The sequence below is a fragment of the Notamacropus eugenii genome, chromosome 1 (genome assembly GCF_028372415.1).
Source record: "Notamacropus eugenii isolate mMacEug1 chromosome 1, mMacEug1.pri_v2, whole genome shotgun sequence".
Lineage (NCBI taxonomy): Eukaryota > Metazoa > Chordata > Mammalia > Diprotodontia > Macropodidae > Notamacropus > Notamacropus eugenii.
The window spans coordinates 35283555-36436987 of NC_092872.1; the positions used below are offsets into that span (position 1 = coordinate 35283555).

General features: G+C 37.0%; 1 protein-coding gene across 8 annotated transcripts; it reads left to right on the forward strand.

Moving 5' to 3' along the window:
• Positions 1-5793: 5793 nt before the first annotated feature.
• On the forward strand, positions 5794-940452 carry PTPRD (protein tyrosine phosphatase receptor type D). 8 transcript variants are annotated; one of them, XM_072596637.1, is made up of 36 exons: positions 5794-5913; positions 71195-71217; positions 179850-179889; positions 479941-480108; positions 588926-589071; positions 598117-598258; positions 727302-727490; positions 731073-731183; positions 734647-734916; positions 736363-736944; positions 744764-744897; positions 747062-747206; positions 750353-750658; positions 751577-751770; positions 753904-753930; positions 756354-756471; positions 768416-769003; positions 769439-769539; positions 770764-771023; positions 778243-778333; positions 787386-787595; positions 794239-794399; positions 805542-805654; positions 814146-814184; positions 814688-814785; positions 848394-848517; positions 866953-867128; positions 885651-885770; positions 886262-886416; positions 923422-923707; positions 924153-924331; positions 924963-925089; positions 927558-927683; positions 931668-931822; positions 935171-935306; positions 940211-940452. In XM_072596637.1, exons 4-36 carry the CDS (start codon positions 480045-480047, stop codon positions 940277-940279), a joined length of 5742 nt encoding a protein of 1913 aa, XP_072452738.1. In that variant the 5' UTR covers positions 5794-5913; positions 71195-71217; positions 179850-179889; positions 479941-480044; the 3' UTR covers positions 940280-940452. The 8 variants fall into 8 exon arrangements, with proteins under 8 accessions (XP_072452738.1, XP_072452734.1, XP_072452748.1 ...); XM_072596633.1 differs by lacking the exons at positions 5794-5913; positions 71195-71217; positions 179850-179889 and adding an exon at positions 337775-338079; XM_072596647.1 differs by lacking the exons at positions 5794-5913; positions 71195-71217; positions 179850-179889 and adding an exon at positions 337775-338079 and having other exon boundaries at positions 769442-769539.
• Positions 940453-1153433: the final 212981 nt, after the last annotated feature.

Consider the following 1153433-nt stretch of genomic DNA (forward strand, 5'->3'; position numbering starts at 1 on the left):
TCCTTTTCCCTTCCCTTCACCTTTTCCAAACCGTGGTGCCTTGGTCATCCATCCCAGTCCTTTTCCTGCTTTCCTTTTTGTGTTTTTCTTCCCTAGCAGAATCTCTCCAAAGGTGAAGGATTTCTTGCTAGTCTATACCTGAGTCCACAACAGTTAGCACAGTACCTGGAGCTGATATAAGTTCTTTATGGGCAGTTAAGTGGCTTAGTACGTAGGCAAAGAGTCAGGAAAAATGCAATCGGTAAAGGGATGGAGAAAGGAGAAGTCTGAATAATTGTTGCATTTTAATTAAATATGCAGAAAAGGAAATCCAGGAATCATAATAGAGAATTATTTGGCTGGAGGTCCCAGGAGACAGAATCAGAAATGATGTTGCCACCTAAAAATACTTGATTTTTGTCATTTGTTCTTGAAGAGGGCCAAAATCATATCACTATGTTAGAGTTTAGTAACAGTGTGTCTGACTGTGGCCTATCAAACCAACATAAACTCGAAATGCCATGACAAGTTGGGCACAAACAATTCATATTCACGTTTGGGGTGGATTCTCTAAATCTGTGCCTCTCGCATTTCTTTTGATCTACTTGTTCATTGAGCACAGCATCTTCTCTGATGAAAGGATGCCATACCTGGACAGAAAGAGACAACAAATGAGGTTTTGAGAAACAGGAAGTCATGATACAGGAATGACGGTGAACTTCATTTCCCCAGACATCTAGGGGAATTCTGTCTCCCCAAAGTACTACAGCTAGTAATTTTATTTAACCGTGAAAATTTCTCTTCTCAAAAGGCAGAGAAATGAAGGAAGGCAAACTGTATTCTGAATCTTATTCTACCATAAAAGAGAAATATATTCACTTCACTCTTTAGTAGAAATGATGAGAAACTTGTAAGGGAATGAATTTTGTATCTTAGAATTTATGATACAAAAGAGGTAAGTTGGGCATAGACGGAAATGCACCCTAGATCTGGGAAAAGTAGATCTTGAAAGGTTCATTTAAAAATGCATAATTCCAAAGAAGGGTGAAAATGCAGAGATGAGATCATCCCAGAAGGATTTTAAGAGCATAGCTTTAGAGCTAGGAGGAACTTTAGAGGCAACCTAGTCCTACCATGTTCATTCATATAAGAAGAAACTGAAGACTGAGTCATACAGAAGCAGCACCGTGGTTTGAATTCGTGTCTTCATGACATGTCATGACATATCATGCTCCAATCCAAAGCTCTGTCTACTATACTAATTTTTCTTTACATGGGGAGCTGTCAATATTGAAATTTTGAAGATACCAAAAAAAAAAAAAAAGATCCCCACAAAAATGAGAACACACAGGAGTGAAAAGAGACTTATGTGGATTACAGAGAGCTCATTTAGATTTTCTTTAGGTATATAGAAACAGCAAAATCAAAGACAGGTAACAGAGAAGAGATACAAATGTGGATGGATAAAAGTCCAATTAGAATCATAATTTGAATGGGAAGTCTCAAAATGGGTTGAGACTGACAAAAAACAAAGCAAAACTCAAGTTGACAAAAGGATGTCTATTTTTACCTCGATAAGGGAAAGAGGGAATTTCAAAGAAGAAATGAGACCACTGCTTGGGATAGGATGATGATGATAATGGATAAAGCTAAGCTGCTCAACAGTTATTCAACTTAAAGTAGAAAAAAGTAAAAAAGATCTATCTTTGCTCTAGAAAGGACATAATTAAGGGGACTAAAAAATTTTTTAACAAAGATAAATGATCTGGTAGTGGTTAGGTAACACCTAGAAAAACTTGACAAATTTAAGATACCTATTTCAGATCAACTCTATTCTAAAATACTAAAGAAACTTGTAGGTAAGATTAATAAGTCATTGACCAGGATTATTAAAAGATGATGGTAAATGCAACAGGTACCAGGAGATTGAGGACAACTACTGTCCCAATTTTTCATAAAGAGTAGATAATGGTATCAGCAGTTCTATAGCTCAGGGAGATTGATTTTGATTCTGGCTAAGTTGTAGTATATACTATTAAAAAAGATTGATATTAAACATCTAGAAAAAATCACAAAGGCCATCATAGTCTAGTCAAGAACAGGTCATGCTTCATTAATCTCATTTTATTTTCTAATAGGGCTAAGACTTAGAATTTGATTTTTTTTGGTAGAGAGTTGAGGGATGGGGGTGGAAGAGGGGAAGACACACTAGTTTACAAGAAATAGTCTTTAAATAGGTGACTTTTTTTATGGTAAGTCAGTGGCTACAATAGATAAATGAGAGATCACATTAACATATAGTACCAGGTCATCTAAAGATAAGGGTATTAGGATGAAATTCAAAGTGAATTTGGCTGCCTCTTTGTTTCACAGAAAAATTAAGAACCATAGCTACTAATTTGAGATTCAGCACTCCCATACTTGGACATATTCTTTCACACCTGTAGTTTTTCTAGCTTCAAGTGTGCTACCATAACAGTTGTAAGAGCTAACAGGACCTGAGATACAGGTCCCAGAAGCAAATCAGTAGTCCAAAGGTATGGCACTCATTTTTCCTTATACAGTGTAGAGAAATGGGTTTTGTTTCCTTATACACGATTGGAATCTGATCAGATTAATCTGATTCTGAGACCTAGATCATGTGGAAGTCAGAGGGTCAGAGGTCAAATTTAAATTTATAGAATTGGGGGACCTGGATCTATGGACAGACATTTTTATTTGCCCGCAGGTCAGAAAAGAAAAGGGGAATTTTTTTTTGAATGGGTGCTTTTATACATGATTTCATAGGTTTTGATAACAATAAATAGGTGCAAAAAGAGACAGAATCAGTCACAGGAATCCAAGGACACTGATGAACAGGAAATTAGTGAGTTGCTTATTGGTTTGTTTTCTTTAACAAAACCAGAGTAAAAGAACTTACATGTAAATAGTTAGGTTCTCAATGTCATCATCATGTTTTGTTTTTCAGTCACATCCAACTCTGTGGCCCTATTTGGGGTTTTCTTGGTAAAGATACCAAAGCAGTTTGTTATTTCCTTCTCCAGCTCATTTTACAGATGAGGAAACTGAGGCAGAGATAAGTGATTTATCCAGTAAGTGTCTGAGGCCAAATCTGAACTCAGGAAGATGAGTCTTCCTGACTTCAAGCCTGAAACCCTTTCTACTCCACCGAGATGCTCCCCCTAAAACAAATGGTTTTCTGTAAATCAGCAAAGAGCACATATGACTACAAGGAATACATAAGAAATTTGTTGATAAAATACTTAGCAATATATTTACTTTTAAAAATTTCCATTTAAAAAAAAAAGAGATTACAGACTTGATTTCCTCTTACTTTCCGTTGTTTTAGCTTGATAGAAAAGCACACAAATTATTAGATTGTTTCTAAAGAGTTAAAAGATAGAGATTTATTCTTGCCTGCTTACGAGTGAGAAAAGAAGGAAAAGAACCCTTACTTATGGAAGCAAAGTTACATGTGTAAAGCAAAATAATTAATTTATTAAAGTTAGCATAATGCCATTTTAAAAACAAATATCACTATTTGATTCTTTTGTGCTGATTTTCTTGGGCAGCTAGGTAGTGCAGTGGATAGAGCAGGAGTCAGGAGGACCTGAGTTCAAATCTCACCTCAGACACTTGGTGTATGAACTTGGTGCAAGTCACTTAACCCCAATTGCCTCATCCTGGGTCATCTCCAGTCATCCTGATGATTATCTGGTCACTGGATCCAGATGGCTCTGGAGGAGAAGTGAGGCTGGTGACTTGCACAGCCCTCCCTCACTCAAAACAAAGTCAAGTGCAAGTCATGTCATCATTTCTCTGATGGCATGGTCTTCGGCAATGAAGGACGAACATATGCTGATTTTCTTAGGTAAAGGAAAAATGCCCACTTCATCAGGTTTTTGTTTTAGATAACTAAAAGTTCCTGAAATTTTCATATGAAATAGGGAAAAGACACATTCTTTTTATTGCTGCTTTGAAGAAAAAGGATGATTGTTGTAGGTAAGGTAAAGGTAAAGTGCACTAGAATTGGAAAGATTTTAAAAGATCTAATTACCTGCGAATACAGAAATAACAGAGAAACCAAGAAGACTTGCCTTCTTCACTTATGACCCCAGAGCCTAGCTTTGTGATCTTTACTATTGGCCTGACTTCAATCTAACACTGAGAATTTGAAGCCACAAAGAACATGTAACATTGAGCTATTTTATTGTTTAATATGTCACATTGTGAGATGATCACATCTGTGAGAAAGATCAGCAGACAAATACAGAAGGATAAAACGTGTTCACCTGTGCAGGTAAAGGGGATCTTTATCTGGGCTTTAGCAAAGAATGTGACTGAATTTTTAATCATATGTTGTGGACAAGGAAACAAGATGTGGGTTAAACAACAGTTTAACTTGAGTAGAGTCAGAGCCAGTTGAATGACCAGACCCAAAGCTAGTCATTGAAAGCTTGGTGTAAACTTGAAAGTAGATTTCTAACAGTGTACCCAGGGGAGGAGGAGTAGGTGTTTGATATTATACCAGTATACATATATACATATTACATATAGACACATGCATATATGCATATATGTGTGCATATATACACATGTATACATATATACACATATATAAATATGTGTGTTTATTTATAAACAAGGACTTCGGTATAGACCTTGATAACATTTTTATCAAATTTGAGATGACTTAATGTTTTGAGCTATCATATTGTATGGCAGAATTAGGATCTGAATAGATCTTGCCAGGCTAGGCCATTGGGAACCATGTTATACAATGAAATGTAACAGGGATGAATGTAAAATTTTGTAGATCCAAAAACAATCTTCACAGGTAGAAAATGGATGAGATAACTGGGAAGCAATTTGTTTTCAAAATTCTGGAAGTTTTAGTGTTTATGAATCAATAGTGTAATATGGTACCCTAAAAGCTTATTCAAACTTGGGCTGTATTTAGAAAGGCATGATGCACAAGGTTAGAGAAACAGTAGTACTACTATATTCTCCTCTCATGGAACCATATCTGGATCATTGAATTCAGTTCAAGGTGCTGTATTTAAAAAAAAGAGACAGGCAAACAGATAGGATAGATAGATAATCTAGAAAGTGTCCAGAAAAGTTACCCAAGATGATAAAGAACCTGGAACTCATGACATATGAGGGTCAATGGAAGGAACTGGGAATATTAAACCTATGAAAGAGCAGACTAAGAAATGTTATGCTGGGGGTTATTTTGTTTGTTTTAAGATTTTGAAAGGCTCTTAGGTAGAAATGGGGTGCTGTTTGCTCCTAAAGCACAAAACTAAAAGTAACATGTGAAAGATGCAAGGATAAGGGTCCAAGCTTGATATAAGGATGCAAGGTATGCAAAAGTGGAATGAACTATCTCCAAAGGTCATTGACCATCCTACCATCTCCCTAGAAGGACTTCAAGCAACAGCGAGTTGGCTACTTATAGAGGGGATTTCTTGCTTAGCATGATTTGGAAATGTAACCTCCAGAGTCACTCCCAACTCTGAGATTCTCTCCTATCAAGCATTGAGTTGAAAAAGAAATATCCTATTCCCCCAATTAACCTCATAATTTGTCAGTAATTCTAAAAAGAAACACGGCCCAACAGATACCAACCACAGAGCAAGTGGTATGCTGTAAGTTTCTCTCAACAACAGTACCCACAGCAAAAGAGGCTATGAGCGCTCTCATTCCCATTTAGCTTAAAGGCATCACAGCCAACTACAGTTTTGACCAAATGAGCCTTCACGGGCTTCACAGGCTAGCTCATTATAATGCCCAGCCTTCTAGCTTTGCTCCCTTCTCCGGATTTCAGAGCAGCTGTTTTCAGATGGCTTTGTAAGCCTGAGGTTGAAAAACAGAGTCCTGACCAGTTTTCTTCCCCACACTTTCTCTGTTTTGGAAAGAAGCCATCAATAAGTAGGTATTCATTATATTTAGCATATTCTTTTCTGTCAGACCATCTTTCCAGAGCTTTTACTCTTCTAAATAGCCACTTAACCACAACAGTGAAAGTAGGGATTTGCTTGTTGTGTTCCGTAGGAAATTAGGCTCTGGCCCTAAGCCAGGCAGTCTCAGCCAGCACTAATATAATTCACAACTGGAAGAAGGCAATCAATTAATCAATACTATAATTTAGAACTGACCACGGCAGTAACACTCACAGCTATTAGACTCAACTGACTGACACCATTTAGGATTAATGAGGTAGCAAGAGCAGGCAAACTAAAGATTAATTCAAAGACTTGTTTTGATCTTCTGTTTGACTAAAATCAAGAAGCCCCACTCTATTTTCTTGCATCCCTCCAAATTGGAGATGCCATAGTGAAACACTTATGTAAATGCCAAACTGCAATGTACAATTCAGGGAACTTTACTCTTTTTCAATAACTATGATGCAGTACTGAATAGAGGCTGCTAGGGAAAGTGTAAAAACAATGTTGGATTTGGGGTCAGAGAACCTGGATTCAAATTCCAACTCTTCTGTTTTACTGCCCCTATAGCGCTGGACAATTATTTCATCTCCTGGGCTTCCGTTTCCTCACGTGTAAAATGAAGGAATTTGATTATATGACCTCTGTGGCCCCTTTAGAATCAAGGTTATGATCCTATAAACAGGCAAGCACTGATTATTTATTAAGCACCTACCGTGTGTCAGGTGCTACGCTAACTTCTGGGAATTCAAAGAAAGGGAAAGGATAGTTGCTGTCCTCAAGGACCTCACAGTCTAATGGGGGAGACAACATACAGATGACTCAGTGCAAATGTGTTATATGTAGGATAAATTGCAGATAATCAACAGAAGGAAGGCTTTAGAATTACGAGGGAGTGGGAAAGGCTTCCTGTGGAAGGTGCAATTTTAGCTGTGATGTAAAGAAATTCAAGGAAGCCAAGAAGGCGAAGGAGAGCATTCTATTTAAGTAGGGGAAATAGGTATATCAATTTAGTTACTTTTGTTTAGTTTTTTTTTTTCAGAAAGCTATACAATCATTTGGATAAAAATTATGTTTTGATGTGATTTGAGCACCTATGACCAAAGAGTGTTGTCAACCAGTTGGCTAATATATGAAGATAGAGCAACCAGGAAAAATTGTGAAATTTCAACATATTTTTCAGAGAATTTCACACAGTCACTTGGCCTCCAGAATAAAAATAACCTTGGATTTTTGGGGTGCTTGAAAAGCAATAGGACAAATCAAACCAATATTTTTTTCTTTTGACAGGTTCATGGAAACCTATGTACCCTTCTTGATGAGGGGAGCTGCCCTCTCAAGCTCCTGCCTGGCCTTTTGTAAAAATGAATCATTAAACTTATGGGTAAACTATTTCCAATGGGCTTGGGCTTGTTTGGGATGTTTATTGTTTCTTTTTGAAATTTGGTGTACCTAGTCTGTAAACTCTTGAGGAAGAGGTGTTTTCATTCTCTGGAGGAGGCAAGAAGTCATCCAAAATTTTTGGGTAGCGGCATGACATGGTACAATCTGGACACTTGTACAATTCATCCAGCAGCTGTGTGTAGGAGGGTTTGGAGGGGGTAGAGGATATTTGTGTGATTAGAGGGTGGGAGGTGAGGCAGGTTAGAAGGCTTTTGAAGTGGTTCAGGTGGTGATGAGGACCTGAATTAGTTAGGAAGACAGCAGAGGAAATGAGGATAACAGCAGGAGAGAATAAAAGTGAGAGAAATTACATACATTGAAATGAAAGGATATGTGGCAAATCAGAAAGAGTATTGGACTTGGCATTAAGTCTTATCTCTCTGTACTAGGTCTCCAATTTTCATTTGATGTGTAAAATGGGGAATGCTATATACTCTTAGTTCTGACATTTGGTTTTTTTAGTAAAAGTGACTGAATTGAGATCTCAAAAGTCTGGAAATACTAAAACACAATATTTCCAAGTGAGATGCATAGAATCTGAAGTGGGAAAACCTAGATTTGTATCCTTTCTCTACCATTTAGTAACTGTGTGTGTTTGTCCTTTGTTGCCAAAGAAAACCATGCCATCAGACAAATAATGACATAACTTGCACTTGACTTTGTTTTTTTGAGTGAGGGAGGGCTGAGCAGGTCACCAGCCTCACTTCTCCTCCAGAGTCATCTGAATCCAGTGACCAGATACTCATCAGGATGACTGGAGATGACCCAGGATGAGGCAATTGGGGTTAAGTGACTTGCCCAAGGTCACACAGCTAGTGAGTGTCAAGTGTCTGAGGTGAGATTTGAACTCAGGTCCTCCTGACTCCTGCACTGGTGCTCTATCCACTGTACCACCTAGCTACCCTAGTAACTGTGTAATCCCAGGCAAACCACTATTCATCTATGGGTATGAACTTCTTAAGCTATAAGATGAGATGACTGGACTCCATGACCTCCGATATCTCTACCAACTCTTCATCTTTGATCACATGAGATAAACATGGCAAGATGGTCTCCTTTCCTAATTAGACCACCAAAAACAATGGAATCCTTCTTTGAAACTGATCTGGTCAGAGGAGGATAATATCCAGATTGTAGTCTTTCCTTGATTCCATGAAGAAGATACTCTGTACAATAAACACTATGTCCTTGACAAGCAAGGTTTTCCCTACGAAATAAGGAAGTCAATTCTGCAGAAATTCTTTTGAACAAAGTACAGTTGTTGAGTTTTTCTTTGTTGGTTGTTGGAAATTTTAGTATAACATTTAAATAATTGCTTACATTTCTGTCATGCATTACAATTCATAGCTTCTTCAAAGGAATTTTGTGATGAGTGTTGGCATAATGATTGTTATTGTCTCGGAATTAGACAAGGGGAAAGCTAAGGCCAATGAGTTGAAGTAACTTACCCATGGTTTATTGTTATCTTTGTATCCTCAATGCTAAGCACAGTGCTTAGAAAACAATAGGTACTGAATAAGTGTTTTTTGGTTGTTGGAATGATGGATGGTTATAGAGCCAATAAGTTTCTGAGCTAGAACTCAAGCCCATATTTTTAAACACCAAATCTAATACTACTTGCCAATGAGTATATGGTGGAGTCATCCCTAGATCAAATCTCTTGATATTATTGAATGAAAGTGTATTAAAAACACCAGTTTATTTTTTTCTAGAAATATTAAGAAATAATATTCCTCTAAAGGAGACAGATGTTGGAGATGTGTGGAAGCAGAATTCATAAGACTTAGCAATTGTTTGGATGTGGAGAGATAAGGGAGGAGAAGGTGTTGAGAATGACTCTTAGGTTGTAAATCTGAGAGACTGTGAAGATGGTGTTGCCTTCAATAAAACTGAGGCGTCTGAAGAAGAGATTGTTATGGGAGAAAATGTGAGTTCACTTTTGAACGTGGTGGATTTAAAATGTTTACAGCTCATCTAGGTGGAGATATCCATCAGATAGTTGGTAATATGGAACTAGTTCAGGGGCGATATTAATAATTCATATGTATATATTCGAGAGTCTTCTGCAAAGAGATGATAATAGAACCCAGGGAAATAACATGATTACCAAGGAGCATTGTAGTGAGACAAGAGAAAAGCACCCAGGATACTCACTTTTGACAAGCAAGTAAAGAATGAGGATCAGCTAAGGAGACTTGAGTAGGAATGGTCAGACTAATTGGAATAATAGCTAGCATTTATGTAGCACCTTAAGGTTTGCAAAACACTTTGTGCGATATATCACTTGATCTTCAAAATAACTCTATGAAATAGGTGCTATTATTATCCCCGTTTTACATATGAGAAAAGTGAGGCTGAGAAATGGTGAGTGACTTGCCCAGGGAAACACAGCTAGTGTCTAAAGCAGGATTTTAATGCAAATCTGCTTGATTCCAAGTTTATCATTCTATCCACAGTACCACCTTAATGTCAGAAAAAGCAAAGGATGGAAAATAGACAGAAAGAGGAGGTGGCTGATAGTGTCAAAGCTACTGTCAAGGAGCAGAAGAATGAAGAAAAATTCATTGGATTTATCAGTTAAGAGCTTGTATATAACGTGAAAGAAAGTTTCAGTGAACTTTTAGGATGGTAGACTTTAAAGGAACTGAAAAGTTAGGAAAAAACGGAATCCATGAATATAAAAGAAACTTTCTAACAGTTTTTCTACAAAAGGGAAGAGATATGGGATTATAACTTGAAAGGCAGGGAGAAGTGGAAGGAAGAGTCCTGGGCAATAGCTCAGGAATCAGGGGGATAGGATCAAATTGAAAATGAGAGAGGGAATAATCAAATGACAAGCTTTGTTAGGAAATGAGAGAATATTGGATTAACAGCACAAATAGAAGACTTTCCCTTGGAAGCAGAAAGTTCAACTCTTCCTTATAAAAAGGGACAAAGGAGAAAATGAGTGAGTGAATTATAGGGCTATGAAAATGTGGATTGAATGAGGAGAGGAATATTATGCCAGACAATGTCTATTTTCTCAAGAAAATAGGAGGCAACATCCTCTGCAGAGGGAGAAGGAGAAGGCTATTTTAGGAGGCTGGTAGTCATGTAGTAATGAGAACCCAGTTGAAATTAGGTAACATAAATTTGTAGAGAACCTAGCTGCCATAGTTATGTGGTTTTAAGCAGCAGCATTCTGCAGCATCTCAATATCATCTAAGAAGGTGATGACCCAGGGTTGGAGTGTATAGAATAATGTATATTAGAACTTGTCTAACAAAGGGTCAGCATAGTAAAGGGAGAAAGATGAGACCATAGTAGAGGTAAGAAACTAGGAGCATAGAGAATGCTAAAAGAATTAGAGGTTGCAATGAAGATACAGGATATGTTTAGAATGAAAGGAGTAGTGATACAAATGGAAGAATAGGTGATGGCTATTGAAAAAAAAAGAATTTTAAAGTTCTGAGTAACAGAGATATAGAATAGATATGGGTTATAACCATCCATGTCTATCGCTGATGGATAACAAAGATGAGATAGCGCTTCATGAGAGTAGAGAAGATTAATGACCTAGGGTATGCAAAAAGATCTCAACATTGATATTGAAGTTCCCACGCATGATGCCAGGGGTTGGGGTTGACAGGAAAACTATGAGACAAGTACTGAGTTCCTTAAGAAAAGCTTGGAATTGATTTACAAGCCAGTAGTGAGTATAAAAGGGATCAAATTGTGGGATAAAGCCTGAGTGAGTGAACCTCAAAGGAGACATTACTGAGTGATAGTGGCAGAGGACTGATCTTGAAGAGGGAATGAATCGCTCAGAGCATTTCTACTTTAGTCCTTTGGGAAGAGGGGAACAAGGGAGATGCAATATCTCTGGGTAGAACTAAACTCTCATTCCCAAGAAGAATGTACAAAGTTAACACAGTAGTACCTTCAGCGTAGCAGGTCTCTTTGCTATACTAACTGGGTCAGGAATTATGCTAATTGATAAGTTTGCATTTTCAAATGCAAAAACTGAAATAATTCCTACTTTCAGGACTTTACATTTTTTCAAAGAAATCAGTGTGTGTGTGTGTGTGTGTGTGTGTGTGTGTGTATGTATGTATGTGTGTGTGTGTGTATGTAATAAATATGGGAACAATAAATACAAAGTAATTAAATACAAGGTAATGCAGAAGGGTGTTTACAGCTGGGGATTAGAACAGACTTCCTGTAAGGAGGTGCCTCATCTTGATGGAAGAGGGTTATTTAGTGAGACAGAGATGAGAAGAGAGTGCATTCCAGGCAGGGGGTCCAATCAAGGCAAAGGCATCTCAGAGACAGGAGACGCAATGTAGTTTCTTCAGGACAGATAGACAGCTAATTTGGATGAATTATAGAGAATTAAAACACTAAGTGTTTAATGGAACTGGAATGGGGATTGGGGCCAGGTTGTGAAAGACTTTAAAAATCCAAAGCAGGCTTTTGTATTTAATACTAGGGATGATAGGAATAGTCCCCTGAAGTTAGCAAGAAGAAGAGTGACACGTTTAAATCTTCATTTAAAGAAAATCACTTGGTAGCTTTATGGAAGATGAACTGGAGTAGACAGGAATTGGAGGTGTGGAGATCAACTACGAGGCAACTGTAATAGTCTAGGTGACAAGTGATAGATCATAAAATAAGGTAGAGGCTACATGGGTAGAGAAAATGGGTCAAATGGAAGACATTTCATGGCATGAAGTGGCAAGAGTTGACAACTGGTAAAATTTCTGAAGATGAGGAGTTGTTTGTGCTCCTCCTATCAACTACTGACTTGAATCAAATAGAATCTAGATATGTGGCTAGAAGAATTACGATTATCTGTGCAATATGCAAGTAGCTTTTCTAATAATATTGTCATTCCATAGCTAATATATGTTTTCTACTTTAAAATTAGAAGTAACATGATATGCAAGTATACATGCATTTATCTCAGACATCTTTTAAACGTATCTATAATTTTGCTACAGATGTCAATGTACAGCTGTGTCTTTATCACTGAGACGTGAGGAGGAGAATAATGTAGCACTGTGTTATTCTTGCCCTAGCGTACTCTTGTCTGAAAGTTTAAGATTGTGTTCCCATGGGATTTTATTTTATTTTTTAATTTCCATTTCATGAATTTTGTTGCATCTCTAGCATCACATTTCAATTAAAACTAAATTTAAAAATTAAGTTTCTCCTGCTGAGCTGCCTGGCTTGGTGCCCAAAAGCGAGCCATACACTCTCATCTCTCCATTTTGTGAACACTTCAGCAAATTAAATCTAAATAGGAGGAAAAGTACCACACAAATGAAAAGGAAGGGTTAGCCCATAAATTACCTTTTATGACCACTAATTCTTTTTCCTCTGAGAGAAGGCAGGAAATCAGCCGCATGCCTGTTCTACTATGCCAGGTCTAAGGACTTGAAAACATGTTGAGGGCTTTCATTAACCACTTCTAGAAACATAAATATGTGGAATTATGAAGGTTGTAAATATGATCATTTTAGATATGAAAGAAAGATTGATTCCTATGGAGATGTGAGTGCTATTCTGAGACTTTTTAGACTACCCTCTTCCTTCCCCAATTACCCCTCTCTGCAAAGAAGTAAATAAGTTTAGCTTCCAATTTGAGAGCAGCCTGTTGCAATTGTAAGGTGATAAAGTCTTATGTGAATGAAAATTACCTGGAAAATAATCGAGTAGAGTTTTCTGAAGGAAGAATGAAGAGTATATACATATACACATATATATAAGGGGGAGGGGGAAGGGCCTTTATTATTGATGAAAAAGGTTGCTTTTTGTTTTAAATGCCTAAAAACATAGGAATGTAATAGCATTTCAAAATGGTATGATTTCTTCAAAAGTTGTAAGAGTTTGTTCCTAAACTTCTTTTCTAAAAGTTCTGACAGAGAAGACTTTGGTCCCCTTGGGTGTTACAAGTGAAGGGGACCTCATCAGCTGGGGGCACGATGGATAGAGCATTGGACTTTGAGTCAATAAGACCATGGTTCAAATCTTGCCTCTCAGGTACTAGCTGTGGGCCCTGATCAAGTCTTTTTCACTGATTTCTGCCTCAGTTTCCTCAACTGTAAAATGGGGATAATAATACCACATACCTCCCAGAATTGTTCTGAGGATCAAATGAGATAATGTTTGTAAAACTTTTTGCAAAAATAAAAGTGCTTGGAGGAGAAAATGGCAAACCATTCCAGTATCTTTGCCAAGAAAACACAAAATAGTGTTATGAAGAGTCAAACATGACTGACCAAGTGCTAAATGCTATTAATATCATATCATATATCTTTTTCAAAGAAACAAATGATGGACCTCAAGCTCATTTTCCTCTCTCCTCAGGTATAAGTTGAGGGCCATTTTTTTCATCCTACCATTGTGAGTGGAGTTTGATAGTCTGTTGACAGAAAGAGCAATGGTCCAGGTATATATTGGGACTGACTAGTTCTAAATTCATCAGTTTCAAGGCTGAAGTTCATCTTCAACCTGGAGACTCAAAGCTGAGGGAGGGATAAAATTCAGGATTATTATACCAAGAGCAAGGCTTGTAGAGCTGTTTCTGAAGCTCATATCATTCCCTTTCTCTTACTGAGAACCTTGGGATTTAAAGGACCACCCCTGGGAAAAGTTCTTATGAGTCAAACATTGTGACTTTTGGGACATTAATTACAGATCTGTTCCTAACCCAAATCTAAGAAGTTACAGTACCGTTCTGTGACCTTTGAATGCAGCTTAGACGTGTTGGTTCCAAATGGTAAATATGAACAAACAGGTTTATTGAAGAATGAGTGATAGTCTCTGTAGACAAAAGTTGCTGAGAGTTCCAGAAACAACCACTCCATTGTCAGTTTTACATTCTCTAAATACAATAAAATCTTCATGAAAAATTACATCTCTAAGTTTATACAAAGGATGTAGAAAAGGAGATATCAATCTGAACACAAAAGAAGAAAGCAATCCTATGGATCAATCAGAAGATACTTTTAAAGCAAACATTTGACAAAACATGTCTTCTTTGAAGTTAAATGATAATCACTTGGCTTGTATTGAGAACAAGTGATATTTTAGCCCTATATTCATTGAATTCAGCTCTTTCAAACTATTTAAGGAGAGCTAAATGGTGCAAGGTTCAAAAGACGGTGCAGAATAGGGATATAGTATTATGTAGCTCTCATCTATTAGACCTAGTTTCCATAAAAGCACTTCACCCTTGGAATCCAATCAGTCTACATTCTTTATTTCCTTCACACATTGTTTCATTTTGTCTGATTATTCTGCTTTTTACTCAAGTATTCAGGAGAGGAGGAAGAATGCTTGATATCTCTATTTACAAATAGAAATATCCATATCTATTAAAATCAAGGTAGCTACCATAAAAATTCATAGACACTACATACTCAGGATTAAAAAGAAATCAGCATAGGCTTTTGTTAATTCTTTTTCTTTTTTCCTCAAATTTCTTGTGAAAGGCCCAGCAATTTAAATAAGGAAGCCCAGGAGCGTATCTGACAAATTTTAGACTGCTTTTTGTATTGAGATAAAGGAGAAAAAAAATGAGCATAGAAAGAGATAGTTCCGTGGTAAGGGTTAGATTACCGGTTCAAATGGTTGCTCTCTACTCAATTTTCTGGCTGTTTTATTATTATCATCATTGTTGTTGTGACACAGAAGTAATGTTCTTAGAAATTACTTCCAAGCCAACTAGTTTTCCTCTCAGGCTTCTTTTCCCACTGGCTACTTCCCCAAAGCTTTATCACCCAACTCTTGGTTTGAGGATTTATTCAGTTCAAACCTATCTGTGTGGATGTCGTGCCTCTGTAATAGACTAGACAGGAAGATAGAGGGGCTTCTTATTGGACTAAGAAAATGGAGAAAAGAGAAGTGCACAGAGGAACTATTCATGCTTTTTTCCCTTAATTTTATAATATAAAATATTACATAATAAATTCTTTCAGGATAATATAAAAAGTGACAAAATGAATTTTGGTGTCAGCATAATCTAGTGGAATGAAACCCAGTTTTAGTGTCAGAAGTCCAATGTTCAAATACTGGTTCCTGCTACTTGTCTGTGTAGGTTAAGTAATTTAAATACCTGGACTTCATTTCCTCAATTATAAAATTAAGAAATGGAACTAATGACCTGATAGTTGTCTTCCAACTCCAGATTTATCTTGCTTAATTTGCAGTCTGGTCATTTTGTCCAGGTAACATAAAACTAAGGTTGTATCGGATGCCTCATTGTGGCTAAAGGTTACCCTGAAGTTTTGGAGACAGTGCCAGCAAACTACAAATTCCCGGAAGTCTTACCAAGTTGGATGGGTTCGATGATTTATCTGTCTTTCATTTGAAAACAACACTAAGTTTGCAGAGAGGCTTGTCAACAGAAAGTTGATTAAGGTAATGGAATGCTTTGGTCTCAGAAGCAAATGAAAGTGGTTTGTTTAGGCACAAAGTGGTAATCTCCTCCTTCAATGAAAGAAAGGAGTACCTTCAATAAGTGTGCAAATTAATTCAATGAAAATAATTAAATTTAGTAACATATCATTAACCAGACAGCTTTTGACATTTAAAAGGCTTGATATGCAATATGTCCTTTTCCAGCAATTTTATACCACGTGATATTTAGGTCACAAAATTTTGACATATCCTTTAATTCTTGGTCATGGTACCATGATTTTATTTCATTGCATATCAGGTGTACTTTTGATGAACAATCAATTTTTCCAAGTCTAACTTTGATTATAACCCATAAGTTTGCAATGGGGTTTGTCAGTCCCATTCTAGCCCATTAAATAATAAATCTGATAAATTCGTTAATTTTTCATGATGTGTGGAATGCTACAAGGCTATGTTATAATATTCTATCACCATCTGGGAATTTCTGTGATTCTGGAACAACTTTGCTTCTCAATAAATCTATGTATTTATCAGAGTTCATCATTCCCCCAATAGGCTCATGGAAGTAAGAAGAAAATCCCTAAACCACCCCCTCTATTTTTGCGATATCTCTAATGATAGCAGAAGTATGCTTTTTAAGATCTGCAACTTTTTGACATCTCCTTGGAGTAATATCAATTCTTTAAAAACACAGAATTTAAAAAAAATCAATAAAGACATGTCTATGGTAAGAAATATTACACTCAGTTTATGGAGAACTAACGAAAAGTGGGGCAGTATAATTCAGTTTTACCTAGTCATGGTCAGAACTTCAGTTTAGAATTAGTAGAAGGACTCCTTTATCACCACTGCTTCACAAAATTAAAACAAATGAAAATTATCTATTGTCTAAAATCATTTACATAGCACTTTATCTGAATGAAATCACAGGTTCTTGAAATTTTGCTGTTTCATAGCAGAAATGGCATTAGATTGGAAATTAAGAGGTTCTCCTTACTACCTTAATAATAAGTTAAGAGACCTTTGCCCAGTCAAGTGTGAGCCTCAATTTCCTTACGAAGTTGTCTATGTTAATATCAAATGCCTGTTATCCAACCAAATAAGTAATGTTTTTTTTTTTTCTGGGGTTTGGGGGGGGGGGGGGTTGTGTGTGTATGTGTATGTCTTTCTTACTACTGTTTCCTGGACACAGAGAAGTAATTAGCCTCTTGGATGCTGGAGTAAGAGCCTAGCCAAAGAAGAAAAGGAAAGAGAGTATAATTAGGGGTGCTCAAATCTTAACAAAAGTAAGATCAACTTTTACTTTATTGAGAGGAAGCACATTAAAAAATACCTAAGGCATTTATTAAGCATTTAGTATAAGCAGCAAGGTGCAAAGTAATAGAAATACAAATAAAAACAATCAGTATAATATCCTTCCTGCCCTCAAGGAGTGTACATTCCAATGGGAGAAGACAACACATAAAGGATAGCTAGAAAGGAATATGGAGGCCTTATTCTTGGTAAGATAAAGTCAAAGTTCACCTATTAGAGTCAGGGGATCCAGGGATAGAATCCCAAGTTATGGCTGGGGACAAATAAAAATGATGGACAGCACATAGACAAAGTTGTCAGGGTGGAGAAAAAGCATAGATTTAGAAATCAAATTAGCTAGTTTCTAATTGTTCCTCTATCACATAGTGCCTAGGTATGAGGTACAATGAAAAGAAAACATTTGGGAGTCCAAAGACCTGTATTCAATCCCTACCTCCAATACTTGCCATCTTTAGACATGAATTTCACCTAAAGGTTGGTCCCACTTGCCCCCTATCACCTCTAGGTTTAAATAGGAAATTATCTGCTTGATATTCAAATTCCTCTGTAACCACCACCACCACCTCCCTCTCTGATTTTCCTGTACCATCCTCACATACTCTGCAATTCAGTGATACTAGTTTCCTTGTTGTTTCTCAAGTAAAACACTCAGTTTCTGAATTTTTTGCATTTTTCCCTGCCTGTGCTTCATGGTTTAAATTCTCTCCTTCTTAGAATTCACCTCCAGCTCCTGGCTTCCCTGACTTCTCTTACATCACATTGAAAACCCTACTTTCTACAAGAAGCCCTTCCCAATCCCCCTTAATTCTAATACCTTCCTTTTGTTGATTATTTCCAAGTTATCCTGTATATAACTTGTTTGTACTTGTTTGTCTGTATGTTGTCTCCCCTATTAGACTTCATGCCCTTGGAGAGCAGGGACTGTCTTTTCTCATTCTTTGTACCCTGAGAATTTAGCACAATGCCTGATATATACTTAGTAAACACTAATTGACTGACTGACTGCTGATGTTAAGGGAAAAGCATTATCTTGTAATTTTAAAAAAATGATAAATGGGAAGAATATGATACATAAGGCTATATGGTGAAGTGGAATACATTAGATTTGTAGTCAGAGGATGGAGCTTCCTATCTTGACTTTCATCTATGATTCTGGGTAAATTACTAAAGCTTTCTGAATCTCAGTTTCTTCTCTGTAAAATGAAGGCTTTGAGCTAGATCCAAAGATGTGTCATGGACCACTTTGAATCTGGTGACAACTATGGATCACTTCTCAAAATAATTTTTGTTGCCTACATTTATAATTGAAGGGAATGCTAAATGCTAAATGAATATAAAGTTGCAATTTTCTTTTTCATCTAAGTTTATGGACCCTTGAAATTTATGCATGGCAACTGAGAAATAATATATTCAGTCAATGGGGTATAGAAATCTATCTTGCCCTACAGGAAAATAGAAGAGAAAAGGATAAGAGAAAGGGGGTAGGAATAGAAGAGAGGGCAAATTGGGGGAAGGAGTAATCAAAATGCACACCATCTTGGGGTGTTGAGAGGGAAGAGATAGGGAGAAAATTTGGATTTCAAAATCTTGTGGAAGTGAATGTTGAAAACTAAAAATAAATTAATTTAAAAAAATGAAATCTATGCATGGGCCCATTGAACCCAGGTCTGGCCCCAAGGCTTGACCTAACCCTTCACGTTTCACCTTTTAGCACTAAATCCAAGAATTTTAAATCAAGCAAACAACAGAGATCAGGATTTCAGTATGGGGGAAATATTCCTTACCACAATCTAAGACAAAAGTAATTCAATAACTACGAACTATTTTTTTTTTTTGCTTTTGTGACCTTTTTGTTTGTTTTAATAAAGTCAATAGTAAAGGTTTAAAACTGAATAATGTTTCTCTAGATTTTTTTCTACTGGTGAAATAAAAAGTTTCACCAAGAACAGGACAAGTTTCCCATTTTTTATTACTCCTATTTTTTTTTTTTTTTTTTTTACTATGGAAGGAAACAAGCTTTGCTCTCATTTCTAGTCTGTTTTCCATTAGAGCACTTGGCTTTCTGAAATCTGTCCTGTAAGGCATAATTGTGAGAAAGGCAACACTGTAACACGATCAAAATCAAATAACAGGAAGAGGGTGCATGGGAAAAATCAAAATCTATAATTTTTGAGTTGCTCATAGACTTGGAACGTCTGTCCAAAGACACAGCATAGAATTACAACGATATATAAATTTTTATGTGGCGAGAATAACTGAATTTTCCTCCCATCATTCCAGGAAGAAAATAGTATAATCACTTCATATTTTTTACATGCCCTAATGAAATGGTTTAGACAGGTCACTGGATCCTAGGTTTCAAGCTGGAAGAGTCCTCGGAAGTCAATAAGTAAAGCTCCCTCATTTTACTTACAATGAAAATAAGGCTCACAAAGTGGACATAACTTACTAAGGATAACGTAGGTAGTAAGTTCCAGAGTCAAAATTTGAACTCAAGTCCCCAGAACCCAAAACTAGCCTATTGTATCAGCTAGTTTGCTGTCTTCCTTTCTTTCTTTAGAAGCAGAAGAAGGGTTAAGTGATTTGCCCAGAGCTATATAGCTAAAAAGTGTCTGTGTCCACATTTGAACTCAGGTCCTCCTGACTCCGGACCAGTGCTCTATCCACTGTACCACCCAGCTGCCCCATTATCTAACTTTTAACATACTTTTCTGTGAATTATTTTATCTGACTCACACAGCATATCACTAGTGTAAGGACAGAAGAATTGTCATTACTAAATTACAGATGAGACAAACAAAGGTCACGGTGTGAAATTATTCAATGAAAAACATCGTAGGGCCGTTGCGCTATAATAGAGCTTAATGGCTAATTAAACTTTCTATTTTAATCTAATTAAACTTTCCCAATTTATAGTGAAGAGACTGAAATGACTTACCAAAGGTCATGTAGCCAGTTTAGTATCAGAAGTAGGTTTTTAACCAGGTTTTCTAATGTCAGTATCTTTGAATTATGATGGTAACTGGCAGAGTTGGGATTTGAACTCAAGGTGTTACCGACTCCAAATCCAGTAATTTCTAATCTATTGAGATAATTCAAGGGGTTAGGACAGGAACTATGTCTTGTACTTCTCTTTTAATCTTCACAGTGTCTTGTATAGTACTAAACAATCAACTAATAAACATACATTTATTAAGCACTTACTGTATGCCAAGTATTATGCTCAATACAGGATATAAAACAAAGATAAAAAGTTTGTTCCTGCCCCCAAGAAGCTTACATTGGAGAGAGAGAGAAAGAGAGAGAGAGAGAGAGAGAGAGAGAGAGAGAGAGAGAGAGAGAGAGAGGAAAAGAGAAAGAGAGGAAAAGAGAGAGAGAGAGAGGGAGAGAGGGAGACAGAGAGAGAGAGGAAAAGAGAGAGGGGGGGGCGCTATAAATAATGAAATACAGAATAGATGAAAGGTAACATTACATTAGAGGAGAAGGCACTAGCACCCTCTTGGGATACCTAGGAAGGTCTGTCTGAAGGTAAGATTTATCTTGGGTCTTGAAAGAAGCCAAGAAACCTAGGAAGGTAGAGTTGAAATGACAGAACATTCCAGATATGGTAGACAGACAAAGCCAAGGTAAAGACAGGAGTTAAAAGATTGTTTTTTGAATACTAGCAACAAGCCCAGTATGGTAGGAGTGTGGTATATATGGAAGGGAGTAAAGTAGAAAGGCATGCAGTAGAGAGATTAGGGATTAGCATCCTTAAAATCTGTTGGTAATGGCTTAGCAAGGTTTTGTGCAAAAGTAACTGTTAGTTTAGAGGCTGAATTATCACAGTTGCCTCCTTGGGCATCCTTGCAAATAAGTTTCAATGACCTTGTATAAATAAGTGCTTTTAACTGAACATATTAGAAGTTTTTTGTTTCACAAAAAAACTTAAATCACTAAGCATGAGTCCCACTTTAATAAAGTGCAAATAGTTAATAATTTGATTACAGAGTCTTTAAAATATTTTAGCAGGAAACAAAAAAGAAGGGGGAAAATGCCTTCACAAAACTTGCCTTCACAAAACAGTTATCTAGAACGAACACAAGTGAATTCTCTTTTTCAGGACTGCACCACTCAATGCTTCAGGAGTCTCTTTTGTCCAGCTGACTGGGGATTTCACAGTGTTCAGTGAGAGTGTGTAAATGACCAAAATCCTCCATGCTCTGTTTATGAATTTTGAGTGCCTTCTTCAAGATTCTTTTTATTCCCCTGCGCTAAAAAATTCACTTTGGCAGCTGAGTAGAAGACTGCTTGGTGTAGAGAGAGACTTGAGGTAGGGAAATCTGTTAGAAGGCTATTCCAACAGTCCAGGTCAGAGATTATGAGATCCTGAACTAGAGGGATATATGGACGTTGTCATGAAGATTTAAAAAGAAATCCGGCATCTAACTATATATGTGAGGTGAATACAAGTGAGGAGTTAAGGATGACAGCAAGGTTTGGAACTTGGGTAACTGGGTGGATGGTGGTACCCTGGAAGGCATTAAGGAAGTTTGGAAGAAGGCAGAGTTTGAGACAGGGGGAGATGATGCAGATAACAGATGTTATAATAATAATATCATTTACATAATAATATTTATTATATATGATATATAATATACAATATGTAATGAATATTATTTGAATTGTATACTTAACAAGTACATTATTTCTATCAATATCTGATTTTATTCTGTGCTATTTTAAATTATTTACTCAATATTTATTGTTTCTACATTAACAACACTTTTTGGCTCAGTTCCCTTCTCTCAACTCACGTAGCCATCATTTTAAGACAGACCTTCATCATTACTTCCCCCTTGGGCTACTGTAATAGTTTTCTAATTGATATCATTGCCTCAAACCTCTTCCCCCTGTGATCTATTCCCCATTTAGCTTGCAAAGTGATTTTCCTAAAATACGAGTCCGATCATGTCACCACTGTGCCTTGAACCTCCCCTCCCAGTTAACAAATTTCAGTGACTCCCTGTTAGCTTAAATATCAAATATAAAGTCCCCTTGGATATTTAAAGGTCTTTATTACCTCATCCTTCCCTAACTCTTCTGACTTCTTAGACCTTACTCCCGTTCACAAACTCTGTAATCCAACTTCACCAACACTTTATCTACAATCTCCCACCTGTCAGGCTCTGTGCCTGGAATGCGTCATCTCACCATGCTCTTCATTTCCCTGAAGTCCTTCAAGTCTCAGTCCAAATTCCATCTTCTGCAGAAGGCCTTTGATGATTACACCAGCTTCCCCTTTAAAACTTTTCTCTCTGTCTCTGTCTCTATCTGTCTCTCTGTCTCTTTCTCATATATATATATATACACACATATATATGTATACATAACTATATGTGGATATGTACGTATACATACACACACATTTATTTATGTGTTGTCTTCACTATTAAATTATGAGTTCTTTGAGAGCAAGGACAATTCATTTTTGCTATTTTTAATATCTATACAACTTAGCATAGCGTCTGCCTTGTAGGTACTAAGTACTGAATAAATGCTTATTCACCCATAGACTCCTAAGATTAGCATTGACCAAGAGATTACAGATGAAGGATGACTCAAAATTACTGACTGGTTTGAAAATTTGATCTCAGTTAAATATAGTTTGTCAATCACTTCATTTCAACCATCCTTCTGAATGGGCCAAAGTAGCTCCAAGTTAAGGGTACTGCTCCAATAGCTTAAGTGTGTCCTTTCCTACCACCTCCTTCTCCAGTTAGAAAATTTTAGATTCACTGAAATCTCCCTCTGTGCTACCTACCTTTCATTCTAAGGATAAGTGAGTTTAAAAAGTGCCACAAGAGAAAAATTACAGGCAACATATCTAGCCTCAAAATCACATCAATCTGTGTTGAAGTACTGCTTCTGATCCATGCTGACCATACAACCCTGGGCAAGTCATTTAACCTCTCAGTCATCCCAGACAAGCTTTTAAAACCATAAGCTACAAAATATATGTGCTGGGACAGGAAGACAGACTAGAGGGAGAGAAAAACTAAGAGAGGAAGGAAGAAAGGGAGGGCTAAAGTAAGGAAAGAAGGAAAAAATTAATACAAAACGCAGTTTATTTGAACACAACCTAAATAGTCTTTCCCAAAATCAGCACTTTAAATGGACTTTGAATGCCTGCCTATTAAAAAGACAAAAGACAGGGAGTAATCAAGATGTAACCATGTCTCTAACTAATTGAAAGCATTATTTCATAGATGGGGAACTTGAGGCCTAAAGGCTTAAGTGACTTCCCCAAAGTCATACAGGTAGTACTGTAGTTCCTGAATGTGAACCTAGGGCCTCTGATAACAAATTCCGGACTTTTTCCCCAGTTCCCTATTTTAGAAAGTAGAGCATGATATAGTTTTTTCTTAAGATAATCAGGAAATTCAATAATATTCCATTTCCTATTTATAAAACCATGCCATATACACTAAGTACTATTTCTCATGTGAGGCGGTTAGCTATAAATGTGTATTAAAGATAAAGCATCCTTGATTTTAGCCCTCGTGATCTGGACAAGCCTATGAATGGAAGTAGAGCATTTGCTTCTCCATGTGTGCTTCTGAAGGCCCATTGTTATGACTGATGAATTGTTTTTATACAATTTTTGTCCAGTAGCTTATTTTTCTTTCTGAAACAAACAAACAAAAATCTGAGTACAGTTTAAGGATTTACAAATCTTTAAAACTTTCCTGAAATACTCATTTTGTTACATTCAGTGAGAAATAGGAGGGGGAAACAGAAACATTTTGAAGATGCTTTGCATCTGGTCTTCCTAAATAGTTCTTTCTGCTTCTCCTCCCACTTTCACAACTGTTCTGTCCCATCTACCTGAAATGAATTTTTGTTTATTCCATATTGGATACCATGAAAACAAGACATTTCATTTTTATCTCATACAGTGGCTGAGAAAAAAATTATTTTTTGTCTCAAAGACCAGAAGATAGGTTTCTTGGTGGGAAAAGAAAGTCCAAATGACTCTGAAGGTTTGTCCTTTTAACATTTTAAAAGAGAACAAATTGGGACAATCTGGTCATTAGAACAAGATGTTCACATATACTACCCAGGCATCAAGAAGTTCTCCCAGAAATGATACAGGATAACCCAAAAGTTGGTTACTGGACAACTGACAGAGAGGAGGGTATAAAACTATATGCCAACGTCCAGCCCCCAAAAGATCTATTTGGTTCCTAATTCAGAAGGAAATGTCTGCATCTCTCATCAGTTCTGGTTCAGAAAGATTGTAATCAAGCATTTTACTTGGTTCACATCCTTTCTGCCCTCATCAGTGGAAAGCTGAGTCTATGTGATATCTAGAAAATGGTTGTTAGCCTTGGAAATAAGCCCCAACCTATTGGCCCCAGGCCTAGTAAAATAGACCAGACATATGAAGTCACTCATTACCTTTAGTATTTTCTAGCGTTTACTGTGTTAGAATAAGTAATTCAAAGGAGAAAATTCTCATCAAACTAGTTATTGGGCTTGATGCTTGAAAGGATCTGTAATCTTATACCTGGGAGTATCCTTTCCATGGGTGTAAATTATCCACATTTTCTTTGCTTCTTGTTCATGTTCCAATCTACCTTGAGGGAGTATTAAAATCACTGGAGGTCTTCCTTTGAACTTTTAAAATATTTAACGTTTGTCTGTGTAGCACTTAAGCTAGCCGTCTACTATTCCCAGTCCATAATCAATACACGTCCTTTGCTCATCATACATACCCTCAAAGTTTTTCATGGCTCTTGTCTTGTGTTCACAAATCAGCATTGGTAATGTACTCTTTCTTATTTGTGTCTCACACTGTTTTCTTGCATTACATTTTGGTCACCTACAATTTCAATTCTTCTGAGATTGTGAAAAGTGAATGTGTTGGCATAATGGAGTCCAAAAATGAAAGCTTTTTTTCCTTTTAATTATACCATTTTTTGATCTAATTCCTTCAAATTTATGTGTGCATGCATGTTTGTGTTCATGCAGGATATAGCTATGACAGTGACATTCTAATTTCTCTCCCACAACGATACTATCTTCTGTCTCAGCAAGAACCTGTCAAAATACTTTAGTTAGTTTTCAGTACGAGAGCTTGCCATGTTTTTATTCATACATTTGGAAGATACCTATTGTTTATCACAGATGGAATGGGACTGGAGCTATGATTCATGATATAAGTAATTCCGGATGAAGAAGCTCCTCTACTGATAAAATTTGCTTCCTTCTCTACTATGAGGGGACCACCACAAGACCAAGTGACTTACCAGAGTCCAGCATCCAGTGCCTCTCAAAAGCAGGAATTGTTCCTGGCTCTTCATGTCTCCCAATGTCACTCTTTATCTATTATATGCCATACCACCCCTATCTTTTCAGAGATCCTATAATAAATATATTCTGGCAGTGAGATGTGGATATAATAGGTACAAAACAGAACAAATACAAGATAGGACCCACGCTCTCAGCAAATTTATCAAAAGATGCCTTATCTTATGTGTTCGCCATGGAATTAGATGACCCTAAATGTTTCAGCCACTTATTTGCAACAGATTCTTAAAACACTAAAGACTAAAAGAGCTTTTCATTGAGTGCTGAATCCATGACTCCATTAACAAGCACTTATTAAAGCACCTAATATGTGCCAGGTCCTATGCTGGGTACCAGGGATACAAAAACAAACAAATGAATAAAAAAATCCTCATCGTTAAGGAGTTTCCATTCTATTGAGGAGAACAAGATATAGTAATATGTACTTTGAACTCATTGAGACAATTAATAACTTCAGTGAAATTGAAGAAAATAAAAATAAAATACTTCTATGTAATAATAATGAAATAATGAAGTACTTTCATCGGGGAAGAACTACAGTGGCAGTTGTGGGAACCCATAAAAACTCTAAATAAGAAAGGATACTTCAAATGTTTTTGCCTCAGTTTCCTTATCTGTAAATAGGGATAACAGTACTCTCAGGGTAGTTGTAAGGATAAAACGAAATATTTATCCAGTGTTTTGCAAACTTTATAACATGATGTGCATACTACTACTGCTACTGTGGCAGCTACTTCTGCTACTTTGGAAGAGCTAAGTTAGAATCAAGTGGCAAAGTGATTTAAATGCCAAACAAATGAGTCTGTCTTTTTCCAGAGGCAATAGGGAAAACCTGAAGCTCATTGTAAAAAGAAATGATGTGATCCAACTTGTAAGGAGACAGATTTAAGAAGGAAAAACTTGAGGCAGGGAGTTCGATGGGAAGGCTATTGCATTAACCAAGGCAAGAGATGGTGTGTGCCTAAATTAAGCTAGGTAGCCCTAGCTCAGCCAGTTTGTTCATGGTATGACCTTGGGCAAATCATTTCACTTTCATCTTCCTAATCTATAAAATGAAGGGGTTAGAAAAGATCATTTCCACCTCTAAGATTCTCTGGAAAGAATTAGCATCTACATAGCAAAGCAGTCATCAGCTTTTTTATTCATGTTGTGTTCCACTTTACATATGGTCAGTAATGTAAATCATTCACACACACACGCACACACACACAAATAGTATATTTCCTTCTTGCAATGGTTTATTGCCTGGGTTATAGCCCTTAGACTATATAACTTCTCACTCATCCCACCATTTTGTAAATTTTAGGCTCCATTTGGTCTATAAGTGATTGATGGAAAAAGTTACAATAATGGGTTAATCAGAGAAAAACAACGAAAACATGGTTAGAAGTGACAGCTTGTCTCATTCCTCCACAACACAATAGGCTCCATCACCTAGCATGCCCTGACATAATCGGAGGGAATGCTTCATTTGCCTCTTTAGATCACATTGTGATGAAAGCTGTCACAATATGCCTTTTTAGGCACCAAAAGATATATGATTTATCAAAGTGCCATCTTGTTGATGAACTGAAAAACAAATCTAGACTCATCATCAGCCAAAGTATTTTTGTATAAAAGTATATTTTTCTAACACCCTATAAAATTAAGTAATTGGACTGGTTTTCTCAAAGAAGAGAAAAAATAAACCCGTAGATTCAGCCAACTGAATTATTTCTGGTTTTTTGATAATATTCATATTGAAATACCATCTTATACTTTTTTCTTTAACTGTCTACATCTTGTTTTCTCAATATGATGGCAAAGAACTCAAGGGCATTAAAATTTTTAACAAGATAGAACATTGCACTGACCATAATAAAATTAAAATATTTGAGGGTTAAATTTTGTAGCCTTTGCAGTTTATTTAAAAAACAACTTAAGTTTGAAATGGCAAAGTCACAGCTAGGGGGCAGCCCATCAGAACTGAGGATGAGGGGGATTAGTAGACTTAAGGTCCCATGTGCATCAAAAGAATGTGATATGGCAGTCTGAGAACTAACATATCCTTATGCTTCTTTAAGAGATTTATACTGTCCAAGAGCAGGGAAATGACAGGATTTTGTTGGAATAGGCTCACACAGGTACATACATATACACATATGTTAGAATTTAGCAAAATTAGGTTGATTTCAAGTAATTCTTGTCTTTGATCTACAACTGAAAACTTCATTTTAAGAAGATATTGGGAAAACAGCTTATAGGCTTCTACTTAGGGGAAGAAATCAGAGTTAGAAGCAACGGATAGACGTTGAACAAAGACAAAACGATGCTTGGTTTGAGGGAAAACCTAACACTTGGAGCTATCTAAATGTAAAATGGTCAGCCTCAGAAGGAATTGACTCATTCATCAGTGGAAATCTTCAAGAAAAGTCTTGGTGACTGTAAGGGAAAGCAAAGTAGGATCTTTTGCTGTTTTTGTTTTACTAAAAGTGCCTCTGAATAACATGATTAAAGAGGATCTTTCCCAGCCATTGTGGGGCCTGAGAAGATTTGTAGGAAGGTCCACACCTTTTGTTATGGAGGCACTGGTTCTCAAGGCATGTGATACCCTCTGACTCTAAAAGGTGTATGAAGACTTTGAGGTGTGGATTTTATTTTGGAACTTCCTGACTAGAAGTGTTTGTTTGGCCAGATGAGGAATCTGGGAAGTCTCTAAGGAGCCCCCCCCCATCAGCTTTGAAAGCCCAGATGTCTGTGTTTCCCTCTCTGGTAACTATGGTCAGACAGTTGGAACTGTCTGTTGAATTGTGATGTATGTATTGATTATGGTCAGGCAGAGGAAACTATGGCTGTTGATCATTGATTTCTCTGTATTTTCTCTGAAGTTCAAAGTGCTAACTTTTTCCCTTGAACTAAATGAATGATATATGTGCTTGATTAAAGTGATTGTTAATCCCCCAAAAGTTGCCTTTCCTTTAATGATTGGAGATCTAAGAACCTGTGATAGCAGCCCTCCTGTGTTTGTTGGGGAGCTCACTGACACAATAACTATTTTCAGAAATTTTTAGAGGACTTTTTGTTCTCATGTAGGTTAAATAGATAGTACATAAAGTCTATTTAACTGACATTCTTAGGTCTTGTGAAGGGAAATATATTTTATTTCTCTGATACCTCACATGGTACTTACAATGCTAAAAACATAGTAGATGGTCAATAAAATAAGTAAATACTCAGCTAGTTAGCAAATAAAAGTTCTTTTCATGAGGTAAAAGTTTCATATTTTTTAATAAAAATTTAATCATGTAACCTTACTCAACTCAGTGGGCACGCAGTGCAAACCAGCCTTTACAGTGTGCCATGATCAATCTGAAAGAGCAGGAGTCGAACCATCAGACAAAGCAAAGCTAAAAACTCACAAAGAAATTATATGATGCTTAGAGGATGTGAAATAAATTTAAACACATATGCACTAAGTGGCATGGCATGTAAAACAGTAAAGAAAATGTTAACTAGATTAGTAGAATAGTAATAGAAAAATAGTAGGATACTTTGAATATCTCTTAGAGCTGGTTAAATCCAACAATGATAAACAAAATGGAAAATATAAACCTGAAAAAAGTATGGGAGAATTTATAATTAAAAGGCTTGTTTATTGTCTGATTATTAAAATAATAAAAATTATACATATATCTCTGTATCACATGGTACCTTTACAAAAATAGAACATTTGTTGGGACACAGAGAAAAAATAAATGAATGTAAAAAATAGCAGACATGTCATTTACAAACCATCACACACCAAAAAAAAATTATTTTAAAAAGTGAACAAATGCAAAACGTATAGACCTAAATGGAGACTTTAACTCAGTATTTTGAATTATGAATGGGTCAGAGAAAAAAGAATCATAGAATCCATTAATAGCAATGTGATAGAAAATTTTAATACTAAACTAACATATCAAGATTTCCAGAATATAGCTGAAGCAGTCATTCAAGGAACAAATTTTTTCATGAGAACATGAATTACCAAAATAATTAGTGAACTTAGTACGAAATGAAAAAAGTAGAAGAGAAACAAATGAACCTAAAAAGTGTGAAAGAGAATATTTTGAAAATTAAATGAGAGATAGATAAGCGGGGAAGCAGCATAAATCACTCTACAGCTTATAATACTAAAAGCTAGTTCTAGAAGAAAAGACTGACCAAAACCATAAACTGTGAGCTGGCGTAATGGATTCAGAGTTGGCCTCAAAGTCAGCAAGAACAAGCTTTAAGTGCTTCTTCTGACACTTTGTCTGTGACCCTGATCAACTCACTTTACTTCTCAGTGTTCTAGGCTCTTCTCTAAGACTATAAGACTATTTCAGAGAAAGTGCAAACCTACATTGGAAGAGGGAGTTTTCTTTCTCCAGATTTCCTAGTTTCTATGTCTGTTCCTCTCAAATACTACTCTACACAATTAAAAACTTCAGAACTGAGAAGTCAAAAAAAAGGATAATTTTAAAAATATAAAATGCCAAGTCAATATTCCAAAAAAAGATGTTCAATAATGTATTTTCTAAAGAGGAAATTAAACTTGATATAAAGTAATTATTAAAGAGGAAAACCTGGCCAAGACAGATTTGCAGGTGAATTTTATTACTTTTACAAAATATTTAATACTTACACTATATAAATTGTTCCCAAAAATTGAAATAGAAAACACTCTACTATATTTTATGGGACAAATCCATGATACTTAAACTAGTAAAGGACAAAGCAAAGACCAAGAAATGGAAATCAATATCACCAAGGAATATTAATTAAACATTTTAAAATAAAATACTGACAAAAATAATTTGTTTAAAAATTATTCACTCTGAGTTGAATTCATATAATGAATGCACGTATGGTTGACCTTTGGAAAATAAATAGCATGATCATATTAAAATAAAGATATTCTAAGTCATACAGTTATGCCAATAATTTTGAAAAGAAAAAAAAAACTTTCAGTATAACTCTTTTTTGTGCTAAAAAATACAAAGAATAAAAAAGTATTTGGTAAATATGATACAAGAATCTTCTTAAAACAAAATCTAATATATGCAATGGAAAACACCACACACTTTCATAATAAATACAGAAATAAATCATGGATTTTCCCTTTCCCCTCAGTTATCTGATAGTCCTAGAAATTGTAACAAAGGCAGTAAGAGCAGAAATAGAAATTAAAGTCAGAAAATAGTCCAAGAAGAGCAAGAACTATCCTTATTTACCAATGGTATTTTGATTTAATTAGAAAAACCTTGGTAACCTGCAAAGAAATTAATTGAGCTAGTATCTTAAGTAAAGTTGGAGGCTACAAAATAAGCTGACAAAAACTGAATAGTCTACATAACAATAAAATTCAGGAAGAAATAATAGAAAAGGAAGTCCACTTCAGAATAACTCAAAAATCCATAAAATATCTAGAAGGCAACATATACCAAAGTACATATAATACCCATATGTTGGTGTTTGTCCTTCATTCTGGAAGAGGATCATGACATCAGGGAAGTGATGCTATGACTGACATGCAAGTGAATTGGAATTAAGTGAGGGAGGGTTGTACAAGGTCACTAACCTCACTTTCTCTTCTGGAGCCATCTGAGTACAGTGGTAAGACATAGAAAACTGGAGATGACCTTGGAAGCCGTGGGAAACCTTGGCCTTTTTAAGCTAAGGATTTTAACAGGTTACAGTTCTCCCTTACTTAAATTAACTTTCATGGCATGGCATCATCTGCTTAATGTTATGGTCTTTCTCCAGAATGAAGGACAAAGAACTTCTGTGAGTAGTAGCAGGAGCTACCCACTAGGGAACCCAATCCAGTTGGGCAACACAGCTACTTCTTTTCTTTTCCTTTCTTTTCTTTTCTCTTTTCTTTCTTTTTCTTTTTTCTTCTTGTCCTTCCTTCCTTCCCTCTTGAGAAATTGTCATTTGTTTAATTTGCTTGCCTCAGTCACAGGATATGATATCTCTCATAGTAGAGCAGTTAATAATGAGGTTCCTTATCATTACAAATATTCAGTTCCTAATACTGGCATCAAGTCCTACCTGGGTAACCGCTGCATTTTATTTGTATTGCCACATCTGTCCTCCTCTTAATAACTAGTATAGAAATAAAATAGTTTCATATTAATGCTGAAATAACTGTAGAATATAGTGGCAATAGCTCCTTTTCCTGGATTTCTTGAAGGACATTTTTGAATGCCTGGAATTTTTTGTTTTTCGCGTTACTTTGACTGGGTTGTATTTTTTTTAAATAATGAGTTCTCACACTTTCTTTTAGTTCTCATATGTTCCCTACGTCTTCAGTACACTTTGGGGCCTCATGTACCATCTATTCTTTAGAAGAAGATGTAAAAATGTCAAGCATATGGGTGTCAGCACTTGGTGTTCAATGACAGAATCACCAAATGACAGGCTACAGGAGCATGTTCTTCCCCAACAACCAAACTGTATTTTCTCTCTCACTGTTGAAGTTAGCTTCCTATTTATGTATGGCTAGAGGTGTAGGTGCAGCACTTAACTGCAAATATAAGTTACAGAAACATATTGTATTTTGTTTGTCATAAACGAAGCAGGAAGACTGGTTAATTACTGTGAAGACTCCGCTTCCATCAAAGCTGCCTTCTCATTTTTGAGTTATATCAAAACCTCTCTGAAGTAATTCTTATTAATCCTGTTAAAATTAAAGGAATCCCTAAAGTATAGCAGCCCATTTTAAAAATCTCTGACAAATGTTATCTGCCAAGTAGCAACAACAAAATATCTATTTCACATAACTCGCAGACATACTTTTTCTTAAACAATTATGTGCATTTTGTGAGCAACCGTACCCCCAAAACAACATGAAAGTTAAAACTATTCCAAGAAAAGCTTAATCGATCCAACTAATGCCTTAATGGCCAAGATAATTTCCTTTTTTTTTTTTAAAACTACTTCAAGTTTTGACATGGTTTTCATCATGGAATAAGCGTAGTGAGAATATAACAATACACCATAAAGTAAACATAAAAGTATAGTAATAGGATAGCAATTTGTTCCAAGATCATTTCTACCTCAACCATTGAGCATAAGGGGAAAATAATGATGATAACAACTGTGGTGATAGTGATAGGTGTAGGGACTAGACTATTTTATAAGAACTGTAGAGAGAACTCACAGGTAAGAAAATCCCCTCTACCAATGCAAGTCCATCAACAAGTATTTATTTTTGTTGTTCCAATTCAGTTGTTCAGTTGCGTCTGATTCTTCATGACCCCACTTACGGTTCTCTTAGCCAAGATACTGGAGTGGTTTGCCATTTCCTTCTCTAGCTCATTTTACAAAAGAGGAAACTAAGGTGAACAGGGTTAAGTGACTTACCCAAGGGATCACACAGTAAGTGTCTGAGGCTGGATTTGAACTCAGGTCTTGCTGAGTTCAGGATCAGATCTCTACCTACTGTGCCACTTAGTATTTATTAAGCACCTACAATGTGCTAGGCATTTGGGTATACAAGTATAAAAAAGAAACAATATCTTGGTGCAAAGAACCTATTCTAATGTTGGAGATAAGAAACACATATAAAAATATATTCCACATGAATATAAAGTGAATAAATCCAAACGTTTACACAATAGTTAAGTACAAGGTAGTTTAAAGGAGATGACAAAATATTTGGGGGTGTTGCTAAAAGTTTCATGCAGAAGATGATGCTTGAGCTGTGTCTTTAACGAAGAAAGGGGCCCTAGGAGATGGGAATAAAGACTCAGTACATTCCAAGCATGTAGGAACAGTTGTTGTAAAGGCATGGAGAGAATCAGAAGCTAGGTTGAATATTAAAAAAGAAGGAAGGCCAGAGTTTGTATTTCGGGAGAAGAGGGAGGAAAATATCAGTGAAGCTGGAAAGGTGAGTTGTGGAGGACTTTTAAAACTAAATAGAGGAGTTTTCTCTTTATCCTGGAAGCAATAAGAAGACACTGGAGATTACGTAGTGGTCATGTGGTTAGCTGGCGGAATGGATAGAGAGCACTGTACATGGAGTCTGGAAAACATGAGTTCAAACCGTTGCTGCAGGCACTGTGTGACTTTGGGAAAATGACTTAGATATTGTTAGCCTCAGTTTACTCATCCATAAAATGTGGAAAATAATAGCACCTACATTTTAGTTGTAAGGATAAAATGAGACATTTGTAAAATGCTTTGCAAACCTGGAAGCAATATATAATAGATCTGTGTTTAAAGAAAATTACTCTAGCAGCAGTGGGTTGGATGGAATGTACTAGAGAGAGACTTGGGACAAGGAGAATGTTAAAAAAAAAATAATCTAGGGGAGTGGTAATGAGGGCCTGACCTCAAGGGATTGTTTTGTGTGTAGAGAGAGAAAAAAAATAGAACTCTAGTTATTGAGAAGGTGCAACTTATGATGTTTGATTGCTGCCTAAAACACTGAGATGTTAAGTGAGTTGCCCAGGATCACTCAGCAAGCATCTGCCAGAGGTGGGATTTGAATCTAGGTCTTCTTGATAGGCAGCTGGTAGTGCAGTGGACAGAGCTCCAGATCTGGAGTCAGGAGAATCTGAGTTCAGTTGTGGCATCAGACACTTAGCAGTTGTGTGACCATGGGGAACCCACTTAACTTCCATTTGCCTCAGTTTCCTCAGCTGTAAAACTCTGGGTAATAATTGCAGCACCTGTCAGAGTTGTTCTGAGGGTTAAGTGAGATATTTGTAAAGTGCTTTGCACAGTATCTAGTACATGGTAGGAGCTATACAAATGCTTGCTTCCTTCCTTCCTTCCTTCCTTCCTTCCTTCCTTCCTTCCTTCCTTCCTTCCTTCCTTCCTCCCTCCCTCCCTTGCTTCTTTCCTCTCTTCTTTCCAAAGCAGGTCTCTTTCCATCATGATACATTACATCATCATCACCATCAACATTTATATACAATTTTAAGTGCTTGCAAAGCTGTTGAATATATTATCTCATTTAATCTTCCAAATAATCCTGTAATGTGAGTACTATGTCCTCATCACACAGATGGGGAAAGTGAGTCTCAGAGAAGTTATGCTTCTGCCCCAAGGTCACACAAGTAGTCAATAGTCAGGAGGTGAACCCATAGACTCTAACAGCAAATTCAGTGCTCTTTCCACTGTACCATGATATCTCTAGATTTTTGTCCCTGGCTCTATAGGCTTCCATGCTTTCCTAACTAAATGTCTTTGTTGACATCCTTGCCTGCACTTATGCTATCATCTTTACCCAATGACATTTTCTCCATCCATCAAGGCCCAGATCAAACTGACACAAAGCTGGATTCATCCTGTTGGTTTTAATCTCCATCTCTTCTGATCCCTTGGCACTTTGTACTTCACTTAATAAGTGGGTGCAACCTTTTGACAGTCCAAGTTTTACACAACAAATACTTTTATTAAAGGGATTTGTTCTAGGAAGTTCGGATTCAGTCAAAAGGTGGCACTTAAGGACCTAGAGGGCCACATGCAGACTCCAGGCTGCCCTAAGTAATGCAGTTAACGTTCCAATTATACTAGGTGCATATCTCGTGAACCCCTGCTAAATAATAAACTTCTTGGAAGCAGAGATCATGCCATATTTATCTTTATGTACACATAGAACATGGTGTAGTACCCTGCACACAGCTGGAACTTTTAAAATTTGTTTTCTGAATGAATGAATAAAGGAAAGTAGGAAAAAAACAAATGAACAAACATTCTATTATAGAACAATCAGAAATGACTTATCACTACTTGACCCAAGTATATGGTATATGATGACACTAAGAGGAAACAGAATTAGTGAACATTAGCTCTGGACACAAATAGTCAGAGTTTTCACGTATTTATACATGGTACAAACTAAGACCATAAATTTGTTCTTAGCCATGTATCATACTCAGAAGTGCCAACTTTGAACATAAAGGGCAATGATTTATATGATTCCATAGAAATAAGAATAAGAAATCAAAGGTTTTCTGTTACAAAAGAAATAGATACACGCCATCCATTCCATATTGCAGAGAATATGTAAGAGGCAACCGATGTCATGATGACAGACCCTAGCAAAGCAATTATATGGTAGGTGAATTGAATCATTAGTTATGATTCCAAATGCGATGGGTTGAGGATGGCATTTCAGAGAAAAATAATCATTTATGAGGCTGTCTTATGAAGTTAATGGAGGCAGCATGGAGTGATGGAAAGGAAGCTACTGCAAGAAGTTCAGCATTTGAAATAACTCAGACGTTTGTGACTCTGGTCAAGACAGCTTTTCTAAGCCTCAATTTCCTCATCTACAAATTTATAATACTTATATTGTCTATCATAGACTGTCAATGTAAGTAAAACAAAATGCTTCAGAGATGTGAACTATAATTAATAAAGTTTGGCCTTACTTGGGGGTACCAACATAATGAACATTATCAACTAACAATATGGTATTTATGAAGCTATTGCTGGAGACTAAACAGTACTGATATCTAGAACAAGCTTTATTAAAGAAAGACTACTTAGGTTTGGAAAGATGTTTTCTTTTAAAATACTTGCATTGTCAAAGCTGATTATTTATTGACTGCTGATGTTAGAACATGTAAAGGTTGACTGAAACTAGCTCCTTATTCAAACAGACAATAATTATGATAATAACCAATATTCATAGAGCATTCTACATTTTTCAAAGTATCTTATAAGTTATTTCATTTGACCCTCTCAGCAGCAGGGAATACTGTTAGATTGGGATTGAGAATAAAATTGTGATTTTACTGGTTTAGAAGATTTCCAGTAAAGGAAAGTGTTTTATCAGTGCGGGTCAGCATATTCTCAGCAACTTAAAGTCTTAGAAAATTGCCTGTAGCTCTAAGAAATTAAGTGACTTGCTCAGGGTTACCCAGTAGATGTTATACGTTAGAAGAACTTGAACCTTGGTCTTTCTATGAGAACAATTCCCTTGACGCTATGGCATGCTTCCTTCCTTATTATTCTTATTTCTAGACTCTATGATTATCCCTATTTTACAGATGAGAAAACTGAGACTGAAAGAGGTTAAATCACCTGCTCAGGGTCACACAGTTAGTAAGTTGGTGAAGCAGGTCTTCCTTACTCCAAGTGAAACTCTCTGTGCTGGTGTAAGACAGATAGCACAGGTTCACTCTTGACCTGGTAAGACAAGAAGATAGCTTCAGAGGGGTTAATAATCTTACAATTCCTACAGCATTCCCTAATCACCTTTCTTGAAGAGGCCAGTAAGAAGAGGGTTGTGGGGAGCAACAACCATGACATCTAGATGAGGTCAATCGAGACAGATACAGCTTGTGCATTCCCCTAATTCCCCTCAAACTTCAGTGGGGGACAGTTGAGGCAAACACAGATTCCTTCCAAGCCTTGATGGGGGTTTACATATATATATATGTATATATATGTATATATATATTTACCTATATATTTATATATATTTACCACTATATAATATTGCACAAATATGTTTTGAACTATAATCATGAGAATTCATACCTAATACATTTGGACAAGAGATTGTTATGGCTATGGATCCTGGGAAATGAAATTCTAAAAAAAGAATGACCAAAATCCACTTTCCACACACCAAAATCCACCTTACTTATAGCTGGGACCACCTATATGCCAACAAAAACAGCCATTTGCTTGTCATAGCTGCTAGGCTTCATCAAAGCAAACACTTACTGTTAAAATACACACACATACATACACACACACACACACACACACACACACACACACTAATGTAAATAAGCCAGACAGCTGACATAGAGACAGAACCATGGTTAACAGACTTGCTTTACTATCACAAGTTTTTGCCAATGCTCTGTAACATAGCTGGATATAATATAAAAGATTATATGGCACAAAAATGCTACAATACATTACTTTAAATGTTAGGCTAGGAATTAGACCTGTGATTTCATTGATATAGGGAATTCCCAGTTGAGACAGGTCCCTCTGCCAATGAAGATAGTCATCTTATTCTAGACTTAAAGAGTTGCCTAGAGCAGTGAAGGATTAAGGGACTTACCAGGGGTCTCACAGCCAGTATGTGTCAGAAGTGGGAAACAAACCCAAGCCTTCCTAGTTCCAAGGCTACATCTCTTTCTACTGTACCATATTGTTTTTCTACCCTAAGTTTTAGAATAAGTCTTTTTGCTTGTTCAGAAAAAGGCAAGCTAAATTGTGAAAGTATCTGAACTAAGCTGTACAGTTATACTGGGGTGGGAGTGGGAAATGTTGGGAATGCAAAGAAAAAGACCAACTTTTTAACCAGGTCTTTAATTAAACTAGAATGAATGGTCATTTCTCAAATTCAAATCAGAATTGCTAAGTATTAATAATAATGATTAATAGCAGAAATTTGGAGCGTTCTTAATAGTTTCCCAATCTCTTGACAAATACTTTCAATAGATATCTAGTAAGAGCCTATGGAAAACTATGTTAGGCTCACAGGCCCCATGCACGTTGTGCATTATTTAATTATACACATAACATTAACTTCCTTCAAGTTATCTCTCCCCAATTTGATGTTGACAAGAGGCCTAGTTGAATTTCAGCATCACCCTGAAGTGATAGATTTCACAAGCAGTGCTGTCACAACCCTAACATGATAGGAATAATTTTAAGATATGATGAAATGATTTTCTTATGTTTCCTAATGACAATATTGCTTACATGGTGTGCCAAATTACCATTAAGGGATATATTCAATCACTTCTATAAATCTTAAAATGATTTTCAGATAGCATTTAATGTCTTCCAGTTGACATAACAAATGAACCATTTCAGATGTCATTGAAAGCTCTTTAGTACATGTCAGCAAACTATTTTGGAACTGTTTCAAAATGTGACAAATGGCTGTAAATCATTTTAAGACATCCTTACCCCACTACAGCCATTACAAAGTATGATGTGCTGCTTTGTAAATCATTGTAGATTGCATATCAACTCATGTTTTTGTCACTGAGAAGTAACTGAAATGCAAATCTGGCATTATAAGAAATTCTCTCTCCTACTGCTACACATTATTTAATGGTTTTTAATGTTGATGCATTATAGGAATCTGGGATGACAGCAGCAGGGATACTTTTGACATTCCATTGAGGCTGAATTTAAGGCTGAACTTGGAGTAAAGAAGACAGGAGTTCAAGTCTAGCCTTTTATCTAGAATACAACCTATCAGCCTTAAGTACCCCTGGAGCTATCATCACAAATCCATGCTTCAAATACTTACTATCTCTGTGACCGTGGGCAAGTAACTTGATCCCTCTTAGCCTCAGTTTCCTTATTTATAAAATAACAGTAATAATAATAGCCACTAATTCACAAGGCTTTTGTTAGAATCAAAACCTGTAAAATTTCTAAAGTATTTTACAAACCTTAAAGTTCTACACAAATGTTAACTATCTGGGACCCCATGTTATCACTTTATTTGCTTATTACTTTTTTGGGGATTAGGTCTCCCTTTAAGTACAGCACTCACTCACAGGCCCAATTCCAACAATCATCATCTGGGAAGCTTTAACCTGCTGCACTTTTCTGAGCTTGTTTGTCGCTCCTTAGATTGCCTGGTAGAACTCTGCTTGATTAGGCTCATTATATTGGTGTCTGACCTTAGGAAGTCACTCATTTGGCTTTAACCCTACGCAGCTAAGAATTCTCATACTCAAGTGAGCCACTAGCCTCAGCCTTCCTAGAATTGGCTACTTTAGTCATGGGTCATCATAGCCAGTCAATACATCTCTTTGGAATGGATGGATTGATCTTAGAATGAGAAACATCAGCGGTACCTCTTCATAAATGGAATAGCAAAAAGCTTCAAAAGTCCATTGCTATAACTGTCGATGTTAATGTAACATTCAAGCCTTCAAGTTAACTCTAACCAATTTGTTCTTGACAAGAGACTTGGTTGAACTTCCAGTATCTCCAAAAGTGACAGATTTCACAAACAGTGCAGTTATAGTCCAGATGTGATGAAACAATTTCCTTATATTGTTGGTTTCCACATGTATCAAGGCATTCAATTGAATGAGAAATAGTTTTCTGGAATTGTTTGCAATCACATCAGTTGTTACACTTAGGCTGAGTTAAATATTTTTTAAAAGGAAAACATACATGAATATCACTACCCAAACCCAAATTGTGATCCATGAAGCCTTCACAGTGTCATGATTCCAGGGACCTAATGGGAAAAGTACTCTTCCGAGGATGGCTCACTAGTCATTAAAAATTAACTGCCTTTGGTCAGTTAAGTTTTCACTCAAACAAAATGCTTCTCAGTGATGGGTATACTAAACTCTGTTACTGATGACAGACCAGCATTCTGAGACCCATGTTGTAATGATCTCTTGTGATTATTAATTATACCATTATGAAACATTCGCTCTTATTAAAAAAATACTGTGATTAATGTCCAAATTTCCATAAATGATTTGCATCAATGATTTTCATTTAAAGGACTCAATGCACAATTCTGACTCAGAAAATGTAATAGAGGGTGGTCATTAGTTCAGCAAGTATTCAGAATAACATAGTTGACATGAATGAATTATGTATGGGGGCAAGGGGAGTGGCTGGAGCCAATATATTGTAGAGGAAGAGAAGCTAGACAGAGTCAATTTCTAAATTTCAGATTTGTTTCAACCACATGCAAGTCATTTTAACCTTCTTGTACCTCAGTTTCCTCACTTATAAAATAGGGATAATAATATCTAATTTGTTGACTTACCATAGTGAACACGTATAATCATAATGTACAAATCAATAGATATCACTTATAAAGATACTATAAATATAAGATATCAATATAATATAAATATATTTCCCTTAACAAAAACAAGTGCTTGTTAAATGAATAAAAATATATGAAAATGTGGATTGTTTCAACCACTCTAATAGGGTTTGGAGCAGTTTTGTAGCTGTGTGAAACTCCAAGAATCTGCAAACCCTAGTTTCTTTCTCTAAGTGCTATGAATGGCACAGGGTAGCTGAATAAAGCACACTACGCTTAGAAGCCTACCTGTCCTAAGGGACCACTTGCCTAACTGGACACATTTTTTTTTTCCTGAGGACTGATTTCATTGCCGAGAGGAGTAAATACATTTAAACCTGCAGTTGGCAACTCCTTGCTTAACACAGCTGCAGGAAGATTACAAAGTTCATTGGGTTGTGAAATAAGGAAGGCAAGAAAACCAAGATTCATTATAGGAATGGAGCCCATAGAGGGTACAAAGTTACCCACAGTCTTCTTAACAGCTTCTCTACTGACTCACTCTAACCGCTTCTATCAAATGCCTTCCTATCGCTGAGACCATAATGGGGGTCCATTGCTCCACAAGACCTGCAGGGAGTAGCTGTTAATGCCAGGCTGGCCTTAGGTGGTCTTAGACCCCTACACTGCTGCTTTCCAGGGCCCCCTCCAAGCTCTTTGGATCTTCCAATGCTGCATTCAAAGAGCACTTGTCAAAAAGCCTGCACTTATTTCAGGGACACCACAGGTGGTCTTCACTATCAGAATCAGAAAAAGCTACAGCTCTGAATCATTGTTTCAGAAGCCCCCAGCTTTAATTTCCTAGTGGGGTTCCCACTGTGATGAACACTATTAGAATGGTTCCTTCTGTGAAGTGAAAAAACTATAGGTTTTTTTTTTTTTTTTGACATCACTGAGAGGAACTGTTCAAGTAAACCAAGGGCAGAAGAAGGCTGAAAAAGACTAGCTATTTATGCAAAACACTTCAAAAATTAACCGAGTCCTTTGATGTCAAGAGGTCCCCTGACTTTAAGCAATAGTGTATTCTCCGTGTATTCCTGAAACTCCAACTACACTCTGGGCAAGTGTTTCCCTAAAGACTCTGCTTTCCCCTGGGCACACACAGGCAAGACTAGACCCTTGAGGTTCCAGCTGTTACAGGGAAACACAACATAACCAAGAGATTGAACCGAAGGAGAAAGGGGACTGGGGTGGCGGCTTCCAACGCGCTGAGAATGGGCCATACAGTCAAGGTCCAAGGCCAGACACCAGAGCACTTAGTCCCATAATTCTAGCCAAACTCAGGGGGGCAATTTCACCATTCACTGATGCTAATCAACCTGCAACTCTTCTTTAAATAGCTTGTCTGTGCTCACCTTTGCCCTACCCTTCCACTACCATAACTCGTGGTAGTTATCCAGAGCCCTCCCTCCCAAGCCCCGGCTAATGAGTTATTCCAGTCTCTGAGTATAGAGGCAGCTAGGCAGAGCAGTGGGCCCAAAGTCAGGAAAACCTGAGTTCAAATCCACCCTCAGATAATTTACCAGCTGTGTGACCTTAGGAAAATCACATAACCTCTGTCTGCCTCAGCTTTTTGGAATATAAAACAGGCAAAATAATAGCACCTCTCTGCAGGGTAGGGACCAAGTGTGATAATATTTGGAAAGTGCTTAGCACATAGTGGGTGCTTAATAAATGCTTCTTTCTTTCCTATCTATAGACAGCCTGAGTTAATATGTGTATGTTTCCTATCCTTCTATTAAATAATAGAGAAGGGAGGGGTGTCTTCTTACACTTTTAGATCATTGTGTGTCTTACTTGGTCCAATTCAATCTGGTAAACACATTTAAAACATCTGCCATATGCATGGTACTGAACTAAACTTGGTAAGACCATAGTCATTATAGCTACAAGGAACCTTAGAAATCATCTTTATGCAGTCCGTTATTTTACAGATAAATGAGTTTAGGCCCAGGGACATTAACAGTATCTCAGAAAGGATGTCAGTAAGTAGCCCAGACAGGAGCTCAACTCTTCCAAACTCCTACATCAAAATCTACAGGAAACATGATTAAGTTATGTAACTTCAAATATATCGAAATGGCTTAGGAAAAGAGTAAAATGTATCAAATATGAGTATACCTTAAGAATCTGGCTTTAATTTAGAAAGCCAGTGGGTTCACTCCCTTCAATGACACATTATCTTCTACTTTGTATAGATTATTTCTAATCTGGAAAAGCATCTTTTATAAGTGAATAACCTCAATAGTATAATTGTTTTTTAATATTTCTTCCTTTGCTGTATAAAATCAGAAGGAGAAAATGTTTTCAAACCATCCGATACCTCATCATACTCTATTTAGGAATAGTGATACTAAAGATACTATGAGTCAGAAAGAGAATTCAGTGATTCTGAGTATCGGGGTTTTTAAAAGATGTATTGTGGGTTAAGAAAGTTTAGTAGTATGCCATCACCGCTTGAATGAAAATAGTGGCACTCATGCTTGTTAGCAATAGAGACAGGAAGAGAAAATTTCATAGTACGTTGTATGTGTGTATAAATATACACATTCAAATGAATAACACAATGGAGGTGAGAAGAATTAAGCAAAAATAAAATAGCAAGAATATATTCATTATCAAGGAAACACAGACACAATCCCACTTCCAAAGATAACTAAGTCAAGAGACAAGTCACTTTTCATCCTCAGTTTCCCCATTTGCAAAATGAGAATGACAATGATTGTAAACAATAGCTATATTACCTGCTGTAGGTCATGGTAAGATAATAATGTGGCAAGAAAGAGCAAATAAAGCACTTTATTAATATTACATACCACTTTTCTACACTGAATACTGGCCCTAGTCACAGCTTGTTTACTATCCAAGTACTAGAATGGCTAAGCCAAGAGAAATTCATTACCAGTTGGTGGGACACTAGATAATGATTACATGGCAATCCCCAAGAAATAAGAGTACATAACAAGCCTCAGTCTTGGCTGGACCTTTTTTTGCATCTGTAGTGGTAGTGAAAGGGTGGCAGAAAAGAAAAACAGGGCAAAAGATGCTAAGAATTACAACGTGTAGAACAATGACATCCAACTTAAAGAGCAATGAAGTGTTTCAGCATTCATGTTTGGCACCTCTGATGTAGACCATCCATAAAAATCAATTCTTGTTTTTCTAGAGTGATATTCTTATCCAGTAACCACTAGCCCCGGAGGCACTGAATCATTTTTTGTGTGGTCAGTATTGGCATTCTCACTAAAAATGGAACCAAAAGGTATGAGAGAGTTAGAGGTAAATAGAAAGATCACTCACAAGTTCGACTTGAAGAGGGAAAGTAGCTTAGGGAGTTGGTTTTATTGTGCGTGCAAAGATAATAAGAAGGGTTATTTCATGGGATACTTGGCTTTTTAATGCTCATGATGACATAAGCAAAAATATTATTATATGGATAATACACCTCATGCACCAATAAAGCAAATGTCATAGAGAAATTGGCCAAATTAAATCAGCTTTAATATTTAGTGACATCAGGGGAAAGCTAGACATAGACCAGAGTCTGTCTCAAGAAAATCAAAGAGGACAAAGGTTTGTACGTGCCACAGAAGGCTCATCCTTATTAAGGAAGATACATAATGATGAAAGTCATCGGAGATCATGAGATATTATCAGTCTTAAATATGCCTTGCATGCTTTAGGATCCAAGTTTCTTGGTAATGTGTTGTTATTTTCTGGACCTGTCATATCATCAATATATGAAAGCTCCTTTCACCAGTGCAGGTCTTCTAAAATGTTGAGTTTTAGAGAGTTGTTTGGGAGTTAAATGACTTAGCTATGGTCCCATAGCTTGTACTTTCCAGAGCCAGAACTTAAAGCCATGTGCTCCTGATGCTAAAGCTAGTTTTCTAACTGTTATACCATGCATATTATCAGCAACTCAGTACTTTTTAAAAAGAAAACTGGGTTGTAAAACAGCCTACCTAGTAAAATAATAATTTTATATGAATTCAATATACTTTGTTAAATAACTTTATAAGTAAGAAATAGAATTATCATAGAACAGGAAAGAATTTTTCTTATTAACATCCTGGAAATAGTATTTCTGACCTCAAGGTACATAAATTCTGTTTCCAACATCACCACAGGCCAGTTGATTCTCTCTTCTCTAGCCCAAGTCCAAAATGGCTCAGAATCCTTTTGACTCACATCCTTTACACACACACACACTCTCCAAAATAAAAACAAAAACAGAAAACATCGTAAAATTCAGATCATGAAAAGAATCACAGGATAGCAAGGTGTTTGGATAATGTAAAATCTTCCTGTCATATGATCTTTTTCTCATACTTAACCTTAACTGCCATATACTCATTTCTGTGAGATTGGAAATGGATCATAAAAATTTCCTAATGGTAAGAGTCCAGATTTGTTTTCAGGACTAAATGTGAAATAAATTTATCTACTAGAGCCAAAGAAAACTCTTAAAGTATTAAAGAATGGACAACTCAATCTATGGTAGAGTGTTCCCAGGTCGTATTTGTCTGATCAGCCATAGTTGGACATACTATATTGTGTTCATCCTCACTGTCTAAGAAGACCAGGCCACCAGAGAAATAATGACATGACTTGCACTTGACTTTGTTTTGAATGAGGGAGGGCTGTGCAGCTCACCAGCCTCACTTCTCCTCCAGAGCCATCTGAATCCAGTGACTAGATATTCATCAGGATGACTGGAGATGACCCAGGATGCACTGGGGGACCTTGGACCCTTTAGGCCAAGGTCTTTGAAGGTATCACTTAGGGTGAGGTAATGCCCACTCATTGAATAGGGCTGTTTAAGAAGTGGCCACGGCATGACCCCTTTAACGAGGCCAAGAAAAAGAAAGACATCAAGCTTGGAGGGAAACAGCAACAGTTACTACTGATAATCACTCTAAAGCTAGGAGGGCCCAGAAGAGCCCTTAGGCAGGGGCCCATTGGCTTCCCAGCTTCAGAGTGCTGTAGCTATAAGGTTTTAGGAAAGGGGAGAAGAAGGGGAGAAGAAAGGAAAGGAAGGGAAGGGAAGGGAAGGGAAGGAAAGGAAGCTGGCCAGGAAAACCCAAGTCAACTATGTATATTTTGGCCATAAATTTACCTTCCTTTGGAGAGGATAAGGAAGGGGAGGCGGAGGCAGACAGGAGAGGAGGAGCTGTTTAAACAGGTAGTGTTTAAATCAGTACAAGTTAATGTAGAACCACAGAGGAGTTTTTAAGAAGGAGTATAAAAATTCTGTTGGAGATAAATCCTACCACTCTTTAGATTAAGAATTGCCTCTCTTGAAGATGGTGGAGTAGAAAGACACACATATCCTAGCTCTTCCCGCACAGCCCATAAAATACGTGTAAAGAAATACTCTCAACAAATCCTAGAGCAGCAGAAGCCACAGAACAACAGAGTGGAGGAGATTTCCAGCCCAGGGTGACCTGAAAGGCCAATGGGAAACGTCTGTCACACTGGATGCAGAGCAGAGCCCAGCCCAGCCTTGGCAACATAGTGTGACTCTGCAGGAAGATGCAAGCAGGCCTGAGGGGTGGAATCCCCAGTGGCAGTAGCAGTGTTCGCAGATCCCTCAACCCACAGAGGCCAAAGGTCAGTGACAGGGTTTTTTCAGCTGGCCTAGAAGGGAGAAGGGGATTTCCATAGCTCCGACCTCAGGCAGCAAAGACAGAGGTCATATCACACAGGCAGCAGCAGTTGCCACAGTAGCCCCTAACAGCGGCTCTCATCCATTGTTGGATTGTAAAACCCCTGGGGCACTGAGCAGCTGACTCTTACCTCAGCACTGTGTAGAGGCCCTGCCCCCATCTCATACTCCTGAGGAATCTGAGCAGCTTATCTTTATCTCACACTGAATGGCAGCCCTGCCCCTGCAGCTTATCTGAATCTCAGCCTCCAGTGCTGGCTTGGCAGAACTGGAGACAGGTGGTTGTGAAGAGGAAACTCTGCTAAGATTCTGGGCACAAAAATCTCTATCTGCTCCCAGACCAGTGTACATGCTTTATTATGCCACCTTGGAGGAACTGAGATCTTACAGATCCCCAGAGTATACCCTGCTCTTGACAAAGGACTCAAAAGTCAAGTAACTGCTTGGGAAAATGCCCAAAAAAGGGGGAAAAAAATAAGACTATAGAAAGTTACTTTCTTGGTGAACAGATATCTTCTCCCATCCTTTCTGATGAAGAAAAACAATGCTTACCATCAGGGAAAGACATAAAAGTCAAGGGTTCTGCATCCCAAACATCCAAACTAAATATTCAATTGTCTCAGGCCATGGAAGAACTCAAAAACGATTTTGAAAATCAAGTAAGAGAGGTAGGGGAAAAGCTGGGAAGAGAAATGAGAGAGATGCAAGAAAAGCATGAAAAGTGGGTCAACACTTTGCTAAAGGAGACCCAAAAAAATGCTGAAGAAAATAACACCTTTAAAAATAGGCTAACTCAATTGGCAAAAGAGGTTCAAAAACTCAATGAGGAGAAGAATGCTTTTAAAAGCAGAATTAGCCAAATGGAAAAGGAGGTTCAAAAGTTCACTGAAGAAAATAGTTCTTTCAAAATTAGAATGGAACAGATGGAGGCTAATGACTTTATGAGAAACCAAGAAATCACAAAACAAAACCAAAAGAATCAAAAAATGGAAGATAATGTGAAATATCTCATTGGGAAAACAACTGACCTGGAAAATACATCCAGGAGAGACAATTTAAAAATTATGGGACTACCTGAAAGCCATGATCAAAAAAAGAGTCTAGACATCATCTTTCATGTAATTATCAAGGAAAACTGCCCTGAGATTCTAGAACCAGAGGGCAAAATAAGTATTCAAGGAATCCACCTATCACCTCCTGAAAGAGATCCAAAAAAGGAAACTCCTAGGAACATTGTAGCCAAATTCCAGAGTTCCCAGGTCAAGGAGAAAATATTGCAAGCAGCTAGAAAGAAACAATTCAAGTATTGTGGAAATACAATCAGGATAATACAAGGTCTAGCAGGTTCTGCATTAAGGGATCAAAGGGCTTGGAATATGATATTCCAGAAGTCAGAGGAAGTAGGACTAAAACCAAGAATCACCTACCCAGCAAAACTGAGTATAATACTTCAGGGGAAAAAATGGCATTTCAATGAAATAGAGGACTTTCAAGCATTCTTCATGAAAAGACCAGAGCTGAAAAGAAAATTTGACTTTCAAACACAAGAATCAAGAGAAGCATAAAAAGGTAAACAGCAAAGAAAAGTCATAAGGGACTTACTAAAGTTGAACTGTTTACATTCTTATATGGAAAGACAATATTTGTAACTCTTGAAACTTTTTTCAGTATCTGGGTAGTTTGTGGGATTACACACACACACACACACACACACACAGTACAGGGTGAGTCGAATAGGATGTAATCATATCTTAAAAAATGAAATTAAGGGGTGAGAGAGAAATATATTGGGAGGAATGGAATGGGGCAAATTATCTCTCATAAAAGAGGCAAGAAAAAGACTTTTCGGTGGAGGGAAAAGTGGGGAGGTGAGAGAAAAAATATGAAGCTTACTCTCATCACATTTGACTAAAGGAGGAATAAAATGCACACTCATTTTGGTATGTAAACCAATACAGGAAAGTAGGGGAGAAGGGGATATGCAGGGTAGGGGGGAGGATGAAAAGGAGCACATTGGGAGGAGGGAGCAATTAGAAGTCAGCACTCTTGGGGAGGGAGAGGGTCAAAAGAGAGAATAGAAGCAATGGGGGGCAAGATAGGATGGAGAGAAATAGAGTTAGTCTTACATAATATGACTATTATGGAAGTCATTTGCAAAACTACACAGATATTGCCCATATTGAATTGTTTGCCTTCCCAATCAGGATGGGTGGGGAGGGAGGAAGAGAAGTTGGAACTCAAAGTTTTAAGAACAACTGTTGAGTATTGTTGTTTCTACTAGGAATTAAGAAATACAGGTAATGGGGTATAGAAATATAGAAAATACAGGACAAAAGAGAAGATGGGGATAAGGGAAGGGAGGGATATTAGAGGGGAGGGCAGATTGGTGATAGGGCTAATTAGAATGCTCAGGGTTTTGGGGTGGAGGCAGGGGAGAGATGGGGAGAAAATTTGGAACTCGAAAGTTTGTGGAAATGAATGTTGAAAACAAATAAATTTTAAAAAAAAGAGTTGCCTCTCTTTTACAGTATGTACTTAAAATCCATTTTTTACTTGATATATATAATGGTAGATATACAAATCATTTCTCTGTCACAATCTTTAGAGCATATGGATATGACTTAAGAATACCTTTGGAACTTGCTTCTCCCAAAATAGCACTTTCTTATGATTAATTAAACAGACTCTAAAGTGTTTCCAGGTATTTGCTTCATGGTTCAAAATGCACTGATAGATACTCATGTATTTTAAAAAATCAGCACAGTTCTATGGAATCTTAAGATCTTAGATGTTGGTAGAAACTTACATGTCATTCTGTCCTGTAGAGTGAACTCAAATAGAAAATGTGAACATTAAATCATTCATAAGAATCATTCGTTAGAAAACTACATAGTGGCATTATCTTTGTTTTATTGTATTTTTGTTTATTTTGTTAAGTATTTCCCAATTACATTTTAAGTTACTTTGAACTGCACTTGGGAGTATTAACCCTGCAAACTGTGTGTTTAACAGCTCTGATCTAGTTCACCTTCATCATTTTATACAGAGGTAAAACCGAGGTCCAGAGAAATAAATTGGAATGACCAGTGTCATACCGCTAGTTAATAGAAGAGCTAGGATTAAATTGCAGTTCTCATATCTCCCAAGCCAGTGATGTTAGGCTTTTTAGGGTGAGCAACCCTTAGATGATTACTGGCTAGCTTTCTGAAAAAAGTCCAAATAAAACATCAGCCAAGATTTCCTTAGCCAACAAAGTCTGCTACTGAACCATAAATCTTTCCATCCAACTCATATGTAGTTGAAGTAACTTTTGTTGTCTCTTCTTTTCCCTTTAACTTGGAAGTTCATTTCAGTCCTTGTTATTATCATTACCACAAGACAGAACTAGAAAAGGAGTGTGGCAAAAGGAAACTGGTGTTGGGCATGGACTCAAAAAGACACGGTTCCCATCATGTCCCTGTACCTGGCTGTGTGATCCTAGACAAGTCACCACTTATGTTGGAGTTTCAACCAAACCCTAAAATTTATCCGGCTAATTATTGAATAGCTTGGATCTACATTGTTTGGGGACATTTTCATTCTAAAGAAATTATTGATCTTTAATATATTGACATATCATTGTAACTGGAAGTTACAGGCTAATTTACAAAGCACTTCTGAATTTCTTTTGATTTTCTTCTGTATATATTTTAATGTTTTGTTTAGGTACTTCAAAAAAATGTTTTGCATTTCCGCCACAATTCATTAATTTACATTAGCTTCTCCCCATAGCAGCCTTCTGTTATATCAAATTTAAGTATTGTCAAGCAAAACCAATCACCACACAGGCAAATCTGAAATCTCTAACACTCTGCACCTCTGCTCAATCACCTCTTTGTCATGACAGGGAAGATATGCTTCAGCCATCACAAGTTTTTAAAAGATATAATTAGTTATTGCTTTGATCACAACCTAAAGTCTCCAAAGTTTGTTTTTGTGTTTTCTTTACATGATTGTGGTCAGATTGTAAATTGTCCAGTTCTGCTCACTTAATTCCACATCAGTTCACACAAGTTTTCTCAGAGGACACATTTACGCTGGGTTCTGAACCATTTTGTTTGTGCTGAACCTTTTCAGTAGCCTGGTAAAGCCTTTAAATAGTCTCCTTTAGTCTCCTTTGAATAGTAATATTTTTAAAATAATTGAAGAAAATGCTCATTTTCTATCAGAGGTTAGTAAAAATAAAGAATTTATTTTTTCCTTTCCAAGTTCACAGACCACTGCCCCATCCCTTGAAATCTATAGACAGATCCATTGGCATTTTATGGATCCCCCCAGCCCCCAGTTAAAAGACTTTGCTTTAAGTCAGTTTGTGGTGGAAGATAGCACTCATGATTAAGGAGGAAGCACATTAAACCTAAATGAAGTGCATATTTGCAAAGAAATGGGAGCAAGGAGGAATCATGTCAACTTCAACAGTTATTTACTTTTATTTACTTGAGTTTGTATTAGGGGTTTGTGGGACAGGTACATAGAACTCAGAATTTTTCTTTTGCTCTGCCTGTATTAGCATTAAAGCCCATTTTACATGAGTTGTATAATGTAACTGGGCATTTTAGCTTTTTTTTTTTAAAGATGGCACTTCTGATATCGCTGCTGCATTGTGGAAGAACTCAGCTAATTGAAACACTTTGGAACCAAGCAATAAAGAAAGAAAAAAAATGCACCTTCCTCTCACTTCTCTACCAGTCAGGGTTTATTTCAGTCGAGACACCCAGAGAGAAAATAAATAAATCTTCCATGCAGTGACAAACTCAGAGTGCTGGCTGTCATATGCAGATCCCATGTTGATAAAATTTTTGTTCCATAGCCAAAATTCTGCCCAGCAATTGCACTCTCTTATTATATGTGTTTATTTTAAACATCCTGGGAATGTGAAGATTTTTTTTCCCCCAAAACAGGGTTGTCTGCTGAAAGCAATGTGGGAGCTAAATCGGGAGCTGTTTGCTGAAGCTTTCAGTTATGACCAACCCAGGCAACAATCGCTGGCAATGCTTTTTAAAGAATATGCTAAATCTTCCTCCCTTTTTCTAAAGAAAGTTGGCACATCTTATGGCAAGTGATTTTTACAAGTAATCAAATCTGCATTGCTTTTTCTTGTTATTAATTATATTTAATGCCTCTCCTTCCAGCCCCCTCTTCTAGAGAACCCTCATGTTGTGTTCTAACTTTGTTTCTATTTGGCTAACTGGACATAATGGTTTCCCCACTTTGAGAAGGGAAATGCTATAGGATCATCAAGGGCCAAATCAAAAGATGATGATTTGTAAGCCTTTCAATTTCAACCTAATGAAAATCCCAATTGGATTGGATTAACTTTACTCTTGTAAGTAACTATAGGAAAATTTGACATCCGGGTCTTAGTGACATCTTCTAATGAACCAATTATAGTGGCTGCTTTAATGACTTTGACTTAAAGAGCTACCCTGTTGGAAAGAACGAAAACAAAAAACCTTTGTTTAATCTGCATGGAAAATGAAGATAAAGCTAAAATATTTGCATACTGTCATCAGTACTCTCTCCTTGCCCTACTCAATTGAATACTCTCAAACACTAGATGAAGTAGCAGAAACTAAAAACTGGCTTTCTTCCTCCTGCGTCAAAGCACTACATAATTATTATTTGTAATATGTTTAAAATTTGTAAATATGATAATAGAAATATTCTGTTGTTGAGGTTGTATATATATATGTATACACATATATACATATATATGTTTTATGCAGAAAGTCCAAACTTAATTTTTTTATTCATAAAAGCTATTTTGATTCATAGCTACAAGGATTTCCTAAAACCACTTAAATTTGTACCAGAGTAAAACCTGATCATCTAAAAGCTATATGACTTTGTATATGAATATGGACTATGCAATACAGTTTAGTATAGTAGATAGGTTGGTTTGGAATTAAGGAAATCTTAGCTTCTGGTCTTTACTTTCATTAAAATGTGAATGTGGTCAACTTATGTAAGTATTCCATCCCATCGCACTTCTGCATGATTATATTCTAAGCAGATCACTGACCTCCATTGGTGGATTTGCCATTCTAGTTTTCTACTACAATGATTACAGCAGTCTGAGTATTCATAATATCCAGCTAAAACCAATATTCAGTCTGAAAAAGCATCAACATAAAAGACCAAAGCATCTTCTTTTACCCTATGAATGTGAGTTTACATTTCAATACTGCTACTTGCTGCATGGGTGACCCAGGATAAATCACTTCCTTTCTGTCTTTTAGGCTCCCCATTTGTAAAATGAGGGCTTGAATAAGATAATTTTCAAGATTCCTTCCAGTCCAATATCCTACAGTATGGTCTCATTTTGGCAATTCTCTTACTAGGAAATACATTTAAAACTTTCAATCAGCTTAATATCAGAAAATTCAAGCCAGAATTAATGTTCTCAATGCCTTTGGTGTCACTACAGTTTTTTTGATTCAAATCCAATTTGTTCTAGCTTTCACCTAACTTTTGGGACAGGAGAAGGTTAAGTCAATTTTCTTTGATGACATAGCAGAGAAGCAATATCTGTGAACTTTTATCACTCCCTCAGTTATTCTCCCTTACCACTGGGATTTCTTGGAGCAGTCTTTCTGTTCAATATTGTGGGTCAAACAGGGCAAGCATCTGCTCATCATGAAGCATTTGCATTTGTTTGTTTTAGGCTCTGTCTACACAGAAGATTGTTTTGGCTGGTTTCACAAGCCTGTTCTGTAAGACCAGATCATGATAATATATTACGAGAGGCATATCAGTGGTATAGAGAAGTGTCGTACAAAAAGTATTCAGAGGAGTCATTGAATTGACTGTGCAGATAGAGGCACCAGAATATTATGCTATAAAGAGCTAGGTTGGCTTGTTGCTACATATATGAAGCAGAGTCAATGTGGTATAGTTGATTTTTTTTTTTTCCTGACGAATTCATTTTGGATTAATCATTAGGTGAAAACTAGTGACTATGTGGTATCCTAAAGTGAGAAACTCGCACAGAGCCGAAGCATTCTCATAGAGCAAAGAGACAGCCTTAGCTTCAAATCAGTTTTATGTAAAATTTCAAAAATTGCTTTGTGATTAACGTTTATTCTTTTCAAAGTAAAGTTTGAATGTGAGCTTTGTGCTATGAATTTCAAGTGACAGAATTTATAATTTTATAGCCACTGTTGCACTTTGAAAATTACATTAGTAAGGCATACATTGTGTTCATTAGCTAGGTGGAATACCAAATAGAGAACTGGATTTGGGAGTTCAGAAGACCTGATTTCCAATTGGACCTTAGAAACTAGCTGTATGACAGTGAGGAAATCATTGAACTTCTCTGTCTCAATTTCCTCACCTATAAAAAGGAGAGAAAGAGGAGAAAATAATAGAAAATAATAGCATCTGCCTCCCAGGATTGTTGGCAGTACTCAATGAGAGAAAAATATGCAAAACACTCAGCAAATCTACATAAATGCTGACCATTACTACTACACTCATGGCTATTATCATTATTATTGTAAAGAATAATGAGTTTGTAATCAGGAGATTGAGTTTAAATTTTAGCTCTGATACTGACTACGTGATCATAGACCAATTAAACGTTTCTGCATCTCATTTTCTTTACCTGTTAAATGGAGAAAATAATTCTTTCTGGCTTATGTCACTAGGGCCTTTGGGGAAAGATAGTGAACCTTAAAGTGCTATAAAAATATGAGTTGTTATTTTTATACTAGTAACAATAAGTAATTATTAGTATTTTAAAACTTACTGATCATTGTATGAAAGTATACTCACAAAGGCAAGGGATCAGTAGATAAAGGTGAACATAGACCTGCAAGTTTTAAAGATTTATCAGTGACCCAGGACCTGGAAAGACATGCTCAAGTGGCCAGAATTAGATGCCAGAGATTACTAAGTCTTCATAAAGCAAGAGACAACAAATCCTATACTATAAATACAAACCTCAAAATAGCCTTGAGAATTCAACAAATAAACTGTAATGGAAACCGAAAATTATTAGAACTAAAACTTGCCCGTAATTGCCCTGAAATAGCATTGACCCACAGAAATTTAAGAAGAAAAAAAATATATATATGGCCATAGTAAACTCTCACAAGCCTTCAAGCCCCACAGAATGAAATGTTTTTAAAAGACAGAGACCTCGCAGAAGATCTCAATTCCATATAAGATCGATGGATCTCATCTTGCTGTCCTGCCTGCTACTGGATTGGTACCAAAGATGCTCTAAGGCTGCAGAAGATCGTGCCCCTCAGTTCTGTCACTCAGTCACAAAAATCAGCTGTTGTATTCGTTTGCTCAGGAGTTCACCAACCACTGCACGTAAAAGAATAACAAGATGACATTTTGTCCTAAGATTATTTCTATCTAAGCTACAATGTACATAAAAAAGAATGGAAAAATCATCAGAATACTTAGTCTTTCCTGCCCTGATAGATTCCAAAGCCAGAATGAATTTCAATGCTGCACATATTATATAAGAATTGACACTAAGGAGGGAAAGCTTTCTCTTTTCCTCATATTAATGCGTATGAAGACTGATTACTGACCAGCCAAGAAACACAGTAATTATGCACATGCAGAATTCCCAGGCCTAGGGTGCAAAATAATGACTCATTTTGAAGGAATTCCATCGTGTGATTTATGTCCTACTGAGTAAGGGGAGTTAGCGATGTGATTCTGTTTTTCACTCCTACTGTAACACAATCCAGTGGTTTGTAGAGGATCCTTGTCTGAAGAAGTTTCCTAAGACTCTGAGAGCTACAAGTTCTTTAGTGATTTTTCTCTATTCAAGAAGCTACCTACCCTTCCTTTTCTTCCCTTTTCTTTGTTCTGGCCCCCTTATAAACAATTAATCTTCATTTATTAAATGGATTTGAAATCGACTTTTTTTCCTCCATTTAACCATAGTACAGATTGGTATTTATAAAGGACTTCATGGTATAAAAATGTACTTGGGGAAAATGATTATTAGTGGGGGTGAGAGGAAGGGGGAAGTAGGAGACTTGTTGAAATGCCCTTAAAATTAAAGTGATTTTTAAAACATGAGAAAGGAACAGACAAGCTTTAACAGACAATTCCCTATAGCAAATGCCATTTTCAAAATCGTATGGTTGACTGAAAGGTGCTGCTTTATTTACTGTTTCTTAATTGGAAAAATAAAGTGACAACTAGGTGCCTCAGTGGATAGAGCACTAGACCTGGAGTCAGAAGAGAAGCTGATGACTTGGAGCAGATGCCTCAGTTATATCCAGTTCACTAACAAGTCAAAACACCACCCTCATTGTGTCCTGGGTGCTCTTTGAGAATAAAGCACTTGCAACAACAAGGGTTTTGCATGAGAGGACTTTTTTGTAGGAAAGACGTGATTTCAAATTCTACCTCAGACACTTGCTAGGTATGTGACCCTGGGCAAATCACTTAACCCTGTTTGCCTCATTTCCTCATTTGTTAAATAAGCTGGAAAAAGAAATGGCAAAGCACTCCAGTGACCACGGACAAGTTACTGAGGTTATTCTGTTTGCCTTAATCTACTGGAGGAGGAAATGGAAAACTACTACAGTATCTTTGCCAAGAAAACCATATGGACAATATGAGCGTGTTGTGTGGTCCACGGGGTCCCAAGAATTGGATGTGCCTGAGCACTTGAACAACAGCAACTTTCTGACTCCAGGTCCAGCCACCAGCATTTTAGAGGCAACCAGATAGTCATCTCCACAACAACTGGATCTATATCTTGCCACTAAGACCCAGAGAACTGCAGAGAAGAAAGTGAATCTGGTGACTTCGCCCGGCCCTCCCTCACTTAATCCCAATTCACTATCGTGCTGTGGTATCACTTCCCTAATATCATGGTCCTCTTTGAGAAATAAGGATAAACAGCAAGTCTGGGGAATAGAAATGGAGTTCCCCTACTGGACACCCAACTAGAACTGGCCAGTTGGGCCACACATCTTCCTCCCTCCTCCCTTCCTTCCTTCCTCCCTCCCTTCCTCCTTTCTCTTCCTTTCTCTTCCCTCTGTCCACATAAGATTTCATATCCTTACATACTGGTGCTCTGCCCAAAGGGAATGTAAATTTTGATCTCTGAAAATGTTTTTTCTTAAGAACCAGTCTTAACCAAAATCCTTCAGGATCTCATTAATTGGCCAGCAGTAGGTCCCAGGTCAACCCCTGCTTGATCATTGTTTGGGCCTTAATTGGCTCAGAGTGAATGTAAATAGCAGTTGTTTCTGTAATTTTTCCAGAAACCTTGAGGGCTTCCCCTCCCAGATTAATTTTTTTTTTGACTAGGTAAAGAGGCCATTCCCTGCCCTATTTCTTATTTAGCCTTAATCACCGAATGGTGGTTGCCTTAATCATAATGAGACCTGTTAAAGACTTAGATTAAAAAGCTCAAGGTCCTCCACTATATCCTGGGCCATCTCCAGTCATCCTGATCTATGTCTTGCCATTGAACCTAGATAGCTCCCGAGGAAAAAGTGAGGCTGATAACTTTGTGCAGCCCTTCCTCATTTAAATCCAATTCACTTGTATGTCATGGCATCGCCCCCTTGATGTCATGGTCCTCTTCAAAAATGAAGGACAAACAACAACATTGGGCCTGGAGACAAAAAACAGTCCTCTTTCTGAGTTAAGATTGAGTCTTAGATACTTACTAGCTGTGTGACCCTGAGTGTTTGCCTTAGTTTCCTCATTTGTGAAATAAACTGGAGAAAGAAATGGCAAACCTAGTGTCTTTGTCAAGAAAACTTCAAAAGCAGTCACAAAGTTGGGCAGAACTAATCAAGGGCAAACATCAAAAAATAAAGTTGAAGAAAATACTCTTTATTTGGAGAGTGGAGAAAAGAGAAGTTGGAATCTACAAACTTTTATTTCTATAATTCTCACTTCATATTTTGTCAGGGACAAAGAAATGCAATGAAGCATTAAAATCAAACATTTCAATAATTAAACTAGAAAAGAGACTTACTCCCTTGACATTGTTTATTTTTCCTAATAGAATAAAGATTCTTTGTTTCAAAAGAAGGAAAAGTTCTCAATTCATTGGGAAATTCTTATCTGATTTATACTCAGCCTCTAAGTGCTGAGTCACATGTGTTCACATTAGATGATGTCCTTCAAGCTTTGAAAAACATGAAATCTTATATAAATATAAGTTTTTTTCTTTTAATTATTGTTAGTATATGATACATGACTATAGTTCAAATGAGATGTGACTGAATAAAAACTATAATTAGAACCAGTCACACACATCAGAATTACTTATCAACATTCATATAGTAATAGCACAAATTTCCGTATCTATTTGATGAGTTTGCAAAAAGTTTCCTTCAGAGCAATACTCTGAAGTTGGTAACACCAATTTTAAACCCATTTGCAGATGAGAAAATTGAAAATCAGTATAGTTAAATGACTTGCCTGCAGCAGAATAGTAGTTAGGAAAACTGACACTTGAGATAGAATTATTTTAGTGGGAGTGATGACTCTAGTTCACATTCCTTTAGCCACTTCCAACCCCAGATCTGAGAGAATACAGAAATAATGACAGTAAAAGCATATAGAAGTGGGAAAGGTAGATTACAGGAGATAGATGTAACCATAATGGGATCTCAAAAGTTGTAAGTGTTGATGAGATAATAAAGAACCACAAAGTATGAGAACTGTGGGCCAGAGGGTCAATAGTGCACTCTACATCCCAGAATCATAGTAGACAGTTCCAATCACCATGCCATAACCATATTACTTCTTGTCCAAGATCACACAACTAGGAAGTATCAAAATTTGGACAAAGAGCTTAGATTTTTGCATCTTAGTTCACTGATCTTTCCAATTTTCCAATACTACCGTGAGATATAATGGAATTTTAGAACTATAATTACTTCCCCAAATATGAAAAAAACAGATCTTCACCTTTTCAACATCAAAAGATCAAGTATTGAAGTTTTTTGTTTGTTTACTTTACGGTAATTTGAGATAATTTAGTTTCTGCAAAGTGAAGGCTTAGTGATAATCTCTCAGATCACTTCCAGTTCCACAATTCATGAACAGCAATGTTATGATATTTAATTCCTAAGAGAAATCATCCAAAGTCTTGTGGAATGCATTCTCAATTACCTATAGACCAGACTGGACACTCTCTGGAATCCCTTTAAGCTCCGAGATTCTACTAAAAGATCGTAGATGAAGATCTGGAAGGGACCAGAAAACCATAGCTAAACTTTTCCAAATTTCCTTTGAAGCAAGTGTCATAAGGATCATAAGACATAGGCAGGTTTTGAAGTGGGAGTGGGGAACAGAAGGCATATGTCCATGTGTCTCATTCATAGTCATGTACCTTTAAACATAAGCAGTTGTACAAGTTTAATGTATGTTGCACTTGAAGATGTGCATTTTCCTTGCTTCATCTCATAGAACTGAGGTAAATGCAAAAGGTATCGTTGCTTCCATTTTATAAATAAGAACACAGACTAACAATGGTTTGGGAAATAACCCAGGGTCACACTCAAAGGAACTGTTCTTTTGTTTTAAGCATGTATTTCCATCTATACATACACAGATGGAAATACACATTTACACATATGTACACATATTTACACATGTATTCTTCCAGCTTTTTTGTGTGTGTCAGCTACTCTAGCTCACTATCTGTAATGTCAATCCTATTAATGAGAGTTAAAGATCTTCCCCACCCATTAATGGGGCTGTGCATTAAGGGAAATTTGATTAGGGGAGATTTGTTTTGTAGGAAGGCCCACTCCTTTTGTTAATTTCTAATGAGTCAATGGTTCTCAAGGGTTGTGATGCCTTCTGGCTCTGAAAAGTGTATATATACTCTGAGATGAGGCTTCGTTTTGGGGCTTACTCGTTGCAAGTGTTTGGCCAGAGGTCACTCTAGGTAGTTGCTAAGGAGGCCCCCTACCCTGCCCCACTTTGAAAACCCAGAGGATGGTGCTTCTGTGTCTGGTAACTAATTATGTATGTAATTATCAGACAGTTGGATCTGTCTGTTGATCTGTGATTTTGCTTATAGTCAGACAGTTGGAAGACCTGTCTGTGGATCTTTATTTCTCTGTTTGTATTTTCTCTGAAGTTCAGGGTACTAACTTTTTCCCCTGAATGAAATATGTGCTTGATTAAAGTAGATTGTTGACCCTTCAAAAGTTGTTTTCCTTTTAGAAAATCATATGTAAGAACCTGTACAGCAGGCCCTCCTATGTATGCCAGGGTCCTTGTTGTTATACTATCCTAATCCCAATAGTAAAGATTGAGCTACAGCAGTTAAGTATATTTATTTATTTTCTCTATAACTATGGCTGAAGAAGTTTTTGATCATTGCTATGGTTATTATTCCAGTATCATATATGCGTTTGAAGACTCATTAGCAATTACTGTAGCATACTGCCTGTTAAAAAGACCAAAGACCAATGATTTTGTCATAGTTCCAACAGAAAAGAGCGAGAAATTGGTGAAGAAAAAGGAACCCTATTTATTAAGTGGTAGGGATTGAATATTTGTCATAGTTAAATAAAACCCTCTTAATACTATTTGTTAGAGTAATATTCCAGCTAAAAAGCAGTTGATTTGTACATGTGTTAAAACATTAAATAAACATGCTCTACAAATTCCCCAAGTAGATTTTGTCTTTTACACTTGTTAAATATTCATTTGGTATGACCTCCTTAAAGTCAATAGGAATAACAAAAAGTGTTACTGTCAAACTTAGGAAGTTTAAAATATTTATCATTTTAAAATTATACTCAGTTTCATGTCCACTATGAAAAATTATGTTATCCTTATGGTATGAGCCTTACACACTTTCTTCTGCTGTACAGTGACCCCGTATATTAGTTTACCCTCTATTGGGCAATTTTCCATTATCCGTCCTGTATACAATTTCTGAACTACTTTCTATCTAATTTATACCTGAGTTTTGCAAATCATTTTGTAATTGGTGGTTGATCACATTGTCCACTTTCAAAGTATAAATTGCAACATGGTTGTTTCCTGAAAATGTTTTTAGAATTGCATTATCTCAAATAAAGTTAAATTGAAAGCTGAGAATACACAGTAGATCTGTGATTTTGTTATTTACCTCAGTTTGATGAGATAAAGCAAGGAAAGAAAGTACACATCTTCAAGTGCAACATAAATGAAACTTCTACGGCTCCTTATGTTTAAAGGTTCGTTACTATGAATGAGACAAATAGACACATGCCTTCTTCTTCCCACCCTCACTTCAACCCCTGCCTGTGTCTTATGATTCTTATGACGATTGCTTCAAAGGAAATTTGGAAAGGTTTAGTTACAGTTTTCTTTGGGAGACTCAACTTCCTGAGTTCAAATCTGGCTTCACTCAGCTGTGTAACCCTGGGCAAGTCACTTAACTTTGTTTGTCTTAGTTTCCTCATCTGTAAAATGAGCTGGAGAAGAAAATGACAAGGGACTTCAGTATCTGTGTCAAAAAAAGCCCAATGGGGCCACATTTCAGTCAGACATGACTGAAATTACTGAACAACAGTTTCATCTTAGTATTGTTTTCATGTAGGTGATTATGATCATTTTGTATATTATTTCTGGCGCTATTTTAGATGCAAAATGACATGCTTATTTTGATTTTCCTCAAGAAAAGCTCTTCTCCAGAGCAGACTGATTACCCTGGGTTATAATGACTGTGCCAACAAGCACAAATTCTAACAGGTCTTGCTAAAATGGAAAGATTTCAGATACAGGCTCAGAAATGAACTCTGTGTCTGTTGTCCAATAACTAGTCTAACTAAATTCAGAAATTCATTGCCAGGTTACCCCTAGGGTGATGAATATTTTGGTCATAATAATGCTGAAACACCATCTACTAAGCCATAGAACCGTGGGAGTCAGTCAGTAAATGGAGCACTCATACCAATGGAATCATAGATCTGAAAAGATTGAAATGTGTTTTTTTGTTTGTTTTGTTTTGTTTTTGTTTTTTTTGCTATTGCATGCAGAGGGATGATGTAAATGATGCTGAAGAAAAAACAGCAGCAACTGAGCTCAGGACATGTCTATGAAGGAGCAGAAAGAGAGCAGGATAAAGAAAAGAAAAGAGGTCAGGGCTTGACTTAAACTTTTCTGCATAGTATAATCAAAAAAGCACTTGGCTGGAAGTCATGAAAAATGGCATCAAAAGTAAGCATGATACAATGCAGGGGGATGGGGTGGGAATGGACTTCAAATGAGACAGACCTGAGTTTCAGTTGTAGCTTTGCTCATTACCATTTGTTTGATTGTAGATAAGTCACTTTCACTAGCGGATTTCAATTTCTTCATTTATAAAGTGAGGTAACTGGATCACACAACTTCTCAGGGTCCATCCAACTTTGAGAATCTTTAAATCTATGCCTCAAATGACCTCGATCTCCTATAATTCAGTGATCTAGTGGTTAATACAAGATAGGGCTAAGGCTTTTTAAAGTAGTAAATCAGATAGAATTTATCTAAAATAGTTTCTTTCCTCCCATAATTCTCCCCTATTCCTCTTTCCCCCATACATAAACAAGCTCCATTTTCATCCTCTATATGTGTTCTGGTTCTTCTTTCTCAGACCAGTTGAATCAATTTCATGAGTCCTTATTCTGTCCCACCTCATCAATTCTATTTGCCTTGAGCTCTCACTCTTCATTAGAATGAGCTTTTTGAGCGTTGCTTTCTAGTGGACATCTGATATTGCTGTTCCTACCCCCTTTATCCATATCTTATTCTTTGGGACCCATATTTTGTGAACCCCAAGGAATAGGCATGGTATAATGGGGTGAGGGAAAAAATAGTACTGGTCTTAGTATCAGAAGACTTGAGTTCAAATCCTAGCTCCTATACTAAGGAGCTGTATTACCCTAGCAAAATATTTAATCTCTCAGTTAATGATGCACTCCCTATTTCACAGAATTGCTATGAAGAATGTACTTTATAAACCCTAAAGCAATAAATAAATGTGAAATATTGTTGCTAATTTTATTGATGTAAACTCATCTGTACTGATTTGATAATGAGAGAACCATACAGGTTATGCATACCTATATGTTCATGTAGGTATGTATACACATATAGATATAGATGTATACACAAACATGTATATATATCTATACAGATATATATACACCTATATGTGTGTATGAATCCTCTTTGTTCTCCCAGATAATGTGACAGTGACTTTATGGGAAATTTTATATCTTTGTTATCTAATCCAAAGCAAACTCTCTAATAGTGAGATTTATATCCCAGGGGAGAGAGCATGATGGATATTCTCTTTGGAAAGGCAGGAAAAGAAGTGATCAGGGAAATCTTTATTCTGTGTCTAACTATCATCAATGTAGAGGAACTGGGTAAACTAGAAATGATGGGAACATTGGTGCCCAGGAGAGGTGAATTGTATGTTTTGGTGTGGAGGGGGTAGGCTAAGTAACTGCTTTATCTTAGGATTTATAAGATAATGAAGAAAGCTGGGCATGGTCTGACATGCACCCTAGATTTTGGGAAATTAAGTTTAAAATGGTTTGCAAAAAGAAGAGATAGTATCCCAGGGTCTAAATAACTCTAAGAGAATTAAACCAAGAATGCCCTCAAGGATGAAACTCTGAAAACACAAAGAGAAAAAAAGCTAATTTTCTAAAAAACTGATGTGAGGAACAGGGGACCACTGCTAAATTTAGGTTTAAAAGCTTTGTAGGGAATATGGAAACAAGCAAGGGTAGATGACAGTATAGAAATAAAAGCAGTGCAGTGAGAATGGCCTCAAGGTCACTAAAGCTCACGAGGAACTGAGGCTGGTGGGAAAAAAGTAAGGACAGCAACAATGAGGGGAATTTGTCTGTTTGAGTGATGGGAGGACACAGGAGAATCTAAGAAAGGATGAGCCTTTTGGTCAGGGTAGCTGGAATGGCGATAATAATGGAAAATAATGACTGAAGTCATTTCACTTCTCAGAATAATTGTTTTTGCCAGAAAAGAAAAAAAAGTTAATTGCTAAGAGTTGAAACCCAAGACAATTCAAGAAACTATAAGAAAACATCTAGCTGCCCTTAATGAGTTAAAATGACAGGGAGTCCATTAGAAAGAGATATTTTGTCAGGAGGAATTGTGTAATGTCCATAAATTTGTCCATGCAGTGAGTTGAATCTTCTACTGAGGTTTACCGTCCCCTGCTGGAATACAAACTGGAAAGTGATCCATCAGAGAATTCATAAAGTGTCTACTATGTGTCATGTAATATGCTAGAGCTTGCGATACACAGACAGGAACAAAACAGTCCCTACCTTCAAGAAGATTACATCTTAATGGGGGAGTAGGATGTGAGGAGAGGAGGGGAAGTACGACAGAAGATACCTCTGTAAAAATACAGTAGCAGTTGGCAGAGAAGGAGAGAAGGTGTCAATCAAATGGTGGTGCTTTATCTCTGCCTTTAAGGAAACCAAGAATTCCAAAAGGAAGGAATAATTTATAGGCAGAGTTGACAGATAGTACAAAGATATGGATATAGGAGATGTAGTAAAAATGCCCCTATGTTTGGCCTCTAGAGTATGTGTGGAAGGGAATAATGAATAATAATTCTGGAAAATAGAATGACGCCATATTACAAAGAGTTTTCAAAATTCAACATTGATTGCATCAGTTCCACAGGTACCGTATGCTGAAATAATGCTACAGCAACAAAGGGTGGCCATTGCTAGTCAAGGGTGCCTCTGGTAATCTGGCCCAATGTCTCTGACCCTGTTATTTCAAAGTTTAGACAACAACATGAGAATTGCTGAGATTTGTGATTTCATTGCATTTTTTTCTGTAACAATTTTTTTTCTGCTGTAAACATGAAATTTTATAAATTGGCAAACAGGGAAGAAATGTTGAATGATAACTGCCTGTTTTCAACTCTATTTGAGTTCAGAAAGAAGTCAGGCTTGAAATGACAAGCACAGCATCTGAACCCACTAAGAATCCAATTTATCAGGTTTGGTATGCAGTAGACAACTGAGTTTTGGGAAACTCTGCATTTTTGTTTGTTTTAAAGACAGTTTTGTAGAACTTCCTTGATTATATCAGTCATTAAATTGTCCCAAGGGCTCTTTCTTCATCTTTACTCTTTTCCACTTTTGTTTTGTGTATGACCAATGATATAACAGATTATATGTGAGAAGACTGAGTATATGAAATATACTGGGTATCTATGCACGTTGACAGATTTGTGAATTTGACATCTCCATTTTACAGATTAGGAAGCTGAGACTCAGACTAATTAACTTGCCCATAGCTATAACTGAGCAATGCTGATTCAACATACATTTATTAAAGACATAGAGTTATGTGGAACAAGAACAGTGCTTGACCTTTTTCAGAGCACCAAGCTGGTTTCAAAAAATGGAAATTTCTAATCATGGTACTGTTTTATGAAACCTACATCCTACATTGTGGACACCATATGGCTATCAGTTTAGAACAGGAAAACAGCCCAGAGAGGCCATATATCCCAGCCACCTTATTTTACAGATATGAAAATGAGACCCAGAGATGTTAAATAATGTGCCTAAGGACACCCAAATACAGTTACAAAAACTCATGCGTTGGAAGGGACTTCAAAGGCTGTTTGACCTAACCTCTCTTTCAAAAGATGAGACTTCTCTACAACATTCATCATCATTGATCTTATAGTTACTGCTTGGCTAATACTAGGGAAGTTATCGCATGACTGGGCATCTGTTTCCTAAAACAAGAAAAAAAAAGACGTTGATGGAAAATGGAAATAAACAGTCTTCAGATCAAAGAAGAGCAAGAGGTTAGCTTGGAGGTGACCACACGGTACAGTAGAGAGAGGATGTTTGACTTGGAGTCCTAAGACGAGTTCAAATACTAGCTCAGTCAATTTCTTCCTATATAATCTTAGGCAAGCCAACTAATCTTTCTGAGGCTCAGTCTACTTATATGTAAAATAAGAGGAGTAGACTATATACCTTCTAAGGCCCCCCTGTCCCTAAACCTATGATATAATGAAGATTCTTGGAATGTCTGTCCAAAATGGTATGGAAGAGGAGATGCAGTGTAGCGTAATCAAACAAGACCTGGTCTAGGATTTGATACCACGTATCATATTTCTTCCATTCTTTTGCTGTGTGATCTGGAACAAAACATATAACCTCTAATAAGCAGAAGAGCCAGTACATCTGACTACAAATATGACACCACTACTATTTGCCTCTTAATTCTGAAGTCTTAGTTTTTAGAGGATGGATGTGTAATATGATAGTGCGTACTGGATCAAAGTGAATTTAATGATGATGATCAAGGATTACTACTTCTGCTTTTTCCAGATCCACTTAAATATGTATTACTACCATTTAGCTCTCTAGAAAAAAAGAAGAAAAAATTTCTTTCCTATATAATAAATATGGTGACATGAATTTATTTATACCACCATTCTTTATCTTTCATAGATAAATTTGGTATCGCTAGTCTCCTTAGTGAAGTTAAAATCTTATCCAGGATCAGTCTCAGAATTGAGTCAATAAAGGTAGCATAGTATAGTAGAAACAGCATTAGACAGAGCTTTACAAGATTCCTACTTGTAAAGTATTTGAAATATTGTTAATATATGATGAGAAAGTATTTGCTTCATCCTTTACTTAGGGATCATTATCATTCTTTGCACAGTTTGGCTCATCCTTCTTTTCTTCCTGCTATTTGGGCAGAGCAACATTCTTGCTTGAATTAATTCATAATCGTTCTTAGCATGAGTTCTATTTCAGCTGTTGCTTTTCAAAATGAAAAGCTCTGCTACTTTTTCCAAGTCATGCTTTAGTTGAACTTTTTAATATTTCTTCTTTCTGCCAGGAAGGTATTTCAGTCACCCTACTCATGATGAAGTAATTGATGTGTTCTAAATTTTAAAAAAGGTAATTTATATTTGTATGTCTCTTCCTAGTGTTCAAATTGATTTCCATATACTAGATCACAAAATCTCTACAATGTTAGTCCCAAGGTAGGCAGGGTAGATATGAATACTGTCATTTTACAGTTTAGGAAATTGGGAGTCATACTGATTAATTTGCCAAAGGCCATAATAAAGCAATTCTGATTCACCAAGCATTTATTACAGACCTACTATCTACAAAATGGTGGGTTAGATTCTAAGAAATATGGAGACTAAAACCTAAGCCCAGCCTTACAGAAGTTTACATTCTCTTTGAGAGGCACAACATTTAGATTGATAAGACCAAATTTATTCATCTGTGTGTTTATCTATCTATAAGACAGCCTATCTGTAACAACCATGAGTTGTTAGTTCTGCTCAGTACTTGATTTTTAGCCCATCTTTATTGATTTTGGGAGGTTAGCAATGTTCTCATCAGTGGTGGCACTGGCTTTGCTTTGAGTTTCTTTCATGCTACTTGTGTGCTTCTGGCTGATTTTTTTTTTTCATGCAGATCTGGGATTGAAGAAGTTGCTCAAGTCTCTTGATTGTTCTTTGGTCTTGTGTAAAGTTTAAGTTTATATTGGTGTAAAGTTTAAGTTTATATTGGTGTAGATAAATGGGAGATAGGCAATCTGCCTCTATTCGGGAAGTATGAAAGTTAAAATTCTGGATAATTTTAGAATGAGGATTTGTTACTATAAGCAAGGTCTTCTAACTATGACTAATACTGTTTCTACTTTCCTGTGCTGCATTTATTGATTCAATTCTGAGATTGATCCTGGAAAATATTTTGACTTTACTAAAAATAAAGCATCTAACAATCTTTTCTCGATCTTCACCTTCCATGATCTCTTATGTAATAATGATAATATCTTTGTCATTGCCTGCCTTCCTCAATGCAGAACCCATCATCCTTCATGTGAGGGGAGGTGAGAGGGAAAGGGAGAAACACACCAAGGGGATGTCAGCTGAATCAATGTACAGTAGCTCTGAAGACCTAGGAGGAATCTTAAAATGTGGGTTCTTGGACTCTGGCAACAACACTGACCTCAGCCAGTATTCCTTCTCTTATTGTTATCTTATTTAGACCTCCCAACAACTCAATGTGGTAGGTGCTGTTGTTAAAATTTAAATTTTATTGATTAAACGAAATTCAGAAAGGTTAACTGATTTTCCTAGAGTTATACAACTCATAATTTTCTAAGACATTCAAACACAAGTCTCCTGAAGTCAAGTTCGTTATTTTATCTACTACAGTTATTGATTATTCCCTCTTCCACCTTATTTCCATGGTTCTAAAATTTTTGATTCTCCTCTTAGCTGTCTAAACACTCATTTTCTTAACTCCTATATTGTCACCTCTTCTTCCTTCCATGTTCTAAATATGGGTCTTCTCCAAAGTTCTGACCCCAGTCCCAGTTTGTTTTTTATAGTATCCTTTTCCATATTCTCAGTGATCGTTCATGTATTTGATTCCTAAATCCAAATTACTAGCTTAAACTCCTGAGTTCCTGTTCTCCATTTCCATCTATTATTTGACTACTTAAACTCAATGTATCCAAAGCAGAATTTATTATTTCCCACCAAACAAACCAGTCCAAATATCCCTATTTATTTTACTGATACAATTATTCTCTTGGCCATTAACCTCAAGCAAATATTTGACCCTTCCGTAACCCTAGATCTTTGTTATTAGACATATTTAAATATTCAGTCAAAGACTGGATATGAGCTCTATGATGACAAGGATCATGTATTATCTAAGTTTCATCAAACATGAACTCCAGAAAGCTACACTCATATTCAAGGTTCAATTTGAGTCAGCTTAAAAATAAAATGACAACTTATAAACTCCCACCAATGTTTCTTTTGTACCAGACTACATGTCATATTAAGTCAAGCAAAATGTATTTAATTAAAATTGAATAATAACAAGGTAAATAATTAGGAAAATTTCCTCTTCCACAAAGTGGAGCATTCTTTCTCATAGATTTCAACTCTACTTTTGTCTGAGGAAACATGCCAAAAGAACATGCACAGCAAGGAGATGCACCCAGTAGAGGGAAAACATATATCCTGGGCAAATCATGTTTCTTGGATTACATTTCAACTGGAACATACCTCTGCCTCGGAACATACCAATTTATTTCTCTGAAGAGATGCTATTCTGGAACTATTTGCTAGAATGCTTTCTCCACTGAGCTATGAGTTACTTTCTCCATTGAACCATGAGTTGGTGCTTTTTGCTTGGCTGTCTTCTATTTTTCCATCTGTAGCCTCTTTTTTACTGAGATACTCCATAGTCCAGAATTATTTCAACTATTTTTCAAGGGGGGACATCCAGTCACAAAAGTCAGTAGGTCAACTCTATCTTTTGCAATCCTTTACTTTTACTTCAATGACCACTCCCCCTTGTTATGTGAGTCAAGCTGAAATAATTCCCACCATGCTCCTGCCAACCAGAATTGGGTCATTCAGATTGCTCTAGATCTTCATATTAGCAAGACCTGAAGGTGGGGTTGACACCTGAATCCTGCTGTTCTCCAGTTGTACCCACATTTCTGTCCTGTCTATATTTCTGTGTCTCCCAACATTGATTACAATGCATCTACAAGATGTTAATCATTTCTTAAAATTAAATTTAATTAATTTGAATGAGATTGACTTCAGGAAGAATGGGAATAAAAATATCTTGCATTTGTGTGTATACATATTACCTATTTATACATATGCATACACACAAACACACACACACACACACCCACACACACACACACACACACACACACACACACACACACACAGCTTTTATTGAAAGGCATCATACGTAGTGGTGAGAATAGTTCCAGACAGAATCAAGAAGACCTAGGTTTAAATCCTACTTTAACAACTGAATACCTATAAAGCAATTCATTTAACCTCTCTGTACCTCAGTTTCTTTATCTGTAAAGTGGAGATAATAATAGCACCTACCTCACAGGGTTATTGCCAAAGATAAAATGAGATAATATATGCAAAGATCCTTGCAAAACTTAAAGTGCTATATGTGAGCTATAATTATTGCTTTGACTGCCTTGGGCTTTCTGTTTTAAATTAGAACATTTGAAGTTTCCTATCTTTGTAGAGGAATAATGTGCATAAAGAGTATCACACTTGAACCCCCATCCCCTTCAGATGTGAGGAGTTTGATCCAGTTTGGTTCCAGATGCATAACTTTCATTAATAATGATGAGAGTATTGGGTTTGCATGAAAAAAGACACCTTCTAAATATTAGTTACAAGCTAGAATGAACACTTCACCCTTCATTGACCATATGGAATTGAAATGATGAAAATGAAAAATTGTATATTGAGCTCATTGGTTTCTAGGCACCTTATTTGTACAAGTAACAGCTGTCAGTGGTTTTCAATAACCTTCCCATCAGCAGGAAGCCCCTCTAACATGAACAAAGCAAGATTTCATCTTTGGGTACTTAAGGCTTTGCATCAATAAAAAGAAATGGGCATAGGCAAAAGATTCCATCCCCCTGATTGCAGGTGTGTGTGTACATATATGTGTATGTATGTGTATCTGTGTGGAGAGAGAAAGACAAATAGAGAGAGAAAAGAGAAAAGAGAAAAATATAATTCCCTTTAATGCTAATAGAGTTATCTTTATACATTGTTGACATGGGGACAGAAAAGAGCCTCTCTCCCTCTAGGTAAATAGGTAGCCAGAGTATGAATAGAAGGCTACTGGAGGCTAATTCAATGTGCACCAACTGTGAAATTGGACTGTTTTATCCAACTCTCACTTTAACTTCTGTCAGAAATGGTCAGTTAAGTGGGGATAACTGGATTATATCTGGGTTAATTCTCCCAATCCAATCCAATGGGGACTTTTAAAAATCAATCAAGAAGCATTTATGTAGTACCTATTGCATTTCAAGGACTATGTTAGTCCATGGGAAGCCACATTTATATACGCAATCCCTTTCCTAATAGGAAATATCCTAAAGTTCAAAAATGCTTTATTTCCAACAAGCATTTATTAAACTCTAATATCAGCAGAACACTGTGCTAGGTGCTAGGGATACAAAAACTAAATGAAAATATTCTCTACTGTTAAGGAGCTTGTATTCTACTGGAAATGCAACATGTAAGCAAATAAACATATCCATGAAAACTTGAAGACATAGAGGGCAATAATGACCAAGAGGATCAAGACAGGAGAGAAGTGATCAAATGAATTGGACCTTGAATGAAGTTAGGAATTCCAGGAAGGCCGACGTTAGGAACACATACATTTTGTTCATGGAGAGTATAGCCTGTAGAGTGAGATGGAGATGGAGGAGATGGAATACATAGTTGAGAAAACAACAAGTAGGCAAGTTTAGTTGAAATAGAGTAAATGAAAATATTAAATGTTTGAGATCAGATTTGAAAAGGTTCTTAATGCAAAGCTGACAAGTTAATATTTTACCATACACGCACCCAAATTTCTGGAGCAGTGGAGTGATATGGCAAGACTTCCATGTTGGAGTAGATTTTGTTGTTGTTGCTTTGTTTTACTTTTGGCAACTGTGTGAAGGCAGGCTAGGAGCCAGGAAAAACTAGAAACCACGAGTTTCTAGCGGGTAGGAGATGTAGGTCAGATGGAGATGATGTGGGGAGACGAATAAGCTACATTCATATTAGATGTGTTCAATTTGAAAAGCCTATGGAAGCAGTCATACTGGATGTCCCATGGCCAAGTCAATTCTTCTCATATTTTAGTAAATCAGATCATTTTTACATAGGTAGGTAGCTAATTCATGCATATAATTTAGTTCTTCACTAAGTCTTACTCTGAAAATTTATTGTGGCATGGAGGTAATCTTGGTTTTTGAGAGGCTGTGATCATAGAATATTAGATCTCTTAAATCTAATATCCTACAAAGTAATCCTTTGTATACAAGGCTTTTTGTTTGTTTCTTTCTTTTCAGTGGGGGGAAGGAAGAAGAAAAGAATTTTTGTTAGTTGAAAAAATTAAATTCAGTTTTTAAAGAAAGTCATACCAACCTATACAGACTGCTAAACAGGTATATACAAATGCTTTCTGAGTGATCAGAAGCCCTCTGTTGTCTAAGGATCTGCTAAGCTGAGTCTTAAGAATCTAATCCCTCACAAAGTTAACCATCGAGGTGGGTGAGGGAAGGTGGGTAAGACAACCACTCAAAAATTAGCTTTAAAGGTGGGGAAGTTGGCTAAGATGGGAGCTGGTGGAAAGAATTATCAAACTGATCTTAACCAAAGATTCTTAAAAAATTGAAGTGAATAATAATTGAAACTGAATTTTTATTTTCTTTTAGGTGTAGATTGGACCATTCTTTCTGTAAGTAGTTCTACCAAATTCTTTTCTAAATTTACATTTTTTTTAACATGAAAATGCTATGTTTGTTTTTTCTCATGTCAAATTGGGTTTTCATTGGGCAGTGATGCTCTTGGGCTTTTTAACAGTTGAAAAAGTTTATGTAGTCATATTTTGAAATATTAGATATTAAAATCTCATTGTTTTGAGTAAATTGACATAGTTACAACAATACAAACATAGAATTTACTCTGAATAATTTAGAGTACAATGTTTGCTTATTTGTTTCCTTCGGTAAAATTTCTAATTAATCATCATATGAAGAGAAAGTCTTTTTAAATCAAGATAATCTGATGAAAACCAGTGATTTATTTTAATTTTTTTTCCAAAGGAGCAATAATAAATTATATTGCATATAAAATATTATAAGAATTTGTATTTTATTTTTGTATATGAATTATTGTGTGATGGGTTGCTTTAGTGCTGGTGCTTGGACCCCAGTTTTAAAAACCGCATCTCTCCCTAGCCTCCTTAGCATCAAAACACTCTCCCTGACAGTTTTCTCCCCAGCCCAAGGAATCTCTAGCAATAACTCATGAGTGGGCCCCATCGCAAGAACAAGCTGACTTCTGAAGAAATTCTCTTGTAAAAACAGGACTGTCTTGTAACAACATAATTATTATGTATTGATTTCCAAAGTTATCATATTCAATCCAGAGGTCAAGCTGTACACACCCACTCTCAAAGCTGTTTTCCTATAGATATAACAGACCAAAAATACACCCCTGAAAAACTCCTTCCCCTCGTTTCCGGTAGTGAATGATACCAGTTACCAAGGTTGTAAGTTATCACCTAATTAGCTTATCTCCCAGATAATCTACTACTTTTCCTTTAGCATCACTTAGGGAATGCAGGTTCTCTGAGGAGCTCTGCATACGATTATGACATTACAATAAACCTTATAAACCTTCACTTGACTTAAAAAATACTTGATTCCTTGAATTCATTCCAGATGACCCTCTCCTGTACTCTGGAGGGGAGTCCCTAAGCCCCTTAAACCACATCATTTCTTTGGCACACAGTCCCATCATCTTCATCTTTAAGAAATCCCTAATCTTCTAAGGGCACAGAATCTCCAGTGGTACAAGTGACCACATGGCTTTGGAGCTAAAGGACCACCTCTGCCAAGTCTAATGTCGCATTAGATGCTTGCTCCCCGTGCCATCTTGAGCAAATCACTTAAACTTTATTGGCCCATTTCCTCACCTCTAAAATGAGATTTCTATATGATATCATTCCTTCTAGCTCTAAAGCTACAAATCTATGATCTTCTTAACCAAAATGATTTTTGTTCACAAAAATCTTCAGTAGAGTAGCCCAATGTGCTAGAATCTAGAACCTTCCTCAGGTTCTTTTCATATTTCTTGGCTACAAATGCTATCCATGTATAATCTCTCATTTTTGCCACATCATCAACCAAATCTTTTTTTGTTTATACTTGATATAAATGCCTTTTTTCTATCACTTCTCATGAGCATACCATGGTCATGCAGTAACATTCAGCAAGCTTACTTTATTATATCAGGAGAGTACTCTTTGGGTCAACTGCAATGGAATCTTTTCTTAAATCAAGTTGTTGCATGATTTGCAGATATGTAAGATCAGTGGTAGGTTATTGGTCTCTTTTTGTTTTTAAATGGTCTTTTGAGACTGGAGAACACTTTAGGATCACAGAAAGCACATTTGTTCAATTATTTCTCATGACTGATCCCTCCTATCCCCATTTGGGGTTTTCTTGGCAAGCACATCACAATTTCACAAATGTGATCCACCCTAATCTCTTCTTCCTTACTCAGTTTAGACCTAAATTCCTTTCTATGTCCTAGTTCCTGTCCACAAAATAAGTACTGATAAAGTATTTCAATGGGCTGTCTATTCATTTGTATCCTCATAATCTGAGCAATAAGTTTTTTTATGCATTTTTTCCAATGTGCATGGCTAGGCAGATCTCTTTTGATTCATTATGAATCTCACTGAGGGGCTATCAAGTCAAAGAATGTGATGTTTAAATCCTAACTCCCTTTGACTAAGATGTATAACCTTAAGTGAGTTATTTAAGTTTTGTGCTTCTCAGTTGTTGTTTTTTTTATTTCTAGAATGAGGAAGTTGAACTAGATGATATTGAAGGTTGCTTGCTGCTCTAAATCAATGAGCCTATCCTGCTATAATCCCTTTCAGTCCCAGATTTATCACCATATATCAGCCCAATGTTAACTGCAAACAGGAACATTTCTCAACTCGCTCTATTGATAAGAATTTCTTCTTCTATCTGAGTTTTGCACAGGATATCCTCCATGACACAGGAGAATACCTCTGTTAACATGTGTCTGCTTTACTTGATGCTGATAGCTGATGAATCATTGAATTATTATTTCCTCCTTGAAAATTTAATGTATAATGTTAACATACGTTGGAGAGTAAGTATATCTTTTTTGAGGAAAGACTTTAAGGCTGCATTTTGCTCTAGTTAACTGTTATTATTATTAATTGGTTTTTATTGTAATAACCATAAAGGAAAAAAAACAGCATATTTAATTCCCTACACCATTAAGTCAGTAGGGTAACTGTATAGTAGTGGTGTGCTATACACAAAATTGTCTATGAAAGTCAAACCACTGTCCTATATTCATAGATCAAAAATTCTCAAGCTCAAAGGAACTTCAGATGTCATTTATTGCAACCTTCTCATTTGAAAAATACAAGGATTGAGCCTCAGTAAAGTGAAAGGACTTGCCCAAGTCCTTTCCATGTGTACATATATCATTATCATAAGGATTATATTAAGAAGGAGGATGACATAGGATATTACTATCTTCTTTGTTGACTTTGTTGTTTGTGTACATTTTTTAAGCACAGGGATTGGGTTTTTTTTTTATTCTTTTGGCATCTTTTCTTTTGGGGGATAGTTTGAAAAATAACCCCCAAGTGCCTCTGAATCTGTGTTCCTTTCAGCCTCAGTTTCTTTCTGTGTCTGGCAGTATTCAATGTTCTCTTCCAAACTTAACCTCTCGGAGTATGTATCATACATTTAAAATATTCATCAACACAATCTCATTGTCAGTTAAATTTATTATTTTAAGTACAATAGAATTCTATTTTAAGAGAAAAATAATACTAAGAACTAAAATGAAATCATTTAATAAAAGTATTATAGTGCAAAAGAGACTGAGAATAAAAATTGAAATCTCTTCATATGGAAGAGTTCATTTCAGGATGTAGAAGCTGGTGTGTCCTCAGAGAATATTTCATTTTTGGAATTCACAGTTTGAAAAAAATTAGACTAGCTCTCCCTTCCTTCAAAGTAAGACTGTTAAAAATTCACTTAAGAGTAACATCACCTCCAACTTATTCTCAGGAATATTAAGTCCTTTCATTTCTAACTTGGACCCCACATACTTCACTGATAAGAAGAGATCATTGGACTGCATGACCTATAGAGTTCCTTTCAGTTCTAAAACTGTGTATCTATGATCTGATTTTTTTAAAATTGCCGTTAGTTATTTCACAGTTTAAGAGAATAAAGAGATAATAGGAATGGTGCAAGTGTTTTTGTAAACTGAAAAGAATCATATTATAACTGTTGTTTTATTGAATTTTTTTAGTCCAAACATGTTATTTCATTACTTTAAGGAACTCTCTAATGTGGAAATTCCAAACTGCATTGTAGATAAGGAATTGACATGAAGTCTTGAATAGTTGCTTGGGGGCATTAAGAGGATATATGATCTGTCCATGGTCCTATAGTCAATATGTGGCAGAGGCAGAACTTGCCAAGTCTTCCTAGTCCCAAAGCTGGCCTATGTCTGTTAGGCTACACTGCGATTAGAGGGCAAGTATTTTTCTTTTATGTTGTTTGTGGATTTTGAGGACCAGCCTAATTAAAATCAGGGAAGTTCAAGGCCAGCTACTTGATGTGCACTCTCTGTCTCTGTTATCCTCTCTGTCTCCATCTCTCTCTGTCTTTCTCCTATAAAAGCTCTTGAAAACATTTCCTTTAGCAAGGAAAAATCACTTCTCTGAATCAGTAAAATCATAGATCTTCTGAAGCATTCTAATACGAATTCTGAATTAGAGATGTCCAAATTACTGACATTTTACTGTGTGCCAAATATGTATATATCTATATTTATGCTACTGCCAGGATGCATGCAATTTAAAATAATTATTTTACTGAGTTTGTATACTGCAACTTTTTGACCTGAAATTTAATTCTCTAGTCATTCTTTTGGGATAGAACAAAAAAATTAAGAGATTAAGATTGAACAATTTCTGTCAGGTTAGTTGATTACCAAGAATAAGCTTGAAACTATAAAGTCAAAGTGTTCTATCACAATCTGATCTAGAACACATTTGTATATAGGTAAAATGTCTAATAAAAGCTTCACTAGACATTGAACAATGAACAGTTAAATGAATGGAGAAGAAATTGCCATGTGAAACTGGCAAAAGAAAAGGAGATAAGAACATAGTGTGTGGGATGACCTGGAGGGTTCAATATGGAAGAAAGACAACTTGGGTCCAATTCAGTGACCATTTATTTAGCACTTGGCGTATGCAGAACACTATGCTATACACCAGAGAAGATACAAGATTGAAATAAACATAGTTCCTGACTTCATAAAATTAAAATTCTCATAGAAATAGAAAACATTCAAGTATAAAAAATATAATTTTGTATAGTATGTATATTATAGAGGGATAAAAAAGAATATTATTTTATTATCCCAGATGTTTGTCACTTTTTCAAAGCGTAGCCAATGTTTAACTGTGATGCAACTCAAGGGGTTAAAAGCCCCTTCTCCTTTCCATGATGAACTAATGAATATATTTTGATTAGAAGTTACTAGTAAGAAAAGAAAATGACAGTTTAAATCTACCAGTTCTGTTGGGATTCACGATAGCAACATGACCGTATTCTGCTCATTCAATATGTTTGGTTTTTTTCTAACCATTTTTCCACAGTACTGTCTGAGGTTGGTTGATTGACCCTCAACAAGTCCCTTGACATCTCTAAATTAGACTCCTATGTAAAACAGAGAGAATATTTACTCCACCTATGTCACAGGGTTTTTGAGATGGACACATTCTCTAAACCTTGATATGCAATGGAAATAAAATTCATTGTTACTATTATTAATATTAGGAATATCAGAGTGTTTCTGAATGACAGTATTAAAGAAAAAAATGTTTCATCTTACATCCTATGGGGACCTCATTTGAACTATATTAACTTTAAAATTAATATAGTCAAAATGTTTGGACTATGATCTGTCCATTCTCTTTCCATTGATTAGGCTATAGGTATAGCTGTCAATTTTTGATGCTCAGAACCGTGTGTGCTTTACACCTATAAAATTTATGTTCTTACAATGTCCTTTTTAAATGTCTTCCAACCAGTCCATTCATTACAGAAAATGTTGCTAAAAATAAGAAGTGAACCTGGAAAAAGAAACTCCCCCTTACTTCTAAAATTCTTTCTTTTCTCCTTCCTCAGTTAACCTTGTTAAGAAATTATTTAACCAATTGATGCCTAAAACTAGTACCTTTAAAATCCCCAAAGAAAACAAGATTGTTTTTGTTATGTTCAGTATTTAATAATCATAGTGATTTCTACTCAGTATGACAAGTTTAGGAAGTGCAAGCATCCAATTATTCCAACAGCAATAATGTTTGATTGGCCTACATGTACGTCAATCCAGAACTCCACACTTCCAGCTGGAGATTTGTGGTTTTTTGATACTTCATCAAGGCAAGGAGATGATGAGTTTTCAAAAATTATCCATACCAGTGAAACCAGGGTCTGTCAGATCTACCAAGATGAGGAGACTCTGAACACAGAACTAGTAAATGACTATGCATCTGGGGACCAAGTCTGATAATTATGGAAGCTCAGCACCATAAAACTGGCACTAGGATAGGAATATTTTGGTGAACAGAGTCTTATGAGACTATCAACTAAAATATGAAAAGTTTCTGACTGGTATTGGTATAGGTAACATCAACTTAGATGAAGACTCGTTGAAGCATTGAAAGAAGGGAAAAATTGAACGTGACAAATGGGTGAAATACAGGTTGCAACATAGTTGGGAGGGAAGGAGGCAGACACAACCCTCTCCCCAACACCTACCCTCAATCTTGCTACTAAATAAGCAGGAAGGGAGCATAAAAGCTCCATTTCTTCTTTTATTCCACTCTTTGCAATCCAAATAACTGCTAAATAAATTCAATGGGGGTACAAAAGTATATTTTCTTCCTTTATTTTCTCTTTCTTCACTGGAACAAATGATTCCCCATAATTTTCTCTGTGATTTTATTAAGGATAAAATTTGATGTGATTTTAATCCTACGCATCCATTCACTTTCTTAAAAGCTTTTCATTTTGCCATTTGATGAATATTGGAAAAGAGTGGATTATCTGGATAAAGAGAATTAGTTGAGGTTTACGTCAGTCAAGAGCTCAAAGCAACCAGGGGCTTTGAAGGAAGTGCCTTACAATATAAATAGCCCTAATCTCCTTCAAGCTTTGACTTTCAAGAAAGAATTTTCTGAAGGCCAGCGTCTTTAATCAGCTAGATTTGCAACAGGATTGAAAGTAATGCTAGTCATAAAGGACACAGGTTGTGTAGCAGAACAAAACTAGCAGTCAGTAATCTGATTCATGAGGAATTGAGGAATCTTGGAAGCAGGGGGTGGGAGGAGGTGTTGAAATTAAGTAGTCTCCCAGATCCTCTAACAGTTCCTGCCTCCTAAACTGCTATTGAAGTCTTCTCTGCCTGAAGCTAAAATGTGAAGTTTGGACGAGAGTGAGTTATTAGCTGAGGTGAGCAGCCAGCAAGGTTTAGAAAGTCTAGGCAGCTCTTTAGCAAGCCCACTCTCTCCATATTTTTGTTATGCCAGAAGAGATCAGTGCCAGCAATAAAACAGGTGGAATTATTCTAGCGTAGCTTTGTCAGCCCAGAGAAGGATGGGATATGTATTTCACCTGAGATGATAGGACAGCAGGTAAAGAAGATAAGGTTACAGACAAAGCTGGTGTACAAATAGCTTCAGCATCTCATTATGGAAGCTAAATGCCTCAGCAGCAACAGCCCAGTTCTCTAATGCTACACCTGTCTTTTATACTAGCAGAGTAACAGGCGATATCTCTGAAGTGCCTAACTGTGGTTTGAAGATTTTTTAAAAAATGATGTCATGAAACTCAAAAAGTGGGGGTAGTGAAGGGAGAGGAAGGAGTAAATGCTTTTGACTATCTCAGACTTGTTGGGGGGATGATACTTTACTTTCAATTTGTTTCTTCTAAATAGTTTTCTCCAACCACAAAAGAAACTCAAAGACAGATTTTTATGCCCCCACATCAGGTTTGTGTTTAAAAACCACTAAGTGTCATACACAGAATATGAGAAGAGAGCACATAACTTTGTGGGAAAATATTCCTAAATCTAGATCATTTGTTCACTGACATAAAATGCAGCATGATAGACCCTTCCATTGGTCCTTCCAAACCACATGTGGAAAGTTTATCTCTTTCAAATAAAAATCTTTTGGACATTAAAATATGATTTTTATTGATATTTCCTATTTTAATCACCATAGTATGGATTTTATTATTTTATCAAGCTCTCTAAAGTATCCTCTTGGTGATTTGATTGTTATAGCATTAACAGTGTAAATTAATTTTTGTAGTACTATCATATTTATTATATCAACATGGTATAGGCATGAGTATTAAATTTTCCTCTAAATTAGATTATTCTTTAAACTGGAATGCTTTGTAAGTAAATTTATACAAGTCTTTTGTGTTCTTAGGGCAGAATGATCCATCCCCACATATTTTATATACGTTGTAGTTATTCAGAATAGTATTTCCCTTTCTATTGTTGCTTCTTATGTTTTGTTATTATTAAGGTATAAAAATGTTGTTGATATTTAGAATTTGTTTTGTAGCCTGCAAATTTGTAAAAACTATTGTCTCAATTAGTATCTTTTCTGATTCCCTGAGGTTTTCCAAGTAAACAACCAAATCTTCATCAGACTGTTCCTTTTAATTCCCCTTTAACTGTCTTTAGTCTTTTATTCCTTTCTCTTATCTTTTTTGATGTTGTTAGCATTTCTAGGTTGATGACAACTAATAGGAGAGAGTGAGCATACTTGTTTCAATGCTGTATTTACTGAAAAGATTCGAGAATATTTACACCTCATACGAAGATTACCTTTATTTTATGAAATTATGAAATTTTTCAAATGATTAAATTTTTAAAAGGTCCCTTTATGCCTATAATTTGGAGGGCTTTTAGCACATAGGAGTATTGTATTTTTGTGGTTTGGGATGTTTCAGTTTTTAATATTATTAATTTATATTTATGGTTTTCCTAATGTTGAGCCATCTTTGTATCCCTGGTATAAATCTCACTTGATCATAATGAACTCTTTCTTGGATAAACTGTTAAAATCACTTGATAGAATTTTGTTTTGCTATTTCTTGATGTCTTGTGGAACCATTAGCTTCTATTTGGTTAACTCTAATTTTTATGGAGTTATTTTTTGAGGTAAATTTTGTACCTCTTGTTCCATACTCTTCATTCTCTTTCCAAATGTTTCTTAACTCATTTCTTTTCACATTTTATCTACTCCTCTCATTTGGTTTTTAAAAACAATTTTTAGCTCTTAAAGAAAAAAATAACTTCTAGAAATTCTGGTTGGACTTGTCCCAAAGCTGTTTATTTCTTAATATATACAAAGCTTAGTTTGTATATGTTTTTAGTCATTTTTTTCTTCTTGGTTTGGTCTTAACCTTTCCTGTAGCCTTAATATCTCTTTATGGTAAGATTTAGTTTGCTGTTGCTCATTCCAACCTACTTCTTGACTTGGGACTGTGATAGTTTACCACTTCAGCTTTCCCCAGAGGGATGGATAGGAGGAGGTGAGGTGGAAGACCACCTATGTAAAATCATGCTGGCAGAAAATGGAATGTAATCAATGGAGAACAGCTAACAAGCCAATTAGAATAGGGTAGAGAATAGTTAAAGAGAAAAACAAAATAGATCTGCAAAGATAGCCAGGAAGTAAATGGAAAAGGGCTTCAGTATCAAGTTGAGGATTTTACTCTTTGTTGCAGTAGTGATGGGAAACCATTAAACATTTTTGACTGGTGTGATAATACAGATTTGTGTTTTCAGAATAATTCAAACAAGAGTTGGAAAAGAAGCAGCCTAAAGACAAGGAAATCCATTAGGAGGTTATTTCAATTCTTTTGGGTAGGGTGCTTCCCTGTGCCTGGAACATTCTCCTCCATGAGCCCCCCTGGCATTCAGTTCAAGTGCTACCCCTAAGACAAGGACTTTTTTCTCTCATACCCCCAACTTTTAGTGTTTTTCTCACCACCACAAAATTACTTTCTATTGATTTTAAATACATATTTTTTATTTACTTAGCTCTTTCTCCCAGGGAAATGTCTGCTTCCAGAGGGATTGTGTTGATCTTATAATTCTGTGCCTAGCACATGGTACATGATTAATAAATGCTTATCAAATTGAATTGAATTTAGCATTCTCTCCTATCAGTGATGTGGATACTATAGTTGTCCAGAGGAGAGGTTTACTTATCTAGGAATTTATTTATTAGTATCTATATTGACAAACCTTTCATGATTTAACAAAGTTGGAAAAGCGTGGCGCTACCAAATGGCAAGACAAAGCAATCAGACCAGAGTTTTGGGGACAGGAGGAGGGAGAAACAAGTTAGACAGGAAATGTCATATAAAAACCAAGTAAAAGAAAGTAAATTCAATCCAATTTTTTTTTCAAGTGTCAGAGTAAGAAGAGAAGAGTGACATAAGTAGCACATGCTTTCAAAGAACAAGTCAAGCCAGACAAGCTGAAGTGGGCAGCCCCAAGTTGAGCACAGTTTAGCCATCCATCCTCAAGGTGACAAAGACAACAGACAGCCATACTTAGGGGAACGCCATAAAGGATGTGTTGCCATCTAGTAGCAGAAGGAAAATTCCCTCTGCATCAGGAAGAAATGCAAGGAAATTTGTGGTGGACAGAATTCTCCAACCGAAAGGGCAAGAATAAGGAAATCTATCTAAAAATGATGGGTAGCAGGATTCCCCCTGCTCCCCCGGGAACACACCCAACATAAATACTTATGCATAGACACTGTAGAATTCTAGATGTCCCCACAACTGTGCTGAGCTGGGCAGAACAAACTTGGTTTCTTATGCTAAGAATTAGCAGGAACAGGAACAATACATAGTAGGAAATCAGGAATTAAAACCTTTAAACCTGAAAATTGTATCAATGCTTCAACAGAGAGCCATGTCAATTTCACTTACATTGAATAGATTTGAAAAGCTAAAGTGATAATCCCCTGAACATTCTCTCTCTCTCTCTCTCTCTCTCTCTCTCTCTCTCTCTCTCTCTCTCTCTCTCTCTCTCTTTCTTTCTCTTCTTCAGTCACTATATTTAATCCACTCTCCTAGATCATTAGACAAGAGTTTTGTTTGGTGTCATGGGAAATTCTGATTTTGGTTGATGATGTGCTCAGTCACCTATAATCTTGTAAGAGCCACAAATGACTATAATTGCAATTTATAGCCACCTGGGGGGTGGGGGGAGGGCTCAATATGCTGAGTCTGAAGCCTAAGGTAATTGAATTTTTACTTCAGTTCAACAGAAAATTCAAAGAAAGGTATGCCATTTGAGCATTATTTCCAATTGCAGTTTCTCCATTTTTATCGACTTCAATCATTAAAGAATCAGTGAAGGGAAAATAAGGATGCTGAATGCTGGCTTTCAGAATCTGCATAGGAAAGAGAGAAGATAGCAATGTTCTGCTAGTGGAAGCTGTGAAAGGGAGGTCACATGAGGGATTGGAAGGGGTAAGGAGACTAGAGTTAGGTTCTCTACACTCTACATCTAGTGACTTGAGCTCCATCACTCCCTTTCTGTGAGTTTCCATTTCCTCAGCCGTAAAAATGAATGAAATGGTCTCTAACATCCCTTCCAGCTCTATAGTTCTGTAACACCAACATGTAATTCAGCATGATTATAGTACCTGTGAAAACTTACCTCATAAAGTTAGTATTTAGGAGCAGTGCAATTACATTGTAATAGAAATCAAAGCCAATACTGTGGTAACTTTTATTTTCTTTTTTAAAAAACCGATCATTTTTATTTTTTCATCACCTTCACTTTCCAATATGTCTCTCTCCCCACCTCATCTATTCAGCCAACCCTTATAACAGAAAAGTGGAAAAAGTCGTCAACAAAACTAACAAACACATCCACTGCATCCAACAGTACATGCAGTGTTCCACACCCATAAGAAATAATCTCATGTCTCCTCAGAACCAAATTTGGCAGTTCTAATTTCACAGTGTTTGGTTTCTTTTTTCCTTCAATTTTACTGTATTTAGTTATCAAGCTTTTATTATTTTTTTCTCCTTCACAACTCCTTTCCCCCATAGAGAGAGAAAAAGAGCAAATTCCCATATTGGCCATGTCTAAAACTGTGTGACTCATTCTGCTTATTGGTCTCCACCTCTATGTCAGGAGCATTCATCATCATTAGCACTCTAGAATTAAGGCAGTCATTGCACCGATCACATTTCTTAAGCCTTTCAAAATTGTTCATTTTTACCATGTGAGTGTTTTGGTATAATTTTTTTCCTGGTTCTACTATTTAAATCCATAACAGTTCATATGGGTCTTCCAAGGTTTCTCTGAACTGCTCATTTTCTTCATTTCTTACAGCAGACACAAGTATTCTATTACATTCATAATCATAATTTGTTCAGCCATTCCCCAATTGATGGGTATCTCCTTGGTTTTCAGTGTTTTCCCCTTATTTCTGGATCAAAAAAAATCACAGTATTCAATTGTCTCTAGCAACATCTCTGTGGATAATTTGTGAATTGGTGACTTTAAATGATTAGAACCAAATATTGATATTAAATGGGCTTAAGGTCAGCCTGTCGGGATGTCTTTTTTAAAAAAATGTAATTTATTAATTTTTCAGTTCTTGCCATTCATTTCCACAAGAATTTGAACTCAAAATTTTCTCCCCATCTTTCCCCACCTTCACCCCAGGACAACATATACCCCATCCACCCCTTCCTCCAGTCTGTTCTCCCTTCTATTACCCACCCTTCTTCCATCCCCCTTCCTCTTTATTTTCCTATAGGGCAAAACAGATTTCTATACTCCATTGCTTGTATAGCTTAATTTCCATTTGCATGCTAAAACAATTTTTAACATTCATTCTTAAAGCTTTGAGTTCCATGTTCTCTCCCTCCTTCCCCACCACCCTCATTGAAAAACAAACAATTCAATATGTCATACATGTGTAATAATGCAAAGCACTTCCATAATATTTATGTTGTAAAAGACTAACCACATTTTCCTGTGTCCTTCATTTATTCCATTCTGTCCCTTTACTGTCCTTCTACAATAGTGTTTGCTTCTGACTATCCCTTTCCCTAATTTGCTGTCCCTTCTATTATCTTCCCTCTCCCATCCCTTTTCCCTTGCTTTCCTGTAGGGTAAAATAGATTTCCATATTCAATGGAGTGTGTGTTATTCCCTCCTTAAGCCAAATCCCATGAGAGTAAAGCTCAATTATTTCCTTTCATCTCCCCCTCTTCCCCTCCATTGCAGAAGCTCTTTCTTCACTATTGTTTGTGAGATGATTTGCTACATTCTACCTCACCCTTTCTCTTACTCCTAGTATATTCCATTCAACAGTAAATTTTATTTTTTAGGTATTCTCCCTTTATATTCAGCTCACCCTGTGCTCTCTATGTATATGTATGTATGTATATATATGCATATATATACATACACACATACACATGTACATATACATACCTACACATATATAATATACATATACATACATACCCATACACACCACATATATATATGTATACATATATTTATATTTCCTCATACTACCCTAATACTGAAAAATATCTCATGAGTTATAAATAACATCTTTCCATGGGAAATGTAAACAGTTCAACTTTAATGAGTTCCTTAAAGTCTTCTCTTTCCTGTTTATCTTCTCATGTTTCTCTTGATTCTGGTATTTTAAAGTCAAATTTTCTATTCAGCTCTGGTCTTTTCAGCAAGAATACTTAGAAGTCCTCTATTTCACTGAAATTCCATTTTTTCCCCTTAAGTATTATACTCAGTTTTGCTGGATAGGTAATTCTTGGTTTTAATCCTATCTCCTTTGACCTCTAGAATATCATATTCCCAGCCCTTCGATCCCTTAGTGTAGAATCTGAGCTAAATCCTCTGTTATCCTGATTGTATTTCCACAATACTTGAATTGTTTCTTTCTGACTGCTTATAATATTTTCTCCTTGACTTGGGAACTCTGGAACTTGGCTACAATATTCCTAGTTTTCCTTTTGAGATCTATTTCAGGAGGTGATTGGTGAATTGTGTCAATTTCTATTTTACCATCTGCTTCTAGAATATCAGGACAGTTTTTCTTGTTAATTTCATGAAAGATGATGTCTAGGCTCTTTATTTGATCATAATTTTCAAGGATAATTTTAAATTATCTCCCCTGGATCTGTTTTCCAGGTCAGTTGTTTTCCCAATGAGATATTTCACATTGTCTTCTATTTTTTTTATTCTTTTGGTTTTGTTTTATAATTTCTTGGTTTTTCATAAAGTCATTAGCTTCCATCTGCTCCATTCTAACTTTTAAAGAACTATTTTCTTCAGTGAGCTTTTGAACCTCCTTTTCCATTTGGGTAATTCTGCTTTTTAAAGCATTCTTCTCCTCATTGGCTTTTTGGAACTGTTTTGCTATTTGGGTTAGTCTATTTTTAAAGGTGTTATTTTCTTCAGCATTTTTTTGGGTCTCCTTTATCAAGCTGTTGATTCACTTTTCCTGATTTTCTCTCATTGCATTGGTTTCTCTTGCCAATTTTTCCTCCACCTGTCTTACATGATTTACTTTTTTTTCTTTTTTGGGGGGTGGGAGGCAGGGCAAGGAATGGTTTATTTGTCAGATTTATGGAGAATGGAGGAATTTATGATCGAACAAGAGATAGAGAACATTTTCAAATGGAAAATGAATAATTTTGATTACATTGAATTGAAACATTTTTGCACAAACAAACCAAGTGCAACCAAGATTAGGAGAGAAGCAGAAAACTGAGAAAGAATTTTTACAACTACTGTCTGTGATAAAGGCCTTATTTCTAAAATATATAGAGAACAGAGTCAAGCTTACAAGAATACAAATCATTCCACATTTGACAAATGGGCAAAGGATATGAACAGGTAGTTTTCAGAAGAACTTAAAGTTATCTGTACTCATATGACAAAATTCTCTAAATCGCTATTGATTAGAGAGTTGCAAATCAAAATGACTCTGAGGTACCTATCAGATCCAGTAACATGACAAAACAAGAAAATGATAAAGTTGGAAAGGATGTGGGAGAGTTGGAACACTAATTCATTGTTGGTGAAGCTGTGAACTGATCCAACCATTCTGGACAGCAATTTGGAACTGTGCCCAAAGGGCTATTAAAAATGTGCATATGCTGTGACCCAGCAATACCACTTCAAGGGTTGTATCTCAAAGAGATCATAAAATTGGGCAATGGACCCACATGTACAATGATATTTATTTTTTTTCTTTTTATAAAATTTATTTATTTTTAGTTTTCAATATTCATTTCCACAATATTTTGCATTCCAAATTTTCTCCCCATCTCTCCCTCCCCCCTCCCCAAAACACCATGGATTCTGATCGCCCCTTCCCCTAATCTGCCCTCCCTATGATCACTTCCCTTATCCCCATCTTCTTTCTTTTCTTGTAGGGTAAGATAGATTTCTATACCCCCATTAACTGTATTTCTTATTTCCCAGTTGCATGCAAAAACAATTCTCAACATCTGTTCCTTAAACTTTGAGTTCAACTTCTTTCTCTTCCTCCCTCCCTACCCATCCCTACTGAGAAGGCAAGTAATTCAATGTAGGCTCTATATGTGTAGTTTTGCTAAAGATTTCCATAATAGTCATGTTGTGGAAGACTAACTATATTTCCCTTCATCCTATCCTGAACCTCCATTTATTCTATTCTCTCTTTTGACCTTGTCCCTCCCCAAAACTGTTTACTTCTAATTGCTCCCTCCTCCCATTTGCCCTCCATCATTGCCCCCACCCCTCTTATCCCCTTCTCCCCTACTTTCCTGTACTGTAACATAGATTTTCATGCCAAATTGGGTGTGCATTAGTCACTGCTGAAGTCAAATGTGCTGAGAGTAAGTTTCACTTCTTCCCTCTCACCTCCCTCCTTTTCCCCTCCATTGAAAAAACTTTTTCTTGCCTCTTATATGAGAGATAATTTTCCCCATTCCATTTCTCCCTTTCTCCTCCCAATATATTCCTCTCTCACCCCTTAATTTTATTTTTTTAGATATCATCCTTTCCTGTTCAACTCACCCTGTACCCTCTGTCTATATATAAATGTGTACTCCAACTACCCAAATACTGAGAAAAGTTTCAAGAGTTCCAAATGTTCTCTTTCCATATAGGAATGTAAACAATTCAACTTTAGTAAGTCCCTTATGATTTCTCTTTCCTGTTTTCATGCTTCTCTTGATTCTTGTGATTGAAAGTCAGATTTTCTGTTCAGCTCTGGTCTTTTCATCAAGAATGCTTGAAAGTTCTTTTTTTATACCATTTTTTCCCCTGAAGTATTATACTGAGTTTTGCTGGGTGGGTGATTCTTGGTTTTAATCCTAGTTCCTTTGACTTCTGGGATATCATATTCCAAGACCTGTGATCCCTTAATGTGGAGCTGCTAGATCTTGTGTTATCCTGATTGTATTTCCACAGTACTCAAATTGTTTCTTTCTGGCTGTTTGCAATATTTTCTCCTTGACCTGGGAACTCTGGAATCTAGCTACAATATCCTTTGCAGATCTTTTTCAGGAGGTTATCAGTGGATTCTTTCAATATTTATTTTACCCTCTGGTTCTAGAATATAAGGGCAGTTTTCCTTGATAATTTCATGAAAGATGATGTCTAGGCTCTTTTTTAATCATGGTTTTCAAGGATAATTTTTAAATTATCTCACTTGAATCTGTTTTCCAGGTCAGTTGTTTTCCCATTGAGATATTTCACATTGTCTTCTTTTTTTTATTCTTTTGGTTTTGTTTTATAATGTCTTGGTTTCTCAAAAAGTCATTAGCTTCCATCTGCTCAGTTCTTACTTTTAAAGTACTATTTTCTTCAGTGAGCTTTTGAACTTCCTTTTCCATTTGGGTAATTCTGCTTTTTAAAACCTTCTTCACCTCGTTGGCTTTTTGGACCTCTTGTTATTTGGGTTAGTTCATTTTTAAAGGTGTTATTTTCTTCAGCATTTTTTTTGGAGGGGGTCTCCTTTAGCAAGCTGTTGACTCACTTTTCATGATTTTTCTCTCATTGCTTTCATTTCTTTTCCAAATTTTTCCTTCACCTCTCATACTTGATTTTCAAAATCCTTTTTTAAGCTCTTTCATGGCCTGAGAACATTGCATATTTTTTTGGAGGTTTTGGATGTAGAAGCCTTGACTTTCATGTCTTACTCTGATGGTATGCTTTGTTCTTTCTCATCCTAAAGGATGGAAGAAAATACTTTTTTTACCCAGAAAGTAACCTTCTATAGTTGTTTTTTTTTTGGGGGGGGGGGGGCGGGGGGGTTGGCATTTTCCCAGCCAGTTACTTGACTTTTTAGTACTTTGTCAAGTGGATGGTACATTCTAGCAACCTGTAAGTTCTCAGTTCCTCCAAGGTGGCAAAATCAAGGGAGAGGAGTTTACTCCTCTCCTGGACTGCAGTCTGGTCTGGGAGTAACCACAAGCACTTTTTTCTACCCAGGATCTCAAAGTAGGATTCCCTCTCCAGAACCTACACCAGCTCCACCATACCAGTGCTCCTCCTCACCCCAGGAATGCCACTCAGAAGTGAGAGTATGGTCAGCTGTTCAATTCCCCCAGGGTCTTTAGGCTGAGGACTCCAAAAGTGGATGTTGCTGCTGCAGTGGCTACTGCAGCCCTGGGGCCCAGGTCTGAGGTCAGACTATACACCCTTCTCACTCAGGTGAAAGAGTTTTCTCACTGACCTTCGAAGCTGTCTTTGGCATTTGTGGGGTTGAGAAATCTGGGAACCGGAGCTGCTACCCATGATTCTACCTCCCTGAAGCCTTCTCCAGTCCTGCCCATGTCATACTGTGCACCAAGGCTGTACTGCACTCTCCTCTAAGTCCTGTGCTATAGACCTTTCCTGTCAGCCTTCCAGGCTGTCTTGGGCTGGAAATCTCTTTCCCTATGTCATTTTATGGCTTCTGCTTCTCTAGAATTTGTTTAGTAGTTTTTTACAGGTATTTGATGGGCTTTTGGGGGAGAGCTAGAGCAGGTCTGTCTTTCTACTCAACCTTCTTGGCTCCACCCTTTCCTGCCATGGTAACTATTATTCTATAGATAGCCAGGACAAAGTCTTGCTCTTTTAGTCTTCTTTAGAATCAGAAGTAGAATTTTCCTCCCAAGCCCTACCTCCCATTCATTGTACTTTCTTCCCCATTGAGTTCAAATGAGCTAGAGAAGGTACTTTTAGATTTATCTTAACCAATCCTGTTATTTTTTTTTCACAAATGAGGAAACTGAAGACCAGAGAGGTCAGTTGATTTACTCAAAATCAAAGAGCCAATACGTAGCAGAAATGGCCGTCAATCAAACCCTGATCCTCAGATTCCTCCTCCATTGGGTTTCCCAGTCTGCCACACCACTTTTCTTGCAATTCTACTCAAGCATAGCCAAAGATTAAAAAAAAAAAATCAGGGTTGGATTATCATAGAACTCATATTTTCCCTTAATTATTACTCTACATATGATAGATTTGTTCTAGTTTTTGTTTTGTTTTGTTTTGACCAATACAGCAGAACTGGTAGTGATGGGTAGAAATTGTAAAGAGGTAAATATAGGCAAAATATAAAGGGAAACAATAATTAGCAATACCCCCAAAGTGAAATGGGCTGCTTAGGAGGGAGTGGATTTCACAAAATTGCAAGTTGTCAAATAGAGATTTGATGACTGACCCTGTATCAGGTATGTTATTGTAGGGATTCATTTTCAGGTATGGCCACTGAAATTCTATGCATCTCTAAAATTACATAATTCTGTTAATTATAAAATTGTGCCCTGCATCCTGTAGAATATAAGGTTCTGGAAAGCAGGATCTGAGGGAGTGTATTTCATTTTTCTTCTGTATCTTCTATGTTTGGCACAGTAGTTTGTATACAGTGGTGCTAAATAAATGTTCATTGAATAAATGGATGAATACTTGACTTGCCCTTCCCACTCCCACTCCCCACTAGAGCATAAGCTCTTGAAACAAAAGGACTGCATGTTTTACTTATTCTTATAAGTATATAGAGACATCCCTATGTAGCTACTGCAGTACTCTAACATAACAGATACTCACTAAAAATATGCTGAACTGACAAGAATTTTACCATCCTGTGTATTCTTTTGAAGGCTATTTTGTGTAGTTTCAAGTCCTACATGATGCTTTCAAAAGTTATTTTGTCCCTATCACATCTGACTTATTATAATGGCCAGAAGGACAGAGTTTCATGTTTTCTTACACCTCTGTTAGCAAAAACATTTAAAAGAACCCTAAAGAATGTGATATTCTCTGAGTAGGAAAACAAGACCCTTGATTCTAGAGAGCCATAGAATGGCATAGTAGAAAAAATGAAAAGTCATTTTCTATAGCCCTTAAAAATTTACTTATCTCACTTATCTCACATGTCTATGGTGCATATTCCCAAAATACTATTATTTCTATTTTATGGATGGTATATCCGAATCTCAAAGACATGGCTTTCCCCAAACTGAAACTTGAACTTAGATCTTTTGCCTCCTAGGTCACAGTTCTTTACAATCTCATCTTGGTTTTTAATCTCTCTTTTATTCTTTTTTTATTTTAAAATCAGTTTTGTTTTATACTAAGTTCTAAATTCTCTGACCCCTATCCCTCCTCCCCCACATTGAGAATGTAAGAAATACAAACAAATTATAAATACAAAATCATGGAAAACACATTTTCAAATTAGCTATGCTCTTACTCCCCCACACAAAAAAAAAGGCAGAAAGAAAAGTATAATAGTAAAGTAGGTAATGCATTAATTAAACAATGAATCCATAAGCACATCAACTTCGGTAACCTAGTGCACTTATACCAACTCTACATCTTCCCAATGCCCTTGGCTCACCTCCAATTCTGATTTTTCAGGGGTTGCAAAATCCTTTGATTCATAGAATCCTGGAATAGAAAAATGGTAACATTAAAAAGATGTCTTTTGGTTTTTTGTACAAACAAAAGAAATGCAATCAAAATAAAAGGAAAGCAGGAAACTGGGAAAGAATTTCTACAGTATTTCTCTGATAGAACCCTAAATTCTCAAATATACAGGGAACTAAGTCAATTTTATATAAAAAAGAGTAATTCCTCAATTGATAAATGGTCAAAAGAAATTAACAGGCAGTTTTCAGGAGGAGAAATCAAAACTATCTATATTCATATGAAAATAATTCTCTAAATTCCTATTGATTGGGGAAAGGTCAATTAAAACAACTCTGAGATACCACTTCATATCTATGAAGTGAAGAAGAGGAAAATGATAAATGCTACAGGTGATGTGGACAAATTGGAACACTAATGGACTACTGATAGAGTTGTGAACTAGTCCAATCATTCTGGAGAACAATTTGGAATTACACCGAAAGGGCTATAAAACTGTAAATATCCTTTGGCCCAGAAATACTACTACTAGGTCTCTATCCATATATATGCAAAAATATGTACAGCATCTCTTTTTGTGGTGTCAAAGAATTGTAAAATGAAGGGTTATCCACCAACTGGGGAATGGCTATATAAGTTGAGGTATATGATTGTGAAGGAATGCTATCATGCTATAAGAAATGACAAAGGGAGGGGATTCAGAGAATCATGGGAAGATCTATATGACTAATAAATAAAATGAGCGGGACCAGAAGAACATCCCACACAGTAATAGCAATATTGCAGCACTGATCAACTTTGGAAGACCTAGTTACTCTGATTAATACAATGATCCAAGATAATTCCAAAGGACTCATAATGAAAAATTCTGTCTGCTTCAGAGAGAGAACTGATGTATGCTGAGTATAAATTGAAGTATATTTTTTTCACTTTTTTTTCTTGATTTTTTGCAGTTGGCTTATATGGAAATATGTTTCGTGTGATGTCACATGTAAAATGATATCATATCACTTGTCTTCTCAAAGAGTAGAGGATGGAATGGAGGAAAAGAGAATTTGGAACTCAATTTAAAAAAAAAAGAATGCTTATACAAATAAATGAAAAAAATGTTTTTAAAAAACTAAAGATGGGGTTTGTTTAGACAGGGAGTACCTTGAAATCATTGAAAATGCTAAGAAAGAATGATTATCCTCCTTTCTAGATGAATAAACTAAGGTTCATTCAGTCAGACACATCCGATAATTACTCAAGGTTCCAAAGTAGATATGTGTCAGAGCCAGGATTCCAGCCCAGATATTCTGTCTCCATCATTTTTATTACACCACACTGCCTGTTTTTGTGAGTGTGAAGTTTCCATAACTGAAACACAAGGATGGGAAAGCTGGAACTGAGTGTCTGTTGGCAGCAGTAGATTATTGCCTGTCATACTTCTCTCTTTCCTTAGGTAAGAAATCCATATTAATCAAAAGCAACTTACTAATCCCATGAAATTCAGACTGGCATTATTCCATGTTTAACTCAGGAAGTTGTGTACTAGGTAGGAGATGAAATCTCCCCAGGGTAATTTTCTCAGGATGTTAATTTGTCTGTGGGGACCAGATTCTGATGTTCTAATGACTCTCTTTCAGAACAGATAACATTATAAGATTGTTATGATATATGTGATCAGTATAACTATGTCTTTGTTAAATGTTTTGGATTTTTTCTTTCATTTAGGCTCAATCACCTATGTAATAAGCATTCTTGGTAGTGGGGGTGAGAAGAGGATGGCCTCAGTAAGGAGAAGAGGAAAAAAAAATAAAACCATTCCATACACATTCATTGAGAGGGCAAGTAGTTGTCTGAAAAATGGCAATTAGACCCTTGTGCTGTGTCTGACCCAATCATATATCAATTGACAGTGGGCCACCTCCCCATGTACTGCTGACTCAGGTTCTCATTTTTTCAGTTCCTTGGTATAAGAGATAACTGCTGCAACTATATTCTAACTGTGGTTTATCCTTTTTACTTCTTACTCAGATCCTGACCCTCCTCAATGTTTCCTGCTGAGGGTTCTTGATTTGACAAATTAAAAAGCAGACAGATGAGCATGTTAAAAAAAGTAGAAGAAAATTAATTTTCTTAAGTGTCTACTAAAGTGCTCCTCTAATATCGGTATGGAAGTAAGGCTGGGTTTTCTAAAACTAATGCCTCTCTCATGAGATTATATTTTGTTGTTGTTTAGTCTTATCCAATTTAGTCTTATCCAATTCTTTGTGACCCCATCAGCCGTACTGTTCACAGGATTTTCTTGGCAAAGATACTGGCATGGTTTGCCATTTCCTTTTCAATTCATTTTACAGATGAGAAAACTTAGGCAGAAAGGATTGTGACTTGCCCAGGGTCACACAGCTCTAAGTGTCTGAGGCCAGATTTGAAATCATTCTTCCTGATTTCAGGCCCAGAGTATCACCTCATTACCCACAAGATTACAGCACTTTGGAAATAATTTTTAGGTTAAATTTTACTTGTGCAACTTTCATTTTTTCAAGAGTCACAGGCTTTGAACCCAAATGAACCAATGAGATGAATAGATTGATTTCTCTTTGTCTATTGTTAGGCTATATTGAGGCCTGAAAGTAGGAAATGAATGGAGGCAAGTATCAGATATAGCTCCATCAGTCATAAATTGTGTAACCAGCCTGGGGAAATCACAAAATATTATGTGAGTAAATTGAAATTCATTTTTTAAATTTTTTTATTCATTTTGAACTTAAATACAGAGGCAAAAAAATATTTCCATGTACAAAGTAAAACACAAAAAGAGGATTCAATATCCACCCATGAATTTCCATTTCACAGTTTCCTTTTTTTTTTGAAAAAGTATATCGTAAATACTATATAACATTTTCAGAACTATCCTGCTTTTCCGTGCTCCCTTCTGTTTTCTTTTGTTCTCTGCTAACCACTTTTTATTTATTTATTTTTTTGGGAAATTGAAATTCTGAAGGAGAAATGTCCATGAAATCTTAGTGGTTGGAGAGAAAGTTCAGAAATTTGGTTGTGTGAAGTGTTGTAAAGGCCAGGGTAATGTTTAGATTAATATATAAAAATAGGAAAATTAGGAAACTGAGACCATTGCAACACTGGATTTAGCCGTGTGCTCTCTAGAGGAAGAGGAGAAAAGCTCTAGTAAGGAAGCTAGGTGGTGTTGAAATGGAGTTAATTAGACCTGAGTTCACTTCCTGCCTCACACACTTACTGTGTGTCTCTCAGTAAGTTGCTGAAAATAATAAAAATAGCTTTGTGGATTGGTAATAGAATACATATTTTGTAATAGAATGTAATAGAATAATTGTAATAGAATATTTATTTTGGGTTTTGTTTTTCCTCACAGACACTTTCATCCAAACTGCAGCTTTGAGCACACAGGTGGGGTTTTTCTGAGAAAGTCAAGTCATTCATTAAATATATTTACTGAGTTCCTGCTGCACACCAGTCATTGTGCTGAACTCTGAGGATACAAAACAAAACGAAATAAAACAAAACAAGTTCCTGCTTTCAAGGGACAAACAGTCTAGTTGGGGAAATAGTTATGCACATATAAACAATCAATAATCAATCTATCTATGTCTATCAATCCATAATATATACACATATGCATATTTTGTACAAATATACTACATGTGTATATACATATTCATATACCAATAATATACATGACTACATATATGTACATAGACATACCTATTGTGTATATAGTATGTATGTATATAATCTCAGTTAGCTCTTGGCCTAGAGTCAGGATGAGTTGAGTTCAAATCCAGCCTCAGACACTTACTAGCTGTGTGACTTTGGATAAGTCATTTGACCTCTGTTTGGCCAGAAGGCAGCTAGGTGTCCCAGTGGATGGAGCACTAGGTCTAGAGTCAGGAATACTCATTATCCTGAGTTCAAATATGGCTTCAGACATATACTAGCTATGTGACCATGGGCAAGTCACTCAGTCCTTTTTGCTTCAGTTTCCTTGTCTGTACAAATGAGCTGGAGAAGTGTAGTGCCAATGTAATATCCACAGCACCTATGGCAGCCATGAATATCCTGACGCTATTCTGAATTGTGAAATACAACAGACTCTCCACATGGAAGATGGAACCAAAATATTTATTCAGACACCAGAAAGTCAAATCCCAACATCAGAAAGCCAAATCCATCATAGTAACAAAAATCCACACATAAGAACAATACAGAGAACAACTCCAGTCTCGAGCCTTCCCCCAGCTAGGTTTCACACAAACCAACTCCATTAAACAAAATCACATATAACTCTTTCCCTCACACTAGCTAGCTACCTGCATCCTTCCTAGCTCTGACTGCTCTCTGACCAAATTTCCTCTCGGTTGTGCTCTAGTTCTACCTCTTCCTGTTCCACCCTTCCTTCTCTACCCCTTCAGCAAACTGCTCCTACAGCAGGCTTCATGTGACTTAGGCTTCCATGTGCCTTAAGCAGGTCACATGGGCCTATTAATGAATGGGAAAGAGTTTCCCATTTAAATTATCATTCCAAAAAGGAAATAGCAAATTACTTCAATACCTTTGCCAAGAAAACCCAAAATGGGGTCAAAAGAGTTGCATGTGAATGAACAATACAACGGTAATCTATGAGTTAAAAGGACCTCAGCATCCAGTAAACTAACCTAAACAGGGTTGTCCTCTACAGCAAACCAGACAAGTTATGATCCATCCAGTACTAGAGAATCTCTAATGAATGAGAGCTGACTGGTTCTCTTTCACATTTGGCATTCTGCTTATTAAGTTTTTTTCTTATAACCTATTACCAAAATTTGTAACTGAAACTTCTATTCAGTGACCCTAGGACCTCTGGTGCCAAGGTAAATGTATATAATTTCTTTTTGTCATGTTGATGGTAATGATAATACCTAGCATTTATTTAGTATGTTAGAGTTTGTAAAGTGCTTTACAAATATTATCCCATTTGATTCCCACAACATCCCTTGTATTTAGTAGGTGTATTTATCTCTCCCATTTTATAAATGTGAAAACTAAAAGTGATTACTTAAGTGACTTGTCCAGGGACACATAGCTTATAAATTCTGAGGCCAAATTTGAACTCAGGTCTTCCTGCACCAGGGTCCCACACTCTATCTCCTATATTACATCATGTCCACCTTAGTCTTCTCTTCTCTACATAAAACAGACCTAGTTCTTCCAACCAATCCATTCTTAAAAGACAATATTTATGATTCACTTAAGAGATTATTTGCTCTCTGATGGATATTGAAACTGGAGTGATTTATAATAGATACTCAACAATTAATCAACCACTACATAGTCAACTTGTTTGTGCCGTTTTACCTGGGATCAATTCTTCTGTAAATATGGAAGGTCATAATGGAAAGAAATTGAATACCATAGAAATAACTCTTCTGCAACGTAACAATAGCCAGAACCCTGAAATGTTGTAACTCATAGCATTTTAAAATTGTTAGTGTAAGATTTTTACACTGATACTTGGGTGGTCCAAAAATTAACTTCCCAAGGATATGGGAGAGTTTTGGTTAGAGAGCAACATGTTTGAGAAAAAAAATAGATCAGAGGTGTGAGGTGGCAGGAAAGTTAGTGGAATGTAAGCTCAGTGTAGGTGAAAATTATGAAAGAGCTAATACAATTTCATTAAAGTAACCAGAGAATGTTTTGCTCCCAACATTCCACAGTGAAAGCAAATGTTTCTTCTTTCTTTCTTGGCTAATTTTAAATTCTAATCATATTTGCTGCTTGGGAGTGTCATTGGTATAATACCAGGTAGAGATGGTAAAAATACTCCATATCACAAAAGCTAGAGTTCCTCCAGCTGCTTGTATTTGTAGACGGTGATGTGGTTTCAGTGTTTCAACAGCTTCTTCTAGCAGGTGCTATCAAGAAGAAAGATTCTTTTCTTAGCCTTGCTATTTTTCGAATGTCAGTCACAAGATCCTCCTCACCCCAATGTACTTTAAGTTCTGTCCTTACACCTCACTCTGCTGATGCCTCATTAATGAAACACAGATTTTCAGCATCATATGTAATCCCCATTCTTGATTTCATATCAGGTAGTGATGCTAATCCTGTCCATGCAGGTTTACTCTTGCAGAGTTGCCAGCAAAATCCTTTTGCTCCTTCAAGAAAACCATCTATCTGCAATTACTGTTCTTTCAGTCTTCTCTGAAAATGAGAACCTAGTATCTCCTTAATACCCCAAATTTTATCCAACAAGTTAATTCTTTAAATGCCTATTTGAACTTATCTTTTTGAATAATATTTGATTATTTCTACTCTAGAATTTCTTTCTCCTTTAGTATCATGAGGACTTCTCCACCTAGGATGAAAAAAAAAAGTAGATCATACCTTATTTTTAGAGTTGATGTTTACCTGGAAACCTCATTTTCTTTAAAAATACTCTTGTAGGTAACTTATATAACTGTCACACATAAAAAAGAGGAAAAATACATAAAATATTACATCAAAACTCAAAAATCATACAATATTTAGAACTGGAACATACCTTAGAGGTCATGCAGTTCAACCCCTTCCTATATCCCCCATTTTTGTTTTTGGTTGGATCTGTGATTTTATGGTTATGGGGCAGGTAAATGCATGCTACCAATGAGGCTAAGGAAGTTTAGGGAACTTCATAAGCTCATGGATATCATGGTAGTAGAACTCCTTTACCTCATATATGAGGAAACCAAGGTCTCAAGAAGTTAAATGACTGGCCAAAGTCAACTCAGTAAGTTGAAAAGTATGTCTGTAACAGGAAGCACCCCAACATTCACAAGGGGAACTGCTATGACAAGTTCTTACATCTGCACCTCTAAAAAGGAAAGGCAACTTTTTAGGGGTTAACAATCACTTTAATCACACACATGTATCAGTCACTTAGTTCAGGAGAAAAAGTCAGCACACTGAACTTCAGAGAATATACAGAGAAATCTAAATCAATAGTAAACTGTCTGACAGTAAGTAATACATACATCACAGTTCAACAGAAAGCTGCAACTACCTGACCATACGTACATAATTACCAGAGAGAGAAGCACCGGCATCTCGGTTTTCAAAGCCAAGGGGCTGCTTATCAGATTCCCAGAGTCTCATCTGGCACACAAAGCTTCTTTCAAAAACTAAGTCCCAAAGTAAAACCTCACCCTCAGAGTATTTATACATTTTTTGTAGTCAGAGGGCATCACTACCCTTGAGAACCAGGGCCTCATTGGAAAATTAACAAAAGATGTGGACCTGCCTACACATCTTCCCAAATCAAACTCCCCTTAATGGACAGGCCCATTAATGGGTGGGGAAGATCTTCCCATTAAGAATCAAAATTATATTAACAATAAGCAAAAAGGCATTACCAATACAATATCTTAGAACAGTCTTTTTCACTCTAAATCAAGTATTCTTTGCCTATGATCAGAGTTAAAAAGTGTTGAAGATGAATAGGGTTTAAACCTAGGACTTTTTGCTACACCTGGGGCTCAGATATCAAGTTCAATGAATGTCTACTTTCAGGCTTAAGCAAGCTAGAAAAGCATTTACTAGGTGCCTACTGAGTGCCAGACACTTTTCTTGGTGTTGGAATTAGAAATACTCAAACAAAATAGTACCTGTCCTCAGGGAGCTTACAGTCTAGAGAGTAAAATAATATTCACATCACTCAACCAATAAATCAATATACATTTATTAAATGCCAGATTGTTCCAAGTGCTACACATACAAAAAAGGGGAAAAGGACAGTCCCTGACCTGAAGGAGCTTGAGTAAATGCTTGTTAATAAATGTATTTATAAAGTGCTCTCCACATTCCCTTTGGAGAGATGATTGTTTTCCATTTAACAGTGGTTTTTATTTTAACCGGAAAGATGCTGGCAACATCTGGTCATTGTGATTTTTTTATCCTCCCCAAATACACCCTACTTACTGAATAATGTTAATATCTACCTGTTCACTCCAAGGTATCATTACATTTTTTAGGTCATGTCAGCTTGTTCTAGGACAGAAGAGAATTTGTGGGGGTGGTGTGTCCAAAAAGAAAGTGTTACTTGAAGCATAGCCCAGTTCTTTCAATGTTCGGTGCTACCAGTGAAACGTTTGGAAAGCTCTTGTCAAAAATCTGTGTTTCTTAGGACCTCACAGTCTTCCTTATGAGTTCTAATGCCAACATGGAAGAGCTACTGGATTGCAGTCATATTTGGGAGCAGATGGTAATACCTACTGCTGTGTCCAGAACGGCTGGTGGGCATATTTATCTGATATATTTTTTGAGATATGGTAAGAAGCCAACTATCTCTCTTTATTCACCACCCAGGGACACACTCTCAAGCAAAGACATTCCTTTCTTTATGGACTGCTTGCCAGTGAAAAAAAAAATAATGTTAAATTGAAACCATCAGTTGTATTATATTCATAACAAAAGATGGCATTTTTTATGGTCCATTTTAGGCTTTCCTTTTAATTTATTTCTATAAAACAGCCAAGTGATACTTGTACATTTGTACTCAGGATGATCTGAATTCAACTGTGCTTAAGATGCTTATTAGCTGTGTGACTCTGGGCAAATCACTTTAACTATCTGCCTCAACTTCTTCAACTGTAAGATGAGAATGATAATAGCACCTAAACTCTAATTATGAGGATCGAATGAGGTAGTATTTGTAAAGTGCTTTGGAAATCTTAAAGGATGATGTTCATATTACTTATTATTATTATTAAAGCATCTTATATGTAGATAACTTAATTTCATATTAACATTACATATTAATTTAACGTATTTTTCCTGAAACATGCTTAAAATATAGAGTTCTTCAAATCTTCAATGCTTTCTTTCCCCTCAGTGTTGCTGTCTCCAATTCTAATTAATTCAGATTGCAAAAGCAATGAGTTTGATCTCAGCTGTAGATGTCACAGTGACTTATCCTTTCAATGAGGTGATAATTGGTGTCTGGTTAATCCTATTCATAGAAACCATGGGCCATTAAAAAAGTAATCCCCACTTCTATTACACAGCATGAAGCTTCCAGTGGCACTGCTGCTTTTCACTGGGATTGAATATTTTTATCCTTAAAGACATAATTCAAAATTGTAGAAATGAATCTCACAAGTAAATATCAACCTGTAGGATAACAACTCGATGGATATTCTTTTAGGAATTTGTTCATGCTTACATTCAACAATAACAAATTCAACAAATATTTATTAAGTGAAAACCTAGTGATAAATGCTGGGAATGCAATATGAAAAAATGGCAGAGTAAGATCTTGCCTTGAATAAGCTTACAATGTAGAAGGGAGAAACAGTATGAATATGAATAAATATAATACAAACAAAATTTTATAGGGACAAAAGAGATCTAGGCAAAATATTCTAGTAAATAGTATAAGGAAAGATGAAGGAATCAACTTCTATCAGCAATTAGCCTATTCAACTAATATTTAAGGTTTAGACCTCCAGGAGTAACTACAAACCACAGATAGTTTTCATTTAAAGAAATACCTTAGTTCTTAAACACATAGCTGCTTTTGGAGAAAGATAAATTCAGGTCACTTTTGGCTTCCATAAAAAGAGCAACTTTTCTTGGAAATTGAGCATTTTATGAGTATCATAAAGCACACTGATTGCTCATGGGAAATGAAATGAAGATGGCACTGTTAGTCGTTTTTACTAATCACTATTTCTCAGACACCCATTAAAAAGAGACAATTCTCTGATTTTTTAAACAAAATTTTAAAAGTCATTAGAGTTTGTGCTTATGGCTTTCACACACAACACAGGAAGAGACATTATAAGAGGGTTTTTTTGTTTTATTTTGTTTTGGGTAAATAAAGGTAAAATAATGGAGAATAATATAAACTTTTAAGAAGAAAACTAAAAGGAGAAACTTACCTCCAAACATTTCTGAAATTTCTCAGTTTTATTCCAGTCATGAGAAACAATTCAGTATCCAGCCTGGTTTATGTGTTTGTCCCAAGATAGCTCAACTAGAGGAAGTACATGCTGTACAACTCGACTTTTTAGGTTTTTCTCAAGTCCTAATGAGCCAATTCCAATTCTGGCATTAAAATCACCACATACCACAAAGTGGGCTGTGAGAAAGTGAATTTCAAGATCTGCTTGAGTGGTAGAGAAGCTGTCCCACATATTGGCTGGACCACCTAGTTTTAGAAATGATATGTAGCTAAGACTGAGATCAAAATGGCCTGAAATAATTTCTGAAAAAAAGGCTATGAGAGGCTAGATGTGGATTGGTTTGACTTTGGATTTACTGGTCAAATCAGTCAAAATGACAAACATTGCTCTAGATAGAAATGCAAGGACCCAATCCTGTGCACAAGAAGATTCAGTGATTCCTTAGAGCACCTAGGAAAAATATACAAATGCTTCAGCTTGATATTTAAATGTTTTCACAATCTGTCTCTAATATATCCTTCCAAGCTGATTTCATAATACTACTTATGCAGTCCAAAGTCCAGCCCATTGATCATCTTGCTGCATATAACATTTCCATTTCCCATCAACTTTTAACATACTGTTCCACATAAATGGAATGCCCTCCCTTCTGGCCTCCCCTCACCCACTCTACCACTTTTGTTCTACCACTCTCCTACAGTTCCGACCTCGGAGTTAAAAAATCTGAGATTCAAAATCCACCTAAATCACTTTCTAATGGGATGATTTGGGGCAAGACACTTAACTTCTATTCTCAGTTTTACCATATATAAACTGAGGCTAAATGTTAGTACCTACCACATAGAGTTGCTAGGAGAATCCAATGAAATAAAGGCATAGAAAGCATTTGTGAACCTGAAAGTGGTATGTAAATAATAATAATAATTATTATTACTATACGTGACTAAGGTCAACCACCACCTCATACATGATGCCTTCCCTGGCTCCTACATCACTCAGTTGTTAATTGTGCAGCTATCTCTTCCATATCATGACTTTCCCCATCACAGTTTTAGTATATCATGGGTCAGTATCATAAATTAAGTGGGAATTTTGGGAGAGTTTTGCAGAAGCCACAGCCAACATGTGAAGGCCAGTAGATAACATAGAAAAAAGTCTAGAAATATGATATTCAATACATCTTATCTTTTAGTACCATAAAAATTCAGAATTCTTCCCTGGCAAACAAGGAGGGCCAAAACATTTATGTGAGTTTTCCAGATACTAGGCACACTAAACCCTCTGGGCCCCCTAATATGGAAGGGATAACTGTAATTCAAAAACCAATGAAATGACCTTGTACTTACCTTGTATATATTTTGAATGTTTTTTATACATCTGCACTGATGTTGTTTTCCCACAGTAGAATGTTCACTTGAAAAAGGATTGTTTTGGATATTCATTTCCCCTTTGTCTTCTTTACAATGTGACCCACAGCCTTGCCCTCACCTACTTATGCATTTGTTCTGAATTGCCCTCCTGAGTCCTGACTTCCTATTCCATTTTGGCCAAGGGCTTCTGAGTACTTGCTCAAAGGTAATCCATCCTCAGAAAAATCTTACATGTCCAACCTTCCCTTCCTATACAGCAAACCCTCTTCCTTGCCCTTTCTATCCAGAAGCCATATCTATCTACCTGTACTATTTTCCATGGCTACAAGGCAGCTCAGAATGGGGAAAAATACAATCATATGGACCTGGAGAAATAGAGATGCAACTGACAGAAATATGCAAGTGCCAAGCTGCAATTAGCAATGATGCTCTGTCCCAAAGTTTTGAGAGAGGTGAGAGGCATGATTTTCTTCCCCAGGAGACTATTTTCTCCATGCTTTCTCTTAACCACGTCATTCCCCACTTACACCATAACTGCCTTTGAGACTCTGACTTCCATACAGTCCTGCCCACCTTCTCAGACACATTGGCTTGATTTGGCTCCAGGCGCAATTTCATTCAGTTCTAACTTAACGAAAGTAGTCCTGTCTGAAATTGAAAGATTCACCTAATAGGCTTCTTTCCAGTTTTTGAAGTAATCTGTCAACACTCTCTTAGGGACTGTTGGCAATGATTTTGACTCATACAATGTTGTCTACCTGTTTTAAGCAAGAAACAAATTAGTGAAGTAGATATTTGTTGTATTTAACTTTTTAAATGAATTTTATTCACATATTACAAATGTAATTTTGTTTGCCCTTGGGGTTGAGAGTAAAATAAAGGTGTTGAATTTAAAAAAGTAGTCAGTGGATATTTAATTACTTATTATGCAGAAGGGCATGATGTGGTATCCTTTATTCATAATAATAATATTCTGAGTCAGTCAAAACAGAGGAAGAAACAAAATTGGAAGCACTTTCATGAACTTGCTGCAGAATTCAGGAAATAACTGAACACTGTCATGAGTAAAGTATCACTATTTTAATATCTGTGTCTGCTTTAGTTCCCATGAGAATTATATATGGAGGAGATCTTTGGCCTTCAATAGAGACTACTCTTGGCATTTGAAAAAGAAGCATTATCTCTGAGCAGGAGAAGGACATGGTAGTAGGTAAATGTTAGTATGTTTATAAGAATTGTAAGACTGGAGCTTGATTTTCAGATGGAAAATCATTAACCTTCCCCTTAGGAAACACAAGCTTCATCTGAGAGGAACTGTTCTTAGGAGGTATTGGTTTCTGGCTTACTGAATCCCAAGAATGGTTGCACGTACTCAGTCACCATGTGTAATCCTAGCGGAGAGAAGGTAGTAGCAACAAGATAAGAATAAAAGTGTGTGTGTGTCTGTGTGCCTGTGTCTGTGTGTGTGTGTCTGTGTGTGTATGTGTGTGTTTGAGTTTCTTTTTCTAAAAAATGTTTTTTAGTAATCTCATGTTCCCACAAAATTGCTTGTTTACCCATAAAGAGAAATGATTCTTAGAGCAGGTATGAAAATAAGCACTGACTTGTAAGCCTAAAACCTGAAAGAAATCAGGGAATATACCAAGAAACTAATCCTTTCTATTCCCTTTCCCCTAGTTTTCATAGGAACTTGCATTTTGGGTAGCTCTTTTCTACAGGTAACTTGTTTTGGGGGTGATGGGGGTGCCACAGTGTCTCATTATGGACATTTTTAGGAGATCAAGTTACCTTAGGACTGAGACTATAAATGCAAATGAGGCAAGCACCAATGCTGTAGGCCACCTAGATTTTTTTTTTCTGAAAGCCTAATGATTTCTGAAATAATTTGCATTGTTGGCATTGTATTTTTCAAGGAATAAAATTTTAATAAGAACCAGAATCATACTGTGATTGGAAAATTACCAGAAATAGAGAAATCCAGTAGAATCACTAGATACAAAAAGACAATCGTTATCTTCTCAGTATTTCCAGTGGGGGGAAAATTATCAAGTGCTTCTGTGGAATCATGGGAGGATGTGATTGGGAGTTAGTGCTGCTACTAGGCAGGATATGGTCTTGGATAAAATGTGATCATTAATAAAACCTACTTAAGAAAGGCATTAATGCCTTTTAATTATGAGGAGAGGCTCATCACTGTCAACTCCAAAACTGCTGTTTTGGAAGTTGCTGTCCTGCAACAGAAAGCCTAAGATTGGATGAAGATGAATTAGAATTCTTTTGCATACCTGCGAAACAGTAAAGTTAATATTGTATTACTATTCTCAGGACATCATTTCCACTTCAATTCAAAAAACATTTATTTTTTCTTTCTTTTTCAATAGATTTTATTGATATATTTTATTTTTTGTCACCTAGCTTTCTACCTGAATCCCTCCCTATAAATATTTTCCTTTACAATAATTTATTTTTTAAAAAGAAGAGGAGAAATCAACAAAAATGATCAACGAACCAAAACATCACATTATATGAAATATACCACACATTTGAACCCCTTCATCTTACAGAGGAGGTGGAGGGAGAACAAAGTAACTTCTCAATTCTTCTTTTCTGTCAAACTCTCTCAACACGTTTGTTAAGCACAGCTGCCAAACACCAGTGATACAAAGAAGGAAGAGCTTTCTAAACATTTCACTGGTGGCACTGAACATGGAAAGAACTGGGCTATGCTTCAAGTAACACTTTCTTTTTGGACACATCACCCACAAATTTATATTCTACTGGGAGAAGGCAACATATATACAGATGAGGAAGTCCAAAATATTTCTAAAATAATGGGATGAGGAGACTAATTACTAAAAAGATAAGAAAAGTCCTGTCAGTGGTAGAACTTGAGTTGAAGTATTAACTTCTCACATGCCAACATATAAGGAAAACAGTGGTTGTACTGATAAATCATGGTACCCTATCTGAGAAAGAGGTTTTGTTCCCTCCTCTCACTGACTCTTAATAGAAGTTCATCAATAATGATTCATATTTATATAATGTTTTGATGCCAACAAAGTGCTAAGATACTATCTTGGAAAAATAGTTACCCCAAAGTCAAGAAGATTTAGGTTGACATCCCATTTCTAACACATACTGTCTGTGTGGGACCATGGACAAATTATATAACTTCTCTGGGCTGACATGCAGCTCCTAAAGACTATAATTAACAGAATAGGGGGTACATGATCCCTTGAGGCATAGAGGATGGATCTGAGTCTTAAAGAGACAAAAAGACTGACTATTACATAGCGAATAAATGTTACAACTGAGGCCCTAATAGGAATATTCTCCGCTGAGGACCAAATACTACAATTTCTGTTAAGCAGTGTCTTCTTTCCATGTAACAAGTTGCTTATGGCTCAGATCCAAAATATGGGAATCCCCAGTAACCAACCACCCTAACCATTTACATTTTTAGTGGGTGGGTCAGAGGGTGGCAGATATAAAGTGGTACTTGATCATCTTTTACTGAAGATGGTTAGAAGAGAGAGAAACCCTTGAAGTACCTGCAGAACTCTTGGGGATTTCTTTCACTTTCGAAATGTACAACCTGTCCTTTAGGACACCACATTATTTGGGAAAGAAATCTAGACTCCTTTAGACAGCTTTGGCTGCTGAAGTTGTACCAGGAAATCCCATACTGTCATTCCATCATCTCTAAGAGACTTCAGTAAAAGGAAACACTAGAAAATAGCTAGTGCGTCATTATGCAAAGAGATCCCTTTGAGGAATCTGAATATGTCGATACAAGTCCTAATCCTAAGTAACCCAGCTACATGACCTATGTAAAGCAATTTGATCTTCTCTGTTTTCTCAGTTTTCTTCTCAGTAAAATGAGATAACTGGACAAGATGATCTTTAAGTGCTCTTTCTTCTTTGTAAACCCTATTTTTAAAATCTTACTTCTGAGACTTATAACCTGAGTGACTGTGGGCAATTCACTAAACTTCTTCGGGCCTCAGTTTTCTCATCTATAAGATGAGAGTGGATCTAAATGGCCTGTAGGCTTCCTTCTAGCTTTAGTCAGTGATCCTCTGACTTTTTTTTTTTTTTTGAGTGGGATTGGGAGAAGGACATGTAATCACTGGAAATGTTAATGTCGCAGAATTCTCATTCATTCCATCACTCTTGATTCCAAACCTTCTTCCTCTCTGAAATTCCTTCTGCTTCTCTCTGGCAGTTCATAGCTTTCCCTCTTGCAACATGCTTTCTGTTAATATTGTTGCAGTTTCATTAAAATGAATGCTTTATTCCTTATCTTACGTACTTGTTTGTTAGAGAAAGCATAGTACCATGGAAAGCTACCTCAGAGATAGGGAAACGTGGATTCAAGTCTCACCTCGAACACTAGAATGGATGGGATCCTGGTAAGTCATTTAGGACTTCAGGCAACTGCCTCAAGCTATAAATCCAACAGAAGGAGCAGTCTGATACTAAAGAAATAGGACTGGCTCTGTTGTGAGAAGATCTGTGGCATGGATAGCACTTCTGAGTTCCCTTCTAGCTCTAAGTCTGTGATCTGTGACCTTGGTAGTAATTGTCTATATTCAAAGTAAAAGGATTTTCCAGTGGGAGGTGGGGGTGGGAGTGGGGAAACAACTCACAGATGCAAAACAAAGCAACACCAACTCTGTGCCTAAAGAAGCAAAGAAACTCCCCTGAGTTTTCCCCTCCTTCCATTCTGCCCTCGCCCTAATTGCTTAGTAATCACTTTGTCACATCCATGCATCAAATGATGCATTCATCTGACAAGGATTTATTAAGTACTTACTATGAGGAAAGCATGTGGTGGAGTATGTGTGTGTGCATGTGTGTGTGTGTGTGTGTGTGTGTATTGTTTCCATTTATTATGTCATCTCTTTCTGTTTTATACCCTTTTATGTACATATTGCACTATAATTCTACAATAAGGATTCTTTTCCTTAAAAATTATTTATCCATTTATTTTTAGAATTCTTTTTTAAATTATAAGTTCCAAATTATCTCCTTCCCTCTTGCTCCTCCCCCACTCATTGAGAAGGCAAGTGATATGATATCAATTGTATATGTGAAATCGTGCAAAATTATTTGAGTCATGTTGGTAAAAAAAAAAAAAACAATAAAAAAGCAAGACATACAAAGGAGGTGAAAAAGGGATGCTTCAATTTGCACTCAGTTCATCAGGTCTCTTCCTGGGAGTGGATAGCATTTTCTTTTTTATCAGGGTCCTTTGGAATTGTCTTAGATTGTATCAGAGTGGCTAAGTCTTTCACATTTGATCATCATTGCAATATTGTTCTGATTTGTTGTTGCTTAGTTTCAGTTGTGTCTGACTCTTTGTGAACTCATTTGTGGTTTTCTTGGCAGAGATGCTGGAGCAGCTTGCCATTTTCTTTTCTAGCTCATTTTACAGATGAGGAAACTGAGAAACTGGGTTAAGTGACTTGCCCTGAGTCACACAGCTACTAAGTGGCTGAGGCCAGATTTGAACTCAGGCATTCCTGACTACAAGACTGGTATTCTATCCACTGCATCACCTAGCTGCCTAACTATTTTTCAGTAGGGTTCTTTACCTCAGATTGGTGATTTAGCATACACACACACACATACATATACACATATGTACATATGTATGTATATACACTAACCACTGTATTTTGACATAATTGAGCTCCTTTAAAAATCTATGTATTTTATTTTATGCATTTTAATAACATGACTCTGACAAAAGGTCCATAGGGTTCAATGACCATCAAGGGAGGTCCAAGACACAAACAAAAAGTTGAATGATCCATGTTCTACAGGACCAGGTACAGATGTCCAGCTTGGCACCTTGCACACTTCCTAGATTGTAGTACGGGTTCAATCAGTGCTACTGACTGATTAACAACATTCAGGATTAGCTTAATTCCAGCTTCCCCATGTTATCATTCATATTACATGATCATTTTACTGCAAGCTGTTCTCCTCAGTTGGGATTTGTGAAAATCAAATAGCAGTGCTTTCCTTCATACCCACAGATTTCAGAAGCTTGTTGTGAGTCTTGTCTTTCCGTAGATAGTGTAAGGGAAGGTCACACTTCAGTTCACTCTGTGTCATTCTTGAATTGATTCTAATGTAAAATGAAAATTTAAGCCCCAGTTCTGTCAGTCAGCTAATCTTCATCAGCATCACCTTGAAAATGTCTGCTGTTCCTTATATAATAGCAACCAAACATATTTTGTCCATGTTCATATTTACTTTTGGAAAAGTAGCTCAAAGTGGTTCTACTACTTGAAGAAAATAAATAGGGAGAAATGAGGGAAGAGAAGGAAAAAGAAAAACCAGAACATCTGCTGATGGAAAATGAGTTGTTTATTGTCTAAATTAACTTCCACAGGATCTTCTTGGGGTCAAGTTTTGTTTGACAAGTACATTTAGTTTGAGATGCAAAGAGGCATGAGAGAAAGAGTGTTGAATTTGGATAAGAGTATTTTGGTTCAAATCCAGCCTCTGCCAATAATTGTTTGTGTGACCTTTGGCAAGTCAGTTAACCTTCCTTGGCCTCAATTTGCTTATCTGTAAAATGAAGAGCAGCTAGGTAGTTCAATGAATATAGTACTGTACTTGGAGTTAAGAGGACCTGAGTTCAGCTGGCAGAGCCAAGATGGCAGATTAGAGGCAGCAACCCAGAGGAACTCTGCCAACATTTCCCTCCAAACAACTTTAAAACACCTTAGTTCTCAACTCAAATTTTGGAGTGGCAGAGTCAAAAAAAGGTCATGATGAGACTTTTTTTTCCAGCTTAAGAGAACTAAGGAGGTTGGCAGGAGAGGTCTGTGGCACTAGGGTAGAGATTTTTTGGGGGGACACATGGCATAGCACCAGCAGTAGGTCTTGGAGGTGTCTGGGACAACTGCAGTAGCAGCAGCTTTTGAGAACTGTCAGGTCAGATATATTCTGGGTCCCAGTTCCAGGAAAGAGAGGAGCACTTGTGCTCAGTCACAAGGGAGCAGGGACCCTGTTGAAATTCTGACACAGAAAGGAGCACTATCTCTTGTGCCTGCAGGAAAGTAGACAGGAGCCCTGGTCACAGTTCCAGGGTAAAAAGGAGAGCTACCATTTGCATTTGCAGGGATAAATACCTAAGCAGAGACTAGAAGAGCAGTGACCACACTTATGCCCAGATCATTACCACCTTGGAAGAACTTAACCTTGCAGAACTTCAGAACTAGCTCTAAAAACAGCAGCATAAAAAAACCTGAAGCTTGGAGCAGGGCTTCCCCACACCAAGATGAACAGAGACCACCTTTAACATAAAGTTCAAAGTTAAGAAATAAGTAAGAAAAATGAAAGAACAACAAAAAACAAACCTGACCATAAAATCTACCATGGTGGCAAGGAATACCAAAACATAAGCTCAGAAGAAGAAAATAATGTGAAAATTTATACAAACAAAACCTTGAAGAGAAATACTAAGCCCAACAAGAATTCCTGGAAGAATTAAAGTAAGAGATGAGTGGAAGAGGAAAAATTGGGAAAAGAAATGGAAGTTAGACAAGAAAATTATGAAAAAGCAATTAACAGCTTGGTAAAAGAGGCACAAAAATATTAAAGAAAATAATACCTTAGAAAACAGAATTGGCCTAATGTTAAAAATTCACTGAAGAAAAGAGCATGTTAAAAAGAAGTATAAGACAAATGGAAAAGGAGGTACAAAAATTCACTGGAAAAAAAGAACTCTTTAAAAAGCAAAACTGACCAAAAGGAAAAAAAGAATTACAAAAACTCACTGAAGAAAAGAATTCCTTAAAATTCAATTTCATGGACAGCTAGGTTGTGCAATGGATAAAGTGCTAGCCATGGAATCAAGGACATGAGTTAAAATTCAGTATCATTTACTTGGTAGTTGTGTGATGGTGGGTAAGTTGTTTAGCCACGTTTACCTCAGTTTCCTCATTTATAAAATGATTTGGAGAAAGAAATGGCAAGCCACTTCATTATCTTTGCAGAGAACCCCAAATGGGGTCATGAAGAGTCAGATATGACTAATCAATTTAAAATAACAAAAAGAAATTAAAATTGGGCAAGTAGAATCTCAAAAATCCATAAGACATCAAGAAATGAGAAATTAAAGTCAAAAGAATGAAAAAAAAGAAAATGTTGTTTCTCATCAGAAAAAAAATTAACCTGAAAAACAAATTGAGAAGAGATAAGTTAAGATTTGATGAACTTTGTGAATGCCTTGTTCAAAAAAAGAAAGCCTAGATATCATATTTCAAGAAATTATTTAGGAGACTATCCTCATATCTTAGATCCAGAGCATAAAATAGAAATTAAAATAATTCACCAATCACCTCCTGAGAAAGATCCCAAAATAAAAACTCCCAGGAATGTTATAGACAAATTCCAAGGCTCCCAGTTAAAGAATATATTATGAATGATCAGAAAGAAACAATTCAAAAATCATGAAACTACAGTTAGTATCACACAAGATTGAGTGACTTGCACATTATAGGAACAGAGGGTTTGGAATATGGTATTCTGGAAGGCAAAGGATCTGCCATTACAGATAAGAATCATTTCCCCAGCAAAGCTGAGCATAATCTTTTTTTGGGGAGGGTGGAATGGATATTCAGTGAAATACAGGATTTTCAAGCATTTTTGATGAAAAGAGTACAACTAAATAGAAAATTGGACATTCACACACAAGACTCAAGAGAAACATAAAAAGGTAAACATGAAAGAATAATTGTTAGGGACTCAGTAAAGTTAAGTGGCTTACTTTTCAATATGGAAAGATAATACATATAATTCCTAAAAACTTTATCATTTTTAAGACAATTTAAAGGAATCTACATAGACAGAGGGTATGGGCATAAGTTCATTATGTTGGGGTGATCTGTCTCCCCCCAAAATGAAGAGATGATAAAGAGGGATGCAATGGAAAAAGAGAGAAGGGAGAGGCAGAAGGAGGAAAATTTTCTCACATAAAAGAGGAAGGCAAGAAAGAGTGTTTATAGTAGAGGGGAACATGATGGGGAGAAATAATAGATATTACTTGAACCTCACTTTCATAGGAATTCATTCAAAGAGGGGAGAAAAACACACATATAATTGATAATAGAAATATATCTTTTCTATCCTACCAAACAGGAAAGTTAAGATGAGAAAAGTATAAGAAAAAAATGTGAAGGGAGCTTGATAAAAGGGAAGGTAGATAGAAGAAAACAGTGATCCAAAGCAAAACAGACATTTGAGGAGGGATGGGATAGAGGGAGGAACACAGCAACCATAACTGTGAATTTGAATAGGATGAACTCCCATAAAATGGAATGACCCATAAAATGGAAGTGGATGCGGGATGGATTTGAAATTAGAATCCAGCAATTTGTTGTTTCCAAGAGACACACTTGAAACAAAAAGACACATACGGAGTTGGTTGGTTGATTGGCTGTTGTCCTTCATTCTCAAAGAGGACCAAAATGGCATCACCATGATAAACTCAACCTTCAGTGTGTCCAACTGTGTTGATCAGACCAAAACAAGCTCAAGCTCAGAGTGCTCCATTACAGAGTGGGCACAGATAATCTGTATGAACATGTGGGGTGGATACTCCTTATTTGTGTGTTTACTTTGTGCTGTCTCAATTCTGCTTTGCTCATAGAGCACAACAGCCTTTCTGATGTGGGTATGCCATGCAGAGCATTGCCAGTGTCTCTCATTTTGCACAGTCAAATCCAAAGTTCTTGACAGAGAACTTGAGAGAGTTCTTGTATTGCTTCTTCTGACCACCATGTGATTACAAGCCAAGACCAAAGTGGAAGGAGTGTTGATGCATGATTTTCTGTTTGCAGATGATTGTATAGAGTTAGAATCTGATGTGCTTCAGTGGAAGTAAAAAAAGCAGTGATGGCAATGATGATCTCAGACAAAGCAAAAGTAAAAATAGGCATAATTTTAAAAAGATAATCAGGGAAACTACATTTTCTCAAAGTTACCATGGACAATAAATAGCACAAAAATTTTATAGCAAATTTCTCTAATAAAGGTCTCATTTCTCAAATATATATATTATATATATATATTATATATATATATATATATATAAACTACTGAGCCAAATTTATAAAAATAAAAGCCATTCCCCAATTGATAAATGGTCAAAAGATATGAACTGGCAGTTTTCAGGAGAAAAACCCAAAGCTTTCAATTCTCATATGAAAAAATGCTCTATATCACTACTCATTAGAGAAATACTAATTAAAATAACTCTAAGGTACCAACTCATACCTATCAGAAATAGTAAATGCTAGAGGAGATGAAGGAAAATAAACACACTGATGATCTACAGTTGTAAACTGGTATAACCATTCTGGAGAACATGCCTAAAGGTTTAGAAAACTCTTTCACCCAGCAAGACCGCAACTAGGTCTGTACCCCAAAGAAATCTAAAATAAAAGTTCAGATATGTACAAAAATATAGCAGCTCTTTCAAGGTGGCAAAGAATTAGAAAGTGAGTAGATGCTCATCAGTTGGGCAATGGGTGAACAAGTTGTGGCATATGATTATGATGGACTACTTTTGTACCATAAGAAATGAGCAGGAGGGTGATTTCAGAAAAGATGGCAAGACCTACATGAATTGATGCAAAGTGAAGTGAGAAGATCTGGAAGATAATTGTGCATCATTGCACAATTAGGAGGAATGTTATAATGGCTACTCTGATCTATACAATGATCCAAGACAATTCTAAAGGACTCATGATGAAAAAAATACTATCAACCTCCACAGAAAGAAATAACGAACTCTGAGTGCATACTGAAGTATAATTTTCTTACTTTATTTTTATTGCTTTTTTCAATATTGTTAATGTGGAAATATTTTGCATGACTGTACATGTATAATATCAAATTTCTTGCTTTTTCAGTCAATGAGGAAGGGGTGGGAGGGAGGAAGATAATTTGAAAATTAAAATTTAAAAAGAAGAGATTGCTAAAAATAAAAAAAAAAACATGATTTAAAATAGATGACTTAAAATCTTGTCTCAGATACATCTCAGTTGTGTGACTCTGGTCCAGCTACTTAAGCAATGCCTCCCTTGGTTTCTTCATCTGTAAAATGGGGCTAATAATAGCACATCTCTCAGGGCTGTTTTGAAGAAAAAATTATTTGTAAAGTGCTTTGCTGACCTTAAAACACTATACTATGTCGTAGTTATTATCACCATTTTTATCATTGCTATTGACTAGAAGGTCTCTCAGGTCTCTTCCAGTAGTAAATCTATTACTGTATGTCTAAAGACTATTTATAAGCTTTACATTTGGAGACATTTAAAGGATGGACTACACTGAAACTGTCTCACAGCCCCACAATACATGAAATATTAAAAACTGCTTGAGCTTTTCCTTTGTAGCAATGCAGACAAAAAAGGACCATGCCCTTATGATGCTGAATGCTGAAATGAAGCAGTCAAGCAGGCAATTATGGTGGCCGGGGGATGGGATCTGAAGGCCAAATGTCAAAAAAATGGTAGTACTACTCCTGAACAGTGACATTTCCGAAGTGCCCTTAGCTCAACGGAAGTGCAAGTGCTAATGTGACCATTTATTCATCCATTTAGATAGAAAAAGACAAGATCTTGAAAATGTTTAGAAATGGATCATTTCTTCCTGTGAAATAGCAACAAGCTGCTATTTTTAAACCTAAGGGTCATGAATCTCTAGAGAGGAAATTGTCATTGTCACCAGGCTGAGGTTCTGAGTGCAGTCCATATATCTTAGAGCAAAAATTATCACCATTCATTTGATTTTCAGAGAATTCTAAGACTTTAATCTGACAGGCTAGAAAATGATCACTATAAAATATTTACGCACCATTCTCAGAGATGGATATTTACTCTGAGAATCCTGACTAGTTATTATAGAAATCATTTGCATGTTCTTTAAATTGCATTTACTTGCATTTCTTTCCCTTCCAAATTTCACCACTAATATACTAACACTGTACAAAAAAGGATCCTTTTAGACTTACTCTTTTGTAAAGGGTCTGTACTTCTGTTTGACAAGACACCTGCCATGCAATCTAGTTTCTAGAAGGGGCTAGAGTTTTGTGTAGTGTTTTAGAGGAGGTTTCTCAACCAGGAACCTGGTGTGTGTAGAGGGTGTGGTGAGAGTGGCAGGAAGAGGCTGGAGGGTGGTAGGGAGGGTCTGTGGGAAAGACATAATGGGGGAGGGGTCCCTGAATTTTGATGGGAAGAAAACTGCATTTTTATTTTCACTAACCTCTAATTTCCTTTGTCATCTTGTGTATTTTATTTTATGCATTTAGAAACTGTAAATCATAGAAGGGTTCCATATGCCTTACAAAGATGCCAAAGGAGACCTGAACATACACACAGACAAAACACACACACACACACACAAAACAGATACAACAAACACACATACACACAAACACATACACACACAGTTAAGAACCCTTTTATAGAAGGAACTGAGAGATCATCTTATCCAACCACCTTAAAGTCTGTATGTTATAGAGGAAAATGTATTGCACCTGGAGAGCAGTGATGGTAGCAAGCACTAATATTACATTTTAAGGTTTGTAAAATGCTTTAGGTGATTGGTCCTATTATTATGTCCATTTTACAGTTGAGAAAACTTGAGAGAAACAGACTGAGTGATTTGTCCAGGGTCACACAGCTATTAAGTGTCTGAGGCAGGATTTTACTGCAGGTCTTAAGTCATGACATGGCCTCAAAGATAGTGAGGTGGAATTTACAAGAATGATAGACCCTTGGAATCATAAGGTACCGTGGAGAGTATTTAGTCTTATTGGTTCCTGAACAAGAATCATCTCTTCAGTATCAGGGACAACCACCCTATCTCCAGCAGCTTCCCATCTCACAGTGCTCTATCCATGGTGCCATTTAATATCCTGATGAAAAAGCTGCTCACTAGAGATCGGAAGTTCCTCCTCTTGCTTGTCATCTAGGGTAGGCTGTAGGTCATCCAGTACCAGTAAGAGTAGATGTTCTCTAAGGTCCCTTCTGATTCTACAGGTCTCTTATTTATTCAGTGATCCAGAGTGAAGATCTATGTCAACTGAAAGACTGATAGCAAAACCCTTCCTTTTCTTGGAGGACCATAGGTACAGAATGAGGCACATACTCTTAGACATAGCCAATTTCTTCTGTTTAACTTCTGTTATAAAGAAGGCTTCTATTTGAGGCTTAGTAGTGGAAAATGAGGACAATACAAAAGTATGTCTCAATTTTTTAAAAATACCAAATAAAAAATATAAAATAGTAGGTTTGAACTTTGATGGTCTCTAAGTCATATGATGCAAATATGCCCTTTCAAGGACATTTTTATGTCAGTCCTTATTATTAGATATGAATACATATTTTATAGATTTTACAGGACATTTGTGATGTTTTAATGTCCCACATAGTAACATAACCTTGACTATCTTTAACTTGTTTCATTTATTTTGGGCAACCGGTGCTATTTATTTTAGTGTAGCATACATGAATTTTTAAAAATTAAGAGCTGCCTTTACTTCTAAAATAATTTTTTGCATACTAAACATTATTAAGTAATAAGTAGCCCTTACATAGCACTTAAAAGTATGTAAAATGCTTTTCAAATACATTTCATATTATTCTCACACCAACCCTGGGAGGTTGTTCCTATTTTATTCCCATTTTACAGATAAGGAAACTGGGGGAGTGAGTGTTTAAAAGACATAGCAAGGGTTACATATCTAGGGAGTCTTTGGGACTGGAGTTGACCTTGAATATTCATTACTCCAAGTTCAACATTTTAGCCACTATTCCACTTAACATGATACTTTAGAAAGAAGAAAAGCTAAATGTAGTGCTAAAGGTCTTGGATTTTAATTCCATTTCTGCCACTTAGAACCTATATGTCTTGGGCTACCTACTTAACCTCTCTTTCCTCAATTCATTCATCTCTAAAATAAAGAAGTTAGATTAACTGACCTTCCATACTATGATATGGGAGGAGACCATCTCCTTCATTGTTGCTAAATCCTTTCCAGATTATTATATCCAACACTGTGTCTTAAATCACCCTTTGACCCTAAAAAAAAAAAGTTCCATAACCCTCCAAAACTCAGATCACCAGAATAACACATGATGTGCTATAAAGACCAGTGGTGCCGAATTCATAGTGTTCAGGAAACTCTTAAGGTATCTAATGTAACTAGCAATATCTTGCCCATTATATAACTTTGTTCAGTTATATAAAATTAATTAAACTGCATTTGAGATTAAGGTTGCCCTTTTTTCCTGACCACAGAGCACTAGCACCATCACCACTGTATAACTCTGATAATTTAAAGTGGATAAAAATGCAATAATGTGAGGAATACTTGATATGAATTAAAAGACTCAAGTTTAAATCTCAACTCAACTATTTATTATCACTGTGACCTTGAGCAAATTACTTCCCATCTCTGGATTTAATTTCCTCATCTTTAAATGCTGGGTTCAACCAAATGATTCCTAAGATCCTTTCCAGGTCTAAAGTCCTATGATCCTGTGAAATCAACTTCTCATATGTTACTTTTTGGTCACTACCTTTATGATCTCTGACCAATATGAAAAAGTGAATGTGTCTAGAGACACACTTATGTATATTTACACATAAGTGCCACACTGGCCTCAGAAACTAGCTGACTCCAATTTTGCTAAATGCATAAAAACTAATGAATGACTGAACTCAGCTGATTTTTATATCTTTTCTTTGATAGGCAACCAACTACCTACTACATTAGATTAAGCCAATCATAAATTCATCAAAGAGAGAGATGAAAAAGAACTATTGGAGAAGGAGGGTACCTGACCAGCAAACCAGATCTTTTTCTCTGTAGGACATTTTTAGATATGTTGTCTCAGTCTATTTTAACTCTTTCTGGTGAGAATATACCAATAATTTTTTCCTTAAGTCAGTTTTTCACTTGAAATTGATAGATTTGACAATCCATATAATGTGACACCTCAGGGCTTCCCTTTTCATCTCAGAAATTCCTTAGACTTTGTTTCCAGATTTTTTTCTCAGTGTCCGAAAGATAAAATCCATTTGATAATTGTATATGTTTGCATTGATATCATACTGGATACAAATTTAAGGGACTGTTAGTAGTATAGTATACCAACAATATACCTATTAGTAGTGTATCATATACGTTGGTAGAGTGTTGGATTAGAATTAACCTTGGAGTCAGATTAAATCTTACCTCTGAAACATGATGACTGTGTGACCCTGAACCCCAGAGAACTTTCTAAGACTGTAAATTGCAAAAAAAATTGTTGATAATTGTAGAGTTTCATTACTGAGAGTTATCTATACCAAAAAAAAAGAAAGAAAGAAAAAAGAAATTACAGGATAAAAAGCAATGAAAGATACATAGGTAGGCAGCAGGACAAAGTAGAAACAGACAAGTCTTAGAGTCAGGAAAACTTGGGTTCAGATTCCCCCTTGGACAATCCCACTCCGGTTGTGTAGCCATGAGCAAGTTATGTATTATATTAAAGTCCTCAGTTGGCTTTTTAAGATTATAATAGGAGTTGTGCAAGGAGTTTCTATATCCACAGTTTCCTGCATTGATGAGCCTTTGCTTTCAGAATGGAAGGGAAGGGAAGGGAAGAAAAAGGAAGGGCAGATACTAAGTGAATACCTTTAGTCCCATAAAATTAGGTTTTTTTAATTTTAAAACCTCTGAGTTTTAAAATTCAAGGCAACTGGTGATATAATGAAAACAGCACAATATTCAGAGTCTAATTTTATTTCCAAACCTGTCTCTGTTATTTACTAGCAGTGAGATTGTCCTAAGCCAGTCATTTCCCCTGACTGGACCTCAGTTTTGTTTTGTTTTTATCGCAATATGTGCTTTATCTGAGAAGATGGAGACGTTTGATTTAAAACAATTGCAGATAATAGAAAATACCTTGGAGTCTACCTGGCCAGAGAAAGTCAGGGACTATGTGAACATAATTATGAAATACTTTTCATGCAAATAAAAACAGATCTAAACAGTTGAAGAAATATTCATTGCTCATGGATAGGTCAATCCAATATAAGAAAAATGACAATTCTATCTAAATTAACTCATATATGCAGTACCACACCAAACTATCAAAGAATTATTTTACAGAGCTAGAAGAAAATAGTAACAAATTCTTCTGGAGGAACCAAAGGTCAAGAATACCACAGGGAGTCACTAAGAAAGGAGGCCTATCAGTTCCAGATTTCAAATTAGATTTCAAAGTGATTATTCTCAAAATAATGTGGTACTAGCTAAGAAATAAAGTGGTAGATCAGGGCAATGATTGGATGCACACTGCATAATAGTAAATGACTATAGCCATCTAGTGTAATAAATACAAAGACTCAAATTTGGGGGTTAAAAATTCGCCATTTAACAAAAATTGCAGAGAAGAATGGAAAGCAATGTGGCAGAAACTAAGCATAGAAGATCTCATGCCATGTCCAAAGATAAAGCCAAAATAGATGAATCAGTTAGACATAAAAGGTGATAATATAAGTAAATTTAGGGAGCATGGGTCAATATGCCTATCAGATCTATGGAGTCAAGAAGAGTTTATGACCAAATGAGAACAAGGAGTTTACAAGAAGTAAAATAGATAATTTTCACTATGTGAAAATAAAAAGGTTTGGCATAAACAAAACTGATATAGTCAAAATCAGGAGTAAAACAAGAAACTGTGGAAAATTATATAGCAAGTTTCTGTGATAAAGGTCTCATTTCCCAAATATATAGGGGATTGAGCCAAGTCTATAAAAAATAACAGCTATTCCCCAGTTGATATATGATATGATATAAACAGGCAGTTTTCAGAAAAAGAAATCAAAGCTATCAATACTGATATGAAAAAGACTCTAAATCATACCTGATTAGAGAAATACAAATTATTTTTTTCTTTTCCTTAGCATTTTTAAAGTTTTGAGTTTCAAATTCTATCCCTTCTTCTCTCCCTCCCAGCCCCGCCTTTCTGAGAGGGTAAGTAATCAGATATAGATTATACCTGTGCAATTGTGTAAAACCGTGGCATATTGATTGATCATTTCGCACAAGAAGACTCAAATAAAAGAAAAAAATGAAAGAAAATGAAACCTAGTTTCAATCTGTATTCAGTCACTATCAGTTCTTTCTCTAGAAGCAGATAATATGCTTCATCATTAGTCCTTTGAGATATTCTTGAATCATTTCATTGCTAAGAACAGTTAAATAATTAACAATTCTTCATTCAACAATATTGTTTTTACTGCATACAATCCTCTCCTGATTCTGTTCACATTACTATGCATCAGTTCATGTAAGTCTTTCTAGGTTTTTCTGAAATCATCTTATCATTTCTTATAGTACAATAATATTCTATTACAACCATATACCGCAGCTTATTTAGCCATTCCCTAGTTGATAGACATCCCTTCAATTTACAATTCTTAGACACCACAAAAAGAACTGCTACATAAATATTTTTGTACAAATGGTCCTTTTTCCTTTCTTGGGATATCTTTGGAATATAGATCCAATGATGGTAGTGCTAGATGAAAAGATACGCAGTTTGGTTTTCCTTTGGACCTAATTCCAGATAGCTCTCCAGAATGGCTGGACTCATTCACAACTCCACCAAGTGCATTAGGATCCCAACTGAGAAATATAAACTAAAACAACTCTGAGATAACACTTTGCACTTGTTAGATTGGCTAACTTGACAGAAAAGGAAAATAATAAATTCTGGTGGGAATATGGAAATATTGAGACACTAATGTACTGTTGGTGGAGTTTTGAACTACTTCAACCATTTTGGAGAACAACTTGAAACTATTCCCAAAGGGCTATAAAACTGCATATCATTTGACACAGCAATACCCCTGCTAGATCTGTATCCCAAGGAGGTCAGAGAAAAGACGAAGGGATTTATTTGTGCAAAAATATTAATAGCTTTTTGTGTTGGCAAAGAATTGGACATTGAGAGAATACACATAAATTGGGGAATGACTGAACAAGTTGTGGTGTATATGCTTGTAATGGAATTCTCTTGTACTGTAAGAAATGACAAGCAGGATAGTTTAAGAAAAACCTGGACTTATATGAACTCATATAAAACAAAATGATGTAACTAGAATGTTATACATAATAACAGCATTGTAAAGAAGAACGACTGTGAAAGATTTAGCTGCTCCAATCGTGATAATGATCCAAGACAATTCCAAAGGATTCATGAAGAAAAATACTCTCCATCTCCGGAGAGAGAATTGATCAGCTCTGAATGTAAACTGAAGCATTCTTCTTTTTACATCATTTATTTTTATTAATTGATTTTGATTGTGTTTTCTTTTGCTACATGGTTAATATGGACATGTGTTTTGCACAACCTCACATGTATAGTCAAAATCTAAGCACTCACCTTCTCAACGAAGGTGAGAGGGACAGGAGGAAAGGAGAGAATTTGGAACTCAAAAGTTTAAAAAATGATTGTTAATTTTTTTTTACCTATAACTGGAAAATATTTAATGAAATAAGTATAACAATTTTCAGAAATGAAAAACAGTTACAATAGTGCCTTTACTTCCCCCCCTCACAGGGCAGTTGTCAGAATCAAATGAGATCAAAATTATTTATTGTTTTATAAAACTTAAAATGCAGTGGAAAGGGGGGCTACCATTATGTCATTAATTTTCTCTAAAAGCACTACAAACCCAGCTCCATCAGAAAGATCCACTAAATCACCTCCCTGTCTTCAGAAATATCTTTGGATAGTGCCACATTCAAAGTCACCTCATATAGGGAATTGGATGAATGGAAGTATTGAGTTCCTAAATATGCCCTCTTACTTGTTTGAACCTTAGTTACCTTATCCATAAAAGGGGATATTTTGGAAAAGAAAAAAAAAACCATTTTCTGCCACAGAAATATGAGCAGTTGTTTTAATTCTCTGCCTCACAGAGAGCCATTGAAATGGATGGATTCATTGAAGGACAGGGACATGTGGCTTCATCAAATTTAAAGAATGCTAGAAATGGGAGTTATGATTACTTTTGTAGATTCTTAGTTAGATTCATTCTCACCTTCCTTTTCTTCTTTTCTGCTTTCTCTTAACAAAGCAGAATGTCCTGAATGGATGAAAAGTCTTGAGGTGGCCAAGCTCAAACATCAATCCCAGAATGTTAGAGCTAGAAAGGAACTTACCAGTTCTGGAGTCCAATCTCCTTGCTCTATAGATTATGTAAAGTGACGTAACTTGTCACTCATATAACAAGGGCTAAAGTTGAGGTGCTCAGCTTTTAAGTAATGTTCATTCCACTATATTGTTAAATTTTCAAGGAAACAATTTTGTCATAAGTTCAGTTCTGGAAATGGGGGAAAGGAGGGAGACTTATTTCTAGAAAACTGCATATATTTTTATTTTGTTTCCTTAGCAATTTAGTAAAATTTTCTTGTACTCCTTTAAAGAGGGAAAGAAAAATAGAGAGGAACCTATTATATTTTCAATTGGATTTTACTTTGATCTCTCGCAAAAATATTCTTCCTTTAGCTTGAAATTTGTTACATCTTTATGCTTTTAGAATCAAAAGTCACAGAGGTCACTTTGAAATCTTTGAAATGTGTGGATAATAGTGGTTGCTATTGTTCCAAGAAGGCATTTGGGGTTAGAAAGTAGAACAGGGATAAGGAATGCAAAAGATGAGATGGGGAACTTGTAATATAATCAAAACCATATTTCCATGCCTCAAGGGAGGAATGGAGAGAAAAGAGTACAGCTACACAAAGCCCCATGACACAGAGCTGGTTTTCAGAGAATCACCTTGATTTACTCTTTGATAAGTGGGTATCTCTGAATTGCATAAATTGCTTTCCCAACCCCTGTGTAAATCTGGCTAATCAAGTAAAGCTCAGGCAGAACCTAGCTAATTTAAGTCAGGATTTCCTTGTGAATAAGTAAAATGCTGAGAGTCATGCAGCTTAGCTAGCTCCCCAAGCTCCTCTGTATAGAAATACATGACTGGTTCCTCAAGGACTTTGAGCAAGGAAGAGACAACTTGGGAGAATATTTTACAATCAGCTCAGTTGATTTAATTTAAGGTCACATTCTCTGGAAGACAATTGGACCAAGAAAATTTTGCTCCAACAAGGCAGTCTTAAGCCATAGGTGATACTGAATTAGATGTTACACAACAGTTGGATGATTGAATATGGCATTGCTGACATCTTTATCATTACATCCGTGTCTCCCAATGCCACAAGTTTCAGCAGGATTTGTGTGTTCTGCTTCCTGAATGCTATTAAGATTCAACTATGTTTCTCTCATCCGCATTTCTTAAAAATTGTCTATTCATTCAAGGGAAGATTGTTATATCCTAGAGTAACCTAGATTAGGATAGCATTAATCAATACAGAAAGGGTTCTTAAGGGTCTGTGTAGAGATTTCAGAGGTTCTATGAACTTGAATGGGAAAAAATAGATCTTTATTTTAACTAAAATGTACCTTTTTATTATGAATATAAACAATAAAAGATTACTTTGAGAAAGAGCACATAAGTTTTATATGACTGTTAAAGAGTTCCATCTCTCTCTCTCTCTCTCTCGCTCTCTCTCTCTCTCTCTCTCTCTCTCTCTCTCTCTCTCTCTCTCTCTCTCTCACACACACACACACACACACACACACACACACACAACCTGAACTAGAAGAAACAGACTAAGAGTTATGAAAGATCAGATTTCTTCTAATCTAAAGTCAGAAGGGACTTTAGGAGTGATTTTGTCCAGTCCTTCCATTTTACATGTAACATCCTTTCTGGGCTCACTGAGCAAACTCACCTTTAGATACACAGAACACATCTGAAGGTAAATGGTTACTTACCCCCTCAAGATAATACTCATTCTCACTGAGTTTGCTCTTCTCCTCTTGCTTCTATCTGAATGGAAGAACAAGGATATGGATCCTTAATGTAATCCCTCAAACTTAATTGTCTAAGTAGTTTCTGGAACATTCTTGCTAAAATATCTTTCTTTTCATATCATAGGCCTAGAGGTATATCTAATTCCATCTACTCCTGATATAAATTGCCATCCAATTTCATCAAATGGCTTAAAGTATGCCTTTCCTTCCAACTAGGCTGTTCATGCATGGTTTAAGTATTAGATTCATTCAATAGAATTGTCTTGGAATTGCTTACATCTATTTTACATTTTTGATGATGTAACTCCACCAAAGGGACACTTTCACCAATGCAATTATTAGAAAATAAAGGAAATTATACCTTATATGAATTGTGATTTAGGTATTAGATTCCCTTCTTACATGTGAATGAGAATTAAGGAGGTGAAGAAACTTATAATGTAAGCAAGTTTATTAAAGACACAGGATCATAGATATTGATCTCCAAGGGAATTTGGAGATGCTCAAATTCAATTCCCTCTTTTTATAGACAAAGAATCTATGGTCAAGACAGGTGAAATAGCCAGCCCCTAGTTTTTTAAGGAATTTCATCTGAAAGAAATTTTAATTTTATACATAAACTACACCCACCTGTGTGACCTTGGGCAAGTCATTTAACTTCTTTGAATCTCAATATCCTGATCTGTAAAATGAAAAGCATGAGTTAGAGGTCCTTTGAGGTCTCTTCCACCCCACCATGTATAATGATATTATCCTGTGATCTGTGGGTCCTTACAATTTACCATTGCTTCAGACCCCAGAAGAAATAAAACCTTGGATTTCTTTCTGTTCAATTACTGTCCTTAACCTTAAGGACAAGTTAGTCTTCCTAAAGTTGCCACAACTATACCTGGGACAAATTTAATTGAGTTAGAGGTATGGGAAGGGAGGAAAGAAAAGGACAGTCCTATATGAATTTAGTCATTTGAAAGGGCAGATTTGTCAAACAATTGGATGGAAGTGAGTTACAGAAGTTCTAAATATGCAGAGGAAGCATTCTTCCCAGGAAGGAGTGTGTCTCCTCAGATGCTGTAGAGCTTCAATTAAGCCTACATGCTAGTTATAGTTTTGGCATAATGAATTATAGTTGAAGATCTAGCTTAGGAAACTGTATCACACACACACACACACACACACACACACACACACACACACACACACACACACACACACACACACACACACACACACACACACACTGTGGGCTTTTTCCATTAAGCCATTTTCAGTGAGCCATTGTCTCAGTCACAGAAAACAGAAATCTTTGTAACATGGCCTACTACCCTCCCATCAAAACTGAAGCTCTTTTCCCCTTACACTCACATTCCTTTTACAAAAAAAAAAAAAAATAATGAGCCAATAATAGCTCTCATAGTGCCAGTTAGTATATATGGTGTTTGTGTTTGTATTGTTTTAAGGACTACAAAACATTTTATAAATATCACATTTTATCCTTTCAACATCCCTGAAAGAAAGGTGTCATTTTTATCCCCATTTTACACATAAAGAAACTGGGATAAAGAGAGATTGAATTATGCGCAAAGTGTCACAAAATACTATATGTCAAGGGCTAGATTTGAACTCAGTTCTTCCTGAGTCCAGGTCCAGTGCTCTATTTATTTTGTAGTCTGGGGTGGGGTAAAGGGGGCTAGATGAAAGAATAAATGTTTACTTTTCCCAGATCTCTAAGAAAGAAATCTTTATACTAAAAAAAATCTCACTCTTGGATTTTTGTCCTCCTTTAAGGAGTAAGATGTGAGATTTGAGGGAAACTGTTCCACATACCCTTCATGTCCCTGGTAAGCAGCACCATAAATCCTCTGGGATAGTCACATTTAAGCCTCCTAGATGAAGGGGTGGGTAGTTGTGGGCTACATGACAAACTGTTCTAAGGAGACTAATTAACTAGGGAATGTCTTTCACATATTTAGATGAACTACCTAAGGTGTGCTCCAATAGAATCTAAAATAGCTTTTTTCCATAATGAAAGTCCTTGAAGAATATGTATGAAATCCTTTTTTCAGCCCAGGGTTACACTTATATGAATCCATTATAAGGAAGAAAATTTCCTAGTAATGCTGGATTCCAGGTTTTATTTAAAATAATCTACCAAGCCCTCCTTTGGCAGGTTAAAGGAATTGATGAGAAAAATTAAAAGTTATTCAAGATATATACTGAAAATATTACATCCTCAGCTTTGTCTTCAACTCCTTAAGTAGATTGCTGTGTGGCAAAGTAAGGATTTCTAATGGATTTCCACTCACTTAGGGAGAAGGATTCAGCACAAAAGTCAAGATCATTTTTTTTTTGGAACACAGGTTGGTAGTGCGAGCCATTTAAAAATAAAACATAGAATCTTAAGAGCAAGAAAGAACTTAAAAGGTCACCAAAGCTAATTTTTCATTTTATTGATGTGGAAATTGAGACCCAGAGAAAGGCCAAGATCACAAAAGAAGTTTATAGTAAAGTAGGTGTGCTATAATGTCCAGAGTGCTGGATTCAGAGTCAAACAACTTGATTTTATGTTACTTATTATTGATATAATCCAGTCATTTCATAACTTTGAACCTCAATGTATTTATTTATCTGATGAGGTATTTGGAGTCTTGGTGCAGGAAGACAAATAATAAAGCATGCCTCTTTTATGATCTTCTCAGTCGAGAAGTGAGGGACTAGAGATATGGAATGTTACACATACTATATGATTCTTGGTTGATTGATTTTACTTTGTTTATAGTTGTTCTGTAATATAGGTAAAGCTTTGACAGTTGGTGGTGGTGGGAGCCATGTGGAAGAGGACTGTATTTTGGAAATAATTAGAATGTAAAAGCACAATTTCATAAAAAATTTGCCTTTAAAGAATATTGAAATATGACAAAATGAGAGAATTAGTCTAGATTCTCACATTAAGTCCCCTTCCAGTTATAAATCTGTAGTTCCTTTGAAAAAGATGTTTATCTCTCATTGTAGAATCCAAAGGGAAAAGAGATGAGCGGCAAGCCATTTACCAACTAAAAGGAATCAATTCCTTTCGCCTTAATCTAAGCACCCATCCATTTTCCTGAGTAAACAGTTACTAGCTGTTACTTCTCTTTTTCCAGAAATATGGTTCTATATTATGGTTTGGACTAGGAAAGGAAACTGTTTACCCTACATTTGTTAAGATTGAAGAGTGGCAGCAGCAAAGGAGCCTGTAATCATGACCTTTGTTTCAAGAATCAAGGAATTCCCTACCCTGAAAGTAGCATCAATAACCTAAAAGCAATGTAAAACATAAAGCCTATGTTATCAGAATGTTTCAATATAGCAGGTAATTAGTATTTACTATATATAGCAGTATTTACTCTTTATTTGTGCCTAGCACTTTGTGCTAGGTGGCGCATGTTTAACTTGAAATAGATTTTGTCTTCTAAGATCTTATGGACTAAAAGGAAAGCTAAGGCAGAAACATATGTATGGGTAACCTTAAACATCCATGTAAATCTCCACTACCTCCACTACCAACAACAGATGAACCAGCTATTTTACCCCTGTAGGGAAATCCTTGTAAAGAACTTCTACCAATAGAGAGTAAAAAGTTCTCTACAATTTGTAGTCCTACATACTTGAGATGCAGGTTAAATGGCTTACCAAAAATTTGTGTCAGATAAAATTACTAGATAAAATTTATTTTCTCCAAACTTTTCAATGACCTTTAAAACATTATACAAGCATGGACAATTTATTATTATCCCTACCGTTTTATATCAGGCAAAGCAGTGAAATCACCTTGGCAATTTCAGTAGATCAAACTTTGGGATACTAAATATTGACTAGTATTTCATAATATAACCATCTTTTCAGTATAGAAATAATTTAACCACAAAATAGTTGGCTTGATTATTATAATGCTGTGGGGAAAAGTTGGATTTGGAGTTAAGAAGACCTTGGTTTGAAACCTAACTAGGATATTTACCAGTCTATGTAACCACAGCTATAAGTATACTTGTGTCAATGGAACTTTGTTATAGGGGAGGGTGAAAGGAAGTATTTTCTCCCTGAGCCAACACAGAGACCACCATCTTGCCTCCTTGGGATTCTCTACTTGCCTGTACCATGCAATGAGAATTGCCAGGCCCCAATTCCAGTGCCTCATTGCTCTAATGCTCCTTTCCTAGATCTACCTTCTCATTCTCAACCCAGTATTTACATGAGTCTAGGCAGATCTCCCTGAAGGGTGAATTTGTACACAACTAAAGTATTATTCCTTTTTTTCTTTCTTCCATGACACTCTGAATTACCACTGTTTCTACACACACACACACACACACACATACACACACATACACACATCTACACATGAGCATGCAAGGTGCATGTGCATACATGTATAAACACATTATTTTCTCTGAAACTCCTGCTATGCCACCTACAACCTCTCAACCTCCTTCCTACCCACTCCAAGTGAACAAACTTCTGGTTCTGGCTCTCTGTGTCCTTGGACAAGTCATTTTACTTGTCATAAGCTCAGTTTCCTTAGCTAAAATAATAATACTACTAAGAGGGCTAAGGTAGATGAGAGATTCTTAACATCAGTGCACCATAGAACCCCTCTGGCAATCTGTTGATACCTTTGGACCCTTTTGGTACTCTAGTTAACCTCACTGAATCTCACAAATACATAAAATAAAATACCTAAGATTATAACAACAATTAAAATACAGTTATAAAATACATTTAAAAAGATAAGGTTATGTATTAGAAAAATGGTCTCTAAGGTCCTCTGCACCTCAGGCAGATCATTGTGTGGCAATTGTGTTAAGAGAGTCCAAGGGAAAGAAACAACAATGAAACATGGGATATGGTGGCCACATTGAAAAGAAAAAAGGCCAGTTGAGCTATGTACACACTTCACACAGAAATCATTTTGGAGTCTGTAGCCAGACATGTAGTTATGAATTTAGAGACTTACTTCAAATACTACTGAGGATTTGAGAAAATAGATGCACTGAGCAAATTGCATTACTCCTCATGAATTCACTCCACATGATATACAATCAACAGATGTTTCAAAAGTATGGAGAATACATAGTTTCTACCTTATTTCTAATTTCAGACTCATTTGTTGAATTTATTTTTCTAAATATAACTTGAATCAATTTAGAGGGAGAAGAGGTATTATTGACCATGTTATTCACAGAAAATGACACTGGATCAAGATCCTTGCTGATTGTTTTTGCCTAAATTTGCATCTAAATTATATAATTCATTTTTAAAAAGTCTCTGTTTAAAAAAAGTAGTCTCTGAAAGATTAATTACTCTAGGATTAAACAAAGCTTTTATATCAAGTCATAGGAAAGCCTGTTCTCTTCGACATATGTTACTGAAAGTTTTGGAAGTCTCAGTTCATGTACATACCTTATAGGTGACCTGGCAACTTATTTCTTCTGGAAGAATTTCCAAATGCATTCCATATACGTATTTGATACTTCTCCTCTTAGGCATCTTTGGGAGAGGGGAGAAATACTTTTACACTGCTACTTAAACATTTTGCTTCCATCCTGTCAGAAACATGCACCCTGTGTGGCACTGGAATAACCAGTATTTGTTAAGATGCCCTGAGTCAATCCCTGAAAGGCTGGGGCTTCTCAACTCTGATCGTCTTCCTTGATAAGGGTAAACTTTTCAGAACCTCCAGTTGTGAACCATCAGATTTTTCCCTAGCTGAAAATTACTATTTCTTAACTTCCTAAGTGTTAAAGACTCTACTGAGAAACAGCATTGGTGCCACTGAGATTGGCATTCCATTCAGATGAAAACCTGCAAAAGAATGGCTGCCCAGAATTCAGATGGCTTCAGAGACCAAGGTCACATATAGTAACCACAGCAATTATCAACTTGTCTTTCTTTTAAGTGGGGTCTTTTCTCCAGGGATATCTAAGTATCCTCACACAGAGCAGCCCATTTGGACCCCAAACCTTCCCTGTGAGAGGAGTCAAGACCTTTTATATCTGAAAGGCTGCCTGGGATTGGGAAATTAGCCACAAAGTGCCTCTTAAGAACAATCAAAGGAATTCGTCATGGTTCTGGGCAGAAATGAAATTGATGGATGTAAACCACCACGAGATACTTAACACAGCTCTGAGACACTTTCAATCACTTGTGTTGTTTTTGTCATTACCATTTTACATTCACCTAAACATACAACCAACCAGGCCTGCCATAGTGTTTAACACGTTGAGTCCTATTTTTTCTCATTAATAATTACAGACAGACACAGGTCATGTTTATTTTACTCTGAAGCCCTTGGGGATCCAAGAAAATAATTTGGTGAATGATAAGGAACTGCAAAAACATATCTGAGTCTGATAATGGGGTGGGAAAATAGTAATCTAGCTATAACTGTCTTCATGAGCAAAACTGGTCATGAGAAAGTCAGACTGTTTTGAGCTTCTTTTTTGTCTGGGAACCAATGTTTTAGAATAAGAGTCTTAGACCCTAGGCCAATGCTTCACAAGGGACCCCAGCCCCCACTATCATCCCCACCCTCACTCATAGCTCAATAGTGGAAAAGAGGTCTTCTCTAAGTTTTCTATAAATTCCCTAAGTTTAAGGACTTGAAGTATATTGGATTTAAGTGAAGCAGAGCTGTGTAAAGTCACAAGCTTCACTCTCTCCTCCACAGTCATTTGGGTCCAGTGGCAAGATATAGATCAGGATGATTAGAGATGGCTCCACACGTAGTGGGAGAACTTGGCCTTTTTTAGCCAAGGTCCTTCCCAGGTCCCGTTCGGTTAAGGCTAGGTAAGAGATCAAGCAAAAAGATGGTCTCTTTTACCTAGTCAAAAAAAAAAAAAAAAAAAGACAATCTAGAAGGGGCATACCACCACCACCACCACCCCCAACCCCTCAGGATTTTTAACTAAAACAGAAACAACTGCTATTTACACTCATTCTGAGAAATCAAAACCCAAACAATGATCAAATGAGGCTTAGGCTAGGAACTACTACTGGGCTATCAATGAGAGCCAGAGTGATTTGGGTTGAAGGCATGGTCAAGTTTCTCCATTAGAATCCCAATGGGCTTTATCAAAGCCTAGTTTTCCACTGCTGTATTTCAAAAAATAATAAATGAAACTACATGGGACAAATTAAAGAGCAGAAGAATTGTCTTGCTATCATGGGGGGCAGTTGAGATTAGATGACAGAAACTTATAGTTGACTTCGTGAGTACAGCTTTCATTTTTCTTCAGTCTTATTCACACGAATAGCAGAAGAGGTATACTATGGAAGTAATTTAGCAGGGTGAAGGTTAGATAAGGTATAATTATTGAAAGGAAATGGAAGAAAGGAATTCATGATCAGAGTACAATGTAGTTTATGCTAAGAGGATAAGACAGGGAACAGGAGAGAGTAGTGAGTACAAGTGTGATGACCTGCAAAGGCCTGAAGGGGCCAAGTGAATATAGATCATCATAAGAAAAAATAAAAAGTCTCAGAAATCTTTAAGATTTAGGAAGAAATAAAAAGATTTTAAAAAAAGATCAGACTCCAGCTCATGTGGTTTAGCAGTGCAGGGACCCAAACTATTGAGGTACAGGGTGGAATCATCTGGAAAGAATTCACAGACTCAAACAATTTTCCAGTCAAGTGGCAAAATATATACATACGTATGTACACATGCATATATATATATATATATATATATATATATATATATATATATATATATATATATATATATATATATATATATATATATATATATAAATGCTATATAGTGGGCAAAGTTCCTTACTGAATTTGCAACCTAACAGAAGTGATACTAAAACTTATATAGAAAACGTTCAGTGAGTGGTGTACCAAGTGTGCTAATTAAGTGGCGAACGTACAGTTTCTGTACCTTGGACACAGGCAGCATTCACTACTGGCATGGCCTGGGATGGGGATGGGTGAGTTCTAAGGAGTCTGTATGTCTTCATCTGTAACAAGATAGACTCAAGGGTTGCCATCTATAACTTGATCTCTTTATTGTATCAGGCAACTGTGGAAATCAGTACATGATAGTTCTGCTGGTACAAGATAGTCCTGTTCATGCAAGAGTTCTTCAGAGATCAACTTGTTCTTGTAACAGGGAAAGATAGTTTGCCTCACTGGGGCCCACTCATGAATTATTGCCAGAGATAGGGTCTTTGGAATGGGGAGAGATATGGCCCTCAGACTGGGGTCCAAACACAAGCCATCCCATTAAAATTCCCACCCATCCGTCTGGGGTATAAAAGAGAACTAGCAGTCGATGCTGGAGAAGTAGTAAGGGTAGTAGTATCATAAAGAGGGAAATAGATCTCAGTAAAAAAAAAATAAGAGTAATAAAAGAAGAGACTAAAAATGAAATAAGTATTCCAGGGGGCACATTGGAAGGGCTAGACAGAACTGAAGGAGGAAGTTGAAGGAACTGAGTTGAAGTGGATTGGAACAAGCAATCAGTTAGTTGAGCACAAGGTCTGTACATCCACTGCTAAGTGGAGATGGGAGGAAGTTCAGAATCATTAAAATTGGGAGACTATAAGAGGAGGGAGTGTGCTAACATCTGAGAAATGTATATAAGCATCCGTGATTGGAGAGATTGGCTGGCAGAAACAATACAAAGTTGTCCCTCATGGTCCAACCCATGACAGGTAGTGATGGATCCCTTGAGATCCTGGGGAAACCAACTAACATCCCACAGGGACAGGAAATAACTGCTTTCCTTCTGGATCCTGGAAGGGAGGCAGAATGCGGAGGGTATGAAGTGGGACCTACTGGATAAGATCCTGGGAACAAACTAAGAAATTCACCAAATAAGAGGAAACTGACAACTTTAGGAAAATTGTGATCGAGTATGTAAGAGAAAGGGAATTATTGTAAATCCCTCATCCCCCTTATAATTAAATCCTCTTCCCCTTGGACTTCACACAGACACTTGTTTTCCAACTCTTGACTGAATTTATTGTGTGACGTTGTGTATTATAGTAACCTGTATTGGTTGGATCTTACCCCTGTTCTGGACAGTAAACTCTCTGAGAGTAAGGACCAAATATGTCTTCTTATTTCAACTTTGCTCTCCCTCAGCAACTGGCCTATGATTTCTCATGCAATAGGTGTTAAATGTTTGTTAAATGAAGGAATGCATACTCTTATGCTTGTTTATTAAGTTTTCATGTTCAAAAGGAATTTCCTAGTTCTGGTTCTGGGCTGTCATCAATCTTGGCTGTGGGGTTTGTCATGTTTACTTTGAACTTGCTACGACTTTTGTTTGAAGGGGATTATTCAAGGTTGACAACTGGGAGCTGCCCTGCCTCTCTTTAGGAGGAGAGAAGAGCTGTTTATTTGACCAGCCGAGCAAAATGTGCACAAAGACAGACTGAGTGGGTGTCACTGAGTCCCAGAGCTCCCAAAGTAGGATACAGAATAACAGCTGTTGGCTACAGTGAACAGATCTGAGGATTTTAGTTTAATAAATTAGTTCTTTATTTTTATTAGTGAAAGTGGAGCCTGGCTTCATCCTATCTTTCTGTTATCCCTCCCGCCCATATTATAGGACAAGCCAATTTTTTTGACCATTCAGTTTTAAGACACCCCCCTCCTAACTCCTGGAATGCATGGCTAGATATTTATGATGAATGGCCCAGACGTATCAAATTGCTGGAAGTTCAAGAATGAACAATTTTGGTGATCAGATATGGACAGTTTATGAATGCATGTTCTTACTTGCTCTGTCATGCCCAGAGCTGAAAAGTCATTTAAAGTTATATGATTTAATTATTTCAATTTATAGATGCAGACACTGAGTCCTTAGAAGGTTAAGTGACTTGCCCAAGGTCACCACAAATAGAGGCAGAGCTGGGATGTGAACCCTGATCCAGATGATATTTCAAGAATTTAGAAACAGAACCAAAAAGAACATTCTTGCACCTTCCCTATGTTCGTTGCCTAGCTTGCCTTCCAATGGAAAATGACAAGAAAAAAACACTAGAAAACCAGGATAAGAGACACTGAATGCTTTGATTTTGCCTCCCCTTGTGCTCCTGGCTTTTCCTTCTCTCTCTAACACCTTACTACTATTACCCCAGTCTCACTTGCAACTCAAATATTTACTTCTTCACTATATAGAAAATTGTCCTCTTGCCTCAGCATCTGTTCACAATAGGGTAGCATCATCAACAATATACATTTACATACAGTGCTTCAAAGTTTTCAAAGCACATTCTAAATATTATCTCATTTTATCCTTACAACAATCTTGGGCGTAGGCACTATTTTTATACCCATTTTTCTGGTGAGCAAAATGAGACAGGCAGAAGTTAAATGAATTATACAGGGTGACAGAGTGTTTATGGCAGAATTTGAATGCTGAAATGAGAATCTGCCTAATCCTATGCCTTCAAGGAGATGTATGTTTCAAAAAGCTCTGAATTCGAAGCTTTAGTCTGCATTCGACTGATACTTTTTGTAAAACATTGACCATCATACATTGGATACAGTTTATCCTTCTGTCTTCTCTCCCTTAATTTTTGACATTTTCTTTCCTGCTTATTCCTCCCCCCACCCCCGGCATTATCTAGTCCACAAACTTCCTTAGATTAACTCCATCATCTTTCTGTCTACTTACTAGAAGAAAGTGGTTCTAATGCACCCTTCACTGTCCTCAAGGAATTAGTCACTAGGCCAAGGCAAACCATATTCTGGGTCCTAAAATCATCTATGGTTGTGACTGCAGAGGCACTATCAAAAATCCTTGGAGAAATGTGGAGTAAAGGAATAAATACCCCCCACAACTATATATGCTGTGGGCAAATATCCTAGTTTTAAAAAGAAAAGTGTTGATAATTCAAACAATAAACAAGTGAACTTGATTTCAATTCCTAGACACGTTTGAGAACCAATCATTTAAGGGATAGTTTGTGGGCATCCAGAGAGGCAAGCGGCAATTCTAAAGAGTTAGCATGGCATCATCAAAAACATGGCATGCCACATTGCCATCCCTTCCATTTCTGACAGGGTTATTAGACTCATAGATCAGAGGATTGTCAAAAGAAAAGCATGCCTCAGTTTTGGTGATGCATTTTATAAAGTCATCCATGTCATACTTATGCACAGGCCTGAAAAGATATGGGCAGGAACATAGTACAGTTACTTGTATGACTGTATGCTCAAAGATCAATGTCAAACTGCTATTGAGTTCCAGTTGAGTTACCCAAGGAGCTTATTTCCATGTTGTTCAGCTTTTTTACCAATGAGTGGGATAAGAGCGTAAGTAACATGCTTATTAAATCTGAAGATGGCATACATCTGAGATACACTGGATAATTACAGTAAGAATCCCTAAGGACTGGAATGTTGCAGATAAGTAGTTTTCAAAGAGTGGTGTACACTAGATGATCCATTTAAATGAGGAAAGAAACTAGTATAACTACAGAGAAGTACACAGAGGTTGAACTCACATCTGGTTGCTGCCTATCTTTGCTGCTCTCTTTCCCCCTGGTTGTACCTAGTATAGGTTAAACTGATGAAGCAGTTACACATGTGGTGGGGTGGAAGCCAATCCCTTCCTAGCTCTGTGTACCATAATAGTCCTCCTACCTTCCTTCCCTCACCCCCTGTAAAAGTAGCACATACTTCCTCTAACCCCTGACCCTGTCACTGAATACCACCCAAACCCTTGATGGCTCAATCTACATGCCACTGTTGGTGATACTTGTAAAGTTAGTAAGATTAGTAAAGATGCTGCAGGAATAAAATTGGACAAACATTATTCTTATTTTAGAAAGGGGAAAAAGATGGGTTTTTCAAATTCTATGCTAGTGAACTTTACTGGTTCCTAGAAAATTTCTTAAAAGGCTCACATAGGAGCATTGACTAAGGAAAGCAGTGATCAATTCAAGTCACCATGTCATCAAGAACAAATAATGCCAAGGTTACTAAACTGGTTATTCAGAAGAACATCATAGATTCAAAATACCAAGATTTCAGCAACATGCTTAAATATATCATTCCCGCTATTCTAATGTTAAACGTAGAGGTGTTTCTGGATACTAGTACATTTAAGTTTATTCAGAACTTGCTGAATTATTATACCAAGTTACTGGTGATGAAAAGATGCATTTCAAGATGGAGGAAGGAAAGTGAACAAGCATTTATTAGGTGTCAATTACGTAGTAGGCACTGTAGCTAAGTCTTTTACCAATATTATCTAATTTGATCTTTACAATAACTCCAGAGGGTAGATGTATTGTGATGTGCATTTTAGAGTTGAGGAAACAGATATTGACAGAGGCTAAGTGACTCGTCCAGTGTCCCAGTGCTAGTAAGTATCCGAGGCTGGATTTGAACTCCTGAATCCAGGTTCAGTGTTAAGGTCTCTAGTAAAGTGCCATAGGACTCTTCCAAAAGAAAAAAAAAAAAGACTAGAAGATCATTTGTTGGGCAATATTGTTGAGAAGATTATTGATACATTTTGAATTAAATGGTCTCTGAGGTTCCTGACTGAAATTCTGTGACTCCAGTAATAGCTAAGTGGAAATGTTCTCAGAACCAAACTGGTCAGAAGACAAGGCAAGCTAATAATTGTCTTAGCAATCCTCACTATTTCTTTCTTTTTCTCTCTTTCTCTCTTTCTCTCTTTCTCTCTTTCTTCCTTCCTTCCTCCCTTTCTTTCTTTCCTTTTCTTTCTTCCTTCCTTCCTTCCTTCCTTCCTTCCTTCCTTCCTTCCTTCCTTCCTTCCTTCTTTCCTTCCTTCCTTCCTTCCTTCCTTCCTTCCTTCCTTCCTTCCTTCCTTCCTTCCTTCCTTCCTTCCTTCCTTCCTTCCTTTCTTTCTTGCTTTTTTTCTTCACAACATGGAAAGATAAGAAGTAAAAGAAAGAACTGCTTGATACAAACTTGTTTTTCCTTCAAATGTACATGCCATTATTTTGATCACTCTTAGAATTCTAATTCTAATAAAGCACATTTTCATTTTTGCAGTTCCCTATTTATCCCTTTTATCTTTGTTTTCAAAGCAATAAAATATCTATTTTTATAATAAATTCCTCCTGGAAATGTGACACAGCAGACGAAATCTGTTTTAATAAGTACTATGAAAATTTTGCTCTATTTAGTCATTAGTTAAATCTAGGCTTATACAAAGGTGATTCCATGTAAATACCGTGTAGTAGGTTATTGAGTTTCAGCGCTAACAGGGGGTGTGACTAGCATGTATTGTTTCTATTTGTCTTTTCGAAGCATCCTATGCCTATTTTGTTAACAGACTTATGCCCCTAATTCGCTTTTACTTAGGCTAGCATGAAAATTAGCTTTTATGCCCTAAGCTCATCCTAACTAATAGTGAGAAGAAGGGGACTCAGACACATGCTAGGTGGCAGCAGAAAATTAGTTTTGAATTAAGCATTTACCATAGATAATCCACCCTGGGATAATTGAGAATTGATTGTGTGGGAACTGTTGTGGCCAAAAATCTCCACGTTTGTTACAGTCTCATTTTCTGAGCCAAATGATAAATAGAACTTCCCTTTTAGATATTGGCACTATGCTCTCTGTTATGATATCATATCATACAGCTCATCTTTCTATGGTTTCTTACTTTGTAAGTTTTATGAAGTACTTTGCTTATGAGAACTCTTGGAGGAAGACATTACAGATTGTTATTTCCCCCGTTTTAAGGTTGAGGAAACCAGCTCAGAGAAGGAAGCGATTTGTTTACATGGCTTATAAGGGACAGAACTTGGACTCAAACTCAAGTCTTGTCACTTCCCATTTAGTGCTAACATGTTTTAAGGACATGACTACTCTCTATAATAATGCTTTTCACCTTTAGTTTTGCAAAATACTCCTTTTGGAAATTGTTCACTTTGAGTAAAAACTCTAGGCGTCATTTCTGTCCAAATAGAAGAGTCTGTTTCTTGTGGAAATGCAGCATTCAAAGAAAAATGGGCATAAAAACCATGCAGACTCCTATATTTCACATCCAATTTTACATTAAGTTGGGCACTATGGTAGAAGAGGAGCTACATGGCCCAGTGGATAGTTAGGAAGAGATAGGAATTAGAAAGATAAGTTCAAATCTAGCCTCAGATACTTATTAGCTGTGTGACCCTGGGCAGGTCGCCTAACCCTCTTTGTCTCAGTTTCCTCATCTGCAAAATGAACTGGAGAAAGAAATGGCAAACTATTCTGGTATCTTTGCCAAGAAAACCCCAAAAGGAATCATAAAGAGTCAGACAGAACTGAAACAAACAATATGGTCTTAACAAATGGAGGCAGCTGATCTAGATAATCTCTGAAGTCTTTTCAAGAACTAAAATTCAGTGATTCTAGATTGGATTTAGCCACGTTCAAAGTGGGAAGGGAGCACAAGTTAGGCTAACTGAAGATGGCCCAGACAGCATCTTCCCAACAGGGATAAGGAAATAAAAGAGTATTTAAGCAGGGGAAGTACTGGAGGATGAACTGTGCTATTTTACTTATTAAATTAGTCAAAACTTGTAGAGTTATTCTAGAAGAGCCCAAGAGCTGAGACAAGGAAAGGTTTCTGGCAACTGTGCACCCCAACAATGACAAAGTTCAGAGTATTTGCTCTTTCTCTGTTTGCATTTGTACCTGAGTGCTGATTCTTGTAGGACAGGAAGCCAGAAGGATGTTTATATAGTATATATGTATTGTCCCCAGATTCCGGGTTAGGTTCTACATTATGTGGCTATATTAAAGGATTAGCTGGTAAATGTTTAACAGGGAAGTCTCTTAGGGGAGCAGGGGAGAATGTGCTCATGAGATACTTTCAAGTTTAATCCACATTATTAATAATTTCTCCATAACTTTCTTAAGTCTACCAGGGATGGAGAACCAGGATCCTCCAGTCCATATGTAGCCCTCTAGGTCCTTGGGTGTGTCCTTTTGACTGAGTCCAAGTTTTACAGAACAAATCATTTTATTATGTGAATTAGTTTAGTGAAGTTTGGATTCAGTCAAAGAGCCATACTTGAGGACCTAGATACAGGTTCCCCACCCTTGGGCTATCAACAAAACAGTAAATTAAGTCCTGCTTTATAGATTTGCTGATTTCTAAGGTGTAAATACTGACTCTGAAAATTTAACAAATTGGTTCTCTTTCGCCTGGTAAGAGCTGGCTCCAGCACACACCTCTAACCATATGACTGACAAAAGTTGGAACTGAGTAAAACTGAACTGCTGCGATCCTGACAATTCAGCCCACATGCTGCATATCTGATCTCATTAGTTGAACTCATTTTTTTCTTCCCAGGAAAGGAATGTCTGATCACAAAGCTAAGAATGTAATCATGAGCTTAAGTGTCTCCTATAACAACCCTGAAGGAATATACTGACCTACCTCACAAATTTTAAAGACTTAAGCAAAGTAATATTATTGAATGAGCCCCCCTTCTTTTCAAAGATTTCTCTTATACAGAGAATCTTTTTCTCCCTTTCAATTAGTATATTTTAAAAGACCATATTGGTAAACAGGTATTTGTGATACTTCTTCACTGAGTTTTAAATGCAACTGCCTATTTATGTTTTGTATCTATGGCTTTTTTTCTTCACATTTCATATCAGATCATGTGGTTTCAACAATGATATTTTACATTTGTTTAGAACTTAATAATATTCTTCTTACTCTTCTACACTTTATTTATTAAAATACATGTAAAAACAATTTTTACATTCATTTTTTAAAAGTTAGAGATCTAAATTCTCTCCCTCCCTTTCCCCTTCTTTGAGAAGGCAAGCAAATATAACTGCAGTTATGTAAAACACATGAAACATTAGTCATCATGGAAGAAAATATAGACTAAAACAAACAAGAAAAAATTAAAAAGTGCAAAACAAAAACAAAAAGTAAGCTTCAGTCTGAATTCAGACTCCATCAGTTCTTTCTCTGGAGGTAGATAGCATTTTTCATCGTTAAGTCCCTTAAAATTGTCTTGGATCACTGTGTTGATCAGAACAGCTAAGTTATCCACAGTTGATCACTTTACAATATTGTTGTTACTGTGTACACTGTTCTCATGGTTCTGATCCTTCCATTTTGCATCAGTTCATGTTACTTTTTCCAAGTTTTTTTTGGAGAACCTGCTCTTCATTTCTTATGACAAAATTATATTACATAACAGTTATATGTCACAAGTTGTTAAGCCATGCCCGAATTTCCTCCTCAATTTCTAATTGTTTGACCCTCAGTGCAACTTTTATTAGTTAGGCAGGAATTAATATCATTGTCTTTCAAATGAGAAGACTGAGGATCAAAGAAAGTGAGACTTGGTGAAAGTCACATAACTGGTAAAGGAAATAAGCAAGGAGTGGAATGATGGTGTCCTTTTTTTCTAGCCCAGTATTCTTTCAAATATGTAATATTTATTTGTTATATGTTGTACATAAGAAGCTATGCTAGACAATTTACAGTATGAAATAATATTTAATTATATCACAGGGAAGTTGTGAAAACAAATACTAGTAAATGTTAGGGAAATTCTAAAGTAACAGAAAGCAAGATGCAGATATCTTTCTTCATTTTTTGTCACTGAACACACACGTGCACACACACGCGCACACACACACACTGTCAAGAAGCAGTGACATTATCTTCTGTGGGCTTATTGATATGAGGAGATTAAGAATTTTCCACATATGCAGTTTATGTAATTACTAACAAAATAGCCCCAACAAGTCTTAGTGCAGGGGTGGGGAACCTGAAGCCTTGAGGCCATGCGTGGCCATTTGACTGAATCTCTTTGTTCTATGAAGTTTAAATTCACTCACATGGCTGTACTTGAAGACCTTGAGGACCTCCAGGTCATGGATTCCCCATCCCTGTTTTAGTGACTCAAGAGTTTTGGGGACATTTTAAGAAAATATCAAACCTGTAATGGTAACCTGTTATGTGTGAATTCACTTTTCTGCTTGAACAGAGGATATTTACAAAGTTATCACAGACCTCTATAGTTCCTTCAAATATTCTCTCTACTATAAAGAGGTGCAGTGGAAAGGACATAGATTGAGGAGTCCTGGTTCTGATCCTAGTTCTGACTATAGTTTTGCCAGCATTCTCAGCCTCCTAGGACCTCAGTTTCCTGAGGTATAACAAGAAGAGGTACATAAAGTCCTCTCATTCTTTCCAACTTTGAAATTTAATGAGTTTATTCCTTTTAGATACAACAAGGGGTGGGATGCGCATGTGTGTGTGTGTGCGTGCGTCCCTGCATACGTGCGTGTGTGTGTGTGTGAGAGAGATCATAGAGTCAGGAGATTGGAAAATATACTTTTGGCTCCCATTCAGAGGAGATCTGGGCCCATTCCACCCACCCTAAAGATTCCAGTGCTGCTTCACAGTCTGCTGCTCAAGATCAGTAGCCCTCTAGAGCAATCAAAACAAGGCATTGTAATGGACATACCACAGGATAAACAATAATCCTATGCACATTCAAGATTCTTTTCTTAGTAGTTAATTGAGTGGATTCCATTGGATTAGAATCTTCATCAGTGTAGCTCCCAGTTCTATCCTGCTTTCTTATTCTGTGTGATTTTATCCATATCTTCCTATAAATCCTCCAAGAAGATCTACCCAACATGTTAGAAGTCCCCTAGTTCTTTCATTATAATCATAGCTGATATTTATATAATCCTTTCCAGTTTGTAAAGTGTTTTATATTGATAATCCTATTTAAATTCTGTGAAACAGAGATTACAAGTATGAGGTGTGCCCATTTTATAGATTTTTTTAAGTTGAAATTCAAGAGTTAAAAGAGTTGAAGTCATATTCAAAAAGTCACCAAGCTGTTCAGCATCAGAGGCTGAATTTGAATGTGTCTTTCCATGTTCTGTCTCTTAGTTGGTGTTCTTTGAGTGCCAAGGGTACCATTGTAGTAACTGGGTTATCCATTTTTTGTCTCTTATTCTCATTACCCTTTTTTAATTTCACATGTCCTTGATAATGTCATGATTTGAAACAGGCCAAAGACTGCTTACACTTGCCATGTACAAGTCTTCTTTGACTCTTTAGTCACCAGTGATTGTAATTTTTTTCCTAAGTCCATTTTGGAATTATGATCCATGATTCATACACATGAAATAAAATGTTACTCTAGATTTCATAAATTCCTATTGGTCCTAAAATTGTTTCGGTTTTCAAACTGGGAGAAAATAATGCTACATTTTAGCAAGAGAGGGTGATATGAGTCATTCTGGTGACACTGAGGTTGCATTTTACATTTAGGTAGATTTGCATATAGATAAATAAATTCAGCGATGTACAATATACTATACAGTTTTATTCTGATAAGTTTGTTCTGTTGCATAATGACATATTTCCAATACCATATCAGCTGATATAAAAGAGATTTATTTAAGGAAATGGACCCTGCTTTTAATAAGCTACCCTATCTTTTTTTTTCCAAATAGGCTTTTAAGTTTTTCCACATTCACAGAATGCTTTCATAAGAGTTTTCTCTTTTTTTGTTGTTGTTTCTTTATGTTTGTTGAGGACCAAAAATGTGCAGGTATAATGGGCAGGCAAGAGAAAGGATAGCTGAAAGATAAAGAGAACAAGAATAGTCTCACCCCTCCAGGATTGTGGGTTTTTAGGTAGGGAGATAATACACATAGAAACATTGCCAAGTAACAAAAATGAGGAGGCACACAGTTCTTCTGAGACCCAGTATTCCTGTTTAAGGTGTTCGATAGTCTCAGAGCCCTGGTACCTTTTCAGTTTTGTCTAGTCCTTTGGGATCATCCCTGATCAATGACAGGTGTACCCTCAAAATTGAAAGGCAGTATGGGACATTGTAATGACCTCTCAGTGTGGAATCAGTAGAGACATGGTTTCAAGCTTATTAGCTGAACAAGTCATTTAACTTATCTAAGCCTTAAGTTCTTCATTTCTAATAAAGCTCAATAGCTAGTGAGGACAGTGGATAGAGCACTGGACCTAGAGGCAAGAAGAACTAAATTTAAATCCTGCCTCAGACACTAGCTATATTACCTGGGAAAAGTCGCTTAACTCTGTGTGACTCAGATTCCTTTTCTTAAAAGGGTAATAAAAATAGCATCTGCCTCCCAGAGTTGTGAGATGATGTTCTACATAGATTTTTGCATGTATCTTGTAGCTATTATTATTATAAAATGAGAATGAAAAATAGTTGTACTACTTACCTCATAGGATTATTATGTGAAAAGCACTTTGTCAATTATAAAGCACAGGGCAAATATCAGCAATTTTAAAACAGAGGGTTAAAATCAAAGATAAGAAAAACTTTACTGTGGAAGTATTGATGTCATACCAGGATATATAGGATATTCAGGGAAGACTGGAGTTTCTGGGATGAAGCCATGCTGAGACCTTTTCGGGGCTGCTTATCCACCTTTGGTGACTACCTCTCACCCAATTCTCACCTGAGTCTCCAAGAAGCTGTAGCATACACAGCGTCCACACCCTGAAAAACTGTCTTGGTAGTCAAGTTAAACCAGGTTGAGGATAACTGACAGGCCTCAAACCTATCAGTGAATTAGGGAAATGTCTATACCAAGCATGTGAAGATGTCCACCAGTAGAATGAGGAGTGAGAACAATTTGTTCCAATGGTCATGAAGGCAGCAAAAGCCGGTGGTGTGGAGCACTTAGAGCTTTGTACTTAAGTTTTGCCAATGGACTTCAATGACTCTGGAAGAAAGAGTGAAGCTGAAGACTTTGTGCAACTTCTCACTTAAATCCAATTCACAGGCAAGTCAAGACATCATCCAATGATGTCATTGGTCCTCTTCAAAAATGAAAGGCAAACGACATTGCTGTCATGGTTATATAAGATGGTGTATGTAAATTACTTTGTAAATTTCAAAGTTCAATATATGAATGCTGCTGCCTCTTCCTCTTTGTCCTCTATTGCAATGACTACACCCCTTTAATAATTCACCTGCCCTCTATGTGTCATATATGATAGTATACTACATTTTCCCACAGTAAGATTAGGCATAGCCCCAAAGGTAATGAAGCTGCCTCCTCAACATGATTTACCTTGCCTCACTTGACCCAGTTTCCTGGATACCTAAGAACATGAAAGTTCCTAACCACTTGCAGCCATAGTCCTTCCAATGTGGTGGAAGTCTGAAGATAAAATGAGTCACCATACCCCACCCACCCCATTGACCAGCCATTCTACACTTCTATACTTGCTTGCCAGACTTATTTCCATATGCCGATGATGGGACTCCAATTTAGAAAAGCTATGTACATCTATATCCTTATTGGATATCTTTACTGTATTTTGGCAAAGTAAGGCTCTTTTTATTTACTGTTCAATGACTTACAAGTACCTTATTTCATCCCCAAATCAAACCCAAGAAACAGAGTGCTAACATTAGGCCCACCCCAAAAATCATCATCATCATCATCACAGCTTGTAGAAGTAAGGACCATATTTATATTAATTCTATCCTCCCTTAAGGCAGAAGAGAGAGACAAAAAAATGTTACTGTAATATTTCTATCTCTGGTAAGCAGAGGGGAAAAACTGTGAAGCTCTATTTCATATACTTTATATAGACCATGAGTGTTAAGATAACTATTTTTGCCAAACTAGATATAAATTCCTTTGTATTCTTTCTTGCTAAAGGTAGAATCTGGACTTGGACGTGCAATCTGGACTTCTGCCGCTAAAAACTTATGTGAACCAAGCCCCTGACCTGAGTCTGCTTTTCAGTTATTCAGACTCATTAAACACCTACTTTGTACAAGGCATTACTAACCCCAAATTGTGTCTGAAAGATTGAAGCAATGAGTTAATGTAAACTACGTAGTACTTGGTGTCAGAGGACCTGAGTTTAAATCCCAACTTTGCTACATACTACCTATATAACCTTAGGGAAATCATTTGACTTCTCTGGGTCTCTGTTCTCTCATCTGTAAAATAGGATAATCAGACAAGATGATCTGTGAATTTTCTCCTAACTCTAGGTTTATGGTCCCATGTTTTGTAGTGAGCAACCTCACACTTTCAACCATACCTCAACACATGTAGGACTCTAGAGCAAAACCAAATTAATTGAGAAATAAATAAATGAATGAATGAATAAGCAAACAAATAAATGAATGAATGAACTTTTTAAAATAAAAAAATAAATGAATGAATGAATGAATGAATGAATAAATAAACTTTTTATAAAGTGTGAAAAACTATTTTCCTGGATAGGATCCAGAAAATGCAACCAAAAGGAAGACAAGGGACTTGTCACTCAGAAAATATGTTGTAAAAAAAAAACAAAAAACTGCTTGTCAGAGATGGTCCGGGCTCTATGGTACTGTACCGAAAAACCATAGGAAAAGAACTGGAAGATTACTTAAGAGATCAGTTCCTTAATTTTATAGGTAGGAATCCGAGGTGCAAAAGGAATAAACTGAAGGATAACTGAAGTAGTTAATAGCCACCGATAAGGTAGAGACCCTAACCACCTAGGGTAGAACTTATACCTTTCCTTAGAATTGTACAACTGGTTTAGAATAATTACATTTCAATTTGCTGATGAAAGTATTTATAGCTGCTATTTATATAGCATATTCTGAATGCTCTTATGTGATCCTCATAACACCTCTACAAATTAATATCACTGGTATTATTATCCCCAATTTTCAGATGAGGAAACTGAGATGGAAAGTGAAATGACTTCACAATGTTCTCCCATCTAGCCTCAGAGATATACTGCAAACCCACAGGCTCTTCCTGATCCACAGCTAGAATGCTTACCATTGTTCCATTGGCAGGCTCTTGGTCCATCAGTGATAAGAGTGGTCTTGTCCAAAGGGTGCTAACTGAACTAGAGGGCACCTGAAATGCTAACAGGCTTTGAGAACAAGTTTAAACTCACATCATTCCAGACTTCTCTGATGTCCTCCAGCTCTGGCAGGTTCATAAGAATTGCCAATGTTGCATTTCCCAGACATTATGTTCCTAGTATAAGCAATGTCAAAAAATGTGTCCAGAAATAATAGTAAAACACTAGGAAAACCCATCACTGTCAGAAGGTGTATAGATAGTCTATTCAAGTTTTTGGAGGCATAGAGATGCCAGGAGATGTTGTGTTGTGTTATTTCTTTACTTCCTCCAAATCTGTTTTTAATTAAATCTCCAAATGTCAAGGCAATTTATAGCATCCACAACAATGGCAGCCTATATTTCTTTAAAAGTTTTTACGTATTCTTTTTCCCCCCATTGCAAGTTCCCCATCTCTCATTTTGACTTATTGTTTGATTCCTACATTTGTCTGATATCTTCCCAGTCATGGTGATAAGAGATTGTGGTTTTATTTAAGCAATTAGCTATAATCTATATAAACTCTGTCTTTATATAACTTCTAATTATAACAACTAGCTTTGCTACTTATTTGAGGCATGAAAAAGCCTGCGTTCAAGTAATTAGAGATATTTTCAAATGACTTCCTCTTTCCTTTGAAGCTGAAAAAAATATAGATAAAAAGGAAGTTTGGGGAGTTTTTATATGAGAAAAAAATATGAACACCACGTTAAGATAATTATATCTTTGCTCATTTTTAAGCTCCCAGTTTATCCTTCCTTCAGAACACAGCAAACAAAAGTGGATTAATTTACAGACTCACTGCAGAGCCACGGTAGCTAGATACTTTTGGCAAAAACTGATCTAACCATAACATGTTAGCAGTACAGTGGTGGATGGAAGCCCTAATAATTTCTTTTATTCAGGTCAAATACTCTCCACCCTAAAGCTTCTATGTAGCTAAAACATTTTGCAGTTTTCACAGTTTTCTGATGGTCCACTTCTTTTTTTCTTTCTTTTTTATACATAAAATTGTTTCCAGGGCCCAACAGCTGGTGCTCGCTGGCTGAAGGAATGAACAGGAAGACAATGTGTTCACAGGATTACAGAACAGGCTGAGAGGGGGAATTTATGCAGAGTTTTATAAGCTTAGTCAGGCAGAAAATAGATTGGGGTTCACAGAGGAAATAATGTGCCATTCAAAGCTAAGCTTACAGACATAAGCTTCCCTAACACAAGAGCGACCAAGGACTGTTCTAGCTGTGCTTCACACTTTAACAGTTACCTCCAAGTTTGGGTGAAATTACAGGCAGATGTGCCCCCTGAGCCCTTACTTGCCAATGATTTTTATTATTGATCCATCCCAACCAACCAAGTTGTGATGCCCTCTCCCGGCACAACAACCCACCAAGCAGGCAAAAGTACAGGGGCTGTCCAGGAAAGGAAATAGGGTTAAGGCGAAAACAATATGCATATGCATATACATATTCATACATACATATATACCTATACACACCTATATACATACATACATATATACGTATGTATATATAACTTTTTAAAAGACTGCCTTTAAGGAGCTCTAGAATAGCTGAAGAGAATCGTCCAATCAACCAAACCCCTTATAACCTTCTAGACAGAGTTCTGCTCCTAGCCTTTTCCCTAAGCTCTCATATCTTCCTTTAATGAGTTCCCACATGTAACTTGTCATTCATCCAAGTGCCCCCAAATCTCCTAGTTTAAATAGTACATCCTGTGCTGGGAACTTTTATTGTATTATAACAATGTCGGTTCAGTTAGATTGAAATGGCAGCCATACACCTAACAGTACATCTGGGCCATTCTCTTTGCTAACAACAGTCACATCTTCTAGAACTAGAGAGTTGATTCTTAACGGTGATTTTACAAGCAAGATGTCAATACAAAGCATTCTAAGTAGTATTCTGCAAACAACCTATGAGAAAGACCTACTAAGCTCACTAGTACCTTAGAAAATTTATTATATATTTATTTTAGCCCACAACTATGCGCCAGGCACTGTGATTATTCCAAGGAACACAGAAAAATGGAAAGAAGAAAGGAAGGAAGGAAAGGAGGAAGAAAAATTGCATTTCTTTCTTTAAAAGATGGTTCTTTTCCTTTAAACAGCAGGATACTCAATTGTTAACATACATTCAATTGTTTGCATGACAAATCTATTATAAAGTTTGTTAAGTATTGTGTAATCAATAGAAGGATGACTAGCCCTGGCATCAGAAAAACCTAAATTCAAGTCCTTCCATTGAAACATACTGGCTTTGTGTGATAATAGGCAAGTCCCTTAACTATTTGATGGCTCAGTCTTCTAAAGCAACACAGACGCTTATTGGTCTACACCAATGAAGCCATATCAAAGTGCAAGGTAATAAGTGTTTTTGCTTCATCTTTTTAAAGTTCAAACCATGGTTTTAATTTATAAAGTAATAGTACATCATTAATATCTAGATCAGTTTATGAATATATTAAGTAGGAAAAGGTTTGGTTTTTTTGTTTTTACCCTCACTTATTCCTTAATCTTTCTGTCAAACCTTAGCATAGATCTCAAGTTCACTTGGTTCTATTTGGGTTGGCTTTTTATTTTCTAGAACTAATTAGCATTTTTATCTTCTTTGAGATATGTACTAGTGGATGTTTCCCTTTAATCTTCAACACCTCCTCCCTCCCAATCTCCTTTCTGTTTCTTCAAATATATCTCATAAACTCATACAGTTAACAAAATCTATCTTTGAAGACCTTGAGTAGGGTTATCTGTCAATGACTTCAGAGCTTCAAAGAGCTTTATAAGCTGGTGCTTACAAATCCTATGGTGAATATGAATGACAGAGATATTTTGTTCATTGAATATTAAAGAATACTAAAAAGTAGTAATTCAATCAACCAAACTATGGATACGTTATGTGCCAAAACGTACTGGGCACTGAAGAAACAATGATGACTAACAGGAGTCAGTTCAAGGTCTCAAAGAATTGGCATTCTACTTAAAGATAGATACATAAAAAGATGGAAGAGAAAGATAGTATAGACAGATAGATGAATAGATTACATTGGCAGATAATGGATAGATGAGTAGATATAGGCAATATTTAAAACATTTCTTAAGCACTTACTGTGTGAGAGATACTATGTTAAATACTTGTAATGTTAATTAGAGAGTTAAAGATCTTCCCCACCTATTAATGAGCCTGCCCATTACGGGAAGCTTGATTAGTGGAGATTTGTTTTGTAGGAAGGTACACACCTTTTGTTAATTTTTAATGAGGTTTTGTTTTGGGGCTTACTCATTGGAAGTGTTTGTTTGACCAGACTAGACTCTGGGTAACCCCTAAGGAGTCCCCCTTCAACTCCCACTTTGAAAACCCAAATGTTGATGTTTCTCTCTCTGGTAACTATGCATGTATGTAATGGTCAGACAGTTGGATCTGTCTGTTGATCTGTGATGTATCTATTGCATATGGTCAGACAGTTGGAAGCCCTGTCTGTTGGTCTTATTTCTCTATATTTTCTTGGAAGTTCAGAGTGCTGACTTTTTCACCTGAACTAAGTGAATGATATATGTGCTTGATTAAAGAGATTCTTGACCTCTCAAAAGTTGCTTTCCTTTTAGAAAGGCAGATCTAAGATACTGTGCAGCAGGCCCTCCTGTGTATGTCAGGTTCCCTGATGTTACAATAGTGAAGATGTGAATGAAGGAAAGAAGAAGTCCCTGCTATTATGGAGCTTACCTTTTTTTTTTGCTCTGCCTCCCCCCAATATATTCTGTATTTCATTAAATGTCTCATTTACATCTAAATTTTTAACAATTAAAAAAAAAACAAACTTGAGTTCCAAATTCTCTTCCTCCCTCCTTTCTCTTCCCCCTCCTTGAGAAGGCAAATAATTTCCTATAGATTATATATCTTAGGTCATGACAAACTGTATCAGTAAGCATCCCAAAATACACAGGGGGGGGCCTGCTATCACAGGTTCTTAGATCTGCATTCATAAAAGGAAAAACAGCTTTTGAGGGATTAACAATCACTTTAATCAAACACATGTATCATTTTTTTAAACAAGCACATAAACCATTCACCTAGTTCAGGGGAATGAGCACCCTCAACTTCAAAGAAAATACGGAGAAATCAAAGACCAACAGACATGGCTTTCTCTGCCTGAATTCAACAGGCAGGTCCAACTGTCTGGCCATAGTTACCAGAGAAGGACACACCGACATCTGGGTTTTCAAAGCAGGGGGCTCCTTAAGTGGTTTCCCAGAGTCCTCATCTGGCCAAATAAACACTTTCAGTCAGTAAACCCCAAAGTCAAACCTCAGCTCAGAGTATCTATACTTTTTTTAGAGCCAAATGCCATCAGAACCATTGAGAACCAGCGCCTCATTAACGAAAAGCTTGGACCTTCCCACAAATCTTCCCTAATCAAACTCCTTTTAATGTGCAGGCCTATTAATGGGTGGAGAAGATCTTTAATCACATTAAAATAATTAACAATGCAAATGTATATACTGTTTCCAGTTAAAGAGACTCTTGTTTCTGTACTTTACTCCTAGTAAAGACTCTTGACGGATAAAGGCAAGATTCAATCAGAGGCACTTGATTAAAACAAAAACCGCAAAAGATCCTGTTTTGCTTGCCATCACAAAAACATATTCCCACTTTAGTCATGGTGCAAAAGAAAACACAGACAAATTAAAATAAGAAAAACAAAGACAGATTTTAAAAGTATGCTTTGTTTTGAATTCAGACTCCATTAGTTCTTTTTTTTTAAGTGGTCTGATTGATTTATTTTTTTATTTTTTTAATTTATATTTTTAATGTTCTACAATCACTACCATAAAACTTAGATTTTTTGCCCTCCCCACTTACTCCTCACCACCCCTCTCCCTCCCCAAGATGGCATAAAATTCTATGTAGGATCTACATATACTTTCCTATTGAATACGTTTTCACTATAGTCATGCTATGTACACGAACTATAATAAATGGAAGAAATCATATAACAAATCAAAACATAATACACACACACAAACATGATCTGCTACATTCTGCGAATGAATTCCATAGTTCTTTCTCTGAGTGTGGAAGGCATTTTGCCTTAGAAAATCAATGGGAATTTTTTTTTTTAAGTTCTTGCATTGTTATGAAATTCCAAGTCTACCAGAAAAAACTCTTGCACCCTGTGGTTGTTGCTGTGCACAAAGTTCTCCTGGTTCTGCTCCTTTCTCTCAGCATCAGATCAAGTAAGTCCTTCCAGGCCTCTCTGAAGTCTTCTTGATCATCATTTCTTATGGCACAATAGTACTCCATTACATTCATATACCATAATTTATTCAGCCATTCCCCAATAGATGGGCATCCCTTGGATTTCCAGTTTTTGGCAACTACAAGGAGAGCTTCTATAAATATTTTTTACATGTGGGACCCTTTCCCATTTTTATGATCTCTTGAGGATACAGTCCTAGTAGAAATATTGCTGGGTCAAAGGGTATGCACATTTTTGTAGCGCTTTGGGCATAGTTCCAAACTGCTCTCCAGAATGGTTGGATGAGCTCACAGCTCCATCAACAATGAATTAATGTTCCAACTCCCCCACATCCTCTCCAACATTTATCATTTTCCTGTTCTGTCATGTTTGCCAATCTTATAGGTGTGATGTGGTACCTCAGAGTTGTTTTGATTTGCATCTCTCTAATCAAAAGTGATTTAGATATTTATAGATGTCTTTAATTTCTTCCTCTGCAAATTGCCAGTTCATATCCTTCGACCATTTATCAATTGGGGAATGACTTGTATAGTTGTACATTTGAGTCAGTTCTCTATATATTCTAGAAATGAGGCCTTTATCCCCGAGATTAGCTATAAAAATTCTTTCCTAATTTACTACATCCCTCCAAATTTTGGTTACGTTGGGTTTGGTTGTGCAAAAGCTTTTCAGTTTAATATAAGTAATCAAAATTATCCATCTTGCATTTCATAATGCTTTCTGTCTCTTCTTTATAAAAATTTCTTCCCTTCTCCATAAATCTGATAAATATGCTCCTCCAGTTTGTACATGGTATCAATCTTTATACCTAGATCGTGGACCCATTTGGACTTTATTCTTGTGTAAGTTTTTTTTTTTTTCTGAAAGTAGATAATATATTTTGTCAATAAATCCTTTGAAATTATCTTGGATCATTTTATTGATCAGAATAGCTAAGATGTCATTAACATTGTGTACAATGATCTCTGGGGTCTTCTCATTTCACTTTGTATTAGTTCATAGATGTCAACTCAGGTTTTTCTGAAACCATCCTGCTCATTATTTCTTATAGTACAATGGTATTCCATCACAATTATGTATCACAATTTATTCAGCCATTCCCCAATTGATGTGTATGTGCTCAATTTCTAGTTCTTTGTCACCACAAAAAGAGCTGCTATAAATATTTTTGTGCATGCAGGAGGCAGCTAGATCACTCAGTGGATAGAGCACTGAGTCTAGAGTCAGGAAAACATTAGTTCAAATCCAGCCTCAGACTCTGAGTAAGTCACTTAACCTCTGTTTGCCTTAATTGACTGGACAAGGAAATGGCAAATCACTCCAGTATCATTGCCAACAAAACTTCATGGACAGTATGGTCCAAAGCATTGGATACAATTGAACAACATAAAGGTCTTTTTTCTTCTTGGGATACAGGCCTAGTCAATTTTCTGGGTCAAAGGTTATGCAGAGTTCTATAGACCTTTGGGCATAGTTCCAAATTGCTCTCCAGGATGGTTGGATCAGTTCGCAATTCTGTCAAAAGTGCTTTTGTGTCTAATTTTTCCACATCCCCTCCAGCATTTGTCATTTTCCTTTTCTGTCATATTAGCCAATCTGATAGGTGTGATGTGGTACGTCAAAGTTGTTATGATTTTCATTTCTCTAATCAATAATGATATAGAGCATTTTTTCATGATTATAAATATATTTTTATTTCTTCCCCTAAAAACTATTGTTCATATCATTTTACCATTTAATAATTAGGTAATGGCTTATGTTCTGATAAATTTGACTCAGTTATCTAATTACTTGAGAAATGAGATCTTTATCAGAGAAACTTGCCATAGAAAATTTTAGTTTCCTGCTTTTCCTTTAATCTTGACAGCATTAGTTTTGTTTGTGCAAAACCTTTTTAATTAGATGTAACCAAAGTTATGCATTTAAATACTATAGTATTCCCTATCGATTATTTAGTCATAAATTTTCCTATTATCCATAGATCTGACAAGTAAAATATTCCACTCTTCCTTAGTTTACCAATGATGTCACTCTTTATATCTGAATCACTTACCTATTTTGACCTTTCAGTATACATTGTTAGATGTTGCTGTATACTTAATATCTACTGAATTGTTTTCCAGCTTTCCTAGTAATTTTTTTTTTTTTGTCAAATTGTGAATTCTTTACCAACAGCTTGGACTTTTGTGCTTAGATTGTTATGGTCATTTATTGTTGTGGATTGTATACCTAATCTATTCCTCTGATCTATCACTTTTTCCTTAGCCAGTTCCAGATTCTTTCGATGATTATCACTTTTTAATAACACAGTTTAAAATCTGATATAGCTAGACAACCTTCTTTCCCATTTTTAAAAAATTTATTCCCTTGATATTCTCAACCTTTTGTTCATCCAAATGAGTTTTATTTTTTTTTCTAGCTCTATAAAAATATTTTTATAGTCTGATTGGTATGGTACTGCATACATGAATTAGTTTAGGTAAATTTGCATATTTTATATTGTTTTGACCTATCCATTAGGAATTATTATTTCTCCAATTGATTTTATTTATGTGAGCAATATTTTTGAATTGTGTTCATCTAGTTTCTGGTTTTATCTTGCTTCATAGAATTGCAAGTATCATATATTATCTGTAGTTATTTTAAGGGAATTTCTCTATCTCTTTCTGCTAGACTTTACAAGTGATATAGAGAAATGCTGATGATTTATGAGGGTTTATGTTATGTTCTGCTTCTTTGCTAAAGTTGTTAATTACTTCAATTTATTTTTTTATTTAATTTGCTAGGATTCTCTAAGTATAACATCATATTGTTTGTAAAGAGTGATATTCTTATTTTCTCATTGTCTTTTCTAATTCCTTCAATTACTTTTTATTCTCTTATTGCAATAGCTAGCATTTCTAGTACAATATTGAATAATAGTGGTGATAACGGGCATCCTTGCATTACTCCTGATTTTATTGGGAAGGCTTCTAGCTTATGTAATGCTCCTTCATTATTTTAGATAGATACTACTTATCCTTTTAAGGAAAGCTCCCTTTATTCCTATGCTTTCTGGTGTTTTTAATAGGAATGAACATTTTAATTTGTCAAAAGCCTTTCCTGCATCTATAGAGATAATCAACTAATTTTTGTTTCTCAATTATTGTTATGGCTAATTATGCTGAGTTTTCCTAATATTGAACCAACCACGCATTCCTGGTATAAACTTCACTTGATCATAATGCATGATCTTTATGATGTATTGATATAATCTCCTTGCTAGTATTTTATTCAAAATGTTTGCATAAATATTTATTAGGGAAATTGCTCTAAGTTTTCTTTCTCTGCTTCTGCTTTTCTTGGTTTAGGTATCAGCATCCTATTTGTGTTGTAAAAGGAAACTGGGAGCTATCTTTCTTGACCTCTTCTTCAAAATAGTTTACATAGCTCTGGAATTAATTATTCTTTAAATGAGAAACTTACATTCTAATGGGAGGAGGGTGATAACACATAGAAGGTGAGCTGAAATGGAAAGGGAGTATGGTATAGAGATGGCATGGGGGTTTTTTTTCCTGGCAACAAAGGCAAAAAACTCAGCTATCAAAGCTAGGCTACTCACAGGCAAAGTCCAAGGCCAGAACAAAGGGAGAAGAAAGGGTGAGAAGATGCATATGCTGTCCAAAGGTGGGCAGATTGATGTCTGGAGAGTAGTGTGGAGGCCTGTTTACAAGTAAGATAAGGGGCAAAATAAATGATCAAAGTCGTATACCCTAGGAGCAGAGACCATGGATGTCACAGATAAGGAAAATGAGTCACAGAACTGGTGTATCATTATTACCAAAGCCACCAAGGGAACAGTTGAAACTAAGATGTAAAATTCTAGACATTTGTAGAAATAGTAAAGCATATATTTGCCTTTAAAGTTTTCATAAGTCCATTGGGCATCTCACTATGGTCTACTGGAAAGGGAATACTACATGGTTTAGTGAAAAGAGTATTGAGATTTGGTGTCATAACAACTGGATTTAAATTCTATTACTGTCACTTTCTACCAAATGACTTTGAGAAAGACATTTTATCCCTTTAGGCCCTCTGCTCTTCATTTCTAAAGTACTCAATGATCTCCAAGGTCATTTCTATCTCTATATTCTATGATCTTATGAAAACAAGCCAAAAAATGGAAAGACCAAATTGAATTCACGTTTAACTTAATGAGCATTTATTAAATATCTGTTGTTTATAAGGCACTGTTTTGGTAGATGTCAAGAAAAAAAGATGAAAAATTGCCACAACCTATATCACCAAGGCTTTTTCATTTAATTATCAGGAGGGAAATATACTTAGACTAATGTAACATAAGGTAAGATAAAACACTTTTTGAAAGTTTGATGATAAAGAGAAAGATTTCATCTAGAGAGAGGAGGAAAGGGGGTGAGGAAGACAGAGAAGACATGTAAGAAAAGGAGCCCAAACTAGGCCTTGGAAGGAATATGAGTAGGGAAAGGAAATTTTATTTCATTGGTCTAAAGAACCCACAAATGAAGAAATTCTCTCTGCCAAAGAAAGGTGGGATGCTCTTTGCAACTTACAGACTTGGAAATAGCCTAGAACACTGAAAGGTGACTTGTCTAGGGTCACACAACCAATATGTGTCATAGGCAGGACTAGAAGTCAGGTCTTTCTTGCTCCAAAGTTAGCTACCTATCTACTGTGCCATACTGCTTCTAAAACCTAGACTATGAAGGAAGAAAAGAATTTTGACTGATTGAGCTGACATTAATAGTTCATTGATCATTGAAACCTTCACATAGACCTAGAAGGAATCTTGGAGGTCCTCTAGTCCAGAGATGTCAAACTGGCCACAGAATTAAAATGCAATTGGAGAATATCTGACAAATAATAATGCAATAAAACATAGTTAACATTGCATTTGAAAATTAAATCAACATGTGGCTTACAGGATCTTCATGGACAGCTTAGAGGCCCTGTTTCTGTTTGAGTATGACACCAGTGATCTAGTCCAACCAGCTCACTTTACAGATGAGAAAATTGAGACCAAGGGAATTTAAGGGACTTGTCTATGATCACAAGAAAAGCAGCAAAGCCAGGATTCAAAACCAAATCCATATGTGAAGTAATCCAAATGGATGCCAGAAAAGCTAGTAGTCTAATTTGGTTGGGATGTGAAGTGCAAGATGGGATATAATGAGAAATATATCTTGGAAATGACTTTAGAGCTAGGCTGTAGAGGGCACCTTCTTGCTTCCTCTGTTAAGTAGAAACTGATTTAAAGTTCCTAGCACACTTAGCTCATAATGATTTGATAGGGCTCTCTGAATTCCTAGTTAAGACTCACTTTCTCAGGAGCATAGTGTTCATTAAATAGTGTCATTATTATTAAGTTAGACAGTCACTCTATTTGGACTTTGCTGGACCCCAGAAGAGACAGAATGCCTAAATGAGTTAGTGTACTCAAAATGAATGAGCAGCAAATGTACCAACTGCTATAATGTTAGGCAGTTGTTGAGAAATAACAGATCACCCCATTTTCCAAGATAGTTTCCTTAACAGCACACAGCCGACAGCATGTTTAAGTATTCATAGCAGGTTAATGCAGGCCATTTTCACCTGGCAACTACATCAATCCTTAGCAACGGGTGTGTATGTGCATGCATCTACCCCACTGATGTCATTTCCATTTTCCACAAAAGCAAAGCCACAATAGAAGATAGAAGATTCATTCATTCATTCAACTAAGATCAAGTCAGAGGACTCTTCAGTGACAACAATAGATACTTTCCAACTTTCCAATGGCATTTTGCCTTCATCTTGTTTCATTCTCTAGCAACTCTAGGCTAGGCTTTATTTTTATTTTCCAACTCAAAACTATGATCAAACAGATTTTTCATATTGTAAAATTTTTATTCTTCTTTCCTGAAATTTAAGGTGCACTTGAGGCTTAGCATTCTAAAATGGGATGGGAAACACATGCATGTATACCTTGGACCTTTGATTTCTATATTCTGGGAAACTCTTCAGTTTTGAAACTTTCCTTACCAACACAGATCACAGCTTAATACTTTGTATTCTAATTTGAGCAAGAGTATAAAACACACTTTTCTATGACTGGCATATAGAGACAGGGTAACAAGTGGATGACATTTTGGGCTTTGAGTTGGGAAGCTCTTAACAGTGCTTAGTGAACTCTGTCTCTCTCTGTCTCTCTGTCTCTGTCTCTGTCTCTGTCTCTGTCTTTGTCTCTATCTCTATCTCTCTGTGTCTCTCCTTCTCTCTCTGTCTGTCTCTGTCTCTATCTCTGTCTCTCTCTCTCTCGTACTTCCTCATTTTTCTTTTCAGTTTATAGCATACCATATTTTAACTGTTTTGGGATAATGGAGCTAAGAGATAAATTGGTCAGGGTATAATTAATATGAAACTATCTCCTCTACTTGCCCCCACTTAAATCCTTCCCAGTGGTTTGGGGGTGATGGGAATTTCTGAAAGCCTATACCAGTGGAGCTCAAGCTATGGCAAGTCCTATTACTTTGAAAAGACTTTGGCAGGAGAGTTTATATTTTCCATCAAAAGATTAGCCTAGTTAATTTCAGAACAACTTGATACTTGATTTGGCCATCTGATGATGAATTGTTTTGGCCACAGAAACTTATTAAACCTATACAAAGGTGTGGAGGAGTTGTAAAAGATGGAATACCTATCCAGATAAAAAAATGGATCCTTGAAACATTGAAGTATATGTGTCATTTCTGGCATGGTTACCCATATTGGATAGATGGAAGCAGAGTCAGACAAACTGAACTCCAAAATCTATGTCTTAAGGCCAAAATGACCTTTAAGTAAGGATATCTCTTATAATGAGCTCATGGAAAAATAAAACCATCTCAAAAGAAATGAAAATATTTATCCACAGCTTATTTCAGAAGTGAATAGAATGGATTAATGAACTATCACAGGTAATTCTTTTAGAATCCTTGGCTACAGGTGCTATGTAAGTAATACCAACTGTTATTATGAATGCATTAAAATAACCTACACTTAATATAGTGGAAGCTCTTAATCACAATCTCTTGAAGAGAAAGGTTTTAATTAAACCTCCCATCACTATAGGAAAATGCCAGAATTCCTTGATAAAGGCAGACTCTTGAGAAAGGTAAGTTATCTAAAGTAACCCAAAGACATCAGTAGTATAGCACAGGTTTTCCAGTGGGTCCATTCTCTAATTCTCTTAAGATTGAGGGATCTTAGAATAGTATCTCACATGTTCAAGAGGCTTGTGGGCCTGACATAAATGCTTTTTAAATAGTTGGCAAAACTTTTTTTTCATTTCTAGCTAAGAAAACTTTTTCCCTCCTATATGAGTACATTACTTGTGTGGTCCTCAGTTTCCTTATCTGTAAAATAAGTACATTGGGCTAAGTTGTCTTTATTATCTTTTCCAGCTCTAAACCTATTGCTACAATCCTTTCTTTTAAAAATATCACTGCACTGAGAAACTAGAGACAAACAGACAGATGGAGAAGGGGAGGAGAAAAAAATCCCTTAGGTATGAAATTTCATATTTTTCAAAGCCTCCCTTTGTTTCTGTTCAAGCAAAAACAACTTTTAAAATGTACTTAATACTAGCAGCAAGCATTAGAGGGTTAAGATTTTGTTTTACTTATTTGTTGAAAAAATAAGAATAACCCTAATAACTAGTATTAATATAGCACTTCAGGTTTTGCAAAACACTTTAAAAGTATTATCTCATTTGATCTCCCAACAATATCGAGGGGTAAGCATTATTGCTTCTATCTTACAGATGAGAAAACTAAGGCAGGGAGGGCTTAAGTGCTTTGCCCAGAATCACACAGCTATTAAATGTCTGAGACTAGATGTGAACTCAGATCTTCCTGACTTTAGGTCCAGTGCTCTACTCACATATACACTTAGCTACCATCTAAATATTTACGAGCCTTTCATATGTAAAACAGAGTTATATATGAAGAGAAAAGGACCATGGGCTTTAGATCTAGAAAGCATAGATACAACTAGCAGAAAGCCATCAGGTCTTTGTCTAGGCACCACCATGGTTAGGAGGCAAACCACACTGTTTGTCCTTAGATCATCACCTCAGGAAGAAAACAAGACAACCACTCCCTCCATACCCACTTGTTCCCCTGCTGTAAGCTGCATCCTCCTAAGATTTTAGCTTTCATAAAACTCCTCCCTTACCTTCTCCCTTCCCCTTTTGCCTGGGGTCCTGCCCCAAAGACTATATCTTGTTTGCTCTCCCTCATAGTTCCCCAGTGAAATTAACTAGGCTGATCTTTAGATGGAAAATATAAACTTCACTGCCAAAGTCTTTTCAACATAGTAGTAGGACTTACCATAGCTTGAGCTCTGCTGGAAGGAACCTTCAAGTGATTTAGTGCAACCGCTTCATTTAACAGAGGAAGAAACTAGGACCAAAGGTGATCAAGTGATGTGCCCAACGTTGCGAAGTTAGTTAATAGAGACCAGTTTCAAACTCAGCTTCTCTGAGACCAAATGCAGCAATTTCCCCCACTCTCATACATTGCTTATCTCTTGCTCTGTTTTTCAGAGGGATTTCTTTCAAGTTAGCAAAACAATAAATGAGCTTCTAAAAGAGCTAGGGAACAGCTTCACATGTACTGGAAGCTTGGGGGGGTGGTGTACAAAGTAAAATAAAAGGGCTTTATCTTTTTTTTACTAGGGAGATTACTAATAACTGAGACCTAAACTGATCCCACAAATACTTATTTACCTGTGTTCCCATTCTTCTTTAAATGAATGAAATGAAGGTTCTTTTGTTTTCATCTTTCCCCTTCTCTTAGTTCAGTGTCTAGTACATAGTGAGGATTTAATAGATACTTATGGAATGATTCAGACAAGCATATCTAAATGCTCTTGAGTTTCTGTTCTAGCCTTAAAAATACAACCAAGAAAAGTTCATTAAAAATGCTATTTTCTAGTTAATTTTTAAGTTTCCAATTGGATAGGTATCTAAAAGAAACAGCAGCTACAAAATGGTAATATTTTTTTATGTTAAAAATAGAGGGGATTAACAGGAGCATTTAATTTTTCCCAATTTGAAAATAACTCTAAGGTTCCAGCATTCAATTTTAATTTTTTTAAATTTTCCTTTCCTTTTCCTCTTTCCTTCCTCTCACTTTCTTTTCTCTGGATTCCTTCTTTCCCAAATGTCTTTCATCAATCCCACTTTCCTTCCTCTATACCACCTTCATTTTTCCTTCCTCCCTTCCCTCTTTCTTCCCTCCTTCCTTTCTATCTATACTTCCTATCTTCTTTTTTCTTTAAAGAGCATGGCTTAGAATGAAGCCATTCAAACTGCACATAAAATTCTTGGTACATGAATGGATCAGTCATTTCATAAATGTTGGCACTTCCGAGTAGAAATTATTAATCACCTATATATAACATATAAAATAGTTTGCTAAAATTCAGGATTCATTTTAAATTTCTGTACCTTTAAAATTTGAAAGATTTTAAAAATTTAGCTAATATTTTTAAAAAGGTTACTCTCTACTGTAGAAAGGATACATGATGGTATTTTCTTAATTCCAGAAGATAGGCTTCCTTTATCAAATGTTATAGGCAAATGTTTGGTTTGAACAGAACTGTTCTCTTCTGTCAGGAAATATCCAAATGATCTCACTGAATTATTTTAGTCAAAAAAAAATTATTGTAGTTTCTAACTTCAAACCCTATGGGAACTGGACATAGCCAGATTTGACAGCTACTTTCATTTTTCCTTTGGTGGCTAAGAAAAGAAAGGGAGAAGATATGGATTTTAGCAGAGTAACTAAAATGAAAATATCTGCATAAAAAGGCCAAAGGCCTGAGATAACATGTTGAAATCAGTTATTCCTGGTTCTCATCGCCTACTCAACACTTTTCTTTTTCATTTCCCTCAATACATTCTACCTGAGAATATATTTTCACATTTAAGCTAATTACTTTAATGAGCCTCAGTTTCCTCATTTGTAAAATGTGAGGGTTAGAATTTTTAATGTTTCTTCCAACTCTAAATCTAAAATCCTATGATCCTTGATAGTCAAATGTCTCAAATTCTTCAATTGTAACAATATGACAGTGATTTAGAAGAGCTTAAAGTCTTACTCCTATAAGGGAGATTTGTTTTAATAGCTGCTAGAGACCTCAGCTTTAATTCCTATGGCTATGACTGTGAAATTTCAGGCACCAATCAATAGATTTTCTTTTTTTTTTTTTTACGTATAGACCTTCCTAACGCCCTTGAAGTTGAACCATTTCAGAATATAATCTTGGTAAAGTATAATATTGCAACATTAAAACTAAAGGAGATGTTTAGAGATCATCTGTTCCAATCCCCATATTTCACAGAAGAGAAATCTGACAAGCAGAAAGGGGGAAATGATTCCATTTACTTCTTAGTGTGAAGGATCTGAGATATTTTTATGGTTATTTGGTAGAAAGAGCCTAGTCTCTATGACTAGTAGTTGAGTGGCAAAGACTAGAGTAGGACCTATGTCTCCTAATTTTAAACCCATCTTTCTTCCATATCCTTATGTTGATGCTCTATTAGGCATTTAATTCTCTCTCCTTTTATCATGTTTAATGCCATGGAGCTATTTATCCATTTACATTATAATAGGAATTTTATAATTCTCCCTAAGAAGTATTATTGACTGTGTCTAGTGTCAGACAGGAAATGTCCAAGGTGACATGAGTAATAAGTAAATCTGGGATTCAAACCTAGATCTTCTAACTCCAAATCTAGAACTCTTTCCACTGGACCTTTCCCAGAATTGGTCAAAGTTATACTCAGTTATACCCCATATGAATTTATCTAAACTTGCTGTTACTGCTGCTGGGTCATTCTTTCTTGGGAAGTTAATCTTAAGTTGAATCATTAAGACCAAGTTTAATAGCACAAGCTACCATAAGTATTTTTACACTGGTTCTTTTATGTCAGTACATGACATAAAAATCAAAAGAAAGCAAAGAAAAAGCCAGCATCTGGCAAATAACCCAGTGTTGTATAGCCTGAGATGCTACTACAGTATTAGACTATTCAGTATTGATTGGTCTTTTTGTCTAGATTTCATTCCAGATACAAAAGAGAGCGCGAGTGATTGCCTAATATTGATGGTGTTATTAAGGAGAGAAACTGGGTTGCCAAATTTTATTTTTAAAACTCCAATACAGGCCTGCATACTGCAATAACAAAGCCTAGACATTGGCATGTTGTTATTCAGTACAATTTATCTTTCATTTTTAAGGGTGTTTAGGTATGTCCCAATCATTGAAACTATAATTAAAGTAACTAATGACAATGTTTCTTGTTTTCCATGTTCTTTGCAATCCTCTCAGCCTCAATAGCTATGGTTATCACATATGAAACTGCACTTCACTGAAGAGACTTGAACATTCTTGAATATTCAGCAGATGAGCAATACAGAATTAGGATTCAAACTTAGTTCCCTCAAATCCAAATGATTATTTAATTGTCTATATCATGCTCTCATGTCAAATTTCATATTTTTTCCTTTTTTTGATCATTTCAATAGTGTTTTATTTTTCCAATCACATGTAATGACTTTTTTAACATTCATTTTTCAAAAATATTGTGTTCTAAATTTTCTTCCTCCTTTCCTCCTTCAACTTTCCCCTCCATAAAAAGATAAGAATTTTAAAGACATTACATATGTGCAAACATGCAAAGCATATTTCCATATTAATCATGTTGTAAAAGAAGAAACAGATCAAAAGGAAAAAAAATACACCAAAGAATGATGAGATGGTAACAGTATGCTTCAATCTGCCTTCAGACTCCTTAAATTCTTTCTCTGGAGGTGGATAGCATTTTTCTATCATGAGTACTTTGAAATTGTCTTGAATCATTGTATTGTTAAGAAGAGCTAAGTTATTCAAAGTTGACAATCACACAACATTTCTGTTGCTGTTATTATGTACATTGTTCTCCTGGTTTATTTCACTTTGTGTCAGTTCATGTAAGTCTTTCCAGGTTTTTCTTGAAATAGTCAGCCTGCTCATCATTTCTTACAGCACAATAGCATTTCATTACATTCATATAAGACAACTTGTTCAACCATTCTCCAATTGATGGGCATCCCCGCAATTTTCATTTCTTGGCCACCAAAAAAAGAGCTGCTATAAATGTGTGACTTACATGTATGACCTCTTTCCTTTTTTTTTTTTTTTTTTTTTGTAATCTCTTTGGTATACAGAACTAGTAATGAGCATGGTTTTTATTTGTCCTTCATTCTCAAAGAGGACCTTGACATCAGGAAGGTCAGAGCCTTGCTAGGGCATGCAAATACATTGAATTTCAGTGAGGGAAGGCTATCCAAAGTCAGCAGTCTCACTTTCCAGGGGCATCAGGGTGTAATGACAAGATATAGATCAGGATGAGTGGAGATAGCTCCAGATGCAGTGGGAGATCCTGTTCTTTTTAAGCTGAAGTCTAAGTTCTCATTTTGACTAAGGCAATGCACATTCAGTGATTAAGATTAAGTAAGAAATGAGTCAATGAATAGCCCTTTTACCTAATCAAAAAAAAAAAATAATCCATCAATCTGGGCTGGAAAGATCCTTGGGTTTAAGGCATGGTCTTTAAGAAAGAAATGTAGACCTTAAACCCTAAGGTATTTTGCTAGGTTTCAGCCATCGAAATTTACGTTCCTTTGGGCAGAGCATTCTAAGGTAAGGGTATATGGGCAGAGGGAGACAAAAGAAAGGAGAAGTAAGGAAGGAAGCAAGGAAGGAAGGAAGGAAGGAAGGAAGGAAGGAAGGAAGGAAGGAAGGAAGGAAGGAAGGAAGGAAGGAAAGAAGGAAATCTGTGTTGCCCAACTGGAACTGCCCAGGCAGATCCCCCGGGGGATAGCTCCTAGTACTCATAGATTGTTTTTTGTCCTTCATTCTTGAAAAGGACCATGACATCAGGAATGTGATGCCATGACTTGCAAGTGAATTGGATTGATGTGAGAGAGGGCTGTACAAAGTCACCAGTCTCACTTTTCCTCTGGAGCCATTTGGATCTAGTGGCAAGATATAGATCAGAATGACTGGACCCACCTCCCCTCAAAATATTTTATGGAGAATTTCTGTCTCTCTTTACAGCTGGATCAGATAACTACTGAACTTCCTTCCATTTCTGTTATTCTGTGTGTGAATATCTCTTCATTGAATAAGGACTTTTCCAACAAATTAAAATGGTACTGTATATTATAAACAGAAAGGAAGTTTTGTTTTTTTTTTATTAGGGATTCATCCAGTTAATCATATGATGGAAAGTTTTAAATCATAGTTTTATTCATTTGAATGGCATATCTTCCTAAGTTATAAAAATAGTGAAAGCCCATTGGATGGGTGTGGTTTCAGTAAAACAGAGAAATAGTTAACAGTGTTGGCATTTAAGTTACTCTCATTGGGCTTCAGAATTCACACCTCCTTTGGTTGAATAAGGGCAATTCACACCTCTCTAGATGCTGCAGCTCCAATCTGCTCAATAGATTCTATTAAACAGCTTAGAATTGGGGTTATCTTTTCATAGCCAGAAGGACCAAGTAGATTTATCATGGATATCCAGACTGAAGTGATAAGATTTGGGGAAACTTCTGTGTATAAGAAACGGACAACAACAACTACTACAGCTTGTTAAATTCAATATAAAAATATTGAAATTAAGTTGCTATAGATTCCAAGGAGCCGTTTTTGTAAGAAGACTAGGAAAGAGTACTGGACTTGAATACCAAGGACTGGGCATTCAGAAAGAAGACTTTCCTTGAACTCTGAAATTAAAAGTAAAATAGGATCCTTGGCTGTTTTTGTTTTAGTTTAACCAAGAAGTATAATGCCTCTATTTGAATGTGACTAAGGAGGATCCTTCCCACCCATTACTGAGCCTGGGAAGATTTGTGGGAAGGTCCACGCCTTTTGTTAATGAGGCACTGGTTCTCAAGGGATGTGATGCCTTCTGGCTTCAAAAAGTATAAAAAGACTCTGAGGTGCAGTTTTATTTGGGGGCTTACTTACTGTAAGTGTTTTGTTTGGCCAGAGGAGCCCCCCCAGCTTTGAGAACCTAGATGTCATGTTTCCCTTTCTAGTAATTATCATCAGGCAGTTGGATTATGCCTGTTGACTTATGGTCAGGCAGAGGAAGCCATGTCTGTTGACTTTTGATTTCTCTGTATTTGCTTTGAAGTTCTGGTACCGGATCTGATACAGATCTGGTACTGACTCCCCTGAACTAGGTGAATGATACATGTGCCTGGTTAAAGGATTGATACATGTGCTTGAATAAAGTGATGGTTAACCCCTCAAAAGTTGTCTTTCCTTTTACGAATGCAGATCTAAGAACCTGTGATAGCAGGTCCCCTGTGTATGTTGGGGTACTTACTATTACAAATTGAAGTTCTGATCTGTACTATTTAGGGGACCCTGGGCAAGTAACTTTACATCTCTAAGCCTCAATTTGATTTCTTCATCTGTGAAAGGAGGCATTGAATTAGGTAATGGTTTAAGGATGTTCCATATTTAATAATGTACCAACTCTCTCAATATCAAATAGTATTGAGTGTGGAGATTCCCCAGTGGTAAAGAATATTATATAAAAGAAGTTAGTTAAACCTTTCCTGCTGGTGTGCTTTCATTATAGCCATTAGAAGATCCTCCATTTCCATAGATGCTTTCTGTCAGAATCTAGGGAATCCCTACTCTCATCCAGTGTTAAGGATAATCAGTCCTTATCCCTATATCTAACTTTTATCTACAGAGGAGAGGGACCACTTCTACTCTCTTCAAGTGACAGAACCAAAGTTTTAATTCAAGTTCTGACTAATTTAGCACCTAGGTTATCCCCTTCTCACAGACTCAAAGTATACTTGTCAAGTTCAAGTTCAAGGCACTTTGTGGCTCGCACCTAATCAGAATCAAAGTTCATGAGCCCCTACTAGTGTGTCTTCTTTTACTAGTCAGAGGACACATTAGTTCAAAACAAAAAGCATTTAATCAAATAGCACATCAAATAAGGTGACAAGAAAAATAATCTCTGTAAGTACAAATTGGGCATACTCTTGTAATTTACCACACCACACCTATCTCCCAAAAAGAAATTTGTAGTTTATCAGCTGCAGTTAGTCCAGAGGAAAAAAAAAAAAAACCTACCTTTCTCCCTAGACAAAATCTAAAATTATTTAAATAATGAAATTAATATATTGTATTTATCTAATACTTTGTAGTTTTCAGATGCTGATTTTTTTTAAATTTCAGTTTCTTATGCATGCAAGCCAGCTTGAATGAACTCTTAAGAGTCAATTGTTAAATTTCCAGTATGACCATTTATACCTCAGAGATTGGCAAGTCTTTCAAATCAGGGTTTTCATTTTTTTGTTGATTGTCTAGATTTAAGAAAGTGGTGGATAATGCAAATTAAACTTAAAACACATTGTAAATGCTTTTGTTAAATAGAGAGCTGGTTATTAAACATTTACTAGCACACCACTGTATGTATGTAAGCATCTCAGCAACTGTGTGTGATAACTGGAGCAAGTTTTGGTACCACTATTTTACAGAAGAGGAAAGTCAGACAAAAGAAAATTTAGGAGAAACTGCTAAGACCATACAGTTTGTGGGTCACAAAACCAGGACTGGATAGAAACTGTCTGCAGATTTTCATTTTAATTGCCCATATTATGACAAATCTCAACATGCATAAGCAGGGACAATTATTGTAATATTCATAAAATGAGAGCTCTTCAAGGGATATAAAAATCCTTCAGATTGATCTTTCCATTTTTTAATATGAAGAAATTTAAGCCAGAGAGAAATAACTTATCTAACATTGCATAGGTACTAAGTGGAAGAGTCATAGAATCACAGAGTCTTTTGGAAGTGACCTGAGCAACCATTTGGTTTAATGTATAGCTCCTACAATATCCCTTCAAGGGGTCATCTAGCCTCTTGTTAGTAAACTTCTAAAGAGGGGGAAATCACTTCCTCCTGAGGAACCCCATTTCATTTTTTGATAACTATGATCTTTAGAAAAAATTTTCTTCTATCCAGACTTATTTTGCTTTGATGATTTGCATCCACTCTTCTGTGTTCTGCCTCTGTGACCAAGCAAAGTCAGGTTAATTCTACCACATGACATTTCTTCAAATACTTGAACACAACTATTATATTCACCACTTCCCCACAAGTATTTTTTTAGTCTAAACAGTCTCTGTTCATAGCATAATAGATCTAATTCATGCTACAAAGGACTTAAGATCCAACCTTATTATCATCAACCTTATCCGACTTTCTCATCTTACAGGTAGCACAGAGAGCCTAAATAACTTGACCAGGGTCATACAGGTAGTAAGTGTGAAAGACAGAATCTTAGGATCATAGGATCATGGATTTGAAACTACAGTGACCTGAGAAGTCACCTAGTTTGACTCCCTTATTTCACAGAAAAGAGACATTCAATGAAGTGATTATGCCAAATTCACACAGATAGGAAGCATCTGAAGTAAGATCTCATTTCATAAATCCTCATATATTGATCTCAGTTCCCTTGATCATCTTGATTCTCATCCTCTGGGGTTATTCTTCAAGCCAGTGACTTCTTTTCTAAAATGAGATGTCTCGAACTAAGCACAGTGATCGTATGTAGTCTTCCTGGTCAGAGAACTGTGGGACTTTCACATCTTAATTCTGGACACTATTATTTTCTTAATCTCCTTTAAGATGCCATTAACGTTATTTATTTTCTGCTCTCAAATCATACTGTTAATTCATATTGAGTTTACAATCGACCAAAATCCCTCAAAAGTTTTTTTTTCCATGAAGAATTGTTGCCTTGTTGTACCTCTCATGTGTAAGAGTTTGTATTCATACTCATTACATTTCATCTTAGTTGCTCCTACCCAGTGCTCTAACCTGTCAAAGTATTTTGAAGTTTGACTTTGTCATCCACAAAGTTATCTGATTCTCTCCTAGCTTTGTGACATCTACAAATTGTACAGGAATACCACCTCTGCTTTTACCCAAATCCATTGATCTTTCCACTGTACCACAGCTGACTATAATAACTCTTTTCATTTGACTTGTAAATAAAAATTCTATTTTCCTGCTATTCCTGTTGCTAATGAGTAATATTTAGGCTCCTTCAGACATTTTTTAAAACTATGCTTCCTAGAGAATTTTGTCCACAACTTACCCAGAATTGGGCTCCATTCTGCAGTTTTTATTCAGGTACAACTAATAGAGTTTTCCCAGAGTGAGGAATGTGTAATCAATCGCATTGTTTGATTTCAATGGCATATTACCGGGTGGTAGAATTGTTATAGCAAAGGCAATTTAGACAATCAGGTACAATTGACTCCAGTCAATTTGCATAGTGCAGTCCCAACAGTAAAAAGTTATGGTGTTCCATGGCAAAGATAGTGCTGTCATAAAATGAGACCACCTGGGCTCACCAACTAAAACCAAGGGAAGGCTTTTTGTTGTCTGCTTTTCTCTTTCCTCCTTTTTATTTTAAAAACTGCTGGATAGGGGTACTTAGGGTTGTTGCCCAACAAAGAAAGGGGAAAACAGATTCTACTAAATATTCTACTAAATCTCTGGCATCTATCAAAAAGGTGTCTAAATCAAAAGTATTTTTTAAGGAAAACTATAAGGTAGATCTACATTCCTAATACTAGTATTGAGGGTGCCTTTGGGTATTGAATAACTCCACGAATTTGATTGTTTTTAAGCAGTAAAAATGTCAGTCTGTGATGAGAGATAGCATGATGTATATTCCAGGCTCAACTTCTTCACTTGTATAATGATGAGAACATCACGAAATATCTAACTACGAGAATTACCCAACATCAAAATGGGTTGACTTGGCACATAGTGGGTTCCCCGTTGATGATGTTTGTCAGGCAAAGGCAGACTGGGCAAGAATGCTATAATGGGAATTTCTTGTTCAGGTAAGAGATGGAAAGAATAATTTCTAAGATATATTCCAACCCTGAGATTTTGCAGGTTTATTATTCTGAGATTCCATGTTTATTTGAAAAAAAGATGTTTCTTTAGCATTTATTATGTACCAGGCACTGAGCTAAGTACTAAGAATACAAATGTAAGAATACCTTCAAGGAGCTTATTTTTTAATATTCTACTAAGAGCAGACAGAACATAAGAAAATGCTGACCAAGGAAGAGAGTTTTGGTCTAGAGAGTCACAGGAAAGATGAGTAGAGTCACAGAGCAATCAGATGTCCTACCTGACCTCTCTCAAGCTAAACCATCAAGCATTCAAACTCTTCTACAGAGAGCACAACTCCAATGGGCTGGCCAAATAGCCCAAATGCCAAACATACATTTACTTAAAAGACTTTTACAGAGAACTTGAACAGTGGGCAGAAGAAGTAGTACAAGTACAGTGTCAAGGTCTCTCTAAATTGTGAGACTTGGGAGATGCAGACACAGGATTGCCCAGCATGCCAATATTGTTGAAGGCTCTTTGCTCTCTGAGCAAAACAGAGTTGCCGTAGCACAAAGAAAATGTGAGTTGCATACAACTAGAGACATATTCACCCGAAATGTTCAGATGACTATTTGTGTTCAACCTGCGGTAGAGCCTTCTGAGTTTGTACTAGACTGATCAGCCACAGCTTTACACACTGAACCTTGACCCCAACATTCTGAGGTCATTGGTCCTCTTTAACTATGAAGAAGCAACAACTTTTCCAGAAACATTGAAAGTATTGATTTTACTACTATTATCAGAACAAGAAATTTTAAAATGGGCCAAGATAGAGGAGATTATGCAGCATCAGGACAAATGGTAGATGCCCAGGGTGGATGGATGGATAGGATATAAAGCATAGTCTTGGGACATCTAGATTTAGTTGATTAGCAATGATTGTACCTAGTCATTTGCCAATCAGTACATCCCAGACCCAGAATGGAGTTCCAAAAGTAAATGGACTAATTCTCCCAGGGAGGAAAATGTGTACTGTGCAGGTGTAGTCTAGAGGATGCGGTATCAGAGCACATGGCAAGATGCCCAGGTTGAATGACTAGATGGTCTAAAACTAAGAAGCAAAATCTGATGATCTCTAAGATCCCTTCTATCTTTAAAAGTCTATAATAATATAATACTCTGCATTTCTTGGGCATGATATTATTTACTTTAAGTGCACTGGCAAATATTTAGTGCTCCATGACCATCAACCACACCCATATCTCCTATCAGGAAGCTGATAAGGATATGTCATTAGTTGGGGCAGGCAGGAGGAGGGACAACATGGCTTACAAGAGAAATCCATCACCACTGCTATAAGAGCAATGCAAAATACATATGCTACTCATAGCAGGTTTAGTAAGATTTGAAAACAAATGTTATAAGCCATAAAATGATGTGATCCCAATGTTAGTGTCCAGATTATTTTTTCATACATTGTGTGGGTGAGATAGAAGTGAAAATACTCTCTATATACAAAGCTTTCATTTTAATGCCATATGCAGTGCCCTGCTTGGTGTAGGTATACAATAAATATTTGCTAAATGAATTGATATGATCATATGACTGAATATACAGTCTCACTGTTTTACCACGACAGCCTTCATCTATAGTCTAATCACTGGGTCTGCTTTTCTAACCCTGGCAAAGTCATTTTTTGTTCTTCAGTCATGTCTTATCCTTCAAGGCCATATTTGGAGGGGGTTTTTTATTTGTTTTGTCTTGTGTTATTGTTGTTTGTTTTTGGCAAAGATGCTGGAGTGGTTTGGCATTTCCTTTTCCTGCTCATTTTAAGATGAAGGACTGAGGCACAAAAGGGTAAATAACTCGCCAAGGGTCATATAGTTAATAAGTGAGTGAGGCCAGATTTGAAGGCAGGACTCTTCCTGAGTCCAGCTCTCTATCTACTGCACCATAGTACATACCATTCAGTGACTATATTTGCCTTCCTGCCATGATGCCTTTCTGCCCCTGAAGACTTTAAAGTAGCAGGCAGCCTCTTTGCAAATCAGCCCTGAATCCCATGTTCTAGATATCAGGACTTTTGACTAGCCTCTATCTTACTGCCTCACCCATAATTATTACTCATTCATCCAAAAAAAAAAAAAAAAAAAGAAATGTAGGAACAGGAAGTAAACCCTGTCAAGTATAAGTAAGATTGATCAGGGAGCCCATAATCAATTACCCAATCAACTTGGAGACACATCCAATCACTGAGAACCAATCATAATAGAAGCCTCTGTCTTCTTGCAAGGTGACTGGGCATGTGCCCATCTCCCTGGAGAGATGCACTTCAGACAAACATCATATGCATTAATCTCAGTAAACTGATAAGACTGATCAGGGAAATCCCCCTTACACAGACAAATAACTATACCGTTCTACCACCAAGTCTTTGCACAAACTGTTCCTCCTGCCTTCTCTCATGACCCTCCAAACTCTCACCTTTCTTAGGTATAACTTCATGCTCTGTTCTGCAAAGGCTCTCCTTTCCATCCTTCAAAGCCCAACTCTTTCATAAAACTTCCCTTCCCACATTCATTATTGTTCTCTATAAAATCTGCTTATCATTCTCTATCTGTTTGTGTTACCTAGGTGTATACAATTACATGTGTTATCATGAAAAGATTACTACTCTTGAGGTCAGAAAACCCAGGTTTAAGCCTCAACTTTGATGCACTCTGAATTAAGCAACTTTACCTCTTTAAACTTCTGTTCCTTCATTTGTAAAATGAAAATCATAGAATCTGCACAAGGTAGTTGTGGGGAGGGAAGGAAGTGAGTAGAAAGTACTTTGTTTGGTACAGTAGAAAGAGCTCTGGTTGTGCAGTCAGAGAACCTGGGCTCAAATTCCAACGTCAGGACCTTGGACACATCACTGTGTCCTCAACTATACAATGAGGTGGTTATACTACATGGCCCACATCTCTAAATCTATTATCCTTAAGGTCCAGTAGCTCTAATTATCTTCTTATTCTTGTCCTAGTCCCAAAGATGTTTGTTCACTTTGTTGCCTATGATAAATAAAAACAACTGGGATGTTAAGGACTTGATCAATATATTCTACATTTATTCTGTAACTGAACCAAAAGCATGCCCATCAAGGTTTGCAATACAGACTTCTTAACATCTATGCTGATGAAGATAATTCACCCTCTTCCTGCAGCAATTGACTCCATTCAGCTTTTATATTCAGACAGCATGAGTCCAAAGCTCTAAATGATACCTAATTTTTCATTTCCCCTACATCAGCATTCATTTATCCACATCCCTTGCAGAGCATCACCTAGGGACAGGGAACTTCTCTCTTCTTTTCCTCTGGGGACCTGATCTACTTCCAGTTCTCACAAAAGTATTCCACTTCAATTACTGTCCAAATTGGTTTATGTTTGAAAGGTTTTCCTTTCATATAATATTGGTTTTATTACTAGGGATGAAAAATAACTATTTCAGGTTAGGCCTACCTTGGGAATTATGTCAGCACCTGGGAGGTAAAGAGCACAATGGAGAACCATTCGGATGGGAAGGTGTTCCAAGCTATTTGTGAGTCTCATTTACCAAAGATCACTTTTAGAATGTGAAGTTGGCAGAGAATGAACATAATTATCAATTTAGTTTGAGGGGGGGTTGTCAGGATGAGGCAGCTGAGGAATCTCTTCTTTCAGCCCTGCACATCTCATGAGCATCCCACAAATACTCATGCAAAACAGGAGGTAGAAATGTCGCTGTCCCTAAAATAAAAACCTGTGATGTGACTACATATTGAAATCATTTTTGAAGGAAAGAAGTCTTCTTGGAAATTACATACCTAAAAGAGCTAAAGTATAAACTTAACAGACTCTGATTTATTATTTCTTTGAAATACGTAAAAATAAAAATGAAGACCCTGAAGTCAGAAGAAGCCAGGAACCTTGCATCTCCCAACTCTACTCAATAAGTTTTTCCACTTGGTGACTTTCTTCTGCTCTTTGAAACTGCGACTGGGGAAAATAGGTAGACAAAGTTATTATTTCCATCAGCATAAATCCAGAATTATGGTGATTGGTTCTCCCAACATGTTATGATCCCAATATGCTCTCTAAGCCCTTCTTGGGGAAACCATAGAGAATCGAGCTAGAATATAGCTTCTATGAAAAATATATAACCTCTGGTCTAAAAGTTTACAGAAAATAAGACCTTGTTCTAGACTTTGGGAAAAAAAATAAAGCACAAAGACTTTTACAGTCTAGTTGGAGAGCTAGGATATCCATGATACTATCTCCTACATAAGATCTTCTGATCATGTGGATCAAGTGCTACCTTCTTCAAGCCCCTTAAAGGGAGAGCATGTCAGTATGTCATTTATCCAGGAAGGGAGTTTTAATTGAATGCATTGATGAATTGCCTACCAGGTATTGCTCTCCAGAAAACCATTAGCCTAGGTCTTATCCTTTTCTCTACCATATAGGGAAGATAGTCCTCTCCTAAGAGACCTTATCCCAACTAACCTTCAAAGGGCACTCCGTCTACAAAAACTTAAAGTTCCTCACCCTACTACTACATTCATGTACTATAACAGTTGTAATTAACCCTTCTGTTACTGATCTAGTCCTAAATTAATCTCAGCAGTAAAATGGAATATTTCTTTAAAAAATAAAATATGACATTTTATGTTGATTTTATACCATAATACATTGTACTTTGTTGTTCCCTATGCATGAATGCCTCAATTAAAACTTAATGATAAGCTAGTTTAATTTCTATATACCCAGTTTTAGAAAAAACTGTATACCAGGGGAAAGTTGCCCTCCTATTTTCCATATAATTATCCTTTTCTTCTATGCCAATTGTTCCACTCCCTATAACTATTATTTGTCACATCACAAGGGATTCTGAGACAGAAATGAGAAGGGAGTTCCCTCCAAACACAGAGGATAGACTATACAAATACAAAAGTGTTTTATAGGGAACAAGGAAGTCACATGGTCGATCTGTATTTCTCTGACTTTTTTTTTCTATTCTGGATCTTCTACATATTGCAGGGAGTTCATTTCCTGTCTCTTACAGCATAGATATTCAGTGGTTAACACTCACCCATATGACACCCCACTCTATCCCTACTCATAGTGAATGGATCCTGGGTTCAGGATGGAGATACAAGAGATAAGTGCTACTTGTACTTCTCATGTTCCCATAGTTCTTCACAGAGAAAATGTTCTGACCTAAAGTGGACAGACCCAGCCTTAAAAACATCTTTTTTTCTAACACTGCGAGCCTGAAGTTTTATGCCTAGTGATTGTGTTACCCCTCAGCACCTTATAAGCCATTAGCAAGCATTCAATAAATACCTATTTGTTGATTGACTGATTAATAGCATGAAGGTAGTTACTATAAGCACAAAGAGAGACTTCATTAATGCACATCTGGAGTAATTGACTACCTAACTCTTATGTGATACTATACCACAGCTCACTCTTTATGAGCTTCACTTTATTAAATATTAATACTGCCTCTCATTGCAATATGGGATGCTTGTTCTTAAGATAGATGGACATATAAAATATTTGAGAGGGAAAAGAAAGATACATTAGATAGGAAGTCAGATGAAATTAGTTGAGCTCTAGCTCGCAGCTTTATTTTTTATGAGGAGTGGTCAGAATATTGATGTCTGGAAAATAGTGAACATAATGTCATTACAGCAAAAATAATTTAGCAAGAGCTTACAAATATTGCCTGATTATCTTATCAATTCAGAGGAATTCTGGGAAACAGTTTTAGAGGATTTAATAAGAGAAAGCCTTGAAAAAAATGATTTGATAAGGGACCTCCAACATCGATTTATGGGAGAGGTTTTACAGAATTAACTTGTTGGAGCTTTTAAAGATTCAGGCTTATGTTTTGTTAAAGAATATAAGGGGAATGAATAGTTATATAGTTAGACATTTGAAGAGCACTCAAAGCAAATACACAAGAAAGATTATTGGTTAAAGTAATCAGCCATGGTAAAGAGGTTAAAACAGTTGAATGGATGTAATATTCACTTCATCACAGGAGATAAAATGATAAGTTACAAACAATCATTTCATAAGATGGAAACTGGTGGTCAGTTGGCTAACTAGTGGTTAGCTTGAAAGCAGTGCCTCAGTGAAAACTTGAGAATATTCAGGGCTAATTTCAAAACTCCCAGGCCTATGTAAAACAGGAAAAAGTTGCCCTCCTACCTCCCATATAATTATCCTTTTCTTCTATGCCAGTCTTTCTCTTTCCCTTGTACCTACTATGTCCCACTCAGGACTATCTTAGCTTTCAACTAAAGTAAGTGTTCATGATTAAATTGAAGATGACCCAAGAGGCATTTGATAAAGGATTCTTGAAGTATTAAAAGACTTTCTAGGTCAAAAGGAATAAAACTACATAACAATAGTATGACAAATGATAGGAAGACATTTGGACATAGGATTTCCTGTCCATCCCTGCTAAACAATAATACATAATATAAGCAGCCAACTATTCTGTCTACTATAAATCTGGGCTCAAAGTTCATAATATACAAAATACAATGTCATTCTACATATCAAAGTCAAATACTAATATTAGATATTAGGACTGTACATATTCCTTAATTGTATAACAGATTTCACCTCCTTTTGCTATCCAGAGAGGTTTAAGTAACTTGCATTGTCCCAAGTCACACAGTTGCTTATTGGTAGAGCCACAATCTATTTGTAGAATCTGTTGGTAGAATTGGTAGAATCCTGGTTTCCTGGCTCCTAGAGTCCATTCCACTATGCCAAATCTATCATGCTGAGTGACATGGCTTCTGAATTAATATATATATATATTTGGTTCAATAAATATTCCATAAGAACTATCTAATATTTTCCTATATTACAACATAGTTATATCATGCTTTCATTTAACTTAAATGGAAAATGGATTTAACCATGTATGCTCAAAGAGAGACTGAAACAGAGACAGAGACATTGCCAGTGTCAGTTGATATCTTCAGCATTCCTAATCAATTGTGTTCTCTTTGACTTCCTTGAATCTTCTTTTGTTTCATGATAAAACAATAAGAAGAAAGAGTTAAGTAGTGGTATGATTACCTTCCAATAAATTCATACTCATATGTGAATGTCTTTCACAATTATTTTCCAAAATCACCATCAGATTTCTTGCCAACTCGATCTTTGTCGTTTTTTTTCTTCCACTTGATCATAAATCTTGGTTACTGCCTTTATCTTGATCGATAGCTTTGTTACATGTTATGAGAAATAAACTTTCCATATAATATTTGCTAAAATCTGCCAGCTCTCTGATAGACTAATTTATTTTAAAAAGACTCCAGGTTCTTTCCAATTCCAACTCTTTAAAAATACTGTACTATATTTTGTGGATAATTTAATAGATTTCTTACACACTGGATGGACTGGAGTGGGGAGAAATGACCAGACAGAAAGTTACTGCAGTAGTGATGGTGATGAGGGCCTGCACTGGGTGGTGGCAGTATCAGAGTACAGAAGTACAGGAGGGCATACTCAAGAGCTGATGAAAAAGGTGAAATCAGCAGGCATTGGCAACAGATTGGATATAGATAGGGGATGACAGACTGTGAGGAGTCAAGGTTGGGAGCCTGAGGGACTGAGAAGGTGATGTGCCCTCAACAGTAATAGGAAAAGGAGAAGATCTAGGGGCAAAGATAATGGGTTCAGTTTTGGACATATTGAGTTTAAGATGCCTATTGTATATCTGCTTCAAGATGTCTGAAAGTCAGTTGGAAATGTGAGACTAGAGGTCAGCAGAGAGATTAAGTCTAGATAGGTTGATTTGAAATTCATCAGCATAATTTTGATATTTAAATTCATGGAAGCTAATGAGATCAGTAAGTAAAATAGTACAGTGTGGTGTGTGTGTGTGTGTGTGTGTGTGTGAGAGAGAGAGAGAGAGAGAGAGAGAGAGAGAGAGAGAGAGAGAGAGAGAGAGAGAGAGAGAGAGAATATATGAGTAGAGGCAGTATGAAAAAGTGGATGAAGTGCCAGACTTGATGTTGGGAAGCCATGGTTTCAAATGTCAGACACAGACAATGGCTGCGTCTCCCTTGTCATTTCATTTATCATCTCTTGCTTTCAATTTTTTATCTGTAAAATGAGGGGATTGCACTTAATATCCTCCAATGTCCCTAGAGCTCTGATTTTCTGACTCTGATAGATCTCATTCTGCCAAAGCAACATGAAAATTAATTACATTTCAATAACCACCAGTGTAAAGCCTCATAGTCTTAACTATGTATAAGTCAAATTTAGCATTCAAGAAAATATCTAGTAGAAAAGGGATATTGTTTATTTTATTTTCCCATCATCTTCTTGTATTTGGGACGTGAGAAATCCTAGATTTTATCACAATAACCAGATACATTGTGACAAAAGTTAAATGAGTTAAACACACACAGTCAATGAAGAATATTCTTTTCTTTGTGTAAAACCAAATGATTTTCCTTTCTACCAAAGTGAATAAGAACTCACAAGAGTAATCCATTTTGTGTTTTCCTTTCCACAAAAACCAATGAATAGGGTAAAATTTTTAGTCTTCCAGTGCTAGATTTTTCTCTTTTTTTTTGTCCTCTTTCTTTTGTGAGTACCTAAGTCAGTGTATACTGTTATCTTTGGGAGGCAGTGTGGTATAGTGGTGAATGCTGGGACTCAAGTCAGGAAGAGTTAAATTCTAAATTTTAGCTCTAATTGTATCTGTGTGACTGTGTATACAAGTCCTTTAACCTCTGAGCTTTTGTTTCCTCATCTGTAAAATGAGGGAGATAATGCATAGAGTATCTAGGACATAGTGAATAACTTCTTGATGAGGGTGGAAGAGGAGAGTGTAAAAGGTGGTTTGAAATTTTACATGACAAAAAGTAAGATCACAGCAATTGATGTCAACTTGATTTCCTGGCAAATAGAAGAAGAAGAAATGGAAGTAGTGTCAGATTTTATATTCTTGGGCTCAACAATTACTGTAGATGGCAACTGCAGCCATGAAATTAAGAGGCACTTGCTCTTTGAAAGGAAAGCTATGGCAAATTTGGACAGCATACTAAAAAACAGAGACACCACTTTGCTAACAAAGATCCAAATAGTCAAAGACATGGTTTTTCCAGTTGCAACTGATTCCTGTGAAAGCTGAACTAAAATGAAAGCTGAAGGGCCACAGAATAGACATTTTTGAATTGTGGTGTTAGGGAAGACTTGAGACTCTCTTGGACAGCAGGGAGATCAAATCAGTCAATATTTAAAGAAATTAATTCAGACTACTCATTGGAAGGACAAATACAGAAGCCAAAGCTTAAATACTTTGAGAAAACAGGAATCATTGGAAGAGATCCTGATGTTGGAAAGGATTGAAGGCAAAAGGAGAAGAGCATGGCAGAGGATGAGATCAACAGATAGTGTCATGGAAGCAACGATCATGAGCTTGGACAGACTTTGGGAGATACTGGAGTACAGAAAGGCCTGGAATGCCACTTTCCATGGAGTCACAAAAGAATCAGACATAACAGAATGACTAAACAACTGAACAACAAAAAAGATACTAGAGCACTTACTACACACCTACTATATAGCACACAGTGCTATAAAATGTAAATTATTATTAATGACGTGAAGGCATAAAAGCACATTAATATCTTCAGACTTTAGATGGGCCTTGTGGAGACTTTGTATCTAGTGTCTGTGTGCTTGAATCTATAAAGCATTTATAGGAGAGGAATATTAAGTCCCTGCTCACTACATTCATATTTGTTCCTTCGAGAATTTAAGGCAAAGGATCTATAGCTAATGTCTATGATGATTCATAGAATGTGGTCCAGGAAAGAGGTTTGGAGATGATTTAGTAGAGGGATTTTAGATCAGATGTAATGATAAAGAGCTTATGTATACATGCACACATAAATATATGTATAAACATATACATATATACGTAAACATATACCTATGATTACATCAAACCAACTCTAGAATTCATATCAGACTTGTTCACTTCTCATCCTTGTTGGCAGTTACTAGATTATATATAAACTGCCAGGACAAGATTAGTTCTTGAAAACCAAATTGCATATAGTGCATATAATGCCTAGCATGGTTTTTAGAGAATAACCATTCAATAAATGCCTAATGATGACAGATTGAAGATGAAAGTGAAGTCCATTTCCACTAGTTAATTGAATGAACTACCATACTTTTGGCTTGTCTACTTATATTACATATTAAAAAAATAAACTTAGAGAGTATGAACAGGAAGGAAGGGAAAAAAAAAAGATTGAAATCAACAATCACTTTGACTACTCTCTCCCCTGAGAAGGCAAGCAATTTGATACATGTTATACATGTATAGTTACGCAAAAGACTGCCACAAAAGTCGTGTTGTGAAAGACTAACTATATTTCCCTCCATCCTGTCCTGTCCCCCATTTATTCTATTTTCTCTTTTGATCTTGTCCCTCCCCAAAAGTATTTACTTCTAATTAACCCCTCCTCTCATTTGCCATACCTTCTGTCATCCCCCCCAAACACCACTTATCCCCTTCTCCTGTACTGTAAGATAGATTTTCACACCAAGTTGAGTGTGCATGTTATTCCCGCCTTAAGCCAAATGTGATAAGCTTAACTTCTTCCCTCTCAGCTCCCCTCTTTTCCCCTCCATTGAGAAAGCTTTTTCTTGCCTCTTTTATGAGAGATAATTTCCCCATTCCATTTCTCTCTTTCTCCTCCCAATATATTCCTCTCTCACCTCTTAATTTTATTTTGTTTAGATATCATTCCTTCCTATTCAGTTCACCCTGTGCCCTCTGTCTATATGTATATAATACCTCCAACTACCCAAATATCGAGAAAAGTCTCAAGAGTTACAAATATGATCTTTCCCTATAAGAATGTAAACACTTCAACTTTACTTAGTTCCTTATGATTTCTCTTTCCTGTTGACCTTTTCATGCTTCTCTTGATTCTTGTGTTTGAAAGTCAAATTTTCTATTCAGCTCTGGTCTTTTCATCAAGAATGCTTGAAAGTCCTCTCTTTCATTGAATGACCATTTTTTCCCCTGAAGTATTATACTCAGTTTTGCTGGGTAGGTGATTCTTGATTTTAATCCTAACTCCTTTCTTCTCTGGAATATCATATTCCAAGTCCTTTGATCCCTTAATGTAGAAGCTGCTAGATCTTGTGTTATCCTGATTGTATTTCCATTGTTTCTTTCTGGCCACTTGCAATATTTTCTCCTTGACCTGGGAACTCTGGATTTGGCTATAATATTCCTAAGAGTTTTCCTTTTGGGATCTCTTTCAGGAGGCCATTGGTGGATTCTTCAAATATTTATTTTACCCTTTGGTTCTAGAATATCAGGGCAGTTTTCCTTGATAATTTCATGAAAGATAATGTCTAGGCTCTTTTTTTGATAATGGCTTTCAGGTAGTCCGATAATTTTTAAATTCCATCTCCTGTATCTATTTTCCAGGTCAGTTTCAACAAACATTTATTAAGGGATTACTGTATGCCAGATACTATATGAGATAGGGTTTATAAAAACAAAAATGAAAAAATCCCAGCCCATGATAAGCTTATACTATAACTAACTGTAATATAGTTTGGAGCCAATTTAAAAAAAAAAAAAGCTTTATTACCCCATAGATTTCCTTAAATTTTGCTTTTTATTGTAGTATAAATAATGTTGGAAACAATTATTTAAAACAGTTGGAATTAAGGGAACTGCAAAAATGTAACTGTTTTCTTTTCTGTAAACATTTTTCTCTGCCACAGTTTGAAGCAGAGCAGTATTTTAAGCAGTATCGTTTTCACACTCTCTTAATCATTATCACATTTTCTTTTTGCTTAGGTGAGAAGTCCGGTGAGCACCATTGGGATCTGAGGAGCAAGTAAGAATTAAAATTATACTGTGCTTTTTTTTCTCTTTTTTAAAGAAAATCCTATTTTAAAAAATAATTTCTTTGTTATTCTGAATTTTATTCATTATAAAAATTGTTACTGATTTGTTATGAAATTTGAGGCATGGAGATAGATTTCATGTGCTGTTGGAGTTTTCAGACTCAGTCAACTTTAAAAATGTTACATGAGGTACATTTATTGCAAAATTATGTGAACTGAAGGCAAAAACATCACATTGAAAATAACAACCATTGGGTCAAGAATATATCTGAATTCCCTAAGAGAGTTTTCCTTAGTAATTGTTGGGCATTAAAGATGACTAAAATAGCCTTCATCTTTCTAAACGTGTTTGTAGATCAAGGTCGTGATTTGTTTTTCTTTATTAAACTCTGCCCTTTGTTGCACTAATCATTATTTTCAGATGAGGAAGAATAGACAAATAAGCCCATAAAAATCCCTACTGTAATTGCAACATCTACAGCTAGCTGTTGCCCACCTGTGTCGGAACCTGTTCTGTTAACTCCCTACCATAGTCACTGATTACAATGTTTCTATACTGGTATAGGAAAGGTTGCTTTCTCACTAAGAGAATTTATGCTGGTATAAGGGGAATGAAAGATGATGGTAGACATAGGAGAATTGACATGAATGAAGGAGGGCAAAGGGAAGAAGGAAGAGAAACTGTCAGTAAAGGAAAGGTGACAAGGGAAAAATAAGCAACGTTAGCTGCTTTTGGAGGTGGGGCTATAAAATGTCACTATAAAAAGAACGGGAGACAAAAAGCATCAAATGCTTTAGCAAGTAGAAAAGTAAGAGACAAATTGGTTGGAGAGAGTGCTTAAAAGAAAGAGGAGAAAGTGGAATGGCAGGCAAGGAGAGAAATGTTATAAACTGGTAGTTGTAGGACTTTAGTCAAGAAAAAGGTTAGTTAAAGCTAAAACTTTAGTAGAGGTAGAAAATTTTTATCACTTTCCCTGGGGAAAAAAATCTAGGATTATATGTCAAGGTAACATTTATGGGATCTTGGCATTTTACTAAATTGAAACTTTGGTTAAATGGAAAAAAAAATGTCTTCGTGATTTTTCCCCTCTGGTTCAGCCCAAACTTCTAGTAGCCATAAACACTTAGTCCAATGCTTGAATTCTTTTAAAAAATGAAAATCACGCTTTGGAGAGGTGGAATAAGTTATTCTAAATGTATTTATGGTTGCAGACAGCATATGTGAACCAATTCAAATTTACCGTCTGAGCTCTTCAAATTACCCTGGCATTCAAAAACACAAAGGCCTGGAATTACCCTGTAGTTATTCTCCAATTGTCATGTGCTGGCAAAGGAAAGGTTAACGGCGTTGTTGATTTCTAAACAGGCAGGGAAAGAATTATAAAAAATCCTTTCCTCAATTTGCCTGTTATTTAAATCCCAAAGTATGTTAGCCATTAAAATAAAAACTATACTGTGGTCTCCCTTTTCATTGACATACATTTTTAAAGGAATTCTTTCTCCAAGGTCATGAGTATTCATATATATATATATATATATATATATATATATATACATATATATATTATTTGTTATGGATTTTATAAGTTAACCAATATTTTCACTTAAGAAAATATTTTCTATTTCTTTATAAACATCATTTTATTTTCAAAAATATGAATGATACCATCATTTAGTGGAAACTATCGTGTCCTTTGTGTATGAAGACACTGCTGACCACTACCAGCAGGGCATGGGTTTTGAGTCATTTTTCTATTAGAGAAGATGTATTTGCATTGATTCAGCCATATGCTCTCCCCCTGGCTTCCTATGTGCATTTTCAAGATAGATGGCTAAAGTTGAAGGTACAGTCTGTGGCCACGAAAAAGAACAAAGTTTACTGGTCTATACACAGACTCATAACCTTGACCTCGTTAGCACCATTCTTTACAAGCTCATCCTTTCTCACCCACAGACAGGACAACCGCAACTTGATGTAGGAATTCGACCCATGATCCTGATGTCTTATTTTCTGAAAGTCAAGAGAAACATTAGCAGACTGTGGAAATTAGACTGATAAAAACAGCAAGAATCAGAACTTACATTTATTTAACACATTATGGTTTGGGGATTTATAGATTTATAGCTGGATTTACAAAGCCTTCTCTACCCAATGCTTTGAATCAAATAGCAGAGGCAGTATGGTATGTCAGATATAGTGTAGTAGAAAGCTTACTACATTGGGAGCCACAGGAAGGGTGTTCCAATTCCAGCTTGACTACTGATTTGCATAGGTCCTTGAGCAAATAATTAAACATCATTAAGCCCCAATTTCCTTAACTGTATGAATGAATAATAATTTTAAAAAGAAAAATTAAGCACTTACTGTATGATAGGGACCTATCTGTTTCAGACTGATTGTGACAGGTAAAAAAAATGGCTCTGAAAGATTCAAAGTAATTATTTTTAAACTGGCAAGAATCAAGTTAATTTCACTGGTTAAAAATTGTTCCAATTAACTTGAGCTGATTCAGAAAGTATAGCGAAATGAAGAGCTCTGCATTTTAGATCAGGAAGTGTCCGTTCACCCAGCAGCTCTGTTATTTACTAATCCTGTGGTAGTGACATAACTTCTCTGGACCTCAGTGTTCTCATGGGTAAAATGACAGATTTGGACTCCTTGATTTCTTAAGATCCTTTCAGGTCCAAATCTAGGATTCTGTTATTTCTATGAAACCAATTTTTACTGCCTCTGGCTGGGTCCTGAATGCTGCTAACCATTTCCCAAGTTGAGTTCTGGAAGAATGTTGCACCGGTTCACCTGGTTTCAACATTTTCTGAATGGTCCTAATTAGTTCTGAACAATTAGAGTCAAATTTGTTCACACTTGTTCAAACATTCTTTTAAAATTAATATTGACTAATTTCTTACAATTGCCAGCCAGTTTTGATTTTTCTAAACTAATTCCCACAACTTCTGACAACTTTGATCTACCACAAGTCATAACTAAAAAGATTGTGTTTGGCCTTATCAAAGGTTACATTAGCTAACAGTTCAAAGTTATTTAGGGAGAAATGCTTGGGAACACTTTAGAAAAATAACATAATGAAATGATGAGGAAAATAGAATAATTCCTTATGTGCAACCTATGAGGATTGTTTATGCTTTTAGAAATTGGCAGCTAGATTCAGTATCCACCTCATTTCCCATATATCTTGAAAAATGAACTACTTTGTTTCCAAGGCAGTAAGCTAAGAAGTAACTTTCCTTTTTTAAACTTAATTTTAAAATGTTTTCCCCAAAACACATTTATTTTTCAAATTGGGGGTCTAAACAAAACTTGTCCTTATTGAATTCTGATATTCTTCATCAATTATATGTGAAGATAGAAAAAGAGACTGAATGAAAATACCAATGAAAAATAAGTAAGAGGCAGGGATTTTGCTTAAAAGAAGTCATGTTAAATATTACTAACTAGCCTTAAATACATCATTGACAAGGATTGTGGCTTAGTCCTGTGGTGTAATCACATTTCCTGGTGTTGTTTCTTTTTGTTATTTGGTCAAGTAGAAATCTTAAGAGATCAGCTTCACTTGTCTCTAAGTATGAGTAGAGGGAACACACCTGAGCCTATTAGATCACTACAAAAAACTCCATCGTGTGTCCCTTAAAATGTCCTTTGAAGTATTTCCTTTCCTAAACTAGAGAATAAGAAGTTATACTACATAGAGAGCTGACTTCAAATTCAGGAAGACAAGCATGACACTAGGCACAGTACTTTGCCATTAATACTCCTGAGAACTGCAGGAACCAGATTAAAAGCAATTGGGACGTGTATAACAAAATAAATAAACATACACTAAAACATAGATAATGTTAATGTGTGATTAGTTTGGTGCCCTAGTTCTGTTTGAATTTTTGACACCTTAGCCATAGGTCACTTGAACATTCAAAGCAGCAGAAAAAGATGCCATTCTGCAATGTGAGAGGAAATGTCTTCATTGGAGAGCTCCCAGTGCTGAAGAAATGGTAGTTGTATTCCCTATACCGAAGTAAAGAGCCAGAGTAGGGAGGAAAGATGGTACCCATACCTGACACTACCTTTAGAGTTGTCCTAGACGTAGTGAATGTTTAACATTCAAGTGCACAGTTTTCTCTGAGCAGATTTTTAAAAAGCAATTTTCCTGGTCTTGCTCTTGCCTGTTTCATTTCCATTCCTTTTAATTAGCCTGCTCTTCCAGGACTCAACCTAAGGTGTTGGTGACAGAAAGCAGCAAAAGCAAAATGGCTTCCACCACAAGCAAAGCTATTGATCTGCTCTCAGAGGGTTATGGTTTATGTTTGCTGGTTCGTTCCCTGAGTGGGACTGGGTGGGATTAAGCTTTGTGTACTAAGGCAGAAGCCCATTGTGTGAGGCATCCTGGTGCCACTATCCCATAAACCACAAGCAGCTGGTAAACGGTCCAAATGGCTAGAGAATACAGGGGATACCCCCAGGGAGGAAGTTGTCTTGTCCACATCCACTAGGATGTGTTACTAACACAACAATCAGGAAGAATCAGCCAGATAATTTTCTAGACAACCATGTTTGTGCTCATGGGGAAAGAGCTAACCATGTGGGTCAATGTGTATGACTAAAGTTACTCTGTTTGCATATCACTGTCTTCTTCTTATCTCTGGCTTTCAATACCATTCTAGGTTTCTGCCATAGTCTTTTCTCCAAGAGGGAGCAAGCTGATGAAATACAAGGGAATACTTGATTATTGTGACTAAAGACAATGAAGATTGCCTATTTATGAATCCAGTCATAACCTGTAATTTGTAATTGATGGCAATACAATTAGTATTAACAATATGGAAGTCTTATGTGCTTAATGCCATTATAACACCAAGAGTTAGAAGGAATTCACATAGGACAGTAGGCATCCCATTCACTCATTCACTGTAAATGCCTTCCTTTTTCCTGCCAAATGAAAAATTTGTCCTTTCTCCCTCCAATTCTCCTTTGCCCATGCTACTATCACAAAGGAATCTTGTCACATATTTTTAAAAATACTTATACAATGTTACTTATTCAGTAAAATCTGATTTAGAAGGTTTGATAGTATCATTTGTTTTATTTGTGTATGTGTGTATGTGTAATATGTACAATACATATGTATATATGTACATACACATTCATCCATACATGTTTGTGCTTGTGTGTATGCATTTCTATGTGGAGAGACAGAGAGTGAGTGAGAAAGAGAGAGAGAGACAGAGAGAGGGGGAGAGAGAGAGAGAGAGAGAGAGAGAGAGAGAGAGAGAGAGAGAGAGAGAGAGAGAGAGAGAGATCAAATTTTTCAGCTCTGGAGAAAGAAGCTTAAATTAATTCTGTAGCCAGAGTTTAATTTCTGTGAATTCTCTTTTGGAAGGGAGGAAAATAAAAACAGATTTAAATTCAAGACAACTTTCATAGTTGTGTTGTACAAAGAAAGAAACTTTCTACTGGAATTGACATTTCCTTATTATTTTATCCTATTTTTCATTTCATTTAATATTATTCTATTTCATTCTGGTTCACCTTCCACAACCATTCATTTTTGCAGTTACTGTCACATGTATATTATTGCCAAGTAAATATTTCTTCTGAATTTAGATTTGGGTGAGGCTGTATCTCTCACTGGCTCATGCCCAGCTTCTGTTAATAAGGCATTTATGTCCCAGAACATCACATTGAGATGCTAAAAAAATTTTAAACATGAAAACACATATTATCTCTCTTGCTCTTGAATTCTTCCCTTGAAATCATACCTTTGGGAAATAAATGGGTTAAAAATTGTCTAACTGATGTCAAAATACATGCATAGAATGGTGGGGTGAAAAGTGAACTGTGGTTTTTGGTATTTTTCTTTGTTTATCTCATGTTTCATGTCTGTAGAAACTATCTGATGGGTTGTCATAATTCAGTAGACAAGAGGCAGCTAGATGGCTCTTGGGCAGCTAGGTGGTGCAATGGATAGAGGACTAGGTCTGAAGATGGGAAGATCTGAGTTCAAATTCAACCTCAGACACTTACTAGCTATATGACCCTGGGAAAGTCACTTCACTTCACCCTGTTTGTCTCAGTTTCCTCATCTATAAAATGAGCTGAAAAAGGAAATAGCAAACCATTCCAATATTTGCCAAGAAAACCCTAAATTGGTCATGAAGAGTTGGACATGACTAAACAACTGCAAATAACAAGTAGACGAGGGATAGCATCTCAGTGCTAGAAGGAATCCCAATGAACATCTAACGTAGCCCCTGCCTTGAGCAGGAAGAATCCTTTATGAATTTCTCAATGAATTAGTACATAGAAAGTGTTCAGCAAACTTTATATAGATGGATATAAAAGTGAACAATTATATGAACAATTTGTTTATCCGGGAATATCTCTCTTAATTATACCTTCCAGAGACATGGTACCTTCCAGACCCCCTGGCTCTGGGGTTAGAGTACTTCAGGTTCTGCTCCCTGAGGACAAACACAACTTGGTTGGACTTTCTTCTGAAAAATATTCTTTCAAAAACTTGAAGATAGTTCTGAATTTTTTCTTATCACTGAATCTTCTTTTCTCCAGGCTAAATATTCCAAGTCCTTCAACCCAGACTAACATGGAATTGATTCCCATCTCCTTCCCACCTGATTAGCCTTCCCTGAACATTACAGTTTATCAATGTATCCCTTTCTAGTCCTGTTGCTTTTCTGGTTTTTCTCTAAAGAAATGTTTATAAAGGATTTTCCATTTAGAGACTAAAGATACTAGAAAAGCCATGGAGTCCAACCCCACTGTATCACAAATGAAGGACCTAAGGCCTAAAGAGATTGTGACCAGATTTTCTTGATTTAAAGTTCAACGCTCCCATTCACTGGAAAATGATGCTTTTGCTTTTTTAGTTTCTTTGTGCTTTGCCTTTGTCAGGCCACTTCAGGAGGATAATATGCATTCCTAAGGCACCACATTTTAGAATATTTTCAAGCTGGAGTGGATCCAGAAGGCCAGTACATTGGGCAAGTAACTCAAGATCATGCAATACTATGATCCATAGAAATAATTGAGAAAATGAAAGATATATTTGAGGCATTATAAAAATTGTTGTATGTTTGAAAGGCAGAAGAGGGATTAGGCTTAATCAATTTGGACCCAAAGGGCATAGCTAGAAACAATGGATAACAGAAAGGGATATTTAGGGTTAATGTAAGGAGAACTGAAAAATTAAAAATTGTCCAAATTAGATTGGACTTTCTTTGGACATGGTTTAGATCCCCATTCAATTACATATTGTATAACCATTAATTTTGGATGCAATAGAGGAGACAATGAATCAGGTGAATTAGCAAGTATATGATCAACTGCAGATTGAATTAGATGATCTCCGTGAAGCCTCAAACACAAAGCCTTCTTAAAAAGAAAAGAAATCCTAAATCCTGATAACTTCAAAAGTCATCTCTCCTCTTATATACAGTGTCATATAAAGGAGTTTCCAAATTAAGGCACATGTTATTGCTGAAAGAAAGAATAAATGTTAGGAACTCCAAATTCTAATTAAGTTTCCCAAATAATTTCTGAATGTGTTGCTACCTTTAGTAAATGGGAATTCTGAAACATTCATAAACACTACCAAATGTGGATAGGTAGAAACTAGTCATATATTCCATCCTTAACTATATTAGAGTTAAAATATCATGAAAATTACATTATTAAATATGCTAATTTTACTCATTAGGAAAGCTAAAATAGGAATTTGTAACCCTTTATAGCAAGAAATCATACAGAAAATAATAAAATTTTTGAATTCCAGTGCTTTTTGTGAATAAATCTGGTCTTTAAAATTGGATTTATAAGGGTAGCATTTATTTATATTTTTATAATTTTATAAACCTGTTTTTTTAACATATAAGTTAAGCTCGTTTTTTAAAAAGAAAGAGATGAGATTCTGAATAAAAATTTTACTTCGGTATTTTTGTTGTCATCCAACTGTCCCCCATATCAAAGTTCTCCCTTATTTGATATAGATTTGTTTGCTATGATGGGCCTTTGATACAATAAAACCTTCGATAAAGAAAACCCTTAAACATTCCCTGACTTTCCTAACAGCTAAAAATCTCATGTCTCACATAAATCACTTCTTCATGGGTTCCATTGTTTTCTTCTTCACTTTAAACTAGGCTGCATCATCTTATGCTAGATATATGTTGAATTGAATTGAATTTCAAGTCATTGACTTAGTTCCTTAACTGAAGGGATGGGAATAACTGAAAGGATGGGGAGGGAAGGTAGAATAATATCAGAAAAAGGCCCTGTACTGTAAGTCAGGAGACCAACATCCATTCTCAACTCCAGCTACTGCATGATTACGTATGACTTGATTCCTTTGAGTTCTCAGTTTTCTTATCAGTAACAAAACCCATGGGAGATCAGAATATGATGTGTTGCTCGGGCAATGTGTCACAAAGGTTTCTGGTCTTTGTGTGTAGCCTTCCATAACCAGCACAGTTGACGTTTATTTGCATGTGACAGGGGACGATGACATAGATCAGTCAAAAATAGTTTATTTTTGACCATGTTGTTTGACTAAAAGTTTAACCATGGCAATATCCCTAAGCTCCTTTTCCTAGGAGTAAGAGAAAGTATTAGAACAGCAATAAATTTTTAATCGTAAGTTTTATGACAGTTGAACTTAGAGATCAAGGGAGAATTAGAGGCTATTATAGTCAAAGTTCAGAGAGAAATGAAACAAAAGACTTCTAAGAAAAATCAAAGAGCAGACATTGGTACTCTTACTTTCTAGTTTAGTCTGACTAAGGGGGAAAACTCCATAACCACTGGCCAAAAGATTTCCTGAAGAAAGCTATAGATCAGTTTGACAGGGCAGAAACTTGCTAATCACATCATTCCCAATAGATGAAGGACACATTAGTAGGAAATACTAATATTTCAGCTGAGAATTATCTATGGATGAGTCAAAGAAGGTGAATAAAGGAGCAGGTTAAAAAAATGTAGCTCTCTTTGCATGAGACAAGCTTTCTAACTACTTCGTGGTTGCGTGACAAAGGTGCAATGTCCTTGAATATAACTGAATCATAGGATTATAAGATTGCTGAAATCTCTACTAGAGCATGGACTTTATTCCCAGAAGGGAGCAACAGAGACCTCAGATGCCAGTAGGGAGAAATAGAGAAGCCAAGTAGAAGTCAAGTATTATATAGAACCTGATGACCGCAGAAAGCAGTTTAAACACATGATGAGGTGATATTGATAGATTTTAAGTGTCAAGGATTCCCTTCATTCTTGTTCCTAGTGTGTGAACTCCCCTCTAGTGATAGTCTTGCCACATGTGATCCTAACATGTATGTGCCCCACAAGTGACTCCTTGGAAGAACTGTTGCCCATGGTTTATGGAGGGAATGTTAGAGTGCTATTTTCTGATGAAAACAAGTTAATTGAATGCCTTTCATGTCATTTAAGTGTGTCTTTTTAGATAAGTAATTAAAATAAAGACTTAGGTAGGGCCTTTTGAACTATGGTTTGGAAAGGCTTCTAACCCACAAAGAACTTACAACCCCATGTAGATTGGGGGTCTTTTACTGAAAGGCAGAACAGTATTCATCTTTAAAATGAAAGGATTCCATTAGGTAATCTCTGAAGTCTTTTCCATTATAATGAGTAATTCATTGACCTTTTTTTAAAAAGTAATTATTTTATCTAAGGATTATTTTGTCTAATGCAAAATCATTTCTTCTGATGTCTGGTACAGAAAATTCTAGAATTCTGTATTTTGCAGATTTTTTCTTTCTTCCTTCTGGATTTTCAACTAAAGAAAATGACAAGGTTTAGTTAAACAAGTTATAAGTTGCATGTGGTTGCCTAGCTGCTTAGCAAAGAGAGATCAGAGATTTATCTTCTGAAAATAGCTGCCTTTGAGTTGGGATTTTGATTAACTAGTCTGAGAAGCCCAAGGTTCTCTCACTTAACAAAGGCTTGACTGGGACCCATAGAGCTGTCCGAAATGTATTAGATAGTAATAAAGTGAACTTTATCAAATAGCACCCCTGGGAGTAATTCCACCATAGGCCACAGGAGAGGGCAGCCTAGATGTGTCTACCAGCCCTTTTATTCTTGCCACAGTTCATTTCTAACTCTCAGGAGGGTATATTTTTATTAAAAAAGATTATCAAGGAAAAAAAATCAGAACCACCTTTTGAAATGATCTGTATCATACAATTTAGTGCTTATTTATATGGAGTTGGGCATTTCTTTTTATTTCACAGTGTGTGTTCATCTTGTCTCCCTAACCAAGTTCTGTGAGTTTAGGAACCATCTTATATACTTTTACTATGTCCCCCGCCCCCATGGGGTCTACAATGTGCTTCATATTTTGCTTGTTTGGGGCCATAACAGCCACTTACTCAGTGAATACATGACCAATGCAGCTTGCAGCTTGTTTATAACATGTTCTCAGGGAGATACCTGGAGGATAGGGAGGTTAAGTGACTGGCCTGTGGTTACAGTTAATACAGATCAGAGTCTGAACTTGAACTCTCATCTTCTTAACTCCTAAGCCAGATTTCAGTCCACTAAAACCACACTGCTTCTCTGTGTATTCTGATTGTGGTCCTCTGGTTGACCGATGGGTTGTCAGAGACTAAGTGAAAGCTAAGATGTTTACTTTTTATTATATTTGCCTCCTGTCTGCTAGAAACAGATGGTGTTTCCATCAAAACTATCCGGACCTTTCCCCCTAAATATCCACCCTTTGATTATCCACTGGATAATTTAAAAATGTCAAAAAACCTGGAGAACAACCATGGCAACAAAAGAAAGAGTGGGGGAAGCATGGTTGGAATGAATTGTTTTAGCAAATGATACTATGGTCTGGGATGAGTTTGACATCTGACAGCACAAATGACATTGAAAATTAGTTTATTTTGGTTTCCCTTTTCCTTACTCAGTAGAATAAGGCTCGCCTTGAAAAGTTCAGGGCTTTTATAGGCATGCACACACACAGAGAGACACACACACGTTTTGAATCTGAACTATTACTTTTACAGAGTAATTCTTATTCAAGGAGAATTCCATTACCTTTCCTTGCACCGCGACCTTCCCCTCCCCGTTATCCCCCCTCCTCCAACAAAAAGATGAGCTGTTACTGAGCTCCAGTGAAAGTTGGATTTTTAGCTCCATCCCCTATTCGCAAGCATTTTTGCCCCCATTATGCAATGTAGTTATTAGTCTTCCAAACATAAATTGCTTTCCTCTCTGGGGCTTTTTCACCTTTCGATAATGGGGAATGTTCCATATGGCTAAGGAATGTCAAGAAGAGACACATTTGGGAGAAATTATATGGGACACAGTAATTCCAAATCTCAATCTTCTTAACCAACAAGGGCCAATTAAAAAAACAGTCACAGTGTGGGGGCTTTTGCCAAGACATTAGAGTCAAAATGTGTTGGGAGTAAATAGTGAGGTAATTTAAAATTACCATGGCCACATGTATTCAGCTTGACTATTTTAAGGGGGAGGAAAGATGTAGGAAATATAAGGTTTACTTTTTTGGGGGGGAGTTTCATAGCAACACACTTATAAAAATTGGTGTCCCTCGGGCATTTCAGGTTTGTTTTTTATGTATGTAGTCACTTTTTCATGTAAATAACTTCACATGAGATAGGAAGGTTAGTATAGCATAAAGGATCCTACACTTCCAGTCAAGAAGATCTGAGTTCCATACTTTTCCCACTTATTAGCTCTGTGACCTTGACTCATTCATGCAAACTCTCCAGCCCTCAGTTTTCTCAGATGTAAAATAAGAATAACATATGGAGTAACTACTTCAGACAATTTCTGTTAGGTTAAAAAGATAATGAATGTAAAGTAGTCTGCAAATAGTAAGGTTCTATATGAACAGCAGTTATTATAATTCTTTCAACTCTAAAATAATGGGGATATTACTATGGTAAGTCATAGAACTGATGATAGTAATGAAAGGTAAGTATGGATCATTTGTCTGCTTTTCTTTCACTCAGATAATGGAACACATACAAAGTCTACCACTTGAACATAAGGTTATTAAAAACATAAGGGTGGGCCACAAAAGTCTTAGTGCAGTTTTAAACTTCAATAAATACCCTGTATAATATTTCAAGGAGAGAAAAAACAAATGAATGTCTACAATGACTTAATCGTTATTTTTCAATCACTCACGTGTATCTATCTCCTAGTGATCCTGTGCACCATGCTGTCCATGTGGTTTTCTTGGCAAAGGTACTAGAGAAGTTTGCTGTTTCCTTCTCCAGTGGATTAAGGTAAATGACTTGCTCAGGGTCATACAGGTATGACCTTCAGGTCTTCCTGACCCTAGGCATAGCGTTTTATCAACTGAGTCATCTAGCTGCTGCTCTACATTTGGTTAACGTAGGATGGTGAAAACTGAAAAGTGCAAGGGAAAAGCGCAAGGGAACAGATGTCTGGTCCCAGAACAGGAGATAAAGGGCTACTTAAGGATGTTTTGGCCACAGAACCAAAAAAATTGTTGAGTCTACCTGTTAAACAGTCCTTGGCAATATCATACTTTTTGAGTGGCCTTTTATTTATCTTCTAATAGTGCTCCCTCCCATTTGACTAATACTAGAAAAGCAGGCCTCAGAAAAAGGCAGAAAGTTAGGAAACCAACAAAGAAAATTAAGTCAGGAGCAACCACTAAACCAAAACATTTAACACCAAAACTGGTAACCAGTTCTTAAAAAGCTGATTTCTACCTTACTGAAGCACTTATGATGGGGCAGTGGGGAGGGGGGAGTTGACCTATATATGGTAATATTTAAGAAGCACTAAAACAAACACACAAAAAAAACTCTCAAAAAACATAAATTTATAACAAAAGTGGTGAACTGTCCCCAAAAGACCAGAATTAAAATGAATGTGTCTGAGTTAGTAGCAAATCTCCCTTGTTTGTCTCAGTTTTCTCCTCTGTAAAATGAACTGGAGAAGGAAATGACAAACCACTTCAGTATCTTTGCCAACAAAACTCCAAATGGGATCATACAGAGTTGGACACAACTGAAAATGACTGAACCAATGTTTCTTTCAACTGTGTTGGGACATATAGTTATTTCCTATAGTTTAACTTGAGAAGAATCTCAGTATAGTGGAAAAAAAAAAAAACTACTGGATATGGAGTCAGAAGATCTCCATTCAAATCCCAGTTCTACCATTTATTATCCATGCAACCACTGAATAGCCCCTTCATCACTTGAGGCTTTAGCTGTCTTATCTGTAAAATGAAGGTCTTTGAACTATAAAGGGTCTCTCACATCCCTTCCAGGTTTGACATTCTATATTCTAAGGTCTTTTCTGGCTTTTATGTTCTAAGCTCTCTCCTAGCCATACCGTTCTGTGATCATTATATTTCCCATGGAGCGTCTTTGTATTTCATGAGTTCATTTGTAATTTGACACAGCTGACAGGCATCGTGTAATGTTTCTGCTTAGCAAAGTCTAATTCAGGGAGTGATGATTGTCTGAATATTCAGCAAGCAGACCTGCATAAGAGCCGCGGAAGGTAGAATTCATTAATTATGCTGAAATGTTTGTTTTTAAAATGTCAGGTATCCAGATGGCATCACTGCAATGGGGGCCATTAGAAATGCTTAGGCACACAGATGATCCTAATAAGGAAAAGGTTCACCCTGGTGGGAGAGGTCCAAGGTGGATCAGCAAATAAAATCAAAATCTGCTAATAGATTGCATCTTTAGACAATGGAGCTGAAATAAGCATCTTGAATCATAGAATCATGTGAATTGACCCATTACTATTTTTGCAATCTATGATTCCCCTTGTGACCCCTATCCAATGCGCTCCTCTCAAAGTCCCATAAGAAAAGTTTTAAAAACGACACCTTAAGAATCAGGTGAATGAAAGAAAGTAAAGGTGTTATTGCAATTGACAGAGGGTTTCCCAATTAATTGACAATGGGAACTCTTGGATTGCCTCAACAAGTAGGATTTCTATTTTAAATTCATATACATCCTGTCTGAGTAAGGAGATCGTTATACACAAAGCAGACTTCAGTATTTAATATGTACATTGCAAATGCATATAGTCTCACCTTCATCTGATATATATCCTTGCATCATGTCATTATTACAGATTTTCTTTTGTTGTTGTTGGTTTTGTTCAATTGTGTTGTACTCTTTGTAACTCCATTTGGGGTTTTCTAGGCAGAAAGATTGAAGTGGTTTGCCATTTCCTTCTCCAGCTCATTTTATAGATGAGAAAACTGAGGCAAACAGTTATCTTTAAAAGCAGGATTTTACCAGAGTGAAATTTTTTTACTATGGAATATTACTTTCATTATTCATTGGATATTATATTCAGAATCAGGGAATCAAAGAATTTCTGAACTGGAAGATACCTCATTAGTCAACTTAAAAAAAAATAAACGATTCCTCACTTACATTATACTGTAGAAACAGTCACCTAGTCTTTCCCTGAAGATCTCAAATGAGGGGAAACCCTCTACCTCCCAAGGCAGTCCATTCAACTTTTAAATAGTTTTAATTATTATGAAGGTTTCTATTTTGTTTTTTCCCCCTGATGTCAAGCCTGAACTTGCTTCCTTCCAAATTCTACACACTGCTCCTGGTTTTGCCTTCTGGGGCCAAAAATGACTACCTTTGAAGGGTTTTTCTACTCTTCTTTCCCAACCTTTCCCTTCTCCATGATAAACATTCACATTTACTTCACACAGTCCTCATATGGCTTGAACTTCACCTTTCACCATTGGTTGCCATTCAACACTCTCCAGAAACATTTCCTTGACTTTGAAACCAGAATCAGATAATGAAAGAATGTCAGAGCTGTGAAGGATTTGAACCATTATGTAGTGCAATCTTCATTTGACAGAGAAGGAAACAACCAAAGAGGGAAAGTAACCAAGGTTACGTAGGTAACAAGTAACAGAGCATCTCTCCTACTTCCCCCAGGACTTTCTCTCAATCATATTCTTATTATCTCCCTTCATTTTTGCATTGCAATCATCTAAAGTTCCTAAAAGATGCAACAGCAGAAACATTGCCATTCTATGATCTTTTGATAATAAACATCAGGCAAGGCATAAAATAGAGAGATTTGTGTTCACTAAACAAATTAGCCACCGTGGTGGAGAAGATCCAGAAAGGAGTCCAAGTAGAAGAGGAATCTTTAGTGAATAGTGAGATCAGCAAGCACTGGAATCCTGAAGAACTTCTTGTAAAAACTTTGCAATCCCTCAATATTGCCTGCTCATTCACTCAAGAAGGACTAACTGTATGAACAATATCTATTGTCCAGATTTCAACATGCATTGGGATAGATGGCTTAGCTTCTCTAACAGTATGTGTGTCTTTGACAAACACTACAGAAGGAAGTCTTTTATGGACCCCAAGTTTCCCCATAAAGCAAGAGCCCATCATTTTATTATTAATATCTTAACAGTATTGCTATAAGCAAATGAGATGTATAGGAATACTGCTTCTAAAAAAGACAAGGAAGCTGGGTGGTAAAGTGGATGGAGTTGAGGACTTGGACTCAGGAAGACCTGAGTTCAAATCCTGTCTTTGACATGTACTAGCAGTGTTGTCCTTGGCAAGTTATTTAACTTCTCTCACCTTCATTTTCCTCATCTATGAAACAGAGATAATAATAGCACCTACCTCCCAGGGTCATTGCAGAGGTCAACTTGATTTAATGTATGTAAATTACTTTACACACCTTAGAAGAGTGGTGTCAAACTCAAATGGAAACAGATCCTAACAAGTTGCATATTGACTTAAAAAAACCCACAAATGAATATTATCTGTTGTAATGTATTTTTTAAAAGTTTTGTTAAGCATTTGTCATTGCATTTCAAACAGGTTAGGGCCATACTAGTTTTATAGACCATGTGCAGATGATTTGATATCTCTGGCTTAAAGCATCATAAATGATTGCTATTCATCCCTCATTCTTGAGGAAGACCTAGGACATCAGGAGGGTGATGTCTTGACTTGTAAGTGAGTTGGATTTGAGTGAGACAGAGTTGTGCAAAGTCATCAGCTTCACTCTATCCTCCAGAGTGATGGGGATCCACTGGCAAGATATAGGTCAAGATGACACGCAATGGCTGGATGCAGTAGGAGATCTCGGCCTTTTTAAGCTAAGGTCTTTCTCATTCTCAGTTTGTTTGAGGCAACATCCATTCAATATTAAAGGCTAACTAAGAACTGAGGCAAAAATGGCCTAGTTTGCTTTCATAAGAGAGTCAATCTGGGAGGAGAAGATCTTCAGGGTTCAGCAATAAGGAAAAGGAGGAGCAGAAGGAGAATCCCATAAGCAGGTCTTCTTGAACTTTTTCCACTCATGATCCCTTTAGTGCTTCTTAAATCCCATATGTGGTCATGACCCACAGTATAAGAAGTGTTGCAGGGTAGGCCAATGGAGAGGTACATGGTAGGTATGAGTAAGATACTACAAAGAATCAATAAAGAACTGTAGAAGAAAAGGAGAGCAGGATGTCATCAAAGTATGATCAACAGAGAAAATGAACTGGCCACAGGGCAAGAATGAGGATCATATGTGCAGCCAGAATGTTCTTTTGACTACTTTCTAGATGTTAGAATAAAAGAGATGAAAAGTATTTTTGAATGGATGGGTGATAAACTCTGGGGAGAACACAAACAAGAGTCACACAGAATAGGCAGGCATGGAAGGGTTGTGATCTGCCTCATCAAGGGACCTCACACATAGATAAATTTCAAATCCATTCATGTATTGAAAGTATACCCACCACTTAGTCCAATGCTTCACCACAGAAGACATTTAGCAAATGTTGGTTGGGTTGACTTTAACTGAATTAGCTAGGACCCAAAGGCCATCCTCTGAAATGTTTGATTTTTTTTTTCTCCCAAGTGCTTAGCATGCAGCTAAAAGATACCTGAATCCATTCTCCAAGGCTTATTTTAAATTGAACAAGAAAGCAATATTTGGAGAGCAGTATTTATTTCAATTTTTCTAATCTTTTTTTCTTTTGCAATATTTTAAGCAGATAAATTTGCAGAGCAATCTTTTGTTAACATTGTTTCTCCCCAGTGTCTAGTATTTAGTTCTATAAATTTTATGTACCTATTAATTGTTTGCTGACTGACTGACTGACTAACTGAATGAGTATTTGGTCATTCATAATCAGTCTCTCCAGTATTCCCATATATTAACATTTTCTATGTATAATTCCTGCTTTACAGAATATATTAAGCATATTTGATGATCAAAATAGTAATACTAATTATTGGAAACTGTCAAAATATTACACAGTTGCATTAGTACATCAGCAGGAAGTGTAATTTTGTTGATCATTTGCTTACAGGTACAAGTTTATCCTTTCCACGTCTGGAAAACGTCAAGAAATGACTTTTCTATATTGCTATATGAAATACAGCCAATTGAGTCTACCATTCATTTGTCTAATAGAATGTAAGAAGCATTTAAAATCAGAGTAATAAAAAAAAGATTACTAAATTGTCACTTTATTGATGGACCTCCTGAAAATCAACATTAGAATATAATACTGTCCATTGTAAGCCAACTTGGAATTTCCAGTAGACAGTGATGTGCTAAAACTTATCCAAGTTGGTTTTTCAGCAGATAGTTAAATTCTCAGTGGGGGCATTTAGATCTTGGAAACAGGTATATTTATAAAACAAGGATTTGATATATTGGGCTGTTGTGTTCTTTTGATGGTCTAGAATTAAGAAATTATTAACAATTCAAATTGAAGTAAAAATGTGTCCTGGGTATATTCCCTACCCCACCCTACCACTAGCTTGTGGTTAAACATTTATCAGAAGAGCCCTGGGTAAGGGACCTGGATCTTAACTGGTGCAGTAGATTAACAGAATCAAATGAATGTCAGTAAATCTCATGATAGCTAACTGCATGACTTTAACACCTCATGAATATCTGCCCTCTGCTCTGCAGCAAACTGAGGAAAAAAGTCAATGTATTCATTTTCTTTTTGTCATAACAATGGAGGTGAATCTGGCTTACATCCTCTGTGCCTATAGGGAATCCATAAATCAGGATAGTTCACACAAAAAAATGTATAAATTAGTTGAGAGACCGTATGGTGTGATTAGATTCAGATTTAGGAAACTTGGTTCAAATCCCAACTAAAATACTTTTTAAATCATATATCTGAAATTACCAAATACGATAACGGTCATCAAGTCTAAACTTTTCAGTTGGACAAATGAAAAAACTGGGCCCTAGAGTAAATGAATGACTCAGCCAGGATCACATAGCTAAAAAGTGTCTGAGGCAAGAATTGAACCAGTGTCCTGACTTCAAGTCTAGTGCTCTATACATTATTACATCCTATTGCCTTGGACAAGTCACTTCCTTTTTCAATGACTCCAATTTCTTCACATGTAAAATAGGAAAGGGAGGGTTACTAGACAGGGGTTCTTAACCAATTTTGTGTCATAGACTCTTTGAGCAGTCTAACAAACCCTATGGATCACTTATAAGAATAGTGTTTGGAAATGCTTAGAATAAAATATATTACTAAGGAGACCAATTATATTAAAATTAACATGCAGTTTTCCCCCTCCCAATTTGAACTCCCTGAAATCTATCAACAGACCCTTTGGGACCAAAGGCTAAGGACCCTGTACTAGATGATCAGAAAGTTCCTTTTACCTACAAAACCCAAAAGCCTACCACTAACTAAACTGACCTCCACTCTGTCCTTTTTCATTGCTGTATATTATGTCTGCTCTTATTATTCGTATCCACCAGGTCTAGTTACTTGAGAAACTGGAAAAGTAAGGCAAACCTGTGGTTGCAATTCCTCTCACCTCCTGTATCACTTCTCACTTCAGTTTATCTGCAACTAGCAAGCATCCCCAACTTTACCAAAATGTGCCCTCCTCTTCCCCAACCCTGCTTAATTCAATTCAGTTAATTTCAACAAAAATGTGCCCTCCTCTTCCCCAACCCTGCTTAATTCAATTCAGTTAATTTCAACAAAAATGTGCCCTCCTCTTCCCCAACCCTGCTTAATTCAATTCAGTTAATTTCAACAAGTACCTACTTGCCATGTTCACTGCAGATTTCCATCAAAACAGTCACTCCCAGAAAAGTCAGAAAAGATGAAAGGAAAGATTTTATTAAGTACTTACTATGTGCCAGAATTTGTACTTAGTAACTTATGAGAAACATAATCTGATCAACTAATTCATATCACCGACTCATTTGTGAATGACTGAAATGCCTTACTTTCTGAAATGAGTCTCTCCTTGATGAGATGTCAGGGATTGAGACAAAATGAAATAGAGGATTTAGGGCAGTATGAGGATGATATTTTGGAGATAGGACTTTCCCAATTAAACTTAAATCATTACCCTCTTAGGCTGTCATCTACTATTTTGGATACTACCTATCCAAATCCTACTGCTCCCTGAAAATTGAGCTCAAGTCCAACCCATAGTATCATAGGAATTAGAATGGAATATCCATAAAGACTATGGGATCCATCCCCATCATTTACATAAAAGGAAACTGAGGTCCAGAGAGAGAATGGGATATGCCAGAGGTCACACAGCAAATGAGTACCCAGGTTATTTAACTTCAAATCCTGGGTTTTCTGCATTTCCTCTAACCAACTCTTTGACATTGTGCCTTTCACATAATTTTGTTATTTGTGTTCAGTGGTTTCAATTATGTTTGATTCTTTGTGATCCCATTTTGGCTTTTTTTGGCAAAGAGTAGTTTGCAATTTCCTTCTCCAGCTCATTTTACAGATGAATAAACTGAAGCAAACAGTGTGAAGTGATTTGCCTAGGGTCTTACAGCTAGTAAGTGTCTGAGGCCACATTAGAACTCAGGTCTTTCTGGCTCCAGGCCCAGCACTCTATCCACCAAGCCACCTACCTGCCCCTTTCTCATAATAGTCTGATAATAAACATTAGTTAAATAAGTGAATGAATTTGGTGGCTTTTGTGCTTCCACAGCAGTCTATATCCCTCGAATTCCTCTGCACTTATCTCTGTGGTACAATGGAAAGAGTCTGGGCTCTGTATTGCAAGGACCTAAATTCAAAATCTACTTCAGGTGTTTATGGTGTATGTGACTATGACTCATTTAGCTTCCTTGTGGTCTCTTCTAGCTCTAAATCTGGGATCCTCTAAGTACAAGTCACTTGGAATTTAATCATGTACTGATTTGCATTGTTCTTTTTTTTTTAACTTTTCTGGAGTGCTTTGCCAGCTAGAGTGTAAGATCTTCCAGAAGAGAAACTGGGTTTTATTCATCTATGCACCTTCCATGGTGATCAGAGTAGTACCATTCCCATAAATCAATAAATATATATTGAAAGAATAAATGAGTGAATGAATTAATGAACTAATGGAGGGCAGGACCAATAACTGAATGAATGCAGAGTGGCCTCAGGAATTCTTCCTTAGATCTAATCAATAAGGAAACTATCCCTAGGAATGGTTGACTAGAGGAGGAAGTGCAGACTGGAGGCAAACAGGGACTGCTCTGGCAGAGCATGACACCTGGATCGCTTATGCGTGTGCACACCTCTGCGGAATGTTTGTGCCCAAAACTAAAGAACATTTTAATCTGAACTAGACATCCCAGCTGAGGCTGTACATTGGGCATTTGGTTTTGAAGCTAAAGAGTTATAGCTACAGCATCTGACTGTCCATGACCTGTGGCATACATAAAGCAAATAGAGCTAACCATTGAATAGTAGTCTAGCTAATGGGAATCTTACATGAAAAACACTTATTCTTTCTTGGCCACATAATTTAATAATAGTGTGACTCTAAGTAAGTCACCCTCTATGTCTGTTTCAATATAACTAAAAATCAGGGTTGCTCTTAGTCCTTTCGTACCTTACTGGGATTTCATCAAGATCTAATAAGGAAATTGAGCCAGCTGAAGGGATTTGAACTCCTCCAAAGAAAGGCTCTTTACGCATTCAAGACACTTTTATTAACATAATGACTTTTAACGTTTCAGATTGCTTTCTAACTGGAGTCTGGGCTAAAGATTTGATTCTTCTTTGTATTAAAAGCAAAAAAAATATGGGGATAATAGTAAGATCTTTGAAGACTTTGCCAAGCTTCAAGGTTCCTGCTTGGACTTGGCTTGTTTTGCATTTTGAGCCCAAGCTCAGGGCTTTTATGACCCATCAGGGCTTTCCCCTGTGACCATCAGGTCACAGAATATTTGCTGTATTTGCTGTATCCTAAAGGCAGCCCTGCTTAGAACAAAGAGGTATGAGGTGGTAGACCTATTTCTTATATTCATGCTATCTATTCCTATTAATATATAAGAGGTAGATCACTGGACAACAAATTTAGAACAGGCGGAAGTGACCTTAAAATGGTTGAGTCTATACAGTAACTCTAACTTCAGAGATGCAGATATTGACAAATATAGAAGTTTAGAGTGGCCTGGGATCACCCAAGTTAGTAAGTCACAGAGGTCAAATTTGAACTTATTATGTTTCTCACTCCATACCCGTTAACTAATCTGCTGAGTGAACTACCATGATTCCTTCTCCATCACTCAGTCAACTAACATTTATTACATACTTACTGTGGACTAAGCATTGTGCTAAGCCCTTGAAATAAAATTAAAGTAGAGAGAGGACCCTGACCTCAAAAAACATATTTTTGAATGGAAGCAGACAGCACATCAAAAGGAAAATGAAAAGGGGGAGGCAAAGAGGGAGACTGCTGGGGTATAGTAAAGGAATTACAGAATGCTTTCCTTAAATTAAGGTTCTGGGAAGTGGCATCCAATCAGAGAAGCCTTAGGCACAAAGAATTTTTCCAGTGTCTCAATTTAGGTTGTGATGGTCTAGAATGAGTATAAATAGAAAATATTTTCTGTTTTGTCCAGAAACTTTGAGAGTCTTCCCCTCCCAGATTGATACTTTTATGATAGCAAATTAGGTCATCTTTTGTTTCAGTCCTTACCCAGTCCTAGTCATGGAACAGGTGTTGCCTCAGATAAACTAAGACCTGGGAAGGACCTTAATTAATTAGTTTTTTTTCTTTTTTAAAATTTATTTATTTATTGTTAGTTTACAACATTCATTTCCACAAGAATTTGAGTTCCACATTTTCTCTCCAACTCTCTACTCTGACTATCCCAAGCTGACATGCATTCTGATTACCCCTTCCCCCAATCTGCCCTCTCTTCTATCATACCCCTCCCTTCCTTATCCCCATCTCCTCTGTTTTCTTGTAGGGTAAAATAAATTTGCATACCCCATTACCTATATATCATATTTCCCAGTTGCATGTAAAAACAATTTTTAACATTTGTTTTTAAAACTTTGAGTTCCAACTTCTCGCCCTTCCTCCCTCCCCACCCATCCCCACTGAGAAGGCAAACAATTTGATATATATTATACATATGTAGTTATGCAAAAGACTTCTATAAAAGTCGTGTTGTGAAAGACTAACTATATTCCCCTCCATCCTATCCTGCCCCCCATTTATTCTATTTTCTCTTTTGAATCCCTGCTCAAAAGTGTTTACTTCTAATTAACCCCTCCTCTCATTTGTCCTCCCTTCTATCATCCTTCCACACCCTGCTTATCCCCTTCTCCCCTACTTTCCTGTAGTGTAAGAAAGATTTTCATAGCAAATTGAGTGTGTATATTATTCCCTCCTTAAGCCAAATGTGATGAGAGTGAGCTTCACTTTTTCTCTCTCACCTCCCCCCTCATCTCCTCCATTGAAAAAGCTTTTCCGTGCCTCTTTTAAGTGAGAGATAATTTGCCCCATTCTATTTCTCCTTTTCTCCTCCCAATAGATTCAACTCTCAATTTTAATTTTATTTTTTTAGATACCATCCCTTCCTATTCAACTCACCCTGTGCCCTTCATCTATATGTATATAATCCCTCCAACTTCTCAAATACTGAGAAAAGTCTCAAGAGTTACAAATATTTTCTTTTCATGTAGGAATGTAAATAGTTCAACTTTAGTAGTCCCTTATGATTTCTCTTTTCTGTTTACTTTTTCATGTTTCTCTTGAATTTTGTGTTTGAAAGTCAGATTTTCTATTCAGCTCTGGTCTTTTTGTTAAGAATGCTTAAAAGTCCTTTACTTCATTTTTTCTCTCAAAGTATTATACTCAGTTTTGATGGGTAGATGTTTCTTGGTTTTAATCCTATCTCCTTTCACCTCTGGAATATCATATTCTGTCCTGTGATCCCTTAATGTAGAAGCCACTAGATCTTGTGTTATTTTGATCGTGTTTCCACAGTACTCAAATTGTTTCTTTCTGGCTACTTGCAATATTTTCTCTTTAACCTGTGAACTCTGGAATCTGGCTGCAACATTCCTAGGGAATATGTTGGGATCTCTCTCAAGTGGTGATCAGTTGATTCTTTCAATATAGAATGTCAGGGTAGTTTCCCTTGATAATTTCTTGAAAGATAATGTCTAGGCTCTTTTTTTGATCTTGACTTTCAGGTAGGCCCATAATTTTTAAATTGTCTCTCCTGGATCTGTTTTCCAGGTCAGTTGTTTTTCCAAAGAGATATTTCACATTGTCTGCTATTTTTTCATTCCTTCAGTTTTGTTTGATTATTTCTTGATTTTTCATATAGTCATTAGCTTCCATTTGCTCCATTCTAATGTTGAAGGAATTATTTTCTTCAGAGAGCTTTTGGATCCTTTCCCATGTGGCCAATTCTGCTTTTTAGGTCATTCTTTTCCTCATTGGCCTTTTCAATCTCTTTTGTCATTTGGGTTAGTCTATTTTTTAAGGTGTTGTTTTCTTCAGAATTTGGGGAAAGGGTCTCCTTTAGCAAGCAGTTGAATTGTTTTTCATATTTTTCTTGCATCACTCTCATTTCTCTTCCCAATTTTTGCTCTGCTTCTCTTACCTGATTTTCAAAATCCTTTTTTGAGCTCTTCCATGGCCTGAGACCAATTCATATTTTTCTTGGAGACTTTAGATGGAGGATATTTGACTTTGCTGTCTTCTGTTTGCATATTTTGGTCTTCCTGGTCACCAAAGTAAGATTCTACAGTCTGATTCTTTTCCAGTTTTTTCTCACTTCCCCAGCCATTTACTTGACTTTTGAGCTCTTTGTCAAGGTAGTTCTCTGCTTCCAGAGAGGGTTGAGGGATATACTATTAGCCACTTGATCTCCCCACAATCTGTGGGCATAGACCTCCAGCAACAGTGGCTGCACCTGCCCCTGCTGCTGCAGTGACTGCTTCGGGTTCCTCTGCCCCTTTCCCCCTCTGCTGCCCTCTGCTGGGGTCGGACAACTCTACTCTCTCACACCAGTCCCACAGATTTTTTCCACTGACTTTTCAATTTGTCCTCAATATTTTGGGATCATGAAGTCTGGAGACCACCATAGATGTGAGAGATTCAGTCCCCCCAAGGCCTGTTCAAGTGCAGTCTGTGCTGACGTGGCCCACATTGGACTGTGTTCTGCTCCAAGTGTTGCATGATAGACATATCTTGGTGACCTTCCAGTCTATCTTGGGCTGGAGATTTGCTTCACTCAGTCATTCTGTGGGTTCTGCAGCTCTAGAATTTGTTTAGAGACATTTTTTACAGGCATTTGGTTGAGCTTAGGGGGAGTGCTCTAGAAAGTCCATGCTGTTAGTCTGCCATTTTGGCTCTGCCTCTAAAAGACCTTAATTTAGAAAGGCCAAGATCACTCCCTGTATCCTGAGACATAAACAGTTGGCTTGACTTTGTCTTGCCATCCCCCTTGCTATGACTCTGGAGGAGAGAGCACCCTACTGATGTCATTGGATCTCTTCAAGAATGAAAAATGAAGAGTAGTATGGCCATCTCCCCTTCTTAATGCACAGAACAAAATTCTAGGCACATTCCCTCAGAAAGTCCATGTCTGTGCAGATTAAGTAAGATTAAAATGAACATCATGGGTCCAAGTGGGGTGAGACTCAGAGAAGACCAATAGAATTGCTTCAGGTTTATGGAAAGAGGATGGCTTCATGCTAATTATATTTGTTCATGTGATTTGTTGAATTATTGCTGCTTTTTTTTTTTAATCTTCCTTTCTCTGCCTTAACATCCCAAGTCACTAAACTTTGTCTATGATTCATCAGGAATTAATTACCGAACCTCAGAGCTTGTCAGGTCCCCTCAAATTTGCCCTACACTAAAAATAGCCCTGGTCAGAGCAAAGAGGTACTATTGAACAACAGTTGGTCCATGTAACACTGGCGATATCTTCAGTTTTACACAACAAAGTAAAATCAACATTTTTCAACAGAAATCAGAAAAATGATCCCACAAATGCCTGTTTATGAATTATTTGTTGCCTGTGAATTATGAAATTGTTGACCCCATGAGGAGAATATATAGCTGTATTATAGGTTTCTGAGGTTTCTCTGTGTGTATAACTTCATCAAGAGGAGGATAATATTTAGCCATCTCTGTATCATCTGTCCTAGCTGGGAAAGAAAGAAGTAATTGAGGACCTCAGCTTGAAAAATCTCATTTTTCTTTTAGGAATTATATGCAGTTAGTTCTTACATACTATTTTCCCCAGATTTCATTTATTTCTTTTCCACAATAAATCTCTCACAGAAGACTGTGTTAACTATAATAGTTGTTCTTTAAAGTTAAGCTCTGGGGGAAGGCATTGAGTGTGTTTACAAAAGCTTTATTAGTAACTAGGGAAATTTCTAATTAGATATTTTAAAATTTAACAAATGAAATGGGGCAGATTTTTTCTAAGAAAAAAGGTATAAGTAATTCATTGTACATAGCATTCAAAATATGAGTTAAAAACAATAATATGCTACTTAAGCTCTTTCACTAAAAATATCCATATAAGCTACACTCTGTAGCTGTACTGCCTCACTGAGGTATAAATGGCAAAGGATAAAAGTCTGGGCAGAATGATCTAGCAAGTATTGAAGGTGGAGCCAAGTGAGAGGTCAAGGACAGAGATGTTATGTAAGCTCAGGCACAGCAAGCACACAAATAGCTTCCCAAGTCAAGAGGTTAGTTGAGGAAGGGTCAACCAGAATGGTACTGGAAATAGAGACAGGTAGGTGGAGTCAAGAATCCAGGAAACCAATTAAAGTAGGGAGGAGCTAGCATGAAGGTAGGGTCCAAAATGAAGGGAGAAGAGAAATGGTTCTAGACATCAGATGTTAGAATAGAGCCTGTTTACTATTTACTATCTGCATTTTCTAGTTGGTAAAGGGAAGTTTTGTATCCCATAGGTCTTGACCATAGTTAGAAGGTAACCAAAGACAAGTGAATTTTGTACCTGATGAAGGAAGGGGAAGAAATGTTAGGATTACTGTTTTCTCTCAGAGTGGAGGATCTTAACCCTTTATATCAATGACTCTTTTGGCAATCTGGTGAAGCCCATGGACCCTTGTAAGAATAATATTTTATATCCAGCAAATAAAATATATGGGATTGGAAAGGAAATCAGTTATATTGAAATATAGTTATCAAAATGTTTTTTTCAAAAGGTCTGGTACCCCAAGTTAAGAACCCTTGTCTTAGAAGAAGTACTATCACAGTTGAATGGGCTATTCCAAAACAACATCACCATCAACACATAAAAGATGAACATTCTTCCGTTCGCTTTGAGGTAGTCAAGTATAGTAGTCAAGTATATCTCTCCTCAAACCCTTCCCAGATTGTGATACCTTATAGCAAAGAATAAAGGAGCAGGTCAGCTAAACTATCAGCTAAGCAATGTTTTATAGCCATAGTCCCCTATCACTACAGAAATAGCAAGACCTTAATAACTAAAATCACTAAGTATCTTGTTGCATTTTTCTTCTTTCCACGTGCATTAAATTCTTCTGTTCAATGTTTTCTTATCACTGTTGACTTCACTTTGCATCAGTCAGTAATAGTCTTTCCATGCCTCTCTGAATTATTCATATTACTTAGTTCTTATGGCAAAGCCATGTTCCATCACATTCATGTGCCACAATTTGCTTAGCTTAGACATTTCTCAATTTACATCCCCCAACATCTGTCCACTTCTTTTCTACTTTCAAAATACTACTGTGAATATTTTGTTATATATGGGAAATTTCTTTTTCTCCTTGACCTTCTTGTCCTATATGCTTAACAATGGTATCTCTGGGTCAGTAGGTATAGACATTTTACTTTCTTAGCAATTTTAGAAATTGGTCTGCAGAATAGTTGAACTAGTTCACAGTTCACCTAACAGCATATAAGAGTGCCTATCTTCCCCTAGCTTCTCCAACATTGACTATTTCTGTTTTGGGTAATATTTGTCAATTTTCCATTGTGTGAGATACAACTTTAGTTGTCTTGATTTGCATTTTGATAATTGTCAGTCATTTGGAGGAATACTTAATATGGCTTTTAATAGTTGGCAATTCTTTCAAAAACTGTATGCCTATTTACTTTGAGTACTTACCTATTGAGAACTGACCCTTACTCATATATTTGTGCTAATTCCCTACATCTTGGATATCTATCAAGCCTTTATAAGAAAACATTTGGCACAATTTTTTCTTATCTCTGTTTTCTTATTCTGTATTGATTTTCTTCATGCCAGAGGTTTTAAATGTCATATAATTGAAATTATCTATTTCTTTTGTGAATGCATCTGTCACTTCTTTTGTTTGGAGTTTCCCCCAGCCACAGTTGATCTTATTTTTTACTAAAATATTTTGTGTCATAATATTTTACATGTTGTTATACATTTTGAATTTGCTGTGCAATACGGAAGACACTAGTACAAAATCTAATTTCTGCCATATTCCTTTCTGGCTTTCCAAGAAGTTCTTATCAAATAGAAAGTTCTCTCTCAAGTAATTTAAATTTTTAGGTTTGTCACTGAGTTCTTAAGCTTGATGCATGCAGGTTATTTCAGTACTAAATGGTTTTAATGAATACTTCTTTTAAAATTAAGGATGGAAATGAAATTCCCCTTAAGTCCTACTATTTTTCCAACTATTCCCTTGAAGTTGTAGACCTATTGTTTCTTCAAATGAATTTTACATTTATTGTTTCTAGTTCTAGAAAGTATCCCTTCCACACTACTTTGAGATATATCCTATAATCTATAAATTACTTTAGGTAATATCATCATTTCTACTATAGCAAAATGACTCAACTATAAGAAATGACTATCACTCCAATTATTTAAACCATTATTTTCATTTATTTAAGGAATGCTTTGTCATTATATTTATATGTCAAGTTTTCTGGATAGATTGATTCTCAGACATTTTGTGTAATTTGTAGTTATTTTGAATAAGATTTTCCTTTCTATTATTTCTGGATAATTTTTTGTTTTGTTATATAGAAATGCTGATTATTTGTGGATTTATTTTTTGTTTTCTTATTTATGGAATCTATTGTGTGCTAGTTTTTTTCTGATTCTTTGTAGTTTTCTAGGTAAATCATCTGAACTAACAGAATTTATCTCCTCTTTGCTGATGTTTATGCCTTTAATTTAATTTTTCAGCCTTATTTCTACTATTTAATATTTCTAGAAACACATCATATAGCAGGAGAAAAAGTAGACAACATTGTTTTACTGCTGTATTTGTTGAGAAAACTAATACTCATGCTTGAAAATAAAACTATTTCTTAGTTTCAGTTCTAGCGCTGTTTTAAAAATGACTCATCTATGCCCCCTTTTAGGGTTTTCACATGAATTAGTGTTGTACTTTATCAAAAAAAGAAACCTTTTCTTTATTTCTTGATGTGATTTTTGTTTTCTAATATAATTAATTATGTTAATTGATTTCTTAATGTTGAACCATCCTTTTATCCATGATATGAATCCAATATTGGTGATGAATAATGTTTTAAATATTACTACAGTCTTTGCTAGCAATTTATTTAAATTTTTGCATCAATATTCATTTGTGATATTGGTTTAGAATCTTCCCTTGTTTTTGCATCATTTAGTTAGACAATTATAATAAGGCACCTTAAAGTGGCCATTAGTTATACAAAGTTTTATCACTCTCTTTTAATCTGATTCCTTCAAAATGGAAATTTGGAACAGAGAAATGAAGATAAGGTGTAAATTGTTTTCCAGACAAGAGAGATAAGTAACCTAAAGATGAATGGGAAGAAGCTGTGGTTGATGTAAGCAGGATGTTGGGGAAACATCATCACCTGTAATGGTTTGTACACAAAATAGAGCATAGAAATTATCATCAAGGACATATATAATTGGAAAAGGAGGTGAGCTGGTAATATTTTACCCCTCAATGGCTAAAAGCATCATTAGATAAATCCTCTGTGGAACTATTTTTGGGAAGATATGGACAAAACAATGCTGAATGAAAACATAGGGGCAGGTTGTCTTTGTACTATTGGAGAAAATATCCATATCAAGATCACTTATTTATTAACATATTAAAGTAAGAGAAGTGAAAACAGTTGAAAAGACAAAAAACTGAAAGAGGAAAAGGGAAAAGACTGTAGAAGCTTCTTAATTTTGTAGTAAGATGCTTGAGTATTTCTTTACCCTACCAATTTTGGTATTTTAAATCTCTTCCCTCATATGCATAATTAGAATGATGCATCCAAATCAATATCCTCCATCTTTAAAACAGAAGTCCCTGGAAAGTATTTTAACCTTTGGCATATGTTAATGTTTAATTAATATTAACTGACCAAAATGAGGATGAAATAAAAAATGATGGGATATGCAATAATTCATGGGTTTCCATGGTTAGAAATGGCACAGCTAGCCTTTTCCATATGCCATCTGATTATCAAGATTATGACTGTCAGTCACTGAGTATCTCACAGGAATATATAATAAAGTAAACCTGCAATTTGACATACTAGGTGCATAGAGTGGAAGTTGGCTGTTTAATCAGGTGTTTAAAATTGTTTTCATTTACATTGCATCATGTTTCCATTATAGTAAAACCTCGCTAATTGGGGTCAGTCTGAATGAGTGAGAGCCTGAATGATAGCTCATTTTAAAGAAATGAAGGTTTATTAGAAACATCAATAAAATGTCACCTAAATAGCAATCTTTTGGGGATTTCATTTGCTTCATAGTGCTTAAAAATTCTTGAAAATGGGTCTTTTAAATTTTGTCCATCCAGTTAAATTTGTTTAGCAAATACATTTTTTCAAGATCATCTGAAGGTAGATTTCAAACCAAATATTGTCCACATGATCACAGCATCTGAATTAATAAGATAAGAATTTGTTTCTTTTTGGGGAAAATAGAGCAGTACGGAAGAAACAGCATTAGACTTAAGAGCCAAAAGAGTTCAGTTCAGGTCTCAATTCTGAGATTTCCTCTCTCTGTGACCAAGTCACTGACCCACTCTGAGTCTGTTTTTTGTAAAAGGGGAGTGATAATATTTGTGACAACATGATTTCCATTTGCCACCTTCATAGGGTTGTTGCAAGGAAAATACTTTGGAAACTACAAACACTATGCAAATTGAGCTATTTGTACTCATGTGGCTCATTTTTCTGTAAACTAATTTAATTTTTACTCATTATACATTCATGCTCCTAAGGTTTGTTTTTTTTTTTTTAGATAAAATTCACAATAAATTCACACTGGAGATTAAATACTTTTAAATCAAATAGTACTTCTAATTTTACTAACATCTCTTATTAGTAGCAGGGTTTCCATGCCTTTCTGGAATTAAGCCTCTTACACTCTGGGGAGTACTTCATCTGTCTAGCAAGCAAAAAAAAAAAAAAATACTTAAATTCTAAGTGAGATTCAATACGAATCCTCACAAAAGGTTATCTCTTTTAAACCACTTGAGCTTTCATGCTCATCATTTTACTGCTTTTTGGAATGAGGGAATATTTTTTAAATTATAAGGAGCTTAGAGATCATCTCATTTTTACATATGAGGAAACTGAGTCCAGAAAAATAAACTGACATAACTAAAGTCACAGAGTTAGTTAGTGGTAGAGCCTAGATTAGAATTTGGGTTTCCTGGCTCTCAGCCCACTGAACTACTGCTGTTTCACATAAGAATCAATTTCTTGGGGTAGCTGATTTCCCTGATTTGAAACAAGTAAGTTCAAAAAAGTAGACAATAGTGCCTTGGCTTCAATAGAAGTATGTTCATTTTCTCACTTTGTCCTCACACTTGAAAGCTATCCTTTATTTCATCTAGAATGCTAAATTAGGAAGAGACTCTAAAAAATGTGTGTGTGTGTGTGTGTGTGTGTGTGTGTGTATGGTACGTGTGATTTGCAAAGCTAGTGTTAACGTCAACAAAAGGATTATTCTCCTACATGATTTTTATGTCAATTAAAGGAAGCAAGCCGTTCTTCCCATTTCTTAAGACCAAGAGGAACCATTAGTTTATTATTTCCAGTCTGCCAGCACAAACATTGGGTCACAACTAATACTGGTATTCAGTAAGTGAAACACTTCATTATCCTGATCCCAAATAATGAATATTTATAAAAAACTATGAGCTAGCCCTTATGGTGAGGACTACTATAAAGTAGGCAGCTTATTCCTCAATGAAAAGCCTGATGATTGATGTACAAGAAGCTGTAAGAGTTATGAGCAAGCATGCTCATCTATGGCTTTGGTTGAGTCTTTTCAAATACCATGGAAATAGCCATACAGTAGAATAAATGCTCACCCTCCAACGTCTCATTGATTTGTGACTGCTAACATAGGTCATGACCCCTCTGCTTAGTAAATGTTCTTCCCAAGTTCCTGTGACTGAAAAATTCATTGCCCTGTAGCCATGAAACATCCAGGGTCATCTCCATGCCATAGTAAGGCATCAGAGAAGAACCTTCACAAAGAATATATCGACAATTTACAACATACTGACAATATAGAAATACTCCGATAATTTTCTTTAGCCCTTCAGTTCTCGGCATTCTAATTTAATTCTCCTGTACTCTGCTCAAAGTACTCTGTAGTATTTGACATTTTCCTTTCGTTGAAATCCTCTCCTTGGTCCTTGTGTCCCAATATTGTCATGGTTGTCTGCCTATTTTGTCCAATCTTCTCTTCTCTTTCTTCTTGACTGATTCTTCTTCCTCTTCCTATCCTTAACTGCAAGCTTTTCTCAAGGCTCAAGTCTCAGTTATACTCCATCTGAATGTTTCTTTGGAGAGCTCATCCATCCTCATGGCTTCAAATGACCACTCTATGCTGACAGATTTCTTCTTGACTTCTTACTTGAGAAATGGTGTATTTTCTACAGCTGATAAGACATTCCTGCCTGGATCATCGCCTCAAACTTAACTTGTCCTAACCTCTAAAATCAGGTTCCCCTCCAAACTTCCTTATTCACATGAATGGCATCATTACTTTCTCTTTTTTCTCCCACATTTGTCCTTTCTTCTTTCAAAAGACTTTATAACTGTCCCTTCCTTTCCATTACAGCTTTGTCCATGATAGTTTGAGTCAACATCGTAACCTACATAGATTATGATGATCACCAACTTGCAAGTAACTTTGTATAATGTTTTAAGATTAGTAAAAGTGCTGTCTATGTGTCTATCTATCTATCTATCCTTATTTATCTTTCAAAGAACCCTGGAACGTTGGTGCTATTATTATACCCATTTTGAGGCAACTATTTAGCAAAGTGGTTAGAACGCAAGATTTGGAATCAGGAAGTTTGAATCCACCCTCCATTACTTACTGCCAAATTTCTTTGCTTGGACAAGTCATTTAGTTTCTCTATGTTTCAGTTTCTTTATCTGTAAAATGAGAATGATATAATTATACTTTCATCATTAATTTGTTTTAAGAATCAAATAAGTTAATGGACCATCAAGTGCTATATAAATTCCAGCTATTATTATTATTTTATTAGTAAGGAAACTGAGGCACAAAGAGGTTGATGACTTGTTCAGAATTGCAAAAGTATAGTAAGTTTCAGAGAGAGGATTTGAACTTGGGTTTTCCTGACTCCAAGTCCAAAATATTATCCACAAGACCACAAAGATTCTCAATTCAAGCCACTTCATTCCACCCCTTCAGTTTGGGCTGCATACCACTGGCAAACTAATCTTGTTTGGAATTATTTGAAAGGAAGCTCCTTCAGGACAGGGACAGTCTCATTCTCATCTTTATATCTCCAGAGTCTAGTACGGCACCTGGTCTATAGCAGATGTTTTAAAAATACTTACTAGTTGATTTCCTCATTGATTGACCCTATCATTTCCCCATTAAAAATCCTATAGTGAGACTCTTGCCTGCTATTATAAGTTCTCATCTTCTCTTCCTAGTAAAAATGAAAATGGCAATAAAATACTACCAATTTTTAAAATTTATTTATTACTTTAAGGTTTGCATAGCTGTTTACATTGTCAGATTTAATCTCCACAATAATCCTGTAGTGTAGGTACCAGAAATCCAGGAGTGTAGTCAACTCTTGACCTAATTGATGAAATAGCAGAAAGGTCACGGGGGAAGTATGTGTGCATGCCTGACACAGAGACAAAGAAAGCCTGTATATATGTGTGAGAGAAAGACTCTGGGTCTGAGACAGAGAAATTGTATGTGTATTTATGATAGTCTACATATGTGATTATGTGGCAGATACTGTTTCAATGTGAAGCATATTCTACAGATGATACCAAAACTCAGAGAAACTTTCATGATAGTGCATGAAAGGATTTTACATATTCTTCAATTATTTCAAAAACAATGTTCTGAAAAGGAACTCAGGTTTCACCAGACCTCCTAAGGGGTTCATGACACAGCAAGTAGAAGAAATCCTTTTATAAGAAGCAATCTCCTTAAAATTTTGTTTTAAAAAAACCTCTCTCCCCAATATGTGATATTAAAGATAAGATACTAAAACCACTAGTAAGTTTGAGCTAAGATTTGAAGAAAGTGGAAGAAAGGAATGAAAGTTCAAAAAAGAGAGGAAGGAAGGAAGGAAAAAATGCAAAGGACGCTGTTTTAAAGTTAAGATAATACATCATTGAATGGGGTAATGTGCCATTGAGTTTCTGTATACATATGTATATAAATGTTACATATTTATATACATATAAAGAATCATAGGTGAGTGTGTGTGTGTATGTGTGTGTGTGAAAAAGAGAGAGAGAGAGAGAGAGAGAGAGAGAGAGAGAATGAGCATATGTGTGTGTAGATTCTGGTTTAAAGCTTTGTGACCCTGTATATGTGTGTGTGTGTGTGTGTGTGTGTGTGTGTATACATGCATTCATACACACATACATATACACACAAATAGAGAGGTAGCATAGTGGCTAGAGTGCCAGGCCTGGAATGGAAGATTCATCTTCATGAGTTTAAATATGACCTCCCTTACTAGCTGTGTGACCCTGGGCAAGTAACTTTATTCTGTTTGCCTCAGTTTCCTCATTTGTAAAATAAGCTGGAGAAGAGAATTATAAACCACTCCAATAGCTTTGCTAAGAAAATCCCAGATTGGATCATGAAGGGTCAGACACAACTGAAAAGATTGAACAACAGCAATAATTGTTTACATACAAATATATAGGTATATGCCATATTCAGTGTCATATTCTTTCAACTTCAAAACGGGCCCTTTATTTTGTTTCCTTTATTTTATTTCCATTCTTTTTTTCCACTTTCCTCAAAACTTAGCCCAAAATGACAAGAGAGTTTCAGCGTCTTGTCTTCAATAGTATATTTTGGAAGGGTGGGTGTCTTTAGACCTTGATTTTAGCAAATTGACTTATAACAGGGATTACAGTCTGGTGAAACCTAAAGACTGCTTTTCAGAAAAAAGTTTGTAAAAATAATTGAAAGAAATACTAAATTTCAATTATAGAAGGAAAATAAACATGCGCTTTTTCTTTCCAAGTCCTCAGACCCCCTAAAATATGTGTGTGCATATGTATAAACGATATTAGACATGTATAACTCATTCTACATATATGTATGAGTATATACATATGTGTGAATATGTATATATGCTTTGTATATACACATATATGTGTGTATTTATGTATATGTGTGTGTGCATCTATATATACAACTATGTGTGTATACACATACACACACACACACATACAATGGCTTAAAACTTTGTATCCCTCTCCAAGTCACTATTTCCCTGTATGACTTAGTCAAGTCCCCTAGGAATCAAGGCGGTGTGGTATAGTGCATAGAGAGCTCAACTTGGTGTCAAGAAGACCTGAATTCATATCCAGACTCTGGCACTTACTGTGTGACCCTTTATGAGTCTCTTAACTTCTCTGTATCTCCATCTCTTCATCTTTAACATGAAGAGGTTGACCTCAGGGGTCTCTAAATTTCCTTCTTCCTCTAAATCGATGATCCTATAATCCTTCTGGGTCATAACTGTGTTGCTCTCTGTACTGGTGGAGGGAGATCCTCATGATGATTCAGTAATAGATCCTTCCAGCATTCATGTATGACCCAAAGCTTCCTAACTCCCTCACAAAAAATAATAATGTCAAGGTTAGAAGCTGTTTTAAGGAGATTCAGATTGAGGCACAGATATTGTGAGATAATATACAGTCTAAATTCAAGAAACATTTAATCCTGATAAGTCTTGTATATTTTTATTCTATACACTTTGTTCACCAGTATATTCCATATACTATTCTCCAAGGACAGGAATAGCCATGGAGCTGGGAGGCACGTATCACTTAACCACACAGACAACAGACAAAGAATCGCACACAGACGCTTCATCAGTTCATTTCATAGTAACTAGATCCCACAGGGAAATAACAAGGCACAAGAAAATGATTTGGCTCCAATGACAGAGAAGAGTTGGAAAGTGCTTGCTTGTGTAAGCAGCCTGGGAGTCCAGACATAGCACATACTCATTCTGAGATAAGCAGGTATATCTAAGTCATGGGTGAAGAAAAATGCTTACAATGTAGCTCTGTGTCAGATATGAAACTTCAGGTTTGTATTTACTATTGACCCACAACAAAAATTATTATGAGTTAGTCATTCTTTACTTTGGCCTCCACAGTAACAAATAACTAGTTTGATAGGAAAAAAAATCCCAGAACTTTCCATGTCTTTGACTTTTTTGAAGTCATCTAGACTTTAGGGAGTTATCTTTCATTTCCTCCACTTCCTTCTTGCAGTCAAATTTAAAAAGAGAGGGAGAAAGGAGGGCAGGAAGTCAGAAAGGAAAGAAGGAGGAAGGAAGGAAGAAAGGAAGAAAGGAAGGAAAAAAGGAAGGATTTGTCAAATGTCTGATATGTGTCAAAGTTTGCTAAGTACTTTCAAAAAAATTACTTTAATTGGTTCTCAGAACAATCCTGGAAGGTAAGTGCTTGTACTGTCCCCATTTTATAGATGAAGAAAATGAGGCAGACAGAGGATGAGTGACTTGCCTAGAGTCACATAACTAGCAATATTTGTAAAGTACTTTGCAACTGTTAAAGTGCTGTATAAATGCTAGCTGTGATCGCTGCTCCTGTTACTGCTGGAGAACACCTCCATTTCCTTCTACTTGTGTTCACATGGCAAAATCTCCAAACCTTCCACTGTCCTGGTCACTCTCCTCTACACTAACTCAGATTACAAATTTCTTCCACGTAATTTGGCTCCAGAATTGAACAAAATTCCCTGGAGGTGGTCTGATCAGACCCGAATGCAATAAGACTCTCATCTCATTAGTGCTGGATACAATGTCTATCTTAATGCAGCTTAAAATCAAATTACCTTTTATGGCTGTCAGATTACACTATTGTCATACATTGTGCTTGAAGTTCATTAATTCATTTTTTTTTTTTTTTAGATAAACTGCTCTGTAACTACTTTCCTCCATCAGATACTTGTAAATAAGAGTTTTTGGAACCTAAGTATTCAAAATCAAATTCAGTATAAAGTCCGAACATTTCCTTTTATTAGATATAGTCCAGTGTTCTAGATTAATCCTACTTCTGGCATTCAGCATGTTCACTATTCTTTGTAGCTTTATGCCATCTGCCAAGTTGATCAGCATGCCAACCATGTCTTCATCTAAGTCATTGATCAAGATGTTAAACAGCATAGGGCCAAGCAAGCCTTTCTAGAGCATTCACTCCTCTACAGATCTCCTTTTTGACTGAATTGAAGCCAATGATGACTACCCTGGGGGGCCAGCTGTTTGACTGGCTCCAACTCAGCTTAACTCTCCTGTCATCTAGCTCACATCTCTCTGTCTTGTCTACAACAATAACAAAACAAAATGAAACAAACTTTGTCAGATGATTTGCTAAAATTCTGGGTATACTACAACAAAAGGATTCTTTTTATCAAGCTCTCCTGGGGAGAGGGAAGGGTAAAAAGAGAAATTATGATAGTCAAGCATGAAATATTCTTGCTGAAAGCATGATATCTCTTTGTGATACTGCTTCTCTTATCCAAGGTGGAGATCCACTCCTTTAATAAACTATTTTAGAATTATTATAAGATTCAAAGTCAAAATCATAAGTTTATAGTTTGTAGATTCCACTCTTGTCCCTTTTTTGAAAACTAGGACCATGTGCCCTTCTCAAGTCCCTGTGTGTCTTTCACATTTTTCAGGATCTTTCAAAGATCGCTGACAGTGGGTGAGCAGTCACGGGAGGTCTTCTCTCTTGATTCTCCTCTCTCCCCAGTATTGTTTCTTAAAAAAGGAACACCAAAACCAACCCTTTTGTAATCTTTAGAATTCCTCTCCAGACTCCTCTCTTTCTGACCTTGGATGTTCCTGAGGTGATAGAACTGTGCCATGTTTTTGCATTTGTCTCCCCTATGCTTGAATTTTCTATATGTATCTTTTTAAAATGTAATCTGGCACATACATCTTTCGACTGCTACCCACTTCTTGCTTTTCTCTATGCCTTCAGAATTTCATTCTGAAGAATTTTTTGTTCCTCCTGGTCTGAGTTTTCCTGTAGAAATGGGGTGTATATGATCCCACCTCTCCTTTCTTAGCATACTTTGAAATCTTCTCTCCCAAAATCTAGAATGCATTCCAGCCTATTTCTCTTTTTCTCTCCTCTACTACAGATGCTAAAGTGGAACAGTCATGGTAACTCCCTGCCCCACAATATTCCTCTCATTTTTATTCTAGATCTTTCCTTATTGGGGAAAAATCAAGTCCAAAATATTAGATCCCCTCATACCTTATGAAGGATAAAATTATCAAAACTTTAAGTCAGAAAAATCATTTATGCTCTGATTTTATGAAAGAGGGCTCCAGGAAATCTCTAAGTAAATTGAGGTCCCTCGTCATTATTACAGCATGCCTCTAAGACCTATAATCTTTCTTTCTCTAGTATACTCTGATGACAATTTAACTTTTTTTGGCATTGATTGACCTTCACCTAGTCACTATCCACTACATTTACCCTCCTAGTTGTTGAATTCTCCAACAGTATATTATATTAGCATACCCTTTCACTTTTATCCATTCTTTTTGTTTTTAATAAGGGTATGAATTTTCCTGAGTCATATTCTGGTTAGAGGCCTATCCTTCCAAGTCTCAATGCTATGTATATCAAATCTGATTCCTTGCATTGAGATTTCCCATTCACTTTGTTTATTTACCTATACTTTGAGCATTTGTATATATGTGTTTGAGACCTTGGATTTTATTACTGGATCCTTTTGTGTTTTTTTTTCCTCCAGTAAATTTCTGTGTCATTAAAATTGTTCTTTCCTCTGCACTACAACTTGATAGATATTTGAAGGCAGTTTTCTCCATTCCTTTTCCTCTCTCTTAGCCCTTTTCCAATTTTGTCTTCAAATGGTAATGATTTCTATTCAATTTATTTATCAATTTACAAATGGATTATTCTTCTGACTCTTCCAGATAACCTCATAGGTCCCTTTCTTTTCTAATGTAAGATCTGAGTGCTAAGATACTGATTTTCTAACCTTCATAATTAGTTCTGAAAGTCAAATGTTGTGAAATAGAATTATTACGGAGAATATGGGAGAGGGGATGGAAAGAAATAGAAACATAAGAAAAGTAATTTAAAATCTTAATTTGGATTTCAGGTAGGGGATACCATTGTTTGAATCAGCTCCAAAAACTACAAAGAAAGGCAAGATACATAATTCCAATGCTATATCTTGAAACATACCAAAATATAAAAGTAGCAGTATACTTTTTACCGTATACAGCTAAGTACTCACTTTGACACAAACTGTATGGTCTTCAACTAGTCATGTAACTTCTCAAATGTCAAACAGAATGAAAAATCTTCATGAAACCTAAGAGGTACTTCTTAAGGAAAGTCCTTGGTAAACTTTGAAGTACTGTTGGATTATGAAATCAGCAGAAGCAATATGGCATAGTCAACAGACAACTGGCCTTGGAGGCAGCACTTCAAGGTTAACTTCTGATGCAGGTTTCCTGTGTGACCTTTGAAAAGTCATTTCCCTTCTCTATGATTCAAATACAAGATAGAGTGGTGGGACCAACCTGCATTGGCAGAGGATGAATGCAGTTCATACTCAGTCTGTATCCCCATTATTTAGCAAGCTTGCTTTACACCTTGAAATTTCATGTGGAAAAATCCCTACGTAAGTGAATTCACTTGTATTCTTACTATAGTCCAAAACAAGGGCATTTTCATGTTTCTCAAAAAACCTGGTCCTGTTTAGACCATCATAACCAATTTGGGAAATTGGAGCAAAAAAGGAAACAGAACAAAAGAAATTATGGGAAAATGCCCCTTTTTGATTAGCTACAAAAACAGTATTTAAGCAAAGAAAATTGATTTTTAACCATGAGTTATTTACATGTTTTAACCAAATGTCTTTGAATGGAAGTTTTCAACATGTAAAATTTTTTGTGAGTCAAGAGGCACTTATAAATTTACATGAGGTAATATTTAAAGTACTCCAATGCAACTTATTCATAATTTTAAAAATCCACACACCAAATTATTCAGTTAAAAAATAAACTTAGCTGACATATTTTGACTTTGTGTAGACATAGCCTGAAATAACTAAGAATTTTCTTCAGACAACAGTGTGAAGTACATAAATACACAATCCATATTCTTTAGGTTGGAAAATTAGAAGTCCAGAAGAGAGATCAGAGACCATCTAGTCCAACTCTTTCATTTTGCAAAAAGAAAAGCAGAGGCCCAAGAAAATGAAATGATAATACTTAGATTCCAACCCACATCAGTGTCTGCCACTATTAACTCCCTTAAAACTAGAAAAGATATGAATCTGTTGAGTTTAGTAGAATATGTACTTGTGCCACAAAAGAATACTTACCAAGGTAAGAAATATCTTCAGTTATTACATACTAAGCAGATTTTTATATTTTAAAAATATATAATATACTGTCCCACTTCTTTCCAAATATTCTAACCAACCTATTTTAAAATTACTGACCTCACAGATGAATTTAATGACTTTTTGAAATGTTTACCAGTTTATATCTCCAGTTGAATCATAAAATCATAACCTCTACTATATAGGTAAACAGTACACCATAATCTCTTTTTGGTCACAAAGTATATCAATAGTCTCAAAAACTGTTCTATGTAGAAAAGACTAAAATGAAATGACTTATGAGCAAATCTCTTTTTTCCCCGTTGGACTTCTAAAATCCAAATAAAATAACTCTTGGACGAATAATGTTAAAATCACAAACTTTAATATATCCTACAAGAGAAAAGGAATTCATGTTAAAAGAATTAAATTTGTTTTTATTTAATCTATGGTACAACAAGGACTATATAAAATGAATGATTTTGAGAGACATATTTGAATCACAGATAAATTCTCTGTGTGATGTGATAAATATAGTACCCCTAAGGGATGGTCTAAAATCAAGGAGAGGGAAAACAGTTAAACTCAAGGCTATAGAAGACTTCTGTGACAAGAGTGAGAGGTTAACTCACCAATTGACTGGATTTATTTCTGGAATTAGGCTAATGTGCTTGAAAGTCAAAGGGAAGATGGATTTTTATCATTGCTTCCCTATATGAGTTTCTGGAGGACTACTCATCTCAAAGAATTTACTGCATGTTCCCATTCTCATTACAATTTAAACTTCCATTTCTATCTGTAAGATGTTTTGTTATTTTGACACAAACTTAAACCTAAATGTTCGGGGTTTTATTTAAAATTCATACTGTTCTGCTAATCCACAATTTACAGAGCACTGTCCATGTCCCCTTCCCTCCAACAAAACTAGATTCGTAATATTTCTATTTTCCTTCCCTCACTTCCCTTCTACAATTTATTTTTATTAATATACAGTAAGTACATGACCCTGCAGAAACTTAGTGTTTTAACTAAAGTATAAAATGGAAAAAAAAGGTCACTTTATAGGGTTAAACCAAAAGTTTCACTTTTAATACCAACCGTTCATTGTGTCTGCTTTAAGACGGATAGCTTATTAAAATAGGCCTTTTCCAAATAGGCTCATTCAAATGCTACCCTGCATTAAATAAAGCTTTTAAGTACTACATTTATAGCATTATACATTATTATAATATTATGTGCAGGTTGCCATCCATTCTTAAGACACTTTACATGTCACCCAAATGTCATGCATCCTCTTCTCCCGTTGCTTCTCTAATCATATCATGCCCATTAATCACATATAGTTAGTTTTTCCACTCATTCTGTCAGTACTGAAAGATGAGTGACGACTGGGCTGGGACTAATGAATAGTTGGAACAACTGAGGGAGAGTAGACAATACAGAAAGTTCCTAGCCATGGAGCATGGCAGTGATGCATGGGGTTGCCTCCAGTTAATGGAAACAACCCCCTTCAAAGACCCGCTAAAGGAAATGGAGATGATTAGCCTGGGTGAAGAAGACTGACTGGAGGAGATCATAATGAATATTTCCAAAGATTTCAAAGACTACCATCTGGAAAAAGGACTTCCAAATAGGCTCATTATTTTACAGGAACTTTACAAGACATGAAAAAGTTTACTCAACCAACATGGACATTTGTTCTGTTCAAAGTAAATATCTGAGGAAGATAGAAAGTTGATATATGACAGTCTTTTGTCTCATGGACTTCATTGTGAGATGACACATAAAAAGATACCTGTAATACATACACTATCTAGTTTGAGGCACTTATTTTGCCCTGTTTGTCTCAGTTTCCTCATCTGTAAAATGACCTGGAAAAGGAAATGGCAAACCATATCTTTGCCAAGAAAACCCCAAATGGGGTCATGAAAGGTCAGACATAACTGAAAAATGAATGAACAATAAGACATATACGTAGATAATGAGTATATTAGAAGTGAAACACAAACTTCTTTGTAACATACAAGAAGAAAGTTTGTCACAACTCAGAATGGAATAAAAGAATTATTGTTAAATAGTAGTGCAATTAAAATGGCACCATTAATATATCACTTCTGTGTATTTTCTATCATGAAATAATCATAATATAAATATAAAACTAGAAGGAGCTTTAAAGGTCACTTAATCCAATTCTTCATTTTGAAAATGAGGAAATTGAAGCTGAAAGAAGTTAAGTGACTTGCATGTTCACTTGTAGAAAGCATCTCTTCCTAACACTGCTTTGAGACCAGTGCCTTGAATTTCCTCATAGACAGTATCATACACTAAAGGGGAAGAGACAGAATAGTGACTTAAGGCAGAGGAATTTTGCTGTCAGCACCAAAAGATTTCTTTCCCAGTTATTGATGGGAATTGTTTAATTGTCTTAGTTAGCATTTCTGGTAGAGTGCTTTTTTGTTTTCCATTATATATTGCTAAACCAAGGACAATCCTGATAAAGTTGTTTGATGTGACATACAACTAGGAGGAAAGTTGATTTTCTCATTAACCAATAACGTCAACCTTGGCCACCTTGAGAGTTTCAAGGTACATCATAATGAGTATGTCAGGAGAGAAACTGAATATTAAGAACCCCAAAGTGTGAACACACTGGAAATGAGATATAATGATTTATGAAATGGGCAATTGTAACAAATAATATAAGATTTCACCATGACCAGTTTTGAAATTACAGAACATGGTATAATTGGATTCATTGCAAGTGAGATTAATTAATGAGCCACTTCATCAGTGTGAAATGTCATCATCCAGGAGTATGCAGGTATACGTACACCCACATGCTTGTCTTACAATCCAACTGGGAGTCAAAAGCATGTTTGCTAGCAAATTATTGGTATGTGAACAGAACCAGTCAGAAGAAGTTGATGATGATAAATAACTCTAAGTATTATAATACTTCTTAAGGGAAGGGAAGAACATTTGTCTATATCTGTAACCTGAAGAGAGAAATGGTATTAAATAAAACTGATAGAATAATGATTCAATCTAGAGAAACAGTGACCATTGGAGACTAGATAGGTGATATAAGAATTATTTGGAATATTAGGATGTAGGTCTGCATCTTCTAGAAATATCTATCCAAAAGTTTAATGGACTGATGTGGGAGGTAGAAATTATGGAACCAAAATTTTATTTGTCCTTTCCCAAGGACTGATTTCTATTCAAGAGAGAGTAAGCAGGATCAGAATGGTGTAGGAGACAGGGCTTGAGATTTGGAGATAGAAGCTCTGGTTGTATAACCTACTACCTGGGAAAATTACCTTGTCTTCCTGGTCTTCAGTCTCCTCATCTGTAAAATAAGAAGGCTGGATTAGAAGGTTTCTAAGAGCCTTTCTAGTTATAAATCTAGGACCTTTGAGATGGATGAATGGGTAAATGAACTAATGGAAAGAAAGAAGGGAGGGAGGGAGGGAGGAAGGAAGGAAGGAAGGAAGGAAGGAAGGAAGGAAGGAAGGAAGGAAGGAAGGAAGGAAGGAAGGAAGAAGGGAGGGAGGGAGGGAAAGAAAGGAGGGAGAGAGAGATGGAGGGAGGGAGAGAGGGATGTCTTAAAAGTTTTTTTAACTCCAGAAAATGAGGAAGATCAGGTTATGATTTTTTAGTAAGCTAAATTAAGTTGAATTAGTCAAAAGGGTACCTGCTTAGGGTGAAAAATGATTTTGTTTGGAAAGTGGGAGAGGGATGAACTTCAGTCTGGAGTTCTGTCTTTGGAATAAAAATAAATGAATAAATAAATAAAAATAATAAATAAATTTTGTACTTATGATGCTTTAGTCAGAAATAAAAGCTAATACATGGGAATCTGAAGCAATCCCTGAAAGTGCAATGATAAAAATATATTATTTTCATCTAATCCATTCAAAGGAATGCATTCAAAAGAAGACATAAAAAATATACACACACACAAGATTGACACAAGCCAATCAGATCACACATGTGATTTAATAAGTGCATCCAAATGAATTTCCTCTCCAAATCTCTCTTGCATTTTACGTGTAAAACGATTCAGTTTTTTTGTAACCACTTATTTATATTGTAAAAATATTTCCTTTTCCTCTGGCTTACTTTAGAATGTATCTATTTTCTTTGTAACTGTTACACTTAACTATTAATTTTAACTTATTTAGTGACCTTTTTTAATGTGTTGAATTGAATTAAATAATTCCAAGAATTCTTATGATTATCAGTAGTTATGAATTAGGCAATTTAAAACTGAGAAGTTTCCAAACACGCCACGGCAGGGCTGGTGAGAACAGAGAAGTTCAATACTTTATTCTTTCATATAATAGGGCACTGTTTTTAAAAATTTTAAGTACATTGAGAAGGATATATATTTGGTGATAACTTTTAGTTTTTTTATACCTTGCAAAACCTCATTATCTGGAAATTACAATGGCAATGAAAAAGTTGCCAAACCACCTTACACCTTTGCCCATAGTATCTTTCAAGAAATTCAATCCAAGAAAACTAATGGCATTCCTGGGAAGAGCAAACTTTCATCTGTCTAAGGCTTAGCTTTACAAAGATTAGCCCAAACACAAAATAGCAGCTAGTTGTGGTATCTTTAAGTTCAAATAAGCCTTAGAAATTTCTTGGGACATTGGGCACTGAGTTCTGTAAGTTAAAGACTTTTCCAAAGTAAAAATAATTGCTATTAGTAACCATGTTGGTGACAGGGTATTAATCAGTTAAGAGGCATCCTGGTGTTTTGGATAGAGTTCTTGACTTGAATTCTTAAAGATGAATAAAAATCCTGCCTCTAACATTTTCCAGTTGTTAACTTTATATTTATTACTCATATGTATATGTACTACATTTCTATGTATATGTATGTGGATGTATGTGTATGTATGTTTGTGTATTTATATGTGTCTCTATATATTATATATATATATCATCAGTCTATATCACAGTATCTGAAACATAGTAGAAACTTAATAAATGCTCATTCATTCATTACAGAGAGGGTGGAATCCGTTCTGTTAGAGGAAGTTGCATCCATAAGCAAAAAAAATGGCCTTGGTATATTGACATGTTAATCAGACTATAAATATATTTACCTGATAAATAACTCAAAGTAGTATTAGATGGGAGCACCTCGATCACTTTAGATTCAGTGAAAAATGAGAGTGTGGAAGGAGGACATTTCCTCAAACTATTTAATATAGTCAAGACATGTAATTCAACATGACCTCTCAAAGAATTTGTAGGAGTTTGCCTATGACTCTTAAGAGTCATCTCTTCATAATCCTGAGGTTGAGGTCAATGTCATCTTTATGCCTGCTATCTTCATATAGATCTAGACAATGGAATTTTGGCCTACAGAAAGCATATGCTATCCGTTTGCAGTCTCTTTTATTTCCTGTTTGGGGCCACCTTTTGGCCTATATGATTTATAAATCTACATCATGGGTCCCTTGAGCCTAAGCTTGAAAAATTGCTTCAGTTCACCATGCACCTTCAGATATGTCTTGCCTTTTTTGTTATTTTTCTGGTGTTCATGTAGAGATTTAAGGCTACATGTGTTTATAATGATGTGTTTCAGACTCTTCTTAATTATGTGCCAGAGCTGTTTTCTCTAATGGAAAAAAATAGTTTTGTTTAGTAAAATATAGTTCTAAGTATTTTCCTCTGAGAATTTCTTCAGATAGTTTTAATGTCCTATAGAATATAGTTAAAATTTCTAGTATACTAATATTACCTTCTGATAGAGTTAGGCACCGTTATATGATTATCTGTTAGATTGATGCTCTAATCCTTTAGGAATGTTGCAGGGAACATGCACGTATTTGGGAGTTATTTCATTAGCAAGAAAAGATTTTAGTAGTAATCTAAAACTAATTTGGAAAAAAACCCAACTTTTGCCAATGTTAGAGTATGTTAGGTTAGTCCCCACTGTGCCTATTTACTAGCAGTCAAATTTATTTTTAACCTTCAATTCAATTCAACAAATATTAAGCACGTGCTATATATAAATACTGTGCTAGGGAGGCAGAAACAAACACAGGACCAAGAGACCCCACTCTTGAAGTATTTATAATCTCATAGGAAAGGATAAGCACAGAAATATCCTTCAAATATATATATATATGAGTATATATATATCACACATATGTGACATATAATATGTGAGTATATATCATACACACACACATATATGTGTGTGTGTGTGTGTTTGCATTAAAAGTCTCAAGCAGATTTCAGACAATACAGAACAGTCTGGAATGGGGAGCTTAAAAATATGTGAATATGAAAAGATGATATGGTCCAAACTGATTTAATCTAGTCAAGCCCACTATTCATAGATGTGGGTTAGTAGATTATATAAATATGGGTTGGTTACTGTCTTTCAACTCAATGTATTGTAGTAAAGGTAAATGATGGGTTGGACCAAGTGATTGGATCAGACATTTAGAGTTGGAAGTGACCATGGCTCATTTAACAGGTGAGAAAATGAAAGCCTATAGAAACCCATGGTCACACAGTTGGTAAGTGGCAGAGACAGGGTTTAAATATAAGTCCTCTATATTTCCTGATCTACTCCACCTCCTTTTCTGAATAATTCTTTCATAACAAGGAACAAAAAAGAGTGGGAAAAGATCTGCAATATTAGCCAACATATCAAAAAAAGTCTGACATTGTATACGTATAGTTTTCTGCACCCATAGCCTTTTGCTACAATAAAGTGAGTACTGTATTTCATTGCATGATCATCACCACCACATAATCATTGCACCCTGTTTTTTTTTTTTAGTCCAAAAATTGGTTTATAATCTTTTGTCACATAATCATCACATGGTACAATTTTGTGCTTCATGCCACTTAAAAAAGTAAACAGGGCAGCAATGTATTCACCAGTGGCATATAGATAATCATTTATCTCTTGGACATTGCAATCCACAAGCCCAGAATTCTCAGCACATGCACAGTGGCAGTAGTCAATTTTAACGTTTATTCATGAGTTTTCCATGCATCCTAATCTTGTACCAAAGACAGTTTAGTAATAATTTTCCCAGAATTTCACACAGTTTTCAAAGCTTCACATAATGGTTGCACCCCCCTTTTTGCAAAGAAATTCTACATAAATTCTGTGATGATTATGCAGTGAAATATGATATTGCAATAAAGTGAATCACATTTTTTTTTATTTCCCAGTACATCCTAAAGTTATGCTTACACTATATTGTAGTCTTGTGTGCAACAGTATTGTGTCTGAAAAACCAATTTAAGAAAAGTATTGTTAAGAAATGCTAACCATCATCTGAGCCTTCAGCAAGTCATATTTTTCCAGTGGAAGGGCCTGCCTCAGTCTTATTAGCTGCTGGCTGATCATGGTAAGAGTTGCTGAAGGTTAAGATGACTGGCGATTTCTTAAAATAAGACAACAATGAAGTTTGCATCATTGACTCTTCTTTTCAGGTGAACACTTAAAGATCACTGTAGGGTTTGACCCGATTTCAATATTTTCATATCTTGGAATAGGGAGGCCTAAGAAGGAGCGAGAAGGGCAATGGCTTGTTGATAGAGCAGTTGGAACTTACACAACATTAACTGATTGAGTTTGCCATCTCATATCGGCATGGTTCATGGTGCCCCAAAATAATTACAATAGTGACATCAAAATTCACTGATCATAGACCACTATAACAGATATATTAATAATAATGGAAAAAGTTTGAAAAATTGTGAAAATTCTTAGAATATGACACAGAGACACTAGGTGAGCACATGTTATTAGAAAAATGACTCCAAGAGACTTGCTTGACCCAGGGTTGCCACCAGCCTTCAATTTGTAAAAAACACAGTCTCTTGTGAAGTACAGTAAAATGAAAAATGTTTGTATAATTCATCACACTCTTTCTCATGTGTAGTCTCTGGGGACAAACTTGGGCTTCACAATTGTGGAGTATTCTGTTTTGATTATTGGAACCTTCTACAGAACACACTCTCTCACTATGTGTGTGCTTCAGCTCCGTCCTGGGCCCTCTTCTTTTCTCCTTTTACGTTACTTCACTTGATGATCTCATCAGCTCCCATGTATTTGACATTCTCTTTGCTGATGATTCTCAGATCTTCCTTTCCTGCCCCTGTCTCTGCTGACCTCCAGTTTCTCATCTACAACTGCCTTTCAGATATTTTGAATTGGATGACCAATAGACAGCTTAAACTCAATACATCCAAAATGGAACTCATCATCTTATTCTCCAAACCCTTCCCTGTTACTATAGAGGGTTACATCAAGTTTCCTGTCCTTCAGCCTCATAACCTAGGTATCTTTCCACGTCTCACTCTCTTTTGCACCCCTATATCCAAGTTATTGCCAAGACCTCTTGCTTTCTCCTTTGCAACTTCTATTTTCTGCTGCTGCCACCACCCTGGAGCAGATCCCCATCGATTCATGTCAGGGAAATTGCAATAGTCTGCTGGTGAGTCTGTCTGCCTGAAGTCTGTCTCCACTCCAAATCAGCTTCCATTCAGCCACCAAAGTGATTTCCCTAAAGCACAGGTCCAGTCATGGCAATCATGTCACTCCCTTATTCATTAAACTCCTGGGGCTTCCTATTGCCTCCAAGAGCAAATTTAAAATGCTCTGTTTGGCATTTAAAGACTTTCATAATCTAGTCCCCATTCCAATCTTATTATACCTCACTCCCCAATAATCTGGGATGCATGACACTGGCCTCCTGGCTGTTCCCTGAACAAGGTAATGCATCTTTCCATGTGGGGAATTATCTCTGGCCATCCCCCATACCTTGGATGCTCTCCCTTTTACCTTTTGGCTAATGACATCCCTGGCTTCCTTTAAGCCTCAACTAAAATTCTCCTTTCTACATGAGGTCTTCCAAAACCCCCCTTAATTGCTATGCCTTCCCTCTTTTAATTATTTCCTATTTATCCTGTATATAGCTTGTTCTGTATTGTTGTTTGTTTGTTTACATGTCTCCCCATTAGATTGTAAGCCTCTTAAGGTGGGCATTGTTTTTTCCTCTTTCTATATCTATAGCACTTAGCACAATGCCTGGAACACTGTAGGTACTTAATAAGTATTGACTGATTATTTTATTGTAATTATTGTTTTCCATCTGTATTATTGAAGTCATGCATTTTTGTATGCTAACATCACTTCTTATCAGCTCATATATCTCCCTAAGCTTTTCTGTATTCCACATATATGCATGTTTCTTACATCACAGTTATATCTCACCACATTATTCATGTACCACAACTTATTTAGCCATTTACCAATCATTTGGTCATAGGCTTCTTTGCAATGATGTATAGTAGATAAAAAGCTACTCATGCAGCCAAGAAGACTGCCATTCAAGTCACACTTGAGCAGAGGGAGAATTGGTGAAGAAGGGGGGGTTGAGAAAGAGATTGAGAGAGAGAGAGAGAGAGAGAGAGAGAGAGAGAGAGAGAGAGAGAGAGAGAGAGAGAGAGACTTTCTGGCACTAATAAAGTTTATTTAACATCTTAACATTCTAGGAACCTCTAAGACTATGATTTGCAGAAAAGGTACTGGTACTGGCCTCCCTTGGTGGAGGCAATTTCTTCAACTGTGAATTTCCTATACCAATGAGATTACAAGTTCAGTTTCTATCCCTTAATCTCGTTTATATTCCAATTATTTGCTACTATAAAAAAAGCACTTCCACAAATATTGATGGGGACTTCCTTTTGGAAGGTGTGTCTTTTCTCCTTAACATTTACCTCCTTGGTGGCAGAGACAACTTAACTTTTAATAAAATTCTCAAGCTTTCAAGATGTCCCTTTTGTCACTACATGACACTTTATTATTTACATGTTGGGAATCCACAGACAACATGAAGTGGAAAACTGAAACAATTTCCAATTGAAATTTTGTAAGAGGTTGATAATGTTGTAAAATTATTTCTATTAAAGTACCATTTTATTCTTGGAAATGTTGGAAGGCTTACTAAAACAACTATTTATAATACCTATAGAACCTTGGGTCAATTTTCCACATGTATGTAGAACATCCCTAGGCAAGTTACCTCAGGTTGAAAGTATTCTGGGGGTTTGCCTCCACTGAAAACCATAGCTAATGAGCCCCACAAAAATTTCTTACTTTTACTAGTCAGCCAGAGGACAGAACTAGTTCATAGCAAAGGCATTTAACAAATATAGCATGCTAAGAAATGTGGTCAATAAAACATTTTCTCCATAAACAGATATACACTCTTCCAAAAATATATACTCCACCATGGGAAAAGTAAACACCTCTCAGAAACACCCATAGAGTGGGACATATGAAGAGAATATGTGTGTACAGGACAAAAAAGGGAAAGGTCATTTTACACAGGTTAGATATTAGACCAGGCTCCACATCTGGCCATGTAGCATTTTGAAATGATGTACAAGCAAGAAATGTGTGAGGCCAGAATATGGACAAAGAGAAGGACATATATAAGGATTGCAAGTAGTAAGGTAACGTAGAGAAAACAAAACATACAGAGAATATATGTAACCAGGCTCAATGTGGGAAGATGGCAACTTATCCCTTCAGTGCCATAGAGCTAAAGACATTTTCTGGTAATGACATCATGTTCTTCCTGCTAAGCCTTCTCTCTTCTTAGCTCCTGGAGCATGTAACCTCTGAGAGACATGTAGACTGAAGGCTGCCATTTACCTGGTGACATGTTAACTCCAGCAACGACTCCATGAGGCAGATGGTTATGGAGTTTCTCTCTGCAGCCAGTTCTTCCTTTCTCCTGGAGTTTTCACCCAAGGTACAAGAAAGAATGAGTGGAGAGCCTTGATGCTTCAACTCTTTTAAGGAGGCAGGCCCTTTACACAGTCAGTGTTAGACTAGGGGAAATCCCTCGGTGCATTTTCCCCCCATAATGAGAGGATGCCAATTCCCATAAACTTGACTGTGGTTAGCGTTGTTCTTCTAGAAAAAAATTTTTTGCCTCCAGGCCCTTTTTTTTAAACACTATGGGCAACCTGCCAAATAATGTATTTAATTTGTCTTTGAACCTCTCCTTCCTACACAATAGGGATCAAATGCTTTTTCTCAAGCTTCTAAACTTCTATCTGATTTGGGGATAGAAAATCCTTGCAAATTTTCTTTGTTTCCTTATGACAGTGATTTTTCAATCTCTATGAATATGTGTGCATGTGTGTGTGCATATGCTCATATATGTATATATATGTATATATTGAGAGAGAGAGAGAGAGCAGAGAGAGAGCAGAAAGGAATTTAATAAAATACTATGCTAAGAAATGGAGCAATGGAGCATTTCCCCCATAAATAGGTATATATTCTTCCAGAAATATATACACCACCACAGGAAAAGTGAATACAACTCAGAAACATCCACAGAGTGGAACACATATATAAGTATATGTTAATACCAATTGGTAACTACATATGGCTAGTTAGGTGGTGTAAGTGGATAGGGTGCTGGCCCTGGAGTTGAGTTCACATCCAGTCTGGGACACTCACCAGCTGTATAGCCCTGAGAAAGTCACTTAACCCTATTTGCCTCAGTTCCTTATGTGAGGCCAAGCAAAGTAGCATCTTTTGCTGTTTTTGTTTTAGTATAATCAAGAAGTATAATGCCTCTATTTGAATGTGATCAAAGAAGATCTTCCCCACCCATTGATGGGCTGGCATACTGAGGGAAGCTTGATTAGGAGAGTTGTTTTGTAGGAGGGTCCCAAGTAACTTGTTTTTTCTGTTGAGGCACTGGGTCGGAGAGTCATGCCCTCTGGCTCTGGAAAGTGTATAAATACTCTGAGACTGAGGTTTTACTTTGGGGACTTAGTTTTTGGAAGAAGTTTTGTGTGCCAAATGAGACTCTGGGAAGCAGCTAAGAAGCCCCCCAGCTTTGAAAACCCAGATGTTGGTGCTTCCCTCTCCAGTAAAGATGTATGTATGTATGTTAATGGTCAGGCAATTTGGAAACACTGTTGATTTTTGATTTCTCTGAAATTTTTATTTTGATTTTCTCTGATACCTGTGCTTGATTAAAGTGATCATTAACTTCTCACAAGTTGCCTTTCCTTTTAGAGAAGAAAATCAAAGAACCTGTAGCAGCAGCCCCCCCCCCATGTATGTTGGGGTGCTTACTGATATACCTTATCTGTAAAATGAGCTGGAGAAGGAAATGGCAAACCAATATCTTTGCCACAAAAACCTCAAATGGGGTCATGACGAGTCCGACACCATTGAACAATAACAACTCTTTTAATATAATTTCAACATTTCAATATTATTTAATATATGAATTTTAATATTATTTTCTTTGTGCTTTCAGAATTTAATTATAAGGAGGGTCCATAGGATTCCCCAATCTGCCAAAGGAGACAATGGCATAAGAAAAAATAAAAAGATGAAGAATTCTGCCCTATGAGACTCCTGGACTTTCAAACCTATTTTTGGGGGATGGGAGGAGAATAGAACTGTCCTACAAGAACTAAGCAAATTTCAAGTTCTTCATTTTTTTCTTAGCCCAAGATTCTTTAGGTGAATAAAAGGGAAAGAGAAAGAACTGGAAATTTCCTAGGCCTATTTAATTTTCCATCTGAATCCTCTGTTTCAAGTTCTTCCCTTTCTTAAGTGTAAGTGGTAGGCAAATAGCTCCCATAGCTTTGCTTCATTTTATATACCTGCTAAGTGCAAAGCATTACTAAGCACTAGGAATGCAAAAATAAATATGATATATATCCTACTTTCAAGGAACTTACAGTACAAGAGAGAAGGAAAGACGACCACCAATAACTGTGATAAGAGATTAGATAGGAAAAGTGTAAAGAACAGCCCTAGCAAAGATTACAAAAAGAGTCATTAATTCTAGCTATAGGGGTCAAGGATGGTCATCTAAAAGAAGTAATAGCTGAGTTTGACCTTGAAAAAATAATCAAAGGATTATAGAACTTGGAGCTCAGATGGAGCTTTAGAGATCATTTTGGTCCTAGATAAAACTGGAATGTTAAATCTTCATGTGATTGCTGCTACGTTTTATTTATCAAGGCATTTAATTATCATAACCCAAATGGTACTTTACTACTTAGAAACAGCATTGAAAAAGAACACTTGTAGGATAGTTATTAGTGTTGATTCTCGAGTCTTGACCATTCATCTTTTAACTAAGTTTGGTTATTCTTTCGTTAGCCACTTTGACAATTTCTTTTAAAAAATGGAGTATAGAACTAAACTGTGTGGAGGGGTGCATATTGATAAGCAGCTTATAATCTTTGGCAGTAATGGTCTCTATCTTGTAATAAATTTATTACAGCCCATGTTTATTCCAGTGCCTCATGACTTTAGTCAGTCAACAAGCTTTCATTAAGTACCTAATAGGCGCCAGGCATTTTGTTAAGTGCTGGGAAAATGAATACAAGTAAAAAGAAAGAGAATCCCTGCCCTCAGTGGGCTTATATTCTAATGAAGAAATAATAATTATAATTAATATTAATTTAACATTTATATAGCACTTTAAGTGCTTTCCAAATATTATCTCAGTTTATCCTTGTAACAATCCTGGTAGGTGGGTACTATTATTATCCCCATTTTTTACAGATGAGGAAAATGAGTCAGATAAAGGCTAAGTCACAAAACTACTAAGTACCTAAGGCTGAATTTGAACTTAGATCTTTCTGACTCCAAGTCCAGTGCTCTATCCTCTGTGTGACCTAGCTAGCTCTACAACTTATAAGTTGTAGAAACCAAAAAGTGTAAGGAGGATACAAAAGTACTCAGTACTAGAGTGTGGTACAGGAAGCCTGGAGTTCTTCCTGGAAAGGAATGATACATTGTTGACCTGAGTGAACTTTTTATATTTGGATTCTTGTAGGAACCTTTTGAATCAGAAAGAAAGGCTTACAGGGGCAAAGGGAACTTCCAGCATGTGAATTCCAGGGTTCTGGTGAGGATCTGGGGCATGGTAGAAATCCAAATTACAGCTGAAGCCCATCTCCTGGATTGGCACTTGAGTTCATCACCTCTCTGTCAGACGGTGGGTGACATGAGTCCAAATGAGTCTTCTTAGAATCATGGTTGATGACTGCAATGATCAGACTTCTCAAGTTTCTCAAAGTTGCTTCTCTCCACAATGGGCACTGCATTGTCTGTAACCCTCTGAATCATAGTTGGGTGATATGGTCCATGTAGATGTGGAGTCAAGACCTCACACACCTACTATGTGACCCTATACAAGTCATAACTTCCGTCAGCCTCAGTCTCCTCATCTGTAAAATGGAGTTGGTAATAATAGCCTATACCACCCAAGGTTGTTGTGAGAATAAAATAATATAATATTTTATAAAGTGCTTTGTAAATCATAAAGCATTATAAAAATACTAGCTATTCTTATTATTGCAACTATCAGTCTTCTCAGTTTTAAAATCTCCGTCATCAGGTTTGGACTAGACCTGTAAGATCATCAGTATGTGGAAAGTCCAGTGTTGAAACCTCTTTCTCTGATGAAAAATGGCAACTTATTCATATTTTATAAATAGGAACACATGCTAAGAGAGGTCAAATGATTTATACATAACAGAGTCAGAATTCAGATGCAATACTTATGACTCCAAATCTAATATTCTTTTCATGCCACCACCCATCCTATTAAACACTAACAACTGTGGAAGACTGGAAAAAGCTTTAATAAACATTTGCACGAATTCTACCTTTATGATGCCTCTTTAGAAAACCATTAGAATCACAAATCCTTCCAAAGCACAGATTTTCCTGGAAGTACAAATATTGTACCATGAGCTTAGAAAAATAGAGCCAAAGAATATGCTGGACATCCAATTGAAGAACTTGATAATTTAAAATTGTAATTCATTTGTAATTTGACTTTCATTAAAAAGACATTTTATACAATGTCCAAACCGGATATGTCACAAAAGAAAACATTGCTATGCAATATGGCAAAATGATTTTTTTTGAATGCCTCTGATTTGGGATTTCTAAAATTGAACCCCACTGGTTTTCAAGTCATATTTACAAAGGAACTTGGGGACTTCATTACAGAGGTTCCAGGTTTTACTTAAGTCCAACCATAATTCATTTGGCTATAAGAAACATTTGTACACCAGTAGGTATTCTGGAGTAGGAGGATGTTCTCTCTCTCAACAGAGAGTAAATTGAGATCAAAGATCACAGCCTTTATATAATACTCCCCTTGTTCAAGAATTTTCAGTAATTCCTTATTTTAAATACAAGCTCCTCATCTTGGCATTAAAATTTCTTCTTGATCTGGACCCATCCCCCCTTCCTAGATTGATGACACTTTATAATTGTTCATACTTTCTTCATTCCAGCCAAACTGATCTTCTTGGAGTGGGCTGAATACCTTTGATGTTCTTTCCCTTACACACAAGCATCTTTGGAAAGCAATGTTCCCTTACCTGTGCCTCTTGAGATCTTTAGTTTCTTTCAGAGCTGAGCTTATACACCACCTTCTAGTTCTTGATGTTTGTGTTCTCCTTTCTCATATGCATACTAATAATTTCATATTTGTAACTCCCAGTAGAATATAAAGTACTTAAGGATTGGGACTGGAGTAATTTATTTGTTTGGTAGTTCTTATGACCTTATGCATAAGTGCTTAACAAATACTTATTGGAGTAGACTATATTGAAGTCTCAATAGACAGTGATGATACATGGTTGAATTTCTGTGGAAATAAGGAAGAAACCCTCTTTAAATAACGACATCTAATTGCAATGGTGCAAACTCTCCACTGGAGACTCTGGATGAATAGGTTCCCATTGACCTGTCATTTGATTGATCCTTCAGGAGACCCAGATGTTCATTTACTGGATGAAAGCATCTTCCATTGCACAGCTATATTCTACCACATTGGCCAAAGGATGGTACTTATAAGTACTTGGTACTTATAGTATAGTCTCATTATTAGTGTTTTCATCCCCACTATTATTGTAAGCTCAAACATGACTGAATAAAAGGAAGTATGTCATAATAGTGAGCGAAGCTAGGAATCAAGAAGACCTGAGTTCTTATCCTTCCTCTAATGTTTAGGAATTGTACCATACTAAATCACTTAATCTGCCCTGAGACCAAAGAAACTCTGTAAGACTTTAATTTATCAGAGTTTAGACCTGGATAAATACAGGAAGATTTCATAATGGCAAAATAACAGGTCATTGATGTACGGATATGATTCTGTCATGTAGCCTTCAATACACAGAATGAAATAAAGGGTTAGAGTGGCCTGGTGAATTTCAGGTCCAGAGAGCGCTTAAATAAGAGAGGAAGAAAAAAAAAAGAAAAAAGAAAAAACCTACACCAGCTGCCAAGTGTTTAAAGACCAGCAACAGGTGCTGACATTATTTTGCTTTTATGAAAATGGGATGGTGACAGATTGTACAGCAGTGGCCTTGCAAGTCAGTGCAATGATATGCCTCCAATAAAAATGGCCGTTTCCTTAATTTGAGTCTTACCACACATACCTGCCAGCTGTACATCTTTGCCATGAGATGAGTGTTTTTAGGCTAAAGTCCATGCATTACATTATGATTAAAGAATCAAAGTAGTAGCAGTAACAGTTCAACACCCCCTTTTTAAACTCAATAATTCAAACAGCATTTATTAAGCACCAGCTGTTTACAGGGTACTATGCTAGATGACTGAGATATCAAAAAAAAATAATCTCTGCTTTCAAGGATATTATACTCATTCCAAATACAAAAGCTGGTCTTTCAGGATAAGTTAACTCTATATGGATAGGTAGACCTATTGAAAACATATTCCTTCTTTAGTTATCGTGCAAGTTCACCTTAGGAATACCTTTCTATGATATGTTGTGTCTGAATACTCCCTTCTCTGACAAAGATTGTGACCCTTAAATTCCTTAGTGATAGGGTCTGAATAAGTGATCATAATGAAAAAAAACATCACCTGAAGATTGCCCTTCCGGTGATGACTTGCTCCACCCTTGTTTAGGCTGGACTTCAGATGAAATGGCTTATCTCTACACCCATGTGTACACATACTTCTAGCACTATTTGAATTAGAGTTGTGATTCTTGTTATCATTAATATGGACTAACCATTTACATTGAATGTTATCTGCAACATCTAGGCTGCAAAGATTTGCTTCATGACAAGAGGAACTAGTTAAAAGATCAAGTTTTGTTTCCTGCATGTAGACACAGACTTAGACTAGTCCATTTTCAAATGAAATCACATACCAGGCATTATTTTGAGTTGAATATTTGAGGGAACTTGGATTACAATTATCCTATCATGAAACAGGAAAAAAAAATTAAAGGATCTTTACAGAGAGATCGATCCAGATTGAACAATACAGGAGGTCCCATAATTGGAATGAATACACTTTAAATCCTTTAATGAGGATGCATAATAGAGCAAATGTGATGCTAGCAGCTATGATAATTCCATTGCCAAAAGCATATGCTAAAGTTGATGCACTTAAAGAATATTGGAATTGAACTGGAAATGTACCTTCTGTGCTGGCCCCTGTATCTTGGTGCCCCCTTGATATTATTAGCCTTTGGGAGAGAGGAAAAGGCAAAACATTTACCTTGGAAAAGTTAGTGTTCATAGTAGTCCCCAGTCACCTGTATACTACAGTTCCCCCATTAGACCACGAGCACTGGAGAGAGCAGGAACTGGCTCTTTTTTTGTATCTTCAGTGAATAGTATAGGGCCTGACACATAGAAGGTACTTAATAAATACATATTGATTGATTGAGAGACAGGGCTTGAATATATGTCTTCACAACTCTTCTGTCTCAATTTCATATCCCAAGGGTTCCATTCATTTCTTAATTCCTATATGCCTTGGCCTCCATGACCCTCTCAATTCAATGTAAAAGAAAATAAATTCTAGGGTTCATTATGATATGCACATAAGAAATAAAACAGTTTCATTTTGATAGGATTGTGTAGTATTTGGTAAATATTTATTCATTAAATATTTCCCGTATACCTTTGGCAATATTTTTATACCTCCTAAGGGTAGATTGTAAATGCCTGCTCTGTCCTTTACCCACTGTCCCACATTGCCTCCCATATGTATATGAATGTGCATGTGCATATGCATGTATCTGTACTTTTATGTATATATATATATTATTATGTATATATACATATATATTATTATGTATATATATTATATATGTATATATATTATTATGTATACATATATATATTAGCAATAGTCATGATCAACAATCATGACTTAAAGGAGAATTTCAAGGATGAAATCATAACTCCTTAGTGATGATGAAGTTTTGTCTCCTGAGCTTTAAAAAATTCCTATATTAGTGTCATTTTTTAAGTCTTTTTCTGGTTCAGTTGTTCAGTCAGGTCCTACTCTAATATGTTTCTGCTTGAAGAAAAATTTGGAATAAAGTATATACCTGCACATGTATGCGTGTGTGTATGTTTGTATGTATTATGTATGCAAGTATGCATATATTTTTGCTGTCACCCCAAAAGAAACATAAATTCATCAGGCTTAGGCTGCAAGGATCTTTATAAGTAGGTCTCTTATCCAAATTTGGAATATAGGAGCAGCGATAAAGAGTTACTCGGTGCTGCAGTGGATAGAATTCCAGACCTGGAGCCATGAAGACCCAAGTTTGAATCATGTCTCAAACACTAGCTATGTGACACTGGGCAAAATGGGCATAAGCACCTCCCTCCCAGGATCAAATGAGAAAACCTGTAAAGGGCTGTGCAAACTGTAAAGTGCTACATAAATGAAATTATTCTTGCTTTTGCTAATGCTGCTATTGTTGTTATGAAAAAGAAGAAAGGATCTTAGAGCTTAATCCCTGGGTCAGTTGAATTGTTCTCCATATTCTCCTGTTCTCCAGAAAAAGGAGCCATATGATAAAATCTAGATAATCAATGAGCCTGGGCAAAGCCCAAGACAGCTCTTTTTAAATCCCAAGGGACCGGCCAGGCAAGGAAGAGCTGAACCAGGAAGCCTTGAAGTATACTAGCTTAAAAGCCAGCAAAAGACCTCAGGAAGCTGTTGGAATGACTATTGCCATGGACCTCTCTTGGCTGCTATAACTAAAGGTTCTATTACATTAACACTTTGACCCTAGTTCTTTTTACTAACTTCACAGGGAATTCCCTAACCTGCCTAACCAATTTCTGTTTTGCCCTTAAGGCTTAATGTATTATGATCCAGAACAGTGACCTTGAGACTGACACAACCCACAACTGACACTACTTTCAAGCTGACCCAGATTCTACAAAGTTGATATTCTATAGCTACCCTAAAGAATACTGAATGGGAAAGAGATAAAAGATACTCTCCAGGCAGCTCTCTGCAGGCATTTACTTCAATACTAAGAGAAGAATGTAGCTAAAAAGTATTTAATACTACAACAAATCGAATGGATATTAGTATGGAATACACTTTATTTGCACACAAATATACTTAACACTGTGTAATAGATATATTTTTCCTAAGGATGTCAGAGGCCAAACTTATGGGAAGCAGAGTCCATGTTCTGTACAATGAATTCTTAAACTATCACGTGGATGCTTGAAATTGAAATTACACCCTGGATCCTATGTTTTGGAGAGTGCCAGATGCCATGAAGTTATATGCAGATGTCTTGCATCAACAAAATTAGAGTAGCAGTTGGATTCCTTCATCAGAATTTTTTTTTCAGAAGAAGGTTGAAGAGCCTAGGAAGCAGGGAAAGCCAAAACTTTCTGTTTGCCTCCAGGGCAGGAATGATGCCATCAGCTGTGGTGTGTGCTCAGTTAATGTCCTCAGTCTAGATATGTGAGAACCATCTTGACAAAGATTGAGAACTCTGTGCTGTCCTTAGTAGACTTCAGAGCGGAAAAGCTACGTTATGAGCCATCAGGAGATTACTTGGATCCATGATATTTCAGGTGCAGGAATGTCCATGGTATAATTGGCTGAATTACAGAACTGGAGCTGGACAAGAAAGATGTGCATTCCAGCTCCGAAGTTTACCTATTTGAAAACAGTGATGCCAATAACTGATAGTAATGGTCATTTAAAAAAATAGCAAACTCAAGTGGTCTCTAGTTAAGAGTATATAGAACTCTTTGTTCAAAGTAGATTCAGTATGTTACTTTCTAAGTGACCTAGAGAAGTGATAAATAAATGATAGGTAGATAGGTAAGAGAGACAGAGAGACATAAACAAAGAATGAGAGAGGAGAGAACCCAGAAGGACAGAGAGAAAAGAGACAGAGAAGAGAGAGGGACAGACAGACTCAGAGACAGGGAGAACTTGAGAGAATGGGTAGGGGAGGGAGAGGGAGTGAATATTTAAGCATTTACTATGTGTCAGGGACAATGTTAAGTATTGAAGCTGACATAAAAGATACAGATAATCCACCATCCCTCCCCTCAAGGAGCTTCCATTATAATGAGAGAGGCCAACACAGATAAACTCACTGGAACGTGAGGTGGGGGTTGGGAAGGGAGCTTAAAAAATATTAGGAGTCGAGAGAGAAGCTGGAAGTGAAGTGAGGATGTCCTGGGGACCTCCTGACATGGTGGTCCTGAGTGCAAAGGGCCAGGGAGTGATAAGAAGGCTGCTGGTGAGGAGACAGCAGAATCAAGAACTTAAGGAGCAAAGCTGGCAGCGGAGCCATAAGCCTCTTAAGCTATCTGGTTTGGAGTTCTCAGTTCTATAAATTGAGAAAATTGGATTAGATGATCTCTAAAGTGTGTTCAATTCTAAATTCTACCTCTCAATGTAAATTCAGCCATGGTAATTAAATGTATACTTTCTACCCATGTTATGTTGAGCTAGTATGTGAATTGTCTGTTAATTCACTTCCAATAAAAACAACAAAAATTGTTGTTCTTTGTACAATCACCATTATGTCCCAGTTTCTTTTGTGCCTAAGTATTTCCTCATTTATTTTCGTTTTTTACTTGTTTGTTAATATAAGGTATCGTCCGTGTGGTCTGGGGTTCTCTGGACCTATGTGTCTCCTTAAGCCTAAGGTAAGAGGCTATGTGAGCCTGCACTAGGGTGATGAGAAGAAGGAAGGAAAAATGGAAGTGAATCTATTACAACTTAAGAATCTATGAGACTTTGTTACTGAATAGATAATATGCATTTGGAAAAAGTTACGGTACCATTAACAAAAATAATGAATTAAGAACATTCATTTAATACTTTTAGGTTTGAAAATATTTAACATGGAACTATCTTATTTAAGCCTCACAAAAACCCTCTGAGGTCAGTATTCTTATTATTCTTATTTTGCAAATGAGGAACGTTACTGAAAGAGGTTCAGTGACTTGCCAGGGACAAATAACCAGTAGGTGATTTTGAACTCAGGGCTTCTGACACTCTATCCATTGTGCCACCTAGAAGGACAGAAGTCCTATTTCTAGGAAAGAAGGGATGAGTCTTGTTATTTTCAAAATCCTCTTTTCTTTCTCTAAATACATGTAGTTTCAAGATTTTTTTTGGTGGGGAAAGAAACGGAAAAGTGTTGACCACAGTTAACATAATAGTGGAACTTGCTCCCTGCTACCTTATTATGAACCCTGTCTTTCAGCCTCAGTCATTTTAACTAACTTCTTAAAAAGACAGTGAAATTCAAGCAAAGAGTCATGTTTCATTATTTTGCAACTAATTTTGCATGCACACCATTACCGCAACTATACTCAGAAATCACAAAATGCTTTTTTACAGTTTTGAGATTTTGCATTTGGGTTTTCTTTGTTTAAATTTTAAAAAGTTATTTCTGTATTTGTTTGGAGGACAAAAGACACTTTAAAATGCATGTAATCAGACATATTAAGCATTTTTCATGTTTTTGACCATTGGTGCAGAATGGTGAATTTTGATTTTCTCCTGAAGTCATCCTATGCTATACAAGGATGAATATTAGGGGGTGGAGGACTGTGATTCATGCCTATTTCCCTGCATAAATGGTTTATTCTTCAAGAGAAACATTTCCAATCAGGAGCTTCATCCCCAGAACTCACCCCCTACTCCTTATTCATGCTGGCAGGTCAACTTCTCATGTTTCTGACATTGTAATTTATTGCTAGAGCAAAGACTGAGTATTTTGATAGGGTTTTCAATGTATTGCAGCCTTCTTCAAAGTTCTACCAACTGTAACTTGTTAAGAAATAGTTTCACAACAGAAATAAAGTTGTAGAGAATGCCAAAGTACTTGAGTATATTTAGATATAGAAAAATGGAGATATGTGTGTATATATGTATGTGTATGTGTATGCATGTGTGTAGAGACATGTATGTGCATATATATGCTTACTTGGATCGAGGTAAAGAGACAGATTTAATGCATGGGATGGCAGCATGAATATGTGTGTCTAGGTAGGTATACCTACCTATATATGTATGCACATAGAAGTATTATGGGTATACATATAGGTAAATGTATAAATATAAAGAAAGAAACAAAAATAAAAGATCAAAGAGAAAAGAAACAAAAGAAAGTTAACTATCTTTACAGATTAGTTCTTTATGGAATCCTTGTCATGTTTCTTTTTCTTTAGCAAAAGGCATAGTTAAATTCTAAGAATTAATTGTTGGTTGAACATATACACACATACATATGCACATGTAACTTATAAACACGTGTCACATGAGTTATGTTCAATAGAGATTTACTATTTGTCCTAACTGTACACATACTTTTAGACTGTACTTGTCTTTGCACCTATGTGGGGTTGTCCCAGTGTGGGAATTTCATCCTCCAATGTAGAGAAGATAGTTCTAATTTTTAAAAGTTCCCTGAGTCACTGAGAGGTTAAATGACTTGCTCATTGTCACATAACCAGTATATGTCAGAATCAGGACTTTCCCTTGGATCTGACTGGCTCTAAGGCAGACTCTCTCTTACTTCTATCATGCTGCTTTAAGAAATAATTATTATAGACTGAAAATTCCAAAATTCCAAAAATAAGATTTATTTTTCTGTCACTGAAAGTCAGCTTCTATTGTAAAGATTAAAAGTACTTAATAGCCTTTCAAAAGCACAATCATTTGAAAGACTCAAGGGAACTTCAAAATCCCAAGCACAACTGGTTATGGGACTTAGGAACGTGTACGTGAATTTCCCTCAGAACTAAGTAGTTTATCCTTCTGATTGTTTGGCTAGTGTATAATCCTATGAGAGACTATTTCCAAAGAGAGCTGTTGGCTTTTTTGTTGATTACCATTTCACAAAATAGTATCAGAGTGATAAACTTAAGGAATTTTGTAGAGGAGTTGACAGATAATGCTGTATCCATTCATTCAAGGCTAATTTGTCTTCATTATCTCACACTAATAAAACAATGCAAAAGCCAACCCCAATAACCAATCATCACTTCTGTTTCCTATGTTAAAATTAAAATTCATTGTTGTTTTATTGAAACTTAGTTCTTTCCCCAGTTCTATTCTCAATGGAACTAAAGAACAGCTGGCCTGCATGACCCTAATAAGGGTATTTCATCAATCCGAATATAGTTTTTTAATCATTCTACAGCATCCTCTTTTCCAGCCTAAAAAAAAAAAAAATGGGCTCCTTTAGATTTATTACATGTTTACTTCAGCCTTTCAATAAATGTGTAACTCATCTCTAGATGTTCCTCAGTTTCTCTACATCCTTCCCAAAATGTACCATTGCATCATACACATTAGACATTATCAAGCAAAGGAGAATACACGATTCAACTGGAGTCTACTCTCTGTCTTTATGTAGTCTAAGATTATGCCAACTTTCTCAATAAGGACCGGTATTGCGGACTCATAGGGAAACTGTGCTATCTAGGTTATAGGGTATTGTCATATGATTTAAAGCTAGGAAGGATATTAAATATCTTCTCATCCAAACCACTAATTGTACAGTAAAGAAACCCAAGTCTTAGAGAACTTAAATGACTTGCCCAGGGTCACGAAGTCAATTAATTAGTAGCAGTGATGGAATCTGAACCCAGTTTGTCTGAATATAAACTTAGGGATGCCTTTGATGATTTTGTCAGTCAGAGATTATATAGATATTTACAGTCCTTTGGATTGGGAGTTAGCATAATTCCCAGTTTTTATTTGTGTAAATTCACAACTGATACTTACTCTTGTTTCAAGGCCCTAAAGATGTAGCATTTTACATGGACCTGAAAGTTTTTTAAACTTATCTTTTGATGCATTCATGTTACATTTTTAATATGCTATATGATTTCATTTATTAATTATTTTTTATTAAATTTAATTTTATTTCCAGGTCCTAATTCTCTCCCTCCAATATCTCTCATTTGTAAATATCTATTAAAATATATATATATATAGCTAAGCAAAATAAATTATCCTATTGGCCACATCTAATAAAACAAAAACATAAGCCTCAATCCATTGTCTGAGGCCCTCACCACTCTATTTGGAGGTGAGCAGCATGTTTCATCATGAGGCTTCTGGAATTGAGACCAACATTGGATTATCAGAGTTCCTGCATCTTTCATCGTTTGTCTTTACAATAATGTTATTTCATAAATCATTCTCTTAGCTCTACTCACTTCACTTTGGATCAGTTCATACAAGTCTTCCTAAATTTCTCTGAAATAATCTCCTTTCTCATTTCTTACAGCACAATAGTATCCCATTGCAATCATATACCATAAGTTGTTCTACCAATGCCCAGTTGATGGGAACTCTATTTCCAATTTTTTATTAACACACACACACAGACACACACACACACACACACACACACACACACCTGCCATAATATATGTGGGGGGAGGCAGGATATGAGTTCTTTTCTTCTTTCTTTCACGTCTTTGGGGTAGAGACCCATTAGTAGTATTGCTGGGTCAAAGGGTATACACAGTTGAAATGCTATTTTGGCATTGTTCTAAATTGATTTCCAGAGTGACCATAAATCCATATTAAACCTCACTCCCTTCCAGGCATTCCACAATGCAGAGACACTCACCCTCTTGGTTACTTACATACTCCATGTCCCTACTCCTTGAATTTTCTCTGACTGTTCCACTTTTGTAGAATTCTCTCCCTCCTTAACTCCAGCTCCTAGCTTCTTTTCCCTTTCAAGTCCTCAGATAAAATTTAATCCAGCTTCTGCAAGAAGCCTTTCCCGAATCCAACTTAATGCTAATGCTAATGAAATAATCTCCAACTTGGCTTCTAGATATCATGTTCACACACAGTTGTCCTCCTGTTATGTCCCAGTTAGACTATGAGCTCTTTCAGAGCTGGGGCCATTTTGTTGAAGAGTAGGAAGGTTTGCTTTTTTTTAGCCCCAGAACTTATCAAGGTATCTGACACAGAGTAAGAGCTCAATAAACACTTGTAGACTTGATTCATGTCTTGACTTTCTGTTTGTTAAATGTGATTCTAATTTATATAATTTGAGGGTCATTCCCACCAAGATTTCTACCTAGTTTAAGGTAGCTTCAAATAATTATTTCATGATTCTAAGGACATCCAGTCAAGGGAATCTTTCTGGTTTCTTCTGAGAAATCTCTTCTATTACCCTCAAATAATTTGCTTGTTGATTTATGACCTGACTTTTTTCCTAGCTGAATGTGGCAGGACATATGGTTCTTTTTAAAACAGATAGGCAGATAGTTCTCAGGCATTGTCCACAGAGTCTCCTTGACTTATCTCAAGTTTAACCAGCTGACCAATGACATCTTCACTGGGCTTCCTATTTCCTGAAATGCTGTCTGCTACTTGAAGTCCTTCCCCATATGGCCTTTTCCTACCTTTCCTATTTTCTTTTTTTTTTTTTTTTGTCAATTTCATTTTATTTTAAGCTTCGAGTTCTCTCCTTTCCTCATGTTCCTTCACCCCCAGGAGAAAGCAAGAAAAACAAAAACCCATTAAAGCATGTATAGACAAGCAGAGTAAATTTCTGCATGACACCCTTTTACACACATCTAGCATGGGCCTACCTGGTGTTCCTCACATAAGACACTCAATTGCCTGGAAAATTTTCCATCTTTACCTCTGCCTCCTTCCTTCAAATCCCATCTTCTGCAAGAAGCTTTTCACCTCCTTCTTACCCACTCCCCTAACACCATACTACAAGTTCCTTCCCTCTAAGATTACTTTCCATATGCACTGTATATAGTTTGTATCAACATAGTACTCCTAAATAGTTGAACTGCAGTATATGAATCTATCAATCAACAAGCATTTATTGAATCAGTGATAAGGACTATTATGGTCCCTGCCCTCAAGGAGCTCATTGGGAAAGACAGATAAAGGCATAATTTTCATTGAAGAAGATAGACTCTTAATGAAACTATCAGACACGTAGACTGTAGGAGGAAATTATCAGTTCCACAATGAGCATATAGAAACCTAGTGTATTTGGGGGACCTATTAAGCACATACACTATTAATAGAAACTCAGCTCACTAAGAAACATATAGGTATTCAAAAATGTCACCTCTATAATGAAAATAGAATCTTTAATAATGATGCTAAACATATAAAATATACAAATATTTGAAATCTGTCCCGGGTCCAACGGAGCCTACCCAGACTTAAAGCAACGTGGTCTTGTCAGCTCCTAGCAGAGGGAAGACTTCTGATGGCTCCTCACTCACCAAAAAGTAACTTTCTATCTCCTTCTGCTCAGAGAGAAAGTGAAACAACCTCCTATCTAATGGCTGGATGGAAAGAAAAAGGGCAAGCAACATCAGAGAGCAAAAATATGAGAAGATCTGCCTGAAGTTTCATCTAGTTCTTCTGGTCAAGTCCTTGCTTCCAGGGATGTGCTTCCAAATGTATTCCTTAGCTATGCCTTCAATGGTGAGGCAATTTGTGGTTTCAGGGTCTTTTAAAAAAGATTTGTTGATGAATATGAGGGACTCTGACTCTATTAATTGTAGAACGCTCCATCCTTCAATGTAGTAAACATACTTTTTAGGGACTGCATCTCTATCAAGTTGTTTTGCCATGGACAACTCAATCTGAATCATATTGGCACTGTCTGGAGCTTGGTGAGAGAGGGGATAGTCTTCCTTTGGGGTCAGTTAGGTGGTGCAGTCTATAGAGAGCCAAGTCTGAAGTTAGGAAGACCTGAGTTCATTTCCAGCCTCAGATTCTAGCTGTGTAGCACTAGACAAGTCACTTAACTCTGTTTGCCTCAGTTACCTCATCTACAAAATGATGTGGAGAAGAAAATGGTAAAACACTCCATTATCTTGACCCCCCACCAAAAATATCCAAAAGGATCACAGAGTCAGACACAACTCAAAAGTAACTAAACAGTAACAAATCTTTCCTTATTCAAATATCTAGAAGGTTTCAGTTGTCAATCATATTCTTGACATGGATCAAAAGGATCTGAGAAAGTCTTATTAAAGAAGTATGTCCAAATGGGATCATTGTCCTACCCTTACCTTTCTCCATTTTACTCAGGTGCCTCCCATATTGTTCTAATTCCAGCACTGCATGACAAATACATATAAATAATACATCCAAGACCCTGCTATTGTGAAATACATAATTTTTGCATTTGTTTTTTTTGTTGGATTTTTTTTGCATTGATATTTAACAGTATTTTCAATTTGCTCTGTGCATTTATTCCAACTTAGCTCATAACCATCTGATCTGTACCATACCATACATGTTCACATTGGTTAAAACCTCTTTATTCAGTTCTGGTTTCAGGAAATTGTAAAGGGGTAGTTAGGAGTCCTAATGGGCTTTTCCACCACAATTCTCCCCTGCCATTCATTAGCCAGTCAGATCCTTGAACACACAGAAAAGGATCTGTAAGCAAAGGAGATCAAAGGAGAAGATCAAATTTTGACTTCTGGTTTTATAACTCTTACCCATTACATAGCACATGGTAGAGATCCAAATTTAAATTGCATCTTTACATCTTTACTGTACTGGAGTTCTAAAATTTAAACCATAGTTGGAGGGCTGAAGGGAACAGTAAAGAGTTTCATCTTGTTAATTCATGTACATTTTGATGGATATAATGTTTTCAGTAGCAAGAGAACTCTTAAATATAGCCTTTTAAAAAAGAAAATAGACATATATGTGGGTGACTTAATATTATAATGAGAACCTTACTTAACTTGTGCATTTACTGACCTCAGTGTGTTTAAATCTATAACCTCAGCATCACATTAGCAAGATGCTTTGCATTTAAAATACAATATATCCTTTAAAAATTTAGTGAGCCTTCGGGGGACCTTTTGAAAGGTGTTATGTAAATATAAGCTATCATTATTTATGACTAATACAGCTGCATTTTTACATGTTTTTCTTGCAAATGTTTTTCATATGGGTTAAGTGCTGAACAAAAGAGCAGAGGTGGTCATGTACTTATGTGGATAAAAGAAAATGATTTCTATTCATATTACAACAATAACAGCAATTATAAGTATAATATTATAGTAATACCTCAATTTCTACTTAAAAAACAACTTGTAATGTTTAACATAATTCCTTTATATAATATATCTGTGAGATTGAGTAGATATTTATTATTATCACCACAGGCACTAAGTAGAGGAAAAAGCAGCAAGATGCAATTCTACAAGTTTTTTTGAAGACCTAGATGCGTTTGGTCCAGCATAATTGTTGTGCCTGGAGCACGAGGCAGTAGAGTAATATGGGGCTGGGTGACCTATCTTGGGATGTGGTTGCCAGGACATGAGTGAATGTTTCTAAGGCACTTTCAAGTTTCTGACGAGCCAAGAGGATCCTAAAACCTCAATCTGTGATGGATATCACAGGGATAGAGTAATCAGGGAAAGAAGGGTGCCCTGGGACAGAGCTCTCTTAATAGCTCTATTCTGAAGACAAAATCCCAACAATTTCACCCCATTTACATTCCTGATTGCATCACTTTTTTTTTCAGATTCCCCAGAACATCCTTAACGATGTTTTTATTCACTTGTGGTTCTTCCTCTTCCTCTTACTGATTCAACAGACATTTTCAGATACCTATTTTATCCTTACTATTTTGCCAGAGAATACAAAATAAGAAGACATGGTGCTTTCTCTTAAGAAGCCTACAATCTAGTTTAGGAAAATACACATATTTACTGCAACTAGACAATAATTCTTAAGACATAAAAAGTGTATAAAAAGAAAATGATACAGACGACATGCCCAAGTACTGGAAATTCAGCAAAAGGAAAATAAGATTAACTGTTAGTTTGTAGGGAGATTTCTTGGAGGAACTGGCTTTGAAACTGTGATTGAGTAGACCCTCAAGGGAAGAATGAGATTCAGTTGACAGATGGGAGGGGCTACAGCAACATAGTTGGTGGGAACTGCATTTTCAAAGGTAAACAGGTGACAGTGAGCCTAATATATAAGAGAAATAATGGTTACCTAGCCCTATTTTCTCTCCCAAATGAGATGATAATTGTAAAGCACTTATCACAGTGCCTGGCATATATAGTAAGCACCATACAAATATTAGCTATTATTATCACCAACTGTCTATTAGACATCTTAAACTGGTTTTTCATTGGCAACTTAAATCTGCCATGTCCAAAATAAAATCTATTATCATTTCCCCCAAACCAACTGTCAATCTTTCTAACTTCCCCAATTCCCAGGGCACCACCGTCATTCCCATCATCTACGTTGGTACAGTCACCCCGAACTCTTTGGTCTTCCTTATTCTCCACTTCTAAAAAGTAATTAGGTCTTCCTGATCCTATTCACCCAAACATCTTTCCATTTCCACGCAATTCTTTCAACTCACACAGTCCTCACCTGGTGCAGGATTTGATCACCTCCTAACCTGACTAGGGCAAGAGTTTTCTAATTGTTCTTGTTGTTTCCAATTCATCGTCCACACAACTGCCAAGATGATGCTATTGAATCCGATCTTACTGTGCCATTCCCCAGTTTCCTTATTCCCTCTGGGATAAAATTCAGATTTCTCTGTCTGGTATTTAAATCCCTTCACCGTCTGGCTCCAGCCTATCTTTCCAGACTGATCTCATGTTACTCTGTACCACCTACTGTACGTTCCCAAGCTGGACTACTTGTTTCCCATACAGGACATTACAATTTCCCTCCTCCTTTTCTTTGCACCTGCTTTCCCTCATGCCTGGAATGTGCTTTCCCCTCACCTCCAACTCTTGGAATCTTCCACTCCCTTTGAGGCTTATCTCAAATTCCAGCTCCTGCATGAAGCCTTTCTGGACTCACTTCCCAGATATCAGTATTCTTTGCATCCACCCTACTTTTAGGAATAGTATTTTGATTATCAAATGCAGGAAAGATGAGGAAAGCCTTGAGTCACAAATGAAAAAACAGTTAGAATAATCCAGTTATGACATGATGGAAGCAATAAGATTTGCAGTGAAAGGATGACTATGACAGAAATTAGAACTGACAGAAATTCACTAAGAGGATCTTTGTGACTTTGCAACGTGCTTCCCCTACTCTGTTCTCCTAGCTTAGGCTATAACTACTAAAGCTGGGTCGTCATTTTTGTTGTTTGTTCCCCACCACATTTAGTAATGACACATTTAGCAAGGCAAACACAGCGCAGTAATCAGTGATCCTCTGTCCTTTCAAAAGCTTGCTATTTATAATATAAATATCTGTACCATCCCTCTCCAACTTACAGATCTGTTGGAGTTACCCTAGCCTTTGCATAAACTATCCTTAACTTTGCTTCTTGGAATCTCTGGCTCCCTTTAAGGTTTAACTCAAATACCAGGTCCTTTGTGAAGACTTTCCAGATACTTTCAGTTGTTATGCCCACACCAACCCATTATTTTTCAATTAGCTTGACAAATCCTCACCTCTCCCCCCACTCTCTCCAAACAGAATCTAAACTCCTTGAGGAGTTTTTGTTTTTGCACCTTCAGAACCTAGCAAAGTGCCTGTCATATATTAGGTGCTTAATAAATGGTTGTTAAGTTGGATTGGATCATTTCTAACTGTCATAATGTCCCATAGCAAAGCTTGAAAAAAAAAGTGGCCATTATTGTTGATCTGGTCTCCATAAAACAAATTAGTAATACTGATATAGATATATAATATGTACACATGTGCATGTATGTATACATGTGCACATACATATGTATGCACACATGTGTTCACATGCATGTATATATGAATGTTTGTGAATACATAGGTGTATATTTATATAATGTGTATGTATGTGTGTGTGTGTGTGTGTGTGTGTGTGTGTGTGTGTATAAAATCAGCTAAGGATGGGGGAAAGATCAAATTAGTTGCTGAGGTATATCATTAATAAATACCTTCATTTTTATCCATGAACCAAAATTACTCCAGCTGACCTGATCAAGGAAGTGTGGTGGTGGCGGTTTTATTTTTCCTGACTGATAATAATTCATTAAGAAAGGTTTGGCTTTTACTTTTAACTCTCATTTATGTACCCAGATCTTGCACAGATGGTTTTCTCTTCCAAATTATCATCATAGGACTGAAAGGGCTCTGAAAGGGATCTTGGGAACTATCTGATCCAATCCTCTCAATTCACAGATGGTAATACTGAGGTTCAGAGAGAATGTAACTTGCTCAAGGTCACATAGGTTTGCTTCCAAATTCAGCACTTTTTCCAGAGCAGAAGCATGTGGTGTAACTGTTATTTAAACAAGGTTTGCAAAGTGCTTAAAATGGATTATTTTATTATTTTTGCCTCACAGCCATCTAATTAGGTGTTTTTTCCACATAAGGAAACTAAGGCTTAGAAAAGTTTGCATAGTGTCTCACAGTTATTAAGTTTCAGGGAGTAGGATTCAAACTGCTTGGACTCCTGGTTCTCTTTCCATATCCTATGTCACTTGACTTCAGGAGAGCCCATAAACTCCCCCAGCCCCTTCTCACCATGACTCTGGGCGCATAGCTCTAAAGACCTAAACTGATTTGAAAGTGTCCCTAAGATATACCATTTTCATGTGTACTTTGCACTTTGTGTGCGTTTTCTTTTGAATGGGAGGTAAAAGCAGGGGTTAAGATTATTATTAGCCTGAGTAAATTCGATTAGAGTCTGCGAATGCTAAGTCTTTGGTATGTATACACGTACTGAGGTTGATGTGCTTGCCTCTAAGTGCTATTTATCCAAACTGTTAAAATTTAAAGATAAAATGTTTAAAGATTGTTATCTTTTTACTCACACTTTGTAGTAAAAGGAAACTGACAGGAATACCCTTCTCCTGACTGTCATTCTAATTTGATTTAGCAGCTTTATGTAATGAAATTTATGATTCATTTGTGAGTGAGCTGGTATATATATATGCCTAAGGACTGTCTCTAACAACTCAGGAAACTCCTTTCTTTGGCTCTGGATGACATTAAATTTTTTTTGTTGCTCTTGCTTACAAAATAGATCAGACTAGAAGAATTTTTAAAAAATCTTTAACCTCTCTTTGTCTCAGTCTCCCCCATTTGTTAAATTAGAGTTGGAATAGATGGGACCTATCCCTTCCAGTTTAGTAAATCCTTTGCTTTTTTGAGTTTCCAGTCTTCCAAACAGTGTTTTAGAATTCATACATTAAAAAAGAAATTTCCAAAGGTTTTCCTACTTAGAAGTTACTCTAAATGTAGTTCTTAAGCTAATTGTTCAAACAGGTAGTAAATTTTAAAATTTTCTCTCTCTTAAGAGATGAGGAAAAAAATGACAGATGCACTTTTAATTAACAACAGGAAAAAAGTAGTAACAAGACTGTGCCTATTTAAACATATCCAAAGGTGTTATCAAAAACAAAACAAAAGCTATGTTTTCAAAGATTTTCATAGCAGTAGTATATGTAATTGCAAAATGGTTGGAAATAGTCTAAATATCCACCAATAGAAAGATGGGAAAATAAGATGATAAATGTATTTAGTGAATATACATAGTGAATATATAATAAATTTATTTAATAAATACAGAAGAAGAAACAAATGAGAATGAATAGACAAACTAAAAGTCTTTATTAGGGCTTGGGGAGAATTACTGGAACATTGTTATGAATCATTCTACAGTGAAAATAACTCATTTCAATGTGATTAGCTATTAAATAAGTTTATTTGGTTATATTGATGTTCAGTGTTGTTTTTGATTTTAAAAAATGTGTGTATACTCGATCCACGTATGTAAGTCATACTTAAAGTTTTCCAAATTTTGAATCATACATTATCCTTTCAAAATTCATAGCATCACAGAATTTCAGGATTAGAAGGGACTTCAGTTGCTATCTAGTGAGCCACCTTGTACCTAAATAGAATTCTCACTGTATCATACCCCAGATGTGGTTATCCATACTCTGCTTGAAAACCTCCCAGGAGAGGGAGTACTTCCCACCTCTATAGGAAGCACATTCCACATTTGGATAGCTGTACTAGGATATTTGTCCTGACATCAATGCTAAATTTGTTCATTTGTACCTACTCACTCTAACTCATGATAATCTTTTACATGTTAAAAGTTACGTAGCAGAACCCCTGAGATATCTTTTATGAAGGCAACTACCCCTATTTTTTTCAATCTGTCATTATTAGAAATAGACTTAAGGCCCCTTGATATCCTGATGCCTCAGTTTCCCAACTTTCTCACTAAACATTGTCCTCTTAAACTGTGTCAGCTAGAATTTAACACAACACAGCAGATATGGTCTCTCTAGGCCATAGTACAGAAGGACTATCATATTACTTCCTTTTTCCAGAAAGTCATGAAACTCTTAATGTATCTCAGGACTGCATTTACTTCTATGGCAACCACAGCAAACCACTATTTCTCACTGAGCTTGTGGTCCATTGAGATCTCCATGTCTTCCTCAAAGTATATCTAAATATATTTATCAAAATAGATATAAATATATCTACCTAAATAGATGGCAAAAGTATTATTGAAATATATTTCCTTCATCTTATACTTTATTTTTAATAGTATTTTTTTGACCTTTTTGTTTTATTTTTTTTATTTTCACTTTTCATTTTTAGCACAGTTCATATCACATAAAACAATTCGAACTTTTGGTCAGGTGATATTTCTTTTTCTTTTTTAATTTATTTATTTAACTTTTAACATTCATTTTCACAAAATTTTGGGTTCCAAATTTTCTCCCCATTTCTCCCCAAAATGCTGAGCATTCTAATTACCCCTATCACTGATCTGCCCTCTCTTCTAACATCCCTCACTTCCCTTGTCCCCATCTTCTCTTTTGTCCTGTAGGGCCAGATAACTCTCTATACCCTATTACCTGTATTTCTTATTTCCTAGTAGTAAGAACAATACTTGACAGTTGTTCCTGAAACTTTGACTTCCAACTTCTCTTCATCCCTCCCTCCCCACCCATTCCTTTTGGGAAGCAAGCAATTCAATACACGCCATATCTCTGTAGTTTTGCAAATGACTTCCATAATAGTCATGTTGTGTATGACTAACTATATTTCCCTCCATCCTAGCCTGCCCCCCATTGCTTCTGTTCTCTCTTTGGATCCTGTCCCTCGCCAAGAGTGTTGACCTCAAATTGCTCCCTCCTCCCACTGCCCTCCCCTCCATCATCCCCCCACCCCTCCTATCCCCTTCTCCCCCACTTTCCTGTGTTGTAAGATAGGTTTTCATACCAAAATGATTGTGCATTTTATTCCTTCCTTTAGTCGAATGTAATGAGAGTAAGCTTCATGTTTTTCTCTCACCTCCCCTCTTTTTCCCCTCCACTGAAAAGTCTTTTGCTTGACTCTTTATGAAAGATAATTTGCCCCATTCCAATTCTCCCTTTCTCCTCCCAATATATTTCTCTCTCAGTGCTTAATTTTATTTTTTTAAGATATGATCTCATCCTATTCAGCTCACTCTGTGCTCTGTGTGTGTGTGTGTGTGTGTGTGTGTGTGTGTGTGTGTGTAATCCCACCCACTACCCAGATACTGAAAAGTTTCAAGAGTTACAAATCTTGTCTTTCCATGTAGGAATGTAAACAGTTCAACTTTTGTAAGTCCTTATGACTTCTCTTTGCTGTTTACCTTTTCATGCTTCTCTTCATTCTTGTGTTTGAAAGTCAATTTTTCTTTTCAGCTCTGGTCTTTTCATCAAGAATTCTTTAAAGTCCTCTATTTCATTGAAAGACAATGTTTTCCCCTGAAGTATTATACTCAGTTTTGCTGGGTAGGTGATTCTTGGTTTTAGTCCTAGTTCCTTTGACTTCTGGAATATCATATTCCATGCCCTTCTGTCCCTTAATGTAGAAGTTGCTAGATCTTGTATTATCCTGATTGTATTTCCACAATATTTGAATTGTTTCTTTCTAGCTGCTTGCAATATTTTCTCCTTGACCTGGGAACTCTGAAATTTGGCCACAATGTTCCTAGGAGTTTCTCTTTTCGGATCTCTTTCAGGCGGTGATCTGTGGATTCCTTGAATACTTATTTTGCCCTCTGGTTCTAGAATCTCAGGGCAGTTTTCCTTGATAATTTCATGAAAGATGATGTCTAGGCTTTTTTTTTGATCATGACTTTCAGGTAGTCCCATAATTTTTAAATTGTCTCTCCTGGATCTATTTTCCAGGTCAGTTGTTTTTCCAATGAGATATTTCACATTATCTTCCATTTTTTCATTCTTTTGGTTTTGTTTTGTGATTTCTTGGTTTCTCATAAAGTCATTAGCCTCCATCTGTTCTATTCTAATTTTTAAAGAACTATTTTCTTCAGTGAGCTTTTGAACCTCCTTTTCTATTTGGCTAATTCTGCTTTTGAAAGCATTCTTTTCCTCATTGGCTTTTTGAACCTCTTTTGCCAGTTGAGTTAGCCTATTTTTCAAGGTGTTATTTTCTTCAGCATTTTTTTGGGTCTCCTTTAGCAAGGTGCTGACCTGCTTTTCATGCTTTTCTTGTATCTCTCTCATTTCTCTTCCCAGTTTTTCCTCCACCTCTGTAACTTGATTTTCAAAATTCTTTTTGAGCTCTTCCATGGCCTGAGCCCACTGAATATTTATTTTGGGTGTTTGGGATACAGAAGCCTTGACTTTTATGTCTTTCCCTGATGGTAAGCATTGTTCTTCCTCATCTGAAAGGATGGGAGGAGATATCTGTTCCCCAAGAAAGTAGCCTTCTATGGTCTTACTTTTTTTCCCTTTTTTGGGCATTTTCCCAACCAGTTACTTGACTTTTGGGTCCTTTGTCAAGAGTAGGGTATACTCTGGGAATCTGTGAGATCTCAGTTCCTCCAAGGTGGCACAATCAAGCGTGTACTGATCTGGATGCAGAGAGAGATTTTTGAGCCCAGAATCTTAGCAGGTACCTCTCCATGGCCACTTGGCCTCCAGTTCCCAAGTCAGCACTGGGGGCTGATTTTTAGATAAGCTGGATGGGCAGAGCCGCCATTCAGTGTGAGACAGAGACCAGCTCTCCCAGGGCCTCCACCCAGGGCTGAGGTAAGATTCAGCTTTTCAATGCCCCCAGGGGTTTTTACGCTCCAACAATGGAGCTTCCCTTATGGGCTGTTGTGCACCCTCTGTGGCTACTGCCTGCTGCGGGAGCTATGGGAAAGCCCTTCTCCCTTCCCAGCCTGCTGATTAAACCCTGTCTCTGACCTTTGGTGCCTGTGGGCCAAGGGATCTGATGCCCTGCTACTGCGACTGGAGATTCCAACCCCGAGGTGTCCTCCTCCAGAGTCTCGTTGCACTGTGCTGCTGCTCGGCAAAGGCTGGGCTGGGCTCCGCGCTCGGCTCTGAGTCCAGCGCAACCAATGTTTCTGTGGGCCTTTCAGGTCACCGTGGGCTGGAAATCTCCTCCACTCTGTTGTTCTCCACTTCTGCTGCTCCAAAATTTGAGAGTCCTTCTCTACAGGTATTTTATGGGCCAGGCTCACACAGCTGGGAAGCATTGGAGGCTAGATTTGAACTCTGGTCTTCTGACTCCAGGCCCAGAGTTCTGTGCACTAATGGATCCATCTAGCTGCCTCAATGAATGTGTTTCAAGAAGTTAAACGATCTTGAGTTCCATACACCAATGGAGATGTGTTTGTCCTTCGTTGCCGAAGAAGACCATGCCATCAGAGAAATGATGACATGACTTGCACGTGACTTTGTTTTGAGTGAGGGAGGGCAATGCAGGTCACCAGCCTCAGTTCTCCTCCAGAGCCATCTGAATCCGGTGACCTGATATTCCTCAGGTGATATTTCTCTTAAAGCATTTACAATATAGACCACAAATGGGTTTTTTTTTTTTAACATTAACCAACTGAGACATAAATAATAACTATGTATGCTAACTTCCCAAGCCCTTGACCTGATCGTCTCCACACTTGCTAAGAATTAAAGGACCCTAACTTATTGTTGTTGGTCTAAAGTCCTAAGCCTAATAGCTAAATTTTAGACTTAATCCTCGATTCTATCAGGTTCCCCTACCAACAATCTATAATTTAATGGATCTGGTATCAAGCTTACAAACCTTTTGATTATAGGAAATTGCCTCTAAGAGTAGGGACATTGCAGGGAACCAATGTCTCCTCAACTTCATGTCAATTCTAGGCAGGAGCAGATTGTCAGTCAGGCTTAAAGTCTGCCAAGTGTCAGTGGGGAAATTGAGTCAGGAGAATCCTATCTCAGCCCAGGTTGAACAGCCACTCTCCCACCCTTCCCATGAGATCAACTTTTGCAGTTCATACCAGCATCTCACAGGCTTACTGGCATCACGGGTTGGAGGGTCAGACCTTCTTTCTTGCTATCCATACCTGCAGTTAGACTCAGAAGAACAGTCACTTAATAGTCCCTTGGCATCTTAAAATAGCAAGTTCCAACAACCAGGTTTCAGATATGACTATAATTTCACATTGGCTAAGGAACATCTTTTGAAGCAAGTCTTAGTGGCTTACATGCCTTCCTATACATGTTCTAGTTCCTCATTAAATAGCAATCAAAATCAAATTTACCATTAAACCTTAACTTTTCCATCAATGCCAAATTTTTCCCAAGGTTATCTGCCTCTAGGAAACTTAGACTAAAATTCTTTTCCCCAAACTAAAGATGTCTCTGATTTAGTCTCAGTAATTAATTGGGTCAATTGTTTTAATACTAATTGCTTTTACATCACTTTGTAACATGTCCAGTTTTTCTCTCCATCTCATTTTTCTCTCCTCCCTCCAACCCCTAATACCTCGTATTCTGATTACCCCTTCCCTCAATGTACCCTCCCTTCTATCACACCCCCACCCTTCCCTTATCCCCCTCTTCTCTCTTTTCTTGTAGGGCAAGATAAATTTCTATACTTCATTACTTGTGTTTCTTATTTCCCAGTTATGTGCAATAATAATTCTCAACATTTGTTTCTAATACTTTGAATTCCAACCTCTCTCCCTCCCTACCCATCCCCACTGAGAAGGCAAGTAATTCAATATGGAATAAATATGTGTCGTTTTGCAAAAGACTTCCATAATAATTATGTTATGTAATACTAACTATATTGCCCGCTATCCTACTATATCCCCTTGTTTTTGTTATTCCCTCATTTGACCTTGTTCCTTCCCAAAAGTGTTTATTTCTAGCTACTCTATTCTACCATTTGCCCTCCCTTCTATCATTCCCCTCACCCTACTTCTTGCTTCCTCCCCTACTTTCCTGTAGTGTAAAATAGATTTTTATATCAAATTTAGTGAGCATGTTATTCCCTCCTTCAACCATATGTGGAGAGAGTAGCTTCACTTTTCCCCTCTCCCCGTCTCTCTTTTCTCTTCCGTTGAACAAGATTTTCCTTAACTCTTTTATGAGTTACAGCCTGCTCCATTCAATTTCTCCCTATTCTCCTCCCAGTATTTTCCTCCCTCACCCCTTAATTTTTATTTTATTTATTTATTTTTGTGTGGATATTATCGCTTCTGATTTAACACAACCTGTACTCTGTGTGTGTGTGTGTGTGTGTGTGTGTGTGTGTGTGTGTGTGTGTGTGTAGGTACAATCCCTTCACCTACTCAAATACTGAGAAAAGTCTCAAGGGTTACAAATATTATCTTTCCATGTAGAAATGTAAACAGTTCAGCTTTAGAAAGTCTTTTATGATTTATCTTTACTGTTTACCTTTTCATGCTTCTCTTGATTCTTGTGTTTGAAAGTCAAATTTTCTCTTCAGTTTTAGTCTTTTCATCATGAATGCTTGAAAGTCCTGTATATCATTGAATGACCATTTATTCCCTTGAAGTATTACACTCAGTTTTGCTGGGTAGTTGATTCTTGGTTTTAATCCCAGTTCCTTTGACTTCTGGAATGTCCTGTTTCAAGCCCTTTGATCCCTTAGTGTTGAAGCTGCCAGATCCTGTGTTATCCTGATTGTATTTCCACAATACTCAAATTGTTTCTTTCTAGCTGCTTGTAGTATCTTCTCCTTGACCTGGGAACTCTGAAATTTATCCACAATATTCCTAGGAGTTTCGCTGTTCAGGTCTCTTTCAGGAAGTGATCGGTGGATTCTTTCAATATTTATTTTGCCATCTGGTTCTAGAATACCAGGACAGTTTTCCTTGACAATTTCATGAAAGATATGTCTAGGCTCCTTTTTGATCATGGCTTTCAGGTAGTCCCATAATTTTTAAATTGTCTCTCCTCGATCTATTTTCCAGGTCAGTTGTTTTTCCAATGAGATGTTTCACATTATCTTCTTTTTTTTTTTTTTCAGACTTTTAGTTTTGTTTTTTAACTACTTGATTTAGCTCATAGTCATTTATTTCTCTGAACTCAATTCTCTCTTTCAAAGGACTATTTTGTTCAGTGAGCTTTTGAACCTTCTCCTCCATTTGGCTAATTCTTCTTTTTAGAGCCTCCTTCTCCTGATTGGCTTTTTGGCCCTCTTTTTCCAGTTGAGTTGGCCTCTTTTTAAAGCTGTTATTTTCTTCAGCATTTTTTTTTTTTGGTTCTTCTTTAGCAAGCTGCTAACTCGCTTTTCAAGCTCTTCTATTGCCTGAGCTCAATTTAAGTTCACTTTGGAGGTACTGGAGGCAGGGGCCTTGACTTCCAAAAGGATGTGAGGAGACACCTGTTCACCAAGAAAGTAACCTTCTGTGGTCTTATTTTTTTCTTTTTTTGGGGCATTTTCCCAGCCAGTTACTTGACTTCTGAATCCTTTGTCAAGAGGATAGTCCTATTGCCCCTTCTCTCCCTGGTATCATGTTCAAAGCTGAGATTCAACTCAGCTGCTTGATTTCCCTGAGGCTTTGGGTGGGGGCAAGGCTGTCACTCAGGGCTGAGATTTAGATCAGCTGCTCCATAGCGCCATACTGATACTGTATACAGTGTTATCCTGGTTCTGCTCATTTCACTTTGATTCAGTTCATGTAAATCTTTCCAGATTTTTCTGAAATTTGTCTGCTCATCATTTCTTATAGCACAATAGTATTCCATTACATTCACATGCCACAACTTGTTCAACCATTCCCCAATTGATGGGCATTCCCTCAATTTCCAATTCCTTGCCACCATAAAAAGAACTGCTATAAATATTTTTTTACATGTATGTCCTTTTCCTTTTTTTGTAATCACTTTGGGATACAGAGTAGTATTACTGGATAAAAGAACATGCACAGTTTGATTGCCCTCTGGGTGTAGTTCTAAGTTGCTCTCCAGAGCCCCATCCTATAATTTAAAAGATGATTGATTGAACCCAGGCAAAAGACTTTACATTTACCCCTACTGAATTCCATCATACCTTTGATAGAGAGAACAGTGGGAGAAAGAGAGAAATTGGCTCCTAGAAACTTGAAGAGAAATCTCTTTCATCTGGGAGGATTTGGAGGGCAGAGATATACTGGCAATGTCGGTGAACACTTTGTGGAGGAGAAGCACTTGATTTAAGTCTTGAATGAAGGAAGTGATGTCAACATGTAGATAGCAGCTTTGGCTATATTGTTTGAATTTATCTCCTGGCATATGTTCGCTCCAGGAAGTGGAATCACCAGTAATAAGTTTTGGAAATGATATGTTAAAAATAAATGTCCATTTTTTATACATTAATATTTTGATTTTTTTTCTCTTTTTCCTTTTAAGATATTCTTTATTATTTGGAATGATTTTCAGGGAAAAGAAAGAACATGGGATACAGAAGGAGCTCTAGGCAACGTAAAAACAAAAGATATGGATGAAAAAATCTATTTTTTTAAGAAACAAAAAAGTCTTAGCAATGTCCATAATGTACCTGGATTAAAAATCATCATTTTTTCTACTACCCTGAAATAATATCTTATATTCTATAGTACATGCTTTTCTCAAATAAGACAGCATGGCAGAAAAGTCAATTAATGTGTTGTCCTCAAGCCAAAGTTTAGAAGTTCACAAGTTTAAGTTAAAATGTACAATTTGTATCTATGGTGTGTGAAAAAAATCACTGAATTTGGAGTAAGAGAACCTGGGTTCAAATCCTTGTTCTGGTGTTTGTTACTATAATGACCTTGGACCACTTATTTAAACCCTCTGATTCTTAGTTTACTTTTTCTGTAAAATGAAGGATCATATGATAGTCAGGAAGACTTATCTTTGTGAGTTCAAATCCAACCTCAGCTACTTACTAGCAAGTCTCTTAACCCTGTTTGCTTCATCTTCTGATCTGTAAAATAAGCTGGAGAAGGAAATGACCAATCAATACAATATCTTTGTTAGAAAAACCCCAAAAGTTGTCCAAAAAAATGGACACAACCAAACAAAGCCTGAATAACAGCCACAATTACTACTATTAACCCTTAACACTTTAAAGACTATGATCAGTAGAAAGGCTAGACAAGTTCTCCAGTCACTCAAGCTCTTCCTTTTCTTTTGGTATGTCCCACACTATCCTAGAAGATGGGTTCTTCATCATTTTAATGGCAGAGACTCCTTTTGGCAAATTGGTGAAACCTATGAAGCCCTTCTCAGAATAAAATTTTTTAAATGCTTGAGGCAACTAGGCAGTGCAGCAGATAAAATGCTGAATTTGGAGTCAGAAAGACATGAGTTCAAATCCTGCCACAATTAGTAGCTGTGTGACCCTGGATAAGTCACTTAACCTCTCCAATTTCTTTATCTATAAAATGAGGCTAGTGATAGTACTTATCATCAAGGTTTTTGTGAAGATCAATTGAGATAAAATTTGTAAAGTCCTCTGTAAACCTTAAAGTGCTATAGAAATAACTACCTACTATTAGTTGCATAAAATAAAATGCATCGGACTACAAAGACAACAAATTATATTGAAAAACAGGCAAAGAACTCCCACCTGGTTCTAGTCTAGGACTTTTTTTTTCCATGTGATAGGGAGGAGAGGGATTATTATTATCATTGGTAGAAGTAATGTTGATAATAATAATAACATTTCTATAACACTTGAAGGCTCACAAAGTACTTTCCATATGTTATCTCACTTAATCTGGCTGAAAGCCAGAGGAAAGTGCACTTGAAATCTCTGAAGGAGCAAGATACAGGAAAGATGGAGAAACACCATTTTCCTGCCAGAGAGGGCTTTCCCCATATCTCCCAACAGACTCTTTGGCTATGGAATTTAAGGTATGCTTTTTACAATCAAAATATAAATCAATGTCAGTTTTATGGATGAATTTGTAGAGTACCAAAAGTCAGTTTTGATCTTGTGCTATACCTTCCCATTCGTGAATAATTGCAACTGACAAAAAAAAATAGTTTGATAGATTGACCAAAACAATGATGGGTCCAGAGGATGGGTAAATGGAAAATTCTAATTAAATTTTTACACATACATACACAGGCAAATTAAATAATAGTAGTTGTGAAAGCATGAGGGATCAAAATAAATACTCCATGATTCTCAAAAATCACATTTTTTCCCAATAGCAAAATAAAAACCCTTTGCATGTTCTTTCTTTTCCTTTTCTTTTTATTACATCCCATTCTCTTCCAAGATAACTCCTGAAGCAGTTATAAAATGAGGATAGTAATGTCACAACTGCTTTCCTCAATTCTTTGTGGTCTATTTCAAGAACTTTTCATTCTCCAACATCCATTTTATCTACATTGCTTAAAGGAGCCCATAAATTGTCACAGACTGGGAATGTTGAATGTTCTGAGCTATCTGGAAAAAGACATAACATGTAATGATAATATACATTATGTGGCAGCTTCCCAAGAATTTAATTTCCTGCCTTTTGCCAATAAATTATGCACCACATTCACTAGATGGCTTCATGAGAATGTCTTGATGACTACTGTCCAACATTAAATAAGCCTTCTGGAATTTACTTTTTTTTTCTTTCCACTAGATTCATGAGAATCCTCAAGGGCCTGCTTTCTGAGAAAAGATAGTGCATAACTCACCTCTTTTGCTTGCAAGTTCCTACCCCCATCAAACATCTCAAAATAATAGCACAGCAAGTCCTAAACAAGGTAATCTACTCCCAGAACATAATGGTCATGAAATAAATAGTGCCTTCACTTCTAAGTGTGTATCTTTAGCTATAGAAAAAATTAAAAAAAAAAAACAGCAACAAGCCTAAGCATTCACTTGGTCTTGTCTTACAGTGATAATCTTGTATGGAGAGAAAGAACACTAGATTTTAACTGTCAGAAAACTGGTCTCAAATCCTAGCTTCACTACATACTACCTATATGAAATGTATATTTGCTTTTCTGTGCCTTGGTTTCCTCAAATGCAAAATGAAAGGGTAGGACTAGATGAATCCAAAGTACCCTTCCACCTTTAAATCTAAGAGTGTATAATCTACCCATTGTGAATAATAAAGTTAATTAAATACTAAAATCCCTATTTAGTTCACTTATAGAACAAACTTCAACTTATATTTTTATGTCTTTTAAATTTCTATTTCTCATCTATTTCTTATAAAATTATCTTTCTCTTGGCCTCTTTCTTGCACCTTATTTAGCCTACAGAAGCTCCCTTCTAAAATCATCAAGAACTAGAGGAAGGGAAAAAACCATCTTCACAAGAGTACATCAAACAAGCAAATATTTGTTAAGGTTCTTCCACGTACCATGCACTGTGCTATGTCCTGGGAATCCAGAGGTGAAAATGCAACTACCTCTGCCCCCAAGTTCCTATGTATATATAAAGTAATTAGAAGAACATTTGCAAGAAGACACAAGGAGCTAGGTGTGTCAGGAAATGCTTCTTGTGACTTGAGAGGTGAGTTATGAAGGAAATTAGGGGTTCCAAGGTATGAGGAGAGGGTGCATTCCATGTATACATGACAGCCTGGAGAGAGAGAGAGGTCTAGTTTGACCAGAACATAGAGTATATAAAGGGAATAAATGTATCATAAGGCTGGAAGGATAGTTTGGAGCCAGATTTCGGAGAACAGAATAGCAGTAACAAAGGACATTTCTCCAGCCACCTAAATTACAGTGTACCTTTTTTTTGGTTCAGGGTAGGGGGAAGGGTGATTCAAGTCCCCTGTCTTTCATGAATGCTTATAGAAATTTTGGGGAAAGTGTGATTTGCAGCACTAATAAGGCATTTTATCACTAACCTACTTTAGAAAGTAAAAAGAATGAAGATTATTATGAAAGGGGCAAATTAGTCAAAAGAAGGTTGGACTTCTAGCTCTTTGGAATATTTCTGAAAATCAAAAAATCTTTTTAAGTTTCCTATTTTCTATACTATTAAGCACTTGTCATTCTATCCAGTCTTTTACTTGCCCAAGTGAGTCAAACATTCAGCTGGATCAATTAATTGGATAAAATGAATGAGTAATAAATAGGTAATGAATGAATAAGTAAGATGGATGGATAGGCAGATAGACAAATAAACAGAGAAAAGTGCTCATTGAATGGTACAGTGGAAAGAGTATGGTTCTGAAGTCAGAGGACCAGGGTTTAGATCCAATATCTATCACATATTACCTATGTGACCTTCAGCAAGTCACTTCATTTTTCTAGGCCTCAATTTCCTCATCTGTAAAATGAGGAGGTTGGGTTCAGTGGCCTCTAAGACCCTGCCCTGTTCTACATCTCTGATCTCAGTATGACATTTAGGTTTCAATCTAGTTCAAATGTTGGGAAATACATTTGCAAAAATAAGAAAATGACTTACTCATCATGGTCTATTTTGTAAAAATTTACCCTTCTGTGATCTACTACTATTTTTAAATCTATAAAGTGTGTTATAAGCCCCTGTGGGTTGAAACTTCTGATGAAACTCCGCATAACATCACCAGAGTTTGCTTTGGGAAAGAATTCAATTCCTCAAGCATATTATGTGTCTGGCCTTCTCCTAGTCACTAGTGATACAAAGACAAACATGAAACTGTTGATAAGAGCCCTGCCTTCCTGAGTTTAAGGAGTTTATTTTCTACTGAAAATATAAGGTAGAACTGGATTCTAGTTCTTTTTTCCTCCTAATTTTAACTTCTTCCTACTTCTGAATAGATGGAAAAGGCTTCAAAACCTCTTCCTGTCTCCTGACCTACCTTGTCTCCTCTCAATCAATAAATGCACTGGTCAATGATTTACTCTCTTTCTCTTTCCCCAATGCAGCCCCAGCACACGTTATAAATGGAAATGAGGGAAAAGGAAGAAGAACATGGCAGGGAAAAGGAAGAAGAACATGGCAGGGAATGAGGAAGGACAGTTTAAAAAAAAAAAAAGAAGAGGGTAATTACATTTAATTTTTTTTCTGATGTACAGTCACATGGCTGTCTTGTCCTGCTATATAATCAAAGGTTAGGTCTCGCCTAACTCTGTTCTTGTGAAAAATTTTACTTCTTGAAAAAGACACAAAGACACATACATTACAGTGTGTCATACAACTAGAGAGAGTTTGTCACATTAATTCCCAGGTTCTGTGCCTTCCCATTTTTATGGGCCTTCACAATATTTGACAGTTTCTAGAAAAAAGATTCCGAAACATATTTGCATTATGAATATCTGCTTACAGATGGCTGAAGATCTCCCATGGATAGAGGCCTTCTTGCTCAGTAACACCCTGGAAATTTCTGATGTCAATAAATCAAATACAGAAATAGAATTGGCCTGTGAAGTAACACATCAGGTGGTAGATATGAGTCAGTTATTCTTGCAGATATATATATATATATATATGTATATATACATATACATATAATATGTGTATACATATTTTGTGTGTTATAATTAATGTGTGAGGAAAAGTGTTCTCTGGCATTAAATATAAATTAAATGTATTATAGAGCAGGTTCATATTCTTTTACTACTAGGGGCAAATTAGGAGCACAGATGTCATAGGTCATTATATGCCAAAGTTTATTGCACTGAAATTATCTACAACAACATCAAAGTGATAGAAGAATTAAGCATTTACTTGCTACTTCAAAATATTTTGTTAAAAACATCCCATAGATGTTGATCTAACCATGGCCTTGAAATGGGACGAGAAAGCATTTAAATAGTGAAATTTTATGTTGTTTCAATGTTTCTAAAAGCAAAGAACAATCAGAAGGTAATGCAACACCCTAATTAAAAAGTGAAGGAAAAGAGAAAATAAACTGAACTTTTCCATTTATCTTTGCCCATTCTTTTTTCCTTTGTGGTTTTTTAAAATAAATATATATTTATTTTTAACATTCTTGATCTTATTCCTTTCAAAAATATGGGTAATGCCTTAAAACAATGAGAAAACATTAGTTTGGATAAAACTTGATACTCTAATGAGAAAACCACCACAGAAACAGTGACACTTTTTGTAATAAAAACTAAGAGGCTGGCTACTCCTTGTATAAAATAGGAACACTGTTCTATTTAGCAGATGAGGATAGATCATCTCAACGCTCATGACTGCTGGAGCTTATTGTTGCAGGATGTTTGAACCAAAACCACACAAATTTGGACACTGCTGTTCTCCTTGGGATAATGACTACAAATCATAAAACTCTGTGATCTTTGAAGAGTTAGAATTACAGATAACACAAAGTACATTGGAAAGGTACAAGATGGGTAAAAACAAAATAACTACCAAATAACCTGAAAGGGCATCAGTGCTCAAGGCTATCAGATTTTGATGGAAGGGAATCAGGGAAACAGAGAAGAAAGTGATGTTGTTGACCTTGTACAGCTCTCCCTCACTCAGATCAAAGTCAACTGCAAGTCATGTCATCATCTTGATGTCATAGTCCTCTTTGAACATCAAGGACAAACACAACGTATGAGTGAAGAACATCTCCTCTCCTCTCCTCTTCTCTCTTCCCTTTTTTCCTTGGGGTTTACTGGCTACATTTCTTGTTTAAAGATCAAACCTTAAACTCAATTCACTCTGGAGCTCATAGACTGGACAACAAGTTCCCACCCACCCAGCACAGAGTGAATGTAATTACTTACTAGTAATTGTTTCTCTTTTACCCAGGAACCCTGAGGGTCTTCAACTACCATTTTGAATTTTTTTTTTTTATTAAAGGGATCATCCTTTGAGTAACTACTTAAAGAAGCCTATTCATTGAATGGGTATATCTCATTTAAAGTGAGAATGTAATGAGACCTTAGCCTGAAAGGGCTAGGGTCTCACGTTGCAACCTGAGCCATCTGCATTCATCCTGATGAATATCAGGTCACTGGACCCAGATGGCTCAGGAGAAGAAAGTGAGGTTAGTGACCTTGCATAGCCCACACGCACTCAAATCAAAGCCAACTGCAAGTCATGTCATCATCTTGATGTCATGGTCCTCTTTGAGAACAAAGGACAAACACAATAACAAGAAGTATTAATATTCTATTGTGGTTTATGTTAAAAAATAATACTAGTTGCAGATTACTAACTAGAGCTTCTACTTCCATATTGAACTGGGTCAGGTTTGGCAAAGAAATGATGGCTAGTCTTCTTTCCAATGCCACTAAGAGGGCCCTTGTGAGAATGCTACCACCTCATAAAGTAGCAGGGAATGAATGTTATTAAACAGCTTTGCTGAATAATTTGCCTTTCCATAATTGTCAGTGAAATGCATTCTTTGTTTTATCTTTCATTCTTATTTTTCCCACCCAATGTTCTCTTTCTTCTCCTTTCCTTATACAATAATCTCCTAGCTCAAGAGGAATTTGATTCTTATTGATTATAAAAGTAGATTACACCAGCCTCTTATTTTGCCTCTCTTTCCTTTCTTCCCATTCTAATCAAACTGTAATTCTCTCTCTTCTTGCATATAATACTCCATTTCCCATCTTCTATTTCCCATCTCTGTGCCTTTGCGTGGACCATACTCCCATGCCAAGAATACATACTCTCTGCACTTCTCCTTTTTGGAACTCCTGGTTACTTTCAAGACTTAGCTCAAGTGCCACCTTTTACAGAAGTCTGTCCGAATCTCATCAGCTAAAGCCTTTTGTCTCTAATAACTTTGTATTCATGTTATATTTATTCAGCACACGCCTAAGTATTTGTCATTTCCTAATTGCAGACAGACAGTGAGTTCCTTGAGAGCAGGGATTATTAAATGTTTTTCATCTTTGTTTTCCTAGTACATAACACAGTGATGGACAAATAATAGGTATTCAATTAATGAATGTTGATTGATTTATTGATTGAGTAATGAGTAATAAAGCTTAAAAGGTAGGTTGGGACCAGGTTGCAAAGAATTTTAATGGAAGGCAGATGAGTTTATATGTGATTCTGGAGATAGGGAGTCAATGGAATTTATTGAGTAGCAGGGTGACATACACTTTGAAAAAATCACTTTGGCAGCCGTGTAGAGGATTGGAGTGCAATGGAGTAAGACTTGATGCAGGGAGACCAATTAGAAGACTATTACAATAGTTTAAGTACAGACATGATGCATTCCTGAATTAGGGTCTTGGCAATGTACATAGAAAAAATACAATACATATGATAGATATTGTGAAGGCAGAAATTACAAGATTTGACGACTGATTATTTATGTGGGATGGGTGAGAACGAGAAATGATTGTTGAAACCAAGGCTGAAAATCTGAATTCCTAAAAGGATGGTGGGTGCCCTTGACAGAAATAGTGAAGGAGTGGATTTAGGGTGTGTTTGGGGGAACAAATTCTGTTTTGGACATTTTGTGTTTGACATGCCTAGGGGACATCCAAATTGAAATGTCCAATAGGTAGTTGGTGATTTATGACTCCATGAGGATCTCTCTCTCTCTCTCTCTCTCTCTCTCTGATTGACTTTTTTTATGTCATTGTCATTTTCCAGTGACTCCTCTATACCCAATAAAACTCTCCCTTGTAATGAATAAACATAACCCTAGAAAAATAAGCATATTGCTTATGGCTGAAAGTATGATGATTTTATTATTTCTTTATTATTATGACTATCATAAAGTGGTTATTAAAAAATTCTGTATAATTCTGCACCTTTTGTCAAGCACATCTTTGTCAGAAGGAAGGCACTCTGCTTCATCAAGTCCTCCAAAGTCATGATTGGTCACTGCACTGCTGAGGTCTTCATGGATCATGATTATGCTTTCTTCACTCTGCGTCAAATTATATGCTTCTTTCTGGAGAGTTGCCTAGATACTGTAGTCCATGATCATTATTTTCTTTTTTGACCTTATTGTATGTATCATACTCAAGGCCACAGAGGGTATGTGTTTTAGTATGGGTTTGGCAACTAGACCATAAGCTTCATGAGGGTAGAGGCCTCATCTTTTTTTGCTTGTTTCTACCACAGAATATAGCGCACGCACACACACACAATGTTTATTAATTATTGAGCAAGAAATTCTTACTGTTATTCTCCTTAGTAAAATCTCATCACTACTACCACCCCGAAAAGTGTTATAGGTTGGCACCTTGTCAATGCTAGTGCTTTCTCTGTATCTTGTATGCCCACTTACGGAATAATTTTTCACAGCAGATACTACATTAAAAGAAGGATACTCTAGTACTGTATTTAATAGTATCTTTTTACCAAGCAACGGTGCCTTTATTAAGACAGATACAATACATAGCAATAAAACTGAAATACCTCATCTGTTCCAAATTTAGAAAATTAGTTTTTTTTATAAACTGTACTGGTAGTAAAAAGTCCATTCTTTCCACTATAGAAGTGGTATTAATATAGCTTCAGGGATTTTTTTTAATTAAAACATTTGGAAGATTCAAATACAGACTGTACTTACCACATTTTACAATGCTTCTTTCAAAAGAGGCATTACATCTACTTATAGAGAACTTACATTTACTTAAAATTAATTCACTACTTTGTTTTAAAGGACTCCATTGTACACTAGAGGTATCTTCCTCTCCATCTGGCTGTTAGACCCATATGTTCTGGAGTGATTAAGGCAAATGACCAGATTTTAGAAACTCACTTTCTTTGTGCATTTTTCCCAAACACATTTGCATCTTTCAAGCCATGTTTATAAAGAAGGACATTTCTGCAGCATTAAGACCCATAAGGATTCGGGAAAATAAGGGGGGAAAGTATGCAAAGTTGATTCTGTTGAGCTAGGCTTTCATCATAATCTGGATGACATTTGAGAAATCAGATAAGTGATAAAAATATATGGGACACTTATCATTAATAGACTCTCAAAGTTGGAAAGAAACTCAGAAACCGTGTAGTCCAAACAGCATCTTTAATCCTCTCTAACACATTGCCAACATTTGGTCATGAGGTTTGCCTTTGAAGATCTTAGACAGCCCATTCTGCTGATGGACAGCTGTAATTTTTAGAAACATTTTCCTTATACTAAGGTCAACTCTGCCCTGCAATTTCTACTCATTGTTCATAGTTCAGCCATCTTATGCCAAATAGAATACCTCTCTTTTTCCACATAATATCCTTTGAAATACTTGAAAACAGCTTCCATATTTACCTCCTTTCCCCAGTCTTCTCTTTTCTCAGATAATAATCTCTGTCCTTTCAGAAAAAGCATAGTCTGCCATCCTCTCTCTGTCTCCCCCTTCTCTGAATGCAGCCCAGCTTTTGAATGCCATTCCCAAAATATGATACCCTGAACTAAACACAATAATGCAGATGTTCCCTGATTAAGGCAGGGTGTACGGGCAATACTTTCACCTCCCTCATTCTGGACACTGTGCCACTGTTAATGAAGTCTGAAATCACATTAGTTATTTTGGGCTGTCATATCATGCCAAGTTGTAGTAAGCCTGTAGTCCACCAAAACTCCCAAATCTTTTTCATACAAACTGACTTGCTAAGCAACATAGGTGGGATAATTGATAGAATGCAAGACTTGGTGTCAGAAAAACCTGAGTTCCAATCTAGATTTACATACTAGCTGTGTGACCATGGACAGCTCATTTAACTTGTGCCCAACTCAGTTGCCTCAACTGTGATATTTGTATCATAATAACACCTACTTCACAGAGTTGTTTTTAAAATTAAATTGCATATTATGCACACACATATGCACTTGCGTATGTGCTTTGCAAATCTTTGAGCTTTATATAAATGCCAGTTAGGTGACACCATGGATAGGGTGCAGGGCTTGAAGTCAGGAAGGCTCATCTTCTTAGTTCAAATTTGGCCTCAGTCACTTTCTAGCTCTGTGACCCTAGGCAAGTTATTTAACGCTGTTTGACTCACCTTTTTCATCTGTAAAGTGAGCTGGAGGAGGAAATGGAGAAGGAAAAATCTCTTCGCAACATACTAGAGTATCATATGGAGTTACAAAGAGTCAGATGCAACTGAAAACCACAAAGCTTAATTTAAAAATTGTTCTTCGGTATCTTGCTGATCATTTTTCTCTCTGAGACCTGTGTGTGTGTGTGTGTGTGTGTGTGTGTGTGTGTGTGTGTGTGTGTGTGTGTGTGTGTGTGTGTGTGTAAAACATTGCATATATTGACTGCAGACCAAATATTAACTAACTTTGTGATAGTCAAAAAGATGTGGATAATGTCAACACGTAAGCAAAGAACAGATTAAAAAAACAAGATAATTGCAACATAGTTTGTAAATGTTAATGTTTCTACTTCAAAGTTTCTTCCCTAAGACTCAGACTTCTAGTGACCAGGTACTGAAATTCACCAGAAACATTTAACACCTGCCTGGGAGCTGAAGCTTGAGATAGCACCCAGTTAACAAGCAGAGACATAAACACTTGTTAGCGAGCTGAAGTAGAGACATGAACACCTGGAAAAATAATAACTATACCAGTTAAAACCAGGTTACTTTCACTTAGCTAATTGTTCTTCCTTAGATGTTGATTTTTAGCTTGGCCCCTCTGGGTAATATAAGTATTATCAAGGTCATCAGCATTTAAACAATGACAGAGAGAGAGACAGAGACAGAGAGACAGAGAGACAGAGACAGAGAGACAGAGAGAGAGAGAGACAGAGACAGAGAGACAGAGAGACAGAGAGAGAGAGATCTGGATATATACATGTGTATTTATAGGTAGATCCCCATTGGGACATATGTATGGACATTTCAAATAAAATATATGCATTTCAACATTATTGTTTGCCATATAAAATGATTTTGATGGGGAAGAATTGCTTTTTACAGATGTAAATTTTCTATCTTCCATGTATATTTTTAGAAACTGGCAATAACCATTATATTTGCTAGAGCTCACTAACTACATTATGACAAAGCTAGAAAATGTACTCATTTATGGCTTTAGCTTTATTTCTTTTCTTTTTATTTGTTTGGAGGTGGTTTTCTTGTTTTAGTTGTAGCGATTTTGATAGAGAGCCAAAATTTTTATTTCCAAAGAGTCTATATTGTCCTTTAGCGGCTGGCTAGTCCCGAGCAACCAATCAGAACTTCTGCTCAGTCACAACTGGCATTGATTAATAGACACCGTGGAGATCTACTTACGGATTATGTCCATTAGAAAAAAAAAAAGAAGACTGCATTGGTAAATGACAGGCACTGTTGCAGATTATTTTCGGAGTCTTATAGATTTCAATGTATCAATTGCATGTGTTTGCTGTATGTGTTTTGAGCACTTTTATCTCACATTAGAAACATGGTAAAGCCAGATGATAATTAGTATTGTTATTCATTTTGAACATGCTATTTCAAACTGTTTAGTGGCAATTGTATGCATGTACACATTTTTAATATAGTTAATTAGAAAAAATGACAATTGTATATAATATAAAGTATATTTAAAATTCGTATTTACTTGACCTCCACTCAAGTCTTCCTCTGATTTGTCACTGCAGAATGGAAGTAATTGTGGATTGTCAAAGGCTATATCAGATGAAAAAGAGCTCTAGGGGGTCCTACCAGGTTATAAGGCTTTGAGGATAGGTTGGGTATGTATTGTGGACCTCACTTTGAAGGTCTAACTTGCTTAAGCACGGAAGGGGTCATGGCCAAGTTATTTGTCTTTAGGTGAGGGACTTTCTGGCCACAAAATTAAACAAAACTTGTCTAATAAAGCATGGAGGAATTTCTGTTTCAGATAGGACTGTCCATATTGATAATTCCTTGATTCTTTCATCTCCCTTCCCACTATATCCAAACTAATTTGCCAGATAACATTTATTCTACAGCTCCCTCATTTGTCTCCTTCTCCACTCACATGGCCACTACCCTTGTTCCAGCCCTTATTACCTCTCACCTGTGAGGCAGTGGCCTCTTAATTGACCACCTTACCTCATTCCGTTCTATCTTTCCAGATTCATTCTTCACAGACCTATCAAAATAACATTTCTAGTGCACAAGGCTGACCATGGTACTCCCCTTGTTCAAAAACCTTCAGTGGCTCCCTATTGCCCTGAGAATAAAAGACTGCTTAGAGTGACATTTAAGGCCCTCTACAATCTTCCTCCAAATAACAATGTAGTTTGATGTATGAGTGTCTGTGACATATGCAGTACAACGAATGGGCAAACTCATCATGAGCATTTGGAGGCAAGATAACCAAGTGTCCCATGAAATTATGATTTTTGTTGCTTAAGTTATCTTTCACCTTTCCACAGAGAAACTTTGGATCATCCTTTTCTTTAGCTACAACTCATTTCTAACTTCTGGTTGCCTTTGTAATGAAAATATGACTTTACATGTGGTTTGGCTTCTTCAATAAGTGTGTCAACTTCGTCATTTGGCATGGGTTTTGTGTGTGTGCACGTGCACATGCGTGTGTATGTGTTTAAAGAATTGAGACAAGGAAAGCTAAATTTTGTGCTGTGAATGAAAGTTAGCCCCCTTAAAAATGCATTCCCATTAGATCCCAGCTTTTAGAAATCTGTGCATTGGTCTATTCAGCTTAAAAACCATTGTTCCTAAAGTGAATAGCCTGAATATTTTTTTCCAGAGGCAAGAGTCCTTTGACTCTACTGTCTAAAGAACAGTGGAAGATGTTAATAACAGTTCCAGAAAAGAACACTAATTTCTGTCAAATAATCCGGTGTTGCAAGACTTTGGGCCTTCCTTTTCTAAACCTTTTCCATTTCTCTATCTGGGCCACAGTAAACTCCAGCTTCTGACTATTTTAGGCATCTGCTCCAGAACATTTTGTGAAGCTGAGTATGACAGCAGGTGGGCACTGACACATTACCCAGGTGGCCACTTAATGCAGTCTAATTTAAAAATGTATGAAATAACAACCTTTTTCAGAACATGGGTTTGCCCAGCTCCTGAGTTAGGTGAACAAGATTAGCAGGTAACCCTGAGTTAATATCCCTTTGTAAAGCTTTTCCTCTAAGTCAAATTTATTGACATTATCCTTTTTGTTAGTCTTAAAATTTAGCTAATTCTTGGTATTCATAAAAAAAATCATCCACTCAATTCAGCAAACATTTATTAAACATCTATTGGTGTAAGACACTTAATGACTACTATTACTCAGTTGAAAAAATTAGTTCATCAATCAAATGATCATTTAGCATTAGACCCTGAAAGCTGGATTACATTATTTTGTTTCTGTTTCTGAGCTTGAAAATACCAAACCTGTACACAGGAAATGAGCAATGTAGCATGTTCGTATTTATACTAACATGCTTTCAGTCCATTCCAACTCAATAAATATGTATCACCCATCAATTACATGTGAGGTACTGTACTAAGTGCTAAGGATATAAAAGTGAAACATGATACAAACCATGCCTTCAAGTAGCATATGATGTGATTAGGAACGGGAGAGGTTATTACAAATAAGTAGCAAAAGCAGTATTTCCATTGATATATTTGTAAAATGTTGTACTTAGTTAATTTATAAGCTATATTATTCCTTAAAACATTTTTCATTGGAAAAAATTGTCATGTAAACCAAGATACTTTTCTAGCTTTCATGATTTCAGGTATTCCTTAATTCCTGGAACAAATAGGTATTTAGTATTTTCTATATATAAAGCCCTATATTAGGTGCTGATTCAAACTGTTAGTGCATTGATTTCTGTTCATTTTGCTTTTAACATTTTAAATTTTTTTTATTTTTAAGTTTTTTAACATTTTAAATATTTTCTCTAATTTATATATACAGGCTCAGTTGGTCCTGGGACCAGCTGGGAACTGTCTGAAGATTTGAATTCATGTCTTCCTGATTTTAGGCCCTACGTTCTATCTACTGAGTCACCTACATATTTGTGTAAAAGTGTACACACACACACACACACACACACACACACACACACACACACACACAGATTAATAGGACCTGGGTTCCTTTTACCAATATAGATTTCCACTTAGAGTCTTTGAGTGTTACCTGGTGCATTGAAATATTATTCTCATAACTATAATGCTTCACAGGCCAAAACTGAATAATAAGCTTACTTGAACAAAGCAAGAGAACCCTTTTTCAGGAGGCAAAACGTAATACCCTCCTGCAAGGGGATGATTCAGAAATATTAAATGCCAGCTCTTTCTGAAAATCTTTGCTGAAAAAAGTTTGCTATCTGACTGGAGAGTAAGATACAAATCCAGAAAACTGTAATATGCTGCACTGCATAATAAGTGAATTCCTGGAGAGGTAAAAAGTACTAAGTGAGAAGGACTAGGAGAGAGGTGAGGTGTAATGTCAAAGGAATTTGAAGATTTTCCCTGTCCTTTAATAAACCCAAGTGACCTGCTCTGAGTTTTGGCCAGCACATAGCCTGAGTCACATGGCATGGTGGGAGGAACTTCCTGAGCCAGTAGAAAAGGAGGAGAGAGGGCGGTGGAGCAGAGAGAGGCAGAAGGCAGAGCAGAGCAGCTAGCCTGGGGGAGAGAGGGGCATTTTGCCTAAAGGAGCTTGTTTGTGGGGAGACCTGAAAGAGAGAAGGCTTGGGGATGGCAGTCCTTCCTCTACAAACTTTGTTGTCACCGTGGTGGAATTGGCTTTCTGGTATCTGAATAAATATCTTGGTTTCATCTTGGAGGAAGAGAGTTTATATTTTGCAGATTTCCTGTGGAAATACACCTGCACAACCACAGTGGCTGTTGTGGGTATTGCATTGGTGCCACAGGAGGGGATTTCATTAGAAACAGGGAGGATCAAGACAGACTTCATTTGTAAAGGGGCATTTGAGCTGAGTCTTAAAGAAGCAGAAAGATTTCAGAAAACTTGAGAAATAAAGACCTGAAAGTATAGGAAACAGTCAGTAAAGGTATAGAAGCAGAATAGAGAAAAGCAAGTAGCTTAGTTTGATTGCAATATAGTAAATATGAGGGCAAGAGTATGACATAAGGGAAGAAAGGGAAATCAGTGGTAAATTCCTGAAGGCCTAGAACGCCAGAGAAAACCTCACTTGATAATAGAAAGGAACTTTCCTTAGCAAAGGAGTGGCAAAGTATGAAAAATATCAGCTTTGGTAATGGTGCGATCGATATAGAGGGTCTGGAGTCAAAAGGTTTGAGAATTTCCCTCTTCCCCCATTCCCTACACACACACACACACACACACACACACACACACACACACACACACACACACACACACACACACACGCGCGCGCTAATGTACTTGATGCCCTCTGAACTTTCTCTACTATGCCCCAGAAATCTTTTCATCCTGCAATCTCATTTCATCCTAGGAATTCCTTCCCCTGCGCCTCCAACTCTCTTTTCAGTTTCTATTTTTTTATGTCTTCCTTTACTAGAATGTAAGTTCCCTGAGGATAGGGATTGTAATTCGTTGTGCCTCTATTTGCAATCCTGGAGCTTAGTATAGTGCCTAGGATGTATTAACCATTTAATCAGTGCTTGTTGACTGACTAATTGGCTTCACAGATCCCATTTTTATTGTCTAAATAACAGTCACATGTTTAGAAGTGGAACAGTGAAAAATAGATTGTTACCTGGATCTTCTAACTCTTTGTTGTAAAGGGTAGGAAATAACAAAAAAAATGCCTTAATGAGAGACATATTCATGCAAAACATATTCCTCAATTTAGGGCAGGAGCTTACCAATATAGAGCAATTAAATGAAAGGCATTCATTATACCACTTATTCATTTAGATTAAGTAAAAATATGAGCTAGGCCAGATGTATGCAGACTCAGAATAGATCCTCTCATGTGTAAATAATGTACTTTCTTGGATTCTTGAGGCTTGAAAAAAAAACAGATTGATGTAGCAAAATAGCTTATTTTTTCCTTTGATGTATTCATGAGGGATACCTTCATAAGAGGGATATGATGCCTTTGGCATTATGTTTCAGCAGGGTGAATTTGAAGCATAACAGTGGTACTGTTATAAGGATGCAAATTGTATCATGGACATCTTTGAAGATTACCTGGTATTTCCTTGCTTTCTCTTTGTTAGCTCTTTGGCAATTTTTTCCCAGTATGAGTATGACGCTCAAAATAATAATCGGACCTCACACTTCTATAATCTCTTAAAGTTGACAGAGTATTTTCTTCGCAATACCCATGTGAGGTCCATGGTGCAAGTATTCTTATCTCCATTTTGCAGATGAGCTTCAGAGAAGAGAAGGGACTTACCCCGGGTGTCATAACCAAGATCAGACCTAAGTCTCCTTACTACTATACACACTGTATACATAGCCCTAATCTTATGTCCCCCAAACAAGGGTACTTATTCCCCGGGTTCAAGGTACTTTTTGGATCTCCAGTGCAAATGAACTGAAGCAAAGAGGTTGACACAGCAACAAAACTAAGCCCAGGAGACAAGGTGGAAAGTGGGGAGGAGGGAGATCTGCAGGGTAGGAAATAGCCCAAGGGAAGAAGAAATCTGATGAATTTATTAAGGTAAGAGGCCATACCACGTGGCCAAAAGTCCCACAGTGGGATCCTAGAGTACTCAGTGTAGTCTGATTCCCCCATTGCTTTAGGATTATAGAATCATAGATTTAGAGGTAAAACTTTTGTGAGGTCAGCAATCACTTTAATCAAGCACATGTATCATTCTCTTAGTTCAGGGGGAAAGTCAGCACCCTGAACTTCAGAGAAAATACAGAGAAATCAAAATCAATAGAGGGGGCTTCCAACTGTCTGACAGATCAACAGACAGAAAACTGTCTGACCACAGAGAGAGAAGCACCACCATCTGGGGGGCTCCTTACTGGCTGCCCAGAGTCTTACCTGGCACATAAACCTTCCAAAAACTAAGCCCCAAAGTAAGATCTCATCTCAGAATACTTATACATTTTTTCAGAGCCAGAGGGCATCACAACCCTTGAGAACCGGTGCCTCATTAGAAAATTAACAAAAGGTGTGAGCCTCCCCTAATCAAGTTTCCCATAATGGGCAGGCCTATTAATGAGTGGGGAAGATCTTTAATCTCATTAAGAAGCAAAATTGTATTAACAATAAGAAAAAATGCATGATCAATACAAACATGATCTCCAAAGTCCTTTAGAGGTCTCTCATTTTATGTTTCCATGATACTGAAGATGTAAAGAAAATCTATGAGAATGGCTTCAATGAGATGTATCTATGGAGGAATCAAGCTGTAGTCTCATTGGGAGACTTGCCAAGCTCAGCATGGCTCTTGGGAAGAAAGCCTTCTGGACATAAAATATAGGATTTTCACTTCACACGGGACAGCATGGGGACCTTTGCGCTATACCTGTTTAGATGTGCTGCATATTAACCATTTCAGGTACTTGTAAAGTGTATCACATACAAACCAAAGCCATGTTAAAATAAGGGGGAGAAATCACTGAAAAAAAATGAATTTTTGCCATATCAAGCAATTCAAGAGCAAAATTTATGTGTGTAAAAAAAAAATCTCAAGTTCAATTGTCTTCATAAAAGCCACCATAAATGCATCAAAAAAGATATTGCCACAAGAAGTCAATTCAAACTCCTCCACAATAACAAGTATTGATTAAGCACCTACTATGTGCAAAATACTGTAGGAAGTCCTGGGTAGATATAAAGTTTATTTGTGACACATAGTGCCTGTCCCTGAAGTATTTATAGTCTACCAGGAAGGTAAGGAACTGACAAGGAGAATAATAATATAAAATAATTCATGAAAATATTCAGAGAAGTTGGGAAACAAAGTGCTAAGTGAGGTCCAAGGGGGAAGAGAACCTATGTAGAGAATCTCGTATGGGTGGCATATAGAGTCAGATATGTTGATTAGAATATTGTTTTCAGACCAGAAAGATACAGCCCGATACAGTAGATAAAGGACCAGGCTTTGAGTCGAGAAGACCTGTTCCAATCAACCTGTGCAACCTGATCCTGTGATCCCATGTAATTCACATGTCTGTTCCTGTGCAGCTTTCTAAGGCTATAAGTTTCTGAGAAGTTTCCATCTGAATTGATAAAAGGAGTTTACAAACCAGGAGTTCCCAGCCCAGATGAAATCAAGCGTCAGTTCCAAAACAAATTATAGCATAACAAGTTTATAAAAACAAATATTACAAGAAAAGTTTAGATTTTCTAAGCCTAAAAATTTGAAACATATGATTAATAATCCTTTGTGCCTTACCTTCATGTATCCTGCAGGATGCGCAAATTTGGGATATTCACCCCAAATATTCACACAGACTATCCATGCCCAACGTGTGGTAGAGCATTCCGAGCTCGTATTGGTCTGATCGGCCACAGTCGGACACACTGAAATTTCACTTTGCAATGGTGATGTCATTTTGGTCCTCTTTGAAGACGAAGGACGACAACCAACCAACCCTCATGTATAAATAGGTATTGCCCAAAAGAGCAACACTCTTACAGAGATGACCTGAAAAAAACAGAAGATATTCTATTTCATATTTCCAGTGCTAGCATTCTAATCTCTTAGTTTCTAAATGTTTTAAAGTTCTCCTTTCAATTTGCCATTATTTTCTGAGAGTTTAGCCAAATTTAAAGTTTGTAGCTTTAGCCAATTTATAGTACACACATTTAAAACAAGATCAAAAATATTCTGTAGAGTAGAAAAATATTACGTGGTTTAATTTTATACAAACTACTATCATCTCATTGAATGACTTGCCCTCATGTCCCATGGGATGGGGAAAAACCTTTTTGCCCAGAATATTACTTTCTGGCTGAAGACCAAAGATGTGGTAATCACCTCTTAAAGAACATCTTTCTCTAGGGAAAATGAAGAGGAACTGATAAAAACCGGTAAAAGCAGGTATTTGGTTTGGGGTTCATAAAAGCTTCGGAACTTTCAATAATAGACATACCTGTTATAATGCAAACCTTGTTACCATTGACTCCATGCGATTATCCAAATTATGTTGTAAAATGTTATCTATTTAGATATTCTTTGAAATATTAAGAATTTTAGAGCTGCAAGAGTTCTTAGAATAATCTAGCCCATAAAAAACCTAAGGCCCAGAGACAATATAAGACATTAGATTTATCTGTACCCGAGAGAGATATCAAGGCAGAGTGGTTAAAGGACGGCACCTGACCTTAGAAATGATCTAGAATGAATCCTTTGTTTTTGACCAAACTGACTTATCCAAGGTAACAAGGTAGAGATTGATTTGAGCCTATAATGGTCCCCAAGATGCAGTGGCTCCTTCATCTTCTTCTACCTTAGGGAGTTTGTTTGAAGCATAAATTCCAGTTTCAATTGCTCTGAGCTCCCATTTAGGAAAAATATAAACGTTTAAATAGAGTGGAGGCTTTCTGCCTAACTTTAAGTTTATATTTATCTGTAGTTAAGTCCTGGCTTCCTTGTGGTTGAAGCAAATTCAGTGTATAATTTAGGTGTTAAAACATCAGATTGTATTATACTTGTTGTGGATACATAGAAACTGAGAGAAGTTGGGGAAAGAACAGATCTTTCATGGGGACATCTCTCAGATAATGAACTCTGATAAATATCTTTGTTGCTATTCACTTGTTTTCAATTTTGTCCTACTCTTTGTGACCCCATTTGGGGCTTTCTTGGCAAAGATACTGGAGTGGTTTGCCATTTCCTTCTCTAGCTCATTTTACAGATGAGGAAACTGAGACAAACAAGGTTAGGTGACTTGCCCAGAGTCACACAGCTAGCAAGCATCTGAGACCAGATTAAATTCAGGAGGCTGAGTCTTTCTGACTTCAGGCCTGACACTCTACTCAATGAGCCGCCTAGCTGCCTCTGTACAGTATCTACCTCTCTTCAACAGTTCTTACAGGGGTGTGCTGAAATGTTACACTGGCTCCAGACTCCTGAATGAATGTGATTGTAATTCACTTGATCTTTTAATGATAACCTCTGGGACAAGGGCAAAATCCTCAGTCTAGCCAAACATTGTTCTTGCATAACATTACAGAACTTTGAAGGACTTTGTCTATAGCCTATGAGATGAACTGACCATCTTATCACCTAATTTCAGTGATATGGGCTTGAGTATGCCAATAAATACATTCATATAATTTACTCTCGTAGAAATTCTCTGAGCTAAGATTTGAACTCAGGTCTTCTAACTCTAAATCTCTTTCTTTATTCCACTGCCTTTCACTGTCTGTTCATAAAACCAAGTCACATTTTACTGAAATTTGTTGTTCAGTTGTGTCCAAATCTTCGTGATCCCGGTTGAGGTTTTCTTGGTAAAGATATTAGAGTAGTTTACCATTTCCTTCTCTAGCTCATTTTACAGATGAGGAATTGAGGTAAACAGGATTAAGTGACTTGCCCAGGGTCACACAACAGGTAAGTGTCTGACGTCAGATTTGAACTTATGAAGAGTTTTCCTAACTCCACATCTGGCATTCTCTCCATTGTGCCACCTACCTCTCCCTTTACTGAAATTCAGGACTTTGAAAATATTTAGTTATAGATCTACATTTTTGTTTTGAATGAATAATTGATGTGTGTGCATAGAATTATTATGGAGAACTTCATTTATGACTAGCTATTTAGAATAAAATAAACTTGCCATAAATAAGGAATATTGTTTTCCACAAATTAGCACCTTTTCTCTCACCTCCAAATACCTAGTCTATGAAACGGTGATTAATGCTCTGCTGAATTGCTTGAAAAATAAACACTGACATAGCTAGTGAGAACTTAAAGCAAGGAATACCAGAAGTTATTAACAGTGGACTCTACTATTTCTTAGAAATAATGGGTCTTATCTCTCTACAACATTCAATCTTTTGAAGCACCACCATCATAGTGGTGTTTTTGAAGTATCACCACCACCATAATTCTAGTTATTTCATTAGCTTTGTCTTTTTAAAAAAATGTCTTTTGGATTTGGGAGTATATGCTGATCAACCAATATTAATCTAATGCTGGGTAATAAAAAGAAAAAGAGGGAGAGGAAAAACTAAATATCCATTAGTGATAAGATGGAGGAAGAGTCATCTTTAAATTTATTTCTACTGTTAGAAAGTAATTTTATATCAAATATTAAAACCTTTAATATTCCAATGGATCCACAATCTCATGGATATAGGTATTCCTCATGGTGATACCAGTTGCATCACATCCACAACTGCCCATCCTTAAATGACTCTCAATGAGATCTTTCCCAAAATCTCCTACTATATAGCCACTCAAAACGCTGGAAGCCTTCCTTAAGCTATCTTGTCATTGCATGTTAATTTGGTTACTTTTCACAATCATTATATGAAAAATCCAAATTTTCTCTAGTCATGTATTTCTCTGATGCCATCGTTTACACCATTTCGCCTCAATATTATTTGCAACCTCTGAAACAAAATTATTGCATGCACTTTTTTTCGGTTTTAGTCTTCTTGGGGGAAAGAACCATAAAGACATTTCCCACAGGTTTCATAGTTTTAGTACTATTTCTAAGCATTTTTTATCATTGAATCTCAAGCCAGGTACATCTTACAGGTAAACAAGAGCAAGGATGTCTCGGGAAGAAATCAAACAAAATAGCAGAAGGAAGAGGAGTTTTTAAACAAGACCCAAGCAGTTTAACAAATATAATGGCTAAATATGTGCATGGAATGTGTTCTGCCCAGAGAGTGGATGATTCCAGCTGCAGCAGTTGGTCTAAATAAAACAGCTGAAACAGTTTATTAGCCAGTCCCCATGCCTAGAACTAATGATACTTGGGTCTTTGTTGTCAGTAATGACACAAAGAACAACGTAAAAGACTAATATGATGTCTCATTTCTATAAATAAAAAAGAAGTAGCTTGGTTCCACCCCATTCAAGGAGAGCCCAAGTTGAGAGGAGCCCTGATTGTGTCAAGTGTCACACACCTGAGAGCCATCAGAACTGTGACCTACAAGGCTTGTGCTGATATAGTGGAATGTAGAGGTGAGAGAAATGGAATTGGAAGTAGAAGGCCTCATTTAAATATGGATGGTAAAAAACCCTTAAGTTCTTTAACTTGCTAAGTGTAAGTTTTTTGATAATGGGAGGAAAGCCCACAGAAAACCTACTACTTGTGTCTCCTGTTGCCCGCTCTCCAATGTTTTGGTCCCTCTTTGATGCTGATGGCAACATTTTCAGGATAGAAAGTAGAAAGGACCAGGCATAAGGAAGAGTTTGAATGGTAACATAAGGAAGCCTTCTTGGTAGTGTCTTCAGAGCAGAGTGAAAAGATGCTTTTTCCCACCCACTGCCTTATATGACCTCAGGTCACATTAAGAGAAGCATCATGCATAGGAGTAGGTAGTTTAAAATCTGTCCTGTTTAGACCACGTGTCCGCCAGTGGAATGTAAGTTCTTTGAAGGCAGGGAATCTTTCACTTTTGTCTTTGTAGCCTCAGCACTTGGCAAAATACCTGCGTGTAATCTGATTGCCCATCTTACCAAGTCCTAGAATATTATATTCAATTCAAGAAGTCACATTTTGGAACAAATGCAATACTTTTTAGTACTAAGAATTTCATTTGTAATGGAACTGAAGAATATTCAGAGGAGGGTGATGAGGATGATGCTGAGACTTGGAATCATGCCATAAAATTTTCAGTTGAAGGAAGTGGAAAAATTTAGCCAGCAGAAAAGAACACTTAACTGTCTTCACGTATTTGAAAAACTATAACGTGAAAGAGGAATTTTGACATATCCACCTTGCCCTTAAAGGGCAAAACTGGAGCAATGATGAGTTACAGAGATACAGATTTAATTTTTATGTTAGGAAAAACTTGTAACTATCAGAATAGTCCTGAAGTTCATAGGAAGCAATAGTTTCCTCCACACTGAAAGTCTTCTGCAAAGGTTAGATGTTGGTATGGTTTAGTAGAAATTCTTGGCAAGGTAGTGTATGGACTAAATGGTCTCTAAGATTACATCCAACTCCAACATTCTATCATTCCCTTGATATATTAGTCCTATAGGCAGTAAAGTAAGATGATCAAGATGATATTTAAATGGATTTAGATAGATAGATTGATAGATATTATATATTTATGTATATTGTCTATATGTAGGTACACCAGCAGTCATTTGGAGGATGACAGAAAGTCAAGATGAGGAATTTTATCCGAACTATGAGAATGACTATGAAGGCCCAAAAAAAGGTGAAATAAAGGATAATTGTCAGAAATTCTAGTTTAAGGGAGGGCTTAAGTAAAACACAGAATAATTACCAAAGATTTGGCATGTTTTTCTTTTATTTCAATGCACTGTTTATGACCTTTTTATTAGGGGTACACAAGAGAAGACAATAGTGGAAAGAGCCTAAGCATCAGTATTAGAAGACCTGTGCCTTGGCACATCCTCTCTGTTATATTGTTTGGCCTTGAAAGCCTTTCACCACCTCACCCTATCCTAACTTTCCAGTCACCCTTTTATTCATCTCCGAAGTACCCTGCCATCCAGATACATCACCCTTCTCGGTCTCCTCACATCCAACATTCCAATGGTGTACCTTTGCTCTGACCATCCCTTCATACACACGATGCTTTCCTTTTCACACTTACCTCCCGTCTTTCCTCATTTCATTCAAGATTCAGCTCAAATTTCTCCTTCTGAAGGAATACTTTCTCAGCCCTCCTCTCATCCCACTGCCAGTATCTTCCCTCTGAGATTAACTTCCATTTACACTGTATATCTTTTCTACATGCATTCTTTTTGCATGTTTTTTCTTCCATTGGAATGTGGACTAAAGGGCAAGTATTGTGTTTTTGCCTTTCTTTTTTTTTTTTTTTCAGTACAGTTCTTCCAGGCACAAAGTAAGGGCTTAATAAATGCTTATTGCCTGACTAACTAGCCTGTGGTTGTGTGTCCTTGAACAAATCTTACGTCTCTGTGCTTTAATGTCCTCATCCACAAAATAGAGATACTTGATTACTGCCCCACTGTCCTCCCAAAATAGTTCTCAGGATCAGATGGTCTGGAAGGTCCTTAGCAAAGTTAAAGAGCCTTTACAAATAGTTGGAGGTGGTGCTCTTTCTTCTGACACCACAGTCAAAAGAGCAATTTGCCTTAAAGACCTTGGGTTCTCTCTCTCCTGAGCATCTTCCCTACCAGTTTGGGTGGACTGTTTGAGCTTGGGCTCCGACCCTCTGGAGGTAGCCAGATGGTGCTGAAAAATTGAGACTGCTCATTCTGTGACATGATGCACAGCTCTCAAACTGGCTCCACACTGTGGGGTATTTGCATAGCTATTAAACTCAAATGGCTACTGCAAACAAGCCCCAAGTTCCTCAGCCACTGCTTCTTCTCCTCCTGTTGATTTGTCCCTTCTGCCCAATCTTTACAGCTGCTCCTGTGCTCCCTAAGCATCCCTCCTGCTGCTGACCTATTCCCTTCCCTTTGCTGCCCTCTCCTATAATCCTGACAAGAGCAACTTCATTCCCGTGCTATTATTTAGAACTTATGTGAACTGTGAACTTTTGCAAACTCTTGTATTAGTGTGAACATTTAAAAAATAAAATCATAACAACATTATCAAGAATAAATCATGAAACAGGGAGGGAAAAACAACTTGGATTTCAAACATAAATATCTGGCTTTGAATTCTAGCTTTGTCACTGAGTGACCTTCAGTTATCTTGATGAAATTGCTTTGCCTCTTTGTGCCTCAGTTTCCTTACCTATAAAATGTAGTGGTTGCACCAAATGATTTTTAAGATCCTTTCTACCTCTGAATCTTTCAGTCCAATGAAAATTCCAGTTTGAGCTTTCAGAGTTCATATCAAAAGTTAAATCCAGTAAGGCAGCTGGGCAAGCATGGCTGAAATCTGCCGGAGAACAAAACTCTGTTTGCATCTGCAGCCATTTCAACAGGCTGATGAGTCATTCTATTCTGCTTGTTGTTTTTTTATCATTTGATATGTATTCAATGCTATGTTGATTAATTATAACTATGTCTATTTTTTATCCATATTCTTTCCTGTGCTGAGAAAGAGATAGTATCTTTCACTTCAACTTGTTAAGTAGCCTTATGTCCCACCCTACATGGTTGTATTGATATCAACAAAAATGAAATTTGTTGAACATTCCTACCGGGTGCTAAACAAAGTCAAACCAGAATGCCTAAGAAGAGATCTGAGGGTCTCAAGAATAAAGAAGGCCACTAATTCCAAAGAAAGTATATAGTTAGCAAAAGTCACTCAAAACATCTCAGTCTCATAAAATATACATTTGTTGTTGTTGGAGGTAGAGAAGATAAGAATATGTATATCTATATATGGATGATATATATGCTATATTCAGATACACAAAAATATAGGTCATATACATACATATTTAACATATTATACATGTATATTTTATATATATATATATTTGGAAATGTAGAAAAAGCTAATTCTTTGTCAAATATGTCTCTATGAAGATATATTCAATAAATCACTGAATGTTTTTAAGCAGAAGAGTGATGTATCTCTTTTTTAGGGAGAAGTAGAATAATTGCCTTGATATAATGAGATTATACCAAATAAATTTGTAGTTGACCTAGCTCACAGGGAAGAAGATGGTGGATTTAATTTAAAGTTGGGACTGGGCAAGGTATGATTGGCAATAGGATTGTTGTTGTTTGTCCTTCATTTTCAAAGGCCAGTGGCCTCATGGGGTGATACCTTGACTTGTATTTGAATTGGATTTAAGTGAGGCAGAGCTGCTCAAAGTCATTGGCCTCACTGTCTCTTCCAGAATCATTGAAGTCCAGTGGCAAGACAAAAAGATGCAATGACTGACAATGATCCTGGGTTGAAGTGGATGATCAAGTTCTAAGTGTTGCCTCAGCACCTGCTTTAGCTACCTTCATGGCCTTTGTAACAAATTGTTAAATTGTGCTCATCTACCCATTCTACTAGGAAAAATCTTCTCATGCTTGAGGTAGAGATATCCCTAACTCACCAACCAGTTAATATTATTTACCCTCAACCTGATTTAGCCCATGAATTGAGAGGGTTTTACCAGAGTATGGCCACTATGCATGCTACAGGTCCTTGGAGGTCCAAGTGAGAGTTGAATGAGAAGTAGACACCAAAGGTGGATGAGCAGTCCTGGAAAGGACTTGGCAAGCCCTCTAGTTTGAGGACAAGATTTAAAGGTAGAAAAAGACTGTCATCCAGGCATTGAAATTACTGAGGAAAAAAGAAGAATGCCCTAGAGGGCAGTTATTGAACCTCTTAAGAGATCATGACAATAGTCCAGGTGAGAAGCGATACGAGCCTGAATATATCTGTATAAGTGGAGAGGAGGCAGATATGGGTGATATTATAGAAGTAGGAATGATAGAAATGGGTAACTAACCAGAAGTGGAGTCTGAGGATGTGATCTTAGGCTAGAGGTACCTGATTCAGAACTTTGACTGATCTCTAATCTCAGAATCCAAGAATTGGAAGGGACATCATCAGCCTTACATTTTACCTGCCCTATTAGACAGTGATGTCCTTGGGAGCTGAAACTCTCCTTATCTTTCTTTACTTATCTCTTAACACAGTACCTTGTTGGCACTTGACAAATGATGGTTAACTGACTGACAAGCTTCTTGTTCAACCCACACAGCAGAAGGGGGAATAAATCCTTCATGTCTTGAGACAGATCGTTTTGACCCATTCCAATTAAAAACACTAGAGAGCATAGGAATAAACTGAGCTTACTTACCTTAAAATGATAAGCAGTATATATCTAAAACAATCAGCAAGTATAATCTGTAATGAGGATAAGCTAGAAGCCTTCCCAATACAATCAGTGGTGAAGCAAGGATGCCCTATTATCACCTCTCTTATTTAATGTTATACTAGAAATGTTAGCTATAGCAAAGAGAAGAAAAGGAAATTTAAAAAATTAGAATAGGCAATAAGGAAACAAATTTATCACTCTTTGCAGATGAAATGATGCCATGGTTAGAAAATCCTAGAAAATAAACTAAAAAAAATACTTGATAGTATTAACAACTTTAGCAAAGCTGCAGGATACAAAGTCAATATAAACCATAAATCATCATAAATCACCAGCATTTCTATACATTACTAAAAAAGTCCAGCAGCAAGAAATAGAAAGACAAATTTCATTTAAAATATAAAATACTTGGGAGTCTACCTGCCAAGACAAACTCAGGAACTATATGAATACAACTATAAAACACTTTTCACACAGTCAGATCTAAATAATTGAAAATATATTAATTGTACCAGCTGAGCCAATGTAATAAAAATGACAATACTACCTAAATTAATCTATTTATTTGGTGCTATTGCAATCAAATTATCAAAACTTATTTTATAGAGCTAGAAAAAATTATATCAAAATTCATCTGAAAGAACAAAAGCTCAAGGATATCAAAGGAATTATGAAAAAAATGCTAGTGGTATTTATCTAAACAATCTAGTACTGGCTAAGAAATGTAGTAGTGGATCAGTGGAATAGATTAGGTACAAATTACATTATAGTCAATGACCATAATAATCTAGTATGTGATAAACACAAAGATCTAAGCTTTTAGAACAAAAACTCATTGTTAAACAAGAACTGCTAGGAAAACTGGAAAAGAGTATGGCAGAAACTATTTATGGGATAAAACAACATCTCACACTGTATGGCCACTGTAAGGTCAAAATGGGTAGATGATTTGCACTAAAGGGATGACACCACAAGCAAATCAATAGAACATGGAATAGTTCATCTGTCAGATTTATGGATAAAGGAAGAATTTAGGACCAAAGAAGATATAGAGAGCATTGCAAAATGTAAAATATATATTTTTAATACAAAATTAAAAAGTTTTTGTATAAGCAAAAACAATGCAACCAGAAATATAAGGAAAGCAGAAAACCTGGGGTGGTGGGGCACAATTTGCAACAAGTACCTCTGATGAAAACCTCATTTCTCAAATATGTAGAGAATTGAATTGGATTTATAAAAAATACAAGTCATTCCCCAATTGATAAATTGTCAAAGGATACAAACAGGAAATTTTCAGACGAGGAAATCAAAGCTCTCTGTAGACACATGAAAAAAATGTCCTAAATTACTGTTGATCGGAGAAATACAAATGAAAACAACACACCACCTCACACCTATCAGAGTACCTAATATGGGAAAAAAAGGAAAATGCTGGATTTTGGAGGAGATATGGGGAAACTAGGGCACTAATGTACTGTTGTTGGAGTTCTTAACTGATCCAGCCATTCTGGAGAGCAATTTGGAACTATGTCCAAAGGGCTATAAAATTGTGCATACCCTTTGGATTAGCAGTACCACTGCTAGATCCGCATCCCAAAGAACCTATTTGTACAAAAATATTTATAGCAGCTCTTTTTGTGGTGGCTAAGAATTGGAAATCAAAAGGATGTCCATTAATTGGCGAATGGTTAAACAAGCTGTGATATATTATTGTAATGGAATATTATTGTGCTATAAGAAATGACAAGAAGGATGATTTCAGAAAAACCTGGAAAGACTTAAGTGAACTGCATAATGAAGAATATTGTATGTAGTAACAGCAATATTTTTCAATGAAGAACTTAGCTATTCTCAGCAATACAATTATCCAAAATAATCCCAAAAGCCTAATGATGAAGCATACTATCTACCTCAGAGAAAGATCTGATATTGATTGAATACAGACTGAAGCATACTATATTTCACTTTCTTTCTTTCCTTTTATTTGAGTCTTCTTATATAAAATAACTAATACAGAAATGTTTTCCATTATTGCACGTGTATAACCTATATCTGATTGCTTACCGACTCAGGGTGTGGGGAAAGTGGGGGAGAAAGGGAGTCAGGGATAGAATTTGGAACTCAAAACTTTAAATAAAACTGTTTATTTTCTGACAATTCTAATTATTAGGAAGATTTTTGAGACATCAAGCTTAAATTTGACTCTTCATAATGTCCATCCATTTACATTTGGTGTGATTCATTGGTGCCAAACAAAACATGTCTACTACCTCTTTTATAATATTGTATATTATAAATCTCTGTGACAATGCCTTATCTCCCTCTTAGACTATATGCTCATTAAGGGCAACAACCAAAAGTTAATACCCCCCTTCCTAACTGCTCCCAAAACAATGTTTTGGGAATCCTGGGCACATGATAAATATTTGCTAAATTGAACTGTGTAGAGAATGTGGTAGTCAAAAGAATAGTTAGAAATTCAAGATGTTTAATTGCCTTTGTTTCTGAAAAACAGACCTATCCATTTTTGTGTGAATATTTTAATAGTAGAATAATTGTTGTCATTTGAAAAGGATCTGTATCTTAGACAAAAACCAAATGATAGAGTTTTCTTCATGGCCTTCTAATTATGCTTTTCTCAAGATTAATGTTCTTCATTCTAAGTATTTTTCTCAAAATGACATGCTAAAAACCAATATCTAGTATTTCCATGTAAGTCTACTTCCTTCATCATGTCTAAGAAATCAGTAATTGATGAACCAGAAGAGTTCATTACACAGTTTAGTAATGTTGTTTGGCTAGGAATCTCCATTCTCGAGAATCTTACTAAAACATTTGCAGAAAGAAATAAAAACGCACTCAAGAAAGAAGTCTTTTTAAGCATGTCTGGAGTAATTTGGATTTGTTTCCTTGTAGACCCATGTTTCCAAATCCGTTGTTTTGTTCCTTTTCTAAATGCTTTGACAAATACTTCTTGCTCTAAAATGCCTATATTCCATCATGATGAACTCCCACTTCACTCTCCAGGCCCCACACAGAATGTCAGGCATTTGCCCACAAAGAACATCTAAAACATGCATGCCGTGGCATCTGGGAGAGATTTAGCAAAGCCCACAGTGACACATCGCCAATAGGAGTGCAAGGAGAAGCAGTCACTTTGGACTGTTCCAAGCAGTTACTCCAGTCTAAACACAGCCTGTTTCCTTCAAAACTACTCTCAACAACCTTCCAATGGCAGACTGTTTCTTGCCATTAAATAGCCACCAGTTTCAGGCTGAGGAGTAGAGCACAGAACAAGGGACAAGCTGCTTACTAAGAGGAACAGGGGACAAGCTGCTTACTAGGAACATTTTAGACAATTGATGCTTGATGAATGTCATACTGTCATGCTGTTGTCCCTAGAAGTTGCTCTCAGTCCACATTGGAGGGAGTGAGAAGCATGTATTGGTCTTTACATTGAGGAAAAAATCAATGAGGAAACCTAATCCCATCCCCTGAATTGCACAACTACTTCAACTGAGGTTACAGAGCACATTTTTTTTTTTTTTTTGCAGCCACAAGAAAGTAGAGTTTGTTAAGTTTGACCATTTTTTTTCCAGAGAGCATGTGAACTTTTGTTCTAAAACTTTGTGTCTTAGGACTAGAACAGGGTTCCAGAGAACTGGTTTGGAATGCTAATAATAACTCTTCCCATACAGCATTCCCCTCTTCCAAGTGTATATAGTGTATAGATTCCATTCACCCTTCATCAAACAACCCAAGGGTCATGTTTCCTCCGCCACTAGTGTGCCATTATCTCTTCACTAGAATGAAGCAGCAATTTAACCAACAGCAAAACTTGACCTAGGAATTTAAGAAGAGGAACAACTGAAAAAGAGAAATTAGAGAAAGATCATTTGTTTGGTTTCTCTTCTATGATACAGTCTTAATACAATTATTAATAGAAACTGTAATTTCAGTGGGACAACTAGATGACTCAATGGATAGACCCCTGGGCCTAGAGTCAGGAGCTGAGTTCAAATCCAGCCTCACACAGTTACTAACTGAGTGACCCTGGGCAAGTCACTTGACCTGTTTACCTTAATCCACTGGAGAACAAAATGGCAAACCATTCCAGTATCCTTGCCAAGAAAACCCCATGGTTGGAGGTCTATGAGGCCACAAAGAGTTAGAAAAGAATGAACAGCAAAAACATAATTTCAATAGTATAGAATATTCCTCCTGTCTATATATAACAGTACATGTTTTACAACTTATAGTTTTAAGTAGTTCCCTTGGTCACTGAGAGGTGAAATGATTTACTCAAGATCACATAGCCAGACCACATTAGAGTAAGATTTGAACTCAGCTCTTTCTATAGCCTACATCTGCTTTTTATCCAATAAGCTATGTCGACTCTTCATTTATGTAGTGTTTACCATGTACCAGACTAAGCGCTTTACAATTATGTTGTTTGAATCTCACAACAGGCTGCAAAATAAGCGCTATTACTCTTCTCATTTTATAGGTGAAGCAACTGAGGCAAACAGAGGTTTAAGTGACTTACCTAGGGCAAGACAGCTAGGAAATATCTGAGGTGGATATTAACTCAAATCTTTCACTCCAGATCTGGCATTCTATCCATTGTACCACCTACCTACCAGTTAAGTTGATTAACCCAAGAACGGGAATCAGTAGCTAAGATTTTCCAAAGTAGTGAAAAGTCACTTGGACTTGGTTTTGAAATACTTTGCTGTTGTCTCAAAACAAACCTGCCTTCCTTTTTGTCTTTTGCTTTTTGGGGGAGCTGACCACATGTGAAATGGATTGTTCTCACATAGTAAATAAATACATCTTAACAAAGACTAAAACCTAGCTCTTCATTTCCTGTATTTGATATGACCTTTCATGGTTTACTTGCATGTCTATTACTTATGATTTTCTGTAAATGACTTTATCGTGCCAAAGTTGGCAATAATTGTACAATATATGTTAATCAGTGGTGGAAAGTTCAGCTAGTCTCAGAGGTTTAAAACAAGATGCATCAGAATCTTATCTCTGTCCAAATAATACAGATTGAGTTTTCAATCACCACAAAGAATCTGGTGCAAAAGAAGATAAGTCATGCACAGCTTGGTGATTTTATTTAGGGTCTGCAGAACACTTTGTCTTCACAAACTGAGATCTAGTACTTTTCATTAACGGTTTCATTATTTATTATTCATGATGTTATTTCATTGAATTCCCGTGTGAAACAGAACAGCATTATTCCATCTAACTTCAATATATTAGACCCAAGAAGGGGAGGAAGAGTTTCTGTTGAAGGAACTATGGATGTTTTGACCGAGAGGACAGAAGATGACTTAAAGGAGACAAGACAGATGTCTTCAAATATTATTCTGTAGAAGAGAGATAGACTTGTCTGCTTGGCTTCATAGGGTAGAGCTAAGAGGTGCAGAGAAGCAGCTTTCAACTTACCATATGGAGAAAATATCCCTACTATTTGGAGCCATGCCAAAGTGTAATAAGCTGACTCTGGAGGTAGTAAGTTCTACTTTATAGGAGGTCTTCAAGTTCAGGCTAGATCAATGTACATCATGGATATTTCACAGGAGTGTCCTATTAAGATTTGGGTTGGACTGGATGACCTTTGTGACACTTTAAACTCAGATTTTGTGACCTTTTAGCCCTTGCCTGACAAATAGCTGCCCTGTTAGACCATCTGATAAAGCAGCCCTACACATAACAGCTATCTCAGTATGCTTTTTCTATTTCTTCATTATAAGTATAATGAACAATGAATCTCATTGTTATTAAGTTTTGTTTCAAGGAATTCCAGGACTACTCTGATGAGTGAGACATTCCAATAGAGTGAAATGCGTCTGGTCTTTTGGAATCAAAAGACCTGTATTCAAGTTCCAACTGGCTACTTGGTAGCAACTTAAGGCCACTTAAGGCTACTGGACCTTACTTTCTTCCATCTATAAGATGCTCTTTATTTTTCACTACCTACTTCAAAACGCTGTTGTGAGGAAGTGCTTTGTAAGACTTTTAATTACTTTAGAGTATGATCTATTATTAATACTGTCTTGTTATTTATGAGGGAGTATGTATCCATTCATCTAAACGCAGAAAATCTCCTATGGGACCAAGGACTATCCTAGGTATTAAAAAAGATGCAGAAGAAGTAAGCCTTTAAAAGACTTACCATATTTTGCTGGCCCTTCAACACCCAGCTCAAATCATCTCTTCTCCATGAAACTTTCCTTTACAATGCCAGATAGAAATGAGCTTTACCTTTTGTAGCTCCTAGCTCTAATTATCTTTGTTGACTTTTTTATAATATTATTTATTTTTTGATTGTATATATCTTCTCTGTAACTATATTGCAAGTACCTTGAAGGCAGCCACCTTGGAGTAACCCCTCAAGCCTAGCCTAATGTACCTACTAGGGTTCTGTGTGGGTCTGCTAAGCACAGCAGCCCCAACACCCAGCAAAGGGCACCTTCCTAGAATGGATTGGTCTGGCTCACAGAATGTCCCCAGAAGAGCAAGAGTGGAGCCATACACCTATCTGGAGCTAGATAGACCCTTCCTGACCTGCCAAAGGTGTGTTTGCATCTCTGCTTCTCTCACTGCTAATCTTAAACAGCCTACAGCAACCGAATGGTAGCTAGCCACACATCCATCATCATTAGTAATTGTAATCCCTTCCTTTTAATACCTCAGTGAATCCTGCCTTCATACTTTAGAAATGGAAACACTCATGAGATTCTCCACCCACTCCCTTAGAAGTCAATGGTTCACTTATTGGCACTAATCCTCTCTGCTGTGTGGAGGAATCTCTTTTGTGATGGACTTCCTTAACTCGCTTCAGCTCCTTCATGGCAAACATTTCCCCCTTCCAGTAGATATGACTTATTGATTCTCTGGCCCTCGTTTTCTTCTTTCTAAAATTTGACACAATCATCTGCCTTGTCTATTCAAGCAGTTTTCAAACAAAAGCAATTAGCACAAATTCTCATGGGTATGATCTCAGTTACTGCTATGCTGGTATAAGGGCTTCCCTCTGGTTCACAGTTTGGTCTTCATTTCTCATCAATTGCTGCTACTGTTGTTTAGAAAACTGAATGTGATTACACATACACACATATCCTTGAGACCAGGATTTGGTTCTTTTATGTCTTTATATTCCCAAGTTCCCATTACTATTATTATTATTAATGATAAAAACATCTAACATATATTTGTATGTGTGTGTGTTACTTTGAGGTTTCCAAAGCACTTTACAAATATTATCTTATTTGATCCTCACAACAACTCTGGGAAGTAGGTGCTATTATTATCCCTTTACAAATGAGAAAACCGAGGCAAAAATACATTAAATAACTTGCCCAGAGTTACACAGCTAGGAAGTGTCTGAGGTGCCAATTGAACTCAAAGACTTTCTGATTCCAGATTTGGGGATCAAACTGTGCCACCCAGCTACCTAGTAGACACTTAATAAATGCTTGCTAGGAGAATAAATTAATGCATTCAATCAGTTTAAACACTGAGGTGAATTTCGAACTGAACTAAAGTGAACTTCTGCTTCTTAAATCCAGAAACCATCACAAGTTCCTTATCTTTCTTTGTTTTTTTTTTTTTTTTTATTAATCATGGCTGACTTCCTAATGTTTCCAACTGGGGAAATGTGAATCTTTAATAAAAATTGTCCTCCATAATCTCCTTAAAGAAACTAAAGGAGACATCATTGGTAGTTGAGGGCTACCTTTAATACAAAGCAAACATTCCCTCTCATGAAATCCCTGGGAATTACAAATGCACAATGAGGAAGATTGAGTTTTAAAGAGTTCGTGAGAGAGAGCTTTGGGTAGGACCATTCTACACATGCCCACTCCTCTTTGGTAATCTATTGCTAAAATAAACTGTTTTAGTACCCTCTGCCTCAGCATTTGTTCCATAGCGATGACTTGCTCCAAAGCTTTTCGTGAAAGTTAGTTATTAAATTATGATTCATTATAATGAAATTTCATTCATCACTGAGCCAATGTTAAATTTCCAGCATCCCATGTGCTATTTTTAAGCCCAGATAAAATTCCTGTCACCTATATTTGTTTCAGCAAATGAATAAACCAAAAGACACACTGTGTTGGGGTTTGGCTTCTTTTCTCCCACATTTTAAACTTCATGTTATTAGTAGATATTGTGCTGAGAGACAATGGGAATCGTGTTCCATGCCATATTCTGCAGGCAATAGGAAATTGAGAAAGTAGTTTAATAAACAGATGCTTACTTTGCCTTTTTTAAGGAAATCATATTTATCTTAGCAGCATTCTCTATCTAATAGAATCTGCATCTTTAAAAGGAAATGGTTTCCCTCTGTTTATTTCACTTAAGTGAAATCAACACAGCTCATAAAAATATCCCCCTGCCTCACCCCACAGCCCTGCTCTTTTATGTGAACTTGACCTGAAAATAGACGGGGAATGAAATTCCACAACTGTGCCGAGGATTTGGGTGACGAGCAACAGAAGTTTAAAATAACTCCCTTGATTTCATCGAATCTATGCAAGAGTAAACTACAGGGGGCAGCAAATATTAAGCAGATTTCCCCTTTATGCTGATGCCTTGAATTAATCAGAGCTGCTGAGCAGCTGTTTGCTCAGTGCTGCACAACTCTCTCAAAACTTTGCCACTCAAGTGAATAGTTTCCGCTTTGTTTCATTTCCTAATGGATGAGTTAAATCCAGAGGACTCCCTTCCATTCCCCCCTGCCCAGTGAGATAAAGTCCAGACCAATCTTTAACATTTCAGCACCACTCTTGCATTTTAAATCCCTCATTCCAGGGAAGTATGGTGTTGTGAGATGGCTTATACATCTGGTATGTGCTCGAACACTTAGGTTGGGGGGTGGGGGGAGAATAATGTTCAATTGTACACAGAGAGGACAACTGTGTTGTCAAGGAACAACACAGAGCTAGAACAATGCAACAGCTGGCACCTAAACCTCTTTGTGTAGTTTTTTGTTTATTTGTTTTTTTCCTCTACTATCTAAGCAAGATTTAAAAAGCAAGGAGGAGAGATTTTTCAGTTCTTCATTAAAGGGCTTTAATCTCATTTGGGTGCCTATAAGTAGATGAAAATTGCTCCTTAACTTTGTTTTCTTCTGACCTGTTTGAATCCCCCCCCCCACTTCTTCATAAATGGGGAAAAGGAAGGAAGAAATAATTTGAATTGTGCTTTTTTCTTCACCTCAGACTTTGCTTATTAGAATAACAGCTGTTCTCTTCAATTTGAGAAGCTACTTGGAGAATCTCAGCATAGTATAGTGGACAATATTCTGGATCTGGAAACTGGAGGGCTGGAGAAAGAAGTAGTGTGCGCAGTACCGGATATGGGGTCAGAAGATCTGGGTTTGAATGCCAAATCTACTATTTATTCTCTTTATGAACCTGAGCAAATCATTTATCCTGTTGTCCTCTGGTACCTTATCTGTAAAAAGAGGGGTTTGAATTAGATCACCCCCAGAGCCCTTCCAGTACTAAATGTATGGCCCTAATCTGCATACCAGCATGCACTACCTTTGTGACATTTGGCTAAGTATAGTAAATTGGATGCTGGACTTGAGTCAGCTTGACTTGGATTGATATCCATTCTCAGATGCTCATGCTTTATAGCTGTTAGCCTGGGCAATTCTTTAGCCTTACTAAACCCCAGAACTTTCATCTGTAAAATGAAGGTGATATTTCTCAGGCTATCCACCCCAGGGTGTCTTTGCAAAGGATGCACTTTGTAAACCTTAAAACACTATAGAAATGAGAATTATTATTAGACTAAGTTATTTAGTTAATAATATAAGTATGGTTACCTACATTGTGTATTGAAGGAATATAAGAAATTGAGGCAGAGAGAGCCTATGTATAATTTTTCTATTTTCCTTTCTATTCTCCATCCACAGAATTAGAAACCTGAGTACCCTCTATTCCCTGACTGTGGGTGCCTTTTGCCAGAATATGAGCTGCTTCCCATCCACCTGGAACAATTTTTTTTCAGGCTGTGAAAAAATAGGGCCTTAGGAACAGCTGGTCTTGAGCCTAGCATTACCCAAGACTTCTCTGGGCCCTCAAAGCTCAGAGAGACCAGCTTCAGAAGCAAGTAAAAGCATAGGATCTTCCTAATTCCTGGGGATAAGAAAAAGGGGACAAGGAGAGGAAAAAAATAAGAGAATGAGAGATGAGGAGAGCTACAGAAGACAAGTAGAGGAGAAAGAAGAAAAGATAACAAAATGTCAAGCCCTCAGAAAAATTGGAATGAAATTACAGTCACCACCCCAATAATTAGCATACTTCCTCACCTCATTTCACCCCAGTTCTAGCTTTCCAGAAAAAAAATACAGCTTTAGTATCCATGATCATAATTCCCTATTCCCAGGTGGTAGCAAACCCCATGGGAAAGCATGAATTTGGATGGTCAGTCTAACTCTAACTGTATTTATTTTTTCATGCAATGTCTAGGACTCTTCAAAGAATAAATAATGAAAAATGTTGTCAGCCCTTTGTTCCTGGAAAAGTACATCCACTAGCACGTTACTGAGCCCAATCTTCTTTCCCTCTGGTATTTGTTCAGAATTCCAACTTCAAGAGAAGGAAGGTAGGAGCAGAATTTATTCCCTCCTTAGAGGGCTTTCATACTAAAAACAAATTGCTATCTGCAGAAACCATCAATGACTAATTTTGCATTAGTGGTACAATCTTGTATGTAGATAGAATGATGTGTGTGTGTGTGTGTGTGTGTGTGCACGCACGCGCGTGTGTGTAAAGAGAGGCAGCGCTGACCTCCTTAAGTGGGGACCACCCAAGTTTAAGTCCTAAAACTGACACATACTGGCTATATGACCATGCATGGACAAGTCTTTTAACCTCTAAAGACTCCCTGAAAACATTCTCGAACCATGTTACATAAGTCAAACATTTATCAATCTACATTGGTAGAGGAAATTGAGAGAAGGGAAAAGAGGAACCTGGACAGTGAAACTGTGAGGGTATCATCTAAGAATGGTTATCACTCTCTATTCCAGGGAAACTTAAGTTGAAATGAAGAGACTAGTCATCTTGGGGAAGTAGAATAAAAGCATAAGTGGCCTTCCTGGGAAAAGAAGAAATATTCATGCTAGTTATCATTCCAGGTCCCATGATGCTATACTGACCCATTGATTCAGCACTGATCCAGGTCAAGAATGCCAGTTACTAAATTCCCTTGTAATATCTTGTGATTATCCAAGTATACATGAAGACAGACACTGTTAACAAGAAAACTAACATGGGACCCACGAAAGGCCAATGACTTCAGAGACTCATATACAAAGAAATAAATTTATAAGATACGAACATGTAAGACCTCCTACCTCCTGGTATATTAAACTTGTTGAAACAACAATTCTCTGACCCACTCAGTACATTGTTCTGACCCATTTCATTTGAAATGCTGAGGCTACTGTTTTGTGATAGCTATTGGGACTGAAAGAGGTTAATCTGAGGGTTGACTTTTCAATTTTCTATTTGGAATTTTCCCCACGGGAGGTTTATTTTGTTCATGCATTGAGTTCAAATATGAGCATTGCTTTTTAGCCAGTCTTTAAGAAGGATGACATAATGTCTAAATGTTAGTGGTTTTTGGTGTAGCTCATGGGCTCTGGCTACATTGTCCAAACCCCATTAGCAATGGCCAGTTGGGTTCCTCAGAACTCAGTTAGCCACATCTTCCCTCGGTGTTCTGGGAACAGCACTGAGGAAATAGGAAAGGTGTATTCTATTACTATGGCTAATAAGCTCCCACCTAGAATGTTCCCCCCATATCACTTCCTAGCTATTATATCCCCAATGTCATTTAAACAATTAATATCAATTAGCTTTTAAAAAGAGATATTTACTAAGAAGGTATAGGGATAATGCAAGTAAAACATTGCTTGAATTTACAGAAACAGACTATCCTCTAAATCCTTAATTTCTAGGAAAGGTAGACTCCAAATTGAAGCTGTTCTAACAAAATACAGTCCCTTCTCCATCACGTTCATGGATTAGTCACTTCTTTGCTTTTAGGACATGGTATCTCATTATTACTGGATTGATTCATTGATGATCTGGGATAAGGTGGTCCTCAAAGCTGGACTCTCATTGAACTTAACTGTTTCTATAGACAGACTCTATAACTATTAGACCTCTGAAAGTCTAATTTTTCCAAAATTTTTCCAATTTTTTGAGGGTTACAAGACTATAGCCTTGTCTCTTCTATGATCCTCATTTACCTAAGATCAGGAAAAATTAAGCACACAGAGCCCAAAGAATCAGAGACAGCAGAGCACTGAGTGGGAGGAATGGTCCAAGGAAGCTCTCTCCCCCAGCTGCCGATAATAATACTTATCTCCTTCACCACAAGGAAGGTAGACGTTGTCTTCTTGAGGCACTAGCAGGCACCCTCCCCTCTGGCCGAGCAGCCAATTAAAAAAAACTTTTCATCACTAAGTCCTCTAATAATAACTTACCAAGTCTCCATACGGAAAGGCAGCAGGCAGACCTAGCACGTATTCTTCAGAAACAACCCCAAGGAAAGGAGGAGGGTCCCTTGGGCCATCCTCCCATTGCACATGTATTAAGAATCATTTCCAATTCCTTTAAATACTTAGGCAAAGTGATCCATTTTTTTTTAAGGATATAGAGTGATTTTTCAAAGTGTACCATAAAGAAGGAAAAAGAATCATGGAAGAAATTCTTTCAGAAAGTGGTACTCAAGAAAACCACATTAGGAACCTTGAAGGCAATAGAGATTGGTTTCATGTAACAAGCATTCATTCTCATCATTCCTGTGCATTTCCACCATGCTTAAATATCCACATTAAGCCTTACTGGTCAGGTTTCAGGGATTTCATGCGAGACATGGAATTCATTTAGATCATCAAATAGAAAATACTCTGATTGTACTTTCCATCACATGGTGATTCCCAGTAGGGGCCGTCTCTGATATACCATTTTCTGCTAGTGATACCGGATGTCTGACATGGGGCACAGTAGCCAGGAGCAGCTGTGAAAAACCTCAGAGTGAGGCACTCAATTAATCTTCTGAAGAATGGATTCTTAGATTGTAGTTTGGTACAGCTAAAGGAAACCCTGCAACAAAGGCACCCATTGTAACTCCTGGCTTTACAGCTGGCTAAGGTATTGTCTGCTTTAAAAAAAAAAAAAGATCTTTTTTTAAACAGTATTATTTTAGTTTACCACTTTCTTAGAGTGTGTCTGCAGTGGGGATCAATTTAACCCATACCCATGTTTTATCTAGATTACATTTAACACCCAGACAACAGGTGCAAGACTGGACCTTGGACATAGTGTCAAGTAGATCATTGATAGCACAGCAGGCACCTTTACCTGGTGACCATACAGCAAACATAATCTTTTTTGTGACTTTGAAAAAAAAGTTACAAATACTGTACTTAGTGACATAAGCATGTCTGCCAGGAAAAAATTTGTATTAATTTAATATTAATCTAAATGCAAGCATTTTTTGCATATGGAGAGAAATAGGCAAATTGTTATATCACCCTCCCCTCCCTTCCTCAATGCCCTCTGCTGGATGAGAATTTGAGTTAAAAGTAATCTTGAACAAGAAAAGGGTTACAGAATATGAAAATAAAGTTTGGGGTTACTATTCTACTCAGTAAAATAATATTGATGATAATAATATAATAGCTGGCACTTAACATGGTGCAAAGCCTTTACAAATATGAGCTCTTTCAGAACAATAGATCTATTTTTTCCTTCCTTGATCACTATACACCAGGACTGAAAGGGATTCCTACCTATGATCAAAAGGGTTCTCCCTTTTGAATGGAAAAAAAAAGTCCAATCAAACTACTATTTTCCTCAAAGAACAGAGAAGGCAATGATTTTTAGCTCCCTAAGACATATTTTTGTTGTTGTTATAGATTCAATTACTATCATCCGTCTGTTTTCCAGAAATAGCTTATTGTTTTCTTTTGTTTATCCTCTTGATTTCCTATGTGCTTTCCAAAAATGAAAAATCTGGAAAGGATATTAGGCTGAAGAAATATATATTTCTTAATTTCAGTCGAATGAAAAAAGGAGGCTTTTTTATGTTTCCACAGTGGCATACTGATATATTATGTTAATTCTATCTAGACTGTGTTAAAAAATAAACTATAGAAGATAAGATAAGCTATATAAGGCTTCTGTCAAATTGTTCCAGAATCAATTCAATTCAACCAGCTTTTATTATCTGCTTATTAAGTACAAGATATTGCCTCAGGTCCTAGGGATAAAGAGACAAACACAAACATAATATTCTTTACCCTCCAGAATCTCTCTCTACTGAACATAAATATTACCTTAGCCTTTCCTCTATTCCTATCCCTATCATGCCCCTTTTAAATGGGCTTGGGTGATGATTGATAGGTTTTGTTCCTATGGAGTCTGAGTTATCTACTGGGTGATGTACATTTTATTTGCAACCTAAAAGCAATATGGCCTCAACATTTTTGTGAGCCTTTTAAGTTTGGAGTGGTATAGCTTGGAAGCATCTTGGGATCATAAGATCATATATACTAAGACTGAGAAGGAATTTCAGAAGTCCATACCCTTCCTTTTACATAGAAACCTAAGGCCTCCTGAGGCATTTTGTAAAGGATTCAAAATGAGCTACAGAGGTTTCAGGTATTATTATTTGTGTTGGGATCATTTTACTTGTGAAACTGGGAGCAGAATGGTCATTGAAAATGGTTACTTTGTTCTATGTATTTGGTACTTCTAAATAAGCAATCATGAAAAGAAGGGTACCCAACATCAAAAAACATGAAAGGTGCAATGTGTATGTGCGTGTGTGTGTGTGTGTGTTCTGCAAGTATAGATTTCATAACCACTTCCTTTGAAGTAGAAATGGCATCTCTTTGTAACTGGAATAACTCCTGGAGAAACAAAGCTCCAAGAGCTTCAGATGGGCAATAAAAAATGCTGTAATCTGCTCCTGTACAAATGTGATTTATAAAGCAAGGTATTTTTTATGACACTTCAATGTTTGCAACGTACCAGGCCAGTGAGTATAAAGTTCAAATTTAAAAGGAAAGATCAATGACACAACTTCCCTTTACAGGTGTAATTTAGTTTAAAATAACCTTTGCTAACACTGTGACTGAATCATTTTAGGACTTCTGCAAGCTGGGTTTGTATAAAGGGACTGTGTACTTCCTCCATCTTTGTATTGGTCAGCCAAGTCTTTCAATCAGCCAGCCTTAAAGAACTCAGCAAGTGGTGACTGTTCTGCTGGGATTTGACAGTGCTTTTAAAAGAGCCCTTAGGGGGGAATGGCTACTTCCTTTAGTGAGCAAGTGGAAAGAGTGTTGGACTTGGAGTCAAAAGATAACAGAAGCAGAGAATTTTAGAGGTAAAAGGGACCTCGGAAGTCACCCAAACTAAAAATAACCCACTACAACACAGCCAACAAGTGGTCATCCAGCCTTCGCTTGAACATTTCCAGTGAGTAGGCTTCCACTACAATGGGCAGCAATTCAATCCTTTTCTGGATAACTTCAATTTTTAGCAAAGTTTTCCTTACATCAAACTTAATTTTGCCTCTTTACCACTTCTACCTTTTGCTTCTAGTTTTCTTCTGTTGGCCTTAGAAGAAATAGCTTAACCTCTCTGCCACTTAGGGACAGGAAATGGGTCCATAATTTTCAATAATATGGGGAACACCTGGTTGATGAAACTCCCTCTACTCCCTCTAACTTCTAGTCTTAGAACCTTGATAGTCCAGGGCTTTTTAAACTTTTTCCACTCATCACCCCTCTTCCTGTCTGGGCATTATTTCTTGGAGTTGTGTGGCCTGAGGGCATGCACAGTGCAAAGTGTGCATGTTTTGTGTTCAGAACCAAAGCTGCAGTGAAGTTTTGCGATGCAACACAGGCAAGCACTAGCTGCCAGAAATACCTCAGATTCATTACACATTTGATTTTTAATTATTTTTGATCGAAACCTTCTAGTGTTGCCAAAATTTTTGTGACCCCACATGGGATCATGAGCTACAGTTGAAGAAGCATTGACCTAGACCATGGAGAAATTGCCTTCACCAGGGTCATGCCTGTAATACTTGTCAGGGGTGGAGTTTGACTCTAGATCTTCTTGGTTAATAAGGTCAGATCTTTAGACATCACTCCACACTCTTTCTCTTAGATGAGGATTCAACCTTCTCCATTTGTCCTTCCTGTGTGACTTGGAGCAAGCCACATTCCTTGTTGGAACATCACTGTCTTTATCTGTAAAATGAGAGGGTTATCCTAGTTCAGGCACTCTTAGCTGTGTGTCCACAGACCTCTTGAATACGCATGGATAAATCTGTCTGTTTATGTAGTTACAGACATTGTTCAGAGAAAGAGTCGATAGGCTTCATCAAACTGCCAGAAAGGTCCATAACATACACAGAAAAGTTAATCCCTGGACTAGACTAGATGGTACCTAAGGATCCATTGAATTGTAAAAGGTCTGTGGTCCTAAGGATGGATCTACACCAATAGATATATCTCATGAAGAAACACATGTTAAAGGAACACAGAACCACAGTGCTGATGCATTATATAAAAATGTATAATTAGAGTTGTTAAAGGTTCTAGCCATAAGCACATTTGCAAACAACAAACTGCTATTTCACAGGGGCGGGTTTGTTTACTTGGCAAAATGCAGATAATGCAGCTGCTCACTACAACAGTCAAACAGGGGTCTGCTGATTGCAGAGGCAATTGAGCTCTGGGACTCTGTGTTCGTTGTGTGAGTATGACATCAGTTTAAATTTTGAATCATCGTCATATATTTGAAAGAATTTAGCTTGGTTATTTAACTCTAGTGAGCCATTTTTCCTCCGTTTCCTGAATCAGAGCTTTAAGGGTGAAAAAAGGTCATAAAACAGCAATTTTCCAAAAGCATGATGACTTTGTTATAACATGAATTTTATAACTATTTTTTAAATCTGGGATTTCATTGTTGAGGAATGTTCACTGTTGAGGAAACTGCCTCTAACAAAGCAGATAGACAACTATCTGCTCCTAGTCTTAGAGTTGTCTGGGTGCTGAGAAGTTGTGATTTGCTATGATGCCAATGTGATACCCATAGCACTATGAATATACATACCACTATAAATATACATGCATAATTCCAGGATAAATTCTCAAAATATAAGAAACTCTCTTCCTCAAAGGCAAAACCAAAATATTTATTTGGGACATCATTAGAATACTAGGAGATAAGATTTAATAGGGTACTTATCACTAATCCAGAGAGCTCTGACATCTTCAACCTTCTTTCTGTCAGTCCACCCCACAAAAACAAGTTCCCCTAGATAAATTCTTCCCTCTGCTCGCTAACAACTTGCCTCTCTCTCTCTCTCTCTCTCTCTCTCTCTCTCTCTCTCTCTCTCTCTCTCTCTCTCTCTCTCTCTCTCTCTCTCTCTCTCTCTCTCTCTCTCTGTCTCTCTCTCCTCTGCCTGCTTGCCTGCTCTCACTCTCTGCTTGTGCTCTCTTTCTCTTGCCTCCTTGGGCAGGCTCCTCTCAGTCTGAGCTCTGTGTGACCCAGGCTACATGTGATCACAGACTCCACGTGTTAGGCTTATTACTGAGTGGGAAAGATCTTCCTATTCTATAAACATTACACTTGCTCAGAGATGGATAGAATAGTCAATAGTAATAGGTAATACTAACTTAGGGCTTTATAATTGAAAAGCTCTTTCTTTACAATCTATCACTTAATTCTCACAATCCTCACAATGACCCTATGAGGTAGATATTCTTATCTGCATTTTGCAAATGAGGAAACTGAGGTGAAGTGACTTTGTCTGACTGATCCACCTATGAAGTGTGTGAGGCAGGGATCAAACTCAAGTCTTCCTGATTCCAAGTCCAACGCAATCCATTGTACCACTTAAAAATAAATAGTAATGACAAAAACTGACATGTCACCCTGCAAGGTTTACATTATCTCATTGAAGCTTCACAACAACTCCTTGAGGAAATGGAATGTTTATTAGACAGTTAAAGATCTTCCCCATCCACTGATGGACCTGCCCATTAAGGGAAGCTTGCTTAGGGGAGACCCATATCTTTTGTTAATTTCTATTGAGGTGCTGGGTCAGAGGGTTCTGCAGTCCTACTGTGAAAAGTGTATAAATAGCCTGAGGTGAGATTTTGCTTTGGGGCTTACTCATTGGAAGTGTTTGTTTGGCCAGAGGAGACTCTGGGCTGTGCCAGCTTTGAAAACCCAGATGTTAGGGATTCTCTCTCTGGTAACTATGTATGTAATGGTCAGACAGTTGGATCTATCTCTTGATCTGTGATGTATGTATTGCTTATGGTCAGACAGTTAGAAGCCCTGTCTGTTGGTTGATCTGTGTTTCTCTGTATTTTCTCTGAAGTGCAGAGTGCTGATTTTTTCCTAAACTAAGTGAATGATATATGTGCTTGATTAAAGTGATTGTTGATCCCCCTTTTTTTTTAAGAACTTTTTTTTAAGAACCTGTACAGCATGCCCTCCTGTGTATGTCAGGGTCCTTGCTGTTATAGGAAGGAAGCAATGTTATCATTATACAGATGAGGAAACTGAGACAGGTAGAGGTTAAGTGACGTGTCCACGGTCATATGACTACTAAATATCTGTAGCAAGATTTTAAGCTCCTGGTCCAGTGATCTAGCCACTGCAACACTTAACCCATCAACATGAAATAGTTTCCATGAATTACCTTGACCAAAAACATTTTTTATGTAGTGATCAAGGTTTTAGCAATCAACTTCTCCAAACTTGGCTAGACTGGTCTTGAATCCAAAAATAATCTATCACCTAACCTATACCTGAAGCCTTTGTTGCTTGTTAGATAAAGAAACAGAAAAGAAATATATAGTGAAAAGAAAGAGCTGGTCTCTGAAACAGAAAGACCTGGGTCCAAGTTCTGCTTTGGATATATATTGACTGTGTGAGCCTAGACATTCTCTTTAACCCCTTAGTACTCTAGACAGCTTTCCAAGGCTATGATTTTCAGAGAAAGGGCCAACCTTAAATGATGTTTCTCACCAGGAATTCCACCCCCAACCCCCACCTAATGAAATCAAAGGCCAAAACTCATTCCCTTGTTGTTGTTCATTTGTTTTCAATTGTGTCCAACTCTTTGTGACCCCATTCAGGGTTTTGATGACAAAGATACTAAAGTAATTTGTCATTTACTTCTCCAGCTCATTTTATAGATGGAGAAACTGAGACATAGAGTGTTAGGTGACTTGCCCAGGGTCACACCGCTAGTAAGTGTCTGAGACCATATTTGAACTCAGGACAATGAGTCTTCCTGATTCCAGGCCTGCACCTCTATCCACTGGCTTGCAAACATATATGTTAAGAGTTAAGGATTACTTCTGTACAATAATGAGGCTACATTAGTTCTGTAAACTCTGGGCTAAGACATTTATGGTGGTCCCTCCATCACATTTAGTTTATATGGCAAATTAATGTCTGAATGATGTAGTTTCCCCTTTTCCTTTCATTTGGTTTGTCTTCATAAGTTGTCCTTCATTCTCTGAAATTCCAAGCCCTCAAAATATCTTATTATTTTTATCAATCTGCTCATAATTCTTGACTTCTGCCATATGCATTTTAGTCTTTTCCCCTGTGCTCTTAATTCTTGCTTTGTGAACCTAAAGTGCTTGAAAATTGATTGAGTCCTGTGATAACGTAATTCAAGCATATCCACATCTTGATTGTTCTTATGACCTGCCCTGCTTGCTCATTCAGTTTGTCTCCTGGCTTCTTATCTGAACTTTTTTTTATAGGCATTCAATTCTTTCAGAATCCACTCCATTGGACAACTGTCTTACACCATAGTTAGTCATTTGCCTTTTCCATCACTTTAATGATACACTACAACTGCTACCACTGAGTGACTCCCAATTCCTGAAGGTCAAGTATAAGTAAAAACATTAAGAAAACCTCTCTTGGGATATCACATTTTCCTCCTCCTTTAAAATGCAGTTTATTGCCTATTCTATTCATGAAAATTTCTGTTGTGGAAACCTACTCAGTTTCTAACCCATTAGCACTTCTCTTCCTTAGCTCTTTCTGTGAGAAAGTCAGGTGAATATTGTTTGCATAAATGTCATTCAAACAGTTGAATATCGCTTTATTCTAGATTTTCAGCTCCTTAATGAAAAAAAAGTCTGCTCTTTTATATTTTGCCCCATTCTATAAGCACTTGATAATCAGTGAAAGACAGAAGACCAATCCTCCAGACATTAGCTCTTTTAGGGAAATAGACTGAAAAGCAATCCAGTAACTGTTCAATTCAACAAACACTTAAGCATTTATAATCATCTCCGCTTTCTGGCTTCCTTGGTTTCTTCAAGACCCAGATAAAATTCCACACTCCACAGGAAGCCCTTCCTGACACCCTTAATGCTAATGCCTTCCCTCTAGATTGCCTTCTATCTTCACTGTACATAGCTTGTATGTGCACAGTTGTTCCCATGTTATCTCCCCATTAGACTGTGAGCTCCTTTAGAGTTCCCTTTCTTTGTATCCCCAGCACTTAATATAGGCCTAGCCAATAGTGAGCACTCAATAAAGGCTTATTGGCTTAAATTGGCTTTCATGATTCTGGGCTAGGTAGTAGACATCCAAAGGTGGAAACACACACACACACACACACACACACACACACACACACACACACACACACACTCCCTGCTTTTAAGTAGCTTACATCACAATAAGGGAGATAAGACCTTTGCATTTGATAGCTATCACACATAATAATATAAGGACAGTCTGGTATAGATTTAGAGACCTGAATTTAGTGTCCAGCTTTTTTATTTTTTATCTTCTTAACTCTTCCCATGATCCACAATTTCCTCATCTGAGCAACGGGAGTATTATTGTTAATATACTTCCCACAGGCTTTGTATGAGGAAAACACTTAGAGAATTGCAAACTGTAAAGCACTGAGTAAATCTGAGTTGTATTATAAGGGTGAAGGCGTAGTCTGTAAAAGGCATTCTGTTCTTTGTACATGGTCACCCTAGTTACTGAAGGCTTTGAGGTGCTGAGCAGGCGAGTGGTGTGGCCACAAGAGTGCATTTTTATTCAGTCATTTTAGTAGCATGTGACTCTTCCAGACTCCAGTTGAGGTCTTCTTGGCAAAACTACTGGAGTGGTCTGTCATTTCCTTCTCTGGCTCCTTTTATAGATGTAGAAACTGAGGCAAGTAGAGTTAAGTGACTTGACTAGGGTCATATAGTTAATAAGTTATCTGAGGCCAGATTTGAACTCAGTAAGTTGAGTCTTCCTGACTCTAGGCTCAGCATTCTATCTACTATATCATCTAACTGCCCTAAATAGTATACTAATATAATGCATTAATTAAGATTGTTTTTATAGCTGTGTGAAGAAGGACTGAAGAAGAGAGAGGCCAGAGACAGGGAGGCCACTTAAGAAGCTGCTAGTCAACTCCAGTCAAGAGATGATACAAGAAGTGTAAGTTAAGAGAAAAGGAGTCGTGAAAAATGTTATTAAATGAGAATTCAGTAACTGTTTGGATTCCAGGGTTAAAGAAGGAAGAATCAAAAGTAATTCCAAAATTTTGATCATGAGTGACTGGAAGGTTTGTGGGGCTAACAACAGAATTAGGGAAGCTTGAACGAAGGGCAACTTTAAGGGAGATAATGAGATTCATTTTTGGATATATTAAGTGATAAGATACTGGGGAATATTCTTGTGGAAATGATTTGTTGTCAATTAATAGTGTGGGACTGGTACTCCTGGAAGAAATCAAGGCTGTTTGCATGTAGACTTGAGTATCATCTGTATAGAAGGTACTATTGAAGCCACTGGAGTAGATGAAATCACTAAAGGGAGAGAACATAGAGAGAAGAGAGCAGATGGTCAAAGACAGAGGATTATGGGATCCTCCCACTTAGAGACTGGAAGAAGTCTAATGAAAGAGCAAAGGGGGCCAATTAATGTCTGATCTATGTCTTTTCCCTCTCTTGGGACATAGTATTTTATTTTGTAGTTCTTTAATCTACCATGCAATAACTTATATTACATGGTATTGTATTACAAATAATACTTATTTGCATTTGGATCTTATCCCCCTGGGATGTAAGTTTAGTGAGAACATGCACCATGTCTTTTCTGAAAACCATCCCTCCCCCTGTCACCTAACGCAGTGTTCTATAATGCAATAGACGTTTATTGGACATTTATTGACTTAGTCAATTGAAAAGAATGGACAGCCATGGGAAGGAAGGAATACTAGGAGAAGGTCAATATCTTGGAAGCCTAGAACGGAAAAAGAAAGGAAGGGGTGTTCAGTAAACTAAAATGTAACAGAGTGGTCAACATTCAAGTTTCCCTAGATACAAATAAAAAGTCTCATAAAAGAAAATCCTAAAACTGCTTTGGAAGAACTGTTCAAGAGAAAGAAGAAACCTTTACACCTTGTGTTTTTCCTTATTCTTTCCAGCAGTGGCTAATCAGCATTTGTGAGTTCATCTGGAACTGAGCCAAAAATAACTGTCATATGACCATATGGATGTGGATGTGTCTACAAATGGGCACCAATTGAACATATGCTAGGAAGAACTCATTATCTGCATACTTTGTCCAAGTGGTAATATTATCCACGTCCATTGTCCTGATGTTTTAAGCAGGAAGACATTAGTAAGTGAAGAGCAAAGGACACTAACTTTCTAGTTGGTCTAGATATATTTAAAAAAGGATTCATTGATCCTTAAAGGAGCAACGATTTCAAGAGATAACATCTAGTTAAGTCCCTTAATTAATCCATTTCTCTTGACTCCTATTTTTTAAAGAAGTACTTCAACATATTTAATTTAAACTTCTTATGCTTTTATCATGATATCTTCTTGTTTAGGTCACAGAGTTTTAAATCAGATAGTAAACATTCTCATTTAAATCAGATAGTAAGAAAATTACTCCAACCTAAGAGGCAGAGCAGCTGAAGTGTAAGAACAGGAAGGTTGCAGCTGATGCTGACAATCCTAATGAACATTCTCCAACTCTGGGGCTGCTTGGAGGTATTATGTTAAAAAAAAAAAAAAAGGATTAAGGCAGGTCTCTGAGTTGACGTTCCTACAACGAGAAATTATATAGTGACTGATAATGTTGGGAAACAAAAGTAAAATTGAGGATGGTAGACATGAAGGCCAAGTGGTATGAATTCTTCCTGCCTGGTTGACCTCTCCTGTATATCTTTGCATGGCCCTGTGCTGAATGTATCCATGACTGAAGTCATGAATTGTGCTTTGCTGCGAGGTAGACATAACGTATACAAAGAGAATGAGCTTTGCTAATTCTGTGCCACAAGATGGGGGATACTACCATTATTCACCAAACTTTGTGATTGTGCCTATGTGAAAGGCACAGAGGTCAGGTAAGGGAGGGGAAAAATGTTCAAAAAAGTTGCAGGCTAATTTTAATCAGTTTTCAGCTTTATCTTTTCTTCTGGATCAGTAAGTCAATTTCTGTTGGGAATTCTTAACCTGGGTTCTATGAAGTTTAAAAAATATTTTTATCATTGTATTTGTAATATAATTGGTTTCCTTTGTAATACTTTGCATTTTTATTCACATAATAGCTTTAATTCTAAGAAGAGTTCCATTGGCTTCACCAGACTACCAGAGGAGTTCGTGACACATAAAAACTTAAGAACTCTTGTGTTGGAGTTTTCTCAGAAGTTTGCTCTTCTAACATCATTATTTTATACTCTGCTAGCAGGTAACATGGTGTAGTGAAAGTTCCTCGACCCAGGAGTCAGGGCTAGTCCTTAATCAATCAGCTGAGAGATTCTAGAGAAGTTGCTTAACATTTCTGAACCTCATTTTCATCATCTATAAAATTAGGAGTTTGGATTAACTGATAATTAAAATCCCTTCCAGTTCTAAAATTCTGATTCAACAAGTATAAGCCCCAGTGCCTTAAATCATGCAAAATTAATACCCAAAGGAACTTCCTTCATGTCATGAATGTTGAATCTGTGATTTTTACTTTAGGAGATAGAAATTTGGAATCCTAAAGATTAGGGAATCAGGAGATGCTACGGTCTGGTATTCAGGACTGAAGTCTGGATTATGAGATACTGGATACAATCTCAAACATGACAGCATTCCCTTAGCTACTTCCTAAGGTAGTAGGAGATGAGCAATACCCAGGAAATATCCACATATAAATGTGCCCTCAGCTCTGTGTCACATGTGGTGTCTGCGACCCAGGGCTCTTTTCATGCTAAAGATCATAGCTCAGGTCCCAGTCTTTTCATTGCTATGAATTGCATCTGAGGTCTAGGTAAAAAAGGCACTAAGCCTTTGCCTAAGGTCTCAGTCTTCATAGTTTCATTTGTAGTTTCTAAAACTCTAGCCCTGAGCACACTAGGCTGTTGTCTCAGGCTGTGACTCAGGGGACCACACATAAACATGTATGTACACATGTATGTATATATACACATACAGAATATAAAGAGAATAGATACAAATAAATATACAGTAGATAAATAAAAGATAGGAGAGGGAGACATCAGCAAAGTCTTCACATAGAAGGTGGTGCGAGAGTTCCATCTTGAAGGAAAAGTGGAATTCTATGAGACAGAAGAAAAAGGAAAGTCATTCCAAGCATGGATAGGAGTCAATACAAAGACATGGAGATGGGTGACGAAATATCATGTATGAAGAGCAGGACGCCCAATAAATGTAGGGGTTCAAGGGAGCTAATGTACAAAGAGGATGGGAAGATATGTAGGGATTAGGTTGTGAAAGGATCTGACAGCTAAGCAGAGGAGTCTCTATGTTGTTCTAAGGGCCAAGTTTTTGAGCAGAAGAATGATGTGGTCAGATCTGCACTTAAGGAAAATCGCTTTTGCAGCTGCATGGAGAAGTGGTTAGACTACAGAGAGTTTGGATGGAGGGAAAACAATTAGGAGATTGTGAAATAATCTGGATTAAAGGTGTAAACCTGGATGAAGGTCCTGACTGTATCATTTTGGAGGAGTATGATACAAAAGATATTGTGGAGGTATAAACAGCAAGACTTGGCAATGGATTGGATATATGGGGTGAGGATTCACAGCTAGTGGCAAGGTTACAAACCTGAGAGATGGAAAAATGGGGATATCTTTAGCAGAAATAAGGACATTTGGAAGAGAGGAGGATTTAAAAAGAAAGACCAGTTCTGCTTTGCATTGCTTTGGAAATGTCTTCAGAAAAGACAGTTCAAAATGTCCAGGAAGCTCCTGGTGATGTGAGCCTGAAGCTTCAACCTAGTTTGTGATTTCATTGTGTGTGATGAAATGATGAGGAAATTCCTTTTACCTGTGCTCTAAGTGGCAACTAGGTGGCTTGGTGAACAACACAGAAAAACTAAGTTCAAATCCAGCCTCAGACACTAGCTGTGTGGCCCTGGGCAACTCAGTTAACCCTGTTTGCCTCAATTTCCTCACCTATAAAATGAATTGGAGAAGGAAATGGCTAACCGCTGCAGCGTCTTTGCCAAGAAAACCCCAAATGGGGTCGCAGAGTCAGATATGACTCAAAAATGACAACAACTGAAATGCTAAAATTGTCTCTCGACTTGCTGCTTTAGAAAATGACCTAGGGCCTGAGAGGTTATATACCTTGCCCAGAGTTCCACTTGCCCATTTTCCTCTGTGTGTGTGTATGTGTGTGTGTGTGTATGTGTGTGTGAGAGAGAGAGAGAGAGAGAGAGAGAGAGAGAGAGAGAGAGAGAGGAGAAAGGACTCAACACCAGATATTTCTCACTCCAAAGCAAGTTCTCTATCCATTATGCTACCCTGCCTTTTTCTTTAAAAAAAAAAATCATAATTATATATATGTATATAATATGTATATATAGTGTGTGTACATACATATGTATGTGTGTATATTTTTTTATATACACATATATCTATAACTACATGTATATATACACACAAATCTATATGTGAACATAGATATCTTAGTTGTATTTCATCTTCCAGAGTTGAAAAAGGTTTGCTTTTAAAATTCTTCCAACAATGAGTCAAAGATCTGTAAACAATTTTACTCTGTCAAGACGGGGCTCATCTTTCCTGTTTTAAATGCGGGGATACTACATACCTCCATTCTACTTTAAGACATATGGAAATCCATAGAGTGTGTTAGAATTTTTTAGAGCATGGCAGTTAAGAGCCTTGAATATAGGCTCTTTTCTGCCTCTCCTGTGCCTTTGTGAGAATGAAAATTAGTAGTAGTAAAGTCAAACATTAAAATCATACTGAGAGGTTATTACGTTTAATTAAAATCTGTTTATAGCTTTCTTTAGTTGCCTTGTACAAAAACTCTTGTCATAACAGAGTAGAGAGTGAGGAGTAGACAGAGTTAAATCTGCAAACGAATGCCCTGAAGTCAGGAAAAGTGAAATCCAATGGTCCGGCTGGGCCAAAGGCCAATTATATTGTGTTCTCAGTTCCTTTTCTATCCCTCCACCACCCTCTCCCTTACTCTTATTCAGGTGAAATCAGGTTAAAATAGCACTGGAAACAGGAAAGGAATTAAACATGGCAACCTGAGTGTTGTGTAGAGAACGCAGGAGTTCCAAATTGTTTTGCCCAAAGAGGATAGGAGAGTTTATGCTGACTATGTATGAGAGCCTCAGATTATCCCTATCTTGTAACAGCTAGAGAATACAGTCACTTCCTTACCACCTTCCTGAGTAGCTGCTCAGCCAGGAGCCCTCTGCCAGATTCCAAAGAAGGTTGGAGTGACCACTTTGATTTACTGCAGTTTAGGGATAGCATTCATGGTGATAGGTACATAGAGGCCTAATCCAGAATCACAGTACAAGTGAGGATTCTTCTATTAACATGCCACTGGCAGAAGTATTTCTAATGAGTTTGCATAAAAACTAACTCTGTTAGAGACTACGCTTTTCATTCCATGCATGGAGGGGAGCAGTTGATAGTTTATTCCATAAGCAGATGTTTACCATATCTACTCAGGACACAGGTTCACAGACTTCTCCTGTTACCTGAACCCTCCCAACCTTATCACTAATTTACACTCAGGAGTAATGCTGCCCTGATGGAGAGTTCCTCATATACATAGCAGGCTAGCCCCAGAAGTTATCTCCCTCTTTGTCATTCTGAAAACTGTACTCAAATCAACACTAGCAATGTTCTGGAAAAGGTGTGTCATTGAATGATCACTGAAAAAGTCAGAGGAGAAAATATAGGCATGAGAAGTTTGATGGTGAAGAAACTGGAAGGGGGTTTGCATGGTAAAAGAAACTTCATTTTGTTTTATTCTCTTTCCAGGGTAAAGTCTACTTAAATATATTTATAGGGACAGGGGAAAGAGCCTGTGGAGGAAAGATTGAAAATAGAGGTGACATTAAATTAAAAATTTTAAAGTTTTTGTACAAATAAAACAAATATAGCCGATATCCGAAGGAAAGCAAAAAAATTAAGGTAAAAATGTATAGTTTCTCAGATGAGAGTCTCATCTCTCAAATATATAAAGAACTTTGTCAAATCTAAAAGATTATGAACAATTCCCCAATTGAAAAAGACAGTTTTTAGATAAAGAAACCAAAACAATTTATAGCTGTATGAAAAAGTTCTAAATCAGTATTGATTAGAGAAATGTTAATTTAAACAACCTTGAGATATCATTTTACACCCATCAGGTTGGCTAAAATGATTGAAGGGGAAATAATGATAAATATTAGAGGGGATGTAGAAAAAGTGGGACACTGATCCATCATCAGTGGAATTGTGAACTTATCCAACCATTTTGGAAAACAATCTGGAATTATACCTATACCCTTTGACCCAGCAATGCCACTACTAGGTCTATTTCCAAAGATGATTACGGAAAATGGAAAATAATCTATATGTTCTAAAATATTTATAGCAGCTCTCTTTGTGGTGGTGAAGAATTAGAAATTGTGGGGACTCCTGTCAGCTATAGAACTACTGGAGTTTATCTTTATCTTTCATGGAATGCCTAAAGAAAATAACTTAACAGAGATTTGGGAGTTACAGTAAACTGCTTTTGGGGAACACAGGGTACCCATGCTTATTTTCTCTTAAGTGAATGTAATGGTGGTTTTTAAGTGGGCATTTCGGGTTGTTGTTTTTCAATCTAATCTGCTCTACAGAGACAACATGTTCTAGGGTAAAGAGGGTTGTCTTTAGAGTCAGAAAGACCTGGAAGTTAGACAATACTTATAAAACGCATAGCACAGCGCCTGCAAATAGTAGGCACTTACTAAATTCCTAAACCTTTCCCTTCAAATTCTGCCTTTGACACCTGCTAATTGTATGACTATAGCTGGGCAAGGTAAACCTTCTCAGTGCCCCCGATCAAGTGTTTGTTTTTGTTTTTTAAGATTATAAGTTTCAAATATTTGTAGAAAGCACTAGTGTAAAAATTTCCACATTTTGGTTCTTTAACAATCGTAAGTCCAAACCAAAAAAAGAAAATGATCCTGGGGTGGGAAGGAAGCGATCAAATGATCAAGAGGCATTAGAATATTTAAATTAAATTAACTTAATGAGCTAATGTCCTGTTGTTCTGAAATTCTTTGAGGTAGGAAAGATCAAATGACTATATAAAAGCTGCATGATTACCTAGACTGTTCCTACAAATCTGACAACACAGAAATGAGGTGTCTTACTGGTCAAGTGGATTAAGTGAGGTTCTAATGAACCACTAATTATCTATGTAGGTTAACCCAGGTTAATCATGTTTGATTTATTGGAATAGGGCCCAGATTATCTTTCTTCTTCCACTTTGTATAATTTAAATCATTTAAAGTGAAGGGTGGAGCTAATGCTAAAAAAGGGGAATATATTTTAAAAATACAAGCTACTTCTTTTTAAATCTCACGATCTGTACTTTGCAGGTGATATTTGCACACATACTCGGTTTTAAGATTCAAGATTAGGAAACTAGCAATTGTTTCCATTGCTGACCAGGGTTGCTGGGTAAAAAAAAAAATTCCTCCGATCAATAAAAGAGCACAGAATGTGCTGGTTATTATTATTTTTTGCAAGTGAATTTCCAAGATTTAAATGGCTAGAGTGTATTAACTTAGAATTATAAACCAATGAATTCTTTGTGACTGGGCTTCTGCCAGGAGCAAATAATGAAACCTTTAACCAGAAACTGACAAAGCTCCAAATTCTTCTGAGGATATTGCAGCAAAATGATTATCCTGTAATATTACAGTGTATGAGCATTACAAAGGAGATTTATAGGCACAGGGAATGTTCAGGACTTATAATATTTTCACTAAGAAAACAATCTTCCTGTTCTATTTGCAGAGTTTAAAAAGAAAGGTAAACTGATGTCTAAGCAGATGACAGCCCTTTCATGAGCACATTTAGTTTGAAGAGCCTATTCCAAAGTGTACACCTTGGGTGCAGTATTAATAAAAACCATTTAGATATATTTTCATTTCATTTCTTGTGGTATATTTGAAAACCTTCCAAAAATACATCTGGACTTCTGTCTCCTCACATTTTCTTTTTAACTTGGTAAGGAAGGACCCATAGGAGAGAAGATGGAGTGGAAATATGTAAGTACATATGTCAATATAAGGGATAATGACTCGTGGTTGTACCCACTAGGGGCATGTATTCTATCAATAGAGGAAAGAATATTCAGGGTATTGTTTAAGTATTAAAGAAAGAAAATCTTAAAGAGTATAGATTTCAGATATTTCTGTTTGCCATATATTATATCCCAGTATATGATAGTGGGTGGAGTGTTGGACTTGGGAGTCAAGATGGCCTAGATTTAAATCCTGCCTCCTACACTTAGTAGCTGTGTGACACATGGTAAGTCACTTAGCCTCTATTTCCCTCAGACAGCTCTTTACTGAATCATGGGAAGTCCCTTTACTGACAAAATCACAAATTCCTCCCATGTTTATATAAGATCCTTTCCCTTTATCATTATACTGCTAAATCTTTCAAATGACATTTAAGAATTAAAATACTTATTAGAAAACTTTAAGTATAACTATGGAGTTATTGGTTTGGAAAGGATGTGTGTTATTCTCTTATAGGATCTATTCTAAAGTAGAATATACTGACTGATAGGATAGCTGGTTGGATCAGTCTAAAAAATAATGTGTTACTTGGATATGTGGCCTTTGGCTTATAAACTCCAGCTATGACCAGGAATCACTATGCATGTCAATAGTATAAAAGTTGCCTCTAGAGTCTGAATATCTGAATTCAAAAATCCTGACTTGTTTATCATCGTGTGACTTTTGGCAAGTCTTCTCCAGAGTCAAGTTTCTTTATCTGTAAAATGAAAAAATGATGACTAAAGTCCTTTTCCAGCTCTAAAACTTATCAACTTTTGCATAACCCGGGTAAATGAATAAATTGCTGCAGTAAATTTGAAATTGCCTCCTTGATCACCCCTCCGTGACTCCATATATAGAGTGTCCCAAAAGTCTTAGTGCAACTTTCAGCTATAAGAGGATACAGCTGCACTAAAATTTTTGGGACACTCAGGAAATTTTTATAAATGGGCACTGGGTTATTTAACAGTATGGGAAAGAACTTAACCCATCTGTTCAACAGATACTTTTCCCCCCCATGTGGCACACAAGTGATAGTAAATGTCATGGGCAAGAGCAGAACCCAAGAAAGTATCCATGGGGCTAGTTTAATGAACTCTTAAGTGCTTTTGCTAGGAACATCAGAGCAGCCATCTAACTAGTTCTTTAAAGACCTGGAATATTAGTAAGGTGGCTTAAACTCTAATTCTCATGCCATCAGGATTTTTAAATCAATAGAATGCAATCTCCTTGAGGGTAGTGACTTTATATGTTTAATCTTTGTAACCACAGAACCTATTACAAGCATCCGACACCTTTGTAGGTATGTAATAAATCATTGTGGAATTAAATTGAATCAAATTAATTTGGGAGAGGGAGCCTTTAAAAAAATGTTGAGTAGGGACACCACAAGTCTGGCTAGATGGTAGCAGGTGGGCAGCTGCCATTAAGAAATAACATTAAGAAAATAGCATCTTAAACTTAAATGAGTGTGCCATTATGGAAGAATTCTTCCTTAACCAAAGCAAAAAGATGATGAAGCCATCTGTCTTCACCGCCGTCACTGCCAAGAGTCTGAACAGCAGTTATCTGTTACCTCTAAAAAGAACTTGCATTGCTCTCTTGTGGTGGGGTACAATGAACTGGAGTGGATGTTACCCTCAATAAGTCACTTTACATCTCTTGGTGTTTTCATCTTTAAAAGAAAGGGTTAGACTAGATGACCCAATGAGAAAATAATTGTAAAACACATTTCCTGGCACATAGAGCTATAGGTGTTATTTATTGTTGATGTGTAGCTGTGACTTTTACTGATGTCAGAGGGTCCCTATAGTATTCTATATTACATTAGTCTGAGCTGACTTGATGCATAGGTGATACAGGTAGGTACCCAAGTGGCATGATTTAAGGGGCACTGAGACTCCTCATAAGCCCACTATGCGGTTGTAAGACCCAGTATGTGTCTTGAAATACCCACTATTAAAAACATTGCTTTGGACATGGCCATGTATATGAGGACATCATTTTTTGCAAGCCTCAGTTAAAATTGTTACATGCTAAAAAGGAGACTATTAGCCAATAAGAGAGCTCTTTCTCTTCTGAACCAATTTCTTGGATACAATTAGTCACCTAGGACATTTTTGAAGGCAATGAGATCGAGAAAAGATCAGATAGGACACATGAATTTTGGTAACAACCAGGGTTCAACAAAGTCTTAAATAATGGACTTTCTAGAGCAGACATGAGTCTTGAGTGGGAATGTCAAATGAAAAATGAAAAGCTGATGACCAACTGTTTCTACTTGACCATTTTGCTGTTCTCTTAGGTGATATCTTTGAGTCATCTAGACTTTGGAGGGCAAGACTGGTGTAGTGAATACAGTACTTCACTTGGAGTCAAGAAGACCTAGTTTCAAATATTGATACACACTAGCTGTATGACCCTGGTAAATCATTTAACCTCTCTGATACTCAGTTTTCTTTTCTCTAAAATAGTAATAGCTCCTGCCATATGGATAGAGCACCAATGAACCTGGAGTCAGGAAGATCTAAGTTCAAATCCAGCCTCTGACATTTACTAGCTATGTGATCCTGAGCAAGTCACTTAACCTCTGTCTCATTCAATTCCTTTGGTTGTCATGAGGATAAAATGAGGTTATATTTGTAAAGCATTCTGCAAACCTTACAGCACTACATAAATGATATTACTTATTTTTATTATTGCTATATAGGGCAGATCACATATGAGGCATGATTAGGATATTATTCTCTCTGTAACTAGAAGAAACTTTTATGAGCTTTCTTCCAAACACCAAGGTAAAATTAAATCATTTGTCCCTTTTTGACCCAAATAGTAAAAGAGATGATATATAAAATTTGCAAATGTATGAAGTTATTTCTTGGGAAGCATCACTGACTGCTTTAAAGGCTAATAGGTAAGCAGATCATGAGGTTTCAGACACATCTCTAGAAAACACAGGGGTCTCTGAGGTAGATAATATACAACATGAAGAACATTTTCACTTTTACTCCAAGGACAATATGTACAGAGCACTTTTCATTAGAGTCCTAGAACACATTTCCAAGGCAAAAGCCCTGGACTGAGAATCAGATGACCTGGGTGAAAGTCCTCCTTCTGATAATTACTAAAAGTGGGAACATGAGGGAGTCACTTAAAATCTCAAAGACACAGTTTCCTCATCTGCAAAATGGGAATGATAATACACTCATTCCTTTGCAGGAGAGTCAGTGTGACTATAGCAGATAGTGGACCAATCTTGGAGTGAGAAGAATCTGGCTTCAAGTTCTGCTTCTTGGCATTGATTGGGTGGCCAAATATATTTTTTAAAGACTAGAAGTCAGGGATGAGTTGGTGATTAGCACTGGTAGAGGGCATTTCCACACCAAAAGTTCTCTACATTCATGACATCACAAGTCAAGACAAAAAGAAAAAAGCAACCTTACTTTACATGATTATTGTGAGAAAAGTGATGTAGAAACTGGAAAGCGGCAAAAAAACCCTAAAAACTTAGACTTGTCTTATTCTCTAGCCAGAGAGATGAAGGAGCCTTAGGGTACACTGCTACAGTACCATTTTGCCTAGTGACCCACTTGAACAGATTGTAAGTATTCTAAAACTTACAGTGGTTTCCATAAAATAATTCTTACTTCAAGTAAACATTTTCCTTTAGTGAGTAACTATATTTTCCACTGACAGCACTCATATTTGTGGACTTTTTAAATGCAATGATGACTTATTTTTCTAATTGAATGCCAAGGATTGTTTGGATACTTATTGAAATGTACTTGTATAACTCCTCCAAAGCAACTTGGCTGGTTTCTTGGTGTTATCCTGGCAAATGGTGTCTTCTGTGCTGAAAAATGTGTTCCTTCTGAAAATTTGGAATTGTGGCTGGATGGCTTTCATTAAAATTACAGTTTGAGAAAAGAAAGAAATATAAAAGGAGGGAGGCAGATAAATGATGAAAACCAGGCCTGAAGGAAATTTTGCATCAACAAGGTTTACATAAAGTTATATCATACCCTTGAATTTAAGCAATTAATCTTCACATTCACATGTGTCATAAAAAAATTTGGTTCTAATCTAGTCTAACTGGAAGGTTAGGGTAATAAAAACAACAATAGATAGTGGGGCAGAGGGTCTAGATTGGAATCCTGGCTCTAATGCGACACATCTTTGTGTGTTTTAATCTCTCCACACCTCAGGTTCTTTACCTGTTGGACTGGGGTTTGAACTGGATCACCTCATTTCAGTTCAAAGTCCTATCATCACTAGAGTGGTAAAAAAAAATACTAGCTTTATAGATAAACTTAGAGCTTTGGGTTTCTTTAAAATATTTCACTGTATCCTGGATTCCATTACTGTGTCTCTTCCTTCTACCAATGCAAATTGCAACCCCTTCTGCTTTCTATTATTAAATTCTGATCCAAATCCTTCTATAAATTCTCTGTAGAGAACCTACCCAACATGTCAGAAATCTAGGTCCCCAAATATTTCATAGATGTTGGTGACAAAAACAGGTTATCCATCCTCCTTTGTTTTTGCTACCCCACCTCCTTTTTCAGACATACATATCTTTAAAGATATCTTTTACATTCCTTCTTCCTCTTGATAACATACTGCAACCTTCTTACTCTCACCATATATCTTCCTCTTGTTCTTTCAAGTCACCTGGTAATTTGGTTCTTCCAAGATCATGGTATTATGGGATAATCATCTACCATCCCCAAGAGAATGTTGATTTTTGAAAAGATGGATCTTTCCATCATGGGGTAGCTTGGGATCATTGAAAGCTCTGGACCATTTTCTATTTGTCTGAAATATATTTTAAGATTTAAATTTTTCTTCAAGTGTCTAATGGAAATAGCATGATGTTTTCAAGTATAAAACTATCATGCACAGAAAGAAAAAAATGCACAGCTAGAATACTCTCTAAAGTTTTGATAATGAAGGAGAGATCCTATCATCCACTTGTTCAGTGAAAAGGAATAAAGTCTTGGCATCTTCTAACACAGAGGAGCATAAACTGTTCACCATACAGACTCCAAGTTTGATCCTTCCAGATCTTTACTTTTTCACTGTCAAAGACCTTACCCTTCACCACTATAGAACTCTCAAGAGTTGAAATTATTTTGACTAAATTAGATACCACCACAGGGGCTACTACTTATTTTAAGCTTTTGGTTTCTTCCTTGAGCTACCACTCAAGGAGCTACCACTGTTTTTTAAACAGTTCATCCCACAGATTTAGTGAAAGAAAGAACAGTTGGCCCTTTGGTATCGATCGGTTGGCTTTCACAGGTTGGCATCTTGTAGTGAATGTGCTTCTTATGTAACAGGACCTGAGGATAACAGTCTCAGCCTGAGTGACGGGCTTATCACCACTCACTGTTGCCTTGCTATTCCTGACAATGCATTGATCTGGACCTGCCAAGTCAAAATTGGAAATGATTCATCTGCAATTTTGAATTTTGGTAAGAAGGTATTTTTTGTTTGTTTGCTTTTGTTTTTGCCACTGTGGTAAAGCAATATAAACTTTTTTTAGTGAACTATGTGCTTCACTTTGGAGTCCTTCCCATGGTTATTATTTTTTTAATTCTTGGAATGGCTTAGCAACAGATTCTACTTATGACAATCTTGGCCATTTTGTCTGGGATCAAGCCAAAAGATTGCTAACTAGGATGCTTCTGAGGGTGGTTAGAAGTTAATCTCAAAACCAGACATGGCCCAGGGACCTATATATAAACTCTTCTGGTCATAAGTAACCTAAAACTAGTTAATATCTGCAGTTATTGAGAATTCAGATTTCTGGCTTCTTATTTTTAAAGGCCCATATGGACACATTACTTGTTTATTGAGCATTCTGTTCTGGTTATCTGGTTTTGTAAAGGTTTTGTTCAAGGTGCTAATTTAATCCACTGAACCTTGTGTGACTTAGTCCTTGGATTTCTTTGGTGGTGTGTACTTAGCATCTCTTTTTGCTGTGGTGTTAACAGTTTCAGGGTTTTGTTTGGTTTTTGTTTTTATTTTGGGGCTTTTAAAAAATATGCTTTGGTCTTTAGCTTTTGAGGCAAAGGATATACTTCAACTAAGTGATTTTTCAGGGTGGCCTGCTCAGATGGGGAGAGAGGAAGGCATCCCAGTTGTTGGTGGATTTGGCTTGGGCTACACAGTTTGTTTATTTGGGTTGTCTGTCTTTTGGTTCTTGTAAATGAGCCCAGGCTCTTAAAAAAAGTGATGGGAACATTTTTATAAATGGAAATTAAAGCAAGTGACTAAGGTACAGTGCCAACACTTTAATTTTGAACACAGCAACATATGCATTTATGTGGTAGCTCCAGGGGTGGAAGACAAAAAGGGCATGAAGGAAAGGGGCAGCTGCTGGTGGGATTGAGCAGGGGGCCTGTTTTATTATGCTGAGCAGGCAAATTATTGAAATGTTCAGCTCTTTCATCCCTTTTGGATTCCAGAGGATGGGACAAGTTGCTTTATGTTACATTCCCAACATCTAAAAGTTAGCTACATAATAAAAACAATTTATGTGTTCATTTCAAATGTACAATATTTTGAAAGTAATTGAGAAGCAATTATCACGGCTATGTGTGGATGGAGGAGGAGTTTCTGGGACTGTAAAATTGACCAAGTGATAGACTGATTTTCATCTTTCTCTACTTTCATTTGGGCTCCCTGCCTAGCAGCATGGTACAGGAGATCCTCATAAAACCACACATTTTGTGTGGCTGCACACGTGTTCGTGTAGGGACAGTACTTACAAGGCCCTCTCTAACCCAGAGAAGAAGAAGGCCAAGCTTTTGGGGAAGTGTTCCTTTGCAAGAACATTTCCCAGAAACTATAATCAGACCACTGCAGGGCTCCTAAGTATGATGGCATTGCCTAGGTGGAATTGGTGAACCAAAGAATTTGGAAAGTTTGCGAGCTTGGGGAAGGTTGGAGGAGTTGACCAGGAGCTTCTCTTCCATTAATTTTGTCAAGATATTTCCACCCCTCCCCACCCACCCTTTCTTTTTTGCATTTGGAGACCATTTCCAGGCAAGGATATTTCATTCTAGACACAAAATCAAAATCTTCTTCATTTCAGTCTTTGCAAGAATTCAACCTAATTATAAAGCAGCATAAGCCATGTGTGTTCCTCTCTTAGAAAGGAAAAAAACTGTTTTAAAAGGGTAACTTGTCTTCTCCAAGAGGAGTGTGTGTGGGGTGGGTGGGGGGGGTAGTACTCAACTTTCCTGGTTTTTAGTCAAATCCTAGAAAAGGTAATCTTTGCAAAGGTAGCTATTATCCTGTCTTTAAAAACAAACAGAAAGAAACAGAACCTAGTTTGGGGAGTTTCTTTTATTTCCAAAGCTTTTTAAAATACAATTGCTTAAGGAAAAAAAAGCAACCCAAATAGCTGAGGGTTCAGTTCTTTCTCTGAGCAGCAGCTAGAACCATCAGATTACCAGTCAGAGTGCCAAGGTGCCCTGATGGGTCTCAGCAGGCTCCCAGGTTTGCTCCGAAATTTACAGTAAATTTCAGGTAATTAGAGCTGCCGTTCTGTGGCGAAGCCTGCGATCTCTGCTGGTTGTAGCGCCCTAGGTGGTGGCTAGAAGGGTGGTGGGTAGAATTTTGGGGCACCATTACCAGCAGCAAATAGTAGCTTTCTCCAGCCCAGGTATGACTGTTAAAGTCAGCACACTGTGCAGAGCTTCCTTCTAAAGCACTTGAATCTTGGTAACTCAGGCAAGAGTGCCACCTGTGCATTTCTTGCTATTTCAGAAAACAACAACAACAAAAATTAAACCCTGGGAAGAAAAACTAGTTACAAGAATCCATATCACCATTGTGGATTTCCCGAAGTACAATAAAATCTAACTCCCCTCTTTCTGTCGAGGGCCTCACATGTGTGAGCCATTCTGCATACCAAGAGCTGTAACTGGGTGGAAAAAGTGGGCTTACCATTGAATTGGAGGTTAGGGAGGAAACATACGTGTAAAAGTTAAATACAATAACGAGACTTTATACGTGGTAAATAATAACTCAGAAAAACCATAGGGGAGACATGATTAACTTGCCATTGGGAGGCAATAACTGATGTAGAGATTTGGAGGAAGAAGAGCTCACATCAGACTGCAGTGGTTTGGGAGGCTGGATTTAAGGTGACTCCAATAATGGGTAAGATTAGGGTAGATAGGCGGGAGTGAAGGAGTCTTTCTTAATAAGTGGATTTTAGAGATCTAGATTGAATCTCTTCAAGTCCAGTCCTCCTTATTTTGTAGAGGAGGAAAAGGAGACAATGAGGGCAAAGCATTTATTCCCATAGTCACCACAACCATGACTGTGGACCAGCTCATCTTCTTTGTAGGTGTTCCTTCCATCTGCTCATTACAGACAAGAAATGGAAAGAGGTAAATGACTATTAACAACAAAGGGATAGTTTAGAAATGGGAGGGCTCATGACAATCAGCAAATTTAATGGTGGAATCTACTTTATTTCATACTTAATTTCATTCAAGACAGGGTTCCAGTATTGAATTGCTATACCTATGGGTGTTATGATGTATATTGACATACACCAGCTTATGAGCTAATGTGGTCCACTTATGAGAATCAAACTCAGATGACATATTTGGAGTCTCAGTGTGATTCTTTTTCTTCAACATAATTTCTTAATAATAGCTTTAGCTTCAATATGCATCATTCTCAGAAAAAATATATTACTGCTGTGTTGTTTCTTCCTTTTTTAACCTAATATTATGTGTCAGAAACTGTGCTAAGCACTTTACAAATATTATATCTTTTGATCCTCACAACAACTCTGGGAGATAAGTAGCATCATGATCATCATTCTGTAGATGAGGAAACTGAGGCAGACAGGGGTTTAGTGACTTGCTTAGGGTTACACAGCTAGAAAGTATCTGAGGTCAGATTTGAACTCGTATCTTACTGACCTAAAACCTGGAACTCTCCAATTTTCCATCTGGCTGCTTCAAACTGAAAGATTGGCATAAGGGGAGTTATAAGATCATCGATCTAGGTTTCAGTGTGACTATAGTGATGAGAAAAGGAGAGAAGCAAAGTCAAATAGTTCACTTTTATAAGATAGCTCTTCACCTTAAGGAGAACAAGTCTTTCTGCTCAACTTGAAAGTAATACACTTAAAATCAGAAGCTTAATACCACCTTTTAATGAGAAGAGTGAGCCTTTTTTTTCTTGGTCATTCTAACACATACAAATTTGTCATATAAAACACAGTGCTGTTCTAAAAAAGACATCTGTTTTGGTTGTATATTAATGTTTTGATGGCTAGCAGATCTCAGAAAAGGTTGTTACTCTCTCCGGAAAATCAGTTCTTTAAGGAATCATGAGTCACATATTTCTCACTCACAACTAATGAGACTTTTTAAGTTAGTCAGGTTCAGGAAACTGTGAAGTAGAGACAGCCACACTTGGCTTCATTTTGACTACAAGTTTTGTTGAATAGTAGTGAGTGGAACACATAATCATACAAAGAGAATATAAGATCTAAGCAATCTGCCCCCTCATTCTCTTTCCCAGGTATCAGACAGGTCGTTGAATCCCAGGAAACCAGCTCAGTTCAGCAGCCCATTAGTTCTCAGTAGCACATAGATGTTAGGGGGCTAGGAGGCTTTTTTTGTTATTGTTTTTTAGTGAAGTATATAAAGAAAATGGGAGGCTATCGTCTTAAACAAGGAAACATCATTCGGATCTTTTTTGGTAGAAATTCTGAAGTTGTTTGCCACTTCCTTCTCCAGCTCATTTTACATGTGAGGAAATAGAACCAAACAGGGTTAAGGGACTGGCCCAAGATCACACAGCCGAACTGCTAAGTGTTTGAGGTCAAATTTGAACTGAGATCTTCCTGACTCTAACCCTGGTATTCTATCCATTGCACCACCTAACTGCTCCAAAGAAACCTTAGACTTATTTAAATACTAAGACCATGGATAAAGGAGGATTGAAAACATTCCTTTAGAGTTAGGATATACACTCTTAATTCCAACAGTTTCTGCAGCCTTTTCACATTTGTATAAGTCCTCTCCTATGAGAGGAGGAGCTGATTATTGAATATACCACTTTTGTTTATTTTTAAAACGTTAGAAACCAAAGAGATTTTATAGCAAGACAAAGAAAATAATTTGGTTCCTTTGAAATGGAATTAATCATTCAATTCCTTTTTTTGCCTTTAGAGATGTCTATATGGATCCTTGAAATGTAGATTGATCTTATGGTACTGATCTCTTTTTAATTTGAGCTGCAGGGAATGAAAATGGTTGGGAGTATTTGTCGTACTCAGATATACAATGTTTGAATAGAATGATTTTTTAATCTAATAATTTTTTCTGACTCCCTACATAGATTCTTAGAGTGACAGTTCAGTTGGGATATGAAGGACCATTGAAATAAATTACAAATAAACAAAAATACATACTAAGGAAGTGTCAAAAAAAGAAAAACTCAAATCATAAGGAAATTCATGTAAAAAGAATAATGGACTTGAAGTTTAGAGACTTGAACCTGAATCCTGCCTCTAGCAATTGCTAGATGTATAAATAAAGGCAAGTCACTTAACCTCTCAGAATTTATTTACTCATCTGAGATGTGGAAATAATATTTGTACTATCTTACTAGATTGCCTTGAGTCATACTGCTTTAAAAAATATGTAAATCAATTAAGCAGTCAGTTTTCTTTATCCTGTGGCTCACAGAATAATGATTTCAAAGAAAATACTGGATTCCTAAAGCAAGACTAAAAAAGGAACTTTTATAAAGGAAGAAATGAGGCACAAAAGCAACTTTGGAGACTGAATGCAAGGTATAAGTGGTAGAGTCAAAGTTTCTCCATAAGCAGGCTCTCGTAGCTATGGGAGGTGGTATTTGATGGAGAGAAAATAATTTCTACTTTATTTCCTGACCTCTCTACTTAGATAAAGTGAGTCTAGTGATTTTGTAGATATAGATAAGGGCTAACAGGAAATAAGAGGAATCAAAGAGCAGTTAGCCAATCAGACGAGTCAGCAAATTTGAACTTTGGTCATTATTATTTAATGTGCTGCTAGCCCCTAACCAGATTCTATCAGTCGAGAAGATCTGGATCTGGGGATTATAGTACTCATTCTGGTAGTTACCGTACTTTAGCCCTCTCCTGACTTCCATCTCTGCCTCAATCTGGACAACCAGGCCAAATTAATATTCAGGGCTTCTGGATTATTGTTGCTTTATCCAGTAAGAATAAATTCTTAAGCTTTGTCCTCCTACAAAGCCTTCTATCTTTCCTGAACTTGCCAAATTCCCCCAAGTCCCAGTCATGTGACTTGGGTATAATGGGATGACCTCAACAGAGGAAAAATCAGAACATGATTTGACACTATATATAAAATGTTCTACTAGAAGTATGGAATCAATAAAAGTAATAAGATACATATATAATACAATAAAAACTCATGATGAAGTATCTACTAAAGTAACCATAGCCTACAGCCTCTCCAAGACGTAAGCCACCAGATGCTATGCAGTTTACTCAAAACCTATGGATTGTAGGAAATGTACGGTTCAGTTTACTTAGCCTCCTTGGCATGCTCCATTTAATGTAAACAATACATTTCCCGCTTGATGATTGATCGACATATTTAAGAGGTCTAGTCATTAGGTAAAGAGTCAAGAATTTCTGTAGAGTGAGACTTCTCATAACGGAGGTTGTGGACTTAGATTGAAATAGTCTTGGGAAAAGACAAAAACTTCTACAGTCAGTCTTATTTATTGTTATTGGCCAAGACCTACAACTATTTCTAGTCATGGCTAGTTATCTCATGGAGAAGCACAGTGAACAGAACCACTGGCTGACTCTGGCAAGAAAATCGCATGTCACCCTGGTGTCCTTCCAAACGTGAGACTTTTGTTTTGTGACCTCTCCATCTTATTGACATCCTGTCAATGTTCATTTCCAGTGGTCAAGCTTTGTCACACCCTCCTGCTCTTTTGGCTATGGACAGGGCTAACTTTAAGCACAGAGCTTTTGGTCACAACAGGTCTATAGATACTTATCCTATAGCTTCAACTAAAATACAATGGAATTTACGTATATGCACCTGATGGTTATAGGATGACCTGTTAAGAGATAGCACCCTAAGCTTGAATCTTAAAGAAAACTGGGAATTCTTTAAAAAGTAGAGTTCTTTCCACATCTGAGGGACAACCTTTGCAAAGGCTATAGAGGCAGGTGGTAAAATGCTGCATTAAAGAGAACAGCAAAGTGTGTGTGTGTGTGTGTGTGTGTGTGTGTGTGTGTGTGTGTATGAACATTTGTGAGTGTTCGGTACTCCTTTATCACATATGGAAGTTCTATTTCTCTCCCACCTCTGCCACTTTCCCTTTTCTATTTGGGCTTTCACAGAAGGCATGGGGAGGATCACTGTACCATCTCACCAGCTAGAAGAATATCTCATAAATCATTGCTGATTTTTGCTGGTGCTGAAAAGTCTCTGTTAAAAAAATTATCTCTGTTTCTCTGTGGAAAACCCCACAGTTCTTTGTGGTTCTGTGCCCCAGCCACATTATTGCTAGGAATGGTGTTGGTGTAGGCAGAGTAAGGAGATATTTCAGATGCTATCCCATACAAAAAACAGTAACAGCACTTTTGTCACTGACCATTTATAATCCCCTGCCTATGTTAGAAACATACTTTCTGCTACATGGAAATCTGCTTGTGGTCTTTTGCCTCTGAATTTCTGGAAATCATTTTCTGAAACTCTATTTGAGAGACCCTTTAAAAATAATTTCATGGCTCTGTATCAATGCTTCTTTGCTAAGAATGTGAAATCTAAACTTGGATCGTGGACACTGACATTTTATTAGCTTGGAAAAAGTGCTGTGCCTCAGATTTTACTTTTATTCACTCTAACCACTGAATCTTAAAGCACATTCATTCATTAAAGAAATTTTGTATCCTCTACTACCGCTGATTGCCCATCATTATCATTCTGAAGCATGCTCCAGTCCTGATAGATAAGAGTTAGACTCATGTAAAACGAAATTTTAACAAATGCTCTTCTGTTTTTCATCCTTTCCCCTCTGTTAAAACATATTATACGTTTGTTTTGCTATTTAAAAAAATGAAAACTTGTGAAGCAAAGGTCACCTTAATTTTCAGTTTATACTTTGAATATAAAAAAAATGTTTTACTGCCTCTCACTTCTCTAAATTTTGAATTCTCTAAATTCCATCAAGGAATTTTACTAACAACCTTTCTCTTAACTGGTTGTATTTCATCTCCATTCCATCCCAATGTTTTTCCATCAAGTTTAATGGAAAGTGCTTCATCAGTCAAGTCTCCATAGATTTCCCTATAGTGAGTGATTAATTACTTGTTTTGAGGTAGCTTCTTACTTTAGAAATATTTTAAATATCTCCCCTCCCTTTTTTTGGGGGGGGAAACAAAACTCTTCAGAATGAGATTAAAATTCTGAATACAAAATTACAACTATATTAGCATTCCTTTTCCTTCCATGGTGTTTTGTATTTACATACTAAAGATTTCTCCATTGAAAGGTTTATAAGAAATTTTAAAGTTTAAATGGTAAAGATAGGTTGTACAATTGATTTCCTTAGACAGAAAAGTAGCATGCCATGTAATGACAACATCCATACTGAATGGAGTAATATTGTTTATTAATAATATGTATATGCATATATTTGTTTATATAATCATACAGCCTTCATTTTAAAAGTTGTAGAAAACCCTTAAAATTGTAAATCCTGAATATTTAAATGAAGGTGCATTTTTCCCTAATATGTCTACAATCTAGTGCTTAATGTAAGCATTAATGGGGCTTCTTGACAAATCACCTGTTAAATTTTAGGTGACAGCTTGTCATATATTAATTATAAATAATTGTAATATACGGCTATCATAATGCATGCGACAAAAAAATGGGAAAGGTAATTCCAATATATCCTTTGTGTTTTCCCCCTCACTTCTTGCTCATTGCCAGAAAATTTTTAAAAGACTTTCTGTTTTGCATGGATTGGGAGGGTTCCAATGGTTAATGTAATGTCCCACTTTGCTAAAGAGTTTAATGGGAATGACCATTTGTCTCAGTTCTACTTTATAATCTCCAGCAGCATGGCCAAAGGACAACAGCCCCACACCGAAATGTCCTCTAACACAACAAAATGCAGGCTGGGGTGAAATGCAGCAAAGGGTTGGCATCAAGTCAGAACTCATTTGGAATTCCAGTTTTTCTAGACCTTTTCCCAGCTATTCCATTGCAGAGAGCTCATCCTAAAAGCTGAAGAACTAATTTTACAGAGAAGTAGAGGGTTGGTTTATTTTTTTCCATTAAAACAATAGTGTTTGTAATATGGAAACAAGGAACCCTGAATAAAAATAGTGAAGTTCTTTTATGTTGAGAAAAGAGAGGATGTTTACGTGGCCTGACACAAAAACTCAAATGTAGGAAGACTTAATAATAACTTCCTAGAGCAGCCTCAGCCCACAATGATCTGTTCCTTAATCAGAATTGTATCCGTATTTATGGTGATTTGAATTGTTTTCTTACTCTTCAGTTTTTTGCATTTTTGTTATGGACTGCACTGAACTGGTCTGATCTTGGAAATTAGGTCTGGCAGGGTCTGTATAGTACTTGGATAAGAGGCCACCTAGGAACATAGGGTGCTGGAGACAGGAAAACCTGGGTTCATGTATTGTCTTTGGAATTTAATAGCCGCATGACCCTGGTTAAGTTGCTCAACCTCTCTGAGACTCAATAAACTTCCTAAAAATATGGATTCTAGGATGGTAGCTATTTAGGTCTGCATCCCCCAGATTAGAATACTCCCTTCTTGAGAAAAGGGTTGCTTCAATTGTGCATTCACATTCCTGGTATCTACCATAATACCTGACATACAGTAGGTACTTACTAATTGCTTATTCATTGATTGATAAGCCTTCCCATGAAGATTCATCAAAATAGACATCTTGTTTCTCCATCTGGGTTTTAAGTTTCCGGAGGACAGAGATGATGTCTTTACTCTTTTAGGAACAACTCTCGATGCTCCCATAGCATGTGGCATGAAATGTGCTTCATATGGATTTGATGGATGGATGGATAAAGGAATGAATGAACATGTTCTCAGCTACAATATTCTAATCTGAAAAATAGGACCAAGCAAAATATTTTTAAAATATTTTGTGGGAACTTTTTATTGGAAGAGTGAGATAAAGAATTTTTATTTGAAGGAGTTGGAAGCAACACTGAACGAGGGGCCAGGAGATCAGAATTCTTAAAAACATGATTCTCCTACTAATGGGTTATGAGACCCTGGGCTACTCAGTTTCATAGATTCAGAATTAGAAGGAACCTTAGAGGCTATCTGCTCAAATTCCCCTCATGTGCTAAATAAAGAAGCTGAGGACCAGAGAGTTAAAGGACTTATTAAAGGTAACTCAGTAATAACTAAGTCTTTTCTTCACTAATTGGATTTAAATTAAAAAAAAAAAGTTACTGTAGTCTTTCCCACCATTCCATGATGAATAATTAGAACACAATTCTGAATTATAATTTACTTCTTACTTCACTGAGACTTCCTTGGTGTGGGCATTCCCTCCTTCTGTTGACACAGATCCTAATCTCTCCACATTTTAGGAAATAATCTTCCTGAACCACTGTATTTCTCTACCTTCAAATCATTACCTGGTGGCCAAACAATCCTCTACTCAGCATTTCCATTTCTTTCCAAATGATGGATCCATTTCCTTATTCCTCTGAATTTTCCACCTCCTAGCTGACCATTTGTGATGTCATGCAGTTCATCTATTTGTGTAACTAACCCAGTATCTTAATATTTTTAAACCACTTATAATAAAATAGTGATGAAGATGATATCTTGTTTTGTATGCAAGTTTATATTTTTCAAATTACTTTCATATACATTACCTTATTTGATCCATACAGATGAAATTCAGTCACAGATACATTAAGTGACTGTGTGACTTTGGCCAAGTGATTTTATTTTCCTCATCATTATGAATCTTGATTTTCTCAAGGCCACGTGACTACTATCAAGATGAGAGTTTTCAACTTAAACTGAAATGCCAACTTAGGAATAGCAGGCTTCCTAAAAGATGCATTCAGTGCAGGCATCCCTTTTGAGTGTGGGAGGGAACAATAATGTGTTCTACTGAATTATACTGGAGAGAAGGGTATAACTCAACCTTCCTCCCGGAGAAGTTTGATGGGAGATGTAGATAATCTGTTAATAGGGTTTAGGGAAGGTCACCCAATACTTTTATGGAATCATGTGTTTGAACATTATAGATTTAAAGCTGGAAGGGATCAGAGAGTTCAAAGAGGTAATCAACTTTACCTCATTTTATAGGCGGTGGTTAGAGCACTGAGTCTGGAGTCAGGAAGACGAATACAAATCCAGTCTCAGACACTTACTTACCATGTGACCCTGGGCAAATCTCTTAACTTCTGTTTACTTCAGTTTTCTTGGCTGTAAAGTGAAGATAACAATACCATCCTTGCGGGATTTTTTGAGGATCAATTGAGTTAATATTTATAAAAAGCACTCAGCACAGGGCCTGGCACATAGTAAGGGCTATGTAAGTGTTTATTCCCTTCTCCTTCCCTACAGAAGAGGAAGCCAAGGCTTGGAGAGGTTTAATTGAATTAAATGAGGTTCCCAAAGATAGTCATGGAACTAGTATGGAAACCCAAGTCCTCTGACCTCAAACTCTGTACTCTTACTATTGTTTTACTTGAAGCAACTCTTATGATGTAATAACTCCAGATGATGTTGTAGCAAGTTGGTAAATGTACCCCACCTCCCACTTAACCCCCCCATGACTAAGTTAAAGCATTTATTGTCTGCTCCTTTGTATTCCATTTTCACTATTAGGCTATGTTAGAAGGTCCAGAATAAAAGGAGTAAGTTCCACAGTACTTACTCTGCTCTAGTCAGGTCTTATCTGGAGTAATGCTTTCATTTCTGGAAACATTTCAGAGAAGACTTAGATGAAGTAGATCAGGGAAAGATAAATCAGAATAAGAAAAGAACTGGAGAAAATTGCCATGTGAAGATCAGTTGTAGGAATTGGAATGTTTAACATGGGACTTTAAGATAGTATAACTGTCCTCGAATATTTGAAGGATTGTCATCTCAAAAAGAGATTAGATTTATTCTATCTGACCCAGAGAACTGAACCAGGATCAATTCAGGGAGTTGCAAAGAGGTGAATTTAGAGTCAACATCCTAACAACTAGCAGGTTGACCCCAAAGAGGAATGGCAAGTAGTTAGTTCCCTCTCACTGGAAGTCTAAGCTGAGTCTCGAGTCAACTTGTTGGGAGTGTCTTAAAAGTGATTCCCAGTCAGGGATGTTTTGGAATACATGTATTAAGAGACCCTACTAAGTCTTTGATTTTGTGATTTTTGACCAATGAGAGTTATCTCCCTCCCATCTCCCACTTTAGGGAGCTGTTGGTTTTAAAATGTAGTAGCAATTAAGGACTGAAGACACAGAGGGAAATCAATGAATTCTGATCATTCCTCTACACTTGATTCTGGGTAGGGAAAACTGACCTTGCCACATTTTGTGACTATCAAAAAATATTCTCAGGGAGAAAGCAATTATTCTAACCTGAGTGGTGACTGATTTGCAAGTCAATATTAGAGTTTGAGGGAATCCATATGCACCCTTGGGGAGGAAGTGGATGGATCTTGGGTAACATAAAGCTTAGTTTTATGCTCTGCCTCACACAACACTGATGCACAAAGAGAAAGCCGAAAAGTGAAAAATCTTTCATGTAAGCTTGCTCTAGTAGTTTTATAGTTTAAAAAAATGGATTTGCTATGATTCCTACTGTGATACTGAGAAGAAGAATACAAGGAGATGCCAAGCCAGGCTGCTTCTCCCTTACACTGAACGGGAAAGTTAAACTTTAGTTTAAGAAGCACATCATTCATAAATGCAGTGTTTCTCAGATGCATGTATAAGGGGCATGGGATGACTACCAATCCTTCAGTGCCTTTAAGGATATCAGTGGCAAGAATTTGCAAACAAATAGGTATCCCGGGAAAGGAGTTAAGGTGGTGGATCATAAGGTAGAAACTGTCGTCTATTGGTTTGTTTTCCCTTTTCAGAGACAGACTAAAAACTGCAAGAGTAAAAGTTAACTATGTTTAGGTAAGGTAGGCAGCAAAATGGTCTCTTTACTTCTACCTTTTTAGCCAAGCTTATTACAAAATTCTGATAAGTGAATTGAGCAGTTTGGCTTCCTAGTGCTAATTTTTTCGATATGCTGAAGACTCAGGGAAGAATGAAGAAAAAAAAGGTTTTTTCTACTTAGAACAAAAGTGACCTCTTAGTTAGTAATACAGATACATGGTACAATTATTGGAACCATTTAGCTTTTGGAGAAAATACAAGGCTCCTTCCCCATAAAGCTGTTCTAAGGGCTGAAACCTTTTGCAGCTCTTTAACTGGGTGCATTTCAAAAAGAAAAGGCTTTGTAGCACTCTTCATAGCAGCTGAAGAGCATTGCATTTCCAATATGGTTAAACCAAGTAGCGTGAAACAAACAAACAAAAAGGCTATAACTGAGATCCTGATGGCACACTTTCCCTTCTCCTTCTCTTCTTCCCAAGTGATTTAAAGCAAGGGTCTTTAGCTACATGGAAAATGCCCTCCAGGTGAAGTGGCACAAAACCAATGCTCTCACCATGCTTTGACAATATTGTGATGTTTTTTCCTTGAGCACGTTGGTGTGCCCATACAGTGTCTTGTGTTGGAAACAACCGGCATGTGTCTCTGAGTGAATGAGTGAATGCTTTACAGAAGGTCCTCTCTGGCCTAGTAGATGGATCCCAGGGAGTGACGTCACCCGCCCCCTCCTCTGTGTGTGTATGGTGTGGAGTGCCTCCTTTTTCATCTCTCCAGCCTCTCCTTTTTGCTCAGTCAGCCCGTGGTCCAGGTTCAGGGAGACGCTTCTGGGCTTCGTGGAGCTCAGTCGTTCCGACTCTGGCCAACCTCTTGCCCGCACACGCATACGCATGCAGTTACACACGCTGTCACAACAGCTTTGCCACACATGGACTACCAGGACCCCATAGGAAATGTGCCACGTTAAGAGGATTTTAGAATCACACAAACTAGCAAACAAAGAAGCATCTCCGATCACTTTCTTCTTCTTCTTTTCTTTTTTTTGGCTTTCCCCCCCGCTTCCTCTCAATTTTCTCCAAGCAGAAATGATCGCGATGTCCCACCCTACCATTGGGCTTTGATTCGGTCCTTCCTCTTTTTTCTCCTTGGCATTCCTCTCCCCCTTTCTCCACCTACCCCGTCCTGCCCTCCCCATCCATGAAATTGTCTCCCCCCTTTGGTCTGCACCGCACTTTTGGGGGGAAGAGGAAGAGACAGGGAGGGAAGCTCTGGGGGGACCCACGGAGTTGCTATTTCTAGCCAGACTCTACTAAAGAAGAACAAGAAAGAAGGAAAGCAGAGGAGGAGGCGGAGGGAGGAGAGGCGAAGCGGAGCAGGACCCCACAGCCAGGAGGAGCGAAGCACCCCGGAGCGGGAGGAGAAGCAGCAGCAGCCTCGGCGGCGGCAGCAGCAGCAGCAGCAGGCAAAGAAGAGCGAGCAGGAGGAGGAGGAGGAGAAACCGCGGCGGCAGGAGCGGGCTCCAGAGGAGAGGGAGGACGGCCCGGGAAGAGGAGGAGGAGGAAGAGGAGGAGGAGGAGGAAAAGGGGGCAGGGGTGGAGGGAGGGCGGGGGGACGCGCTCCTCTGGATGCCGGATTTCGGCTTTTTGGACTCACTCTCTGACTCTCTCCCACTTCCCGGCTCCGGACTGGAAGAGCCGCACGAGGGCCAGGCAGCAGCTCGCGCAGGGGCTCCCGCTGTGGCGCCTGCTGCGGCCGGACTGGATTAAATTGGCCGCCCGGAGACCGCCGCGGGAGCGGAGGCGAGGTGGCGGGGGGCAGCGGCAGCGGCGGCGGCCGAGGAGGAGAAGGAGGGAGGCTTTGGTGGCGGCACAGCTGCCGCCGCTGCTGCTGCTGCTGCTGCTGCTGTGGCGGTGACTGGGGAGCAAACATGACCAGGTAATCCCTTCCCTCTGCCCTCCTCCCCTCCCCGGGGGCGACCCTTCCTTCTTTCGGGCCACTTCTGGGTTTCACCCGCCGCCCCGCTTCGGGCGCCCGTCCACTGCCCTGGCAGCCTGTGCTCGCACCTCCAGAGCGGTGCCAGATGCATGTGTTTGGTGAAGGGCGCCTGGCGCTCCGGCACTGGAGGGAGCGCACAGTTGGCTCTGCTCGGCCAGATGCTCCCCTGCACGCTGCTGCTGCTGCTGTTAGGTGTAAATAGCTTTGGGAGAATATGAGTGAAATGTGTACGCGCGTGTGTGTGCTTGTGTGTGTAAATGCATGAGAGAGAGAGAGAGAGAGAGAGAGAGAGAGAGAGAGAGAGAGAGAGAGAGAGAGAGAGAGAGAGAGAGAGAGAGAGAGAGAGAGAGAGAGAGAGTGTATGTGCGTGCATGTGTGTATGTGTGTGACTGTACGTGTGCGGGTATGGGTGCTCGCCCCTCACCCTATGTATGCTTCAGGGTGGGGAGTCGGAGTATTTGGGACTGTAGAGGGGGGTACAAATCACTCTCCTCTTCCCCACCCCCCTGAGATTCTGCAACCCTGTTTTAAAAAGTCAATGGTGATTATGTTTGAAGGAGGGCTGGTTATTGTGAGGGGGCGAATCTTTCTTTTCTCTGAACTAGTGGGGAGAAGGAGAAATAGCAGGAATCAAAGTCAAAGCGGCTGCCATGGAGGAGGGGAGGGGGTGCTTGTGGAGACCTTAACCACACTGGAATCAAAAGATCGTAGTCCTCTTACAGGAACTGATTGTGCACACACACACACACACACACACACACACACAGAGTCATTATAAAGGATATACATCAGAGGTGCAGAATGAATGTATGGATGTCTAGGAGTCTGAGTTATTGTAAAGAAAGTGGAAAAAAAAAAACTCACCAAATCAGCAAAATTCCAAGCCTTCCTTGGGGGTTATTGTAGCATTTATATACGTATAGAAAACTTGCTTTGTCTCCCTTTAGGTAGCCTTTATTCTTTTATGGGCACTAATGGCGAAGGCATTTTCCTTATCCTAATTTTTTTATTTCCTTGAAAAGGAGGTGTGAGCCTGCTTTTCATCTGTCAAGTTTTCTGTGATTCCAAATATTATAAATTATCTCTAAAGCCAGAGACTATCATCATTTGTATTTTTTTTCCTCCTCACACCTCCTAGTACAGGAATTTCTAAATGTTTGGCCGTTTCTTTTGAACATTGTGATTTTTCTGCCCTCCTAGTTTCTCTTGGGCATGGCAGATTCCATTGTTGCTTAGCTGGGTACATAAGGTATTTCCCTTGCCTTAGCTTTCCTGTTAAAAGTTTTGTTTTGTTTTGTTTTCTAATATGCCCGGTAGTCTCATTGGCTTAACACAGAACTGACCAAGGTTAAATTTATTTTGAGGGATTCTTTCAATTCCGGTACCAGCTAGAGATAGGACTTTTGCCATACATTTGCTTTGTGAAGTCAAACAGTTAAATCCCTTTAAGTTTATTCTTTATCTATCACCCCTGTTGTGTCTTAGTGGTTTTATGGAAAGTTGTGACAGTACACAGATACTTCTGACCTTGTTGTTCTGTCTCCAGTTCTTTGTGTACACACCCATCACATAACTTTAGTGAAACCAGGTGACGCTAGGACTTTAAAACATCCAGTCTTTAGACTGAATACTAGTTTGAAGAGAAAGATTGGCTCCTATGGTAGATAATGCAATGCTTAGCATTATTTTCTATATTTTTTTTTTTGCAAATATGATATGATGTAAGTTGGAGATAAACACTATTTTACTAACAGAAATAGAGCAAAGATCTCAGTGTTGAGTGTCAGGGTTTTGTTTTTTTTTTTCACAGAACATATTCTGAAATCTTCCCTCCCTCTCCCCCCTCCAATAATTATACCCTGTACTTTGCTTCTCAATGGAGTTAGCAATCCTATGACATTTCTTGAATTCAGCCTCCTAAGATCAGCTATTACTGTATTTTCTAGGTGTGAAATTGACAAGCTGGTCAGTTTCATAAAGCTGTCAAATTGTGTCCAGTAAAAAAAAAAAATTGCTAAAAGCTATAAATGTGCTGGCATGGAATTTTTCTTTTGTGAAGGAGAGAAAGCAAGGGGGTGGCAGATTGAGGGGTGTTATTAATCGGAGACTTTTTAGAGGAGTTTGCATTCTAATTTTAGTTTTATCATTGTGCTCATGTGGAGAAAGAAATTTATGTTTCTTTCACCCAAGAAGTGGCATTCTGTTTGTGTCTATGGACATGAAATGCTTGAAAGCATCAACTAAGTCAAAGAGAGCTGTTCTTAAGAAGCTCTAAGACATTCATGGTGGTATGTGTTTCCCATTCCAAGATGTCAGGAATGGCATTTTAAGAGGAAAAGAGTACATAGTTTTTCATGCTTCAGATTGGGATTTATCATTTAAAATGTGTTTTTGCATTTTGCAATTAGTGTATTACATTTTAATGATATGAAAAGACGTTCATGAATTAAAATCATTGTGACTGTTACATAATCCAAATACGAGTTATGCCTGTACTACAACTAAATGTGAAATAGTGAAATGCTTGACACTTTATTGAACATGAAAAACAAATTGTGAGGGGGAAAACTGCATATAGTGTTAAATTTAGCCAGTGATTGAAATTTGACTTTCAAGGTTGCTCTCCATTTAAAGTCAGGAATATGTCAGGGACCAGAACTGAGAATAGGGATCCCCCTTCATCTGCTGTTATGTTTGCTGAACCACTAGGGGCCTGTATAACTGTTCTTATACAGTAGACTCTATTGCATGGCATATGCAAACTCTCATTCAAACATTTAAAAAATTCAGCTAGGCAATCTGAAAAAGTTATTTACCTTTCTGTTACTGTTATAATTCTTTAGCTTTATGAAAGTGATTGTCATTTTTTTCACTGACCACATATTAGAAATTTTTAATGTGTGTGTGTGTATGTGCAAATTCATATATGAGTTCATTTTCTCAGGATATAACATCTTTAAGCGACTAGGAAGGATTGTAGCACATACTTTCTTGATTAGGCTGGTAATAATGCCTTTTGCATAATGCAAGTATAAGGTTAAAGATAAATGAGAACAGAATTACTTTTAAAGAAGATACAGACATAGATGGATGGTGTATTTAAACTAGCTTTGTAAGTACTGGGTAAGTTTGCAAGTACCTGGAATTTAAGGCTACGACTGAAGTTTAGTCAGCACTTATGGGACCTAGAGGGAAGATGTACCATGCATTTTTGAGTGTCAGTTTCACAAATTTAAAATCAACCAACCATGGTGATCTTGATAGACATTAGGCAATTAGGTCAAGTATACTTGCACTGTTCCTTTGTTGATTTTCAGTTTTTCAAACTGACAAGGCGGGCCATTTGTAAAAGAGTACAGTTTAGGAATTTACATATTGGATTTCCTTCAGAAAGAACCTGATTTATCAAGCCATTGAACTATTCTATTTTAGAAGGGATTTTAAGGATAAATCAGAAATCACTAAGGTCACATAGATGGAAAATGTAGTTTCAGGACACATCGTTTCCATTTGGATATATGACTCTAAAGACATCTGACTTTTGTCACAGCTCATAGTATAATTGTGGGTGGTCAGTGAGTTGAAATGTTCTTTCTTGTTTTGGAGGATATGTCATACATGCACCATTTTCTTTAACATGGAAAATTTAAAGAAATATACTAATAAAATATTGGTGTTTTGAAAACTCTAAGTCACCTTCATTCACTGGCACCTGTTTAAGTTTCAGGGGTTTTGAAGAAGTAAAGAAATGATGAATTTTTATTGTTTCCATGCAATAGTCTATTTAATCCCCCCAAATTATGTTTTCAGGAGTTGTGTTAGAAAAACACTCTGATGCAAAGAAATATGGAGTACTAAGTTGAAAGAAAATAAATTGTATTCTAAGAGTCCTTTGTTTAAGGTTTCTCATTGGACCAGCTTTTTAGGAAGAGAGAGCTTTTATTTTCCTTTGCTAAGCATATGTCAAATTTCTCATCTGCTTATGAAGGTGTGTACCTTGTATATTGAATTTGAACAGTGTTTGATTTCTTTGAAAAAGGACTTTTGATGATGCACCTTATTAGGTGCCCAATCCAGAAACCTGGAGCAAAATTGGTGTTTAAAATATTTCTTTATATATGGTCAGTGATTGGTCAGATATAAAGGATTCTCTAGGATCTGCTTGATTGAAGGATCTTCTTCAGCATTTCTACTAAGAAAATCTAATGATGTAGAAAAAATACTGCTTAGAAATGCTTTGCTAGAAAATTCCACACACACACATACAAACACACGCACACACGCACACATGCCAAAAGAGTCACTTCTTGTTTAAGCTTCTGTTTATTCCCTTAACCAGGGTACATCTAATATAGAAGAAGTTCATTTGGGAACTTGGTTTCCTTACACATAATCTTATCTGCTTCTAAATATGATTGGTTTGAAAACACAATGCCTGCTTTGTGTTTGGTTTTGACAATTCAAATATGCAAATTTTACTCTTACAGATTTGAACACAATGTTAATTTATAAATAGAGTGGGTCAAATAATCTGAGTAGTAAGAAGTTTTCTTTTTTAAATGAAAATTTGCTTTATTTGTCTACAGTTGAGGTCTTTAATTTTCTTTTTTGCTCATATATTGTTATCACAAATAGAATCACACAAGTTAAGCATTTTCCTTGGGTTAAGGGGAACAAAAACCAATTCCAGACATTTGTGATAATAAATAGCAAATGCATTAAGGCTTCAGCAGTTCTTGCATCACCCCCAAAGAGTAGTGCTAGACTGACTAGCTCGAATACTTATGACAAAAGATATTTCATAACATCAGATGACTAGGATTGCTTGTTTCTTATTGGATATGCACCTATTTGCCATATAGCTTGCATATATAATATTGCAAATATTCTTTGGTCTTGCCATTTTATTTAGACAGTATACTTTTAGTTTCCTTTGCTTTTGTAAGGTAGATAGTATGTCCTAAATGGCCACCACAGTCCAGGGTATAGTATTTCCTGTCAATAAAATGGAAATACTACCTATGTTGCTTGATATCTGTGCTTTCCTGCTACCACCCCTCTCTCTGAAATGCTTGGAATTTTTTCTCTTTTAAGAAGTTAATGTATACATATATATGTATATGTACATATATACTTATATATATATATAATATTTACATATATTTGGGAGTGATGGAGTGATTAGCATGCTGGAATTTAGAACCAGAAGCATGCTAATTAATAGAACCTATTGGTTGCTACTCAAACTATAACTTTTGTACCTTATGGCCTATAACAAACACAGGAGGAAATCTGGAAATTTTTCTTTAATTCACAACAGTTTTGAAAAAATTATTTTCCTCTATTCTCATTTTTCAAAGACCACTTATTGACACCCTCAAAAGGATGACAGCTCGAAAAACCATATCAGGTAACTCCAGCCCTGGTCTGTTAGGTCAAGTAGGTAGACAGATCTAAATGAGAATACAGTGGGGCTTGTCCCACAACTGGAGCAAGCCTTGTTTTCCTTTGCAACCGTCTGCTCTTTTGCTTTGGATTTCAGTCACCCCATTTGGCAGCATCCCGTTTTGTGGGCTTCAGTCTGAAGCTAGGCTTTCTCTGTTAGTTGTTTGAATTCATTGACTGGAAATACACCTTACATTTTGCTTTTTCTTTGACATTCTGATTACAGTGTCAGAAGTTTGGTGACCTTTGTAATACAGTTGTTTATGTGTTTGAACACAGTAACTTGCCTGTTTCATAAAGTTGATTGAATTTAGAAATTCCTTATTGTCTTTTTTAAACTGCCCTTGAGCCATATTCTTTAATGCAGAATTAGTTTAGGAAATTGAGATTTGAACATTACATCTAGAAAATAACACTTGTATTTTATTTTCTTGGAAAGGCTTTCTTAAAATATGTGAAGTGACAGATGTATTCATTGACCTACAAGTCTGAGGTCCCCAGGATTCTAGATAACCTTTTAAGGTTTTGAGAAATGGCCATGTATTAATAGAATGGCATAACACTAATTTAATAAATATTCTTACTGAGGTGCCTTCCTCTCTGAGGTTGGTATTGCATATCATAGTTTACGTAAAGATTTGCAAATGCATGGAATCATATTATTTCCTGTGTCCTCTTGTTCCGTATCCAACTTTTACTTTAAGTGGATTCCCACCAACCTTCTACCCCTAAGTCCTACCATCTCCAGGAAACTTTCCTCTCTTAACTCCAGTCTTTGGCTGATCCTTCAGTGTACGTAGATCAGGTCTCTTGAATCAACTCTTGAAAATTAATTATGATTTGTACACGTTTACATTCATTCTATGTTTATCTTTTTTCCCTTTCAAATTAAATTTTAAAATGCTTGCTAAGAGTGGGAACTATGCTTTTTCTTAAATATGTACTTGCCTGGTCCTAGGATCAATTTTGATTGAGCTACTAGAAAATGAAAGCCTATTTAATGTGGACTTTTTACTTCCGTGTACTCTGCCTTTTGCGTTTTAAACAGAGTTTTTATTATCACCTATCTAGAAATATTTGTTTAAATGTAGAAATTACTGTAGTATGGATAGTTTGCTCAGTTTTTTTCCCCTGTTGTACCATGTGATCATCATATAGCATTACTTTTCTTGAAAGCATGTATTTAAAACACAGATTGGAACCAATTCACATGGAATGTGAAAATAGATTATTTTCTGGGAAAAAAAAAAACAGCCTCTTTAAAAAGTTGATTATATTTGATTCTGAGTTGCAGTTTGATGAAAAGTTTTTAGAAAAGAAGTCAAGTAAAACCTCAAACTAAAAGTAGGGCTTTTTTGGTGGGGTGGGGGGTGTGGAATCACAGTGTATCTTAGAAAGCTGCTTAGCACGTTGCCCAATGCAGCTGTCCTTCCCTGAAAGATTAGGTTTCAAAAGCAATGATGGATGTTGGATGCCTGCAGCCAGTTGTGAGGTTTGCTCTGAGGTCAACAGTACTGATGGAGGATAGGAATTTACTGCCTTCTGTCTCTATGTAAGATCAACCAGTATAATTTCAAAGGAAAAAAAATGAGACTGGACACGTAAAGTGCTGAGATAATGTTCCAGGATAGGTCAAAAATATTTGTTTTAGATGTTTAAAATAGATTATCCTCTCCTTATCCCCTCCCTCGACCAAAAATGAGTACATATTATTTTTTAAATAGATATGCATATGACATACCTTATAAGCATACTCTAGCATCTTGAAATATTAAGTTATTCAAATTTTAAAGATTTTGTGTGAGTAATGGTATCTATAAATTCATATTGCTGAGGCAAGACAATAAGTATTTATTAACTGCCTCATATATGCTAAGCATTGTGCTAAGGACTGGAGATAAGGAAAATAGCCAAAAGCAGGAGATTGCCCTCAAGGAGATTATATTTTAACCCAGAGGGCAACAGTTATGAGAGTTGTGAGGAGGATAAATTAAAGAGGGGAAAGACATGAAACAAGGGAGACCATTTAGGAAGATATTGAAGTAGTTCAAGGGAAAGGTGCTAAGGTCCTGAGCCAGTCAAGTAGCTTAATAAGGGGAGAGAAGGGCATTTAAGTGAGAGATGTTAGAGTTAGACAAGGCAAGATTTCAGAAGAGATTGGATACATGGAGTGAGGAAGAACGAGAAGCTGAAGATAACACCAATACTGCAATAGGTATTTCATTTTTAGGGAATCTTTCTAAATGTTTGACTGAATGGAAAAAAATTACTAATAGACATTGGGGTGGCTCTAGAACATTAAATCTGTTTGCTATCGAAATTAACCCTTTAATTACTTTTTGACTTAGGCTAGACATGATTAACTTATAGCCCCGGGGGATCATAGAAGAACCTCCCATAAATTGTAACTCACATATATAAATGACTTTTTCAAATGTCACCTTTGACCCTATCTCTGCAAACATCTGGCAACATGTGAACGTATTGAATGTAATAGCAGTCTTCAATTTCGGTAATTCTCTGATAACCTTAAGGAAGAGAAATAGGTAAAGGTCAAAATTCCTTAAATTTTCTTGGAATTTGCAAGTGTGATGCTTAAAAATATATCTTCCCATGGAGAACAATTCACTAAACTATACCTGTTGATAGCTAATTCTGGTACTGTGTTTCTGACCCAGGGTTAGAGTTGGAAGTGGCCTGCCAAGAGGATCTGGACCTGCCTCCTGTCTTTGGGTCAGGCAGAAGACTAACTAAACCACCCAGAATAAATAATTTCCTAGTTTCTTCTTAAATATCTCAAGGGATGAAGACTCCAAAGTCTAGTTCTGTACTCCAGATATACTAGCTTGCTATGCAGCAAATTTTATTGACAGTTTCAGGTCACAGTCAAACATCTTTATAGATGAAACAGAAGCCAGAGCCCAGAAGGGCACAGTTCCTCCCTAGAAAAACTCAAATACTTTACAGTGGTCATCATTCGGGGACTTTAGAGCAGATTATAGAATAATGGTAAATGGAAAAGCAGGGACATAAGTCAACAAATCAAATCAACAAGCATTTATCTAGGTGGTACAGTGGATTGAGCTCTGCACCTAAAGTCCAGAAAAACCTGAGTTTAACGATGACCTCAGACACTTAGTTGCTATATGACCCTGAGCTAGTTACTTAATCTTCCTCGGTTTACTCGACTATAAAAAGAGGATCATAATAGCATTTACTTCATACTTGTGAGGATCAATATTTGTAAAGTTTTTACCTCAGTGTCTAATACATAGTAAGAGCTTGATAAATACCCATTCTCATTTCTTTCCCCGCCACATGCTATGTGCTAGGCATTGTGTTAAGTATTGAAGAATAGGAAAAAAAATAGCTCCTACTCTTTCTTAAGTATCTCACATTCTGATGGTGGAAGAGAACAGGGAAACAACCATGTGCAAATAAGGTGGGGAATTATCACACAGGGAAGGCACTAACATTAAGGGGGATTGGAAAAGGTTCTTTTTTAGAACGTAGGACTTTAGCTGGGACTTTAAGAAAGCCAGGATGACCAAGAGATGGAGAGGGGCCTGAGATAATTACAGGCATGAGAAACAGTCAGTAAAAATGCACAGTTAGGAGATGGTGTGTCCTGTGCAAGCAACAATAAGGGGGCCAGAGACACTTAATCAGACTATGTGGAGGGGTAAGAGTGAGGTGTAAGAAGACAAAAAAAAAAAAAAACATGGGAAGGGGAAGGGTTATAAAGGACCTTAAGAGTCAAACAGAGGATTTTTATATTTGATATCAATGGGAGTCAGTGGTGTTTTATAAATTGTGGAGGGGTGGTGGTGACATAGTCAGACCTCTACTTGGGAAGATCAGTTTGTTTTCTGAGTGGAGAGTAAATTCGAGTGAGGAGAGATTTGAGTGAGGGATGGCAAACAAGAGTTAGAAATAGGGTGGTGCCTCCATCCTAACCAAAGGCTCACATGCCCTTCAGAAACAGGTGCAAAGGTCAGAGGTCATTAAATGGGATAGTTAAATGTAGATTTTTATCAAGTTTCCAGTATTCAAATATTTGCTTGAAACAGTAGAATAGAAAATCAGATTACTGTAATTAGAAAACTGGCCCAGATGAATTCTTAAGTTTCCTTCCATCTCTAAAATTCCGCCATTATATCTTTCTTTTCCAAGAACTTGAGTGTTCTGTCACCACAGTAGTAGAAGTTGTTAAATGCAAATGCCTTTATATAGAAAAGTGTCCAAAATCTCAGGCATAGTGTTTCACAGCTGCCCAACTGGTAAGGAATCAGAAGCATTTTAATAAAGAGGAATATATATCCAGCAGGGATATGTGAAAAGCAGTGGTCCATCAAAACAATGGCATTATGCCAAGTGACTGATACATATTCTATTTGTTGGCAGCTTGCCTACATAATTTTAGCTGGAAAACTTGCATCAATTAAAGAAAGGTATTTCAAATCCTACAGGTTTTCTATTTGCCAATTAATTTCATTATCAATAATGGATAATTTGATTAACTTTTCTATTTTAACCTATTTTGTAGGAGTATAGGTTTTTCTCAAGCTTTCATATGCATCAGTGGTCTATTTCTGATTAATCACAGTTTTACAAATAGCAAAGTACATGTTGCTAGGTTTGTTTGATGACTTGGAAAATTATTTTGTACTTCACATAAGGAACCCTGAAGATTTTCATCAGAGATATCAGCACAATATTATGTTAATTCAGAAATTTTTTATGGTATTTCTGCGTTAAATTTAGGTCTTTTTATATTGTGTTTCTAAGATATCTCTTCATATGCATATACATTCTATGTGCTTCCCTATGATGATAAAACTTTCTTATATCATTGTATTGGTCATAGACTATAAACTCCTACCCTAGAGAGGCATAGTAACATAGTGGAAAGAGCACTGGTTTGGGAATCAAAAGGCTTGAGTTTAATTCAGGGTCTACCTTGAATGTAAGTCTCAATCTCTCTAGTCCTCAGTTTCCTCACCTATAAAATGATGACTTTGATCTCTAAGGTCTCTTCCCCAAAAATGTACCAATTGTGTGACAGTGGCAAAATTCTTAGCCTGTTTGAGCCTCAGTTTCATCTCTGAAATACTGGGATACTAATAAATGTACTACCTGTCTCACAAGGCTATTTTGAGGAAAGTACTTATGTCAGTCTTTAAAATTTATGGAAATGGTAGGTTCATTCTCATTGTCTTTATTTTTTTTCAGTGTGTAGCACAATAACCCTTCCAAAAATACTATTTGGTAGAGGTTTTAATGAGCTAATCAGTTAATAATCATTTAAAGAAATAGTATTACCCAGATACAGTTGCCACATGTGAAACTATTGACCATTCTCATTTGAATTCATTATTCATGATGATATGGACAAAGACTTTTTTTTCTGAAGCAAAATAGAACTTTAAGGTGTTTATATCTAAGACTGAGAGTTTGAAATTTTTGAGTTAGATTCCATTTCTCATTAGCTTAGAGTATCAAATTATTTTAAAAGGGGAAATTAAATCGGATTTCTCCTTTTGCGAATGCTATATTGGTTTAAGAATGTTTCAAATAGCTGCTTTTGGTGAGATCAGTGTTTATGGAACATTTAGAGGGTGTTTTATTAATACCCATGATGAGTATATTTTCTTTGTAAAATCTCTAAGTCAATGGGATGGCTGTATGGGCCATGAACGGGTTTATTGATTTATAGAATTTTAGAGTGGGGAGGGACCTTAGAAGTCCTTTAATCCAGGGCTACTTAACCTTTTTTGTTTCATGACTCCCTTTGATATTCTGGTGAAGCCCATGAATGTCACTTCTCAGGTGACTTTTTTTATTGTATTTTTTAAAAAAATGATATAGGATTACAAAGGAAACATTCTATTGAAATGTAGTTCTCTCTCTCTCTCTCTCTCTCTCTCTCTCTCTCTCTCTATATATATATATATATATATATATATATGTAAATGTTTAAAAATCTTTGCCTCACCCTAAGTGAATACCTGCAAAGACCTTGACCTAAAGGGTCCAAGGTCTACCAGTGCATCCTGGGTCATCTCCAGTCATTCCGATGAATATGGTCACTGGATCCAGATGGTCCTGGAGGAGAAGTGAGGCTGGTGACCTGCACAGCCCTCCCTCACTCAAAAAACAAAGTCAAATGCAAGTCATGTCATCATTTCTCTGATGGCATGGTCTTCTTCAGCAAAGAAGGATGAACATAACAACAATTTTTTAAAAGCATAGATTTGTGGACCCCCAGTTAAGAACCCTGCTCCAGGCCAAAACTCCAATCTCACCCCACTTTGGCTGAGGAAACTAAGGCCTAGAAAGATGAAATGAGTTGCCTAAGACCACACAACTACTTGGTAGCTGGTCTGATAATTCAAGTCTACATGGCTCTGAAGCAAGGGTTAATTTCAACTTAATTTGAGTATATTTTATGCATTTTCTCATGTGCTCAGTACAAGTCCAATCTGCCCCAACATCTGACGATAGTAGGCATTCCTAGGTGTGCTTGGTACTAACACAGGGTCATCAGTGAACCAAAAGATTTGCATAAAAATAACTCATTTCTTTTGGTTTTAAGAGGACTTCTCTGGCTGTCAAATAATAACAGGTTCCTTAGGAGTTGTGAATTCTCTTATTCATTTCTATTCAGATGAGCACCTTTTACTGAGATTGATGATAGCTAACAAAATAATCGTCACCCTTGTCGTGTCACCCTTGCAACAGTAATAAGCATATCAAAGCGGTGTAGGCATTGTCCAGTGGGGAATCTACCTCAAGGGCCAAAAATTATTCTAAAGATACCATATGTCTTAGGCTTAGATCTATTGTTCAAGTGGAACCATGGATGTTTTCTCTAGCCTTGGGTAAACACAAGAGGATCTGTAGTATTCAGTACTTGGTTTGTTTTGAATGGGTCGCATGAAGACAACAGCTTGTTCCATGTCAGCTGATAAGGGAATGGTTGTGCCATGCCAGTTAATATGTGTAAAGGCACAACTCAGCAAGCATTTACAGCTAACTCATGGGTAGAGTAGCAACCTGATATTTCCTGCCATGAGATGTTAAAAACTGAAGTTTCAGGGCCAACTGACGTTGATGTTCATCAGGGCAATGTGGCATATTGGATAGAGTGCTGGGTTTTACAATCAGGGTGACAGGTTCCTAGTTCACCTTAGATCCATTAGCTCTGTGGCACTGGGCAAATCACTTGACCTTATTTTTCTTATCTGCAAAAATAAAGTTGATCAGAGTTGTCTTTTGGTAAATGGTTGATGATTGATTGATCAGATATAAAATCCATGCTTTGGCTTTTAGAACCTTTTGTCATCTGGCCTTTTCTACCTTTCCAGCATTGCCATATTTTATTCCCCTTCACATACCCCTCTAAACTCTCGATATTTTCACTGACTGTCCCTTATGCCTAGTCTTGTCTCCATCCTCACCAGCACCTCCTGATTTCCCTATTTTCCTTTAGTTCTCAGTTAAAATCCTACCTTCTCCAAGACCTGGCTATAAACACTCTTGGCCCTTTGGTCCTCCTTACTGTTAATACCTTCCCTCGGTCCTTATCTCAATTTTATTCCAGGTGTATATGTGTGTATAGATATATAAGTATGTGTATACACACATATGTATGTGTATATCACATAGTTTTTCCATATTGTTTTCCCTGATTCCATGTGAGCTCCCCCACAAGCTTTTTAAATGTACTCAGCACTTAGCTAAGTGCATGGCAAGTAGTAAACCCTTTATAAATTCTTCTTGACTGACTGACTAATGATTTGCCAGGGTATAGTGAAACTAAGAAATAAACTAACAACCAAGAAATAAACTAATAACCAAGAAACTGTTGCCTCTTGAATGCAGGGCATACAAACAAGCCAAAAGAGCAAAGTTTCTTAGCTTGAGGTCCATTAGCTTTAAGATGGTCTGTGAACTTGAATAGAGGTGGAAAAACACATCAATTTCAATATATTTGGTTTCAATTGTAGTCTTGTGCATTTTATTTTATGCATTTAAGAGTATTCTTCTGATAAGTGGGCCAGTAGGTTTCACCAGATGGTCAAAGGGGTCCATGATACATTAAATATTAAAATGACAGTGTTATATGGGGTTGCTAACTTTATGTGTGAATGCTGTATGCATTGGAAAGCCTCAGTTTTTATATTTTGCCCTGACCTGGATATTGACTTTGTAAAACATGAATTTCCAACAAATACCATTAGTTTCCTATTTCATCATGCCCATATTTCTATTTCGTTTTAAATTCTTGTAGTATATAAATCCCTTGAGAGCTGGGACTATTTTATTTGTGCATTTTATCCCCATTTCCTAGGACAGTCCTTGGCACAAGCTTTTAATAAATGCTTACTGATCAATTTGATTAAATTTTAATATTCTGTAACCATGGTCACAGACCAAGACCAAGATCTCTAAAACCTTTGGGAAACTGTGCTCATGATAATTTCCCATCAAGAAGGAAAATTGCTCAGGCCATAGCATTACTTGAATATTCCAGTAAATAAGGAATCACAGTAGAGGAAAATGACACTATTTAATTTCTTGTCCAGTGTTGGTAGTTAAACCCACAGTTACTTGATCTCATGCCATTTTCTGTGATCTATCATATAAGATGGCTTTAGGTTAGGATTTGGCTATTATTAAATCGTATGCTGCATTATCTGTAACAACTAAGCTTGATACAGAGGATAAATTATGCTGTACAGATGGCTAATTTTAGGGGGAACCTTTTTTAGAATGTGCAGCATTTTGTGAAATTTTGAGTGATAAGTGTTATCAAAGAATTTTTATGATTTAGCATCTGTTTTAAGAAATAGATCCAAATATTTCTTGAATCATCAATCCTTTAGTGATTGATAGTAATATTTAAAAAATTATATACTACTAAAATAAAAGTGATAAAAATGTTATTGCTTTGTTAAAGAATTGAATAAACGTCCATTTTTTTCTAATTAAATTTCTATGAAATAATCCATTTATTTTGAGAATGAGAGACACCTAACAATTCAATAGGACTGTGCATTTGTCAAAAATTGTGTTCTGTCCTTTACAGTCAGCTCTTGAGAAAAATAAAAGTGTATGGTCACAAATGCACATGAAAATACTATCAATAGCAATTTAATTGAAAAGGCATTTAGACAAGTCTCTTCATTTTTAAAATTTTGAATATTTAACAGACTTAAAAGATAGCACATCAAAGTATTCTGCATTGCCAAAGCTAGAATTTGGAACTGAGTACTTTGGTGAACAAGGTTAGAAAAATGTCATTGTACACTAATGCTCCCTCTGGCCAAAAGGTTTACATGGTACTTACTTAGCTCAGCGAAACTGCAAAATAACTGTACTTTAAAAGTCCGCATATGTGTGTGTGTATATATATATATATATATATATATGTATATATATATGTGCACACATGTATACACATATCCTTAAAATATCTTTTCATATATGTACACACATGCATATGTGCACACAAATATACACACAAACATATATACTTCAAAATAATATATATATACATACAAGTGCTTGTGTATATTTGTATATGTAGGTGTATATATACATACATGTGTGTATATACATGTGTATGTGTGTATATACATAAACATCTGTGTATGTGTGTATATATTGTATGTATATGTATACATGTGTATATATGTGTATATATACATACATATGCATATACACTCACATATATAAGGTACACACACTATACACACACACACACACACACATATATATATATTTCAAGGCATCCATCAATGTGAATAATCCATCCAGTAAAGATCACAACTATTTCATTCCTCATGAAACTGTCTTCATAAGTTGCTGTGATGGAAAACAGTTCCTTTGCACATGGCCAAATGTCCTCCCTGCAGAGCCCCTGCAAACCTAGGCTAGTCTCTGTGTAACAGAAACATCTGTGTAACCAGGAATACGCTAGAAGTGTTCTCAGCTTATTTGGGTCTTTCTCTGGCATGGTCTGTGGGGCTCGTGGGCCACCTCTATGATACAAGAAGACCTTAGAGTAGAATTTCAGTGGAGGAAATTTATGAGTAAATATCTAGCTAAATCTTAGTATTTTAGGGCTACAGTGAGCTTCAGGGGGAAAAAAATCTAGCCCAAATGCTTCATTTTGCTTGTGAGGAACCTGATGTGCCAATAATTTAGGCAACCTGTCAGAGGTAACCCAGGTACTTTCCAGTAAAGCTAGAATTAAAATGGTGGCTTCTTTAATCCCCATCTGTTGCTATTTCTACCAAATCACATTACTTAGTTAACAATTGGATTTCTGAGTGAGTTTGATATTAGACCACTAGACCTTGTTGTTACTTTGGCAGTGCTGAGATTTTCTAAGATGACAATATGAAAGTCCTTGTGAATGGTTCTAGCCCCTTCCTAGGTCTCCTCATCTAACTTTTAGTTTCTAAACTTGTCAGCTAGCAAGGGAAAAAAGTAGTTTAGCAAAGGTGTGGAAAGGTACTGTGCCTTCTTAAGGAAAGGAAATGTTCAAGAGGAAAAAATTAAGAGGTCATTCTTGCCTGTCCTCTTTGTCATTAAAACCTAAGGAAGAGGGGAGAGCTCTTTTTTTGGAATATCTGTGTATGTAATATATACATGTTTATATTTACGTGCATATATATTTCATATGCAAGCATATGTACATGTGTAAACTGCGCTATGCAGAAATGACTATATATGTTATGTATGTGTGTGTATATATACATATATATGTATATTTTTATTTTGATAGGAAAAAATGCAGTGAATTAATAAGATTATTTTAGGGAAAGAAGAATGATTAAACCAGTGATCTTTTTGATCTGAGGCAGTCACATTGTACAGTGGCGCACAGTATCAGTAATAGAGCAGACTTGAATTCACATGTGGCCTCAGACACTTGCTAGCTGTGTGACTCAGGGTAAGTCACTTACCTTCAGTATGCTTCAATTTCCTCATCTGTAAATTGAGGGTAGTAATAGTACCTATACCTTCTCACATTATTGCTAAAATAAAATGAAATAATATTTCAAGGCACTTTGTAAACGTTAAAATATTATATAAACGCTGGTGGTGATGATTGATGATGACTGATGGTGATGGAGAGCGTCTCCATCCCTGCAAATCTCAGTTCATTCCTTCCTTCTCATCCATTAGCCTTCCATAGAAAGGTTTTCCCATTATGCTAGAGACTTACCTCCTAAAATGTCTAACATATTTTGGGATTGTCCAGTTCGTTGACTGATATATCATCCCATGCTCACTTCCTTTTTCAAGCATATATGTATTTGATGATTCTTATTGCATAGTATTTGCATGATAATGTTATAAATTAGTAACGGCAAATGAACTCATGGGGAAAATGTGGAACCTTTTCCATAACATTTTTATTTTTGGTGGATGCCTTTTTTTGTCTTCCGTGTCTCCAATGTTTTGTTTTTCTCACTTGCTGTAATTCTCTTGGAAATCAAATAAATCCAGAGTTAATGATTCTCACTGAGAGAAGAGATAGTAGGAAGAAACTCTGTGCTTCTGAAGCCTATAACACTCTGTAAGGAAGTCTTGATACGGGTTTCTTGCCTTTCCGCCCTGGCACAGACTTTGCAAGAAAGAACTAGAGTGACTGACCAGAAGTCGTATCAAGAGAAGGTTTTTAAAAAGATATTAAAGGCTAACATTAGTTGCCCTTGTTTTTCTTGCAAGAACAGGTTCAAGTAGATTATTTATGGAAGGAATGAGGGGGGAAATTCCAAGCATCCATAATGGAAAGACCAAATAAAAATCAAGTTAGAGACCTAGATTTTCTCTAAGTTCCATCATTAAGTAGCTGTTGGACCTTGGAAAGTCTTCATCTTGCCTCTTTTAATTTCATTTCATGGCATCTCCTTCATATTTATTAAATATCTACTCTATGTAAGGTCTGGTGTTAGGTGGTGAGAATTAAAGGGTTAAAACAATGGCATAGACCCTGCTCTCAAGAAGCTGATTGTCTTTTAGGAGAAAGGGATATGTAACGTGCAAAAACTAAATGTGGTCGTAAGGGCAAAGGAGAAAGACAGGAAAAATGCCTTTGCACGTTAGGCCTCAATTTCTTTATGTCGAAAAAGAGAGGATTTAACTAGATCGGTTTTTCTGACATTTTGGTGTTGAGTATAAAGATTCAGTAATTATTGAGGTCCACCCCTCATGAACTTTTCATATGGGTTATATTTATTGATACTAAATACATTAGAAATTGTGTTCAACCATTTCAGTCATGTCTGACTCTTCATGGCCCCACCAGGTATAATCTGTATTACAAAAGATAACATAGATGTTTTAGACATTACAGACCCTTTCATTTTGAGTGGTGTTTTCATGGCAGCAAATAATTATCTTGTCAGGTGGGCACTTGTCTAGTAAGTGTAGACTGGTTGGCTTGTCTTAAAGTAGGAACCTGTTAATTTTGTTCATTTTTTTAACTTTTAATAATAATAATAAGATTAGCTCAAATTAAGATAGCACTGGCAGGCCTACACTATGAGCAGCTAGGTGGTGCAGTGAATTGGGTGCTGTCCCTGGAGTCAGGAGAATCTATGTTCAAATCTTTCCTCAGATAAATCCTAGCTATGAGACCCTGGGCAAGTCCCTTAACCCTGTCTGCCTTAGTTTCCTCACCTGTAAAGTGAGCTGGAGAAGAACATGACAAATTGCTCCAGTATCTTTGCCAGGAAAACTCCACATGGGGTCACTGAGAGCTGGAGATATCTGAAATGACTTAACCACCAAAAACAGGTCTAGACTATGTTCTCATCATGGTTGTGTGAGGTAGGTATAGAAATATTGTTATCCTTATTTTACATATGAGGATATAACAAGTGAGTGCAAAAACCATTTGGTTTTTGGTGCAATGCAAATTTGGTGCAATGCTTTCTCCACTTTCTGCACTTCCATTCGTACATGTGTAAATGTGCATGTGCATGTGTGTGTATGTGATGTTTACCACACTGTGAAGACGTTAACTGTAGAAGTCAGGTTTGTATTTTGCAATAATTTCAGAACAATTTCTCTTTCTATTAAAGTCTTTCTTTTGCACCTTTTTGTGGCATAGAAGACATCCTGAATTACTGAGTTCTAGAAGGGATAGGATCTGTGGCAGTGGCAACAGTGTATACCTCCAGGACATCACAGATTCTTAAAGGAATGAATTCTGTTTAGAGACAAACTATGCAGTGGATTCTGGAAGCACTTGCTTTGAAGACTCTCATTCTTACTTCATTTGCTATTTCTCTTTTTATGCTGATATGGACCATATTTTAACAATAAAGAAATATGCTGATAGGATTCTATTAATTGGAAGTCTCTGTAGGGCTCTGTAATTGGTGCCATGAGTATAATGGCCTGCCCAGTAGTGATTGCGAGAACCTCTAGATGGTTTTGTCTGCAGATGATATCAAGCTGTTTCCAACAAGGTTTATGCTAGTGTCTCTTCAGTGAAATTATTTTTTAAAATAATTGAAATAATTGCCCAGCAATCTATATGGGAAAATTAAGTGGGTAAATATTATGATTGTCCAGACATGCAGTTGGATTAGCTGTTCATTTAGATAGAACATTGACTTGGGTTTAATCCTGCCCAAAACCATGTTAGCTCTGTCATTCTAACAAGTCATTTCTCTGTGGCTTGTTTTCCTCAGCTATAAAATGACAGAGGTCATACTAGAGGCCTTTAAGTTTCCTTCAAGCTCTAAATCTGTGGTGCTGGGAATCTAGCACAAGCATGTAGATGGACAGTGAGTGGGACCCAGAACTTCAGAGAAGCAGAAGTCTGGAATGAATTTGGGAAATTACATGGTGCTTCTGGGCATAAAAAATAAATAAGCATAGATGTTCACTAAGCAATGCTATTATCACTGCACATCTTGGAACATTACAGAGTTGTGGGTGATTCAAAGTGCATTTGAGAGATGCATGGTAGACCTAAGAAAGCTGCACCACATTCCCAAGAAGTGGTGTAAGGGATAATATCATTGTGGGAATATATGATCAGTGACAGAGATGTGTTAGTCATGTAGTGAGAGCAAGGGAAGATATTTGGAGTTTTCATATGTATGGCATGGCTACCCACAAAGTATAAAAAAGGCATAAAGGAAGACCTGTAGCATATTAGATTGTTCTGGAGAACTTGTGGGAGAACATGGATGAGAATTACATGGTATGAAAAGGCTTGGATGAGTTGAGATCTACAAGAATGAAGGTTTCAGTTGCAATTTAGATGGATTTTCATCTAAGAGCATCTGCAGATGCAATTTAGGTCTCACCTCAGTGAGATCATGGATTCATTAAAGTTGAAACTGATCGTTATAAAGGGAAAGTTGTTGAACAAAGTTATCTCTATTGTATCTGTGTGATCTTAACATGGTGGAAAGCACATGAAGTGGAAAACACATTTTTTTTGGAATTGAGTGTTAAAATATATTACAATATGTAGAGGAGAAAATACAATAATGGAATATAATATTGCAACTAACATGTATTTAGTTCCAAAAAGATAAAAATTTCACAAAAGGCAATAAATCACTTTCATGAATTTAGCTATCTAAAATATTTCAACTGAACACACATTTATTAAGCACCTCTTTTAGAAAGCATGATTCCATAATGTTGAGAGAGAGATATATATTTATTTAAAGCATAATCCTGGTACCCTCCCCCATGGAGAATGCAGTATAAAAGGGAGATAAAATAAAACTACAAATTACTTCAGTACAAAATGTTACACTGATAAAGTAGTAGGGTATAGTATAGGTTAGGCTAACTTTGGAATCCGAAAGTCCTGGATTTAAGTTATAGCTCTCATATATACTAGCTTTGTGAGCTTGAGTAGGTACTTAACTTCTTGGTGACCTAGATTAATCTGCATTGGTGGAGGGAGTTTCCATACCTGGGAGTGCCATTTGCTGATGAAATCATAGGTCCTAGCCAAAAGGGGAGAGAAGCACAAAATAATGCTTGGTGAGGTCTGAGTAGAAAGGTTGTTTGAGATCTGAAGAATCAGGAAAGTATTCCTGGAGAAGATTGCATTTGAGTTGAGCAGAAAATGGTCAGAAGTTCAAGAAGTAAAAAAAGGGGAAGAGGAGTGGAGGACATTGCAGGAATAGGGAACCACTTGAACAAAGAGAGGAAGGTAGAAGATCCAGGTAATCTTGCATTTATTATGTGCTGACTGCCATGCACAGTGCTATGTGCTAGAGATGCCAAGATAAAAAAACAGCAGTCATGATCTCAAGGAGCTGAAGCACTTTCCACCACACACACACACACACACACATACACACACACACACACCACATTTCAGTATAGACAAATTAAATTCAGGATAATATGGAGGTGGAAGAGTTCCTCACTGTGAACAAGCATTGATGGCTATTTATTGCAGCTCTTATGTCTGGGAGATCAGGAAAGTCTTGACATAGAAAGTGGCACTGTGCAGCTTTGAGGGAAGCTAGAGAATTAACAAGGAAAAGGTCCTTTTCAGGAATAGTCAGACCTATCCTAAAGGAATACCCCTTTGGCTGCTAAATGGAAGATGGATTGAAAAGGAGAGAAACTGGAAGCAGAGAATCCAATTAGAAGGCAATCGTAATTAAAAGACGTTGACCCCTGTGGAGATGCAGCCTGGCAACTGCTCTTACAGGTACTGCAACAGCTACTGAAGGCCCAGAAAATAAAGTTGGCACTTTCAAATGGTTCAACATTAGAAACAGGTACAGTTGACTTTAGAGAAGAGGTATTCCCATTTGCTTTGCTACTTCACTCTAAGGACCATAGGAGCTTTCCATCTAAATTGCAACTGAAACTTTACATATATAGAATGTGAGCTCTTTGGGAGCAAGGACTAGGTTTTCTATTTGTATCCCCAATAGTTAGCAGAGTACTTTGCATGTAATAAGTGCTTAATAAACACTTCATTCATTGACTTATTATTAATTAGTCTAGACAAGAGAAAACAAGGGTCTGAACTAGAGTGATAGCTACATAAGTGAAATAGAATTGGTAAGAAAGGTGCTGCAGAGCTGACATCAACAAGGCTTGACAGTTGAATCCCAATGTGGTAAGGAAGAATGGAGATGTCTTGGAAGTTACCAGTCTGGTTCACTAGGGTTTTATGGGAAAGATAGTAAGAACTGTTTTGGAAATTTTGAGGGCATCCACTTAGAAATGTTCAATAGGAAGTTGATGCAGGTGATGCAGGACTGAGCTCCAAAGGCTAGGAGATTAGAGCTTAATCCTTGGGACTAGGAGTCATGTACTTGGAGGGGTTAATTAAACCCATGGAAAATGATGAGATACCTGAGAGCAACAGAACTTTGAAGTACTACCACTTGTAGGAGATAGGAAATGGATGATGATCCTTCAAAGGAGATGAGAAATAGGGCAGAGAGGGAGGAGAATAATGAGAGAACGATGTCACAAAATCCCAGGAAGGAGATGATAGTCAGGTGTATAGGTTTGGTCAGCTGTAACAAATGCTGCAGAGAGGTCAAGAAGGATGAGGACTGAGAAAAGAACATTAGATTGGAAAATGAAGAGATCACTGGTAATTTTGGAGATAGCGGTATCGTTGAGTGATGATACCAGAAGCTCTGTTGCAAGGAGTTGAGAAAGGAAGGGAAGGAAAGGAGATGGGACAAGAGGGGAGAGGAGAAGGAAGGAAGGGACGAGAGGGCAAAGGAGAAGGGAATAAACATTTAAATAACGCCCATTATGTGCCAGGTACTGTGCTAAGAGTTTTTTGCAAATATTATCTCATTTGATCTTTGTCACAACCTTGTGGGGTAAGTGCTTTTGTTATTTCTATTTTACAGTTGGGGAAACTGAGGCAAACAGGTTAAAGGACATATCTTGAGTCACACACCTAATAGAGTCTGAGGCCAGATTTAAACTCAGATCTTTCTGATTTCAGATCAAGCGTTCTGTCCATTGTACCACTAGCTACCTCTAGAAGAGAGTGAAGACAGAAATGAAAAGCCAGGAATACAAACAACTTAATTTTTTTTCTGGGAGTTTGATTGTGAAAGGGAGGAAAGATATATAATGGTAGGTTAAAGGATAAGTAGTGTCAAGTGAAAGTTTTTTTGTTTTGTTTTGTTTTAGTTGGAGGAGACTAAGGAACAAAAATCAGTCCAATTTGGCTGGACCAAAAATCGTAGAGGAGTTGGAATTAGGAGAGTAGTAGGAGATAAGACTGCAAAAATAGCATGGCAACAGACAGTGGGAGGCATTGTGTGCTAATCAGAAATACTGGAAGTTTACTTGGTGCAGTAGGGAACCTGGAAACTTTGTAGAGCAGATCAGTAACATAACCTCATGTGTGCAATAGGAAGGGAAAGTTGTTGGTGGTTTTGTGGGATAAGCCTTGAATAGTTATGAAAAAAATTTTCCTTTCACCATCTTTTATGTTGATGTAACATCATAAACCTACACAAAGAAAAACTGCAATCAAAATAGCCCTGAGTGTAGACAAGAGGTGTACATGACATTTAATAAGGGAAGTAATATCGTGTGTGTATGTGTGTGTGTGTGTGTGTGTGTGTGTATGTACTGCATGATTATGGAGAACAGATGGCAAAGTAAGTTGAGATTTTTTCAGAGAGATTTGGAAGAGGGCTATTACTAGACAGTAATACATGTTATAAGTAGTTGTAACAAAAGCACGAGGTTTGCCTGTGTTTCTTTCTTGTACTGTCCTAATACAATTACTCAGAAAGAACGCTTTCAACTTTCTCTGCCCTAATATTTTGATTCAGAAGTAAGAAATATCTTATTTCAGATTTTTATCTAGCATAGAGAGAACATTCATGCCAGTTCTGCAGGCATGGGAAATGTTCTGAGAGCTAGGAATTATGAATATATCAATTCCAGTCAAGTCCTCAAGTACATCAACAATTTCTCCCATCTTTTACTCCTGTAATTTAATTTTTTCTTAGTGTTCATGAGAGACTTTAAATTTTGTGAAAGTCAAAAATTCATCTTTCCTTGATTTGTGACACTGAAATAAATGTTTTGGTGGATAGAACACTAAGCTTGGAAAGAAGATTTTCTGCATTTGAATTTTTTCTCTTCTATTCATTAATTCTTTGATACTGGACAAATCCAATAACCTCACTGAGCCTCAGTGTCTAAATCTGTAAAGTGAACCTAATATAATAATAGCACCTGCCTCAAAGGATTGCTGGGAGGTTCAAGTGAGATAAAACACATAAAGCATTTTGGAAGTCTTAAAGCTTACATAAATAGGCAAAACCTAACAAAAAATGAGCTAAGTGAGAATAATGCTTCCGTCAGAAAAATCCCTTTCTTCTTCATGAGGAGGACCTCCTGACAATTTCGTTTCTCAGGCTTTTTTCGTTTTCTTTTTTTGACTATTCACTATTCCCTCATGCCATACAAGGACTACAGATTCCTTTGGTTATCATATGCACGAGGAGACGAAAGTGGTAAAAGTTAAATAAAGAAAAAAGGTTAAATAAATCCAAATAAAGGCCACTCTAAATAAAGGAGTGCAACTAGGTGGCAAAATGGATAGAACCTTGGGCTTGGAATCAGAAAGATCTGAGTTCAAATCACACCTTAAACACTTAGGAGCTATGTACCTCACCATGGGCAAGCCCCTTAGCCACTGTCTGCCTCAGTTTCCTTATCTGTTATATTGGGATATGAGTAGCACCTTCTACTCAGGGTCATTATGAAGATAAAGTAAAATAGCGTTTAGGTTTAGCACAGTGCCTGTCACTGTGTAGGTGCTTCATAAATCAATGCCTGCTATTTTTGAATGCTGTAGCTATTTGGGAACTTAATTATATACCATTTGTTGATATACAGTGATTCTGTGAGAGTCCTAATTTCAGAAGAACATTGAGGAATCATATACACTTTATGTGAAAAAAATAAATCAGGAATTATTCTTTCAAAGAAAGGAATATAGGGGCTTCTTTGTCCTATTGCAAAATTGGTTAAATGTTGTAGTTCACTTATTGTCCATCACTACTGGAAAAGTTCTAAAATCTTGATTAATATTTTATACTGAAAAAAGCAAATGTTTCAATATCTCATTTCAACTGTATTTCTTTTGCTAATATATTACTTTGTTACCAGTGTAAGTAATAATAGTGGTTCTTTATGTAGCACAAAATGCTCTACATTGTTATGTGATTCGATACATGCAACAACCCTTTGAACTAGATACTGTTATCCCCCGTTTATAGCTGAGGAAACTGAGGATGAGAGGTTAAGTGCTATTTCAGGGTCACAAAGCTAGTAAGGTAAAAGATAGCTGCACTTGGAATCAGTAAGATTTCTGTGTGGCACAGTGAACAGAGTGTGGGCCCTGGAATCAGGAAGACCTGAGTTCAAGTCCACCTTCAGACACTTACTAGCTGTGTGACCTTGGACAAGTCACTAAACTTCTGCTTACCTCAGTTTTCTCAAATGTAAAATGAAGTAATAACAGCTCCCACCAACCAGGATTATTGTGATGATCAGATGAGATAATATATGTAAGATGCTGAGAACAAAAGTAGACACTATATAAATACTTGCAATCAGTCATTATCATCATATCATGTTTAGCTCTACTAACTGGTTTAATCTAGTCTGTCCTATCAGTACCCAACCCCTAGCAAGACAAGGTTAATTGCTGATGCACATGACCTTGAAGCAAATCACTAAAGCTCTCTAGACCTCATTTCATCATCTATAAAATGAAAGAGTTGGACTTGGTAACCTCTGAAGTCTCTGCCAACTCTAATAGCTTATGTTCCATAATCCAATGAGCAATAATTAAGAATTAACAGTGGTAGTAGTAGTGGTGGTGGTAATAGTAGTAGTAGTAGTAGTAGTAGTAGTAGCAGCAGCAGTTGTAATAGTAGTAGTAGTTGGTGTTGCTGCTGTTGCGCCTAAAGCTTTGTCTTCTGTTACTCAGAATCAATCTGAAAAATGGAAAGAGTAAATGACTTGATGACGTCTGTCCTTGAATTTTCTAATCCATTTCTTTCAGATTTTGAAAAGTGGTTTTCATAATCTCATGAAGAATGATTTATTAAATGCCTGTGGTTTTGACTTCCACCACTTATGAGGCATTGATCTAATTTTCTAAGTGGGGTAGCATTAATTTCCCCTTTTTTTGTTAAGCAAGAGAAAGTTGACAAAATTAGCAACAATGGGGGTGTTGTTTGAGGGGGAAAAAGAACTTCCTTTTGTCTGACTGACTATAGGAGTTTAATTTATATTCTTCAACAATAAAAATAAACTATGTACTTCTAGCTGTTATATCCTTTTTGTTAGAGGGGCAGGTGGTCCAGACTTGTGATTTCATTGCAATAGTGAAGCATGGTTGAGGAAACTCCATCTACCAGTGCAGATCTGTAACTGTTCTGGAATGTACAATCTTAGAATATTGCCGAGGCAACCCAGAGATCAAGTGATTTTTCCAGGGTCACAAAACAAGTATAAATCAGAGGCAAAACTTGAACTCAAATCTTCCTTCTCTATTCCTGAGGCAGCTAGTGGTACATTGGACAGAGCACTGAGACTTGTCTTTGTAAGTTCAGTTCTATTCTCAGGTACTTAACTGGTTGTGTTTCCCTGGGCAAGTCACTTAAACTTGTTTACCTCAGTTTCCTCATCTATAAAATGAACTGAAGAAGGAAATGGCAAACCATTCCATCATCCTTGTCAGGAAAACTCCAAATGGGGGCATAGAAAGTCAAACATAACTGAAAGAAAAAAAAGCATACTACCGAACAAGTCAGGAGTTCCTCAGTTCAAGTCTGTATTCACTATGTGACCTAGACAAACCATTCAACCTGCTCTTACCTCAGCTTCCTCAATTGTAAAATTTGTATAATGATAACACCTTTCAGGGTTGTTGTGAAGATCAAATGATATCATATTTGCAAAGTGCTTAGCACAGTGCTTGACCCGTAATAATTTCTATATAAATAAGAATCCCTTTCCTTTCTCTTCCTGACTTAGTGGTCTGTCCTTTATCCATTATACCATAAAACCTCACTTTTATATATCAATTGAATAAAGTTTTTGATAAAAATAGAGCCTTCCTTCTATTCCTCCATGATTAGGTTTGTAAAGCCCATGTCAATCTCTGCATGAAGGTTTGTTTTAACAGTAGCAGAAAGCTTGCAAACTTGCTTTTTTTTTTTCCTGATCGCCAAGCCCAACATTTATGATATAATAATCTTTGCTATGTAATGAAGCAGTCTAGCAAGAAAACATATTTGGTTAAAATATACACCAGAAACATTCTAAACAAGTAGGGGAAAAATAGATCGGAAATCACACTGATTGATCATCATTATATTCTTTAAATATTTGCTGCTATTGTAGAAGTAAAAAAAGAGAAAATGTAGAGTTCTGTAACATACAATTCCTTATTTACATGCATTTTTCTTCACAGCTTGTCCTTGAAATGTCATTTTAAGGCAGTATTGCTTGTTTATTTTTTAATATAAAACATGTAGGGAAGATGAATTTTTTAAAAAGAGATTAAGTTTTCAAGTGTACTCTTATAAAAGCATATGAATTTTAATAGTGGTGTTACATCCTTTAAAATTTTTTGAACTATAACCAGAATTCATTGTTATGCTGAGTGAGAAGATATATCTTGCATTTCTTGAATATCTTACTTATCTTTCTGTAAATCTGGGGATAGTGGAGTATTCTAAAACAACAGCCATGTTACTGGGATGATTAGGCTAATGAGATAATCACATCTGATTTTTCATTTTAGAAAACTCAAAAGGTATGCTGACAGTAAAGTTCATTCTTGGCAGTTAGAGGCCATTTCTTTTCCTTTATAGGCAGCCCAGTTATTGTTAATCTTTTCTTCCACCTCCAGTAATTCTCACCTTGGAGCATTTGTAGGGTCCATGAAAATTAATTGAATAACAACATTTAAGCCCCGGGGTGGGGGAGGGGAAGCAGACCAACTGTATATTTTGAAGTCTAGAAAGGAAAGTGCTTTTTTTTCAAGTGCAAACTGTGTATTTCCTGGGCTGAAAAAAACAACATTGGAAAAGATCATAGAGGATGAAAAGACATTGAGGGGTTATGACCAGTACCATCAAAGTGCCAAAATAGAGAAATACATGCTATATCTAACAGATAATTGACAGTGATCATTTTGGACTCTTCTAGAATTTATTTTTGTCATAAGGAAGAAAGTTTTCTTTAAGTCACGGTTCTTTTCCTTTATTTTTCCCCTCTGGGAAATAAATAAGCTTTGTAGTACCAAATGTAGGAGATTGCTTACATAAAGTGACATATTTTCAGCGTCTCTCTAGTACTTTTGGACCTCTGCTTGTATGCACAGTCATACAGCAGGATGACAAATGTGCCCCCTTACGATTAGAAAGCAAAAGTGTCAACACTGGCTACGAGGAACTAGTGAATAGCAAACCTTCTTCATAAATGATTAGGTTTACAGCTGAAAGGTTTCACATTTACAGTAATCCTCTTTGTTAAATTCTTGTGATCTTCCAGTGTGACCATAAACTTAATCAGAATCACTTTGTTAGCAAAACAAACATATTGGATGCAAACATTCTGGTTAATTTCCTGTTTCATATACCTTGAAGTATATTTGGATTGTGCAGTCGGCTCTTTCTGAAATGTTATGGATGCTTTGGTAATGGCTGCAATTGACTATCCTTTTCCCATATAATTCATTGCCTGTTTTACCCGCCATTTTCACGTTGTCGATTATTATTTGCATGAAAGCCATGATAGCTTCAGCTGCCATTGCCCTCACATTTGACATCTTTCTGTTGTTGTTCTGCTTTTATGACTACAAAAATATGCTGTTCCCTGCAGTCAGGTTTTGGCAGGGTCTGGAAGGATTTTTCTCAAAGCAGTCTTCTGTTCAGGTAAATTAAAGGCGGTCGAGGAGCTTTGGGGATTACTGGATCAATGCACATCGTTTTACATAACATTTTCATTGCTGTATACTCAAATATATTTAGGGGCTGTCTTAGCAGCCCATCAGCTGGGCTTCTTTTTTTTTATTCCCTAACTACTGTTTGCATTCAATGCACATTATAGCTCTCCAAGGATTGCAAACACTTTTCATTATTGCTTTTTATCTGTCATGCTGTTTGAATGATTTTACTGGACACTAGTAAAGTAGGAAATGGATACAAGTAAATTACAACTTGTATCCATTTCCAACTGTCAAAAAAGCACTAAAGGAAAAATGGAATATGGCCTTGGTAAAACATTGTTATTTAGAAAGCAATTTTTGCCAAATTAGTATATGCAAATTGTCTTCCCTTTGTAACTTTCACTGTGGGATTGAAATGTTTACAATTTACAGTTGACTCGTAAAAATAATACAGCAGTAAGGTATTGCTAACTATTTTAGAGTGATAAAATTTATGTTGACTATTGATGAAAAAAAGCATGGCTGGCATTGATTTATATTTGTTAGTATTTAGAAGAATTGTAAGAATCATAAGGAACTAGGGTTTGTACAAAATGATATGTTAGTTGTTTTGCAAGATAGTTTCATGGTTCCTCTCAAGCATTGTTGGCTGGATAGGATCTATTTATACCAGCAATGTTTAACCTGAAGTATTCTCTGAGTTTTGGACTTCATACCTGAAAATTGTCCACAGTTCAGTTTCTGAATGTGTTTGCTTCATGTACTACCTACCAATGAAATTTCGTCCTTATTTGGGGGTAAGGATAAGCCAAATGTACTTTGAAACACAGTCAGCAAAAAAAGCTTTTAAAATCTGAGGTGAGGCAAGTCAATCAGAAATTAGTATTAACTGGATTCTTTGAGAAAAACAAAACTGATTTTACCAATGAGAGAAAATACCAAGTGAACAAAGGTGATGTCTTAAATGAAAGTATAGTTCTATTAACACTGCGCTTACCTGAATAAGAATTTTTCTTCTCTGTATTATCAGAAACAAAATTCTCTTCTTTTTGACATGCATTAGAAAAAAAATCATTATTTCACCTGCAAGTTAAAGGTCTATTACTAAAAGGCAGACTTAAAGACCTCTAGACTCATTTGACTTTTCCCACATCTATTAAGTCTAGTTGTAGTAGAAAGTGTATGGATGGGTTTCTTAGCATGAATTCTTAAATATCAGTAAAGATAGTTTGGTATTCACTTTTGCACCTGTGCTTATTGTAACCTTGATAATAGCTATGATGAGAGAGCCTGAAAGACAGCCTGGCAACAAGTGATAATGGGAGATTCATGAAAGAAAGTCAGTTTCTCATTTATTCCTCCAACTTGTTTCCGTTCTGACCACACTGCTTGAATACTTGGTCCACTTTTCAGAATCTCTTTTCCTCAGAAAAGAACTGAAAGGCCAAATCAATGAATTTTCTATTAGATTTGAAAGAACTTTCTCTGCATATGCTTAGCTTATCTGGACATGCCACTTATTGTAGAATTGCCTTAGAAGACTAGTTAATGCAATTGTGAGTACTGTCTGTTCTAAAAATAAAATCTTTCCCTTGAAATTCGATATCAAACATCGCCTTATAGAATTCAAACATATCTTGGAGGCGAGTATAAACAGATTTGTCAATATGAACTGCATATAGAAAACCAAGAAAATTAGCATCAAAATGTATTTTCCCCTTGAGCAAACTAGTCTAAAAGTTCTAGGAAACTAATTTTTGACATAGCAGCACTTGTTTGTAACAAGTAATCAGTGATCTTTTTATTGATTGGAGGTATAAGTTTCTTTTGTTTATTCAATATTCAGCAAATATACATTAGGTGCTGATTCACGCAGGGGGTGGAGCTAGGCCTGACAGATTCAAATTTTAGGTAAGAAACAAACCTTGCATTCATGGACCTTACAGTATGGAGGGGGGAATGTACTATTCGTATATCACACATACATGATATGTAGGATGGAGAAATAGATAAATAAAGCACTTATTATGTACTAGCTACCGTACTAAACACACAGTAAGTATTTTAGAGATCCAAAACTAAAGTGGTAAATGGCTGGTTATCAGTGAAGGAGAACTAGGGAAGGCTTACATGATTCCAAATTTTTAAAAATGGAATAATTTTCAAAGGTATCTGTTTGGGAATTTAATGAGTTTTAAAATTCATTCATTTTTGTATTGCTAAATTGTTCATATTTATTTGAAGAATTGATCACAGATTTTGAGCTGCAGGAACTTTGGAGCTCCTCTAATCCAGATCCTTCATTTTCTAGATTAAAAAAGATTAAAATTAATTAATTAAAATTAAATTAAATTAAAATTTTAAAAAATGATTTTAAAAAATTACCCAGAGAGGTGAAGGAACTTGCTTGAAGTCATGTAGGGAAGCTAGCTTCAGCCTCAGGGTCATTGATTCCAAATCCTGCATCCTTTCCCATATGTCACCTTGGAGACGTATAGTTTTGTGGGTGCTTTCTCCCTCAATTTAAACCACGTTGTGCATTCTGGGCAAATCTCATCAAACCATGTGTAATTCTGACACAGAATATCTACTCTTTGTATTGACAGTTTTGATGTGTCGAAGATAACAGTGTATCATTCCAACACATTGCCTCACTATAACCAGCCTGCTTCTTCTCTTATTTGCTTTTGTTATCAGTGAAGGGTTTTTTTTTTAACTATTTCTTCCTTTCAAATCATTGTTATATTGGTAGTGTTATAGTCTCTTTATATCCAACATGGATCTTTGATTCTTCTGAGACTCTCTGTTCCAAGATTCCTATTCATTGCTGTGGATTTGTTAAACAAAACAAAACACACACACACACACACACACACAAATTATTGAGCCCTTTGTTATATAGGATTTCCATTGAAATAGTTGCGAGAATTCAAGCTCTGTATAATGAGGTAACTGAAATGTAATGAAAATTTTTATTATATTCAGAATTGTTTAATATGTTGATTTCCCATTTTACTGTATCTTTTGTTTCCTGCTGAATCACAAAACTGAATCTGTGTCTGCACAGGCTTAATGAAGTAGAGAGGTAAGTAATTATGCCATGAAATTCAATCAGCCTAGCCAATCTGGATAATTTTAGCCCAAATCCTTAGTGACAGTTTTTAGCTGAATCATCCAGATAATTTCATCAACTTTCCATTTTGCTCAGCTTCTTAGTGTCTACACTAGCTCCATGAATTCAGTAATTTGGTCATACTACCAAAACCATTCAAGTATTTGGGTAACTGACCATGATATTGTGTCAGGAAGCTGTAGAATAATAAGTGCAAAGAGATTCTGGCTTTTAAACCTTGGTTCTGTCTAAGTTTTGATTATCCATTTAATGTCACTAAGACTCAATTTCCTTATCTATTTTTGTATCTGTTTGAAAGTGGTGCAGAATGCTACTCATGAGCCTAATTTAGATCATCTCTAACATTCTTTCTGGTTCAAAAGGGCCACGAAGTTAGTCTGTTAGCATAGTGTACTTATGTGTCAATTTTTAGTGGAAAACTAAATAGTGTATTTAAACTGCGTTTGTGTCTGGATTCCAAATATCTTGATTCTTATGGTTGTCACAGAGTGACTGATAACACTCTGAAAAGGCAAACAGAAAAAGAGCTGGATTTGGAGTTAGTAGGTTTGGGTTTCTAGATGGACTTAGGACCATCTGTATTTTGTGTGTGAAGGATGAACACACACACACACACACACACACACACACACACGCACGCACGCACACAAACTGGGTTGCAAAGGGATGCCATAGAAAAAGTTTAAGAAGCCCTGCCTAGGCAACTAGGTAGATAGAGCCCTGGACTTGGAGTCCATAAGAGTTGAGTTCTAATATGGTCTCAGACATTAGTGGATGGGTGACCTTCAGCAAGTCACTTAACTTTTGTCTGCCTCAGTTTCCTCAACTGTAAAATGGGAGTAATAATAGCATATTCCTCCCAGGGACCAAATGATATAATATCTGTAAAGTTCTTGGCATATAGTAGGTAAATAAATGTCTATTTCCTTTCTTCCTTTCTTTTCTTATTTTTAATATTATTTGAGTGCCAGTGAAGCACTAAGGCTTTCCTTGCCCCCACCTCCTTAAAAGAGAATACCTTTTCAGTGACTTCTGACACCCAAGTCATTTTTTGCTAATAAGCTGCAGTCTCTTTCCACCTATCCTGCAACTCTCCTTTGCTCTTTGTGTGATTCATAATTTGAATTCCATGGAGATTATAATATTCCATGAATGATAACGATGTAAAATCATAGGAAGAGCATTCATGTTAAATTTTTCATCTAGGGAGACGTGTTTGGGTCATCAAAAGCCAAAATCCCTGATTTCCCAAATTCAATGAAGGCAGCTCTCATTAGCGTGTTCAATTTTTGGCCCTACTAAGTCCATCTGTAATGTCTGTCTGAAAGCTAGCATGGGGCTAGCTCAATGATCTCTTCATCCATTGTTACAATTTAGATGACACGGAGTCCTGATTTGCTTTTTTTTCTGGTGTGAATTTTTTTTTCTTTCCCTGTATGGATACTGTCTAGAGCTTGTACAACATATGACATACAGTAGACTGTTAATTTGTGAACTGATTGTTTTTTTGGTAAACTGAAATTTGGTCTTGGAGACGACATGGCACACAGGCTGGTATAGAGATTCCACTCAATGGATGCTCTGTGCACTTGGATGAGTGGGCCCATTTATCTAGAGGAGAGAGGTCCTTTCTAGATAGCATATAAGGGCTGTCCTGTGTGCCCCTTAAGAAATTCCCTAGATCTGCTCAATCTGGAGGGTGAGAAGGTAGAGGCTTCTGAGGCCCCATGATTAGTTGGGGAACCACCAGAATGACTGGGATAGAAGGGTGGCATTATTTAAGTTGGTTTGTCATAAAAGAACAGCCTAAAATAAAGTACAGCTTGGAGAGTTGTCTCAAGGCAAATCAGCACAAATCAGTTACTACCCACAGGATCCTTAGCTTGAACTATGTTAAGTGGTTGTGAGTCCTTTTTAGGGAAGTCTGTAACTCTCTGGACCTTGATGACAATCAATGTAGTATCATCCTCAAACAGAATTATCAGGAGACTCTTACCTTCCATTGCAAGTCACTCTTGTAACTGAATTTTGCCCTGGAAGACAAATGGTAAAAAAACAAAACAAAACAAACCTCTTTTGTACTTCTTTATATTTCACTTTATAGTAATAATCAGAGAACTTATTAAACAAAGTTATCTCCATTGTTGGAGACTCTTGTGTGGTTTTAATGTGGGAAGTACTGGAGGGAACATAGCCTCTAAGGCAGGATTTTGCAATACAGAAGAATATTTTAAAAAGAAATACTCAACACATTATGCTTATCATACGATCATGTGTTTTCTGTATCTCTTCTAGTCAACTTTATAACTGAAATGACATGATTACTGAGAGAATACACTTTTACAAAGTTTCCCTCTTCTCTTATTTTCATTAGGAGTCCTTTGATACATCTATAGCACATTCTCACAAGATTTTTGTAGTGATGAGAAAGGAGTCACATGAATTAGTATTTATACTTGCTTTGTAGCCTTCTGGGGGTGATAATAGTAACCTAGATTTTTTTCCCCATTTATCTTGGATCTTACTCCTATTCAAATATCTTTGCATCAGTCCCATAAAGCCCTCAAAATAATGGAGCCTCTAGTCCAGATCTCCATTTATATATGATCTAACCCAGCTTTCTTTCTGGGTTTATTCTTTCTGTCTTTACTTTTTTGAGTACTGATTTTCACTTCCTCATGAAATTGAGGCTGAGATATTAGTGTCTCATTGCAATGATGTCATTGATGACCAAAATAGCTTGTTATAGAGGTGTTAACATATTTTTCTTTTGTTATATACACTCCAGTTCCATTATTGAAAATGTTTTTAAATTTGACTTGTGTGGCATGGCAAGCTTTCTGCATACTCACTTTTCTCCCTATAACTTCTTACTGTTGCTTTATGAGGTTTTTGCAAATGAATTTATGTTCTAAAATAATGTTGCCTTTGGTTTTCTATCTCTCTATTTAGCAAGGTGATCAAATATTTTCTGCCTATGGCAGATTCTGGCCTTTTAAAAATTTCCTTGTTGTGGTTATTAATTTCATATCAGCAAAACTTCAGTAGCAAATGGTGATAGTCCATTTCAGTAGCTGTTCTTTATACATTTTTTGTCTTCTGGAGTCCATTGCTTATTTGAATTGGTCAGGTTGGAGTTGCCTCTATCTTCCTGTTGTCTATCCTTTCTTCTAATTTAGGACTGATGTTGACCATTTTGGGACTAACTAATTATAAAATGACTTCAGTATCAGTAGCCAAATGTTTTCTGAGTACTAACGTACAGTTAATTTCATTTTGATGATATTATTTGGTCTTTGCTAAGTCCAACATTTTCTGACTCTTTTTCTGAAGAATGTTTTCTGCTATGTAGGCATGAAGCTTTTGTGACAGTCTACTGTTCTGTTATATTTCTTGACTCACAATTGGGTTGGAATAATTGGCATTTTTCTGTAAGACACTGAAATTTAGAGGGTTTAAAAACTGAACCCAAGCAGATTTAACTACATAGATGCTGTTATAGCGCAACTGATTTTTTTCATAATGTTTAACTACTTTTCCTCTGGAATATGTATTTACACATACATTTCAATTATCTTCTTGGTGGTTGCTTTTGGGTTGATTTGCTTATCTTGTCATGAGTGCTGCAAGGCATGATGACCAAGAACTCCATGAAATAGTTTTTTGTTACCTTTATATACACCATGAAATAAACCCTGTCAATCCCTTACTTTCCTTCACTAAGAAAAATCTATGAGTGATTTTCCCATTTCGCTCTGGCTTCCTTATGATTTTTTGGTTTCATTTATAGTGATATGATCCAGTTCTTTCAGCATATTGTTGGTTCACTGATGACTAGACAAAGATTGTCTATTTAAAACAATAAAAGTTAAATCGACATTATAATAGATTTAGAACTGTAGGATGGTGAGAACCTTCTTCCCCCTTTTCCAACACCATCGCCATCACTACTTAAACCAAAAAGGGCCATACAGGAACATGGATTATTAAAACTTTTTATTTTGTGAACTGCCATAACCAAAATATTCATTACCTGTCACCAGCTTACTAGTAATAAAACCTCTCCATACTGACGTAGAGTGAGCTTCAAATACTAGTGTTTCATATATTGTTTGAACAGTACTTGAAAACTTTCTAAAATGCTAGAATGTGCTGGAACTCATTTCTTCCAAGTAGGACTTAATCTCCTCAGAATAAGATTTCTTTTTATGATATGTCACTCCATTATTCATTTACAATTTCTTAGTATCATCTGTTGGATTGGTATCATTTCAAAAAGAGACCTTTTCCCCCAACTTCTGAATTTTGCATTACACTTAAAAATAAATAAAAAACCCACTTTCCTGGAGAGATGTTGTAGAGCATGTAGATTGCTGGTGGGGGGACAATTTCTAATCTAGATGCAATTTCATTTGTCCTTCCCTACAAATCCAAAGGTTCAATCTGTTTTTAGGTAGGGAAATGTCATCACTAAAGGCACAATGTCAATGAAAATTTCCTTCTGTAAATTTGGATCCTAATGTTGTCTAATTTACACGTAGATGGAGTTTCAAAGGAGTGTACCTATTTCATGGACAAACCCTTACCATGGATCAGTTATATATTTTTCAAAGACTGACTCAGGAACAACTTAAATAATCTGAGAAAACTTCATAGGTCGACCAGACTTGAACTGAGTTTCTTGTGGGTGTTTAATATATTTGAGTGTTTTTTTAAAAATTAACCTTGATGAAATCACCTCTACCATTATTCCTGGAAAAGGTATGTCAGTTTATTTCCCAAATGCTCAGTAACTATTCCAGCAGTTTTCACTATCAGATTGTTCCTACCTGACCACCATCATAATCTAAACTCCTTGAGGGGAGAAAATATGTTTGTTTTATGTATTTGAATCCCTAGTGCTTGGCAAATATTCTTCACTTGATAAGGTTTTCAGTGCATCAAAAGATAAATCCTTGGTTTTTGCAGGGTTTTTCCCCCATTTGAAGAATTAGGGTTAGTTACAGAAAAATGACATTTTTTATATTTTATATTTCCTTGATTCTTATAAGGAATGAGATGTGAAAGACAGAAATGTAGCAGTATATTATATTTAAGGAGAAATTGTTTATTTCTCATTTCTACCTCATGTTCTCAAGGATCAAGTTTTTCTTATTTTCTAATTCCACCAAAAGAGGAAAAATTGGAATGTGAGAACACAGAGAATTCAGTTCAGTTTAACAACAATATATTTCGTTCTCGCCTACATTGCTAGTTATGGAAGATAAAAAAAAAAAGAAAAATACCTCTTGCCTTCAAGGAGATTATATTCTCTAGAAATCTAATTTACATGGAAGATACTGATCTCTCATCTTTTTGAAGGTGTTGTGCCACTTTGTTCCCTATTGAATACAGGGACACAGATGAAATAGATTCTCCTCTTACCATCCCTTAAAATGGAGTGCAAGGGGTTAGAAAAAAATCAAAATCTGACAGTCTGTTTCTGTATCAACGATACCTGAAATGTTTCCACTCCATTTTCCTTAAATACAGTGAACTAGGTGCTGGCCATACTTGAACAGTTAACAAGCTAAAGGATTGGAGATATATTATATTGCAAGAAAGTTCATAATATCTTCCTATCCTTAATAATTCAGAACTAGAAAGTGAAGATACATGCACAGTGCTTGGCACATAGTAGGTGAACACACAGACCTGACTTCCTTGTTATTTTGCCTTGAGGCAGAAGACTTTGGGAATTCTACTATATTTTCACCCCATATTTGAACCTGACCTTTTGGGACTATACTTGGAAAAGATGTCTCCCATGTTGCCCTCTTTAAAGGATTTACAAATGGAAGGAAATCTGTAAAACTGACTAAAACATGAGAGATTTCTAACTTACCTAAGTAGTTTTACATGTGTCAATGTGCTTTAAAGAAGATACTTATCAACAACCACTGTTACTTTGGCACTCTCAGCTTAGGGTATGAATGGATTGTGTGGCTACATCGCAAGAGCTCTGCATGGATATATTCACCTGCTGAGGTATGTAAAGGTCATGCTCTTTTCAAGGGGTTGTAGATCTTGGATAAGTCACAGTGTAATTTTAAGAATAATTTTGAAGATGAAATGAACTATCTGGATGGCCTGGGGAAAATGCATTTTGGCTCAGTGGAAGGAGTCCTACACCAGAAATTATAAATTTGGGGCTCAAGTCCACCCCACCCCTAACTAGTTTTGTGACCTTTTACAGATGACTTGCTCGGAGTAAATGCCTGAGACCAGATTTGAACTCATGAAGATGATTCTTCCTGACTTGGGGCCCAGTACTCTATCTATTGCACTACTTAGGTGTCTTGTGTGATGTTAGACAAGACACTTGATCTCCCTAGGTCCCAATATCCTTATCTCTAATGAGAGAGTGATGTCAGATGATCAACAAAGTTCATTTCTGAAATTCTGTGATTGAGAGATGTGTCAAATGAAGGAAGAAAGGACAGCTTCCCATGGTCATGGTAGGGAGGTTGACAGGCTGATTGTCTAGGAGCCTCAGGTTCTTTTTCAGTAGCAGCTGACATGGCCATTTGGTTGGAACAGGGCTGGGATGGGGAAGGACTACTTGTCTGGGCTCTATTGAGCACACTGCAAGATCCTCCAATGTCAAGGGGAAAGGTGACAACAATGGGTGGGAGTAGTGGAGTAGTGTAGAGCTAAGGGAGAATTATATTTCCTAATGGAAAAATTAGCCTCGCATATAATATTAGACCATAAGCAAATTGAAAACCACTTTTATCCTTGAAATTTCTGCCAATAAATAGTTCTCTTTATATTGAATATTTTCTCCTGATTTTCCAAATCATTGTAATTTAAAGATGACGACAGAGTTGGCTAAGAGAATTTCTCAATAGTTGGCATATACAAGAAAGCTAAATATTCATTTGAATTCAGTATAAGAGACAGCTCTTCTTCAAGGTGGGCAGTAGGGACAAATTAAATACTTTGTGAAATTCAATTATGTTCCCATGGGCTGTTTTAATTCAAAAGACATTTCTTTAACACCTACTCTGTATAAAACATTGAAGAAAGAAATACAGACATGAAATGGTTCCAGGCTTCAAGTAGCTTGCTTTCTATTTCTACCAGAGGACACAACATAATGATATAAGAAAAAAATGAGAAGAAACAAGGAACTGATAAATGGGGTGCTGGAGGGGTCTGTCAGGGGGAAGATCAGAGAAGGCTTCATGGAGAAGGTGGCACCTGAAATAAGACTTGTAACATTCTGAGAGGAAAGTGACAGACATGTTGAAGAAATGGACAAAAGGAAGTTTGGGAAACAGCTAGCCGTTAGGAGAGTAAGAGAAAACACAGCCCAAAATAGATGTGACCTCTCCTCACTCCCTTGTATAGGTGAGACCTCCAAACTTCTGAATCATTGCACGTATGTCCCAATTTTTTATGTATTGATCAGTTGACTGACTTTTTTCTCATCTTCCTCTTTCTTGAAAAACATTGTTTTATGTAATGATTCTCTGTGATAATAAAGGGGAAGGATGAGTGAGGGGAGAAATGTAGACAACATGAAAATAAGATATCAATATAAATTCTTAACATTTATTTTTAAAAAATTATGTTCCAAATTTTGTCTCCCTTCAGTCTCTCCACCAAAAGGCAAGTTATATATAAGGTTTGCATGTGAGATCATGCAAAATACATAAACAGAAATTCTTTCTAAAAGAAAAAAAAGAAAATAAAAAAGAAAAGTAAGCAGGAGCTAGATCTTGTAAGATCTTAAATACTATTAAGGAGTTTGCTTCCCTGCCCCCTCACCTCCCCCCAAGAGTAAGGTTTTTGAGTAGTGCAGTGATAGGAGGATCAACTCAGGCTCTGGGCTTGTATCCAGGTGATGAAGGCAACACACAAAGATGGGGCAACTATTGCCCATCTCAACCCTTTGCATATCCTTAGATCATTCAGCTAACTGAACAGCTTTGCTCCTCATTTTCCTTCTGTGTGTATACAACCTTAATGTTGCTAGGGAAATTTAGCCTTGAATTACTGTTCCCGGGTGCTTACCTCATCTTAGCCCCTCCTGATTTGGTTTTGCCAAGTTTTGGAAAGATTATGCATAATGTAATTGTAATGTGAACAACTTAATTTTGATTTTTTAGCCCTGTAACAAGGATGCTTTCTAATTCATTGTCAAAGATATATTCAAATACAGCAGACACTTAGCAATTATCTACTATGTGGAAATCATTGGGGATATAATTACAAACTAACTTATGCTCTTTGTCCTGAGGAAGTTTTGTAGAGAAGGACATGACATATATACAAATAATGGGAGGAACCATAATGCAGTGGAAAGAGTTTATGGACTTGGAGTCCGCAGGGACAGGAGTTTCATTTCTTGTTCCACCACTTCATAGCTTTGTGACTATAGACAAGTTATTTTATCTCTCTGAGCCTCAGTTTCTTTGTCTGTGAAGTAGGAATAATTATACTTGTGGTATGGACCTACCTCACAAGGCTGCTGCGAAGAATGAACGTATTGATTTGTGTAAAGTATTTTGTAAACCTGAAAGCTCTATGTAAATGTCACCTCTTATTTTTACAGGGTAAAATTTAATAGTCACAAAGAAGAGATTCAGACAGGGCGCTCTGAGAAAATGTGAGCAAGGGCTTTTGTTGCTTTGGAGGTGACAGTGAGGTTGCGAGGAAATTCTGTATACTTTGAAATAGGGTTTTGTATTCTACACCTCACGCAAAGTAGCCTTGGAAGTAATGCTTTTTTTCCCAAATCTTTTAAAGTACATACCTTTTGAGGAAAAGACACTCACTGACACCTTTTACATCTTACAAATATGTTTTGGAACAGACAAATATGATAATACCTCAGAGAGACTTCAAAGACTATTTCTAGAACACAGAACATTATCTTGCCACTGTGGGTTATATCTTTCATACTAAAGAACAGTAACTAAAGGACCAAACTAAGGAATAATAGATTTAGTACTTAAAATACAAAGAATTTGGACAGGGAGTCAGGAAACCTGGGTTTTGTAAATCACCATAGGTCTGGGCCTCAGTCTTCTCTCATTTTTGAAAATGGAAGAGTTGATGGTCTTTACAATCACTGCCTTCTCTAAAATATTAATCTTCCTAGATGAATAACTTCAATGGGACAGTATATACAACTTGAAAGTGCTTAGGTCATATATTCCTTTTTCTTGAAGTTAGTAAAAAGGCTTAGTATATGCAGAGAGATTTGACCTAAATAAAAGAAATCAAAGAATCATGGAATTTTGTAATTGAAGTGGACTTCCGATATCCTATGGTCCAATCCGTACCAGTGTCCAATAGGAGATTAATCTCTGCCATCAACATCCCTGAGAAGTTGTTATATTGTTGTACTTGAAAAATCTCCAATGCGGAAGAAGTCTACTACCTTCTAAAGCAACTTATTCCACTTTTGAACAGCTTTATAATTCTTGGGAAGGTTTTTAATCAATCAATAAACATTTTAAAAGTGCTATGTGCTAAGCCCTGGGGTTTTTCTGGGGAAAATTTGTCTCTTTCTAACCATTGTTCCTGGTTCCTATCTTTGAGATTTGAAACATTCCTTGAAAAATCTATAAAGTTAGCTAACTTACTGACATGAATTAAATCTGAGGCCTTCTGGAGAACTGATGGGAGAATTTGATTTAAAATCCAGTATCCTGGATTTGAATTTTACTTTATTTGCTTTTACTAACATTTAACTTACTTTTAAACAAATTTAACTTCATGAGTCTCAATGTGCTCTTCTGTAAAATAAAGAGGTTAAATTAAATGATCTTTAAGGGCTTTTATTTTTAAAATCTTATAATACCTTTGGATATTCTACAAAGTATTGAAAATAGTGTAAGGCTGGGTCTGATGAACAATTAACAGTTGACTTTAGTGGGAAGATATGAGCAGATGACAGGATGAGGTACAAGTGGTTTGTGATCTACAGATGAAGGAATATCCATGATACAAAAACTAATTACTCAGTAATATATACTTTTGTAGAATAATTGCTGCAAATTGAAGTTGGAAATGCTAAAATTTTGGATAAATAGAATTATAATACCTATATCTCATAACTTCATAGAATGTTGGTATCAAGGTTCAAGATAACAAAGCCAGTTAGTGGCAGAATTGTTACTAGAGCCTAGTTCTTCTGACTTTTTAGGTCTAGTGAGAAGCAGGATGGAATAGTGGAAAATTTACTGGATGAGTGTCAGGAGATGCTGGTCCTAGTCCAGCCATGCATTAGTAAACAAGGACCTTGGATATGGCCAACATGGATATTGGTTTTGCTTTACTATATAAATTTGTTAGGAGGGTTTTACTTAACTTTTCATTGAAGGGCACATGTAAGCAGTTGAGAGGGAAAGAAAATGGATGATTTTTAAATGCAAAAAACTGAATTAAAAAATAAACAGGGACAAAGGAAATGTAACCCCTCTTGGTCTAGGATGATGACAGATAAATTCTGGCTTTAAAGAGATATACCAGATATTAGTGATAGGTTCAAATACAGATATCAAATGCCTATCATATGCAAAGCTAGTTGCTAATGATAAAAAAAAAAACAAACATGAAATAGTTCTTACCCTAAAGGAGTTCCCATTACCCATGGAGAATACAATATGAATGTAGATATGCACAAGAGGTTTTTTTTTTTTAATGAGAAAAAGTACTAAACAAAATCTGAGGTATTGGGAAAGATTTCCATGGAAGAGGTGGCCAGTGAATAATAATAATAATAATGATAAGCATTGTATATAGTTCTTTGATGTTTGCAAATTACTGATTTTATCTAGTTCTATCATCAGAAAAACCTTGGGAAGTAGGTGTAATTCTTATCTCCATTTTATAGGTTAGGAAACTGTGTTGAGCAGTGATTAACTGTTAACTGAAAATATGAACTGAGTCATAATGCAAAATAAAGAGTGAAATGTGAAGATGAGGAAGAAATGCCTTGGAAAAATATACAAAGGGTCAAAATGGAGTTTCAGGGTCCAAATTGGTTGGAATGTATGAAGTAGATAATATTGAAATAAACCTAGAAAAGGAATTTGAATCCAGACTGTGGGGATAAATGCCAAGCAAAGGAATTTGTCTTTTGTCATAGAGTTATGAATGAGGAACTGAAGGTCTGTGAAGAGGGAAGTGGCATTTTAAGATTGAATCTTGGGACAGTTATTTTGATAGCTGTATGGAGGATTAACTGGACTGATAATAGGCAGGTAGAACATTTAGTAAACCAATATAATAGTCAGAGCAAGAGATAATAGATTACCTGAACAAGAATTGTTCACCATATGGCAAAAGAGAAGGGGACAGACACAAAAGATGCTTTGGGTAAATCAATAGGATCTATCTAGTGATTAGATATGGAGGTTGAAAGATTGAAGCCGATAGCTAGGAAGATTATGGTGCTTGAAACAAAAATAGAGATTTACGGAAATAGAAGGGGATTTAGGAAAGAAGAGGGGTATGGTTTCAAGCATGTTGAGTTCAAGGTACTATGGGATATCCAGCTGAAGAAGTCCAACAGATGGTGATGCAGAGCTGGGGTTCAGGAAAGAGATTAAGGCTAGGTGGATAGATTTGAGTTTCTTCCTCATATAGATAACTGAATACATAGGGGTGAGTGTAGGGAGAGAGAAAAGAGAAGAGGGGCCTGGCCAAAGTTTTGGTGAATTGCCTACTGTTAGTGGGCAAGACATGGGTGATGATCCAATGTAGGAGACTCAGAAGGCATAGTTAGACAGGTCAGAAGGGAACCAAGAGGGAATAGTTTCACTAATATGTCCAAGAAGAAGTTGTTGATGGTGCCAAAAGCTGCACTAAAGTCAGCGAGGATCTGTAAGTAAAAGGCATTGGATATGGCTACTGCTGCCAAACAGTAAGAGGAGCAAACAACCACAATGCATTTTAAGGTTTCAAAGTTCTTAATGTATTTTACCTTATTTTATCTCACTGAATTAAGAAAGCAGTAGCAACCATGGAGAGAAGTTTTGCATAGTTGTGCAAAGAATCACAAGATAAGGAGAACATGGCAAAGCATTTCACAAGACCAAGGGAATTCGGGGAGTAGGAATGATAAATGATACTGGGTTTTATGCATATGTACCATTTTCATTGATTTGAATGGTGATTACAGCTTATTTTAGTCTTGATATTTTTTCTTTCTTTTTGTATCTAAATGTGTATATGATTAGCTCTTTCAGAGCTAGTATAATTGTGATTAGTCCATTGGGGGATTTTCTCACCTTTTGTAAAAATTTTTAATTTGACTATTTCGAATGGTTAGGAAATACCAGCCTCCTGGCCATCTTGTCTCTTCTGATTTGCCTTGCTTTTTAATAAGAGAAGAATGGTGACCTTTTCCAACCAAAGTGAAGCTAATTTCAGCTGGAATGTCTATAAAACACTTCCTACTATTGACTTTCTAAGATATGAAATCTGTACTGATTATTGGATCTTTGGAGAAGAAAAAAATATGATTTTGCCTGATACTGCTGCTCTAAATAAGTCATTTGTGGTACACCTCTGATGTTTTTTTAACTTTTTTTCTTATGTTATGGAAGTGCTGTTCTAGTAGCTACTGCCCTTTGCCCTGGAAAAAGAATCACTTCTCTTTATGTTTCAAAGTCTGATCAAGACAATGAGCACTATTTGTGCATGTCCTGACTTAGTTTCCCTTTCACTTTGAAAGTAACAATTTTCTTGTGATTTGTTGGTAAAAGAAAGTGTAAGTGAATATTCAGAATGAGTGCAACCTTAATTTCTAGTGATAGCTGTCATGAAAAAGGATGAGGGGATCTAAAATTGTAAGCTTTCTAGCTGGAAGAGATTGTAGAAGACATGGAGGCCAGTCCTCTCCTTTTGTGAATAAAGAAGCGGAGGCTGGGAAAGGTGAAAAAATATTTTCAAGTAATAAATAGAAGAGCCAGGACTCATGTCCTCTGATTTCAAATCTAGTGCTAAGACCACCACATGCCTTAACAGAATCACTTTTGATTTAGGATCTAGACCCTAAGTTTAGGAAGCAACATATGTTTTTTCAAATTTCAAATCAAGAAAAACTTGTTTTTTCAGGCAGGATGTTGCACAAATCATTGATTCTCAATCCTGTTATTCCCTCCACTAGTATCATTTCAATGCCATTCCCCTTGCTTCTGTAGCAGAATTTGTGCTGAGAGCTTCTTGGTAGGTCCCTTAAGAAGGGTCTACATTTTCACTTGCTTGCTGCAAATGGCCACATCCATAGCAAAGCTTCTTTTTCAAGTATTGTCATCACATAATGAGAATATACAATTGAGGATTTTAAGGGTCCTTCTGCAGTGCTGAAAAGACGAGGCTCCTATTCAGAGACCAGGTGCCCAGGATTTATCAAACCCTATATAGTTCTCCTGGTATCCCAGTTACTTTCTGTGTCATCACAATCTTTTACAGGCTGGAAACACTGCATTTATCTTTTATTCTTCCTTCTCTCTTAACTTCCATTCTCAACTAGCTGCCAAGTCCTAATTATTCAGCCTTCATAGAATTTCTTACTTCTGTCTCTTTTTTCTCCACTCACACTACTCCAGCCATTCAAAGGATCAAACTTCGGTTATCTCTTGACAGAAATAATGCAGAAACCTCCTAACTAGCCTCTCTGCCTCTAGTCTCTTTCCCTTTCCAATTTATCTTTCACACAGTTGCCAAAGATTCTATCTAATGCTCAGATCTTACCATGCCATTCCCCTGCCTACCAGGGCCCCAGAATCTTCCATTGCCCATAAAATAAGGTACCTACTCTTCAGTCTGGCATTCTAGGTCCTCCACAATTGGGTTACAACATGCCTGTCCAATTTCATTCCACTGTGCTCCTACGTGTGCTGTACATTTCAGCTAAATTAGACTACTAACTATTTGCCATCTCATCTTACCTTCTTCTAGTGTCAGGCATTTCTAGTCTTTGCTTAGGACATCCTTCATGCCTGAAATGTATTGATTTGTTTCTTGTGTTGTGAAAAGTTCTTCTTCCCAAAAAGTCAAGATGGGCTATAAATCCTGACAGTGGTCCCCTTCCCCTAATGTTCCTCCCTTCCTCCAATTTCTCACTCATTTTCACCTTTATATATTTCACATTCTGTCTTGTATCATGGTTGGTTGGTTGGTTGTTGTCCATCATTCTTGAGGAAGACCAAATGACATCACTAGGCTACAGTCAAGTGACATTGTGTTCGACTGTGGCTGATCAGATCAATATGACCTTGGAATGTTCTACTACAGGTTGGGCACAAATAGCTCATGTGAACATTTGGGATGTATTCTCTAAATTATACATCTTGCATTTCTTTTGAGCTACTTCAATTCTGCTTTGCAGCACAGAATTCTCTAATGTGGGCACACCATGCCAAGTAGTCCTGTGCTAGTGTTTCCCACGTCACACAATCAATTCCAAAGTTCTTAAGAGAGACCTTGAGAGTGTTCTTCTTCTGACCACCATGTGAATGCTTGCCCTGTGTGAGTTCGCCATGAAATAGTTGTTTTGGCAAGTGTATGTGTACAACCCATTGAAATTGTGCTCTCTGAAGTAGAGTTTGAATGCTTGGCACTTTAGTTTGGACCTTGGCACTTTAGAAAGGGCCTCAGTGTCTGACGTTATCCTGCTAGGTGGTCTTCAGAATCTGCTTAAGACAATTCAAGTGAAAGTGTTTCAATTTCCTGCAAGGCGCTGGTAGATTTTCCAAGTTTCACAGACATACAACAGTGAGGTCAGCACGATGGCTCTGTAGACCTTCAGTTTGGTGGTCAGTCTAATTCTTCTTCTCTCCCACACTTTCCTTCAGTCTCCCAAACACTGAGCTAGCTCTAGAAATGCATGTGTCAACCTCATTATCAACGTGGACATCCCTGGAAAGTACACTACCAGTGTAAGTGAACTAATACATAGCATTCAAGACTTCTCCACTTGTTGTAACTGATGGTTCTATGTGTGGTGTTGACTGGTAGAGCAGCTGTGGTTTCTTGGTGTTAATTGTTAGACCAAAGTTAGCACAAGCAACAGAGAATTGATCTATACTTTTTTGCATCTCAGCTTCAGAGGCTGCATTGATAAGATCTTGTACCATATATAGTATCTGCCACCATTCAATTTGATTGTGAGCTCCTGGAGGGCAAGGATGCCCTCATTTCTAATTATGCATCCTAGCTTATAGCACAGAGTCTTGCACATAAGAGACATTCAATCAAAACAAGTCATAGAATGCTAGAGTATGTTTTAAAACTATTTAATTCCATTGTCAATAATGTGCTGTATCGAGGTAGCGCATATGTATGTTACACACATACATATGTTTGTTACTGGAAATATACTCATAAGAAAAATGGGTAATAAAAAACCTAACATGTTTTAGCTATGTTTTTTACATGTATACAGCATTTCAATAAAATGAGAACTATTTGATTTTACCCTCTAGTTGGTGTTTAAACTTCACAACAAACCCAAACAAAATTTACCCTCATAATTTTATTTTCCCAGAATATCTTGATATATGGAGGAGACTTCTCAACTCATTGTCATGAAAACCTGGGCTCAAATTCTGCCTCTGACCCTCACTGGCCGTGTGACCTTGAGAACATCATTGCATTTAACCTCAGTGTCCTTTACCTATCACAAAGGAGGACTGAGAAAATCACATGAGTTACTATATATATGAAGCAGCTTGCAATCTTTGAAATACCACATGAATATCAGATATTACTCTCTTTGGGACCTGTAGCTTTTACCTGACCTTGTTAAATTTCTCCCTATCTATGCCCCACTTCCTATGGTTGATTCAGAACTGGTTAACTTTTCTGTCTAGTCATCCATAAGCTTGTAGGATCATAGTTTTATGGCTGAGAGACTGTGTTCAGCCTTCTCATTCTACAGATGAGGAAATCAACCTGAGGCTGTGTGAGGTTAAGAGATTTGCCTAAGTTGACTCAAGCTAGTTAGTGTCTGAGACAGGATTCAAACTCGGGTCTTCCAGATTCCTATTCCTTTACTCCATCCACTCTGCTGCTTTTCTTTAAGAAGGAAAGGAAGAAAGAGTAGTCTTTGGATATTATTGTATTGTATTGTATTATTGTACTATAAATTAGTCCTTTTCCCTCAGGCATGTGTGTTTTATAACCATTGCACCAACTCCCAATCATCAGTGGATTATGAAACCAACAGATGCTCGTGGGTTTTATTTCCTTGTTTAATAATTGTATGGCTGTCTAAATTGATCCAGCAGTGCCAAATAGATTATTGAGTATATTATTATCATCATTATTATTATTATTTTGATGATGATGATGATAAGTGCTGATTAAACATGCCTCAGGATATTGTAGCAATCATTATGAAAATGTATAATTTTCAAGAAAGATGCTCCTCTATGCAATTTCAGGCCTATTATTTTAAATGGCTCTCATTCAAGTTCATTTAGCTATGGCTTAATTGGGTTAGCTCTGTATTTGGATTAATACAAGATCCTAACAACCTATGGTGAGTGAATAAATCTGAGGACCAAGGCATAGGAAAGTAAATATACTGTGGGTAAAAGTATATACCCAAGAGATCCTCTGGTTTGAAATATGCTCTTAATAGTGACTTCTTGTAGCATTTCTATCCATGCTTTAAAGGCCAACTCCACTATAACTTCCTCTATGGAGCCTTCTCTGAACTTCCTTATGAGTTAGTTTTCAAGAATTTTGCCCTTGCTTCTGTTTGTTTCGTACCTCTTTGATCATCTTGGGCCATCTCCAGTCATCCTAATGAATATCTGGCCACTGGACCCACATGGCTCTGGAGGAGGAAGTGAGGTTGGTGACCTTGCACAGCCCTCCCTCACTCAAATCAAAGTCAGCTGCAAGTCATGTCATCATCTTGATGTTATGGTCCTCATTGAGAACGGACAACACAACCCCTCTGATGAATGTGTTTATTAGATTTTCTAGTTGTGAAGTTTCTTCATTTATAAAGTGAAAAGATTGAGCTAGATGATCTCTAAGGTCCTTTCTGGTTCCAAAATTATATAAATCTTTTGGTGTAGTCTGGAAGCTGCTTGAGGAGAGGGTTTGTGTTTTAGCTAAACTTTCAGTCTCCTCCAGGTCCCTGCATTGCCTTATTGATTGCAGGGTGAATTGAATGTGACGTGAAATCATGTGAGCTGGGAGACCTTTGAGACTTAGGCTTACTATCGCTGTTAAACATTGTAGTTTTACAACTTGTTCTATTGCCACTGCCTAAAAATAGACATGGAATTTGTAGGAAGGCACACGTTTGCAGGATTATGCCATTTCATTGATTCAATGGGCGTTTCTTTTCTTTTTTTTTTTTCACCTCAGGTAGTCTTTTAGCCTTGTTCCTCAACTACTAGTGTCCTTAACCTCCCACTGAAGAAGGTATAAATCCAACAATTCACTGCTCCCTAGGAGGAATTCAAAATTGCAGTTCATGCCTGCCTCTACGTACTATGAAGTGCCCTTCACTTGTCAGAGCACATGCTTGTATGTCTAGGCACTTTCACGTTTGATTCCAGTTTCTTATCACCTTTTATTTCATAGCCTACCTTTTGCTTTTATAGTGCTTAGGTTATTACAGCACTGGCTAAGACCAGACATTAGTAGGGTGGAGATAAATGTTTCAATGGCAAAAGTGAAGGAGAGTGCCATCCTAAATCATGGGATGTGGGAGTGTGTGTGTGTGTGTGTGTGTGTGTGTGTGTGTGTGTGTGTGTGTGTATGGGGGGTGAGATTCAATGCCTTAACCACACTGTTAAGATGCAGCTGGAATTCAAATGGAAAACATATGAAGGGCTGTAGTTCTTTATGCTTTTATAGCATGAGCAAAGTGAAGCAGGATAAATGCTTACCAAGCAAAACAAGAAAAAAAAAAAGCAAACAATCTCCTTCCACCCTTTCCAAATTTACATGGGTTTTTTAAAAAAAAAAATCTATTTATTTTGTTGGCTGAAACTGTAGCTCTGGGGCTTTCTTTGTTTACAGATTTGGACTTTCTTTCTGATTTGCCCCCTTTCCTGGTAGTATCTGGAAAATGTTAGCTAGATCAGGAGAATTGTACAGCATAGATGTGGAAGGGGGAGGGGAAATGCCTTTCTGAGTCTAAGTATGAAAGGTTTGTTATAACATGATCCATTCTCTTAGTATCTATTGGAGTGCAATGTATGTATGTATGTATCTTTCTATCTATCATGTGTTTCTCTAGTCCTTTATCTATATCTATCTCTCTTTCTTTATCTGTGTAGCTATCTATATCTATGTGTATCTCTATCTCTCTGCCTGTACGGTGTATTTCTATATGTGTATATGTGTGTGTGTGTGTGTGTGTGTGTGTGTGTATGTCCCAATCTATCATTTATCCATCATCATGCAATGCATATGTTTTTTCCCCTCTTCCAAGATAATCACTTCCTCTTTGAAGGAATACTAACCCATTTTGGCTGTCCACTAAAGAAAGCCTATTGGTACTTTCTGACACTTAGCTACATGACAGGAAGCCACTTCCCTACCCTAAATCTCTGTTTACTGTTTTGTACATTAGTACAAAAGTCCTACTATTCAGGGCTGTTGTGAGGAGTGGTGTTTGTAAACTTTAAAGCATTATAAAAAAGGTTTTAATCATTAGTCTTTATTCCATAAGTTTTTGTGGCCCAAAAAATCATCATTTAGTCAGAAGTTTGCGAAATTTTTACATACTTAGCTAAATATGTCCTTGGACAGCAGATCATCTGCCTCTCTGCCCTCAGGTGATGGCTTCTCAGCTTTGCATAAGCGATCCATTTGCGGAGCTTTTGACAAGTCAAGTTCATGTCATGTCATGAGGATGCATCAAAATAAAAATAGGAAGAAAAAAGATGAGAGTAAAAAGCATTTACAAATACTTTTTTTTACTGGATTTGTTGTTTCCTTGATACTCTGAGATTTATATGTTCCTTTAGTGAACTTTGGTTCAAGTTCCACCTCTCTTGCTTACTACCTGCGTATGACATTTTGCAAGTAAATTAACAGCTGTGGTCCTCAGTTTCTTCATCTGTAAAATGAGGGAGTTGTGCATCATGGCCTTCAAAACCCTTCCAGCTATAGAACTAGGATACTAATTTTAGACTCAAACACAAGAACACAAATAGAGAAAACAAACTGAAAACATATCATAAGCTTAAGGATTGGAACTTAAATACAAAGTAAGAAAAGGGGAAAAAGCATGTCATGTGCATAGTAGAACATAGGAGAGGATTCAAAATATGTAACAATAAATTTTCATTTCAAGAAAGCCTGCATGATAAATACTTCACCTTGTGTTGGGAGCTGTCTGTCTTTGCTTCCTTGTAAGTTTTCTCTTATTCTCTGTCGTGTAGCTTTTTATTTTGTTCTTTTTTCCTCTTTCCCCAGAAGGCTGCAATTAAGTGCAGATGTATTTCTCTATAACTATATATATTTACATGTACATATATAAATACATATACAGATGTATACTTTCCCAAACAAATTCTATTCCTTATCTTTGTTTTCACATTTGTGCATTTCTCGTTTCCTATCCCTCCTGCCCCTTCTACTTTACTTCTTCCTACTACCTTGCCCTCCTATTACTTGCCTACCCTCCCTGGGATCCCTCCCTTATCTTCCCACTCCTATAAATCTAAATGCCCTTCTATAACCCCCTATAACCTATTCTCTCTCCTTCCTCTCTAGAGAGCTGTTTCCTCACATTCCCATTTATTTAAACACCATTCTATACCATGCTCTTACTTATTCCCTCACCTTCCTCTTTAAAGATCACATCCTTATCCTCTCCCCATTTCCTGTCTCCTTACCCTTTTATTTCTTTTGAATTTAGAAGGCTTTTATATTCTTCTAAATATATATGTATCATTCCTCTTTGATCCATTCCTAATGAAATTAGTTTACTAGAATTACCAGTCATCCTCCCCCATCTAATCTGTATCGATTCTTCCTCTTGAATCTCATTTATATAAAATAATTACTTTTTTTAGTTGTTCCTAAGTAGCTTTGCTTTTAAAATTTATCATACTCACATTTACCCCAATCTTTCTTATGAGCTACCCAATTATTAATAGGAATCTTAGACATATGTTTTGCATTTTACATAGATAAAAAATAAACTGTCCTTACTGAATCCCTTGTAATCAGTCTTTGGTGTATACCTTATGTTTCTCTTGGCTCTTGTATGTCATATCTTCTATTAAGTCCAGGGTTTGTTTTGTTTTGTTTTTTTAACAAAGTCTTGAAAATCTGACAGTTGATAAAATGTCCATTTTTTTCTTCCAGTCAGGATTATGTTTAGCTTTGCTGAGTATGATATTTTCAGCCCAGAGTCCCAGTTCTTTTGTGCTTCAATATAGTGTTCCAAGACCTGCAGTTCTTTAATGTCTCTGCTGCTAAGTCTTGTGCGATTCTTACTGTGGCACCATCATATTTAAAGTGTTTCATTTTTGTTGCTTTTAATTTTTTATCCTTTGGGGTTTCAGAATTTGACTATAATATTCCTATGAATTTTCCTCATAGAATCTCTTTTAGGTGGTGGTCAGTGGAATTTATCTATTTCTCCTCCCCTCCCCCCATTCTAATGCTTCAGGACAATTTTCTTTATTTCTTGTATTATTTTATCAAGATTATTTTTTGATCATAGCTTTCAGTTAGTCTGATTATTTTTGTTTTCTCTTCTTGATCTATTCTCCAGATATATTATTTTTCTTGTCTTACTTTTCTATTTTTTATTACTCTTATTTTGTTTAATTATTTCTTAATCTCTTATAATTTCACTGGTTTTGCCTTGCCCAACTCTAATTTCCAAGGTGTCATTTTATTCTTTAAGATTCTGGATCTCCTTTTCAAACTGGTTGACTTTCCTTTCATAATCTTGTTTGTCTTGGATCATTCTTTTTTTTTTTTTTTTTTTTTTTAGTTTTGCTTCCATCTCTGTCATCGGATTTTTAGTCTTTTTAAAGATCTTCTATTAATTCTTTTTGGGCAGGTGACCTACTCTTTGGGGGTTTCTTTACTTCAATATCCAGGGGCAGCTAGGTGGTGCAGTGGATAGAGCAACAGTGCAGGAGTCAGGAGGATGTGAGTTCAAATCTCACCTCAGACATTTGACACTCACTAGCTGTGTGACCTTGGGCAAGTCACTTAACCCCAATTGCCTCATCCTGGGTCATCTCCAGTCATCCTGATGAATATCTGGTCACTAGATTCAGATGGCTCTGGGGGAGAAGTGAGGCTGGTGACCTGCATAGCTCTCCCTCACTCAAAACAAAGTCAAGCGCAGGCCATGTCATCATTTCTCTGATGGCATGGTCTTCTTTGGCAAGAAAGGATGAACACACTTCAGTATCCTCCTCTAAAGATGATCACGAGTCACCTTTATTTCCATAATAACCTTCTATGGTTGGATTCTTTCGCCTTTGCCTGTGCATTTCTTGTGATAATAGCTTAATTTTTGTAATCCCCCCTAGCCCTAGGATACGCAGCATGGTGTCTCTTGCTCCAGATCTTCAGTTCTCCCCTCTAGCCTAGAACCAAAGCCAAGCCTTTGTAAGTGCCCACAGCCAGTGGCTTTCTGCCCCACAGCTTCTGCCCTCATTGGGCCTTTACTGACTCCTTTTTGCCCCTGCTACTCTTCCCAGTACAGCTGTGTCTGGCATTCCTTGTTAGCAGAGGTTCCCTCAGTCTTCCTAGGCTCAGACTCCCAACTCCCCTCACTATGGCTGGGTGACTGTGGCCAGGCTGCCTCTCCAACCAACTAATCCAGGGCTTGCCTCTTATTTAAGCATAATGTAGCCTGGAGGTGTTTACTCTGTAGCTGGGCCAAACCTAGTCCTAGAATTTTTGTTCTGATCTCAAATTGTCCCAGGAAGATCCCTGTTGTGCCAGTGTTCTGATTTATTTTTATCTGCACTTTGTTCTGCCTAAGGTACTATTTTATCTCTTTTGTGGGGGCAAATCTTCAGTGTTTGGGATTTTCTGACCTACTCAGCCATCTTCCCAGAATCCTCTCTCTATTATGATCCTTTTTAAAGTCAGTGGCATATATGTAGGAAGCACATGGCAATTTAATTTAATTTTTTTAATTATTTAATTTAATAATTTAATTTTTGCTTGACATAAGGAGTACCGTGGAAATCCCACAGGACTCTGTAGAAGTCTTTTATGAGAGCGTATGTGGTGTGTTTACTTGGTGTTGGTACCTAACCATAAGATTAAATGTAATTCCACTATTTCTTGGTCCCACTTGCTTTCATGAAAAGGAACTAATCTGCTATATAGATGTATCAGGGTCTATTTCAATGGCAGGCCTTCTGATTTTTAAAAATGCCCCACCCCAGGTGAATACCCTTCATGAGGAAAAAAAATATTTCCCTTCTTTTGAAAAATCATATTTAAGAAATTATTCATCTGCATTCAAAAATATGCTGTGGTGTTGTATATTGTTGTAAGGAGAAGGTAGCATGGTATGGTGTCAAAGGTGTTGGGTTTTGAAATAAATCACCTTATTTGGAATTTTACCTTTTTCTTTTTCATTTACCTACTGTATGACAATAATAGTAAAAAATAATAAATAATACCTAGAATTTGTATTACACCTATTATGTGTCTGGTGCTAAGCTAAGCACTTTATAAATATTATCTCATTTGTACCTCTCAACAACCCTAGCAAATCTCTTTATCATCATTTTACAACTGAAGAAAATGAGGTAAACACAGGTTAAGTCACTTACTGAGATAGTAAGTTTCTGAGGCCTGCTGTGGAATTTCTGTGAACTACGGTTTCCTCATTTACAAAATGAGGGAGGTGGAGTGGGCGACCTCAGAAGCTCCTTCTAGCTATTATTTTATTATCTTAATCTGGATGGATAATTGATTTTCAAGTCCGAAAAGACTTGAGTTCAAGACCTGGTTGTATCATTTGTTAGTTAGGTGTTCTTGGATAAGTCATTTCTATTCATGAACTTCAGCTTCCTCTTCTATAAAATGAGGATAATGAAATAGATAAATAAATAACTAGAGAACTAAATAAATAAAATGGAAGGAACACTGGAATTTGAGTCAGAGAGCCTGGACCCAGACTCCTTCTCTGACATCACCTGGGTGAGATGGGGCAAATCACCTCACTTCTCTGGATCTCAGTTTTCTTTTCTAGAAAATAAGTTGTGCTCAGTGGCCTCCCAAGTTTCTTTGTAGATTTCTGTCTATGATTCTATTTGACAATACTATCTGCCATACCTACCTCCTGTGGGATAATTGTTAGGTTCAAATGAGATCATTACATACATAAAAGAGCTTTGTGTACCATAACGTGTTAGGAATATGTGACATTTTCATTGTGATAAGTTATACTTTAACACTCCAAGGATCTGTAAAGTCTAATACTTAGTGGGGTTGTTTCTTGAGTTACTATAGCTTGAGGGTTACTTGTCTGGTCAGCTTCCATGAATAAGGAACCCCAAAATGAATGTGGTATTTCTTATGTTATCTGATGAGGGGAAAAGTGAAGCAGGAATATCATTTCCCTTATAATGGAGACTATGTCTCTTAATGCAGTTTGAAATTGCATTGTCTGTTTTGGGGCAGTAGGGGGTTTCACATATGAATCAAATTGACCAATACATTTTTGAGGGGGTGACTATTGATTCAATGTGAGCTTGTCATCCATGAAACATTCCAAATCTTTCCTAGACACATCCTTGTCTGGCATTATTCTGGATTTATGAAGTGATTTTTTAAACTCGTTTAAGATTTACATTTCTCTCTTAAATTTTATCTTACTAAATTTGGTCTGTGATTTTAGCCTGTTCAGATCTTTTTGGATACTTCCTCTAGCATCCAATCTCATTTTTTAGACAAGATGAAGGAATCCAATCACTTGCTCACTTTTCAATACTCTAGTAGAGGATGATTATTGATATTACTGCTAATAATGATAAACTGACCATTTCTGTCAATTAAAAAATACCTGGATGCAATTCTGGTTTGCTCATTATGACTACTATCAACAAATCCTAATTTTTATCAGCAGCCTTATTAACCTGTGCTTGCAGTAGAGTTCTGTGTGATTAATATCTTAACTAGTACTATTGTATTGTTTAATATAAAGAAAACTCCATATTTATTGAGATAAGCAAGTAATGAGAGGCAGTATGGCATAGGGGATAAAGTGGTGGAATTTGGAGTTGTAAAGGTCTAGGTTCAAATTCTGTCCTTGTCATATTTATGGCATTTATAACTGATCAATTAAACTTTGTGTATCTCAGACAGCTCTCTGGGATTCATATGCCTTATCTTTTTTTTATTGACACATAAAATTTTAACAAAATATTTGAGAAATATAAATTTAAAGGCTTTGGGGGGCTTTTGAAAGAAATTGGACTCCCTGGGGATTCAAGGTGTGAGATATGTAATAATAAAAAAATCAGTCACCATAAAACCTCATATGTTAAACATTTTCTTTCCATTGTTTTGAAAAAATGAGACCATGAGAGAAAATGGAAGGGAACACATAACTGGACTGAGTAACTACCACATCAACCTGAGTTGTGTAAAAGAAATCTTTGCTTTCCCTAGAACCAGTGATAGAGTTATTTGAAAGCAGGCAAAGTGTTGATTATTATGTACCTAGCCTTTGTTTTATGTTTTGTGTTTTCTCCTTAAAGAAACCATACTTCATGAAGGAGAAATTAGCTATAAATGTAAAATGTAGTTATCAAGGGAACTAGTCATTCCAGCTGGGCTCACTTTAATAATTAATCTGGTAAATTTCTAGAAACTGAGCTATCAGGATATGGTATAATACTGTTGATGAAGATGTAGTTTTCAAGATGAACTTTTCTATCTCTGAATAACAAAATCTGTTTCAAAATCTGCTGGGACATGATTTCAGTGGCCATATATATCAATTATACCTATCTGAAGACTAGATTATCTTGTCTCTTTTCTCCATTACAGTACTCATGTCAACTGTTGGTTCAACCCCAAAATATTCTCTTGTCCCTAAAAGAAAAACCCATCTCAACAAATCCAGCTGATCTGATTCCTTACCCAATTTTCTTCCCACATTGATTTCATCTGAAGTTGCCTGTATATGTTCATAGGTATATTTATAGATAGATATATTTATGTAGATGGATATATGGATATATAAAATCAACACACCATGTAGTTTGAGATTGCTTCCCCATTCTACTGTTATGAATTTAGTCTTTATATCCACAAAGTGTGTTTGGCATATGTTGAAAAATCTCAATACTTCTTAGAGAGGCTGCTTCTTGCCTTCAATGAATTGTTTGTCCCCATTACTTCCAGAGCACTTTCTGTCACTTTGCAATTTCGAAGTAATGAGACATTAACATAATATGTCACACTTTAATAGCTTAAAATTATATTGCCTTTTGAAATACACTCTACATATAGACATAGATGAATGTATAAAAATATATACACACATATACAATGAATTAAGAGCATTCTAACAATGGAAATCAACATGGAATTGAAGACAATGTTTTCCCAGGCTTCTAAGACATGTAGTAGATGTATGTATACCTATATCATGACTTTTCTATAGTATCCAGAAGAACTGTGTGCCATTTGTTTAGCCTGTGTTTTTAATATTAACTATATTCTTCCTAAGAGAAAAAACATTATTGTATTGCAAAAGCAACAAAAAAATAAAAACATGCTTCTGTTGGTATGTGTGTATATGTATGCATATAAATAAGAATGTGTATATGTATTTTTCCCCAGGCTAACTAAAACATTGCCAGGAAAAGTCTTCTTTAATTTGAAAGAAGTTCTTTAAGACTCCCTGAATTTTAAAGAAATGTCACTTAACTATATTATCCGGGGAGCTACATTTTTGTTACAAGTTTGTCTCTGGACTGTATCATTTTATGGAAAAGGAAAAGAAGACACAGGAAACAAAGTTATTATACATTGGCTTTTATACAGTCTGATTATGTGACAGATTTAAGAATTATCTGGTAATTCTAATTCTCAAGAACTCAGAAATACTCAACTGGAGAATGATACTACATAGGGTCATAGATTTAGAATTAGAAGGGACTTAGAAATCATTCAGTGAGTCCCTTAATTTACAGAGACCTAGAGAAACTGAGGACAGGGGTGAAATTACTTGCCCATGCTCAAAGAGGGAAGGAGGAGCAGAATTGAGTTTTGAACCAAAGTCCTTTAATGGTCCACCATGCTTTACAACTACAGCTCTGATAGAAAAATTGAAATGAAATGAAAACAGGAATTTTCTTTCCCAGAAGTTTATAATGTCTTTCATTTCATTGTGCTGTCAAATTGGGTGACAAATCTTAAGAATTAATAATTTTTCCAACTGATTAACAACTGGCATTTCTTTAGCTCTTTAAGAGTGACAAAGCACTTTACATCTATCTTCTCTTAGATCCTCACAATAACTCTGAGTTATTTTGCAGATGAGGAAAGTGAGCTTGCCTTTGGTCACACAACCACATGTTGGAGGTGAGATTTGAATCAAGTTTTTTTTTTACTCCAGTCCAGCATTCTAACCACTATTAATGATAATGAATTATCAATTCTTCACTTTCAAATGAAAAGAAATGCCTACAACTAAAATGCCTTCTCTCATTTGTCACAGGTGTGGATTGTGGTTGAGTTCAGGGTATTTCCAATAATTATTCTTTGCCCTTTACAATTAGCCTGATTTGGTTTCAGTAGGAAGTTACAGTGCACCTGCATATTATCTGTTTGTATGCTTATAGAAAATGGCTTGTTCAATTCCGAAAAGAAACTTCAATTGTCAGGATCATGTTTAACAATTTGCTCAGAATTGTTTGTACAAGAATGTGGATTTATATTAAATAGCAGTCTAATGTTTTAGGTTAATATAAAATGTCTTTGGTCTGAGTTGCCTGTGTGGCCCATTCCATTTAAATGAACATTTCTTTGTTCAGTGCATTCAATAATAAGATGTTATTTTAAAGACAAAGCCAATTTAAGTGCCTGAAATTCCCAAACCTCTAAAATTTCCGCTGTCCTCAGTCATACTCTCAGAGTTTAAAACATTGCAGAATTCTTTAAAACACTTTTTTCTTTGAAAACTTTGCCTTGTGTAACATTTTAGGTGCTAGAGTTGAGTTAGTATAATTTAAAAATTAGTCTACTAAATTCTGAAGTCCTCAAAATAGTGTTTTAGTCAGGTTAGATTGGTAAGACTTTATGGTTGGTGAGGATATAAATTTTTATAGTATGCCGTATTATGGTAATGTCTCACTACTTTGAAATAGCAAAAATTTATAGAATTTTAACTTGTATGTACATGTAAATTAAATATATATTTAATATGCACCATATAATATTATGGATTAGCATATTATAATATTATATATAATTAAGATTGTGGCAAGGTCCTAAAAATAATTCTGGTACAGTGGCTCTCAACTTTTTTGGTCTCAGGACACTTAAGGAGATTTCGTTTATATGGATTATATCTATTGATATTTACCATATCAGAGATCAAATTTTAGTGTTATTATGAAAATAATTTTGTCCTCATGAACCCCCCAAAAGGGGACACTCTGAGAATAACTGATCTCATCTAACCACTACATTTATAGATGGAGAAAACTAGTTACTGGAAAAGTGAAATGACGTGCGCTAGGGAGGGTAACATTCACTGTAGGAGATAGAGCTGGGGTTCCAAGCTAGTTTCAGTTCCACAATTAACGTTTGCTGGTCTTTTGTGCCCATAGATTGTGATTCTTTGAAGTAACAGAGTATTGACATCATCTTTATTTGTTTCCCCTACTATTCAGCTAATTGAAAAATGCTCCGTGATCCACTTACACATCTTAGCTGTTCCTACCTCATCATGTATGTCAGGTTTTTCAAAAGAGTATCTGGTGAAGAAGGATTGGAATATTTTTGTGATGGTGCTTATTGTTATCTTCTAAGAGGAGATAATAGATAATGATTATTTGAATTTTCAGACACACAGAGGCCAGGTGCCACGTACACTAAGCAATGACTTCCACATCTAATAAGCACCTTGATCAGTATTTTATTTTCCCCTTTGTTGTTTAGTGTTATCGATCTGTGAAATAACATTAAGCTCATTTTATTCAAACTTCCAAAGTAAGTTATAGTTAAGGCCAACTCTTTTTAATATTGCAAAAAAAATGAGGTAAGTAAGGAAAAGCAGCATGGTGGACTGGAAAGGACCCTTCAGTAGGAGTTTGAAAAAATGTATTTCTTTCTGTCTCTTATTTAACATTAAATGTTTGACCTTTGTAACTCATTTTTCTTATCTGTATGATGAGGAGGCTAGACTTGATGACCAGACCACTAAAATTTCTTTCCAGTTTTTATGGTCTGTACTTCTGTGAAGAAAATAATTATTCTATTTTATTTTTTTTCCACCAATGGAATGGATTATATTAGGAACTTCTTTTGCAACCTCTGGGCCCTAATGAAGATGAATTCATTTGGACCTCGTATTAAATTATTTGGCACTAGGAAAGATTATAGATGGCCATATTATTTTCACAAAAAAGTCAGTGATTTTGCCCAACTTGAAAGGCTTTTATAGAATTGGATCCATTCTTTATTCTGGATTTATTGTAGCTCAGACAATCTCACTAAAATATTTCTTCAGAAAGATGGCAATGACAGTGAAAAGAGAGCTGCTTTTAGGCGTCAGAAGCAGTTTCTTCTGTTAGATTGTGAGCTTCTTGACAGCAGGGACAGTCTTTTGCCTCTTTTTGCATCTCCAGTACTCATCACCATGGTACCTGCCATATCATAGATGTTGAATAAATTTTGATTGACTGTTGGTTATTGACTGTCAAGGCTTAAGTTTAAGGCCTGTCTCTGACTAATGTGTGACCATGAGCAAGTCATAACCTCTTGGTGACCTAGACAGTATTCATTAGTTGCCTGTGTGTACATTGATTAAAAACAAAACAAACTTTCAAAACTCAGAATTTCCTATGATAATGAAATTATGATACCAAACAAACAAAAAAAAACAGACAGAAAATGAACCTCAAATATTAAACTGTAGTCAACACTGGAAATTTACCAACCCACTGCTCAATGTTTAGGAGTTTTGTTGGTGTTTTCTTTTTTAAGCCTAGGAAAAGTAACCTTCTTATTGATTCATTATTTCACATCACTCCTGGTGGGTTGCAGGGCTGGGAATTTGGGGAGCAAAGATGTTTATTGCTGTTGGAAACATGGTAGGTTGACTAAGACACACGGAACAGAAGTCAATGAGATGCAGGAATTCTCTTGTTGCAGTCCAGAGAGTGAGGAGAATAATTCATCTTTGAAAGTGTGCATGCAGACTTGGGGCAATCACATTGCTAGGTATATCACGCCACTACCTCCTTCTCTTTTACTCTCCTCCCCTCTCCCCCCCATCCTCCACATATATACTTTAGGAGGAGGAGCTGTTAGGAAACTCCTTTATCATGAAAAAGAAAGATTTTAGCCTAAACAGATTTTAATATATTAGCATGGAAGATGAATATCATACCCATATTTGTAAAAGATTTGTGCCATTTACCTATCTTTAATAGCATAATTAATATTATGTTAATTTAGTTGAGTTATATGTTCTCTATGAGTTTGCTAACAGAACTTGACATAAAAGCCTTTGTGAAGAAGCTTGATTGGTTTGGTTACCATAGCAACGTGGTTGAATGCAAGAATGATTTCCTTTAGGAGCCTTTCCTAAAAGCTGCTTTGTACCCTGTAACGATATCTGTAGATTGCCATCCCTTGTGAGGAGGTGAACAGAGATCACTTCAAGGGTCAACTTTGTTTCTTGTGTTTATAGATTATCCTCAGCAATCAAAAGACTGCTCAGCTCTTATTCTTTGCAGAAGCAAACCAATTCCTTTTTCAGGATACACTGATAATAGGAAATGCTGAGAGATCTTTGTGTTTTGAAACACATGAAGAGTAAACTGGAACTAGCCCAGCACTTGTATTTCTTTAAACCTATCTCATTCCAAGTTGTTTGCTATAGATTTTTAGTTATTTAAACTCTCTTTAAATCTTTCAAAAATATGTTGGGAACATTTTCCTAATGTTTTGAGAAAAACAAAAGTATTTAACCAGCAAATAGTTACAGTAGGGAACTTGGTTTAAAACTCTTAGCTGAGGTTAGTAGTCTGAAATTACTGCAAACCCTAAGGCTTAGAATAGAGACTTCTTTTGTTAAAGGATGAATGTCTGTACCATTAACAGAAATTTTGTACAAAGGTACATTGAATAAGTCTAGTACCACCATAGGGTATGTTCCAGTGGCTAGAACATTCAAGTTCTTATTTCACTTGTTAATTCAGTAACAGCATCAGTAAGTCAAGTTACATCTATTTTTTTCTAGTCAGCATTGTATGTGTAAATTTTCACGTGTGCCTCTCAGAATAGGTTCTTAGACCTAGTTCTTCTAAGCCATTTGTGATAGATATAAGTAAAGTAGGAATCCATATTGTCAGAGATATCACATAGACTTGAAGTTGGATTAGGAATAAAATTTTTGGGGGAGAAAGAAAAGGATTTCTAGCTAGTTTGTGAATATTTGAAGAAATCTTAAAGACTGGAACCCAAAATGGCTTGTAGTATATAGTATTTTCATCTGTGTCTTGTAACATAATTATAAGAGTTAGTATCGTTCATTTTTAACTGTTATATTGGATTTCCAGTTTTGTTAAGACAAAAATAATTTTAACAAAGTAATTTAAGTCTTTAATGGAGATAATTTTCAACAAAACTTTTCCATCCTTTGATTTCACTGAATGTCGGAAAAAAACAGTTTTGAAATGTGAAAAAATATTTGCAATAGTTGTGCCATATTTTGAAACTGGTCAATCAAGGTTTAATTACCTATTTTGGAGAGGGCTATCTTCAGGAATTTGGTCACCTCTGCTAATATTTCTTCTTTTTTCTTTTCCTTTTCCATGTCCATGTTCTCCTCCTCCTCCTCTTCTCCTTCTCTGTAGCTGACAAAAAAGAGTCTAGGACTTGTGATCTTCCTTGGTGGTGGGCACATGCTCATTGAGGAAATCGTAGCTCCCTGAAGCATTGAACTATTGATGGTTATGTCATAAAGGGCAGGATTGAAAGCTTTGATGAGGACCAGACAAGTTTGTTGCTTCCTCTTGATTGCTTGGTAATTTTCTACTAGAATATTTGATTATTTTGATAGAACTTGTTTTGTAGAACACTCTGTTAGGTATTATGGACACCATCCCTGAGCTCTTCAAAAGGGTTTTAAATGATTATTTTTAAAATGAGTTCATTTGGAAGTTGAATGTCCATTTTTCAGAGATAATGTAGGGGACCTTTCTGTTTCGCTAATGACCTCTGAGGTCTCTGCTCGGTTACATCACCTATGATGTTCCACTCTAATATTCTGATTGTAGAGAATGATTTTTTTTTCTTCCTGAAAGGGTAGAGAAAATGATTTTGTGATTCCTTCCCCACCTCAAAGCCTTACTCCTTGTGAATCTTCCTTGGGGATCCTTGAAGCACTGGATTCATTTGCCAGGTAACTATAGGATCATCATTTATAAAAAAAAATAAAAGATATAATTGGTAGATTCTTAAAATCTTCCATATGATCTTTGACTTAGTTCAGTTTGGCATGAATTCATTAAACTCATACAGTGTGGAAAGCAGTGTGGGTACAGAAACAAAAAAACAAGAATTCCCTGCCCTCAAGTAACTTATATTCTACTTTTAGGAGTTCTTAAAGGTAGTGGAATCAATCACATCGGTCAAATCTGGAAGCACATCACCAGTGTCTACAGATTTGGATACTCATGGTTTATCTATGTAGACGTAATTTAACTTGCTGCCTCTCCCATTTCTGAACTCATCCTTTTTAAATAATTATACATGTAATTTTCAGACTTAAGGCTTAGGAAATGTGTCATAATGACATATTCATGTTTCCAAATGGAATAAAACACATATATGGACCTAATTATAGATGTTTAACTAAGCAAGGGTGTCCCCTTTTATTTGAGTAAGTAAATGAAAGTCTTACATAATTTATTTATGCTTTAGAAATGAGGGTTAAACCTAACAGTGACTCATACCTTCTGTTATATGAGAGACTATTTACCTAGATTCATAAAACCATATGTATTTTTAACTGGAAGTTTGAAATGATCTAATCTAATTGAGCTGTTTAGACGGTTCAATGGATAGAGCTGTGGACCTGGAATCAGGAAGACTGCAGTTCAAATGCTACTTCAGATACTTAGTATTTGTATGGTCTTGGGCAAGTTACTTAATCTCTGCTTCAGTTTCCTTTTCTGTAAAATGGTAGCATCTACTCCAAGGGCTAATGTGGGAATCAAATGCATTAATGTTTGTTTAAAAAAAAACACTTTGCAAACCATAAAAAACTATATATATGCTATGTGTAGTTAGTACTGTTGATGTAATCCTATTATTAATATTTATTATTCATCTAACCCTTTTATGAGCAAGAATTCTCTTTACAACATCTTTCCAAAAGGTCCCTCCAGCCTCTATGTGAAAGTTTCAGTCTGAGTGGAACTCAATGTCTACGTAGGCAGCCTGTTCATTTTTCAGAAATCTCTAATGTCTAGGAAAGGCGGCAGAATGGTGTCAAACTCAAATAGAAACAGAGTCCTGTGGGTTAAATCTTGACTTAGAAAACCACAAATAAACATTATCTATTTTGTATTGCATTTTCATTTATTTTATTAAACCTTCCCCAATTCCATTTTAACCAGCTGTGAGTCTGACACCTCTGCTGGAGTAAATAGAGGCCCCTTTTGAAGATCAGGACAGCCTGAGTTGATAGAGTACCTCTGACTAATACTGGCTGCATGACCTTTGGCAAGTCAGTTGGTAACTCCCTGAGATTTTGAGGTGAAAAACAGTTGCTGATCCGAATTGGTAGAAAAGATTTCCTCAGCTGTTTCCAGTTCCCTGTAGTGATAAAAATCACAAGTCCAGAAATGAAAGAGATATAGTGCAGGGATAGATATTAATAGTGAACTGAAATGTGCTTATCTGCATCTTATTTTGCCCTCATAATTCGGCCATATGCATCCAAAGAAACTATATCTAATCCTTCCTCATGACAAGTGTGTTTCTTCTAAGTTTTCTCTTCTGCAGGCTTAAACCATTCAGTCAATCCTTGTCTTAGATTGTTTTCAGTTTCCCCATCATCCTAATTGCCTTGCCTTGGATTCACTTCAACTTGACAACCGTTCCTAAAAATATGTTGTGCAGAGGTGAATGCTGTAACCTTGATGTGGTCAGAATACATCGGAACCATTCATCACCATTGTTCTTATTACTGAGATTCTACTAAAAACCTAAAATTCTTGTGTTAACATTTCATGCAGTTTCTAATATACTAACATTCCCAACTTTTTTTCTTTTTTATAACATTCAATTAATCCACAAGCTTTTAATAAGCACCTATTATGAGCCAACCCCAATAGCAGGTGCTGAGAATATAAGAACAAAATTACAACAGTTCCTAAACTGATATGGCTTACGGTTGTAGTGAGGAGAGATAAGTACAGGGATCAGTATGTGTGAAATATGGGGAGAAAGACAATACAGTTCATAGATCAGGAAAGCCCTGAAAGGAAAAAGAAGGCGGGACTTAAACTGAACCTTGAATGAAAATAGGAAAGTGAAAAGGTAGTGTTGAGGAATGAATACATTCATGGAATTGTACAATAGACTGGAAAAAATAGAGTGGGACCAAGTGCCCAAATAAGAGGGAACTACTGAATCTATGGGTAGGAGAGTCCCATAGTTAGGTATGAGCTTTAAGAAAATCTCTAGCAATTGTGTGGAAGATGGTTTGGAGTAGGGAAAGACTTAGGTGAGCGGGATTCTCCAGTAGTCCAGGAAAGAGGTTAGGAAGAGCTGATCTTGGCCTTTAGAGCTATTTAAATGTAACCCCTTGAGTGGAAAGAAAGGGATATGTAAGAGAAATGTTGTAGATAAATGATTGCATATGTGGGTTGAGTGAGCATGTCGATTTGAGAATGAGAGTAATAGGGAAATTTGGGAAGGGGCAGGCTTTGTGAGAAAGATAATGGGTTCTCTTTTGGATGTGTTGATATTGAGATGACTGTGAAACATAGAGTTCAAATGTCCAAAAGGTAGTTCGTATTGCAGAATTGGAGATAAACTGAGAGACTAGGGATAGATATCTCACGAAAAGATTTAATACGACTCCTCTATTCTGAACTTGTATAGTTGGTGTTTTTAAATGAAATTCAGAATGGGCCACTATTCTATTGACTGCCTTAAGGCTCTATTTTTAATCTTCTTAAAATTGTATCATCTTCATGGTATAGTGGATAGTGAGCCGGCTTTAGAACCAGGAACTCCTGGCTTCACATCCTACCTCTAACACTTATTGGTTATGTGTTCCTGGGAAAGTCAGTTAAACTCTCACTGCTTTAGGCCACTCTTTGTAAGTTGCAGAAAAAGTACCACCCAGCATTGGTTGATGTAATTTTTTTTATCTAGGAGTTCCCTATAGTGATAAAAGGGCTGTCTAGTCCTCATTGGTTCATCAACTAACTTAGTACCTGATTCTGTTATCTGACATGTTAGCTATGTGTAATCTGCAAATTTTGATAAGCTACTAACTATTCCTCCATCCAAATCACTCATAAAAATATTCAGCAAAATAGCACCGGAATCCTTTGGTATTGCATTAGAGGTTTCAGGTTGGCACTGATCCATTTATTGTTAGGTTTTGGTCCTGGTTGTTCAGCTATTTTGAACAAATTGAACTAATTGCATATCTATCTTTTGTGTATTGTTCTACAGAATTCTTTTGATCTGTCTAGCACCTTTTCAAAAAACAGCATGAAGTTAGACTAGGATGACTTCTTTATCTCTGTTTTTTAAAAATGGTTTCTTCCTTCCAGGGTTAGTTTAGGGGCCAGCTCCTCCAAGCTTTCTTCTGTGGCAGAAAGTAGTCTTTCCTTCATATTTTTCTGAAGCCCCTTGAATCTTTCCTACCTGCATCCCATACTGCTTACCGTGTATATGTTGCATCAGCCTTCCTGACCCTTCCTCCCCCATGGCTGTAGTTCCTTGGGATCAAAAATAATTTTTTCCATCTTTGTGTCCCCAGAATCACCTTTCACTTAGTAGGTGCTTGATTGCCTGTGGAACTGCTATTGAATGAAACTTTGCTAGCCACAATTTTAGCTATTTAAATGTTAACAGAATAAATGTTTAAATTATAACAGAATAACAATGTCTAAATATATAGCCAAGAGTTAAAGTCAAGCTCTGCAGTCCATTCATTTACAATGAAGTAACAGTCTCAAGAGGATGTAGGTAACTGCTTGAGGTAGGCATTGCATTAGAAAATCTCTAAGGTGAATTAAAATCTACAATTTTGAGACTCTGATTTTCTCACTTGTCTGAGTTAGTCACAGAGCTGGAGCTATAATGAAGATCTTTTGCTTCCCAGAAATCATTCCCTAACTTTGCAACGTGGTAATCATCGTTTTACTTTAGAACATAAAGTGGTCTTCTGTGGATTTACTATATGGGTATGTTACATATGGTGAATCACTTTTTGTGGGCAGCATCTCATTTTTTTCTTGCATAGACCTGCTTGGATATCCTAGAGTTCTCTTCTGCAGATTTTTGTCCCCTGGGTACCTTGGTTTTAGAAACATGTTTAGCAAGTTGCTGAAATGCTTTCAAATCTATGGAGGAAAGGTAACATGCAAATAAATGCCTATGGATGGTTTGTTGTGGAAGTGGATTTGAATAACAAAGGAAATCCAGATGGAGAAATAGCAGCCGATGAAGCCTATTATAGCCTGTTTTATTTTCTAGGGGACAAAAGTAATTTTTCTTTATTAGGAAAAAATTGATATTATAGTGAAGCTACTTGATCTTAATTCAGGAAGTGTGGTAGCCAGTTCAGGAAACAAAGTCCATCTTTGTCATATGACTTTAATCTTGAAGTCTTTGGGAACACAAGGTCTTCGGAGGAATCAATTAAGATATTACTGTTCTTTTCCTCAGTGACCTGCTTTTCATGCTCTGTGCTTATCACAGCTTTTACTGAGGTTAATTTGTTAGTATTTTTCACCTTATGTCATTAGTGTTTTTTCATGTAAGTATAAGGCATGATGACAAAAATCCAGGCAATTGAGAGAAACAGTTATTTTGTTTGCTCAGATACGTTGCCAGCTTTTGCAGCATGGAGTAATAGTGCTAGGCGTGTCAGGAAGACCATGGTTTCTAATTCCACCTGTAACACTGGCAGATTGCTTTGCGGGCTCAGGCAACTCTCTAGGTTTTGACTATTAGTAGGAGCCAGGTTGGTTGTCAGGGAAATTCTACACTGATCGCCTGGAAGCATTAGAAAGTACAATCTCTCTCTCATGGTTAAAATAAGAAATTATAGGAAATACTAATTTGTGCACAGGTTTGAGAGTTTAATGTGGACATTACATTCATCTGGGCAAGATCATATGATTCAAGGTCATCTTCAACCATGAGACTTTCCCTTTTTAAAGTTGGAAAAATGTGTGTAGCACATTCCAGGTACAGTTTGTGGAAGCAATCCTGGTATGATTTGGCTTTTTATCTACTATAAAAAATGCCTATCAACACTGATTAATTGGATCATTATACAAATAACCTTTCAGTCATAAACACCCATTGTGTAGCAGTAAGGCATATGTTTGTCAGATCCATTTGGGGAGCACTTGGGGCACAGAGGACCAATAAATTGGCCTGTACTGTCTTACTACACAGCTGTCATAGCAGCTCTGATAGCAGGTGATAGTTCTGCAAGTGTATGTCAAATTTGCGCTTATCTGTTTTGACATCTGTTGATGGAAACACTGCTTTCCATTTGATCCAGACAATGACCTTGATATTCTTGGTGAGGAATAAAAGCCCACAATTGTTGTTTTAAGAAAGAAAGAATTGTAGTTTGTGCCTCATACCAGTCACATCAAATTATCAGGCTACACTTGATGATACAGTGGGTGCTATCCCTGATGGTATTAAATCTTTTGCATTTATTGACTCATTGGACCGTATACTTGTTATTTCATTGAAATCCACCGAGATGATATGCTATCAGCAACCATCTCAGAAAAACTCTGCTTGTCCCCTCAGGAGAAAATCAGAAAGTTCTTGAGAACTAATTTCAGGATGAGAAAATACATCAATGTTGCTCACCTCCTTCAACCCTTTCCATCCTCTAAAGCTTATATATCACTATCGTAGTACATTGGTGGGTCCTTGATCTCACGGATGTGAGTGTTTCTTCTACCATACAGATCAATTCTTCGTATCCTATATCCTGTGTTGTTCTTGGCTATGCCTTTCTGTAACTACTTTGTAGAGATCTATCTTGAAAGATTTCCCCCAGTCCTTTCAGCGTGGTGGGATGTTGGAGGAGGGGTCCCATTATACCAGCTGGACTTTCCATGTGCTATCTCTCATTTTCACAGCTTGACTGGATGACTTCTTTTCCCAGAGTGACCATCAGGGTTAAATGGAAACAGACATTTGCCCATTTTGCATGGTGATAATATTGGCTAATGAACAAAGAAGTTGGATTGATATAGTGGCCATAACTACTCAATAACTGTTGCCTTCTAGTTCAACTTTTATTTTCAAACAGATCTTGATAAACACTGAATAGACATTCATGTGCATGTGTATATGCATTCAGTCTGTTTTAAGCTCTCTACTTTATATAGAAAAAGGTGGAGTGCTATAGTACATAGAGGAATTTTACCAGGAAGGATACTTGGGTTCTGAGTCTGACTTGAGTACTAGGTCACTATCTATGTCTTTGAGCAAATCATCTGCCTTTCTAGGGCTCATGATAGCATTAAATTTTATTTTAAAAAATAATGCCCATTAGAAATCAGATTGAGGCCCCATTGTAATGATGCTGAACTTAATAAAAGCAAGTTTAAGTCTTGTTCAGTATTACTGAACTTGTGGGTAACATTACAATCTGTAGAAAATTGGGAGACACCCAGATTTGCTTTGTACGAGCATACTTAAACTATCAAGCTATACACACTGACCAAGATTCATAATCCTTTTTTAAAAAAAAATCAGACCTTTGAAACTATAAAAACCAAAGTGATTCTGTCCATTAGCTATTTGCAAATATAATTATCTATCTGAAGACATAGTAGTATTTTCTAAATACTGGTATAAGTCTCTTCTAATTTATAGCTGCTTTGTTTGTGTGATTCTGTTGATTATAGGTTATGTTAGTTCTGATGGGGTAGGTGTTGTAATTCACACCATCCAACAAACTGCAACCTGTGAGTGCCGGTTGTGTCTTTTTCCATCTTTTAAAGCACTAGTTCCTACCACTTTTATTGTCATCAATGATTCTCTTAACATAAATATTTTTGTCATTGTAATTGTGAGGGAACAAAGGAAATTCACATTGATACATTTCCATTTCAGTTGCTCCTCTGACAGAAGTGGGCTTTTATTTCATCTCCAATGGGATTTCAGCCCAAATATATAACTGGTAGTATTATAATAAGATGCAATCCAGTGTATGTGCAGGGGAGAGGATAGCGAGAGAAGGTTTCAATCTTTGATTTGAGCAACGTAACTCTGAAAGATCTGTTTTTAACAGTGTTCCAAATATCTCTTTTTTATCAAAACACTTTTAATCAGATGTCATGCATAAGAAAGCCTGAGTAGGAATATCAGCTTGTTAGTTACAGAAGGATGATTATGCCATCTATTCAGCAGCCTAGAGATGTGGAATTAGAATATCTAGTGAGCTTAAACATACAGAGTTAATTTCAGGAAGGTTTTGCCAGAACTTGCTTCTGATTTATAAGTAATCTTGAAACATGCACTTTTCAGCTACGTGACTCAGAAGTAGTTAATTTGAAAAAGGAAAAGGTAGTTTTGTTTGAGGGTGGCGGGTATTACTTAAATCACTAGAAGTGCTCTGATGTGGTAGGTTTGACTCTGTTTGTTACTCAAGAACACAGGCTCTTTTAAAAAGGCCTGCCTACTTAGATTTCATATTTTGAACCCAGTTAACTCATGATGGAGTTTGTAGTGAATTTTTTTAAGTCTGTGAGAATGAAAATCTGACTTTTATTTTGATATTAAAATGGGAAAATTAGCTTTCAAGGTAACAAAACAGATTTTGCAAATCACAACATTGCAATCCAAATTTCTTTTCTCTCAGTCTCTCCTGTTTTAAAGTGTCCTTTAGTTATCGTTGTGGCACCTCCATTAAAATCCTGCTCCCTTGTCTCATCATAATGCAGAGTAAACATTCCTGTGGCTTCTATAAAGCTGGAAAGACTTGCGTTAAGGTCTTGGGAACAGGTTGTATATGCTGTCTGAAGATCAGCCAAACTAAGCACAGAGGAGCTTCTCTTTGGCCTCAGTGACCCTTAAAGCAACTAAAAATATAAAATGGCTCCCAGTCCTGTGCTTCCCCTTCTCCTTTGGAGGTAATGATGTCAGAATGATGGGGAAAGTAAAGATGCTAAAATTCACATGATTTAGATCCTCTACAAATATTAATTTAATTATCTGTAGTTTCAAGAGGAGATCTTACTAGTGGAGTCATTGTGCGATGATATAATGCCAAGGAGGGATAGCAGATTGACAGCCTGAGGGTTGTCTTGGTATCTCCAAGATAAAAAAAAAAAAAAAACTTCCGAGAAGGAGTCTGGCAGATTGGATAGATGATTAGTCTCTCTCTGGAAAATCTATTGAAGATGATAGACAGTGTGGCACAGGATGAGTTGGCCTACAGAAATTGTATTGTTCATTGGGGGAGAGAGTGTCCACATTGATAAGAACATGAAACTATCAAAATACCATTAAACATATTCCAAAATAGACAAGGACTTAATTTCTGGCTGGGATGATTTATTTTGTATTTTTCATACAATAACTCCCATTTATAAGAGAGCTTTAAGCTTTATAAAGTACTTCCTACAATCTTGTGACCTATGTAATGCAAGCTTGGTTATTGCCATGTGTTGAAATGAGATGTGAGAGGCAAAGCGTTTTGTTCAGGGCAGATGTGCTAACTGCAAATCCAGCACACTTTTTACTACAACTGTCTCTCAGCTGTAGTATATATAGTCCATATACTATTCATTCCTCATCACTGGAGGATATGAATTCTCATAATGGGAATGGATTTTTATAGTGATTCATTTATATTCTCTGGTATTTTCTCAATACTTTTCAGAATTAGATTCAAGATGTGATCAATCCATTTTAGCAGCCTGTCAGGGTTGTGTGGGTTTTTACGTTAGTGACAATGGCACAGTACTATTGGTCTTTTTGTGTAGAAATGTCACTTATGATCATCAGCAACATTAGGTCTCCTGCACTAGATGGTCAGCACCACATGTATATATACCAAATACACAACTGTTGAGGCACACAACACAAAGTAGTTCCTATGCTTTTTAAAGAATTATCAATCTGTTCCTCCAACCTGTGACCTTCCATCTTTTATTGTTCCAAGATGTATTTATGCCTTTATTACAGTGATTACTGAATGTATTAATTGATTTACCACTTATAGAAATATTGGAACTTTAGGACATTTCTGGGATTTATGGGGGCAGTGGGCCAGAATTGGTTTTGCCTCAGAAATATAGGCTATATGGTTAACATGTCAGTAGCATGGAACATTCAAGATAAACAGAGCGTTTCACAGTTGAAATCTTGAAAACCCAGGGCTGTGATCTTATCTGTTCAGTGCTTTAAAATCAAGTATCTGCTCACGTGGAGGAGTGGCCATCTATGGCTATTGCCCCTGCTTTCTCTGTCGCATCCACCTCCTAAAAGCATTAGCCAGGTGCACCATTCTTTTCTAAGCCAGTAAATTCTGTGTATTTATAAGATCTGAATGTTCTTAGACCATCTGAATGACTAATTCTGGCTGCTCTTTCTTCTATGTGAAATGAAATAAAAGAAGCAATACATTTGGTACATCTCAGAAAAACAGTGTTCAGTATGTGCTTCTGGATTCAGAAGACATGTAAGCATTATACTTGAAGGATGTGTAGTAATAATGGAAGATTCCATGTGCAACACCCCTCCTTGACCATTCCTCACATTGTATTTACAGGTTTATACCTTACAGGTGATACCTGAGGTTCAAGTGAGGATGCTCTCTTACTCCTCTGGCTCTTGAGCTCTTGAACTCCAACCAGTGTACTTCCCATGAGCGATCATCTAGTAGACATGACTAGATTCTAGCAAAAATATTTTTGATGGCATAGTATTTAGATGGCACAATAAAAAACAAAACATTATCTACAAAACATTTGGTCCATAACTCTATGGACACTCTCCCATTTCAAATCCACACATGAGAAAAGAACAATCAATCTTAGAGTACAAAGGTAGGCAGGCCCTAACACAAGGAACATGTGACCAAGGTAACTCTGGGAACTATAAGGCCTTGAAAGTTTCTCTAGAGAATCACAAAGCTCTCCCAATTACAGTGTCTCTGTTGCGTCAGTTGTCCAGCTGGGCTTCTAGGATCTGCTTCTCTCAGTAACTCAACTCTTCACTGATGGACCAGCTCTTTCTTGAGTTATTATGGACTTTCTTTTCTGCTACTTTTTTCTCAAGATGTCACTAATCCCTTGACTGTGCCTCGAATTCTCTTGAATTGACTCTCTAGCTTCTGCTAGATGGACTATCTTCTTCTTTGCTAAAGGCCATGGCTGATTAGGGAAGAGGGTGGTAAGTGGCAATAGGGTAGAGAGAAAGTTCTTTTTCATTCCATAAGATCTCTGAAGAGATGGGTTTTTCATTCACTGTTGGCCCCTAGACATGGGATGTCTTGAACACAACTATTGAAATGTCTTTTAAAAATCACTCCAGGATGTGTTATTCTCAGTTATAGTGTTGCCCATTCTGACTTGATCAGAGAGGAGTTCATTCTTGGTAAAGAGATTTGGGAGGTTTAAACACTTTGTTATGCATTAGCATCTTGTCATCTCAGACCCTGTCCTGTGACTCCATTACCTTGCAGATAGGAGGAACTAAATCTCACCTTACATAAGCATAAAGGACATTAGGAAGCACTGCCTGGTATGTGATTTAGATTATTTATTGCCATAAATTGACCTTTGATGTGACTTCCTAGTAGACAAATCCTGGAAAATGAGGAATGGGCACCTAGAGGCATGCCAATAAAGGTTTCCTTGCAAAATGAATATTAACACTTTATATGTAGGCTTAGATTTTAAAACTTAGAAGGTAAAAGGCAGTAAAACTCTAAAATTTGATCACTCAAGGGAGCTGGAATGAACAAATCTTTGCAAAAGGGGAGGGGAGAGACAGATAATGTAAAAATTGAGTTCAGTTCAACAGTGAAGCTACATGAATTTGATAAGTCAGGAACCCAAGGCAGATGGGTTCAGGTCGCTGAATTTCAGCAGTCTATAAAAATTCACCAGTGTACTCTATTAGCTATGCTAATGAAGGCATGGGATGATCCTGATAAAAAAGAAAGCAATGCTCAAATGAACAGAAAGACTCTTTAGGACACACAGTCACACAACACACATTCCAGCATATGCCAACAACCTCAGTGTCTCCCGAACAGGAGGAAACGGACCAAATTCAGAAAGGCACCTAGAGAAAAGAGAATCAGACTTGGCAGCTGAGAATCACTCAAGGGTAGCAAGTGTCAGGGAATGCACCTATTTCTCAGTCAAGTCTCATTTTTCCAGGTTGGACTCATTGAAAATCAGTTATTGTGCATCCCCTTCCCCTCTTCTCTTTGCTTATATTTCTTGTTCTCTTTTTTCATCTTCCTCCCTTCTGCTATTGGGGGAGGGGATTTTTTTAATAGAGAAGTTTGTGAGATTTCAGAATTAATTGGTAGGGAGAAGAAAGAGGTAAGACACTGCTTTTATTCTTTTAAAATCTCTTTAATGAAAAAAACATATAAAGAAATCCTTTTTAAATTGATTGATCACACCTCTGTGTTTGAGTGTGTCAGGCCTGGCCAGACTCAGGAATATTAGATGGTAAATTTGATGGGAGATGGGAGACAGTGTAATCTAGCGACTAGAGTGCTAGACTTGGATCCTGGGAGAGAAATTCAGATCCTACTTCTATAACTTTTTGTTTTTTCTTCATTTCAGTCATGACTGACTCTTCGTGACCCTGTTTGGGGTTTTCTTGGCAAAGATAGTAGAGTGATTTACCATTGCCTTCTCCAGCTCATTTTACAGATGAGGAAACTGAGGCAAACAGGGTTCAGTGACTTGCCCAGGGTCACATAGCCAGCAAATGTCTGAGGTTGTATTTGAACTAAAGTCTTTCTGATTCCAGGCCCGGTGCTCTATCCATTGCACCCCCTATGGTATGTGACCCTGGGCAAGTCACTTAACCTCTCTGAGCCTTCATTTTCTCATCTGTAAATTAGAGAACATAATACATCTCATAGGACTATTGGTTATGAGGATTAGATGAAATGACGTTTATCAAGAAGCTAACAAAACTAAAGGTACTACGTAAATGTCAACAATATTTAATTAATCAATTAATTAATTAATTAATCACAGTACCATTATATCTACTTTGTATGTGGACCATTGAAAATAGATGAATAGATGTTATTTAGTTTACACTAATAGCAATTTATATGGTCTAGGAAACCCAAAGAAATGACATCCTCCAGAGATGTCTGCTTTACAGAGCTCAGGCAGCGAAGAGAAGTGAGCTGATTGCGTGTAACTGCAAAAAGAATCCTGATTCTTATGACTAATGATTTATAATAATACATTGCATTTACGTAGCACTTTATAATTGTCAAAGCCCTTTCATATGCTTTATTTCTTTGACCTTCACAGCTTTATGAGGTAGGCAGTGTACACACACACACACACACACACACACACACACACACACACACACACACACACGCACACCTTAGGCTCAAGGGGGTATCCTGATAGCAACTACTCCTTCTGCTACGGTCCATGAGCTCCCTATCAGTATATTTCCCATAAATAATCGTACAATAGGCATAATTCTTAACAAAAGATAGAATTCTATCTATATATTGAAAAGCAAACTCAAATTGGTTTTGAATGGGGAGACAGCATGGTACAGTGGAATGAGCAGTGACTTTGGAGTCAGAAAACCTGAGTTCAAACCTTGTTTCTGATACTTACTATTTGAGTGACATTGGGCAAAATGACTTATTCTGCCTTTGTTTCCTCATCAAGACAGGATTTGGCCAGATGGCCTCTGATATCCTTTATAGCTCTAAAGGTATAATCCTTTGAGTCTCAGCAGTGTAACTATGGACATCTCACTCAGACCTGGTACAGCAATTGCTGGTTTAAGGTAGACCAGGCTTTCAGACATTCTCTAGAATTATGCATACATTTATGATTCATTAAACAATGCTGCCTGACCTCTTCACCCTAATATTAACATTAACCTAGTAAGAACTTAGAAATTTTGGAAGTTCTTTATTAGGGGTTTCATTACTCTTCCTCTTAAAATATTATAGACTATTCCCAAGGAGAAAATGTAAAATGGCTTGTATAATGTCCCCAAAAGGTGCAGATCAAGAAGCAGAGAATCTTAAGAGGCCAGAGGGAAGTCCCTAAGCCATTAAAGCCTTTCATGTCAAAGAGTAATTGAAAATACATTTTTGGGAGCTGTTGATTGCATGTGGATTATATATCTGTATATTTCATTCAGGAGGAAAATCACATATTCAGAGTTTCAAATTTTTAATGGAAATATTCTGTGATTTTCTGTATTTTGTTCCTGTAATGAATATGAATGTCTGATTCCATTTCTAAATCAAGAAATATATGGTAGCATTTTAAAGAAAACACTTAATCATGTAGTTGGGAAAGGGAAGACATTCTCAGCCTATTTTTTGGGGAGTGTGGAAAAACCTGCCCTTCAATGGTGAGGGTCACATACCAGCTAACAAAAAACAGCATGTGTGTGGGGTAGGAGACAGTGAGACTGTGCGGCAACATTGAAATTGTTATTAAAGGAGTACACTTCTGTGGTAGAGTAAATAAGACTGACAGTCATTATAAAGTGCATCTAAACATAAAAGAATAAAGGTTAAATGCTAATTAAAGCTGGCTGATTCTTCATTCCAGTCTTTATCATAGCAGTTTGCTCAGTCTTTGAGCTAATGGTCTATCAGAGTCTGAATCCCACAGCTAGTCACAGGTGTAATCGAAGTTCATTTTCCACAAGTTTAGAATGTTAGGGTGAACATTTGAACAGAGATGTGCTGCTTTTAAAAAAACATCTTTCTCAGCAACTATCATTTATCTTGAGTTACGTAATTTAAAAAAATCTTTGGCCTCCGTGACTTAGCTCTGTTCAGTGAATCCAGAGATAGTTAAAGGGTACATCTTTCTATCTGCCGCAGTCTCAGGACTTGAATGCCCAGTGATTTCATTACTGCGAGTATTCTCAACTAACGTATGAAAATCCCCGCATACTTGGGAAGGAGGTCTTCTGTTCGAGGTTCTTTATTGTAGTTGAAAGAGAGCTTTACATGGAATCAGACTGGAATCCTGCTATATGACTATAGTTATCACAAACTCTCAGGACTTTGATTTTTCTCTGATGTAAAATGGGAATAGTAAGTAATACACCACCTTCCTCACAGTACTGCTGTTTTTGAAATACTTTACAAACCTTAAGGTATAAAAATATCAGTGATATTCTTCCTGAGTTGACCTGACCAGAAAAATCCATCGACCTGAGGACAAACTGGTGATATTGCTTTTCCAGACTAAACCAGAGGTTGGTCATCAGACTACAAACATACTGTTGATTTTTAGGTCCATAAATGGTGTCATGAAGAGTCAGACATGGCTGAAACAAATGAACAAAAATACTCAGACCCTCTCTTGCTTTATAACTAGCATAACCTGTACTCTGCTGGCATAGTTTTCATTATCACTATGCCGTGAATATGTATCAGAAGAGGACCTTAGAGGGCCAACCATAAGAAAGCCAAAAGTTATTCAGGCAGCATCTTCTCATTGGGTTCTGTGGTACTGTCATATAGGTGCACATTTATGTTTCTACAAGATGACTGGTTATGCTGGTGATGCTGCTAATAGTACCATGTTATTTTAGTAACACGCTTTGCATTTTTTTAAAACTCTTTTACATGCAAAATGCTTTGTAAACTTTGAATCATTATGTACATGTATTACGATATACATATGCAAGATAATGTAGCTGATAAAGCCATTCTCAAGACTGAGGAAGATCCTGTTCCGGTGTCCTGATGATACACATGGGCTGTATGATCCTGGGTAAATTATTTAACCTCTCAATTCCCTGGACAACTATCTAAGACAGTTCTTCCATGCCTTAAGTATAGATAGTCTTAATGAATTACTCTGGCTAAAAATATCCATTACCTGGTGGGCAACATCTTGCTAAAGAGTCTTTTTCATATTTAGCTAAGCTTCTTCTCAAATGACAGTTGTCACTGATAGTTGGAATTTTTTCACTGGAACTCCCCTATACTATTGCAGTCACAGATCTGGTCCATTAAAATTACATACAAGTTATTATTTCATCCACACAGTCATGCTATGAGATACACAGGTATAAGTAGAACTCTAGAGCTCCCCATCTCCCTCGTTGTCTCTACAATCCCCAGATGAGAACATAGTCACTTTCTCCTCCATATCAGAGGGGGACACTGTCTTCCTCCCTCTAAGCGTGAGGGATGGTAGATTTCCTTCTTCTTAGAGATCTTTTAGCAAAACTGAGTAACCACTTGTCTAGAATATTGGAGAGGAAATTTTCATCCAGGTACAGACTGGATGAGATGGTGCTTATCTAAGATCTCTCCTGCATTTTATATCTGTGACTTTCAGCATAGCTGAATTCAGATCCACTTTCTGTCTTTCTCCCCCAAGCTTAGTCATTTTATAAATAGGCTAAGATAGGTAAAATGACCTGTTCTAAGGACTCTAAGGAGTTAGGCAAGTGTCAGAACCAGGAATGAATTCCAGGTTCCCATGATCTATTTTAATTGAAAACTATAACTGGTAGGAATCTCTCTGGCATCTCCTCTCTTCCCTTTTTTTTTTTTTTTTTGCAATCCTAATTGTAAGCAAAGCAATTTCTCTATGTTCTTGATTTTTTAATGCAATCTGTTATTATTTTAGTAAACATATTCATCCCCAATGTTTGGAGGGGCATTGCATTGGTTGATTATATATTAAGGTTAACTGGAGAGTACATCTACAGTGCATCTAGACTATCAATATTCCAAGACTTAGAACTTAACAGACTGCACTTAATACTTGAACTAGGATAAACAATTTGCCATTTCTTTGATGAGTCAGAAGGTTCTTTAAGGTACTACAGTTCCTGAGGATCATCATCATTAACACTGAGCACGGTTGTATTGATTCAGGTTCTTGTTAAATGTATTCTCTAATTATTTGGTCGCTGGATAAATCATATGCTGCATTTTCTAGCTTGTGTATTCAGACTAAAAGAGCTAGTTTTTTTTTTCACTTAGGATAAACCAAGAAAGCAGGTAGGATTGTGGGAGGGAGGGTTATGAATGAGGGGAGGAAATTAGTCATTTAGTATTACTATTTAATAAACATGAATGACAGATTTTTTGCCTGCTATTTCTTAGAGAATCCATGTGAACAAAATAAGGACTTCTGAAGAGTTATATACATTTTAGACATGGAAAAGATGTTTTAATTTCAATTTAGGATGATCCGTGCATTGTAGTCTCTAACACTTTGACTGATAATAAATATTTCAGGCAATTCAATACTTCCTTTAAGGTGTAGATAAATGAAGATAATTTTAATCTTGTGGGACTATAATTGTATCTGTAACATCAGCTTCTTTAAGAACATTTTGTATTAATATTCAAAGTTACAAAGTCCACTAGCCCTCCTTAGTCTATTTTAGAAAGCTGCCCATTTCTTTAGAGTTAAAAAGTATTTGGCCCCCTTCCTCTTGAAGATTATAAAAAAAAAAAAAAACAAACATTCACCATTTGAAACTGGCACAAGTCCTGAGAATCAAGAACCAAGCATATTTGCGTTTAATCTTATACCCACCTTCCAGGCATTGCTGATGCTCCCTTTAAAAAAATAAAACAATAAAAGGCTGACTAATTTTTCTTTTCTATTATACCCACAAATAGGAAAAAAGAGTCTTTTCACTATTTTTTTAATCTCATGCCCACATTTACTATCCTCATTCAGCATAGTGTGGTTTTAAGTTTAGTTTTGGGGACAGTTGTGTCTGTGGGAAGTGTTTTGCCCTCAAGCTTTAGGTCCCAAATGCCCCCTACTTTGTCAGTAAGCACCTTAGTTGATAATGTATGAAATGCAATTTTGTTTTTCTTCTTAAAGGAAACAGGTTCATTTAGTAGGCAACATTATGGCTTAACATTTGGGGAGATTTTGAAAAATGAACTCATAATAAGTTCCCAAGTGTATTTCATTTAAAATAGTGTTGAGATGGCATTAAAGACTAGATTAATTGTTTCACATAAGAGGATGGATATTCTCCTCTACTAGATGTGTAAATGTTTGTCATCTGTTATTCACAGAACAGAATTAATTTGCTAGTTCATTTTATTTTTTCCAACCTCAATAGAGTATGTTTCTTTTTGCTGATTAAAAATAAAACAATGAAATTGTAGATAATGGTAAATATGTTTCTCACATATTGGCAGGAGCCAAGAATTCTAATTAAAGTGAGCTAATGCAGCTCTGAAAATAAACAAAGGTTCCATCCTTCAGGCTAAATTATGTTATGATATTCAATAAAAAATAAGATATCCAAGGGAAGGGTGAACTAAATTTTGCCTCAGACTTGTATGAAAATAATATGACCAAAATGCAAGCAGTTAATTTCTGCGTGTAAGAATTTTTAAAAGGAACATAGAATGTTTTCCAAATATATTCATATCTTGTCCAAAATGATGATTTTCTTTTGCTACTCAGCAAACATTTATTAGCTGCCTTCTTTGTGCAAAGTATTCTGCTAGGTGCTGGGGACGCAAAGAAACAGCTAAAAAGTCCCTAACCTCAAAAGTTTACATTTTACTGGGGGGGGATGATATCTAACAAATAAACATATGAATATATATGTACATATATGTGTATGCATGATAATGTGAGGAGAAAGAAATCACTAATGACTATAGGCATCAAGAAAGTCTTCCCTTAGAATAGAGGTTCTTAACCTTTTTTGTATCACAGACACCTTTGGTGGACTGGTGAAATCTACGGACCTTATCTCAGAATATATAAAATTAAATACATAGAATTAAAAAGGAAAATGATTATACATATATATAGATCCATTTTATCAAATGATACAAAATATAGACAATTATGTATAATGTACAACTTATATAGTCATATATGTAATATACAATGTATTAAGATCTTATATAATAGGTAATTATAGAGAAAATCCAGTTTATCAAATTATATATCACATACACAGATACATACACATATATGTATATGCATGTGTCTGTCTGTATGTGTACGTATGTATGTATTTCATGTATCACTTGCTTGAGTATCCTCAGTCTTTAGACAGGATAATAGCTGAGCCTTGAAAAGACTTAAGGAGCCTGAGAGGCAGAGATGAGGAGGGCGAGTGTATTTCAGGGGTAGAGGATATCTTGTGCTAAAGCATGGATGTAGTAGATGAATGCCAAGTTTGGAGTAGAGCAAGTTCCCCAGTTTGGCTAACATGAAGAGTGCATGAAGGGCGGAAGGTGTAATAAGCCCAGAAAGGTAGGCTAAAAGCAGATTGTGAAAGGTTTTACTTTACATGGCAAGCTAAGGAGTTTGTATTCATGTGTTAGTTCATTTACTTCTTGCAAAAATTCCAGTGAGACATTTCAGATGTGTTCACTGACATCTTCTGGATGCCAACTCCGATTTATCACATTTATTTCCCACTTCAGAAGTTGGTTACTTTACTCCCAAACTTGGCATCTGTTTAATACTCTGCAAGAGTATAAGTTTGAATATACTTTGTGCCACATACTTAGTTGGTCTATAAAGAAATTCTTTCAGAGTGTTTTGAGACATCTGAAAAGCAATTTTCTCCATGCTTTTAACTGAACATACTGTTACCTAATGGGCAGCAGCACCATATGAAACAGTCTAAGTCTTATTTTATTCTGTACCCTTCTTTCCTGTTTTGCTTGTAGCCCCTTGTAAGTTAAACACACTGCAGTTCCATCTGCTCTAAACCATTGCTGATTTTCATTTCTTTTTGTAGGGATATTTTTCAAGTGACTTTATGGAACAGATGTTTGCATATAAGCACCCTTCTCCCTTTTCCTGATGCCTTTTCACATAGATGGGGAAAAAAATGCATTGCTGCTGTCCGTGGTGAATTTTGTGGCTCTCCTTTGATTCAGATTGTTGCACAGTAATGCATGATAATGTGGAATTTGCAGTCATCCAAGAAGTTCCCTTGGTTTTTCTTTATTCAATAACTATGTCACAGCTGGTGCTGCCAACATTCAAACTACATTAGTTTTTGCTAATTCTCCTTATGATCTGCAGGCCAAAAAAAAAAAGAGTGGGGAGATCAAATGTAAACATCAAACCCACCCATCTTCTGTCTCAGAGACTGGCATTATTAATTCATAACATCGTAGAAAGAGAACTAGGCTTCAGTTTTGAATCTAATTCTTCCACTTACTAATTGTAGACCATTGGATAATAAGTTGCTTCCCTTCTTTGATCCTCAGTTTGCTCATCTATAAAATAAGGGGGTTTGTTTTAAGTCAACTTTTCTGGCTCTCGGGTTCTGTTATTCTGTGAGGTTGCCTGTGAGGTTCTAAATGATATCTATATATATAAATTCTACAAAGTTTGAAAAGAACTTTAGATTCGTTATCAAATTTGATGCCTTCAGTAGTCTGGCCAAGTTAAGTACGTATTGTTATTAACCTCATTTTAAAAAGGAAGAAATGGAGACTCAGACAAGTTGAGGGACTTGTCTAAAATCTTACAGAGGAAGCATGTGAACTCAGCCTCTTCTGATTGACTGCTGGTCTAAAGCTCTTTCCACTCTACCAGGCTGCCTCCCATGATAATCTTGATCAAAAATTCATAAACTGACACACATTACAGTATATTTGTAGCACAAGAAATTTCAGTATAAAACTCTTCTAACTTCCCTGTGGATCCAAATGAATCATATCATTTCTGTCGTGAATTTGCAAATGTTACAATACTTAGCTATAACATGAAGCAATATTTCTCAGAGAAGAAAACCCACAGCTTTTGGAAGGGATATGGCAAAATTTTATGACCAAAAACTGGGTTTTGAACAGTACCACTTGCTAACAAAATTTCCTCCGTTTCACCAATAGGACCAAATATTTTCCCCTCAGCTTTCCTGTTTATTTCTCCTTGTTCAGTCCTAAAGAAATGAGAGACATACTAATTTATCTTTTTTGCTATTTGGATTTTTTATCATTTAAATCAAAAGAATTTAAATTCAACCATTTCTCCATTCCAAGACTCCATTTCCTAGTCTGTAAAATAAAAGGTCGTGACTAAATCACCATCAAAATTCAGCTCTATGATCACTCCTCAGAGAGATATTTAAATATACAGTGTGAAAAACTCAATTTAGACATTTTCCCCCTTTTATAAAAGATATTCTGGCTCTTGATAAACCTTGACATAGTCTTCATAGTTATGAGATAGCTGTAGTTTTCATTTTTGGAAAGTACACATCACACATTTTTAAATCATTGGTTTATTTATGGTCTTTTTTCCCTTGCTTGGTGTCACAGGTAGACCAGAAAGCTGAGGAGTTAGTTGTTTTGTTTGCCAAAGCTAGCAGAAAAACATACTTGGGGAAACCTTTGGAAAGAAAAGAACCCCGCATTCAATAGGTAAATGGTGAGGGAGGGGGAGATTACAGACTATTCTTTTGACTATGTTAGGAAGATATGTCTCCATTTGCCTTATTTTTCACACTAAAATAACAGGCTCATATTGTTGGTCAGTTTTCCTTAATAAAAAACTCATGTACTTAGTGTGATCAAAATCTAATTTTATATTTTTAACTCTTAGTTTTTGTATTTTCAAGCATCTACACACATGCAAAAAAAAATTAGACATATAGTCAGGTCATCGTGACAGGAATAAACATTTGGGTAATACAACTAACTTTGCCTTTGTCTTCTCTATGTATGTAGGTGGTCTAAGGAATAATTTTTTTTCTCTTTCCTTCCACCCCTACCCCCCATTTTTCAATCCTGAATGAATTAGTCAAAATACTAATTTTGACTATCCTTAGAAGAAGCTATTGGTGTTCAAACCTGGTTTATCACAAATCTTACATAGGCTCTGAAGAATTCAGGTATTTTAAATTTAGGTGTTTTACTCTACTGATATAACTTCCTTCAAAACTTCACAGAAAGAAAAAAGCATTTCTTGAATGGCATGCCCTGCAGTCACTCAGTTTGGTTATGGTTGGCCTCACTGAGGGTCAGTTGCTAGAGAACCAAACCATAGCCAGTTCTGCCTCTTCGTCAAATCCTGGCACTGATTATGAAGCTATTGGCTAGAATGAGTAAATGGATACGGGTTAATAAAAGGTCATGTCATCTATTTCTGGGAAGTTTGTTTGAGAACATTTCCAGTAAAATATAAACACAGTAGAGTAAGAGCTCCTTGAGGACAGGGATTCCTTTTCATTTTTTCTCTTTACTTTTCTTAGTACCTAGAACAATATCTTCCCTTGTAAGTGCTTAATAAATGTTAATTAACTTGTGGTTGGATAGATATTATCAAATACTCTATAAAAAAGTTATCATCCCTGATTTTATGACAGCAGCTTTGGATTTTAATTTATTAGTTCAAAACTTCAAAGAAGGTTGGGAGGAGCTGGGGTTGCAAGGTTAAGAATCAGTAGGATACGACAGCCAGAAAGCCTGAAGAGGTCTCATTCTGAGAAATATTTCAGAAGTGTGCATGGGTCTGCAAATCACAACCCTTCTACAAAACTGGTACACAGACTACATTATCTTAGGAGAACATAGTTCAACCCATTGTAATGATGATGGTGGCAGCGATGTAATAATATCTAGGTTTGTAAGATCCTCACAACAGTCCTATGAGGTAGGTGCTATTTATTATCAGACTCATTTTATAGGAGAGAAAACTGAGACACTGAATTCCCAACTGGTGGAATTGATGTGAGGGATATTTTTCTTGGTTCCTTTCATAGAGAAATTATGACATATATCCCCAGCTAACCTTCAAAAGAAGAAAAAAGCACAGAAAAATTCCCATGGTACTGAGATTTGGGAAAAAAACCCCCAACATATCCAGAATTTTGATATATTGTATAAATGATTTTATAAAGCATTTACTTTGTCTGCCAACATTGCATCTCTATCTTCTGTACCACTTTGCTCTGCTACATGGAGAAGTAGATAAATGCCAAGCTTAGAGCTGGATGTGACCTCTGAGTTTAAATGCTACCTCCGACACTGCCTGTGTGACCCTGGGAAAGTCACTTAGCAATTACTGTTTTTCATATGAGGAAACTGGTCTGTTGGTCAATTTCCTGGTGAATAAAGAACTTTAAATAGGTAGAGTCTTTGTAAATTCTTTGGAAAATCATTTATACGCTATTTCTCAAGATAACTTAAATTTGAAAACAAAAAAATTTCAAGAGTATCGGAATTCTAAGTTTTTTGGATTCTTCTTGGTAAAGGTTAGGAGGTGGAGTTTCAGTTCCTCTGTGAAAAGAACCAGTGAAAATAACCCTTGCAATGTTTCCATTGGTTGGAAATCATTTATAATTGGACTGGTGATTAACCTTACTTTATAAATATCTCTGTCAGCCATTAGAAGTGACATATTAATGTTTCAGTAAGCCCCTGACCTGTCACAGATTCAAAGTGGAGTCCAAAAAGTGACAACATTTATTTTCATTTTCTGTGTACTGTGTGTACCCTGTCTTGTGTTTGGAGGTTAAATCATCTTCTCTATGGGTGACTTACCATTTAATTTTGGTCAGCCAATTTGTGGTTATATTTTCCTCTCTTTAAAATGGAGATGATTCCTATCCACTTGCGAAGATGTAAGAATTTTTGAGGTAGAAGACCTAGGAAAAAGTGATGCATTTTCAATTCATTTCCAATCCACAGGCAGTTTTTTGTTGTTGGTAGTGGGTTGTTTTGTTTTTTTTTTTTTTGGTGCCTAATGCATCTCAAACATTGTGCTAGGCCCTGGACATAGATAAACAAAAAATGAAACGTTCCCTGTCCTCAAGAAGCTTATGACCTCTTTGGAAATGCAGTGGTGTGGGGAACAACATGTGCCAGATGTGAAAGACTTGAAATGCCAGACCGAAGGAGTTTGCTTTTTATTCCTGGAAAGAAGGCTCCATGTAAAAAGCAATTAAATGTGTAGATGTTCCCATAACAGAACCTAAATCATCGAACAGTGTTAATTTTATATTTTCTAAAAAATATCTATTCTAATGGTCAAAGTCACATATAATTTTTTTTCTCTGAGAGACTTGCTCAACACAATTAGGACTCTCACTAACAACAAATACAGACCTTATGTAGGAGGAATTAGAGTTTGGACAAGTGAGGGAGTCCCTCACAAAGCAGACTTAAAAGACATTTTCTGCCTCTAACTTCTCTTCTCCTCCCACAAGCAAAGTAAACCAAAGCAAATGACCAAATAAAAACACCTGTTGAGGGTAAATTTATCTAGGACAGGGAAATGTCAGGCTTTAAAGATAAGTTTTATATTTTGATTGGGCTTCTTTTCCCCACTAATAGATTTTATGTTTGAAAACAATTTCAGCAAATACTGATAATTTGAATGAAAGCTCAGATCCTTTGAATGATAAGAAATATAGCCTGAGTAGGTGTTTGTCCTGGCTCTCACCCAGAACAAAAATCACATTTCCTTTGCTGACTCTGAAGAAAATATTCTTAGGTTAAATTCCAGAATAATATCTTATGTGAACCAAAAGGCATTTGACTAATTTTTTCCATCAATGCTTCTTGGCTACTCATAAAACACTTTTTGGTTGTTAATTTAATTTTCTTAAATTAATTTTGAATGTAGAATAACAGATGTGATCAAGCACAGACTGTTTTCAATAAATCCTGCTATTAAAAAAGTCTGCCTCATTTTAGCATAATGAAACCTACTTACAATAGTCAGTGAGTGAATTGGGTTAGTTTACTTTTCAGAAGTTGTCAAATAGCAATTTTAAAATGTGTATGACATTTGGGTTGGGGGTGGAGAAGAGATTTAAAAACAAAAAGAAAACAGCCTACAAGGACTTCCAGCTGCCATTCTGCAGGGTTGATATTCCTGCAGCTACAATTATCTTTCTGGAGAGAAGAAGGAAGACTCCCAGGTTGGAGTGAATACAGTGTAAGCCTCTCTCTGGCACACTGGAAAACCTCTGGGGTCATTTGAAGTCTGTTACTTTATGTCTTTCCCTACTTACTCGGGTGGTCCTTTCAACCTTCTTCTTCTCCACCAGAATCAGTAGGTAAATAAATATTTGTTAAATGTCCACAGGGTGCACATCAGTGTGGTAAGTGAGTGACCATTTGCCATTCAACCCCAAGGGCCCTACATTCTCTGCCAGGGGTGACATAGGAAATAGCAACTTTTGACTCATCTTATTTGATTGAGGGGAGATTGAGGGGATTGAGAGGAGGGGGAGAAGGATGGACTGATGTTTACAGAAAGCCACAGAATGAAGGAGAGCAGAGGTAGAAGAGTGTGTGGGACATACAAAAGGCATGATAAAATGACCTGGAACCCAAATCACAAAACTGTAGAGTGGCCATGAGTCTCACTTTTCCTGCCCTACATCCATCCAACAGTGCTCCATTGATGGTGCAGCATGTTAAAGGGATAACCAAGTATTTTATCTGATGGATACAGTTCAAGTATTAAGAATGGCAAGTCATTTCCTGTTAATTAAAGGTTATGTAGTATCAATATTTCTTATTTCTCAGGACCCAAATGTAGAGCTTTGACCATTGTTTTCTTCAAATCTTAACTCTAAATAGCGCACATCACATCTGCTTCGAATGATTGAGCATCCCAACAACCTCGCTAATTGCAATAAGTGCATTTGTGCCAATTTCAAGAAATTTTCTGATGTTTAATTAGCATTTCCCAAGTTGCCTGTATTTAATAAAACAAAACTGTAGTTAAAATACAGCATGTTTTAGCACAGTTTTCTCTGAGTACCTAATTTATGAATCATGTCTGACAGTTCCCATAAAAAAAAGTGCTGAAATCTCCTCATCATTTCTTCTGTCCTGACAACATGGGGTTGTGGAAAAAGCTCTGGCCTCATTGCCAAGAGACTTGATTTCTAGGCCTAATTCTGATATTAAGTTATGCTGTAACCTTGGACAAGTCAGTCCATTTCTCTGGTCTTTAGTTCTTTGTAAATGAGGGTGTTGGAATAGTTGATTTCTAAATCCTTTCTGGTTCTAGTAATTTGGGAAATTTTCTATAATTTTTGAAACAACAACAATAACAGTATTAATTTCACTCCCTGACCTTCTTCTTGCCAGCTGCCGGTCCACCAGCTTCTTATTCTGAGTACTTCCTTCCCTGTCCCTCCTGCTCTACCTTTGCTTTTCAGTTTTAGAAACAATCAAATCCCCTACAACCCCTCCTGGAATCGATGGACCTGTCTGCTATCCTGCACCTTTGTTCACCACCCCTGTAACTTTACAAAACAAAATACTCGTCCCAGGTCACCATTCCCCTGTATTTACTGTCTTTCCCTATTAGAATATGAGCTCTTTGAAGGGAGATGCTCTTTGCTTTTATATTTGTATCTCTAACATGTAGAATAATACTTAGCACATGGAGGTATTTAATGAATACATTTTTTCATCTATTTATTCAAAAAGGTGATTATTCCCAATCAAAACAGGATTTGCTATTAAACAGGAGAACTAAAGTGTCTCCTTATTGCAACCTATGGATCCTATACTTCTTTTTCCTTTATGCCTTACTGTACTGTACCATGATCCCCAACCCTGGAAGGCTTTTTTTTTTCCCCTCCTCCTATTAAATGACTGCTTGCCTATTGGAGCCCACCTCTGATACCATCTCTTCTACAAAGACTTACCTCATCTTCCTGGGCCAATAATGACCTACCTCCCTTGGACCTTACATAGCACCTACTATAGAACACTGGACTGTATAGCTTAATCTGTACATTTTGTGTCCTTGCACTATACTGAAAGTTGCTTGTGAATAGAGAAAGACCATATTTCATCTAAATTTTATACCTCCTTATGTACAATGAAGGCTTACAAAATATTTAAAGAGAAAATAAAGTTATCTCTTTGAGGAGGATATGTTAATAAGCTTTTTTAGACTCTTGTCAGTCTGGTGTTTTCAGCCCATCTGCCTTAATTAAAACAGAATCTTTTATGCCTTGTAAAAGGTGTTTGTTTTCCTGGGAGAAGACTTCAGTGCCTTTGATTCTTGGGAGGTTGATACAGATAGTTTGTCCCCTTTGTCTGGGTGTATATCTCACATGGTTTGGAGTACTCTGTTTGTTCTATGACCTGAGCGCTAGTCCTCTGATTTCAACAGCTTCCTGATCTTGAAATCTCTGAATATTCTATAATCTCTAGTACCTCTCCAGAGGAACTCAGTCTCCCTATTGCTTATCATGACCATAACCTCAGGCAACTGCAGTGTTGTGTTAATTTGCATAGTAACTTCTTTATGGAGCCTATGAACAATAATTTTGGGTCTTGGCTCAGTCTGTAGCCTTGTGTAGTAATGAGGGTCCATTTTATTTTGTGAATAATGTGGTTGATAAAGGACCAAGCTGATACAGAGGCAGACGAGAATTGGCAGTCAACGATGGTAAGTCAACCAACACTGGTTCTTTTGACCACTGTGACTTTGAATGCAAATCTTAGGCACTCACAAGGTTGCTCAGGATTCTTTAATGAGGCCTGGGTGGAACCATGACTACAGTAAATAGCTAAGAAGATTTTTTTTGCTTCGGTTTTTGACTTATGTGTTTTCACGTGAGTCAGTGGCTGGTGTTGAATGCAAACCCATTGTGTTAGAACTACTCATAACCTTTGCAAAATAATAAGCTCAAATTAAAAATCTCCACCACCACTCCCTCATTGATCTCCATTTTTGTTATTTGTGCTCCAGTTGTCCACTTGAGGCAGAGAAATATGAGGGAAGAGGTTCTGATCTTGGAGTCAGCTGACCTAGGTACAGATATCTCCCCTGCCATTTATTATATGAATGGCTTTGGGTAAGTCTCTGGATCCCTCTGGGCCTGGGCTTCTCAGCTATATAGTGAGGGAGTTGGGCCAAGTGACTTCTAAGGTATCTTCTAGTAGCCTGGAGATTCTCCTGGTCCTAGTAAACTCTAGAGTTATAATTTTAGGTCATCAATTATTTTCCTATTTCCTGATATTATTAGACTCCCCCGATTCTCTCCTTTTTAAAACATGTCTACCATCTCTGTCTCTCTCTATATATCTCTGTCTCTCTCTGTCTTTCACTTTTTTGATCTGTTCACTAAATCCACATTTTTGGTGGTCTTTAAGAGGTAGTTAGGTGGCACAGTAGATAGAATAATGGGCCTGGACATAGGAAGACCTAAGTTCAAATTTGGCCTTAGATGCTTACTAGCTGTGTGATCTTGGGCAAGTCACTTAACCTCTGTTTGCCTTAATCTCGTGGAGAAGAAAATGGTAAACTATTCTAGCGTCTCTGCCAAGAAAACTCCATGGACAGTAATGACCAAACAGGGAGACCTAGCAGCATCTATTCTCTTGGACAGCTTCGTAAGCGTTCCAGCTGTTTTCAGTCAAGGAATTTTTTTTTATCCTTAGGAGGCAGAGGTGGCAAGGGGCAGCATGTTGGCACAAGATCTTAGCTGGTATAATGTTGTTGATGTAATTTTCAATCTTTTGGAACTGAACAAGAATCTAACCTTGAAATGGTGATTTTAGGGAGTTTTATTGGAGGAACAGGGAGATATAGAGACTGCAGAGATGTTCAGAGTAAACTATATCGATAATTCTAGGAAAGTACTCAAATAGCCTTTGCTATTTAATCCTTTCAAAATATAAAAAAATAATGTTCCAAAGAGAATTTACACTATGCGGGGAGGAGGGAAGCTAACATAGGTAGGCATAGATAGCCTTATTCTGTCTTTCAACTGTACCTTTTCTTTTCTTTTTTGGCAAATGGGTTATAACACTTTAGGCAATTTACTTTTGCTCCTGTAAAGGGGTAGGACATGTTTAAAGAATCCAGTTATTTCTCACAGGAATATTTTGGAATGTAATACAGAATGGTGAGATGTTTGATCCTATTTCATTAAAAGGAGAAAGCAATCCAAAGAAAGAAAAAGCACCCAATTCCAGTTAGGAAGGGCTTTGCTTCCTTTAATACGCTTAAATCATTATAGGAGAGACCAATGATGCAATGGGAAAGCACACTGCATATGGAGTCAAGGGACCTGTGTTCAAATCTTTTTTTTGCTTTTTACTTCCTGTGTGCGACCTAGAACAATTCTCTCAACCATCTGGGACTTTTTCTCCTTTTTATAATGAGAGGGCTGTTGGTGTTTAAAGGTTCTTTCTAGCCTAAAATCCGTAATTCTTTCTGAAGTCCTCTGGGTGGCTTTACTTCGACACTTTTGTCTTGGGTGTGTCATCGTCCTTGAGGATAATTCAGTAACATTACTGAGTGATCAGATCAGAGAATCCAGTACTTTTGGACATAAACATATCTGATTTAGGTTCATTGTGAGAGATGGACAGAGAAGAACACAAATATAATGGAATACGTTTATATTGAAGAAATATAACTTAAGTATAACCAGGAACCTTGTGAGAAATGCTTGGTTGGGACTGAGTCATTACCCAGTTAAAAATAACCTTTCCAGGTCATGTCATTTTGTTTGCCGCAGTGAAATAAGTTTATTTCAGCAGAATGAAGCCATTATTAGCTTGGCAGAGTCCACTTGTCAGAATTTTATGGAGCAGAACACCGTTTGGCTGGGAAATTCAATAAATACCGTAATGTGAGAGGAGTTAAACTCCAAGGGCTGAAGGGGCACAGAGTGGGGGATTTGTCACTAATACAGTGTTTTACAGTTCCAATAAGAAAGTATTAGGATATATTAAGAATCATCATTAAAGGTCAAACAAACACACCTTTTGTGAAAAACCAAGGAAGCAAGGAGTGTAAATAAAGCAGAAACGTAAAGGTATGGTAAAGTATATGGCACTGAAAGATGAAAATAAATATAAAAGTACCCAAATTCTTATGTCTTTTAAAAAATTTGTCCTTTTTTAGGACTATTTTTTCAACATGTTCCCCCTGTAGTCTGGGAATTATTGAATAACTAAATTACTTTTGGACAACCTGAGTTAATGTCTCCAACCATCAGGCCAAGTTGCTCAGCAAAAATGTAGCTATTAAAAATTATATTAAAAGTATAAATAGACAAAACTAGTAGCCACTTCTCTCAAAGTGATAATGTATTCAGCTCGTGTCCTCACTTACTGGTGGAGTCCATGGCTAACTAACAAGTACAACTCTCCTTAAAAAGAAGAAGTCCATGTGATATTCCAACAGTCCCTACAATATTGTAGCCCTACTGAGGGTAGTCTTGGGGACACAGTGCAATGAAAATTACTCTTTAGGTATGGCTGCCCTTTGGAACAATCAGCTATATTAAAGGAGCATCTTTTTTGGTAGGAAATAACAGTCATAATCTTGGGAGAAGATGGAAGGAACTATGTGAGGATAAGGGATACACACACACACACACACATGCATACAGGGTCCTTATTATGAAATATGTGAACTATCTGTGATTTTTCTCAGTAGGGAACTCCCAGAGTCAGAACTTCCTTCATCAAGGCTATGCTAAATCTGAGTAATATTCATAGTTCATTTGCAACTTAGCAGACATATCTTAGAGAGTGACCAAAAGCATTGTTTATTTAGTTTTTATTTATTTTATTGTTTTAGCCAGTGGATAAAGCACTGAACCTGGAGTCAGGGAAATCTGAATTCAGATCCAGCCACAGGCACTTCCTAGCTGTGTGATCCTCGGCAGGTCGCTTAAACTCTGATGGCCTGACAGAATGGATCCACTGGAGAAGGAAATAACAAATCACTCTAGTATCTTTGCCAAGAAAAACACAAATGGGATCATGAAATCACAGAGGACTAAAAAAGACTAAGTAACAACAATAAAAAGTGTCATGGGACTCTACCCAGGATCCAATGCTACCTTTATTAGCAATAGATATATGAATGAGATAATTTATTATCAATATGGTAATGTGTGATAACTGTGATGTAGACAATTAGAACTCTATATGATCTTAAAATGGGAAGTTCATTTTCTGCTGATATGGTGAGAGAAGGCCTCATTAAGAAGCAGGTGAGACTTGAGCTAGGGCTCTGAAAAGTGTGGAGGTTTTGCAAAGATTTTGGATTTGTGATGATGCATTGCAGAATTTTAAAAAATGTATTGTAAAATGATAGGGCTGATTATCTATATGAGGCTTGATCCTGTTTTTCATTTTCTGGGATTATTCAGTATCATTACAGACCACTTACTCTTCTAGTAAATGCAGTATGAACTGGAGATTGAGTATGACTGCCTTCCAGGATAAAATACTAAGCTCTGTTAAAGGTCTCTTTCACTTTTTAAATGATATGTTCCACTAAATTTCAATTCAATAGAAAGACCCAACATTTTAACAAAAGATTAATTTTATTGTAAGACACTGAAAAAAAGATTAATAAGAAAAGTCAAGGATTTCATTTTACATACTGTGGGTATGTTTACTGTGGGTAAATGTTTAATAACTGGGAGGATGTGTGTGTGTGTGTGTGTGTGTGTGTGTGTGTGTGTGTGTTGGGAGTGCTTGTGGTGGAGAATATGCATGACACATTTTTAAGTTTAAGCTGCAGTATTAACATTTTCTCCATTATTTCCTTCAATCTAGAAATGAATAAAACCACAAATCCATCCCTGATTTGTAGGCTTGACTTATTTACACTGAAACATGAACAATCAGTGGGTACAAGCTGGCTCTAGCATACCTCTGGTTTTATATCCCTAAATTTGGGAAGGAAAGTGCCTGCCTTGTCTGCCTATATGGAATCACTGGATTTAGACATAGAAAAGATTTTTAATATCATCTAATTTAGAGGTCTTAAAACTTTTTTATTTCAATTTGGTGAAACCCATGGAATTCGTTTCAGAATAATGTTTTTACATGTAAAGAACAAAATACGTAGTATTTCAGAGGAAACCAGTTATATATTGAAATACAGTTATCAAAATATATATTTTTAAAAAGTTTATAGACCCTAGTTTAAAACCTCTTTTGACCTCATTTTATAGATGAGCAAACTGATCCCTAGATGATGTTAATGCCCAGGGTTGCCTAGGTTTTAAGTAGCTGAGTTGGATCAAACCCAAGCTCTGACTCCATGTGGAAGGTTCTTTCCAATAACCCCCAAGAGTTACAGGATAAGTTCTTTTCATGGCACGATCAGAAATGGATTGTTAATTAAGAGGTCAGAACTACTTGTGATGTTTCAAGGTCTTTTCTTAGGCCAGAGCTACAAATGACTTCCAGCTTGTCAAAAGTGAGCACAAACTAAAAACAGTTTTGGGAAAAGTTGCAAATATTATATGCAACTCCGGTTTGCATCATCCATTCAACAGCTTCACCTCACATCCCCAGTATATTTTGATTAATATTCAGGGTGCTCGGAAATTCATTTAATTAAAATTCTACTTTGGAGTTCTTTTATTGCAAAATATTAGCATAGGGCTCCAAATGCCCTTTGTATGTTTAGAAATTGGTTGCTAAATGCAGTTATTCATGGTCATTTTTTTTGTAACCTCTTGCATCTTTTGAACTGTATACAGTGCTTTCCCCCTGCCTTCTTAATCTGTTGAGTTTATTAGTATACCTTTTCCTTAGCACATAGGCCTCCTGATCTCATCTCCTTTTCATTTAATGCCTTTATCTCACCAGAAGCATTTTCCTGAGAACTAATAAATTTAAATAATAAGTCCTGAAACAAATACACACTCTGAGCCTTGAGAAAGCCAGACTATCCTAGAGGAATTACCTCTAAGATACAGGGAAAGTGTATTTAAATAAACACCCTCCTGACCCTGAAATATAGTGCATATCCTGACAGTTGATAGCCAGATGCTGACAGTACATCATATTTCCCATCTGAACATGTATGAAGGTAAAGCACTTCCTAGACAGAAAATACACTACCTTTTAATCAGGACCTGCAAAGTGTGATTGAGGCAAATCATGGCTGAATTGAAAAAATTGAATTCACCTTGTAATTACAGCTAAGCCTAAAAAAGAAGAAAGCTTCTTCAGAATGTAATGGTTCCCAAGGGTGCTCTCAATGGAGCAGGGTAATTTATACTTACAATATCTGGCCATGGCTGATCGATAGCTCTGGGCCAGCAGTGACTTGGAGCAGAGGCAGTAGCTACAGTAAACAGACACGTCATGCCAACTGACACAATTCCCTGCTATTTTGCACTTTATTTGCTGTCTCATCTCTATTAGTTTCTGGCAACTATGTATTGGAGGCTAAGGATGCTGATTTTTTATCGTTTGGTTCTCTGTTGCCTCTTGTGAATGTAATCTTTCTTCTATAAAACCTCATGCTGGGAAATGACAATTAAAATAAATGCAACACATCATAATTTATCATTGTTGGCAATAAGCAACTGCTTTTACCTTCCATGTTGCTCTTTGAGTCACATGCAATTTTTATTTTTCTGAATTAAGCCATAAAGAATCACTGGAAATAAGCTTTTTATTATCTGGAAAAATATCATACTTTTAATGCACCTAGTAAATTTAGAACACTGCTCTTTCAGTTTTGCTTTGTAGGAGTAATATATAGACATACACACACAAATATATATACATGTATATATAGTTCTCAAGTTGTTTCAGTTCTGTCTGACTCTTCAAGATTCAAGATCCCTTTTTGGGGTTTTCTTTGGAAAGTTACTGAAGTGTTTTGCCATTTCCTTCTCCAGCTTATTTTACAGATGAGAAACCGAGGTCAGCAGAGTTAAATGACTTGCCCCAGATTCATCTAGCTAATAAGTGTCTGAGGCCAGATCGGAACTCATGAAGATGAGTCTTCCTGATTCCAAGCCCAGTGCTCTATCTACTGTGCCATCTAGGTGCCCAGAGTGTGTGTGTGTGTGTGCATGCATGTGTGTGTATACATACACATATATATACATATGCATATACATATATATACTATGCTATGCTATACATACATATATATGCATATATATTTGTGTGTGTGTGTATAGTAACTTTATCCAGAAATGGGTCCCTATACTTATCTTTTAATCATCTGATACCTCATTATTTCCCTCAGGAATCTTTTTCAGGGTTACTGGTAAAAAATATCCAAAGAATGTTATAGCTAAAATTATTACTATTCAACCAGGTTTCATAATAATAGATTGTACTTCATGAACTTGTCATAAAGATCAAAGCAGATAATGTATATAAAATTGTTTGAAAATTTTAAATAATGGGAACTATTTTTATAATTGATTAAAATATGGTTAATTAGATTCTTCCTGAGAAGAATCTAGCACAACTAGGTAAAAGTGAACCACTTGAGCTAGAAGTTTTCCTGGCAACATGACAATACTATGTCATCAGCATGATATTGCTTCTTGAGGCTATGATGACTTTAGCATGCCAAAGAATTGAAGTTAAGGTTGAGCTCATGGAACTAGAGATGACCTAAGGCAGGGTTGCTTCTTGAACAGGACTGATTAAAAGGAAAAAACCTGAGCTGACTGAAGAGAAAGAGGCATCTCAAGCCTTTTGTGTTAGATTTTGGCCCAGCATTTTTGTGGTTGTTGAAATGTAATGAGTCTTACTTCTAATCTCACATCATTTTGAATGGATGATGGTTTGGGGATTATTTATAAAAAGGAGAAACAGTTCACCTCTAAGAGTACACATCCCTTCATATTTCTTGCTAATCTATTGCTTTCTATTGTGTGTGTGTGTGTGTGTGTGTGATAATATGTTGTGTTAGCGGAAGTCTCTCTTGTGTTGTGGCCAGGGAATGAAGCAGGGTAATGGCTGGTGGAAGAAAGTGTTAGCTGCTAAATGTGGAATTTACTCCAGTAAGGTGACCTCAGTCAGCAGCAGAATAGTCTCCAAAAAGAACAAACTGAAGATTGGTTTAAAAAAAAGTACAAAAATTGAAAATGTACCAATACTCGATAACTCAGTTCTATGCACACTGTGTCCCTGATGGACTTAGTATTCTGGACTGAAGAGGATAGAGAGTTTTACATCAGAAAATCCTTGGCTTCAGGGAGTTTAGTCTAGTAGGTGGGTATGACACCTATACACGTAGTGATTATACATAATAAATTATAATTACTTCAGAGAGGTACAAAACAAAGTGCTTTGTGAGATCCGAGTAGCAATCAGAGAAGGTCTTTGTATTTGAGCTGGCTTTAATGGATGAATAGGGATCACAAGGCTAGAAGATTCTAACAAAGATGGGCGGATGGAACTTCTGTTCATATTTGCTTTATGTGTAACTGTTTCATGTTGCCGTGGGTTGGTTACATAAGCAGCCCTTCCGGCGACTGAGATTTAATGGAATAACAGCTTCCTTCCAATCTTCCAATAATGGGGAAAGGCATATAAGAGGTTGGAGGGTAGCCCTTTTGCAGTATTTAAATTCATCACTGACCTCACATAATATTACCCTAGTACTCATTAGGTGCCATGTCAGCAAGATGTCCAAATACTGTCACAATACAAGGAAGGACAAGAAGTGCTTCCTGTCAGAATTCACTTGAACAACTGTCCAAGATGTCAGGAACATATCAGCTATTACCTGAGTTAAAAAATGAGACGTAGTGCCTAAAGAGAAAAAGGGAGAAAAAAGTCTGATGTGGTAGCTGAAAAGCTGTTAGCAAGGGAGCTCTGTTGTTTTGCATAGGTAATGATGTGTATTGCTGTTTTAGGTTATGTTCTCCGAGAAAAACAACAAACTCTGCATCAACTTGAGATAGTTTACTTAGCCTAGTGGAAGGAATAATAATATTGTATCTAGGCAATTTGACCGGAGTTTGCCAATGCAAAGCATTTTACACATATTAACTTATCCTCACCACAAACTTGAAAGTTTGGTGTCATCCTTCTTTTACAGATGAGAAAGCAAGCCCAGAGGCACACAGCTAGTAAATGCCTGTGGGAGACTTTGAACTTACATCTTACTGACTCTGAGTTCCACTTTTGATCTACCTCAGCACCAAGGTACCATATCATTATTGAAGAGATTTTTTTAAAAAATGGGCCAATATCTTTATTGAACAGACCCTGAACATATAAACACATGTACATACGCATGCACACATCAAACTCATGGGAGGAAAGCAGGGAAAAATGCAATACAGTACAAAAGAACTGTAGAATTTATGTCCAGCTGAGCCATGTTGCAGCAGAGGAAGACAAGAATCCATGATGGTGGTAGCACAACAGCATCTAAGAACTGATGAATGACTTCAAGCTATTGTTAACAGATATGGCTTACTTCGTTGGCCCTTGCTAGGGGTGTTGATCACCGTGGGTGGACACTGTGAAAAATTTAGCAATGGTGACAGAAGTTAGACATTTACCTTTGTGTAATATAGTCACTTTAAAAAAAGTTCCAAACACTTAAGACCCAATTAAAATGTATTTCAGATAAAAAGAAATCCAGCCGGACGCTAAATAAGAATCTTTCCCAAAACAGAAAATCTTCCTACTGCTCTGACTTCTTCAGGCCACTGGTGCTGACATCTACCAGATGCAGATGCGTCATTATATACATTTGCCAAGCAATAGAATGATTTGCAAAACTTTGCCAGACAAGAAACAGAATGTGAGTGCTGATCAGTGTGGGGAATTTATTAGCTAATTTGCTTTAAATACATCTGAAGTAGAAGGACTTGATGTGTGATTTCATTAAGGATAGGAAACTCCCAGATAGAGAAACTCCCTGTATCAGTGTAGATCAGCACCTTCTCTGCCATTGAAACTCGTAGAGTTACCAAGACTGCTGAGAGGTTTTGGCTTGAAATAACTGAACTATAATACTAAGGTCTATCTGATTGTAAAGCATCCTTCACATCCTCATGTTTTGATACAACCCTCTGACCTCATATTTTGCATTTAGCAGAATTTTTAAAAAATGAAAGTGCTCTTATAGATTACTTGGCACAAAATGTATGGTTTTTATTATTTTGAATCATGTATTTAATAAACTATTTTAGGGAATTAATACTTTACAAGAGTCCTTGGTTCTCTTTTCAGTTCCATTGGATGAAAAAAAAATGGTTGCCGATCAGGTGAATTGCATCCAAGTAGATTTACTCAAAGTCTACTCAACATATGATCTGTACTATATATAGAGTGTAAAATTAATAACCTCAGAATCCTTTACTCAATTACCTTTCTTCATCACTATTCTTGCTGGATAAGAAAACATCAAATTATCTGCAAGGTGGCCTAGATCTAGGTCTCTCTGAATTTAACATTTTTCCAGATGCTTGAATCTCCAAAATTTGCCCCAGTTAAGACACAAATTAGGAGAGAGAAATAGAATATCAGAGTTCATAACGTGGAGTTAAAACTTCTTTTTTATCCAGAGAAGTTAGACAAAGGCACAGAAATGGTAGCATCATGTTTTCTTCCTCATTCATCCCTCATTCCAGGTTTCATGAACACTTGACTGATTTCTGGCTGCGTGAAGCCTAGCTTTTGCCAATAACAATTTCACCCTTTATGAAATTCCTACAAGCCATCTTTCCATTGAGCTGCAGCTTCTGGGTATTTCTGATTCCATTTAGTACATGATTCTCAATATAAATATGATTTAACTCCAAATTACAGAATCTGAAAGTTGGAAGGGACATCACAGCAGCCTAATTTAGTCCAGCCCATACATACATGGACAAGTGGTTGTCTGTCCTCTATATGAAGATGTCTGAGGAGAGGGAACATTTAGCATTTAGCAAGGCATGTCATTCCACTTTGGAATTTTCATTAAAGTTGCTCTGTAACTTCTACCTATTGTTTCTGGTTCTGCCCTCTAGGGCTGAACAGAAGAAATAGCATATCAACTCAATAGTTTTGGGTGAAAGATCAATGGAATTGATCAGTTACCATGACCAGTGTGTGAAAAGAGATATTATCAAAGATATATACACTGCACATGTACACATGCACACATATCTACATACACATGCACATATACATTTATACAAGCATAGGTACACACATTAGATACACATGTTACATACTACATATAAACATATGTGTGTGTTTATACAAAGAGATAGAATGTGGGTCAGTGTATAGATAACCTTAGCCATAGGAATTATAGGATTCTAAAGTTAGATAGTTTCTCAAAGATCAAATAGTCCAACTCCCTTATTTTACAGATAAAGAGTTTGGCTCAGAATAGTGAGTTAAGTGACTTGCCCCAGGTTACAAAGGTAGTACGTGGCCCAGCCAAGATTAGGACCTAAGTCTTCAAATACCAAATCCAGTTCCTCTTGTGCTACAAAAGCAAGTATTGTGTTGGTATCCATAAGGTAACTAAAAGATTAATTGCTCATTCATGTGATACAAAATAAAAATAAAACAGTTTCTGTGTTCAAGGAATTTAAAATCTCTCAGAGAGAGCATTAATGAATTTTCATCTAAATTAGTCAGGAAGATGGGAACATATTCACTGAATTATTAATTACCTTCTATGTGTAAGACATTGTGGAAGTTCTTACCATGTATGAGTTTCTTTTATTTTAGCTTTTGCATCAGCCTTTTTGCCCCAAACCTATTCCTTCTTCCAAAAGCTAAGCGAGGCTCCAGCAGCAGCAGAAGTTGACCCTTAACCTCTCACTTACTTTTGCCGACCATGGTAATAAGTAGTTCCATTTCCAGGATATATTCTGTTGGCTCGAGATAATGTTAAATGCACACCTAATAGCCAATTGAATTTTTTTAATATGTAAACTTCTCCTTGGAAACCACTGGCTTGAAATGGAATTTTTAATGAAACAGTTTGCAGAGCAGAACTGATTCTCACATTAAAAAAATAAATGCCTACTCCCATCTATTCTTTTCTGAAATATTTATTGCCATCTGGCACAAAGACAGGGGGTAAATATAATTGTGAGATATTCGTCCCATTTTCCAGTGTGAAGGCTTTTAATGAATTCGTTTCTGATATGTGGAAATTTTTTATTCTTTGAAATTTAAAAGTTAGGCGTGTATCTTTTGTGTCATATAAAGAAAACATTGGACTAGAAATCAGAAGATCTCGGTTTATAATCTACTACTCTTGTGACCTTGAATAATTCATTGGGTTTTTCAGTTTTGATGTCCTTGCACATAAAGTTAGCACACATACCTTAGCTCCTTTATATGATCAAATTAAACATATGTTCAAGAATTTAGTACATTACAAAGTTCTCTCCAAATGTCAGGAATTACAATAATACACATTATGATTAGTAAAAGAGGCTAACTCCTAGTTGCAGTGACAAAGGACAGCTCAGTGCAGTGTAAAGAATAATCGAACAGAATCAGAAGACCTGCGTTTGAGTTCTTGTTCACTAGTTTTCTGTGTGAGTTCCAGCCTCTCCTGCAAGAGATTTAATTTCCTTGAACTATCGTTAGCTCATCTGTAAAATGAGACCAATAATATTTAGGAAACCTACTTCACAGAGTTGTGAGGAAAATATTTTAAATCTTAAGATGTTATAGTTATATAAATTCAGTGCAACAAATAGTTAAGTTCTAATACTTCTGCCTCCTATTAGCCTCATATAAACATATCATATATCCTCTGATATATGTATGTACATACTTGCTCTCTTTTTCTCTCTGTGTCTCAGTGACATTACAGGAATTAAAAACAGGTAATATAATGTCAAGAAATAGAATGGGGTGCCTTAAGGATCTTCTAGTATAGACTTTATGACCATGTGTCAGGATACCATAAAGGGAATTTCTGCTGAGGTTAGTTTGAATTAAATGCCCTCTAGGGGTGTGTTCCCTTTGATTCTGAAATTCTGTGTTGCTGTAGCTGCCTTGGGATTAAAAAATTCAGTTGTATTGGATGGAAATTGGTACTTTGTATTCAGCCTTGGGTGTTATAAAAACTTTCATATCCAAAATTCTAATCTCACCATGTTACCTCATGTCCCCTACATAGCAGGTCTGTTATTTTCTTATGCAGGCTCTGAGTGTTTTTAGTGGGAACATACTCACTCCTCCCAGATATTTAAAATTAAAACAAAGTCTTACTATATTCTTCCGTGCACCTGCCTTAACGGAACAGGTGGTCAGCATATAAGCCACCTTTGAAAACTTGTCATAAAGTCTTCAATCTTTTCTAAGCCTTTGTTTCCCCTGAAGCCTAAGTAACTCAATTCCTTTAAGATTAATTCCCTTTGATCATTTTGGTTCCAGTTCTTTGGAAGTATGTCTACTGGCCTAATGTCATGTGAATTTGCCTAGCCTATTTGGTGGAAGGCATTTGATACATATGTGTGCATATATACATATATGTGCATATTTGTATGTATATATTCATCTACCCCATTGATCACAATCCTTAACCCCATGTATGTGTAGACGTGTGTGTGTGTGTGTGTGTGTGTGTGTGTGTGTGTGTGTGTGTACTCCTCTACCTCCTAAGGACTGTGGAGACTAATTATTAGAGGAACTTTATCAAGAATTTGGAAAGTATGGCAAAACAAGCCACCATTTGTACTTTAAAGGTTTTTAGTTTTCCTGATTCTAAGCATGACTTTCTTATTGTGCCACATGTAGAAGGAATGAGATCTTACATAAATGACCTTCCCAGAAATCTAATTTGCCATTTCCCGTTGTTTGGGAAGTTCAAAGTTATCCATCCTTGTTACTTTCATAATCCACCGCAGGAAGAATATCTTGGTGTCCCCTATCTCAGTGCCTTCAGGAAGCATGACAGCTTAAGAAGCATTTTAATTAAATGTCGCCAAAGGCCTTTATTCTTGCTGAGGAAGTAAACAAAGCTTAAACCAACTCTAGCCAATAAGTTCTTTCTTTAAATGTTGTTTTAAAAAATTGTTTTTCACTCTCCACTGTTTACATATAACTGTTGGGGGCTTAAAAATATTTTCCCAAACATTCTTTTCTCACTATGTATTTTAAATACGGTTACAGTCAGTTAGAAAATGTTCTTTAAAGGAAGTTAAACAGTCTGCTTCATTTAAGGCATCACTGGCTTGAGGAAGTATTAGAGACTCATTGGGTATCATTCTGTTGAAGAATATTCTCAAATCTTCTAAAAGAGAGGGATAAAACAATCACTTTTCAGACTTACTATGGGGTGAAAATGGCACTATATAATGGAGTAATTCTATGGCGCAGGAAAAATATTGCTCTTTTGATACCAGGTCTATAATATGATTATTAAAAGTATATAATTGAAATTATATTATAATTAAAATTATTTATAAAATGCTTTATTTAATAATTTTACTATATGTATATAATTTGATTTTAATTACTACTTGTGGAATTTATTTACCAACTGGTTGACTTTGGATAAATAAAGTATTTCACCTCTCTAAGCATCAGAGGGAGAATATAGGGGAAAATAATGAACATACTACCTCATTCACAGCATGGTGGCCAAGAAAGTGCTATATAAACAGAAACATTCAATTCTAGAAGAGTTATTATTGTTAAATGGCATATGAATTAAATTTGCATATCAACACATTACCAGTATTGACTCCATTCTTTCAAGTGTAATGGGCAGTTGTACAATATCTAAGCATTTTTCTTTATCAACCTCTATCCATTTGAGACAAAATGAAATGAAATGGAGTGAAAATTGAATATGGTGAAAAAGATGGTACAATTTGAGGTTGTCCATTTGGGGTATTTATTAGCTCTTTGTGAGAACAAAAAAAAGGTATGAAACATTGGCTCATGAGATTTCAGGTATTTTCTATGGGTTCCTTCATGACTCTGTTAGCACGGGCAATAGTGGGTTCAGGATTCCTAATGTCCATTAGACTTGCCATGTAGATTTATTAGTATTTAATTTTCGTAAACATCATGGCCATTATATTACTAAGCAGTTGCTTTGTAAATACTTGCTAAATTGGACTTTCCTGTTTGGTTTTTGGTCCAGTGCTGTGATTTATTCAGTGTAGGGAGCTTGTGGTGTAGAAATGGCCTCTACCAGTGTTTCTTGTCACCTGGTTTGGAATTATAATCTTAGAGAGTTGACTGAGACACTAAGAGTTTAATAATAATGATGACTGACATTTTCATGAAAATGCTTTAAATGAATTATTTTACTTGTCCCATAACCCTGTGAGATAGATAGTCAAGATGTTACTATTCCCCTTTACAGAGGGGGAAACATGAACAAAAAGAGGTTAAATGATCTCCGCTATCATCCCTTAGCCAGTGTTCATAAGAAGTAGGACTTTAAAAAAATACAAATGGAAGTAACTGTTTCATAACCTCTCTAGAAGTAAAAAAAAATTTTTGAAAAAAGAAAAATGTTCTGATGTGCCACCATAGCCTTTTGATTCTTACATCCCTTTTCTCACCTGAGGTTTTCAAGAAGAGGAAAAAAAGTATTTACTCAGTGGTTAGTAATTCCTCAGTGCTGACATTTCCAAATATTGATCAGTTTGTGTTAACATGATTTAGAAGGGCCATTTGGTTTATTATCCACTTTGGCTCATCTCGGCATGTTCACATTTCTAGCACTGGGGAGGAGGAGAATTACAATTGTGGTTAACATTAAGCCATTAGGAAATGACAGCTGTCCTCCAGTTGGGCTTTGCAGACACACATGAGTATATCAGGATCGCCACCAGCAGCTTCATCTTCTAGAATAAAAGTCAGATGTGGTTGTGGGCTTCCGTGTGTGCATTCCCTCGAGAGAAAGGATATTCTTTCTCAAACTTTCTCCAAATGTTTATTTGGATTCCTTCTTTCTTTTCCTTTTTTTCTTTGCAAATTAAATAACCCAAACCAACATGTAAATACATCAGTCAGTGGTCAGGATTTATGCCGGCAACAGGCAAAAGTCATTTAGTTCTTCTGTATCCTGCAGTCCAGTTTACTGCTGTAAAGTTAAAATCCTTACCTACAATGACGTAGGAGGAGGGGACGAAGGGACAAGGGAAGATCACCTTCTTGTTTACTGAGACTGTGAGCAAATTCTCTTACATTATATATTTGGGAAGATACTCCTAGTAAAAGCTTTTCTTTCACCTTTTCAAAATTTCTAAAATTTCTTGAAGGCACAGTGGTGGTCGCTAATAACTTCCTCATTTTTTCCTTTATAACTGAAAAAGTCTAGTAAATCATAGCTTATTACGAAGTAAATGCTGAAGAAAAGCAGTTTATACAAATCAAAGTCTATAGAAACTGCTTTTAGTTGTAATAGAGGGAGCTGGCAGTTTTAGATAAAGAATAAAGACCCTAATGAAAAGAAACCGAGTATTGTAAATTCTTATTTCAGTTCAGTGAATGCAGATGAAACCTGAAAGTTGTCAGGTTTCTGTTGCCATTTACCGTTTAATGTCCTCTGCATTTTTAAAGGTTCTTCCTATAATATTATGAGCTGTTTTAGAGAAAGCATTCCAAATAATTAGTAGAAACAGAAAAAAGTTTTTAAGAGAGAAAATGAATTATCAAATAAAAGGATTAAAAAAATATGTCTTGGCCTGGAGCTTTTTTATAGGAACTTCCTTCAATGATCCATATTGGCAGTTACCTCTGTAACTTTTAGGTTGAGAGAGCTGCCAAAGGCACAGAAATGTTAAGTGATTTTCCTGTGGTCTCATAACTAGTATGTGGCAAAGAGAGGACTTGAACTCACATCCTCTTGGTTACATAGCCACTGTCTATCAACTAGCTATACTGCCTCTTACAATTCAGTGCCTAACTCAATTATTCAGTTATACTGTAAGTGGCTCCTTTTTATTTTTTTTAATTTAGGTTTTGCATTTAGACATAAAACTTTTCCATCTTTGTCCCTAGAGTGTTGGATAAGCCTTACCAATGTATAACAATCATGTAAAGCTTCCATGATATTAAACATTTCAAAGAGATAGTGTTTTATGATAGAAAAATGAATTGCCCTTGAATGGAAAAATCGACAGATCTCTATCTGCCTTTCAGCATTTCTTTCTTCACCCTATTGGGAACTGTGATTTAAGGACTTTATGTTACAGCATACAACTAAGAATATTTCATGTACCACATTTATTTCTGCCCTCTTCTTTGGAGTATGGCACTTAGTGTTCTAGTTTGGGAAGAAGCTAAAATCTCAGTAAGCTATCTTTCCCCCTGCCCTTTCTTCCTTCCTCTTCCCTTGTTAAATATTTCTGTCTTTAGGCAGTGGTATGTTTCTAGATGCTCTCTCCTTTGTCTTATCTGACTTTGTTGGTCATTTGTCCATATTTGTGTAGTTAATTATTTTGCTTTCCAGGAGATGGTAAAAACAATTTCAAGGAAGTTCCTATTCCTCACACCCCCATATAAAAAATATTTTGAAAATGTTAAAGCAAGCCTTGACATTGGTGCTTCTCTAGCACAGATATACTTTCCTCTAACAAGAAAAGCTTATTTTGTTGTTAGAAGGAAACCCATTTTGTTAACATTGGTTTTTCTAAGGATAGTAAAAGTCTAGTATTTTTCAGCCACCAACATTAATTTCCTCACTCCCACAGTCTGTCCTTGAGTCCTACATTTGAGAACTAAAACATACAGGCTACTAGAGCCTTTATCAGCCAGTGCCTAGTATAGATCATGCATCCTTTGGCTGCTCGATAAAGACTGATTGATCATGGTGAGTGAACTTGGGGAGTATGCTTAACATTCTCCTTCTGCTGTAATTACCATCTTTAAATTTTTATTTGTTTCTCTGTTCCGCTGTTTGCAGAACTGTCACATTGTTAGTAAACCAAACAGACATACATGAGTAGTGTATGGGTATAAAAGTACTGAATGAATTCATGAGCCTAAATAGATAGTACAGATAGTAGGCACATGAATGCTTTCTGGTAAGATTCCTAGTAATAGTCTACTTTCCTACTGATAAACCTCTATTTTTAAACCCTCAATAATTTGTCTTAATAATATAAACTTTAAATTAAATGATGTTCTCTACAGATATAAAATTTTAAACTTTACTCAGAGCAGTATCTCTCAAAGATTGTATTAAACGATACAAAAAAAGGAAGAAAGAAGTGTGTGCAGTCATGGAGCTTATGATCTAATAATGGGATGACATGTACAAGGATAAATATTATATACAGTAATACTTAGTGGAGAGGAGTGAAATGAAGTGAAAAGTCAGCTCCCAGGACTGAAAGGTCATTGGTCAAAAGGTTAAGCTTTGAACTTGTTGAATTCAACATCTTGATGGGACTCAGTGGAAGTTTTCAAATCGTTGAAAATATTTTAGAGCTGTTTCGACATCTGACAACAACAAATTTAAATCGTATGAACGAAAACTATTTTAGTCTAATGGGGGAAGGGAAAGGGAGAAAAAGCATTTCTATAGTGTTAATGTGTGCCGGGCACTGTGCTAAGATCTTTTTTTTTTTAAGCAAATATTATATCATTTGTTTCTCAAAACACCCTATGAGGTAGGTGCTATTATTATTCCCATTTTACAGCAGAGGAAAGTGAGACAAACAGAAGTTAAGTGACTAGCTAGAACATGTCTAGATGTGAGATCTGTTCTTCCCGACTCCAGCACTATGGGCACCATTATTTAGCTGCCTCCCCTCTTGGCTGTAGTGGAAAGAACACTGGACTCAGTTCTGCCAGTGTGGCTGTGAGTATACCAGTTAGTCTCTCTGGTCCTCAACTGTGTTCCAAGAGGATTGAATTTAATTTCTTAGAGTCCTTTCAGATATCAAACTCTATGATCCTCTACTCTCCTTTCTCCGCCAACTCAGAATATTTGATTAATAAAAATTTTCTCCTTGCTTTTTAAAAAAATTTCTGTAGATAGAATAGTTGTTTGATTGATCAATGGGTTTTTCAAACTTTCTAGCAGGGTGTGGTGTGATCAGCTCATCACTTGGCAGTCCTACTTAGCTTCACTCCTTGTAATAAAGTTCCTACTTCCAGAATCTCTGTCCTCACTTTGAGATTATTTCTGGCCATTTTAAAGAATTATCTTGACCTTAGTGTAAACCATTTTATTGATGTAATTAAATCTTTTGCTGAGAATTATCCAGAGCTTAACTTGCTATTTTTCTTTTAACCCAGTTTTCTTTTCTTACTTCTCAGGTAGGGATGATGAAAACCAAACTTAGATCAGTCCCAATGCCTCATGTGGAGGGATAAATGGCATAAGCTGACCTTATCACCTGAGGTGGGGGGAACCTTATTTAGAATGGAGACCATGAGTCCAGAAAACCCTCTGAGATGTAAATTAATTCTGGTTGAGCCTCCCATTGGGTCCAATTTACACCTATGGCCCCACCCTGGGATGTAAAGGGAATAATGAGAGGTAGATAGAAAAGAGTGGTTATTTTGGATTTTACTTTTGATTGAAAGGGATCCAGATATAACCTATAAGGATATGCTTTCTTTTCGGTTTGTTATTTTATTATCATTTATTCAAGAAATGTTTAAGTACCTACATGTGGATCCTGGATATGATGCAAAACGTAGAAAAGATAAGGTCCTAATCTTTATGAAATGCATAGTCTGTATTTATATATTCTTAAAATTCATTGCAAAATCAAAAGGGGAAAACACAGAAGTTTTGTACTGTTTTTTTGTAAATGAGGCAAATGAGGTAGGAAAAGCTCTATGGTCCTGTCCCACAAATTAAATTCAAAACTCAAAAGGGCAACCAAGTCCTGGCACCTGCTAGTGGAGCAAGAATAAGGGTAAGAATAGGATGCTGCTAACTGGAAGAAGATTAAGTCATATTCAGAAAAAAGTAAAAAATATATTCTGATATTTCAACTCTTTTTTCCAAAAGGGTAATAATGCACGATTTGGTTACTAAAAGAACTGGCAGATGTGACTGATTACTGAGCTATCACCAGTGAGAGCTAAAAGATCATGGAGAATGGAACTGAGCAAATGTTGGGTATTCAAAAACAAAAGGTTTGAGGGAGAGAAATAAAATGGAGCCTGAAAACTGTTGGCCTAGAACCTTGACTTTAATTCATTAAAATGAAGGTTAGTGAGTGTCTACAAGAGAAAAGGGCATCCCTGGGGGGTGTGTGTGTGTGTGTGTGTGTGTGTGTGTGTGTGTGTGTGTGTGTGTGTGTGTGTGTGTGTGTGTGTTACAAAGTGTCAACATGACTTCCTTAATCAAGACCAGATCATTCTAGACTAACCTCATTTCCCATTTCTCACAAGGTTAGTAAAGTGATAGATCAGGGGAATGTAGTACAATGTATATTGTCTACCTAGATCTTAAAAAAACTTTGATAAAGTATTTCATATTACTTTTGCATGAAAAAATCAAAGAAGGTAGATTAGAAAACAGTATAATTAGATGCATTTGGAACTAATTGGACAGCTGGAACCAAAGAGCAGTTGTTTATAGTTCAATGTCAACTTGTTAGGAGGATTTTAGTGAAACGTCCCAGGGAGAATGTGCCTAGCCCTGTGTTCTTTTGCGTTTTTATCAAGGCATAGATACCATGCTCAACAAATTTGCAGATGATACAAAGTTAAGCAGGGATAGCTAATACACTGGATGACAGGCACAGTCAGTAGGAAAAAAAGAACTTGACAGGTGAGAATATTGGGCTGAATCTCTAGCACGAGGAATTAAATAAGCATGCATGCAAAATCATTACGCTTGGGTTCAAAAAGTCAGATGGGGGAGGCAATACCAGGCATCACTTCATCTGAAAAGGATCTGAGGTATTAAGTGGACTACAAACTCACCACAAGTTAGCAAGATGATGTGATCACCAAAGCAAGCTCATTTGATCTTGTGCAGCATTGAAAAACATAGCTTCCAGGAATTAGGAGGTGATTGATAGCCCTTGCTGCACTCTGCTCTGTTCAGTACACATAGTCTTTGAGTTTATTTCTGAGCAGAGGCCACAGTTTAGCAAGGATGTTGGACATTTAAAATATCTAAGGGATGGCAAAGTGATGAAGGACCTTGAATCTGTGCCATGTGAGACCGGGTTGAAGGGACTATGAATATTTAGCCTAGTGAGTAGAAAACTCAAGGGAGGACGTGATAGCTCTCTTACTTAATGGCTGCCATATGGAAAAGGGATTAGATTTCTCTTCAGCCCCAAATGGCAGAGCCATTAACAATGGGTAGAGTTGCAATAAAAGGTAGATTTGAGACCCAGAAAAACTTCCTAAAAATTAGAGCTATCCTAAAGTGGACTGGACCATCTAGGAAGCTCATGGGTTCTTCCTTCGTCAAAGTCAAGTAATGAAACAGATGGATTGACACTTGTCAAATATGTCATAGTGGAAATTCTTTTTGTGTGTAGGTTGGACCAGGCAGTTGTTTAGATCCTTTGCAACACTTTATTTTTGTGATTCATTCATTCTGCCATTCTTTCTGTTATTAGATTCTGTTATTAGATTCTGTTATTAGGTTCCAGAAGAGCACCCCAGAGAATACATGCTTGGTCCTGTGCTATTTTACATTTTTATCAAGGTATAAATGTTGTACATATCAATGTTAAAATCTAACAATATTAGTGTTATCACTTCTTCAATTCTATCATCCTGTGATCTCATAAATGGAAGCCCTTCTTCCATTGATACAAATGGTAGTCCATCCCCATCTTGTGTGGGGAACCATGTTTTAGAGGAGGAAGGTAGCAGAGGGCAGTTACTCAATACACCGGGGATCCTCCTATATAGATATTAATGAATGCAATTTGAGCACATGTTTTATTTTCCCGTTAGCCCTTGCTATGGACACAGGAATGGTGCATCTTCTTTTTCAATAGTTTATTTCTGATGGTATCCTTCATACTACTCATCTGTGTAAATTATCCATTTGTCACTTATTTTATCTCGCTCATGCCTGCCACATACCTCTCCATTTCTTTTGTGTGATGCTCAACTTCATTTATTTGAGGCTTTGGTATTCTGTATTTTGCAACCTATGTCATTGAAAAAATATTAGAATGAAAAGTGCGGGCCTTTATTTTCAGGGAAAAGCTTGGGGTCATTTAAAGCACTATGCGTTTTCCTAATGACAGTGCCTTTGGAGATTTTCTTCCTGCTGTTTTGTTATTATTATCATTGTATATTTGTGAAAGGGGAACCTTTGAACAAAGTGAAATAGAGAGTAAACTAGTCTGACCCTTGACAAGAGGGCTCTTTCATTTATTTGCTTTTCCCCTTGTGATTGTGTGTATTTTGCCTTACGTTTCATGGTCATTGCCTCATTTCCACACTTTTCTGTAGACCTAATTTCTTCTGAGCCCTTTTATCTCCAGCATTGTCTTGCCTTCAGTTCTGGATACCTCCTGCCCATCCTTCAGGGCCTAACTGACAGTCAGTGTTCCCTGACATCCCATCACTAGAAATAATATCCTTTTTCTCTGAATAATAATAGCTTGTCTTACCAGGATAAAATGATTTAAGATGTGTAATGCACTTGGCAAACCTTAAAGTGCTGTATAAATGCTAGCTATTATTTTTGTTATTATTGTTTTTGCATAGCTGTTTGTGAATCACCGATATGGGACATGAAGTTCATATTTAGTAGAATTTTTATTTAACAGCTGAAGGCACTAGGCTTAGAGAGGTTAAAGATCCAGTACATAAACCTAATTCTTTTATGTTCAAACATAGTGTTTATTCTACTACAGCCTGATAACTTTCAGTTGATGTCATACTTTGTCCCTCTCCTGGAAGATCTCTCCTACTTGACTGCGACTTCAGTGGCTACGAAGCCAGCCTTACTCTTTCTTGTAGTTAAACAGTACCTTATGCAAATATTTGCTGAGTGACTGAATGAATAAAAATGAAGGCATGACTTCAGGGGCTCAGGAGTGATGATCTTAGCTCCTCAGAGGGCTCACCATTTTGTTTTTGTTTTTATAGTGGATCAATAGAAAGCAGACAGTTACTCTTTGTCTAATATTTTCAAGTTTTAGCTGGTGTTCCATCTTTCGAATATTGCCAAACTCATTCATCTCACTTCTTAAGAACTCTGGCTTAGTCTACCTGCATCTGGTTATACAGCATCTTGGCATATTGGCAAATGCGAGGCCAGAAGAGGAGAAAGATCTAAGTAAGGCAGGGATATTAGAAGTGGTAAGGAAATTCTAAATCACTTAGATTTTTGTAATATCTGGATTGTACCTTGGCTCAAATATTGTATTAAATATATATCTAATGAGATAATGTATGTGAAAGTTCTGGGATAATTTATAGCAATGTATAATCGTATGGCTTGTTAGTTTGCTAGGAGCACAGAGTAAGTAAGCCAGTTACCCAAGAGTGGCTAATTTCCATATAGGAATTAATTTTTGGACTAGGTGTATGTGCTTAATGTTTGTAACACCCACTCTTGGGTTTGGCCTAGTCCGTAAATGATCATAGATGAATCTCCCCATCATGTTATTCAGATACCTACAAGACCCATATCTTCAATGTGAATAGTCTCATAATATTCTAGGGCATGATCCATGATCCCAAAAATCTTAAAGCCTGCATTCCAGATGTTTTTAATCTGTAAGCCGTCAGGGTGTTACTGGGAACATAAGGTAAATGCCTGGAAGCGAAGCTATAATGTGTTTTTAATGAAAAGGACTTTCTATATTGCCGAAATGGGGATCAAGAGTTTGCCTTTCTTGCAAGGGCTTTTTTCTTTCCCTTAGGGTCCTTTGTAATGGAACATATGGCTTATATCACCTGAATATATGGTGAAGAGGAAGAAATAAAGAATGTATGTTGTGGATGTGCCATGTCTGATGCAGCATTGTACAGGACGACCATGAAGGTCTAGGACTTTAGTCCTTAAGCATAACGGCTCACATTTATAAAATGGTCTGTAAACGTAGAAAGTAGTATTTTCAGTGAAATAAGTAGTGTCAAAGTATCATTGTTTTACAAATAGGAATCTAAGGGCCAGAGATGCTGGGAATACAGCTAGAAGATGATGGATAAGAAACCCACAGCTTTGGGCACCATGTCAAATGATCAGGAAACCTTGGAGATCTCTGAGATTACGTGATCCTTTCTAATGTGCAAAACCAAAGACCAGCTGATGTCTACAAGTTTTGTGTTTTTTTAATGACTTAAATAATTTGGAACTTGTGTTTACTTAATATGGACTTTATTTTTCAAATTAAGAAATAGTCCCTCTAGATTACTCTCTCTTTCTCTTACTGTCTTCATTTGTATCTATATCCCCTCTAGTGACATTAGATACAATTCAGTTTTCTAAAGTAAATTATTGAGAGAAACAAAATCAGTTTCCCCCCTTTCCTAAAAATTTACGTTTACTTTTTTTTAAATTTTAGCTTAAAGGGGGAAATTTTATTAATTTTCATTTTCTCAATTGTAAACAACCTTCTTTTAGTCATGCTAATTATACCAATTTGAATAAAGGTCTTTGATCTACAAGAGAGTGGTGACTTAGAGCCGTTTACCTCTGGAAGCATTTCTCTTTTCAAGATAAAACCTTATGGTGCTTCCTCCAAAACTGACCATTTTAAACTTTGTATCCTGTGTTCCTTTTCTGTGAACTATTGTTTCTGAAATGATTTTCTTTCTTTTTTTATACAATGAAATGTATGGTGTATTATAGCTCTTTTAGGGAAAAAAGAATGTGTGAAGTTGCTATATGTCTTTTTTGTCTGGTAATTTTTTCTTTTTTTTCTTTTTGAAATCACAGTTGTTGTGAGGCTGTAGAAGACCTTTCATCTGTAAATGGAAGTTTTTGTTGTTGACAGTGTCTATAAACCTCATTGAATTTCCAGTTATAGCACTTGGCAAGACTTTCATTTTCTGCCATCAGGTGCACAAATAACTGTGTCCAGTTTCTGAAACAGTTTCTGTAAATCTCAGCATATAGCAGAAATTGCCTAAGAGTCTGTTACAGCTGCCAAATGGAACCCTCTTGGAGACATTTTTGAAACATTATTGTGGTTATTATTTAATATCAGAATCAGATGTTGTGATTGGGCTACTCTTTTACCCCCAGGACAGAAGTGGGTTCAGGGAGAAAGGTGCTTTTCTTATCTTAATCTGAAGCCCAGGGATATTTTACCAAGCCTGAAGTAATTTGTTTTGGAGGATTCCCATATGGCTTAGTTGATTCAGTGCATTTTATATAGTAGGTGCTTAATATCAATCAGTCAACTAATCTATCAATCAAAAAACTCTTATTAAGTGCCTAATTATGTCCCAGTTATATGGTAGATACAGAATACAAATACAGAGATGAAATATTTCCTACCCTCAGGGAGCTTACAGTCTGTTAAGAGAAATGACATATGCATATATAAGTATGTATAAATGTAAGATACTCACAGAATGTCCAGACGTCTCAATTGAGCCATTCAATCAACAGAGTATATTAATTATTAAGATATTTTCCTAAAGCCTTACCACAATGTTGGAACAAGCCCTTAATTAGTTTGAAAAGATATAAGACTTTGGACCATTAGATCAAGGTAGTTGATCCTACACAGGAAACATATTGCTATTGGACAAAAGAAAGAATTAGATACATCTCTGAGCCTAAGTACAAATATAAAAGTCAGTCCATTGGTATAGGGCTCCAGCTTCAAGAGCTGGAGACAGACCTGGGAAAATTAGTTTTGAGATGGAGGAATATTCTCTCTCTCTCTCTCTCTCTCTTTCTCTCTCTCTCTCTCTCTCTCTCTCTCTCTCTCTCTCTCTCTCTCTCTCTCTCTCTCTCTCTCTCCTCTCTCTCTCTTTCTCTTTCTCCACCCCTACTCTCTCCTTCTCTCTCCCTCATTCACTAGGTCATTGCAAAAACTGCACTAGTAGCAGAAAGTGCATCCATCTAGGAAGAGAAAGATTGAACATAACCAAGGAGAGTGATACAACAAAGGCAATTGAATGTAGAGTAAAAATTTGAACCCACTTTTCCAATGGGCTTCTGTGTATTTATGGGAGAGTATGTCCCAGACTTTAGGGTGAAATATTTTGTGGTTAATGAGCTAGCTATGTTCTAGGCATAGTGCCAAGTATTCTTACTATACCATTTTAATAAGTAATTTTTTGTACAGTTATTTTCAGTTGTGTCTGACTCTGTGACCCTATTTGGGATTTTTTTGGAAAAGATACTTGAGTGGTTTGCCATTTCATTCCCCAGCTTATTTTACAGATGAGAAAACTGAGGCAGACAGGATTTAGTGGCCTGCCCAGGGTCATACAGCTAGTAAGTTTCTGAAATCAGATTTGAACTCAAGAAGATGAGTTTTCCTGACTGCAGTCCTGCATTCTATGCATTGCACCACCTCTCTTGCTAAAAGCTAATTCAGTCAGTTGGTTGATTGTTAGTGGGACATTTGGTAGGAACCTTCATGCAATGATTTTTAGACACCCAAACCTTTAGGGTTATACCTAGAACCTTATGGGAAGTAATAAATGTCCTTATCAGTGACTGGGAGTAGGAGCTAAAGGAGTGTCCTCAAAAATATGTGTGTGTGTGTGTGTGTGTGTGTGTGTGTGTGTGCATACACATATAGAAAATGTAAGGTAACATTTTGGGGGTTTTGGGAGACAAAGGGGAGGCAAGGGTTAGGGGAGACATCAGCAAAGGTTTCATGTAAAAAGGTGATGTGTGAGCCAATATTTGAAAAAAAAAGGATTCTAATAGATGAAAATGAAGAGGGAGTTTTTGGCATAGGTAACACTGAGTGCAAAGCACTGAAACAGGAGTTGTAGTATCCTTTGAGAAACATCATGAAAGTGAGTTTGGATGAATTGTAATGTGTGTGAAGGGGTGTAATGTATATTAAATCTAGAAAGGTAGTTTGGACCAGGGTGTGAGGACCTTTAAATGCTCCCAAGAAGGAGACTGTTTCAGTGTTAGTACTCAACGCCTCCTCAAAATGTTCAGTTGCCTCTCCCCTCTTACTGGAGAGCTGGAGGGTAGAGCAAAAAAAACTCCTCCCAAAGCCTTTCTGACGTTTGGATTCAGTCAAAGGGCCGCACTTGAGGATCTAAGAGAGCCACATGGGGCTTTATTTTAAAAAGGTGAAATTACGACCCAGAGAGGTCACACATAGGGAGCTAAAGGCTAGCTCTTCAGCAGAGCTAGTGGAACTAGAATCCAAGTCTCTTAATTCCCAGTCCAAGGATCTTTCTTTCCACTAAACCACACTGATACTCTTAATGTGGCTTTGTATTTTTATCACACAGGGATAGATGCATCTTAGAGAATCCTAAAAACATCTTCCTACCATGAAGACACATTTTTCCTGAGGGTTAACTGGAACTGAGGGGGTGGAGAAAGTGCTTTTAATTTCAAGGGTCAGAAGTTAGAAGGAAAACTATAAATATTTCCTTTGCCGAGCACTCATCATGCTGCAGCAGGCCCATTAATTTTAAAAGAAGTTTTCTATTGAAGGAACTCATTCAGCTGTTGACATGATGGGTTAGTTTGTATTGCTTTCTCTCCTCTGATGCCAGAGAGACACTGTTGATGGGTGATTTATTTATTTATTTTCTCTTCCCTAAGGATATTATTAGTGATTGGATTTAATGATAAAATATAAGGATTTATGCCAGGGAGCTATTAACATTTTAGTGGCGAGAATGAAAGTTCTTTGGTGCAGACCTATGTCAAATACAGATAGCTGTTTCTTTCAAAGGGTTAAGAATGTTTATGGACCTGACGTGTGCCATTAACTGATAGCCAACCAAACTGCAAAAATGATTTATCTTTTCTGCCTCTCTCTTGGTAAAAAAGATAATAATAAATTCCCCCAGGGTAATCTTTAGCATTCAAACTGGAATCTCTCCAGCATTCCATTACGCTTCCAAAGATTAGATATAATTCTAATGAATGCTAGAAAGATTATACTGAATTGCATTTATATATTTTATTCATGGAGGGAGTCCTCATCTTAAAATGGTTAGTCCTGCTGAGTTTCCATATTTTAGAACTTTGAAAGGCAGCTATGACGTTTCATCTTCATTATTTTCTCCCACCTGCCCTTTTTAAAATGCTTATTTCCAATAAACTCAAGCATGTGACTGGGTTCACGTGACCTCCAGGGACTATAACTTTTATTTTATGGTCCCAGTGACATGGCTTCAATATAAAGGAAAGTACAGTAGATTTCTTTTCTGACCTTCATTCATTTAAAAAATATATCCCTTATACCCAACATATATGATACAGCTTTTTTATATCTTTCACGTGATTAATTGGAAACCACTTAAATGTGAATAGTCAGGCAATATTGTTGCTTTCTACACTCCTTTGCATCTATTTTTCCAATATCAAGGTTATTTTGGGCTACATTATTCCCACTGGTATGGTACCTTACTGGAGTCAGTAATTAGCTGTACTCCAAACTTCTCAGGGAGATCGCTCTGGTTGTTTTCAGATAACCTTGTCACCTGCATCTTTGAGAGTAATCCCTTGTCACCCAGGATAGTCTCCCTATATATTTCAATCTCTCCTAAACTCTCATGAAGAAAGGTCTCTTCTCTGGCCCTTTTCTCTTTTGATTTACCTTCTCTTTCTGAAGCCTTTTCAAACCATAGCCATATCATATGGTAGATGGCTTTAGGAAAGCAGTCATTTGAAGAAATATTGCATCGCATTAGATAGGTCATAGAGGGAAGTGGAAAGCTTGTTGGCTTTTTACTAGTGGATGGTAACCACTTTACAGAATTTTCCCTTTCTGTATACATACACATATGCCACTACAGACTTCTGGGAGAGGCTACTGGCCACTTCTCGTAGCTACTGCATTAATAATATTATGTGCCCTCCATAAATCACCAGGTTACCCTTCTTATTTGCCTTGTCTACATGTAATGGAAGCCAAATTTGCTTCTGTTTGCCCTGAGCTTCTAGCTCAGTTAATTTTTCAAGCCAGGTGCCTTCTTAGCATTAAATCACTAAATCAGCTTCACCCCACCCTGCCCCAGTATTTTCTTACCTGCCTCCTTCATCCTCAACCCTGCTCCCCAGATCAACTGACAAGGTAGGGGTGTAAGAACACAAACATTTTTACCTTAGGGAAAGTACTTCTCCACAGGCTGAAGTTTTAATGTAGACAATGTATTTGCAGGAACAGTATGAGGCTCACCCTTGACATATACCACACACAGGCCTTGCAAATATTGCAGTGAGACAAAATCCAGGAAACAGGGGGGGTCCTAAGGAGCGTTCATGTCACCATCTACCTTAGTCTCCCTCTAACTTGCTAGTCATGGACATTATTCTTTTAGGTGTGAAAGCACAGCACCAAAGACAAATCATCACGGTAGACCAAAACATTCTTCAAACACACAGCAAGCAGCTGAGAGAAAGGACCCTTTACTTTGAAAACTCTGCTAGACAGATGAGAATATTTGTTTAAAAAAAAGTGAGGAATGAGATAACTTTTCATATTCCAGCGTTTTGGAGCATAGACTTTTAAAAAATAATCACTAGGAGGTGGTAAAACAGACAATTTTCGATTGCCACATCTGGATCTTCTCGGAGTTTTAAAGGCAGTCATGAAGAAGACAGCATGGATTACCTTTCTTCATAGAAGAGCTGGATATTTTTAAGTGGAGCTCATCAGAAAGAAACAAGGAGCACAACAGGAAGTTATTTCTCTTTACCTCCTAATACTAGATTTGGGGTACTGGGAGAAAAGCAAAAATTAATTAGATAAAAAATAAAGAGAGATGAAAAGTAAATCTAAAACATAAATCAGAATCAGAAGGGTCTAGACAGATTTAAGTTCACAGTTATAAGGGAGTTTAACTATCTAGTCTAACCCCTTTCTTTTACATATTAAGAAACTGGGGGCCAGTGAGATTAAGAGTCTTACTCAAGGTCACAAAGTTAGCAGCAGAGTTTGGATTGCATTCCAGGTGCTGTGACTCCTGTTGGATCACTGGATTCTCCCTGCTCTAGCCAGTGATCTACACCTGAACAATAAATTTATACCTATTTAAGAAAATCAAGAAGTGAAGTCCCCCCTCTCTCTGTTTCAGGAGAAGGAAGCCATTATCCTCAGACATGTATTACTATTACTGTTGTTAGATGCATTCTACTTTATAAGCCATAGTGTATAATAGAAAGACAACTCAGTTTCAAGTTGGGTCCCCTGTTTCCGGTCTTGGCTACTCTGCTTGCTAGCTGACTGAACCTGGATTAGTCATTATACTTTTGTGATTCACATTTTCCTCATTAAAATGGAGACAGTAATGTCTACCCTGCTCACCTTACAGATTTGTTTTGACAGTCAGATGAGGCAATAGTACTGTTAATAATACTAATATTGATAGCTAACAGTTATCGAGTGCTTTATGCTTTGCCAAGCATTCTCTTCAAAACAACATTGTGAGGAAGGGTGAACAAACATTATCCTTGTTTCATAAAAGAGGAAAATCAAGGATCCAAAAGGTCAAATGATTTGTTTACCAGGTGCATGAGCGCACAGACACACACACACACACACACAGATACATAGACACACACACACACACACACACATGCGCACACATGCACACACACACGCACACACACACACACCCCTAGCAAGTCTCAGGATATATAAAAAACCAAGTCATGCTAATTATACTGTTATATGTTATTACAACAATAATAATGCTTCTTTTTTCAAAATAAGTAGTTGAAGCTATAGTAATATAAATTCCAGAAAACAGATTATATTCTATTGGTTTCCAAATGTTGAGCATCTAAATTCTCTCATGCTGAGCCTATCCAATGCAATATTTCTTTTCTGTTAAAACCATCTACTCTATTATAGAAATTACTACAGCTGGAGAAAGTAATAATAATATTAATTAGTCAAATTAATGTTCTTTAAGTTAAAGCCTAATTAATTATAATGACTAAGTATATGTATTTGGAAGAAATGGTATTATATTTCAATGGGATATTTTATAATTCATGCTACTTGCCTTACTAAATTTTATCTTAGTGAGGCCTTAAGAAGACAGATTTAGAGGTGAAAGGAACCTCACAGGCAGCCAGTTTGAACAACTCTTTTTACAGATGAGGAAACTGAGATTTACCAACGTTAAGTGACAGGTTCAGCTACAGACACAGCTTACGAGTGTCAGAAGTATTACTGAAACCAGGTCTTCTTGATGCCAAGACCAGCACTTTATCTATTTTACTATACTACCTCTCAATGCCCCTGTATTTGAAAATTTCCAATATTTACTAGATGGCTGATTCTTAAGGGACAGTAATTTAATCTTAAATGATAGCTGAGAGTAGATGATCTGTTCGAATTAAGTAAACCCAGAGAAGAAAAAGCCTTACTCTTTCTTGGCCACCAATTTGTAAATGACTTATACTCCAAACTGTAAAACAGTATTGAGAAAAAGTATTTTCTTAAAGATAGCAAAAGAATAGCTTCTTCAGCTGGCGCATGGGAGCCTATTCAATACATAAAATACCTGAACTACCATGTTAGGGACAGGTTATACCTTTAATTCTGGGTTTTGGGGGAAAGGGTGTATGGGATTTAGGAAGAAGAAGAAAACATATTGTCACTCTACTTTTTGTTGGGGCTGCGAAAACCTATGGCCAATAAAAAAATATGTTTTATTGATAACTTTTGTTTTCGTGACATCTCCATTTACCTTTCTGTTACCGCTCTTCCCCTCAACCCTACTAAGCAATATATAATAAGGAAGAAGAAAATAAGAAAGAAAAACAATTTCGGTAAAATTAACTAGCATATCAAAAACGTCTGAGAATATATTATATATGCAGCATTTCACACATGTAGAACCTAACATCTATAAAGAAGCAGGGGAACACAGAGAGATAGAGTCTAAGGCCAACTTCTGAAACTCTTTGTCTTTGGCACAGTTCTATATCCCTTTCTCCAGTTGGAGCTGACCTTCTGGTAACTTCTTTCTGGTCCCCCATTTCTCTTGGATCCACTGTGGCAGCCCACCAGGTTCTTCTCATAAAGAACTATGCTCCCAAATAACTCATTATTCTTCTAATAAAAATATAATTCCTTTTCAGAAGTCAATTTTATATGATTACTAGGGGAGGAAACAGTTTGAATTATTTTATACTCTTTCATTCTATGCCCTCCAAAATCTGGTACCATCTACTGTTCCAGCCCTGTGCCATATTACATCCCTTGATTAGCTCCTCCTTCCCCACCTACATATTTATCACTTTCTTCAAATTGGTTTTCTCTCTCCCTTAAATGCTTCATGTGCCCTCTGACTTTGTTATTGCAGTTCACGAAGCCTTGAATGATGAATTCCAAGCCATCATTTAAAAAGCCATTTCTTTAATCAATGAATAGGTGTTGCCTCAGTCATCCTGAGACCTAAGCTTAAAAAGGCCATGATCTCTCACTACATGCCAGACCATCTCCAGTCGATCTGATTGTCAATGTATCCAGCTGGCTCCAGAGGACGTAAAGCTGGTGACTTTGCACAGCCCTCCCTCACTTAAATCCAATTCACTTGCAGGTCATGGCTTCACCTTCCTGATGTCATGGTCCTCTTCAAGAACAAAGGACAAACAGCATCCATTAATCTTTCTTCTTTTCTCAGGCTTCATAAAGACCTCTACCATACTTACTACTCTTATTATTTTTATTATTATCTCTTTGTTTTGTCACCCACTCCTACTATTTCATGAAATTTGTGACCCTTACTAGGAAGACTTCAGGTCTTCTCCTGAACCTAGTGCTCAGAGTAGAATTTATGAAGATGTTTGAATGAATAATATGTAGATGGCTATAGTTTCCCTGACCCTCTCAGAAAAGTAACTGCATTAAAAAAAAAGATATTGTTGACCCATATTCTTTGTCAGTTATAATCTCAAGAGATATAACAAAATGAAGTTAGCTGTTTCAGGCAGTATAGGAGAAGATATTTGGGTGCCATGTAGTCCTGCTTGGATGGCCTTTGGGATCAGTTTTCTTAGGATGATCATTCAGTGATCAGTTTCTCCTCTTCCCTTAGAGTATCTCAAAGCTCCAAAGGGTAAGGAGGGGAAAATGTGTCACTCCCATGGCAGCAATGATTGAGGTAGGACAAAGGAAGAAGACACAGGAAAGGGGTAGGATACAAGAAGAAGGGGCAAGAGGTATTCTTAGTATGTGTGGGTCCTTTGTGAATTCTGATAAACATTTATTAAGCACTCAGAATTTTATTAAATAATCCCTATGTGTGAACAACTACTGAAGAGTGCATGAAATTTTTCTACCCTTCATTTTTGCTTAATGTTCCTATGTGTACAAATTATAGAGAGCTCTGGATAACAGGATACTGAGACATTTATTAATTTTTTTAGCCATATACCCAATAGGCTTGATGCATGGAAACCAAATCTTCAGATTAAATATATTTCCTTTTGTGTAGTAAATCAATAAATATAGGGCTTGATTTTAGTAAAATCCATTTTTTAGGCTATCTTAATTACAGCACTGGTACTTTATAAAGATTCTTTTTTAACCAATTTGGTGATTTCTTCTACATTCTTTACTTGTGTTTATTGTCTTCCAGTCATTTTTGTAGGACTTTTGTATTGTTAATATTATATTAGTGTTCTTTTTTCCTTTTTCCTTTTTATTCATTCATTCATTCATTCTTTTATTTATTTATTTATTTTTAGTTTTCAACATTTACTTCCACAAGGTTTTGAATTCCAAATTTTCTCCCCATCTCTTCTCTCCCCCACCCCAAGACAGCATGCATTCTGATTACTTCTTCCTCCAATCTGCCCCCCCCTTCTATCACACCCTTCCCTTCTCTTATCCCCTTCCCTTCTTTCTTCCTGTAGGCTAACATAGATTTCTATATCCCATTCATTGCCTGTATATCAGGCAATCAATTCAGAAATCAAGCTATTTCATATAGGTTATGTATGTGTAATTACGCAAAACATTTCCAGAACAGTCATGTTGTGAAAGACTAACTATATTTCCCCTCCATCTTATCCTGCCCCCCATTTATTCTATTCTCTCTTTTGACCCTATTCCTCCTCAAAAATGTTTACTTCTAATTATCCCCTCCTCTCATTTGCCCTTCCTTCTGTCATCCTCCCTACCTTGCTACTTTCTGTAGTATAAGATAAATTTTCATACAAAATTGAGTATGTATGTTATTCCCTTCTTAAGCCAAATGTGATAAGAGTAAGTTTCACTTTTTCCCTCTCACCTTCCCCCTCTTCCTCCCATTGAAAAAGCTTTTTCTTGCCTTGCTTTTTTAATGTAAGAGATAATTTGCCCCCTTTTATTTCTCCCTTTCTCCTTCCAATATATTCCTCTCACCCCTTAATTTTGTTTTTTTAGACATCATCCCTTCCCATTCAACTCACTCTGTGCCCTCTGTCTATATGTATATAATCCCTCCAACTACCTTAATACTGACAAAAGTCTCAAGAGTTACAAATATTATCTTTCCATGTAGGAATGTAAACATTGGTTATGATTTCTCTTTCCTGTTTACCTTTTCATTCTTCTCTTTGTTCTTGTGTTTGGAAGTCAAATTTTCTATTCAGCTCTGGTCTTTTTTTATCAAGAATGCTTGAAAGTCCTCTATTTCATTGAATTACCATTTTTCCCCTGAAGTATTATACTCAGTTTTTCTGGGTAGGTGATTCTTGGTTTTAATCCTAGCTCCTTTGACCTCTGGAATATCATATTCCAGTCCCCCTGATCCCTTTATGTAGAAGTTCTTAGATCTTGTATTATCCTGATTGTGTTTCCACAATACACAAATTGTTTATTTCTAGCTATTTGCAATATTTTCTCCTGGACCTGGTAGCTCTGGAATTTGACTACAATATTTCTAGGAGGTTTCCTTTTGGTATCTCTTTCAGGAGGCAATTGGTAGATTCTTTCCATTTCTATTTTATGCATACCAGGGAAGTTTACCTTAATAATTTCTTGAAAGATAATGTCTAAGGTCTTTTATTGATCATGGCTTTCAAGTACTTCAATAACTTTTAAATTGTCTCTCCTGGATCCATTTTCCAGGTCAGTTGTTTTTCCAATGAGATATTTCACATTGTCTGCTATTTTTTCATTCTTTTGAGTTTTTTTTTTATAATTTCTTGATTTTTTTCATAGTCAATAGCTTCCATGTGCTCCATTCTAATCCTGAAGGAATTATTTTCTCCAGTGACCTTTTGGACCTCCTTTTCCCTCTGACCATTCTGCTTTTTAAGGCATTCTTCTCCTCATTGGCTTTTTGGATCTCTTTTTCCATTTGGGTTAGTCTATTTTTTTTTTTTTTTTGGATCTCCTTTAGTAAGCAGTTACCCGTTTTTCTTACATCACTCTCATTTCTCTTCCGAATTTTTGCTCTACTTCTCTTACTTGATTTTCAAAATCCTTTTTGAGCTCTTCCATAGCCTGAGATCAATTCATATTTTTCTTGGAGGCTTTGGATGGAGGAACTTTGATTTTGTTGTCTTCTTCTGTTTATATATTTTGGTCTTCCTTATCACCAAAGAAAGATTCTATAGTCTGATTCTTTTTCTAGTTTTTGCTTATTTCCCTGGCCATTTACCTGACTTTTGATGTCTTTGTCAAGGTAGTTCTCTGCTTCTACTGGGGGTGCGGGGTGTACTGTCAGCCATTCAATCCCCTCCTCAATCTGTGGGTCTAGAGCTCCAGAAACAGCCACTCTCACTGCCCCTGCCCCTGCTGCTGCTACCATAGGCTCCTCCACCTTCTCCACTGCCCCAGGTGCTAGGGCTGGACCATTCTACTCTCTCACAGAGGTCCTACAGGTTTTTTCCATTGACCTTTCAATTTGTCCTTGGTGTTTTAGGGTCATGAAGTCTGAAAACCACTACACAAGGTAGAGATTCAGTCCATCCTTACCCTCCAGGCCTGCTCAGGTCCCATCTGTGCCCATCCAGACCATGCTGGACTGTGCTCTGCTCCCAACCTGGTGCGATATATACTTCCCATTGACTGTCCAGGCTGTCTTGAGCTGCATATTTGCTTCACTCCATCATTCTGTGGGTTCCAAATCTCCAGAATTTCTTTAGAGTCACTTTTACAGGTATTTGGTTGGGCTTGGGGGCTATTGTAGCGTTCTTAAGTTTCACTACCAAGGACATGTTAGAAAATTTGTCTTACTGTGATCATTTTTGTTATTTCATTATCATGAATTATGTAGGGAAAAGAGGATTTTGTGCTACCTGTATGGACAACGAAGAGTCAGATGAACACAAGTCCTACTTGAGCTGACTCTGACACAATCTTATCCATAACTCCCATTTTTATAACATTTTAAGGTTAACAGAATGCTTGTCCCATACCACTACTTTGTGGTAGGTGGTTAGAATATATTATTCTCATTTTACAGAGAAATAAAATATGCCTCAAAGATGTGAACTCACTCCATGAGGATTATGCAATTACTTGATGGTAGAATTACTATTTCAACCTAGTTCTGAAAAAGGCTGTCTTCCTATTATAGCTTGTTACTACCTAGATGACTCAATTGTTAAATGCTGCAGCTGTCAACCTTAAAAATAAAGCATTTATACAATTATTCTATTTGTTATTGTCTTGGGATGGTAGAATAAAGCATTTTATTTGTCCATCTAAAAACAGCTACATCTTTCCTAAACCAAACAGTGTTGAATACAAGGCCCAATTTGTCTACAAAAGAATAAACTCTCTCTCAGTTTTCTGATCCCAGCTGACACTTGCTTTTTGTCTTGTAAACCCTTCTGTGTTTCTAATATTAATGGGCTTTTGTTGCTCACTAATTCTGACAACATTCTCATGAGGGAGGTAGGAGGCAGCTATTATCTCATTTTATAGATGAGTCATCTCAAGCCCAGAGAGGTCAAGGGTTATCCCAAGGGTCTCATAGAAAGCTAATGACAGAGTGAGTAATGGAGGAGTCTTTCAACCCAACTACTAATATGCTGCTAGACAACCAGTATGTCAGCTCAAAAGAGGGTTGTCATGAGTAATAATAAAAGCAAGTCCCAGGGACTTCAGTGATGTAAAATACTATACAATATTAAATATTAGTAAGGAAAATCAGTCACTGAGGTGGTAGAACTAATGGAGTTAGTGCCATCTGAATAGGCAATCCATTTCCTTGTAATACAATATGATTCCATTCAGTTCAACAAAAATTAAGCACCTGCCCTGTTCAGGTGATACCTGAACAATGTGACCCTTGACTGTAAGGAGTTTACAATATGAGAATGGGAAAGGGATTATAAAGAATCCACATATAATAAAATAATTGAAAATGATTTTTACAGTGGGAGAATATCAAAAGACAAGAAAAAAATCTAGGATGGAGGGACCCCTCCTAACTTGGATAAATCAGTTGAAGGTGTTTTGTAGGAGATAGCACCTGAACAAGATCTCAAAGGAGAATAAGGATTTCTACAAGTTGGAATAGGAGGCTTTTTCAAAGACTTGGTGGAGAGGAGTGCAGGAGCATCAAAAAAGCTTGAAAAATGCCGTGTGGCTGGAGCTCACATTTTTCTAAGTCTTAGCAGTTAAGGGGGTGTATAAAGTAAGAAGAGGGAAGAGAAACCGGATTGCAAAGGGTTAATAAGTGATTGATTGAGCATTGAGACAGTGGAGACATTGAATATAGAATAACTTTTATGTAAAACAGGTAGGATAGTAGTTTTAGGGAGTGAAGTTTAAGAAAGGGTGTTTTGATTTCCATCTTAGACTCTATTAATTATGAATTCTCTGTCTTGACCCATTGGTAAACCAATTTGACTATATACCAACCTCATCTCTCAAGTGTCTTGTGTCCTAATTCTGCTACTGATCTTGCCCTGCCAACCTTCATCCTTCAGTTATTCCTAACATGTCTTGCTTTTGCTTCTACTTATATGCTGTTAGATAAAGTTGGAGAAAATTTCTCTATGTAAGAATTCTAGGACCTTGAGTTTCCACATTTGGTAGGAACAGAATTTCTATTGAGTCTAGGATGCTATTACCCACCAAAAAGCATCTAGTACAGTCTTCTGCACAGAGTAGAAATGCATTAGGAATTGTTGGACCCCTTGATTTGGGGGCCGGGGTTAGTGCATGGGACATAGAGAACATGGAAGTCCACAGCTAAGGATTTTGTATACCAAAAGTGTTTAATAAATGTTGATTGAGTGAACAAATGGAAGAATTCACACACATGTGGATAGAGAGACAGATTGAGAGAGTTCTCACTCTATTTATGAATATGCATGATTAGATAGAGGCTTAACCTGTGATTTCCTTTGGCTTACAGAACTTCTATATGAGGAAATTCTTTCTACCTATATAGGTAGACAATTTCTCTGCTCTGAGTTTCCTACAGGGTCACACAGTAAGTGTACGTATGCCAGAGGGGGAACTTGAACTCAGGTTTGTGGCTCTAAGGACAGGTCTATATCCATTCTGCCATGATACCTTTTACATGGATAAGGAACTTAATTAAAATTTATGTACACATAAACACAAATAAAATACAAAATCATAGTAAAACAGAGGATACCATGCAGTATTTTTAAAATCAGTTATTTTTTCAGGGTATGAAGGATTTTGTTTTATTCACAAAATGTCTAGTTTAGGTATAGATTTTCATTTTTGTGACAGAGCTGCCAAGGCTTCATAAATATTTTTAATGGTTCGGTGATTAAGAAGATACTGAGTTGAGATTTAATTCATCAATTTTTCTTTCTTTTGGGGCTTTGTGGCCATTTGCAGAGAGAAAATCAGACAAATAAACATGCCTTTCCCAATAGTAAACTTATGTTGTATCATATAAGGTACTGGATTTGGGGTAGCCACCTGATATGTCATTCTCTCATCATTCTCCTATTCCTCTTGAATTGAAAGTCAATCAGGGACTGGATAGCAATGACCTTTATTCTTCTTAATGGCCACTGATTTATTCCTTTCTTTTTTTAAGACTAAGTTATTGTGCTTGTGTGTTTGTGTATGTGTGTGTGTGTGTGTGTGCCGGTGTGTGTGTGTGTAGGAGGTAGCATAGTGGCATAATTTTGAATTTGGAGTTTCTAAGCAAAATTTGGGACAACCATCGCAGTCCTCAACACTGCATTGTATCTAGAATGGCCATATTTGAACCTTGGTTGTTTAAGTGCTTTATTGACAGAGGGATTGAAGTTCTTCTTTGATACACTGCATATTCCCCATTTATTATATAAAGTATTCTGTTTTCCTTGAGGGAATCATTGTGGTTGCTACTGCTATTTGTAGGTCAACATATTAGAGATGAGAGTCCTACAGAGATAAATTTGAGTATTCCTGATAGAGTTCTAGTGCCTAAGGGTTCTATTTTTCTGAAGGATCATTGGGGTCAGGAAACTGTACTTCACTTGAGTCTCATATTAATAACATGTATGTCACCATGGGGAAGATCTAGTTTGATTTAGAAATTGCTTTCAATCATTTTTCACAGCCATTTTGCCATCATGCGTACTTGGTCCCATAAACTCTTTCAAGTTGGAAGAAAGAGTAAAAAGAGAGAGAGAAAAGCCTAACAATTCTAGTTTCACTTGATCTTCTCATTTAAGGAGCCAGATTAAGATATCCAGGAGGCTAGTCAGAAGCTAATGTTTAATTTGTGATTATATCATCTATGTGGAAATTTAAAATGTGGGTGTTTGTTTTTGTTTTATTTTTTTCTCTTTTAATACCAGGTGATCGATGTCAAAAGAGAAGAAAATGAATTCAGTGATCAGCCATGGGGAGCCATACCTTGTGCTTGAATAATTGGAGTTGGGAATAAAGTAGCCAAAAAATGTAAATTTTTATCATTGGGAGAGGGTAGAAGATAAGATTATTTAATCCCCTGTGCATTGAAATTGCATTCTGTCCTCTATTTGTAATTCTGTGAGGTTACATATGGGAAACTCAAACCTCTTCTAGTGATTATTAAGGGAAAAAGAAGAATCGTATATCAGCACATTGGTGTGTTAAAAGCCTTCAGTAATTATGGAAACCTTGCAGTGGACCCTATGTGATGATATAAAAAGAATAACTAAGACTGAAAAATTAATGTGGCAGGGAAAGCAGCAATTGACTCATGGCGGGGTATGGTTTTTAAATTCTTAAAAGAAAAGTTATTAGATTCCTGCTAGCATGCATGCTGGTGGTTTAAGGACATGGGTAAGAAGAATCAGAAAGCATCTCTAACATAGGGAACTTTGAAATTTTTTTTGTTTTCTGGAAGCACACTAAGAAAGCACAGCTGCAGCTAGATGAAGGTTAGAACCCTAGACCTAGAGTCAGGAAGATCCAAGTTCAAATTCAGCCTCAGACACTTACTAGTTATGCCTGAGTAGGTCACTCAGTCTCTGCCTCAGTTTACTCATTTGTTAAATGGGGGTAATAATAACACCTTCTTTTCAGGGTATTTTTTTTTTTGAGGATCAGATGATATAATATCTGTGAAATGCTTTCTAGCCTCAATGCTATATACATAACAATTAACTATCATCACCATCATCATTATTAAGTATAGTTATAGTTTTAAAGGTATAGAAATCAGTTACCACCAAGAGCTGATGCCTTGCCCTTTTCCCTCTGTGTTAAAGTGGATATACTTCAATTTTTCAGAAAGTAACTGAAATAAATGCATCCTCATGGAATGGATACTTTAAATGGAATAAAATGGCTTTATTGGAGATGTCTTTATAGGACAATAATGTGGGAGAAGGACTCAGTTTCTTTACTTATCTAGGGCATGATGTTATATGAGGAAAGAAATGTTGACTGAAAATCTAAAAGGAGCAATATTAGAATTCTGATTGTGGTAACCAAAATGAGTAAGGGAAGGTTATCAAAGGACAATTGCAAAGTAGATCTTTGTGAACCATAAGAAAAGGTCAGTGCATACCTGGAGAGATGAATGTACTCTCTTAAAAGTCATGCACATCAGAGGACAATGTGGAAATAAATAAGCTGGAATCTTCTACAGGATATAGGGTAAAAACAAGATTGTTTTGATCTCTTCCAGTGTGATTGGAAATAAGGACACTGAAGGGCTTGATTATGACATTGTTAGTTTTTTCCTTATGTTTCCTCTGTTTCTTATACCACTGTTGAGTAATCCTTTGATATATTCATTACATGATATTGACAGAAGTGCCCAGCATTTTGTACTAAGGATACTCAGAAAGGTTAATAGGATATAACAGGTTGCTCTGCAGATGGACGCTGAACTTTGAGTCAGAAAGACCTGAATTCAAATCCAACTTCAGACCCTCGCTAGTATGATCTTGGACAAATCATTTCATCTTTTTCCACCTCAGTTTTCTCTTCTGCAAAATGGAGATCACAGTAGTAACTCTCCTCCTAGGGTTTTTGTGAGGATAAAGTGCTATAATATTTCTGAAGTCTTTTGTAAACGTTAGAGCATGATACAGATGTTTGCTGTTGTATCAATTTTCTTCATTCTTCTTTACTTCTGAAGACTTGCTCTCAATGGAAGGTGAACATAGAACCAAAAAGTTCTAGTATCTAGTACTAGTATAACACTTATACTATATATAATGTATATTACATGTAATATATATAAATCTAGTATAGTATTTAGTAGACTGAAGCTATGTCAGATTGAGAGGCATTGTAGTGACTAGTGAAAAGAACTCTGGTTCTGCAGTCGGAGAACTGTAGTTTACATCCTAGCTTGCTGTGTTCTCCCTCTGTGACCTTTAACAAACCATTGTCACCACTCTGGACCTCAGTTTTTTCCTTTCTAAAATGGAGAAGTTTAGACTAGACAGCCTCTTATGTCCTAAAAATAGTCTTGATCCATGTTCAGTATGTACCAGTGGTCTAAAATTTCACGTTTATAAATGCCCTTCGTGTGATGCCTATACAGTATTGGCCTTGAGTGTTCAGTGTAGTTAATCAGATTATTTTTCTTTTCCATTTGGGCTACTTTCTTTAATTTAGAGTTGAGTTCTAGAAAGATTTGCATTAAGGAAACATATATGTCTAATCATTTTGAAAAATCCCATCTTCTATGGGAAGGCTTTTTCAACCTGCCTTAATTTTAATGCCTTCTCTCTGTTAATTATTGCCTGCTTATTCTGTAATAGCTTATTTGCATATATTTGTTTGCATGTTGTCTCCTTCGTTGGAAAGTGTTCTTCCAAGGTAGGGGCTGTCTTTTACCTCTTTTGTATCCTCAGCACTTAGCACACTGCCTGGCACAAGCAGGAACTTAATAAATGCTTATTGATGGTTTGATCTACAGTCTTTTGGCTTGCCTTTAAACTAATTTTGGTTTCTGTATTTTGTATGTAGTTTGTGGATTTTATAGAAGCATAACGAATTGACACTGTTTTATAGTCTTTTCCAAAATTAGAGAATAGATTTTTCCAAAAGAGCGACTCTGAGCAAATCCTTTCCCACCATTGCAATCATGACATGTTTTAATATAGGAAATGCACAGTATGTTTAGTGCTCCAGGGATTTTTGTCCTTTATTATCAAATCATTTTATAATGCCAACTGTTTTGGAAAAATAGCCATTGTACTTCTTCATTTCTTCTTTCTACATGGTAATATTGCCTTTGGCCATGTTGTAATAAAGTGCAGTCAGGCACAAATAGTTCCAACTGGATTGCTGTCTTGTGTAAGCTCTGAATATCCACCATTGATGGGCAGTCATGCTTCAGTCTGATTAGTCAACAACTCTGCTGTTAAAAGTTTAAAGGACATGAAAAAATCTCACTTTAAAAATGAACCTTGTGGTAATATGCAGGATGAACATGCCTTAAGGAGTCACAGACATGTGTTTGCATGTTGTAAATAAAGTTACTTCCTAGAATTCTAAAATGTATTTCTGGTTAATAATCTGTAACCCTTAGCTCTTTGACTCAGGCATGTGCTAGCCCTTGAGATTTGGTTATTGAGCTCCATATTTTCTACTTGGAAACAACTTTGTGTGTATGTGTGCATCTGGTAAATTTGTACTCGTATATCCAGTGTATACTTTTTATTGTACAAAAGCAATGCTGAAACTGCTGCCCTCAAGGTACCTTCTAATGACAAGATAACATGTAAATCATTAGATACATTTGAAATACATGCATAATTGATTGAAAGTAACTTTACAAGGGAAAGCTTTATCAGCAAGGCACAACAGGAAAGGGCTTCAGCAGAAAATGACATTTGAACATGAAGAAAACCAGGGATATTAGAGTGTGAGGACTATATCCCAATTAGGTTATTTGGATGACATATTTTAGGAGCAATATTTGGCAAACTATAATACATCCAGATGACAGAGAACAGGATGGTGGTGGGACTTTAAACTCTGATATGTGATGACAGCTGAAGTAATAGAGGATATTTAATCTGGAAAGGAGGGCACACAGTGAAGACATTATTGTCATCTTACCCTATGGAACTCCAGAGGGCGATACTTGAGCCTTTGGAGAGAAACTCAGGAGATGAAGTAGAACTTTTGGGACCTCCCTTGGTCTTTGAAGAAGTGAGTTGAACTGGTAGCTTTGGTCCCAGGCATCAGTTTGACTGGGTCAAGTAGAGCAGAGAGAAGAATAATGTCTAAAAGCCCTGCATGTTACACTGGGACCAGATTGTGAAGGGCTAAAATGCCAGATAGGGGATTCTGGATTTTATCCTGAGTGATTCAGGAAACCACAAAAGTTTATGAGAAGAGAAATGGCATGAACAGGGCTGTGCTTTGGGAATAACATTTTGGCAGCTGTTTGGAAGATACAGTCTCTCTAATCAGGCAGCTGTTACCATGGTTCAGGTACAAGGGGGGATGGGGACCTTAACCAAAGTGGTTGGGGGGAGACAGATTTGAGAGATACAGTGGTAGAGTCAAGAAAATAAGATTTGGCAAGTGACTGGATATGTGGGATAAATAAGAGTTAAGAGTAGACCCGAGGTTCAAACTTGAATGGCTAGAAGACTGGTGGTTCCATTGTCAAAAAAGGAAAAATTCAGAAGAAGGTAAGTAGGTTGGTAGCAGAGGAGAGGCATTAAATTCATTAAGTTCCATTTTGAGCCATGTGATTGGGTTTGAGAACTGATGGACATTCCAGGATTTGTAGTTCAGAGGAACAATCATTCATGTGAAGTTCAAATGGCAGTTTGGACTACCATGGTCTTTGATCCAGAGAATTTTAAACAGAGATGCTAAAGACATCAAGACAACAGACAGCAAAAGAATCATAGACTAGAAGAATTGAACAGCGGTTTCCCCGGAATTAGTGGAAAGAATCAGCAACACAAGGATAGCAATGGAAAGGAGAAAGTGAAAGGATATTGGAGGAGTGCAAGAGAAGGAAAAGACTGAGTCGGACCTCCAGGCATGTCAGAATAGGTGACTTAGATTAAAGCTGCCAGTTGGACCTACCCCTTCAAAGACCAAGGGAAGTTTCAGAATTTTTCTCTTTCCCCAAATTCCCTTCCCTTTTGCTATCCAGTATTATACTCTGCTTGTATTTTTTTTTAAAAAGGCTAATTCTTTTGTCCTTTTTTTATACAAATATAAAGTAGCTGAGTTAGTTGAAAATAAATTAAGGTGGTGTTTCCAGACACTGAGTGTCAGAAATTTTCCTAATTTTTTTGTCTGATGACTGGGGCATAAGATAGTAAAGAAAGGAACCATACAGACCTGAGTGTCATGGTATGACCTCCTAGACTAAAATGAGCAAATAATTTTAGCAGGCTGTGGTTGTTTAAATCTCCAGCCCCACTTGTGAGAAAGAAATGGAATAGGGTATGAAACTGGGTAAGTTTCCCTTCCACCCTTTCCAGGAGACAGGTAGCAGAAAGGACCAAGTACTAGCACCATTTGCTGGTGCTAGACTTGATAAGTTTCACATCTGAAGGACAGACATTGTTGAAGTGGAATCTTAAGAGAGATACTGGAGCTCTCAAGCAATGAATCTATCAGTGAACATTTCTTGTGTGCCTACTATGTATCAACCACTGTGTTAAGCATTGGAGATACAAAAAGAAACAAAAGACAGTCCCTTCCCTCAGAGCTTGCAATCTATCTAGGATTTATCTGTACACAAATGCTAGCAGAACCCATGAGAATGAATGAAATCACTGAAAGAGTACAGAGAGTGAAGAAAAGAGGCTCACTAGAACAGTATACAGAGAGTTTTGGAATCCAGTCCTTCTAGAAGTTGGGAATAAAGTCAAGAGGAAAGAAAAAGTGTCTGAGTAGATGGAGAGAAAGGGCAAATAAATTAGAGAAATCAAGAATTGCAAGTTGTCTTCTAGCAGGTGATATTTGGAACTCCCTCAGCTTTTTTGGATCAGCAATTTTTTGATGACACTTAAAAATAACAACTAGTTTTAAGAAAGATCTACTTCTTAAATATCTGAAAGATATCCCTTGAGCCAAGTAACTCCCCTATTCTAGGGTTCAGTTTCCTTGCCTGAAAAATAAGGGGATCAGGCTAGAAAACCACACACCAAGACTCTATCAAATGAGGTTAAGGAAACAGTCATGGCATGGATTTAGTTGAAAAGAGCAGAGAAAACAGAAGCATTGTCTATCAGGCATTGTCTATTGCAAACTTCTGTCATCATAGTATTTAATTACAAATGAATATTAGATTCTGTCTAATCTAAACCTCACTTGAAGATAAGGATGATGATAGCTAGACCTCGTATTTCATTTTAAGGTTTACAAAGCATTTTACAATTATTATCTCATTTTATCTTCACAACAACCCTGGGAAGTGGTTGATATTATAATTCTTATTTTAGAATGAGGAAATTGAGGCAGACAGAGATTAAATGACTAGCCTAAGGTGGCACAGCTAGTAAATGTCTAAAGCTAAATTTGAACTCATTTCTTGACCCCAAGTTTAGTGCTCTATCTAGTACAGATCCACCTGAGAAAACTGAAAATGAAGTGATAATAGAGGGAGTAAATGACAGAGCATGGATTTGAAGCCTTGTCCTTTTCTCTCCATATTTAGCATATCAGTCAACCTCCCATTTTTGTTTATCTTCTGGAGAGACAGACTCACTTTCTCGGTTTTCCTCATTTTGTCAAGTATCTTTCATGAGAATAAGATAAGAAGTAGTGTTCCCCAGATATTGACAAGATGAATACCAAAACATCAATTTCATTAATAAATAATGCTATTAAAAACTCAGTCATAGAAAAGTGTGGGGCCTAACCTTGCTTTTGGCATATGAATGCAATGAAATCTGCTTAAAGAATTTATCCGTGATTACACTGTCTTTTGGTGGTTGGTTGTAGGTTGTTTTCTAGGAGGATTTCACTGTATAAAATAGTCACAAGAAATTAAGGATTTTAAATTCAAAGACTTTTTAAAAATCAGATATGTATTTTTTGAAGAAAATAAAGTTAAGGAGGAAAGGATTTCTCCTCCATCTTTTCATTTTTCTGCTCATTCTTGATTTTTTACCTCCCGAAAGGGAAAACAAAGAAATCAAAAGTATCAATAATGTGGTTTTGCCATTTCTGAAAGTAACGAACATGTATATGCTCTTAAAATGTTGTTATTTAAAATCCTATAGCTGTGGAGGTGCTATTGATATTAATTTAGAAGGCAAATCATAACGTATAAAATTTAGACTAATAGCTATTGACTTGACTGTCAGTATTGTTGTTAAAGACATAAGGAATCCTTTGATAGGTTCATTAACCTTCTTATACTGATAGAGAAGTTTTTATTATAAAAGCTCACCGATCAGTCAGGTGATGTTTTTATATTTTACATTTTTTTTGTGACTGCTGTCATTTTATAACATGCCAAAATGTGACAGTTAGTTATTTTGCACATTTTTATATACTTCAGTATCTTAAAGATCTATTATTTCACTAATCACTTAACAAATGCAAATATCTATGGCTATTTGTGTTAGGAGATAAAGTATGTGTTTCCTGTGGCCAAAAATTCATGAGGGGGTAGTGATGAAACATTTCTTCCTCTTATCCCATAATCCTCCTCTAGTTTTTCCCTACCATATCACAATTTAAGGACTTAATTTTTTTCCATGAAAATGAAAGGAAAAAAAGTGCATATTTTATGAGGTACTTCTCTACACCCTTTTCCCCATTAGAACAAGTTGATTTTTAGAATTTTAGATTTCAGAATGAAAAAATGATTCTTTCTTGAGAAGTAGTTCATTTTTATGCATTATGTTCCTTGTGCTTGCATATGACTAAGCTCAAATTCCTATCCCTAGAAATAGGTTAGTATTCACTTATGAATGAATCTTCTTGCTTTATATTTCTGGTCATGTCCCCCACTATTCCTTTTATATATAAGGATGAAATCAGCTTATATGAATTATTTCCCTAAGGCATGTTTTAGTAGTTTGTCTCATCTATGGGGGAGTCATTTCAAGACTGCCAAAAAATTTTATTCTTGGTGGATGTTCTCAAGTGCATGTCTTCACGTAAGAACTTTGCCTCTTTCACCCACATTTTGTTTGGAATTTTTCCATTTAACAAACATTAACTCATTGAATATTGAAGTGCTTTTTGAGAAAAAAATAGCAAAAATTGAAAGGAAGGATGTCTGGGGTAGGTGCTGAACTCAGAATTCATGACAGTGGCTAACTGAATTTGTTGCCTATCAAGTGCTAAATCTCATGACTTCCCTATGATGATTAAATTGCCATACAAATGTTACCCTTCTTTTACAAGTGGCTATCTAGGGAGATACTCTCATTTAGAAAAAAACTCACATGTTCTATAGATTTACATGTATGAGACTTTTTTTACTCAGAAATAATGGTATGTAGCTATGGACATATTTTCTCATATGAACATTAGTAGAATTTTAACCAGTTAGTGCTGAAAGAGAGAAGCAAGGGGTGATACTGCCTGAAGCCCCTAAAGCAGGATTATGGATAGCTATTGAGTAAAGAGGCACATTTTTAAGAAAAAAAAATACTGCCTAACATTTAGAGTAGTGCCATAGTGAAATAGTTTGCTACCATGGGCAGGGAGAGTGGGTTCTTGGGCATTGGAGGTTTTCAAGGAAAAGCTAGGTGGTCATTTGCTCTATATATTAAAAAGACTTCTGGTTCGTTTATGGTTTAGACTAAATGGTCTTTGAGGTCCCTTCTAAATCAAAGATTCTTTATTCTATGATTAAAAGAATTTTATTGCCTTCCCCCCATACCCTCTAAGATCTATCCTTTTAGGCATATCTAAAAGAATTTGTGTAAACACTAAATCAGCGCTCAAGAAGCTTTTCCTAAGTGTCTATGTGCCAGACATTATGCTAAGCACTAGGTATACAAAAAGTGACCAAAGACTTCCTGTCCTCAAGTAGCTTACAATCAAATGGTAACATTAATACTAGTTTGGAATGGTTTGACATAGTTCTTAGTTTTCTGGAGAGTTGGTCTTCATTTAATCATAAATATCCTTGTAAGGACAGAGGCAGACTGTGGAAAGTAAGTTCAATAACACCTGTTCTGTTGTAACTAGTACTCTGTAATCCATATGACTTCACAATTAAAAAAAAATTGGAGAAATTAAACCAGAAATCCAGTTTTGCTCAATTTTCTCTTTTATTTTCATAGTCTGAAGAAATATACAAAAAATTCATAATACAGACAGCTGAACACATACATATGCATATTTTATTCACACTACACACACACATACACACATGCACACAGAAAATGGTGACATTATTAATGCTGAAAGAAAGAGAATTGGATGGATGTCAGCTTGTGTAAACACGTAAAGCAGTGACATAGCAGCTTTTTGACAAGGGCACTCTTGGCTCCATTTTAATTTACAATCACATAGATTGCTTGACCCTCCACTGTTTCTGCTTCTCTTACACACAAATTTAAAGATGGCTAATTGGAAAGTTACACAGCATTTTCTGAGGTCCATACTTGTTATAAATCTTGGTGTTGGGAGAATTAAGATGCCCATGCACTTTTTCTCCCTATTACCTGCTAGTTCCATTTTAAGAGTATGTCTTGTTGAAAGACAAAGGTAATGTACAGTGGGCTAGTTGGCTTTGCCTTTTGTGAATGATTGTTGATCAGAGTTCATCAGTGCTGTAGTGTCAGTAGGAGCAAAGGACTATTCCAATTCTGTAAAACATTTTTTCTTTTTGCTCTTCGCCGCATATGTTTGCTAACTCTTCACCTATACCATGCTGGAAAATTATAAAATTAATTAACCCTGTAAACTACTGCTTAGGGCAACTAGGTGTTGCAGTGGATAGAGCACTAGGCCTGGAGGCAAGAATACCTGAATCCAAATGTGGCCTCAGACACTCACTTAGCTGTGTGACCCTGGACAAGTCACTTAACCCTGTTTGCCTCAGTTTCCTCATCCATATAATGAGGCTTAAAATCACTCTATTATCTTTACCAAGAAAACCCAAATGGGGTTTCAAAGAATCTAACATGACTGAAATGACTAAACAACAAAAGTTGCTGCGTGGAATATTTTTTTTTTAAATCTATTTTCTGTTTCTGTCCTATAATCTACATTCCACATTCCAGATGTGCATGATAGCTCTTCATCTTTGGAACTGTGGTGCTTTTGTGCACCAACTAGCAGTTGAATGAGGGTTTTGCTGGAATGGAAGTCTAAATTAAACATCAGAGTTTTTTGTGTTTGTATATCCCCCTTTTTTCCGTTACCTCCCTATTTTCTCCCTACTTTGTTTTTAACTATGAATAACCTAGACTGTGACTTAAATACCATGCTAGGGCTTTTTCATATTTCTAGAGTGTTTTTTTTTTTTACAAGGTACCCCCATATAGTCTAAAGATAACAATTCTTTTTGCCTGTAAAGCAGGTCTGTTTGGAACTATTTCTATCTTCCTGAGCTGGTCCTTCCTTCTAGTACAAGAAACACCCAAATCACCTCTTCCCTGAAAGTGCATTTCATACATCTCCATCTTTGTGATAGCACTGGAGTCATTATGTAGCAGTTGGCTCTGATACGCTTGCACAGACACAAATTGAGTCCGACAGGACTGATGTCTCCTGGACTTTGCTGTCATCTGAAATACTGGCATAAGGATGGTTGCAGTGAAAGGCGGGGAGGAAAGGGGAAAAGAGCTGATGGCTGCACACTTTGCCTATGAAGATTTTTTTAGATTTTTATCTTTTGATATAACTGTGAATGACTCCAAGTAATTTTACAGTGGAGATTGATAAGAATAATCCATTCAGAGTAGCTGGCCACCTAGTGTTCCCTGATAGACCATGAACTCTATACTACAGTTTAAAACTTGCTTCTCCTTAAGACCTCAAAATCTATGTAAAGCTATCTGGTGGAATGATCATTAGAATAACTTTGCCTCCCTTTCTATTTTATTTTTCTTCATATAGGTTACTCATGCACATAATGAAATTGATAGTATCTCCCCCTAGCCCCCCTCCTTGTGTGTGATAAGCTCAAGCAAAGTGTCTTACAGTTGCTTTTAAGGCCTCAGTTGTTTCAGTGACACGGCCACTGGGGACATCTCTAGTTTTTCTTTTATGTGTTATATATGTTTCAATATGACAAGAGGAGAGGTGTCAAATTTTTGTTTTCAAATATTTTTGTTAAACATGGTTATTCCCAAATTCTTCCTGGGATGAAGAAATTGGAAAAAGTCAAATCAAATGTAAAATTGAAGTCATTCTGTGACTTTTGGGTACAAGAGTCATTTCTAGAATTTCTGGTTCTGTGATAACGCTTTCTATTCTCATTCAAGTTCAGGTTTTCCTTTCCTTTAGTATCCTGCCTATAGTCTTTGACCTTTTCATTCTATCCTTAGAAACCCATGGGATGAATAATTTTCCACATCATAGTTGTGATCCTGTTGTACTCAGTACCCTTGAAAGTCATCTCATTGCCCTCTGAATAAAAGTCCAGGCTACTTAGCCTGTCACTTAGGCAACTCATTATATACCCCTCATCTGTCTGTCTTGCTATATAACCAACTATTCATTGTTTAACCATTTTACTTCTGTCCTACCCTCCGTGACCCACTTTTGAAGTTTTTATGGAAGAGATCCTGGAATGGTTTGCTATATCCTTCTCTAACTCATTTTACAGATGAGGAATCTGAAGCAAACAGGGTTAAGTAACTTGCCCAGAGTCACACAGCTAGTAAGTGCCTGAGGCCAGATTTGAACTAATGAAAATAAGTCTTCCTGATTCCAAGTCAAGTACTCCATGCATTGCACCACCTAGCTGTCCTTCCTGCCATGTGAGAGCCTTCTCATAGCTCAGAATCTTCACCTCAGCTCAGAAGGTTGTCATTCTTAAAAGTAAAAGTAAAATGGAGAAGTGAAAGGAACATTGATTTGGAACCGGAGGGCTCATATTCTAATCCTCAGATTCTCTCTCTCTGGGACAGGTAGCTCCACCTCCCAAGGACTCAGTTTACCCCATCTGTAAAATGAGGGTATTGAATTAGATGGTTTCCCTCTCTCCAGTTGCTCCTCTAGCATTTTATGAATACCTCATCTCTTGGTACTTGTTAAATACTGTTTCATATTCTTTTAATTTCTCTTTGGCTCGTCTCACCCATTAAACTATATTTTCCCTGAACATAGGTACAGTGTCTTAGAATCATAGTTCTAAACCAAGAAGGGACATCAGAGCTCTTCTAGTAAAACTCCTTCATTTTACAGAAGAGGAAAGCTACTCAGAGCCCAGGGAGCTCAACTTTTTCAATGTTATTACAGTGGTAGTAAAGTGTTAGAGATGGAATTTGATTCCAGGTCCTCTGATAATAAGCTGTTGCTCTTTCAACTGAACCAGTTCATCTTCCATGCCAGCTAGCACAGTCCTCTGTAGACTCTTTAAACAAATGAAAGAGTGAATGAATAAATGATAGTAATTGTTCTAGGGAAAATATAAAAAAATCAAAGAATTTTGCCTAGTAACCTTAAAAGTCTTAAATCATGAATGTTCCTGAGTTTTTCATTTTGGCATAAAGATGTCCTTGGGTTTTAGATGACTTTTTCCAAAAGAACCTTGAGGTCTGGTGGTAGAAAGGTTTTCATAATGTTTGGCCAAGAAATGTTTGCCTATTGTCCGTAGACCAGCCTAGCTAAGTTCAGATAGGTATTGTTAACGGATTGGCCAGCAAGTGAATGTCTTTTTGTGGCTCCAGCAGTTTATTGAAACAAAGAGTAGAGAGTTTGCCTTCCACATCAGTAGAGGAGTATCCACTTGAAGAAATTAATTCAGAAAGGTCATGCTAACTATTATTTTGACTTATGGAAGCCAAACTAGACTTAAATGTTGATGTGTCTGCAGGGAGAAAGCCAAATGTACCATTTTAAAAAATTCAACCTTCTGCCATTTAGCCTGAGAAGTTGAATTAGCCCTGTCATTTCACCTAGTGCCAAGAAAGCAGCTTCCATTATGTTGTCTATAATAGACTTTTATTCAGCACGGTGGAACTTCTTTCGAATCCGTCTTATAGCACTGGCGTGTTTCATTCTACTGATGTATTCAAGTAATGTTTCATTAAAAGTGACAGTTCATTCTCATGGTTTATTGCCCCAAAGGTGGCATTGAGCAGGGGAGAATGAAATCTGAGGAGGTTGACTTCAAGTTGGCCTGAAAATGGGACAAGTTGGTCTTTGGCGCTGACATTTAGCCACTCATGAATAAAGTGGACCTAAGGATTTCCTTCCTAATGTAGATGGATTGTGGTTACGATTTAACATGTTTTCACAATACTTTGTTTATCTCTTTGTGACTGTGATGGAAAAGTTAAAAAAAAAAAAAGCAGAAATCTAACCCTTTCTTTTTTTTTCTGTCTTTTCTGTGTCTGTTCCTTTGCAGGCTCTGAAAGCCCATCAGCTGAAATTTCAGACCGGACAGACTCGCAGTGGCTTCTGGGCCCGTGAGAACGAGGCTGCCAAGGCTTGCTGGTGCCAAGCTGCAGAATGATTCACGTAGCCAGGCCAGTGGTGGTACTCTTGTACTTCGTCCTCTATGCTGAGGCCGAGAGTAAGCGCCATTTCTTCTACTGTATATGGGAGTTGTTACCATAATGAGTGGTTTTGTTTTCATTTGGCACTTGGATCCTGGTCTCTGAATAAGTTTCCTTTGGAGTAAATTTTGAGACACTGTGGGATCCTCCTTGGCTCTCAGCCAGTATTTGAAAGGGATTATTTACATGACTTCCTTGCCATTTCCCCCCTCTTAATGCCCCCTTTCTTATGCATTGAACTGATCCTACTGTGTTTTATTTACTTCTTACTAGACTGTGGATAAAGATAATATGAGGAGAATGGAATCCCCCAAAGGGAGGTTAACTATTCAGTGATTCTAAGTAGCAACCCATCATTCAGGCCCATTAGAAACTTCTTTGTGTTTTTTTTTTTGGTATTTCTAAGTTTGAAAAAATGCACAATATCATGTTGAGTCCAATTAAACTTCCAAGCCCCTAGTAACTGTCACAGCAGCTGTTCTAATGTATTATTTCCGACAGCTGTCTTGGAGTACAGTGTCCAAACAGATCAAGCGGAACTGACAACTTTGTGGCTCAGTGAAATAGGAGAGAGAGAGAGAGAGAGAGAGAGAGAGAGACAGAGAGAGACAGAGAGAGACAGAGAGAGACAGAGACAGAGAGACAGACAGAGAAACAGAGACAGAGAGACAGAGACAGAGACAGAGAGAGATTGTGTGTGTGCATGTATGTGTGTTTGTATGTAAGAAAGAGAAAAATTGTATGTGTGTTTATAAAAATTGTGGCATATAGACACTGAGGGTCTAATTACTACTCTCATTTTATGAAACTATAGGGCTTTGCTCAATTAGCTTGCCAATTAATGAGAAGATAATATCTTCTTTTTAATTAGGAAATCATTAGGTCTACCTTGTTTACACGTGTTTCTTTTCCCAGCTGTCCTGTGGCCTTTTGGAAGAGACAGCACAGAAACGAGCAAATTCCACTTGCTTGTACTTGTTGACAGGGCTGGTTTCTAGCTAGTGGATCCATTCCCATGATTGCCGGCCTTTCTCTTTGGGAGTCCCTTGTTGCTGTTAAGAGGAAAAACATCTGCAGTCATTAGTTTCCCTCCCTTGCCCCCAACTGACTATTTCAGTGAGATTAAGTCAGATCACGTTAAGGATGTCTCCTACTCAAGGGCTCTGTGTCATCTTGGCTCTTATATATTAACTGCATTCAGACACAAAGACCCCCAAAACAGCCCATTTCCTCGCTTAAGTAAAGGGCTCTATTTTTTCCACATAATCTTTCAGCGGAGTGAATGAGAGAACACGTATATAGAACATATGTGTTTATAGCATACCAAGGGTTAATAATGTGTGGGCTCTTCTCCAGGCTGTTAATGACCAGCTGGGAGAGTTGTGTCTAAGGTGAAGCCAAGGACGGTTTAACACTTTAGCCAGCAAATAATTAACTGGGAAAAGACCCAAACATGGGGCATTCTTGTTCTTTCAATACATAGTTTATGTCTTAGTTGCTTTAAAGTTGAAATCTAAATTTAGTTAATGAAAAAATAACATTTTGGAGTGCAGCATATTACTTCCACTTTGTAAAGAGTGGGCAGAATGAAAAGTAAAGTTGCTTTATATTTCCATTGTCAGAAAGCAACTAGACATTTACTTAAAATAAACTTTTGGTTCGTTAGGTCTTAGTCCAGAACATATGTTTTTTAATATGGATGGAGTTCTTTTTACTCTGAAAATATACAGGCAGGCAGACAGACAGACAGACACGCATACTTTCATTTGTATAAGCACTCTTCATCCTAACTTCCTGACTTTCTGGAGGAAAAAACTTGGAAAGCAATTCTCTCTACAGAGCAACTTCTCTTTGTCGTTTCCCTTCCATGATGGTATAGAAAACACTTCCAAAGAAATCGCAAAAGTATCTTGTTAGTACGTTTTGGTTATGCCAAAAAAATGTTGCTGCTGTTTGAATTTCAAGAATTTATGTTATTTTTACATTTGACTGTACTTGGAATACAACCCAGTTTGCTTCTCTCTCAACCTATCAATGCAATTACATTAAATGAATCTTAGAGTTGGGAAGATGAAACAAAAATTGTTTTCATCTTCATATATATATCACATATATGTGTATATACACATATACACATATATGCACATATATATATAATCCTAGTAATGAAATTACTGCAATATTGTTTTTTTGCATAATTCTCCATTGAACTACAGAGAATAAGCAGTATATTGCTGTACTGTATGTGGTTTATCCCCTGTATTATATAGACATAGGGCCATAGGATTAACACCTACATTATGGGCTCACTTTGTTAAATCAGATATTTACAATATCCGTTTATTAAGGTAAGGTCCCTTTTACTTCTAAGGTTTCAGAGTTCTATGATTTGACACATGGCATATACAAGATTGTATAACAATTCATTGTACTTTTTTAGAGTTGTCCATGTATAATCTATCAACCAGCAAAATAGTATGGTACAAGGAAAAGAGCACTAGATTTAGAGTCATAGTACCTCGTTCTTATCTCTGGGACCTTAGGCAAGTCTCTTAACCTCTACAAACTTCATTTTCTTCCACTGTTAAAGAGGTTGCACTAGATGGTCTCCAAAGTGTGTTCCAGCTCTACATCCACGATTTCATGATATCGTGATTTTCTCCAGAGCTTGTGACTGATCACTAAAAGATGGTAACCAAAGGGAGCTAGGGCATGCATTTCTGCCAGTATGATGGGATCAGTGTTAATTCTGCAGAGTGAATATGATTAAGACTAATCATCTCCAACATATTTTGACCCTTTATCGTTGTCATCAAATCACTTAAGTCATGGAAGGGAGAAAGAATGAGGAATAGAAAACATTCTTTTTTTTTATAATGACTTACGCCATTTAAAATGCTCATCTTCAAGCATGGACTAATTTACCTATGGAACATTCATATCTTATTAAAAATGCCTTTCCCAAATTATTATTTGAGCTCAGGGGTATATTTTCAAAACACTTAATTATTCTTAAATAGGTAATTTGCGGCGCTTAATACAGCAATTTAGTAAGATTCCCTTTGGCAATATTCATACCTGAAAGAAAAAAAAAATATCTTGGTTACTCTAACCAGTAGCAATATGGTTATTTAGAGCTTCCTTCTTTATTAAGTTTTTTAAGCAATGTTTATTAATGCCCAATTCCCTTGCACTATGAGGTAAAGCAGAGTGAAAGACCCTTTGTTTTTAAGCCCTTAAATTAGCATCATCTACTATCTGTAATGATAAAAATGCTTTAGCCTTTTCTGTGGTCCTTTCATCCAGCTGCTGATTTTCTGGTTACATTCTGAATGAACTGATCCCTAGCGAGGAAGAACCACATTGTCACTTTTAAGAATTCCAAACACAAACAATGAATATGTCTGTACAGTTCATCATAGATTTCTGTCTTTTTTATCTGTTTGTCTTCTTCCCTTTTGACCAAGAAGGTAACATAACATATATATTTTTTTAATCTTTGACTTCTTTGTGTGGCAAGGCAATAAAGAGAAGGAAGAATCCCCAAAGTGTTTACGGGATGTCCTTGGGAGCAGCTATTGCATTCCTTTGGGTGTGGGAACGCTTAGGATTCCACTGCCATGTGATCGCCTCTTTTTCCTCCCTCCAGGTCACCAGCTGCTTGCTTTACCCTCGCTCCACCTAGTTACTATTTATAGGGTCACTTTTGACCACTTACACTTTGGGTTGTTTCTGAGGCTTACCTCTTCCTGCCGGGTGTTTACATGGCTCAGTCCACCATGAAAGTGACAAACCACCCACTACCCTTAATTGAGGGATGGGGCTGATGTGTGAGGAGTGATAAGACACAAATGCTGTGACTGATTTGCAAACCCACTTCCCAGCAACCTCTAGGCTTAATCTGGGTTTCAGAAACTTATTTTTTTTTTTTAAAAAACTGTTCTTCAGTATAATTGTTTTTTGTCTGTGATGCTAGGTATTTTTAATACATTGGAAAATTGTCCTTAGAGGAAGTCTATAGAGTATACCAGACTGACAAAATTCTCTGTCTGTCTCTCTTGCTGTCTGTCTGTCTCTTTCTGTCACACACACACACACACACACACACACACACACACACACACGAAAATTAACACCTGAGCTAGATCTCATATATTTTTTTTCTTTTCTCCCTGCTTTGTCTTCAAATTCTATGACCTACATAGCAATAGAATCTCAAGGGAAGCATTTCCCTTCAGACCTCAGTTTCACAATATGTATCTTATTTTATCCTCCTGGTTCTAGCAGTAAATTTGAAACCTCAAAGAAGGAGATGTCTATTGACATGTACTGTGCCATTTACTTGACTACATCTGGTCATTTTAGAGAAATAAATTTGTAAAAAATAGAAATCTTTCTCTAGATATGCAGTCCTTTTTTCCAAAAATGATATTAGTCAGAATGCCCTTGATTCATTATGCAATCACTTTAGTGATTTCAAACAACATAAACTTAATGGGCCCATTACTTTTTGGTAAGTCTTTACCACTAAAATTTGACCTTAACAAGTTGACAGTAAATTGGCCCAAAATTGTGACCATGTTGTGTAAAGAACTTACAAATATTAATCTTAAAAGTGATAATTCATTTTTAATCATTCATAATTTGTTTTCCCAATTATATTATTTGCTTCTGTCTTAAATATTCTAGCCATCAAGTTATCTAGGTTTGAGCTGGAGTAATTTATCTCTTAACGTTAGTGACAAATGGGAAGTTAGTAATTAGTTTAGAAATTTGGGTGGAGTTTCAACATCTTCTGACAAAAGCTATTTTTGCTTTACTTTATTCTTAAAGAAAAGTTTCCAGATGCAATTTGCAGCTTGAGTAGAAAATTTTATAGCTATTTTTACAAAAATTGTCTTATAGTATTATGACAGTAATTTTATATTACCATTGTTAAATCTGACATTGAAATACACTAAGTACTTATGACTTCAGTTGGGGAAAAACACTATAATACATACATAGAAAAACACCTTTCCCTCATACATAAGATGAAAAAACCTTTTTAATCATATCCATTCTCTATGTCTCTCTGAAATTAAAGTTTAGGATGGAGGGCCAGAAGACAGGAGCAAAGAAATCTCTTAACTCCTGAAGCTAAAAGGGTTTCTAGTAAATATATGTCTAGGCTGCTTCTAATTTCTATATTTATTATTACTTTAAAAGCTAATTTGAATTACACATGTTGAGCAAAAGGTGACAAAGAAATTTCTAGATTAGATACAATCAGTAAAGTAAATGAGGTGAATTTTTAGACACATAAATCTTTTGTTGGGATATCTATTTGTTAAATTTCACTTGGCTGTTACTAATCAATCCCACGACATAAGGATTATTATTCCTCAGAACAGGTATTTTACACTTGGAAAAAATTAACATTGGCATATAATCATGGACTGCTTAGTTGATAGAATTGCCTTTGTGTGGCATTGTTACTCTTATGTATGTATCATATATAATAGAGTCATTCTAGATAGTTAAATAAAGGAATCTACTTTCAAGCCTTAAAAATCCAAATCTTCTGGTTATCAGAATCATAAATAATAACTTTCAACTCCTATCGTTGTATATTGAGATTATTTGGATTAATTTTGAAAGTGAGTGATAATATCATATCTAAAGCTTTACCCAATTCTTCCCTTTTCAAATAAATTTCAATAGAGTATGGGAGAATTCGCTAGTATAGTGGTTAGAACTCTGGACTTGGACTTGGAATCAGGAAACCTGGGTTTGAAATCCCACCTGTAGAATTACTAGCTGTGTAATTAGTTCTCCTTTCGTAAACCATTTAATCTCTCAAATCTCGTTTCCTCCTCTCTTAAAAAAATCCTGTATCTATATCATAGGTGGTTTGAGTAGGAAATGAGATCACAAAAGTAAAACCTGTTGTAAACTTTAGAGCATTCTATAAGTATAGCTTCCAGAATTAGTATAACTTTAGAATTCTGCTACTTATTTTTGTTAGAGTAATATTTTTAAAACAATGATAGAATATGGAGTTCAGAGAAGAGATTCACTGAGTTGATAGAAACTTTAATGGGTCATCTAGTTCAACCTTTTACATCTAGGTAGGATAAAAATATTTCCTGAATAATAGTCATTTTCCCCAGTTAAAATATGTAGATTAAAGATCTCATACGACTTCTCTTAGTAAGCTTTCCTTATTGTTTAGTAACTTTTTGAGGTACCTGAAAAGATGTTTACTCTAAGTCATTTTTTACTTATTTCTCCCAGGTTTAAGCAGACTGGATAAGGTGAGCTAGAGAAATGGTGAAAATGCCTTTTCCATAAAATATAATCATAGTACTAGTTCTTCCTCCCTTTCTTAATGGATCATTTCAAAACATTCTTGTCATTTTCATAAGTTGGTCTCATTCTTGATCACTGTCATCAGGGCCTGCCTTTGAGACAACGGATTGGAAAAGATGGTCCCTTGAGGACCCCTAGGCAGAAGGATTTTTGTCATCATCTCCATGACTGTTGCTTATGTAATCCATTGTGTTCCTGCCATCATCATCAAGAACCTATCTGCTTATGCAGCTTTGGAAAGTTATTTAAAAGGTCCTGCCTTTTTAGGCTAAGACCTTTTCAGGTACCCATCTCCAGTCATCCTGAAGAACATCTGGTCATTGGATCCAGATGGCTCAGGAGGAGAAAGTGAGGCTGGTGACCTTGCACATCCCTCCCTCACTCAAAGCAAAGTCAAGTGCAAGTCATGTCATCGTTTTTTCTGCTGTCATGGTCTTCTTCGAAAACAAAGGATGAACACAACCACAACAAAAGGCCCCACCCTCTAGGAATGGAAAATCTGTAACAGATATCTGGAAAGCCTTCATTGGATTCTGAATTCACCTATTCATTGGCTCTGTAGCCTGGAATAATTCACTTCTTTATATTAGAACTCCTAATTTTTATAATAGATCTGGGCTAGATGATTCTTAGGGTCCCTTCCTGTTTCAGCGTTCTGTGATTTTTTAAAGTGGACAAGCACAAAGGAAATGTATAGGCAACTGACAAGATACTGAATTTATTATCCCTTTAAGTCACTATGATACACAGACATCCTGGACAGAGTACTTGAATAAATACCTCACCAGTTTTACTGTGGCTAAAGGATGGTGCATTTTGATTGAAATGACTCTCTCTCCCTCTGTCTTTATCTTTCCTCCTCCCCTTTCTCTGTGCCAAACCCTCTTTATTTGACAGAAACACCCTTATGTTTTTTCCTAGTACCTCACTCATCTCCATCACAATATGAAGATCATAAGGACTTTTCTTATCTTAGCAAGATCTCACTCTAATGGTATTATTTGAAGGGGAAAACAATCAGTTCATTTTCCCACTGCTAATATTTTTCTTTGCAAATAATCTTTATTGGGAGCTTTGAATATCAAACAGAGAATTTTGTATTTTTTTCCTGGAAGTAATTGAGAGTCTCTATAGTTTATTGAATATGAGGATGGCATGGTCAGGCCTGCACTTGAAGAAAATAAGTCTACCAGCCAAGTGGAGGATAGACTGAATTGGGGAGAGACTTGAGGTGGACAGACCAACCAGAGGTCTGTTGCAGTAACTTACATTTGTGGTGATGAAGGCCTGTTTTGGACAGATTGAGTTTGACATGCCCACTACTGGTGCCCTCCTTCTTAGATCACTTTCCGTTTTATGATTTTTAGCATGTTATCACCTCCATCTGAATGTGAGCCCCTTCAGAGCAGGTGTTGTTTTAGTCTTTCTTTCTTATCTTCAGCACTTAACAAAGTCCCTGCATGTAGTGAGTATATAATGAAAGCTTGCTGACAGATGTACAGCGGCACATCAGAAATGAGATGTCCGAAAGGGAGGAAATAGAGTTTGGTGAATCGCCCGTAATGGTCCAGATGGTTTGGTATACAAGTTATTGAGCATACAGAAGCATAGAGTCAAGTGAACGAAGGCTGAAAAGTTAGAGGGAGTCACTGTGGTTTGCTATCAGTGTCTGTGTGGGAAATTTACATTCTATCTTAGACTCACTTGGGGAGTCACTGAGAGTTTTTCTATACAGTGGATGCCTTGGTGAGGTTTGTGTCTTAGTGAGATTATTTGCACAACTATAGGGAAGGATGGAATGGAAAGGAGATACTGGATATGGGAGGACCATTTAGGAAATTATTATAATAGGTCCTGTTAGATAAGATGAGGATCTGAACTAGGGCTGGGTTCATATGAGTGGAGAGGAGATAGGTGTAACAGATATTGTGAAGGTCTAGTGGATAGATCTGAGTAACTGAATTAGAGGCAAGGGGAATTATCTCAGGTGCTCAGGGGAGGGATGGGGCTAATTGCAGCTCACGTAAAGTAAAAAGGAGAAGAAAATTTGAGGGGGAGGCACCCAGAGTAAAGAACAGAGGGGAAAGAGATGGAGAGGTGAGAAACAGAAAGATGAAGAGAGAAGGGGAGGGACGAAGAGAGATTTAAAGTATTTATTGCAGAAGGGACCAACATATGGAGAACTGAAGATTGTTCCTATTAGTGAGTAAGTACTGTCTTGTTAGGAAGGTAGAACATTTTCAATGAAGGTTGTAAAGATGTGTTTCTGTGTAAAACAAGCTGTTTGAAAACTTAATTGAAAATTGAAGTCTCTGATCCCAGGATCATGAAGAAAAACAAACAGGAAGCTGTTTTCTTCAAGACTTCAAACTTCCTAGTTAAATGTGTAAGGTCAGAGGCTCTGAATTTACCTTCTATAGTAAGATGCTGGGTAGTTAGTTCCTTGAAGTTTAAAAGGAGGTGGGAGCTTATGATTCTTCAGTGTAACAAACCCTAGAAACATTGGGCTTGAAAAAGTGTACTCAGATTTTTGGAGGTTCGTTTTTTGTTTGGGGACCAAGTAGTAGCCTTTTACACCTTGTTAAAAATTATTTAAGTGAAACCTGCTAACCTGGTTATAATATACATTTGCCTAACTGGGAGAATTTGAATTTAATTAATTTCTATTTCATAGGCATTTAGTAAGTGCCTACAGTGTGCCAGGCTCTTTGGTAGTGACTGAGGAAGAGAAAAGGGTCAGTGCACGTGCACAGATGGTTATTAATAACAAAGCTGCTGCTGCTGCTAGCTGCTCACATTCTGTCTTTAAGATGCACAAAGCATTTTCCTCAACAACAGCCCTGTGAAGTAGCTAATGCAAGTATTATGATAGCCATTTCTTCCAATGAAAAATCTGAGGCTCAGAGAGATTTGTAACTTGCCCAACACTGCTAATTAATCTTAGAGCCAAGACTGAAATCCAAGGCACCTGACTCCGGTTAATATATGAGAGACATCATAGAGAGTTGACCATGAAGTCAGAAAGACTCTAGTTCCAGTTTGGCCTCTGACCCATATTGACTCCATCTCCTTGGTCAAGCTTGGTGCCCCAGGCAACTCTTTATGTCTTTAAACTGCAGAAATATTGCCAGTCTTCTTTGGTTGAGGTACTTTCCTCACTGAAAGTTATTTTCACCAAGGAAAGCATGTATAATCTATATATTCTATACATATCTGCATATGTATACAATACATACATTGTAATTATCTGTGCATACTGCCTATATGCTACATGTATGCCTAAATGAACATTTAATTCATTAGATGTATTTAATATTTTTAAATTATTCATATTTAATATCTATTCATTGATTTATTAATCAATTAATCAATCAAACAGGTAGATGCTTAGTAAATGGAATTATGGGATGTCTACAGTATACAGGAGTAGAATTTGCTTCAGTGTGGCAATCACTCTAATTTTTTTTCATGATTAAGATTCCTAAATTTAAACCTATCCCACCTGAGCATATTTATTTTAAACTTCACGATGATAAGAATATACACTAGCAAACATAGTCTATTCTCAATTATTCCATAGGTAATAACACCAAAGGGAATGATACCATATCAGTCTGGCATAAATAACATCCTAACAGAGATTATTCTAGATAATTATTCTCTCCTCTCCTTGCATGATTGGTCTACCATCTTTTAGGATCCTACCTCTCTCTGATGGATATCCTTAATGAGTCTTGGATGATGCAAATTTGCTTGATGGAAAATTTTTAAAACACTGAAGTTAGTTTAAAAAATTAATGCAAAGATTATGAGTTTATAATAGCAATTTGTAGGAGTATTTCCATAAGTGAAAATGTATATTTAAAGGAGCAGTCACAGTTTAAAACTTTTCAATATAATGATGTTCCATGATTCATCAAATTAAAAGTACTTAGATGAAAATATGACTACACTTTATAAGAACTGGGATTTCTGACTCATAAAGGAGAGATCTGAAGAATCAACTGTTATAAGTATTTCTTGGCAGCTAGTATGAGGTGCTAGTTTGTGAGTATTTGTGAAGGGTATGAGTAAATGCTAGCTGGGATGCAGTTTTTGGGGGGAAGATGTTGTGTAAAGATATAAGACTAATTAGATTAAACAAAATTTTGGCTGAAAATGAAGGAAAGTGACTGCTGGCAAAGCGTATCAGATGGTAGAGTATTCTCAAAGGAAATACTTTAAATCCCACACCATGAATCATTGGAAATACACAGTAGAAGACATTAGAGAGTTGCTGTTTATGAAATAATCAGAATTGCATTGGCAAAGGGATACAAAAAGATCAGTCGTGAATTGCATAATTCTCTTTCATTTTTAATTGCTCTGATTTGGAAAACAGGAAGCAGAGGGGGAATATGGTAATAAAAATTTACTCGGATTCTTAGATCCCTTTCTATCAGAGAGATTCCATTTTCACAAATGAGCCTAAATACCGCCGTTGAGAAGGAATAGATTGGCTCACTTTTGAGAGTTGGATTTACTCAGGTTTCTAACACTTTTGTAGAATAATTTCACAAATCACAGCACCTAAATTTTAGGTCACCTAAATTTTATTAAATCTATAAAATTTTTAGCAGCCGTTCCCCTCCAAGGTCCTTTAGCTACATTCATAGACTCATAGAAGAATATGGTTTTGAATATTTTATATGGCAGAGCTGGTACTAGAACTATCGACATAATCTGCCAATAGCAAATACTCAAGCTGCATTCTTTCAAAATGAGTAGAGACTTTATAGATTTTTTTTCTGGATCAATTAGCAAAAAACAAAATCTGAAAGAACCCAAACCTTTTCCGCAAGGTTGCTGAATTATCCATTGAAGAGCCTTAGGCGTCCATTTCACATACTTAGAAGCAGCATGTTTTAAGAACCTCCAGTGGTTTCCCTGTTTCATAGGGGAAACCCCCTGCTTTGGGTTCAGTTTCATTTAGCCCCTGAGATAATATGGTTCTGATCATGGTAGTAATAGGATAATCTTCTCATTAACCTACTGTAACTATACTTTTTTAGTGCATTTAATATATTAGAGCATCACTGGACACCATTAAATTAAATCTCCTTAAGATCGGGGGCCATTTAATTTCTTGTTCTTTCTGTCCCAATACCTACCATGGAACCTTTTACATAGTAGACTTTAAGAAATTATATTAAAATGAAAGAATAGCTGAAGAACCTTGAGGAAGTGTATTGCTTACTGATTATAAAGTATCATTTGATTTGGCAAAATAAAATACAGCCTTAAAGACTGTACTCCAAATAGGTGTCTCCCATTAGTTGTAATCACAGAGATAACTTTATTCAACAGAGTTCGCATCAGTAATGTGAAGGCAATAAGTGATATAACCAGTACTAAACTCCAAGTCTTCTTACTCTCAGACCTCTCTCCCCCTGTCTCCTTAACTCTACTTACTTCATTTAAAAGGACAATAATAACAGCTGATGATATTCTGAAGTGTGCTGCCTGGTTCTTCACCTGATGCACTATACATATATATATATATATATATATATATATATATATATATATATATATATATATATATATATATATATATGTGTGTGTGTGTGTGTGTGTGTATTTTATGCTCTCTCATTGGCTGAAGGACTCTTTTTTCAGGGGTTTTCTTTTTCTGAGCATTCAGTTGAAGAATGCCATTATCCTTAGGTCAGTAACTCTACATAGTGGACACACTTTTCACCGTCTGCGTTGGAACTCTTTATTTATCATCACAGGTATTTGAATTTTGAGTATACATATGATAATTCCAAAGGGTGGAGGGAATTGAGGGACACAGATTCAAGGACCAGTTACAAAGTCAGATAGAAATTGGGGATATTCTGCAAAAGTAATTGCCAACAATGATTTGGGCATGTAAGATTCATTCTCTCCCAACCCTTTGATACATTTTGTGCCTAGTTCCAGTGTATGTTATATAATGGTCAGTTGAAGAACACCACTTTCAGGACTAGAGCTCTCTGTGCTAACTTTAGTCAGCTGCTAAGAGAGGGAGGAAGGCTTGTGTTATTGTAGCTTTTGGAATTAACTGCTGCCTTTCTATTCCCACAGTTTCACTGTCCTGCCTCTTTGATTGTGATAGCAACAGGAACCTTTGGAAATTGTGATTCACTCATAATAAATAATGAGGTTTACAAGGCATTTAAGAATATGATTTCCATTCAGTTTTCCAGTTGTGACCTAATCTGATGTAAAGTGTCTCAGGCTTCTCAAAGGTTATGTCTGTGTAACGGAGGCTCAGTCAGGACCTACCAAGCTCATAAAGCTTGGAATATAGGATTGATGCATATACTAGCCTGTAAAAGCTTAGCAAAGAGCTGGCCATCAGGTATTGGCAACTTTTGAAGACGAAGGTGGAGATGTGGAAGAGTGATGTTTTGCTTCAATTTAGGGAGTACTCACCTAGATGAAATCAGAGATCTTTTAAAGTATTGAAAACATGTCTTCTGGGAGTAAATTATTTTTTAATATATGAAACATATAAATGTAAAAAATAAAAACATTAATATAATATAAAATAAGATATATGAATGAGTGGCATAATTGTGTCATTTACAAACTCATAATACTGGACTGGAGTATGATATTTTTGACTACGCTTCATTTAAATAAAAAATTGATCTATTATACTCAAATACCCTTAAGCAAAGAGACCTAATGCCTTGATTTTCAGAGTAGAATATAATTTATAGATTCAGAGCTTCTTCTTACTATCTTTAAGAAGTATGTTTGATCCTGCCGAGACCCATCATAGAAACTGTTCCCTTTCACCCCTACTTCTTTGCCCCATATTTATCAGTGACCTTAGTTATCACCCAGTAATCACGAACCAAGCAGCTTCCTGGATAATCCTTTCTCAGGCTGAGAAGGTGTTACATTGTGGAAAGCATGTGGAAAGCATTCAACATCAGACAATCTGGGTCTGAATTCTGGCTTCACCACTTACTACTTTTCTGGTTTTAGGTGAGTTTCTAAGTCTCTCTTTCTTTCTGTAAAATCAGACTGTTGGATTACGTAATGTCTGATGGGAATTTTCACTAATGAACTTGTATTCCTATGACTTCTCTATCGCAACAAAATAATGAGCACACAAAAATATGAAAACAATATGTGTTTTAAGAATTTTAAGAATACCTGACTTTGTACAGTATTCAAGTAGTCATTAAATATTAAAAGAGGAGTATTGGTGCAAAAAATTACAGAGAAAATACAACAGTTTACATTTCCATGAGGCAGAATCACTCATATTTCTATAAGGCAAAATTGCATAATAGAAAATTAGCCTATTAACCAGAAATACCTTGGTTCAGGTCTTGGTAGTGACACATACACACTGGCTGTGTGACTCTGAGCAAGTCATAACCTTGTCACTGCTCTAAAGAATTCTTTAAGATTCTAAGTTACTGAGAAGGTGATGACCTGCATCAGTTCCTTATGATAACGAAGTCCCATATCTAGTTCTTCTCCCTATTTCTCTAGTGCTTTATGGTTTGACCATGATTTAACTCACAACAACCATATGGAGGAGGAGCTTGTGCAATTTCCTTTTTACAAAGGAGGAAATGGAAACCTATGATGGCAAAGGGACTTACCCAAGGTCACATCACTAGAAAAATTGAGAGATGGGATGCAAACTAGGTTTTCTCATTGCAACTCTCTTCCTAGGTTCTTTCCATGACATCTCATTTGAAAGGGGATCTATGATACAAGATCTTCTCTCATAGATCATTTGTTTGTTTTAACAGAGCAAGAAGGAAAGCGCTTTTTCTCCCTTTGATTTGTCTGCCAAAGCATCAAAAAGCTTTCATTCTATGCTGCAGAGCTAGTCATGGGATTTTCCCTTTAATACTCTTTTAAAAGAATACTACATTGATGGGTACTTTAGAAGTATGTCCTAGTTGAGATTGAGAATAGGATTATTTTTATAGCCTCTAGAGAAAATGTGCTGGTGGCATTTCTGTTTAATCAGCACTCCAGAGCCTCCTTTATTATTTTTACTTAGTAAGGTATAGTAATTATGGTTAAATAATATAAAGGTTGTGCTTCAAATTAGTTGTTTCTCTTAAGGATTTAATTTAGTTTCAAGGAGAGAGTTTCTGTATGCTAATTAAACCAAGGCCTTATTAAAGGTACACTTATTGATGTTTAGCTAGTCAGGGATAGTAATTTAGTTATAATATGCCAATTACATCCTTCTAAGAATGTTCTAATAATTATATATTTGATTAAAATAGCTACATGCTAGACATATAATGTAATTATATATTTGAATAAAATAGGTAATGGAAAGAAATGAATGTCCTTAATTGCCTAAGCAATGATTTTTCTACTACTGCTGAAATATATATTTTTGTATTTATTATTAATGAGTTCTTAAAGAAGTTCATAATAATATTCAACAACTATTCTTAAGAAATTATATATTCAGTTGGAAATGCAACTGCATCTTTTCATTTTGATTTCATATTTTAGATGCTTAAAATAAAATGACATAGGAGTTTTTCACATCGTACAATTCAATTTGACAAGCATTTTTAAGTATCTGCTATGTGCAAGGCCCTATAGTAGTATATGGATAGTTAAACATATATAATAGGCATAAAAGATGCCTATTATTTTTAATTATTATTAAATTATTTTTAATTATTTTTATTATTATGTTATTTATATTTGGTAATCAGCATCTTACAGGATTAAACTGTGTATCTTAAGTTTCATTCTAATATTCCTTTGAACTGTTTGATCTGAAAATTGAGATGAGAAATAAAATTACTTATATCCTTATTTCTGTTGACATCAATAGGTTCACTGGCATTCTCATGATGACTAATTCTGTTTTGGACAGCATTGGGTGAGAGTAAGACTGATACAGGGGTCTTGGAAAACACTCAGGTTTTTGACAGCTAACTACATAGTTACCTATCTATCTATCTGCTCTAAAATGGTATCCTACATGAAGAAAAAAGGAGGAAAATGGTTTCCTCTACTGATGAGAACTCATTAGAAAATTGCTAAAGTAAGCCACTGCTAATTGGAGCTAAGTTTTCATATTTGTCTTGGTTTATTAAGGATGGGCTGCTAGGTGGCATAGTGGATGGAGTGTGGCACCTGGAGTTGGGAAGACTCATCTTTGACAGGTCAAATCTAGCCTCAGACATTCAAACATTTAACTGCGCAACCCTGAACAAGTCACTTAACCCTGTTTGCCTGAGTTCCCTCATTTGTAAAATTAGCTGGAGAAAGAAATGGCAAACCACTCCACTATCCTTGCCAAGAAAACCTCAAAAGGGGTTACAAAGAATGGGACACAATTGAAAATGACTCAACCACAACGATTAAGAGATAGATATAGTATGATTATTGTAGCTTGACATTCATATACGAATGTGCACTATGAGGGACATGTGGAGAGAAATTTGAGTTCATGCTGTCATGTGATAATGAACTCAACCCTTCAGTACCCTTGCAAACTATGAGAACTCATCCTGAGTGAAAGGATTATTAGTGAACATGTGTCCTGCCTCAGTGGATTGAAGAAGGCAGGTGGAGAAAGCAGAGGATATGATAACTTGTATACTGTTCTGAAGATTTGCTTTCCCAGGCAGTTTACCAGGAATGTGATCAGTTCCTTGAATGAACTATTCTTGAAAAAAGCTGTGAAACATGTAAATCATCATCAAAGGGTCACCAAATGACCACTATTCTGAGAAAGAAATAGTAGTTGTGCTAGTACCAACGTATCTCTCCCCTGTAGTCTGTTTTTGATATTGCATTGAGCTCAGTGTGAACGTCACATTCCCCCAGACCATTTACGGAGGTACTTTGAACTTAAAATGTGAATGTTCTGTATGGAGAAGCCATATTGATGGATTCAACTTTCTTTTACTTTTCATTCCATCTATAGGAAAGTTGTTAAAAATTAACTTACGAGCTGAGTTAGCTAAGTTTGGATGGTTCATCTAACAAGTATTGTTTCCATGTCTATTATAAGCTGGACATTTTGCTAACTGCTAGTTAGCCATGGTAATAAATAATCCCTGCTTTTTAGAAATTTACATTCGTACTATTTTGATATAAATATATGTGCATTTATACTTGCTGTGATTTTAGAGGACATCATGCTTTGAAAGTTGTACTTCTGTATGCCTATGTTACATGTGTTTATCACGTGAGAGGAGAGAGGGAGAGAGGCAGATTTTGGCAGGGGGAATTCCTTTTCTTTTTTTTTACCCCAAGAAGTATTTCTTCCCTATCATATATGGGCAGTAGCATTCTGGGAGGAACCTTTCCCTCTGAGGAACCTATAATCTCATCAATGAGAGAAGACAGAGAACCTACAAAAAAAATTAAATAATGACAAAAAAATAGAAAAGGAGGAGAAAAGGATGCCCAGGAGTTTTGACTATGGTCATCTCTCCAGTTTCAGTCTGAACTTAGACTCTGTAAGAGCTAGGTTTAAATCGTACCTCTGACACTTAAAAGTTATATGACATGAATAAGTTACCCAACAGTTCTGAAGTTAAATTTCCTCATTTGTAAAACAGGGATAATAACACCTGTAGTACTTACTTCATGGTATTGTTGTGGAGCCCAAACAAGGTAATGAATTTGAAGGACTTTAAGATCATTAAAGAGTTATTATGAATTCTTATATTAACTGCATTAGTGTTTTGGTGTATTACAGTGTAAAATTGTTGCTGGTGTTGTCAGTCAGTTGTGTCAGGCTATTCATGACCCCATGGACCATAGCATGCCCAGTCCTTCTATCCTCCACTGTCTCCTGAAGTCTACCTAGTTCATGTTTGCTATTTCCATGATACTACCTGTCTCACTTTCTGTCATCCCCATTTTCTTTTGCCTTCAATCTTTCCCAATATCAGGGTCTTTTTCAATGTGTCCTGTTTTCTCATTATGTGGTCAAAGTATTTAAACTTCAGATTCAGTATTTGACCTTCCAGTGAATAGCCTGAATTAATTTCTTCACTGATTTGACCTTCTTGCTATCCAAGGGACTCTCAAAAGTCTTCTCCAGTGCTATGATTTGAAAATATTGATTCTGTGGTCCTCAGCTTTCCTTGTGGTTCCACTCTCAAAGCCATAAATTGCTATTGGAACAACCAGTAGCTTTGACTATATAAACCTTTGTTGGCAAGGCAACATCTCTGCTTTTTAGTATGCAGTCCAGATTTGCCATAGCTTTCTTTCCAAGGAGCAAGTGCCTTTTAATTTCATGGCTGTAGTCACCATTTGCAGTCATCTTTGAGCCCAAGAATATAAAATCTAACATTGCTTCCATTTCTTCTCCCTCTGTTTGCCGGGAAATGATAGGGCTAGATGCCATGAGCTTAGTTGGGGGTTTTTTTGTGTGTTTTTTTCTTTTTATGTTAAGTTTCAAACACCTTTTACAATCTCCTCTTTTACCCTCATCAAGAAATCTCCTATTTCCACTTCGGTTTCTGCTGTCAAAGTAGTATCAAATATATATCTGAGATTGTTGATATTTCTCTAGGCAATCTTAATTCCAGCTTTTGATTCATTCAACTTGGTGCAGTGATGAATTACCCTTTGCTAAATCACATATGGAGGCAGCTATGTGGTACAGTGGATAGAGTACATAGATTCAAATCAGAAAGACCTAAGTTCAAATCTAGCCTCAGACACTTAAATAGCTGTGTGATCCGGATAAGTCAATTAACCCTGTTTTCCTCAGTTTCCTTCTCTGTAAAATGAGCTGGAAAAGGAAATGTCAGATCACTACAGTATCTTTGCCAAGAAAACCCCAAATATGACCATATAAACAAAAACAAGAATTCATATATGCATGAGTATGCAAGGGCCAGTCAAACTAACCAGGGACTTTGCATTTCTTTTCATAGATGGCTTATTTTAAAGATCTAAATCCAAAAATATGACAGCTACAGTAGCACTGTGTTTCCATTGGAAGTATATAATTTATTTTGTAATCTGAAATCCCAAACAAATATGAAACGACCATTGTCTATCTATAAAATGACTTTCTTATAATGTCTTTACCAAAAGATTTGTTCAGGTAACCATGCAGTGTTAAAGGTGAGGTTGTATTTGGTTACTCCAATTATGAACTAATCAAATTTACACATTTTTAACAACTCATAAAATGAGTGTAATTCTCCAGGTCCTATCCTCCAAATAGAAAGTTTGGATAAACCTAATTGATTGTAGACTTGTTGTTCATTATCTTAATTAGTCTAGGTAATTAAATCATTAATTGATTGGAGCTGATCCCTTGCTAATGGACAGTGAAGCCTGGTGCTTTTCTGCCTTTTCCTTCAAGACCTGCCATTTTAGTTCCCTATTGTACCTCTTGATTGGTGGGATTTGAGCTGGTGAGAAGCCTGGTGTCATCCTAGGTCACTCCAAGGGGAATGGCAGCAGGAGGACTCAGCCAACCTGTGGGCATAACTTTTCCGAGAAACTGCTGTTTATGAGACTTGCTTCAGTGAAATAGGGAAACAATACCAACCTGACTGTGGTAATTAACATTGGACGGTAAACCATGCAGAATGCAATCCATTATGAGGACAGGCCTGCCTTTGGCAATTAACTTTCATTGTTTGTTGTGTTTTGCTTGGGTGCCTTTCTGAGGCTATAGGTTTCCATCAAAGTGTTTTGACAGACATTCCTCTCCAGTGATATCCCCGTAGATCTTTATTCATGTGCAGACAGGGCTTTGGAGGTGAATATTTCTCCCCTTGCTCAGATTCAGAGGCTCTGAAATAATCTCTTTGCTTCCCAGATATATATATCATTGTTCTGTTATAACTTCAAAACTACTTCAGAAATGTTTGCTGACTTATAAGGCTTTAGGCAAGTTGACAAAACTGTGCCAGCCCCCAGGTGTTAAAAAAAAAAAAAAATTCCCTTAAAGTGCCTTCAAATCCAGAAAGTCCACAATTAAAATGAATTGCTAAACCAGTGATTCCTGTGTGAATAGATTTAGACTAAACAGCACCAGGTAAGACAAGGAGAAGCCATTTTATCTTGGAAGTAAGCTATTGGACGTACCGTCTCTGGTTTCAGAGAAGGCAATGTTTACAATTTTATATTGGTTCCCTAAATTGTCTGAGTTCTTCCAAGTTAGCCATCTTTGTTACGACGTTCAGCATAAGAAGCATCAGTAATAAGAATGAAATTCATAATTGCTTATTTTCTTTCTTAGACAGATTCATTGAGTCTAATAGGAACTTTGAAGAACTTTTCATTCGAGTTTCTTCTTGTGGCCACGATAGCCCCTTCAAAATCACAAAATCAGATGAAAATGAAAGCTTGGCATAAAATACAAAGGAGTTGGTGTTCGTAATGACCTAGAGTACATTCCAAGCCCTTGCTATGAATGCTGGCTTGAGTTCAGTTTTTAGTTAGTTTAATAACAATGGAGATCATTTACAATGATTATTAATTATTCCCTATTGCTTTCAGGGAATACTAGTAGTGCTCAAAGTCATGAAAAATGTAACAGAACAAATATGAAAGACATATACTATTGTAAAAGGGGATTCTTAGAGGATTGTATTCCTTGCTCTTATACGAGTCCATACATCTCATCCTAATTTTATTTAACTACTTAAAAATAGCCAGGCATTTATAGAATGATAATAATATTAACATTTACATAGTGCCTTAAGATGTGCAACAAAGCAATTTATGTATCTGTCTCATTAAGTATATCTTATGTGATAGAAAAATGAAATAATGTTTAATCATGAGAAAAATGTCTGTAGATCTATGCATGTGCTCCCTTGAAACATATCTTATATAGAAATAATAAAGTCAGATCCCTTCCTCTTTCTGACTCATGACTTTCTTACTTTATTTTTCTAGCATCTAGTGCAAAGCCTGACAAGTAGAAACTGCTCACTAAGTGCTTGTTGATTGATTCTGAAGCGTCTATTGTATTGCCTGTTGCCCTCTGGTTTAGGCTGAGGTAGCCTTCCTCATCTCAGGATACACAGAGGGAAGGGACATTAGTAATCATCTGGTCCAACTGTGTTAATTTACAGATGAGAAAACTGAGGCAGAAGAAATAAAATGTCTTACCTAATACCATACATGAAAGAAGCAGCAAAGCCAGGATTTTATAGAGAACCTTCCTTACAAGAAATATTGGAAATAGATACTCTAGGTATCTGCATACCCATGTACAGATGAGAAAACTGAGATTTCCAGAGTCTCCATCATGTTGACATTATTTGCAGGTGGTGGTATCTGGATTCAGACCAGCCTCACTCTACTCTGTTTTCTACTATGATTTTCCATCTTATAGCATCTTGTGTAGAAAATAAGATGAAATATTTAGGAAATCTTCATAGGCAAGTTTGACTTTTTTTGACAGTATCTTTTATTGGAGTTGAAGTAAATTGACTTGATTTACATATTTAAAGGTATAGAAATGAGCTCTGTCCTTAGAGTCAGAAGATCAAGGTATGAGTCCTGCTCTGACACTTTAACAGTTATGTTGAGCTTGGGCAAAGCACTCAACTCCTCTTTCTTCCTTTTTAAAATAAGTTTAATAATATGTGTACTGTCTACTTTAAAGATTTGTGAAGAAGTCACTTTCTAATTTTTATAATACTATAGAAATGTGAGCTATTTTGTATTTCATTTCCTTCTAATAAGCAGTTGGAGTGTTTTCTTTCAAGGGAACAAAAAAGATGATTTTTCTTTACTTCCTCCCCCTGTGATAATATCTTGCTTAAATAGCCCAGTCATTTTTATTTCTAGTGTTGTTATTTTAAATAAGTTATTGATGGGCAAAAAAGGCATTGGTATTTACAGGACCAAGCACCTAAAATAAACATAATTAGAATTCCATCAAATCACACATTAGAGAAAGGTTACGGAAAGCGATATATCAAAAACTGATGCAGTTCTAGAAATTTTGTTTGTTCACTGAATAGTGAGGTTGAAATCTCAGGCTTTCTGTGATTACTCCTCATGAGAAAATTACTTTTCCTCCTCTGTGTGCACCTGCTAGATAATGTGGCCTGTCTCTTTTCACAAATGAGTGAGAACATTGATGATAACTGAGCTCCATAATATAATACATTATCTTTCTCACTAGTTAGAAATGATAAAAGCATATCGTAATACATCTTTGCCATTAACAGATGATCTCAATGTACTGGGAAACCATGTCACTGAATAATACTGTTGGGGTTGGGGGGAGGTTGTGATTTGAAAAATGAATTTAAGTATAGCACAATGATAAGGCAACTGTTTGACAATATGGAAAAGAATTCTAAATTGGAAATCCAGTTTTGACTCTGCTTGATCTGGCTACTTTTCATTGCTAGAAGGAATTTAAATGTTTATTATAACATATATAAATAATAATTCTGCATTTCATTTTGCTGATGGTACAATTTCTTAGATGAAAGTAATACCATATCATAAGGCTCAAATGGTATACTTTCCATTAAGATGCACATCAACAAAATGTCACATGCAGTGATAAAAGAGAGGGCAGAATCTAAATAATGGGGATAAGTTGAAATGAAATATTGGATAATATAGGATTTAAAGAAACTTGATTGCTTTGGTTACTGAAAATCATAATCCTGCTTGGGAATTGCTATTCCAGTATCTTTCCCACCTCCATATTTCCTATGTAACTGTCTTAAATTTGGATTATAGCTTTAATAGTTGGAGCTTTGTCAATATCACTGACATTTGATAAGTAGCATAGCAAGGGCATTTAGAAAGTCAGGGGAAAAAAATCTAATTAATTTAAAACTGTATAAAATCATATGGAGAGGCAGAATGGTAAAGTGGATGTAGAGCTAACCTTGAAGCCAGGAAGAGAGGTTCAAAGCTTGCTTCCAACACATACTGACTGTGTGACCCAGGGCAAGTCATTTACCCTCACAGTGCTCTAGGCAATTCTTGAAAATTATAATCTGTAGAGGAGGTAGTGCTGACTTTCATTGGTAGAAGGTGTTTCCTTCCCTGTGACTTCCTTGTACCAAGGAAGTCACAGACTCTCTATTCTTATCTTTGAATCACATGGCTAAATTCCAAGACAGATAACCATCTATATTGTTAGGTCTAGGGAGTTGCTACCAGTCCCCCTACGTGAATTTGATATTATTAACTAAAATTAATGTGTTTTTTTCCCTTATCACAATATGAAGCATTATCAAAAAATATAACTATCTTGGCCATTTTTCTGGTGTATTTTTCATCTCTTCTTCTCCACCCCACCATGGGATTTCAGGAGAGATTTAACTTATCTGATGACCCTCCAATGCTTCCCCTCTAAAGACACACACACTCACCCACCATTTTACTAATGAGGACACAGAAGCCAAGAGGGTTTTGAGTGACTTACCCCAAGCCCCATAGCTAGTAGTAAGTGGCAGGGCTGGGATTACGATCTATTTCTTCACAATCCAAATCCTTCCTATGAAAAGACTTAATTTCAGACATTACTCCTCAAACATTTAAATTAGAATGTGATGAACTCTTTCACATATTACTCATACACAGAACCAAATGAAATGACAAAATAGTACACAGAGCTTTGAAATTTCATTAACCTTCCTAAATTCATTCCTCCCTAAAACCAGGAGTCATCATTTTTTTCCCCTCAGTAACAAATTGTCACAAATAAATTATAATTGAGACATTGTCATGGAAATTTTATTTTGTGGCTAGTGATGCAGAGGAAATAACTAAAGTGTTACAGCATCCAGAAATAGCTCTAGTGTTAAATAAGGAAAAAAATGAACTATACAAATGGACCGGTCATTTAGATACTCTCCATCACAGTTCTTCTTTTTTTGTTTTTAATTGTATGCAATTCATTGACACGTTTCCTTTGCCTGTTTCATCATTCTGTCAGGGACAGGTTGAAAGGCCTGGCAAAAAAATGAGAAACATGATTTAATGACTTGCCAGTGCAACTGTTTAGCGTCTCTCCTCAAGGCAAAGAATTGAAGTGATAGATTTTATAAAGAAAGTAAGGGATCATTATACAGTTCATCTGAATTTCATTACTTGTAAGAAATTCATTCAAAGGATCATAAATTCTGTATTTTTTCATTAGTCAAGAGTTATGAAAACAAGACCTATATTTTGTGACAAAATAACAAAAAATTCTGAGGGATATTAGAAATTCAACTATCCATCAAAGGGAAGTAGTCACCTCAGACATGTATGATGATTCTTCGTTGACTTAGCAAAACAGTTTTCTATATTTTGGTTGTGGAAATTGTTTTTGAAAGAATGCTCATCAAATACTACTGCTTTATTTTTTTTTTAAATTTGCCGTTCCAAATCCACTATTAAGGACCTATTAGGGTGTTTAGAAGGTTTGTCCATTTCGATATGATTCAATTTCAGTGTGATGCTAAGATAATTAAAATTGGTATTTATGTAACATTTTAAACTTGCAGAGAACTTGACACACAAAATACCAATTGACCAGTGTAACAGCTCTGATGTGAACACTGCAATTACTATTACTTTCACTTTATACATAAGGAAACTGAGGCGCAAGGATATTAAATGACTTGCCTAGGGTTACCTAACCTGTAAGTGGCAGAGGCAGAATTTGACTCCAAGTCCATCATGCCTTCGATTTAGCCACACTTTAGAGCTTCACTCTGCCAGGTTAAAGAGAATGCACTAGTGAGTAGTGCAGGGCAGAGGCTTGGCAGTTACTCGTAGTCAGAGGTGTAGGCATTTAATAAGTTCTTATTGAAGGAATGCATGAATACATTGATGATGTATGCTTTTATTAGTATGGTACTATTACTAATCACTAATCTTCTGTGCCTTACTAGATGGTTGTCATGAGTTTCTGTTGCCAAAACTTTTCATCTTCTTGCAGCCAATCTTCTGTGGATAAACCTTTGTAAACTCAGGAAGCAACTTGACCAACAGTCTTTTGCTTTCTCATACTCCAGGCCTTTCTAGCTTTAGTCCCTACTGAAGTTTGTGTTGATCTGTAAAATCCAAATCCTACAGTAACCTTGGGTAGCCACCATGCCATGATGCTCCCTCCCCCCCGCAATGTTTCTGAAAATCCATGATTAATTTCTTTGGTTCCAAACATATAATTTTATCACTGTGAGGAGCTCAGCGTGGATTGTGTAATGCACATCAGCAATTTGTTGAAGATCTAAGGTCATAGTTGCCTGGCGTTAAGTACCTTGCTATAGTCACAAGGTGAGTGTCAAGGGCCTGACTTGAACCTGGCTGGATCTTGCTGACTACAGGGCCACACTTTATCCAATCCCACAATGTGCTGTCCCTTTTTAGTGGCCTATAAATCCATGTTGAGCACTCTACTCAAACACTATATGTAATTAATTCTAGGGCAAGGTCAATCTCACAACTTGACTCTTCAGCTCTAGGTTCATAACTTCATAAGAGCTAATGTTTCCTTGAAGACACATAGGTAGAAAGAAGAGTTGAGAACTCTTCTTCCCAATCCCCGTGTTCTTTACACTGTACCCTAATACTTAATGCCCTTTTGGCCAAGATCCAGTGGAATGCTGTAAATCTGATTTCATGAATAAGTAACACCTGCCCCTCTCATACTTGGCATAAATGACATTTCCTTTCATCACCATAAGTAAATTAAATATTAAAATATATAGGCAATGTGGTAAGGGCACCAAGAATGTCTAGTCTAATAGGACCAAAACCAAATATACATACTATCTTTTCCTATCTTGGTGTAGTTATTCAGCATCTAACGTTCCTTTTATGAAGTCTCTTTGCTTCCTAGACTTCCTGTGTTTACCATATCTAGCCACCTTGAAACATTTCTGTAAGGCACTGAGAAGATGTTGCACAGTGACGTAGTAGGTACTCAATGAATACTTGATTTATTTGTTGATAAATGGGGTTCAGGATAAGCAGATTGAGAAATGAAAAGAAAGGATTTCATGACTGCCATTCAGCATCTGTATCAGAACAGGTTGGTACCAAACAGTCTGATGTCTTTAAAAAAAAAAATAAGTCATTTTATTCCTATGGCTTCCACATGCTCTCCTTGTGTAGTTTTCCGGCTGTTGTTTCAAAGGCTAAATCACAGGTGCAGAGAATCCCCTTAGGAGGCAGCTGAATCTAAGCTGATGTTAGCACTTCAACTCTTTAAGATTAATAAAGAAAAAATCCTTTGTGGGTTTCCAGGAAACTAAGCAAAGCTTGTTAAAGCACACGAAGAGATAACACTTGAAACAAGAAAAGAGAAGAAATTGGGGATTATTTGATAAACATACCTTGTTATTTTGTAATGGTATCATTTGTTATGTGTAATATATTAACTTTTTAAAATGCATTCATCTCTCCTCAGTGCTGCTGAGCTAGCATTCTTGGATTTGGATTTCTTTTGAAGTTTGCTGCTCTAATTGGCGGGCATCCATGTTGGGTTTTATTAGATCCTGTCTCCCACACATCTTTTCACTTAGCCCCACCCCACCCCCACCCCCACCACTATCTCTTATTTAGGATAATGGGATCATAGCTTTAAAGCTTGAAGGGACCCTTAGAATTAGTTTTGTTCAACTCCCTCAGTTTATAGATGAGGTAATTGAGACCCAGAGAGTTTAAATGACTTTTCCAAACCAATAAACATTTCTTAAGGGTCTTCTATGTCAGGCACTGTGCTAAGCTCTAGTGATACACTTAATAAAAAAAAGAAAGGCATTTTCAGCCTTCAAGGAACTGAAAATCTAAAGGGAGAGACAACATAGAAAGGGAGGCAGAAAAGGTGGGAGGGGGAGGCACATCTTGTTCCATGGAATTGAAAATAAGCAGGATAGCAGATGTAAAGTAGAGTGAGCTGAACTGAGTTTCTGCCCTCCATAAAGGCAAGCATTGAGAAGAGTTTGGTACTCTCTACCCTCTAGCCCTCCAATTAGAGGGGGAAAAAAGCTGAGAGAGAGGAGGTGTTATCAAGGCTTGAGTTAGCCTCATAATGGTGAGTTTAGAAATGATGAGCTTATTTGGACCTATGCCCAAAGGATGATAAAACTGTGCATACCCTTTGGTCCAACAATATTACTGTTAGGTCTGTATCCCCAAAACATCGAAATAAAAGGTGGAGGAGAAGGACCTATTTATACAAAATTACTTATAGCAACTCTTTTTTGTGGTCACTAAGCATTGGGTATAAAAAGGGATGCCCGCCGTTTGGGGAATGGCTAAACAAGCTGCGGTATATGATTGTGATGGAATATTATTGTACTATAAGAAATGGCAAGCAGGATGATTTCACAAAAACCTGGAAAAGACTTACAAGAGCTGATACAAAGTGAAGTGAACAGAATCAGTAGAACATTATACAAAGTAACAGCAATACTGTTTGATGAAGAATTGTGAATGATTTAGCGATTCTCAGAAGTACAGTGATCCAAGACAATTCCAGAGAACTAATGATGAAACAAACTATGTACCTCCAGAGAAACAACTGCTATTGTTTGAATACACACTGAAGTATGATGTTTTTCATTTTGTTTTATTCTTTTTCATTTATTCTAGTTTTCTTGTACAAAATGTCTAATGTGGATATGTTTTACATGATTGCAAATGTATAGCTTATATCTGATTTTTTAGTGTCTCAGAAAGGGGGAGAGAGGGAGGGATAGAGTTTGGAACTCAAACTATTAAAAAACATGTTAACACATAATTGGTGGGAAAATATATCATATTATACACACACACACACATATACGTATATTTTAAAGAAACGATGAGCTTATTTTAGGAGAGGCTTTTTGTTTTTGTGGAAGTCATTTTAACAGTAAGTGGTCTAAAACCAGTACAGATTCCACTGCATGATGATGCCACTTATGTGCCCAGTCTTCTCTTTTCTAACCCTAATTCCTGCTCTTTCAGTGGGGCTTGAATAAGACATGGTGTTTGAAGGCTTTATTAAGAGTAGGCAGATTCAGGAAAAGAAAGGGGCTGAGTAGCGTCACTGGAAAAATGGACCTCAGTACCAATCTAGGGCAATCTGTACTAAAGCAGGAATCCCTCCCTTATCTACATGACCTTGAAAAAGTTACTTAACCTCTGTGAGTCTCAGTTTCTTCAGCTGTAAAAATGAAATAGTTATGTTAGATTATCTCCAAGGTCTGTTCCAGATTTAAATCTATGATCCAGTGATTCTTCTCAAATCTGACAAATATTCACGTATACCTTATTTGAAGATCATTAATAATCATGAACTCATTTTCAGACTCAACCTACTCCACTTTGGGATAGCTGTTATCATTAGGAACCTTTTCCTCGCATTGACCTAACATCTTGTCTTTCAGTCAATGCTGCCATTTGTCCACAGTTCTATGCCCTGAGGTAAGGCTTAAAGAGTCAGGTGCCTTGCTTCTCTAAGAGCCCCTCAGATGAACGGAAAAAGCATTTATTAAGCACTTACTATGTGTTTGAGAATAGCTCTCAATGACCATGTCCCTCTAATCACCATGACTACCACACACACACAGACGCACACACATGCACACACACACACACACATGCATGCACACACACACACACAAGCATCCAATTGGCTCCAGTAACTATCACTCTATAACTTCAAACACTAGGTTTGCAATCTTGGAATCATCCATCATGCTTCACTTTCATGTACCCTACCCATACCAGTATATAATCTGTTGCCCAATCATGTTGACTTCCTTTGCAATGCCTTTCATATCTATCCATATTTCTCCTTCCCTCCCACTTACACCTGAGGTCATTTGCAAAACATTCTATAACTATTATATGTTGCACATATTTTTAGACACTAACAATTGATCAGGTGTGCTGATTTTTCCCTCTTTCTTTTTCTTTTTTCTCTTTAAAATACTATTTTTTATATGGGATGGTTCTTAAATAAAGGGAAGAGGAGAAGGAGGGCTATTGGGGGGAAATGATGGTGATGTTAAAAAAAAGACATCAATAAAATCTATTTTAAAAAGTTATGGAAGCAGAATTTAGAAAATTACAACCAATATTATCTCATAAAGCAATGAAAGGAAAAATGGACCTGCAGAAAACTTGGCATGGGACCCAACTAAGTCAGATTATCCTTAGAGCATTTATAGTTGAAATTGAGAGGGTAGCAAATAGGCATGAAGGGGAACAGATAAGTTATCAATAAATAGTATAACAATATTCTGCAGAGTTTATTATTTATGTCAGTCAATCAGTAAGTATTTATTATCTCCTATTTGCCAGGTTCTGTAGTAAGTGCAAACGATACAAAGAAAGGCAAAAATGTGGTCCCTACTCTTCAGGAGCTCACATGCCAGTGAGGGAGACAACATACAAAAAACTACATATATGTGAGATATCTACAGTGTAAGTGGAAAGCAATCTCAGGAGGTGCTGGGTGTGGGGGAAATTAAGAGGGAAGGGTAGGGATGGCAAGAAAAGAGCTCTTGCAAAAGGTAGGATTTGAGCTGAGTCTTGAAAGACTCAGGAAAGAGATCAAAGAAACTAGGAATTGAAGATGAGGAAGGAGAGAATTTTAGGCATGGGGGACTGCCAGTGAAACTGCATAGTCAAAAGATGGGGTGTCCTGAGGGAGGAACTGCAATTAGGCTAGTGTAGGTGGATCATAGATTGTGGAGGGGAGTAAAATGCTCCATGATGAGAAAGGTAGGAATGGATGAGATTGTGCTGTCATTTTACTATCAGGAAGCTGAGATTAGGTGAGAAGTGACTCTTTTCTTAGTGTCACCCATCTCTTAGGCATTATAGCTGGAATTTTATTATTCAGGTCTTTGTACTTCTAGTCTGATATTCACCATAGACCCATGAATGTCATTAATTTCTATATCTAAATAAAGAACCTAATTCAGTTCAATGATGTTCCTATGATGTACAAGGTATTGTACTGGGATAGAAGATACAGAGATATTTTTTTTTAAGTTCCTCCCGCAAAAGTTTATGTTTTCTTGGGACAATATAACATTTACACAGACAAGTAAATGAAAGATAATTTGAGGATATAGAGCATACAACCAGCTAGGGAAAATCAGAAAATGCTTCCCAGAGTAAATGACACTGGGGAGGAACCTTGAAGGAATGCAAGGATACTGAAAGACAGAGATGGGATTACCTTCTAAGTACTGGAACAGCTGGTACTAAGTCCTAGAGGAAAGAGGAGATTAAATGCCAGATTCAGGGAAAATTAAGGAGACCAGTTTGGCTAGGCCATACAATGCATATGGGACACTGATGTGAAATACATTTGGTAAGGTAGAGTAGTTAGACTGTGAAGGGATTTAAATGCCAAGTTGAGGATTTCATAGTTTGTACTACAGGCAATAGGAAACTAATGAAGAACTAACACCATTCTAAAACAAGGGCTTTTGATCTCTGTTAGTGAGGAGTTAAACTAGTCTTTTATTCAAAAAACTAAATATCCTTTCAACTGAGAGTCCTTAGAGGCCTTGATTTGCTTTTTAATTTTGTGTTTATGACCATGGCTGCATACTATGGGAAGTTATGGGGTTTCCTTTTTAAGTAATGAAAGTTAGTGAGTAAAGGTTAAATAAATTTAGTTTACAAGTACTGAGGAAGGGACTCACAATACTTCCTTCATGTAGTAATGCTTAGAAAAATGGTGTGAGAAAAATGAAATTAAATATATGGATAACATTGGAGGAAAGGAGTCTGGATTTTTATGAAGATAGGCACCAAAGGTATGTAAAATATACCAAGGAATTCTGTCAGTTAGAGTTCTAAAGGAATGATCTGAATTAAATTAAGTGAACTAACAACCTATCTCATTGAGATCTAATGATAACCCACAAGCATTTTCTATAAATTCCACCCTGCTGATTGTAGCACATTGGAGTAGGCATATCTTTTTTTTTTTTTTTTTAGCTTTCCTAAATAATAACCCAAAATTCAAAGAATCATCTTTCATTTTGAACAAAGTCCTTTAAATGACTTTAACCCTGTTTTCACAGTCATGAACAGTGTTTGCCTTTGTAGTAGCTCTGTAAAATTTAGCTACAAGGCCAAGGATAATATTTGAAAAAAATCTGTCAAGTGGAAAAAACAGATAATACTCTTAGGGAAGTAAATGTTATTGTCTAGCTTCAAAAACCGTGTTGTAACTATTTTTTGGGGGGGGTGGAGGGACAACGTACAGCTATTAGAAAGATTACCAGACCATCCTTTGCTTTCTTTTCCCGTATTTCACATAATAACAATATTTAATATGGAAGCCTTTGTTGTAATTTTTAGAATTCTTCATGACAGAAACAACTTCTGTGTTTATCTAAAAGGCATGCAATCTCCCTTTTATTATAACTCATGTATTCTAATATGATCGAAAGCTGGAAGGATTTTATTTAGAGATCATTTAATATATCACATTCTCTCACTTATGGATGAAGAAACCAGAGTAAGGTGAACTGAAACTTTCCCACGGTCATAGAGTTAGTTATTGAAATCCCAGTCTTTTGACCACAAATCCAGGGTTTGTTCCTACCACTTTACAGGTTTGAACTAAAAGAAATCCTAGAGATAGTACAATCCAGCAATCCAGAGTGTGCTTGAAACAGTTAGGTGGCATGAGAGATACTACTGTTCCTAGAGTCAGAAAGTCTTGACTTGAGACACTTGGCTTCAGGCATATGACTTCAGACACTTACTAGGTGTATGACCCTGGACAAGTCACTTAACTGCTATTTGTCATAATTTCCTCAACTACAAAATAGGGATAATAAGAGCCCTTCCTTCCTGGGTAGTAGAGAATATCAAATGAGATTTTTGTTAAGTTCTTAGCACAGTGTGTAGCATATAGTAGGTACTTAATAAATGTGTGTTTCCTTCCTTCCAGGAGTGATTCTCTCATTCTCTTGAGTGGAGGATGGAGGATATGGAGAGTTGAAAGCCTAGAGCAAGGGGTGGGAAACCTCAAGATGGGAAAACCATGAGGCCACATGTAGCCTTCTAGGTCCTTGGGTGCAGCCTCTTTACTGAGTCCACGTTTAACCCTTTTATTAAGGGGGTGTGTTCTGTGAAGTTTGGAGTAACTTCAGTCAAAGGGCTGCTCTTAAAGACCTCGAGGGTTACATGTGGGCTGGAGGCCACAGGTTCCCCACCCCTGGCCTAGAGATTGTGTGATTTGTTCAAAGACACAAATGTGTTAGGTAACAAAGTCGTATTCAAATTCAGGTGCTCTGACTCCCAATCCAGCATTTTTTAACATTGTCCCACCCTGTCTTATATAGTCTTATCACTATATTGAAAACTGTGTTTGTTGGTCATTGGGATGTTCACTTTGGAAAAAAAAATAATAAAACTAGGGCATTGATTTGTTTACTCTTGCCTAATAGTGGTGTATTCCAGAACCAAAATTACCCATGTCACTCTGTGGTCCTTCAGATTTCCCTAAACCCTTTATCCTTTATTTATCATCTATCTAACTGTGCGATGTTCTGTGCTAGGCAGTAAATTCAAATACAAATATACAGCTATACGTATATGGGCTTATATACATAATCCATGTGCATTTACAACATTTATAATATATAACTAGATATACAGATACATATTTATTTGCATGTAGATATTTGTATACCTGTATACAGTGTGTGTAGTATTTATATCTGTGCATATCTGTTGATGTCTCCATCTTTACACACATGCATGGTGACATACATACAAACATACACACATACACGCAGAAAACTAGTGGGGGTACAGTTGAATGCTTGGCTTAAATTGTACATAGATTCATGTCTTGCTTTATCTGATCTTGGACAAGTCAATTTAATCTCACCAAGTCTTTGTTTCCTCATTCTAAATGGAAATGCCCATTAACCCAACCACTCACATCATCAAATGTCTTAGTATATGATTATTCACAATAAAAATATTCTTTATGACATAGTACATTAAAAAAATCTTTCTAAATGGCTCTTCTAATTTCTGAATATTTAACTTTCATCTTTTTCCTCTTTACTAATACAAATAGAGGAGGTAGCTGGAGTTAGAGGACCTTGGTTCAGTTCTAGCTTTGTCTTCTGTGTAACCTGTGACAAAGCACTTTATTTCTTCGTGTTTCAGTTTTTTCATCTGTAAAATAATGGGATTCAACTTCTTCTTGCTCTCTTCTGTCTTTAATTCTGCAATCCAATGATTTTAATTAAAATTTACAAATATTTCTGGAGTACCTGCTATACCAGAGCATTTCCTTCTCACCCCAGTTTATTAACAAGTAAACTAGCAGTGAAAAGATGTACCTTCTAGCCATATTTTGGCTATTTGTGTGTGTGTGTGTGTGTGTGTGTGTGTGTGTGTGTGTTTGTGTGTGGCCATGGGTCCGGGTCTCAGTTTCTTATACTGCAAAATGAAGGTGTTAAATTAGGTGACCTCCATAGCCCCTTCTAGGATTCTTTTACATAAAGAGCCCCCATTTCTCTCCAGAACTTCAGGGCCTCATCATGAACTGCCTACAGGACATTTCCATCCTGATGTCCTGTCTGTATCACAAGTGCCCCATGTCCAGAATCAGGTTCCTAATCTTTCCTCCAAAACCCACTGTCCTTCCCAATTTCTGTTAAGAATACCGCCATCAATGTCATTTTTGATACCTCTCACTCAACTCATATCTTTGGGATGCATCTTTTCCTCTCCTCTTACAGCCACTACCTTCTTTCAGGCCTTTACTTGCAGCTTCCTAATTGATCTCTTTCCCAATTTTTTCCCCTCATGCCAATTAATCCTCCACCCTGCTACCAAAGCAATTTTCCTAATGTTCAAGACTTATCATGCCTCCCTGCTGTTCAGAAATGTCTAGCAGAGCCCTTTTGACTCTAGGATCAAATACAAACCCCTCTAGCATTTAAAACTCTTTACAGACTAGCCTCTTCCTACGTTTCCAGTTGTCCTACATATGGCTCTTCTCCTTGAAGTATGAAATTGATCCCTTCTGGCCAGTCTGTTTCGTATACAACACTCCATCACTTTCTTCATATCTTTATACTAGCTGTTTCCCGTGGCTGGAATGCTCTCCTTCTCATCTTCACCTTTTGGAATGCTTGGTTTCTTTCAAGATCCAGTTCAAGGGCCAATGAAATCTTTGGCAATTGCAAACTCCCTCCTGTTTTTCTGCTAGCATCCTCCTTCCCTTAATTACTTTTTATTCATTTTGCATATAGCCTGCATATATGTGTATATATTATCTTGCACTTTAGAATGTAAGTTCCTCGAGGAAAAACTATTTCTTTTACTTTTAACACAGTGCCTTTTTTTTTGATTAATTGATAAACATAGCTATAGTTCCTTTGTTTTGTGAGCAAAGAAAAAGGAATAAAACCAAGACTTATGATTGGAGAATCCAGGGCTTTTTCCTTCATGAAGACTTACTTGCATGGAACTCCCTTGCCAATGTGAAGTAGAACAGCCATGAATACATGTAGCCATCTAAGCACGAAATTCTTTGCATACTCTTTGGGTCAACAATTTGCAGAACCTATGTTCTTCTCTTGGAAAAAGATTAGTAACTGTAGTATATTTGAAATTAAGGAACCTAAAAAGGTTAAACTTAGAAAAATACTATTTTGGCTTGAACAACTAAATAGGATGCCAACAACTATAAATAATACGTTTATTGTGTACTGTTTGAAAAAAAATCAAGATTTTAAATTCATGAACTTTCTTTTGTTTACTGAACTTAGGTAAAAACATCTAGGCAAAGGCAAATGGTTGTGAGCTTTATTTGGCAGAGAGGAAAACAAGTGTTTTTAATCCTGAAGAAAATACATTGTTCTTTGTCATTTTTATCTTTTGCTAGTGGGCATGTTTAGATCTTGTTTAAAATATTTTTTCTCATAAATTCAGCTTTTCTAGGAAAAAAATATCAAATGCCAGAGCATTTTTATTTCAATAGGGTATTCTACAAATCAAATTTTCCATCAAACTTTTGCCTGGAAATTTGATATTAGTATGAATTTTATTAATATAAATCTGCCTAGAGGTTAGGTATTTTTGTAAATAGTACACCTTAGTGAACTGGAGTTGTTTTCTTTTCTGAAGATTTTTAAAAGTTGCATATAATGGAGTGGTAGGACTTGAATTTTATTCTAAAAAGTATCTTTGAAAGTTGTGCTGGAAAAATGTGCCCCAAATCTGTATGATCACTGGCAGTTCTTCACCACCACTACTACCACCATCATCGGAGTCTTTGATTGCTTATCAAGCAGTTCAAAGCATGGTGCTATAAAAAGACACTATACCTGCCCTCTAGGAGAATTGGGTGGGAAGGAGGGGGCAGCAGTTAAGCTACTTCTTACTCCATGAAGTTTCCCCAGTGGTCATGTGTATAATAGGGATAATAAGAGGGATATTTTGAGGAATACATAAGATGGTGTTAATGGCTTATAGTCTTAAAGTTCTACATAAATTTGAGTTATTTTTCCAAAGTGGTCCCAGTTCTATAAAGGATAGTATAAGGAGAAGCCATCAATGCTTCCTTAGGTGAAGCTTAGAAAAGAAAGCTTGTGGAGAGGAGCGTGGTGGGCTAGCAAGGTGATGCTGTTCCAGTGTTACACAGTTCTCATGAAGGTGGCTTGGAGGTTTATACAAAAGCAGAAAATGGTAGTTTCTGAAACTATGCATGAAGCAAGGGGCAAAAACATAGTGAGATTTAGGAAGTGCAAAGAGACTGAAATAATGGAGCTACACAGATGAAGAGTTTCTAAACGCAAATTGATTATTTTATACTTAATGTGTAACAGTAGGTCAAAATAAAACTACTGAAAAGAGCTGTATTAACAATTAAAGTGACGAGGAAAAATAAAACAATTTGGTCAGCATTAGCAGTGATTTCATTGTGGAATTCTATGTAGAGGAGATTATGATGATCCAAGAAAGGGATGATCACCGTAAAGAGTAGGGAAATATATAGGAAAAAAGATGGATATAAGAATTATGGAAAGAATTATGGAAGAATTATGGAAAAACAACGTGATTATAGATTGATTTAAAGCCTTTTAAGGATCTGGGTTTTACACAATCATCCAGCATATTCTTAGCACAAAGACAGATTAAGAAGAAGAGAAATACATTTGGTATAAAATTGATATCAATTACCATGCTGTTTTTTGTTCTCATTGAGCAGAAATGGCCATGTAAGTGGAAATTTTGATTGGGTCATTTGGAGTAAGCCAGCAAGCATTGAAGGAAAACTTTTTTTACCTCTTGGCTTTTGGTTATAATTTTATAAGCTCAAAAAAAGAAACAAAATGTTAGAATATGGGTTTGTTTTACATCAAAAATTTAAATGCACATGTACTTTTAGGAAACTCTTAAGAAACTCAGCGTCATTGATGTTGGGAGCCCTCATTGAGGAAATTTAAATTAGGGAATGCGGATAGGCACCTATACTTCTTCTTACCCACAGGATTACTTTTGGGCTCAGAGAGCTTAAGTTACCAGACCAGGTTCATTTGGCCAGTGTATGTTAGAGGTAGTACTTGGATTCTGACTCATTCAGTTGACAAGCATTTATTAAGCCTCTGCTGTGTGCTAGGCACTATGCTAAGTGCTAGCTATGTAAAGAAAGATGAAAGGGAGTACCTGTTCTCAAGGACAACAGTCTCCTAAAGAGAACAACATAAAAACAACAGTGGAAGAAACAAACCCAAAGTACATACAAGTAAGTTGGGGAGGGAAAGCATAATGTGCTGACTTCAAAGCAAGCTGTTGAGCCAATACCTCAAGCTTATATAACACATTTCAATAGTCTTCCAAGGCTTGGAAAGTGCTTATCTCACAATACTTCTAGGTTAGCAGGTGGAAACTGCCAGGGAACACTGATAAGCTTGGAGATAAAAGTGTGCCAAGTGGTTTCCCCCAATCCTTTTTTATTGTCCCAATAAAACCAACCCTCTTCCCTTTGTTTCTTGGGCAGCTGAGCTACTCTCCAGTCTGCAATGCCAAGCATGAACTTCTGTAGCAGCAGATATATGCTTCCATTGAGTGTCTTACTCCTTTCTAATATAGCTTGTCCCAGGGTGTGAATCTCAGTGTCCTGATAAGATGTAAAGGAATAGGAAGCAGAATTTCCTCTAGAGCCTCAGTTGTCTCTCTGTTCTGAATGGGTGATTAAATCAGTCCTTTAGGGGACCATGGGATCAAACCCCAAGCTGCCTCACAACTCCACTGAGGCCAAGGAGGGGAGTCATTGGCACCTCCCTCCACTGCCACAGGAAACACTGCTTTTGGGAGTGGCAGCTAGCAGTCTCAAAGCCCGCTAGCCTTTTCATTGCACATCAGCTGCCTTCATGCCCCTGGTCTACTCTGAGCAGAAAGATGATTATGATGCCTCCTGTGAGGTTGGCAAGTGACTAAAGGGAGGCAGTCCAGCAAACCATACACTGGGAGTCATGGCACAGCACATTTTTCTTCTGCCTTAAGAGTAATGTCAGCTCAGCACCATGGGAGGAGCAGAGGATACAACTTCCTGATGGGGGATGCAAAAGAACAGGGGAAGAGTGAGTGACTGCCGTACTGTCACTAAGCAAAGGCATCTTCCTTCTTCCTCAGAGTTAGTCTCACTGTTCCTGCTGCCCTTGTCCCTCAAAGCCAATTACTTTTTTCCCTAATTTCTGCATCACTCACTAGACCCCTTATGTGGCCCAAGTGCTCTAGATTAATCCTTTGAATAATGAACAGTATGTATAATGGGTGTCCTATGTGTGCTTTATTATATCACAGAATACAAGTTGGAAAGGACCATAGAAGTCATCTAGCCTAGCTCCCTCATTTTACAGAAAAAGGAAATTGAGGCTAAGAGAGGTTAAGTGGTCCAGTATGCTCAGAAAGACCTCCACTGGTTAGAAAATATTACTTGATGATTCAACATATTCCACTTTGGAAATGGGCCTGGATCACATACTGTTTACTTGGCTTTCTAAGTTCTTTGCTTCTCATATCTAGGTCCATAATTTTTAGGTGAAATACTGTGAACAGTAATGGAGGATTACAATTATACTTATGGGAGCACTGAAGCAGATAAGATAATGGAAAGACTGGTTTGGGGGCATGTTCATACATGGGAAGAAATATACAGTTTAGGAATCCTCAAGCCAGTTACTCTGGCTTATTGATTGGGAGTTGCTGAAGTTAGTGTGTTGGGACCTTGGGATATTGGGACCTTGAATTTTGACCGGTTAAGGCTTGATATGTTAATAAATTAATTTAGTATGCCTTAGGCATCACTTTGTAGTCTTCCATTGCCCTATAAGTGACATTATTCCAAGTGGCTCTAAAGTATTTTTCAATTGACATTTGTCTCAATAAAGCATTGAAAGTCATTCTTATCATGCTTATCCGAACATCTTAGGTGTGACCCCTTAGGTTAGCCTACTCTATGTTTCTCCACCACTAACTGAAAGTTATTTCTTCCTGCATAGGATTTCTTAACATACTTTCCTCTTTCTTTCCTTGCCTCAACTTAATTCCACCTTCTTTTATGTTTATTTGTATAATACCTTGTCTTCTCCTTTCCCTCCCCCATGTTAACTGACTAAAGAATTGTAAACCCCTGAAGGCAGGGGCCATACTATTTTTCATTTTTGTATTCCTAGAACTAGCATAGTTCCTTACACGTGGTAAATGCTTTATTTGAAAAATTAAATTCAATAACCTTTAATAGTGCCAGGCCCATCATGAATAGGTGATTCATAATTATGGTTAAATGAGTCAATGAAACTAATGTTATTGAGGATGCCCTTGAGATTTTAAATAGATTCACAGAGTGCTAGTTGGCATTTTAATTATGAGGATAACCTGACCACTAAACAAGTTATTTCATAGTATCTTATGGCTTCTTTGAAATTTTGGTGCCCATTTGGGACATGATGGCAGGGCCAGAAGGGATGGTAGTTATGATAATATAGCAGACCTGGCTCTTGTGAGGATACTGTGTAGGTAAGCAAAGTGTCTGGGGGAAGTACACTTATCCTGCTTGTTTCCTGAAGTGGTGGATTCTGTTCTTTTGGTCTTTTGTGCTGATAGATATTTTAAATGTGGCAGGGTTGGGGTTTTTTTCTAATTAGTCTCACCTATTCATACTAGTTGGTTTTTGGTTTTTTGGTTTGTTTCGGCTGGTTTTTTTTTTTTTTTTTTGCTTGTTTGTTTGTTTAAGGTGCCAGCTTTCTTATAGCTTCTCTGATGTTTTGTTTTCTTTTTTCTGCCTTCTGTGACTGGTTGTCATTCTTTGTCAGGCAGGTAGGCATTTCATAGTCACGTCTAGAATTTACACAATTTCCCACTTTTCCATGCAGAGCTTTCTTGGAAATTGCTCCTTAAGGCAGGTTATCACAAGATGGAATCCCCCTGCCTCTGTGTGTGCTATATCTTAACTGCATGTGCACCATTGCCTTTGACTGTTCAGACATGTTTGGTGAGGTTAGAAGAAGCTGCTACATGAGCATGTAAATAAAGGTACAGAGAAGGAAAGCCTAGCTCTCTTCATTAGGGAACATTGAATGAGGACAGAAATGGAAAGCACAGTCATGGAAAGCAACGACTCTCTGTACCTTCATTGTGGATAAGGCTGGGCTCTAGTCTTAGAAAGATTTACAAGAAAAAAAACCCATAATCAGTCAACGTCTGAGTCCCTTTCAGAATACTGCTCTGGCATTTCTCGGGGTGGGGTCACCTTACCACATAGGGATGCCATATACTTGGGGCTCCTTTGCTTGTGACCAAAATTTTCACAGAACATAAACATGACAGAGATTTCCAAAGTGCTTTTTACAGATCATTTTCCATGCCTTTTCTCCTTTGATTCTCACAGTGACCAAATGATGTGAGTTCACAAATTTGAAGCAGGACCTCACATGTTGTTTTATTCCACACCCTTGTTTTACAGATAGAGAAACTGAGGTTGAGAGGTTAAGTGAATTTATTGAGGTCTTACAGAAAGTAAGTAGCAGATATGGGACTCAAATTCAGTTCTGTGATTCCCAATGCAACATTCCTCCCACTGGCCCACACTACTTCTTCAGTATGACAAATGTTATTATCCCTTTTTAGAATGTAAATAAATGAGGCTTAGAAAAATTAAGTAACTTACCCAAGATCACACAGTTAATAAGGGTTAGAGGTAGAATCAGAAGCCAGGTCTCTCTTGATTCCAAGTTCAGTGGTTTTTTTCCATGACACTGTTTCACCTAACAAAAGCCAAAATGGCAGTTCTTCAAAAAGAGGAGGTTAAGTTCTTAGGTAGCTAGGTGGTGCAGTGGCTAAAACATCAGGCCTAGAGTCAGGAAGTCCTGAGTTCAAATCAGGCCTCAGACACTTACTAGCCATGTGACTCTGGGCAAGTCATTTCATCCTGTTTGCCTCAGTTTCCTCATCTGCAAAGTGAGCTAGAGAAGGAAATGGCAAATCACTCCAGTATCTTTGCCAAGAAAACCCCAAATGGGATCACAAAGAATCCCATCTCTTAACAACAAAAGCTTTTAGTGGTTCTTAAATTTATTGAGACATTTATTTCTGTCTATTTTTTTTTTGTTTTAAAACTCAAGTTGTCTGTCATTCCTATAATTTTAAAGTACTCTACAAAATCTTTCTCTCCAAATTAAGATTTTATGGCTGCCCCCCTCCACTGCTGATTGATTTCTTCTTTCTAGAATTTACCTAAGTAAGAAATATATTAATGTCTTTGTCCACGTCTCCACCCATGCCTCTACTCCTAAGTTATTCTTTTCTGTGGGAGACATTGTTCTGTATCCTCTGTCCTTTCTCAAACACTTTCCTTTTTAAATTTTCCAGCCTTCATGTTCTCTTCTCTCCTCCCTTTTTCGTCCTTAAATATCTGAGTGTTTAGTTGCATTTTGCTGAGAAATGTGTTTCATGTAGTCTTGAATAAATTATCTTATGTTGATAGATGACTGAACTTATTTTTAGGTCTAAATATTTTTTTCAAGAGGCAGTTTATGCAAAGTCATGTATATAGGAAAATTAACTTCATTTCACTCAAGCTTGACTGGGATGGTTAAAGAAGAGGTTTTCATTTCCCTCCAAAAATACGTATCTTTCCTTCTAAAAGACAGTGAAATAGTGATCATTCCAGCTTAGTAATTTCCAAATTGTCTATTGTACTTCGGAATTCCATAGATAACTACAGTGGGTAACCTTCCTTGGAACATAGGAAAATGAATTTCCTTTTCTCCCAATGTGTCCCAATTACTTTTTGGTGTGTCTGGGCCTATTCTGATTTTTACATCCATCATAGTACCAGGTACAGTTTTCAGCCTAGCTGACTGGAAATCAGGATAGGGGTTTAATGATGCCACATAAAAGGCATATAGTATCTGTCAAGGAGCAGGGTCATTGATGACTAAAGCAGTATTGTGATGGAGCTCTGTCATTAGCATCCCTCTACCTAAAACTTAGACCTTTTCAGTATTACACTGCTTGAATGTGTTCAGGGAAGAAAGAATACTAAAAACCTATTAAGCTTCCTGTGGTTCTAAAGTTCTGTGACAAAGATCACTAGCCTTTAATTCAGAAGACTGGGGTTCATATCCCGTCTCTGCTTTTTGCTCTTATCTGTGTGACCTTGAGCAATTTACTTGACCTTTTGGCCTCTTGTAAAACAAGTGCATTAGACTAGATGACTTTTCAGACCCTTCTTGCTTTTCATCTATGATCTTCTGGTCCCACTAGCTGCCCTACTTCTGTTAAGTGGCACCAGCAACTTCCTAATCTCAAAAGCCTATGGCCTCGTTATCTATCTTTGAATCTTCCATTTTCCTCACCTTCATCATCTTATCAGTTATCAAGTTTTGCAACATTATTCCCACCCATCCTTTTCCTTTTCTGCTGCAACCAGGCTAGTTAATCTCTACTTACTCCAAATACCACAACTGGCCTTCCTGCCTCTTGACTGTCTCCTCTACAGTTAATCCTTCACATATCTCCCAAAGCCCCAGTGCTCCTAATGCACTTGTCTGATTACATAATTGTTAAACAGAAGCCTTCAGCGTCTCTCTATTGCCTGTCAAACAAAACATAAATTTTTTGATCTCAGCATATGAAGCCTTCTACAATTTGGTGAAACTTATCTTTCCAGTCGTTGCATACTTCACATATTCAGTTTTCCTGTTACACTCAATTACTTTTTATCTCCATACTCTCCCCACTATCTTCAGTAATGGTGCCTTCGCTCATGTCGCCAATGAACTCTCCCTTATCCCTGACTGTTGAAGTTCTTGGCTTCTTTGAAGGTATAACTTGGATCCAGCTTCCTCTCTGAAGCCTTCATTGACTCTCAATTTCTCTGTGCACTTTGGTTGGACCCCTCTCCCTTACTGTGATTATAGTCTCCCCAATAGAATAGCACAGCTGTTAGTGTACATGGAGATTGCCCATGTCTTGAGAACATTCTCCAAACCTAGCCCAATAGCATTACTTGAATCATATCTTCAGTTAAAAAGTGTTTTTTGAGTCAGTGTTTATTTATCTGACATTTTCTATGATGTTGAAAATTCAGAGGATTTTCACATTTGAAATTTGTCCAGGTAGTTTCTGTAATGTGATATTGGAGCCATAGAACTTGGACCTGTAAGAACCATTAAGTGAGTGAGTATCTATTGTTTGTCTACTGCTATACTAGGTGCTAGGGGAAGTTACAAAGTTTAGAAAAGACATGACCTCTGTTCTTCTATTTAACTCCCTCATTTTAAAGTTAAAGAAATAGAAGATAAAGAATTTATAAAGCTTGCTGTCTTTAGCCACATTTAGTGTTAGAGTCCATCTGTAGTATAAATATGCATCCCAGGTTTCAGTTATTTCCACTACGACTTGTTGGTTTTTGGACTTTGCACCTTTGGCATTAGTAGATGATACAATTTTTATGGTCTTAAGCAATCTTATCGTTGTACTCTGTGTTTTAAAAGCAAAAATAAAAGTTAAATTATATTAGCTGATAGCCATCTCAAATTTTACTTTTATAATATTTCTTTTTATTTCATCTATTTACTTTTCATTTGTTTTTTCCCCCCATTTTGTGGCTAAAGAGCAGCTTCCCATATAGTATTTAATCCTTATGAATAAGGAAAAGAGATGACAAATGAGGGAATATGAACTACAAGTATGCTTAGTTTAAGGTCACCAAAATGAAGATTGGGTCATAAAGAGATTAGAATGATTATTCAGTTATGAAATGGATTAGAGGGTCATAGACATGAATCTGAAAGGTCCCTTCTAAGTCATCTGGTTCTCTATGTTTCAGGTGAAGGAACTGGATACTAGAGAGATTCGGGGACTTGCCCAAGGTTTTACAGGTAGTAAGGATAAAAGGAGAATTTGAACCAATATCCTGCCTCTAGAGCCAGCACTTTTCATCATATTAAACTACCACTAATCCAAAGAATTAGAGGCTATGTGTACCTTGATCTTACCTACTACACAAGGTTGTGATGAAAGAGCTCTTTAAGCCTTAAAGAACTACAGGCATGTGAGCTTTGATTATTATTAGAGCACTTAAATTATGATTTCCTAGAACTGGGATTTAGAAATGGAAGGGACCTTATAATCATCCAGTCCAATTCTCTTATTTTTTTGAAGAGGTAGCTGAGACCCCCACGAGGGTAAGTCACTGATATTAAGGAGAAGTATAGGACTAGAGGCTGGATCCTTTTATAATAAATATTGGAAGAATTCAAACCCAGGTCATTTGATTCTAAATTGAGAGCTCCTTAATTCCTACAATAAAAGGGTCTTAAAAATGTCTCTTTTCAACTGTTTAGCTGACAGTAGAATCCTGACTTTTTCAAAGCTAAGTTTTGAATAGCTTATGAAGTTTCAGAAGTTATGTGTTCTGAAGTTTCAGAGCCAGAACCAGCAAGGGTCATTACAGAATCCAGGGTTTCATTTAACCCTGCCTGAAACTGAAGTAGTAGTAAACCAGTGGTGTTTGTGAGTGTTGGCACTTTGGGGAGAACATGTCAAGTGAAAGAGGCAGTGTGACACATGGGATTTGCTTTACATACCTGAAACATATGTTTTGAATTGTCTTCACTGAACTCTTTTTAAAGGCTAATCATTTTGTTTTTCTTTCTAAAATAAGTTTTTTATTTAACTAGTCTTATATTAGTATCTATTCAGAGGTTTTTTCATTTTCTTTTTTCCATCCTTACCATATTCCTGGCAGAATCTGAGAACAGGCCATGGTAAATTTTATATAATAAAAAGTTGGAAAGTCTTGAAACAAAACATTTTAAACCAATTCCAATGTAAGAATTTTTTTTCTCCTACATTTTCTACTAAGTATATTCCAGATTTTCTCTTAAGGCAGAAACTGAATTTTTTTTTAGTCTATCTGGAGTGACTTTGGGTAGAGTTCCTCACTTTTTGATGTTAGAAATGGGTCTGCTAATTTCCTGTTCCTAATATGGTATAGGAATTTTCCGAGAAAATCTTACTTGATATGTCTTGCCATCAAAAGAGGGAAAAAGTCTCTTATTTCCCCCTTTCCAACATTCATTTTCAAGAGGACGCTAAAGAGGATTGGAGGTGATTACTTTTGTTTATGATGTCAACCTGAAATGAATATTTATCTACTTATGTCTGTCTCTGTGTTTGGAAATCATGTTAGCAATTGACCCATTTCTTAGAAAACCCTTTATAAGTGAGCGTTGTTCAGTCATTTCAGTCATGTCTAACTCTTCATTATATGCCCCCCTCCCCCCTTTGGGGTTTTCTTGGAAGAGATACTGGAGTAGTTTGCCATTTTCTTCTCCAGTTCATTTTACAAATGAGGGAACTGAGGAAAACAGGGTTGGGTGACTTGCCCAGAGTTACACAGGTAGTGCCTGAGGCCAGATTTGAACTCAGGAAGATGAGTCTGCCTGACTCCAGCCCCAGCATTCTTTCCTCTGTGCCAGCTAGCTGCTCCATGCAAGTGATTAGCAAGTTCTTGATTTGTTTGTCATTTTATGGTTTTTACCACAGTCAAAGAAGGAGACTCTCATAGAACACACAATTTCAGAATTGGAATTCACCCCAGAAGATGTCTAGCCCAGATGATTCTAAAAACTGAATCCTTGTTACAACATACATGACGAGGGGTTTTTCATCCTTTGCTTGTATGCTTCTAGTGAGTAGGACATACTATCTTCAGAAGGCAGCCTATTCCACTAGTGATAACTCAAAGTTTTCCCTTGCTTTACTTTATAAGTGTCTCTGAAGCTCTCCCCCATTGTTCCCAGTTTTACTCTTTGGGGCCAAACGGACAAATCTAATTCATTTCTTCACCTTTAGCTTCTCCTTTATTTCAATAACTATAACTTCTAGACTTGGGTAAACTGAACCACAACTAAATAATTTAGTGTTGTATACGCCTTCACATATGATATTCACTGTACATATAAAGCCTATATAGCAGATGTAGTGTATGACACATATGTACTTTTGTACAGATGTACATATATTCAATGGGTACTGTTACTAATAATTCACATTTTTGTAGCATTTTAATTTGCAAAGTTTTTTTCACAACAAACGCATGAGGTAGACAGTAGAAAAGAAATTATCCCAGTTTTAAAGATGAAGAAACTGAAATTCAGAGAAATTGATTGACTTGCCCAAATTTATAACACTTGACCCCATTATTCCCAACCTTCTTTAGGTAGCTAACCCTGTCCATACTGCATATCTAGATGTTCATATGAATGAAGATCTTTTTTCATAAAAATCAACATTTGCATTTTTCCTTTTGGAATGGCTCTATACTAATTGTGTAGAGTGTTTTTCTTCTTTGTCTTCTGCTTAGATTATAAACTTCCTGTTGCAGGTCATTTAGTCAGTAAGCATTTATGAAGTAATTACTTATCATGTGCCAGGTCCTATACTAAGAGCTGAGGATACAAGAAAAGGCAGTAAAAAGATTTCTGCTCTCAAGAAGCTCTCCCCTAGTGGAGGAGATGACATGCAAATGACTATGTGCATGTAAAATAAAATGCAAATGGATATCAATCTTAGGAGTTCTATGGAGGGAAGTAGAGGGGATCTCTGCAGAAGGTAGGATTTGAGTTTAATCTTGAAGGAAGAACAGGAAGGAAGAACAGGAGTTATAGATGGAGGCCAATACTATGCATCACAAATAGATAGTGAGAAGGCACTGGAGATGGAGAGTCAAGTGTGAGGAGGAACAAGTAGGTCCATATTACTGGCTCACAGAGTGTGGAGAGGGGAGTAAAGTGTTTCAGAAACAAAAGACTGGTAGTTAAGAAGGGATCAGATTCCTCCCACCTCCCTTTTCCCAACTGAAAAGAAAAATAAAACTCTTGTAACAAATATGAATAGTCAAGCAAAACAAAATTCTGTGTTGGCCATGTCCAAAAATGTTTCTTTCATTTTACCCTATCAACTCTCTGTCAGAAGGAAAGGTCATTAGATTTGGCAACTCAAAGGTCATTGGTATCTTTGGTGAAAGCAGTATGAATTGAATGATGAGGCCAAAGCTAGATTAGATAGTGTTTAGAAGTGTGAGGATAGAAAGTGGATATCCCCACCTATAGTCGCTGGTGGATTTTTCATGGTGTTTTAACTAAAGGGAAAAGATCTATAGAATAACAGTTACCACAGATAGTTGGATAAAGTCTTTTCTAAGGACAAAGAAAACATGGGGTTGTTTATAGGTAGCTCAGAAGAAACAAATAGGGAGAGATTGAAGAGTAAAGAAAATTGGGATTATAATAGGAGTTAGAAAAGAAAGGAGGTCAAGAGATGAAGGGTCTATTCCAATTCAAGTCCTGTCATTCTTATAGTGGCCATTTGTAGCCTTAGTTGTAGGTGTTGGGAATATACTATGAGAAATATGCTGCACTATCTGTGAAATTTGCAATGCATGTTGTTTTTTACTTAAACATCAGAGCTTTTTTTCCAACCTTTTCATCTTTTGTGATTCTTCTTCATCAGTAAATTGTCCAAAGAAGATCTCCTCATCATGCTACAGCCATTCCTCTGATTCTTTTAATATTCTGTAAGTTACAATGTTAAGTTTTTTCTATCTCCATTGAAATAGGGAAGAAATAAAATCATCTTCTTTGTATGTGTATATATTTGTGTCTCTGACTGTCTCTTTCAAACCACTCCTTTATTCCATGTGTAAACTTTCTTTTGGTCAGGACTGCTCAGAGCCCCTTGGTCTCTGAAAGCACAAACTGTTAATACAAAGATCAATGGGATTTCTTTTTTTGAAGGTGGAAGTACATGAGACTATTTTTGTAAAGAAAAAATTAGATCACATTGTGTGCTAAATTCAGTTAAGAAGTTCAAGAATTTTCACAGAGGCAGATGTTTTGATAGTGTGTGTTGGAAGTGAAAGGTCTATATATAGTCCTCCTTATTAATGTTTCTTGTGTAGGAATAAGGGAGTTTGGCTTTGACCTGAAGCTCATCACCCCCAACAGTCTTGTTTCACGTACTTCAGGCTAGCCTGAAGTCTCTCAAAATAAATATTTCTTGAAAACAAGTCTGGTTGAAATGAAAAAAAGGGGAGAGAAAGGTATTAATCTGGATGAAGTCTTTGGATAGTTCTTTTACTTTTTAGAGGCTGGATTACAATTTTGACATCCTGGGGACATCCTTTTCTATAACATGAAGGAGAATGACACCAGGACTTATTTAATCCTCTTCTGTTTGAATTGGCCTAAGTTCGAAAGCCAAGTTTCCAAAATGAACAGGCCTGAAACATTTCTATTTATATTATGAAATATTCACTGACTTTTGATTTTCACTTCTGTTATATAATTATATTATTAGACAAAGGTCTATAGGGATAACAGATGGAAAACTAGAGTGTTGCACCAGAAAATATAAAAACATCTATAAGGAAGGCTTCTAGTACATCGGGAAAACATTGACAAGAATTACATAGGATTAAAGGCATGGATGTACTGTGATCTACATCAATGAAAGGAATATCCATGTGAATAAAATCACACATCTATTGAAAAAGACTGGCTATATTTAAATAACATCAAAATTCAGTGAAACTTTTGGGAGGGAAAAGGTAACTTTATATAAAATACTCTTCAAATATATTATTTGGTACAGCATAGCAAATTCTCATGGGTGTAGAGTTGGTACATCCAGATAATCAGTGTTCCTAAAGATGAAAATTCACATTAAAAATGAACAAGAAAACCCCTAGGTTGTAAGTATCTGATTAAGGATATCTATCTCTTAGTTCTGTTCTGTAAAGGTATAATTTTTTAATTCCTTTTTAAAAATTTAATTCCTTTTATGAGTTAATCAAGCTGGCATATGTATAGTACTGTCACACTCTAAGCTAGTCTTAACTCCTTACCTTTGTCTCTTTACCCTTCATCTACATTCCAGAGAAATTTGTCTACGGGTCAAGCTTTTGTCTTAAATTGTTCAGTCATTTCAGTCATGAATAACTCTTTGTGATGTGATCCCATTGGGGTTTTCTTGGCAAAGATACTGGAGTGGTTTGCCATTTCCTTCTCCAGCTCATTTTACAGATGAGGAAACTGAGGTTAAAAAGAATTAAATGCCTTGCTGAGGGTCACACAGTTAGTAAGTGTCTGAGGCTAGATTGGAACTCAGATACTGAGTCTCCTTGAAGTAGCATTCAGTCATTTGATTCTCAGTTCTGGTATTCTTGTATTCTCAAAACTGGTATTGCCCACCTTAGTAGTTTCTAAATTCATTTGTGACCTCACCCACCACTCATTCAACCCAAATTCTAGTGGATTCAACCAAAGATAGTGCTGACTACACCCATTAGCTACAGTCTAATCCTATTATCTGAGGATCGTTCCCATTTTCTAAATTGGGAAGAGCTGAAGTGACTCTCCTACAGTTTCCTCTTTAAAATATGTACCAATTAACATCCTTTTACATTTTCAAGGGGAGGTCCCGAAGTTGTGCAGTCCATTAGAAGGAAGACACACCTAGGTTTAAAAGACACCTTAGCCCTCACTTAAGGACATTGTGCCTGAGGCAACCATTTTCTTAACATATTGGCATGCTCTGTTAATAAACAATAAAGCTTGGAAATTTTGAATTTTGGTTTTGTTTATTAATTTCTATCACCTCAATTTGAATGACTTTCCAATGTAAATTTAAAAAAAAAAACAACAAGCTTGGATATCACCAAAATGATAAAAATGGTCACAATGAGAAATATGAGTAACCTTCTTCATATTCTGCCACTCTCACCTCCAACATAATGAATAGTATATTTTCCTCCTATATTTATGCACTCCTTTGTAGAGGCCTTTTTGTTTCTTTTAAAAGATAGCCCCTTTCATCTTTCTGGCCTTCTTTTTCTTCCCTGAAATAGAAAAGCTACCTCTTGAAGGCTCCAAATGTGAGGATGTTTTTTATTGGCACAATCCACTGGAATAAAAACTTAGCATGATTGCCCCTGGAGATATCAGGAATGAAAGTCACCATGACAGCCATAGCCCGATAAGCAGACAACCCATTTTGAGGAAACATTTTTCAGAGGTACAGACATTTATTTAAAGCAGTCTCAAGGTAGGAAAAACTGCCCAGCATTTTCCCCAGTATACTGAAGTTTCTGGATATTGTTTTAACACACGCATATTAATCATGCCCACAGAGAGCAGCAAAATTCTTTGAATGAAAACATTCATTGTGAAAGAAATGAATGCAATTATAATTCATAGGAGCGCTTTCCCTAAATAACAGCTGTTAACCCTTAAACTGAAACTATGTTAGGAATCCCTAATGTTGCTCATTTAGGCGTCTTGTGGCTTTTAAAAAGTTGCCAGTCACTCTAACATCAGTATTTTCTCTTCATCCTTCATTCTTTCCATGCATTCTCAATGCATCTGGCAATGACCATCATTGAAGAAATCTACGTAGCAGCACAATGGGTAGATTTCTGGGCTGAGTTTCAATCAGTCAGCAAGCACTGATCATGCCAACCACTACTCTAGGAACAGGGGAGGTAAAAATACCCTCAAAGAGCATTCATTCTGTCTGAGCATTCAATAGCAACACATTTCACACAAATATGGAGAAAATATATATGGAATAACTAAGAGGTCATTTCAGGCGAGGAGGCACTAGCAAGTATCAGGGAAGACCTTATGGAGGTGACATTTGAGGTAAGCTCTGAAAGAATTAAGGAATTGGCAGAGGTAAAGAGAGAGATCATCCCAGCCATGGGGGACAGCCATTTGAAAGGCACAGAAACATGAGATGGTGTGGATGGAAGAACAGGGCAGAAAGGGAGGCAAAAATTCATATCCTGCCCCCAGATACTTAGTGGCTATGTGACCCTGGGCAAAGTACTTAACCTCATCATCTCAGTTTTCTCATATGTAAAATAGGGATACTCATATCTATCTTTGGATGACTAAGTTAATGCATTGGAAGCTCTCTCCATTACACCAGGCCATCTCTCACAGTCTCGTGCAAACAACATAGGGATTGACCTAAGCAATAAGTTGAATGTATTCCAGTGAGGTTCTTGTTAAAATTCTTAAACTTTTCTGAACCAGAGGGGGTAAAAAAGTCAGAAATGGTTCCCTAGGGAATGTGGCAGAAAGAATAGATTTATGAGTGGAGTCATTGAGCTATGTATGTGTCCTGCCATTTCTTAATGTGCCCTGATCAATTTTCCTAGTTCTTTAATAGAAATTCAGATTTTTAATCAGGAAATTGATTGAAATTCATTTCAGACATTTGAATATTATGCGGTTTAGAAATTATAGTGAAGCCATTGCTAGTCCGACTCTGCCCTTCCAAATGAGAAATTATGTCTTACCAATAGTTAATTCAGTCAATTCATCAACTCAGTTAATTCTACCAATCATCAATTCACTTCAGCAAACACTTAGTAGATACTTGCTATGTAAAGGCATTGTGCTAGACACTAATTAAACATGAACTGACTCTGTCCCAAAGAAACTTACATTCTAACATGTAGTATTTTAGGTAGGGAGTTAGGAGCTAGAATGAGGAAGATGGGATTTTAATACACTCCCTGACACTAATTAGCTTTGTAATTTTGGACGAGTCATTAACCTCTGAGCTACTATTTCTTTTTCTGTAAAATGGAATAATAATACCTACAGAACCCATCTTATTCAGTTGTAAGGATTAAGTGTGTTCATATATGCAAAGTGCTTTATGAATGTCAGTTATTATTACTGGATGATGACAGTTCTAACAGAAATGAGAAGCACTGATAGGGAAGGCAAGTTGTAGACTAATAAATAGATAAAGGGAAGAGTGCCAGTCAGGAAAAGACAGAGAAGAGTGCAGTTCTGCACTCTCGTTGCACAAATAGCCAAGGTTGACACGGTGCCATTATAAAGGCTTATCAGTCATAGAGCAGCTCTGCTGTGCGGATTGTTTAGGCAGAGGGATGGATGCTGGCAAACAGCCATTGTACCTTTATGAGAAAGAGACAAATGCCCCCAAACGAAATGCTGTCAAGGATTTTTTCCAAGAAATCAACATCAACTGATGGAAATGTGTTTGTCTCTTTATTCCTCGTCATCTCTGTTTGGATCTGAATCTGTATATTATAGTAACTGATGATCATAATGATCTAGAGTGATTATGGATAAGATAAAGTATTATCTTCCATATGCTATGCTTGGGCAGCTAGGTGGCGCAGCAGATAGAGTGCCAGGCATGGAGAAGGAAATGGCAAACCAATCCAGTAGCTATGCCAAGAAAATCCCAAATGGGGTCACACAGACTTGGATATAACTGACACAACTAAACAATCACAGTAACAACGCTATGCTTAGAAGGGGTAGTACATCTTAGAAAGATTTCCATGAGGAATAGTGGCCATTAAAAAGCCTTTGGCAACATTACCTCAATACTAGGCATCTAGGCAGCACAATGGATAGAGGGCTGGACCTGGAGGCAGGTAGGACTGTAGTTTCAGTATTTGCCTCACAGGGTTATTGTGACGATCAAATAAGTTCATCTTGTAAAGTGCTTTTCAAATGGTAACTGTTACTATTACTTCTGCTAATGCTTCTACTCCTTATCCTATTCTACTACTACTACTACTAGTACTACTACTACTACCACTACCACCACCACCAGCACCACCACCACCACTACCACTGTTACTACTACAATTGACTGGTGGTATTATCAATGTATATATGTTTCTGCTATTGATGCAACTAGAAGCCCAGCCATAGTTTCTCAATCTTGTGTAACTCTCCTCCAGGCCCTTTCATAAAGCCATCTCAAAGAATCCACCTAACTTGCTTCTTGATTCCCTTGAATTTGACCCTGAAAAAGATAAACACCATACCTTGTTCAAAAATTCAGTGATGTAGGAAAACAAGTGATTTCTGCCCCCTCTCTTTTCCCACTCTTTCCTCTGACCAACTAAGGCTGTATTGTACAGTTTTTCTGTTGTCTAAATGGGCCAGAAAAGAGTGATTCTAGAAGCTTGCTCTCTGATGAGGATGGAGCTTAAAAAAAGAAAAAAAGAGCTCTGAACTTTGTAGGGTGGGTCTTGTGTAGGCTTTTAAATTTTGAGCACATCGTTTCCTTCTATAAAAAATAATAGATGTTAAAGGTCATTAGTCTAATTTTTACCTGCTCTAATTATTTCTTTTTAACTATTTTGACTTAGGAACCAACTAAATACCCTTAGTGGTACTTAATAATAACTGTTGACTTAAAAGTTGTTTTAGAAGTTAACTATATTCTTTTGTTTAATTTCAGGGCCAAAGATACCCCTTGCTCTGACATGTTTTCATTATTTAAAAAGGCCTTGTAATTAGATTATTGGCTCCATTTTGCACATGAAGAAAATGATGAGCTTAGGTTAAGTGCTTTGGCCAGTTGGCAAATAACCAATGGGGACTGAATTTAGAAGCTGAGCTTTCTCAATCGTAGTTACTTATGATTAACCTACTAATTGTGATACAGATGGCAATACAGAGAGTGCATCTTGTTTTTAAAGAAGACATAATAAGTGGACATGCACTTATTTTAATTCTGAGACATACAGGATAGAGATTTCTAAGGCTGAATGAATTCTAACTTATGCGTAAGCTGAAGACATTGGCTCTTGATATCTTGTGAGCTGATTATGTTGTGTTACTGAGAATGTGGGCTGAAATAGAGCGGTAATGAGTAGATGTCTGAATGGAGAAACCAGAAGTCACTAGAAGGGATTCTAAAGGAAATTGGAAGGTATAGTAAAGATAATTCTACGTATTCATATGATCCTTCATTTTAGTTGGCTTTAGAGCTATATTTGCATGTGTTAATGAGGGCAGAGCCTGTACAAATTAATACTCTGACCAGAATAACATCTTGCCTCCACCACTGACAGGGTTCTCCTTATGTCTAAGCTAAAGGAAAAAAAATGTTAATTATTTAAAGCCAGAGTTCAGTCTTCCTCAGTAGGTGACCATGTTGATACTTTTTACTTGTCATCTAAAGGCTTTGTAACACCATGAGATTTAGATTTTTTTGGCACCTCTTAGTAAATAAATTCTTCCTGCCTTCTTAGACGTTCCCACTACTAAAGCAGGATTTACTGTTTCTCTAATAGATGAATATGAGAAATTCAAAATCACTCACAATGATGTTTCACAGTTTCCATACATATTTCAATTTTATCCTTATAATAAAGGCACAGGATAAGCAAAGTATAAAAATATTATGAAATCATTTATAATTTGTTTATGATTATATATAATGTGATATATAAGATAACAATTATATAAGAATTGATAATTGTAAGAAATAATCACATCCATTTTATTTATGGAGAAATTGAGATCAGTAGAGTCTACATGACTTGCCCCAAAACACATAGCATTCTACCAAGAGAGATGGAATGAAAAACTAGGTCCCCTGAATCCCATCTTTTTTTTTCTTCCCCTGACTAACATTCTTTCTCATGTAGTCAGGTAGGTGATGCAATCAGTAGATCACCAGGCCTGTAGTCAAGAAAACCTGAGTTCAAATTTGGCCTCAGAATCTCACTAACTGTGTGACCTTGGGTGAGTCACTTAACCTATGTATGCCTCAGTTTCCTTATCAGTAAAATGGAGATAATACTACCACGTTCCTTCCAGGGCTGTTATGAGGATGAAATGAGACAACTGTAGAGAGCATAGCACAAAGACTAGAACATAGTAAGTACTGTATACATGTTAGCTATTATTACCAATTCTCGTTAAGCATAATATAACTCACATTTTATGGTACTTTACAACTGACGGAACCTTTTCTTCTTAATAGCTCTGAGAGGTACATAATTCAAGCACAGTATTCTAATTTTTACAGATGAGGAAACTGAAGTTTAGAAAGTTATGTTCTAAGTGATAGAAAGGAGATTTAACCTCGGTCCCTTGATTAGAGGGCAGTTGTCTGTTTATACAATGCTTTAATTCATTCAGCACATATTTTTAGTTTGCTTGTGTTAGGTGACAGATAAGCTGGTGATTTTAGCATGAAGTACAGTGGAAACAATTCTCATTTATAGTCAGACGATCTGGGTTTGGTTTTTGAGTCTGCTGCTTGTCTAGGGATGTGTAGATTTGTGGATATACCAATGAGGACTCAGTTTTAGTCTCCCACTCAGCTGCTATCCCTTCCTCCTTTGCTATATTTCAGAGGGCTAGTCACTGGACCATGGCGAATGAGAATTGGTTTCCCACACAATAGATAATGTGTGTTTGAATGCTGAATGTAGAATTTTTTACTGTTGCTTCTAGATTCAGTAAGTAAATAAATAATTAGTCATTAATAACTGGAGAACACCTCATATAATGTAATACTACAAAATGCCCGAGAGCTCATTACTCACCCAAAAGTCCCCTCTCCAGATATAGAATCAATCTGGACCCCAGCATTCTAGGTAATTCATTCTAGTTTGAATCTTACCTTGAGTAAAGCAAAGGGTGCAACACAGCAGAGCCCAGACTCACCTTTTGCATAGGAGTGGCTATCAAATATACATGTGGAAACTCTAGAGTCAGGGTCTTTTGGCTCCACTGAAATGCAGAATCTGGTACAGATTGAAATACTGAAGGGTGATATTTTCCTCACCTCCATCTGAACCCTCTGGTCGTTGCTGTAGTCGGAGTGTGGTGAGTGGAAGCAGCATCTAGGCTCAGCAAAGATAACCTGGCTACCACTGAATGCTGCTGAGTCCCTTTCATTCTAACCTTGGCCGCTATTTTCTGTGCTGCAGCTGACTCCAGTCTCTACCTCTCTCAGTCCCCCAGACCAAAGCCCTTAACTATTAAAGAGGAGAGGCGACTGTGGAATGAGAGGTTATTTATTAGCAAGTAAAAGAAAACGAGTGGACTAGGTGACCTTTAAGGTCTCTTCCAGTTCAAACTATATTATCTTAGGCTGCTATGACTTACTGATGACTTTTGCTTTTTCAATAGATAAATCACATGCAGATTTCTTTGAAAATATGTATTTTAGTGAATAGGCTTGTTTTTCTCTCAAAGAGATTATTGTGTTGTAGAAAACATGTGCCTGGTAATTTCCACAACGTGAATGAACATTGTTGTTAGTGTGTGTGTTTTTTCTTTAGCGATTTATTGTTTTTCTATTTTTAAACTCTAAACATCTAATTAAAGCAATGCAAAAATTACACATTCCTGTTATCCCTACGGGTGTCTGTGTTCTCCCTCTGGTGGACTGTAAGTTCCATGAAGTTAGGCACCATATTTTTCCTTTTATTTCCACCAGTGCTTTCCTCTAGTAGGTGCTGAATAAATGTTTAATTCATGAGTCTATGAATGAGCAAATTCATAAAAGCAATAGATGATGTCACTGCATCCTATGGCTACAGAATTTAATGTTTTTATGCAAAATTTCCTTTGGAACAAGAGAGTCCGGTTTTGTCATAGTAAATATAGTTTTTAATTATCACATAACAAGAAAGATTGCAAATGAAAAACAAAAGCTAGAGATGTTCTTCATTAAAGTACTATAGTAATCCTTAACCTACAGTTGCTCAGTTTACAAACATACACACATACACACACACACACACGCATACACACACACATGCTGTAGTAACATTGCCATAGGAGCTATTGTGGGAAATGAAAAAAAAAGCTAGAAAATGTTTGCAAAATCTCTAATTTTAAAAGTGAAAAAAAAAATGAAGCACTAATGTGGGGTAGAAGAAAGTAGTCTTGGGAACCCGATCTGGCTTCAAATCCTTCCTCTAAGGCTAGATGTGGTATTTGGAGAAAAATCCTTTTCCTCATTTTCCTCATCAATAAAATAAGGGTGTTTGAATCAATGAGCTTTAAGTACTCCTCCATCTGGCTCTAAATTATACAATTTAAGGAGTCTGGCTCCAAGAAAAGATTCTAAAGGAGGAATGGCTTACCTTCATGATCACTCCTCTCCCCATCCCCCTTATCTTTTCTAGAATTTTTTGACTTCCCTCTTCTCCAATGCCTGAAATGTTGACAGTTAGTGATTAGGATTAGAGGGGAGTGCCAGTTCAGAAAGGAAGGTAGGAGCTTGCCAACAGCATGATTTACCTATTGCAAAATCTTGTGCTTCAGAGATGAATAAGGAACATATTTTCCATATTTCTCTTTGCTACATACAGCCAGGACCCAAAATTCAAGCCAGTGTTATAAATAAAAGACTTTAGTCAAATGATGGGCTTGAAAAAAATTTCTTTTCATGGGTCAGTCTGGGAGACTATACCAATGCTTCTGCAGAAAAGTCTTATCTAGTTCTCCACACAATTAGGTGCAGCATAATAGTAAGACATTAAGTTTGAAGTCAGATGTTATTGTTCATTTGTTTTAGTCATGTCCCACTCTTTGTGACCCCCTTTGGGGTTTTCTTGGCAAAGATACCAGTTTGCCATTTCCCTCTCCAGTTCATTTTACAGATGAGAAAACTGAGCCAAAGAGGGTTAAATGACTTGCCCAGGGTCACATAGTAAGTGTTTGAGATTTGGATTTGAACTCAGAAAGATGAGTTTTCCTGACTCCAGCCCCAGTGGCATTATGTCCACTGAGTTAGTAGCATTTGTCTAACCATCCTTGCTCCTCACTGGCATTTTGAACAGTCCATCATGTACCTTTTTAAGGGCAGTATAAATCATACAACTTTCAGGCTATGATCTGTCCCATTCCTACTTTTTAAGTCTTCTTCCTCTTTTCTCTCTTTCCTATACTCTATAATCCAGTTACACCAACCTGTTTGCTTTATCTAGTCCTTTTCCCATTTTTCTGTCTTTATGTGTTCTTTATTCATGTCTGGAATGCTCTCCTGTCTCACCTATATCTTTTGGTTTCCTTGGCTTCCTGCCGCTCTCAATTCAGATATCACTTTCTGCAGATTATTCTAGCCTACCAGACTCTTTCACTCCGAGATTACCTTTCATCTATTCTGTGTATATCTTGTACGTAACTATTTCTTACCTTTGTTTGTATCTCTAGAGTTTATCACAGTACCTGGTCTATAATAATCACTCAGTAAATGATTATTGCTTGAGAAATCAACACCCATGGAGAGAGAACATGCTAAAATCACAGCTACGTTCACTGATGATCTTGGAAAACTTTCCCAGGAAGGGCTATCACATAATACTGCTCATTCTTTTATGTCTGTATATCAGTGTTGGCTGTAAATATTTATTTTCTAGACCACATTTGTTTATCCAGAAAATACCAGCTGAGTCCTTGAAAGAAGGGGACAAATATTTGATATTTCTAAAGTGGCCCAGCTCTCAATGGCTGAAGGAATCCTGTGTTATATGTAATTGCTTATCGTACAAAATTGTGGTGCTGGTAGCAGAAAATGTCAAGAAAATTGTTCTGTTCACCAGAAAGGGAATTGAAGAATCCAAACATATAGTGTCTTTTCTTTAGCCTCATTTGTCTTCTTCATAGTAGTGAGAATTTAGAATGCTAACCATAATGCTAAAGGAACCTTGGGACAAAGAATGCCAGAAATTAAAGGAAATGTGGAATCAAGAACGCAGGATGTTGGAGTTGGAAGGGACCTTGACATATAGAGCATCAAATTTTAGTTTGTAGAATTAGGGTTCAAAGGAACCCTAGGGAAAATTTAGTCTAAGCTCCTTCTTGCATAAATGAGAAGAGTGAAACCCTTAGAAGTTATACTGACCTTCCTAAGACCACATTACTTGTTTGTTGTTTGTCCCTCATTCTTGAAGGAACCAATGACATCAGGAGGGTGATGACTTACTAATGAATTCAGTTTGAATGAGGCAGAGCTGTATGAAGTCATCAACTTTACTTTCTTCTACAGAATTGTCTGAATACAGTGGCTAGACATAGGTCAGGATGATTAGTGATGAGCCTGGAAACTCTGGGAGACCTTGGCCTTTTGAAGCTAAGGTCTTTCCCAGGTCTTGATAGTTAGCCTTCAAACCCACTCCAAGATTCTTTTCCACTGGAAAGAACATTAGAACCTTAAATGTAGAGCTGGAACATGTCTTAGTTTATAAAACATAGAAGTTACAATGGTATAGAACCTTAGAAATCATTGAATGACTAGATCCGGGTCCAACTTTTTCATTTTAGTGAGATGTCAGGAAGGCAAGTGACTTCCCCAAAATAACACAACTCATTGATGGCTTATTGCGTGCCTGAATCCAAGTCTACTCATTTCTGACTCAGTGTTCTTTTCCCTACTCTCCTTAAACTACCCTTTCAAAACATGAATTATTGACTGTTTGCTTTTCATTTTGAACCAAGAGCAAGTAAGGCCAGTCCAATAATGCTTTTAGTTTCCAAGTTGTCCAAATAAAGTTAGCTTTAGTGTTCTCAATTTACTAAATCCTGATGTGTGGTGTTCAATTAATTACTTCCTAACATGTTGCTGAAATAATAGTAAATCGAACAAATGCCTTTCCCATAAACCATCACCACACAGGCACTATGGTGGTGAACATTAATAGCTCCTACCAGGTAATAATGGAATGCTATTTTTATAGCCCAGTGTGATTTTAACATGAGCGCAGACTTTGCTGTACAGTTGGATTAAAAATTGGTGGTGGTGGGAGAAGTCTGTTCCTAATAAAATGAAAAAATATTCATTCATTGAAATTCATATGACTAATGTAATTGGAAGCAAAGGTCCTATTTAGGTGAATCTGTAATGGTTTAATATTTTCTACCTTGGAAAAAATGTCTTTCTATCCCTTTTCCTTAACTTCAAACCAGACATTCGGGCCAGTGAGAAGTTGATAAACTTTATTGCAAAAAAAATGCACCGAAGGATCATATATTTAGGAGTATAAGTGACCTTAGGGGGCATTGAGTATAATCCTCTCATTTAATAAATGGGGCAACTGAGGTTCAGTGAAATAAATCAATTTACCCAAGGTGGCAAAAGGAGTATTCAGGGGTAGTATGTGAATCAACATTCTCTGACTCCAGAGTCAGTGCTTTTTACATCTGACTACAGATTTAGAGCAAAGTGTTGGCTTTATCAACTGGTTTGATTCTTAAGACAATAATGTGAGTTTGAGTCAGAAGAGTTGGAATCAGATTCCGATGCCACTACTTACTGTAAGTATGATCTTGAGCAAGACACTTTTCTGATCCAGTCTTTGGCTTCCTCAGATATATAATGAGAGGACTGAGCGATGTACTATCTAAGGATTCTTCTCGTTCTGATATTATGCCCATTCATAATATGTAAATAAATTTATTGCTTATGTAAACCTTTTGGTTTTTTTCTTATTTGATATACCTTCAATCATTTTTGAAGTTCACTTCATTTCACACCCCCTAGGAAGGCAATTTACAAATGGCATAATTGAGACTGTGGGGTGGCTATTAAAATCACTTTTTAAAAATTGTATAATTATGAATCTGTTGGGTCGGGGAATAAGACAAGTCAATTATCTTCTCTGGGCCTCATCTTCCTCATTCTTAGGACAATGGATGTAGTGGTTTTCCACTTTTCAGATACGAGGACATTTTTTTTAATGCCAGAAAATGTCACAATTTACCTATTAGGATCTATTGGTAGAGAAAATGCAGGGTGACAGAGTTATAATAATTTAGTAATGCTTTTAATTGAATATTCAGTTCCCAAATCCTGCAAAATAGAAATATACACATACATACATACATACATACATACATATATATATATATATATATGTATATATATATATACACACCGTGAAAGCCAGCATGGCATATAGTAAACCAGTCTTGGAGTTAGGAAGACCTGAGTCTGAATCATGTATCTGATGCACATATAGAACATGATTATGGAAAAGTCACTTTAAATGTCTTAGTACCTTAAGTACTCTTTAAAACTGTAAATTAGAGGCAAGCTGCCAGGCTGTATTAGTGGGGCAGTTTGCCACATGAGGCCTTCTCCATGACCCAAAAGTTAAAAAAAAAAAAACAAAACAAGATGACATGGGTTTCATGGACCACTTATAAAAACTTCATGTTCCCAGCCAACAAGTTGGGTCATTTGATTAAGATGATCTCTAAGCTCCTTTCCAGCTCTAAAATCATGAGATATTTGTTTCTTTTATTCTCTCTCTCTCTCTCTCTCTCTCTCTCTCTGTTTCTCTCTCTCTCTCTCTCTCTCTCTCTCTCTCTCTCTCTCTCTCTCTCTCTCTCTCACACACACACACACACACACACACACACACACACACACAATGACCATATGTCAAAATCAATGGCCTCAGAGGTCCCTAAAGCTCCAGATCTATCACTAATGTGATTATGTATCATTCTAGTTGTAGGAAAGTTTGACAGGTTAGCCCTGCCCCCAAATTCTTAGGACTCTTAACTGAGAAACAAAATAAAATATATCTCTGCCTGAACAAGATCTCCTCTGGTCTTTCTTGGCTCTTCAGAGTCATCCAAGCAGTGTCCTCCAAGCACATCTAATACATTCTGTAGTATTTATTTTTCTTATCGTGTCAAAGCCAACTTGACATTTGCATTAATAATAGCTCCCTTTTAAAATGTGTTGACACTGTGTTTGTTTTTGAATGGCCATAAATGGTTCTCTGAATATGAGTAATGTTGATCTACCCGTATCTGTAAATAGAAACCACTTCCTTGTATAGACCACAACATAAATAGATAAGCTTATCTCTAATATGTATGCACTTTATAGCATACAAGTACCACATAAATACACACAGATATCTTCTTGTAGTATTATCTTGGGTTATGAATATCTAGTGTATTTTGAATAACTATATTATTCATATTTATTTATAAGAGCACTTTGAATTCTCATTGTCCCCCTGTGTGGAGTTTCCTAAACGGTATGAAAATGGTCCTGTGAGCTCCTGGCATCATTGTAGAATATGTCTTATGGACTTACTGGCCTTATTTTTTAAAATCATCATTTAAATTGCAATTATCATTTGTACTAATTTTCAAGTTAACCACAGCCTATTAAATTTTCATGTGAGCATACTAGAGGATAGCATTGTTTTATCCCATAACCTAGAAATAATATGGTGATTCAGAGTCATTACGTTTAAAGTTAGCCACTAAATCCTTTTCCCATCATACAATTCCTGGTCACCATATTCTGAGTTTTCCCTTTGTCTTTGACATAGAACATAGAAATCTGTCCAGCCAATTTTGGTCTATCTGAAAGTCAGGAGGTGTAGACATACTTATAGTAAATATATGTTTCTGATCATTGTCAAAAGTACAGAATCAAATAATAACCTAGTCTGTTCATATTGGCCTCACCAAGGCTGCAGCAGCTGTTGCTTTCTATAGCCCACAACCAAAGATGCTCAGCATAAATGGAGTCAGTGTTAAAAGTTTAGGAAATTCTGGCTCTTAGCATTTCACTTCCTTGGCTTTACTTGAACAATTAGAGCAGCTGTAATGGATTACTTAACTTGGTTAATTTATTTTTTCTCTGAAAGGTGCAGTAGAGGAATTTGGAGGTATTGCTTGCTCTCTGAATCTTTAATGAGTCTGTTTAATTATCAGTATTATAGAACATGAAACTTTTTCATTTTTCTTTATTTTCAAATGATGGAATGGGGAGAAGGATTCTGTGCCAGAGAGGACCTGGCTATATTGAGGCTAGTTTTAATATTACAAAGACATCACTAGGTCAAAATAACAAAGATCACAGAAACTAGAACAGTTCAGACAGAGAGGAAAGAGCCCCTAAATCCCCCACATATCCCACATGTAGACATGGAGAAATTCTCTGGACTATCACTCTAGTTTTACTCACAGAGCTAGAATATCTGACTGGGTTTATGGCGATGGAGTCTCTCACTGTCTCTTTGTTCCAGGGTCTGTATTAGCAATTCATACAATTTTTTAGTGGAATCTAGGAAATGTAAGAATGTTTTTAGGTTTTTTTTTTAATCCAACATTTAGTAATATGCACGATAACCTGAAAAATTCTGACAACAATCTGTGAATTCACCTTATTTCCTGAGATCTTAAGGATCTTCATATAATGAAATAGGACAGTTTTGATATTTTTAAAATTGCTATTTCATTATCTTTTTTTGCCATTACTGCAGCTATTCAAGATTTCGTCAGCCCTCTGATATGGACTTTATTCTTAACTTGAATGACTCTGTGCGATTTATGCTAAGGTTATAGTGTCTATATGCAAAGTACTTTGCAAACCTTAACATGCTGTATAAATTCTAGTTAATACAGTTATTGATAAGTATTTATTGAATTTTAGTTTTCTTTTATTATTTTCTTTAATTAAATTTTCATTTAATGCATGGGTTTACCAATAAGCTTGCATTTGCACATAGTCACTTCTCTAGAGCCTAAGGTAAAGCATGCTAATTTAGGATCATAGAGGAAGTGCTGACTGGACCTTTTGAGTAGGAGGAAAAGGTAGAAGAGGAGAGGAAAGGAGTAAAAATAATAGTAACCTTCATATGGTAGTTTAAGGTTTGCAAAGCACTTTAATGGCCACAGCGACTGTTGGTGGCTGTTATTGTCCCCATTTCAGGGACATAGGTGCTGTTATTATCCTCATTTGACATATGAGGAAACTGAGGCACAGAGAAGTTATGCAACTTACCCAGGATCACCCTACAAGTTAGTGTCTGAAGCAGGATTCAAACTGAGGTGTCCCTTGAAGTGATACTGGAGTGAGTATGGAATGCTAGTTATCATGGAATGATAATTCCATGCACTGATTACCTTGTCTCTAGGTCAGCCCCCCCCCTTTTTTCTCCTTCCTTCCTTCCTCCCTTCCTTCCTCCCTCCCTTCCTCCCTCTCTTCCTCCCTCTCTTCCTCCCTCTCTTCCTTCCTTCCTTCCTTCCTTCCTTCCTTCCTTCCTTCCTTCCTTCCTTCCTTCCTTCCTTCCTTCCTCCCTTCCTTCCTCCCTTCCTCCCTCTCTTCCTCCCTCTCTTCCTTCCTTCCTTCCTTTCTTCCTTCCTTCCTTCCTTCCTTCCTTCCTTCCTTCCTTCCTTCCTTCCTTCCTTCCTTCCTTCCCTCCTTTCTTCCTTTTTCCTTCCTTCCTTTCCTTTTTTCTTTCCTTCCTTCCTTGTTCCCTGGCTCCCTCCCTTTTTGCATCAGGAAGGAAGCAGAAGTTTGGTTACTTGCTCAGTCACACATGCAAGTGAAATGAATTCTCTAATTCCAACTCCAACACTCTCCATTGTACCACGCTGCCTCACTACATAGAGAAAGACCTCTGGAAAAAAGGAGTAAATGTGGACCCAGAGCATTAGGGTTCCAATTCTGACTCATTGCCTTATAATTTCTGTGGCACAGAGCAAGCCATTTAACATTTCTGTCTCATTTTACCCACTGAGAAAATCAAGGGGTTGAAGTGAATGGTATCTAAGGTTCCTTCCAGCCCACTTTCTATAATCCATTTCATTTTCTGTGTATTTTTTGTACCTAAAAAGAAAAACAAAAAAAACTTCTTCTTTTTTTTTGGTGGGGGAATGAATGAGCAATTTTTTTTGTTCTTATTTACAGGATTGTTTAAATACATGAAAGATAAAGTTTTTTTGTGGGGAGAGTGAGAGGGAGAAATCTTTGCTTTGTTAGTGATAGCAACAAAGAAACTGGAGAAAGTAGTAAAACATATCTTATTTTTAACTGAACTGTGACCTTGTGAAATGAGAAATAATTTTTTTTTCATCACCAAATGTACCGTCATCTTAATGTAACCCAGGGGATCCAAACATTTTATATGTTTTAACAAGCTAAGTGATTTTATAAAAGTGCTGTTAGCAGGATTTATTTTAATTGGATGTAAGACACACTGACCTTAAATCATAGCTAGTGCTTAGCTTATAGTTTTATTACAGGTTGGATTTCATAAGCAAAGAAAGAGATCTAAATATTTTCACAAAATAAGCCTTAATTTTAGTCATTTTGTAATAGCAGTCAGCCTCTAAATTGCTCATACTGAACATATTTAAAATATATTTAGAATCTTTCCAACTTGCTAAATCCTCATACATTCCATCCCATCTCCTATCTCCATACCTTTGTCTAGGCTGTCTATTTCCTGTATCTGGATTGCACTCACTCCTCACCTCCTATACCTAGGGATAGAACCCCTAACTTTCTTTAGAGCTCAGCTCCAGTACCACTTCCCGATGAGACTTTTCCAGATTCTCTCAGTTTTTGAGAGCCTTCTCCCCCACTCCAAATTACTTTGACTTTGCTTTGCATATATTTTGAATTTCCTTTTTTATATACATGTTGTTTTCTTTGATAGAATATGAGCTTCTAAAGGGAATAGGGGTTATTTCATTTTTCTTTTCGGTGACTAGCACATTGTCTTGAACATAATAGGCTTAATAAATGCTTTCTTATTGAGGACTAATTAAAATCATAGATTTTTAGAGTAGGTGGTAGTTTTATAGTTGAGTTTATTGCTCTTTTTTTTAGATAAAGAAATTAAGACTCGGACAGATCACATATGTATGACATAATCTGATGACAATGAATTATTGATCATGTGTTCACTAGTTGCAGGAGGTAATATATCAGATGGAGAAGATTTGCCCTCAAAACTATTCTCTTTAAAAACTGCAGAAGAGGAAGGAAAGGCAGCCTGAACTAGGGAGAAAAAATTGCTTTGCTTTGAGATGAGTACAAGTTAATGGCTCTAACAACTTGATTATGAGCCATGCAACTTCAAATGCTTCAAAGCATTTACTCACCTTGGACATTGATTTCCTAGATTAAAAAAAATACAGATAGTAACTTGAATAATATTCATGTCCCAAAATTCTTGTAAAGAAAGTGCATTTTAAACCTTAACTCACCAATGATTATAAATTATTGTGTGTATACATACGTGCATGTACAAATGTAAATTGTTTTTCAAGCTACTCCCCACCCAAAATATATACAATTTCTGTTACTTTAAAGGAATAATATATCAGTCTCTCTGTTTTGAGAAAGAGTCTCCTAGTCTGTAGGGGCATATGCTAAAGAAGGGTCAAATGGAGACTTTTAAAGAGGTACTTTTTTTTTCTTTCTAAAAGATAGTTAGAAATAGGTAGAGGTGGAGGGAGAAGGATTAATGGGGTAGAAAAGCGACCCATGAATGCTTCCTCCAGGTGTCGTACAGATTGAAAGAGAAAAGGCAGATGAAACAAGTGACAGTTGGGATGTTCCCATTTTCCTCTTTATTAAGAAAATGTATGTGTTATTACTGCTATTATTATTAATAATTTATAGAGCATGAAAAATGTGCTAAATGCAGTACTGAATGTAGACTTAGTCATCACCCAGAGAGTTTAGACCTTATAATTATGCAGATGGTACAGACACAAACATAGGTCACAGGAAAAAAAAAATAGGTGACAACATGGTGGAGAGGTCAGACCTAGGGAGCTTGATTGCATTTGATTTTCCAATCACATCCTTGTTAACCTTTCCTTGTACATTTTTTATTGAGGTAGCTACTGCATACAATGAATAGAAAAGATGTGATAAAAGGATTAATGCTTATAAGAAACAAAGTTAGATCTATTTATCACATATTTTGATGTTTTAATGATTTGATGGTAATTTAAATTTATCAGCTATTATGATGTAATTCATATGGGAGATTAGTTTAAACTAACCTAAATAATTTTCATTTGAAATATGTAGAGGATAAGAGAGTATTTGAGCCCTAAATTCTTTTCTTAGCATTCGATTCTTCTGTGGTGTATAGATTTAGGAGTTGAATTTTAAAAAGCAGGTCAGAAATAGATATGGGCTCTTTCTCATTTCTTTTGGGTGGATTTTATATGATTATTTTTATTATATCTATTATTTTTAATTGGCAGAATTGGAACAGGAGGATTAGGCAAATTTAGCCCTGTGTAAAAGACTTTAATATATAAGTACCCAAATTAAAATCTTTTAAAACTGAAATATATTCCATTTCTTTGCTTGCCAGAAAAGTCTTATTTGAATTCTTAATTTAAAAGGCCATAAGCTGTTTGCATTTTGATATATTTATCTGAAAGGGATAGTTGAAATGTCCTTTACCCACTAGCCCAATACAAACCTGACCTATTCTACTTATGAAATAACATTTGAATAGGAAGTTTTATTTTAGACCCAGTGAATTGGGGGACATTTATTTGTTTCCCACTTTTGTTTTTTTTTTTTTGCTCTTATCTTTAATTAATAAAAGACCAGAAAAATCACTAATTTTAAGAAGTAAGCATAGCTTTACCTCAAAATCTGAGTATAGTCTTATCAATATCAATAAATTCTTCTTGAAGCTCAATGAAGCTCAAACTCTTGATAGAGAAAAAAGAAAACTGAAATTTAAAGGCATACTATTTTCTGAAAATATATGCAATACCAAATTTTGGGGGGAAAGGGGTGAATTAGAGTCTAATTCAGATGAATTTTCTTCTAATTGTACTTTTGGTGTTAGCTGATGAAAAGCTTAATGAAAAGCCAATTACATAGACTACTTGAATCTCATTCCATTTAATTATAGGGCTCCTCTTTTAATAAAAATTATTTTCAAGATTCGCTGGAAAAAAATTAAGTTAGAAGACATAGAGGTAACTTAATAAGAGAAAGGTTATTGCGAAGGTTTCCTTAATGTTGGTTTGGCTTAGAATTGTGGTGAACACTGAAATGAAATAGGCAGAAAAGTAATGCAAATTACTTACATCTAGTAGTAGTGGTGTGACAAATTGATTCAACACAATGAAGTCAAGATAGAAGTATCTGACATTTTGCTTTTATGTATATGTGAGGCTTAAGCCTCGTAAATACTGTACTTAGCTGATACTGTTTTTTTTTTTCTGGAGGATTTAACCTGGGCACCACTTATTTTGGCAGGAATAATTCTTTAATAATTCCAATAAATTTATTTGATTGAGAACTCATTTGCATAAAATATTTGCAGAGGATAATGGTCAATATAAGCTGAGGTCCTTGCAAACAAGTTCCTCTAGCTTGGATGCTGAGAATTATGCTCTATAAAGAAGCAGTCTGACAATCTGTGAATGAAGGCTTCTTGACAATGGGGAGACATAAGAGCACTTCAGAGAAGTGACTGTCTTATATGGGCATGATCTAGGAGAGTATGGCTTAACCGTATGCCCCCCTTTATTCAATTTGAAGTTTATGTTTCTGGAAATAAGATGCTCATTTCCATTTCCAATATTAGAAATTTCTTTTCATCCTGCTTCCAGTGAGAATATGTGACTGAGTACATTTTTTAAGTAGGCATTAGAATTTATTGCCACAAAGCTTAATTCATTTATCATGGACTCCTTGACTAAACTGTTTTGTGGTTTACACATAACACTCTCTAAAGCCAGGGTAATGCAGCCATCCATTTGATGCTGTTAATTTGAAAGAGGCATGTTTATCAGCATTGTTGTCCTTTCCTGATGCAAGATTATTGGATGCTTATTTACTGCCTTCTACTCTCTTCAGACTATAGGAGAAAATTTGGTGTCTTTAACAGAATTCATTTTGGTGGTGATATCCTTTATATTTCTCATTTAATTCCTAACAGCTAGTCTATTACTCATCTACAATATCAAAGCAGTCATGATTTGAGATCATTCATTTACAGTACATTTCTTTTCCATTTTATCTTTGAAAATAATTTTATTTGTCTCATGGGTAACAATAATATACTTTCATACCAATTTTAGTCATAGGTGGAACATCAATATATAAGAAGGTTCTCATTGTCCCACATATTAACTAGTAGAAATGGTTTTTATAGTTATTGTCTTCACATTTTCAAAAACCTTTTACTGCTGCTTCCTTACTGCCTTCTATAATCTGGCTTCTGCTCTTACCATTCCACTCAGATTACTCTCTCAAAGGGAACCACCAAATCCATTGGATGTTTCTCTATTCATGATATTTCTGAGATTGCTTTGAGGCTGCCACTCTACTGAAACACATTTGGCTTTCTCTTTTTGGTTTCTATAATTTAACAAAGTTTTCTTTTTATAAGATTCTCTGAGTGCCCCTTCACTGTGACTTTAGAATGACTCTTTTTCTCCTTCAAGCCCAGAAAAATGGCCATTTCCCTTGACCACACTCCCTTCTTCCATCTCTTACCTGTGATTATCAGAGACAATATTTAATATTAAATTAAAATATATGATATTTAAATCCCATGTTTTAAATTATTATCTCCATTGAATGAAAGTTAATATTATATCTCTAGCCTTTACAACTTTCCTAAGCATCTAATCCATTAGTCCAAATCTCCAAATACCTGTTTTCCTGCATTCTGCTTTCTGGTTTGGGGATTTGTCTTTCTGGTGTCTGAATAAATGTTTTTCTTCTGTTGCCTTAAAAAAAAAAAACAAACAAACTTTTTTTTCTGTATGCCTGTTAAAGTTCTGTTGATACCAGTTGCCCCACCAATCTGTGTAATGAATACAAAAAATCCTGGGGCTGCATGTAATGGTAATTTAAATGGGACAATCTTTCCTATTCACAAATAGGCCCATGTGACTTGCTTAAGTCACGCAGAAGTCTGAGGATTGTAAGTCACATGGAACAGGAAGGGTGAAACAGGAAGAGGTGGAGCTAGAGTAGAGCTGAGAGGAAATTTGGTCAGAGCAGTCAGAACTGAGGGAGAGAGAGGGGGCAGACAGATAGACTCATAAGTGTTTGTTTGTTTGTGGGATGGCCCTAGCATGGGCAAAATTTGGGGATGGTGTTGTCCTCTAGATTGTTATTGTGTATACATTTTTGTTACTATGATGGATTTGGCTTTCTTGTGTCTGGATAAATGTTTTGGTTCTGTCTTCCATGTGGAGAGTCTGTTGTATTTTGGGATTCATAAATTGTGCCAGGGTATTCATGACTGCTGTAGGTGGTGTGAATATCACGTTGGGGCTACAGATGTATATGTCAAAGTTAAAGTATATTATTTTGTTTCTGATATCTTTCTCTTCTAAATATTTTTCCTTGATTTTATTAATAATTTTTATCTTTACATGATCATATTTGATGAATTTATTATTGCTCTGATACTTTTTCACTCTGTATTACTTCATATGTCATTATTTCTTAGTATTCATTAAATGCTATTTTTTAGGGGGGAATAATATATCCCATTCCATAAACTATACCGTAGTTTATTAAGAATTCTCCACCTTTTATACTCATTACCTTGTTTCCATGTCTTAGGACTAAATGCTAGTATAACCCATTGGATTATCGTAGTTTTCCATTCTCAAGCTATAAAACCTCCAACCTAAGTAAGAGGGAACCCATAAATGAGAAAGGTCTTAAAAAAAAAAAAGCTCAACCTAAACCATCAGGAAATAGGACAAACTTATTTACATGATGTCAATCAACAAGTCAGCCAACAAGTATTTATTAAGCACCTACTATATGCTAGAAAATATGTGGTAAGCACAAGGATGAAGACAAAAATGAAAGTATCTCTGTTACCAAGAAGTTTCCATTGTGAACCAGATTTTGTGGAATGGGCAGGAAACCATGGGCAACTATATCCAAAGTGACAGAGAATACTGCTATGTTAGTAACATCTTTGTTCAGGATCTGAAAACTGGGTGTCTTAATTAATTAATGAAAACTCAACAACTCATCTAAATTGGATTTTTCATTCAACTCTATGCAGCCTCTTCCTACCTTTTAGTATTAATCCCTAGTGAAAACAGAGACAAAGAGTGGGAAGGGACCTCAGAAGCTGTCTGTTTTATCCAATATCATGCCAAACCTCTAAACCAGAATCTGAATCCTGGTTTTCCTCTACACTATCCTCCACACAAGTCATCATTTAGCTACTTGATGAAATAACCTCTCCATTTTTACGAAGAAAGACATTTAATCAAAAATCTTACCAACAAAACTACTAGATTTGGCAATATTATACTACACTGCAACCACCTAATTAATAAAGTATGTTATTATCATTGTTATGTCATACCCACATGTATACACACACACACACACACAATATAGAAGCTCAATTCCGTGTGGACAGTCTCGGGCAGGTAAAAGTGGGACTTCTAAATCTTAGAGTCTTACGAGGCCCTCCATGAACAGCGGGGGTTCGAGAAAGTCAGACTGAGCTAGCTCGGCTAGCTCGGGTATTTCCGCCTCTCCCCCGGAGATACGTGATGGGTGGAGTCTCCCTGCCCTCGAGGTCGTCCCGGATTGGAGCACACCTAGTTACCTAACAGCACGGTATTGAGATGCAAACTGTGTGGCTGAAGGTTAAGTAGGATTGAGGAAGCCTGAAAGCTCGCTTAGCATGTGTGGAGCCAAAGAGGACAGTAGGCTCCGTTTCTTTTTCTTTCCTCTCTCCCCTCCCCCTCTCTCCCCGCTTGTACTTCTACTTCCAATCCCTTAAGGTCCTAGCCTCCTTAGGAAATCTCCCCCTCTTCCTCCTAAGGAAGACCGCCCTGCACTTGTAACCGAAACCCTGTAATAAAGCTCAACCCTTGTTCGACTCTGGAACGTCCTTTCTCTCATACGTTTATCTGGTTTGGCCAACTGAAGACCTGGGACAGGTAAGAAAGACTCGGGTAGCCCAATACAGGCCTCTAGGCTTGGCATATATATATGTAATGAAAAGAGGATTGCTGACCAGTTTTTAACTGTTTCACTCTTTCATTTTATTTTTAGCTATTCATTAGAGACATCTTTTAGTATGACCACAATCCCCCACACCCTGAACATATTGATTTCATTATACATTACAATATGTTTGCCTTCTTTATACCTACAACCTTCTTATTTAAGATAATATTCCTGTTAATATTATTTCATCTGAATGAACAGTGCTGAAACCCTGTAGTTCCCATTTTTCTACGTCAAGGAAGAAAATGAGTTTCAGCCTCTCTTCTCCAAGATTTACATTGGTAATTTAATTTCATCTCAGTTAGCTTCCTCTTAGTGTTGTTTTCTTCTTTCTTTTTGTAGACATATATTTTTCTCTTAGCTCTACTTTTGTTGCTCATTTAAGTGGTTCCCAGTTTTCTCATAGTTTTCATCTAAGTTCATATTTCACAGTTTGCACCACCATTCCTCAATGAAGGTGTATACACTTGGTTTTCACTGTTTTGCCACTTCAAGAAATGTACACTTCTTTTCCCCTTTCTGATGTAGTTTTCTTAATTTTGGAAAGGTAGATAGCAAAGGTATGTTGCTGGGTAAAATGGAATAATGATTACTTGGACCCATAAAATCATAATTATATGAAATAAGTGAGTTTTTTAACCAACTTCATCTCCCTATCCCTTGTCTCATTTCTTAAGTCTCAACATTGAAACGATGATGAACTCATGAATCCATTGGAATAGTAGTGGAAGTATTCTTATATCCTATGATTTCAGTCATGGAAGCCAGTGTTGAAAGGGACCAATTTTGAGCAGTCAATTAAGAGTTGAGAAGGAGGGGTGTTTGAAGAAGCTACCCTATTTCATTTCATACTCACTTCTACTCATGAACCTTTTTTGTTTAATTATATGAAACTTACTTATGCATAAATGTGCTGCATGGTGGTTTTATGAGCTGTTTTGAAGCCAAAAGGCAAAGTTTGAAAATGGGGCAGATATAAGAGAGAGGGTGATTATATGAGTAGACATAAGATCTCAGAACATCAAATGACCTCCAAGTTCAGTTTTACAGATAAGGACACTGAGGTCCAGGGAAGTTAAATGCTTAATGTCACACAGTGGGTAACTATTAGAAGAGGCAGTATTTGAATTCCTCTGATTTGAAAGTGTCTTTCCGCTATGCCAGGCTACTTTCTCCAAAGATTCCACCACCTGGTTTTTTTTTTTTGTTTGTTTTGTTTTGTTTTTTTCTGAATCACTTGGGAGACAATTTATTCAAGATTGGAGCTGCCCAACTTGAAAGATATCTAAAGAGAATAATACAAGGAAATTGGAAACCCTTCAGCAGTGAAGGGAACACCATTCAATGTAGACTCCTCCTAAAAACTGTTTCCTAAAAATTTACAAATAGACTAAAAAAGTACATATCTTTTTCCCTTCTTGTCCTCTCTGTCTCTATTTCTCTCCCTCTCTCTCTCATACGCACACACATTTGAAGATATTCTATTCCAGATCATTAGTGATTGTATTTTCCTCTCTGTGGGGAAAAGACTTGGTTTCAATTTTATTAGTAGAATTTTATGAGATACTGACAAGTATAAGGCTTTTTGAGAGGAAGTCATGCTAACTAACTCCATTAAATTTACTACCATCATTTTTGTCTTTTTTCCTCTCACAACAGATTCTGATTGCTAAGGTTCCCAAAGACAATAGAAAAAGAAAACTCTGATAAGGAATTCTCTTGTTCTTCTTTCTAAGAATATTATTGATTTTCATTTAGAAACTGAATGTTGACCTAACATTGAAAATCATTTGATGTACACTGTAAAGTTTTACTATTTTGAGTGATTCACACAAATGTTCACACTTGAATTTCAGCTGATCTTTCTATTTTGAAACTCTGGTTCTCAACCTTTACTTAAATAAAGAAATTGTGGGCCCGTAATGACAAAAGGTGCTATGAATTCAGTAATTCTTGTAAATTAATTTGTTTTTTTATGAAGAACAACCAAATCTAGAGACATAAAAAAAAAAAAAAAAGCAGGGGGGATAGTGGATAGAATGCTTAGGTCCAGAGTCAGGAAGACTCATTTTCCTGAATTTAAATCTGGCCTCAGACACTTAATAGCTGTGTGTCCCTGGACAAGTCACTGAAGCCTATTTATCTCAGTTCCTCATCTGTAAAATGAGTTGAAGAAGGAAATGGCAAACCACTCAAGTAACTGCCAAAAAAAACCCCAAAAGGAGTCACAGACTGTTGGAAACAAGTGAAAATGACTAAATGACAGTAATAGTATGATATCTGTAAAACTTCATTTATTAGGTCCACCAAATGTATATTGACTTATTTATATATTCCCACATGATTTTGAAGATTTTTTTTCATAATTCAGCTATCCACTGGTGTGTACCCCACATGTTGGAGTTGTTTTAAAACACTGAGTTTTCAAGGAGTGTCTTCCAATGTATATATTCAAATAGATATAAACATAGGTAGATAGAAAGATAGACAGAGATTTAGATATAGAAATGAATGAATATAATTTAGATATACCAATGAATGAATGCAATATTCAATGAATAGGTGAGGACAGTAAAACTTGTAATATGAAGTGATAGCCATTCAGCAAATAATAGTTATAAAATGTCTAAATGATTTCATGGTAATTAGAGAGAAATACTTGTTGAGTTTTAGATTTAATGCACTTTATTTTAATGTAACCCTTTGAATTAATAAACATACCCATACATTTCTGAGACAGTAATAACCAGTGTATCTTATCAGATAATTAACTTTCACAAACATAGTAATGAGACTAGGTATCAGCCATGACACAATTACGATAACTTATTTGTTTGCATGTCAAAGGCCAGAAAGAGAAGCTATGGAAATTCAAACTTTGTTGTACTTGAAAAGAATCTGTCACTTGGGGTACTCTGATCAGTGTAGTCAGATATTGGGAGAGAGGGGAAAGGCGGGCAGATCCAGAAATAGACGAAATGGAAAGAAAGGAAACAGATTTAAAAGCTAGAACTTAACAAATGGTGGGAGGCATCATTGCAGTCGCATTTAAGAAGCGTAGTTTGAATGTTTAAAAATAATTATAATGATCTTTATTTAGAATAAATGATTTAGCAGTAAGACTTTTCTTTCCAACTCAGGTAAAGTCATTGTTCAGGAAGTACCCCAAACAGTGATGTAGTAAAAATACTCACTGTCCATTCTCTTACTCCTTTCCTAAGCATTTAACTAGACATAAGCTACATATTTGATAAATGGCACACAGGGCTCACCTATCCCACTCCTGAAGTGGGAGGCCTGGCAGAGCCACAGGATGGTTTAAACTTGGTAGCATATATTTAGGTCAATATCTGGTGGGGAAACAGGTCTGTAACACCACTGATCGTTTGGGATCATCTTTCCATTCCCCTGGTAGAATGTGAGCTCCTTGAATCTAATTTCTAGTTTACTTTAGTTATTGTTTTTCTTGTGCTCCCAATGCTTTGCACATAGGAGAAACTTGGTAACTTTGTTGAATTTAACTATAGGTGGAAAAATGTAGGGGAAACTATATTTAACTGTAAGTGGAAAACTATAGGAGGAAAACAAGAATTTCCTACTTTATGATTTAAAAATACTTAAGGTATTACATTAAGCTGTTTACATTTTTATGAGTCTTAAAATTACACAGTCTCAGTGTTGGGAGGGACCTCAAAGATGGCTTATTTCCTTGTATTAGTACCCCAATCCTCTCATTACGTCTCCAAAACTTTTGCATCTGTGCTAGATTTCAACTAATTTTTAAAGGAAAAATAGCAATTTTTTCTTCCTTTCTTGTATATGCATGCATTCAATCTCCAAATTTTTTTTAAAATTTCCTTCTCTGTGCAAGAAGACATTGTGTTAGGCCCATGAAAATGGAAAATAACTTGGGCTCTGCCCTCAAGAAGCTGATTCACCAAGTCCACAAAAAAGTTTGATAAACAGAATTTGAACAGACCAAATGAATGATCTAGGGGAAGCTCTTTGAAAAAGTATGGGGAAGATTAGATCACTTTCAACTGAAGGGAGAGGTATAAGGAAGGCAGAGAGAAGAAGCAAGAAAAATTTCTTGTACTTCGTTGTTACTGAGTTTGCCGTTGAAGCCAGAGAAGAATTTTGATAGTCAGAGTTGAAAGAGGAGGGAGTGTGTTCCAAACGTGAGAAGCAGGATGGTTTACACAGAGGACATAAGACCATAAGATTATAGACTGGAAGGGACCTCAAGTACACCTCTTTATGTACATGTTTATAAATTCATATTAATTGGTCAGATATCTCTTTGTATAGGAATACCTCTCTGATGTCATTTATTTGTATGGCAATTAAATGCAAATATTTAATAATCCTTATTACAAGACTTTGAGATAGGAAGGGCTGGTAGGATAAGACCCATTTAACAGATATGAAAACTGAGATATAAAATATTTAAGTGATATATATATATATATATATATTTTTAAGGAGTTTGCTCTCTCCTTCCACCTTTAGAAAACATTAGTAGATTCATGAATGGTTGTGCCTCCAAATCATAATCTGGTGCCCAACCTTCTGGTAATGAGTGAGAGGATCATAGCCCTAGAATTAGAAGGGATCTTGGATGTCATCTAGTTCAATCCCTTCATTTATAGTTGAGGCAGTAGAGGCCGCAAAAGGTTAAGTTCTCAAACTCCTACAGATAATAAGTGGTAGAAGAGGGATTTGAGGTTATACCTGCTATCTCCAAGTTCAGCACTTGGTCCAAGTTTAGCTAAATTGGTCCTTGGATGTCATACCGCATTCACCGCTGTGCCCATACTTACATTATATAAACAAGTCTGCTATTTTTAATATTTAGGGGCATGTTCCTTCCAAGATAACACCAAGTTAATAAACTATTTTTGTCTTTCATTTTATGAACATAATGCATTATTTTGAGGGCTTGATGGGAAAAGCCTTTTCCCACTGGTACTTCACAATATAGGACTTAGTAAGCAAAGATGTGTCAGCATGAATCAACATTCTCTTTCTGCCTTTCCTCTAAACATATAACAAAAATAATCATAACTGAGGGGACACAGCTATTCATGTTATTTTCATTTTAGAAGAGTCAGAGTTTTGTGTCCAAAATTAGAGACTTTAGGTATCATTTAATCCAACTGTCTTTTTCATTATGATTTTTCAGATAAGGAAACTTGGGTCCTTGAACTTATTGTTCCTCCACCATTTTCATACCATACTGGTAGCCAGGTTTTCTCTATTATATCACTCCAAAGAGCTCTCTTACCCATCCTTTTATTTCCACTTAGTTAGCGACCACTCCAGGATTTCATCATTTCTTGTCTGGATAATTGCAGTTCTAATTGGGCTTCCTCCTTTCAGTGTCTTCCATCTCCAGTCAATCTCCTACCAAACTAATAAAATAAAATTCCTGAAGCACAGATTTAACCATTACATTACCCAGATAAAGAGTCTTATTTTCTGTCTAGTAACTTCAGCATAAAATATAAATTCTTAGCCTGGCATTTAAAGATGTTCATAATAAGAATGATATTGATAAGCTGGGGTGTATCCAGAGAAGAGCAACTCAAATGAGGATGGCACCTTGAGTTCATGGCATATGAAGATCAGTTGAATAAACAGAACATATATATATATATATATATATATATATATATATATATATATGTATATATAAATAACCTTAGGAAAAGAAGATTGAGGGAGGGCCATGGGGAATGAGATTTGTTTTTAAGTATTTGAAGGGATGTCTTGGGGATGACACATTAGACTTGCTCTTTTTGGCTCTAGAAGCAGAAGCAAGAATAATGGGTATACAAAAGTACAGATTTGGAATTGATCTCAGGAAAAAAACTTGCAGTTAGAGCTATGCAAAATTGGAATTGCTACCTTTAAGAGGGATGAGTTTTCCCTTCTATAGATCTTTAGACAGTGTCTGAATCACCACTTGTTGGGTGTAGTTTAGGGGAGATTCCTTTAATTGTATAGGTTCGACTAAAGTCCTTTCATTGGTCTCAGGGGTCCCTTCCAGCTCTCAGGTTCTATAATTAGGTGTTGGTCTGGCTCCAGCCTACCTCACCAGATTTATTTCTTATTATTCCTCTTTTTACTCTGTATGTCTCAGCTATACTAGCCAACTTGCTGTTCTCTGGACTTGGAATTGTGTATCTGGCCCCATTCTTGGACTGTCTTCTCTCTTCTGCTGTTAAGATCCTTGGCTTCCTTCAAGGTTCAACTTAGGTGTCACACGACGTGCTTTCCTATTCCCCCAGATGTTAGTGTTTTCTCTTGATAGTATTCTGTTTTGGCTTATGTGTTTGCATATTGTATCTACCTGTAGGATGTATGCTCCTTAAGAGCAGAGAATATATTTTTATTTTTTTTTTCTGTACCCCTAGTGTCTGGCACAGCGCCCTGTACAGAGTAAGTGCTCAGGAAATGTTTATTGAATTGCCTTGAGGTAAATTGAAAAGTTAAAGATATTTTTTAAAAATTCAGATGATGTTCAGGCCAATTCCCAGGTAGTTTATGTTCAATACTGGGAGAAAATATATGCTCCTACGTTGATCATTCAGTAGTTCTTAAAAAGAAGATTTACTTAGCTGTAGAAAGAGGAGACTATTCAATAAAAATAGGCATTGAGAACACCTGAGTTGATTCAGCTAAGTGCAACTTAGCTGACTGAGTTGCCAATTATTTTCCATCAGCCGTGGCTTTTGTACTCAAGCAACCAGGAAGTAATATCAGTAGCCTGAGTCTTTAGGCCCCTAAGTCAACTATGTATCAAGAATTGTCTCAATACATTTTAAGGAAAAGCTAGCCCAATTTTCATGGGGTAGAGGATATGGTATTTCTTCTACTATGGGACAACAGAGACAAGACTCAGACCCATATTATCAAACTGTCAAATCGAGGAGCTCCTCTTACTATTTTGTGTTTCCAGAATCTCTGGTTTGGAAGGGATTTCCATGGACTTTCCAATGACTGCATGAATAAGAGCACCATCTATAGTACTCTTGGAAGTGGTCATCCAGAATTAGATTGAAGATCTTCTATAAATGGGAGCTCATTATATTCCAAGACAGCTCATGTCACTTCTACATAGCTCTAATTATTGGAAAGCATTTCCTAAATTTGTCTTTCATGCCATTCATACCCATTGCTTTTAATTCTGCCATTTGACAAGTCTAATCCCACTTCCCTGAAGACAGTAATTCTGCCTTTTTTTCTCCATACTAAATATACTCAGTTCCTTCCATTCATCTTCATGTAGCAAGATCCCCAAGGTCCTCTTCTGGCTCCTGATTTCTTGTAGATACTCTAGTTCATGAGTGCCCTTCTTAAAATATAATACCTAGAGTTGAACACCATATTCCAGATCCAATTTGAAGATGGTGGAGCCCAACAGATGTGCCACCTCCTTCTCTTAGTGTAACCTAAGATCACAAGTTCTTTTGTTGTTACATCACATTATATACTCACATCTTCCAGGCCATTAAAATCTTCAGACCTTATTAAAGTAGATTGCTGTCTAGCTAGCTATACTTTGCCCATTGTGACCTTGTGGAGTTGATTTTGGGGCCCTAAGTGGAAGGGAAATCATTCTGTTTTCTGTTTCATAGTATTCTTACCAACATAAAAATTGTCTTATCACATTCCCCAAACAAGCTTAAAATTTAGAGAAGGGTAAGAAGACAGTGATCCTGCCATTTTTCCATTTCCCCTTTGTTTTAACAAATGACAGTAAAACCATTTTTAATCTGTGTCAGAGTCTTAACATCCTAAAATGTATTCTTTGTTTCTAAACTGACAAAATTTCCCTTTAATAGGCTTCTGTCTTAAAAGTAAAGGGTTATTTTCTTCAAAACAAACTTAAGAAGGTGGAGATAATATAACCTTTATCCTTGATATTGAAATAGCTACTTTATAGAAGAGATAGCATCTGTCATAATGGCTAATGAGAGATAAGAAACTGATTTTGAACACTTGGCTTTTCCCCATTTTAATTTAGAACCCTAATATCCAGCTGCTGAACTGAGAGCCGAGGGTAAATGGGAAGGACCGCCTCTGCTCCTACCACCTTGCTTAATCTAATCCACTAATTCATGGCTTTCAGTTTCACCAAAAGCTCCATACTTAGCAAGGTCATCCCCAATCTAACCATTTTTATTTTTTATTTTATTTTTAGTTTTTTCAGCTTAATAGTATTTTCACAACCAGTCTGTACAATCATATTAAACATATTTCAACATTATTAGTCTTGTTGTGAAAGAAGAATCAGAACAAAAGGGAAAAAAAAGAAAGAACAAAAGAGAAAATAATGTGCTTTGATCTGCATTTAGACCCCACAGTTCTTTGGATGTGGATAACATTTTCCATTATGAATCTTTTGGAATGTCTTAGAACATTGCATTGCTGAGGAGAGCTGTCTATCAAAGTTGATCACTGCACAAAGTTGCTGTTCCTATGTATAATATTCTTCTGGTTCTGCTCATTTCATTCAGCAGTAGTTCATGTGAATCTTTACAGGTTTTTTCTGAGATCTGCCTGCTCTTTATTTCTCATAGCACAATAGTATTCCGTTATATTTGTAGACCACAACTTGTTCAGCCATCTCCCAACTGATGGGCATCACTTCCATTTCTAATTCTTGGCCACCACAAGAAGAGCTGCTATAAATATTTTTGAGCATGTGGGTCCTTTTCCCTTTCTTATGATCTCTTTGTGACACAGACTTAATAGTGGTATTGCTGTATCAATGGGTATGCACAGTTTTATAGCCCTTTGGGCACCAATCTAACCATTTTAGATTGTCCTGGCAGTCACTGTGGATAGTACTTAAATTCTGCTTCTGATTTCTGGCCAAGGTAATGTGGTGGAAGGGAAGGAAGAACAAAGATAGGGTGGCAGTCTTAAAGCTGGAAGGGGCCCCAGAGGCTAACTAGTCTGACTCCATAGATGAGGAAACTAAGGTCCAGGGAGGTTCTACAGGTCCCTACTAGTAGACATTAAAGATGGCCATCCTCCTGCTCCAGAGCCATTACTCTTATCAAAGTACCACATTGTCTCAAAGGTTTTATAAAGTGTTCTAAGGCTAAGAAGGGGAATGACAATAACAATTTTATTTGATAACATTAGCAGCCCATTTACTTGTCTTTTAGCAACCTCAGGCCACAAGGACCTATTGTGGAATTGAGCTGAAATGAAACAAAGGTGGCTTCCCCACCTTAAATCTTTCTTTGTTTAACACGAAGAATTAAGTAGTACATTTAGAAAGACTTCCATCAAATATTTTAATAGAATTCAAAAGTATTGGATTGTATATGGGTAAACCTCTATTATCTGAAAAACTCACTTATGTGGAACACATTATTTCATTATGCCAAAGAGATATTTCTGAACCTAATTATAAAAAAGCATAAAGAACTTTCCAGAATATTTTAAAATTCAATTTAGAGTATTTCATCTAGGGGAAAGGGTACATGTTAATAATTAATATCTCCCAGAACAGAAGAGAGCATGGAGTGATTGAGATATCTACAGCCAGTCATTAATCCAGTTAAGAACAGAATGGAAATCTGTTGATTTCAGTCTAGTTGTTCTATTACTAGATCTTGGAAATTCCCATGTGACTACATGGTCAGTAAATTGTGTTTTTTCCTTTTGGTTTAGATTACATGATGTTAACCATTTTTTTCTACATGGACCGAGCTGGAAATATCTGTGCATGTACAGTCCGTGTGTATATGTGTGTGTGTTTGTATATATAATTTTATTCATAGGCAGAGTGAGTTGTTTATAAGGGAGGGAAAAAGCATGAAAGCTACCGTACTTTTTTTCCCCATATTGTAGAGACATTGATGGATTGATCAAATTGGAGTTTTTATTTGAAGGCATACTGTTTAAGTGGAGTCATATTACTATAAGGAAAAGAAACTACACACACACGAACACGTATTGCCTATGTTTATTGAATATTCCTGTGGTTTGGAAGTAAGTTATTGATCATTCTTATTGTGGCAGTGTTGTATTCATACAATTGTAAACTCCTCAGAATAGGTGATGGTTATTTAACACTTATTTTATTTGAACGCCTCTCTATAATCTTGGGAAGTGGGTACTGGAAATAGTATTATGCCATTTTACAGATAAAGAAACTAAGCCTCGGGGATAGTAATTAATTTTCCCAAAGACATTCAGCTAGTAACTGGCAAATGAAGTATTTAGAACCAAGTCTTCCTGATTCTAATATAGTACTCGAGCCGTTATGTCATGATTCATTATACCCTATCAGTCTGAAGAGACTTCAGAGAACATCTGCCCCTTATCATTGGCCATAACAAGGAGATTGTAGTTTTACTTTACTCTTCCCCAGTCAACCATTATCTAGAGGACAATATATATAGTTTTGAATAACATTTTCTTAAGAAAAAAAATCTATAAGCTTGAAATGTCCAGAGCAGGACAAGAATGGTTAGAGTGTGAAAGAAACGGGCATACAACCGTGTCATACTCAAAAGCTCTTACTTCTTTTTCACATGGATTGTTTTCTAATCCTGTTTCTCTACCTGTTTTTTAAGAGAAGTGTTTCACACGCCCAACAACTGATATAACTAATGAGATTCTCTGTGCCCAATACAAAAGTGTGTGCCAAACTTCGGGAGTAATGTTTATCAATTGTTCTTACTATAAATTCCCCTTGCTAAAGCTAATTAATTGTACCCGGTAAATTGATCATCTATTTTTGAGGAGTGCATACCAGATGGAGACTCAGTTGTAGATGAATGACAGTATTAGAAACCACTTACAACCTTTCTAGGTTATACCTAGAACCCTTAGGGAAAGCATTAGTCAGCTTCCCTTTGGGGACTCAAACTGTCAATTTGAATGGAAGTTTGTGAAAGCAGCCCAGAGGCAGTGTTATACTATACAGTTGAATTTTTGAATCTGGGGTATTTACTTAATGATTATACTTTTATTTTATTGTTTTCACCTCATCAGTGCAACTTATTAAAACTTTTGAGGATTCTGTTTCTTTCACCCATATTGGAACTTTTGCTTCCCTCTCCTTGTTACTCCACATATTTGATAATTATGTTACAGTAGCTTGCGTTCAAATAATTAAAAGTCTGAATAGAACAAGGCCAAGGACAGAGACTTGGTCCTCCATGTACTCTCCCCTCAGTTGGACAGAAATCCATCAATCAAAAGTCATTATACCACTAGATCTGAACTCATATAATTTTACTACCATCTGTCACATATTTCTTCTCGAGTATCATAAGAGATTTGATCACGTGCTTTGCTGAAATGTTGATTAGTAATGTCCATGGCACTCCCTAGGTTTGGAAAGTATCTAATGGAATTTTTTTTTTTTTATCATGGAATGTTTTATTCATTACAAAGCAAATCTAACTCTCACTGATAACCTCATCCCACTTTATGTGCTTACATTCCATTCTTTTAATAAGCCCTTTTAAACCTTTGTGAGAAGAAAGAAAAAGGAAGAAGGCAAAATAAAATAAAATTATTAAGGTGATTAGTAAGGACCAACCACTTTGCTAATCAATGAGGATGTAAATACTAAAGCCATCCCTGCTCTCAAGGAGCTTACTTTCTAATGTGGGAAAATAACAATTATAGGATGGAGGTGAAACCACTTTGGTCCAGAATGTAACAGAGATGGTGAATAGGGTCTCAGACTGAGAAGATTAGCAAAACCTTTCTAGGAGTAATGGCAGAGTTAATTTGACTGTGGTTCCAGAATTAGAGGGAGGTAAAGTGGGTGGGGGGAGATCTGTGACAAGATTGCTGAGAAAACAGATGAGAAAAGGGCCAAGGAATGGGTAGTTATGCAAAACATAGCTGGGATCTGTCAGAAATAGGGGGCCAGGTAAGGGATTCACCAATCAAGATTTATTATCAGTCTCACTAGACAGGAGTGTGAAGCATCCCTTTCCTTCTTTGGAAATGGGATAATGTTTTCCCATCTCTAGTCCTAGTCTACCTCTAGCCATCATGATTCCTCAGTGATCATGATCATTCAGTAGTCATATCTCACTCTTTCAGATTTCAGCATGTAATTCATCTGGGTTGTGTAACTGACTTGAATTTATGGAATAGCTAGCTTTTAAAATCATTTCTTAATTCATCTTGCTTGTTGTATCTTTATTATGCATTTTTAATTGTTCCTTAGCAATCTGAGGACCAATCTCCTTAATGTTATTGTTGTTCAGTTGTGTCTAACTCTTGGAAACCCCATGGACCATACCATCTGTGAGATTTTCTTGGCAGAGATATGGAAGTGGCTTGCCATTTCCTTTTCCAGTGAATTAAGACAAACAGAGGTTGAGTGACTTGTCCAGTGTCACATAGTGAGTGTCTGAGGTCGGATTTGAACTCAGATCCTCCTGACTCCAGGTCCTATACTCTACCCACTGAGCCAAGTCATCTAACTGCCTCTCCTTAATAGACAAATGCTCCTTAACAGGGCAAAAATAAAATAGGACTTGAATATTTCTCCCTTCTCTCCATCATTATCTTCCATCCTCTCCAAAGAAATATTATATTCATTCCCTAAGCTTCTTCTTGTCCATAGCATATACAGTAACTTAGGAAAATAGCCTTTTGCTGTTTTTTTCATCATTTATTGGAAGTAATACATCAGACTGGACTTTAGCCTTTGTGACATTTCTTACAAAACCTTGCTGCTCTTTTACAGCGATCCTTAGTTACCCTCTTTTGGTTCTGTTGCTTATCCATTTCCTTTTGATATATGAGTCCATTAATCAGAGCTGCGCTCAGCCACATTGGTCTCTTTAGATATCTTTCCCCTTTTTTCATCATCAGCCACAATTGGGACTGTGTCACTGAAATTCCATATTTAGTCTCCAGACATGGCATCCTAACTATTTTATTTCTTTGAAATATGGTTTTCTAAAGACCAGGGTATAAGTCAGACTATGCTTGGTAATCCCCTCCTTATTAGTCATGAACTCTAATATGGCATGGTGACTGCTTCCCAAGGTTCTCATCATTTCTGCTTTGCCAACCAATTCCTTATTCAGCATCAAGTTCAGAGTATCAGCTACTCCCCACCCCCTGCTTGCTTCTATAGCCATACAGATCATCATCAAGGCAAGTCTGTCATTGATCAGCAGAACTGTTTTAACCCAAAGGTCACCTCCAGAAATAGTCTGAACAGTTGAAGTTGTCCCAACAATGCCACCTTCCTTATGTATTTGTTTAGTTATTTTTATAGGGAACTCTTTATCCACTTTTTCCAACTGGCCAAGATCTCGACTTCCCAGTATTGTATTGTCTGTTTTTCTTTACAGGGACGTTGTAGAGTTGATTTCTGTTTGAATTCGATTAGATGGTCTCTGAAATTTCTTCTAGCTTTAAGGTGATGTGATTCTCTCTCCATCATCTGATCCTTACCCAAATGTGCTCCACTTTTCTTTCCTTCCTCTTACTTCCTCTTCATCCTCAGATGAATGTTTCCATAGGAACAGTGCTACCTCACAATCTCTTCTAGCCAATCTGTTCCCTTTAAAAATAATGTAATAAGGTAGAGAATTTAAATTAGCATTTCAATGTTTTATAATGATGTTGAAAATGTTTCTAATGAGGCTAATCTGGGAATTTACCAAAAGTAGATGAATGTGAACTTTTAATGATTTTCCATTTACACCTAAATTCAAGGATAAAATTTATTCTTTCTTATCCTTGCCTTGGATGTCTATAGAGGTCTCATGTATATTTGCTATATCATTCATTTAAAAAGAGATGCATATTCCCTGGGTGCACATTGGAGTTGCTCTAAATTCCTGGCCTTAATTGTCTCTAGATGAATCAGCTTGCCTATATCAGTGGTAATCTTAGCCATCGTCATTGTCATAGTTGTGGTGGTATACTGGAAGAACCACTGGTTCTAGCATCGGAGCGTCCAGATTCAAATCCCGTTTCTGACATTTTGCTTTTCTGGGAAGAAAGTCCTTTACTATCAGCTGGTTCCTCATGTTCAATACAAGAAGGTTGAACCAAATGACTTTGGGAGGTCCTTTGTAGCCCTAGAAATATGATTTTATACATTTCAAATTTTAAGTAGATAGATGTCAACTATATACGTATTGCTTGGGACATCATTAGAGGATCAAATGTTTAGAGGTCGAAAGGAGTTTTAAAGGTCATTTAGTCCAACCTCTCATTTTATAGATGAAGAAAATGAAACCCCCAAATATGGTGAATTTCTCACATTCACATAGGTTGTAAATATCAGATCTGGGATGTGAACCCAGGAATTTTGATGTTAAATCTCATATTATTTTCTACTGCACTTGCTACATTCATATTTAATTAACTTTTGCTTATATTCAGTATTTCATATACCATTTGAACAGTTTTAGCAACCAGGCAAACCTTTCTGTGCCCCTAACCAAGACTTCTCCAGTGTCCTTGACTTAATCCAATTTGTTAACATTATCAGTAAGCCCGTTCACACTTAGTTTTGTTTCCTAAATTCTCAACCTTGAAGATTAGCATCTTCTATATTAAGGTGATCAAATCTGCTTGGTTTTGATAGTGAATTCTTTGTTATTAGATGAATTATCTGCAAAGAGCTAAAGGATATATTTGTATTGTTTGTTATTAGAAGATAATATGAATTCATTTTTGTTATTCCTCACTCATTTTTTACCCCGGCCCATTCTCAGCAAGGCAAAGATATCTACAAATTGGCGGTGGAATTCTAATGAAAAAATCTTAAGTGGCATCTCTGTCTCTCAAGGCAGTTTAAAATTAATCACAAGCCAAAAAACATGATAAAATACTAGGAATAGATTGGAAAGAAAATTAAGAGGTTTTGCAATGATTGATAAAACTGGAAAAAAGAATTTAATATAATAAATTTACTGAGGATCAGACCAACACCCAGGATTGAAGGCTAAAAGCCTTCCAAAGGAAGAAATAGAACAAAATCAGATCTGTTGTTTTTTTTTAATTAAAATATTAAAATTATTAAAGTGAAACTTTGATATCATAAAAGACCCAAGATTAAAAAATAATGGGTTTTTTTTGGGGGGTACAGGGCAATCAGGGTTAAGTGACTTGCCCAGAGTCACACAACTAGTAAGTGTCAAGTATCTGAGGGTGGGTTTGAGCCCAGGTCCTCCTGACTCCAGAGACAGTGATCTATTCTACCTCTGATAATCACATTAAAAAAAATGAAGATCAGAAACACGTAAAAAGCAGCTTTAAATAAAATTGAGGAAAAATTTGAAACAGAAAAACCAGGCAGATATATGTGTATATGCACATACATGTGCAATACATATAGGTATGCACGCAAGAACATGGACAAGAGTCAAATGTGGATGAGCACTCATGGATCTGTTGGGGTTTTCATCCTTGGAAGAAACATTCAAATTAATGAGATCCCAGATCCATTTGACATATGTCTACCTGTGTGTTCGTCCTTCCTTGCTAGATAAGACCATGTCATCAGAGAAATGATGACATGACTTGCACTTGACTTTGTTTTGAGTGAGGGAGGGCTGTGAAGGTCACCAGCCTCACTTCTCCTCCAGAACCATCTGAATCCAGTGACCAGATTTTCATCAGGATGGGGCAATTGGCTTTAAGTGATTTGCCCGAGGTTGCACAGTTAGTGAGTGTCAAGTGTCTGAGGTGAGATTTGAACTTAGGTCCTCCTGACTACTGCACTGATACTCTATCCACTGCACCACCTAGCTGCCCTATGTCTACCTATGCACATGGTGTGAGGTATGGCTCCATGTAAGCATTTTTATACATATGGTATAAGTATACAGAACCAGTACTCGGATGGATCTAGGATCTCATCAGCTTGAATATTCTGTCCCATGATGCAACTTTCAACCAGTCCTTGATGGCCCTCCCAGTGTGATGATTTTTTTCCCCAATCTTCCAACAAATTCCACCCAGGTGGTAGCGTCTATACAAGGCCTCAGAGGTCTTGGTATTCCTGATATCCAGAAGGTATCGGTAGAACTTTCCATCAGATGTGTATATCTGGAAAAGACAGTATAACGATGTAAATTGTCACCATAATTAAATAAGGGGGAAAATGGGCTGTATTGCCTTTAAGAACCTACAAATTTCCTTTGAGGATCCCAGGCTTCTAGAAAAAACAGTTGATGTTTCTAAAGCATGCATTCTAAGGGTTGTGGTATATGGCTATGATACATGGAATACATCACTTTCTGAAGAATTCAAAATCAATATCCCAGAGAGGAACAATGAGGAAGCACATAGCAAATGTAACAGGCTGCAACTTATAAAATAATTATATGTATGCATAGGTTTATGGGCATGCATGCGTACATGTAAGTACACATACATACATGTAAGTATACATGCATAAATTAAAGAACCCATTGAAGTTCACATATCAGAGTCTAGAGCAGAAGTCTGGAAGAGAAATAATAGGAAATGACTCAAAGAGCTGCCTGATGTCCTAGGGAAAATGTTGTCATTGGAACCTCATGTAAAGTGGGTTTAACGAAATAGTTTCAGGATCAGCTCATCCTGTGGTTGGTAATTCTAGGCTAAATACATGGACAGAAGATGCCTTTTTCAGTCTAAGTATATACCTGAAAGGCATAAATAAATGTAAGTACAGATAGAGTTCACCAATAGGCCTAGCTCTTGTCAGAAAGCCTAGCTATTGCACGTTAGTTTGTAAAATAAGCCTACACTTACTCCTCACGACTCAGTTTATCTATTACTTTGAGCATCTTCCTGTATCATCCTTTTAGAAGAGATAGTTCACAAATTACTAATCTGACATCTTACCTTTATCTCATTTCCCTTTCTTCATTTGCCCTTATTAAATGTGCTATACTGTGGGTAGGTGGCAGCAGGACAGGAAATAAAGAAAAGGAGAAGTAGGAGATCTACATAATTTACAGACCATCTAATTAGTTGCTAAATAATTGAGTTGATTCCGCCCTATAGAATTTAGCAGTATAACCATTGTTCAAAACTTAGGTCGCAGATTTTCTTTAATTTTTTAGAGATGATGCATTCTTCCTTTTCTCCTCCAACCCCACTCTCTCCTATCTACTCTGCCATTTCTGGTGTTTAAATTGAATGTCATTTGATATAGTGTAGGGAGGAAAGTCAGTTTGTCCATTCCCCCCACACGCTACACACACCTTTTATAGAGGAATAAATAAGGCCCAGTCTAGAGTTTAAATGCCGTGCCAAGGTTGCATCAGTAATTCGCAGCAGAGCTGGGATTTAGAAACAGGTCCTTTGTCTTCTAATCCATTACTCTGTAATCTTCTACCTCTATGTTATGAAAATATTGTACAGAAACTGTCGCACTTTTGAATGAAACATTCACTAATGCTACCATGTCCTATCCTCAGTTACTTCATGATAATTTTCTGGCCACATTATTCAAGAAGAGAATTTTGACTCTGCGCCGTCTATTTTCTCTAAATGTGTCATTTCAGACACTAAAGACAACTGTAGGAGTAATTGCTAGGGCAGAGACTTATCATCTCATGTAACTCAGTGGGGATCCTTAAGAGAGAATCTGGTCCCTTCTGAGGAAGCACTAAAATTGTGTTATTTTGATAGCTTAGTGGCTACTGAAGCTCGTTGAACGAAAATGTCTGACATGATAATTAACTTATCAGAAACTACTTTCCAACAAGCTTGGGCTATGATTTTTTTTAGGGAAAACTTGTGATAATGAATCAAGTATCAGATTAATACTTAGTGTGGCCAAAAGCAATACAAGGGTTGTTTATTGAAGACACATTATTTCTCATAGGGTAACTGTGAGCTTACTAAACCTTGAAAATACATCCTTCCTCACAGTAGAGATAGGAAAAACATCCACTGCTACCAGACTCTCTAATGAGGATTAATTTTATCAGCTACAAACATTAGTAAAAATTCTATAAATTAAATTATAATTTACAAAGAGACTCTGAGTCATAGAATCTCCCCTGTGATGTGAGGTACATTATTCCAAGTTGTTTATGGTATCTGCTTAAATGGTAATTAGATGGCACGCTAGAGTCCAAAATAATTCGAAATCAAGACTATCTGTTCTGCTTTTATGCTCTTTGCTTTTAGGTGTCAGCTCATAACTTCTGAGGTTTTAGGAGGAAATAAAAGAGGAAAACATCCTCCCATACATAATAACTCTGGAAGACAAACATTCTTTTTGTTTTCTAAGGTTTTTGGCCAATGGTAAAGAGCATGGTGAACAGGAAAAAATGAATTTTCTTAATTTCTTAATTCATTAAGAAATAAAATTTGCTGTGGTAGTAATGCGCTGGAAGCCAAGAAGATGCCACTGCATTGAGAAATAGTTAAGCAAATTGTGGTATATGATTGTAAGGGAATTCTACCATTAAGAAACAATATGTATTACTTTAAGAAAGTGAATATGAGCACAGAGAAGCATGGTAAGAATTATATCACCTGATACAAAGTGAAAAAAGCAGATCCCAGATATACAGTACACACAAATGGAAATGGAAATAGTGCCAAACACAAAATCTAAAATAAGTGTGGTAAATTTACAAATAATAAGCTTTGCTCCAAGGTAAAACAGCCCTCCCTACTTTTTTTTCAAAAATGGCAGAGGGTGAGAGGGTGGGGAAGTCCATGGGTGTGAAACTTTTCACATATTGTTAAATGTTTTCAATGTGTAGATGTTGCCAATTTTTTTTCTGTCTCTGCCTCTTTTTCTCTGTCTCTCTATCTGTCTCACGTTGGTATTCTTGGAGCCAGGACGGAGGATACAGAGGGAAATCTAAGTCATATCAAAAGATAATCAATACAGATTTGTTTTTAAAAAATTAAAACTTATTATAAAAGGAAACTAAATCTTACTTCACCATGGAAACATAATTTTGAATAAGATCTCTAAAGGAATATCATCCCAGTTTATCGCAGTAACTCAAGTCATTTTACTTCGTCATTCTCTTCTATACATTGCCCCCTAAAACATTTTGCTTTCTGAAATATCTAGAATCATTTATGGCATAGTTTCTCATGTAGTTTCATTTTATCATTAATGAAAATTTGGATTGTAGGAGTTCAATGCGTAAGTTCAGTTCAAATAAAACACCGTTTCTGAAAAAGTGCTTTGTATGAACTGGGGATACAGAGTTACCCTGTGGTTAAAGTAAATTGATACGTTAAGCAAGAGCGTCACTTTTAATCACTAAGTTACAGAGTTATAGGAAGCATGGCAATCCCTCCATCATGAAAATGTTAATTCCAGCATTAGCTACTGAATTAAGCTTCTCGAGAACATTAGAGAAAATATGATTGCTTTAATCTGAAACATTTGGAAGCACTTAGGTACAGTAGAGCAAAAAAGCCATTGCAACAGCTTCCCATGTGAAATATGACCCACTAAACATCCGATACAAACAGGGAAAGAATCCTCAACTCTGGCCACACGCTCCTTAGTGTTAAAGCTCTCTTCTGTGCTTACTTAGTGTTTAAATATTAAGCATTGAATTGTTTCCTCCTTTCTTCCTGCATAAAATATCTTTAAAGATTTCAAATAAATTCCTATTATGTTGTGCTTTTGAGATACATTCATTTTAAGGATTTCAGAAATCATCACAATAAAAACAGATTAAGATGTTGAAAAGAAACCACTAGCAAGTGAAAAATAATATGATTTGCAGACAACTTACTTGGCAATTTAGTGAGTTTTAACCATTCAACATAATTGTGAGCTCTGTAAGAGCGGGGGCTGTCTTTTGCTTTCCTCTGTATTCCTAGTGCTTAGCACAATGCCACGTTTATAGTCGGGGCTTAATAAAGGCTTCCTGGCTAACTGAGAACTGAGCCCTGGCTAGAATCCTTAGGCTGAAGAGATAATTATTGTATTCATTTTCTTGGGCTCATCTTCAGACCTTTCATCACAGAATTGACCTGATCTAGTCTAAACTCCCAAGTTACAAATGAGAAAACTGAGATCTCGAAGTTAAGTGACTAAGAAAGTAAATGGCGGAGGAAGGATTCCAACCCCAAGCCTCTGACTCCAAATATTATGTTTTTTTCCAAAGCACTATGCTGTATCACTGTTCCTCAAAACCAAAGATTGTGAAATTTTACTTATTTGCCATCATTAGCCATTAATACACACAAGGAAGTAAAAATGTGTTTGCATGTCCATAGATACATTTGAAAGTTAATACTGTATAGACCTAGACCTTGTGAGTATTTTTGTACAAATAATGTTACTAATAGTCAAAACATAGTTCACCAAAACCACATGAATGAACTGCCTTCTAGATTTACAAATATAACTCCCACTAATGAATCTGAAATTCCTCCTTCTCTAATATTTAGGTTTTAGCCATAATATATGTGTGCTTTTTTTAATATGTAATTTTTTTGTTTTTCGGTTCTTAACATTCACTTCCGCAAGAATTTCAATTCAAAATTTTCTCCCCATCTCTCCCCGTCTCCCACCCCAGGACGGCATGCACCCCATCCACCCCTTCCTCCAGTCTCTCTGCCCTTCTATTACTGCCCCTTCTTCCATCCCCCTCCCCTCTATTTTCCTGTAGGGCAAAATCAATTTCTATACCCCATTGCCTGTATATCTTCATAATCTACAGGTATGCATTTTTTAATTTTTGATCTGTATATATAATTTCATTCTTGTGTATGAGCTCCCAGTATGGAAATTCCTTCCCCCCAACGTGGGTCAACAGAGGTAATTTAGACTCTTAGATCATTATCTGAGGGAAGAAAGGGGGACTGAGAGGTTAAGTGACTTTACTAGGGTTTCAGAGCTAAAATATCTCACAGACAGGGATTTAAAACACATAAATCTTCCTGCATTTGAGGTCCACCATATTACCTCTCATTCATACGTATGTGTATAGACACAGCCAAAAAATATAAATAGACCGTTTCTATGAAGCTGGTGTAGTGTAAAGATCATTGGGCAGGGGCCCAGGAAGCTTATATTTTTAACTCAGATTCCCTAGCCGTACGTGACAATGGGCACGTCAGAACCTCTTGGGATCTTAACTTTGTGCTTATTGTTTTCTTCTTTGTACAATGAAGGAATTAGATTAGATGATCTCTGAGATCCCTTCCACCACACAGTCTATAATTTTGTCCAATCCATGCCTTGGATATGATTTTCCATCTTCCTGAGGTTCTATATCCACATCTGTAAAATGAAGGGGTGGGACTAGATGAGCTCTAAGACCATGGATAGTTCTGAGAGTCTGGGATTTTCTGGATAGGGCATCTATGCTTGAATTTCATGACACTAACTCTTGGAATGAAGGGGCTGGGGAGAATATTTGGGCCCTCCCCATCATCATCATCATCATCATCATCATCATCATCATCATCATCTTTATTAACTATTATAATTTTAATGAGTGGAAGTTCTGAGGAAAAGTTATAATAGTAATAACTTCCTTGCATATATAGCTTCAAATTTTGCAAAGCATTTTACATATACCGAATCATATGATGTCCACAAAACCCAGCAGTTTAGGTATTATTGTTATCCTCATTTTATAGATAAGGACATTGATATTTAGAAATGCTACATGCCTTGCCCAGCTTGCACAAATAACAAGCCTCTGAGGTGGGGTTCAAACCCATTTTATTCTGACCATATATGCATTATACCAGTGGCGGGGAATCGGTGGCCTGGAGGCCACCTGTGGCCTTCTAGGTCCTCAAGTGTGGCCCTTTCACTGAATCCAAACTTTATAGAACAAATCCCCTTCATAACATTTAAAAAGTAAAATAATGAAATATTCTGTAAAACTTGGACTCAGTCAAAAGTCTCCATCCAAGGACCATCTCAAGGCTGCAGATTCCCCATGCCTGCACTACACCATCCTCCTCCTCCATCAACAGCATTTAAGTGAATTTTGATATAACAGATTATAGAATCATAACACTGTAGAGAAGTAGAGCTGGAAGAAACCCTAGAAACCATCTTACTGTCTGGGGGCTTGAGAAGGGAAGTGACTTCCCCATGGTTATATAGCTAAGAAGAAACTAGCTTGTATCTTGAACCCAAGCCCTTTGTTTCTAAATCCAGGGCTCATCCTCTTTCACCATGTTGCTTCTCTACTGAAGTCCCTGTCCTCTGGGTTAACCTCCATTCCATACTATAGAGGAATAACTGTATACATTGCCTTACTATAAATACTGAAAATGCTTCACCTAATAGTTGCAACTTTCCTACCTGTTGTTCTTAAACTGAATATTCTAAAGGATATTTTTCTAGTGCCTCGATGAAAACCAGACAAATTTAATCATCATTGAAATCCCACTCCTTTAGATTTCCCCCTTTTCTTAAAAAAAAAAATAAAAATTTCTGTTTTACTTCAACTGTTCTGAAAGGAGATCAGCTCCTGTCGCATTTTGAAATACACGTTAGGAAGCAGCTTCAGCTCTCAGTTACCAAATAATTCATATGCAGTCTGCAGACATTAAATTTTGAAAAAGGAGCAGCAGAAAGCTTTAAAGCCAAATTTTCTTTCATTAAATAAGTGGATATGACAGGGTTATGTAATGCTTTGGAGGGATGAAGTGGTGCACATCACTAACCTTTCAGATCCAAGAAGGTCTATGCTTTTCATTTGCAACTAGATGGAAGCTTAACACAGGATTATCTGCAAACCCCTTTTCTAATTCAGGTAGATTAAGTGCAGCCAGATTCCACATATGTGCTCATGGACATATCACATATGCTCACAACACACAAGTCCAAGGAGGGAATTTTCTTCTTTGCCCACATATATGCATTACCTAACACAGACATGTATGCATATGCGTATGTGTGTGTGTGTGTGTGTGAGAGAGAGAGAGAGAGAGAGAGAGAGAGAGAGAGAGAGAGAGAGAGAGAGAGAGAGAGAGAGAGAAAGAAAGATAAAGAAAGATCTCCAAGACTTCAGGGTACTCCCCTTTTCTGATGGAATGCCCGAGAAAGTGATAATAGCAATGCCTTCTCTGTCCTCCCCAGTATGAATTTTGTGTTGTGCCTCTTTTGGATTAGAAGAACGACTGAAGTGTACCTGAATCTGGCTGGAGGCCTTGTCTATCTGTGCCTGTGTTCTAAGGATAGCAGGGGGTGAGGCCAATCAGCTGTCAGCCTCAGCTTCTGTTTATCCTTTAAACAATTGCTGTGCGCCAGGGACCATAATTACCGGTTGGTTTTAGTTCTAAAATAAGTGTCCTAATAATTTGTCATGAAACCAACCTAAATTCTTCTGATATTGCCTGCAACAGCTTAAATTGGAGAAAGCCACAGCAAGAAATGTTTCAGTTTATTTCTACTTGCCATCTAAGCATATTGGTAAACAGTGTAATTAAAAGCTCATTTGCAGGTTTTTCACAGAGGTTCTTTCGATGTGGGTAAACCCTCTAAAATCTTTTGTTTTCCCACTTAATAACATGAGTTGTAAGTTAGGAAAAGTAAAAAAAAATAAGGTCCTTGGCAAATGGCAGCCTTCACTGTCTATGCTGCTTTGGAATGCCTGCCATGTTCCTGGGGCTCAGATAATGTGTTTCTCTAGAAACATGCATAATCGGCAGCGAAATGAGCTGGGACCTGGGTCTGCACAGCCCAGGGATACAAATTAGACACTTGATATTTTAAAATTAGACCAACTGAACAGTGTTGTTCATGTATTCTAGGCGTACTGCCTGACTTACTTCTAGAGGTTCAAGTGTCAGTTTATTTCACTTATCAAGAGAGGTGGAATGAATGCTTATCTGGATAATCTGATACTGTTCAGAAACTGGAACAGAAGGACCGGCCACAGCTTAAATCATTTCGGAGAGGAAGTGGATAAGAGTGTCCTTCTGCTGATGGTTATCTAAATTTGTACCTTGTGCGTGTAGGTATATCCATGCGTACACTTTCATGAGTATTTTAGCCAGCATAGCACAAGTAGAAGGTGATGAGTTTTTGGTTTTTTTCTCTCCATGGATATAACATGCATTCATACTATCGCTAATATGGGTTAGTCAATGGAGAGACTATAAAAATTTTAAAAAGGAAGTGAAAAATCACAGTATTGGATTATGTTTTCTCTCTAGCAGTCAATTTATTAAAGTTCTCTTTAGAGTCTATTTCCATCTACAAACTCAGGAATATTTCAGTGTTCTCTGTTCCTAAGTTGGATACCAATGTCAACTTGAGTTCTGTCTGTAGTACATGGCAGTTCATGCCCTTGGGTGATCATCTGTTATTACACTGTAGCTACTTATTTGAATATGATTTCACAGCCTAACATGGGACCTGTTATCATGCCTTTCATACTTTGTACCCCCAAATAGAACAGAGAGGAGAATGTTCATTTGGGAAGATGACAATCCAGTGTTTGAGAATGCTGAATTTGGCAGTGAGTCCCTACCATTTGAAGCTTAAAGTAGCATGTTAAGGGACTCTTTTATCCATTTCCATCTCTTTTGTACAGACTGTAAAATACTCTGAATTTCTAGGAATGACTGTCAGTGCTGTCCAATAATAGAAGGAAGCAAACCTGTAAATAAATATATTGTTTAAGTTTTCTACATAAGTTTAAGGAATCTGATAGCTGTACATGTTTGAGTCAGAATAGATTTGGGGAAAAGAAGCAAATGCTTTTCTTTTTAAGAAACTATAAATTGAATGAACCACATCAAAAGTATGGTTTTTAATGTATAAACATATACACATATGTATATGTCTAATATATATGTGTTTAGGTGTATATATGTTCTTTTAATTTATGAAGCATAAATACTAGGTGGTCTCAGTAACATAGCTACTTGAAACATCCATTTTGTTTGTTTGTTTTTAAACACAAATGTTGTCCTGGTGATGCTGCATGGTTGTCAATCTTGGAATGCTACCATCTCCAAAAAACCAAAGTAGTAGATGACCCACAAGACAGTGGAGGAACACATGGTGGACACAAATAGGCTGAAACATATCTCCTGTTTTAGTATACGTGCTGCTGAAGCAAGCCTAGCATATTTCCAGTGGTTACTTGCTTGCAAGAAGTGGTTTAAGGAACATCATCCAGGAAATTATGACAAGGAGAGGTAGGACTGGTTGTGTAATTTGAGAGGGAGATAACAGATAGGCAGACAGCTCACATCTTCTACTATTCCCCAAGACACGTTGAATAGCCAGAATGAGACCTCTAGCACATTGGATAGATAGCCTATGAAGGATCTGTGGAGGAACATGAACTATCTGGGGCAAGAAGATATGTGAAGAGTTGTAACTTCTCTTGGTGGATAGGATACCCATGTCACTGAGATGAGCGAATCTGAAGAATTCATAGCTTACATATCCACATCACTTTCTGATTTATAAAAGAAACCTTTCACAAACAACCCATAAGGTATAGTTAACATAGGTATTTTCAACCCTATCTTACCAAGGAAGAAATATGTGTCACTGCGCAAGTGACTTGCTCAGTCATGAACACAACACAAAGTAAATACTAGTGATAGATGTTAGGGTGAGACTCTCTGATTCTAGTCTTCATCAGGAATCTATTATTCTAATTGCTTATTTTAATAAAATGTTTTGTGACTTTCAAGGTTTTTTCGTAAGACAGAGTAACAAAATGGAAAAATCCTGAATTTGTAGTCACCGGGCATAATGTCTTGCCCTTTCCAGCAGTTTGCTTATCTGTAAAATGGGATAATAACACTTGCCCTTTGTAAACTTTAAAGCACTATAAAGAGATGAATTATTTTTACATTCACTGCTGTTTTTGAATCATTATACATGAATGTATGTATCTTTTGATTCTCATAACAACCTTACAAAGAAAGCAATTGATATTTTATCTGCTTTTTTATACATTCAAGAAACAGAACACACAGCTGCTTGTTTACTCAATAACACCAGAAAGCTCAGTAGTTCAATAAGTATTTGTTAAGCTCCTACTACGTGTCCCACGTTGTGCTAAGCTCTGGGGATACAAAAAAGCAACAGATAGTTCTTGCCCTCAAGGAATTTATGCTCTTAATGGGGGGAGAAAACACATAAAAAAACTGAAAAGTGGGTGGAGGGGTGGTGACCACAGATTGCCTGGTATAGGGGCATGAAACCAAACATAGTTACACCGCTGGGAAATGCAAAATGAAGTCACATTGCAGCCCTCTCTAAAGGAAGTCTCTGTGAGGGCGTTCGTGCTCTACCCTCCAGCCTTCCAATCAAATGGGAGAGTTTGAGAGGGAATGGAAAGCATGTTGAGTATCCAGATCTGAGTCAGTGAACATGATGATGAGATTTCAGGCGATCTGCTTCTCCTGGATGGGGCATCATTTTCCGTAGAGACAAAACCAAGCAAAGCTCCTATTGGAAAGTGGAGAGGAAGCATGTCAGTTTCACAAAGGATATTGTAATTTTACATGGAAATAAATTTTTTTACCCTGCTTTTTTGTTTGCTTTAAAGATAAAAAGGAAAATATGCACTGCCATTTGATGCAGCCTGATCCTTTCAAATATTCTTAAATTCCAGTTCTGTAGTATTAACAACTCCTGAACTGAACTTCAAAATAACAAACAGTAGCAAAGCTGACCTTGAAAAAGCGAATTGTATATATACGTATATATATACATATATATGTGTATATATATATATATACGTACATATATACATATATATGTGTGTATATATATATATATATATATATATATGTATATATATATATATATATATATATATATATATATAGGATGTGTTTGAACAATGAAATTTTGCTTCAGAATTCATGAATAGGTTGTTCTTCAACCCTGGAATCCATTCCCATCTCTCAGTATTTCTAGTGTTCTTAATGCTTAGGGAAAGAGAAGGAGGGAGATTAGTATTTATTCAGCCCCTACTGTGAGTCAGACACTGGGCTCAGTGCTTTACAAACATTATTTCATTTGATCTTCACAAAAACCTTGGGAGGTAGGTGCAGTTATGATCCCCATTTTACAGTTCAGGAAACGTAAGCACCCAGAAGTTGACTTTCCCAGGATCATCTAGCTAGCAAGTGAGGCCAGATTGGAACTCAGGTTTTCCTCACTATAATCACAGCACCCTTTCTACTGCTCAGTTCATAGGCCATCCCCTTTCTTGTTCTCCTTAGATATTAGTGCCCCATCCCTCCTTCTTCTCAAATTATGATGTACGTCCTTTACTTAGTTAAGCATTAATTAAATACCTTCTTTGTGTCAGGCACTGTGCTAAGCTCGGAAGATACCAGTTTAAAAAGCCCCTGTCTCCTAGGAGCCTACAGAATATTCATAGATAAGTAAATGTTCCAGTATATAAACAAATTAAGTACAAAGTGATGTTCTTGGGGTTAAGGAGAGGGTAATACTGGGTAAATCAAGAAAGGCCTTTTAAAGGAAGTGGTACTAGAGCCTAGAAGAGCCTAAAAAGAGGAGTAGATACTGTATTCCTCAAGTTCTGTGGAAGAATCTTGAGGGCAAGGGCTGTTGTTTCATGTTGTCTTCCATATCCTTGGTCCCTTGCATATAGCAGGTATTTAATAAATGCTTTATGAATTGAGTTATATGAACATTTCTCAAAGTGTTGTCCAGTTGGAAATATTCCCCACTTTCTCACAGATGGTGCATCCCAAAGGCACTCCTCATTGTTGTACTGAGGTTTATTGTAATGAGCTTTAAACACTGGTCTTACCATGATGTCTGCATGTTTCTTGCCAGCTTGGTTGGCACAACGTCTATTTCTATAGAAACATTTTCATGAATCTGAATAATCCATGTTTTTTTTCCTTTTATCTAAAATAATTTACATATGATAAAACCTACCATATGTTCTGTCTAACAGCAGCACTTTTGCCTGTCTTATGACCTTGTGAACACACACATTTTTGTTATCTCTGCAAGTAAATGGTGTAACTACTTTTCCCTTCAAGGGTTTTGTAACCCTAACTACAAATACACGATATGAGGTTCACTGGAAAGATTTCTGGATTTGGAGTCAGGAGACCTGAATTTGATTAGTCCATTTGCCTCATATTTCTTCCATGACCTTGGGAAAATCCTGCGTCCTCTCTGACCCTCAGCTTTCCATCTATAATATAGAGGTGGGTGGAGTTTGGATGAAGTGACCTCTAAGGCTGCTTCCATCTATAGATCATTACTGTGATCATATATATAAAATATCTGAAAAACTAGTCAGTTCTAAAGATAGCACTACCAGTGTTACTGCCTTTTTCCAAATTCTGGTAATACTTGTAACAATTGCTGTGATTCAAGTTGTGATGAAACAGGGAGAAAAAAGAAGAAAGGATATTTCTTTAATTAGATAAATACTAATAGTTATAATCTATGTATCTTTCCACCACACTATGATGTCTCAAGTATACCCACCCTGGTCACCATTGTTAATGTGTTCCATTGTTATTAAGTAGTATGAGGATTTTAAGTCACTTTGGAAAGGGGTTTCTTTTTTCTCCTTTACTACCCTCCCCCATTAAACTTACTCTCTCATCCTTTTTGAAATAAGAAACCAATTAACTTTTCTGTGTGATCCAATTTGCAGGTACATGGTAAGCACAGGTTAGAATTAAGGAGAAATGATTGCTTATAACGATGATAAGCGCAACTGATGTGATAAATTATGATTAATGAGTAAATTAGCAGCAAAGGATGTAAATGAGTCAGCTTTGAAAGCCAGATCTACCAAAAGGACGGTGAGGGATCTGTAAGACTGCTTTTTGTCAAATACTGTGGCTGTGTTTAATAGCTTTTTGAGTATATTACCATTTAGAGGAAATATAAAATAGCCAATAAATCTTATGTCATTTGGCTGCATCTCCACTCTATGATAGAGGGAAATTGTATGTAATACGTGGCCATTCATCTGTTTCTGCATAAGGACCTTCATCACTCTATTGAATGTAAACTGGTGCATAGTCTGTGTATTTTGAATGTATAAATAGCTAGCAAGAAAACCCCAGGGCTTGAAGTGAAAACTGTTGAATGAAAGACTAAATAGCGCTCTGAGTTACATATTTTCATTAAGAATGCATGAGTCTGCCACAAGAAATGGGAAGCACAAATTCGTAGATTTTATCTAAGAATGAATTTGGACCATTTATATTCCCTTGCTGAAATTTCATGTCTGTAAACACATAGAATCTGGGAGTATCTTAGGCCTAAATCAGATGACCTAAGTGATTCCTATCAATAGCTCAGAAAAATTTTGTAGTCTAGTGGATGATTAGGTGATTATGCCCCATTCCTTCAGGTCAGTCCTTGACTTGTGCCTTCCCATGATATGAAAGACCCTGGATTCTCGGAGGTGTGCCAGTGGAGAGGAAGTTTTTTGGTATATCCAACTAGCAACCCAGAACAGCTTCCTGGATGAGGGTGTTTATGGAATGTGTTTATGTTGTCCAGAGCCTAGCCTATGTTCAAAGAGATGGTCCTAAGTTCAGAGAGATACTTAGCAAATGAAGATGCGATTCAAGGATGGACATTTTTTGGTTTTGATAAGTCATAGCATCTAATGAAACAAGACATGCAGGCAAATCAATCAAGAAACATTTTTAAGAGTTTAGTAATGTGCTACACATTGGATACACAAAGGCCAAGGTGGTTCCTGCCTTCATGGAGCTCACCTTCCAGTGGTGGGAACCGCATACAAACAACTCTGTACATACAAGATAAATACATTACAAGAGGAAAGCAATCTGAGAAGAAGGGCACCAGATTTAAGGGTGAAGGGAAGAAGGAAAAACACCTTGCAGAGGGGGCCCTTAGCAACCATTGTCTAATTCTTTTTTTTTTTTATAGGGGAGGAATCTGAGGAATAGAAGAGTGTACTTACTTGGAAATCTTAGGGTTTCCATCAAATAACTTGAAGCCATTACATTTTAATTCTTAAACTTATGCCAAGCCCTGGGATGAGGCAAATACTTCCGCATGAGGACCATGGCTGGCTAAGGAACTGCAGCATCTATCATCTTTGCTTCACTATCATCTTCATGTAGTTCAGTTACATTGTATGTTGTGGTAACATGGATGAGGCCCCCATTATTGGGTTTCCTTATCAAGCCATGAAGAGACATACCAGAAAATTTAGAGGATGTGAGAAATCACCTTCTAATAGTATTATTTCACTTAAAACATGCAAAGAACTATGTGTAAAGTTTAAATACTATAGTGGAATTATAAATCTAATTCCTTTTAAAATAGATTGATCATTGGGTAGATAACAGATATGCAATCTGTATAAACTCTGCAGAGTTGTCACAAAGCATAATAGAGGGTTGGGTGGACCCCCAGTAGAGGATTTACAGGAGACCATTTGCAGGAATTAGGCAGCATGAAAAGATGTGTTTCAGTCAACACTGTGTGTTCGGTAAGTGTCTCACCTATGAAGTCATAGACCCCATCCCTTGAAACACTCAAGTGTGACAAGAGTTGTAAGGCATTGATTAGAAGGGAAAGAGAGACTGTGGTTGGGAGATTGTAGGGAGATCAGTTTAGAGATGATTGATAATTGTCTAAGGGAGAAGTAAGGTTATTCTGGGGTCATGTAGCTGTCCCTGTTATAGGGGTTGTTCAAGAATTTTCATTTGGAGAAGTAGCCTACATACATGCATACAAGATCATAGTGCATATAGTAAAACGTTGCATTGGAAGGAACACTGGCTTTGGGAATATACTGACTTGGAGTCTTGACTGTCACTTACTAGCTATGTAACTCTGGATAAATCTCACTTTTCTTATCTATAAAATCAGAATAGATAATACTAGCCCTACTTCACAAGTGGTTGTGAGGAAAGTACTTTGTAAACTGTACATCTCTGTGTAAGTGTGTGATTTGTTATGAGTGTTCGCTAGCATATTTAATGTTTCTGTGAGAAAACACTGATGTCTAAGTGAACATTTGGCATATAGCCTTTTCATCAATTCAGAGCTGTTTGTATATTCTTATGGGTATTGAAATTCCTAAAAGAGTGTCAATAACAGGGCACATACTAGGCACATAATTAACGTTTATTGACCTTAGTTGAATTGATGCAGATGTGGACTATGTCTCTCTCTAAACTAGCCTGTACTGTGATTAAGCCTTCCTCTTTGAGGATTTAAAGTATTTTCTTATGACAGATATCCCCTTTAAAAACAAATTGCACTATTTAAAGAAATGTTAATCAGCTAAAAGAAACAAAACCAATTAGTTACAGCCTGTTAATTTTGTTCCCCACGCTCCACATTTCCTGATGTCCGCAGATGCATCTAATTCATTAGAATTACATTAGACAAATGGAACCCTCATTTCTTCTTTTCATCTTTGCATCCTGTGATCTTTGGTATGATTTAGCTTTAAGACACACCAATGGCCAGGCTGTTTAAGGAAAGCTCATACTTCAAAATGTTCCTGGTAATTGGCCACACCCCTTTTTTCATGGTTGAATGGTATTTATGGAATTAAAACTCTTCACACATTGATCTCTGGGCCTGTTTAATGAAGTGTATAGCCTAGGTGTTTTGTTATTTTTTTTTTAAAGCTCAATTCAGCAGTTTGTCAAGGAAGGTTATAAATAGTTTGCTGATCCTGAATCGACTTTGCCCTAACATTAGTAAGAACTGTGGCATTCCAGTAATTGTATTTACCATTAGAGAGCCCCCAAACTGGGGTCTAGTTTGACAAACTTTCCCCCTAGTAATCAGCATCAAATGGCATGGCTATCTCATGGTACACTCTAATGAAAAGCCTTTGAACAGTTCATGCCTTTCTTTAGAAGCGGTGGGTCAGATAACTTGTCCCAACAGAAACCAGTAACATTTCTAAAGCATGTTAAGATTTATGAAGCACAACCGTACTCCGAGGTGATTATCCACTGGTTATTTACTGGATGCATCGAGAGAATGCCGAGTCCTTGAAAACAGACAGCTTTATGTCACCCCCACGTTTTGAAATTACATCCGTGCTTCTGCCCTGACTCATGTGCATGTTTCGTCTCTCAACTTTTCATTTAGAAAATAAACTTTCAGGGCTTGAGAGTAATTTGAGCTCTTTAGCTTTAGTTCAATAGAAGATCATACTCCTCACTTGTCAGATCTGGCTTGAGAAGAGATCCATTTTGCAAAGCCAAGAGTTGGCAGCTACAGGCCAATAACAAGGGCAGTTAACTGTATGGTGATAATGGAAGGGCACCTATCAGAATCCTGGGGTCTGAGAAGCTAAAGCTGTTTCACTTTCTGCCCCTCGTGACATTTCTTCTCTCCATATGCCATACTAGGCCCTCTGCTGATCATTCAACATTTAAAAACTGAAGGCTTTGACCATTTAGCCCTGAGATTATTGTCTGATTCCCAAATAGATTTCTTTAGTACATATTGTTTCTCTGATTCTTGCCCTTTCTTTCCATCTCCAGACTATTTCTGTGCCTCTCTTCCATAGTATTTTCATAGAACATTTAGATCCAAAATATAGATGGCTTTTCATTTTCCTCCCCTATTGTAAATTTGAAATTAAAAATAAAATCATATATTGTATTCTGTCATCCTTAGATACCTTTCCCTGCTTTTTTCTCCAGTTTTTCCAAGTGCCTAAAATGGTAGATGTGTGGATGGTGTGGTCAAGGTTGAGGGATGCCTACTCTAGAATTTTTAACCTCTTTTCAAAGAGAAAAGAGATCCTGTATTTTTATGTTATTTTGGTGAATGGGAGGAGGGAAGGAATTAATTTTTTTTTTCTTTGGGGGGGTGGGGGTTGGCTTTTCTTCATGATTTAATGTCCAGGCTTCTGGTGTAGTTCATAGAGTGCTGGAATTGGAGTCAAGACAATCTGGGTTTATAACCTGCTTCTGACAATTATTAGCTGTGCAACTTAGACTGTCTAAGCTTCAATTTCCTTATCTGTAAATGAAGAGGTTCAGCTCGATATCTTATAAGGTCTCTCTGCTCTCAGTTGATGAACCCTGTGATCACTTTACTGGCTCATACATATCATTTCAATTTCAGGAGTTGACAAATGGGGTAGATGACATAGATGATAAAAAAATCAGTGAAGTTTCCAAAATTAGCATAACGTCACAGCAGAGGTTTCTTGGTTATTGGTTTGTTTGTTTTTTTAACATATATATCCCCAGATCTAGAAACATTAATATTCTATTTGGACAGGTAGGGAGGTACAGTTCTAGTGAAAAAGCTGAAGAGATTTAAGACTTTCTAGTTTCTTACTTTTGCTTTTAGAAAAACTGACTTTGGGGGCTTTATAGTAAATCGACCCCTCTAGTACTCTGCATTTGATCAGTAGGAGATCAGCCTCAGAAGAGAGATAGGAAAATCAAGGAGAGTCTTCTGGAAGAGAAAGCAAATCATTTTCTTTTAGATATATTCATTTCAAGGTGTTAGCAGGATGGTTAAATGGGTGTGGCATAGTGGATAATCAGGATCTGGGCTTGGCATCAGTACAACTTCACTTCAGTTTCCTTACCAACTGTATGACCATTGGCAAATCAATTCTGTCTTAGTTTCCTCATTTGTAAAATGGGGATAATATTAGCGTCTAACTCATCAAGGTAATTGTGAAGCTTGCAGGAGAAAAATAAATTTAAAGTAAAATAGAAATTTTAGCTATTACTTTTATCAAATATTTAGCAAGCAGCTGGTTTGGACCTTTCTTTCCTTGGTATTAATTTGAATTCTTCAGTACCCCATAAGGTATTTCCTAATCATATTTATACTTAAGACATGAAAAGCATCTAAGAAAAGCAAGTATCTTATGGATCATTTATTTTTCTGTCTAGCCATTGAGTCTTAATGTCCTAGGGAGGTGCCATTGTGCTCTGATAATGAAAGACAATTGGCAATAATTCATGTCCTGACCTCTATTTTTGATTTTTCTTATAAGTGTGATGGAAAAATTCAACCATCATAGGGCCCACAAGGTGGGAAAACTGGTGTGCTGATCTAAAATTCTAGAGAAAGGTCAGGACTATAAATACAGATTTGAAAGACAATTATGTGAGTCAGCTAGTTGAAGCCGTGAGAATGAATGAGGTCATCAGGTTAGAGTTTTCTATGGGGTGTTAAAAGGTTCAAGAACCAAGCTTTGGGGAAGTCCTGCATTTATTAGGAAAGATTAGGAGAAGAAACCATCAAAAGGGGCATAAAAGGGGCAATGAGAATGCCAGGAGGAAAACCAAGAGCAGTGCCTTATCATGGAAGCACTGGAAGGAGAAAGCTTTAAAGATGGTGGTGATCACTTGGTGTAGAAAGGTTACAATAGTTGTGGGCAGAGAAAAATCAGATTTTATGACTTAAAGATTATTGGTTATTATCAAAGGAACAATTTAGCAAAGTGATGTGGATAAACTCCAGATAGCAACAGGTTTAAGGAAAGAATGTGAGGTAGAGAAGTAGATGTGCTTTAATATCCTAGCTTCTCTATCATTTTATTCTTTTGAGAAAATTTAACAGGAGAATTCAACTCACCATAGGGTCTTGAAAAGGGATTAAAAATTAGAATGGTTTGTCCCTAACCCTTGACCATACCATCCACCCATCTATCATTTAAGGCATTGGAAAAGGCAGGAGAAGAAACCATAGAGATATTTAGATCCCCTTGGTCAAAATAGCGACTATAAGAAGTTAAGTTTTGTATATGTGATATAATACATACATATGTATATATATATATGCATTTTGTTTTTAAAGAAGAATCTCTAGGAATTGTAATTATATGATTATACTTTAAATTTTGGGCATTAACAAGTGAATGTTAATCATTGATTTTCAGTGGTCGCCAAAGTCAAACAAAGGTTGGAGACGTGTAAGACGCTATCTTGCAGCTGGTTTTAGAAAATGGTTATCTATATACAAAGTTCCTCATGCATGTCCCTTCTTGTTGCCTTTTGTCCCTTGGGTTGCAGCACTGCCTATAAATCTTAAAAGAGGACTGTCTAGGAAGGTATTTGAATTGGTCTGGAAAAGGAATTAGTTTAATTGAAGGTCATTTTCTTTTCTTACACTTCTGTCCTGGCTCAGGAGCTTTGAGATTTCTCTCTTCTCACCAGCATAAACAGTTTTAATCAATTAATGCTGATAATACAAAAATCAACACATCTCATCTGGTACCAGCCTGGAAAAGATGCTCTCCTGAAATGGAAACGAAATGTAAACCTCATTGAATTTTACATTTGGAAGAAACAATGGAGATGATGTTATCCATTCTCCTTCTTCTATAGAAAATACTTAAGGTTCTCAGACGTCTCCAATAATTAGTCCCAGGTGACCTGAAGGCAAGAGGAGGATTCTTATTATTGCTATTTCATAGATGAGGAAACTGAGGCAAACAGATTGTAAGTGACTTGCCTAGGTATTACATAGCTCCCAAGCATCTGAAGTTGACTCTGAACTCAAATCTTCCAAGATGTCAAGTTTAATACTGTATCTACTGTGCCACCAAGCTGTCTGTAAAGCTTTATAGGGATGGTTTAGAAGTTCTCAATATGGGAACATTCGATTACAATAAGCTAAAACAAACTTATTAAGAACAAGCCATGCCAGAGTAACTTTTTTAATAAGGTTCCTAGACTGCTAAATCAGAGGAATGTTTTTATCATAGTATACCTGAATTTCAGGGAGGTATTTAATAAATTATCTAATAATATTCTTGTGTACAAAATAGAGAGGCAAAGACTAAATGATATTATAAGTGGAGTCTGAGCTAGTTAAACACCTAGCCAAAAGTGTATTAATTAAAAGACTTGTGTCAAGCTGAAGAGATATTTCTGGTGGAATATGCAAGATTCTTCTTCACCATGTTCTGGTCAATTTTGTCATCATTCGCTTGGGCAAAGATGTAGATGGTACGCTAATCAGCTTTGCAAATAACAGGAAGCTGGGTAGGATGGTTAATGTGTTGCTGGAAAGACTCAGTATCCTCAAAGATCTTTGTATGTTAAAATAGTTGACTGGGGTTAATAAGACAATTCAATAGTGATCACTGTAATGTCCTTCAGTTGGGTTGAAAAAAATCAACTTCTCATGTACCCAGTATGAGTCAACTATGTGACATCATCCAAAACAATCATAGGCTATTTGCATTTATAGAAGTATAGTATCCAGAATAAACAGATGTCCTAGTCAGTCCATACCTAGAATGTCATGTTGAGTTCTCAGCACCATGTGTTATTAAAGATATTACAAAATGTATCCCAAGAGGAGGGAAACTGAAGGTGAACATATTCAAATTCATCCTATACTGGGGTCATTAAAACAAATGTAAAATGCATTTGATGTTTAACCCAGAGGAGAGATGATTGCTCTTTTCATCTATTTGAGGGTCTGTAATGTGAAAGGATTGCATTTGTTCTACTTGATCCCAAAAGACAGTATTAGAACCAATAGTAAGAAGAAGAAAAAATTCAGACATTCAGAGCTTTCTAAAAGTAGAGTGGTTGTTTTGGTAGACTGTAAATTTCTCATCACCTAGGTAATTAAGCAAGGGATAAATTAACACCTGTCAGGTTTGTGGTAGTTGGGACTTATACTTCAGATATAAGTGGGGCTAAATGACCTCTGAGGAACTATCCAAAGCTAATATTCTATGATTTTGTTTTGTGGTTTTTGTGGTTTGTCCTTTATTCTTGAAGAGGACAATGACATCAGAAAGATGATGACATGACTTTCAAATGAATTGGAATTGAGTGAGGGAGGACTGTGCAAAGTCACCAACCTCACTTTCTCCTTCAGAGCCATCTGGGTCAGCTAGATATAGATTGGGACAACTGGAGATGGTCCAGGATGCAATGGGAAACTTTGGTCTTTTTAAGCTGAGGTCTTTCCAAGGTCTCACTTTAAGTGAGGCAATACTCATTTCAAGAATAGACCTATTTAAGAAGTGAGCCAAGGGATGGCTCCTTTAATAATAATAAAATCAAAACTGAGGGAGGAAGACCTTCAGGGATTTGGACAAAAGAGAAGCAGTTACTATTTATGTTCACTCAGAGGCAGGAGGAGTCAAAAAGTAACTATTAAGTGGTACTTGACCTATTGTCTGATTAATGACAGCCAGAGTGAATTGGGCATAAGGCATGGTATGTAAGAAAGAAATCTAGGAAGTGTACCCCAAGATAATTAGGTAGATTTCAGCCATCAAAATTTCACCTTCCTTTGGGCAGAACACCTAATGTTGGATGCTCCTTCTACATTTCCAATTGATGACTTTATTTATGATTCCTGGAAAATAGTGATGATAGGAAGCTTTATGAAGAGGAATCACCCAGAATTATTATCAAGCCATCCTGGGATAATTTTATTAGAAGTAAAGGAACCCCTTGTTTTGGGATCATAGAATTATTAGCCATTCTTTCCTATCCTATTCTTATTCAATCAGTGGCTTTAACCATATACATAACAAAGGTACTTAATTAGAGACATTTCTTAAAAAATAAGATGCTAACAAAGATGATGGTTGAAAAGAAAAAAAACTTATCTGTTGAAATAAATGAAAGCAATGATCAAGTTATATAATTTTTTTAAGTTGACAGAATGGTGACAAATCTTTAGAAACTTAAGAGGATTTTTAAATGAAAAAATCCATTTTAATCTCTTGTAACCCATTTTTTTTTTGCATTTTTATATCTTTCCCCTTCTATTCTCATCATCCTTAAAAACAACTAAATAAATAAACAAACCAAAATGCCGATGCTCTTATCCATGAATTTTAAGGTTTTTTGACCTTTTCTCCTTCAGTGCAATTTGGGGTTTATCTTTCAGGTAAGGGAGTTTGCCATATATGGGCAAGGGCATTTCTACCACAGTCTCCTTATTTCTGTTTCTGGTCATACTTCTTAATTTGGCACTGTAATTTCTTGCCTCCTTAAAATTTTCTTGGATTTATCTGAAATGTCACTAATTTTAATAGCTCAGAAGTAGCAAGTCTGCTTTCTGGCCATGCCCTGATAGCAGCATCAAAGCATGGAGCTAGAATTTTATTCACTTTGATTGATGAGTTCATTTTGGTACAGAGAACAAATTGGATTTTTTTATAATGGTGATAAAAATTAATGTTTGATGTTGCTGTTCGGATGTTATTGGATCTCTGCCTTAGTACAGATTTCAGCAATAAAAGCACTAACAGATATCTTGACCTGAAAGTTACCCCCTTCCTCTTTGTAAACTACCCTCAAAGGTAACTTACTGCTTCCCAGTTTTGTTCCTTGTAGTTTGTCCTTTGAGGTGGTTGCTTTTTGTTTTTTGTTTTTTGTTTTTTTTTTTTGAGGAGGGTGGGTGAGACTAGTAGAGATGATTGTGTCTGGCTTCCATCTGATGGTCTTCTTATATTCTTGTTTCAGCACCTCCAAGATTTACTCGAACACCCGTTGACCAGACAGGGGTCTCTGGAGGAGTCGCTTCATTCATTTGCCAAGCAACAGGAGACCCAAGACCGAAAATTGTCTGGAACAAAAAGGGGAAAAAAGTCAGCAACCAGAGATTTGAGGTATTAGGTCCATTGTTCTGTTTCTCTGGGAAAAGGAAAGAAAAAAGAGGTCTCTTTCAAATTGGGTTTGGTTTCTGCTTGTTTGTTTCCTCCACACGAAACAGACAAGAGTTACCAAATGCCAATCGACCTATGGGGAAGTTGTCTTTAATTGTCTGTCCTGTGTGCTGGAGTGAGCGATGTGGCTAAGAGTGTTAATAGTCGAAGAGGAATTTAGAGTATTTATTGCCATTCAACAGATCCAATGAAGTAGTCTTATTAATCAAATGATTTCTATCCACAGTCAAGGAAAATAATGTAAGCCATGATTTAATCTGATCACTGATTCCTAGTGCCCTCTGCCTCATCATGTTTCTCACCAGTTTCCAGTTTTCCTTGAGAAATCATTACCACTGCCTCTCCCTTTTCCTTTGTTTCCATTTGTTTTATGGATCAAAGGTTTCCAATCTTTTCCCTACCTTAGTTTCTGTGAAATGAACTTGCAACTTTTTTAGGTGTTTCAAGAAAGATTTTCATGGTACTTACAGTGAAACATGCAATGACATAGAATAATATACAGTAGGAAAAAATTCATAAAGCTACAACAGTAGCTTTTTTAAACATTTTTTAGACATTTTTTAAAAAAATCCATAGAGGTAAGTAACCATGGGTCTTCAGTTGCAAATACAATTTTCAGTTGGAGGCAGGCCTTTGATTTTCTCCCTCTTATTATTTAAGATATCATCCATTCTTTTAGTGTTTCTTTTTTCCCTTCAGAATTCTACCACTTACAGCTTCTCTGAGGTGACTGAGGGATCAAGCTCACAGTTTTGGCAAGGCTGCTTACTATTCTCAGTCCATTTTAGAAACTGGTTGCCTTATGGTGTTAGGTACCTGCTGTGGAGAAGGTACTTCTTATCTGGCTGTTAAACAATCCCTCCCATGAACCTGAGAATTTTCTCCTTTTCAGTCACTATTTGTATGGGTGGTTTGACAGTGATTTTCTTGGAAGGCCCTATGCATAATTCCTACCTTCCCAGATTTATCTCTTATGCCTCCCCTCCAAATATTCTATACTTCAGATAAACTAAAATGCTTTGTCTCCTGACGTGATTTACATCTCCTACTGCATCTCTTACATTTGTCTCTCTACCCTGAGGTTTCTTCACCCTTCTTCACCCGTTGAATTCTTAGCCTTCCTTTTAGAGCTCAATTCAAATGCTACCTACTCCAAAAAGTTTTCCCTGATGTCTTCTTACACCTCATATCGCATTTCATTTTGTACCTCTCTTATACATCTCTCACAAATATAGTTCATCATGGTCATTTGTTTGTGTTGTATCACCCTATTAAATTGCTAACTCTTTGCAGTCGGGAACCATATCTTATGTTTTATCTCATCCAGCCTTAAGCAAAGAATTCTTCATATAGTAGGCATGTGATAAATATATAGTACTGACTTGCTCTTGACCAGTTCCTGTATGTCCCCATCAGACCTTTAGCATTGACCAAGTCAAATCTGTTTGCTACTTTTAAGGCTGGTTCTAGCTTTTAGGTGACATTTATTTCTTAATATGAACTATCATTGGGGCACCTCCCCTTCTCATAGAAATCTGGCCTCAGTGGAACCTAGATATTGTCACTAGTCTACATGCTTCTGTCCATGGGCCACATCAGACTGAGACTACTTCCTGTGCACAATTGGGAGATGTTATATCTTTGGACAACTCATTTAAAGTTGTTTTTGTGGATCCCAGTTTTCTTCTCTTTAAAATGAAGGGGATTACACCGAAGCTTCCCTCAGTTCTAACATTCTAGAAACTCCAGTTTCTGAAATGATCAATGATCCTGGTCTTCTGCTCATTCAGAAATCTAAGATGACAGCTCAGTAAGTATTCTTTTGTGGCCTATTAAGTGGAAAGCCACTTTCCAGGTTGACTTTGATGACTCATCTTTCCAAGAGAATGGTCTTTTTCAAAATCCTGTCACTGTAGGTTCATAGTAGAAAAAAGTTCAAATATACATGTGTATGTGTGTGTATGTGTGTGTGTGCGCATGTAAAGAGAAACAGAGAGAGAGAGAGAATACAAACATATCTGAAGGAAGGGAACATGCCTAATGTTTGGAAAAATCCATAAGACAGAACATATTATTACCAAAAGAAAAAAATTAAACAAGAAAATATTAATAACTACCAATCCACATCAGCCTTCTTTCTCATCTGTACAAAATTTATATGAACTTAATCTACATACACACACATTGAGAACCTCTGTAGTGAAGATATGACAAGGGAAGAATGAGGCTTTTGCAAATAATAGTAGAACACTTTTATAGACACATAAATTACTGAAACATATAGAGAACACAAAATCCCAGTTAACGTTATTTTATTATTAAAATTTGATTTAATAAAGCAAAACATTGCTTTAAAGGCTCTCCAAATCATATGCATGTTTCAGTGAAGTAACAGCCATGTATTGATGTATACTTAAGTGCCATGTACTATGCCAGATACTTGGAATGCAAATGCAGAAGTGAAACTTTCCTTGCCCTCAAGGACCTTACAGGTTATTAGATAGCAGAACCACATAAGATTCCTTGAAAGAAATAACAATATGAATAATTTTATTCACTATATCTCTGATTATTAATATCAAGTGAAGCATAAAACAGGTAGACATATTCATCAGAGGTATTTTCCATCATAATGGAAGATGTGCAGCATAGGGTCTAAATGGAAGAGAAATATGCTGTAAATTGCATAGTTCTTCAGATATCCCTGTTTGCCAATTGCTTTGTGCTTTTTCCATCAAGGCCCACAGCATTGCAGAGTCTCCCAGATGAGTTCTACAAACTCTCAGTCTAACTTCCACAGGAAAACCAAGTAGATGAAGAATAGCCCTTATCTAGAGAATGATATGCAATTGGATTGACAGTCCATAGATCTAGTCTAGCAATGTGTGAAATTGGGACAGAAACTGAAAATGGACAATAATTTGGTTTACCTTTGGGAAATTATAGGTCTTTTTAATAACTCCAAATTTTTCCTTAAAAATTCATCCTTTTAACATCAATATTCTAGTGATGATGTATGGTTATTGTCATAGAATACTATAGTGTTTAAAGAATTACATCAAAATTTCCAGTCTCCCAAAGGATATTGAAGAGGCCCTTTGTAGTTATAAGTAGGTTGAGACTGGTGAAGAATTATACTAGAAGTGTAAGAAATGTCATCCAATATAAATGACAGGAGATGGACCGGGCATATAGTAAGAACAAGAGATAAAACTCTTTCACAGTCCATTTGCTTTGCTGGTATTGATATAATGTGGAGAAAGAACTGGAAGAAGACCTTGAGCAAATTGTATGGACTGTTTCCTGATTTCACTCTCCACTTTGGAGGATTTCAGGAAAATCAGAGGCAAAGAGTCAGCCAGGACAAGAAGGTATTTGAGGGAGTATTCATATGAGGTTATAGATCCTTTGAATTACTGAAGTAATTTTAATAGACTATTTTGTGTTTTTTCAAAATTATTTATTTGTTTTCAACAATCTCTTCCATAAGTTTTAAATTTTCTCCCCATCTCCGCAAGATGTCATGCAGTCTTATATGCACTCTACACATATTCTTATGAAACACATTTTCACTTTAGTCATATTGCCAAAAGAACTAAAACAAAATGGAGAAATCATGAGTAAAACTAAACAAAACCAAACTTAACGAAAGAGAAAATAGCCTGCTTCATTCTGCATTTTGGCTCCATAGTTCTCTCTGGATGTGGATGGCATTTTGCGTCATGAGTCCTTTGGAAAGGTTCTAGGTCCTTGCATTGCTGTGGAGGACTAAGTCTATCAAACACAGTCCTCACACACTGTGGCTCTTACTGTGTATAATGTTCTCAGGGTTCTGCTCACTTCACTCCGCATCAATTCATATAAATCTTTAAAGAGACTCTTTTTGCCACCATTAATAGAAGAGTAATCTTATGACAATCTTAAGTGAAGAATTCCCATAGGAGAAGTTTCGGATTAAAAATAGGTCTGTAACTCACATTTAAAATTAATTATTCTTACCTAGTTCTAGACAGAACTACACAGTTCTAATATAGATACTAACAGTTTACTCCTTACCTAAAGAAAAAGGGAAATCTCTGTTCTGGGGTGCTAATAACGAGTATTAAAATATATTGGCAGAATTTACCAAATTACCTATATGGCTGTTTCTAATAAAATTAAAGTTCTTTTTAAATTATCTAAGAATATTTAGTACTTCATGTGAAGAAACAAAAAGGATATCTTGTTTCTTATATACATACCTGTCATTGCTGCAAACAGAATTGAGTTGTGTGTGTGTGTGTGTGTGTGTGTGTGTGTGTGTATTCCTTTTAAAGTATAATCTGTCACCTGGCTTGACAATGAACGTAGCTTTATTGTAGGAACTCTTGTAAAAATTAAATGATAACAATGTGAAAAACTTTGACTAACTCTTTCAAAGCGTAACTTGCCCTCAGTACATAATTCTTTAACGAGAGTTACATAGTTACACCCAAAGTAAATTAATTTTTCAGATCATTCCTGCATCATAACACAGACTATATGCCGGGGGAATGGTAAAAATGAAGATATGTATGGGATGTGAAATTTTCTCCCCAGATATTCCGTGTTGGATTTCATCACATTATTTGGTAGCAGACAGGTCAACGTCCAAAAAATACAAAATGAATTTTGGAGGTTTTTAATCTGCTCGTAGTAAAGTGATAAAAAAAATTAAAAACCTCATTACCAGTGTTAAGCACTCAAAGCAATAGCTTGCTTTGGAGCAGTTTTAATTATCTTAGGGCATTTGACAAATTTTGCATTGTGAGGTACTGACTGGTTCTATTTTATATAAAAATGAAACCACATATTGAGATATTCCTTTCCACCATAAAGGGCACAATGAAGTCACACTAAATATGGTACTTAATGAATGTTGGAAGCAAATAGAGGCATTTGAAGAAACTGTGAACCTTGGTGCATCTTCCAGAACATAAATGAAAATGTAGGATGAAGTGGGCTCATATGAAAAGTAGCACTGGGGCCTTCTTTGACAAAGTCATTTGAGAAAAACGTATAGTTATTCTAGCTGGAGAAAGTGAAGAAATTGAGCTGATTTCACTCCCTATAAATTTCTTGTGTATGAATAACCTCGGCTGGGCCCTCGTTGCTCCTCAGCAGTTCTCTGCTTCTTTCTCTTACAGACTCCCCACAGTAGCTGTTCCAAAACTTTTCCTTCCTTCTCAAACCCATAATCATAATTTTACTCCCTATACTTAAAAGCAACTTCCCATTTTCCTGCGAAAATTGAGGTGATGGCACATCTCAAAATTTCTTGATATCATCACTCATATTTTTCTGTCTCTTTCCTTCTCTCAGAGGAAGACATGATCCTTGCTAATACTAATTCCTTTGCCTATGCCTTTGAGTCATCACTACCTCCTGCTTCATCCAGAAATTTATTCCAGCATTCATCCCTCCTCTTTCATGTATCTAGCCTCTTTCTCTTTACTATTTTTTCTCTGTCTACAATCTCAGTTTTCCAATCATTTAAAAAATAAAAAAAAGAATTCCTTTTGCCTTTCTACTCCATCCAGTTCACTATACCCTGTATGATCAAGTTTCTTGAAAAAAGCTGTATATATTCTTTTCCTCAAATTTATTTGTCCTTTCTTTTCCACAGTCCCCTTGAAAGATGACTTCTGTCACCTTCATTCTACCAAAACGGATAGCTTAGAGATCACCAATGACCTCCTAATCACACCATCTTTGAGCCCCTTTCCTTCTTGACCTTTTGTAGCACTTGATCCTTTACATCTCTCTCCCAATAGAGAAGCCGTGCTAGCAACAGCAACAGCAACAACCATAACAACAAATTTTTCCTCTGTTAATTTCAGAAGTGCTTTGCTTTCCTGCCTGCCAAACTAATCTTTTTCTCTTTTCTGAACTGGCTACTTATTCACCTAGAAGCAGCTAACCAGTTCTGGGACTGGAGTCAGGAAAACCTGAGTCCAAAATGAACGTCCAACATTTACTATTGGTGTAACCCTGAGCAATTCTCTTGCCCTCTATTTGCCTCCACTTTAAAATGAATATAGTAATAGCACTTACTTCTGAGGGTTGTTTGTGAGGATCAAGTGAGATAATATTTATAAAGTACATGGTGCAGTTTCTGTCACTTCTTTCCTTCTTTCCTTATGCTTTGTTGCTTTAAGTTACTCAGAGTTCTGTCCTTGGTCCTCTTTCTCTACTGTTCTTTGATCATTTTATTCACTCTTCTAACATTAAGTTCTATCTCTATACCAGTTATTGCCACATCTATGTTGCCAGTCTTGATCTCTCTCCAAACCTTTCTCCTCTGAATTTCCTGTTTCTGCTAGTGGCAAAACACACATTCAGTCCTCCATGTTTGAAATGTCGTTATATTATTCCTTCTTTTTTTCTTTTCTGCTTTTCCTGTACTTGCCAAGTACTATTGATCCTATGTCTGTATTATCTCTTGCTTCTGTCTACCCTTCACTTTTCCCACTTCTAGCACCTTAATACAGGCTATCATTACTACCCACATTGCCTATTATACAGTCTCTTCACAAGCCTTCCTCCCACCCATGATGAGATTATGTGTCCTTATTTTATACCTCACTTGATATTAATTACAAGAGCTGTTGAGCAAAGTCAACTCTGTGCTACATCTTTAAAAATCTCATATTATTTTTCTGTTTAGTAGAACATAAGCTTCTTGAGGACAAAAATGATTTTACTTTGGTATATGTATATATATGTGTATGTAAATATATATATATCCCAGTAGAGTACTTGATACATAGTGAGCAGTTAATATTTACTTATTGATTGACATATGCATAAATGTTGATGAAGGAGAGTCTATAAAGCAATGTTTTCCTCTACAAATCAAGTGTTTTTTAATAGTATTTTTCAAATATAACACAGTGAGACCTCATACAGTCTTTCACCCTTATAAGTCATCCATTACAGAACTACTTGATTGGTCTGGCTTACGAATGTATTTAGTCTTGTCATTCCACTGCTTGAAACCCATCAGTTGCTAACTCTAGACTGTGAAGTAGTCTAAAATGTTTAACATGGCATTCAAGAAATCACACACTCTGTAGCCATTTTACCTGCCTAGAAGTATCCCACACTATTTTTCCTCTGCATACTCAGTACAGCAATAAGGCATACCCCTAAGTGAGCTGGGATGCTTCAGAAGGGAGTGAATTTCTCTTCTCAATGACTTCAGCCAAAGCTTGGATGACTCCTTATTATGGGAGGGGTCCACTGTACCTCTAATGAGTAGTGACAGTATACCACCATAACCAGCTGGGTTATATGGTAAAGGGGGCTCTTATTTAGGTACAGGCTGGAATATTTATCTCCTGAGATCCCTTTCTACTTTGAGCTTAGGTTACTGATTCTGAACTATTCACCATCTCCTATCCATACTCTGCTTTCATGTTTCATGACTTTATTCATATTGGTTTCTACATCCATCTCTATCTCGTGAATCCTTTCTTGTCACTTAAAGCCCAATTTAAATGTGTCTGTCCTCTTCTATGAATCTTTGCTGATACCTCCAATGAGTAATGACTTCTCCTTTAAATTGTATTTTCCCTTCCTTATACATTGATTTTGTTGTGTATAATTACCCATATGGCCCCTTATTGAGAGGCAGTATGTATAGTAAACAGAGGATCTTACCTCAGAACGAAGAAGACCTAGGTTCAGATCTTGTCTCCTCATCTCTCAGGGCCCTAGGCAATTCTCTTACTCTCTAAATTACAGAAAAGGTGCTAAACTTCTTGAGGAGTGAATGTTTCCTCATCTGGGAGCTGCCTAGAGCAGCACTCTCACAGGTCCAGTTCTTATCCCTCTCCTATTCCTCTGAAGATTGAGTGTAAGGTCCCTCATGGCAGGGATCCTATCGTACCTAAAGATAATGTTCTTTCCATGCAATAGATGCTCAATACATGTCTGTTTCACATTAAGTTGAATTTGAGTACTTCCTAAATATATTTATAAACTTTCTTAAATGTGTTTCTTTCTTGGATTGCACATGGTTTATTCAAATCTGATGTTGTTCAGTTGAAATACCACCAGGTCAATTTCTCTGAAAACAGCATTGGGGACAAAGCATAATTATAAAAAAAATGGGAGCTGGTATAAGATCTCTTAATCATAAATATCGTATCTGTTGTTTTCTTGTTGTGGTGGTTTTTTTGTTTGACAATCTGATGACTTGAATTTCTAAAATAAAAGTATTACAACTCCAGTACAGCTAGAGTAGAAAATGGTACAAAGTGAAGGTTATCGGGTTGAAATAGCCCTCCATTTTGCAGCAAGAATAATTTCAAAAGAAAATACAAAGAGAGCTAACAGCTAGAATAAATACTGGAATGATTTGTAGAAAAATTAACATAAGCCATCAGGCTCTAATGTTATGAAAGCTGTCCTGTTTACTGAATAAATACTAGATTTATGTGCCTAGTCTTCATGGTTCTCCCATCTATACCTCTCCATAGAAGACATTTTATGCCAGAAAAGCTTTCTGTGATGGTATACATTAATTCTTCTCATATTGTCCGATTATTGAATGGATGTATTTTGGCACTTAGACAAGAACATAAGATCAAAAAAGTATACATCATTGTTGGAAGTATGAACTACATTTTTTTTTCTAAATTAAAAGTGTCTGATATATACACATGCAGATGTACCCCATATTTCTATTTTTGCACGAGTCAATGTGAAAGTTCTGATATCCTCATCAGAGCTTAGAAATGCATATGCTAGTATATTTTACCTGTGTACCTTCTTACCTGTTATCTGCTAAATAAGCAATTCACTGAGTTATACCAGATATTATGTTTAACCATTTCATAACTGCATCTCAGAATTCAAATGAGTTTCACTCTTAGAACAATACATAGTTCACTCTGCACACACAGGATTAGTTGAAAGGTAGGCATTTGTAACAACACCTATGACAGCTGTTGTTTCCTTCAATAGGTAATAGAGTTTGATGATGGATCCGGATCTGTTCTCAGAATTCAACCTTTACGAACTCCTCGTGATGAGGCAATCTATGAATGCGTTGCCTCTAATAGTGTTGGAGAAATAAGCGTATCAACCAGGCTCACTGTTTTACGTGGTAAGTGAGATTGTTGCTGGATCCTATCACTGTCAATATTTGGTATTATTTTATCCTCCCCTCCTTCTTTGATGGAAGGAAGGTCTGAAAAAAGAAATAATACAATCTGACTAATTGCATTGAACTCCTTTTTCCTAGATTTCTGTCCTTGGTCATTTTCTCTTTTACCATACTTAGATAATACTTATTTTTTAAAATCTAAAGGAAGTTCTAGATAAAAAAAGGAGAAAAGAAACACAAAAATAAGCAAGCAGTGCCTTTTCTTAAATTACCTTTTCTTTTTCTCCCAGGAGAATTAAGGGTAATTGGGCATGTTGTGGGAAATGGTTAAGTTTGGGTGTTATTGTTATTCCTGGGCAGTTTTTAGACTTATTCAGTAAGCTTGTGTGATACAAATCACCGCCATAGACATTGTCTTTCAGAAAATTACTGGCTAATTGTTGGGTCCCCATGTTGCCTACAAATGTTTTCTTCTTTTGTTGGATGGTTATGTTATCTACCTCTATCTCTTACTACAATTCTGTTGCTTTTGTAATTAATTCAACCCAGGATTCCATGCCAGCATTACAGAACAGGGTGTCTGTTCTGGACTTATTTCAGGATGACTGTGCTCTAAAATAAGGGATAGTGACAAAGATATGCCCCAATCTCTAATTCAATCTTGTGTCACAAGATAAGAGCTTGATTGTTTCTCATCTGGCCATGTGGCCCTGGGAAATTTGCCTGCTAACCATTTCTCCATGATAAATGGTAGCATCTTTTTGTGACATATACCAGCAGTCAAGACACCAGGCTTACTGCGTTAAGATGAGGAAAATTGGTAAATGTGTATGAAAAATCTACTAATCAGAGCTGAACCTGTAAAGATTTGCATGGATATTTGATTTTTAGAGCTATTAGTTTTTCAGCCTCCAATTTTTTCCCCCTAAGGGATTCATTTACTTTATTTTTTTCATGAAATTAGCAGCATTTTTGCTTCCTGATCTTTGTGGTAAGCAGATATTTAAAAAGGAGCAACATCCTGCTCTCTCTGCACGATGATCAGCACCTCCTGTTGATATTGGCAAGGTCCTGGCTCTTGGGAGGAGGGCCCATACTAAGAGCGTAGGCCAGATTTACCTGGTAAATTGGAGGGAAATGCGTGCCATAAAATATTCAAGCAGCTTAGAAAATTAAATTATTCAATTCTAAGGCAAAATGCTCAAGGATATAAATAAGTATTTTATTAACTTGAAAAGTGAAAGGACTAATCAATGGAATGTGCAGTTTTTCAAGTTTACTTTCTATATAGTGTAGAAAATTATATCTCTTTATACTTTATATTATGAAATATATACAGTTTATTTGAATGTACTTTATGAAAACATCCAACCAACTAGAAGCTTCTTGAGAGCGTGGCATGCTGCCCTCCCAGAGAAGAAGCATCTGAAACAACCAGCAAAGCCACCCACCTTACTCCCCTCCCCTCCCCTCCCCTCCATCCCACAAGAAATAACCTGGATTTGATGTTTTTGGTTTTGTCTTTTTGTATCTCCAACATCTGGCATGTTGTAGCTATTTAATAAATTCTTGTGGAACTGAATTGAAATTGAGATTGTGCTTAGATATTATGATTTTGTTCTTACCTAAAACACATTGGCAGAATAGATTTCTGCATTTAACTCCCAAAATATTCACCTTTTTTTGTAACTGGATGCTAGCCTCAGGGCTTTGAAGGATCAATAAGACCTATATACAAATGTTTGACATATAGAGAGTCATGTCAATGACTCTTGATTAGAGAGAACATATGGTAAAATATGCCCTCCTTTCTTAAGGGTCATACTCCTCTTTTAAGGTGGCAGCCAAGAAGGGACTGGCAGTGGGTTCAGAATGTGTCATATATATATATATATATATGTATATATATATATATATATATATACAGTTCAGTTTGGTTTGACTCTTTTTCTTTAATACCTAGAAGGATTCAGAGGATGGGAGAAAATACTGAAAAATAATTGAAGTATTTACAAAAAGATATCTGTAATTTTTAAAAATAGTGATGAACTATGTCAGGTATTGAAAATGTGCTGAATATTCCTTATTGATGACTTGGACACCCTTCAGTGTGACTGCCTATCCTTTATCTTTCTGAAAATCAGTGTTCATATCTCTAAAAAGAAGGAACTGGATTAGATAATTGTTAAGATTGCCTTTCAAATTCTTCTATTCTAATTCACTGGCAAATGTTTATTAATTAAGAAGGAAAAATTAAATGACAATTCATACCATTTGTTCAAAATCATCTAAGACTGGAAAGAATAGCTGTTTTTTTCTCTTATTAAAATTTCAAATAAATCATCATCATGTTATTGTGTTTAGGCATGAATTACTTTGAATTCAATAAGATAAAGTTAGCATATTGAAAATCCATTGGCTTTCAGATGTCAGTAAGAACCTTGTTATCCTTAACAAAAATAAAAACAGAATTTCCATTGGAATCTAAATCTAATTGGGGAACAGAAAGTTTGGGGAAGAAGCAAGATACCTTTGTTTTGAGGAAAGAAAAGGAATGTCCCATTACTGTAGGATAGGAAGGAAATAAAAGCTTATGCCACTTGCTGCATCTAATAATTAAATTTTTCATAATGAAATTTGCCACTGGAACACAACTTTCTTCATAGACTGGCATGTTATCCAGAATTCTGAATAATATTTTAGAGAGGTTTTTGATATTTCTGTTTGAAGTTCCAAAAGTCCTTTCTTTGTAGTAATCTGTTACTTTGACAATTAAGATAATTATTATTTTGGAAATGGTGGTACATATCAAATTCTTATCACACTTGATTGAAACCCAGCAATAGTGAAAGTTAGCAAACTTGTAACTATCTCATGTAGGAGAAGAAATTTACTTTGAAATTAGAAAATAAACACTAAACAGCAGTTGAAAATGGAGTCATTGCATTAAAAAAAAAAAAACCAGGATTGTGAATAGATAATTAACAACTTTCTACATTTGTATAGCGCTTGCATATCTAGTTGTTCTTTCTCGCAACAACTTTATGGGGTAGGTGGCATAATTTTTTCTCCCATTTTATAGATGGGGAAACTGAGATTCAGAGAGGTTAAATGATTTTATTAGGTTCACATAGTGAATAGTCTCAGAGTCAGGATTCATATGATACTATGTTGGCACCTGTAAATGACCTTTAAATGTAATATTATCACAAAATCCATACAACTTCCAAAGTGATTTTCCTAAAACATAGGTCTGACCCTGTCACTCCCCAACTCATTAGATACCATGGAATCTTTATTACTCCCAATATCAACTAGAAGACCTTTGGTTTGGTATTTGAAGCTCTTTACAATCTCATCCTATCCTACTTTTCCCAGCTTTCTTATACATACATTCTTATACATTTCTTATACATTACTCCCCTGCCTTCAAAATATTCCTTACACGTGACACTCCATCTCCCATCTCCATGTCCTCTCATTGGTTAGCCCCCATCCCTGGAATGCTCTCAATCCTCAGTTCTTGCCTTCTGGAATACCTGATTTCCATCAAGAATCAGTCTCTCTCTTTCTGTCTCTCTATCTCTCTCTGTATCACTGTCTCTGTCTCTGTGTGTGTGTCTGCCTCTGTCTGTCTCTCCCCTTCCTTTTGTTCTCTCTCTGATCACTTCTCTCCCTTTCTTTTCCTACCTAAATAAATAAAATAAGCAGTTCCTCCCTGCTGCAGAAACTGGCTCAACTTCTACAACTTGTATGTAATTGATTTCATCACTTCTTCACATACCCTTCAGGACTGGAATATTTTCCTTCCTCAAATCCAATATTCTTTCCACTGCACTATGGTGCCCTTCATTTTGTCTGTACTAAGCAGTTACAGTGTGCAGGTTCTCTCAGCTATAGCCTTTCAACAAGACTTTCTACTATTATCAGTCAAAACTCTTGACTGCTTACTATTTACTTACATTCATATACAATTCATAAATGCTCAGTTTTGCACAGAGTGTACAAAATGTAATTCTTTTGAAGTTTACATGCAATAATTAAAAATCATTGAACTACCTGAAAGCCATGATCAAAAACAGAGCCTAGACATCATCTTCCAAGAAATTATCAAGGAAAATTGTCCTGATATTCTAGAACCAGAAGGTAAAATAGAAATGGAAAGAATCCGCTGATCACCTCCTGAAAGAGATCCCAAAAGGAAATCTGCAAATTCCAGAGATCCCAGGTCAAGGATAAAATATTACAAACATCCAGAAAGAAACAATTCAAGTATTATGGAAACATAATCAGGATAACACAGGACTTAGCAGCTTCTACAGTCAAAGGGCTTGGAATATGATATTCCATGGATCAAAAGATATAGGATTAAAACCAAGAATCACCTATCCTGCAAAAATGAGTATAATAATTCAGGGAGAAAAGTGGAACTTCAATGAAATAGAGGACTTCCAAGCATTATTGTTGAAAAGACCAGAACTGAATAGAAAAGTTGACTTTCAAAAACAAGAATCAAGAGAAGTATGAAAAGGTAAACAGGACAGAGAAACAATAAGGGAATTATTAAAGTTGAACTGTGTGCATTCCTACAACTCATGAGACCTTTCTCTGTATTAGGATAGTTGGAGGGAATATATATATATATATGTATGTATGTATATATATGTATGTATGTATATGTATATATGGAAGGGGGCACAGAGTGAGCTGAATATGAAGGAATTATATCTAAAAAAGAAAATTCAGGGTTAAGAGGAATGTACTAGGAAAAAGAGAAAGGAAGAGGTAGAATGTAATAAATCATCTCATAGAAAAGAGGCAAAAAAAAGCTTTTAAAATGGAGGGGAAGAAGGGGAAGGTGAGAGTGAATAACTGTGCCTTTCTTTCACTGGATTTGGCTTCAGGAGAGAATAGCATACACACTCAATTGGGTATGGAAGTTTATCTTACCCTACAGGAAAGCAGGGGTATAATAGAAGGGACAGCAGATTGGGGGAAGGGGTAAATGGAAACAAACATTTTGGTAGAGGAACAATTCAAAGGAGAGAAATGTATAACTGGAGGACAGGACAAGATAGAGGGGAATATAGTTGGTCTTTCACAACATCACCATTATGGAAGTATTTTGCATAACCACACATGAATAACCTTTATCAAATTATTTGCCTTCTCAGTGAAGGTGAAGGGGGAGGGGGGAAGAAAGAAAAAATGTAATGCAGAGCTTTAAAAATGAATGTTAGAGGTTGTTTGTACATGCAGCTAGGAAATAAGATATACAAGCAATGGGGTATAGAAATCTACCTTTTCCTACAGGAAAATAGAAGGGAAGGGGATGGGGGGTGGTGTAACAGAAGGAAGAGTAGATTGGAGGAAAGGGGAATCAGAATATATACTGTCCTGGGGTGGGGGTAGGGGGTACATGGAAGAAAATTTGAAATTCAAAATCTCGTGGAAGTGAATGTGGAAAACTGAAAATAAATAAATTTATATGAAAAAAAGAAGAACATGGCAGAATCCAGCTCCTGAGTCAGTTTGAGTATATTCACATCAGAGGAGTAGGCAATCTGGCATCTAGAGTTGGGCTACTGGTCAGAAGGTGATCTATCTCAAAGTTGAGATTTCTGCTTGTCATGGAACCATATTCATAGGACCTGGTTATTTATACACACAACAATATCCTGCAACAAGATTTCTAATAAACCTGATGCTAAGAGGTAGAGAATAGGGCCAAGCACCACAGACACACCCACCCATCCCAGAAGAAGGCTATGCGAGACCTAACTGATCTGTTCACCTAGCAGAGACATCTGCTGATTCTTCTCTCCTGATTCTCCCAACTTTCAGAGCATTTTTCCCTAAATTACTTTCTGTTTAACAAATATATTTATATGTTTATATTGTATTTCATAAGATAATAGATTTCAGTTGGATGGGAACTTACAGTCAATCAAGTTTTACTTCCTCCTTGTATAGATGATGATGCTGAGAGGCTCAGAGAGATTAAGTGACTTGCTTAGAGTCATGTAGCTAGTTTAATGTCTCAGACTAGAATTTGAGCCCAGTTTTTCTTAACTCTAAGTCCAGTGTCTTATATTTATATATGTTTATATCATCTTCTTTGATAAAATATAAGCTCCTTAAGAGAAGACATTATTTGTTTTATGTCAAAGAGCAGTATGAAAATATTGCAAGATGACAAGGAGGGAAGACAGCAGTAGAGGTCCCTGGGCTATGTGTTCCCTATGAGTGTGACTCTGTTGCTTTGTTTATCCTCTATTGCTCCTCCTGTTCACTTACACTGGGTGTCCTTGTAAGAGAATAAATCTCAGATTTATGGGAAGATGTGTTGTTGTTATCATGTCATTTCTGTAAATGACTCTGGTTAATTATATCAATTGTCAGATTAAAGGTAAGTGTAAGCACATAAGTGGGAGTTTATGAAGTACAGTGTTAAGAGTGTGGATTCATAGAGTAACTTTCACTTGAGGTATCCCATCCAAGGGACCCAGCCATCGAATCAATTAGAGGTACTTCACATACTCTCAGAGTGTGATACGTAATACGTAAAACATATTTTAGTGAATGAAAACCACTACGTCAGATACTTAAACGACAGGAAGAAAATAGTTTGTCAGAAGTTGAATGTTACTGAGTTAGCAGAGACAGAACTTAGTGGACAAAGGTGAGTAGTTGAAAGAGCTGAAGGAGACATTTCACTGCGAAAGAGGGAGAAATGTTTGCATACATATGCTTCTTTCCAAAGTGTGCACCATTATAGCAGTTGGAGAAGAACTTTTCCCATTTGTCAACGAGAATGCAGCCACCTATCAGTGCCATTGTGCGATACTTTGTGATCAGAATTAGCATGTTCATTACAGTCTCATTTTATTAATGCCTCTTTTTGAAGATGAACATTGTTGTCCCCGCTGTGAAAATGGTACTTCACAGTTTACAGTATAAAGTGGTCTCTGCTGGGGATGTGGGCTAGAAACATTAAAGAACAAAGCACAGCTGCTTGACAGTCACACAAAAGGATTTTTATGAAAGACTAAGACAAAAGGAAGTGTGGCCAACGTGGAGCAAGCTTGCCAGCATTTGGGATGTGAAGTGAAATGACTTGAACTGTCTTATAAAAATGGACGCATACTTAAAATAAGTTAATATCAAATGATAAAATAATTGAATGCATTCCTTTCCATTGAGGAAAGATGTTTAAGTAGATGCAAACGTTTTGCTTTTCAAGTAGTATATTTTTAGTGCTTAAAATAATAATAATGTTAACAATCACAGTTACATTACATTACGGGGCTTCCGGTCTTGCAGAGTTTTGAATACGTTATCTTATTTGAACAACAAAAATTTACCAAGTATGCTATTCCAGGTGCTAGGTGGGGGATATTCAAAGTGTAGATTACACAACAGTTCTCTTGGATCTTGCAATCCACTAAAGGGTTAAGAGGGCAGCTAGGTGGTGCAGTGGATAGAGTGCCAGGCCTGAAGTCAGGAAAACTTGAGTTCAAATGTGGCCTCAGATACTTACAATCTGTGTGACCCTGAACAAGTCTCTTAACCCTGTTTGCCTCAGTTTCCTCATCTGTAAAATGAGCTGGAGAAGGAAATGGCATACCACTCCAGTATTTTTGCCAGGAAATGCTCAAATGGGTCACGAAGAGTTAGACATGATTGACATGACTGAAAAATAACACAATTTAAAGTCTTTCACAATTTGGCCCCAACTTATTATTTCATCCTTTTTGTGTGCCTCCTGGAATCTATAATCCAACCAAACTTCCCTTCTCCTGTTCTTGCAATATTGCACTCAACCGCTCATCTCCATGCCTTTGTTCTAAGCTATCTCGTGTCTCCTCACCTCAACTTCCTTTTCTCAGCATGCAACTTCTATACACTCTCCTGAGTCTCCCCACATTTAGCATCCTTCCTGCCTAATTAATTTGTATTTAACTACCATGTATTTATTTCATATTGCATAGAATAATACATTTAGAAATGGATGAGACTTTGCAGCCCATCAAAACCAACTCCATTTTATAGATGATGAAACTGAGAGGTGCAGAGAGGTCAAGTGACTTGTCCAGGGTCACACAGCTAGCTTAGTGTTTTAAGATTTGAACCCAGTTCTTCTAGATCCCAAGACCAGTGCCCAGTATTTACATGTATTTACATTTTCTTTTCTTAGTGAATGTAAGCTCATATCATCAACAGATGATACTGTTTCATGTCTTTGACTTTCTGTCCCTAGCACCTTATTTAGGGAACTGTTTGCAAATCAGCAAAAATGTTCAAAGTTATGAGAAGCAGTATATTTAAAATGTGAATTTAGATTTTCATAGGTTTCATCCTTGGAGGGCCATTATGATGGTGACTTAGCACATCCATTAGAAATCATTATCATAGAATTAAACGTTCCCAGAACTGGAAGAGCTCTCATGAAGGTCATATTATTCTTCCTGTCCCTAGGCAGACATTTCCCCTACAACACCCTCAAATATGGCTTGTGCTTCAAACAGGAAGAAGTCACTGATGTCAGTAGCTTCTATCTGTTTCTATTTTATTTTATTTTTAAATTGATGGAATAGAACAAGCATTTTTGCAACATAATACAGTAAAATAAAAAATTGCACATGGAACTACAAATCTGCTATGCGCAACTTGCTATTTCCTTCAAGTATACAGCAAAATTATCTGTAAATTTCTTTTTTTCCTTTTTTTTCTGCCATACCTCCCCCTTCCTGCCCCATCCCCTCCCAAAGATGTCTACCATTAGATATAAATAGCAGTTTTTCCTTTGGATCCAGACTGTGTCTTTCTTCATATGTCCTTTATAGTTAATTTGTGTATTTATAATAGTCAAAGTAACTTTTTTCACTCCAAGCCATTATTAAAACCATATTGTTCTTACTGTATACAATGTTCTCTTGGTTCTGCCCATTTCACTCTTCATTATTATTTGCAAGTCTTTCCATGTTTTTCTAAAATCAATGAGCTCATCCTTTCTTATAGCACAGTAGTATCCCATCACAATCATATACCACAACTTGTTCATCTGATTCCCAGTTAATGGGCATCCCTGCAATTTCTAGCTCTTTGCCACCACAAAGAGAGCTGCTATAAACATTTTAGAATGTATAGGTTCTTTTCTTTTTTAACTAATCATCTTTAGAAATAGACCAAGTAGTGGTATTGCTAAGTCAGAAGGGATAGGTAGATTAATAACTCTGAGCATGACCTGCTCCTATCTTAATTTGCTTTGAAACCTTGGTTAAAGTTTCATTTTTATTGGATTTTAGTGAGTTAATTTGTAAAAACAAAATAAAAACATAGAAACAGCTGTTGCCTATAGTTAGATTGTGCTAGCTTACAAATGTCTTACCTGAAATTCCTCTATGATATATCATCATATGGAAATGTAACCATTGGTTTTATCATATAATAGAAATTATTACTTTTCTTGCTTCCATAGCTGATCATAAATATGACATCTCAGATTCTAGCAATTTAGTTTGAATGGGCATTGCCTTGGTTCTGGAAATTCTGGAAGGAAAACATTTTAAAAGAGTGTTCATGGGAACAGATGATATTTAAAAGTATCAAAATGATAGATTTTTTTTTTTAAGAGAAGGGTAGACAAATTATGGTTTCATTGAGTTCTTGTTTCATTGAGTTCAGCTTTTCCTTCCCATTTTTATTTTTGAAAAGACTAGAAACAATTAAGCATATTGAATCATTAGAGTTGCAAGGAGCCTTCCAGATTGTGTAATCATATATAAGCTGGAAGAGACCTCAGATGTCATCTAGTTATAGTCTGTCATTTTCAGGTCTAGATTTACTGACTTGCTGAATATCCCATTGGATGTAAGCAGTGAGATCTGAACCCAGATCCTCTGACTCTAAAGTCAGTGCTATTACTTCAGTTTTGTTCCATATAGATATTGATTAGTAGCAGAATGTAAACTCGGAGGGTAGGGAGGGTATTTGTAGATTTGCTTAGTGTAATGAATGCTGCCATACTGTATGTGTGTATTAAGTACACACATATTTAAAATTGAATCTTGAAGCCAGATGTGGTGACCCACTCCCATAATCCCTTATTCTGGGGAAACTGAATTTTCTGGATTTCTTGAACTCAAGAATTCTGAGCTTCACTGGGCTGTTGATGGTTGAGTTTGGCTCTAATATGGCAAGACTCTAAGAGTGGGGTATACCATAGTAGCTAATAAGGGATGAGCTGGCTCATGTCAGATATGTAAGCTGGTCAAAAATCCTTCGTTGATCAGAGAGGGAGACGGCCATGCCTCCGCAACTCCAGCCTGGGCAAGATATGGAAAACCAATCTTTTTTTATGACAATACCTATATCTCTATATCTATGTCTATATCTCTCTGTGTAGATACATAAACAGTGATATTGCTACATGAATACCCATAGAGGTTAGTCATTTAAGTCATAAGGAAAGAACATACTGCTTGAACAAGTGGTGTTTGACTTAATCCTTTTTCTAAAGATGCCAAGTATACAGGGCAAGTAGGTGGTTTAGTGGATAGAGCACCACTGCAGGAGTCAGGAGGACCTGAGTTCAAATCTCACCTCACACATTTGGCACTCACTAGCTGTGTGACCTTGGAAAAGTCACTTAACCCCAATTGCCTCATCCTGAGTCATCTCCAGTCATCCTGATGAATACCTGGTCACTGAATTCACATGACTCTGGAGGAGAGTGAGGCTGGTGACCTGCACAGCCCTCCCTCACTCAAAACAAAGTCAAGTGCAAGTCATGTCATCTTTTCTCTGATGGCATGATCTTCTTTGGCAACAAAGGATGAACACATACACACAAGTATACAAAAATTTAGCTACAAAAATAACCATACATTTTTCATACAGATTGATCTCTATGTATATATAGAGATAGATGACAGAGACAGAAATAAGTTTGAGATGTCTCATGAGTCCAGTAAACAATATTAAAAAAAAGAGGCAACTCTGTGACTATTTATTCAACGTGAACTCATGAGACATTACAAAAACAATATTTTTGAATCATATTTTTTAAAGAAGTTAAATGTAAACTGATAAAATTATAAAAAATAATTTCATGTACATTTTTCTGTATATAAACTTCAATAATTCTACATTTGTTTGTTCTCAGTGAGAAAAAAATCTCAATGACTTATGAAGATACTTATCAAATTAAATTTCAAGCTATTCAAAATTAGGTGTCTGCCTCCCTCCTAATTGTGATAGGTTTTAAAAAATATTTTCAAGCATTTATCTTCTCTCTGTTCCTTTCTCCAACTGATCCTCTTCCAACTGAATAATTTAAAAGAAGAAAAATTAAAAACAAAATCTTCATAACAAACAGACATAGTACAACAAACCAGATTTCTACATTAGACATACCCCCAAAATTTATGTACTTCCCTTTATTTCGAGTTCCTTACCTCTCTAGCAGAGACTGGATAGCATGTTTCATCTTTACTCCTCTGAACTCGTGGTTTCTGTGATACAGTTTTGAAAATTGTTCATACATATTCTTTCAGTCAATTTTTTTTGTTTGTGTGCAGAGAAGTGACTTTCATCAAGGATAAAAGTATATCTAAATCCTACTATTATACGTCTTTTGTACTATGTGTAACTTTTTTTTAACGATTTGAATAACAGAGGTTCTTGTATTCGTGCCATTTGAACTATTATGAAGAGCAGGAAGAACTATAATCCTGGGAATAATACATTTAATACTGGCAAACTGCACTCTTAGTTTTAAGGATCAATTATCTGTAATCTTTGAAAATAACTTTAGTAGCATGTATATTGTAGAGCAATGAATGTTGACATGCTTTCTAATGAGTGTATATTTTTAAGCCGCCAATTTTGATGGTTAATGGTTTGGGTTTTTTTTTTTTTTTTTTAGATTTTGACTTTAATGTATTATATTAGCCACTTTAATACAAAGGACTTTTTTTAAACTAATAGGTCTTAGCCACAAGTATGTCTGTATTAAAATACTTCAGACAAGAGATCAATGACTGTGTTCGGTTTGAACAGTCTAGGTATTCTAGGTCTAGGTAGTCTCAATACAGTCTAAGTATTCTCAAAGGAAAGCCTAAGGTTTTTTGCAGAGTATAATATGAGGACAACTGCGTAGAGAAGTAGGTGTCTATCCATGTTCATTACAGGAGGAAACTTTACTATAATCAAGAAGGCAAGTAAATCAATATGAAAAGTTTTACTGTGATTTTCCCCCGCTTCTAAATAACTCTCTACTATTTAACACACACACACACACACACACACACACACACATGCATACAAGCACAGACACATACACACACACACACACAGAATGGCTGTTTTCAATATTCCAAAATTCAGATATAGCTAGTAAGAATCCTCTTAGGGGTGAACTTAAAATTTGTGAGCCTTTAGAAATATGTTTATGACAGTATCTCATTGAAATCGATTTTTAATTATCCTTTGTATTTTGTTTTATGTAATTAAAAACATTTTTTTCTTAGTTATCCATAGGTTTTACCAGATCACCAAGGGGCCACTGACACACAAGAAAGGTTAATAACCCTTTAGGTGGGAATAATTTAAAATGGTATATATAATCCTTTGCTCTCTACCACCTTTCCCCCAACAAAATCACATATATCAATAAAAAGTCAAATTCTTAATTTGGGGGAGTTAGAAAACACTCAGATACCTATCAGGACATACCTTTCTACAAGATTAATCCTCCTTAATTTTGTGAGTAAAATTAAAGTGATAAATGAGGCCATAAGTGCGATGTGAGGCTTGACAATAGTTTGAAGGAGAATGAGAGAAAATAAAAGCAGCTCCTTGTCCTCTCTATTCCCCAAGCTGAACCCTTTAGTTGTTGGGAAGGGAGGGGTAATGGAGAACCTAGCTTAGGGTGGATTCCTTGTGTCTCTTGAAGAGTTGCAGGATGTCTTCTCTAGCTTTCCAGGAAAGACATCAGTGTTTCAGGATACCTGGGTTCTGGGGAGTGTGGAGTGTAGAAGCCATCAGACCATAACCCGGACTATCTTAGCCAAAGATTTTTTTACCTGGAGTATGTGGACTTAAAAAAGATAGATGATAGGTAGATCGATTAGACAGACAGACAGACAGACAGACAGACAGACAGATAGATAGATAGATAGATGGATGAATGGATAGTTAAATAGGTAGATAACTGTACTCCAATACAATTAGTTTCCTTCTGTATCCTAAGTATTTCATTTATACATTTAAAAACATTCTTCCAAGTAGCAGCTTGTAGGTTTCCCCACGTTATAAAGTGGGATCACAAACACACACCCATCCCAGGAAAAAGTCATTTGGGACCTAACTGATCTTCTGACTCAGCTGAAATATCTGCTGATTCTCCTCTTTGGACTATCCAACTTTTAGAGTCTGTCTTCCCTAATCATTTTATATTTAATGTATTTAAATTATTTTGTATGTAATTATATTTACCTGTTATATTTTATATACCTCATTTCAAAATAAAGAAGACAAGTTAGGTTATTTAATTTAATTCAATTTGACAGGTAGTTGTTAAGTGCCTGCTCCTGGCCAGGAACATTGTTAAATACAGAAAAGAAGGAAGGAAGGAAGGAAGGAAGGAAGGAAGGAAGGAAGGAAGGAAGGAAGGAAGGAAGGAAGGAAGGAAGGAAGGAAGGAGAGAAGGAAAGAAGGAAAGAAAGAGAGGAAGGGAGGAAGGAAGAAGGAAAGAAAGGAAGGGAGGAAGGAAAGAAAGAAAGGAAGAAAAAAGAAAGAAAGAAGGAAGGGAAGAGAGAAACAGGAAAGAAAGAAGAGAGGAAGAAAGAAAGAAAAAAATCCCTACCTTCAAGAAATATACATTCTTTTGTGATGAGACAAAATTTTTACAAGTAAATACAATGTAATGTGGATAGAGAGAGAAGACTGAACAGAGATCATGAACGGAAAAAGGAGCTGAATTGAATCTTGCTTAAAGCCAAGGTTTCCAAGAAGTCTAAATGAAAAGGGAGCATATTTCTAGAAGACATCTGATCACCCCCAGTTTGGCTAACATGGCTTATAGACTTTCTAACCTAAAGAGCTATAGAGTTAAAGGACTCAGAGTTATTTATAACCTTAAAGAGAAATCTTTCAGTACTAGGAAACTGAGGCCGAAAGAGGGTAAATGAGTTACCCTGTGTCACATACCTCTTAAGTGAAAGACTTGGGACTTAAGCTTAACAGAATGCTAGTCTAGTCAGATCTCCTGTGCATCAGACTATACATAGTGCAAGGATAGATTTGTTTCACTATTTGTTTAAGCAAAGCATAAGTAAATCTTAGCTTAGTTGTGTGTGTGTGCGTGTGTGTGTGTTCATTCGCCCTTCATTGCCAAAGAAGACTGTGCCATCAGAGAAATAAAGACATGATTTGCACTTGACTTTGTTTTGAGTGAGGGAGCGCTGTGCAGGTCACCAGCCTCACTTCTCCTCCAGAACCACCTGAATCCAGTGACCAGATATACATCAGAATGCCTAGAGATGACCCAGGATGAGGCGTTTGGGGCTCAGTGACTTGCCCAAGGTCACACAGCTAGTGAGTGTCAAATATCTGAGGTAAGATTTGAACTCAGATCCTCCTGTCTCCTGCACTGGTGCTCTATCCACTGTACCATCTAGCTGCCCCTGCTCAGCTATATATTCTAGAGGCCAATAGTAGGATCTCTTGCATTCTCTCTTCTTTGGATTTATCTGTTGCTACTTCTTTCTGTGTGTCCAGATTTTGTATTATAGAAAAGGCCAACTTCTTGGACTTTGATAAACTTATACTGAAAGACACCTCATCCAGAATGGTGATATAAAATCACCTTGGGGGCTTGATGGGACCTATGAGTGATTATTTGACCTACAATGTAGAATACATGGGATAGCAATATCCCATATACATTTTTGGTCTAGATTAAAAATGCACCTATAGGCTTTGCCTACTGTCTTTAGGAAGAGATTACGTATGCTTGAGCCAAAGATTTTTTTAGAGGTGATATCTGACATATTTTGCTAATATACTTTATCTTTGTCAGGTATGATACAGAAATTGGCTGTTAATGGAATTAATTGATCAAGATTTACTATATCCTCATTTTACAGAATTCTCATAGCCTTTTGGTAGCAGTCAGTGTTCTCCCAGTTCAAGACATAAGAAACTCAGGAACCATCTAATCTCATCCAACTCTTACAGATGAGTAAACCCAGCACCAGAAAAAGGGGCTGATTTCTTCAAAGTCCTATAGGTAGTAACAGAGAGATGAGATTCAAAACCGAGTTCTTTGATCAAAATCCAGTTGACTCTTGTTGCATCTTGAATTGTTCACCCTTCCCTGGTGCTGGCTTCCTCCTTTCGTTGGCCCACATCAGTATATTTTAGTTTCTAAAAGGCGGTAGCTTCCACTGAATACTAGGAAATACAGTCTATAGAGCTGAATAATATAGGAATGACATATTTTCAGGCTGCAAGTACTAAGAAACAAATCTGATAGAAGCTGAGTGATTTTTTAACTTTTGTCGTCCTCAGAAATATCTTATATTATTTTTTTAAATGGCAATGGTGGGAAGAGAGCAGAGAGGAAGAAGAATATTTCTGAATTATTTATTTTTTCTCCAGAGCTGCTTTCATTTAAGCGTTTATTCAACAGTGAACAAAATTAGCCATATTTCTTCCAGCTTTGAGGACGTGGCACCAATGTATTTGAAAGCAACTTGTGTCTCCACCAAGAAATCACAATTTTCGTTATGATGATGATTGCAGCAAATGAACATGTAAGATACATGATTGAGGGTAATCAAGCCAATTTATAGGAAAAAGGTGCTCCTGCTGTAATTCAACCTACAGCTTTCGAGGCTAGTGGTTTCTGAGCACACTAATGTCTCATCAAGTGCACCATTACTCTGACAGCCAGGTTTGTTGAAAGGTAGGATGTGTTTGACAGAAGAGTACAGTACTGACAGCAAAATTAAAGTCTTTTTTTTTTCCTCCAATGGAAAAAGATATTCTTAAAGAAGCAAATCATATATTATATTCAAAAAGGGTTTGAATGTTCTTTGGTTAAGCTAAAAAATATGACGCAATAAAAAAAAAAAACTCAAGTAATTGCCCTTGGAGTAATTCCCCCTTTTGTTTCTCTCTTGATTAATAGTACTAGGAGTTTTTATTACTGTACTTAGTAGTTTTATGTGGTACCTTTTTGCTCTAGGTGGAGCATGACAAGACATACATAAATATGAGATGATTTTCAAGTATACCCGTAAAATACAATAGAATGTTGTATCTCTCAAAAGACGTCATTAAGCAAAACTGATTGTTCTGAGTCAAATATTTAGATATCCAAAAATGGCAATTGTGTCATTTTTCTTCCTGAGTGATTGCAATTAATAGAGGGTCCGAAACATCTGAGATTTGTTTGTGTTATTATTTGGATGGAATCCAACAACCAGGATTAAAGCAGAACGTGCCCCCATATAACTTTAGATGGGTACTCTTGGTTTTATGCATGTCATTAGATCTTATTTTGATAGATGTTATTTCCAGGTATCACCCAAATGGTTGTAAACTGATGGCATGTGTTGTGGTTCACTTATTAGTTCACCATTAATCTTTGTTACAAAGATAGCCAATGGAATTCCCTTGTCTTCACTTACAAACATAAATCATCTTCTCTGAAGAGTTGACTATGACTTAAATTCTTCCTTACACTGTGTTGCCATTGACCTACTACACAAAGCTTATGACAACATTAATATTGTGCAGTGGGCATATTTTCTGCTTTTTTTTCCCTTCTACCCACAAGCATGCTATGAAATATAGCATTGCTGAATGCAAACAAACACACACACACACACACACACACACACACACACTTCACTCATAGAATAATGATGAAGATTTGAAGTGGATATGTTTAAATAAGCCTTTTAACTAAATACATACTAATTGCATTGATTAGAGTCAGGTGTTACTGTGCTCATTTTCTCCAGACACATTTGCTAATGCACCAGAATATAGTGACTAAATACCCTTTTATCTGAAGCATAATCTCCTGGGAATACTGCTAAGCATGGTCTACAGTCTGAAGTCCACATTTTCAAGGGGAGCTGCCCCATTCGCATAACCCTGAATTCCCATTTTTAATCATATTTAGCTTTATGTGAAACAATAACTCAGAGATTCTTTTTTTTTTTTAACCACAAAGTGTGTTCTCCATTATAGATTTTTGTGATGTGAAGGGTTCAGCAATTTCCCTGTGTCAATGAAGATTCTTCCTAGGATTCCAATTTTTCTTTAAAATTTTATCTCTCTTTCCTTTCTTTTCTTATTTTTTTCAATTAGCAGACACTTATTTTGTCTTCCTATCTCCACTGGGTAGAAAAAAACCCTTGTAAGTAATATATAGAGACAATCCAAACAAATTATCATGTTGGCCACATTAAAAATGTGTGCTTCACTTTTAGCATCTTGGTTGGGTCTATTACTTCTTCGTCAGTAGGCTGTTGTTAATATGTTTCATCATAAGTCCTGTGTTGTCATGGTTGGTCAGTGCATTGATCATAGTTCCTAAATCTTTCAAAGTTGTTGTTCTTAACAGTGGTGTTGTTATAATATGAATTGTCTTGATTCTGTTTACTTACCTTTGCATCAGTTCATACAAGTCTTCCCAAGTTTCTTGTAGTACAAAGGTTCCATTTTTATAATGCATTCAGCAGTCCCCCTGTTGATGTTTCTAGTTCTTTACCACTACAAAACTTATCTCTTTTCTTTCTAATGATGCCCCTTCCCTTCGGCTTACTTTCTCTTGGTCTATATCCAAGCTTCATATTGCTATGTATGATTCAGATTAGGAAGCATTTGGATATATTTTGGTTATGTTTTAAGTATCTATTCCAGCCCCCTCATTTAAAGATGAGGAATTGAAAAGATAAGTAAACATCAGTATTTGAGCTGTCACCTTAACTCCATTTCCAATGTATATATCATCAATAAGATACCAAAGAATTCTAGGTTCTATTTCATGTAGCCTCATTTATAAAGTTTTATGGCTGCATTAAACCAATTTCTATTGAAAAAAAGACTTTTATTAACCTATTCTTTGCATGAGGTATGATAGTAACATCTTATAAAGCAAAGTAAACATATTTGATCCTTGATCTTGAGCTGCTTTAAAGACCCAGGAATTGAAATGTGTTGGGGGTATACACTAGAGTAGGATTTACAATGGGAACCAAGACCCCCTGACTCAAAATCTACCTCTTTTTATCTTGTTCCCAGGTTTTGCTTCAAGTGAACTCAAACAAAAAACAGAAGGACATTTTTCTCTTTGGGGGCTATTTATACTCCCTGGGGATTTAAAAGTGGCCTGTGTCCTCATTCTTAATTTTTAAAATGCAGAGAGAGAGATTCCTCTTGTCATGGAAATAGAGGAAATTCAGAAATGCTGAACAAATAAACTGTGGATGATTAGGAACTTGAGTGGCCAAGGACTCCTAGCCAAGCTGCTTTGAGGTAGCACCTAACTACTCAAGTCTTGGTAGAGTATGTGTATTAATTGAGGGGGACTCAGTAGACAGTCCAGCAGCAAGTATTATTAATTATTAAGGATATAAGGGGCAAAAGACATTCCCTCCTCTTGAGGAATTCCCATTCTAATGGAAGAGATAACATATAAATAACTACGTACAAGGAAGATATGCACATGATCATTTGGAGATAATCAACAGTGGGAAGGCACCAACGTTAAGAGGGATCAGTAAAGGCTTCTCATAGAAGATGAGATTTTAGCTTGGACTTGAAGGAATCTAGGAGGTAGAGATGAGGAAAAAGAATATTCCAGGTGTGATTCGTACAGTCAACAAAACTGCTCTGAGTCTAGAGATGGAGTGTCTTGTGCAGTGGATAGCAAGGGGGCCAGGATCACTGGATTACAGAGTATGTTGGTGGTGAAAGCAAAAAGACTAGAATGGTAGTAAATATTAGCAAATATACTAGTAAAAAGACTAGAATGGTGGAAGGGGGCTCACAAAGTTGATCATTTCTGAAATGTTGAAAATGAATCCTATTCATTTTTAATGTCATAAGAGAAAATCAAGTCTTTCATGATTTGAATTACTATGAGCTTTCTAATAAGCAAGCAAGGATATGAATTTCATTCATTAAGAGAACTGTCTAACAGAATCTCTGAAGACCCCTGATGGTCTTCCTTGTGGCGTTGGATGCAGCGTGTTTTGAGAAAAATGGATAGACTTAACTCAGTACTGTACTACTTTGAGTTTTTAGTATGATCAGCTGCTGAGATCTCTGAGTTAATTGGAAAGGTTCCAAACACTTCATTTCCTCCTTTTATATGATCACTTTTTCATCTTTATCAAAGAAATGGAGGCGTATTAATCTTTTTTCAGTGCCAAAACTCACTGCAATTGAAGGAGAAAAGGTCCTTGCCCTATGCATCTCAGAGAATTATCCGCTAAAACAAGTTTCCTTTTTTGCGTCTGTATTGAAGAGAAGTTGTTGGAAGCTTTATAGGTCTCATTGTTGGGGAAGTGACTTTAAGTTTTTATTTTAGCCAAATGCATCTGCAAATTAAGACTGCAGAAGCAGCAGTGTGTGGATCCTCACAGTTCTACTCAGTTGGACAATTCTTCATTACTTTGACGGTTTAATTGGGTGTAAAAAGAAATGGCAATTAGAAATCAAGACTTTATGTGGGATAACCTACCAGTTCCAAAGTTACTCTTAAAAATTTGGTGAGACTTGAAGAAGGCTCATATTTAACTCCCTCCAGGTAGTTATTTCCTGTTTTATAAATTCTTCATCACTCTGACAACTTTATTGTGATATGCAAATGATCTAGGTTTCTTGAAGAATCTGCTATCAAACGTCAATCTCTGGACCTTCCTACCAAATAAGAAAGTCTCTGATGCCCAGAGACAGTTTATATATTTGTTTCCCAAAAACTAACCTAGGTAAGTTCAAAGAAGTTCGTCATCAATGATTGTCTGTAGAGTGACGAAAATTTTTATCACAGTAATTCTGGAATTCTATCTCCCATGTTGTAGGAGAATTATGATCTTTGCTTCATAGGAAAAAAAGAAGTACCCACATTGATGAGATCACAAGTCTTAGAAATATTGATATATTTTCTTTATGAATTTTTCTCTTTTAGATATACTTTTAATGGTAAGATTGTAAAAAAGAAATCATGAAAAGTTAGTGCAACCAATAGTAATACATATACAGAATGTAAGCTCCTTGAGGGAAGGGTCTGTATTACTTTTGTCTTTTTACATCCATTATTGAACCAAGTACATTACACATAGTAGGTGGCTTAAGTATGTGTTTTGTAAAAACATGCATATGTGTGTGTATAGAATACAAATATGGTTTGGGAATAGTACTGGTCTTCTTCCCCTGACAGTCAAAAAAAATCAGTTTTCCCCAGAGACATTTGGAGAAAGTTTCTGTTGTCTAAACCTACTCTTAAGTGCCGAGTTCTTGAGAAATGAAGAAAGAAGGTTATTTAAGGACTTTGTTAGAAATCACCCGTCATTCTCACAGAATCTAATGATTGAAGAAGACTTCAAAGCAGTTCTAGTCCAACCTATATCTGAATAATAATCCATTCTACAGCATATCCAAAAAGTGCTCATCAAGCCTTTGATTAAAGGAAGATTTCTAGTGAGCATAACAGCAAGCAAAGTAGGGTCTTTGCGGTTTTTCTGGATTGAGTTTTAACCAGTCAGATATGGTCATGTGGGTTCTAGCCAATCAGATGCTGAGTATATAAACAGAGAGCTGGTATTGAGAAAACAGACATGAAGAGAGTCAGTATTGAAGGGGTGAGACAGCATTGAGAGGAAGAGAGCTGGGAGAGCAGAGAGAGGAGACCTCTGATGTCAGAGACTTGCTGAAGGAGCCTCCAAACTTTGAAAGTGGATAGAGCTGTAGGACAGAAGCATGTCCATGAGAAGGAGGCTTAGCCCTTTGAGAGCTGCTAAGGTGAACTAAGCTGTCATCAGCAAACCTCTAGACTTTGGAGGTGATATTGAGATGATCATGCTGGTGGCATGTGTCAGTGCTGTCGTTGGCCTGTTGAGCTTTTTTTTCTCAGAGGCAGAGGCTGTGGAGTGGAGCAGTCCCCATGAGCTGAGACATGGAGCAGGGGCAGAGAGCTGCCTGCTTGTGAATCTAGGTGAGAGTCAGGAGTGGTCAGCCCACAGAGGAGGAGCCATGGGACTTGGAAGTCAACCTTGAGTCAGCATGAAAGAGGACTTTACTTGGACATTTGTTATTGATTAAGAATGCTCCTATTGTTGATTTAGATAGAAAGAGAGAGAGATATATAGATATTGAATGATATGTTTCATTTAAGGATTTTGCTATGAATATTATGCTTTACTTTACTGAACCATGTTTAGTGTATTGCTAAATAAATAGAGTTCATTATACCATGTGATTAGACCCTTGACATTATTCACAGCCGCAGTCCTCAGGCGTACTGCTGTGATTGTGTTATAGTGAGGGGAACCCAATCCCTCCTGAGTCATCCCTTTCCATGTTAGGAGATCTCTATTTTCTAGGAAGTTTTTCCTCATCATGTTGATATTTACCATTTTGAAACTTTCTCCGTTACTCATGCGCCTGTCCCCTCAGGCCAGAAGAATAGATCTAATTCCCCTTTCACATGATAGCCCTTCAAATATTTGAAGATAGCTGTATAAGTCTATAGATTTTTAGTTTAATCTGATCAGCCCTGTTCTTTCATCTTATTCTGATATGGAATGATCTTGAGGTCCTGTACCCCTTTTGTGAATATTCTCCTACTTACTGATTTCCTTCCTAAATCATGGCATCCCAGACTGAATGGAGTGGTCCAAATATTTTTCAAAGTAGATAGAATACAGAATACTCTCAGTGGAGCCTAAGATCACATTATCTTTTGGTTCCTAGATCTTTTTCATCACCACTCTAGGACATCTGTCTGATCATGTGCTTTTGAAGTCGCTTTTTTAAGCTCATGTATAAGTTTTTACATTTATCTCTGTCAAATGTAATCAAATCAAATTTAGCCTGATCTTCTATCCTGTTAAGGTGATTTTTCCATCCTAACTGTGTTTTGTGTCACCTGAAGATTTGATAACCATGACATCTGTGTCTTTATTCAAATCTTGATAAAAAAATATCTTTAAGTGTCATATAGCCAAGGGCAGATCCTTGGCATATTCTAATAGATAAATACATCTTTTCAAGATAACATGAACCATTTATGACAGCTCTTTGTGTTTGGCCACTCAGCCAGTTCCTAATCTATTTAGCTCTCCCTCTGTCTCTCTGTCTCTGTCTCTGTCTCTGTCTCTGTCTCTCTCTCTCTCTCTCTCTCTATATATATATATATAGATAGATAGATAGATAGATAGATAGATAGATAGATAGATAGATAGATAGATATCTCCATCTTGTCCATAGGAATTGCACAGGAGACTTTTTCAAAAGCTTTACTAAAATCTTGACAAACTATCTTTAGCACATTCCTCTGAGCTACCTGTTGACTAGCCCTGTCAAAAAAGTAAATGAGGCTACTTAGGAATGACGTGCCTATTTTTGTTGAAGCCACTGCTTCCTTTTCTTTTCATTCACTAAGTATTCCTCTATAATACATCCATTACTCTGTAGTAAACTCTAGAATTTTGCCATCAATCAAAGTCAAGCTTCTTGGCCTTTTTTGGAACTTGAGTCAACATTTGCCCTTCTCTTGCTCTTTACAGTCTTTCAGAAATCCCCAAGTCTGAGAGTCTGACTCAGGACTCTCATCCACTGGCTCCTTTTGCTGTTTGTTTAGACCTTTGACCTAAACTCATAAAGGGCAGCTCAGTGTTCTCTGATTATATCTCCTTATTCTTCTTAGGCTTCAGTTCCCTCTTAGCCTTTTGTTCTGTGTTTTCTAGTCCACATATTATTTTCCCTAGAAGAGAAAACAGAATGATTTTACTTTCCATCATTTGTCCTTATACCATCTACCCCAAGCAATGGACTTGTACGATTTTGAATACTTTATTTCCCCAATATAAATTTTTAAAATTTATTTTTGTTGACATTGTGAGCTTTTTAAATGCATCCTCCATTACCTGCCTTGACATGTCTACATCTTTATAAAAATTAAGTTGGTCAGTGAGTTCCACACGGTATCCATACTTTTATCCTTAATCAGTTCTCCAGTTTCCTCCTACATAGGATCATTTTTCTTTGTCTCTTTGAAATTTCATTTTAAGACATTCTCATTCTTCTTAGACAGACTTATATCCGCATATATTAGCCTGTGCCAAGGGGTGTATTTTTTTTTGAAACATTTGAAATCTCTCTTAAAATCAAAATTGTATGTTAGAATGTGTCTAGATTTCTTCTTCTCTATCCAAAATTTTCTGATGGAATAGTTCCTTTTCTCCAAGATCTCTATTTTTTGTTTCATAAACTTGCTTCCTTTCCCCAATTGATAAATGGTCAAAGGATATGAACAGGCAATTTTCGGAAGAAGAAATTAAAGATATCTATAATCATATGAAAAAGTGCTCTAAATCACTGTTGATTAGAGAGATGCAAATCAAAACAACTCTGAGGTACCACATCACACCTATAAGATTGGCAAACATGACAGAACAAGAAAATGATAAATGCTGGAGAGGATGTGGGAGAGTTGGAACACTAATTCATTGTTGGTGGAGCTGCGAGCGCATCCAACCATTCTGGAGAGCAATTTGGAACTATGCCCAAAGGGCTACAAAAATGTGCATACCCTTTGACCCAGCAATATTGCTACTAAGACTGTATCCCCAAGAGATCATAAAAATGGGAAAGGGTCCCATATGGAAGTCATTTGCAGAATGTAGCAGATCATGTTTGTGTGTGTGTGTGTGTGGTTTTGTGTATCATGTTTTGATTTGTTATATGATTTCTTCCATTTATTTTAGTCCGACTACATAGCATGACTATAGTGAAAATGTACTCAATAGGAAAGTATATGTAGAACCGATACAGAACTGTATGCAGTCGTGGAGAGGGAGGGGGGTAGTGGGGGGTAGGTCTGGGGGGGGATAAAATCTCAATTGTATGGCAGTGATTGTTAAACATTAAAAAATAATTTTAAAAAATTAAAAAAAATAATAAATAAATTAAAAACAAAAAAACAAAAAAAAAAACTTGCTTCTTCCTTGTTGTTGACAGTCAAGTCCAGGCTAGCATTTGCAACCTTGGTCTTTTAACTTCTGAATTATTGTTATTATAAGTATTTTCTTTGGCATCTAGTTTGAATGTGTGTGTACATATAACATAAAGTATGTGTATCTATGTAGGTGTGTTAAGAGATATAGTTATAAATATGAATGTATATATAGGCAGTGTAACACAGCTGTCCAGGAAAATCTGGGTTCTGGTCCCACCTATTTATTTTGATTTTTAGCAGGAGTAAATCTTGAAGTCATACTGGCTCTGTGACCCTAGGCAAGTTGTTTAACTTTTCAGTGCTCTGGGAAACTCTCTAAAATTATAAATTGTAGAGAATATGCCAACTTGCATTGGTAGAGAGAATTTCTTCATCCATGCATCCATACATCCATACATATGTATGTATCTTTCTATCTATACATATATGTGTATCTTTCTATATGCTCTTCCCCCTTCATTTCCATTTTAAAGCCTTTTTGATTATATTAGCAAGACTTCATGATAATATATATTTTCTGTATGTATGTTTTGAACTGCAGTCCAAAAATCCCAAACTCATTCTTAGGTACCATGGTATCTCCTTAATGAGCAGTTCTTTGCCCTGCTGTGTTCCTGATGACTCACTGTGTGAATCATAAAATTTCAGTGCCTTTGCATGTTCACCAGATAGAGAGTTTCCTCTGTAATAAATAGGAATTAAATAATTTGAGAAAATTCTAGAGACTAATATTTTGAACTATAATTAGAATATTATTATGCAGTGTGTATGGATGCTAGGTGTGCATGGGGGTGGTGGTTTATGAACTGATAATCACTCTATAGAGTGATTATTCTCATGGAGAAGGTCGCTGCATTCTGTGCCAGTGTCGTTTCTGGAAGAGATCCAAACTTGACTATGAAGGTAGTCTAGGAAACACAAAGGCCTATATCTTTCTGGCAAGATTTATAGCAAAGGGAAACTGATCTTCTTTCTTGCCAAATAATAATTCTAAGTCACAAAAACCAGAGAGAAGACCTAGATGCTGCTTATCAACATCAGTTTCTATTATGTAGCTCTCAATAGGGACATAACTTTATATGAAGTCCTTACTTCAATATTGCATGAATTAGTGGGGCTTAATTTTTTTTAACCTAAAGGGCAGCCTTCTGCTGCTCAGGCTGTCCTCACTTAGGTGGGTTGTTCTTCTGCTGGGCAGTAGGCATAGTCAATCACCATCTTGTACACGTAGCCTTTCCAGCATGGTAGGGCCTGCCAGATGTTGGGCACCACAGTACCTGGATAACACATCCAAGTACAATTTTCATTAAGATTTATGAGGTTCTAACAGTAAATACAGGTCTTGATAGTGATATTTTAAAATTTTAAACTTTTTATCTTTTATCACTTAGATTATTGGATTCTAGAGTAATCTCTCTAATCAGTTGACACAGAAAATTCAACACTGGACAAAGAACTAGGAAAACCTGTGTCTAAATCTTGCCTCAAATTAGCTTGTGGCTATGTAACCCCAGCAAGCAAGCCTCTCTTTTTCTTGTTTTTCCTTCCTTCCTTCCTTCCTTCCTTCCTTCCTTCCTTCCTTCCTTCCTTCCTTCCTTCCTTCCTTCCTTCTTTCCTTCCTTCTTTCCTTCCTTTTTAGAAAAAAGGAATACATAGTTATATAGTGTCTACCATGTGCCAAACTGCTATGTGCCAAACACTTTTGTAAGTGCTTCACAGCTGTTACCTAATCTGATCTTCACAAAAAACCTGAAACCTCGGTCCTCTTATTTTCCTTATTTTATAGTTGAGGAAAATGACAAAAACAGACAGGTTAAATAACTTGCACAGAGTCACGCAGCTCATAAGTTTCTGTTTTGACCTGACATCAGTGTAATTGTCTTAAAACCATAAATCCTCTTTTTTTATAGTCCATTTAATGTAATCATAGTTCATAGTATTTAGATAAGATTTAAAGTGGACAAGGACTTTATAAAAACTCTGCATAAGAGCTAATTTTAAGATTTTTTGAAAAGATTGTGTTTACTTGCAGCATTTTTACTTCATTAGCTTCTCCAAAACTGAACTCATTATTTTCCAACCCAAATGACCTTTTTCTGCCATCGTTCACTACTGCACCACCCTTCACTCTGTGTCTCATTATAATAATAGCTAATGTTTCCATGGGGATTTAAGGTTTACAAGGCCCTTTCCATCAGTTATGTTATCTCATCCTTACCACGACTCCATGAGGTAGACATTTGTTATGCCCTTTTCACAGATGCAAAAATGGAGGCTTAGAGCAGTTAAGTGACTTGACCAGAGTCACACAGTTCTTAAATAACCCTAGTAGAATTCGAACTTGGATCTTTCCAACTATAAGTCCAGCACTCCTTCCTTTATTACATAGCCTCTCTGACATTTGCCTCCCTCTCATTTCCAGTAGCCAGTAAAATACCTTCTCTAGCCACTTTGAATTCTGCCTCAAACACTTATGAGTTTTGTGACCCTGGGTAAGTCAATTAATCTCTTTGTACTTCAGTTTCTCACCTGCAAAATGGGGATAACAATAACTCCTGTCTCCCTGAGCTGCTGTAAAGATAAAATGAGTTAACATCTGTAAAATGCTTCGCAAAACTTAGTGTGTTTTGTAAAAATCTATTGTTGTTGTGAAGGCTGGGGTCCATATCCTCTACAGTTCCAAATACAGATTCTTTTTCATACTTGGAAGCTACCCCAAAATTGGTAGGGAATTAGTTGTTATGAGAATATCCAGAAGAGGGTCTCCAGCGCCTCAAAATAGATTGCCTTTGAAGGAATCACAGAAAGACTTGGAAAGAATTGAATGGGATCAGAGGGTGTGGGCAGGCTGCTCTCTTCACAGGTGAAGGAAAGGTTCATACCAATGAAATGCCAGACCCATTAAAATACCAAGTATGTTCTTAAGATACCTAATATCATGCCATATGAAATTAGACTCCTGATGAATGATTCGTGATGAATAAAGATCATTTGAATCTAAAGTCTATACTAAATAAATGTTTTAAGACTTGACAATCTTTTCTTGACATGGTCAAAAACATTCATCTTAAATTCATTAGCATTGTGAGATGATCTGAATGAGACCAAGGTGGTTATCCAAAGACAGGGAACTAAATCAATACAGATTATTACAGAGGCTATATTATTATAAAGGGGTTTAATACTATTTGGATTGTCACTAATATTATTTCCTTAGTTCTGATTTGGCCTTAAAAGGAGATGGATCAAAATATTCTTTATTTTATGGAATGGGAATGAGGGAAGAGAAGGCTACTGGGAGACAACTAGATGATGTAAAAACAAGAGATATCAATAAGAATGTATTTTTTAATAAAGAAGTGAATCATGAAATCCAAGCTAATGTTAATGCATAGAGAGATTTTACTGAAACTTAATGTATATTGATTTCATGCGCTGAAGTACAGACATTTCTCATTTGAATTACATGGAAGGAATAAAATTGTTACCTCCCAGCCACATCATGTGTGAGTGAAGGGTTTTTTCACCATTATGTTTTGGTACCCAAACTTCCCCCCTTTCTTCCATTTTGTAGTTGGAGAAAAGTACCCTAAATTTGTGCAAATGTCAATTAAGAGGTTTTCTGTAGGGAAAGTTCGTCTTGTAATCCTGACAATTAAAAGCATACTTCCTACTTCTTATCAGAGAGTTGGAGATCTATACCTATGGGATGAGACTTACATTAAATTTTGCTTAATTGTATTTCTTTATTTCAAGGGAATAGTGCTTATTGGAGTGGGGGGTAATATAAAGGTCCCAGTTTCTGGGAAAGGACTACAATGCTTAAAAAAAAAGAAAGAAGGAGCAGCAGGGCTTCGAGAAAAGGGTGCTGGACTTGGAACGGGGAATACCTAGTTTCAAATCTCACCTCAGACATTTGGTGGTAAAAAGATCCCTAACCTTTCTATACAGTTCTCTTTCTTCATCTATACTGTATAATGTGGGACTTGGAAGAAGTTCCTTAGGCTAATAGTAACTGGCATTTATAGGAACAATGTTCAAAGCACTATCCGTGAAGGGGTTATCTCATTTGTTCTTTCCAGTATACTACGTGTGAGTATGTCAGTGTTATAGGGATTGCTTATTCCCAGTTTAAAAAGGAGGAAAATGAAGCTCAAAGTATTCAAGTCTTAACCATGGTCACCGAGCTACAAAGTGACAATTGGCCCATTTAGTCATCCAGCTAGTAAGCTAGGTAAAGGCAGCTAGAGGGTGAAATGAATAAAATTTTAGACCTTGAGTCAGGAAGATTTGAGTTCAAATCCAGCCTCAGACATTTATTAGCTATGTGATCCTGGGAAAGTCACTTAATCTCTTTCTGCCTCAGTTTCTTCCATATAAAATGGAAATAATAATAGTACAAACCTCCCTGGAATTTTGTGAAGGTCAAGTCAGATAATCGTAAAAGGCTTAGTCCAGTCTCTGGCACACAGTTGGTGCTTACTAAGTGTTTTTTCTCTTCTCCACTTACCCTAAATATCAGAGGTGAGATATGAATCCAAGTCTCCTTGATTCTAGGATCAGGATAGTAACATACACCTCCCTCCCATGGTAGTTGTGAAGAAAAAATGAAAGATTTGCAACCCTTAAAGTTCTACATAAATACAAACTGTATCATTATTATTATCATCATTTATTATTCCACTGTTTGAAAAAACTACTTTTGAGATTACACTACAGTTTGTACAATTATGAATGCCCTCCTTTAAAAGGAAAGATGTACCAATTTCAATTAAAATAATGAAGGCTGTTCATTCACTTCAGAGAGGATAGATGATGCCCAAATAGACCTTCATTTGGGCAGTGATTTCTTCCTGTTCTCACAGAGGTGATAACTTGGCATTCTCAATTGACATAGACTCCATTTTGCGCAGATATTTAGCGTACTCACTGTGCCTTCCTTGAAAAATTTGGGCCATAAGGTTTAATTGCATGCTCGTCAAGCAACAGATTTGGAGGTATATTCTCTGTGCAGTGAGCTCCCACAGCTCCCATTAATGCTAATGAGAGTTACACATGTGTATTGAGGAGAGAATAATATACCCTTTGAAGATAGAGTTGCTAATTGAGTGCTTTTTTCACTTGTGCTTAACTTCAGTGCCAAAACAGAGCTAGAGTGGTCTAAAATGGCATTCTCTAGAGAAACCTGTTCAGCATTCAGATTCTTGTTCCTCCACCAGAAGACCTTCGCATCAAAGCAAGGAATGGGGATGACCAAAAAAGATGCTCTTCTGCCCCAAATGGAAAAGGAACTAGTAGATGAAGTCAATAAAGGAATGAGCAACACCCATGATTTCATATCTCAGTCCTCTAAAATAGGATGCCCAAGATGAGCACGTTGGCCTAAGAGTATGTGTTAGATTGAGGGAATTTACCAATGGTGAGGAAGACAAGAGGCAGAAAATCATTTAATCTCCTCCTCGTTATTCAGATCTAGCCTGGTGTAATGGAGCTTCTGCTGTGTAGAATCAGGAGACTTGGTTCATTGACCTAGGCTCAGATCCTGGTCTTATCACATCGACCTTGTGAGAAGGAGCAGTGACCTCTCTCAGAGTCTCTGCCTGTTCTCCTGGTTATAATAAAACAGGGTTATTCTGAAGAAAGGCTTTTTAATGTTAAGATGGGCCTTAATGAAAGGAAAGATACCTCTAATGTCAGTCAAATAAAGTACTGCACCTCTTTTTTGCTCTATGGAATCTTTATAAGGGTCTGAGATTTACCTCAAGGAACTGAATGCTTATTAACTTCCCTGTGGCCTGACCTTGGCCATTCAGGCAAAGTTGTTGTCTTGTAGAAAAGACCAGTCTTATGATTCCATGCTCTGTGTCAATTTAAAGGTGGAGCAGGAAAAAAATTAAAAAAAATTTAAAAAGGGAGCAGATCCCTTACTTTTCCTTGTTCCAGTTAATATTAACAACTCACATTTTTTATAGTTCTTTAAAGTTTGCTAAACACTTTCCTAACAACAAACTTCTCAGTACCTCATTTTTCTTTTTATAGAATAAAGTGACTCTTTTTATAGAAGAGGAATCTGATGGTCAGAGAGGTTAAATAACTCATATAGAACACCATAACTGCTACTGTTGAAGTGGAACTTGCAACCTCTTGGAGAGAAAGAATCTTATTCTTTCTGCCTCTTATGTTTCCACTTTGCCAGGCTACCTCTAGCAAAAAGTGAGATTTGAGTGGAGCCCTGAAGGAACTTGGAAAAATCTCTAATTTTCCTATGCCGTGTAAGTTCTGTCTTGGGTAAGGAAGAAGTTTGAAATGAAAGAAGGCAAGAGGTAGAGTTCAAAGGAAGGGACTTATTTCTTTCTACCCTGAAAACATCTTGTCATTATTCCTTCTATGTACTTCTTCAGCTGGTATTGATGATAGGGTTATTGGCCAGCTGCTGCAGGTGATTAAAAGTATGGCAATAATGAGTACGCAGTTTCAGTCTCTTTACGATCAGTCTGTTTTGCCTAGAGCAGTGATGGGGAGCCTGGGGCCTAGAGGCCACATGTGGCCTTCAGGTGCTTGGGTGCACCCTTTTGACTGAGTCCCAGTGTTACAGAACAAATCCTTTTATTATAGGTATTTGCTCTGTGAAGTTTGTATTCAGTCAGAGGGCCACACTTGAGGACCTAGAAGGCTACATACGGCCTTGAGGCCCCAGCTTCCCGACCCCTGGCCTAGAGAATAACTAAGCTCTTGCCAGATCCTGATTTAGGCATACTCATCTTGATCAAACAGCCAGTGATTATAGTTAAAAGGAAGACTGGGAAGAAAACAGAATCACTCAGGGCAGACCCATTACTATCACTGAAAAATAACTTAAATTGTATATCCCACTGACAGTAGGTTAGTAAGAATACCTGTGGTGTGGTGAAAAGGACATCAGATTTGGAATCAACAGACTGGAGTTGTGATCTTATCTCTACCAGTTACTTGCTGTGATACCATGGGTAATGTAACACTTGATTTCCTTATCTGCAACATGCAGATACATACATATACGTTAGCTTCCTTGCTAGGTAGAGTACTTGGCAAATCTTAATTTGTGTACACATATATTGTTATTCATAGATGAGGGACCATGTGCAAAAATATGATTGAAAATAATATATCATAACAATAGAAACAGACTATTAACTCACCTATATTTTTCCCATTTATGGAGATTTTTCAATACATTTCATACATCTAATTAAAAAACACAGACTTAAGAGGGAATATTGACTTTATATTTCTAAAAACGACTTTTTAGTCATTGTGATGAACACACTTAAGTATCTTCCATTATGGCTCTTTTTTTTCTTGCCTTTGAATGAAGGTAATTGCCTGAACAGAGGAGCAGTGGACTCACCAGGTAGAAGTTCGAGACCAGGATTCCTGAGGAAGTGGGGGAGGGAAGGGGAACACGGTCTCTTTCTCTCTTGTCACAAGACTAGGAGGGCTGCTTCAGTTTTCCCTTTTTACCTGAGTCTGTCTTTGATGTCCAACTGGATTTGCATTGCAAATCAATTAATCAATCAGTCAAAAGACCTAGTTTACTCCTTTCTAAGAAGCATCTTGTTAAGCATCAGTGAAACAAATATAGGTAACAAATAGTACCTGTCTTCTAGGGGCTCATGTTCTAAAGGGGGATATAACAGGTGAATAGCTAGGTACATACATAAGATATATACAGATGTGCATTATATACAACTATAACATATTAATTGCATGTGTTTTAATTACGATAATGTATGTAACATGTACATACACATATATACACACATATCTTAGAGGTAAGATCATTTCAGAGACCAAGATACTAGCAGCAGAGAAAAATGGGAAAGGTCTCTAGCAGAAGATTACATTTGAACTAAGCCTTGAAGGAAGGTGGGTGAGCTAAGAGATGGATGTGAGGAAAAAGAGCTTTCCAGGCAGGACAGCATTCTGGGAATGGCAATATAAAGACATGGAGAGAGGAGATGAAGGCCGGTATTCAGAAATGGAACTGTCCACAAGCTATCTCTAAGTGAAAGCTTATTGTGGGCAAATAATATTCTATTAATCACACATTCAGTTCCCATGTAAGTAGAAATTGAGCAGGATGTACGGGGCCCCAAGTTGTGGAGCGATGTGATCCATTTGTTTCTCTACTTTTTCCATTGTCTTTGTCAACTATCTTTTCCCTCTTTGTCTTTATATATTCTTTCTCCTCATCCTTTTTCTCCTTTCTCTCTCCTTTAGGATTTCTTTTTTTCCCTTTCTCTATTTTCTTTCCTTTCTCTACCCCTTTCCTCTATTTTTTTTTCTTTGTATCTTCCTTTTCCGCTCCCTCCTTCCACAAAAATAGATTGGGAATTCTAGGATGACAGAACTCAGCTTGTAATTTGAAAAACAATATGTTTAGCTATGGTTTTTTTTCCTTTGTTTCTCAGCTTTTTGTAGCACAAAGTAAGAGAAGTTAACTCTCAGACTTGCAGGATATTAATGCACTTTTAGGATTCTGTTATTAACTGGGAGAGTCATGAATATGAGCATGCGAGGTTATTTGTTATTGCCTATGATTTTATTAATCCTTTTCATTTTGTAAATTTTAATGAACATCTGACAAGTAATTATTTTTCCTTTACACTGTCTTATAACTTAGTAATACAGTTGCTAATTACCGAAGACATTTTGATGTAAAAGCCATTCATAGTCATTTAAAAATCACAATTGAAACTAATTTCTAGCCATACTAATGTTCTTTCATTGTAAATAATGTTAGGGAACTTCAATTTTTAATTTCACTTAAACTAGCTTCATTATGTGGGCATATGTGCATGTGTATTGTGTGTGTGTTTGTAATATAAAATGACTTTTCAACAATTGTTAGTAAAATAATTCCTAAAAATACAGCTTTTCATTTTGCTATGATCAAATCTTAGGCATGGAAGAATCACAACTTTTGAGTTCTCAACATATTCCTTTAAAGTTCTTTTGAGTCAGATGGACTTATTAAGCGAACCACAATTTCCTTGGACGTTTTGCATGATGAAATTTTAAGCAAAATTTATTTTTTCACAATTATTTTGATTACTATTTAGGAGAATTATTTTTCCTGATGTTATATAGATATTTCTCTGAACTATAAGATAAGGAAAATCAAAACAAAAAAATAAAGTAAAACTTAAAATTCTGATATTGGGAGGTTGTGAGTAGAAGAATTCTTAAGTATTATCACACTTGCTTTTATGCTCCATGTCTGATCACCGTTTTAAAAACAAAATAAAGCATATTGTAGTTTCTATTTCCAGTCTGAAGAAGATGATATTGATACAGACTGATATAGAGTCCACAGGGAAATTAAATATTTTAGGGATAATACAGTAGCTAGTAACAAAGATAAGAATTAGCAAAGCATTATATAAAAAGTCCATCATGTAAAAGGAACTAAAGATATGAGATCCATGCTGCAGTGCCTAAAACAAAGTTTGAGTGTAGGAGAAATGTCAATTTCCTTGATGTACTCATCATTAGACTGTTGACTTGGGATTTAGAATTGCTTACAGGTCATAGAACATCAAGGCGAACAGAGAGGTCAGAGACCCTCTGGGCCAACCCATTCATTTTATAGATGACAAGACCAGACTGAAGGCCAAACATATAGTGACGTGCCCAAAGTCATAGAAGTAGCAAGTGGTCAAGCTGTTATTTAAACCCAACTCATCTGACTCCAAAACCTAGGTTTTTTTGTTTTGTTTTCTGGTAATCTTACAGCTAATTAATGGCAGAGTTGGAGCCAAGACCTTGGTTGTCTATTGTAAAAAAAAAAAAAAAAAAAGTCATTTATGGAAGACTACCTTAAAAAAACTTGGAAATTACTATGTTGGTCTAACCCAGATTTTGGGGAGATGAGGGGGTCAGTGCTACCAATCATTTGTTTTCTAACAGAAGCAAACAACTTATCTGATTGTGTCAGAGACATGCTGATTTTCTGATTGCTAGGCAATGGGCAAAAGCTATCCTTGAACTCTGAAAGATTTCCTTCTAACTGTACATGTGGGTTATAACATATGTTGTGTTGAGTGTTTTTGTCAAAGGGATTTTGTGTTATATAGACCTCCTGGAATAGTGTTTCTTGGCCTTGATGCTTTCCTGAGAGGGGTTTGACTTTATGATAGGCACGCCTACATTTTTCCTCTTCTTTCACAGTCTTCTAATGAGTTTACTCTTGATATCTTCATTGCTTTCAAGAAAACACGTCCTTTGTCAACAAAGAAGCTACTGATCTTTATTCTTGGTATGGAGTGAATTTACCTTTGAGTTATTTTTTCAATAAATAATGGCGTATTTGGCACTGATCCATTCCATTTTCCCATGATTCTATGTCATGGCACTTGTTAATGGCAGAGGCACTGTGCTTGCTTCAGTATGATGATTCTGGAGCAATACTTCTTAGTTGTGTGATCACAAGCAAATCCCATAAAGCTCTTCAAATCTCACGCAACTCACTAAGACTTAATGAAATCATAGTTGGCTTATGACCTTCTTCAGTGGAATGAATTGCCTCATGAGCAAAATCAAAGTTCTTTGTTATATTTCAAAATTAATTGGTTAAAGTTAGTTCATGATGGCCATAAAAATTAGTTGATTTTTCAGTCCTATGAAAAAAGTAACATTAATGACATGCAGTCATTAAACTCTATGATACTGGCCTTTTTTATATCTTCTTTAAACATTTAAGCTAATTCAGGGTTTGTCCTCAACTCTTGGATAATTCATCATGGTGGCTTTCCTTGTTCATATCATATATGGAAAAATTAAAGGGACTTTCAAGACCTATAAGCAAGAACCAATGATTTGAGGGGATTATGTGAGGGATTATCTCATTGTCCACTGAAGTTATGTCCATAATATTTTAAATGGATTCTCTTCCACTATAGCACCAATTGAGGTGGCTCAGTAGATAGAGTGCTAGACCTGGAGTCAGAAAAACTCATCATCTTCCTGAATTCAAATCCAGCCTCAGATACTTACTAGCTGTATAACCCTAGGCAGGTCACTTAGCTGTGTTTGCCTTACTTTCCTCATTTTTAAAATGAGCTGAAGAAGAAAATGGTAATCTGCTTCAGTATCTTTGCCAAGAAAACCTCAAGATGGGGTCAGGAAGAGTCAGATGTAACTGGAAAACAACCACAAAGAAGGAAATGAGTAGATGAAATGTTCCATTTTAGGAAGTTGTTCAAGATACTACAAGTTGGTTCAGAGGATGGCAATTAGAATGGGGAAAGACCTCTTGGACATACCAAGAAGAAGACTGACTGAAGAAACTAATACTGTTCAGCTTAAAGAAGAAAAGATTCATGGAAACATAACAGCTTTCATTGAAGTTTTTGAAGACTGAATAGAATGGGACTGCTTAATTAATCTCGGAGAAGAATCAGGAACCATCAGTGGAAGCCATAGAAAGACAGATTCTTGTTCCATATATGGAAAAAAAAAGTTCTTACTAATACACTTTAATTCATTCACTTATTCCACAAAATTGTTACATATTGTCTTGATGAAAATGAAGTGAACAATTGACTTTTATGTAGTGTTTAAAGTTTACAAAATTCTTTACGTGGATCTCATTTAAACTTCACAACAGCCCTGTGAGGTATGTGTCAGTAGTAAATTTCCTCCTCTTTAGAGGTCTTCAAGTGATGACTAGATAACCACTTTTGGGGAAGGCTAAACAGGGTCAGATTTGTATTGGATTCCATGCCCTGTGAAGCCCTGTCCAATTCTGAGTTCTGTTACTTTATATCTCTGAATGGTCATTTGACCCTTTCAAAATATGAATGCTAATTTGTTAGTGGATGGGGTTCCAGTAATGACTTGTAATATGTACATTATTTATACCATATATAGGAAATAGAGATTATTTGAATTATAGTGATAAATAAAAATAATAAAAATTTAGAAATGGAAGGCTGAAATCAGTTTTCATCTGTCATTGATTCTGGTGATTTCTTGACTTTGGTAGTACCTCACTGAAGGCGAGACTTCAAAATTGAATTCATGTGTAGGTAGATGATAGATAGATAGTTAGATAGATAGATAGATAGATAGATAGATAGATAGATAGATAGATAGACTGATAGATTGATAGACTGATTGATAGATTGATAGAAAAATAGATGTTATTAATCCATATTATGGCTGAATTACCAAAACAGTGATACCTTTCACGTAATTCTAGGCCTCGATAATATGTAGAGCTTCTAGATACCACATCTGATTACTGTACAATTAACTTTTTAAAAAGTGATTTGTAAGGTAGACATGAAAAGCAATGTAATATGGTAGAAAGAATACTAGACTTTGAGACTGTAGGGCCCTCAGTTAAGATTGTGCCTTTAATACCCCTGGTTTTATAGCTATGAACACTGAGCCTTGGTTTCCCCATCTAAAAAATGAGTATTATACCATTTGTAGCACCTATGTCCCAAAAAATGTTGTGAGGATCAAATTAAATCATGTATATATGAAGTCCTTAGAAAACCTTAAAATGCTATATGAATATCAGCTATTAGTGATATGTGATTATGGATTCTGTGGTTTTTATTTATTAAATGGATATGTGAATGAGGAAGAGATTTTTATTTGGTATTATAGATTTTATATAGGATATGATATTCCCATTTATCATAGGGATATCAGTGAGATATCATATCAATATCTTATTTATCATCACTTTGATATTTAATATTTCTGAAGGCTTAAGAGGATAATAATTTCTCCCTTTTTCCTCTCTATCAGATTTTTCATTTTTTCCCCTTTCAGTTTTATGTTTCTATTTCCTCCCACACATATAAGAATCCCTACACATAATAGGGGCCCAATAGGTGGCTAATGAATATTAAACTTTAGATTTATCACAAACACCTTTTAAAAAGTCTTTAGAACAATTATGTTTCAACAATTACAACAAAAAACAGATTCTAGTCTATTAATGTTAGCATTATATTGAATTATTTTTTGTTTGACCTTAAAATTTCATGAAGTATAGGGATCTCCCAGTGTGGAAATTCCCTCTAACAGGACTGAGTGCACTGTGTAATTTACAATCTTGTTGAATTGACTGGGAGCACTCAGAGGTTAAATTTCTTACCCAGGGCCATACAATTTTCATGTCGGAATGAGGACTTAAATTTGTACCTGAGTTAAAGACTGGCTGTTTCTTATTATTTCAATTGTTACTCTTAAAAGGACCAGTTCTATAGTGACTATTAAATCAAAATAATTATTTGCATATGTAATATATGTGGGTGTATTTATGTAAATACATAAAAAGATGGATGTGTGTATATGTATGAGCATAGTGCATATATAAATGAAATGTGTGCATAGGTAGCATGTATAGATAGACATAATATATTGTATATGTATATATAGATACACATAAATATATGAGTATTAGTGATGATAGAATCTCAGGAATCATTAACCCCTTCATCTCCAGCTAAATTATATTTTAGTTAGTTTCACAGCCTGTATAAATAGTTGCTTTTTCACACTTCCAAGTACCAATAATGATCTCTTTTGGTATACATTTATCCCTGTACCATGCTCCATCTCTAGATAGAGAATAGAAAACAAAACGCTCGTAATTGTGCCCAAAACAAAATTTTCTGTAAAATCTCATGATCAATGAAACAAAACTAGTTATTTCCTTTTCACCCCTCTTGCCTTGCGCTCTCCTATATAATTTAATGTATCTTCAATAGTTATCAGTGCCCAAAGTCAAGTGAAGACAATTATATTCTGGCTGAATATATTCATGTAAATCAACAATTCCGACTTTCTACACTCTACTTAAACCCTGTCTTCAGAAATTGGTAGAGGCACTGGGTTTGGTGCCTTAGATCCATGCTACTCAGCAGAAAGCTTTGTAGGCAGTTGAGTTAAAAATCGTTTTTGACACAGAGTCAACAAGTATTTGTTAAGCACCATGTGTCAGGTACTAATCTAAGCACTAGGTCTACTAAGAAAGGGAAAATGTGTTTTGTATTCATATTTGTGATGAGTTTTGTATTTCTTGCTTTCTTAATGTGTGGGAGAAGGGGGAAAGGAGGGAGAGAGTTTTGAACTGAAAAATCAGTTGAATAAAAAAAGATTTTTAAGTAAATCAAAATAAAAGATTATTAAAGAAAAACAAGAGATTGTCCTTGTTCTCGAGGAGCTCATGTTCAGCAACGTAAAAACAACCACATACAAGCAAGGTCTATAATGAATAAATGGGAGAAGGGAGGAATTCAGGAAAGGCACCTCCACCAAAGGGATCAGAAAAGGCTTTTTGTAGCAGGGGAAATGTTAGCTGGAACTTAAAGGAAGATGCTAGACAATTTAAGGGGAGTTTGATTTCTTAGGGCTAGAAGGTGGGACCCAGTCAATCACAGTGAGGTTTTGCTAACTGACATTCCAATCTTCTGAAATACAATGATCTACTATTGCCCAATAGGGAATAGATTATGACCTAGATGAAGTTTTAAAATATTTTTCTACGATTTCATGCTCAACAGTTTGTCATTACTGTCACATTCACAGTCAGACTGGACAATCCAAACCTCTCTACTGTACTTTAGGATTAAACTTTTTCCATTTAGTGGTCTGCAGTTACCAGTAACTAGACAAAGCCTCTGGTTCATGGAATTTAGGACTTTCCAGCTCTGAAGCATTTGATTCTGTAGGCTATGTCTCCATATTACTGAGATTAACTCACATTTTATAAATGAGAAAACTGTTATCAAGCCAGGGAAAGCAACTTGTTCAGGATCACATTGATAATAAATGAAAAGGTGAAATTTGAATTTAAGTTTTTGGACTTCCAATCAAATGCTATTTCAGTTTATAGGGAAATTGCTTTTAAAAAAATACATAGAAATAACTAGTGGAAAAACTTTGTTCTGGAGATTGAAGTTGAAACCTGATATTCAGTCAAAAGTCAGCATTCTGTATGTCTAATTGTAGAATTTTGTATTCTATATCTTTTATGGAAACGTCTGTTTTAACTTGAATAGTTCTTTTCTGGACTTATAGAAGTACCACACAAAAATAACAGTTGTTTCTCATAAAATGAAAAGCAAAATGAAAACATACCCTAAGGTTATAGTTATTGCTGCCTTAAAATTACAGACCCTAGATTTACTAGTTAAGGCTCCATATTTGCATTTCCCCGTAATAAAAAGAATGTTTATTTGATGTCTTTTAAATAGCTGTTCTGCTCATTTCCATGAAATTTGGCAACATAAGCGTGCAAAATGGGAGGTGGATCACCCACCATTAGAAATAGTGTCACAAGCACATGGGCTGTTGTTTTTCTCTCCATTCATTTTTATTACCTCTTACTCTGCTACAATTTTTTTAATTCATCTATGTCTGTCATAGACCATCAACTTCTATTTAGTCAACTTGATCAATTAAGTTGTTCTCCTCAGAAGTCATTAACTATTTCTCCTAAGAAACTGTAAGCTCTGTGAGGACAGGGATAGATTAGTTTTTGTCTTGGTATGTACAGAATTTAGCATTGTTCCTGGCACATTAAGTGCTTCTTGGCTTGAATTCTTTCTATTTTGGCATGCACGAAATGGGAAACATCTGGAAAGTTTGGCTGCCAGAGATATGACTTGTTTTTTTTTCTTCTGATACTCCTAAATTCCCTCAGCGTACAAGTCATATGTTTTCTGAAAGTTGTATTTCATGCACGTCCACTAAAGTTCTCTCCCAATGCCTTACATTTGGGTGTAGGTAATCCTGGATTCTTGAAGGTTAGCCGTATAGCAGGGGGTCTTAACCAAGGATCTATGAACTTAAGAAAATTTTAGATGACTTTATTTTATTATAATTTATGATTTTTATAACCTATTTATTCTATTATTTGCATTTAAAACAGTATTCTGAGAAGGTCTCCACAGGTTTCCCCAGACTGCCAAGAGAGTCTGTGATGCAAAAATGATAAAGAATCTCAAGGAAATACAATCTTAGGGATCGTGTGTTTTACACTAAATGGCCTTGGAGTTTCTTTCAAAGATTCTATGATTCTATGGCCCTGTGGCCCTAATGCCCAATTCCTTGCCAAACTGGAAGAGCTTCAGATATGACCTGGCAATGGACAGTGTGTCTTTTGTTTGAGGACTAGCAGGGGTCAGGTGACTTCTCTTCTCCATCCCCCATCCTGCCTTAATCAGAAAGTGTCCCTGTACTGAGTCTTCATTTGTGTTGATCAGAGTGTATCTTCCATGCTATCGGTTACAAAGAAAACATAATACATTTTAGATCTTCATTAAAAAAAACAATGCTTCACATTTGAAAGCTAATTTTAAGAAGAAACAATTCTTAAAGCCACTCAGCTACTGTATATTTAAACACTGAAGTATTACATAAAAAAGAAACATCATTATCATGTTAGCTGGTCACCATGTTATCTGGAAATAGGATTTTGGGAGCAGACACATTTTTAATTGCATATAAGCATCATGAAGGTGAGAAAGCTGAAGACAGGTAGAGGCGAGATTTTTTTTCTTTCTGCACTCAGGGAATGCATGCTCCTAAGAGGAAAGGAAAGAATCAACCTCTTAAAAACCAATAACACGGGAGCATTAATGTGAGGATACCTCGGAAATTTTATTCTGTTCAAGTTGAAGGAGCTAAAATATCAGACGAAAAAAAAGATAGGGGAGCTAATTCACAATCCATTAAACCTAAGCCAATAGTTAGGTCCAATTATGTTTAGCGCTTGCAGCATACATAAATATTAAACTGTCAGGTAACAAAGTCTTAAGAATTGCCTTTTTCTAATCTCGCACTATCATTGTTTTAATGCGGGCTGAGGCACGTTATCTCTACTCAAGTGCTCTCTAACTGTGGAGATTGACAAAATGTCAGTTTTTTTCTTCTTTCTTTCAATTCAATATTAATCACTTACTACATGCCAGATGCTAATAATAAAAATATGAAACTACAAAATATGTTGTCTTAAGGAGTATAATTATTGTCTCAGTAAGTCAAGACAGACAAATAGTTGTGATGTTCAGTAGAAGGTGATGGGGCAATGGAGGGAGCCTGAATATTGTACCAGATCAGAGAAATTTCTAGATTTTGGTAAGACTTTCTCATCTGGGAATAACAGATATGTGTGTTCATCCTTCAATGCTGAAGTCATGATGAAATGACTTGCACTTGACTCTGTTTTGAGTGAGGGAGGGCTGTGCAGGTCACCAGCCTCCCTTTTCCTCCAGAGCCATCTGAATCCAGTGACCAGATACTCATCAGGATTACTGGAGATGACCCAGGATGAGGCAGTTGGGGTTAAGTGACTTGCCCAAGGTCATACAGCTGGTGAATGTCAAGCGTCTGAGGTGAGATTTGAGCTCAGGTCCTCCTGACTCCTGCACTGGTGCTCTATCCATTGCACCACCTAGGAATAACAGAAGATTTTATGAAATCTTCTGGGTCTAACAGAATTAGAAGAATTTCATTAAGTGGAAATGAGGAAGGACTTCATTCACGGATGAATGTTCAGAGGCAAACAAAGGTAGGAGGAGAGAAGAGTCTAAGATAGTCGGTCCAATTTAACTAGATCATAGATGGAAAGGGAGTGAATTTAAATTCACCTGGAGTACTCTTTGGCCAACCTTAAATAACAGGATACTACATCTATCATTTATCTGTTGTGCTGTGGAGTCCTTGGAAGTTTTTAAGCAGGAGAATGGCATAATTAAATGTGTATATTTAGAATTTTGGCAACTTCTTTGGAGAAGGGACACTGGAGAGATTTAGAAGGCTATGAGAGTAGTTCAGGGCAAGAGTCAATGTGGACTTGAACTATTATCAACTAATATGACCTGTGGAGGGGATTAATACAAGAAAAATAGATGTAACAGCAAGGGTAGGATTTGGTGACTGAATGGATATGGAATATGAGGGAGAAGGATATGTCCAAGAAGACAGTGACATTTTGAAGATAGTAGTGTCATCCACAGAAATATAGAAGTGGATATAATTGGGGAAGGTTTTAAAAGAAAGTGAATTCAGTTTTGGACATGCTGAATTTGATATTTCAATGGCAATCTTGATGGAGAAGAAGGCAAATGGAAATGCAAGACTGGTATGTAGACAGGAAGAAACACGAGATTTGATAGATCCTAAATTTCTGACAGGAACCCAAAATAACACATACAAATTCATCAAGATTGTCTTTAAACATTGCTTAGGATTCTGGAACCCCGCTATAGACATCCACCAGGCAAACACACAGTGAATGAAAAAAAGAACATTTCCCAATAACAAAGAATTTTTATTTGAGATTCATTTAGAGAAGGAATACTTATAATCAGGCTTTAATAGGTTATTGATAGAGAATTAAGGGCACAATTGATGAAGAAAACAGCTGGTGCTTGATTCCCTTAATTCATGGAATGCTGTAGTGTGTAGAAAACAGACACTGGGAATATTGAAAGCAACTTAATACAGTGTGTCACGCATGTGCTAGGTTAACCATTTTCCTAGTGTCGAAGCTACTCCTGTTTGATTGTCATTTTCCCTTCTTTTTAGAAGAAGTTTTACATATCTTTTCTTGAGTAATACTTTGAGAATTTTAGCTGCTCCCATTTCTTTATGAACTAACTTTTAACCTCACACATGGGGGAAAGGGTGCCTCTTCTGTATATCTTCTGCTATATTCTTGTCACCACTATAGTTAAAGAAAGTAATAGCTTCCTTCTTTATATGATCATAGTCTGCTCTTTGATTATAATTCCAAGGATTTTTCATTTTGTAAATCTTTTACCATGTATAGTAAAGTACCATGCATAAAGTGATTTGCTGACTAAGTACTTATTGACTAACTGAATGATTATCCAGTAGATGAACAACTTCAATGTGATCTTTATTTCAACTTCCTTCAGAAGTTAACGGTTGGTGGCATTTGTTCTTGTAGCTAATCAGTAGTCCACTTGCTGAATCTTTGCAAACCTATGATTTTCTTGAGTGGAATATAAAGAAATATGAACTAGCTTCCTTGCCTGTAAAAATAAAGAAGCTAGGATATCCTCAAAGGTCATTTTCAGCTTTCAGTCTTACTGTAGAGCATGAACGTCTGTGTGTTCAGCTGGGACTGACCAACACTGCCCTAACACTTCTTCCTGTCCCTTAGAGTTGTATATTTCGGAGTGGAACACTAAGAGAAAAGTTACTGTTTTATTCATCTTCCGGCAGTGTAAAGATGATCACCAGTTGGGAGGGTCTCTAAGATACTGTGCAGGGGAACCAAATTTAGAGGAACAAAATAACTGATGTTGTTAAAGTGGTAAATAGTTTACCTAGTCATGACTTTAATAGATGGCCAAGAGGACTCAGTAGCTACCATCTAGGTACACAAAAAGTCATATTATCGTCATGGAGTATAACTTAAACACTCAAGGAATGCTTTTTATTTCATGTTTGTCTATTTCAATTACCAATATAAGCAGCTTTACAATCCTATTTAATCTAATAATTGTCTTCCTAGTTCCCCCTGCTGCTGAGTTTGCTAAGAATGAGCTAAGCAACTTATAAATGGCAAAATCTTCAAAGTCAGTGTAATTTCATGAAAATCATTATTAGTTACTAGTAGGGATTATAACATACCTTCCACTGAATACAAATCAGCTGCAAAAAATAAAACAATGAAGTTTAGCATTTCATTAAAAAAAGCTTCATGTTGGAAAGCTATTTTTTTTTAAAAAAAAGAACAATTCTTAAAACTTTTCAGCTGCTAGATTTTGTTAGGTATCCTGCCATTATCTGTCTACTAATCTCCTTAGTTTCAAAAAAGATATATTAATAGACAAAAGAAGACTGAGGTATTCAAACAATGTGTTCAAACTTAAAATCTAAAGAGAGAAAAATGTTTTTCTTACATACGTAGGATGACCATGATCAACATGGGTTCAGGAATTCCATGTCAATAGGATCAAAAGTCTCTCTGGGTTTGAGCTTTCTTTCTTTCTTTTAGAGCATTTAATTTATACAGCCATTTTAGAGATGTTGCAGTATGTAGGGAAAAAAATAAATGGCTCTCAGTCTTTTCCATTTGGACCAAATATCAGAGTAAACTAATTTGTTATGGGTGAAGTCCAAGGCAAAGCTGAATCCAACATGTAACACATAGGTCCCTATGTTGTTTATAGAGTTTGGTTATTGTATTTTCAGATTTCACCTTAATATTCACATTCATGCTACATATAAGCTCTGCAAACCTATCATCCCATGAAATGGATTCTTATAAGATTTTTCTTTCCTCCCTTATCCTTCTCAGTGCCATAACAGGAACAGAATAAGCTTCACACACTCAAGTAAATAAACCACAATGGTACAGTCTTTAGGTTAGTATTTTAACTTGTATTTATTTTTTTCTTTACCAAGTCCCCTCCCTGTGAGAGCAGAATCATGCTTTCCTCTCCATACTACACCCACTCTGCAATCACAAACATAGCCTAGGTAGAACCTAATCAAAGAACAGTGAGGTCTGCTATCTGAGGTCTTCTACCAGCCTGGGAGGCAGAAAGTAAAAGATTAATGGCCGATTGCTTTTTACTGGGTAGCCCCAGCTATTCCAAAATCTGTTATTTGCACTACCAGCCAGGAAACCAGAACTTGCTAGGAAGAAGACAGGAGTAGATGCAAACCTTGAAAAAAAATCACAAAACATTTATTGAACAGGCAAGAAATAGATCAATGATAATAGAAAAATCAGTTTAAAAACATGATTACTAAGAACTGGAAATTTCATTGATGCCTATCAATTGGGGAATGACTGAAGAAGTTGTTGTATATGATTGTGATAGAATGCTTTTATAAAAAATGATGAGTTCAGTGATCTTAGAAAAACATGGAAAGACTTGCATGGAATAATGAAAAGTGAAATGAGCAGAAGCAAGGGAACAATGTACGTAGTAACAGCAATATTGCTTTAAGAATAACTTTGAGCTACTAAGTCACTTTGACTATTATAAATATTTAAGTTAACTATAAAGGACATGCAAAGAAAGATGCTATCTGCATCCAGAGAAAGAATTGATAAATAAAAGTATGTATGGAATGGTTTGACATATATATATATATATGTATATATATATATATATATATGTATATATATACATATATATGTGTGTGTGTGTGTGTATATATATATATATATATATATATATATATATATATACACACACACACCTATTTGTATCTAAGGGTAGCCTAGTAGTCTAGGCTGGGGTAGGGTGGAGTGTGAAAGAAAAAGAGAAATTTACATGATAACTTTATTATACACTTAAAAGAAATAGTAAGGTGTGTATGATAGATTTACACTTTCACGTGAAATCATATTTTTAAAAAAATATACTATGTTATGGGAATGCTTGTTTTATTCAATAAATTAAAAATAAAACAAACAAATAAAAAAGCTAAATACATGTATTTATGAAAGCAGTGAGTTAGTCAAGAGTACCATAAGCTGAAGGGTTTATGAAAGAAGGCAGTTTCTTAATTAATGGTATTAAATGTTTGGCTACCTTTTACAAGTGGTTTTGAGTGTCCCTACGTCCAATCTTCATCATTCCCTTACCGAATCCTTTGCATTATGAAGTGGTATACTCCGTTGGGATAAGGGGACCAGACACCTGGACTCATTCATTTTAGTCTAAATAAGCAGATAAATCCATAACTATGGGTTCTACACAGAAGTACCAAACTAAGTGAAAACAAGGTGATGTAGAGAGAAGTGAAAGTTAGAACACTTGAGCAATTTTGTAAGTTGTCATGGTAATAAATAGACAACTTAGTGACACATTGTAGAGTGCAGAGGCTGAAGTCACAAAGATCTGAATTCAAATCCAGTCTCAGACATTTACTAGCTGTGTGACCCTGGGCAAGTCACTTAACCCTGTTTCCCTCAGTTTCCTCATCTGCAAAATGATCTGGAGAAGAAAATGACAAACTACTCCAGTATCTTTGCAAAAAAACCCCAAACCCAAATGGGGGTCATAAAAAGTCATACACACCTGATAATAACTGCACAACAAAAAGCAAATGATAATAAACCATTTCAAACTTAATGGTTTGGAAGCAGATTAGTCAGAGTTCATCTCAGGATTTTTGAGTTCCAAACCTCCCATTGTTCTGCCATGTTCATTGTTTGATCTTTCCATCTTCCGCTCAGGGTGATAGGAACTACTTTGACAGTTCATTTTGCCTCATTTTTTCTAACTCTTTGGAATCTAGTTTAGAGCAAGGATTCTTAGCTTGTTGGTGTATCATGATCCCCTTTGGCAAGATGGTAAAGCCTGTGGACTCCATCTCATAACATGTTTTTAAATGATAAAAGGAGTATCAGTTTTGCAGCTGTATGGAAGGTTTAGAAACTTTGTTAATTTGAAATTCATTGTTGGGGGTGCCTTATGAGAATGAGAGGTCTGAGGAGATTGACAGGATCTCAGAAGAAATTGTAAATCTGTGCCATAAAATCTGATTTAAAAAATATAATTATTTACCCATTACAAAAGGCATTTTAAGAGGAGGAAAACATTGAAAGGAAAAAGGCATATATAAACAGTTTACATATTTGAAACATATATATTACTCCCTGTGTAAACTATTTTTCACCCCATCTTGATGCCCAACTACTGTTCAGTGTCAGTAGTACTGTAATTGTAGGATTAACCCAAAGAGAGTTGTTCTTCCATGGTTAATTCTAGAAAAACAAAGAGTTTCCAACTTCACCCTTTGCCTTGGGAATAAATGAAAAGAGAGAATTGGTAATGACAGTCATTTGTAATTTATGATTGTAATTAAAAAAAATACAGTTGCCTGTCTGTGTTACAATTGATTTCTTGGAGCAAATCTACCATATTTTTTAGTGTAATTAATAGAAGCCATAAATCTTTGCAAGCTGTTTCTGTTAACAGCACAGTAATATAGGAACATGAGGTTTGAGACCGACATCCTGTTAGATATTTAGCTAAAAATTGCTTGCACTGTTTAATAAATGAATGTGCCAAGTGGAGTCCACCCACAGCACATGAAAAACTTAAGCTATGGTTTTCTTGGTTTTCCCAAACTTCATATAGGTAAAGCTAAGCATTCCCTAAAACAGTTATTTAACTTTTAGTGCTCAGCTTAATATTGAAGTAACATATTGTAATAAATGCATTACATTAACATAAATTTTGCCAGAAAAAATGTCCTGGTGACATATGTAATGTAGAAACACTACTTTTTAGTTGGAGAATATATGTGCTAAGTCATTATCACATCAAGATGACCAGATAGTATTGTAATAACTATAAGTCATATTTCAATATTTCCATGTTATTTATAGAATCTTTCCTGACGAAATTAGTCAGGCAGATTGTGTAGATGTTGTTTTCCCATTTTTCAGATGAAAATACTTAATAAACTCAAATGATATTTTTATATATAATGTACATATATAAACACCATGAAAGCCTTAATTGCTTTACAAATGTTCTATTATTATTATTATTTATCAAATTGAAATTCTTCTCTGTGAGCAAGGAGTTTTAATCTATCATTTTCCATTCCTAATAATACTTGTATACCTTACATGTATAGTGCTTTATAGTTTATAAAAAACTTTCACATATATTAGCATATTTGATCTTGACAACAACTGTGTGAGGTCACAAGGATGAGTATTGTTATACCCATTGTACAGATGAGGAACAAAATCAAAGGTTTGATGTGAACTGTCCATAGTCAAAGGATGGGAATATTTCCAAATATTGATAGTATTTCTCAATAGAAAAGACTGAGATTAGATCCCAGGTTTTCTGATTTCTAGTTTAGGAATGCTTTTTCTGCTATAATGTGACTCATACATTTTGGAGTAATTCTTTTTTTGTACATATTTAATATTATGTTTGTTCAATTATCCATTTATATTTGAATGTCTTAACAAATTTGATATATAATCCGAGTCATGCTTTTATGTCCATTAGATTACAGTGTCAGTAATAATGGACATCATTCACAGCAGTCAACGTAGGACTTCCTTCTTTCCTTGGTGGGATGTTTGGAGGGTCTAATTATTGAATTAGTTATCCCAGATTATTGGCAACTAAAATCAACCAAAGGCTCCTTTCATCAGATATAATAATTTCTGGTGGAAATCACTCCAGTCATATTTGCCCAATACAATACCTAATGCCAAAATCAGTTTGTCCACACAGGCGTGAATAAACCATTTGGGGCAGATAGCTGTGATGCTTGTAAACTTGAAAGACTAAGAGATGAATTCTTTTCCTCCCAGGGACTCCTTTTTTACCTCTAGTAGCTACTGATTGCCAGATGATCAATGGTACATCATTTTGGTACTATCATAAAGTATTTAGAATTCAGTGATGTTTGACTCATTGTGACCCTGTGGACAATAGTATGCCAGTACCATCCATGGGGTTTTCTTGGCAAATATACTGGAGTAGTTTGCCATTTCCTTCTCCGGTGGATTAAGACAAACAGGTTAAGTCACTAACCCAGGGACACGTGACTAGTAAGTGTCAGAGGCCAGATTTGAACTCAGTACCTGACCTGGAGTCAGGAAGTATTATCCTTGAAAATGAAGGTAGATTTTACTGATTTATGTATCATCCATGGTTCATCAATGACTAAAAACTCCTGTTTACCTCAGTCAGTTAGACAATAGGCATTTATTAAATTCTGACTATATGCCAAGAACTGTGCTAAACAGAGGGGATACAAAAAGATGCAGAAAAAAGTCTCCAGCAGCTTACAATTTAATGGATTAGAGAAGGGGTAAAGAGATATGTGCAAATAAGCTATACGTACAGAGGATAACTAGGAAATAATTAAAAGAGGGAAGGCACTAATATTAAAAGGGTTTGGGGAAGACTGACTAGGGGCAGATTTTAGTTGGGATCTCAAGGGAACCAGTAAATCCAGGAGTTAGAGATGAGGAGAGAGAGAGCATTTTAGATATTGGGGAATAGCCAGAGAAAATGCCCAACCCAAGAGATGCTGCATCTTGTTCAAGGAATAGAAAGGAGACTGGTGTCACTGGATCAAAGAATATGTGTTGCTGAGTAAGGCAGAAAAAGACTGGAAAGGTAGAGGCACTAATTTACAAAGGGGTTTTGAACACCAATATGAAAGATTTTATATCTAATACTGGAAGCATTCTGGTCCATCAAGTATGGGGAGTGACATAGTCTGACCTGTGCTTTGTCTGATCCGAGCCACTTTGGTGGTGAATGAAGGGTGAGTTGGGACTGGGAAAGACTTGAGGCAGGTAGAATATTGCAATAGTCTAAGCAAGACAGCAGACAATTGCAAATTGTCTAAACATGAGGTGATGCGAGCTTGCCCCAGGGTAGTGGTGGTATCAAAGGAGAGAAAGAGGCATTTTCCAGAGATGTTGCAAATGTAAAATTGAAGAGCCTCCACAACATTTTGAATATGAGGGGATAAGAGATAGTGAGGAGTCCAGAATAAGAACTAGGTTGCCTTGTATATCTGAGGGACTTGGAGGAGGGAGTTTCCCTCTAATTATAGGATAATAGGAAGTGGGGTGGGATTTAGGGGGAACGATAACTTTCTGTTTTGGATATTGAGTTTAAGATGTCTGCTGTACATCAGATTTGAGATGTCTGAAAGGCAGCTGGAGATGCAGGACTGGAAGTTAGCAGAGAGATTAGGGCAGGATAGGTAAATTTGAGAATCATGAGCATAGAGAGGGTAATGAAATCCGTAGGAGTTAATGAGATCACCAAGTGAACTAGCATAGTGGGAGAAGAGGACAGAGCCCAGGACAGAGCCCTGTGGGACACCTATGGATAGAGGGTGTGATCTGGAGGAAGACCCAGCAAAGGAGATTGAAAAGGAGTGGTCAGATAGGTGCTGGGAGAACCAGGAAAGAGTGGTGTCCTGAAAACCTAGAAAAAATAGACTCCCAAGGGCATCAAGGTTTATAAAACACTTTCCTTACAACAGCTCTGTGAGGTAGCTGGTATAGCTGTGATTACTGTCATTTTCCATTGGAGGAAAACTTAGATTCAGGGAGAGATTTAAGTGACTTACTCTTCAGTTAAATAATTTCAAAATTGCTACTTGTCTTCCTCCCTACCCCCAACATTTTTCTCTTCCTTTCTCTTCCATTTTCCATAACTTATTGGACTTGGTTTTGATTGCAATCAAGCAGCTATGCTTTGGAAATTAAAACAGAACTGCCAATAATGAGCCTTCTTGGATCAGCATTTTGAAAGAACTGAAGTCTAAATGAGGATGAGTTTCTTTAGGCCAGGAACAGAAACTTTAATCTGGCTTATAAGCAGAGGTCTTACGCATAGAAACACCCTGACTTTGACATTGTACTTGAGTTAGTTCACTTTTTCTTTTCTTAGACATTTTTCTCTTTACTTTTCAGACCAGTTTCATGGTTGTTACCACCTATAAATTGCTAATGGTAGCCTTGATTTGAAATAATCATCTGCAAATGTATAATAATACTTCCCTTTCCATTTACCACCTTCCACTGTGATCTTCCCCACATATTAAAAACACATTTTATAAAATTGGACCACACTAAGACTTAGAGGTAGCATGAGGATTACGGATGGAGTCCACTGGAAACACCTCAGTTCAAATCCTGCCTTTAACATTTAAAAGTTTTGTGACCCCTGACTGATCTCTTATTTACGTTTTTACTCTAGCAAGTACCTTAAGCTTATACACCACTAAGTTCTAGAAGTATTAAGGACTTCAGATCTGTATTATTAGATAAATTTTCCATATTCAGAATTTCCCATTCTGAAGAAACCACAGATGGATATTCTCACTAAAACTAAGAAAGATTTCATTTAAATTCTTTCATTAGTAACTATTATTTCCTATTGGTTGTCAGTCTTGGCAATGCCAGGACATTATTTTTTTTTACTGGACTTAGTCTCTCTCCTGAGCCTCCTCAAAAGTTCTAAATGCAATATTTGAAATTATTGCTAGCCCAGAAGGAATCTTTCAAGAATTCATTAATGTTTTATTGGAATGGAAAATGTAGAGTAACAGGTTGTGTAGGCATAGTTCAGGAATCAGGGGAATGTGTTATGGTTCTCATGCAAATGAAAGCATGACTTAGTAGTTTTCTGAAATGATGGACATGCTAAGGTCACAAAGTGTGAGGAAATCATCCAAGCCTAGTTTCTGGAGAGGAACAACCCCTGCTGGGAACTCACTGGCATCTACAAAAATTGGACTGTGTTCTGAACTCCATGTTCTAGTTTACAAATCACAAATAGCTTATGGTGATGCTGAATCTCCCACTCTAGCTCACACACACATTTAAGACATTCTCCATTCAAATAATTAAAATTCAGTTGAATTGTTGCCATGATTTCTTTCTTCTGTATCTCTGGTTGCATTTGATATGTGACTTCATGGTCTTGCTGGGGGGAAAAGCACCCAACAAAGAAACACACATTCACACACAAAATCCCATGAATGAGTTGATGAGAAATTTTATTCTTCCACCCCCATATTAATGAGAGCCATTCATTTTATCTGTTACGTTCTCTCTCATGCATAAAGCGTTTTCCATGATTCAGTTTTAAGGTGTTTTCATTACAGAAGCTATGTAGTGTTGCTTTCTCCCCGCACCGCAACTCGTATTTTTTATTATGTTTATAGTTCAGGATTTACATATTAATCTAAAGAAATCATTATACAGTCCTTATCTCAAAGTTTTTCAATTTAATAAAAATTATTTCTACTAAAATGGTGAGAATGCTTTCATTAACATAGCTCTGTTATAAACATGCTGTATGTATCCTTTAATAGTTCAGAATCCAGTTCAGGCATGGGTTTCTTTGAGAAACGTCCCTTTCCTCAACCAAAAAAAGATCTCAACCTCATTTTATTTCTTTATAGCCTGTTATCTAGATCTCTACTTTTTTTAAACCTCATATTATATTTATTTGGGGATATGTCTTATTCTTTCTCCACCTACTCTCTCTTCTTCCAGTTAGACTATGGAAATTGAGATAGTATCACAACTGTGAGGATGATGATGATAATAATGACTGCTAGCAGTTATGTTGCTCTTTATGGTTAACAAAAGGCATTATAAATATTATTTTATCCTTGCAACAACCCTAGCAGATAAGTGCTTTAATTGGCCCCGTTTTTACAGATGGGGGAATTGAGTCAAGAAAAGGTTAAATAATTTGTGCAGAATTACAAAGCTAGTAAGTGGCTAAGGCTGGATTTGAATTTAATTCTTCTTGGCTTCAAGTCCACCTGTTTGAATCTGACCCTAGGCAAAAATCAGATATGGAAAAGGTCTCGGAGGCTGTCCATACTTTGCCTGAACAAGAATTCCTTCTACAACTGTTTTATCAATGGCCTTTGAGATTTTACTTAACAACCTCAAGTAAGAGTATGCCCAGTGCCTTCAGAGCCAGTCTATTCCACTTTGGGATAGTGCTAATCTTAGCTAGCTCTAATTTTAGACAGTTGTTCCTTGCAGCAAATGTAAATATGTCTTCTTGCAATTCATTGCTTCTCGTTGTACTGTCTCGAACAAGGCAACGCAAATCAGCACTCTTCCATGTGACAGCCTTTGAGCTATCATCTTCCTCTGCCCCACAACTAGGTTTTCTCTTCCTTAGGTTTAAAATCTCTATTTCTCTCAACTCATTCCCTTATGACTTATACCCGATGCTCCTTGCCATCCTGATCACCCTTTGGACACTCCACAGACATTCAAGAGGCTTGAACATCTTATTATTCAACAGTCAGCAGCAATGTTGTTTGAATAAAAGGAGCAAGGGTGGGAAGTTAATTTAGAGATGCTTTTTCATTACTTTTAAGCATACATCCTTTTTTTTTAATTGCTTTACAGATCAAAAAGCTCTAGAATACAAAGATAAGATTACCAAAATCCTTACAGAAATGCTGTATTGTATTTAATTAGCAAGTTACATGGGATGTTTTTATCACTCGGTCTCAGTGTCTATCTCTTTAGGTCTCAGTTTCCTGTTTTGTAAAATGATTAGACATTAAATTAGATAATTCTGAGCTACCTTCTAGATCTCAATCTGCACCTATGAATATCGCTGAATAAATATATAAATGCACATACAAATATATATACATTTACAGGGATATATTCATGTTTTGTAAGATTTACCATTTGTTAAAGTATTTACCATTCACAAAAATTTTATATATGTGTATGTATGTATGGGAGTCTATAAATCCTTTTTTTTCATGGTGATGGTTTGCTCTCTGGATTCAATATAGTAACTCCATAAGGCCTTTTTGACATTTTTTTAATTTAAAAAATTATGGAAGAGACCTTAAGTAGCAAATTTTTCACCTGGATGAAGTGAGGCAAATAACTCCTTGACCAAATGGCAAGATGTATGCTCTCCACTGATAGGGACCTAGAAGAGAAGAGTGTGGAACCAGCATTGTCCCAATTAACTTCCATTAGCTTTCCATTTTAATGAATTATTCTTAATAACTAAGTGCTAAGCTCTGTTGTTTATACCCCATTGAAGAAATCTAATGGCTGTCCACACTCTAAATTTAGCATCTTACAGTGAAAACCCTGTCTTCTAACCTTAGTAATGTCTCTGGTGTTTAATCAAAGTTCTTCTCTAGCTATATAGATCTTATAGGATTCATATAGGAGACTGTAATATTATGAAAGAAACTTTTGGCATCATAAAAATCAAGTCTTTATGACAAAAGCCATTGACTTACCAGGTAACAATATTTGCCTTCTGTACAAATTTCATGTTCCCAACTAAAAATGAAGAAGGTGCCTATTGACTTGGGAATGGCTCAGCAAGTTATGGAATATACATAAATATATGTGTATATATATATATACATGTGTACATATATACAGATATACAGAATTGCATCATATTGCATTGTAAGGGACAAAGAAATGGATGGATGTCCATTAAACCTGAAAAAATTTGAATGAAAGAATGCAGAGTGAGGTTTTAGCAAAACCCAGAGAATAAGTTTTGTGATACCTAATACTGTAAAGAAGAATGACAAAGAAACACTTAAGAACTTTGACTGATGTGATGATCTGCCACAGTTCCAGAGGATTGGCTGTACTCAGTTCTGACAGAGCTGATGAATTCAAGGCACATGAGAGACCTACATTTTTGGACATGGCCCCTGGGTGGGTTTCTTTTGCATGACTGTGGTTATTTGAATTTTATTTTAAAGAAAATTAGGGCTTCCAGATCATAATTTGATCATAGCCATTGCCAAAAATTTCATCCTGATATACAAAGAAGTGATTGCCTGATGAGATTGCCTTGAAGATATATAAAGACTTTGGTAAAATTGTTATTCCTGTTCATGTCAAAGATGCTGGGGACAGCCTAATTGCAAGGACCCATTGGCTCATCCTTAATTGAGTTAATGGAGCTGTTCTGTATCAAAAACCCTCCAAAGGAAAATAAAAACAGAATGAAATTTCAGAATGCAAATTAGGCTAGCTTTGCCTGCTTTTGTTCTCATGGGTAGAGGGAGTGAAGTCAAAGAAAAGCCTTAAATTGCCACCAATTACGATACATAGTCAAAGATCAGGTTTACTTAGAATTGTCACTTGGGACCAGAATGTGTTTTGGTGAGAACCACGAAATCCCAGGTAAATACTCTCCAGCATTGAGTGGGTAGACAGAATGCTATTGTATTCTATTTACTTTTAATGAAATGCCATTTTCCAATACTCAAGATATTTTTCCTGAGGATTTATACTGATTTCCCAGCCAATTAATACAAAACTATATTGAAATAGTTATTGATATGTTGGATCTTCTTTAGTGTGTTTCTTTTTGGAGACTGTCACCTCCAACAGATCACCTGGTCACTTCATTATAACATGTGTTTCAATTTATTCAACCACATGGCCCTTAAGCCACATAGAATTTCCTGATGCCTGTAGAGTCAAGGTGTTTCCAACCTGTCTGCATCTTTATTTTCCTTTTGGGATTTTCTCAGTCAGTTTTTTTTTCAAATAGAGGAGGGATTAGCATTCATTATTTCCATTAAATTATGTATTGCTATGAAATTTTTAAAAATCTGTTAATTAAATCTATCACCTTTTATTACTCAAATGATTCTTGTTGTGATTTTCAATCTGTTCAGGTCCCAAGAGATATTTTAAACTTCAACCATTGCTGCTAAAGCTAGTATGTTGATATATTTCTATAAGGATGATCCTTTTATTTGAAAAAAAATTAATTATAATAACTGTAAACATCGTATGTTGCCTTTTTCATTCATATCTATTCTTAGTTTTTTATTTAGAGGAGAAATACCAAGCTAACAAACTATGAGCTCCTATTTTCTGAACAAAAATAATATCTCCTTAAATATCAGAGTACTGAGGCAGTACTAAGCAATGTTTATAATTGCCATAACTTAAATCTTTGGGCTCACCTTAGTTCATAGCACTAGATATGTTACAAAAGAGAGCTCAATCAGTGGAACAAATTAACTACCAATCAATTTGTACAGAAAGCAAATAAGCATAGTAGCCTGTTTTGTTTTGTTTTGTTGATAAACACAAGGAATCCAGTGACTGGGATAAGGATTCATTATTTTATTATTTTTTAAATTGCTGAGAAAATTGGACAGGATTTAGTACACGATGAGACATATTTTTTGGAACATTGTTAATGAAGGAATTTGTTTTGCTTCACTATGCATGTTTGTGAGGATGAGAAATGGAAATGTTTCCATTAATTTAAAAAATTAAATTAATTTTAAGGTAATTTTTTAGCGTAACACACATTGAAGACCTTGAGGAATTTACAGTCTAGTTGTCAAGACAAGGCTAATATTTACAGAATGATTAGGGAATATTACAAGACAGTGTATGACTATACTAATCTGTATGGTACAAACTGTAAGTGCTAGTGGAAACTTGTTCGTTTTTTAAAGGGATAAATGAAGGCTGAATAAATGGGAAAATTTTCTATACCTTTGTTTTTTCAATATGACACAGTATAGTACAGTTTTTTTCAGTATGACATAGTAGGATATTTCCGTGTCCTGTAGTCAGGACACCTAGGTCTGTCCATACAATTCACCATCTCCTAATTGTATGAATTCAAAATGGATATACTCTTACTTAAAGGACCTTCTTCACAGGTTGGTTATAAAGAAGGTTGGTTGTAACGAATGCCCTTTGAAAACTTAAGAGTGCTGTAGACTTGAATTGAGGATTTGAGTTAGGTTTGGAGAATGGTGTAGGATTTACATCATCTATTCTCTTTTTTCGTTTGGGTTTTTTTTTTTTTTTGAGGGGGGTGTTGTGGTCACAGGTTTAGAATGAAAGATCACGAGGTAATTGTTGGATTAAAAAGAAAACTTTGCTAACCACAAAGGCTCTAGCACCTGGGAGGACTATGTTTTCTTACATCTAAATTTTCTTTTCATTATGTAGACCCATCCTCCCCTTTGTAGAGATGACCAGTGTGGTTCTGAAGGATCCAAAACTAGCATGCAAATCTCCCAGTATGATCCCAATCCTGAGAGAATTTATCACAATTACATATTGGTGTTATTTGCCAATTAAAATCATGATGTAGAGCCATGATTCTGTTCCTGTTCTTGAATGAAGTATTATTGGGGTTCATTAATATTTGCATTATGGCGGATATCTTTACTTGATATGTGTCATGACACTGTATGTCTCTGCCAGTTTTATAAGTTCCTCCAAGAATCCTAATTTCATTATGTGATATACTTACAAAGCAAAGAGAATACAAGTGGCTAGAAAAGCTAACCTCTTCTGACCTCAACTTTCCTTCCATTTCTTTTTACTAGTAAGGGCTATATTCTTGAACTGAGTCCCAATACAGCACAAGTAAACAGAGGCTGGTCACTAAGGAAATTAACACAGCTCTTGTACAACAGAGTGCCCTAGTGCTGGGACAAATACTGAATATGTGTAAAATTCCTTGGAATTAGGAATTTGAGAATTACAAGTCCCAAGTCTTTCTTTCATTTCTCTGTTCCCACCAAACCTAGGGGGAAATAAAGAGAGCTGTCACTGAATATATAGTATATACAGCTTCGTTCCCTGCCACTGCATGCCAATTGTTGACCTATTTTTCTTTTAACTTTCCTGGCCAAACAAAGTTTTATCCCACCTTTTCTACTAAAAAATGCATGAAATATGTTACCTGCTGCCTTGCCCAGCTACCTGTGTAATCCCTGCTTCATTATTTTAATAAGCATGCCTGGCCAGTTGGCTGTTTGCTACACTTAACATGCTTTTCTAAATATAGCTCACCATTTAAAACTCTTCTGAAAAATGGTACAAAAATGTGTGCTTCAAGATTAAGACCATTTAACTGACCTGTCACAGAGATTTCGGGATTCCTTGTTATGTGGTTCAAGCCTTCACGTGCCCGGTTATCTCTTTGCTCAGGTGCTACCGTCTCATGCCAAAATGGGACTTGATATCTCAGGCTCCATACTGCAGATATACTTTAAGGGGGAAAAAAGAGCCTAAGGTCAACACTGATCAGAAGTGATTTATAGGAATTCTTATTTACCGTTACTCCTTGTTTACATTACTGAGCTCTATAATATAGGTAATTGTGACCCATTCCTTGAATACTACTAAGCTATTCTGAAGAAACATGTATCATATGGAAACTATCTCAGTTTTTCAGCTATCTGTACCCAAATATGTCTTGTCTTCTGCTGGTCCTGCAATGGTTTAATTTTTTTTCTGTTCTCTTTTCCATCTGCCAATGTGTTCTCTGTCCACCTTTTCACTGTGATGGATAATACCTTCTCCATAATTCTGTGGGGAAGTACATATGCACTGTCTCGATAACTGATGTTACCAGGTCAGTCCTGTTATTAATAGAAAGAGCCCACCTTTTACAGTGACATTATATCTGCAATATTGTGGGATGTAGGCTGCACTCTGTAAGTCATTGATAAATGTTCATGAAAGCAGAAAACTCAGTAATTCACACTGAGAATAGTCTCTCTCTCCCTCCCCTCCTCCATGGCTTATTTCTTAAATTGGGCTTTCTATTGAGCTGACTCTGTAAAGAGTGCCTATGTTTCAGAAAATCCCAACTTTAAGCATACGGCTTTATTTATGCATCAATATTACTGTAGTTCAGAATAGGAGGCTTACTTATTGTAGGAGCTGAGCTATTAAAAAAGTCCGCTGGACATCCAGTCAGAGGTACATCTAACTAATGGAAATTTTTTCCCCTTATTTTCGAAACTGTGTTATTCCCGCAAAATGGTTTTTCCTAGATAGTTTATGATGGCAATATTTATCCTTTATCATGGATAATTAAAGAAATTATGTGAATGTGTGTGTGTGTGTATGAAATAATGACATGACTTGTGATTTCATTGGTATAGAAAATTCCCAGGTGGGGCAACTTCAAGCAGTGCAGGACTGCACTTCCTTTCAAACTTACAGTCTTAGCTACCTAGAGCACTGACAACAACTTGCTCAAGGTCAAAGGCATAGTATAGTCAGAGATGGGACATAAACCCAACTCTTCCTGGCTTTAGGGTCAGCTCTCTATCCACAATGCTGCCCTGCTTCCATGTGTGTGAAATATTGAAATAAAATACCATTTGGAGTATAGACTATCGGGAGCCCACAATATATTTTTTTTCCATCACAACTTCTTTTTTGTAGGATCTACTTGAAAATTCTACTATGGTCCATGAATGATATAAGCTACTATACCTTACTGACCTATACTGGCCAAACTTGGATATCATCAAAGTCCCTAAGCTCTGATTTCAAACATACCTGATCTAGAATTCATTTAGCTTGGTGCCGACAGCAGTTTTGAAAAAGACTTCCCTAAATTTCATAAAAATATAAAAAATGTTTGGCAGCAGTTAGCTCAGAATGTCACTTTACATTTGTGCTACATGAAATATTATGAACTTCCTTCTAATCTGGTGAGATGGAAGTAAATTCTTAAGATATGGGAGATAAATTTAACTCTTAAAGGCTACCAGGTAGTTTCATTTATTTAGCCATTTCATTGACTAAAACAATAGTTTACCAAAGAAATCCTTTTCATTGAAAAAAGCTGATTGATTGACATAAAAATATATCTCTTTAGGATTAATTCAGTCCATCAGCAAATATTTGTTAAATGTTTACACTCTGTAACAGGCTCTGTGCTAGCTTTCAGTTTGAAAGAAGTGAGAGATTAAAAGGTGGAGGTGAAGGAAGACTTCCTGGGAAAGGGAGACTAAGTATAAAGTCACAGAGACGGGAGATGGAGAACAGTATGCAAGGAAAGAGAAAAGGCCCATTTGGTTGGATCATCTAGTATGGGATGGAGAATGATGCTTAATGAGGCTACAAAAAAAAGGACACAGACAAGGAAGGAAATCAAAAATGGATTAGAGAAGTCCTTGACCTCACAGGGCAAAACTCAGATCAGTGGAGCAAAGTTAGAGTGACAGATTCTAGCTTGATGTTTTGAGCTCCTCGAAAAGGAAATGACAAACCACTCCAGCATTTTTGCAAACAAAACCATCATGTAGAGTTGGACCCTACTGAAAGACTCACCACCAGCAGCAAGTATGCTCCTTCATGGTAGGAACTGTCTTTCGCTTTTCCTTGGATTGATAGCACTTAGTACAAGTGCCTGGCACATAGGAGGCATTTAACAAGTATTTATTAACTAATCATTAGAGATGTTTAAAAGTGAACTAGTTTTCCTCATAAAATAGTGCATTTTCCATTACTGGGGGAGAATTCTTCAAGTGGAAGCTGAATGAAGATGTGTTAGGGACATTGAGGGAGTGCAGGGAGTGTGTGGAATTACCATTCAGTTACTGTTAAATTCTGAAATTCTGGGAAATGTGAAATCATATCCACTTCAAGGAATTTTATGTATTAAATCTTCCCAAACATCATTAACACCAGTCTGTCAGATAATAATTCATATTCATGGAGTGCTTTTAAGGTTTGCAAAGTGCTTTCCCTTTAGAAGTACTGGGAAGTAGGCCATGCAAGTATCCTGCTGGAGATAAATTTGCAGATAAGGGAACTGAGGCAATTGTAGGTTGAATAACTTGACCATGAATACCCCACTACTTTCTGACATAGGAGTCCACCAAGGTTCAGTTTAGCACTAGCCATTATCCCATGCTGCAAATGAATAATCAATTCACACCTTCTGTCACAGCCATTTAAAACTCCTTCACACACTAGATATCTACCACATATCCTTTTGCCAACCCTTTGTCTCATGTTGAATGTTTAAGCAGCCACTTAAATAATTACATGACTTTGCATATTTGGCAGAACTCCCAACTTAGAAAAATCACTTTGGGGATGCTTTTAGATATGGAAAAAAACCAGACTCTGATTCACCCTTAACAATTAAGATATGATTTCCCTGCCACCCTCGTTCAGTATTTATTTGATAACTAATGGATGCCAGTGGGGTCATGACACCTTTTACCCGATGAGATGAATTTTTGCTTTAGCAACCTAAGAGATAGTTCTGCTTCCTTAAAGACTTGGCTCCCCAGTTCATCAGGTATGTATATTGGAGGACTGTAGCACTTTATTGAAGTCATTGAGGTAAAATTGTGCTCAGTAAACTTATGGTTATATGAGGGTTTGGGGAGTTATACTGTAGGAGATGGCCACAATTAATTCTATCATGCATTAGCTATGTGGTCTTGATAGACTCACTTTAGGTCTCTGGGCTTCAACTTCTCACATTTTTAAAGAGAGAGGTAGTATTACATCTTTTTCAACTCTAAGATTCTATGTTGCTTTAATTGACTTTTTAGAGAAACTGGAAAATAGCCAGTTGTTATTCTAAGTTACTATTAATAGTCATCCTTCATTTATAAGCATTTGTGTATGTATTTATATGGGTGTACGTATATATATATATGTTTCTATATAAAGACCTACATATTATGTACACACGTGATATACAGTGCTTTTTCTTATTAAGACTAATATTGTTAACTAGTAAGTGTCTAAAAGATCAGCAAATTAGAAGATTATCTCTTCATTATTTTTCAACAATCCATTGATGTATTAACAGCTCCTAATTAGGATAACTAAATAAATTAGTTATTAGTTTGAAAGCAGAAACTTGTTTCAGGAATGATTGTTTAAATTTGCTTATTTTTAACCTTAGTAATGATTTAGTTTACCATGTATAGACTTCAAATGAAAGCATAGAAAAATGGATAAGGGAGGAAACACTGAAAATCTGAGTTCCTTCCACTAAAATATTGTCCTGATCACCCAGCAGTGATGTAGAAGTGACCAGTAGTTCTACAAGATTATACCATCGCCAAAATAGATCTTACCAAGCTAGAAAGTCCTGGCTAAGTCTTGTCATCTAAAGGTTAATTACCCTAGGGCTTTAGGGAAGTTCATTAGAAGAGGGTTGTCCAGAAGGTAATAGGTTTTTTTGTTTGTTTTACTTTCTATTTCTTTCTTTCTTTGGTTATGGCAACTCATAAAGACCATTTCTTTGAAAATCTGAAGAGGTAGCGTTCTGCCCTGATGAAAGGAATATACACCCTGAAGGATAAAGGCTATTTTGAAATTGAAGAAAGGATTTAATACAATGTTCAGAGCTTTAGTTTGCTTCTGTGTTAAATGAAGGAGTTGTAGTAAGCTGTCTCTAAGATCACCAGCAGATCGGACATTCTAAATTTCTTAAACTGCTAAGTCTTTTGGTTAGGTTCTTTTAGTGGAGGTGGTCTGTTATTTAAGTTCAATTCAACAGAAGAGAGAGGAGGCTGAAGGAGGTGATGACAGTAGGGCTTCAGGTAGGAGCCTGGTGGTGAATTTGTAAGTGATGAACTTGTCCTGGAAGGGGCATCTTGTTCTGAGTTCAACTAGGAGATGTTTGGGTAAGAAATTTTACTGATATGTTTTCATACACAAAAAAGAAAAGCTTATAGTTTCTAGCTGTAGTTTCTGTAAGGAAACCGCAAAAGTAAATATTTTCTGGAGGCAGAGGTATCACCACTTCTTAATTTTGCATTATGATACAGTAAGGAGAGATGGTGATTGTAGGTCTAGGGGCAAATGATGCTCATTATCCCAGTCATTTACTTGTTACGAGGAATTGACCTCTAACAGGGCAGCGTATAGAAAGAACTCTTTGCCCTTGATTGTTTAGATCATTTTGTTACAAAACATCATTGGTGTTTTTCATCCCTTACATTTTCCCAGTAAGAAATTTTTCCCAATCGATTGGTACCGCTCTTAAGTACTAGGTTACTTGTACACTGTAATCCCTTCATCATTCTGCCAGCCTTTCTGGGCAATTTGAAAATGAGTGTAACTTTTGAGTGTGCTGGTTTTAAAGAGCACAAGTCAGCTTCTGTAGAGAAGCTACCTACTTGAAATCACTTGATGTATTAAGATTCAATTACAGCTGCCTTTGGACAAACAAGCCATAGGTCAACAGGCTGAGGGAGCTTCAGGGGAAGCATGCTTTATCTCTATGATGTGTGAAACTTACAGGTAATATAAAGTGGAGCTTGGGAAAATGCCTCTCATTTACATCAAGGTCAAAGACCCTCCCAGCAATCTGTAACCAGAATTACCAGGTAGCTCAAGTCCTCATGCATAATATCAGAATATTTACAAACTGCTTTGACTTGGCTTTGATCTGTTAATATCACTTTGATCAATCTAAGCCCCCTTGGCCTTAAGACTGAAATGTCTGGGTTGGATGAATTTACTTTTATTTGTTAATTCTGCTAGTGTTAAGTTCTAATCTATATGAATCCGAAAATCCCACATACACAATTTTTTTAAACTACTTATGAATCTAAGCAAATCGCTTCACTTTACAAGTTTGTTTGTAGTTCAGCAGTGAGTCATTTAAGTTGGATTGGCAATTAATTGAGCAATTAATTAGGTTTTAATAGCTCTAGGGGAAGAATGAAAGTCTAGCTGAAGATGGATTCTCATTTCGGTGAATGGAGAAAAATGAAAGGAATCCACAGGAAACTTTGCCTTGAGCAGTGCAAGTAATAATGAAATCTCTGGATGGGGCAGGAAAGCTCAATTTCTCATCCAAAGACAATGCATTTCATTTGCTATCCACAAATAACTAATAAAGTATATTGTTCATTTGGTGCTTTAAAACTGCCCAGATTCTTCAAGAACGCTCTCATTAGCTTTAGCTGATTATCTTTTAATGGGCATTTAGTTATTCAATAAAGTTTGGATATTGGTTATTTAGTTCTACCCTGGCAATCAGTGGGTGCCCATAAATGTTTTCATTTTGCATTAAAATGTTTGTATAAATCTTTTGAAGGATCATTTGTAACAGCTGGATTGATGAATAAAGTCCCATTGAACGTATTAAATTAAAGTGATGGGGATTACAATGTGATGGCCTTTGAGTGATGGCGACTTTGAGGGATGGTCGTCCTCTTTCACATAAATCTGCTTCTGAAACACGTTAGACTCATCCAGAGCAGGAATGATACAAATGCTAACTTTCCAGTGTACTGATCTGATGGTACATTTGGTGGGAATGGAAACCACCCTGGAGTAGAAAGCAAATAACGGTTCTAATAGAGGAAATGGGTTCCACAAAGAAATCACCTGAAGGAAAGGAAAATAGTTTAGTATTTAAGATACTTTAAGAAGTTGACTTGGATTCGCCTGCCAGATAGCCTGGAAAATATGGATGAATGATTAAAGCTGGCTGCCATTCTCTGCCCCAGATGAAAAATTAAAATATTCATTAGAGGAATTATTTCCTCCTGCGTTTATGCAGGCATGAATTCTAAGATTGTTCTGCAGAAATGTAAATATAAACAAAATGTAAATATTATTCTCATTCATATTTTAATCATAATATTGAACAGTAATTACTAAAGTGTTCTGCATAGGTTAAATGTGACAGAATTAATAGTAACATTTGGAGAATGTTCCAACTGATACTTCCTGCTTATATGCTACTTTCCACTCTGATCTAAAACCTTATTTAAACCAAACTGAATTGGTTGTAGATAGCTGGACAGCGTTATCTTCATTTTATAGATGGAGATGCTGTGGCATAAACAGGTTTAATGCCATCACCAGGACTGTATGTGTTAATAGTCAAAAAGGCTGAAAGCTCCTGATTGCTACTGACATTGTCTCCAACTTGTCTGAGTTGACATAAACTTGACTTCTGATAAATGTCGTTCTTGTGATTCAGTTGTTTCAGCCAAGTCTGACTCTTCATGACTCCACTTGGGCATTTTTTGGCAAAGATGCTGGAATGACTTGTTATTCTCCAGCTCATTTTACAGATGAGAAACTGAAGCAAGCAGGGTTAAGTGAATGGCCCAGGGTCAGTGTATGAGGCTCGATTTGAACTCACAAAGGTGAGTCTTCTTGACTCCAGGCTCTGACACTCTGCCCACTATGCCACTTAGCTGCCCTGATAAATACTTGGACCGTAGCTAATATCACCAGGTTTAATCTGGTACACCAAGAGAAATTTTACTCTTTTCCCACATATGAATTATTATCATCTGAGAGGGTGTGAACATCACCTATATTTTTCCCCTTAATATGCCAGAACTCAAACTTTCTCAACTCTATGGCTTAACCTGGTCATTCTGATAAAAGATTAAAGGTGGTTAGGAACTCAAGTCTGGTCTGATCATCTGGTAAATAAAGTCTTGGGAAAGCCAATGACTTGCAAAAGGTCACATAACTGATATCAAACAATTCTTTTGATTTCAAGCTCACTGCTTAAAACATTGAATGCTAGATTTCTCTCCATCCTAGCCCTCTACCCTAATTCCCTGTACTTACTAACCAGATGAATTTTTCCTTGGAGTAATATGATTCTGTGTTCTCTTTTCATGTCTGGCCAAAAGGTTCAATAGGTAAGGAGTTGTAGCTAGAAAGAATGATCTCTGGGTTTAGAGTTACGAAACTTGATTTTAAGTCCCAGGTCCCTCACATACTAGCTGTGGAATCTTTGCTAAGTCTACCTTATTTTTCTCATTTACTTAATGGGAATAATATTACTGGCACTATCTGCTTCACAGGCTGTTAGAAAGAAAACAATTAAAAGTATAAAGATCCACATAGATATGGCAGCTTAAAAATTTGTGCTCCACAAGGTCACAAAAAGTTGCATGTCACTGAACTCCTGAACAGCATTGCATAAAGAATTTGGAATCAGAGGACATGCATTCTTCTCCTGGTTCTGCCACTTCCTGCTACTTGTCTGATCCTAACACAATCACTCCTTCTTCTCCAGACTACAATTTCATTATATGTAAAAAAAGGGAATTTGAAGTAAATTATTGCTCACGTTCTATCTATGCAGTGGTGTGCTAGAACTGGAGCTGGCTCATACCAGCTCTAAGGATTGTTAAATTTTCATTATGAAATTGGCAAGCATTAAAAATCAGTGCTTGATTTACTAAATTTGAGAAAGTGATGAGGAAAATGTGAATAAACTCAAAAGTGCGTAATTTCTATTTTGGGGGGGCAATTACTAATTGTTCAATATTTAACAGCACACCCCTGCTTTTAGCTCTAAAATTATTATGCTTAAAAAATGTAGTTTTGTTTTGTTTTTAAGAAGATAAGAGGGGAGAAAGAACTGATTTTCCAATAAGGCCAAAAGTTTTCACGACTAGTTAAATAAGAATGTGAGTGAAAAGATGATATGATCATGCTAGTCATTTAAATCTCAGTAATTCTGGATCTAGAACACTGTAATAGAAAAGATAAAAAAGACACTGTGGCCTGTCCAATCCAACTTTATTTAAAGAAATATTTCTATAGAAATACCTGTAGTTTTTATCTCTCTCTTTCAGAATACCTCTAATGATGATGACAACTCTTTCGCTAAGCAGTTCAATCATTTTACATGCCGACAAGGTTATGCTTAAGATTCTCCAAGCTTTTTGTTGTTATGTTATTTCAGTCATGTCCAATTCTCTGTGACTCTACGTGGGCTTTTCTTGGCAAAGACTGTTTGCCATTCCCTTCTCCAGCTCATTTTACAGATGAGAGATTAAGAGAAACAGAGTTGTGACTTTTTAGGGTCCCACAGCTAGGGAATATTTGAGTTTAGATTTGGACTCAACTCCTCCTGACTCCAGGACCAACACACTATTCATTGTACTACCTACCTGTCTTTTCTGCAAAGTAGATTTCAGCATTATGTGAACCAAGAATTAGTAAAAGTAGAGGCTGATTTTCAAGAGGCAGAGGAACCAGAGGCCAAATTGCCAACATTTGTTGAAGTGCAGGGAAAGCAAGGGAGTTCTAGAATAACGTCTATTTCTGCTTCACTGACTATACTAAGGTCTTTGACTGTGGATCATAACAAAATATGGCAAGTCCTCAAAGAGATGGGAGTATTAGATCATCTTGCTTGCCTCCTGAGGAACCTGTATGCAGGCCAAGAAACAGCAGAACTGAACGTAGAACAACTGATTTAAGATAGGAAAAGGAGTACTACAAGGTGGCATATTGTCACTTTATTCATTTAACTTTTAGGCAGAGTACATCATGTGATTTGCCAGGTTGTGTGAATGAAGAGCTAGAATTGAGGTTACTGAGAAGCATATCAACAAATCTCAGATATGCAGATTATAGCACTCTGATGGCAGACAGTGAAGATGAATTAAGAAGCTTCTAGATGAGGATGAAAGAGGAAAGTGTTAAAGCTGACTCAAAGCTTAACATCAAAAAATCTAAGACCTTGGCAACTGGTCCCATTGCTTCCTGGCAAATAGGGGGAGAAGAAGTGAAAGCAGTGTTAGATTTTACAGTCTTGGGCTCAAAGATCACTGCAGACAGTAACTGTAGTCATGAAATTAAAAAATGTATACTCTTTGAGAGGAAAGCTATGGCAAATCTTTATAGCATACTGAAAAGCAGAGATATCTCCTTGCCAACAAAGATTTATAGAGTCAAAGCTATGGTTTTACCAGTGATAATGTGTGTCTGGAAGAGTTGGACTCTAAGGAAAGCTGAGTGCTGCAGAATTGATGCTTTCAAATTGTGGTGCTGGAGAAGACTCTGGAGAGTCCCTTGGACAGCAAGGAGATCAAATTAGTCAGTACTTAAATTAATTCAGGCCATTCCCTGGAAGGTCAAATACTAAAGTTAAAGCTCAACTACTTTGGCTATATAATGAGAAGATAGAACTTTTTGGAAAAGACCCTGATGCTGGGAAAGATTGAAGGCAAAAGGAAAAGGGGATGGCAGAGGATGAGGCGGATAAAATAATATTATGGAAACAATTAAAATGAACTTGGACATACTTTGGGAGACAGTGGAGGATAAAAGGGCCTGGCATGTTATGGTCCATAGGGTCGTGAAGAATCAGCTAGACAGAAGTAACAAAATTAATCTATTACCTAATTACCCTTATCAATTTTTTCATACTGTCTGGAATTTCTTACATTTTTAGTTTTAGACAGTAAATTCATATTTTATCCCTCTATCCTCCAACCATTTCTCAAATATTTTTATAGTTCTTTCCATATCTCTTATACTTTTGCCCAAAATAGATAATGTTTCCTAAAGGTAATTTCATTTCTTTAACTTTTCATAGGGCAGAGAGTCATGAACTAACAGAATATAATGATGAAAGTTTTCATGTAATAAACCTCCATGATTTTAAATTAACTATATAAAACAGAATTATGCCATATTACAGCTAAAAGGGACAAGAGAGACCATTAGTCCAACTCCTTCATTTAGATACCAAGGAAACTAAAGCACAGAGGCATATTTTTTGCAAGTTATTTTTTTTTCTTATTCTAAGGTTGGGGAGTGGAAGAAAAGCAAAATAAAATGCTTGTTCATTAAAAAACTAATTAAAAGATGAAGAACATGGCTCTATTTCTAAGACAGAATTCAGAAACTGACTCCTCACAGAATTGTCTCTAAACCATCGTATATTTTTCTTTCTTCACCAATTTAAAATCTGTGATCATTACGTCCTTTTCTTTGATAAACAATCAGCTGAAAAAAAGCTTATAAATTTGAAATGTCACTATTGGCATATCTATAACCCAATGAGATAATATTTGTAAAGCACTTAGCACAGATCATATAGTAGGTGCTTTATAAAAATGTTTATTCCCTCGTTCTGCTCTCTTCTACGTATGTATCCTATAACCAACCAACCAATCAATCAGCAATTATTCATTAAGTGCTTTTTGTGTGTAAGATGTGGTGCTAGGTGCTAGGGACATGAGACAAAATAGAAACAGTCCGTGCTTTCTTGAAGCCTAAATGTTATTGGGAGAGATATTGAGAACACAAACGTAAAATAAAATGTAAAGAAAAGAAATCCTAAGTTATTTTGAAGGGAGGTCCTAGTTACTGGGGCCAGAGGTCATGAAATGACCAAACTCAACTGAATTTGGAAAGGATTTAAACTGAGGTCAAGAGAATATGATTCAGGCATGAGGGACGGTTTATAGTTGTTATTCATTCATGTCAGACATGCCCTATTTTTTGTGACCTCCCCCCCTCCCTCTGCTTTGGTTTTTTTTGGAATTTTTTGGCAAAGATACTGAAATGGTTTTCTATTTCCTTTTTCATTTTATAGAAGAGGAAAATGAGGCAAATAGGGTTAAGTGACTAGCTCAGAGTCATACAGCTAGTAAATGTCTGAGGTCAGATTTGAACTCAGGAAGAGGAATCTTCTTGACTCCAAACCTCACACTTCATCCACTGTGCCACTTAGCTACCCCTATAGTTACTTGTACGAAGGCACAAGGGATAGGAGATGATAGGATGTAAGAGAAATGGCAAGAAGGCCAGTTGGCCATGACTGGATCAACAAAGGGAAGTCATTATGATAGGCCCTTATCATCACAAGCACTCAAAGCTGGTGAGAGGGCAGAGATGGTCTTTCATGGTCCCTCTTCACCTGCTCAATTAGAATCACTCCTACCCATGGCTCGAGTTCAACTGAATTATTCCACAAAATCTTCACTGGTTTTCTCCAGTTATCTATGAGTAACCTTTTCTTGCCCTGGATTTGAAAAATGTGCATGCCATTCAACATTGTGAGCTAGTTTCACTAATCAGCTGTATTTGTATCATATCCTCCTAACAGTCCAGCAAGGCATGTGAGGATCAAGGAATGTGACAGGATCATTTGAATGTTGACTTTCCCTGACTACTAAAAGTAGTTCATTTAAAAATGTTTCAAAGTATAGATGGCTTTGGAATGGGGGAAGATCCACAGAGATTTCATTTAAAAAAATAATCTGTCCTTGCTATGCCACTGTATCAGTACTGAACTTTTCTAAGTCCCAAGTGGAAAGTGAAGTCCTTAAGAACAGAAAGCTTCTCTTGTTTTGCTTTGTTTTTGCCTTTTTAGCCCAAGTGCCTGGTGCACAGGAAGGGTTTAAACTATTTGCTGAATTGAATTGAAAAATACATTTTGATACTTTACCCAGGGGCCTTTTCTCTAATCCTTGTCTCCTAGCACAAATTAATATCTTTGATTATGTCGGTGATGAGAAGAAAAGGATTTTCTTTGGCATTATTTTCAAAAGCCCTTATCTTACATGTTTAAAAGACACACATAAATGTTTTATTTGGTCAGGTTTCCACACTGGCTGCCTTTCCCCAGATGGGAGGTCAGAATGAGATTCTCAAAGAGAAGTTTACTAATGACAGATAAGTATAACTTGTTCAACTTTAGTGATAAACAGCAAATGAGTTTATCGCTCAAGGTAAAAATTGATAAATGGAATATGCTAACCACCGTCTTGAATGGAAGTACTTTCTTCATACCTGTGGGCAGTCTTTACAACAGCTATGGGAAAGCTTGGTGCTTTTATGTGTTAGCCTGTGGAAATGATTTCGCTTCTGAACGCTTCAAGAGCATTTGAGTATAATGGGTTTTGTACTGCCTGCCTTGGCTGTACCCTGTAGAGAGCACTCAGCCCATTCAACTTGAACTCCATTTTATCTAGCTCTTTATCCATTAATTTTCTCCTGACCTTGGGCATAAAATATATACACTTTTTATGCTGAGCCTTTTGTGCGGACAAAAAATAGCATTACCAATCCTTCATCATTATGAATGATACAGCTTAAAACAAACACAGGTCAGAGACAGATATTTTAAGAGAGGATCTGTATTGATTCCATCACGACATTGAGCTAAAAGGAAAAAAATCCTGAGCCTATAAATGATGAAGGGAGTTTTGACAAATCACCATCGTCAGGCAAATATACTTAAGAGTGTGGCTCACGGGCAGTCATTGGCAAGAAAACAAAATTTGTTATGATTATTCAAATCTACCTTACTCAGATGTATTTATTACCATACTTTACTCTGCTTGGTATACAAGACCATAGTTTCTCTTTTCTCCCATCCTTAGCCTGGCCCTTGAAAGCTTTTTTGTTGTAAGAACCAGGGAAGCTTATGAGTTTCTTTAATCTTTATTAAGCCGTTTCTCTGAAATATTTAAACGTCCCTTTAACAGTAGGTGATGCTTTATTTGTTTTGCAGTCAAGTTTTGAGCTCATTTGCCAGACTTTGCAATTCTTTTCTCTTTATGGCAAAAGCTCACTCATCATTACAGTGTAATGTGTGATGATTTTATTTATTATCTCTATTACTATTAATAACAATAATCTCAATTGGCATATAAATGGTACCGCTATTTAATATAATAAAGTCACATCTATCATCACATTATATGGAACTAACCTTCTTTCTTGTAGTTGGGATTCTAATGAGCTATGCCCTCACTAAGAAGCTGAAGGTTTAGTAAACTGTGTTGGAAGGTACATTCTATTCATACCATGGAGCCAAGGATCTTGGGAAGATTTCAGTTCGGAAGTATTTTCTTATAGTTCACAAGTTTGTTAGTCAATTGGAGAAGAAGTATGGTACTAGAGAAAGAATTCTTGACTTATAGTTGAAAGAGAACATATTATCTTTCTCCCTAAATCTTCCCCCTTCTTAACTCCTTTGTTTTTGTCAAGGCTTATACCATTTTTCAAGTCCCCCATCTTCCCATACTCAGAGTTTTCCTGTATGCTTCATTCTCATCTCCTGTCCCCCATATTGAATCAGTTGCCAAGACTTGTCAATTCTACCTCCATGACTCTTCTCACATCCCTTTCTCTTTACTCACATAACCACCACCGTAATTGGATCTTATCACAGATCTCCTGGACTATTACAAAAGTCTCTCAATAATTATTCTTCTTTCCTCAATCTAACCTCCACATATGACTGCCAAAGTAAAGAGTATATTCAGTAGTATTATAGTAAACATTTAGCCACCAGCTCCCCAAAACCAACAGAACCTGTTCTCCCACACAGTTTTAAGTTTAATCTTCATTATTAAGCTTTTTGTCCATTACTTTTTAAAATCTAGATAACTAACAAAAATAATGAATCAAGTTCTACTTTGTAGTTTCTGATCCAAAATATAAAACTAAATGCAACAATCAGCTGACCACAGCACACACGTGATTGTATTTCTAAAGTGCAGTTCCGACTCTGTCATCTCCCTATTAAAGAAGCCTTAGTGGAGACCAGATGTCAACAGAATAATTCCTTTCTTTTAAATTCCTTTTCTTTAGCATTTAAAACTATTTGTGAACTCCAGACTACCTTTCGAGGTTTACTGTTTACGTTCCAAGTTTGTTGTCCATTGCCCTCCTTTATAATCTTTGCACTTCCACTGGATTGGCTGCCTTTCTTTTTTAACCATATGTAACATTATGTTCAGCTTCTTTTATCTTTGAACAGTCTCTGATCTCTCTCTGAATACCTTGGCTTGTGTGTCTCCTCCTGAAAGAGGTCTCTCTAGACACCCCCAGCAGCTCATGGCTTGCCTCTTTCCAAATCACCCTTTTTCTTGCATATATTTTAAATTTGGATATCTTAATCTGTTAAATTTACTTAATATTAAATTTGCTTCTCATGTTGTTTATTCTCAATAGAAGGTAAGTTCCATCAAAGCAGGGGTTGCTTTGTAGGCCAGGCTGAGTTTGGGAATTAAAGAAAACCTGAGTTAAAATCTGACCTCAGACACATACTAGCTGTTTTATCTTGGGCAAGTCATTTTAATTTCTTTTTTCCCAGTTTCCCCAATTACAAAATAGGAACAATGATAACCTGCCTACCAGGGTTGTTATGCGGATCGAATGAGATAATAATGATAAAGTACACAGCGCAGGGCCTGGTGTGTAGCAGGCACTACAAGAATGCTGGCTGTTTTTATTCTTATTTTCCTTTATATTATTACCAGCATTATCTAACATGGTGACTGGCAAGTATTAGGTACCAGAGAAGTGCCTGTCATTGAATGTGGAATCATGATTCAGATGCTTACTAGCTGTAGGATTATTTGTAAATCCCTTCACCCCTCTGGTCCTCAGTTTCCTCATCTATAAAATGAGGATTCTGATATCTGTTGTACTTCACACTTGGATCTGTGAAGATCAAATGAAAAAAGTAAGCATGTTAAAGGGATTTCCAAATTTTAAATAACTTCTATATGTTAAGTCAGATCAAGTTTTAAAAAGCCCACACATTTATTGTCTACCGTGTGCCAGAAACTGTGCTGAGTGCTAGGGATTCAGAGAAAAGCAAGCAAAACAAAAGAATCTCTTCTCATGAGGAGCTATGTGTCTAATGGGGAGATAACATGCAACCAACAAGGTATTTGGAGATAATGTTAGAGGGAAGGCACAAAGCTTGAGGAGGGGAAAGACTTCTTATATTCAGTGGGACTTCAGCTGAGATGGAAGGGAGTCAGGGAAGCCAGGAAAGAGAGATGAAGGAGAGCATTCCAGCCATGGGGGACAGTGAATGAAAATACCCAAAGTCAAGAAATGGAATATGGTATAAGAGGAAGAGCTAGGAGGCTGGTATCACTGGATTATGGAATGTGGGAGGATAGAAAGTGTAAAAAGATTGAAAAAGGTAGGAAGAAATCAGGAAATGCAGGGCTTTAAAAGCCTTGTAATATTCTTCGGATGATCCATGACCATAAAGGTACAGGTAGTATGTCCACCAGGTTATATTACAATTTATCTACTCTTGTGCACTCAAGGACTTCTGAAGTTTTTAATGTTTGGGGGTATAGTATGGAGAGAAAGGGAAAGGAGTGAAGGGGAGGGAATAAATATTTTTATAGGGCATATTATGTTCCAGCAGTGTACTAAGTTCTTTATTTAATGAATGTCTTATTTCATCCTTACAATTTCCCTTCGAGTGAGTGCTATAATTGTCCCCATTTTACAGTTACGGATACTTAGGCAAAGTGAGGTTAAGTGACTTGCTCAGTGTCTCACAGGTAGTAAGTGTCTAAAGCCAGATATGAACTTAGATCATCCTGATTCCAGGCATTTAGATGGCATAGTGGATAGAGCAATGGGTCTGGAGTCAAGAAGACTCATCTTCATCAGCTGAAATCCAATCTCAGACACTTACTTAAGCTGTGTGACCCTCGGCAAGTCACTTAACCTGGTTTGCCTCCATTTTCCTCATTGTAGTGCCACTGCAATATTCACAGTACCAAGCAGCCATGAATATGCCAGTGCAATTCTGAATCGTGAAATACAATAGACTCTCCACATGGAAGACAGAACCAAAACATTTATTGAGATACCAGAAAGCCAAATCCATCATAGTAACCATGAAATTTATAGAAAATAACAATGCAGAGGGCAGCACCAACCTTCCCTCTGCTAGGACTTCCCACAAACCAGTTCCCTTAAACAAATCACAAACAGCCTCTGCCACTCATGCTAGTTGCTGCCTTTCCTAGCTCTGACTGTTCTCTGACTAACTTTTTCTCAGCCTCAGCTCCACCCCTCCTGTTCCACCATTCAGCAAGCTCTTCCCAATGCATGTGACTTTGACTTTCTTGGGATTTAAGCAGGTCACATGGACTTATGAACGAATAGGAAAGATCTTCCCGTTTAAATTGCCATTACACTTACCTGTAAAATGACCTGGAGAAGGAAATGGTAAACCCTCAAGTAACTCTGCCAAGAAAACTCCAAATGGGGTCATGAAGATTTGAACATGACTGAGCAATAATTTCTTGACTCTATGCCCAGTGCTGTATCACTTAGACTGTCTGCTTATTTGTTATTTCTCATTCTTTCTACTTTATTAACTCATATCCTTTTCTACTATTACATATCCTTGATGATGTCTTGTATGCAAGTTCTTTTCGGTAATATTGCTAAAAGCTACTTATACCCTCTATGGCTCTTTTCATTGTTTTTACATCCCCTGAAGCTGAGATTGTGATGTTCCATAATAAGTCACCAGGGTTGTTTCACTGACAGATCATCATGTTATATACAAAAGATCTACCATAAATGTCCATGTTAGATCTGAAGTTACAGAGAAATGTTGTTACCTGGACATATTTAATAATTTAATGAAATTTTGTACTAAGTAAGAGCTTTACCTTTTTGAGAGGAGGAAAAGTTGAAAATTCATTATGTTCTTTTTTCTTCTAGTAGAATATTGCCTAAGGGATTATTTTATAATTAAACAAAAATGAGTTATTGCTGCTTGAGTATTGACATATTAACAGCAAATTTTAGTCTCCCTCTAATATTCTTATCTTTATCAGAACATGACAGCCTATAGTAGGGGTCGATATCAATACCAAGTAAGAATGGGAATGCCAAAATCTAATTACTTCTTTTGTGTGAATAATGTGAATTAAAATGCAATTATATTTTTATCCAATAGGCATTTGTCAATACAACTCTAAATGTGAATTTATTTATAAGTTTTTCTTTGGACTCATCTCATTATTCTACTTATATGACTAACATAGTCATGCATTCACAGAACTCAACAGATAATATATGATAGGGTATACTTCTGTAATAATGGAGAAGGTTCTAGACAGTAATTAGACTTTCATGTTCTTCCACATTCCTTTTGAATGTTTAAAATTAAAAGCAGCTCTGAAAAGAGCACTGGAATATGAGTCAGGAGACCCAGTTTCAAGTCCTCATTCTGGGAATGTCACAGCATTTCTCAGTCTGCTGGAGCTCAGTATTCTCATCTTATGAAATGAGAGGGTTGGGTTAAATGGGCATTAGGTTCTCTTCCAGCTTATATTTATATTATCATACATATATTATAAATATTTAGGCTTAATTATATACAATATTAACTAACTCATAATATTTCTGCCAAAACCAGGTTCTCTTCCCAACTGACTTGTTTATATTAATATCCTTGCCATTCTCTCAGTCCCTCCAGGCTGGAAATCATTTAGTTATCTCCTCTTTCTCCTTTGGGCTACTTTAGTGGTAATGGGGTCACCACACAATCACATTTTAGTCAATCTCTTTTCTCTCAGTTTCCTCTTTTTCTCTTGCATCAGACCCCTCTTTTTCCTTCCTATAGTAGCCACCCTTCTGGAGAACCTCTTAGCTAGATTCTTTCAAGAGCTACCTAAATGGTCCCTCTTCTTTCAATGCCTCTACTTTCTAAGCCTAATGCCTCCAAATTAACCCTCCTAAAGCACAGCCTCCACAAGAACTTCCAGACTCCTCCTTCATTATCAAATGACATTCAAAGTCTTGAGCTCGAAATTCAGGGTCTTCCACAAGTTGACTGCAACTAGATTTTCAACCAACTTGATTTCTCCCCAGGTACTTTTCTGTGCTCTAGTAGAACAGAACCCTATAATTCCCTGAAGTCAAATCCTCCTTGCCTTTGTCCTTTCAACGCAGGTTATTACTTTATTTGTCCCCACTCAGCAAATCTCTGCTAGTAAAAATTTAAACTCATCATACATCCTCCAGCGAGGACCTTTGTAGAGAATATCCTGGCTGATCTGAGTCACTTGGGGAGGGGCAAGGGAAAGGATCTATGTGTCTTGGGATTATTATGTATCTTCATCCATGAGTGCTTATGTAACCCATTATATACAGCCAGGTCTCAGACAACCTTCACTCTTTTCAGCTACCTTCCACCAGTTGTGTCCTGAAGACATGCCTTCCCCCTACTCTTTCTATTTTTTCCTTAAGCAAGGATAATCAAATCAAGCCATTGTGTGTTCATCCTTCGTTGCTGAAGAAGACCATGCCATCAGAGAAATGATGACATGACTTGCACTTGACTTTGTTTTGAGTGAGGGAGGGCTGTGCAAGGTCACCAGCCTCACTTCTCCTCCAGAACCATCTGAATCCAGTGACCTGATATTCCTCAGAATGACTGGAGATGGTCCAGGATGAGGCAGTTGGGGTTAAGTGACTTGCCCAAGGTCACACAGCTAGTGAGTGTCAAGTGTCTGAGGTGATATTTGAACTCAGGTCCTCCTGACTCCTGCGCTGGTGCTCTGTCCACTGCACCACCTAGCTGCCCCTAATCAACCCTGAAGTTGCTTCTGGAGAAGGAAAGTCAAATGACTGACTCATGGTTCTGGTGACTTCCCATAGCAAAACTTCCTCCCTTGACCAGACCTCCCCTATGTTATCTCCTCCTGTCCTCTCCTCTTGACATGATACCTGGCACATAATAAAAACTTTGTAAATGCTTTTTCATTCATTCATTCCTTTGTCATTCATTCTTTTACTCATCTCCTAAACCTAAAGGACTTCTTTTCTGTGAATCCATAGGTGATTCTCCTCCCTCCTCCCCATTCCTCTGACCTATTCAGAAACTATTCATTCTGTGAATTCTAATTTTCTGTCTCTCTAAAGTTACCATTGATCTCTTAGCTGCCAAACCTAAGAGGCTTTTCTCAGTCTTCATTCAGGACAGAGCTTTGGGGTACAGTCTTAGTTAATGGGCATGTTATGGATGATGATCATGAAGCAAAGACTGAGAAGGCGCAATTAGACAACTAGGGGAAGGGAAGCAAAAGAGAGCAGAATCCCCTAGAGTGCAGTGGAGGAGGTGTTTAACGGTGTCATAGTCTGTTGAATAGTGAGGAAGGATGAGGACTGAGAAAAAGAGCAGAAGGATGAGGACTTGTCAAGCCAGCGAACTCTGAGTCTCTATGCCCTCATGTACAAAATAGAGATGACACTAACACTGTTCAGCACGCCAGGTTGTTGTGAAGATTTGTCCTTTGTAAAACCCATTCAGACTGTGAGATATTTTCACATTCTACTCTCCAATTTAAATATTTGGAGATAAACCTCTACTAAGTTGCAAGCTACTTGAGAAGAGGAATGTATCTTATTGATATATGTCTTAGCTTGCTCAGTTTTTACTGAATGAATGACCTAGTTCAGTGGTTCCCAAAGTGGTCTAAAAGACATAATATAAACAGTCAAAAGGTTTATTTATAGTGTGTGAATCACCTCCTAGGAAGCATTGTCATAAATGTTTTTATCATTGGGTCAGTACTTCAAGTCCAATCTAAAAACCTCAACCTTCTAAAAGAAGTCTTCCCAATAATTCTAAATTCTAGCATCTTTCCTCTGCTAATTATTTCCTATTTATCCTGTATACAGTTTGCTTGTTATTCCTGAATTAGAGAGTGAGCCCCTTGAGGGCAGGGAATGCCTCTTACTTTTATTTTGGAGGGGAGGTATCTCAAGCACTTAACACATTGCCTGACAAGGAGTGGATTCTTAATGACTAATTTACAATTATATCAGTGGAAAGGTAATTCAGATAAGAAACCTCTCTCACCTGTGTACATCTAGAAACTTTTTTTTTTTTAAATTTGAAGTCTTAGCGCATTTTCCTGGGCCCCTGAGAGAGAATAAACTTTTCCATGGTCACACAGCTATTATGAATCAGAAGCAGGATTTGGGCCTATCTCTATCTCCCCAATTCTCACGTGTCCCTCTATCCACCATTAAGCAATTGAACACAGGCAAATACAATTTTGTGACTAGGAATTGTTTGCCTTATAATCCTAATGTCTTGTAACTAAAAAGTCCTACCCCCAAAATGTTCTTTGTTTTATGTATTATTTTGTACTAACTTTACAAACGTTAAAAGTTCCTCCAGTTCTTAGGGGTTTGGCCAGCAAATAAATATAAATTCTTATTAAAACTGAAACAAATCTACTCTGTGAAAGACCCAGGAAAAGACTTCCCTTTGCTAGCACCTACTCATTATTAGGAAAATAAATAAATGAATGAATAACCTACAACACAGTGAAAAGTGAAGTAATTATTTTTCCTTTAGCACAATAAAAAGATTGTGCTTCCTGGAAATAAACAATGGAGATGTTTATCTTAAAAGAGACTTTTGCTTTTTTTCTGGTGAAAAATTTAAACTAAAGCCAAAATTAAAATTCAGAAGTGACAACTTTGCAACTTTGTGGATAAGAATCATGGCTTCTGTTCTTTAATAACAACTCTTACTTTTCTATATAAAAAGGCAAGTCTTCCCCAAGGCCCAGCACCTGTGCTACTTTGGAGCTGAGATGGACAGCTGTAGCTATTGTTAAACCGTAACTGATGGAAGATCCAACTTCATCATGGCTCGGGACACATCTAGAGAGCCTTGTTCAATTGGATCGAACGTTTCTAGAAAGACATTGGCAAACTTTTTCAATTCCAAAAGAGGATTACCAGGATTGTGAGGGGCATGGCCACCATGTCATACCAGCCTCTGGTTGAAGTAACTGGGATTGTTTAGCCTGGAGAAGACTGGGAGTTGGGGTGGGTGGTGAATATTTTTTCAAGTATGTAAAAGATGTTAGTGTGAAATGGGAGATGAGGCTTAGTCTGCTTGACAGAAGAAGCTATAAGGCTTGATACTACCCTCCAGCTCTCTAACCAGCTTGGAAGGAAGACTAAAGAACAATGTCTTTGTAATTTTCAAAGAATGGAAAGAAGGATGGGACACAGAGGAAAAAAAAAACAAAAGAAAGCAAGAGAAATGGTTTGCTGTATTATTTCAGCATGGCTTGTTTCTGTTTGTATGAAATAGGCCCTATGTTAATCTTCTTGTGGAATTATTAGGTCCAGGAAAGCTGATTAACTGATATGAAAAAAAAGAGGCCCAGTCAATGGATAGAGTGCTTAATGGAAATGCTTGGCTTCAAATCCCAAATCTGGCATTTATGACCTTGAGTAAACCATGGGCAAATTGCTTACCACACTTTGTCCTCAGTTTCCTCATCTGTAAAATGGGGTTGATAATACCTGTAATACTGAACTCACAAGGTTGTTGTGAGAATCCAGTGAGAAGCTGTATGTAAAGCACTATCCCTACCTATTTTCAAGTGCTGTATAAAGGTCAGTCATGTCACAGTAGCATCAGATATCTATGTGAAGGCAAGGCATTTGGTAGCAGGCAACTAGTAAGCTGTGATGTCCTTTCATTCAAATAATTTTGAATGTATTCTTTGTGTTAACTGCTTTGTATTCCAAAAGAAAAAGAAAAGTTACTTTCTTAAAGTGAACTTTCTAGATAGAAGCCACTTCATTGCTTGTTAGTAAGACATGCATCTCCAGTGAGGTTAGTAAAATAATGTTATCTGTCTGCCATAGTTTTCTGGGCCTGAAAGAGGTAGATATCAGGGTAAATGATGAGGTTAAAGAAAAGAGTGCTTGAGCTTACAGACTACTTGTTTCAAAATTAGTAAGCTCCTTGAGGACAGGGATTTGTTTTTCTTTTTCATTTTGATGGGTGCATCCCATGTCACATAATATGTCCTTTAAACAAGTGTGTTGAGTTCAATCGGTGAGTTAATCAACAAGGCATATAGTGTGCTAGATATCAGGAACAAAATGAACGAATGCCATAGCCTTTGCCCTGAAGTTTATAATCTATGTGCAGGATATACCATGTTCATAGATAAGCATATATGAGATTTGAACAAAATTTAAAAAAAAGATTTGTAAAACTGGAGGATTGGGAGATGGGGGTGGGAAGTGAGGAGGAAGGATCAGGAAAGTCTCCTTGAAGTATTTGTTACATGGAAACAAAGGCAGGCTAGAAATGAACTGAAGAGGATTTCATTGCCAAATAGAGGAATTTGTGTTTTGTCCTAAAGTGCATGTAAGGGAGGGGTAAAGCAAAGGGGAGAGAAAGCTACTGAACTTTCTGAACTAGAGCAGTGACATCATTAGATATGTGCTTTAGGAATCTCCATCTGTCAGCTCTGAGGAGAAAAAAATGGAGAGAAGAGTGACTGGATATGGGGAGATCAACTAAGAGTCTACTTCAGTAGGCCAGATGAGAGGTCCATAGCGGCCCAGGCCTGTGTGGTTATGGTGTGAGTATAGAAGAGAAAGGACTCAAGAGATGCTGAGGAGGCAGAACCAGCATTGGTTGGTTATGGTGGAAGGATGAGGAAGGTAGGTGTGTGACAGAGTTAAAGATGACTGATAGTCACTTCAGTGACTCCAACAATGGTGATGACTTCAACCAAAAAATGGAAGTTAGGAGTAGGGTTGAATTTGGTGGAGGTAGAGGGTGGGAAATAATATGTTCTCTTCTGGATATGTTTAGTTTGACACGTTTATGTCGTTTGAGTGAGATTTGGGATTCCAAAGTATAGTACAAAGAAGCTTGGTGCTCAAGAAGACAGAGTCAGCAGAGAGATAATAAAGCAAATTATCTTTCTTGAGGGGATATAGTCAAAATAAAAGGGCACAGCCAAGCAGGAGGGGCCCATGGGGAGTAGGATGTAGAACTCAAAATAGTAAAATCTAGTAGATTTTTATAGGGATTTTATCTGGGTCACCTAGGATCAAGCATTCTGAAGAGTGAATGGGGAGCCTGGACCTGGTGAGCCGATAAGGTTTGGTGGACTGATTCTTATGACTCCTTGACAATGAGAGCTGGGGCCTTATCAGTAGGAAACTGTCTGGCCATTCCTCCAGACCTTACTTCCACCGGGTGACTCAGGGATTTGACTCCTTGCTTTGTTTCATAGGTTTGAGGAACTACTCAAGTTCTTACAACATGATTAGAAGGTAGCTAGATGATGCAGTGGATGGACCTGAATTCAAATCTGGCATTAGACATTTACTAGCTATGACCTTAGGCAAGTCACTTAACCCCTCTTTGCCTCAGTTTTCTTAACTGTAACATAACAATAATAAGATCTCCCTGAGTCGTTTTGAGTACCTGGCACAAAGTAGACCCTTAATAAATGTTTTTTCTTTCCCTTCCTTATAGGACAAGTAGGTAGAGATGTGCAGCAGGTAGTTAGAGATGTAGAAGCAGAGGAATTAGGCATCCACAGGTGTAGATTTGGAAGTCATCTGCATGGAAACAATAATTAAATCTTAGTGGGAATATAAAAAAGAAGATGGGGACCAGGAAAGTCCTACCCTAGAGTTTGGGACATAGGTCCTGGGACATGAGTCATTTCCATTTTATAGTTGAAGATCTGAGTCTCATTAAAAGTTAAGATATACTGAAAAACGAGAAGACCAAGAGAGTTGGAAGTCTATTGAGTATCAGCCTACTCTTCTCTTTCTTGGAGTATCCACCCCAAATATTCACATGGATGATCTGTGTCCAATCTGTAGTAGAGCAATCCAAGCTCGTATTGGTCTGATCAGCCACAGACAGACACACTGAAACTTCACTTTGTCCTGGTGATGTCCTTTGAGTCCTCTTCGAGAATGAAGAACAACCATTCTTCTCTTTCTACCATACTACAGATGCCCTACTGGTTAGTAGTCGTGTTCCACTAGTTACAGAGGTGAGGAACTTGTGGCATTCTAGGTCCTTGGGTGTAGCCTTTTGACTGAGTCCAAGTTTTATAGAACAAATTCTTTTATTAAGTAGATTTGTTCTGTGAAGTTTGAATTCAATGAAAGGGCTACACTTGAGGATCTAGAGGACCACATGTGGCCTTGAGGCCAAAGATTCCCGACCCCTGCTCTAGTACTTTTCTTTGTTTAGAAAAAATCCTCTTCTTGTTCTCCTCTCCTCTCCCCCTCCCCATCATCCTCCCTCCCCTCTTCATCATTTTCCTCCTCCTCCTCCTGCTTCATGTTATGTATCAGATTTCCATTCCTCCCAGCACACCATTGTAGTCCAGTCCTTTTTCAGTCATGTCCAACTCTTTGTGACCCTACTTGGAGTGTTTTTGGCAAAGATACATGGCTTGCCATTTCCTCTTCCAGCTCATTTTACAGATGAGGAAACTGAAGTAGACAGGATTAAATGACTTGACCCTTGGTCACACAGCTCACAAGTGTCTGAGACCAGATTTGAACTCATGAAGATGAATCTTTCTGACTCCAGGCTCAGCACTATATCTACTGTATCACCCAACATGCCATGTTTCCTGTAAAAAAAAAATTAGAGATGTTGATGAAGGAGCTTATTCTAAGGGGAAACTGTATATCATATCTATTTGCTTGAAGATAGCTTTGTGGTTCTTTGATTTTGGTCATCTCAGGGTAAGAACAGTAAAAAAAATAGTAATTGAGAGAAAAAATTAAAATATATTATTTTTTAATGGAATTTCAGTAAAGTGCTAATTTCTTTTCCCTTAGATGAATAACACATGCCAGCAGATTCTACCCAATGCTAAATATCCTAGAGAAAACTAACATAATGAATCCAATATTTGGGTGATTCTAAGTATTAGGATATTTGATAGCATGGTACTCTAGAAGGAGCACCAGCTTAAGAATGTAGGACCTATGTTTAAATCTCTCCTCTGGTACTTCCCACCCATGGAACCTTGGACCTAGGTTTCCTTTTCTATAGCATGAGAAAGTTGAACTATGAACATGACCCCTGAAGTTCCTTCCAGTTCTAGATCTGTGGGCTATGAAATATTAGCTTGTTTGACTGAATTTTTGAGGTTTTCTCTTGAGCTTATAGGGAGATTTAAAAAAAATCTCTTCTCTTGGCCAAGATGCCTCAGGAAAGCAATTTAATTTTTTTTTTTTTTTTGTGGAGATTTAGGCATCATTAAGATGGATTTAGGACTACCTGGGTGGAGAATGGTGGCTCTGCTGCCTGTTTACCTCTTTCTGATTCAAAATAATTAGTAAGCTAATTAATCAATTACCAGTCATTTTTTAAGCCAGATTTATGTGCCAAGCATAGGGATATACAAAGGCAAAATGTAACAGTCCAGGATGGGGGAATGAATGCAATCCAGAAATGGCCTTAAGTAGGAACTGATATAACTGAGCTGAGATTTGAAGGTAGCTAGAGATTTTAAGAGAGCAGAGATGAAAAGGCGATGCTTTCTAGGGAGCTTATGCAAAGGCACTCAGAGGAGATGGAAAACAGAACACTCAATTTGACTTGGCCATAGAGTGTATTAAGTGGAGTGACATTTAATAAGTCTGGAAATGGAGACTGGAGCCAGGTTGGGAAGGGCTTTAAATGTCAAACAGAAAAGTTTATGTTTGAATCTATAGGGAAAGGGGAACTACTGGAATTTATTGACAAAATAATGCTAGCCAGCATTTGTATATTGCTTTTTCAAGGTTTGCATAGAAGTATAGTCTAGTGGACGGAGAAGTTAAGCGTGGAATCTGGGTTTGAGCCCTACCTTTGAAGTATTCCAGCTGAGTCACCTCGAGGAGGACTGTTCTACTAAGTTACCGCTCAGTTGCATCCTCTTTACAGAATCAGACATTTAAGGCTGCAAGTCATTTACTCCAACAACTTCATTTTGAGGAAATTGACTCACAGAGGTGAAGTGATTGCTTAGAGTGATATACCTAATAAGGCAATAAAGCTAAGATCTGAACCCAGTGCCTCTGACCTGAAATCTTACTAACTTTCCAGTGTATGACAATGTCTTAATGGTTGGAAGTTCTGCTGGCAAGACATCCTCTCTCTGTTGATCTTTCTATACTTAATGATATGGTTTTTTAACTATAAAAGTAAATGTTTTAAATAGTTTTCCCCCCATGGGTGAAAAGGGAAATACTTCACAAAAAGGAGTGGGTATATATCTACATTAATATATATATGTATTTCTATTTTGTGTATATATATAAATAGTATGTATAGATTGTGTGTATACACACATATATGTATATACACATATACATACATGTGTATATGTATGTATATGTGTATATCTGCAAGTATATATGTATATGGCAGCTAGATGACATAGTGGATAGAACTTCTAGCTTGAAGACCTGAATTCAAATCAGACCTCAAACACTTACTAGCTGTGTGGCGCTGGGCAAGTCACTTAACCCTGTTTGCCTTGGTTTCCTCATCTGTAAAATGAACTGAAGAAGGAAATTACAAACCCCTGCAATATCTTTGCCAAGAAAATCCCAGTCAGGTAGTCTGGTATGTCAGATATGACTGAAAGATTAAACAACAACCAGGTAAGTGTGCATATGTATATGTGTATTATGTATCCATATATGTTTGTATTTTTTCATTCAGATTTTGGGTCAAAATTCATTAATGATGGTAACTACACTCAGGTTAAAAATCATCTTTAATACTTCAAATAGAGAACCATATATACCTGAGACACATAGTACTGACCTTTATTTCCATGTGATCTGAAACAGTCTGACTGACTTTAGAAACAGTCCGACTTGTGCCCTCAGTCTTGTTTTGGCAAAGGTTAAGAATCAGCCTTTCAAAATCACTTGATTTCAAGGATGTTGAGGCCAGATGTCCAAGCAATTTTATTACCACTTTCTTCATAGGTGATTCAGAGATGATGGGAATGAAAGAGTCTCAGGAGAGATAAATGTGAAGTCTTTACTATTGACAGATAATGGAAAAATGGTTGTCACCTCTGCCTTGAGAAAGGAACAAGCTTAAAAAAATAAAAGAATGAAAGGAGGAAGAAAAAAATCTCATACAAGTATTAATGTAATCTTCTGTTTTAATGCTAAGCTTTAAAAGCCCTCAGGCACAAAGAGTAATTTCCCAAGTTTATCCTCAGTGTGTAGAAGGTGAAGGAAAAGGAGAAGAACAAGAATTTATGGATCTGCTATGTGCTAGGCACTGTTCAGTCATGGGGAACCTGCAACATCGAAGCCACATGTGGCCCTCTAGGTCCTCTGAATCAGTCAAAGGGCCGTACTTGAGGACCTAGAGAGCCACATGTGGCCATGAAGTCACATGTTCCCCACCCTGGAAGTGCTTTACAAATATCATCTTTTTGATCTTCACAACCCTATTTTGTAGGTACATTTTAGGGTTGAGGAAACTGAGACAGACAGAGGTCAAGTGACTTGTCCGGGGTCGCACAGCTTATAAATGTCTGAGGCTGTATTTGAATTTAGTTCTTTCTGGGTCCAGGTCTATGGCACTATCCACTGGCCTCTTAGCTAGAACTCTCATAGCTAGCAGACTCATGTTCTGATAACTTTCTATTATTATTTCTCATTTAAATGACCAATTTAATTTTAATAGAAACAATCTTGGAAGATTATTTTCCAATTATTATGACCTTGGGCCTCAATTTCCACCCTAATAAATGAAGAGTTTGAAGATCTTGGAGGTCTCTTCCAGATCCAAATCTGTGATACAGTGACCTAGTGTGACACCTGGTTGGGGCTTGTGAGCCATAGTGTTAGGTTTGGAGACCCATAGGACTAGGGTTCTTATTGAGCTAGTCTGCATTAAGAAAGGTTGAGTATGCATAATGATAGAAGAAGTAGTTTGGCTCTTCTCTGTACTATGATCAGATAGTATCTGAAATAATATGCTCATTTTGGGGCACCATAGTACGCTCTGGAGCTTTCCATAGGCCACAGGCAGTATGCAAGGTGATGAGAGAACAGATGACCATGCCACATCAGCACCATTATTTGCTTTGCGTATATTTGTTTGTGTATTGTCTCCCTCGTGAGATTGTAAGCTCCTTGAGATCAGAGACTGCATTTTGCCTTAGTTTTTATCCCCAGCTGTTTAGCACAAGTGCCTGGCACGTAGTAGGTTCTTAACAAATGTTTATTGATAGATTAACCAATGTTTATCCTGGAGATAAAACAAGAGACATGCAATACCTGCTGGCAAGAATTGAGGTGATTATTGTGTGGAAGAGGATTAGTTTTATTTTCTTTCATCTCGAAGGCAGAGCAAGAAACAGAGGACAGTTCCAGGGAGACTGATTTTCTGTTTATGTAAGAAAATATTTCCCTAATAATTACAACTCTTTCAAAGTAAAGTGAGCTAGCTGCATTGGAAGGTAGTAGAGATTTTTAAACATAGTCTGGATGATGCTTTATTGGTGGCCCTTGTAGCCAGGTGAGGGGGAGAGAGTGGCTGTTAGGTACATTCTGGACTAGATGACCACTGATGCTCCTTCCATTTCCAAGATACTGGGAAGCATACATGGTTATTGTTTACATTCCATTTCTCCTATTTCATATTCATTCAACGCACCAACTGAAGGTCTCTCCCAATATAACCTACCATCTCTTTGAGAAGACATAATTGTGTTATAGATAAAAATATTATTATTGTTATTGTGCAGAGTAATCATCCTTTCCCTTTATGATATATATTCAGAAAGAATATAAGAATAATTAAGGCCAAAGGTGAAAAATGTGAAGAAGCCTAACAGATTAAAATTACTTTGCATAGGAAAAAAAAATCTCCTACCTTCCTTAAAGTGGAGAAATGATTGCTTTCCCTCCTTATTTTCTCTCCCTGACAAACCTTAATACAGCAGACCAAAAGAATTGTTTAATACGTTCTTTATTTGTAGCATTCTTGTTCTGTTAAACACAACATTGTTAGTGTATAGTGTTTAGCCTCACTTTTTGTTGTGGTAGCATGATGATCATGTTGATTTAGAAGTCAAAGCTTCCAGGAAAATTGAAATTGCAAGAAGATATTTACTGAAGTCCATGAAGAAATAAATTCCAAAACCAAATCTTAGGTATTTCATTTACATTTGATAAGAAAATCAGCACTTCTGTGTATGGATTAATGGCTTTAATTTAATTGATCAAGTTGTGGTTATGAAATAAAAATGGTTGGATTTTCCATAGGAAGTTGTCACATATTAAAAATAGAAGGTAGATGAATATGGAAATATCTACTGCCTTTTTTATGGTATTATCCTGACAGCTGCCAAATATGAAGATCCCAGGCATACAACATGTCTTAGGACCAAATGTATCTCTTTCTCTCACACTTTTTCCTTCCTCCAGAGACCAGGCTATGTGTCTGAAGGGTTTTTTGTTTGTTTGTTTGTTTTAGCAAAAGGTGAAAAGTTTTTAACTCATTAGAAGAACATATTAACTAGCGAAGTGACAGTGGATAGAGCAGTGGACTTAGAATCTGGAAGACTTATCTTCATGAGTTCAAATCTGACCTTAGACTTGCCCACAGGCAAGTCACTTAACCCTGTTTGCTGTAGTTCATCATGTATAAATGAGCTGGAGAAGGAAATGGCAAACCATTCCAGTGTCTTTGCCAAGAAAACCCAAAATAAGGTCATGAAGAGTCAGACAGCTGAAGTGACTGCGGCAACGTTAGCATGCCAATAGAGCCTAACCATTTGGTATTTCTGTGTGACTGAACTCTACAAACCATAGCTGTTCTCCCCACTCTTAAGAATGGATCTTCCTTTTTCATGACACTGATGAAATGGAAAGAGAAAACCACTGCCAGAAAAGGAAACCTCGGGTCAAGATTGAGATGACTTAGAGAATAGTTCCATTTGTTTGATGCTGTCTGTCCCTCCCTTTACTGGCTCTGCTGATGAGGTCAGAAGAGAAGGGAACAGAAGGACAGAAGATTCAGGGAAAGTTCCCTCTTCCCAGCCCTAGGGTTGGTTAAGGGAAGCCAAGGTTTATGCTAGCAGCCATTCCACTCTCCTTGCTCAGATGTGAATTTTGGGAGGTTGGTGCAACCACAAGTAGTTTCAGTTCCTTATTGTTAAGGAATTATATTTTAAGGTATCTTGACACAGTGCCAAAGGTCAGGTTTATCAGTGGGAATTTGTGTGAGGTGCTTGGAAAGAATCAAGAGTTGAGGAAGCAGGAAGCTAATAAAAATAAGCAGGTTCACATAGCATTATATCACATACTTATGTAGGGAAATACCCCTTACAGCAGTGGTGTCAATGAGATGGGTTATCCTCAGGTAGAGTGTGTTACCAGACATTTGACCATATGGAGGACTTATACATAGGAGTGACAATGGAGTATGAACAACATCTTCTTTTCCTCAGTCAAGGGGGTTAGACATGGGCACAGCTTACCAAATCAGCCCCATCAAGGCAGGATTGGAGGGGATTCCATTGGTTGATGATATGCCAATTAGACAACCTTGAGGTGTTGGAGAAGGATCCCAACAAGGAAGGGCAGGAGTATCATGATGGCTGCTCAAGGCATTCTAGAGTAGATGGAATGAATGTCCATCTACTTTACCATCAGTTTCATTGACTTGATTGAAATTAACCAGTGACTTAACACTAGATACTTTCATTGGAATGAAGCTGAATAAATTCCTTAAAAAAAAGTCAGATTTTAAAAAAAGTAAGTAATTTAAAAAATAGTAAGTAATACACAGTTTACTTCAGGCAACTTTGTAAGGATTTATGGGATAGATGAGTGGGTAGAAGAGTTTCCCTATCAAATAAAGTCAAAGCCCCTTGTTGGATGAACATGATTGGTGACATACACCATTTTAATTATTATTTTAGAAAGTCACCTAGATTTCTGGTCATGTTGGCAACTATTAGGGAAAAAAAATAAAATTTCCCTGCAGCAGACAAATGCATGTTTGATTGACTGATGATTTTTCTCAGTTACTTTTATATTATGTTTTTTTTTAGCTGGAATCATTTTCACTTCTTTTGAGGAGCATTGCTTGACTAAAGATCCTAGGGGCTCTGGGGCTTTAGGGAACAGCTTTGCGAAAAGGAGTCCCCTACCATCAAGGTGGCAAATTGATGAGACCAGAAATGCTGTGGCCAGCTTTTCTGTATTTCAGAATGTACTGTATGACTGAGGTAAGGGGAATATCTCCTCAGTGGCATAATAATATCTGTGTCATACATGCCAATTCTGCCTCCAGAGTGTATCTTGCATCTTTCCCCTTCTCTCTACTGACAAGGCCACCACCCCAGTCTGCGCCTATATTACTTCTCTCTTCTACACTTTCCTAACAGTCTGTTAACTGGTATGCAGCTTCCATTCTGTCTCCTCTCCAATCTGTCCACCACAGGACTGGCCAAATGATATTCTTAAAGCACAATTACTGTGTTTTACCTTATCACTATGCTGCTCAAGAAACTCCATTGACTCCCATTTGCCTCAACAATAAAATGTGGACATCTCCTGGAGACAATCTGTTCCCAGCCTACTCTTATAAGCTAATTATTTGTAGTGATTAATGTATTTGTAATTATTATTTGTAACCTCCTTATAGGTACACTCTATTCCATTCAAAGTAATCTGCCTGTACCTGATGTTCCATTTCCTGACTTGATGCATTTGTAAAGTCTGTCTCACTATTCCTAAAATCTATACACTCCTCACTTCTACCTCTTACAATCCCTATCATCTCCTATAGGTATCATCTCCAATAGGAAATCTAGCTTGTACTTGAGCATAAGTTCGTCTCCCCTGCTGCCTTGCACACAGTTGGTTGGTTGGTTCTTGTTCTTCATCCTCAAAGAGGATCAAAATGACATCACCTTTGTAAAATGAAATTTCAGTGTGTCCAACTGTGGCTGATCAGATCAATATGAGCTCAGAATGCTCTGCCGCAGGTTGGGCACAGATAGTCCATTTGAATATTTGGGGTGGATAATTAAATTTGCTTATCCTGTGATTACTTTGTGCTGCCTCAATTCTGCGTTGCTTAAAGAGGCCAGCACCTTTTCTTATGTGGGCACGCCATACTGAGCAGTCCTGTGCCAGTGTCTCCCATGTTGCACAGTCAAATCTAAAGTTCTTGAGAGAGACCTTGAGAGTGTCCTTGTATCGCTTCTTCTGGTCACCATGTGATCGCCTGCCCCAAGCAACCAAAAAAAAAAAAAAAAGACTTGCACACAGTAGGTATGTAATAGGTAGATAACTGTAACTTTGAGCAATCATTCTTCTTCAGACACATCAGCTACTTTGCTTTAAAAAATTATTGTCAAATATCCCTTCCTCTTAAGGAAATGCTTGATCCAAGTTATAGAGATGGGAGATGATATCACACAAGAAGGGCAAGAAGTCCAGTTTGACTGATCTGACTAATACGTGAAAAGAAATAATGTGTAATAAACTGGAACTTATTTACATTCTGAAATTGGATCAATAAGTGGCAAAATATGTTATAAAATGCAAAATAAATAGTCATTTAAGGAAATTATTGTTCAAGACATGCTTAAAAATGAACCTCTTCCTTTCTTGAAACAGTAATAGTACTCATGTCTCTTTTCAATATTATCTTAGCATTGTGCTCTCTTACTTACTGCACAGACCACTTTCCCAGACATTCCCTGGATATTGATATCAGTTGAAGACAGCCGGAAACAAATCAATGCACTATTACTTTGTAGGAAATACAGGAAAGGTTGTCAATGAAGGCTATTCTACAAATTCATTTTAATTGCCTCATGTAGACAGAAATTCTGAGGGAAGTTGTACATTTACATTGAAAATACATTATGACAGTCAGAACGGAAAATCTTAAGATGACTTGCCAGAAACTTCTAAATTAAAGCAGTGTTAAACTATCTTGTGCTCTATAGTCATTAAAGATGCCAATTTGAAATGTGAATAGAGGGTTTTTTTTTCCTGGCCATTTTCTGTTTTCCAGTAGTTGCTTAGCAGACTTGGAATCAGGAATACTGGATTCAAATCCCACCTTGATTTTCTTTGTGCCTGTCATGCTTAGAACCGTGCCTGACACATTAGTGAGCTCTTGTAAATGCTTTCTGAGTGATTTGAATGGGACTGAAGAAGTCAAGCTCTCTCTGGCTCAGTTCCTTCACCTTTAAAATCAGGCTTTTGGACTTGATTGGCTCTAAGGGCTAGCTCCAAAGCTATGATCCTTTGAGCCTGTGAATCTAAAATCTTGCATATTAATGGGGAAAAATTTGAAATTCAAATGAAATTTTATGCCTTCCTAAATTTTTTGTCCTAATTTCAAAGAGCAATCATACTTCCAATAAATACATATTCTTTGACCTGTTTTTAAAATCATCAATTCATTGATGGAAGATTCCAATAAATACATTCTTGTTTTTCAAAAGACTGTATGAAGAAAATGGGAATTTATAAATCCTTGTTATCTTCCAAACTCAAGCACTGTTTGCAGTAATGGAGCGTTTGCTTTTATCCCACAGTTGAGCAAAAGGAAAATAATGAACAAACGGTTGATAAGAAAGTAGGGTCAGTGGACGAATACTATTTGAGTAAAAAAAAAAATTACCTTGGAGCTTTCACATACCCTCAAGTAAATGGACAGCTGCACCAGTTCTCAGCAAGCTATTAGTGTGAAAAGATAAAATAATGTACTTTTTGCTTAGACAAAAGATTTGTACAATAGTCCCAAACGGCTGATTTGCTAGATTCAAGACTTCATGTGGACTGCCATGAAAATGGTTCAGCTGTACCTTTCAAAGATATAAGAATCTAACACAATTTAAAAGACTATTTCTCTACTGTCAATCACATCAGACTTAGAAATGTACAGTGTATTTACACGTTATCTAGGATGTGCCAAATGTAGGCACTGAGGAAGATAGTTCCGTGGCTCTGTGAAATTTGGATTACACAGATACAGTACCCCCAAAACAAGAAAGAAAAGAGGAAAAGAAGATGACGTCACTGACTTCACTTCAAACTGTGGCAGGGAAAAGGTATCTGTGGTCCAGCCCCTGTTTTTAACAATAGAGGTGGGGAGGGGAGAAGGACTGAAGGAAGAAACTAAAAGGAAAGAAGATACATTGAGAGAACAGAATGAATACTTTATTATTTCCCATTTTATAAGGAAGGATCTAATTACTAACTCAGGAAAACTCTGATTCAGATCAATCTAACTTAGGTAGGAGGAAAAGATGTAATCTTGCTTGCTTGTGCATATATGTGTACGTTAATACAACATCATTCTAATAAGTGCATTGCCATTATTTCTAAATTGAGAGGAGAGTGATGTTCCCTTCTTAAATGTAGCTGAATAATAGAATGATTAGTTATGTGGGGGTTTCTTTTTCAGGCAGTATTCTTAGTAAACTAAATTTAAAAAGCTTTAAGTAAAAAAGAGCAGGAAAACTGGTGAAGGGGAGTATAGAATGGTAAATTTTACTTACAAAGTTATTGGCTCAAAACCAGCCTTGCTAGGTCACTAATAACTGACTTATTTTGTAATATGATAGAGCGCTTGGGCTATAGCATGGGTTTTTTGGGGGGAGGATGGGCACAGATGAAGAGTCAATGCAGACTAATTCCTATTTATCAGAATGCAAAGCCCACGGTTGTCATCTGGGAGCACTCTTACTAACAGCTAGTTGGTGCGGTAGATGGCATTCTGGACCTAGAATCACAAAGAACTGCCTCCAATCTAGCCAAAATCTAGAAAAAACAAATCTAATTCAAATCTAACCTCAGACACTTGTTAGCTATGTGACCCTGGGCAAGTCATTGAACATCTTTATTGGTTTCCTTGTCTGTAAAATGAGGAAAAATAATAGCACCTATTTCCCAGGGTTATTGGGAATTGATAAAATGGGATGATATTTCTAACATGCTTTGCAAACCTTAAAGTCCTATTAAAAAGTTAGTTATTATCATTATTGTCATTATTACATCCAGAAATTTATGGATTGAGGGATAGTATATCTTAAGCCAACTACATAATCAAACAAGTGCTGAGAAACATGGCATGAAGTGATGAACCTTTTTTTGTTTTCCTGGGCAGAGTTGAAATGAAAGATCATGTGATAAGTATAAAGGGCTCCTAATCTAAATTTAATTCTGGAAAATTTCAAAGCCATGCATACATTCCCTAGTAAAAGAGTGACCTAGAAATGATGACATTCTTGAGTCGTATGGGAGAACCATAATTTATTGCCTTTTATTCTGCAAAATAATGCTACAATCCAGATGTTTCCCCACAGGGTAGTACTACTCTGTTCCCGCATCAGCCAAGACACATTCTTTTCATCCTTCTGTCCCTGTTCCTCAACAGAGAAAGAAAGATGTCTCCACAAATCTATATCTGACCCCTCCTAATTCTTTGCTGCTTTGTACTCATATGACTCCTTAGAGATGGTCGTTAAATAGTCAAAGAAGGGCCCTCATACTTTTTAGTGTCCTCCTGCCCACTTACAATTCATATATGCTATGTGTTAACTTGTTTCCCTTAAATTTGAAAACAGCTCTCTTTCAGAGCAAACTGGCACCTGGATAGTCATAGAGTTCTGAGCAACAGACAACTCCAAAGAGAACCCAGTTTGATCTGCCTCACGTTCTCTGCCCTGAGTTTCAAACAGCTGATGTTCTAGTACTTATAGTAGAATCACAGTTGTTGTATCTTAAGTGGAAATGAAACCTTTTTTGGAAGCAGACCAAAGGACAATGTAATGACGCCCAGGTGCCTATAAGGCTCATAACACTCTTTGCTATCCAAAACCGATGCTTCCTTGGAGTATTTTAGATTAGGGATGCTAACATCTGGTTCTCTAGGGAGAAAGCCATATAGATTTTTTAAAAGTTGTCATGCTATGCATAGTAATTCACTAACACAAATAGCTAGCATTCCAGTCTAGGAATTAAAGACAAGTGTTAGTGACTGGTCACCATGTAGACGTTTGCTTGTTCTCCCTTTGGGTTGTGAAAAAAAAAAAGCTAATGAATTTACTTTTTCATTCTAATGAAATACTGGGAAAAAATACCAAATACCAGCAAATAGTCACCTGTGGGGAAGACTGAGGAATTTGGCCAACATCTGGAAGACAAAGATAAATATAGCCAGACAGCTTTGAACAAAGTGTCGACTTGCTACCAAAACAGAAGAAATAAAGGAATTTTTTTTAATGTTGGAAGATCTTTGCCATTTGAAGCCTAACAAATACTACATGTAAGTGTCAAAGCTCTCTCCATAGTGGGTGACAAGTAGATATTTCTTGGATATTCAGTGAATGTCTATTTCTGGGCTTATCTCCTACCTCCCCAAAAATAATTACTGACACCAGAGATTGTCAGACTTCCCTACTAAAGTTTAAGGTACCATCATCCTCCATTTACCAAGGTTTGTACTCACAGTCTGTTAACATTCTCTGTCTCTCTCTGTCTCTCTGTCTCTGTCTCTGTCTCTCTCTGTCTCTCTGTCTCTCTCTCTCTCTCTGTCTCTCTCTCTCTGTCTCTCTGTCTCTCTCTCTGTCTCTCTCTGTCTCTCTCTCTGTCTCTCTGTCTCTCTGTCTCTCTCTCTCTCTCTCTCTGTCTCTCTCTCACTTTCCTAGTAATTAATCAGTTGCTGAGTTTTGTCCATTCTTGTCCTCCATAATATCTTTCTAATCTATCCCCTTTTTCTCTGCTCACATGACTGCTCCCCTATTGGAAGCTCTAATCTATGTCTCCTGGATTATTGTTAATAGCCTCTTAATTATCTCCCTGACCCCATTTTTCCCCTTTCCATCTTGTTCTGCACTTTACTGCAAAATAATCTCCTTAAATCCCATGGCTGACAACTTGATTTCATTACTCACAAACAATCTGTGGCTCTTGATTGCTTCTGCCCTAATTTTCCAGGCTTATTTCCTTTGAAGAGCTCTTCCTTCCAAAGGAAACAAATGACCTGCTGGAGCTTGAACTTGACCTTCCCCATGTTTGTGATGATTTCCCTCTTTACCTTCAGTTCTTAGAATCCTCATCTTCCTTCAAGGATCAGCTCAGATACCTTCTTTTTACCAACCCAGTTGTTCCATGTTTCTCTCCCTAAATAGAATGTAACCCCAGTTTTCAATGTTCTCTTGCTCCTTGAACTACCTTGTACTTACTCATGGATACAAGTTAATTCCTATGAAAAAAATATCCCTAAAGGCAGGGATTGGTTTATATTTGTGTTTTGCATACTCAGTACTTTTGACAATGCCTTCCAGTTAATTCATGATTGTTGAATTGGATTGAAATGAAAGATGGACCATTTGAGTAAATATGTGTAATGTTTGTCTATTACTAGGTCTTAAGTATCCCATAAGTAACTGAGAGCACTGGGTTTGTATTCAGAGAATTTTGGTTTAACTCCTGGCTAGGCCACTTAACTTTCTCTACCTCTCTGAAACATCCCTAGTTCTTTCAACAGGTCCTTATATAGCATGATCTTGAGGTCCCATCCTATGAGACATATTCTGAACAGTCTCCAGCTTATTTCTTTCTAAAAGTCGGTGCCTAGAGTTGGACACAATATAGTCACACAACATGTGACTTTCAGCAAATCACCTGATCACTTTAGTTTCCTCATCTTCCAAATGACAAGGTTGGAATACATGGAAGATGCCAAGCTTCTCTCCAGCTCTGTACCCATGACCATATAATGTGTTGGCTCATTTTTTCAGGGTTTCCTCATTTGTCCATGGTCAACTATATAGAGGAGTGAAGGTCCCATAGGACTATGGCTGTAACATTTCAGAACTGGAAGAGACCACAAAAGCTATATAGACCAACATACATAAACATACATATATACATACACATATATACATATACATATATGTATATATATATATATACACATATATAATCTATAACTTCTCTCTAATATACCTGACACATCTTTTCTTAAAGGGCAATGGGAAGAGGGAGCTCAAAACTTCCTGAGAAAGTTCTCCATTACATCATACCTAAATTTACCTCTCGGAAACTTTCTCTAGCGGTCCTTTGAGACGACTACAGCTCATCTTTCACATGATAACACTTCAAATAAGCAGCTAAATAGCACAGCAAATAAAGTTCTGGGAATGGAGTTAGGAAGACCTGAGTTTAATTCTAGCGACAGATGCTAGCAGTGTGACTCTCTACAAATCTTTTAACTTCTCTTAACCTCAGTGTCCTCTTTTTTAAAATAGGGATGAAGATAGCACCTGTTTACTAGAGTTGTTGTGAGGATAAAGTGAGATAATTTTTGTCAAGTGATTTGCAGAACTTAGAATAATGTAAAAATACACTCTTTTCTTCAAGTTAAACATCCCTAGTTCTTTCAACAGGTCCTTATGCAGCATGATCTTGAGGTCCCATTCTATGGGAAATATTCTGAACAGTCTCCAGCTTATTTCTTTCTAAAAGTTGATGCCTAGAGTTGGACACAATATAGTTATGACACGACCACACCATAGATGATGCAGACACATTATCACTTCCTAATCCTGAATGCTATACATGCCATAATGCTGCCCAACCTTCAAGACATCTCTGACTTCCTTCAAGTTCCAGCTAAAACCCCACCTACAAGAAGTCTTTTCCAATTCTCCTTAAAGTATGTACTGTCTTTCTGTTGATCATATCCAGTGTAGCCTTCTGTATCTCATCTATATATAGTTGACTGCTTGTAGACTATGAACTCCTTGAAAGCAAGGATATTTTTAACCCTTCTTTGCAGCCTTAGCACTTAGCACATTGACTAGCACATAGTAGTCACTTAATAAGTATTTGCTGCCTGCTATCTTATTAGCTGTCATATCAGATTCCTGACTCATCCTGACTTTGCGCTCCACTAAAACATAGAATTTCATCTAGCCTTGTATACTTTGAAAAAAATGATGGACAGAATATTAAATAGTCTGGAACAGCAGATAGGTACCTAATACACTATTTTTCATTATGCAGTTAATGATCACTCTTGGAGTTCAGTCATTGAACTAGTCCTAGATCCATTTCAAAATCTAGCCTCTTTCCCTCCATCCCCCCAGCAAAGAGGTCCTCTGATCAAATCTTAGTAAGTGATATCTATGTAATTCCATTGATCTAGCTCAGAAACCTGTGTCAAAAGAAATGAGATGAGTCTACCAAGACCTGTTCCCACTTATATTTTGAACATAGCAGATTGGGTAGATAGTGATAATAATACTGACTCCCCATCCCCACTTCCCCCTGTGCCAAAAAAAACCTTCCAAGGATTTTGAAACTGCTGAGCTCAAAGTTTTAGTGGGATTTACAAGAAGAGATTTCCTATAGACAGTTTAAGATGCAGATCTGGAGATGGCAGGAGAGTAGGTACTGGAGATAAATGTTTTACAGTTGTCTTCATAGAAATGAAGGTGCCAGATGAGGTGACAGTTCCAAGGAATAAAGAATAAAGAGACCAAAAAAATTGTGTAAGGGTAAAAACTTAAAGAAGTTCACCTTGAACAGTTTGGAAGAGAACATCTGAGACACAGGAGGAGTGATTAGAGGGATAGTTGGAGAAAAAAGAAAGCATGATCTAACTTAGAAGCCAAAGGAGGAAAGAGTATGTAGAGATTTAAAGAAAAATGAAAAACATTGGATTTGGTGATTAGGTTACTGGAGCTCTTGAAAGAATAACTTCATAGAAGAAGGAAAATTTAAGGGATTGAGTAAGATAGTGGACAGTGAAGAATTAGAGGCATAGATAACATTTTTTTTAAAAGTTTATTCTTTAGTGGAATGGAACAATGTGACAGCTGATGCACTGGGTTAGAAGGATTGAACCAGTGAAAGTAATTTTAGGATTAGGAAGACTTAAACGTGTAGGCAAAGGAAATAGTAAAATAGCAAGGTAGAGGTGTGAGAGACAGGATCTGACAACTGGAGCAGAGTCCTAGAGAAGGCAGAAAAGAATTAGATAATGGGTCCAGAGGGAGAGATGTGCTTTCTTAAAGAGGGGAATGTCTAATCCATTATGGCTAAAGGAAGAAATGGGTGAGGGTGATTTTGAGAAGTTTTAAGGAGAAAAGGAAAGAGGTGAAGCACTAACACAGTGGGGAAAGGACTGGATTTGGAGTCTGAGAACCTGGATTCATGCCCTGCCTCTATCATGTAGTACCTCAGTGACTGTGGTCAAGTCAGTTTCCTTCTCTTTAGTTTCCTCATCTGTAAAATGGTTGGAGTAGATGGTCTTTAAGTTCTTTTATTTCTAAATCTCTTTCGAAATGATCCTATAGACTCCTATCCAAAAGGTTCAGTAGTCTAAGATAAGAACATCTGGTTTTGGTTGTTGAGGAGAGGGCATTGAATGAACACTATGAAGGAAAAGGAAAAGATTTGAAATAGTTTTGACAGTTTAGGGCATAAAAACAGGAATTGAACAGAGTAGAATCATTGCTGACCAGCCCTGAGGGCTCAGATGAGGTTATGTACCATATTGTGGAAATAATTGTACTCAAGTACCTATAATGGCTTTGGAAGAAATGGATGGACACGCAAGGCAGTGCCTGAGCCACATTAAATGAAGTATAGATTTGACTGTCATCTGGTCAATTAGTCAAAGTAAATACCCAAGTCCCAGGAATCTACTTTGGTGTCAGAATTACCCACCTTTCTAAATTGATTAAATTAGCCAGACAGTTGAAAGTCTATACTTGATGTTATAGTAAAACAAACATAACCAGAGTGACCAACCTAGGAAACAGACTTACATAACTCCTCCAAATCTGTTAATGCTTTACTTTAAATTAGAATGGTAAAAACTAGGGGGGAAAAGGATGTGTTTGACATTTTTGCTGAATATCTGTCAAGAATTCTGCACTGACTAGCCAAGAAATTTCAGAGGGAAAGAACATCATTATTTTATTTCCATTTTATTGGGGAGTGGGAGTCCAAATGGAACAACAGAAGAATGGTTGGACATCCACACACAAAATTTATTCCAACACAAGGCAGTCCAGCAATGGTATCATCCAATTAAAATGTCACTATTAAAATCACCCAGAAAGTTTGCTAAGCATTGGGATGAAAGTAGGGATGAAAATTATGCTTTCAAATTAAGTATAACTATCTCCAGTCTTTGCTTCGTTTATCCTTTCATTGAGAACTACTCAGTTCAGTCAGAAAGTCCTAGTTTAATCTTCTTGTGGAGTTGACTAGAGTATTTGTGTATCTACAAAAGAACTGTCTGCTTGTTACTGACAAAACATGTCTGTCTGAATGTTTGTAGTTTGTCAGTGTTCCCCCCCACTCTCACCTCCACATATGTTCACATCTCTTTTTCCTTTTTTGTGGTTTCACTCATTATGGTCAGTAACATAATATTGTGTTTATAAAGTTTAGCAAGAATATGATTTGTAATTCCCAGGGGAAGTCTTGTGTGTGTGTGTGTGTGTGTGTGTGTTGTGTGTTGTGTGTGTATGTTTATATGTAGGAGGTGGAGGAAAAGTTGTGATCTTCCTTTTCCTTTATCCGAAACATTTTCTTTCTCAGTAAGCTGATCAAGATCTTTAAACCTCATGAATGCAGGCTCTGGTTTTGATCATAGGACATTTGTAAAGGCTGATATTTTGAGCAGCTGAATGGATGTTGACTTTGTTAACACTGTATGGTAAAGAACCTGTTCTTCTGTATTAAAAAATGCCACCTCCTCACTACATGCATTTTTTACTTCTCTGAAAATAACAGATGCTGTGATAACATAGGCAATACCGAATGCATAGAATGAAATTCAAATGTGTTAAGCTGGTAAAATATTTATATTGGATTTCTTTTGCTGGTGAACAAACATTTAAAGTGCAGAAACTTTCAGAGCTTCCGAAATTAAAATAAATATAAAGCCAACACTACTTTTGTGCTGCAGCTCATAACGCAGAACATGGGTTACAGGGGTTAGTGATGCTTAAGAAAATTCAGCACAGTTGTTTGTTATTGCTTCCCTACAAAGTCACTGAGTTCATTAGCAAAGAATAAAACGAAGATCTTCTATGGGACTAGTATGCCTGTAACTGAAAATAAAATTTGCCCCTGGAGTTGAGCAAAAACCAACTACAGGCAGATTGTGTCCCTCGTTGTCTGTACTTTTCTAGAAGACTTCCCATAAACATTGCCGATGGCTGAAATGAAAAGTCTATTTAGTCTCATTTTCTAGGCAAAGCGTATCTTTTTACAGAAGAAGCACTTAATTGTTATTGCAGCCATAGAATAAGCTAACTATGATGGGGGGACACATTGAAAGAAATGGTCTTTTCATAGCCAGAATCTTTACCATCTTCTACCCTCTACCATCAGAATGACTTCAACCAAACCTGTATGTCAGAAGTATAGTAGCTTAAATTGGTTCAGTTTGTCCTCCTCCATGACCCTCCTGGAGTGTTTGGAGTCTTGTTGAAGGTCCATTAGTCCAGTAGAGTGTCTGAACGTTGGTTTCAAAAGGAATTTATCATTGACATCATGACGTGCTTTTTCCACTTTATGCTTTGGATTAAAATTGTTATTTAATGAGAAATCTATAAGCTATGTCACTTAATATAATTTCCTGCTTCTGTCTTAGTTCATCTTATAGTAAAATAAGCTATTTGTCATTTATATTATTTACTTGATAATGGTTCTTTATTCTTTCTTTCATGACATTGATACGAATAATAAGAGACAACCTGTAAGGGAAAGATCCGTGAACTTGGAGTCTATATAGAGACCTGGGGTCTTTTCCCACCAATGATACTCAAAAGTGATGTCCATCTCCCTTTGCATCTCCAGACCTTAGTTTTCTTACTGTAAAAATGGGAATCATAATACTTGTGCTCTCTGCCTTACTGAATTCTGTGGGAAAGAGCTTTGTAATCCTTAAAATGCTATAAAAATGTTTCTTAATTATTGTATCAATAATTATTAGTCTGATATCCTTTTACAGAAGGTTGGATACCCAAACTTTCAGGACAGAGAAATAAATCCTCTGTGCTTGTCAACTAGTAAGGACTTTTCCACAGATTTCTATGGTATAGTGCAAAGAACCCTGACTCTGGAGTGAGAGGACCAAGAGAATGCTTACTACGAGTAAAAAAACCTCCTCAGGCCTCAGTGTTCTCATCTGTAAAGAGAGGGGTCTGGATGAGATGTTTTTGAGGTACTACTGTCCAACTCTAAAGCTATGTATCTCAAATCCTCAGTACTTAGTTCACAGTCTCATTCCTTGCCCTTCTTTTCCTGTCTTTTGTCAATTTCCATAAACCACTTCAGGCCATGTCAGTATTTACATGTGAAATCTGAACAGAGAAGTTTATAGGCATGCTTTAGCTGTTGGTGTCTGAGTTGGATGGTAGACCACTGAAGTCCTAAAATGATTGCTGACTTTGATTTTAAATAGACTGTAGGTCAAGTGGAGATTAGCTTTTCTGTCTTTCTCTTTTCTTTCTAATACATCGAAAACAAGTCTTCCTTGCTCAAATATTCTATTAGTCCCTTCTAATGAGTTTATTTATTTAATTTGTGGCATATCACAAGTTCAGGAAACTCTCCATTTACATTGTTGATAGGACATCATAACATATCTGCAATGAAGCAGAACTTCTCACCTCTGTCCTCCCTCCCACTTGCCTATCCCCCATCTGCAAGCTGTCTACTTTTTTCAGGTTGATTCTCAAATATACATGGCATCTACCTAACTATGTTTCTTCACTGTAAAAGTAAATAACCAAAAGTATGACCATTTTTGCAGTTGCTATAAAATCTGTTAGGAAAAAATGTTGAGAATGCCTTTCCCTAAATTGGTAAACATTCCTTATTGTATTTAATGTTCTTTTGAGTTAATTCACGGGTGACTGTGAAATTTGCCCATTTGATTACAATTTGTCCATAAAATGTGACATGTATAATTTACAAAACTTTGAGTATTATATATCATTTTGTCCTTTTACAATAAACACTTTCATAGTACTGCTTATTTTAGGGTTCAATAGCTGAATTACATTCTCTTCCCTCCTTTGGTGAATGCACACACATTATTCACTCAACAAGCCAGCAGACATCGTCACTGAACAATTGAAGGAGCATTAATCTTGCAATAAAAATAAAAATTGTGTGTTTCTGTTGTGGGGAGAGCAGTGGGCTGTGCTGATTCTATGTTCTAGTGAATTCACTGTGGAGGGAACTTTTTTTTTCCACTTGTCAAATTGCTGTCACTCTCATTAGGGATTAGAAACTTTACGTTCTCTGTATTCATTATAAACATAGCAGCTTATTATCTGTTGAATTAAGATGAGTGACTGTGAGAATCAGCAAGAAAGGTATGTGCCATTGTCCATGGAAATGTTAAGATGTCCCAATTCAGCATCATATGCATTTATTTGGTACTGAATGCATTAAAAATTTCACCATTTTTTTTTTACAGAAGTACTCTTATATGTCTGTGTGTGTCTGATAGAATGAATTTAATTTTTCGCTTTGAGTTCTGGAAGCCATTAGCTATGCAGCTTTTTGCTCCTCAGTAATCATCTCATGATCTAGTTATAGAGAAAACTGACCCTGCAATTTCAGCTGTCCTTTTTCAGACTGCTGAACCACTGAAAATTGAGGCAGCTATACTTCTTCATCTTATGTTTAGTTTAGATGGTGGCTAAACCACTGGCCCATCCCTTCCTATGATGTGTTGCCTATGGTACCACATGTGTTGCCTATGGGCTCATCATCAATATATTTGTGATTCTCTTACAAGGTGAGGGCAACTATAGTCACTTCAACAAACATTTCCTTAGTGCCTACGATGTACAAGAGAGGCATTGTAGTAGAGCAGATTGAGATCTGACCTTCGAATCAAGAGGACCTGGATTCATGTCCCACCTTTCACACACACACACACACACACACACACACACACACACACACACACACACACACACACACACTGACTCTGTGACCTTAGACAAGTAATTTAACCATTCAGTGGCCCAAGATAACTACCTTCAACTCTTGCATAGAAGATAGCCACTCTGACTACAATAATAAAGGAAGTTCCTCACTCCTACTGTAAACTCCTGACAGCCATTAAATCATAAATTCAGTTTAAAACAGAAATGATTTACTACATATCAGCGATGCAAAGACAGTAATGAAATAGCCCCTGTCCCTATATAGCTTAAAATTTCTCTTTGCTTCTGTGTCTTCAATCAAGGCTCAGAAGGTTGTCCAAGATTGTTCCAATCTCTTTCCCTAATACCTTCATAAAAGACAGGAAGAACAAGCCGTGGATTTTCATTTGTTTAAAATTGAGATACCATTTAAATGTGTACCATTATTTAAAAGGAGAGGAACATATATAGAAGTTTAAATAGTTTGAGTAAATCCATTACCTAGCTCTTTCAAGGATCCAGGATTCTATATATGTAGACTCTTTTAATAGTGACGGATGTCATATCCCCTCCATACTCTGGTAAGTGGTTTCAAAAGTAGCTATGTCCAAAAAAAATCTCTATTTTAACGGCCAACCTGTGTGTGATGATCCTGTCTTCATCCTGGTCAGTGGACTAGAGGACATCATAAGTCCCTCACTGAAATCTTTTCAGTTTGTAAGAACCTCCCAGAACTTGTATTGGCAAGGACTTTACAAAACTCAGGGTCAACACTGTGCTATTATGAACTACCAGGGAAAGATTTTAGTGGAAATGATACTTAAATATTATTCTTATCACTCAAAGGACATGCCCTATTGGTGGATCAATAGTATCATCTTAATTTACAAAACATAACATATACTTTCATTTGTCATTCACTCCATGATCAAATTATTGCCCTTTGAAAGCTTACCAAGGAAACTTAATGAAATCGCCTCTATCCATCAGCATAAGGAAATAGAGCATTCTGCCCAAGTGATTTTTTTCCTCTTTCCTCCTCCCACATGACTAGTGATGATACCTTATGTGCAAAAATTTTAAAATATTTATTTTGACCATTGTTGGTTATACTTTTTTAAAAAGATACCCTCTCTTTCCTTCTGCTTTTTTAAAATTATTATAATTTATATTATATTGTAATTTATCACATATAAATTATTATAATTTAAACCCACATTGGTCTGTTGTCCAGGGATATCCAATAACTGATCCAAATGTATGGGGAGAGCCTTATCACCAGAAGGTTGGTCCCCATTTGTATGTACGTATGTATGCATGCATGTGTGTGTGTGTGCACATGTGTGGGTGTGTGCATTTGGCTATTGAAATTCATGGAGACCATCTACTAAGTTGATATCAGTAGAGGGATGGGTTAAATTGATGAAATAATGAATCTCTGAAGTACCGAATTAATTAAAACCTTTTCTTGCTGACAAAAGTTGTCATTTTTTTAAGTGTTGGGCTGTAATTAAGCAGTATTTTCTGGCCCTGTCTGGGTATGTAGGATGACTTGCCCCTTTCCCAAGGGTGCCAGATGGCTGTGCCCAGCCAGTTTGTGTTTGCTTCTTAGTAATCTCTCACTAGAATACCTGACTGCTCCAACTGAAACCTTCTGATTTTCCGTGAGCTTTTAACAAGGCTTGTTAGAATTGTGTATTAAGTGAGAGTTAATAAAATTTTGAGTGAGGTCAAACAAATTTTGGAGCTACGAGATATTCCTGGAGTCTCTGACATTTTAGCCACTTAGAAATATAGATACATGCAAATGGATAGATAGATCGATAGATAGATCGATAGACAGATCAATAGATAGATAGATAGATGATAGATAGATGATAGATCATTATATATTTTGTTGTTTACTTCTAGTTTAGAGAACTGATATGTCTGATTTTAAATTATTGTGGTTATGATCAATATTTTTAAGCCTTAGTGCTTTACATTCTCTCACTTCCTTCACTATAGTTTTGAATATTATTTCTTTTATAGTTCTTTTTTAATGATAGGAGGTAGCCACCAAAAATCAAGAGTGGGAAGGAGGATTATGGATTTCTTTAGGTAGTTTCATAAATTGGCAGCATGTAATTCCAAAGGCTTTAAAGTGCCCCACACACTGACAACCACATATAACATAATCCCTTTCCAAAACACTGTGGGGATGGATTCAGGGCTCTGTCGTGCCATAGAAAATTATTTATACTTAGGAAACCGCATTTTCTCTGTGTGCAAAATTCATTCTTAAATCACATAACTCAGGTTTAAAAATACATATGTTTGTGATCATGTAGCTTTTCTTCTTTATAGAGAACTCTTCATGTATGAAGTTGGACAGTCTGTAGTGTTAAGGTTTGGGTTTTTTTTTAATGTTCTTCAGCTGTGATGGTGTGGTGCATGGGAAAGAGTGCTGACTCAGGAGTCAGAAGGTAGAGGTTTAAATCTTGCTCCTGTCACTATCTGTATGACTTTAAGCAAGTCACTTCACCTCTGCTAGCCTCAGTTTCTCTATTTGTAAAATGAGGAGTAGACTAGAAGACATCTGAGATCCCTTCTAGCATTTAATCTATAATTCTATGAGCCTGAAATGCTAAAGGGTGGTTTTTAATATCATAACTAGAAAATAGAAATCATTAGTGGAATGTATGTGTGTATATTGTATGCATATGTGCATATATACGTGTTTCTGCATGTGGATACATACATGCATACATATATACATGTGTGTTCATTTTGTTCAGTTATTTTTCCATTGTTTTCAACTTTTCATGACCCCATTTGAGGTTTCCTTGGCAAAGATACTGGAGTGGTTTGCCATTTCCTTTTCTAGCTCATTTCACAGATGAGGAAACTTAAACAAACTGAGTTAAATGAGTTGCCCAGGGTCACACAACTGTTAAGTGTCTGAGGCCTGATTTGAATTTAGCAAAAGGAGTCTTCCTGATTTCAGGCCTATACCCTATCTTCTGTGCCCCCCAACTGCATATACATATACACATATAACATATATACAAATGCATATATGTGTGCATGTACATATATACATACACATTTTATTTACATGTGTAAACATACACATACATATATATGTATGTATATACACACATACATACATACATATACACACACATATATGTCCTTGAACATTTTCCACTTTTCCCTTGTACCCATTTCTTATGCTTTCAGGACCAACCTGCCACTAGCCAAAATAAATGAATACATAGACATGCTGTCTCTTGTATCGCAATCACATACCAAAACAAATTCTAAATGTTAGCGACACAGCCCTTTCAAAAAATTCCCACTTTTGTGACCTTGGGCAAGTCACTTAACCTACGTGGGCCTCAATTTCCACATCTCACAAGTGAGAAAGTTGGCTAGATTGTCTCTAAAGTCCTTTCCTAGATCTATGACTCTAATGACATATCTTTAGTAGTTATTCAACAAAATTTCTGTGAAAAATAAATAATTTCCAAAACACTCTGTCTTTACAATTAAGGTTTTAAACAAATTAAACTGTTTATGGTTAAATTGTAGGAAGAATAGGAATATTTTTATCTGAGTAAAAACAGAAAATTCATGCCAAGAGACTGATCAGAAAAGTCACACCCTTCTTTGGAGCCACAAAATCAGTAGTAGAGTTGTTAGAAGCTTTAGTGGACCTGTAGTGCCAGTGCAATATTCACAGCACCTACTGCAACCATGAAAATCCTGGCACAGTTCTGAATCGTGAAATACAACAGACTCTCCACATGGAAGAAAGAATGAAAACATTTATTCAGACATCAGAAAGCCAAATCCATCATAGTAACAAAAATCTGAACATAATAACAATGCAGCGGATAACACCATCCCCAGACCTTCCCCCTGCTAGGCTTACCACCAACCAGCTCCCTTAAACAAATCGCAAAGAACCTCTCTCACTCAAGCTAGCCAGCAGCCTGCTTTCTCTCTCCCCCTCAGTTCCTCTCAGCTCTGTTCTAAGCCTCTTCCTGCTTCACCCTTTCATCAAATTCCTCCATCCACAGACTCCATGTGACTCAGGCTTCTATGTGACCCATGTAGATCACATGGGCCTCTTAATGAGCTCTGGAATTTGTCTATAATGTTCCTAGGAGTTTTTAAATTGTCTCTCCTGGATCTATTCTCCAGGTCAGTTGTTTTTCCAATGAGATATTTCACATTATCTTCCATTTTTTCATTCTTTTGGTTTTGTTTTGTGATTTATTGGTTTCTCATAAAGTCATTAGCCTCAGTCTGTTCCATTCTAATTTTTAAAGAACTATTTTCTTCACTGAGCTTTTGAACCTCCTTTTCCATTTGGCTAATTCTGCTTTTTAAGGCTTTCTTCTCCTCATTGGCTTTTTGAACCTCTTTTGCCAGTTGAGTTAGCCTATTTTTCAAGGTGCTATTTTCTTCAGCATTTTTTTGGGTCTCCTTTAGCAAGGTGTTGACCTGCTTTTCATGCTTTTTCTTGCATCTCTCTCATTTCTCTTCCCAATTTTTCCTCCATCTCTCTTACTTGATTTTCAAAATCCTTTTTGAGCTCTTCCATGGCCTGAGCCCATTGAATATTTATTCTGGATGTTTGGAATACAGAAGCCTTGACTTTTATGTCTTTCCCTGATGGTAAGCATTGTTCTTCCTCATCTGAAAGGATGGGAGAACATACCTGTTCACTTAGAAAGTAATCTTCTGTAGTCATAGTTTTTTTTTTCCCTTTTTGGGGCATTTTCCCAACCAGTTACTTGACTTTTGGGTCCTTTGTCAAGAGTGGGGTATACTCTGGGGATCTGTAAGATCTCAGTTCCTCCAAGGTGGCACAATAAAGTGTGTATAGTGGTCTGGGAGCAACCAGAAACTTTTGTGCCCAGAATCTGCGAGTAGCAGAGTTTCTTCTCTACAACCACCTTACCTCTAGTTCTGCCAAGCCAACACTAGGAGCTGAGATTCAGATGAGCTGCTCAATTCCCCCAGGAGATTTAGGTGGGATCAGGGCCACCACACAGGCCTCTATTCCCCCTCAATTCCCCAATTACAATGAGGCCTGGATGTGAGCTGCTGCCTGCCTTAGGAGACCCTGCCTGTTCATGCCTGAGGCCGGAGCTATGGGGACATCCTGCTCCCTTCTCTGCCAGGTGAAAAAACCTTCTCACTAACCTTTGGCACCTATGGGTTGAGGGATTGGTGATGCCACTGTGGATTCTGTCTCTGAAGCTTGCTTGGTCCTGCTCCTTCCAATGACATGTGGCCAAGGCTGGGCTGGGCTAGGCTCCATGTCCAGTGCAACAGACCTTTCCCATCGGCCTTTCAGGTCACCCAGGGCTATAAATATCCTCCACTCCATTGTTCTGTGGCTTCTGTTGCTCTTGAATTTGTTGAGAGTTTTTCTTTACAGGTATTTTATGGGCTGTGGAGGAAGAGCTAGTGTAAGTGCATCTTTCTACTCCACCATCTTGGCTCTGGTCCCCCAATTTCTTTCATTTTAATAGTACTGAGCACAGGGTAGCTAATGTAGTCAATAAACAAATATTTTCTGCACCTCTTCCAGGTTCCAAGCACTGTGCTAGATAGGAGACATACAAATAAAATGAATGAAGCAATCTGTATTCCTGAAGAGTGACTTCTGTTCTGAGGACACAAGAAGCATGTACAGTATAAACAGAATAAATACAAGGTTGTTTAAGAGAAAGGGCAGTTGAGGGGATCAGGCATCTTATAGAAGGTTGTACTGGATCTTCACTATGAAGGGAAGAAAGGATTTGAGGTGGAAAAGAGGAGGAAGGGCATTATAGCTCTGGGGATTAGCCAGTGCAAAGGAACAGAGATAAGAGATAGAGTGTCATGTAGGAGAAACAGAGAAAGAGTATGGATATGTTGCTGAGTGAAGAAAGGAGAAAAATATAGGATGGAAAGATAGGTTGGAGTGAGGTTATATTTAGCACCTGCTATTGAATAAGGTCCCCCTTTAGGTGCAGGGAAAACAGACAAAAATGAAAAAACAGTCCTATGTGACATATATTAATAAGGATAATGGGAACGATCACATGATAAATAAATGATAGTCTTGTAGGCATGGATTTTAACTTCACGTGTGTGTGTGTTGAACAATCCCCCTAGTACAATCCAGATTGGTAGTAATAGGTTGAATCTAATCACAACTATCTTCATTCAGTATACACTGATGCAATCTCTGGTTAGATTCAATTGCCATGCATGTATCCCAGCCCAAGCCCACCAGTAGCTACCCACAAACACCCTGCACACAGCACTTATGTCTCCTCTGACTGTCTTTTACATGCACTGACTCCATCAGTTCTTGCCTCCAGACTCTCTCCACATAATAGGCTATTTTCAGCCTCCTGTGTACTAACTCAGGGGTGGGGAACCTCCGGCCTGGAGGCCACATGTGGTCTTGTAGGTCCTCCAGCGGCCTTATGACTGAGTCCACGTTTTACAGAGCAAATCCTTTTATTAAGGGGATTTGCTCTGTAAAGTTTGGATTCATTCAAAGGGCTGCACTTGAAGACCTAGAGGGCCTCATGCGGCCTCAAAACCACAGGTTCCCCCCCCCCCCCGTACTAAACTCATCATGTACCAGGAGCCTGCCTATTCTGTTAGGATCCTTAAATAACCCCAAATAAATGCTTTTTACTGCTCCTTATTTCACGTCTTCCCCACAGCAGAGAACCTGAGAATAATCTCTCAACTATGATAAAGAGCATAAGCACAGGCTCTGGTTCCTGAGTCCTTAACACCCCAAACATGTGACAGTGTGTTTTAGTTGTTTTGTAAATTGGCCTCAGGATGATTTAGGTGGCTTCTAGAAAAACAAAAAGTTAACAGGAAACTATGTGGTACAGTAAATAAAATGCTAGAGTCAAGAAGACTTGAGTTCACATCCTTCGCTCCCCTTCCCTCCTTCCCCTCCTCTCCCCTCCCTTGCCCCTTAAACTTACTGCACTCTGAAGCTGGGACACCAATGGTTCCCTGCCTAAGGGCTCATCTGGACCCTCCTGGCTTCAGAGTGATTATCAATAGTAACTCTTGCTGTTTCCCTCCCACCTTGATGTCTTTATTTTTCTTTGCTTCATTAAAGGGGCCATGCCCTGGTTACTTCTTAAACTTCCTATTCACTGAATGGATGTTGCCTCACCCGAAGTGAGTACCTGCAGAGACCTTGACCTAAAGGGGCAAGGTCTCCCAGTGCATCCTGGGTCATCTCCAGTCATCCTGATGAATGTCTGGTCACTGGATTCAGATGGCTCTGGAGGAGAAGTGAGGCTGGTGACCTGCACAGCCCTCCCTTACTCAAAACAAAGTCAAGCGCAAGTCATGTCATCATTTCTCTGATGGCATGACCTTCTTTGGGATGAACACAACCCTGTGGCCTCAGATACTTATTAGCTGGATGAATCCCAACTAAAATCCCACCTTCTACAGAAAATTTTCTTTAACCCCTCTTCATTCCAATACTTTTCCTTTCTTAATTATTTCCTATTTATCCTGTATATAGCTGGCTTTGTTTATATGCATATATGTATGTGTGGATTATATATACATGTGTGTGCATATATTTATGCATAAAATATTTTCTTTTTTTTTTTTTTTATATTATTAAATTTATTTATTTAACTTTTAACATTCATTTTCACAAAATTTTGGGTTACAAATTTTCTCCCCTTTTCTCCCCTCCCCCCCCAAACACCAAGCATTCTAATTGCCCCTATGACCAATTTGCTCTCTCTTCTATCATCCCTCACTGCCCTTGTCTCCATCTTCTCTTTTGTCCTGTAGGGGCAGATAGCTTTCTATACCCCTTTACCTGTTTTTCTTATTTCCTAGTGGCAAGAACATTACTCGACAGTTGATCCTAACACTTTGAGTTCCAACTTCTCTTCCTCCCTCCCTCCCCACCCCTCCCCTTTGGAAGGCAAGCAATTCAATATAGGCCATCTCTGTGTAGTTTTGCAAATGACTTCCATAATAGTTGTGTTGTATAGGACTAACTATATTTCCCTCCATCCTATCCTGTCCCCCATTACTTCTATTCTCTTTTGATCCTATCCCTCCCCATGAGTGTCGACCTCGAATTGCACTCTCCTCCTCATGCCCTCCCTTCTATCATCCCCCCCACCCTGCTTGTCCCCTTATCCCCCACTTTCCTGTATTGTGAGATAGGTTTTCCTACCAAAATGAGTGTGCACTTTATTCTTTTCTTTAGTGGAATGTGATGAGAGTAGACTTCATGTTTTTCTCTCACCTCCCCTCTTTATCCCTCCACTAATGAGTCTTTTGATTGCCTCTTTTATGAGAGATAACCTGCCCCATTCAATTTCTCCCTTTCTCCTCCCAATATATTTCTCTCTCACTGCTTGATTTCATTTTGTTTTAAAGATATGGTCCCATCCTATTCAATTCACTCTGTGCACTCTGTCTCTATGTATGTGAGCGTGTGTGCGCATGTGTAATCCCACCCAGTACCCAGATACTGAAATGTTTCAAGAGTTACAAATATTGTCTTTCCATGTAGGAATGTAAACAGTTCAGCTTTAGTAAGTCCCTTATGACTTCACTTTGCTGTTCACCTTTTCATGGTTCTCTTCATTCTTGTGTTTGAAAGTCAAATTTTCTTTTCAGCTCTGGTCTTTTCATCAAGAATACTTGAAAATCCTCTATTTCATTGAAAGACCATTTTTTCCCCTGAAGTATTATACTCAGTTTTGCTGGGTAGGTGATTCTTGGTTTTAGTCCTAGTTCCTTTGACTTCTGGAATATACTGTTCCATGCCCTTCGATCCCTTAATGTAGAGGCTGCTAGATCTTGTGTTATCCTGATTGTATTTCCACAATACTTGAATTGTTTCTTTCTAGCTGCCTGCAGTATTTTCTCCTTGACCTGGGAACTCTGGAATTTGGCCACAATGTTCCTAGGAGTTTCTCTTTTTGGATCTCTTTCAGGCGGTGTTCTGTGGATTCCTTGAATATTTATTTTGCCCTCTGGTTCTAGAATCTCAGGGCAGTTTTCCTTGATAATTTCATGAAAGATGATGTCTAGGCTCTTCTTTTGATCATGGCTTTCAGGTAGTCCCATAATTTTTAAATTGTCTCTCCTGGATCTATTTTCCAGGTCTGTTGTTTTTCCAATGAGATATTTCACATTATCTTCCATTTTTCCATTCTTCTCTCTTTGTTCTGTGATTTCTTGGTTTTGCATAAAGTCATTAGCCTCCATCTGTGCCATTCTAATTTTGAAAGAACTATTTTCTTCAGTGAACTTTTGAATCTCCTTTTCCATTTGGCTAATTCTGCTTTTGAAAGCATTCTTCTCCTCATTGGCTTTTTGAACCTCTTTTGCCAATTGAGTTAGGCTAGTTTTCAAGGTGTTAATTTCTTCAACATTTTTTTGGGTCTCCCTTAGCAGGGAGCTGATCTGCTGTTCATGCTTTGACTTCATGTCTCTCATTTCTCTTCCCAGCTTTTCCTCCACCTCTCTAACTTGATTTTCAAAATTCTTTTTGAGCTCTTCCATGGCCTGAGCCCATTGGGTGGGCTGGGACACAGAAGCCTTGATTTCTGTGTCTTTGCCTGATGGTAAGCATTGTTCTTCCTCATCAGAAAGGAAGGGAGGAAATGCCTGTTCGCCAAGAAAGTAACCTTCTATAGTCTTATTTCTTTTCCCTTTTCTGGGCATTTTCCCAGCCAGTGACTTGACCTCTGAATATTTTCCTCACACCCACCTCACCTCCTGATCCTCCCAGCCCGTGTTTGTGGTCTGAGATTCAAATGCTGCTTCCAGCCTCAGGGCTTTTGGCGGGGGCAGGGCTGCTATTCAGTATGAGATTATGTTCTGGTGCTGAGGTCGGGGCAGGGCCACCTCTCAGGCTCAGTTCCCTCAGGGGGTTTATGCACAGACCTTCCGCAATGGATTCAGGCTCCCGCCCGCTTGGGGAGCCCCTGTCTGCAGCTGCCTCTCAGCTTCTACCTCCCGGGGGGGGGGGGGGGGGCTGTATTATGGGGGCACCCCACTCCCCTCTCGACCCGCCAAAGAGACTCTCTCACCCACCCCTGTCACCTGTGGGTGGAGGGACTTGTGCGGCCACTGGAGATCCCGTCCCTGAAGCCTGCTCGGATCTGTTTCTCTCGGTGCCGCAGCCGTGGCCGCAGCAGGTCTGGGCTGGGCTTTGTGTCTGCAGTGCGACGGACCTTTTGGGAGAGGTTTGCAGATCCCTCTGTGGGTGGAGGGACCCGCGTGGCCGCTGGAGATCTTGTCTGTGAAGGCTGCTCGGATCTTTTCCTCTCGGTGCCGCGGCTGCGGCAGGGCTGCACTCAGCTCCCAGTCCCGGCGCCCAGTCCGCAGCGCGAAGGACCCCCCGCGAGAGGTTTGCAGGTCTCTCTGGAACAGAAATCTCCCTCGCTCCAGTGTTCCGTGGCCTCTGGGTGCGGAATTCGCCGTGAGTTACTTCCCTGTAGCCATTCTATAGGTTGTGGGTTCAGAGCTATGTGTATGTGCGTCTTTCTACTCCGCCATCTTAGCTCCGCCCCTAAAATATTTTCGTGTTATATGAAGCCCCCACATTAGACTGTAAGCTCCTTGAGGACTTCTGTTTTTTCCTTCTTTTTCTGTCCTCTGCACTTAGCACATTACCTGGCACATAATAGGTGCTTCTATTATGGAATGAATTTAACTTCTGTTTGCTTCTGTTTTTATAACTGTAAAACAGGAATTATAACAGAGCCTACTTCTCTTAGTTTTTGTGAGGATTAAATGGGATAAGGCACTTAGCACAGTATCTAGCACATAGCAGATACTCCTTAAATGCTAATTATTGTAGCTTTTACTATTAAAGGAAACTGACTAATCAATGAGAGTTCTCACAACTCTGAATTCCCCCAAAGTTTTCAGGAGGTGCAAAGGGGAAGGTACCTAATTTGTGTAATAATCAAACAGTCCTACAAACCTATAATGAATGATTTCTTTGAAGTATAATGTATTAGATTCTGTGTCATGCCAGGAAGTTAGCATTGTGCTTCTGTGCAGTGAGTAAAAATGGGAAAATGACTGACTGTAGTCCATATGAAAAATTCCTGACCATTATGGCATGTACTCAAGTATTGGAATGAGGTGGTGCCTCATTTTATTTTCCAGTGAATTTATCTAATTCTGGACCATATAGGGCATGCTCATTTATTATAACAGAAGACTTGTTTAAGGCCAAATGCAAATAACAATGAATGTTAAATGATTTAATGTAATGTGAAATCTCAGCTACAACATTCATACAAATGATAATTTAGCCTAAGTGCTTTTGTGTTCTGCTACATAGACATTGCTTGGCAATTTATGGTGTCATTGCATATAATGCTACTAAACAAATTTGTTTTAGTTTGCACTGAAGCTGCCTTACCACCTCCTCAATGTGCTAAGAATATTTTTTTTAATGCATGCTTCACATCAAAATACTCTATGGGCAGCTGCTAAGTATGTTGAATATTTAGCAGCTGTTAATGAGTCTCTCATCAGCTTATCAATGTCCAATTTTCTATTCTTGCATTGCGTAATTGACCAGAATCTATGAGAAATCTTTGGAGACCTTGTAGCCTACTATGACCCCCAACGAATACCTTGACCTACTCTCAAGTGAAGCCTTTTGTCTTCCTGATTTATAGGCGTGCTCGAAAACACTTTCCATCTGGATATAATAATTTGGAACAGAGGCCCCTAGAATCAGGATCCATTCTTTGTTGGTCATAATTACTTTCTTTGCAGATCCTTTTTAAAAATTCTAATGGAAATAATGTTTATTAACTGGCAGCATTCTCATACTTTAGATCATTTATTTCCAACTCTGAGTAGCCTTTAGCTTATAATTAGAAACTGCTTTGTTTGTGTAGGCTTTTTTTTCAGATTTCATTCATATGCGTAACAATTTAGATGATGGCCCGAAAGCCCAACTTTGCTGGAAAAACGTTGATTTAGCTTTTATTTCCCCTCTTTTTATTTTTCTGTTTTCAGTCCTTCATTCAATTCAGTTGTAGGAAGAATGATTATGAATAATATGGTCATGATGTCAAAACAGTGCAAATTATATCCTGCTGCCATCTGGAATAGTGAAAATAAAAGCTTTATTTACACTGTTTTTGAAATAATAAACTTTATTTCCAGCCATTTGTCTTTAGTATCTGTAATGTCGAAAGGAAAATGTCTCTAATTTGTTTTTGGATGGTTTAGTTTTATTCTGAAAGGTAGTTGACTCAAAAACATGGTGGTATCCAAACGATTGCCAACTGTCATTTTTCATTCTGTGACATCTATTGTCTCTGACCATTTCCTATCCCAACCAGATCACACCGTCGTCTCTACTTGCCTAGACTGTGGTAAAAGATTCTTGACTAATTTTGGTGTCGCCAGTGTTTTTCCTCTCTAATCTAACCTACTAAATACTGCCTGAGTAATTTTACTAATGCTAAAACTGAATATGAAATGCTAATGGGCAAATTCACTGAAATGCAGGAATTTTTTTTAAATTAGCAAAATGCTTTTAATGCACAAGGTAAATGCTGTGTGGAATGTTTGCAGAAATACTTGGACAAGAATCTCACAAGATAAGAAGTGGTGGAAGAGATATTTCCATTGGTAGAGAGAATATCAACACCTATTGTATCATAAACCTGTTGACATAGTGGAGTGTAAGCATGAACAAGTTATTTTTATTCTATACTTGCTTACAGTGGTGTTGGCATAACATAAGTTCCTCAGTACTGTTCTATCGACGAAGTGAACTTTGGCTCTCCATCATTGGATGTGCATCAGATTATTGACTAAATTTTGTTAAGTATCTGCCACTACCCAGAATATGATTTTTTCCTGACCCATTTGTCATGATCTGCCACTGTCTTATGTGAACGTGAGGTGAAAAAATTATTTATCTTGAAGAGCCATATTGTCCCAAGATCTTTAGCATTAGTAGGCTTTTTATAATTTCCAGCAAAGTATTTCTACACCTTTCTGATTAGTATCCTTTTTGAAATAGATAATGCTACCATTCTAAACAAGATTTTTTAAAAAGGATTATGTGAACACTCTCTCCATCTTGTTTCTTTAAGTCATGACCACATGGAGTTTTTACTAAAACTAGAGCTATGTCTTAGTCCATAGTTGAGGTTTTATTGATGTAGACAGCTCCCCGTAAGGTAGCTCCCTCACCCAGTGAATATTGGAACCTGGGTCTACAATTTACAGTCCTGAAAGTTGTTTAGGCATATTGGGAAAGATAAGTAACTTACCTAATATTACATAGACAGTATTCTTCAGAGATGGAATTTAAGGCAGATATTCCTGATACACAAGGTCATGTTTCATCCTTCCATTATATGAAGAATTTTGTGTAAGAAACACCTTTCATAAACTAAGGAAGGCTTTATTATTTTTTTTTTTTGCCTTTTGAGTGTTAAAAGTATAATTGTACAAATTTTATTGGAGGTCAATGGAAACAAATTACAAGAAAGCATGAATTACGTTTTCATTTATACTACTTGAGATGTCTTAGGTCCTAAATTCTGGAGTCAAAGAAAGAAATATGCATGTTTTGTAAGCTCTGAAGAACTCTCACTTAGAAAGAGTATTCTGTCATAAAGAAGCCCTCTGCATGTTTAGACATTTTCTGTTTGAGAGGGCATGAGCAGAATTTTTCTTCATATTACCCTTTATTGTGGGTCAGGTATGTTCTTTCACTCACAGGATAATGTCATACTTAAGAATCTTCTTTTAGTCAGTACTTTGGAACTCTGGGACAGAATGTGATGGATAGAGTCATTTGAATCCCAGATTATATTAATCATAATGTAGACCTTTTGAATCAAAAAGTATAAAGTCTTTTACCTTCATTTCTGAGACATTATACATTCTACAAGTAGGAATATCCATCATATTTCTCCTATATATTATCCATAAATGTCTTAAGTTCTCATGAAAGATAAACTTCACTATCATATAAGATATGCATCCCCCTTTATATCTTTCTTGTCAGTTAATCCATAAAAAAGACATATGTCATTACAGGCCTTGCTTATTCTAAGTGTGTGAGAAAATATTCTCACACCACAAATATATCTTGATTTCCTTAAAGAAAAGTGAATGAAACTTGTTTGCATCATTTTCAAGTTTTTGATCACCAATTATCGGAGACCTTTTGCTCAACTCACTGATAGGAAGTAAATCAGTATTAAGTTCAATAGTAACTGATTTTTTTTGTTAATTTGACTACTTAAGTATATGGCTGTTCTAATAATTGAATAATGGCAATGAGAAATTAAATTTTATTTGATTCAGTTAATAATTATTCATTCAGGAGTTACAAAACTATATCCTGAATCATAGAATTTGAGAGCTGAAAGGGTACCTAGCTATCATCTCTTCCAATATGTGCTAGAACATGAATCTCCCCTACAACATACTTTTTAGGCAGCCATTCTGTGTGTATGTGTGTGTGTGTGTGTCTGTGTGTGTGTCTGTGTGTCTGTGTGTCTGTGTCTGTGTGTCTTTTAAATAAGACCTCCACTCAGGGAAAGTTTACCTCCTAAGGTAGCCCATTCCATTTTTGGATGACCATAATTGATAGGAAATTTTTCCTTACGTTAAGCCTAAATTTGCCCCTGTTCAACTTCTACTCATCGCTCCTCACTCTTCCTTTTAGAATCAATAATAATAATGCCTGATCTTAAAAACACATATAATGCTTGATTAAAGCTAATCTCCCATGACTGCTTTTCTCCAAGTTACACATGACAAGTTCTTTCTCTTCATAGTGTGATATGAAGCTAGGACCTTTCATTGGCTTCTGGCAGTTGCTCTTTAGTTTATGTCTGTTCTTTGCAAAGTGAGGAACCCATAAGTGAAACCATTACTATAGATGTGTTCTGATCAGGGAAGTATATAGCAGTTTAGCCCTTCTTAACATAATATGTGATGGCATTAGCTTTCTTGGCTCTCTATATTTTACTGCAGCCTCATACAAGTTACAGTGAATTTGGAGTCAGAGGACTTTGATTCAAACCTTGTTTCTGCTGTCTATATATAGCCTTTGTAACATTGGGCAAATCATTTGTCCTCTCTGGGGTTCAGGTTTTATTGGGAAAATTAAGGGATTTAACCAGGTGACTGTTAAGGTTCCTTCTGTCTCTCCATCTATAGTCTTAATACTAAACTTTGCCCTCAGGGAGCTTCTTTTTAAATAGGAGGCTAATGACATGTACACAAGTAAGTATAATACAAGGTAAAATGAGGTAAAGAAGAAATCCAAATGAAATCCTTAGAACAACTTTGATAGGGGAAAAACACTTTACCCTAAGGGAATAGGAGGAAACTTCATGGAAGAGATAACCTCAGGAAGATCTTTTTGAAAAAGGAAGACTTTAATAAATAACTGTAAAGAGGATGTGCCGTGCTGGCCTGAGGGACCCACCTAGCTTTTTCTCTATCATGTTTTTCAGGTTTTTGGTTTGTATATTTATTTCAGATAGCATTAACCCACCTATGACAAGGATCATTTACTGACATCCTACCTACCTAGACACGATGAGTAGAATGGCATCTGAAGTCCTTATTTTATGCCATATGAATTGCATTAATTTCTCAAAAAGGGAAAGCTAGTAGAAAATAGAATATTGAATTATGACCATATCTTATGTATATTAGAATAGTAAATGGTCATCCTCACATTTACAGGAATAAATAAAATCATCAGATTTAGAACTGGAAGGGACCTTAGTAATCATCCATACCAACCTTCTCCTTCTTGTTTTACCGGTAAGGAAAATGACACCTAGAGAGGCTTCCTAGGGTCTCTCCTGCAATAAATAGTGGAGCTGAGATTCAAACCTAGGGCTTCTGGCTTGAAATCTATGACTTTTCTCACTGTACCATATTGTCCTTGATGTAACTGATGATTTCCATCTGTTTAGTTTTTAAAAGAGTGCTTGTTTCAACTCAAAACACACAAAAGAATAAAACCTTAAAAGCTAGTTTATGAAGGAGACATAAATCACCTTGTAAAATGACTCATGTTGGTATATTATATGGCTAAATGATAAAGTAAATGCCAGACCCAGAAAGCAAGGCAATACATTTGGCAACACAAGCAAGAAGTGTTGTTCTCTTGTAAAATTAGAGGAAGAAAAGATAGGAAACAGAGCAATTCTTAGGCAAAAGGGAGATGGAATGGAATTTAGGGAAGAGTTCCTGCTATTCATTACGTGGTTCACTTTAATAAATGTTTATCTAGTCTGAGACACAAAGTCAGACACATAAAATAATTAGCAAGCAATTAGCTGAATTGCAGTCTATGAGAGAAGTTCAGAGATGGGAGAAATCAGGATTAATCAAAGTGGATGGAGAGGACTTCAGTAAGTAATTCTTGAGTGTGTGCTTTTTACCAAGAGGTCTCATGGGAAACTGCAAAAGAAAAAGAAGCTATGGTTGATCTCTGTCCTCAAGGAGTTTACCAAAAAATTAAGATTTAAACCTATTATAAGTTGGGGAGGGCGACTTAATTTTCTTCCTTCCTAAAAATTACTACATTTTACTGATGCCTTTTGTCTGTACATCAATCTTTTCCATCCCCAACTTGAACTCTCCTTTGTGACAAAGAAAAACAATTAGGCAGAAAACAACTTATTCATTTGACATTATGTACTATGTTCTTCCCTCATATTCCTCTAATTTTCATCATGAGGAAGGCATTATTTGCTCTCAGGGATTTTCATTGGTTTTTGATCCATGTAGGGATCATGTTCTTTTTTCCAGATATTTCCATTTTTTGTAATGATATATTGTTTTTTTGATTTGACCTATTTTCCTCTGAATCAGTTCATACAAATCTTCTCATGTTTCTCTCAGTTGCTTATAGTCATCATTTCTTATGTTCAATAAAAATCCATTATATTCATAATATATTATAATCATATATATTATATTAAAGTAAAAAATATTAGACATATATATTCATAGAATTTTTTTAAGTTATTCTGAAATCAGAGGGCACTCAATTTGTTTACTGATTTCTGTTACCATAGAGAGGGTTGCTATGAATATTTCAGTGGACCTACATTTTTATTGTCTCCTTTCTTGAAATGTATGACCAGGCATGGTCTTGCCAAGTCAATGCACATTAACTACTTAGTCATTTTTTAGCGTAACTCTAGAACTATTATGTGTAAAAGGTCTCACTGAAGGCTTATATGTGCACTCAGGAATAAGAGGAACCCCCAACTATTTGGTATTTATTAAAGTCATCAGTGTTCATAAAAATTCCTATTCTTTGCTACAACTTCTCCAGGATAAATTATATCTCACTTTCCAAGTTCCTTTGCCAGGTCTTTGATGGGGAAGTGCTTGGCTATTGATAAGCCATGAATGTTTTCTCTGCAAACAGAACTGATGCTAATCTAGAGGAGACAGCAGAAAATATGGCACCATGGTTGACCAGAATAATCCATCAATTTATTCAACAAACATTTATTAAGTTTTTTGGTGAAAGGTCACTGTAAAGCAATTCAGTGGAGCCCACTCTGTGAAAATTATTAGAGGGACCACTTTGTTCTTTTACAGTTACCTTCTCTTTCCAGCTTCACGTCTCATTAGTCTCTTCACCCGTTGTGTCCTCCAGCCAAAGTGGACCGCTCCATGTCCCGGAACATATACTGTTCCATCCTGTCTCCTCGTCTGCCTTCATTCTGTTTCTTGTACCTCACTATCCTTTTTTAGCTGCTGAATTTCTATCCACCCTTTTAAAACTAAAAATACTGCCTGTTCCAGGAAGCCTTCTCTGATGGCTTCTTCTTGTAAGTACCTTCTCCCTGAGACCCAGCAAATCATTTTGTTTTGTAGCTAACACACTTTCATGCTTTATTACATATTCTAATTGTCTATTTATGTGTCTCAACCCCCTACTAGGCTGGAAAGTCCTTAAAGCAGAGAGGGGAGTATATCTTTACTAAACTTTGTACCTACCTCAGCCTTTAGTTCAATGTTTTGAACATACTCATAAATATTAGTTTAATTTGAATCTCCATGAAAGTCTGCAAAATTATCCCATAGCTCTTATCTCCATTCTGGATGTTGTGCACTACTTTTCACTGGTTTTCCAATCAGGTCAGAATACTGTCAAAAGTTTTACAGTAATGACAACTTAATGGAAAAACAAAACAAAACGTTGACACACCTTTTTATTCTTTCCTTTAATGGAATGTGGAACCCAATATTAGGATAAACCATTAAGACACTGAACAGAGTCAAAGAATGTGCTCTATTTCCAGGTCTACTGTAGCTGCCATTCCAAACAAAATATGTATTACTTCTCTGATTCACTAAGCACAAGTACAAGTAATCTGCCCTTTAATGGCCTCTCCAAACGACAGACCAAATGGTTTTGTGAAGGTCAAGTCTGATTTAAATTGTTGATGAATTAGTAGCTAATTCAGCATGATTGAATATTAATATGGAACAGTGGTAAGTAATGCAGTTAAAAGCTTAATGAGCACATTAATGAATAGGACAATTTTTTTTTCTTTCCACCTCATGTAGAAGTTTAAAGTTACCAGCGTATTGACAATTTGTTAATTTTGGATTGCTGTCCTTCCCCCCCTACCCCGCCCAGTTTATGTGGTCAACATACAGCAGTGTATCGATTAGACTCCCCAGTCTCCAGAGCCCAGACACGAGGATCTGTCAAGCATGAAGCTATCAAATATTTGAGATACTTTTGTACAAATCACTAATAAATTTAAAGGGGGGGAAGGAATTAACATCTTATAAACTACACCCACTGAGATAAGCATTCCAATTAGAAATTTCATTATTTCTCCAGTCCGTTTTATGTGGAATACTAGGTTTTATTGCCAAATACCTGACAGCCAAATTGGAAACAAGCCACAACTGTCAAAGTATAACAGCTCTGACTATTTGAATCTGTTACATTGTGATGTTTCTCATGAAAATTTAATGAAGAGGGTGCTTTGAAAGAGGTTCTGTGCATAAGGGGGACGGATGGAATTTAATTACCCTTATTAAAAATAAGAAAGGAAAGCTCTTTACATACTCTCTTCTATTAGTATGCAAGATAGATTATCTTTGTTATGCACTTGTGTGTATGAAAAAGGGGCTCTGGAGTGTTCTTTATGAGCCTAGAAGGGAAGGAGAGGTCATACAAATGCATTAGAGTGTTTTTCTGTATGTCACAAGTCAGACCTTGTCAGGGATTCCCAAGGTAAAGGCTTCACGTTTTATAAATGGTTATTAAATCTAAATTTCTTTGGTAAGAGCCTAGAGCAAGTGGCCCGACAATCCAAGCCTTTGACACTTGCTGTTGATGGGTGGCAGATATTGTGGCACTTCAAGAGAGATCCAAATCCAGTTGAGAAATAGTGACTGCTAAAACAATATTTATACACGTTCACGTTGCTAGCGATTAAGTAGCCTAAGGGAGACAATAGACCCTGAGGTATCATAGCATCATCCCGGCATCTCTAAAGTGCTATTTTGATATAACTGTATAGGCTTAACTAGGTTTTTAAAGTGATTCAATCTGATTCAACAAACTTTCTTGTTGTGAAAGTGATCTTGGTTATGTCCATGGAGTGTCAGTTTTGGTAGGTCCCACTGAACTGAAAAGGCTTCCAGGATGGACTCCACTATTATCACTGTGTCTGCTATCCAAGGGCTAACTGAGCTTACTATGGAGAGGAATGTCTTTAGCAAAAAATTGGATTCTGTATCATAACATTTTTAGTGACAGTGGTCCATGAATTTGGCAAAAATACAAAATAAGCTTTGCTCCCTGAGCACTTCTTTCTAATGCAGTGAAGAAGTCAGAATGGTGAAGAGGTGACAGAAGAATCACTCATTTCTAAGTCTGTCTTCAAACATTAATTTTTACTACAATTTGCGGAGCACTTTGCTAGGCAGTGAGGGAGAGAAAGAGTTTAATTGAAGTAAAGTTGTAGCCTTCCTAAAGTCTACAGTCTAATATGATATGGCACAAAAAAACTGTAGTGCAAATGAAAGTAGAATAAATTCATAAAGGCAGTTTAAATGTGGCTTAATAGCAGCGATGAGAGGAAAAGGCACTGTTATTTTCTCCTTTCCTTCTATCTCTGATGCTTAGCATAGTGCCAGGCACTTCGAAAAGTATTTAATAAGTGCTTTCTTATTGCTCATTGATTTTGGATTGATCCTCAGTTGTTGATTTATTGATCTGTGCGAAGTCCAAGACAGGAAAAAACATTACCCAGAATTCTTAGAGGAGGGGAATTTGAATCAGGTTTTAAACAATAACTGGAGGGGGGAGAATTGGGGGGGATGCAGGGGGGAATCAGGTGAAACAAACAAAATCTATAAGCTTCGCGAAGTCTCCTTGAAAATATCCCTCAGTTCTAGGTGAAGAAGGTAATTTAGTTGCCATTGGACTACTCCAAGTACGTTATTTTTATCCTTTGAAGCAGTGTGTGTCAATAGCTGCTGGGCAAGATGCTTGATGATATAGCTTGCATGGAATAGCAGCTATTGATCTTTTTTCCTCTTTTTTCAAGTAATATTAAAGCTGCTACGTAGATGTAAAAACACTGACAAAACCTTTATAGTCATAAAGAACAGCCTGATGAAATTCAAATGGAATAGATTGTTATGATTAACATAACCTGCTTTCCTAGGTATCTCTCTGCACTAATTTTTGTTGCCTTGAAAGGGAGTCTCTGGTTAGATTTATAATTTCAGAATAATTTCTGACTCTTGTCTTTGAGGAATCAGAATAGGACATTAAGAAGAGCATGAGATTTAGGGTCAAGGACTTGGATCAAAATCCTCTCGTGCCAATAACTACCTTTGTGACCTTGGACAAATTGCTTAGCATCTCTGGGTTTTAATTTTCACATCTGTAAAAGGGGAGAGGGGGTTGAACAATCAGTGGTATCAAAATAAATTTAAAAGGGAGCCACTAATCAATCTCTCTCTCTCCTTCTCCCTCTCTCCCTCTCCCTCTCCCTCTCCCTCCCTCCCCCTCCCTCCCTCCCTGCCTCTCTCTCTCTCTCTCTCTCTCTCTCTCTCTCTCTCTCTCTCTCTCTCTCTCTCTCTCTCTCCATATATATGGTTCCCTGTTACCACATATTGACTTAGAAGACTACATTAATATTTTCTGTATTCTGTTGGTATTCTTATTTATTTTGTTAAATATTTCTCAATTACATTTTATTCTGGTTCACACCGAAATCAGGAGTGTTGCAGGACACAGTGCCAGTTGGCCCTGTGTTGAACACCTCTGACTTATATGATCTCAAGAGCTCTTCCCAGCTCTAAGAAAAATGATCTTATGATTCTCTTTGAATATATTATATGCATACATATGTTGGTGTACATTTTTAGGGTCTCTTCCCATAGGCCATTCTTATCTATAAATTCCAGAGTAGCTATTGTAGTTATAGGACTAAAAGATTGTAAGTGGATATAGAAGAGTTTCAAATAATCCACAGAACTGTATTCAATAGATCAGTCACAAAGGTATAGCTTATCACTTAATTATCTAGAGATAATCTCTCTCTCTCTCTCTATGTGTGTGTGTGTGTGTGTGTGTGTGCATGTGTGTGTGTGTATTTATATATGTATGTGGACAGCTAGGTGGTGCAGTGGATAGAGCACTGGTGTAGGACTTGGGAGGACCTGAGTTCAAATCTCACCTCAAACAGTTGACACTCACTAGCTGTGTGACCTTGGGCAAGTCACTTAGCCCCAAATGCCTCATCCTGGGTCATCTCTAGTCATCCTGATGAATATCTGGTCACTGCATTCAGATGGCTCTGGAGGAAAAGTGAGGCTGGTGACCTGCACAGCCCTCCCTCACTCAAAACAAAGTCAAGTGCAAGTCATGTCATCATTTCTCTGATGGCACGGTCTTCTTTGGCAACGAAGGGTGAACACACACATGTATATATATATATTTCTTTAGTCTTAAAATGTACAAAGTGTTGTCACATGAGTTATCATATTTGCCTTCTTTTTAAAAACTGTTTTATTGATGCTGCTATGTCTCAGTAATGCCTCTTACCAGAATTCTTTGTAATGAAGAGATATGAAAGCATAAAAGCATCCGACCTGCTGCATCTGATTATGTATGCCGCATTCTACATCTGTAGTGTCTATCTCTGCCTAGAGGCAGGAAGTGGACATCTTCATGTGCCTTCTGTAACCAGATTGGTCTTGGCCTTTAATATGAATTATGATACATTTTACTGTTCTCATTTATGTTACTGTGATCATTCTATACATTGTTCTATTTTCTTTGACTTGTTTCAGTTTATATCAGTCTTCCCAAAATCTTCTGAATTTCTTTTTTTTTATTGCTTCTTATAGTACTGTGTTGCTACCATAGATGTTAATTTGGTACTCATAATAATTCTATGAAGAAGATTGGATAAGTATGATAATCATTTTATTACGTTAAAAGAGTATGGTGGCCTCATTCCTCAAATATGTAGGGAACTGTGTCAAATTTATTTTTTAAAAAAAGAGCAGTTACCCAGTTGATAATGGTCCAAGTATATGAACAGATATTTTTCAGAAGGAGAAATCAAAGTTATCTATAGTCATGAAAAAGTACCCTAAATCACTATTGACTAGAGAAATGCAAATAACAACTCTGAGCTACCACCTCACACCTATCAGATTGGGTAACATGATAGAAAAGGAAAATGACAGTGTTAGAGGGAATATGGAAAAACAGAGACACTAATGCACTGTTGGTGGAGTTGTTAACTGGTCCAACCATTCTGGTAAACAATTTGGGACTATGTTCCAACAGCTATAAAATTGTGCATGCCCTTTGACCCAGCAATATCACTGCTAACTAGGTCTATATCCCAAAGAGATCAAAGAAAAAGGAAAAGGACTTTAAGTACAAAAATATTTATAGCAGCTCTTTTTGTGGTGGCAAGTAATTGGAAATTCTCCCATCATTGAGGTACCTTTATACAAGTTGTGCTATATAATTGAATCCAAATATTATGCTATAAGAAATGATGAGCAGGATAGTTTCAGAAAAAGCTAGGAAGGTGTCTATAAACTGATGCAGAGTGAAGTGAGCAGAACCAGGAGATCATTTTGTAATGATAATCAACTGTGAAAGATTTAGCTACTCTGATCAATATAGTAATCTAAGATAATTTCAAAGGACTCATGATGAAAAATTTTATCCACATATTGAGAGAACTGATGAATTCTGAGTGAAAATTGAAGTTTAATTTTTTCTCTTTATTTTTCTTGCTTTTTTGCAACATAGCTATTATGAAAATGTGTTTTGCATGATTTAGATGTATAATTGATGTATTGCTCAACATTTCAGTGGGTGGGGGAGAGCTAGAAAGCTAGAGAGTTAGAAAGAGGGAGAGGATTTGGAACTCAAGATTAAAAAAAAGAATTAAAAGTAAGTAATAAATTTATAAAAAATGAATATGATGTAGAACTCCATTGTGTTGGGTTTATAAAGAGACATAGACACAAATAGCACAGAACAAGAGGGGAAGGACTGTGTCTTGCACTGGTTCAGGGCAGCCCCTCAGATGATCTGCAACCTATTAAAGTATGAGCATTTAGAATGATAAAACTCAAGCAAATATAGCACTTCACACTTTAGCAGGCAAATCTTCACAAGAAATCTGCAAGTTAAGTCTTGCAAGTGTAATCATCCTCACTTGACAAAAGAAGACCTTGAAATTCAGAAATATGAGTGACTTAAGGCCAGATCACCAGAAGTTGTCAGAGACTAAATCAGGTCTCTGGCTTCCAGCCTCTAGAATACAGTTTCCATTCAAACACACTGGAAAGCACATGCAAGAAACAAAATGAAAAAACAATTCTCATGGGATGATGCTGACACTTCCCATGGTAGAATTTATGTCTCTCTGCAAGTCTTGCCACTAGGTCTTGATTAGTGCAAATAAATGAATGAACTGAAGTAGCTATGTATATATATTTGAAAGGTATAATTATGTAAAATATGGTCGTTGGTTCCAGCCCAATGTAAATAGGCAGTACAAATTCAAGTAATGCAAGAACTTTGAGGGAATCACTATTCAAACTATTTAGAGCCTAGTTGTACAACAAAGTTGATGGTAAAAGAAAATTCATCTAATTACTCTAACTGTCATTGGTTGAATGGAAGTTGTGATGTGTTTTTGAATCCTGAAAGGTTTCACACAGCTCTTTCGAGGAAGAAAAGTGTTCACTCTGTGTCTTGTCCAAATTGCAATTTTGCATAACTTTAGTGTACCTATCTCAGTTCCTCCAGTGGTTACACAAGAGTCTGATTTAAAAATTCTTGGCTAGACCCACTGCCAGTCAACTGTCATGAGTTAGGAATATACCTGGGACATTGTTTAATTGTAATATTTCAAGACCTGAAATCATGTTTTGATGGGAGAATGGTGAGAAAGAACTAAAAAAATTGTCTTTTAGATGGTGTGGGAGGAAGAAGGCTCTAGACTTTTGGGGGGGTATTATTTGTTAACCTTTAAGAATGTGGGAGTACCTTAAGAGAAGGAAAAATTATCTCAAGAAGCTACTATTTTCTCTGCCTTGAATCTCTTAATGTTGTAGACCAGTGGTTCCAGATTTAAACAGAAAAGAATTCCTGCCTCCATATATTGATGTAGAAAATCATAAATTAACATTATCTATGTTGTATTTGTATTTTGTTTATTAAACCACTGTCAATTAAATTTTAATTGGGTTCCAGGCTCTACTATGTCAGAATTCGGCATCGCTTTTCTAGTCTATCTAGCATGCAGCTGGTAAAAATATCTTTCCATGTCTTACCTTTTCTACTCACTTTTCTACTTACAACAGTGACATCAAACCTTCATTAGCCCTCTATTGCCTGTAAGATAAATTGCACATTCCTTAACTTAGCATTTAAGTCCCTCTGACTTTTTCTGCCTTATTTAACATAACTACCCTTGACACACGTTTCATCCAAACTGCATTACCTAGTTGTCCACCCACCCTGTTGTTTCCTACCTCACTGTGTCTGCTTTCTGTTCTCCAAACCCAGAATATATTCCTTCCCCATCCCTTTAATCCCCTTAAATCTCTTTAAAGCCCTTTTTTATACAACCCAAATTTGTATTTCTCTCACCAAATTTTCATAGCATACGTTGATTGGATCTTTAATGTGTCCCATCCTAATCTGTTCATATTTTATTTATTCTTGAGGTACCACTTTGTCACAAAAATTACCCCAGAAACGCTTCCCTATTTTTACTCTATGTTGCTTGTTTTCATCCTAATGAACCTATTGATCATCAGCTTCCACCAATTATTTGTTTGTATTATTTATTAATTGTTGTATATATTTATTCTCACAAGTCAATAAGAGAACTCTATTCATTCAAAGTAAAGGCATTGAATTATCTCAGCCACTTAAAAAAAAGCAGTAGGCTACCATACCTCCTTAAAAAATGGATGTCACTCTTTCCACAAGTATAAACACCATGAATTGAAAAAATGGACATACATAAAGAACATGCCTGAGGGGTACGTAAGTGGGAGTACTAATGGTTATTTCCATTAAAATCCAAAATTTCCAGGTTAGCCACTAAAAAACAATAAAAAATTTACATACATAGGAAAAACATACTCAGGGACATATATAGAGGGGTATATATGAGGTTATTTGTAAAGAGACATCTCAGATCTCCAGTGCTACAGGGATGCTTACGCCTTCAAATACTTGGAGGTTCTCTGTATTCATTGCTTACACTACCGACCAGTCTCCTCCTGATTCTTTTTCTCTGCTACCTATTAAGCTTCAAGTGCAATCTTCAGCTGAGGTTCTCCCCATCCCCATAAAAGGAACAGTGGGTTCTGCCATCTCTCATTCATCTTAGAACCCAGAGGCTAAGCTTCAGTAATCTTAGGAAGGTGAAGTCTTTCTATACTTTGTGATCAGGATGGGAAATTCAATGAATACATATCAGTGGATCTCTACAATTAAGTCTTGTTGAATTGTGTTTGTTCAATCTATATTTGTCTTTTTTTTTTTCTGTGTTCCAGAGGATCAGATTCCCCGGGGCTTCCCTACCATAGACATGGGCCCACAGTTAAAGGTGGTTGAGCGTACTCGCACAGCCACTATGCTCTGTGCAGCCAGTGGTAATCCAGATCCAGAAATCACTTGGTTCAAAGATTTCTTGCCTGTGGACACAAGTAACAACAATGGACGCATCAAACAGTTACGATCAGGTAGAGTCTTGTTACTGTTTCAACTAATGTCTAGAGACTTTCCCCCCCCTTTCACTATTATTTTCTTTTAATTTAATTTTAGGTAATGATTTTTCTTCCTCTTCTCTCTGTTATTTAATGTGTTGTCCATTTCTGTGATGTTGTCATAGCCTGTTTCAGAGTCTGTCTCTCTCTCTTTCTCTGTCTGTTTCGTAGCTTCTTTTTATTCCACCTTGCTCACTGCTGTGACTGTATTTTTTGATAATTTCTTTTAACTGCTCTTTCGCAGTATTTGGTGAATTCATTTTTTTTCTCTTTCTTTCTTTTCTTTTTTTTTTTTTTTGACAAATTTATTTCAACATTGGACTTCATTCAGAACTTGCAAGGAGTACCAATGGTTATTTTCATTGCAATCCAAATCTTTCATATTAGACTCTAAAAACAAATTAATAAAAAGTGTGGTTTGTGCTATCTTTTCCATATTTGAACCCTCCAAAGCTTAGCAAGTTTGGACACATCTTCTTTCTACTTACTAATACATAAAACACAGATTTTCCCCGCCATGTGTGTAACCAGATATATTATTTAAAGTTCTGTTATAATCCATGAAAGCAAGGGGCCTTTTCCCCCTTTGAACAAGAATTTTCTAACATATTAGCCACAGTAGTGTGCGCCCACGTGAAAGCTTTTTGAACCCCCCCGCCCTCCCCCCCCCCAGTGTCTGGATCTACACAGAAGCCTGCTTTGGTGTAGACTCCAGCTTTCTCTGCTCGCTCTTTCTCTCTCTCTCTTTGCCCGTTGCCCTTTCCCCATTAGCCCTTCCTTCTCCCTCCCTTTTTCCCCAGTCCCCAGGTATATTCTTTGGTTCTCTTTAGATTAGAGGGGGGAAAAAAGGTATTTCTAAATTTCTTAAGTGTTAAGACCCATCTCCAGACAATGTCGTGGGGACTTATAATAAGCTGTAACCTTGGCATTAGTACTAATAATATTGGTGTAGAATAGTTCTTAACTGCCTGTCTTCCCAGAATTCTCAGCTTTTGACCTGTCCTGTGATGTTAAACCGTCTTGTTAACTGCCTCTTTGCTTGTTGTCAGCAGAATTGTGTAGATTGACCTGTAACTGTAAATTACGAATTAATTATTCACATGTGACATAGATTATTTAGTGTATAAAGCTTTAACTCTGAAAACTTATGTGCCAAATTATAAGGAATATAATAATATTTTTATGCTGTCTCTCTTCTCTCCGTATTTAAATCTCCAGAATCTATTGGTAAGTGCTTAGTTCTGAAGCGCACTTCACCCCCCACTAATTTCCATATTCAGAATATTATGATAATATTATTATTATTAATTATTAAAATGCATGGCATGCATTTTACTAACAGTCAGTGTAGTCACCAGATCTCTAGTGGCGCGCACACACACACCTCCACAGAAATGTTGTCCTAGAAACACTTGTCTAGCAGAAACAGTACACAAGTATCCCGTAAATGTAGTACAGAAATTGCATTATATAACCTCAAATGCAATGTTTGTTTCCAGATAGCTGTCAGTATATCCTATATAGTACATATATATATATGCTTAGCTATATATATATTTATCTATACACTTAAATAGACTAGCCAGTATTTTTTCTGAAAAACTATTATTGTTAAGTCTTTTTAAATGCATATGAGGCCTATGCAATATATTTCGGACCCTATGTAGATATAACCTAAGATCTAAGAATTCAGTTGCTAATCTTCAGACAGGCTATGCTCCCTATTGGGCCATTTGCCTTTTTGTGGTACAATGCAACTTGCTTTTATAACCTAATAATAATATCTAATATATTCCTGTTTTACCAGTATAGTAATTCAAGTTTCTTTTTAAGACCTTATTTAATTCTGTAAATCTAATTTGCTTCTTCTTCCAAAGCCCTAGCCTCCTTCTTCTCGTACTAATGCTTCTTCTTTCTAATCTTATTTGCATTCATATTATCCACCCAGGTGGTACACCAATAAGAGGTAAGAGTGCTGAACTAACGTTCACAGAATGATCTTACTCATTCTTTCTGTCCTTTCATCCTTTTCATCTTTGTCCTGTTTAAAGAAAACATGCAAAAATGTCCATCATCTTTATTTTTTCCTTTGTCCTGTTTGGTTATGATCAGTGACTCTCATCTTGTGACCTTTAATTTTCTTTTTTCCTTTCTCTTTTTTTTGTTCATTTGAAAAAAAGATAATTTAATTTGTGATATGCTTCAAAGAAAGCATATCCAGGTCTTTTGGCCATAGACCAGTCACAGCGTACCATCTGTCCCTCTCTTTATTTTTTTCTTTTTCTTCTTCTTTTTTCCTTTTTCTTTTTTTCCTCTTTTTTTTGTCCAACTGGAGAAAAAAAAAAAGATCATTTTTTTTTCTTCCTTAGCTGTTCTTGTTCTGGACCAAAGCCAAGGTGGTCTGGAGAACAGTTGCAGACATGCAGAAGACAACCTGGAAATATCTTCTTTTTGTCTTTATCTTTCGAAAGGGTTTTTGATTTTGTTCTGCGATTCTTTTTTCTTTAACCATGATAAAAAAAAGTCTCCCCTCCCCCACCTGATCCCACTTTCCTAAGATGTGACAGCCATGTTTCTCCCCTTCCCCCCATCCTTTTTTTTTTCTTGGATTTACTCGTCTCTGGATTTTTGTATTTTCTATTCTTCAGGCTTTGGAAAACATTGATGACTCAGTATTCTTGGTGGTATGTGGTATTACTGGCTTTTGCTACTCTGATGCAGTGTTTTCTTGTTTCGTATTTTTCTTGGGGTTTTGTGACACCACACTGCTAATCCCACTAGTGGATTTTGATGGGTGTCTTAAGGGGACCTTCCTGAGGTTCTCGAGCAGTGGTTGGTTGGTTCTTCCTTATTGGCATAGACCATGCTTTTTAACTTTTTTTTTTGTCTTCTAATTCAACTACTCTTTGTTTTTCAGCAAATGTTAACTTAAAAGATTGTAAGTTATGGGAAACCGTCTTTCTTTTCTTACAAATCTGCATGTCTTAAGGGAGTTTTGTTTCTTTAAAGAATATTTTGATGATTATAAATGACTAATGTGGTTTCTTTTTTTTCCCCACTTCACGCAGCCTTTTTGTACTTGCTGCTCATTTTTGGCTTTCTTCAGCAGAAGACTTTCTTGAAAACCAGAACTGCTTTTTTTGAGAGTACCTATCTTTGGCACCACTTTTGATAATAAAACCAAACCAAACCAAACAAAACAAAACAAAAAAAAACTTAATCTTTTGTTTTATTTAAAAGCCATACTTCCTTGAAGCAGTCTCACTCATCTTCATTTGAATAGTCTAGGAAATAATAATGTTAATTGCATAGTGAAGTTGTGTTTCAAAAGTGGAAATTTGTTTCCCTGTACTAGTATTGATGATCTGAAAGAAAATAATCTATTTATGTTTTTTTTCATCGCATCATTTTCTGTCTGTGCACCTTAGCGAGAAAATGAACCGACGTTGAGTGGACCTTCGCGTTCAGGGCTTTTCATGTTGTTAAGGGGTTTAGAGTTGTCCTCTGAGAAGGCCTTCTCTGACCGCCTGTTTGGCAATGTATTTTATATCCATACAGGCGCCCTCCAAATTGAACTGAGTGAAGAATCCGACCAAGGAAAATATGAGTGTGTTGCCACCAACAGCGCTGGTACTCGCTATTCTGCCCCTGCCAATCTTTATGTCAGAGGTAGGAATGACATAACCCTGGCATCTGATCTTCATTCAGGAACAGGGGGTGTTAAGACACTCACAGGGTCTATACAGTACTTACTACAGTATTAAACAAACTGTGTTTATAGTGAGCATTGCAATACTTTTTAAATAGCATAGAGAGGATAGGGATTGCTAAATAGAGTTTCAGGATTAAAAAAAAAAACTTTGGGGTCCAGTCTGTCTAATAACTTGACATTTGTAAGTATCCTTTCATTTTACATCTTGATTCCAACTTTTATTGCGTTGATTTCAATCTGTGTTTTGTAGTTTTGCATTTGCTTTGTTTGGGGGATGTTTTTTTAAAAAATTTTTGGATGTTGTTGGTTTTTGTTTCTCGTTGTTTTTCTTGTTTTCTTTTCAAACCCCTAAACTGATTGCTTGGTGTGCTACTTACTAATAAGCTCTCTGTGAAACTCTCAGCATTGAGGGGATGCGTATCTGACCTCTGCTACGGAGTTAAAAGGGGAAAGGTTGCCAGTGTTGAGCAGTAGCATATTCAGAGAGCATTAAATATATTTCCTTCCTTTCTTCTTTCTTTCTGTTTCTTCTTCCTGTAAACATATTATGTATGCCTATTTTAAAAATTTAACTTCTTAGAAAGTTGTCACTTCCACGGCAGTAACGAACTGGCTATATTTAAGAAAGAAATTACTTGTCTTAGGGACAAGTATGAATTATGAGGATACAGTCATATTTCCTTGTAAAGTAATAGAAATGATTAATTTTTTAAATCTATGCAAGGCTGTTCCTTTGATTTCAACTAGAAAGAACTACTTCATCTTCTCCACAATTCTCAAGGGCTGGTTCCTGTAGCTTTCTGTCAAATGTAAAAGCTCTTATTCCTAATGGATATATAGTATATGTATAACCTCATATGGGTGGGGGGAAAGAGATCCAAAATGGAAATGCCTTTAAGCTCTTTACTAAAGGGTGGGTAACCTCAGGAGATACCTAGCTTGATTTTGAAATTTTTGTTAGGGGTCATTATTGTAGTGGGGAATCTTGTATTTCCTTCCTTTCTACTTCCTTTTTGGAACCTGGGGTGGGAGGATATGAAGAAAAACGTTTCCTGCTTACAATCCTTTAAAAACCACTTGATCCTTTTTTCCAAAATGCTGACTTCCTATGCTGCATGAGGCATGTGTATCTTCTTCAAAGGAAAATTTCAAAATGATGCTAGCTATCCTTTCTAATGGCGGGAGAACAGTGAGAAATTGGTAACTTTTCAAATTGAGGGAGGAAGGTTGAACTAGAGCAAATAAAGATGTTCAAGTAGCAGTTGAAAGCCTTGATATGGCCTTTTTACTCTCTCTGTGTTTCCCTTGTTTTTCTCCTTTCCTCATTTCATTGTGTTCTGCATCAAACCCCCTACATCCCTCAGAGCTGCGAGAAGGTTGGTGTGTTTTTTACTTTTTACCCACCTTACAAAACTATTAATTAAGCCAATAACAAAGAATACAAATGAAATGAATGTAGCTGCATTGTGGCCTTCTTTTGGCTAATGTAATGTTTTATCAGAGAATGCCCCGGTCATGGCTTCTGGTGCTTGCTGGTATCTAACCTACCATGCATGATGGGAGAGAATGAGCCTGGGTGCATGGTCAAGTGTAATTCCTAATACGATGAGTGAGATCTGGTGAACTGGGTCAGTGTTCCTGCTTTTTGCCCCACTCCCCTTCTCCTCTCTTCAAACCTGTTTTTGATGATGCCTGCTATCTAAGGCATGAATTCCTGTAGTTGCTCCCCCAAGTCCAAGCATGAAGACTAAACTTTCCTCTATGTGTCAGTTTGGTTTTGAAATGTTCCTTGTTACTACAAATTGGACACTGGTTCCTGCTTGCTTTGTGAAGCCTCTGGAAATTGGTTGATGAAGGCATGCTCTGTTCAGTTTAATTTTCCTATGCCTGTCATTCATTTGTGAGGCCATCAGAAGAAGCCCTCTTGTCTCCATAGAGGTTCATCTCAATTTAAATTCAGCATAAAAGGGTTCAGAGGAAGAAATCATTTATTTTGCATTCTCTTATCTTTTACTGGGGAGATGGGTATTTTTGTGGTTGTTGCTGTGTATTCCTTTCCCCTTGAACCTGATCTCCAACCCTTCATCCCTGCGTTGCACCCTGGGTATTTAAGGCACGTTCTAACAATTCTTGGCCCTCTTACCGAAATACATATAGTGTATTCTTTAGGCTTTAAAAGCCTAAGAGGAAACTTGTTTCTTTCATGCCTTCTATCTTTGGCACTACCAACAAACACAGGCACACACATACGTATACAAAAATAAAATGACTGAAGCAGGAACACTGATTGATTATTGCCTGATAATTTTATTGGTGTTGTGTTTGCTTAAATATTAACTACTGTATGTTATGCCCAACTGTATGTTTTAGGTCTACTGGCCCTCATTATGAATGCTGGAAAAAATATGCTCAAATAGTAGCTTGTGTTGGTTTCCTTTAAATGTGAACCTAGTGGAATCCTGAATGTTAAATATGTAGCTTCTGGTCCCAGTTGGTCCTCTTTTGTGTTTGTTGCTTTATAACAGCATAAGCTTAATCTAATATCTTCTCTTTCTCAATCCTATCCTATTTTGAACCTCAATCTCAAACAGTGTCATCTATTTCCTTCTCCTTCCTTTCACTTTTTTTTTATGTTTCCACATTATCTTTTCTACTTTTTCTTATGTTTTATTTCAATTCTACCACATCTCCACTGTCTTAAGCATGGGTCTCAAGATTTCATCGTTCGCATGTCATGCATGACTGAATCCAGTATCCTTACTGGTTTTGTCTTGTTTTCTTCTCCAGTGACTATATATATGTATATACATATATTTTTTTCTATGTCCATTTCAGTGTTAGTGTGAGGTCTTGAGGCTGCATCCACTTTGAGTCTGAAAGCAAATCAAATTGCACTTTCAGTGTACTGTAGGTGATGTGTTCCAGGGCTGTGATGTGACAATGTGGTCCAGCACATTTACTCACATCAGCTGGAAGTACGCAGCATTGAAGTTGGTTTTGGTACTCAACTCAAGCATGCTGTTGGTCCTCCAGTTTCCTTCTTTGCATATACATGCATGCATATATAATTATATATATGCATGCATGTATATGTTTCTGTGTTTATCTTATGCATGGTGTTTGTGTTAGTATGTAGTTAGTCACGTGGGGCCCTAGTAGGTCTGAATCGACTTTTGTATGAATGTGTCTAAGATATCAACAAGTAAACATAAATTTTATTTTTTTATGTGTGCAGATACCATACTTGTATGGTCTGTATTCTATATTTATATATATGCTTCTTTTTTTGGTCCATTTCTTGAAAATCAAAATATGTTTAAATTGTTTAATTGTGTTTGTAGAGTGCATGTCATGTGTTTAATAAGCTCTCTTTTCTCTCTTCCTTTATCCCTTATTGTCTTTTTCTGTGTTTTGTTCCAGTTCGCCGGGTCCCACCCAGATTCTCTATCCCACCTACTAATCACGAAATAATGCCAGGCGGGAGTGTTAACATCACTTGTGTTGCTGTGGGGTCACCGATGCCGTATGTTAAATGGATGCTAGGGGCAGAAGATCTGACACCTGAAGATGACATGCCAATAGGACGAAATGTCCTAGAGCTGAATGACGTAAGGCAGTCAGCAAATTACACGTGTGTCGCTATGTCAACCCTTGGTGTCATTGAAGCAATAGCACAGATCACAGTCAAAGGTACGTTAAATTCCATGTGTTGGTGCTTTCTACTTGCATTCTGGGTGTCATCAGGCAACTTGATAAGGCACTTTAGGGAAAAATAATTAACTTCTAAACATTCTTTTTGTGTACTTTGACTTATGTTGATATTAAGCAAAACATCTCTTTAAATGTATTTCCCAACTAAATAGCCACCCCTAACACTTATATAAAGCTTAAATAATAGTCCACATAATTATAAAAAATATTTCTTTCATATGCCAATGCTTCAGTACTACTGATGTCCTTCAGGAAAAAAAAAGAGGTAGAACGGAATTGACATGAAATGAGATCAATAAAGTCCTTTAAAATAAACATCAAAAATAGCAATTTTTTCCATATTATTTCTCTTTTGACACATTACCAGATTGACATGTACTGTATAATCCTCAATTAATCCTCAATATTTTTTGTTGTTAGTATCCAGTGTTTAGCATAGTGCCTGGCATGTAGTAGGTTCTTAATAAATGTTTTTTGATATTTTTGATTAGTGGGGAAAAGTAATTGATTTTAGTCCATTGTCTATATGATGTGTGAACAAACTTCAATTTGGGAATCAAATGACACTTCTGATTGCTACTAACACTTCTGTCTTCCTGATGTTCATCTGTTAAACTAATTGCAAGCAGTTCCTGTGCCTTGGCAAAGTTTTTCCTGGAAATTACATCATAAAGTGATTGTATAGTTTTTGTCTAGAAAGACAATGATAAAATTAGGTGTTACATTCCCAGCTCAGATCTCAGAATCAAATAAATGATACTTATGGTCAACAATATCTTAAAAGCAAAGATATAACTGGAACCTGTACAATAATTTAAATTATATTTATATTATAAATTATTATTTGTTAAATTATATATTAACATGTATATATTATATATATTCTAGAAATATATATTATATATAAATATATTAAATTATCCTCTAAGTCCTATCATATAGATGTAAAAGTACTGTTATATACTAATTATGTACTTATCATATTCTAATGTGTAAGTATAGAATATCCAAGTATTTTGGTCATAAATATGCAGAAATGAATAGTTAGCTACAACAGTATTGAGTGTTTAATAGTGATTTGCTAATATTCTTAGCATTTCGAAGGGTTTTTGGAATTCCAGCTGTCAGCAGCAGCATCTGTAGGTTTGAGTCTTTGGTCTGCTATGTATTACTCAGACTCTTTACCTTTATGGACCTTAGTTTCTTCATCTGTAAAATGAAGAAATTAGATTATTTGATCTCTACGATTCCTGCCAGCTTCTTATATTTTATGCTCATGTTTACCTTGGATCTCATTATTTCCTCCTTAAGACTTTCTTGTTCTTGTGAAAATACTTTGGTAAATTTCATATGATGTTCTAATATCAAGCAAGTAACGGGAATTTTTTGTCAATTAATTTCATTTCTTTTTCAAATTTTTTTAAGCCTTGCCCAAGCCTCCTGGAACTCCTGTTGTAACAGAGAGTACAGCAACAAGCATTACCTTGACGTGGGACTCAGGCAATCCTGAGCCGGTTTCTTACTATATCATCCAGCACAAACCTAAAAATTCCGAGGAAGCTTATAAAGAAATTGATGGTGTGGCAACAACACGCTACAGTGTTGCTGGCTTGAGCCCCTACTCTGATTATGAATTCCGGGTGGTTGCTGTCAATAATATTGGGCGAGGTCCCCCCAGCGAGCCTGTCTTAACTCAGACCTCGGAGCAAGCACCTTCCAGTGCCCCTCGTGATGTGCAGGCTCGGATGTTGAGTTCAACCACCATTTTGGTTCAATGGAAAGAACCTGAGGAACCCAATGGGCAGATCCAAGGCTATAGGGTGTATTATACCATGGACCCTTCTCAGCATGTCAACAACTGGATGAAACACAATGTTGCTGACAGTCAGATCACTACTATTGGGAACTTAGTGCCACAGAAAACTTACTCCGTGAAGGTCTTGGCTTTTACCTCAATTGGAGATGGTCCCCTTTCAAGTGACATTCAAGTCATCACTCAGACAGGAGGTAAGCTAACCTAGCAGGAAACTACAAGAAGCGCTCTCTCTCTCTCTCTCTCTCTCTCTCTCTCTCTCTCTCTCTCTCTCTCTCTCTCTCTCTCTCTCTCTTTCTTTCTCTTTCTCTCTCTCCCTCCCTCCCTCCCTGCATTTTCTTGAGAGCACATAGTGACCAGGCCAAGATTTTTCATTTGTGTATAACTGTTCTGGGAGATAGTCTACATTTAGATCATACTTGGAACTCACATTTCATCATCTGCATTGTCCTTGAATTTTCATATGATTTTTTTCACTATATCAAGATGTTTAAATATAAAATAATAATCTGTCAAAAAAGAGCAGGACTTGAAACAAAATAACTTAGATAATTTTTAAACTTGGGACATACATCTAATCCTACATTTCTTAGCCTTAAGATAAAAAGAAAAGCTCATAGTCGTACAACTTTCACTTTCTGACAAGAGGAAACACACAGACTTCTTTTTAAAAAATTTATTTTCCTGGAACTAAATTGAAGCAGGGATTTATATCATAGATCTTTGCAGAAAGATATTGAATGGCCTTGTGAATAATATCTTCAGCCACAGTTTTGCAGAATACATAGGAACATGGTTCAAACAAATGAATGTTTCATTTACCTTTTATAAAAGCAGTGTGTGTGTGTTTTTAGAATTATACTCATTAATAATATAAAAATGATAATAATGTAATAAGTAATGATAATAATGATTTTTATTTAAAGACCTGAGATAGTAGAACACAAGCAACTGGAATGTGGGAACCATGTCATTTTTTTTAATATTTCACCCACTGCCTTGTACTATAACATCTAAAGAATAAATGAGTGAATGAATTACAAATGAAAAAAAGTATTTCAAGTAACTTATAATTTATACAAGCGCATAATTTGGAGAATTCAAGTATGAAAATAATTCAGGTACATTGGATTTTTCTCTCAGTGTTAGGTCTCTTATAGGAGATTCCAACAGGGACTAATATTCATTCAACCTCTAAAAACTGTCAGAAGTTCACAGGATCAACAATGAAAATTAAAATGAGAGCTATGAGTTTCAATGATTAAGACATGTATATAATCCTTTATAGGCATTCTCTCATTTGATCCTAAGATATCCTCTGAAGAAGGTACTACAGTTAGTATTAGTATTAGATAAGGAAACTGAGGTTCAGAGGAATGAAGTAACCTGTCAAAATCACGTAGGTAGTGTCAGATACAAGGTTTGAATTCAATGCTCCCCTGACTCTATATCTAACGATCTCTCCACTAAACTATACTGCCTTTCCTTTAGGTCCTAGATTAGAGAGAGAGAGAGCTTAATTCTCTTATGGAAGTTTATGATCAGGGCTTAATCCTGCTAACGTTGTAACATCCATGAATATAATTTGCCTTTTACTTATTGATCTTTAATGGTGGTTGAATGTAATTCTCTCTCTCTCTCTCTCTCTCTCTCTCTCTCTCTCTCTCTCTCTCTCTCTCTCTCTCTCTGTAGCCATATTTGGAAAACCTGTTGTTTTTATCAGTTTCGCTATCATTTTATCACAAAAGAAGATACTCATTCCTTGTGTATTTCTTCTTCATGCTTTCTGCAGAACTTGTTTGATTTTGCTGGCATGACATGATGCCAGAAACTGGGTGTTCAGCATATGGCATTATGTACTTTCTTAGGGAAGGTATATTCCCTAAATTTTATCCAAATATCAGTCTTTCTTGGTGCTGCCAGGATTTCAGTGACTTTCTAGGCTTTCCTTGCATTCCCTTCTTCCTTAATATTCTTCTTGTGCAGCTTATACAGAAGTAAAATGCCTCCTTTATGATAACTTTTTCCTTGTATCAGTGGAGAAAATGGCATAAAGGACATGAAATTTCTCTCTAGGGTGATTTTTTACCTTAAGCTTTTTTCTCTTTGGGGATAAATATAAAAGTATATTTTATGTTTTCATGGCTATTAAAGTTATAATACTTGAAGAGAAGGAAAGAAATGTGAAGCCTTACCCTTCGTAGGAGGGTTATAAAGGAAACAGGTTACTCCTCCCAAGTTAAACTCATCACCTATTATCACCATGCTGCTAACTCAATCCTTGACTGACACCTCCCTCAGCCTTCCTCCCTCCTCTGATTTGGAGGGTTGGGGAATGGAATACTAAACTCCTTTCAGTGGCTTCCTTTTTGCAGGGCAGACACTGGACTCTGTTTCTGCTACTATGCTTGGTTTAAGCTCTGCCAACAATATATCCCTCATACTAGGTATCCTCTGGTCTCCTTGCTATCCTCCCCCAATTTCCTGCCTCCTTTTTGTGTGTTGTCTCTCCCCCCCCCCCCCACCCCATTAGATTATGAGCTCCTTCTGGGAGAAACTTTCTTTTTAAAAATGCTATATCCAGGTGTTAGTGCAGTACCTGGCATGTATGTAGTAGGCACTTAATAAATGCTCATTGGATGTTGCATATAAGTGTATAATATTTTTAAGATCATTACAATGAGAAAATTTTATAAGTGGCATTTAGATTTTCATCTTCGGCTCCATTTTGTACAGTACTGTATTTGCATTCTGCATGTTCATCCCACTTTTAGACAAAGGGGAGTTGGGCTTCAGTTAGTGAATGCATTTTTCTCCTCACTTGCCCTAGACATTTTGCTTTGCCCATATTCTATATGTTTCTGATATAATCTCAGTGCTAGAAAGACAGTTTACATATTCAGCATAAGAAAGATTCTGCATGTGAGGTAAATACGCTGTTCAAAAAGAAATTGACTTATCAGTGGTGCTGGTCATAAATTATGAAAAAAAGGCAGAGATGAGGTTGAAAGAAATCTAGGATGAAATGAAATGAAAAGATGTAATAAGCACATTTTATAATGGCAAGGGTAGGAGTAAATTTTCCCTAATGGAGCTTTAAAAACTTACTCATAATATAATTGTCTCTGAAGCCACAATTTTGTAGGCATAGAGTTCATTTGAACTATGATGAATACCACTTTGTATCGTGATGGTAGCGGTGTAAACCTGGAAAGCCTGTGTCCTTAGAAGCCTTTGCTTTTGTATAAGTATTATGATCGTTAAGAAGGAAAATGTTTGAGAATTTTAAAATAAATCTCATTCATTTCACAGCTGTTTCTGGAATTTTCTTTTTTTCTTTGCCTTTTTTTTTTCTTTTAAATATCAGTTACACATGCGTTTGATTTGAATATGATAAAATGACTCCTTGGGATGAGCCATCTTTAATTGAAGTTTTCCTTTCCAAGAAGTCTGAGTAGTTTTACCCTCTGGATGAAGATTAGATGGAGATTCATCTTTGTACTAAGAAACTAAATACTGAATTTAGAAAGAAAAATATATTAGTATGGTATGTGGTGATCATAGAATGCGGAGACACAGATAATAAGGAAGATTTGGTATAAAGTGTCATTAAACTAAATTGTCTGGTGAAATGCTTTAAAAGCAAATAGCTGACTTTAGGGGAATCCCACACGCATATGAAAACTTTAGTTAAAGCTACTATCAAGTAGTCTAACCAGCAATAGTTTAATTCTTAAAAGGAATATGTTTAATTTAACTCCATATACTTCAATGTACTGTTTAATTCCTATAAAAATGGGGTATGGTGGTAGAATGAGGGTCTTAGAAAGGGCCCCAAAGAGTGAGAAAAGTCAGTTTGCTTCAGTAAGAATTTCTCAGATGTTTAATGTGCACAAGTCACTGTACTAGGCTCTAGGAATACATCAGGGGACAAAAAAATACAAAGGAGATGTATTATTTTCTCAGGGCTCCAGAATAAGAAATTAAGACTGGTCAGTTATTTTAGTGTCTGAGACAGATTAAGAGCAAAACCGAAACAGTATAAATAATTAAAAAGTAATTTGAGTTCCAAGGGGTTCTCACTCAGCTCTTTAATTTTCTATTAACATCAGAAAGAGAGTATTTACCAAACAAGTTTTATCTTGATAGCAACCTATTAATCAGATGTGTATGACACATTTCCTGCCATGCTATATTTATATTAGGTGTGATACAGCTTTTATTACATGTCATCCATTCAATTGAACAAAGATTTCTTAAGTACAAGGCAATGTTTTGGCTGCGAGAAGAAAAATGGTGCAATCTCTTCCCTCAGGAAACCTCCAGTCTATATAGCTAGGGGTGGGGTAAGCAGGGGCAAATGACAGGTACATAATTAAATTTAATACAAAGTTCCATAGGAGCAAAATAAAGAGAAGAGAGTAAAATAATTTAAGAAAATTTGAGGAAGGATGTTGTATTTTCTTCCTTATAAAATGAAAAGCAAAATTACACCAGAGAAACAATTTAAGTGTATGTTTGTGGTCTGTGTAAGTATACAGGAGAGTTTATGCACAGAATATGTGACTCTTTGTCCCAACTGTCTGGCTCTCCAAATATGAGGCTTTGAGTGATACCTTGCTCTTTGCTCCTATGGACTTTTCTTTTTGGAACAAATTATATTCCTTTACATTCCTATTTCCTAGCTTGTTTATGTTTCCCTCTATTCTCCTTCCTTGATGTTTTATATCCTTTTATCTCCTTCTCTCTGGCTGAATGAATAAGTTAGGTCACCCACTGGGCAGATTCTTTTCCAAAAATATAGATACCCTATTCAAAAAATACTTTCCTCAGGCATCAGATTAATGAGAATTTTGAGGTCTATAATACAAAAAAGAAAAAGATGGTGTACGAAATTGGAAGCTTAAGCACTTAAACAGTATATGCACAATATATATCTTTGAAATGAATTGACTTAAACAATGAAAATAAAGTGATGGCACATTGTAAGAACTCCTTGAAATTAGTCTTCTCAATCACTTAGTCTTTTTTTGTAAAGAAGAAGCATTTTAATACACCTGTGAGGTATTCTATTCGTAGAAAAATTATCAGGAATAAATTGGAAGCTGCCCTTAGCGTTAGATTTGTCTCTAATATGTTGCTATTGAAAAATATCTGAATAATCATGTAGAGGATCCTTGTCCTCCTCAGTTTCTTCATCTGTAAAATGGAGGTGACTGGATGAATTCCAAGGCCCCATGCAGCTTGTAATGTATGATCTTTTGTCATTGTAAGTCTCACTCTAAACATTTTTATCAACAAGATGTGAATTATTTCATTCTTGATATTAAAACACCAGACTGCCTCTTTTATAACTTTTTATTTTTACCACAAACTTAAGATGTCATTTGTTGCTTAGTATTGCTTGTTTTTTTTTAATTGAAACACTAAGAATATCCACAAATTCTCCAACTGAGCTTGAGGGAATTAGGAAAAGCACCCAAATCAATTGAAAGCATATTTAAACCTTCGTATAGTGGGGAAAGTATATAATTATTTTGTTCAGGAGTTGACTTAATGGATAGGATTGCTTATTCCTATACACAATTTATGCAAAGTTTTTGAAGAGTTTTAAGATTGTTATTCTTAACTGAAATATTATTTTATGACTCATGTAGAATTAAAAGAGAAGGTTTTATGAGAAGATTATTGTACAGAAGTCCTATTAAACACTATAATATGGTGGCAAATGTGTTGGAGTAGGATTCAGGCAAATTGAATCCTACCTCTATATTTTTCATGCTTTGAATTCATGACAAAACCCTGACCTGTCTGAGTCTCAGTTTAATCACTTGCAAACAAAGGAATGATGATGCTTGTACTAACTCCCAACTTTCCAACATTTAATGGAAAAAGTCCCTTGTCAACCTTAAAAGTGCAATATTCAATTTAATGCTAAACATCTTTGGTAATTACCTAGTTCTGCACTGACAAGATACTGGTGCCAGGAATAAGGAAAAAATAAGTAAATAAAGTAGTCCCTACTTTCAAGGAGTTCTTGCATTACTCATGACAGTGGCTGTGATTGGGGTGCTAGGGAGTATATATACAGAATAAGTGGAAAATATAGACTGGACAATGGAAGTTCTGGCTGAGTTGGAGACCATGCTAACAAGTGGTGAGGGAGGATGATGGTTGGAGAAATGTGTGGGAAAGGCCTCTTGTTAAAAGTAGAGTTTGACTTAGGAAGCTAGGAATTCTAGGATACAGAGGGGAGGGAGGGACCACATTCTAATCATGGAGGACAAGTTATGCAGAAGCACAGAAATAGAATATGGAATGTTAGCAAACTGTAAGTAGGTCAGTTTGGCTAGATAGAACAACGAGTGCATGAGAGAGAGTCCTGCAATACAAGATAAGTAGGAGTCAGGTTGTGCAAGGCTTTAAATACCAAGAAAGAAGCTTGTATTTTTATCTTAGTGTCCACAGGGAGCCATTGGAGCATTTGAGCAGAGGAGTTACATGGTCAGATCTGTGCTTCAGGAATATTAATTTTGTAATTGTGTAGAGGATAGGAGAGGTGAGGGTCATGGACGAGAGAAACCATTTAGGAAGCTCTTACAGTTGGCCAGACAAGAGGGAGCAAGAGTCAGTGCTATGGCTGTGATCTTGTATATAGAGGGAAAGGGATGAATGTGAGAGATGCTATGGATGTGGTTTTGAAAAGCCTTGGCAAGGATTTCGATAAGGGGGATAGGAAAGAGCAGAGAGCTGGGGATGAGTGAGTTGACTGGAGTGAACTGAGTCACTCAGTGTGAACCTGAGTAACTTAAACATGGTGATGTTCTCAATGGATATGGGGAAATTAGGAATAAAGGAAGATGTAGGGGAATGAGAACATTCTGTTTTGAGCTTGTTAAGCATGAGATGCCTACAGGGACATCAGGGTGCAGATGTCCATTAGATATTTATTTTTGATGTGGCTAAAGCTCAAGAAAGAAGAGTCAAAGTCTTCAGCATGGATATTTGAACCCAGAGGAGCTGTCTCCAGCATTTCTATGATCTGCTTAATTAAAATATAAATTAAATTATTAATTAGTTGTGTTCACTGAAGGTCTGTAATCTGTGAGTTAATCTAATTCTGCTCTTGTCTTGCATAATTAAATAGACAATGGCATTTAAAGTAATTCTAGTATGTTTCTATTTTAAGTATTTCAACATTACTTAGGAAATGGAAAGAGAAAGGGTGGAGCTAAGTTCAGCTTGTTTTAGAATGAATGACCGTGTTCCACCCTCCCCCCAATTATAATTTATCATAAAGTCAGCATAGTTATCTTGAGGTGACTTAATAGACATTATTTTGATCATTGAAGTAGGGTGCAAAGCTTGTAGCAGGATTTGGAAATATTTTCATATTTGCAGGTAATAGAAGCAGAAGAAATGCCTTTAATATTAAGGTATAAACAGATGCTTCTAAATTGTTGTTAAAGGTGATAGCTCTCCTTTACTCTTATATTCCTTTATCCCCATTAGATTGTAAACTCCTTGAGCTCAGGGGATGTTTTATGCCTCTTTTTGTATCCCTAGTGCCTAGCCCAGGGCTGGCACATAGTAGGCTCTTAACAAATGTTGATTGATTGACTATATTCCTTAGTATCGTCACCTATAAAAAATTGTAAGCTCCTTAGAAGGGAGGACCAGTTTTTAATGTTATTTTTGCATTTTTCACCATACCTGGAATAGTACTCTGCACCCAGTGACTAACTTATGTACTGTGATGGGTCTTGAATTCAATTCTCACGGTTGATTTAGAAGTGCTTGAAAAGTTAAATGGAAGTAGAAAATATTATCACTAACATACATTGGTGAATGATGACAGATTTTAGCCCCAGGTCAACTTCTACCCCCAGCCCATCATCTCAGGCCACATTAGAACCAGATGGATTCCTAGTTCTCTTTTAGCTTTGAATTTATGTGATTCAATAAGGATGATAATAAATTATACCTTCCATTTCTCTCTTTCCCTGTTTTCAGTACCAGGCCAGCCACTAAACTTCAAAGCAGAACCTGAGTCTGAAACCAGCATTTTGCTCTCTTGGACACCCCCACGTTCTGACACCATTGCTAGCTATGAACTGGTTTACAATGATGGGGACCATGGAGAAGAGGTAAATAATGGAGACATTTTTTCATGAGTATGTCTGTGGACAAATACTTTGATATTCGATATTTTTTACAAAGATTTATTACGTCAGAGAACTGTAGAGTAAAAATACCTGTCCATCATAGAATTCTTCAAGCAGGAGTGTGATTGTGTTACAGACCTTTTTGGAAGTCTCATGAAACCCATGGACCCATTGTCAGAATAATATTTTTAAATGCCAAAAATAAAATACAAGGTATTAAAAAAGAAATCAATTATATATAATCATAGATATCAAAATATTAAAGAAAATTGTTCACAGATGCCATCTAAGAACCCCTGCCTCAGAGAGTCCCTGGTAGGCATAATGATTTCTTCAGGTTGCTTTGCAAAATCTGTTTATTACACCTATGGGGGCTACTTGCATTGTGATTTAAGAGAAAGAAAGCTGGATAGGGAAATTAAAAGACCTGACTTGAGTCTCAATAATGCCACATATTAACTTGTGATTTTGTCAAGTCATTTTCTTTTTGGGTACCTCAGTTTCCTTATCTGTAAAATAAAAATGTTGAGCTACATGATCTCTAGGTTTCCTTCTGAGTTCTAGACCAAAGGTTCCTAACCTTTTGTCTGTGAACTTTTAAAAAATAATTTTAACTATATTTCAATATAATTATTTTCTTTTGTAATGCTATGTATTTCATTTTATGCATTTGCAAACTTTATTCTGAGATAAGCTCAATCACCATGTTCACTTTTTTCCTCCATGTCCTTCCTAAATTGTAGTGCCCACATCTGGACATAATTCTCTAACTGAGGACAAATATCTTCATCATCCAAAGTTTTAGTCTCATTCTCGTAAAAAGTATTGATTTTATCAATTAAGCAACTTCAGACTCTAAGGTATCTACCTTTGCTGATAGAGATGAAGGTTCATTCAAGGCATCTAAGGCATTTCGCAATAATGAGATAGGTCAATAAGAATATTAGGCCCTCTGGAGCAGGGATTCATAACTTTTTTGTGTCTCAGACCCCATTGTGGTCTGGTGAAGTCTATGGACCCTATCTCTATGTGAAGTAAGACAGGGTAAGATAAGATGATAAAAATAAGAGGTTAGTGAAACCAGATCAAGGTGCTAATAAGGTGAAAAGGTGCTAATGATCTGAGAAGAGTGAGTTGAAGACCTTGAAAATCTCGTAGATTTCTGGGAGATCTATTGGCCAAAAAATACAAAGGAACTAAGTGTCTTATTTCTAGGAAGTATGGAAAGATCAAGAACTTTGCGATGACTTGAATAGGGTGTTCACTGGTTGTATTTTTGCCATAACTAAATGACTTTTACCGGAGCTCAAAGTGAGGGTTACTCCCTGTTGGAAGAGAAGACCAAGGGAGGAGCTCAAGGAGCTATCCTTACTTTCCAGGCTATTAGGGACAATGGAATGTTCCTAAAAAAAATAAAAAAGATCTTCACTGTGGAAACAGAAAGTCCCAGGATAATTTCAATCTGTACCAGAGCGTTGAAAGCTAGAAGAATGGAAGGCAGGGGAGAAAGGAAGTGGACAGAATTCTGTTTTAAAGAATGCCATGATTAAAAAAAGTATGAAATCATCAATAACTGAACTTGAAAAAAATTAAAAGGAATAGAGAAAAAATTAATTCAACTCAACAATTACTGAGAACCTATTCTTTGTAAAGGAGATATTTAATATTTTTTGGCTCAACATAAAACACCTTCATATCTGTGTACAAATTCACATAGTGACATATTTACCTCTAGAGTCTGACATGTAATATGTACACCATCTTAGCAGTCAGTCACACAGTTTCCAGGTATGGAAAATATCCAAGGCAGTTTTGAAGCCATTTCATTTTTATATGTCTTAGCTCCTACATAGGTCATCTTATGGGCCTCTGAAGACAGAACAGCGACCTATGCCTTGCTTCCTAGGAAATAATGCATTGTTGTCTCCTACTGGTTCAATTCATTTGAACAAACACCAATGCAGTCTTTTTCTACCTATCTTGGTTTTGTAGGCCCTTACCTTTCAAAGTTTTAGTATCATATTCTTTTGTCATATACTTCGGAATTTTTGATGAGATTACCAGCCATAGTCTCAAGAAAGTGTGCTAAATACATTTATTTGAATTTTAATGAAGGCATCCAAGTTTTGTTATTGCTTACCCACAGCAACGCATTACCATCGAGCCTTCAACATCTTACCGGCTGCAAGGGCTGAAACCCAACAGTTTATACTATTTCCGTCTTGCTGCCCGCTCTCCTCAAGGCCTCGGTGCTTCCACAGCAGAAATCTCAGCCAGAACCATGCAGTCAAGTAGGTGTCTCTCTGTGCTTCTTATTTGTCTTTATTTCAAAGCGATGATCCTTAGGAAAAAGAAAAAGAAAAGAAAACATGGTTAATGAGAGTCTGTGGGTTAGGAAGGAACTAAAGAAATCAAATTAAAACAACTATCTCTGGGTTTCTGAGCTTTTGTAAGTGATAAGAGAGCACATTTCTCTATTTCCTGTATTTCCTAAAGGAAGAGACTTTCAGTGAAGTCAGTGCCAAAGCCCTAGATTTTGGGGAATGTGTTAGAGGAGGTCTAAGGGTCTTCTAATTTATCAAAACAATGGCTTTGAACTATTTGTAAAATAGTAACATTAAAAGGAATGACATGCAGAGAAAACTTGTGGTGTATATATCAAGCTAAGGCTCTAGCTAACAAGAATATTTTTAGTTGTCAGTTACAGACGAAATTTTAACTTTCTTAAGTACATATTTCACATCTATGTGAAGAAATGTAATTCCACTTTGTGATTAATTGTGCCTATGACACGTATACTGGAATTTGAAGCATTATCATAACGTGTAATTGAGTTACAGAATATCATCAGTATTTGATCTAGATTCGTAATTCCTAATTTTTTTCCTCAGGTGGAATTTACTTTCATAGTTGTTTTCCAGATAAAGTCTCATTTAGAAATGTTATTCTAAAATCTATCAATCCTATCTAGTTTTGCAAGTTAGTTCAGTGTAATCAGTGAAAATAGCATTTTATCGACAATGAAATAATTAAAATTAAAATTTCTTTCCTTTTGATTGCAAGAGGCTTCTGGGAAAGTTGACCTATCTGGAACATCTTATATAGTCGTTTGTACATTATCACCTAAGCAGCTTACGTAGATGACAAACAGACTTTTCTTTAAATTTGTAAAGTGAATGCTAGTGACCTAATTCAAAGAGTCTCTGAGTAAAAATAGGATTTATAGCATTGTAAATGGTGGGTTCCTGCCTAAGCAAATCTTCCACCATTTTCCATGCTTGCTAAAAACATTTCAGGCCTTCTGAAAGGAATCACTTGTATTTTCCGTTAAAAACTATTTACTCTTTTTTTAAAACAAAAAAATGAAAATAAAAGCTGCTGCAGTATCTGTGCCTTAAATTTCAGTCACACTAATAAATACAGTAGAAAATAGTTTTTCAATCATGTATTTAATTAAAATAAGTACTACATGCCCCAATGTAACAGCTTTTCATAACTGGAAATCTATTTTACTCATTGAGGCATAATGAATGTTTTCAAGAGACATCCAAGATGTTTCCCATTTTTCCTGTGTTTGAAATGCTGCTGAAAATTTCCTCACGAAAAAAAATAGGAAGTCCAGAAGCAATCATGTGAAAAGTATATTAAGTTTTATTAAAGAATTAGAAATAAATCCTGACTTAAGTGTGCATCTTAATTAGTCACATAGAAATTTAAAATTCACTAAAAAGATAATCCTAAGGAATCTACAGACTTTATTCTAAAATTTCCAGACTGAACTGTATTAAATGTACATGGAATGCCTGTCTTTGAGAACACATACAAACTCTTTTTTAGTTTGTGGACTAAAAAAGAAAAGAAATGATGAAGGATGGGATCTGTGTACTTTTGTTTGTACTTTATAGCAAATTTCATTTTAACAGTTATCCCACAAAAGTTAGAACCATGAATGTATACTAAAGACCTGGAGAGTCAATCCAGGGGAAATCTGAGGTCTACATTCTTGACATGGTTAAAACATGAAAGTCAGATGGCAACATCCTTTATTCCCTCCTTATTTCCTTTATAACTAGTGGAGGCTACTTGTTCTTTTCCCTTAGGGCAGGAATGCCACCTCTAACAACCTCTTCTTCAAGGATCTTAAAAAGTACCTGCCTTCTTAAGAAAAGCGCAGTTCTCCAAGTGGTATTATGATTTGACCTCCCCTTTTTTAAGTAGAGATGTACTTTTTGAACTTATTTGATGAATTATACTTAAGTACGTGCTAACAGATTTGTTTGTCACTGGGCAATGAGCAGGTATATAATTTGGTTTCCCACTCCTCCCAAACCCCGATAGCATATTTTAGTAAATGTTACTTCCTTGCTAAGTACAGAAAATTTTATAGACAAGCCATGTTTTTTTCAGGTGATTTGTTTAGAAAAAAAATTTTTTAATTGTTGTTTTATTGAAATGTTGTAAGACATGTTAGGTTGATTATAAAGGACTTTTACCAAAATTTGCTGGTGGGATCTTCTTCACCAGCAAAGGTGTCTCAAGAGGAGTTAAAAAAATAAATATGCATATATATAAAACTGAAAGCTGACCTAGGGGTAAGTACAAGTTACAGTCAGAATCATGAAGCCAGTCATTTCCTGGGGTAGGTAAATCTTTGACTAAGTCTTTTCATCTTCTATCGATTCTGCATGCTTATTGTACACTAGCTACAAGCAATGTTTGAATAAAAATTTTCATTTAAACATTATTTGTAGTTGATTCAATTCAGGCAGATTCAGTTGTTCAGAGAGCTCAGAAGTAGCCCTTTTTTGTGTTTGTTCGAGTTTTTTCGTTTTCGTTTCTTTTCTAATGAAGATTGGCAGAAACAGGTTGTTTAGCAGTTATTGCAAGTTTCTTCAGTAAACAGCAAAAAGAAAAAAAAATAGAAAAAGAAAGAAAGCAAAGAAAAACATTCGCTCCAAATTACATAAGTATAAAGCGAGAGTTTGGATCAAAATATCCAAAGCATAATCAGACTTCAGAACAAACTAACTTGCATTAATTGCAGCCATTTTAAAGAAAGATAGTCAGCTTGAAGTTGGGAGGGGGGAAAGTTGAGGATATTTTTAGAAGAAGAATTTAAATCACAGGTAGGTAATTCTATTTTAGGCTTTGTAATTGTGAGGCTCCATTTCCATATATTTCCCCTTCATCCATTTAAAAAAAATTTCAGTTGATTTATTCATTTTCAGTTTGTTCATGTTAATAAGCCAAGGTGCCTATGTTTTGTCTAAAATTTTGGTTTTTTTAAGTTTTTGAGCTTTGTTTTCATTTATTTATCCTTGTGTTTTAGCTATTTGTTTATTTCTGTTTTACTTTTTTTCTTTTGTTTATTATTTTCCCCCCAACCACTCCTATCCTTTCACTCAAACGCTCCTTTTAATTCACTACCAAAAATAAGAGCCATCAGCTCCTCCTCAAGACATTAGTTGCACCAGCCCCAGCTCCACTAGCATTTTGGTAAGTTGGCAACCTCCACCAGTGGAAAAGCAGAATGGCATTATCACTGAATACTCCATCAAGTATACAGCCATGGACGGGGAAGATGACAAACCTCATGAGATTGTGGGAATACCTTCAGACACTACCCAGTACCTTTTGGAACAGTTGGAAAAGTGGACTGAATACCGGATCTCTGTGACAGCCCACACTGATGTTGGACCTGGCCCTGAGAGCTTATCTGTATTGATTCGGACCGATGAAGATGGTATGTTGCCTTCGCTACATCAATTGCACTTTGCTGACATGCACTCAGTCTGCTGTCTTTGTATAGGCTAACGATATACTCCCCTTTTTTTATCCTGCTCATCTTTTTTTAACAACATCGCTATTACTTCAGTGTTTTTGCCCAAGACACGTCTTTTGCTACAGCTCGGTCATCTTTTATTTCAAAATACCAAGTAATTTTGCTTCCCTCCAAGGAGAACAATTTGCTACTACTTCTTGCAATCTAGCCTGATTCTTTGTCTTTCTTTTCCAAATCTTCTGCATTTTTCTTGACATTTTGTTTTTTTTTATTTTTCTAAAATCACTTCTGTCATGGCTCTAACTTTTCAAATATATCTTTTTACCTTCTTGTTGCTGGATGCCATATGTGTGTTCATATATAAAAATAAATATATATTTTGGTTTGCATCTTTTAGAGACACTGATGCTCCACATTTTTTTTTTGGTATGTGCTATATGGAATGCCTTCAGTATGAGAAAATAAAAGAAGATGGGCCATATAAGCAAGCATCTTTTTGTTCCACTATGAAACAGAAACCTATAGAAATATCCCACAACAACAAACAATCAGTTTTTATTATTATTTCAGTATAATATCTCTTTGTACTTTAATGCTTTGAATTTCAAAGCATCCTCCTTGGCTTTTGTACATTTTTACATGTTTTTCTATTTCTCTGATACTCTTTTTTCTTCCATTTTTTTTGCATCAGTCATGTTTTTTGATCTTTTCTCTGAAAGGTAGAGCAGATTGGTTGAGCATTTTCGTTGTTTGAAACCATTTGTATTTCTCAAAGAAAACTTAGTGGGTCTGCCCATTTTTTTTCCTAAGTAAAGAAAGAGCTCTGACTGGGTGGGACAAGTGCCTATAATTCTCTTTTATCCAATGATGTTGTTCCAGTTCCTAGTGGTCCTCCTCGCAAAGTCGAGGTAGAGGCTGTCAACTCAACATCTGTTAAAGTGTCATGGCGCTCACCTGTGCCCAATAAACAGCATGGCCAGATACGAGGATACCAAGTGCATTATGTGAGGATGGAAAATGGTGAGCCTAAGGGTCAACCCATGCTGAAGGATGTCATGCTGGCTGATGCACAGGTAATCCTCTAATATTAAAGATGGTTTTCTTTATTGGTCTGTAGATGCAATCAGTAATCGACCATCTCAACTCAGAAACTGAAATTGACATCTTCTAAATATTATCATCATTATAATTTTATATAATTTTCTAACCACTTATATCACTTGGAATTAACCATTTAAATCAAAAGAAATTAGGCTTAGATTTTTACATTATGATATTTATTTCTGATAAAATGTTTACTGATATTTTCTTAAGAAACGGAAAAGAATCTGAATCTGAACTGTGTCATGTACTATCTATGTGACTTTGGACAAATCACCTTCACCTCTCTGGTCCTGAGTTTCCTCATCTGTAAATTGAGAGGACTGGATTAGATGGCTTTTAAGATGCATTCTAGCTCTAAATCTAACCAATTGCATGAAGTCATTACATTGAACTTTTTGTAGCCTTATCTTGGTTTCTAGTTCTGATTGTTAAAAAATATGATTGAGTTACAAATTTCATCAAATCCAAGGGAAAATAATAGTTTGGGGTTTTAGAGGTGTAGCGAACATTATTATCATGAACTTTTCATGAAGTTGTTCACTCTAAATCTAAGTGTATCTGAAATGACCTGACTTGTAAAACTGTAGCTTCTTCCATGAAGCAAAGGTCACTCTTTTTTGCTGAATAGTATAAGGATAGATTCAAGCCTGAATTCATGATAGTATTGAACATAAAAACAAGTCACTGAATTTTCTCTGAAGAGATGAAGAGTTCCCTGTGAGAGTCAAGCCAGATTCTCCCATTGAGAAACAGATTCTTTGTAACTCACTGAACTATTTGGAAAACTTTATTAATCCTTGGAGGCCAATAGAGTGCCATCTCGTAAGTAAAAATAGCATTGCAATAAATACTCCTATGGTCTGTAAAAGTGAATGCACACTGAGGTTTTAATATACTAAATGACTTCCCAAAGTGAACAATTTACTCCTACTGAGTAGGATGACCATTAGAAGTTGGTTCAGTACCTCACTTGTCTGCTTAGAATGCACATATGAATATAGTATCCCAACCTAAGAGTTGATTGTTATGCATTCAGTTTTTATCAACACATTACATAGTTTCCTGCCCATTCTTTGAAAGGTCCATTGCTTTGGTATATATAAACATCTATTCTATGCTTTTGGGAAAACAGAATATCCTCACAGTATAAACCAAGGCTATATCCCCCATGAACTAAGAACGATTTATACAATTTTTAAATATACAGGTGGTGGGCTGAATTTGGCCCAAGGGCCAGAGTTTGCTGACCTCTATAATGAATAATAGAGCAAAGGAGAAGGGTGATTGTCCAAGAGAAATTATGAAAAAGAACAAAATGCGCATATGAATTTTTGTTATATATATATATATGTATATTTCCCTTTTCCCCATACATGACTGCACATTTAAACTAGTTTTGTTTTAGAATGTGGGAACCACAGATTAATTGCACTAAACTCCTAAGATATTCAGTTGATTTCTCCTTCCCATTTGGAGTGCCTTCCCAGATTTTGTTACCAGTTGTACATTTTCCTTTTGGTTCATTCCAATCTCCTATCTTAGATTTTCCTTGACTACGTGTTGAAACTTCATTGGTGATCCTAAAGATTCTTTAGGACTTTTAGATCTAATAAAACACATTAATCCAAATAGGTGATGTGAATTAATTTGTGTAGGCTATGACTGAACTCGAGCTAAATGTCACATCATAATGCAAAACTAGAAAAATTAGCCTTTCATTCTGCCTCACTGGTTTATTAGAATGCAGTATACATGGCAAAATATTACCTACCTACAGTAATAACAGTACTGTAATCCTCTTGTCATCTCCAAAGGAAGGGGGAAAAGGTATCATTTTTGCTCCACTTTTGAAAATAAAGGCGTATTTGAACATATCTCTTACAATATTAAGCTACATATGTACCTATGTAATATATATTATATATATATATATATATATATATATATATATATATATATATATATATATATATAAGTAGGTCTGTATAAATGTACACATCATATGTATGTATATACAGGAAAAAAATTGCCTCATTGAGGCTACAATTTTCTCTTCATTTTGTTTTTGTTTTGTGTTTCCAATCTACTTTACTCTCAATCAGTGGGAATTTGATGATACTACTGAACATGTGAGTAACTGTCAACTGGCTTGATGAAAACAGACTGTGTATGTGTTTGTGTGGATTTTTGTAGCCTCCCTATCATTTTTTTATAAAATATTTTTATTGTTTGCACAGATGCATGTACTAACAGATTATTGAAGTTGTCCTCACTGTGTGGCACTCTTTTTTTCTTTAATTTGGCTTTTACTATGTGAATCTGGCATGGTGCTGAGAATTGCAAAAGGAATGTTATGGACTTCTATAGGCGTATGTTTTGATGGCTGCTACTAACTTCACCTTGCAATCTAATCAGAGAAGTTGTGCTTTTAATGGAGGCATCGAAGAGTGGTGAAAATCGTTGTTTAAAATTGCCTCTTGATGACCTATTGTATTCAGTTCAGAGCATACACACTCTATGGACTTGTTTAGGACAAGAATGAGTTCACCATTATCTATACCGCCAGTTCTCTATTTTGCCAACACAGATTCTAGGTGAATTAATCAAGTTATGGTCACTGATTCAGCAAAACTATTTGTAAAATCCATCAATAAAATGTTTGATTTGTCATAAGCAAGACTATGCACTATTATCTATGAAGTGTGCAAAAAAAAATAAGAATAATACAAAACCTAAGATCATTAGGGTCTTACAGTTTAGTTGAGCATAAAATACATAAATCCATGCAAAGTTAAAACAGCACAGAACTTAATAATTATATCAGACATCAACATAGAGAACAATCGCAAGATATTTTATATTTATTTAATAAATAATTGGTGCTATGAGCTTAAAGAAAATGGGCTCAAGTGTACTGCGAAGAATTTATAGTAGAGCAGAACTTCATAGGAGACTGAAAATTTGTAATTTAAAAGAGAAAAGGAGATAGAAAGAATATGAGAAAAGTCAAATAGTAGGAAGTACAAAGTAAGATCAGGGCACAGTGGGATAGATTAGATTGATTCACCTCTTGAATTTATGCTGGGAAATTGTCAAAAAGATTTGGTGACAGTATTGCAGTATACCTTGCATTTCAGAGTAAAGAATTTATATATATCCAGTGAGATGTCAATAAGGATTATTGAATAAATATTGAAATTTTGGAAAATACTGTTTTAAGAAGATGGATCTGGTAAAACATGGTTTAGGTTGTAATAAGGTTAGACAGGGGTAGGAATTGAAATTCTGTACATAGGGAGACTAGTTTTACTGAGTACAATCCATGTTAATGTTGATGAGTGTTTTCACTAAAATTGTGACAGTAGGAATTGAAAGGAAGGAACAATCTAGAGAGACATCATGAAGGAAGGCTTGATATGACTGGGCAACTAGTTAGATATTTTGCGGTGCGGAGAAAGAGAGAACAATCTGAGAAGAATCTCATTTTTTATATTTGGGTGCAAAAGAAAACATGCAGTAGAGAAGTAAGTAACGGGAGGAACCAGGTTAAATGAGAAGATGGACAGTTGGGTTGGAGATGATAGCAGAATGTCCGAGTACAGATATTCAGCCAGCAGTTGGAGATGTACAACAGAAATTTGAGAGAGTTTGTGGTTTGATAGCCACATACGAGATAATTGATTGTTAAAGCTATGTGATTATAAAGCCATTAGGGAAGAGAATACTCAGAGAGATGAGAAACAGACTGAGAACTCAATTTTGGTTAATGCCTGTATGTTCAATGTGCTTAGATGAAGTAAAGAGAAGAGTAGGTAGACTAAAGGAAGGGGAGCTCCTCAAAGGTCACAATATCCAAAAGGTCATCAGTATGGATGTAGTGAGTTATATTCAAAAGAATCTGAGGAGAGTAGTAAAACATGGACCAGGTGATTAAGTCACTGAATGAAGTACCTTCTACAAAGAACTCCTTAGACAGTGGATACCATGTTATTGGCATTCCAGTGGAATGTCATGGAGCTTGTAGTCTAGAACAGTGCTTCTTAAAATGAGTCACGACCCCATATGGGGTTGCATACCACAGTTTAAGAAGTGCTTCATGAGTGGGAAAAGTTTAAAAAGCCCTAGTCTAAAAGACAAATTGATAGGATCACAAACACTAATAAAGTGTTGGCATGGTGCTAACTTTGAATTCATGTAATAATCTCCTTCAATACAATCTGTGGCACACATTTATTGAAAGCTCCTGACCTCTATTTTTGTCCTTATAGCTGCAGTACCAAGCACAATATCTTTTTCACATGGTAGATGCTTAATAAATGTTTGTTGAATTGAATTGTATTTTAATCACATGGAAAACCTCCTTGCCATGAGCACAGATGAAAGTCAAACTCATAACACTAATTTATAAGGAGATCTCCAGATCCTCTTTTGCCTATGCTTTCCACACCTGCAGATGATTCTAAAGCATGTGCTGAATAATCGAATAGTTCTAGGATCCCACCATGAGAATGTGGGTCCTGACTGCATCTCTGGTTCTCTTATGTCATTTCAGGACATGATCATTTCTGGACTACAACCAGAAACCGCCTACTCCCTTACAGTGACAGCCTATACAACCAAAGGGGATGGAGCTCGCAGCAAGCCCAAGTTGGTGTCTACTACTGGTGCAGGTAATGCTTTGCTCTAAATTCACATGCCCTGAAACATATTGGAAGCAATCTCTTTGTATGATCTTCTGGGTCGTGAGCTTTGGATAACCCACGCTCACTAGGACAAGGGGAGTAGTATGCAGAACTCAAATTTATCATAACTTTAGAGCCGAAAAGGACCTCAGAGATCATATATATCAATCCCTTCCTGTTATAGATGAGAAACTGAGGTCAAGGGAGGGCAGGTGACTAGCTTAGTATCACACAGGTAGTGATTACCTGAAGTGAGATTTGAATACAACTTGTCCTGACTCCAATTCCAACATTTTTTCCACTGTGCCATGCTGCCCCTCTATTTCATATTGTAATAATCCTTGTGGCAAGGCTATTCTAATACTTTTAGCTCTCCCACAACCCCCAATAATCCTTTAAGTGGAACTGTTAACCTGAAGCTTAATTGACTCATTTAAATTTTATCTTTTCCCTACCACCCTCCAATCCCCTGACCACCACTTGGTGGTAATAGTAAGAGACTTGGAATTGTCCAAGAAATAAGCAGCAGAAAGGAGAATAAAAACAAGATGCCTGGGGCAGGTATCTTGATACCCACTATAGGAAAGAGCAGGTACTCACTATAGATAGGTATAGAGCTGACCTGTGCACAGAAGTGTACTATGTGTTCTGTGTAGAGTTCCCACACTGTGAACCAAGAGAAAGCATAAGCCAATGTAGCAGACAAATCAAAATTATTGAACAGATACCAAACAGAATGACAGTCCAGATTGCAAAAGGAGGTACTCTAGGTGCTTTTAGATAGAAATCCAGGTTCTACACTTAACATATGAATTAATGTAGATAAAGGAAAAAATTAATTTTAAATACAATCTTTTAGAGACTTACCTGTGGGCAAAGATAAAAAGGAAAAACTATGGCAACGAATGGTCAGATTACGGGTCTGTAGCCTAAGGGTTGTATAGGTCTTAGGAAGCCGTTTCAATTTCATTTTTCCCCAGGGAAATTCATAATGGTATGCCCTTTCTTTTGTGCCTATTCTGAGTGCTCTGCACATAGTAGGTGCTGAATAAATGTTTATTGGCTTGCTGATTGAGGCTAGGCAGTAGCTGGGAACAAATGACCCAGGTCTGACCCCCCAAAATAGAATTCACAATTCCAAAAGTAACAACTGTAGTTCCAGCATGAAACCTCATTTCCCTGAGTTTATAACCTTATCCTAATAATTCACTTAAGACCGAACCTTGGTACAAAGGAACAGTTATGCTCTGGCATATCAATAAGATGTGGCTCAAGTAAGTAGGGCACAGCTAAAGGATTTACTACATCGACAGCAGTGGTTTTCTTGCATCATCTAGTTTCAGTGTCACTCTTTCGGTGTTTCAGTATTCATTCATTATATACCAATCTATTTAGGGCTTTGGAACATCTTTAATGGGTAGAAATTCATTCAGTATTTCAGAAGAGGAATGTTTCCAGCTTTTAATCTACAGTGTCTCAAGTGTGAAGACAGAAAGAGCTTTCAATTCAACAACCAACTCTCTTGTTTTCTTAAGATGGTCCCACTCCTCAAGTCAGGGGAATAAAAATCAATCTATAATTATAACCACTTCAAAAGCAAGGACTGTAGTACTTCTTCCTTCCCTGCCAAGCCAGTGATGGACTCATGGTGTTCCTTCACATTTAGTTAAACAGCATCATAATCTGATTTGAGGTGGCGTATACATATCATTATAAGACACTCACTAGCTATGTGGCCCTGGGCAAGACACTTAACCTTATTTGCCTCAGTTTCCTCATCTGTAAAATGAGCTATAGAAGAAATGGTAAACTACTCTACTTTCTTTGCCAAGAAAACCCCAAATGAGGTCATGAATATGACTGAAAAAAGACTGAAATACTATTATGAATAATAGTACCACATGTATTATAAAGAATTACTGAATTTATAGCACAGATATGTGAGCTTCTACAAACCTCAATTAAAAGGTTTCTTATTTACAGCACACAGGATGAATTCAATACTTCTCATGGGGTTTTCTTTTATTATTAAAACTTTTAGCTATGAGGTAGTTCTTTATGATATACATGTTAATAGAAGCTTGTAAAATTGATGATATGTTTGAAATGAGAGCTGATTTTTTAAAAACGAATTTAATTTGCTTATGTAACGTTTGTGTAGCTGGCAATAGTTTTAAGCGAGCTCTTTGAATGATTTCTCATGATCAGACTGTCTCTTCATAGTTCCTTCCTTTGTTAATGGTTCTTTCCCATGATCACCACGCTTATTGTCCTACTATGTGGGATATAAATCAACCCATTATCCAAATTTCATGTGAATTTTCCTTGGTATATAAAGATACTTTTTTTTCAGATGCTACATTAGAATTTTTTTTTTGGCTTAAAGTTGGCAGAACCCCACTGGGCTTCAGTTTCCCCATTTGTAAAGTGAAACAAGTTGAACCAATCATGCCATCAGTCCCTTTTTCCTATCTCTACATTTCCTAACTTCTAATTGAAAGGGATGTGCCATATTTTATGAATCATCATTGTAGGTTACAGTTTAAAATGCCTTTGGAAATGAAAGGTTGTGATCGGTCAACCAGGGCATAAAACCAGGAGTGAAAAAAAGAGAAAGCTAATTTATACCTTGCATTTTTAAGGTGAAAGAGTGTATTTTCCCAGATTAGGGTCAGAATATTCACAGTGGAAATAGCAGTCCCAACTGGGCACTAGAGTTGGCTCGTGAAATAAAGTAAAGGAAGGTTTAGAAGGAAAATACCAGGTGATTAAGTCCCTGATAATATATTACTCTATTTTACCCTCGTTGTACAAGGAAAGATGTGGAGTTAGGAATTTAGATTTCCAGGCACTCTTTCTCAGACATTTTGCTAGCTGTATGACTGTGGTCAGGTCATTTATTCTCTCTTGAACCTCATTTCCCTCATCTGATAAAAATAGAGATGATGATAGACGCACTACCTCCCTCATTTTCAGGAAAATGCTTCATAAGCCTTAAAATAAGATGCAAATGCCATTTGTTATTATTGTCTAATTAGCTGGAAGATGAGGATGAAAGTGGAAGCTGCATCACAGCCCAGATTTGAGAGAGCTAAACTTCTAGTGTGCCAAGTAAAAGAAACAAAGCCTATTTTTAGAGGAAAAAATAACTTTAATAAGTGAACCCTATATTACCCTTCTCCCTTTTTTACCTGTTTCTATTTTTTTTCTGTCTCTCTGGCTCAATTTCCCCAGCCTTCTTAGCTAAAAAAAGGCTTAAAGCTCCTTCAACTTGTAGAAAATCTCAAAACCATATATGCTGCCTCTTTTGACTTCTGCCATGTAAAGCTGCAAAGATGTTGGACCCTGTTCCTGTAGCTGTCACACCATTGGAACCCCTCCCACATCTTTCAGTTGTGCCTTTTAGAGTTTTCCATTCACTTTCTGCCCCATGTTCTTGGCTGTGAATGAAACACCTGTTAGAGAGGGAAATGGTAGTAGCAAAGCTGGTAGTGGAGCCTAGTGGGCGAGAACCAATGGGTCAGAACCATCTCTCTCTTACTACCAGACCATTGCTTTAGTCTTGCCACCCTCTCATCCCAGAAAAAAATAGAAAGCTTTAACACAGGAAAGTAGAGCTAGCACATTTTTTTCTGTGTCACAGTACATGTATATATTCTTTTTTTAGATAAAATTTTGATGTCTTTTGTTTTTATGCTGCCTCAGTTTCCCTCTGCATCCTTCCTCCAACCTCTGCTATAGAGCCATCCCTTATAACAATGAATATTTCAAAGAAGAAAACACTAGGAAGAGTTTTTTTAAAAAACCTGATCAATATATTTTAAATGGTATAATATGAATATATAGGCCTATATGTGTATATATATATGTATACATATGTAGATACACACATATGTGACACCTATATGTATATATGCATGTATAAACATATGCCTGTGTGTATAGTGATGAAAATTGCAAACCATCCACATCTTCCCATTCTGTCTGATGCTTTTTCCATGTCCTCCTGAACATTTACTTTAGAGTATCCACTCAGTATGTGTGAGGCCTTACTCACTTTCTTGTAACACCAAGTGGCTACCAGTGAAGGGATCTGACTATCCACCCATCATTCCTTAATCTAACTACATGATTAGACTGCCTTTTCTCTCTTGTCATGTAGTTCTTCAATGACTTGATTTATTCCTGATCTTTGGGGTTCCTTGTTTCTAATATGTTTGACAACAATACCTGGAATACCACTGCTTCCCTAGAACTAAAGATAAATGCCACATTGAGCAGGGGAAAGAATCATGATAGGTGTGGGCAAGCTTTGCACCACTGGCCAAATCATCTCCTTGATAAACTCTTCTGAGCGTATCACTGCTGCAGAATTAGTATGACATCTCTGGGTCACGGTACTTAAGATCCTGCATAATTTGGTTCCAACTTACCTTTCCAGACATGTTCCATACTCCTTCACATGGTGATGGCAATGTTGTCACTGATGAGGATGAAATAGTAAAACATCTATGTAGCACTTTAAAGGTTATAAAGCCTAACTATTATTCCACATTTCAGGTAAATGGGATGATTTCTTTATACCCCATTGTTATCCAGATCTCTATCCCGTATCCATTTCTTTACTCATGCTATTATCCATTCCTGGGATGGAATCTCCCCATTACTTCTGTCTGTTGAAATTTCACCCTTACTTCAGGGACCAATTCAGGTTCCACATCCTCAGCAAGGTCTGCACCATTCCAGTAGTGAAAGTGATCTCTTCCACATAAATTTCTCATTGTCCTTTGCATAACAATTTTTGCACTTATTTCGCTCCCCTTTCTCTCACGGTGACCTATTTGCATTGTTTTCCCCCAGACTGAGTTGTAAGTTCTATGATAACAGATTCTCTCTCATGGTTTACCTTTCATTCCCAGCACCTGGCACAGCACTTTGCATATAGTATGTGTTTAATAAATATTTGTTTGATTGAAATGATCACTTGGCAAGAAGTCATGAGGTTTTGGTTCTGATGTTGGTTTGGCCACTCACAAAACTGGACAAAGGCAGCATGAAGAATTCTAGATCTAGCTGGGTGATCTTGGGCCAATCACTTAACCTCTCTGGATTAATGTCATTATTTGTATGACTTCAAGGTCAAAGCCAACAACATCAACAGTGAATGAAGCTCATTAATTGCAAAACACAGATAATTCTTTTTCAGAATTTAACTGAACAGTTAAGTAGTTTCATACTACACTGATTTATTAAAGGATTATTATATAGTCTTTTGGGACATGGGGAAGAGAAAAGATATCTCCATCCAGGGTACGTAGTTGTCAGTCCTCATTAGAATTTCAGTACAAATTAGTCATGCCCTTGGACAAATATTTAAAAAAAAAAATCTCATGGGAGATCTCTAAAGTTCAGACTTCTGTATGTAAAGTATTCTCCAAACCTTAACATGCTATGTAAAATGTGAGTTATCAGTATCGTGATTATTTTTGTAATTTCATGGAAGTTTTGATTTGGTTCCAGTGTTAAAAGAAAATATGGTAGAGATCGTCAATGGTAGCTAGGTTGTATGGTGGGTAGAGCACGGGACTTAGAGTACAAATCCAGCCCCAGACACTCAGTAAATGTGGCTCAGAACAAGTCACTTAACTTCAGTCTACCTCAATTTCCTCATAAAATGCAGATAATAATAGTACCTCCTACTTCCCCAGATTGTTGTGAGGATAAAATAAGATTTGCAAAGTGCTTTCCAAACCTTAAAGTGCTGAAGACACTAGCTTTTATTTTTATTATTTTCATCTTGTCTCCCTCCTCTAATAGATGAAGAAAGAAAAAGAGTACTCAGAGAAAATAAATTTCCTTTAGTGACACATAGTTAGCTGAAGATCCAGAACTCAAATGTAGGTCTTCTGATTTCTTGTCCAGTAATATTTTTTCCATTCTCAATGCAAAATTGCCAATATGGCCAAAACGAGGCTGACCTAAATTGTCCTCCTTGGGGGATATTTGGCTGGAAATGATATATTTGGTTACCATCATTTCTATGCACCATTGACTTGAGTTCTACAGTTTTTCTTCTGTGGTTTAGATATTATTGGCTGATTCTTATAGATGAGTTTTTGTTACAATGACTAATGCCCTAAGTTTCTAAACAGTGAGGGCATGGGATGGGTCTTTTACTCTTTGGCTGTTGGTGGCAGCATTTTAGGTAGCATGTATGTAACTTCTCTCTTTACTGAAGCCTATCATGAGGTTTTCATCTGTTAAATTTGCCTGGAATGAAGTTATTTCAGCATTGTGCATATGGTTGCAATGCTTCCAGTAATTACTGTTGTATCCCTACTTATTATGGGAGAACTTCTCTATTGATAATGGACAGTATCAGTTTGAATACTTCTCTCAAAGAAATAAGATAAATTAGTTTAATATTCATTGCTGTCTCCTACTAAATGAACTTTTTTTGGTCACACCTGGAAATGTAAGTCTTAGCCACTCAAAAAGAACAGGAACCACTATAATTCTGTGAATGTATAGTAACTGCTAACCCAGGTAACATTAGGTATCCAGAATGTCAACCTAAATCTAGTTCACTATTACTATGTATGATGGACAAAGAAATATGATAAATGCTTATGTTATTGCCCATGGACTTGGTCTACCCCCCTGACCAACACATACTAATAGGTGAGCATCTTCCTTGAAACAGTCTGTCATAACCTTCCTCGAACTCAAAACTTCTGTCTACTTAGTTTCTCAGGGAATTGCATTAAACTTGTTTTATTAAGCTACCAATAATAACAAATTGAAGAATGTTAGAATTATTGCTATGGTATTTTATTTAAACATTTTAGAGACTTATCATATCTTTGAAATATGCAGGTGGAGTAGATCTAGGATTTTACTCCCAATGAGGAAGTCCTTTCTCCTGATGCAGATTGGCACCTTTTCTGTTACTTAAAGTCAGATAGTTTTTCCATTTGGGGGAAGGATCCTTCCTAGCTATATGACCCTGGGCAAATCACTTAACCCTGTTTGCCCCAGTTTCCTCATCTGGAGGATAATCTGGACAAAGAAATGGCGAACCACTTCAGCATCTTTGCTGAGAATACCCCAGATGGGGGTCATAGAGACGATATAATTGAAAGGATCCAACAGCAGCAAAAATTATTCTAGGTGCCTGGAGGCACTGAGAGATTAAGGGTCTTTTCCAGGGCCATATGAGCAGTATGTATCAGAGGAAGAACTTGACCCAGATCAAGACTCCCTCTCTATCACTATGCTGGCTTTCTATGTTTCATATAAACACCATGCATAAACGTATATGTATAGATGGACGGGGATTCTGTATGAATAAATATTGACTAGCTCCAACACAAGAACTCTGCAGATCTTCAGAATGTTCTGCTTAAGTCTGAACACCAAAAACCTGGCACGAAACTATCCTTCTTAATCTTGCCTTAGCAGCATTCTTAACTTTGGCATGGGCCTCAGGGAGCTGCTGACTACCTCCTAGAGATGAAAACCATATCCAGCATGCAAGCTGGCATTTAAGAGACCATGTACATGCTGCAAGTAATCTTGCCTGACTTCAGGGTTTGTCACCTTATGATAATTTTGGTTGCTGTTATTTTAGATGACCAATTTATTGCTATAAATTTCATCAGTCAATCAACAATTACTAAACACCAACTCGGTTCCAGACACTGTGCTAGGTTCTCAATTCAATTCAAAGACAACGTTCCAAATTTAACAAGAAGTATTATTAGTTTAACCTAATGTTTGTAGTGATTTCTGACAAATGCGCCTTGGACTAAGTTTACCCTTAATTATTTTGTTTTCATCTGGTCTGTTTTTAGCCATTCAGTTCAATCCTAAAAAATGTGCTTATGTGGCAGTTGTCATTATTGTTAGGCAATGAAAATATAGAGATCAAGTGTCCCAGTCCCACCCCTGCTACTTACGCTCAAGAGTTTACTATTTAGGAGGAAGTTCAAGGAAACAAATACAAGAAAGAGCAGAGGAAAAACTGACCTAAGGAAATCTAAGAGACAGAATATTTTCAGCTATGGGGTGGGGAGGATGGTACAGAGGGAAAGCTTCAAGGAGGAGGTTGCATTAGAGCTGAATTTTGAAAGACAAGAAGGATTTTAACAAATAAAGATAAGAAGTGAATACGTTCTAGGCATGATGGCCTCCATGTATGTATATATGTATATATATATATATATATATATATATATATATATATATATATATATATATACAGAGAGAGAGAGAGAGAGAGAGAGAGAGAGTTGAATGCATGAAGAGGAATATTGAGAAATTCAGCTGGAGGGGGAGGCTGCAGCCAGATTACTGATATGCTATTATAATATAATAAGTAGGAGTCTGGCATTAGAACTCATATGATGTCCTTGATTTTACAGATAAGGAAATTGAGGCTCAAAAATGAAAAAAAAAAACTTGATTATTCTTTATTGGTTTTTTCCATTGTTTTTCAGTTGTATACAACTCTTCAGACCTTTTGGGGGATTTTCTTGGCAAAAATATTGGAGTGGTTTGCTATTTCCTTCTCCAGCTCATTTTACAGAAGAACAACTGAGGGAGAAACAGTGTTAAGTGACTTACCCAAGGTCACACAATTAATAAGAGTGTGAGGTCATATTTGAACTAAGAAAAATGAGCCTTCTTGATTCCAAATCTAGTGGTCTCATTGGATTTACTTATCTGGGGGTAAACAGGGTTCTGTGTGCAAGAGATAAATCTTATCCACAATATAACTCAACTGAGATCTTTGCAGTCACAAAGATAGTAAAATTCTTGGGTATTTATGTGATTCTGGCTGTATATTTTTATATGCAAGTTCATAGAAGGACCTTAAGCCCTTTCTCTACTCCTAGAAAACTGGCAATAATTCTTACCTTCTTTCTAGGGACTACCAATCAACTTTTTGAAAATGAATATGGTATTAAATGTGAGACCTGTCATATGCATAAAAGCAGTGTATCATGTAAATAACTTGGTGACAGCTTGCAGGAGTTTTCTCCTTAGAGTCTCTAAGGAGGTGTTTTTTCCCTTTTCATTCTTGTATTTTGATTGAATTCAGTTCAGAATGTTACAGTGGGAAGCCTGCCAAATTTGGAGTCAGATAACCTGGTCTCAGACCCTTGCCTCTGCTACCTGTCTGACCTTGGGCAAACTCACTTAAACCTTTCTGGACTTTCATGTTCTTACCAATAAAAGAAGACCTCTTGAGTCCCTTTCAGCTCCAAGTCTGTGATCCTATATTACATCAGAATAAAACTCAAATAAAATCGGTACCACTGAACTGTACATGAGGATCCTTGAAAGCCACATGTTGACTTAGAAAACTATATATTAACATTACTTCTGTTCTGTTATATTTTTAAAATTTTATTTAATTTACTTATTCCCAAGTATATTTTAATCTGGTTCAGCAGCACTAGGAGTGTTGCTGACAGCCCATTGGCCGTATTTTTTACATCTCTGCCATATAGTACAACGAAAAACTGTCCTAAGGTGAACAGTTGAATTCTTTATTTGACATCTTCCTAATGCTGAAACACTACTCATACCCATTCCATATCCCACTCAAAAGAGGCAGAAATGGTTTGTGAAGAGCAGTTGTTTTATAATTTAATTTTTTAATGGAAATGAATAACTTTGCAGTCATATCTATTTTGTAGGTAATTCATGTCGGAATTATCGCCTATAATAATCAAATGGTGAAATATTTCCTGGTTGCCATTCTAAAACTCAAAGAAATCAGAATTATAGCTCCCAAGGTTCAGAATAACCTGCCTCATGATTTCACTCTTTAGCTAGAATAAGAAAGAGAAAAGGAACAAGAAAATCTAAACATGGGCTGCATTTTCAGTAAGGTTGATGCAAGTTGTTTAAGGTTTATGTTTATGCAGACTTTCTTCATGCAAAACTCAAGAAGCCTATATTTAAAAATCTCCTTGCCCCATTTTAGAGACATGGAAACTGAGGTTAATTGAGCTGACGTGCTTTGTTCATGGTTTCATGGCTTGTAAGTATTAGAGCTAGAATTCAGTGTCAGACTATTTGGCTCTAAGACAACGTAAGGTTTCAATTTGATTATTTGAAATGGCAGAGCACAGCCATGTAACATTCCTGTTTTGCTAACTTTAATATTTACCCCATTGAGTAGTTTCTTTCTCACCTCAATCATCTTGTCTACCCCATTTTGTAGAGCCATAGACCACCCTATCTTTATATATAGAGAGAAAAATGCTGCTTTCTGCTCACCTTGCTGTTTACTGCCTGGGTGACGATGGGACATTTTTTTTTTAACCTCTCAAAGTTAATCTTTCTTGGAGAGCATATATGGCAGCACAAAGACAAGACCTTTGGTCTCTTGTCTTCCATTATACTGTGATGCTGGAGGGAGGAACCATTATGGACATCTCTATGTCCACTCACCCTCTTCCTTCACAGACATATCTTCTTGACCCACATGGTCCTTGTACATGAAATCCACAGGGCACAAGATTACCTGCCATTTCCTAGGAAGGAAATGTTGATATATCTACACAGCCCTTCGAACCTCTAAGTCAAAATGCCTGAAAAGAGAATATATCTTGATAAATTTAGTGAAATTTACTTTGTTGAGAACATTAGTTGGGAACTATTAACTCTAGTTACAATGTATAGTAAAAATGATGTTCCAGTGGTTTGAGCAGCTCAGGAGGGAAACTTCCAAAACATCCAGTTTCATCCCCTCATTTCCTAGAGGAGAAAGCTAAGATCCAAAGAAGAGCCAAGAGTTTCACAGGTAATTAAGGAGCTGAGGCAGGATTCCCCCAATTCCAAATCAGTACTCTTTCCAATGGATCCCTTATAAGAGATCATTTTAATATTATAATTTGAGTAAGATCATTTTCAAGAAGTCTTTTACATTGCTGGATTTTATATGAAAACTGAAATAATATCTTTGATAACTGGATCACTATTGAGAATAATTGTACCCTGTTCTGAAACTGACTTACTTGAAGCTCTTTTATTTATTTTTGAATCATCACTTAGAGGGTGGTGATGATTGTTTTTTTAGATCTGTCTTGGCAGGTTCATCCTCATCAATGAAATTACAGGTCTCTGAAGTATTGAACTATTGATGCTTACATCGTAAAGGGCAGAAGCAAAAGCTTTGCTAACATCAAAACAGGAACTGTTTGTTACTTCCCTGTGATCTACTGGTCATTCTCTTCTAGAAAATTAGTCTGGTTTGATAGAATTCATTCTGCGGAATGCCCTGTTGGTTATCATGCTGTAACCTGCTTGTTTCAAAGGGGTCTTAAAAGTAGATCTTTTGAGAGGCATTCAAGTGGAAGATGAATGACCATTTTCTCAGAGAAAATACAGGAGAGATTCCTATTAAGGTCAAGGTTGGACCAGATGACCTTGAAGGACACTTCTATTTCTCAGATTCTGTTCCTCATCTGTCTGGTCAAAATCTTGAATTGGATCCATTCCTTCAGCCTTCTATACATTGAATTATTTTTTTCCTAGAAATTAAAGTGGTTAACACCAAAATAAAACTGCTCAAACTGAATTGTCATGTTAGCAGAGTGAAAAGAGAGCTGGGTTTAGAATTAGTAGATCTGCATTCAATTCCTTGCTAGCTCAGTTTCTTATCGCAATACAGCACTGGGGAAATCCTCCTTTCCGAATGTTAGGTTTTGTTTTCTGTAAAAGGAAAGTATTGGAGTAGATGATTTTGAGAGGGCCTTCTAGTTCTTAGAGGCCTAAGTAGAAGCATATCACATGATTACCGATGCATGGTCTCTCTCAGGTAATGTAGCTTCTTTGGGGGAAAAAAAGTCAAATGTTAGAATGTATGTTTTGATTTTCATAGTTCAATCCCCCATGATGAAATTATGTTGTGCTACAGTTCCAGGGAAACCCCGACTGGTGATTAGTCACACTCAGATGAACACGGCACTCATCCAGTGGCATCCTCCTGTTGACACATTTGGCCCCCTTCAGGGCTATCGTCTAAAATTTGGCCGAAAGGACATGGAGCTGCTCACGACTCTTGAATTCTCAGAGAAAGAAGACCACTTTACTGCTATGGATATCCATAAAGGAGCATCTTACATCTTTAGGCTTTCCGCTAAAAACAAAGTGGGCTTTGGGGAGGAGATGGTCAAAGAGATATCTGTTCCTGAAGAAGTACCCAATGGATTCCCCCAGAACCTGCACTCAGAAGGCACCACCTCAACATCAGTCCAGTTATCCTGGCAGCCACCCGTCTTAGCAGAAAGAAATGGCATTATCACCAAGTACACCCTTCTATACAGGGATATCAACATCCCTCACCATCCGGTGGAGCAGCTCATTGTTCCCGCTGATACCACTATGACACTTACTGGCCTAAAATCAGATACCACATATGATGTAAAAGTACGTGCTCACACAAGCAAAGGGCCCGGTCCGTATAGTCCAAGTGTCCAGTTCAGGACACTGCCTGTGGATCAAGGTAGGATTTGTCTGCTTATGGCCTTCTCCTTGAAAGGAATATCGGTCTTGGGATATCAGTGTTTTGAAGCTGTAAATAAAACTGATCGGCCCATTCATATTAATAGGTTCAACAAGAACACAAGGTAACGTATGTAAATCTTAATATATTTCGGATGCTGTAGATTTCAGTTATTCCATGCCAAGCAAGTCTGGCTGACAGCCGCACATTATCTTCAGGTAAGGAAAGCACAAAGTAGGTAAATGAATTGGTGTGAAAGAAACTACTTTTGTAAGAATGGGGTATTAAAATGAATTCCTTGAAAAGGTAGGACACCAACACTTCTCACATGGATCAAGTAGGAAGCGAGTAGTTTACTCTCTTTGGCTAGTGGTGGAAAGGGATAGGTAGTGAGTTTTTAGAAATAGTTTGAATACATTGTTTTTCCTTTTCCAGCAGTGTTTGCAAAAAATTTTCATGTCAAAGCAGTAATGAAGACATCAGTGTTGCTGTCTTGGGAGATTCCAGAGAATTATAATTCTGCCATGCCTTTCAAAGTAAGTTGCTTTCTCTTTTGTAAGCCAGCATGGAAAAAATTGGGGATGATAGATCATCCAGGTCAGTTATTTGCTGAGCACAAGGGATCTTTTGCTTTGGCTGTATTTAAGTGACATGGGAACCAGTGGTACTGAACATGGTCTTAGCATTTGCCCTTTGGCATTATGAACTTGCACCATGGATGTAAGTCAAGGAGGGCAGCATTCCAAATCAGAAGTCCAGCATTACATACAGTACAACATATAAACTCAGCAGGCACTTACTATTTTGGGCTATTAGGTTCTAACCACAACAGGGAGTGAAAAACAAATTAATCTGCTTTTAATACATCAAACTTGAACTTTCCTAACCTAAATCAGAACCTTTGATCCTTTTCAAAGAAATATATTCCCTTGCCTTCTACCTATCTGTAACATATTTAGCTTGGTTTAGAGTAATTGAATTCACTGTTGCAAGATTTTCCTCTACATTTTTTAATTTCTTCTTGACTCCTACCAGTAAAGTTCAGCAAAAAAGACTGTTTTGTGACACAGGGGCTAAGCTAGGGGTAGGCAACCCCAATGGTCTGTTGAAACTCTCACTGTCTGAGCTTCTGTAACTTTTTAACCTCACAGGATCCTAGAAAGCATCCACTATAAATCTTGTACATTGGAGATTAGTAAATACAAGCCTAGGAAATTTAAGTGACATACCTCTAGACAGGGAGAAAATGATGGAGCCCAGATTCAAATTCAGATTTTCAGCTCCCTTATCTGTTTTTCACTAGTTCCTAGGGAATTTTTTTTAAGTCTTTAAGATGAATGGAAACTTTTAGAAAAATTTTGGTGTGAATTGAAAATCTCGAGTGCATATCTATTCCATTAACAACTTAACAAAAAAACCTCATGTTCACTCTATAATGTATTTCTGTCTTTAGGGGAAAAAAGTTATACAAAAGAGAAAGAACCTTACAAAAAGCTAATGGACCCCTTATTATTCTACAGAGCTCAGAATGCTCATACAATCCTCTTGAGTTAATTTATATTATTACCAATTTCATTCAGCAAACTCCTGCTTTATGGAAGCACTTTGCTAGTTACAAGAGGAGACTCAAAATTGAGATAAAACATATTTTTGGCCTTCATGAAACTTATTCCTCATAGATAAATAAGAATATGTCATTATAGATAGCCGACTTTGTGTCTCTGTTAATCAAACGTTTTTGAATGGATGTTTCTGTTTAGATCCTTTATGATGATGGGAAAATGGTAGTTGAGGTAGATGGCCGGGCCACACAGAAACTAATTGTCAACCTAAAGCCTGAGAAATCTTATTCATTTGTCCTGACAAATCGAGGGAATAGTGCTGGTGGTCTTCAGCACAGGGTGACAGCAAAGACAGCTCCAGATGTCCTGCGTACCAAGCCTGCCTTCATTGGGAAAACCAACTTGGATGGGATGATAACTGTGCAACTGCCAGAAGTACCAGCAAATGAGAACATAAAGTAAGTTTGTTAAAGAAATAGGACAAAATGAGGAGAGTGGGGAAGGAGAAGAAATAGTAGTGGTATGAAAGAAGAAGGAGAGGTTGTCAATTGACTAGAGGATTGCCTGTTGACAGAAGGCTTCTTGAAATCAATATGTCATAATAATGAGATATTGTGGTATGGGGAAAATAATGGAATTTTTGTTTTTGTTGTCACAACTGTCTTATCCACATGTATTTAGGCCAAATCTTACAGCTCACATAAATCTGTGAGCCCCCATGGAAAGTCAATTTCCTTAAACAAAAAGAAATGGTGATTTTTACAGTTACTGAATCACATACAGAATGTAGGAATATATTTGATTTGTTCATTATAGACACAGTACAAAAAATCTCTTACTAAGAAAATTTTTAGAATTGTTTATAAGGTATAATCTTTGATAAATTTAAATTCAGTCTTACCAGTGGTATGCAATTGCAGATCTTCAAATATATATATATATATATGTAATATAATACATATTATATTACATATAATATATATATACACACACACACACACATATTCTTCAGTCATTGTTTCACTCATACCTGACTCTTTATGACCCCCCTTGGATTTTCTTTGCAAAGATATTGGAGTGACTTGCCATTTCCCTCCTCCACTCATTTTATAGATGGGGAAACTGAGGCAAACAAGGTTAAGTGACTTACCTGGTGTCACAAAGCTAGTAGGTATCTGACTCCAGATTTAAACTGTCCTCCAGATTTCAGGTTCAATACTCCGTCCACTGTACCAACTATGCTACCCTTAAAAATAGATTCATCAAAATATTAAACTATTGGTAATTTTGTTATGGCCAACCATTTTTATTATCTCCTCACCTTTTTAGGCACTTGAACACTTCAACATGACAGTAATATTTTTTTTTTTACTGCATTTAAGTATAAAGACCAAATTATGATGAATGGTAAAAATGGGGGCCAATCCAGGATCAAATTGCAGTCAGAGCTTTCCTGCCAGAGCCTGGAGTTCCAGGGGCAAAGAGAACCTTTGGTCTCTGTCGTGCCGCAATAATACTGATTAGAAACAGACTCTAGACTGCTAGTAACATACGTGTTGCATTAAATGTGCTTAAGAGCACAATTTGACTTTTCTGAAGTGGAACATTTTTCATTGTAATTTTTGCTTAGGACAAATATTCCTGTCCCTGAATACTGGAAAACAGGGAAGATTCCCCCTTCCTCAAAAGCTGACTTTAATAGATATCTTGCATAGAAAAAAGGGGGAAATCCAAATAATTCATTTGATTAAACTGAAGGAGAATCAGCTCATGTGCAAGAGATCCATTGCTTGAGGAAGGGTTACTGAATGAAACGAAAAGCCATTCCAATTTCCTGCTGGGTATAAATTTCATTCAGCTCCTTCTGAATAGGTGAACGAAAGTCCAGAATTCCTCTTTTGTTGATGTCTTCCCTCGTTGCCTTTATTTTTCACCTTTACTTCACTTATTTATTGTTGGTTTTTGTTTGTTTTATGGGGAACTGGAGAGAGGTATTGGAAAGAGTGGTAGGGAAAGAGAGGAAAGAAAATGACCTCCACTTCCCTTCTCTGTCTCTTCTCCTGAAAACAGCTATGGCAGAAGACATGATAAGAGAGGAAAGAAAGCATTTTTGTTTTTAGAAACATGTTGACCAGCTCCAGAATCTATTACCAAGGAAGAGAAAGAGTATAAAAGTAGACTAGGAAAGGATCAGAGTGAGAGACAATATAAAAACTAAGGGAGAAGAAAGAAGAGACCTGCTGTCGTCTAAGGATGTTGGCTAAGTTGTTAGGGTATAATCACTGGAAATAGCTTGCTTCAAAGGACTTAACATCTGTAAAGGACTTCGCAGACCTTCAAGTACTTTCTGCATCTTGCAGGTTACTGACATGAGGAGAGAATGACAGGAAACCTTTCCCATATTTAGGGAGGTTAACATCTTCCCTCCTCCAGTATTCAGTATCCGATCATGGAAAAAAAGCAGATATTTCATCGGAAATATATAGAACTATTCACACTTTCAGCAAAACTGGCGCTAAAGTTATGGCCCTGAGCCAGCTCTTATTTAAGTGAGAGCTGTCTGGCAGCCTGCCTGTAATTTTTGTGTGAGAAAAATGCAGTTTTGGTGATTGAAAGCTGCTTTGTCTACCTGCACAAACGTCTCTTCTCTTACTTCTAAACCCATAGGCAAAACCCATGCCAGGTCCAGTGGGTGGTCTTGGACACCCCATAAAACATTTTCTTTCCAAATATATGAGTGTAGGACTTGCTTCTGACCTTTCTTCTCCCCTTCCCTAAACCCCCTTTAGCCTCCTTTAATTAGTGTGCTGTTAGTGCTCATTACCAGGGGAATGAGAAAAGATTACCTTGGGCAGCACCAATATTGGAATTAGTGCAAGAAGGGCAGTGAGGCCCTGTTGCTCCCAAAAGATACCATTTTTCTCATTTGGTTCATATTACTATTTTAATAGGTGGTTATGGTTAAATACTGACATTTTCCCCATCTTCATAGATTTGTTACAGCAAATGCCAGCTCTGGTGATGGTGATAGAGCAGGCATTTGTCCAGCCCAGAGCATTCCAAGTAAAAGTTTGATGGTGTTGGGACAGAGGCATTGTTCAGAGGCATGTAATGGGGTCAGGGCATGGGGAAGGGTGAACATGCAAATTACGTGAGCTTACAGGATGGTGAGAAATGGGCACTGTGCAGACTATATTTGCAGAAGAAACTCTGCTAGAGACTATGTAAAAGAGACATAATCCATAAATGACCCATTTTTCATTCAGGGAGAACATAGCTAAAAGGCAGGAAGCAGTACTTTGGGGGAAATGGCACATTCGCTATTATCTTAGTTTTCAGGCTTTCCTCTTTTTTGCTTATGAGAAATGGAATTCTTAGAGGTATGACATGACAGAATTGGTTCTGCAAAACTTGTGGACTCCTCTGGGGAGTTCAATAAGAATTCATTTGTTCATTTGCTAATGTTTGTTAGCAAAAATAGAGCACATTTAGGACAAGATTTCATCATTTTCAAATAATAGAATAGATAGAATTTAATAATTTTGAATTAACAGGACACCATGTATCAATTTTCAAAATACTTTCATATACATTATCATTTGCCATGTGCATTTGATCCTGTGAGATTAGCAGGGAAGTTATTCTTAGCTGCATTTCACCGCAAAGGAAACCTGGACTTTCAGTGATGCAATGACTTTTCAAAGCCACATGGCTAGTGAGCAACTGGAAGTTAGACACAGGTCTTCAGACTCCTTGTCCCCTATGCTACATTAGCTTTCATATACTGTGTGCAAAACACTGCAGGAAGAACTTTGGTGAATTTTAAAAAACTGTGAATCAGTAGGTACTTATATTTTTACCATGGATAAGACTTCAATGCATAAAGTTATAATACAGAGCAGTGTGTATTAAGTACCACAAAATGGACACAGATAATAGTAGATCAAATAGGTATTTATAAGTACCTGCCAGACCCTAGATGAATTCCTATGCATATAAAGATAGGAATTAGACAGTGTAAATAAGATTTCAAGGAGTTTACATTGTATTAGGGAAGCCTACAGGTACATTTATAATTATATGCAAAATAGCTACAAGAAAATTGAGTTGGGACAGGAGAGTAGGTCTTAACCACTAGAGGGAATAGAGAGGACCAGCCAAGTTATGAAGGAAATTAGGGATGCTCAGAAGAGGAGCAGGGGAGGGAGTGTATTCTACATATGGGGGAAGGGAGGTCATCCTGTGCAAAGACAGAGAAATCAAAGATATATTGTCCGGTGTGGGAACCAGCAAGAATTCCAGTTTGTCTGGGTTGTAAAGGATGGGAAGGGGAGTAAAGCATAGTAATGGTGAATTGTGAGCTCCTTGAGGAACTTTTACCTGTTTTTGTATCTGTAAAACTTAGCACAGTGCCTGGCAAATATTAGATCCTTAATAAATGTTTCTTAGCTGATTAACTAAAAACTAAATCTGGTTCTGAAGGGACAGTAAGTGCTAGACAGAGGAGTTTGGTTTTAATCTTGGAGGTGACTGGAAGCTATTAGGATTTATTAAGCAGGGATTGTCATGGTCAGATCTGTACTTTAGAAGACTCAATTTGGCATCTGTGTGAACGATAGAATAGACATGGGAGAGACTTAAGGGAGGAAGATTTTATCTCTTGTTAGATATCTCTTGCAATTGTCCAGGCAAGATGTGATGAGCCTAAGTCAAGTGGCTGACAATATGAGCAGAGAGTAAGAAACATATATGAGAGATATCATGGAGATATAATCTAAAAGATTTGGCAACTCACTGTATATGTGAAGTGAAGCAGAGTGAGGCATTGAAAATGACAATGTGGTTTCAAAATTGGGTGATTACCAGGATGAAAATGGTGTCCTCAGTAGAAATAGGGAATTTTGGAAGAGATGTGGGTTTTGGGGAGATGATAACAAATTCTGTTTTAAACATGTTTTGTTCTTGATAACCGTGGAACATCCAGTTTGAAACACTTAACAGACAGTAGACTGGAGCTCATGAGAGAGACTGAGGCTAGATTTATAAATCTGGAAATCATCTAGAGATGACAAATTATAGGGGATGATGAAAACAGAAGTTGAGATGGGGGAGACATCATTGGGAAATGAGGAAAAACTTAATGGAAGGTGTTATTTTTTTCATGAATAGGATTTTGATAGGTAGAAAGGTGAGAGAAGATGGCGTGAGCCAGGATGTGTAGATGGGAAAGCAAAAAGTCTGAATTATTTTTTGAAAATCAGTCATTTCACTTCATGACCTGAAAGCTGGTAATATCTTATAGGAAATATACTAAAACCTTTAACTATGCTATTTAAAATGTACCACAATTGTTTATACAAATCACATCTACAAGCCAAGGAAATGAATATTCAGCTCTTTCTAACTTTATAAAGATTCAAGAATTGGTAGGTTGAGGCAGGAACAGAGGCAGGAATTTTCAATTATGTAGTAGATATTTAATGCCATGTTGCTTTCAGGACTAAAGGACTGCTTTGAAATGACCATTGTTTCGACTGCTGTTGATGAATGCTTTGGACGTCAATCGAAGGATAACATAAGGATACACTGTCATATTACTAACTGGGTGCAGTGGAGGAGGGTAGTTCTATTTCTTTCCTAGCCACAAGTAGAAGGAATAGTTAAGCATTGCTGCATATGAATAGATTAAGGAGGGGAAGAGAGAGAAGGAGAAAAGAAACACAGTAGATAAAGAGTTGGGGGTGCAGAGAAGGCTGTAGAAAAAGTGATCACTCAAAACTTGAGTCCCTCAGAATAATGCAATATTTGGATTTCCTGGCTCAAGATAGGAGCTCATTGGCAATCCAGTTCTTTGTTAAACCCTTAAGTATGCTCTTACCTCTGCCAACACAAATGATAGCTAGTTCCTTTCAGAAGCCTTCCCTGACAACTCCAGTTGCTAACAGCTTATTCCCTCAGACTTCACATAGAATTTCGCATTGTGCCTCTCTGATAACATTTATCATCTTATTTTGTGTGTTATCATGACTTGTTTGTTTTCATGAAGGCTGGAACCTTATCTTTACTAAAATTATCATATCCTCCAATATCTAGTATAACTTTTAGTATCTAGTGGTACATAATAAATAGTTGTTGACAGGTGTTTGATAGATACTAGTTGACCAATAGGTGGTTGATAAATGCTAGTTGATTGACTGTTTGGCTAACTGATTGAACAGTTTGTTGTGTCATTACTCTAAGGTACAGAGAGAAAGCTTCTCATGTTATTTATATAATTATTGCTTCCAAGGACACAAATTATGGTCCCTCCACACTTTAGTATAAGTTGCTTGGCTAAAAACATTCATCACTCGGTATCTAGCATTCCAATGATTAGAATGAAAATAAAAGTATTTTCACCTCATTTGGATTTATAAGATTTTGTGACACATTGGTATTAATTCTTTTGTGATGCCATATAATTGCATATGGCTTGTGAGATGCCAGAAAATGTTAGCGGGGGGCCGATTTTCTTTAATATTGACAAAAAAGGAGGTGATCTTCTGAGAAGTGTTTATCAACTGTATTTACAGCTTTGTTACTCATACTGAGTTACAGGTACTCCCTCATTTTTCCCCATGCTTAGTTAATGTTATACATATTTTAACATATTAAAATCTCATAATTCCCAATTATAGTCAGTGAGAAAAGTAACTGAGATGAAGGAAGGAATCACGTACCACTACTACTCTTCTGTAAGCATATGATCCCTAGTTTAGTTAGTGTGACCTTATCACCTAAGATTTGTCATTCCCTGATAGAGATCCCAGCCCCTCCATACCTTAATAGGGGTCTTTGTGAATTGCTACGAATAAAAAATTTCATCTCCTGATGACTCATCTGGTAACAGGCCTCTCAGAATATAGCTAGACTGATCTTGTGACCAGATACAAAATCCACCTCTGGCCCTGTACTTGAAGGCTTTCTGGCTCAAGGAGGACCCACCAGAGCATGTGGTCTATTTCAGAGCATTTGAGTCACCACAGTCAATTACACTTCGTAATGGAACATCAAAGTAAAATTTAGTAGATTTAATAAATGAATACTTTATAGGAGAGATTAAAAGAAAAATGGCGGGGGAGAGGTTCCATATTATATAAATCCCACATGTCTAAATGTAATTTTAGTTATGCTTATAAAGCCAATGCACAATTCTAGTATGCGTATTTTCCCTTGTAAAAATGCCAGTTATCAAATGGAGAGGGCGTGATATGATGAACAGAATGTTTAACCTTGGAAATTAGAAGACTTCCTTCTATCCAAGGAGACAGAGAGACCTGGGGTAGGTTGCCTCTGAAACATCTCAGTTATGTGACTATGAGGAGTTATTTAACCTCTAAAGCCTTGGTTAATTCTCTAATAAAATATGCTACAGAGAGAGTTAGTTGATAATCTGTACTATGGAATTGCCTTCTAGAGATATTATATTTTATCATCAAAGTTGCAATGCAATGCCTCTGTGTTCTCTTTGAAAAAGTGAAAAAAATAAGCAATTAGTTATGAGTACTTTGAGAGCAGATTGTGCCTTTAATTTGCCTTTAATCTTAATCATTATAGAAAAGAGAATTTTAAGTCAAATTACACACTTAACTTCTTGGATTTACTTTAACTATTTTGCCTGTAACTGTTTCTTTTTAGGGGTTACTACATAGTAATTGTGCCTTTGAAGAAGTCACGTGGAAAATTTATCAAGCCATGGGAAAGTCCAGATGAAATGGAATTAGATGAGGTAAATGTCCCTTTTGTTTATTTCATTACATTGACTGCTTAATTAATTAAATAATGATCACACCATGATGGTTTCTAGGCCATTTGGTACCTTTGTATGTCTTTCTAGTATGAGTTATCATGGCATATGTTTACAGTCCTTAGGGGACCTGTGCAAAGATGCCATTACTTAAATTAGAAGATATTTATTTGCAGTAAAGTGTACAAATGGTCTAATTATTGTTGGCTTTGATATGTTCCCCTTTGTCCATTGTAAATCAAGTTGCAAAGGTATAGGAGGTGAAATGAGCTGTCTTAAAGGTTTAATCATCATTGATATGAACTCCAGTAATGTTCTACTTCATTAATGAGATTTTGGCCCAAGCTGTAACAAATGCTAAATTGCAATTTGCCCCATAGTTTAACATTTGACTTATCTTGTGACTTTCATTTGTGATACATATAATTCTACTGATTAGGAAATTATTTTTTCAGTCTCTCATGTATAAGATTTGGAGCAGGAAAATTTACAGTGTTATAGCTAGTCATTGTATCCTCCTCTTGCACAATGTCATACCAGCAGTAGGTATTTAATAAATCTTCATTTCAATAAATGAATTGACAAGTATCATAACAAGTAAATTTCAATACAATACATAGAGTAAATACAATATGTAGATTAATTAGGGTCTTAATTTCTGGAAGCTTGCTTGAAAAGAATTGCATGAGTTTATTTAATTTTATATAATTAGCTGCTCAAAAAATGAAGAAAAAGAAAAAAAAGCTGTGTGCAAATTATACTTTTATAAATTTGGTTTATAGGATCCCTAGCTGAATGGATTTTTATAAATCTTCAGGTCTAATCTCCTTAGTTTATGGGTGAAGAAACTGAGATAAAGAGATGCAAAATGACTTACCCCAAAGCACATATATAGTAGCTGAGCCACATTTGTAAATTTCGCAAAGAGTATTGCCATTTAAATAGATAATATTGTGAATCTTTTTGTAAAGAATTTTTAAAGAACTTTTATTAAAGTAATTTTTTTCTTTTAAATAGTAGATTACAAGCAAGATATTCATTGTAAATTATTTCATTATGTGTATATGTATATATACATACATACATATATACATACATATATACATACATACATACATATATACACATATATATACATATATAGCATATGTATATCTGTATTTAATTTGGTTTGGTTTGGTTTGGGGTTTTTTGCTTCTCCATAAGGCTAATTAATTAAGAATAAGAACCTGCTATAACATATTTTCAGAGAAGTAGTATTTACTACCGGCAGTGAAACAGGTACTGAGCTTAGATTCAGAAAACAATAGTACATGAGTTTGAATCCTGGCCGCTTGTTTTCTTCTGAGTATGGGCAAGCCACTTTATCTCATGGCCTCAATTTTTTAATGTATAAATTGGGATACTTGGATTAGACAATCTACCACATTTATTTTAGCTTTGAAATCCTACTAGTCTCAGAAACATCCCTCAGATTCTGTTCACGTTTCATCCTTATCAGTCACAATGATTTCATATATTGTCTAGCTTGTTCTATTTGACCTAAGCTTTATACAGTAAACATTTATCAAGCACCTACTATGTTCCAGGCATTATGTTAAGCACTGGAGATATAATTAATAAAGAGACAGTATGTGCCCTCAAGGATCTTAGAGTCTAATTGGGGGAGATAACATACAAATGGAGTCAAGAAAGCAGATGGGAGTGAAGGATGAAGACAGGGGATATTCAGTAGCATGGCACATTTTGTTCCATGGAGTTGAAACCAGGCAAAGCAACAGATGCAGAGTGGAATGAGCCACAGAATTTAGTTTTTGCCCTCTATAAAGAAAGGCATTGGGAGGACTTTAGTTTAATATTCCTCTCTCTAGCCATCTAATTTGAGGGGACCAGAGACTGAGGGAAGTGGTATCACAAGTCAAGACTTGAGTTACCACCATGGTGAGAAGATGAGGGGTCATAAGCTTAACCTGACTGGAGCATCTTTGTTCTGTGAAGTTGAAATGAGTCAGAGCAGAGGAGGTAGAGTAAAGTGAGCTTTAGGAAAAGAATGGGGAAGACTAAAAGTCATCCCTAAGTGTCTGGATTCTCATTTATTGCCGATCAGTTGTTTCAGATATGTTTGGCTCTCCATTACATCCAGGTGGGGTTTTCTTGGCAAAGATACTGGAGTCATTTGCCATTTTCTTCTCCAGTTCAATTTAGAGATGAGGAAACTGGGGCAAATAGGATTAAGTGACTTGCCCAGGATCATACAGCTAGTAAATATCTGAGACAAGATTTGAACTCAGATGAGTCTTCCTGACTCCAGGGCTGGCACTCTATGCACTGCATGACCTACTTGTCCCTGTTATCATTAAGTCCACAGATGAGGGGTTTATCAAATATCCTAGGAATCACTTCCCTGATATTGTCAAATAATTTAGGTATTTTTACAATTGCATCTCCTCCTCCTGTTCAGAAGAGAGAGAGACAGCAATCATTATTTATGATCCTGGAAGAATAATAATCCATCATCAGAAGATGCAAAAGAATTAGTTGGTCTCTCCTAAGTAATGCAAAACAAGACATGATTTTTCTTGCAGCTGACTAATCAATTAAAGACCAAAATATTCTTCATTATTTTAATCAGTTCTCAAATAATTTCAAACGATGTCTCCATTCCATTTTGATTAGAATTAGTTTTTTAAAATGGTGTGATCTACTATCTTCATTTTTTTACTTAAAAAGTAAATCGACAAAAATATTTTTCATGACATTGAGATATATAATCCAATATTGCATCAAATGCATTTAAGCATTAAGATCTATTTTTTTAAAAGTCATTTGGTAGTAAGTAATGAAAGCTGACTTACTGTTACAGACCAATTTTAACCTCTAGAAGCCCCATCATAATGCAGTAGGGCTAATAGATTAAAGTGTGAGGCTCTATGACATTGAACTTCCTTGCAATTAAATTCTATGGGTCTGTGCTGCCGATTCCCATAACAAAGGGTCATTTTAATCATCCTGCAAGTTGTGGTGCATTAATCTGTATAATAGTTTGATAAAGAACATTTATTAATTCAGAAATATTTGGGTCAGGATGGGTTGTTTCCCACTTTTTTACTGACATAATTGAGACCACATTGTAGAATTAATGGTGGAAGAAATAAGATATGCATTGACTGGAAAATGAAAATTATTTCTGATAAAGAACCCAAGCCCTTGATATATCTTTTGGAAGTACCTCCAATACATCAAGTAACTGTTGTAGAGGGGAACGAATGAGTAGCAAGCTGTTCCCTCTTTATGCTTACTCATCTACTTTCTGATCCCTCCAGACTCTTTCTTCTTCTTACTGTAGATAATATAAAAGCTTTGTCGTAGTTTCGTCGTGCCACTTGGCACTGCCAAATATGACAAAGCAGTGCTACTCAGATGAAAGTCTTAAATATGTTTGACCGAGTAATTTTTTTAAAAGCCTGTAATTCAATTTGTTGGAAACCCCTCAAATGAGAGAATGGTGGCCTAAGGGAATTTCCGCAGCTATGACTCATATCTGTGCCTATAAAAACTGAAGGATGGTTCTGAAGGAGAATTACCCAATATTATCTTCTAGTTTGTCCTGTTCTGTTTAGGGGGCCTCCCAAAGTGATAAATTCTATGAACACAATTTCTCTTATCAAGGTCAGTTCAGGCACATCCATTATTACCAATATAAAAATGAAAGTATTAATTATGTTTATTGATAGTAGCTCACATTTATGTAGTATTTTAAGGCTTAAAACGTAATTTCATTTCAATAATTTCAAAATGAAATTATAATTATAAGGATTGTTATCCCCACTTTACAAATAAGGAAACAGAGACCAGAAAAATGAAGTCACTTAGAACCATAAGATCACAGATTCAGAGCCAGAAAGGAAAATGAAGGTAACTTAGTCTACCCCCTGTCATTTTTAGATGAGGAAACTGAGGCACAGAAGGGTAAAGGGTAAAGTGACCAAAAAGAAAAATCATACAGTAAGTGACTGACCCAGGATTCAAACCAAAGTTAATATTGTTACTACTGGACCACAGTAGCTCCTCTAGTTGCTCAAGGTGATGTGATCGGGATCAGGACTTGATCACAGATTCAGAGACCACCCCAAAGAATACCATGTGATCTTTGAGTTTAATTGTGCATTACTGATTTGTTAATTGGATGATGGGACCAGTTTGTGATTGTAACAATAATGTAGTTACCATTTGCTGCTGTCCAAACTCATCATCGTGATTTAGAGTATAACAGGAAGCGTTCCAACCAAATAAATGCAAACTAAAGGAGTTCCATTTGTGACCTGGATAATTATCTTTGTGGATGGTACACATTTGGAATACCATGCAGACCAGAACAATTCAAATATCTCAAATACCTAGGAGTTTAGAAAGTAACCCCTGAGATTGACAGTAATATGGATGAATTATGTTAGCATCCTACCCTGAAAATATGAATGAAATCAAGGGTACATTCAGAGGTTAATCAGTGAGGTGGAAGTGGTATGCTGATATATTCACACAAACTACTGTTATTTGTACTTGATTAACCAACTTTCAGAGGGATACATATCTCACCAATAGCCTGTTTGCTTTTATCACACTTAGTGACTGCTGAAATTTACATTACATCTATGCTGACCTTTTTCCTGATTCCCCAAAAGCAACATTTCCTCTAGCATTTGAAGTCAGTTTAAAAAAAAAAAGAACTTTTAAAGTTGTCCATATGAACACGTACATCTTTAGAAGAAAAATAACCTAACTTAACCTTGTAGATGTAGGATACAAACACAAATTATCAAATAATTCTTAGTATAAACTTAGGATCAATAAAACTTAAGTCATTCCACTCACAAGGATATCTCTTTATTTGGGGATTAGTTAAAGAATTTAATAAAATTTTACAACATGATTATTTTTTTCTTGTTTTACAAACTAAATCAGACTTTTGACCAAAAAGGTTACATTTGATATCAAGGTGGATTCACATGATTTAATTAGTTTTTCAGTTCTATTAATATCTAATTTTTTCCATATGTAATTAAAGAATCCGAGCTGTGCATCGGGAGTTGTTGTGCTCTTAGAGCACATTTGGTCAAACACATTTACTTAATAGATGGGAAAACTGAGATCTGGTGTGTGGTAAGCTGGGAGCAAGGAGAGAGAATGGGACATGACATGCTAAAATTCATTAGACTAGTTTGGTGTAAAAGAGAGTCCTAAGCTCAGATCTCCTGGCTCCTAGTCTAATACTCTTGAACTGCAAATTAATTTATCAAATGAGCAGTCATGCCCAGTTTTTTATTAGGGCAGTGGAAAGTGAGGCTGGCCTCATGCTTTAAAAAGGCACAGAGAGTACAGAGATAAGCCAAACAGTGAGAAGGGGTCCTGAGGCAGACAGCTTTGGGTCAGGGATGAGGTGGAGGCTTAAGGTAGGCAGTGTGAGGAAGAGAGGTATGAGGAATCACTCTTACAATCACGGATTAGAGTTGAGAGTATTGGCAGCATGGATGTAAATGAAAATGGCAGTTGCTTGTGGGGCAAGAGATTGAGGTCTCATATCAATAGGGCTTTTGTGGAGAAACAGACTAACTCATGTCTGTGCCACCTTGGGGTTAGTTCATTAACATATCACAATCATCTTAAAGTTGTTGGTAAAACTTTAAAGTTAACATTTCCAAGTCATCTCAGAGTTATCTAGTGTTGTGCTGGTCTTACCGCAGATTTCTGGAACTTCTCTGATGGCAGAGTCTGAATGGCTTCCCCTGGTGCGGCATATATCATTACCAGGATGTGATTTTTGATTAATATATAATGCAATTTGTAAATTATACTCCTTTGATCTTGAGGAAAGTCTGTGCATGAATTCTAGATTCCCCTTTGTAATCTTACTCCCTGCCATTATTACTGGATACCATCTACTTATATGGCTTATTGTATTGCCTAGAAGAGGTGGTAGTGGTCAAGGCAATCAGAACAAGATACAGTTTTAGCATATCTTTCTTTTACAACATAGGTTCATAGATTTAGATGTGGAAATGCCATTAAAGACTATCTAGTTCGGTTCCCTTATTTTACAGATGAGGAAACTGAGGCCAGAAAAGGTTGAATGTTTTGATTAAGTTCACGCAGCCAATAATATTGTCAAATGTTACAAAAGGTAGTTTAGATGTGGGTAGAATGTAAGTTTTTACATATCTTTTTTTCCTATTTCCTCACTAGATCAAATCCAAATAACCAAGAAAACATTGGAGTACCTTAAATAAAGCTTTATTCAAAGATAATCATTATGTCGACATAATGTTGAACATACTTCTTTTCTGTTGTGATAATGTGTCCTTGAAATTTTAGTTAAAAATCTCCCACTTATTTATGTGTCTCTAAAAAGCTGAGAGTAAACATGACCCTTTATGCCTTTGAGTTAACTGCCTGGTGAATTTGGTAATCAATGGAGGGGAAAAGAGTCATACTCAATCACTAGGATCTTGAAGAAACTGTAATTGAAGCTTACCATAGTGAGCATGTGTTATGATAAAAACATTTTATAAGAATTCCTTCTAGTCACTTTTATACTGATATTTATCTTGTTCTAGAGATTTCCTTCTTGTTTTTTAGCTGTGAGTATACCTTCCTCCTTCCTCTGTGCTAGCTTCACTTGTGTGGCCAAAAGCTGAGCCAGTTTCATAACTGGTTATGGAACGATTCTGCATCTTTATGCTTCAAGTATGATGTTGGGACCAGTTTTCCCAAGAGAAGACAGAGTAGATGAGAGGAAATCTCAAGTCATCAGTCAATGCAAGGGAAGGCTAAGGACCTTTTTCCTGATCAAGAATATATTCAGTATTATTATAATAAGTGGAATTAAGTGCTTAGGTTTTGTCATTGTCCATTAAAAATGGAGGGCTACTGCAATGTGAATCTGAGATTTGTTCATCAAGATGAACATAACTTGCTGTTCATTTAGAATGTCCTTGGAGATAAGAACAGAAGAGCTACCAACCCATTTTATTAAAACGATACCATTTAACATGAGATAGTGTATCCTTTTCTCCTTAAACATTAAAACAAATTGAATAATCTACATTATTTGCACTAGTCCAAGCTTAAATTGTTTCTATCTCAAAGCGTATCAGATGAAGCCTGTGTGATCAAAGTGTGCCATCAGGAGTCTGTCACCATTAATCTACTTACCCATTTGAATAATATAGCCTAACGGATAGTGGGGTGGGATGGGCTTGGAACTGGGCAGACTTTTAATCAAACCCTACCTCTCATGCCTTGTGGTTATCATACTAACCTCTTTGAATTTATGTCCTCATGAAATGTGAACTAAAATTCAAGTGTCTCTCTCATAGTGTGATTATAAGGCTTAAATAAAATAATGTATATAATAATGATAATAACAATAGATAATATTTATATAACAACTACTATGTGCTAGGCACTGTGCTACGTGCTTTACAAATATTAACCCATTTGTATAACTATCCTGGGAGTTAGGTGCTATTATTTTCCCATTTCATAAATGAGGAAATTGAGGCAAACAGAGATTAAGTAAGTTACGCAGACTCATACAGCTCAAAATATCTGAAAGTTGGATTTGAACTCGGGTCTTCCTGACTCCAGGCCCAACACTCTATCTACTGTGCCACCTAGCTACCTTATTTAAAGTGAACCTTAAAGCTCTCTATGAATAAAAGTGAAGAGGAGGGAGTCTATAGTATATTATTTTCCTTTCTGTGGTATCAGGATCCATTAGAAAGTTCTATAAAATCCAAATATGTTAGCCCTGGGAAGTACCCTAGAAATCATGTAATTTAACACTCTCTCCTTTTGACCGATGAGGAAATTGAGATGTAGAGGAAAATCAACACATTTGATCTAAAGTTTATTAAGACCACTTTCTTTGTATTAAGAACTCTGATTCTTATCAGTCTTTGGATCAGTGGTTAGAATTATTGAAGTCCACAACATATTATGTAGCATATTACTGAGCATTTAGAATAATCGAGAATAGAGGGATGGTCCTATGAATATTCAAAATAACATATGATCCAAAAATAGCTTTTTGTTAATCTTAGAATACAATGTACCTCCCCTTCATCCCAGAAATGATTATCATATTTAAATACATTTCCATTTGCTAATACATACCAGATAGGAGAAGTGGCTATACCATAAATGCTATAAGTCAAGGGGAAACTTATAAGGGATTAAAATATGAATAACTTCCTAAATGGTTAATTTAAAACTTGACCTCCCTACAAAATCATGAAATGTGAGACACCATCTGTTTACATATTTGTAATTAACATATCAATTTCACATGCACAAATAAAAATATTCAGCCATTTTATGTTGGTGCTGGAGAAAATTCTGCTCATTCTATAAAGTGCCTTTTGCTGGCACATAAGCAAAAGGATCACTCAATGTCTATAAAGGCAAATAATGCTTATGTTGACTAATTAAAATACAGGCATAGACATGATTGCTTAGTTAAGGAATTGTAGGCTAATGGAAAGAACACAATCTTTGTTCAGATCTTGATCCTTGACTCTTATTTTCCATGTAAGCTTGTGTAAATTGCTTTCTTTCCCTTATTTGGGCCTCAGTTTCTTTTTCTGGTAAACTCCCCTAACTCTAAATCCTATGCTCCCTGCATGAAGCTCATTTTCCTTATGTAAGTTTTAATGTGCTATTGACTTTTTCTTTGTGGAATTTTGTGAGTGTGGACAATGTCATTTACTGAAAATTGACCTCTTTGGTTGTGTTAATATTATGAACAATTTGATAGTAACCTTCAATACCTCATTTTAACAAAAAATGGAAAAACTGAGAGAACTGAGATTTAGTGATGCTGACGTACTCAATAGAATGCAGATAAATTGTATTTAGTTTGGTTTTGGTCTTGAAATAGGTTTTCCCATTAAACTGTCAATAGTTTCTATTATTATCATTTATATGTCTCTTTCTTTCTCTCCCCCCCCCCACCTACCACCCCAAAAAAACAACAAAGCTTCTTAAGGAGATATCTCGGAAACGCCGGAGCCTCCGTCATGAAAGAGAAGTTGAACTAAAGCCATATATTGCGGCTCATTTTGAAGTTCTTCCTACTGAATTCACCCTGGGGGATGAGAAACATTATGGCGGCTTCACAAACAAGCAGCTCCAGAGTGGTCAAGAGTACGTCTTCTTTGTCTTGGCCGTCATGGAGCATGCAGAGTCGGTAAGATTACTGTGGATTTTATTCCAATAAAGATGAGTGTGGTTTAACATTTAGGAAATGCCTACCCTGTACAAACTACTGGGATAAGTGCTAAGGATATAAAAAGGCCCAAATCAAACACTTCCTGCTCTAAAGGAAATTTTATTCTGTTGGAAAAATACATTCACACACACACATAGAGTATGTGCATATACACACACAGATACATATATTGTATGTATACACATGCACATATATACAAAATGTATATACACATATTCAAATATATGCAAATGTGTATATATTGTTTACATATATACATGCCTGTGTGTATGTGCATGTGTGTAAATATGTCTGCATACAGATATCTGTGTATATGTATGTGCATGTATAATCTATACATATAATATACACATATGTCTATATGTAGATATAGATTTATAAATATAGATAATATAGACAGAAATAAAGAAAGGTAGTAATTTTAGGGGAGAGAAAGGGTACTAATAACCTAGGGGATCAAGAAAGTGTTCCATCTTGGTGGGGAGGAGAGTTGGGGAGGCAAGAAAAAAAGAAATTTACATGATCGCTTCATTATATATTTAAAAGGAATAGCAAATTGTACATAATAAATTTGCAGTTCCATGTGCAATTATCTTTTTTTTCATTCTCTGTTATAGAAATGCTTGTTTTATCCCATAAGTTAAAAATAAATATTTTTTTTAAAAACAAAGACTTAAGTAGGATTTGACATCTAAGTTGATTCTTTACGGAAGCTGAAGGATTTTCAATGTAGAACCTTATCATCTTGTAAATAAGGACTGTTTCATTTATTGAATTTGTATCCTCAATGAGACAGCCCGTGCCAAGGTACAAGGGTAGGAAATAGATGCCCAAGTTCAGGAAGCGACAAGAATGTAGAATGCTTGAAGAGGAGTAAAGATTTTTCTTTTTTTTAAGTGTGGAAAAGTAGACTGGAGAGTGACTGTTAAGGACTTTAAATGCCAGGCTGGTGAATCGGTATATTTTTCTAGAGACAATAGGGAGTTTCTGAAAATTTTTTTAGCAGGATAAGTATATATTCTGACTAGTGATCTGGGAAGGTTATTTGTGCAACTCTGTGGAGATGGGATTGAAGAGATGTGATGCTGGAAGCAGAGAAATAAATTTAGGGGCTATGGCAAGACTCTAGATTATCGTCAATTCATCAAAAATTATCAGTTGAGCTCCTACTCAGCGCTAGGCACTGGGGATGCAGTTTCAACACATAATCAGTCCTTTACAAGATTATAAGATTTGGCTATAGAGTGAGGACTCTGTGAGTGAAGAGAATGAGATAGAAATTTAACAGGACTTACGTAGCATTTGGGTAAAAATAGAAGAGGGAAAGGGAGAGAGAAAAGTCAAAGTTTACTCCACACTTGCTGAGATGAACTAGGAAGGATGGTAGGAATCTACTCCTAATACTGAAATTTAGGGAGAAAAGTCTAGTTATTTAAATGGTACGCTTGTTTTGGTAAGCATTTATTTTACTTAGGCAGCTTAGCATTGCTTGAATTTAAAGATACATTTTTGAGTAGTATTTTTATTTATGTTTTTAACAACTGGTACTTTACATAGTTAGGAGCATTTTTCCCTAACCAACATAAAAATGATTTCATATGTGCCTATTAAATTATTTTTCCATGAGCCATCTAGGAAGAAGTAACCAATAGGCAGCTGACCATATAGTTCTAAACTTAGGAGACAAAGAAAGTTCTAGATACAAAGATTGACAAGTCATCTTCTGATAGATGATTATTAAACTGAGAATGGAACTTGTTGAGATCACTTAAGATAGAGAATGTAAAGAGAGAAGAGAAAACGGTACAGCAGAGAGCTTTATCGAATGTTCATAGTGAAGAGACAGAAGGTGCAGCAGCAAAGGAGAGTCAGAAAACAAGAAAGAGAATTAGAGGAACGCCAAAGAAACCAAGAGAGGAGAGACTACAGATGGGCAACATTGTAAAGAACTACTTTGAAGTCAACTCTGAGAGGAGGCCATCAGATGAGATTACTGGGAAAATTGGAAAGAACAGTTTCATTCAAGTTGTGGGGTTAGAATTCAGATTTCAAGAGTGAGGATTAAGATGTAGCAGGAGTGAATTTAGATGGCTTATTCTAGACTGTGAAGGGGAGGAGAGATAGAGATTTGTCATCTTCAGTAAGTGTCTCTGGGCTCTTCTGGCTTATTTCCAACAGTCATCTAAGCTAAAAGGAATATAAAAAATTCTTACTGCGATACAGTTATTTAGACCAGTGCCGGAAATTGTGTTATCTACAATGGCTGTATCTGCTATAGCAGAAAGTGCACTGTATTGGGAGTTAAGGAGCTCACTTTAAATCCTGCCGCAATTATTTAGAAGCTTGTGACTCTGAGCAACTTTTCTCTTCTCTTAGCCTTTGTTTTCTCACCTGTAAAAGGAAGGAGTTGAACTAGATAAGAGTGGTGTCAAACTCAAATAGAAATGGACTTAGAAAATCACAAATTGGCTTTATTTCGTATTTTCATTTCTTTTTATTAAAATTTCCCAATTATATTTTAATATGGTTTGGGCCTTGAGTTTGACATGGACGCACTACATAATTTCCAAGATCCCTTCCATCTTTTACACACACACACACACACATACACACACACACACACACACACACACACACACACACATACACACGAGGCTACAGTATAAGATGATACTTTTTGTGCTTTGGTTAATTAAATATTATTGGATAGATCCTATTAGATTGCCATTGAAAACTGATTGTGTTAGGACAAGGTTGTAACTCATTCTACATATGTATTTTTACCTGAACATATTTTTAGTTGAAAAAGAATATTCAGATCATATAACCACTATGTTGAACCTCCATAAATCAGAGATACGAGTTTATGACATTACTTTGGGAGCTTGGGAAAATTGTTTCTCTTTAAGGATAACCCAAAAATGAAGTTTGGAGGGATATATTTTTTTCCTTTTGGTTTTGGCTTTGAATTTAGAAGCACCATTGAGACAGTGATGCTCATTCCCAGCATTCATTGGGCAGATTTATCTAATGTGAGACAAGTACAGCCAGCTTCTTTAATTATAGTAATTTGCTTGTGACTTTATCGGTGGAATATAAGAAAGTTAGAAAATAATTCAGTAATAAGGAGAATTCCTGAGGTGATCTAAATAATGAGTTGTCATCTCCGATGTAATTCATCTTGTTCTTATGTCCCTTCATGCTTGGGTTGCTTTAGCCTTAATACTGTTTTGTTTTGAATTTTTTAAATCAAGAAAAGACAGAAATAAGATGGAAGGAAAAAAAACCATGTTAGTTCACATTCAAATTTAGCATCTCATATTCTGGGTGGTAAGTTTTCTAATTGGTTCCTCAGTCTGCCAGGCACAGTAATTGGGTTCAGTCAGTCATTTCCTTTCCCTCCTCCTCACCCCCTTTCAGTAATAGGAAGCTTATCAAAGGATTCTTTACATCAGGTGTTAATGCTGAACTGTGGGATTTCTTTTCAAGTGACTGCAGAAATTCCCAAGCAGAAAATCAGACCCAAAGGCGGTCTTTCTACATAAGTTTCCTTTGTGCACAGGGTGTCATTTGAAAAGAAAATGGTTGGCTTCGTGGAATTTTTAATGTGCAGGATAAACTTTCTACTTCAATGTAAAGGTTACAAAGCAGAACATCAAGGGAAGGGAAATTTGGAAATCTTTTTATTGAAAAAACTAGCTTGTCTGAATTTAAAAAGATTTAAAAACACTGTTGAAATATATTGGAGAAGGCACACACAGAGGAATGCTATCAGAAAATCAGAGCAAAGGGAGAAACTCCATCTCTTTTCCAGCCCAACTCACAGCAAAGAAAGTTTCTTGTCTCTAATATGAAAATCATCATTGAATGATTTTTAAAATATTATAAGTCAAGAGGTTATCCCTTCACTAAGGAATCTATCCCTTTTTTCTTCGATTTTCCCCACCCTCCTTTGCATCAAAATAAGTCAAAATGAGCCAAAATCATTTGTTTCAAGTATTTCTTAAGTGCCTTCAGTACAGGAAGATCACTACCTGAGAGGTCTTGTCCTAACAAGTAGGTATTCAATTGATGCTACCAGTATTCAGCACTCATACAGGCTTTTGGTCTTCCCAGAGTGCTTTCTGATTGCCAGTGAATAAAGTACTTAGTATCTCTGTAGATAGATTAGTTAATTACCTGCAAAAAATGAGAATAGCTAAGAAAAGAAAAGACACCAACCTCCCCAGTGGTCAGTCAGAAGATATAAAAATTGTCAAGAATGTCAGAAGATTAAGTTATGATGAACAGAGGAGTAGAAAACAAATTGGGTAAAATTTTTATTTTGTTTTTAATTTTCACTTGCTTCAATCTTTCTTGATTTGGTTTTCATACGATATCCAAGTGTATCTTATGGAGAATTGTGCTGAGAATTCCTGTAAAAACCTTATCGTACAGAATTCTATGTGCTTGTCATCATTAAACTTTTAAAGTCTGTCTTTCAAGACTGTGAGTGACAGAGTACATAACACAAAAACTCACCATTCCTTAGAATCCTTAGTATGACTGTGGATAAGCCATTTGACATCTTTGGGCTTCACTTTCCTCATCTATAAAATGAGGGGTTTGGGCTCATCCCCTCTGAGGCCTGTTCTTTCTAGGTCTGTGATCCTGTGATGTGACTTTAAATCACCACTCTTCGAATGAGTACTTTTGTGACCACAGCCATCCATTCATATCCTTGCCCCATGGTTCCTCATCTGTAAAGTGAAAGAATTGATCTAAGTGGTCAGTAACATCTCTTCTACTCCTCAGATACCTGCTCTGTGATCCAAGGATTCTGTTTGGAGTGGTACCTCAAAAATTGGGCTGGAAAGATCCCTGGCTTTATAGAGTCAGACCCTCTGTTCAAATCCTCTGTCACTGGTACCCTCTGTAATATGGGCAAGACAAATTTAAATTCCTTGAACCTCAGTTTCTCTTCTGTAAAATTAAAGGGTGGAACTATATGACATCTGTAGTCCCTTTTAGCTATGATTCTCTGATCCACTACCCTTAAAATGTTAGAAAAAAATAGCTTTATTCTCCTTTTCATGCAGCTGAAGTGTTAGCCAAATGAGGTTTCTTCTAGCTATATAGTCAATCTTGACTAAAGAGCATAATGCATTTTGGGGCACCTCGGGATAGCTAGGTTGGGCATAAGGTCTAGAGGCAGGAAGACCCAAGTTCAAATCTGGCTTTAGATACTTAATCACTGTGTGACCCTGGGCAAGTCACTTAAACTCAATGTGCCTTAATTTCCTCTTCTGTAAAATGGGGATAATAACACTCATCTGCCTCCCAGAGTTGTTGTGAGGAACAAATGAGATAATCATTATAAAGTCCTTACTAAGCACAGTGCCTGGCACATAGTATGTGCTATTTAAATATTAGTTATTATTATTAATGCCAAGCAGTGAGCAAGAACTTGTGTTGTCTTAGTAGACAACTTAATGAAAAGCTTACTATTATTCCTTGAATCTCCTTCCTTCTTGAACTTTCGATTCTATCCAGCCCTGCCCTACCACCAGCCCCTCTCAATTACCCTTCATATGGTATTCATTATATAGCTGTACTTGGGTCTCACCTAGTTCTAAGAGAATATGCTCAAAACTCAGCATTGACTTGGAGCAGAAGACATAGTCTGATTTCATGACATAATCAGCTGAACTCATTCCTTTCTGGTATGCATTCGTTTTTATCTTCTATCAACCTTCTTTATCTACTCCAGTCAGCTATCTGGTCTATTTCAGTTGTGTGCTCATTTCACATGACCATGAGTAAAAGACGATGTAGGCGACATAAACAAGCAGATATCCAATGAATAAAGAAGATGAGTCTAAATCTTGTCTTGGCTTATCCTACCACTGTAGACATCAGCCAGCACGGATAAGCCCTACTTCCTTGTTGGATGAAACATTGTTCTTATTGACATGAGAAAAGTAATTACGTTATCTACCATCTAAACTCTTCTTTCGTCATTTTATGTGTATTTGTCTTGTCTCTCCATGTTGATTACAGGGTCTCGGTGTTCAGCATATTCTAATACCTTGCGTTTTTATGTGGTATTTTATGTGGTCACTTGATCCTGGGCCATTGTCAATGAAGATGCTGTTTTAAACCCATTTCATAGCTAAAGAAACTAAGGCTTGGAACTTTGACTAGTCCAAAGTCATAAAACCAGTGAACTAGAGAGCTGGAAAATAAGTTCAGGTCTTCCCTACGCTTAATGTCCTTGACACAAAATATGCGACTGTCTTCCAGCCCACAGTAGATGTTTAATTAATACTTATTGATTCATTAATGACTGGTACTTCAGAGTTTTAAAAGATATCATACTTTACTGATTCTAGAACAACTTTAAAATAAACTCCATCTTTACAACAAATTGTATTATAAGTGACCTTTTTTCCATGGGGGCCACTTTTTGGGAATTGCAAAATAGACACAATTAATTAATTATTTAGAAGAAATACTATCACTTGTCATCTAATAGCCAGCTTTATCTTGTCTTCTCCTTTTCCATCATACAAACTCTCTTTGATCTGACTCTTTTCTAACAAAGCAAACTCTTTTCTCTCAGACCATGTATGCAACGAGCCCTTACTCAGATCCTGTTGTATCAATGGACCTTGATCCCCAGCCCATGACAGATGAAGAAGAAGGATTGATCTGGGTCGTAGGACCTGTACTTGCAGTTGTGTTTATCATTTGCATTGTCATAGCTATTCTCCTCTACAAAAGGTAGGATTGCTTCATATTTCTATTAATGTGATATTTGTTGGTGGGGAGGTGTAGGGCATGGAGAATACTTACAATTCTTTGATAACTGTTGTATCCTCATTGTATGATTTACATTAATGGAAATATTTTCAGGAAACTGCTAGAAATATTCGATGCATTGATTGCTGTATAACAAGAAAAATAGAGACTTTTATATACAGAATCTTATATACTAACCATTTTCATCTGACTTTATTATATTCACATTCGTGGGATGTTCCCTGCCCCCAAAAGGAATGACAAACTGCTTTATCATCCGTTATGCCCAAGTGACATTCTGTTTTCTTTTCATGTCTCATGTATTTAAGCTTAACACTTCTGGGCAGCATTATCAAATCATGCCTAATTATAAGGGCAAATATTCATTTTATGTGACTTGCCCAATTTTACACTCCATTTTCAATCTCTTTATAAAATATAACTGCTATCTTGTGCTGTATGTTTTATAGGCATTATACTCATTGACATTTCCCCTACATAAATATTTTAAGATGAAAAGAATGGAAAAGTTTGGGTTCAAATCAATAGACAAAAATGAACCCTGACTCTTCCAACATTTTTCTGACCTTTCTATTTTATTTATATCCCTTTAAAACTTGCTTCTTATCATTTATCCTGTGTTCTCCATGAGTAGGAGAAGCATTTTCCATTTTTTTCCTGTCATTAAACTTCCTTTCCTTCAATATCCTAATAACACTTCATAATCCCAACTTCCATTCCTATGCAGGTAATTACTTATGTGGCTTCTCATCAGTGATTTTTGATTTTTTTCAGTTTTTTTCACTTTCTGCTTTTATATCATCTATTTTTGAATGCCTTTTCCACCTTACTGCCTGGTAAGAGTCAGTTTGGTAGAGAAGGTCATAATTTTTTCCCGTAACTCCTTCCAACTCTGCTATTAACTGCATTATATTCCTCCCACCTGCTTCTTCCAGACTTTTGTATCTTCTCTCCAACCTCTTGAATGCCACTAAATCCTCTAGTGTCATCCTTTAGAAAAACTTTAGAATTTATACATTCTCTCAATCCATCACAGATTCTTCACATTAATCTTTTTTACTCTTGGATCACTTTAAACACCTGTGCTTTTATCCACCTCTCTTTTCAGTGAAGGCCCATCCATTCTGGATATGCCTGCCAAAATCATCTTTTTTCTCTACTTTTTTCATCTCTCTCCTTCCATCCAGCCTTTCTTTCTAAAACAGAGTTAAGCCCCTTGATATTGACCTCTCCCCTGCTCTTTACTTGCCCATATCTTTTTCATTGTTTCTTTCTCCTCCTCATGCATCGCCTCCATGCATTAGTTCAACATATGTTTCTCCTACTCTGTTTTGTAAATGTTCATTTGTGGTGTGATCCATGCTCCTGAAATAGTCTCACCTTTTTTTTGTTCTTCATGCTTGCTTCCTTTCTCCATGAAAACTCCCCTAAAATAATTGCTTTCTCATAATCTCAAATGCAAGAAGATGAGGGGAAAATTAAGTAAGAAAATTCTCAATTCTCATTCATCATATGATCTTATCTCCCTAAGACGTAAGTGTATTTCTTTAGTTTATGTTTTACTTCCAAGACCACATCATTTGGGGCATAAGGACCGAGTGAATGAAAGCTCCCCACTCTAATCAATGGTTTCAAATGTTTTCCTTGCTCAAATCCTTCCCTGGCATGTCTGTTAAGGACCATTACTGACCAGTTTTTATGTAATGCCTCCTTGCTATCCCATTTCCATCTCTGCTATGTGCGATAATAAACAAACATGGAAATATTCCTAAGACAAACAGTAAGGTGCAGAAGAAAGACCAAAGGGGGTAGCAGCTGAGCTCTTGAATGATACTTGAGAACTGCCAGACTTTTCCAAATAAGAAATTTGTGACCTTTCCTATGTTTACACAATGCTAATTTGAATGAGAGTTTAATTTTTAAAAAAAGCAGATTTCTAATTGCTCTCATAGGTTATTTTAATTTAAATGACCACATCCCAACTCCTATAGTAATCAGAGTGAGTGAGTGCTCGCTGACAGTGCTCACTGCAGTGTAAACTGCAGGTCAGATTTTAGTCTATCTGAAACAAATGACACACTTTTCTCTAAATATGATGGGGTTTTCTTCAATATTATTAATTATAGTGTATAGATTTATTACACTATGTGCTTTATACAGCATTTTCCTCATAACACCCCTTGTGAGATGGGTAGTAGCTATATTAAAATCTTATTTTATGCATGTTGATGCTGAGGCTCAGAGAGGCTACTACTTACTCACCATCAACACCCATAAAACTATTGAGATCTACAGCTGGGATTCAAACCTAGCTCCTCTGAGTGTGGCCGGGGCTCTCTTCTTCAAGTGGTCATGATTTCCCAGGTGCGTAGAGCACATCAAAATTTCTTAGTAGTTGTTTTTCTGGAGTAGACCCAGACAAATTCATTACCAGGTGGTGAGACTAGTAGTGCTTAATTTCTCCCAGTTCAACTAGGTTGATTCATTTATAGAATATTCTTAACTTTAGAAAGAGGTAAAAGTCTTTTCCCCTAAAGAAAAAAAAGAGTATATTATATATTCCTGGAGGGAAAGTTCCAACACTACTTTTACCTAGTCCTAAGAAAAGCCTCCTAAAGATGACTCATTTTTACATTTCTGTTTTGAAGTACCTACATGTTAAAACATATTTGCAATATATGCATGCAAAACTATGCTCAAATGCAGACATCACACTTTGCACACTGAAACACACAAACTCTAACTGAAAATGCATTTAACTGGTGACTTACAAAGTGTTTCTGAAGTAGAAATACTTGTCTCTGCAATGAAGATTTGATTTGAAATTACTGACTTGAAATTTGAGTAGGTATAATGATGCCCCTTGGGGTCATTATCATGGAGCAGTGTGGGAGAAATTTGGCTGAATCCCATCAGTGGTGCTTTTTAATGACTATATTCTCAGCCAAATGCGTTCTTTCAAAAGTCATGGCTGCTTTTGTCAGTTGTCACTCACTTCATTACATGGATCATTGGAAATGATTTGTAGTTTTTATTTCTCCAAGTACTGCTCTCTTACAAAGATTCTGCTGCTGACCACTACCAACAAGAAGTGAGTTTTAAGTTGTTTTTTCTTACACTTTATCTCATCACTTTCTCATGTCATCCACCAGCACATATTTGTTGTAGAGATGTGTTAGGTAAGAGATATAGTACATGGACATAGCACAAAAATCACTAAGGAACATAGTGATTAAACTACAGAATTTCAATTTCAAACCACAAATTATTACAAACGGACAAGAGGAAAAACATTTAGCCATGAAGGAAAAATTTGATGTGTGTTTGCATATATATCTGTGACTAATCACAATGATAAGACTTATCTTCTCCAATAATTATAAATCTGAAAAATATTATTTCACAATGGTTGAGGCATATTTAATATGAAAAAAGAGAATAGAAAGGGAAGAAAATGGAGAAAAGGAAAAGACTTTAAAGAAGAATTCAGACTGTAGACATTGAAACCTCTGAATAGTAAGAAGATAATAGTAGTCATCATAATTTTGAGATAAATAATGCTCATTCCTATTCTAATGTTTCATGTGTAATAAAAACAAGAGGGATAAGTAAATAGTACCATAGGTTTAAATAATTTGAATATTTTCCCTGCTCCAGCATTTTTTGTCACCATAGGGAATTTATTATTTCTTTTTATTCATTAAATGGATTGATAACACACCCCCTACCCTCCTTCTAGAAATTTTGGGTTTTGTTCTTAGTGTTTTAAGATCCTTGGAGGGAAATGCTGTATAAATGTTAAGTTTACACAGTAAAACTTTTGTGTTAAATCCTTCACAATAGAACCTTGATTTTGTCTGACTGGTGTATTACCATGACATTGACCACATAGACAGAATTTACTTTCATATCATTCATAACCTTAAATTCCCATAAAGCTTCCTTAGTCAAGTGCTGCTAGTTGTATTAAATAAGAAGCAGATAAGCAAATCTCCAAAGAAGAGTGAATTTCTTAAATGTGTTGATTTTTAGGTAGACTCAAACATCATTTTGGGACTCTGGAAAAGATAATTCATCAATGCTGTTCCACTGTACAAAAGGAACTGATAGGTCTTAGCAAGTTCAGTCCTATGTACAGGTGTTCTCCTATGCTGGACAGCTCTTTAAGATCAGAGGATAAGAATATCTCTATAGCTATGGAAAATATGTCACTTTAATTATTCAGATTGCATTTCTACATGTTTACTATAATGAAATAAGGAAAAATTTAACTGAAATACTGGAACTTTGCCAAACCCATTGACCAGGTCACAGTTTGGGGCCATATAATCCCTTGAAGCATGCATTTGTTTCCATTAACTTTAAACTCATTCCTTAATAGGCTGAATGGATAAATCACATAGTACAAAGAAAGTGCCTCCAAGATGGGAGTACACTGATTGATCCCCCTTCATAATAAGCCTGTCTTCACTGTACCAAGTTATAGGCAGCTTAAACTACTACACTTAACATAGTGTCTGGTACATAGTAAGCGCTTAAGAAATACAAGTTGACTGACATGTTAATAGAGGTGGGGGAGTGTTACAAATGCAAAATAAATGTACACACATGGCAGCATGTCATGAACTAAGGATATATCTGTCCTGTCAGTTGCTAGAATTAAAATGCTTTTCCCGATTAGCCCAGTTATATAGATGGTCATGCACCACAGATTTATAATGATACGTATTATACTTTACAGAACTGAAAAATGAATTTAGTCCTTTATTAGAAAAAGATTTATGATTTCCTGACTTGTCTAGAGATATATGAAGAAATCATTCCTGCTACTTTATGACTTAGTAGATACAGTACCCTTGTGCAGACTTTTCCTGTAGTTTAATTCAACTTCTAGAAATTTGATATCACTAAAGAAATAATGTATCCACTTAACTAAGACATTTTTATTTTTTATGTGCAAATCTATTACATGAGACTTTACTATATCCACATTAGATATGTTAGTCTTTTTTCCCCCAGCATGTAGCACATTTAGTAAGAATTAAATTATATATTAACATCAGCCACCTCCTGGGATATAATTGATTGTGGCATTATTTTGTAGGCGACGGCCAAAAGGGAGTGTGACATTAATACAAAAAATGTTTTCTTCAACAGCAAAAGACTCTCATTTGAACATAACCTTGTGTCCTCCATATATTCCATGATTAGAAAGCATTCAATGTTTTTATAAGCTGTCATTTGCTAATTTGTGTAAGTTGCATGTCCTCACTATAGCACACCATTTCTTGGATCTCTGGTTGTCATGGTTACTCCTTTTGCCACTGGCCAACTAACATTTAGCCTTTTTTTCTCCTCCTTGCTGCATTAAAATGGAGCAGTAAACCTGACAGGTGAGAAGTAAAGAACGAATTGCATTTACTTCCAGTAAGAAAGAGGAAAAGGGAAAGTAGTAGCCTGGCATGATGGGTGACGATGATGATGGTGATAACTTCAAAGATAATGTCAGACCAGATGATCATAGGCAGATTCACATCAAATCTCAAACACTTTGAAAAGCTTCTAATATAATTGCTAGCTTTTTTATGGCGCTTTAAGTTTGGCAAATTGCTTCTAATGTGAGAGAGTTAAGCAAATAGGAAAGAATTTGCAGTGTTTTTTTCTCACAGTGTAACAGGAAGAAACTGCCATTTCCCCTTTCTTCTCCTTTTAGATGACCCAAGTTATTTCATGACTGCTCATTAGTAAGGCAATAAAGGAGCATCTGTGTGTTTCTTTAAGATGAAAACATAGTCTGTTATGTAGCTCTTTTTCCTACTGGACGTCAGGCTCAAAATTCTGAAGTAGGTCACCTGTGAATATAAGAGTCTATTTTTTGATCCTCCTAAACTTGATTCTGTCCTGCTACTTAGTGCCATTACTCCAATTGCAAGTAATCTTGAGATTCCTGGAAAATAGGAGCCCACCAACTTTTTAAATATACTTCCCCAGTTTAAATATACTTCCCTACTCTTCCATCCAAAATTTGTTGGATTGTTGTCATTCACAGTTTGACACTGAATAAAAAATAAGATTTTTGAGTCAGATCATAGATAACATTTAATTCAGCCTTTTACTTAATAAATACATCTCCCCTATGCTTTGATATTATAAGAATCAGTTATTTGTTTAGTGTGCACCTTCTCACCACTGATGCACATTCCAACCTTCTTATGCATAGGAGAGAGTTATTATGAATTGTTGTGAGCAGAAAGATTTGATAAACACCTGGTGGCCACCCTTATGATGATGAGTTATATCCAAGCTACCTACACTGATCTAAAGATGGCCAATGTTCTCCTTCCCAGACCACACCACAAGTCTTTGCAGAGCTCACTCTTTGCTGCCATGATTTTTGAGAACCGGAGATCATCTCAGTCCTGAACTGAAACAAAAGAGTCGGCATTTCATATAAGAAATGCCCTCTTTGGTATCCTAAAAATGTAGTTAAGTTTGTTTTTTTCTTCTTAATATATACAGTGATGGATAGCTCAACTAGAATCAGAGCCAGAAGAGTCCTACAAGATCTTCTCTCCTGGCTCCCTCATTTTATACAGGTAGAAAGAGAAATCTAGAAGGGTAGCTTGTACAATTACACAGTTAGTGATAGTGTCAGTATATTATATCCATTGATAATAAATTCCATGGCATTTCCTCTATATTACAGTTGCCTCTCACAAAAACAGTCTTTCTATGTTATATGGTTCTAATTGTTAAAATTCACTCTAATGAAGAAAATTTTCAGTTAGATAACCAAGACTGATGAACCTTTCTTATGTTCTCAGTGATATATTCCACGTTATTGCTTTTGGAAATAGCAGTGTCAGTGACTCAAATGGCCAAATGTTCTAAAATATTGTTGTTCTTTGGTCATTTTCAGTGTCAGTGACTCAAATGGCCAAATGTTCTAAAATATTGTTGTTCTTTGGTCATTTTCAGTCGTGTCCAACTTTTCATGATCCTATTTAGAGTTTTCTTGGCAAACATACTGAAGTGGTTGGCCATTTCCTTCTCTGGCTCATTTTACAGATGAGAAAATTGAGGCAAACAGAGTTTAGTAACTTGCCCCAGGTCACACAGCTAGAAAATATCTAAGGCCACATTTGAACTCGGTTAAGATGAATCTTCCCGACTCCAGGCCTGATATACTATCCACTGTGCCACCTAACTACCATATAATACCTAGCCATAGTTTTCTCACTTTCTTTTTGCCTGGAAAAGAACTTAAAAGATACTTTATTTCAAATCTATCATTTTTTTAGATCAGGAAAATGAGGCTCAGTAGACCAAGGGACTTTTCTAACCTTAAATGGTGATAGTGTGACGGAACTTGAGAGTAGAACTTCTGATTAATCATTATGTTTTAACATAGAACCTTAGAACCATGTCATAATTCAATCATCAATAGAAATAGCTGTACAAATGTAGAATGATCCTTCCTTTTCCTACTCTCCCAAAATGTCATTCTTGGAGGTACCTCACACAGGGATACTCCCCAAGAAAGAACATGTACACACGTGCAAGTTTGATAATAATTCATATTTCTGTCATACATCATGGTTGACAAAGCACTTTACTCCACAAAAAGCTATGTATTGTATAGTATTGTATATACTATTAATATATATGGATTGTACATGTTTGTTAACCTCATTTTATGAATGAGAAAAAACATAACTAATATGAGCAAGCAATTTGCACGTGGTCCCAGTTAGTTCACGGCAGAACTTAGTTCTTCTACCTCCAAGTCTGATTTCTTTCACTCCACAACATGGTCTCTGTTGTACCAAGATGCAAACCTTTTGTGTGATTACTATATTGTTTGTGCAAAACTCTGAGCCATCTGATAAAATCCCTATTTTTAAAATGACCATACTTTTATTGTTTTTTCACAATAGAGTGTGAGATTGACGTAGTTTTAAAAGTCAGCCAAAAAGGCTTTTCTATTCATGTCTACACAATTTATATTTTATTCTTCTTATTCTGTTTTATGCTTTCAAGGACAACAAATTCCATTTCAAAAATCCATAGTAGTATTAAGTTGTTGCCATCATTTTAAGTGATGGGTTATATCCATATAACCTTAGAATCTTCATAATCTCTCAAAAATCTATTCTATATTTAAAAAACAAAGATTTTTTTTTTGGTTATATAAAAAAGAGATACACAAGATTTCCAGTGAGGTGCTATGCCTACAGTACTTTGCAAACTTTAAGACACTATATAAATATCAGTTATTATATTGTGATTGTTAGATAAATCTGTAGTATAGCACCTATATACTTAAGAGTAATGAGGGCAAGAATATGTATTGTGATTGACTTGGCTTAATATATAGAAAACATCCAAGGTACCAGCTGGCCACAAGGAGCTTACATTCCATTATATCAAAAAAAAGTGTGCTTCAGTAAGTAAATAAGACACACATCACACAGCAGTATAAAACAATACCTGCACAGGAAGGGGAAGGCTCTAACAGTTTGATTGGATTCAATGACACTTAAAAGTTCTGTTTAGAGAATTTACTTTTATTTGAGGAGCTAGAATTAGGTTAGGCTCTACATAATGGGATAAAAAATTATGGCATGTGGAATTGAAGAGTTGCACCCATGCTCCAGTGAGCTGACTAGGATTAGAATTGCCACAAATGACGGATTTCCCCTGACTACCTGGTCAGAGAAAATAATTTACTCTACTGCTGGAAATCTACCGTGAGTAGTTTACGTTAACAACAGGAGAGGATGTCTACCCCTCCAGAGCCTAACTAGATTGTTACTCTTGAGGGTTTAAAAATGAAGATGATAAGAAGAGAAGCTAGGTCTTTCCCTGAGTTCGGTGCCCTGATCCCAGCAAAGAAGAGGAAGGCAATTTCTTTAGCAACAAATCGATTTAAAGATATAACAGTATATTTCCTCCAAACTTGTAACAAATTTGCATATTTTGCAAGTGAAACTGACTGACCCATTAGTAACAGAATCACAGACTATCAGAACTGAAAGGAACATAAGAGCTCATCCAGTCCAACCATGTATTTTACAGATAAGAAGAATGAAACCCAGAGAAGTTAAATGGTTTGCCTAAAGTCTTCTAATTAGCTCATATCGGAGCAGAGATTTGGCCCCTGACCTTGTGGTTTTTGTCACCATACAATGCTGCCTCTTAATTTTATTAATGTGATTTGGTTTCAGCCTCTCATCTGTAAAATACTCCTAGACTCCTCTAGTTGCTAAAAGGTTATCAGATACATTGTCGTGATATGGGATCTGGTTAAATTTCAAACCTGAAGTCGATCATCGTTTCATTCTTTCTATTGTGTCCTTTCCCACTTTTTCTCATTTCTTTCTCCTTTCTCTCATCCTTTCTGTTCAACTTGCCCTTTCTACCCCGTCCTCAATCCCCTTATCAAATAAAGTTACCAGGAGCTTCTACTATTTCACCAACCTTACCTCTTCTCTGATTAGTCCTGTCATTTCCCAAGTGAATCTGGCTCCTGAGACTGTCTTGACCCTCCAGTCTTGACAGAGGAAGTGGCATAGACAGTAAATTAAAGCAGTCAAGGAGGCAGTGGAGGGTATCTGAAAGGACCCAGTCACAAAAAATGAGGCAGATTTGGAGTGGCCTACGAAACAGTGCATTTGAGCAATCCAATGGAAGTCCAGCTTCCCTTTGTGCCTTCACCTCTCTTCATCCTCTGGACCTCCTATCTGCAAAGAAAATAAATACAACTGAAAACAAGGAAGCCCTTTAACTGTATCCATCAGTGACTGATCAGAGAATGACTATATGTCATCAAAGAGTGGCATCTTATTGTCATGGCAACAGTGTCCACAATTGAAAAGTCAGATCAAACATTCCTGGAAGACCCAGAATTTCTGGTTCCCAATTCTGTAGTATCTTTGCTATGTGCAGTGTTAATACGGTAACACTCTGATCATGTCTCTGCCAACTGAGTCCTGGAGCTGTGTCAGCCTGTCAGAATCAGAGGAGAATCACTGTTGAGGGCAGAGTTAGGAGAAAAAGGAAGTATTTAATCACCAAGCTACACTTTTGATGTACTGCCACCTTGAAGGGAAAAAATAGCTATCACTATGTTTATTCAAGTTGGGAAACAGGGACAATTGAATAAAGTAGACTAAGAATCTAATCTGACAAATCTTGTTCATGGGTTTGTTAAAATTACATTATGACAGCTTAAACAAGGATGTTTAATAAAAGCAGTGGGTAGCTTTTAAAACAAAGATAAAATGGGTTGTCTGAAAGCTCACATTTATAACTAGGCACTGTTAATGAGGCAGAGGATCAGACGGCCACTTGAAGCAATTACTTTTTCTTTGGCATTTCCATGATGGAGTTTCTTTAACGGTATAAATTGCAGTTAGCTTTACCATCATAAACCACTAAAGCAATTTATCCCTCAAGATCAGAGGCATAGTAGGCAATATTCTGTGGACCCAATTCTTCCTCAAAAAATGAAGACAGCCATTGTAGGAATGCACTTAATGCATTTGACTGTCAATATAGGTACATCACCACTATATGTCCTGTTATACACTCTTAAAAAAGAATGACAAAAACGTTGAGAATTGTAGCTTTACCTAGTCACTACTTTGCCTGGTACTTAGAAAGGTGGAGGAATCTCAGAGCTCTGTTCCTATATAGCTTTATAGTACAGGATGCTAAACTCCTTCTAACTAGATTTTGGAGAGACAGTTTGAGAAAGGATAATGGGAGCATATGTAGTGACTCCTTCCCTCCTATCTTAGCTATGAGTATATAATATATATATATGTGTGTATACATACACCCTATTGCCCATCCCACATACCACGTACATTGGTTGGATTGTTGAATTCTAGAATTGAAAATACTTTAGAGGTCAGATAAAGATTGTTTATTTGTTTGGATTTTCACAAATGGAGAACACATGAAGAAAAATGTAGTGACTTGCCCATAGTAACAAAGGTAGTTAGTGAAGAAATGTTAAAAAGAAAAGAAATGCAATTCTTTTTCATTTATCTAAGTCTTTTAAAAATATTATTTTTAACAATTGTTTTATTCATACAGGAAAAGAGCAGAATCTGATTCTAGAAAAAGCAGTATACCAAATAGTAAAGAGGTTCCTTCTCATCATCCAACTGACCCAGTCGAGCTGAGACGCCTCAATTTTCAAACACCAGGTAAGAAGGATGACTTATCTTTCTTACAGCTGTCTCTCTGGAAGCTTTTAGAATTCAGGGAGCCGTGTGCTTCTAGACACAAATAGATTGCTGCCCTGAATCATTGCCTTGTGGCCAATTCCCGGATGTGAATATTGATGAGATTTCCACCACTGTAGGTCTGACAGAAATTACATTCCTTGTTCCTTACCCGGAATGTAGGGTATTTCTCATTTTTTGTGTTTTGAAGGACAGCACCTGCTGCAATGATGGGGCATAATGTATATTAAATACTACTGACATTAACAGTGTCACCAATCTATAAGGAAGTGTACGTCTCATCCTGTAGAATGAGTGAACACATCATTTGCAAAATTTAGGGAAACATAAATTTCCATCCCCCATATATTCTTTCCTTTTGTTTTTCATATTCCCTAAACCAAACCTCATTGACCAATGAAAATTTCTTAGAGCTTTCCTTTGGAGTTACAAAATGTAACTCACAATGAGAAAATATCTTTGCCCCTTAAAACAAAGAGCATTAAAGTGCTTCAACAGATGAAAGCAATATTGCCACAAAGGAATAGTTTGGAGGTGTAGTGATCTGTCTTTGAGCTCTGTCTCTCTCTGTTATCCAAGACATCTGGTTTCCTAAAAAAGAATCATTGAATGCCAGGCACAGAAAGAGAAGGGAGGAAAGCCTCAAGAAAATGAGTGGCACTAGTTTTGTATCTGCTGATAATACACAAGGCAAACATATGATTTAAGTACTGTATTCAATTAGATTTTTATAATCTTTAATAACTGAGAAATTACTCATGTTCAGAATGCAAAAGCTGTATGAAGCCTCAAATCTAATTTTGACCCAGATTTATCAAAGCAGATAGACTCAAATAACCTTGAATTTTAAAGACATTTTAAAAGATACTCTTCCACTTCAAATTTTCTTTTTTTCATAAGATGAATACTGAAAATTAAAATAATTATTTATTGAAATGAAATTTTGAAAGTACTTAATAATGTTGTATTAAGGGACCAGTTAGTTATGCCAGCATGTTATCACCAGGGAGAGATGGTATTAAGGGTGTTCATTTCTTTTGAACATCTGATAAATAATCAACCTTTTAAAAATTTCATCCTGGTTAGTGAGATTAGAAATCTAATTTTTAAGTTATTGAAAATAGCAACACATGCATTCACATATAGATATACATATATATATACATATACCTGATATACCTTCATATACATTTATATATATAGATATGCCAGATATATCTTCATCCATTTAGTAAAGGGAAGAGGATGTTTATATTCCTAAAATATCCTTTATGAGATCCCTGATTTTTAAAAAAGATTTATGAATACAAAGCATGATGATATCAATACAGAATTGGCAAGTTTTAGCTCATTATCATAAAATTATTTAAAGTTATATTATGGAAAGTACGGAATATTTCAAGCATTTCCCTGGTAATGTTAATAGATTTGGTATGCTTCTCAGTTTGGTTACTTCTAAGAATTATAAGCTTTGAAATTTAATGTAATCATCTGACTTTGTTGGGAAGAAGTGAACTCTTGAAGCACCTTCTCTGTTCATTCTTTAGGAATGACATGAAGTAACAGAGAAACAAATGATATGTATTTGAAAGATAGCTTCCCTCTGCCTTTCTTTTAGAAGCTTCCTGGGACACTAATCCCCTGATCATTGTACTCATCTGGTACCAAGCAAAAGGAAGAGAAGGCTTGATAAGAACCCAGAATGGAAGGAGAAAGAGCCAGTTAGTAACAGAAGATAAGAGAAGCAGTCCCAGTTCAGATGAATAAAACAGGAAGCTCACAGCAAGGGTGGTTGGCAGAACAGTATTACAAGTTAGCTTAACAAAAATTCAAAACTTGAACCAAGAAGTACCTTTACTTAGGATGCTCCTTTCCCTTCTGGCACTCCCCTCATGTGATTTGGCAAAAACAACCAAATCCTAAGGAAACCATTGACATTTGAGTATTCCCAGTTGATGTGGGAACATTCCTTCTACTTCCCAAAGGGAATATTAAAGATTTAACCTGTCACATGAATGTGAGTTGGTAATAAATTAGATTATCCCTTACAAAGTAAAAAAAAAAAGGGCAGCTTTTCTTAGCAAAGATAGGATGTACTTTTAAAGTGTCATCTCTGGTTGTACTTGAGAGGACACTGGGGCAAAGGAAGGAGGAAACAGGGCAGAAAGCAACAATGTCCTTAAAATTTACTGCAGGCACATTTCTTGCTCCAGATACAACGTGGAATCTTCCTTACCTTTCAGTCCACTTGGATGCAGATGCCTCTCTCCCATTTGTTCTATGCACTTAGTAAGGGATCCAAAGCCCTCTACCATTTCTCATTTTTCCAGAGTAAGCTATCTACCCCATCCCAGAATCCTTTGGCCATCTCATTTGACTGATCACCCCTAAGTATTGATTGCCACATATTCTGTCTTGTATTTGTTCCATTTAGAGTAAGATCTCTATTGTCTTGGGGGGATAAAAAGGGAGGGAAAGGGGGGGACAATAAGGAGCGAAGGAGGTACACAGGAAGGGAAAAGAGAGAGAGAAAGGGAGGGGGGGAGGAGAGAGAGAGAGAGAGAGAGAGAGAGAGAGAGAGAGAGAGAGAGAGAGAGAGAGAGAGGAGAGAGAATGTGTTGCCACTGTTGCTTTACTTCTCTAAGGATAAATAATCAGCCCTTTAGTGGACAAAAAGATAACCTTATCCTTTATGTATGCTACATAGTTGACATGGGATATCAAGTTCTTGAATCCACAGAGTTCAGAGATAAAATTCTTAGAATTTCAACTTAATGAGATTTTGCTGCATATGTATAATCCCTGTTTGCATAAATGCCAATCCCTGAATGTTCTCTCTACTCTGTCATATTTATTACTATTGAGTAAGGAGATAATTAACATTTGAAGATTTCAAACCTCAAAGACCACTGATTCTTAAAGATTAGAGACTTCAGAGTTCTACTTTGGTGGACAGTTTTGGATGATGAGGTGAAAGACATCATTGCTAAGAAATAATGGTGAAAAGTAAAATAAAAATAATATATCCCTTTAAGAAGAACTGGAAAGCACTTGATAATTTCTCTAAACTTTATTTCATTTAAACGATGGTAATTTTGTGAATACAAGACATTCATCATTTTTGTTTCTGTTGTTGCTATGACGGGATTGGCCCTGGAAGGAATCATAATAATTCTGAATGTTGCCTGAATTGTGTTAAAAATGAATTTGAATATCGCATGTACAGAAACATAATATGAATAAAGGCTGCTGCTGAGATTCATCAGCTGAATATCCCAATACTTTCCAGACATGCATATTTCAACATAATATCCCAAATCATTGGACAGACATACATACCAGACACAAACAAAAGGGTGGAGAATAGACCTGGCTACTAGTAAGCTGTTTGAAATTAATTATACTAGTCTTGGAGAAGGATTACTAATACAGAACCTTTTCACGTATCTGGGTGATAATTGAACTAGTGAAAATGCTAATAATGGCTTTCCAGTTGCAAATGGATAGATGCCAAGTTAAAAGCTCAATAAAGTGTTTCAGTTACTATTAGAACAAGTATTGCTCTAAGCACCTAATACCTCATTTTCCAAAACTCAGCATGAGATAAATAGCGCACTGGTTTACATTCAAGGCAGGTATCTCCTCTCCCCTTATGTATTCTCCATCAAAAGGGACACTTGTTTTATTAAGGCTCATATGTCACTAAGTAGACTGAACGACTGCCAGATTGCATTTATTACTTTGAAATATTCTGTCTCTCACCAGAGAGATTGTTGAGATAATTATTTACAATTAATAATAAGTCTATGATAATTGGTGCGTAGGGAAAGCAAATTCAGTACTTAGCATGCTACCCCAAGTATTTTACTAGGTCATATTTGATTAGAATCATTAACTCGGTAAGTAAGGTTGGTAAATCGGTAAGGCCTTCAGGGATGATCGAGGATAAAAAAGCCTTTACAAAGGATGCCATTGAAAGAAATAAGAAGTCTCATATAACTTCATTATAGTTTAATATCTAGACTTTTAACTGGTTCACCATTAAGTTTGTTTTAGTAAATAAACCAATGCTGTAAGCACAAGCTAACCTTGCCAATCCCAAACTATGTATATAATGGGCACTTTAACAAATATTTCTAGAATTGAATGAAGATAGAATTATTTGACTTTAAAGAAAATATTTATGATACAAACCTTTACTTCCAAAGTAAGCCAACACTCCAAGAAATTGTTATTAATGAATGATAATTAAAATAATTATGGAAGTCACTAAAAGATGTTTTGAAATAGAAGAAAGCTAAAATATACAGTGACCCAAATAGGCTCATGTTTATAAATACGAGATTTATGTGGTGTTTAAATTGCATGGAGAATGCTAGCTTGTCTTTCAGTTCAAAATAAAAGAAATACAAAGCTTAATAATAATTATGCTGATATCACATGTTTATAAGTCTTTTGAACAACTTATTTGTTTTCATAGTATCTGTGGAACAAAGACTTAGGCAAATAATTTTGAGAAACTGGAACTCCCTGTCTCTTACTGTTTCTTACTCATATTTTGTAATCATTGAAACCAAACACTATATCTCCTTTCAGAAAATTTTAAGAATATTCCTTCTTCATTCGAAATTTATATTGTCAAAATCTTACATAAATTCGGTAATCCATATTATCCTGTTTCTCTCATTAAAAGGTCAGTAATTATCTTTTTAGGGAGTACTTGAGGTCTGTTTTATAAAGATCCACCATATAAAATTGTCAACATATCCATTCATATGAGACTTATTCTGCCTTATACATTGGGTTCCCTTTATTTTTTTTAAAAAGATCAATGAGATAATTGCAAGCATAATATAGTTCAATATTTCATTCAGTATTTAAAATTGTACAAAATTACGTCAAAATAAAACATTTAATAAATAAATTTCTTTGCTTAGTTAATCTAATGGGCTATTTTGATATTTTTGTTTATATGTTCCTACATTTCCCTCTGTATCTCTTAACTTCTTTCCTCCCAGAAAATCATCCTGTATAAAAAAGAATCGGGTGAATTATTAATAAGTTTTTTGGTTACAAATTTGAGGTTCAGATGAACCATTTAGCTTTTTTTTGCATCATAGCCTCAGACTTCCCTGCCAATTGTCTCAGCTCTAAATCCTATGAATTCTCTGACATAATACATAATGAAGCAATTTGAATAATGTGAATCCATCGCAACTTTTTGAAAATAACCAAGAGCCGTTCTTTTAAAGGAGTGCCAATAGTCTCATATTACCCAATCTGTGCCCCACTGTGGTCTTAATTCAGCACTTCGTCATGACATGCATATAATCTTGATTCCTTGAAGATTTTGTCACTGGGCCATATTCTCTGACCATCCTTACAAAGCTATACAGCCCTCAAGTATGAGTGTCTTGATAGATTAATCTAATCAAAATACTGATACCAGTGGGCCACAAATAAGCTCCAGTAATGAAAGTTTTTAGTTTTGTAATTGTCCAAAGGTGTTAATTTTCTTATGGACTTATAGCAGGCTATTCTGCAAAATAATTAAAATATTCAACCTTGAAGAATTTCTTGAGACAAGTGAACAGTATTCTAAAATAGATCCTTTGAACTTAATTCCAATTTCTGTCTAGAGAAATTGTTCCTTGTCTAGAATTCCATGTTAAGCACTCCCTTAAAAGCATTTTCCTGTTGACTTTGTCCTCTCAAATATTTAATAGAATTTGTGATTATGATAATATTGTCCAGTCTTTTCTTCAAAGATCTATATGGTTGCTTCTTCATTTGCAGGTATAAAAGTTAAGGGACATGTCTTTTGACTTAAATTGAGAACGGAATAATATATCTTCAATGTGGCTTTGAGTTTTAGGAATTGATTTGGTTTGTGCCACTTTTTAAAAAATAGTCTCAACTAAACCCTTTGAACTGCACCAAGTGATGTTAGAAGGAACAGTCACTGAAGGAACATTGAACTTGGGAGCTGGGAGACCTGCTATCTTAACCCAGTTTGATAATAAGTAGTTGTGTGACTCTGAGCAAATCATAAGCTCTCTTAGCCTCCATTCCCTTGTCTAATTACTTCCTTCTTGTCACTTAAAGTTTCCCCCTCTGTAAAATAAAGGAAATAAGATACAAAATTTCAAAGGAGCCTTCCAGCTCAGGATCTGTGGGGCTTTGTCTCAGTTGTTTCTCCTATTTGGGTTTGTGGAAAAGGCTGAACTTCAAATCAAAGTGAAATAGTCCTAGAGATGGAAAGATGTGAGAGATCATTTATTCCTGCCCTCTCATTTTACAGACGAGGAAAATCAATCCATAGGAAGGAGAGCAGGAGAGGGGAGTAATTTGACCAATATAAGAGAGCTACTAAGAACTTCATCCAATGTTCTTTCAAGTACATGGCTCTGTCTCTTAGGCAAAGAAATGTATTGTATTTTTTTCTAATGGTTTCTACTAATTATGATAAGTTAATTCAGATCTGTAAAATTTGGAGGGGGTGGGGAACCTGTGAAGAATGATACCATAAATTCCATAGATGTAGTTTGAATTTAAGGATGGATTTAAGCCTAATACAGGAAAATAGCTTCCCTGGTGAAGCATCAAGCATTGATCCCTCAGTTTGTTTTCCATCCTCTTTCTTTGGAAAGAGGGATGCTTGAATCTTTCTGAACATTGTCCTAAGAGTAATGATGTCAAACCATTTTTAGTGCATGCCAGAAGTGAATATATTGATCGCAACGTTGATGAATTATTATGGTCTTCTACTACTGTTATACTAATTTGTTTCCCGTCTCCAATTGGCTTTACTTTTTACAGCTTTGAGCAGTAATTCAGTCCCCTACGCCTCCCTGATTGGCTCTGTGTCCTCCCTCTCTAGCCAAACTACCACTCAGTCCTTATATGATAATAACTCTCTCCCACGATTCGCTCGAAAAGGTCTAAACATCTTTGTCTCTATTATTTTCTCTGTTCAAGCACTGTTATGGATGTCCTCATCAGTCCACTTCCATATCTGAATAAGCCTACAGTCTTTTGTGCCTTTCCACTTTCATACTTTCCACTGGGGGTGCTTCATCTGGATGAGATCACTTTAAGTATCGTATCACTGTCACACCACCAAATCCAGTGACATTTCTGTAGCCCAACTATGTACCATCTAAATGGGAACCCTCCAGAAAGGGACTCCAAGTCTATTAGTTGGTATGAATATCAATGTGGAAGCTTCCACATTCAGAAAACATTGTCTTTGGTTGGGTCTTCCACTTAGTCCTTGGTTGACTGGCCATATAGCATCAGATTCATTAATACTGAAACCCCACAATTCACAATACCACTATAAAGTAATGTACGATTGTAGGAGGGAAATATTCCTATCAGAATTATTCTATCAGAACCAAAATGTTAGAGGCAATTGATCATAGCCTTTCATAAGGGCACTATTGGGTGACATTAAAATGTAAGACAACTTTGAAAATGTTCAAAAGTAATCACCCAGTCATGTTGACATGTACCAGGTAGACATTCCATTGAATAATGCCTTCCAGAGATTCACAGTGACATAAGTGAATTGTCAACATGACTTCCAGTTTGAGCCCCTCACTCATTCCTGTTTTTCCTTTTGTCACCTCAAAGGCTTTGCTGGGGTATACTAGTTGGGATTTTTGTAGCCAGCTGTGCTTTCTCCCTATGTATACTAAAAGTAATCAGGAAGAAATAAAATACAAAACATTTGGGGTCTTAGAACAGAAGGATGTGGGGGTAGAGGGAATCATCAAATATATTTGTGGATCTTTTTTTTTTAAATAAAGAGTCCATTAAACTGGCATACTGTCAGCTGGCAGCCTGTACTAGTTGCCCCACATCTGTATCCCTGTCCCTCTCTTTCTCCCTTAGCCTTTCTTTTTCTCTGTGCCTTCTGCCTTCATTTGCTCACTTTCTTGCAACTAGTTTTCTATGAACAGACAAAGATGTTTACACCTGAAGTAGATTGTAGGCATCCCTGGGGGTTGATAACAGCCTTTCGGGCCAAAGCTCGTCAATCCCTTCATGTGGCCAGGAGAACTCTCTAGCCCCTATCACTGCAATCTGCTACGAGTGAAAACATTTTTGAAAGTCCAGTTGTTTGGTGTCTGATTTTTGTCTCCAGTGAATTCTTGTCTATGAACAGTGCTGCATGTTTCTCTTGTTGTCCACAGTCGCATGTGAATGTCAGTCACCTCGAGCTTTCATGAAACATTGACATGCAAACATTATAGAATGTCCCTGTTCTATTCGGAATGTAGACTCAAACCTCCAGACCTCTGGATATATAATCACCCTCATCCTCATCTTCATCATCCTCATCATCCTCATCCCCATCTCCATTCCCTCCTAAGTACCATCTTCTCCATTTCATTTTTGACCAAAAAAAGCTACTTTTGTTTGATTTACACCATCATTTTCTTTGCAGGTTCAGGTGTTTCCGGTTACGCCGGTAACCTTCATTCAAGTTAGTTTTCCTTGATTATACATAATTCATTTTTTTCTTTTGTTAAAATATTATTCTGCCTCCCTTTAGGCTCTCTTCAGTGTCTATTTTATAAGTTCACCTTTCACCATTCAATTCCATGCAATTTCCATCTCACATAGTGCAGGAGAAGGAGTTTGAAATAAGTTATTACTCAAAGCAGAAAATGACATCAGGCCTAACTGTCTCATTTTTCCCCACCTAGCTAACCTCATTGATTCATGGCACAATAATGCTTTCTTTTACACCAGGAATGTGAGCTTGGGGATCATGCTTGGTGACTTTTCATTTGGCTTCAAAACTCATCTCTCCAGCGCATGTCCTGCTTTGAGTAACCAAACTGTCTGCCTGCTTTCTCACATAAAACATCTTAACTACTTACATATTTCTAGCCATTTCTAACTATTGTATTTTCTATATTTTGGAACTGTTATCCATCTTTACTTTGAGTTTTCAAAACCTGTCCCTTTGTTTCATTTTGATAGGCATGGCTAGCCATCCTCCCATACCAATTTTGGAACTTGCCGATCATATTGAAAGGTTGAAAGCTAATGACAACCTGAAGTTTTCCCAGGAGTATGAGGTAATACTTTCAATATTCTGATACGTTGTAATACTCTTCTGACTTTCTCTTTCTTTGACCACATTTCTGAAAATAACTTCCTTCAGTGTTTTGTTTTGTTTTTTTATACAAATCATTAGGCAATGTTAGGACCTATTATAAAGCAGATGCTTAAAAATATGGGGGAAAAATAGGTTCCTATTGATCAGGAATTTCTGAACAAATTGTGATATATGAATGTAATATAATACTATTACACCATAAGAAATGGCAAATAAGAGAAATAAAAGAATGCTAATGAAATGACCAGCTTTGAAAGGGATTGTGCTAACTTCAGCATGTTAGTTGCTTTCATTAGAAGGTGTTATAAGTTCTCATTCACGATAGATTATTTAATGAATTTGATTAATCTTGTACTATTTGGATTTCAACAAAACATTGCCTTGATAATAATGACTTATATTTCTATAAAGTGTTAAGGATTATAAAGTGCTTTCATTTTCATAACCCTGTGAGGTAGCACAGCTATTAAGATGCTCAATTCATCCATGAGGAAACTGACGAAGACTTCAAATGACTTTATCCAAGTTATACATGTCAAGTGTAAGAGCCAGGACCTACATATATATAGATACATATATATGTATCTATATATATATATATAGATACATATATATATAGATACATATATATGTATATATATACACACACACATACATGATTAATGAAAATGTGTTTCATTGTTTTTTTCAATATCCATTAAATGAAAAAATATAATAGAAAGGAGTTGTATCTTGTTACATTGGGTCAGTCTTCCATGGACTGAAAATGCCATAATTGTAAGGTAATATTACAAGTTTTAAAAATATTTAGGCCAAAATACCATGCGGGAAATGGTGTGCCCCATAAGTTGTATATCACTTTTTTTTTTTGCAAATGTAATCATATATGTTTAGAATTGTAGAAACATGGATATAAAGGTAGAAGGAACCTTAAAAATCAGTCTAAACTCCTCATTTGACAGTTGAAAACAGTAGATAACAGAAATAAAATAATGTGCTCATCATACAAGTAGACATATCAGAGCTAGGACACACTAGAGAATATCTTTAATTAGAGGTAGAAAGAAGTCATTTTATGTTTCTGTGGAGTTATCAGAAAATGTTGGAATCTGATCCAACACAACATTCATTATGTTACTATGGAGAAAGCCAAGATCCAGCTAGGGGAAGTGAATTGTGCACAGTCACATAGCAAGTCAGTGACTTACCATTTTTCCATTGTCCATTGTAAACATAGTTAAATATAGGAATCTTTTTTTATGCAATAAGTCCTTTAATAATCTGAATAATTATCCTTTAATTCATCTTCTTGAGTATTCACCAACATAAACCTTGAGTGCTGGAATTCAGACTGCTGAAATAGCACTTGAATTCCTTGTAAACAATGTCTACTGAGAAGATTATCTCTGCTGTGGGAAACAAAAAAGCTAAGTTTCCAACATTCAGTGGTAGTCCCTTGACTCTTCCCTTCTAAGTAGGTGTAGAGGAGCATCATTTTCATTGGTCTCTTGGGAACATTTTCCTCTCCCTTCAAAGCTTCATAGTATCTCTGTTGTAAAAGAATAATTCTTTTTCAAAACATAAAGTTTATATTTTGAGTAAGATTGCACTTTTAAAGCACTCCATCTTTCTTGAAGGATATTTCACTTCAGAGTTCTTCAATTTGGAGAAGACAATTTGTTCTTCTTAGTAGGACTGAACAGCTTAGTATAGTGGGATATCCCTGGTCTTGAACTCCAAAGAACTCCATAATCACTCATGGCAGTCATGATCTGACAGTACAAGTTATCTTCTATCAGATCTTCATCGTTATTATACTCCCTAAAACATAGGATCCATATGAGGAAAACACCTCACAAACCTTCTAAACCCTTCATCCAGTGGAAATTTACATAAAAAAAATACAATATTGAAATATAAATTAGTTTTGATTAACCCAAATGGTTTCTTGCTTATCTTTTTTCTCTTTGCTCACTCTTAATTTTAATGGAGCACTTAAAAGGATAGACTGCTAAAGTCATTCCTAGGTACCTCGGGGCTTCAAGTTTCGGGTTATAGATTGGGTTTTAGGAGACAGAGCAAGGCCTTTGAGAAATACTACATGCGTAAGTATGAATTATCTCTTCATTAATTGAAATTTTTTGCCCAATCAGCATCTTTCTATTTTTTTTTTCAGTATCTCACATAAAAATCTTTCGCTATTGGGACTTTTCTTTAAAAAAAAAAAAGTACAGTTACAAATCTTTAGTTGTGGAAAGCTAGGGGGCACAGTGGATAGAGGGTTGGACCATGAGTCAGCAAGACCTCAGTCTGAATTTGCCTTAGACCCTTACTAGTCGTGTGACCCTGTTTGAGCAAATCACTTAACCTCTTCATCAGCTTCCACCTCTGTAAAATGGGGATAATAATAGCACCTCCTCTCCCACAGTTGTGAAGATCAAATGAGAGATTTGTAAAGTGCTTCAAAAACCCTAAATTGATACATAATTCCATTGTTATTATTCTTATCTTTGTTATCCATGTGATAAGTTACATGGAAGAGGGATTTTTATTCTCTATGATTATCCCATGGAATCCTTCTCCACAACCTGCTACCATAGAAGAAACCCTGTTCTGGAAAGAAGGAGATCAGGTTTCTAATGCTATATCTACCATTAACTTGTAATGGGACCTTTGGCAAGTCCCTTCCCTGCTCTGATTTACAGTTTTCTTATCTAAGAAATCAGTGGATTCCATTAGGTAATCTCTAAATTCTCTTCCCCTCCAATGCTCTAGAGGTTTGTATAAATATTTGATGATATCACAGAGCATAATTTTATATCCATCTTATCAACACAGAGTAGGTGACAGTTCCTATTAAGCATGATAAATTGCCTCCTTCTAATATAATAACTTATAACTCATCAGAAAATTCCACCTGTAAAGATACCCTAATGTCATTCATTGAACTTAAGAAGTACTCCTTGAAAGTTGTTATGACTTACAGTGTTAGTGATCCATGGTCTAAATGCTCCCCTAGTAGTCATTGACACTAGGTAGCCTTCAAAGGCTCTTTCTTGTTCATCATCATGATGACCTGCGATTAAAGTGCTTCCTCTCTGGATGCAAAGACTGTGCTATAACAAAATGTCCTTGTAAGTGATATTTAAGTGTCATATTTATCAATGATACTGAGATTAGAGATCCCACACCATGCATTAGGTTACAGTTCTGAACTAGGAAGGAGCCATCTTACCATCATTTGTTTAAATAAAGTAGAAGTAGTTTTTGTTTGTAATTCCGAGTGGAGAAAAGACCAAAAATAGATATTTTATTATTTTCCAACACCTATATTTTGTTTAACACAATCATTATTGAGAGATGGAATTTTACTATAGAGAGAAAACTCATTCTCAATAATGATAAACTAGGTTCAAGTGCCATCCCTAACACAAACTGGCTCTGTGATCCTGGGCAAGTCACTTAAACTCTCAGTGCCCCCAGGCAACTAAGTTCTAAATGACAAGAATTTTTGCTGATCTGCTTTCATTGAAGGACTCACTGATGAAAGCACACACCCAGAACCACAACGACAACATTATTGGCTAGGTGCTGGGGTGGGCTGAAGACAGTTCACACCAGGGCAAGCCGAATGTTAAATTTTTAGTGTGAGTATTTACCACTTGGAAATTACAAAATGCTATAAATCAATGCATTGATATATTATTTTGTTAGTGTTCTAGATTTAAGAAAGTGATAGACAAAATATTAATGCAGACTAAACTAAAAGTGGATCCCAATTTTTTTTTTGAGTTCATTATAAAACATTCACCAGCTTCCCCCCTCCCCTGGATATTTGTTACTAAATTTGATGCTGATTTGGGAACCAAAATAATAGATAATATTTCAAAAACTATTTTCATTAATCTTGAGCCCAGAATAAGAGGAAATGTGTTTAAATTTTAGGTCAGAGGTCTTAGGTCAAATCTAAAACCTTCTAGCTATAATTACTAGGGAATCAGATACTGGTATGCCTTACTGTCTCCAGTGACATCATCCCCAGATTCCACGCTTAGTTCTAGGGAGCTGTTCTAGGGGAACACAAGCTATGTCATTCCCCATCAAAATGAGAAAGAAGGTTTTGAGTACAGGCATAGAAACAAAAGAGACACCTTTAGTTTGAGGACCAAACCTGGCTAATATACCAAGGGAAGATCTCTTTCAGTGGAAGTAGTACCTGGACTGGTAAAATACTGAATCACTAGAAGATAATACAGTTTCCTAAGGAAAATTATAGATTGATTTTTGCTGGTGAGGGTTGGGAGGGCAGAGATAGGGCATATTTTAAAATATTAATTTCTAAAATATTAGTGCACATTCTTAAAGGATTTAGAGAAATTCCTTAATGTTTGATGACTAGTAGATTATTTACAGGAAGCCATGAATTTTAGCTATAAAAAAAATTTCTGCCATTACTCTAATGAAAGAAAGGGAGGAAATTAAATAAACCCCTGAAATCTTGAAAATTTTGAAATAATTTAAGTTACCTTATGAGTCAAAGAAAATGTGTGAGGAAAAATGCCCTTTTATAATCTGAAAGTGTTAAATCTGCTACACTGGATAAATGGCAAAGTAGACTTAGCTTCAAAAGTACAGTGCATCGCCCATTGTCAAATCATTGAACTGGAACTGACTACTAATCTGTACCAGCCTACTGCTAAGAGGAATAAGTGTCAGGGGAGGATGTGCGAAAGAGATTTTTTTTTTTTTATTAAGGTCAAGGAAAGGAGAATGCACATGTAAATGTGTTGAGACATTTTCTTCATCCCTTCATGTTTGGCTTTAGTCTCTTGGTCAAATGATATTACACTGATGAATGGGCATATTTTGACCAGTTTGATTGGAAAATTGTCACATTTGGACATCTCAAAACCTGAATTTCAGTTCTGGTTCCAAAACATAACAGGGATGCAGGCCTGAAACCTAGCTACTAACCTCTTTTTCCTATCCCAGCTACTTTCGAGGTAACTTTCTTTTGTTCCCCATTTTGAATCTTCTGGGGAACAATGAATTTAGAAAAGGGCTTTGCCTCATGCAGATAAAAATGGTTGTTTTCATACCTGGGAGCATCCACTTTTCCTGGATGCAAGTTGGCCTGAAGACAAAAGGAGTGATTAGCTTAGGAACTTCCAAATTTCCTAAGCTCCATTACTCTACCATACAAATGGCTGTGTAAATAATGGCTCATCATTGGAGGAGAGCTTATGTTAAGGTGATTCTCCAGAGCCTTAAATGTTCTTTGAGAACCCCTGTTCCCATTGTGACATTGGGGGAGATGCATTCATGCCATCCCAAGCTGGCACCTGGGATGCATTTTCCCAGACAAGAAAAGTTGTAAGGGGTGGTTAGGAATGGTTGCAACAATACTGTAGATGCTATATTTTAGTTCCAATGGACCTATTGACTTCCTGACTCAATTCCTTTCCTGATTCCAGTCCATATTTTGCATGACTATCAAGGTTATTTTCCTTAAACACAGCTCTGACCATATTATTCATCTACTCCATAAACTCAAGTGGCTCCCTATTGCCTCTAGGTTAAAATACAATATCTTCTTTTTGGCTCTGAAATCATCCCAGACTTTCCCCCACTATCTTTTCACTTGTAATAGCTTGGTTCCTTCATTATCCAATTTTTCCCCTTCCGATACTGTGTAGTCCAACCAGACTGGCCTTCTCTCAGTTCTTGAAAGTTGTTGTGGTTTGTTCTTCATTCTCAAAGAGAACCGTGACCTCAGGAAGGTGATGCCATGGTGTGCAAGTGAATTGGATTTAAGTGAGGTGGGGCTGTGCAAAGTCACCAGCCTCATTCTCTCCTGCAGAGCCATCTGGGTCCAGTGGCAAGATATAGGTCATGAGATATGGAGATAGAGATGGGCTTTTTAAGATAAAGTGTTTCCCAGGTCTCAGTTTGACTGAGGCAATGGGGAACCACTGAATTTCATTGAGTAGGGGAGTTACGTGGTCAAATCTGTGCTTGAGGAAAATCACTTTGCCATCTCAATGAAGAATGGACCTGAGCAGAGCTAGAACTGAGTCAAGGCAACCATTTAAAAGCTATTGCAGTAGTTCAGGATATGACATGACAAAGATAGCTGTAACAAAGTAAAGTGGAAAAGGTATAAGGGAGAACTCTAGGCAAAGTGTTTAGGAAAATTTGCAGAGGAAGAGAGCATGTTCAGCTTTGACAGCTGTAATGCGAAGATGTAGTTTATTGAAGTCTTCCATTGTCAAAAGAAAGAAGACCTCTGCAGCACTCTAGAAGGCTCTGAAGGGTATCTTTAAGTTACTGTGTTCACATTCTAAAACACAGGCATAACTTCTTTACTAAACTCTATGGGTATGAATTATCTTTGATCTTGAAGATAACTGAAAATAAACTCCTATGTCTCCTACCAGTTAGCATTCTGAACGTGCTAATAATTTTCTCCCTTACTCAAGGCAAGCATTTCTCAACTGTTGTCTCTCCAGATGATAATGAAGTCTCTTATTTGTAATGTTCACAGCACTGTTCCCTTGTCTTTCTGTTTTAATAACAGCGGGTGTTTGTTCAGTAGCTTTCTCTGACAAGCTTAAACCGTCTTACTGTTCCTATCTGATTGGTCTTCACAACATCCCAGGGAGGCAAGTTGAAGAAAAAGATGTATTATTTTCCCTATGAATAATAAAACACATTGAGACTCACAGACGAAACATGGAGAGCTAGAAAAGATCCTTGGCTTATTCAGTCCTGGTGTTTTGCTCTAGACTAGAATGTATATAGCTTATTTCTCAATTTGGCCTGAGGACAGATTCCTATAGTCTAAATCTTTAACTAGAACAATAACACATATGCAGAAAATTACCATGAAGAAATCACAGCTACTAATTTTCACCACATGACTATCCATGGGAAAAACCTGAGGTTTTCCTATGAAATGCTAAGAAAGTATTTCTTTTTCCCCATGAGCTAGTCTCACCATTCCCAATGGTAAACATTGAATTTTTCACTATATACAGGACAAAAATGCTTTATGACTAAAGCAGTGACCACACAACAGAGCATTGCCATTTTCCCAAGGAAGAAAGAAGGGTGGGTGGAAGCGGGGGTTGTGTTGGGGGTTGTCTTTAATGAAGTGTACTAGAAGACCATTTCAAATCCCAGAAGCCATCACTCTTAGGGCCACGTTTTGTAATCCAGATAGTATATAGAATACCAAGAGAGTTGCGGTTCCTGTGGTCTTTGTGTTTATATTTTCAAATATAAGCTCTTCAGGGTGGCCATCCATACAGAGGCTGAGTAAAGACTCTACCAATCACAAATGCCACATTTTTTTAATGCCTGCTCTGGGTAATCTGTTTTTTTCTCCCAAGCTCAAGGATTTTTCATAAAAAAAGACAAAGTAGTAGGTAAATGTCTCTATTTCCAAAAGTTAGTTATTAAGTGAATAGTATATCCTTCCATCCCTTCTCCCTCCATCCCTGCCCCTCCTTGCTGTCCTTTGACATATTAGAGACAGTAGGAAATTCCACAACGTAAGCCAGTTATTATAATGCTGCTTTAACAACAACTTTTGACTGGTCCATTCATTCTAAACTCTGACCTTAAAATGAGGATAGAATTATTCTGAATTTCGTATTTCAAATTCCCTTGAACTCATACTTCTTCTGACAGGGAATGGACCTCTTTGAGAGGACATACCATGTCTTTTCTGCTACATAGAACAATTTGTTATTTTTCAAAAATTCTTTTGGGCATCCCACTGTGCTAGGTTAGCAGTTAATTTAATATAGCAAGGATTTTTTTCATTCATTAGTGTGGGTAATCTCTCAAGCACAGTAGATCACAACTCCTTGATGACTTTAAGAGATGGTCTTTTGTTCAGGAAAGAAAGAAATCATGAACCAGTGACTGAATTTCTGGAATCCATTCTGTCTGAGCTTAGCTAGAATGGTTCTTAGACAAAAGACACCTGCTCTATCACTGGATCCAGACGCCATGACAAGGCATCAGAGGAGTCCTTTATAGTCTTAAGTGCCTAGTACAAGGAGGACAAATAAGTGGAAGAAATGCCATGAATAGGAAGACTTAGCAGTTTCTGGCAGGAAAAAACAAAGTTTAATATGTAAAATTTATATCACAGTTGGAGAATTTAGCTTTTACAAAAAAGTTCATGACTACCACATAGTTAAAGCCACATCTTTTTTATGCCTGCTGTGTTAGTATACTTAATGGTGTCCATCATTCATAACTCCTGCTTGAGATGCTTGTGAAGTTTTTCTTCACTTTTCTAGCTTTTTTGAAGAAAGAAATGATTTTTAAAAAAATGAATGTGCTTTGTTTTTATGTAACTTTCCCTTCCCAGGATATCCTTCTCTTGTCCCTTCCCCAAAGAGACATCCCCAGTAACAAAGGATAAATAGGAAGAAGAAAGGGGAAGGGGGCATCAGTTCAGCAAAGTTAACTAATAATATATTACTTGAGACTGGCAGTATGTGCAATGTTCCGCTTCTTTAAAGAAGGGAGAGAGATACATTTTCTCTGAAGAAGAAAATTCTTGCTAGTCTTTTCACGTTAGAACTCTATAACCTTTTTTACGTTGTTAGACCCAATATTTTCTAATATGTATTTTTCAGTTTCCTGTAAACACATTTTTCATTAATATTGTTTCTCAAATTTTGTGACCACGTCATCTAGCATAGCATTTTTGTTTCCGCTGATTTCCAATTAATATGTCTTGATGTTTACAATTAGATTATTTCCATCCTTTGTACTTTTCTTCAGCCTGTCCAAATTCCTGTTTGGCAGCTGCTCAGTTTAAAGTCCTTAATATTTACAAAGGGGATGTTTGCACATCCTCCAGTGACTAAATTCAATCATTATTTAGGAAATTAACATCCCCTATGTGTAAGACCCTGTAATACAGATTTTAAAAAAAATACATAGTCCCTGGCCTCAGAAAGCTTGTACTCTGCTAGAGGCAAAAGACATGTACATAAGTAAATGATTAGAGCAAAATAAGGACCCAGGCAGAGTGTTATAAGAGATTTGCAGTGGGATAAGACCTGGGCAGAATTAGGCCATCTAGTTAGGCTCCCTAGGGGGGCTAGATAGCCCAGTGAAAAGAACTCTGGACCTGCAGTCAGGAAATCCTGAATTTAAATTCAGCTTCAAACATTTATTTACTAGGTGTGTTACCCTGGGCAAGTCTGCCTCAGTTTCCTCAACTGTTAAATGGGAGATAATAATTTCTCAAGGTGGTTGTGTCAAATGAGATCATATTTGTAAAGCACTTAGCACAATGCCTGACACATAGTAGACCATTAATAAATGTTTGTTTCCTTCCTTACCCTTAATTTGTAGGATAGTAAATTTAAGTCCAGAGAAAGTAGGTCACTTGCTCAAAGTTACATCTTGTAATGGAAGAGCTGGTATTTGATTCTAGATTCTTGGTTTCCAAATTCAACTTCCTTTCTGCTTCACATTGCCTCCATACCATCAAGTTTGGCCCAGGTCGCAGCTGAGGTGATTAAGGTCCAAAGAAGAGAACCAAGTTGTTTAAACAGGTTAAAATAATATACATTCAGGGATTGTGACTTCCATTTAAGTATTTTCCACTACCTCTGGCAGCCTGAACAATCAGACAGCTCATTTATTTGACCTCACCATATTGGGTTGTTTTTTTTTTCTGCTTCAGTGTCTTGTAGAGCCCTGCACTTAGATGTGGGTCTTTTTCTTTATAAGAGCAGAGAACATTAGCAGTCTTACTAGAAGGGAGTTGGAAAACATTATAGAGCTGGCAGAACATAATCTGTCCAATGAAGACAGAGGACGATTTTGAAAGATGATGATGTACTGCCAGTATATTGTAGGCACAGAGGTTTCATGGAGGCTTGAGAGTACAAGAAGAGATCAGAGAGCAAAGTGGAATTCAGTTTGGCCGGAATTCAGTATGCATTATGAGGAACAAAATGAAATAAGATGGAAAGAGGGCTTTATAGGAAAGTTCATTATGGATTGTGTTGGAGGTTATACTCACAACAATGAAATAAAAATCCATTAGAGTATTGAAATATTTCTTTCCATTATCTCATCATGCAATACAGATGACACTGGATTCTTGCAGGTTAAGGGACTGTGTTGGTTTCTGTTGTTCTGGAAGGGCTTACAGTAGAGTCTTCATTATAACTTGTCCAAGAACCAGTCCATATAAGAACAAAGAGGCTCATCCCTAGAAGGTTCTGTTACTTGATGAATTTTTTGGCCAAGAATATTTTTGACCCATGAAACAGCAAGTAAGACATACGAGGCAGTCAAAACAGACAATATCACAATTTGTAGACCCAAATAAAGAATATTTTCAGTAAAGTAGAATGCCCTGCTCCAAATATCACACACATCTGTACATGAATTCACACACACACACACACACACACACACATACTAGTATATCACAATAGCTTAATACAAGTGGATTTAGACCCTGGCTTTGTCTCACGCTTGAAATTGTAAAACTCAATCCAGATAGAATAGGGTTGCAAATCAACTGACGTTGGCTTCTGCATTGGAAACCAGTTTATCAGGAAACTGGAATATGTTGAGTAGGCAGAACAAAGGAAACAAGAACGGAGTGGAAAGAATACGTATATATTTAGCCATGGCTTTGTCCGAGATGCTGGATATCATTTTCATTTTTCTTAACATGACATTTTGTGGTTGGTGGTTACAGTTAGCCTGAAGTTGTGACTCCAAGGATTGGAGAAAGTTGAAATCATGTTCTGGCAAGGTGCCTGGCTGCTCAGAATAAGCAGGTAGATTATCAACTCCAGTGGATAATATTTATAATGAAAGGAAAATTCATTCCTTGAAATAAATTAAGCTTTACAAGTCTGTTAAAGGGATGGCAACTGACATTTGCTCTTTGGATTTCTTTTTAAAGCACACATTCATATACGTGAAATCATCTCCAAGGATTTTGCCAAGGAATTTAGTGAAATAGTTGCCAAAAGTCACAGAAAAAGGACACTAGAGTTGCCAGATCATTTGCCCTTTTTTTGGCTTGGCAAGAGAATATGGTCATGCTTCATGCTTTCATTTCTCCCATGATCCCTGTACCATTAACCTTATGTTTTATTCAAATTTAAATGAATGATTCAACACATTATTTAAGGTATAGTCTCATGAGTTCAACAATCTAACATCTAATATTCATGCTATTTGAAGAGAATTTCAAATAATAAACCCTAAGATACCACCCCTCTCACCTCAAGAAAATTTAGAATTAGATAAATAGACATAAAATCTCTTCTCATGGCAATTTTCCACTTTACCATGATTTTTTGCGATGAATCTACCACCTCTCCATGGCCTTGAGGTAGAGAAAGCATTGTAGCAAATGACAATCAATAGGTAAACTTAGCCAAGAGTGATGCATATTTAAGGCTATGTGGTTCTGAACTGATATAAGTAGGTTGTCTTGGCCCTCACGTTTTACCCTTAGAGGATTGTTATCCCTGCGTCCTATGGTCACTAAGGATTGGGGAAGAAAATGTAAAAAAGAAAAAAAATTAGTAAAAAAAAAAAAAAAACCCTGGGGACTCTTCCTTCTTTCTATTTATTGATGTTCTCATACATCTTTTGACATCAGTTCTCAGACTGACCTCCCCCAACCTTCAAGAGAAAAGTTTCATTTGAACTTTGTGACAGCAGTTCTCTATCATGCAGTAATGTTTAGAGAAATACAGGAACCCAGGATTTTGGGAATTAGAAAGGACCTTGAAGTTCACCTAATCTATGATACTAAGTCATTTTATAGACAAAGAGAGTGAGTTTAAATATGATGCTAGAAGAGGATTTGGAAATTATCTAATCCACTCCCTTATTTTAAAATGAGAAATCTGAGGCCCAGAGAGTTAAGTTAATGACACATTCAAATGAAATGAACATATACATTTTTAAAAAAATCTACTTACACTTAAATGTACTGACTTGTTAAAATTATTATATGTAATCTGTACAGTTATTTCATTGATAGATAATTCCCAGTGAGGAAATTCCCTCTATCAGTGCATATTGGCAGCTTATTTAAGAATAATAATCTCAACAAGTGGTTTATGGCATCGAGTGGGAAAGTAACTTGGCCACGTAAGAGGAAGGAACTGAAATCATATATTCCTAATTTCAAGAATGGTCTTCCATCTGTTATGCTGTACTGCCTCTGTTGAGTAAGAAACCCACAAATCTGGCCAAATGACAATAGCAAATATTTCCATATGAAAACCCAAATTGAAAAAATGTAATAGATATTTGCCTTAGCTGATAAAGGTTATGAAAAATTATGAATTTCTTGATAGTATTGATGGAGGAAAATGGACTGACCCATGGTTACAGAAGGAGTAAGTCATGGCAGGTACCATGCTAAGTAGTAGAGATACAAAGAAAGGCAAAAGACTGGAAAGGTAGGAAGGGGCCAGGTAATAAACAACTTTAAAAGCCACACAAATGATTTTGTAGTTGATCCTAGAGGAAGTGGGGAAGACGAATAGAGGTTATTGAACAGAGAGTGACATGATCAGACTGTGCTTTAGGAAGATCAATTTAACAGATGAATGGAGAATGGAATGGCGTGGGGAGAAACCATAGGCAAAGAGACCCAATAGAAGACTATTGCAATAGTCCAGGCATGAAGGAATGAGGTCTTATGCCAGAGTAGTTGCTTCATGAGTGGAGAGAAGATATACATGTGGAGAGAGGCATGGGGAGTCAAAACCTTAAGGCTAAGAAATATATAGGGTATATGGGGTAAGCACAAATGTTGGATGGCTGGGTGGCTATTGGTTCTCTTAACAATAATAGGAAAGTTTAGAAGAGTGGAGGATTTTTCATGGGTCTTGGGGCAGATATGATATATTCAGTTTGAGATGTCTACAGGACGTATAGTTCAGGATGTCCAACAGGTAGTTAGAGATAAAGGAAAGGACTTCAGAAGATAATTTATTGTTGTTGTTCAGTCATTTTCGGTTGTGTCAGGTCTTTGTGACCCCATAACAATGCTTCAGTGGTTTGCCATTTTCTTCTTCAGATCATTTTGCAGATGAGGAAACTGAGGCAAGCAGAGTTAAGTGATTTGCCCAGGGTCACACAGCAAGTAAGTGGCTAAGATCCAGATTTCAATTCAGGAAGATGAATCTTCCTGATTCCAGGCCCAGCACTCTATCCACTGAGTCACCTAGCTGCCCTCAAATAAAATTTAGGGTTAAACAAATGAGACTTATCTGCATAGAGATGGTAATTAAATCCATGGGAACTGATAAGATCACCAAATGAGACAATTTACATGGAAAAGAGGGAGGCTCTGGGACAGAACCTGGTGGGACACCCACATTTAGTGACTATATCCTAGCTAAAGATTCAGCAAAAAAGACCAAGAAATGACCAGACAGGTAGGTAAAGAACCAGAAAAGAGACATATTGTAAAAACTTAGAGCAAAAGTATCCAGCAGAAGAAAGTGATCAAGGTGACATATTAAGAACATGAATGACATTTGAAACTAGGGCTTTTTCTACTGTATGCTACTGTTCTTATGGGGTTGAAGTGATGATATCCATGCCTTTGGAGCAATCCCAAAACAATTTACCAATTTCTTCCTCCCTCAAATCTAAATATCTTTTAAGAAAGTACATGAAACATAGTATTTTCAATACTTCTTTGTTTTTATCATAAAAAATATTTGCATGAAAAAGCATCTTTGTTTCTTAAGGCTTTATCTTCTTTTTTTTGCTGATTCACTCTTGAAAAGAGGCATAATCTTTTGTTTATGACATATAATCATTTCCACTGCAAGCAATGGTGATGTCACAGAGCAAGGATTATAATTTTATCTAGAGAATAAACAGATGAACTCTGAAAAACAAAGCTTATGGTGACTTTCAAATATTCTCAAAAACAAAGGAAATATTAGTACTATGGAGGCAAGATTGGAAGGGGGAGGTTTCCTAAAACATTTGTAATAGAACATATTCTTTTAGAAAATAGTCAGTTGTGAGCTCTGCTTTTCCAGTTTGACATACTTTAGGCTGGGCCACTTAGCAGCTGGATTTTGTTAGAATTCCCAGCTTTCATAGTAATGCTTTTCCTCCCACTGAATGGGATATGGAATCTTGCCTGAAACTTGCTTAAAATCCCTGTTTGAATGGTGGATATGATCTGCCTCATTTTGATTATTCAATATGTGAGTTGGGTTTTAAAAGTTGAAATCCTACCTGGTGTAGTATGTCTACCATTCTTCAAAGTATTACTCTCAGTGCATTACCTTTCAAATGTAATAGAGGAACAAGCACATTGTGATATCTGACTACTTGCATCTTTCTCAATCGCTTCTTCATGACCCTATTGTATTGTTCATAGGATTTTCTTGGCAAAGATACTGGAGTGGTTTGCCATTTCCTTCTCCAGTGGATTAAAACAAAGGTTAAGAGACCTGCCCAAGGTCACACAGCTAGTAAGTGTGTGAAGATGGATTTGAACTCAGGTCTTCCTGACTCCAGTAGCAGTGATCCATCTATTGCACCACCAAGATGCCTCCTTTAAAAAATTGAGCTTTTCTCAAAATTCTAATTCTTTTCATTGGAAAGCTTGAATTGGTGATATTTCAGGGTTTTGACCATTGAAATTATGTTACCTATGATTCTTAAAGTATCTTCATTGGATGCAGATGTCCTCACATATTTTGAGAAAAGAAGTTTCTGTGTTATGTCTTGTCAAATTTTTCCCCAATGAAGTCTTGGTAGTGAATACTTTTATTGCTCTGAAAAGCTCTCTAAGATCTCTTCTATTTGTGCAGAATGAATGGACGGGGGTGTGATTCATCCATTATTTTTGGCAGTCTTGATAATCGATACAGATCACTGAGCAGTCAATTTATCTCAGCTCTCAGTATTGATCAGGAAGAAGGACTAAACAAATGGACCAGCCAGGCTGTACACAAGTTCAGCTATTTTGTAGACAGATTCCAAGAGTCATCTGCACGCTCCAGTGAGCGAAACAGTCACAAAGGAAAGAAAAAAGCTGGGTCCTCCCAGAAAATGACAGGGTTGGGCTAGCTGATCCCCAAAGTTCCTTCTAGTTCTGCATTCCAGGATTCCATGATAAACCTTTTTCTCTGAAAACATTTTCAGGGGGAAAAATGAGATAATATATAAGATGCTGATGACCAGCAAATATGCATTATGTACCTATCCTGCAAGACTTTGTGTTTAGGACTGTGGGGGATGCAGAGAAATACAAGGCCCTATCCTGGCTCTCAAAAAGCTAATTACAATTACAAATGTAGATATAAAATTAAAATGAAGAATAATATTTGAATATCAGTTCAAGAGAGAAAAAGAAACCAAAAAATTGGTGTTGTTTAGTCATTTTCCATCATGTCTGACTCTTGTTGACCCAATTTGGGGTTTTCTTGATAAAGATACTAGAGTGGTTTGCCATATCCTTCTTCAGCTCATTTTACAGATGAGGAAAATGAGGCCAATAGGGTTAAGTGACTTGCCCAAGGTCTCACAGCTAGTATGTATCTGAGGCTAGATTTTCAGTCAGGAAGAGGAGTCTTCCTGACTCCAACCTCAGTACTCTATCCACTGAGCCACCCAGCTAACCAAACTGAAAAGTAGCATGGTTAATTACTGCCTGCAAGAAATGAAAAAAGGAATGCTCTTAGAGTCTAGAGGGAAAAGACATTTCTCTCTGAGGAGCACAGGGAAGGACTCACGGTATGGTGGTGAACCATGAATTAGGTCTTGAAAAATTAATGGATGTGAATAGGCAGAGAGAAAAAATTATATTCATTCAGAGGAGTGGTATAGGGTGATTGGTGGTGGGAGTAACATCAGCAATATTAAATGTGCAGAACCAAGAAAGTGTAAAGTATGTTGGAAGAATAGTAAACCAGTTGGCTGGAGCAGATTTCATTTCGTAGTCAAGTGGTAAAACTGGAATCAGATTGTAGAGAATAAGGTGCTGTCTAGAACATCTGTAAATAAGTGATGAGTGGAATTCTGAAAAGATAAATCAGCATCACTGATGGATGGAAGAAGTCATGGAATATAGGCAGGGAGACTATTTAGGAAGGTACCACAATAATCTTTGGGCAGTAGCTCAGTGGATTAAAGCACTGGAGTCAGTGAGACCTAAGTCCAAATCTGGCCTCAGACACTTACTATCTGTGTGACCTTGGGCAAGTCACTTAACTTTGTTGGCCTCAGTTTCCTCATCTGTAAAATGAGCTGGAGAAGGAAACAGCAAACTACTCCAATATCTTTGTGAAGAAAACCCCCAAAGGGGTTATAAAAATCAGATAGGAATACAAATGACTAACAACAACCACAAAACCACAATGGTCCAAATGTGAAGCAATTATGGTTTGAATTAAGATTTTAAAAACACAAAGTGTAAGAGCTTGAGAGGATTATAGGATCATAGATTCAGAGCTGGAGGAGACCTTCCAGGCCATCTTGACCAATAAGCCTTTTGCAGATAAGGAAAATGAAGCCTGGGGAAGTTGTCACCTGCCAAAATTTGCATATATAGTAAGCCTCATAGGTAAGATTTGAACCAAAATTCATAGAGAGTGTCTAAACCAACAACCTGACTTTCTACATGAGGATGCTGCAGCCCAAAATAGTAAAGCAACTAACCCAGAGTTACACAGCTTGTTAGTACAAGAACCGTGACTAGAATCCAAGTCCCAGTACACTCTGTAGTACAAGTAAGAGGTAGTAAGAATGAAGAGTTGGCTAGCTTTGACAAAGGAAGAATTACCAGGCATCAGTCACTGATCAGCTATGGAAAATGAATGAATTCCCGGGAAGAGTCAAAGCAGAGGCTTGAAACCTGGGTGATTGAGAGAATGGAGGGATTATGAACAGAAATGAAGAAATAAGGAGAACAGCAGCTGCTGTCAAGGAAGATTAAATGTTGAATTTAAAGGCAATCGCATGACATCCAAGTGCAAATATCCAAGAGGATGGAAATGTAGAACACAGCAAGGGAACTTTGCTGTTATCTGCATAGTGCCTTAGGATTTGAAGGTGGAACGTGACTTTACTGTACTTCAACACCTTCATTTTACAGATGAGGCGACAGAAGCCCAGAAGGAAATACCTAATACTACAAGGGAGTGCTAGATGAAACAATAAATGTAAATTCAATCGTAGAACCATGCATTAGAACTAGAGGGGGAACTCAGATCGTCCAGTTCCCATCGCTCATTTTACAGATGAAGAAGCTTGGGCTTAGACAAGTTAAATTAGTTACTCAACGTCACAGAAGCAGCAAAGAAAGAAAATGGAATTTGAATGCAGGTCCTCTGACTACAAATCCAGTTCTCTTTCCATTGTGTGGGGTCTCAATCTTCAAGGGGAGACAACAAAGCATGAAGAGCAAGCAGAGAAATGATCTGGGCCTGAGAATCATAGCTACCTTTTAGAGACTTCTAGTCTTTCAGACAATGAGCAATTGAGCTAGGCTCTGGGGAAGTGGAGCAGAGGAGGCTACAGAAAGGTATCTACTAGAGTGCCTGGAGTCACGCAGCTTACAGTCTAGTGCAAAAATTGACCACAACTCTAAGAAAGCAATTAGCCAAACAAACAAACAAAAAAAGAATAACAAATGAGCAACAAAACAGAGGATAAATTATGAGTTGAATGAGAAACGATGGAGGGGGATTCTGAGTTTCCTTATTATAGTTGCCTGTCTTTGGAGCCGATAGACAACCGTCATTCATACCTTGTTGTCCCAACTTAATTGGGTATTAATTTGAACTTTATAATAGACAGACCCCTTGATCATTTTGATGAACTGACATTGACTCATGGTAAACATGGGCTAGGCTTTCAGGAGCAATACCCCACTTTGAGTCGTTAGCCATCTGTGTCACAATAGTTAGAAGATTAGTTGCAGCAGGGATGGTAATAACAGTATTACAACTGCCTTAATTTTTGTGTGTATAAAGCCCCCATATTATAGCCATTCTGTGAAGAACTCCAGGTCTTTGTCAATGACAGATTTATTGAGGACAAGCTTTCAGAAGGATTCTACTTGAAATCCTATTAAATTGCCATCCATTAAACCATTAGAGCACTCATTAAAACTGTTAGTGCAGGCTTCTTGTTATTCATGAGTTATTGGTCGTTCCCACTTCTGAGATGTGTCTGCCAATACCAGAGTACCCTTTGTTCCATTATGGCTATTCAGTTCCAAGAAAGTGAACGTCAGCCTTCTCCCTATTCCTTCACAGTGTTTATTGTTTGTTGGTTGGTCTCTTTGTTCCTAATTCAGTTGAGTGAAATCGAGTAGAGATTACAGTTAAGGCCCCATTCACTTGGACTTGATGAGAAATGTGTTGTCTAGCTGTGTAGGAGGCTGGTTTGCCTTATATCATTAAATATTGGAGAGGAGGGTAAAAATGATGTGGCTTTGTTCGGGTGCTGATAGTGTAGCTGGGAAGGAAATTAAAAAAAAAAACAGCTGGTATTTAAATCTGTTCTAATACCGTATAGTTTTAAAATTATAAATCAGATAAGGATGTCCAAGATAAACTTGTAATTCATTTGCAATATACATGTTTAGAAAATATTTAGTCTGAATTTCCAAGCACTTTTTTGTAAGGGCATACAAAGAAAAGAATCCTCTGTGATGCCTCCAATAATTTTTTTTTTTTTAGATAGCAGCTTATCCTTAACTTGTAGAGACCACAGGTACTCTATACTAGGTAGCATCAGTGGGTAGAAACTAGCTATTACAATTCCTTATGCATTTCTAACGGACCACTGAAAAAGAGTGAGCCCTTAGAGGCTTTCTCCTCTGCCAAAATATTTAAGAAGGTTGGTGTTTTACCTGTTTCTAAACTTTAAAATCAGTGAGGACTGGAACGTTGATTGATTTGGAACTTGTATTGCCCCCAGTAAGAAGTGCAGCGATCTGCATGGAGAAGGTACTTAATAATTGCTAATGAATAACATCTAATGAATAAATGAATGGATTGAATAAAGAATGTGCGGAGAACTTTCTTTGAAAGGGCCTGGAAGAGATGGATTTGTTTAGTCACAAAGATGAATCAATATGATTAATTCTTTTATAATTATTTCATTGATATTTGCTATTATATTTGTCATTGATATTGATGGCTAACAGTTACACAGTACTTGAAAATTTACCAGGAAATTCTTTTCCCACAATTATCTTGTAGGTAGATGAAGGTAAATATATGTTTGTGTACATATGTATACCCTTATGACATAAGATTTTGTCCAAAAATACATATTCAACCTCACATTGGAAAAATGAAAAGAAATTGCTGTTTAATCCTGTATTATTAAATCTCAAAAGAGAGATATTTCAGTTTTTTGCGACAAAATAATGACTAGTACACTTGGGCATTACATGTAAAAATAGAAACTATCAGACACTGTCTCCTTTTATGAGATGCCTCTGTTCAATACAATGTACAGGAGCTCCTCATTATCCAAGGATAATTAGTCCTGAAATAAGTCTATGTAAGTGAAATTACTTAAAATAGGGGCCATTTTTTAGGAAATAGTGGAACAAAGCATTTTATCAGGACTTTATCTTGAAAATGCAATTAAAAATTATGGAAATGATTTGTTTTGTACTTACAATCTCAAGTTAGAACTGCAGCAGTGCGCTGTTTCATAGTACAAAAAATGAATTAAATATTTATTTTTTTGGTGTACTTTTTTTCCCCAACAAAAGTCAGATGACAGACCAGTGTGGCATCTTTCACTTCATGTTTTACTTTGGCAATGTGATCATAAAGATGAGTGCTTCAAAAAGATAAAATGGATTTATCAGTTTTCTCAAGGGACTCATAATTCTTTGGTCTTTGAATCAGTCTGTTTGGAAGCATCTGCCACCATCAAGAGTGAATGACCCCTCCACAGGAATGGGCAAGGATAGCTACTAGTGATAAGGAGTGGGGAAAGAAGTTTGAGTGAGGACTAATTTTAGAAATGGCGATTTCTTTGATGTTTGTGTTATGATTACTTTTGCTTACTGATAAATACAACCTTATAGTAAAACAGCATGGTTTAGTGCAATGGTTTCCAATGTTTTGTTTTGTTTTGTTTTTTGTTCTGTGAACCCCTTTTGACATGTGTTGTGAATGCCTGGATAATTTGCTTTTAATCATCATGTTCTTTATAGTTATTTATTGCTTAAGGAGCTGTTAAGAATTTTTTACACAAACCCCTTCTACCATGGTTGGAAAACAGAATGGATGGCTATCATCATTGTTAATGATTATGACATCATAAAGTACTTTAAAATTTGTAAAATACTTTGAAAGTGCTATCTGATTTGGTCCTTCCAACAACCCAAGTTATTGTGCAGTTGCTGCCAGTGAGAGAACTGAAGCAGACAGAGCTTAAGTGACTTGCCCAGGGCCACAAATCTGGTAAGTGTCTGAGGCTGGATTTGAACTCATTTTCCTATCAGGCACTCTTCTACTTTATCACCTAGCTGCTTCAGATTAGTGGATAGAGAGCCAGCCTTGGAGTCAGGAAGAATATATGAACAGGGGCAAGTCACTGCCTCCAGAAAATTCTCTAAGGCTATAAGTTTCATAACAAGTACTAATCTTTCCTGGTAGAGTATTTCCTTAGCAAAAATTCCCTACACCAGTGAGATCAAAGGTATAAGCCAAAGCAAAATGAATTATCAGCCATGCAGGAATTCAAATTGTAAATACTTAAATAGGAACCCTTTTCAAAAAATTTATTTTCTAGTCAGTTATTATATGAGATCCCAAGAGTTTATTTGCATATAAATTGCCCTACAAAGGGATATACAAAAACTACTGTGCAATATGTTATTTCCTTTTCCATATTCTTTGTTACTACCAATCTGACCTACTTCTTTTTCCTTGGACCCAGCATTGTATTTTCTGTCTGTGACCTCTCTGCTGTTGTCCCCCCATGCCTGGCATGCACTTACTTGCTCCTCACATCCACCTCTTAGACTTTCCAGTTTCTGTCCAGATTCAGTTCTCATTCTACCTCCTATATGAAGCTTTCCCACGTGTTTCCAGTTGTCAGTTCTCTCCCTCTTGCATTTACTTATTTACGCACATGTTCTATATCCTCCTAGTAGAATTTAAATTTACTCCTGGAGGACAGGGATCACTTAATTTTTTGTCTGCACCCAATGACTCTCATTGAGCTCAGTTTCTTTTACTGAGTATGATCAGTAATAGTTTGTTGAGTTAATTAGATTGAATTGAATTATAGTAGGTTATTGTTAGCTAACCCTAATGAAGGTGTAAAGAACTTGGCAAATCTTAAAGTGCTGTAGAAATGTTAGCTGCTGTTATTATTATTATTTCCCATTTTAATTTTTTGAGATGTGTATTCATGCTTCTGTCTATGCTTCGGTTATGAAAAAATTTTATCTAAAAGTGGGATGTTAGATATAATATAAAGGTATTAAATTACCAGATCTTTTAAGCTGTCATTTCAGGACTCATGAATTTTTTTTTCATTTTGGCCTAGTTTTGCCACAATTATCCAGATGCATATTATCTTACAAAAGAAGTGAAATAGAAATTGATTAAATTATCTGGTTAATTGCCTCTTCTTCATGCTTTATTTTGCCCAGTCTGATCATATTGGCAAAGGCACCTCATCTAACCCCTTTGCCTTTTTCTCAAGCTAAACAGGGTATCCTTAGATCCAATAAGCATAAGACAACTATGTCTTGAATATCTTTTTATCACCTTCTGCCACTAGGTATCAAGATACAGCTATTTCCAAAATGAAGTGAAGAATTAAGTCATATGTCTGGTTAATTCTGTGCTCTAAACCTTACTTAGGGACATTTTAGGTATATATTAAACAGTTGGACTGTCCATAATGATTACATTCTTAGATCTTGGGATTCAGAGCTCACAGGATAATTTTTACATAAGGATATTGAATCTAAGTTAAGTAACTAAAGCCACCCAGGTTGAAAGAGGCATAACTAGGATTCAAATTTGGTAATCAGGAGGGCTCTTTTATGCAATTCATATATATATATATATATATAGATCAGTAGATACAGATAGATACAGATAGATATACACCCATATATACATATGTGTGTATACACCAACTCAGCTGACTTTAATTCACTCATCCTGTTATTTTCATCCAAAATCTTTAGCAGTCAGAATGGGTATTTGTTTCCAAGTAATCTGCTAAATTTCTGGATGCTAATATTTTCCTGATGGTATTAGAAACCTTGATTCATGATCAAAATTCAAAGTAGTTTTCCGTAAAGTAGCATCACTTCCTTAACAAACATGAAATTTGACATTTTTTCCAGTTCACATTTGCTTTCCTTTCCTTGGAAATATAAAATCAAGGGATTTCATGTCTTTTAGTAGAGTATTTAACCAGGAAGTCTATGGTTATTTTAAATGTGAATGAAAGATTATAATTAATCAGTTCAACAAACATTCATTAACTAATGTATGTAATTTATTATCTTAGATGCTAAGTATGTAAAGCTGGGGGTGGGGGACATTCATTCTTTGCATTTGATGTGTTTCCAGTCTTTTTGGTAAGTGGGATAGTACACCCCTTGGATAATACAAGTTGGTATAAGAAAGGACAAAGAATGACATTAATGAGATGAGGAGGGAAAGGATCAGTTCTAACTGGAGGAATTAGGAAAATATCATGGACATTAAAGGCTGTTAGGAAACTGTTGCAATGGTTCAGTCAGGAGGTGATGAGGGTCTGAAGGGTGATAGCCATGTAAGTGGGGAGAAGGGGGTGAATTGAAAGGAAATTTTATGCAACAAAATAAAATGATTACACCTAATGAAAGCATTTAGCAGTGGCATGAATGATGGATAAGAAAAGGGAGAGACCAGAGGAAGGAACAGTTAGGAGTCTTTAATTATAGTAGATGTGAAGAATAATAAGGATTTGAAAACTAAAGCTGTTGAAATGGGATTAGAAAGAATGGGAAAGGGACAAATGACACTAGAAGGAAAGGAACAAAAATTGAATTAATTAGACTCATCTATTTCTGAAAATGCTCTAGAATATATTATTAAAGGGCTGGTTAATGAACATGTAGAAAACACTGATCGCAAAAACCAGCATTCCTTCATCAAGAACAGGCATGGGAAACTAAACTTAGTTTATTTTTTAACATCATCATTATCTTCATCATCATTATACCAGTAGATCAGGGAATTCTGTAGATAGCATTTCCCCAGATTTTAGAAAAGCATTTGAAAAAAGCTTTCATTTTACTTTCATCGAAAACATAAAAAGAGATAGGCTAGACAATGCTACAAGTAAGTGGATGTGGAACTGGTTGAATAACTGAACCTGAAGATTAATTGTTCAGTGTCAACCTGGAAGATGTCCAATTGAGTGCCCTATATGGTTCAGCTCTATTTAACATTTTATTAAAGATTTGTATAAAGGTATAAATGCCATCTTTTTCAAATTTAGTGATGACCCAAGGGATAGTTAGGATAGTTAGCACACTGAATTAGAATCTGAAGATATCTTGACCAGGTAAAGCATGGGGTCAACTCATTCTGAAACTCTGAGATCCTATGATTTTTGGTAAAGGAAGAGAGAAAAGCCAAAGTCAGTGACTCTAGTGATTCCAGCCTGAGGGACAGAGAGGGTTATGGACAGCATCACCAGAAACATAGGGAATTATTGAGGAGGGGCAGGCTTTGCAGAGATCTTTTGTTGTGTTTTGGATATTTGTTAAGCTGTCCACGAAATATCTAATGAGAAGCCATTGGAAGAATGAGAAGCAGTTGGAAATTCTGAACTAGAACTTAGAGGAGAAATCAGAGTAAGTGGTAAAGATTTTTGGTCATCTACTTACAGGTGATAACTGAAACCCATGAAAGTAGATATATAGAGAGATAGAGAAGAGACAGGGACTAGGGGCATAACCTTGGGAGAATTTCGCACTTGGGAGCAAATAGAGCAAAGACCATCCATAAAAGTAACCAAGAAGCATTTGAAAAGTTTGGAAAAATACTTAAAAATAAAGGAAGATGTTGTAATCAGCAGTGTCAGAAACCTAATCATATGGATTCCACTTTCTTCAAGTTATATAACATTTGTTAAATTAAGAAAATGTCCTAATGGCACAGAAAGTATCAACATTTCTATTGTTAGACTCTTTAACAGACAGTCCTTTTTTGGAACTCTTATTTGAATGGTTTCATTCCCAAAAACTAACATTTTATATCTCTCCAATAAAAACTGAAAAATAGTTTAACTTTATTTTGGAAACAAAATAATGGTTCCCCATTAAACTTAAATAGAATGCAATATTTTTTCATCTTATTGTACCAAATCTATGGTAAATAAAAGTGAGTAAACTACTCTCTGGAAGTAAATTGTAAACTTCATGAGACAAATTAACTCTCCCTTAGGTATAATTTAGAACAGATTATTTGCCAAATGGCTCCCTGAGAGAATTAACTCACCTCACCTGGCTGGGCAATTTACCCTCAGGGTAAAGTTTAATTTTGCTGATTCACTATATATCAGTTCAAAATCAATTTACTTCTGTTGTTTTAAGTTTGAGAATTATTGCAAGTAATATCCATTTTTAATCATTTGATATGTTTTCATCAGAATGTTCCATGTGAAATTGACTAACATCCCAATATTTCTTACTTTAATATTAGTATTAATTAATATATAATTTTATCAGTATCAGTACTCTCATCTCAATGCAGATCACAACCCCTCTATAACATAACCTTAAAGAGCTGCCACAGCCAGACATTTCTGGACTCAAAATAAGCTGCTGAAGAGCCTCTCCAAACTAGCTGCTTAGACAACAAGCACAGTCCATCTCTGGCCCTATAGCTGAAATATATACAGCTTCCTAGAGCCTGCCAGGGTTGAAACACTCAGGGTCATCCCCTCGCCATGATGAGGTATCAGACATAGGACATCCTTAAAGTTCACAAAAAAAAAGGAAGGAATTTTTAAAAGCTTGTATCATATAAATAACCGAGAAAGTTCTATTTTAATGTAATTTGCTTTTTGTTCTCACAACCAGACAATATGACTATTCTCTGATGGCTGATTTTAAAATAACTTACATCTGTAATCATTAGCATATTATCTGTTGAAATATAATCAATTTCATGTTCTATGATGTCACTGGATTCCATCAGACACTTTCTACCTCTGTTCTTAAAGAAAGAAAGTATGGTCATATCAGGTTCTCACTCTTTACTACCAGCCAATAGGTATTTGACCAGCATGGTCAACAGTTTATCATGGAAGCCGGGTGCATCTTTCCGATGTTGTGTTGAAGTCATGTTTTATTTTTTTTTTTAAATTTTCATTTCTTAACTCCACTTCTGAGTATTCAAAAAGCATTTCTCCTTGTTAATTTCCTGATCCCACATCAAACTTTTGCAACATAATTTATGACATCTTCCTCAGTGCCCACTTTCACACTGAAATCACTAAGTATCAAAGCATGTAGTTTGGAGGATATTAGATTCCTTATAGGACCTCAACTTCTTTGCCTTCCACAAGGATGTCAATTTATAAGGTGAAATTATCTTTACTGTAATCTCTTTCTTGTTCTCATTAGGATCAGTATAAGGAAAAATGATTGTGTCCCTTGAAGTTTTACTTCTTATTTCCTTTGGACACAACATAAAAACAACTTCGGCAACTCTTTCTATCTATCTGTCTTGTAAGGAAAACCTGTGAGTCAGCCTTCCGTTTAGGGGACACTAATTTATGTCAAACTTCTGGTTTCATGTATAGCAATAGTATCCATGTAGATATGGGAGGAGAAAGCGGTCAAGAGTAAGTGGGATAATCTACAATGTCAGTCGTTGTAGAAACGTCAAGGACAATGAGAACTGAGAAGAGACCATTGGAGAGAATGGTGGTGGTTCTCTATTTCACCATGTGCTTGAATTATCAGGAAGGTATGCGAGACAGGGTCCTGCCTTTCTCTTCTTTTTCCTAGGTTGTCTACTGTTCGTATAGTTCCTGTTCATTTGGTTGAAGAATTTCCTAGGGCCTCTATTATCTTTCTTAATGCTCCTTTAATTTGAAGAATATCAAAACTGTTTTTGTTCTCTGCACTAAAATAATTCATAAATAATAACTTTCATTAGATCTAAAATATCCAGTCTAGAACAAAGTCACTCCCCAAAAAATGACATCTGAAGTTTTATGCAAGCAATTTGTATCGTCATAGAATATTAAAAGTAGAAAAGACTAGGTATACTCTAGGATGACCTCATTCTGTATTATATAAATAGATATAGACCCAGAGAAGTCAAATGATTTTCTCAAATTTGTTCGGCCAACAAATGACAGAGTAGGAATCCATTTTACAGATGAGGAAATTGAAGCTGAGAATACTTGTATGTTCGGGATCATATAGCAAATAACATAATAAGGATTTGAACCAAGATCCTTTGACCCCACATTCAACTCCTGCCATGTGCTTGGCACTGTGCTAAGTGCTGAACATCAAAAAAAAAAAAAGGCCAAAAAGAAAAAGTCCTTTCTCTCAGTATAGTGAGAGATAACACGCAAATAACTATTTAAATGCAAGGTCTAGAAATGGACAGATTGAAGATAATTAACAGAAGGAAGACACTAGTATGAAGGAAGATCAGAAAAGACTTGCCTTGGACTTGAAAGCCAGAGAAGCCAGGAGGTAGAGGATTCCAGGAATGAGGGACAGCCAGTGAAAAATGTCCAGAGTTGAGAGATGGAGTACCTTGTTCATGGAACAGGGAGGAAACCAATATCACTAGATTGCAGTATAAGTGGAGGAAAGTAAGGTATAAAGGGACTAGATAATGAAGGGTTTTAAAAGCCAAAGAAAAGATATTTTATTTTTCCCTGGTGACAATAGAGAGTTGAGCTAACCTCTGAAGTCTGTTGAATAAAGGATTGAGTTGGATCTGCCCTTAAGAATGATCAGTTTGACAGCTGAGTGGTAGACAGACTCACATGGTGACAGATTTGGAGTGGGGAGTCCAACCAGAGTGTTACCGCAATAGTTCAGAAAGGAGGTAATGAGAGCCTCGAGCGGAGTAGTGGCAGTGTCCTTGGAAATAAGGAGTTATGTTACTAAGATAGACTCAGGCAGGATTAGAATTCTCAACCTTCTGCCTCCATGCCAGTATTTTCTTCTAATATACCATGCCGACCCTCCATTTCTACTGTTTTATTATACTCAGCAAAACTTCACTTTCCAGTTTCCAATTCCTTGATTTTCTACATTTTACAAAACATACCTATTGCAAAATATGAAAGCATGGGTACTTTTTAATAGTCCTCCATTAATATACTGGAAGAATAATTCTTGTTAACAATTTTTTTTTTTTTTTTTTACCTCCTAAGACTAAAACCTTAACTGCCGAAAGGAGATTCCCTCAATGACAACTTACTGTTCTCGGTCTTTAAAAGGTCCTGAGCTTAGCCTAAGGCGAAGCATATTACATAAGAGGAGAATGAACTTTTTATAACCTGTGGCCAAAAACAAAAAAGAAAAGAAAAGGTCTTTTTTATTTTTTTGGTTCAAGGTCATTGGGAGTTTAGACTGCTGTAAGAAGAGGCTGGTTAGCTTTACCCTTATTTTGGTCAGTAAATGAGAAGATCCATCCCTTCTATATAATTAAGTGTTTTTTGTTAGCTATTATGATAAACAAAACCAAAAGAAAAGAGGATGTGTCCTTTCTGTGGTTTCTCTTTGATGATTTTCTAAAGGAGATATTTTGAGGATTTTGTCTTAAAAAACACTCTCACTAGTGAAATACTAGTGGTTAGTGTGGGTGTGAATCTGTTGTCAAATGTGGTAAAGATCCCCCTCCCACTGAAGTAAAGTAACTGGAACTTGGGGAATTCTCCTAGGGTTCTGCTCTATGATTAAGGTTTGGGATTTTTTTGAAGATGGCCTGGCAGTTCTCACAATGTAATCTTGCTCATTTACTGTGATTCTAAGAGCAAATTTATAGCTACTCCAAAGTTTGGGGATCAAATTATGTAACAGAAAATAGTCCACTTGACTCTAATGCCATCTGCTTTCTTCCTCCATTATGTTCTGAGAGAACAGTTAAAAGCTAAGTGTGAGACAATAAAGGAGTGCAGCTGGAAAGGTTTCATTCCTTGCTTTGGCGTTTCACGAATGTACCTTAGGTAAATCTCTGCCTCATCTTCTCCTTCTGTTAAACGTAGATTTATACATTTTTCAGTGTACCTGTTGCATTGCAATGTCGATCTGCCTCCTACATCAGAATGCCCTGGTCAATAATCCTGGGAAAAACTTCTTTAAGAAAATCTTAACGATGAGGCACTACACACATGTAACGTTTGAGTTGATGTGATAACTGGAAGGTTTTCATTTGAGGTTTTTCCTATAGTGCATGAAGTACTTGGTCATGATATCCTCTAGAAAGGTATTCCTCTAGAAAGTGTTTTTCCTACTTGCTCAGTTGGACATGCTTTTGAATTGATATCTTTTGTTGCTAATTGAGCTAGTTGAGCAAGATATGTTAATAAATCATAATTTCCATTTTTTCCATCTCTCTTTCTGCCTGAATTCTCCTAAAACTACTCTTCGTCCTCATCATGACTTCAGTTTCTCCATTATTCTCTGTTCTTACAATGAATCGCATATGTTCTGGCTTCATTTTCCTCTCCTCTGCAATCTATGTGGCCTTGAACAAGTCACTGAACCTCCCTGGACCTCAGTTTCCTGATCTGTAAAATAAGAGGATTGGACTAGAAATTCAGTATTTCTTAAACTGTGGTTGCAACCCCTTATGGGTAAAATATTTCTAAAAGCACAATGACCAAAAATTAATTAAAAATCAAACACATCATGAATTTTGGGCAGCACTTGCCCATGCTGCATCTCACAACTTCACTGCAGCCTTGTTTCTGAACACAAAGCATGCACACTTTGCACGGTGCATATCCTTGGGCCACACAATGCCAATGAACGCTGCCAAAAGGGGAAAGGGGGTCACCAGTGGAAACAGTTTAAGAATCCCTGGACTTAGATGACCTCTGAATTCCATTCCAGCTGTAAACATCTGGTCCTTAATTTCTACTCATTTGCCAACAAGTTCAAGCATCTGTTTTGATGCAGAGCTCTCTGAGTTAGGCACTGTGAGGTGAGAGGCAATGAAATATTTTGCATGGGTACAAGCCCTGAGCTGGTGGAGCTCATATAGGAACATCAGAAATGTTAGAGGATGCTGTATAATTTCCAAGGCCCCTGCCAGCCCTCACATTCTCATTTTATGATTTTTTCTCTCTGGGTACCACCTTACCAACTACAGAGAGAAAATAAAGGAATGAGACTCAGCTACTCATAACAACTTATTAAGTCAGTGGCACTATATCTTGTCCATTTTATAGTATATACTATTTGACTCTTTAAAAAAGTCATTGAGGACTGGTGATCTAGCTTCTGCGTTTCCAAATGATGTGTCCGCTAGGCCCATGACTTTTACTTATACTGGTGGGGGGTCATTGCAGTGTTCATCCACACATTTCCCAGACACCAGAAGAACAGACTATGCAACTGCCATGACTTATCAACAACTCTGTGAAAGGCTAATGAATGGAATTCGAAGGATAGACAGTTGATGGCATTCATCGGGCCTCTTGCTTTACCTCATTGCCATAGATAATGAGGATTTGACCACCTGTGGTTAGGTCTGTTGTCGTTTTATTGATAAAGTTTTAAATTATCTTTATTACATTTTGCCTGCCCAGAGGGTTTATCCATTCTTACGAAAAACTTCTGGGCTTTTTACTGATTGCCTGAATCTAACAACCTTCAGAAACAGCACTTATTCAACCCACAAGACAGATCCAGATGGATGAATGCTGAACCTAAAGACAATTCAACATTTAATCAATGTTTTTTTCATTGTGAAACTGGTAGGAATGTAGGCAGCCTTGCATCTGCTTCATCACGTATGTGAAACCATACTCATTTTTTTCCAAGCAGGATATCTGAGAGGATTTGCTCCAGTATGACTCAAGGTGATAGGGTAGAAGGAGATATAACTTGGGCTGAAGAGGTAAAGGATAGCCATTTTCTGGTGTGTTTCATTGAGATGATTTGTGCCTATTAGCTTAGTTCTACCTAGCTGGTTGGTTGAATAACTTCTCCTCCCTTGATGCATTATTCCCAGGAGATCTCACTCTAGAAAGCTGTTCTGTAACACACTGAACAAATATACCTATTTTTGTGACATAACCACAATTCTATTTTTCTTTTCTTCATTGGTCTGTGTATCTTATCTTATTCAAAACGGGGAGAGAAGGTGACAGTTGTCTTTGAATTCCTGGATCTAGTTTAATTATTCTCATTTAATATAGGTGGATTTACACATCTGTAGGTGAACTGTCATCCAGATGAAAGAAGAATTTATCAAAGAGAATACATCTTCCAACAAAGACACTCAACATTTATAGGACGTTCTTAGGATATTTTATAGAGAAAAACAAGAGGGAAAGAGCTCATATAACCAGAATTGTTCATTAGTTGAGCCCAAGGTTGGTGACAGGTATAATTTCAGGATCACAGTACTTAATGACTAAGCTCCAAGTTAATGAGTTTTAAGTATTAAAGGTTGATATACTAGTGACTGTTAACAATGCAGTTTCTCTAACTTAACTCTCACCTTTTCTGTACAATCTGTGTATCATCTAAAATAATCACATTAGGATTTCTCACTGTGAGCCTCCCAAGAAACCACAAATGGCCTTAATTACATTATTTGGTAGATTCCCATTAAGGTACAGTACTCTGCAGAGAACTATTCGATCAACTGAGGCTGCACAATTTGAAGAGCCTTGTATAGTCTAAGAAAGTAAAATTGGATTGATTTTACAAAATAGTCCTTGGTGAACTGGATATTATTGATAATTTCATCAAGTTCAAGACTATTTGAAGCAGTTAATAAAACTAATGAAATAATATTTGAAAAACACTTAGCACAGTGTCTTGCGCATAGTAGGTATTTTATATGTACTTACTCCTTTCTCCTTCCCTTCTCTTTTCCACTTACTACCAAACAGAATTTAGTCTTCTCAATAGGTCATATATGACCTTAATATATTAATTTTTAGGTATTTAAATTTTAAGTATTTATTTAACTCTGAACTTCTGACTTTTGCATGTATATGTCTTTTAAGTACTTGAAAACTATAGGTGGATTTTTAAAAAGTGTTTAAAAGTCATGACTTACTACAATGACAAAAAAAAAAATTGCCTTTAACCATACCACATAAATATCCTAGGTATTTTCCCCCTACTACATTAGCCTTCACTGAACTTTGTGTCTCCCCAATGGCTAGCACAAGGCTGTACACACAGTCAGTGCTTAAATGTTCTAATGAAGGAATATTAGAAAACTGCATATTCTTTGAAATGTTTTTAAAGTTATTGATAATACAATTATTTTCCCTACTGTGATTGTAATTGCTTCCTGATTAGCCTCCTTGACTCCAGGCTCCCCGCTTTCTTCTCCATTCTCGATATTGTTACCTAAGTTAGTTTTCCATGGTGCAGATTTAACTATGTAACTCCTTTGCTCAGTAAACTCAGGCTCCCTATTGCCCCTATGATCAAATAGAAATTGCTTTGTTTGGATTTTAAAGTGTTTTCCCACAGCCTGAGATCTCTGTATTTCCTCTAGGATTAAATAAAGTTTCCTCTGTTTGGATTCAAAGTCCTTCACCACTAGGTCTTGACCTACATTTCCAGGCATTTTATATTTTACTCCTCTTCAGTTTTCCTTCACACAGGCCACTCAATCGCCTGTCTCCATGGCTTTGTACAAGCTTTGTGCTTCTTAAAAATCTCAATTTTCCTTCCAATCTTAGATCCAACGCCTCTTCCTACAAGGGGTATATCCTGATTCCCAGCATCTGGTGCCTACAGTGGATAGAGTGTCAGACCTAGAGTCAGGAAGACTCATCTTCCTTGGTTCAGATCTGGTCTCAGACACTTACTAGCTATGTGACCATGGTCAGGTCACCTAACCCTGTTGGCCTCAGTTTCCTTATCTGTTAAATGAAGTGGAAAAGGAAATGGCAAATCACTTTAGTATCTTTGCCAAGAAAACCCTAAACGGGGTCCTGAAGAGTCAAACTTGATGGAAGAGGCCTAAACAATAACAATATTTTATGTGTAACATATATATATATACATATATACAGCTTATCTTTTTACATGTATGTGTTTATGTGTGTGTTTATATACATACATATATATATGTATATATTGTCTCCTCTGATAGAATCGAAGCTCCTAGATGGGAAGAACCATTTCATTTTTTCTCTTTGTAATCCCAGCACCTAACAGAGTGCCAGGACTATAGTAGAGGTTTAATAAGATGCTTATTAATTGATTGATATGTGTGGATTTTGTATTCATCGTAATTCTATGCAGACATGAATGTTGAATGAATGAATTAAAATGATTTGACTATCCTAGAAATTTAGAGCATTTTAATTTCCATATTTGACTGTTCTAGAACTACAAATTTTAAAATCTGTTTCAAAATTAAGGATTTCTAGTCAAAACCAGAAACAATTCTCAGAAGAATAACTGTGGCTAAATATAAACAGAGAGTTTATTCATTCCTTTACAACAAATACCTTTGTTCTTCAACCCATTTCACTTAATGAACAGTGGAAGAAGTAGGGATACAAAAATATATATTGAAGAACTGATAATAATAAAGGGTAAACTGAAATAAAAGACCATCAACAGTTACTTCGATATTAGTACTACAGGCTGATCTCTCTGGGCACTTCTTATGCATATCTTGTGATAAAATCTCCAGAGCATCCTGGGTTTTGTTTGTTCGTTTTAACTGAAAACCAATATGCCCAGAAAATCAATGACTTTTCAATGAATGACATCGGGCTACATAGATGAACTTTTTGAATGAAGTAAAGTTTGGTCTTACTTTCTCACTATCTCTCTTAGTTGTTTGACTGAACTAAACAAGTTTCCTTGTTACGTATTCTCGTAATTGATGCTCTAATGTGCCTTTGATTTCATCAATATGAGAATTCCCTTCAGTGATACAGTTTGCCATCCAATATTTTCTATGTTCCAGGCACTGTGATAAGCACAAGGGCTTAAATCTGTCCCTCCTTACACACAGTCCCTACTCTCATGGAGCTCACAGTTTAATGGATGGGGGGAAAATTATACCAGTAGTAGTGACCACCTAAATTTGTTGTGAGGAGAAAGGAAGGTCATAGAAACCTTTAACTGCTACAGAAATGACAGCTGTTGTTCATATGACTACTTCATGTTGGACTCCATGTCAATCTTCATCCTTGCAGCCAGGATCATCATGATATAATCTGGCTTCAGCATATAAAATGTGGTTATGTCTGCTCCTTTTGATAATGTCCACAATGCATTGTTGTACAAATATTGATCCGTGCTTTGTTTTGTTGCCTGTTTTTCTTTTCAAGTCGATTGACCCTGGTCAGCAGTTCACATGGGAGCACTCAAATCTGGAAGTAAACAAACCAAAGAATAGATATGCAAATGTAATTGCGTATGACCATTCTCGGGTTCTTTTATCAGCAATAGAAGGTAAGGAAACTCTCTGAGTCATGTACATCCTTTCCATTGGTTGAAAAGTTTGTACGTCTTGTTGCTAACCAGCCCTGAAAAATGAAATAATTGTGTCAAATCACAACTGCCTTTAGAACTTTCTAAAAATTGATTGACTTGTCCATTTTTGGAGGTCTCTCTAAAGATACTGACTGACCACTTCTCAGGTATTGTAAAAGAGAATTCTTTTTTTCCCATATGGGTTAGAATAAATGGCTTATAAGATTTTAACTCAGAGATTCTCTGTATAGTACTTTGATTTAAGAAGATACTGTGTTCCAGATGTTTTCCAACTTAGCCTGAATCATGACGTTATAGAATGCTAGAATGTGTAAGGGCCCTGAGAAATAGCCTAGTCTGACTCTGATTTTATAGAGAAAGAAGTAAATTTCTAGAAAGGAGAGATGCCTTGTCCAAAGTCATCCAGGGACATTTTGGCAGAGCTAGAATTAGAATCCAGGTCTCCTGCCTGGCCAACCAATCCTCTCATTCTATACAATACCGTCTTTCTTATGGTATAAGATGACTTCTTATATTCTACATGTAGGTTCAGCATGGATTTTTTAGAAGTAGGATAATATTCATTTTAACGCATGCCCTCATTGAAACACATCTGGCATTTTTTCTGCCAACTCATCCAGCCTTACGTGGTCTGCCTCTAATTTGTCCCTGGTACCTCCCATAAGAACATAAGTCTGATGATTTAGAAGTTTCACTGTGTCTCCTGTCTTTTTTCCTGTGTGTGTGTGTTTTTTTTAAGTAAAACTAGTCCTAATAATAATCCTATCATAGAAGCTTAGAATGGGAATGGATCTTAGAAGTTCTGTAGTCTAACTTTCTGGGAATCTATCTGGGAATCTCTCCAAGAGTTCCCACTCTCATAAGACAGACCTCTCCCTCATTGTCCAGCTTTCCTTGTCAGAATGTTGTACCTTACGTTTAGCTGAATTACAGATCCTTGTAACTTCCACCTTGATATTATTCGTCCTGTCTTTTTTGAGGTACTTCCAATAAATCTAATCCATATATGTTCCAAGAGCTCTCAAATATGCCCTTGGCTTGATAAGGCAAAACCAAGGGCAATTCGGAAAGATTATATCATCATAAACTCCTTCCTTAACATGAAATGAATGCCCTAGCATTAGGTGCAGCACCAAGCATCGCCATGGAATTCTTGACAGCCTGGGAAGGGAAGCAAAGAGGCACACACAATTCCCCAGCTACTTTTCTGCCAAGGCAACATGTGTAGGAAGAAACATGTAGACATATGATGGGGCGATTTCTCCTCAGGACTGAACTGGTCCCTTTTTCAGGCCCAGAGTCAGTCAGTTCACAAATATTTATTAGTATGTCTTATGTAACAGGCACTGTGCTAAGAACTGGAGATACAAAGAAAGGCAAAAGACAGTCCCTGCCCTCAAGGAGTTTATAGTCTAGTAGAATAGGACTAAACACAGAAGGAAACCAAAAAGCAGATGAGGAGGAAAGTACCTGGTGGGGGATAGAAGTATCTGGTGACAGTGGGCATGGTGGAGAAATCCAGAGGAGTACAGCTGAATCGAAAGTGAAGAGATAGCTGGCCTGAGCACCTGCTTTAAATGAAGGTCCTGGGAGACCCTCTCTATCCTCCTGTTTAGAAGTAGAGAGGGACCCCAGGGGCAGAGTTCCAGTGCTGAAGTGATCACACAGGATAAAGAGGTTCCTGAGGCACAATGGAGAACTCCAAAGGAGTGTAGACTCACCAAAGTTGGAGTTTTTTTCCTGCAGATGTTCCAAGTCACCTAAAGTCAACAAGAGGGGGCAACTTGATTATTTCACTGACAGTTTATAGTAGCCATTCTCCCTACCTATTCTTACTCTGCAGTGACAACACCCATTGCAGCTCAATTGGGGCTGATTTGTTTTCTTAGCCTTGTCATTCAAATCAGTCATGTCCAACTCTTCATAACCCCATGAGGGCTTTTTTTTTTTTTACATAGATACTAGAGTGTTTTGTTATTTCCTTCTCCAGCTCATTTTACAGGTGAGGAAACTGAGGCAAACTGAGGGGTTAAGTGACTTGCCCAGCATCACACGGCTAGTAACTATCTGAGGCCAGATTTGAACTCAGGTTCTTCTGACTCCAGCATGATGTTTTATCTATTGCAGCACCTAGCTGCCATTTTCTAACTTTAATGATGGGTGACCAATTAAGCCGCTTTCTCTGATATGGTACTAACTGCATTAAGCCCTAAAACCAATTCACTCTGGAGCTCATAGACTGGACAACAAGTCCCCACCCACCTAGCACAATGTGAATGTAATTACTAAATAGTAATTGTTTCTCTTTTACCCAGGAACAGTGAGGGTCTTCCCCTCCCAGTTTGATTTTTTTTTTTTTATTAAAAGGGCCATCCCTTGAGCAACTATTTAAAGAAGCCTATTTATTGAATGGGTATATCCCACTCAAAGTGAGAATGTAATAAGACCTTAGCCTGAAAGGGCCAGTGTCTCACAGTGCATGCGGGGCCATCTCCAGTCATCCTGATGAATATCAGGCCACTGGACCCAGATGGCTCAGGAGAAGAAAGTGAGATTGGTGACCTTGGACAGCCCTCCCTCACTCAAATCAAGTCAACTGCAAGTCATGTTATCATTTTGATGTCATGGTCCTCTTCAAGAACAAAGGATAAACACAATTGCTTCTACATTAACAGTGCTAACAGACAGCCTTCAGGTATTTTAAGAGACTCCTTATGCCTCCTGTTGTCTTTTCTTCTCCCTGCCTAGCATTCCTAGTTCCTTTCCTTGTCCTCTTTGGGAGTGGTTTCTAGTTGCCATCATCTAAACGTGATCTTTTCAGTGCCTTTCTTACCACGAAGTACCAAGAAGGAAACACAGTACTCCCGAAAGGGTCGAGTCAGTGCAGATTCATGAGACCTTCTTTTGGTAGGACTCTTCTTACACTTCAATAGTTTAAACAACCTTTGATCTCTTTAGTGTGAATTTTACTTCTATCAGTGTAGGTCACAACCCATCCAAACTACCTCATCCTATGTGACTCTTGTTCATTTTCTTCTGTCCATTCTCCAAAGAGCACTTATAAAAGTGCTCGAGGCCTTTCTCTTGTTCTCTTGGCTTTTCTCAGTGAAACTCAAGGTTGGATTAGTTTGTTGTTCCGTTTTGTTTCGTTGGGCAGATGTATTGTCCTGTTGATTCACATGAAGCTTGCCGTCAACTAAACCACTGAGTTCTTTTTCACTTGAGCATCTGTTAAGCTAAGCTCCTCCCCTCTAATCCATGGGGACTATGATATTTAAGTTTTTCAATCTAGAGAAGTGCCTGTTTATTCTTAAATTTGTGGGATTTTTTTCCCTCTTTTTTAAATTTACGGTGTTTACCAATTCAATAGCTCCACAATGTCTTCTCCAAAAGATAAATTTGAGATTGGGAATCTCCTCAAAAGCCTCCTCAGTAAAGAATTCATTTAGTCCTAGTTTTTTTGAAATTATAATCTTTCTTTACCATATTATTCCCCTGCTTATAACCTACAGTAGCTCCCCATTGCTACAGGACATTTTTATTTGCTTCATTTTTTCCTGTAGAATCAAAAAGAAAGTTCTTGCTCTGACAGTAGAATTGTGAATTGGGTGCATCGTGGCATTCCACAATCTGACTCGAGCCTACCTTTCATTTTTGCATCCCAGCACTTATATACCCTACATATAGTGCTTTTAAAATATTTGTTAAATTGAAATGAATAACAGTTCCAATCTCCCTTCCAGCCAAGTGGCATGGATTCTGTTTGTAGTTAAGAAGAAACAAGCTGGTTTATAAAAAGAAGCAGGATCTTTGGGACAGTGTTTTGATTACCTTCTAATAACCAAATTAGCAGGTGCTCATTTTCCATTTCACAAAATAAAGAAACTTGATCTTCGCCTCTTGAAAAAATTAGGTTGCCACGGTTACTTATCTGTGGGACAGTGGCAACAAGGCAGCTGTCCTTTGGGGGCAAATAGTTTATGAATCATACTTCACTGATCATTGTTTAAATCCAAGTGCAGACTGCACATAGATCCGGCAGGAGTACGGATTACCTCTTTTTTTTCTGACCTCTTTGTTCTCAGATAATTCCAACAAAGAAGGGCAATTTAGTTTCAAATATCAGAAAGCCAAGAGTCTTTACTCCATTATGGATAGCAGGAGTATGAAATGAAAGACTAAAACTTTGGACTGGATGCTAGGAACAGATCTGTAATGTGGTCTTAGACAGAGGCTCTGTCAGGCTGCTTTGTGGTAGGATTCCTTTCTCCCTGCTAAACCAGGTCATTGAGTATTATCTGCTCCCTACACTTGGCCTTCTTTGTCATTATTACTTTTTACAATCTACTTTCCTACCATCTTCATGGTAAATCATATTGGAGTAGAAAGGGTAGGCTTCCATATCCTTCCCCCCTCCCCAAAAAAAGAGGTTGATAGACACCTAGAGTTTGTGCCTCTAACTCTTATTAAGGTATAAAAGCCAAATAATTTGAACCAAATAAAAAATATGCCTTTTATTCATTTTATATCTAATATCCCCAAAGCAACCCCAAATTGAAAGCTGAACTGGAAACCTGAAGCCTCTTCAGATTCAGATATTCTATAAATTCAATAATTTAATCTAATATTTATTATACACTATACTGTCTGTAGTCTACCCTCAAGCAGACATTTTATTTCCTGGAGATAAAAGATGGGAGCACTGAGGAAATAATTGTCTTTTCCAAATCATAATAATTTGCAAATACAGACAGATTGAACACTGTACTGTTCCCACATACTCATTGTTACCATCATTATGTATTTATTGTTGTTGGTATAATAATTATTAGTACTGTATGAAGCTATGTTCAACTGGTTATCTAGCTACATTCAAACTTTCCCCCATTTTCAATTTGTTATATCCATCAACTGTGGAATGCTTAAATGCTAGTTTATATTTATACCATGATGCCTAATAACTTACAATAACTTACTTTCTGCTCTAACAAGCAGTCATTTTCTTTAGTAAAGAACCCTGCTTCTTCCACGTGAGTCTACTTTGCTTGTAAGCAGGGTCCAATTTACTTTTCGCTCCTGAGGTCTTTTAATTTTCTTTTGATTGCGTGATGACTACCCATGCAATGAGCTAGGACATTCGGTATGGAAATAATAAGTTAAAGAAGGGATTTTGCATAAGGGACCCCCGTGGCAATATCTTCACACCCTGACCTTTTCCTCATTTATGAATTATCTTCCACTTTATTCATGAAGAGTGTCTAGAATTCTTGTTTGGGCTTAAATTCCTGTTTTCCAGTGGTGTTATTAGAATCCTCTTTCTTTCTCATGAAAATTTTGAGGCTTAGCATTCTTAGTAGGCTAATAAGAATTATATTTTTCAAGGAACAAACAGCGTAAGGCAATATAACACGTGTAATAAACCATCATTTTCTCGATATTCTTTTGATTGCTTTAGAAACACTTTAAAATACAGAGCAATAAAAAGTACCAGCTTGGCAATAAGGAAAGCCAGCCTCTCATCCCTGCTCTGCTATTAACTAGCTGGGTGACCTTGGGAAGTCAATTTCACCTCTCTCAGTTTTAGGCTCCTATTAAGGGAATTGGATTATATGGTCTCCAAAGGACCATATAGCACTAATATGCTTTGATTCTATAATCCTCCATGATGCTAAAGTTAGAGATACACACACACACACACACACACACACACACACACACAGAATGAGTTTTGAATTTTGATGGTAATATTTCTAGAATTTGAATGGTAAATAATGGAGTAGAGTGGGAAAGAAATTCTTGTGTTGTCAGAGGATCTGGGTTAAAATCCTGCCTCTTCACTTATTACTTGTGTGACCTTCAGTGGGTCACTTACCTTCCCTGGTCTTTAGTTTGCTCATCAATAATGTAAAAGGTAGGAGTAGATAATTTCTGAGGAGCCCTTCCAGCTCAAACTCTATGATCATATCTTCCCCACATACATATATGTAAAGAATGACCACTCTCCATGCTCCTACTCTCTTTCTTAGAAACTTCAGTTAAAAAAATTCTACATTTCCCCTTATATCCTTGAACCCAACCATTTAATCAGAGGAAACTTCTTTCAGGGTTACTTGTAGCTCCTTGAGTAAAAGAGCTGTGGGTGAGGGCAGGAATGAAATTAGTTAGGATCCTGATATGGTATGATCTCATCTCGTAATACATAAGTGAGAAAACTGCATATCTTTGAAATAATCTGTGAAGCAAAAGAAAGTATTGATGTTTGATAAATGGAGACCAGCCAAATAATAGTGCTACAAATTGCAAAAGGAGGAAATGTGTCCTTTTAAATGGAAATCTAAAATGTATCATCTGCTGTTTGATTTGCATAATAGAAGCAATTCAGGAAAATCCAAGGGTAAATAATATAGATCATATTACAACAGCTTGATTATTTGTGTGATGGGTAATTTAGCACCTTTAAAATGGGAAAGTGTTTCCCAGGGGAATTATCCTCTATATGATAAATCTAATAAGAGAAAGGCAAGAAGCTGCTACTATTACTCTGCAGTATTGATTCACCGGTTGTATGCCTCCACACACTTTTTTTTATATTTAAGTCAAGAGGAGAAGGTTCTCCTCAGTCAGTTTCTGAGTTGCTCTCTGGCTAGGAACAGCTGCCAGCACAGGTTGACATACTAGCATGTTGCCCATGCCAGCCATTTGAGAATGCCCTCTTTTGAGAGTCCTTTTTACAAACCACAGCATCTACAAAGCTGTTATAAATTCATTAGGTAGAAAAATACATGAAAACAACTGTTCAAGCAAAATGAAGCATTTTGGAGAATTGTTGATGTTGCCTGGTGCAATATTTTAATTAATTGTAGTAAAGAAAAGCATTCTGTGGGAAGTTCTGTCACTTAGGAATTGAAGTTATTATCTGTCTCCTGAAAGAATCCTTTGATAGCAGCCATCTGACACCTTCCATGTAGCCTTGTTAAATATGCTCTGTTTTCTTGTTTGCTTTTTAGTTTTTTAGTTTTGAGCTTGACTCCGTGAATATTATTATGCACTCCTTTTTTTCTGGATTACACTGAAATTGTTGAATCCAGTGCATATGCCCTCTCCTAACAAAATCTATCTTGTATTTTTAGAGACACTTTTTTTTATTATTTTTGTCTTATACTAGCTTTAGTTCATTTGGCACACATCACATCAACCATTGATTGAAGTCTAGAATACAACTTTGTCAGCATTTCCAACTTATGACTGCTCTTTCTCAAGTTAATTGTAAGCACAATGAGATTTAATCCTATGACTTTAGGGTTTGTTTTTCTACTAGCATCTCCCTTTTAGCCATACAAACATGAATGTTTATGGTTTCATTTATCTTGTCTAGAAAGAGTAGTCTACCTAACCTCTTGAAGACTGGAAGTCATTTCACAGGGTGTTTACAATATATGTGGGTAAAATATAGCATCCAATTACCACTATTTTAGATGGCAACTTTCTACATCAGACCAAGCAAATAGTGCTGACATCTCCAGTCTCCATCACATGTTCTATTATTGTTTGAGTGCTGATGACTTACCTATGAGCGTAGCATTTTAACTTGCTGCTGTTCCGATTATTACTGTTTCATTATATCTTGTGGGACAGTAAAACATAAACTATTGAGAATAAATTTCTTTTTAATATCCATTATATCTCAGTTTGTCTTGTTGAGTTTACTTATTGGGTTCTTATTCCACTACTAATTTTACAGATGATGAAACTGAGGTCTGAAGAAGGAAAGTGATATTTCTGTTCCTATAGGCTTAGTCAATGGAAGATGTAGGAAAAGGTGCTTTCCAGAAAATCTATCCTTTCTCGCTGTCTCATGTGTGTTACATGCAATGTGCTGGCTGTTAGAGAAGTCAGATAATACTAGCGTTGTCTCCTAGGGGAATGCTTGCTTATTTTGGGTAGCACCTGAAAAAGAGCATTCCATCTCAAGGATAACATTTTTGGTTAAAGAAACAATTGGGAATTGCTTCATGTGCATCAAGTAGCTTGTGTTTCTTAAGTTAGGGAGTCTTGAAAACTTCATTGAAATAATGCAAGCTGGAGCTTGAAGGATGAAGCATAGGCATTTTTAAAAATGCCTTTTTGTATAATATAGGTTAAAGGTCTCTGAATGTGATACACAAATTAGATACAGCGTGGGACCACAGAATAGTGTGTCTATGGACAAAGCAGTCATCAGAAGCAACCACAGGTGTGGGTAATCCCCTGCATATTTATAGTTAGCTCTGGAATGTTGGCAGAGGCACATACTCAGGCCAACTGTTGCTCAGATGTTCATACCCACACCCTCTACCAGTCCCAAGAACTTCTCAACTCAGGTCAGTTGTTGGCAGGCTGGAGCCAGTTATCAAAGAGGAAGAGGCTGTAGATAATTGAGAGATCCTTTAATACATGCTCAAGAATTGACTGGAATTCAAACTCTTATGGGAATTTGTCTTACCACTCTGAGCTGTCTGTATGGATTTAGTTACATAGAGAAAGCACGTTTACCAATTTAGTCTGTTCTGTTAGTAGCCAAATTAAGCATGGCTTTTGCAAAAGCCTTCAGAGGAAATAATCTATTCTACAGGAAAAGAAGCCAAGCTAGGTCAACAAGCATGTAGATACTTACTATGTGCCAGGAATTTTGCTAAGTACTGGAGGTAAAAAGAAGGGCAAAAACAGTCCTTACCCTCAAAGAGATTAGAGTCTAATGAGAGAGACGGGGAAACAACTGTGTACAAACAAAATATACAGAGAATAAATTGGAGATCATCTCGGATGGAAGTCACTAAGATTAATGACTGGAAAAGACGTCTTTCAGCTGGGACTTTAAGGGAGCCAAGGAATCCAGAGGTGGAGATGAGGAGGCAGAGGATTCCAAGCATAGAAATGCTCACAATTAGAGGATGGAGTGTTTTGTTAAGAGAACAGCAAGAAGGCCATTGGATCACATGGTACATGAAAGGTATAAGGAGGCTAGAAAAGTAGGATGGGGCCAGGTCAAAAAGGACTTTAAAGGTCAGAGGATTTTATATTTGATACCAGATATAAGGAGTCTATTGACTAAACTTCAGGTGATGAGGCAATTAAATGGGTTCTGCCTTTGTGGAAAACAGTATTTCCTCTGTATGGTTTGCAAATAGACTACTTCACTCTCTCAGAGCAAAAATAGCCTTACATATGACAACTCTGATATAATGGATGAAGAATTCTAGATTTTATTCCTCATCAGCAGTTTACTTTCTCTGTATAGCAGTTAACCCTGAATTTTATTAATTTCTAAACTGCAAGTTTCACATGGAGTGGAAAAGTGAGGATAATGTTCTTTCTGATTCATTAGTAGCCAGAACAAGTTCATTGTGAGCTAGAATCCGTTTTCTGTAGCAGAAGAAAAGGGAGCTTTTATTTTCCCTTCAGAATTTACCACTTCAGGATCCCAAGAGGCAATAAGGATGGAAAGAACAGGTTGATCTAAAAACAAACTCTTTTTTAAAAATAAACCTCAAAATGAATTCAGTTGCTAACTGGTAGACCTGTACTATAGCGACATTAAAATGATGAGATAAATTTTGATTCAACACTGTGATTTAATCCAGAAGTATAATACTTGATAGAATTCTCCCCTTCTACCTCCACAGCACTGTTCTTTGGACCCTCTGGAATCAGGGAAGGAAAATTCTTTCCTTCCACTGTGCCTTCCCATAAATGCTTACATAAACAGAGCTTTTCTCTGTGGGCTTATAGCAACCTGACCTCCAGCCCACTAGTTTAGGAATCTGGCTGAATACCAGGGTAAAAACTGATCCCTACAGTGTCAAAAATAGAATTGATGAGAATCTCTTTAAAGACTGTCAGTGTTCAATTCTCAGCCTAATCTGAAAGGCACAAGACCTTTGTTTATCTTGCAATAACTGCATATAAGACTCTGAGTCAATGATTACTGAGTATATGGTGTAGATTACTAGGTCTAAAAGGAACCAACTAACCTCTTCATATTTTATAATTGAGGAAACTCAGATCTCAAAAATGTTAAGTGCCTTGCCCAAAGTTACACAGCTAGTCTGTAGCAAAGCTAAGATTAGAACTCAAGTATTTTGATTTCTTTTTGAGTATAGTCACTCTATAACATGATTGCAATGCTACTAATAAACACTTGTTTTTAATAATTCTACTTTGGTAAATTGGTGGCTCCATGCTTTTACTGGTATTGAAGTTCTTTGCACCAATTCAGCTCATGACCTCCCTTCGCCTACTTTTCCTCTAGGATTCTTGTCTGTTACTTTCTATAGAGGATTTGACTTAATTGCCAGTGGCATCCCTTTATCCTTTTAATATCTCAGAGGTACCAATGTGACATTTGTCCATCTGCCACTTCACAATCTCAATAAAGGAAAATTCAGCCATGTATTTCCCCAGTAATGTCTTCCACATCTCTTCCAGAAGTCATCATTGTCAATAACATGTCACAAGCTTCTTGTGCCCATCCTATACATTGTCCCTGTCCTTTGGATTGTCTTTGTTTCTTTGGTCTAGACATGCAGATCTGCAAAAGGAGCTTAGCATTAAGAAATTCCTTCCACTGCTGCACTTGAGCAGTTTGTCTATCACTCAGAGTCCTGGAGAACTCTTTATGAGACTAGAGTGTTAAATTGTTTGCCCATGGTCACACAGCTAGTGGATGTCAGGGGCAGAGCTTCAGTGTCGGTCTTCCAGATTTCAAGTCTGGTCTTCTATTTATAAGAGTTTTGTTTTGTTTTTTGTAATCTTAATTACTCTGAAATAAGAGTATTCCATAATTCATAATAAAATACCATAACTGGTATTAAGATATTGGTGTTAAAAGAATGGATTTTTGCAGCAGGGAGCAACTTGGAATCATGAAAGTGTTACATTAATTTCCCAAATATGGTCTAACCAAGTCTCTATCTATTAATTTCTGATCCTAGCTTATTATCCATCAGAAGCACCTGTCCACATGTAGATAGACTGATCTAGTGGGTTGTCTTTATAGCCATATGCTATCATCTGAGTAATATGTCTTTTCATTTTCTTTTTTTTAATATAAGTAGAATAATAGCCTCTTTCACATTGATGAATTTCTCTAGGGAGGCTTACATGTTAAATTAAAGGCTGACATGTCTTATTATTTACAGTGGCACAAATCAAGCTATTGATATCTTTTTGCGTATCATAAGCCCCCTTTCATTTTTTGGTCTTTTATTATAGGGATTTTAATGACATCTGACTACATTTTATTTTTTTTAATTATATAAATGAGTCATCAGAAATATTATCAAGATATACATAATTATATAGATAGATAATTTATTAAGCAGTTACTATATTCCAGACCCTGTAGTAATTAATCAATCAATAAACATTTATTAAGTACCTATTATGTGCCAGTAACAATGCTAAGTGCTAGGGATGTGAAAAGAGGCAAAAGATAATCCTTGGTGTCAAGGAGCTGACTAAGCATTGGTGATACAAGTACAAGCTACAAGCAAGGTAGACAGTTTCTACTCTGCGAGCTTACATTCTAAAGGGGCAAGTTAACACATAAAGGGGAGCTGGAAAGGGTTACCTAAATAGTTACATGGTGTGGAGGCCATGAAGTGATGTGGAAACCTGGCCATTGGTAAGATAAGATCAAAGTTCGCCTATCAGAGCCTACAGACCCAAGGGACAGAGGCCATGTTTTCAGTGGGGAGGAACAGAGGTCCAAGCAGAGAAGGCATATTTTATAATTATAATTAATAATGAGAACAAAAATAATTTTATCAAATATCTTTAATTATCAGGGAATATCAGATAACTAAAAATACAAAATCCAAAGTAAGTTGATTTCTATTAATGAAAAGCATTGTGGCCCTTTTCAAAACAATAAAATAAAAATTTCCTAGGAAAATAGTTTAGCTATCTCATTAATGTTACATGTGAAATATTTGTTTCTTTACAGCACTTTTCATTTAATTTTTTAAAAATGTTTTATTGGTGCCATTTGTTTTTACACCACAGTCATTTACAAATTTAGTACCAGTAGGTTTGGTTCCCTGATTTATATAGTAGATATAGAGCTGAAAGTGGCTTAAAAGATCATCCAGTCCTCTATAGTGGTATCTGTGTCATCACAGAAAAATGTCAAGTGAGATAGTCAGGTTTGGTTGAGCTCTTTCCTTTATTCCTAGTAACAATCAAGAATTCAAAATCATCAATCCCACTCATACTAAAATGAAATAACCTCAGTTATAAAAGACCTTACGCATCATTTAGTCCAGATTGTATCAGAACACAAATTGCCTGAACAAAACTTGTGGTCATTCAGCCTCTCCTGATGACCTCAAAGGCAGTCAAAACTTTCCAAGTCTAAACATTCCACTTTTTGATGGCTTTGCTTGCTAAGAATTTTTTTCCTTCGATCAAGCCTAGATCTTCTTTACTGCTTTCTGTTTCTGCTTTTTGGAGCTAAGGAGAACAATCCTACTCCCACTTCTACATGCTGACTATAAGACATCATTACTGTTACAGCTGTTAGTCTAACTAACTTTGCCACGATTCACCCCATCTCCTCCTTTGCCCACAAGAATGGCATGAATGACTTTTTCAAATTCTTTGCTCAAGTTTTAATCACCTTTATTTGCAGCATTTTCTTGATCTACCAGTCTAGTAACCCCGTCAAAAAGGAAGTGAGATTAACGTGGCATGAACTTTTCTTGACGAAACCACACTGAGTTTTTGTGATTGTTGTTTCCCTTTCTAGAAATTCACTGACTGTCCCTTTAAGGATATGTGCTAAGTTTCCCTAGAAAATGACCATTCTCAGATAGCCTCTTTTTGAAGAACTGTTTACTTCTCAAATCTACCTTTCCTTTTGGAAAGCCATGCTTTTGACTGGTAGCAGGATGGAAAACATCCCCTTTGTCTATAATGTCTTGCCCAGGGCATTTAATAATCCTTAGTCATGGTTTTTCAGCTTCTTTCTGCAGTATAATTTGTGCTTAGAAGAATCACCAGAAGTGCTAATACTGCTCAGGTTTGACAAAACTTTGGAAGTTCTCCATCATAAACTGGATGCATGCTCCAGGAAGATAGCAGAACTCCTTATTGCTATTACAGCATCCCTCAGCAAGTAGCCATTGACCAACAGTGCTGGACTTCCTTTCTTCTCTTTCTTCTCTCACTTCTCTCACTCAGTTGCTCAGGTAGATCCACATCAGAATCCAGACTCAACATCTTCTGCAGTAGCTTCTTATCAGTTCTTTAGATACACATGTTAAAGACCCCTCTTCCATTCTTCCATCTTCTAACCTTTAGGTACTGATCAAAATTTCCCCCTGCCTTTCCATATCTTTTCCTTTGCTTTTTCCTTGAATTTCTTCTTACAATTTTTTCTGCCATCAACACTTCATTTTGGAGAGAATCAAGGTATACTTAGAATATTTTTACTTTGGCTTCTAGAAGGGAAACAAATTGGCATGTTCAGCATATGTAGCATTTGGCCATAGCAGAAAGACAAATATTGTTTGCTCACTCCATGCAGGTCAATTCAGAATTCACCCTTCAGTCATGCTTGGAAGTGAGACACTCAGTCCTCTGTCTTTCTTGCTTGTGGTTCACATGACTTACTATCGTGAAGAACCAAAGTTTAGTTATAATTATTTTTTCATGTAAATATTGATCATTTCTTTATATGAATATATAATATAATGAATCACCAGTAACACTGAACTGCCCCCATGTGTCCGTCCTACACTTGAGGACTTTTGACTCATACCCAGATGAGTCAAACTTGAAAGTATTTTGAATTTTTAAAGAAAGAACATTGCATAGTATAAGGTTCATAGGAAGAGGATTTTTTTTTAAAGCCACTCACTGGTGACATGCTGAAGGGGTATAAACAACAGTAGCAGGCAGACCACCCTGAAATACAGATTTAAAATGCTTTGGCTTTTCTTGAATTAAAAGAATCAGTAAAGGCAATGCAGCCCAAGAACTGAATCTCCTAGACCACCAGAGTGCCAGTAGCAGTGACAGCTGCAAACCCAGGGACCATTGCCATACTGTTGGCCTGCAGTGTGGAAAAGATCCTTTGTAGCTCATCAGTCTTGTCAGGCCCTCACACACAAACAGACCGTGGTCACAGGCTTGTTGAATTATGAAGGATGAACACATTTGCTCTCACAAAGATTCTATCTTCCCTTAAACCTAAACTTCAGTGAACGTACTGTCTTATAGTCCTAAATTTCTTACTGAAGGTTTTCACCTACTACAAACTCAAAATAATATGCTTAATTTTGCTGCGCAGGTTTCTGATTAGGCTTAATGCCAAATCTGGGTTTATGAGGCTACCCAGATAGAAGAGGTTTCTAGGATTTTACTCTACCTCCTGGGACTCTGGATTGTCTGGGTTAGTGATTTAAATGAGCCAATCTAATGTGCTACTTTCTCATTGATACAACCCATGTTACTGTTCTGGTGTTTTATGTCTATCGTATGGGAGTTGCTAGAGTGTGCATGATACTATAGGATGAACCCTGGGTTCTAATCCTGGGTCTGCTACTGACTGTTTGACCTTTTGAAAGTCATCGGTTGGACAGGTAGTTGGCCCAGTAGATAGGGCGTTGGACCTGGAGTCAAGATGATTCGTCTTCCTGACCTCACATACGTATTAGCTGTGTGACTTTGGGCAAATCATTTGACCCTGTTTGCCTCAGTTCCTCATCTGTAAAATAAGCTGAGGAAAGAAAAGGCAAACCACTCTAATATCTTTGCCAAGAAAACAGGGTTGCAAAGAGTGAGACAAGACTGAAAGCAAAAAGTCGTTGGATAGAACACTGGGCCTTGAGTCAGGAAGACCCAAGTTCAAATACAACTTCAGGCACTTACTTGCTATGTGAACCTGGACAATTCTCTGTTTGCTTTAGTTTCCTCAACTGTGAAAGGGAATCAGCAATAACACCTATCTTGCAGGATTTTCAAGAGGATCAAGTGAGATAATAATTGTTTAGCATAGTTCCTAGCACAAAGTTGGTGCTATATACATGTGGGCTATTATTCTTATCATTTTTATCTTTAGTAGTATCAGTATTAGTATTGAACTAACTTTTCTTGACTTTAGTTTCATTATTTGTAAAAAGAAGAGGTCAACCTCGATACCCTCCTGAATTCCCTTCCGAGCTCAAAAGCTATATGACAGATAGTCCAAGAATTAGAAATTAAATTTATAATAGGACCACTTAGAAAGACATTTAAAACATATCCTTTCATCAAGGCTGAAGGCAAAATTGATTTTTTTTTTGTTTAAGCAATTTTATTGGTCAATCTGTCTCCCAAAATTTATTGTGATACAAGATGCCCATCTCTCTGGAATGTTCTGCTTACTTCATTTTGCCTCCTAAACTTGGCTTTGCTATTTGAAAGAATCAAGGCCTCCCCAATGACAAGCATTGACCAGTAGGCTCTTCTCCTTCATAGATAAGTCAGTCAACAAGCATTTATTAAGCATCTATGATGTGCCTGGGAATGAGCTAAACATTGGGAGATACAAAGCAAGGCAAAAGACAGTCCCCTCCTTTTAAGATACTCAAAGCCCAATGGGGAATACAACATGCAAATGTCTATATACGTAAAAAAAGATATGATGGTACTGGCTTTAAGGCTAAATTGCTGGACCATTCTTGGCATTGTTAAAACAAAGGGTAATCTTTTAGCTATTCTGTAGACTCTTCTGCAGATTTTTCATTCAGAGAAAGATTTTCCCACATCCTTTCCAAGGCTCAGCTGAAATTTCTTCTCACCACAAGTCTATAAGCTAGGTGGAAGGAAACTTAATTCTAGCAGTCACTTCTTTAGATTATGGGTGCTGCAGTAGAAATTTAATGTTCTCTTGATTTGGAATTTATGGATGTAATGTTTGTGATTCACCAAGTTTACTTAGCGATTTACAGTCCTTAAAACACTTCCCTGACAACAACTCAGTGAGGTATGTGTTGCAACTGTCATTATACTGTTATTAAACTGTTATTAGGGATGGGAGAACTGAGGCTCAAAGAGAGGGCTTTCATAATCACAAAACTCCTAACTGGCTCAGCTACAACGTCAGTTCCCATCTTCTTGACTCCCACTCTAGAAGATAGCAATAACTCCGATTTAGATAGCATTTGATAGCTTACAACATTTTTCTCTCAACAAAGGTATGAGGTTAATGGTACAGGTTATTATAATCTCCTTTTGATAGATGAGAAAACTGAGATAAATAGATAGATTTTTCAAAAGAAACAACTAAAAATTGCTTGAGCTACGACGTGAACCTAGTTAGGTTCTAACTGCCTAAAATAATCAGAATACTTAGATATATTCAAAGTCATAGCTTATGCATTAGATTAACACAACTTTCTCCCCTTTTTTGGCAAAAATTCCAGATTCTTAAAGCAGTTTGTTCTGCAGAATTCATACCTTCTGTCTAACAACCTTCAGGCTAAGTTTGAGTGTTTTTGACAATAGGAATGTGACTATCCAAAAAATTATTGAATTTACTAGCCATCCCTTTGCCAAATGAGAGAAAGAGGGAAAGACAAGGACAGAGAGAAAGAGACAGAGAGAGAGAAAGAAATCTTTTTACTTAGCAAGCTTAACAGATGTGTCAAAAGATAATTCATTACATAATAATTGATTTAAATTCATGCAAGTGTTAGCTCCACCCGAATCCTTTCCTTTAGGTATAGTTCTCATGTTGACCTCTATTTTCCTCAAATACATTGTACAGAAACATTTGTTATCCTTGATAAGGAAGAAAATATGGCACTGTGCCCAGCAGATGTATTTTCTGAGTCATTAACCCAGATTTCTCTACCCTGAATTTTCTTGAAAAAAAAGTTTTCAGTTGATTGACAGCTGAGTTAGGCTCTTAGCCAAAATCTTCTGTATGAAGTCTTTTAATTTTAGTAACTACCAAATGGAAATTTGAGAATGTGAGGCTTCTTCATGCATTCAAGTAGAAACGAATCCCATCCAGGTGGACTGACTCTTGACTAAGAACTAAACCGTACTTGGAGTTCCAAGTGCCATCTTTGCCGAAGCAGGACTGGGCCTTCGCTCAGAAGTTCCTGACCTGAAACAACTGGTTACAATATCTACCCACATCATTCAGGGTCTGAAAACCACAGAGTCTGCATCAAGAAGCAGCTGCCAGAGCCCTGCCTGCTTCATGAAGAGTAGTAATAGTTGAGTAAAGTTACAGCCAATGGCATATTTCTGTCCTTGCTCAAAGGGCCTTTTTTGGTCCAATGTCTGTTTGTGATATTTCACACCATGTGTTCATCCCAGAGCCTACTCATTGACATCTGACTTAGATTACTTTCCTTGAGAGGACAGTTTTACCACAGGAATGAGGAAAATGGTAGAAATAAAAATACAAGTGGTTGCCAGTGAGTGTAACAACCTTTACCAGGTTGTTTTAAAATATTTTTGTTTTTCTATGGGACAGGATGGGATTAGAAGATGAATGAACAGTGTGGTCAGGTATTTGTTTCTCCTTTGCAAATGACATTTTGTATACCAAGGAAACAGTTGTAGAGAAAACTGGGAAAAAATGAAAGAATAGCCTGATCTTAATTTTGCTGGTTTTTGATTATCATTTTATCATCTTTTGATAAGAACTGTTCTTTGACTTTCAGCAAAAAAGTGATCTTGGACATGAGAGAAGATTGTGGTGAAATGTGATCATTGTCTTTTCAAGGGATGCTGTCTTGTTTTTGCACTGCTATGTACCCTAACCTCTGGACAATTATATTTGATTTGATGGTCACATCGAGACATGAGGGGCTAGTGAATGAAGTATTACACTTAATTTGGAACACCTAGACAGAAATTCTTTCTCTAACACTTAACATCTCTATGACAATGAGCAAGTCACTGAAACTCCATGTTCTGTCCATTGGCAAGATGGGAATTTTCTAATACCTACCTCACTGGGTTGCTCTAAGCCTCAACAGAGGTAATGGATATAAAGGTCTTTGCAGACATTAAAGTGTAATATAGACACCAATCAATCATTCAAGCAAACAAGCATTCAACAAACAATTATTAAATACCTACAATATTCCATATGCTGTGTGAGGCACTGATAAGCCAGTTATAAAGAATGAAAGAATCCGTACTTTCATTATTGTGAATATTGATTTTGGCTATGTGATTTGGAGGTTTTTTTTTTTTTTCAGGTACAGAATCTCTATACCTTAAAAAAGTCATCACAAGATCCTTGTGTCTTACAGGCTGTATAGTTTCGGTGCCTCTGCTAAACTCATGTTTCTTTGTAGTTTCTTCATGTGAACCAGTCACCCAGCTGACAAAAATCATATTTGTTTGCAGGAATACCAGGAAGTGATTATGTCAATGCCAACTACATAGATGGCTATAGGAAACAAAATGCCTATATAGCAACCCAAGGATCACTCCCAGAAACATTTGGAGATTTCTGGAGGATGATGTGGGAGCAAAGAGGGGCAACCGTTGTCATGATGACAAAATTGGAGGAACGATCTAGGGTAAGGAAAAAAAACAAGTTTGGCTCTCTAACTGTGTTATACTTTATTCAACTCATTATCTGACCTTTCCCTGAGATTTAATTTTCAGACAACCATCAATTGTGAAATGAAACCAGCAACTCTTGATAGAGGCAAACATTCATTAAAATTCTGCTGGGTTTGCCAATGAGGGAGTGCTCTCATGTCACCCTGGTGTGCGATTTCCAGAAGTACCATCCAAGGAGATAGACAATATTGTTAGAGAAAATAAAGATCAACTTGAACCTCTGTCCAAAATTTACATTGAACAAAAACTGACAAGCTTTTAAGAGAATGCAATGTAAAAATATATTTTAAATAATAAATTAAAGATGAATTTTCACCTTTTTCTATCTGTCTTGCCATGAAACAAGGAAGACTAAAACACTGTGGAAGAGATTCTTCCTTTGAATTAATCGATGCCTGGGAGTGAGTCAGGGCAACCAGAACAATGAAAGATCTCCTGAATACTTAGGTTTGGATCATAGTCTGCTTCAGTTTTATCTGATTTGAGTTCACTGATTTAGTTGCCTGCTGAGCATAATATCAAAGAATAAATAATGCAGTTTAATATCAAAGAATTAATATCAGATAATATTATATTACCATATAGTCACCATTGCTGCAGGTAGTCTGAAGGTTAACCTAGAATCTCATAATGACGAAGATGTGACCCTAGGCACTTGTAAACTCTTCCAACAGAATGCATACTAGTAATGGTCCAATATGACATGTGTTTCCTTCATACAGTTTCAGTAGCTAAATAAGCAGACTTTCATCACCAGAAGATTAACTGCCTGGTGATGTAGCTTTTTTTTTCTTTTATACTGTAATATAAATCAGAGAGATTATTGACCAAAGCAGTATGATGTAGTGTTTGGAATTATGACTTGGAGTCAAAAAGATCTGATTTAAACTCCCACTTTAGATAGTCTCAGTGGCTTCTTTGGGGCTTGATTTCCCTTTCTATAAAATGGAGACACTATCGCTTGCCTTGAAGGGTTATTCTGAAGAACAGATGAAAAAACACCTACAGAATATTTTACAAACCTTAAATCACAGTGTCAATGTGAGTTGTCATCATCAGATATATAGAGATCTCTGGATGGATATCAGCAGAGGGAATCACACACACACACACACACACACACACACACACACACACACACACACACACACGCACACACATACACACACACTCAAGAAAATTCCAGATCTTTGATGTTTCAAATCTTTGCAGATTCAAAGCCTAAAAAAAAAAAACAGAGTAAAAGGAGAACCATTATTCTCATTTAAATTTGCAAACTGGGAAGTCTTACATTTATCTACTGAAAATAGAGATTTAGCCGTAATAATTAGACCGAGAAGCCTTTTACAGCATATCTATGGAAAATTAAGTTAGAGAAGAGGCAAGAGTTACACAAGGGATTCATAAGGAGAAATTTAGATATCTGAAAATAGTAACAAGCTGCAGCTACTGTACTGAGGCTAGGAATTCAGAAAGTGTGAAGTTCAGTAGGTTCAACAAAATCTTTTGAAAATGAGTCAAGCCTTGTCAAAGATACTCAGAAGGAATGATGATGTTTTAAGCGAGCTAATTTTAAAACTTCTAAGATTCTGAAAGTAATCCCACTGAGCACATCATATTCTCTGTACAAACTTCCTTAAAGAATTCATGAGCCACCTCCATTTGCTTATTTACACATTCACTCTTCATGAGGGGATTTCATTTTAAGAAAACTATGAATGTTTCCTTGAAGTTGTGATGATACATCAAAGTATTAATTTAACAGGACTTAGACTGTGCCCATTTTAGAATAGATTTTGCTCTTTTTTTTCTATGGTATGAACTAAAAGTATAAGAACATAAAAGTAACTCAGAGAGTGCTGAAAATGCAGCCCACACCCTGTTCTGCCTGGGGATGCGTTTTGGTAATAAGCAGTCTACTGCAGAAGACATTTTCCCAGAAATGCTCATTTTATCTTGACATTACAGACCTTCATTAGTCCCTACACATAAACTTGTTTTGAAATAACCAAATGAAATTCTGTCCCTTTCCTCACTAATTATATCTAATAATAAAATTAGTTCTTACTGGTTCCAGCAGCTTTGACAACATCGGATGATAATGAGCTGTCCTCCACACAAGGTATTGTGACTTAAGAACTTCTGGTTTATCTTAACAGTGCAGGACTACCTTTGCTCAGAGACAGAGAAGCTTATTTAGAAGTAACCGAATAGACTTGTGACTGATTGCATATTGCCCTTCGAAGCTTAAACCTCCCCACTATTATGTGGTCTACGGTGGCCAATTAGAAGAAGAGTCTAGTTCCACCTTATATTCAGTAGTGGTTATAGTAATTTCCATAGTTCCCAAACATGATTTACAGAGGAATAGCTAGTGGTGAGTCTAAGTCCTAAGTCTCCAAACATTCAGTAGCTGGTATGGCAGTTTCTCCCTTGACAGAATCACAGAACTTCAGAGTAGGAAGGATTCTCATTTGTCATCGAGTCCAACCCACAGAAGAACCAGAACCCCCTCACCAACATACCCAACAAGAAATCTACCAGCCTCTTGTTGCAGACTTCTAATGATGGTGAACAGATCCCTTCCCAGAGTTCCATTTTTGAGACAATTCAATGGTTAAGAATATTCTTTTCCTGACATCAAATCTAAATGTCCCCAATTTCTACTCATTAGTGCTAATTCTGCCTAGTTGGAAACAAGGCAAGTTTAATCCATTTTCCATCTGACAGCCCTTCAACTCTTAGAGTCAGTTTCATATCTCCCTCTTTATTGTTTCTTCTCTAGGCAAAACATTTCCAATATCATCGACCGATCTTTGTGTGGTATGGTCTGTCTTAAGGCCTTTCACCAGCCTGGTTATTCTTCTCTAGACATTTTCTGGCATATGAATGCCCTTCTAAAACTGCACCTGCCTTAAAAAATGTGTATTTTAATAATTAATGAACAACAGATACAGACTGGGGTTTGTTAGAGCCAGCTCTAGTCAGTTGTTAAATGTGTAATGTGAACATTTACTTTAGAAGTTATCTAATACCACAAATCAGGACTTAATTGTTTTATTACTGTCTAAACTTACAAAAGTGATGGAGAGAATGGTAATAGTACAGGTTAAGCCTAAAAGTGTTTGGGCGATTTTTGGAGAAGCAGTTATTAAACATGTAATAGCATATCCATAGATTCAGATGGTTCTTCTATACCAAGGATAGCGGTCACAGGAGGTTGAATCCATTCCAAACCCTTGGAGGGCAATTCACCTAAAGAGTCATGCCTTCTTTTATGGGCTAGGGTTTGAACCTGTGATTTCACTAATATTGGGAACTCAAGGGTAAGGACAGCCCCTCTGCTAACACATTTTGGCACTTTCTCTGCAATTAAACTCTGAAAGTTTAAGTGGGCTGCTCAGGATCACACAGGCAGAATATACCAGAGATGTGACTTATACAGAGGTAATCCTGGAGGTCAGCTCTTGATCCACTAAGGAATGGTGCCTCTCCTTATGCTGCCTTGTTATAAGCAGTGTCCAGATAGTCTCCCAGTAAGAGGGAGGAGTAGGGGGTAGAAGACTCAATCCTGCTGTCCTGAGTTGGTCTCATGGAAATAATGTATAATGTAGCTGATGAAATGATTGCTGTTGAGCCCCACTTTATGCACATAGATCTGTGGAGAGCTTGGAGATTTAAGGCACTTGCAAACTAAAGGACCTGTGTTTGAATTCCAACTCTTCTACTTGCTGTCTGTGTGAACTTAGAAAAAACACCTTGCCTAGTGGAGCTTCTTTTCCTTTTTCTGTAAAATTAGTAGTTTGAACTAGAGTTTTGATTCTTAGCAGGACTTTTCCAGCTCAAAAACCTATGAATCAGTTTATTCCCCTGATACCCTATCCTTCCCCTATTCAAACACCCTGCTCCCCCCGCAAAATAACCCCAGCAAAAACAAACGAACAAACCCAAACAACCTTTTGGAACACACTGGCTTGATAATACTTCCTGGTAAAGATAATCCAAAAAGTCTAAAACATCATTCTCCACTACCCACTGGTGTCAGAATTTCCACGTTCTTTGTTGTGTTTACTTGTTTTAGACCTGTGCTTTCTTGGGTGCAGCGAACATCACGAAGAGGAAAATCCCTCTACCCTGGCCAGTCTAAGGCTGTGCTGCAATTTAAAGACTTTGTGTAGTCTTGGCTATGTAGTTAAGTAACTTGCCCTGGGGTCATCTAGCCAGCTTGTCTCAAAGGTTAAATTTAATTTAGTTCTTAATTCTGTACAGTTTCTCCATCCACTACCTCAGGTGGTGTCTCTAAGTCTGGTTAAAATGCAAAGTACCCCCTTTAAGGGATCAGCTATTTTACTCCATTGTTTGAAAGAAATAAGAATATCTGACTTTTATAGAGAACTGAAAGGTAGGCAAATTCCTTTAGCTAGATTCTTGTCTCTTTGGATCCTCCCTGTACTCTCCCTGGGGCAATTAGGTGTCTAGTAGATGGAGCTCTGGGCCTGAGTTCAAATTCAACTTTAGACACTCACTTGTTGTTTGACCGCAGGCAAGTCATTTAACTCTGTTTGCCTCAGTTTCCTTATTTGCAAAATAAGCTGGACAAGGAAATGGCAAACTACTCCAGTTCTTTGTCAGGAAAACCCCAAATGGGGTCAAGAAGAATTGGACATGCCTGAACAGCAACATTTTACACCTGAGAAGGTTGGAGTGGTTAAGTGACTTCTCCTTTGTCACCCCACTGAATCTCGAACTTGGTCTGCCCAGCTCCCTAGTTGAGAGTTCTCTCCAGGATACCGCCTTCCCTCCCGATATCTAGGAGCTAGTTTAGGTTAAGAAAGGGGTAGAAAATGGAGTATGAAGTTTGGAGAGAAAGGGAGAAGTATGGAAAGGGGGTAATGCTGAGGAGGAAATGAAAGAGAATAGAATGAGAAGCCTGAGGGCTTCATAGTGTTGTCTCGTTGTTCATTTATTTTTTAGTGCTGTCCAGCTCTTTGACCTGATTTGGGGTTTTCTTGGCAAAGATACAGGAGTGGTTTGACATTTCCTTCTCCAGCTCATTTTACAGATGAGGAAACTGAGGCCAACAGGGTTAAGTGACTTGCCCAGGGTCACACAGCTAGTAAGTGTCTGAGGGCTTATTTGAACTTAAGAAGATGAATCTTCCTTACTGCAGGCCTAGCACTCTATGCACTGTGTTAGGTAGCTGCCCCAGTGTTGCCTAAGGCTCTAATTTGGACTGTGAAGTAAAATGAATTCTGTACCCTGTGATTGTAGCCCCTGCCTCACAAAGTCACTGAACAGTCCCTGATTTAGAGCCCCATTCCATCATAAGTCAGGGAAAGCCAGTAGCTGAGATCATGTGATGCTCCTGCTCTCCCTATCTCCTTCAGACAGCGATGCTAGGAGGGAAGCACTCGTTCAGACAGCTTGGCCATCAACCCCCAGTCTGCCTAAAGCCAGGGATGGAAAAATCTTGCTGTCTTTCAACACTGCCATTACAAGAAGCAGTGCAAGACACAAATACAGTATAGGCATGAAATATCTTCAGTGATAATTGCCTATTTGAAGATGCTATGTTCTTGACTGCAGGCAGCTTTTCTGCCTAATTTTGCACATGTCCCATATTAGTATTTATTTTATGAGGTTTGAAATCCCCTGCCTGAGACCTGGTCTCTACCATTTTCATGTTTTCAATTTTGCATCTGCCTGACTTCCTCCATTCGCTGCTTTCGTATTCAGTCCCAAAGCTTAGCACTGGTCCTTTTAACCTTTGCTGCCCACTGAGCTTTCGGGGCTTCAGCTGACAAAAAGAGAGAGTGACTTCATTATCGCGAGTCCCCTGTTTCCCTAAACCTTCTTCGCAAATTTACAAGGTTAGCATTTGAGCTGATCAGATGAAGTTGTCACATTGAATTAGTTATCCCTTTATTGGTTGGCAAGAATGGATGACCTAGATTTATGTCTGCAATGTACCCCAGAGGTGATCTCAGATAAACCTCTCATTTTACAGATGAGGAAACTGAGACCCAGAGCCCAGCGAATGGCAGGGGCAGGATTTGAACATAGGCCCTGTCACTCCAAATTCAACACCCTTTCCACTTATTGTTTTCAACGTTATTGTCTCATTCTCCACCTAACCTAATCCCAGATTTAACGGAAAAGCAATATCAACAAGCCTATTAGTAGAAAAGTCTAAATTCACTTTTGCGTATGAATTTCAGTATCCAATATCCCAAATTTTAGCTAAAAACAGATGATTATGAAAACACATCCCAGTTGCTGACTGAGCTAGCAGTGCTGTGGCAGTATCCAAAGCTGAGCTACATTGAGAACATGAAGCAATTTCAAGCCATCCTATTAACTTTGTGATGTGAGGTTATTTGCTGATGGGTTATTTTTTCTTCCTCATAATTTCCATTCTCATTGCCAGATTCCCCTACTTCTAGGCTAATTCATTGACTCTTGTGCCCTAGAATGTGGTCCCTAATTCCCTAATTGTTTCCATGTTACGTGGCATGCCAATCAGCATATAAATTGGTCTGGGCAGGCACACAGAGAAGTAAAAGTCAATTTGGAAAAAATGAAAACCCCACAGAAGGGTAAAGTGTGGATGTATCCCCAACTGCTTTTTCTGCCCAGAGAGTGTTATTTGTGGTTGGATGTCATTGTTGGCAGCTGACTATTAAGATTTCAAGCACTATTTGAACCAGATTCGGTTCTAACAAGAAGCTTGAAGTATGATCTTGTCTGGTGATTCCTGGTCTAGTTAGAGGTCTAATAAACAATGACTTTCTGTAGGGTCTTTGTCTTTCTCCTTTCTCATCATGTACATTTTGGTCATTTATTTCACTGCTAGATAAACCCTCATTCTTAATCTGGGAAGAGTAAAAAGAGATGGTAAAACCTATTCATTTTTTTTTAATGGAAAAGAACATTGAAATGGCTTAAATGAGGTTTGGGAGAAGAACTATGTATTTCCATTATCAGTCCCTCATGGAAGAGAATGGGTTTTTGCACCACTTTAAAAGTTTCTTTATTGTGGGTGACATCACAAAGTCACTCTTTAGTAGTATCACTCTGTGGCCACAGGAAGCGCTGCTGTGTATGCCAGTGGGTTTGAAGTTTTGAGATACATTAAAAATGGGAACTGATGAAGTACATGGTCTATGGTTGGGTGTCCTTGTTAGCAGAGAGAGCACAAGACTACAAATTGTAAATTCCAAACTTTTGTTCCAGAGCTTTCCTTGTGTACTCCCAGTTCTAAAACCAAGTGAACAATAATGACTATTTTTTGTAGTTATTAAGATAATTATCCAACTGTAGAAGTGCTCTATTTTCTGACCCATAGTCCTTTAAATCTTATCTATCTGATTCCATTCTGGCTCATAGAGTGACCTGAGTAGGTAGTCTAGGTTCAAGTAATAGATTTGTCACTTATAGTATGATCGTGGACAAATCACTTCATTTTATAAGCTGCCTCAGTGGTACAGTCAGTAAAGAGCTGCCCCTAGATTTAGGAACACCTGAGCTCACATCTAGCCTCAGATACTTACTTGCTATGTGACTTTTAGCCAATGATTTAACCTTTAGCTACCTGTTTCCGCAACTGTAAAATGAGTATAAAAAATAATGGCACCTACCTCTTGTTGTAAAGCTCAAATGAGATAACATTTATAAAGCACTTAGTAGGGTTTTTAGCACATAGTAGATGCTTAATAAATGTGTGTTTTCTTTCTTCTCTCTGGGGCTGAGTTTCTTCCTCTATAAAACAGATAGACAAACTGGTGACCTTTAAGGTCCTTTCCAGCTTGGAGATGATCATTCTGTTTCTGTCCTGAATAGAATGTTGAGATGTTTCTGATTATTAGGTCTACACAAATTAAAAATCAAGAGGTTCCCCTTCAAAACCATTAATAAGATCATTGTAGTTATCACTGCTTGGAAAGGGATATATAACTTTAGCCCAAGCAACTCATTTCTTGCTCTCTCAAGTTAGTATGGCTTCGATAAGTTTAATGGGGAGCAAATGCTTTCCAAATGTCAGAGCCATGTACTTTTGCAAATAGAAATGGAAGCACCTAAGGCCTTGAGCATTTAATTTCTCCAATTGCTGCCTAAAGTTATGTCTATCTGGGTCCACAGAAGCTGCTCTCTCCTTAAGCGAATTGGAAGAACCACAGAAGCACAAACATTGCCTTTGGTCTCCAGATGATGTATGACTTTGTTTTTGAAAAGTGGTGGATGCTTAATGTAAATAGGACGCTGGCAACACGAAGAATGATGCTGGCAGCCTAAAGGATGTTTTGCTCCTTATCTAGCCAGTTACACACTCTTAGTTTTCTCTTCTCGACAGACACAGTGTCAGATAAAAAGAAAAGAATGCCACCAATTTCTTGGTGATTGTTACTGTCTTTCCTTCTTAGGCCACCCTCACTCGCTACGTGAAGAGAATGTGTGCACACACGTGTACAACACACACACGCACACACACGCTGAATTTAGAATGCCAATCTCCTATCTCAGAGGGTCTCATCAAAGTATATAGATTAACCCTCTATTTTGCTAGATCTGGAAAGGGCCCTATATATCATGCCATCTAAACTCTCTTTCAACAGTCAAACGGAAACCCAGAACCCACGCAGCAGAACTGGAATTTAAAACTAGGGTGATCTGCCTCTAAATCATTTGTGAAGGTCCTGGGTATCAAACACGTGATCCTCAATACTCCTTAGTGCACCTGAACGAGATTGCAATGCTATTGGGAAATATATAACACAATAAATAAAAATACAATTAAACATAGATAAAATTATATTTTAAAAGCTAAGTCAACATGCAGCCTGCAGGGATCCTTATATATGGATCAATGATTCCGTTCCCATTTGATCTTGAAATCACTCATCTAGGCGGTTTGATTTTCCTTTTCTATTGGCCTAACTTTGACTCATTTCATTGTTAACTTGTTCCCCTTGCAAATAATTAACAGTGAAACTAAAACAAAGAGCTATTTTTTTGTGAGTATCTATACTTAAATGTGAAGGAAGGAAGAGAATTGCAGGTATACTATTGTTTCAAATTCTTTTTGGATCACAGGACCATAAACTGAGAGCAGGTAGTGACTTTGAACACATTTAGTCCAGTTTTCTCTTTTTATAAATAAGGAAACCAAATTCCAGAGAGATGAGCAATGTGCCCAAGGATACAGGTGGCAGTAAGAGTCAGCATCAAGATTTGAACCTCAGTGCCCTGACTCCAAATCGAATTTGCTATTCCATATGCCATATTGCATTGGAGGCTTTCTTTGCTGCATTACTGTTATTGTTTCTATGAATCCTGTCAACAGACTCACATTATGCTTGGCTTTTCATCTCCTTAATGTGCTTTTCATGAAATGTCATGTATGACAGCTCTTGAAGTTGGTGTCTTACACCCTAATATTTTAAACTCCATGAGGGCAAGGGACATGTTTTATTTTAAGTATGTATCTCCCATAGGGTCTGGGACCGTACTCTACACATAGTGTACTTGGTTAGGGCTTATTTAATTGAATTGTTCAATGGCTGCTAATATTCTATTCCCCCAATATTGACTTTGTACATATTTGCACGATGCAATTAGAATTCTCATCAGCCTTTGTCTTTGTGGTTCTTTCCGTCTCCCCTCTTACTTCAGGTTGCTAGATGTTAATATGTCATCTCTTTCAATCCAAAAATTCCAGATGCTCTATTATTACCATTATCACTTAGAGCAGCCAAGTGGCACAGTGGATAGAGCACTGGATCTGCAGTCAGGAAGTCCTGTGTTCAAATGTAACCTCAGACATTTACTATGTCTGTGACTCTTTGTCTCAGTTTCCTCATCTGTAAAATGGGAATAATAATAGCACCTATTTCTTGGGATTGTTGTAAAGATCAAATGAGATAATAATTGTAAAGGACTCAGCCCAGTGTTTGGCATGTAGTAAATGCTATATAACTGTTGTTATTACTATTTATTATTATTATATACCCATTCCGAAACTTGTTTTGGCTAAAGCCTTCTGCAGCCTTCTCATAGTGTATCTGCATCAATACCAAAGAATTTAAAAGCTTTCTACATCTCTGTTGGTCTCCCCCACTTTCAGTTTAGATGAATAAGATATGAAAAGTATGAAAAGGTATGGAAAAAATGGAATAAGGCAAGGGGACCAAAAATGAGAAAACCTGAGTTCTATCAGTTACAGTTGGATAATTACTTAACCTCTCTCTACATAATTTCCTTGTCTGCAAACTAAGTGGGCTAGACTTACTGATCTCTTAAGTTCTCGGGATTGGGGAATTCTCTTGACCTCTTAGGAGAGGCATACCCATCAGCAGGTTTCTGATGACTTTGGTCAAAGAAAGAAAGCCAGACTAAAAGCCTGCTAAGGAATCTGCTCTTGTAAGATACAGATTTGGCTCTTATAACCGTTCAGGCCCACCTAGAGTCCATAGCCAGTCAGCAGCATTCACTGACAAAGTGGGAGAGAAAAATAAGGTTTTCCCAGGAGAAGAGAGGGAGAGGAAGAAGATCAGTTAGGGCAAATTTATTATCGAAATAGGAAAAATGCCCTCTTCAAGCACTGGAAACAAGGGTTGGAGATCAAATACTTTTACAACTGTGAAAGTCCTTTTAGACAAAACTGCATGTTCTCTTATCCAAGGGCACCAAGTAGTTGTTCTAGCAGTGGATGAGATCATCTGCTTTACCATGTCCTTGCATGGTTTGCTAATATTCTATTTCTCCTTCAGTAGGGATCAAGGACTTCCAATATTAGGCCACTAGATGGTTGGGGGATTAGCCCATCAATATATTGTGACCCCATTTGGGGTTTTCCAGGCAAAGAAATGATTTGCCATTTCCTGCTCCAGCTTATTTTACAGATGAGTAAACTGAGACAAAAAGAGGTTAAATGATTTGCTCAGGGTCACAGAGTTAGGAAGATGAATTTTCCAGACTCCAGGTCTAGCATTCGATCCACTTTGCTGATCCATGACCACATTTCTACTTAAGACCCTCAGCACCTTTATTTTCTTAGTATTTTAACTGATTTCCTTTCTCAAGCCTTACCTCTCTCCAAACCAGGGATATTTCTAAATCGGAGACTCATCATTCCATTCCCTTGGTCTAAGAAGTTTCATTGACTCAAGGATAAAATGCAGATTCTGGCATTTAAAGCCAGTAGAACCTTGGTAATTGATTAGAGAAAGAGGGATAAAGGGCAGGTAAGATTCAAAGGTAACACTAAGATTTCAGACCAGAGAGACAAGGTTGTGACACTGCAAGCAGAAATGGTGAGGCAATCAGGAAGAACAGTTCTAAAGAAAAAATCAATTCTGTTTTGGACATTTTGAATTGGAGATGATAATGGGAGGGCCAGGTGGTAGATGTCCTGTAAGCAGTCGGAAGCATAGGATTATTCAAAATGAAAGTGGGAGTTTCATAGAGCTTTGGAAGTCATTTTCCTAAGATTAATAGTTGAAATCTTAGTAGAGAATTAAATAATTTAACAGATAATTATTAAACAACTCTTGTTTGCTTAGCACACAATCCTAGTCCTTGGTGTTAGGGTTATATAGTTTAGATAAAATACTAGAGAAGGATTGTAAAGGGATTCTGTAGAGGAGAAAAGAAGAGATTTGAAGAGCTTTTCATTAAGGATCCACTATATAGCTGACACTGTGCTAAGCACTTTACAAACATTATCTCATCTGATCCTTACAATAATCCTGAAAGGTGGGTGCTATTATTATTATTATTAATTTTTTACAGTTGAGGAAACTGAGGCAGACAATAGTTAAACTACTTGCACTAAGTCACAGAACTGATAAATGTCTGAGGCTGGATTTTGACTCAGGTGTTCCTGACCCCAGGCCTGGTGCTATACCCACTGCACATTCTTCACAGAAGAATGCTATTCAATAAAATGGACAGCTGCATCATCTTTTGTAACTATGGAAGCAATCACTTGCTTGAGGACAGAAAGACAGTCTTAGGATAGCTTCTGGGAATGAGTAAGGAAATCACAAGGACAGAATGGAAGGTTTGTAAGTGCCAGTGAAGACCACTGTATAGTTATGCTCCATGAATTATGAAAGTTCATAGTTTGTATTCTCCTTTAGAATTGGGGATGCTTCATTTTGGTCTTTGTCTCCTAAGAACCTTGCACCGTATTTGATATATTTTGTAAAGAGTAGAACTAGGGTTGGGGAATCTATACCCATGATTTTGCTGGCATAGGGAACTCCCTGTCAGAAAAGTCCACTGACTAATAGAGATGTGTACTTGTTCTACAACTTAAAGTCTTAAAGCATTTCCTGGGACAGTAAGAGGTTAAATCACATAGCCAGTAGGTATCAAGTAGGACTTGAAATCAGGTCCCCACGACTCCAAGTCATCACTATGGCACGCTGACTTTCACTTGGCATAAAGAGGGAACTTTTTGAGTGAATGAACAAATTGCATGCTTTCCCAAGGATTCAAAGCTAGGAAGTGTGTGTGTGTGTGTGTGTGTGTGTGTGTGTGTGTGTGTGTGTGTGTGTGTGTGTGTGTGTGTATTGGGGGGTTGGGGGGGGAGGGAGCAGAAGACACCCCTGCGTTTTCCCACTACACTAAGATTCCATGATAAAGTGACCCCTATGTGAAAGGGAGCTGACTAAGTTGGAGCTAAGGTAACAGCTTCATCTCATTTAGATTTTACAGGGGAACTGTCTCCACATGCTTTTGAGCACCAGAGCGCATTTAGGAGCATAGCTTCCTCTCCCTTTCTAATACTCTCCAAAGTTCCTTGTTTAGCTACATTGTAGAAAGAAGAGTATCTTCTTCTATGGCATCTTCCACATCACATTTGACACAATGTGTTCTCCTGAAGCTATTTAAAGAGTTCCATCTTTGCTTTGGTTTAGGGAAGGCTGTAAAAGTTCCGGTGGATGATGTAGTAATATAACTGCTCACTGAAGTTCTCCTTGGTGCTAAGAGGGAAGTCTTTGTATTATTGAAAATAACTATGGATCCGTGGAGTGACAGAGCGCAAATAGTTCTTTATGAGGCTAAACCATTCCAATAATTGTTTCTGGTAATAGTTGCTTTTAGGAGGCTGTGGATAGGGTTTATAATTAGTCATGTATAAGAGCACTGCCACACATCCATCCAGTTGATTTAGCACTCTATGTGTATCAGCTGCCATGGCTGAATTGACTGGGTAGTGGTCCACCTGGGTCATTAAGATGGCAAAATGATGACCATTCTGCTACACAGTCATTTTGCCTGAGGACATAGTCTTAAAGATGTCATTAATGACTCTAGTCTACCTGAGTTTCCCAAAATCACACAAGCTTAGAGTTGGAAGAGAGCTCAGTCCTCCTTGTATCTAAACATGAACCGTCTCATAGCATCGTTGACATGGGCTTGTCAGGTCTTTAATTGAAGACCGCTTGTGAAAAACTTAGTACCTCTTAAGACATCTCACTCACCCACTTTGGAGTAGCTCTAATTGTTAGCAAGTTTTTTCTTACATCTGCTCTTTCCACACATTGTTTCCAGTTCTGCTTCTGGAGCCAAGAAAAATAATTCTAATCCTCCTTCCAGTTGCCAGTCTTTCCAAAATTTTAAGAAAAACATCATTTCCCCTGTCTCTCTCCTCAAGGCTTAAAATCCTTAGGTTGTTCAGTTGCTCTTAACACAATGTGAATAGCAAGTCCCCTCATCATACTGATCCTATGGATAAGCTCTAGTTTGTTGATGACTTTCTTAAAGTATGCTAACAAGGACTGAACACAAAATTACAGATGTGATGTGAGGAGGGCATGTTACAGGTGACTGTCATGTGTGGTATGCTCACAAATGTTTAGCAATCAGCTCCGTAAGGGAGGTGGGGAAAGTATGCACACTGGTATAAAGTGCATCATTCACATTTTTCCATTGCTTTCTTAATTCTAAACAGTTATCATGATAAAGCCCTGATTTATCTTGTTTGCCATTTTCAAAGGTATTAAAACCTCACGTTGAAAATTTAGCAATTAGAGCTGCTTCAACTGTCTCTAACAAGCCCCTATCACAGTTCACACTCTGGACAATGTGACTTCCTAATGCAACCTAAGATCTCATTGTGTGTTTGCAAAAAGACATATCAAAAACAAATAGAAAATGACTGAAATCAATGTGTATATGCAACTCCCACTTTCCAATTCATATGTTCTCAACTGGAAGCTGCCTTGCTGTTGCGATGTCATTTTAATGAACAGCCACCCATGAGCATTAGACTTAACAAATTGTAACTCTCCCAGGAAATACTTCATGAGAGCATCTCCAAGAAAGAGTGAGTAAAAATAAAAACTAAAAGAGGAAAAGAAAATTGCATACCCATTTGCATTAGCTAATTAGAAAAAATCATTTTGCCTATTCTCCTGTGCTTTTTTTTCTCACTACACTTCAGACTTCCTCTTTAATGTTCAAATTGAAAATGATTTGTTTAGTGTATAGTTAGAAAGGAAAGACTCAAAGGAATATTGTCAATTGATTTAAGTCCCCCAATTTAGCTCTATGGAGGCAGGTGAGTCCTGTGTCAGATCCTCAGAGATTGCTTTCAGGGAAAAAAAGCACTGAGCCCTTGGCATGCTGAAGAAAGCTACTCTGTTCCAATAAGCTTAGATTGAAACTTTTAATCTCTCAAGTGAGACCCCAACTCTGCACATTCATAGGTGCCTGAATATGTTTTCTGGGAAAACCCTTTGAAACATTTCCTGAGAGGAAAAGATACTCTTGTTTGGGGGTGCTGCTCCAGTCTCATGTACTAGTTTGAGAATACGTAGAAGTGCCAATTCTATACATTTGCTTTAGGTTTTGGAGGTAGAAAATTTTATAGGCTTTTTTTTTAATATTCAGGCTGCTAAAGGGAGTTAGGTTTTCCTTTTTTAAAAAAAGTACTTATACCTCTCCATGTACACATACTTCCTAGGGTTTATTTCCTTTAAAGTCACATTCTAAAGAGGCAGTATTGCTGGCTTCTCTCCAGTCTGGTGGGGAAATACCCTGAAACCAGTGTAACTTTATTTATTCAACATCCTGGGAAGGGATTGGACTTTCTGTGACACTGGGGACTTTTCTAAAAAAGTTATAATGCACTTTAATACTCATCACTAATACATGACTCATAGCTTACATTTTAGACATCTATTTTTAGTAGATAGAATGTTAATGGTAGATATATTTGAAGAGTGTCACAAAGTAGCAACCGTGTTGGCATCTTCAGATTGAACAAAGTATGGGCACTGTGTCTTCCTACACTAGCATGAGTTGGGTTTGAGACTTCAGTATCAACAATTTGGCAATCCTGCTTGAAACTTTCTCCTGCTGGAATCTGCAGCCCATTTCTTTTATGAGCTCAAGGTACTTCCTACTTCGCTTGACTGAGACACAACTTATCCCACCCAGATGACCTTGCCTGCCAGTTCTTGACAGCTAGGATGTGTCATTTCTTTGATCTCTGTCTATGATTCTTCACATAAGGACCTACAAAAACAGAACAACACAACCTGATGCTGTCAGTGTTCATTCTTGGAATTCTCAGTTGCCCTGAATGGTCATAAACCTAGTAGTGACCTTCATTATTCCTCCATCTTCCCAGAAGTATTCACTCCCCAATCAATAACTGTGTTTAGGACATACAACTTTATGGAAATGGATGGACTCCTTCTTCTTTTCCAAAGAGCATTAGTGCTCTGGGACCAGGCATCCTGGGAAACATAATCCTTTTCCAATCCAGGCTTGACTCTTACAACAGTTTCATAGGGAAGGAAATTAAATTAGTAAATAAAAGAAATTGACCTATCTGCCTTCACAAAGGGGCAGATTCTTTTTCTTTTCCAACAGTCTTACTTCATCAGAAAGTATGGACAGATTTCATATGTAAATAACTTCAGAGTTACCTGAGTTTTTGTATTTGTATATCTGGTGCATAGCAAATCAACAAATCAAATAAAGTCACCAAGCATTTATTAAGCATTCACTATGTGCCAAAAACTGTCCCAAGTACTGAGAATACAAAGAAAGGCTTACAATTCCTGCCCTGAAGGAGCTCACATTCCTGCTAAGGGAAACAACATGTGAACAATCATTTACAAGCAAGATATATGAAAAGATAAAGGGCAAACTAAAGGTACTCTCAGAGGGAAGGCCCTAGCACATAACAGATGGATAAATACATAGGTGTTACTGAATATTCTCAGGTAACACAAAATGTTAGCTATGGGGACGAACAACTTTGGTAGCAAGAGAACATCCATGTTGGACAATGTGTTCAGGGTTCAGTATTTGGATCATTTTATAGAATAGGTTCAGTCCATTCCTTCCTACGGCACGGGCTGTTCTTCAATATTAAGTGAATGTGTTTTCCTCATACTAATTATTTTTTAAAATTGTAGAACACGTAAGTTGTTGTTATTCAGTTGTTTTCAGTTGTGTCGGAGTCTTTGTGACCCCATTTGGAATTTTCCTGGCAAAAATACTACAGGAGTTTGCCATTTCTTTCTCCAGCTCATTTTTCACAGGAGGGAACTGAGGCAAACAGCATTAAGTGAATAGGCCAGAGTCACACCACTAGTAAATCTCTTAGGTCATATTCGAACTCAGGTCTTCCTGACTCCCATGCTTGGAATTCTACCCACTATGCCTCCTATTTGTCCTGCAGCATGTAAATATAGTTAGGCAAATATTAAGCCAGAGAATAATATTTTCCATATTTTTCAAGTACATGGAACACTCAAAAATTGATTTTTTGTTTTGTCTTTTGGTAATCCTACTAACAGTTAGTTCAGATTATGTCCTCTAGTGGTTAGAATGAAGGTGGAAAGGTCAGAAGGATCTAGAAATTCAGTTTCTGATTTGCTATATGGCTCTACAGTGGGGTCCTTGTCTCTTGTTTCTCACCTAGAAAAGTGATTGGTGGATAAAATTTTCCACTTTTTTTTAAAAGATGGCCTATTAACTACTGAAGAAGTGTTTTGAGATCTTTGAAGAACAGATGCTTTGGCTACAGAAGCAGAAAAATCCTATATTCATGCACAGCTACTAATGTTCCCTATAAAGAAAACCTTGCCTTACTCAAGACCTTTTTCCCCTGGACAAAAAAACAAATTCTAATATATCCTATAATGACATTCCTCGAAGTTAAGTATTTTAGCCCCTTTCATTTCCAGCCATACTGTGTCACCAAGAGTATCAGTGTGCCGATGTATCTGAAGTAAGAGGACCTAGGTTTTTAGAATCTCAACTCCACTGGTTACTATCCATGTGACCACGGACAAAGTTGTTTAACCTTTCTAGCTATACTTTGCTCATCAAAGTCAAGGGTTGGAAGAAATGGCCTCTAAGATCCCTTCTAGCTCTAAAATCCAGAAAAATAAAATGTAAGCATGGGAAATCAGCCTCAGTTGATCTTTGGTCAGTTAGCCCTCCTGTTTTTCTTTTCATTTGAGCTAGAAAGGACAAATATATTCTGGTTCATTATCTATCTATCTGTCTGTCTGTCTGTCTGTCTATCTATCTATCTATCTATCTATCTATCTATCTATCTATCTATCTATCTATCTTTATTTTCTGTCCACTTCAGCATATGACAAGAATTCAGTACATGAATGCAGCATATTTGAAGCATGTCAAACATTTTTTGACCATGCATCAGCCTAATTGGTCTAAATGTATTTTATAAGCTTTTGCTCAGACATTCAATGGAAACTCTATATCATTCATCTCAAGTAACAGGATTTTAAATTATTTAAACCTCACATTGGTTTTATAGGATCCCCTGAGACTCTTTTTGAAGAACTAACAATTTTTTTCACAGCACAGATTTAAATGTTCTTTGTAACCAAAACAAATCATCTCATTTCAGAAAAAAAATAAAAACACTTATATTGAGTGTTATCATTTTATAGATTTACAAATTATTTCCATATTTCTCTAAACAAGCACATTTGGAAATTGTGATTGCCCAAGATATAATGACTTATGTCTTTTAAATTTTGATGGATGAGTCCCTTATCTATCCAACCATATATTTTAAATGCCTGAATGTAATTTCCTGATATGTTTTATAACACTGAACTGAGAACAAAGTTATATTTTTCTTTCTAGTACTTCAAAATTCCTTATTTTAGTCAACAATTGCACTTTATTTTCCTCCAGGGCAACTGAATGTTTCACTGCTCAGTATTATTCCTGATACAGAAATTTGATTTATATTAGCACCAAAGGAGCCATTTTCCTATGTTGGGACTTTAAAAAAAAAAAGCATTCCAGAAAGAAGGGATGAAAAAAGTTTAATGTGAAATAAAACACAGCAAAAATTTGTAAACCATGAATTTCAAGAAATCTGATTTAGTCTATTTGCTTTGACCTGACTTTGAAAATGTTAACGGAAACTGATGAGTATATATTAGAAACATAGTACATGTTTCTTGCAGGTGAAATGTGACCAGTATTGGCCCAGCAGAGGCACAGAGACGTATGGGCTGATTCAGGTGACGCTGCTCGATACTGTGGAATTGGCAACGTATTGTGTTCGAACATTTGCACTTTACAAGGTATGTTCTTCCCCTTCCTCTTCCTTTTTTCTGTTATTTAAAGAAAGCTTCTTTTGAGAAATCAGATCTCTTAAGGCTTTACTTAAATCTTGATCCCACTGGCAACAGTGAAGAATGAAATAATTCTTCCACTATCATTGGGCAATTTTTCTCCTTGTCTGGAAGTTTATCACAGTGAATACGGAACTCTTCCTCTGAACAAAAGTTTAGCTGAATGAAGAATTAGTTGAAGAACTCTTTGCCAGCTGCTCTTCAGAGATGTAATAGAAGTTGTCCTGATATTTGAACCAGAAAATGCAATTTCTATCTCTTAAGAAATATTTTCCCTAGAAAACATTTGCAGTTTTCTTGTTGTTTATTTGAACCTCCAAAAGAATATTTGTTACTAATAGAGAAATAACCATTAACAACATTGACTCTTATGTCTTTTCTGATGTTTTGTTACCAAAGTTTGGGAAATGGTCATTTTAGCCAGTGTTCTCATTTAACAGAATGGTTCAAGTGAGAAGAGGGAAGTCAGGCAGTTCCAGTTCACAGCATGGCCAGATCACGGGGTACCAGAGCATCCAACACCTTTCCTAGCTTTCTTGCGACGAGTCAAAACCTGTAACCCTCCAGATGCTGGTCCTATGGTTGTTCACTGCAGGTAAGCCCCATGTAGATGCATGATAAATCCACCGAAGAGAAGACTGCAAAAAGAGAGATGGCAACCTAGAGTGTAATTTTGCCCTAATTGATAACAGAAATTATCAGTTAAGAAGAGGTTGAATGGATACACTGAATTTTGTTTTGCATTGTTTTTTATAAACTCTCAGTACATTGGATCTGATAAAGACTTTGAAATTAAGAACATGGATGCTTTGCCTATCTCCCTTTTGATCAAATGAAGTTCACTATTGAATGGCAAAGGAAGCTATTTGTTTCTTATAGGAGGCCTCTACAGGAATCTAAGGAGATAATATAAAACAAAGTGAGAGTTAAGAGAAATGGGGAGGGTTCAATTTTAGCTCAGGGAGACAAAGAGGGCTTCATGGAGGTTGTAAGATATGAGTTAGGTATTGAATAAAGAGAAAAAATTCAGCAGACAGACATGGAGGGGATGTTCTGGGCAAATTAACAAAAACAGGAAATGGAAGAACAGAACTGAGGAATCGTCATCCAGTATAGTTGTATTTCAGTCTTTATGAAGAAGAGTAGATTGAAATCAACCTGGAAAGGTAGACTGGATTGTCCGGAGGCAATTACATTTAATTCTATGGTCTAGGGGTCTTTGATCTTTGGTAGTCTGCTGAAGCCTATGAACTCTTTCTAGGAATAATGCTTTTAAGTGCATACATACTATAAAATTACAAATGAAGTCAATTGTATTAAAAATAGTCATCCAAATGGTACAAAAACAATTCATGACCTCCTGAAATCTATCCAGAGACCTCTTGGGTATCCATGGACTCTGCATTAAGAAACCTTGCTATATATAATGGGAGTGATGTGGGAGAAAAAAACTTGCCTTAGTTTGAAGCATGGAACAGTATGAAAGATGCATTGGAGGGAGGAGAAACTGGAGAAAGCAAAATTCATTAGTAGTCTATTAATAATATTAGTGAAAGATGAGAGTCTGAACTACGATGTCATGGAGGAGGGTAGAAAGGATGATATGAATTCTAGAGCTATTTCTGAAGTCAGATTAGTAGCTTATGTTAAGTGATTGAATTTGGGGGAGGAAGAATGAAAGATGAAAAATGGTTCTCAGGAACATACCATCTTTCTCAGTGGAGAAAAGAGAGACTACAGATACCGAAAGTTGTATATTCCATCATGTGGGCACCATGTTGGAATTTTTTTTGGTAAATGTATCAGGTTCTGGGGGAAAGATATCATTAAATGTATGTTGTAAAAAGAAAGTCATTAATTTAAAAGTAAAACAAACTTTGAGGTTTCTAGGCTGAAAGACTAAGAAGCTAGTGGTGCTGTCACCGCAAATAGAAAAGTTAGAAGGGCAGTCAGGAAGGATAGAGAATGAATTTAGCTGTGAACATTTGGGGTTGAGATGCTAGTGGGACATCCAAATGGAAATGACCTCTGCATAGAGATATGAATGGAAACTAAATGAAATTACCAACAGAGAAAGTACAAATGGAGTAGAAGTAAGGACCCAAATCACTAGCATCTTGGGAGATGCCATGTAGAGGAAGCAGGAGGAAGAAAAGAATACCACAAAGGATACCACAACGTTGCAGTCAGAGAAGTGGGAACTGAACCTGAAAAGAGAAATATCACTTGTTGGGGCGAGGGTCAGGGTGACCGCTTCTTGGGAATGATGCATGATTGGTCAGGTGCCAGTTGGACTCAACATGGTGCTCATCTTGAGGACCTCCAGGTCCTTGCTGCCACTATAAAAACTTCTATGATACAGCGATCTTTATAATGATAATGTGAAATCTTCTCTATTCAAGGTATGTCTGCTACAGTTGAGAAGAGATAATGAGGCAAAAGGCAACACTGTAAATGAGAAATTTTTAATTTTACCATTAGCTACAATGGAACAGATAAAATCATCATTACAGGAATTCAGAGAAAATTATGTCCTTTTGCAGAAATTCAAATGAACTAGTGTCAGCTTAAAAGCAAAAGGTAATATCTCTGCCACGTGAATTCTATAAGAAGGTAGAGACCTTTCAGAGAAATCTCCTTAGAGTAAGGAATGGAAGAAAGGAAAGGACAGAAAAGGGAAATGAAAGTGCTCAGGGAAGAATTCATGTATATCTAAGGTTATGTCTCCTATCTAGCAATTAATACCCTGGGAGTAAAAAGAGTCAATGAAAATGAAAAGAGTAATTCTAAAAAGCAAGGGCAAGAAACAGTCACAAGGAAGGTATAAAACAACAAGTACAGAGATACTGGAAAGATTAAGGTTTAGGGTAAGAGACTCATTGACTTTTTAATTAAGAAAATGAAAATTATTGTGTATATAAAAGGGAAGGCAAACATGAAATAAGAATAGGTTCCAAGTTACTAGTGAGTTATGATTCTAAAATTAATTTCTATATTGGTTGTTTGGAACCTGCAGCACATTTTTACATAAAAGTAGTATTCTAAATGGTTAGGTTCCAAGAACACACCACAGAGGCAGATTTAATCCATTATTCAGTTCAGTTCAGTAAACATCTACCTAAGTACATACCCTGTACATTGTACTAAGCACTGGGAGAAACAGATACATAAAGAAGGCATCCTTCATTTCCATAAAGAGTTTATCATCCAGCATGAAAATGAAATCTCTTCAAAATATTTGTACAAAATGGAAGGTCAATAGCATGCAAGGGGGGGAGGGGAAAGTATTTTGAGAGGAGGATCTTGAGATGGGTAGGATTTAAATAGGTAGAGATGATCTACATTAATAGTAGAATGTTGTTGCTATGGGAAAACTTACTAGAGGTTCCAACTTCTTTCTGCTCTCTCCCCCAATACCTGAACCAGCTTTAGCCGTCTGGGGATGTAGACAGTGGAAAGGAGGTCTTAGGCAAAGAGGAGTGCCTGAACATGAAGCTTTCATGGTAGGATCCAGGTCTCTAGAGAGAAGTGACATTTTAGGTCTTTGGAGGACAATTGAATGTTCCAGTTTGAAGGTAGCAAAGGAATGAAGTATATAAAGTATGGGTGATATCTCAGAAAAGACATTCTTGAAAGTACGGATAATTGAAAGGAAAGAAGGTCCTTCATTCCATGTCAGAAGGCATTTAATTTCTTGTTTTTGATACTATTTATGTACAAAGGACATTTCTAAGATGGGGTTCTATGTAACCAAAAAGTAGGGAATAAGATGCTAGAGTTTGTTAAAGGGCTTTTTAAAGTACGAAAGAGGAGATTTTATGAATGGAAATTATTTTTTCTTCTTTGTATAGTACCAGAATCTAGTGTCTTTATGACAGTGGACATCCAGATGACATGAAAAGTTCAATCAAACGTATTCAGTCTTCATCATGACAACCTCTTCCTTCTACCCCCCCCAAAAGGAATCTGAAGTATCCAGATGTTATCCAAATTATTTTTTATTTCAGATATTTGATATTATGTAGGACTCATTGAACTTCTTAATGAGAAACTTGATAAAAACTGTAGCATCTTACATCAATCGATCAAAAATATTTATCAAGCATCTATTATGTTCCAGATACTGTACTTGGATCTTGAAACACAAATACAAAAGATAATCTCTATCCTCAAGGAGATTACATTCCCCATCTAAATAAGACTTTATAGTTGAATGAGGTACCAGAGATATTATGCAGGATATCATCTTCTGGTGTGAACAGTGCATGATGAGAAAAGGAGGTGGACTGGTCATGTATCAAGCATCGAGAATTACAAATTAATGGTCCAGTTCCTATGCTGAATTCTATAAGATACTTCTTATAAAGTCTAAAGGAAGTCCCATAGCCTATAAATCTTAGTACTGCCAGCTGGGTGGAACAGTGGAATATTGGACCTGAAGTCAGGAAGACCTAAGTTTAAATCCAGACCCAGATACCTCCTATCTTTGTGCCTCTTGGCAAGTTATATAAGCTCTGCCTTTATTTCTAAATCTGTAAAGCAAGAATAATAAAGCACTTAACTCCCAGGTTTGTTGTGAGGATAAAACGGGCTTTACAAACCTAAAAGCATATAAATGTTAACAATCATTAATTTACTACGATCATCACCATTTTTCTTGTTGTTACATCCTGTATGAATCAGAAGGCATGGTTTAGATGGCAGTCTGAGCCAGTGAAAGAAGGATCTGCTCAAACTGACTTCATCTCAAATCAACAAACATTTATTAAATACATCCTCTGTTCCAGCAACTGGGGATGTAAAGACAAAATTAGGGTCTCTGTCCTCGAACACTCTTATTCTCCTAAGGGGTTACAACATATAGACAAAGATAAGTAACTAAAAATGATTATGGAGGAAAAGAACATAAATTTAATATGAGAATGACAGGGAAGATTTCATGTAGAAGAGTGTCTGATCTGAGTTGAGTTAATTGTTTTGGGCAAAAAGAGGACAGAGTTAATAAAAACATAATTTCTTATGAGAAAGAACATTTTATTTCCAAAGCACATTAGATTATGAGCTAACAAAGACCCCCAAATCAGATCTCTTCAACAGGAATTCTTTGTTCTGTCTTCAGCTTCCATGTGATTTTTCTCAAATGGTAGACTGGAGAAGTCTTCTCCAAACTCTTCCTAACTTGTAACCAGCCTGACTTTCAGAGAAGAGAGGGAGAAATAGGACACAACAACAGAGCAGACTACAGTTTGATCCATAATATGTTGCCTTTATTATCTTTAAAAATTAATGTAATACCGATGCATCCCAAAAGTACCCCGAAAATGCATCATCCACCACTTTGTGTTGAGACATCTCCAAGAAATGAAACTTGAAATTGTTTAATATTCCTTTGTGTATCTGGTCACATCTAGGAAATTACCTAATTCATATTAGGAGCTTATTTAGTGACCCAGGAGAAATTAGTCCAACAATAAGGAAAATACTCTTCTGAAGTGCAAAGGGATTTAGAAAGATTTACAACTAATAGTAAAAAGGAAACACACCAGGGAGTGCCATCTACAGAAAGAGTAAAGTGCAGATTTGTGTGTGCATTTTAACTTTTCTACCTGAGTTTTGTCCTAATTTGTTCCATTCAAGTGTCTCTTTTGACTACAAGTATTACCAGAGTATGTGATGGATTCGGGGTGTTGACAAGCATGAACTGTGGACTTAGTTACTGCTAAACCTGGAATTCATTTTCATGTGTAAAACAAGTAAGGTGAGAGGCCAGCCTTCTGTAGATGAAAGACAGTATTGTTAGGACTACCAGCTTCTCTGGATAAGGAATCAGATGAAATGTCTCAGGTATATCCTTATTGATGGGGGCATTTTTAAGTTAAGGGAAGTAATTGTACCACATGGAATATATTAAGCTTAGCTCTGTTCTTTTTATATATTAGTTATCATCAAAAAAAAAAAATAGTATATTCCGAGTTCCTGAAACTAAGTCGTGATTTGAAAAAAAACAGGCATCTGAATTTCCAGAATTTTGAATAGATTTATCCCACTGTCAGAAAAATATTCTTATTAAGTCCAAATAATTTAAATATTAGGATTGAGTTCTAATATATAACGACACATTAATGGTAGAAGGAAATGTGGTCATTTCTTCTACAAGCTGTATTAGCATAGCAAAGCAGGTTGGGATCACATCAGAATAAAATATTTCCTGGAAAGGAATGGAAATTATATTAGTAGCTGTTTCTGTGATATTAAATAAAACATGAGCTTTCAAATAGGAACCGTTACTATATGACTGTGGGACTTTTAAAAAACAAACATATTCGTTTATCAATGTGAGTATTCTCCCTCTTCAAAGTAACCACTTTGATGGGCTAGTTGGAATGATTTTGTACATTTGTATTGCATTTGGTTTACAAGGGACTATCACATAAGTTAACTCATTTGAGCCTAAAAATAATGATATATTAATGAATAATAATAATAATAAATCATTTAAATAATAAAAAATAAAATGATCATAAAAACTCAAGAGAATGATAGACCTCAAAGTTGCATGGATTGTTAGTGGTCATCCACGGCATATCTGGTAAGGAATCCTAATGGCACATGACTTGACTGTCATCCAGGTCTTTCTTGAGGCACTCTAGTAAGGAAAAATCTATCACCCCTCAAACTGACCCCATCCTATTTTTGGATGACTCTAATTACTAGGTGTTTTGTTTTTTTTTTCTCAGATCAACCCATAATTTGTCTTTTTCCAACGTCTACCCATTGCTCCTGGTTTAACCTCTGTGGCCAACAGAATAAATATCCTCCTCCTATAAGACAGCCTTTCAGGCTCTTGAAGACCACTATGATGCTTTCCATCCCACTCCCTAAAATCCTCTCCTCCAGGTCAAATGTCCTTATATCTATATAACACCTTTTTAGTTTTCAAATTACTATCTATACCACTGTAGGCTGTGTTGTATGGTAATTGATAGGCATCTAATGCTGTTGCCATTACTTGTAAAATTTTGGACATTTACCGTTTTGGAAATTACTTGATGCTGGTATGAGTGATAGTCCACAAAATTAGTTCCCTTACTTTTGAGACACTTTCTTTAGTTTTCTGACCCAGAGAAGCATAATTCTGCCTAATCACTCAACCATTCATCCCATTTGGATCTAAGTCATTCTTAAATGCTTCTAGAAAACAATTCTACCTTGAAAAGACTAAGTTTGATGACTTCTTAGAATGCGCAAAAGGATGTACCACTGTTGTTAAAGACTGTTCCAAATGAGGGGAATCAAAAAAAGTTAGAATCAGTAGTGGACATGAGCAGATAGTTATATATGCTCTATATGATTAATTTAAAGGCTGCAACAAAATTTTTTTATATGTTGGAATTTTCATAACAAAATGAGTGGCATAAATTTATCACACTTCACACAATTTCATAAATTTTGTTCAAAATATCAAACCTATCAAAATGACCTCAGGATCATGGCTTAATGAAATTCCCATTATTCAATACCAATGGAAAGCCTAAAGGAAATATTTAAGTAGCTTGCTTACCTTCTACTGGGAATATATAACATGTACACAGTTAAACAAATATAAAATAATTTAAGGAGAGGGGAAAGTGATAAAAACTAGGGGAAATAGGAAAGGTTTCCTGTAAATGTGACAAAGGCTAAGCCTTGAAGGATTTTAAGAGAGGATGGTCACTTTTGGCTTTGTATCTCTGTTGCCTAGCAAAGGGACTTTCATGAATTAAGTTAAATTCAACAAACATGTAAAAAGTGCTCACTACATACAAGGAAATGTGTTAGATGCTACAAATACAAAAACAAAAATATCGCAAGAAGCTTACCTTCTATGGGGAAGAAGATCTTTCTAAGCATGGAAGACCCCCTATGAAGGTCATGAAGGCAAAAAATGGAGTACTGGCTTCGGAAAGAGAAATTAGGTTGCCTTGCTGGAGCCTAGAATAAAGGTTTAAATGAGACTGGAAAGGTAGTCTGGAGCCAGCTTTGAAAGGACTTGCCAAGCACTGAACTACACAGTGAATTACTTGATAGGACGCACCTGCTTAATTAATAAAGTAATGAAAAATAAACGTGTTGATTTGAAGTAAATTGAATTTCATGCAATGATTAAAGTGAGTCTAGTCCTTACAAAGTCCTCTGTTCTTCTGTGCTGTGTCTGTCACGATCACTAATACTTATCTTATATTTAAAGTACAGAGTTTTATATAAGTAGAAGAGGCTTTCCTCATTGGCCCTTTTTTATGAATTTAGCATTTTACATATGGAAATGTCTTTTTCTTTCCCATATCTGCAAAACCACCCAATATGTTTTAGTCCACCCATGGACATGTAGCTGATAAACCTTTCCATATTCCTTTGCGGAGAACACTCGGATTATATGGTTCAAAATACATCTAAACAAGTAGAAGATATGTGATTGAATTAGTTAATTTGTCATCCTGACTTGAAAGGTTTCCAAATTTCTCTGGTGAGCTGAGTTAACAACTAAAATTTTTTCAAAAGATGGATTAAGAATTCTATCCATTTCCATGTGAAACTGCATTTTTTGAGTCTTCTCCATAACCCTTTTATGTTACATCTTTCATGGGCATTTTTTTTTTTGGTCTATTTAAGGTGTTCTTAGTATAGTTCATATTTGAAAACCTTTCCAAAGTTGATTTCCAAGAAACTGACCATAGGCTCATGTGGTATGCAGAACATGGAAACTGAGGAGACTGAATGGACAAAGGGCAACTCGATTAAAAATGCACATAACACTTGTGCCAAGTCATTCATGAAGAAACAGCTGTAAAAACCTTATAGAACAGGCTTTTGACAACTAGCTCACTTCTTTTTTCATCATTACTACAATTCTCAATTTACTGTGAATTACTTTCATCAGATAACCTTTCTCTTTCAATTCAGTATTTCTAAATACTACTTCACATAAACACATCTGATGCTTATTTAGTTTCTTTGAGGGAATGGGAAGTTTGGGGCATTAAAAGAGGTGAAAGTGAGTCAATTTAAGAACTTGGACCACTTTAGGAAAGAGCATGTCTCAGTAGGGATGCCATAACCTAGGAATTTGAACAATTGGAGATGGGGGTGGGGAATCACATAAATGTATTAGAAGTTTGGGGGGAAAGCTAGAAATGCAAATGAGAAGAGGGGTGGGAAGATGCCAGGGAACAATGTGGTCATCTTTGCCTGGAATAATGTTGGTGACAACCACTCCATGTCACTGAAAATTATCTCCCATGGCAATTGGCATTCCCCAATAGGCTACTTATACCTCATTTATAGTGGCGCATCACCTTTCATTAGTCTCTCTCTGGATCCAGGGCTGTACCTTTATCTGTAATGCATCCTGTGTGCTTGTCATTCACAAGCTATTTCCTCATCTCAGATGCCAGCCAAGTGTAACAGATGCTTATTGTTGGCCTTCTTTTGAATGAAGTGGAAAGTAGGGAGACAAAGAAATTTGTTGGTATTGTTTTTTTCTGCTGGAATAAAATTAAAAACTGCTTATGGTATATTATCCTCTGGTAACTATTCACTGAATTCTCTCATTTTTTTTTTATGTAACGCTGTTTCACAGGATAAGAATCTGCCCCTATATTTGTCAACATAATGTAAATGACCTTTTCCATTCTACTGTAGCTATATCCCAATTATAGTCATTCAGACTTCTCGTTTAGGATCTGAGCTATTTCTTGTGCACACAATTCTATTGCCTCTGACCGTGCCATCTGCTGTAATCGTTTATATTTCACACACACAATGTTTGTTATATGCCTAAATCCAACAAAGCAAAACTCTAAAATTTTCCACATAAATAAACAATTTTTAGAGTATTTTTAAACCCCTCTCAGTGGCAAATAGAATTGAGAAGGTATGTTGAAGATTCTAAGGAACAGCTGCTGAAACTAGCTCGTCCATCTCAGAAATCCATATGTGACCCATCCCCCATTAGACTACGAGAGAAAATTCAAAAGGCAATCCTACCCAAAGACACTTGAATGCCTTTTCTTACTTAGCTTTCAAATATAATAGCTGAAGTTCAATTCTTGGAAAAGAAATTAATTCCTTTAGGTACAGTACATACCAAGAGAAAAATGGTGCTGGAACAAGCAGTACCAGAGCTGTAGTCCAAAGTATGTCCTTTCCAGTCCTAGCTCCTGGCCTCAGCTACATCGTCTCTAAAATGAAGAATTTGGAAAAGATGAGGTTGAAGTTCCCTCCCAACCTGAAAATTCTAAGGTTCTGGAAGCTTCCTTGTTTTCCAGTTAACTGGATTGAATCCCTAAATCCATCAGCTTTCCAACACATTTCAAAAAAATCCTCTTGGTTTAAAAGTAATTTCTCAGATTAGACAATTTTAGCCTGTTTTTTTTTTTTTGCTTAATAGTTGCCATTGACATTCTTTCATCATCTTATCCAGGCCTATGAGAACTTGTCACAAATTTTAGAAAGAAAAGTCAAAGTCAGCTCAGTTTTTTTTTTTCAGCTCATTCATTACTTACTGACCTTTCAACCCTATCAGGTTTCTCTAAAGAACTCAATAGTAAGCACAGCTAGTGAGTGTTTTAAGAATTCTCTTGTACTTGTTCAGGTTTCTGTGCAGTAGATGAGGCTATGAGTACCTTGGTTCATTTGCATTCTTGCAGCCCAGTAGGAATGCTCTGACTGATATATGTAAAAGAGAATGATGATGAATGGCCACCATGGGCCAGTGCCTGCAAAGCAGGCCTTTTCCATGCAGTTAGTTGTAGATATAGGGTACTGTGATTCTTGGATAACTTATTGCAGAGTTCTACTTCTAGCTCAGATGTTCTTGACTTTTTGTGTGTCATGGACCTCATTGCCAATCTGATAAAGCCTATGAATCCTTCTCAAAATGGTATTTTAAAATAATTCAAAGAAATGCTTTAGAGGTGGAGAGACAAAATCTTATTTTTATTTCTTATCCAGGTTCATGGATATGGAAACCTCAAATGACAAACCTCAGCTTAATAACTTCTGTGGACCATCCAAGGGTCCCAAGATTTATATCTGGAAAGAGCAGAGATCAAATGGTCTAACCTCCTCTCCCATATTATAGTCAAAGAAACCAAGGTGCAGAGAGTAGTCATTTGTCTCAGGCTGCAGAGATAATAAATGGCCAAGCTAGAATTTGAATTTAGCTCTTTAGACTTTGTACAGTATAATTTCCAGAGCTATGCTACCTCCAGGCTTTAGCTTATACTAAATACTTGGTGACCAAGTCATTTGTAATGCCCTTTTTGGATAAAACTTCCAAGTTTCCTTAAGTTATTCTCTAATTATCTGAGAAGAATTTTCCTACTAGAATTGTCCCTTAGCAGGATTATATACATAACATGGGATTGACAAATTCTCCCAAAATATTTTTTCTAAATAATGGATTGAAATCTAAAACCTGTAACAGAATCATCTTTGTGCTCAAAGTAGGGAATTTGAAAACACTCAAAAATTAAGAAGTATCTCATGTCCTATGAAGATAAAATACAATTCTCCTCTCAAACATCTCCGTAATATTCTGTATGATGTAGGCATTCATTAAATGTTCTGGATTGACTAAATAGAATAGGAATTACACCTACCATAAAGATAGGTATCATCATTATGCCAAAAGAATCTTGTCATAAAAAAGAGAGAAAATGGTTTGTGCCCATCCCAGAAAGATCATTGAACTATGGTGGGGTAGACTCATTCCAGTACTGGCTAGTTTTGTGACTTTGCACTATTCACCATCTCTGCACCTTGGTTTTCTCATCTGTAAGATGGGAATGTTGCCTGCCCAGACTTATGACAGGGAGCTAAAATAGATGGTGAGGGTGGTGGATGACAGCACAATTTGTCTAGTGATACAAGCTTTCCAGAGCACTTGCTGCACTTCCCTTTGAGGAAGAACATGAGTATTATCCTAAATTCTATGCTCTTTTGCTCCTTCTGAAAATGAGGAAAATTGGGCACAGGGAGGCCAAGTGACTCTGTCACAGGCGTCCCATAATGTCTTAGGGTACCTTCAGGCCCTAATAGCTGTTACTTTCTAAATTGTGTATACTTAGCTAATGCTAAATTTTTCATCACGTTCTATTTAAAAACACCAAAAAAACTTTTCTGTTTACTGGTACCCCTTCTAACATTCCTCTAGATGCCTAGAAATAGAGGCCTCAGCAGTAAAATAGTGGTGATGGTGATGATGATGAAGAACTGATATTTAAATAATGCTTGAAGGTTTTCAAAGTGCTTTCAGTACATTACCTCAGTCCACAGTAACGTTATGAAAGATGGGAATGCAGTGGCTACTATTGTTCCTGCTGACTTTTTCCACCTATCTGACCAAATAGGAGATAATAATAATGGCTTTGTAAACTACCTTTGATCCTGGTCTTTTTTTCCGGGAATCTTGGGCTGCCTGTATGGGAGGGACATCTGGGGAAATGGTTGGATGCAGCACAATGGTATTTTTAGATGGGTAAACAAAAAATCTGATGGATTTCATTTGGTTTTTGCTAATGTCAATTTGATAAAAACATTTGAGGGAGAAATTTACTCTGCCTTCCTGGACATCCAAATCCAAGTTTTCACATATTCAGTCCACACTTATTAAATGCTTTCCATTACAAAGGCATTGTGCCAGGAAGGCACAGAGTTATAGGATCTATCTTGGTTATCTCCAGCAGAGACCCTCTCTGTTTCCATGGAGCCTCACCCTCAGGTCATCTGTAGTGCTTGGCCCCATCTAGACAAGCCCACTTTGGGGACCTCTTCTACTGCCTTCTCCACCAGGGTCAGCTTCAGGGCAGACATGGTATCCTTTCTTCTGACCAGGCTCCCTTACCTGGTCTTGCCTACAGAGATACAGGCTGCTTGGGGCTTCACGAGACCCAATATCACCACCTGACGTAGTGTTGAACTTAAAGGAGGAGCTTGAACTATCCAATTCCAAACCTCCCTCAAGAATCCCTCATTAGTCCTTTGATGTTCTGATTAAACACTCCTCCGACTTTAGCATATTTCCATCCCTGTGTAATTTCCTCATCCCAGTGACTCCTCTGATATTGAAATCCCATTCACTATCCTCAGCTACTTGATCCTTACTCCTATCTACCTCCACTCCTAATCCATCCATCCTTCCACTCTCCCCTCTGGAAGGCCTGTTCCATAATTAACAAACTTTCTTTCATCTTAACTCTTTCTTTCTCATTTTTTGCATCTTTTGACTCTTACTGAGACCTGACTCCTTCTTCACAATACACTTCTCATGCTGCTCTCCCTAGGACTGGCTACACATTCTCTCTTCTCCCCCTCTTATTCACTGGTCAAGGTAGGAGAGTAAAAATTCTCCTCATTTTCTAGCCTTTTCCTCTACCTCCTTTACTAAGCAACCTTTCCTTTGAAGTTCACATTATCCAAATGCTTCGAGGACAGGAGAGTGAGTCTAGTGAGCTTGCACAGCCCTCCCTCAGTCAAAACAAAGTCAAGTACAAGTCATGTCATCATTTCTCTGATGGCATGGTCTTCTTTGAAAACTAAGGACGAACATAGTCCTGTAAGTAGACTGAGCTGCCTGAATGGAGACCCTAGCTGGGTAACTCAGCTCATCCACTCTCTTCTGTTCCCCTTCCCCCACTTCCTTCTCCTCTCTGAGGGAAGGTAAGTTTGGATGGCCGGAGGATGCCCAGTTAGCTTGGGATTTATGGTCCAGATTTCTTTTTCTTTCTTTCTCTTTCTCTCTCTTTCTCTCTTTGTCTCTTTCTTTCTTTCTTTCTCTCTTGTCTTTCCCAAAACCTTAAACCAAGTGCACTCTGAAGTCCATACATTGTACACCAATAGGTCTCTGCCCAAACTCCACTTAATGGCTGTTTTCTGGACCCTCCTGGTTTCAGAGTGATTATCAATAGTAGCTGTTGCTCTCTCCCTCCCAGCTTCATTTACTTATTTTTTTCTTTTGCTCATTAAAAGGGCCATTCCTTGATTACTTCTTAGAGAGGCTCATTCACTGAATGGCCTTACCTCACTCTAAGTGAGTACCTGAATAGGCCAAGGTCTCCCTTTGCATCTTGGGTCTTCTCCAGTTATTCTGATGAATATCTGGCCCCTGGATCCAGATGGCTCAAGAGGGGAAAGTGACCTTGCACAGCCCTCCCTCATTCAAAACAAAGTCAAGTGCAAGTCATGTCATCATTTCTCTGATGTCATGGTCATCTTTGAAAACAAAGGACAAACACAGACAGATCCAAATGATTCATCCAATTCAAATTCTGGTGACTATTTTCTGTAGACACCAACAGCCTTCTCCTTACTTCCTCAATGGGTTTAGTGCCTGACTCAGTCTTTGCTTCCCATCTCCTCCCTTTAAAATAGGAAACTTTAACATACAGACATGTTCCTCTACATTCCCAATTCATCAGTCTTTTCAGTTTTTATGACTTGCTCTGCACATTACCTCAGTTACATGTGGAGATGGTTATATTCATAGTCTTGCACACAAGAGCTTCACTTCCATGTTCACAACTCCCAACTCCTACTCCATTTTTCCCTATGCCTTATAACCCTAATTTTGTTCTTACTATTCACCATGACCTCTTTTACTTTCCCACCTCTCTGTTCTTTCTAAAACTATCACCCCTTCACCAGTTACACTCTTCTTTTATCATGATGATGCAAGTCAACTCTAGACTATCCTAACTTTCAAATCCTTTGACTTTTGTCCTGCCACCTATCATGCCTTGTCAAACCACAGTCTTGTGCCTTTCAGTCCTGCTCAAGAAACTGAGGGAAATCATAAAACTCTGCTGACTGGCTCCACTATTAAACTTAGCTAATCTCAACTGGGTCCTCACTGCAATGTGGCAAACATTCTATTTGACCCTTTGCAGTCTTCTCCACAATTACTATTCTCAACCATCCCATCTCTCTTAAGATACTCATATGCTCAGTACTTCTCATACATCAACTGAAAATATTGAGACCGTTTGTCAAGAGTATTTCCTTATCTCCTTTTCTCTTCCTCTAATATCATTTAGACATCTCGCCCATCTTCTCCTAACCTCAGATCTCTGATAAAGTGCCCCTTTTCCTTACCAAGACAAAACCCTCTACATGACCCTTAATCTCATCGTCTCTTACTGTCTCCAGAAGATTGCCCCCTGCCAACTATCATCTGCACATTCTTTCTTCTTAAATCTCTTTCTGTCTATGGTTGCCTACAAACATTCTTGTGTTTCTCTCATTCCCCAAACTCCTTTGATCCAGTCATTGCCACTAGCTATTAACTTATATCACTCTTCCCTTTCTTCCAGTACACTTCCCTTTCTTGAAGTAGCTGTCAACATTTAGTGCTTCTACTTCCTCTGACACTTTCTTCTAAATTATTTTCAGACTGACTTCCAACATCATAATGAAATTAAAACTACCTTCTCCCAAGTTACAATTACTTAAATGCTATATCTAATAACTTGTTTTCAGTTCTCATCCTTTATATCTCTATAACCTTGTACACTACTGATCATTTCCTGGAGAATCTTTCCTCTCTTAGTCTTTATGACACTACTCTCCCCTGATTGTCCTGTCTCTCCAACCATTCCTCAGTTGCCTTTGTTTGTTCTTCATCTATGTCATGATCACTAAGAGTGGGTATACAGTACCATCTGATCTCAGAATCATCCATGGGTTCACTTATTATTTCTGTGGAGATGATTCTCAAATCTGTATATCCGGATCTAGTCTTTTTTTATAATCTCCAGATCTTGTTTACCAGGTGTATTTTAAACGCATACGCAGAATTAGATGTGGTCTTCTCATATTCAATATGTTCAAAGCCAAAATCTCCATCCCCCTCTCCCAAAAAAACGTTCCCTTCTTTAAAACTTCCTTACTGTTGTGAAAGGCATCATCATCATTCTCCCAAGTAACCAAGCCCACAGTCTCAGTGTCATCCTCAACTCCTCACTTTCATTCATCTCACATATCTAATCTATTGCTAAATCTTGTCATTTTACTTTCCTCTCATCTATTTATCTGTCTGTCTGTCTATCTATCTATCTATCTATCTACCTATCTACCTACCTACCTATATTGGAGAGTCTGTCTATATTGAAGATTGTCAACCTAATTCCTAACTTTAGCCTATTAGACCAAGAAGATTTTCAAATCTGGGGTCAGAGAGGTCCTTTTTTTAACATGTGGGGGGGAAAAGGAATGATCTCCAAGCTTATGATGATCACTTGCGAAAAGGTAAGCCATTAGTATTCCCTCCAAGGCTTTGGTCACTCTTTTTCCATTTCTCCTGCTATGTATTAGAAAAGAAAAGTCATAGATCATTTCCTCTTATGTGCTGTGTCCTGAAATTCACTTTTTATCTTGGTTCAATTAAACTGAAACTTATTGGTTTGTAGGACCCAATAATAAACTCGTAGGCTTAGTCAAGCATTTCCCAAAATTCAATAAGAAATTGCAAAAGTAGCAAGTTAAAAGATGCTTTGTTGTCATTTTTGTATCTGCTTAGAGGCTTCGCAATAAGCACACTTAAAATATCCGAAATAATAATAGACATTCCCCTTGGATATAATTGTTAAGAACGATTCTTTGCTGCATGCATAATAAATACAACATTTCTTAAATTGCTCACCATAGCTTTTCCTCAATTTCCTACCCACAATGCTCCCCAAGCCAAAATCTACATATTTTCAGTGTGATCAGATATGAGTACAGCTTTGTTTGAAAACTTCTTTACTATGTGAACATGGAAATAAGGATTTGACTGTAAAATTACTGGTTATAACACTGGGCAACTCATTGCCCTTCTCTGGGCCTCAGTTTCTCCTGTTTCTCCTCAGTAGATGACCACTGAGGTTATTTCCAGCTCAAGCATATTATCATCTATATTCTGAGTAGAAGTCCTGGGGAGTTTTAGAAGGGAATGGGAATCTACTCTTCCCAGGGTGCCAATTTTTTATGTCCCCAACCACCAGCAATTTGGCTCATCTATGCTTCATCTTTTCTTGATTCAGGTGTCTTCCAGTTCTGCAGGTCATGTTTTTATAGTTTTCATCATCCCAAGGCTTATTGATATTTCAATAAATGAAAATGATCAGGTTAATTCTGCCCTTAAATTCTGACAGGAGAAGAGTATGTCAATAGCTGGGGGAGGGGAGGAGGTATGTACAGATTGGAGTGCTAGCATTCTTCTCAATCTGGTTCTCATTTATCAGCTTGTAAAAACAGAAGGCCAGACTCCAGCCACATACAAAGATGGTCCCACCCTTGATCTTGTCATCACCCACAAATGATTTCATTTCTGTATCCGATAACTGAAATTTCTTGAACCTAATACATTGTCCTATTATTACATCTATCCCTTTGCCCTACTCCCACAGATATATTTTTCATCTTCACCATTATATCTTATTCCCTTTAGTCTCTTTGTATTTTGCCAGACCATCCACCCTACTGTGACCACTCTCTTCCTTTTCCCCTTCTTAGCCTCTTAGTGAACAGTTCAGCCCTATGCTTAATTCTCAGTCCCCTTGCTCTGTTGTATTGATACCACTGATGCTTTGCCAAAACCCTACCCTGGATTCTTTCTACCATGTGCCTTCATAATTGCTATACATATGCTATGTGGACAAAGGTGGAGAAGCTCTTACAACTGTCCAGACTAGTTCCACTGCAGATTTGTTATGTAATCCCAGTTGGGCCTTCAGTGCAGCAAGGCATCCTTCTATTCTTCTCTAATTATTTCACATAGACCTTCCTCAACGATTTCTGTATGTTCTCAAGCATCCAACAATGCCTTTCAGCTAAGGGCTTTACCTTATATTGTGCCTCCCCAGAATATCAAGACTATTCAAGAACTCTTCCTCCTTCATTATCTGATAAGCCCTTCTCCTCTCACTGCCCTTTGAAACCACCCCCCAGCATTTCCAGTGTCCAAGGAAGAGGTAGTCCTCCATTCTGTGGCTGACCCTTGTATTTATACCCTCGATCCTATCCCCAGCTACCTTTAGTATCAGATCAGCCCCTCTTCTTATCCCTGTTCTCTACCACCTCCATGCTCAACAAACACTGCTGTCTCCTGATGGTCTCAAGGATCAAATAATATAATCTTTTATTTGATATTGAAGGCTTTTCACAACCTGGTCCACCCATGGCTTTTTTCATCTCCTTGTGAATCATTCTCCTCTTCACACTTTGCCATGTAAAGCATCAAAGCTTTGCCATTCATTTCCTGCATTTGCACTGACTGTCCCACTTGCCAACACTGAACTCCCTTCTCACCTCCGGGTCTTGGAATCCCTTGTTTCCTTCAAGACTCAAACAAAGTACCACTGACTAAATGAGATAATATTTGTAAAGTGCTTAACATAGTGCCTGACACCTAGTAGGTCTTATATAAATGCTTGTTCCCTTTCCTGTCGGTCTGCTTTTCCTGATGCCCCTGGGTAACAATGCACTCCCTCCTGTAACCCCATTGTATTTATTTAGTAATCAGCTGAGTTCAAATCCTGCTTCAGATTCATTACTATGTGACCCTGTGCAAAAGTTGCTTGACCTCCCAACGCTTCTCTGTTTCCTTGTCTATTAAATGGACGCCATGATAGCACCTACCTCTCAGGGTTCTTGTCAGGATCAAATAATATAGCACATTCAAAATACTAGGCAAACCTTAAGGCTCTATATAAATAACCATCATCATGATCATTGCTGCATATACTTATATGTACACGTATTGCTGCCCTCATCAGAATGTGAGCTTCCTAAGGGTAGAAATTGTTTCACTTTTCCTTTGTCTTTCCAGCACTCAGCACAGTATCTGATAGATAGGAGATGCTTAATAAATGCTTTCAGACTGACTGAATAGTTGACAAAAGGATATCCTAGAATGCTATCATCAACCTATGATAATCCCTCAACCCCTCAATAAATGTTAAACATTTCCAGTGTCAGGTACAATAGAATATAAAAAGAAGTAGTCACAGTAGGAGCTCTGATGTGTTACCTTGGACTAATTACTTCCTGTCTCTAGGCCTCAGTTTTCCTGGTCATAAAATGAAGGCATTGGGCTCACATGTCTAATTCTGTGAAGCTCAGTCATTTGTGTTCTCAGGGTAACCATCTGCTTAACTATAAAGTGGTGGAGTCAGATGAGATGGAGTTTAGCTGACCTTCAGACTCTAGCTCCTGTCCTTAAGGGATTGACAACCTAGCATGGGAGATAGGCCATTGACATATGTAGAGATCACAATACAAGGTATTATTCTGCATAATGCCAAATGAGTTGGGGATAGACATCACCTTCTAAAGAAATTCAGAAGGTGGAGAAAGCAGCACCTCAAAAGAAAATAAACAATGACATGAGACCACGTTCTAGCCTCTGCTCCATCACTAAGTGCCTGACTGTCCATTTTCTAAAGTGTAAAAAGACCAGTTTGGAATAGATTGTTTTTCTGTCTCTAAAATTACATGTTTCTGTATTAAATGGAGAAATAATTCTGGCAACTACACTATCCTGTGATGATGAGAAGAAATGGAAAAGAAAATGTTTTAGTTTCACATGTCTCTCTGTTAACTGCACAGAAAAAAGTAGCATATCATGAGAGCCCTATGACAATTGAAGGTGGCATATATACTAACAGTTGACCTTTTGTGTAACCAAAAAGTGTATTCAATATGAGAAACTTTTTTGCCAGTGATATCAAAGTAATGCTCACTTTGGTCAAAGAATCTTAAGATTTAGAGCAATGTGAAACCTTTGAGATGATCTATTCCAATACCTTCATTTACAAATAAGAAAAGCTGAGACACAAATTAAGTCAAATCTTGTCAACAAGCACTTATTAAGTGCTTACTGTGTGTCAGGCACCATGCTAACAACTGAGGATAGAAACAAAAACTGTCTCTTTCTCAAGGAGCTCACGTTCTAATGAAAGAGACGACACACTAACAACTGTCTGTATACAAGATATATACAGGGTAAATCTCAGAAGGAAGTCGTGAGCATTGAGGGGACCTAGGAAAGTCGAGAGATGAGATTTTGGCTGACATGAAAAAAGTAAATCAAGGAGTCTGAAAATGAGAGAGAGCCTTCTAGGAATGAGGGACAGCCAGTGAAAAGTCACAGAGAGGTGACTTACCCAAGATCCCACATGTGGTAAGGAGCAAGGATGGGAATCCAGTTTCCCCAACTCAGATTCTAGGATATTTTCTGCAGTATAGCTGAATGAGAGAATTCTATTCAATCAGTCAAACCCAGGTCCTTGGGTAGACACAGCCTAAATCTATTTTTGTCAAATGTGCATAATGCAGCAGAATGTCTTAGATTTGGTGTGCCATGTCTTTTGATGGCCATCCATGAATTTAGAGACATTATCACTATGTTAAAGTATAATTCAATTGAAATCACTGACCATTTTTTAAACACTTAGTATGTGTTAGTCACTTAGTATTGGGGATGCAAAAGGAGACAATCCCAAACTTCTGGGAGTTTACACTGTAAGGGTGTGGGGATCTTGAAGCAAAATGTACAGGAGTACATACAAAATGCTTTTTTTCATACAAAATACTTTTAAGAAGGAGAGGGTTTTAATAGGGCTGGGGTAGAGAACAGGAAGTCTTTTATAGCAGGTGGGTACCTGAGCTATGCTTTGAAGGAAGCTAGGAGAGAGCAGATTCTAGACATGTGGAAAGCAGAACTGAAATGCTTTGTCCCAGAAGCTGTTAGCAGGTTACTTTGCCTGGAAAGGATGATGTGTAAAAGGGAATAATTTTTGGATTTTATTTTATCCTAGAATCAAAGGGGACTTGAATCTGGAGATTTTTAAGGAGAGGGGTGACAGGGTTAGATCTATACTTCTGGAATATTACTTTAGCAACCATTTGGAAAATGAATTAGAGAAGGGGGACACTTTGAAGGCAGGGAGATCAATTGTAAACAAAAGGACAAAAAGCCTATCCCTCTTCTAGAGTAGTTTGCAATCTACTGGAAGTGTGACAGCATATTTTCTGAGTATTAGAAAGAAATTATCTTTTCTACTAGATTGTAAGTAAGCTCCCTGAGGGCAGGGACATTTTTAGTAATCTTTGATTCCCTTATAATAACCATCACAGCTTTGCACATCACAGGCAATTTAGCCAATGTTTGTTAAATAATGTGTTTAAAATAAACTGAAGAAACATGTTCTTATTTACATAACTGATACTTGAATGTCAACTGACCTTAATAGGAGAATGGTTTCTCATTGTTTATTTGTCCTTTCAGTAAGCCTAATAATAACTTTAATTATTAGTGTTTATAAGTTAAGCTGTCACACTTTGTAAGTGTTGACTCCAGGACTTCCCTTCTAATTAGCAGTAATGACTGTATTACTAGAAATACAACTCCTACATTCCTGTGGAGAACCAGGGAAATAAACATATCCCAGTCATAGCTCCTCCTCCTCTATGTGAGTTAAATTAAGTCTTTAAAAAGAACATTTAATGCTCTGGAAAAAAGAAGTCAATTGAATGCCCTGGTGTTAAGAAAAAGTTCATTTTCCTTAAATGCGTTCCTTACTGAAGAGTGTCTTACTCATCCTGGTTTGCTCATCCCCTCAATGTCAGAGGCAGGCTGATAGCAAATACCACAAGCTATTGATTCTCTTAGATTCAGTGCAAGTGCAACATGCAGACATGGACATGCGCAACATGTGGACATGCACATGCGCATGCACACACACAAGCACACAGTTTGAAAACTCCGAGATGAATTCAGTCTTCTGTTTTAACCATCTTTGAGGGAGTTCTGGCACTACCCCAGTGGTTCTAGTCCACTGAGGAAGACTGCCAAAGGTCCCAGAACTGGCCCAGAATTCAGGGGGGGTGAGTGGTGAGGCATTTGACAGAATGAAAATCACCAAGCTGTTCTTGCACCTCTCAGAGAACTGCTAAAATGATATGGTACCTTTGAAAAGATCCTTTTGAAAGCACATCTGTGATTTTTCCAGACTAGTATTCTTCCCTCCAGTGAAGTGAAGAGAGGGGCAACATTTCATCCAGTTGTGAGAGCAGTTGGAGTAAAAGAGTAAGTTTGTTCCCCAAGCCACATTCCTTCAGATGCGTAGTATCCGAGCAACAAAAACCATTCCTTCCCGGATTTGACTACATTTCTTGTCTTGGGAGGTTTGGAAGGTTTGTGTGGCTTTGTGTATTATGTAATTTCTGATAAATAGTTCCCTAAGAGGCTAACAATCTTTTAGCATATTAAATGCCCTGCCTATTACCTAAAGATAATCATTTATCATTTTCTTTAACAGAAGTATAAATTTTCAGATGTCACTTACCATCTATATATTTTGGTGCTTATGGTGATTTCCATATATTTATATAGCTGGAATCTCCTTTGACCTGTTGCATTTGGATATAGTATTTGATCAGACCCCGCAATGACTCATTTTGTCCACACGTATTTAATTAATTAGTTGTTTTGTGTTTTTTTTTTTTCTCCTGCCAGTGTTTATATGTCTAGAAGGGAAAGGAAATCTGACTGCTAGCCACTAGGTCTGGTAAAAGGGCAGTTAAGTTCTATCAGAAGCAACAGCTGTCCAAAATGAATTCTGAATGAAAATTACTAGTCAAGAAAAGAATCTAAGCATCTGCAGGAAATATGAAAATATTTTTATAACCTAATAGAGATCTGGACAGAGGTATCAGTGAGTTTTCCCAGCTGTACCTACATGATTTTCCCAGCTATTCATGGACAAAAAGTGTACTGGGACACATTGCATCAACTTGGCAACATTTTTAAAATGTTGGCTGCCTTTTTGAACAGGGTGTATTTTCATCTAAAGTAATCAGCATGAAAACGTTTTATTTTCCAACTATTTTTCTGTGCCCTCTAGACATAAAATGAAGCTTAAAAATAGCCCTGTTATCTTTGCATTGTCTTTCCAATCTGGGTTCTTTCGCTTGAGTTATTTTTCCTTTATGTCTCTGGAAAAATATTTTTAGTTCTTGTTACATGGTATCAAGTTTTTTCGTTTCTGTAATTGTTTCTTGTGACTGAAATTTGCAAGGTGGGCTTCTAGCATCTGAGTTTTATTTCCTGATAATTTCATTCATTTTACAGAGATTAAATACTGGCCCTTAGGAAAGGAAACCTTTGTACTTTTTAACGAATCCTTTACCTCTCTCCTTATTGAAGTTTTAACTGTCAGAGAACAAGAAAGTCTTACCACAAAAAAGAAATAGAGATTGTTTTTTTGTTTTCAAAAACTTAATCAATTTTGACTCTTTCCTGCACATCTTCCTCATCCTTGCCACCCTGGTTCAGGCCTTCTTTCTTGTTCAGTAGCTCCTCACTTCCAGGTTTTCTTCTAGTCAGTAGTCCATGGTTCTTATCATGTCTTTACACTTACTAATATCTCTAAATTACTGTCCACATGCCTCACCTTCAGCCATAAACTATTCAGGAATATCCACAGTCCAGACCTGCTCCAGTCTTCTATCACACTTTTCCCTTTCCTGTGTACTATCAGTTAAAGCTAAACCGGATTAATCCCTTTTCACCAAGATGCAATTTAATTTCCTACTGGTTTGCCTTTGCCCATCCTGTTCCCTGAATCTGCAATGCCTTCCCATTATATAACTGATAAGTATTCCACTCCATCTCTGTCTATTGAACTCATATCCATTCTTCAAGACTTAACTTAAATGCACTTGATCTTTGCTATGAAAACTTCCTTGATTTATACACACACACACACACACACACACACACACACACACACACAGACAGACAGACACACACACACACCTTAAACAAGATTTTTCTTTTCTTCCCATACCTCTCTCATACACTTACACTCTCCTATTCTCTTTTGCATTCTAATCAGGTGTGCAAATGTTGCATTCTGCTTTGTAGCTTACAAGGTTCTTGAAGACAGCAATTATATTTTGTTTGCATCCACTACCACCACCTCCAAAAATTACTAGCATATGTATTGAATATAATTAATACTTAATACATCTTTGTTTCATCAATTAACAAATGACAGGATTGGATCTTATCATTGTCTACAAACAACTGACTCACTTTCATATGGTATGACTTTACCATAGAGTCCAAATGAACTTTGTTGTTGGTGTGGTAGTTGTGAATTGGCAAGAACAAAAAACTTGAATGTAGCTGTTTTCTAGTAATTAGGCCTCTGAGACTCTCCTATCTCTGAATAGGAAAGAAGTTTACACATTAAAAGGGATAGGAAATTCTAGGGAAGAAAATCTTGTACTGGCTTTCCTAGTCCCTCTAAGGGATTCCACATGGAAACAAATGGAAGGCAGGGTTGGACAGAGCACTGCACTGGAAATGACAAGTGCAGGGTGTCAGTCACAGATCGTCTTTCTACTACCAAGCTGTGTTTCTTTGAGTGAGTTATTATTTAACTTCTCCAGCCCCGTTTAACCATCTGCAAAATAAATGGGTTAGATTGTATGAGTTATAAGGTTATATTTATTAAGAATACTTTCTGTTCAAGACACTGAGGTGGGGGAGTTGCTATACAAGAAGTAATCTCTAATCTCTAAGAATTTCATCTGCTAAAGATGTTTATGGCCAGCCAAGCTTGCCTACCTACTCTTACACCAATTAGGTCAGTTCATCTGCTCCTGTACCTTTGCCTTCCTTCATACTTGGAATGTACTCCCTTTTCTTCTCCACTTCTTAGAAAACTTAGCTTTCTTCTGGGTTCTACTTGGGTACCACCTCCCAAAGGAAAGCTGTCCTTGAAGCCTCTAGTGTTCTCTCCTTCCTCAAGCTATCCTACCTTAATCCCATACACATAAATATATTCTCCTCACCAAGTAGGTTGCAAGATCTTTGAGAGTAAGGATTGGTTTTGTGGGGGACTTTTGAGTTTGTATCCCCAGGTCCTACCATAGTACTTGATCAAGTAGATCTTGAAAAATATTTGTTAAATTCAGTTGAATTAAATAGACTCTATTTTTTTATGTCCATTTAAATGAGATCACTCCCAAGAAAGGAAAACCATGTGGCTTTATTAAAAACAACTAGAACTCTCATCTCTAAAATAAGGAACCCCTATTCATGTTAATACTAGTGTATCTGTCAGATTCTCAAAACTTAACTGTATCTCAAATCCTTTCCAATAACTAGTTTTCTTGCCTTATTCTAATCTATTCTAGTGAGCTATAATATGTTCATTGTCAATAACCTTCTTTCAATGTATATAGATACTTCATTTGTATTTTTCTAGAGATGTATTGATTTTTTAAAAAATATTCCTAATTTTAAATAAAACTATTATTAAACTAAGTATATTCCTAAAATGAATTCCCTATAAATTATTTTCTAACATCCTTCCTCAATTGAAGGTTCTTTTGTAACAAGGGTCCTAAATATTTAAGCAAAACATCAACTGACACATCGACTGTGAATGCTAGCATATATGTGATTCCCTAACTGTATTCCACCAACTCTCACCAAAGAGGTGAGACAGATGTTTTATCATAAGTCCTCTGAGATCAACATAAGCCATTGTACCAGTCAGAGTTCCTTTTTTTATGTTGTTTTTCTTGACACCATGTGTATATGCATATTTTTGGTTCTGTTTACTTTACTCTGCTTATTTATATAAATCTTTTAAAATATCTCTGTATTCTTCATATTCTTTGCCATGGCCCTAAATGGTTCATAGAATTTGGACAAGGTTGATCTGGTAATTTGTAGGTGAATATAGCACTGGAAATTAATATATTTCTCATCTCTTCATAAGTTAGATGCCACAGCATTCAAGTCGACAAGTGATCATGACCAGAGGGGGCTGATTCTAGTTGGACCCCTACTAAATGTCCTGCAGAATCCATCTGCAGTATGAAATTTGTTGTAGCTGGATTCTTTTGGTGATCCTTATTCAAACTCATTTCCCCTCTAATTTATCCTGAACTTTGTAATACAAAAAAAAATATGAGGGAATATGTTTAGCAGATGAGTTAGGGAAAGTGCCAAGATCATGAAGTCTTATGAAGGGTTTTGAATCCATATTCAACTTCAGCATAAAGGGCCAACCAGATTTAGCCATTTTTATTTATTTGTCTTTCAGTCTCCTTTTAAAGACTCCTAGTGGAAATATATACAGAGTGGATGTTAAAAAAAATCAAAAAACTATCAGGTCCCTCCTGTCCGCTAAGTATTTTGGTCTCAAATTTTTTATCAACTCAATTTGCCCGATTTGCTCTCTGCTTTACTTTGCCTGGGTATAATATAAAATAGCTTTTACCTTTATCAAAGATACCAGTAGGAAACTATCTTTTCTAGTCAACCTAAGTTAAACCTACAGATTTTTTTTGTCTTTTCCTTCTCCCATTCCTCTTCCAATAGATGTAGTTAGTTACCTCATCTTGTCTTTTTGACTAGTAACACATATCATCCGTCTGTCTACTCCTCTTTATTTTCATTACCCAGATTAGGCCTTCCTAATTTTTTACCTAGACTATTGAAATATCCTCCTCCTTGATACCCCTCTCCCACCAATCTTCTTCATGCAATCCTTAGATGAATCTAAGTCTTTCCTGGAAGTTTTTCTGAAGTCTCTCCTCAGAAATCTTTGAATAACCTTTAAACTTTTAATGGTTTCCATTGCCTTCTGAATAAAGGCCAGAGTTCTGAGCTTGGCTATCAAGGCTCATTACCGTCTGGCTTCAATCTACCTTTACAGCTTTATCTCATACTGTTCCCTTTCCCAGTTTTCTTGCGTTGCAGCCCAACCAGACCCCAAATACTTTCCAGCATTCTTTTGCTAATGTAATTTTCCCATGCCTGTGATGCCATCATCCTGTAATTCTGCTGGTTCAAACCTTATCCATCATTTAAAGTCTTGTTGAAATGCCAGCTCCGCCATTTAGCCTTTGATTTCCCCCACCCCATTAAGAATGATTCTTTCTCCTCCTTTGTATTCTTCTTATACATGTTTTTTGTGTAGATTTACTTATAGCTTATCTCCTACACTGGGTTTTTGAGATTCTTTAGGGGAAAGATGATCTTAGGCAACTTAGTGTCTCCTTCAGCATCTAGCTCAATGCTTTACACATATTAGGCATTTAATAAGTGTTGAGTTGAACTGAATTAAACGGAATACAATCAGATATTAGAAAGGTGGTACCTTCTAGTGGAGTAAACACTTCTGGAGATAGTCATCTTATTTACATACTCTCATTCCCCACCCAAGGGCTCATTCCAGGTTCTTATTCCTTCTCACTCTGGCTCATAGGAAAGAGTAGAATAATCCAATGATATAGGTGGAAAGAAGGTAGACTCAGCTTCTTGATCTAAACAACTTCCAATCTTTAAAAACAAAACAAAAAAAAAAAAAAACACCTCAGACTTCCCTCCAGGGTTTTTACAAAGATTACTTTCCAATTTACAGTTTGCTTCATAGATTGTTAGACCTGAAAAGGACCTTATGAAGCATCTAGTCCAGCTCACTCGTCGTATGTGGGAGGAAACTGGGACAAAGAGAGGGGAAGTAACTTACCTAAGTTCCCACATTTAGTAGCAGGGAGGGGTTCCTAATCCAAATTTTGTGTCCTGAGACCTCTTCTTCCCACCCCACCCCTTAGGTGCTGCAATGCCATTCCTCTCCCCCACACACACACATTCCCATACCCACACAATTTTATTGAATCATTTTAACTATACATTTTATTACTTATCTGTACAGTCATTAATTTGTTGCATGTGGTAGTCTAAAATTAGGAGAAATTTTAAAATATAATGCTACATATTACTCCCTATTTTCTTTAAAAATTGCCTTTGCCTCAAATCATCCCTCTCCTTTTCTTCCCTCCTTCTCTCCTTCCTTCCATTTGTCTCTGTCTCCTTCTCTTCATCTCCCCACTACAAAGTCTACCAGTTCCTATTGTCAAGCTGTCCTTCTGATGCTATACCACATCTCCTTGAAGCCTCAATCTCCTCAGGTCATTCAGTCAGGGTTCCTTGAATGCCTATGATATGAAAGACTGGGCTAGATATCATAAGTACAATTATATATTAATAAAAGGCAACAGCCTTCAAAGAGTTTACAATTTAGTAAGAGCCATAGAAAACTGTCATATAAGGTATGTGCTCTGGCCCCCGCCTTTGGAATATGGGCATGTGCATTCTTCCCAAACCACACCTTTTACCTCCCACAAGGCAATCCTACTCTCTAGCTACTGGTCTAGTCCACTTAACATGTCCAATGAAAAAAAAAAGCAATGGCAAAGAAATAAGACATCTCTCTATGGTTGCTATAATGTGGTTTTAGCCTAGGGAAAAACAGAGCACTAGATCTCCATGGCTTAGTTTTATCTGCTGTTGGGAAGATTCTAAGAGTTATTAATGAAATCTAAAATGTAAGATTCTCTGTTTCAGTTCTGTAGTCCCCAATCTGAAAAGGAAGATAAGAATTCCTTTCCCTGCCTCACATTCAAACAGAAGATGTTTGTCCATTCTGTCTCTTTATGTCTATGTACCACAAGTCATTCAGTGTTTTTTTTTCTCTTGCCACTCTTTGATCATCCACAAATAAAAGCATATGCAAATTAGAAAGAAGTTTATGCCTAGTCATGGTTTTCTGTCAAGAGTAAGACAGCTTTAAAGGGAATAGGAAAATCAGAAATTATGAGCAGCTTAATAAAGAAACCTTAAAGTCAATCTGTTGTCTGCAAGTAGAGGGGAGAGAAGGAGATTTAAGCACTTCACCTTGTTGAAGATTTCAGCTCCAACCATTTCCACCATACTCCTTCTCAGTGGTTTAATAGGTAGAACTGATAAGCTCTCTCTCAAGCCAACTCAACACTCTCAGTCTTAGGCTATATTCAGAACCTCTGCTCAAGCATCTTTCTCTCTCATCCTCCCCCTTTTTCTCCACCAGTCTCCAGTTTGCCGTCATAGGACTGCTGTCTTCTTTATTTCTTCCCTTTATTCCTTCCTTTACAGGTGAGAGAAACATACAGCATCAATATGGATACCTTGCCCCTGCCTGCAAAGGTGCAGTTCATCTGAAAAGCCTGTTAACACAAGCAAATGACAATGGGCTTTCCCAGGATCTTAGGGCACAGAGCTGAAAGTGGTTGTAGAAAAGAGAGAATAAACCCAGTTGAGTGTCTCTGATGTCTCTACTAGTAAAGAACCTTCTCTTTCGTCCTTGCTCCGTAACAGCATCTGATATATGTCACTGCTTACTTCACTTGATGACAAAGGTTGGGTAGAAAATTGGGGAGGGAAGGAAGCATTCTTTCCTTTTGCTGAAACCTGAAAAAAAAAAAAAAGGATCGTGTTTCACATGTTTATACTAAATTTGGTTGATGACCTATTTTCAAAGTATACTTTTTCAAGTCTGGGATCAGAGGATTGCTTCCCAGGAGAGAATGGCAACCAACAACATTTTGAGAGGTATTCTTGTCCTGTGGGCCTTTTTGCCCTGAGAACACAAGTGCCTTAAGCTGCTAGTTCTGCTGTTTTAAGCAGTCAAGTGTATTTGCTTACCTAAACTTGTTATTTCTGCTGTGGTGGATATTTATAGATGACAGTTGTTAAGATCACTACAGTATTGGTGTCCAAGAGGATGTCAGCTTTTGGTTTCATACTGCGTGTAGATATCTGTTAGGAAATAGTTACGCATTTTCCATGATACCTCTTGTGTACCTCCATGAAAGTCCCCACTCTGATGCAATCAGTTGCCAAGTCTTGTTGTACCTTTGTAAAATCTCTAGTATATACCCCTACCTCTCCTTTGCTCTACTACCACTCTGGTGCCGGACTTTATCACCTTGTACCCGGACTATTACACAGCTTTCTGAATGATCTGCTTGTCTCAAGGCTTTCCCCACTCCAATCCATTCTCCCCTCAGCTGTCAAATGATGTTCCTAAAGTGCAAGTCTGTGCAGGTTAAGTCCTTTCCCTCCATTCAATAAACTCTAGTAGCTCCCTCTTACTTTCAGGATCAAATATAAAATCCTTTGTTTGGCTTTTAAAGTCCTTCATAACCTGGCTCCTTCCTACCTTTCTGGTTTTCTTACTCTTATCCAATCCCCTCTGTGTACTCTATGATCTAGTAACTAGTCTTTCTGTTTCTTGAGCAAAGAACTCTGTCTCCTGATTACAGGCAGTTTCATCGTCATCCTCCATACCAAGTCCAAGCTAAAGTCTGACCTTCTATAATAAGCCTGTCCCAGCCCTCATTAATCTTAGTGCTTTCCCTCTGAGATTATCTCCAATTTGCCCTGTATATATCTTGTTTGTGTTTCACATGCTGTCTCCCACATTAGACTATGAGCTCCTTGAAGGCAGGGACAGTTTTTTTCCCTTTTGCTTGCATCCCTAGCATAGTGCCTTCAATATAGTAGATATTTAATAAATGCTTGTTAATTTTATATGGCTTCATGATTTAGAAACTAGCCCTAGGTTCTCCAAGGTTGTCCTAGCTGAGCGCAAAATTTGTTAACTCCTTTCAACATGGACAGACTTTGAGAAAAGTTCCAGGGGCAAAATTTATGTCTGTCATCTGTGGCACTAGATTAAGTTTGGACAGGTCCATCCCTAGAAGACTGGCCCCTGGGTGACCATTTAATGAAGACTTTGGGCCACAGTAATCCAAAAATAATTTACCAAGGTTTTGAAGGGCTATCATCTGTGATAGTGGAGGAAGACCCAACCTGAATACATCAGAAATGCTTGAAGTCCTCTTGTGACTCTCAGCCTTCGCAGCAGTTTCATTTAACGGCCTAGATTGTCTACAAATGTCCAGTATCTCTTGCATATTTTTGTATTGCATTCTCATAAGATAATGGAAAGTATATATTGTCAAAACGACTCCCTTAACAGAATCATTTTACTGCTTTATTGAGGTTGTCACTTGATTAATCATATAAACTTCTCTCATAAAAATTCAGCCCTTTTTATAGTTTTTCCTTATCTCATTCAGTTTTATATACTTGCAGTTCATAAATGCCAATCTTGTTATATCTGAAACTGCAATATCCAATCAAATTATCCTCTGATGTATGTCCAAAATGGGCTCAATGATTTTTTTGGTCCATATTTTACTATCTTTGCTTCCAATGAAATGATCTGTGAAATCCAGTAATTACATTGTCTTTCTATGCCAGATCATTGAAATATCCATAAAGGGTCAGCATTAAAACAGCAACAAATTAATCAGAAAAGCCAACCTTCAAACACATCCATGGGGTGATTTTAGCACAAAATAGGCCCCTCATGCCTCTTAATTTTCCTTTCTGCACATTATTGCCATATCGCATCACGGGATATTAAGCATATTTCAACTCATGAGACTGACTCAATCATGTTTTTAGAAATTGAAAACAAATGTTGTAACTGGATGAATGATAATATTGGAGCAATAACAATTTCCTAGTAGGCGTGCTTGGTTAATGGCTTGCATAGGCTTTCAGCTTTTTCAGCTTGTAAATACTGGAATGTCTATCACTAACTGAAATTGGATTTTTTTTTAACTGTAAAGTTTGAGTTTGATACAGATGAGCCAAAGAAGTTATAACCAATGGAAAGTTCATTAGTGGTTTGACTCTCATTAACTGAATCACTATCCTCCATGGAAAGTAACTTTAAAAGTTGATTTTTCCTTCAGGAGATAATGGGGCTAATCTTACAGAACTTACTTTGCAACTCCTTCCCCTCTTCTCCTTTGCCTGGGCACTTTATTACATGATAAATGTATTGAACCGTGCAGGACTTGGCCTCAAACAGAGGGGTTATGCCCTCCCTTTTGGAGAACATATTTCAAAAATCTTTCTCAGGGCCTGGCAACCTCTGTGGCAGAAAACAGATAAAATATGGATGGTTTATCAGTTGCCTTCTTCTTATCATGTTTGGGGTTTGAAGGCTGCTGAAATGATGGAAAACAAACGGCACAAATAGGGTTCTGTCATTCTCATCCGTATGTGGAGCTTAGTTCTTTAAGATCAGAGAAAAATGCATTTGGTTTAGAACTCTAATCCTTCATTCTGAGAGGTGGCACAACACTTGGATACTGATGGGTGGGAAAAAAGAAATTAGGCAGTGAAATGAAATATGGGTTGCACCGGGAATTTGAAGATCCAGACAAAAGAATACTCGAAGAATTTGCAAAGACCTAAAATGTTTGGAGTTCAATTCCTTAACAAATAATAGTGACTAACATCACTTCTGTATAATTAGCAAAGCCTAAAATGTGAGTTAATTATGTTTTAGCTCATTATAAGAAATCCCTTTGTCTTTGATTGGGTTTAGCAAAGATACAGTACCAAGGACTTCCCATTCTGGGTTTTGCCAGGAAAGGTCTTCTTATGTCATTGAGTTAGGGAAAAAGGATTTAAAAGATGTTTTTGATGTTTTATTTAAAAAATCCATGAGGTAAGTATCTGCCCTTTTTTTAACATTACTATCTGGGAGGAATTTAAATCAGTAATAAGAAGATCTTAGTTTCAACTTCAATCCTAGTATTTGAAAATTCTGCCTGCCAAGTAGCCATATTTTGTTCTCAGGCTTTCCAAAGCACTTGTTGCTTTGCTTAGTCATGTCCAACTCTTCTTGACCCCATGGATTATACTGTTCATGGGGTTTTCTTGGCAAAGATACTGGAATGGTTTGCCATTTCCTTCTCCAGAGGATAAAGGCAAACAGAGATTAAGTGACTTGCCCAGGGTCACACAGCTAGTAATTAGCTGAGGCCAGTTTTATACCTAAGTCTTCCTGACTCCAAACCCAACACTATATCCACTGAGCCACCTGGATGCCTCGATTCTGAAGCACCCTTAAGAATCTCAACCCCCATCACCTTTTAAAGACAGGAAAACATAGGAGATGATAAGTGACTTGTTCAAGGTCCCACAATCAATTAGTAGGAGTTTCATGGATGGACACAGGGGTTATTGAGTTTCATTTTTCTGTTCCAATCATATGATAATATCTCTTCCCAAAAATACCCAGACCAGTGCCTAGGGGATAATAGCAATTAATGGCAGGTAGCTTTTGGTAGCAGTTGTTGACAGAAGGCTGGATTAGACAAACGTTTCCTTGGACTGATACATTTTTCCTGCTGCTCATAGTCTTTCTCATCTGATTTTTCTTTTCATTTCTTCTTGTGTTAGTCCCAGACGTATAAGTAATTTTTCTTTACTACCTTTTAGAGTGGAAGCATGCTAATGTCATGAAGTTCATCTTGTTATGAATAACTTGTTTTTCTTTCTTTTTTTAACAAAATGTTCCATGATATCTGTACTCGAGAAAGAGTAGGGTTGCTAAATAGTCCCTGGTTCCCTACACCAGTAATGTCAAACTCAATTAGAAATGGGGCCACTCATCAATATATGAGAATTCCTGAGGGCTGCATATTGACTTCGTTTTAAAATGTAATGTTATTCATGTTTTGTGGTATTTTATTTATTATGTTAAATATTCTCCAATTACCTTTTAATCTGGTTCTTGACACATGCTGCCCTGTACTGCATCAGATAGTATATGGTCCCTGAGGGTTATTTCCAGATGCTTTTACGAAAATCTTGGTTGGCATGATGGGATTAAATTCTCAATTTCTAGCAAATTGGTATCTGTATTTAGAGAGTCCTTTGGACAAGGAATAAAAACACAGCTCCACATACGCATTTTTGTACTTCAAAAACATCTGTGATTTTGTCATCATGGGTAGCTTCTCCATCAACACACACTGCTGCACCCCCACACCTTAGGATATGGTTTAATGAGTTTACTATGGTTCAGAATTCTTCACCTGCTTTCCATTTTCCGGTAATGAGCCTCTCTTGCCTTTTCTAGTCTGGTCCTTGCACTACTGGGGCAGCTAGGTGGTGCAGTAGATAGAGCACCAGTGCAGGAGGACCTGAGTTCAAATCCCACCTCAGACACTTGACAGTAGCTGTGTGACCTTGGGCAAGTCATTTAACCCCAATTGCCTCATCCTGGGTCATCTCCAGTCATCCTGATGAATATTTGGTCACTGGATTCAGATGGCTCTGGAGGAGAAGTGAGGCTGGTGACCTGCACAGCCCTTCCTCACTCTAAACAAAGTCAAGTGCAAGTCATGTTATCATGTCTCTGATGGCATGGTCTTCTTTGGCAACAAAGGATGAACACACACCTTGTGATCTGTTACTCAAATCTTTCCAGCTTGGCAGGGTCTTTCAGAGTTTTGGATCTGTTGGCATCATCTTTGAGAATTCAAGTTCCCCTTCACACCACAATTAACATTCAAAATTGTTACAGAAAAGACCTTGGTCAGGCCAGTCCCCTGGTAGTTTAGGTTCAAGACTGGAATTAAATGATACTCATAGTATATCTAGTACTGACAAAACGACATTTGTTTATACATAACATAGTAGGTCAATAAGTATAGTCAGAGAGGGCACCATTTTGATTTAACTGAACTAAGTTCCTCTGGCTTTTTGTTACCCAGAGTCAGGGGCCATCTACTCATGGCTTTTTCTACTCAGGTGACTAAGAAGCCATGTCAGTAGTATGAGTCTTCGTCCCATGAGTCAATATAATCTTAGGGACAATTTTAATACTTTTTAAGGAAAAACTAACCCTCCCTGCATGGATAGGGGCTTAAAACATTGCTCCCACAAAAAGAGTATATAGGCAAATGATAAATAGTGGACAGGTTTTCAGGTGAGCAAAATTCCCAACCAGTTCACCATGGGTCTTTTAATGGGGCAAGTGAATGCTAAAATAGAAGCTCCTTGAGGCCAGAAGCTATTTTTCTTTCTCTTTTTCTGTTTCTTTGTACCTAACAGGAACTTCCTAAATGTTTATTGCATTGAGTTTTATTGGCACTGTGTGGCTTATTCAATAAGGAAACACTCCAATAACGAGTGTTCTTTTAGCCCTTTTCAGCCACATGACATTGAAGATTTCTTGAGTTTTTTTGGTATTGTACTAGAAGCTGATATCTGATGTAGTTACCTATAGAACTTGGGCTTATCAAATACATTGGGTTAACTTATTCTGGTGCATTCTAAAGTGATCTCAGAGCATATCAGAATCTTTGAATTTAGTACTAAGGTCAGAAGGGCCTTCAGAGTGGTGACCATGTAGAGGTCTGTACAAAACAGTGTTTATGTCTTTACCATCTGTGCCAGCTGTATCAGCAGTCACATAAAGAAATCTGTACAGTTTGGTGGCAAAAGTCAGAAGCTCTGGTTTCATGTATCACCATGTAGCTTGAGTTTCAATTGCTTCATTTGCAAAGTGAACATAAAATACTTCATCTGCTTCTACAAAGCAGTGTCAAAGCAACAAGTAGAAGCTGGCTGGAACCATGAAGCATTTCAATAAAGGAGATATTTTGGCAAGAAGATAAAATGAGAATATTTGTACAGCACTTCTAGCATTATTAATATTATCAACAACTATCATGAAGAGAATAATAGCTCCCATTGATTTAGTGCTTTTAAGTTTACAAAGTACCTTACATGCATTATTTCATTTGATACTTACAGCAGCTTTAAGGGCAGATGCTGTTATCCACATTTTACTGATAAGGAAACTGGAATTCTGAGAAATTTAGGGAGTTTCCCGGAAATATCAGATAGTGTTTGAGCCAGGGTATGAAACCAGGTTTTCCTGACTGTGAGTCCAATGCACTTTCTAATATGGCGTGTTGTCTCGCAAGTGAAATCATCTATATAAAACACTTAGCAGTTGTGAAGTATTCTGTAAATGTAAGTTTTCACTGTCATTAACTGGACGTAAAGCATCTTGGTATTTTAAAAAATGTATACATACATAGAAACATATTTAACACATGTGTGTATCTAGTCATATGCAAGACTACATATAGTTTTATAAATATAATATAATCTCTAATAATATAGATATATTAATAATAGTGTACATTAATTATGTTAATATATTGTAGCATATAATTAGTATACTAGTATTACTATGATAATAATATGCTAACCATGTAATATATAGTAATATATTAAATATAAATACGAAAATGCCTGACTATATGTGTATGTAGAAAGAAAGGAAAGAAAGAGAGAACAGGAAGAGGAAAAGAAGGAAGGAGAGAGGGAGGGAAAGAAAGGAAGAGAAAGAGGGGGGCAAAGAAGGAAAGAAAGAGAGAAAGAGGGAAGAAAGAAAGAAAAAGAAAGAGAGAAAGAGGGAAGAAAGAAAGAGAGAAAGAGGGAAGAAAGAAAGAAAGAGAAAGAGAGAGAGAAAGAAAGAAAGAAAGAAAGAAAGAAAGAAAGAAAGAAAGAAAGAAAGAAAGAAAGAAAGAAAAAGAAAGAAAGGAAGAAAGAATGAATGAATGAATTTGCTTGTAGGTTCACATGCAACATGAGTAATCATTGCAGAATCATGGTACCATTAGAAATACCGTGCTCTTGGCCTTAGTTATGGAGTGTTAGGCAAATACAAAGTATGCCATTATTACCTGTAATGTATAGAATGACAAATGAGTTTTTTTCTTAGAATTTTGCTCACCATCCAAATCATCCAAGGAAATTTCTTTTTCCAACGTATGAACCATCTGACAATCTTATCCAGTTCAATAAAATTTGCGTTTTCGGAACTAGGGATAGTGTCTAGTTTTGTGCTTTGCTGACTTTCCCAACCACCTTTGCATATATTTTCAGTAACTGGAAAATTACTTAACAGTTTCTTAGTAATGGCATTTAAGGAACTCTCCAGAGCATTTTTAGTAACAAAGAACAAAACTTTAAATTTCTCATCAAGAGTTCTTGAATTTCACCTGGAATTATGAAGTATATTCAGCAGTGTTTCCCAAAAACAAAGGGGAGAAAAACAGCAGGAAATGTATCCCCAATCTTTCATGATTGAATAAGTTGCTTCTATTAAGTATTGTTTTCCTTCATTTTTAGTACAGGATAATAATTTTAAATCTTAATGATGGCTACATGAATTTTAATAATTAAGATGTTAAACTTTTTTCTTGTATGCAAAAATAGGGCTTTTCCCACAATTGAACTTTTAGAACTACCCTCCTTGAAGTTTTACTACATAAAATCTTTCACATTGAAAATTTTATTTGCAGGTTTTTTCTCTAACTAAAATAAAGTGAACTATTTTTCGAAATGGGACCTGGTTAGAGTATCCCAAGTTCCTTATCCAATTTGCAAGTATAAACATGGCCACGGACAGAGGTCTATATTTTGGATTTTGTAATAGTCAAGCAAAGTATACTATAGAGACTTTGCACAATCAAAAAACTCACTATTTATGAATTGTTTCATAGGCTGCTGTGGCCAAAAGCATTTATCCTCTGGGATGAGCTTCTTTACACTTGGGTAGCCTGGTCAGTGGACAGCAGAAAACTTTGATTCCACTTTACTCTTACAACTTTTGATACCTGAAATCAAAAAAAGTTTAGGGAGTTTTTAAACAGATAATTGAGTACAATCAATGGGTATCAAAGGTAATTCATCAGGATTCTACTTGTAAAAACACCATTTACCTTTCACTTCATTAGACTTTTATTGAAGAGGCTTGTTTGTTTCTTTATCCTCCTTCTCTTACAGTGCGGGAGTCGGCAGGACTGGCTGTTTCATCGTGATAGATGCCATGTTAGAGAGAATAAAGCATGAAAAAACTGTAGACATTTATGGTCACGTAACTTTAATGAGAGCCCAGAGGAATTACATGGTTCAAACGGAGGACCAATACATCTTTATCCATGATGCACTGTTAGAAGCAGTGACATGTGGAAATACCGAAGTGCCAGCTAGAAACTTGTATGCATATATTCAGAAGCTGACACAAATAGAGACAGGAGAGAATGTCACAGGAATGGAACTGGAATTTAAGGTACGGTGTTGTGCATGACATGCTAGCCCTGGGTAACTGATATTACCTTTAAGTTGTGGTTAGAAGCATCTTTTCTCAAGCTAGGAAGTGAAATGTACAGAAAGAATGTAAGTTATAATTTGATTTGTGACTTGTTAGGATTTTTTTTCCTGTTTCTACCTACCCATGATTTACTCATTCAGACAATAGAATGATCATTTTTTTTGGTAATATATTTTAATTTGAGGACTCAGAGCTTGAGTATCATCATAGCTGAAAAAAAAATTCAGCAAGTTTTAGGGACTCATCATCTCTGTATAAATGAAACATAATGTGGTCTGAGCAGATAGGTAATCTCAAATCGAAAGAAGGCTTAACTGTTCTAAAATGAAGTCTTAGATTCATGACAATCAAGCCACATGCTACAATTGTTTTAGTCACCTTTTCCTTGTTCTGTCTTCAACAGCGTCTAGCTAGTTCTAAAGCTCACACTTCAAGATTCATCAGTGCCAATCTTCCATGTAATAAATTCAAAAATCGCCTTGTTAATATTATGCCATATGAATCCACAAGGGTATGCCTGCAGCCAATCCGAGGGGTGGAAGGATCTGATTACATCAATGCCAGCTTTATTGATGGATACAGGTACTTACAGTTACTCTCCTGATGCATGGAAGCTTTTGACATTTGCATGTGGCCTAGTTTCAGAGCTGTGTTAAATTTCAAGAAGCTGCAGCACCACGTTATTTCTGCTGAGGTCAGCATCCCCTTTCTAGAGACCAGTTTTTTCATTGACTTTACTAAAGTTAAGAAGAATGCAACCATGGGATTTTCCCTTCTAGCCTCCCACTGCCTCTTTGCTGAAGCTTGTAAAAGGGATTAATAAAGGAACCGTTTGGTACCATAATTCATAAACTTAATAGATTGTATGACAGTCATTTCTAGACACAAAGCAGCACAACTAAGTGTTTCTTAAGTGCTTTGTATGACACACAAAATTGAGCTATTAGAGTTGCATTAAAATTTAAATAATAATGATAAAGACATACATCATAATATTAACAAAGCAATTTTCTTTGCAAAGTACTAAAAATTAAAACAGCTATTGTTTGATTAAACAATTTTAATAGGAATTTAATGTGTTTGCCATTAATATGTCTTTCATTTTTATTATAAGCAGGTTTCAGAGTAATGTTTACATACAAAAAGTGAGCCTTTATACATTCTCTTGTGTTTTAATCATCTTTTATCATTCCTTTCTTTTTTTTAAATGTAGGCAACAAAAAGCTTACATAGCAACACAGGGACCTTTGGCAGAGACAACTGAAGATTTCTGGCGGATGCTGTGGGAACACAACTCCACAATTGTCGTAATGCTCACCAAACTTCGAGAAATGGGCAGAGTAAGTACATGTTACACCTAAAAATATGTTCCTTCATAGGAATACTACCTCAAGTCGAGAAAGCAAGATCTAAACAGAACAATCTGGCTGGCTAGGTTGCTTTTCTTTTTTGTTTTTTCCACTCTAGTCACATATTGTCTTTGGGGCACAACATAGTATAGTAGGAAAAAACATTGAATTTGAAATCAAAGATTTAGGATCTGAGCCCTTGCTCTAACTATTTACTTGCCATATGGCCCTAGGAAGGTCATATTCTTCTCTCTGAACTTCACTTTTGTCAGCTGTAAAAAGAAGAGTTTATGCTAGATCATCTCTGAGACCCTTATACTGCTAAACCCTTTGAAAAGTAGTGTGCTCAAAAACCCATCTGGGCCATTTAATTGTGTAGATTTCTCATTGACAAAAGTCATCAATTTCCTTAGTGTTTGATTTCCATTGGAACAGAACTGCAGAAACAGATGATGTACTTTTGTTACGGTTGTTGTTACCATATTTCTAATGTCATTATAAACCTGGCTTTTGGACAAGCTGAGAATATTTGGTGGTGTTAAATTGCATCATCATATGATCTTGCAAGACAGGTAGATAAATAAGAACATTTAAGATTCCTATGTGAAGAACTTGATAACTGATTTTATCATCAACACATTCATTAAATCAAGCCTTTCCTCAACCTGGTAATGAATGCTCTTTCCATCTCCTCTCAAATTTGCCACGTTGTGCAAGAGGAACACAATTTTCTTTGGCCCATAATTTGGTAGATGTGGGTCTTGTTGTTTAATCATTTTTCAGTCATGCCCATCTCTTCAAGGCCCCATTTGGAGTTTTCTCAGTAAAGATACTGCAGTAGTTTACCATGTCCTTTTCCAACTCATTTTACAGATGAGAAAACTGAGGGAAACAAAGTTAAGTGACTTTCCTAGGGTCATACAGCTGGGAAGTATCTGAGGCTGGATATGAACTCAGCAAAAGGAGTTTTCTGGACTCCAAGCTGGCACTCTATCCACTGCTCCATCTAGCTGTTCAGAGATTGTTCTGCTTTATGTAAAAATCAGTGTACTATAAGGAGCACTAGACAGTGAAGGTCAATCTCTCTCTCTCTCCTTATCCCACTTCCTAGCTTCCTCCAATTCTCAACTAAAATCCCACATTCTAAGCCCAACCTCTCTTAATTCTAGTGCCTTCCCTCTGCCGGTTATTTCTAATTTTTTCTGTCTGTGCCTTGTTTGTACATAGCTGTTTGCATGTAGTTGCCCCCTCCCCCCATTAGATTGTGAGCTCCTTGAGGTCAGGGAGTGTCTTTGTATTCTCAGTACTCAGCAGTACATGTCTTAGTACTTAGTAAAATGTTGATTGACTTAGTAAAAACTTAGTAAATGTCAATTGACATTCTGACTGACCATTAAGCTCTCTATCTGAACTTGAGCCAACCACAATCTGCCTGGAGTTCCTCAATTGAAGAGTCAAGATATATAAAACTGGGTTCACTTCTCATTGCCACCAGGTGCTATTTGTATGACATATACATATATGTATAACATAGGACTAAAAATCATTTAATATCGCTGAATATCAGTGTTTGTAAAGTGATGATAATAATACCTGTAGTACCTATTCATAGGGTCCATCTGAGGTTCTAATGAAAATGTGCAGATATCTATACTTATCATCTGTCAGATGAGAGAAATAAATTAGATGAGTTCCAAGATTCCTTATAGTTCTAACATTTTATGACATCTAGGTAGCTGATAGAGGATTGGGCCTAAAGTCAGGAAGACCTGAGTCCAAATTCAGCCTCAGACTCTTACTAACTGTGTAATCCTGGGAAAGTCATTTAACCTCTGTTTGGTTTGCTTCAGTTTCCACAACTATAAAATGGGGATAATAATAGCTCCTCCCTGCCAGGGTTATTGTAAGGATCCAATGAAATAATATTTGTGAAGTTCAAAGTGCCTGGTATGTAAAAGGTGCTGCATAAATACTTATTCCTCTCCCCTTTTAGGACTATATTTGGTCTGAATTGTAAACCCAAGTTGATCATTGTTGGAGTTGTTCAGTACAATTCAACAATCACTTGCCAGTCATTTTGTTAGGTTCTGGGGATAAAAACATAAGAATGAAGGTCTCAAGGACCTTCTATTCCGTGAGAGGAAATGAATATGCACAAATAAACAGATACCTCATGGAGAAGGTGGTACTGGAGATAAGCACTGGAGGGACCTTGGGTTTTTTTTTCCAACATTGTCAAGGAATTCATCACATTGTCTTAAAAAAATTATTTGTTTCAAGTTGTTATTCTAGCCCAATAATTGTCCTCATGAGTGAATGGAAGTAGTTTCTTTTCCTTGCTGTACCTTGCCCATGTCAACACACTTTAAATTTACTTTAAAGAAGCAGGATTGTAAAAATGCTCTTCAGTGGCCATTTTGTATATTTAGGGTTATCTAAATAACCTCTCTCTCTTTTAGGAAAAATGTCACCAGTATTGGCCTGCAGAACGTTCAGCAAGGTATCAATACTTTGTGGTAGATCCAATGGCTGAGTACAATATGCCACAGTATATTCTAAGGGAATTCAAGGTCACAGACGCCAGGGTAAGTTAGCAAAGTCTCATCTCTCCCCTCTTCTTCCTTTCCATTCTTATTCTCTCTCTCTCTCTCTCTCTGTCTCTCTCTCTCTCTCTCTCTCTGTCTCTCTGTCTCTCTCTCTCTCTCTGTCTCTCTCTCTCTCTCTCTCTTTCTCTCTCTCTCCCTCTCTCTCTTTCTCTCTCTCTCCCTCTCTCTCTCCCTCTCTCAATTTCTTTCCTTCCTTCCTTCCTTCTTTGTATGGTAACTTGCCCTATATTTGGCAAACTCTACACAAAAACCAGGGATTGGCTTTATTTCAGGCTTAATATCTGGCAGTACAGGTTTGAGATTGCATTTTCTAAGTGTTTGTGCTGGAAAACATTTACTAATTGGAAGGTTGCACATCCATTCACCTTCTCTTGCTCTCTTTTGAGCTTTCTTTGCTTTTTTATCACTTACGGCTATAAATATCTTGTTGTTTTGCAAAACCCTGTAGGTCATGTGAGCAGAAAGGTTAATTTGGTCTGATTTTAAAACTGCCGAGCAAATAGCATTCTTTTAAAAAGCTGACAGTCTTTGCACATTCTAATTTGCTCCCTGGCATGGTTTATTCCTTATGCTCTAATATGTCTGTCCACAAGAACTATGCATCCATGCATGACCCTTACTGGCTAATTTTTATTTTACATTTCTTATCTTAGGCTGATTCTAAGACTCCACTCTCAGTGAGATGTTCTGTCTGGCCACTTCCAAATCATGATTTCAAAATGGCATTATAGCGTAGCAGAATCACTGTGAAGCTTTGCTGTGTCTTTGGAATGGTTTCTGTAGGATAGTGAACTAGAACACCAGGATAGAGTGCTTTATTTAATATGTTTTTTTTTCTTGGAAGGCAAATCTCTCAACCAATCATCATGTTAGATTATCACCTAATCCCCCAAATCTGGCTCTGAGACCAACCCAAAGCTGCTTCTGTTTTTGTTTTATTTGTTTGTCTGTTGTTTTTGAGACTGAGCCTTCATCTCTTAATCAGGCTGAAAGTACAATGCCACTCAGATTCCCAGTCCCACTACTGACTGCCAAGGAAGCTTTGATCCGTTCCATTTCAGACTTAAGCCAGTTCTCTGCTCAGGCAACTTTTGATCACCTCTCTCCTAGAAGCCCACCCTATTAATAACAGTCTTGGTGCAGATGCCCTTCTGCAGCTCAGAATTCCCAAAGTGAATTCATCTCAGCCTCCCCCAGTTAACATGGATTACAAGAGAGGAATCTACATGCTCACATGACCTGAGGAAATTTTTTTTAACATTCAGCAGTTTTGTTGGCCTAAGTTAACAGGATCATTGAGTCAGAAAGTTCAAAATCTTAACTGTGTTGAAAGTGATTGTGTTTGAACCAGCTACCGCATCTGCTTCAGTCTGAGAAAGGCCATGTGGTACAATGGAATAGTCATTGGACTTGGATTCAGAAGAACTGAGAGTTCCAGCTCTGCCACTACCTACAGGATCTTTGTCTAGTCATTGAACTTCTCTCAAAGTCTTCATTTCTAAAATGTGGATGATAACGTTTAAGCTATCTGCCCAACAGGTCTATTGTGATGACCAAATTTTATACATATACATATGTGTGTATGAGTGTATGTGTGTGTGCATGTGTTTACATACACATATATAAAGATATATAAATATATATAAACTTCAAAGATGTAGAAGTGCTCAGCGTTAATATCATTATCTTTACCTAAAGCCTTGATAACCCTTCAACACTATTATAAAATTTCCGTGCTTCCTTTCAAAACTAGAAAGTGTTTATAAGTGCAAGTCATTTAGAGGAGGAATATATTTAGAGGTGCTAATCCACAAAGGAATATGAACCAGAGCCCCAAACATAAAAAATATTTACCTGTTCCCCTCAATCACAAATCTAGTCAAGCAAACTCGGGTGAAATCGATAAAAGAGATTGAATTGAAATTTCTTCACATAGTAACTTTCTTATATATTTAGAAGTAATGGCAAGTTGTATGAAACAGATCTGCAGTTTCATGTGCAATCATCTATTTTATTGTACTCTGTTATGGAAGTGCTTGTTCCATAAATTAAAAATAAAATTAAAAAATAATAATAATAAAGAAAAAATTCCCTTACATTTCAAAAAGAGATTCTCAGGATTTATATCTTTCATAGCTGCTCCAGTGCTTTCCGCTTTTATTCGTGCTATTTCTAATCTGAGTTTCCCTATTTAGAAAGCATGTTGGCTTTCAAGGCTACAATATTACTAAATAGGTAACCTTTAAATAGAGTCATGTGATTTCTCCTCCATACTGTAAAGATTTACTCATATGATTCCTGTAGCCATTAGTAGAAACAGTAGTCAGAAACTAAATCTCCAGGATGTCCAAGAGAGAACAAATATTACCATATATTGCCTAGCCTCCTTTCTTGTGCTTTCAAGCCCTTTTGTAAATTTAATGTTGTGATCAAGGGAACCCTAGCACTTGTTACTCCCAAAACAATGAAGGGGAAATTGGGCTCATGCAGGAACTCACCATCAGTTGGCATTAGGCCAAATGCTTAAGTTCCTTGCTTTTCAGTGTTGTTACCTAGTTGATGGAGCCTCCCTAATCACTCAAGGCAGCTACTGAAGCATGCATCACATCTGGTTCCTGTGGAAATTGTCAACTTTGCTGATTCGTTGCGATATCTTTTCAAGCTACCTTTTTTGCACTGAGGTCAAAGGAAAAACTTTTATCAGCCTTGCATTGTTACCTACATCCTGGGAAAGCTTCACATACCTGGGTCTCAAAATGAGGATGACCCTCACCAACGAGGTTTCATTCATTTGCACAGATTTTCAAAGGCGTTCCCTTCCCTCCTCATCCCCAAACAGTGGTGGTGAGAAGGCAACAAATATATTTCTTATTCTTTCCTGTGCAAAGGTAGATAGATTTCATGAGTAGTCCGTCCTTTTCCTACCTCTGAAGGTTTGAAGGCAGTAGCTTAAAAAAAGAGAAAGAAAATCTTCAGAAGGAAACAGTAGAGACCTTTATTCTTATCTTTTAAAGTGACCTGTATTTCCAGTGTCACAGCAATCATGCTTAATTATTTTGGAAAAGAAAGAATTTTTTTGCCTCTAGCTTTCATTCTGCCTTTGTCCATTTGTTTGTTTGTTTGTTTGCTTCCACGTTCTTTATCCAGTGAGCACTGGGTGATTCATGAGGTCAGGCCTGCAGAAGTCCATTTTCAAGGCAGAGCATTTAGTTGCTAATGGTCTCTTTGCTTTCCTTGAAAGATGCCTCACTTTCTGCTTAAAGGCACAGTGACATAACATATGCTCTTTATTCTGTCATGGCTGGAAACAGGATGCCTTCAAGATGCGTGGGGTGTCCAGGAGGCATGAAGGTTAACAGCAGCTACTCAATTTGTGTCAGATCCTTTAAACGTCACCATTTGCAGTTTGACAATACTAGAAAATGAGCAAACCCAGCTTGTTTGGGATTGCAGTGACATCAGTGAAATCTTTTGTCTGGGGTATGTGTTCTTCAGGTTATAAAGATGTGAGAGACCTGTGTTCTGCACTTAGATTTTGACACTTTTTAGAAATGTGCATGTTTAGGGAAATATGGAGACATGTTTTGCTTCAGAAGGAGCATACAGAACCTACGTTCTCTAGGGTTCCAGTCAAATGGTCTACTGATTTCGGTTAGAAAGGGAAAGTCACAAAGCTGAATAAAAACCTCCCTGTTTAATGGGAGTTCAACATGTGTAACTGAAAGTGATAGTGGTTAATGACATTATATTCTTTCATATGTGAACTAGGTATATATGTCATTGGTTGTTTGAGCAAAAACTCAGCTTATCAGGAATTGTAATTAGAAGTTACTGATTAAATATGATCCTAACTCTCTTTCTCCTTCCACCCTTTGTGTTTTACAAAATAATTAACTTTTTGTGACTGCTGCCATGACATGGAATCATCTTGGACCTTTCTTCTGGCACATGGTCCCTCTAAAGGACGGTCAGTCCCGAACAGTGAGGCAATTCCAGTTCACTGACTGGCCAGAGCAAGGAGTGCCAAAATCTGGAGAGGGTTTCATTGACTTCATTGGCCAAGTACATAAAACAAAAGAGCAGTTTGGACAAGATGGACCTATCTCAGTTCACTGCAGGTAGGTTGAGAATCAGTGGTAAATTAATTTTCTTTTTTGCAATCAAAGGCACGATCATCTTCGAAAATGAGTCTGTGCCTAATACATGTGAATATTAGGCAGATTGTTATAGTGAATTTACAATTAAACTCTTAAAATGTATTATATATTATTAAAGTAAAGGCAATGACCTGTTCTTCCATCTTCTGGTGAAATTGGAAGATTCTTGAAAAGTACTTATTTTCTCTGAGAAGAATATGCATAGAACAGGAAGTGGGGTTAGATGTTTCATTGAAAACTCTACTTTTTAATTCACAGTCACATATTCCTCATCCTAATATATAGCATTACTAACAAATGTCTTTCAGGAATACTGAAAAAAAGCAATCACTTCACAATTTTCACTGTTTCTTGCCCATTAATTGGCTGGTTGTACAATTTGAATACTATACCCGTTACATTGACTGTCAAATTGAAAACTATTGCTTTATCAGAAAATGGGGTCTTTCCTAGTTAATTATTTCTAATAGTTTCCATAGCATTTTCTAATTTGAATTATCCGAATTAATGAAAAAAGGGGAAACAAGCTATTTGGAAAGGATATTTGTGGTATTTTTTTAGATTTGTGCAATAAAACATTGCATCAAAGGGACATCTTATTTTATTCAACTTACATTATACTTAAGTTAACATGGAATCTTTATTTTTAATCTTTTAACCTTTTTTTCTTAGATTCAGTCAGCATTTTACATATTAATAGTGTTCCATAAAGGTATAGCTCTTAGCAGAATAAATGCAGTATATCGTAAGGACAAACCTGCTTTATTGGAGTGTTTTGCTTCCCAGTTCAGTTATTTGGAAATCTTTTCTTTATCTCTATACAATCAAAGGAATAAGAAGGATGAGGTAATTTTACGCTGGATTTAATCAAAACTGACAGAAAACTCACCAGTTCAGATTTTTTTAATTTGTCTGGATAATTGCCTCAACACTCCGTTGTCATTTTAACCCTTGCTTCTGTTATCTGATATGCCTTTGATATCACCAAGTTTGATGATTTATGGTATTATTATGGAAAAAACTTATTCGACTAATACTTGATACTTAAAGATATTCAGTAGCTTCAATCGAATGTGTCCTTTAGTTTCTTAGGCACTGTGATTATCATTTCTGCTATTACACTGTAATGTGGATATGTCCTAGGGACACAGGAATTCTAGGACCATTCAATCCAATAAGCATGTGTTTTTAAAATGTATTTATCTTTTATTGTTATTGATATCACTTTTAATTTAACCCTTGTTTCTGAATATATTCATCCCTTCTCTCTTGTACCCTGTATACTTTCTCTTGGGATTAAGATTTTAAAGGAGAAAATGTCAGTTCTACAAAATTTAATGCATTCATCTCATCAGCCAGTATAACTGGTATCCCACAGCCATAGTCCCCCAGCTTTGTGAGGAAGGACTCCTTGACTCCCTTCCAGGGCCAACCTTGGCCATTCTAATTAGGCAATTTTCCATTCTGCCTTTTCTTGTTGTTCTTTTCTATAATGTTGCTCATATTGGTTTCCTTGTATTGCTTACTTCATCCTGCATCAGTTCATATAACTTCTCATTTACTTTTCTGAATTCCTTGTTTCTTGTAGTTCACTCAATATTCCATTACATTCATGTAGCACAATTTGTTTAGCCATTCCCTAATGCTAATCTCAATGAACACCCATTAAGTTGTAATTATTGTATGTCTGGCAAACTGCACTAGGGACTAAGGATACAAAGAAAAAAAATTACAGTATTCAAGGAATTCCCAGAAACTACTACTAAGTTTTTTATTGTTTATACCTAAATTTAACATACAAATTATCTAGTTAATTAACTAGGTCACTCAGCGCTTAGGAGGAAAACCAGAAGTACTGCAATTATGTCTGTGCAAAACTAAAGCGAGGGTTGCTCAGTTGTAGTACCATCCTCTTTTTAGGAAATGATCAATTAACCTTTCTTTACAGAAAAGCCTCATCTACTGGTCAGCAGAGCAGGCTACTTTTGAAAGAATGCCGGAAATATTAGAAGCATCCCTTAACATTTCTGTTTTGAATCTTTAAAAAGATCTTGCACCAAAAAATGCTACACTATTTGTATATGCTCGTCAGCTACAACCCAAAAGTAAATGAATCCATCCGTTTTCCACAGACTGTACCCAAGCGTTACACATGCTGCTTAATTAGTATCTGAAAGTGTAGAGATTTTTCATATTATTCACTGTTTTCCTCATTACCTAAGCCTCCAGATGCTTCCTTGCTTCTTAAGAGTACAGCTATGAATTAATTTCCTTCTCTTGCTGCTGGAAAGATTCAAAAGAATTGTCTTAAAATAATAAGGAAAAAAAAGGAGGAGTGGGTAAAATAGAAAATAGCCCCCAAAATGTTGCACAAACAACACAGAGAATTCTGGTATTTTATCTCCTGTGAAATGCCCCTTTCCTCCTCCTCAAAATCAGCAGTGAATTTTGTTCACTCTATGTCCTTGGCTGTTTTTTTCATATACAGAATGATAGATATGTGTATTATGTAGATGTGTATGTGTCCTGCTTCGTATAAAAGTAGATTCCCCCAAGAGATTAACTACTTGCAAAGATATCCTAAAGGTAGCCATCACTCTTCTGCTCTTGTGGGAACCAACTTGAACCACCAGCAACACTTCCAGTTTTAAAACACTGAATATCCAAGTGTAATTTCAGGGCCCACAGATGCAGCCTGTATGAATGACATACTGAAATCTCTATTTTATGTGTACTGGCTGCCATCCAACTGTATTGCAGATTTAAAAACTGCTGAGTTATTTCAGAATGACCCAATGTGACTCTCATAGGGTTGCTGTATTCTAGAGTATTTAATCACTGTTACCCCATATAAAAGGCATTGTGAGATACTGGATGGTCTGTGAGGCATGGAGTCAGATCCAGACTTTGACACTTATTAGATATGTGACCCTGGGCAAGTTACTTTACCACTATAGGCCTCAAGTAACTAAAAAAGACTTATCTGTTAAACCATAGACAGATTGAGATACATATTTTTGGAAATTTGTGTTAAATAAGTTTCCTACACTGATGAAATCTCATGTCCTTTATTCTTACATGGAGTATCGTTTTGCATTTGCCCAAGAACAGTCCCTAGTCATTATTTTTTTTTTCTTGAGACCCCTGCTGAATTTCATGAACAGTTTTCATACCTTTCAGGCCTTTGTGTAAAGACTTCCTTCTCTGGTTTCAGGAAATTGTTGTGATAAGTGTTAATCTACCTCTGGAGTAAGTGACAACTTCTAAGAGTTTTCCACTGACTAACCTTGTAATCTATTCCTGTTGTAGTGCCGGTGTTGGAAGAACAGGTGTCTTTATAACACTGAGCATTGTATTGGAAAGAATGAGATATGAAGGTGTTGTAGATATCTTCCAAACTGTCAAAATGCTAAGGACACAACGGCCAGCCATGGTACAGACAGAGGTGAGTAGAGGCAATCTGCATTTGGGGATGGCAGGTGGTATCAAATCTCACAAGAAACAAGTTCTGGTCTTCCCTTTAAGAAAGTCAATGACACCTAGGAGGCATTGGCAACAGACACCCACCCAATGGTGTCCCGGCAGAACTAGGTCATGTTGGATTCTCCGTGACATATCTGACACATTTTTAAAAATAATAATAGCATGATTTTTTTTATCTCAACCTCATTGAAAAAGGTGAGAAGACTGAGATAATAAATAATAAAACTTAAAAGTGGTTTACTTCTGGATAGAGTCTGTGAAATGACTAACATCTGAGAATGGAATCCAAAGGCTCCACCATGGCTGATATCGGCACTAATGAACCAAATCAATAGTACATCAACAGAAAAAGCTTCAACGCAATGGATTAAGTCATGTGAACCTGTGTGTGAAAGCAGAGATATTTTTTTCATGATAATTCAGGGCCAGGTCATTGCCACCACCAATTTCAGAAGGGTTGTCCTGAAGGGGAGAAAAGTTAAACATGAAAGGAAACTGTAGAAACTGCAACATGCCACTGATGGATGTAATAAAAATGTAGCACCTGTCAAATACCTATAAGACATGATCTAGTAGCTAAAATTATACAGCAGAAGTTCACTATGTCTTATGAACTGATAGATAAGAGATCCCCATTATACAAATCCAGACCTGAAAATATCCAGGAGAGTTCCACCTCTAACCTGCACTGACAATAGGCCATTATCAGAGACAGAACTATTTCTCACAATCAGGAGAACAGTGTTCTTAATAGACGTGGTCATAGCAGATGGTCATAATCTCCAAGTTAAATGGAATAAAAAGATTTAAAACTATAAAGATCCAGAAAAAGGTTCAGATAGCATCTCTCTTTTTCTGTCCTCCCACTCTTGTTATATCTGCTAAACTTTCAGTAAGTCTACAGAGGATGAGCTTTCCGTATCCTAATACTGTAACTCAGCTAAAAACAAAATAAAATGTTATTGTAGCCACCTCTGCAATAATCTGTAGAACAATAATTTTAAATGAACGGTAAGAGCAGGCTATTATAAAAATTTATCAAACTATCATCTAATTATCAAAAGACCATTGCTCTCTAAGCCCTACCGGAAAAAAAAAAAAAAACAGGCTGAGACGAAGAAGAACATGATGATGGAGATGATGATAAGAACAGAAAGTGATGTTTTATAGCATTTCAAACTTGGCAAAGCATTTAGTTTACATCGTCTCATTTAAGCATCAGCCCTGTGAAGGAGCTTTATTGTCACCATTTGCCATCTTTAATACCTTTGGGTAAACCCCTGAATTTTCCATTTCCCCTTGTTTTCCAGTCTACTAATATATACGCACACAATTTGATGATTCATAGACTGGCATTAAATGGGGTTTTAGTCAACTGCACCTCCTGGCCCTGCTATCTCAAAAGATGATGTGAGAAATAATGATTGGAAGGAAACTGTTTATAAGAAAATAGCTCATTATAATTGTCTGGAGAATATCCACTAGATAGTCTCTCATACAAGATGTGATAGTAGTGCCAGAATTTGACTTAAGAAATGAAAAATTATTAAAACAGCCTGAGGAGTTTAAAGAAGGAAAAAGAAATTAGAACACTCAAAAGTCTCTTAACCAAGTAACTAACTCACTGTGACAAAATTTAAAAGTGAATTCCATTTATTTTGCACGACTATTTTTACTGTACAAAATAAAAGCACATTTAAACAAATGAAAGATATTCACTTTCAGCCCCATTGGTTCCCGGAAATATGTTTTAAGTTCAATGAAAAAATCATGATTTCATAATTTCATTTATTTATTTTTCTATTGCTATGTCTACAGCAGAAGCCTTTGTCTTCTGTCCTTTGTCCCTGCTCTGTTATAATGCATTGGCCCTCCCTGAAATAACAGTTTTCTTCCTCATCAAAATCAGAATTATTTCATGCTCTGTGTTATTTTCATTCAGTTCTTTATGCTACAGACCTCTAGCAATCAAATTGCATTATGTGAAATGAAGCAGATTGTTTGTGTTAGGGCAGCCGATTGCCTGAAGCCCTTTCCTAGCAATCTAGATTGAATAAAATGAAATGCCTTTCCATGAGGGCCTGGAAAGTCCAGGACATAGTACAAATGATTCCCACAGCCTGCTATCCCATGTTCACGGGTTTCCAACCACCTCATTCATTTATTTATATGCATCAAAAGGGAGACTGGAGATTTTGCTTACAGGCATCATGGTACCATTTTCCCAATAAAAATTTTATTTTATGATTTAAAGTCTGTTTGAAGTAACAGAAAACAAATGAATCTGGTTTTTTCTCTGGATTTGAGGTTACTGAATCTCTGAGGTGAAGGGATGATAGATTTAGAGCTAAAAGGAACTTTAAAGGGCATCTAGTCCATTGTATAACTGAGAAACTGAGGCCTAGAAAGGTTAAAGGATTTGCTCAAGTTTATACAGGTAGCAGTAAATAACAAAATTGGTGTTCTAACACAGATCTCTGTTCCCATATCTAGTCCTCTTTCCACTCCTTCACACTGCCCAATCCAATGTATGCTTGCACAGGATGTCTTTTCCACAGTAGTACTGACAACTGGACACCAGATCTTTGTTTTAAGAGCTCCAGGGATAGGAAAACCATTGCCTCTTAATTCCAATTTTGGATGCTCTAATTTTTAGGAACTTTTTCCTTTCATTGACCCGAAATCTTTTTCTCTGTACCTTGTACCCACACATTGCCCCTACTTCTACCTTGTATAGAACCAAGTAGAATTAGTATCATGGAATCATAGATTGGAAGGAACCTTGTAAGACTCCTCATGGTCTCTTACCCACCCCACCCCTCATTTCCAATCTGTTGCCAAGACCTGTCAATTTCACCTTCGTAGCATCTCTCAAATATCCCCCCTTCTCTCCTCTGAATTTGCCAATACTCTGGTGTAGACACTCATCTCCTCACACCTGGATTATTGATTGCAATAGTTACTAGTGGATCTGCCTGCCTTGAGTCTCTCCTCACTCCAGTCCATCCTCCATTCAGCCACTAAACTGATTTTTCTAAGCACGGGTCTGACTATTCCACACTCCACCCCTCTGCTCAGTAATTTCAAGTAGCTCTCAGTTAACTCAAGAGTCAGATATAAAACCCTCTGCTTGGTATTCAGAGGTCTTCATAACCTACCTACCCACACTTATTCCCCAACATGTCTTTTTTGATCCAGTGACACCAACTTCCTTACTGTTCCTCAAACAAGACATTTCCATTTCTTGGTTCTGAACCTTTTGTCTAGCTGTCTGGCCCCCATGCCTGAAATGCTCTCCCTCCTAATCTTCAGCTACTGTTTTCCCTGGCTTCCCCCAAATACCTACCAAAATCCCATCTTCTAAAAGAAGTCTCTTTTAACCTCTCTTAATTCTAGAGCTTTCTCTCTTTTAATTACTTCCTGTTTTTCTTGTGTATAATTTCTACGTATTTGTTTACTAGTTGCCTCCCTCATTCCATTGTGAACTCCTTGAGAGCAGAGGCTATCTTCTGCCTCTTTTTGTATGCCTAGTGCTTAGCATAAAGCTTGGCACATAATAGGTGCTTTTGTGCACTGACTATAGTCCATGCATTCCAAATCCCCCTTTTTTTTTTTGCAAATGAGGCAATTCAGACCCAGAGAGATTAAGATCCTTACCCTAGGTCACACAGGTAATATGAATCTGAGGGAGAATTGAAATGCAGTTGCTCTAGCTCCAAAGTCAGTTTTCTTTCCATTTCTATGCTATAGCTACCCCATCAAATACAGCTATCATGTCCTGACAAGGTCTTCTGTTCTCCAGTCAACATTTTGCATTTTCTCTACTCATCTTCGTACAACAATATCTCCTGTCGCATCATCTCATAAAATGAATTGACCTAGGCAAATCATTCTGAAAACATGAAAGTAATAATTTTTATTTCATTCTAGCGGTATTATTATCTCATTCTTATCTTATTTTGGTGGGGTTCAGTCAGAAATGGTTCTCAGAGAAGTCACTATCCTGCTATTGCTTTAAATTCAATATTCCGTAGACTCTTGCATACGTACATAACATTCCTTTTGTAATTAAATAGAAGACATCTAGGAATGTACACTAATCTGTGCTAGCCTTATGGAAAGCATCTTGGGGACCACTTCTATAGCAGACAGGATGATACATGTTTCAGCCAATCTCCACACGATTTTGATTTCTTCTACTAGAATTGAAGGCTTTTATTTATTCTGTTCATAGCTTGGAGAGAACTTTAGCATTTTGTATGAAAAACCTATTAAAAATGTTGTTCTTCAGTTTTTGTGAAACAATGTCATATTGCAGTAACAAAGGTGTTGATGATATTTGTCTAGACCCTGGGCTTCCTTAGTATGGAATCCTCTTCTACCTATGCAAATCGATAACTCATCTGTATCTTAGAGTTGTCTGAGGGCACTAAAAAGGCTAGGTAACTTGCCTTTGTCTCCCTAGTTAGTAAAAATCAGTGGCAGAACTTAAATCCTGATCTGTTGTGGACCCCAAGGATTTCTTCTTGTCCATTATGGCACCCTACTCCTCAAAGTTCTATGTAAGTCTATACAGTTATTATGGTTGCCTCTATTTTACAGATTAGGAAACTGAGACTTAAAATGGTAAAGCTGCATGTCCTAGATCACTTGGTCATTAAGTACTTTACTTGAACTGACTGCTTCATTCAGGGAGCAGAAGCTGACTGTGTTTACTTACTTGATTGATTGCTTGCATTGACTGAATTGATCGGTTGCTTTGGCTTCATCCTTTCTCTCCTCCATTAAAAAGCGTGGTTGGATAAAAAGAAACAGAGTCTACTTCCTTCTTTACATTTTGGTTTTCCTCACCTTCTTCTCTTTCAGGATCAGTATCAGTTCTGCTACCGTGCCGCACTAGAATACCTGGGCAGCTTTGATCACTATGCAACGTAAAATCCCCTGCTCCTACCTGGATCTTTACTGCAGGCCTTTTAAGATCTGGAGAGCCTCTTCTGAGCCATACACCGTGCTGGAGAAGGACTTTGTCACTTCTAGCTAAAGACCAATCAGTGGGAACACTAAAAGCAGAACAAACAAAAACAAAGGAAAAAAAAAGAAATAAAAAACGATTCCATGTGGACCAAGAATTCACAGTTTAATAATCTAACCTGAAAAATAATAAAGAGAATCCTGACTGGTGAGGCATCTGAAGGATTTCATTTACAGATACCTCAAGGATTCAACTTTGGTTGAAATTAAAGGGAAGAGGAAATTATTGCAAAGAACCATCATCTTGTCCAGGATTGCATGAAGGGGGAAATCTGGAGAGTCCAACAATTCGGGGCAAGATGTTTGTTAAGCAGGCCATTTCCTGGCTTCTTCAAACTACAGCAACTTCAACCACAAACACACCAATGGACTCTGCTTCAACATCACCCCTTCCCACCATACCGCTCATAATAACACTTTAGGGGAAAGGGGAGGGGGGAATGTTTAAAAAGAAAGTCCTTGATTTAGTTTTTTAGTATTGTAAAGATACTGCTGACCTGTGCTTCATTTTTAACTGTGTAAACTTCTTTCCTCTTTTTTTTTTTAACAAAAGGTTATTATTCAATGAAGTGAATTTAAAGACAAAAGTTGCATAACTTCATTTTTGATTTCAAAATCATAGATTTTTTTAAGCAGTAGAACTGTTATCTGTAATATCTTGCTGTAGAAATGTTAAATAATTTGAAAATTTGCACATTTTTGTGCAGTCCTATATTTATCTACAGTACCACGGTTTTGTCAGATATTTCTTTTATATTTCTGTTCAGTTTCATTGTAAAAGGAAGTACCCATTTTGATTGGATAATCCATGTGAGGGGTTTGGGTTTTGCCTTTCTTTTTTTGTTTGTTTTTTTTTCTTTTGGAATCAACAGGGAGGCGCAAAGTATAAAGCTGCTGCTAACATATAGATACATATAGATCCATTCCTCATGGATGTATATGTATGTATATATAGTGTATCCTCTCATGAATACAGAGATAGCTATTAGTTCTTCCGCAATTTGATTTCTTCAAAGTGGTGGACAAGGTATCTAGAACACCGCATTCAATTACTTTTTTTTCTTTTTTTACATTTTTACATTTCTGAATTTCAGAAAACTTTGGTTTTAAGGGAAATGAGGAATGCACATCAGTGATCGTCAAACCTCACCCCTAAATCCCTACCCCATCCCCCAAATTCATACCCATACCCAAGTAATATTTTGTTAGTGAGGCTTCCAATGAAGTTCAATATTTGTAACCCTCTAGTGCAATAAAAATCATATTATTAAATATTAAATAAGAGGTGTGCATGTGGGAAAGGTCAGTGCATATCCCTTTAGGAGGGGAGAATGTTGTAATATATCAACTATCAAGTTGTTTAAAAAAAAGTGTATTCAATCGTATATTGTCTATAGTATGTGCTACGAAATTTGCATTTATGATATGTAACAGGGGCAAAGCCAAACTCATGTTGCTCTGTTCAGTCAGAAACATTGTGTGGCATACAGCATTCCTAGAAAATGCTGGTTTTTATTTTAATTTTGCATTTAGAGTGCCTTATAATTGATGCCTATTTTAATAGCATTTCGTTTTCACTTTTCATTTGTATTTACATTAATTATTCATATCTGTTAACCTTCCAATTAAAGCATTATCTTTTTAGCACATGTACAAAAATACTTTGAGTAATAATGCATTCCTAGATTCCACCTGAGTAGGGGATGTTAATGAGTGAATATACCAGCCCAAAGCGCTTGGATAGTCAGGGCCCTATTTCCTTCCGTAATTCCCTACATCATGCAAGACTACTAATTCCCTTCAAATAGTCCCTTCCAAATCTGCTCTCAGAACTGAAACACGTAATGCCAGTATTGCTATTGGGAACATGTAGTACTGCACTAGATGTATCTGTTTTAAGGAGAAACACGTCATTTGGCAACGTTTAGAGCATCATCAACACTGCATTTGGACTTTTCAAGTAGGAGGAAAAGCCCGCCAAACATCATTAAATATTTCCCAGAAAATATGTAGAAAGCCATGGAGGACAGTACTGGTTTCTGCCTTGTCCTGTACCATTTCGAGCAACTCTTTTAAAAAATCTTTTCTGAGGAACTCTGAAAGAGGTTTGGTATAACGATAATACCACAGTTTGAGTTTGACTGCATGTATATTTCACATATAAGGCTATTTTTTTCATATTTTCCCATTGCTAGCAGAAAGAAATCCAAGAGACCAAACACTTGCAAGCATTGTATTTGAGCACTTTTGTAAAAAATATATATAATAATTAATAATAAAAAGTATCTAGAAGGCTACCTCAGAATGAGACTCTATAAACCTACATCAGAACCAGAGAAGAATGTGCACTATGTGGTTTTATTGTTGTGTTTTCTTTTAATTTGTATCTTTCGAAGAGTTATTAAAAGTGCCAGATAACTTAGTGCAGTAATGTTCTTTTAGCCAAACATAGGGAGTCAGCCAGACATGCATCGTGGAAACACACCATTTTGGAAACGTAGAATCGGAAGGACCATTGCCCACCAGAGCTGTCCAGTCTAAGAGCAATGTCTCTCCAGAAAACTTCTGCCCATTTGGTAAAAACGAGTGACAAGACCAAAAAGAACAAGGAAAATACCACAGACAAAAGAGGCGGAGACTATTCCAGAAATCTTGCTGTTCGGGAAGTTGTCTTTAAAGACGACACCCTAAATGCGTCATTGATGTGCATTCCATTTTCTGTACTTTTCTGTATAGCCATTCTATCATTTTTTTTTTTTCATTTCCAAGGTAAGTTTCCTTACCTACAGTTCTCATAATTCTCCAAGATTCAAAATTAGTTTTATCACCATAATCAGTACGGTGCTATTATTTACCTATGTATGTGTAGTTATGTATAATTTTGTAATTAGTTATAATGGTAAAAAAATCAAAATATATAAAAATGATTTGTACAGAACTTTATTTTATCTCTTTTTTAAAAATGATTTGCATGGTTAGACAATGGTGAGGACAGCCGGGGGAGGGAAGGGCCTCTAGGGAGATTTGCACTTTCTATACCTTTGTACTATGCACTGCCCTATTGATTCTACACCCAATAATGTTATTACTTGAACCCATCTGTAAGAAACTGCTTCTGAAATTCACTTGTGTGTATGTAAATAACACAGAACATGGAAACAGGAGGAAGAAAAGTCTGCAGTGGTGATGTGGCTTTTTTTCCTTTCCTGTTTTCTTTTTTGTTTTGTTTTATTTCTTTATCTCTCTAGATCTCTCTCTTTTTTTAATCTCTCCCTTCCCCCAACTCATTTTTCTTTTTCAAATTTTGGTTTTCTTTGGGTTTTTGGGTGCCCTGATACTCCAGCAGATATCAGAAGGCTGCAGATCCATCCTCTCCATCTGTCCCGTGGCTTTGCCATTCAAGCTTGGAGTGTCTTTACAAAGATAATAAAAATTGTGTTCTTTGCTCTCGTTTTGGATGCATAGACTGAAAAAATAAAAAAAAAATAACTTGTAAAATGGCTTGTTAAAAAAATACAATTACCTCTAATTAGTAGTACGCGTAAATGTTTTACAGAATGAAAGGCGTGCTTTTTATTTTCTTACTTCGTTACATTGGTGGCGAAAGACGTCTGTATGAAAATCAGTTCTTTGCTGACACAAGTTCCATTTGTTACAAATGAATTCTAATAAAAATGTCAGTGTTATGCAGCCCTCGTTCTTTTTTCCCCTCTTCAAATACCTTGGCTTTGAAATGAAAACCGTTTATTTCCTCTTGTTCTTCTTCAGCTTTTTAGCTACTTCCCTTCTAGATAAATGTGATGGTAACCTTGAAGCTGTAACAGTACTTCTTAATGATGAGGCAGCTGTTTTAAAGGCCATCTTACAGTGGCCAGTATCCATCGCCTGGAATTATGCTTTTCAAGTAATTTCTTTTGGGAAAGTGGCTGGACTGAGTTAAAGGAGGTTGGTGTCCAGTCCCTGTTGATTCAGTGGTATTTCCAAGTAAATCATTAATGGGTAAGTTTGTAGCTTACAGTGAAATTAGATTCATGAACTTAGAGATTCTTATAGAAACTAAGTGCTTGAATTTATTTGGAAGCAGGATGTTGGAAAGAGAAATGGATTTATTGATGGATGACCTGGTTTTGAATTCTAGCTGTTTTATTTTTCAAAACCAGGTGCTAATCAAGGGGGTGAAGGAACAAGTGTATGTTCTATAAAGATTCATTGAAAGAGAAAGATAATGCATACCCTGAAGGGAAAAGAACAAGGAACAAATCCAGCCTTGGGCCAGTTTCTTCTCCTCTCAGACTCTATTTCCACAGTTGAAAAATGGGGATGAGATGGGGGGAGACTGTTTCAATTAATAATTCTTAAGTTCTCCTCCATCTCTAAATTTAAGATGTGTTTATTTATCTCATAATAATATTGATATAGGAAACTCTTGGTGCAGAATTTTTTTTCTAATATGCAAATCGGGCAACTTGTCTGATTGTAACGTTTTTTCTTAGGGAGTTGCCTAGAGGTTAAGTGTCTTGTCCAGCATCACACAACCAATACGTTTCAGTGGTAGGAATTGATTCCCAGGTCATCCAACTCCATGTTCTACAATGATACCTTTTGTGATCATCTAGACTTCCCTCAAAAAGATTATGATTCAAGAACTAGTTCAGTTGAGGGAAAGAGCTATGAGGAAAGTTGGAATCCTTAGATCCTCAACATTTTACAAAACTAGAGTTACTGAAGGAAGCCATTAACAATAAATAGATTTTGGCTATTCCTCAGACCCAATGAGAGAGTCTTGCCTATACTTAAGATCAAGCGCACATGTATATTTCCTTGTTGCTATTTCATTGGTGAACCTCTCAGAACATGAACAAACTTTGATCCCCTGGGAAAGATAGGCACTCTAGAAGCAAGCATATTATTAAAAATATGATCATTTCTGAATGTATGGAGATGAGCCTCCTAGCTCTCATTGGCACTTTTAAGGATGGAGATTGTCATTTTTTATGTAGAACATTTCTTGGGAACATCAATATAGAATGAACATGGTTTGGAAAAATGGTCTACAGATTTAAGGCTCACCTTAAATCATTTGTGGGATAAAACAAAAAAGTCTACTTAGTAAGTTATTATAGCCCATGGGTTTAAGGGCAGATGATTAATGGGAAGAATAGGAAAGATGGTGCAAAGTCAGAAAAATTGTAAGAAATAAACATCATGAAAATCCACAGGAATAAGATCTAGCAAGTTCACCTGTGCTAAGTCAGTGTGATGATAGAATGATTATAAAGTGAGACATTCCATAAACCAAACATGATTTTTGCTTTACCTGATGCTTTTCCCACTAAAATGACCAGTTATTTGACTGATTTGATCACATTATTTGGTTACTGCAGGATGAACCTTGGACTTAAGAGTCACTAACTAGCCTTGTGACATTTTGTAAATCTGACTCTTTTTCAACCTCTGGATGCTATATAATGGGAGTGACAATAACACCTACCTCACAGGGTTGTTGTGAGGATCAAATGAGATAATATAGTTAAAGAACTTTGTAAACCTTAAAGTGCGATTGTAAAGGTTTGTTGTTGTTCTTGTTACTACTTGGGTGGGTAGGCATTTGTTATAAATACAAAACATCTTTGACATAGAAGAGATCCCAAGGGTTGTATCTGACAATCTCCTACCATGGCTTAAATGGAAAAATTCCATTTGTCTCGTCCTCTGACCTCTTCTCCAAACTCATCGCTAAAATAAGATTGAGTGGGGACCATATGACTCTTCCTATACTTGTATCAACTAATCAACTAGAATTTATTACTAATGTATAAAGCAATATATTAAGGGCTAGGAATGCAAAGAAAAAGAAAAACACATCTTCAAAAAGCATTCATTCTAATTAGGGAGACATAGATGTTCATAGATAAGAACATATAAATACAAAATAGAAGGTAATTTTAGAAGGGAAGGCACTAACATCTATCTGGAGGGACTGGGAAAGTGTTATGGAAGAGTTGAAGATGGTGCTTAATGTGAGACTAAAGGAAGCCAAGAATTCTATAGGGCAAAGTTTAGGAGAGTCACAGTGAAGGCAGATGAGAGGGAACACTGTGTGTGAGAAGCAGCACAAACAATTGCAACCAAAGACTGCATAAACAGAAGTTATATGGGAAAAAGACTAGAAAGATAGGAAGGGAGCATACTGTTAAAAAAATTTAAATGTCATACAAAGCAATTTATTTTGGATTGCTGAAGTAATAAAAAGTTATTGGAATTTATTGATCAAAGGATATGATATGGTCAGAGCTATTCTTTAGAAAAATAACATTGACATCAAAGTTGAATGGAGTGCAATGGGGAAAGACTCCTGGGGCAAATTCAGGTGATTAGAAGGCCCTATCCTAGAGTATTATCTTTTTAAATGGAGGAAAGGGTATATATTTGAAATACGTAAGAAAAAATTATGAGAGTTGATAACTGTTGATACAGGGTAAGAAAAAGGATGACACAATCACAATTTCTGATCTTCAGCTATCATTTTCTTTTTATTAGCTGCCACATCTCAGGGCTACTCTGATCTCCCTCCTAAGCTCAAGCTGTTGTGTATTTGTTTTAATTGTATCTGACTCTTCCCGGCAAACATACTGGAGTGGTTTGCCATTTCCTTCTTTAGCTCATTTTGCAGATGAAGAAACTGAAGCAGATGGGCTTAAGTGACTTGATCAGGGTCACACAGCCAGGAAGTGTCTGAGGCCAGATTTGAACTGTGAATATGATTCTTTCTGACTTCAGGCCTAGCACTCTATCCATTTTGCCATTTGGCTGTTACCCCTTGAGCTCAAGACCAACATTTATTTCCATTTGCTTCGTTTGTATATGTTTCTACCTAATTATCCTAAATCATTGCAAGTTCAACATGTCCAAAATCAAGCTCATCTTTTCTTCTAAGTCTGTTCCTTCTCCTGACTTCCCAGGTCTGTTGATGGCATCACTGTCCATCCATTCATACTCAAAATCCAGTGATTTACATAGCCATTTTTTATTCTTGTCTTGACCCCTGTGTCCAATCAGGTGCCACATCTTTTCATTTCTAATCTGGCAGCATCCTTCATGTCTCCGCATTTCTTTTCATTCCCATTGCCACCACTTTAGGTGAAGTACCTTTTGCCTTGATAATTCTAATGCCTTTCAAACTAGTTTCTCAGATTTCGGTCTCTACAGTGTTGCCAGGTAAATCTGCAGTAAATGAAGACTAATTCTGATAATTTTCCAAGCTTCTTAAAGCCATTCATAGCCTTTTCCCTTTCTGCTTTTCCTATGCTTTAGTTCCCCCCATGTACCCCAGATAAATTGGCCTCCTTTTTTTGTTTAGTCATTTCAGTTGTGTTCAACTCTTTGTGACCCCATTTGGGGTTTTCTTGGCAAAGATACTGGAATGATTTGCTATTTCTCTTTATAGATGAGGAAGCTGAGGCAAACAGGTTAAGTGACTTGCCCAGGGTCACACAGCTAGTAGGTGACTGAGGCCAGATTTGAACTCAGGTCTTCCTGACTTCAGGCCCAGTACTCTGCACATGGCATTACTTAACTACCTTACTGGACTTTTTACTGTTCCTCAAATACTTTACTACATCTCCCCAACAATCGATGTCTCAATTCCATGACTTTTTACTGGCTTTCCCCTAAACCTAGAATCTCTTACACATCACTTCAGCTCCCTGGCTTCCTTCAAGACAGTTCAAACCACATCTTCTATAAGAGGCCTTTCTAGTCTCCCTAGCTGCTGGGGATTACCTCTTTATTATGTTGTTTGCATACATTAGAATGTGAGATACTTGAGGGCAGGCACAGTGTTGGCATTTCTTTGTTCTTTGTAAGCATGAACTTAGCGTGGTGCCTGACAGATAGTAAGCATTTGATAAATGTTTGTTGACTTGTCTTAGCATCATTAGCCCTTTTCCTCCTCTCCCAGCTTAGAAAACTTAAAAACTTAGACAATTCTCTCTTACCAAATAAAGGCCAAATTCTTTCACTTGTTCTTCAAGGGCATCTATGATTTATTCCAATTATGTCTTTCCAGTTTTATCTCCCAGTAATTCCTTTCATTCTACCTTTACTCATTCCCTTTAAAAGTCCCCTTTGCTTATATAATTCCTTCTTACACTCTTGGAAAGTTCTGTCACTCCAGTTACTTCCCATCCTTCCAGACCCTGTCCACATGCCATCTTCTCTATTAATTTTCCTTTAATTCTAACTGGATGTGATCGCAGTCCTCTCAATGAAAAGTGAGTTAACACTTTCACATTTTATATTAGAACATATGTACATATTGTTGAGCATACAAGGTAATGATGTGGATAGAATGCCAAACCTAGAATCAGAAAGATGCCTCTTCCTGAATTCAAATCTGGCATCAAACGCTTACCAGCTGTATGACTCTGGGCAAGTCATTTAACTTTGTTTGCCTCCATTTCCTCATCTATAAAATAAGCTGGAAAAGGAAATGGTGACACACCGCAGTAGCTTTGAAAAGAGAACCCCAAATAGGGTCTTGAAGAGTGATATAACTGAAAGGACGAAACATACGCCTTTATCTCCATGCTATATTATAAGCCCCTCAAGGGCAGAGATTATTTTTTATTAATGTTTTTATCTTCCAAAGCAACTGACATCACACTTTGCACATAGTAGGTACACAATATTTATTGAGTGAATGAGGTACGTGTGTGTGTGTGTGTGTGTGTGTGTGTGTGTGTGTGTGTGTACAGACCTGTGATATCACTGCTAAAGGAAGCTCTCTAGTGGGAAAACTTCCCTTACCAATAGAGATCATTAATTTCTCTGTGAATCAGAGAGTTCCCAGAGCATTGTAAGGTTAAGTGAATTGCCCATACAGTATGTGTCAAAGGCAAGGAATGAATCCAAGTCTTCTTGACCTTGAGTCTGGCTTTCTATCTACTCTGCCATACTTCCTCTCTTAAAAATAGTATGATCACTATGTAGAAATATAAGATGGATAAGAAGTTTAACAACGCACATTATATCAATGTTTAGGTCTTTATTATACTATGGCATCAGTTTCTAAGTTCAACAACTTAAGTAGGACTTGAAGAAAGTTGTTGGGGGTCTTAGTAGACCATAAGGTGAATGAGAAGCAATAGTATGACCTAGAATATTATTGTTGTTCGGTCATGTCCTACTGTCTCTGACCCCATTTGGAGTTTTCCTGTCAGAGATACTGGAGTGGTTTGCCATTTCCTTCTCCAGTTCATTTGACCAATGAAGAACTAAGGCAAACAAGGTTGAGTGACTTGCCAAAGGTCACACAACTAGCAAGTGTTTAAGACCAATGCCCTAGAATCCAAAGACTAATATAATTTTAGGTAGGAAAGGAAATAAACACTTTATTGAGTTCTTTCTATGTGCCAAACCCTGTGTCAAATGCTTTAAAAATATCTCATTTGATCTTGTCCCTGTCCTCCAGTAAACCTTTCTCAAGATGTCATAACAAGAATGGATGATATCCAAGTGATATTTTTATGAATAAGTTGCCAAAATTAGAAAATGAGGTTTCTACCTCATCGAACAGATTCTTCAAGGGAGACATATGGAGCAATACGGATAGAAATTAAACAGGATGGGGTTTTGGTCTCTTGGTGAAAAAAGTTCCTGAAATGCTGAAATCAGTGATATTTCAGAACATTCTATTCCTATCACTTCAACCAAATATTTATATAGCGCTTAGTTTGATCCAGGCACTGTGCAAAATGCTGGGGTTATAAGGTCAGTCCTTGATCTCAAGGAGCTTACATTCAAAAGCAAAGGGAGGAACAATATGAACACAGACAGGTAAATACAAAATATATACAAAACATATATTTTTTTTAAATTGGGGAGCAGGGATTGGGATGAGGAAAGGCTTTGTGTAAGAAGTGGCACATGAGGTAAACTCTGAGAATTTGAGTTTTCAAGATGTGGAAGTGAGAAAGGAAAATATTCCCATCAAAAGCCATCTCATGGGGGTGGGGATTGGAATGCCACATAAGAGAAGCTGCTAGTAGACCTTGGGCCAGTTTGGCTAGAGTAAATGAGGGAAGATATGTAAAATCAATCTCTCTTTGGCAGGCTGAGGCTAGATTTTGAAAGACTTTAAATGCCAAACAGAAGAATTTGTATTTTTTAGCCTCAAGTCAATAAGGAACTATTGAAGGTTCTAGAACACAGGAGGATCATGGTGTATCGCCAAGGCAATATTCACAGCACTGGTGGTGACTATGAATATACCAGCATTATACTCAATTACAAAATATAAAAGACTCTCCATGTAGAAGGCAGAAGAAAAACATTATTTAACACCAGAAAGCCAAATCCCAGAACCAGAAAGCAAAATCCATCGCAGTGACCAAAAAGTTAATGAACGTGATCACAGCAGAGGTCAAAGCCATTCTCAAACCTCCCCTCCCCCAGCCAGGGCCTTCTCACTATCAGCTGTCGCAATTTGTCAGTTGGGCCTGTGTCGGTAGGCCTTCATTCTTTCCCCTCTGACCTGACCTGACTCACTCACTTCTTCCCCTTTCTGCTCCACCCTTCCTGTTTTGCCTCTTCAGCAAGCTCCTCCCACTACATGTGACCCAGGCTTCCAGGTGATTTGAGCAGATCATATGGGCCTATTAATTAGTGAGAAAGATCTTTCCATTTAAATTACTATTACATTCAGCCCCAAGATCTTTCATATTCATTACATAAGTCAATGGGGCAACCATCATTCTCCCTCAACAAATGGTGCCCAAAATCTTGGGGTAAGAGGCAAAGGTCTCTTGTTCCACAACCACTTCCTGCTGAGATTGGATGTAGAACTGTCCCTTCCCCAAGAGGTCCCATTTCAGAGATCAGTTCTTTAGCTGGCATCTGGAGTTTGGTCAACTTCAGGTCCAGAGATGACACATCACCATCATGGATAGGAGGTGACTTCTGTCTTAAGCCATTAGGCATCTGCAGGTGGAGGGTACTAAGCCTATAGGAAACAAATCTAGCAAACAAGTTTAACAGATGAAAAGACAAAATCAAACAAACAAACAAAACAAGGAAACAATTGCCAGAAGCAGGGTAGATATAACGTCAGCTGTAGTTCTAGAGTCCATAAACCCACTATCACAGCCTCATTCACAGTAAAATATATGAGTTAAGGGTACAATTTGATAATCATCTTCTCCTGAATAAACAACAGTTATGGTATTATCTTTCCCATGTGCTATTATTTCTGCAGCCTTTGTAACATTGCCTGGTTTCCGTTTTACCCATACTTTAGCTCCCGATTATATTCTATCAGTAGAACCCAATCCTTCAGTTATTCTGTTAGTTATTTCAGAAGGAGGGTAAGTTTTCACAAGCGGTCTTGTTTCACAAGGAATAATAATCACTTGAACTATTCTATCACTTTTACAAAACTGTATGGGTCCATCATCTAAATTTTGGAATGTTACAATAATTTCTCCTTGATAATTAGAATCTATCACTCCAGCCAATACATGTATTCCTTGAGTTGCTAATCCTAATCTGAACTGGGGTTTGGCCAATTTCTTATTTTCCCCGAAGGAGTGACATGCTTGGATACAAGGATTCAGCAGGATCTGTAGGGGCAGTTCTTACTTCTCTATTTCATCTAGTATCAAATCCCTTTTCTCAGTACATTCTGTATAGTTCATCATTTGGAATACCATCTATGCTTCTAAAATCTACCCCTGATCTCAATAGAGCAGTAAACAATTCTCTCCTTGTCAATTTATTCTGATTTTGAATTTGCTGGCTATTTACTCTTCTCTCTCTAGCAATGTCATCTTTTCCCCAGTCTCCTAAATCACCTAACTGTGAAATCTTGTCCAGCACCTCTGAAAGAGGGTGCCCTATTTCCCCAATTATTGGACTTAAAATCAAGTGCTTGTAAATAGGAGGAGCTGTCTTCACTACTATATTCCTGTGGGAAGCTGCTAAGGGGGTATCATAGTATTCATCTATGTTTCTGATCATTATGGCAGTCTTCATTACCTCCTCCTTTAACTTTCTTCTACAGTCCCTTAGTGAACACCAGGGTCTGTCTCCACTAAGCCACATAGAGTCAGGAGGATACTGCCTACTTCAGCCTACTGCAGCCAAAGCTAAAGGATTAGTTGTATTGTTATCTCCTTGCATATTGTAATCTCTAAAAGTTTGCTGTACAAAAGGATAAATTTCAGGCAGTAGATGGGATCAATAGCTATTCCTCCAGCTCCATCATCACTGATTCTCACTATCCAAGATATTAACAATTCTCCCATCCTTTGGGTGAATCAACTCAAAATTTCTGTGACCTCCTGCTGAGTAAAATCCTCAATTATTACCCTAAACACTGAGTTACCACCTTAGTTCTCCTGTTTCTGCCTCCTTATTGGGCATGCTTCTGACTGGGAAACTTCTTCATCTAAAATTATTTCACTTACTTTGTCACTGAGGCAACTAGGTTGGGTCTGCACAAAGGTCAGATGTGCATTTCTTTTGTTAGCCCTCAGCTTCTTCTGAACTAAATGAACAGCCTTTCCTTCTGCCTGAGACCCCACAAGATTGCTCTTGTACTCTTTTTCCATCTGAATTTTTTCATTAAGCAGCTCATCTCTGTTTCTACACATGATATGATAAGCCGTTAGTAAAATCCAGCCTCTCCTGCTTACCCCTGCCAAGTCCTTTCCTGGTCTTATTGGTATTCCTTGAAAATACCTTTCCAAATCTCCAGGTTCCCTCTCCTGTAACCTTGCTTCCCAGTTTTCACAGGGTCCAGTGCTTTTAGCCCATTCCTTTGCTAGTGAGAAAAAAGGTAAATTCTCCCATCCTGGGATATTAATGTCTTTCTCTAAATCATTTCTACCTCCAAATAGAGATTTTTTTACTTTGTGATCCTGTTTGTGACACCAAATGTATGGCCAAGGCAATAGTCACAGCACTGGTGGTGACTATGAATATGCCAGCATTGTTCTCAATCACAAAATATAAAACACTCTCCATAAAGAAGGCAGAAGAAAAACATTTATTTAAGCATCACAAAGCCAAATCCCAGAACCAGAAAACAAATCTGTCTTGGTGACAAAGTAGTTAATAAACATGATCATAGCAGAGGACAAAGCCATTCTCAAGCCTCCCCTCCCCCAACCAGGGCCTTCTCACTATCAACTGTAACAATGTGTCAGTCTCAAACTCCCCTCCCTCAGCCAGGATCTTCTCACCATCAACTGTCACAATGTGCCAGTTGGCCTGTGTTCTTTCCCCTCTGACTTGATCCCACTCACTCATGTCCTCCCAGTTCTGCTCTACCCTTCCTGTTCTGCCTCTTCAGCAAGCTCCACCTACCACATGTGACCCAGACATCTAGGCAATTTAAACAGATCATATGGGCCTATTAATTAATAAGAAAGATCTTTCCATTTAAATTACTATTACACATGGTCAGACATATGCTTTAGGATTATCATTTTGGCAGGTGTGTAGAGGAAGATGACTTGGAGGGGAAAGAGACTAGAGTCAGGGAGACCTTAAAATTTCAGGATATCAGTAGCTTCATCATCCTGTAGAAATGACAAAAGTATGTTAGAAAGACTAAATTTAAATGGGGAGGACCAGGATATCAAGAAGGTGATGACATGACATGCAAGTAAATTGGATTTAAGTGACGCAGAGCTATGCAAAGTCACCAGTCTCACAGGTGAAACTGAGATTTGAACTCAGGTCCTCCTGACTCCTGAACTGGTGCTCTATCCATTGCACCACCTAGCTGGACTGAGGCAGTGCCCATTCGCTGAATAAGGAGAGGTAAGAAATGAGGCAGAGAATGGCCTCTTCTAACCTAGTCAAAAAAAAGTCAGTCTAAGGAGGGGAAGACCCTCAGTGTTTCTGGCCAAAACAGAAACAATTGTATTTACATTCACTCTGAGTCAATCTGGGCCCAAACAAGGACCAAATGGGGCTTGGCCTGGGACTGTAACTGAAAGGAGAGAATCCAACAAAAGCTTATATTTGTCAAATATTTCCATAACTCTGACTTTTAAGGAAGTTTTTCCATTAGAAGGGAATTAAAATTCAGTTCAAGAAATTTCAGTGCCTATATGTGATGGTTGTGGGGTAACAAAAATTAGAAATGACACAGTTCCTGTCCTCAAGGACCTCACAATATACTAGTAGGTGTGACATGTATACATGATAAATATGTAAGATGCAGAATGTGAAGGGGACAAAGAAAAGATCCCGAGAATACTCTAAGAAAACATGGGATAGTGATGAGGTTCAGACTCTGGGAACCTCCTTGAACTCCCTTTGAATCTTCCCACTTAATCTGACCTTTCATACTCAAATCTGTGGCCTTTGGCCTAGCCTGGCCTTCCATTGTCTGTTACCTCTTGATTACCCCACTTGCTTCCCACCTAAACCCTGTGTAGTCTGATACCTCCCAATTGCCTCCAGCTGTTTCCCAGACTTGATTGCATCACCAGTTACCCCAGTCTCATCAAGATCCTCCTTTGACCCTCCTCCCAGACCACTAGACCACGTCTAGATCTTTCCCATGGACTTTCTGTGTATAAGTTCCATCTTGCCTTCAGATTGACTCCATCTCAGACTCTGTCTAGCTGAGATTCTATCTGGCCTGAATACAAGTGTCACAAATGCTGAGGCTCCTTAAGAATCAACACAATATGATGAACCTTTAATAAACTTTGTTATACTTTAACTAGAAGAAATTTTGAGTTGAATTCATTCGTCAGGATCTGGCATGTCGGTATTTTGGGGTCCTGAGTACCCCAAACCTCATGTGATTCCCTAGACCTCAACAATAGGAGACAATTTGCAGTTGAGGGGATCAGGGAAGAATTCATAGAGAAAGTAGCAACTAAGTAGATCCCAGAAAAAGAAATGGATTTTAACAGGCAAAGACAAAAAGGGAATATATTCTAATGAAAATGCTAGAGGAGATCACCCATTTTATGGATTAGGCTGAAGAATCAGTCTGCTTATTTCTCTGAAAATAGGATGCCATGTTAATTACTGTAAAGGAAAAGAAAAAACACTTGGCCCATCTTTACTGTTTCTTTAGTGCTGGATAACACAGAATGTTTTATGGTTATTAATTATTTTTCTTGCAGCATCCTTGCGACTAGATCACTGCTAGCTTCTCTGGGTCACTAATTAGGAAAACTGGAACAGAGACCTTATATCATATGACTTGCCAAGGTCATGAAATAAGATTGAAGCTTAGAAGTAAAGGTGAGAGTTCCTTAGTTCTTTGGCAGATTAACAGCATAGAAGATGCAAGTTCAGAGTGAGGGATAACTTGTGGACTGCCTACGTATCCCATTGGTATCCACATCCTTCTTTAGATCATCAAAAGGAATGGAAGCCTTCTGGGTTATGTTGAAAGATCTCACGCTAAAAAAAAAGTTTTCCCATCATCCCATTTTGACAAACATCTAGGTGAGTCAAGAAATGTTGATATTAGTTTCCTTATAAATTTGGAGGTAAAAACAAACAAACTAGAACTTGGTGATATTTTTTGAACCCAAAGCAGTCTATCAGAGTGGAAGTTACCTTTCAAATGATAGGGGATTCAATTCATTTGCTAATTTCCCTTTTCACATCCACAAACATGAACTGCGGTGAGGCCAGAGACAGGATTTAGGACTGGTAGGGGTCTTTTGATTATTGGTGAGGAGAACAGGCCATTGTTGTACGTGGAGCAGAGTCAGGATTCAGATACCAGTTCTTTAGCTCTGAGTTCAGCAAATTCTTATTTTGATTCCTACTTGATTTCCTGGTCATCGGAATGAATAGATTAAGATAATCCCAAACTCTAGCTCAGTGGTGCTCCAGCCAATCAGGCATTATCTATGTGTATAGCTGGAAGCAAAATGAAGTCAGAGCAGATTCCCTGGGGTTGTGTTTTAATCTTTCCAAGCAAAGGATGGAATGAGGACTGGTTTAGGCAATGAAAAGAAAGTCATTCAAACCACCTACACCTAGCACCTTTACAATCAATTGTGATAGCACTTCAGAAATATTCCTGTAGAAATGAATGGTCCATATCTTCAAATCACCTTGGAACGGATTATAATCCAAACTTACTCCTGAGTTTTGGTACAGTTCTTTCCCTCTTTAGGTCTCAATTTCTTCATATGTAAAATAACAACGTCTTCCCACTCTAAATGCTGTGATTATATGTTTTAGAAGGAATATATTTGTATTGTTTGACCTGGGAAGACTGACCCAGTGTTGAATTTGGTGAGCCCAAATTCTGCTTTTAATAGGAGACCCTGGCCCTTTTGGGATAATGTCCTTTCAGTTTCTTACTTGGAGTGAGGCAATGCCCATTCCACTGGACCCAGACTGCTCTGGAGGAGAAAGTGAGGCTGGTGACTTTGCACACAGCCGTCCCTCACTCAAATCCAATTCACTGGCAAGTCATGTCATCATTCACTGATGTCAAGATCCTCTTCCAAAAAGGACAAACACAACCTGTGAGCAGTCTCCTGTCTCCTTGCCCTAACCTTCTCTCCCTTGCCCTCGCCCTCTCCCTTTAGCCTTTTATCCTTCTCTCTCACTCTTTCTCCCTCACCCTCACTTCACCTGAGAGTGCTCTGCTCAAAAGAAGGTACATTTTGTTAGCTGAATGGCTGCCTCATTAATTTGGGGGTTTACTGGCCAGATTTCTTTCTCAAAGACCAAGCCTTACCCAACTCACTCTGGAACTCATAGAGTGGACAACAACATGTCCCTGCCCTCCTTGCACAGAGTGAATGTAAATAGTGACTATTTCTCTTTTGGATAGGAACCCCGAGGGTCTCCCCACCTAGCTTGACTTTTTTTTCTTTTTTGATATAAGGGGTCATCTCTTGACTTACTTCTTAAAGAGGCCTATTCCCTGAATGGGCATTGCCTCACTTACCTGAAAAGGCCTTAGCCTAAAAGAGCACTGCATCCTGGGCCATCTCCAGTGGTCCTGATGAGTATCTGGTCACTGGATTCAGATGGCTCTGAATGAGAAAGTGAGGCTGGTGACTTTGCCCAGCCCTCCCTCACTCAAATCCAAGTCAACTGCCAGTCATGTCATCATTTCTCTGATGTCATGGTCCTCTTCGAGAATGAAGGACAAACACGCAACTTACCTGCTGCACAGGATTATTGGAAGGCTAAATATGATAATGTATATAAAGCATTTTGCAAACTTTAAAGATCTGTATAAATGATAATTATTGTCATTATTTTTCATCAAAGCTTTTCTGGAAACCAAGGGCTTAAATATTCACTATTATTTTGGTTGGTTATTGTCCTTCATTCCTGAAGAGGACCAAAATGACATCACCATGATAAAGTTAAGTTTCATCGTGTCTGACTGTGGCTGATCAGACCAATATGAGCTTGGAATGTTCTACCAAAGATTGGACACAAATAGCCCATGTGAACATTTGGGGTGGATACTCTAAATCTGAGTATCCTGTGTTTCCTTTGAACTGTTTCAATTCAGCTTTGCTCATAGAACACAGCACGTTCTCTGACGTGGGCACACCATGCTGAGAGGCCTTATGCCAGTAGACACACATTGTGTGCCTATGTCACACAATCAATTCCAAAATTCTTGAGAGAGACCTTGTATCATTTCTTCTGACCACCATGTGATCGCCTGCCCTGTGTGAGTTCTCCATAAAATAGTCTTTTTGGCAAGTGTCCATTTTGCATTTGGACAATGTGTCTAGCCCATTGGAGTTGGGTTCTCTGAAGTATAGTTTGACTGCTTGGTGGTTTAGTTTTGCGTAAGGACCTCAGTGTTTGGTACCTTATCCTGCCAGGTGATCTTCAGATTCTTCCTAAGACAATTCTAATGGAAGCAATTCAGTTTCCTAGCATGGCACTGGTAGACATAGTCCATGTTTCACAGACATACAGCAATGAGGTCAGTACAGAGGCTCTGTAGACCTTCAGTTTGATAGTCAGTCTAATACCTCTTCTCTCCCAAACTTTTCTTCAGAGCCTCCCAAGCACTGAATTAACTCTGGCAATGTGTGAACCAACCCCACACTGTTATTCTGCTCTGGGAGCATCTACCTGTCATAATGAACAGGGATGAGCTTGGAGTCTGGAAGAGTTGAGTTGGATTCCTTCATGAGAAGGTCAATAGGTATGTGACCCTGAACAAGTCACATAAACCCCTTACTTAGCCTCAGTTTTCTCATCTGTAAAATGAGGACCATGCTTCAAAGGGCTCTTGTGAGGATCAAATAAGGGAAAATTTGTAAAGTGTTTTTGTAAACCTGAAAGCGCTATTACTTTATTAGGCAAAAAAAAAAAAAAAAAAAAAAAAAATGAGGCCTCTATTGGTCTAAAGGGTAAGAGCAAGTATTTATTAAGCACCCACTGTATACCAGACACTAGGCTAATAGAACATTTCATCCTCACAATTCTGTTATGTAGGTGCTTTTATTGGCCCTATTTTATAGCAGAGGAAATGGGGGCAGACAGATCTTGACCTCCTCCCCACATCTCCTGTAGTTTTCCCTACAGTAGTATTCTCAGTATGTAGACAGTAGCATAGAAAGCCAGATTTCCCTTTCCTGATGCAGTGAGTCATATCTGGTACAAACATCTGTGACTGGCTTTCATAGAAGAGGAGGTTGATAACCTGCATATAGGACATTGTAATGAATAGCGATCATTTTGCATTGGGGCTATAAATAGGATACTTTTGAACTCCAAATGCATTCTGCTTGCTTCTGTCAGCAAAATGTAAGAAAAAGGCCATTATTATAGCAGGAACAAGCAAATGGGCTTGCTTTGCCAGTAAAAGCAGTATGTAATATACTCAACATCCATATTAGATCTGAAACATAAGTTTGTTCACTCTGTCAGCTCAGGACCCCATAGAAAAATTGAAAGTTTTCTCTTCTCAAGATATTAAATGTCTAAGTATGAGTACAAGTGGTTTTTCATGGGTGTAGGTGTATGGGGGGCAGGGTGCGTTGAGGAAGAGATGAGTCATTTAGGCCGCCTACAATTTTCCTGTGACAGTTTTATTCGACAGACACGGAACCCATTAGGCTCCACATTCATCAACGTGCATAGTGATGTGAGTCACCCCAAAGCAGAAGGAATTGGGTGAATGGGCAAATCAAAGGTAGACTTAAGGAATAACCATTCTTGTCCTGAGGGGCAGAGCAGACCTGCACTATTAAGCATTTGGTTGCTCTGTAGCTTACTGAATTTAAATTATTGGGTATGATGGAAAGAGCCCTGAACTATACATCAGGAAACTCAGGACCAGGGACAGGTTCTAAGAGGTAAAACTACTGTATCCTTGGGCAAATAGTAATAATAGCTAACATTTACATAGCACTCACTATATTCCAGGCACAATGCTAAGCAAATATCATCTCATTAGATCCTCACAACAGCCCTAGGAGGGAGAGAGGTGTTAATTAATTATCCCCATTTTATACTTGAGGAAACTAAGGCAAACAGAGCTTAAGTGACTTTCCCAGGGTCACACAGTTAATAAGAGTCTGATGCTGGATTTGATTTCATGTCTTTCAGGCCCAGGAAACTATCCACTATGCCACCTAACTGTCTCCCTTAATTAGATCACTTCATCTCTCAGCTTCCATTGATTCTCATCTTTAAAATGAGGAATCTTATCCTAAGAGGAAATGTATTGGCATAGAGGAATGATAATAGTGTATCCATATTTAGATGACCCCCCCCCCCCCCCACTGAGTATGGGGATTATGGATGATCCAGTGAAGTGGATCCCAGCCAGGTCAATGTCTCATCCTGTGAGACCCTCATCCATGTCCTCCAGTAAATTCTCCTCAGGGTATACATCCACTGCTGCCATTGTGTGGATAACAATATGAAATTAGCCTATGCTTTGATTACCTTTAAGGCCCAATCTGCAACTGGTCTATCTCCTCTTCCAGTTATATATCCTTTAAACAATTTCACCCATAATAATGCAAGTCATCTCTCCTTCTTCATAAGGAAAAGTCCTCTCTGCATATGTCTATCATTCTTTGGGTGAGGCATAATTAATCCTTTGGAGAGTGTGGAATTGGCTGACTGATCACTAAACAGCACCACCAGTAGAATAACATAGTTCAACAAAATGAGTTTTTGTTTCAGGGAAAACTCAAATCCTTGAATGATTTCCCAAAGACAACCCAACCCATTCTCCTCACATTCAAATCTGAATTGTTCAATCAGAGTACGCTGATGGACCAACTCTAAGGGTAGCCCGTGCAACTGGAGAGCAAAGTCTGAACAATAAACATCTTGCACAATGGAAGGAATATTGGACCTGAAGTCAGGAAGACCTGAGTTCAAATCTGACCTCAGATATTTGACAGCTGTTTGATCTGGTCAACTCACTTACCCTGTTTGCCTCAGTTTCCTCATCTTTAAAATGAGCTGGAGAAGAAAATGGCCAACTATTCCAGTATCTTTGCCAAGAAAACTCCAAGCAGTCATGAAAAGTTGGACACAGATGAACAACACAATGTGAATAAACAGGCCAAACTCTTCCGACTAATTATGGGTCTTATTTAGGGTCTTTATATGATGGACATATGCAGAGAGGACTTTTCTTTATGAGGAAGGAGAGATGACTTGCATTATTATGGGCGAAATTGTTTAAAGGATATATAACTGGAAGAGGAGGTAGACCAGTTGCAGATTGGGCCTTAAAGATAATCAAAGCATAGCCCAGAGGCTTGGTGTACTTATCACAATGTCATCCACAAAGAGGAGCATTTAGAGACTGTCATTTTTCCATAAGAGCTAATATTTATATAGAACTTTGAGTTTTGCAAAGTCTTTACATATGTTATGCCATTTGATCTTCACATATTATGATCCTCATTTTACAGATGAGGCAAATGAGACACAGAAAAGTTAAGTGATTTGCCAAGAGTCACACAGCTTTTAGAAGTGTTAGGCAGGATTGGAACTCAGGTCTTCCTGACTCTATGTCCTGGACTCTATCCACTGTACCACCCAGCATTCCTAGAGGGGATTGCTTTGCTACTTGAACTCATTATTGGCAGATCTTCCATGACATTAGGCAAAATCTTTGGCATCTTTTTCCCTTTCTTCCTTGTTTGATATGTACAATAAGAAGGTAAGTTGGAGAAAATTATTTCTTTAGTTCATTTTTATTAGTTTGTTGGGGAGAGACTTGAAGGTATCATTTTGCTCAACTAAATCAAGGCTTGTTAAAAATAATCAACAAACAAGTTTAGTAGAATTTTGCATTCTTTAAGTCTTTCATTCAATTGTGTGGTTGCAATGGATGTGGTCTCCCATGAAACATCATTTTTAAAATCTCCTGCATTTGCAAGATTAATCTTATAAATATTTGTAGTACTCTGAAAGTGTTGATTATTTTCATTAAGATTTGGTGATTACACAAGAGACATACGGATGGGCTTGTAGTGATTGATAACTTCTTGTTTTATTTTTTAAGATTTTTTCAAGTCTGAGATCTGACCCTCCTTCAGAGTGTTTGAGAATTATTATTGGTAATGATAATGATATTGTTAATAATAATAATATGAACAGGTTAGCTTTTTTATAGCACATGAAGGTTTTTCAAAGCACTTTATGCGTGCTATCTTATTTGTTTCTTATACCAATCTAGGAGGTGGGTGCTATTATTATTCCCATTTTACTGATGAGAAAATTAAGGCTGAACAAGGTTAAATGACTTGGCCAGGGTTATAAAGCTTCTAAAGTAGGATTTAAACTCTGGTCTTCCTAATAACAAGTCCAGCACTCTACCCATTAATCTAGGCTGCTTCCAATCTAATCTCTCAAAATCTTATCACCTCCAGCATAAAACTCCACTGTGTTTATTTGGTCTAGTCAAGTTACCCTTCCATCTTTGTTTTCTTGGTGCTATTTCTATTTTCTTATATAGCACATTGGGTACCATGTTATTAGAGTCCACATGTGATGGTTTCATTATCACTGATGGAGAAAACCATTTATTACACAAATCCTGATAGATCTTTTCCATTTTTTCTATGATGTTCTTACTTCTCCCTCTTGTTCTATCCTTAAATGCCATAACAAGAGTTCTCCTTAGATCTTGAACCATGCTTACCGTAAATTTGTTGCTTTACTTTATAAAGACTTCTCATGAGCATTGTTACATAACAAATGTTCAATAAAATATTTGGGTTTTTTTTTCTTGTTGCTTTTGGATACATAGTAAAAATCAATTCCACCAACTCTTTCATTTGTCTTTCTCTCCAAAGCAAATGGGTAGCTAGATGCAGCTGGTAGAGTACCAGTCCTGAAGTCAAGAAGACTCATCTTCATGAATTCAAAGCAGGCATCAAACACTTACTAGCTGTGTGACCATGGCCAAGTCACTCAATTCAGTTTCCACATCTGTAAAATGAGCTGGCGAAGGAAATGACAAACCACTCCAGTATCTCTGCCAAGGAAACCCCAGATGGAGTCACAAAGAGTCAGACATGACTGAAATGACTAAACAATCAAAGCAAGTCCATGAACTGTCCTTCCATAAAAAGATAACTTCCTTCGGTCTTCCAGTTTCATTTATAATAAGAATGTCAAGATTGATATGATGCAATTCCTCTAATAGTATGTCTGCTTTAGTCACTAGATAAGGAACTCACCCTTGGAGTACAAACCAAGTGAATATGTATAGTATAAACATCGTGCTATTCTAGTTTGCACCTTCGACCTCTTTATTTTCATACTTTTCCCTTCAGAAGAGGAATAAAAATAGCTGATATTTGTATAATGTTGCCAGTCAGTCACTAAACATCTATTATGCGCCTACTATGTGCCAGGTACTGTGCTAAGATTTAATGTTTGCAAAACACTATTTTCAACATCAACTCCTTTGATTTTCCCAGCAACTCTGTAAGATAAAAACTGTTACCATCTTCATTTTGCATATGAGAAAAATGAAGCATAGGGAGGTCAGGATCATACATAGTAAGTACAAAAGGCTGAATTCAAACCCAGATCCCTCCTGAATCCAAGTCCAACATGCTTTCCATTTTGCTCTATCAAAAGTTCTTCATTGAAAATCTGACTGCCTCACTTTCCTTTATGGGTTTCAGTTTCATCATCCGGAAAATGAAGAAGTTGGATGAAATGACCCCTAAGGTCTCTTTCAGCTCTCAATCTTTAATACTGTCTAATAAATATGTTGTTGTGAGAATCTAATGAAATTACATGCGTTGTAAAACATATATTACTGTGGTTGTAGTTCAGTTACATCCAACTCTTTGTAATCCCATTTGAGGTTTTCTTGGCAAAGGTGCTAGAGTGCTTTGCCATTTTCTTCTCCCCTTCATTCTACAGATGAGGAAACTGAGGCAAACAGGGTTAAGTGACTTGCCCAGGATTATGTAGCTAGAAAGTGCCTGAGGCCAGATTTGAACTCAGATAGAGGAGTCTTCCTGACTCCAGGCCTAACACTCTATGTATTGTGCCACCAAGGGCCCAAAAGTATGTATTATAAGTGAAGAAACAGGTCTTATTATACGTAATAAGTGGAAGAGCACGAGTTTACACTCAGATCTTTGAACACCAAATCCAGTATGCTTTCTACTGCATTGCCGCTATTATTAGAACTATAAACTGTGCATCCGCTGTGCACACAACCCAGAATGGGGGCAACCTTCTCACATTCATTAAGCAAATTCAGTAGTTGAAGCCTCTCTCCCTTACACAATGTTTTTCAATATTTTCAATTAAAAAACCCAGAACTTGCTGTTGCCTTTGGTCTGCAGATAGACCCTGCTTTTTATGATCAATGGGTTCTTAAAAAGCTTCCAGCAGATTGTAAATTGGGTCATATTTTCAATGCACTATGGGAGCTCTCTGTCTAAAGGAACTCAGCAACGGATCTTTTATACCGAGTGAGCAATTCTTTTGTTAATCAAACAATCACCCTCTAATTTACCCATTTTCTGTATCCAGATTGTTGTATACTTCAGTACATCATAATGCATGACAGGCCTCCAGGGTCCTCATTAATATATATATATATTTTTGTGGAAAACTCCAAAGACACACCTAAACCTTTTTATAGTTGCATAGAAAGAACTGTGAAACTGTATACTCATATGGCCATTCTGACAAGCTGCTTTTTGGGTAAAAGTTTCGGTCTCTTGTGTATTTGGCTCTCTATAGCACCAACTGTGCCTAGTAGTAGCAGCAACACCAGCAGGCTTTTATTACATATCTCTGGTGATGGAGAAGACAGTAAGTTTAGGTAAGTTGTTCCCTACTCTCATAAGGACATGAGATAAGAACTCAGAATAAGCACATTAGAAGGGCATATATATGTATATTCACTTGCTCTCTAAGACTCAAGGTGGGAAGGTCTCTCTGTACAGAGGAAAGAAAAGAAGATTTGCAGAAGGAAGTGGCATTGTAGTTAGGGTGTAGAAGACTTCATCGGTCAGAGAGGAAAGAGAGGATGTTTGAAGGATAAGAAAGAACACAATGTGTATGTGAAAGGGAGAATGAAGGGACTCACATAGGAGAGAAAATAGAGAAAGAACAATTATGGTACAGAGCCCAGAGTTTGTGGAGGCTGGAAGGGTAAGATTATGGAAGGCGTTGAATGCTAGGCTTTCTCAGGAATCCGAGCTTCTCTCGGTAAGTAGTAAATAGTCACTGAAGATTTTTGAGCTATGCAGGAAAAATTATTCTTGCAGACATAGAAAGCTTGGGGTTGGAGACTTTACATCTAATAAGTACCCAATGAATTCCAATGAGTTCCAATCATAAAATACTGATAAAGGAGAAAGTTTCCTAAAGATTGAAAAAAAATTTACTTTCAAAAGGGCATCTTGTGGAACCAAACAGAAAAATTCTAGTCCCTCTTCTATATAAAAGTCCTTAATAGACTTAAAAAGAGCAGTCATTCCCCTCTTTCTACCCCAACCCCCAACACCTTTCTCTTCTTCAGGGCAAACATCCCTACTTCTTTCAAATAATGCTCCTACAGTCTTCTATGACTTCATTGTCCTATAGACTCATCTAACCCACATCTGTCCATTTTTTTCCCATAAGGATTATATGAGACTGTCAAATGCGTATCTGAAATCTCGGTATATTACTTATATTCCTCTCTCTGATCTACCAATCTAGTAACCCTATCAAAAAGGAAAATGAGGCTAATTTAGTACGACCAGATCAAAATGAAGCCATGCTAGGCCTTGTTCATCAATATTGCCTTTTCTAGATATTCATTAAAATGCATTCTAGAATTTTGTTGGGTCTTAAAGTTAAGCTTCTTGACCTACAGAAGATTTTTAAACTCTCTTTCTCCTCTAAATACTGTGATTTCTATTGCTCTGGCATGCTATGGGGTCAATAAAGTGTAAAAATAAATAAGTGGGCTACTTCTTAAATCCCCTAGACTAAGAATTAACCTCTACTAATTGGAAATTTCCTGGGAGCTCAGAGTAGAAAAGGAAAATACATGTAGAAAAATACTAGTAGAAGGTTAAGCACAAAGGGTAAAGTGAGTGAGATCCCTTTTTATCAGCATCAAATTATCACAAATAAATGAGCTAGTCACAGGGCTAGAGAGTCTAAGATTAGGTTTCTCAGTGTAAACAAAATATGACTACATAATTTGAAATGGAACATAGAGATTCCAGCTGTCCAAATACCCCTGGGCACCTAGGCGGCTCTGTAGACAAAGTGTTGAATGTGAATTCAAGAAGGCCTGAATTCAAATCTGACCTCAGACACTATGTGTGCAATGCTAGGCAAGTCATTGAACCTCTCTCCACCCCAGTTTCCTCATCTATAAAATGGCAATAACATAGCATCTGCTTCCCAAGGGTGTTGTGAGGATAAAGAAGATAATGTTTGTAAAGTACCTGGTGAACTTGAAAGTGCTATATGAATGGTCAGATCCATCAGTTCTTCAGTCATGTTCAACTCATTGTGACCCCATGTAGAATTTTCCTGGTAAAGATATCAAAGTAGTTTGCCATTTCCTTCTCCAGATCATTTTACAGATAAGGAAACAAAGGCAAACAAGGTTAAGTGACTTGCCCAGGGTCTGAGGTCACTTTTGAGCTGGATCCTCCTGACTGCAGGGCCAGCACTCTATCTACTGAGCTACCTAGCTGCTAGCTGTTATTAAATGGCAAAGCCAGAGAGAAGCAATAGGATATGGTGGAAAGAATACTGGATTTGGAGTCAGAGGACCTGAGTTCACATCTAGAGTCTGCCAAGAAGTTACTGTGTGGCCTTAGGCAGATCATTGAATGTCACTGGATCGCAGTTTTCTTATTTACAGCATAGTGGAGTCAGATCAGGTGGTCCTTAACGTCTTTTTATTCTCCAAATCCATGATGTTATGACCATGATTGTAAGCTACAAAATGAGTTTCCAAGTCAGGTGATAACATTTCAGTCTTCTTCCTGACTTTTTTTTAAACAAATAAGATAGACACTTTCATCTAGAATAGCCCTATGCCTGCTGGCATTAAGACAAATTAGATGGCCTATAGAATCTTTCTCAAGCCATACTTTCCTTTTTTTCAGGAAATACCTTTCATTTCTCAGATCCTTTGTCTCCTATTTTGTGTTCCCCAGGAACATCACTGGTTGGTCCTTTCATTTCTTAACCAAAAGGATGAGGACCATAAAACTTCACTTGAATAGATTTCCTAATTTAACTCTTTCATTAGCCAGCAATTTTTTTTCTTAAAACAAATCAACCTTTCTTTTGAGCCACGTCTGGGAGCCATAGGGACATGATCTGTAATAAATGGGTCTGGTCATTGTGCACTGCCAAGTCTCATGAGTTTGTTGCTGTATGACTTATAAGAATTTCTTTTGAGAATGAAATAAGAATTGATTTCAGCCATATTTAATTCCATGAGATCCATTAGAAGATTTGGAAATTTCAATATAATATAAGATGGTTTTTGGTTTTGTATCTCTAATGAGTTAAATGAGTTCTAGTCATTATATACTCATAAAGGAGAAAATTTCCCAAAGATTAAAAAAATTATCCTTTCATAATTGGCCATCCCAGGAACACTTGCTAGCTTTCAAGATTCAAGTATTGAAACCAAGTCCTCAAATATTTGAGGGCTGTTTATATGGACAGGGGGTCAGTTCTGCTTGACCCTACCAGGCAAAAACAAGAAGAAACAGTAGAAGTTGAAAAGTATCCACTTTTAGCTTGATGTCAAAAGATGTTCCCAATAGAGCTTTCCCCAAGTGTCATGAGCTACCCTGAGAGCTCATACTATTTATTGCCTGTCTTGCAGCATTTCAAGCAGGATCTGGGCAGATGCTTGTCAGGTATTTCATAGTGGGGATTCCTCATGTGCACTGTTTGGGCCAGATGGTGGTAAGGACGATTCCAAATCATGGGATTCTGGGAACTGAATTGACCCTTTGAATAATTCCTGAGGATAGAAAGTTAATCCAAATTTGAAAACAGTCATGGAATTGTCCTTAATGGTAAGAAGAGAAGAGAAGACTCTGAAGTTCAGTTGAGCAAAAATGTTCAAATGGAAAGAAGAGGTTTCAGTTATAATGACTACGCATGCATCAGGTGCTTTCCAGTTTACAAAGCAAATTCCTCATAACAACCCTGTGAGACAGGTGGAGTGGGTAAGAGATCTCAGATGATTTAGAAGATGAAGGAACCTTGGAACGCTGGTTCACCCCCTCACTTTGCAGATGACGAAAAGAAGGACTAAAAAGGTGATGTACTCATCCAACTTCACACAGATAATAACATGAGAGGAGGGATTCATGTCACATCTTTGATTTCAAATCACTTTTATTCTCATTTTACATATAGGAAAACTGAAGGTCCAAAAGGCCAAATAATGATCAAAACACTCATAAATGCCAAAGTTATACCTTCTAATTCTAAGATAGTATTCTTTCTAGTGAAACAGATAAAATGTTCTAGGGACATAATTTTTAGGTAATTAATCATTTTTAAATCATTCTACCATCTAATTAATAAAAGGGTTCAGTGACATTCTTTAATGCCAAGGACCCCTCACTTAACATTTATATGACCTTAGAAGAGTGGGTATTCCTGAGAGTGGTGATCAACTCTGGTTAACAAGTCATGAGAGAGAATGAATATTGTAATGAGAGGTGGTCCTGTTCTAATGATAGGTTGGGGGACATGACTTTGATCATATCATTTACTTCCAAATCACCCCCAACCTTGGGCGATCGTCTAGACCAAGGATTTACCCCCCTGCCCCAAGTTGCCTAAGTGGAACACAATGGACCAGAATTCACCTTAGATTAAAATTTGTAAATTTTTCTTTGTAAAATTTTCTTGTTTGGGTGGAGCAGCAATTTCACTTACATAAAATATTCTAGGTGGGGTGAATTTTGGGGACAGGTCAGGGATCTGCCCAATAATTTGTATTTAACAATCATTTTTCTCATTAGTATATCTGCAATAATCATCAGGAGATAATTTTGCTTCTTCAATTCCAAAGCAAGGATGGGTGTCCAGGAGCAGAGCCTGGTAACAGTAATAAGAGAGGACATTTACATAGTCCTTATGGTTTACTAAATGACTCAACTACATTACTTTGTTTGAACTTCACCACCACAGACTGGGATAGGTAATGCATATAGCATTATCCCTATAGTAGAGAGAAGGAAACAAGTCACAAAGAAATTAAGTGGCGTCCCAAAGCTCACATGTTTGAAGTTAAGATTGTGAATGGAGAGTTTTCTGACTCAGACCCACTCTATCTACATGATATGTGCCTCCCCTAACAGAGAGGCCAGAAAGAATATGAGCATCACAAATAAGGCCATAGGTTAGAACCAGGGTTCATTTAACCCAAAATTCAATTGTCATTTGTAGCATTAACAAATATTTCTTAGGAGGTCTTTGTTGTCTTGTGCTTAAAAGTTAGTTATAGAGGCCATCAATGGTTCTGTCAATTGGAAGTTTGTCCCACCTCTTTTAAAGCCAGTAAAATTAGTTGCAGTTTTCTTCATAGGTGTGGATTTTCTGTACCTCAGAAAGATAATAAACATGTTTACCTGAAAGGAAGTGATGTCTAGGGGGTAAAACCAGGCATCTAGTGTGTTGTCTAAAGCTGGACAGATAGGAAAGGGTTTTTTTGCTCTACCAGTCCCCAGATTCATTGTGGTTCAGTGGGACAGGGAGTGATTTGGAATCAGAAGACCTCAGTTCAACTTTTAATTCGTTTATTTGCTAGTGCGACCATGTGGCAAGCCACTCTGACCTCATTTTCATCATTTGTAAAGCAAAGAGGGAGTGTTAAATGATCCCTAGGCTATTTCTAGCTTTTATGACTGGAAGGCATCAAATGAAGTCTTCTCCTCATACCCTGATGGCCAGCAGGAACATCTCTGAAAAGTTTCTTGTTTCTTTACCTTCCTCCTCACAAATTCCTTTGTATTATGAAAGTGTGGTTTCAAACCCTTCCAAAAAGCCTCCACTCCCAACAGTTCTGCCTTCCATTATCACAGGAACTGAGATGGTGAATCACAATTTACTGGGACTTTGGAAGGGGGAAAGGGGGGTAGCAAGGTCTCCCCCTGTTTTTCTTAGTCTCCAGTGATTTAGCGTCTATCTGCCAAAACAAACAAAACTCTCCTTTCCTTGCTACCTCTCTCCACTCCTTCATTCCTGTCCAGCTCAGCTTCATTTGTCTTCCCTTCCTGCTAACACCTCTTTCTCCAATTTTCTTGTTCCCTTCCACTGTGTCTCTGGGACCATTGAGTTACAAGTAAAACAAATTCTCTTTCATTCTAGATTTCTCCTTCTTATATTCTTTCCATCTTCTGATACTCCTGTCCTCCATCAAGGAAAAATTATGCAGCCTGAAACCTAGGTCTCCATGGCACAGGTAAGGGGGGAGAGGGAAATGGTCCAGAGTGTGAGGTTTGGTTTTATCAAAAGCCCCTGCATCACATTCTTGCATCAATGAGTGTAGCCTCACCTCCCCAGCAGAGGAGGTAGGGGAGTAGTGCAGACTGGGCTTAGGGTAGGCATCAGTTCAAGGTATTTTTTCTACCCTTATTTTGAATTTTGGATGTCCCAGACTATGGAGACAGTGGAAGGTGTTCTGTCTTTGATATAAAATTTCTACTTTGGAGAGGCTTGAAGGATTGTGAGGATCAGAGAAAATGCTTAGTCCTCCATCTTTGTGGTTCATGTGACATCTGTCCTCCACACTCAAATCCCATTGTCAATCATCACTACTATCTTGCCAAACCCTAACCCTCCTGCGGTGGGGACAATGTCCTAATATCTTTTCCCTCATTCCACCTCAGGGGCTAATGTTTCCTTCACAGGCATTAAAATTATACTTGATATTTGATTTCCTCAGGGGACTATTAGGTCAGGCTGTTAACATCACTTCTTGGCAGCCTGGGCACAAAGCATTCGCAAGAAGTGAACACCTCTCTGTGATACTCATCTGGTAGACCACCAAATGATGGGCAAGCAACTTAGAAACAGGGGAGCTCTGCTCAGATGAATCAATTCAGTGTTGTGGATGCATATTTTTGTTAAGTATTCTTCCTTTGCTATGACTAAGTAAATTTCCTTTTGTTAACTTTAAAAAAAAAAAAAAGGGATGGAAAAGGCTAATTGTAGAAGATGAGATTTTAGCTAGCTCCTGAGGTGAAAAGCAAGTACAATTTAAGGAGTCATAGAACTTCAGTTTGAAGCCTTGGAAGGCTGTTTTCATAATATTCTATCACAGGTAAAGCACTCTTCACTCGGGGTGTGTAGGGTGTTCAGAGAGGACTAACACCTGGATTTGAATCTTTCCTGAACCCTCTGCAGAAGTGTTCATTCACCTTTGGTGTCCACCTGTCACCCAACTCTCACCTGTGGCTCCAAGACCTGTCCACAGAGGCTATGCTGCAGTAGACGCATCTTGGCAGACAGGCTAAAGTCAGGTAGAGGGTAATGGATAGGCCTCAAACCAGTTGGTGACTTAAGCGATGGCTACTCCCAGCATGTGAAGACGTCCCTGGCAGATGAGAACAATTTGTTCCAGTGTCCATGAAGGTGGCTGAATGCTATGCCAAGGTCATCCACTGAATCCTGAACCATTGCCAGTCATCTTGACTTTTGGTTTACCACTAGATGTTGATGACTGTGGAAGAGAGAGACAGGCCGATGACTTTGTGAAACTCTGCCTCACTTACATCCAATTCATGCGCAAATCAAGACATCACCCATGATATCAGTGGTCCTCGTCAGCAACAAAGGCTGAACAATAACTATTCCCTACTTTCAATAAATCCAGTGGCATACAACAACTATTGGCTAATACTCCAGTCATTATTCCAGCAATATTTTGATAAGTTTTAAGCTTCTTTATCATACATTCTGACACTTGTTTCCATCTTTTTCCTCCTTTTTGTCAGAAAAGTATTAGTTGATATATGAAAAAGTGCTCTAAATCACTATTGATAGAGAAATGGAAATCAAAACAACTCTGAGGTACCACATCACACCTATCAGATTGGCTAACATGACAGAACAGGAAGATGATAAACGCTGGAGAAGATGTGGGAGAGTTGGAACACTAAATCATTGTTGGTGGAGCTGTGAGCTGATCCAACCTTTCTGGAGAGTAACTATGCCCAAAGGGCTAGAAAAATGTGCATACCCTTTGACCCAGCAATATCACTTGTAGGGCTATATCCCAAAGACATCATAAAACTGGAAAAAGATCCCATATGTACAAAAATATTTATAGCAGATTTTTTTGTGGTGGCCAAGAACTGGAAATTGAGGAGATGCCCATTAATTGGGGAATGGTTGAACAAGTTGTGGTATATGAATGTAATGGAGTAGTATTGTGTTATAAGAAATGATGAACAGAAGGACTTCAGAAAAACCTGGAAAGACTTATATGAACTGATGCTGAGTGAAGCAAACAGAACCAGGAGAACATTGTACACAGTAACAGCCACACTGTGCGAGGAGTGTTTCTGATAGACTTAGCCCTTCATAGCAATGCAAGGACCTAAAACATTCCCAAAGGACTCATGATGTAAAATGCCATCCACATCCAGAGAAAGAGCTATGGAATTGGAAAACAGAATGAATCAGACTATTTTTTCTTGTGTTATGTTTTGTTTTGGTTTGGTTTTTCTCATGCTTTTTCCTACTCATTTTAATTCTTCTATGCAATGTGACTAATGTGAAAATATGCTTAATAAAAATGTATGTGTAGAACCCATATAAGATTGCATGTACTCCTGGGGAGAGAGTGGGGAGGAAGGAGGAGAAAATGTAAAACTTATGGTAGTGATTGTTGAAAACTGAGTACAAATAAATTAATTAAATAAATAAAGAAAGAAAGTATTAGTTGTTCTATAGCATCTATAGATGGTGGGATGACCTTGTATTTGATCATTATATAGGTTTTTGTTTGTAATTCTTTTGTGATCCATTCTACTGTTTTTCAAGTATACATTAGCTGGTATTACAAAGGCATAAATTTCTCTAAATATGTTCTTCCCATCGAGTTTATTCTTGTTATTATGTACCATATCATTCTCCAGTACTCAAAAGGAATCCTGGGACAGGAATCAGCAGATTGGGATTCTAATGGAATCTAACTCTGAAAGTGCAGATCAGAACATGTAATCCCTTCTAAGCAATAAATTTCAGTACTCTGGTGTCTCCTTGTACCTCTAGAATCAAATAAATTCTGCTCTGTTTTGCTTTCCAGTCTTGTTGTATTTGACCCGTTCTACGTAACTCTATAACATAGTGCCACTGACCCCTTTATTGTTTTTCTATCACCCAACTCTTTGCATTTTCAATGGCTGTTCCCTATGCCTGGAATGTTTCCCCTTTTCATATCAGCCTCCTGACCTCCCTGACTTCCTTCAAAACTTAATTAAAATTTCTCTTTCTCCAGGACTCTTTTTGCAATCCCCTTAATGCTCATGCCTTTGCTTTGAGAGGTCATCAGATGTTGATTTTATTATCTCTAATTTATTCTATATAAGTCCTTTTTGTCTATAGTGGCTGGCATGTTGTCTTACCATTTAGATTTTGAGCTCCCTGAGAGTAGAGACATTTTCTATTTTGTTTGGATTTGTTCTTTGTTTTTCTTTCTGTTCCCAATGCAACATTACGTTGCACATTGTAAGCACTTAATAAATGCTTTTTGACTTGACTAATCCAAACTCTGCTGTATTTAGATTAGAAATATCTATTTAGTCAAAAAACAAAACAAAAAACAAAAAAATACAAGAGGAATTAGCAGGGAGAGAACTCCAGGCATGTGAGACAGTCATTGAAAATGCACAGACACAAGAGTTAGAGTGTCTTGAGCAATCCCTGGTAATAAACATCAGAGATGGAGGTTGAACTCATGTCCTCTAACTTGAGAGCCAATGTTGTTTCTACAGTACTATGCAATACTCCCCGGTCAATATATTCCTTGCTTCCCACTACTATTTTTTGGTTCTCCTTCACCCACCATCACTCTGCAACCTCTCACTCTGTCAGTCTATGTCACTCATCCAGCTCCTTTTTGGATCTACTTACCACCAAGTCACTTCTTCTTCTTTCAAAAGGAATTCAGCACCTTGATCCTAGTCCTTTTCTGCATACAGATTCCTCCCTTCAAAGTTAGGGACTTCAAAGTACGTATTGGAAGCTCCTCAGATACCTTGGTTCCTAGTTCATCAGCCTCCTCAACTCTTATGATTTATATTTTTATTCCACTTCAGCCACCTGTAGAAATGATCATGATGTAGATTTTAAATAATTATGCCTCTGGAGTCTTAAAGTCTAAACTTCCTCCTCTAATCTTAGATTCATCTTTCCATTAATTAATCAAATAATTAATCTTTTCATCTCTTACTTTGCCTCAGTCTTCCTAAACCTAGTCTTCATCCTTACTGAGATCTTCGGGCCTTCCATCTAAATCTTTGTTCTCCCTATCCGTCACCTCTGATCAGCCTTCACTTTTCTGCCTTGAACCAATAATTGATTATTTCAACTACATAGTCTTCTTTTTATTTAGTTGTCCTGCATTCTTGACCAGTCACTCTGACAAACCTCAACCTTAAATCATTTCTACCACCTGGCTTATCCACTCCCACTTCTGTGCTGCTACACAGGGCTGGAAGAGATCACACAAGTGGATCTACCATAAAAACATATTATCTGATTGCAAGTGGTCCCTCACAGCTGTACACAATCCTTTTATTCTTTGACTAACTTATTATGACACAATGCAATGACTCTTCCAAACACACTTCTCACCACATACTTCTCTCTGTATAGGTTATTGGCTCCTACTTGAAAAAAAATAAAGAAAATAAAGGTCATCTGTGGTGGCCTCCCTCATCTCCCCTATCCCACACCTCAAAATCCCTCCTCTGTGTTGTCACCTACATTCTCCTCCTTTCCTTTTCTCACTGGGATAGAAATGGCCCACTTCCTTCGCCAAGGGTAGCTCCTCTGTTTGTGCCCCTGATTCTGTCCTCTCTGGTATTTTGTGAGAATTTGTCCCAACACTCTTTCCTCTCTCTTTATCTCTTCCTATATATTATTTCCTTTAAAACATGGTCAGGTCAACAAGTATTTATTAAGCAATTACTATGGGTAAGGCATTGTGTTAAGGGAGACTGAGTTAAGTGAGGGAGATACAAAGAAAGACAAAAAACATTTTCAAGGCATTTACATTTGATTGGGGAGATAGCATGCAAATATATATATATATATAAGTTCTATAGATCGAGATCTAGTGGGGATGAACAGATCTCCTCTAGCCATAAAAAAAAAAAAAAAAAACAACCCAAAACAAAACACCTTTCACTAGACCACGCCAGCCCTTCTAGCCCATATTCTGCATTTTTCTTCACTTTCACTGTCAAGCTCCTGAAGTCATCTCCACTCATTGTCTCCTCTTCTTCACTGCACACCATTCCCCTCCTTCCAATCTGGCTTCTGATCCCACCCCTAACTGCTCAGTTCTATGCCCTCTTATCAGTCCTTTATCTCTATTTCTTCTCTGCAGTTTTTGTACTATCAACCATTCATTTCTCCTAGAAACTCTCTCCTTCCTTGGCTTCTATGGTGCTGATTTCTTCTGGTTTTCCTCCTATGTGTCTGACTATTCCTTCTCCATCTCCTTTTTGAGTCATCACTCATTTTCATTATCCTAGGTGTGGATGTTCCCCATGATTCTACCTTGAGTCTTCTCTTTTTCTTTCACATTTTCCCCCTTAGTGAGCTAATCTGCTCCCTTGGGTGGAATTATGATGACTGCCCAGACATTCAATAATAACAGTAACTCATATTTATATATCACATTAAGATTTGCAATGTACTTTTCTCATTAAAATTTGTGAAATGACTCCAAGTTTTATACATATATATATATATGTATAAAACTTCATTCTCTTACTTGAATTCTTGTCTCATGTTGACAACTATCTATTGACCACCTCCACTTTGATGTCTTGTAGAAATCATAAACTAAGCATTTCTAAAACAGAATTTATTTTATCTTTCTTTCTTCTCAGAATCCCATCCCACCTCCCACTTCCTGGTTTCTTTTGAAGGTATGTGAAAATCTTCCCTTCTCCCAAGCTTATAAAATGGCATCTGTAAATAAGTCTTCCTCTCCTTTACTTCCATAGCCACTCATTTGCCAAATCTTTCTATCACTCATATCTCCTTTTCTCCACTTATATGTCTCTCTCTACCTTAATTCAGGCTTTTATCATCTCTCATTTAGACCCATAATATTAGCATTCTAACTATTCTATTTGCTTTCAGTCTATTCAATACATCCTCCATACGGCCACTAAAATAATTTTGCTAAAATCTGACCATTCACCTTTTCTCAAAAACCTTGACTTTCTATAATTTCTAGTTTAAGATATGAATTTAAAGACCTTATACAATCTGACCCCACTGTAGCAAGAATCGTAGGATGAGGGGATCATAGATTTAGAGATGGATGGGATCTCAGAGTCCAGCTCCTTTACTTTACAGATAAGAATATTGAGGAACAAGGAAGTCAAATGACTTCCTCTAAGTCACACGTGTAAGTAGCAGAGGTGAGATTTGAACCCAGGACCTCTGATTCCAAAGCCAATGTACTGTACTATACTGACTTATCCCACAACTTTTATTCACACACTTTTTGTTCCAGCCAAGTTCTACGGTATTACAACTTCCACCTCTATGCATTTGCACAAGCCATCCTCCATATTAAAACTTCATCTCTACCTCTTTTCCTCTTCCTGAAAGGCTCATTTCAGTTGTTATCTCCTCCACAAAGCCCATCCTGATACTATCCCCTGCCCAAGTTATCAATGTTTTCCCTTCTAAAATTGTCTTACATTCCTTTATCTGTGTTTATTAGAAATTTGAGAGTCCTGAAGGAAAGGACTATTTCATTTTTTTCTTGTCTTTATATCTTATACATAATAAATGTTTATTGAATTAAATTATGTCTCTTACAATTCCTTAGTCATTAATTTCTTCCTCTGTAAAATGCGGAGGGTAAAGAAGATTCTAGATTCCCTATGTGCCCACTCTCTCTGAACCCTATGACACTCATGGTGACAGGTAGCATGTTTCTCTAATCCTCCTACAAAACTGCTTCTGATTTCACTTTTGACCCTACCTGTGTGACCTTGAGTAAGTCATCTTCCCTAAGCCTCCATTTCCTCATCTATAAAGTGATAGGGACAGAGTTGATGATCTCTGAGTTTTTTTCTAACATGAAATGTTTGATCCGGTGACCGTTTTTTTGCAAGTAGTAACTGAGGGAAGACACAGCAAAGGATGGTTGCATGGGTTGGTCCATGCATCTCTGATGGTTTTGTCCAGGCATAATGATTGTTGTATGGTCAGGATCTGATTTCTGGTACCCTTGATTGTCGTTTTTGGGGTGATCAGTAGAGTTGTAACTCCTGAATCGCTCCTAACAGAATCTGAATGAACATAGAGTGAAGCACTCAGTAGTCTTGGGGGCAAAGAGACACGATTTTACTCCTTTGCCCAAAAACCTCTTTTGATTTTCCTGGGCTGAGCCTTTTATGACAAGATTAGCATAATCTGAAATTAGTACTGGATAGCACCCCTTCTCCAGACCTTCGTCCTCCTTCACCAAACAGGCCAAAGGCACCTCACCCAATTTGTAACTTGTCATCTGTTGGGAATTTGTAACTTCACATGCTACATAGCCTCATTAAAGAGGTGCACTATTTCTATGTGATCTTTATAGCTGATATAACCTTTACTGACCGAGAGGGCTGTGTGTGCCTTTGTCCTTGATGCTTTGCAAACTCCTGCCTTCTTTCTAAAGGCAACTCAGTGTCTGGGCTGGACTGAGCTGGGCTGATGAACCTAGTGAACAGAGGCAAAAATAGTTTGGTCCTTTAGCTCATGGAAAAGCCTTTTGGTCACTATTTGGCCTTGGAATGAAGCAGCTTAGAAAGAAATTAATTTTAATTTCCTTAGAGGTGAATGCTTTATAAACCTCAGGCAAATATTAAAAACCCTAGCCTGAGAAGAAGTGATGGCCAGGAGCCAAAATCAAGGCTAATGCAAACTGAAACCTTATATTGTCTAATTAAAGTGTCTCTGCGGCGTACTCCCATTACTGAGTGCTTTTGACAAACAACCTCCAGTTAGGTGTGGCTTGCGTGTTGGAATAAGCATTCTGGTTGCTGTTGCATGAGCGATTTTCTCTTGTCAACTTAGCCTTGGGCATAGAGCATGAGCCATTAGAGGTAACAGACTATATACAAGTTGACAGTGGGCTCCAGCTGGGTTCATTTGAATGAGGAAAGATGCCCTACAAAATATGTACATTATATAATTCTTTCTTGTAGAGTGATGAGGTGCAGTGTAGTTTAATGCAAAAGTAACAAATTATTAACAGCCAGGGCCAGCAAAACTCTTGAGTAAGGCAGGGACCAGATTAAAATATAACTGGGAAATGTTTAACAAAATAAATACAAGTACAGCCTAGATAATGTTCATCTGTGGTTTTGAAGTCAATATGCAGCCACAAGGATCTGTTTCTACTTGAGTTCGATCCCACTACGGACTGGGGGCTGGACTTGGGGTCTACAGTAATACCTGGATTCATATTACCCTAACTGGTTACATGAATGAGAGCAAATCACTTTACCCCTCTGAGTCTCAGTTTCTTTATCTGTAAAATGGGAGGGTGGGTGGATTCAACAGACTCTAAGGCAGGGATTGCCAACTTAGGGATAGTTTAATTTGATAGTTATTTCAATATGATTGGTTTTCTTGGTGAAACCCAAGTTTAAGACTGGTGTATTTGAATAAAATTATTCTCATTGTAGAGAGAATGATTTTTCTTGTCATTTGAGGGGAACAACTGGTACAAGAGCTTGGAAGAAAAGAAATCTTCTTTCTTACTACTTTGCGACATATGCTTCCAGACCCTCTTTGGGGAAAAACAGAGAGAGGAGGAGGCCAAACTTCAAAGGACAAATATGTGGGGGGCAGCTGGCCTCCCAGAATATCTCTGATTTTCAGAGTCTTTTCTCTCTCTCCTTTGGGTCCTCTCTAAAGAGGACCTGAAAGCACCTGTGTCTTCTCTCCAAGCAGAAAGGAAGAATATCACTCTTCTCTAAAGTTCTCATGCCAACCACTTCATCAAAAAGACACGTAATATCAAACAATTAATTAATCTCTTTACCAATGAGAAGAGTCTCATGCAAATACACCAAGCTTAAATCCTGGGTAACATTTGTAATCCAACGTATTTTATTTTATACGTTTTAAAACATTATTCTGAGAAGGGTTCTATAGGAATCATCAGACTATCAGAAGTTCAAAACACAAAGAGGTTAATAATTTGTACTCTATTATGATTTGATAATGATTCTACTATCTTATGAATAAGAAATCTAGTAGTAGAACATAGGCTCGAGGAGAGCAGGGATTTTTGCATTTGTAAGTCTAAGACCTAGGACAGTTCCTGCTAGCCAGTAGGAGCTTAATAAGTGCTTCTTGATTGAATGCTTCCTCAATTTTCTTCTAGAGGTCTTTGACTGGAGGCTATATTTTTATTTGGTAAGTTTTAATTTAGTTGCATGGTCAATATGATTAGACTTGAACACTTTGCCAGCCAGGACTGGAGTCAGAGAAGCAGCATAAAGGACATCCTAAGAGAGATGCATAACTAGAAAACAAGGGGTGAGGTGTAGTCACCTGGTGAGGGCACTGGATATCTCACTTGCTTCTTCTATATCCATGAAATATTGTGAGATATAGAGGAAGGTACCTAGCATACTGGAAGGACTACCTACAGAGGATTTGTAGAAGGACATGGATAAGAAGACTGTGGCAGAGCCAGAGTAGACCCCAGATGACTAAATCACTGGCAGCAGTGGTGCTTTCCAGATCTCTCAGCTCAAGAGGGGGTTCTGTTGGAACTGGATGAGAGAGAAGCTCAGCACTGCACAGGGCAGGAGGTAACAACAACAGTTACTCCTGAGGCTATCAGCCTACAGATTGAATGTTTGAAAGTGACCTATTTAAACTTCTGGAAGCCAAGATGGTGGAGTAAGCAGTAAGTAGCTTTCTCTCTTATTGACCTTGAAAAAAAACCAAAGAATATTGCCCCAGGTAAAATCCTGGAATAGTGGAGCCAGAAGAAAAATGGGATACAGCAGTCTTTTAGCTTGGGAGGCTAGGGGGTTTAATAGGAAAGGTCCCTCTTGTTGTGGCTGAAGGGGACCAGTGTAGAACAGGAAGTATCCCAGCAAGGTTTGCAAAATCCTTTCTCTCCATTATCTCCCTTGATCCTCATGATAATTCTGGGAGGTAGGTACTATTATCACCTTAATTTTAAAGATGAAGAAATTTATTTGAGAGTTATTAAGTGACTTGCCCAGGGTTACATGCCTGGTAGGTATATAAGATGGGATTTGAACTCATGAGTTTCTTGACTTCAAGTCCAACACTCTTTCAATGGCATTACCTTTGTACCTAGTACCTAGCATAGTGCCTGGCACTATATATTTGGTGCCTAACTGATTGATTGAATAGTCTTGTGAAGTAGGTAGTAGAAGTATTGTCATTCCAATTTTGCAAATGACAAAACTGAGTTTCAGAGGAATAAAGTGATCTGTTGCTGGTCATAGATGGCAGAGCTTTGAAAACAGTTTTTCTAACTCCAAGTCCATAACTCTCTTTTAGCACTGCATACTTGCTCTATTATACAGTAGTCTGGTGCTCCCATTTCTTTCTTATGAATGGACTTATAGATTACTATGAAGGCTACTTTCTCCTTACAGGCTATTATTGTGCTAGTACAGCCATGGTTGAATCATCACTGCCAAAGGAATCAGTAATATATTATGATTTTCTTCTTCAAGAAGGTGATTGCATAATATTTTGATCTGGAAATACCAACCCTGCCACTTATGAAGTTGTCTATATAAGGCTGCGGAAGATTAGTAGCCCAGGGCAGGAATTACAGGAAAACCTGAGACCTTAATTCCCAAAGTGATAAGAATGTACATTTGTCCTCAGCTTCTGAAGGCCCCACCCACACATGAGGTTAGTAATTGCCTTCATGTCATAAGTTTCTCTTAGTTTCTTTCCTCTCCCTATGCTGGCTTACACAACACTATCCCAGAAAGTATCATAAAGATACCACTGGTATTTTTCTAACCTGTGATATTAACTTCTGTCCTTTCAGTGGGTTTCTATGGCATCCAATATATTTCTAAATAACATTGTCTACCGCATATCCTTGTACCTGCGTACTTCAAAGTGCAGAAAACTGAGACTCAGGGTTAGTGATAAGGAACGGGGCTGCCACTTCAAAACTTAAAAGAATAAACATCAAGACTGCTGATTTATAACTAATTCTGACTTTTAATCAACCTCTCCAACATTGTAAGTCTCTTGAATTACTTCCAGCACCTTGGAATTTGAACCCAAGCACTGGTCACTTGGTCCATCAGGCAGAGGCACTGTCTTAATGAACCATAGCAAATTAGAAAAAAACAACATACCTTTTAGTGGCACTCAGTGCTTTTCTATGGGGAGAAACAAAGAACACTGAGGCTCCCTCTTGGATCTTTCCACATGGACCTATGCTGATGAGCAGCTTGGGTGAAGTTTGGTTGCTTTTCTCTTTCCATTGATCTTGATATGTAGCCGAGAATTTGACAAAGTTATGATCATGATCACATCAAACACACAATCTTACATAATCTTAACATTTGTTTGGGAGATACGTTTGAGCGAAACCTTTTGGACCTCAATTTGTCCTTTCAAGTCCAAAGCAATTTTTGACAATCAGCAAATAATTGATACAGCTAGATCTTACATTCATTAATATTTCTTAACCATTTGTATCATTGTGAAGATGCTATCTACTTTAGAAAATCTGCCAAATGCTTACTTCTTCACATACTGTATCTCCATCAGAAAAACCCAATGTGTACACACAAAACATTCTCACAATGTTTTTTAGAAAAGAGAAAGTACTCAGAGGATCAGTAGTTGGTGATGACTTCTCAGTCACTTTTTCTAGCCGTGACTTAGGAAGCAGCTAAATGGTGCAGTAGATAAAATAGTGGCCCTGGAATCAGGAAGATCTGAATTCAAATGTGACCTCAGACACTTATTAGTTGTATAAAGCTAGACATATTGCTTAATCTGCTTCAGTTTCCTTATTTGTAAAATGGTGATACTTACCTCCTAGGATTATTTTGGGGATAAAATGTGATAATAGTTATAAACCTTAAAGCTATAATGACTGCTATTTTTCTACTTCTATTCCTTTGAAATTTTTCTATCTTTTACATATCTTGAAAATGGAGAAAATTGATCTTCATGTGAGTCGCTTAAAAAATTTTTTCCTTCTAATAGGGATTTATACTGTATAGGATCTGCTTTCATGACTTTACTTAGCTCATCAAATACTGAGGTCTAGCTATGGTCATAGCTGAGAAAAGATTGCCACAGAAATACATAGATCTTTCATGACTATGTACTACCTTTCCTCTTATGAAGAGATTATATTGGGAAGGTTTGGATCAAAGTGGTAGGGGAGAAAGACAGTTATTGCAGGGATATACAGTTTGTATGGATTGACCTCTGCGGCTTCCTGAAGAAGAGTGAGGAGCTTTGTGGATTAGCAAGGTCTCTGACAAAGAGGTTATTCTCATTTGATAGGTAAGAGTACTTCAGGTATGCAGTTCTGAGCTGTTGAATAAGAAGTAATTCCCAGGTTTCTGTGTTGGGGCTCAAGTTTAGAGATTTTTTTAAAAATCCAAATTGTGTCATCCAAGGTATCATCGGTGCCCCCCACCCAGTCTTCTGTCATCTGTACATTTGATAGTTGTGCCATGAACATCTTTTTCTGAGTCACTGCTAAGCCTGTTAAATATCAGAGAGTCAAGCACAGATCTCTGGGCTGATAAATGGAGACTTCCTTCTCAGTTGTTATCAAACCATTAATGACCACTCTTTGTGGTCCAGCCATTGAATTCTTCTTCCTGTACTATTATCTGGTCCATGTGTCAAATTACAATACAATTTGTTAGGGACTTCAAAAGGCCCTTTATAAAGATGCATAAAAAGCACCACGTGACTGTTCATGAACCATTGAAGATATGCCAATACAACCAGGATGGACAATACAACAAAAATGCTACTCGCACATCATTGAAAAGCCATAGAACTTATACATGAAATTGACAGGCCTATGTTGCATTGAAGGTATACTGCTCCTTTGTCATGATAATATGGGTGCTCTTACATCTAGATTGTTGCTCTCTCAGAGTACCCAGTAGAATTCCAGCATAGACTTTCCTAGACTAATGTCTAACTGGGTGTCTCTAAAGCTGCAGTTGGCTATGGTTTAGTGAGTCTCCAAGGTAAAGAAGATGATAAATTCAGTTTGGGGCATGCTGAATTTAAGGTACTGGTGAGACATCCAGATGGAGGTGGCTAGCAAGCAGCTACAGATAGAAAAAAGGAAAATATGAAAGAGATTAAGGCTGGATCTCTAGATTTGGGATTAATCTGTTTAGAGATGATTGCTAAAACTAGGGTTATGGATAGGATTACTTAAACAAATACTATAAGGAGTGAAAAGAGCCCAGAGCAGAGCCTTGAAAGATACCTGTACTCAGAGGGAGGAAGAAAGATGATCAACCAGTGAAGGAAAACTAGAAAAGAGTCATTGACAAGCAAGAGGAAAACTAAGAGAGAACAGTGTCGTGGTAGACACAGGAGGAGAGAATATGTAGGAGAAGGGTGGTCAATAGTATAGAAAGGTCATGGAAGATGAGGCATGAGAAAAATCCATTGGATTTACAGTTATGAGATTATTGGTGATTTTTCGAAAGAGCAGTTTTGATGCAGTAATGGACTCAGAAGTTAAAATGCAAAAGTGTTGAGGAGTTGCAACTATTTTTCCTAGAAATTTAGCAGGCAAGAGGAGAAGAGATATAATATGGTAGCTTGAGGCAATGTGGGAGGAAAGCAAAAGAAAAGTGTTGTTTTTTTAAAAGGCATTGGAGTCACCTGAAATATTTTTAGGTAGCAGCAAAGGACTCAATAAATACCTAGTACTGCCAATAAGTGACTGATAAGCTCAGTGGACTAAAGTCTTAGAGGATATTGGAGGATACGTGACATGGGACACAAGAAAGTTACCTTTGGCCAGTAGATTTGCCTTATTCTCTGAGTTCAGAGAGGAGGAAGAAAGGATGACTGAATATAGAGAGAAGTTTTGAAGGATGGAGGAGGGAAAATAAAGGAGCTTGTGACAGTTAACCTATAGTTTCTTAGTACTGAAAAAGAAAAGGTTATTGTCCGAGAAATGGGACTAGGGTCAGAGTGGGAACTTAAGGGTAAATGTAAGTGCTTTATATATTTCTTATTCGTTGTGTCCTATTCTTTGTGACTTGTATTTGGGGTTATCTTGACAAAGATATTGAAGTGGTTTGCCATTTCCTTCTCCAGCTCGTTTTACAGATGAGAAAACTGAGGCAAACAGGGTGAAGTGATTTGCCCAGAATCACACAGCTAGTAAAGCACCTGAAGTCTGAACTCAAGTTTTTCCAACTCTAGGCTTGGCACTTTATCCACTCTACAGAAGGATGAAAGATTAAAAAATGTGTGAGAGGAGTATAGTTCCTCGATGTACTAGTGTGCTATGGGGCCAAGACAGAAAAGAGGATAAAGTAAGGCCAGATCAGAAGTTATGGATGAGTAGAACAAGGGATCGCATGACTGGCGATCATGCTAAAAACATGAAAAGCATTAGGAAAAGTGAGGCTTATAAGCTTACGCAGAAGTATAGCAGTTTATGATCAGAAGAGAATTTTAGAGTTCAGCATCTTGGAAGTGAAATGATTTTGAGGGTTGATGAGGCATAAGGAATGTACATATTTGTGTGAGACTAAGGTAGAACAGAGATGGAGGACATGGTTGTTGAGGAAGACGATGAATTAGGACACCAGGTTATTTGTAGGATCGGTATAGTAATCATCAACAAATAGGATTACCGGACCTAAAATTGGACTTTTAAAGTCCTCTCATCTAATTTCTTCATTGTGTGGATTAAGAAATTAAAGGCCATAGAGGTTAACTTGTTTAAGGTAATTTGTTTAAGGTCATACAGGTAGCAAGTACAAGAGGCTTTGCATTTGGAAGCAAAAACGGCCTCTGTCACTACTTGTATGACCTTGGACAAGGTCCCTTAACTCCACTTAACCTCTCTGTGTCTCAGTTTCCTTAACTATAAAGTAAAGGGGTTGGACTTGATGGTCTCTGTGGGTCCTTCCTTCTTAATTCTCAAGATTCTATCATGCTCTGATTTAAAATAGGGTGCTATCTCTCCTACACTTTACTGATTTGTTTATTGAAGCTACTTTTACTCCTTACAGGGTACTGTGATAGGCCTTGGGGACAAAAGACAAATAAAATACAGTTCTTACCCTCCCAATTTAATTTGGGAGACAGCTCATATAGATAAAAAGCTATATAATCATACCAGGTAGAATATGTTAATTTCCAAATGGTCCCTTAGAATTAAAGAATCATAGACTTGAAAGGGACTTTAAAGGTCATTTAGTGCAACTGCACCATTTTACAGATAAAAGAAACCAAGGCCCTGAAGGGATAAATGACACGTATAAGATTATACAAGTACACCTATAGTAAATGGAAGAGCCCTGGTTGACTCTGGAGTCTATGTGCTATTTGCACAGAGCATAGGGTTAAATGCTCCATCTCCCTCCTTCTTTTTTTCAGGCCTCGATGCCCTTTAACCACCATTCAGGAGGAATCTTTCAGCTCTCTTGGCCTGAAAAATATTTCTTTCCTTCCCTGCCTTTCCACTGGCTTGTGAGCGATAATGTGTGCTCTCTGCAGATTGTCACAGACCAAGAACCTTGCCTAACCAAACAGAATGGAAGCATTAGCCCTCTGCTACCGTTGTCAGAAAGCATCCGATCACACACCTGCCAGGCTAAACAATCATCCAGCAAAGAGAAAAACAAGAAAGGAAGAGGCCTGACCTTAAGAAGAGGGGTAAAGTGACTCCAACAGAAAAGCTAAGTGAGAGCTAGTCCTTTGCTAGACTGCTAGAACTTCTGGGTGAATAAAATGCTCTATTAGAAATAGGAAGTCTTCCCCAATTCCCTCAGGTGAGAAAGACTTTTCCCCACACTGGACCTCAAATGGTCCTCTTTGTTCCAACTCCTTCCAATACATTTGTCAAATAATGTTGCCTTCATAGACATCTGGGCTTTTTTCTTGTTCCTCTACTGGACACTCAGTCCCCTGGTAGCAGAGATGCCATCTTATCTAAACTTTGTAGCTTCCTCAGCACCTATAGGATGGCATTCTTCTTTGTTTTAGTGAGACTGAATACCAATAATGGATAGCCTAGTGAAAGGAACACTGAATTGAATACCAAAAGATGTGAATCCTAGCCCTGATTCTGCCAGACTAGCTACTAAAGTCATGTAAGTTCTTGGAGTGTCAGTTTCCTCATCTGTACAACAAGGATAATGATCCCCATACTTACTTTGCTCCCACCAAGAGCTAAGTGAGATAATGGTTGAGAAAGTACTTCAAGAAATCAGGAGTGCTAAACAAATGGAAAGGTCTGTTATTTAAGATTTTCTTGGTTTATGTTTTCAGGAAAGACACTGTACCCCTCCACCCTAGAATTCCCCCTTTATAAAATGGAGGTGATAAAGCCTGATCCTATCTGCTTTCCTAGAGAGTCTCTGTGAAAACATTTTCAATAAAAATTCTGTGAGGATAAATTAGGAAATACAGGAAAACCTCATTAAACTGATATTGGTTTATTCAAATTAGCACATAATGTGAAGCAACTTCCATTCCTGAGTTGACAAGATTCCCTATTGTTCTTTTAATAAAGATATTGAATAGTCTGAATTCAGTTAATTCCGTTTTTTCCGGTTCCTTGCCTTTTGAATGGACAAGATTTTACACAAGATATGAAAGGGCTTTGGAAACCAAAGTGCTTTCCAAATGAAAGTCATCATCAAATGCCATGTCTAAAGACTGCCTCAGGTTTGAGAGTCTCCATGGTCTGGAACAGTAAATGGGCAGCTCAAAGCTTATCTCCCCGAGGCTGTCGTACACTTGGCTGTTTAAAGACTTCTGATCTCTTTCCTCTACCTCCTTATGATCAAATAGGGGTAATGCCCTGTCTCCTGCCTCTATCCCCTCCCCCCTCCTACTAACTTTGATCTGCTCTGGCTAGAATACATCCCATGAAAGCATATGGCTCATAGCTGAAAAGTTTGAGCTTTAGAATGATGAAGCAGTCCCCTTAATGATCCCTTAGTCCCTGGGTACTGAAGAGGGATGAACACTATAGCAGCCAAAGCTACTACAGAGTAGACTTTATTTTTTAAAATAGATTTGTATTGATTTCTTTTGTTTTTATGAAGCCTGTATCTTTCCTCCTCCCCTCCCAGAGAGTCATTTCTTATCATCAAAAATTCATAATAGCCTTTGAAGGGAGATATAACCTCTACTCTCATTTTATTTCTTCCTCTCTTTCCTGGTGTCCTGAGTATGGGAAGTGACTCTCTCCATGCCCCAATACTGCCTAAAGATGTTCTTCTCTCAGGATGTTCTTCTCTTCCTGGTTCAGTCACCAATTCTCTTTGACTCAAGACCCTGTTATAGGGTAGAGGGAAGTATACAGACCCAAAAGTCCCATAAGGAATTGCTTTCTGATCTCAGATCATAAGGTCTTCAGTCTGAGCTTCCTCTGGGAGAGCTCAAATAAGCTTAGCATCACACATGTTCCAATGAAGTATGTCATAGGTAGGCCAACCCAAAGCAATAACAAAAAAAAAAAAACAAAAACCAACCCAACAAGTTTACCTTAGAAAGGCAGACACTGAAATTTTTCAGTGGTCAAAGAATAAGGATTATATGGAACAAGAATTATATCAGCCCTGCACTGTTCTGTTTGGGGGATTCCTGATCTCATCACATCTGTTTCTTCCCCTTTGCTTGGGGTAGACATTTCACAAATTCTGATGCTATTACTAAAATGACAATAAACCACTGGAATGAGAGAGGAACTGGTCTAGAAAGGAAACGTCTCAGTTATCATTTACTTATTTTACAAGCATTTATTCTCTCTCCCTCCCACTGCCCTCCTTAATTAAATAATAAAAAAGAAAAACAAAACCTTTATAATAAATATCTATAGTCCAGCAAAACAAATTTTCACCTTGGCCTTTTCTAAAACTGCCTGTCTTATTCTGCATTTTAGGTTCATTACCTCTCTGGCAGGAGGTGGGTAGCCTCTTCAGTCCTCTGGACTTGCGGTTTTTCATTGCATTGATCAAAATTCTAAAGTCTTTCAAAGTCATTTTATAAATTATTCTAGTCTGCACTCTTTACTATGCATCAGTTCATAGAGGTCTTCACTACTTTAGAAGGAAAACTTTTTAAAATATTATTTTTTTTTCAGTTCTAAATTCTCTTCTCTTCTCCCTCTACCTCAGCTTATGAGAAGGCAAGAAATATGATGCCCATTCTACAGATGAAGTCACACAAAACATTTCCATGTTAGCCATGTTTGTTGGGGGGCGGGGGTGGCATGGGGAGACAAGAAGAACAACAAAAGGAAAAAAACATGCTTTAGTCTGCACTCTGAGAATATCTTTTCTCTGTCAGAAAATGGATAATATTTCATATCATGAATCTCTGGAACTGTGGTGGATCATCACTGATCAGAGTTACTAAGACTTTCACAGTTGATTATCGCTCTAAGTGAGTACATGAATAGGCCTTAGCCAAAAAAGGTCAAGGTCTCCCATTGCATCCTGGGCCATCTCTAGTCATCTTGATGAATATCTGGTCACTGGATCCAGATGGCTCAGGAGGAGAAGTGAGGCTGGTGACCTTGCACAGTCCTCCCTCACTCAAAACAAAGTTAAGTGCAAGTCATGTCATCATTTTTCTGATGTCATGATCTTCTTCTAAAACAAAGGATAAACACAAAAACCTCCAAATTTTTATAATATTGTTATTACTGTATAAATTGTTCTGGTTCTGCTCACTTAATTTTGCATCAGTTGATGTATCTTTTCAGGTTTTTCTGAAACTATCCCCTTCTTCATTTCTTACAACATAGTAGCATGGAGTGTATGAGGTATGTAGGTATAGGTAGCACTGCTGGTGTGAGGGCTTGCTGAATCCTTTTCAGGGCTACTCATTTACCTTTGATGTCCAACTGTCACCCAACTCTCATCTGTGGTTCTAAGCTGTAGCATGCATAGCATCCAAACTCTTGTAAAACTGTCTCAGTAGACACGCTAAACCAGGTTGAGGGTAACCAATAGTCCTCAAGCCATTTGGTGAATTTGGGGGATGTCTACCTCCAAATATGTGAAGACTTCCCCAGGCAGAATAGGCAGATGAGAATAATTTGTTCCAATGACCACGAAGGCAGCTGAAGCAGGCACGAGCTTGGCTAGACATCAACGATGTTAAGTTCATTCACTTCATTGACAGTCATTGTCAGTTGTCTTGACTTTTGTCTTGCCATTGAACTTTAATGATGCTGGAAGAAAAGTGAGGCTGATGACTCTGTGCACCTCTGCCTCTCTTAAATCTAATTCACATGCAAATCAAAAACAGCACTCTGTGATGTCATTGGTACACTTCAAAAATAAAGGACAAATAACTATAACAATTAAAAACATTTCATCACATTTATATACCATAAGTTGTTCAGTCATTCCCCAACTGATAGGCATCTAAAGGGAAAATTTTTTTAAAAAATTATTATAGATAAACGAATGTGAATTTATATTTAAAGAAATATTTTCTGCCTTACAGAAAATGTCTCTTCTAAAGTGTTTTATCAGTGTACTATCATGACGTGGAGGGGAATCTCTGATTTCTTAAAGGCTATGCCAGTAGAGCCCAAGCCTGGAAATTGAACCAAGCTGGAAAGACTTCATAGTATGGACTGGATGGTTAAAGGTGTTTAATGCCCCAGGACCATTCTTGCTAATTTTAGAGAGGCTTATCACAAAGAAGTCTAGAGGGTGATGAAACTTTTGATCACAATAACTAACAAAAACTCTCCATTAAGATACAGAGGGTGAAATATGTTTCTATGAAAATGAGCACTGGAAAAAAAAATGATGTACTGAAGAAATGGCTTCACTGTGACCCCATCAGAACATGGGAAGGAAACATGGTCTTAGAAGGAGAAAAGGTAAAGAATGAATTTTTCTCTCCATCCCCAGGCTTAATATTTATGGAAGAAAGCTTTTCAGGGAGTAACTTGTTTGACTAGAAGGGGAGAAGCTATGGCTTCAGCAAGAAGAAAGAAAGAATGAATGAAAGAATGAATGAATGAAAAAGCATATATTAAGGATCTTCAATGTGCCAAATACTGTGCTAAGAAATACAGTTTGAAAAGTAAGATAGTCCTTGTTTTCAAGAAGCTTACATTCCCATTCTTAAATATGATGTGAGAAGATAGGACTTAAGGGATTCTTACCTTGGCATCCATACATTTATTCATTTAAAGATTTTGATGACTGTATTTCAATGTAATTGCTTTCCTTTGTGATCCTATATATTTTATTATATGCATTTAAGACCACATTATTCCAAGAAAGGGTCCACAGGCTTCATCGCACTTTCAAAGGGGTCCATAACACATACAAGAAATTTTAATAATCCATAAATTAGAGGTTCTGAGATTTCTTCCAATCCTAAATCCTATGATTCTTGAGGGAGATAAATATAAAGGGGCTAGGATACAGGATTGATGAAAAGTTCATGATAATAATATCATAATGAAAGTTCATAGAATTCAGCAATGGGGTGGATGTTGGGATCTAGAGGTCCTTTAGGTATAGCTACTAGGCAGATGACAAGTCCTAGAGGGTAGAAGTAGAAAGGTTGATAAGATTTGATAGTCCTTAGGATTACTTTTTCCTTTTGGCTTTTTGATAGGATTTAAAACTAAAAAGGGTCTTAGACTTCATCTAGTCTAAACTCTTCCCTTTACAGATAAGAAAATGGAGATCCCGAGATGCTAAAATACCTTGCCATAGTATTAAACAGCAGAACTGGAATTTGAACGCAGGTCCCCTGACTCCAAATCTAATGTTCCTTCCACTCGGTTTTGGCTCAAGAATGGTACGTATTAAACTAAAACCTCCAGGACTGACTGTTACTTGGCCTGAAAAATGGAACTCACAAGTGACTTAGGACAGTATGCAAAGCCTTCACTGTAAACTGTGACGCCTGTTTGAATTCTCATACTTGTTTCTGTCAAGTTAGTACCTCTGGGCCACTATTTTCAGAACTGTTCATGTGTCTCTCTTACACACACATACACACACACTTGCACACACACACGCACACACAGATGCATGCATGCACACATACATGCACTATTTCCATTTTATTCAGTACTGAAATAGCAGTTGACCCATAATATCCCGCTTTTGTTGATGTCTTCCTCCTGTTTCTCACAGTGGAATCTAAAAAGGGAGGCAGATGACTTTTTCATAATTCTTTATTAAAACTGAATTTATGAAGAATTGAAGCTTCAGGAGTGAGAGAGTAATCCCCTAGATGTTCTTGAGAGAGAAGACCATGGTGTTGCCAACAATCATTAGACAAATGACCTGTCTCTCCCCAGACTCCTTCAAAATAATATAAATTGCCTCTCAGCTGTAGCCTTCGCCTGACACTCAAGACCTGCCAAAATCTGATTCCAACTTGCCTTTGTAGCTTTTTTTCCCACTTTATTTCTTTTCCTGCACCCTATGCTTTTCCTCCACTTGCCCCTCTTTTTTATCTCTGTGCTGTTCTTCAAGTTTCCTAAAAACCTGGAATTCCTTCCCCTTTTGTCATTGACAGTTGAAGCACCAGCCCCCCTCTAGTCAAAGTTCAACCCAAATTCCTTTTCCTCCATGAAACTTTCCTTAATTTCTCTAATCAAATGTGATTCTCCCTCCCTGTCTTCTCTCATAGCTTTTTGTTTATACCACGTTTTTGTCCTTATTCCATACTAGTTTCTAACGGAACTATTTGTATATTGTATTTGGTGGTATGGAATGGAGAGGGAAAGGAGGAAGGCCAGACCTGTGATATTGCTGATAGAGGGGATTTCTCACTGCAGTCAACTTCTTCTACCCATGCAGATTGATAGCTTCCCTATAATTTATAGTCTTAGAGAACTCCCTAGGGACACTGTGAGTTTAAATGGCTTGCCAATGGTGATATTACTACTATGTATCAATGGCAGGACTTTTACCAGGTCTTCCTGACTCTGAGGCCTAGTCTCTGCCACTATTCAAGTTGCCTCTTCTGAATGGTGCTTATCTTTTTTTTAGACTGTAAGTTTCTTGAAAACAGAGATGCCCAACTTGCCATACTGGGTCAGACCAATCAACAGGCATTTACTGAATACCTTCTCATACGCTAGGCAGTGGTATGATTGTAGAGAATCAGCTCTGAGTCAACGTCCTATTTGCAGTTCCCTTCTGATGGTGGCTGTTGCATGATTCCCAAGTGCGTCCTTTTTCATCTTACATCAAGCCTCCAACAATTATTCATTAAGTGTTTAACCTTGTGGTTCACACTGTTCTAAGTCCCAGGAATACAAAGACATAAGGGTAATAGTCCCTGCCCACAATAAGCTTTCATCCTGATGGGGGAGACAACTTGAATGTACAAAATATACATGAAATCTCACCTTCTACAGAAAGTCTTTAATGCTAGTATTTTCCCTTTGTTGATTATCTCCAATTTAGCCTCTATATAGCTTTCTTGTGAATGGTGGTGTGCAGGTTGTCTCTCCCAGTAGACCATGAGCTCCTCTTTAGATCCCTAGCACCTAACACAGCTCTTGGTGCATGGTAGGCAAACAAAAGTGTATTGATTAACTGAATTTATGCAAAGTTTTGGAAGGTGTACATTAGTAACTAGGATGGGGGAGTAAAGGCAGATAAGGGAAAGATTCATGAAGAAGATGACTCTTGAGCTGAATTTTGAAGGAAACAAGGAATGCTGATGAGTGGAGGTGAGGAGAGAATACATTCAAGCACGAGAGATAGCCAATTCAAAGGCATAGAGATGGTAAATGGAATGTGTTTTGTGAGGACTAAGTAGGATAGTATGTTTAGATTTTATAATGAGACAGGGGAGTAATGGGGAAAAAAAAGAGCTGTTTTGCTCTGATCTGCAAACTTGAAAGACATTCTGTGACTTATCTATAAGCAGGCTTATATTCGTAATTATGTTTGATTGAGCTAATATTTAAACAGCTGTTATTTCTTGAACACAACTGATAGAAGATAGCAAAGGGAATTCATTCTACCTTCTAACTTTTGCTTGGGATAATCCACCAAGTGGATAATCCATGACTGGGTAACTAGCACTAACTTTTTCCTAAAGACCTTACTAGACAATAATGATTGTTGCTTTGGCCACCATGATCACCAAGCAATTAAGCTTTTAGGGCTCTAGGCAGTGATATACCGATCAATGTTTAACAACCAGCTTTCTGAAAAGAAGTATGCATAGCATACTGTTAAATCTAATCTGCAGTGTTAAGATATTTTCTATCACTTAAGTCTAGAAATCAATGAAACAATAGATCAAGCCCTGATTTGTAGCATTTGCCGGTTTCTGGGGTGAAAATGCTCAATTTCAAAATTGAACAGTTGGCTCTTATGAGACCATATGAGCTATCTCTAGTATGCCCTAGCTCTAGGTTTAAATTTAACATATGTCTAATGAAACCTTTTGATTTTCTTCCAATTATTCTTAAGTACCTAAATCATTCTCATTTAAAAGATATTTCAAATAAAATATGCAGCCACAAATGACATTTCCCACCTGAAAACCCCCTGGCACATACATAGCAATGAGAATCTTTAAAAGTAGACCACCCTAGCTGACTGAGCTTAGCTTTGACAAAATACCTGAGGATCGTGTGGCCAAGACTGTGGGTAAATTGGTACAGTGGAAGACTGGCATAGTGGGTTTTCTAAGGTCAGATATCTTAAGTTTCAAACTTATTACTTATATAGGGATATTCAAAGTGGAAAGGGGTGGGGGGCTGTAGTCAATGATCTATTCACTAATGGTCTTCAGGTAAAGGTAGGATGATTACATGCATGTTGGGCACATGGTAGAGAGGAGTTTAACATGGGTTTGGACTGAATGCTCTCTCATGCTCTGTGAACCCTAGCTCAAGCACTTGCTAACAATTGGCAAGCTATTCCACCTTTCTGAGTCTCAGTTTCCTTATCCACAAAATGCATATGAAGGTGGTGATGATTGTTGTTAGCTGCAACTGCACTCCACAGGAGAAGCAGCCCCACACAGTTCCTATGATCCACCCTTCTCCATTTATAACCTGTCACATGATCAACCAAGTCAGAATTGTGTAACACCGTAGCTGAGCCATATTTGTAGGGAGGAAGCTGGCTTTTGCTCTGTTCTGTTTTCCCCCTTGGGATATGGTTGCCATGACCAGAATGCTCAAGGGTTATGGCTCCTTTACAGATTCTGGGAGAAAGGATGTAGCCTCCTTTGAAAAGCCAACAACGCTGCTTGGCATGGTGGGACTTGGCCCTGCTATGGTCTGCTCATCACTGATCGCTAGGTTCTACTTTCCAATACAAATTGAGAAAGGTCAGTTTGTTATCCTCTGGACAGCTGTTTCTGATGTTTATGGGAGAACGTGATATCTCAACTTTCCCTGCTTCCCCACCCACCCAAGTTAAAAAAACAAAAACAAAAAAACCCCTCATGAATGAGATAGAGAAAGCTCTAAATATGTAGCAATGAGTGAACCTATTTCTTTGTCAACTGACCCAGAACATTAAATTGATTATGTAATTTAACAACACTGTTCTATTTGAAAGCTGCCTATTAATGATACCCCCTCCTACCTTCCAGTCAATTGCAAACTCTAACAATGGAAGAACATATTTATTTTCTTTAGAATTTGCAATTTTCTGCCATATGAACTACTGGTTATTTGTAATTTCTTTCTCTGAGGGGAGCCTATTACCCCAGGAGAAATGATCATCCATACTTGAAACAGAAGATCCTGTTCCCTTCCTCCTCTGTTACTGGCTCACAGGGTGTCCCTGCTGCCAGAGAACTTTGACTTGAAGAAGATGAACTGCATGTCTGTAGGCACTGGTCATGGCTTTTGATATGGGAGTGGGGAGGAGAAGAGGAATGAAAGAGACAGAGACGGAGACGGAGACACAGAGAGACAGAGGCGGACAGAGAGATGAATCAATTGAATGTTGTTTTAAGGTTTGGCTCTCTCTGTTTCTGTTTTTGTCTATCTTTGTTTCTCTGTTTCAGTCAATCTGCCTATCTGTTTATCTCTCTCCTTCTCTCTCTCTCTCTCTCTCTCTCTCTCTCTCTCTCTCTCTCTCTCTCTCTCATAGGAAAAAAAGGGAGATGTTATGAGGATATAGTCACACCTTGGAAACAATTTAGCAGACAGTTACTTGGGGCCTTTCAGAGAGGGACAGAGAATAAGAAGAATTACTCTATGTAAAAAAAAATATTCAGGCTAATACAGCCCTAAGGTATAAAAAGATGTCATTCCCACGTTACACTGAGGTCATCCTTTTTTCCCTTCATTACCCCACACTTGCCCTGAATTCAATAACTTAAGACAGTAGGGTCATTGCTTCCCATTTGCAATGTGACTCCTTTAGGTCACCCACGGTCACCCCTATCCTCTCAACAGTCTTAGCCTGCCACAGAACACAGTGACTCTCAGCCTCCATCCAGAGCATCCAGGGCCAAGTGGTTTTTCTTCCTATTTTACCAAATCCATCATCTTGCTAGAATGGACTGATTCACATCAGGGAACAATCTCCAGTCTTTTCTTGCCCTTAGAAGAAAAGCAGTTTCTACCTCTGGGTCCTGAGGGGAATCACGGCTGCTATTTTTCACTTTGTGTGCTGTCATATTCTTGTTCCCAACCCTTGCACATTTTGTTTTGGCCACTGCTAGGCAGGCCCCCTGACCCCAGGCGGAGCTCTCCAGGGATGATTCCAGCCAGATCTCTCTGCCAGCATGACCAGTTCCAGTTAAGCTGAGCCAAGAAGGCCAGGTGCTGGGCAGAAAGATATTTAGCGTTTGGCTGCTGGTTCACATTGAACCTCCCCCTCCTCGGAGATCCATCCATCACTAAAATCCTCTTCCCTGCCTTCGCTCTTCTCCTGAGATGTTCTCAATGAAGAAGAAGAGCCTGACCTTCCAGGAGGGAGAAAGTGGTATTTCTTTTTTCTTCCAGAGCATCTAAATTCTCTCCCACTTCCTTCCTAGCAAGGGCAATTCAGATACCAGTTGTCATACAAGACAGGCAGGGATGCAGAGTGGATAAAGTATTGGACATGGTTATAGTCAGGAAGATCCAAGATTAAAATTCCACCTCTGACATTTACTAGCTGTGTCTCCCTGGGCAAGTCACTTAACCTCACTGAGTTTGTTTCCTTGTCCACAAAAAGAGGTGAAGGACCTTGAGGTCCTATCCAACTCTGAATCATGATCCAGTTCACTGGGTCAAATCCATATTTCATCCAGACTGTCTTTGAAAGTAGTTCCAATGTTTACTCTCTTTGATCTTAAACATCAAAGGGTGGGGATACCCTTAGCTGCTCTCCATGCCCTCCTTTCCCTAGTTCCATCCTGCTCAGCACAGGCATAGTTTCCCTTGATGACTGGCCCTTTCTACACCACTCATACCACAAATACAATGTTCTTCATTTCCTAGGAACACTAATTCTGTGGGCTAGTGGAAAGAGCAGTGTATTTCAATGCAGAAAATCTGAGTTTGAAACCCAACTCTGACACTTGTTACCTGTTTTACCTTAGGCAGATCACTCCACCTATCTGGGCCTAATTTTCCTTATCTGTCAAATCAGGGGGCTTGGAGCTCTCAAGGTCCCTCTCAGCTGTAAATCATATGATCCTATGATTAAAAACTTCAGTGTTTAATCAGACAAAGCAACTATTCCTTACTGTCTTCATTAGAATGCAATGGAAATTCTCACTTCTAAAGAATGCCTTGGGGGTGGGGTGGAGAGGAAAGGAAAAACCCTGAGTGGGAGTTAGTCAGTGGAAACTTTTAAGAGATTCCTGCATTGCAAGACATCATTTCATTTCTTCCCGTTCCCCCTCCCTTAAGAGACAAAAGTCCTTTGCTGTGGTCTTTATCACCTCCTCTGAGTTTCAAGAAATCTTTCATATCCTTATCTCAGTTGCACATGGCTTCTTGGAAATGGCTTCAAGAAAACATATTTGAGGCAGATGCAGCTCCATTAACACCTTCCCTTCGTCCAGCTGTGTTAGTTAAGCAACTGACAGACTTTTCTCAAATAAGAAAAGTTTCAGCTACCAAAAGAAAAGCAAACTTCTCTGGATTTACTCTCTGCCCACAAATGACAAGATGATGCCCAGAACTGTAGGTTAAGGGTACATAAGGTTCTTTGGGCTAAGTCAAAAGCTTTGAGTCGAATTCTAGAAAGCCACCTTCTTCAATGGTGACACAAGGCAGGTTGCTGTCCTAGATTCTATCTCTTCACCCCGGAGATTACTGGGCCTCAAGAATAAGGAATGCTGACTTCAGGAATGAGGAATCAGCCCACATGTATTTTTACAAAATAAATGTTTATTGGTTTTTTGGGTTGTTAAATCACTTAAAATTCTCCCAAAGAAGCATCACATATAACAAGGAACAGTTTTAAAGAAAAAAAAAGGAAAAGAAAAAGAGGCAGAAGAACAAAATACATGCATACACCCATACATGGAGTCAATACATGAAAAAAGTCTAAAAATATATGCAAGGTTGCCAACCCACCTCCCTCTGCAAAGCTGGGGTGGGGGGGAAGATGTCTTCTTGTAGCTTTTCTTTGGGACAATGTTCCTTGTAATTTTATAGTATTCCCTTTCAATTGTTTTGTGGTACTTTCCATTTCCATTGTTGCAGCCATTGTGAGCACTGGTTTCTTGAGTTTGCTTACTTCAGTCTTCATCAGTTCATTATATCCTTTCATGTTTTCTCTATTCATCATGAAATCAGACCACATTTAAATACAAAGCTGACTGAAGATCAAAGAACTATAACCATGTGTCTTGATATTTCAATCGATTTGAATTCTTTTTTGATATGTATAATCCCTCTGCTATAGATCACTACCTGTCTATACCTTCCCATTCTATGCAATCCTACTCAGATCTACTCAAGGTCTTGCTATGTTTCCTTTTATATTTTATCTACATTTATGTGGTTTTTGGGTCCATTTGCTCTATCTCCTTCTAACTGCTTGGACCAGTGACATCCTTTACATGTCCTATGTGTCCTTCATGATGGAAAGGGGTCTGGTATAGAAGATAGAGTGGTGAACTTAGAGACAGGAGGAATTGGGTTCAACTTCTACCTCCAATATTTATTAGCTGCATGACTGATTATTAGCAAATCATATTATTATATGAGCCTCAGTTTCCCCATATGTGAAGTGAGAAAAATATCTAATAGGATGATTGTGAGGTTCAAATTAGATAATTTATGGAAAACACTGATACCTTTCAATGTTATCTAAGCGATAGATATTAGTATTAAGGGAAAGACATTGGCATTTTATCTTTGCACTATTTCTTCTTCCCAGATATTGTGATTATTAACAATATGTGATCTACTTGTTTGATCCAACAAACAAATAAATACATTCCTTTGGCATTTAAAGCTCTTTACACAATCTTGTCCTTTCTTACTCTTCCAGGCTTATACTTTGCTTCCCTCCATGTACTCTAAAAGCTAGCTCACTACCTTATTGCTTGTCCTTGAACGTGTGACTCCTGCTCCTGTATCCCTCATTTGTCTTGACAGTTTTCCACATCTGGAATATCCTTCTTTCTTACCTCTGTCTCTTAGCTTTCCTGACTTCCTTGAAAACTCAGCTTAAATTCCACCTTCTTCATGAGACATTTTGGGGTATCCACCACCACCATCTCTACCCCTACCCCAGCAGCTAGTGGCTTCCTTCTGAGAATACCTTCCATTGACTCTGTATGCATCTTATAATTATCTACTTCTGTATTACTTCTCAAAGGCAAAAACTGTTTTTGCTTTTATATCCTCAGCACTCTGCTCAGTACCTGGCATATACTGCATAGTTAATAAGTTCTTGTTCATTGAAATGAATTTAACTCTTTTAGCAGATAAAAAAATTCACTAATGAAACATCTGTAGTTTCTCTCCTTTCTTCTTGACCAGCAATGCCAACTTTATAAAATGCATACTCTATAAAATATTTATAAGAATAATTGCATATAAATTAAGGGTATCTTTGGTGATCAAGTGAGAAAGGAATAGACAAGCTTCCATAGATGACTTTCTATAGTAAAACATAGCCTCACAGTTGCACAATTGACTAAGTGATGTATAGAATGTAAACTACCGCTTCATTTATTGTTTTTCAGTTACTACTAAACAAAAAAGCAATCTATATGAAAAAGCTATAAAAACCCTTCTTTAGCAAAATAGCTTCCATGCATGTTTTAAGATCAGGAAAGATTTATTGATAGACTCAGAAAGATATTTTAAAAAATTTATCTGATATCATTCATTAATTTGCCTATCTACTTATTTATATTAATCTATCTATCTATCTATCTATCTGTCATCTATCAAAACTGAATCTGTATATCTTTTTCAGGATGAAAGTAAAGTTGTCATTCATAGTCTTTTTGACCTATGCCATTTTACTACTCATTAAGTAGCCTGGTAGCCCTCTGTTCCTAGGGGTTTATCATGTTGGTACTGGACTTAGTGCAAACACCTAAATGGCTTTTGTCCTGTGGCAACTCAGAACACTTGAGCTCCTATCATCTGCCAACCTTGGCCTCCCCGGTAGCAGGAAGTACAAATATGTTCCACCATAGTTGTGCCATACCTTTATTTTAATGGTCCTATAATTATTGGCATCAAGTAAGGCATAACCTAGGGCAACATCCTTGCCAAATATTTGCCATTGCCATGGACAATTTACTTGATCAAGTTCAAGGGAAAGAAGGATTCCCTATAGATGGTGAAGTCATTTTAGTTCCCCTTTTTATTGATTACTTTGAATTCTAGAAAGCAACAGGACCTCCTCAATGAAGCCACAGCTATTTATAAGACATCTTGATGATCCCTATGGGAGATAAATAATGTAGATGAAGAATTCATTTGCCTATATTATGACAGGTAGTTGGATGGGTTTTTAAGTAATTTTAAGTAATCCATCAGCACACATATCTTGGACAGTCACTAAAGGTGAGCAATGAATTGACAACAGAAATGACCAATAGGAGAATGTACTGCATTTTATTGGGGAAGTTGCACTCAAAATATTCAAATTTGTGGGTAACTGGAAGGGCAGTGGAAAATATCTGGAAGCATATGTAGGTTCCAACATATTTACCTTAGTGATTAATGCCCAAGAAACAGTATAATCTATATATCATACAGGAAATACATGGCCAGGAAGGCTGCTCTTATAGCAAGATTAATGGATACAAAATGACAGACAGAAAATATGAAAACACCTAGAAGACTTATAGCAGAATTGAGTAGACACTCTGTGGAGGACACATGGGAAAGAAGAGAAAGTCTCCCAGCAAACTGGCAGCAAGCCCCATCTCAGCAAACTAATGGGAGATCCTGAACCCCAATGTAGTGGAGCTGGCAAACACTAACACCAGCACCCCCAACGTGCCTCAAAATAGTCAGTGGAATGGCAGAGTGCAGCTTTGAGAACCACCAATTGCTTCAGCATAGCCCTGGCAACCAGGCAGAAGCCAGAGACCAAATCAATGCATCCTTCAGTGTAACCTTGGGGAAACATGGAAACACACTGCCAAACACCAGCTCTGGGACCCTAGCTTAGCACCAAGTAAGCTGCTGGAGCCCTATGACCTCTAGCAGCATGAGCCATCCCCCTCTCCACCATCTAGCACAGGCATGAGGGTTCCCCCATGGGCCCCAAGACAACATCAGTGTAGTACCAGGTAAATAGCCAGGGCCTGCAGCCCTTGGCACAAGAAACCTGAGAGAGTGCCCCTTCTACCCTGAGAGTAGAACTCAAGTTAAAAAAAAAAAAAGAAAAAAGGTCAAAAAAAGATGATTAAAACCACCACCACCAACAACAAAATAATCTGACCATAGAAAACTATTTTGGTGAAGAAAGATCAAAAAACAAACTCAGAAGAGGACAGCAATTTCAAAATACCTGTGGGCAAAATGCTATAGAAAAATGGGAAGTGGTTTCAAGCCCAGAAATATCTCATGGAAGATCTCAAAAAGGAGCTTAAAATCATTTAAGAAAGGTAGAAGAAAAATTGGGAAAAGAAATGAGAGTGATGAAAGAGAAATATGAAAAAAGAGTCAACAGCTTGGAAAAAAGAAAATAATTGCTTAAAAAGCAGTATTGGCAAATGGAAAAGGAGATACAAAAATAGGCTGAAGAAAACAACTCCTTAAAAAGTATAATTGGCCAAATGGAAAAATAAGTACAAAAACTAGCTGAGGAAAACAACTCCTTAAAAGTTAGAATTGGACAAGTGCAAAAATAGAAGAAAATGTAAAATACCTCATTGGAAAAATAGCTAACTTGGAAAATAAATCCAGGAGAGACAACGTCAGAATCATTGGACTAAATGAAAACCATTATCAAAAGGAGGACCTGGACAACAACTTTCAAGAAATTATTTAGGAAATCTTCCCTGATATCCTGGAACCAGAGAGCAAAATAGACATTGAAAGACTCCACTGATCACCTCCTGAATGACATTCCAAAATAAAAACTCCAAGCAATATTATAGCAAAATCACAGAAGTATCAGGTCAAGAAAAAAATACTGCAAGTGGCCAGAAAGAAACAATTTAAGTATTGGGGAGTCACATTCAAGATTACACACAACTTAGTAGCTACAAAAGATTGGAGTTCATAGATTAGAGGTCAAAAGATTAAAAGATTGGAGCTCATAGAACATGATATTCTGGAAGTAAAGAAATACACACAGAATAAAGCTAAGGAGCTGGGGCAGAATCTATTATGCTTCAGCTGAAGTTAAAAATAACATCAGAGGTAGTAATCCTGATCTCAGACAAAGCAAAACCAAAAATGAACCTAATTAAAAGAGATAAGGAAGGAAACTACATCTTTCTAAAAGGAACCATAAACAATGAAATAATACCAATACTAAATATACATGCACCAAGTGGTATAGCATTCAAATTCTATTTTTCTGTTTTATTATTGTTTATTTATTATTGTTTTATTATGTTTTTATTGTTTTTTAAATATATAATTTATTTACTTTTCACGTTTCAACATTTACTTCCGCAAGAATTAGAATTTAAAAATTTTTCCCCATTTCTCCTTACCCTCCACCCTAGGACAGCATGTACCTCATGCACCCCTTTTTCCAGTCTGTCTTTCCTTTTATTACACCCTTCTTCTTTCATCCCCTCCCCTCTATTTTCCTACATGGCAAAATAGATTTCTATACTCCATTGCCTGTACATCTTATTTCCCAGTTGCATGAAAAAATAATTTTTGACATTCATTATTAAAACTTTGAGTTCTGTATTCCCCAATTTAGCATCCAAATTCTTAAAGGAGAAGTTAAGTGAGTTACAGGTTCATGACCAAACAAGAGATAGAGAACATTGTGAAATATCAAATAAATAATTCTAATTATATTAAATTTAAAAACCTTTGAACAAACAAAACCAATGCAACCAAGATTAGAAGGAAAGCAGGAAACTGGCAAATAATTTTTACAACTGATGTCTCTAATAAAGGCCTCATTTCCTCAAATATACAGAGAACTGAGTCAAATTTATAAGAATGCAAGCCATTCCCCAATAGATAAATCTCAAAGGATATGAACAAACAATTTTCAGATCTATAGAATTCAAAGCCATTTATAGAGATATGAAGTGCTCTAAATCACTTCTGATGAAAGAAATACAAATTAAAAGAGATAGGACCTTACTCCTATAAGATTGGCTAATATGACAAAAAAGGAAAATGATAAATGTTGGAGAAGATATGGGAAAATTGAGACACGAATGCACTATTGGTAGAGTAGTGACCTCATCCAACCATTCTGGAGAGCAATTAGGAACTATGCCCAAAGGGCACCCAAACTGTGTATACTCTTTGATCCAACAATATTACTTCTAGGTCTGTAACAAACAAATCATAAAAAACGGGAAATGACCTACATGTGCAGAAATAATTATAGCAACCCTTTTCATTGTGGTAAAATATTGTCAACTAAGGGGATACCCATCAATTGGGGAAAAGCTGAACAAGTTTGGCATATGAATGCAATAAATACTATTGTGCAATAAGAAATGATGAACAGACAGATTTCAGAAAAATCTGGAAAGACTTGTATGAACCAGTGCAAAGTGAAATGAGCAGAACCAGGAAAACAATGTATCCCGTAACAATAACATTGTGTGATGATGTAATTGACGTGGCTCTTCTCAGTAACACAATGATCCAAGACAAGTACAAAGATTCATAAAGAAAAATGCTATCCACATCCAGATAAAGAACTGATGAATTCTGAATGCAGATCAAAGAATACTTTTTTTCACTTACTTTATTCTTTTTCATGATTTTCCCCCTTTTGATCTCATTCTTCTTTCACAAGTATGACTAATATGGAAATATGTTTTATGTGATAGTACATGTGCAACCTATATCAAATTGCCTACCATTTTAGGAAGAGAGAAGTGGAGGGAGAAGGAAGAAAAATTTGGAACTCAAAATCTTGTAAAAAGTAAATGCTAAAAATTGTCTTGACATATAACTGGGGAAAAAATACTATTTAAAAAATAGCACTCACCTCCTTGGATATAAAGATCAAATGAGATAACACATTTAAAGTGCTTTTCAAACCTTAATATGATATATAAATGCTATTATCACACATATGTATATACATGTATTTCTAATATATCGCTTTACATTTTTCTACTACATTTTGTGAAAATTCCCTTCTTTTAAAATATATAGAATAAAAAAAATAGGATTGAATAGCAGTGGAATCTTAGAATCCCTTGTTTCCTTTAAGACTCAGCTTAAATTCCATCTACACAGTAACAACAGCAATCATCTTTGTTGAGTGCTTTGAAAAGCACTTAACATGTTATCTCCTTTAATACCTGTATTAATCTTCCATTCAATAGTGCCATAACCCTCCACCCCCTGGAAATTACTTGATGTTTACTCTGTATTTATTTACTTATTCTTTGTTTCTTTCCAAGTGAATGTAAACTACTTCAGGGAAGGAATAGTTTTGTTTTCATTCTTGTATCTCCAACATAGTACCTGGCACATAGTAGGTACTTAGGCATTTAAAAAAGAATGAAAAAAATGGAATATTAATCAGTTTTTCTACTAACACCTAAATCAGGATGGGAGAGAAGAGCTTTGATTGAGGGAAGGGATGCAGAGAAGGTAATCTTGAAATATAGTTGAGGGTGGTCCTAGATGGATCACTGAAAGGAATGGTTTTGGAGAGCCTTAATGTACTATTTGCCTCTAGTTATGGTGGGTGGAGGGGAGAGGTGATAGGAAAGTGATACAGAAAGGGGGAGTGGGGTTGAGGACACCAGGTCCTCTTATAGATCCACAATTTCATGGATCCAAATTAGGGCTAGAAAAGACCTCTGACAATACCTGCTGCTTTACAGTTCCACCCCTATGGAGGACAGAGAACCATTGTTTCGGATCATTAGAAGAACAACAGTTGAGTTTCAGGGAGGAAAATAGGTGATGGAACTTCCTAACAAATTCTAAGGCCTAGGAATGCACATATTACAAGGGAAACTTTGAAAAGTCAAGGAGGAGGGCACCTTTATCAATGGGGATAAAGATTCCAAGCCATGTAATAAAGTAAAATCTCTTCCATTTCCTTCTCCCTCCACCTCAAACCAGGCAAGAAGAGAAAAATAAACATTGCCTACCTTACTTGGCTGAGTCCAATGACAGTGCCAGGGGCTTTGCTCACAGATTCTTGCAAGTGTTTGAACTCTAAAGTTACCTTCTCTTTTCTTAAAAGGTAGCCCAGGAGCTTTGTGAAGTCAGAGTTTCTCTTTTCAAATGGAAAACTGCTTCCACAGCCTATGAATAGGACAGAACCATACCAGGCACTGGAAGCCTACTGACAGTAATAGAGGAAGAAAAGGATATGTGTCAAGATGATAGGGAGAGGAAGAAAGAATGATGTGGTCACGACAGAAAGTTGGAGAAATACCAAGAAACCCAAAGATTTGAAGGACAGAGGATTTTGTTGTGTTTTGTTTTTGTAAAGGCCAGCAGAGAAAACCAATCAATTGAACTGAACAAAGCAAAAAGATAGCATGGTGCTAGAGAAAGAGAACAGACCTTGTATTCATTAAGACTGCTTTCCAGGCCAGGTTTCTCTGCTTATGCAGAGGGTTTAGCAGGAAAGCACGATCTGTTTGATGAGGTTACAGGGAGTGGAGCTTTTGCTTGGGACCTACATGGCATCTCCTTAACCAGTCCTCTGCATCTGCAAGCTGTATCACCTCAAGTTGGACACCTAACCTCTCTGATCCTCTTGGTATATGCATACAGTCAGACTGACAGAGAGATAGATAGATTTACATAAAGATATATACATGTGAAGTGTTGAAATATTTAAAATACTAACTTTTGCTTTTGAGGCTGATACTTCAAGTATTATTCCCCTACGTGGTCCTCTAGACTTTGCAGAGGTTCTCAAACTTATTTGGCCTACCGCCACCATTTAAAAAAAAAATTACTCAGTGTGCCCCCTGGAAATTTACTTTTTTTAACCTTTTAACAATTTTGTTTTAAATTTGCATCATTTCAAAAATATAATTTTTTTTAAAAAATGGCACATCTTATATTTAATAATTTATTGTAAATTTGTTAGGTTTTCCTGCATTGAAATTTTGATGATGCAATATTGTGTCATATAATCATATACTATATGGCATATAGTATTGTATTGTAAACAAATCATTACACACACACATTCCTGCCACTGTGTGCTGGACTACCCAACAATGCATGACAGGCTCACCTGCCAACACTTGCTTGTTAAGACTTGTTGGCAGACTTGACCACTGATTGGTTACAACTTGCATTTTGTGTTTTATTTGGAAAATAATGTAATCACTAAGATTTTATCTCTCTTACACAACAGATAAAACATGGACAAATTGATTTTTTAAAATTTTCTTCTCTTCTTTCCTTATGATTCCACTTCCCCCTTATTTTTTCAACACCCCCCAATTGCACTTGAGGTTATTACCATACCCCACATCATTCCAGCAGTCCCCAGGGGACCATATAGCCTAATCTGAGAATCTATGCCAGAGGTAGCTAGATGTTACAGTGGGTAGAGTCCTGGGTCCAGAGATAGGATAGTCCTGAGTTCAAATCTCACCTCATATACCTACTAGCTACATGGGCAAACCAGAGGCATCTAGGTGGTGCACTGGATAGAGCTCTGAGCCTGGAGTTAGGAAGACTCATCCTCCTGAATTCAAATCTGGCCTCATATACTTACTAGCTGTGTGACCTTGGGCAGGTTACTTAACCTTGTTTGCTTCAGTTATCTATGAAAAATAAACTGGAGAAGGAAACTCCAGTATTTTTGCCAAGAAAATCCCAAATGGGGTCACAAAAAGTCAAACATGACTAAAATGACTTAACACCCCACCACATGTGGGCAAACCACTTAATCTCTTTTTGCCTCAGTTTTCTGAACAGTAAAATGAGCATAATGATAGCCCCAACCTCCCAGAGATGTTGTGTGGATCAAATGAGGTAATGTTTGTAAAGTGCTTAACACAGTACCTGGCACAAAGTAGATGCTAAATAAATGTTTGCTTCCTTCCTGTCTCTAAGAGTCAACTACTTAATTAGATAGAACAATACAGAAATAGATACAACCTGGTTATAAATTCTGCCTCTGACAGCTTACCAGCTCTATGACTCTGGATAAGTCCTTTATCTCTGTGACTTCTGTTTGCTCTTCTGTAAAATGATGGGGCTAGACTTCCATGAACTCTAAGGCTCAATGCAGACACAAATCTATGATCCCAATCTACAGATGAGGAAAGTGGGGATCTGCAATGTTAAATGATTTGCTTATGGTTAACAACTAGTAAACGTTGAAGGTGGAATTTAAACTTAGGTCTCTCCTGACTCTAAAACCAGCCCTCTTTTCACTACATCAGCCTATCTCACAGTTTTGCTATGGCCCACTCTTGTTCATAGACAACAAATTCAGAATGCCTTTGTTAATAACCTCAAGTAGTTTGGTAGAGTCGTTTCTGGATAAGTTTATAGTTCATTATCTCTGCCCATGCTTCGTTTGATACCTTTTCTCAGACTGTCTGGACCACGATGGTAAAGTAGACTCCAGCCTCCAAAACCTGGAATTCCAAGAATCACATCTGATGGAGAGATTGACACATTGACTACTGAACTGGACTGAATCTTAACTCAGGAGAGGATTGAGACTCCTGAATTGAAAACCAATGCCACTGTTAAAATAATGTCACCTCCACTCCCCTAATGTGATTGTGGCTGCTATTTGCATGGTGAAGTGGACCAATTTCTATGTTTCTGTATTAAATACCCATAGGCAATAATCCCCATTATGGGCCAGTGACTTGGAAAATGTTATTATTAAATCAAAGCCATTTGCAAAAAGAGTGGAAGTTCATCTGCAACTATAAAACTGTGTTGCTTACAGCGAGGCATTAAGAAAACAAACAATGAGCAAGTCTCTCCAAATCCAGTTCTCCCAAACTTTGCTCCCACATGAAGTCTTTTCAGGCTAAATTTTACATTGAAGTTATATTTTAAAGCCAAGTCAGATTTTTAGGGGTAAGAATGGTTTCTCATAGGAAAGCTAATTCCTTTAAAGTCCCCAGCAGCAGTAGAATCTTCATGGCTAGCGAGGAGTCAGAGCCTGGTATTATTTACCAAGTTTGATTAAAAATACATTTAGAAAGTCTTATTCTTCTGAAGTTCCCATTTCTTCCATATTCACTTAGATTAGGAAAGATGAAATCTTTGCTTGTTTTATTCTTAGAATGTTCTCATAGCTTATTACAAGTAATTAAGGTCACTGACAGCAAGCAAAGGTTAGCTATAATCCTGAGCCAGATAGAGCAAGAGAATTACTGTCCAGAGCTCACATCATCCACTCATTGATGGCAGACAAATAAATAGTTTTGTATAATGTATGAGTCCTACAGTCAATTGACAAAGCCTCTTACCCAGAGCCATAACTAGCCATTTTGATGCCGTGGGGCAATTTAGCTGAATTGGGGGAGGTGATATCCTGGAATATCACAAGGCCACTGTTGAGGAGGCTTCCAATGGGAGGGAAGAGGAAGGCAAGCATGCCATGTGGTAAACTTGTTATGCAGCTAGTTTTTCTTACTGACTAGGTCCCAATCTTAATTGCAGCTGCTGGGTTGCAAGCATTCTGAACATCTTCAAATGTGAATGTCCTATGGCTGCTCACCAGGCTCTAGTTACAGATGAATGTTACCCCATCCAATTTCAAAATAGCTACAAAAAAGATATCACCCCATAAAAAATGCAGCAAGGCGATGTAAGCCTTTCTTATTACTAGCTTTCTATTAGTATAATTAAAATCTCCCTTAGAGAAAGAGAATGAATCATGCTGCCAAGTTCTATAGAAATTCTTATGCAATCTTATTTGGTGACCAAGTTTTTCTCTCTTTTGCGCTATCTTTGCCCTGCTCCCATGAAGGGGACCACAAATTTTCTTGAGGATGGATTTCTAGGCAGCTAAATGGCATACTGGATAGAGTGCTAGATATAGAGTGAAGAAGACTTCAGTTCAAATCTTGTCTCAGCCACTTACTACTATGTAATCCTGGGCAAGTCACTTAACCTCTTTCAGCCTCAGTTTTCTTCATCTGTTAAATGGGGATAATAATAGCATTTACCTCACAGAGTTGCACAAATTAAATGAAATAACATATGTAAGTGTTATAGAAGTTCTAGTGATTATTATTTCCCTTGCAGTGGTCTTTCTCAAAGGACTTGGACAACTGGAAACAGTTTCATGGCAGAACAAGTTGTCAAGGTATAGCTAATATAAATTGGTCAGATGCTACTTATTTTCTTTCTTGGTTCGTGGATGAGCTTCATGGACCTGAGACCCCACAACTAGGGGGAATGATACAGGAGGGGATGGAGATGTTTCACAGTGGCAATGTGGAGGAAGTCACAAGTTAAGATAATGGAAGAAAAATTGCCCTCCTTCCTAGCTCCCCACTTCCAGACATACCATTTTCTTATAATTTGAGAGATAGTCACCCTTTCTTTTTTCATGATGTTGCTTGAGGACAGAAGTATATAATTAGATTTTTTTTAAAAAGGGAAAACATGCAAAAAGCATTCCATTAAATTCTCTTAGCCATATTTGAGTCAGTGAGGTACAGTGGATAGATAGTGAGGGAGTTTAATTAGGGGTCAGAAAGAGTGGGTTTCAAATACTGCCATGTGACCATGGGCAAGTCACTCAATCTATGGGAATCTCAGTTTCCTCATTTGTAAATAGGGATACTTTTAGCTTTGGTATTTACCTGTTAAACATCATTCTCTTTTCTGCTTATGTTGGGGTATGTGGGGGGGGGGTGGAGAGGGGGAACTAGAGAAATAAGAGATTCAGAGCCTCTCCTGTAATTTCAAATCTGGTGTCCCATGGAAAGGGAAGCCATCTGCTCTTCAGTCCCTAGTGTCATCTTCCCAACCCCTGGTCTCTTCCTTCTCTAAGAAAAATATTGATAAGTACTAAGTCAAGGTTTCTTGATGCAATGGTGAGAGTTTTAGATTAGAAGACTAGTGGAAGGCAAAGAGAAAGAAAGATACACCAAGAGAAAATCAGGTTATCATGGAAGCACATTTTTTATTAGCAATACTCATAGATAAGGGATTCATAAGGTCACTGTTTGTTGTAGGGTCCTGGAACCAGAGCTCATGTACTGACTGGCTTGTACTTCATTTCATCTTGGTCAAACAGAATCTGTTGTTTCCGCAGGAGAGATCAATAATGACTTCAGACATTACAGGTGTCAAGGGGAGTTCAGTCTACTCATGGTGACATGATATTCTAAGGGTTGGAGGCATATGAGTGCTACTGACTGGGGCTTCCTTATACTACCTCACAGGGTTATTGTGTAAAATGCCTTAGAAATTTTAAAGCCCTTGGTGAATGTCAGTTTGTTTATTTTGATATTACCTGTGATTTCATTGGCTTTGGGACTGTGGGGAAAGGAGATTCCCCTAATACCCTTCTTGGCAACTCACAGTCTTGGAGGGAAGTTTGTACAAAGAAAACAGATTTCAAAGACTGGCTTACATCTATGTCTATCTGACACTAAGGAAGAGTAGGCATTAATTTCAGATTTCCAAAAATGAAAGGAATTGAGAATTACTACTAAAGCCTTTAGGATTAGGAGATCTGACTGGAGACTTTTATAAGGAGGATGCAGGAGGGTTTTTTTTACTCTTTCCTTTCCCCTTCATTTTTCAATTCTTCTTCCCCTTGTATCTTCGAATGTGGGAGGCTTCTGCTCAATTAGGAGCCATATCCTAGGAGAAAAGGAGGGAGAAATCTGAGTGGTGAGACAGTATCTCCCATTGCCTTTGTCTTTGAACTACAGATTTTTATTTCAGAATTGAAACAATTACTTTTTAGCTCTTATGTTTTCTCTGGGTCCAAATATCTCTGGAATGGTAATGTTAAGTTATACTTGGAGTACTGTTACTGTTGATGGCAACAAAGTAACTCAGTGAGACATGCTTCTCTTTCTTTCTGTTGTTCCTATGACCCAGAGAACACAGGCTGAAACTGACCTGAAACAGATATTCACACTTCATACCATGTGAAACAGGAGCCAGGGACTCAAATGTATCTGAGAAATGAAACTGGTAACATGGTGGTCTTTGACTTTGGTTTCCCCTTCTGGGTTTTTAGTGGGTTTGGGTACTTCTTCCTATAACTGAGAGCCTTTCAGGAGGCCTGGCAAATCCTATAATGTCATTTCATAAAGGTTATTCAAATTACTGATCGGATACCCTGTAGGGGAATATGTCAGAATAATTTCCATTTAACTGGATTTCTTCTGGAAATAAAGACATGAAAGGCACTTGTCATAGACTTTATCTTTTGCAGAAAGAAGTGTAAGTTGTCAAAAAGCACTGGGGAAAAGTGTTGCATGACACACTTCTTTGCCATATGATATTTGGGCCTAGATCCATAAACCTTGGGTGGAATATTAGTGTAAAACAAGGCAAAATGAAAGCATGGAAAAATAACAGTTACACTTATTCAAGGTCATTGGACTTTCACGTCTGTGTTCCATTTGAATTACATGTTTTAGTGCCTCATGGGAATGATCTGAAGTCCTTTTGAGGTAATCTGAATTTATCCAAATTTCCTGTAGGCATTTCAAACTCAGGAAACCCAAAACATCACTTACTGTCTTCCTCTACCACCCTGCCTTAGTCTTCTCTTCCCTTATTACTGTTGAAGGCACTTTCATCTTTCTAATCATCCATACTTAAAACAGTATCAGACCTGATACCTCTCTTGCTCACCTCCTATATACAATGTGTTGCCAAATATTGTAATTTCTTTCTCGACAGCATCCCATACATTTTCCTTCTCTCTATTCACACAGCCACTCCACCCATTTAGGACCTCATGATGTCCCCTTGACTCTTGTGCTAGCTTTCCCATTGGCCTCTCTGTCTCGATTCCCTCCATTCAGCTTCCAAATTCCAATAATTTGCCAAAAGCCTAAATCTGACACCATGAAATCTTCCTCCCCAATAAACTCCTATGGCTCCCTTTTACCTCCAAAATCAAATATAAAATTATCTGGCATTTAAAGCTCTTCACAACCTTTCCCTTTCCTTTCCTTTCAGTTTACTTACACATTACTTTTCTCTGCTCACTACAGCCATGCTTGCCTACCTGTATACACAAGATGCTTGGGTTCCTGTACCCCATGCCTGGAATGCTCTCCTTCCCAGGATCCTTGGCTTCCTTAAAGACTCTACTCAAGGTCATTTTCCTCCAAAAGGCCTTTCCTAGTCACCCCAACTGCTAGTCCTATCCCCTCTAAGGTGACCTTACTTTTATTCGGTATTTTTATTATATATCACGACTTACACATATGATCTCTCCCATTGGAATGTAAGCTCTTTGAGGGGAGGGACCTTGTTTTTGCTTTTTCTTGGTATCCCCAGTGCTTTTCAGTAGTACCTGGTACTTAGTAAGCCCTTAGTGAACAATTATTGGCTAGTTGATAAATCATGGCTAGAAAAGAATGGAATTAAAAAGAAAAAAGAAAGAAAAGACATTTTCTTTCAACAAAATAAAGATGAAAATTAAAAAGAATTTAATTTTTTTAGATTTAAAAGGAAAAATAATGAAAATTTATGGTGCATCCAAATGCCACATTTACCAAAAATAAGATTTAGCCTTCTCTCCATTTCAAATCTTGTAAGAGAACTGTGAAGGAAAAAAACAGTTTGACTAAAAAGAGTTTCAAATCTTTTTCTCTTTCTTGCCCACCCTCTGGTGAAGATGCTAATGAGCTGAGAAATGGCCTACCAGCAGGCAGAAAGAAAAAAGGGAGATTCTAATTCTCCAACTGGATAGCAGTCCCTGAATTATCAGGTTTTTTTATGGTTAGCATTGCTCTGCAAAGAAGGCCTCATTTGCTCTCTGTCTCTATTTCCACAATTTGACTTTTCTGGATTTCAGTTTTCCCATCTGTATAAAGAAAGCACTGCAGTAGTCATCTGTGGTCCCTTCTAGCTCTAAATACTATGGATATATTTACCTGTCGTCCTATAAATAATACAACATATTCTGGGTAAAATTTGGTTTCACGACACTGAATCAGAGGTAGCCTTTATTCAGAGGAAGGATATAGTCACTCAACAGCCTTGGATTCCAATATACCTGCCTTATCCACAGTGAATTCTTTCTTGAATGTACCAGAGAACAACAAAATTAGAAGCTGTGTTGTGTGGGGTGGTAGTAGTGCAGGGGGGCACTCTAGGAACAAGGGGGATCCCTAATAATCTGTCCTGGACTCAGTTTCCTTTCTCTCTGTACTATTTCACTTGGTGGTCTTACCAGGTCCTTTGAGTTCAATGATCATTTCTATGTAGATGATTCCCAAATCCTTTTATCTGGTCATACATACATACATACATACATACATACATACATATATACATATATATATATAGTGAAGTATCTGCCTGTTATGTAACGTTCTGGAATCTCCTGGGTCTCAAACTGGTCTGCATCTTAATTCAAAACCAGCAAGGCATAGCACAGTTTCTTTAGTCAATTCAAACCACCTCATGTACAACATCATTCTATTTCACCCAATAGCTTTAAAGCATATCTCTAATGTCTCTGATTAATTGATTTATTAGTTGGTTCAAAGGTGTTGTCTAAATGTTGTGTGTGCCTAATTCATACCTCTGATTAATTGATTTAATGGAAATGATCTTACCTGAAAAAGGGGTTGGCGCCAGAAAATTTTGTTAGTTACCATTATCCTTTCCGTGTCACAGGAGTGAGGGGTGTGGTGCCCCCAAGATCTAGAAAATTCATATAAAATTTTTTTGCCTTCCCTTCCTACCAGAGAAGAAGTCTGGATTGTTTCATTTTATTTGTAATTTAATTGTAAAATTTGAGTTGATATTATACAATATGATAAATGTATTTTATGCATTTCTGAATTTCTAAACTTTTTCAGTGTCATCCTGTGGCCTTCACCTGTCATCTGCAGCTTCCACAAAACTTCCTATAAATTCCCATATAATTTCTTATTCTCACCAAGGTATATCAGAACCTCGATGGAGAAAGTCACGAGGTAGAAAATGTAACTATACTTGAGTGACTAGAGAACTTAACCTAGACCCTAACCCTACATCTTGAATGTCATAGTCAATCTTCAGTCCCTGTTTTTGCACTGACTGTCCCCGATACCTGAATATTCTCCCTCCTCAAATCAAATTTCATCTTCCTCAGGGAACCTTTCCCAGTGCCCTCAGCTGCTGGTATTTTCCTCTCTGAGCTTCCTTTCCATTTGTTCTGTGTATATATTTTACGTACTTAGATATTTGTATATTGTCTTCTCCATAAAATATTAGCTTGTTGAATACAGGTACTGTGTTTTCATCTTTCTCTGTATCCCCAGAACCTAGTGACATATCTGGAATATAAAAAGGACTTGATAAATGCTTGCTGACCAACTTAAGGTCACCAAGAAGGGGGACTGGCTGGAAGTAACTAATCGGCACCAAAGATAAACTTTGCCTACTTCAAAATTTCACCTAGGACCAGCCATGCTCTCAAATGTTGTATAATATTTTGGACAAGGACAACATGCAACCATTTGACCAAAGCAAAGACATTCATAGTATTTCTCATTGCACTCAGAATAGGATAACTTTAGAGCTTATCTAGACCAGAGTTTCTTAAACTTTTTTCCACTTCGAGTTTAAGCAGTTTTTCATTAGCATTTTATGGTCTGAGGGCATGCTCAGTGCAAAGTGTGCATACTTTGTGGTCAGAACCATAGCTATGGTGAAGTCCCACAATGCATTGCCAGAAACACCTGAAACTCATTAGCATTTGATTTGTAATTAATTTTTGATCATTTCAGATTCAGAAGCCTTTTACTGTTGCTAAAATTTTTGTGACCCCCCCTCCCTGCCCATATGGAGTGGCAACCCACAGTTTAGGAAGTGCTAAATTCTAGACCAGTCCCCTAGTTTTACTGATGAGAAAATTGTGTCCCAGACAGGGGATGTAAGGTAGTAAGCTGTTGAACAATGATTTGAACTAGTCTTCTGACTCATAGGTCTGCTGCTTTCCCTACTGTGCCAACCTTCCTCTCCTGCAGAGGTTTCTTGGAAAACTAAGCTGAAAAATCATTAAAGTAGAATTTTGATCTTGGCCCAATAAATCTAGTCCTAACTGTGCTGCTGATAAGCTCTGAGACTTTGGACAAAACAGAGCACAGTTTTTTTTTCCCACTAAGTGGTGACAATATTCATGTAATCTCACAGGACCATTGTATGGAAAGTGCCTTGTAGATTATAAAGAAAGAGCTATCTAAATATCAAGTATTAATTGCCGCTCTCTGCCAGAAGGTTTTAGGTACTAAACCTGTGGACCTATACCTGGTCTTGTCTAGACTGACTTAGCAGCAGGAGAAAGAATGATTTTCAGAAGCGTTGGTAAGATCAAATTTTCTGTGACTATATTCTCTCAGACACTTACGAGTTGTATGACCCTGGTTAAGTCACTTAACTGTCATAAGCCTTAGTTTCTTCATCTGTAAAATGGGGATAAAAGAACACCTCCCTCCCAGGGCTTTGGTGAGGATCAACGAAGATAATAAAGTGCTTTGTAAACCTCAAAGCCATATAAAAATATTGTTACTATCATTATTATTACAGAGAGTTGGGGAACATTTTACGATTCTTCCATCTACTTGTTTGCAAAAGGGTAATAACTAGAGACCAGCTTACTAACTTTGACCTATTCTCCAAAACCTTTAGGATCTGGTGGCATTTCTATCCTGAATGTCAGCTGGTTCAGTTTAGCCATAAATACCATAAGAGTGAAGATACCTCAAGGAATGGTTTGGTCTGCCTAGTTTGCCAAAGAGCCATTAGAGACCTATCCAATGGCCAGACACTGTGCACAGAGCTCCGGATTGGACCCAGAAAGCTCTGCTAACCCTGGTTAATTTCACCCTTCATTACAAAGCTTTATGTACCAGCCCCCAAGGCAATCCCTAGGCATTGAAAGAGGTCTCGAGTGCTTAATGACTATGGTGGCAGGTTCTTAATATCACCTCCTGTCTGGGGATGAACAGATCACTGCAGTAACATTAGTCAATAGGGCCTCCACTGAGCAAAACGGTGCTTTCTTGTCATCAATCTCTCAGACTTGCAAGCCAGAAAAAAACAACTTTGATCCTATCTGATATTTGTTGTAATCCTACCAGGAAGCAAATGAAGGCTGTGATGACACAACAGTAATGTCAAGGGAAGAGCATCTGACTTTTTAATTTAAAGTGGGATTATTTTAATCCTACAACATCCTTCAAGAGAGATATTAGTTGGTGTAACTTTGGGTCTTAGTTTTCCTTCCTTCTTATCAACAGGAAATGAATCCTGGACAAAACACCTTCTCTATTTAAATTGGGAGCATTCAGGACCTTCTGGGAAAGGTGAATTGAGGGCTGGCCTTAGAATCAGGAAGACTCGAGTTCAAGTTCTACCTTGGACCAATATTGCATACTGGGTGTGTACACAAGGCCAAGAGAATATATCCTCTCAGTGCCCCAGGCACCCCTCTAAGACAGATGACTTAAAACCAAAAGAGAGTGTTGCTACTCTAGGAGTTTCTCACATCAATGAAACAACAGATCCAGACTCTCAACTCCCAAATAAATCATACTATCTCCTGATAACTTTTTAAGAAATTATTTTAATATTCCTTTTTTTATAAATTGAGTTTCAAATTCTCTCCCTATTCCCCTTTTTTCACCCACTGAGAAGGTAAGCAAAAAGATATCAATTATACATATGAATCATGCAAAATTTATTTCCATATTAGACATATTGCAAAAAAAATCAAGAAAAATCAAGTGAAAAGACTATACTTCATTTTGCACTCAGAGTTCATCAGTTTTTTCTCTGGTGGTGGGTAGCATTTTTCATCATGAGTCCATTGGAATTGTCTTGCATCATTGTGTTTCACAGTTGATCATCATCACAATGTACAATGATTTTCTGGATCTGCCCACTCCACTTTGCATCAGTTCAAATAAGTCTTCCCCCGTTTTTCTGAAACCATTCCCCTTGTCATTTCTTATAATATAATAGTACTCCATCACATGAGCAGCTAGGTTGGCTCAGTAGATAAGAGTGTCAGGACTGAAGTCAGGAATATTCATTTTTCCTGAGGTCAAATCTGGCTTTAGACACTTACTAGATGTATGACCCTGGGCAAGTCATTTAACTTTGCTTGCCTCAGTTTCCTCATCTGTAAAATGAACTGGAAAAAGAAATAACAAATCACTCCAGTATCTTTGTCAAGAAAACCCCAAATGGAGTTATGGAAAGTTGGGCAAAACTGAAATGACTGAACAACAACAACAACTCCATTGCAATCTTGTGCCACAAATCATTCCACCATTCTCATTGATGAGCATCCCCTCAATTTCCACTTCTTTGACAAAAGAAAAAAAAAGTTTCTATAAATGTTTTTGTACATATAGATTCTTTTTCTTTTCCTTTGATCTCTTTGGGATGCAAACTTAGTACTGGTATTTCTGAGTCAAAGGCTATGCACACTTTGATGGCCTTTTGGACATAATTCCAAATTGTTCTCCAGAAATAGATGGACCAGTTCACAACTCCACCAATAGTTCATTAGTGTATTGATTTTCTCTCCTCCCTCATCATTTATTATTTTTAATAGGTACGAAATGGTACCTATTAAAGGTACCTAATGGTTCTTTTTTTATTTGCCTTTCTCTCATCAATGTGAATTAGAACATTTTTCCCATACGACTACAGATATCTTTGATGTCTTCTGCAAATTGCCAATTCATATCCCTTGACACTTTACAAATTTGGGTACAGCTCATTTTAGTAATTTTAACTCAGTTCCATATATATGCATATATATGTACATATATCTATATAAATATATACATATACATGTATGTGTGTATACCAACATATATATATATATTTGAGCAAAGAAGTCTTTATCAGATAAACTTGCCATAAAAATTTCTGATGTTGTTTCATTGTCTATAGTGCCTTTTATCAACATGTAGTTTTCCTGATTATCTCTATAAATTAGGGTTATTTTGCTTTTGATTTGTCTAAGATCATGATTGCTATCCCTGCATTTTTCACTTCAACTGAAGGATAATAGATTCTGGTCTAGCCCGTTATTTTAACTCTGTGTTTATCTTTCCATTTTAAATGTGTCTCTTGTAAATAACATTTTTGGATTCTGGTTTCTAATCTATTCTGCTATCTGCTTCCATTTTATAGGTGAGCTCATCCCATTCACTTTCACAGTTACAGATATGATTACTTTTCTTCTTTTTTTCCTTCTTTCTGCTTTTTATCCTATCCTTCTTCAAAGTCTGTTTTGCTCCTGTCCCATACCTCCCTTAATCTGCCCTCCTTTTTTTTCATCTGCCTCCCATCTTTCTCTTATCCCTTTCTCTTCCTATTTCCCTTTTGAGCAAGATAGATATACCCAACTAAGTATAGCATGTGTGTATGTATATGTATGTATGTATACACACACATATATTCTTTCCATTTTGAACCAATTTCAAAGGGTGATATTTATGCATTGCCTACCCCCCCATCCATTTCCCCCCTACTGTAAAAGCTCTTCCTTATGTGCATCTTTTGTGTGAGATAATTTTCTCTATTCTACCTTTCCCTTCTCCCAATGCATCCCTATTTCTCATCCCTTTATTTGTTTTTGGATCCTCCCAACATAATCAATTTACACTCATCCCTCTATGTAGACTCCTTTTAACTGCTCTAATAATTCTAAAGTCCTTAGGAATTACATGTATTGTCTTCCCACAATGAAATGTGAACATTTTAACTTTATTGTGTCTCTTATGTTTTCTCTTTCTTGTTTACCTTTTCTTGCTTCTCTTAAGCAAGTCTTATGTTTGAATGTTAAAATTTCTATTTGTCTCTGATCTTTTCATTAGGATTTTTTGAAAGCTCCCTATTTCATGAGGTGTCCATTTTTTACCCTGAAGGATGATACTTGGTTTTGCTGAGTAGGTTATTCTGAGTTGTAATCCTAGCTCATGTCTTTGCCTTCCAGAATACATACCCTAATTCCTTCATTCCTTATGGAAGCTGTCTATTCTTATGTGATCCTAACTGTAGGTCTATGATATTTGAATTGTTTCTTTTGGGATGTTTGCAATATTTTGTTCTTGACATGGGAGCTCTGAAATTTGATCATAATATTCCTGGGAGTTTTCATTTGGGGTTCTCTTTCAAAAGGTTATTTTTTTTAATTTCTATTTTACCCTTTGGATCTATGATAATGAGAGCAGTTTCCCTTATAATTTCTTGAAATGTGGTGTCTTAGTTTTTTGTTCTTCTTTTACCAAACTGTTGACTCTTTTTATAATTTTATTGCATCCCACTCATATGTTTTCTCAATTTGTTCTCTACCACTCATCTCTCTTAAACAAAAAACAAAACAAAAAAAAAAAAAAAAAAAACTCTTCCAGGAATTCTTATTGGGATTGTACCCAATTAGCATTTTTCTTTGAGGTTCTGTTTGTAGCTATTTTTATATTGTCTTCTGAATTTGTGTTTTGCCACCATAGTAATTTTTTGTGGTCAAGTTCTTTTTTTGTTGTTTGCTCATTTTCCAACATATTTCTTGACTTTGAACTGGGGATGAGAAGGCACTGTCACAAACTTTAGGCTTTTTGTGTGTGCTACTTTTATCAGAGCTAATTCTGAGGGTCTCCAAGTTTTCAGTGCTTCTAAGGTGATGTGCTCTGGGGAGAGGTCACTGCTTTCCTAGTCTGTGCTCTGTTCTTTACCTAGGAAGAGCCCCTAGTCCCCTGCAGCCATGAGTACTAACCTTCTCTTTGCCTTGGAACTGCAATCAGAGCCCCTGTTCCCTTGTGAGTGCTCCTCTCTGTCCTGGAAATTGTGACCCAGAACTGTATATGAACAATATATTTGCCAATCAGCACCATTTGTACCCACTTCCAGCAAAAGGTTTCTTGTAATCTCTTTCTGACCAGTTGTCCAACTCTCTGTGTTGAGATCTTCTGAAGCTGCTTCAGCTGTTGCAGTCACCTCCAAAACCCACCATTACTGCTGCCATGCTATATTATAGGCTGGTACCCACCCCGTCACAGTCCTTTCCTGCTGCCCTAAGTCACCTTAGGCTGGAAAAATGTCTCAACCTCATCTTTTGTTGGTTCTTCCACTCCAAAATTCAATTTAAACCATTATTTTAAAAGTTCTTGGGAGTAGGATGCTGGGAGACTTTGTGTTGCTGCCTCTAATCTACCATTTTGGCTATACCACTATCCCTGATAACTTTGTGTTAGTGCTTAACACAGTATCTGGCACATGGTAGGCCCTTAATAAATACTTATAGACTGACTGTTTCCCTGTATCATATTTGACACATAAGAAAGGCAGTGTAGGGTTGTAGAAATGTACTAGACTTGGAGTCAGGTTACCTGGGGTCGTATCTGAGCTCTAACACTTACTGGCTGTGTGACTATGAACAAATCAATTTGTTTGTCTAAGGCTTGGCTTCCTTAGCTCCCTTCTCTAAATATTATCCATGAAGCATAAAACGTTTTTACTACCTCTACCACAGTATCATTGTGAGTGAAGCACTTAGTAAGCCCCACCAGAAAGTGTGTTAGTGTGGTTAAATGCATGCATTGTGTGCCTGTCCCAACCCCATCTTCCATATTGTCCCTCCACATGGTCAGAGAAGCCATGTCTAATTGATTTTCACATCTTCCCCAGCATTCGGCACAGTGAACAATGCTTGGTCGTATTGATTGATTAAACTGACTTGAATTTTCTCCTCAACTAGTGTGTAAGCCCCATGTAGACAAGACTCATGTCTTTTAAAAGAGAACCTCTGCATTCATGGCTGCATTCCCTCTATTTCAGTTTTAGACATTCTCCATGATAACTATGTAATTCTCTCTCTCACTTCCTCTCTCCCCCCTCTTCCCTCTTCCCCTTTCTTCTGCCTTTCCTTCCTCTGCTTTCTTCCTCACCCCCCCAAACTGTCTCATTTTATTTTTTAGCAAATCTTTATATCCTGAGGGATGCTCCTCTTTCATTTTAGTAAGAATCCTGATATATTAGGTGGCATCCAAACTTCCTTTCTCTGATGTGCGTCTCCCAGAGAATGAAGACAGGAATGCCTTTCTTTCCTAGCAGAGGCTGTCATGATAAACATCAATGGATGAACTTGTTCCCTGACAAAGAGAGGAAGGGAAAGTGGATGGAATGAAGTTTCTATGGATAACCGGAATGGGAAAGAGGGAGAAAGAAAGGGAGGGGAGCTACTTGGAATAGGCAAGGAGCATCACTAAGCTGGTCTGAACATTTAGACAAAGTCCCCTAGAATCACAAATTACTGTTGCCGGACAAGATCTCAGACATGAGCTTGTCTTATTCATTCCATTTACAGAATAGGAAAAGAAAGGCCAGAAGTGAAATAACTTGCCTAGGCTCACACAGCTAACAGATGGCAACACCAGTTTTCTAACTCAGGTCTTCAAGGGTTTTTCCACATGGAAATGCTGATCTGTGCTAGATTCCTTCAAAGATCATCTCAAGTGTCACCTGAGACCTTTACTGACTTCCCCTAGCTTCTGATGCCATCATCCCTACCCTAGAAGTCTTGTGTCTTGCCCAAGGTTGTGCAACTAATAAATGGTAGACCAACTTTTGCCTGAAGATCTCTCAGTGAAGGAGAGTTGTCTACACTTTGAAATGGCCTGTTCTTCTGTGGATAGATCTGGATATTAGGATGTTTCCTCTCCCATCAAGTCAAAATTACTCTCTCTCTATCTTTGACCCACCAATTCTAGTTCATGTTCTACTCTAAGAGAAACTTCTGGGAGGGGGAAAAAGGAGTGCAGAAAGATCGAGGGCAATAATGTCTATTTCATTATATTTTTTGCATGATACACCTTGAATAAGGGCATAAATTTTTATAGCAGAAACTACAAACTAAGCACTTTCTACTGTTTTTCATGGTCCTACTTCCATTATATTTACTAAACAAGTATCTTTTCTAAGTTTCTCTGTAGTTTGATTCTTATCTATAGGCTGGCCTACTTACATATCATGTTACACATGTGTTTGTGGCAGCTTATGTAAATCAGTTGATTTGTTTATTCAACCGATGATTGCTACTTTTATTGGTCACTGATCAAAATGGCATGTGTGTGTTCATCCTTCGTTGCTGAAGAAGACCATGCCATCAAAGAAATGATGATATGACTTGCACTTGACTTTGTTTTGAGTGAGGGAGGGCTGTGCAGGTCACCAGCCTCACTTCTCCTCCACAGCCATCTGAATCCAGTGACCAGATGTTCATCAGGATGACTGGAGATGACCCAGGATGAGGCAATTGGGGTTAAGTGACTTACCCACGGTCACACAGCTAGTGTCAAGAGTCTGAGGTGAGATTTGAACTCCGGTCCTCCTGACTCCTGCATTGGTGCTCTATCCACTGCACGACCTAACTGCCCAATCAAAATGGTATGTGTTTAATGAACATAGCAAAGTGGTAACTGAGCAATGTGCGATGTTTATATTCTCTTGTTCCTACGTGTAACTGGTTTGTCTAGGTTCCCTTTTTGCTGAGACCATCTGATTAACCATCCTGATTGTATGTAAATAGAAGTATAATTTAATGATTATCTGAAAACTGATGGATATTAGTTCTGACATGTTGGTATCCCTTTATGTTCTATCATATATATATATATATATATGGTCTCTTTTAGTCATATATTATACTATGGAAAGGATACTGACTCTGGATTAAGAGGACCTTGGTTCAAATCCCCCTTCTGACCCATGTTATCTATATGACCTTGGATGTCACTTTACCGTCATAGGCGTCAGTTTCCTCATCTGCAAAAATAAATGATTTACAAGGCCCATTCTAGCTCTATAATTATACATCTAGTATTAGCATGTCCATGGATTGTGCATATATGTATATATGTGCATGCATGTATATGTGTACATATAGGCACACATGTATGTATGTATAAATATATATATTATATGTGAGTGTGTATTTATATGTATATGTGTATATGTATGTATATAAGTATGTGTGTGTATATATATGTGATATGGAAGAGGCAAGGAAACTTGTAAACAGCTAGCCTTGCCTGGCAGTAACCATAGCAACTCAAACTATTCATTTTCTGTCTCCACTAATGTGTGCAAGTCTGTCTCACTAACAATTCAGAAGGGGACATTGACAAATGATCGCTATATTCACCGAGCCATTTTAAACAGGAAAGCATTTGGCTGCATTCTAATTTGACCAATGAATATTCAACTGATAATGCTGCCTGATAAGATGCTCCCCCAAAAGAAAAGGGAGAGGAACGAGGAACGGAACTGGGCTGGCTGTTATCGTGTGCAAATCCTTTAATGAAAGACATGAAAAGAGCTGTGAAAATTCTGGACTGAAAATCTACTCTGTATTTGGAGCTGGGAGCACCTGGCCCCTGACTGAAAACCTTTGAAGATTCTGGGTCCCCTCCAGAATTTCTAAGCTACTCAGATTTTATTTTCCCTTCTTTTAAGGTTTTGCACTCTAATTTGCAAGGCCATTAAACTATATTTCTTTCAAGGCAATGTGAGTTTTCTGTGTGTGTGTGTGTGTGTGTGTGTGTGTGTCTGTCTGTCTGTCTGTCTGTCTGTCTCTCCCCCTCTTTCTCAGTCTGTCTCCAAATTCTAGGATAACTTTCTACAGCTAATTCTATGGGAAAATGAGACCATTTCCTAGCACTTACTACCTGAGCTGTTCTAGGTTTGGATGAAGGTTTTTATAGAGAGATAGAGAACAGCAAAACGCAAGAGTTTTGGTCCCAGTCAGACCATATCTGGGGTATTGGGTTCCATTTTGGGTATTAAATTAGATGGAATTTAAAGAGAGGGAGATTTTAGCTCTAACAATTAGAGCTTTCTATAAGTGCAATGGATATAATTGGCAGTGAACTCTCAACCATGGATCTTTAAGAGGAAGTTGGGTGATCACTAATCAGGAGTGTTACACAGGTGACTTCAACTCAGGTGCAACTGGAAAAGACCACAGAGAACCCTTCCAATTCTGAAACTGTGGGATTCTTCAAAATTCTGTGTGATAAGGGAGGTAGGACAGAAGAAGTGAAGAAACAGAATAATCTAGTTCTCCCTCCCCCGTTTTCTTCTTCTTCAACCTTTATAGACATCTAAGTGGCACAATAGATAGGAGCTCTGGACCTGCAGTAAAGTAGCCCTGAGTTCAAATCCAGCCTTAGACACTTACTAACTATGTGATTTTGGGTAAGTCACTTAACCTTTGCTGCTTCCATTTCCTCATCTAGAAAACAGAAATAATAAGAACACCTACCTCTCAGGGTTGTTGTGAGGATAACATGAGATACTACTTGCAAAGTACTTTACAAACCCTTGAAGTGCTGTATAATTGTTTAGTTGTTCAGTCATTTCGGTCACGTCCAACTCTTTGTGACACCATTTGAAGTTTTCTTGGCAAAAATACTAGAGTGGTTTGCCATTTCCTTCTCCAGCTCATTTTACAGATAAGGAAACTGAGGCAAACAGAGTTAAGTGACTTATTCAGAGTCACACCCCTAATAAGTGTCTGAGGCCAGATTTGAATTCAGGTAGATGAGTCTTCTTGACTTAAGGCCAGGCACTCTATCCATTTTGCCACCTGGCTGCCCATATATAAATATTAGCTATCTCCATGATAATCTTTTTCCTCATTGCTATCATCTTTCTCTTAAAGAGCATTGGTGGAGATGTAGTAAAAAGTGATACACTGAAGACAAAATGTACCATTTCATGATTGATGGAAGGCTATGTTATATTGTCAAATTTTTAAAAGAAATCTATCTCCTACTATTTATCTTTTCTTATCCTATAATAAGCTTACTGTTGGTTAGTTGCCAAGGTGATTGATTGTTTCTACACTCTAGGAAATATTATTAATTGGCTTATAGAAAGATACTCTCGTGTTTCATAGTACTCTACAGAGTCATCCTGATATTAGCATAACAATAACAAAGCTGTCAAAAAACTCAAGGAATAAGTTGTCAATTTGGTTTCAAAGGTAATAATAGCCCACAATTCTATGGAGTTTTAATATTTTGCAGGGTTTTTTTATTTCTTCACAACAACCCCGTGAAGTAGCTAGTCCAGACATTATTATCTTCATTTTAAAGACAAAGAAATAAAACCAGAGAGGCTAGGTGGTTTGCCCATGGCTACACATCTAGTAAGGGTCAGAATGAGGATTTGAACCCAAGATTTCTGAATCCAACTTCAACATTCTTACCACTAGATCATGCCAATAAGTAATAGTGCTGTTCAATTTATCTGAGATAAGCAATTATTTTGGTATTGTTTAATTTTGTGAGAATGATCACATTTGCTTCTTTGGACTCTGGGCTGACTCAGAATACTTGTCCTCAACTGGATGATATCAGATTGAACCGATTTTCCCCCGTTAGTAGCTTTTCTGTGAATTGAATTCTGGAATTTGTACCAAATACATAGTTCATTGCTCTCTTTTTGGGTGTCTAATCCTGTAATTTTCAAGGAAATGGCACAAAAATTCTAGCTTATAAAGAGTACACTTCAGTGACTGTTGGAGATACTATAGCAGTTAAAGTATTTCAAAGATCATTCAAACTCACAAGGAAACAAGATTGGTCACAACAAAGTACAAAGGAAAGTGCAGTTAAAATGAAAAGCGAACTTAAGAACTGATAAACTCTTGTAACAATGTAGGCTAATTAATCCTCAGAGAAATCTGACAGATTGAGGGGTTGCTGTTGATTCGTTGACAGAACAGCATAAGTTCCTTGATTTTGGAAGAACAGTGAGAAGCTCAGTTAAAAAAAAAGCTGTTAAATATTGCTATGAAGAAAAAACACATGCCATAGGAAGATGATACAAAGATTTCAGTACTTAAGATTTTTTGGAAGATCATTTTTACTGATGAAACTTATTTGTTTATTCAGGGCTATACAAAATTATTTTTAGAAGATATTCAGATATGAGCATAAGATCTAGGTACAAAAGTGATGATGAGAATAGTAATAATAACATAGATGACATTAATGTAGCCCTTTAATTATATAAATGTTATCTCATATTGTCCATAGTATAATCCTGGGAGGTAGGTGCTATTATTATAATACCCATTTTCTAGATGAGGAAACTGAGGGGGGAAAAAGGTTAAGTAACTTGCCCAGGTTACACATCTTATAAATTTCTGAGGCCAGATTTGAATTCCAATCTTTCTAAAGTCTAACACTCTATCCACTGTGATATTTAACTGCCTCAGACTTGAAAATATCCGTCCAAAAATGTTTGGGAGATGTTTTTACTTCTGGTGGGCCTGGAAATGTTATCCCCATTGAGGGAAAAATGAAATATGATACTGATATACTGAGAAGCAGAATTGTTTGGGAATTATAGAAATTCCCAAATGCAGATGGAATAATGCAACCATTTTACCATTAAAAAAATGGTTTAAAAGTATATCCAAGAGATAGAGATAAACGTGCTTCAGTAGCTTGGAAACTTACCTGATTTAAACTCCATTGAAGATTTATGGGCTATTTATAGGCAAGACTTGGAAAGATGAACTCTTTTTTGAAGGGATGCCTATAAACCATTGTAGGGAAAGCGTGGTTTAATGATCAAAATTAAAGCATATGGATCAAAATCTTCTGAATAAAATGCCAAGTCAGACAAAACAGCAGTGTAGCAGAAAGAGTGCCTATAGAATATTGAAAGATATTTTTTAAAGATGTAAATTATTGTAAGGTTTATTGTAAAAATCATTAAATTTGAATATTATATTTTGCCCGAATACTTTGCATAAGACTACACCCTCACTAAGTTGCATAAGAAAGATAGGTGAATCATAGGAATACAAACTGAGTTAATTTGACCAAACTAAATTTATTTAATTTAATTTTCAGCTCAATAAACATTTATTGATTCTTACCTACTAACTTCAATATACTGCATGGGATGCCACGGGTGTGAAGATGGAAAATGACATAATTCATTCCTTAAAAGAGCTTCCAACCTAATGTTAAGTTTAATAGGCTAGTTGATCTCATTACATTATATGTGCCATAAGTATTAATACATTTTCCTTTTCCTGAATTAATTCATGAGTCTAAGAACTCTTTTTACTGTTGCAGACAATTTGATTATCAGGGGTTAATCTTCTTGGTTTCTCTATTTCTCTAACTTGGGTTTTAAAATCCTTCCTGAGCTCTTCCAAGAAGGTTCTTTGTGTTTCCTACCAGTTCATATTCCTTTCTGAAGTTTCAGATGCTGTGTCAGTGCTGACCTCTTTGGTATTTGTGTTTTGGTCCTTGTCCCCACAGAAAGGTTCTATGGTCTTTTCTGCTTTGCTTCTTACTCGTGATAATAACCCTTTTCCTGGCTTTTAAGGTAGATCTCTGCATCTGTGGCACAGGGAGCTCGGTCCCACTGTTCTTGTGCCTAAAACTTGAGGCTTTGTGTGTTGTGGCCTCTGGTTCTTCCAGTTAGAAAATAAAATGCCACAACTTACCGGGTGCTGAACTGTCTGGTGTTTGAAAGCAGAGGCTGGCTAGGTCTTTTGGGGTTTTCCCCATGGTTACCCTGGAGCTAGCTCGTTAAATGTGGGGGAAGGGTGGTCTGGACACTGGAGGCTCCTTTTCTGAGGTAGAGCATAAGCAAGCTCAGCTGTCTGTGCTAGTGTCTTCCTGATTCCCCTGGGATGCTGAGGCATGCTCGGGGTTCTGGTGTAGGCAGTTTCTGGCTTCACCCCCCTGAGTTTCAGGATCTTCTCCAGGTTTGTTGAGGTAGGGCTATCTGGGCCAGCTCTGATCCTGCACTGGTCCCCTTTAGCCACAGCAAGTGGAACCTTCCTTAGTGATCTTTCTAGCCTCACGGACTAAGAGTCTGTTTACCCATTCTGCTGCTCCCACTCTTCCAGAGTTTTTCCCGGGGGAGACATTCTCTGGGCTGGTCAAGGTCAACAAGGGGAGGGAGATAACAATTACTCATCACTCCGCCATCTTGGCTCCCAGAACTGGAAAGCCAATTTTCTTGGTTTCTCAAATGAAATGAGATAATATTTGTAAAACACTTAACATAATGCCTGGCACATAGTAGGCACTTAACAAGTTTTTGTTCCTTTTTCCTTCCCCTTCCCCTTTCTTCTGGCCCCACTAGGTTGCTCAGGCTATTCACAGAATTGTACAGATTACAGAGTCCACATTTAGGCAAATTTAAAAGTTCCCTATTTCCTCCCAGAATGATGTACATTAGGCACAGGGAAGGCTTTGTTTATGCATAAGCCTTGAACTGTGAGTCTGTGCTTTGGAAGGTGTTCCTGCAAAACATACCACTGAAAGCATTTGCAGAAACATTTCCTGGGGGCTCCAAATTGGAGAGTTGTGGGCTAAGGACTTTGTGTTACCAGCTTCCCTTCAAAACTTTTTCCTTCCTCCCCAGTTCTGGTGAATGAGACTTGATTAATTTGAAAAGAAGAAAGAGAAAAACCTAATTATTTTGATTTGAAGAAGTATAGTTTAGTAGATAGACCTAGAACAAGGAAGTTCTAGGTTCAAATCCTAATTCTCAAATTTTCTGGCTTTTTAACCATGGGCAAGTCATTTAAATACTCTTAGCTTCAAGAAGATTGAAACTTGTGGCATCTCCAGAGAATGTAGAATAGGAACTTGCCAGGGCTGATCTGGGGCTCAAATGAGATAGTTTGCAAATAGTTTTGCAAACTTTAACTCATTATAGAAATGTAAGTTATTTTAATATTATTATCTAGAATCTTTTTAGCTTGTTTTAGCTATATTTTACACTTATCTACCTGTCCAGTGTTACCTCCCATTTTTCTTCATACATTCCTCATTCCAGATACACTGGATTACTTTCTTTCTGTTTGACTTTAGGTGTCTAACAATGACTTCTTTGAGTCTCAGTACTTTCATCTGTAAATTGGAGTGGGGGGAATTGAGAAGAGAAGTTCTAAACATTCTTCCAGCTATAAATTCTATGATCCTATGAATGAAATTCCTTATGATATTCTGAAGCTGTCATGAGAAAAGTTGGAGATGTATACATGTGTGAGAGTACATTGAGAGGGATTCATAGATCATAGGCCTATAGGTTTAGAGGAGGAATGAGCCTTGGAGGTCATCTAGTCCAACCCCTCATGTTACAAATGAGAGAACAGAGTCTGATTTATCAAAGGTCAAAGGTGATAAATATGGGCTTCAAACTGAAGCCCTCTGAATTGAAAACTAGTCACCTTGTCTACCACACCACTGAATGTTCATTCATAACAGTGTTATGGGAAAGAGACAGGATGTCAATAGAGTTCCTCTGATTCCAAAGCCAGTATTCTTTCCTCTGTGAAGGTGGTTGAATTACCACATCCAATGAATGTTGGAGGATGATATAATAATAAAGAACTTTGAATAGTTAGGCTATAAAATAAAGGGATTGAACTAGATGACTTTTAGGTTTCCTTCCACCTCTAGATCCACAATCCTATGATCTATGACCTGCAGGACCTTGGGCACTTACAATGTCTCTGGGCCTCAGTTTTCTCATCTGTAAAATGAGGAGTTTGCACTATATGATTTCTTTCTTCTTTTAAAAAACACTTCACCTTACATGTTAAAGCACTTTTTTACATTTGGTTTTTAAGTTTTGAGTTCTAAATTCTGTCTGTCCTTCCTTCTCTCCCTCCTGTCCCTTTCCCTGAGACAGTAAGCAATCTGATATAGGTTATATATATGCAATCATATCTATATTAGTTATTTTGTACAAAAAGACTGAAAGAAAAATGAAAGGAAGAAATAAAAAAGAAAGGAAGAAGATAAAGAAAGAAAAAAGGAAGGAAAGAAAGAAAAAGAAAAATAGTATGTTTCAGTCTGTAATCAGACAATATCAGTTCTTTCTCTGGAAATGGATAGCATGTTTCCTCAAGAGTCCTTTGGGATTGTCTTGGATCATTTTATTGCTGAGAATAGCTAAGTCATTCACAGTTCTTCGTTGTTCATTATTGCTATCATGGCTTATATTATTTATAAAGTCCCCTCCTGCACTAAATCAATGATCCAGTAATTAGCCTAGTGCCTAGAATTTAGTATGTATTTAACAAATACTTGTTGAATTGAATTGCATCATATGAATCCTGAAGAAACCTTTTTAATTCAAGATCTGTAAGCCTAAATCCTTTGCTCAGTGTTATTCAACATTTTTATCCATTGACAGATAAAAGTATAGTATACTATAGATTTCACAAAATACATGGAGAATAAGACAGAGAGATGGACAAAGAAACAGAGAGAGATGAACAGAGAGGGATGGAAAGAGTGAATTCAGGGATGAAAGATTCAAGTTCTAATAAGATCTTGATAGGTAAGAAACTAACAAGGTGAAATTTAACAGAGATACATACAATACTTGAAGCAAGTTTAAAAAAATTAGCTGTACAAATACAAGATGGAGAGAACTAACTTAACAACATATGGAAATGGCTAAAGGATTTTGTTGAAAAGTTCAATATGAACCAATAAAAATCTGATACTCAGCTTGAATTAATGAAAGTATAATATTTAAGACATTGAGTATAATAGTTTCATTGTATTCCATGCTAGTCAGATTCCACTTCTCAAATATGGTGTTTGCTTCTAAGCACAATGTTTCCATTTTAATTTTTAAAAATTTGTATTGATATGCCTGGTTTTTATATTACAGACATTTACTCCCACTTTGTAAAAAGTCTCTTGGATGCACACACACACACACACACACACACACACACACTTGAACAATTAAATAAAACTGATAAATAAAATAACTAAATAAAACAATTAAATAAAACTAATAATAGTGATCTCATCTGAAAGAAGCACCATATTTTCAAAGATGGTCTCAAGAGGAAGATTACTGGCACGGCAAGGAATCTGGAAACCGCATCATATAAGGAATGCTTAAAGGAGCTGGGTATATTTTACTTGAAAAATGAAAGACTTGATAGACGGGTGGTTATGTGGTAGGGGAAGGATAACACATTCTTAACCCACTTCCAAATATTTTAATGAATGTCATGTGAAAGATGAATGAGAGTTATTTCTAGAAAGTAGAACCAAAAAAAAAAAAAAGAAGTTACAAGGAAGATGATTTCAGTTCAGTACAAAATCTCTGACAATTATAGTTAACCCAAATGCAATGTGTTGCTTGGTGAGGCAGTGAGATCCCTGTTGCTTGATGCTTCTTAGTAGAGATCTGTCAAGGATGGTTTATAGCTATTTCTTGCTTTGAGAGGCAGTGGTATATAATAGAAAACACCCTGGAGTTGCAGTTAATTTATCTGACTTTGAGTCCTAGAATTTCTACCTACTAGATGTAAGAGCATGAACAAGTCTTAACACCTCACAGTTTGGGATTACTTGTTTTTTAAGTTAGAAATCATAATATGCACCTTCTGGACAGGGTTTTTGAAAAGAAAATGGTCCGTGATTTTAAGTTGCAATAGGAATGTCAGCTATTAATGAACAGATGGTTAGACCTCTAAAGCTCCTTCTTGCTCCAAGATTCTCCTATTCTATGACTATGAGATAATCATAAATGACCAAAATTCTGTTGAATTCACTAAAGCTTGTCTCCAAGGTCCTAGTTGTTCATAAGCATTGGAATTAAGCCTCCTTCTGAATCAGTCAAGGTTAGTCAGAACCACCACTTAATTACATTCAATTTTACTACATCATGTGTAAGGCAGATGGATGGATTACCTTTGAGGAACGATGAGGTCCCTATTAGTCTACATAGTAGTCACACACATGACATTACTTCTCTCCTCCACTTTCCTTGCAATGGTAGGTTCATGAAAGAAGAAAGATCAAGAAGTCTAGAAAGTTGAAAGAGAAGAATAGGAAAGATGGACCAGCATGATTAAATTTATATTGTCCTTTTTCCCAAAGCCAGGACTGATAGACATACTGATAAGGTAATGTGTATGTGCAGATGAACTACAACTGTCTTGTTATAGTTATATGTCTTGTTACATGTCTAGCAAAGCAAGGAGGTAATATATTATGACGGATATTCCTGTAAGTGTTTGAATCTTATGAAGAAGTTCAGCACCCAGTCCTTGTCCTGGCACATCGATGTGAATAACTGAGTTCTAGTCATCTCCTGTCATATTGGGAGACAGAAGCATTTGCCCATATTTCTCATGGCACAGAAGCCAAGGGAATATGAGAGAAAGGTTAGATTCCAACTTGGGAGTTTGTGTAGAAATGGGAGCATTGATGTCTCTGGTATCACCCTGTCTTTGGTAATCTAGTTAAACTTTTCCTTATGAGGCCTATGTGATTTTCAGGGGCTAGATACAAACAGGAGATTTGTCCAGTGTGAGAGACTCATGGGTGATAAATAGCCCTGGAATTCAATAATAACAGAAAGAAGGTAGGTCTGAGAGACTGTAGCCTGATGGAAGTTAGGGTGATGTGGTGGGAAAAACATTGAGTCAATAAAAAAGCATTTATTAAAGTAGCTACTATGCAACAGATCCTGTGTTGATTACTGGGGATTTAAAAAATGGGGGGATAAAAACATTGATATCTCTCAACAAGCTCATGTTCTAATGAAGGAGACAATATATAAATAATCAGATATTGAAAAACAGTACAGGACAGTCATTAGATCTGAGTCTGAATTCCAACTCTGCTTCTTGAACAGAAGTTCAACTCTAATTATCTTGTATAATGATAGACAAATTATTTAATCTTTCTGGTCCCCAGTTTCCTCATATGCAAAATGAGGGGATTGGAGTATTGAGGTAACTTCTAAGATCCCCTTTTACCTATTACATCTTTAAAATTACATTACAATTTTACCTATTACATACCTATTACTTCTGGTCCTACCCAGATGAAAAACCTGACACATGCGTGAACATGGCACACTGAGTACCACAAGCCTCTGTTATATAAGTAACAAAGACCCTGTTTTCGAAGGTCATTGATCATCATAGACCCTTAATGAATATTTGTTGAAGTCATGTGATACAGCAGAAGAAATAATGGAGGGCTATGAATAAAACATTAGGATCTGTCTCACTTTTCCACCTGGATTCTTACCTACAAGTGAATAAAACTTTTTAAGGTTAGAATAATTCTTAAACCAAAGGTTCCCAAACTCATTTGGCCTACTGCTCCCTTTAAAAAACATTACTCAGTACCTCCCTGGAAATCTACTGTCTTTAACCATTTAACATTTTAAATATATATACATCATTTAAAAAAATATATAATTTTAGAAAACATTATGCAACTTAAATTTAATGGTTTATTGTAAATTTGTGGGGTTTTTCCTGTATTGAAATTTTGATGATGTAATATTGCCTCATGTAACCATATAGTATTGTATTGTAAGCAAGTCATTACATGTACATATTCCTGCAGATGCATGCTGGACTTCCTGACAATCCACTAACACTTGCTTGTTAAGCCCTGTCGTTGACTTGGCCATTAACTTGCATTTTGTATGTTTATTTGAAAAATAATGTAATCATTATGACTTTAACGCTGTTACACAATAGATGAAAAACCTATAGCTTTTCAGATTTTTCTTATCTCCCCTTCTTTCCTTATGCTTTCACCACCCCCTTATTTTTATTCAAAGACCCCCAATTGCACCTGAGAGTGCTACCATATGCCCGGATCATTCAAGCTCCCCCCAAGGGCATTGATATCCCCCGCTTTGGGAATCTCTGTAAAACTATTAACATCCTGAATATAAATATTCAAAGGGCATGCATCCTCAGTTGTGATTGACACAAACTAATGGATGGAAAGAACACATGAAGAGGGTTGTGGATATTTGTGCGAAGATAGCAGAGCCAAAGCCCAAGTACCCTATCGGGGATGGAGGAAACAGCTGAATGTCAGTGCTGTACTATATGTCACATTGGCTAGACAACCAATGACTCCAAAGGTGCCTGAGGAAGATTTTGTTGGCACTGTCAATTCCCATCACTCACAACCATTTTGTGTGTGTCTCTTTCACCCACCTGTATCAAATTCTTCTTCCTCTGTTCTATTTCCTTTCTTTTTTCTGTCCCTTTTCCCCTTCTTTCCTGCTTGTGCCTTAGGCCTGATCCTTGTTCCTGTGGTCATTGCTTAGCACTATTGCATGGTCAGGGTGAAAGTACTTAGTGAACCTTGGACTAAATTGTCTTCTTTAGATGTTTGGGTTACTCCTTGGGTTACACTTTCAAGCACCCATGCTGGACCTCAAGAAAGTTAATTTAGTTTTGTTTACTATCAAGGTATGGGATGAGTATAGCACAGGCATGGAACAAATTCAGAAAAAGAAATTGCTGTTGTTGTTTTAAGGGAAGACTGAAGAAAGTAAAGCAGAGTAAGGGAACTTATGGTTTTTAACCATAGTATGGGAATCTTCAGTGGCTCCCCGTTGCCTACAGAATAAAATGCAAACTCCTTTACTTGGTTTTCAAGACCATCTCTAATCAGGCCAAACTTACTTCTCAATATTTCCAGATACAGACCCCCTCCTTTAATCTAACTTATCTTTCTCCTGGGGATACAATGATTCATTTTTGCCTTTGGTTATATTTCTCCCTAACTTGAAATGTCTTTCTTTCATTGTTCCTTCTATCCATCCTTTAATAATCAGGCTAATTCCCATTTTGTTCATCATGTCCTCCTTACTGATCTGTCATTTATCTTTACCTTCTTCAAACTTCTGTAGCACTTTTAGATGATATCACATAATTCAGCATTAAATTTTATGCTATTTTATGATGTACTGCTTGTTTAATTTGCACCTTCCTACTAGATTTTAAGATTCTTCAATATGAGGGTGCCCTATTGTGGTTAAACCATAGATGCAGGTCATTGGTCAAAAGACTTAGTCATAGAAAGAAACTTAGAAATTGTCTAGTCTGAAAATGTTCACGATGAGAAAATTCAATTTCAGACAGGGTGACCTTGTCCCAAGGTCACACATGTGGAATGTTTTCAAAACAAAAATATGAGCCCAAGTCCTCTGATTCCAATGTATTATACTTTCTACTATACCATACTACCCGTTCATTCATTCATTCATTCATTCATTCCTTCCAACATTTTTTTGATGCAAGACACTTTGCTATAATCTTTGGAAGTTACAACGGTAAATAAAAGGTGGTTGTTAGGCTTAAGATATTTTTAAATCCAGAGGCTTTCCCGTAGCGCTTTAGAAGGTCTTTTTTATTTTACTATGTGTAATTGTTCGAGGTTTCCTTTTCTAATCCTTAACTTTATGTTTCTTAGCATTTTGTTTCAATTCTTTGTTCTTAAAAACATAGAAATTGTTTTGCAGTCTTATGACTAATAAAAACAATTGACATTGTTTATAAATCACTTTATATGCATTGTCTCATTTGATCCGTGAAAGGTCTTATAATCTTGACTATACAGATGGGGAAACTGAAGCTGAGGCTAAATGACTTGTCAGGATCACACAGCTTTACCTAGGGCTTTAGACTAAAGCCTTCCTTACCCCAAGTTTAGCGTTTGAGCCACAGCACCCCAGCTGTTGCAAGGAATCTGGCTGCCTTGCTACAGGTGTGAAGCTCCCTTCTTCATTGAATCTCTTGGCATTTCTCAGAAATCTAATTCAGCTGTTGAGTTTTTCATTTTTAGGGGCTATTGTGGAGGATTGGTTTTCAAATTTTTAAAGCCTATCCTTTGGAGTGGTAGTTTCACAAGTGAATTTTTTTTAAAGTAGTCTGAGGAGACTGCAAAAGCCCCAAAGTATTTCTATAGATCTATGTTTATAAACAGGGATTCCCCAATAGCTGTGCATAGAAAGGTCTTTTAAATTTCTAGCCTCAGGCTCCAGCCACACAGCCCATCCTCATAACAGCCTCTGCGAAGGCAAGAAGCAGTATATTACAAATCTGCTATTTTATGCTCTGTGTTCACTGTCCATTTATGAGTTCCCGATCTAATTTACCAAGTCTTGAAATCGCAGTGCATGCCAGGACTGTGAGCCCAAATTGGCATCTGCAAATCAAGCTGTGAGCTCTCTGGGGTGAAGTCGGCCCGGGAGTTCAGAGAAACCTGCCACTTTCATTGGTCTGAGTGAGAATCGCTCTGAGCACCCCGGGGTGGGGCCAGGGACTCTCACAGGTTTGGTGCTCTATGATTTTATACTTCCTGCTCTCTGTTTCAGGACACATTTTCCTCATAACCTGAAAAACCAAACCACAGCTGAAGGCAAAATTCAGTAAGGTTAGTTCAGCTCCACTACCCCTATGTAAGTCAGAGAGGATTTGCAGACTTGTCACAAAGGATTTGTTGCAAAACCCCAGTGAATCATGGAGTGGAAGTGGGTATTAAGTCAGAGGGGCAGAGTGGGATAAAAGGGGAAACGTCATAAAAGCTTAGGAACACTTGGAGCTAGCTGGGGAGTTCTGCCTTGGGATAATAAGCCATACTGCACATAAAAGCTTGGCTTAGAATAATGAATTATACCACTTTAAAAAATAAATGTCTTTTAAAGACAAAGCCATAAGTGAAAGACACCTGAGACAGAATTTCTGGCTAGCATTGAACTAGCTGTTAGATGGGGAGCTGCGTGAAGTCAGGGACCGTATCTAATCTTAGCTCCTTAACTACTTCAATGGTCAGTACATAGCAAGGGCTTAATGAAGATATGTTAGATGAATGAACGAATGAATATTTCAGTATATCCAGGTGTTGGTGAAGGTGCTTGGTCCTCTGACAGATATCAAGCAGCTGAACCCATCCTTAGTAGATGAAGAGTCATTGTGGCTGAAAAATTCATAAGCCTGCAGCCTACCAGGTGACTTTGGTAGGCCAGTCCTCAAAGACCTATTTTGTCCTTGGAGCCACACACAAAGCTTGATACAATCTGCCAGACTGTGCTCAGGGACCCTGGCCTTCAAGAACCTTCACATCATAAGGAAACATTACAGTAGGACTTTAATGAGGATGGATAGATGGATGAATGAATAAATAGAGGATGAAAACGTATGACAAGATGCCTTTATGTATAAGTAGTTTACAATCTAATGGGAAAGCAAGGTAGAGTAAATCAAAGCAATAATAACATGTTAGATTTTATGGCATAGGCAATAAAAGTTAGGTCCTATTTGTGCAAAATGATTTAGGTGAACTAATCCTTGTGAAGGCAATCTCAATAGCTCAATAGTGGCCTCATGTGTAAGGTAACCATTATGAATTCTTGGAGAATGTTTGCTGTCTATGGTAAGGCTTACTTAATGGGATCCATTGACTGTGAATGAGAGATTCATTTTGACCTGAGGCAAGGATCAAGGGGGAAAAAATCCTTCTCTCTAGGTTTGGACAGAAATTGGAGAATTTTGCATGAGAAGTGATTCTCTGCCTCTTTTTTCCCTCTTCAAATACAGTATATTGCTAAATATCTCCCCAAAATATTTTGGATGCTGTGATCACTGAAAATAATATCAGTGTTGCACAGATGGCTTTGGTTTATGACAAGACAATCAATGCATTGATTACTTCCAGAGACCCCTGAATTGGAAATAAATCTTCCTTTTAGTGCTCAAGTATGGTTTATGGAAAGGGCTGGTGTGATTTAGAAGCTGCTATTAAGTGAATGACTTTGGTGGCTTCAAAGTAAAGCATCAAAGTTTTTGTTTGTTATTATTTTTAGGAATCATCCCATAGGTTCCCAAAGTAGGTGATACAGCTGCCTGAAAGGGAAGTGTAATTATTGAAGGGGTTATGGGGTGCATGGTAGCCTCTGGCGCAATTGGGGGCATTGAATAAAAATAAGGGGGCTGTGGAAGCATAAGAAAAGAAGAAAGTTTTGAAAGCCATTCAAATTTGTTTCATCTGTTGTGTAACAGAGTTAAAGTCATAGTGATTACATTATTTTCTAAATAAACATACAAAATGCAAGTTATAACTGATCAGTGATCTAGTCTACTGACAGGTCTTAACAAGCAAGTGTTGGCAGGCAAGTGTGTTGTGCATGGTCAGAAAGTCCAGCATGCATAGGCAAGAATATGTACATGTAATGACTTGTTTATAATACAGTACTATATGGTTACATAGTGTAATGGTACATCATCAAAATTTCAATGCAGAAAAAAACCCCATAAATTTACAATAAATTATTAAATTTAAGAAGCATCATTTGAAAAAAAAAAAACCTTAAAAAGTTAAAGAAAATAGATTTCCATGGGGGCACTGAGTAATTTTTTTTAAAGGAGGCAATAGGCCAAATACGTTTGAGAAACTCTCATCTAGGTCAGCCTTCCATTACTTAGCAATCTTGATGGAAGGCAGAATTAAACCTTATGCTTGTAACTTTCCTTCTTATGTCTTCCACTCCTCCAGACTAGGATTTTATCTTTTTCTTCTCTGAATTTCTATAATATTTGTTTTCCATATCACTCATTTGACACATAGTATCAGCTCTCTTGAACTGCTATTTATTTTCTGTTAACACATTTGTTGTTGGATGGTTGTGAGTCATGGAACTCTGCAGTCTCTGGAGAATTGAAAAAGATCATTACTCAGAGGGCACAGAATGGATGTGAGCAGGCTACAGCAAATAAAGAATTATAAATAACTAGAGTAAAAGATGTCAGCAAGGAAATGTGTGATCAAAAAAAAAAAAAGAAAGAATATTGCCTACTCCTATGGAGAGAATGAGGAATAACTGACCATTGTATAACCCTTGTGATTAACAGGAGAATGGATAGATCTCAAGAAAAACTTAGAAAGATCTCCAGAATATTTGCTGATGCTTCTAGGCTAAATTCATTAGAAGATATGACCAAGAATCAGACATACAGTGTGGGTAGGCAGGGGGTGACTTGCAATCTACATTAATAGAGGGAACATGAGATCAAAGATGTATTTGACTATTTCAACCTATATATGACCAATGTAGTGCAATGTATAGAATATTGAGCTTGAATTTGATTGGGCCTAGGTTCAAATCCTTCTATGATTATGGCCAAGTCATTAAGCTCTATATGTCTAAAACAATTACTTAAAATTTATTGTGGAACCATTCCTCAAATGACAACAATCATAGATCCAGGTGGAGCTTTCTTTAATTCCAGAATTCAACAGGTGGAGGAGAGAGAGATAGATTAAAGAATTGAGGTGATATAAAAATAATGTATCATCTGAATTTTTTTAAAAGAAGAAAAAATTCAACAAATATTGCAGTCAGTCAACAAGCATTTATTAAGCTTACTTACTATGTGCCACACACTGTTCTAAGCACTGAGAATATAAATCCAAGCAAAAAGAAAGACTTTGCTTACCCTTAAGGAGCCTACATTCTAATGAGGAAGACAATGCATGAAAGGAAGCTGAAAACAGGGATTGGGGGGAAGAAAAGGTATTTGGCATGGAGACGTGATGAAGAAATTCAGAGGAGTCCAGACTGGTGGGAAAAAAATGGAGATTCTGGAAGGAGCCTTTATACCTATATCCTCCAATCAGAGGGAGATAGGGACAGAGGATAACTCTGTGGTGTGAGTTCCAGGACTAAAGTTATCTTTAAGAGGAAAGAGCCCTGGATTTGGAATTCTAGGAGCTGACTTTAAATCTGTCTCTTCAACTTATCATTTGTTTGACCTTAGTTCACTCTACTTGACTAGGTCTGTTTCCTCCTCTACAAAATGATCAGATTGGATAATATTATCTCTAAGATAATACTAATTAATACGAATTCAGCTCTAAAATTCTATGATCCTATCTCCTATTTCTCCAACTGGATTATAAACTCCTGGAGGACAAGAACTGAATCATATCCTTGTATTCCAATAGGCCTAGCACACCCTTGAGTTCTTAGCATCCATCTTTGTTAATGGGGGGTATGGATTGTATGAGGATTAGGCTGTGGAATTGGAGTTGGTAACCAGGGACAAAGAGCTGGTGTGAGAGAAGAAATTTGGTATTCCAGGGCCGCTTGTAACAAATCACCCTACTCTTTTGCTTAAATCAGTGTTTCAGCTTTTAATTGCAATGCTCCCCTTCCTTGGCAACAACATCTACTGCATTTGCTGCAGCTGGACTGGAACAAAGGCAATGTCTATTCCTTCATTATTGGCACAAATTGTAAATTCTGGAATTCTTTCCTATGAGTTTTGCCAAAATGATTCTGTAGCATTGGATAAGCAAATAAGCCACATTAAACTAGAATATTTTCTAGCTACGTTACTTGCCTGTTTCCTTCCAAGTGGTACCTGCTTCATGGCTCACCCTGTTGCTTCCTGGTTGCATCTTCTCTTTGACCACAGATGTAGAGATATGGATTGTAAAATCACATCTTACACATTCTTCAAAGATCAGCTGAAATCCTGCCTCCTTGAAGTCTTCCTAAAGACTTCCTGTTTTAGCTCCCAATGACTTCTTGTCTTAAGAAGGCTTGGCAACTCATTTGATGATTAATTATTTTTTGCCTTGTTACATCTCATTGTTCCTTAACTTATGTTTCCTTTGAGCCTTGCCTTCCCATCTATACTGAAAAATCCTTGAAGGCATTGTCTGAGTTTTGAACTTCTTTGTGCTCTGTGTGGTGCTTAAGAGATCGTAGGAATTGGAGCTGGAAGGGGCCTTAAAAGTAATATAATCAAACAACCACTTTTTACTGATGAATAAACAGTCCGAGAAAAATAAAATGGCTTGCCTGAGGTCATAGAGGTAGTAAATAGCACTTGGTACAATGTCTTGCAGTTAGCAGGCGATCAATAAATATTTGATGGATTGGTTGATTAAAACTAACCCTAAGGCACTCTCTCTGTCTTTTCTAGGTCTGGATTTGAAAGTTTGGTGGCTGTTCTTTTTTTTTCGGTTTTCTTAAAGTTAGAAAATGCTATCAGCCATGTCACCTAGCTTATATACTAAGACTGCATATCATAAATGTCAGTGAAGCTTTTATTTGGAGATTATTTTGACAAAAGGGATAGCAATTGGTCGTTTTCTTGGCAAAGAAAATCAAGATCATAGCGTGGGCTGACCTTACCTGGGATGGTTTCATTGCTTACAGATCACATTGGCTGAGGAAACCCACTTATCAAAACTTTGCTTGCCAAACCAGGATGAATATAATCATTATTTGTTTCCTCACTGGTAAAATGAGAGGGTTGTATTACCTAATCTCTATCATGTTCCATGTCTAAAATTCAAAATTTCTGCTACAGTGGGTACTTTCAGGAATTACGTTGTAGAGAGCAAGGAAGAGAGGTGAACACAGAGGCACAGAGAGTGGAAGGCAGAATCAGAGAAGAATGAGCACATCTGGGCTTTCTTAGGGTAGTCAGTATCTGCACTAGTTGGTAGGTCAGAAATCATTTATTAAACGCTATATGCTAGGCATTGTGCTAAGTGCTTGAGAGACAAAGAAATGTAGAAAGTGTTCTTGCCTTCAAGGAGATTATGTCCTAAAAGGGGAGAGATAACATGTAATCAACTAGGCACGTCTAAAATATATGTAAAGTAGATAGAAAAGTAATCTGAGAAGTGAAGAAACTAAAACATAAAGGGATCAAGAAAGATGTCCTATGGAAGGTGGAATGTGAGCTGAGTTTTGAACTAACTCAAGGAAACTTGGGTGATTCGAGGAAGTTGACAGTGAGGAGGAGGAGCCGTCCAGTCATGACAGACAAAGGTAGGAGTTGGGATATATGTAGACAAATGTAGATAGGTTATATAATGTGTGTAAAGGAGTAGTAGGAAGGGACAATTTTATGAAGAACTTTAAATTCCAAGCAGGGGACTTTATATAAGATCCTGAAAGTTAAGGAGCCACTAAAACTCATTGAGCAGAATGTGACCTAGTCAGAACTATACTTTAGTAAAATCTTTTTGGCATTTAAATGGAAGGTGGATTGGAGTGGAAAGAGACTTGAGGCAGGGAAATCAGTTAGAAGGCTATTATAATAGTTCAAGTAAGAGATGATGAAGTCCTGAGTAGAGAGAAAAGATCATATATAAGCAGTATTGTGAATGTTTGATGACAAATTTGTCAATGCATTGGATATACACAGTGAGTGAGAGTGAGGAATCAAGGATGACACCAAGGTTGTGAGCCTAAGTGACACCTTGATGGTGTCATCAAGAATAATAGGAAAGCCAGGAAGAGAGGAGGATTTGAGGGAAAAGACAATACTTTCTTTTAGGGGTATGTTGAATTTCAGATGAGTACTCAACATGTACAAAGGACAATTGGTAATGTGAACTATGTAGCTCAGGAGGAAAAACTAGGGCAGGTGATTTAGATCACTGACATAGAGATGATAATTAAGCCAAATGAGGCTGATGAGATTACTGAGTGATACAGGAGAGAGGGGAAAAAAGAAGAGGCCTCAGGATGGAGTCTTGAGGGACACCCACAGTTAGTGGACATGACCTAGATGAACATCAAGCAAAGGAAACTGAGGAGTGGTCAGGTAAGTAAGAGGAGAAGGATACAGGTATGGTCTGCTAGAATATCATAAAAACCTAGAAAGCAAAGAATATATAAGAGAGTATGATGAATGACAGTGTCACTGTCTACAGAGAAGTCAAGAAGGAAAGAGCAATTTCAGCTGAATGATAGGAGCCAGATTGCAGAAGGTTTAGAAGCAAATGAGAGGGGAGAAAGTGGAGGAATAGAGCACTGATAGCTTTGTCCAGGAGTTTAGTAAAGAAGAGCTATAGGATGATAGCTAGTATGATAGTGGGATCAACAAGGTTTGGAGTTTCTTTAAAGACTACAAAAGGTACAGGGCAGCTAGGTGGTGCAGTGGATAGAGCACCAGTACACAGGAGTCAGGAGGACCCAAGTTCAAATCTCACTTCAGACACTTGACACTCACTAGCTGTGTGACCTTGGGTAAGTCACTTAACCCCAATTGCCTCATCCTGGATCATCTCCAGTCATCCTGATGAATATCTGGTCACTGAATTCAGATGGCTGTGGAGGAGAAGTGAGGCTGGTGACCTGCACAGCTCTTCCTCACTCAAAACAAAGTCAAGTGCAAGTCATGTCATCATTTCTCTGAGGGCGTTCTCTGATGGTCTTCATCGGCAACGAAGGATGAACACACACACACACCCACGCACACGCACGCACACACACACAAGGTACAAGCATGTTTGTAGGCAGCAGGAGTGGATCCAGTACATAGAAAGACAACACAGATAAGAGAAAGAATGGCGGTAATTCCTATAGGAGTCTATTAGAGAATTTAGGAGAGCTTAGGGTCCAGAATTCATGTAGCAAGATAGGCTTAGGCAAGCAGGGCCACCTCTTCAGATAAGCCTGCAGTGTGGAGGAGATGGGAGAGGGATAAGTCTGAATGAGGTGAAATGGGAAAGAACAAAGGGCAAGCTTTGAGCTAATAGTCTCATTTACTGGGGGCAGTCAAGATAGTGCCCATGCAACAGAGTGGAACATGCCTGATCATTAGGAAACTTTCCATAGCTGGACTAGCTCCTCTTTTCCCTCTCCTTTTATGTCTAAAAGATAGATCTTTAAATCTCTAAGTTCTCTGTTACTTTTAAGTTGCTATTTGATATTCTAATAGTACTTTGAAAGTGGCTATCTTTAGGTAATGATAATAATTGCTTTTGAGTCAGGTATGTATTTTTATGCAGAGAGTACAAATGGAAGACTCCTATTGACTAGTTGAATGCACATAATTTAAACATATGTCACTGGCACAATGTTAGGGATTTTCCCAGCTGCAGGCTTGGTAACTGATGAATAATTGAGAGAATCTTATGGTGATGACTTTTATTAATAATCTGTATTCTTAATCCCTTCATAAGAGCATAGAAGGGGATTCACATGCTTTTGACCCATTATTCCTAAACTAAAATTATGATCTCTCTTTTGGTTTACAACCAGACAGGGCCATTTTAATTACAGACATCTTAGGTACTCTCCAGCCTGATAGAGGAAATGAAATAGGGCAGTAACCAAAGGGAAAGTCATATCCTGAGTCAGCCAACCCAGATGAAGGACACAGGCATGGTACTGTAGAATAAGCCTCACCCCTCTTTCTAGGGTAGGGTAGGAGTAGTAAAGAGCAAGTTTCCAACCCAATCAGTCCACTTGGTTTCACAGTGATGCCTACTGGTTACACCAGGATGCTATGTTGCTGTCAAGTCTGTAGATTTCCTTGTAAGAGATTTCCATGATGAATCTCCTGGGTTTCTAAGTGACCCAAATAAAAGAAGTGAATCATGTTATTTGGTTAACCTGGTCAGTTTTTCCATTTCTGTTCTTCTCAGGACCACAAGAAGCAAAGTATCTCCAAATGGGGAGAGGGGCATTTTAGGTTACCACTTATGTGACCAGGAATACTCTTTGTAACATCTCCTCAACACATAAAGTGTTGGAGTGGAAAGGTATCTGAAAAAGAGACAATACATAGGTGGTGATGTTTAATTTTAACATGAGGACCAAAGATAACGCATGGCAAAAACAGTAGTATTGTCTACACAAATGAGAAAGCTGGCACCACTTAGTAGTAGACGAGTGAATAGGAGAAAGGAGAAAAACAGCCTTACAAAAACTAGGTAGTCTCTGCGAGGGGAGTGCAATGTAATTCCCCTCTGAAGATTACAGTAGAGAAGTTGCTGCTGCAATGAAAGGCTAGGAATTCCAACAAAGCATACTAAAGTGCTAAGCTGCTTATCGGGGATGTTAGGAAGCAACCAGGGACAGGGAGGGTAACTCTTTGGAGTTAATGATGAGCTGGCTGCCTTTGGTAAGCAGTAGTTGAAGGAACAGAGGTGAAAATTTAAATTTGATATTTGCTACTGAATAAGCTATATGTTAGTAAGTAAATATACATTACCTGAAATCTTGCATCAAATATATTTCCTACCTTTTCCTATGTAAATAAGTAAATTTCTATTCTCCTTCTCTATGTAATAAATAGACTGTGGAGCCATTTTGGTAATCATTTCACTCAAGGATTACCCAAAGAGCACCAGAGAGGCAGAGGTTACAACTGACCAAACTGCAATGGGAATGAAGATAACATAAAAATAAGGATGACTTGAAAAATATTGTCAAAGAAATCTGTGACCAGAAACAAACAAAAAGGTAAACTGGTTATGTAGTGTAAGCAAAGGGCACCCAATGGACATACCACATGTTCTTGAGTCCTGCAATGCCAAGGGAACATGAAGAAAGACTCTATCCAGAATAATGTGTGGATACTCCATGTTGAATTTATGGCAAGATATGGATGAGAATAGCATAGGATAGGCAGAAATGGATGGTTGCTATCTGTTTCAGTGGAGAAAATATCCTTGAGTGAGACCAAAAAATCCATTGGCAGAGCCAGTATAAACCAGTGTGTTAGGAGGTGTAAAACTTACATTCAAAGCCAGGCTCTCCATTTATTACCTTTGTAACCTTGGGCAATTAATTTTCCATCTCTGAGAAAATCTCTGAGTTTCCTCCTCTAAAAATTGAAGAGGTCTAACTAGATATTGTCTATGGTTCCTTCCAAATCTATGATTCTGATCATATCATCCTGGTGAAAGAAGTTTTCATTCTTCTTTAGTCTCAGGAAAATGATTTGGGGTTGTATGCTGCAGGCTTTAACATTTCACAATAAACCTCAGTTACCCCCATGCCCCTTATATTGGCACTGGATTTCCCTGTAAAAATACTGCCTACACACACACACACACACACACACACACACACACACACACACATACACACACACACACACAATTACTGGATTGAATTATAATCCTTTCTTCCTTACTAAAATGAATGTTATATGACTCACACTTAATAAGATTTGTTTTTTTAAAAGAAAACTCTAAAGAATACTCCATATTTCTTCCTATTCCTGTATATACAACTTCGAAAGCTTCAAGCTGTACCTGTATGACAGTCCATGGGATAAGCTTCTCATAATCATGTATAAACAATAAACAAATAATAAGCCATTTACTTTTTCTTGCTTTTCCTAGAAAAAAATAACTTTTTGCTAACAACACAAGTATTCAAATACTCTCCAATTTTCTTTATAAGAAATGCAACTATTGCACACTACAATCTTCAAATAAATACAAACTCCTCAGTATAGGCTTATACCTTTTATTACCCAACTTGATCAGTAACAGTTACTGCTAACTTAACCTTGATTTAGTTTCCCAGTCCTAAGCAGAACCATAGCTGCTCTCCCTTGGGTTTAGTGTCAAAACATAGTGTTGTAATTTGTTAGTTAGTGTCGTAATGTATTAGAGAAAAGGCAAAGGTGCTTAAATACCTCTCCATCCTCTCATTCCTGTATTCTACAAGTGACCCTCTACTTCATTCCATTCTAGATTTTAAATAGGAAATACTTTTTCTCTTCTGTCATTGTCAGGAAGAGCTTCTAGGTGGCTCCTAGTTTGTGTACCAGTTAATAAGAGGGGAAGCATGGATAAATCACAGATCATCTGAATAACACATTGGGATTGTAGTGGACTGAATTCCCAGTATGAGTCATCACTGAATATTATTTTAGGCTGCATGAATAGAGACATAAGTCATATGGTAGGGTCTTAATAAATACTTAGTGAAATAAAATGGTGGTCTTATTGTGCTCTGGTCTGGTCTGACTACATATGGTGTATTTTGTTTGGTTGTGGGTTCCAAATATTAAGAATGATGTTAAGCTAGAAAGTCTCAGATGGAGAGCAACCATGATGGTGAATAAACTAGAGATGTTTAACTTGGAGAAATGAAGATATGAGGAGAGGATAGCCATCTTCAAATATTTTAATGACTGCATTATGAAAGACATAGATTTATTTTATTTGGCTATAAAGGATTGAATTAGAAGTAGATGGAAGAAACAGAGGTAGCTTTGAGCTTAATATGAGGAAATGTTTCTCAGTAATCAGTGCTATGCTAAATTGTAATAGCTGCCTCAAGAAGCAGTGGGCTCTCTCCTTTGAAAGGCTTTCAAACAGACACTTGGCTTTTGGGGACATTTCGAACACTTACACTGAGGACATTTGGCATTACTTAGTATTTGTCAATATTTTATAGTTGTGTTAGAAGGAAGCTGAAGCAGGTGGCTTCTGAAGTTCATTGATTTCCACCTCAGTCAATAAATCAATAAATAAAAATAAAAATTCTAATAAATAAATAAATTTCTACCTCAGTCGATAAATAATAAAACTATAGTTCTATTCAGTAATAAATCTATTAAGCAATTATTATGTGTCAGGCCTTGGATAAATGTTGGGGATACAAAGGAGGCAAAAGACAGTCTCTGTCCTCAAGGTTCTCACTGTCTAATGTGAGAGTTTATGAATTACTTGGTTCAGAGAAATAAAGAGGTGGAGGACAGAAGCAGTTATAGAAAAAGGTAATTCCTACAATCATATTGTTACAATAAAAGTGGTTGCATAATAGCTTGGAGTCAAGGATTCTGAGTTTGAATTTAGTCTCTGACACTAAAAATTATATGACCTTGGGTGGGTCACTTGACATTTCTACAAATGACTAACTTATAGTATTGTTTATAGCTTTTTAGAGTAGTGCCGTTTTTATTGTTTTTAACTTTATAGTATAGTCTCCCTGCCTAACTTGTACTATTATTTTGAAGGAACCTTATAAACTCAAATTTTCTAAGTACTATAGAAAATCAGAATCATTATTAGGGAAAACTAAGCATCAGTAAGAAACAAGAGATAGGATGCAGAGTCCTAAAGGAATGCATAAAAACAACAACAATGTTTAATGAGTAGTGGGAGAAGGAGAGAGATGAGCAGTCTGGATACAGTAGAATGGATTGTAATATGCTAAAAGGTAACAGCTGTTTTCTTCTTGTGTGTGTGTGTGTGTGTGTGTGTGTGTGTGTGTGTGTGTGTGTATCCCTCTCGTTCAGATTCATTAATACTTACATATAAATAGCTTTGGAAGTTGATAGAATGTAATATATGAAATAGGGATTCAGAAACGTGGGAAAGAAAGGTTGAAGGACCAACACCACTGGATATTGTTGCAAAAGCAAGAAGAAAAGACAAGTGGTGATGGTTTCTCTCAAAATGAAGTTTATTTCTTTGAATCTTTTGCAGGGGAAAACTTATTAATAACCTATAATTTTTCCCCCAGGAAAGAGAAAATTGAGGAGATAGGGCTACAAACCTTCTGTGAGGTTTCCTTACTGATGGAAAAAAATAAATATTAGTCTTGAAGAGAGCTAGAAAGCTAAAAACATTTTAAGGTACATCTGACTCAAGGGATAATAATTAAAGTGTGCCTTAAGAAAAATATTGAGGAACTGAAGGAAAAGACATTGTAGCATTACAGAGTCTCAGATGTATATATATATATATATATATATATATATATATATATATATATATATATATATATATATATATACTCAAAACAACTCTTAGGACATTTAATCTAATCATTACACGTTCAAGAACTCCATTCAAGAGCTAACTTGGTACAATGTAAAAAGCACAGGGACTGGAGTCAGAGGCCACCTGTGTTATCTAGAGCAAGTCAAGTAACCTCCTTAGGCCTTAGGTAATCTATGAAGTAGACAGTTGGACGAAGTAACATCCAAAGTCCCTCATTTTCATGTCTTTAGAAAGAATGTGGAGAGGAAACAGAATGTAGTGGCTAGACAGTTGCCCTGGGCTCAAGTCTCACTCTCCAGATATACCAGTTGTATAACGCTGGGCAAGTCATTTCAACACTTGAAACTCAAGGCAAATCTCTCTGACCATGAGATGCAGAGCCATTGTCAATCTCTATTGGCAAAGGTAGTTTCCTCATGAAGAGTGTCCAATATCAGGGGATTCCTTTTCCCCCAAAATGTGATGGAGTATCCACTACACAGTCCTTTAAATACTTAGAGAAAGCTGGTGAGTCTCTCCCAAGTCTTCCATTTTCCACAGTTGCTTCAGCTGATAGTATAGCTTGCTTAATTTACTAACAGTTTACCTAGTTTACCAGTTTACTTAGCATCCTGGTCTCCTTCTACTGCCTAAATATATCAGTAAAGATGACATATATGTATGTATGTATGTGTATATATGTGTATGTGTATATATACATATAGGTATACATATATGTGTATATGTATGTATATATGATTCACCTTTATATGTATATTCTTATATATTTTGTGTTTTATACGTCCATAGAATTATTGTATATTATATGATTATATTTAACAATATTCATATACATGCCATACATTGATGAAATATTATGTATTGTTAAATATTATATGTTAAGCATTTTATGTGTATGTATATATATATATCCATGCAGACAAGATATAAAAATCCACAACGTTACTGGTAGTGACTGTCACTGTTATCCAGCTAGGAGTGTGAGAAACAGTGGACAATATTCCATGACAAATGCAGAACTTCAGAGAAGGTAGAACTGGGACTGTTAAAAATTATATTCTCAATTTATAGAATTTAGAATATAAGAACTATATTCGAAATATATTTCTATGTATAGCATGACAGAGTGAGAAGATCAATGGATTTTAAGTCCAAGGGTTTGAGTTTAAAACCTGCCTCTACTATTTATATAATGCTATCTGACCTTGAGCCAGTCACTTAACTTCTCTGGGCCTCAGGTTCCTTATCTGTAAAATGAGGGTTTGGATTAGGTGACCTCTGTAGCCTTTTTTTATAATTCTATAATCATATTTTATACTGTGCTGGACAATTTTCCCCAAATTTATCTACTTGCAAGTTTATATAAAATACTTCTATTCCCACCTCAAGGAAACAAAATTGCCTTTTTATTCAGCGAGGTCAGCTAACCAAGTGTTTTATTGTTCACCGTTTAAAGATCTCAAGTTTCTGATTGGTAATTAGGGCTCAGTTGTCCCCTAAAATCCCTTTTCCAGAGTGAAGGCCTTGAAAAAAGAGGTAACAGTAATGGTACAATAAGGTACAATAAGTAATGGAACAATAAGGTAAGCACAGCAGTAGAAGAAAGTGAAGCAATGGAAGTTGACGAGAGGGATCTCTAAGGGATGATGATGGTGGTGGTGATAATAATGATGAAGATAATTTCCATTGCTATATCCCTTTCACTCACCCTTCAATAACCTATGAAGTCAACAGGGCAAATGTTGTCAGATCCATTTTACGGACAAAGAGAAAGAGGCTCCAAGCCACCCTGGTTCACCCTAGTCAATATATCTAGGTCTAGGACGTGAATCCAAGTCTTTTCCCTCCAAACCCAGCACTCTTTTCACTATATCTCCCTATTTTGGGGGGCATGGCACTAATACCATAAATTGTGGTCTAATTCTCAAATTGTCACTAACATAATAATGGTTATTATTATCGCATATGCATTTTATTTCTCAGGCAGAGGAGAATGGGAGGTGGTCAAATCTCCTATTAGTTTCATTTTAACAGGAAGTAGAAAATGGGGCATAATCAGCCTGTGCATGTGGCATTATAACGATGATAATCCAAGCTCTACCATGCAGTCACAGAGAGATTTTGCTCTCTCTAACTAAATGGAGCAATGTGAACTCTGAATAATCAGTGATTTACAATGGTCAAAATGATGGCTTTCCCAAATTGCAACACTGGTAGAGCATTGCATTGTTCACATTTAACCCAAATTTGCTTACCTTTCATGGTGTTTATCTGGCACAGGGCTGTCAAGGGGAAGGAAAGAGACCCAGCATGTTTATTAATATTAAAACTTGATCATTCTGCACAGAATTCTTCCTGAAACACCTGTTTAATTAGAAAAATTCTTCTTCAATATTATAAAAGACAGGGGTAGGCAGGGTGGTGCAAGATGGAAACTATACCTGAGATTTCATAGGTGTAGGGAACTCTGGGTAAAGAAACTCCCTATAGCAACACAGATCAACTGCAGCTTGGCAATTTATAGCCTTAGGGAGTTGCCCCAGGCACTGTGCTCAGCATCTCCCAGTCAGCAAGTGTGTAAGACTTGAACTCAGTATTTTATGTCTGCTTTCGCCATTGTAACTCACCAGGATGGTGTTATCTTCCATCCTTTGAGTATGCTAGCAACAGCTATAGAGATCTAACTACAAATCCAAACACAGGGAGCAGTCTCACTGTTCACTAGAACAGTTGAGATATTGTGATTTCAGTGAAATTGATCAAAATATAGTGACATTTCTTTGTTTAAGCTTCCAAGTAAAAGTCTAAGAAAAAAATAAATATAACTGTATTCCCCCAAAGCCTCACAGTTCAAATACAGTAATTTAAGTTGGAATAGTATTTTGCAGTTGTCGTAAAAGAAACAGCTCTGTAGAGACTGTGATATTGGAACACCTAAGTAAGGCATGAAAGGAGCCAGCTGTGGACTTGGGCCTTGGAAACTTAAACTAAGGGATTTGGGAGAATTATTCACAAATGGTTTTTAAAATCAGATTTGAGTTTTAATATACTTTCATGAATCAAATAGGAATTAATTTGAAAATGTCATTCTCTAGGGAGAATCACTTAATTTCTTTAAGATTCAATTTCTTCATCTTGTAAGTAATGTGGCTGGACAAAATTATTTCTGTGGTTCCTTCTGCTTTTAGATTCCACAAAATTCTTTCTTCCAGAACCAATAATTCAGGCATCCCCTCCTCCTCTGATTTCTTTTTCTTCCTCTTTTTTCCACACCATCAGCCATTAGTTAATTTTTTCTTCTAAAATCTCTCCAAGCAGTTCTGTTTGGACATCTCCTTTGTACTTAATCATAGCTTGCTTTGCATTACTTACTTGTGTATTTGTCTTATCCCTTCCACTAGATCATAAATTCCTTGAGGGCAGTGCTGTCTCATTCTGTGTCCCCAGCACTTAACATAGAGCAGTGTGTAGTGGACATTTAATAAATAATTGTTGGTTTGAATTCAATCTGTTCCCCCAAACAAAGCAAATATCCACTGTTGGTTTAGCAGACAGGGGAAAAAAGAAGATAGATCTATACAATATGCTGCTAGCTTATGCTATTGATGTTTCTAGCACCTACTCTGATGGCTCTCATTACTTAAACCTGAATCTAGAAGCAGATCAAAGCAGTGCTCAAAGAAATCCCCATTCTCATTGTGCTTCTAACTAAAAGGAGGTGGATTTTCAGCTTGTTCTCAATATGGCCTCAGTATTCAATGATCAATTGCTGCAGTACCAATTGTAACCCTAGAACAGCAGCACCTATAGGTCACCCTTGAACAAATTTGATGGGATAGAAACAAAAGCTTGACCAAGTCTTCTATAGGAAGCAATTCCTCTCTATTTTATCCCATATTGTTTTAGTCTATTTCCTGTTTGCCCTGGCAGCCAAGTAATGGAGAGTCTGATTGGATCTCGTGCTCATTGAACTTATAGTTTCTCCATCTTTCCTTCTTGTACTTATTAAACCTCCCCCCACCCCTTTCTCTTTGTATGTAGAAAGGCATTTCCTTTCTAGCCCCTTCCCTGTCACCTGGCTGGCAAGTTTGTTCTTGCAATAACAACAAGTGACAACAAAGCTATGTGTCATGAAGACTCATATGAGCACCATTAAAAAAAAGTTTCTTCCTAGGATCAACTGAGTTTTTGCTATGTGGCTAACTACTTGAACTGTAGAGCCAGGAAGACCATGTATATTCATTCATCTGGGCTATATACACGTCTAGGTTAGCTCTCAGGCTGGAGCTGGTTCTAAGATAGGATATTTTGGGGTCTAGAGTGGACAGGTAATGTAACGTTGCTTCCTTCTTTTGTGATTCAAACAATAATCCCTATGTCAATAGTGCAATAAGACTTGAAAAGTGCTTTCCTCAGAATGCCTCTGTGAGGTAAGCACTACAGATATTATCATTCCCATTTTATAGATGAGTAGCCTGAGCCACAGAGTAGTATATGATCATGTGCCTGAATCTCAGAGTGCCATTCCTTTCAGAGAAGGTACCTAATAGTCATTTGACTCTGAGTAACAGAGACCAGAGGGAGCAGAAAGGCTCTGTATCCTATTACTAATTCCCAAGTCAGCCATTCCCATGGAGGATGTTCCCAATGAATTACAGAGGGTGAACATAAACATTGGGAAGGGTCAGATGAGAGTATCTTTTTTGCTGCTATTAAAGGAAAATAAAAATTTGGTTAACCACGGAGGCCATATGGAGAAGAAATCATCAAAGCTTAAATACACAGAGTTTCTGAGGCCAGGAAATATAGCAAAAATTTCTCTCCTGCCAGCCTGTAAAATGACTTCTTAACTTAGGCTGAACTGTGTCCTGTGGCTAGGAGCTGAAAGCCTTCCAGTGAGATAGTGTTTGGGGGAAAAGCCCATGTCAGTTGTGCATACTACCCTAGCCACCTCATTAACAATAAGAAAAAAAAAAACAGTTCAGCCTTGAAAAAACCAAGCTGGCGGAGCCAAAATGGCGGAGGAGAAAGACCCACATACACATAGCACCGAACCCACAACCCACAGAACGGCTATAAGGAAGTAACTCACGGCGAATTCTGCACCCAGAGGCCATGGAATATTGGAGCAAGGGAGATTTCTGTTCTGGAGGGACCTGCAAACCTCTCGTGGGGGGTCCTTGACGCTGTGGACTGGGCGCTGGGACTGGGAGCTCAGAGCAGCCCTGCTGCGGCTGCGGCACCGAGAGGAAAAGATCCGAGCAGGCTTCAGGGATGGGATCTCCAGCGGCCGCACAAGTCCCTCCGCCCACAGGTGACGGGGGTTGGTGAGAGAGTCTCTTTGGCGGGTCGAGAGGGGAGTGGGGTGCCCCCATGATTCGGGCCCCCCCGGGAGGTAGAAGCTGAGAGGCGGCTGCAGACAGGGGCTCCCCAAGCAGGCGGGAGCCTGGATCCATTGTGGAAGGTCTGTGCATAAACCCCCTGAGGGAACTGAGCCTGAGAGGTGGCCCTGCCCTGACCTGACCACCTGAACTTAATTCTCACACTGAATAGCAGCCCTGCCCCCACCAAAAGCCCTAAGGCTGGAAGCAGCATTTGAATCTCAGACCCCAAACGCTGGCTGGGAGGATCAGGAGGCGAGGTGGGTGTGAGGAGAATATTCAGAGGTCCAGTCACTGGCTGGGAAAATGCCCAGAAAAGGGAAAAGAAATAAGACAATAGAAGGTTACTTTCTTGGAGAACAGACATTTCCTCCCTTCCTTTCTGATGAGGAAGAACAATGCTTACCATCAGGCAAAGACACAGAAATCAAGGCCTCTGTGTCCCAGCCCACCCAATGGGCTCAGGCCATGGAAGAGCTCAAAAAGAATTTTGAAAATCAAGTTAGACAGGTGGAGGAAAAACTGGGAAGAGAAATGAGAGAGATGAAAGAAAAGCATGAAAAGCAGATCAGCTCCCTGCTAAAGGAGACCCAAAAAAATGTTGAAGAAATTAACACCTTGAAAACTAGCCTAACTCAATTGGCAAAAAAGGCTCAAAAAGCCAATGAGGAGAAGAATGCTTTCAAAAGCAGAGTTAGCCAAATGGAAAAGGAGATTCAAAAGCTCACTGAAGAAAATAGTTCTTTCAAAACTAGAATGGCACAGATGGAGGCTAAGGACTTTGCGAGAAAGCATGATATCACAGAACAAAGAGAGAAGAATGGAAAAATGGAAGATAATGTGAAATATCTCATTGGAGAAACAACTGACCTGGAAAATAGATCCAGGAGAGACAATTTAAAAATTAGGGGACTACCTGAAAGCCATGATCAAAAGAAGAGCCTAGACATCATCTTTCATGAAATTATCAAGGAAAACTGCCCTGAGATTCTAGAACCACAGGGCAAAATAAATATTCAAGGAATCCACCTATCACCGCCTGAAAGAGATCCAAAAAGAGAAACTCCTAGGGACATTGTGGCCAAATTCCAGAGTTCCCAGGTCAAGGAGAAAATATTGCAAGCAGATAGAAAGAAACAATTCAAGTACTGTGGAAATACAATTAGGATAACACAAGATCTAGCAGCCTCTACATTAAGGAATCGAAGGGCATGGAATAGGATATTCCAGAAGTCAAAGGAACTAGGACTAAAACCAAGAATCACCTACCCAGCAAAACTGAGTAGAATACATCAGGGGAAAAATTGTTCTTTCAATGAAATAGAGGATTTTCAAGCATTCTTGATGAAAAGACCAGAGCTGAAAAGAAAATTTGACTTTCAAACACAAGAATGAAGAGAACCAGGAAAAGGTGAACAGCAAAGAGAAGTCGTAAGGGACTTACTAACGCTGAACTGTTTACATTCCTACATGGAAAGACAATATTTGTAACTCTTGAAATATCTCACTTTCTGGGTACTGGGTGGGATTACACACACACACATACACACACACACACACACATACATAGAGACAGAAGGCACAGAGTGAATTGAAGAGGATGGGATCATATCTTAAAAAAAAAATGAAATCAAGCAGTGAGAGAGAAATATATGGGGAGGAGAAAGGGAGAAATTGAATGGGGCAAATTATCTCTCATAAAAGAGGCAAGCAAAAGACTTATTAGTGGAGGGATAAAGAGGGGAGGTGAGAGAAAAACATGAAGTCTACTCTCATCACATTCCAGTAAAGGAAAGAATAAAATGCACACTCATTTTGGTAGGAAAACCTATCCCACAATACAGGAAAGTGGGGAATAAGGGGACAAGCAGGGTGGGGGGGATGACAGAAGGGAGGGCATGGGGAGGAGAGTGCAATTCGAGGTCGACACTCATGGGGAGGGATAGGATTAAAAGAGAATAGAAGTAATGGGGGACAGGATAGGATGGAGGGAAATATAGTTAGTCCTATACAACACAACTATTAAGGAAATCATTTGCAAAACTACACAGATTTGGCTTATATTGAATTGCTTGCCTTCCAAAGGGAAGGGGTGGAGAGGGAGGGAGGTAAAGAAGGTGGAACTCAAAGTGTTAGGATCAACTGTCGAGTAATGTTCTTGCCACTAGGAAATAAGAAATACAGGTAAAGGGGTATAGAAAGCTATCTGGCCCTACAGGACAAAAGAGAAGACGGAGACAAGGGCAGAGAGGGATGATAGAAGAGAGAGTAGATTGGTCACAGGGGCAATTAGAATGCTTGGTGTTTGGGGGGGGAGGGGAGAAAAGGGGAGAAAATTTGTAACCCAAAATTTTGTGAAAATGAATGTTAAAAGTTAAATAAAAAGAAAAATGAAAAATAAAAAAAAAAGAAAGAAACGGGATACCATGGATATAGAACACTACAAATAATGTCATTTTTTAAAGTATGGATCGCTTTTGCTGAACTCCCTTTTTTCCTCTTTTCCATTTTTGGTTATGAGATGGCTCTCTGGGAGGAGGAAATAATGGGGAATATGCAGATGGTATAAAAACAAAAGATATAAATAAAGTTATTTTATTTTTGTTTTTATTCCTATACTTAATATTTTAATTTTTCCTAATTACATATAAAATCAATTTCTAACATTCTTTTGTTTTTAAATTTTGAATTTCAAATTTTCTCCCTCCTTCCCCTCTGCCCTGTTTGAGAAGACGAAGCATTTTGATATAGGTTATACACGAGCAGTCATGAAAAATATTTCTATGTTGTAAATGTCATGTTGTGAAATAAAACATAGACCAAAAAACACAAAGTAAAATAAACAAAGGAAAAAAATAGCATGCTTTGATCTGCATTCAGACTCCATCAGTTCTTTCTCTGGAGATGGACAGCATTTTTTGTCATAAGTCCTTCAGAATAGCCTTGGATCTTTGTATTGCTAAGAACAGCAAAGTCATTTATACTTGGTCATCATATAATACTGCTATTACCATGTACATTGGTCTTTTGGTTTTGTTCATTTCACTTTATGTCAGTTCATGTAAGTCTTTCCAGGTTTTTCTCAAAGCATCCTGCTTATCATTTCTTATAGTACTAAAGTATTCCATACAATCATACACCACAGTTGTTTAGCTGTTCCCTAATTGATTGGCATCTCCTCAATTTCCAATTCTTTGCCACCCTAAAAAGAGCAGTTATAAATATTTTATACATATAGGTGCTTTCCCTGTTTGCTTTTTATCTCTTTTGGATACAGACCTAGTGGTGATATTGCTTGGTCAAAGGGTATGCATGGTTTTATAACCCTTTGGGCATAATTCCAAATTGCTCCTCAGAATGGTTAAATTAATTCACATCTCCACCCACAGTGCATCAGTTACTCAATTTTCCCACATTCCCTCCAACATTTGTCACTTTCCTTTTCTGTCATATTAGCCAATCAGATAAATGTGGGGTGGTACTTTCAAATTGTTTTAATTGACATTTCTCTAATCAATCGTGATTTAGAGTATATTTTCATATGACTATAGATAACTGTGATTACTTCATCTGAAAACTTCCTGTTCATATATTTTGGCCATTTATCAATTAGGGAATGGCTCTTATTTTTGTAAATGTGACTCCATTCTCTATGTATTTGAGAAATGAGGACTTCATCGGATAAACTTGCTATATTTTTTCACATTCCTCCATCTCGTTTCCTTTCATCCCATTTATCCTTTTCTCTTTCTCATTTCACCCTGACCATCTTCAATCTCCCAATCTGCCCTCCCTTCTACTAAAATTATTTTTTAAAATGAATTGAAGCAAATACAAATGCTTATTGGTTGATTTTCCATTGGGTTTATCAGAGGCAGTCTTTAAATTCATTTAATATTTCACAGGTACCTGTATAAGACTTACACTGTACATCTGTTATCTCTCGCTCTCATTCATAGTTGTAACTAGAGTAAGGCCACTGGGACTTTAATCCAGGCAGGAAATTTAGAGTTCAATGATAGCGCTATTCTGGGGCACATTTTATTTCCCACCCACCAAAACCCCAGAGGTGGCAGCCTTGCTATGTCACAAAATATGCTGCCTTTCCCTACCTGTTCCTGATCCCTCCCTGTCAACAATCTAGGAACTTCATGGTAACACCAATCTGAGTTTACTCCTCTCTGTCTACCCCTTTCCACCTCTGCCCCCAACCGTTACCAGTCCTTCAGCAGCCTAGAAATCTCCCAATACTCCAGGCCAACCTTCTTCTCCAAGACGTAGCCCACGGTAGCACCCATCCCCAACCCAGGTACAAAATTGCTAGATATGGCCCTGCTCTCAACACATGACAAGATTGCCTCTTTGCCAGACACATCTCTAGCTATATTATGTCGCAAAAGAAGTTGTAACTAAATGGGAACCTTGTACACTAGTAACTTTAATAAATATTTGTGAAGACGTTAAATAAAGGACAAATCATTAGGACAGCCCAAAACCTCAGCTTGGTTTTTTCTTTTTCTTTTTTTTTTCTTTTTTTCTTTTATTTTTTTTATTTTTTTTTATTAAATTTATTTATTTAACTTTTAACATTCATTTTCACAAAATTTTGGGTTACAAATTTTCTCCCCTTTTCTCCCCTCCCCCCCCAAACACCAAGCATTCTAATTGCCCCTGTGACCAATCTACTCTCTCTTCTATCATCCCTCTCTGCCCTTGTCTCCGTCTTCTCTTTTGTCCTGTAGGGCCAGATAGCTTTCTATACCCCTTTACCTGTATTTCTTATTTCCTAGTGGCAAGAACATTACTCGACAGTTGATCCTAACACTTTGAGTTCCACCTTCTTTACCTCCCTCCCTCTCCACCCCTTCCCTTTGGAAGGCAAGCAATTCAATATAAGCCAAATCTGTGTAGTTTTGCAAATGATTTCCTTAATAGTTGTGTTGTATAGGACTAACTATATTTCCCTCCATCCTATCCTGTCCCCCATTACTTCTATTCTCTTTTAATCCTATCCCTCCCCATGAGTGTCGACCTCGAATTGCACTCTCCTCCCCATGCCCTCCCTTCTGTCATCCCCCCCACCCTGCTTGTCCCCTTATTCCCCACTTTCCTGTATTGTGGGATAGGTTTTCCTACCAAAATGAGTGTGCATTTTATTCTTTCCTTTACTGGAATGTGATGAGAGTAGACTTCATGTTTTTCTCTCACCTCCCCTCTTTATCCCTCCACTAATAAGTCTTTTGCTTGCCTCTTTTATGAGAGATAATTTGCCCCATTCAATTTCTCCCTTTCTCCTCCCCATATATTTCTCTCTCACTGCTTGATTTCATTTTTTTTTTAAGATATGATCCCATCCTCTTCAATTCACTCTGTGCCTTCTGTCTCTATGTATGTGTGTGTGTGTGTGTATGTGTGTGTGTGTAATCCCACCCAGTACCCAGAAAGTGAGATATTTCAAGAGTTACAAATATTGTCTTTCCATGTAGGAATGTAAACAGTTCAGCGTTAGTAAGTCCCTTACGACTTCTCTTTGCTGTTCACCTTTTCCTGGTTCTCTTCATTCTTGTGTTTGAAAGTCAAATTTTCTTTTCAGCTCTGGTCTTTTCATCAAGAATGCTTGAAAATCCTCTATTTCATTGAAAGAACAATTTTTCCCCTGATGTATTCTACTCAGTTTTGCTGGGTAGGTGATTCTTGGTTTTAGTCCTAGTTCCTTTGACTTCTGGAATATCCTATTCCATGCCCTTCGATTCCTTAATGTAGAGGCTGCTAGATCTTGTGTTATCCTAATTGTATTTCCACAGTACTTGAATTGTTTCTTTCTATCTGCTTGCAATATTTTCTCCTTGACCTGGGAACTCTGGAATTTGGCCACAATGTCCCTAGGAGTTTCTCTTTTTGGATCTCTTTCAGGCGGTGATAGGTGGATTCCTTGAATATTTATTTTGCCCTGTGGTTCTAGAATCTCAGGGCAGTTTTCCTTGATAATTTCATGAAAGATGATGTCTAGGCTCTTCTTTTGATCATGGCTTTCAGGTAGTCCCCTAATTTTTAAATTGTCTCTCCTGGATCTATTTTCCAGGTCAGTTGTTTCTCCAATGAGATATTTCACATTATCTTCCATTTTTCCATTCTTCTCTCTTTGTTCTGTGATATCATGCTTTCTCGCAAAGTCCTTAGCCTCCATCTGTGCCATTCTAGTTTTGAAAGAACTATTTTCTTCAGTGAGCTTTTGAATCTCCTTTTCCATTTGGCTAACTCTGCTTTTGAAAGCATTCTTCTCCTCATTGGCTTTTTGAGCCTTTTTTGCCAATTGAGTTAGGCTAGTTTTCAAGGTGTTAATTTCTTCAACATTTTTTTGGGTCTCCTTTAGCAGGGAGCTGATCTGCTTTTCATGCTTTTCTTTCATCTCTCTCATTTCTCTTCCCAGTTTTTCCTCCACCTGTCTAACTTGATTTTCAAAATTCTTTTTGAGCTCTTCCATGGCCTGAGCCCATTGGGTGGGCTGGGACACAGAGGCCTTGATTTCTGTGTCTTTGCCTGATGGTAAGCATTGTTCTTCCTCATCAGAAAGGAAGGGAGGAAATGTCTGTTCTCCAAGAAAGTAACCTTCTATTGTCTTATTTCTTTTCCCTTTTCTGGGCATTTTCCCAGCCAGTGACTGGACCTCTGAATATTCTCCTCACACCCACCTCGCCTCCTGATCCTCCCAGCCAGCGTTTGGGGTCTGAGATTCAAATGCTGCTTCCAGCCTTAGGGCTTTTGGTGGGGGCAGGGCTGCTATTCAGTGTGAGAATTAAGTTCAGGTGGTCAGGTCAGGGCAGGGCCACCTCTCAGGCTCAGTTCCCTCAGGGGGTTTATGCACAGACCTTCCACAATGGATCCAGGCTCCCACCTGCTTGGGGAGCCCCTGTCTGCAGCCGCCTCTCAGCTTCTACCTCCCGGGGGGGCCCGAATCATGGGGGCACCCCACTCCCCTCTCGACCCGCCAAAGAGACTCTCTCACCAACCCCCGTCACCTGTGGGCGGAGGGACTTGTGCGGCCGCTGGAGATCCCATCCCTGAAGCCTGCTCGGGTCTGTTTCTCTTGGTGCCGTGGGCTCAGCAGGTCTGGGCTGGGCTGGGCTCCGTGTCTGCAGCGCGACGGACCGTTTGCCAGAGGTTCGTAGGTCCCTCTGTGGGTGGAGGGACCCGCGTGGCCGCTGGAGATCCCATCCTTGAAGCCCGCTTGGATCTTTTCCTCTCGGTGCCGCAGCCGCGGCAGGGCTGCCCTCAGCTCCCAGTCCCAGCGCCCAGTCTGCAGCGCGAAGGAACCCCTGCGAGAGGTTTGCAGGTCCCTCCAGAACAGAAATCTCCCTTGCTCCAATATTCCATGGCCTCTGGGTGCAGAATTCGCCGTGAGTTACTCCCCTGTAGAGGTTCTGTGGGTTGTGGGTTCGGCGCTATGTGTATGTGCGTCTTTCTACTCCGCCATCTTAGCTCTGCCCCTCAGTATCCCGTTTCTTCAAAGAACATCACTTCATATCTTCTTTGGAGCTGGACACAATTGTTATAACCACATTTAGTTGAGATTTTCTTGTTTCGACAAGCATGCATTATGTGCCTTCTATGTACCAGGCACTATGCTAGGTTCTAGAGATACAATTGCAAAGAATTAAACCATTATTACTCTCAAGTAGCTTATATTCTATCAAGCAATCATGTATTCTATCACGAAAACTTTTAAAACAGGTGGTCCCTACACTGAGATAGAGCCAGGGACCAAAGTATGTATAAAACATAGTCTTTAAGCATGATAGAGAGAAGGAATTCTACCTGAGGGACTGGCATCCTCTAGCTTCCATCTGGGCATCAGTAATATGTGAACACCTAATCACCACCTCTACTATATAGCATTTTCAGCTCAAGCCCCTGGGTTCTCCTCTTAACCCCACTAAATTAGTAGTGAATCAAGGAGGTAAATCCAGGAGTACAAGGAAGCAAAAAAACCTAAGCTGCAGCCTGATGTAAAGGAAAGATCATTGACCTTGATATCAGAATTCTTGCTTTGTGACCTTGTCCAAAGTTTGCACCACCCTGAATCTCAGTTACTTTATCTCTAAACTGGGGATCATTATGCTAGACCCATCTACTTTCATAGGAAAGTTGTGAGGATCAAATGAAATAATGTATGTGTAACCCCTGCCCCAAACCCAGGCGGATGAGACTCTCTCCATATTGGGAGAGATGGAGTCCCAGCTCTGCATTCAAAGTGAGGCACTTTGAAAATTCAGATTCTTGTTATTGGCATATAATGAGCCCCAAACCTGACTTACCAAGGCAAAGTGGAAAACATTTCTCCTCCCTTCCCCTTAGGCTGTATGGTACAGTTTTATCATTGCTTCTCTTCTCCTTTCTTATTCATAGGATCATGGTATTTGGATCGTCAAAGGACTTTAGAGGTCCTCTAGTTCAGGGGTTCCGAAGCTGTAGTCTACACATCCCATGAGATCACATGGAAAGATTTGAGGAGGTCTATGGACTTGGATGGGGAAAAATTACACTTTTATTTTTGTCATTGTTCTTCGGTTATTTCAGTCATATCTGACTGTGATCCCATTTCAAGTTTTCTTGGCAGATACTGGAATGGTTTGCCATTTTCTTTTCTCATTCATTTTACAGATGAGGAAACTGAAGCAAACATTGTCAAGTGACTTGCCCAAGGTCACACAGCTAGTAAGTATCTGAGGTTGTATTTGAATTTGGGTCTTCCTGACTCCAGAAGTGTTACTCTATCTACAATGCCACCTAGCTGTCCCTCTAACTCCACAACTAAGGTCTCTTCTTCCATGTTGTGCTACCTGTTCATTTTAAATAATTTCACCTATATAATAATGCTGGGTGTAGCCATGGGACATTTCCTATGATTTACACCCTCAATATGGTCCTTTATATGTTAGGAAAAAGCTGATCTATTCCTTTGAGCTCTTACGAAGTCATTAAATCCCATTGATAATATAAAGATAATGTAAAGGCTAGGGAAGTATGGCTCTGAATTGGTCTAAAGAAGATCTCTCTTTCCCTTGATCTCTTTTATTTCCTTCAAGGGAAAACAGCTTTTGCTCTCCAAGGGAATTGTCGAGAGCTTGTCAGAGCCCTCCCCATGAGAGGAGTCAAGAAGGAGTGATCTATAATATAAACTCCCACTGCAATGTTGTAGCCCATGGCAAAGTTCCTGGGTTGCTCAGCGATGTGTTTTTGATAGTTTGCATTTCAGTTAACTGTTATTGCTTGGATGTGTGATGCAAATTCAGAGAATTTCATCTGTCTGAACTTCTAAGCTTTGAGGAAATATTTAATCCTCTTTAGGGATAAGTAATTTTTATTATTTCAGAGTATGGCTTTTATGGTGTAATAGCCCCTATCCATGTGTGCTGCATGAGCTATGGGTGAGCAGCAAGGACTTGAGGCTACTCTGGGGGAGGACCTTAAACTGCCTCAGTTATCCTTTCCTTAGGATAATGAGATTTCCAAGCCTTATGAGTCTATCTCTGTTTAGTGCAACTGTAGCAGGCATGCGGGGCATTAAATTTTGCCCTATGACCAAATGTGCTTATCAGAATGCTGAATATGCTTATATTGAGTCTGGGATGAACCCTAGCTTTAAAAAGGACCATATAGGTTCTTAAGATATATATATATATATATATATATATATATATATATATGGCTATTTTATGGTTGCAAAGTTGATTGAGAATTTCTAGATGTGAATTTTACCTCCCACCCTCAAGAGCATTTCCTTTATCATTTTAAATTCCTGTTGTGGGGTACCCTCAATGGATACCATGATAACCATTGCAGAAAATGACTTCAAATTTTTTTCTTTTTAAAAAAAAAATCTAGTTTTTTAGTTCAAAATGATTGATGTTTAGTCCTTGTGCCTTGATCTGCTCCTGGAAAGCCACATCTAAATAGAGAGTCAGCATGGTAAGAGGATAACAGGAAGGTTGTTGTTATTTTTCCTTCTTTCCCAAAGAGGACCATGACATCAGGAAGGTGATGCTATGACTTGCAAGTGAATTGGATTTAAGTGAGGAGGGGCATGTAAAATTACCAGCCTCACTTTCTCCTCTGGAGCCATCTGGAGCCAGTGGCAAGATACAGATCAGAATGATGAGAGATGGCCCCATATGGGAAGGGAGCAAGCATTGGATGCAGAGTCAAATCCTAGTCCTCCAAAAGTAGAGCAAAAAGGGACCTAGTCCAAACCTCTCATTTTGCACAATGAGGAAACTGAGGTCCAATGAATTTAAATGATATTTTTTTCATGGCCACATAGGTCGTAAAGCATCAAAAGTGGAACTGGAACTCAGATCCTCTGACTCAATAATCAGTAATCTTTCCACTCTACTTTGCTGTTTATTAAGTATGTGATATTCATCAATAACAATTTAACAAAGAATTTAAGTTCTTTGAAATTCTTCCCTCATGCGTCCCCTGTTTGGACATCTGAGGGCCCTTCCAATTCTGAGATTCTGTGAAAATGAAGATTTAAAGATTGGTATTTCATGGAGTTCTCATGAGAAGCCAATGAGAAAATGAGAAGGAGACAACAGTACAGCATGCTGGATTTGAAGTCAAGGGTTCTCTTTTCAAGACCCAGATCTGCTACATGCTCTGTGACTTTGGGCAAGTCATTTCAGCTTGATGGCATGATGGATAAAAATACTGGGAAACTGAGTAGCAATATTTGTGTTCAAATCCTGCCTTAGTTACCGATTAGCCATGGGATCATGGAGAGGACACGTAACCTCTCTTAAGCTTTCCTATCTATAAAATGGAGATATAATGGCACTTTTTCACAGGATTGTTTTGAAGATCAAGTGAGATAAGATACATACGGTGTTTTGCAAACTTTGAAGTCCTAAACAAATTCCACCTTTTCTCTTCTCATTCTTCCGTTTCTCCTTCTTCTCTTCCTCTTTTTCTTTCTTCTCCTTATCCTCCTCTTCCTCCTCCTCTTCTTGTAGTTATTCTTATTTGCGAGTCTTCCATCCTCATGTATTAAATGAAGGAACTGGACTAAATGGTGTCTAAAGTCTGCAGTAGCTCCAAATCAGTGATCTCTGTAAGCCTTACCGTGCTGTGCAAGTACTACCACTCAGCAACAAAGCCCTCGATCCAAAAACAATGACTACAATACGTTTGCTCTTTTGATGAACAATCACTGTGCTCACAGTAGTTGCATGACTAAACATGTTGCTTATGTGAAAATCAGTAATGAGATGACTTAAAAAGAGTTTGTTCATTTGATATCCTTGTTTTTTGAATAGTTCTGTTCAGACTGATTACTCATAGCTCTTTTTGAAATATTGACCAGATGGAAGGAATTGACATCTATAAGAAGTGGTCTCACTACACTCCAGTCACACCCATTCTCAATTTGATTCCTGTGTGTGTGTGTGTGTGTGTGTGTGTGTGTGTGTGTGTGTGTTTTAAACTAAGAGCAAAGATTTAGAAGTGGAAAAGATAGCAAAAGCTACCTCATCAAATCCCCTGATTAAATAAATGAAAAACTTCAGCCCAGAGAAATGAGGTGAGGAGGTGTCAGGGTTGAGACACAAATAAAGTCATCTGCCTCTAAATCAAAGGTCTTAATATATCATCATACTGTTTCCAGTAGTAGTCTTTCCTCTGTGGATCTCTCCTACACACCCTGCATGTTATATTTGCAAATTCTGCACCATAGCAAAAAACTGGTCAAATACGTTGGCAAGGACTATGGGAAGGAGAGCAGTTCCAGTGATCAAGATGTGGATACAAAGAATAGTTTATGAAGCCTTGTTAAAGGGGAAGGGAAAAGTGGGAGAATATAGAATTATGATCATGGGTATAAAGATTTATTGGTAGAGCAAAATTTCTAAAGTCTAAGAGTAAAAGGAAATGGTCAAATGGGTAAGATTCATGGTAGAAACAGGAGCTGGCCAAATAAGGAGAATTTGTCTTTAATAAATTAGTAATTAATTGTACTTGGATCTTTCTTTCTTTCTTTTTTGGGGAGGGGCTTGGTAGGAGAAGAATGATTATAGCATAGTATGGTATAGTAGAAAGAGCCTCAGACTTGGAACCAGAAGACCTGGGTTGAAGTCCTAGATCTAACATGTGCTATTAAAGTTATTGTGGAATTATGTGCTTATTTTCTTTACTTTTTTTCTCTTCACTTTTCTGAGCCATAATTTTCTTGTCTGAAAAAATGGGGGTAATACCATTACCTACCTCACAGTATTGTTGTGAGTATAGTATCAGTGGTTGTGGGTTTTCTGCAAAAGTTATTATTGACTGGCTGGTGTTCATCATTACTTTTTCTTCCCTTATCCCCTTTATAACTGGAAATTTAATCAGCTACCTGTTATCACTCAGCTGTTTTTCAGCCTAGTGATAGTAGAGTTACCCTTCATGTCCACATAGTCCCTTCTCTGCTTTTCTATGGAATTAATATCAAACTAAAAGTTAGGAGTATAATCACAATAGCTCAGAGCTCCCAGTTAGAAAAGTCCTTAACATTTAGTAGAGTTTGACTTTCTTCCCTAGTTTAAATTTGTGTTTATCTGGAGATAAAGGTTGCAGTATATATTTAAGTAAAAGAAATGACCAGAGTATATGACAATGTCTGTCACTGGAATATGGGGAAGGAATATTGAAGACAAAGTAGACATACATATGCACAAATATGTGTGTGTGTATATACACCTATATAACCACATATTTATATATGTATGTAAATTATATGCATATATGTATACATGTATGTGTGTATGTGGAAAGAGAGAGAGAGAGAGAGAGAGAGAGAGAGAGAGAGAGAGAGAGAGAGAGAGAGAGAGAGAATACTTCTTGCAGTGCCTGTAAAGGTAGGTATATTCAGCAGCTTCAGCCCAGTCTTCTGTTCTGAAATGCCTGAGGAGGGCTGAGGATCCTCTTCAATCTTTCTTTTCTCTGTTGCAGCTTTCCCTCTCGCCTTTCCCTCTTTCAGTTCCTCTTTTTCACCTATTATACAATACTGCTAATTCTTTCTGGCTCAACTCATTAAGCCCTGGTAAGGGCTAAAGAGAATGGCTCCCCCCTCCCCAGTGCTTCTACAGCTCACCTCTGGAGATGATGTCTCACCTCCCTCCTCTCAGCTTTTGTCACATAAATTGTGTGTGTCCCTCTAAGAACTCCTTGGTTTGACTCAATCTCTGCTTCTGGTTCAAAGATTTTGAAAGCCACAAATTACCTTCAAGCCTAAGAGGGAATGCTTATCCCTCTAAACTATAAATATGAAGATGACATGAGAAAAGCCCCTTTAACTTTTAAAGTGCTATCAAGGTGAAATTCGTTGCTCTAATTGTTACCTTAAAACACCTATGTCAAAATTGATAATTCATGCCATATTAAAACACTTTAAGAAAACCTAAAACACCCTCTGCAGAATGCAAGCTATTATTTTCCTGCCTCAAAAGAGGCAGTGTAGTGAAGTAGATCATAGGTTTCAAGCTATAAGGGATGTTAAAGATTATTTAGTCTACCCCTCCCATCCCACACTCACTTTGCAGATGAGGAAGCTGAGGTAACCCTTTTCCCCTTACCCCCAGGCTAAGTGAAAGAACCTGGGATTTATAGTCAAAAGACCTGGGTTCGAATCCTTACTCAGCTTCTGACTAGATGGGTGACCAGGAACATTTCACTGACTTATTTAATATGTGGTTAACCAAGGTTTTATTTTCCTTAATAGCAGCAAAAAGGATCTCATCATGACCCTTCTTCACTAACCACATTCCTGTTCCCACCCTATAATTTATAAGGAACATCCGCTGTGGAAATGGATGGCTCAGGCAATTGGTAACAGGATACAGAACCTTTTCCTCCTGCCAGCCTCTGCTGCTCAGAGCCACATAGCTGCTCCAGGGACTCTGGACAGGATCACCTTTCACCTCATCAGAAGCACAAGCAGAGCTGGCCCTTGATAAAATGGAAAAGAAAAAAATGCAAAATTTACCTTCTCTGGATTTAAGGCTCTTCTTTTTATACCTTTTATCCACATTATCAGCACTTTCCCCTCTTCTGTCCCCTTGACCCCTACTTTTTATATGCCCAGTGCCTTCTTCTGCTCATCAAGCCTTTCCCATTACAGACCTGTTCTTGGTCTACTATGACCGTTCAGCATAGAAATGGTGATGCTACGTGTATCATCCAGTGACTCTGTGTGGATTAAGGAAATTGTAGCTTTAATTAATTGGGATGAAAAAAACTACAGAACCATGAGACTGGCAGCTTTTTCAAGTACTAAACTCCAAGTCACTGGAAATGTTTATGCAGAGGTTATAAGAGCATCTTTCACAGATAATTCAAAGGGGGAATGTTTGAAGTCCTGGCTCTGCTACATACTAATTGTATGAACTTGGTTAAGATTGTGTGCTCAAATAACAGTATAGAAAGAGTCCTGGATTTGGAATCTGGCAAGCCCTGGGTTAAAAACCTGCCTTTAGCACATAGTGGATATTTCACCATTAACAGATCACGTAACCTTTTGGAGTTCTCAGTTTTTTAATCTATAAAATGGGGCAGAGTTATAGTATATGAGATTATTGTGAAGTCTAAATAGATAATGTATTTTTTCAAAGTTTTGAAAATCTTAAACCACTGGGTAAATGTTAGTTTAAAAGAAGCAATAAAAAAATAGTGTTGATGATGGTGATTTGAGAAGTGGCTTGCCAAAAGTCATGCAGCTATTTAATGACAAGAGTCAAGCCCGGGTTTAAACCCATACTCAGGCCCGGGGCTCTCCTAAAATACACAGCTGCTCTGTAAGGAAGCAGTCTTTCTTTGTAGTCTGGCACAACAGACCACTATAGGCAGATGAAGCATAGAACTCAGTCAAATATACATATCAGATCGTTTGTGGTGGAGAAGGGGAAGGATTGCTCTACACACAATAACCTAGTTTGCTTGATATCCCCCCTTGAATTGACCAAATTTTCTGTTTTCATTGATACAAGATCTCCTTCCATTTAGATGGGTGATTCTATTGGGAATTCAATAGAATGCAGCTACTATATTCTCAGCTCCATACCAGGCACTGAGGATACAAATATATAGATATGGATCCATTTATCATCTATCTATTTATCTGTCTGTCTGTCTCTTCATCTATCCATCCATCCATCCATCCATCCATCCATCCATCCATCCATCCATCCATCCATCCATCTATCCATCCATCCATTCATCCATGCATCTATCCATCTATCTATCTTTCTATCTATCTATCTATCTATCTATCTATCTATCTATCTATCTATCTATCCATCTATCTATCTACTCCCTGCTATCAAAGAGCAAAAATTAAGAATAGGGAAAGACCAGGCACATAAATTGTTGTTATTCAGTCGATCAATTGTGTCTGACTCTTTGTGATCCCATTATGGGGTTTTCTTGTTTAAGAAACTAGAGTGGCTTATCATTTCCTTCCTCAGAGGACTAAGGCAAATAGAGATTAAGTGACTTGCCCAAGGTCACATAGCTAGTAAGTGTCTGACACCAGATTTGAACTAAGGTCTTCCTGACTCCAAGCCCAGGGCTCTCTTCATTGAGTCATCTAACTGCCTCAACGTACATAAATTACAATAATGCAATGGAAGGTAAAGAAAATGCCACACTTTTTTAACATTACTCCCTTCCACAAATACTGCAGTCCAACTACAGTGGGACTTTCTCATACATAACACTATTATCTCCTTCCTTCTTACCTGGAAATCACTCTCTCTTCACCTCCCCATCTCTCAGAATCCCTAGTTTCTTTTAAAGTTCAACCCAAATGCCATCTTATGTTTTTGCTTAGTCACTTCAGTTGTGTCTGACTCTTTGGGACCCCGTTCAGAGTTTTCTTGGCAAAGTGGTTTGCCATTTTCTTCTCCAATTTGTCTTACAGATAAGGAAAGTAAGGCAAAGTTAAGCGACATGCCCAGGGTGACACAGCTAGCGTCAGAGGTCAGACTTGGACGCAGGAAGATGAGTCTTTCCGACACCAGGCCTGGCATTCTCCCCAGTGAGGCCTTTCCTGATGTTCTAAGCTGCTGGTTTCTTCCTCTCACAATTGCCTTGTATCCATTTGTAGGTGCAAACGTTGTCTAGAATTCACCAAACCTTAAGTTTCTTGAGGGCAGAAGCTGTTTTGCTTTATATTTGTGCCCACTTGGAAGGGCTCAATAAATGTACATTCATTCACTCATTCATTCATTCATTCTCAGCATCTTTTAATGAAGAGGAAGAAAGCCAAAGTAGATGTTCCCTAGAGAAAAGCCAATTTCCTTGTCCTAATGACCTTGTTCCTAGTCAGATCCAGAGTTCAGAGGCCTGAAAATGTTAGGTGTCACGCCCTTTCTGGGAAGGGCCCAATTTCTTCCAATTTTGTTCAGTGTGAACCCAGTCTTTTGGTTGACTGTAAACAAAAGCCATTCCAGTGTGACTCTGTAACATGCCACAGAAGGACAAGTCATTATTAGGTGAATAGTATTTCTAAACATATGCAGCATGGAAATGAAACTAACTGAATCCCTAGATCTGACCTTCTTTTCCTAATAGTCTTTATTCTTTGGTGAGATGGAGAGACCAGGATAGGGAATGAGAGTCTTTCCAGAGTTCCTTTGCATTTTACAGGACATATTGATAAAGTACTCATACTACAAACATGAAGAAAGCCCAGTGGGCATGCAAACAGCTGATTCTGGTGTCAAGGGAAGGAGCTCAGTACATTTCCAAACTTGAAAAAGCAGGCTTCCTGAACTATGCCAGGGTACATCCAGATGATGCTTTGAGGTTTACAGAACTGAATCCAGGACTTATATCCAGGCACCTTGGAAAGGAAGAAGGATTTTTCTCAAATTACCCAGTGATTTTATTTGAAATCAGATTATTCCCAGCTCTACATAGGAATCTATAAATCCCAAGCATGACCATAAATCAAGGTATAATGATGGAGGTGGGGGACAGAGGAACGTCGTCGGGAGAATGGACAGATTTCATGACAATAAATTCTCCTTGACAGTGAATTGACCAACCTAAACTGTCAGCAATCCTTGACCAGCTGAAGTGGTTTGCATAGACCTGCTTGTTAATCTGAAATGCAAATGCATTTTGCAAGCTGCCTGTTTTTCCTGGGCATCCATTTCAGTTGGGAAGGACTGCTAGGCACTGTGAGAGCTTCTGATTCTGTATAATTTATGCAAATACTTTCAGCCTTCATTCTCTGCTCAGAAATCGGCAAACAGAAATTGGTCCTCTGATTCCTCTTTAATGCTACCATCCAGGACAGGGAGGCTTCTTTCCTTAATCTCCATTCCCTCCATCTTCCCTCCCCTCTCCATCATAGCCTCTCTTCTTTGATATTTAATCTCTCATCTTCAAGTATTCCTTGAGAGAGGGGCTGTCCCGACAAAAATGAAGGCACCCCAGTGTGGCCAGCATTTAGTAGGCCCAAAGTCAAGAATTATGTGCATGCTGCCAGATAATTAATGAAGGAACAGCAGCCACAATCAAGAGAAGATGTGAATAAACAAATGAAACTACAGAGACTATTGCTTCATAGAAAAAGCACAATCAAACCTTCAAAAGGGGAGCCTTAGCAGAAGTGACAAGACAATATTGGTCAAAATTGAGCTCTCAGCTGGGCTCAAGGGCTGTTCTGTTTCCATTATTTGCAGGGTAACTGCCAGTAATACCTCCTTATGTTGTGTAACATGCTATGGTTATAATAACTTACAGCTTGTAATAAGGCCCCATAATCACAAAGGCCCTTCCACATACATCACCTCATGTGAGCCTCTCAGCCACCAAAATAGATGGATAAGGTATGATTAACCCCATTTTGTAGATGAGAAAACTGAGTCTTAAAGAGGTTTAGCAACTTATCTAAATTCATATACCAAGTAAATGGAAAAAACATGACTGAAAAAACACAAGTTTCCTGAATCACAGAACCTCAGAAGTCAGCTAGGCCAAACTGTACCTAGTAGGAATCCATCCTCCTCATTCCCACCCCACCTTCTACGTAGTATCCTTAAGAAAGATCATCTCATCTGTCTTTTAAAGACCTCCAGTGATGGGGAATTCTGCTTTTTAATTAGTTCTTTGGTAATGCCACTACAACTGAGTATGTGCTTAATAATGTTTCTCAAATTGAATCAAAATTGAAATCACATTTAGTTCTTACTCATGCAAAGAAGGTCTGAGAAGGACATCACCCTTACTTTCTATAAGAACATTGATTTCATTCAGAATCTTTGGGACATTAAGATGAAATCTTTAAGGCAGGGCCAGAACAAGACAATGATCCATTTTAGACAAATTATCGGAATTGGGGAGGAACAGCATGAAAGTAGGAATACAGTGTTATCTCTTAAAAATAATACTTGTGTTTTCATATAGCAAGGCTAGAAACATAGCAGGCATTCATTGGCTGGCTGTGCAAATTGTGGTATGTGAATATAATGGAATATTATACCATCAAAAATGACAAAAATAAATTTAGAAAGTTATGGGAAGACTTGTTTAACATAATGAAGGGGGAAGGAATAAACATTTTTAAAATGCCTACTGTGTGCTAGGACTCATGCTAAGTGCTTTACAAATATCACCTCATTTGATCCTTAGAATAACTCTCAGAGATTGGTGCTATTACCCCCATTCTACAGTTGAGGAAACTGAAACAAACAGAGATCAAATGACTTGCCCAGGGTCACATAGTTGCTCATAGTCTGAGACTGGACTTGAACTCAGGTTTTCCCAACTCCTAGGCCAGAATTCTATCCTTTGTTGCACCTAGAAAAGTAAGCAGAGCCAGAAGAACAGTAAACATAATGAGAATGTTAATGTAAATGAAAACAGCACTAAAAGACAGACAAATTCAGATTAATTATAATGCCCATGTTGGCCCTAGAGAATGGAGGCTGTTCCACTTAATTGAGATAAGGGACCTAAGATTCAAAGAATGCTGCATCTTGACTGTGTTCGCTGGTTTTGCTTAACGTTTTTATTGGTTACAATGGTAAGTTAAGTCAGGGTGGCTTAGGTATGTAGCTTGAGGGACTGTGACTTAAAGACAAGAGACAAAAGACAGGAAACACTTCAAAAGAGAAAGTACTGTCCATTGAAGACTTTGATGGGACTTGACATCAAATAAATGTGGATGTGGTACAGACAAAAGAATTTTTTGTCATTAAAATATTTTACAAGTGTGACTTTATTAAAAGTCATATTATAAATTGTATAAATGTATAAATCATAGTCCTCAGGAGTTCCTTGCTTTGTTTACTCCTAATACCAGATCTGGTTAAAGGCTTTCTCTTCCTAATTTCTTTGAATGTCTTGAAGATCAGTTTTTTCCATCCTTTCGTACTCTAAAAGAGTCTATCGATTCTGTATTGATGCATCAATCATTTCTCAATAAATAATTTTTCCCTTCAATAATACTCACCCATAAAAATGTAAGCCTAATAGAGGGCAACAGATTGTGCATATAACTTTCTATTGTCATCATTTTCCACATTTTTATGTGACAGATGAATGTATGGTTTGTTTAGTCATTTGGAAACAGTGATGTTTTCTGATTAGTGCATAAATTGGATTTAAGTGAGGCAGAGTTGCACAAAGTTGTCAGTCACACTCTCTCCTCCAGAGTCATCATAGTCCAGTGTCAGGACAGAGTCAAGATGGCTGGTGATGGCTCAGGATGCAGTGGATGACTTTGGCATCTTTGTTGTCTAACCAAGCTCCAAGTGCTGCACACCACCTGCTTCGTCTGCCTTCGTGGCCATTGGAACAAATTGTTCTCATCTGCCCATTCCACCAGATGAAGTCTTCACATGCTAACTCACCAATGGGTTTGAGAATGCTTGGTCATCCTCAACCTGGTTTGGCCCATCTGCCAAAATGATTTACCAGGGTGTGGTTGCTGTGCATGCTGCCGTTTCTTGGAGCCACAGGTGAGAGTTAGGAAGAACAGGTGGACAGCAAAGGTGGAAAGAGCCCTGAAAAAGGCTTGGCAGCCATCACACCTAAGGTTCTGGTCCTCCCTGAACACACCCTACACCCGTTTGGAAATAGTGTCATCCAGTGGAACTGACTATTGTTGCCATCTGGTTCTGTACTGATTTACGTTGTTGCCATCCTTTTGTATATTGTTCTTTGGATTCAGTTTCCTTTACTCTACATGTGTTCATACAAGTCTTCCTATGTTTTATTAAGTTATTCATACCTGCAGTTCCATGTGGCACATTAATATTCCATCATGTCCAAAACCCAAAATTGTTTCAGTCACTGTCATGATCCAACATTTGTTTCTTTCTTTTATTATTATATTTTATTGAGATCTTTTGTTTTTATATCACATTCTTTTCTTGAATACATCCCTTTCTCAGTGAGCCTTCCTTGTAGCAAACATTTCAAAAGAAAAAAATCAGTGCAACTATGAAATCAACACATCGACCAAATCTGACAGAATGTGCAATATTCTGCAAAAATTGAAGGAGAGGTATATTCTCAATCTTCTCTGGACCCTAGCTTGGTTACTACAATTATTCAGCATTTAATTTAACTTTATTGTTCCTTCCATTTGCATTGTTGTAGTCACTGTAGACATCTAAGGCAGTCTTTTCCATCCATTATCACCAATTCTAATGATTAAGATCATGCTTCTGCTTTATGTTTGACTCGTGCAACTCAATACCGAATGCCTGATAAGCTACAGGTAGAGAGGTTGTTTCTTCCTCCCTTCCCCCCCATTCACACTCACTCCCTTCAGAGCCCTTCCTGGTGACATGAGGCAGTGATTAACAAGGCCTGGCAAGCTCAGGAAATGAAGAAAACTTGATCAAATTGAAACTGCAGGAGGAATATTGGGATATAAGGAGGTAGGACCTTACAGCTTCTCCTAACAGGCACAGCTCAATTAATATAAAAGGTGCTCTAAATGGAAAGCATTGTCAGACTAGTCAGGCCTTTAAAATAGAGGCAAGCAAGACCTTATTGCAGTAAGAAGTATGTTCTTTGGGGGACAAAACAATTGGGACAGCTGTTTCATTAATAAGATTTGCTCAAGGTCAGTTTGAACTTGTATTTTATTCATTAGTATTGATTCACTTGACCTCTCTCCACCAATGAACTGTCTTTCACAATCTCACTCTTTTGGCCAGCATTAATTTTTTGGATGGATCTGTGATCTCATTTGTGAGAGTGTTACTTGTAAACGGGGAAATGATTGCTATACCCCTTTCCTTCAGGGAGATTTACAGGATCTCAGAGTCACAAAGGACTTTAGGAGCCATCTAGAACAACTCACACTTGAACAGAAATCTTTGTTTCTAAGAAGTAACCATCTATTGTCTTTACTTGAAAACCCTGTGTCAAAAGGATCTCATTAACTTGGCATGCAGCCCACTTCACTTTGGGATAGCTCTAATCGTTTTTTCTGCAGTAATCTTCCTTCCTTTTTTCTTTCCTTTCTTCCTTCTTTCCTTCCTTCCTTCTTTCCTTCCTTCCTTCCTTCCTTCCTTCCTTCCTTCCTTCCTTCCTTCCTTCCTTCCTTCCTTCCTTCCTTCCTTCCTTCCTTCCTTCCTTCCTTCCTTCCTTCCTTTCTTTCTTTCTTTCTTTCTTTCTTTCTTTCTTTCTTTCTTTCTTTCTTTCTTTCTTTCTTTCTTTCTTTCTTTCTTCCTTTCTTTCTTTTGTCTCTGTAACTGTCTCTCTCTGTCTCTTTCCTTTCCTCAAGAAATAGAGAGAGTTTTTTTTTCAACTTCCAACTAATACAATTCATTTTCCTTTCTTGGACCAAGCAGAAGTCTAGTCTAGCCCTTCTTCTCTATGACGGCTTTTCATATACAATCATTGAAGAAAACTTCAGGCTAAACATCCAGAGTTCTTTCAGAAGATGCCCATATGACATGACCTCAAGATTCTTAACCATCCCAGTTGCTCTCTTCTGGATGCTCTCAAGGTTGTGAATGTCCTTCCTGAAAATGTGGCACCCAGAATGCAATATAATGCTACAACTATATCCTGACCAGGAAAATAGTATAGAAGCAGTATCACTTCTGTAATCTCCTGAATATCATGTCTTTCTTAATGTCTCTCATAGTCCAACCCATTATTGCATCAGGGTTTTTTGGATTTGGGTTTGTTGTTTGTTTTTTAATTACTTGGGTGTTTGTTTTAGTTTTTTACTTTTGTATCACATTGTTGATTCATATTGGTGTTGTTGTACATTAAATGCCCCTCCCACCTCATTTTTTAGATGAATATCTAACTAGTCATGTCCCTCCTCCCCATTTTGTACTTAAATTTTTTTTAAATTAGTAAGACTTTACATTTATCCCTATTAGCAGAATGATATAGTATACAGAAACCTGGTCTTGGAGTCAGGAAGACCTAACTAGCTTAGTATAGTGCCTGGTATATGGTAGACCCTTAATAAATGTTTATTGATTAGTTGGTTCAAATCCAACCTCTGATACTTGCTGTCTCTGTGACCCTGATCGTCATAACCTTTTAGTGGCCAAAGAAACTCCCTAAGTCTATTTTACAGAACAATGATCGACTGGCATATACAAAGCATGGATTTTCTCAGCAGGAGTTTCCTGTAGTAATGAAATCACAATTGTGGATCCTCCAAGAAATAGAAAGAAAAGAAAAAAATTATCTGAGTGACTCATTTTAGCCCATATAGCCTATTGATACCTTCGTAGAACTCAACTGTCATTCAACACACTAGTTATCCTTTCCTGGTTTATTGCATCTGAAAACTTGTTAAGCATGACATCTGTTCCTTTATTCAAATGTTTCTGTAGCCTCTGTCCATTGATTGAAATCTGAAATAGCCCGGGGCTATGCACAGATCCATGTGTACTCTTCTACCAGAGACTTCTTTCCAAACCGACCTAGAAACATTAAAGACTACTCTTTGACCTTCCACACATTCTGAAACTATCTTACTGAACTCATGTCTAGCCCATCTCTCCACTAGAGGCCTTCCTCTCCTTCTTTGTTTCCTGGGTAGCAGTGAAGCACTTGAGCTGTCCATCTGCTATCCATTGTCCTTATGCTATGTCCCATAAACCTCCTTTCCAACTCATAGGTATCTTTACCAGTCATACACTTCTTTCTTTTATACAATTTACCACTGGTTATATTCAGTAGCCTACTAATCCTACCATGTATCTTTCCATCATCTTTTGGGTCATCTGACATTTTGTTTCTCTCCAGTTCAGTGTCCCACAGTTCACAACCAACAATGAGATTAAAAAAAAAAAAAAACTTTGTAAAAATTAATCATGTCTACCTCTACACTACCAACTTCACAGCCTCCTAGTTTCCTTCTTAAAAACCACAGGTTCTAAATTATAAAAATACAGCAAGAAGTTGAATGAAGTTTAGTCTTTACAGTACAAAATACAAATCATAAAAAAACCATGAAGGATGGTTAAGCACCATTCCATCTACAAAGACCCCTAAAGTTCTTCTTTGTGTTCTATTTCCATTGAAGTCCTTACCTCCCAAGTAGCCCCAGACTGGACAATTATCCCAGTAAAAACAAACACATAAATATCACTGAAGGGAGCCAGCAGGATTGTGGACTTTCTTTGGTTGCTGGCTATTGTATTTGAAACTTCAGGTAGAGAGAGAAATGAAAGAGGAAGAGAGAACTATATCTATGGCTTCACTGTTTTCTGTATCATGGTCATTGAATGTCAAAATAGAGGGCTAGAAATAATACTTCTGTTTCTTTTCTGGAACAAAACCCTTGGAACTGGTTTTGAATCTGCAAAAACTAACTGCCTGCTATGGTTTTGTTTGCCTTAAAGTAAACAAAATTGTTCTTTTAATTTCAGGATCTCAGAATTGAGATATATCTCAGAGATTCTCTGGTCTAACTCATACCTAAACAAAAATTTCTTTTTCCACAGATTTGAGTTTAATCTCAGGTTGCCATGAATAGAAATGGTATGAATGAGGGCTGGTTTTTTGAGAGAAAACCCACCAGTGTTTCAAGGAGCCCATTTCACCTTTGAATGACTCTCTTAGGAAGTTTGTCTTTTTACAAACCTTATGTCTGCCACTCATCATTTTTCACTCATCCAAGTTTTGCCATCTGGAATCAAATAGAACAACTGTAATCCCTCTTCCACATGACAGTCATTCAGATTCATGAAAATATTTTTTGTGTAACCCCTTAATTCTCTTCTCAAATATCCCTGGTTTCTTCTTCTGAACCTCAAATGACATGATCAAAATCCTGGTCACCCTTCTCCAAATACTCTCCTCTTTATCAATGTCCTACTTAAAATGTGACTATCCTGTTGGAAGTCAGTGCTTCAGATGTGGTCTTGGCACTACAGCACAAAGTACAGTGGGGCTTTGACCTCTCTGGTTCTGGATAAAGACTTTAATAAAGACATCTGAGATCTTTTGGGAACTTGCCACCTCTTTAGCAATGTGTCTCCCTCTCCACTCCCCACTTTTTGCTTCTCATCAGAATTATTTCTCTTTTTGTCTTCATAATTTTATTCTTCAAAGTTTTTCATCCCTCCTGTGGTGACTTCCCTTTTAGAATTTTAGCCCATGAGATCTTACTAGTCTTTACTGTGAATTCACTGAAATCTGCTCCACCAAAATCTAAGGTGAAAAGTACACTAATTCCAATTTTCTTCTCCTCTATCTAAGATGATGAAGCTATATAGGTCATCTCCCAACCCCACATCCAATTTCTCTTCAGTTAAAATTCTTTGGTTACATTTTTTAAAATTTTGTTTTAGAATTTTTTTATTTTGAACTTAATAAATATTAAATAAACTAAACATATATATAAAAGAACAGAAAAAGAGAAAGGTACATCATACTGTGACTTATGTATGGTTTGCTTTTCTTTTTAAATGTATAACAAACAACTCGTAGTTTTCAAAGTTTTCCTATTTGACAGTCATTTTTTGTGGCATTCTGGTTTTTTGGATTTTTGGTAAATGCTTTACAATCCTCATTTTTTTTTTGAGGGGGAGACTACCCTATCACTCCCCTTCTTTTGCTTCCCTTATTAAAAACAACAAACAAAAAACCTTCCGTAACAAAAAAATGGATAGTCAAGTAAAACAAATTCCCCACTTTCTTCACCAGATATAAAAATTATGCCTTATTATACAGTTTGAATTGATCAATTCTCTGTTAAGAGGTAGGTATCATGCTTTTATCATCTGAAATCCTGGTTGATCATCAATGAGATTTCTTAAATTTTTGAAAGTTGTTAGTCTGTACAATGCTGTTGTTACTCTATAACTTATTCACTTGGTTTTGTCAATTTTACTTAGCATCAGTTCATACTAACCTTCTCAAGTTTCTCTAAAACAGTCCTTTTTTAAAAAATGATTTCTTGTGTCATGATAATATTGCATTGTATTGATATACCAAAATTTATCTAGTTATTCAAATTATGAGAGTCACTTTGAGTTCTAGTTCTTTGTCACTACAAAAAGAATCTATATATATATATATGTATATATATATATACATATATATATATAATGTGTGTGTGTGTGTATGTGTGTGTATACGTGTGTGTGTGTGTGTATTTGTTCCTATGGCTCCTTCTTCTATTTCTTGGATTTCTTTGGGTCAAAATTTCTTACAGTATCATTGGGTCAAAGGATAAACACAGTTTAGTGACTTTTGAGGCATGATTCTGTAGGGGAAAGGATTTGTTATGCTGTTCAGGGAAAAATATTATATTCTTTAAGTTCAACTTTACGTGATTAAAGGTAATCCACATCTAGAATGTTGTTAGACCCCAGTAACTCTCTAGGAAGGTCATAAAAGGCTACAAAATATTTCCAATTGCCCCAAGCTCCAGAACTACTTGATGTATTTTTGTTTGGGGTTACTACACCCAGAAACTACTGAGGGTTCCACCCCAAACTTCTTTTTGGGTTACAGTTGCTCATACCAATCTCAATATACTTGCTTTCAATTTATCCTTTAGGCAAGTGCTTAACTGTACGTGTGGCTCTTGTGCAGGTACCCTTGTCTAAATACTATAGAATGTAAACCTTCCAGAAATGAAAGGGAGCCACACCTCCTTTGTGCCCTTACTCTCCTCTACCAAATGACCCAATAAATTCCTTTCTAAAACTATTTCAGATTTTAGGGTTTGTTCTTATAACAATAGTCCTAAACTGCTTTCTAGAATGACTGGATCAATTCACAGCTCCACCAAAAATGCATTTCTTGCAGCTCTTTCAAAAAGTGTCATTTCCCCTTTCTTCTTCTTTGATAAACTGATAGCTGGAAAGTTGAAAATCAGCATTGTTTTAATTTGCATTTGTCTAATTGTTAGTGATTTGGGACATTTTAATTTTTTTGATAATATTTTGATTTGCTTCCTTTAAAACTTCCTTTTTATGTCCTTTGGTCACTTATCTATTGTAAACCTTTTAATTAGATATGCATGATTTAGGGCAAATATTTTTTTCAAACCCTTCTTAGGAACTCTCTATCCTCAGCTCCAGGTTCAACATTCCTACATTTTAAGCCATGATCCAAAAATCCAAATCCTATTCTCCAACAACAAGTTTTTAATGATATTTCAAACCTATCTTCCTTTTCTAAAGACCTCATTTTAAATACAGTAAGATGATAATAAAAAAAAGAAAATACCTCTTTAGGTTTTTGTTCCAGACTTCATAATCTTTAGCCATATTTTGAGCTCCTAGCTCATTTTATACCCACAGAGTCATCAGAAGCTGGTAGTAATCATTGATTTGACAGGTCTTTGGAACTCCTCTGTCAAGACCAGGACTTTGCAGCCCTTTCTACCATTATTGTCAGGTTGACAAATAGTTTTCTCTGTACCATTCAACAGGGAATTATTAACCACTGCGACTCATCTTTTGCTTTTTTTCTTGGTTTTTATTATTTACTCTCTCTCCTGAGGACACCTTCATAGCCTCTGTTGGCAATATAAACCGTTCTCAATCTAGGTCCAGTCTACCTATCCAAGATTATCATACATTACTACCCTTCACAAATTAAACTCTATTTAAAGCAGCCTATTTGCTGTTTCTGTTTCGCAATTCTGTGCCTCAGCTAAACTGTCACCTGTGCCTGAAATGTTCTCCTTCTTCACCTTCAAGAGAATCCTAAGCTTCCTTCAAGGTTCAGCCAAAAGCCCCCCAGTTCAAGAGACCTTATCTAATTCCTTCAACTACTAAGGCTATGCTATCCAATCCACTTGGGATAAATTGATAGAGCTGATGCTTAGAGGCAACTAGGTGATATAGTGGATAGACTTCTTGACTAAAAATCAGGAAGACCTGAGTTCAAATCCAGCCTGAGACACTTACTAGATGAATGATGGTGGAAAGACTCAATTTCTGTTAGCCTCAATTTCCTCAATTATAAATGGCAGATCACGGTAACACTGACCTCCCAGGGTTGCTGTGAAGATCAAATGAGATAATGTTTTTAAAACACTTAGCACAGTACTGGCAGATAGTAGGTGCTTAACAAATGCTTATTCCATTCCCCTTGTATTACCAACTTCCTTCTTCTCTTCCTCCTCCCCATTCTTTTCCATTTCTCTCTCCTTCTCCATCTTCTCTTTATCTTTCCCATCCTGCATTTTCCTTCAACCTGAGTTCTCCTAAATTTTTTCCTCCCCAAATTTCAACTTTCTTAACCATTCCAAATGCCTGTAAATTTCCTTCACAAGTGCTACAATTTCATCCTTTGCGGTGAACTGGATCATTTCATACACACTTTGACTGAGACAACAGCTATGGACAATGAAGTCAAGGAATTGAGGATGCAAAATATTTGGGGTCATCTCGTCTGGTTTACAATATGGAGAAGACTGAAAATCTTTAGATGTGGTGGAAATGATAATGGCTTGTTCCAGTAATCCTGAATAAATCTTTCCTAAATATCAGTTCTGAAATTGCTTATTCAAATGCAACTAGAGAACACCATTTCATATTTTATCTATAAAGAAGCAGACATGCAAAGAGAAAGGCAGTAAAGACAGCTATGGAGAAAAGATTGGATAGAGGTTCTAAGGAGGCAAATTTTCTGGGACTACATCCACCCTTGTATCTCAGGCTGTAGCATAACAACTCATGCAAATCTATGATGAACATAGCTTGTGCCTTGGTGGAGCATGGCAGCAAGAATAAACACACAGTGGAACTTCTAAATTATTCCCCTTTGATTATACCTTTTGGTACTGATTATAAATATATTTCAAAGCCCAGAAGATGATGCCTCAAGTAAAGCTTGGAAGTCTACAAAAGAAGTCCAGGCACTAGGGCTGCATGAAAATTGGGCTAAAGTCACTTATATAGACTGGCCCAATGAAGTTGATTTATTCATTCTGAACAACTGATGGGGGGAGAAGGGAATCAACTGTGAGTGCTATTTGAGGGAACTGACTGGTTGGCTGAACTAATTTTATCAAAGCAGTCAATCCAGGAATCTCATTAAGATACAACTTTAATCTCCTTGCATCACCTTTCTTTTCCCTTTTGATTTTTTTTTTACCTGACTTGGGATTTCATTGGTAAAGGCAACTCTGGAAAAAGAAAGTCTCCACACCAATATAAATCATCACCTATTCTGAAACTTAAGGCCTTATTTGCCTGGGAGGAAAGTGACCTGACCAGTCACATAGCCAGTTTGTATGTCAGAGGTCAACCTGAACCCAACTCTTTCTATCTCTAAGACTAGTACCTCTCCTTTTCTCTTTCTCCTTTTCTCATAAAACATCTCATGAAGTTCTGAATTAGAAAAGAAATTTGTTGTTTCTGGGAAGCATAAATTTTTGTTTGGTGGCCTTGTGTGATATACACACACATACATGCATACATATATATAAACATAGATATAGACACACACATACATGTACATACACACCTACATGTGTATATAAATGTAAATACACATCTTTATTTAACCTACATATATACACATATATACATATGTGTTGTGTATATTTCTATAGTCTATATACTTCTATGGAAAATATATGTATATATATTAGCTGTAGAAATATTTATAATAATTTAAGAGGTAAAAAAATAACAGACTGTGTAATAGTAAATAGTCCTGAAATTAATGCACATTTTGAAGCCCTAATATAACTTTCACCAGCTTAACATGTTTTACCAAGTTCAATGCTCTTTAATTATTATTAAAAATGATATTTTTATCAGTCTTCTGACCTCAGTTGGGAAGTTAGCTGGCAGGAAATTCGTAGCATTTAAAGCTAGAGAGTTTAAGTGCTCCACTGGTAGTGACCCAAATTCAAGACATCTAGAGGAAGGTTGTTAGGACATTGAGCTGATCCTTTGAAGAAGTTTTATTTACAGTAGAGCATGGATGATAGCTACCCAGAAAAAGTGTGAGAGTGTGGATGCATTATACTCTGAGCCAGCTGAGGGGGATACCTACTTTGATGAGATGCACAGAAGCTCAGATATATCCAAAGAAATCTACCCCACCGCCATGTTATTTTACAGATGGAAAAACTGAAGACAAAGAGATTTTGTCACACCTGCAGTCACAAGGTAACAAAGGAAAGCAAGTAGCCAAGCTTAAATTCATACATATAGGAAGTAACAGAGCTAAGATGTGAAGCTAGGTCTTCTAACATGCCATATCTAGTGCTCTTTCCATTTCACCATATTGACTTTACCTACCCATCTGTACCTGCCAGAGAGCATAGATAAGCTTTATAACAAGATTTCTCAATCTTTTTTCTTTTTGTGTGTCATGGACCCCTTTGGCAATCTAGTGAAGCCTGTGAATTTCTTCTGAGAATGTTTTTCAATGTATAAGATAAAATACATGAGATTTGCAAAGGAAGCCAGTTTTGTTAACATTCGGTTAGTGACATATGTGTATATGTATTCGTTACAAGTTCACAAACCCTGGCTAAGGATCCCTAAATTACATAAAGTCATAAGACAGCTAGTACTGGTGGAATATAGCAGGAGTTGAGAATTTTCTTTTTTTAATTGCTCTGGTGGTTGTCTCAAAGATTAGCTTTTCAGTCATAGCTTTCATCATACTGCAAATTAAGCCATCCTTTTTTAGTACCCACTTTGTACTGCTAAAAACACTAGTTATCTGCCCCAATTGGCATCTAATACAATAGCAAGTTCCATATGGCTCTGTACACATTTACTTTCAAGGCCATTGGCAATCAACAGTGGCATTGTTCCTTATATTTCTGACATCATCACAGCTGGAGTGAATCCAGTGACATGTACTCTAACTGCAATGGAAGGAAAGATTGACACTAGTCACAACTCATTACTGTGCAGTGGGTATGGGAACATTTCAGAGAGAAATCAGCTTTAATCTGTGTCATTAGATATCATGTCATTTTCGCACAGCTGATATGACACATCAATTAAAAAATGACAGTTGTTGGACACTAGCCCTTTTGTGGCTTATGTTTCTCAGTGATATCAGGCTCAAACCCTATTAGACATTGATTTAATTTGTTTTTCCATTCGTGGGGTCATTGAAAGAAGGGGGAAAAATTAGGTATATGATTATGATGATTATCATAAATGTTCTTTCATGCCTGACTTCTCTGTGTCCATATAAAAAAGAAAGGAAAGAAAAGACTTTCTAAGTTTACCTATTACTGGACAGCTGAGGTACTCGAATACCCTTGTGCTAAGGACAATCAAAAGGGACAAAGAGATGAATATGTTTTGACTTGTTTCAATGGTAATTTCATCTTTTAGAAGACAGAGGATGTAATGAGGGGAATGGTTGTTCTGGACCTGAGTTCTACCAACAATGAAGAGCTGATCCTGAAACAAACAAAAGGGAGCCTTCTAGGGGTGACTACTCTCTCTTAATTCAACTCAACAACTATCTTACTCTAGAGATTATTAAGCAAAAGGTGAGTGACCATTTGTATATGTTACAAAAAGAGATCTTGTTAAGTAAGGTAAGTAAGTAAGGTAAGGTTGTAAGGTAAAGTAAGTAAGGTTGGATTAGATGGCCTCCAACATCTCTTCCAACTGTGATATCTGTGATTTTGAGATCCTTGTGACAGAGAACATACTGATGGTAAAGTATAGGTTCCTTCTGGCACTGGGGATAAAAAGGTGAAGATCTGAGGCAATTCTGTTTGCATGTTCCTATTCCCCCTGTACCTCCATCTTTGCCTCCAGAATGTATTCCATACTTTCTAGTTTTCTTTCTAGAAAGAGGTAGCTAAGTAGTGTAGCAAATAGAGCACTGAGACCTGAATTCAAATACAGCCTCAAAGACTTACTAGCTGTGTGACCCTAGACAAGTAACTTAATATCTGTTTATCTCAGCTTCCTTAACTGTAAAACTGGGGGTCATAATAGTGTCTACCTTCCAGACTTGTTGTAAGGATCAAAGGAAATAATATTTGTAAAGCATTTAGTGTAGTTCCTAGCACACAGTAGGAACTTCATAAATCCTTTCTTCTTTTCTTTATTTCTTCCTTTCCTCTATTCTTCCTTCTTACTCTCCTCCCTTCATCTCTCCTTCCGCTCTTTTTTCTTTCTTTCCTTCCTTTCTTTCTTTTCTTTCTTCTGCTGTTTATTGGTTCGTTGGTTGCTTTCTCGAAGAGAACCAGAATGACATCACCATGATAAAGTGAATTTTCAGTGTGTCCGACTGTGGCTGATCAGACCAGTATGAGCTCGGAATGCTCTACCACAGGTTAGGCACAGATAGTCCATGTGAACATTTGGGGTGGATACTCCAAATTTGCACATCCTCCATTTCCTTTGCACTGTCTGAATTCTGCTTTGCTCAAAGAGCACAGCACCCTTTCCGATGTGGACACACCATGCTGAGTGGTCCTGTGCCAGTGTCTCCCATGTTGCACAATCAATTCCAAACTTCTTGAGACAGACCTTGAGAGTGTCCTTGTGTCACTTCTTCTGTCAACCATGTGATCACCTGCCCCATGCAAGTTCTCCATAAAACAGACTTTTTGGCAAGCATACATTTTGCATTTGAACAACATGGCCAGCCCATCAGAGTTGCACTCTCTGAAGCATAGTTTGACTGCTTGGCAGTTTAGTTTAAGTAAGGACCTCAGTGTCTGGTACCTTATCCTGCCATGTAATCTTCAGCATTTTCCAAAGACAGTTCAAATGAAAGAGATTCAGTTTCCTGGCATGGCATTGGTAAACTGTCCATGTTTCACAGGCATACAACAATGAAGCCAGCACAACAGCTCTGTAGACCTTCAAATTTGGTAGTCAGTCTAATAACTCTTCTCTCCCATACTTTCCTATAGAACCTCCCAAACACTGAGCTAGCTCTGGAAATGTATGTATCAACCACATTGTCAATGTGTACATCCCTGGAAAGTACACTAGTAAGGTAAGTGAACTTATCCACAGTATTCAAAACTTCTCCAATTGTTGTAACCAATGATTCCATGTAAGGATGCTGTAGTGGTGGCTGACGGAGTACCTGTGTTTTCTTGGTGTTGATTATTAGGCCAAAATTAGCACAGGCAGCAGAGAATTGATCCATACTTTGTTGCATCTCAGCTTCAGAGGTTTCACTGAGTACACAATCATCTGCAAACAGAAAATCATGCACCAACACTCCCTTCACTTTGGTCTTGGCTTGTAGTCTTTCAAATTGAAGAACTTACCATCAGTACAGTAGTTGACCTTGATGCCTTGTTCATCCTCATTGAAAGCAATTGACAACATGGTTGAAAACATCATGCTAAAAAGCATGGGAGCCAGCACAAATCCCTGTTTCACTCCATTGGTGACTGGGAAGGCACAAGTGCATTTTCCACTATACAGAACCCAAGCAAACATGACATCATGAAATTGACTGACAATGCTGATGAACTTCTCTGAGCAACTAAATTTTGACATAATTTTCCATAAGCCCTCACAACTAACAGTGTCACAGGTCTTGGTCAGATCTACAAATGTTGTGTACAGACCTCTGTTTTGCTCTTGGCATTTCTCCTGGAGTTGTCAGGCAGCAAACACCATATCAACTGTTCCTTGGCCCTTTCTGAAGACACACTGGCTCTCAGGTATGTGACCATCTTCCAGGTGAAGGATCATCCTATTAAGGAGGACTCCAGCAAGAATCTTGCCAGCAATGACTAAGAGAGAGATCCCCCTGTGATTGTCACAGGACAATCTATTTCCTTTACCTTTATAGAGATGGAACATGGAGGCATCCTAGAACTCCTGGGGAATAACCTCCTTTTGCCATATAACCTGGAAAATTTCAGTCAGCTTTTGTATGAGCAATGGTCTCCTTGCCTTATACATCTCAGCTGGAACAGAATCAGTACTAGGTGTTTTGCCACATGAAAGGAACCTAATGACCCTCAAAACCTCTTCTTCAGTTGGAAGTTCAGTTAAAGAGGGATTGACTTCAACCTGAGGTAAATGTTCAATGGTCTCAGCATTGATTGATGATGGTCTGTTGAGTACATTGTGGAAGTGTTCAGTCCTTCTCTCTAGTATCGTGTCCTTATCACTAATCAATATGGCTCCATCAGCACTGAGGAGTTGTGATGCACCATAGATTTTTGGTTCATAAATAACTTCCAGGGAATCATAAAAGCACTTTGGATTTTTACTATCAGTATAAAACTGAATTTCATCTGCCTTCTTACTGAGCCAGGAATCCTGTATCTCTCTAAGTGTTGCTTATACTTTACTTCTGATGGAGTTAAATCCTGCCTTCTTAGAGATGGATTAACTATCCTGCTGCTAAATCTTGTGGAGTTCTCATTTTTCATTTAGCAGCTTCTGAATTTCCCCATCATTTTCATCAAACCAGTCTAGGTGTTTCTGAGTATTCTGACCCAGATGAGCAAATGCAGTGCTGTACACCAAAAATCTGAAAGCTGCCCACTCCTTTTCTGCTCCACTGTTGCCAACTGTATGTTGGCTCCACTTTCCCTCCAAGTTAGCAACAAACTGTTCATGCTCAGAGAAGAGCTCTAACTTGTTGACATTATTTCTTCTGGTAATCATTTTGCCTTGGGGGCGGCATTTTTGATGAATGCACATATTTAGCTTGGAAAGGATAAGTCTATGATTAGTCCAGCACTCTGCACCACACATTGTCTTCATTACTCTCACATCTTATCTGTCTCTTTTCCTTACAATCACATAGTCTATTAGATGCCAATGTTTGCTGTGAGGGTGAATCCTTGAAGTTTTATTGCATTTAGGTAAATGGAAAACAGTGTTGGTGATGAGGGCATGCAATACACAAGTCTTCAGCAGTAAACGACCATTGCTGTTGCTGTTTCCACCTCCATTTCTCCCTAGGACTCCCTGCCAAGTCTGGTAGTCTGAGCCTACGCTAGCATTAAAGTCACTCAGAATTATAAACTTGTCCTCTTTTGGCACATTGATGATAAGGGTCTCTAGGTCTTCATAAAATTTTTCTTTGAACTTATCAGGGTTCTTCATGGTGGGAGCATAGGCATTGATGACTGTGGCATGACGTTTTCCTGCAAGCGGCAATCGCATTGGCTTTCACTCCTTTGGTCAGGCATACCAGCTTGTTGAATAGATTAGTTTTGATTGCAAAATCTACACCAGTTTCATAGTGCTCCCCTTCACTGGAGTCACTCCAGAAAAATGTGTATACAACTCCAACTTCAGTAAGGCGACCTTCATTTGTCAGTCTTGTTTCACTCAGGGTTGCTATTTGGATGCGATAGCTTTTGAGTTCTCTTGCAAAAAGAGCAGTTTGTCTTTCAGGTCTACTGGATTTTGTGTTGACTGTAAGTGTGCACACGTTCCATGTGCTGATGGTGAGTGGAATCATCTTTGCAGATGTTTTTGTACATTTTGTATATTTTTTTGTATTTCAACCACAGAGTGGGATTCCCCACCTGCTGCGGTAATCAGGCCAGGGTTGGGTAAGCAGACAATTTTTAGGGAACTTTTTCTAGCCCCCTTCCTCATACCAGGAGGTGAGTAGTGCAACCCTTAAAAGGCTGCTCAAACACCCAGGGTGCTGCTGAGTACCACTGCTGCTTCCAGTGAGAAATGACCCTATGACCTAGGCTGCCTGTATTCAGGGTTGTGACTACAGCTCCCAGCGTTTCCACACCTGCTGCTTCATCACTTGCCTGTCACCACAGAACTTTGAGGCATAATAGTAAAATGGTATGGGTGATGTCTTTTGATTCGTGTGTAAATTGGATTTAAGTGAGGCAGAATTGCACAAAGTTGTCAGCTTTACTCTCTCCTCCAGAGTCATAATAGTCCAGTGGCAGGACATAATCAAGATGACTGGCAATGGCCCAGGATGCACTCGATGACCTTGGCATCTTCAATGTCTAACCAAGCTCTAAGTGCTCTACTTCACCTGCTTCAGCTGCCTTCATGGCCATTGGAACAAGTTGTTCTCATCTGCCCAATCCACCAGAGGAAGTCCTCATATGCTTGGGGTAGACACCTCCCTAACTCACCATTGGGTTTGAGAACGCTTGGTTACCCTCAACCTGGTTTGGCCCATCTGCCAAAACAATTTGCCAGGGTGAGGTCTTGCTTCCGCTTCTTAGAGCCACAGGTGAGTGTTAGGCAGAACAGGTGGACACCAAAGATGGAAAGAGCCCTGAAAAGGGCTCAACAGCCATCACACCAAAGGTACTGGTCCTCCCTGAACACTCCCTACACCCCTGTTTATTAACAGCTCATTGAAAAGGGAATGGCAAAAGAAATGATCATTGCAATTTATGGTGACTTTTGAAAATAGCTCCCCCTGCCCAACTCTTTTCACCTCTCCCACTCAATACCAAGGGGATGGCTCTTCATTTTCCAAACCATGTAGCTACCAGATTGTGGAAGTTAAACTAGTCAACTTGACTTTCACTACCCGAGAAAAAAATAAGAGCCTGGGTGATGTAGTGGAAAGAATGCTGGCCAGGGAGTCTGAGGATATTAGAGTTTGATTCCTTCTCCCAACACATTAATTGTTACAAGTAACTCAACTTAGTTTCTTCATCTACAAAAGGAGAATAATGATTGACAGTAATTGCACCTCCCTTGTTGTGAGGATAAAATGAGATAAAATATGTAAAACATTTTGCAAAATACATAATGTACTGTATGCATGTAAGCTATTATTAAATTTGTAAGTTGGATAATTTAGTGATCTGGGAGTGCTTAGGGAGAAAAACAAAGAGTGATCTCTGAGCCAGCATGGGTTCATGAAAAATAAATCATGCTACACTAATCTCATATTATTCTTTGCAAAACATTACTAGACTGTTTAATTGGGGCAATAGCCCAAATATGGTATATCTTGTTGCTGTTAGGGAATTTGACAAAGTCACAATTATCTTGTGAGTAACATGAAGTTAGTTAGTTTGATTGATTTATAACTTTTAAAACAACTATGCCCAAAGGGGCTTGATTAATGGATTGATGCCAACCTTGAATGCTATCTCTAATGCAATGACATAAGAATATTACAATAGCCCTCTTTACATTAACATTTTTATCACTGACTTTAATTAAGACATGAGGTACTTTTATCGAATTTAGAGAAGACACAAAGGATAGGAAAGATAGACAACTAATGTATTAGATACCATAATCAGGATTCAAGAAATATCTCACTAAACTGAAATGATAAATTCAGAAAGCAACAAAGTGAGCTTTAATGGGGATAAATATAAGGATCTACATGTTGAGTTTAAAATGTCACTTGCATAAGTAAAGTGTAGGAGTACACTGATTTGACAATAGTCTATATGAAAAAATAATTAGGAATCTTAGTTAATAATAAGTACAATATGAATAACAATGCAACTCAACTATTTAAAAAGTTATTAGTTTATTACCAATATTATTAGAAAAGAAAATTCATATTAATGGGTAATATGGTCATTATTGTCTTCTTATGTAATGTAATTTCTGGATTGTTATGTGTGTTTCTGGGTACAGTATGGAAAAATATATTTGTACTAAAAATATTTATGGAAGCTTTTTCTGTGGTGGCTAAAAATTGGAGATTGAGAGGATGCCCATCAATTGGGGAATGGCTGAACAAGTTGTGGTATATGATTGTAATAGAATATTATTGTGCTATAAGAAATGATGAGCAGGATGATTTGAGAAACACCTAGAAAAATTTACATGAACTGATGCAGAATGAAGTGGACAGAACCAGAATATCATACATAGTAATAGCAACATTGTATAACGAACAACTGTGAATGACTTAGCTATTCTTAGCAATAAAATAATCCAAGACAATCCCAAAGGACTCATGATGAAAAATTCTATCTGACTACAGAGAGAAGCATACTATTTTTTACTTTCTTTCTTTCCTTCTTTATTTTTTTTGGTTCCAATTTTCTTCCAAAAAATAACTAACAAGATAATATGTTTTATATAATTACACATGTATAACATGTATCACAATGACTACTGTCTCAGGGAGGAAAGAGGGCAAAGAGAGAGGGGTACAATTTAGAACTCAAAACATAAAAAAGAATGTTATAAATTATTCTTACATGTATTGGGGAAAATATTATTTAAAAAAGAAAAACATATTTGTATTGGTATCTCTTGCTTCTATATCACCTTGATCACAATATACATATATGTATGTGTACATATATGTTTTTAATGTATTCACAATATATATGTCTCTATGTTTATATCCTCCCACCTTCCACCTATGCATCTAGTCATCCTTTGTAACAAAGAAAAAGGACGTAACAAGGAAAACAGTTCAGGCATATGAGACAAGATGTAGTAGAGTTTCATGCTATTCCATACCCATTATCAACCATCTCTCAAATGAAGGGAAAAAGGTAGATTTTCTCATCTCTTCCTTGGGGACGAGTTTGATCATTTCAGATAAAGAGAGTTAAATTCTGGGTTTTGTTTCTGTTATCAGATGAAAAATAGTTAAAGCAACAGTCAGCATTTAACCTAGAGAGGACACCACTTAACTTATTCCTTCATGTCGAGTAAGGGAGGAAATAGCATCATAGGATGATAGACTGAGACCTGGAAGGAACCTTAGAACTTGTCTAGTTCAGTTCTATGATTTTACAAATTTGAAAACTAAATCTCAGAGAGGTATAGCATCTTATCCAAGGTCACACAGGAAACAGAGGTCCTTTGTCTCAAAATCCAGCTCTTTCTATTGTGCTACATTCCCATATCAGATAATCTGATGTTGTTTTATAAGGTAGTCCTTCAACAAGGAAAATTAAAGCAAGAAAAAAAATTGTTCCACAATAAGAAAGAACATTTTAGCAATTAGAACTATGTAACTATCAGCTTTGTAAAGTAGTGAGTTTTTCGTCAGCAGATAGGTTCAAACAGAATATCATATACTGTATAAAGGATTTTTGTAGGAACAGAAGATCTTTTAAAGGCCCTTTTAACTCTAGGAATTTTTGATTCTTGATAGCCAAAGATGAGTCAGAACATCGAAATCCTCCAACTGGATCTTATTCCACTGTATGCCTATAACTACTCTCCTTCTTCTCTGTCCCTCTCCTCTCTCTTCTCCTTTCCCCTTTTTCCTTCTTCCATGAATATCTTTTAGTCTTCCTGAAAGTCTTGCTCAGTCCTGTTGCTCACAACCAGAGTTTCAGAAATCGGTGACATTGGTGTCTTTTCTCTGATTGATTCTTTGAATTGGCTCATTTCCAAGGAGCTCCATGCAGTGGACAGAGCACCAGTACAGGAGTCAGGAGGACCTGAGTTCAAATCTCACCTCAGACACTTGACACTCACTAGCTGTGTGACCTTGGGCAAGTCACTTAACCCCAATTGCCTCATCCTGGGTCATCTCCAGTCATCCTGATGAATATTGGTCACCAGATTCAGATGGCTCTGGAGGAGAAGTGAGGATGGAGACCTGCACAGCCCTCCCTCACTCAAAACAAAGTCAAGTGCAAGTCATGTCATTATTTCTCTGCCATGGTCTTCTATGGCAATGAAGGACAAACACACAGATGCACTTTAAAAATTTACTTTGAGCCAAACCTGTGATTTCTTTGGGATAGAGAAGTCACAGAGAGGAAACTTCCTCTTCACAAAACAATGGCTCGTCTATAATTTATGGTCTTAGAAAACTGTATGGGGAATTGAGGGGTGAGGTGACTTGTTTGAGGTAACACATAGCTGTTATGTGTCAGAGGTGAGACTTGAACCCGGGTTTTCCTGACACCAGAGTTAACCCTCTACCCTGCATATTGAAGTTCCATGGATTTTATTCTAACCATTAAAAAAATCAACAAGTATCTCTGTGTGCTGGCCTCAGAGCAGGCAAGATTAGCTCCAACTGACAGTTGCTGGTGCAGGTGTACTTTACTGTGCAGGTGATGGGAGGGGGTGAGAAAGAAAAAAAAAGAAAAGCGAATTACCTCAGTCTCCCAATCGACATCCCTTCTCTCGATAAAACAGATTTTAATTTCAGGGCTGAGTGTAAGCTGGAGCTGAATGCATAATGGCTAACATGATTGCCTGCAGAGCCACCACAAACCCAGATTTGAAACTCATTACTGTAAATTGCTTTGGGATACCTTGAGCATGAAAAATGCAATAAAAAACAAAATCCATTTTGCGGAGAAGGTGGTAAAACTGGAAGGATGAGTTTTAGAGCTCTTCTTATACAAGGAAACAGCCAGAAAGAATATAGGAGACTATAGTGCAGTCAGTGGGGAAGCTAGGCATCCTGTTGGAAAAAAAAAAAGGGGAAGGAAAAAAATAGGAAAGATTTGACTTTGGTTCTTGGGTTGCCATGAGAAACAGATTAGCCTAGCTCATTTCAATGCACTGATTTGGGCTGTTTGTGATCCATGAAGATGTCTCCACAAGAAATTCAGTGGTGATATGTGCTAATTGTGTCATATCAGGGCTGAGGACAGGTTCCTAGGTAATGAGCATTTTTTCCACTGAATTGCCACATGTCAGCACAGTAACGGAAGAGTCCCTTTAAGGTGTGGGTCCCTCATGTTCATCCTGCCCACAAGGGCAAGGAATAATTTGGGTTAAAATTTTTTTTCAACAAAAGAATGTCAAGGAATCAAGTCAGCATTACTAATGATGTCCTTTAGTGCCAAGAAATGTATTGCATATATATACTCTTCCTCCTAACTCCCTCTCCCCCAAAATCTTGTCCTTTGCCATTTTTTCTCCTGCTGGAAAATATCTTGGTCTAGCCCAGGGATGGGGAGCCTGTGGCCCCAAGGTCACATGTGGCCTTTTATTAAGGGGATTTGTTCTATGAAGTTTGGATTCAGTCAAAGGGCTGTACTTGAGGACCTAGAAGGCCACATGTAGCCTCAAGGCTACAGGTTCCCCACCCCTGGGCTCTAGCCAATTGACATAGATGATTTTAAATATAAGAAGAATATCTGGCACTGAAAGAATGGAATAATCTCCTTTAAAAAATGGTCTTTAGAGTTCTGCATATTCCTTTTCAAGGGCTGAATCACTCAGGATCTATGAATGACCTAACAATAAAATAACATCTATATAACTATATGGCTATTTCTGGGGAGGGAGAGAGAGAAAGAGACAGAGACAGATATGAAGAGCTGATATTTATATATCAGCTTAAGGTTTGTAAAGCACTTTGTATTTATTGTCTCATTTGTTCCTCACAATAGTCCTGTGAGATGGGTATTATTCTCATTCTCATTTTACAGATGAGAAAACTCTCAGATATTACGTGACTTGCCCCAGGTTAGCACAGAAAGTAAATGTCTGAGTTGGGATTTGCCCTGATGTCCTGACTCCAAGTCCAGCACTCTAGTACTTCCTGTATAACCCTATAGGTGAACAAAACAACTTGACCCAAGGATAAGTACTAGCATACAGTGTGAAGATGGGGGCACTATAATGAACTCCCAAGGGTCTTTGATTCTAATACTTGTATGCTAGCTGTGCCTTCTTGGGTTAGACACACCTGTGAGCCTTCATTCCCCCTTCCATAAAATAGTGATAATGATACTTTCCTTGCTTACTAAACAGAGTTGATTTCCTGTAAAGTGGCAGGTTTGGACCTAATGGCTTATGGAGCTCTTTTCAGATTTGTATCAATGTTTTGATAATTGCTGCTGTGTCTTAGGTCCTAGAGACTCATTAGCCAGAGGTTGGACAAGGGGTGATGAATCTATTTTTTCTACTACAGTAGCTCATAAAGATGCTCAACCAAGGCAGAGAGGGGTTCCAATCTGTGACATCAGAAGACATACATTGACCAACAAAATAATAGATCTTTGAACTATTGAAATAAGTAAAGGTCCAGGCAGAATTCAAACTGTCACCTAGCATCATTTGGGCAGTTGAATTCCTTGTTGTTCAGATGTGTCCAACCATTTGTGACCCTATTTGGCATTTTCTTGGCAAAGATACTGAAGTGGTTTACAATTTTCTTCTCTGGCTCATTTTACAAAGGAAAAAATGAGTCAAACAGGGTTAAGTGATGTTCTCAGGGTCACACAGATAGTAAGGTGTCTAAGGTCAGATTTGAAATCGGGACTTCCTTATTTTAGGACCAACCCTCTATCCACTTGAATTCCTACCCATCCTTTAAAGTCCAGTTCAACTCTCATATAATAAGCCCCTCTGCAGGCACCCTTGATCCTCTTCTCTCTCATCTTTTCCCAGAAGATTACACTATTCTTCTCCTTTACTATTGAATCTTTAATCTTTTCTTGTCAACTAGTTCCTACTCGGATGTTTACAAATATATTCATATTTCCCTCAGTCTTAAGAAACCCTCATTTGATCAGACCAATCGCCTCTCACTATTTTCCTGTAGTTCTTTTCCATTTCTTGGGTAAACCTCTGGAGAAAGCCATCTATTCTAAATGCCTCTACTTTATTTATTCTTACTTGCTTCTAAACTCTCTGTAGTCATTTCCAACCTCATCATTCAACCCAAACTGTTTTCTTCAAAGTTACCAGTGATCTCTTAGCTGTTGAATCCAATTGCCTTTCTCCTTGACTTCACTGTAGTGTTTGACACTGTCAGTCAACAACTCCTCCTGAAAACCCTCTCTTCTCTAAGTTGTCATGACACAACTTTTTCCTGATTCTCTTTCTATTTGTCTGACTGTTCCTTCTGAATCTCTTTTGCTGGGTCATCCTCCAAGACATGATGATGAACTGTGAGTGTCCCTCAAGGTTCTGTGCTGGACCCTCTTTTTTCCCCCACTTCTATATCATCTTGCTTTTTGACTTCATTTTTTCCATTGGTTGATCCAGTGATTCCTGGATCTACATAGCCACCCCTAATATCTCTCCTGAATTCTAGTTTTGCATCACCAACTGCCTTCCTGAATATCTCAGAGTCAGTGAGTCAATTGATATTTATGAAGCACTTGCTATGTGCCAGGCTTTGTGATAAGCACTGGGGGTTAGAAAAAGAAAGTCATTAACTACCCTCAAGGAGCTTACAATCTAATGGGAGAAGATAATATGCCAAAGGAAACTGAAAAGCAGAAGGGAAATAAAGGTGCCCAGCACAGGAGGCATCGTAGCTGGAATCCAGTCCAAGGAGCACTGCTGGTAGGAAATGAAGAGTTGGCCAGACTATGAGTCCTCTTTAAATGGATGCTTTTGGGGGGAGTTCTTTGCTCTGCCCTCTGATCAGATGGGCAGAAGGTACTGAGGGTATTAATGAGGTGTGTTGTATTTATCCTTCGTTCTCAAAAAGGACCACAACATCAAGATGAAGTCATGACTTGCAGCTGACTTTGATTTGAGTGAGGGAGGGCTGTGCAAGTCACCAACCTCACTTTCTTTTCCTTAGCCATCTGGGTCCAATGGCCTGTTATTCATCAGGATAACTGGAGATGGCCCAGGATACAATGTGAGACTATAGCCCTTTCAGGCTAAGGTCTTATCATATTTCTCACTTTGAATGAGATATATCCATTCAATGAATAGACTTCTTTAAGGAGTTACTCAAGGGATACCCCCTTTAATAAAAAAAAAAAATCAAACTGGGAGGGGAAGACCCTCACGGTTCCTGGGTAAAAGAAAAACAATTACTATTTAGTAATTACTAAAAGTACTAAATACTAAAAATGCTAAAATTGTAATTATTAAAAATAAATGAGATATGAGTACCAGAGCTAATGTAATCTGGAAGGATGATGAAGTTTCCTAGAGGCCCAATCATGGTGGAGTCTAGTCCAAGAAGGGTAGCTACCAGGAAATGACATAGATATAAGAATCTCAAATTCAACATGTTGAAAATAGAACTCATAATCTTATCCCTACAACTCTTCCTATATTTTCTCTTTTGTCAAGAATACCACCATCTTTCTGGCACCCCTGACTCTCAATTGTGGTGTCAATTTCAACTCTTCACTCTCATCCAACACATCCAATATGTTATCACATTTTATTGTTTCTACCTTTACAATATCTCTAGTATACATTTCTTTCTCTCCATTTCCATACCCACCATCCCATTAGTTGACTTCATCATCTCTCACCTACAGTATTACAATAGTCTTCTGGTAGGTGTTCCAGCCTCAAGTCTTTCCCCAATCCAATTCATCTTCCACTCAGCTCTCAAAATGATTTTCGTATAGTGTAGGTCTGACTAGGGTACCTGATAAACTCGAGTGACTCCCTATTGCCTTCAGGATAAAAAAAAAATCCCTTTTTTATATTTTAAGTCCTTCACCACCTATCCTTTTCATCCCTTTTGACACTTCATGCTCTTGGTCTATTTGCTTTTCCTCACATACAACTTTGAATCTCCCTTCTTTGCACTGTTAGCCCACCAGGCCTGGGTTGCTCCTTCTTTGCTACTCTCTTGTCACTTCCCTGTCTTCATTCAAGACTCTTTAAATCTCACCCTCTGTAGGAGGACTTTCCCAGTATCTCTCCAGTGCTAGTGCCTTCCCTTGCAGATGACCTCCAGTCTAGATGTTCACATCCTCTTTTGTACCTACGTATTTGTATATCTTCTTCACTATTAAAATGTGAGCTCCTTGGAGGCAGGGACTATGACTTTGCCTTTCTTTGTATCCCCAACATTTAGCACCATGCCTGCCACATATTAAGAGCTTAATAAATGCTTATTGACTGACTAAAATCTTTCAGGCAGCTTCAACTACCCTTTCCAACTGGTAACAACCAACACATGACACATTGTTTTGTACAGTTTTGTAACATTACTTCTTGACTTGTTTGGTCTAAGGTAGGTATTGCTGTCTTATTCTCCAATTAGACTATAAACTCTAAGAGGGAAGGCACTATGTTTGATCTAAATTCTCTACTTTTTTTTTTTTACCTCCTAGCACAGTGTTCTACACTGTCATTGACAAATGTTTCTTATACGATATTTAATTATACTTTGTTGTGTTGTATTATATAAGGTATTGTTAACCCAAATAAACTAGGATTCTTCTCCCTAGGAACAATAAATGTTTAAATAGATGTCAATTTGAATTGAATGGGCACTTTCATGAGAAAAATGAGCACAAGATAGATAGCAGTCCTAGGAGCATTTGTTTTCAACATGATGTGGTAGAATTTTCCAAAGCTTGGGCAAGTTGCCCATTTAGCTTTTGGTTCCACAAATGTGGTTAGTTCTTAGGCTTATCCACAGCATCAAGAACCGTGGGGTCCTGGAGCGTAGCCACTCCTTAAGTGCAAAGCCAATGTTGTTGAAAAGACAGAACCACAGAGTATGGGCAGTGAGGGAAAAGGAGGTTAGATATTCAAACAGCTTCCATGTGGTGAACTAAGGGTGGTCCTCCATAGACCAAGGAGCAGTAAGTTTAACAGGCATATTGAACATAGGCCTGAAGTGAATGTTGGAAATGAAGACTTGCCTGTGGGCAACTGAAATTAATCAAACTTTCTAGGGATACTAAGACCATAACAAATCTACTCTTAATAAGACTTAAAGTCTTCTTCCAGTAGCTTCAAGAAATACAGAAGGATAAAGCTAGTTTTTATAGGCAGAAGGTAGAGATTAAGATTTCTTCCACTAGTCTTCTTTTAAAAGAACACTATCTTTTTGATGAGTGAAAGGCAGCTAATGTACAGTGAACACAATTCATTGGTAAGCCAAATAATCTGTTCCAACAAGGCCAGATGGTGCATGCTGGTAAATGTATAGGAAAATCTTTCATCCTAGACCAAAATCATGTAATAATTGGAGCTGTCTGTACATGCTGGGTGGCAGAAGTTACTGTTCTGATCATAACTTTGAGGAGTACCAATCAATGACAACCTGTCTTCATGGAGTCCAAACACTTTACACATGCCAATTGCACTGCAGGGTAGAAGGACCTCGGATGATTTATTCCACCCAGTATTACATCTGGAAACATTTTGCAACCATCCACTATGAGGCATTTGACTAGAATAATGAGGCAATTAACTGTGGCATATAGACAGTGTCTTATTTACGTGTTTAAATCTCCCTCATGAGTTTGGATTTTCTAATAGGTGCCTGGTTTGAAGTTAAAATCTTAGCCACAGATTCTGAAAGTTGGAAAGGAAAGAAGAGACCATCTGGTCCAACTTATATATGAAGCATGGGTCCTTCTATTAAGTTCCTGGCATGTGGTCATTCAACCTATCCTTGAAGAAATCCAATAACAAAAAGTTCACTGCCTCCCAAGACAACTCATTTCACTTTGGGACAGTTATTTTTTTTAGCAATTTGTCCTTTTAGTGAACATGAAATCTATTGTCACACATTGATCTTATTACTGTTTGCTAGGAGCCAGCAAAGCAAATCCACATATGACAGTCCTTCAGATAGATGAAGACAGTACTCTTGTCTCTCCTAACTCTTCCCTTCTTCCAAGACTAAACATCCTTAGGTCTCTCACCTTCTAATGCCCTCCGTCCTCCCTAAGGTTACTTTCCATCTATTCAGTTTGTCCCTCCCTTGTAACAAATAAGTATAACCAAGTAAACCAAGTCAATATGTTAGCCATTTCTAAAACTATGCTTCTTATCCATGCTTAAAACTTTAGTATCATTCTCAATTCCTCACTCTCTCTCCCCTCTCCCCCAACCCTATGTCACATCTATTGCTAAAACACGTTGATTTATCTTTGTAATATCTTTTCCATAGGTCCCTCCTCTTCTCTGACACTTTAACCCCATCCTCCCCGCATGCAGCTTCTGTTACCTCACTGGAATATGGAAATAAGCTGATGGTTGGGCAGCATAACGCAGATCTCTCCTCATTCCAGTCCACCCTCTCCTCAGTTGTCAAATTGATCTTCTTAAAGTCAGATGTAAGTCTGATGATATCACTTTCCCCCACGCAATAAACTGCAGGGACTCCCTACCACTACCAGGATCATATGAAAAATTCTCTGATGTTCAAAGTCATTTATAATCTGCCATCTCACAAACTTTGCAAGAACTCTTACACTTTACACCTCCTCCCACCACCACCACAACATAGTCTTCCATTCAGTGACACTGTCTTCTTTGAACAACATGTTCCATCTCCCCACTCCAGGCATTTTCACTGACTGTCCCTCATATCTAGAATGCTCTCTGTCTCTCTTTCTCTCTGTCTCCCTCTCTCTCTCTCTCTCTCTCTCTCTCTCTCTGTCTCTCTCTCTCTGTCTCTCTCTCTCTCTGTCTCTGTCTCTCTCTCTCTCTCTCTCTCTCTCTCTCTCTCTCTCTCTCTCTCTCTCTCTCTCTCTCTCTCTTCATTTCTGCCTCCTGGTTTCCTTTTAGGCCAAGCTAAAATTCCAACTTCTACAAGAAATCCTCTTTTTTTAAAATCTCCCATAGCTCTAGTGCATTCCCTCTGTTGATTGTTTACAGTTTATTCTATATGTAATTTTTATGTATTGTTGTTTGCATCCTGTGCCTCTATTAGACTGTGAGTTCCTAGACAGCAGAGATTATCATTTACCTCTCTGTATCTCTAGCACTTAACATAGTGTCTGGTACTTACTCAATGTTTACTGACAATGTTTACTGATTGCAGGAAGTAGGTCTCATCATCATTGGCCACTGTATTAATGTGCCCTGAATTCCTTTAATGTTGCTTTCCTTTATGGTGGTCATCATATAAATGATTCTCTTGGTTTTATTTACTCTCTCAGGTCATATAGATCTTTTCAAGTTCTTCTGAATTCTTCATAGTCATCATTTTTTTATGGTGAATGAATGAGTTAAAAAGCATTTATTGAATTCTCAATGTGTGCCAGCCAATGTGCCAGGTGCTGGGGATACAAATACGGAAGTGAGAGTGCCAGTCCTCAAAGAGTTTACAATCCAGTGGAAAGACAATGCATATTGGGGAGTGGGAGTTAGGGAAGGTAGTTAAGGGCAGCTGGGTGGTGCAGTGGATAGAGCTCCAGGCCTTGAGTCAGGAAGACCTGAGTTCAAATATGACCTCACTTACTAGTTATGTGACCCTGGGCTAGTTGCCTCCCTTTCCTCAATTGTAAAATGATCTGGAGAGAGAAATGTTTGTTTGCCATGAAAACCCTAAGTGGAATCATGAAGAGTTGGATTGACTGACAGACTGAACAACAACACAGTTAGGGAAGGGCGTTTGGTCTTAGAAATACCAGGAAATATGTACAGAGGCACAAGACAGTGGATAGTAACACTCTTTCCACCAGCAGTAGAAATATTGATTTGATTGATGTACCCAGAACAAGAAATAAAAGTAGAAGAGGGAGAAAGAAGCAGCAGCAGCTTATTTCTCTAGCCCTTTCATCTTCTCTTCTCACAGGGATACCAATAGTTACTTTATGCATAAATGGTAAATGATTGCTCTGAAAGAAAGAGGCATACATCACACTCTTGTTGGTAACAATACCATTTTTATTGAAACATATTAATTTCTCTCTCTTCCTTGTGACTTCTGCTCTTAATTGCTACAGAACAGTGCCCGTTGGCCAGTCCTATTGACTAGCAAACCATGGGCTATGTTGCCAGAGGTTTCCTAAGTAGTTCTTTCTCTGGTGAGTTTTCCTAGCTTTTCTTATATACTCTGACCAGCTTTGACTAGCATTCTATCTGCCAAGAATCAATACAAGCATGACCTGTGCTTAGCAGCTTCAGACATTAGTATTTAGCAGTGTCTTGTGCATAGTAGGGCCTTAATAAATGTTTATTGATTGATCGATTGAGATATCTGTAGGTTGTGACACTGGGCAAGTGTGATGAAATGAATATAACTCAGATCAATTACTTAAAACAAAGTTGGTTTTAGATCTTGCTTTTGGATTCATGCCCCCAAATTGGTGTCCTAACATAAAGTCTGTGATGTCTGAATCTGAACATCAGGCGTGGAAAACTGAAAACCATGACAATCTGAATGGGGAAAGAGCTGACCTGGACTGAAAACCAGATGCTTGCAACCCAATTGAAATTAGGGGATAAATAAATTTGTAAGGAAAAAAAAAGACCACACATTGTAGAAATCATGGTGTCAGTGAGCTAATGGGCAGTTCCAGACAAAGACTAAGGGGAAAAAACCCATTGTTATTTGAGGACAGTAATAGAAGTAATTATCTTTTGTGTCAGAAAAAAAATAGCACTAAGAGGCTATGATGAGTCCATAGAATCAGTCAATAAAGGAAATTTTCTAGAATTACTTGACCTGATTACCAAAGCAGATTTGCCGGCTGTTTAGTAAATGTCTTCAGGATGTAACACATGCCACAAAATGAGCTGGTATCATTAATAGGTCGAGCCGTGTACAACACAAGAACCCAAAAGAGCCTGGTGACTATAGACAAATGGCTAATGAGGTGCTGGGAATAAAATGGGCAATTATCACAAGTACAGAACTAAGACACATTAAAAAGCCTAGCACTGATGAGAGAAACTAAGAATCTCATGATGCAAAACTGAAAGATATTGAAATAAAGGCAGGCATGGTATAAGGAGGGACTAATAGGGAACTTAACTTTATCATCCCATAGTGCCTAATTTATTAAACTTCTTGGGGTATAAGCATAATCACGATGGAGTGGTCCTAGGAAGGTCCAAAGCAGTATAGCTGGTGAGAAGTTGGGAAAAAAACTCTTCTGAGTTCCCTCTTTAAACAGAGGCCCTAATGCCCATGGCCTTGGCTTCTGGTCAAAGCATAGCTCAGGCTCCCCTCCTATATGAGGTCTTTTTTTGATCTCCTCTAGTTGTCAGTATTCTTTCCCTACTGCAATCAGTCTACATTAACCTTGTAGGAATTGTGTATTTACTTAGCTATCTATTGCCTTGCCCCCATTAACAAGTAAGCTCCATCTGGTCAGGGACTTTCCATTTTTGTTTTTATATCATTGAATTAATAAGATCATGGAATTAGTGCTGGAAAAAGCCTTCAAGGTCTTGATTTCCACCCTTTTGCCTTCATTTTTTTAAAATAAAAAAACTAGGGCATGAAGAGATTGTTACATTTCCCAAATCTGACTATATTTCTCCCCTTGTAGTTCTTATTTGGTCATTTCTGCATTAAATTCCTTCCCTAAGAACTTATTTTGGTGATCCTGTTGGAGAATTCCCTTGGATCACCAGGAAATCAGGACCTACCCAAGTATCTTATCATCTGTCCTACTGTGCCCCTCTTCACCTGGAGCAAGGACACTTCAGCTTGGAGGTCTAGAGATTTTTTCCATCTCCCAACCCTAGTTGACTTACTTAGCTTTGAAATACCTCCCTGGGCCTCAACTGTCATGACTGGTGGGGAAGAGAGTGTGAACTCATCTAACCCACCATATCTAATCAGTCAAGTCCTGCCTTATATCCTGTAACTAGGAATTTTCAGCATCTTGCTCTCTGTGCTGCCATCTGTATACTGACCCTCCTTTTCCCAACCCCCAAACCTCTCTCTGGACCTCTTGAGAACAAATCAAATCAATAGTCCAACTCTGTTGGAAAGACCATTATATTCTACTGTATTGCGTCTCTGCTCAAAATCCCTGTGATGCCTCAGATCAAAATTCCTTTCTAAGACTATTGCTCTTCTGTATGCATTCTTCTCTACCCTCTTAGAATGTGTTGCCAGAGGAGAAAGGACTTTCTCACTTTTTTTATTTGTGCCTAGCAACAGTGTTTGGCAAGTGTTTTTCTTCATTCATTCATTCATTCATTCATTCATTTGCTCATTCATTCATTCATTCATTCATTTCAAGTTTATGCAAACAAGGAAGTTCTGGCAAGGCTTGTCAATCAGCAAAGGGTTTGGAATACAGGCTTAGTTACAATGGACTTTGTGCTGTCTTCCTAATAGAATATAAGCCTCTCGATGGAAGGGGCTGCTTCATTTTTGTCTTTGGAATCGTAGCACAGTACCTGGCAGAGAGGAATCAATCAATCCTTGATAGTTGATCATATTTTGGACTAATCCAGAGAACTGGCAAACTTCTGGTTGACTACCAGGTGTTTTTGTTTTCTTCTCTAACAAAACAACACATGAAAGCTATCTACTAAAGTATGGAGTCTACTTCAATATAGGTATTACTAACATAGAAGAAAAATCGTGGATCTTTGCAGTATGGAAGCATTTCCCTTGACTTTCTCTTTCTGCTCCTCTTGGGGAAAGAGGAGTTTCTTTGAAATTTACTAAGGAGTAAATCACTGGGATGGAAGGCAGTTGCTTGAGGCCAACTACCTGAGAAGGACTTAGAAAGGTTCTCTTTACCTTACCAGCCTCCTCCCTACAAATCCACTACTGAGGTCATCCTTTGCCTAGAGAAGTCCATGGTAGTCCGGACTTATGTGGCTTAATCTTTTCCCTCCTTTTGGGGAAGTGTAATAATCAGCTTTGAGTTTAAAAAAATCTCTTTAGTTCACTTTGAGCCCCAGCTCTTACCTCCCAGCTGGTATTACTTCTCAGTGTGTTCCCAGAGCAAACATGGTCTCTTCTTCAGACTCTTTTTTAAACTCCCCTCACTCACCCAGGAAACATCTAAATACCGTGAACATAGCTTAGAGAAATCAGATTCTTTTAAAATTTGTTTTAGAACAGGTGGCCAGTAGAGAAAACAAATAGATTTTTCTTAAAAGAAGAAATATACAATAGAAAGTAGGCTCAATGAAAGAGCCAGCATAAAGTAGAGGTGGGGTGGCAAGAGTTCCACCATCGTTTTTGAAACCAAGGAGCAGCTACATTCATTGCCCTATTTGTCTTGGCATTTGTTGCCCTATGAGCTTATATTCACAGCAGTGGCAGCTATAGTAGGAGGTGTCTATCTTCTGTCCTTTGTTTCTCATAGGTACCATGTTCTCAAATAGTCACCTCTTATTTGGTAGGAATTGAATTGATTACTTTCAATTCTCATGTGTTTCAGTGTTTGCCTTCCTCTAGGATAAGAAGAAAAAGAAATTGTTTTGTGTTGTTTTTTTTTTTTTTCCAAGCATGGTCACAGCCTCATGGTTCCCAGAGTTAGGTAGGGAGAAGCTAGATATCCTGTGCTCACCAGCATACATTGTCTCCAGTTACCTGTTATACTTAGATAAGCCACCATTAGTTTCAAAGTTATCTGTAAATCCCATGCTGTTTATCATTTTTGAAGACTGAGTTTGTGGTTCTCTGGTTTTCTGATGGGACAGAGGTTTCAGAGGTATCACTCTTTTCCTATATCTCTCTCTGTCTTCCTCTATGTCTCTGTCTGTCTCTGTCTTTGTCTCTTCATCTCCATCACTTTCTGTTTTTCTATATCTATCTTTCTTTCTCCAAATTCTTGTCTGTCTTCAAGGCATACGTAAAATGGTTTTTCTAGCCTTACTCTCTGAGTTACATTTTAATCCCCTTGGGTTTTTAGTACACTAAAGTGGTTGGGGAGTTTCTTGAGCCCTCACTTATAGTGTTCTTATTTTAGGGATCCTAGGTCCATTAAACCACTTAACATCAGATTAGCTTTTACAAAGGGTTATTTGTTTCAAAGACACAGAAGGAAGAAATCTACAAACATTTTCCTTTAACATTTGTGGGCACAATCTCCCACATATCTAAGCAACTGAGTAGTATGGTGTATAGACCACTGGGTCTGGAGTCAGGAAGACCTAGGTATAAATCTGGCCTCAGATATTCCTTATATCTGTGACTCTGGGCAAGTCACTTAACTTCTCCTAGCCTCAGTTTCCTCCTGTATAAATAGAGATAATAATTCTTCCTCCTGAGGTTCTTGGGAAAGCACTTTGGAAACTTTAAAGTGCTGTGTAAATGTTATTCATCATCATCCTCACTGTCATCATCCTTGTTATTGTTATTATGCAGGGATCAAGTCTAAACCCTCCTGCAGCAGCATCCTTAGACCCTTGCTCCTCAAGGCTTGGCAGCTAGCCTGCACACACCCAACAACCTGATTCTCAAAGCTTTGCACCTGTTTGTAACACCCAACCATGATTCCTTGACTCCTCGTGACTTGAACTCTTGTGTTGGAGGCTCTGCTCCCTACTTCTAGACTGGAAAAGGATAAAGGAAAAAGCCAGGGCAATGTCTTGGGGCTGCTTGGCCTACAGGGGAGGTAAGATGGAGGCAGCCCTTGTGTCTTCTCTGCTTTCCATCTAGTGTGAGTAAAGGGGTCCTTCATTTTCCTATAGGAATGCTGTTGCCCAACATGCTCATTTACACTGTTTTAGACGCAAGCAGATAATTCCAGTTATGCAGTCAATGGAAGAAAAGGCTTCAACCAACCATACAGAAGATCTATAGACTATCTCTGTGTTGCTCCAAAAGTCTCCAAAGAGCACAGTCTCCAAAGAGCACATCTTCAGTATCTTCTACTTGGATTACATCATTTTAGTTGATCTGGGCATGTGCCAACTCCCATTACACAAAACAATGTTCACCAGCTTTTCTGGTGAGTCCAGCCAGTTTGTGTAGAGTCCTCCAGTCATTCACTGTCATTTCCTTGGTGCAAGGAGAAGACAAAAAACAAACCCATTGTCTTTTTCTTCTCTTCTGGTTCCTCCTAATCTCTCTCCAGTGCAGCCTTTCCACCCAGCTTTTTGTTCTGTTACTGAGGGTTACCAGCTTCACACATTCCATGTCTTTTTCTTGGGATGGACCTTTTGTTTTCCTAAGTTATCAAAATGGGAAAGGAAAGGGGAAGAGGCTACTACATTTCTGCTGTGTTGTCATTTGGCTTTTTCTGAACTCCTATAGATGCCCAAGAACTAAGTATACTAGAGGAAATCTGTCTGGTTGTAAGAACTTTCCACTTTCCATTTTTAGGACTTAGAGAGTCTTCTCTTGCCCCAGACGTGTTCTGGGTAGGGAGCCCGTGAGTACTTCTACGTTCTCCCTTCCTCCTATGACCCCTTTTCTGCCTGACTCTGATTCTCCAAATAAGATGGCTTTTTTTGAATCTACACAAAAATCTTCAGTTACAGGCTATCAGAAATGTGATTATTATATAATTATTATATTATTAATAATAATTATTAACATTCCAGAATTGGGAAATTCTTAAAGCATAATTCCCTCCCTTGATGCAGATCAGCAATGATTCTATAGTCTATAGTCACAGAAAATCACCTCATTGACTGAAAAGTTAAATGACTTGTCCAGCATTACAGATCTAGTAAATATAAAAGATCGCACCTGAACTCAGCTCTTCCTGACTCCAAGGTCACTTAAGCCTCACTGCCCTTAATTAAATTATATACTTATATCAATCAACAAGTCCTGTGCTACTAAAGATACAAAGAAAAGAAGAAAAAGCCCCCCAAAAGCCTCTGCCCTCAAGGAACTTATATACTAATAGGAGGGAGAGAGAGAGGAAAAGGGAGAGAGAAAGAGAGAGAGAGAGAGACAGAGACAGAGACAGAGAGACAGAGAGAGCACACAAAAGCATCTAAATAAATGGGTACATACATGATAGATACAGAGTAAAAGTACATGTCATCTCCCTGATAGATACTAAGGTCCTTGATGGCTGGTGCTATTTCATTATTTCCTTTTTGTCATTATATGCCCAGGACCTAGTACAATGCCTGGTACAGAGTAGACATGTAAAAATTGCTTACAGATTGGTTGATTAAATATTTGGCTTTAATCTGCAAGTCCACAGACCTTGGGAAGGCCTTGGTTCATACTTGATACTTCAGTAGAAATGTGCTTTTACGAATGTGCATACTCCTGCTTGTGAGGACCACAACCAGTATGTGCTTTTTTATTCTTCATAGCTCCTTTCTATATCTTGTCATAAATCTCCCATTGAGGTTCTACCTAATACACTGGAGGACTTCCTTTGGCTCTTGTAAAACCTTGTGGATACCATTGGAAGTTCTTGAGGCTATCCGTCTCTACCTTCAATCTCACTTGATGACTTATTCATCTACTTTTCTGGCTAAAATATGCCCTTTGTGATGTCTTTATTACCACTTCTCAGAAACAAGTCATTCTTGGTCATATACAGCAGTGTATTTATCCTCCACACATCTTTCCATCACCCTTAGGGCCATCTGCAATTTTTATTGTTCTGAGATCATATTTGGTGGCCATATTGTTTTCCTGGAACAATATTTCAGCATTTCAATGGATCTGTGAGTGTATAGATTTTCTAATCTCTTTAATGATATACTCTATGTCTCACCATATGTGATTCTTGTCTATGTATTCTTGTAAATTAATGTGTTGGGGACCTTCCTCTAGGTCCTTAACATTCTGTGGGTGCCCCTGCAGTGCATGAGTGGTCCATCTTTTGTTCCCTAGTCTAGTTAGACGGCAGGCCCCAATTGTGAATAACATCTTTTACTCCATTTCTTGTACACAAGTCACTGAGGGTAATATCCTGCAGTGTATTTACACCCAGTATAAATCTCTCCATTGCCCTGTGGGTCACCTGCAATTTTGATGCCTTGGAGATTGTGATGTCCCTTGATTTATAGCCATATAGCCTCCCTTGGAGAAAAGAGTCATGTTAAAAAGATTTTTGTTAAAGGGAGCTGCTGGGAATTGGCCCTCAATGTTGTTTATAATACAAGTCCCCAGAGGAAAAAGTGAGGCTGATGACTTTGCAGAGTCCTCCCTCACTTAATGCAAGTCATGACATCACCTTCCTGATGTTGTGGTACTCTTTGAGAACGAAGGCCAAACAACAAGAAGACGAGAGTAAACCTTAATGAACAACTGTTACATTTCTCAAGTATCAGTGAATGATATGTGAATGAATCCTCATGTCTAGTTCTTATCCAATGTATGACCCTGTTAATACATGAGTTTCTTTGTCAGAAAACATAAGCCAAGAACAGAGCCAAGATGACAGAGAAAAGGCAGGTACTCACTCAAGCTCTCCCCAAAATGTCTACAAACACCTTTAAATAATGCTATAAAACAGTCTAGGGAATGGCAAAAGCCACAAAACAATGAGGTAAAATAATTTTCCAGGCAAAGACAACTTAGAAGGTTGGCAGGAAAGGTCTTTTACGCCAGGGTGAGAGCGGAACACAGTCCAACACAGGCTGAATCAGCACAGACCAGGTCCAGCAGGTCTTGGGAGTCATTGAATCAGCCACAGCAGTGGTTGCTTCTGGAGCTCTCAGCTCACAGATGGCAAGGGGGTCAAACAACTGATCAGAAGGAAATTACAAGGATCTCTTTGCCGACACTGGAGGTAAGATTCTGTTACTTTGCCCATACTTGCATCTGGGTCACAATCCTCCCCAGGATAAGGAGGAGCACTAGCATACCAGAGTTTGCAACTACAGTGGAGCAGGGACTCTCATCACAGGACCAGGGCAGAGAAAAGTACTTGTGGTCACTCACAGACCAAAGAATAAGTCAGGAGAATAGTATACTCACATTTCCTTGGATTCCACCTTAGAAGTACTGAAAACTTACAGGTTCCTAGAAGTATCTCTGAAAGCAGCTACACAGAACCCTTGAATCTTAGGACAATACATCCTCCACCCTGAAAGCAGAGCCCCCATTAAACAAAGAGTTAAAAGTTAAGAAATAGACTGGAAAAATGAGGTAACATCAAGAAAAAAATTCTGACTATAGAAAGTTACTATGGTGACAGGAAAAATATAAAAACACACTCAGAAGAAAACAAAGTCAAAGCTCCAACAACCAAAGCCTCTAAGAAAAATCTGAATTGGTCTCAGACCATGGAAAAGCTCAAAAAGGGGTTTGAAAATCAATTAAGAGAGGTAGAAGGAAAATTGGGAAGAGAAATGAGAGTGATGTAAGGACATCATGAAAAATGAGCCAATAGCTTGGCAAAGGAGATACAAAAAAATACTGAAGAAAATAGCACCTTAAAAACAAACTAAGCCAAAAGGTAAAAGAGGTACAGAAAGTCAATGAGGGAAAAAAATACCTTAACAAAAAGAATTGGCCAAATGGAAAAGAAGGTTCAAATGCTCAATGAAGAAAATAATTACTTAAAAATTAGAATTGGGCACAAGGAAGCTGATGGCATTTTGAGAAATCAAGAAACAATAAAATAAAACCAAAAAAATGAAAAAAAATAGAAGACAATGTGAAATATTTCATTGGAAAAACAACTGACCTGGAAAATAGGTCCAGGAGAGGTCATTTAAAAATGATTGGTTTGCCTGAAAGTCATGATAGAAAAAAAGAGCTTAGACATCATCCTTAAAGAAATTATCAAAGAAAACTGCCCTAATATTCTAGAACCAGAGGGTAAGAGAGAAATTGAAAGAATCTACCAATCATTTCCTGAAAGACATGCCAAAATGAAAACTTCCATGTTACAGCCAAATTCCAGACCTCTCAAGTCAAGGAGAAAATATTGCAGTGTATTGAAAATGTTGCAATGTATTGCAAATATTGCAGAAAGAAAAATTTCAATTATTGTGGAGTCACAGTCAAGAAAACACAAGATTTAGAAGCTTCTACATTAAAGACCAAAGGGCTTGGAATATGATATTCCAGAGGGCAAAGGAGCTAGTATTACAACTGAGAATCACCTATCTGAGTATAATTCTTTAGGTGAAAAAGAAAAGGACATTCAATGAAATGGAGGACTTTCAAGCATTCTTGATGAAAACACCAGAAATGAATAGAAAATTTGACTTTTAGGTACAAGACTCAAGAGAAGCACCAAAAGGTAAACAGAAAAGGGAAATCAAAAGGGATTTAATAAAGTTAAACTGTTTACATTCCTACATTGGAAGATGATAATTGTAACTCATAAAAACTTTCTTATTATTAGAACAGAGAAGGAGTATGTATATTCAAAAGATACACTTATGAATCAAATATGATGAGATATGAATATGTCTAAAAAAATAAAATTAAGGGGTGAGAAAGGGGAATGCACTGGGAGAAAGGGAAAGGGAGAGGTATAATGGGTTAAATTATCTCACATAAAAAGAGGCAAGAAAAAGTTTTCACAGTTAAGGGGAAGATGCGGGGTGTGAAGGAGAGATTGTCAGAATTGGTTCAAAGGGGAAATGACATACACACTCAACTGGGTGTAGAAATCAATCTTACTTACCCTACAGAAAAGCAGGAGGGGAAGGAGATAAGAGAAAGGTGAGGGTGGAGGTTGATAGAAGGGAGGACAGAGGGGGGAAAGGAGTAGTCAGAAGCAAAACACTTTTGAGGAAGGTGAGAATGAAAGGAGAGAATAGAATAAAGGAGGGATGGAATGAAGTGAAATAATTTAGCAATTATAACTGCGAAAAAAATTTTGAAGTAAATTTCTCTGATAAAGGCCTCATTTCTCAAATATGGAGAGAATTGAGTCAAGTTTATAAAAAAGAAGAGCCATTCCCCAATTGATAAATGATCAAAAGATAGAAATAGTCTTCTGATAATCAAAGCTATCTATAGTCATATAAAAAATGCTCTAAATCACAATTGATTGGAGAAATGCAAATCAAAACAATTCTGAAGTACTACTTCTTACCTATTAAATTGTCTAATAGGACAGAAAAGGTAAATGACAAATGTTGGAGGGGATTTGGGAAAAATGAGACATTAATGCACTGTTGGTAGAGTTGTAAATTGATCCAACCATTCTTTAGAACAATTTGGAACTACATCCAAAGTGCTGTAAAACTATGCATACCCTTTGACTTGGTAATTGAGAAGATGGCCATCAACTGGGGAATGGCTGAACAAATTATGCTATGTGGTTGTGATGGAATATTATTGTAATAATAAGAAATGATGAGCAGGATGCTCTCAGAAAAACCTAGAAAGACTTACATGAACTGATACAAAGTGAAATATACTGTTTATAAGGTAACAGCAATATTGTAGGATGATCAGCTGTGAATAACTTAGCTACCATTAATAATTCAATGGTCCAAGACAATTTTGAAGGACTTATGATGAAAAATGCTATCCATCTCCAGAGGAAGAACTGATAGTCTCTGAATACAGATTGAAGTATACTTCCTTTTCAACTTATTTTTCTTGAGATTGAGGGTTTTTTTGGCCTTTTTTTGGCCTGTGTTTTCTTTCACCACATGACTAAAATGGAAATACGTTTTGCACGACTGCATATGTATTACCTATATAGAATTGCTTGACTTCTCAATGGGGTGGGGAGAGGGAGGGAGGCAGGGAGAGAATTTGGAACTCAAAGTTTTAAAAATGAATGTTAAAAATTGTTTTTGCATGTAATTTGGGAAAAATAAAATACTACACAAACAACAAGAGAAAAAAAAAGATTGAGGGGGAAAACAGAAAAGATAAACTTGACAGAGTAAGGTGCAGAAAAGCCCCAAATACCTAACATTTTCTCCCCTTACCTCTTTTTTCTTTCCCTCCTTCCCAGATTGTAGCTTTCTTTCTCCACCCTTACCCAAGATCTCCACTGCAGCATCTTAGCTTAGCTGAGGGCATCATAAACCTATAATTCATTGAGTCAACAGGCAATCTGTTAGCTCATTGGCATTGTCAAGGTGTATAACAGAATCTCTTACTCACTCTAAATAGGGGCTACATTCAGAAATCCTAACTGGAAAAAAGAGCCATACTCCTGCCCCTGCCTCCCACCCCCAGTCAAATAGGAAAACATCCACTCCCCAGTGAGGTTGTTTCTCAGGCCAGAGTGAACAGAAAATAAATTTCTATCTTTGCTGGCACATTGTGAATGCTATTTCAAAGCCTTTAAATAGAGATACACTTATTTATTTATGTCAGGATTTCTACTCAGTTCCACCAGGCACTGCCAATTTGAATTTTTTCTTGATGTTTTAATTCATTTCTAGCAGAGATGTATTTCTTAGTAGAAACATTAGTTGAAAGTCCAACCTGATCTCCAATGTGGTTACTAATCAGACCTCATATTTGATCTAGCATTTTAATTCCTGATTTTTCTCCAAAGAAGTTGTCTATGGTTACGTCTGAACTGTTATCACAGAAAGGCAAGGCCTGTTTGAGCCTCAAGGAAAGCAGTAGCTGCTGCCAATAACCCTACCTAATGGGGGCATTAGCCTATCTGTGTCTCTGAGGGCAAGGCCAGGCTGCTTATGAAAAGCAAGAGGAGCCCAGGCTCTCAGCTGATGGTCTCTAAACTGATTCTTGTGCTCTGACGTGGAGTTGAGTATTCAGACAGGAGCAAGGGTGAGAGACCTAGGTGAGATTGGTCACCTGGATGGCTTTTCTTGTGAGTCTGTGTTCCCCTGTGTTGTGCATATCACTGGGGATGACATTTGTAGCTTTGGTAATTTGTGTGTGTGTGTGTGTATGTGTGTGTATTTTTCAGTCAACAAATATTAACAGTATACCTGTAACACATGGATTTAATTCCTACCCCAGACTCTTACTATGTGACCCTGGGCAAGTCATTTAACCCTTCAATGACTTAACTACCTTACCTATAAAGTCAGTGGGCTATATTTGATATCCTCTTATAATCCTTTCCTACCTAGATTTGACCTCAAAGTAAAAACGCATAGAGGTCCATTATTAATTTGTACAAAATCTAAAGGAAAATCCCACCGAATTTTTTTTTACCACTATTTCATATGGCTAAGTTAAAATATGGAGCTGGAAGGAACTTTAGAGATTATCTTGCACAAGTCCACCATTTTATAAATGGAAGATGTGAAGTGACTTGATTGAGGTCACACAGCTTGTATGTTTCATTTATGTGTGTATGTCTATATTTATAGAAGTGTGCATAGAGTCTACATTGTCTCCATTATAAATCTTAGCAAACATTTTGGGAAGCTTTCTCAATCTTCTCACTCCAAAAAAAAAATAAAGATCATCATTTCTCTATTTTGGGTGCTATGTGGCTTCTGAGATGGGAATGCCAGCTGTTTTGAGGAATGATGGATAGTATTAGCTCTCTATTCAAAGAGATTTGGGCCCAATAAATCCTGTGGCAGTCACTGTTTAAAAATCCCCCTACCAGAGTTTTGCTGAGATCTGTCCTTGTATCTGCTTTCTCTGATTTTCATTTGGGCTTATGCCTGGGATCCCTGCTCTTGGTTTGGCAGCCCCTCTTTTACCCCCTCATGTATCAATTGCTTTAAAGCGAGAAAGGATTGCAGAGATCACCTAGTTTGATGACCTCCTTTTATGTAAGAGATAACATAAGCCTAGAGAAAGGGAGATTCTTGGCCATTATCATATAAGTAGCAAATAGCAGAACTCCAATTTTTTTTTCCTCGTGTAGAACCCTGTCCTACTTTTTTGTTTTGCAGTGTCTCCCCACCCTTCAACACATTTACCTCCAAATCATTTCTAAAGAGAATGAATATTTGTGTTTTGTTGGCAATGCTCTTCTACTACAGCTATAAGCTGTGTCTCAATCAGGTCATCATGGCCTTCTGATGACTGTAAAAGAATCTTTGCTCTATGGACCACAGCAATGCTGTTTACACAAAATTAGCCCATTGTGTCCGGGTCTGTGCCCTTGAATCTTACCAAGTAAGATTGGCAAGTTCATATTCTCTCAGTTTTTTTTTAGGGTTCAAAAAGTTATTCATTACACATTTATCAAGTGCTTACAATATGCCAGACATTGTTCTAGTTGCTAGGGATAGATACAAAAATAAAATAAAATGGTCCCTTAGGAGCTTGCCCTCTATTGGGAGGTAAACCACATTCATGTAGAAAATTAAATGCAAGACTCATACAAGTGATTTATAGAGAGAGAGGAAGCAAGTCTGTGAAAGGGTTAGAATAAACTTCCTGTAGGAAGTGATACATTGACCTTTGAAGGAGCTGAGATTTCTGCTACCTGGAGGTAAGAAGGGAGAGTAGGGGATGGGGCAACATGTGCAAAAGCATGGAGATAGAAGTTAGAATGTTTAGTATAGGCAACAGCAACTAGACCCATGTAGAGTGTTTCTCAGTTTAGAATTGTCTCCTGCCCACTTCATCATGCCAGCCATGTTTATAGCTGCCTGAAAAAGATTTATTGGTTCAAAGGTGGAAAACACGCACATACCCAAACACAAAAGCTTGTAAAATTTCTCTAGACATTGGACAGTTCTAACGATGTTTTGATGAGTTAAGAGTAAGTGAAACAGAAATTTATTGATTCAATTTCCTGTGTAATATACGTGGGTTTTACAAAGTTGCGGAAGAGCAAAATTTGAAGACAATGGATTTGAAAAATAGGAAGGGAAACTTTTTCAAAATACAATCAGGTTACTCCAACTCAAGTACAGAATATTTATAACTATCAATAAATATCTGTTGACTTTGTTGGGTTCCATAATACTATTTCTAAGTATTAGAAGACAACATTTGCCCTAAATGAATGAATAAATAAAGAAGGTTTTTAAAAAAATTAATGTTCAATTTTAGGCAAAATGAAACATTAAAATGGTGTTCTGAGGGACCTAAGCTCCTAAGACTGAGGGAAATTATCTCTTCATTGGAGATGACCATTTGTGAAGGATGCTGTAAAGGAAAATTCTCGCTTCAGTACAAGTTAGACATTCTCCCAATCTTCCTTCTCTTGTGAAAGATGAAAATGCCTGTGGGGTCAAGTGTTAGATCCAATAAACAGAAATGGAGTTGGTGAGGAGAGCTCAAGCCAGGTATACAGATCAATTAGATGAGCTTGTGTTAATATACACACACCTGGTGCTGTTAACAAGAGCTAATAAGTTCCTTAATGAGTTTAAAAACATAAAGAGCGTATTTGGAGAGCTGTGAAGAGTAACTTCTGCCCATAGGTTGTGTCCTCCTTAAAGACTTCCCTTCTTTTCCAAATTGAAGGATAAGTGTAATGTTCTTTGGGCAGATAGAGATGGAATAACTCTAGAGTCAAGGTGAGGAAACAAGACTGGGGTTAAAATTCTGCTGTTGACACTAGATATAGATCTATATGTGTATATGAATATACAGATTTATATTCTATATAATATTGTGTAGTGTGTTTATATATACATATATATATATATATATCCAGAGAGAGAGAAAGAGAGAAAACATCTGTGTGTACATATGGAAATGTAGATCTATATATAAAACCTTGAGAATGTTATTTAATCCCTCTGGACCTCAGTTTACTTTTCTGTACAATACTGAGTTGAACTAGAAAGCTTCTGAGGTCCCTTCTAGTCCTGTCTCTATGAACCTACATACCAGTCAACATTCTTTACCTGAAAGGTGTAAGGACTAAGGGTCTTATTCCTGTCCAGAGGAAGGACTAGGGATAGGAGTTTTACCCTGGATCCTGTGGCTGACTCCATAGGAATTTTCAAAACAAAACAATGAAAACAAACAGATAACAGCTGTCAGAGTAGAACTTCAGAGACAGAAAAGTTTTTCTGAATTTTTTTCAGAGAACTCTACTTGACAGAAAACAATGTCTATTGCATCAGGAAGATTTAGATGAGTAAAATGAGGTACAATGACCTAAAGAGTGCCAGTTAGGTGACGCAGTGGCTAGAGCACTGGACCTGGAGTCAAGACCTGAGTTCAAATCCAGTCTCAGACACGTACTAGCTGTTTGACCCTGGGCAAGTTACTTAACTCTGCTTGCCTCGGTTTCCTCATCTGTAAAATGTACTGGAGAAGGAAATGGCAAACCACTCCAGTATCTTTGCCAAGAAAACTCCAAATGGGGTCATGAAGAGACAGACGTGACTGAAACTACTGAAAACCAACAACCTAAAAACTGTTAAGTCCCTTTTTTGAGGCCATGGAATTCACATAAGATAGAGAATATAGATATTAACCCATGATCAGATCCCCAGCCCAGGAAATGCCAAATGTCGAAGTGCAAAGGCACTCATCAGATCTCAGCAAGGGGACATGAGTTCTTGTCTTCCAAGTCAGACAAGAGTCCAATTGGAAGCCGTAGCTCTTTGTGAACATGCCAGCGTTATTCACCCGTACTAGAAAAGAAAAGCAAGTGCCTTAACCTCTGTGCTGGGAGCTGCCTCGAAAACCTGAAGATGTTTGTTGAAATCCATTATTTCTTGCAGCACAAAAGAGCCCCGTCGTTTCATTTGAACTTTGTATTTGATCAGTTAATGAAGAAATCCAGTGTTTATTCTGAATCGCTGCTAAAGCCACATCTTGACTTATTGACTGCTCCGGCTTCGACTGAGCAAATTACTTACCATTGTGGAGCTGTCGGAATATGCCACTCTGGGAGCAGTTTTTCCCCAAGTTCTCCTTTATTGATTTTATAAAAACCACAATATCTACGACGAAACAATGAAGCTGCTTCTCATTTACATGGGTGAAGTATTTTCAACTCTGCCTTCCCCTTCTGAATAATATGCTTCCACATGAAGGCCATTAATCCTTGCTGAATTTTAACAAATCTTAAAGAGGCTCTCCATCAATTTCATGTGTGTGCAGGGCTGGGAAGGAGAGCTTTGTACAAATTTTTTATTTTATAACAGAGTTCTCTGCTTCAAATGGGCTTTTGACCTAGCTAATTTAATTGTCTTTTGGGGTAGCAAAACAAAACAAAACAAATCTGTAAATCAGCTTAGTTGAAGAGTGCAGTTATAAGTCTTGCCTGGTCAGGAGCACTGTCTTTCATATTTTACAAAATCTGTCCTTACAAAAAAATTACTTATAGCTGACATTTATAGGGCCAGACCACAAAGTTGTAATTTCCTTTGTGTGGGGAAGAACTTTCTCTACTAATGCAGGTTGGTATCTTCTCTGAAATTTATAGTTTTAGAGAATTGTTGAGAACACCAGAGAGCTCAGGTCTCACAGCCAGTATAATGTCCGTGATGGGGCTTTGGGTAGTCCTGCCTCCTAAGTCAGCTTTCTATTCACTGTTTCATGCTCCTTTTCATAGAGTGCCATATAGACACCATTTCATTTGATACTTATGACAAACACCTGAGGTATGTGCTATGATTATTCCCCTTTTAGAGATATAGAAATTGAGTCTCAGTAATGTTAAATGTCTTACTCAAGATCTCACAGACAGTAAATATCTGAAGTGGAATTCTAATCAATAACTTCCAGACTCCAAATCTAGTACCCAATCCAGTATGCTGCATTGTAGAACTAATTTTCAGTCATCAGTTATGTGGCTATAGATTTGTGGCCTTCATGGCCACAACACACAGAGGCCACGGAAGAGATCAGCGCCTGAGACACTATGTGTTACCCTGTGACTGGTATTCATGATCACCTTAGAGTGCTATGCTGTGACCCTGTTGTGGTCGTTGTATTAATGGAAGTGCATATGTGTATTGAAGGGTGAGTCTAGTGATGAATTTCATTGATCATTTTTGAGAGGAATATCAAAGTCTTTGAGCATCACTCTGGTACTATGGACAGGTCTCAGTTCTTCAACTAATTATCTATGTGAGCACACTGCCTCTCTCAGGTTCCATCTCTTCATCTGGAAAAGGGAGATAATTCTTACACTATGTTCATCTGAAAGATGAAAATATAACAGATGTACTATATATAACTGAACATGGGACAGTTAAAAAGTACTTACCCCAGAGAAGAATTGGGGGGTTGAAGTATCTTGTGTATGGGAGAGATTCATTGCTGTTAACAAATATCTGAAGGGCTGTGATATGGAGGAAAGATTAGATTTATTCTACCTGGAGAAAATCAGAAGTATTGGTTAGAAGTTACATGGGGTTGGAGGAAGGGGATTGATACATCTGTGTTCAGACATTTTCAGTCATGCCTGATGCTTTGTGACTCCACTTGAGGTTTTCTTGGCGTAGATAGTGGAGTGGTTTTTCATTTCCTCACCAGCTCAATTTACAGATGAGGAAACTGAGGCAAACAGGGTTAAGAGACTTGCCAATCTCCCATCACTCTGATCTTCTGGCCTCTGTCAGCCACTGGCAATGGTTACTCCCTCTTATAGACCCAGGTTGTTAACATTCACTCAGACCTTAAATGCCTAGTAAAACAGTTTAATTAGGTTATTTAAAAACTAGCAATATCTGTAGGAACAGCCACAGTAACAGAGATTGCAAAAAATATCTTCATAACTACTCCACCACCTCCTCCACAATATCTTTCTGTCTGTTTCTCTCCCCCTAATCTCTTCCCCTCTCTCCCTTCACTTTACAGGTCCCAAGATACAAAGGCTTACTCAACATAAACCACCCCTCTTACACCACTGTAAATGCCAGGACATGGTGATGATGCCATAAACAACTGCTTTCTATGAGAATCAGGCAACCAGCCACACCTGAGTACAACTGTTGCAACAGCTAGTGTTAAGTGAGATATTATGTTTCTCTACCTTAGTCAGATTGCTCCAGCGATGTGTCCTTGGTATATACACTGGCTCCCTTCACTATATTGACCCCTTCCGTGCCAAACAATATGAAGGTCATATAAATGACCTCCCAGGATCATGGGAATGATTATTCATTTAATCCCAAGACCAGGAAACAGTAACACATGTAGGGACAGGACCATGCCAACCTGTCTTCCATTGTTGCTTCCAAGTCTGTGTCCTTTTGTTCATTTTTTTTCCTCTTTCAATCCCAGCAGGTACCACAGCTGCATCTTAGATCATGTCTGCAGTTAAACAACCAAATCAATAAGCATTTATTATTAAGTACTTAGCATATGCTGAGGACATAAAGTTAGGCAAAGCAGTCCCTAATTTCCAGGAGTTTACATTCTGATGGGGAGTGGGGGGGGGAGGTGTTTGCATATAAATAAATAGGTACAGATTTTTTACAGAGAAGATGAAGGTTAACCTTAAAAGGGGAGGTTCTAGAAGCTAGGGGAAGGAGGACCAGGAGTGGCCCTCCTGTAGGTGTTGACATTTGAGCTTAGTCTTAATGGAAATCAAGTGATGATACTAAGAGTTGCAGGTTTGGAGAGAGACTATTTTTGGGCATGGGGGGTAGCCAGTGGGAAGTCATAGATAGGGGAGATGGAGAGTCATGGGAGAAACGACAAATAGGACAGTATTGGCTAGATCATAAGATTTCACAGAAGGAATGGGATCTTAAAGACTGCCTCTTAGTCACTGAAACCAAACAGAAAGCATTCTGGTACTGATAGTCCTGTAGAAGCAGTATTAAAACACATGCATTCTCTAGACAAGGAAAGTGCTTTTAAAATGGAAAAGGGCTATAGCCAAGAGTTCATCTATGAATAGAATTCTGGGGAGGTCAATAAACTTGTGTGGGCCAAAAAAAGTTACATTTATATTTTAATGTAATCGGTTTTCTTTTTAATCTTACATATTTTATTTTATGTACTTAGAAATATTATTTTGAGAAGGGGATCATTGGACTTAACCGTGTTAACAAAGAACAGGACACATACCCACACCCAAAGGGGCAAGAATCCCTGTACTACAGAAATGTGAGCTATTCCTCTACCAAGAGTTATGGATATGTGTTCAGTACTCACATTTGAACTGTGTGTACATGAATTATATGATCTACTTTCCAGGGCAGTTTTTTTTTTTATTCCCAGTTAAAGTGTATTATGACAACCCTGAGGGTCATCTTTTCTTTATTTTTCTCTTCCTTTACATAGCTCTTTCAGGCCAGAAACATGTAGGGATAAGGAAGAAGACACACAGAGGCAGAGAGAGGGTGAGTTGCTTGAGGACAGTGGCTCTTGTTTTCTCAAACTAATAACAAAAAGCTTGGCACACAGGTGATGCTCAATAAATCCTTACTCCCCTTGAGTGGAGACATCTGTCTTTGCTAGGCCATACCAGAGTTTGGAGGAGCACTGCTGGGTGAAAAGAAAGAGATCACAGGATTACAGATTTAGAGCTTGAAGGAAGCTTGGAGGACATCTAAACCAACTCCTCTCATATTACAAGTGAGGAAAATGGGGCCTTACAAGTGTAAGTGACTTACGTAAGGTCACTTAGGTCAGAGGTGGGATTTGAATTCAGGGCTTCCTACTTGAGAGCCATTATTTTTGTTGCTATTGCATCATTTCAGTCATGTTCAGCTTCTTGAGCCCATCTGAAATTTACGTGGCAAAGATACTGGAATAGTTTGCTATTTCCTATGCCAGATCATTTTATAGATGAATATAACGAAGCAAACAGGGTCACAAAGCTAGTAAGTATCTGAGGTTGGATTTGAACTCAGGTCTTGACTCCAGGTCTGGTGCTCTAGCCACAGCACCACTTAGCTGCCCCATTAGTCTTTTTTGCACCACAAATATCCTATCTTTTTTTTTTTTTCATATCTGGTTCTAGATCAGGGAAAATACCATTTTAAAATATATCCATACGTTAGAAGGAGACCACTTTATTTCCAAATAAGAATGACTGTTTTTCTGATCTTGTAAACTTTAACAGAGCAACATTGAAGTCCTGATTCAGGCCCAGGCTGAAACCTTTGCATCAGTCTCCAGGTGAGAATGTTATAATAACACAAATGGTTTGTAATGCTTAGACAGGGCTTGATTTTCTCTGAGGAAGCTTAAAGCGCTTTCCAAAGAACGACGGACTGTCCCTTGGGAGAAGAAAGAGCTGGTAGGTGGCAGATTTTTCAGAGAACAGGAGCACCTCGGGTCTGCCAGGGAAGTCTGGGCCCCTTTTGATGTCAATCAATGAAAAGCATTGTAAAGCAGTAAAATCTCGAAATCCGTGAAGTCAACATAAGCAATATTGTCCATTAGGTTCATAGACAGATATGAGTTGCAAGATTGGAGCATAGAAACAAAAGAAATGGTGGACTATATCCACATTTTTTTTCCTGGGGATCTTTTTCCTTCTCCCCCCCATCACCCAAATCCAAACTCAGGAAAAGAATAGATGAAGTCAATCTGAAATAAAAAGACCAGATATGTCTTATGCTTAGAAATAGCATTTGGCTTAGACTCAAAAATCCTAGACTCCTAAGGGCCATTTAAGTCAACTCCAGTCTCAACCATGAATTCTCACTGTAATATTCCCCTCCCCCCACAAGGGTTGATCATCCACCTTCTTTCTACTCTGATAGCCAAGATGTTCTGCCCCTGCTCCATGTAACTTCTAACAAATAGTTCTAATTTCTCCAAGTAAAATACATCTAATCTTTCTTCCACATCACAGACTTTCAACGATGTGTGAACAGCAGTTAATGTGTCCCACGTATGTACCTGTTACCCCTTCCCACAAGTCTATGCTTCTCCAGACTAAGCATCCTTAGTTTTTTCAACCTTTCTTCCTAAACCATAATTTCAAGTCCCCTCACTGGGCTGGGCAACCTTCTTTGGACATTATCTAGCAAGTATTGTGTTTGAATTTCTGCTTTCCTATTTACTACTTGCGTGACCTCAGTCACATGACTTAACCTCTGTACCTCAGTCTCCCTACTTGTAAAGCAGCAATAATATCTTCACTACTGCACTTGAAGGATTGTTGTGAGGAAAGCACTTTGTAAAACTTCAAGTACGGCAGAAATATGAGCTTCGGAGAAGATGAATTATTAATTTCACCAACTTTAAGTATGGAATAGCACACTAGACCCAGAGAGGGCCAGCCTTGAGGTCAGGAAGTCCTTCTTCTGGTGTGTACTGATTGTGTGACACTGGGCATGTCACCGAACTTTTGATTGCTCTGGGCAACTCTCTAACACACTAAGAAAAAATGAAAGTACCAACCTACATTGGTAGAGAAAGTTTCTCATTCCGAACTCTCTATACTGATGAAATCATGAATTGCGGGGGAGGGAGAGGAAAATAATTATGTTTAGTTTTATAGCTTTTCAGGAAATAGTTTTTTAAAAAAGAGCAGTCATCTGATGTCTCTTTTGGGGTTAGGGTTTTTTTTTTAACTTTTGGTGGGCTATTATTTTCTTACCAATAATGTTTAAGAGGACAAAGAAAAGAAATGAGAGATGTTTCTCTCAAATTTGACCCAGGTAAAATTGATAAAGGAGGATGGATGTGGTATTTCTTTTTATAAAATTAAATCAAGTCAAGATCCTGGCTTATTTCTCAAAAAAAATATTCATTGAGTTAAATCTGAAAGTCTTCCATTATAAGAAAAATGGGAAGGGGAAGAGATATGTCTTCCCATCATTTATAGGGGAAAAGCATATGAGACATTGGATATTCCTTACTGAGTTTCATTTTCTTTTTACAGGGACTAATCATTTCTCTCTTCAGTCCCAAGGCGAGACTCTAACTAGTCTAGGTTGTTTACCTGTAAGTTTTAACAGTTTAGGCTGATAAGACAGAAATTCAATTCAACAAACCTTTCATAGCATCCCTGTATCTGAGAGTTGCAAGTGACATCCCTAGAGATCTAGTCCAACATTTGTATAGAGGGAATCCTCATGATAACATTTCTAACCAGTGACCATCCAGTCTCACCTTGAAGACCCCCAAGGTTAGGGAACTCACCTCTCCTGCAAACAGCCTAGTCTACTTTTGGACACCTCTCATTGTTCGGAAGTCTTTCCTGAGGTCAAGCCAAAAATGATCTTTTGGTGACTTTTACTTAATGCTCTTGCACTTGACTTTGACTTTGGCAGCTAGGTGGTGCAGTGGATAGAGCACCTTGTAGGATAGTGCAGGAGTCAGAAGGACCTGAGTTCAAATCTCACCTTAGACACTTGACACTCACTAACTGTGTGACCTTGAGCAAGTCACTTAACCCCAGTTGCCTCATTCTGGATGATCTCCAGTCATCCTGATGAATATCTGGTCACTTGATTCAGATGGCTCTGGAAGAGAAGTGAGTCTGGTGACCTGCACGGCCCTCCCTCGCTCAAAACAAAGTCAAGTGAAAGTCTTACTTTTTTATTTATATCCCAAGTACCTAGCACAATCTTTGACATGCAATTGGTGCTTAATAAATGCTTATTAATTGTTTGGTAGGACATGCTAGAGCTTACATTCTTTTTGGCATGGTCTTAAAAAACCTAGCTTCCCTTCTGCACCATAATGATACATTGGAGGAACAGGATTTGAAATTGCAGTCAATCAATGAGCAGTCAGCCAATGAGTATCTGTTGAATAATAACTATGTGCCAGGCACTTTGGGAAGCCAATAGCAAAGTGAAAACCCTCCTTGATCTCAAGTTTATGCTCTATCAAAGAGACTTATACAAACACTAACTCTCTATATGACAAATACAAAATATATACAAAGTGACTTTGATAGGTGACCCTGCTAACTTGAGCATCCAGTAAAGGCTTCTTGTAGAAAGTGACTGAGCTGAGCTTTGAAAGAAATAAGAGATTCTAAGTGGTGGAAGTGAAAACAAGCATGTGTGGCAGGCATGTGGCAAAGACAAGGGGGTGGGAGATGAAGCCTCATGGGCAAGGGATAGCAAGAATATCAGTTTGACTTGACCATGTAGCACCTGAAAGAGCATATTGTGTAATAAGGATGGAGAAAAAGAGGTTGGAAGGAGTTTGTGAATGACCATCAATGCCAAGCAGAGACGTTTGTAATTGAGAAATACAAAATAATTTCAAGGAGTCATTTCAGCTAGAAGAATCAGGAAAAGCCCTTGTAGGATGTGACCTTTAAACCAAGGCTGGAAAAAGCATGGACTTTAAGAGGCAGAGGTGAAGAGGGAGTGATGAGGGAAAACTTTGGCAAAGGTGTGGAGGTGAGAAATGAAATATCATCTGTGCAGTATAGGTGGTAGGTAGATGGAGGGAGCCAAGTTTCACTACTGCTTTTTCTGGTAACACTACAAGGTAGACAATTCTTTTTCATCTGTCTGAGCAAATCCTGTGCCTTATTTTTGTGTCCATTTCTAGAGTTCTTACCACGTGTATGGCAGACTGACGTGGTCATCCGCAAGCCCCATCCCTGTATTTCTCCCTGAGTGGTGCTCAGAATAATCATTTCCATGACACATTTTCCTTTTTCTTGGCAGCCCCATACTGGGCTTGTCAAGGCCACAGAAACTAGGATGGCAGTGCATGATTCAATCACCTTTCACCACTGATTTCTTCACCAGGTGGAATATTTCCTGGGTATTCATTCACCTGAAATATCTGAGAAGTTCATTTCAAAACCAAAATAATAAAGGCTGGATTAATGTAGGTGTCTCTTTCTTCGCAATTCATTTGAAACTATCTCATTATTATTGCATCTGTAAAAAAATCACACTAAGCAGCCCAGTCTGGCAAAGTGAAGTGCTTTGTTCAGGTACTCTGGAGATCAGACAAACAATGGAAATGACAGTCTTTCAAAATCCAGTTTACACTCTACTATTAGTGCTAATGGAGGGGAACATGGCACTGATACTCCACAGCAATGGAGACCTCCATCCTCTGCGTAAGGACGGAGATAGTTTTGAAAAACCTCTGTGATTACTTCCAGTATACTGATTTTCCTAATTATATTTTGCTTATGCTAATGTTCGTATGAGCTGGCATTCCCTGAGCACTCATTAAATAACTGGGGGAAAGTGACCCAGACATGTAGGGGGTGGGGCTGGACCATCCTTAGACAATGGCAGAGGGTCTGGTCTTCCAGGAGGTGGAAGTTGGAAGGAAGCTTGGAGGTGATCTAAAGTAATGAACTAGGACCCAGAAAGGTGACATCATTTGTCCAAGGTCACATGGGTAGTAGGGAGCAGAATTAGAATATGACCCCCAGTCTGCTGTGTTATACCCTACTATACTCTCCATGGCATAATTTCAGGGTTGTTAGGACCTCTCTCCTCCTTCTCAAAATACACACTAAAACATTCATTATTTTCTTGCTAGGAAGAATTAATGCTTGGCTTGCAGATGTAGAAATGAAAGAGATTTGGGGGAATCATTTAGTACAACCCTCATATTTTATGATGAATAAACTGAGACCCAGGAATTTTAACTGAATCACTTAGAGTTACACAGATTTTTGGCCTACATGATAGAATAATAAGATCATATAATTTGAGCTGTGAGGGAATTCAGAGACCATATAGTCCAAAAGGGTTCCCAGGTGGCACCATGGAGTGCCAGGCCTGGAGTCAGGAACTGACTTGAACTGAAGTCTGGACTCATATACTAGCTGCATGACCCTGGGAAAGTTATTTAACCCTGTTTGCCTCAGTTTCCTCATCTTTAAAATGAGCTGGAGAAGGAAATAACAAACCACACCTGTATCTTTGCCAAGAAAACCTCAGATGGGGTCATGAAGGGTTGGATACAATTGAAAAAAGACTAAACAACCACAAAAATAATTCAAAACCTTCCTTTTGCAGATGAGGAAATAGAGGGCCAGGTTGGTTAATGTACTTCCTTAAGGTCACAAAGATGCTAAAAGTTACAGACAAGATTCAAACCTTGGTCCTCTCCAAAAACAATATGCTTTCTATTGAATGTGTAATTCCATGGTTAGTTTCATTCCTTCAGTTTAAGATTTTTGTTTTCTTTTTTTAATATATAACTTATTGATTTTCAGTTCTTAATATTCACTTGTACAAGGATTTCAATTCAAAATTTTCTCCCCATCTCTCCCCACCCCCCACCCCAGGATAGCATATATCCCATCCACGCCTTCCTTCAGTCTATCCTCCCTTCTATTACCCACCCCTCTTCCATCCCCCTTCCCCTCTATTTTCCTGTAGGGCAGAATAGATTTCTATACTTCATTGCTTGTATAGTTTAATTTTCAGTTGCATGCTAAAACAATTTTTAACATTCATTCTTAAAGCTTTGAGTTCCATATTCTCTCCCTCCCTCCCCACTCACCCTAATTGAGAAAACAAGCAATTCAATATAGGTCATACATATGTAACAATGCAAAGCACTTCCATAATAGTTATGTTGTAAAAGACTAACCACATTTACCTCTGTCCTATCTTGCCCTTCATTTATTCCATTCTCTCCCTTGACCTGTCCTCCCACAATAGTGTTTGCTTCTGATTATCCCTTTTCCCAGTTTGCTGTCCCTTCTATTATCTTCCCTCTCCTATCCCCTTCCCCCTTGCCTTCCTCCAGGGTAAGATAGATTGTTTATTGAATATGTATTATTCCCTCCTTAAGCCAAATTCCATGAGAGTAAGGCTCAATTATTTCCTTTCTTCTCCACCCCTCTTTGCTTCTATTGTAAAAGCTCTTTCTTCCTTCTTTTATGTGAGATGATTTGCTACATTCTACCTCTCTCTTTCTCTTACTCTTAGTGCATTCTATTCAACAGTAAATTTGTTTTTAAGTATTCTCCCTTCATATTCAACTCACCCTGTGCCCTTTGTCTATGTGTCTAAGTATGTATATGTACGTGTGTGTATGTATGTTTATATGCATATATACACCTTGTGCTCTGTTATATGTCTATTATATACGTTATATAACATATACATACACATATATACATATATAATACATACATACATACATACCCATATCCACCTACATATATATATTCCCTCTAACTACTCTAATACTGAGAAAGGTCTCATGAGTTATGAATAACATCTTTCCATGTAGGAATGTAAATAGTTCAACTTTAATGAGTTCCTTAAGACTTTTCTCTCCTATATACCTTTTCATGTTTCTCTTGATTCTTGTATTTGAAAGTCAAATTTTCTATTCAGCTCTGCTCTTTTCAACAAGAATGCTTGGAAGTCCTCTATTTCATTGAAATTCCATTTTTTTTTCCTGAAGTATTATACTCAGTTTTGATGGGTAGGTGATTCTTGGTTTTTATCCTATCTCCTTTGACCTCTGGAATATCATATTCTAAATCCTTCAATCTCTTAGAGTAGAAACTGCTAAATCCTGTGTTATCCTGATTGTATTTCTACAATACTTTAGTTGTTTCTTTCTGGTTGCTTGTAATGTTTTCTCCTTGAACTGGAAACTCTGGAATTTGGCTACAGTATTCCTAGGATCTTGAGATCTCTTTCAGGAGGTGATTGGTGAATGCTTTCTATTTCTATTTTACCCTCTGGTTCTAGAATATCAAGGTGGTTTTCCTTGATAATTTCTTGGAAGATGATGTCTAGGCTCTTTTTTTGATCCTGGTTTTCAGGTAGACCAATAATTTTTAAATTATCTCTCCTAGATTTATTTTCCAGGTCAGTTGATTTTCCAATGAGATATTTCCCATTGTCTTCAATTTTTTTTCATTCTTCTGGTTTTGTTTTGTAATTTCTTGGTTTCTCATAAAGTCATTAGCTTCCATCTGCTCCATTCTAATTTTTAAAAAACTATTTTCTTCAGTGAGCTTTTGAACCTCCTTTTCCATTTGGCCCATTCTGCTTTTTAAAGCATTCTCCTCATTGGCTTTTTGAACTTCATTTGCCATTTGGGTTAGTCTATTTTTAAAGTTGTTATTTTCATCAGTATTTTTTTGGGTCTCCTTTAGCAAGGTATTGACTCACTTTTCATGATTTTCTCGCATTGCTCTAATTTCTCTACCCAATTTTTCCCTCACCTCTCTTATTTGATTTTCAAAATCTTTTTTGAGCTCTTCCATGGCCTGAGACCATTTCATATTTATTTTGGAGGTTTTGGATGTAGAAGTCTTGACTTTGATATCTTCCTCTGATGGTAAGCTTTGCTTTTCCTCATTCAAAAGGATAGAAGAAAATACCTGTTTACCAAGAAAGTAACCTTCTATAGTCTTATTTTTTCCCCTTTTTGGGGGGCATTTTCCCCGTTAGTCACTTGACTTTTCAGTCCTTTGTCAAGTGGAGGGTATATTTTAGGGACCTGTAAGTTCTCAGTTCCTCCAAGGTGGCACAATCAAGGGAGAGGAGTTTACTCCTCTCTTGGTTTGTGCTCTGATCTGTGAGCAGGATTCCTTCTCCAGAACCTCTATCAGCTCCACCACACCAGTACTCCTTCTCACCTCAGGACCACCTCTCAGGACTGAAACCCAGATCAGCTGCTTGATTCCCCCAAGGTCTTTAGGCCGAGGGCTCCAAAAGTGGATGTTGCTGCTGCAGTGACTGATCCTGCTCTGGGGTCTGGACTGAGGCCAGACTGGGCTCCCTTCTCACCCAGGTGAAAGAGCTTTCTTACTGACCTTTGAAGCTGTCTTCAGTGTTTCTGGGTTGAGAAATCTGGGAGCTGCAGCTGCTACCCATGATTCTGTGCCCTGAAGCTTGCTCCAGTCCTGTCAGTGTAGCGTGGCCAAGGCTGGGCTGCACTCTGAGTCCAATGTGATAGACCTTTCCTGTCAGCCTTCCAGACTGTCTTGAGCTGAAAATCTCTTTCACTCTGTTGTTTTGTGACTTCTGCTGCTCTAGAATTTGTTTTAAGTCATTTTTACAAGTATTATTTGGGTTATAAAGTAGAGCTAGAGTAGGTCTGTCCTTTTACTCTGCCATCTTGGCTCTGACCCTCCAAGATTTTTGTTTTCAATTAAAATAAAAACGTTATTTGACAAATTCATACAGTAAGCAATGGTTGTCTGTCTTTGTGAGAATGAGTTCACCAAATCCTTTCCTACCCTAATACAATCTAATAGCCAAAAGGAAACTTAGACTATATAGACCTTACATTAGATTATGTCCTTGTTCAATCACCTCCTTGCTCTTCAGGCCTCTATTAGAACTTTTGTAGCTTTAACTCTCCATTCTCATAATATTACTGTGTTTTACAGGGTTTTTGTTGTAGTCATTGTTGTATTAAAACCCTACTAGAGTGTGAGTCTCCCTGAAAGATTTTGATAGAAGAGGAAAATATAAAAATATGAGGACAATGGCAAGCTAAAAGGTCAGAGTGAGAGGGAGGAAGGAAAGTGTAGGAAAGGGAGTCTAGTGACATGAAAATTCTTCTTTCCTACAAAATTGGTTTCCATAGCTCTTACTGGCTGAGGATGGGAACATTACCAAGGCAATGGTCCCTAGTGAAAGTCTGTGGTAGGGGGATGGATAAGTGGGTGAGGTGGAACTAGAGGGTGCCAGGAAGAGAATCTAAGGAGACAGAAGAAAATACAGCCTGGGATTGTGGATATGCCATGTTGGTATATGTTTGTATAAATTATCACCATTGCCCTAATGTTGGTACTATCCTAGATGGGGCTAGCATCTTAACAGTTTTCCAAGTGATTCCTCATAATCTCATCTGCCCCTCATCATAGCTTTGGTGAAGAAGACCCAACAAGCACTTTTTCTTCTATATTATAGATGTGGTGGAGTTTAAAGAAAGGGGGAAAGGATCTATATGTACAGACAATTTTATATCAGCTCTTTTTCATATAGCACAAGCTTAGAAACTAAGGCACTGATGTCCTATATGGGAACAGCTGAACAAATTGTTCTGTGTGAATGTAATAGAATATGATTGTGCCCTAAGAAACAATTAAATGGACAGTTTCAGTAATAGTTTCAGTGTGGTCCCAAACTGGGGAGACCTCTAAAAACTGATGCAGAGTGAGGTGAGTAGAAGGATGTACAAAATGACTACATTATTGAGAAAGACAACTTAGAAAGACTTTAGCACTCTGATTAGTGCAATGGCAAATCACAAATCGGCTGATGAACTTTAACTGGAAGCAGAAGCAATGATTTTCAGGCATGGCCAATATGCGAATTTGTTTTGCTGGGCTATGTATATTTATAATAAGGATTTTTTTTTTTTAATTATAAGGGGAACAGGGAAAGGGATAAACAGACTATAAATGCCTGAAAAATAAATACATTTTAGAAAATGTGATAAGTTTAGGAAGGTCCAATGCTTAGATTAAGGTCATAATAATAGTCAGTGGAAGAGCTGGGACTAGGTCTAAAATGTGGAACCAAAATCCCAGGCTAGTGTTCTTTGTTAGTCTGGCCAAATGACTAAAAGTTGACCAGCTACTAGGGAAAATAAAACAATGAACACATAAATAAATAAACAAACAAATGAATGAATGAGTGAATAGGAGAATGAATATATGTGTGTATGTAGATAGATATATACACACTTCTAGATACACACAAACTTACATCTACACACACACACACACACACACACACATTCAACAAAACTGGATCTAAGAGGGCACACATTTTGGTCATGACCAATCAAGGACATGAAACACAGGGACTGGCTTCCAACTGCCCTTGATTGGCTCCATGTGGCCTTACACAGGCCTACTGAAAAAGGGCTGTCTTAGAGGATGCCAAGAAAAGCAGCTGCAGGTCATGCTTTGCCCCCTTTCAATTGCTGGGCAAACTTTGATTTCTTTCATCATCCCCCGTACCTTGTGAATGGTCCAGCATCCTGGCTGTGACTCAGGAGGATGTAGGAGAGGAACTCATGAGGAGTCCAAAGGGTTTTGGTCCTCAGCCATCTCAACTCTGCCTTTACCCTACGTCACATGCAAAATACCTTTATTCTGAGGTGGCAGTTCCATTGACAGCATTGCTTTGGAGGCCTACTGCTACAATGCAGATAGTTTGGGATCAGTCTCATCTGCCATGATATTGGATACATTTTTCTTTAGCTGTGCCTTTTCAATGTACCATTTCTAGTAAGTAATGCTTACTTGTAGGCCAAAACAGATGCTTTTCATGCAACTTATCAGTGCATCATCAAAGAATTGTAGTAATGATACTTAACATTTTTATAGTACTTTGAATATCTTATCTCATTTGATTCCAATAAGTACCCTGTGAGACAGGTGCTATCCTCCTCTAAAGCTAAGAGGTTAAGTGACTTGCCTAGGGTCACAAAGCTAGTAAGTGTCTGAAGCAGGATTTGAACTTGACTCTTCTTAAATTCAAGTCTGGCACTCTGTTCGTTATGCCACTTGGATACCTTGAATTCCCCATTCATCGTTTGCTCAACAAGTGACATTAACCTTAAGCAATTTTTAATCCGAGTACAGTAGACAATGACATAAATAACTCTAATAGAGTCAAGTTTGTACAAAAAAAGGGGGTAAAGACCAAGGTTATGGAAAATTAAGGGAGGAACAGTATAGATTTAAGGCTGAAAAACCCTTAGAGCTAAAGTTTAGCACTAGCATCCTACAAATGAGAAAAATGAAACCCCCAATGGTTGTGACTTGGGTAAAGTCGCACGGAGTTAGTGGCTCAGGTCAGACCTAGATTATGAGGTTACTTTTAGGTGAAAGATGGAGAGGGAAGTAAAAGGAAGTCTTCATGGAGAGGCAACACTTGAGTGACACCTTGAAGAAAGAGGCTGAGGTGGGAAAGAAAGGGAAGCCCAGAGAACGCTGTGAGCAACTGCAATGAAGGATAACGTGGGAACAAGAAAGAGTTTGACTTGATTGGAGAGGAGATTGTGGTGGGCAAGGATATGACAGAAAGCTGGACAGGCAGACTGGGGCCAGGTTGTGGAGGGCCTTGAAGTAGGTTCAGGAGTGTATTAGTGAGGCAATGGGGAGTCATTAAAGGTTTTTTTAGGTGAAGGTATAATATCACAGTACTTTAGAATGGTTACTCATGCAGTGCTGTAAGGGATATAGATGTGACAAATTAGGATCTTTGGGTAAAAAAATGCTAGTGAGATCAAGGATTTTTAAAATCAGAAAGCAGTTTGGAATAAGTCTAGAATAAAAAGAAATCTATGTGGCCAGGAAATACATGCCTTACCATGTGAAATTGTGTCTGCCCCAGTATAAATTGAAGGTTCAAGCAAAGACAGAAAGGCATAGAATCAGAGTACATCAATCTCTTCATCATGTTGTGTTTGTCTGATCCATGTTAAAAAAAATTAATAGTTCATTCTGAGAATGTGATAGAAAAAAATCAATAGTGTTACTATGATTTATAATGGTGTTGTCTCCATGAATATTTCATTAGGGAAATGTGAAAGCCAGCAGATATTATCTGAGCTCATTGCTCAATCATGTGTGATTAATTCATAAATGGACAGATACACATCATTAATGGAAATCACTGGGAGTGGGAACAGCATGAGGTCTCCAAAACAAATATACTGTAATTTCAGAATGCTTCAGAGAAATTCCAGAATCGGAGGGTGGGTTTGGGGGAGGGGAGGAAGCTTGGTCAATTAGTCACTGGAAAGGTAACTTAAAATCTGCTGGGAGGTTGATCGTGGTCCACGTAATATCCTATTAGATCTAGCGAGTGATTCATATTTCACAATGTTTGCATCTAAGTTATCTCGGCTAACTCTTGTGATAACCCTGCAAGTTAGGCAGAACAGGTATTATTATCTTCATTTTACAAATAAGGAAACTGAGGTTCATACAAGGAAAGTAGTAGGAGGGCATTATGGAGAAGGAGAAAGATCACTGAGATTACTCAGATAAATCTGAATCAAGGTTTGAATTTTGACTCTGCCACATGCTATCTGTGTGACATTAGGTGAGTTATGACTGGCTTTGTCATCTGTGCAAGGATCTAGTTGTACTAAATGTGTTCTAAGGTCCCTTCCAGCTCTGAATTTTATGATCCCCTTCCATTCTAAATCAACATGATTTATGCCAGTTCTCTGGTGATGCCATAATACAACACTGTGGAAAGAGCACTGGCTTTGGAACCAAAGGACTTGGGTTTGAATATTGCTTTTAGGTGAACCTTGAGCAAGTCACTTTACTCTCTTGGACCTCAGTTTTCTCAGCTGTACAATGAAAGGAATTGATGCTTTCTAACTCTCAACTTTAGACCTTATGAAGACCAAACCAGACTTACTCTGAGGACTAAATCTTATTTCTCCCACTTTGCTATCTGTTTGACCTAAGGTAAATTATTCTAACTCTCTGGGCCTCAGTTTCCTTATCCATAATATTATAGAATTATGCCCAAAGAGTTATTAAGCTACCTATACCCTTTGATCCAGTAATACCAATATAAGGTCTATTTTCAAGATGATTAGGGAAAACAGAAAAGAATCTGTATGTCCTAAAATATTTATAGCAGCTCTCTTTGTGTTGGCAAGGAACCGGAAATTGTGGGGATGTCTGTCAATTGGGGAATGGCTGAACAAGTTGTGGCATATGATTGTGATGGATTGTATTATGAGAAATGATGATCTCAAAGATCTTAGGAAAAACATGGATAGACTTGTATGAAATAATGAAAAACAAACTGAACATTGAATACGGTAACAGCAATATTGTTTAAAGAACGACTTTGAACTAACATAATACTAATCATAATATAATAATTTGACTGCTACAAATAGTCAAATGAACTACAAAGGACCTGTGAAGGAAGGTGCTGTCTATATCCAGAGAAAGTACTGATAAATAGAAATATGTATAAAACAATTTTACGTATACATACATATTTTTATTTAATATTAGCCATCTCTGGGGGGGGCAGGGAGGAAAGAAAACAGGAATAAAAAGACAGTTACATGATAACTTTATTTTGTACGTATATATTTTTTAAACAGCAAGCTATGTATAACAGATTTGCAGTTTCATATGAAATCTTTTTTCTCTTCTACTCTATTATGGAAATGCTTGTTCTATTTCTTAAGTTTAGAATAAAAGAAAGAAAAGAAAGAAACAATTAAGGCTAGATGACCTTTAAGGTCCCTTCTAACTCTAAATCTATAACTCTATGATGTCCAGTAATGGTCCCTCAGCTCCCTTTTTAGGAGCATCCTCCATTGTAGAAAGGTTTTGTTCACTCCAGGCTGATCATATTTCTCATGACCAGAACACTGTTTCATGTGACCCTTCCACTTGGTTCTGAAGCCTGGCTGCTATTACGAAAGTCATCCCTGAAGTGAAAAGCTTTCTGAGGGAGGGGGCAAGTCCACCGAGCTCCCTAGGCCCCTGGTCTAGCAATTAGTAGTACAAGCCGAAGTACAATCACCGCTCATTGATCTAGAAGTAGAGAGTGTAGCATAAAGGGCAAGCTAAGCGAGAAACAGATCAAAAGAGAGACATATTCAATAAGAAGAAGAAGATGGAAGAGGTTAGCTAACCTGCAGCTCAGCATCCCGGCTGCTCATCGCACAGAGGACAGGGCCCCACACAGTAACTTCCCTCACCTTTGAACTTTAAGAAAACTGCCATCGATGAAGTTTTCAAAAGAGGCCAGAGAAGCAGCCAGGGTGGACTCGCTTTGGTTCCAAACATTGATTTCGTTGAGGAAAAGCAAAACTTTTCCAGCAGTCATTGGGAAGGGTCAGAAGTGAACTTCTCAGTGGAGCTGCTCACTGAGTCCACTCTATTTCCTTCCCAGGGAAATTAATCATAAGTTTGAAAGTGGGCTTTTCATGGCTCTTTAAGAGAAAAGAAGGAAAAAAAAATACAAAGCCCATGCAGGTGCTAATGCCTCCATTAGTGAATTTGAAAGTAGCCTGGACAGCATTTACGTCAGACTGTCAAGCACAAAGGCTACAGAGAAGGGGAGGGGAATATCCAATTAAGGTGAAAGGCACAGAGTACATAATGAGAAGCCCATATGTCATGGAGAAGAGCAGGCCTGGTGTCTAGCAGCTTCCTTGCTATTAATTGGCTGTCAAGCCTGGACTAGATTGGAGCAGGATTGGTTTTCATAGGAGTTTTAGCAGCTGAGTGCAGGTGTGGGGAGACCCCTGGATTTGGAGCCAGAAGACCCAGGCCTAACTGTTCAGGTCACTCCTCTGTCTGGGATTCAATTTTCTCATTTGTAAAATGAAGGATTTGGATTAGATGAGATCTAAGACCTATATATTTTTTTGTTCCTGAGCCAAACATTAAGTGCAGGAATATGTCAGACTGGTCTGACAAAAGGTAATAGGATCAAAGACCTAGAGTTGGAAGAGTCCTCAGAGGTCACTTTGCATCTGGGGCTTTGCCAGGTTTCAATGCAACATGCCCCTCCCAGGTTAAATTCATCCCCTTTAATCTCATCACTACACAGTTTACTTGATTGATACCACCACCCTCAGACTGGCTCCATGCTGATTGGAGGGCTGGAGAGAGGAATCCCAAACTCTTCCCAAAGCCTTCCTTTCTACAGAGTAGAAGCAGGGCTTTGGGACTTACTCCAGTCTGTATCTCCTGTTCCGCCTTGTTTTCACTACACAGAACAAGATGCCTCCACCTCTGTGCCAGGTACCCCTTGATCTTCTCCCTCATCCCTTTCCCTACCTCCTTTTGTGTTTGTCTCCCTCCCTAGATTGTAAGCTGTTTGAGGGTAAGACCTATGTATCTTTTTATTAATTGTATCCCCAGCTCTTGGCACAGTAGAAGGTGAATATAGAAGATGCATAATAAATGTTTATTGGAATGGATTGGACTGGACTAGTTAATATTAGTGGTATAGCAAGAAAGAGTGGTACTCTGCCTGGTTTCAACCACACAGAACAAAATGTCACATATACTCTGGTTTCCCCCTTCCCCCACTTTCCTGCCTCTTTTATGTGTTATCTCCCCCTATTAGATTTTAAGTTCCTTGAGGGTAGGGACTTGATATAGGGTAGGGACTTTATATGTATCCCCAGTGCTTAACACAGCACCTGGCATATAGTAGTCACATTAAATATTTGTTGGATTGGGTCTATTAGGACTTGTTCATTTTACTAATAGGCAAACTGAGGTCTAGGGAGATTAAATAACTTGTTATGGACCTAATTATTATTATGTAATATTTGGGAGACAGAGAGAAGAAGAGAAAATAGACTATTCCTTGGAGTCAGGAAGACCCAGATGCAATTCCTGCCTCTGACACTTACTGGCCTTGTGTGTGTTCATCCTTCCTTGCCAAAGAAGACCATGCCATCAGAGAAATAATGACATGACTTGTACTTGACTTTGTTTTGAGTGAGGGAGGGCTGTGCAGGTCACCAGCCTCACTTCTCCTCCAGAGCCATCTGAATCCAGTGACCAGATATGCATCAGGATGACTGGAGATGACCCAGGATGGTCTTACTGGTTTACTGGCCTTATGACCACGAGCAAATCACTGCCCTTCTTATTGCCCCTGACAACTCTCTAAGACTATAAGGCCAGAAAGAGTTTCATTATGGGAGTTCCCTATGCTAATGATATCATAGGTCTGGATCAAAAAATGCATATCAATATATTTATATAAGGTATTAATAATGTTCATTACCTTAATTTAATTTTACAAAGTGTTGTTCCTTTTCCCTACAGTGCTGTTAGATACTCTAAGTCTGATTATTCATCATGAGGCAATCTAGAGGTCAAGTGATTTGCTGGGGTATGAACCTAAATCTTTCAACTCTTTCAAATATGAGAGCCTGGCTTAAGTTGTTTGAAATTAAAATTCTGAATTTTCTTAACTATAATACTTAGAATCCTTTATGTCTTAGAGGTAGTAGGGCATGGTGAATAGAGAGCTAGCCTTGCTGCCAGAAAGAGCCAAGTTCCAGTCCTATTTCTGTTCCATACTGGCTGTTATGACTCCAGGCAAGTCTCTAAGACAATAAATGATAAAGAGGGTGCTCACCTGCACTGAATAAGGGAGTTTCCTAATCTGGAAACCCCCTAGACTACTGATATCACAAGCTTAGTCCCTAATTCGAGCTTCATTTACACACTTCACAAAATTGCGTTACCTGCTTTACCATGACTTGCTCCCCACAAAAACTCAGAGGCAGATAGGAAAGGTTTGTTGTTTGGTTTTGTTTCTGTATTTGTTTTTATAGATTTTACAAATGAGGAAACCAAGGTTCACACAAAGGAAGTTGCTTGCTCAAGGTTAAAAGGTGTCACAGCTAAATTGGAAATCATGCCTTCTGATTCCAAGTCTAATTTATTCTAGAATCTGGTCCCATGAATGAATCAATAAACATGTAAGTGCCCATTATATACCAGGCCCTGTGTTAGGGGCTGATTCATTAGATTATATGTTTCTTGAAGGCAATGATAGTCTTTTGCCCTGTTTTGTATCCCTAGCACTGGACACAGTTCGTGGCACCAGAGGCACTTAAGAAAAGTTTTTTATTTAATTGATTGATATCAAAACAGGAATGGAATAGGCCCCGCTCTCACATAATTTACTTCTTAATGGGGGAAACAGTATATTGATAGACATCATAGTACAGTAGAAAGTGTACTATTTGAAGTCAGAATCTGAGTGAAAATTCTGGGTTTGTCACTTAATAGTTATGGGGATATAGGCAAGTCACAACTTCTCTGGGCCTGTTTCCTCATCACGAAATGAAGGAGTTCATGGAGTTTGTCCTTTGATGGTCCCCTTCAGTACCCAAATCTTGTTTCCTGTATATACACACAAAATAATCTCAAGGTGTGGTTGAGAGGGTAGGCAGCAGTGGCTGGGGGCTAATAACATGTTCATCTTTTTATGGTGAAAAAGACAAATTGAGAGAAAATGGTGCAGTGGAAAGAGCTCTGGACAGGGTATCAGGGGGCGTGAATTTAATTTGTAGCCATGCTACCAGCATTGAGACCTATGTACTTACTTTGCGACCTCCATACCATGTCCAGGCAAAAGACTTCACTTCTCTGGGCCTTGGTTTCTTTATCAGTACAATTAAGGAGTTGGATGAGCTGGCCTCTGAGAATCCTTCTAATTCTAAAATCTCACCATTCCGTCAATTTCTTCAGCAAACCTAAGATGTATGAGAATTCTGGTGTATCAGAGCTAGAGAAAATTTTCAGTTCACAGGATTATGGAACGTGGAACTGGAAAACAATTCAGACAGTTATTGAGTATCATAAGTGGTCTTCAGGCAAGGGAATGAAGAACATATCTAGGACTGATTGCTGTTTAATCTTTTCTTAAAGAGCTCCCAGAAGTACTATTTATATATTTAGCAGAAATATCTAGAACTATTTAACTGACTCACATAGATTTGAAAGCCACAAGTAAATAAGACAGAACAAAATAAAACAAGCACAAAGCCCATCAATTCAATAATTCCATTAAAGAAACATTTACCAAACATCTATAATTCATGTGCATGTAGTGTTGTGCTGGATGATAGTAACAAATGAAAAAATCAAAACCATCCCAATCCTCAAGGATGAGAAAGGCAAAACATCTACACATGAAAGGTGTAAAGGAGAGGTCTAGGCAAAGCCCTATAAGAATATGGGATGATAGAGGCATTATTTTCCACTGAGTAAATCAAGGAAGGCTTCATGGAAGTGCTTCTTTAGTGGAGCCTTGAAAGAAGAAAAAAGACTTTCAATAGGAGCTATGAAAAAAAGAAGAAAAAAGATAGGGAATGAGTAAAGAAGGAGGGAAAGGAAACTTTCATTAGAAAAGGAAGAAAATGGCAAATTTGATCTTTTAGCCACTGGCGATGTTTTGGAGAAACAGAAAGGTGTCCCATACCTGAAGAAGGGCAGACACCTCTACCCTTGTCAAAAAGGGAAGAGGGTGTAGTAAACAAATCAGAGACTAGTGAGATCATCTTCAATTCTAAGATATATTATTAAGGGCCTGGTTAGTGAACACTTAGGAAAGCAGCCACCATATAAAGCCAGCACTATTTCTTTTTCTGATGTACTACCTACGTGGAAATCTTGTCAACCTGTCTCAAAGCTGTAGCTCTAGCCTCTGTGGATGGGGTTCATTCTTGAGAAATTATCAGTTACAACTCAGTGATTCATTTTACTCTATCATGGGCTCAGGTCCTAGGAACACCTTCATTTAGTCTGTTTCTAGATTTCCACTATGGGACAATTAACTCTCTTATATCATGTAGTTTTCATTTATGATTTCTTGAAACATAGTTGGGGCGGTAAGGAGGGGAACCAGACTTTGTTAAATAAAATCCATTGTGATTCAAAAATAGCTACTTAACTTTGCCTTTAAATCCAAATCATTCTGCCTTTAATGATTGAGTAAAAGACTGAGAGTTTTTCCCCTCTCAGATCCATCCTTTTGGCAAACTTGGCTATCTTTTGCCCCCATTCTTACCTAACCTTTAATTATTAAATGAGCCTTGCTTTCAGACAAACTGAAACCCGAGAAAGACCTGAAGCTTAAAAAGCCCAAGGTTCCCCACTGTATCCAGGGCCATCTCCAATCATCTTCACTTAAGACTTGCCACTGGACTCCAATAACTGGAGGAGAGAGGAAGCTGATGACTTTACACAGTCCTGCCTCACTTAAATCCAATTCACTTACAAGTCAAGACATCACCCTCCTGATATCATTGGTCTTTTTTGAGAACTATGAAGGAACAACAACAGATCTCCACTCTAGGTTTAAGTTCAATTCTGTTCCATTCAGCAGACATTTATAAAGTCCCTACTGTATAAAAGGCACTGTTCCAGATGATGGAAATCTGAAGACAAAATTTAAAATGACTTTTGCTTTTATGAAACATATGTCTGTTCCCTAGTAAGCATAAAATGACCAGTAAGCATTTAAGCATATTACAACTTTATTGGAAAGTCATGTACAGAAGAGAAAGTCAACTCTATAGGAATATATCATTCCCCAATTGATAAATAGTCAAAGCATATGAACAGACAGTTTTCAGAGGAAGAAATTTATAGTATGAAAAAAAGTTCTAGATCTCTCATGATTAGAGAAATGCAAATCAAAATGACTTCGAGATACCATACCTATCTGATTGGCTAGCATGACAAAACAGGAAAATGATAAAATGTTGGAGAAGATGTAGGAAAATTGGAACACTAATGCATTGTTGGTAGAGTTGTGAATTGATCCAACCATTCTGGAGAACAATGTGGAACTGCGCATACCCTTTGATCCAGCAATACTATTTCTAGGTCTGTATCCCAAAGAGACCATAAAAACGGGAAAAGGATCCAAATGTACAAAAATATTTATAGCAGCTGTTTTTGTGTTGGCCAAGACTTTGAAATTGAGGGAATGCCCATTAATTGGGGAATGACTGAACAAGTTGTGGTATATGAATATAATGGAATATCAGTGTTCCATAAGAAATGATAAGCAGGAGGACTTCTGAAAAACCTGGTAAGCCTAGCGTGAACTGATTCTGAGTGAAGTGAGCAGAACTAGGAAAACGTTGTACATGGTAACAGCAACCCTGTGTGATAACCATCTTTGATAGACTTAGCTCTTCTCAGCAATGCAATGATCTAAGACTATTCCAAAAGACTCATGATGGAAAATGCTGTCCATATTCAGAGAAAGAACTCTGAATGTAGATCAAAAGCATACTATTTTCCTTTTTTTTCTTTCTAGTGTTTTTTTCCCTTTAGTTCTAATTCTTCTTTACAACATGACTAATGTGGAAATATGTTTAATATGATTGTACATGGATAGAATATATCAGATTGCATGCCATCTTTGGGAGGAGGAAAAAATTTAAAGCTCAAAAATTATAAAGGTGCATGTTGAAAACTAAAAATATTTTTTAAAAAGAGAGAGAAGAGAAATATATTTCCATTCTTAATCAGCAAGGGAATCATAGCCTGCCTTTACAAAGCCTATATACCATTGTAGTACACTACCTCAAAAAGAACCAAGGAACACTCTCCTAAGATACTCAGGGCCCATTTCTTTCCTCCACCCCCTAGGCATTCAATCATAGTCTCCATAAAACTCGTGAGAAAAACTAATCAGCTTCTTGTCTCTTGCATTTTTATAGGCTCCAGAAACTTTCCAAGTGTTAGCTGCTCTATACATTCTCTCGGGATACATTCCAAAGAACTAGTATCCATTATTCCATTTCCCTTCAGGTCCTAATGTCTCAGAACATGGTTCTATGACCATCACACAATCTTATAGTTCCAGATATAATCCAGGAACTCATTACTATTTCTGTACTCAGTACAGCCTCTGAGACTGCAACAGAGTTTGGATCAGTTCTTTGCCACTTGTAGTAATTATGGCTCAACAATTAACACCAAGAAAACAGGTTCTCCACCAGTCACCACCACACCATCATACATAGAACCATTGTTCATAGCAAATGGAGACATTTTGAATGCTATGGATAGGTTCATTTACTTTGACAGCATATTTTCCAGGGATGTAAACATAGATGATGAAATTGATAACGTAAATTGCCAGAGCTAGCTCAGTGTTTGGGAGATTCCAAAAGAAAGTGTGGGAGAGCTCCATGCCAAACTACATGCCAAACTGAAGGTCACCATTGTGCTGACTTCATTGTTTTATGCCTACGAAGCCTGGATAGTCAACCAGAGCCATGCCAGAAAATTGAACTTCCATTTGAATTGTCTCAGGAAGATTCTGAAGGTCACCTGGCAAGATAGTTGCTGACTAACCAGACACTGAGTTCCTTTCTCAAACTGCACTGCCAAACATTCAAATTCTGCTTCAGAGAGGTCAGCTCCAATAGGCTGGCCACATTGTTCAAATGCCAAACGTTTGTTTGCCTAAAAGACCATTTTGTAGAGAACTTACACAGGGCAAGTGCTTACATGGTAGTCACAAAAAGCAAAGCAAGGACACTCTCAAAGTGTCTCTGAAGAACTTTGGTGTCAATTGGGACAGTACTGTGCTCTATGAGCAAGGCAGAATTGTAGTAGCTCAAAAGAAATGTAAGATGCACAAATTTAGAGATATTTCCATCCAAAATGTTGACATAGACTATTTGTGCCTGAGCTGTGAGTCTTCTGAGCTTATGTTGATCTGATCAGCCATAGTGGAATACAATATACATTGACCTCAACATTGTGACATTATTTTGGTCCTCTTCAAGCACAAAGGACACCTTGCCTGGCATCCTGTCTCTGTCCTATCTCTTCTGGTCAACCAAAGGGACCTTACTTCCTAACTTATTCTACATGAATTTCAGACCAGTGATACCATGGGAAAAATCCATTTGACTCCCCACTTTGATCACATGAATCATTTTGGCTTTTGGGCCAGCAGTATCCTAGGAAAGGACTACTTAGGTCTTTTGGAAGTGCTTTATGAACACTTAGAAACCATAATGATCACTAACAGCCATAGTAGCTTTATCATGGAATTACCCCAAACTAACCTCATTTCTTTCTTTCTTTTTTTTTTTTTGATAGTCAAACTGGTAGGTCGGGGGAAGGTGATAGATGTAATTTCTTTAGCTTCAAGTCAAAGTCTTTTTTTTATGCTTGTAGATAAGATGAAGGAATATGGGCTTAATGACAGGACTGTTAGGTGGACTTGGAAATGACTGCAAAGAGCAGTCATTAATGAGGATGATGTCTACTTGAAGGGATTTCTTTAGTCAGATACTTCAGTGAGATATAGTTGGTTCTGTGTTGTCTAATATTTTATCAGTGGTTTGGATGAAGACATAGCTTGAATGTGTTGAATGAGGATGATGAGAAGCTTGGAGGAACATTTGAACCACCAGGAAAGAGTAAGAATTCCAAAATATTCTTACAAGCTAGAATAACTGGTCAAATCAGATAAAACCAAGTATAATATGAATAAATGCAAAGTTTAACTCTGGAGTTCAAAAACCAGTTTCAAAAATTTAGGATATTGGAGAGGTGCATGGCTACATAACAATTGTTATGGAAAAATCTCAGGTATTTTTGTGGTCTGGGACTTTAATATGAGTCAACAGTGGGATGCTCCTGTCAAAAATGTTCCTGGTTTGCATATAAGAGAGGTCTGTGGTTCAGAATAAGGGAGGTAGTTCCACAGTACTCTGCCCTATGATCAGGCCATGTTTAGGGTACAGTGGAAGACAAGATGGAGTAAATCTTGAAGTAGATATATGGATTGATGAGATGGCTCACATATACTGTGTGAGGATAGGTTGAAGCAATTGGGGGTGTTTAGCTCAGAGAAGAGAAAACTTTTTTAAAAATAAATTTATTTGTTTTCAGTTTTCAACAATAACTTCCATAAATCTTGAATTTTCTCCACTTCCTTCCCCCCACCCTCCCCAAGACAGCATGCAGTCTTATATGGGTTCTACATCTATATTCTTATTAAACACATTTTCACATTAGTCATGTTGCATAGAAGAATTAAAATGAATGGGAGAAACCATGAGAAAAACCAAACCAAAACATAACACAAGAGAAAATAGACTATTTTATTCTGTATTCTAATTTCATAGTTCTTTCTCTGGATATGAATGGCATTTTGCCTCAAGAGTCCTTTGGGAATGTTTTAGGTCCTTGCATTGCTGTGAAGGGTGAAGTCTATCAGAAACAGTCCTTGCAGAGTGTGAGTGTTGCTGGGTATAATGTTCTCCGGGTTCTGCTCATTTCACTCAGCATCAGTTCATATAAGATTTTCCACACTTTTCTGAAGTCCTCCTGTTCATCATTTCTTATAGCACAATAGTACTCCATTACATTCATATACCACAACTTGTTCAGCTATTCCTCAATTGATAGGCATTCCCTAAATTTCTAGTTCTTGGCCACCACAAACAGAATGGCTACAAATATTTTTATACATATCGAACCTTTTCCCATTTTTAAGATCTCTTTGAGATACAGTCCTAGAAGTGACATTGCTGCTGGGTCAAATGGTATGCTCATATTTGTAGCCCTTTGGGCATAATTCCAAATTGCTTTCCAGAATGGCTGCATCAGCTCACAGTTCCACCAACAATGAATTAGTGTTCCAACTCTTCCATATTGTCTCCAGCTTTTATCATCTTCGTGTTTTGTCATGTTAGCCAATCTGATAGATGTGAAGTGGTACTTCACAGTTGTTTTGATTTGCATCTCTCTAATCAATAGTGATATAAAACATTTTTTCATATAACTGTAGGTATCTTTAATTTCTTCCTCTGAAAACTGCCTGCTCATATCCTTTGACCATTTGTCAATTGGAGAATGACTTGTATTCTTGTACATTTGACTCAGTTCTCCATATATTTTAGAAATGAGGCCTTTATTACAGACACTAGTGTAAAATTTCTTTCACAGTTTTCTGCTTCCTTCCTAATCTTGGTTTCATTGATTTGATTGTGCAAAACTTTTCAATTTAATGCAATCAAAATTATCCATTTTCTACTTCATAATGTTCTCTATCTCTTGTTTGGTCATGAATTTCTCCATTCTTCTAAAATCTGACAAATACACTATCCCTTGCTCCCCTAATTTGTTTATAGTATCAGTCTTTATACCTATATCATGTATCCATTCGGACTTTATCTTGTGTACAATTTTTGTCATGCAGTGAATTCTTATCCCAGAAGTTGGAGTTCTTGGGTTTATCAAAGAGTATACTGCTATATTTATTGACTACTGTGTCTTGAGTACCTTACCTATTACATTGATCTTCCCCTCTATTTCTTAGCCAGTACCGAGTGGTTTTGATGATTGCTGCTTTATAATACAATTTCAGATCTGGTAGGGCTAGGCCACCTTCTCTAGCATTTCTTTTCATTAATTCCCTTGATATTCTGGATCTTTTGTTCTTTCAGATTAATTTTGATATTATTTTTTCTAGCTCTAGAAAACAATGTTCTGGTAGTTTGATTGGTATGGCACTGAATAAGTAAATTAATTTAGGCAGAATTGTCATTTTTATTATAATACCTCAGCCTACCCACGAGAAACTGATGCTTTCCCACTTACTTAGATCTGACTTTATTTGTGTGAAAAGTGTCTTGTAATTGTGTTCATATAGTCCCTGGGTTTGTTTTGGCAGGTAGACTCCCAGATATTTTAGTGTCTACCATAGCTTTAAATGAAATTTCTCTTTCTAGCTCTTGCTGTTGGGCTTTGTTGGTAATATACAGAAATGTAAATGATTTATGTGTGTTTGTTTTGTAACCTGTAACTTTGCCAAAGTCATTTATTATTTTAAGTTGTTACTTACTTGATTCTCTAGGATTCTCTAAGTATATAATATCATATCATGTGCAAAGAGTGATAACTTAGTTTCTTCTTTGCCTATTCTAATTCTTTTGATTTCTTTTTCTTCTCTCATTGCTAAAGCTAACATTTCTAGTACCATATTGAATAACAGTGGTTATAATGGACATCCTTGTTTTACACCTGATCTTATTGAAAATGCCTCTAGCTTATCCCATTGCATATAATGCTTGTTGACAGTTTTAGGTAGATACTGCTTATTATTTTAAGGAAGGCTCCATTTATTCCTGTGCTCTCCAGTGTTTTCAGTAGGAATGGGTGTTACATTTTGTCAAAATTTTTCTGCATCTGTTGAGATAATCATGTGGTTTTTGGTAGTTTTATTGTTGATGTGATCAATAACGCTGATAGTTTTCCAAATATTGAACCAACCCTGCATTCTTGGTATAAATTCTACCTCATCATAATGTATTATTCTTGTGATAAGTTGCTCTAATCTTTTTGCTAGTGTCTTATTTAAAAATTTTACATCTATATTCATTAGGGAAATAGGTCTGTAATTTTCTTTCTCTGTTTTGGCTTTTCCTGGTTTAGGTATGAGAACTATATTTGCATCATAAAGAGAATTTAGTAGAACTCCTTCTTCACCGATTTTCCCAAATAGTCTATATAGTATTGGAATTAACTGTTCTTTAAATGTTTGATAGAATTCTCTTGTAAATCCACCTGGCCCTGGAGATTTTTTTGTAGGGAGTCCATTGATGGCTTGTTCAATTTCTTTTTCTGAAATGGGGTTTTTAAAGTATTTAACTTCCTCTTCTGTTGGTCTGGGCAATTCATGTATTTTTAAAATATTCATCCTTTTCATTTAGATTGTCAAATTTTTGAGCACACAGGTAAATAATTATGATTTTAGTTTCTTCCTCATTGGATGTGAATTCACCCTTTTCATTTTTGATATTGACAATTTAGTTTTCTTCCTTTTTTAAAATCAAATTGAGTAAAGATTTATCAGTTTTATTGGTTTTTCCTTAAAACCAACTCTTAGTTTTATTTGTTAGTACAACAGTTTTCTTAATTTTAATTTTATTAATCTCTCCTTTGTTTTTCAGTCCTTCTAATTTGGTATTTATTTGGGAGTTTTTCAATTTGTTCTTTTTCTAGCTTTTTCAGCTACATGCTCAATCCATTGATGTTCTCTCTCTCTATTTTATTCATGTAGGCATTCAATAATATAAAACTTCCCCTAAGAACTGCTTTCACAGTATCCCATAAGTTTCTAAGTTGTCTCATTATTGTCATTCTCTTCAATGAAGTTGTTGATTGTTTCTACGATTTTTTGTTTAACCCACTCATTCTTTAGGATTATGTTATTTTAGTTTTCAATTAATTTTTAGTCTATCTTTCCATGGCCTTTTTTACATGTAATTTTTACTGCATTGTGATCTGAAAAGGATGCATTGATTATCTCTGCTTTTCTGCACTGGATTTTGAGGGTTTTTATGCCCTAATATATGGTCAATTTTTGTATATGTTCCATGTACCACTGAGAGAAAAGTATATTCCTTTCCATACCCATTCAATTTTCTCCATAGATCTATCATATCTACTTTATCCAGAGTTCTAGTCACTTTCTTAACTTCTTTCTTCATATTATTTTGAGGTTAGATTTATCAAGTTCAGAGAGGGGGAGGTTGAGGTCCCCCACTAGTATAGTTTTGCTGTCTGTTTCTTCCTGAAACTCCTTTAACTTCTCCTCTAAGAATTTGGATGCCATACCACTTGGTGCATATATGTTTAGTAATGATATTGCTTCATTGTCTATGGTGCCTTTTAGCAGGATATAGTTTCCTTCCTTATCTCTTTTGATTACATCTATTTCTGCTTTTGCTTTTTCTGAAATTAGGATTGCTACCCCTGCTTTTTTATATCAGCTGAAGCACAATATATTCTGCTCCAACCTTTTGCCTTTACCCTGTGTGTATTTCCCTGTTTCAAATATGTTTCTTGAAAATAACATCGTTGGATTATGGATTTTAATCCATTCTTCTATCTGCCTCTGTTTTATGGTAGAGTTTAATCCCATTCACATTCACAGTTATGATTACAGTCTATGTCTTTCTCTCCATCCTCTTTCCCCCTGTTTATGCTTTTGTTTCTCCCTTCTCCCTTCCCATCCACAATAGTTTTATTTTTGACCACTGCCTCCCTCAGTTTTCCCTTCCTTCTATCAGCCCGCTTCCCTTTTATTACCCTTTTCCCTTACCACTTCTTCCCTCCCTTTTAACCTCTCTTCCCTTTTCTTTCTCTTTTCTCCTCTTACTGCCTATAGGACAAAATAGATTTCTATTCTTAACTGAGTGTGTTGTTCCCCCCTTAAACCAAATCAGATGAGCGTAAGTCACAAACAGTGCTCATCTCCCTCCCCTCTTTCCCTCTACTATGTTTTTTGCACCTCTTCCTGTGATATAATTTACCTTTTTCTGCCTCCTCCTTTTCTATTCTCCTATTCACACCCTTAAATCCCTTTTTTTATCATCACATCAGTTAATTTATACCCACTCCTTCTATCTATGTATATCCTTTTTAAATGTCATGATAACTATACAGTTCTCAAGATTAACAAATATCATCCTCCATTATAGGGATATAAACAATTTACTCATATTGAATAACAGGCTTTTCCCCCCATTAACCTTTTTATGCCTCTCTTGAGTCTTATATTTGGAGATCCATATTTTCCATTGAACCTCTGACCTTTTTATCAGGAAGGTCTGGAAGTCTCTTATTTCATTGAACATTCATCTCCTTGCCTGAAATATTATGCTCAATTTAGCTGGGTAATTGATCCTTGGTTGTAACTCCTTTGCCTTACAGAATATCATATTCCAATCCCTCCAGTCTTTTAATGCAGAAGCTGTAAGGTCCTGTGTGATCCTGACTGTAGTTCTTCAATATTTGAATTGTTTCTTTCTGGATGCTTGCTGTATTTTCTTCTTAACTTGATAGTTCTTGAACTTGGCAAAAATATTCCTTGGTGTTTTCAATTTGGCATATCTTTCAGGAGGTCATTGGTGGATTCTTTAGATGATAATTTTGCCCTCTGGATCTAGGACCTTAGGTCAGTTTTCCTTGATAATTTCTTGGAAGATATTGTCTAGGCTCTTTTTTTCATCATGGCTTTCCCATAGACCAATAATTCTTAGATTTTTCTCCCTTGGATCTATTTTCCAAGTCAATTGTTTTTCTAATGAGGTATTTTACATTTTCTTCTATTTTTTCGTTCTTTAGATTCTGTTTGACTGATCTTTGATGTCTCATAGAGTCATTAGCATCTACTTGCCCAATTTTAATTATTAATAAATTGTTTTATTCAGTTAACTTTTGCATTTCCTTTTCCATTTGTCCAATTTTTCCAGTTAAGTTTTGTATCTCCTTATCTATTTGCCCAATTTTCCTTTTTCATTCTTCAGTGAATTCTTTTTTTTCATATTTTAAAAATCATTGGCTAATTTTTCTTCTACCTCTCTAATTTTGTTTTTAAAATTCTTGATCTCTTCCAAGAATGTTCTTTGGGCTTGAGACCAGTTCATATTCCCTTTTGAGATTTCAGGTGTGAGTACAGTCTCAATGCTGACCTCTTCTGTATTTGTGTTTTCGTCTTTGTCTCCATAGTAATATTCTATGATCTTTATTGTTCTGGTTTATTTTTTGCTTGAGGTATTTGCCTTTTTCCTGGATTTTAAAGTGAATCTCTGCTTCTAGGGTGCAGGAGCCTCTGTCTCATGTTTGTTATGCTGAGAACTTGGGGCTTTGTGTGTTGTGGCTTGTGGTTCTTTCAGCTAGAAGCTAGAATGCTGCAACTTACCTGGTGCTGAGCTGGCTGGTGTGACAAGGCAGAGTTCAGGTGAAGCCTTTCTGAGTTTCCCTGGGGTTACCCTGAAGCTCATTGCCTGAGGTGTGTGGTTGGGGGGTGACCGCAACAGGTCTCCTCCTCCTCCCCTGTGCTCAGGCTCAGTGGCTGGTGAATCCTTTTCTGCACTGGTGTCTGCCCAATTCCCCTGGCTGTATTAAGGCACCCCTGGGGTCCTGGCATTGGTACTTACAGGCTCCATCCCCCTGGAGCTCAGGATCTCCTCCTAGTTAGCTGAAGTTGAGCTGTCTGGGACAGCTCTGGTCCTGCACTGGTATCCTTCAGCTACAACAAGAAGGACTCTCCTTGACAATCTCCCAAGATGAGAGCCTGTTTACCATTTTGGCTGATCCCACCATTCCAGGATTTTTCCTAGGGAAGTATTTTCTGGGTTTTTCAAGGTCAACGAGGGAAGAGAGAGAGAGAGCACTTACAGTTTACTCCACCATCTTGGCTCCCTAAAGTTCAAGTAGGTGATGTCAAACCTTTAATCTATGGGCTGATAGTCTCTGAGGAGAAAATTCTTATCAAATATCTAAAGACCTGTTATATGAAAGGAAGGACTGAAATTCAACTTATTTGATTTGGCTCTAAAGTCTAAGATCTAGAGCAATGGGCAGATGATAGGAACCAATAGATTTTGTCTCAATATACAGAGGACAAACATTCCCCCCCCCCAACATTAATATTTAAAGAAGTTCAAGGGTGAACTGACTGACTCAAGAAATATCTCATTTCCCTTTACTAGAGATCTTCAGCGGAACTAGGTTACTATCTTGGGTTCTAATTCAGGTATAGCTTGTACTGAATAATTTCTGCCATGTTTTCCAATTCTATGATAGGTTTCTAATTATTTATGTAAAATATTACTAATGTCAAATTTCGTTTTGTTCCCATCAAAAAACAAATGAATCAGAGTAGTAGAATGGAAAGGGCATTAAATTTAAGGGAAGTGCCTCAGTTTTAATCCTATTACGTACATATGTGTGTGTGTGTGCATATAGATAGGTAGACATAGATATCTTAGTTTATGTTTATCTTTTTGTAGATCACTTGGGTGCATCATTTAAATTTTGGGGGCTTCAGTTTCTTCATCTTTAAAATAAGAGGGTTATATTAATGTAATGTTACATTAATTAAATGATTTTAAAGTTCCTGTCCAACTTCAAATCATGTGAGCCTCTGTGACTAGGAGTTCAGTTTGGAGCAAGATGAGTTAAAGATGCTGGCGGGATATTCAGATAGAGATGTTTAGAAGATAATCGGAAATTTGGGAATAGTTGGAGTCTGAATAGAGATTGAAAAGTCATCCACATAGAGGTGGTAAAGTCATGGAGGGTAGATAAGATCACCAAGGTAGAGAGTTTAAAAAGAGAAGAAAGCAAGAATAAAACCTTGGCCAAAACCTAAATTAAGAGATGGAAGGAGGATGAGGAGCCATCCAAAAAAAAAAAAAAAAAGAGATGGAACTATAAGTGACTTAACCCTATTTGCCTCAGTTTTCTTATCTGTAAAATGTGCTGGAGAAGGAGATGGTAAACTACTCCTGTATCTTTGCCAAGAAAACCCCGGATGGGATCATGAAGAATTGGATTTAATTGAACAATGACATTTTTCTTATTTTTCTCTTTCTGTGCCTTGTTGATATCCTCTGGGTTATGCTGTATTAATTCTGGTTCAGGAGAACTGAGTTCAGATCCTAATCTTCCCATTTATTGCCTTTGTGACCTTAGGCCCTTTTCTTTTGGCCTCTGTTTTCCTATCTCTGAAATGAGAGGTTTGGAGTTAATTGGTCTTTGAAGTCTCTTCTGACTTGAAATCTATGATCTCATGATCTTAGCATCTATAATTCTGTGTTCTAACAAGTTGAACTCCCCAAGTGATCCCACCTAGAATAAGACACTTTCTTCTGCAATCTCGCCTCTACTATTTAGTGTACTTTGAAGATGCTCGTATTATAAACTTGGATGAAAAAATGTGGCAAATTTCTTCTAAAGAGAGACATTGGCAATTTAGTATGTTTCATCTTAGCCGTATGGTCTGTAATGCCATTTGATTCGCCTATCAGAGAGGAAAGATTCATGTTAGGGTTTTTTCATTAGTAAATCCATTTTAAGGTCTCCAGGAGGTAAATTATTTTTAAAATGAGTTTTTATTTTATTAGTCAGGTTGCACAGTGTCAAAATTGCACTGGAGTTGGGGGCACTTCAGTGAGCTTATTAATATTGATACAATCATACCCTGCTTCTCTACAGAATGACATAGTAACCTTCTGGGAAAGAGAGATTTGTTTTTAAAGAGACCACACTAATTTTCCTTTAAAAGATAATTTTGAGCTTTCATTATTTTCTCATGGTATTTGTGTCCAAGGGAAATAGGATATCTAATGCAGCTTCTGTGTCTACTAGCAAGAAAGACGATACCCAGGGATTTTAATAGTATAGATATTATGACAGCCTAATAGGTCTCCGTACTTTGACTTCAATCTCTCTTCCTTCCAAAACATGTGTCATGTGGCTGTCAGAATAACCTTTGTTAGGCATAAAGTTGTTCACAGCTGAATAGTGTCAAAATGGAACTGGGCCTAGTGACACTGGAGGCAGGAAGTTAGACCTGTGGATCACTCCTTTGCTCTGAAACCTTCCTATTATTCCTATTGCCCACCAAGTAAAGTGCAAATTCCTTTAACTGGAACTCCTGATTCTCTAAAATATGATACCATCCTAAATTTCAATTCAATTCAACAAGCATTTTTAAGCACTTCCTGTGTGCTAGGAATACCAAGATGAATGATCAGATAGAGACAGAAAAATGTCAGCTTTGTTATTACCTTTCACAAAATCTACATGGAAATCAGCCATATTTTTCTCTGAAATGTGCTTCATACTTTTGGGTCTCCGCACCTTCCCTCACACCATTCTATATACCTCCTTTTCCTACCTGTGGAATTCCTGTCCATATTTTAGAGACAAATTCATTTTGACCTTCTGTAAGATTAATCACCTCTACCCATTAAGTACCTTCTCTCTCTGACGTCTCATTGTACTTGATCTTGCATCTCTCTAATAATACCTAACATTTATGCAATGATCTATGATTTGTAAAGCAATAGATATGTTTGCTGAAAGGAGTTAAATGAATGAATGTTATTCAGTGCAATAATGGATGATTCTTTAACAGTGAGAGACCATCCATTGGCATCTTCAAGCCTCCTAGCTCCCACAGTATAACTTGTTTCCAGGTTAGTATTTTGGTATAGAACTAACAAAGCAAGTTATTGGCCATACTCTGTTACAGAACAACAAGGCAGCATGGTGAAGAGAAAAGAATGCTCAATCTAGAATAAGATGATCTGGCTTTGAATTCTGCCTTTTCCATTTCATTCCTTTTCCACCTGTGTGACTTTGAGCAAAACATTTTGCTTCTTTTTCTTAAGTCCCTCCCTCTTGTATAAAATGGGGAAGCTGGAATGCATGACCTTTATTATTCCTTCCAGCTCCAAGTCTATGATCCAATGATTTATAGTCTAGTTTTCTGTCCTCCTCAAAGAATGTAAACTTCCCATAATGCAATGTAAACTCCTAAAGGTCAAAAATGGTGTCATTTTTGGCTCTATATCTCCAGAATTTAACACAGTGCCTGGAACAAGTAGACTTGTTGATGACTAAATAAGATATTAATGACAAATAATTTCTTCTGGTGTTCTGTAGCTATTGACAGGACATTGTCAACATTAACACATTAGAAAAATGATTAACATTGTTCATACTTCGATATCACCCATAAAAGGGGATCATAGATTTAGAACTAGAAGAGACATGTGGAGATTATCTTGTCTCATCTTTTCCCATCATAGGAACATAGACC

Coding starts and splice junctions, on each gene's coding strand:
- PTPRD (XM_072596637.1), top strand. CDS start 480,045: ATGATTCACGTAGCCAGGCCAGTGGTGGTACTCTTGTACTTCGTCCTC. Junction 589,072..598,116: donor TCAGCAACCAGAGATTTGAG/GTATTAGGTCCA, acceptor TTCCTTCAATAG/GTAATAGAGTTTGATGATGG. Junction 814,185..814,687: donor CGCCGGTAACCTTCATTCAA/GTTAGTTTTCCT, acceptor TCATTTTGATAG/GCATGGCTAGCCATCCTCCC.